Source organism: Euleptes europaea, chromosome 15 (assembly GCF_029931775.1).
Source record: "Euleptes europaea isolate rEulEur1 chromosome 15, rEulEur1.hap1, whole genome shotgun sequence".
NCBI lineage: Eukaryota > Metazoa > Chordata > Lepidosauria > Squamata > Sphaerodactylidae > Euleptes > Euleptes europaea.
In genome coordinates, this window is record NC_079326.1 from 22,939,649 (window position 1) to 23,926,603 (window position 986,955).

General features: G+C 42.4%; 2 protein-coding genes, 1 non-coding gene and 1 pseudogene across 5 annotated transcripts; 3 read left to right on the forward strand and 1 right to left on the reverse strand.

Moving 5' to 3' along the window:
- The first annotated feature begins 164,468 nt into the window (after positions 1-164,468).
- LOC130488005 (40S ribosomal protein S28-like) lies at positions 164,469-164,680 on the forward strand (annotated as a pseudogene).
- A 120,298-nt stretch (positions 164,681-284,978) lies between these two features.
- On the forward strand, positions 284,979-407,568 carry KYNU (kynureninase). 3 transcript variants are annotated; one of them, XM_056861456.1, is made up of 14 exons: positions 284,979-285,058; positions 287,878-288,069; positions 303,280-303,400; positions 319,757-319,839; positions 334,353-334,414; positions 338,245-338,316; positions 341,350-341,424; positions 347,776-347,922; positions 364,583-364,681; positions 368,824-368,897; positions 399,449-399,501; positions 400,704-400,789; positions 405,410-405,640; positions 407,330-407,568. In XM_056861456.1, exons 2-14 carry the CDS (start codon positions 287,886-287,888, stop codon positions 407,471-407,473), a joined length of 1,431 nt encoding a protein of 476 aa, XP_056717434.1. In that variant the 5' UTR covers positions 284,979-285,058; positions 287,878-287,885; the 3' UTR covers positions 407,474-407,568. The 3 variants fall into 3 exon arrangements, with proteins under 3 accessions (XP_056717434.1, XP_056717436.1, XP_056717435.1); XM_056861458.1 differs by lacking the exon at positions 341,350-341,424; XM_056861457.1 differs by lacking the exon at positions 338,245-338,316.
- Positions 407,569-457,348: 49,780 nt separating this feature from the next.
- On the forward strand, positions 457,349-966,983 carry ARHGAP15 (Rho GTPase activating protein 15). Its single transcript, XM_056861406.1, has 13 exons — positions 457,349-457,513; positions 499,406-499,480; positions 507,496-507,554; positions 515,517-515,604; positions 527,376-527,465; positions 706,071-706,169; positions 708,393-708,519; positions 739,426-739,548; positions 756,977-757,075; positions 795,384-795,461; positions 871,252-871,386; positions 925,837-925,942; positions 966,402-966,983. Exons 1-13 carry the CDS (start codon positions 457,349-457,351, stop codon positions 966,583-966,585), a joined length of 1,428 nt encoding a protein of 475 aa, XP_056717384.1. The 3' UTR covers positions 966,586-966,983.
- On the reverse strand, positions 865,017-865,088 carry TRNAI-GAU (transfer RNA isoleucine (anticodon GAU)). Its single transcript has one exon. It is a non-coding gene; the product is annotated as a tRNA-Ile (tRNA).
- Positions 966,984-986,955: the final 19,972 nt, after the last annotated feature.

A 986,955-nucleotide genomic window follows, 5' to 3' on the forward strand; every position in this document is an offset into this window, starting at 1 on the left:
AACAGAGAACTCACTATGTTGTCAAGGACAATCAAATTATGACACAGTAGTGATAACTGGCATAGATAATCTAGAATAGAAAAATGGACTTTCAGGAGTGTTGAAAAGCACTCTCAGGACCAATATATAAGTCTTCCACTTACATATCATTACCATTTCTCCATTTGAAATAAGTCTGTAACAAAAACGTGTCATTCTTAAAATTACAGCAGTTTGCACTTCAGAGCATGACAGTCAAAGAAGTGTGAGAGCTGTCAGAATTACTTTAGAACCAATATTCTAAAGTTTGTGAAATCCTGACATTATATATCATCCTTTAGTGGAGAGACCTCTATACGGAATGACTTTATTATACTACATTATTGAGAAACCCTTTGGGCTTTAGTTAGCATGGCTATTTTATTGTTCTACAGAGCAATAAAGTTTGCGTCTCTTTTAAAGGCATTTGTTCGTAAAGAAAATGGGCACACTAGCGGTGGTTTAGATCCAGCATCCCAATAGAAGTAGCAATCCAGATTTTTACTTTATTGCTCTCCACCCAGCAGCCCATTCCGACCCTCAGAAAAGTTGATTTCTGGGGTTGTGGAGTCCATTTGGAGAAACAGTTGTAAGCAGTTGGTCCCCTTCTCCCGCTAAGGGGTGCCACAATGGCGAAGAAGAAGAGTTGATTTTTATATGCCTACTTTCTCTACCAAAATCAAACTGGCTTACAATTACCTTCCTTTCCCCTCCCCACAACAGACACCCTGAGAGGTAGGTGGGGATGAGAGAGTGTGACTAGCCCAAGGTCACCCAGTTGGCTTTGTGTGTAAGAGTGGGGAAACAAATCAAGTTCACCAGATTAGCCTCTGCTGCTCATGTGGAGGAGTGGAGAATCAAACCTCGTTCTCCAGATCAGACTCCACCATTCCAAACCACTGCTCTTAACCACTACACCACACTGTGTTAATTTCAGTGCCCATTAAGGAAAGAACAGGCATGCATTTAATAACTAAGTTATGGGCTTAGTGTTATGTGAAGGTGAAGGGTAGGTGCATAGCTTCTATCCCCATGACTGGAAATACTGGTGTGTGTTTTTTTTAAGTTCCTGTTGTGGGCATAGTACATCTGTCAGGCGTCTGTCCCTAGCATCCCATAAGCAAACTCATCCAGGCAGGTAGCTCTACAGCAGTAATACTTTATTAGGAGCAAAAAGACAGATTTAAGAACTGACTGCCTACATGCAGGTGAGGCCAGTGAATACAGGCAGGTTACATGCTTAAGACACTACAGACTGGAAAAGTAAGCATTGCTAGGCAACCCCGAGATAAGCAGTTCCCAGGAAGGCAGACTAAACATCACAGCTGAAGAAAATAGGATGAGCGAAACTGTACACAGACGTTCAGAGGCATGAGAACGAAGGACTTGACGTGTGGCCAGAACCTGGCCTAACTCATGTCAAGAGCCTTTGCTCCAGCTAAAAGGCAAAGGCCTGACAACATCCAGACATAGATGTCATGCTTACAAACCGATGCCCGAGTGTAGGTAGGGATGAGGCCAGTGCATTTATGCCCACTCCCCTTCCAAATATGCGTAATGTCTTTTGAAGAGGGCCAATGTCAGGCTCATAGAGGGCAATAAGCACTGTAATTACAAGATAACGTCATGCTTGGTTACAAGGAACTAGTAGGAGTATGAAAGGCAGAACACAAACTATGGGAAAATGCAACAATAAACAGGTGAACACCTCCTAGTTGCGTTGGATGGGTTAAGCCATTATGTCACCAAAGACCAAGTGCCTGAGTCCAGAACATTAAAGGGGCAGAGTGAAAGCATATAGAGGTTTCCATGGCAATTTGGATGAAAGAAGGAGCTTTGCTGTTTCCTCTCTGGTGTGAAAGACATGAAATGGGGAGGACTGGATGTTCTGGCAGTGAAAGCATGAGAATAAAGCAAACCCTCACATGCCTGTAAGTAATTCCAGCGTGCCAGTGCACTTCTGCACAGTTTTGAAAATTGTTGCCAAGTAACCCAAATATATACTTTAAGTGAACAGAAATAAACTTTAAGTGAATAGAAATGGCAAGTGATTGAAAAGTTACATTGACTTTGTCTTGGAGGGTGGTAGTGGGAAGAGTGAGATTTTGCAAAGAAAATAAACCTACGGCTCTGATCTAAGACACTTACAGCCCATTCCTGAAAATTGGGCCAAAATTTTTGTGGAGGCGGCGTGACCTCGCTGCCAGCGTAAGTGCGTGTAAACACATGTTTACACGCACTTACGCTGGCGGCGATGCGGGTCCCGCCGGCGGCAGAGCATGGCAGGACCGAGCCTCCCCCCTCCACCAGCACGGCCTCTCCGTGGCACCGGCAACAGCGTGGAGAGGCCACTCCAGCGCAGGGGGGCGTTCCGGGGGCAGGCCGGGGGCAGGCCGGGGGGGAGGAGCAGCTGGTTAGGTGGCTCCCTATCCCCTTTCGGCCACTTCCGCCAGCTCTGGGAATGGCTTTTTAGCAGGCGCAGCCTCGCTATTCCCTATGGGGCGAAAGGCCCCGGTTAAAAAAAAAAAAAAGCCACAAAACGGCTTTTTTTGGTTTAATGGTGTACGGGGATCAGCTTAGGAAGAGGCACCTCTGTGCCTCTTCCCTGCCATCCCCATACGCCTCAGCTCAGGAATGGGCTGTTAGCTGCACAAAATTGTAAATACTAGCATATTTTGCATGATTTGCAAGAGTATAACATAGTTTCTCCCAGGATATACAGAGGCAGGTAGTTGTTTGTTCATCTGCCACATATGTGTACACATACAAACTCTTATTCTATAAGCCAGTGAATTTAGTGACAAAAGTGAAAAAATTACATACAATCTAATAAAGGAAACTTATGAAAAAAACTATGAGTACATGTGAGGCAATACAATACAATACAAAAATATATTTTTTTTGGCTTATCTCATTCAATGACTTATTAGTCTCTTAGAATTTTGTACTGTTCATATGCTTATTGTTCCCTCAGGAACCGGGAGAAAGATGATGGACGATAGGTGGAGAGGAACGCCGTCCGGATGCTTTGCGTTTTCACTACCCAACATATTTTTGCTCCAACATATGTGTACACAAGCTGATGTTAGTAAAAGATGTTGTGTCCTTTTGCACCCAAAATGCTGTTTATGTATATGTGTAAAAAATTCATGTTTTTCATTGTTCTCCCTATGAGATTCCTTTCAAGTGCAAGATAACACATTCTAGCATGGGCAAGATATATTGGGTATGCAGCAGCCCATAAAAGGGTTGAAAGGTATATTTCCACAAGACAGGTAAGTTATGCAGACAAAGCACAGAGACATACATTGTGACAATGTCTCCATGCTGTGGTTCTTGTGAAGTCCATTTGGACACCTGCAACATCCAAAGGACAAAATCGAAAACAAACATTCAAGCCTCCCCTCCCTGCTGTGCGCAGATTCAGTGAAAAGTTCTGAGGCTGTTCAAAATCTAGAAGGTCCCTCAGATATGACAGGAGCCCAGAATGATATCTCTGCTTTTTGGAGGACTATACAAAGCCCCGCAAAAGAACCAAGTTGCCGCCGAGTTAAACAAGAAGAGCTCTTCTCGAGCCCCAGAAAGATGAGTGTTTAAAAGTCTCAGATGCGAACTCTGATTCTGTCAGCTGTAGCTGAAGCCGCCACCTGACCTCCGGTGTAACTTGCTCTCAAACGCAGACGCCATATGATAACTTTAGAATTTTAGATTAGCCTTTTGTCATTATATCTAGAAGAACATTGTAAAATCATTTCAATAATTAACAAGTACTAGATTGCAACTTCAAAGTTTGCCCTCAGTAAGGATTTATTCAAACGGCATGCATCTAAAACCCAAGGTTCAGCCGTGTTCTCTTTGCCAGTCTTTCCTTATTCAGTGGGATAATTATTTCAAGAATAGTCAATCTTGTTTGTGTGGCAGCAAAGCACACACAAATTTCTCTTCTCTAACTGCAGTTCACTTCACGTAGTCAAGTGCTGAGACTCAGTTCTTGCCCCATTCTGTTCACAAGAGTGAGTGGGAAGGTGTGATTTTCTCCTAAACAGACATTTTTGCACAAAGCTAAGTACAGAATGAGTTAATTCTTTTTTAAAAAAATAGTCTGCTTGATGTGTACTGGTAATACCACTTTCAAAATTGGTTAGATTTAGAGTGTTCCTTTTGAATGTTGTTTTTTGTGCTTCTTTTCTTAAAGAACACTTTGCTGCAGTAAATAATTCAGGAAATCAACTTGTAGTCCATTGTTCTTCAGGCGTATGGATTTTTTTTCTCCTCCTTCAAAGTCTGTATTTCTATTGTATGTGGAAAATTTCAAAGCTCTCCCAGGAATTGAATACAGGTTTTGTAATTATAACAGTTTCTAGCCTAGCACCTGTACATCTGCTCTACCCAATGGGGAATAGAGCTAAAACAAAGACGTATCAATTCCCCCCGGGATAAAATGTGACAGGGTTTCCATTTTCTATTTTTCCTGGCCACCTTGGCTTGATTATTTTTAGAACATTATGGATTGTTATTAAGCACTGGTGGGCTGTTGTTGGGAAAACAGACCAAGTGGATAGTATTATTCAACTCTCACCCAATCAGACTTACATCAGCCCCATCTCTATTGTCCCATCTCTTTTCCTGAAGTTGTCACATTGCCGTAGTGCTCGGATGTTATCCATCACGCTGATGCTCACTCTTTGACTGAACAGAGGACTTAGTCAAAGGAACTATCATTAACTGCTTTCCTCCACTGAGCCTGCATTATGTTCAAAGGTAACAATTTAAAGGTGTTTTAGTCTGATAACAAACATTACTCAAGTCTTTCACGGCAACTCTGAAGTTATAATGGAAGCACATAAAGCATACATTTTAATAGAATTACCTCAATGCTCTTTTCATGTGAGTCACATAAAGTATGCAAAAACAAGGCGACACAATATTCGTGCCTGAGTAACCCGTTCTCTGAAAACAGCATGCTACGGTAAGGTGGGGCTATTTTTCCTGGGAAGACAGAGAAAGCAGAACAATCTCAAAAGTAGCTGACCTCATTAATAACATCTCTAATTTATCCCAGATGTATACGAGAGACATTTTTCCTTGTATTGTACAAAAAATGCAAACAACGGATTTTCTCAATAATTCTCAATTATGAACTGTACTGAACAGCTGTTACTTTTAAAGGCCATAATATTTGCTCTCACACACATGCACACATTTCTGATTTAAGAGCCAGAGATCCTCTATCCTAATTTGGTCACTGAAAGTGAACCTGAGAATTTGATTGTTGGAATAAAAACTTGCATCTGGCTCACTAAACGTATTTAACTGCTGGGGGATTGATGCCCCGGGAACCTCACCCCACCAGAACCCTCATTTTTCTAATGTTTCTTCCTCATTCTATACAGTGAACATCTCAGCATGGGCCTAGAAATGATAGATGGCATCTCCATCAAACTAATAGTAAATGGTAATGAGTCATGAGTAAGTAATGTAGGGTAGCCCCTCCATCAATCATGCAAAGCTCATCCTAAGAGGGAGTCAGTCATAGCCCGTTTCCCCAAGGACCTCGGAGCCTCCTCCTCAATTTCCCCCTGGTCAAGCTCTAAATGCTGCTTTGATGTTACTGAGGAATTCACCCTCCCGCCCCCCCGACCAGGCTTGTATGTCTTACTTCCAACTTTCAGGGTTTCCCAGCTAGGCAGTCTATTAGGGAAAGGTTCTTGAATGGTTTCACTAATGCATTTTTCCTTTCTGTAAATCTTTATTTTACAATAATAAAACTTTGCAAACTGCTTAAGCTTAATTTGCAAATTGCTTAAGCTTAACTTGGTTTCTTTTCTGTTAATTAAATAAAACATTTTCTCTGTTTAAGAATGCTTATACCCCTTGATTCTTTCAAGTGTTGCTCTGAATCTGGACCTTGGTATACATGAACACATGAAGCTCCCTTATACTGAATCAGACCTTTGGTCCATCCAAGTCACTATTATTTACTCAGACTGGCAGAAGTCTTTCACATCACCTGCTTGCCTAGGCCCTTCAACTGGAGATGCCAGGGATTGAACCTGGGACCTTCGGCATGCCAAGCAGATGCTCTACCATTTAGCCACATATTTAATACCCCGAAACACACATGTTTGCTCCACGGTAGCAAGAGGGGATGCCTTTACAAAGGACCCCCATGTGTATAGCAATTTGGGTAACAAGATTATGATCTTTTAACATCCACTACACAAACGATCCAAAATCACATTTGCCTGCCCAGCATGTTTTCATACCTTTCTATTTTATCCTTTGTCTAAAAAGATCAGAGTACCATCTTTTAGCCTAACAGCAGCCTTGTAAGGCTTGTATGCTATGCCACGGTACTCTGCGGGTTTGATTTCCAAGATGTGGTGGTACAGACTATCTGATCCCATTCAATTTACTTTCCTTCAAGGTGGAAAAAAATCCTCTTATGCATACTAACTTCAGGAATACAGGAATGGGAATGTGCACCCAAAACCTTGTTGGAAGCAAAGGCTACTATGGATGTGGATCCATACTCTTTTAAAAGAAAAGGATAGCATTTGCCTGTAGATGTGCATCTGAATGTGCATCCTATTGAAATCAATGAATCCAAGCCACATTCAGATGTTTATTCGATTTTCAGCAGCAATGTAAACCCCATTTTGCCTGCCTGATTTCTCTGCTTGATTCACAAATTGTCTCACCCCTAAAACACTTCTATGAAGTACTGTTGTTAATTGTACTGCAAATGTTTGCACGTGCACATTTTTTCACTGCTTGCCTGCATCTGTACCTATTTTTGTTCCCCATGGCACAAGTGGGGATTCAAACTTGGGCCTCCCAGATACTAGTCTGATACTCTTAACCACTACACCATGCTGGCTTAATAAAAATACACCTAGACACAAAGGCATTCACATTCCTGCAAACAAAGACATGCCCACACTAGCACTTTCTTGTAAGAAGTTCTTTGTTCAGACAGATCTAACTTGGACTAGTTGGGATTTCCCACCACAAATTATAGCTGAGTGAGACAACACCCAGAGACCTCCCCTCTAATTTCTTAATTCTTAATTTATATCCCATCCTCATCCCCAGTGGAGGCCCAAAGTGGCTTACATCATTCTTCTGTACTCCATTTTGTCTGCACAACAACCCTGTGAGGTAGGTTAGGCTGATAGTGTGTGACTAGCCCATGACCACCCAGCAAGTTTCCATGACAGAGTGTGGATTCGAACCTGGGTCTCCCGGATCCTAGTCCATAGAATCATAGAGTTGAAGGGACCACCAGGGTCATATAGTCCAACCCCCTGTACAATGCAGGAAATTCTGAACTATCTCCCCCACACACACACCCAGTGATCCATACTTCATGCCCAGAAGATGGCCAAGGTGCCCTCCCTCTCATGATCTGCCTGAGGTCATAGTCCAACATTTAACCACTGCGCCATTTGGAAATCTCTTCTCTTCCCTCACTTTCGCCAATCAAAATGCATACTTGTTATCATTGGTGGCCCCTTCCCTGCATTTAAAGCTGAGAAGAGGTTGGTTGTAGAGATGAAGACAGTAGGGGTTTGCATCGGATACACTGAGCCAAAAATATACCTGAAAAATACCATATCAGTATCTTTTGAGTATATTAAGCGTCCCAAATATATCCAGGATTTTTGGGGGAACCTGAAAGAGAAAAAAAAGATCAGGAGCCAGAGTTTGCAGGCTCCTGGGGACTGTTTCCCCCCCCCCTCTCTGTCTTTTACCCCCCTTTGTTTTTGTGTCTTGGGATGGGGTGGGGGAGTTCTATGGGCTTGTCAGGCTGATTCTGTCAGTTTCAAGTGTCTTTGTCAGTTTCAAGAGTTTCCCCCCCCCCATGCCAGAGTTACTTTGTGTTGCCTTTGTGGTTTTTACAGCATTGATTTGTTCTGCTGTGGATTCACATTAGTTCTGTTGAGATTGCACTGCTAGACTGCCCCTGGGTTCTTCTGGGCATTCTGTACATTGCCATTGGTTCTGTTGGGCTTGCAAAAGCCCCCCCCCCCCGAATTTCATTTGCAGAGATTCTCTGGTTTGATTTTGATTCTGTTTGGTTTGGAACAATGGCTTGTGGTTCTACTGGGATTATTGGTTCTGTGATGGTTCTGTTGGGGTTGTTGTGTTGGTTCTTCCATGGAGGACATTTGACCAGTGACTGCTGCTTATAGATATAGTTTTTGCCCTTTAAGCAGCTTGGAGGTTTTTGCTTTTCTTTCCATAGGAAATAATGGAGGATGGCTGGGAGCACTGTGTTCAAGGGCCCATAGAACTGGCCCCTGGGGCACAATCTATGTAAAATGTGGGGGTTATTTAAAGGCACCAGCAACTCCCCTGAAATTTTGGTGCTGTGCCTTTAAAAACACCCCCCTCCCCAGACACCTGGAAAGTTTCCCCATAGGGAATGATGGACCCAAAAAAATTGGAAACCTGGAAAACAAACCAGAATCCAAATACCATATAAGTAATGGAATTTGGGAATATTGGGGATACTGGTTTTTGGTGTCCAATATACTCAAATCTGAAAAATACTTTTTTTTTTTTTTTTTTTTTGCATACCCAAGAAGTCAGAATTTGTCCCCAAATGGTAACCATGCTATGTTGGGTTGGACATATGTTCTGCCATGCCATGTACCCTGAGCCATGTCTTGCAGGCTAGTGAGTTTTTACCCTCACAAGGAGCCTCTGTTTGTTTTGTTAATGGGAAGCCATTGATTTTGGCACACATTATGTACCTTCCCCCATTCCTTTTTAATGTATTTGTTGGATGACTTGCTTCCTGAATGTCTGGATCGCTTCTCTAGATGTTTGGATCATTGCCTGGAACCGGCACATATGGGTGGCTATAAGCTCTTGCTTCAGCCTCTGGCTCTATCTGTTAAGCTTCTTGCCTTCCATTCTGGTTTGATCCACATAGCACAATTTGTGTGGGTGTCTGGAATATTTAAATCTCAGTGTGGGCATTCAACCATTACTTAATATTATGATAACTGCTTGGGTGTGCTAATTAATTTCCTCAACCAACTACTTTTGAGTTTACCCTTTTCAGCTGCTCAGTACTTCATCCAAATGTGCACTTGGAGCACAGTTTGTCAATGAGCTGCTTGCAGCGGCTTGTGTGGGTCATTGGGTCTTCAAATTGGGTGTATTCTTGTAGCTAAGGGAAAACCCTCAGCCAACGTCTCCTAGGACTGTGAGGTAGTAGAATAAAAGTGTTCTGTCTTATGCTGAGGCTACCTTAGTGTGAGGTTGGGACCAAACTGGGACGTGGACCCCACTCATGGCAAAAGCCCCTCCCTCTCACAGCAGCTCCTTGAGAAGGCAATATCGTGAGTTGGGGGACCAACATGATCAAAAGGCACATCACTTGGGCAACTGCAATAAGGAAGGTGAAGCAGGCAAAATCGCCCCTCCGTCGTCTTCTACTAATGGTGATTTCAAGCTTCACTGGAGTAAGAGACAATGAAGGGTGATTTTGCCTGCTTCTTCTTCCTCACAACAGCAGCCCATTTTGCTTGGCATTTTGACCCTGCAGGTCCCCTGACCTCAAATATTGTGTTTGTGGAGCTGGATGGGCAAAGGGGAAAGTGGTGCACTGATGCTCCGTAACATCCAACTCTACATGTGCTTGCAACTCAAAGCAAGGTGTTAAAATGCACTGGGTCTCAGCCAGCAATATTACATATGAACATTTGCAGTGCATGATTTTGTAACTGCATGTGACATTATACATAAATTATGCACATTATATATAGCTGCATATGAGTATATGCTACAGTCTGAAGTAGGAAAAACCTTATTCAGCTTCTGAGTGAGAAATACTACATTTCCCCCCTTTCTGTAAAGGATAGCCACTGAAGAAAAAGAAGCTTAAATTGTATTCAACCTTTCTTTAAATTGCTGTGTAACCTTAGCTTTTGGGGGAGAAAAAACAAAAAGCTTAGATTATGTAAATACTTTACCTCAACTTATACTTTAGAGAGCCAGTGTGGTATAGTAGTTAACAGCGGCAAACCGGGTTTGATTCCCCACTCTTTTACAAGAGCAGTGGACTCTAATCTGGTGAACAGGGTTTGTTTCCCATTCTTCCACATGAAGCCTGCAGGGTGGCCTTGGGCTAGTCACAGTTCTTTCCGAACTCTCTCAGCCTCACCTACCTCACAAGGTGCCTGTTGTGGGGAGTGGAAGGGAAGGCGATTGTAAGCCACTTTGAGACTCCTTAAAGGTGGAGAAAAATGGGGTATAAAAACCAACTTCTTCTGGCTCTCTGTGTGATAATGCTTGCTTTCTTCATTCCCGTATAATCCATTTATCTCATCTAGCTCACACTAGTGAAATTTCTTTTAATGTTTCCTTTCATAGAAATTAGCGTGGGTCCTTTGTGTTCTTAAATTATGATTTTGTAAGGCTGCGTTTGAAAACACCATCGCCAGCAAACTGCTGTTCAGGTTATTTTGCACAGTGACACATAGCAACAGTCAGCTTCCAGAGTCATAAAAGCTTCAAGTCCCTCTACTCCACATTAGGTGACTTTGGGGGAGCAGCAGAATGTTGGGAGCCGAAACTCAAAATTACATGCTTTTAACCTTTTCACTCGATTTGAAAGATTTGAACAAGAAGTGTGGCCCATGACAATAAGCCCACAGAGGTGATATTGCTGCAAAATGTATCACATAAGGCATGTGACACATTGCAGTGACAAATTAGTGATGGTAGCTTGTCTGCACTTTGAGTGAAATGAAAGATGCTTTGGCTGAATACAGAAAAGGTGTTGTATTATCAGGGCTCTAATTGAAAAGGCTGCACGAGGGAAGCAAATAGAAAACTGTTATCTACATTGTTTTGAAACTGTCAGGAAACACTGAAAAGTTTTTTTTAAAGGGTATGGTATTCCTAGCTTAGAAGTAATACTTGATTTGGATGCGATATTGAGAACTTATAGGCCCTTTTCTTAAAGAGTTGAATCCAACCAACTTTTCCACTGATGAAAAGAGGAAGAGGTGCTTTGACCATAGGGTTGCCAACCTCCAGGTAGTAGCTGGAGTTCTCCTGCTATTACAACTGATCTCCAGCCAATAGATATCAGTTCACCTGGAGAAAATGGCTGCTTTGGCCATTGGAGTCTATGGCATTGAAGTCCCTCCCCTCCCCAAACACTGCCCTCCTCAGTCTCCACCCCAAAAACCTCCTGGAAAAGAAGGACCTGGCAACCCTATTTGACTACCTGAAAAGGCACTTCTGGGTAGGGTTGCCAGGTCCCTCTTCGCCACCGGTGGGAGGTTTTTGGAGTGGAGCCTGAGCAGGGCAGGGTTTGGGAAGGGGAGGGACTTCAATGCCATACAGTTCAATGGCCAAAGCAGCCATTTTCTCCAGGTGAACTGATCTCTATCGGCTGGAGATCAGTTGTAATAGCAGGAGATCTCCAGCTAGTACCTGGAGGTTATAGCAAAAATAGACACTTCTATGTACATACGAGTTAAATCCAAAAACACAGAGAGATTCACTAAATAGAAAGAACCCCAAAATATATTGGGAATCAAATCACAAATTAACTCCAGTAAATATCTATGCTACAAAATGGTGTAATACAACTTTGTACAGTCAAATATTTTACACAGGTAAGTATACAACAGTTCTTATTCTAATACCTGGAGGTTGGCAACCCTACTTCTGGGGGATCATGCATGGACTAAAGCCATGTGGGGCGAGAACTGTTATGAACTGTGATGAGGAGAAATAGGTGAGATCGAGTGGAAAGGTGGCTGATCCAGACCAGAACTGTAGTATTGTGAACAACAGGACACGTCAGCTTTCAATTTACAACTTTTAAATTATTATTTAGCTCTCTGATTCTCTCTCTCTGGCGTGGCCTTCTTTCAGTTGGTTTCTCAATCAGCTCCCCCAGCATCCCACTAGCATACAGGGGCCCAGCAGGGCCAAAACTAAATGTCATGAAAAACAGAAACTCACTTGTATGCAGAGGCTGCTTGTATGCAAGTTAGACGGTTAGATGGTTGTAGGTTAGATGGCCATCTGTCAGCAATGCTGATTCTGTGACCTTAGGCAGATGATGAGAGGGAGGGCATCTTGGCCATCATCTGGTCACTAGGTGTGTGTGGGGGGGGAGGTAGTTGTGAATTTCCTGCATTGTGCAGGGGGTTGGACTTGATGACCCTGGTGGTCCCTTCCAACTCTATGATTCTATGATTCCAACAGCAATGTTTGTTCATTATGTGCAGCAGCCCAGTAATGTCAACAGCCTGACTCCGTCTCATTCTCCAAAGAGGGAATAAATTGCTTGCACCATTTCTATAGAGAAATTGCTTTCCTCTTTGGCTGAAGAAACCTTGTGCTGGCATTGATGGGTTGATGGACATGCCAGAAGCACACCTTTTATGGCTATGTTTTTAGGATATTTAGTGTTTCTTTATGTGATAGCTATTTTATGGTGTTATTTTATGCTGCTGCTTTTGATTATTATTTATTGTTTTGTTTTGTTTTTTTAAAAAACTTGAACACTACTTTAGGAGCTTTTAACTAAGAGCAGGGAGAAGAAGAGTATACTCCCACATGCCAGCTACCTTCTTCAGTCAGCCTTCTCCTTGAGGTACTTTGTCTTAATTCTGTCTGCCAACTATCAGGTCATAGGCTTTTTTCTGTAGGAGGTTCACTCCTCTGGAATGGCCTACCAGTGGGTGTAGAGAGCAGGAAGATGTGTAAAATGGTTTTTTTCCCCGAAAGGACTTGGTGAAGGGTAAATTGCTATTTTTACCTTTCTGGTTTACTTTTTGAAAGCATTTGTATCTTGTTATTTTGTTAGCTGCCTGGAGTCCAAGGGGACATATATACATTTCAAATAAATATATTTTAAAGAAACAAATGAACGAAAGGCTTTGACTATTTTTTTTAATTATTATTATTAGGAGATCTCCAGCTGGTACCTGGAGGTTGGTAATCAAATCGGGGCAACAAGTACACTCTAGGAGAGTAAGGAATCAAAATTATGCACTTGCAAGGCTAGCAAAGAAGGCAATAACACTCTAGCAGCAATGCAAAAACGGTCTATTCAAAGGAACGAGCTATAATACAAGAGGAGAACAACGTACAGTATACAACCGAACAAAGAGCAATAAAGAAAAATAATTCACAATTCCAACATCCCAAAGGTAAGTCCAGGTGTGAACAACAATTACAACATCCCAAAGGTAAGTCTGAGTGTAAACAAATGCATATGCAATTCAATCACAATTTCAACATAGCAAAGATAAATCTTCATATAAATAGATGCATAGGCAATAGTCCAAACGTCCAAAAATGGTAAGTATCAACTGGGCAACGGAGTAGTTATAAACCGCAATGGGCTTCCTGTAAAATCCCCATTTCATAATCTTTTTCAAGCTTCAGATATTTCCGTGTGCCAATGAAACCTAAACAAAAGGAAGAAAATGCAAAACCACCAATAACATATATTTACAATGCAAATAGAATTTTTTTTAAAATTTATAATAATATATTTTATACATACCCTTATGGGAATAAAGCTTTTAAGCTTGCAATAAATACGGACGACTTTATAAGACGACTAAAGTGACTTATGCTGAGTACTTATATACTTCTCTGATTACACAGGTGTCAGTAGTTTCGTGGATCTTAGAAAGGAATTACCGTATGTTGTAGTGCGCAGGCACCCTTACAATTTACAAAAAACTAGAAAGATCCATGTATGAATTTAAACCGTTTGGAAAAATAGTATCAAATAAAAAGATAAAATGGGACTCTTGCTGTGCCAAAATTCTGTCCATGTCTTTATTCTGAAATGACCTCCCATGATATTGCCATATAACAAAAAATTGCATTTCTGAGTCTAAATGTTTAAGATTCTTATAATGCTCAGTAAGGGGTGTCTCCATATTCAAATTTCTAATTCTAGATCTGTGCTCCCTGATGCGCAGCTTGATGGCCCTCTTTGTCTTGCCCACATATAAAAGACCACAGGGGCAACGTTGCCCAGTTGATACTTACCATTTTTGGACGTTTGGACTATTGCCTATGCATCTATTTATATGAAGATTTATCTTTGCTATGTTGAAATTGTGATTGAATTTCATATTCATTTGTTTACACTCAGACTTACCTTTGGGATGTTGTAATTGTTGTTCACACCTGGACTTACCTTTGGGATGTTGGTACCTGGAGGTTGGCAACCCTAGCTGGAGATTTCCTGCTAATACAACTGATCTCCAGCTGATAGAGATCAGTTCAACTGGAGAAAAAGGCTGTTTTGGCAATTGGACTCTATGGCATTGAAGTACCTCCCCTCCCCAAACCCTTACCTCCTCTGGCTTCACCCCAAAAATCTCCAGGTATTTCCCAACCTGGAGCTGGCAACCCTAGTTATGGCAGGTAGGGCCTCTACCCCTGAGTTGTATAGTATGTAAATAAACCAACTGAGCTTCTCCACAAATGGCCGGGATCAGTTTTTTAGAGGATTTTCCTAAATTCCCATTATAGCAATCTTATGTGAATCTAGGATTGCCAGTCCTCCAGAAGGGCAAGGGAGGCCTACCCCAGCTCCCATTTCCCACCATCACTTTGAGGGCAGTGGGATAATTTTTTAATGGTTATTGGGCCGATGGCGTAATATTGTGTGTGTAAAGTGCAGTCAAATCGCACCCGACTTATGGCGGCCCCTTTTGGGGTTTTCATGGCAAGAGACTAACAGAGGTGGTTTGCCAGTGCCTTCCTCTGCACAGCAACCCTGGTATTCCTTGGTGGTCTCCCATCCAAGTATTCCTTGGTGGTCCCCCATCCAAAGCAATGTCACACTTCTCTAGTAATTGACAGAAATTCTGTGGTAGGAATATTCTCCTGGAATAAGTATTTACTGTAGTCTCTTCCACACATCTGTAAATGGTGAAAATGGTAGCTGTGCTTGAAATCTGGTTTTAAAAAGGCTGCAGGTGAAAATGTTTATCTGGTTTATCAGATTCTGGTGAGTATGGAAGAAATTAAATAAATCCATAACAAATACTCAAGTTTTAAAGCTTTCCCTATGCCTTAATCCATTTTAGTATTTTTTCCCCTGTCAGTTTGGTCTGAAAGTTATGAATGAGTTAACCTGAGTTTATTACTGTTATTAAAATTCTCTCCTTTGGTTAGTGAGGATGGGGTTATGCTCAGCATTTCTTATGCCCTACAACTCTTCTAACATTCTCCATCTGCAGAATGGGTGGTTTGCTGAACTCTGCAAATATTTCTTCTTTGGTAATGAATACTTATTTTTCATTGACTTCCTACAGCAAATATTCCCATGTGTTTGCTTCCCCCCCCCCCCACCTCCTGTTCTACCAAACTTTTTCTACACAAACAGCAGATTGCATTGCTGCTGGCCTTTTGATCGAGAGATAAAAATTCCCACACCAATGATTCTTTTGATTTGCCATGGCAATAGTGTGTCAAGATTTAATCCTTCTGTAGTTTCCTTTCCATCCATTTTCTAGAACTTGACACTGGGTACTTGTAGTTTTTCTCTCACTGGCTGCAAAGGGCCTGCCAAACCTCATTCTTTTGGAGAGACTTGTTCGGTTTGATTTTAAAATTGCTTTGAAATTAAATAACTCCACTCTTGTGAAGAGTAATTTACATGCTGTATTTCAACGAGATGTTTAAACTGGTACTTCTAATTCTTTAAAATTTCACACACTTAAATTGTCATAGTTTTTAATCCTTGTTCCTGCCTCCAGGGATTTGCAATTCTTCCTAGTAAAAAAATCCCCCACCCTCATCAGTCTCCCTCAGTCTCCCTTTTCCAATCCTCTGCTCAATGTTTGCATAAGAGCAAAACTGCAGTAATATTGTGGGAAGCACTTTTGTGTTTCTCTTGGCATGCACAGTGACAGGATTGTTAATCTTTGCAAACACTGACATTGGAATGAAGTTTGTTTTTACCTAAAATATCAGAAATACAGAATAACTCTGTGTCTCTCGTAATACATCTCAATCCTTTCAGCCTCAGATTCCATTTGTAAAATGTTTTAATCTGGTCATCTCAGTATTTTTTAAACTACCAGACTGATGTATTTATTATGATATATTGGATTTATTAACCCTTTGATAAGCTGGCTATCCCCAAAGAATTTGTCAATCAGCACCAATCAGTGCCAACAATAAGTAGATTAATAACCTCTTCATAAGAGACTGGGAAGATAAGCACATTCCGGTGACTTTGACATCATACTTGTATGCACTTGTCCACTCACTTCTCCAGGAAATGAATTGTTGTTTTTTGCTGTTTCACCTGACCCAGAGACTGTAGACTTATTATTTGTACAATAACTATTATAGCTCATTTATTATCCTTTCTTTTCTCCCTTAGAAGCTCCTTGATTCATAAATCTTAAACACCATAATTCTAAATCTATTGTTTAAGGATTATAAGGACTGAGATAATTTTTGCCACTTCCTATGTAACCTTAGGATTGCTGTCACTTAATAAATAGGGTATTAGCTCAGACACAGAGTTAGTAGTCTGATCTGTTAGAAGAGGAATAATATATCTTGATATTAGATCCTCATAAAAATGACATTCCCGGAGCACATGTGCTAGAGATTCAACAGAAACAGAAGAACATGGGCAGGTCCTTTCTGAATATGGTAGGTTCATGTATCTACTTTGCATAAAAATAGAGGGGTTAGCATTCAATCTAGCAAGAAAAAAAGCTCTTAAAAACAAGGAGTTGTCAAGAAATAGGTATAAGCAGGCAAGCAACATGGGGGAGGAATTCCAAAAAACTGAGATGAGCAAACGCAATGAGCACGAAATGATGTGCTAACATAATCAATCTCTTTAATGCGTTTTTTAATTTCAGAGAAGGCCTCTGATTTCCCAAGATCTCTCATCATATCCCATGATATGCCCATCAATGACAATTTCTCATCAAATTTTTTTTGCCATGAGGATCTATACGAGTCATGTCTCAAAAAAGTAGATACCCCTCAGGGCTAAAAAAAACAGCCTAAATTGTAGCTTAAAGGCAAACAATCATGCCCTTGCTTCAAGAGACATTAGGCCAAATTCAGAACAATGGACAACACCAGCGAGACACCGAGAGCATTTAACTAGGGTTGCCAACTGCCAGGTAGTAGCAGGAGATCTCCTGCTAATTCAACTTATCTCCAGCCGATAGAGATCAGATCACCTGGAGAAAAATGGCTGCTTTGGCAATTGAACTCCTTGGCATTGAAGTCCCTCCCCTTCCCGAACCCCGCCTTCCTCAGGCTCCGCCCCCAAAATCTCCCGCCGTTTAAGAAGAGGGACCTGGCAACCCTAGCATTTAACAGCATCCAAAAATGTACTCTTGTATGTGTGCAAGGAAGGCAATTGCTAATGTATTATGAGTTCAGAGCAGCTTTGTCATTGTCAGGCACAGGAGAAGATATTCTGCACCCCACCACAATTGTTAGAACCCCTTGCCTCAAGCCAATGCAGTCCACTTAGAGCTGAAATTAAGCATGCATTTCAAACTGAATACATCTAACACAAATCTCCATTTACTCACATCCCAAAAACTAATCTCAACTTGAAAGTATATTTCTCTAATCAGCACAGTACCACATTCTGCACCATGACCTTTTGACCCTAGGGTTGCCAATCTCCAGGTACTAGCTGGAGATCTGCTATTACAACTGATCTCCAGCCAATAGAGATCAGTTCACCTGCAGAAAATGGCTGCTTTGGCATTTTGGCAATTTGACTCTATGGCATTGAAGTCCCTCCCCTCCCCAAACTCTGCCCTCCTCAGGCTCCGCCCCAAAACCTCCCGCTGATGGCAAAGAGGGACCTGGCAACCCTATTTGACGCTGCTGTTTACAACCCTCACCCCCATGCCATGTGTTCTGGTAGATAGCTCTCTGGTTTAACAGGGGGAACTCCAATAAAGACCTATGTGACTTGAACAAAGAACTAGAAATGCAGTTCCATATAGGTCAGAGAGCTAAGAGAGGAGTCTGAATAATGGCCAAAGGTTTCCATAATGTTACAATATAAGTCCAAGTCATTAAAGTTAGGCCTGTGTGTTCTTTGAATAACTCAAGAATTATGAAAACAGTACATTTTTATATGTCTGCCAACAGAGGATCCACCATGTGCCTCTAAAGAAATGGGTTCTCGTTTGTGTAACCGGATGCTAAAATAAAACATGCTAGTCTTCAAGGTGCCACAGATTCCTGTTTATTTTTGTTGCATCAGATCTGCATTGCTACCTCTCTGGAATGTGTTGCCATATCCTCTTTTGTGTTGCCAAGGGTCAAAGTGCAAGCTATAGCACACTCATGCCAGTCACTAGAAACAAGAGACCTTTAGGGACAGAGGAGATGCAGTACACTTCTGCAGGTAGTTTACTTCAAACTATGTGGATTTGCGAAAGGATTCCCTGGAGGAAGACAGATGGTTTAGAGATGGTTTTGATAGGTTTAGTTATAGAAACTACTACTCCTGTGAATCTGTATAAGAGATGCAAAATGACCAGAACACGAGATTTTCAGAAACTCCTGATGTGCTTGTTGATCCCTTTGGGGTGGGGTCGGGGGTACACATCTTAGTCCGATGTCTCAGCTGTGACTCTTCTCCCTTGAGTGATTCTGCTAGGAGTTTAGCCTCTTGACAGAGTCTAGACCCCTTACGGTATTGCTCCAAGCTTTACTGACACACAACACCCCCCTCATCATGATAAGGTGTGCATCCAAAAGGGGGATATACATTTCAGTTGTACAAAACAGTATTCAGTTGGAGGGGGAGGCAATTATACCAAATGTTCCTTAAAAGGATTTCTACATTTGGGACATAAATTATTACTGGTGATACCCACTAAAACTTTGTTGATGAGGTACATCAGAGTCATGGAGTCAACGGTGAAAAGTACTTTGCTACTGTTGCCAGCTTGCTTTGCATCTTACCTCTTAGGGGACTCAAAGCAGGATATGGGCAGGTTAACATGGGAGCAGCAATACCTTGTACTTTTTACCTTCTCAAAATAGATTTTGACTACTTTCCCCTCCCCAAAGATGAACTTTCCTATTGCTTGTCTCCATGTAATCTGAAAAAAAAAACCTTATTCCAAATATTTCCAATATTTCTATATGCCAATTATACCCTTAAAATATACCTTTCTGCAAAATGCTCTTGGTTTTCTATTGGTAACATTTGAACATAACAGAAGCACTTAATCTAGCTTCTATGCCAAAGTAATTTTATTCATGAATCTCAAAGGGGGGAAATGACATTCACGTATTCTGACAATCATTTGCCTTCTCCTTTCAAATATTTTTGAAGAAAAAAAAGTAAAGTTTAATTATAACAGATAACCAGAGGTGTTATTCACCGAATTTAATTATTTGATTAAATGTTTAAAAATACACAACTAAGCTCAGACAAAGATACAAAGTGTGGTAAAACCGTAATTATAGAGGATATGAATTAAGATAAGATACAGAGCATATTTTAAATACAAAATAAAAAAAAAGATTTCAGGAGAATAAAACTTGAATGACTTTTGCATGACTTATTAATTGGCATCATACTGATAACCTTAAGAAGGCAGCTGTTCTGTCCTCAGAAGTGTGTTTGATGAGAGAGGTCCTGACAAAAGCTGTAGCTCTGTAGCCCCAGAGAAGCCACACTGCTGCATTAAAGACACTACGTAAGGATGTAACTAGACAAAACATAGGAGATCCATAATTGGGTTTCCTGATACTAATTCATCTTTATTTGCAAGCATAGGCAGGGATCCCCATTTAGACTGGGGTACATAAGAACATAAGAAAGGCCCTGCTGGATCAGACCAAGGCCCATCAAGTCCAGCGGTCTGTTCACACAGTGGCCAACCAGGTGCCCCTAGGAATCCCACAAACCAGACGACTGCAGCAGCACCATCCTGCCTGTATTCCACAGCACCTAAGGATGCAGGAAATTCACAACTACCTCCCCCCCACACCCCTAGTGACCAGAAGAGGGCCAAGATGCCCTCCCTCTCATCATCTGCCAAAGGTCACAGAATCAGCATTGCTGACAGATGGCCATCTAACCTCTTCTTAAAAACCTCCCTGGAAGGAGCGCTTACCACTCCTGAGGAAGCCTATTCTACTGAGGAACCGCTCTAACTGTTAGAAAATTCTTCCTAATGTCTAGACAGAAACTCTTTTAATTTCAGCTCGTTGGTTCTGGTCTGACCTTCTTGGGCAACAGAAAACAACTCAGTACCATCCTCTATATGACAGCCCCTCAAATACTTGAAGATGGTTATCATATCCCCTCTCAGTCTTCTCCTCTTCAGGCTAAACATACCCAGCTCCTTCAACCTTTCCTCATAGGACTTGGTCTCCAGACCCCTCACCATCTTTGTTGCCCTCCTCTGGACACGTTCCAGCTTGTCTACATCTTTCTTAAATTGTGGTGCCCAAAACTGAACAAAGTACTCTAGGTGAGGTCTAACCAGAGCAGAGTAAAGCGATACCACCACTTCACGTGATTTTCATTGGATACCTCCAGCATCTGAGGTAAATTTGATGGCTGTCAGGAACTGGGCCTTTTCCATGGTGTCACTTTTTACATGGAACTCGCGTGTTACCTGTTCCTAGTTTCACAGGTACTGTCTCTGTGACATTTTACAGCACATTCAGTTCACATGCTTGATGATGTATCGTTTCCCCCTTTTATAAATGAGAGTCAAGGAGAAGCAAGTTAAAGAACATTTCTCTATTTTCCCTAGTGCATGACAGATTATATAATGTAAACAAGCACTAGACCTTTGTTGATTTTCCTTATAATGAAGTGAAAATGAAGTACCTAAAAGAGAATACTCAAAATGTGTCCAGTAGGGCTTGTTTTTCAATGGGGAGTTGGATTAGATGTCTTTACTTTTACTTTATTTTAGAGTTATACCCTGCCTCTCCCCTGGGTCACAGGGCTCAGGGCAGCTCACAACAATTCAGTGAACAATCAATCAACAAAGATAAAACATACAAAAATATTAAAATGCAAGTTAGTAAGGTAACATCCTAACAGACATCAAGATAAAACATAATCATTTGGCACCCAGCAACCTAAATCCCAGATTGCTGTCAAAAACAGGTGGCACTACTAATAGAGTAGAAAACTGGCTTTGATTGTCCTCAACAAAAAGCCTGGTAGGTAGAACAACCTCATCTTACAGGCTTGATGGAATCTAGAAAGATCCTGCAGGGCTTGGACGTTATCTGGCAGAGAGGTCCACCAGGTAGGGGCCACTAACAAAAAAGCTCTTGCTCTCGTTGAGGACAGTTGAGCCATCTGTAGGGCGAGCACCACCAGTAGACCATGTGAAGAAGAACGAATGTCCTTTTGGTTCTTCCTAACTCTAATAAACACTTTTATCTGTAGACAATATTGGCACACCTTATTTTTTATCTGGAGGGGATCTTGATGATTGGCTAGTTCCTGAAGAGCTGCATCATACATATCACTCTTTGCTCTCATATGCTCTGTGGATAGTTAATTTCTCTCCTTTAGCACCAGCAATTTCTATCATAGAAGTGGTGCAGGAATCATTAGTTCCACTACTCAGGGATGTTTATCATTCAGAGGTGTGGCTTAGGTATCCTGGGGATGTCATCAAGTCCCACAAGCTGCTCTGAGCATGCTGGATGTCATCCGTCACAATTCAGGCCTCTTACAACCCCCAGCCCCCTGACTTCGTTTATAAAATCATACAAAATTCTGCAACATTTTAAACACCCTCTCAAGATGTTTTGTAATCACTTGCAGAGCTGGCTTCTTTCAGTCAACAAACAGGAAAGCTGAAAGAAATGGGGAAACGGAGAACTAGGAACAGGGGTGCTATTGAATAGCTGTGTCCTCGAATGACAGGAAGCCAAGGGCAAGCTTGGCTGGAAGCAGAGACGAGATTTTACAATTCTGGATGTAGGACAAAGTCCTGCCCAGCTGTGCACACCGAGAGATGACAAAGCTTCCCCTTAGCAAGCATTAGGATGCCTAGATTCTGTCTTCCACTTTGTCAAATCCGTGCCAGTGAAGCCACATAAAAACTGTGCTGTTACATGCCTTGGCAAATGTGTGATTAGTACACTTTGGTCCCTATGTAAGCACTATAAGAGGATGCTTTAAAAATTCTGATTAAGATTTCTGAGCAACATCATAGATCCTGCCACTTTCTGCTTGGTCTTACAGTATTTGCAGAAAATATTCTTGCATTCCTGTCTGCAGTTCAGAAATCATTTTACATACACAGTGAGGCTCCTCACAGTTAAGGATATAAGAAATATGACCTTTAGCTATGGGAGCTTAGGGCACCATCTTTATTATTTGTATTATGTAGTGGAGTTTAGTCTATTTTAACTGTTTCTGTTTTTAAATATATATTTCGCATGTTCTTACCCACCCGAGCCCCGCTGTAGTAGGGCGGGGGTAGGATATAAATCTAAAATATAAATAAATAAATATAAAGTAAAGCAGTCCCCCTTTTCCTTTTCTGAGTTGGCAAATCTGAACAAAACCTCAGCTTTAATTCCTCTTCCATCTGAAATCTGTCGGAAGTCGCTCTGTTAATTTTACTTCCAACACATGAACATCCATCCTAAAGAAACATCTAGGCTGAAGTCAATTAAAAAAAAAATGTTTGAAATGTCTGTGTGATTAAAACTAGGGTGTGGATAAATACCTCGGATGTGCTATATCCTTTATTAGACTGTCCTTTAATTAAGGATTTAATGCCTTGCAATTATCCAGTTTCTCTGTCTCTTTCTCTCAACTTAAATACTTGTTTTGCTACCCATAAAAAGCTTCCTGAGCTCCTATTCTTCCCTCATAGCACATCACAGAGGATGCTTCCTTGACAACAAAGACAAAAAAAAAGTACCACCAAGGCTCCATTTTTTATTCCAGAAGGATGCACAAGTGGAATAGTTGGTTTGCATCATTTTAATTCAAGTCACAAATGAGCTCTGCTGTTACTCGACATTTCTGCGGAAATGTGTTCCTTTTCTGTTAATGGGAACGTGCAGACTTTGTTGCTTACATTTTCAGCAAGCTCTTTCTAAGCTAAAAATGACCACCAATGTGCACCAATGGCAATTGTTGTGGGGCAAGCCATGAATCTTTTAATAACTGCCAGATTTAGAAGCACAGACCTGTACTTTGTAGGGTTTCCAGATGCAAAGGAAGGAAGTGTTCCTGTCCCTTGGACAGTTTATTTATTTAATACTTTAAAAAAAATCTTGCCTGCCTGCCAAGGAGCCCAGGGTGGCATACGTTGTTCTGTGCTCTTCATTTTATCCTCACAACAGCTCTGTGAGGTAAGAGAAATAATGTCTTCATCAGGGTCACATAATCAACTTCATGGCATAGGAGGGATTTGAACCTGGTCCTCTTTGGTTGGGGGGGAATGACAATTTTATGGGCCCCCAAATGGAGAAAAAATGCAGGCCCATAAAATTGGACTTCCTGTCCCAGTCTTCACTAAACTTGGGGGTTTGTGTAAAGAGTGTCACCAACAGCTATGCTGCAAATTTGGTGCCTTTATCTTTTAAAACAGCCCACAGAGCCCTTCAAAGATCCCCCATTGACATAAGATTGAGCTATGTCAGAACTAGGAATCATGGAGATAAAATTTTCTCATCATAAAAAAAATTGGGAAAACTTTGTGGGGTTCTGGGGGGCAGTTTTTCGAGGTAGAGGCACCACATTTGCAGCATAGTTACTGGTAACACTCCTTACAAGAACCCCCAATTTTGGTGAAGATTGGCTCAGGGGGTCCAAGCTCAGGGGGGGGGGGCATTTTTCCTCCTTTGGAAACAATGGAGAATGGATGGGATAACCTCTTTGGGGGCACATAAAATTGGACCTCCCTGATCCAATCTCTACCAAACTTGGAGGTTCTTCTAAGGAGAGTCACCTGAAGCTACATTAAATATTTGGTGCTTCTACCTCAAAACACAGCTTCCTTAGAGATCTGCAAAGATTCCCCTAGGGTAAAATGGACCTGAAAAAATCTGGAAAAATGGCTTTTTTGGACCTGCCTTTTCAGCTCCACTGAAATGGTGCCTCTTTTTTCAGTTCAGTTTCAAGAAAACCTTGGAAGGAAAAGAAGCAGCCCAACTTGCGGCGCCTATGAACTTCATTATTACAGGCTGAAAAAGCGGAACCCCGCGAAAAACGTTTACAAATTCCGGAAGACGTTTCCATCTCATCTATAACATCAAACATCTTATTAAAAAAAACAGGATTTTTTTTCTTTTTGAGAGCGCCAAGACGCAACTCAGTCTTTTCAGACATTTTTTAAGACCTTCTTATGTGTGACCTTTAAAAGTCTTTGTTTGGACTCACTAAGAAGAGTTACCATGTGTGTATATAGAATTAATGTTTAGTTGTGGTTAAGCTTTTGTTTGCACTTCACTATTGTCTTCGCTTTATTGTAATACACTGTTTTGATACATTTGATACAAAAAATCTACGTGCTGTCTTTTCTTTAGCATTACTTACTATACAGTACAGGTGATTATTGTATTTGACCATCTTTTTTCAGTTCAGCAAATCTGAATGCATACCCTTACTTAGATCCAGATCTGGCCTCTAACCACTATACCACACTTGCTCTTAATTGAATAATAATTAATTATCTTATTTCGGGAGGGGCTGTGGCTCAGTGGTAGAGCATCTGCTTGGCATGCAGAAGGTCCCAGGTTCAATCCACGGCATCTCCAGTTACAAAGGGACTAGGCAAGTAGGTGATGTGAAAGACTTCTACCTGAGACCCCGGAGAGCTGCTGCCAGTCTGAGTAGACAATACTGACTTTGGTGGACCAAGGGTATACTCTTCATGTGTTCATGCGTTCAATAAAGGATATGCAGTAAAAGCTCTGTTTTCTGGCAGTTGATAACCCAGAATGCTCCATAAACTAGCATCGCCAAGAGTGCAATCTCGCCTTGTCCCAGCTGGCGTCTTTGGGTGCCCATGCCTCCACTCTGACCTCTCCAGCTGGGCAACGTGATGCCGCTAACCATTGCTGGGCTTCTGACAGCTGGTGCTGCCACAACTTCTCCAGAAAAGTTAAATGGGAGTCTGGTCAATAATGGGCCTCTTCATCCCTAGCCAGTGAAGGTTTTTTTTAAAGCAGATGTCTAATAACTGCCCTTTTCAGAAGTCTAGGGAGAGCCCTCTCAGCCAGTCAGGCATTAATAATTTTCACTTATGGCTGCAATACCGTTTTCAGCATGATTTTGAAAGCCAGGATGGGCACAGCTCAAGAGCACAAGCGGTGGTCCTCAAACTTCCAATAAATATTAATGGAACACATGTGAATGTATTTAGTTGGACTTATAAGTCACCCTCTCCCCAGATATTTATGTTGAATTATACCACTTTATAACAAAAATACTATGGGCAATATGTAGGCAAAGTGAAACACTTCAGTTTCCACTTATTTCAAATGAACAGATTTAAGACCATGCTTGAAATCAATGGGTCTTGAAAGTACTTAAATTTGCCTGGATTATGCTGTATATACTTACATCGTTTTTATCTATATTAAAGACACTGAAAGAGCCGTTAAAAGAATCGTCTGTTAACCTTCAGCCCCCAAACCCAGATATTTCACCTCTTCTGGAATAAGTCTGACTCGGTCTTTATTATCCCTTTGGAGAAAGAGAGCATAGTTATGAGGGGGCTCTCCCTAGACCTTTGAACAGCGCAGTTATTAGACATCTGCTTTAAAAACCTTTTCCTGTGATTTTTTCAGTGCCAAAGATGTCTAGAAGCTTTCTTTTTTCTTTTATTCCAAATTTGTATTCTGTATAATAATGCAAACATAGTCACCCCAGAATATTCCTGCAGCCAGGTGACTAAGCGCATTTCCATTCACAATTCCCTGTCCCCAATCTCTTACCTCAGAAATATACAGGGAACACGAGTCAAGCAAACAACGATTACTTTTGATTTGTCTTGACAAGAGGCAGTGTTGGGAGGAGGGGTAGAAGGTGGGGAAAGAGGATGCCAAACTCCAGCACTATCCAAAAATACAGAAGGTGGCTTTTATTGCAAAATGCTTGTGGTCTTCTTTAGACTGTTGCTAGGAAACCTGTAAAAGAATTAATCAGGAAGACATAAATGCTGCAAAATCAGGCACCACATTGCAGACTGAATTGCAGGAGGAGAGGAAGAAACGTGGCTCCTGTTTCAAACTAACAAACGTGGGAAAGGCAGAGACAAAAGAACAGAGAGCCCTCTTGTAGAAGACACATGTTGCGAGTTAGATGAATACACGATGTTGTATTCTTTTAAAATGATGATGCTTCCCCCATACTTATGCCACCAAGCAAGTAGACAATTAACAGTGCGATCCTCTGATGTTAGTCCAATCTAAGCACATTGACTGCAATAGGGTTAGAGGGGAGTAATGTTGCAGAGGACTGTATTGTTACAGTGCCATCCTAAGCAGACTTCAATGGACTCAGAGGAGTGGAACTCTATCTGCTTAGGGTTCAGTATTGCTGGTGCAACAAAAGCAAGTTCAGAATGTACTGAAGCACTCAGCACTCATAGTGTTGAGATTCAGAGGTTCCATTGATTAAATTAAATGTATTTATTAAAATATTTGTACAATGGCCATTTATTAAATTTTTAAAGCCTGACCTCTTGACTGAAGGCTACAGAAGTAGACTGGAAAGCCAAGGCTATTTGAAATATGAAAGGGCATCATGGAGGAAACCCATGACTAGGGATGTGTGATGCTCCCCTCTGGCCAACCATAAAGCCTGTCCTTCTGGTGGGTGTTGGTGCATGATCTTCCCCAGGCCTCAGAATGGGGAAAGGAGGGAATTGCATCATCTGGTTCCTCTCCCTCCCCTGGATACCTTCTCTCACAGGTTGGGAACAGGATCCATTGCTTCCTCCTTGGCCTGTTGTGGGAACTGCCTTTTATGGGTTGGATTGGGCTCCACCTCTAGATCCCCAGCCCTCTAGATGGCTTAGCAGGTTTGAGCTGGTTCCTTCCTTCCTGATCTCTCCATGATAGTTTCATCCTGGGGTTGCCTGTCAGTCCATTATCAATTGACTTAGGGGGTCTGCCAGAGAGAAAATTCCCACCAGTTGGACTGGGCAAGCTTCCTGTGGGCCAACTCAGTCCCAGTGACTGTCCATGCTGCTTGTTCTTCCTCCTCCCCACTGGTTGTCTATTTCTTTTGGTGATGTGACACTGCCATGCCCTCTGCTGTCTCCTCTGCTGCCATTCAGGTCCTCTGGGGCGTCTGCTGAGCCTCTGCCAGCTACAGTGGGTCTGGGGCTGCTGCTCTTGCAGCCCCAGTTGGCCGTTTTCCCCTTGAGCATGGATCCTGAGGCTGAGGGAGGGCTGTCAGTGAGTCTGGGGATAGGCCCATCCTGTGACTAATTGTTATTAAGAAGTACTAACCACCTGTGATTCTTCACAATGAGCATATCCGTCAGGCAAGTACTGCTGTTGGCCATTGGTATTGTTTAACTCCCTCATCTTTATTTACATTTACAATGACATCTTTAGCCCAGTTTTCTCTGATAAAGGACTCAAGGCAGGTAACACTGAGTTCAACAATGATCAACTTAATATCATATATCACATGATAAATAGACATAGCAACAGCCACCAGAAAGGTCAATTTCCAGCAGGTGGAATAATTAAAACACAAAAGTAATGACTACAGGGGAATTACACAACTTTAAAGTTCACGATGAAGAAATTGAAATTGTTCAAGAGTTTCTGTTTCTTGGCTCAATTATCAACCAAAACAGGGACTGCAACCAAGAAATCAGAAGGATATTGAGATTGGGAAGGGCAGCCATGAAGAAGCAAGACAAGATTCTTAAGTGTAAGAATGTGTCACTGACAACCAAGATCAAGTTCATTCATGCCATTGTATTCCCTATTATTATGTATGGGCGTGAGGGCTGGACAATGAGGAAAGCTGACAGGAAGAAAGTAGATTCCTTTGAAAAGTGGTGTTGGAGGAGAGTGTTACTGATACCGTGGCCCACCAAGAAATCAAATAAGTGGGTTCTAGATCAAATGAAGCCTGAACTATCCCTAGAAGCTTAAGTGACTAAACTGAGGCTATCGTACGTTGGTCACACTATAAGAGTCACTGGAAAAGACAATACTGCTAGGAAGTCTGGAAGACTGCAGGAAAAGAGAAAGACCCATCATGAGATGGATTGACTCTATAAAGGAAGCCACAGTCCTCAATTGCAAGACATGAGCAAGGCTGTTAACACTAAAACATTTTGGAGGATGTTAATTCATAGAGTCGTCATAGGTTGGAAGTGACTTGATAGTGCTTACACACAGAGCCCCCATCAAAGGCCAAAGAAAGCTACACAGCTCCACCTTACATAATTTTGTGAAAATCATCAATTAGTATGCATTCCTAATATGATCGGCAGAGTGGGGACTACCACTGAAAAATCTATAGACTGAGCAGTGGTCAATTTAACAAACTTACAGGCAGGAAAAACAGAGAGACCCCAACTGGATGATCAGAGTTACAGCAAGAGACCATATTGACATATTGCTGTTACCTCCTCCTCCTCCTCCTCTTGCTCCAGCTGGGAGAATGTAACAATGTTCCTAGCAGTCTGGCACTTGAGAAGGGATCCTAATTCAGGAACCCAGAGGCACAGCATTTAAGCAGCTTTCTCCATTGTATCAAGAGGAGGAAGAGGCAGCAGGGGAGGGAATGGGTGGAGAGAGGCAACAGAGAGCTTGACATGCTGATCTGTCAGCTTAATTGTGAAAATAGACTTAGATCACAAAGCATGCAGCTTTCTTTAAATAATAATAATCCAAAGACTTTTTCTTCTTTTTCTTTGGTTCTGCTGCAAGGCTACTTGTCCATGGGATCTCTTGGAACAGTGCAACAGTGATAATAAGAAATCACATCTTTGAAGACATCCAGGAAATGGATCTGATGTTTCCTTAAGCTTCATGATATTTTGAAACCAAACCACACCATGCTAATTGTGGCCTTAGTTGAGTCCTTCTGTCATATAGCCATTTCTCTGCATGGCTCCACAACTCCACAAGGCTACATGGGCCCAAATTATAAATATTATGGTCTAACATATGGATGTTGTCAACCCACACCTCTCTGATAATGCGTAGCTGGAAAATAAATGACATCAATGAATAAACAAGCAGCCAATGAAGCAAAGCAGGAAATAGGAAAATGATAAGAAAGTAACACCATATATTGAGTGCCCGCCCCCAGTATGCATTACTAGGCAGACATGAGGTGATATGGGTTAGCAGCGCTCATATGCCCCTCTGAAATGTTTTGTTTGGACCACAGTCCCAGTGGTTTCCAGATGTGAGTGACCCTGTAGCAGCTGAGGTAATGATCCCTACGTTCTTCTAAGAGCACACTACATGGGCTTATCAAACCATACATTCTGGATCCCTGTTCCTACTGAAATACCATTGACCTGGAAGATGAGTCAACTGTTCTTAACATTTACAGCCCATTCCTGAGCTGTGCAGGTGACAGTTCTTTGGAGGCCCGCAAGGGCCCATGCAGGTGTCTGTGCCATGTTCACCAGTGCCCGGGCCCCTCGTGATGCCATGAACAGCACTGATGCTGGTGTTGGGCAGCGCATAAGTCACACTGCCTGTGCTGCCATGGTAGCACAGCCCAGGGATACCAGCTCGGCCTCCTGCCGGCATCCTAGAATCCTAGAATCATAGAGTTGAAAGGGACCACCAGGGTCATCAAGTCCAACCCCCTGCACAATGCAGGAAATTCACAACTACCTCCCCTCCACACCTAGTGGCCAAGATGCCTTCCCTCTCAACATCTGCCTAAGGTCACAGAATCAGCATTGCTGACAGATGGCCATCTAACCTCTTCTTAAAAACCTCAGTGGAAGGAGCGCTTACCACTCCTGAGGAAGCCTATTCTACTGAAGAACCGCTCTAACTGTTAGAAAATTCTTCCTAATGTCTAGACAGAAACCCTTTTGATTTAATTTCAACCCGTTGGTTCTGGTCCGACCTTCTTGGGCAACAGAAAACAACTCGGCACCATCCTCAATATGACAGCCCCTCAAGTACTGACAGCACACCTCCATGTGCTGTCATCCCAGGGGGTGTTCCTGGGGCGTTCTGGGACAGAGCCACCTTTAGCCGGCTTCCTAAACCCCCTTTAGTCCAGGAATGCCCCCTTTGCCCTTGCTTGCATTTATGCCACCTTTTTAGGTGGCGTAGCCCTGTGGAATGCTATGGAACCATTCCACGAGGTGAGCAAGTAAGGGCAGCTTTCTGCCTTCGGGGGTGTGTGTGAGTGAATGTTCCTTTGGAGGTGGCACTGCTGCGTTGCCTCCAACCAGCAGCACAGCCCCTCCCCTCAGGAATGGGCTACCCATTTCACAGATGATTTAAACATGAAGCCTCACATGTGGCATAGTGTTCTCACATGAATATGTAGGGTTGCCAACTGCCAGGTAGCAGCAGGAGATCTCCTGCTAATTCAACTGATCTCCAGCCGATAGAGATCGGATCACCTGTAGAAAAATGGCTGCTTTGGCAATTGAACTCTATGGTATTTAAGTCCCTCCCTTCTCCAAACCACGCCCTCCTCAGGCTCCACCCCAAAAATCTCCCGCTGGTGGCAAAGAGGGACCAGTCAACCCTATGAATATGCCACCTGTGCCTTTGGGGCCTTTATGTGAAAAATATCCTAGGCTCAATTCTCATCATCTCCAGACTCTCAGGTAGCAAGTATGGGAAAGAACTTTTTCTTCCTGAGACAATGGAAGCGTCACTGACAATCAAATCTGAGAAAACTAAACTAGTCTAATAGTCCAGCTTGGTATGAATAAGCTTCGTTTGTTTTGTCGTGGTATGGTTGGAAGGGACATGATATGGTAACCTTGCTTAAACTAAACAATGTTGGGTTCTGGTTAGTGGATGCTGGGAGTTCTCTTGGGTACTTAATCTACACTTCCCTGAACTTTATGGTGGGAAAAGGGGGCAGGGTAAAAAATGTAATGAATATGTTCATCTCTGAAAACTTGTTTAATAGAGCTTCTGTGTCAAAATCTGCTTTCCTGTGGAAAGCTTACCTGTCAGGAGGAAGCTAAGCTGCAAACTATTTTATATGGCATGAGCACACGCTATCAATACATTTCTATAAAAACCATGCGGAGTATCTCAAAGAATGAAGGATTAAATATTAAGAACATAATCTTAGAGGTTGTATTAGACAGTGAAAATAGCGAAGGTATGGATCAGTTATGAATCAGAAGCCACCCAACTGCCTATAGATGAAGAATAGGCATGCAGAACTGTGCTGGAGATTAGCATGGGACACAGCTGGAGACACAATAGCAACGGACTGATTTGGCAGTTCCTATGTTCCTCCCTGCCAGAACGTGTGTGCATTTCTGCCACAATAGCTGCCCTAAATCCAAGCTTGTTGTTTCAAATGTTTTACAGCTACACACCATCTTTGAAGTTAATAGTTTGGTGGTGTATGAAAAAACTTTGGCCATGTGAGGTTCATTAAAAAAAGAAAGAAAAGAAAAGAAACATGTTTCTTTTTTTCCAGGAGATTTGGCTGTGATATTCTGTAAATATATTTTTCTTACTCAATCAGTAATTCATTTGTGTTGCTTTTTTTTCCTTCTGCAACTCTTGCAGCCAGATTTCCTACCAATCTTTTATTCAATTACCTTGGATTGTTTCCTGAAAACCGGCAAACAGATTTCTCATCACCTTGAAATATGCTGTAATTATAATTCCATTGCTCCCAATCTTCATTGTAGCCAAAGGGTCATTCTTCACAAACCCTAACATGTACAAACACATTTAAGTCAATGATTAAATGTCTTGATTTAAATGTCCTGGATTAAATGTCTTGGTTTAAGCAGGCTTGAGTTAAACTGAGTTAAAAGTGCTAGGGATTTGGCTCTGAGCAGGATTGTGCCCAGTCCTTGACTCATAAACCAGATATTATGAAAGGAAAGCTACAGAAAGGCACTGAAGTCCCCTGTTATATATAGGCTTGCCACCTCTGGGTTGGGAAATACCTGGATATTTTGGAGGCAGAGCCTGAGGAGGGCAGGGTTTGGAGAGAGGAGGGACTTCAATGCCATAGAGTCCAATGGCCAAAGTGGCCATTTTCTCCAGGGGAACTGATCTCTATCGGCTGGAGATCAGTTGTAATAGTGGGAGATCTCTAGCCACCACCTGGAGGTTGGAAACCCTCGTTATAGCTGAGGGAAGGGAAGGAAGGAATCCTAACTCTGAGTTCTGTTTAAAAAGCACATTTTCCTTTAATACACATCCAGCATTTGTACTGTAAAGGTATATCCAGTCACATATCAACAGCGAACCATGGTCGCTCATGCAAATAAAAAGAATCTGCAAGGGGAAGCGACAGGATCACAGGATAGGCTTTTGCAAACATGGGAGAACCCTTGGGTTTACAGGGGGGAAAATAGTTTTTAAAAAAGGGGGGGAGTAAAATAACCAAATGTCAGTAGATATGTCTATGCATGTGCACGTATAGCAGAGGGAGAAACAACTGCAGCTGAAATTACCAGTGTTTCCACAATCACAATCACAATTGCCCAGCTATGCTGTTCTAATTCATACATTCACCTATGGTCTGAACTAGCTTGATTAAGGAGTAGTGCGATTCTTCCTGCCACACAACTGGCCTCCAGTGTAAATGACCAGTTGTACAGATGTCCTGACTGTCATTATTGTTTCCCTTTTTGTGGGGCAGAAATTGTACACATTCAGTTTTCACAGGACTGAATGATAGGGTTTCCAGGTTGCTCTTCCCCACCAGTAGGAGGTTTTTGGGGTAGAGCCTGAGGAGGGCAGGGTTTTGGGAGGGGAGGGACTTCAATGCTATGGAGTCCAATGGCCAAAGCGGCCATTTTCTCCAGGGGAACTGATCTCTATCGGCTGGAGATCAGCTGTAATAGCAGGAGATCTCCAGCTAGTACCTGGGGGTTGGCAACCCTACTGAATGACCATGAAAGGCCTGATTCACACTGGAAACATGTGACAAACATGGCTATTATTCATTGTGCTATTTCAATGTCATTCCGGCGTAAATATATGAACTTTAGCTATGAGTAGCTTTAGAGATTAATTATATGCCCAAATAGCTAGAGAGTGAGTCATTCATGTCCACAATGCGTGTAACTGTCTTACCTGGTAGTCAGCATGAACTGCCCTATTGACTTTGAAGAGGCAATTTTTAACTGTAGGGAGAACCAGTGTGGTGTAGTGGTGAGAGTGTCAGATTATGATCTGGGAGACCCAGGTTCGAATCCCCACTCTGCCATAGAAGCTTGCTGGGTGACCTTTGGCCAGTCACAGGCTGTCAGCCAAACCTACCCCACAGAGTTGTTGTGAGGATAAAATGGAGGGTAGAGGAGACTTTCTATTCCTTGCCTCCTCCATCAACCAAAAGGGAGACTGTAGCCAAGAAATCGGAAGGAGATTGAGACTGGGAAGGGCAGCCATGAAGGAGCTAGAAAAGATTTTGAAGTGTAAGGATGTGTCACTGGCCACCAAGACTAGATTAATTCATGCCATCGTATTCCCTATTACTATGTATGGGTGTGAAAGCTGGACAGTGAAGAAAGCTGATAGGAAGAAAATGGATTCCTTTGAAATGTGGTGTTGGAGGAGAGTGTTACGGATTCCGTGGACTGCCAAAAAACAAACAAACAAATCAGTGGGTTATAGATTAAATCAAGCCTGAACTGACCCTAGAAGCTAAAATGACTAAACTGAGGCTATCATATTTTGGTCACGTCATGAGACGACAAGAGTCACTGGAAAAGACAGTTATGCTAGGAAAAGTTGAAGGCAGCAGGAAAAAGAGGAAGACCCAACAAGAGATGGATTGACTCAATAAAGGAAGCCACAGCCTTCAGTTTGAAAGATCTGAGCAAGGAGGTCAAAGATAGGACATTTTGGAGGACTTTCATTCATAGGGTCGCCATGAGTCAGAAGCGACTTGACGGCACTTAATGCACAACACACAGAGGAGAATGATATAAGCTGCTTTGCATCCCCATTAGGAAGAAAGGTGGGGTGTAAATGAAGTAAATAAACAAACAATTCATCTCTGCTTGGCTCTGCTATATCCTTTTCCATAGTCAAATCACCTGCAAGTTGAGGTCCTGCTTCACCTTAGCCCTGGAGCTACCAGGATTTAGCCTTTGGGCCATCCCATGGGAAGATAAAATTGTCATACCATTTGAAAAAAGTAACACTTTAAAATTACTTGTTATGTCACAACAGTTCATTATTCATGGCATACAGCATCTGTGATCTTACCAAGTTTTGCATTGAAATGCCACTTCTGGCACACAAACAATTGTAGAAGAGGGGGCAACCTCTTCCAGACCCCATAACTCTGGACCCCTGACCCAATTGTCACCAAACTTGGGGGTTCTTGCAAGGAGAGTCCCTGCAAGCTACCCTGCAAGTTTTGGGGCTCTGCCTCAAAAAATGCTTCCCAGGAGCTTTGCAAAGTCTGGGGAGAACCTGAAAAAGCTGGAAAATTACCCATTTTTTCGGGAACGGCCAATTTGGCATTACATTCTCTCCAGGTTTTGGAATTCGGTAAACCTGAACCCAAAATTTATCAAAATGGCTTTTTTCGGCTTATTTTCAGTTCGGGTTTATCAATATGCCAAGCCCTAGTGCAGGGGTGGGGAACCTTTTTCCTGCCAAGGGCCATTTGCACATTTATAACATCATTCGGAGGGCATTCCAGGTGTAGATCTCCTGGTGGGGGTAGAGAGGCTAGGGTTGCCAGGTCTCTGGCCACCACCTGGAGGTTGGCAACCCCAGGGGAGGCCATGCAGAGAAGGCTTGGAGGGCACCCCCGCTCCCCCGGACCTCCCCCCTCCCAGGCGGGAGGGCAGCCAGCAGTTGGCCCAAGCAAACGAGACGCCAGGGGGGCGCAGCCCGCGGTCGATTGGCAAGGGAGGAAGGAAGGAAAACAGAGAAAGAGGAAAAGGGAGAGAGGGGGAAAGAGGGAGAGAAAGAAAAGGACGGAGGGAGACAGACAAAGAAAGAGACAGAAAGAGAGGGAGAGAGAAAAGCCTTCCCGCCCACACACACACACCCGCCGGCCCCACACGACCTGGCCCCAGGCTCCATGCCCTCCGCCCCCCAGAGTCCACAAAAGCCCCCCCCAAGCCTGATCGGCTCCTGCGTGCATGCTCTGCCACCTGGAGCCGCAAGCCTCTTCCCCCCCTCGCAGCTCAACAGCCGACAGGCAGCAAGAGGGGCTTACAATGTGCCCCGGCGTTCCTGCACACTGCGGCTATAGGGGGCAGCCTTGGGGGAAGCATCCCTCCCCCTCCTCTCGCCGACCGACAGCCGTCAGTCGGCGAGAGGAGGTCCAAAGGGTGCCGCAGCGCCCCTGCAAGCCGTGGCCCCAGGAACACCCTCAGGGAGGGCCACCCTGTGCTGCACCTCTGTGGCGGGGCCCCAGAGCTCCCAAGGGCCACAAAAATGTCCTCGGGGGCCGCATACGGCCCCTGGGCCTGAGGTTCCCCATCCCTGCCCTAGTGTAAGATAAGGTAAGATGACAAAATGTTCCTACTTTCAGGATCTGCACATACAACTAGATGATATATTTCCTGTTAGGATAAATTATTCCCTCTTAAATTATTGAATAATCTTAACCCGTGTAACTATTGTGAATGGGATTCAGATGATAAATTGAAGGAACTGGAAAAGAATGACTCCATTAAGGAACAATTCTCTCTGAAACAAATCAACCTCAGCAGGTTGGGAGTATCTGACAAAAGTGCAAAAAGGACACATTTGATACTTCTTCAGCTGCCCTTCTTGTCATATTTTTCACAGGATGTAAAACACATTAGCATATTGAATACATCAAAACCAAAAATGCACATTACATTTTAAAACTTGGAGCAAAAGCCAATCAAAATTAACAAGATTTCCCAGATCAAAAGCCAACACAATCCAAGTATGAAAGAGGGACAAAGAAGCTTCTCGCTTTTCATTTTTTTTTGGCAACTTTAGAAAAGCTTGTCACAAAGGAGAATCCAGTCTTTAAAAAAATATTCCAGGAAAATAAGTGACAACTATCACCTTTGCATATTTAAAGCAGTTTGAAACTAATTAGCATCTCACCTAGACTTGAATGATGGCCAATTCTAATTCTGGTCTAATGTAATCAAGATTACATGGAAGTCTAAAACGAATTAGCCAGATATGCTTTGTTTCCCAAGCTTTGACAGAGAATAACTACTGGTTGAGAGTCTAGCCCCATATGTGCAAAGAGGGCTCTCTTATTGGCATTCTTGCCAGAGCAATGCACCCCATGAGTGCAGAAATCCATCTGCCAAAGCTGACAATTGGAACCCTTTATATATGGGCATCTGGACTGAAACCCAACAATATCAGTGCAAAAGTACTGTGTGCCATCCAATTGATTTAAACACCCCTTGCAGGATTGTGCCCCTTCTAAACATTACTCAATGAACAGACATCAACTTCTTAATGTATCATGGTTAAATGAATATGGATAGCTGTTCAATATTCCAATGGCATGAATTTTGATATCAAAGATGAGAGAAGACCACCCAGCCAATCCATAGCTTCATAATTGTTCTTTATATAATAGGTAAATGAATAATATTAATTGGAACCTTATAAGGCCATATGTAAATAAGGAGTTTCAATATCATCGTTGTAAATATGACCCATTTCTCATGTATGCAAACTGCACCATACAGCATTTTCCCCCAAGCCATTCCTTAAATGTGAATACATTTTCTTTTTATATCACTGCTACCTTCTGTTCTTACTCATGTACTGGCTGTAATTCATTCTATGCAATCAGCAGCCAATTTCTCATCTAGATCAGCAGGCAGGCAATAACATTGAGGCCATGGAGATATTTATTTCTAAGGATCTGAAACAAATTATCCAGTTCAGCTGCTCGACTTGAAACATGGTGTTTTAGATTATATCTTTTGTACCATGATCTAGAGCAGTGGTTCCCAAACTTTTCGGGTCACCGCCTCCTTGGTTCCACAAACTCAACCCCAGTGCCCCCTACGCAGTCCAACAACACAGTTGAAGGGGCCTACCTCTAGCACCCCCCTGCTGCCCCCTTGCCTCTTAGTGCCCCTCTAGGTAATCCCACTGCCCCCCAGGGGGTGGTACTGCCCACTTTGGGAACCACTGATCTAGAGAAAGAACAACGAAGTTAGTATTTATTTTATTTATTTTGAATATGTCGTTTCTTCAAAGACCTGCTCAACCGTTTAATTGTTTTAATGGACCACTCAGCCATTTTCATTGGCTTTCTGATTCGAACCAATGAGATGAAAGCCTGGAACATAATTAGTTTTAATTGGCTGAAGGGTTTGGTGGGTATGAAAAATATAAAAGACCCAGCCTGGTCAGAGTTAGTCGATGAGAGTCAGGCGGGGTGTGTAAATGGTGGAGCTGCTGATGGAAGCAAGGAACAGAACTGAAGGATAAGACAGTAGAAGAAATACTTTCTGAAGGAAGAAATCGGTGATCTAGGTGACTGAGGGGGAACTGAGGCAACAGTAGAGGCTGGAGGAAGAGAAGCTTGAGGGGGACAGCTGAGAAAGAGGTCAAGTCTTCCAGGTACAGCTCCTTGGGCTTCTTATTCCAGGGTCTTCAGTGAGCAGTACAGACCACCATGAAATCACTAGCTTCACATGTGTGCCAGTATCATCATGATACAGAATGAATCAAGGAAGAGCCCGACTGAAAAGATTTCAGAACAATGCTCCTCAAAGCTCCGCAAGCCTTAAATTGGGTAAAGGCTAGAGAAAGGGAAAGTGGCAACCTGAGAAGGTTGTGAAGATAAATGGAGGAAGGACGAACCTTTTTGCAAGCCACTTTGTGCCCCCATTGGGGAGAAAAGTGGGAACCAGTAGTGGCTAAGAGTGTTAAACTAGTGTCTGGAAGACTGAGTTTGAATCCCCACTTGTGCCATGGAAGCTTGCTGGGTTACCTTGGGCCAGTCACACACTCTCAGTCTACCTTACCTCATAGGGTTGTTGTGGGAATAAAATGGAGGAGAGGCAAACGATGTAAACTGCTTTGGGTCCCCAGTGGGGAGAAAGGTAGGCTACTAAAGAAATGAAACAAACAACCAAACAAACATTTAAATTCTATTAGAAGATAGAACTAGCACAAGGGATCATCACCTCTCATACAGCGTATTCCTGACCTTTAAGGGCAAAAGCCCTTAGGAGGCCAGGAAGGTGCTGCACTGGTGTTGGAGCCCTCCATGCCAGCATCCAGGCTACTTACACCACTCTAAGTGGCCCCAGCACTGGCGGGGAGGGCCTGACACTGGTTACTGGCGTGGCAGTGCCACCCCAGGATGCCAGCAGGGCCTTCCGCTAGCCTCCCACTGGCATAAACGCCTGCGCTGGTATCCCAGGGGGCATCGGGTGTGTGTGTGTTCCTGGGGCGTTCTAGGGGGAGAACCATGCTAGGATATTTAAAAGTGAGACTGTTGGAGTTTACTCCCTTTGAAACTTCTTCAATGCCTGGTGCTGTCATAGAACCTAGGGCTGTCAAAAAAAAAAAATTCGGTACAGTTCGGATTTGGCCGAATTTGACCCTTGTGGGTTCGGTACGTGCCGAAGTCCAAACTCCCCCGCTTCGGATCCCCAGTAATTCGGGGGGATCCGGAGTTCGGGGGAAAATTCGGCCCCAGCGCGCCTTCAGAGGGATTCCCTGAAGGCGCGCGGGGGCCCTTTAAACTGATCTGAGCCTCCCAGCTGGGAGGCACAGATCAGTTTAAAGGGCAGCCCGCCCCCCTTCAGCGGGCTCTGCTGGAGAGGCTCGGGCAGTCAGTTTAAAGGGCAGCCCGCGCCTTTCAGCGGGCTCCCCTGAAGGGGGGCCGAATTTGCCGGATTTATTCGCGAACTCCCGAACTCGCTGAATTCGGCCCCCCCGGTTGCCCACCAGTTTTGAGTTCGGATCCGTCCGAACAGAAAATCACCGAATCAGGGGAAATTCAGTTGATTTTCAGTTCGGACCGAACCGAATTGACAGCCCTAATAGAACCATTTTGCATGTACTTCAGATTTGTACATCTCTGTGGGGTTATGAGGAGGAGGAAGGCAGTATGACGTGATATGTAGAGAGGAGGCAGGTTGGTGGCAAGTTGGTGATGGGAAGCAAGTTGGTAATGGGAAGCTGACTGAAGTAGGCATGTCTGTACTAGATCATATTGAATGTTCACCTTCCATGTAGGAACAGGTATGCTGCAAAGCTTCTAAAACATTTATAAATTCTGAACTCATGCAAGAAAATATTTATAGTTATAATTTTAGATCTGAAAAAAGGCATATATTGCTGGCAGAACATTAATAGAAGAAATTTTATTATTTTTTAATTTAGAGATGAAGTCAAAACTTTCAATTTCTGAAGTCTTCAGGTACATTTTACTGTTATGGATAAGGATACTGAACAGATATAGAAAAGCATATAATAATTTTCAGAAGCAACTCCCCCCCCCCAGCAAAATAAGCAATAGTTCATCAGAAGTTAGTTGGCTCTAAATTTTGAATGGGGGTGTGGTAAGCAATAATATGTCACAATTTCAGTATTCATGGTCTTTGAATAAGTAACAGAAACAGGTTAGCATTATATTTCTTGGAGAACAGGTGAGGTTCCAGAAGATTGGAGGCAGGCAAATGTTGTCCCCATCTTCAAGAAGGGGGGAAAGGAGGATCCGGGTAACTATGTCTATACCTGGAAAAGTCTTAGAACAAATCATCAGTCAGTCCTTGAGCATTAAGAAAGGATGGATCTGATTACTAAGAGCCAGCACAGGTTTCTAAAGAACAAGTCATGTCAGACTAATCTTATCTCTCTTTTTTTGAGGAAGTTACTACTTAGCTGGATCAGGGGGAATGCTGTAGATATAGTTTATCTTGATTTCAGTAAGGCTTTTGATAAGGTTCCACATAATATTCTTGTTGACAAATTGAGAAAATGTGGTTTAGATCCTATTACTGTTAGGTGGATCTGTAATTGGTTGACAGATCTCACCCAAAGAATGCTTGTTAATGGTTCCTCATTCACTTGGAGAGGAGTGACTAGTGGAGTGCCTCAGAGATTTGTCCTGGGCCCTGTGTTGTTCAACATCTTTATAAACGATTTGGATGAAGGAATAAATGATTTGGATGAAGGAATGTAAGGTGACATAAAAGCCGATGCAGGTAATGCTTGGGTATTTGAATTTTGCCTGCAGGGTTGTAGTCCCAGGGAGGGCCTTTTTATGTAGAATGGCAGACATTACCAGAGGTGTTAGGTGTGCTCATCACAGAATTAGGGTCTTGGGCCAAATTAAGACAGATGCCCCTGTCTGGCTGAACTTCCTTCGGGTATTTAAGGGTTTATCCTTTTGGATGAATCATTGGCTGGCTGGGCACGACTTCCAGGTGCAGTCAGATACTGCAGGGAACCATGTTTTTGTAATTTATTTTCAGGGCCCAACATTGGCCTGTAGGATAAGGATGTACTTACCTTCCAGGAGCTTTTTCCCATAGTAGCAGCAGTACATATCTGGGATAGTGCTTTAAGCAATTACCGGTAAGTAGTTTTGTTTTGGTGTAATAATAATGCAGGTTATCAATAAGCAGATGTCCAGGAGTGTTAGGAAACTACAGCTCTTATGAATTTTCATAAGAGTTTAGAATTCAATATTCTGTTCAAAATTAGGCACTCGCTAGGTTTGGATAATGACATTGTCGATGCTTTATCTCAGTTTCAGGAGGAACGTTTTTGTGAACTGGTGCCAGGTTTGGATACTGCCCCAACATCAAATGAGCTATGGGCCCTAGGGAGTTTGAGGCATGGCAGGCAGTTATGGTGGCTTAAGCTCCAGGTTCAAGGGCTATTTATGCTATAGAGTGCCAGGTGTTTTCCACATTCAGGGAGAAGGCAGGCTTGGCTCTCATCTGATCTTAGTCAGTGGAGCATCTCCAGCAATTTCTAGTGCTGTTGAAAGGTAAAGGTTTGGTGGTTAGGACCGTTAAGGGTTACATAGCTGCATTAGCTTTCAAAGCAAAAGCTGAGGGTTATAAAAACACCACAGGTGATTTTAGATTAGGAAGATGCGCAAGGTTTGGGCATGTGAAGCATCAGTGCAAAAGTATTCAGGGTGACCCTTTATACCTGAGCTTATGAGGCTTTAGAGACGGGGGTACAGGGTGCATGGCAATAGTGTTGAAGAGCCTGAACTTTTTTGTACAGCATCATTGATGGCCTTTTATGCAGCTTTGTGCATCTGGGAGCTCCTGGCCACCTCTCAGTGGGATTTGTCCTGAGCAGCACTTAACTTTTCTGATCAGCAGTTGTGGCCGGACAAGGCACAATTAGTGATATGTAAATCTCAAATGGATAAGTTGGGCAAGGGGCATCATGTGGTTTTAGGAAACACCAGTTTTGCCTTGTGAGGGCACTCAGGCCATTAATGAGAATACGGGGCTGTGGCCTGGGTTACCTATTTCAACATGGAGGTGGGTTGCTTTTGACGCAGTACCAGTTTTGGGCTGTCACCTGGCACATATTGGTGGTTGAAGGGCTGCCTGCATGAGAGTTTGGGACCTATTCATTTAGAACAACAGCTGCATCCACTGCTGCTAGGCTAGGAATGCTGGGGCAGGCAATTCAACAAATTGGCAGGTGGTGGTCACAGGCTTTTAAAACTTACATTAGATAGGCTGGTGATTTTAATTTTTTGCAGGTGTGAGCATAACATATCAGGGTGCTCACGGTGGGCCATTCCATCATCTTCTGGGCAACCAAGAGAGCAGCTGCCTGTGAGATGGTATCACACCTGGGCCTCTCTGCCATGGCAAGTGTCCAGCGACAAGCCTTCGAGGTATGTTATGGTGCCAGCTTCTGCTCTCCCTCCATCAGGTCTTGAATAAGGGCAGGTTTCCCAATATTCTCATCCTGCATCTGGATGAAAATAACCTGATGCAGATGAAATGAATGGCACTAATGAGGAAAATACTTAGGGACCTAAAACAAGTAAAAAAAATGTTGCCAAGGGCCATATTCATTTGATTTTCTACAGAGGTAGATTTGGAGGGGAGCCCTGAAGCCCACTTTGATCAAGTGCACAAGGGCCAAGATTAATAGCTTGGTGTGTAGGGTAGTTTTGAACGGTAGAGGTGTGTGCGTATTGCATGACTCCATTAGGTATAATATGCCACACCTGTGGATGACACCTAGCTCTACTGATGGCTGGCTGGCCAGACACTGTCCCAGCTACTTTGGCCAGGTGTCTGGAGGATGTGGGGAAGTAGTTGAAGCAAAGGTGGCTGAAATTAAATCAATCAAAGATGGAGGTTCTGTTCTGGGTTGGGGGGTCAGAAATAGGACACCTGCTCCCAAATCTTGACAGGGTACAAGTAACACTGGCTCCTACCATGAAGAGTTGGGTGTGATGCTGGATATCCTGGTCACAAATGTAGCTGAAATGGTATTCTTCTATCTCCACCAGGCTAAGCAGCTGGTGCCCTGCCTGTCCTGCCCTACCTTAGCTATGGTGATCCATGCAATGGTCACCTCCAGGCTGGACTACTGCAATTCACTCTATCCAGGGCTACCCATAAGGCTGCTCTGGAAGCTTCAACTGGTCCAGAACACAATGGCAAGTGTCCTTATGGGGACCTCACAGAGAGCACATATTCAGCCAAGGCCAGTAAGATGGAGATGTTCCGCCAGGCCTATGGTTGAGGGCCACAGCGGTTCCTTCTTAAGCTGGCCTCCTGGCTTCAGCTTCATTTTGTTTCATCTTTGGTTTATTGTTTATTTACACCTGTCCGTTTTCCCATGACAATGTTCACCACTACTGCCAATATGGAAGCACTGTTGAAGCCATCTGGATTTTAGATTTTCTGGTTTTAATTTGCTTTATTTATATTGTATTATATAATTTTAATTATTTTATATGTTCTATTGTTATGACATAGATCTAATTGGATGCTAGCTTGGTGTGTTGATGTAAGCCACCCTCAGCCCTACTTTGGTAGGGATGTGTGTGTGTGTATAGTGCCGTCAAGTCGCAGCCGACTTATGGAGACCCCTTTTGGGGTTTCCATGGCAAGAGACTAACAGAGATGGTTTGCCAGTGCCTTTCTCTGCACAGCAACCCTAGTATTCCTTGGTGGTCTCCCATCCAAATACTAACCAGGGCTGACCCTGCTTAGCTTCTGAGATCTGACGAGATCAGGCTAGCCTGGGCCATCCTGGTCAGGGCTTGGTAGGGATAGGGAGGGATAAAAATCTAAATAAATTAATAAATAAAAATATAGGGAGGATGAACCCAATGCTATTGTCTCATGTGTTCATTGAGGGTGCCTGAGGCAATCAGTTTTCCCTAATGGTTATGGAGGGTCAGGTGAAGTAATTAAAGTATATAGGGAAGGTACTCAGACTCCCATAAGACTATGTGCAAAACAACCTTGATGATAACATAGGCTTAAATGAACATCAAATACGAATACATTTATTTCCTTTAAAAAGTATTAATTTATAATCATTGGTTGATCAATGAAGTTGCTTGCTGTCTGTTTATAAGACTGGCTGCTGAGCAGTGAATAGCGACAACAAGTATATGAGGAAAAGAGGCGAAACCAGGACTTTTAATCATTCTTGTGAACAGCCAAGCAGTTCATTGCTTGCAACTAGAAAGCAGAATGAAAGCAAAACTGATGAGTGTTAAAGCCATCCCTACATCTCCTTCCCACATGTACCTCTTTAGCCTTCTTCACTCCATTTCTGAGATCAATTACTTCCACCATTTAATCCCCCCCCCTCTTACCACCCTTAAAACCTCAGGACAGTCAAAATTCCCAGAGGCTATTCGCTTACCATCCAAGGCAAAATGGCAAATCAAATTGGCAAACCTTCCATGGTGAACCAGAGTGGGGGTACTGGTGTCCACACTGTGGTGTATCTTAGGGAACAGGTGAAATCAGAAATATATCTTTAACATATCAGTATCCATCTCTTATTTTAAATAAGTTTACACCCAGTGAGGTCCTTACTATTTGCACTCTCAACTTGACATCACTTTAATTTCTTTTTACTTAAATGTTTCCCTCTTTTATAAATTACAGTGTAGAAGGGCTGAGTGGATTATTATCTAAATGTGTTATTGCTCAGAAAACACGGGCAGAATCAGATTCTACTGACTTGGATGCAGTGTATTCAAATTTTGCAAAAAACAACCCAACTTTTGCAATAGCATAAATCTTTTGTGTGTGTATGTGCCCCTCACTTGCTTAAAAATGGCAAAGTAGAAGGGGAGGGGCATAAAGCATTAACTCTAGAGCCTTCATGACAGAAATGGGATGTTAGTTTGACAATTGTTTCTGATTGATTGGTTACTTGGCACCTGGCAATGAGAATCAACATTTCACAGTTTCCAGCAATCTGCCAGTTCAGCCATCCAAAAGGATGTTACTGGAAGTCTACCCCACTCTGTTCTCTTTCCCATCTGCTCTGTATTTTGCTATTTGTGAAATGAAATACAGATTCCCAGAGAATCCAGTAAGAAGTACAACAGTGAAGCAGGTCCACAGCCAAATATGAATGAGCAAACTAGTTCCAACAAACTAGCTTCTCAATGAAATAATGAGAATGAAAATGGTTAGAAATCCATCCCTATGTACAAAAAGAAATACTGGGACTACTCCTCTTCTTAAAACAATGATTCACACAAGATAAGAGAACCTGTGAGAGTAAGGCTCATTGGTTATTTTTTTTCTGACTGAATGGCAGTTAAATAATGTTCAGTGGCTTATATTCCATGATATCTACTTGTGGAGCCGATCTCATGGAGTGAGATTTTCTGCTTTCCCCTTCCATCATGCATCATGGTTACTAGTCATGATGCATACATATTTCCTCCAGGATCAGAGCAGCATGCCTAATATAGTAGGTGCTATGGAAGACAGGCAGAATAATGCAGCTGCAGTCGTCTTGTTTGTGGGCTTCCTAGAGGCACCTGGTTGGCCACTGTGTGAACAGACTGCTGGACTTGATGGGCCTTGGTCTGATCCAGCAGGACCTTTCTTATGTTCTTATGTTCCACTCAGGTCCAATGAGCCCACTCCTTTCTCCTTTTTTTTAAGGGGGGGGTGGTCAGTAGAAAAAATAGAAGGTATAGTTGAGGTCTGTAGGAGGGAAATTTGCAGTGTTTGCCACCTTGTCTTCCAAAGATGGAAGTGCTCTTAAGTTTTCCAGACTCTGTGGTTGGGCACAAACCATTATTTATATTGTTGGGACCATTGTCCTCATAATTCAGTTCTCTGTTCTGCTCTTGCTTCAACATCTCTTCTCCAAAATCTTAATTGGTATTTGCTGTTCTTCTTGCAATCCCTTTTCCATGCTCCATCTTTTAAAAATAATATCGCATGGATTAAATCCAAAAGACTGATATTTTCCTCCTCCACCTCCCTTCTGCAGCTCCCTGCACTTTCCAAACACACCAGATTTCTTCTGCCATTTTGTGAAACTTTAACCCCTACCTGCCCCTCCATTATATTGCTAGAGTTCACATCTATCCATATTGAATTAAATGATAGACAGCACAGCTAGCTCCTGATCCATTAAAATGAAGTAGGCTATGTCTTAAGGTGTAAAGGAATATTGCACTATCCATACAGCTGGACCATATAGGGAAAGATGGGGTTTGGGGGTACAATATTCAGCTGAACAGTGCTGTAAGAGAAAGTTCCTTCTGATTCACTGGCTCAGTTCAATCATCACATTCAAAAAAATCATGCTTACATTTCAAATATGGGTCAATTTACTATGTCAAACCAGGATCTGAAAGCATGGTTTTAAGCTAGTATATTAACAACAGTTATTCTTAACTATGGTTTTATGCAACATAAAAATGTGGACATTATAGCTTCACCCTCACTTGTTCCCCAGCAATATGCAAGCAGTATGTGGTGACTGGGTCTCTACACTAGGGGCAGGGGAAATGGTGATGAAACCAGGATTTGTCTAGGCCAGGGGTCCCCAACCCTTTCCAGTCTGTGGGAACATTTGGAATTCTGACACGGCATGATGGATGCAGCAGCAGCAAAATAGCTGCCACACAATGTCTGCCACTGGAGGCGCAGCCAGCCACAAAATGATTGCCACAGCTTAACTTGACAGTGCAGATCCTTGTGTTGTGGTGGCAGCTGCTGCCAAAGCAACATTAAAAAAAATCTTCACAGCCAATCAGAAGCCTTGTGGGGCAAAAGCCCTACCTGGCCCCACCTATTTTCTAAAAAAAAAAAAACATTTGGCGGGTGCGAGAAAAGGTGTTGGTGGGATCTGAATGATCATCTGGGAGTCAAATCCTAGTTGCACAAACTAATGACAGTTGAAATAAACAATGCTTTGATATTTCTGAACGGAGCCATTTTATTCTGCTTTCCTATAGCTCATTTTGCGAGCTGTGTACAAAGTTTAGAAAACTGTAAGCAAGAGATACACGTTGTAGCTTGAATGAGAAATGAGAAATAGCCAGCAGCTGAATGTCCACACCAATCCAAAGAGAACACCCTCCCTTCCAGAGCTTAAGGTCTTCTGTATTTAACATAAAGGTAAAGGTCCCCTGTGCAAGCACAGGGTCATTCCTGACCCATGGGGTGACGTCACATCCCGACGTTTACTAGGCAGACTTTGTTTGCGGGGTGGTTTGCCAGTGCCTTCCCCAGTCGTCTTTCCTTTACCCCCAGCAAGCTGGGGACTCATTTTACTCACCTCGGAAGGATGGAAGGCTGAGTCGACCTTGAGCCGGCTACCTGAAACCAACTTCCGTCGGGATCGAACTCAGGTCGTGAGCAGAGCTTGGACTGCAGGACTGCAGCTTACCACTCTGCGCCACGGGGCTCATCATGTATTTAACCTGCAAGTGAGGAAATAACTACTACATCTACTAAGTGTATTAAATGATCAGAAATAATTCGGAAACATTGGACACCCTTATGCTGTTTAATTTCAAGAACAGGATTAAAAGAGGACTACACTTTTTTTTTTAAGTGGAGAAATAGGCTTTTGAAATAGGAAAGAGACAACCAAGTGTGGTGGGCCAACTGTCATATTTTACAATAGTAATTGCTAACTAAACAAATTACACACATATGTGGCAATTTTTAAAATAACAGCCACCTCAGAAATAGTGCTTATATGATACTGTGGCATGTGTCTCATTACCACTTCTCAATCTGCATGTATTTTAAGCATCCCCCCCCCCCCACAAGACAACTATGGAACTACAAATTAAGGGCACGATTGCTTCTCTAACATTGCAAAAATCAATTTTCTACATATTCATTTTTTCAGTAATTTTTTGTGTAATTGTCATAGCATGGGGGAAAAACATAATTCTGCAAAATACTTCCCCAGTGTCTTTGGAGGAAGAGCAGGGTGAAAATGTAGCATATAATGCTGATTTGTGGCTGCCCAAATAACATTTGCCCAGGCACATACACACACACACACACTCCCAAATAAGGACATGAGACCACAGTGTAGGTTTAACCTGTTTACTGAAATAGCTGATCTAAGTCACAGCATTCAATACACTAAGATATTTAAAAGGGGGCAGGGTGCGTGGGCAGCCAAACCCTGGCTACCACGAGGCCAGTAATGACCTGTTTGGGACATGTCCTCCATCTCTCCTGCTGACTCAGGGTGCTTGCCAACCATCTCATCCTACCACGAGCAATTCAGATCCTTAGATTATTCCTACATATCATCAAAAGAGAGCCCATGTGGTGTAGTAGTTAAGAGCACTGGACTCTAATCTGGAGAGCCAGGTTCGATTTTCCACTCCTCCACATGAAGCCTGCTGGGTGACCTTAAGCCACTCACAGTTCTCTTAGAACTCTCTCAGTCCATACAGAGGCAGGCAACGGCAAACCACCTCCGAATGTCTCTTGCCTCGAAACTCCTACGGGGTTGCCATCAAGTCAGCTGTGACTTGACAGCACACACACAAACACCTACAATCAAAGACCAGGTGTCAGGTTCGGACTAAAGTCACCTGAAGAAGGGCTCTTGGCAGGACCAGGCCAGACTCTGGCTTCAGGTCAAGATCTGGTTCACATGCTACAAACTTTGGGTATAGTTTCTCTTCCTGTTATCCTGTTATTCACTCAGCCTGCAATCCACAGCTGATGTGTTGTCTACCTTGCCCTGGGAATTATCTCGGATTTGCTTCACTTTGTTTTCCTTTCTCTAGCTGGAGTGCTTTTAACCATGTATTCTACCCATGTCTTGCCATTAGCAGCCGCCTTCGTTCTGTAGACAGTCAGTTCTTTTTATTTACCTTATTGCTCCTAATAAAGTATTATTGCTTCAGAGTTACCTGCCTGGAGGAATTTGCTTTTGAGGGATGCTAGGGGTAAACGCCTGATCCTGACACCAGGCCTATTTAATCTAAACCTCTGGGTGAAAAAAGGCTCACCCCATAGTAGAGTTGCCAACCTAGGTACTAGCTGGAGATCGCCTGCTATTACAACTGATCTCCAGCAAATAGAGATCAGTTCACCTGGAGAAAATGGCTGCTTTGGCAATTGGACTTGATGGCATTGAAGTCCCTCCCCTCCCCAAACCCCACCCTCATCAGGCTCCACCCCCAAACCCTCCTGTTGGTAGTGAAGAGGGACCTGCCAACCCTACCCCATAGCCAATCCTAGGAATCCCAAAAAATTACTGCTTCATCCCATACAGCGACCAGGTAGTCCCGGGATATCTATATAGAGGATGGGTGGGTCAGCAGTCAGGTGGCAAAAGCCTGGCTGGAGGAGGCGTGGCCAGCTTATATACCCTTGGCTGTGTAGCCCAGTTGGTTGTCTCCCATTTAACTGCCAATCATACCTTGTGCCTCATTTGGAGGAAAAGGGGGTTGGGACAAAATGATCACAGCATTAATGCTGTGGATGCCTCTATTGTTAGCTGCCTTGAACTACGAGGAAAAGCAGGGTATCAATGCTTTAATAAATAAATGCATAACTAAACATAAAATAGATTTTTAAAAATCTGGTGTGAGCAAACAGACAATGGCAGAAAAATAAAGAATCATGGGTTTCATTTGAACATAGGAAAAGCAAAATCAGAAGAATATTAAAAATCTAAACAACTTTAAAACTTTAAAACTAATCCTAATATTACTACCACCAGTGATAATTGTCTATTTAACTTCACTGCATATAAATGATAAATTCTGCAAAGCTGACTGGGTTGCCAACTCAGGCTTGGAAAATTCCTGGAGATTTGGGGGGCACTCCCTGGGGAAGGCAAACTTTGGAGATGGAAGGAAGCGCGGTGGGGTTGTGATGCCATAGAATCCACCCTACAAAGCTGCCTTCAGAGGTACTGATCTCTGAAGTCCGAAAATCAGTTGTAATTCTGGGAGACCTCCAGCCCCACCTGAAGGTTGGTAACCCTAAAAAATAATGGGTTGGAATCAGAGCAAGGACCCTACGAAGACCACACAACAATCATCATTCTCCATGGCTTCCCCTCTCCCAAGCAACCATTTCTGAACCCAAAAAAGTTTGTTCGGAGGTCACAGTAAAAGTCCTATTCCCCCGTGGGGATGGTGGCAGAAGCAAAATTAAAGACCCCATGATTCTAGCTGTTGTGTCACATTGCTTCCAGATAAAGAAAGGGAAATGACATAGAGTAGCTCTACAAATTGCCAGAGACTCTTTTGTTTCACAACAGAGTTTCCAGTAATTCCTAGCTCTTTGTGTGTCACTTCTGGTTTTCCCCCCAGAAGTGACGTGACACCACAACCAGCATCATGGTCCCTTCACATTCCCACTCATAGCATTCCAACTGGCAATGAGCATAGACTTATAGCTATGTGAATCAGGAAGTTGCATTTTGGATGGAGAGGGACAAAATTGTCCCCTCTTCCTTCCTGCATGAGCGGACCTCTTCTGACAGAAGAGGGAACAATTTTGTTCAACAGCCTCTCAACTTGCATGGTTATTGCTGCACATGAGTTCTCATGACCCTGGAAATAAACTTTCCTCATGTCAGAAAGTACTGCTGCAGTGGGGGGGGGGCATGAAGATGACAAGGAAGAGTGGCATCTATCAGTGCCTTCTGCTAACAGATTGTGGGATCCAAACCATTGAATTGACAAAGATGGTCATGACTCTTCAGGACTCTTGACATTTCATCGATTCGATCTTGTTCTGAAATTATGTCTGTGTAATTTAGTTTTGGCCTGTGCTTCTTCCTCTTAGTATTATTATCTACCCATATTATTGAGGGTGGTGCGTCAGTCTGATTCAGATGCTCTTGTTGAAATGAGCGAAGTAGCAACCATGCTATCAAATCTATATTTTAAACCTCTGGCAGTTTCTGTGGCTCACTGCTTCACAGGTCATTTTGACCTAAGCTACAATGGGAAAGTATGAACCTATCCACTGGCATTTCAGATTGATTGCTAACTCTCACGGCTGCAAAGAGTTAGTTCAAGGGTTAAGGATTTTTTTTCCGTGATAAGGGGGAAATATGATTAACAGTCTGTTTTCGCAGAAATCTCTCAGCAAACTCATGCCACTTCAGCAGAGCCAATGTACATCTGCGCGGTGTGGGCCTTAAGAACTCCCCCCCCCCCGCTTTTCTAAAGTTATTGCCAATTTTCGCTGAATCTAAAATTAAAATGTTTATTTAGAATAACATAAACAGCAAGCATACACAAAGCATATGTCCTTGATTGGAAAGTGAAAAAGGATTGCACTATCACATATCATTTGCATACCATATGTTATGACAAGTTACCCAAGAAACTTTTATTTCTGCAGATTCTCTGTCGGGAGTCCTGCAGAAAGGGAGAGATTAATCAAAAATCAGGTTCACATCTAATCCTGGATATTTAACCAACATTTGCATTAATGTAATACTCTGGTGATTTGAACATATAATGCTACCTCATACCAAGTCAGACCATTGGTCCGTGTAGCATAGTTAGGGTTGTAAGTCTCCTTACATTGGCTCACTGTTCTCCACTGCTGCTTCACAGACAAATAGGGGGAGAATGGTCTGCAGCATCGCACCAAAACAAAAGATCACTTCCTGCACAAAACTGGGCTCTAGGGTTAGCCCAAAATTTTATGGTTTGGGGCTGAATCCTAGAATGTCACCCTGACGTGATGACATCCCTTCCATTTTTGAGCAGGAAGTGAGTGCATCTGTGTGACACTGGCAAGCCTGTCCCTGCTCCCAGTTTCTCCCAGAGAGGTGCCAACTTATCACTGTACACTGTTTGTGGTCTCAGAAGATCAAGGGCTTCCCCAATTTCTGTTACCTTGTATCTTATAACTGGAAATACAACGAATGAATTTGTAATCCTCCCAGACAAATGCAAACCATTAGGACTGAATAAATCTCCTGGTTTTGTAATCCTATCTGGTCTCCTGAAAAAATAATGGAGGAAAACGAGGGTCTTCAGGGCAACAATATAGAACATGTTTTTCTTCATTTGGCTTGGTAACCCGTAGGCTGTAGTAAGAACTGTCTCAGTGATGCGACTTCAAACTCTATTAATTTGTTGCTCTGAGGTCCTTCTACATATATTCCTGGTTCATGCCCATGTCCATCACTGGGGCTTTTAAGTAGACATCTGTGGAGAGTTCTTGCATAGCCTTTCCCCTGCACTGTTTTACTCACCTTAAATGGCCTTGGGAAGCTACTACTTGCCCCATTTTGGATACTCACATATATCCATGGCAGGTCCATAACTGGCGGGGGGGAGGGCAGCTGGCGCCCCTGTGGCATGCAGGGAGGGTGTCAGAACTGCCTCTCCTGTAGGAGCCTCTGTGCCAGGTAGGAGAGGAAGTTCTGCGGCCCTCTCTGCATGCCACAGGAGAGCTGGCTGCCCTCCTTGCCCTCCCTAGTTATGGCCCTGCTCCCTGGGATCCTTTCAGATCAGGCAAATGGTACTGATGGAAGGCTTAAGTCCCCTCTCCCCAAGTGCCATCATTCTGATCTGAATCCAGTAACCATGCATCTGGGGAATCTAAATGTTCCCTCTTAATTTCCAACTTAAGTAAGCTTGGAAGTCTCCAGGGTGACTTAGGAATGATGTATTATGTGCTTATGCCCAATTACTTTTGAGGGGTGTCAAATCCTCTACCAAATTCATTGTCAGGTGATTTCAAACAATGGGGCTGCTCAGAGGCAGGTGAAGATTAACTAAGCAGAAGAAGAAGTTGAACAGGAAGCTGTAGAAAGTTGGAACAATTAAATAGGAAATGTCTAGGGATAAGATCCTTGTTATCTGATGCTGGTTCTAGCTGGTTTGTGTTATGGAACAGTCATTAAGTGAAGAGGGACAGTGAACTCCTTCCATTGTTGTAGTGGTAAGAGGCATTTTTTTGTGTTGACTCAACATACATTAGACTCTGCAGTTAGCTTACATGTGCAACATAAGCACGTGAATGTGTGAACATGTCCTGAGACATCGCTGCTTCACTATAGTTTCCACTTGACACCTCTCACATATTACTCATCTATAGTTTCAAAAGATGGGCTGAACTAAACAACAGAAAAAACCTCACACAGAATCATATTAAATTGACTTTTTATACAAATGAATATTGAACATAAGAACATAAGAAAGGCCCTGCTGGATCAGACCAAGGGCCATCAAGTCCAGCAGTCTGTTCACACAGCAGCCAACTAGGTGCCTCTAGGAAGCCACAAACAAGACGACTGCAGCAGCACCATCCTGCCTGTGTTCCACAGCACTCAAAATAATAGGCATGCTCCTCTGATACTAGAGAGAATAGGTATGCAGCATGACTAGTATCCATTGTAACTAACAGCCATGAATACCCCTCTCCTCCATGAATATGTCCCCTCTTAAAGCCCTCCAAGCTGGCAGCCATCACCACATCCTGGGGCAGGGAGTTCCACAATTTAACTATGGGTTGTGTGAAAAAAAACGTCCTTTTATCTGTTTTGAATCTCTCACCCTCCAGCTTCAACAGATGACCCCGTGTTCTAGTATTATGGGAGAGAGGGGGAAACTTCTCCCTGTCCACTCTCTCCAAACCATGCATAATTTTATAGACCTCTATCATGTCTCTCCTCAGCCGCCTTCTTTCCAAGCTAAACAGCCCGAAGTGTCCTAACCGCTCCCTATAGGACAGTTGCTCTAGTCCCCTAATCGCACAGGGTCTTTATTAATATCTGAAAATCCTTGGTAAAATGGAGTATATTTACAATTCAACAGCAACGGCCGTCAAGTGGTACTGTGTTGTGCTTAAAAACAATAACAACAACTACAACAAACTGAATCTTGCCTGAAGGCTTCAACAGGAACTTTTGTCCCCACAACTTTATTAAAAGAAAACCCATAACACAAACTTCAAGCTGACTTCCGGCTACCTACATATTCTTTTGGAAGCCCAAACAATGTAGGTGAATAAATATGAAAGTGCTTATCTCTAGACACTCGCTGTGATATTAGACTAACCTTCCAGTCATGGTTGATGAGTCAAATATGTCAATAAACTAGTGCTATTTAAAGAAGACCTTTTGGTGGATATCAAGGAAAATGTCATTGCTTCTAGCAGATAATAAGTTGGCTTCATTATATGTTTTCATTAAATGCTTTAAATTGGTATCATTTATGAATGTGACAGATTGCTTTCCAGCTGTTAAAAGTTCTTGCCACAAAACAGACTTTGAACATTTTTTATATATTGGGAAACATTGTTGAAACCGAATGTCAAGAACTCTTGATATGCATGAAAGGGCCTATCAGTATAATTTGATAAATGGCCCACAGTCCAAGGGCAATGAAAAGGACTTAGTGGTCCTTAAGTGTCCTGGAGCCTCTCTCCAACATGATACCCTTTGGAGTGTGGGGTAGTGACCGAGAGATGGCTAGTGACAGCTGCAGTGTGAATGCAGGCAAAAAACTAGAGTGTTGAGCTACAAGTTTAACTGGACGGGACCTATTGTAGGGGGATGCTATGACAAACCCTGGCTCTGGGAATCTGAGTGCTCTGCTAGTTTGCTCACACTATGCTATGTCTGTAAATAAATGGATAAGAAAGACCCCACAAGTCCCAGATCTCTCTCATTCAAGGTAAACCAAACCCTCCAGCTCTGCCCCTGGACTTTTCACTGCTCAGGGAATAAGCAGCAGCCTCGGACTTACCTGGGGCTGCATTTGAGGCATTGGGGTGGGGGAGCAGGTGAGGAGGACATTTTTGCCACATAAAAAAGCATTTTAACAATGAAGCAATCTGACAGGATTGGGGGGGGGGGGAATCCAAGCCTTGGTTTTAAAAAAACCTTTCTTCTGCTCAGAAAGAGCTCCGAGGAAGCAGAAAGCAGGACATATTTCAATCCCTGCCTCTTTACATGCTGCTTTGTAACTGGCTGTGAGTGAAACCAAGCTTGTGTGCCCTGCACTTTGCCTTATGCATGGGGATTTCACCCAGGCTTTGCTCAGGGAAGATTGAAGAGTCCGGTTAACAGAGGAATGGGAAGACCCAGACATTGCAAGGGCTGGGAACGAGGTCATCTCTAATGGATGGAAAACTCATGCATAACTCCAAGGAGGAGGAGGAAGAAGAAGAAGAAGAAGAGTTGGTTTTTATATGCCGACTTTATCACTTAAGGGAGAATCAAACCGGCTTACAATCACCTTCTCTTCCCCTCCCCACAACAGACACCCTGTGAGGTAGGTGGGGCTGAGAGAGTGTGACTAGCTCAAGGTCACCCAGCTGGCTTCATGTGTCAGAATGGGGAAACAAATCCAGTTCACCAGATTAGCCTCCACTGCTCCTGTGGAGGAGTGGGGAATCAAACCTAGTTCTCCAGATCAGAGTTCACCGCTCCAAACCACTGCTCTTAACCATGACATCATGCTGGCTCGGAACAACCGATTCAGATCCGGGGCGAACGTGAGTGAAAGTACCCATGCATAAATGACCATGGTCTGTTACTTAATTTATCCAACATTCCACTACCTAGACTCAATTGTGTTGGGACCAGTGCTTTTCAACCTGTTCATCAATGACCTGGAGTTGGGGTTAAACAGTGAAGTAGCCAAGTTTGCAAATGACACCAAATTATTTAGGGTGGTTAAAACAAAATCGGACTGTGAAGCGCTCCAGAAGGATCTCTGCATACTGGAAGAATGGGCATTAAAATGGCAAATGAGATTCAATGTAAGTGTAAAGTGATGCATATTGGGGCAAAAAATCCCAACTTCACATATACACTGATGGGATCTGTGCTGGCAGCGACAGACCAAGAAAGGGATCTTGGGGTGGTAGTGGATAGCTCAATGAAGATGTCAACCCAATGTGCGGCTGCTGTAAAAAAGGCAAATTCTATGCTGGCCATAATTAGACGAGGAATAGAAAATAAAACTGCTGATATCGTACTGCCCTAGTACAAATCTATGGTGAGACCACACCTAAAAAAGGATATTACAAAGCTTGAGAAGGTGCAGAAAAGAGCAACCAAAATGATTAGGGGACTAGAGCAACTGTCCTATGGGGAGTGGTTAGGACGCTTAGGGATGTTTAGCTTGGAAAGAAGGTGGCTAAGGGGAGACATAGCATAGTTAAATTGTGGAACTCCCTGCCCCAGGATGTGGTGATGGCTGCCAGCTTGGAGGGCTTTAAGAGGGGAGTGGACATATTCATGGAGGAGAGGGGTATTCATGGCTATTAGTTAGAATGGATACTAGTCATGCTGCTTACCTATTCTCTCTAGTATCAGAGGAGCATGCCTATAATTTTGGGTGCGGTGGAATGGTGGTGCTGCAGTCGTCTTGTTTGTGGCTTCCTAGAGGCACCTGGTTGGCCACTGTGTGAACAGACTGCTGGACTTGATGGCCCTTGGTCTGATCCAGCAGGGCCTTTCTTATGTTCTTATGTTCTAATTACATATGAGAATTTCAGATATATCAACAGTAGACAACCATTAACATTCCAGGCCAATGACAACAATATACGATTTATTTCCTGTAGTAAGGAAAATACAACCTTTTGTTTACCACTCACTATGCTCCTTGCACTTCACACAGCTTTTCTGTGCTACATCTGGTATTTATGTACATTAGAGAAAATGGCAAGATATTTAATTGACTAGAAAATAGAATCAGAATCAAGTTTTATTTTGATACAATATCAGCTTTGAATAATAATCAAAGTTAGGTTAAAATAATAAAAAGTTGATGATTCTGGGAAGGATGATTTGAAGAAAAGGAGGAAAGATCTTCTATGGGGAAAGGTTTTCAATTAGCCAAATTAGCCAATTTCGTTTACCAATCCCACTAGACCGGAGACAGAATTTGGCTACTTGTATGGTTATCTCCCAAGAGGAGTCTGCTAAGAGAAGGGAAACTTTAACTTCTTCCAATCTCCCAGGAAAGGATGAAAATATGGGGAGAATGTACTGCAATCTTATGTCGTTGTAGAAGAGCCACTGCAGCACAACATGTTCTATTGTTTCCACTTTCTCTGTTTTGCACGGGAATAGTCATTGGTAAAAGGGAGTATGGAGATACCTGCCTTCCAGGAGAGCTGAAGGTAAGGCATTGAAACGTGCAAGAGTAAAGGCCCTTCAATATTTGGATACTTCCAGGAATCCAAGGTAGTCTGCCGGGTGGAAAGGTTTGATTTTGTATCGAAATAAAACTTGATTCTGATGACTAGATAATAGATACATTTAGAGGGGCAACAATTCAGAGGACCAATGTGGTTTCAGTGGTACAGCACAGCTTTCTATGCAGAAGGTTCCAGGTTCAATCCCTGACATCTCCAGACTAAGCAGATGTAGGGAAAAGCCTTTCTCACCCTGAGATTCTGGAGACCTGTTGCCATTCTCGGTAGCTAATATTAAGGTCAAGCATAAGCATAGCAGAAATTGGATGGGGAAAGGCATCTACTGATCATATACTGGTGAAGTGGTTAGAGTGTTTGGGACTAGGATTTAGGAGACCTAGGTTCAACACCCTAATCTTGCATGGGAGCTCACTGGGTGACCTTGGGCCAGTCACACACTGTCAGTCTAACCTATTGCACAGGGCTTCGATGAGGGTAAAATGGAGAAGAGAACGATGTAAGCTGCTTTGGGTATAAATGATGCAAAAAAAAATGCTCTGTGCTATGGATCTGTGAGCTGGATCATACTTCTACTCTCAGCCAGATGTGGGGCCTATTCCACTAGATAAAAAACAACAACAGTTCCACCAGACGGCTGCTTGCACCAGAAAAGAATTTGCACTTAGATTCTCAAGGAATCAGCAGAACAATAGCATTCAATCCATACTGTTCGTTCAAGTCTCAGCTGCTCTGATATTAATACCCACTCGAATATTTCAGGACTAAGAACCCTACTAAGGGCAGAGGGGGGGAAAATCAATGAGCATTGTCTTATATATATCCCCTTCGGTATCTACGTTTTTATCCTTGGATACTTCTACCTAGACAAATCTCAGCATAAACATGCTATTTGTGTGAGTAAATGCCTTTTCATTTAAAGCTTGCTGTCTTGAAAAGTGCATGGCTTGCTGTATGAGCTAAGCACAGGGATGGAAAAACCTCTGTTGTTTGAACAAGCCTGTGTTTCGATAGCACTCAGCCCTGCAATATGCATGAGCCACGTCTATCCAGCAGATGCTGACTTTTCAAGGTTTTTACACCAGCACCTAACAGTCTGCAGTATTCTTTCCCTCTAGCCATAGATGGGGCAAGCGGCTTTGAACAAACAAGGAAGGACAGCATCATGGAAGTGACATGGAGGCCACAGGGACTATGCAAATTTGGGAATATGCAAATGGGGAATACTAAATTAACACACCTCCTTTGTGTTATATCCACAGATCCTTTATCTCCATAAATTGCAAAGTGTGAATTTGTGCATATGAAAAGCTGATGAGGAGATGGAAGTTTGGATATGGGGAGGAAAATGGCTTTCGTGCGTGTCGTTGTGGAGAGACAATTGTGATATTCTGGTTGTCATATTCTGGTCGTTTCAGCACAGACTAAGAGACAAATGACACTAACAGTTGTAATCCTGTGCAAACTTACTCCAGGCTAAACCTATTGACTTCAATGGGCCTAGACTAGAGTAACTATTCAGAGGATTGCACTGTAAGGCTGCCAACTCCAACTTGGGAAATTCCTGGAGGTGGAGACAGTGCCTAGGGAAGGTGGAGTTTGGGGAAGGGAGGGAGCTTAGTGGGGGATGTGATGCCATAGAGTCCACCCTCAAAAGCAGCCATTTTATCCAGGGGAACTGATCTCTGTAGTGTGATGTTCAGCTGTGATTCCTGGAGAACTCCAGGCCCCCTGGAGGTTGGCAAATAATGTCCTGCTGTAGGATATATTACCTCTCCTGTGATTCTAGATCCAACAATGGGGAATTGCCAAGCTTCAAGCTTCCAGAAAAGTTGGAGAGTCTTCTGAGCTGGCACTTCTGGCAAACCTCATGTTTCGGTAAATAATTGTAGTAATTTTAGGAACTCTGCATATGCTTAGGTGTACTCTCTTTATTGCTACTCATATGTTCCCAAATACCTGACATAAAGAACAGAATGAAGAACCAAGTCTCAGTGAGCTCTACTTTAAATCAAGCCCTGGCTGTGTAGCTGTATTTATAGCTAACAAACTGCTGTTGGACGTGACTCACTGAATAATAGAGTTGGAAGGGGCCACCAGGGTCATCTAGTCCAACCCCCTGCACAATGCAGGAAATGTACAACTACCCTCCTCCACACCCCCGGTGACCCCCACTACATGCCCAGAAGATGACCAAGATGCATTCCCTCTCATCATCTGCTTAAGGTTATAGAATCAGCATTGCTGACAGATGGCCATCTAACCTCTTCTTAAAAACCTCCAGGGAAGGAGAGCTTACCGCCTCCCGAGGAAGCCTGTTCCACTGAGGAACAGCTCTAACTGTTAGAAAATTCTTCCTAATGTCTAGACAGAAACTCTTTTAATTTCAGCCCGTTGTTTCTGGTTAGACCTTCTGGGGCAATAGAAAACAACTCGGCGCCCTCCTCTATGTGTCAGCCCTTCAAGTACTTGAAGATGGTTATCATATCCCCTCTCAGTCTTCTCCTCTTCAGGCTAAACATACCCAGCTCCTTCAACCTTTCCTCATAGGATTTGGTCTCCAGACCCCTCACCATCTTTGTTGCCCTCCTCTGGACATGTTCCAGCTTATCTACATCTTTCTTAAATTGTGATGCCCAAAACTGAACACAGTACTCTAGGTGAGGTCTAACCAGAGCAGAGTAAAGCGATACCAGCACTCCGTGTGATCTGGACACTATATTTCTGTCGATACAGCCCAAGATCGCATTTGCTTTTTTAGCTACCATATCACACTGCTGACTCATGTTCGTTCTACTAAGACCCCAAGATCCTTTTCACACACACTACTGCTCAGACAAGTCTCCCCCATCCTATAATTATGCATTTGATTTTTCCTACCTAAATGTACAACTTTACATTTATCTGTGTTGAAGCGCATTTTATTAGTTTTAGCCCAGTTCTCCAGCCCATCAAGATTATCTTGTATCCTGGCTCTGTCTTCTACTGTATTTGCTACCCCTCCCAATTTAGTATCATCTGCAAATTTAATAAGCATCCCCTCTATTCCTTCATCCAAATCATTTATAAAGATGTTGAACAACACAGGGCCCAGCACAGATCCCTGAGGAACTCCACTAGTCACTTCTCTCCAAGTGGACGAGGAGCCATTAACAAGCATTCTTTGGGTACGATCTGTCAACCAGTTACAGATTCACCTAACAGTAGGATCTAAACCAGATTTTCCCAATTTGTCAACTAGAATACTATGTCGAACCTTATCAAAAGCCTTACTGAAATCTAGATAAACTATGTCTACAGCATTCCCCTGACATGACTTGTTCTTGAGAAACCTGTGATGGCTCTTAGTGATTAGATCCATCCTTTCTAAATGTTCAAGGACTGATTGTTTGATGATTTGTTTGAAAACTTTTCCCAGTATAGACGTCAAGCTGATGGATTGGTAGTTTCCTGGATCCTCCTTTTTCCTCTTCTTGAAGATGGGGACAACATTTGCCCGCCTCCAATCTTCTGGCACTTCACCTGTTCTCCAAGACTTTCCAAAAATAATGGACAGAGGCTCAGAAATTACATCTGCAAGTTCTTTGAGTACCCTTGGATGCAATTCATCTGGCCCAGAGGACTTCATTTCATTTAAAGAAACTAGGTATTTGTACACTACCCCAGTGCCAATCCTAGGATGGAAATCCCTTCCCTCATCATGTGTTCTATTTATGCCATGTTGAGCACCTCTTCCCTCACAAGAAAAGACTGAGGAAAAGTAGGAATTGAGGAGTTCTGCCCTCCCTTCAGCTCCTGTTACAATTTCACTTTCCAGTCCCCACAATGGGCTTATCTTTTCCTTGTTCTTATTCTTACTCTGTGCATAGGAAAAGAACCCTTTTTTGTTGTGTTTGGCATCCCTCGCTAGCTTAAGCTCATACTGAGCTTTAGCTTTCCTAGCACTCTCCCTACAAGCACTAGTTGTTTATATTCCTCTTTGGTTATAAGGCCCTCCTTCAACCTCCTAAATGAGTCTTTTTTACTTCTCAAATCTTTAAAAAGCTTATAGTACTATTTCTTTCTCAGCAAGTGAATGTGCTACTACCATTAATAAGTTTCTTCCCCCAGACTTCCTAGGATTTTGGTGAGTGAGATCAAATGCTATACTGGACAAGGGCAAATTAAGCATGTCTCTCTTTTTCCTTTTAGATACCAGTAAGGGCATTATGGCATTGGTTTTTCTCTTGTTGCCCAGAGAAGACAAGGCAGGCTATGGTTTCTTTAAAGGAATTGCACTTTTGGCTATTTTTCCAATACTGGTTATGAAAACCAGTAAAAACTTTTTTTTAAAAAAGTTTGTAGTATGAACCAAAAGATGTATTATCTGGGCACAGTGTGAAAATACTTTTTTTTTTCCACTGGTAATTTTTCTTGCAGTATCACACAGCCTTAAGGCTGTGTCCACTGGCAATATTTACAAAACCTGAACTTCCATTCTCCAAGGTGTTTTTTATGATGCTACGGGCTGTTTGCTTTTCTGGATGCATTTTTTTTAAAAAAAATAATAACACTTGGAGCAATGATAATGTACACATGGGTGGGGAGGCTAGAGGATGCTGCTCATTATTTTCTGTTATTACACCCTTTAGATGATGTCTAGAAAACCTAGATTTGTGTTGATATTGTTAGAGCCCTTTTCTGAATTTCAGATGTTGCCCACTGATGCTGCCTGCTGTCAGACTAAGATAAATATGGAATCTGCCCATTTGCTGTTGTAGTTTATTCAGTTAGACACAACGTTGCCCAACACTGTGCCACTTTCTATAATGACGATAATCTGATATAACTGCTGTGTTTAATATACTTGGTAAATGCTTTTCGATTTGAATTTGATTTGTCCTTTGTTACATGGGGTTATAATTTCTCTTTGCTTACCTTGTGATGACCTATGGTTGTAAACAATAAACTTGAACTAGAAAGACATAAATTCCTGAGTAATTCTTGGAAATTCTGTCATCACTGATGACAGCACTCTGCTGTTCTTAGGCCAAAGTATAACAAAAAACATTTCTCCTGGCACAGGTGAGAATGAAAAGAGGGCAGTCTTCTATATGTCAGAAGGCTACCCTATCCCCAGTATGTGTAATCCTTATTTCTTAAAATAGCTGGTGAGACAGAGAAGCTGGGGTCGGTGAAAATGTCTCCAGTCGGTCTGATTGTAGAGAACAAGGAGATCATAAAATTTGAAAAGAAAAAAAATGTTTTCATGTTCTCAGTTGCACAGAGAAAATATCTCAGTAATGTCAACCAGCAGCAGAAGCGGGATGTATGAATAGATACATGTAGAATTCCCAACATTAATGCCAGGGAGCAGTTTGCCCCGGCCCAATAGAATTAAAGGAACGCAGGAAGCCCCACTGGGTACTTAAAAAACTGGCAGCCTATAGGGAGGCATGGCCGTTCAGGTTATATTCTAGCTGAGCTTCACCCCAGCAGGCTTTTGCTGCTGGCTGCTGAGGAGAGTGCTTGCTTTCTGGACCTTGCTAGTGGAGCCTATTGGGTCTCAAGGACAGTGAATGCTGGCTCAGAAGCACGGCTGGTGAGTGTTTGAGGGGAGTGGTGGTGTTTGTGCTGTAGGAGAGAATTTTTTAAAGGCAAAGTTTTGTGTTGCTGTTGGTTTGTTTGACTGAAAGAACACTTTTGGAGTAAAGCACTAATCCCACCCCATCCCCAATATCAGCCCTCCCCCAATTTTTCTCAGTTCTTCAGTGTAGAGGTAGCCACAATAGCGTCCACTATCCGCCTTCTCTACCAAACTTCATTGACCATCTAAGACAGTGACGGCGAACCTTTTAGAGACCGAGTGCCCAAACTGCAACCCAAAACCCACTTATTTATCACAAAGTGCCAACACGGCAATTTAACCTGAATACATCTGCAGTCTGGAGATGAGCTGTAATTCCAGGGGGGTGGGTCACCAGGTCCCACCTGGGGGCTGGCATCCCTACTCTCGGGTGCTCAGACCCCAAAAGCATTGCAGGTCTGGAAGGGGACCCCGGGCTTGGATCTGCCTATCCAACTGCAACTTCAGCGCGGCTCCCGGGAGGCTGGCAACCCTTGGCACCACCCCATGCAGCCGCCCGCCCGCTGTCCCTGTTCCCTCACCTGAGCTGAGAGGGGGGCATGGGGGGGCTCCCCTCGCCCCTCCATCTAATCATCATTAAAGCGCCATTACACACCGGAGCCGTCCGTCCGCGGTGGGGCTAATCCCATTAAGCAGCCTGAGAACGCCGACGGCTCCCGGCGCGGCTCCACTCCAGCTGCGGCGGGCCCATTATCCGCCCCTTGGCCCCCGCTGCCTGGGGGGGCCTAATCCCTCATGTGACGGCCGGGGGGAGTGGCACGCGAGGGAGTACAAAGGCACCATTCAGGGCCGGCTATTGGGGCGCCTCCGGGGGGCTCTAAGCCGCCCGGCCCAGCCCAACCAGAATAACCTGGTGCAGATTAAAGGAATGGCTTCTATTGGAGGATCTTTAGGGACTTAAAAGATCCAATTCCAGGGACAGTTGTAGTGAGATCAGTGTTTTTTGGGGGGAAGTTTGGTGGGGAGCCTGGAAATCAGCCTGCACATAGTGGGCTGGGGCCAATGTGAGTAAAGCAATTTGAATGGCAGTTTAGGTGGAGGAAGAGTACGTATACCATAGGATTCTATCAAAACATGATATGCTGCACCTGTATAGGGATGATGGTGCATCTCTCTCCTAGGGGATGCGATGTCTGTTTAGCTGATCTGTGTCAGGGCCTCCAAGACGTTAAAGTCAGCAGTTGGGGTAAGGGGTGTCAAATGAGACTAATTCCCTTGTGTGGCAGGGATTGGGCACGATGGATAAGGATTATTACCAAGGATAAGGATTATTACCAAGTGCTCTGAGACATCCAGAATGGGAAAGGGCATGTTTGGAGCAGTTGATCACTGACTGTGTCGAGGTGTGCGGCTGGGAAGGAGCTGCCCTTGGTGTTGAGCAACATCTTCCCGAACCTGGTTGTGGCTGTGTGATGCATCAGGCGAAGGCATAGGATTGGGCACCTCTTGGCACATTGTGTGCAAGTGATGATCAACAAAGCCAGTGGAAGATGCTGGCTGTGTTTGGAGTCAGGGTGGGTCTGCCAGAAAAGGCCGTCTCGGGCAGGCTGCCTAGCACAGCCTGCCCATTTAAATATGTTAGCATATTTAAATGTGATACAAGTAAATTAAATGAATCAATTAAACTAGTTAAACGCAAGCTGTTTAAAATAATGTTCATCCTATTTTGTTTGGCAAATTTTCCATTTCATGTTTTTAATAACAGCGTTGTGCAATTTTTATATTCTAGGCCAGTTTACACCATTTTATGGCAATTTGCTGTGATTTTCAGATGTGATGACTAAAAAGGCCAAGTAAGTCTCTTTTATGATAATGTCAACCTGGGTTTGCCAGCATGCCCTTGTGTTGCTTCTATTTCCTGCTGATTCACTCTTCCCTGTTCCTTTTCCCCTGATTCTGTCCCAGTGCCTTACCTGATTTGCCATGAAACTAAAGCAGTTTCTGTAAGGTGTAAAAATGCAATGGATTTATATCTTCCCCTCATTATTTTCTAGGGTAGTTAGTTTTCCAGTTCAGATAAGTTATGCATGGGGTGTCTTCAGTTTGGATTTCTGTATGAATGGATACTCCTAGTATATAGCCATGAAGAATAAGGAAGATATAATTTTAGTGACTAAATTATTCCTACTACTTTAACTACAGGTTGAGTATCCCTTATCCAAAAATCCGATATCCAAAATGATCAAAAATCTAAAACGTTTTGAATGCCCAAGGGTAATAAAATGGCACAAGTGCAGTTTGGTTGCACCAACAGCAGGTTCCCCACAATGCCCCACATGAACAAAATTATTTAAAATATTGTATAAAATTACCTTCAGACTATATGTATAAGGTGTATATAAAACATAAATGAATTTCGTGTTTAGACCCCAAGATATCTCATTATGTATATCAAATATTCCAAAATCGCAAAAAACCCAAACCACTTCTGGTCCCTAGCAATTCAGATAAGGGATACTCAACCTCTATTAGAATCAAGCAGTAAGAACTGAATGCTGGTGGGACTAGACCTTTATGGGTTAATCTTGAGAAGTAGAATGGTGTAACAAGGGCAGACAAAAAATAATATTATTAAAATAGTAGTTCTTTAATTTAAAAAAAGTATCTGGTTTCAGATTACTGGGTGCTAAGAAAAAGAAAACTAGGAAAACGTGGAATGTGCTTGGACACAGAGAGGGCAGGGCAACTCAGCTTGTTTGTAGCAGAATTTGATTGCAGAAGACAGAGGGAATGTTCATCCTATTTTGTCATTTTTGAGCAATACTTGATGCATTTTTTTTAAATAACACCTTCTGTGACATTTTGCGAGAAGGGCCGAGAAGGAGGTCAAAAACTCACAGTGGAGATTAACTAGAAGAAAACAAAGAGAAGCTAGAAGCTTGACCTCTCACTGCAGTGGCAAAGAACGAACTGAGGGAAGGGGAGGAAACCCCCCCCCCCTTGGAGCATGTGACCATTTGACCAGGAAAATGGTCACTAGTGTGCACTGAAGGAGAGGGGCTCCCTGTAGTGTTTCTAATGCTTAGGAAAAGGCTGGAAGATCCTCCGGTGACCATCCTGTGCAAATGCAGTTCCAATGACTGCACAGAAGACTGAAGATGAACTGAGCATGTCTTATGATTTGTTATCGTATGATGTTTCAGTTGAGGCTGAGGTGAGGTGATGCCTGGAGGGAATCTTTGTCTCAGGCCTGTACTGGCTCCTGGCAGCCATGTCATTATTTTGCAGATCTGCCAAATTCTCAACACATTGTATCTTATAGGGTTTTGTGACGATTAAATGGTGAAAGGAAGAATCCCATGCACAGCCTTCAGTTCCTTTGAGGAAGTGTGAGATTAAAATGTGACCGGTAGTTAGATATATAAATAAAAATCTGGGTTGCTTATGGCCTTCGTACAGAAACTGTTCCAGTCTCAAATTATTTAAGAGATTTATTCGTTAATTTGAAATATTCGTATCTCATGTCCCCCCTGAAACAAGCGGGAGCACACAAACATATAAAAACCTAACAACCAGCTAACAACTCCACATACTACCAACTAGGTCTCACCCAAGCAAACAAAATAGCTTTCTAAAACAATAATGACTTGTGTCTTCTGACAGTCAGCAGGGAGGGTTGGTTCCCAAGTCAGCTCCTCCAGTAGTCCATTCCAGAAGACTGCAGCAATGACCAACAAAACTCATAAGCAGTCCAAAGATTAATCTGCCCTTTTATGAGAAGGAACTGTAACTAAAAACTTGTTTGTATTTCTCTGCTCTGTTGCCTTTTCTCTTTCACTACTCAAGTTCCCCAGAAAGATTAAGGAGTAAGCACCGACGATCACTTTCTCTTACTAAATAGACCATCTTGGCGCTAATGGTAACTAATGGTTTTGAAAAGGAACATTGATCCCTTCTCTTGTTCCTCTATATTGTCTTGACAGCCTTTAAAAAATGAAGCCACTGCATATGCCTCCTTGCCCATCCCTCTCCCTTGTGTCAATCCATTTGTAAACTCCAGAGATGTTCATCATATTTCAGAGATTGCACAGTAGGATGACTAAGACCGATCGACTATCCTTTCCTGCAATGTTAAATGGAGTTGCTACAGACACAGAGAATTATTATAGAGATGTTCACAGTAATAAACTAAAAAAGCGAGAACCTTCATCTGCCCCTTGGTACATACCTTTCATCTGGGAAATAATGCATTATAAGCAGGACCAGAGTAAATGAATGTATGTGGGACTGGGCATAAGGCTGTTGAAAAGAACCACATAGGTCAAGCATAAAACTGGTGATTTTAATGCAAGCATTAATTTCTGCTTTTGGGGCTGGACAGAGTTTTGTTTTGATAAGAAAACTGTTAACCGAGAATAACTCTTCTTCTCTTTAGGATTTGTGGATTGTGTTACTCCTGTTGAAGGGAAGGTAAAGGTAGTCCCCTGTGCAAGCACAAGGTCATTCCTGAGCCGTGGAGTGATGTCATATCCTGACGTTTACTAGGCAGACTTTGTTTACGGGGTGGTTTGCCAGTGCCTTCCCCAGTCATCTACACTTTACCCCCAGCAAGCTGGGTACTCATTTTATTGACCTTGAAAGGATGGAAGGCTGAGTCAACCTTGAGCTGGCTACCTGAACCCAACTTCCGTCGGGATCGAACTCAGGTCGTGAGCAGAGTTTTTGACTGCACTACTGCAGCTTACCACTCTGCGCCAGGGGGCTCATTGAAGGGAAAGGTGGGATATAAACAGCAGGAGAGATATGCAAGAAGTTGCAGCATGGGTAAATGGGGATAGGAAGTGTTATTTGCAAAGGCGTCACTTTCCAAACATCTAAACTGCATAAATTTTCCTGACTGCTTGCATTATGAGGGTACTCTCCAAAATCTGTTTGCAAGAGATTCATCTAATTGCTCCTTGTTTTCTTCCCTTAGAAAACAAGTATACCGGCATGAGACTCAAAGCACAGTGTAAGCAGAAATCTGATGCAGAGCTGCATGCAAGCATAAGCATTTAAATACAATGCATCAAATGATGCAGAAATTACATAGTAGGAGCATACTGACAGCAACAAAGAGTAATCAGTAGCTCAGTCTCAGCTTTCAGATTAAAAAAAGTCCTTAGTCCCTCCCATTGCAGAGTTATATAAGGAAAAATTAAGGTAGCATACAACTCTACAACAGAAGAGGACAAAGACTTACTGTAAAAAAAAAAACATTGAAAGCTGAGACTTCAGCAATTATGGCAATGCATCATTAATTCACAACAGCAATTACAATTTTTTAAGGGGAAAAAACTTTTAAAATCCTTCCAATAGCACAGCAGGCGAAAAATGTCCTTAAAATGTGGCTTATTATGTGCATGCAACCAAAGATAGTTAAAGGAGTCTCAAATTATATAAATCAGTCATAAATAAATACTATGTTTTTTAAAAAATCCTATTCTTCACTGTTTGTCTAAGAAGTCCTTAGCTATTGGCTGCCACTCTACTTTTATTGGTAGCACTTTGTACATGTGCAGTTTTTGAATAACCCTCATGCAAACCTGTTCATCCTGTGTTCAAATCATTTGCTACCCGTTGATCAGACCAAGGGATCAGCTTACATCTGATCATCACGTTTGAACATGGTAAGTTCTACTTTTGAGCATGTTTGACATGAAATTCATGGTATCCCTAATAATGGATAAACAGCTAGGGTTTTTTATGTTCTTATGGTTTTACTGCTCACCATCACATTCCATCTATCTTGGGGGTTTTTTTAAGACTAACAGACCATTTCTGGGGGGAAGGGCTGAGCCGGTGGTTGGAGGTGGCCCTGCTGCACCACCTCCAAAGGAAGATTCAGCCCCCCACCACCAAAGCCAAAATGCTGCCCTCACCCTCGAGGCCTGTGGAACTGCTCCACAGGGTTCCATAGGGACACACCACCTAAAAAAGGTGGAGTACATTGAGGTGATGGCAAAGGGGGTGCTCCTGGCTTGAAAAGGCCATGGGACCGCCCCGGGAACACCCCCCGGAAGACGGCGCCATCAGGACGCCATCAGGATGCCACCAGGACACCAGTGGGAGGCTAAGCTGGCATCCCAGAGCTGGAGGGTGTCATGAGAGGCCCAACACTGGCATCCATGTCAGTCTTGCCAGCGCAAGGGGCATGGATGCCGGCGCAGGCCCCTGTGCTCCTCCTAAGGATTTTCAGCCCTCAAAGTCAGGAATGGGCTGTCAGCCTACCACATGATGTATTTAATGGATTTTGCTGCAGTTTGTTTTTTGAATGTTGATTGTGCTCCTTTTAAAAAAAGTGTTAACTGTTGCTGTTGTGATACTGTTGTGGTTTGATTTTTTTCCCATTTTTTGTATTATCCTCGCAATGTATTGAGTATTATTTCAAAAACAGAGATGTGGAACATGTTTTTTTTCTTCCTGAAATAAATGCAAGACCTAGGGACAGGTAGTTGCCTATGGCTGCTTTAGCATACCTTTCATACACAAGGTCAGTGTTCCATTTATTCACATTCCCCTGAGAATCACTGCCGTTTGTTTCCAGAACATTCATTTTGCATGTAGGAAGCTCAGCCCCCAAACCTTCACTAAACATTTTCTGGGTGGCCTCACAGAAATCACCGTATCTCCATTCACCCTGCCTTACAGGAGAGTTTTAAGGATAAAATGATATTTTTTACAAGGGTGGGATACAGATATAAGAAACCCAAAGACCACCCCCGATGTGACCAGACTTTATTCTACAGAATGTGCTGTGCTTCAGCAGCTCAATTTTCTGCAATCTTCAGTTCAGCGAGGTTGAAATTCAACTGTGTACTATGCCATTCTTCACTTAATTATAATGGCATCTCATAAAATGTCAGGTCAAATGCAAAATTCAATGATAGTGTTCAAGTCCCATCTTATAAATGGTCCGCTGCCTTTCAGCATCCTTCTGCGAGTGGCAACAAACTCTCGCTGTAGCTTTCTTCCCCTGCAGGGTAATATAAGAGACATGACTTTTTAAGGAACAGGGACAAGGCTTAGGGACTCATTATAAGAGCAGATAAAAATATGACACTCAGATGTCCTTGCCTGAAGAGTGTGACAGCTTGTTCCTTCAGCTGAACTCTCCTCTATTGTAGCTGAAATTAGAGGGTAAAAGCAGATAAGCAAAAAGGGGGAAAAACTACACAAATAGAAAGCAGTAGAGAAGGCTATAGAAATACATCCATGAACTTGCAAAAGAATATAAGCAGAATCCGCTGCAATTCTGCTTATATGTGTTAGTAAGAATGATAAAAACGTACGTACAAAAGAGGTGGTTAACAGGATTGCTCAGATTTCTGATGTCCAAAGTAGCCTGTATGGCACCTTCAACAGTTTAAGGGTATCTTTCACGTAAACCTCTTCAGCATGAGCATTTTGTTGTCCAAACTGAATATAATATACTTAGTAACCACTTTCTATTATTATTTTTTCACAACCTCAGTATTTTACATGACACAGTTTCCAATGCATTCCTGTCAGTGGTGGTTTCTTTAGATCAAGCTGTTGACTACTGCTTATCACTCACAGATATTTATAGAGTTAAAGTGATGTCACTGAATACTCTCAAGTGTTCTGGCTGCTTATATGAAGACGATCAGAAATAGAATGTTAACTAAAAAGGGAGCAAATCCTTGATCAGCTTGCCGTGCACTGCAAATTATATATTGAATAATGCTAGAACGGTCTCCAATAGATAAAAAGGTAATGGATTGCAAATTGCATTCCTGTTTCCCAGAACACATGGTTATTTAAAAAAGGGATTTGGTGGTACCGTATTCATTAGGCATAGCATGTGGGAAGATCATGATGCATCTATGACAGAATATGGTGGCCCTTTTCAATCATTACAATTTTGGTTTTCAAGCCACAAGTAATGGATACTCCTATGTTCCTATAGATATATGTGTGACATGTCTTTTGAGCTCACAAACTGTAATGACTGACAAAGGCTGTTATGAAGTCCTAATATCATCCATAAATATATCTAGAGGTTTCCAAATATGATGATCAAAAGAGGCATTTTACCCAGCTGCCCTACTACTATATTTGGTAAATATATTCATGGCTATTGTGCAGATGCCCTGACATGGGTAATCCAGGCTAGCCTGAACTTGTCAGATCTCAGAAGCTAAGCAATGTTGACCCTGGCAAGTATTTGGATGGGAGACCTCCAAGGAATACCAGGGTTGTGACGTAGAGGCAGGCAACAACAAACCACCTCCAAATATCTCTTGCCTTGAAAAGTCCACCAGGAGTCGCCGAAATATATATATAAACAGTCTCCAAGAATATTATGTATGTATGTGTGCATACAAATAGGGCTGTCAAAAAAATAAAATTCGGTACAGTTCGGATTCGGCCGAATTCGGCCCTTGTGGGTTTGGTACGTGCCGAAGTCCGAACTCCCCCACTTTGGATCCGTTCAATTCGGCGGGAATTCAAAGTTCGGAAACAAATTCGGCCGAATAAAGCCATTAAAAACACAACCGCGCCTTTCCGTGGCTCTGGGGGGGGGGCATTTTTGGGCTTACAGGTCCCAAACTTTTGGCAGAGCTTCAAAGGATGTATATTGAAAGACTCCCCAAGTTTTGTAAAGATTGGGTCAGGGGGGGCTGAGATATGGGCCCTGAAAGGGGTCCCGCCCACCCTTAATGTTGTGCATCTCTCAGCAGAGCTTGCCGCCCACGCACAAAGCTCCCAGCCCGACAACAGCGGAGAAATTAGCAAAACAACTGCAAACACAACCTTGTTAAACAACACCTTTGCAACACACAACTGAAACCTCCCCCCTCAAACCAGGGAGCGAGAGACTCGAGGGGGAACACACACCCCAGGCAGAACCGACGAAAGCCCCCTTTGGCTTCCCCCCCCACCCACAGAAACTGCTCCCTCCCCACACACACACACATACACAGGAGAAAAATTATAGATTAAAGCCCCCAAAGGGGTCTTACTGTGGCTGTCTTCTGTTCCATCAGGACGGGCTGTAATCCAAGATGATTCCAATTAGGCACGGAACGTTTTGCTCTGGAGAGGAGATGCACACAGGATCGGATCGGCTGCCCCATTCATCCCAATAGGGGAAAGGGGAAAGGGGAAAGCCCATATCTCGGGACCCCCTGACCCAATGTTCACAAAACTTGGGGGGTTCCTTAAGAAGCTTAATCTAAAGTTCCAGTGAAAGTTTTGTGTCTGCACCCCCAAAAATGCGCCCCCTGCAGCCATGGAAGGAGAAAAGGGGGGAGGCGATATTTCTGCCCCCACTGAACCCATCTTTACAAAACTTGGGTAGTATCTTAAGAATAATTCACTGAAGCTATGCTAAAAGATTGGGGGCTATATCCCCAAAAAAGCACCCCCTGCAGCCACATAAATGGAAAAGGGGGGAGGGAAAAGGGGGAGAGCCCATATCTCGAGACCCCCTGACCCAATGTTTACAAAACTTGGGGGGTATCTTAAGAACACTGGCCTGAAACTCCACTCAAAGTTTGGGATTTGTACCCCCAAAAATGCACCCCCTGCAGCCATGGAAAGAAAAAGGGGGAGGAGCCCATATCTCGGGACCCCCGACCCAATGTTTACAAAACTTGGGGGGTACCTTAAGAAGCTTCATTTGAAGTTCCAGTGAAAGTTTTGTGTGTGTACCCCAAAAAATGCACCCCCTGCAGCCACAGAAAGGAGCGAATGTGCACAAGCACCTCCCACACCCACACGAGGATTTCGCTCTCTCTCTCTCTCTCCCTGGCCGGGCCGCACATCAGCTGATTCCTCCAGTACTCAATCCTGACTGATTGGCCAGAAGAAGACCCAGCTTGCCCACCGATTGGCCGGGGGAGGAGAATGCTGCTTACTGACGGTTATGCTGCTTACTGACGGCCGAATTGGCCGAATTTATTCGCGAACTCCCGAACTCGCTGAATTCGCCCCCCCCGGTTGCCCGCCAGTTTTGAGTTCGGATCCGTCCGAACAGAAAAGCACCGAATCAGGGGAAATTCGGTTGATTTTCAGTTCGGACCGAACCGAATTGACAGCCCTACATACAAACACATATTATATTTAAATGCCTAATCTTTAAGAAATATCTTGACCGATACAGCTGCAGATATTGTATATATTCGGGGTCATAATAAAATCCAACAGATACAGCTGCAGATGTTGCATATATTCGGGGTCATAATAAAACCCAACAAATATAGCTGCAGATATTGCATATATAATAAATTCCATGTAATAAATTCCAACAGATAGCATTATATCCATATGCTAATATTTACATACATTGCACGTCAGCCTTTACTGTGTGTGTGTATGTGCCGTCAAGTCACAGCTGACTAATGGCAACCCCGTAGGGGTTTGCCATTGCCTGCCTCCACATGGGCCGAGAGAGTTCTGAGAGGACTGTGACTGGCCCAAGGTTACCCAGCAGGCTTTATGTGGAGGAGTGGGGAATCAAACCTGGTTCTCCAAATCAGAGTCTGCCGCTCTTACCCACCAGACCATGCAGTTCTGAACTATTAGGCATTCATACAAATACGACTTTCTTTATAGATTCATAGGGAGAAAACAAAATGGCCAAATTCATCATTAGATAATACTCCCATTTTAAGAGGGGTAACTGATCATACTGAGGTTCTGTACATTCATTTGCTGTATTCTTGTAATTTAACAAGAGAGATAGTATTTCCTTTGTTATGACATGATTAGTTTTTTTCCAGTTGTAACACAGTACTTAATGAGAATTGTTCTCAGTGACAAGCTTCACTACAGTAATAAAATCCATTCATTTATATGATTCTGGTTAGCCATCAGGTAAAGCCAGACAGTAGCAGCTTGAAAAGGGAAGTTAATGTTTCTCGAGTGTGTGTATACCAAGACGTTTGTGTTGTCATCTCTGTGTAATTTAATTTGAAGGAAATTCTGAAAGAAAGAATAGCACTCAGACGCACCTGAAGTGCTCTTTATCTGCTAGTCTGTCCTTGGTGAGTCCAAGCATCTAATCTATATATAAAACAGAACACTCACTAAACTGGTCATGCTGCCTTACAACTCCAGATTACTTTTAATCAGTTGTCCTTTATTCTTTGAAATTGTTCGGAGCCAGGGGACTGTTTTCTGAAGCTAGCCATTTCATTCACACCATGCCCTTCCTATGATCACTTCAAAGGTTGCCAGCGTGTTTTATCAACCCAAGTCTGTTAGGGTTTAAGGAAGCTTTTCCAGACCCCCACGGTTCTGCCCCTCCACCTTCCCTAGAATCTTTGGAGGCCATTCCAGGGCCATTTTCCAGTGCAGCTGCTAATGCTGCAGCAGTTGCCAGAGCAAAGCCCACTTCAGCCTATTCCGCTGCTGGGCTAGCCAGCCTGATCTCCTCATGGCACAACACCAGCCATAACAGATGTGCAGCCAGTGGTCTGCAGTCATCATCTGGGTGAATGAGGAACCTAGCTGCAGTGTGGAGCAACTATATTCTGCTGGTAATTGCTGCCAATCATTTTCTAAATGTTTTCACCAAGACAGAGTTTCAGTGACAGGGAATTGTGGGAAATCAATGCCCTTTACCATAGATAATGACCAAGGTTTCTAGACCTGTGCCCTCAAATGAAACTACTATCTATGCCCTTCTTCAAGATCATATTAATTATTTTTATTTCCTAGTGGTTAGGATTGCCATCTCTGGGTTAAGAAATTCCTGGAGATTTTGGGCTGGAGCCTGAGAAAGGGAGGTTTGGAGCGGAGCGAGGGATTCTCAGCAGGGAATAATCCATAGAGAGTACTCTCCAAAGTTGCCATTTTCTCCATACTCTCCATTTTCTCTGTAGCCTGGAGATCAACTGTAATTCCAGGAGATCTCTGGGCCTCACAGCAGTGCTGTTAATTCAGGGCCAAACTAAATGTTACTGTGATGGACAGCTGCACTCCAAAGAGTTGTACCAATCATAGAACGCCTTGATTGACAGGAAGTTCCAGTAGAATTCTGAGATTGGCAGCTGGAGAGTTCTGATAGTTAAGAGCTGACTGTTGACTAGGAGAAGAGTTAACAGAGATCTTGGAACCGTTGTGAGAGCTGTAAGCTGTCTGGTGGAGGATTCTCCTCAGGAATGAAAAGGGATCAGGACAGGATCCATAACCAATTATCAAGGGAAAATACCTCTAATGTTTACAGAGTGACTCCTAAGAGATGAATGGGAAATATCTCTGTGGAAAAGAGTGATCCCAGGCTAGTTTGAGAGAGAAACTGGGGAAGTCTGTTAATGTTTCTAACTTTTAAAACTAAAGAACCACTGTGAAAAAGCAAGAAGCTGAAGTGTAAAAGAAGCGTAAGTTTAAGAAACAAACCAGTGACTGACAAAAGCAACCACTCCCAATAGAAAATAAATGTTTAAACGCTTGTATGGTAACCACCTTGATTCATCTGGAATTACAATATAGCTTTTGAACATAACCATCTCAAGTTCCTCACTTCAGTTATTCTGTTACAATCTACATTCCTGTTATGAAGACTTGCTAACTTGATTTTTAAATCCCACAAAAAGAGACAAATAAAACTATTTTATTTCATATTTCAAAAAGCCTCTCGAGTGTCAAATATTGCCAGATTGGGCTTCCACATGGAGAGGGATGAGGGAGCATTCCTAGCCCCACTGTCTGTGTGCTTCATGGAGTTGGAGCGTGGAGGCAGCAGAGCTAGTAGGAATTCTCCCACCTCCCTCTCCAAGCTGCATGCCGGATTGTGCTTCCACGTGGAGTAAGGTTGCCAGGTCCCTCTTCGCCACTGGCGGGAGGTTTTTGTGGCGGAGCCTGAGGAGGATGGGGTTTGGGGAGGCTTCAATGCCATAGGGTCCAATTGCCAAAACTGCCATTTTCTCCAGGTGAACTGATCTCTATCAGCTGGAGATCAGTTGTAATAGCAGGAGATCTCCTGCTATCACCCGGAGGTTGGAAACCCTAACGTGGAGGCCTGATCCAGCAAGCAGTTTAGAGAGGGAGGCAGGGTGGAGTCTAAGCGAGCAGGCGGCAGGGCTATAGGAACTCTCCTGCCTCGCTCTCCAAACTGCATGCAGAATTTGGGCCTCCACATGGAGGTCTGATCCAGCAAGCAGCTTAGAGAGGGAGGCAGAGTGTTCCTACCCACACCGCTGGCCTTCTCTGGGGTACGGATCTGAGTATGCAAACAGGTAAGTAAGGGGAAAAATATATTCAGCATTATTCAGGTCTGCTTGGTTTGACCCCCCCATTTTTCGCTACCGTTTTTGCAGGTAACCCCCCCCCAATACCAAAGAGGTGTTGTTTTAGTAAAATGATATGCACAGCCTAAATGTGCAGTTTGACCCTCAGCAGCATTTTTTTTTAAAGCAGCCAAGCAGGGGGGAAAGGATTGTCCAAAATAGATCACAGATTGATAGCATTACCTCAAAGAGTTGTGATTGCCCTGAACAATGTAGTCTCTCTTTGAAAGTTCTCTGTGAATTGTTTTGAACCATCAAATACTTCTGCAGTTTGATTGCTGTGGCACTTTTTTCTGCTGTAACAACATGTTCTTGGTCATGGGGTGATTTTGAAAGGGAAAAAAAGGTTTCAGTGACACCTAATCTTTGTTCATTCTTGTGTTAAAGCGAGCACTTGCACACACGTTGCATTAAAAATAGAGGCTCGTCAGATTAGAATGCATTGTTCCACAAGATTGTTCTGTATCAAATTGAACCAATAATGTACATGTGCCACACTACCCATAGTAAGTACCACTGGCTTTCGGCTATTGGATTTGATGAGACCAACTGCTTCAGCAGCACATTGCCTTCACTTCTGGTCATTTGGTAAGTGTTTAGTCCTTCACTTTTCTCACCTCATAAGGATCAAATTTTGTTGCAGTGTCGAGCCTTCTTGATACCTTGTAAAAACATGCTCACAAACTGCCATAGACACCTTACCTTTCATTCCTACATAGTCTTACAATAAGTTGCAACCTGGAAGCAAATCTTAAGAAGGCTACGTCTCTAATCTGAGTGACCTGATTTGTCATTATTACCTTTGACTTTACATTTTTCTAGGAAGGGAAGAAGGAGGAGTTGGTTTTTATATGCTGACTTTCTCTACCACGTAAGGGAGAATCAAACCGGCTTACAATCACCTTCCCTTCCCCTCCTCACAACAGACACTCTGTGAGGTAGTGAGGCGGAGAGAGTGTGACTAGCCCAAGGTCACCCAGCTGGCATCTTTTGTAGGAGTGGGGAAACAAATCCAGTTCACCAGATTAGCCTCCGCCACTCGTGTGGAGGAGTGGGGCATCAAACCTGGTTCTCCAGATCAGAGTCCACCACTCCAAACCACCGCTCTTACCCACTACACCACACTGGCTCTCTGCCTAGCTAAGATCTGAGTGCTTCCTATTTTCACCCCATGTTTTGAGAGTCATTGTGACTATTAACCATGATAACTAAGTGCTGATTCACATGTTATTAAGTCCACATACCCCATGTGGACATTATACAGACACATTCTGGAAGTTCCCAGATGAGCTGGGTACCCAAGGCATTTCCTGAGGTTGATGTCTCTAACCACATGCCAGATGCATTTCGGCCTATTTGGCCTTCATCAGTGGTTAATTAAAACCCATGTAACACCTGCACACATTTACAGAAATATATACATATACAAACAGTTTAAATCAAACCAGGCATACATATAGGTTGTATACTATGTTACCAATTACTCAAACATCTGGTAAGATTGACTCTAGTTGTAATACTGGTTTACATATGTCTCCCTTATACGATGTGTGCAGTTAACAACCTAGTTCTATATGTCAAGCATATAGAAGGGCAAAGTCTGCTTGGCAAAACCCAACATGACTTATGTAAGGGTAGGTCCTGTCTCACTAACCTATTAGAGTTTTTTGAAAGCGTCAATAAGCATGTGGACAGGAATGCGCCTGTGGATATTGTGTATTTGGATTTCCAAAAAGCTTTTGACAAAGTCCCCCACCAAAGACTGCTAAGCAAACTTCATTGTCATGGGATAAGAGGACAAGTCCTCTTATAGATTGAGAGCTGGCTGAAAAATAGGAAGTAGAGAGTTGGAATCAATGGTCAGTTCTCCCAATGGTGGGATGTGAGCAGTGGGGTGCCTCAGGGATCTGTGTTGGGACCAGTGCTTTTCAACCTGTTCATCAATGACCCGGAGTTGGGGTTAAACAGTGAAGTAGCCAAGTTTGTAGATGACACCCAATTATTTAGGGTGGTTAAAACAAAATCGGACTGTGAAGAGCTTCAGAAGGATTTCTGCATACTGGAAGAATGGGCATTAAAATGGCAAATGAGATTCAATGTGAGTAAGTGTAAAGTGATGCATATTGGGGCAAAAAATCCCAACTTCACATATACACTGATGGGATCTGTGCTGGCAGTGACAGACCAAGAAAGGGATCTTGGGGTGGTAGTGGATAGCTCAATGAAGATGTCAACCCAGTGTGAGGCTGCTGTAAAAAAAGGCAAATTCCATGCTGGCCATAATTAGACGAGGAATAGAGAATAAAACTGCTGATATCACTGCCCTTGTACAAATCTATGGTGAGACCACACTTGGAATACTGTGTACAGTTCTGGTCACCGCACCTAAAAAAGGATATTACAAAGCTTGAGAAGGTGCAGAAAAGAGCAACCAAAATGATTAGGGGACTAGAGCAATTGTCCTATGGGAAGCGGTTAAGACGTTTAGGGCTGTTTAGCTTGGAAAGAAGGCAACTGAGGGGAGACATGATAGAGGTCTATAAAATTATGCATGGTTTGGAGAGAGTGGACAGGAAGAGGTTTTTCTCCCTCTCCCACAATACTAGAACACGGGGTCGTCTGCTAAAGCTGGAGGGCGAGAGATTCAAAACAGATAAAAGGAAGTATTTTTTCACACAACGCATAGTTAAATTGTGGAACTCCCTGCCCCAGGATGTGGTGATGGCTGACAGCTTGGAGGGCTTTAAGAGGGGAGTGGACATATTCATGGAGGAGAGGGGTATTCATGGCTATTAGTTAGAATGGATACTGCTCATGCTGCATACCTATTCTCTCTAGTATCAGAGGAGCATGCCTATTATCTTGGGTGCGGTGGAACACAGGCAGGATGGTGCTGCTGCAGCCGTCTTGTTTGTGGCTTCCTAGAGGCACCTGGTTGGCCCCTGTGTGAACAGACTGCTGAACTTGATGGGCCTTGGTCTGATCCAGCAGGACCTTTCTTATGTTCTTAGTAAACCACTGATTTAAACTGTTCGTATACGTATATATTTCTGTAAATATGTGCAGGTGTTACATGGGTTTTAATTGACCACTGATGAAGGCCAAATAGGCCGAAATGCGTCTGCCATGTGGTTAGAGACATCAACCTCAGGAAATGCCATTGTGCTATTTTAACATTGGGTACCCAGCTTCTGTTTTCTAGGTTGGGTTTTATTCCCCTCTTTTTTCTTCTACCACAGTTCCCAGATGAGAACTTAATTTCCAGGTGTCCACAAGCCCAGTTCAAATGTTTGCTGTGTCGCTTAACAAGCCACCTGACAGCAAGAGGATGTGCTAGAGGATAGGAAGGAGCATGCTGCAACAGTTCTCGATTCACAAGACACAAAAAGTTTTCAGGGATACCTCAAAGTAGGCTTTGAGTGACAAAAGGAACAAATAGAGAAGCACAAGGAGCAATATTCGAAAAGACTGCAACGTATTATCTGGCAATTCAAAACAAATGCTGGGAGGCTGGATTGAGTGGAAGAAAATGAGGATGTGTCAGTGTTTGATGCTGATTCAGTAAATGAACCATGCATGCCAAGCAATAAATATAAACATTTTATTCCAGTGAGTTATGCTCACTAGATCTGAACACCCCTCCCACTGGTACCAGCATAAACATGATAAAAATGCAAAACACAAGTGCCATTGCTGGTATCATTAAAGAGCTGGAAGCATACTTATTGCCATCTTCCAGGTAATACCCTATGTAACCTTTTTAGCTATGATTGTATTGTATTGTGTGTTTTATTCTGGCCTATGGCTGTAAGAATAAAGAACTTGGATTCTTGTAGGTTATCCGGGCTGTGTAACCGTGGTCTTGGAATTTTCTTTCCTGACGTTTCGCCAGCAACTGTGGCAGGCATCTTCAGAGTAGTAACACTGAAGGACAGTGTCTCAGTGTCAAGGGTGTAGGAAGAGTAATATATAGTCAGAAAGGGGTTGGGTTTGAGCTGAGTATTGTCCTGCAAAAGTATTGTCCTGTAAGTATCAAGATAATGTGCTAATGAGGGTATGGTATGTTAATATGGAACCATTGTATCCTGAAGTGATCTGTTAATGTGTGTAATCCAAAGCTAATCTGTATGGCTATTGTTGAATGTTGTCTTTGTCTGGAGGTTTTTCAGGGCAGGAAGCCAAGCCTTATTCATTCTTAAACTCTCCTCTTTTCTGTTAAAGTTGTGCTGATGTTTATGAATTTCAATGGCTTCTCTGTGCAATCTGACAAAATAGTTGGTAGAATTGTCCAGTCTTTCAGTGTCTTGGAATAAGACCCTGTGTCCTGTTTGTGTCAGTCCATGTTCAGCCACTGCTGATTTCTCAGGTTGGCCAAGTCTGCAGTATCTTTCATGTTCTTTTATCCTTGTTTGTATGCTGCGTTTTGTGGTCCCGATGTAAACTTCTCCACAGCTGCAAGGTATACGATATACTCCTGCAGAGGTGAGGGGGTCTCTTTTGTCTTTTGCTGATCGTAGCATTTGTTGTATTTTCTTGGTGGGTTTAAACACTGTTTGTAGGTTATGTTTTTTCAAAAGTTTCTCCATCCTATCAGTGACTCCTTTAATAAATGGCAAGAATACCTTTCCTATGGGAGACTGTTTTTCTTGAGTTTTCTGATTTTTGTTTGGTTTAATGGCCCTTCTGATTTCATTCTTGGAGTAGCCGTTTGCTAGCAGTGCGTGATTTAGATGATTAGTTTCTTCCTTGAGAAACTGTGGTTCACAGATCCGTCTTGCACGGTCCATTAATGTTTTGATTATTCCTCTTTTTTGTCGGGGGTGGTGGTTGGAGTTTTTGTGTAAGTAGCGATCTGTGTGAGTTGGTTTCCGGTAGACCTTGTGACCTAACTGAAGGTTTGTTTTACGGATGACAAGGGTATCAAGAAATGGGAGTTTACCCTCAATTTCCTTTTCCATGGTAAACTGAATGTTTGGATGGATATTATTAAGATGGTTTAGAAAGTCCATTAATTTTTCTTCACCATGGCTCCAAATGGTAAATGTATCATCTACGAACCTGAACCAGACTGTAGGTTTGTAAGGTGCTGATTCTAATGCTGTCTTTTCAAAATATTCCATGTAAAAGTTTGCTATTACTGGACTGAGTGGACTTCCCATAGCTACTCCATCAATCTGTTCATAAAATTCTTGATCCCATAGGAAATAACTTGTTGTCAAACAATGGTGAAATAAGGCTGTTATATCTTCTGGAAAAATCTGGTTAATCAATGAGATTGTGTCTTTTACTGGAACCTTGGTAAAGAGGGATACAACATCAAAACTGATTAAAATATCCTTTGGATTGAGTCTTAACGGACTGATTTTGTTGATGAAGTGAGTTGAATCTTTGATGTAAGAAGTGGTTTTTCCAATGTGGTCCTGTAGGAGGGTGGTCAAATATTTAGCTAATTCATATGTTGGGGAACTTGGAACTTGCCATCTTCCAGGTAGAGCCTGAAGATCTCCCGGAATTACAGCAGATCTCCAGACGACTGACATTAGTTCCCCTGGATATAGCTGCTCCTGTAGAGAGTAGACTCTATGGCATTCTACCTTACTGATGTCACTCCTGTCTCTAAACCCAGCCCTGTTCTGGCTCTACCCCCAAATCCCCAGGAATTTCCCAGCCCAGAGCTGGCCTCTCTATATCCATCGAAGGTACCAAGAGCCATCAAGTAACTCCAGAATGGCCTGTGAGGATTGAATATGCTCCAAGAGGCATGGATTGCTGAAAGCAACAAAGAGTCCCTTAAAGCGAAAGCAAAGAGAGATAGGGGGGAAACTGACCTATTCAAATCATGAAGTGTTTGGTATTCTGGAGTATAAGATAGGGGAGAAGATGTTTGTGTGTGTGTAAGACAAATTTGCCCTGACCTGGATGGCCCAGGCTAACCTGATCTCGTCAGATCTCAGAAGCTAAGCAGGGTCAGCCCTGGTTAGTATTTGGATGGGAGACCACCACGGAATACCAGGGTTGCTGTGCAGTGGAAGGCACTGGCAAACCACCTCTGTTAGTCTCTTGCCATGAAAACCCCAAAAAGGGGTCGCCATAAATCGGCTGCGAGTTGACGGCACTTTACACATTACAAGACAAATTTACACAGAGATTATCCTTTCCAACACAGATCTTGAGGACACCCTGTTAATTTTATTGTAAGTATCCTTGGTCTGTCCTGGGAATTTGGGGATATAGTGTGTTTACTCAGAAGAAAGTACAAACATATTCAATGAGGTTTATCCAAGCAGGATTGCAACCTTACAGTTTTAAATGACTCATAAAAACAGGATTGTAGAATTAAATTCTTTCCTTCCTCTTTCTTCTCTGTTGCGTTAGAATTTGCCTAGCAGTGTCATTCAGACTTAACAGCAACATATGAATTGAATGGAAGGTGATGGCAATTTTAGAAATCATTCTTGTATACTTGACTTCAGTAGTTACTAACAATACAAAGCATGCTTTTCTTTCGACATATTGTCATTCGTTGTCTTTAGAGCCATCCTTATTCTATAACAAATGATTAGCAATTGCCCCACACCTTTAGACATCTCTGGGTTCTCATACAGGGACTCTATAGATGGCAAGGAGGATAACACATCTTCTGGTGCTGGCAAAGTTTTCATAGATATAAAGCAATACAACAGTGCAGGAAAAATTGTATTTGAAGGAGAACAAAACTTGTAACTGTTGCAGTAGAAACCACTATTTGTGTGTAAAGTGCTGTCAAGTCCCAACTGCCTTATATCAATCCTGTAGGGTTTTCAAGGCAAGAAACATTCAGAGGTGTACAACAACCCTGGTATTCCTTGGCGGTATCCCATCCAAATACTAACCAGGGCTGACCCTGCTTAGGTCCTGAGATCTGACAAGATCAGGCTAGCATGGGCCATCCAGGTCAGGGCAACCACTATATAGCTACCTATTAAAAGTGTTTAAAAAAAATTCAGTTTCTTTACATGCAGACATATATTCCTATAGTTGAAGTACAAGCAAACCTGGTATATTGTCAATGCAATCCTGAGCAGAGTTACATCCTTCTAAACCCAATTGGTTCCAATTCACTTAGAAAGGGGTAAGCCTTCTCAGGATTGCACTGTCTGCAAACTGCACATCTAAAACATTAGTGTAAAGCAAAAAAATAAAAAATGCAACCACCACACTAGATCAGTCAAAGAGTACTCTTTCTTACCAACTACAGTATACTGTCAAGGCATAACCTCCACACACTCTCCAACTGGGGACATTTTTCAATGTAGGTAAAAAGCTGATTAAGAGTGCTGGTGAATAAAAGCAAACTTATGTCAATTAACCCCCAGGTGGGACAATCAATTAGTGTCACTCAGGAAGCCCGTATACCATATAAATTAGCTTAATGAAAAATGGTTCTCAGTCAGCCGAAGGGTGAGAAGCATTTACCACGATGAGCTGTTCTTCTGCAGCAATATACAACTCCCTCTCTTAGACAGCCCATCAGTATGCAACCAGTACAGTTTCTGATCATCTCATTTCAGCAAACTATTGTTTTCAATAATGCATTAAATATATCTTGACAAAGTTTGTTCATGTGCTTAACCGGTTTGGGGTTTGTCTTAGTTCTCCAACATATTAATCTCTGGAAACGTACATGGCATGAGATTCTAGAAGCTACCAGCTTGTAGGGAAAATGGGATTCGAAATCTATGGAAGCAGCACCTGTAGCTATCACTCTTGGACTTGAAAAGGCTTATAAAACTTCAGTCCCATGCATCTGGAAATAAGTCCCATTAAACTCAATAGGACACATGAGTAAAAATACATATGGCATGTACAGTGCATATATCTAGTAGGTTTGGGAAAGATTACTTCATGTCCACACCACCTGCAAACGATAGCAACGTTGGTTTGCAAAGTACTTTTTCCTCCTTTTGACTACTGGTCATATTTTATGTAGCCCCATTGTGCAGAGTGGTAAGCTGCAGTACTGCAGTCCAAGCTCTGCTCACGACCTGAGTTCGATCCCGGCGGAAGTTGGTTTCAGGTAGCCGGCTCAAGGATGACTCAGCCTTCCAACTTTCCGAAGTCGGTAAAATGAGTACCCAGCTTGCTGGGGGTAAAGGGAAGATGACTGGGGAAGGCACTGGCAAACCACCCTGTAAACAAAGGGTTAAAACGCATGGTCGCTTTGTCCTCCTTTAATCTCTGTTTCAGCCAGGATTGAGCCTGGATCGAACGCATGCGTTTCGCCTAATGTGCGTTCGATCCTGGCTAAAACAGGGATTAAAGGAGGATAAAGCGACCGTGCGTTTTCGCCCATAGTCTGCCTAGTAAACGCTGGGATGTGACATCACCCCATGGGTCAGGAATGACCCGGTGCTTGCACAGGGGACCTTTACATATTTTCAACAGGCATTTTAGATTTCCCCTTGAAGATTTGACTGCAACATCACATAGTACTCTAACATAATCTAAGATATTGCAAGTTCTTTATCAAGGGAAAATCTGAACTCAAGAGAACAAACAAGGGGCACCTATTTCAGATACATGATATGTACTTGATTTTCTGCTTCACATAGCTTGAATGCAACTCTCTCATTGTGCTCCAAGTGTTGATACAGTTTACAGCACAGTATTCAATATATCCTGCTGCAGTCACTCAATTGCCAATGCACCAAAACTTAGAGTAGGATCACTAGGTAGTAATTCAGGAACCATTATTCCAGATCAATGCCAATGAAGCCCAGTGCAACTATCCCAAATGAAGTTGGATCACAAACACAGGAAGCTGCAGGAAGAAAATTGATCTGTAAATATCATTCACAGGACATGAATTCCTGGCTTTTTTGTTCAGTAAGAAGTCTCTTTCATTTAGTAGTCCTTGTTTAACCTTGGTCTGTTATGCATGGCTGGTTTGTCTTGCGATTCTTCCACGAATGTCCCAATTCTCTGTGGGGATTATGAATCCGGATACATTGTATCTCTGTGGAGGCACCAGGTGAACCTTCTCACTGTTTAAAGCCCGGCTTCTCCATTGAGATACATTACGAAGATCACACTAAAGCATCTGAACTCAGCCACTTTGCCAATGCTTTTCAATGGAGGAGGATGGGGTGACCCTTTCCAGACCCCATAACACTGGACCCCCTTACCCAATCTTTAACAAACCTGGCAGTTCTTGCAAGGAGAGTCCCTTCTAGCTTGTGAGGGGCCCTGCCTGGCCTTGTGCCCCTCCCTGAATGGGGGTTGTCGTTGGGGTGAAGGGCTGTGGGACTTCTTCGCCTCAGCTACCCTGAAAATTTGGGACCTCTACCAGCAAAAATTCCCCCCAGGAGCCACGAAAAGCTGCAAAAAGCCCCCATAGGGTTTAAATGGCCAATTTTTTGGGGGGGGAAACCCGCATTTAAAGCCAAATTCCTACCTTCTTTTATTTTGTTTCCACATATTACTACTGTGAATTGTTTTAGTCCGCCCCCCTTTTTGAAGTACTGACATTTTGTTTGTTTTGAGGCCATTTATGGTAATATTTTGTGTGTAACGCGTTGAATGTATAGCGAGACTTTACTGATGCACAAACAACAAATGAAAACGTGTACATTTGGGCAAAAAAACAGAAAATCTGAAAACAGTGTGACAATACAGACCCATGGATTTCATCTATACATAAGGGAGATGGAAAATCCAAATGGGGATATTTAGACTGAGCCTGAAAGTGGCCGATATTGGATAGCATCCTTCCCGGCTTTGCATTTCAAAGCTGCTAGCCCAGCAGCAAACAGCACTGACAAGGCCGGTCTCCCTCCGTGGCATGGAAAGCTTCCCCAGCTGGTTTCCACAGATCAGGCCACTCTTAACTGCCGAGAGAAGGGCTGGCTATTCTTTCTTTCTGGTTAACTATGAACCACGTGTGGCCATTTCATAGGAGGAAACCCCCAGAACTTGCATTCATCACATATAAAGTGTATACAATAATGGAATTTTTTTTTAAAGCAAAAAGTAGTCAGATACTGGCTGATCATTTAAAAAATGTAAATCAGCCCCGTCTCACCGGATAGGCACCGGGAAACTGGCTGGCTGGCAGCATTGTCTGAAATTGATCCCACAGCGACAGCAGCTGATGAGAGCATTTTAAAGTTCTTAAAAACCAATATCATTTCTCCCCCAAAAATGCTGATTACTGAATAACACATACATTTATTTCCAGGAGACGTTGTGATAACAGCAAGTTCCTAGTCCCATTTGGAAGCTTGTGGCTGTCTCATTACGAATATCTACAGGTGCCAGTTTGGCCCCAAGAACTGCCTTCTGAAAGCTTGTCCTGTTCCTGAGAGGGAATCCAATAAAACCCATTACCAATTATCTTTTATAAGGGCTAGCCTCCCACTGTGGACATTTCAACATTTAGAAAAAAAGAATGCTTACTGTTTTGCTCGCTTACAAAGAAATACTGTGTAAGCCCTACTAAACATACCACTGGGACAAAAGGAATATCATTTATACAGATGTTAAGCTGCATCACAAGTTCAAACCTTGGCCTTTTATGCAGGGATGTTTCCCTGTGGTCACCCCCACCAACTGCTTCTGGGCTTCCTTTTGATTATGCATGCCTTATCCACACGTCAGAGGTTGCCTTGCCCTCCTTGCTCATTTCTGGCTAAAACAGAAGAGGTCACCACTTCTTGCCTGACACCTTTCCTGACCTGCGGTATACAATCTAGTTGAGCCTCTAGTATTATGGACTTGAGTAACCCCCAAGCCTTTCCCAGAGATTTAACCTTCCTAACTGTTCTTTTCAACTTCATTTTACCAGGTTTCTCATTTTAGAGAAGTTCCCTCTTTTAAAGTCAAAGGTGAGATTTCCCAGGCACTTTCCCACATACATATAAATTAAATTTGATACCATCATGGTCACTATTGCCGGTTGGCTCAACTACATCCACATCTTGCACTAAGTTGCTGGCAGCACCACAGGATCGCCTCCCCTCTGGTTGGGTCCCTGATTTCATTCTCCATTTCTAGATCACCCTGAGCCTTTTGGTCAGGGGGCCAATAGAATGTCCCCAGGATTAAATTACCTTTGGGGCTGAGAATCTTAACCCACAAGGATTCTGTCGATGAGTCTGCCCTTTTTATGGTTTCTAATTTATTAGACACTATGCCTTCCTTGAAATACATAGCAACACTCCCTCCAATACGCCCTTCCCTGTCATTTCTATAGAGTTTGTAATCAGGGATGACCATATCCCACAGGTTCTCCACCAGGTTTCTGTAATGCTCACTATTTCTATGTTTTCCCTTAAAACCATGGATTCTAACTCCCCCATTTTCACTTGGAGGCTTCTAGCATTAGCATAGAAATACCTCCACACAGTCTCTCTCTTTCGACTTGCCTGGCATGTGCTCTTGGGCATCCTTAAGTGGCTATCCTGCTTTACTTTACTATCCCCTTTCATGTCTACCCCATTCCTATGTGGGCAATCAGAAGCAATTTTCCCTTTGTCCGTTTGCATTGAGTCTGCCTGAACTGGATGCTTCTCAGCTCCTGTCAGCTCCCCCAACCAGGTTCAGTTTAAAAGCTGCTCTGCCATTTTTTTATGTTACACACCAGCAGTTTGATTCCATCCTGGTTCAAATGGAGCCCATCTCTTTTGTATAGGCCTGGCATGTCCCAAAATATTGCCCAGTTCCTAACAAATCTAAAGCCCTCCTCCCTACACCACCGTCTCATCCACACATTGAGACTCCCCAACTGTGCCTGCCTAGCTGGTCCTGCACGTGGAACAGGTAGCATTTCAGATAAAGTTACCTTGGAGATCCTGGCTTTTAGTCTCCTGCCTAGCAACCTACATTTGGATTCCAAGACCTCTGGACTACATTTCCCCACATCATTGGTGCCAACGATCACCACGACCACTGGCTCCTCCCCAGCACTATCTACCAGACTACCTAAATGATGGGTAATATGTACAACCTTTGCACCAGGCAGGCATGTCACCATGCGTCCACTAGAAACCCAGCTGTCTACATTCCTAAGGATTTAATCTCCCACTACAAGAAGCCCCCCTCCCCTCAAAAATTGTTACGGCACTTATATGACTGAGAGCAGAAGTTTGTGTGCACGTTATCTGTGCCACCTTGGTTACTAAAAAAAGAGTCTGAAAATGGAATAAGTTTATGTCTTCTCTTAAAACACAAACAATACTGGCTGATAGTCCAATACAAAGCACAAACTATTATAATGGGATAGAGGAATGTGGGAGATCCTTTGGTACACTTAATAATTGTCATATTGGAAGATAGATCTCTACTTGCAGACCTTGTTTATTAAAACCGCTCATTACTAAAAAAAATGTTTTGGAAGATATTTAGACCAGTTGGATAAATAACTTTGTTGTCACAGTCCACTTCTTATCACACATATCTTTGGAGGTTTGTGACTAGCATGACCTTTCATACCGGAGCATTCTGCTGCTTCGATTAATGTATTTGCGTCTGACTCCTGCTGAGAAGTTCTGAAAAGTGCACAAATTTTCCTCAGTTTAATGAACTCTAGAGCTTTTCACACAAAACCACTTTCATTTTCATTTTTATATAGGTCATGAATTTCTGAAGAAACTTCTTTGGGAGGGTTAACAGAACAAAGGGTGCCTAGAAGGCCAGTCTAGAGACAATAGATCTACTTCCTGTTCCTGTGTGACATATCATATAGGATAAGCTTCTTTATCTGAAAAAGGGCTTACTTCATAGATCTGTAAAACTGGGCAATAGTGCATGTCTGATATAAAGGCATGTTGAGAGGGAAAACAATATTTTGATCAGGTTCTTCTTGCAATTCCTGTGAGAGGTAGGAAGGATCAACAGGATAGTCTGGCTTTTGGGAAACCAGGGCTATAGTGTATAAACATTCAGCTGAAAAACAGGTGTTTGCTGATCAGCCAGCAATAGGAAAAGAAGTAGACAATACATGGAGGGCAGAAGGCCAAATCTGTCCAAAAGGCAAATGAAAAGGAGAAAACAGAAATGTTTTGGATAATAATTTAGAGAGAAATTAGCTACTTGCAGAATTTACTTTTACATTAGAGCAGGCAAGAACCTGGATTACAGACACAGTACCAAAAGAATCCTGGATGATCCTGAAGTAGTATGTTACAATCAGTAGGTGCTAGGGCTACCTACCAGAAAGTCTTTAACTGTGTTCACATAGAAGATCCTACCCATATGGTTCATTCACCCTCTTTTTTGGTAGAGAGATTGCTTGCAGAACTGAGACTTAGCTATGTATAGCTGTACCACATAGGCTTCTATTCATACTAAATACACCATGAATACATGAACTTGCCTAATATTGAGTTAGATCATTAGTCTACCAAGGCCAGCATTGTCTTCTCTTATATGTAATGGCTCTCCAGGGTCTCATGCAGAGGTCTTTTCACATCACCAACTACCTGATCCTTTTAATTGGAGATGCTAGGGACTAAACATGTGACCTTCTGCATGCAAAGCAGATGCTCTACCATTGAATCATAGCCACTTCCTCATAGCCGATCCATCTACTATGATGAGGGGCATGCAAGCCCAATGGTAAGTATTGCCAACCTTAAGGTAGTGGCTGGAGATCTCCCACTATTACAACTAATCTCCAGGCGACAGAGATCAGTTCCTCTAGAGAAAATGGCCACTTTGACAATTGGACTGTGTGGCATTGAAGTCCCTCCCCTCTCCATACCCCTCCCCCCTCAGGCTCCACCCACAAAATCTCCAGGTATTTTCCAACCCAAAGCTGGCAACCTTAGCTCTACTATAAATTATGTTCACTGGGATATAATATGAACTGTCTTTTTAATGTTTTAATATGCTGTGGTAACACCAGAGCATATAAGTATATTAAGAAGGATAGCTGTATCTTTTCCATATTTCTTAGTTCTCAAATATTAAAACCACTTTTTTTCTTTCCTTTTTGTTCTATTTAACAACAGATGCAGTCATGTTTATAAAAATGATTATCACATTCTGTATCTCATGTACAGCTGCTCCATCACAAAGGTTATTAAATATGAAACCAAGACTATCAGACTGTTTTTTAATTAGCTCTTCTCAAGCATCTCTGAAGTCCAATTTACATAAACTTACCCCAAGGGAGGTTTTTGTCTCTTGTATCTCCATTCACAAGGACAGAAGAGAGAATGTATAACAAAATTCAGAAACCCTTAGATATGGTTAAGTACTCAAAACCAGTGATGGAGAAGGGATTCAAAGTTAGAGGGGGGAATGACCTGGCTGAAACTGAATTGTATTTCCCTATTTTGGTAAGGGATTTTGTCACCAGCATCACACTAGGAAATGTGTTCTCATAGGGATGTATTTTACCATTTTGTATCAGTCAAAGGGAGAGATGCATTTTTTGTCTCTTGCTCCAATGTGGCATGAATGAGACACCATCAGTCCTAATTTGTGGCTGAGTATTAGAGGAAGTAACAAGCATATATCATTAACTGTTGAGGATCTCCACCTTATTAGTTTCACCAGAGAGTAAATTATCATCACAACCCAACCATTGCTTGTCTACCATCCTCCTAGCCAGTCAGCCACCCAAGATTTTGAAGTTAACCCAATCTTTGTTGTACTGTGAGGTTTTTAAAGAGCTGCTTATCGCACATAAGTTTGCATGACATTTCAAGGATGGTAAAGTTTTTTTTTTCACCCACTTAAAGGTCATCCACATATTCTAAAACTCCAAAAAATCGTATGGTATGGTATGGTATGGTATGGTATGGTATGGTATGGTATGGTATGGTATGGTATGGTATGGTATGGTATGGTATGGTGTGGTGTGGTGTGGTGTGGTGTGGTGTGGCGTGGTGTGATGTGGAATAAATATGCATTTGTACCATTCTGTAGTCAGAATTATTTAAATTATTTAAATACAGATGGACCATTCCTAAAATGGTATGAATGATCTTTTTTTTTTTTTTTAAAGGTAAAGGTCCCCTGTGCAAGCACCGGGTCATTCCTGACCCATGGGCAGAGGTGGATCTACTGTGAAACAAATGAAGCTTAAGCTTCAGGGCCCCTCATCCTGGAGGGGCCCCCTGAAGCAACTTTTTTTTAATGAGTGAATTTCTCAACAAAATCGATTGAGTTTTTTAGTGATAGAATCATAAGCCAATGGGTTGAAGTACTTAATGTTGACTTTAGAATATGCTCTAATGCCCATTTCATATGGCTTGAAAATGTCCCTGTAATTGGTCAAATTTCAAAATTTTCTCGGGGGCTTGCAGCGCTTGAACCCCAGCTGTAAGGGCTCACTGAGCTGGCCAGAATCTATTCCCAGCCTACATTTTGGTAGCTGGATCCTCAAATCCTTCGTTGGTGCACAGCTTAATAGTTTTGTAGTTTTGTTTCGTCACTGTATGGCCCATTTTCAAGGACTCCACCCCACCACCCTATTCTCCAGCATTTCGGCCTCAAGGTCCTTGCAAGGGCAGCAAGGCCCTTTGGACTTTGTTGGATGTTGCCCTATTGTTGCTGGATGCAAAGGGGCCCCATTACAGTTCAAGCTTCAGGGCCCCAAAAATGTAGGTTCACCACTGCCCATGGGGTGACGTCACATCCCAACGTTTCCTAGGCAGACTATGTGTACTGGGTGGTTTGCCAGTGCCTTCCCCAGTCATCTTCCCTTTACCCCCAGCAAGCTGGGTACTCATTTTACCGACCTCGGAAGGATAGAAGGCTAAGTCAACCTTGAGTCGGCTACCTGAAACCGACTTCCGTCGGGATCGAACTCAGGCCGTGAGCAGAGCTTTTGACTGCAGTACTGCAGCTTACCACTCTGCGCCATGGGGCTCATTATGAATGATCTTGGCCCAGCTTATTTGCAAGATCTTCATTGCCCAAAGATAGTTTACTATACTGTAAAGTGTGGTTGTGTTTGGGAGTGGTGTCCTTCCTCCATATACCCTGCTTGCAGGGAATACCCATTATAGCATCCCCTCAGTTATGGAATACTTCCCCTGAGAAGCCTGCCGAGTCACATACTTGCTCAGTTCCCTCCAGTTGTCGCTCTACTTATTTTGATTTTGTGTTTTAACTGCTTTTCAGTGGTGTTTCTATTTTCACTAGTCATTAATTTCCTATACTCATTGTGCTTTTTAAAAAGGTGGCAAACATTTGAAAATAAACGACTACTGAGGATAGCTCTAGTAGACTTTCTAATGGAGAATTGTGGCATGAACTTCCAGTCCTAGCAGCCCGAGGGATTCGTATCACTCACTTCAGCAGCATCTGAATGAGATCTCTTTCCTCCTAGGAATCATGGTAAGAACCATTCTCTCTAATCCTGACAACTTGTTCCACCACTCTGTTGCAGGGCTTAATGGAGGTCAATTAGTACATTATAGCACTCCAACTTCTCTCATTTACAACAGCCAGCAGCCATTAGAAAAAGTTCCAAACCCTGCTCACAAAATGGAATGACTCTCCCAACCAGTGCTTCGTGGAGCTTACTGTGAAGAATAGCTAGAGGCAAACAACTCTATGTCACACTGCAAATCAATGTGCAAATCACAGCATGTGTGGGAGAGCTCATATGTGAGGAAGAATTTCAATATCTTCACAGATTTTCTTTTTTCTAGTCTTGTTTCATGGGGAGATGAGTTTTGTGGAGGAACAGCAAAAAGAGGGGATCTAACCCGCCATCGACGGCACTTTATATGTAAGTTATAATTACGAAGCCTATTAAATGGATGTGCATAATATGGATGGATAATAAACAAATTGCAAATAAGATAAGATAATTAAAATGATTTTGAGTTCCTTTCACTTACCACAAAAGGTTTTCCAGATGCTTTAATCTTGTACTAATTCTTTGTTTTCAGTGTTGTCCTGAATTGCATTCAAAGGAAGCACAAAATCTTTAGAAGCAGGAAATTATTCTAACATCTGTTAGGTCTCTTGGGAACCTGTGACTTTTTCATGGTGTGGCCATATTTTAGTCAAGGAATGTTAGTAAACACTAAGTCTGCGATCCTGCATGCTATTAGGATGCTTGGATTCGATGGGCTTCAAGGGACGTTAAGCAGCAGAACTATGCATTGAACCACAGACTAATTCTTTTACGATGCCTATTTTCACATGCCTGCCTTATGGAAGAGGCTGCTGGAGGTTTCCTGGGAACTCATTGCAAGATAGCTCTGTGCTCCAGAATTAGTAAGCACCAGCCCCTGGTTCATGCTGTGCCAGTAATCCAAGATATGTGAGGCTGGATGAAGTGTTCATGCATACAACAAATACCAAAGTTATTTTTAGGGACCCCAAGGGTAATTTTCTCTGTGATGTTGAACATGGGGGCTTAAAATTAAGAACAGTGCCAAACTTTTCTGCCCCATGCTTCAACTTGAAAATCTTCATTTCATTTTCACTGCTCCGTTCTACACGTTGAAACTTTACAACTTTATTGCGTACCATTTTCTATTTCATTGCACCACATTGTTCCAGTTAAATTTGTGCAATTTAAATGTTGCTTTTGCATCTCTCCATGGATCTTCAATTGAGACTTTTAGAGAACAAGACTATTCATTGCAATTCAGAGAAAATAGCATTACAATTATATTATCAGCTTTGCATATACATGCAAAACAGGCAGGGTTGCCAAAATGGGTTGAGAAATACCTAGAGATTTGGGGGGTGGAGCCTGGGGAGGGCAGGGTTTGGGGAGGGGAGGGACCTCAGCAAGGTATAATGCCATACAGTCCACCTCCAAAGCACTCTTTTTTCTCCAGGGAAACTGATCTTGGTCATCCAGAGATTAATTGTAATAGTGTGAGATCTCCAGGTGCCACACAGAAGTTGACAATCCTCAAAACACCCATTGCTTAAAACTATCCAGCCCGATTTTGGCAGCAAATACCATAATATTAAGAAGCAGGATCCTTGTGAAATAGTGAGCTCATGATGTGGAACTATTATTTCTTAGAGAAAGCAAGAAAACAGATACTGGCTCCTCAGCTCCCTCCTTTAAGTAGGGAGCAGAGCTTTGAGCAACCCTGCTAAGCAGCATCTTCGTAGCAATGAGGCACCTACACAATTAGGAAAGCCAACACAGTTTAAATAGATATTCTAATCATGAATGGCCATGTTGAGGGTTTCCATGGCAGCTGTGGCGCATGATGGTTCTGCTTCATTTACCATGGGTTCAGTTAGCTTTTGAAATGTGGTGACACATGCCACAATTTCTCCACCACAGCTAAAATGGAATTCCATCACCATAGGTCCTGTGTCTCTTGCAAACTGTGCCAATGAATGTTAACAACCAATGCTTGGGTTGCTCCCCCGCCTTTCTTTTGTCCTCCTTGTTCTGGTAAAAATTCAACTTCACAGCTTGACATGGTGGACTAATAGCCTGTTCTGAAGTTCAGCCCCAAAGGATCTCTGAAATAATTGGAAAGGTAAAACTTACCACACAAAATTGAATATTGGCTCCAGTCACCCCGGCAGTCCCTGCTCTGTTCTCTTTGCAGGATATACAAGTTTTCCGGTTCATCAACCAAAGCTCAGTTACAGAAGAAGCTATTTCTGTTTCAGTTGCTGCCACTTTGTCCAGGATTTCATTTAGGGGGATTTTTATTCTTTGCAGAGCAATAACATGAATTATCTCTTCAGTTTCACAAACCCCTTCCTGTCTTCTCTCCTTTCCCTTTTCACCTCCCACTCCCTCTCCTCCCAGAAATATATTCTCATTGCTCTAATGCTATTACTTTTAAAATGTATATCATTAAGTTACTGTGCACAACAGATGTACTTTGTAATGGTATATCTCTCTTCCAAAACCTTATGGGACAAAGTTTTGTCCTTGTATGATTAGGGAAAAGATGGAAGAACACATCCATTAGAAGGTAAATGGCTCAGGCCTTTACTCACTTGTCTTTTTGTAATTACCTTTACATGTTTGGGTAGTTATTCAGGCTTTTTTTTTTAAGTTTCCAGTCCCACACATTCCATTTCTGGACATATTAAGTAACAACACTTTCACCATATCGTGTTTTATTGGTTAAACTTTCATGCTTTCTTTACTTATTCAAAAGAAGCAGTCTCCTGATTTACTCTGAATGCTTTTGAAGCAGCAGTAAGCATCAAAAATTAGAAGAAGAAGAGTTGGTTTTTATATGCCGACTTTCTCTACCACTTAAGAAAGACTCAAACCGGCTTACAATCACCTTCCCTTCCCTCTCCCTCCCCACAACAGACACCCTGTGAGGTGGGTGAGGCTGAGAGAACATAACTTGCCCAAAGTCACCCAGCTGGCTTCAAGTGTAGGAGTGGGGAAACAAATCCAGTTCACCAGATTAGCCTCCACTGCTCATGTGGAGGAGTGGGGAATCAAACCAGGTTCTCCAGATCAGACTCCACCACTCCAAACCACCGCTCTTAACCACTACACCACGCTGGCTCTCTACACTACCATTGTAGTGACTAGAGGAGCAGACTTGTGTTTAAAAATATTGATCATGCTTGTGTGTATTTCCTGTGCCATCCAGTTGTAAGAATTTGGACTAGTAGCACCTTTCCCTTACAGGTTACTTAAGAAAGTGTTTAGGATTTTTAAAGAAAAAAATTATTAAGCAGGAACAGGTTCAGGGCACATCTTTGTGTCTCCCTTGAGAGGAGAGCAAACAAAGTGCCGTTGGGGTGTGACTACAGGGCACCTTGGGCATCCTGGCCCATGGTTAGGATAGTTGCCCACCTTCCATGCCGATTTTCGGTCATGACATCAGCCTGCCTACCTACCCACCAAAGTAGGGTTGCTGACCTCCAGGTATTAGCAGGAGATCTCCTGCTATTACAATTGATCTCCAGCCGTTAGTGATCAGTTCAACTGGAGAAAATGGCCACTTTGGTAATTGGACTCTATGGCACCAAAGTCCCTCCCCTCCCCAAACCCCACCCTCCTCAGGCTCCGGTACAAAAATGTCCCGCCGTTGGCAAAGAGGGACCTGGCAACCCTACACCAAAGGCAACTTGGGGTTAGCTGGTCAATTTGGTGATGAAGAGAAAGTTTGGGCCTTCTGCCTGACAGGCATGTATGAGACCTCTTTTTTCTTTTTCTTTTTTGCCTGCTTCACTCTGCTTTGACACATGATGTTTTAAACATACAGGCCCAATTTACTAAGGGTGGGAAGGCCTCTACTTGGATTGACATGAAGAGTGTAGGTTGCAATGAACAGGATAAGCGTGTAAGCAGTGCCAGATGTACATTTTTTTGAAGGGGGGCAAAGGTGCAAAATGAAGCCCCCCATATATTATAGACATTTTTTTCTTTATATATGCATATATAATCAATGTATATGATGAACATATATAATCAACAACTCTTTCAAATGATGTACGGGTTAATAATATATAATTTTAGTAGCAAATATTTTAAAAGTAGCAGCAGCTAGCTTGCTGTAAACTGCTTATCGACGCATTGCATTTATTTCTCACAAATGTACTAATTGCTGCTCCACCATATGTTATTACATTTGCTTCTGTAAAGAAATTTTTCCATTTTTTCTCCTTAAAAATCATCTAATTCTTATAGCTGTAGAGTAGGAACTACTTACCAGCTGATTCCACATGTAGTAAAACCAGCTAAAAAGGTAAAGGTCCCCTGTGCAAGCACCGGGTCATTCCTGGCCCATGGGGTGAGGTCACATCCCGATGTTTCCTAGGCAGATTTTGTTTATGGGGTGGTTTGCCAGTGCCTTCTCCAGTCATCTTCTCTTTACCCCCAGCACGCTGGGTACTCATTTGACCGACCTCAGAAGGATGGAAGGCTGAGTCAACCTTGAGCCGGCTACCTGAAACCGACTTCTGTCGGGATCGAACTCAGGTTGTGAGCAGAGCTTGGACTGCAGTACTGCAGCTTACCACTCTGCACCACAGATAAATGCATTTTAGTGTAAGCAAGGCTAGTGCAATATAGTTTAAAATTATAAGCAAACTTTATACCCAACAGATGAGGTAGATCATGGATCACTGGCAATGGCTAAGTAGCCGGAAGATCAAAATCTCATTAAAATACCTGTTAGAAATAGCATAAGAGGAAATTAACAACCCATTTCAGTGCATCCCATTTCAGTGTCAAAATGTGTTCATTGGGGCTTCCACCTAGCCTGGTTGCCATTTGAAACACAACTTTTGGTAAGTCCTTCCCTATTCATAAGTCACAGTTAGCACATTTTCAAACTGTGAACAGTGTATTCTTCATTGTTCTTTGTATGTTCATTGAGTCATTCTCATGTTACAGTCAACACACAGCTGAATGTGAAATACAAACTCCACATTTATCTGGGTAATGGTCCCTGATTTCATTCATACAGTGAACACCCATTGACTCTTTCTTACCAATAGGTTATGAAGGATGTAGGGTGTTCAGTATAATGTGTCAACATGGCTTTCCTGTGAACCCAGTTACAGATGTGTAACTATGCATAGGTTAGGATTCCTTAAGACTGAATACAGGAAAATATGTTTGCCTCCAATGTTCACTTGCTTAGACAAAACATTTGTAGATGTTTCAAGAGAAGCTAAAAGAATGTTGATAATATTTGCAGAATTTCTCAGGAGAGATGTGCACATCTCCAAATATTACTCCTGAATTTTGTCTAAACCTAATATTGGAAGATCCTTTTTAGGCAAGCTATTTCAGGAATTTTGAGGTAAGTTCTAAAAACTTAGTTAAGAGCCCCGTGGCGCAGAGTGGTAAGCTGCAGTACTGCAGTCCAAGCTCTGCTCACGATCTGAGTTCGATCCCAACGGAAGTTGGTTTCAGGTAGCCAGCTCAAGGTTGACTCAGCCTTCCATCCTTCCGAGGTCGGTCAAATGAGTACCCAGCGTGCTAGGGGTAAAGGGAATATGACTGGGGAAGGCACTGGCAAAGCTCCCTGTAAACAAAGTCTGCCTAGTAAATGTTGGGATGTGACGTCACCCCATGGGTCAGGAGTGACCTGGTGTTTGCACAGGGGACCTTTACCTTTTACCTTTAAAAAAAACTTAAGGTCTGTGCAATTTCCTTTAACACTGGTAAAAAGTGGGGTCATTGGCAGATAAAGCAGTGTTGTTTTTATGTTATATCATTACAGTTGCTAGCTTATATAGAAACCTCTGGCTAAATGCCACAACAACTTTGTCATGAATGAAATGTGACAATGCTATCACACAGGTATGAGAAGCTGTGGGGGATTTTTTCTTCTTCCCCAAAACAGTCAGGTACATGAATACTGGCTATCTCCAACTTTGGTGTGCTAGTCAGGAATACATCATTACTAAACTCAAGCTCGGCTGTGCCATCCTCTCATTATGACATAAAAGACAAAAGGATTGGAGTCTGCAAAGAACAACACCAACCATATTGAAAAGCACCCAGCAACTGCTTCAGGCATTCCAAAAGAGGCTAAACGCTCATTATCTGATTTATAGGAATGTCTTCTGACGAATTGTGTTGGTGATATGCCTCTTTTTCTCTCTCTTTCTGCTAAAAACAACTTGCTAAACAATAAATATCAAAACAACCTGGGAAACAGCTAAGATGATTGGGTCCTTAAGCAAACTCTAGTGGTCTTTTTCACAGAAATCTGGGAAATGCAGTCGGTAAACATATACAAAAGGAGCTGAGAAGGAAACAGAAAGATCTGAGCTAGGAACTGGATATTAGGCTAACCAGACACAGGCTTTCAGATACCGCAGCTTGGAAAAAGCATAAAAGTAAATATCAGGGCTGTTAGAAATAAGAGCCGTGGTGCAGTTAATGCTGAATGTGTGATTTGTCGGATGTGTTAATGTTAGGTGAAGCTATACTTCTCTACTTAAGAAACTTTCTTGGTTTGCCTCTGATGTCAGACTTTTGCAGCTTTTGTGGCAGGTGCCCCAAATATCTTAGACTTCAAGGAGAAGACTCTCCAAAGTTTGACACCTCACCAACTCCCACAACCTGTGAATCTAATGAACATGTAAAAAGCTCACGTATAAAAATAATGGCATTTTAATCATTTAAAAAGTATCTGCTCCATATCAAGCCTATATTTGAGGCTGTAGACAAGGTACATGAATAGTGGTTATTTCTACCATCAGTGTGCTAGCCCAGAGGAAATTGCAGTCGTAAACAGAGCTACGCTATTCTAAGCCTATTGACCTCAGTGGACTTAGAAGGTTATAACTGTGGTTCAGTTTGCACTGTCAAGCTCAGAATATGAGACTGCAAACAAGGATACCCCCCCCCCACATGCACACACACCTGCATTGAGCATGGTTATAAGAAAGAGCAGGACTCAATCTTTTATTTATTTTAGTACCAAATAATAAGATCCTAGGTGGTGAGTGCAACTTTTCCTCCCTGGACACCAGGATCTTCTAGAACAGCTTTTAATTTAGCAGATCAATTAGCAACCCATTAAGAACTTCAATATCCTGTTACAGAGGTCCCGTTCCAAATCCAATACACTCATATATTCCGGAGGTTTGCTCTCATTCGGTACTATTCCAGATTACAAAGTATCCCACTGGGGAATGATGCAAAATGTATTTGATTATTTAAAGATCACTGGCAGCAAACCTGGGTCATAATTGGATCGATAGTTTTGAGCAAGTTTCAAAACAGAGGGATTTTTTTTTAAAAAAACTTTAGTTATGAATCCATGCCAAAAAAGAATGCAGAGTCCCTATTACACAGATGATCTATTTACTGAAATACAGGGATATATTCCAAAAGCCATCCTTTGTTTTCACAATATCTGGAACTAGGGATGCCAGCTTCCAGGTGGGGATCCCCCGGAATTACAGCTCATCTCTAGACAAGAGAGATCAATTCCTTTGGAGGAAATGGATGCTTTGGAGAGTGGACTCGATGGCACTGTACCCCACTGAGGTCCCTGTTATCCCCAGGCTTCATTCCCAAATCTCCAGGGATTTCCCAACCTGGATCTGGCAAACCTACCCCCCCTCATCCCCACCAGTGGCCTAGAGGGACCTGGCAACCCTATCTGGAGCTGTTAACTAAATAAAAACAAATTCAGTAGACATTTTCTATTTGGGATTAAAAAACTGATTACTGCAGTGGATCCAACCAGCTTTTCTGCTGGTGAAAAAGGGAGGAAGGGGACCACTGAAACCACCAAAAAGGCTCTGCTGGGAATCCTGGGACCTGAATTGACCAAATACATGTGGAAAAGGGAATTGAATTAGGTGAAATTGAGTGAAAGACGCTAGTTGGATCCAACTCACTGTTTGGAAAGTAAATATTATTTTCTGTTTTCATACCTAGGCCATTTTGGAATTCTATTAGTGACTTATAGCAGGCCATGTCTGACACAGATTTCAAAAAAACCTAACCAAATTAGAGGTTTATCTCCTCCACAGTGTAACTACCATTTATAGGTCAGAAAACTGCCCATTCTATTGGATCAGCAAGCGTGACAGACTGAAATACTTAGCCTAGCTGAGGCCGTTTTTCTTCTCCGTATATGCTGAGCACTGAGGGGACAAACGGTTTTTCATTCTGGTGCTTCTCGTATAAAGTGACAAGCACGTGTAAGGCTGCTTCGTTTACAGTGCTCACTTATAATGTTTCTGTGCAATATTAAGGCCATTTTTCTCTGTGGCGTTGATTGGAAAGGGAGTGTAAAGACACATAGTGGATGGAATATTAGGTGAAACTCAGAATCTTTGTGTGGTATTTAAACTGAACTAGTTTCCAATCTCATTACAAAGCATGAAATATGGATAAGGTGAAATAAAAAAATAAAAAACCCTCTTTTATAACTTATTTACCTCTTTTATAACTTATTTACTCCTCCTGACTGCTTCTGCTATTATGAACTTCCCAGTCCTTCTTGTGTCCTTCCCCTAACCCCTCTGTTTCTTGAGCATTCTCTTAAATGCCTTCCCTGACACTTCCCTCCAAGAGTATACAGACAAAGCCATTTCACCAACTGCAGCTGCAGTGCCATTAAATTCTAACTTTCACATTTTTATTGGCAACCTAAATTGAGCGCTGCCTAATGATCCCCAGAGAAGGATCTCAGCATAGCAGAATCTCAAGGAAATTTAGAAAAAGTAATCCGGTGGGGGCTGCAAATGAAGCAGCGCTGAACAACCAGCACCAACCCCAGATGCTCAGATGTAAAGTGTTTCTCTGTCCCTTGCACTGTGATTAGTAAAGCTATGGACAGAATCTCTGAGACGCTGTCTTTCTCTCCCTTGTGAAATCCCTTGTACTGGTTCTCAGAGGCTTATTTCATTGGTCTTGATCATCATTTGTAAATAGGGTTGCCAGGTCCCCACTCGCCTTTGGCGGGAGGTTTATGGGCATATCTTGTGTGTGTGCGTGTGCATGCACTCACATGCCGACGCAGCACAAGGAGCCTTAGACCACTCAAACTAAGAGTTTGAGTGGTCTAAAGCTCCTCGCAAGGTGGCACTTCCAGTTGTAAACCAGAAGTGCTGTGTAGGCACGTGTGTGCACGATTGCCCGTCGGCCCTCAGCTGGTCGGTGGGCAGAGGGGCACCTTACCGGGGGTTTGCCCACCACCAGCGGGCACTTGGACACCCTATTTGTAAATTTACCAAACTTTGGAAGAAAAAAAAATCCTGTCTATCTGATTGTAGCCCTTCTCTCATGGAATAAACAAGGAAACAGGTTTTTTTTTCCATTCCTCACAAAGCTTTTTCAAAAAAGTTATTACTGTGCCATAGGGGGAAAAAATCAACCTATTGAGCAGGTTTTCATATCAGCCCCTGGCAACAAATAAGTTGGCACCCCTGCTTTAGAGTCTTGTCCTCTATCAAAGCTCCATGATAAACTTGTAAAAACTTTTAAAGGCTTGGGCTATTTTCCTGCATAACGGCATTAACAGTGAATGCTCTTACTTTCAAGGATGCTAAAATTATGAGTTTTAGGCCCATTGAAATCCAACAGGGTGATTGGTTTGTTAGCAGACCTTTTTATCCAGTGAACAAATTAGTTAGTCTAGCCAATGAAAGATCAATAGCTAACCACTGGGAGCATGTACTAGGAGGTAACTGGAACTTAACAGCTCTGAATGAGAGAGGCATTCCTTTGATAAACTAAAATGTTAAGGTTAGGGGGAAAGGCAATCATTAGAGAAACTTTTAATTATGAAGGACTTTAATATTGTGCCTGCAATTGTCAGACCTTGAAAGGAAGTTAAGAACATAAGAAAAGCCCTGCTGGACCAGACCAAGGCCCATCAAGTCCAGCAGTCTGCTCACACAGTGGCCAACCAGGTGCCTCTAGGAAGCCCCCAAACAAGACGACTGCAGCAGCACCATCCTGCCTGTGTTCCACAGCACCCAAGATAATAGGCATGCTCCTCTGATCCTGGAGAGAATAGGGATGCAGCATGACTAGTACCCATTTCAGAGAACCAGTTTCCTCATTTCGGAGAACAGGTTTCTGATGAACAAAAGAGTGAGGCTTTTTGAGCCCACTAGATACATAGATGGATCTCTCTCACTCTCATTTTGTCCTCACAACAGCTTGGTGAGGTAGGTCAGCCTGACAGAGAGTGACTAGCCCAAGGTCACCCATTCCCATTGATCTTCATTGCTGAGTGGTGCTGACCCTAGAAGCTAAAATGACTAAACTGAGGCTACCGTATTTTGGTCACATCATGAGAAGACAAGAGTCACTGGAAAAGACAGTCATGCTAGGAAAAGTTGAGGGCAGCAGGAAAAGAGGAAGACCCAACAAGAGATGGATTGACTCAATATAGGAAGTCACAGCCTTCAGTTTGCAAGGCTGTCAAAGATAGGACATTTCGGAAGCGACTTGACGACACTTAACACACACACACACACACAGACACTGATATATGTGTGTGTGTGTGTGTGTGTGTGTGCGCGCGCGCGCACGCCTTCTATTATCTTGACAGTTCCAAATATATTTACTTAGTCCACGCTGGCTAAGCATGCTGTGCCTAAACAGTAGCTCCTTGTTCTACAAGGCCAGTTTTTTGAAGCTTAGGTTCTGGTTGTCAGCCTCCACACTGCTTGCCATGACTGCCATTTTAAAAAATTGAAATTGGCACCCTTTCACCATTTCTGCCACTAGGCAATATTCCAGGCATTATGGAGTAATAGCACTAATGGACTCAAGCAAAACAAAATAAATTTCAGAGGTATCCAGAAGGCCAGAGTGGTTGTAAAGATCAAAGTGCCAGACTTGAATCTGGGAGACCCGGCTTCATATCAGCACTCTGCCGTGGAAGCTTGCTGGGTCGCGTTGTGCCAGTCACACACTCTTAACCTAACCTACGTCACAGGATTGCAGCAAGGATAAAATGGAGGCAAGGAGAATGATGTAAGCCACTCTGGAACCCCATTGAGGGGAAAGGCGGGGTACTAATGAAATAAGTAAATAAATGAAATGAGTCACTGTTGTCATAAACAAAGAGAGAAGCGGATTCATGATCATTACAAGCAGATACTGAAGGCACACAGAGAACCTAAACAGATTTTCCCCTTGAATTTTGCGTCTTTTAAAACTGAAGGTGGAGCCAAATGGACGGCTGCACCCCCCCCCAAAAAAGTGGTCCATCTATTCCAACATCCTTTCTCACACTGTGGCCATCCAGTTGCTATGGATGGCCAACAGAAGGGCATAAAAGCTAAAGCCTTCTGCGATTGTTGCTGCCTAGCCCTGGTACTCAGAGGCCTGTTGCCTCTGAATGTGGAAGTCCCCTTTAGTCAGCATGGCTAGTGGCCACTGATGGACCTGTCTTCCATGAATCTATCTAATCATGTAAAACAAACACATCTAAATTCATCCAGACACATCCAAATAGCTCAGACAGCTCAACAAATAACTGGTTTCCCTCTTGCTGCTAGTGACTAGGACATGCGACAACTAGGGTTGCCATCCTCCAGGTACTAGCTGGAGATCTCCTGCTATTACAACTGATAGCCAGCCGATAGAGATCAGTTCACCTGGAGAAAATGGGCACTTTGGCAATTGGACTCTATGGCAATGAAGTCCCTCCTATCCCCAAACCCTGCCCTCCTCAGGCTCCACCCAAAACCTCCCACCGGTGACAAAGAGGGACCTGGCAACCCTAGCAACAACCCACAGATGCTTGACAATGCATTATGCTGACAGTAGTCAGGAAGAGATAGACGAGGGGTTAGCTTCAACTTACTACTTTATTTGTTGCCTTTATTACATTTACATCCTGTGTTTCATTCAAGGTAGTATATAGTTTCCAGGGGGTCATGTGTGACATTTCAAACCTGATCTAGATCTATATAGGCTTGAGTAAGGTTGTTGTATCATATGTCTTTGGGATCAAGTTTTTTGTCACCCCCCCCCCAAAAAAAAATCCTTTGAAAACATCTATCCCCCTTCAGCATTTGTACAGTTTCATACTTCAGCCTGCCCGGAAAATCTGGATTTTCTGGATGTCAGGTATGGAGTGACTTTGCACCGAACATGAATAGCATTGATTATAATTTCTTGGAAGCAGGAGGCCGCTGGTAAGTTAGGAAAGGGACTTTCATAATAAGTCTATCAATGGCTATTAGCCATCGTAGCTAAGAATATTCAGAGGCAATATGACTCTGATTGCCTGACACTAGGAACAATCAATGGGGGAAGCTATCACTACCATGCCCTACCGGGCTGGCCATTATGGGAGGAAAAGAGGAAACTAGACTAGAAAGATCTTGATCAAATCCATTATGGAAACTACTGTTCTTAAGGTTATTACAACTGTGATGAATTGGGAGGGGTGCCACTCACATGCAGTGCGGGAAAGCTGATAACAGGATGGTTACGTGTTGTTCATATTACAGTTGGTGTGATTTACAGCATAGAAACGTCCTAAGCCTGTCTGATACTCTACTGGGATATGTGCACAGCATGCCCATGCTTCTTGGCATCCGCTTTTCACACATAACCGTTACATCAATAATAGAGAGGTGTCTATGTAATAGAAAAATACACCATTGCATTCTAATGCAGAATGAGATCTGAACTGTAGGGCTGTTGAATTAAAAAAAAATCGGTATAGTTCGGATTTGGCTGAATTCAGCCCGTTTAGATTTGGGATATGCCGAAGTCCGAACTCCCCCACTTTGGGTCCCTGCAATTCGGCGGGAATTCAAAGTTCGGGAAAAAAATTCGGCAGAATAAAGCCATTAAAAACACAACCGCACCTTTCTGTGGCTCTGGGGGGGCATTTTTGGGGGTAGAGGTCCCAAACTTTCAGCGGAGCTTCAAATGACTCTTCTTGCCAGACCCCCCCAAGTTTTGTAAAGATTGGGTCGGGGGGGCTATGGGCCCCAAAAGGGGTCCCCCCACCCTTAATGTGCATCTCTGAGCAGAGCTTGCTGCCCACCCACAAAGCTCCCAGCCCCAACAAACAGCTGATGAGAGCAAGGGCGGGGCAGGTGCGAAGAATTTTGCAAAGCAACACAACTGCAAAGCAACACAACCCTGCAAAGCAACACCTTTGCAACCGTGCAAAGCATGGAAAAGGACAGAGGCAGCTAGCTATGCATAAGGAGCAGGAGGGGGTGGAATTTCCCCTTTTGCATCGGACCCGGGACCAGGAAAATGCATTCTTTAAGTCACCATTTGAAAACCAGTTTTGAGCAAGTATCAAAATAGACCTAACTGATCTTATGAATGAGGGAAAACCTGAGGACACACTGAAGCCCCCCCTCAAACCAGGGAGAGAGAGACTCGAGGGGGCACACACCCCCCCAGGCAGAATGGGTGAAAGCCCCCTTTGGCTTCCCCCCCACCCACAGAAACTGCTCCCTCCCCACACACACACAGACTCTGTTTTCCCCACAAACACCCACACACACAGGAGAAAAAGTATAGATTAAAGCCCCCAAAGGGGTGTTACTGTGGCTGTCTTCTGTTCCAGCAGGAGGGGCTGGGAGGAGGACTGGGTAATCCAAGACGATTCCATTTAAGCATGGGACGTTTTGCTCTGGAGATGCATGCAGGATCGGGTGATCCATTCATCCCAATAGGGAAAAGGGAAAAGGGGAAAGCCCATATCTCGGGGGGCCCTGACCCAATCTTTCAAAACTTGGGGGGTCTCTTAAGAAGGCTTGTCTGAAGCTCCGCTGAAGGTTTGGGGTCTGTACCTGCAGCCACAGAAAGAGAAAAGGGGGGGAGCCGATATTTCTGCCCCCACTGAACCCATCTTTACAAAACTTGGGGGGGGGTCTCTTAAGAAGGCTCGTCTGAAGATATCCTGAAGGTTTGGGTGCTGCACCCCCAAAAAAGCATCCCCTGCAGCCACAAAAAATGGAAAAGGGGGGAGGGAAAAGGGGTGGAGCCCATATCTCAGGACCCCCTGACCCAAAGTCTACAAAACTTGGGGGGTTTCTTAAGAAGGCTCATCTAAAGCTATGCCGAAAGTTTGGGGTCTGTACCCCCAAAAATGCGCCCCCTGCAGCCACGGAAAGAGAAAAGGGGGGAGCCCATATCTTGGGACCCCCTGACCCAATGTTTACAAAACTTGGGGGGTCTCTTAAGAAGGCTTGTCTGAAGCTCCACTGAAAGTTTGGGGTCTGTACCCCCAAAAATGCACCCCCTGCAGCCACGGAAAGAGCGAATGTGCACAAGCACCCCACACACACACACACACACACACAAGGATTTCTCTCACTCTCTCTCCCCGGCCTGGCTGCGCATCAGCTGATTCCTCCAGTACTCAATCCTGACTGATTGGCCAGAAGAAGACCCAGCTTGGCCACCGATTGGCCGGGGGAGGAGAATGCTGCTTACTGACGGTTATGCTGCTTACTGACGGCCCCGAATTTGCCAAATTTATTCGTGAACTCCTGAACTCACTGAATTCGGCTCCCCGGTTTCCTGCCATTTTTTAGTTCGGTTCATCCCGAACTAAAAACCGCCGAATCAGGGGAAATTCGGCTGTTTTTCAGTTCAGGCCGAACCAAATCTGCAGCCCTACTGAACTGTCTGTTGTTGCCGTATGATTCTTCTGACCATAGTGGTCAGGAGGCGCAGATCTATTTAAAGCCCCCCCCCCAGCCCTGCCGGGACTCCTGGCAGGGCTGGCGGGGGGCTGGCAAGACCCTCTGCACTGTCTGTGCAGGCAGCTCAGAGGGTTTCCAGCTGGGAGGCGCAGACCTGTTTAAAGGCCCCCCTCCCCGCGCCTTCATGGAAGCCCTGTGAAGGCACGGGGGGGGGGCAAATCTGCCGAATTTATTCACCGATCCCCCGAATTCAGCAATTCGGCTCCCCCATTTCCCGCCTTTTTTGAGTTTGGTTCGTCCAAACCGAAAAACAGCCGAATCGGGGGACATTCGGCTGTTTTTCAGTTCGGCCCAAACCGAATCAACAGCCCTATGTAAACCTATGGAATTTTTTAAAATCCCAGCGTTTGTGGTCTTTGTTTACTGCTACATTGTTCTAGAGAAACGCTACCATTCACAGGGACTAATCCAGTCCTGTTAACCCCTGAAAAATCTCTGTGAGGTCTTGCAGAACACTATATTTGGCCTATGACAGGTTCAGCTAAAGAAGAATCTTAGAAATAACGGGACAGAGTTGTTGCAAATGCTCTGCAGAGCAGTGCCATTCAGGAAGAGGAAAGCAAAAGTGATTAAAATGATGTGGCTCTTCTGTGAGCCAATAATAAAATAAGCAAAAGATCATTTGACAGAAACAGGAGAAGTGCTGAATGGGCATTTTCAGAAATGAAATGACTTTACAGTCCAATTTTTAAAACAACAAAAATATGGATAATTATGGGTGGGTTGTGGGGGGGAAGGCACTGGCTGAGTTGTCCCCAAGGAAAATGATTGTGTAACATTCACTAACCGTCAAGATGAAATCATGTTGTTGATATCTTTGCTGGATCTGTGAGCCACCCCTTTTTTCCAGGAAAAATGGAGCAGGGCACAGTGGTTCTGGGTCTTCTTTCCTTCTTCCTGAGCTATCCTGGAATACATCCTTGGATGCATGGCTGTGAACTTGCTTCAAAATGCACAATACAATGTTTTGTCGCAGTTGCTCCATTCCCATTGATTGCAATGGGTTTAGACGGCAATAATTCTGCTTAGGTTTGCATTGGTGAAGACTTAGATTTTAATTAGGTCATCAGTAGCTAATTCAGAGGGCGAAATGTTGTAGTTATAAAGCATTTTACATCTCTGTGTGTGTAAAGTGCCTTCAAGTCACAGCCAACTTATGGCGACCCCTTTTGGGGGTTTTCATGAGACAAAAGAGGTGGTTTGTCAATGCCTTCCTCTGCACAGCAATCCTGGTATTCCTTGGTGGTCTCCCATCCAAATACTAACCAGGGCTGACCCTGCTTAGCTTCTGAGATCTGACGAGATCAGGCTAGCCTGGGCCATCCAGGTCAGGGCATTTTACATCTAGGTAATGGCTATTTCTCTTCATGATTTTTTCACTGTTTAGGTTTGTTACATTTGTCTTTATTCATGCATTATATTTATATATGTTTATTTTATTTTATTTGTAATCAGTTTTCTTTGTTGCACTTTCATCAACCATCGGTTTGTTTCAGTTAAACCTTTGGACCCATGTTTTCTGATTAAGCATTACCCACTAGAGTAATAAATAGGCTTACCAGGTGCCTGTTAATGGCAGACAAACTCCTGGTAATTGTTTCTGATGCCTGCCAATGCTCAATGGTCAGTGGGTAGAAGCAGACCAGCAAAACAGGGGGGGTAGCAATCTTTGTCACCACATGATGATGTCACTTCTGGTGCAACTCAGAAGCTCTGGCATTGCACCAGGACAACACTCTAGCACTCACTCACCCAGAAACTCTATGGAAACCATAGAGTTTTGGGGCAAGTGCTAGAGAGTCACCTGGGCACGAGGCCGGCACTTATGGGTCATGCATAGTGATGAAGATCACTGCCATTCCCCGCAGTAAGTACCCACATCCCCCACATCTCCTGCTGGTTGCCAGCCACATCTGGAAACCCTGGGTTAAGGACGCAGATTTTCATCTAGTGGCCATGTGAGAATAGACATGTGTTATTCTGGAAATGAATTATGTGCACTAATTTAGAACTCCGGGAGAAGAGGGTCATGTTTTCTCAGCAATTTGTATTACCATAATTTATGACTCATATCTGGTTTCTGCGGAGGGAGGCAGGGTAAGGTGGAATGTTCACACTTTGCTTGTGTTTACAATTCAAGCATCATTGTACACCACAGCTAGCATAACCTTGTCCAATTGTTAATAATTGTATCATACAAATTACTTAATGCTGAATAAAAATCATCTCCCCATGATTAATTCTCCCAGATTCTTTAATAATTACTGAAGCATCCACTGAGGTGATTACCATTCAAGACTCCTTTGGATTCAATGGGCAAAAACGCATGGTTGCTTTAGCCTCCTTTATTCCCTGTTTCAGCCAGGATTCAGCCAGGATCGAATGCATGCGTTTCACCGAACGTGTGTTCAATCCTTGCTAAATCCTGGCAGAAACAGGGAATAAAGGAGGCTAAAGCGACCATGTGTTTTTGCCCAAAGTGAGTCTATTCAATCTTATAACCAATTTTGGAAATTTAATGTGTGCTTTTTCATATATTTATGAAAATATATATTCTGAATAAATACATTGTTTACGATAGGTTATGAGTATTTCATAAAATTGTTTCCATTTATTTTTAATAATGGAGGATGGCCCCTGCATTCCTCCATTTGATCTTCAGAGCTTTCTGCATCCTATATTTGGAATTCTCAATTGTCTTTCTGGCTGCTTATCTCTAATCTACTTTCATAGGCTTTTAAATTATTAATTTTATAAACTTTAAATATCAAGTTTACATAATGGATATCTTCCCATTCATTCTTTTTCTTGCTTATTATAAATATAGAAGGTCACAACTGAAAGTTACAACTTAATACAACCCAAATTAATTCCTTCAACTTTATTTAACCCTCCTGATATTGTCACATACCACTAATGAGATTTCAGGCTAAGACAGAGAGACTGCTAAGCCTTGAATCTTTGAAGTGCAAATGAAACATCTAAATTGAAGCATCCTTTCTTTGAATATATCCTGAAATATGGAATCAATTGCTGCCAAAAAAGATTCACAGAAACCTTTGCAAAATTTGACCTTGAAATTTTAGGTCATTAAGTGAAAATTATTTATACTGCACTGTTCTTGCGCTTTGGTCCTCTTCTGTCAAGCTGTGGCAGATATACTGCTATGATCAGCAATTGATTTAAAATGGGAATCTTGCAGCAATTTGCCATATATGATTTTTAAGAGTATTTTCCGTGCAACTTCATTGTCACAATAATATATTAATATACATGAGACTGAGCTAGCCTTTCTTACCAAAATGTACTGCTAAGAATTAATTAGTGAACAGAATGAAACATGAAGAGTAGAACATTATGCTATCCTTGTGCCTGCCATGGGGATGCAGCTCCATTTTCAAGTTTGAACGCTGCAGTGGCCATTTTGGCTCTTGATAACGGCATGGAGGGGGAGATCACATCTCCTCCCTTTGTTGCAGTCCCCAGCAGGATCAGACCCATACAGCATTTTGAAAAGTGAAAACATGAACTCTAAAATGGCATCACATCTGCCTGGTGGTCTCAGGGATGATGTATCATCTAGTTCGGCCCTGAATTTGCCCTGAAACTGGAAAGGGTTGCGGAAACAATGTTGGTGCTATTGGCAGTGAATGTCACAAATAACATATTCATAAAATGATAAAAGAATAATTATGTCAGGCACTGTCACCCTGCTAATAAAATTAATCAATCATGCGTTAACGTTCCACTGTTGCACTTCTATTATACTAAGCAGTGAACATTGGTAGCCATTGTTAGTGGCTTACATAACCCAATACTTGGTCTTCATGAGAAACAGTCCTTTCTTTCTAATAGGTATTATTTACTTCATATATGACACAGTGACACAACTTATCCATCCCCACGGTACAATTCTCAAACAATGTTAGGAGAATTGCACTCATTATGAACAAATTTTAGAGCTCTCCCAAATGCCATCTTATCGCTATTATTTGTGAATGAATTAGTGGCCTAGAGAACATTTAAAAAAAGAAGGTGGGGGTTACCATCCCTTATTCTTGGACATGAATCTCACTGGAGGCAAACAAATTTGTAAGCAGAGTCAGCCTGGTTAGTATTTGGATGGGAGACCACAAAGGAATACCAGGGTTGCTGTGCAGAGGAAGGCACTGGCAAAACACCTCTGTTAGTCTCTTGCCATGAAAACCCCAAAAGGGGTCACCATAAGTCGGCTGTGACTTGACAGCACTTTACACACACACAAAGACAGACATCTATAACACATGGATGAACATAGAAAGACAGATAAAGTTCATGTACAGCAGAAGCTATTGATGTAGTGCAGGGTTTCTTATAATTTGCACCCAAACTGAGGCCCATTCTCATGTTCCTTCTGTGCAAAAAATGAGGTCAGAATGAGCCATCCATGTTAGATGGTGGCAAATTTAACAGACCTAGAAAAGCAAAGTGCTTTCCAGCTACAGAGAACTGGATTAAGCCTGTGTTCACCCTCTTTTAAAATGTAAGAATAGGGATGTGCAGAAGAAGAAGAAAACACCCAAATCAGTATTTTCCGGATATATTGAAGTAAAAAATAATAATAATCAGTATTCCAGTTTCCTGGATTCCAAATACCAGTATGGTATCCGTGTCCAGGTTTTCGTCAGGTCTCCAATATTTTTTTGCTCGATTATTCCTGATTGGGATTTTTCTGGGGAGGGGGGCTTGGGGGTGTTTATAAGGGTACTGGCACAAAATTTCAGAGGAGCTGCTCATGCCTGTGCTTTAAATAACCCCCAAATGTCAAGTGAATTGGACCAAGGGGTCCAATTCTATGGGCTCCTGGACAAGGTGACCTCAGCCATCTTCCATTATTTCCTATAGAGGAAAAATGTGAAAAAAGTAAAACCTGAGAATCTCTTACAATAGGAATGCTGCAGAGGCTATTGCTAAGCCCAACCAATGTTAACACCCAAGAATCTGAAACTATAACACCTGGGAATCTGAAACTATGTAACACCTGAGAATTTTTGAAAATGAACATCTTAAACTATGTAAAAATGCAAGAATGCACAAAAAACCTGTGATCTTGACACAAACCAACTCCAGCAAAGAACAAACTTCTGGAAAACAGCAAAACAAAAGTGATAGACTCCTACCTGATTCAGCTTCTGAAGAAGACTCCTCACCCGAGTGGATGGGAAATCTTCAGGAAACCCACCTTGGTTGTGACTGCTGCTGGCTCCGATATCCCCCCCCCCCATGAAAACCTCAAATTGATTATTGCCCCGAGTAGTAGCTTTGTTATCCTGCAGCATGATCATCTCTTGAAATCAGATTTTTGATCAGACATCTGATTTTTGATGTCATTTGCCACCAAAGGAAATGTTTTCTGTGCCTTATTTTTCTTGCATTTAAGCTGTTTTCCTCAGTTTGGAAGCTAATTTGCATGGAATTCTGTACCTGAAAACCAATTGACAGCTTGGCTCTAGCCTCTCACAAATGCCTGGAAGATGGGGATGATCCCTTTGTGGACCCATAAAAGTGGACCCCCTGTCCGAAACCACACCAAACTTCGGTGTCCATGTAAGGAGAGTCCCTTGCAGCCACACTGCAAATTTGGTGACTCTACCTTGAAAAACGCGGGGGGGGCCGGAGCCTTGAAAATAAATTCCATAGAGTATAATGGACCCATTTGGGGGGGGGGGAGAATCCAGCAATAAAGCCAAAATACCCATTTACTGGTATGGGTATTCGTCTTATTCCCAGTTTCCAGAAAAAAATCTGGCCCAATAAACCTGAAATTTACCAATTGTTTTTTGCACGTCCCTAGTTACAGTTCTCTCAGAACTCTCTCAGCCCCACCTACCTCACAAGGTGTTTGTTGTGGGGAGAGGAAGGGATTGTGATTGTAAACTATGTTGAGACTCCTTAAGATAGAGAAAGGTGGGGTATTAAAACCAACTCTTCTTCTTCCTGGGACCCTGGAAATGCTAGCTCCTGAAATTCCTGGTTAATCCTGAATATTTCCAGGATTTTTCAGGACCCAATTTTTGGTATCCCGAAAAATCCTGGTATATTTCTAATATATTTTGGCTTGGTTTTATTTTATTTTTTAAAGTGTGGTATAAAACCCAAATAATCTTCTTCTTCATCCCTATTTAAGATAGTATCTGACACCATTATTCTTTGATTGCCTGTTATGTCATTTAGATCCTTCCTTTCTTTTCCTTTTTCTCCATTCTATACACATTTTTTCAACTACAAAAACAATGAGTGCAACTGACTTTATTCAGCATCACCATGCATGAAAATATAACACTAGATCTCTATTGTAGTATCTATTTCAGGAATTTTTAAATGTATACAAACCCTAAACATATATATATGTCTTATTTTTGCTGTGCTGCTATTTGCATGCAACTTTCCTGGCACCCACAAAGTGTTTTTTAGAAAGCTGGCAAAGCCAAGTGAAGGTTTTGCCTAGCAGGGCTTCTTATTGGCCACTGAAGGTCTGATTGTTGGTTTAGATTAAAAATATATATATTGATTTGGCAGTAGCTGCTACCACAGCACAGTGATCTTCACTGCATGATTGAACATAAGCTATGTGTAAGCATCCCTATCTGTTCAATCTATATGCAGAACATATCATAAGGAAAGCTGGAGAAGATTTAGATGACAGTAGAGTGAAAATTGGTAGAAGAAACACTAGCAATTTGAGATACACAGGTGACACCAGATTATTGGCAGAAAATACCGAAGACTTGAAATGGCTAGGGATGAAGGTTCAAGCAGAAAGTGCTACAGCTGAACATCAAGAAGACAAAAGTAATGACTAATGGCGGAATAACACAACTTTAAGGTTGAACATGAAGAAACTGAAATTGTTCAAGATTTTCTATACCTTGGCTCCATCATCAATCAAAATGGAGACTGCAAACAAGAAATCAGAAGGAGACTGAGATTGGTAAAGGCTGTTATGAAGAAGCTGGAAAAGATTAAGTGTAAAGATTTTTCACTGGCGCCCAAGATCAAGATAATTCATACTACAGTATTCACCATTATTATGTAGGATGCAAAAGTTGGACAGTGGAGTCAGCAGGCAGGAAGAAAATTGACACATTTGAAATGTGGTGTTGAAGGAGAGTTTTACAGATAACGTGGACTGCCAAAAAGACAAATCAGTGGGTTGTAGATCAAATCAAGCTTGCACTCTTCCTAGAAGCTGAAATGACTAAACTGAGGTTATCATACTTTGATCACAATAATGCTAGGAAAAGTCAGCAGGGAAAAAAAAAAGATCCAACATGAGCTGGATTGATTCCATCAAGGAAGCCATGGCCCTCAATTTGCAAGACCTGAGCAAGGCTGTCAATGATAGAATATTTTGGAGGTCATTTATTCATGGAAGTGCCATACGTCGGAAGCAACTTGCTGGCACTTAACACACACACACAAGCAAAAAAAGTATGTATAAACAATATGTTCATTTAAAAAGGCAAGCTGATCAGCAGAGCTTCTGTATGAAATGTCGAAGAATTACTACTAGAGTTCCTATTAGTTATATATAACCTCACTACCTGAAAGTCTGTGGTTGGCTCTGGCTCCTGTGGCAGCCGTTTTGTGGTTGCCCTCTTCACCCTGTTTCAGAATTCCAAAGGTGCTCATGGGTTTAAAAAGGTTGGGGATTCCTGCCCTCGGAGAAAAACTACAAAAAACCTCTAGTATAGGTTTCTCAACAAGTGTGACATCCAAGTTAAAGAAAATTTGCTAGTCTGGGGAACAAAGTTTCATGCTTCTGAAGGATATTATTCTCATGAAAACACAGCTTCAGTATTCTCATTTAAGCCTCATTTCCAAATCAACATGCCTAGAAATGGGCTTCACAAGTATCTCAGTATTACCACTTTCCTCTTCACTTTCATACTATGACAGTGAATGTTGATGAGGCAATGCTTGATTCATCTCAAGTCCATTATTTTCAGGTGATTAATTTAGTTCTGAACACTCAACTTGCATTTTTGCTGAGAATATGCACACAGGCTCCCTCCTCTTCTTAATCACTTGTTAAGTAATAGTGGTTAATTCCACCTTGACCCAGTGTTTTAGTTTTTATAAACTTTTTTTCTTCTCTTATAAAGGTTTGATCATTTGTCTTTTTGTTAGCCAATTATGAATTATTATATGGGGGAATTAGTATTCAATAACCAGTACTGGACATAACTTAAGCAGGATGCAACCTTTGTCTACCAGAGTCCATACCATGACCAGAAAATGAGGCAGAAGCAATGGAATTAATTTTTAAAAGAATTTTACTCAAATTATATGTTCACGCACGCATACAAAAATAACATACATGCACACAACATACAGAGTCTAGGAATCAAAGCTGTTAGAGTAGAGACATTTGCCAATGTGGCAGGCCCTCTGAAGACGGGTAATACTGCACCTAGTCCAGAAGCAGATTTCCGAGGTTCCATGTGGCTAAAGGAGGGGGAAGGGGTAGGGATTCCCATGGCTTAACCAGCGAGGCTGGGGAGTTGTGTGGTCTGGCATTGCTACCCAGACCAACAGAATAACAGCGAGTGTGTGAGGGATAGAGAGAGAGCTGGCATATGGATGAGAGTAAGCCCAGATATACTCTCTCTCTGGGGTGGGGGAAGTTGGGTTTTCCCCCTCGTTGTTCCCAGTGTGAACAAAAGTTGATAATGACTCTAATGGTCAGCTACTGGGGTGGGGGCAGGGGGGTGATTGAGATGGGCTAACTAGAACTATGAGCTTTGCACAATTCTGGGAGGTCCGGGAGACAATCATTGATGGGTTTATTGAGTTTGACACAATGGCGCCAACAGCTGTGTCCGGGGTGAATCACTTCCTGGTTGCCTGAGGTGCGATCTCTGGTGCTGATGCCTCGGGGGCTTCCGATGTGTCATTAGTGATGCAGATGGAGGGGGGCCTGGCTACGTGTCTAGTTGTTCCTTGTGGGATGGCATCTGCTGGATACTGGGATGGGATTGCAGGAAAATTGATTCCCTCTAGTTCACTCGGAGGGGTCTTCCTGCCCGTGGATCCTTGGTGCCTGTCTCATGGGGTGATGCATGAGTCTTTCCCTTTGCGTTTTAGGGCTTGCTGCATGTCTGGAACGGTGGCAACATGTGTTGTTGTGGTGGCCAGGTAACTTAGTTCAGGAGAGGGCCACTGTCAGGCTTCATTTTAATTACAATGCATAAAGTACAATGAAAGAGAAAATTTATTGCCTTGTTTGTATTAATTTGAATTTAAATATTTGTACCCCTGCCTTTTCTACGCAGGCGCCCACACACTTCCAAGACTGAAACCATGAGTGAGGAAATCAACTACAGGAGTTCTATAATTTCACGGTTGACATCTTCTATCCATCAGGTAACATGCACCGCAGGACCTCACTGGATCAGTTCCTTGTCTGAGAAGCTTTATATTTAGTAGTTTAACCATAGAGTTTTGACTGAATGCTAGAGCATCACTGGCAATGCTTTAATGATACATCTGGTCATGCTGGAAGTAACGTCAGCTGACCATCACTTCCCTATTTCCCCTTCAATTTCCCCTGCTGCCCAGCTAGGAGGAGACAGGAAAGGCTGCTGGGGGTGGGAGATCCCCTGTCCCCAGGGGGAAATTGGCAACCCTATTCACATTTAAAAAGATGGGCCTTCTGCAATATGAACCTTCCCAAATACTAGGCCATTTTACACATGTTTGCCATGGGGATTTGCAATTATACTGTAGTTGTCAGTTCCTGGTGGCAGTTACATTTAATGGTGTCACAGGGGCCCAAATTATATCTGGACAGGGTTGTCAGGTCCCTCTTTGCCCCTGGCGGGAGGGTTTTGGAGTGGAGCTTGAGGAGGGCAGGGTTTGGGGAGGGGAAAGACTTCAATGTCATAGAGTCCAATTGCCAAAACAGCCATTTTGTCCCGGTGAACTGATCTCCATCGGCTGGAGATCAGTTGTAATAGCAGGCAATCTCCAGCTAATACCTGGAGGTTGGCAACCCTATATCTGGACCATGGCATGGGGAGAAGAAGGGCTTCTTCTTTCCCCCTGCACTTTTCCCCCAAGCCAAAACAGACCGGGGGTTGCAGCATGCAATGGGGCAAATAATGCCCCTGGGGCTGTTTCATACCTCATTCCATCATGCTGTGGTTCCACTTCAAACTGGGCCCTTGTAGTGCTTCTCCATTGAGAGAAGGAACTCATACCAGGAACTCATACCTGCAGTATGTCTGTGAGTCCCTGTGGCAAACATCTATAAAATGTAACATTTAGTTTGGCCCATTATGATCATCTGGGGAGTCCCTGCTGTTTATGCTATCTGTTTGGTGGGTGGCAAAGCACATGGCAAAGACTTTTCATAGATGCTCTTCTAGAGTAAGTGTACAAAATCCTACAAATTAATTAATTCCAGATTTTGCAGTGCTGAAATAAATAAATAAATGTAATATGAAATTGCCCTTGAACATGGCAAGTTCTGCCCTTAACCGACCTGCCATTTGAAATCAAAATGTCCAATAACTTGCAAAAATCATATTCAGTACAATTTTTATTTTATTTATAGATATATAGATATATATTTACTTTGTGAGATTTGTAATAAATTTGGGTGGAGTGAGATTGTTGGACCCTAATACTTAATGCACAGTGTTCAATAGTGGTTAGGGATTACTTTTCCATTTAATTTCATGTTATTGTTACAGATGCTCATGATAAGTAGCACAGAAGCATGTTTAAATAGCACATCAAGGATGGATAAAGGAACATTAGTAATTAACACTCACACATTATTTACTCATAATTATATCAATTTCTAGGGATTGTCTTTTCACTGTGTGTTTTAGCACTTGACTCTCTTTCTAAAGAGTAAGGGAAAAGGCATTCTTTTATGAGTAAAAGTGCTTTTCTAAAGTGGATATTTAGTGGCGCTTCTGACAGGGATTTATTCATTCAAAGGAAGCCAATAGGACAATCACAAGAGAAACAGCAGTATCCTTTCACTCAGCAATAATGGTCATGATGACCCATTTGACAAACCAAAAACCCAATGGAGAAAGTAAAAAAATTAAGAGTCCTTGCTTTATATCTGAAAACAACAACAGGATAAAAATAACCAGGGGCACAAACATATAGTAGGTAATAGGGTTGCACTGCACAAAATGGTTTTACAAACCTGCTTGGATAAATGATTAAGAACTGTAGTCTATACTGCTGTGTTTAGCTTATGGTAAGTAAGGTCCTAGTTATGTAATTTCTGTACCACGGGTCAATGTGTCATGTGAATATTTATGCTATGCTTCAGTTCGTTCTGGTGGTTCCAGAATCCTAATACATTGGTTACTGTACGTTCCATTTTTGTATTTGCTCACTGTGTGTAATCTGCCTTGAGTCCCTGTGAGAAAGGCAGATTATAGATGCAACCAGCCAACCAACCAAACAAACAAATACATACATAACGTTCTGGAATTGAAAGCTAGGAACCTGAAGGACTACATTGTGTAAATGCCAGGATGAAAATTATTATGAGAGCGGTCCATAGTTGCATCAAGCTCATTTCTGTCTTCTGCAAAACAATGAAGCATGTAACAGTGCAATTCTAAGCAGGTCTACTCAGAATACGACTCAAGTCCGTTCAATGGGACTGAGTCCCAGGAAAGTGTTCTTAGAGCAGCACTCATACAGAACTCAGAGTGTGCATCCACTTTCTATTTTGCAGGGTTTTATTTAGTGCAATAACCCTTTACCTTACACCTTTCCCCTCCCCTCCCCCAGCTGTATTAATGATTATAGCTATCTTACTGTGAGATATAAAACCCAGGAATGCATATCTATGGAAAATGCTGCTTTGGTAAATAATTAATTTCATACTGAGGTGCTGATCACCCTCCTCCTCACATACGTGCAGTGTTCAAAGCTTGGGAGTACAGCCCATAAGGCAGTTCTTCTTGCGGTCTGTTTGTCAGCTGCATAATTTAAACCATTAGTCAACTCTGAGGAGACAAAAAGGCTGAAAAATCAATTTTGATGTCAAACAGCTATCGGGAATTTCTTTCTGAAGGACTCAGGCAACAACAATATGGTTTACCATAGGGAGATGATGCAGTTTCTAAATGAAGTATTGGATGATTCAAGAATAATTTACAACTACCAGGAGACACTCAAGGACTTGCAGGGGGCATCTCATTCTCCTTCCCCACTATTTCTTCATTTCCTTTCCCAAAAGTCCCCATGGCCTTTCCCCTTTTCCTGATTCCTTTTGTCCTTTCCATCCACTAGCCAATCTACTTTTATCTGCCCCCCCCCTTCAGCTTTCCCTCCTTCCCTCCCTGTGGCAAACCCTACCTGGGAAAACTATGGCCCAGTTACACACTGCTGGCCACTGGGCCAAGCACACCCACTAGGCTAAGCCCAGTTACATGATGGGGAATCTACATCAACAATCAGACCTCCAATGGCCAATAAGAAGCCCATTAAAGGCCAAACAGCCCTGGAAATGGCCTGCCCCCCTCCTGCCTTTTACTGACAGAAGCCAAGGCTTGAATTCTGGCAGTACTGTTGTGGCTGCCTAGCAATGACCACTGAGGGGATTTGTTTCTTAAAGCTACAGGGGCTGCATCTATTAATGGGGGGGGTTAATCCCAAAAGCAGCCCGCATAGCTCAGCTTAGCCCAGACGGCTTGGGAACTGAGCAGGTTTGGGCATGGAGACCACCAAGGAAGACTACTGTTGTTTCACGGAAGAAGGCATTGCCAATCCACCTCTCTCATCTCTTGCCTGGAACACGCTGTGGATGGGCTCATAATGAGTTGGTTGTGAATCAACAGCATGTTCATCTTCTTATAATCCCCATTTTTAAAAAAAAGATTTCAGACGTTTCTGCAAACTAGGGGCATTTTTCAGGTTTGTAGAAAGATCTGTTGTCTATTCATGGCTCTAATCTCCAGTTTTAAGTATCTACAAATTTAGCCATGTTGAGAATTAGATATATTGATTACCTCAGTGCTCCCAACATAAAAATGCCCTCTTTCCCTCGCTTTCCCACCCCATCATTGTTCTTTGAATTTTGTACAATTTTATTGTAAATTAAAAAAAATGAATTTAAGTGAAGATCAAGATTTTGTCACCATTTATTGATAACAGTTAAAATCAGGATTCTAGAATCCTTATAGTAAATATGTTCAGCAGGAAAACATATCAAAAGGGCAAGGACCAGTCCTTGAAGAGATACTTATTGATATAACATTCATGTTCCAAGTTCTCAGCGTATGACAAATGGGGCAAAAACTTAAAAGATCTCCTTTTAGCACACCCCAAAAGGAAACAGTTCTATAAACAGATATATAAAAACTGGCTGGCTTCCTTGGGATTCTGGATTTTACAAATATTGGGGGTGGGGGTAGGGACGTGGTTGGTGGCTACTTTCATTAGTCTGGCTGTCAGACTCAGGCGTCCATCCCTAGCATCCCATAAACAGACACGCTCAGGCAGGTGATCCTAAGCAACGCTAATTTATTAGGAGCAAAAAGACAGATTTAGAGACGCTGACTGCCTCTCACGCAGGAGAGGTTTCTAATGGGGTCTATGCAGGTAGGTTACAGTATAAAAGCATTCTAGGCAAGAAAGTAAAACAAAGTGAAACCACAGTGTAGTAACTACGAGCTAACGGTTCCCAGAGAATCGCAGACATAACGTCTGTGATAAACAGTACACAGGATTTGCAGCATGAGAACAAAACCTTGACAAGCAGCCAGCACCTGGCCTTGACAGCCTCTGGCCTGCAATTGCCAAACTCCTACTCCAAAGGTAGCAAAGACCTGACACCGGCCTTACTAGGAAGCATCAGTGTAGCACCGTCAGTGTTCAGAGCAGTTCAAATAGAGTTTTTAAAAATCATCCTTGTAGTAGCCCTGTAAGGTCGGCTGGCACTCTTCCCTCTGTATTGCAGATGGGAGGCTGAGGGGGAGCAGGCTGGCCTGAGACCTGAGACCCTGGAGAGGTGCTGCCGGTCCGAGTAGACAATACTGACTTTGATGGACCAAGAGTCAGATTTGATGTAAGGCAGCTTCAGGTGTTCATGCGTGTCCTTTTTTGGAACGCGCCCCCGTTTTGGGAAAGATTGGTCTAATCGGCAAGACAGTGAGCAAACCTGGGGGGAAGAACAATGGCTCTGTGAGCCCAGGTGTTTTGAGGTAGGGCAGGGAATAGAGGCGAAGAGGGCAGAGCTTAACTCAAGGGCCAGGTGTGAGGCCAGGGCTGTAAAAAGGGAGGAAATGGAAATGGGAGGAGGCTGGCAGGAGAAGAAGGCAGAAGTAGGAGGCAGGTTGCAGGGTTATGGCTCTTCTCCTCCGTACACAGTGTAACCCTGAGGTCAGTAAAGTGAGCCACATCTTCAGGAGTCTGGATTTAAAAAAAAAATGAAACCTGCATAAGGAAACAGTGGCTGGGCTCGTGATCTCAAGACCCTATAGAATCCAGAGGGGTTGCAGATGTCGGGAATATAAATAGCTATTTTGAAGGGAAATGTTTTAATAGGTTCTGTCAGGCCCAGTCTCCACATCTTGGCCTGACTTTGCTCCAGGTCCTGTCTGGTGACAAGGCCCCGGTCACATGCCTCTGGTTCTCATGCTTTGAATAATGCATCTTTCTGCCTAGTGGTGTGGTATGTGTGCCCATCCTGTTTACCACAGCTGCACACCCTTGTTATGCCTTGTTATGACTTTCAACCCTGAGAAAGCTTATCGTAGATTCTACTGGCCTGTGTAACTTTGTGTAACTCTCTGCAATGTATTTTAACCCTGTACTCTAGCCCAATTCCCCCATTAGTAGCCTCCTTTTGCTGGAGTAGCAGTCGGCTTCTGCTTTGTCCACTTTTGCTCCCAAATAAAGTCTCACCTGTTTCAGAGTCTTGCCTGAGCACATTTTGCTTGAGGGACAAAACCCTGAGTCTGACAGGTTCTTATTTAATTTGGGGAACCTGATCATGTTCTGAGATATATACCTTCAAAATAATTTAAAACATCTGATCTCTGCTATCTTTACATTAGCTGAAACTTCCTTTTAAACACACTGGGGGTACTGCAGTAATAATACCATTATGCACTTTTTTTTAAGACTATGAAGAACGTTTCCAGATCGACAGTGACAAGAAAAGCAGCAGTCTGAAAATATGGGCATTCCGATTGTGTTGCAGCTAAGAAAGTAAACAGTAAGTGGGGAGTTAATGTCTCACTGTATTTAATGCAATGGCTCACAGTTGTTTCTGAATTAGGGATGTTGCAGATTCATTTAACAATCCAGGTTTTTTATTGGATTCTTCATGTGGGAAAGGTTGAAGGAGCTGGGTATGTTTAGCCTGAAGAGGAGAAGACTTGAGAGGGGATATGATAGCCATGTTCAAGTACTTAAGGGGCTGTCATATAGAGGATGGTGCCGAGTTGTTTTCTGTTGCCCCAGAAGGTCGGACTAGAACCAAGGGGTTGAAATGAAATCAAAAGAGTTTCTGTCTAGACATTAGGAAGAATTTTCTAACAGTTACAGTGGTTCCTCAGTGGAACAGGCTTCCTCAGGAGGTGGTAAGTTCTCCTTCCATGGAGGTTTTTAAGAAGAGGTTAGATGGCCATCTGTCAGCAATGCTGATTCTGTGACCTTAGGCAGATGATAAGAGGGAGGGCATCTTGGCCATCTTCTGGTCACTGGGGGTGTGGTGGGGGAGGTAGTTGTGAATTTCCTGCATTGTGCAGGGGGTTGGACTAGATGACCCTGGAGGTCTCTTCCAACTCTATGATTCCCTTAAGTGGTAGAGAAAGTCAACATATAAAAACTTCCTCCTCCTTCTGGAATTAGCTGGTTTCTTCATAGATAAACAGGGAAGGGACTGCTTCACTATTGGCCATTTGAAACCTCAGGGGAATAGTGCTGATGAGTATCATCTGCCAACACAGGTTTGTATGCATGGAAGGGAAAATGGAGAGCAACAGCATTACCATTCCAAGCTTGGAGCCAGGGCAGGATGTTGGTATCCCCAAAGGGCACATTTTTAAGAAGACTTCACAAAATTGTGAGGAAGAGTTAAGAAGTCATATCGTTCAGCTGTTAGTTTATCAAACCTTAGTTTAATTTGTTATGCGGATTTTACTTTCAGGCTGTTGAGGCAAACCAAAAACGGGAAATTTGACAGGCGAAAGAAAAGGTAGAGCAAAGTGCATCGTACAGGAAAATTAAAGGGAAAGCTTTACTTTCCTATTTTTCACAAAAGCAAAGTGGAGGTTGTGGCAGCAGGAAAAGAAGGAAGAGAGAAAATGGAAGGAGAGTGAGACAAATGTATTGAATGCCCACATAACAAAGAGTTGGTTTCCTTAGCAACTCTGGTACTTCAGATGGTGCTAGACAAATGTACAAGTGGGTACAAAGGATCTGATTTAAAAATTATTTCAGGGGATAGCTGCAAATGCTGACGAAACTGATCTTTAATATACTCAGAAAAGCTGTCTGCCAGAGATAAACAGTAATTTAAATGATTTTTGTATTGTTTGCAACTTCTTAATAATCTATTACAAAGAGGTGGTAGAGAAGGAAGGGTCAAAGGGGCAAGGACCAGTCCTTGAAGAGATACTTATTGATATAACATTCATGTTCCAAGTTCTCAGCGTATGACAAATGGGACAAAAACTTAAAAGATATCCTGTTTTGGAATGCTACCCCTGTGTGAGGAAAGATTGCTCTAATTGGCAAGACATAATTTTATATCTGAAAGATAGTGATCATGACAGGGATGTGCGTATGTGTGCATCATATTGCCTAATGCTCCAAATGCACATGGAGAGAAAGGAATTCATGTTAATTGTGAGCTACTTTGCCCACCACCTCTATAAAAATATGCACCGCTTGTGCATGTTGGCAATATGAAATCTCTTTGTAGTAAGTCAGACCATCGGTCTGTCTAGCTCTGTATTGTCTATATGACCAACAGCAAAACCCCTTAAAAAACAGCTCTTTCCCAACAAGTGTAACATTGAACTGGGGATCCTTTAACTTGAGATGTCCAGGATTGAGTCTGGGACATTTTGCATATGTGTGAATCACAACCATCCATAAACCAGGAGAGCCAGTGTGATGTAGGGGTTAAGAGCAGTGGACTCTAATCTGGAGAAATGGGTTTGATTCCCCACTCCTACACATGAGCAGCGGACTCTAATCTGGTGAACCGGGTTGGTTTCCCCACTCCTACACATAAAGCCATCTGGGTGACCTTAGGCTAGTCAGTTCTCTTAGAGCTCTCTCAGCTCTACCTACCTCACAAGGTATCAATTATGGGGAGAGGAAGGGAAGAGATTGTAAGACGATTTGATTCTCCTTAAAAGGTAGAGAAAATCGGCATATAAAAACCAACTCTTCTTTTTCTTTTTCTTCTTATTCTTCTTCAATATTACCCTACATGCAGGGAAAAAGTGATAATTGGCAATAGGACACTAGGGAGGTATGTCTGTGCTCTTCTTCCTTTTTGTTTTTCTATATTGTCTTTGTGAGCCTTTTGTTCCACCTGTTTTCATTGCCAGGATTTCATTTGCTTTTTGAATGGCATGTTTACAGCATTTTTAACATGTCGCATATACATTATATTTATTTATTAGGCACCAACGTAGCACAAATATAATAATAACGGATCGTGTGAAAAAAAAAGAAATGACACAGGGAAACAGAAAACAGAACAAAGAAAATAAAGACTTTCAAGTTCCATTTGTCCAAGGGAAAAACAAAATCAAAATGGGAATTTGTGAGTCTAAATAGTAGGGCTGTGTAATAGAGTAACATCCCTAAAGCACATGCACCCACAGGCAATTTTCACATACAGGATGTATGTCATGTTGGCAGCTAATGCAGGACACTTTCACACAGCCCAAATAATGCACTTTCAATCCACTGTCAATGCACCTTAACGATCATTTGCAAGTGGATTTTGCCAGTTCACACAGTAAATCCACCTTCAAAGAGCATTGAAAGTACACCTGAATATAACCATTGATTTCAAAGGACAGTTAGCATATGGACACTCATGCAAATTGCATGCACGCAAGCATTGCCTGTGACGGCACTGACCCTATTCTTTCTGGGTTTCCACTTGCACAAAATCTATCTGTGTACGAGCAGGTACATGCTTAGGGTCTTTCATTAATTATGCTGAATATGTGTCCAGTGAAATAAGTATGTTTTAATTATGTATGTTTTAATTTGTTAGCTGCCATGGAGGCCCTTATGAGGGCAGGAACACAAGGTATAAATTTTGTTAAATAAAGGAGGGAGTTAGTGAGCAGAAGTGGATACAGACCTGCATGTGTTGATTGTAATCTACCATAATTTGCATATAGACTTTCTGATGTGATCCACACCCATTCTTCAGTGACCGCATATGAAAGTTTTCTGTAGTAGATACTCACTATTACTGTAGAATCCACCCAAACTCCACATATCTCTGTCTATTGGCAACTTGAAGTAAACTGATGTTTTAAAAAGTACATATTATTTAAAAACAATTATTGAAGTGGCCGTTTCTCCCTAATAGTTTGCGAAGAGGTACATTTTGTCTCTATTATCCAAAGTGATTCCCACTTGTTTCACTTGTTCAGTTTCTGTGTCATATGTGGTGGGACTGTCCAGTTATACAAAAATTTTGGAAGGAAACTTTTAAGGAAATTGAGGTGATTACCAAAGAAAAAATAGAACCCTCAGTGCAGATCGTTCTCCTGAATCTGTTTTTGAACAAAAATGGGAATTGTACACAGAAAACATTAGTTAGTTTTTTTTATTATAGCAGCGAGGTTGGTAATCTCCACGAATTGGAAAATGGCAGAAAATATTACGTTGGACAGCTAGTGACAGAAAATAAAAATGTTCATGATTTTGGAAAAAATTACTTTTAATACCAGAGTAATTCAAGGATATAAGGTGGGGGAAGAATTTAATAAGGTGTGGGGTCATTTGTTACTTTATTTTGGAAAAACCTCTGATTGTAATATAAATAATTTAATTAGGTAAACCAATATTTTATATCTTAATGAGCAGAGAATTAGTGGAATGTACTGATGCTCCCATTGGGGTTTGCAAATGAAGTTCAAGAACGTTTTTTTTCTTTGGTCTATGTCATTTTTTGTGATAGTTTTTTTTTTCCGGTCTTTGTATCTATGCAGTTTTTTTCTTAATTTCTGATGTTCCTGTTTTTTTTCTGCACTTTCTAACAATAAAACTTTTAAAAAAAAATTTTTTTAAAGGAGTTGGTATATGCTGGACAGTAAGAGATCTTTAGATTTGGTTATTACAGATTTGAAATCTGTTAACTTTCTAGGATTTCCTCCTGCAAGACAAGTTGGATTTCCTGACCCAATCATTACCAATCTTGGGGGGTTCTTGTAATGAGAGTCACCAGCAGCTACGCTGAAAATTTGGTGCCACTACCTTAAAAACACACACACCAACCCTCTGAAAATTTCCCCATAGACTATACTGAAGCAGAAGGGAGGGGTCTCCCCATAGACAACCATTGCAAAGTTTTGCAATGGTTGTCTATGAAGGAGGGGGGCAGCCCCTTCCTGACTCCATAAAATTGGACCCCCTGACCCAATCTTTACTAAACATCGGGAGATTGTGCAAGTAGAGTCCCTTGAAGCTGCGCTGTGAATTTGGGGGCTCTACCTCCAAAAATGCCCCCCGGGAGAATTTTGAATATACTGACCTTTTTAGAGTTGATGTCAGAAATGGCTGCCGTCTGCTTCCTTCCTCCTTCATGGTCGATTGCAAGGTTGCTATGAATTATGGAAAATTGAGTTTTCCCACACTTGTAATGGCAGCTTCCTTCCTTCCTTCCGAACTCTTTGCAATGGAGGAAAATTTTGCAATGGTTGTCTATGGAGGAGGGGGGCAGCCCCTTCCAAATCCCATAAAATCAGACCCCCTGACCCATCTTCACCAAGGTTTGTGCAAGAACAATCCCTTCAAGCTACTCTGTAAATTTGGGGGCTATACCTTGAAAAATGACCCCTCCAGGAGCCGAAAAAAGCCAAATAACTATTCAGCTTTCCACGGAATTGCCTATCCGGCTTCAGCTTTCTCCCCAGGTTTGTGCATACAGTAAAGCTGAACTGGAAATTTACCAAAATGGCTAATTTCGGGTTTATTTTTGGTTCGGGTTTATCAATATGTACACACCTACAAGGGACAAGCAAGGGGCATTGGATCTGAACCATATGTCTCCAGCCTAGTTCACTTGACGGGCCCACTCATACTCTGTAGCACTCTGTGACTGGCCCAAGCATATTTTCTTCGATATGAAATAGGGAAAGGAAGAGTACTGTTTCCCACAGTGCAACGGTGCAGCTAACCCACTGAGGCAAATTTGAGCCTTGCACAAAAGCAAGATGATGTTCATAATGTGTTTGCAGTGCATTGACACTCTTCCCTTGATACGCACATGCTACAATTAAGGAAGCTTGACGTTACATCTCTCGTCAATTTAAAGCCTGCATTTTGTTAATTAATTAAGGGAGTTTATGGGAAAAGCTTTTATCTATGGGAATTGATTATGGACGCCATGGCCTCTTCAAGATGATGCACTTGGATAACTAGACTAAGATAAGGGTATGTTGTGAGGGCCAACTATTACCCGCATTTCAAAGAGAAGAAGAGAGAATCAGGCAGGGTTTCCTTCCTGAACCTTATGCTATTTATCTTCCTGTTAATGGTTGCCTAAGATATTAGAGTGCAGGCAGAATGACAGACCAGTGAATAAAACAGAACAATCAATGTTAGCAGTCTTCTGTTCCAGCCTTGGCTCAGTCACTGGCCTTTGACTCATGATATCACCCCAATAAGCCTCCATTCCCTTCATCTGTACATTTGTGATCATCCCATTCATTTGCTTTGAAACTCAAACCCCCATTAAAGAACACTGTGCCATTGTCATAATATTGTGACAGGAAACTTTCCTGCTGATTTGCAAAGTGAATAACGGGCCAAATAATATAGTTTAACAATCGTGGCCAAGAGAAGTTTAAATTTGCTCTCCTTGAGGCAGGCACCTCCAAATGAAGACAAACGGCCCCACAATGTTAAGTGCAAATAATAGAAAACGATGTTATTACAAAGGCTCAAAAAGCCACTGTTGATTTGCTCTGGAATATAGCATATTTTACCAGTGAAACAATTTATTCCATAGATGTCGAGGATATCACAAATGACTATGGAGTAAATAACTTTTCTTTTCATAATGCATTATAAGTAGAAGCACAATAAACAATCTCATCCTAGTAACATCTATCTTGCCCCAAAAAATCAAAAAAATGTTCCACTGCTCAGTGTACTATTTCCCACAATTTAGGTGAAAATGATAAAATTTTGTAAATGATAGTGATTTCAAGAGCTCTCGTGTTGCCATAAGGTAATTTCCTGATGCTGTAGTTCCAAACAGATGATAATTCATTTTTACGAATGTGCAAATTCCACACACACGCATACACACACTGCCTTGTGCAGCATATGTTCTCGTGGTGCTCCTGTCAGAACCTTATTGAGACTATGGGCACTTTTGGATTTCGAGAACAGGCTGTGAGGACCAGCACAACATGGCTGCCATGGGAGCTGGGTGCAGTCACAAAATGCTGGAAGGTTCCAAACCAAGCACCCTCTTATGACTGAGGTGGCTGATTCCAAGGGGTTAGTCCCTGAAACACAAAGTTGATGCCTCATGGACTCTTCCGAAGCAGCTCCTACTCCATGGAGGTAGAGGAAAGGCAGCACCGGCTTTTTGTTTTGGAGAAGAGAGGCTTTTGGAAAGAAGGAAGTAGGAACCAGGAAACACAGCAGTAGACACCATGGTCAAATAGGATCAAATGGGTTGTATGGTATACAATGGCTGACTATTTTTGTCTAAGCAGGAACTATATCTATATGTAGGGCTTCATAATTTGTTCCATTACTTAGCTATTCTGGCGGAAAATTTGTTTTAGCTAAAATGGTTTCCTTTTTACAGTTTAATTCTAATTGGCCTTCGTTGCACGTGCATACTAAAGATACATCAACATTTCCTACAGGCATTTTCACATGTATGATTTAAAGACATTCTTGAGTCGAAGGGTTCTTAATGTGAATCTAAAACTTACACTGAACCCCAATTACAAATTCTTCTCCTTTCTGTGTTCTGCATTAATCATAATGATCAAACATTCATATAAAAATAGCACAAGAAGCTCAGAGGCTATTTCAGCCTCATAGATGAAAATGCTCTGTCTTTTATGATACTTTCTATGAGCAGCTGAGAGAACGCTCACGTCTGTACCAAATCAACACTGAGAGGTCACCTTGACAGCACCTTCTGTTGATAACAGCTGCATAGTTACAGAATTCACTTCCCCTGTCAAAGCCCAAACCTGAGCATTTTTGAAGGGGTTGGAAGTTAAGTTGCTACATATCATTTTGCACATAGCTTTCATTTGCAAAGCAAAGAACTTCACTGCTTTCTCATAACCTATTCTTACAAGGATCATTTGAAACACTGCATCAGCTTCCAAATGTACCAGTACATCTCTTCCTTCAAGTTCTTTTAAAGACAGCTTTCAGATACAACAATAAACCATGACACTTCCCCACCCAGAATACAAGAGCTAATGGACCTTCATTCTATTTGTATCTGACAAGGTGAACTTTTACTCACAAAAACTTATATCCTGCAAAGTATCGTTGGTTCCTGAGATACTACTGGACTCAAATTTTGTTCTACCATTACAGACTAACATGGCTACCCACCTGAAACAAAAAAATCATGGTTTATTTAAACGGTGGTTTATGCAATCCTAAGCAATTTTCTCCCATTTAAGTCAAAGTAATTAAGCTTAGAAGGACATAATTCTCTTTAGGATTACACTTTTACAGTGCCACATTAAGAACACTTTTATGGGAGTAGATGAGTAGATGTCAGTAGCATCATGAATAGATCAATTTAGGATTGTATGGTTGGTCTACCAGATGGAAATAACAAATTCCATTTTGTGCACATGCACACACATCGTTTACCTCTTTGCTACCATTTAGCAGGAAACAATCTTCCCTCTACTGCCTTCTTTGTGAGCAAGTGGTTATTGCCGTGCATTTCCAAATTGAAGGCATGTGATTCAGTGTTACGTTAAATTCTGTCAACTTCATGATCAGCTGATCAGCAGAAACAAAACCTAGACAGGAAATCTCTCTCAGTGGGAGTAGCCTTACAGCTGTCTAATTGAGATTAGTTTTTCTGTGGTTTCAATTAGGGTCATGCATATCGATAAACCTGAAATTAGCCGTTTTGGTAATTTTCAGGCTTTAGGTTTACCAAATGCCAAAACTGGAGCTCCCCGAAGCCAAATAGGCGATTCTCTATAATTATTCGGCTTTTTTGGGTTTGGCTATTTGCCTTTCCTCAGAAGCACAGCTCTGTGCTTTCTGCCATTTTTCTATCTTTTTTTGACTGGTTTTGAGGTCGGGGTCATGTAACTGGAGCCAACTTGGTCTGACCAACCAGGCAGTGGGCTGATCTGCACTTTAAAAGACAGGGCTCACCCAGGCCCATCTGGAGGGATATACCCTCCCAACTAACAAATGATCGCTTCTACAGCTACTCATTGGCCTTTTGAAGAAGACTCCTCAACCATGTGGATGAGCAATCTCCTTTACAAGAGCTGCCTGGGTCATGACTTCGGCTGGCTTCAATTTCACTACCATCCCTGAAAACCTGCACTCAAACTGAAGGTCACCCTGAGTAGAGGCGTCATTTCCCCACACTGTGACCATCTCTTGAAATCAGATTTTTGATGACCACAATAAAGGACTGTTCACAGGATGTCATTTACCACCAAAAGAAATGTTTTCCATGCCTTATTTTTCTTGCATTTAAGCTGTTTTCCTCCGTTTGGAAGCTAATTTGCATGGACATCATGCTATGCAGCCCAGATAAAAGGAAGCCCCCAGACTTTGAGGTGCCAGCCCGGCAATCAGCTCTTTTCATCAGTCCTCGGCAATGCTGAACTTTTGAACCTGAAAACCAATGGACAGCTTGGCTCTAAAATGCCTGGAAGATAGGGGCAACCCCTTTGGGGCCCATAAAATTGGACCCCCTGTTCCAAAGTTCACCAAACTTTGCTGTCCGTCTAAGGAGAGCCCCTTGCAGCCACACTGCAAATTTGGGTACTCTACCACCAAAAATCCCCCCCAGGAGCTTAAAAAAAATCCCCATAGAGTATAATGGGTTCAAATTTCTCGGTAAACCCAGAAATAAGCCGAATACTAAAATTTACGGTATTGGTATTCAGCTTATTCTGGGTTTACCAAAACAAATTGGGCCCAATAAACCCAAACCTGACGTTTACCAAATTTCTTTTTGCACAACCCTGGAATATTCAGTGCCTCCCCCAAGACTTGAAACTCAACACGAGCCATGTCTTTGCCTTACATTTCACTGCTTGCCCTTTAAGAGATAAAGAGGGATACCATGTATGTCATCCCCCCTGCCAGGTCATTTGGCCTTGGAATTCAATGATTTGCCCTCTCCTGAAAGAGTCCACTGGGCAAATCATCTCAGGACTGACAGCCATGAGGAGAAAACCTTTCCAGACCTTCCTTTCTAGCATGTGTATCTATAAAATGACTATCCCTGGAGACAAGCATTTAATTAGCTCCAGATCTTTGTGGATCTGAAAGCTTAATGAGTTGTCTGTGGTATATACAAGGTCATTCTTACCCATATCAAGAAGTAAGACTTGTGGGTTTAGACCAATGTCCGGGCACAGGTACAGGAAATATAGCAGCTGGCTCAACAGCAGGCCTCCCTACCCAAACCACTTGATCTTTTCAAAATTGCTGATGCTCAGCTGTCTTTCATCATATAATGATGAAGAGGCCACAAATCTATATCCTTTTAGGTTTACCTCATTTGTTTACACTCGCAAAATAAAAATATGTGAACGTTACTTCAGCCGTTGGTTCTTGTTAGTTATCCAGGCTGTGTGACCGTGGTCTTGGTATTTTCTTTCCTGACGTTTCGCCAGCAGCTGTGGCAGGCATCTTCAGAGGAGTAACACTGAAGGTAGGGCTGTCAATTCGGTTCGGTCCGAACTGAAAATCAACCGAATTTCCCCTGATTCAGTGATTTTCTGTTCGGACGGATCCGAACTCAAAACTGGCGGGCAACCGGGGGGGCCGAATTCAGCGAGTTCGGGAGTTCGCGAATAAATTCGGCAAATTCGGCCCCCCTTCAGGGGAGCCCGCTGAAAGGCGCGGGCTGGCCTTTAAACTGATCTGAGCCTCCCAGCTGGGAGGCGCAGGTCAGTTTAAAGGGCAGCCCGCCCCCCTTCAGTGGGCTCCGCTGGAGAGGCGCGGGCTGGCCTTTAAACTGACCTGCGCCTCCCAGCTGGGAGGCTCAGATCAGTTTAAAGGGCAGCCCGCCCCCCTTCAGCGGGCTCCGCTGGAGAGGCGCGGGCTGCCCTTTAAAGTTATCTGTGCCTCCCGGCCGGGAGGCGCAGATGAGTTTAAAGGGCAGCCCGCCCCCCTTCAGGGGAGCCCGCTGAAAGGCGCGGGCTGCCCTTTAAACTGATCTGATCCTCCCAGCTGGGAGGCTCAGATCAGTTTAAAGGGCAGCCCGAGCCTCTCCAGCGGAGCCCGCTGAAGGGGGGCGGGCTGCCCTTTAAACTGATCTGCGCCTCCCAGCTGGGAGGGTCAGATCAGTTTAAAGGGCCCCCGCGCGCCTTCAGGGAATCCCTCTGAAGGCGCGCTGGGGCCGAATTTTCCCCCGAACTCCGGATCCCCCCGAATTACCGGGGATCCGAAGCGGGGGAGTTCGGACTTCGGCACGTACCGAACCCACAAGGGTCAAATTCGGCCGAATCCGAACTGTACCGAATTTTTTTTGACAGCCCTAACTGAAGGACAGTGTCTCTCAGAGTCAAGTGTGTAGGAAGAGTAATATATAGTCAGAAAGGGGTTGGATTTGAGCTGAATCATTGTCCTGCAAAAAGTATCAAAGGTAATGTGCTAATCATTGTCCTGTAAGTATCAAGATAATGTGCTAATGAGGGTGTGGTATGTTAATATGGAACTATTGTATCCTAAAGTGATCTGCTAATCCGCATGGCTATTGTGGACTGTAGTCTTTGTTAGTCTGGAGGTTTTCAGGACAGGAAGCCAAGCCGTATTGATTCTTAAACTCTCTTCTTTTCTGTTAAAGTTGTGCTGATGTTTATGAATTTCAATGGCTTCTCTGTGCAATCTGACAAAATAGTTGGTAGAATTGTCCAGTATTTCAGTGTCTTGGAATAAGACCTTGTGTCCTGTTTGTGTCAGTCCATGTTCAGCCACTGCTGATTTCTCAGGTTGGCCAAGTCTGCAGTATCGTTCATGTTCTTTTATCCTTGTTTGTATTCTGCATTTTGTGGTCCCGATGTAAACTTGTCCACAGCTGCAAGGTATACGATATATCCTGCAGAGGTGAGTGGGTCTCTTTTGTCTTTTGCTGATCGTAGCATCTGTTGTATTTTCTTGGTGGGTTTAAACACTGTAAGTTATGTTTTTTCAAAAGTTTCTCCATCCTATCAGTGACTCCTTTAATAAATGGTAAGAATACCTTTCCTATGGGAGACTGTTTTTCCTGAGTTTTCTGAGTTTTGTTTGGTTTAATGGCCCTCCTGATTTCATTTCTGGAATAGCCGTTTGCTAGCAGTGCGTGATTTAGATGATTAATTTCTTCCTTGAGAAACTGTGGTTCAGCCGTTTCCCTTCCAGCCATAATCCAGTCTTGAACACTACTCTGCCAAACACTAAAGAGACTGATTCATAATAATGGAACAAACCAATAGGCTTAACCTGTTCTTATGTCCCACTGCTTGTATGGCCTAGCGGGGCTATTAAATGTCCTGAGTGTCCACTGCCCAGTTTCCATTCCCCTTTAGCAGTGAAGCCCAAGCTTGTGGTTGTGAACACCTTCCTGAATCTGAAATCTCAAAGAGTGAGGGCATATCAGCCTTCACCAATCCTATCCATATTTTTTTTAATAAGATTTTATTTATATAATTGAAAGGGTACAGGAAAAAAAAGGGAGGGATGAAGCATTGTAAGTATAAAAACAATACAATAATAAAAAATAAACTCAATTGTATATTGTGAGACATTCTCTATACTAAAAAAAATTATTACAAAGTGTCATTCTAATATTCTACTTGTGTTAGTATTCTATTGTGTGAAGGTCTAAAGTTACTTAACAATTATTTATAACAAGTTAAATAATACATAACCATCGTATTTCATTCAGGTAGCTAGAATTCATATAGGTATAGAATGACACCCACATCATCAAATTGCTCTGTAGAGTCACTGGATTTTAAGTTTATCTCAAAAGTCATCTTAGCCATGCTGGCATATTCCAATAGTTTTTCTTTCCAGTCTTCTATTTCGGGTATATGAGTTTGTTTCCAAGTTCTTGCGAGAACCGTTCTAGCTGTGGTAGTAGCATATTTAAAAACATCTTGAAATTTCGAAGGCAAGTTTGGTGGCACTATACTGAGTAGATAGGATTTAGGATCAAATGTTAACTTGATATTTAACATTAACTGAAGTTCTTGATGAATTCTTTTCCAATATGTTTGTAACTTTGGACATGTCCACCAGACATGAAAATAGGAACCATCAGTGCTGTTCAGAGTCTTGAATTGACTTCTGTAAAGAAGTTTTCATATCCAGTATCATTTCTTGAGTACGCAGAAAAAAGTCCTGACTTTCTTTGGCCATCACCAAACTTTTCGCCTGTGGCTTCTCTGCTGTAGATTTAAACTTCGCCACATCAATCTCTTGTTCTTCTTCTTCTGACTCCTCGAATTCTTCTAGAATTTTGTTGTTGTTGTTTGCCATTCAGTTTTTGGGATTGTCGATGCGCAAAGCTGGTAAATTTTTTCCTCATATTAATTAAAAACCTGAAAACGTATCAACTTCAATTTTGTACATATAGAATTGTTATCATCTTCCTTCTCCCGGCTACACAATATTAAAGAGTAGGTATTTAATCTAAATGTGACAAATAATTCCCAAAATGGTCAACTCATTTACTGATGGAGTTCATTAAATTCATTAAGTTCATTTAGTAAACCAATCAACACAGTCTATGATAGTACTTCAAAAAAGTAGGTCACCTAAGTTAATTGTCAGTAGTCAATAATTGTAAAAAAGCCAAAATTTCCAAAAAATATAATATAATGTGATTAGCTCCTTTGGCAATTTATTCCAGGATTCAGTAATTACAAATATTAAAAATTGTATTCCGTAAATGAGAGTCACGTAAAAAAGAGAAAGAGAAAGAAAAAACAAAACAAAATTTATTAGTCTTCAGTTGATGTCTATAATCCTTTTACCCACAAGATTGCCAGTTAAAAAACAGTAGAGAGGGAAATGCAACTGTAATTCGTTCGAAAACCACTGGAGGGCAGCAGAGCGTCTATGTAAGTTTTTCAGTATGAAGAAACGAAAGTAGCTCTCTGCAACACCGACTCCATTTTGTGGGCTCCGTTTAAAATTATAAAATTTGTTTAACAACTAAAATAGAAAAAGTCACGTTGAGGGGCGCGGAGCTAATCCAATACCAGACGGGGGGGGGAGGTTGAAGGAGGAAGATAAAAAGCCGAGATCCACACTGCTGGCAACCGTCAGGGTCTGCCGCCACCGCGTCGCCACCACCGCCACCGCAGCCACCGATATCCTGGCTCCTACGGCCCGCTCCGAGTCTGTCGGCCCCCCTGCTCCCGGGCGAGCCGGCAGCCCAGGGCAGCCGCACAGAGACCGCGCCTCACCGCGCCGCACGGATGGTCCGCCAGCTCTTTTCAGCAGCACCCGGCTCCAAGGCTCAACCACAGGACGGTAATTCCCCCCCCCCTTTCTTTCCACTCGGATCTGTCAGTCGTCTTCGCTCTTACGCAGCCCCTTTCCACTTATTTAAAGACTGGGATATTGAGTCCTAGGCTTATGGTGACTTTCAGTTTGTTTTTATATAAAATATAAGAAGTTTCTTAAAAAACGGAAGTGGGGGGGAGGAAAAATGTGGACGTAGAGCCGCCATGGTCTCGGTGAACTCACCCCCAGTTGCTTCCTTCGTCACCATACGCTTGATTGGCATTTTGCTGGCTGTTGGACCCCCGCAGTAGGAACGGGGGGCTTTATGGAGAAAATCTCCTATTTGCCCACTCCCCCCAGGCCTGGGGGGGGTCTCCACGGAGGCAATTGGGAACCCGCGAAGGAGATCGCGTCTGGCAAGCTTGATCTCCGCCCGGAAGTTCCACCAATCCTATCCATATTGCAGCCTGAAATTGCTACCTAGTTAGCGTACAGCCACCCTGATATTGGGTGTGCTTGAACATCTGTCAGAACTGCTCACGTCCTGCTCGCTGGTCATGTACAGGGAGCCAATTGTTCAGCAAGCTTTTTGGTTGTGTCCCAATGAATCTGAATGTGTTCATTTGCATGATTATACAGCTTTTCCACACAGCTAGGGTGTTTTCCCCCCACAACCACCCATTGTCGACTGCTGCTGCCTCAAATTTTAAAAGGAGCATAGATAAAAGGAAAAAAAAAACAGTTCTTTACTTTTAAGTAAGTGCTATTTTAAAACACAAACATATAAACATTTAAACATAAACAATAAAGACAATAAACAATCAAGTTATTATATTATATATGGAAATTACTTTTTGAAATTACCTTTCAATTATTAACTTCTTTGAATTACATTCCTGTAAGTTCTCAATGCCCTGACCTGGATGGCCCAGGCTAGCCTGATCTCATCAGATCTCAGAAGCTAAGCAGGGTCAGGCCTGGTTAGTATTTGGATGGGAGAGCACCAAGAAATACCAGGGTTACTGTGCAGAGGAAGGCACTGGCAAACCACCTCTGTTAGTCTCTTGCCATGAAAACCCAAAAAAGGGGTCGCCATAAGTCGGCTGTGACTTGACGGCACTTTACACACACACACAAGTTCTCAATATATTTTCATATCTAATAATATAGTTATTCTTAAACATGTATTACCAAAATCTTTCTTATTCTTTTTTTAATTTTAAGTCTGTTTTTAATTTTTAGCTATATCGTTTTTAAAAAATTCAATTTTCCTGAAATTGATCTATTATGTATAAGAGAAGTTAGCTTTGCCATTGTTGCATATTCTGTTAGTTTATTCATCCGTTCAAATCTGGGTATTTCTCTGCTTTCCACTTTGCTGTTTATAAAGGCCTTGCTGCCATCACCATATACTTAAATAATTTGTTATGTATTTTTTGGAATATTGCTTGGCAAGATATTTAATAGCATATTTTTCAGGCCCAATGCAAACTGCTAATATCTTTTGCCTGTTATCATGTATCATTACCCAATATTTTCTTGCTTTCTCACACGTCCGCCACATATGACTGGCTGTTACCCTTTTCAGTCAGTCTCAGATCCATGCTCCTAACCTGTAACAGCCCATTCCTGAGCCTTTGGTGGCCAGGGACGGCATGGCCGAGGTGCCACTGCAGCTCCTCCAAAACAGTTCCCCAGCTGTCGAAAGGCTTTAAAAACCCTTCTGAGTTTTGTTTTGTTTTTTATGGGGAATTTTGTTCCATTGAAAACAGTGAGACTGTGCCAGCAAAAAGCAATGCTGTTCTCGCCATTGGCGTACCAGGGAGAAAGCGGACAGGAAGCTGCCTACTAGCAGCTCTGCCCCCCGGCATGCCCTGGGAACACCCCCTGGGATGCCGGCATGGGGCTTTGCGCTGGTAGGATGCCGGTAGAGTGTCCCTGAGCAGTGTTGCTTTGGCAGCGCCAGGAGAATGGCATCCGGGGCCCCCTGCCAGCGTCCGTGCCACCCTGGACAGAATAAGCAGCATGGGCACTGGCGCAGGGGTCATGAACGACAGTGCAGTCCCTTCCTGGCCTCCTAAGGACTTTCATCCTGGAGGCTCAGGAATGGGCTCTAACCCACCCAACTCTAAGGTTGCTCATGGTTAATCCCAACAAGACTGCACAAGGAGCTCACTAATCCTAAAGGTCCCCAAAAGGCCACTGAGATTGCTGCCATTAAAAAAGTGAACGTGGGCTGGGCTGGCCAAATGCTTGGCCCCAACTAAGCTTTCTTCCGTCTTCCTCTCAAGCAAGGAGACACAACATGTCTTGAAGGCTGATCCATGTCCTCTTTGGTTGTGGAGGACAACACACACTTCTCCTCCTCTAGAATGTACAACGTTGTTGCTTACTGGGGTTGGTGATTCCCATAATGGCCCAGGAAATATGTATCCCTATTTTTAATCCAGATTAATCAAACATTGTGATTATGGATGTTTGAACACCCACCAGTTTGGCTCACATACTGTTCAGCCATCATGATCAGACCACTGGTTATTTGATTGACTGTTCATTTTAAGTAGACAGTCACGAGGCATATAAATCAGTCATAAAGGACAGTTAAATCAGAATTTTTTAAATAAAAAAAGAATCCTACCATTATCTAAGTAGACCTTAATGGCATTAACGGCTGTCATTAATGTTTGGATTGGCAATATTTTCATGCACAAGTTTAAGTTCACAGTATGATACTGAAGACTTTTTTTGCCATCGATTCACAACAAATTTACGGTGACCCTGTGTGGTTTCCAAGGCAAGAGACTTCAGAGGTGGTTTGCCATTGCCCACCTCTAAGTCATAGCCCTGGACTTCCTTGTTGGGTCTCCAATCCAAATACTGAGATCGAACTAGCCTGTGACATCCAGGTCAGGGCCGATTATTGCTAAATATTATATCAAATGCTTTTTAATAGTTCCATTTTGAAAGAAAAAAGAGGACATTTATCTAATACAGGACAGGTGGCTACTGTACACACTTTATGGAGTACTGATTACATTTGGTTCGAATATAAAAAGTGCTGGTGTTTCATCCAGTTGTAAAATATAGATTATTCAACTTTGAAATGATCCAAAATCACAAAAGTAATTCTTTCCACAGTGCAATCCAATCAAAATGTTAATCATCTGTTTGAAATGGACGACATCTGCCTTCTTATTAAGGTTTTACTGTTCTGTTGGATTATGGTAATTTCCCATGCCAACGGCATATTATCTAGATCGTGATGCTCCCCCATTTCAACTTCACACAATCAGGGAAAACATTATTTTGTCACTTTCCTATCAGAGCAGCATTTCCTAACTCAATTAAATGCCAGCAATTTTGCAATTCTCCTTCAAAATTAAATCTCCAAAATTTGGAAGGCTGATAGAAATGTTTTTGTAAAAAAGAAGAAAATATCAAAATATAATGTAATTTACATCTACATGTACTCCCTCCCCAAAAAAAATTAATTTAAAAAAACATAGAAAAACCGAAATAGTCAAAACATCCTGTTTTATACTTCTACAGATTAATGATTTTTAGGCAAAAGTGCCCCTAGTTTGGGAAAATCAAAACTAGCTTTCAGATTCTTATTTAAAGCCTCCATTATAGCTTTGTCTGAAAGTGCACACATTAAACATGTAACCCTGATTAAAAAAAAAATCTCTCAGATATTTCCACCGCAATTGAAATTACCACCATTGTGAAATAATGCTAAATATTCTTCATGTCCAGAATGTAAAATTCTAAGCTTTTAGAATTCCACTGTACTCTGTATAGGCTACTTCCCAGTTATCACTACAATGGACCTCATTTCAGTAAATGTAGCATTGCCAAATTGCATCAATGTGATTTCTGAGAGAGAAGGGCCTACGGATTGTTTGGCTGTCTGAGCTGTGGAATGAGAAAGGATGTATGAAGCTGCCTTATGCCAAGCCAAGCCATCAAGGTCGGTACTTTATATCAGGTCGCAACAGCTCTCCAAGGACTCAGGCAGTGTAAGACCTTTTGCAACTCCTGCTATCTGAGATTCTTTAACTAGAGAAACTTTGGCCCTTTGCTTTTAAAACACATGATCTACCCCTGAGCCACAGCCTCTTTCCACCAGTAATTATAGCACAATGGGTGCAATCCCCACTCTTTGCTCTTCCTGTAATGCCATCTTGGCAGTATTTTATTTTATTTACGCTGCCCTTCTCTATCAATGCCATAGAGTCCAATTGCCAAAGCAGCCATTTTCTCCAGGTGAACTGATCTCTATCGGCTGGAGATCAGTTGTAATAGCAGGAAATCTCCAGCTACTACCTGGAGGTTGGCAACTCTACTGTATAGACATTTTAAAATGTTGCTTTGCGAGCAGTGCCACCGCAGCATAAGGACCGTCACTGTGTGAGTGAAAAAGTCAGGCAGCTGGCTATGGCAGGAGACATGGTCAGTAGATGCAGTCCAAGGTCAAGCACAGATAATTCCAAGTATGAAGCGTCAAAGCAGGAGAGGGCAAATCCAAAAGGCATGGTCAGGTCTGGTCTCGAAGCATCAGGTTTACAGAGTCCAATGTATAGCAGGGCTACAAAGGCAGGTACATAAGCGACGAGTTGCTCCCACACAAGGCTCTCTTCGCTGATTGTTTAATTAAGGAATTATCTTGCTGGGACAGATAAGGCAGCTGCAGTTTATTAGGTTCTTTCAGCATTCTCAGCTTGGTGACCCCAAAGGTGAGGCTGCCAGTTGGTGGGTCTCAGAAATGACTTGAGTTCCTGAGCTGAAGTGCTGAAGGCATGGTGCCACAGCTTCTTCCTGCGACCCCTCCTGTTACAACTACTGCGAGTTCTCCTCTGTCATCAGCCATGGGCTGGGTCTGACCTCCTCCTCCTCTGAGGAGGTGACCGCAGGCTGACCAATGACAGTAATCTGGGTGTGTGCAAGAAATTATTTTAAAAGGCATCCTGTTAAACTAAGCTTCTGCCTGAAATACTGAAGAATTACTATTAAGAGTTATGTATAATTTCTCTCCCTGACATTTTGTGGTTGGCTTTGCCTCCTGTGGTGGCCATCTTTTGGTTGCACCCACCACCTTGTGTTAGAATTCCAATGGTTTCCTCAGGCTCAAAACGTGGGGACCGGGCACTAGAAGCTTCTAGTGTGCATGTTTGCCCTCTATAGGAGAGAGAGACATATTGCACCACAATATAATCAAGACAAAACAAATTCCCACAGATGGTAATGTTTATCAGTAGGGAAGGTATAACCTTAGCAAAGTTTTCAGTACAATTTTTATGCCACATCCTTAGTAGGTAACACATCCCTAAGCAGGAAATATCTATATGAGAGACTCTTTGCTGAGGACATCTAAAAATAGTGCCTGCATTCACGGTTCTGTACTAACCAGTTGGATATAACATTTTCCCAAGAAATACAAACCTTAATAGAGAGTGGGAAGAGTGAAGAAAATTGTGGCTTGAAGTATAGACAAGACTATATGACATATGCCCTGACCTAGATGGCCCAGGCTAGCCTGATCTCGTCAGATCTCAGAAGCTAAGCAGGGTCAGCCCTGGTTAGTATTTGGATGGGAGACCACCAAGGAATGCCAGGGTTGCTGTGCAGAGGAAGGCACTGGCAAACCACCTCTGATCATCTCTTGCCATGAAAACCCCAAAAGGGGTCGCCATAAGTTGGCTGCGACTTGAGGGCACTTTATGGCACTATATGGCATATAGGGATATTTGCAGTGGAGTATGCCAACAAGCAAAACATGTGAGGTGTCTGAAGGAAACAAGGAAGCTGATTCCACGAAGAGACAGGTGACCTGAGAAGAGGTCATAATCTCAAAGCAGATGAAGGTGAGGACAACAAAAACAAATTATTGAATTTATGGGTGATTGCTTTGTCCAAAACACACACATACCCCCCTCACTTTGTGACTGCTGGATATTGTTTCCTGATTTCTGAACAGAGGTATAAATGTTCTTGCTGAATGCTTAGAATGATATCTGCTTACAGCACACATTGTAGGTAACTTTCCTCTAAGCGTATCTGTGGCTGGAATATCTAGGTTTCAGCTACTCTGAATAAAATGCAGAATATAAAATGATATCAGGAAAAGCCATTTCAAGATCTAGAGGGTTCGACTCTGTGGAATATAAATGTGGAGTATTTCTGTTCCTCAGGCGTCAGCAGCCAGTGAGGAATAGTCCTCAATCTTGAGTAGTTCATTGATAATTATAACAGAAAACCTCCTTGTAAAGAAGCACTATACTGTACTTAACAATTCCTAAGGGAAAGAAATCAAAGAGACCCTTCATGGAACTATCAAGCCATTGAGATGACAAATACTTCATAAATGAAAAAAAATGTACCATTTGAAAGATGAATTGTGCAAGGTTGTAACAACCCTGCTGCGCTTAGCCTTCTCTCCACTGACTGAATGTTTCAAGTGAACAAGGGTATTTGTACAATTACCAAGACTCTGCTGATCCTTCCACTTTAAGTTTCATTTTGAAAATGTCCATTATAGAATATCTAGGGAAACATTTATGTTTAAACTGCACTAGAGACATTTTTGGGGAGAAAAAAACAGGGGGAAGGGTAATTTGATAGACCATCTTACGGGCGTACAATACACAGCAGCCAAATGTCTGCTACTATCTGTGTACATGACAAGCAAAGGGACTGTTTTGTCTTTGTAATTTATCACCATATGCGTGATGGATTGCTGGTTTTTTTCCAAGAGAAATATCAGGAAAACTAGATAAATCCCATCTATTGAGATTGGAAATATTACATGGGACAGCCTTGCTAAGATTGTTTCAGAATGAAGGTGGGGTCTTATATTTTTAAACGTTTTACCCCAACCATAAAAACTCAGTTGCATGTAGAAAATTAGCATATCAGCAAGTTTCTATCCTAGGCGTCTTACTGTATTTTCACTATCTGGACAATTTGAACATGGAAAAATATACAGGGAGGCAATGTCAATAATGCCTTATTGAAATGTTTCTTGTAAACTATTCAGATTTTCCAGATTTGTGACATGGCTGTGTTGCATTACGATGTATAAATTAAACCAAACCAACAGTGACTGGGGAAATAAACCTACAGGCAGGTGCCAGAACATTTTTACAACATTCCCACCAATGTGGAATAGTACAGTCTTAGGAGGGCTGTACCATGGGATGTTTCTGCATAATGTTTGCTCTAAGAGGAACTCCAAAATTGCGGGGCCAAAGAGACCGCTTCTGTTACTTTAAATCTTGCTTTTTGAATGATCTCTGATAACCAATAAGACATCCAAATGGAGCCACTCTGGAATATATTTCACAATTACCTTACTTATTGTTAGGTGAAAGATATTTCTCAATAGAAAATCAGCTTGGACACTTCATAGCTTATCTCAAATTACAGGAGCCCCTGTATTTTACATAGACTCTTTTCAACACCAAACAAAATGAATGTGAACTCCTATTATTGTGTAGCAAAAAGAGCCCCAAACTTTTGAACAAAAGTCATTTCTCTCTTGCTTACTGTTTGATTTGCTATAAATCATCTTGGCTGCAGGGGAAAACACCACATGCTTCAGTATAAAAACCATACACCTGAAATACACTAAGCTCTTACTATAATAGTAATAAGCACCATAAAAGAAATAGTCCATCTATGCCAATTTGAAATTCCATCAGCTCTATAGACCAAAAACATTGATGTCTTGAGGTGCCACTGGGGTATTATATCGATATAAGATGTGTACATCAAAAAGAAATGATGTACTACTGCACCAATAAAACATCAGATATATAAACAAACAATAATTGACAGTAACTGGTATTGCGTCATCTGTAAAATACCCTTTTTTTCTCCTAGCACTGACAATGTAGATTTAAAAGGCAATGGAAGATTGCCTCAAAATGTTTTAGCACTGAACAGAACAGACGTGCTAATTAAGGTTGTCAATCAGTGATCAATCAGTTCCATAAAATGCTAAGATGATGTAGCAAGATGTGTTATCTTGCAAGTACCAAAAAAAAAAAAATGCACCATTAGTTTCTAGCTGTCAGCAAGATTTCACTGAGGGAAGATCTGTTCTCTAGATGCAGTCTGTTCAACAGCCCTTCTGAGAACGTCTGAGGCATTGTATGCCTCAGAAAGACTGCTGTGGCAAAAGAATGTTGTCGTATACAAAAACCGAGTTACAATTTACATTGTTAAAGTCAATTAGATTGTTTCTCATACTTTGCTCTTCACGGTGTCCCTTGCTTCTTTGCTTTCTGAAGAATGCATGTCATGGTTAGTGCTAAAATGTCTGATCAATATGCACTCATGAAGTTTTTACCATCCTCAAAGAATATCAAGACCTTGTTGTCACTAGTCAATCAAGTTTCCATATACTACAATTGCCAATTATGCTGTGTGGGTGGGTACCTGCAAAATTCATGGATGCTTTCCCCCTACGATCTTTTCCTACAGATTCTCCCTGCCTCGTTCCTCTCTTCTAATCTTCAGAAGAAGCAGCAGGACCTTATCTTTCGAAGAGGCTGCACCATGCTTACACCAGTAGCTGCTGTTCTCTCCATACTAATAAGCAAAGTTGCTGTTGATGCTACTACATATCAGAGTACTGTGTGACAGTTACAGCTACCTCCTCCTCTCCATGAACAGACAGAAGGCCAAGGAAGAAGCTAGTCTTGGATACACACATGAAGCTGCATTATTCTGAGTCTATCTACAGTGGTGTATCTGTAGGCAGCAGCTCTCTGGGGTCTCAAGCAGAGGTCTTTGATATTATCTGTTGCATGATCTTATTCACTGGAGATGCTGGGGACTGAACTTGGGATCAGTAGATGCTCTGCAACTGAGCCACAGTCCCTCCCTAAGTCCTGCATTACAGACCTCCACTCTTCTGGTGACATGAAAGAAAAACTGCTCTTTCATGCATGGTTTAAAAATAGCCAGAGAGGAAACAAATCCATACTCATCCTCTTGGTTCTGGATGAAGCACTTCTGAGCGGTAGGGATGTTGATTCGGTTCGGCCTTTAAATAGATAGGCTTTAAATAGATTTGTGCCTCCCGGCCGGGAGGCACATATCTGTTTGAAGTCCCCCCGCGCACCTCCAGGGAGCCTCCCTGGAGGCGCGCGGCGGGCCCTTTAAATACATCTGTGCCTCCCGGTCAGGAGGCACAGATCTATTTAAAGCCCCCCCCCCCCCAGCCCTGCTGGGACTCCCGGCAGGGCTGGCGGGAAGCTGGCAAGACCCTCTGCGCTGTCTGCCGGGAGTCCCGGCAGGGCTGGGGGGGGATCTGGAAACCCTCTGCGTTGCCTGCGCAGACAGCGCAGAGGGGCTTGTTTAAAGGGCCCCCCGCGCGCCTTCAGGGGGCTTCCCTGAAGGCGCATGGGGGGCCCTTTAAAAAGATCTGTTTAAAGCCCCCCCCATGCGCCTTCAGGGAATCTCCCTGAAGGCGTGCGGGGGGGGCGAATTTTCCCCCGAACTCCAGATCCCCCCGAATTTCCGGGGATCCGAAGCGGGGGAGTTCGGACTTCGGCACGGCCCAAATAAAAACGGGCCGAATTTTGCCAAAGCCGAACTATACCGAATTTGTTTTTTCAACAGCTCTACTGAGCGGCATAATTACACACAGTGTGCTCAAACACCCACATTCTATCACATGTGCCCCTCTGCTTATCTTACTTAATGGTAGGCAGGAATGGCTTTCTTATGAACATTATTTATTTGCTAGTAGAAAAGAGCAAGAGTCCAGTAGCACCTTATAGACTAACAAAATTACTGGCAGGGTATGAGCTTTCATGAGTCACCGCTCACATCTTCAGATACCTGAAGTATCTGAAGAAATGCGCTGTGACTCATGAAAGCTCATACCCTGCCAGAAATTTTGTTAGTCTTTAAGATGCTACTAGACTCTTGCTTTTTTCTACTGCTACAGACAGACTTACACAGCTACCCATTGTGATCTATTTATTTGATAATAATTTCAGAGAGGCAGCTGTGTTAGTCTGTTGCAGCAAAATTAAACAGAGGTCTAGCAACACTTCAAGGGATAATAATATTGATTCCAGCATAAACTTTTGTGAGTCATCGCTCACCTGATGGTGTGAGCTCTGGCTCACAACAGCTTATGCTGGAATCAGTTTTGTTTGCCCTTAAGGTGCTAGTGGACTTTTGTAGATTTATGTCACACTTTTCTGACCTTTGGCTCTAAAGCTGCTTCCATCAGTAAAAAAACATGTGCTGCCTAGCTTACTAACTAAAAAGACAAGACACACAAAGGAAGGGAGAAAAGGAAAACAGTGGTGTCATCGGTGGTGACTTTAGGGTGGAAGTCCAGGACCCTCAGCTCATGGACTCAGCAGGATGGCCCCAAAGCAGGCGGTAGCTTCTTTTTTGGAGTGTATGGTACAGTCTAAAGAGGATTCTAGTGAGGCCATTGTCAGAGTCTAAAATTACCTAATTCCACTACTGGAGGCAAAATGGTAGAGGGTCATATTGACAGAATTCATATGCAATTGGGCTAACGGATCTTCCCTGGCTGATCTTCTACACATCTGGCATCAGGGCTGTAATCGCATACAACATGCAACCCAGTAAAAGTGCAGAGTTCTGACAGTATTTCAGTACATATAACAGAGTGTTTTTAAGTTGCCACAATCACATGCATCACTTCACAGTAACTATGGTAGTATCACCAAGGGCTCAGATGATATATACACATCATATCATTTCTGATCCAGCCTCGTATGAATCAGGCTCTCCTTATTCTCTGATGGTTCCAGCAAGGTAACAGGAACAGCAGGGATGTTAGAGCAAGCACATTTCAGACTGTTTAGGTCCATGTGGAGGCTTCTACTCTTTGGCACAAGTGAAAGTATTAACAGGACGAAGAACCTAATAGAACTGGGTACCATGGATATAGACTCCAGCAAGTAGCTCTAACAGGTTCCACCAATTTTCAAAGAATAATCTACTTCCAAATCTAATGGAGTGAATTATTCAATGGAATACTCTTGACTAAATTTGCCCAGCTAGGCTCTAGAACTACAATAATTTTACTGTGGCTGTGTTATGATTAACAATGAAAAATCACAAGTTCTAGATCCCTCGGAGAGTTCAGTTTTGTAAGCAAAAGCCTTATGAGGAATAATTATGCTGAAATAATGAACATAACTATAATGTGGTGCAGCAAACAATTGGAAATTCAACCTTTTGGAGATTGTCAGTTATCTCCTCTAGAAAATGTGGTGTTAGGTATCTTCCCTTATCCTGATCTTCATGTATTGTTTATTAAAAAAATCAACACTATTTATTTTGATAGAATTAGCATCCTTAAACTGGAAGTGCAACAACAAAAAAATTCCTGTTAGAGTAGAAGGCTTACTTGATTCATGCCTAATGCACAATTTTTGCCCTGTCTGGTTACTTAAGCAGGAAAGTGTATCAAGTATCCTACCAGTTGGCTTTTCAGAATAATAATGGACACAGGATATACAACCAGAAGCATAATTTGTTTAATGAACTTTTTTGTACAGGTGATGAAATAGCCAGAATGATATGTCTTAGTTATTTGAAAACCCCTTATATACCTTGTAGCAGTCAAGACACATTGGCAAAGAGGAATTAACCTCTGTTAAACCATGGCATTATTTACTGTTTATAGGATCACATAAATTATGTTTCCACTGTACAAAAAAAAAAGAGGCCCTGTTCATAAACACTTGTTTCTTTTCTAGATTTTGAATCAATTTATCATTGGGATTTTGACTATGGGTCATACTTGCTCCACTCAGGGGCTGTTCAACTTGTAAGCTGCCTTGAGTTCCATAAGGTAGAAAGGTGGCTAATAAATATTTAAAAAAAACAAAATTGGGACCTACTGAGATGAATGCAACCCATCTACCATTTATGGTGGTCTAGTCTACTAGAGTCTTGATAAGGTTCCTGCTCTGCTGTAGTAAAAGGGTCGTTTTTGTTTTCACCTCCCTGCAGAAGTGAGGTACAAAGCTGCTAGAAGCAGAAGTTGAAGTTGTCTCATGAAGCATGTCCAATAGAAGGGATCCAAGAGATTGTAATTTTCCCTACTCCCTTGTCACCATACTTTTGCCGTACACATTGCCTGCCCTTCCCACCAATCAATGAGCAAAACAAGATTAGTTGTTCAGTTAGGGGCCAAGCAAGGTTTATTTTTAGGTCTTTCTCAAACTGGCCAGAGGAGGGCTTTTTTGTTGTTGTTTTTGGCTTCATATTGTTGGAGGGAGGCATTTAAATAGGCCTGATGCCAATAGGATTAGTTAGACCCAACTAGGAGACTCAGCATGATTAATGTGGGTTATGTGCTAGAACTGTAAATTAATCTAAAGGATCTAAGTGAGAAAGTACTCAAATCATGGATCAGCAGACCCATTGGGCTAGGGCGGAAACTGCCTTGGTTCTGGGCATCATTCTTTGATTGGCGTGGGGATGGCTGGGGTTGTTGATCAGCACCTCTCAGTACAGGCAGGTGTTCAGGCTAGGAAAAACAAGGCATAGTTACCAGAGTGGGGTTGCCCAAATGCTAACAATCCCTTGGGGGAAGACTTTTAGGAAAGCCACACTAAAGGTAGATTAACTGGTTCTGCAGTTATAGCTGATATCAAATAAACCCTAATATAACCCAGTTTTGAGTCCTGTGTATTAACATTGGGGTTTAAGGGGAAACCCTCTTGCTTTTGTTGCATGCTTGCAACCAAAAAATGTGATCTTGTCAAGCTTTGGCAGAACACTGTACATAGCCGATGCGCTTCATTAGGCCTGATTTCATAAACATAAGCGTGAAGTAGTCATTGCCAGTGGTCTGAAAGTAAGTAAAATGGTATTATGGATGTTACAAAGTCATGTGCTCTGTTTTCTTGTGACTGAAAAAGATTGTCCAAAACCATTACGGGCAATCTCTGCTTCAGTTCACTTTTTTCTTTCATTTCTACACCCCACTTAAGCTGACACAGTGTTTTTGTTTGTACGTATCTCAAAGGACAAGTACAAACATAGAATCTGGGAAGCAAGCCACTTCTGTTTACACAATTACCCTTAAGAATGGGGGGGGGGGAGAGCATCACTGAATCAGGCCAATGTACAATCCAATCCTATGTTCTACCTCTAATGGTGGCCAGCTACCAGATGCTACAAAAGACGTGTGAAACAATATGGATATGGAAGAAGTTATTAACACATGTTCATGCTCAGCTGTCAACAGGTCCAACTATTTATAATTCTGTCAAATGATTTGTTTTGTCATTTCACTGGGATTTAGAGAGTTCCCACTGAGATCAGATTTTGGTGCTTGCAGCAAGTTGCTGGAGACAAAATGCCTTTACCTATCTGGAAAAGTGCAGAAAAGGGGAGGCTGGGGTGGGGAATCCTCCAGAAATTCTCTTAACTTCAATATATTTCTGAAAATTTAATTTATGGTGAGGGTATTAATTTGGGAGGATTTAGGGCATTAGCATTTCCAGTGGGATGATGTCAGGTGTACTGATTTTATACAATTGATAATATGCAATTTCATACCTAATTCATTATTTTACTGCAATGGGGATAAACTGGGAAAGCGAGAAGAGGAAGAAGCCTAAACTGAAACAGTGATGAGGTGATGTGTGGACAGGGATAGCTTAATGATACCTATGCAGCCCACTTGACGAGACAGCAATACCCGCTTGCTGGAAACATGGAGAGCAAGAACTGTGTAAGGTGGCAATTGGCATGGGCTCCTGGGCTTTTGCCATCACCAGCTAATATCCAGAGCAGCCCCTTAACAGGATTGTTCCATCTGCCATAGGTCCTGAATACCTAAAGGTAGTTCTCATGGGGACATTATAAGTTTTTGTTGTTGTTGGGTTTGTTTGTTTTTCAAATTGTCTCTAGGTTCAAACTGTGATAAAAGATCCAGTAATGTCACTTTAAAAGCCATAGAAGCTGATTTTGCTGATAAAGGATGGCATGGGTGAAGTACAAGGATCTTGGTTCCCCCCGAGCTCCTTTTTCCTAATCCCAAAGATCCTCCAGTGGAAAGTTATTCACATAAATTTGGAGCTGACAAGCATTCACAGCTTGACAGAGACTCCTCCACATAAATTCCTTCTCTGGGTTTGTCTCCAAAGGTGATTGGCTGGGAGCACTCACCTCCTGACCCATTGCAATGATCTGATTGGAAAGGAGAAATGCCATTGCCTGGGAAATCAGAAGAATCAAAGAAAAACAAGGCACCTGCTGCTGCTGTCAGTAAGCACCTGAACACCAAAATCAACATGGATATTTTTTTGGGGGAGGTGCTTTTCATAATGCCTACAAATCCATAATTAGTGTTACTGTTCCAGAAGGTCACAGTTAACTCCCTAACAGCAAGTTTCATCTATATATTTAGCTCAAGGATTTCGGAATGCACACCCCGATCCCCAAGCACTACCTCTAAAACCAATCTTAAAGTGTGAGGAAATTCTTACAAGAACTGAAAGCCTCAAGATTCCTATTGTGCAGTATTTTATTTATGCACATGAGCATTTTTGATAAAACACTGGGGGAAAGCAGTTTTAATGCCATCACTTAATCAAGATTGTTTTTGCAGCTCTTTAGTAGTAATGTAGAGGGAGGGGGGAGATAAAAACAATTACCTGAAACAGTTGAATGCTAAAGCAAACTGCACACACTCATATTCCAGAATTAATTTTAGAAATGCTCTTAGTTTAAGCCAGGACAAATGGAATCCAGGGCAGTAATAATCAACAGAACAATGACCACATGGAACTGGGGGGGAAAAACCACTCCTCCCTAGTTTTAATCAATGTGCCTGTGCATTTGTGCACATTGCAGATCTGTAAGAAAGCAGGGCACAGTCTGCAAGCTGCACATGCAACTATTCAGAAAGTTGCAAGAGAAAGTTCTCCGACTTGAACAGGAAGAATATGAGACAGAATCAAGCCATGGAATGAGGTGGATTAGGGACATCCATTCATCCCTAATTATAATGTAAAAAAATCTTTCTACCTTCCAAAGATAGCTACATATAATCACATATAGAATATAAACTGCATAAGCTGATCTGAAGTGAAAACCAGCACCATATTTCTAGTATAGATAATTTGCACGAGGTTTCAGGTAGCAAGCCATTCCCAACCCACTTCCTTGAAACAAATGTTGCATTCTTGACAACATTTTATCTTCCTTTCCACCTAGGAATTAAGGTCATTTTATTAGAAGTATAAGGAATTGTTTACACCATCCAAAATTACAGGGTAATAAATATGTATAATGTCAAAGTTTAACTATGCAAACCAGTGTTAATTACCCATCCTCGAGTGATTATTTGCAGCAAAAAAGAAGTAAAAATGTCTGATTCACAGCATAACATATTTATAGCATCAATTGTCAGCTTGTACAGGATAACAGTGCCTCCAAGTGGCACAATGTAAATTCCTTTTGTAGGAGAAAATTTAAAATTTGAGATATTTACAGAATGACTATAAATGCTTGTGTTCAGCCCATTTCATCAAGACACTGTTTTAATATTTATATGTGCAGGTTAACAGAATCTACTGCATGTCATTAACCACCACCACCCCCCAATAAAATTGTATTAGCCCTAAATCAGATTCTTAAATGAGAACCAGTTAGTGTTACAACTGAGAATTGTCTTTTTAAAAAGATTTCATGTAATGGTGATATGCCTTAGCTACGCTGACCTATATTCTACCACTCTGCTCAACATAGCTGAAGACGTCCTCCAACCTAAGGAGTCTTTCTCCCATTTAAGAAGTGCCACTTAGTTAGAGGAAACCTCCTTAGGCTGGAGGAAGGCTTCAAACTTGGCTAAGTAGACTGGTTGGCTACAGGCTGCAGTCTTTTTCAGAAGTGCCAAGGGAGTGTTTGTTGCCTTGCAGTAAATTATCAGTCTGTTCCCATCTGAGTTTATATGTTGTTGACCAAAGTGGCTATTCAAGGAAAGCAACATACGTGCTTCTGCAAATTTCGGAAGTAATGATACATTTATTTTTGCAAAGGACACACTTGAAAATCAAACTTACTGTGCTTGCAATTACTGTCCCACCTTAAAATCAAACACCCAATAGAATTGCATTGCTCATTTGTTGGCAACTTAAAAAAAAACTGGTATTTTGAGCGCTTTTGCTTCTGCACAGCTGGTGGCACTCATAACTGTAGCTGGCTGTGGGTGCCTGTTCATGATGTATACTTGCTGGTTTGAATTACATATACTTCAGGATTGTCATGGACAAGCTGTGGATCATTTAAAATCAGGTGCTTTAGTATCTTCACAGTCAATATCCATTATCGGCCAGCAGCATTCATCACATGAGTGTGCCCTAAGAACTATTGCAGTGAGAGTAGTACAAGAACATGTCTAGTATAGGCTTGTGCATATTGATATACCCAAACTGAAAATAAACCTGAAATTAGACGTTTCAGCAATATTCAGGTTTTGGGTAGACCAAATACCAAAACTGGGAAATCTTCCTGAAGTCAAATACACGATTCTTTTTTCAGCTTTCCTCAGGCTTTTCCCTATGGGAATTTTTTTAATGAGCTCTGGGGAAGGCATTTTGGAGGTAGAGTTCCCATATTTTCAGGGTAGCTTCAAGGGACTCTCTTTGCTAGAACCCTGACTTTTAGTGAAAATTGGGTCAGGGAGTCTAATTTTATAGGGTCCCAAAGCGGTCACCCCTATGGAGGAGGGGGTCAACCCATTCGGGACCCCATACAATTGGACCCCCTGACCCAAACTTTACCAAACTTTTGGGTTTATGAAAGGAGAGTCCCTTGCAGCTATGTTACGAATTTGGTGACTCTACCTTGAAAAATGCTCCCCCCCCCCCACCGGGAGAATTTTAAAAGTACTTTCTTTTCATAGTCTGAAATGGCCGCTTCTTCTCAGTTTCCCATGAATGCCTGCAATGGACCTGTGCAATTGTGCAGTATTCGGTTTATTTCATTTTTACCAACAAAAATCGGGCCCAATAAACCCAAACCCAAAATTACCTGTTTTTTTGTGGTTTTTGCACAACCTAGTCTAGTGTTTACAGTGCAGTTTAGAAATTAACACTAGGATTCTTGGCTCTTGGTAACCATTGATGTAAAATGGGCATATCTGAAGCACTAAAGAGACATGCAGTTCCCCCTACCCTCACCCCAGCTGAACTGGGACAACCAAGGGAGGCAATTCTACTTCATTCTTTCATGAAGACGGCAGCTGAGGGAGGGGAATGGAGAAGGTGAATGTGCAAAAGTGCATTTGCAATACAGCTTAGTACAATTTTGAATGCCTGATTCCCCCCCCCACACACACACACACAAGTGTTCAAGGATGCTGCTCACAATATGTGGCTAAATTGTGATTGGAACAGAGGAGTGCTCTCACATCACTGCACAAAAGATCTGCAAAATCACACCAACATTCTTTCATCCAAAAGGAGCAAACAAGATAATCTGAAAGTTTACAGTGACCTTTCAGCTATGAGAATCAGTACTACTGCAATTACTACATCTTAAGCAGAGCATCACACAGATAGGTCTGTTCTTCTTTGTCTTCATATTCTTCTATTCCTCCTCCTGTGAACGTTACTTATTCTAGTACCACCACCATTTATTTATCACCTCCAGAGAGAGGGTCTGTGGCTCAGTGGTGGAGTATCTGCTTAACATGCAGAAGGTCCCAGGTTCAATCCCTGGGACCTCCACTTAAAAGGACAAGAGAGTAGGTGATGAAGAAGAGCACTGCCTGAGACACTGGAGAACCAGTGCCAGTCTGAGTAGACAATGCTGACCTCAATGGACCAAGGGTCTGATTCAGTATAAGGCAGATTCATGTGTTCATATGCTACTGCTAATATTGCAGTTCACCACTTTAAGAATGGGAATGTTTGTTTGTTTGTTTGTTTGTTTGTTTGTTTAAAAAAGTGACTGGAATGTGTAGACTGCCTTGTCAGCCTGGCTAATTGGGATGGGAGCAGAAAGGAAAAGCTATTTAAAGCCCACACAAATGTAGGGGTGCTCAAACACCTGCCACTTTGGCTCACTTCCCATTCACCAGTAGTGATCAGGCAGCCAATTAATTGAGGGTCTATTTGGCTGTTTGCATCTTGTTTGTGAATATTTGCAGAAACAGGCTGCTTGCAGATGTTAGAAGCTAACTCCCAGCTGATGCTCAGTCAGCTGAGAGTCAGCTCCATCAGTCCTGCAGGAGCAATTTTGCTCCAGCAGAGTTGTGTGTTGTTTTTTAAATGAGGGTGTAATGAGGAGCCAACTGGAAGTTTGGTACTTATTTCCCATCCTGGAAACTTTGCTGCATCCCAGACTTGTTGCGATGCAGCAAAAATAGTGGGAGGAGGTCAGAAACTGAACTAATGTCCCTTCTCTTCTTCCTGTCCCCAGTGGTCAGTTTGGGCTGTAGAGAAAAGGAACATACCACTCCTGTTCTCCACAACCCAAGCTTGGGCTGGAAAGAAATGACCCATGGGGTGACCTCACATTCCGATGGTCACTAGGCAGACTTTGTTTTCCAGTGCCTTCCCCAGTCATCTTCCCTTTATGCCCAGCAAGCTGGGTACTCATTTTACCGACCTCGGAAGGATGGAAGGCTGAGTCAACCTTGAGCCGGCTACCTGAAACCGACTTCCATTGGGATCGAAGTTAGGTCGTGAGCAGAGCTTGGACTGCAGTACTGCAGCTTAACACTCTGTGCCCAGATCCCACAACAACACAAACCACTACTTATGCACCAGTCATGACCTGTAGAGTTCTGATTCTATTAATACAATGTAAATGCTATTCCAGATTATTATAAACATTTCCGTCAAGTGTAGCCCATGTAGGAGTTGATTGCTGTTTGCCTTTGAATAACTACAAGAAAGCATTTTTTTGTTTAAAGAAAGCATAGTAGAATAGACTCCTCAGTCTCCTGTCTGAGTGTAAATGCCTCTTTTATTATTGTAGAGTTCAATGTTTATCAGACTCTTTGCAGGAGTCTCTTGTTAAGATATTGGCAGCACATCAATGCCACAAGTGAACAAAAGAGAACAGCAATAGTATTTGAACTATGGGAAAGGAGGGGGGTGTTACCCTAAAAAAAGCAGTCTCCACTTTTGTTGGGGGAATTATCTGAGGAGACAAGCAGCGAGAGGGGGTAACTGGGATCGATAACCTGTATATACCAGGATAGTCCTGGGGAAAACTCCAATGAACAGGAAGTTGTATAATTAAATGGGTTTTATTGAAGAATAAAATAATCAGGAATATACTTTCAAGCAATGGGCATATGCACACAAATCATACAAGAGCTAAGAGAAAAAGGGTGGAAGTTGGATAGGGTTTCAGGGATGGGTGATATTTACCAGTCTTGAAGGGATGTCCAGGAAAAGCAGCGCTGAAGAGGGAAACAACCAGCATTTCTGGGAGCAAATAAAAGATCCCACACGTAAGCGGGGGTGTATGCACGGAGCCAAGACTCACACACTATGAATGGCCAAAGGCCCAAGATTTATATCCCAAAATGGGTCCTTAGGTGGTATGAGGTAAGCTGGCAGGAAAGCCAGAGACAAAGGAGTGATTTCTTTTCTGGCAGAAAAAGTTAGGAGAGGTTTGATGAGCCAACAGGATCCACAAAAATGCCCGGGCCAATCTCTTCAGTACTGATTGATTGCTGGAATGAGTGCAGATAGGGTAATTAATGGTCTGTTCATATTGCTGATTAAATCATCTTAGGGTGACACAATGGAAATGAATTAGCTCCATTGTCCAGCCATGCACACCTTAGGGCCAGAAGAAAAGTTCAGATGCCAACCTTCTACCTGCCCAAGTTTGACACACATGATAGATCTCAAAACTCTGAGAGGCATCCATTTTGTGGGGAGAAGTCTTGTTCTTATGCCAGTCTTTGACTCCCGTGCCTTTGTGGCACCCCTTAGTGGGATGTGGGGTCCAACTGCTCATGGGTGGAGGGAAAGAAATGCCGCAAATACATGGATGAAACACATTTTCTTTATTATTCAGCCTGTTCCCAACTCATGAGACCCACAATTTTGCTTATGATTATTCAGTATTGTTTTCACTCTGAAAGTCCATGTCATTTCATTTATTTATTTATTATTCAATTTGCACCCTACCCTCCTCAACATTGCCAGGCTCAGGGCAGCTTCCAACAATGAATGCAATAACACAAAAACATTTAGATAACACTATTTAAAATGTTCAATAAAGGCTTAAAACTGACCCCCGGCTCCTATGGAATATCCTTGCCAAGGAGGTTTGTCAGATGTTGATCAAAGGGGCCATTCACCTGCAAGGCCCACCAGCTCAAGTTGGGAAGACACCGACACAGGGTGGAACAGGAGTGGGAAAAAAGGAAGGAAAAATTAGGGAAAGCGGAAAAGGGCAGAGGAAGAGAGGATGAGAAAGCAGGAAAGCAGAAAAGGGCAGAGGAAGAGAGGAAGGGAAAAGGGCAGAGAGGTATGACAAAGGGGCAGGGAGGCCAGCCAATCCATATAACCATCGCTGTCCTCAACCTGGTGGAACATCTCGGTCTTACATGTTCGGCAGAACTGAGTTAGGTCCTGCAGGGCACGATTCTCATTAGACAGACAACTCCACCAGGCTGGGGCCAGAGACAAAAAGGCCCTGGCCCTGGTCAAGGACAGCCAGATGGTTCTAGGGCCAGGGACCACCAGCACATTGTTCTCAGCCAAGCGCAGTGCTCTCTGGGGGTATAACAGGAGAGATGGTCTCATAGATATGCTGGTCCCAGACCATTCAGAGCTTTAAAGGTGATTACCAAAAACCATGAACTTGATCCAGTACTGGAGCCAGGGCAGCTGGCAGAGCACAGGTTGAATATGTACTCTTAGAGGGGTCCCCGCAAGGACCTGTGCCACCACATTCTGGACCAGCTGAAGCTTCTGGAGCAGCCTCAAGGGTAGCCCAGCATAAAGCGAGTTCAGTAGTCCAGTCTAGAGGTGACGGTTGCATGGACAACTGTGGCCTAGTCAGTTCAGAAAAGATAAGGGATTAGCTGCCGAGCTCGGCAGAGATGGAAAAATGCTGACTGAGCTGTATTTGTGACCTGGGCCTCCAATGACAGGGAGGGAGGGAGCTGGTATCAGCTGAACCCAATCAAGAGAGGGGAGCTTAATTCCCCTACCAGAACCTTCCCAATCCAGCCACAGGACCTCCATCTTTGATGACTTCGTTATAAGATGGCTCTGTTTCAACCATCCAGCCACAACCTCCAGACACCTGGTCAGCTGTTCCGGGACAGTGTCTGGCCGGCCATCCCCCAACAGATACAGCTGGGGAGAGGATTGCATCCTATGGGACTCCACACTCCAAAAGTGCCATGTTGAGAGAGCTTGGAGAGAGTGGACAGGGAGAAGTTTTTCTCCCTCTCCCATAATACTAGAACACGGGGTCATCTGCTAAAGCTGGAGGGTGTGAGGTTCAAAACAGATAAAAGGAAGCATTTTTTCACACAACACATAGTTAAATTGTGGAACTCCCTGCCCCAGGGTGGGGTGATGGCTGCCAGCTTGGAGGGCTTTAAGAGGGGAGTGGACATATTCATGGAGGAGAGGGGTATTCATGGCTGTTAGTTAGAATGGATGCTAGTCATGCTGCATACCTATTCTCTCTAGTATCAGAGGAGCATGCCTATTATTCTGGGTGTGGTGGAACACAGGCAAGATGGTGCTGCTGCACTCGTCTTGTTAGTGGCTTCCTAGAGGCACCTGGTTGGCCACTGTGTGAACAGACTGCTGGACTTGATGGGCCTTGTTCTGATCCAGCAGGGCCTTTCTTATGTTCTTATGAGATCCTCCCCACAAATGTTACCCTCTGTCCCTAAACATGGAGGAATGAAATCAGCCGTTGAAGAGCAGTCCCATGTACTCCTATATTATGTTGTAGCACATATAAAGGAACAATGTAAACACTTCTGCTTTGAGTAACAAGCCAATGGAATTGCTGTTTCTCCTTTTTAAATTGTTGCCAACAGTGTTATATATGAAGGACAAGACTTCTGCTCTGGAAATACACATGACACTACAATGACATTCTGCTTAAAGGGCAGTAAAGGTCCTGCTTGCTGTCAATCTTTAGCAAATGTCATTCATTTATTAAATATGCCATTATGGCTACACTAGCATTTTTTGTTTTGAGAAACATGCAGTGCCTGGGGCACACACACACAATGACCTTACATATCAAATGGAACACGCTTGTTGGTTCTTGTATTTGCAAAACATCCAAGCACAAGTCTCAAGAGTGGCAATCATTAATCTGGCACTTTCCTGCTCTTTAACAATGCTGACTTTGAGTAAAAGAAGAGTGATTAAAGTTAATTTTAAGTAATCTACATGAACAAGTCTGCGGTGGGACATGCTGAACAGTATTTGTGAAGTCAACCCAAAGAAACTCCATCTCAAAAGCTGGAAGGCCAGGCCTCATGCTTTGGATAATGGTGGAATACAGATGTTGTATTATTTTCCTTGGTTCAATCATCAACCAAAAGGGAGACTGCAATCAAGAAATCGGAAGGAGACTGAGACTTGGAAGGGCAGCCTTGAAGGAACTAGAAAGGATCCTAAAGCGTAAGGAACTGTCACTGGAGACCAAGATCAAGATAATTCATACTATGGTATTCCCCATTACTATGTATGAATGTGAAAGTTGGACACTGAAGAAAGCTGACCAAAGGAACAAAGCTTCACAGTTCTGGTGTGGTGTCTCATCTCTGACAACATGGAGAAAAGATGGCCTCTCCCCAGGGGCGTGTGGTCCCTGGCCCTGGGGGGCTTCACACTATCCTACTGGAACTTTTCTAAGGAATTAATTACTTAACTGTGCCAAGATCTCATCAGGGTTTATCCTTAAACTTTGTTTTCAGCAAACTGGTTTTGTTTTCAGCATTAGGTTTGATTCCTGGGGAAGAAAATACTCATATTAGTCTTGTACAGGAAAATCTAAAAACAGCTTTAGTTAAATATCTTTATGAGGTCCAACTAAAATATCACAACATGAGAAAGCTTCTGAGGCTTCTTGAACTTGAAAGCTTGTTCATTGTTTTGTCATAATTTGTTAGTCCAGGATTTCTCCAGTTTCTTTTGATTAAAGCTGTTACCAGTACTTGTATGGGAGACCACCATGGAAGCCCAGGATTGATACAAAGAGGCAGGGAATGGCAAACCACCTCTGAACATCTCTTGCCTTGAAAACCCTACAGGATTGCCATCAATCGCTGCAACTTGACGGCACTTTCCACCCCCACCACAGGCATTATAGAAGTGAAAAAGTCAACAGTGAAGTTGACTATAGGTGGTTTTTAAGAAAGCAAGTAGAACTGCAGGCAATGGTTATATCACATTGCTAAATAATATAGTAAACCAGACATAATTCAGCTAACCATATAATTCTTCTTAGAAAGCCCCTGATTAGCATACAGAATGAAAAGTACGTAATGTCAGTCATCTAAAACACGCAATGATTTCCCCTTTCTCTTTTATACCTAGGTAGTACTTAACAGTAGCAATGGGAGGAAATAAAACTAAGTTTCCTTGAAATCAGTAGGATTTACTTCTAAATTAATATGCTTAACATTGGAGTGTAAATGGGGTAAAATACTGTGATTCTGGTTTAATTGATCTATGAACCACCAGGTTGCCTGAGATCTTGACTGGGCAACTCATGTCATTGATAGTGCATTATTGTCATTTGAGATGTTTAGCTTCTTGTGTAAATCTTCAACCACTTAACAAAACAAGGAGCACCAAATTTCAGGCACACTCAGTCACCTTTTGGTTTAGATGGCAAATTGTGAGCAGGACCCTCGAATCTTGAATTTCCAGATGTTAAAAACTGGATTCAAACTATTTCATGCATGCACATTCTCTCACTGCTTTCCCCACCTTTATCCTTCATCATTATAATGTGTTAAAAATATTGTAGGTTACCGTATATACTCGGGTATAAGCCAACCCAAGTATAAGCCGAGGTGCCTAATTTCACCCCCAAAATGGGGAAAAATTAGGCACCCACGTATAAGCCGAGGGGAAAATGCACCCCCTCCCCCCCCGCAAGCTTACCTGACTGGGCTCCAGGTGCGCAGGCAGGTGGTGGCGGCGGTGGCCCCCTCCCTGCGCGCAGGAGGCCCCGCAGGGTCAGCTGGCAAGCAGGAGGACCGGCCCGGGGGAGGTGGGGGGGTGGGGTGGGGGAGGTGGGGGAGAAGAAACCGACGCCACCCAGCAGAAGGCGCGATCAAGGTGTGACGATCGCACAAAAGGCACTATCGGGTGTCATGGGCTCTGCCTTGGGAGCTGAGGACTCGGAGGACTCTGAAGCTGAAGTGGAGGAACAGGTTGCCTCTGGGCCTTCAGTACCTCCATTGCAGTCAGTAGCACAGGAGCCTGAAACAACTCAGCAGGAACCACAGCTAGGCAGAAAGATGGAACAAGGGCAGACAGACGCTACTCTTCCCCCAACCCCTGCAGTGGAAGCTGAGAATGGCAGCCCTCCAAGCTCACCTGAACCTGATAGGCATATCAGGACTCGGCAGCGTGTGATTTTGCAGGGTAAAAGGAGAAGTGCTCGCTTGGAGAGGCTAAGCAGACAGAGAACTGGTGCTGAGTCGTTTCAGGATGAAGCCTAGCTTGGAAGTGCACTGACTGATAAAGGCAGTGCAGGCATGCTTTCACTTTGCGGAAGCAACTGTGCAGTTTCTCTGTGTTCCTGCTACCGCTCATGATTGATCTTTCCGGCCATGGACTCCTGCCTGCTTTGACGACGCCTCTGACTTCTGACCTTGGTAGATAGCATAATCTTTGTTGCCTGCTCCGAAAGGGGCTAGATACCACCCGCATGTCTGAGGACTGCGGGGACCGCCCTGCCCTTGGCCTATGCCGGCACATTGGGTGGGGTGGGGAAGAAACCGCCGCCACGCAGAAGGTGCGATCGGGTGGGGTGGGGGGGGGAAGAAGCTGCCACCGCCGCCACGCAGAAGGCACGATCGGGTGGGGTGGGGGTGGAGAAGTGGTTTCTTTCACTCACATGTTATGGTCCTATATGGCCCTAGTGGCTAAGTCACTGACTTTTAACATGAACACTGCTTCTTCACTAGAATTCACAAACTTTGATTTGTTTATAACAAATTCTTTGTTTATTGGAATTTAAATCTCACTTTTCTCCAAAATGGACCTTACAAAGTGGCTTACAATAAGAAAAACACATAAATTAACCAGATCACAACAAAAAAATTAAAAAGCAGAACAAATGCATTTCAGGTTGGTCCTGGAATCATTGGCTGGTTTGACTGAAGAGAGGCTGCGAGCTATAGGCTAAGAGTCAAAGGGTCAAGTAGGGTTGTGCAAGCATTCAAGAGAAACTGAGTTTTCGGTTCAGGTTTATCGATATGCACAATCCTAGGGCCAAGAGCTCTTTGGCTCCCACCCAAGCGCTCATGCGTCTGTCCATGTCCAAGCTGAATACAATATCTGAGACACGAATGGGAGAAGTAACCCTCAGCATAGATGTGACAGCTTGAAAAGTTCCTCCTCTTACTCCTTCCCTGTCTTCTTCCTAGAGCGGCCATGCCTGATGCTTCCCCCCTCCAATTTATTCAACATTCAGCATAAACAAATATCACAACTGGGAATCATAAGGGGGGGAGAGAAGGAAGGGATATCTTAATTGTTTGAATTGGATCCAAAGGTGTCATTCTACCAGCATAATGGAACTTCCATTGGCAGGGAACAGGAGGGCCATTTTTGCTGATTTCCCCCTCCCACTGAATACTTCCACTATGAAATACAAAGTTTTGGTTTCTAGGAAGTCTTCACTGTGAAGGTCCTGTGATCCCCAGGAGCAGAATTTCTGGGGGCTCAGGATACTGATTAGGAATGGGAAGTCGGAAAAGTCCCATTCCAGCATATGTGACTATAAGCTGCCCACATCTATCCTTGTCTTCTGTACTTGGTAAGCTTATATATGGCGAAGGCAGTGAGCATTTCCATCCTTTGACAGATAGATTGCATGTTTCTACTTTTCCAGTGATGAAACCTTGAATATGATTTGGCCACTCATGTGGCATATATAATCCATTTCTGCTGATTGAAGGATGTTGTCTGCATTGTTGCACTATCTGTCTATCTGTCTGTCTGTCTGTCGAGACAGAGAGAAAAAACAAAAAACAAATAAAAAAACAAATTAGTGGGTTATAGATCAAATCAAGCCAGAACTGACCCAAGAAGCTAAAATGACTACACTGAGGCTATCATATTTTGGTCACATTATGAGAAGACAAGAGTAACTAGGAAAAGTTGAGGGCAGCAGGAAAAGAGGAAGATCCAACTAGAGATGGATGGACTCAATTGAGGCCACAGCCCTCAATTTGCAAGATCTGAGCAAGGCTGTCAAAGATAGGACATTTTGGAGGACTTCCATTCATAGGGTCGCCATGAGTCGGAAGCAACTTGACGGCACTTAACACACTCTTTCTTTCTTTCTTTCTTTCTTTCTTTCTTTCTTTCTTTCTTTCTTTCTTTCTTTCTTTCTTTCTTTCTTTCTTTCTTTCCTTCCATCAAATCACAGTTGACTTATGGTGACTCCGTAGGGGTTTCAAGGTAAGAGATGTTCAGAGGTGGTTTGCCATTGCCTGCCTCCACATCATGAAGACAAATTTCTAGACCTAAATGAATCCTGATGTTCATCTCCATCCAAAACAGGAAAATTACTGTGCAATCTCACATCATGTGGGTCAAGGAGGCAGGGTCACAATTGCATCCCTAGCAATTGGCTTTAGGCACTTAATGTTTTCAAAATAGTCTTTGTGGTTGTCAACAGGGACAAAATGATAGAAACTATATATAGAAACTATTTGATATTTTGGATAGTAGCAAAAATGATGACAGAGTCAAATCTGCATATTTCAACAGGGAAAATCCAATGTTTTCTATTCTCTTCTTCTGCATGTCCCAATCAGACAAAATGGACGCCCCTTTTCTAAACAATTTCAGAGGCCGAAGAATATCACAACATTAAATTATCAGCTGCTAACAACCTTTTCCTGGTGTATGGATTTGTTCAAATATGAAGCATATCTAAAAAATAGAGTTGCCAATACTGGTGGAAAATTCCTGGAGATTCAGGGTTGGAGTCTGGGGAATTTGGGGTTTGGGAGCGGAGGGATCTCAATGGGGTATAATGCCTCAGTGTCCACCCTCCAAAGCAGCCATTTTCTCCAAGGGAGCTGATCTCTGTTGTCTGGGAATAAATTGTAAATCTGGGAGATCTCCAGGCTCCACTTAGAGGTTGGCAACCCTATGGAAATTGTGGAACAGTGTTTCCAGCATGATTTACTGTCATCAGCCAGATCAGCATGTCCAAAAAATATAGGGTGCTGACAAGAGAGTGTCAAGTAAGTGTAGAGATGGGAGAACATTTGTCTAAGCACAAGTGGTACCAAGCACGATAAATAGAAAGGGCATTGACGCAAGCAGATAAGTTTTTAGTGTGAAAAACTGGAGGAATTGTGAGTGGTTGAAAAGATGTACAGCCCATTTCCTTAACTAGTATAAATAAGAACTATAGTGTATCTAAGCTGGGCTGAAATTCATTCCAGTAACCAGGTTACCAAATCATTTTTATGGCCTTCAGCTCACTTTCAGCTTGAAGTCACTTTGGAGAGCAGTAAAATCGAACACCAGCATCCACCTGCTGCCAGTGTTTCTCTGGGCTGAGTAATGGTATCCTGTTTCTTTCTGCATTCCAGATTATTTTGAATTTTCAATAAAAACAGAATGGAACTCAGAGCTATTGCAGAGGTGTGAATGTGTGTCTAAGCTAGACTAGAGCTGTGTGTTTATCTTGCTACAAACTCCATCATCCTTCAACCACTGGTTCACCTAATACATCAACCATTTCAAACGAGAACAAGATGGAGTTCTACTAAAACCAAAGTGGCTTCTGGTTGGTTGGACTGTGAAAGTATATTTGAAATGGATCCAGAACCCACTTCTCATGGCTGTTCCAGAGAGCTTTGGGGAGCAATCTGAGCCTGGGCAGAGGGGGAATACCTGTGGATGGTGATTTTAGACCCTTTTAATGTTTTTATCTGTTGTTTATAATGCTTGTTTTATAAAATTGTTTTCACATTGTTGTTACCTGCCTTATTAGTTTAATAGCTCTGCAAAGTTCCAAATGGTGAGGCTCGGCATCTTCCTAGGATGAACAATGCAATTTCAACCATATTTACCAAGAAATAAAGCCAAAGCTGCTTGTTGGGGCCTACTCTAAGTAGGTAAATAGAGCAATATCCTGCTAAGATGGGTTTTCATAATGTAATGAAAAAAAGATGACAAGAAAAGATTCAGTGGCAAACAATGTTTCCCTTTTATTTATCATCAGCAAATGCCTTGGAAGTCTTCTGTCACTAAATTATGCATCAATAATACTATTTTAAAAGAAAGAAGAAGCACCAGCAAGTATCAGAGGTGTTTGATGTTTTAAGAAAAATTGAAATATTGATGAAATATGAGAAGCAAACACAGTATCTAGATTGCAAACTCAGCTCTCAAAAGTCAGAAATAATTACTGTAAGATCAGGAATCTTCCCAGTATTTCCAGTTGGGATGTGGTTTGAGTCGGATCCTCACTGGAATATTTGTAACTGTCCTCAGTCTAAGAAAGGTTCTTATTTAGAAAATATACTTTCTCCCTATTTGGAGATCTGCGTGGTATGATAAGATTCATTTGATGAAATAGAGGATTTACATGAATATACCAGACTCTTTAGTCGCCGCTGCCATGGACACAAGCCACGTGCAGCCCATCAAGCTGGCAAGAGTGACCAAAGTGCTGGGCCGGACTGGCTCCCAAGGCCACTGCACGCAGGTCCAGGTGGGATTCATGGATGACACCAGTCGCTCCATCATCCGCTACGTGAAAGGCCTGTCTGGGAAGGAGACGTTCTGACGCTCCTGGAGTCGGAGAGGGAGGCCCGCCGCTTGCGCTGATCCTGCCCTGCCCGCTGTGTTCCCCCACCCCGTGGCTTCTGAATCCTTGAGCATGGCCTGTTGCGCCTTCCGGCTGAGGACTGCTGAGACGGGATGAATATACCAGTGTGTATACCTGTTCACATCTAAAGCAAATAATGAAAGGTACATGTAGGGTTGCTAACCTCCAGGTACTAGCTGGAGATCTCCTGCTATTACAACTGATCTCCAGCTGATAGAGATCAGTTCCCCTGGAGAAAATGGCTGCTTTGGCAACTGAACTCTATGTCATAGAGTCTATGGCATTGAAGTCCCTCCCCTCACCAAACCCCGCCCTCCTCAGGCTCTGCCCCAAAAACCTCCGCCGTTGGCAAAGAGGGACCTGGCAACCCTAGGTACATGTGTTGCCAGAACTAGAATGCACACAAATTGTGACAAAATAGCCCAGCTCATCTATGTGGGTGGGTGTTTTTTTTTTTTTTTTTTTAGAGAATGTAGGTGGGAAGCATTTGGACTTTGTGAACATAGTAAACTTTTCAATAACCAAAATGTACAGGTTCATGCAACTCAAATCTGAGCCCTTTTATTCAAAAGTGAAAAGCATTTAATTGCTGGAACAGACTCCTGTTTTGGATATCATGAATTACAGAAGCCCAAATGCTGGCACTTTTTGGACATGCTGTAAGAGCCAATGCATGCACAGAATTTCCACACTTCAAAAGTCTTCCCTATTCAGTTTGGTAGAAGGGGAAACTGCCACCTTCCCTGAATTAAATGGGAAGCCTGCACCGTTGAAATGAATGGCTTCCTGCAAGAGTAGAACTCCATCATCAGAACACCTGTAGAAAACTGGACTGCAGGAATGAAGAAAAATAGTATTTTATTTTGGTACTTCGTGTAATTTTTAACAAAGTTCCATGTTTGTCCAATTTCTTTTCTGCCACAATAGCTTCCAAATTCCCATGCCTATATTTTAGGTTTACGTTATGATGTGGATGACATCTCCCCCATCTGTGTTCCATATGGTGTTATCTCCAATAACCCAGTTCTTTACAAGCCACCCTGGCTTCTATCTCACATTCAGTTTAGTTAATGTACTCACCATCCTGTTAGCTCAATGAAAGCTGTTGTGAAAAACAGCCTTGAGATTGCTGCTAATCTTGGCTCTGGCAGTGTACTTGCAGGGACTTTGTGTAAATTTCCGTGTTTGGTGCTACATTAAAAACCCCTACTGAGTTCTACTTCAGTGGTTTAGTGTACAGCATTGCCAGGACTATGACTGAGCCCAGCCCTGGAATCTCCTCCTCAGAGCATGAAAGGAACACCTTTACCAATGGCAAGAAAAATCCTCTGAAGTTCAGCAGCAACAAACCTATAATAACTCTTTAGTGTTTCTCAGCCCCATGATGATCTCGCACTATGATCCACAATTTAAGTGTATCAAAGGAATACAGCAGCATAGTACTTCATTTCTCAGTACCCTGAACTCATATACACCATGGGAAATACCATCACTAAGCAATAAAAACTATCGGCCACAGAAAGCAAGAACTGTGGGATTTTCTTTGTTATAAACAACAAATAGTAACCAGACCATCTTGTACTTGGGCAGCAGGACCAACACATCATTTTTATAAGTCTGAAAAGTGGGTTTCCCACCACCACACCTATTTCTAACACAGACATACAATCTCATGAGACATAAAGAAAACAATCTATTTTATTTCTGAAATGTTATAAATCAACCACATCATGGTAATGGGTTCTCAGCCTAGAAGAAGAAGAGTTGGTTTTTCTATGCTGACTTTCTCTACCACTTAAGGGAGACTCAAACCAGCTTACAATCACCTTTCCTTCCCCTCCCCACAACAGACACCCTGTGAGGTGAGTGAGGCTGAGAGAGAGTGAGTAGCCCAAGGTCACCCAGCTGGCTTCGTGTGGAGGAGTGGGGAATCAAACCCGGTTCTCCAGATCAGACTCCACCGCTCCAAACCACCACTCTTAACCACTGCACCATGCTGGCCCAAGCCTCCTGGAACTAGGGCTGCCAGTAAGGTTGCTAGGCCCACCCTGGCAACCAGCATGATACCAGGGAGTGAGGTCATGGGGGCAGCCATGTTACTTCTGGGAAAACAAGGTAAAACTCACAATTTTACTATAGAGTTTCTGGTGATTCGTAATGAGGTGTGACATCACTTCTGTTTTTCCCCACAAGTGACATTGTGCCATCACTGATAGCATTTTAAACACACACACCCCTTGTCATCTGCTGGGGATCTCCTGCCCCCATTAAGCATATGGCAACCCTAGTGGCCAATTTGCCTGCTATGGTAGATAACCTCCCATCTCTGCACTCCAGGCTTCTACCACTGCTCAATGGAGAAGCAGGAGCAAAAATGGGGGATTAGCATCACAGCATCATACAACACTCTAGGAATCTCTCAAATCTCCGTGGTTTCCCAAATCTCTTTGGTAAAAAAAATCTCTGTGGTGGAGTTTGGAGAAATTCCCGGAGTGTCACAGTTACGGTGACATCACTTTCAGGTACACAACTGGAAGTGACATCACAGCACTGCATCCCACTGGTTTTCTCAGTTTTCACCTCCCTTTAAGGTTTTGGGGGTTGTAAACAGAAGGACGACAACCCTACCTGAACACCCCATACCTAGATAAAGTGTATGCATTCTCTCTTAAAACTGGGCTTTGTTGGGCAGGGAAAGGGTGGAATCAGATGATTATTTATGGCCCAACTATCTTTAAAAAAAGGTTTCTAGTCCTTGATTCCATAATTTGTTCCATGCATTTGCTACAGCAGAAGATCCCATGTTTGACTTTTAAGCCTCCAATTTGTTTGACATTGATGTTCCAGACCAGAAGAACAGGTTCCTGGGGCTTACCTAGAGCCCTGTTTGTCGACATGGGCAGGGGAGGAAGGATGCAGGAAGCAGCTGGCCAGCATCTCCTCAGGGTGGCGTCTGAGGACGAGCAGTGTTTTTGCCCCTTCATTCGTGTGTTTCTTTTCAAATACTTTGTTTACATTTACATCATTTGCTGCATTTCAGCTTTTGTAAATGCCTTTTGTCCCTGAGCCTCAAAGCAGATTACACAATTTAAAACAACCCAATAAGAACTGTGTATTGCATATAATAATCAATGTGATAAAATTGAAAGCTTCCACTACTACTGCCTCCCCTTGGAGCTGTGGTCTCTCTCTGTTCTTTCCTCCTCTTGCCTCCATCCACTTTTCTCTTTCCTCCTCTTGCCTCCATCCACTTTTCTCTTGCTGGCTCAGTCTCACTCTCAGTCCTTTCCTCCACTCCTCCTTTTCCCTCTTGCAGGCACAGTCTCGTTCCCTCTTTCTCTATCATCTCTGGCCCTGTTGCAGCTTCCCCTTTGTCTACTGCAGCACACTGTGACAATGCTTCCCAGGGTTGCTAGAGAACCCTTGTGATGGCCATGTTGAGAATAAGATATAATGATATGCACATTTTGCCTATCTCCGGATAGTAATCAAGCCTGGACATTCTGTTATCAGCTGGAGTTTTCTAATTGTCTTCAAGGGCAGGCCTATGTAGAATGCATTGCAGTAGTCTAGCCTCACAGTTACCATGATACAGATGCATGTGGCCAGGCAGTCCAAGCCAGGGGACAGAGCTGCCCTCTAATCTAAAGAAAGATGGAAGTCTTCCTGAACAGCATCACCTCTATCTTGACAGGATTCAATTTCAGTTTGTTCACCCCTAACCATTTAACCACCATCAGGACAGCAGTGCCCACAACAGCAGTCCAGACAAAGAAGTGTAGTGCTGCCCCCCCAGCACTAGACTTCTTTGTCTGGACTGCTGTTGTGGGTGTCTTAATGACATCCAACTCCAAAACCCTCAGTGATCTCCCCCAAGGGCTTTAGATAAAGATTAAACAGTATGGGGAATAAACCTGAGCCTTGTGGGACTCCGCAGGACAAATTACAGAGACACACCAATGACAGCAAATTTCCAACAGCAACCCTTTAATTCCAAGCATAAGGAACGATTCAAACCAGTCCAATGCACACCCCTTGATACCTATGTCTACCTCTAAATGTCCCAGCAACATATAGACTTGACTGACATGGGTATCTTCTTTCATCCTACTGTCTATCTCATTCCAACGTTGCCTCATTGCCATTCTGCATATTCTTTGCAAATACATTTTGGCTTTTTTTTTAATGGATATTGAAACCTCCTAAAAACTACTCTTGAACTAATATGTAATTCTCATTCTATTAGGGATGGCTGGACTTGACTTTATAACCTCTCAAGTGCAGTAAAATCACTGGAGTAAAACGTAACGGCACTCAGGGCTGGAAATATATGTAAAGTTTTTCAAGGCTGTTACTTTTTCAATTTTGAAACGCATCAAATAATTAAACTAATTAACATGCTACCTTTTGCTTCATTTAAAAATCCGCTTCCACCTGTTTAAAGCTTTGGGTAAAAGCTGTTAAAGTACAAACCACTACATGGCAAAGAACTATTTGGCTATGTTGCAGGAGTCTACAGATTTTGTCTGCCCTTGGTTGCCAGCCATTACTTGTGGTTATCCACAGTCGTGGGTAACCCCCAAGCCTTCTGGAAAATGCAGACAATTTGGAGGCCCAGAAGTACCAACTTCTCTTTGCATGCATTGCTTTGCAGACTCTTGTTTCTTCTGAATGCCTTGAAAATGACACACACACACACACACACACACCCTCTATGATCAGAACGGGTCCACTGCACAAGTTTAATAACTGACTATATTCCAAGAGTGTAGGCACTGACTGTCACCCAGAGTATGGCACTTTTTGCCAAATGTCTGGTACTACCAGCTTAGAAAGCTGAAAATCCGCACAATTAGAGTTGCCAGCTCCGGATTGGGAAATACCTGGAGATTTGGGGGGGGGGAGCCTGAGGAGGGTGGGGTTTGGGGAGGGAGAGGGACTTCAATGCCATAGAGTCCAATTGCCAAAGTGGCCATTTTCTCCAGGGGAACTGATCTCTATCGGCTGGAGATCAGTTGTAATAGCAGGAGGTCTCCAGCTGGTTCCTGGAGGTTGGCAACCCTACCCACAATCCAAAATTGTGTGGTAGAAACAGTTGATCTGTCTTCTAAGGAAGGAATTGCTTACAAAGAGGTTTTTTCAAACATTTGGAAGAATCTGGAAAGCCTCAATAAGTTTTCTGCTGATACATGCATCCAGCCAGCAGGCCTTGCCCTGCTCATTCTTCTTGCTTCCCTTTTTCCATGTGTGTGTTTGTATCTTTCCCTTTCTTGTATGTCTGCATCTAATATTAAAAGCACGTTGCAGTGATGCTACTGTTGCATGAAGAAGAGGAGATTGTTGTTGATTGATGACCTGGACATATAAATGCTACTTATATTTGCTGGAAATTGTTATTATTCTTGCTTTCTTGAATGTACTTTTCGTGTTTCTTTTTTAATCTAAACACTCAATAAAATGCTTAATAGCGAAAATGATGACATAGAGTCAAATCTATACAGGCATACCTCGGAGATATTGCGGGTTTGGTTCCAGACAACCGTAGTAAAGCGAATGTCGCAGTAAAGCGAGTCACACAACATTTCTGGTTTCCCAGTGATATAAAATGGATTTTTTACACTATTCTGTAGTCTATTAAGTGTGTAACAACATTATGTCTAAAAAAAACAATGTACACATATTAATTAAAATACTTTATTGCTAAAAATGTGGCACAGAGACACGAAGTGAGCACATGCTGTTGGGAAAATCATGCCAATAGACTCGCTTGATGCAGGGTTGCCACAAACCTTCAATGTGTAAAAAACACAGCATCTGCAGAGCGCAATAAAGCAAAGCACAATAAAACAAGGTGTACCTGTGTATTTCAGCAGAGTATATTATTTTCTCCATGGTGGTCTATTCTCTCTCCCTTCATGCGAACTTTGTTTCCTGACATCTGCCAAGCATGGTACAAAGTGAGACACTGACAGTTATTCTTCCTTATGTCCTTTGATCTGTACCATGCATGAAGGGAGAGGGCCCTTCTTTCATTCCATTTCTCTCTAAGCGTGGAGACCTCAACAGAAGGGGGATAGGGTTGCCAGGTCCTTCTTCACCACTGGCGGGAGGTTTTTGGGGCGGAGCCTGAGGAGGGGAGGGACTTTAATTCCATAGAGTCCAATTGCCAAAGTGGCCATTTTCTCCAGGTGAACTGATCTCTATCTGCTGGAGATCAGCTGTAATAGCAGGAGATCTCTAGCTAGTACCGGGAGGTTGGCAACTCTGGGGGGAGGGGAGTAAGTAGTCTCACACAGTCACCAGGAACAGTTTTTTTTTGCTGTTGGCAGTGATCTGGTGACTGCATTTGTAGATCCATGCTTTGTTGAGTTTTGCGGGTGTACCGTTATTCTAGAAGACTCCTGACAACAGGATATTTGAAAAATTCTGGACTGTGATTGCATTCTTTGGTCCAGCGTAATCATACTCATTAATATGGAGCATATTTCCAGTTCCAGCTTTGTTCTCACATTCCCTAATGAGAACTGCCCTTCACCTATCAACATTAATGGAAGAGTTTGGGGGTGATCTAGCCTTGGCCCATCCTGATTGTAAGTCCAACAATGTCAGTGGTTTAAATAGGGTGGTTAATCAGCATTAAGTGATCTTGACAACGTGCCCTCCCTTGCTGAGGGAAGGAGATTCTCAATCAAGTTGTCTGCTCTAAAGCTGCTCCTGTCACCTTTAATTCTTCAACTTGGAAAAGTTCATCTCAATGCCATCATGCCCCAAACTTGGTTCAACTTTGCTTTGCTTTTCTCTGAAGAGCTCTGTGCCTTGAGATAGTGGACAGCCAGAACTCCCTCAGCTAAATTGCCTGGAGGAAGGTTGTTTCTAAAGCATTCCAAACTCGCAGTTGATGAGAAAGATGAGGAGGCTACAGCAAAAACACAGGAAGTCGAATCACAAATTATAGTCCTGCTTTCCTCGTTTTTTATTTAAGTATGAACCGCCTTTGAATCTCAGGGAAGCCAGAATAGTGAGTGTGGAACAGCAAGAAAAGACCTCCCAGACATAAAACAAAATGTGAGTTTTCTTCTAATAATCCTTTTTTGTCCTTCAGAGGAATCCTGTGAGATGCAAGTCAGCCATTGTGTGAGCTTCATGGGTGAGCAAGGATTTGAACCTGAGTGCTAATCATGAGACAGAAAAGTATCCATGCATAGGACCATGTATGTAATGCTTGGTTTGTAATAAATTTCTTTATCTCATCTAATTTGTACAGCTGGTTAGGTGTTTCAGAGACTGGCCTTTTTATTGTGTGTCAATAATGTGACTAATAGAGCAGTTACTAAGTGAATATAGGATAAAGCCTTTTTATGCTCATAACTAGGGCTGTCAAAAAAAAATTAGGTACAGTTCAGATTCGGCCGAATTTGGCCCTTGTGGGTTCGGGACGTGCCGAAGTCCAAACTCACCCGATTCGGATCCGTTAAATTCAGCGAAAAATTAAAGTTCGGGAAAATATTCGGCCGAATATTGCCAGTTAAAGTCAAAACAATGAGTCTCGGGCAGCGGCTGCAGGGAGAGGGGCATATTTTGAGCGGGACGTCCAAAACTTTCATCATTGCTTATTTTGACCCTCACTGAAAGGACCGCCAATTGTGGTAACGATGGGTTCCTAGGGAGGCGAGATATGGATCCGGGAAACCCCCCCCCATTGCCCATCGCAAAGCATAGAATAGACCGTCCGTGACTCGGCTGCATTTTCAAGTTAGAACAAATGATGCAATGCAACACATTGGACTCAGAGAGCCCACGCAATTCAGAGACTGCATCCCGGGGTGAGGCGCGAAAGATAAGCATTGCACGACTAAAAGTGGTTGAAGGAAGGGAAATACATTGGCCCCCCTTCCTTTTTTCTGTGTGTTTTCTCCTGTCTATATCTTCCACTTTGAGTTGTGGCCGCTGCCCAGCGGCTTTTGACAAGCCCCGGTTGCAAAGATTGGAGGGGGTCGGGGGCGAAAGTAACGCGGGATTCACGACCAGTAAACGCGACTTCCCCTGCCTTTCCGAATGAGGTCCGTGGTTGCCTAAGCCGTTTGATGAAGAACATGGATCACAGGCTGCAAGCGCTGCGCTCCAGCTCGCTGTCCACGTTACGGACAGCCTACTAACTGAGTGAAGAAGCTGCCCGCCCCAAGTGGTGGTGGGGGCTTCGGAAACATCACTGTAAGGTGATGGTCCCCCCCCCCCGCAAAAGACGGACATCCGACTCAAAGGCCAACCTTCTTTTTAATTCAGAAAACCAGGTACCATCCGCTTAAGTGAAAGCAACCTTGTTTGACAGCTGTCAAATCGCCGGCCGCGGTCAGAGACCGATCATGCTCCCGGCCGTGAAATTGACATGTGCCAAACCCTCTGGTCCAGACCAGTGTTCGTGACAGTTCTGTCTGTGGCGACTGGCGAGGCAGAAGTACCCTACACCTCCCCAAGGAGTTGCAGTAGCAGAATAATGTTAGACCGTGATAACAATTGTCCTTGTGGCGGGGTGAAACGGAAGCTCAGCCAGGCCAGCTGTCAGTCACTAACCCCAGCGCCCCAATCTCTGAGAAACGGTTTTGGGAAAGGAAGAAGGGGAGAACGGAAAGCTTTGCTCCCCACCTCCCTCTCCCTCTCCCCCTCCCCCTCTGAGGAAGTGTTTTCTCAGTGTGCTTTAGACTTTCAAATCTCCCTCCCGGCAACTCCCGTCATTCCCCATCCCCACCCCTACACGCCGCACGTAGCTCCGCCCCAGCACTGGTCCTCGTGCAAGAAAATGGCGGCGAGAGCAAGACGCGCCATTCAGTGGAGGGGCGTTGAGGTGGAGGAGATGTTAAAAATTATTGTCCAACGTGGACTGGCCTTTAAGGTAACCTTCACCGACCTCCCTCAACGCCCCCTGTTTACGAGGGTGGCGCGACTTCTCACCCGCGCGGGATACGCGCAGAGGAGCGCGGCAGCCTGCCACCGAAAGTTCAACCTGCTCTACAACTCCCTCATGAGATACGAGATGGAGGGGGGGAAAGACCACCCCACTACGAACGGCTGCTGGAGGTTTGCGATGCGTCCCACACGGAGATTGATGTTCGTGTGGGTGAGTCAATCGCTTTACCTAGATCTTTTGTTTTGAAGAAATGGGCTTGTTTTGTTGGACTAATGACACATTAGGGACCAATAACGCACATTTACACAGTTAAATGGGAACATCTGGTCCTGCCTCAGGCTTTTATTCCACCTTCAGGTTACCTTGTAGTTCCAGGTTGAGTCACTTCTCCCCTCTCAGTTTTGGATTTGCATTTGAAAGCCCTTTGACATATCCCGGGGTGTAAGCTTTCAAGAGTCCAAGCTCCCAGCCTCAGACCAAGGGGATCTTAAGACATGACACTCTGCAAATCTGGTTGGTCTTCAAGTTCAAGGTGCTTATGGAATGCAATTGAATGACCTCGCCCTCCTTCATTCTCCCTTTCAGGGCATTTTCTTTTGTGGAATTCCCAACTCTAACTTCCCCTTCTCTGCATTCTGGTGAACCTCAGTCACCTTTGCAAAACCACGGTTAGGGTTGCCATGTGCAGGTTAGGGTTTCCCTGGAGAATTAGGGGTGGAGCATGAGGAGGGTGGGGTTTGGGGTGGATGGGCATTCCTTGGGTTAAGGTGCCATTGAGAAGACCTTTCACAGTTGCTGTTTTCTCAGTGTGCTGGAGATCAAATGTGATATCTCCAGCTACCGCCTTGAAGATGGATAACCCAAGCACTCTTCAAACCAGACCCTGCACCCTCACACCTCCTGCCCACTTGCCACCGCTGTGTCACCTTCTCATCCCAACCTCAACTCTGCACAGGAGATTCTATCATGTTCCTACCTTCTTCTATTCCTAAGCATCAGATTCACAGGCACTCAAGCAGCGCCGTGAAGGGAGGACAATTTCATATTCTTCCCATCGTGGTAGCTGGCCAATGATGCAAGGAATTAATTGGTTTTATTTTTGCCCCCGCATCATGGACAGAGAAGGTCCAAGCTTCTCCTCCCAGCTCCATCCAAGCCTTGTGGAATAATTTTCTGGAAGTTACCACTTCCTGGTTTTTGTGCAGCATGCATGTTGATTATTGTGTCAGATGAGCTCTGGTCTTCCTGATAACCTAGAAAGATTTGGTTTCTCCCTTCTGAAATGTTTGCACTCTCCAAGTGAGTGCATGGTATGAACCAAAGAAGGTGAATGTGTTAAAACAGTGCTTTGTATCATGGGCCAGGTATGAGGACACCACAGGGAAGCATATACAAGAGTTATTTACTTTTTTTTAGGCGGCATCATATTCATGGCCAATTTTAATGCACAAGGCAGGGTACAATGTTTCCCTCAACTTGGGATCTCTCGCATTTAATGCCCCTTCTCATATCATGAGCATTTGGCCATCATCGCAGAGTGTTGATCTCCTGACCCGGGATGCAGACATCATACCCTCAATGGAAAATTTGGCATTTTGAGGGGTGGGTGGGATCTCAATTGGGACGGCCACTTAAATCCTCCCCTTACCACTGCTCCCCCAGTGTTGTGAAGTGTTGATTGTCTCTGCCCAAAATGTTCCCGGCTTGGAGCGACGATTTAATGAACCGGCATGCTTCCAGAGCGCATCATAATGAGTGAATCAACATCAAAGGATTCAGCAGGGAAAGACTAACCTACCTGCTGAACTTTCCAATGAGAATGCCACATTACTAAACAGTTTGAGCCAATGTCTGGAATTGGATAAATTAACAGGGGTTGCAAGCCACCATTACAACTCGTCAAAGTGGGCAGCAACACAACGCTAACTCGCACATCTTGAGAGGAAGTCAAAGAGTGGCACTGAGTGCAATTTCTGGGTGGCCTTGCATTATAGTAACCATGCTCCTTCTCTCTCTCCATCTCCCCACAGAGGAGGAACACCGAAAAGCCATGGCGGGGTGCCAGGGCATTTATCAGTGGCTCCACGAGCGGTGAGTATGGAGGTTACGCTGGGTAGAACCGTTATATGAAATGTTACCATCCCCCCGTTTGGCATCATTTCACATACCTTAAAGGCCCACTTTCTGTGCCCCTTTCCATCTGCCTCCGACCCTCCCACGGCTTTAAATACACAGTGTGTGTCTCGGACTGTGTCCTGCCCTGCAGTTAGCGGAGACACAGCGAGCCTATGAGCATCTGCCCACACAGCATGCTTCCCCCATGAATAGCCGCTTCTTCATGTCACAATGTCATAGTCTGGTCTTTATGTCAATTGAAAGTATTGATCCATTAACAAGGCCAAGAGTCCAGTAGCCAACTGGATTTTGGTGGCAGCTCAGGTCAGCCAACGCGTTGCCCACGGAAGGATTGTGACTGGCATTGCGTGCCCCCCCTTCCAACATAGTAAATTAGCGACCTGACATGTCAACACTACTGTCTTTCCCCCCCCCCTCTGCAGTGGAAAACCTAGAGCAATGCGTGGTGCACCTGGAGGAGGAGCGGCGCCAACCAGAACCACGGGGAAACTGAGGAGAACACAAAGTGAAAAATTATTTTTATGTTTCTAAATGTCTGGGTTAAAATGTTGTGATCATGAGGTTTTTTAAATTGTTGAGTTCTAATAAAGAAAAATTTAATCATTTGCATTAAACACATTTACTGATTAAGACAGATTAGGTTACAGACATTTCCCCAATGTGTCCTTTAAAAAAAAAAAAAAGGTGAGAAGCCTCAAAGTTTAGCCTCCTTGCTTGGGCAGCTCTATAAAGCGTTTTATTTATAACAGTAATCCAATGTGGGGTTTTCAAGATTGAGAGCTAAACTTGACTAGTCCACCATGAGATGGTGATCAGACCAGGGGGGGCAACAAACACCCACGTTGAAACCATTAAGGGAAGGCCTCAGAGCAATGGGGGGAGGGGTTTTATTGCGCCTGTGTCCAGGGCAGCCCTCTCCGCAACACATCAACAAGCAGCGTGCAGACGGCGGAGCTTTTCAGTGTGGGTGCCCACGGTGTCATCACTGGCCTTCCTGTTCAGGGACCCACCCCCCACCCCCCAGAAGCATGGTGAACGTTGATGGGTACGGCCCACACCATGCTGTGGGGCCTTTGGAGCTGGGGGGAAAACAGGGAATGTGTGCCTTTGGAACTAATGGGTCATGAGAGGCGTGGAAGCTCACGCAAAAGATCAGGCCCACACTTCAATTAGATGACGCTCAGTGATGGTGGAGGCTTCCAGGATGGCTCACGCCAGAAAGGAAAATCTGACTTGTGAAGGAAACAAAAAAAAGGGCACATGAAGAAGGGAAACTGATTGCCAAACAGCCCCAAGTCTGCAGAAGTTAGTCCTTTAGTAATGAGACGTTTTTCTCCTCCTGCAAAATCAGATCGGGGATGATGCGTGATGCAAGCTTCTGGACTTGAATCAGGAACAGTGGTGGGGAGCAGACCAGAAGTGGCTGCAGGCCTAATTCTTGCACAGACGTTCATCCCCCCTCAGCCCACTCCCAAAAAGTAAAATGGCAAGTCAGGAGCAGTGCACGTGAAGGGGTCCCCCTTATGCTCTGTGTTGTTAGAAAGTGTGGAGAGAATTCCTGACCTGACACATGACTGTTGGGGGAGAAAACAGGCGGGGGAGGGCAGGACTCTGATAAAGTCTCACCTTTCTGTGCCTGAAGCTTGGGTGGAGTAGAAGCCTCCAGGTTGGCACCCAGCAGAAAGAAAAACCAGAGCTCATCAGGGATGCAAAAAATCATACAGAGAAGGTGATTAGACAGGTGAGAGAGCTTTATGAGTTTGAGTCATTACTGTAGATTTAGACCTCATTTTGGGGTGTCAGGGGTCAAATAAGTCTGGAGAGGGGAACTGATGCTCTATCCTGTCCATGTTTTAATCGGGAAAGAGCGCTTCACCCAAACCCCACCGACACTGTCCACGAGGACATGCAGTCACAACACGCTTGTGCTCACCTCATGCTTCCTCAGTGTCCAGGTCGGGGAAGCCAAACAAGGGCAGGTTGACCTTTAGGAATGCCAACTGCTCAGTGTGCCAGGGTGCCAGGCTTGCGCGTTGTGGGCGAAGAACTTCACCCAAATGTGAAAAAAGGCGCTCACTCTGGACGCTTGTTGGAGGGCAGGAGAGGAGCCTCTGGGCCACGAGAGCGAGGTCCGGCCAGACTGACTGTTTCGCGGCCCAGTAGCTCAGTGGACACATCATCTGCGACTCATAGGGCTCTGAAAGGTACTCCCTCACCATCGCTTCTCCCGTGTCCTGTCTCCTGCGCCTAGACAACACCTCGGAGGGGCCAACTGCCCACCCGATGACATCCATCTCGATCGCCATCGAGGTGGTGGCCTGCAGGGGGACGGCACGAGATGATGAAGGCGGGGGATGGGCAACAAGGGAGTCGTCCCCCTTCTCCACCTCCTCAGTGGCAATCCCCCTTTGGGCCCGCAATCGCTCCACACGCTCGGAGAGCTCGTCTCTCCAGCGCAGAAGCTCGCTGGCCCGCTCGGCAATGCTGCCCTTGATGCGCGGGTCGCACATGCTTGCCAACATGTAGACCGGCTCCTGGGTGACAGGCAGCAGACGGTTGGACACACCGTCCCGAAGCCTGTTCACTAGGCCAGACACGGCTGTAATATCTCCACGTTCCTCATACTGCTGCAGAAAAGCACTCATCCTCGCATGGAGCCTGTGGGCCATGGGGGTGAACAGAGCCAGCGTCGCCGTGTCAGACGAGAGCATCTCTGTGCAATGCTTGAAGGGCTCAAGCACTTCCACAGTCTGAGCGATAGTCTGCCACTCACGTTGGTTGAGCTGCCGATCAGACACCACGGAATCTGATTCGAGAAACAGTGCCCTGAGGGCCCTCTTCTGCTCCACCAAACGCTCGAGCATGGCGTGAGTGGAGTTCCAGCGCGTGTCGACGTCACCCTTCACACGGTGCTCGGGCACACCTTCTCGGACCTGCATCTCACGCAGTGCGTAGTTGTCCTTCGGACTGTGCGAGAAGTGACTCGCAAGCTGCCGGCATTTCACCATGAGCTTCCGGAAGTCGCGAGTCGGCTCATCCTGCTTGGATTCCGGTTGGGATCCGAGGCCCAGGGCATCTTTCACCACGAGGTGGAGAAGGTGGGCCGCACAGTAGATCCGTGCCTCAACGCCCAATTGCCCTGCCGCCGCCCTGATGTTGGCGCCGCCATCCGTCACCATGAATCCCATGATGAGTTCCCTGCCTAACCAATTCTGTATGTGTGGCTTCAGGACGGCGACTATGTTGGCCGCCGTGTGCACCTCCGGGAACTCCTCCGCGTGTAGCATGGCCTTGCAATAGCCGGCCCGGTGCCAGTCTCCCTGCCTAACGCCGCCCACCCTACCCCCACCCACGAGGTCCTGTGGTTGCCACCAATGCGCGGTGAGGAAGATGAAAGATTCCGCATTCAGACTTGTCCAAATGTCGGATGTGAAGTGCACAGTCCCACCGGCAGCGCGCGACAGCTGCTCCCTCACATGCGCCCTTGCGCCCTCGTACAATGATGGCACAATGGATGTTGCCATAGTATTGCGAGAAGGTAACTTGTACCAGGGCGCAAAGAATTGGATCAGTCTCCGGAAGCCAACCTTCTCTACAACACGATAGGGCAGATCGTCCACGGCAATCATTTCGCCGAGCAGACGAGTGCCCTTTTTCGTGGCTGCTCTGACCCCACCTCTCAGCATCCTACAGACGCCATCCCCCACACCAAACATCTCTGAAAGACTGGTTTGGCGGCTCTTTTCTACGGGCGTCGCAGCACGGGGCGTGACGGGGAGAGCACCAGACGATGGCGGTGTACTGGCCGCGGGCCCCTTTGCCAGCGAAGTACCAGCCTGTCTCTCCTCCTGGAGCAGCACCGTGTTGTGGTGCTTCCGGAGATGGTTCCGGAGTGCGGTGGTCGAGAGATGCTTGAGATCTTTCCCTCGACTCACCCGCGCCCTGCAGAGCTGGCACTCGGCAATGCGGGGATCATCCTCTGCCACCTGGAAATGCTTCCAGGCCGAGGATGTGAAGTGGCTCCCATGCGGCTTGTCCGCGGAGGTTGCCGCAGGAGCAACCTGCCTGGAGGTGCTCGGGGCAGATTCGTGGTGTCTAGGGACCTTGGGGGGAGGGGACGGCGGGGGAAGGGTTTGAGATGGCTCCAGCACCAACACAAACTCTTCCTCTTGCGACTCCTCCACCCTCTCCTCACATTCCCTTGTTTCCAAACTGCTGCTGGGAGTTGGAGAAGCAGGCAAAGTCGGCGGGCTGTCCATCGACCGTGCAAACTCCTCCACCACCTTTCTTGAAGTGGGGGTGAGATACCTCAATGCATCGGCATCAAAGCATTCAATCCCCAATTCCTCCCCAGACAGCACCCCCTCCTCCTCCTCCCGCTGCTGCGGGACAGGCTCCTCCATGTCAGCAATAGGAGGAACAGGAGGAGGTACGGTCTGGACAGCAGCAGCAGTCCCTCGTCCAGTGCCAGCATCACCTGTCTTCACCTGTGCAGGTGTGGCAGCTGCGGAGTCACCCTCTGAAAAGTCGATCCGCCGCTGTACCCTGGAGGGTGCCACCGAAGCTGATCTCCGCACAGGGCGGGGGTGAGCCGAAGCCCTCCCCTCCCCTCCACCCCTCTGGTCTTCTGCAGCGCTTTCCCCCCGGGCCCCTGTTTCCTGGACGCCTGGCACTCATCTTTCCCCTTGGCAAAACTGGTACGCTAACTGTGGGAAAGGTTCACTGTCTAGCTCCCTGTACCTCACCTGATCACTACTTTTATTAACCCTCCCCAAGAGCCAAATGTGCTGGATGAACTCAGGTGGCACCCAAGCACGGGGGAGGGGGTGGGATGGGGGCGCACAAGCCTCTGCGGCGAGAGGGTCCTCGCACCTCCGCACGGAGACCCCTCCTCACCCTTCTCAAGCCAACCTGGGGGGGGGGCTCGGCTGAACCGTGGGACCCCAAGCAAAGCGACCACCCGCACAACTCAAAGACCCCAAGACAACCCAGAGCCAAATGCGCTGGATGAACTCAGGTGGCACCCAAGCACGGGGGAGGGGGTGGGATGGGGGCGCACAAGCCTCAGTGGCGAGAGGGTCCTCGCACCTCCGCACGGAGACCCCTCCTTGCCCTTCTCAAGCCAACCTGGGGGGGGCTCGGCTGAACCGTGGGACCCCAAGCAAAGCGACCACCCGCACAACTCAAAGACCCCAAGACAACCCAGAGCCAAATGCGCTGGATGAACTCAGGTGGCACCCAAGCACGGGGGAGGGGTGGGATGGGGGCGCACAAGCCTCTACAGCGAGAGGGTCCTCACACCTCCGCACAGAGACCCCTCCTCGCCCTTCTCAAGCCAACCTGGGGGGGGGGGCTCGGCTGAACCGTGGGACCCCAAGCAAAGCGACCACCCGCACAACTCAAAGACCCCAAGACAACCCAGAGCCAAATGCGCTGGATGAACTCAGGTGGCACCCAAGCATGGGGGAGGGGTGGGATGGGGGCGCACAAGCCTTGGCGGCGAGAGGGTCCTCGCACCTCCGCATGGAGACCCCTCCTCGCCCTTCTCAAGCCAACCTGGGGTGGGCTCGGCTGAACCGTGGGACCCCAAGCAAAGCGACCACCCGCACAACTCAAAGACCCCAAGACAACCCAGAGCCAAATGCGCTGAATGAACTCAGGTGGCACCCAAGCACGGGGGAGGGGTGGGATGGGGGTGCACAACGCTCAGCGGTGAGATGTTCCTCGCACCTCCGCAAGGAGACCCCTCGCGCAAGACCGTGGAACCCCAAACAAACCAACCACCCGCACAACAAAAACACCACCAAACACCCTCAAACCAGTTCCGATTGATGAACTCGGGTGGATCTCTCAACTGCAACAATTCTGCTGGCTGGATCTCGCCACCAAAATGGCAAACACTGGGGAAGGGAGGGATGGACAGCAGGCGTTTTAAACTTTCTCTTGGCCAGTTCAAAACTTCAAATCAATGCTCTGATTGGCCAGGAGAAGAATCTGCTGGGCTACCATTGGCCGTGGGAGAAAGCGGGCGGATCAGCTCCTGCGCATGCGTCTCCGCCAAACCACCGAATTTGCCGAATTTACTCCCCGAACACACCGAACATGAAGAGTTCGGGCTCCCGGATTACTCTCATTTTGGAGTTCGGATCCGTCAGAACTGAAAAGCGCTGAATCAAGGAGAATTCGGTTGATTTTCAGTTCGGACCGAACTGAATTGACAGCCCTACTCATAACAATAATTCACAGATAACAATGTGAGTACAAGTTTTATCATGTGAGATCAAACAAACAAACAAACAAACACTTTATTACAGCCTTGCCAGAAAAATACATACAGTTAGTTCAACGGGCAAGTATACTCATATACATACTATATGCTGTTACAACACAATCCTTCTCTCTGGGAACTCAGTCCCAAATAGTCTGAATACATAACTGCATAGCCAATCAGGCGAGATCAACTAGCAGACATTGATATATGTTGATACCTTGAACACAAGCAAGTCTTATTTGAATCTGGCCATAAACATTTGTAAATAAATCAAAATTCTGTATTAGGATCAGACAAATTCTGTGAAAGGAAAAGGCCCCAAATGATGTAGAATCTCATAAACCATTGTCAAAGGGGTTATGCTGTTCTAAATTCTAAAAGAAATATACATCCTGGGTCAATTTGTTTGTGATTTCTTTGTAATATTGCAGTCTTCTTGTGGGAGAAACTCTCTAATTTTAAGAGACATTTATGAAGAACTTCTCCGATGTCAGTTACAGTGAATCTCATGCCCTCTTTTTCTCAAGGCCCATTAGAACTAGCAAATATGTTAAGCAAAATAAATGCAACCACTTTAAAATGCGGGCTAGGTTTTCCCGCTTCCTTTCTTCACAAAGCCTACTTATTTAACCTAACATGCTAAGGAAGTTTATTATAATAATCTGTACTGTCAGAAATACAATGAATTTTAAAATCCAATTGTATTATCAATCAAGAACAGAACAGAATCCTTTTAAGGGTGAAGCCTTTGTTTTGCAATGTCATTATTATAGCTATAATAATTTCTACTGCAAAATTATAGCTATAATAATTTCTACTTGTTTCTAATTGTAGCAGTATAAAATACACCAAGACTTAAACTACAGCGCTGTCTTCTATCATTGCTACTGAGCAGGATATGTTTGCTCCTAAGTCCCCCTTTATAGGTAGGGCAGAGCACAGTACTACAATGGTAGGAAAATCTATATTATTGTAGGAACATCCTTGCCTATTAGGAAGGTTCCCTAATGCTGGCCGAACAACACCAACATAAGAAGCAGAAAGTGGGCTCAGCACAAACATAGGGCAGAGTAGAACTTAGAAGGAACTCTACACTGTCAGGACATGTCACTGTTTCTGAATAAGATATGATGTAGCACCTGCAAAAGAGGTAACTTAAGACAGAGCACTCCCACTGAAGTGAATCAACAGCTCCAAATGACTGCCTCCTCACCTTGGCGTCCTTAAACCCATCAACTGTATGTAGGGTTGCCAACCTCCAGGTACTGCTGAAATAAACAAACAGCACGACGGCTCAATAATTATATATAGTCAACACTCTGTTTTCACTGGTTAATGTTCAATATTAACTTAAGAACAAATATAAACACATTCCCAACAGGAAAAAAATAATCATTAACAATACAGGCATTAAGTTCATGCCCTTTACTGTAGAGCGTATGCCTACCTATACTATGCTATCTAAACCTCAAAAATAAATAAATAAATATTGTCGAAGGCTTTCACGGTCAGAGTTCATTGGTTCTTGTAGGTTATCCGGGCTGTGTAACCGTGGTCTTGGAATTTTCTTTCCTGACGTTTCGCCAGCAACTGTGGCAGGCATCTTCAGAGTAGTAACATGAAGGACAGTGTCTCTCAGTGTCAAGTGTGTAGGAAGATATAGTCAGAAAGGGGTTGGGTTTGAGCTGAGTCATTGTCCTGCAAAAGTAATGTGCTAATCATTGTCCTATAAGTATCAAGATAATGTGCTAATGAAGGTGTGGTATGTTAATATGGAACCATTGTATCCAGAAGAGATCTGTTAATGTGTGAAGTCCAAAGCTAATCTGCATGGCTATTGTTGACTATAGTCTTTGTTAGTCTGGAGGTTTTCAGGACAGGAAGCCAAGCCTTATTCATTCTTAAACTCTCTTCTTTTCTGTTAAATGTTTATGAATTTCAATGGCTTCTCTGTGCAATCTGACAAAATAGTTGGTAGAATTGTCCAGTCTTTCAGTGTCTTGGAATAAGACCCTGTGTCCTGTTTGTGTCAGTCCATGTTCAGCCACTGCTGATTTCTCAGGTTGGCCAAGTCTGCAGTATCTTTCATGTTCTTTTATCCTTGTTTGTATGCTGCGTTTTGTGGTCCCGATGTAAACTTGTCCACAGCTGCAAGGTATACGATATACTCCTGCAGAGGTGAGGGGGTCTCTTTTGTCTTTTGCTGATCGTAGCATTTGTTGTATTTTCTTGGTGGGTTTAAACACTGTTTGTAGGTTATGTTTTTTTCCAAAAGTTTCTCCATCCTATCAGTGACTCCTTTAATAAATGGCTAGAATACCTTTCCTATGGGAGACTGTTTTTCCTGAGTTTTCTGATTTTTGTTTGGTTTAATGGCCCTTCTGATTTCATTCTTGGAGTAGCCGTTTGCTAGCAGTGCGTGATTTAGATGATTAGTTTCTTCCTTCAGAAACTGTGGTTCACAGATCCGTCTTGCATGGTCCATTAATGTTTTGATTATTCCTCTTTTCTGTCGGGGGTGGTGGTTGGAGTTTTTGTGTAAGTAGCGATCTGTGTGAGTTGGTTTCCGGTAGACCTTGTGACCTAACTGAACTCTGACCGTGAAAGCCTTCGACAATATTTTGAACGCCTCTACGGGGAGGAAATATTTCAACAGACCCGGAGATTGGAAACACTTCGGTACAAGAAAGCACATCTACTTTGTTCTTTAACTTTTCTACTGCGATGCAGAGACACAGGAACCATTCCATCTTTTCTCATGAGTAAAAGAATCTTTAAAACTTCACAAGCTAACCGCATTTATGACCATCTAGAACGGGCTCTCTTACGAGAGAGAATTCACACTACCCGCAGAGAACTTGCTGCCACAGACAAGGAGTTGTTTTCCTTACATATCAATACTAGCCAAAAAATGAGAAGCCATGATTGGGACAAAATTGATAATCTCACCTACAGAAAAATGTAACAGGGGTTAACCAGCCGTACTTCCAGACAGAAGCAAAAGTTTAACAAATTACAGGAAAGAAGACAGACCAGTCCAAAACTTGACAACAAACGGATTATCTTCAATCTGACAGACCGACAACTCTCACCTGAAGAAACTTCCATCTTAGCCAAGGGAGGAAACTTTGCAGTCACTCCCACTCAAATTCCGGTGGAAGACATCATTGCAAATGTAGAATCTGCCATTCGTAACCTACCTGAAGAAGATGCTGAGGAAATAAGAGGAGAGACAGTAAGAATTCTACAAAAAGCAAAGCCCCCTGCTAGCAATATAACACACAAGGAGAGAAACGCCATCAAGACCCTCAATGCAGATCCAGAAATCATTATTCTACCAGAATAAGAAGTTTATTTATTTATGTTTGAGGTTTAGATAGTATAATATAGGTAGGCATACGCGCTACAGTAAAGGGCATGAACTTAATGCCTGTATTGTTAATGGTTATTTTTTCCTGTTGGGAATGTGTTTATATTTGTTCTTAAGTTAATATTGAACAGTAACCAATAAAAATAGAATATTGACTATATATAATTATTGAGCCGTCATGCTGTTTGTTTATTTCAGCTGTGACTAGTTTTTCAGCATAGGTACATTAACAGGAACCTCCAGGTACTAGCTGGAGATCTCCTGCTATTACAACTGATCTCCAGCTGATAGAGATCAGTTCACCCGGAGAAAATGGTTGATTTGGCAATTGGACTCCATGGCATTGAAGTCCCTCCCCTCTCTAGACCCTGCCTTTCTCAGGCTCCACCCCAAAAATCTCCAGGTATTTCTCAACCTGGAGCTGGCAACCATAGCTGTATGGGAGAACACAATCCTAAAAATCTCTTTAGACTCTACCAGGAATCTATGTAACCCTGTGTGTTTTACATTTGACTTTGAAGGCCATCTTGAGCTATGGAAAAGGCGGGATATAAATATTTTAATAAATTAAATGAATGAATAAATCTTGGAGCACAGATCCCTTACCACGAGATTTGGCTTAGGTCTACATCAATGAGCTATGACTGGAGCTTGACCCTTCCAGCTTTCTTCCATCTAATGGAAAGGTATGTACTTGGTACACTCTCTGCTTCTCATTCACTGTCATCTAACAAGGTTCTGCATAGACTGTGGGCATATATATTTGTGCTGCTATATTGGCTTTTGTTTCCTCACTTGTATTGCTGCAGCTTTGAGCCTAGAATGAACCCCCACCTTTGCCTTCTGCAAAAAATAGAAAATGTCAGAATGGAAGTCATAAAACTACTGAAACTGGAACAATTATGAATATATCAAGACAGTCATTCAGATAGGAAGAAGGGGGAACAAACAAGGAGTGGTTATGCAAAAATGCAGCTATATGTGTTGAGGGGTTGAGCTGAAAGCTTCATATACAGCCTCCATCTATCAGCTTCATTGTTAACAGTTGGCTGGTGACTAGAGTCATGGAGATTTTTGGATACAAGTAGAATAATGAGGCACCTGGCAATGAATGGGAAAGCATACAATGTTGATCTTAACTCTTTAAACCAAGTACTGCAGTACTTAAGCATGTAAGGCTTTCAGAACATTTACTAACACTTAAAGGGTTACCAGGAGCCCCGTGGTGCAGAGTGGTAAAGCTGCAGTACTGCAGTCGAAGCTCTGCTCACGACCTGAGTTCGATCCCAACAGAAGTTGGTTTCAGGTAGCCGGCTCAAGGTTGACTCAGCCTTCCATCCTTCCGAGGTCGGTAAAATGAGTACCCAGCTCGCTGGGGGTAAAGGGAAGATGACTGGGGAAGGCACTGGCAAACCACCCCGCAAACAAAGTCTGCCTAGAAAACGTCGGGATGTGACGTCGCCCCATGGGTCAGGAATGACCCGGTGCTTGCACAGGGGACCTTTACCTTTACCTTTTTAAAGGGTTACCGCACTTTGTATTCCCAGCAATGTATTAAGAGTTTGAAAACGTTATAAAAAACATCGCTTTAAAGGGTTTTTGGATACCACGGCTTATAAATGGTTGGAAGACGTTTTCACAGCTAAAGGGGCCAAACAAAGTGCGAACAGTATTTTTTATAACGTTTTCAAACTCTTAATACATCGCTGGGAATAGAAAGTGCGGTAACCCCCTAAGTGTTGTATTTGGTGAAAGCTGTAAATAAATAAAAAGTAAACACGAACACAATGCATGTAAACCACTTGCTATATTGGAACCAGGCATTCTGCCAGCCACATTCAGGAGTAATAGTGGAAGTATTCTTAGGCAAAACTCCAGGAAGTAGGAAACTGCAGAGTCTTGCCATGAGGTTATAAAATCAAGAAAGCTGTGTGGCAGTGAGGGGAAAGCTATTGGGGAAATTTGCAATGTTATGTTTTGCTTAATTATACTATTTCAAGGATGAAGTTCTCAAAATATTGATTGAAAAAGATGATAGTTAAAAGTTTCAATTGATTGGGTTCAAGTGTTATGAACCAAGCAAACTGTTGGTAGTTTGAGCTTTGTGCCTTGAATGTGAACATTGGTTATTCAGACTCATCTCTGGGATGCATCCCAGTATAATATTTTTATTTATTTATTAGTTTGTTTGCTTGCTTGCTTCATTCTTACCCTGCCATTCTCCCCATGGAGATCTAAAAAGGCTCACATCATTTTCCTCTCCTCCATTTGTGTGGTGAGGGTACTGTTTAAGTTTTGGCAGTTTCTCTTGTTAGCACTGGAATGTCTTCAAAATGTCCTTGTGCCACATTGAGAGTTAAAGAAGAGGAATCAGGCCAGGTGCCTTTTTGATGCTCCTTCTCTGCCCTCTTTCTCTAATTATATAATCACACAATTGGGCAGGAATTGTATTTCTTTGCCTCAGAAACAGATCTCTGTCTTTATGTACATGATATGACAGTACTGTCCCAAGAGTTAAAGAACATCGGTATGATCATATACAGAATTACATATTGTGAATACACCACATTATAGCACTACCTCAAGGATGCAAAAAAACCCCACAAAAACCCAGTGTTAATTTACAATATCCTCAAAAGATTTAAACTTGATCCCTCATTGGTTTGTGCAACAATAAAAACCTTCAGGATATCAAACAGAATATTCCAAAACCTCATAAAAATACATTGTACTGTGTCAGCCTGTGTGATCAACTTTTTAGAAATAAAAGTATTGCAAAAATACTCAAACAATGATGGCTTCCATGAATATAAATATTAAGGATAACTTCAGCCTCCTTATAATTCTTCAGTGATGTTTAAACCCTTTTACCATACTGCTCTTTTCTTCAAATTCTTTGACAAACAACACTTTTAGGGAAAGATTCTGGCAACTTGACAAATGATTATGAATTTACACGTTATGAATATGCAGCAAAACTGGCTTGTCTCAAAAGTATTCATAATGTGTACGTCTGTAAATATTTATTAAGGATTATCTCTGTCACTAACAAGTCTCATAAAGTCGAAAACCTCTAAAAGCTTTCCCTTCACTTTCTGAATTTGTATTTCTTTTCTAAACAGCCTTTCCTTTGTGAATAAAGCAGCTGATAAAACGTGAGGGGGGTCTATACACCCATCGGGTTTTGCTTTCACAGGACAAAATCAGGCAGCAGAGATTGGATTTAATACTACTGGACAAAGGAAGAGGTACTTTAGACACACCCAGGTAAGCTTTTCACAGACGATTTTGCTGCTCTGTTGCAATGGAGCAAAACCCCCCACAATTTTAAGTTGTTTTTCATGGCCATGAATCATCCCCGTCAATCCCAAAGTAGTTTTGGTTTTTCATGGGAGCAAAGTCCGCAGTATTCAACAACAGTTTGGTCTGTCCCGTCCCCTTTGCTGGAGCCCTCCCCTTCCGACAAGCACATGATGCCCTCCCCCAACTCTGCCCCAACTCCCCCCAGCAGATTACCTTATGCAGTTGACCTCTGTGGGTACGGCCCCAGCGCAAAAAACAAGCACCAGTCCCTCTGATCTCCTACATTTTTCTTCCACCCTCGCTCTGTTCTGCTTTTGGAACAGTCAGATTCCAATGGTTTTGTATTAGAGTTGGGTATATACTCTTAATTCTATTGCGGCTCTCAGGTAAAAAAAAATTAAAACAGTTTTATTTGGAAATATTGTAGATCATAATAAATGCTGTATATTTGTTGAAAAATGACTCCTATTATTACAACTGTTGAAAAATTATTCTTGCAATTATTTCAGACATTCCAGTTTAATATGCTAAGGATTAATTCAGTTGCTGTTAGTTTTAAAAATAACACTAATGATGGCATATCACCTGTAAGAAAGTGTTAGTATTTTGGCGACGAGCAAACTTTCCTTGGGTTGGTTCAGAATCTGTGAGTGCTCAAAAACTATTTATTTCCAAAATTCTTTCATATTTTCTGAAGTTGAGCAAGCTTGCTGATGATGCCATTCCCCTTGGGAGTGGTTTGGCTTCACCTGCTTCCCCCCACCCCATTCCACAGCACGCACTGCAGGGGAGAGCAACTGGGAAATCATAAGAACATAAGACGTGCTCTTCTGGAGTGACTATCTTGTCCAGCAGCCTGTTTCACACAGTAGCCAACCAGTTGCCCTGGAGAGCCAACCTAGTTACCGTATATACTCGTGTATAAGCCGAGTTTTTCAGCCCCCCAAAAAGGCTGAAAAATCCCAACTCGGCTTATACACGGGTCAATACGCTAATTGGGCGGTTTCTCCTTCGGAGCCGCCTGAATCGTGCTCCCGCCTGCCAGCTGATTCCCCCCCACCCCACCCCCAGCGCGCTCCCCCCGGACAGCTGATTCAATCCACATTCAAATATATAGCTGCTTTTAGCCAAATGAGAGATATCGGCAGGAACGGGATTCCACCGTTGTGATTGGATCAGTCTACATCACCTGACCGCGGAAGTAGTGCGGGTTACAGTGATCCCCACAATACTGCTTACTCATGAGCAAGGACAGTGCTGCCGGCATTTGGTTTTTCCCGAGGGATACTCATCAGTGTTAAAGATTCTGATAAGTGTTTGTATAGTGAAGTTTAACTGTATTCAGAACTTATAATTTTGTTGTTGTACAAGTTGTCAAGACAAGTTAAAAGGTTAAAATTAAAATAAGATACACTTGGAGAAAGAAACTTTGCAAGAAAGAAATATATTTATAAGGAAAAGTTGTGGTAGTGTATTGAGATAATTCCCTTAGGGTTGCACAACCTCCAGATGGAGGCTGGAGATCTCCTGCTATTACAACTGATCTCCAGCCGATAGATATCAGTTCCCCTGGGGAAAATGGCTGCTTTAGCAATTGGACTCTATGACATTGAAGACCCTCCCCTCCCCTAATCCTGCCCTCCTCAGTAGTCACCCCAGAAATCTCCAGGTATTTCCCAGCCCAAAGCTGACAACCCTAGCTTGCTCAAATAATTGATAACAATGAAAACCAGTTTAAGAAAACATTAAAGAATTTCAGTGTAGGTGCCCACAAAGTAGATGGCTCTGGATCCCTGAGCCACTGATCATTAAGTATGCATGCACAGAACATCATTTAACATCTGGAAAAGAACATCTGGAGAAATTACACCTGAGTCATAATACATCCAGGCATTATGAGCTGGACAAATTGTATTTCAATCCAGTTGATTATAAAGTGCAACAACATCATGAGTATTAATACAATGTTCAGATATTTGTGAGCCAAGCAATTATTATAGCAGCTTGAAAGACAAGCCAGAAAGGAAAGGGTACACCATAAAAGTACTAATAATCCACATAATTTCCCCATATTTATTAATGTTCCTTGTAAGAGACCTGTAAGAAGACAATTTGTACCTTCTTTCATGCAAATAGTTTTATTAATGGAGCAAAGAATAATGAAAATGTAAAAAGATGCAATAAAGCACACTGATGAATACAGGTATGTGGGCAGAAGAGATTCTTCCTGCGGAGAATATTCAAAGCAAATAAAAGACTAATATTCTTGCAGATATTACCATTTCTATTAGACAGCTCAACAATCCATATGAGTACTTAAGGGATTCAAAATACATTTGAATTTAGTCATATATTTCATACAGTGATTTGTGGCCAAATTCAGCATATCACTTTAAGCAAATTACTTCAGTTGAATGCAAGATGAGTTCAGGTACCTTACTTAATGCCAAGGATGCAGGGTTTAAGGCTGGCGCCAAAGCTTGTACTATAGTACATGAAAATAGCTTTGCTTGGTGAACCTTTCCCTTCTCTCAACAAATAGGTTATTGACCAAGGATGTCTGTGCCAAGCCATCCACATGTACCAAACCCATAGTCCTCAGTTTTAGCACTAGTTGGGTCAATGCCAAGATTATGCATCCGGTTAAGCTCCGTATCGGAGAATACAGATCTAGAATACGGGCTCGTGTACTTGATGCACCCTTAACTTCACACTTCATAGAAAATAAACACAATGTGAATGATCTCCATTTTTTTGTAGTATGGACATATAAAGGGAACCAATCTGATATTGACAATATTCAGAAAATCCTTTTAAGGCAAGAAATGAGATTCATATATCTTTTCAAATCCTACATTCCTTTTGGCCTAAATAATGAACTGAATCTATCATGTTTTTTATAAGTTCACATGAATACATAAACATTTTTTTGCAATAGATTACTCTCACTTTAAGGAACTTTCCAGCTGTTCCTGATCTCAATTACATACTGACTCATGACACCATGATAGCAGGAAGGAAAGAAAAATCCTACACCTGGCATTTAACAATCATATACAGCAACAAACAGATTAGCAGCCAGCTAGGTACACTGAGAACCTGAACCACTGAATAATTCTATACCTTAATTGATTGCAAATAAGGTATGCTTGCTCTTCTTTCATTTCATTATATTTGACTTTTAACAATGACTCTAAAATAAGAATGAGACATAGACAAACTGTGTGTGTGTGTGTGTGTGTGTGTGTGTGTGTGTGTGTATAGGATCCTATATATATATAGGATCAACAATATATATGAAGCTATTGGCTGAAGAAGCTGCCTTTGGTACTGAAAGCGCGATTGTTCATCCGGACAGCGTTTCCAGTTTTTCAATATGCTTCCTTCCATGTTCCCTTGAAAAAGTTGATGATTGAAACAAAATTTATAAAAGACAACAAAAAGTTATTAACTGAACTGAAATATAATTTATTTTGGTACTATTGTAGCAAAGAGATATAGCTACTTTGTTTCTCTGTCTTTATGTTTTGTATTGTCTTAGTTGTTACACTGTATAGAATTGTATAATTTTGGACACTCTATGTATTCACCACATGTTTGTAACAAGTATAATATAGCATTTTGATAAGCATTGACAGCCTCATACTATTACTTTATACAGCCTAGCCCTATAGTATTGGTGTTTACCTTCTCTAGCTAAGAACCTGCAGGTTGGCAACCCTAAGCACATAGTAGATGGACAAAGAACATCTTGCCTTTGAAATAATCATTCCTCTTTTAAGAGTATAGAACAGGATCCAAATAACTGTGCAAACCTTTAACATTCCCAAGGAGGTGGGGTGGCCTGAGTTTCTGTAAAGTCAACTCTCCATGATACATATGACAAGCTGCTTTGGAAACTAGAAGTAACTAGAAGAAACTGGAATTAGTGTGTGATTGGATGTGCTGTCCTGACAGTGCATTCAAAAATGAATATACACAAACTATTTGATTTTGTAATATACCAGTTCTGGAATACTCCTGTCTATATTGATAACTATCAGCTTCTGGCAATTATTGTGCCCTGAAAAGAACAATATGAATAATAAACTTAACATTTGTGACCTCTCTGTCTCTCTCTCTCTCTCTCACACACACACACCAGATGAACACATTATAAAATAAGCCCAATAAACTAGAGACCACTGGCAAAGGGAACATCAGCTGGAGAAAGGGGGTGCCTCAACCATTCTTCCCATCACTGATCATTGCTGCTAGGCCATTTTCTCTCCCCTTGGTTAGAATCAGCAAGTAAAGGAGGGCTGCTTCCACACAGGAACATGAAAGGGTGCCCTCACCACACCAAGTGCCCCCACCAGTAATAAGTGGGATGCGGACATATGGGAACTTCATCCACACACACTATCCCGTCTGCTGCTGTTGTCCCCCATTCCCCCACTCATCTCCTTTTCTCAATCATGTAAAAGCATGAGTGATAATGATTTCAGCCCCACCCACAGCCTGAAACCCCCTTCTCTGCCAAGAGGTGCTGTAAAGTTATAGTGTGGTTTAACTGCAAAAGGAAAACTAGACCTTCAAGGGACTTGGGGTGGTGGTGCAGGGGCTGAAGAGTTTCGCTATCCCATTTTGAAGGTGGAACTTAGCACAGTAGCTGCAGTGGGGTGTTCATAGGCAGACTCCACTCAGAGCCACCCCACAGTTTTCCCTCTGAGCCAAATTAGTGTGTGTGTTTTGAAGTTTTTTACTTTCCCAAATGAATATAAATATACACATCAAATTCTTACATTATAATGGAACTTACTTTATAACTTCTATTGTATTTTACCTTATTTGAATGTTATAATAGCATATTCAGTGATGTGTTCCTTACTTAAATTTTAACATTCTATTATTTTTATCATTTAACAACTATATACTTAAGAAATACTTTTAGTTTTTCATAAAAATCAGAGGTTGGTCTATGGTTCACTAGAGACGTTAACTTAGCTGTGGTTACATGTTCTGCTACTTTATTTGTCCATTCAATTACATCTGAATAATCTTCTGCTTTCCACTGTCTTGCATACTCCACTCTTGTCGCTGTCACTATATATTTAAATCATTCATTATATATATGTTGGTGTATTGTCTGGCAAAATATTTAACATACTTTTTGTATCTAGAAATTTGACATTTCTAACCCTTTCCATCAAATCCCGACTCAAAAGGGGAAAATACAAGGGTCACGGGAGCTATGCCCAGATTTTACCTGGTACATTCTGGGTTTGGTCAACAAGCATGCAGCAAGGTCCTGCTCCAAGTTGGGTCCCTCCATGAGCAGGATGTTCTGAGCACAGAACTCCAAGCCCTCACCTATTGACCAGACCAGGGGACTTCCCTTAGAAAACATGTCCCATCTCATGCAGCAAAAGAGGGCAAAGAGGTCAGGTACATGGAGGAAGCAAATTGAAGATTGCTCAGCCTTCTCCTTATTACCTCCTCATAGTAGCCATTATATTTTCACATGGTATTTTGGTTTGGTACAGTATGCCAGTAATAACCCACTATTCTATAAACACTTTTTTCCTTCTTTTTGCTATGATGTCTGCATAAGCCCTGGTCCCCGTTTTCAAAACAGATGGGATTTTTCTGTAAACCAAGGGGTCCCCCATATATCTTATCCTTTCATATTAGTATACATATATTAACATAATTATCATACTCTTGCAATGGCAATCTAAGTTTGATATTTTTGAAAATTGTGACACCACAGGTAACCAAAATATCAATCTCTTAATTTAACTTATAAATTGCAATGTTTATAATCATGATAAAACTGTTCAATAATTCTTTTTAATAAGAATCCTTATCCTGCTGACAACATTTGACACACACACACACACACACACACACACACACACAGAGAGAGAGAGAGAGAGAGAGAGAGAGACTTATTTATATCTTTTTATAGTGTCTATGCTACACTTTTGCCATTAGGGAAGCCATTGTACAAGTTAAGTATGTTGCCATTGATTGGACTGGCTTTGCTCATAGGAATCATTATTCCTTCCCACAAAAGCAGTCATTTTGAATTGGCGTCGCATTTCCGCTGAGATCAATGAAGTTATTCATGGGCAAAGATCGGCCTGTCTTGCAAAACCAGCCCAATGGCACCAACACCATTCACCACAGAATCCATATTTCCTAGTTATTTATGGACTTAACGTTTGCTCTATATCAGTAGGATTTTTTTAAAAGCGATGTGTTGATCCTTCTACAGAATTGGAGCAAAATGTTTCCATATGTTTCCTCCGTCTGCAAATTCCTTTATGCTTGGCTGTCAAAAGAGTTGAGTTCTTACTATCTGAATGAAGTTGACTACACAAGACTCCTGAACAGTAAGAATGGCTATTGGCTCCGTTCTTCCTGCCTTACACATGAACACTCTTTTAGCCTTTCGAAGTTTCTTTTTGTGGACTTTAAATGTTCTGCTGAGTATTCGTTAAATAAACCCCTTAACACTTTCCCCCCCAAATATGCTGCTTGCATGGCAGCAACTTCTGAGGGTACACACTACATTTAAAGGCTGTTAATTACTTACTTTTTCACGCTGTAAGCTATATGCTTCAAAGCTTCACGTTCCCCGTGTATGTGGGCTAATTAGGTACTTTTAAGGTGTGTCCTTTCCGTTTCGACAAGTTGTTTCACTGTTTTTAGATGCTGCCTACTTTACTATGTGTTAATTACAACTGGGATTCAGCACTCAACTTGCTAGGTTGTCACTCAGCTTATCAAACAGGCTCTTTTAATTTAACTTCCACTTCCCTCCCCCTCTCCTCTTACACCTACTCTTGTTTCGGCTGAAAGAGGAACAGCAAGCAAACTAATGTTTTGTGAGCAAGGGGTGACGTCTTTAAAGAGTTAAGAAATGAATGCGCTCTTGATGCTATCCCACTACAAAAGAAAAAAAATTATTTTCAGATATATTGATTAAAAACAAAGGTAGATGAGCATTTCACAAACAATCAGGAAAGTACCCCTGGCCCAAGAGTCCCTCTTCGTCACCCGCAGGAGTTTTGGGGGCAGAGCTTGAGGGGGGCAGGTTTTGGGGAGGGACTTCTATGCCAAAGAGTCTAATTGCCAAAGTGGCCATTTTCTCCAGGTGAACTCATCTCTATCAGCTGGAGATCAGCTGTAATAGCAGGAGATCTCCAGCCACCACCTGGAGGTTATTGCTGTATTCTGTATGGAAAAATACTGAAATAATGAACAAAATTTACAACTAAACCTTGTTTGCTTTTACTGGATGTTGTATATACTTCATACAAATTTACAGTCATATGGCTTCTCTCATACACATACATACAGATTTACATATCTGAATACACAGACATAAAATGCCCTTGCAATTTTTCTAAATCTGATGTAATTGCCAATTTTTCTATGAGCATTAATTGAAAATTGTGACCAGCAGGGGAAGGCTGTTGCCTCCAGTTCAGTTGATGCCTTGTTAAAGATTATTGAAACTTTACCCAAACTTTACCCACAACGGCTCTCAGCCAAAAGTATTGCCGCGCTCAGCCATCACAACAAAACACCTGGATGGGGCACTACAGCACTGTTGCTGAGGCCACTGAGTTGTGGCCTCAGAAACCCAGCTACATGCTCTTTTTCCTGCCAGCCAGACACTAACCAAACTCTTCCAGAAGCAAACTAGTGTTGACACAGTTACAGCAGTGGCTGGCCAAAGTGGCACAGAAAGCCCTTAGGATTGCGCTGCCCATCTACTGAACTTGTTTCCTTCTGTTCCCATCTAGGCAGGTGGGGTGTATCCACATTCCAGTTGTTCAGATTGTCCACCGGCAATTCAAAGACCATTCAGCAAGGCCTCCCGTACCAGCTACATAAATGATGGCTGGATACTACGTCTCACAATATCATTATTAAACTTATATGTCATTGGCCACTGAGAAATAGTTGTCCCTGCATCTTTCTGCTAGAAAAGTAAGTGCTAGGAAGGCAGTTTTGAACTTATTTTCTTTTCTAAGGAAATGATGAGGTGAAGGACAGCCTAAGTGAAAAAGGAGCATTAACAAAGTGACCTCATTTGTCCTAGAAAGAAAGTATTTACCCTTTGATGCATGTAATTCCCTTCTTCCTCCATAAGTGGACATATTTTATCTTCTATTTCCTGGTTATGAAGGCATCATCAGGATGTGCAATGGGCACAGCATTGACAAATGATATATCTTAGATGAATTAAACAAGCCAAAGTAAGGATGGGCTGCCAGAAGAGACACAGCCCTGACAGAGACATTACGTCCTGTAAAGGGTGATTTAAAAATAATGATTTTTTTTCAGGAGCTTTTGAGTCCTTTATGCTTATAATAAGGCCTGCCTGAAATAAGACTGCTTATAGTGTGAAGAATGACTTAACTGAGAATCTCACGGATAATGATTATATTGTTGAATTAAACTTGTAGGGAGGGGGTCACGTTAAAGGATACGTAACGGCCAACCTGATATTACGGTCAAAGAAAGGCCCCCTCCCTCACCCGGAAAAGTTCAACAACTATCGTTTCGAAGAACAACCCCTCTGTGTTTTCAAAAGTGAAGTACTGTAAAGCACCTTCTTTTTTTATTTTGAGCAGAATCTGCCTCCTTGGTTTGTCCTCAAGGGCTCGATTGGAAGCCCAGGAAGCCATTAGCATACAGTAGGACTCCTATAAATAACCCATCCTGCTGAATTCACTCCTTTTAAGTGGGGTAAATGTGATGAATAAATGGTGGCGTGGAGAAGGAACTTTTTGAATGGAAGGCAAAAACATAATGCACTGCTAATGATGAATTGCCTCCAGTTTCATCAGTGCCAATGAGCTACATGTTATATATCAAAGCTGCTTATGTACTTATGTGGGAAACAGCTGTTGTAAGAATTGTCTCACATGTATAGGACATTTCCCACCCCCCTCCAGAATTTACAGTGTTTTAAAACAATTGTGCTGGTTTGTTGTTTAAGGAAAGGACCAAAATGAGTTAGTTGAATAAGAAAATGACCAAAAACCGGGGTGGGTGGTGGGTGGGTGGAGGAAGGGACCAGGTACTCTGCTGCTATCATAATTTTCATTTGTATTTTCTCCCTGGACAGCAGCTTTATTACCTTTGCGGTGGCTTTTCAGCTATCCAGCCCTTCTATCTTTTATTAATTGCAAATCCTAGTGCTAGTTATTCTGATTATTGTGCAATATTTTCCAAAATGCATTTGCTTAAGTATTCCCAGGGATAGATTGTCTACCTGACATGCTTTTATCTCACCCTTAAGCTCTGGAGGAATGGCCAGAGGATTTATTATGGTTAAAATGGTTGTTTGCATTTTGGCAGCTAATCAGCATCCTGTTTATGATGAGCAGTGCATCTCTGCCCCCTTTATCTTACCGACCCCTAAAAACAGAATAATGCAGAAATTCACCAGCCTATGTCTTCTGAGGCTGGTAAGCAGCTCAAATGATGTCTCATCCGAAGTGGCCATTGATAGTGGTTGCATACAACATAGATTTGAGGAAATATATTGTTCCAGTGGGCCTTACATCTGATCCTAGAATCTTTGCCTATGAGTCAGTAGCCTTGTGCAGACAACCCATTGATTCACTGATTCCCTATGTGGAGAGGAACAGCGGGAATAAGTGTGCTGGCCCTGCCCCCCTGCCTCTGTGAGCCATCTTCATGGTATGAACTTGTAGGGCAAGTCTCTGTCTGCATGCTCCCTCCCTGTTTAGAAATCAGCATAGTTGATTATGGGGAGGGGGCATACATGCAGCCACATCCTCTGTGCATTCGTACCGTGCAGACAATTTGGTGACCAATAGGGTTGCCAATTCTTGCGTTCCAATAAACATATGAATATCTCCAGTTAAAAGGACTAGGCAAGTAGGTGATAGGAAAGATCTCTGCCTGGGACCCTGGAGAGCCACTGCTGGTCAGAATAGACAATACTGACTTATAAGGCAGCTTCATGTGTTCATGATGTTCTTCTTTAAAAAAAAGTCTGGACAGCTTCAGAGAGAAAAAGAAGTGCATCTGCTTATTCCTACATTTGGTTGTTAATGCTTTTTTGTAATGCATAGAAGGAAAGACAAATGTTGAAGCCGACCATGAGCCATTTTCTTTTTGATGATATATCAGCCATGATTACCCAAGCTGTATCTGAGATTAAGCATGAGAACAAAAAAGATGTTATTGGAGTGCATCAAACAATCAGAAGATTTTGCAGTTTGGGACTTTTGCACTTCCCCTTCTGCTGCAGTCTACTTAGCCCATCAAAAACTTTGTTCTTGGGTCTACAGACCCTCAAAGAGCATCAGGGGGCAAAGTGCAGGTCACTAGAGGCAAGGGGGAAATAGAGAGAAATTGCTGCCCCTGTTTCAAAGACAAGTGCCATTAAGTGAGGTTGGATACATGCCAATATCATTAGAACATAAGAACATAAGGAAAGGCCCTATTGGATCAGACCAAGGCCAATCAAGTCCAGCAGTCTGTTCACACAGTGGCCAACCAGGTGCCTACTACATTAGTAGTAGCAGCAAGAAATTAAATGGATTGCTACTGGATGAAGATCTCGCCATCTATTTATCTTTTAATTCATCAGTTCTGCACTCGGTTACATATGTGTAATGTAGATAAGTGCAGTGAAAGGGCCACAATAACACATCCAGTTGTACATACTTTAGAGTTTTGTAGCTTTCTGTGGGTCTCAATCAATCAATAATTTATTTGCAGTCATAGACCATCAAATAAAGCAAATTTGCATAGTTAAATAATATAGGATAAAAACAAATACAAAATGGATTTGCTATTAAAATGAATAAAATTGCAGGATTATCAAGATGCATAACTAATTAATATTCGAACAAATACTAAATGTGGGTAAAATTGGAATGCTTGATAATATCGTAAAATTACAGAGGTTAAAACTAGAAAGAAAAAATAAATAAACATGCATTCAATCTGTAGGGTCAAACAGTAGCTTCCTGTGGGTCTCAAGTATGCATAAATATGCACTGGCTTATAGACTTTGTGGCATGCAATTAACATGACTTGGATTCTTATTCAATGTAAAAGGAATTTAACTTATCCTCTGCATATTAAAATAGGATATCAAAAGGGCATAATTTCAGCAACAAAAGATTACATATGTTGAAAGTGTCTTGGATTATAATTAATTTCAAGAATATTGAAAAATGCTGTCCAGTGTTATTGGGAATGTTGTTAATTACAAGGTAACTTATGTGTGAAACAGCTATTGGTGTAAAAGCTCAGTTTCATTGTTATTCAGCACATTGATCATGCATTAGAGAGAAAAAATTGCTAAGCAAACCATATTGAACATCTGTCTCAGAAATGTTTAAATCAATAGAAAAAGCAAAGTTTATTTGACTTGTAGTTACAATCTAATTCCATTCACACATTTTCCACAGGCTAAGTAATTACAATTAACCACTGATTAATGTTTTAACTGATAACAAATTAAGACATTCTTCAATTTTCTGTGAGATAGTATAATTTAACACACACACACCCTCGGCTGTGTCTGACACAGGCACACAAACTCATCATTCCAGGAGATGTTGGAGGACATGTTTAAAGACAATTAAGGGATGGTAGCCATCACCTCTTTCTGTGTTTCTATGAGCCTTGCTTGAAGTATTTATCTGTTCCACTATTCAAAGCTTGTTGGTTTTATCAAACAAATTGGAGGCACTTGGAACAAATTCCTGTTTGCACTCAACACAAAGGCAAATGGACAAAGAGGATTGTTTCATTGTTTGTTGTCTAGGATGAGACAGGGCAGAGGACAACTGAAGGGGACCCTTCTATAAAATACCCGAAGGTCTCCTTTGTGTATGATAAAATTAAGGCATAAAGCTACCACTATCTCTATGGGGACAGTGAAACCAGCAGAACCTCTGTATGCTTCCTGAACAGGAAGTGTTTAGATACTGGAGATACATGCTGGAAGAGAAACTCCAGATGATTGTTTGAAGAACCTCAAAATGTGTGTTTTCCCTCCTGTCAGAGCAGCTTGTCTTTACCTGTGTATCTAGTAGAAGACCAAGTTCAAACATTGCTCTTATTTAAGACAATCCTAGCAACATAATACCTGTCATGCTAGAACCAAGTTTTGACTACTACGAGTTACAAACACTGTGAAACAATACAGGGTTAGATCCAAAGTAAATTTTCCAATGGCAGAATTGAACTATCTTGCCTCCTCGCTCCGTAGCAACCCACTCATCTCCACAAAATTCTGCCACTGGGAACAGGGGACTCTGTAGAATGACATAAGGGGAGATCTGTAGAGGGAAGGGGGAATCAGTGGAAATTGCTGATTTAATCTGGATCCAACCCACACTTTCCTATGAATTAAGACACTCTAAGATAACAATTAACACCCTTTTAATTATGCCTGTTACCACTCCATATTATCTCATTTTTTTTACTACATATTATTTGAACTTCCAAAATAAATGGATACAGGTCACTACTATTTTTTTGAGAAAATGAATACGTAGCCATACTTTATTATTTACACAGACTTATCTCAATTAGCATGATGGTGTTTGGGGTCAACATCTCTGCCTCTGCAGTTACCCCAGGGGACTGCAAGCCCCATTGAAGGAACACCTTTCAGGAAGTTGCCTGTCAGGTTGCAGCAGGGCATGGCCTTTGTGGGGTCTACTCAGGAGTCAGCCAGCTTGAAGGAACCCAGCTGGCTCTCAGCGGCATGCTTAGTAGCAGAAACCAATCCACCCAAATTCCTACCAGAGATGACCCTGGCACTGAGACCCAGGGGAGCTCCAGCATAGGGCAAGGAGAACAGGCAGCATTGACCTTCTTAGAGGAGGTCAAGTGGGGCAGCCAGCTATTTAAAGAAGTCCAGGGGGAGGATCAGTGAGCTCACAACTCCAAGGCAGGTATCCATTGACCCAGGAGCCTGTCACTCCCCAGGACTGGATTGAGAAGGGAGAATTGATTGAGCCTAGAGTTGGCCCTCTCTTGGAGAAGCATTTACAAGGTGTGCCAAGGAGCAGCTAGATGTGAAGAGTCAGACCCATTCCAAGGCATGTGGGAACAGCTAATTGGAGGAGTGGGAAAATTAGGTGAAGCGAAACCCACTCCTTTTGCTCTTTGCTAAGGCTTTATCCTGGAGCACTTGCTCAACTAAGAAACCCTGGAGTTTCAGAGAGAGACAGCCCTAGACTCAGACCTGCATGGAGTCAGACATATCGACAGGTCTCTCCTGTAGAAACGATACATCATAATTGCGCTCATAATTGCACTCACATGACACTGGATCAGCTGGCCACTTGCTTAAGGAAATGCATACTAGGATTGCCAGGTTCCTCTTTGCCACTCGTGGGAGGTTTTTGAAGCGGAGCCTGAAGAGGGTGGGGTTTGGGGAGGGGAGGGACTTCAGTGCCATAGAGTCCAATTGCCAAAGCAGCCATTTTGTCCAGGTGAACTGATCTCTGCCGGCTGGAGATCAGTTGTAATAGTGGGAGATCTCCAGCTAGTACAGGGAGGCTGGCAACCCTATGTATTCTTTAGATTAGGCTTTCTATCTTTCTTTTAACTGCAACAAGAATGTGAACAGAATCTACTTGAATACATGTCAGTTTTACTTTTTTGCAGTTCTTGGGAGGATTGTTTTTACACTCAATATTACACTTCCATGACGGGGCAAACTCTGCTATATTAACCACATACACCCAATATAAATATGCATATCTTTGATGATGTAGTCGGCATCAATATAACTATGTTAGGCAAATGGAACCAGCAACACTGTGTGTCACTTGCAATTATATCTGGTTACTAAGCTATATCTTTCTGCTAGACAGAAGCTATCCACATGTCTAAATGGCTTTAATGTACTAAGAGGCAGCTCATTCACGAATATGTCAAACAGGATTGCATCAGCTAAGACAAATGCCAGAGGAAGTCAGAGTAGTGCTTTTAAGCGTGTTTCTTCTTTCAGAGCAGCAGAATAATAACCATAACAGCAAGCCCCAAAGAGGGTCAGCATGCTTCAAAATAAACATTTTCCCTATCTTTAAAATGGCCCATTCATACATGGTACAAGTACCTCTTGATTTCCCGACACTTGGTTACTGTATAGCTGAAATGTGAACTGTCTTCATTAACCATGATTGTATTGGATGTGAGACGACATGAAGGTACTATCTGCAGTTTAGTAGCTACGATGACTGATTCCTATTGGATCCTTATTGAGAGAAAGGTGGGCTAAACCTTTTTAAGTAAGCAAGTTCTCTCATGCAAATCCCCACTTGGAGCTGCAGTTATCAAGTGCTCACGTAACTCATGCCTTGTTGACTGGCAGTTGGATGTGTGCACTGAAATATTGGCCAATCTGGACTTCATTGCTGACAAATTCATAGCTGGGATATGCAACATTGCAATATAGAAATTGCCATTCACAAGAAAGTGACAACACACATTGTGTATTCATTGCCTTTACGGACATGCAGGGCTTGCAACCCATGAAAATATTGCTCTTTTTTTTTTTTTTTAGCTGTTGAGGCTGTTGTGCAAATAGAAGCAACAGTATGACAATCCCACCATGGAGGCAGAGGTTCATACAATTGTCACCAACACAATGATAGCTCAGGTATGAGTTCACCGTGCTTATGGATGTGATCACATTGGGCTACTCAGTGTGTAAACTGGTCTATCTCTTCAGTAGTGCTTACTTTAGAGAAAGCAAATTTACAGTATTTACTCCCATGCAAGACCAGGTTTTTTCCAGGTATGATCTCAAAGAAGAAGAAGAAGAGGGGGTCATCTTATATTTGCATACAATTATTGTTACAGTTATATCCAGTAAAAAAAAAAAAAAGGAGATGTATAACTTTTTAAAGGGGAAAGCCATCTTACATCCAGGGTCATCTTCCTTTTGAGTAAATATGGTCGCTACAACTTTTGATTCAGATTCCAAAACCAGAAGTGTAGGGAGCTCCTAGAATGTAATTCTTTTGCCTAAAAAATCCAAGTTTAATTTTTGCTTTTTCCGTGTGCAAACTGAACTTAAGAATCTTTATTTTAGAGCCATTTTTAGTTTCTGCAATCCAAGTTGTTTCTGTTTTCATTTTCACAAGTTTTATTGTTAGTTTTATGCTGGTTGCATAGACACGCAGGCAGACAGTATAAAATTGGTGTAAGATTACCATGAGAGAAACAAACCATGAACCCCCAACCATGAAAACTGGTTAAACAAAAAGGCTCAAAATTGCAACATATGAAAGCAGAACAAGATGGAAAAGGGCATCTTTGTACATCCTTACAGATCAGTAATGGTTTGAGAACTGAAACACAAGAAGATTGTTTGTGAAGACAGTGCACTTGATAACCCCCAAAAATGACATCAGGTTTTCTCAAAGGGTAAAGAAACTTTCCATTTTCTCTCCATATTGCTTTCACCCTTATTAGTTCTTGAAACAAATGCATTTTCAGCTTTAAGATGGCTAATTGCTTTATAAGTGTGTACATTTAGAAATAGGTTCCATAAGTTTAATTAATGTTCCTCCAAAAAAGTTTCCAGGTTAACGCCCCCCCCCCCACATCTGCCGAGAAAAGTCTAATGCAGAACATTTTAAAAAACTTCCATAATTGCCATTACACTTAAAGAAGTTGATGGATCATCCAGCATTTCACTTTGAAATTATGCTCCTCTTATGAACTGCTTATTAGGCAATTATATGTGCTGTTTAAGCGAGAACTGGCTGGGAATTGAAGTACAAAAATGTAAAAGCGACTCAGTGGTACTATACACTGAAAGGCAATTTTAGCGGTGAGTCTGTCAGATGAGCTTTAGAATAATGGGACACACAAGTAATCAGCTTGAGCCGCCAAGAATGCTTTCTCCCCCCCCCCCCACACAAACGTTTTATTCCAAAGGGACCTGATTAGGTAAAATATTGTGCTTATTACTTTTGAATGACTGTTCCAGCTTGATCTGGCTAGGAAGAGAATTACTTCTGCCACTGCAATTTCAATCATCCGTAAAGTGTAACAATCACCTAAGATGTAGAAAATCACTGTATCGCCAGGCTTGCTGTTCTTAGCAGACTGGCTGGTCAAATGTTTTAAAGGGTCCTTTCAATGGCAAACACTGAACTTTGCCAGAGAGGTGTGGAGAATAAATCATTTAGCTATAGCCAGATCCAGTGACTGTGTGCAAACAGTTATACAGCTGACTTATTATATAAGGAGCTGATTGCTCCACTTTCTCTATTGCCAGCGACTAAGACCCTGGATTCTGCCAAGACTCAGAGTCCCATGCTCTTCTTCTGCATAGGATTGGCTCGCAAGAGGTCTGAGCTTCCAGGCATGTAGTCGTCTGCCTGATCTTGCATTTTCCTTGGACATGCCATCTTTCTTTGTTCCTAGGGATGCATGGGAGATTGTGTGGGTTCTGCAAGTAGATGGATCCACTCAGGGTACTGTGGGGGTTCTGCCAGTAGATGGACCTACGCAGGGTATTCCTGGTTTCCCATCTCCATCACATATCAAACTGCATCCTGTTGTTGTAGACTGGTTGCAGGGCCTCCTTTGGATATCCTGATGTGCTTGGAGCTTCAAGTGTGGTGGGGACATTGAGGACACCTGTCTCTTCAAAGAGTCTTTCAAAGGCTGGGCCAGGTCAGATCTTAACATACCTTGCCAATGTTCTTATATCAGCAGCAGGACATGCCTTGCACCATCCAAATATGCCTTGGCCAATTAAACTTACTACCATTCGTTGAGTGAGACGGTAGGATACAACCCATTGTATCTGATACATGCAGACGTCAGGAGCACGATTCAGATGTGTGTGAGAGAGGGTATAATGTAAACCCTTTATTCCTAGCATTGGCCACTGTACAAAACAACTATATTCAATATGATACATGTACAATACATGGGGACTAGCTATCCCTCCATTGTTATTGCCTTATTTATGTTTTATGCTTCCTTTCTACCATTCATCACAGGCATCTTGTTCCCTTCTTTCTTTCAGCAGAAGCTGAACCTGCTAGTTGACATTTCCCTCTCATGAAGGGAAAAATATACCACCAATGCTCTTCTCTTACAACTGCTTCTTTTATAACTACTGACATTATGTTGTATGTGTGACGGCCCACCTTATGTTAGCGTCTCCACAGGGATTCTCTCTTTCCCTCTCTCAGGGGCAAAGAGGTCATTGACATTGATAGAAGCACAGCCAGCATATCACAAAACCAGACTTCCTTCTGCTCCATGGGCTCAGGTTTGCATTCAGCAATGATAGCTATAGAATCAAAAAACAAATATGCAGACGATGCCCTTCAGTGACAACACAAAAAAGTTTAGCCCCAGCCCTTACCTACAACCACATGGCTCTTCTCACTTTAGGCCACACCGAATTGCCAATAGCCACTATTACTTATTTATTGGTCATAAATTTGTGAAGTGACTACGTTAATAAACTAAATCCAGCCAAATGAACACACTCAAAAGAGCACCAAGCAGAATGCCGGTTGCCGATGGCATCATATGCTTGATGGGTTGTGGAATGATAGTCAACGGAAAACACCTTGGCTTCTGTTTTACATGTTGTCTAAATGCATTAGTAATCTTGCTGCTAGGAATAAACAGGTGTGTCTAGCCTATTTTGGGCACTGTTTGGAGTACTTTGGGCCAGGTTGTCAGAAGGTGCAAATCAACATGGTGTGATAAAACTGTGCACATAAAAAAACAAACAAACAGCTGACAGTCTGGCTTTTTATCTTTAATGAGACAGTTCGTTGGAAACAGGTGCTAGGCAAATACCGGTGAGTATGCTGCTCCCATGGGCCAAATTGAAAGGAAAGCACAGAAGGCAAAGGCTTCTATTAGCCAGACGAGGGAGAAGCTTGAGCTGATTTATAAGCACCTCCGAAGGTAGGCGTCTTCATTCCCAATCAAAAGCATCTGGGATGGATTAAAATATTTAAGGTTGACTCAGCCTTCCATCCTTCCTAGGTCGGTAAAACGAGTAACCAGCTTGCTGGGGGGAAGATGACTGGGGAAGGCACTAGGGCTGTTGGGATGTGACATCACCCCATGGGTCAGGAATGATCCAGTGCTTGCACAGGGGACCTTTACCTTTTAACTATGATAAACGATAATGCCTTTCCAGAGTGTTAGGTAGGCTGCCTAACGTAGGCAGATCCCTGCTCTTAACCACTATACCATGCTGGTAACAGTACATACATATAAGGCTGTATCACTGTGAGAAAGAAGGAGCAGAAAGGATATGTTTATTTCAGCAGTGCAGGGATCTCTTGGGTCTTGCAACTTCATACTGGTTGCTACAATAGTTTGGTTAAAGCACAACAGATGTAGCCAGGCACTCATAAAACGTAAATCCAGTTGCTCGCTTGCAGACTTAAGTCAGTCACAATGTGCTTCACCTTACAGGGATTGCCAGAAAATGGATACACAAGTGACTCATCCATCACTTTTTGTACTTCTGGGTAATATGGAAATAGGGAACATGTGCATTGTATGTGTTTATATTTCCCTTTTGCCCTTTCACACATTGACAGTTCAGCGCAACCCCTCAGATATTGTACATTAGACCTCTGATTGTCAATATGTGCTCTATTAAGGAAACATGTTTTTCCACAATAGTTTCATTGGCAAATATATTTTGTTTCCTTAGGTAACTTTGTTTCTTTCATTCTGTCTGTTTACAGGTTGTGCACGCTGTCTGATTATGTTACAACTGTCATTCAGGACTGTCATTATAATCTGAATGGTTTTTGTTAGTTCCATTGCTGTTGGACTCATTATTTTCAGTCTATTAAATATCCAGACCTATATTGGATTGCCTACCTGGTGATTCGTTATTTAAATTAAGCAGTAGATCGACATCAGGCATAGCAGTTTCTTTCTTCGAATTAGATGGCCCTCTGATTCATCCATTTCAGACGGCTGATGTCTTTAATGCCATTAAGAAAGAAAAGAAAGACCTTGAATCTCTATTATCTCGAATTTCATATCCAATTTCGTCCAAGATTTTCATTGTTATACCAATATTTTGATTCTTCTGGTCTCAGTGGCTTCCTATGTAATGGTTTTAATGGTTTATTGATTTACCTTGCCTCCATTTTGATATTAATGGTCCCATTTAACCATAACAGTAGAGCTGAAGATTTCCCTTATCTTTTAAGTACCTATAGAGACCCTTAAAATGAAGAACTGATATAGAGAAGAGGGATGAGCTATGAGGTAAGAAATTTCTTAGTGGCTTTAGTCAAACCAGTATTTCCCCTCATCTGCCATATGGGAGACAATAATGCCCCACAACACTCTGAGGGTTACAAGTATAATGTATGGAACATTCTTTGAATGTACTATGTGTATAAAGCTAAATATTATTATCATTTATACCGTGAAGGATGTTGTTTTTCCTCCATTGTTGTAAAATCTTGCAGACATCATATCTACTTCTACTGAACATAGCAACAAGATATCCTGTGTATTTAATAGACCATTATCCAGTTCTCGTGGTGTTTTTGTAATCTTGAGGTAATATTATCATGGTTTGCTACTAAAACATATTTGCCACATACAGGATTCCTAGATGATAAGATGGTATGTAGTTTCCATTGCCTCAGAATCACAGATAAGAGATAAATTAGGGCAAATCTCTGGAGTCCAGTTTGCCATGATTACTTGGGAGGAATAGAAATGTATAAGGACATGTGGATAAAGTTCAAAAAGTACTAAGGGAAAAGACCATCAAACTGAAAAAATTATAACCAAGCGGTGGCAGTACTTGAAATATATTTATTTACCCCATTAGGACTTTTAATGCTGGGGGGAAACAAAAAAGATGACACTTAAATAACAGGTGGTGTGCTCATCTAATTGAAGAACACCTATCACATAGATTAGCCAGCTCTGGGTTGGGAAATACCTGGACATTTGGGGGTTGGAGCCTGGGGAAGGGAGAGTTTTGGAAAGGGAGGGACTTCAGCAGCATTTATTGTTACAGGCCGCCTTCCAAAGCTGCCATTTTCTCCAGGGGAACTGATTCCTATAGTCTGGAGATCAGTTGTAATTTTGACAGATCTCCAGCCCCCACATGGAGGTTGGCAACCCTACTGTCTCAACACCCAACATCTTGTCTTGACAGGGGTTAGAGTTGTGATGAGTGTTCAGCGGTAAGACTAACAAGTTTGCAACCAAACCCTCAGTAGAAAACCACCAGGGTTTGTGCAAGAAATACAGCCAAAGCCTTCACAGATGCTGCTTCAGAACTGTCCTCCTTGTTTTCTTGGCCAAGACAAAATGCTCTACACACCTGGCATTTAAGAAATATATATTTTAAAGAAAATCAATAATCATTATGCTGTTCTTGTATTTCTCTGAGATCGCAGGCATTAATGTTGCATCCCCCTGACAGTCATTCTGCCTTCCCAAGGTCAGTTGTTAAAATGTTGCAGTCATGCCAGTCTCCAGGCTGTTTGTCTTTTCCTTGGCAAAAGTGCCTTCTTTGGAATTTCATGCTTTATGGTAATAATTATTGGGGGGGGGGTGTTTTGTGTGTGTGTGATTGCCTTGAAGGTTGCTTGACTTCTTTCCCCCAAAAAGTATTTACTCTCCTGTCAGGTTTGAGCGAGGTTGCAAGAGTGAGGTTTTACTGTGGCATAAAAACATTTAATTTTTTAATGTATTCAGAGGCTTAAACTATAAAAGGATAGCTGCCTTCGCTCACTAGCTCCCTTTCCCTCCCCTCCCCAATAAAGTTCTTTCCTTCTTTAAATGTTAACAGGGTGCTGAAAAGAAAAAGAATAATTCTTCTGTTTCTGGGACTGTGTATTCAGAATGGACCAATACCTGATTATTCCTGGGAGCCATACAGCCCTCCAGTGGGAAATCTATAAATCTTGGTGGGGCATACAGAACTTTTTTTTGGAGGGCAGCCCCTTCTCCCTACTTGCAATGGTTTCTGACAGTCAGTGGAGGGCAGCTGATTTATACTGATCACCCTCTGAGGATTTATTTATTTACTCATTTATACCCCACCTTTCTCCTCAATGAGGACTGGGGACCCAAAGCAGTTTACATCATTCACCCTCTCCTCCATTTTATCTTCACAACACCCCTGCGAGGGATGTTAGGCTGAGGGTATGTGATTGGCCCAAGGTCACCCAGTGAGTTTCCATGGCAGCTTGGAGATTTAAACCTAGGTCTCCCAGACCTAGGGTGGCCCGGTAGCACATAACAAATAGGAATCAAACCTAGCATTAAGGAATTGGCTGATGACCAGAATGGTCAAAGGTCTGGAATCCATGCCCTATGATGAGAGACTTAGGGAGTTGAGTTTGTTTAGTTTGGAGAAGGTTGAGGGGAGACATGATAGCCATGTTTAAATATTTGAAGGGATGTCATGTTGATGAGGGAACTAGCTTGTTCTCTGTTGCTCCAGAGTCTAGGACACGGAGTAATGGATTTAAACAAATAGAAAAGCAATTCCACCTAAACATTAGAAGGAACTTTCTGATGGTGAGGGCTGTTCGACGGTGGAACGCGCTGCCTCGGAGGGTGGTGGAGTCCCCATCTTTGGAGGTCCTTAAGCAGAGGCTAGATGGCCATCTGTCGGGAGTGCTTTGATTGTGGGATCCTGCATGGTAGGGGGAGGGTTGGGGTCACTGGGGATGTGGGGGGAGGTAGTTGTTAATGTCCTGCATTGTGCAGGGGGTTGGACTAGATGACGACTAGGTGGACCCTTCCAACTCTATGATTCTATGACCATCAGAAACAAGGCTCTATCAAATATATGCTTGAGATCCGTGTATCATGTGCATATATCACCAAAATACCTATACAAATAAAGTTGCTTTGTCCAGAATGTTATTTTTATGTCCTAATTCCATGAGGCTTGTGGCATGTTCAGTTATAATATTTTATGTCTGGGAGGAGGTTGTGGTCTGCTCCATGAAGAGAGGACAGGCTTGGACTTAACAAGAGCTTGAACCTTTCACATATCCAGGTCCAGTTCAGATATTTGCAATCTTTAAAACGTGCAGTGATGCCACTTGTTCAGACAGAGGTGGTGAACCATGGTGATACATATGGCCTCACAGTACATTCCTATTATATTAGGTGCCGTGGAACACAGGCAGGATGCTGCTGCAGTCGTCTTGTTTGGGGGCTTCCTAGAGGCACCTGGTTGGCCCCTGTGTGAACAGACTGCTGGACTTGATGGGCCTTGGTCTGATCCAGCAGGGCCTTTCTTATGTTCTTATATTTTATCCAAGAACTCACTGTAATCAAGCAGCCAGGGAAAGCATATCTCTTTTACCAAACTGAAATGCAAGACATAGGATATAGGGAATAAAAATCAAGAGAGGGGAAGAGTTAAAGGAATAGTACTTTGCACCCATATTGTACAACTTTGTCAGAAGTTAGAATTGTAGACCATACAAGCTCCCTTTTCCTGAAACCAGTTCCTCCCATTTCTGTATCACCTAGCTTGTATATGTTTTGAGCACACCTTTCTCTGTTGTATGAACCTATAAGCAGGACCATGAATAAGTACCCTATTCCTGACCTGTTACAAAAAGGGAACATCCCACTGCTGACTTCAATGAAATTAGAAGGGTGTAACTCTGCTTAGGATTGCCAAGAAAGTATCCTGGGCTCCCTGGCCACTGCAAGGAAAATAATGGAAAATGTTCAAAAAAGAAAATGCCACAATAGAAAAAAGCAGGGCTACGCCACTAAAAAAGGTGGTGTAGCAACGCCGTTCCTCAAGGGGGTGTTCCTGAGGCGAAAGGTGTTAGGAAGCTCACTCATGGCAGCTCCGCCCCCCCCATGCCAACATGGGCTCCCACCTCTGGGATTTTGCTGCCAGCATCGCAGTGCCGGTGGTGGAGTCCCATGCAGCGGTGTGGCTTACCAGCCCCGGCATGAATGCCCTCAAGCCAGCGTAAGTGCCCCTTACCTCGGGATAAGTGGGCACTTACGTCAACACGGGGTCATGCTGGCTTCTAAGCCAGTTGCCCCCCACCCCTTTCCAGGATTTCAACCTTAGTTTACTGTGCTTTTCATAATGGCATAACAGTAGGGGAGCCAGGCAGTTTATTTCTTAAAACATGGTTGTAACCTCTCTTCAAAGAGAAGAAATTTTTATTATCCTTCTTCCCTCATTACCCTTCTGGCTTTATTCATAGCTTCTTCACAAATAAGTCCTACCTTTCATGTCAATCTCTGGATATACAGAAAACACACACTTCATATTTCTGTAACTGTAACAATATACTTAGTAGCTCAATTTTTTCTTATAACTTTAAAGTTTTCTATAGACATGTTTCCTTATCTGCAGCCACTGACTTATTGAAACGTTGTATTTCTTTCCTTTTTCCTAGGTTCCTTTTTTCCTTTTTCCTAGGTTCTTCCTTCTTTATTGGTACTATTAAACTTGTTCACACAAACTGCTACCCAGCAGAGACCACAGTTTTGCTCGATGTTGAATAGTATTCTCACTTTGGGACCTGTTTTTCTTGCTCCGTCAAACATTCAAAGTTCACCCCAGTTATCCGCATACACCAGTGAACATAATGTGTTGGCCATTTCACAGAAGATGAATTTCTTCCCTGAATATCGCTCCCATCATGGGTTGGATCCAGACAACATTCTCCACTGACAGAAGGAAAGATATCATTTATGCCAATTCCCCCTTCTGCAGATCCCTGATTCACCCCCTTCGTGCCGTTCCTCAGTGTCCCCTTCCACCCAGGAACAGCATTTCAAGGAAATCAAGGGAAATGAGTGCCTGCCTGGGGAGATAAAGTTTTTATGAAGGGCAGAGCTGTTGCCGCCTGCTCCGTTCCACCCCTCCAGTCCTGGAGCTATAAAGGAAGTGGTCTTCTAGAATGAGGGAAGGACGTGAGTGCCTGCCTCAGGAGACACTATCCTCAAGGGCACAGTTGTTGTGAGATTGTAATCTTGTGAAAGATTTTTATACATACAACTTACATTTTCAGGCTGATGAAGCCCATTTTGGTGAAACGCAAAAGGATACCTGGGATTTGCGTACCTTCTATGCGGTCCTGAACACCATTCCATTTGTGGGTCCCACCAGATGCTTGGTATTACCCTTTTAAGGGACTCATTTCGGCCTCAGTATTACGGGTGAAATTGTGCTACCTACCATGTTTTCGAGGCTTGTTAAGCCCATATACAGCTTTCTTCACTCCATACTTACAGGATCCATAAGAGACGTTATTGAATGTATATAAGTGTACTGTGGGACATAAGTGTTCATTGTATATATTTGGAAATAACGTTCTGTTCAGTACCACTGTGTGTTTGTACACGGATTGCATGTTATTAGTTAGCTAGGTATTCCTCATATTCTTGTCACTTCTGTATAAATGCACTTTGTGTTTGCTATAAAATATTGTGTGTGCTGTTATTTTGATTGACTGCCTTATGGTTTGGCAAGTTGTAATTTTTGGGATTTGATTATCCTTTGTTTATGGTTTTTTGTATATTGTAAGGTGTTTTGGGTCTGAATTTTGTGGCGATAAATGGGTTTGAAGTGCCAAAACAAATAAACAAACAGAATAATAAGTGGTCTACAGAGTGATGGGGAGAGGCAGAAACGTTCTGCTCCGCTGATTCAAGTGACTTCCATTAGTGGAAAACCTAGTCTGAATCTAGCCACAGGAGAGGTGAATTCACAGATAAATTCATACATGAATTTCACCAAGCATGGTCAAAGCCTCAACTGCCAATTAACATATAAGACAGTGTAAACTGGGGGCATATGACTTCCCATAAACTTAGCTCATCTGCTGTTGTCTAATATTTTTTTTAGGGAATATGAGGATATCTAGGGTGGGGAGGGAGTAATAGTGTTGTTGTTCCTCCCTAGTGCTGCCTCGTTGTTAGGGCTGCCAGCCTCCCGTTGGGGTCTGGAAATCTCCCGGAATTACAGCTGATCTGCAGACTACAGTGATCGATTCCCCTGGAAAACATGGCTGCTTTGGAGGGTGGTCTCTATGGCATTATACCCCACTGAGGTCCCTCCTCTACCCCAACCCCACCCTCCACAGGCTCTACCCCCAAATCTCCAGGAACTTCCCAACCCAGAGGTGGCAAACACATTCATTGTAAACTGAGAGTTTACTATAGAGAAGTAGACATCTTTCAGCATCCCCCCAACATGTTTTAGGGAGCTTGAAAGCAATCGGTCTGGTCTCTAGAATGCTCTGGCTGTAGAGGTAACAACTAGGGTTACCAAGCCCCTCTTCACCACCGGTGGGAAGTTTTTGGGGTGGAGCCTGAGGAGGGCGGGGTTTGGAGAGGGGAGGGACTTCAATGCCATAGAGTCCAATTGCCAAAGCAGTCATTTTCTCCGGCTGGAGATCAGTTGTAATAGCAGGCGCTCTCCAGCTATTACCTGGCAATTGGCAACCCTAGTAACAACAGATACTGTTTGATGTAAATCCTGACTGATCAACTGCCCAGGGTCAGCAGAGATTATTTCCCCATTAACTCCTTCCTTTCTGCGGATTGTGCAGAAGTTTTTTTTAATTTAAATTAAGATACAGCTCTTGATTTTAGTATAGCAACCTCAGTCTCAAACTGTGAAAATGAACCCATGCTGTTCTCAAAAGTTATCATATTGCAAACAGAGAGAGGGATACCACGGAGCCAAGTGAAGAGCTTTGCTTTGCCTAGTCAACTAGGCAGCATGGCTAAGGTTTTTGTTTTTTAATCCTGCAGAATTAAACATTAATTTTAAGCTTCTTATGCTGAACACTGTGGCTCCAGACTGTGTGTACATTAAGAGTGCTGACAGAAGACTAAATTCACAAGAACATGTTTTAAAAATTAGGCATAGCCATCAATAAATCACCCAAGGCTCCAAGGAAAGAAAATAAATAAATAAAAGGGTTGGCACATTTAAACAAAATATGGATATATGAAGAAAGGCTGTACAAACCTATCATCTAAAGTTATCTTTTTTTTTCTTACCCCTGTTGATGATTCCTTCATGGAATAGATTGTGATTAATGAAACAGAACCCACTGTGTAGTTTGTGGATGTGAATAAAACTGCACACTGGACTACTACATGCACGGAATACAATTCTTATGTATAATTTAGGGCTTTATAAATCTTCAGAATGCTTTGCTGACTAATGAGCCCTCGTGCATCCGTTTGAGAGCATTATTATGAGGGTGATGGAAAAGATGTGACGGAGAACAGTAAGAAGAGCCTAAATGAGGATTAAAATGAGAATGACACAGAATTAGAATTTGCAAAATCGGAAAGAAAGGGCTTCTAGCTCCTGCTTCTAGCCTCTACCCATCAGACAAAGCTTTTCTTTCCCAGAGTAAGTATCATATTTTCATCACACTGAAACCTTGAAAGCCCTGTATTTTGTGTGACAATAATATGCAGCTGACTAAATCTTGCCTTTCCTTTGCATATCCTGAAGAAAAAAACAGCTGGGGGTTCATAGTCATTAAAACCAACGGGAACTTCCGATTTGGTTTCAGTGGGATTGGATTGCCCCCTACCTTTGTAGTTCAATCCTATCTTTTGATGAGGACCTTGACCCTGATTTGAGCTTTGCACTTTTGTAAAAGGATGTTAATTCATGTGCTCAAGCACTCCTTTGAATGTTCTGACAGAAAGATTCCAAGAGTACTAAGCATCCGGCTAGTTGAATGAAACACTTCACTTTTATTCTAAGGCATTGTTCTCACAAATAGCCGTTGAGGTGAAAAGGCTCTTCAGACTGCAGGTAGAAACTCAAACGCTTGAATGTCTTTTTATTTTTATTTTTTTAAAAGATCTCCACAGTAAAGATTTGCCAGAGAAGATGGTTCTAGTCTTGTGGGTGTTAAATGCCGTCAAGTTGTTTCCGACTCATGGTGACCCTATGAATCAATGTCCTCCAAAACGTCGTATCATTAACAGCTTGGCTCAGGTCTTGCAAACGGAGGGCTGTGGCTTCCTTTATAGAGTCAATCCATCTCATGTTGTGTCTTCCTCTTTTCCTGCTGCCTTCAACTTTTCCCAGCGTTATTGTCTTTTCCAGTGATCTAGTTCAGGGCTTCTTAAACATTTTCCACTCGTGACCCCTTTTTGCCCGAGAATTTTTTACATGGTCCCAGGTGTATAGGTATATAAAATAGGTATGCAAATCAAACATTTACTGGTAATAAATCATAAAGAATTTTTGTAAAAAAAAAAAATTCACCACCTCCACATTGTTATGTGACCCCATGTGGGGTCGCAACCCACAGTTTAAGAAGCTTTGATCTAGTCTAGACTTGCCCCTAATTTTCCACATGTTTTATGTGACATTATTTTCTGGCTTCAAAACTGTTTCTGTTTCTTCGGTCAAATCCGACAACTTCACAGTCTTTTCTAGACCAGCTTGGATGGTCCATTAATGGCTATCAGATAAACCATTTGTCCACCATTAGCTATGAGGCTGTAAAAGCCACCTTGAACCACAAGGAAAGGTAGGGCATCAATGTTTTAATAAATAAATAATTTTAAAAGAATGTAGAAAAAGGAGACTGTATTTTGGCCTGGCATAACTGAACTGTGTGGCCCATAATGTCACCTTTTCAAGCACAATATCTATCAAAATATATCTAGCATTTACGGAAGTCTGCATCCATCACAGCATTTTACCAAGTTTTCATTGGAAATGTGAGGGTTTGCACGCAATGTGCTTAAAATCCATGCAGTCCTTTCTATTCCCTTTTTTGTAAAGATAACATAATAGGAGGAAAGGGAGCAATTATATTTCAGATAGCATCATAATTTCCTTTAATCTAATTTATAAAGCTTGACTCAAGGTCAGACTTTTGTTCTGCTAATGCAAACCACATCAACAGAAGAGGCATTACCGTATCCCCCCACCGCACCCCATTCCTCATGCATCACAATTAAAACATTTATAATAACATCATGAGAGTCTGGTAATCTACAAATCCAACAACTTGATTTAATAACGTAACGGATGATTTTATCCAGCTATTTTCATTTCATCAGCCTCTCATGATCTTTGTCATATCTAATGTCCAGATACAATTATTTTTTGGTGCACATCATCATTGAATCGAGTGTGTGTATATACACATACACACACAGACGTCAGAAAAGATTTTCAGGGCAACATCAGCCATATGTATGAGCAATTGCTCTCCTTTGTGAAGCCATCCACCAGGGGACAAAGAGTGCTACTGCCAGCTAGGATGCGACCTGAGCAATTGCCAGGATCCAGGCTTCCTCCTCCCTCTCAGGTTTTCTTTCAAAGCAGAGAAAAGATGTGGCGCTTTTTAGGAGGTGTCATTACCTTGGCTGACCTGGTTGGTCCAAGCAAGCCTGATCTCATGTGATCTCAGAAGCTAAGCAGGGTTGTCCCGGGTTAATACTTTGATTGGAAACCATCAAGGAAGTCCAAATTTGCTATGCAGAGGCAGGCGATGGCAAACCTCCTTTGTTTGTCTCTTGCCTTGAAAACTCCATGAGGGGTCACCATAAATTGAATGTGACTTCACGGCACTTTAAACACACTCAAGGTTCAAAGGGTGGGGCAGAAGCTTCCTACTACTCCAGTGTAAGTCTATTGAAATCAAGCGGCTTAGACTGGAGTAAATCTGTATAGGATTGTGCTGTGTGGGAATTAGACATTTATGGGGTTACAAATAGAGATTATGGAAGTCTTTCATACCCTGTCTAAACTCTGCCTTCCCTTTCTAATCTTACTCTACCAGTCATCTATTTGTCAGGTATTGGGATGCAGTGTAAATAATTTCTCTGTATTTTAATCTGGGTATGAAAAGGACAATTTAGATGCAAAAAATGAATTTCCAAATCTTATCATTTTCACTTGGTGTCATCAGCCCTCACTGGCCAATGTTTCAGTCACTTTTTATAAAGCCTTCTACTTCCTAGAAATGATAAAGTCACCAGGTTTCACACCATGGTGTTGTCAATGAGGACCAACAAGGGTATCCAGAGTGAGTGCATTGGATGAATACAGATCCCCGGGACCAGATTGTGTGCACCAAAAAGTACTCAAAGAACTTTCTAGAGAGCTTGCAGAGCCGTTGTCCATCATCTTCGAGACCTCTTGGAGGATGGGAGATGTGCCACAAGACTGAAGGAGGGTGAGTGTTATGCCAATCTTCAAAAAGGGAGAAGAGATGACCCAGGAAACAATAGGCCAGTTAGTCTGACCTCTGTCCTAGGGAAGATGCTTGAGCAGATTTTAAAGGTGTCAGTCTCCAAGCATCTGAAGGACAACTTGGTGATCCTTGGAAGTCTGCACGGATTTGTTCCCAACACGTCCTGCCAAACCAATCTTGTTTCCTTCTTTGATCAAGTGACGAGCTTATTGGATAGTGGGAACATAGTTGGCCTTGGTTTCCTGGATTTCAGTAAAGCTTTTGACATGGTTCCCCATTATGTTCTGATGGGTAAACTGAAGCATTGCAGACTGGAATCTAGGATAGTTAAGTGGATAGGAAACTGGTTGAACCCAAAGAGTAGTTTTCAATGGCATTTCATCTGTTTGGAGGGAGGTGTCTAGTTGCTCAGTTCTGGCCTTGGTACTTTTCAATATACATGATCTGGATGATGGGGTAGAGGGACTACTCACTAAATTTGCAGATGACACCAAATTGGGATGCGTAGAGAACACACTGAAAAATAAAGATAGAATTCAATGAGATCTGAACTGGGAAAGTGGACGGATGTGAGCAAGATGCAATTCTACATCTGGGTAACAAAAAGGAGAAGTACAAATACTGGATGGGGGACACATTTCTGGGTAGCAGTTTGTGTGAACAAGATCTTGCGGTGCAGGTGGACTGAGCAATCAGTGTGATGCAGTGGCAAAAGGTCTTGGGGTGTATCAGCAGAGGCATAACATCCAAATCGCAAGATGTTATAGTCCCACTGTACACCACATTGGTCAGGCCATACCTGGAATACTGTGTGCAGTTCTGAAGGCCTCACTTCAAAAAGGTTGTGGACAGAATGAGGTGGGTATAGAGGAGAGCAATGAGGAAGTTCAGGGGCCTGGAGACCAAGCCTTAGAAGGAAATGCTGAGGGACTTGGGAGTGTTCAGTCTGGAGAAGAAAAGGTTGAGGGAGGACATGATTGCTCTTTTAATATTTGAAAGGCTGTTGCAGGAGGAGGGCAGAGAGCTGTTCTTGTGGGCAGCAGAGGTTAACGCAATAATGGGTTTCAATTATGGGTGGAAAGGTACCGGTTGGATATTAGGGGTGGGGGGATTAGACTAAGAGTAGTTCAGCAGTGGAATCAGCTGCTTAGGGTGGTGGTGAGCTCCTTCTCACTGGCAGTCTTCAAGCAGGGGCTGGACAAGCACTTGTCAGGGATGCTTTAGGCTGATCCTGCATTAAGCGGGGGGTTGGACTAGATGGCCTGTATGGCCCCTTCCAGCTCTATGATTCTATGATAGGGGCTGTGGCTTCTTGGCATGCAGAATGTCCCAAGTTCAATCCCTGGTATCTCCAGTTAAAGGGACTAGGCAAGTAGGTGATGGGAAAGACCTGAGACCCTGGAGAGCTGCTGCCTGTCTGAGTAGACAATACTGACTTTGATGGACCAAGGGTCTGATTCAGTAGAAGGCAGTTTCATGTGTTGCCATGTAATCATATTTTAAAAAATAAACTGGGGCAGAAGTGATAGGTAATTGAGGCGTTTTATGCATGGTCGCTTTAACCTCCTTTATTCCCTGTTTCAGCCAGGATCAAATTTTTCAGTATGCACGATATCTCATTCCTTGGAAGCTCAATGCTGTTTCGACACAAAACGAACCCGGCTTTTCCCATTCTTCCTCTGGCCTGAATTAAACTGTTCATCCTGGCTCATTCCGGAGTCACAGAGCATACATACTCCATTCTCGGGTTGAGTTTCCCCACGCCATCATGCCCCACCCTTTCCCACCCCCTCTTCAAAGCAGCATGCAGAGGAAAACTGAAGATTGCCTTCTCTTACAGCCAATCACAAAGCAGTGTGTAAAGAGGTGGGGATTCAAGTGCTTCCTGCTTCCTGCTATCTCAGAGCTCTTTCTGAGCAAAAGACAGGCTTTTTTAAAACGAGCCTTGGATTTCTGCCCCCCTTCTTTCAGAATTGCTCTGTTGTTGTAGTTTTGTTCTTAAAATGCTTTTTGATGGGGCAGTTGGGTTTGGAGGGAAGGAAATCTTCTCTCACAGGGAGCACTGTGAGGTAAGCCAATTACAGAGCAGCATTTAAAGGGGTGGGACTTGATTTGAGCTTGGGAGACTGTTTTTCTGTATTCGAGGCTTGATTAGCACACAGTTTCATCCCTGAACATTCAAGCCAATGCATACAGTTTTCCCCAACCTGGGTTACTTTAATGTGCAATGAACCCAGGTCCAAGCAGGGAGATCCATCCCATGCATAAAAGACCTGAGACTGCCATTTTTTTTTAAGTACTGTGGAAGACAGAAGTAAAAAGATTTCATGGTCAGTGAGGGCATGCTGAAGATAGAGATGGTATTTAGCCACAGGGAGGAGGAATATTTTGCTCTCTTCTCCTCCTGATACGTTATTGAAATGCGGGGGAGGGATAATGGGCAGAAGATAATTTTCATGAAGTACATCTTTCTGTTTCAACACAGTGCTTCCAATCACTGCTTGTCTTCTGTCACCAGTGGATCACTCACAGCCCCGTAGTTCTTTTCAGGGTCCAAACGCTCTGTCTGAGAACCTAGAATTTATAGCAGAATATGTTCAGACTCCTCCATTCTGTATAAGTGTTTGAAGCACAGAAGAATTCTAGATGCTTGCAAAGGCTGGTCCATTTGCTTTGCTTGTGAGGATATGACCCTTTCATTTTCACTGAAGCTAATGCTCATGCACAGCTTTGCAAGCATTTCAAAGAACGCACAAGGTTGCACAACTGGTCAAGGGGAATTGTCTTGGACAGTGGCTGTTTGCAACTATAAAACACTGAAAACACAAGTCAATTTTTTCAGGCAATGTCCTCCTTCTGTCTCATCCTGTAGGTTTAAAGATAGGCTATTAGATCTGAACATTTGAGCCAGCTTGTCTACTGCTGCCAAAGGAGAATTATCTCCAGCGTGATGATGTTAGTCTTTCTGGGTCAGCTTTTCAGGTTTGCTCATTACAAGTGGGATGAAATTTTGTATTAAATTGGAGCTGAACTTTTCAGGAATGTTGACATTTTGAATTTGAAATTTATATGTTCAGTCAAGCTGTACAACTCAGTTGAAATACAGCTAATGGCAATTATTCTGCCATAGCTCATTGTAACTTTCACAGGGAGTTTCTGAAGGCAGGAAAATCATAACAAATGGACTCTCCAGATGAATTCTTTGTACCTACCCATTATGAGATTCACTTTTTAAAATTCAATTTAAAGAGCAATCCAAAGGCCAGAAGGGTACTTTGCTGTAAAAATATATATATTTTGCTTTATTTTCCACTCATGAGTGGTTTGGCTCCATAATAAAGTTAGTGTCTAATGGTAAAGTCTTCACTTTTATGGAATAGATGTGCTCAGACCTCACTGGGGCATTGCATACAAAATCCCCGAGACAGATGTAGTACTGAAGTGTAAAATATATCCACAATTTGAAAACATCTCTATTTTCCTTTCAAATTAAACTACAAGAGCTTAGCAGGGATACGGTATTGCCTGGGTCCAGATAAAAGTATGAGTCCTCATTAGGAGTGCGCAAATGTTTATAGTTTTCATTTAATTTAATTGTTCGTTTTCATTTCCTTAATTCAGAATCTTGCATTTGTAGTCTTGTAGGAGCACAGTCTGAGGAGCCCCGTGGCACAGACTGGTAAGCTGCAGTACTGCAGTCCAAGCTCTGTTCACGACCTGAGTTCAATCCCGATGGAAGTTGGTTTCAGGTAGCTGGCTCAAGGTTGACTCAGCCTTCCATCCTTCCGAGGTCGGTAAAATGAGTACCCAGTTTGCTGGGGATAAAGGGAAGATGACTGGGGAAGGCACTGGAGAACCATACCGTAAACAAAGTCTGCCTAGGAAACGTCGGGATGTGATGTCACCCCATGGGTCAGGAATGACCCGGTGCTTGCACAGGGGACCTTTACCTTTAGGAGAACAGTCTAGGAAAAGTTTTACCAACCTCTTACACAGAATCCTTTGAACTTTAGTTTACCTAGTGAATATGGAGCCTAAACACAATCTTCCTCATTTCTTTGAAACTTGATCACCAGCTCTTCTTTCTTCACTAGACCCTACTTAAAGAGTGTGGTGGAACAGCCCCACTGACCTGCAGACTCTGTTCCATCTTGCTCTCTGAGGTGCCTGGGCGCCAGCAGCTGGCCAAGGTCTCCGTCTGGCAGGTGCCACTGACCTGGCTTTCCCAACCCTCAGTTTTTCTCTCCCTTTTTTGGTTCAGCCCCTGACACCACCTGGCCTTTGTAGGAACTACCCACTCAAAGGTCCAGGGCTTCCAGCTTCCCTTCCCTGCGTTGCCATTCTAAAGCCTTGCTTCATATCTGCATCTCCCACTACCCATCATGTGGTTACCCCAGGGACAGCTTTCTGCACTTGCACACCACTGGGGAAGTAACAACTTGCCAATTGACTGTCCCACCTTGTGCTCATTTGAACATAGACCACCGCCGTTTCAGTCACATTATGTGGTACAGAAAACAACTACCATCATTAAAAGTTATAAAACTAGTATTAAAAAGAAAATGGCCACATACATACTTTCAGCACAGCAAGAGATGGCACAAGGGATCACAAACAAAACTGTAAACACACAATTCCTCTGTCCCTCCCTATGTACATGCCCTAGCTGATGTTAACCTAAGGCAAGTACCTTAAATTAAAAGTTACATTGATTCTAAAGAATTCCTATTACCCTGGAGCCTCTGCTCAGACTGAGCCTCTGCTCAGTCCTCCACGTGGCAATGGCTGTTTTCAGTAGGCCCCAGGTGAGAGCTCTGTCTGCCTCAATGGAATCAGCACCAATGAGACCCTCTACCTTGTACCAAGGTGTTTCATTATCTCTCTTTGTCCACCCCTTCTTTTGGAGGTGGGGTCAAAGAAGCCCTTTGTGGAATCTCCTGGAAGAGATGTTTCTAGCATTTCAAACCTCCAAATCCTCTCTTCCCTGCTAGGTCTCATCTAGCAGGAGGTATGATTTGATCATTTCATTGTCTTCAGCTAGCAAGACATTAGTATTTCTAAACCATTCGGGTGGTTGAGGTGTGACTTTCCCCCTCCTGCCTGTTCTCAACTAAGAGAGAGAAAAAGTTTTAGAATGAAAGTTGAGAAATGCATCTCTCCCCAAACAGCATGAGCTTTACCTGAGATGGTACAGGTGAACTAATCTCCATCGCAACACTCATTCCAGTCAACCAGTTATAACCCTTTTTATTCTAGTTCTTTCAGAGGAGTAACCATAGGGTTGCCAACCTCCAGGTACTAGCTGGAGATCTCCTGCTATTACAACTGATCTCCTGCCCATAGAGATCAGTTCACCTGGAGAAAATGGCCGCTTTGGCAATTAGACTCTAAGGCACTGAAGTCCCCCCTCCCCAAACCCTCTCCTCCTCAGGCTCCACCCCAAAAACCTCCTGCCGGTGGTTAAGAGAGACCTGGCAACCCTAAGTAGCTATGTTATTCTGTAACCATAAAATGAAGTCATCTGGCATCATACAGATTTATTATGGCATAACCATTCAAGCACTAGAGCCCACTTATCCAGATATATCTAGTCGTATGATTTTCCCCCCATGACTAGTATATCCCAGAAGTTTACATACCAGTCCTGAATGGTGAAACCTCATGACCTCATGGTCTCTTCCATTGTGGAGCAACTGGCACTAACATGAACGCAGTTAGATCTAGATGTAGAAGATCTTATATGGTAGATATCCTAATGATTTTCTAGACATACCTATTTGTCGCGCACAGCTTGTCTGGACTTCAGGAGTTTACCTGGTAGCAACTTCACACCACGCAGTTCTGCTATGTACAGTTTATTTACAATATCTACACAGAGTCCTTTGGCTGTTAACATTCACAGCTCTGAGCAACAGCATGCTCCGCCAGCATATATATTTCAGCAAGAGGTAACTTACATTCACTATACAGACTTATATACACATTCATGACCAATCACAGTTCACCTGAGATGAGTCATTCTGGAAATCCCAATTCCTGGCTGTGCAAACTGGATCAGACCAGCCTCATCACATGACTTAGCTGTCACTCTGATCAGTATGATCTGTTTAGCAAACTGCAGACTAGGCATAACTTTGACATATGTTGACACGCCTCCCTAGTCAAACGTTTGTTAAACACAGCCATTTCTTCAAGTATTGAAACCTTTCAGTATTCAAACATTTCAGTCTCCTGGCTTAGTGCACACCAACCATTCTCATTTCTGGAGACTTGCACCCCTAGGTAATTCTTAATTGGGCCTAGATGTTTCATTTTAAACATTTCTTGTATGGTCAGCATAACCCATTTCAACTGTTCCTTGTTGTGGTACATTAAACATACATCATCCACAAAAAGTAATAAATAACAGGTTTGTTTACATATTTCCACTTGATACAGACATGGATCAGACACACTCTGCTTAAACCCTTTTTTGGTTAAAGCATTTTTTATACACATATTCCATGCATGTCCTGATTGCTTTAAGCCATATAATGCCTTGTACAATTTTAACACTGTTTTGGCATTTTGACATTTTAACCCTGGTATTTGATCAAGATATAACTCTTCCTCAATAGGTGCGCTCAGATATGCAGTATCAAAATCAAAATGATCAACTAGCATTCCTTCTGCTCCAGCCTTGGTTAATGCAACTCTTATTGTCTCCATGCGAATCGTGGGGGCAAATGATTCATAATAATCCTGTCCAACCACCTGCGTAAATCCCCTCGCAACTAATCTTGCCTTATATTTAACATTCCCATTTGGCAAGGTTTTGAGTCTGTACAACCAACGGCAACTCAGAGTTTTCTTATCTGCCGGCAATTCAGATAAGGAAAATACTTCATTTGACACCAATGAGTTATATTCCGCCTCCATGGCTTGCAGCCAAGCATTTTTCTCTTCTGAGGCTAGACTTAACACATCATTGTAATCAGTTGGAACTTTAACAAACACATGGTTAGCAGTTACACCATACCTTTGAGGTGGAACACCTTTTGTAGATCTAGAGGACACTCTTGGCACTACTCTCTGATCTGCACTTTGCACACTCTCAGAGTCTGCATGTATTGGTGACTGCACCTCCTGTTTTACCTCTGGCATATTTTCAGAATTATCATTCATAGGTAACAGTACTGTGGATGGTAATTGGTTTGCATGTATCTTAAGCCAATTTGCATCCTCACAGAATGTAGCTGAACGACTGAAACGTAATGCATTTTGGTTATTTACAAAACGGTAAGATTTCATTCCTGTCTGATACCCCAGGAATGTCAACTTTTTTGCTCTTTCACCACCTTTCCTACGTTGTTTCAGTGGTATATTGACCCATGCTTTACTGCCAAATATCCTGATATGATCCAAACTGGGATCTTTCCCATACAAAGCCTTGTATGGAATATTATTTGTGGCACTTGTCCAAATTCTATTTGATATATAACAAGCAGTTTTGCCGCTTCAGCCCAGAACATTTTTGGCAATCCAGCATCAAGTAGCATTGATTTTATCATTGTTTGCAGTACTCCTCCCTTTCTCTCTGCAACACCATTTTCTTGACTCATAGATACATTAGCAATTCTATGTTCAATACCTTGAGTCTTAAACCAATGAGCCATTTCACCAGACATGTACTCGCCCCCAAAATCACTTTGGAACTTACAAATTTTATGCCCCAATTGCCTTTGCACATTGTTAGCCCACATCTTTATAGTATCACACACCTCTGACTTCTTTGCTATGGGATACACCCATGTGAACCTTGTGGCATCATCTATCAAAAGAAGAAGATATTTTCTTTTAGATATACTGTCTGGGAAAGGGCCTACCACATCACTATGAATAAGATATAGAGGGGGTTTTGTTACTCTGTCACTCCTTGGTGCAACTGGGTGTGCTTTAGACTTACTTTGCTTGCACACATCACAATCCAGATATGTTTTGCACCCTTCAACCTTCTCTTTGCCCAGCAGGGCAAGAGTTTTATTCAAGGTACCCCAGCCCACATGGCCAAGTTTTCTATGTAGCAAATGTATACACTTATGGTGAGGGTTTTTATTTAACACTGTTTGTGCTTTACCTGCCATGTTCTCTAGCACATACACATTATCTTTCAATTTCACCACTGCCATAATTGTATCACCTTTGAGAATATTACAGCACTTATTTCTGAAAGTCACACTGAATCAAGCAGAATCTAGTGCACTTATACTTAATAAGTTTTTCTCAAGAGAGGGTATACAAAGCACATAATTGAATGTATGGTTTAAACTTCCAAACATTACACTTCCTTCACAGGAAACAGTTGCAGAACGTCCATCTGCCAAACTTACATGACCTAACGCCGATTGATGTGAGTTCATTAGTAGCCTTTCCTCCCTCACAAATATTTGTGAAGCTCCTGAGTCAATTATCCAAGAGTCATTCAGGGAGTCTGGACTCACTCTCACCAGCGTAGCTTGCTGTTTGGTCACAACTTGAGTCTTTTTTCCTTCTCTGTATTTTCTTGCAGCAGGGCAAAATCTTTGAATGTGCCCCTCTTTTCCACATCTGTAACATCTCTTGACATGTAAAGCCACAGGTATAGGCTTGCTTGTTTCACAGCTGAGGCTTGTATCCTTCCTTATCTCATGCTTGGCACAGCTCCCGGTCTGGCTGACTGCCAACTCCCGTTGCGTATATCGCGCCTCTTCCTCTAACAATCTCCCAGAGATGTATTGCAGAGATAATTTTGCTGCATCCACAGATTCAAGGGCTGAGATAAGTGGGTCGAAACGCTCCATCAGGGAACTTAAAACAATAAACACCTGGTCCTGGTCAGAAATCTGCTTTCCCCTCTGAGCCAGCAGTTGAAAATACGTGGCTAAGGTATTCAAATGAGCTCTAACACTCTCATTTGGCTCCATAGTCTTTCTATAAATCCTTCTCATCAGAGAAATAAGAGATCCAGCCGTGTCTTGCACATATACAGCCTTGAGGCTATTCCAGGCATCTTTAGCTGACCCCTGTCTCGCCACATGCACCAACTGGTCATCAGCAACACTTAATATCAACGTGGCCAGTGCCTTCTGGTCTTTTAAACTTTCCTCAGGCGTGGGAGCTTGTGGGGGAGAATCCACATACGTCCACAATGACTCACGCTTAAGATAATGCTCCATTCGCAGGGACCACACGGCATAGTTATCTGTAGTCAGTTTATCAATCAGCAGGGCAGAAGCAGCTTGCGCCATGATATCTTCTCTCACCGGCAGTAGCTGATTATCCTCCCCTGGTTCCTCCTCCGACTCTTTGTCAGAAACAACTGAATGTTTGTCAGAAACAACAAATGTTGACACTATTATGCTAATGAAGGCACCTTAAATAATTTTTTACAAAGAGAGAATTTCATTAAAAATAGGACTAAAAAGAAACGTGTTAGCAACCCATTGTTTCAACTTTTCTGTTGTCGATTATTTAGAACTACCTGGATAGCTCCTAGAGGATTGCAGCAGAGTCACTGCAGAATGCCATTTCACTGGCCTTTCCTTTTTCAACCGCTTGGAAAGATGATAGAATCATCAACTAAGATCAATAAAGAAGTGGAACTGTGAAAGGTTTGGGAACTGGGGAAGTGAACGCAGTCTGCTTCTGTTGCCTGTACTTTACTAGCAGGCATTTGCAATCTCGAGTTCCTGATGCTTCTTGTACTCAGCTGAGTCAATCTGCTCCTATCCACAGGCGGGCTGTAGCTGGGAGCCAGATAATTTATCTTTCATGCTCTTCCCCTTGACTGTGTCCCTACACATTAAGGACGTTTCTCAGGCTGCACAAATATGTGTGAAATCCCTTGATTGCATTTGCCCCATGTGAAAAAGCATTGCACACACTCTCCTTGACCAGCTATTGTTATGCTTCTCAGCTAAGCTGGGGAGGAGGGGAATGCTCCGAGTGAAACTTCATGGTTGTTTACAAAGGCACTCTGCAAAGGATGTGGTTAGACCCAGGTGTATTGTTTGCAAGCAAATCTGTCAGCACACAAACAGTATTGGAGCTGCAAGCTTGGGAGATGGGGTCCTGTTTTAGACCTTATCTCAAATGCAAATCAAGACCTGTGCATTCTTCATGCTTTCAAGAGGATTTTGCATAGAAAGAAGGAGAAATCTGTGTAGAACCGCTTCATAATGCTAGATACCCATCCCTGTAGAATAAGCTCTGCCATTGTCATGGCTACACGAAGTATGACAACTCCACGTAGTAACTTCCTCTTCCTTGGCTCAAGAATAAAACTCTGCAGGATGCTTCAATTAAAAGCACAGGTTTGCTGCAGGCTCTTTGTTTCTCACGATAACCATGGGATTTCTCTAGGAAGAAGAAGGTGAAAGGGACCCTTGTATTTTCACTTGCTCTTGCTCCTGCTGTTTAATAAAAAGGGTAGGTTTTAATTTTAAAGAAAGTGTATGGTAACAGAATATGTAGAGCTATTTGCTCACGCAAGTACCAAGTTGCTGGGTTTTCTTAAAGGAGCCCTGAAACAAATTAGCACTGGGGAGAAATTCAAAAGAATGTACAACGCTTAGAGGAAATTAAGATCACATAGGGTTGCCAGGTACTAGCTGGAGATCTCCTTCTATTACAACTGATCTCCAGCCGATAGAGATCAGTTCATGTGGAGAAAATGGTTGATTTGGCAATTGGACTCCATGGCATTGAAGTCCTCCCTTCCCCAAACTCCACTGTCCTCAGGCTCCACCCCAAAAATCTCCAGGTATTTCCCAACCTGGAGCTGGCAATCTTAAAATCATACCTACTGGTTATGTTCACAACATTCAGTGAACATTTGTTTTATTATTTATTCATTAAAACATTTATATCCTGCCTTTCCCCAAGGCTCTCAACGGCTTAAATACATAATTTAAAACTTCATAACAATAAGATCCCAGTTCCCACCCAACCTAATAAAACACTAGCACATGTGTACAAGTATATAAATATCAGCTTTCCATAAGTGATCTTGACCTTGCAATGTTCTTGAGTGCATGAAATCATCTTTGGGCATGTAGTAGCATATGCAGAATTGTACAGATGTTCTGTTGAGGGCAGCAGGAAAAGTTGAGGGCAGAAGGAAAAGAGGAAGACCCAACAAGAGATGGATTGACTCAATAAAGGAAGCCACAGCCTTCGATTTGCAAGATCTGAGCAAGGCTGTCAAAGATAGGACATTTTGGAGGACTTTCATTCATAGGGTCGCCATGAGTTGGAAGCGACTTGACAGCACTTAACACACACACACACACAGAGAGATGTTCTGCAGAACTCATGAATATCAGAAAGGAATCAATGTGTGCAATCCAACTTCCCTCTTTGCACATACACTGCATACTCTTTTGAATTTTTGCACAACCATAATATCAGAGTTTTTGTAACAATGCTTGTAGAAACGTCTTCCAAAATGACTTTTAGCTAGGGGTGCTAGATACTTCAAGAAGTGATGTCACTGACAACATGGAAGATGCTCTAGTATTTGGGCAAATATTCTATGATAAAAGCTGTTTTTACCATAGAATTTTGCCCAAATACAAGAGCATCTCCCACTTTGTTGGTGAGATGATAAGAACATAAGAAAGGCCAAGCTGGATCAGACCAACGCCCATCAAGTCCAGTAGTCTGTTCACATAGCGGTCAACCAGGTGCCTCTAGGAAGTCCACAAACAAGATGATGGCAGCAGCACCATCCTGCCTGTATTCCAAAGCACCTAATATACTAGGCATGCGCTTTGATCCTGGAGATAATAGGTATGCATCAGAACGAGTATCCATTTTTACTAGTAGCCATGAATACCCCTCTCCTCCATGAAAAAGTCCACTCCCCTGTTAAAGCCTTCCAAGTTGGCAGCCATTACCACATCCTGGGGGAGGGAGTTCCATAATTTAACTATACGTTGTATGAAGAAATACTTCCTTTTATCTCTTTTGAATCTCTCACTCTCCAGCTTCAGCAGATGAACCTGCATTCTGGTATTATGAGAAAAACCTCTCCCTGTCCACTCTCTCCATACCATGCATAATTTCATAGAACTCTATCATGTCTCCCCTTAACCGCCCTCTTTCCAAGCTAAACAACCCTAAGCATTTTCACCGTTCTTCACAGGGCAGTTGTCTAATCCTATGATCATTTTCGTTGTTCTTTTCTGCACCTTCTCAAGCTCTGCAATATCCTTTTTGAGGTGTGGTGACCAGAACTGTACACAGTATTCCAAGTGTGGTCTCACCATAGATTTGTACTAGGGCAGTATGATAGCAGCAGTTTTATTCTATATTCCTCATCTAATTATGGCCAGCATGGAATTTGCCTTTTTCACAGCAGCTGCACACTGAGTTGACATCTTCATCGAGCGATCCACTACCAGCCCAAAATCCCTTTCTTGGTCTGTTGATGCCAGCACAGATCCCACCAGTGTATATGTGAAGTTTGGGATTCCCCCCCCCCCCCGATATGTATCACTTTACACTTGCTCACATTGAATCTCATTTGCCATTTTAATGCACATTCTTCCAATTTGTAGAGATCCTTTTGGAGCTCTTCACAGTCCGATTTTGTTTTAACCACCCTAAATAATTTAGTGTCATCTGCGAACTTTGTCACCTCACTGTTCACCCCCAACTCCAGGTCATTGATGAACAGGATGAAAAGCACCGGCCCCAACACAGATCCCTGAGGGACCTCACTGCTCACATCACTTTCGGAAGTGATGTCAGCATGCTGATGGTGTCGAGGCCTAGGCCTCATTTTGTACCTGAGGATAATGAGACCTGCATGGACAAAAGCTATGTGAGGCAAGTACTGTAGTAAGAAGGGGAGTTGGATGAGATTGACAGGAAAAGTTGGTTGGATTCCCCCACCAATGTTGCTCCAAACGGGCCTTTGAAATTAGTTTGCCTATTGTGGCATAAATCCTTGTCACTAGGGTTGCCAGGTCCCTCTTCACCAACGGCGGGTGTTTTTTTGGGCACAGCCAGAGGAGGGTGGGGTTTGGGGAGGGGAGGGACTTCAATGCCATAAAGTCCAGTTGCCAAAGCGGCTATTTTCTCCAGGCAATCTGATCTCTATCGGCTGGAGATCAGTTGTAATAGCAGGAGATCTCAGCTAGTACCTGGAGGTTGTAACAAACAAAAACAGCACGTGGCTCATATTGGATACCGTCAAATTTACTAATTAAACTAGAAACAAACTAAATAGCTGATAGTATACAGTTATAGAACAGTAACAATCAAGGGTATCAATCACCAACAAAAATTACATTCAAATATCCCCTAACCGGGGTAATGTCATCCAGGTCTGGAGAAAAAAAACCTGTACGTAGCAGGGTAATGTCACCCTGATTGTAAAGGTCCAAAATTCCAAAATAAAGTTGTGTCGCTTCTCAGCAACTTAGAGACTTAGAGGACAGACCGAACAAGTTACACATTTATTTAATTATCTTTTTGATATCTTCAGTGAAATGATTGAATTCTAAGGAAGAAGTTATCCTGGGACCAATTGTAGATTTTTCAGAAGTCTGTTTCAATAGATCTCCCCTATTTTTGTCCATTGCCCGTTTCTTGGCTTTGGAAATGACTTGACTACTAAAGCCTCTATTGCTTAACTTGATCTCAATATCACGGGCAGATTGTAGGAAGTCATTCTCCCAGGTGGAGTTTCTTTTAGTTCTAAGGAACTGGCTGAAAGGTAAATTCCGTTTCAGATGTTAATTAAACAACACTGATAATTAAACGACACTGGCACATCGTGCAAGAAATACCAGGCTGCCAACAATTACCACTTTTTGGTCTCAGAAGGACAAGGACACTTGGCAATTATTTAGTTAAAATTGATTGCTCCTTAAAGAAATCAGGCAGCAAGATCCTAGGACATCATAAATGCGGAACTTGTTTGGTCTGTCCTCTAAGTCTCCCAGTTAAAGAAATCAGCTCTACAGCTTTTAATTTCAAATATCAATTAAATTTCTTTAGCAATTGTTCATCTTCCAATGTCGTGTATGCAATTTCCTGCCCGTGTTCTTTGATTTATATTGGATCCACATCTAGACAATTAAAATTAAGGATATGGGAACATAGGGCGCGCGTGCGCACAAAAGTTTTGTACGCCCCGTTAACTGGGCATTTCATAGAAAAAGGTCATTCTGCTGATGACATCAGGTTTTTGTATCATGGAAATATAAAGTACAACCTCACAGAGTCCAAGACATTAATAAATTACTCCATAGGCAAGAAATGAAAATGATTTTTTTATTTAAAACTTTGGCACCAGCCAGTTTAACTAACGAATTTGATCTGACGTGTTTTCTGTAGCTTTAAGACCATGAATGATCGAACACACCTGGTTACAGATTGTGCTAGCATTAATTGGCAAATGTTCCTGTATGCAGTAAACCTCTCAGAGGCATAGAGAACCTAGAGGGTCACACCTACTCTGACAGTGGTAAGATACGATGGTTTGGGTTATTTTATATTTTTTTAAAAAATTAAAAAAAGAGATGATGTAAATGTCAATGCATGTTATTACAGAGGATTGTATGCCCATGAAAAATCTTTTGAGAACCGACTGAAGAAGCTCCTCTTTGTGAAATGACCACAGATCTAGAGGGGTCGTCTCTTCTTTCTGCTGCATTTTTCCATTCTCCGTTTTGCTTTCATTTGAATTACCACTGCTTTCTAAGGGGCATTGCTCCCTGTATTTGAACTTACCGCTGAGAAGTGACGCAACTTTATTACCGCTGGGAAGCGACACAACTTTATTTTGGAATTTTGGACCTTTACAATCAGGGTGACGTTACCCTGCTACATACAGGTTTTTTTTCTCCAGACTTGGATGACATTACCCCGGTTAGGGGATATTTGAATGTAATTTTTGTTGGTGATTGATACCCTTGATTGTTACTGTTCTATAACTGTATACTATCAGCTATTTAGTTTGTTTCTAGTTTAATTAATAAATTTGATGGTATCCAATACAAGCCATGTGCTGTTTTTGTTTGCTACAATTAACTTGCATCCAGCATAGGTTTCCAGTTTAAGTACCTGGAGGTTGGCAACTCTACTAGTCACCAAGGAAGGTAGAATGATCACATACTATTAAAGAAAATTTTTGCTGGCTGCAGGAAGTGAAGTGATGCAAAAGAGGCATACCTTTGGAAGAATTTCTGTACCCTCAGCGATATCGGTCTTATTTTTCATTGGTCTTAAGGCCATTCTCACCTCTAGTGCGAGCAGCTGCATCCACAAAACAGCTTACTTTTCACAAAGAGTGTTTTTTCTCCTTTCTGATTAGAAATATATTCTAGAGAAAATCACATAGCGGCAGAGGCATTTGTATGCAGTATGGAATCTTTAGTTAAGGTTTATCAAAAGTATAAGTCTGGGTGTTACGCATTTAATCCTCACACAGTCTTGGAGAAGAACTGTGAGCCAATTTGTATTTTAGAGCTGTAATCAACACAGGCCTCCCCCAAGATATGCTAAAACTTTAGGGGAATGAAGAAATACATTGGCAGGTTTTCAGAATCGAAAGAAGCAAATTCCAAGGGTGAACATATCAACCTCATATTGAACTTGTTTGCTGCAAAAGCGAAGTAATGAAGTAGGAGCAAACACAAAACGACAATTTTATTTCATACTTGGCCATTCCTGAACAGCAAGGCTGATCAAATAGTTTGCTCTGTTCCATAGTGAAGAAATGTACAGTGCCATCCTAAGCAGATATATGCCCTTCTGATTCCATGGAAGTCAATGTGCTTAAGAAGGGCATATTCTTCTTAGAATGACATCTTTCATTTTCCAGATGTTAGGGCACTTTTTTCCTCCCAAAGTCACATCCACTCATGTTTCTTGTACTTTCATCCTAAATACATTTACTGGCAGCTAAATTCCATTGCTTTTGGTCTTATACGGGGGAGTGGGGCAGTGGCTTGGTGGCAGAGCATCTGCTTTGCATGGAGAAGTTCCCAGGTTCACTCCCCAGCATGCCTAGTTAAAAGCTCCGGTAGTAGGTGATGTGAGAGGAGTGGAGAGCTCCTCAGTCAGAGAAGACAATACTGACCTTGATACTGACCTTCAAGCCCCCAAAACAAAATCAGTTTGGGAATGGGTTAAGGGACCGTTTGCTTTAGTGTCTTCTAATAACCTCATTTCCTGTTGGTCTGAAGATTGTTGAAGGGGTTGGATGGATGGACCTGAGGGCAAGGCCCTAAAGAAAGTGTCCCACCTTCTAGCATCTGAGGGGGGACTGGACATGAAGCATTAGTTTTAATCTCAGCACCCCTATCTTTAGTGCTACTCTCCTTTGTTTTAATGTAGATTGCCCTAACTGTCTTATGTCTGACAGCGGAAATTGGTCTAGGAAATAAATAATATCTGGACATGAGTGTTCAGAACTGTTCAAGACTGTCTAGAACAGGGGTGTCAAACATATGGCCCGTGGGCTGGATCTGGCCCCTTGAGAGCTCTTATCTGCCCTGTGAGCCAGCCAAGGCAGCCACACACACGTACCCGTCCCAATCTGGGCTGGGGAGGCATGTCCCAGCCCAATCAAGTGGCATTTATGTTATATCAGGCACTCGTAATAAATTACTTCGACATCCCTGGTCCAGAGCCTTATGCAGGCATCCTGACAAGAGGTTCTCAATGAACCCCTTCCTGAGTAAAGGACAGGGGGAGTTGGACATAACCAAGACTACTCTGCCAGATGACAAACAAACATAGGTTTGGGAACTGATAGAACATTTTCACTGGCAGAAGAGATTTTCATCAGCAGAGTGGACCTGCCTCACCTCCGGCTCCTGCTCAAAATCCCCCCTGTCTCTGTGGGGATAGGGAACTCCCAGGAACAACACCAATTAGGAATCAGAGGTCTATATTGGGGGGATTAAAAAAGGCACCTTCAAATTATCATCAGTACCTCTCAGGGACAGCATCACCATTCTCCATAGCAGAGGGATCCTTTAGTTACACAGGCAGGCGCAAAGAAAGACCACAGGACGCTTTCATTGGATGGTTTTCATCAGCTTCCATAGATCTCCTCAAGAGCTCTTTTGCTGTTTTAGGGCCTCAGCGCCCCCCCCCCTTTTTGCTGACCTTCAGAACCAGTGCATTTAGTTATTTCCCTCTTTCTATACATTTGTAACCTTCACTGGTTAACTACAGTACATACTGAAGTATACATAATGTTCACACTATGTACATATGAGCACCTGTTGCAAAAGATCTGCTATACCATCTTGTAAGACACAAAACTCAAGGACTAGGTGTAATGCTTCTGTAGTAGAAAGTTTGAGTCAGAATCACTTGTAGTCAACTGCTGCTCATTTCAAAAAGTGCCACAGATACTTTAATATCCAACAGAGTGTTGATTTTTCAGTGTGTCTGTGCCTACAAGCTCCCACATCCAATAAACCTGAATGACCCATTGTTTGATCATTGCTTCCATACAAGGATGAAGAGCTGAGCTGACCCAGTTAAGATATGAATCTTTGGTTCCAGGGAGTCTAATTGTTTCAGGCATGTTGCCTAGACCACAAAGCCAGCCCATGAGGTAAGGGGACGGCGTAAAACATGAAAGTCTGGTCTTCTTCCTTCACAGAAGGAGCTGAACAATTATTTTTTCCCTCTCTCCTTGTCTTACTAAGAGTCCTTTTGTGTGTCCGTAAAACTTCTGCCCTTTTCATCCCTTGATGGAAAAGCTTTCTGCTATGAGCGATGCCTAATGGAACAACCTCAGCCATAAAAATGTACAGGTTCCAAGACTCTGGCAGTTTCTTCAGATAGAAGTCACACCCTCTACCTCACATTTTTATTTTTTTTAAAAACTGTCTACTGATTACCTAGACACTTGTGGACAAGAATGACAGCATAAGTATCTTGTGTCCCCGGGTATCTATTTAGCAGCAGACACTATAATTTCAAAGGTGCGGGCTGGACAGATGAATAAAGGATACCTGTTCTGCCTTCACAAGACACTCACCATTTATTAAATATTTCCACAGCGTGGCCTGTCAGTTTTTGAACAGGTTTGAATGCTCTGATTTAAAAATAAATGGCAGGCTGAAAACCCACATCTATGGCTATTCTTGCTGTGCTTTTGTTTGCATTTTGCTCTGTTTGTTCATCAAAGCAGAAGCCATTTTTTTTTACATTTCCACATGCCATGTTCTTGAGACATAGTTTTTTTTGTGTGCTTTGCTAATTTGATAGACTATTCTTCCCCCCACCCCCTGCAACAGAAAATGTTGCCCAACCGTTATTTATTAATGGGAGGACTCAGACATGCTGCAGCCAGGATAAGTTCTATGAGGCATTACATTGACAGAGCAGTGCAGGCCTAGTAGTGACCTGAGGGGACAAGTTGTCCCGTAATGCTAGTTATGAGCCCCATCTCACAGAGTGTTAAGCTGCAGTACTGCACTCCAAGCTCTGCTCACGACCTGAGTTCGATCCCAACGGAGGTTGGTTTCAGGTAGCCGGCTCAATGTTGACTCAGCCTCCCATCCCTCTGAGGTCGGTAAAATGAGGACCCAGCTTGCTGGGGGTAAAGGGAAGATGACTGGGGAAGGCACTGGCAAACTACCCCGTAAAGGCATAAACAAAGTCTGCCTAGTAAACGTCGGGATGTGACATCACCCCATGGGTCAGGAATGACCCAGTGCTTGCACAGGGGATCTTTATCTTTTTTTAGTGCTGGTGCAGAAGCACCAATGGTGCTGTTGGAATAACAGCCTGCTTCACAAGATGTTTGTACACGGCCCAGAGCAGAGAAGTATTGAAGAGGGTCTGTGTTTTGTGACTGCCCCTTATATAGCATGTATGCCCTGTTCATTGGACCAAAGCAAGGGTCAGCAGTACAACCTTGTGCCACTTTTCCCTTATATGAAGGACTTTCATCATACAGAAGAGCAAGGCATCTGAGTTTGTTAATATTTTTATTTATTATTTTATTTACAGAATTTATACCCCACCTTTCTGCCATCATCAGGGTCACCAAAGGGGCTAACAGATTCAAAACATACATAAGAAAAACACATCTTAAAAAGCGTTAAACCAAACAAAAGCACATCATTCAAACAATTCAAGCCAAGTACACATGCAATGCAATAAAATGCACATAGATAAAAACAGCAATTAAAAACAGGACAGGAAGGAAGGATCACTGAGGAAACACCAGATGAAACAAAAAAAATATATTCACTCGCATGTGGAAGACAACACCCTTAGAGTACTTATTTTGTTGCTTGTTTTTTGGAGGCTGCAGAGAACAGACAAAGGGAGGTGTTTTTTAGAGATGGGTCTTTTTTAAGTTTTATTGCTCAAGACCTCAGGCTAAGAACAGGGGGAAAGAAAGAAAGAAAGAAAGAAAGAAAGAAAGAAAGAAAGAAAGAAAGAAAGAAAGAAAGAAAGAAAGAAAGAAAGAAAGAAAGAAAGAAAGAAAGAAAGAAAGAAAGAAAGAAAGAAAAAGAAAGAAAGAAAGAAAGAAAGAAAGAAAGAAAGAAAGAAAGAAAGAAAGAAAAGGAAGCAAGGAAGGTGGAAGACAGCGACACAAGGGGACAGATGACTCTCTCTGGGGACAGATCTCCAGAGCTTTGGTGCCATCACTGAAAATGCTGTGTCCTGGGTTGCCACCTGCCTAATCTCAGAAGATGGAGGCACCCAAAGCAGAGTCTCAGATGAGGCAGAGAAGATGGTTCATCAGGTATGCTGATCCTAAACCATGTAGGGTTTTAAAGCTTCTACCTTGATTCTTGAAGGTTATCCGGGCTGTGTAACCGTGGTCTTGGTATTTTCTTTCTTGACGTTTCGCCAGCAGCTGTGGCAGGCATCTTCAGAGGAGTAACACTGAAGGACAGTGAACTCTGACCGTGAAAGCCTTCGACAATACTTCTACCTTGAATTGTGCCCAGAAACAGACTGGAAGCCAGTATAGATGGGCCAAGACTGGAGTGTTATAGTCCTTACCACCCATGCCAGTTTGCACGGCGCAAGTGGCACAGATGCCAGCATAAGGGTCATGGCGCCTCCTAAACCCATTCAGCCCCCAAGCTCAGGAATAGGCTGTTGATCTTTTAAATTGTAATTCTGCAGTTAATAAGTTAGGTATTCTATATGACTCCTTTTTCTCAGACTCCCTTCTCTTTGGTTCTTGTAGGTTATCCGGGCTGTGTAACCGTGGTCTTGGTATTTTCTTTCCTGACGTTTCGCCAGCAGCTATGGCAGGCATCTTCAGAGGAGTAACACTGAAGGACAGTGTCTCTCAGTGTCAAGTGTGTAGGAAGAGTAATATATAGTCAGAAAGGGGTTGGGTTTGAGCTGAATCATTGTCCTGCAAAAAGTAACAAAGGTAATGAGCTAACCATTGTCCTGTAAGTATCAAGATAATGTGCTAATGAGGGTGTGGTATGTTAATATGGAACCATTGTATCCTGAAGTGATCCTGAAGTGATCTGTTAATGTGTGAAATCCAAAGCTAATCTGCATGGCTATTGTTGACTGTAGTCTTTGTTAGTCTGGTGGTTTTCAAGACAGGAAGTCTTCTCTTTATATGGAAACCTGGATCTCCAACTGATGCAACTATATCTGCTACTCTTACAATTCGTTAACCTTTTCCCACTAGCTCCATATTACAGGGCATGATGATGGGGTGGATTTTCTCCTCATCATATCACTTCCAAGTTCTTTCTTTTCTGTATCCTTGTTATTTCTCTAAATTTGAAATTCATGCTTCTGAGTTCTTTGTTTCTTTTAATCCAAGGAAAATATTATCCTTGTTCACGTTTCCTTTTTGCCTTCCTTTTTCTTTTTCTTCACTCTTTCTGTTCTTATTCTTGGTGATTTTAATATCCATTTGAATGTTTCTGAATTCTAAATCTTCTACTCAGTATTTTCTTTTTTAGGTTATATTGCTTTAACCCTTTAGTATGACACTCCTACCAATTCTGGTAGTCAAATCTGAGATGTGGTTATCTCTTTATGATGCATTGTCTCTAATGTTATCTCTGTTCAATCACTGGATCATGAGAATATCCTACCACCCCCCCACCACACACACACACACTCAGCACTGTTGAAGGGAGCGGAGAGGCGGTACCTTAACTGGCAGATGTTGGAAGGTAGCAATAGCGTTGCTGGAGCCACTGTTGCCGCAATGTGCAGATGCAGTTACTGAGTGTGTAGTGGAACTTGGCACAAGCACAGGGTGATGTGGCCACTTGATATGGAGACTTCTCCACGAACAGGAAAATTTCAACATGTGATTTGTTTTCTCTTTGTGGAAGTAGAGTCATAATTCTATGCAAGCCCCTTCTCTGAGCTGTCCCTTATCTGCACAGACCACCAATGGTCTTAGATTGACTAAGCCAATCATTTGAAGTATCTCTGAAAAATGTGTATACACTATAGGAAAAATTCATTATGCGGAAATAGAAAATAGCATCAAAACCAAGACAATTCTATCCATACAAGGGACAAGTAAAACCACAATGTGGATTTTCAAGTCAACTTCATCACCCAGGGACAGTGAGTAGACAGAGAATACCAGCAGGCCAAGATCATATTCCTCAAGCATTCCAAAGCAGAAGAAGAAAGCAGATGGAAATGGTTGAATGAAGAAATGTGTATGTATTACAATTTTAAAATAGTGGGAATATTATGAGCAAACCTCTAGGGAAATATTTGCACTACAATTCCAATTTTGTATGGTTTGTAGGAGACAGATAAAATAGATTGGGGAACAAATCCTGCCTGCTGACTGCAAATTTTCTGTATCTCTACTAGATGTTAATTATGCACAGCGGCATGTTATGCACTCTTGCACAAAAATCTAGCCAAAGAGGTCTGCTCACTGTGGTTAGAAAGGCCATCCTCTGGTGAATTTTCTAGCAGATCACACTTCACATATTCCAAAGTGTTTGTTAAATAGGGCATTACACTGGTACAGCTTCTGTTCTTCTGGTAATACCCATTTGAACAAGAGTCTGGTTGGCTTGTTCATTTGCATTTCAAACACCTTGAAAGTAAACATGCTGTACATTTCAAGTATTCATTACTTAATGGGGGAGGGGGACAGAAAACTTCAGCAGTTGTTCACTGCTGTGCTGACTCATGAATTGATGGCATGCGTTTATAACCCGCTTCAGGGGTTTAATTTAAAATGTTCTAAAATAGCGTGCAGCAACACACGGATAACAGTGGAGAAAATTGGTCTGACAGGAGATTAGCAAAGGGACAGAAGTGGATCATGAATGAATACTATCCTCTTTGTATCCTTGGAAAGTCTGACAACTGATCAAAGCTCTGGGTGGTTATAAGTACTTGTTGCCACCATTTGTAAGTACACACATTGCGTTAGCAATCTGGCAGGTCTGACTTCTATCTCTGACTTATTGAACTAAATTTCAGAGGAGGAGGAAAGAGAGAGAGAGAAGCCATGACTGCAGGCTTGCTCATTGACATATAGTTTTCTAAATCTTCAAGTTACTAAAATGCTACCAGTATTTTATTCACAAAGTAACTACTACAAAAATTGTTTTAAAGTTTGCAGTCAGCCCTGCATCTCAAGGGCAGTTGATAACACTAGTAAGGGTAATGAAGAATCTTTCTATTTGCCTATAAGGCATTTGGCAAAAAGCAAGGAACACCCATATAGCAGTGCAATCCTAAACAGACTTACACCCTTGTAAACATATTGCATTTAGGAACATATTATTAGTATAAATTAGGTGTAAATCCTATCTAGGTGAATGAATGGCCATTTTACCTCCCCCTCCCTTTCCTCTGATGGGCGGGAAGGCAGCATGGTATAGCCCAATCTAACCCAAGCTAAGCATGGTTAGTACTTGGATGAACCGTGGTTAATACAGGTTTGCCTACCTTAGGGATACCAACCTCCAGGTACTAGCTGGAGACCTCCTGCTATTACAACTAATCTCCAGCCGAAAGAGATCAGTTCACCTGGACAAAATGGCCGCTTTGGCAATTGGACTCTATGACACTGAAGTCCCCCCTCCCCATACCCCCCCTTTTCAGGCTACACCCCAAAAACTTCCTGCCGGTGGCAAAGAGGAATCTGGCAACCCTAGCCTACCTCCAGGTGGGGCCTGGAGATCTCCCAGAATTACAGCTGACTAAAACAAGCCCAACTGCACAATCAGTTCCCATTAAGGAAATGGCTGCTTTGGAGAGTGGACTCTAGCATTATACCCTGCCGAGGTCCCTCCCATCCCCAAACCCTGCCATCCCCAGACTCTACCCCTGAAATCTCCAGGAATTTCCCAACCTGGAGTCAGCAACCTATTAATAAACCAACTTCAATCTACAGCTTCAGACAGTTTCAGGCAAACTACAGTTTGACAACCTTAACTATCCATAATTAATGAGCAGGTACAAATGTTGGTTCTGTGTGAAGTCTGAACCAAGCAAGAAAGGGAAAGGTCCTTTTTTAAAGACTTGCAATCTAGCCCTTGTACGTTCTTTGCAAATAATTGCTATTTTCTCTGTCTCCCCTCCTCTCTACACACATTTACTTCCTGTAACCATGCCAAAGTGTATTAGCACACATAAGTCAGAACAGCAGTAAAAATTATACTCCCTTGGGCCATAGTCAATGAAATTAAAGGATGAAATTAGACGAGGTTGGTACTGAGGGATGAAATTGCATGCAGTACTATGTTAATGTAGCATAGAATCAACGTGTAGCATTTGCCAATGCAGAAAGTTAGACTTTATATTGCTGGCTGCATTTCATAAAGTGCAGGATAATTTAATGTTCACACAATAATATTTGTAGCCGTGAAAATTAAGACAACTAAAATTATGACAAGGATGATCAACTATTATGGTTCAGCTATAAAAGACTGATGGGGGCATATATACTCAAATACCACCCACCAAAAAATTAAATACTTCTATATTTTCCCATGGTTGGGTCCTTATTGCCATTTTAGTAACATATAACCCTAACCATGGAGCGACTGGAAAAGGAAACAGATTCTGACCACAAGAGGTTTCCTCATTCAGCTCTTTATTTTGTTTTGGACAGTGAAATGGTTGGCTGATCTCCTGTAGATTCTGAGCTTCACAGAGAATGCCAAAGCTCTATTTACTGGAAACTAATGATACTAAAAATGTCCAATTAGCTTAAAAGGTTGCCATTTAGTGAACAAAAAGAATGGTCTTCTGTGATCATTCCACTTAAATACTCTAATTTTACTTTAATTATTGTGCATCATTAGATCTTTGACTCTTCTAAAACCTCTGGGTTTTTCCCCCAATCCTTTTTTCTGCCGCTAGTCCTAATACTGCAGCTAATTTTCTCTTCTTCTCTGTTCATTTCCTTCTGTTTCACTAACATTCAGAGCCCTGTGTTCTTACTCGTTTCAATCTGCACAGCTTGTCTGCTGCCTGTTTGCCACCCATTGTGAAGAGTAGCATTTGAGTGGAGCTGGATCATCCTTCCAGCTGTCCTTGGAGCTCTCATGGGAAGAAAGCAGAAAAGGTCCTTGCAACATTTCCTTCCAAATCTTACAGAAATACTGTGAATTACAGAAATATGAGAATCCTTTCTCTTCACAGGAGCTAACCTAGCTGTTTCCATGCATTCCTGTGCATTGAGTTTCTTTTGGATAAAGAAACCGGGTCTCAGGTTCAATCCCTGGCATCTCCAGTTAAAAGGATCAGATGACAGGTGATGTGAAAGACCTCCATCTGCCTGAGATCCTGGAGAGCCGCTGCCCCATCTGAGTAGACAATACTGATGCTGATGGACCAAGGGGGTCTGAATCTGTATAAGGCAGCTTCGGGTGTTCGTGCGTTCAAATTTAGGACTGCCTTTTTTAAAGGAATGTTCACTAATGCAACTGGTTCAACAATCAAGTGTGACAAGTTCTATATGCTAGCAGCTAGATATTTTAAGGTCTCATTTATTCATTTTCCTACTGACTCCCAATAAAAGCCATGGATCAATTACTGGCAATTGTCATGAATTTTAGAAGAACAGATCAGCAGAGTTATTGTTTTGCAGGCAAGATCTTACTTTATCAGGTAAACAAGGCAGATGTAAGAGTCTCCTATCCTGGATATCTCTGGTGGGGATATATTGTCTTAAATGCCTAGTTCTAGATGATTATTGTTCCTATGCAACCCTAGGCATGCTGTTATAGCAGTAATTTTCACTTTATTTAACTGCTCTTACTCCCAGAAGTTAGACTTAGAAAGATGCAGCTGTTTGGAATTCCACTGTTAGGCTGCTGTCCTAATCGCACTAAGTGCCATCGAGTGAGTGGACATGTTTAGAATTGCACTGTTAGTCTCTTGCAGCAAAGAAAACCAAGTCTTGTGGTACTTTAAAGATTAACTTATTGTAGCACGAGCTTCTGTAGGCAAAAGCCTATTTCACAAGATGCATAAACAGGGAAGAATGTATATAATTGTCTTAAAGTAAAAAGTAGAAATTACTAAAATATTTAGCTGGTATACTAGTATTGTTACTGAATTTTGCTGACGAGCTGTTTCAGTCAGAAAACCCTGGGTTCAGACATAGGAGTACCTGCTCAAGATGAAATTGCAGTTGTCTTTTCTTTCTGCCCATGTTAGTCAAGTTCAGTAGAGTCATTACTTTAAAACTGACATTTGTATTTTGTATCAGTTGCATAGAAATGGTGTAAAAATGACATGAAAACATGAAAATGGTCCCAAAACAGTATTAAAAAAGCAACTAATTGGAAACACATAGGGTTGCCAGGTACCCCCAGCAGCTGGTGAGTGGTGGGAGGTGAAAAACACCTAGGCCTGCATCACCAGCAATGACAGGATGCTCTGGTACTTGGGCAAAAACTCTGTGCTAGACAGGGTTGCCTGACCCCCGCCAGGAGGTGGGATCTCCATTTTGGGGTCCCTCCCTTCAGTGCCATCCAGCTGGCCAGTGGGGATCTTACCAGGCTTAAAATGAGGTCTAGGCATCGAAATCGCCAGAACGATGATGTAACTTCTGGAAGTGATGTCACCACATAGGTGCCGTTGAGGGAGACATTCTGGTATTTGGGCAAAACTCTATGGTAAAAACAGCTTGCACAGTAGAGTTTTTGCCCAAATACCAGAGCTTCTCCCTTGACATCACCTCCACTGCTGGTAAGTCCCTCCTTACCAACCCATCCCCTGCCAGTTGCCAGGGAGCTAGCAACCCTAATGGTAGAAGTCATTTTTACCATAGAGTTTTTGCCCAAATACCAGACCATCCTTGCATGGCCAGTGACACAATGGCATCACTTCTGATGCATGCCAGAAGTGACATCACCGCATTGCTGCTGATGCAAGCCAAGGCCCGGTTTTACACTAATCAGGAAGCTTTGATTAACTGAGTCAAATTGGTTTGGTTTGATCAAACTGTATGGCCATGAGTCAAAACTGATTATTCGCTGAAGTCAATAAACATATGGAACCAGAGTCCACCCCCCACAAAGTCCATAAGCTTCCTATGAAGATATCAACAAATGTTTTCACCTTTCAAGTACCTATTGTTTAGACTGTGAGATCTAAACCTTATAACCCTGTATTATCTTAAACAATAAAAGTTACTACCAAGAAAAAAGCAGGGCTGTTAAAAATCCACAATATAACTATGTCTCTTTTTAAATTAAAAAAGTCCCCCCCCACACACAAACACAACCAAAACTCCAAAGCAAAAAACAAACAAACAAAAAACTGCATTTTCAAATCCTCGTTTAGGGAGTGATGCAAGCAAATACACCAAAACAGCTGCAGTAATTGGCTAAAAATTACCACATTTAATGATACAAATTATACCAGTGATGTTTAATGAGAGCTGCAGTTTGCAGCATCTAAGAGCAAAATTCAACACACTCATTTAAACTGTGTCATTGACCTCCCTAGTTTAATACCCTGTTAATCTTTGAAAATTGGAAACAAATGCTTCAATTAAGACACAATTAATTGGCAATTAATTTAACAATAAACAGATGGCCAGACAGCAAATCCTCCTATAATTGAATCACTGTCAATGTGGAAGAATCTATGGCTTTTATTTCCACCAAAAAAAAGGGGGGGGATGAAATGTATGCTTTTAGCATGGACAATTTTTTTTTTTGTTAAAAAAATAGTGATTTGATTTGGATAATTTAATTTTCTTTAATGTTTTGTGTTCATTTAGGAACATATTCTAGGGAGGATTTTGGGGTGAATCCCCCATCAAGAAGCCATGGGGAAGATCTACAAGTAAGGTTTTGGAGAGAAAGTGGGCTAGATAAACTAATAGCTTTAATAAGGCTACTTTGTATGTTTGCTTTGAGCAAGTTTTGGCAGCAGGTCCTTAGGGCACTTACTGAGATGGGTAGTTCAACCGACAGCAGGTCCTTAGGGCACTTACTGAGATGGGTAGTTCAACCGATGATTTTGGGGGTCCAGCAGCAGCTAAGCCCTCTCCAATGTAAGAATTTAAACAGATGCTAAAAGACGTCATACTAATTGATGACTATAACCACTCAGATAAAAGTAATGTAAAGATAAATGCCTTTGTGCATTTTATCTTAAGCTGATGTAGATGAGACAGAGCAATGGACTTTTTATCTTATTCCAGTGGGAATGTTCATCTTGCATGCTTATGGAAAAAGGGCTAGATGACAGAAAACATATGAATTTCACCATAGCCCATATGCAATCGAGGGCTCGCTTTAGTCTTTCAGTAAACCACACAGTAGGCTTTTCTGCATTTTCTTTTGTCAGTTCTGGCCCCGTACTGGTTTGGTTTATCCCTTGATTTCTGCACACATTTTGTGCTTTTAATTTTCACTTCTCTCCCCTCCCCCTCCCCCGCCATTCCTGGGGTTTTTTTTCTGGTTCTTTTGGGATCACTTTTGCCCAACCTTTTTCTGGAAGCTGATTTTGAGTCACCTTTTTCCTCATGTACTATGTTTCTGTCAGTTTTCTTTGTCCTGCCCACTCCCACCCATCTCCAACCCACATTTTTCGATGATTTGACTGTGGTGGTCAAACCTCCCCCCACCCTGAAGAGCAGGGATTTTCTTTTCTTTTTAAATAAAATATTGATGTATTGCTTGAGTGTTGTAACAATAGGATCCACAGGTTCTCTGAGATCCCAACTTTCATTTGAAAAAGCACTAAGTCTCCAGCCTCTTCCCTTGCAGAGGTATGCCTTTTCCCTTCTATCTCTGCAAGAGAAGAAGCTAGGGACTCACTTCTTTAGAAAAGGGGAAGTATTGCGGTACCACCGATGATGACAGCACACTCCCTTGAAAATCCTCATTATTGAAGACATGTGAGGAGGAAAATAAACTGTCTCATAACTGTGAAAATGCAGAGGGAGGGCAGACTTGTGGAAGAGCCATGTCCAAATCGATTCCACTGCTTGTGGATCAACACCCAAGAAAATCAAGAGTAAGTCTAGTATGTGGGAAAGCCCAAAGTAATGTCTAGAACATACCTGTCTTTAAACAATTGCCAAATTAGAGGAAAGTGATCTAACTGTGCTAATAATCTTCATAGAGAATCATGTTCAGATTGAGAATGCTGCCCTGAGGGCCATCTTTTTCATGCTCAAAACGCTTAGAATAATTAGAGCAAATTGTGAACATAGAATCTGAAGTTCATCAGAAAGTTTAGTGTAAAGACAGGTAAACTATCCATTATTGTGAAAGGTTCCCAAGGAGGTTGTATTTCCATCTTACATCGTAAACATTCTCACTGTGATGCGGGGGGGACGGGGACCATCAATACCAACAGTACAATCCTAAACAGAGTTTGTAGAGTATAATTGCTATAGATTCGACTACAAGTTTTGTTTTGTTTTTAAAGAAATTTTTGCTTATTGCCTACTTATTGCCTATCTGTCCTGTCATGAACAGGTCTATGTGGAATCCTTCTCAAGTCTATTTGATAGGGTTTACTCTAAGGAAAGTGTTCTTAGGATGGCACTGCAAGTGACCAGTTGTATTAAAAGTTATACTGGATGTCAGCAATCTATTATAGGAATCTAAATAAAGAGAGCACTGACAACGTGGTTGCAGAAACAAAATTACAAAGCATTTATACTCAATGCCTACAATTCAGTCCAGACTAGAATGGCTATGACAATATTAGTTCAGCACAGTCCAGCACCGTGAGAGAGCCTGAGCGCAGCATTAACTAGAATGATAGACTAGGGAGACCTGAGATCTTTGTTTAGGTATGAAGTTCACTGAGTTTAATCCAAACATCCTACAAGTAGCCTTCTTCTAGCCTAAAGTGCCTTCCTCTGACTTAAGTTTTTTTCAATGGAAAAAACTACTTAAATTGGAAAACGCTTCCTTAAATTGGAGGAAGACTTCAAACTTGAGCCAAAAGGGAAGGTGGGGTATAAATATTTAAATAAGGAAACTTTGCCCAGTGAAGTTGTCAGAGAGGGATAGGATCAACCCCACTGTGTGGTCATGGGCAAGTTACTGTCTCTCGCCTAATCTCCCTCCCAGGTTTGTTGCGATGATGCAGTGAGATAAGCCTATGTACTCTTTTCTGGAAAGGCTACAAATATAGCAGATAAAATAATAACAATAAACACAGAGATTGAGCAGCTGCAGTATCAGGACAGTTGCTGCAATGTTTTGAAATGGATGCCAGTCATCACATGGTGTTCAGCCACAAACTGTTAAGATTCAAGGTATCTGGGGCATTTAGCTCCCAGTTAGATACCAAGGCAAGTAGTCAGTAGTCTACTTGCCTTGTAGTCAGGCAATTAGGGATTTAAAAGTGCATTGGCATTAGAGCAAACACCTAATCAGACAAGTTGTTCAGCCTGAAAAACTGAGTCTTTATAGGGTCTGGTGGACAGGAATTGATCTTTGAATGTTGAGTCAGGTGGCAAGGCTGGCTTGGTTCAAAGATATTGAATATTGAAATTAAGTTTGTGTTAGATCCAAGAAACATGTTGCTAAATATTCTGCCAGATAACAGACCAAAAACATAGAAGGAACTATTTAAGTATATGATGACAGCGTCAAGAGTGGAGAACACAAGAAAGTAGTATACAGAAGATTCTCCAGATGCAGCTGGATTGGCAAATAAAGTAGCAAAATATGTAACTGACATCTTTAGTGCACAATAGATCAATCTCTGAGTTTTATGATAAGTGGAAATTATTATTTTATTATATAGCTGTTAATTAATAAAAAATAACAGAATGTAAGAATTTAAGTTACAAATCTATTGTAAAATATAAAAACATAATTATCCAAAGAATGTATAATCAAACTGAAACTATAGTTCGTTCCAGTATAATGTAAGAAGCTGAGGTTTATGTCTCTGTATGTCTTGTTAATCCATTTGAATTTTTTATAGAGAGAGAGATAGAGACATGGCATGCAAACTAAGCCATGCATCAGTTTTAAAAGAACCAGAGACAAGCCATTCATCAAAGCAAAAAATTAAAATAAAAAAATAAAGAAGTAACTAATGTTATTTGGCTAAAGAAAGACAGGCTAGATAAAGAATGGGCATTGATTTTATAATTTGTACAAACTCATTGTGCACAGGGATTTTAAAAAAATCTTCATTTATCATCCTGTGACAACATTGCTTAAACCTAATATTCTCTCAATTGTGCAGAATATTTTGTTTCTTGTTTTCTTTCATCTGTTCTTGAAAGTAACAATTCTAGAGAATATTTTTTTTTAAATTTAGGTTTAAATATTTCTCTTTGATACTCAAAATATCAGAGAATGTCTCTTAAAAGTTGTACAATCTACATAACAAAGGCATCCAGGAAAATATATCCGGAGACGAACGATAGCGGGGCATGCAAGCGATCACAAGCAACGTTGCCTGGTTCTTAATGTTCCGACCATCTGTTTCTGGGCACAGTTCAAAGCGCTGGTCAGCATCCTTGAAGGACCACCTCCTCCTGTACTGTCCAGCCCACCAGTTTGGACCCTCTTCCCAAATCCTGCTGCCTGTGCCCCTGTACGCAGACGTGAGGAGGGGAGCAACTAAAGAAAAGGCTTTTTCAGTGGAGGCGCTTACTGTTTACTGAAGTCACCTGTGGTGCTCCTGATTCAGCTGCTGTTACCAAATATTAGACTTGAGTACCTGCTCGGGATAGGATGTTTTCCGTGAAGGTGCTATGGCTGTTCATGGGGGGCTTGCTGGGCACTATCTTTGTTGTCCTTTTGATACCAGGTGAAGACCTTTTTATTTCAATTAGCATCCTGTTAATGGTGTTCTGTTCCCTTTTAGAACCCCCCTCACGTTTTAGCTGTCTTATAGCTTATCTGTTGCACCATACTTTTATGTTTTATCTGTTGATCTGGGAAACTGCATTGCTCTGATGACATGGGGATTTTACTTTTATGCTATTTTAATGCTAATGTACTTTATTCTGGTGCTGCTATTTATACTATTATTGGCTGCTATTTATGCTGTTTTAATACACCCTATGTTCTGGTGTATTTAATTATTTTATAATGCGGTATTTTATTTTATTGCTATTTGTTGTCTTAAGCAATTTTAATGGTGGGATATACATATTTTAGATGAATAAATGAAAGGCTCATATAAGAAAATCAACCTTCTGGTCTCTTTAAAACCATATGTACATTTCAGGTAGAGACCAGAAAAACAAACATCTCTTTCAAAGAATCACGTGAGCACACACACACACATAACAATGATTACAAAATATGCTTTAAATTGGGGAGGGGCTGTGGCTCAGTGGTGGAGCCTCTGCTTGGCATGCAGAAGGTCCCAGGTTCAATCCCTGGCATCTCCAGTTAAAGAGGCTGGGCAAGTAGGTGATGTGAAAGTCCCCTGCCCGAGACCCTGGAGAGCTGCTGCCAGTCTGAGTAGGCAATACTGACTTGGATGGACCAAGGGTCTGGTTCAGTATAAGGCAGCTTCATGTGTGTTCATGTGTGTGAGCACATTTGCTATCCACTCATGTCCTGCCTCTATCACAATCACACCAGAGAACCCAGAAAAGATCTCACAGCAAAATCGAGCAGTTAATCCTCGTGGATCCAGCTCTTTTCTAATGAACTAAGCACTTCAGAAATTTAGGTATGTTATTTGCGATTTATATCTTTGCAGTCTAGTGACTTCTGCCAGATGTACGGTATATATATGAAGCAATCTTCAAGCTCTTTAGAAAAAAAGATATTTCAAGAGCATTTTTCCTTTATTCATAAACCAGTCCCTGACTTGCACATCAACACACACAAATCCCTTTAGGGCTGTTTCCACTGTAACAATTTAAGCTCACAGACAGACTTTTTAAAGCGATTGCATGAGTGCCTCCATGTGGGAAAGTTATATGAAGGCCACAACATTCCCCAAATCTATCTGTGAGCAGAAGCTGAAATTTCGAGGCATGAATGTGTGCTCAGAACTTTGTTAATTATGATATGTTAGTCCAGATATGGGGGGAAAATACATTTCTGAAATTTAGAAGAAGGCTTTCAGTCTCCTGGTTATTCTGGTACCTAGCTGTATACATGCACATACATGCAGATTGTAAGTGTGTTCACGGTAACAATATTCACAGTACTGGGACATGAAAAAGAAAACCAGACAGTGAGAAATGTGCACAGATTGTATAATTAATGACAAAACTAATGAATGAATCCAGTGGGGGATAAATTACTGTATTTTGTTGCATCTATAGAACTGCAAGCTTTCCATTTTGCACCAGATAACTGCTTTTGAATAGCTGAAGAAGAAAGATGCCTACAAAGTGCATCACATGGTATGCATTCTTCACAGTTTATTTAATCTTCCTTTGTTTTCTGTTTCGCCCACACTTTTGTGATAGGAAAATTGTACAACTAAGTTTCCCTGCTGTATAGACTCAAGAGAAATAATTAGAATACTGCAGCAATCTAAGTCGTATGCTAAGAAGTGAAGCACTAATACTTCTTGGAAAGAAAGAAACCCTCAACCAAGAGGACAGAACATCTGTGGCCGTAATAGAATTTGAATATCCAGGAGTTTCCCAACCCTAGCAAAGATCGGAAATCCTAGCAAGGACTCTCCTGCAATGAGAGAGAGCACTTGGTATGGTTTCCAGTAAAGTGGAGGTTCTAGCAGGGGGGCACAGCTATTGTATACCCTTGACCAAAGAACAGTACACTCCTTCTATCTGGGATGGTCGTCCTCTTCCACCAAGTGCGCAGCTTTGGGAGGGATGCACATGGAGCGGTGAGTGAGGTAGGGGACACCCGCCTAGCCAGCCAGATCAGCCAAATCAACCCTGGCGATCAATGGGGTGTCAGATGTTGCAGCCAGATCGCCCTCACATCCGTTTCCCGTAAAGTGAAAGGTTTAAGTGCAAAAAAATCTACATTCCCAGAGAGCACTTTCCTGCTTTGCTCCCTTGAACATTGGATGAATTCTTTTTCTCTTTTCCCAATGTCTGGGCAATATTTCTTTTGCCTTAGTGAAGGAAAAGGACAGCTCACGGAATTCACTGGGGCTTATTTCATTTCTCTCCCTGATTACACACCCAGACCCCTTTTCTCTCAGTTTTCTGTTTCTTTATTTTTACATTTCACTGTTCTTTAGATGCCTGTGGGGCTTGGTGAGAATCTTTGTCAGGGTGTTTGGGGTGGCTCTCAGCAGGGGGAAGGGTGATCTGGAGAAAGAGCCATGAGTATTTTGCACTTGTGGACGGTAGTATCCAACTCATATGATGCTGCCCCACCTCTAATATATATCTTTGTGGTTTCACTGGCTTAAAATAGGAGGGAAAGCCGTAGGGGAGGCTACACAACTGACAGCTTTTGTGGGAGGTAAGATATCAACATCCTGTTGACTCTGAAAGACCTATATTGTTTATAGGGATGCCAGCCGCCAGGTGGGACCTGGGACTCCCCTGGAATTACAGTTCCTCTCCAGACTACAGAGATCAGTCCCCCTGGAGACAATGGATGCTTTGTGGGTAGAGTCTATGGCATTGTAGCCACTGAGGTCCCTGTTCTCCTCAGGCTCCATCCTCCAATCTCCAGGAGTTCTTCAACCTGAAGCTGTGAAAAAAAAACAAAAAACTATCCTTGCAATTGCTGGGGGGACCTGGCAACCCCAATAATATTTTTACAGTTAGTTTGTTCTGGGTTTTGCCACCACATGTTCCATACAACTCAATAAATAGGGTTGCTGAACTTTTGATGGTGATAGAATTTGGCTCTTTGAAAGACAACCCACCACAAGGACCTTATTTCTAGGTGATGGAAAGAATAAAAAGAAGAGTTGGTTTTTATGAGCCAACTTTCTCTACCATTTAAGGAAGAATCAAACTGGCTTACAATCACCCTCCCTTCTCCTCCCCACAACAGACACCTTGTGAGGTAGGTGGGGCTGAGAGAATTCGGAGCAAACTGTGACTAGCCCAAGACTAGCTGGCTTCATGTGTAGGAGTGGGGAAACCAACTCAGTTCTTCAGATTAGAGTCCAATGCTCATGTGGAGGAGTGGGGAATCATACCCAGTTCTCCAGATTAGAGTCCACCATTCCTAAACACAGCTCTTAAACACTATGCCACGCTGGCTTGAAAAGGGCCTTGAAAAAATAGTGGATTCACAGAGTTCCTTGAATGCAAATTTATTCTATAGATGTGCATTTTATACTTCTACAGCCAGCATGGCAAGGTGACCTTGGGGCAGTCAAACCCTCTCAGCTTAACCTACTTCAGAGGGTTATGTGAGGATAAAATGGGGAAAAGGAGAACCAGGTATGCAACTTTGAGCTCTTTGGAGGAAGGGTGGGATAAAAATGGGCTAGATAGATAATCATTAGGAGTAAAAATATAAGGACAGAATTTTATTCCTTTTAATCATAGAATCATAGAGTTGGAAGGGATCACCAGTGTCATCTAGTCCAAACCCCTGCACAATGCAGGAAATTCACAACTATTTTCTCACCACAACCCCAGTGACCCATACTCCATGCCCAGATGATGGCCAAGGTGCCCTCCCTCTCATGGTCTGCCTAAGGTCATAGAATCAGCATTGCTGAAAGATGGCCATCTAGCCTCTGCTTAAAAACCTCCAGGGAAGGAGAGCTTACCACCTCCTGAGGAAGCCTGTTCCACTGAGGAACCACTTTAACTGTTAGAAAATTCTTCCTAATGTCTAGATGGAAACTCTTTTGATTTAATTTCAACCCATTGGTTCTGGTCCGACCTTCTGGGGCAACAGAAAACAACTCTATATGACAGCCCTTCAAGTACTTGAAGATGGTTATCATGGGCAAGGTCTGCTGGGCAAAACCCAACATGGCTTCTGTAAGGATAGGTCTTGTCTCACTAACCTATTAGAGTTTTTTGAAAGTATCAATAAGCATGTGGACAGGAATGAGCCTGTGAATATTGTGTATTTGGTAGGGCTGTCAAAAAAAAAAATTCGGTACAGTTCGGATTCGGCCGAATTTGGCCCTTGTGGGTTTGGTACGTGCCGAAGTCCGAACTCCCCCACTTCGGATCCGTTCAATTCGGCGGGAATTCAAAATTCGGAAAAAAAATTCGGCCGAATAAAGCCATTAAAAACACAATCGCGCCTTTCCGCGGCTCGGGGGGGGGCATTTTTGAGCTTAGAGGTCCCAAACTTTCAGCAGAGCTTCAAAGGACGTATATTGAAAAACTCCCCAAGTTTTGTAAAGATTGGGTCAGGGGGGCTGAGATATGGGCCCTGAAAGGGATCCCCCCCACCCTGAATGTCCATCTCTCAGCAGAGCTTGCCCCCCACCACAAAGCTCCCAGCCCCGACAAACAGCTGATGAGAGCAAGGGCGGGGCAGGTGGTAAGAACTTTGCAAAGCAACACAACTGAAAAGCAACACCTTTGCAAACATGCAAAGGGCGGGGCAGGTGTGAAGAATTTTGCAAAACAATACAACTGCAAAGCAACACAAACACGCAACGCAACACCTTTGCAACAGTGCAAAGCAACACCTGACACCTGGGAGTTTGCATACCATGGAAAGGGACAGAGGCAGCTAGCTATGCATAATGAGCAGGAGGGGGTGGAATTTCTCCTTTTGCATTGGACTTGGGACCAGGCAGATGCATTCTTTAAGTCACCATTTGAAAACCAGTTTTGAGCAAGCATCAAAATAACCTAACTGATCTTATGAATGAGGAAAAACCTGAAGAATAAAAATGAAGCCCCCCCTCAAACCAGGGAGAGAGAGACTGGAGGGGGAACACACACCCCAGGCAGAACGGCAAAAGCCCCCTTTGGCTTCCCCCCCCCCACCCACAGAAACTTCTCCCTCCCCCCACACACACACAGACTCTGCTTTCCCCCCCACACACACACAGAAAAGAAAAAAATTATAGATTAAAGCCCCCAAAGGGGTCTTACTGTGGCTGTCTTCTGTTCCAGCAGGAGGGGCTGGGAGGCTGGGTAATCCAATATGATTCCATTTGTATCCAATATAAGATCCATATGTATGCATCTCTCGAGGGTGATCCATTCATCCCAATAGGGAAAAGGGGAAAGCCCATATCTCGGGGGGCCCTGACCCAATGTTTACAAAACTTGGGTGGTCTCTTAAAAAGCCTTGTCTGAAGCTCCGCTGAAAGTTTGGGGTCGGCACACCCAAAAATGCGCCCCCTGCAGCCACGGAAAGAGAAAAGGGGGGGAGCCGATATTTCAGCCCCCACTGAACCCATCTTTACAAAACTTGGGTGGTCTCTTAAGAGGGATTGTCTGAAGCTATGATAAAAGTTTGGGGGCTGCACCCCCAAAAAAGCGCCCCCTGCAGCCACGAAAATGGAAAAGGGGGGAGAGGAAAAAGGGGTGGAGCCCATATCTCGGGACCCCCTGACCCAATGTTTACAAAACTTGGGGGGTATCTTAAGAAGCCTTGTCTGAAGCTCCGCTGAATGTTTGGGGTCGGCACACCCAAAAATGTGCCCTCTGCAGCCATGGAAAGAAAAAGGGGGTGGAGCCCATATCTCGGGACCCCCTGACCCAATTTTTACAAAACTTGGGTGGTCTCTTAAGAAAACTTGTCTGAATATCCCCTGAAAGTTTGGGGTCTGTACCCCAAAAAATGCACCCCCTGCAGCCACAAAAGGAGCGAATGTGCACAAGCACCCCCTCACACACACATGAGGATTTCCCTCTCTCTATCTCTTTCCCCGGCTGGCCGCACATTAGCTGATTCCTCCAGTACTCAATCCTGACTGATTGGCCAAAAGAAGACCCAGCTTGGCCACCGATTGGCCGGGGGAGGAGACTGCTGCTTACTGAAGGTTATGCTGCTTATTGACTGCCCCAAATTGGCCAAATTTATTCGCGAACTCCCGAACTCGCTGAATTCGGCCCCCCCGGTTGCCCGCCAGTTTTGAGTTCGGTTCCTCCCGAACTAAAAACCGCCGAATCAAGGGAAATTCGGCTGATTTTCAGTTCGGGCCGAACCGAATTGACAGCCCTAGTATTTGGATTTCCAAAAAGCTTTTGACAAAGTCCCCCACCAAAGACTGCTAAGCAAACTTCATAGTCAAGGGATAAGAGGACCAGTCCTCTTATGGATTGAGAGCTGGCTGAAAAATAGGAAGCAGAGAGTAGGAATCAATGGTCAGTTCTCACAATGGAGGGATGTGAGCAGTGGGGTGCCTCAGGGATCTGTGTTGGGACCGGTGCTTTTCAACCTGTTCATCAATGACCTGGAGTTGGGGTTAAACAGTGAAGTAGCCAAGTTTGCAGATGACACCAAATTATTTAGGGTGGTTAAAACAAAATCGGACTGTGAAGAGCTCCAGAAGGATCTCTGCATACTGGAAGAATGGGCATTAAAATGGCAAGTGAGATTCAATGTAAGTGTAAAGTGATGCATATTGGGACAAAAAATCCCAACTTCACATATACACTGATGGGATCTGTGCTGGCAGCGACAGACCAAGAAAGGTATCTTGGGGTGGTAGTGGATAGCTCAATGAAGATGTCAACCCAGTGTGTGGCTGCTGTAAAAAAGGCAAATTCCATGCTGGCTATAATTAGATGAGGAATAGAGAATAAAAGTGCTGATATCATACTACCCTTGTACAACTCTATGGTGAGACCACACTTCTGGTCACCAGTTCTGGTCACCACACCTAAAAAAGGATATTACAGAGCTTGAGAAGGTGCAGAAAAGAGCAACCAAAATGATTAGGGGACTAGAGCAACTGTCCTATGGGGAGCGGTTAAGACGCTTAGGGCTGTTTAGCTTGGAAAGAAGGTGGCTGAGGGGGAGACATGATAGAGGTCTATAAAATTATGCATGGTTTGGAGAGAGTGGACAGCGAGCAGTTTTTCTCCCTCTCCCATAATACTAGAACACGGGGTCGTCTGCTAAAGCTGGAGGGTGAGAGATTCAAAACAGATAAAAGGAAGTATTTTTTCACGCAACACATAGTTAAATTGTGGAACTCCCTGCCCCAGGAAGTGGTGATGGTTGCCAGCTTGGAGGGCTTTAAGAGGGGAGTGGACATATTCATGGAGGAGAGGGGTATTCATGGCTGTTAGTTAGAATGGATATTAGTCATGCTGCATACCTATTCTCTCTAGTATCAGTGGAGCCTGCCTATTATTTTGAGTGCGGTGGAACACAGGCAGGATGGTGCTGCTGCACTCGTCTTTTTGGGGGGCTTCCTAGAGGCACCTGGTTGGCCACTGTGTGAACAGACTGCTGGACTTGATGGGCCTTGGTCTGATCCAGCAGGGCCTTTCTTATGTTCTTATCCCCTCTCAGTCTTCTCCTCTTCAGGGTGAACATACCCAGCTCCTTCAACCTTTCTTCATAGGACTTGGTCTCCAGACCCCTCACCATCTTTGTTACCCTCGACACATTCCAGCTTGTCTACATCCTTCTTTAATTCTGGTTCCCAAAACTGAACACAATACTCTGTAATAAAACTGCATGCAAAATACCAGTCTGTTTATTTTGTCCTTCCGCTTTCACCAAGTTGCAATAGAATAGTGTGGCCATGGAGAGTGGAACCCATATGTTAAATATATTACCCCTGTTCCTACAGGGTAGGTGACGGTAATCATTTCTAGTAATTCTTTTTAAAAAATGAACTGCACCAATATATGCCATGTTTTATAACAAGCACACTGTCTACATTAATCATTTATATGGTTGCTATCCAGAAGAACTATATATGTTGTAGAATTAAGACAACCCTGTGAGATATTAAACCAATAGTAGAATTGAAAACAGTTTTTATTATTTTAATAGTTTTTTTTTTACAAAAATATATTTTAAGCCTGAATTTATGAAAAAAAAATAGTTTTGTTAAAATGTTACTGGAAGATGATGCAGGTTTAACTCTTAAATTTCCTTGGCATATCATTTAATGCTTAGGAGTTGTTATTGGCATTATTACAGCTTCATATATTTACTGCTTAATTGGTCTGCCTGTAGAAAGTGTGGGCTTAGACATTCCAAGATCATGGCATATAAAGGTTAAGTACCATTTCCAGTAATTTCCTTGCAAGGAGTTTTAAAGTTTCTGAAAAAAAAAGAAAGAAAACTTTTTAATGCTGTTGCTGACTGGTGTCTTCTAACTTTAAACTTGGGGATATATGCAGTGACTAATTTTTTAAATGTGTGAGTGTGTGTGTGTGTATAACGAAAGAAAGAGGGAGAGTCACCATACAGTATAACTACATCTAGTGGCTTGCCTATAGTTATCTATATGGCTCCTTTACTTCAATGATCTTTGCCATGAAAGTGTTGCTATGGATAAATATTATCTAAATATTATTATAGTTTACTGGTGCAGGGTGTATGTCATCGCACACTTGTCAGACTTGAACAACGTCACCACACTGGATGAACAGATCTCAAGGAAAATATTCCTATATATGTCACCAGCCTTCATGACAGTGGTATTATTCAGATGTTACTGGAGTGGGCTATGTAGCATCCCATAACAGCAATATCTCCAGTATCTGACAGACCTAATTCACATATCTGAACAAGCTGGAAAGAGGCTGAAAATTAATCTGATCCACTCCATTGCACTGAGCAAAGTATTCCCAGTTCTCAAATCTAATTGCTACCTGTTTACTGTCAGTTCTGGCTCTAGTGGTTGTGATGCATGTCAGTTCTCTCTCTCCCCCCCCCAAATTGGCTTGTTATTTGTGTATCATCTTCCATCAAGGCACTTCCACCACACCTAAAGGAAGAATGTTGGGTGGCATGGGTGCTGGCCTCGACACCGTTTCCCTGGAATATTCAGCACATGGGTTCTGCTTACTTTTAGGGCCTGACAGGTCATACTTTGAGGGAGTTAGAATGAAATGGTCACCCACATCTGTTTTTTAGGGTTGCCAGGTCCCCCCCTTCCCAATCAGCGGGAGGTTTTAGGGGGCAGGGCTAGGGTAGCTGCGAATGCACGCGAGCACGCACACACAATGACCGCACTTCCAGTTTTACTTCCAGAAGCACCGCATCTCCGCTGCTGATTTATCACTCAAACCCTCAGATTTGAATATTAAAGCAACCACAGTGATGCGGCACTTCTGAAAGTAAAAGCAGAAGTGCCGTCATCGTGTAAGTGCACCCATGCGCGCACACGGCCACTGCTCCATAGTGGCTGGGTGGATTGATGGGCAATTGCCTGCCATTATCACCCACCTGGCAACCCTACAGCTTATAGAGATCACCACTTCTGCACAATCAATATTCTACCAACACCCCTTTCCTCCCAAACATCAAGAGTCAACCAAGCCACTGACTTAGGCCATATTATGATGGCACCCAGACAGGGAGGGATGGGCAAGCAGGAGCTGTGCCTTACCTTATTTATAGTTCCATAAAATATCTGATCTGGATAACATGTCATGACAGAAGGCTGGGAAGAAACTCCTTCATGATAAAGTGGAAATGTCAGGGCAAACGAAAACACAGGGCAGCACAGAGGAATAGGACAAACTCTTTGAAGACCAGATATTGCCAGGAGAGCCAGAGAGAACTTGCCCGGACTGTGAGTACTTTTGTAATCAGATTGGTTAGCAACAACCTTGGTTTTCCTTCCTAGCTTTTATAAAGTCAGATGCACCTTTGCAGCAGGATTGGAAATATTCCAGGCATCAAATTATTTCGGTCCAACCCTTAGGACTTTTTAGCTTTCCAAAACTGCCACATTTGATTAGGGTTGCCAGCTCTGGGTTGGGAAATATCAGGAGATTTTGGGGGGGCGGAGGCTGAGAAGGGTGGGGTTTGGGGAGGGGAGGGACTTCAATGCCATAGAGGCCAATTGACAAAGCGGCCATTTTCTCCAGGTGAATTGACCTCTATTTTTTTCCAGATAGTACCTGGAGGTTAGCAACCCTACATTTGATCCTGACAAGAGAGTGGAACACTGAAAAATGTAATATGTGATTAGATTAAAGTTGTCATATTCCAGGTGGGGGCTGGAGTTCTCCTGGAATTACAACCAACGTCCAGGCTACATCAAATAGTTCCCTTGCAGAAAATGGCAACTTTGAGAGGCAGGCCATAGAGTCTAGGAGAAACACAAGTCCTAGAGTAACATCACATCCCTTCTGAGCTTCCTTCCCACCCTAAACTGCCCTTCCCAGGCACCCCCCCCAAACATCCAGGAATTTCCCAAGTTGTAGTTGGCAACCTAAGAGTAGATATTACGACACAAATATATTTTGCTATTTCCACAACCACTGTGCCACAATTTGGGAAAACTGTAAGTTTACCAACAGTTCACACTTCTCCTAATGATCCTTTATGCTGCGGGGCTTGTGTAATTGCAAGAAGGGGAAACAATAAGTAATGTGTGAGCATCCGTACAAGCTTGGCACTTTATAAATTACTGAAGCAATATCAGAGATCAAAGTTCTCACCAACAGACTAATAACTTGTCAGGCTGAGTGAAATTTGTGCAACAAGCAGCATGCACCACTGGCATAATACAAAAAGCATATGTCTTCCGACTTATATTATATCTTAATGGTGATATAGTGCGCTGTAAATCACATTGATGGGGTTCAATAATAAATACCCTGTATAGGGTATTAACTCTCAGTTGGAGGTAAGATTGATCTTTGATACAGTAGCTTAATTTTAACAGAAGTCTAATCTGACTTTTTCAGTCCATACAAGTGCCATAGGGGAGGCACTGAATTTTGTAGCGCTGCATGAGCCACCCAGAGGGGCTATATTTAAAGCTGTATCACAGCTCCATTAAACCCCCTAGGTTGCCAAGCATTTAAGAGGAAACCATAAAATTTTCAGCAGACAGCAAAGAATAATCAATGGTTTCATTTTGACAGTATAGGATTTTCCAAACAAATACTGTTTGTTAGATAAGTTGAATGCTGTTACTAGGGTTGGCCTGGCAACTAGCAAGGACATTGAAGGGGTGCCATCAGGTGACAGAATGACATCACTTCCAGGGAAAACATGGAAGTGATTTCACATCTCTCTAGGAATTGCTGGAAACTCTTCAGTAAAACCATAGCGTTTCTGGTGATTCCTAGAGCAGATTGATGTCAGTTCCTGGTTTACCATGTAAGTGACATCAAAACACTGCCTGACAGTGATTTTTTTAAAAAAATTAAAAATTCTCCCACTAGCAGTGGGAAATCATAGGGGCATATGGTTGCCAGGTCCCTCTTCGCCACCAGCGGGATGTTTTGGGGGCAGAGCCTGAGAAGGGTGAGGTTTGGAGAGGGGAGGGACTTCAATGCCATAGAGTCCAATTGCCAAGGTGGCCATTTTCTCCAGGTGAACTGATCTCTAACGGCTGGAGATCAGTAGTAATAGCAGGAGATCTCCAGCTAGTAACTGGAGGTTGGCAATGCCCCTCGTGGGAAAATGGCATCCCTAGCGGTTACCACTTTTCACCCCTCACTTAAAAATAAACTGGCCATGAGCTACTGAAAGGTTGTGCATATTTTATGCAGTCTATGTTTGTGAAACAGTGCCTGCATATGTGGAAATTATCACACAGAATATTGCTTCCAAGACTGGCTTACTTTCAGTGCCATTGTAAGCTGAGTTACACCCTTCTGAGCCCATTGACTTGAATGGATTTAGAAGTGGATAATCTTGATTGGAATAGCACTATTTGTCTCCTTTAAAAATAATAATAATCAAAATGTTGTGATCGTATGAACCAAACTGTGCATGCGGAAAATCAGAATTCTGCAATGGGTATCTTATTTACAGATAATTACTTATTTTTGCCTATTTCCCTTTCTTCTGGTAGCCACCGGGAAAGGAAATGGACCTGTGCATGATATCCAACCTCCTCCCCTAGATGTCAGCTCTCTCTCTGTGTGTGTGTAAGTGCCGTCAAGTCGCTTCCGACTCATGGCGACCCTATGAATGAAAGTCCTCCAAAATGTCCTATCTTTGACAGCCCTACTATATTGCTTTTCAGATTATTAATAATCTTCCTGATGAAGGCAAAGTTAATCTAAGAAATCTTGCAGACAGTTGAATCTAGGGACTGTATTTCCCAAGAGCCCCTACAGTTTAACTGACAGTGCATTCCAAAGGAGAGTTACTCCAGTCTAAGCCCATTCATTTCAATGAGAGACACTGTCCTACAGTGTTACTCCTCTGAAGATGCCTGCCACAGCTGCTGGCGAAAGGTCAGGAAAGAAAATACCAAGACCACAGTCACACAGCCCGGATAACCTACAAGAACCGATGAACTCTGACCGTGAAAGCCTTCGACAATATTCTGGTCATCGTTTAGTTTGTCATATTTCGGCTTTAAACTTAAACAACTGATGCTCATAACAGACAGGCACCTCTTCTGTGATTTACTGCACTTTCCAGCAAACTATCCGGTAGGCATTTCAACTCTGTGATTCAGCAAGAGCCGCTGCTTTTCAGCCAGCAGCCGGTTACAGTTTTCATCCAAAGGACACCCGAGGAGCTAGGTCCCAAAAGGACAAGCTAGAAATACGTGTGTTTTGAAACACTCTTAAGGGTTGCAGCTTTCAAATCGTATTTGTAAATAGTTTCTGGCTAAGTGTGGAGTTTTATTTTTGTTGCAGGGTTTTTAACACGATAGGCTTTATCATAAATAATGACAGGTATGTTTTCCTCAAAAAATACAATTAATAAATAACTCCCCCCAACATCCTGCAAGTAAAGATTAGTTATAAGTGCACTTTTTGGCTGGATTCCTTGTGAGAATGAGGGGACAGAGACAGGGTTGCCAGCCTCAAGGAAAGAGGGGTGGGGACACGCCTCTCTAGACATCACTTCCAGGGTTTCCCCAGCAGTGCCATTGTGCCATCACCAATGGAGATTTGTTTTTTTTAAAAAAACACCTTTCTCCTACTGGCCACTGGATTCCTAGTGGACATGTGGCAGAGTTGCTGTTCTCCTGGAATAACAGCTGCTTTTCACACTACAGAGACCAGTTTACAGAGGAAATGGCTGCTCCGGAGGGCAGACTCTGTGGTCGAGCCTGCCCTTCAGAGCCATTTATCTTAGAGTCCAGGACAAATGGAAGTCACAGCCCTGCTGATCTCCCTGCTCCAGTCTCCACCATCCCCAGACACCATCCCCAAATCTCCAGGAATTTTACAAGCTAGAGTTGGCAACCCTAACTGGAGGAATAGAGGTTATTTGTGCAAGGGCTCAACCCTGGCATCTGTTTGCAATGCCAGGACTGCAATCTCCGGAGAATATAAAACACAAATAGATTAAAAGGTCTCCTGGAAGAAGGCATTTCTTTTGCATAAATATAGCAAACGGAGCAGATATTTCCAATGAGTAAATATAGAGAGTGCCCAAATACCAGGATACGGCAGAAAGGCAGTGTTTCCAGACCCAGGCACTTTGCTAAAATTAAGCATTGATTTGTGTGATGAGTTAATTGCCTCCTTGCTGCTAGCAAGGTGCTAATCACATCCCTGCTCATCAACAAAGATCACTTAGGCTCTTTGTGGGCAATTTGCTGTGCCTCAGGCGAGACTACTTCACATGGCTGTTGAGATGGAAAACAAGATAGTTTTGAGCTCCTAAGGTACCTATGGGATAGAAATAAAATTTAAAAAACTCTTGCTCACGTTTACCATTTTTCAGCCATTCTGAAGAAAAATCATGGTCTCGGAAAGCAGCAGATCTGTCGGGAAAGGCAGCTCCTGCCCTGCCGCAGGGGAGAATGTGTGCATGATTGATAAAAAAAAAATCTCCTCTATCACCTAAGGTGGCCAACCTCCAAGTAGTAGCTGGAGATCTCCTGCTATTACAACAGATCTCCAGACAACAGAGATCAGTTCACCTGGAGAAAATGGCCCCTTTGGCAATTGGACTCTATGGCATTGAAGTCCCTCCCCAACCCACACCTTCCTCAGGCTGCACCCCAAAAATCTCCCACTGGAGGCGAAGAGAGACCTGGCAACCCTATCTATCACTTGACTCTGTCTATACTAGGAAAAATCTATGCCATTATGCTATCCAGTCATGTCTCCCAAACTGGGACCAAATGAAAAAATTCAGTGCCTTGTTTACCCTAATTATGAGTTGAGTTTCTTTTGGTTTTTCTACTTTCTATTTGATTTGGTGGGTAAGACTGGGAGGTAGGGTTGCCAGGTCCCTCTTCACCACTGGCAGGACGTTTTTGGGGCAAAGCCTGAGGAGGGCGGGGTTTGGGGAGGGAAGAGACTTCAATGCTATAGAGTCCAATTGCCAAAGCGGCCATTTTCCCCAGGTGAACTGATCTGTATCAGCTGGAGATTAGTTGTAATAGCAGGAGATCCCCTGCTACTACTTGGAGGTTGGCAATATATATATATATATATATATATATATATATATATATATACACACAGCTCTCATGGCTAAATTGTAGTCAAACACAACTTCTTAGATATTTTTTTCTTTTCTTTGATTATGTTACTTTCTTTGATTATATACACAAAACATATGTATGGACAAAAACTTATACAGGATAGGAAATTGGAATGTTCTAGATTGTTCACATTTCATTTGCAGGAAATTGTTTTACATGGGGGGCATTCAAAAATGTGTGACAGTTTATGTTCTGGAATGGAACAATACAATCTATTCTAGCAGCAGTCCAATTTCTCATGCTACTCAGGGCCAGTTCCGGATTTTTGTAGGTGCTGGGTGAGAGTGTATAACTTAGCCTTTTTACTGGAGTGGTAAAAAGGCCCCTTGCAATGCGTTTACACCCAGAAGTGCCACATCGCAAGCGGCCCCTCGCGAGGCGGCACTTCCGGGTGTAAACCGGAAGTGACGTGCCACGGTGTTGATGCGTGCATGCACTTTTGCCTGCCGACCCTCAGCTGGTCGATGGGCAGAGGGGTGAATTGCCGGGGGGTTGCCCGCCACCACCGGGCACATGGCAACCCTAGGGACCTGGCAACCCTAGACCTGTTATTCCAGTTACAAAACACTTCTGCTACTCCCATGGGTTGTGATTCCAATCTGAGGGCTGTCATTCCAGACCTAGAATACTTTTCGTACTCCTAGGGGCCGTCATTCCAGTCCCAGAGCACTGATTCTATTCCCAGGGATCATCATTCCACTCAAGGAGTCATCAATCCAGTCCCAGTGCACTGATTCTATTGCTAAGGACTGTCTGGGGGCTGTCGTTTCAGGCCCAGAGCAGTCTATCTGGGGCTGAAGACCTTCATTCAAAATCCATTCCACATTTTCATTGCAACTTTTTTTTTTTTTTGCTGTAATGTATTTCAGTGAAACCTATGCACATCAGTTGGCTTTCCTTATATCCAATGGGTTTTCAATTTTGGTTGTTCGGCTCCCGCCAGGGGTGGGGGAATCCCGCGCTTTTGGGACCGCTCCCCCAATGATGTCCAGTGGCCAGCGGGGTTTTTACCAGGCTTAAAATGAAGCCTAGGCCTCGACATCGACAGTGTGATGACACCACTTTGGGAAGTGACATCATTGCTTGGCCTCGACAAGGGAGATTCTCTGGTATTTGAGCACAACTCTATGATAAAGTTAGCTTCTACCGTAGAGCTTTTGCCCAAATACCAGCGCATCTCCCTTGTTGTCGGCACCATGATGACATCACTTCCAAAACTGATGTCATCACGACTGCGACAATGAGCCCTAGGCCTAATTTAAAGGCTAGTAAGACTCCACCCCTCCCCCGCCAGTTGCCAGGGGGTACCTGGCAACCTTATTCCTGATGGGCAATTCAGTCCTTCATTTTAGTACATCCCACTGAAGTGGAAGCTCCCAAAGCAGCAGCAAAAGCACATCACATGCTTCCTCCAAAGCATGCAGCAGCAAAATGCTGTGTACAGACAGCAGACTGAGAGGGGAAAGCTGGGGAGAGGGGAGGGGGAGGGAGGCACTCTCATTGGTGGGCTTGTGCCCACCTCAGCCCATCCCTGGCACAGGGCATGATTATACTCCTTGTGTAAAGTGGCCTTAATTCTGGCCCTATCAGAGGAAAGACAGGCAAGACCATAAGTTGGCCACAGCTCTCCAACAGACAAGAAAAGACTTAGGAGGTGTTGCCATGTCTTTCTTCTCTTATTTCTTAATGCTGAACTAATCATGCTGGAGAGCCAGAGTGGTGTAGTGGTTAAGCGCAGTGGTTTGGAGTGGTGGACTCTGATCTGGAGAACTGGGTTTGAGTCCCCACTCTTCCAGATGAGCGACGGAGGCTAATCTGGTGCACTGGATTTGTTTCCTCACTCCTACACATGAAGTCAGCTGGGTGACCTTGGGCTAGCCACACTCTCTCAGCCCCACCTTCCTCACAGGGTGACTGTTGTGGTGAGAGGAAGGGAACGGGATTGTAAGCCGGTTTCATTCTTCCTTAAGCGGTAGAGAAAGTCGGCATATAAAAACCAACTCTTCTTCTTCTACAAGCACATCATTAATACTATCCGGGTCTTGTTCTCTTTTGTGTGCTGACTGGAGAATTCTCCAGAACCTGCCCAGGCACAGCATTTTTTTTAAAAGGTATATTTAGCACTTCAAATGACAGACATAGATTCTTCCAATATTGGACCTTGCAGCCCTCCTTGTGTCTATGGGCATTTTAAAACTTGACACCCCAGCAAAATAGCCCTGAAATTACTCTTCAGTACCTACAGTAACATCACATTGTCGTTCTTCTGAAAATAAAATCAATGTCTCATACAGTTGACATGTTCAAAACACTCTAAAGTTCACATCGCTAAGTGTTGGGTGACAATCAATGAAAGCTTTTCATCAGTCCACCCTGGGACTGGTGCCAAGAGAAATTATGAAATTCCTTGGAGTCGGGATATGCTTGTTGCATCACCAAAGCAAGTCAACAGCTTAACAGTTTTATTTCTCATGTTTTCCATTGCATTAGCAGCATTGCCTCCAACATCAGCTTTGAAGCAACCTGCCTACATTTGCGTCATTCTTTTTTTTTGTCATATTGTTACTATTGCCTCTCTATAAAAAATAAATACTGTAAGAAAGTCAACTTTTTGAAAAGTATTTTATTAAGGGTTTTTTGGGATACGAAAATAAAAAGGGGAAGGGGGAAGGGGGAAGCATTTAGTCTTCTGTGTCCAAACTTTTCCAAAACACTATTGACATGACCCATAAGTTAGTTTTGTTTACAATATACTCTTTGATTTCTCCTTTTCATTAAGAAATACTGTGTTTCTCTTTTTATAAGCCTATCATAAACACATGCTATAACATTTTATGCCAGTTCCCCCCCCCCGATAACTATCTCTATTAAAAACAAAACCTAACTATGTCAGCATCAGATTATACATAGAAAATTAGCATATTAAATACAGTTGGCAAAGAAAGTCATCTTTTTAAAAGTCTAAAATGTAATACCCTTCCAAGTCACAGGAGTAGGGTTGCCAACCTCCAGGTATCAGCTGGAGGTCTCCTGCTATTACAACTGATCTCCAGCCAATAGAGACCAGTTCACCTGGAGAAAAGGTGGCTGTCTGGTTTTAAGAAAGCTCTAAAAGGAGTTGTCATCTTTCTGCATTCCCCAGTTATCTTCTCATGCATTGATCCTTTTCCACGAGATCCAAGCTGGTGATCATAGAAGAACGGCCCGTTCTAAGCTATACTATCAAGCCCTGGGTACAGGTTGAAGTCCTAAGAACATTTTGTAAAAGGGGTCTTATATCTGACTAGAGATGCTTGGGATTGCTCCCACAGACACATAATGGGAGTTAAACTGGGAATGGGCTGTCAATTTAGAAAAATACTGGTGTTACATAAAAGTTCCATCCCTCTGCCTGTTTTGTTTCTGCCCTGTGAAAAGCTCCTTAAAGTGGCTTCTCTCAAGAGAAAACAGATGTAGAATGTATACATAGATTATTACTAGTTATCAGAGTAGTTTGATGAGATGGCCTATCAAAAATCAAGTAAATAGAGTTGCCAGCATCCTGGAGGAAAAAAAAATTCCTGCCCTTTTAATAGAGGGTTCTTGTGTGGATGTGGGCAGTTGAAGCTTTTTATGGCATGAAGGTTAAAAACATCACCAGATAAATAAAATCCATTAAGGCCCTGTTAAAGGGGCAGTACAATTTTTCTCCAAGCTGTTGGCAACACTACAAGTACACCATTAAGAACATAAGAACATAAGAAAAGCCATGCTGGATCAGACCAAGGCCCATCAAATCCAGCAGTCTGTTCACACAGCGGCCAACCAGGCACCTCTAGGAAGCATAATAGGCATGCTCCTCTGATCCTGGAGAGAATAGGTATGCATCATGACTAATATCCATTTTTACTAGTAGCCATGAATAGCCCTCTCCTCCATGAACACATCCACTCCCCTCTTAAAGCCTTCCAAGTTGGCAATCATCACCACATCCTGAGGTAGGGAGTTCCACAACTCAACTATGCGTTGTGTGAAGAAATACTTCCTTTTATCTGTTTTGAATCTATCACCCTCCAGCTTCAGCAGATGACCCCGCATTCATTTGATGAATATATGCATAATTTGTGCTACATACCTCTAACGTTTTTTTCTGTGATATTGAATAAGCTGCAGCCGTATGGAATAAAAAAACTGGTTTCAAAGGCAAATGTTAATCATGTCATGCTGATAAACAATTAATGGGCATATCTCCCTTATGCATTTCTAGCTGCAGCAATGGGATAGGACTACCTTGGAGTTATGAATTTGATTTAATGGGGAGGGGCAACAATATATATGTAATATTTTAGTTATCATATACTCAGTGGTGATGCTTCCCAATTACTTATTCCACTGCAGCTTGACTGAATGTGGTAAATGGAAAATGGTTGAAATTCATTTACTGTAGCCCGAATGCATTGATCTACTACCAAATAGAATTAGTTCAAAAGGAACCCAACTCTTTTTATTTCAGATACTTGTTTAATTTTTAATGTGCATTATATATGGAAGGACTTACTAAAAAAAATAGCTGGTTTGAAAATACATATTAATTTTTTGGAGTCGTACATCTAATACTCTCTATGTAATGATGACACAAATGCTAAGTGTTATTGTAAATTTGGAGTTTGCCCAGTTTGTCTATATATATATTATTATCATTGTTTTCAGGGATCAATAAGCAATTTCCACGTCAACCAAGAGATATAGTCAGCAATGCTTTTTGGCAGTTTACCGATAATGATCCTGTGATGCCTGCATTGCCAGTGTGGATATTTAGAGTATAAAGTTCTTCCCAGCTGCTACTGAAAAAATGTTTTGTTAAGATTCTCATAATGAGCTAAACACATGCCCATCACCTTGCTACCCCTCCCCTCCCCCAGCAAAGGAAATGGTACATTACAATGTTCACCGACTAACTGTTTTCTACTGTGAACTGAAGGGGAACAGAATCAGGTCCACTCATATATTCGCCCAAAGTCTTATTGTTAGTGAATGTCTTTGTAAAAATATTGTCGAAGGCTTTCACGGTCAGAGTTCATTGGTTCTTGTAGGTTATCCGGGCTGTGTAACCGTGGTCTTGGAATTTTCTTTCCTGACGTTTCGCCAGCAGCTGTGGCAGGCATCTTCAGAGGAGTAACACTGAAGGACACCTTCAGTGTTACTCCTCTGAAGATGCCTGCCACAGCTGCTGGCGAAACGTCAGGAAAGAAAATTCCAAGACCACGGTTACACAGCCCGGATAACCTACAAGAGTCTTTGTAAAACTTTACTGCTTCTCCAGAGTTACACCATAGAGTTGGCCTATGACCCTTTATCATCTTTCACAATATATATTATATTGTTGCCAGCAGCCTGGAGGAAAAGATGTTCTGCCCCTTTAATAGTTGCTCAATGGGATGTTATTTACCAGGTGACACTATTGGCCTCCATGCCATGAAAAGCTTAAGCTGGTCGTTTCTACACATTAAGCCTCTTAAAGTGGCAGCACATCTTTCCCCCCAGGCTGTTCATAACCTTAATCATTAGTTCTACATTTCTATTGTTTCTATACTGGGTCCTGGAAGAAACTATGGCCAATATGTTACATCACTGGATCAAAGTTTCGCTTTCATTACAGTGATTTTAGCAAGGCTTCTTGTGCTGTCAGACGCCTCCCCATGTTATAATCTGATGAAGAGCCAGAATTTGAGAGCAACCTTTCCATATGATGTTATCAACGGAAACATTTAAATAATTCTAAGCAGTAGCTCAATCACTCCCACAGGGAATGAATTGAAAGGTTTAAGCAAACTATGGAAAATATAAAAAGGGCTTTTCCCCTCAAGCGTAATGGGGAAAAATGGGCTGAGATGATTCAGGAATTGACCTTAACTACAATAAACTGCTCACAGCTTGACTAGCTATCCATCATTGTGCTCCATGCCTGCAGAATGCCACATCAGAAAGCTGTAATGATGTTCAGAAATGCCATAAAGAGGAAAGAAATAGTTACAGGGCTAGTGAGGTTACAAAAGAAGCAGATAGCCACTTTGCAAGGAAGAGCAGCTTCAAAAAAACTTCCTACATATAGGTCTTTCTGCTATGCATTTGCCCTTTCCACAAAAGCAGCCTTGCTGTCTCTTTAAATTTTCCCTTCACATCTGTGTTGCAGGGGCAGAGGCTTCTTCTGAACTAAGTGCTCATGGTCATGTATAGCTTAATCTGCAGGCCACATACAAAAACACGCAGGTACTTTTGGAACTTTTGGAAGTGAACAAGAGCATGTCTCACACTTTTTTATCCTGTGATCCAAAAATTGAACACATGGTAAACTCCATCCTGCATCAATCCCACAAAAGTTCAGGGAGGAATGTTCCCAAGCAAAGCTCTGCAGGATAATAGGGGAGTAGGGTTGCCAGGTCCCTCCTCTCCTCCAGCGGGAGGCTGTTGTTGGAAAGTGCGTGTTTGGATAAACGTTATCAGTTATTGGTTAAAAAACCATTTAAATCCAACCGGGCTAATAACGCAGCTCCATATCCATCATGGTCCGATAGGATCATTATATAATTATCAACAATTGGTTTTGATCCACAATATTTGATAGAGCTGGGACTAAAGAAAGCCAAATCTGTGGTCCGTCAATGTCTCATCAACACTGAGCTACAAAATGATAATGCTATTCTTCCTAATTCTTTTAAAAACCTTACGTCATGGATAGGCAGTAATTCAGCCCCCTTTCTAACTTCAATTACTTTCCCTACATTAAGATGGGCTTTTTCTAGGGCCCAATTTGATGCCTTTCCTTCAGCTATACTTTCAGGAAGGTTTCTTCATTGCCCAAGAGAGACACGCAAATGTTCTTGCTCTATGGACGTGGTGGAGATGCTAGTAAGTATATTGCTCCATTGTGAATATCATGAAGATGCCAGAAATCATTTAATTACTCCCCTGCTATCTTGGTTTGTACACTCTTACATCTCTGAGGCTTCTTGGGGGAAATATTTACTGGAAGACAGGGTGACTCTTATTTTGTACTCTGTAGCAAAATTTTGCTCCTATGTCTGTTGGAAACAGAAGGCACTAAGAATGAATAAAGGTTTAACGGGTAGATCTTCAGATTAATCAGCATGGATAAGATGATGTAAGCAGGAACTGTATAATTTTATCATAGGATGTAGATTTTATATTTTATGCTGGCCTTTGGCTGTAATAAAGATTGGGGGGAAACATGAAGGACCCCCTGTCCCAGTTTTATCAAAAACCGAAACAGCAGCCATCAACCAATCCAATACATTGGTATACCAATATACTGGCCAAAAAACAAATTTTAAAAATAAGAACAAGGGAGCACTTCAGAGATGTAAGGTCATTATGGGTGATGGCAAACATTTTCTAGAGTTCCACTGAGAGGGATGTGTGAGGAGGAATGGGAGGGGAATGTGGAATGTGGAATGGGGGAGTGTCGAAAGGAAGAGGAATCAACCCGAGCACTTAAACGCAGTGGCAGGCACTCACAATTGCTGTGCTTCTTTATTTTTTGGGTGTTTTGTGTGAGCTTCTACTTCTATCTTTTTCTACTTCAGCGTCCCATGCAAACACATGGTCGCTTTAACCTCCTTTAATCCCTGTTTTAGCCAGGATCGAACACACATTAGGCGAAACACATGCGTTCAATCCTGGCTGAATCCTGGCTGAAACAGGGATTAAAGGAGGATAAAGCGACCATGCGTTTTCGCCCAATAAAGCAAATGTCTAACTAAGCTCAACACATATCACCTAGGCAGTAGTAGGCTCCTCAAAGCATGTGCAGAATTCCTTCCTTGCAGCAACAACTCAAAAGAGTCCTTAACCCCAAGTAAGCCTCCTGTGGATTCAGTTTCTGCTGAAAACTGAAGACAAAGGAAAATCCCAGATGTCCATATTATTTATGGTAAATGAAACTGGACCTAAGCCAACCTCCTTTCTGACAGAGACAAACCGATTTCTCCAATCCCATGTAAATCCCCATCTCTGATGTCAGGGGGTACTGTTACCAATCAGAGCTGTGTAAAATATAGTCCCACCTCCATCAACCATCTGATGATGGCTCGGAACTTCCATGACATATAGGTGGTCTGGTCCAAAATGGACTGTCCTTTGTCCAAAGGGGATTACGTCTGTCAGAATGGTCCAATGTGGATTAGACCCTCTAGACAGCACTCTTGCACTAATAAGGTGTTATGGTTTCTGCCACAGTGAAGTCACCCAGATCTCTGGTGCCTCCTCTAGATGCTTCTGAGTATGTAGTATCTGAAGAAATAATAGTGTCTATCACAAATCACCAGAGATAATGATAGAGCCCTCTAGTTGGACATTAGACAGGAGTTCATAAGGCCGCTTGAACAAAGGAGCTAAGCTTTACAATATTTAAGGACCAGAAATGACTTCAGTGTGGAAACCATAGTCTTTTTTGACTTAATTTAAGATTGCCATTTTTCAGACAGAAAAATAGATTGCTATTTTTCAGACTAGAGGAAGGCACTGGCAAACCACCTCTGTTAGTCTCTTGCCTTGAAAACCTCATAAGGGGTCTCCGTAAGCCGGCTGCGACTTGGCAGCACTTTACACACATTTTTCAGACAAATTGTTAAATAGAAGTTTTATCTGTTAGGCTTCAAATTGGCAAAGAATCGAAACAGCATTGAGCATGAGGAATGTGGCTGCTGGTCATAATATCTAAACAAAGCTTTTGTTTGCTTGTGTCAGATAACTGATGTTAGATGTGGACTCTATTCCATATCTCACACTGGCCCTTTGGATATAGGACTGGACCAAGGTTTACCTGGTTATTTTTTATTTTTTTTTAAAGTTTAAATTGCATTTTTTCCCCACTGTATTGTCTGTTGTATGCTGCTTTGGGTCCCTTCGGAGAGTAAGGAAGTAAATAAATATTCTAAGTAAGAAAGTAAAAAACAGCATGTAGAAGAACGCTGTGATTACCATCCCACTCAATACATACCCTAACCCCCACCCTCCAAAAGGGGAGGGGAGGGACTTCAATTCCATAGAGTCCAACTGTCAAAGCAGCCATTTCCTCCAGGTGAACTGATCTCTACTGGCTGTGGATTGGTTGTAACAGCAGATCTCCAGCTAGTACCTGGAGGTTGGCCACCCTAACACAAGAGCAGCAGCTCATGTGCATGACAGACTGCCCCAGATACTAGAACTAGTTCCCTCTCTGAGACCCTTCTGCATAGTCATTTCTCCTTATCCAAAGTTTTGTTCGTAACAGCATGATCCTAAGCAGACATACACCCTTCTAAGTCCATTGGTGTTGTTCAGGGTCTGCACTGTTCATTACTTTCTAATAAGGTAATAACTCTGTGGCTTTTACAGCTTATGTTTAAAGGATAGGAGTGCTTGTTTTTTTTAAAAAAGTCAGTTGCCTCTCACAAGTATTTTTCTCTTAATATTGCATATGAATCAACTTGTATGTAATAATAATTGGTTTATAAATTGTGCATGCCTGGATAACCATGTTTTCCAGGGAAAGAGGTAAATTGTAGGAGTTAAAAACATATCATATAACCTTAACAAAGCAGATTCTATGTGATGGAAAATGTAAAAGACTATTTAGGAAATAATTCATAAACAGGAGAAATCTGGACCTCCAATAAAGGATTGGAAAGATCAAAATAATGTATTCCACATAGAGTATATTTTAAAAAAGATGTTTTCTCTAGGCTTTGTGAAATTGCACGCAACTCCACATAACCAACTAAATCTATTTTTTGCATTTAGGGGAGATTTTAATATATTTAAAGGATATTGTACCATAATGTAAGTAAAATGAGAAGTGAAACATCTGAGTGTTCAGTAATAGGTTTTGAGTGACATTTAGCAATTCTCCTGAGTGTTTATGATTTGCTGGAGGGAAATGCACTTTTTAAAGATCACAGGCAGTCCCTATGGAGACCTGTAACCTTCCCTAAAGCAACTCACAAGAAACAAATAGGTTTGCATTCTCCATAGCTTTTAGACAATTGCAACTGGTTTAACAGTTTTTTGCAGTGCATTAGGCAAAACCCCTAAAAAGGGCCCCTAAAAAGTTTAGTCATCTGTAGTTTAAATGGAGCAGAATTTAGTAGTATTAGCTAGCTGTATAAAGTCAAATGCTAGAGAAAGCTTGCCTTCTTTAGCCCCATTTAACCCGCTTTAACCCCTCCTCCTGCTGTACAACAGTCCTGATCTTAACTGGGCTCTTAGTGCTTGGGGAAATGAGCAGATGAACATGCCTTATACTGAACCATTGATCCATCAAGGTCATTATTGTCTACTCAGACTGGCAGCAGCTCTCCAGGGTCTCAGGCAGTGGTCTTTCACATTACCTATGAGCTGACCCTTTTAACTGGATAATGCCAAGGATTGAACCTGGGACCTTCTGCATGCTGTACCTCTGAGCCACAGTCCCTCTCCAACTTCTCCACGGCTTCTGTCCAGCTGCAGGATAGGTGACTCAGAGACCCCTGACTCAACTCATGGACAAATATCTTTGTGCCTCAGGCAATGACCTTTAAAATCCCATATGAATCTCAAGTTTGAATCAAGCCACTTTTAAGGAAACAGGTTGCCTATCTCCTGGACTGGTCATGGCAAACCAAACAGATGAGTGCCACCACTGTTCCAGATGCGCGCCAAGCCCCAAAAACAATGGGGAAGGCTCCCGCACCTGCCAGTGAAAACTGACAAGGAGGAAGCACGGACGGAGAAGCCTCTAGGAGAGAACCAGATGGACTCCATCTCCCTGTTTGCAGCAGAGGAAATATTAACAGTGACACTTGTTCCTACCGCCTGAAATTTGGAAGAGTTCCCTTGGTGAGGGGTACCATTCCTGAGAATTTTATAACCGTTTGGGGGACAGAGTGGTTTGGATCTCTCCTCTGGTACAAAGAGCCTTGCTGCTCTAGTGAAGAGGCCAGTTCCACCACAGCAAGGTTCCTTGCATCAGTGCAAGGCACCACCATTAGCTGACTATATTCAGAGGACCCAATGCTATACCTGGAACTGTGTGTCCCATTAAACCAGCGTAAAGACCAGTGGCTTGATTTCCTAATATTGTTATTAAAGAAATGAATCAACAAAAGAATCCATGCTGTTCCTCAGTAGAGGCATTGCTACCCAGCTAGGGCAGCCAGCATCAAGGTTAGTGCAGGCTCAGATTGCAGTTACCAAGCAAGCAAGTTTATCCATGTCTCACATTTATGCCATCTTGTCTCCTAGTACCTGATAAATCTAGATACTTAGTCTCACTTGGGGCTTATTTTTATCATATTGAGTCTATTAATTATAGGAAGGCCTTTACCCTTGCCAGATGCCAGGCCCTACTATTGGCTGTTTTAGAAGGGAAATATAAGAAGATCCCTAGATCAGAGAGGTTATGTCCATGTGGAAAAAGGGACATTGAAACCTTCTAACATGCACTGTTATGTTGCTCATTCTATCACGAAGTTAGATCAAAGCTTATTTCCCCCCTGCTTGGCAAATTCTCTGAAGAGTCAGTTGAGCTTTTGGCAAAGAAGTTCCTATTAGGAGAAGACCCTCAGCTTACGCTCCAAACTGCCAAGTTCTACGCCGTTGCTATTAAAATACGCAGAACTTTATTAGAAAATGATTGTTAGAATATTTTACAATTTTATCAATTTTAAGATGATAATTTTAAACAGGCGTTGCTTTTATTGATCTTATACCTTTATATGTCTGTGATTCTGCGGTGCAAAACTATTGAGTCTGGAATTTTTGATGTGTTGGTACATGATTGGTCAGTTGACCGTACTAATTAAAAAAATTACAAAAAAATACAAAATGCCATCTTGTCTGGTGCAGTGCACCAAGTTTATTTAGGAATAAACCCTACTGAATTCAATGGGATTTACTTCCGAGTAAGTGAGTACCAAGCTTGCTGGGGGTAAGGGGAAGATTACTGGGGAAGGCACTGGCAAACCACCCCATAAACAAAGTCTGCCTTGGAAACTTCGGGATGTGATGTCACCCCGTGGGTCAGGAATGACCCAGTGCTTGCAAAGGGGACCTTTACCTTTACAAGTGTGTATAAACCACCCCGTAAACAAAGTCTACCTAGGAAACGTCGGGATGTGACGTCACCCCATGGGTCAGGAATGACCCGGTTCTTGCACCTTTTTTTAAAAAGTGTGTATAGCCAGTGTGGCACAGTGGTTAAGAGTGTTGGACTAGTATCTGGAAGACCCAGGTTTGAATCCCCACTCGTGCCATGGAAACTCACTGGGCCACCTTGGGCCAGTCACACCCTCTCAGCCTAACCTACCTCTCAGGGTTGTTGTGAGGATAAAATGGCAGAGAGGAGAATGATGTAAGCCCTTTTGGGTCCCCATTGGAAAGAAAGTTAGGGTATACATTAATTTAATAAATAAATAAATAGGATTACAGCCTACATCTATTCTCACTAGAGTTAGATTCTAACATGGTCATTCCATGATACATTATGTTAGCTTTGGCATTGTGGAAAACAGCTTTTTATGGTATGCTAAAATCATGGTAAATCCACAGTTTAAAATAGTAGGGTCCCTAAGTGTGGAAATGCCATAGCAGGATCAGGTTACTTCTTTCTACCTTTAGAAGCTATTGTACCTAGGGACTGTGGCTTAACAGTTCTTTAAATGGCTCTAAATGGCTCAAAAGGGACTTAACTAGCTGGTACAGCCTCATAACAACAGAAAGAAGAGGTCAGTAACAGGTCAGGCAGTGGAGAAAAGCCCCATAAAGCAAAGGAGGCATACCCCAAAGGTGAGATAAAATAAAATGGGGAAGGAAAAGGCATGTCAAACAAAGCAAGAAAATTCCAGGAGCTCAGCATGGGTGTGAAAGACGCAGTTTTCAAATTCTTGTGATTTCAGAGAAACCAGAGTGTGCTTTTCTATTCATTTAGAAGGAAGGAGCCTAATTAAGAAGAGTGGAGATAGATATATCTGGAGAAAAGAAGGGGAGAAAACTAACTAGCTGTCAGAAAATCTGAGATCAGGTTCCAATGGTGCCAAAGTGATAACCTGGCAATCTCAGGAAAGTCAGTTCATACTGAAAGAGTAATGAAATATGAAGTAAAGCCAGCAAGAGACAATAAAGTACCCATATTCCCTGAACAGAACCTGGAAAATATATCTTGCATTCAGCAAATCTCAGGTTTCTTATAGCAGTCAAGGAGAAAGCAGCAATCTGCTGATACACCTGCTCAAATTGCAATTGGTTGCAAATTGCATGCATGTTACACATTTCTAAAACCAGTTATTTAGATTTCATAGAAGACTGTGTGATGGAGTTTCCCTTTTTCTCCTATCATTCACAGCCTTCTTACATACCTACAATACAGTCCTAAACAGAGTCGCACCATTCTATGCCCATTGACTTCAATGGACTTAGAAGGGTGTAACTCTGTTTTAGGATTGCCTAGTCAGTAGCTCTGTTAGGACATCATTTGAAACCATGGATGAATTAAAACTAACTATGGATTGTGTCATCATAAGATTTCTGGATAGCTGGTATATGTGTATGTTAAGAGCTGTCATGTAACTTTCAACTCAGCATGGTATAGTGGTTAAGAGCAGTGGACTCTAATCTGGAGAACCGGGTTTGATTCCCCACTCCTCCACATGAGCAGCGGACGCTAATTTGGTGAACCAGGTTGGTTTCCCCACTCCTACACATGAAGCCAGCTGGGTGACCTTGAGCTAGTCACAGCTCTCTTCAAGCTCTCTCATCCCCACCTACCTCACAGGGTGTCTGTTGTGGGGAGGGGAAGGGAAGGTGATTGTAAGCAGGTTTGATTGGTAGAGAAAGTCAGCATATGAAATCCAACTATTCTTCTTCTTCATGGCGACCGTATGAATCACTGTCTTCCAAAATGTCCTATCATTAACAGCCTTGCTCAGGTCTTGCAATCTGAGGGCCATGGCTTCCTATTATAGAGTCAATCCATCTCATATTGGGTCTTCCTCTTTTCCTGTTGCCTTCAACTTTTCCTACCATTATTGTCTTTTTCAGTGATTCTTTTCTTCTCAAAATGTGATAGAAGTATAATAGCCTAAGTTGAGTCATTCTAGGAACAATTCAGGCTTGATTTGATCTAAAACCCACTTATCTGCTCTTTTGTCAGTCCACAGTATCTGTAAAACTCTCCTCCAACACCACATTTCAAAGGAATCTACTTTCTTCCTGATAGCTTTCTTCATTGTCCAACTTTCGCACCCATACATAGTAACAGGGAATACTATGGCATGATACATCCTTACACTTAAGAATCTTTTCTAGCTCCTTCATGGCTGCTCTTCCCAATTTCAATCTCCTTCTGATTTCTTGGTTGCAGTCTTCCTTTTGGTTGATGATGGAGCGAAGGAACAGAAAGTATTGAACAATTTCAATGTCCTCATTGTCCACCTTAAAGTTGAGCAATTCCCCAGTAGTCATTACTTTTGTTTTATTGATGTTCAGCTGCCTGTTAAGGCATTTTCTACTTTAACTTTCAGCAGCAGTCATTTCAAGTCTTCGATATTTTTTGCCAGTAATATGGTATCATCAACATATGTCATATTGTTAATTCCCCCCCCATTTTCCCCTTCATATAAATCTAATCCAGCTTTCCTTGTGATACTTTTGGAAAATAGATTGAAGAGACACAGAGATCATTGACACCTTTGCCAATTGGAAACCATTCTGTTTCTCCAAATTTTTGTCCCGAGTACAGGTTGTGCATCAAAACAATCAGATGCTGTGACACACCCATTTCTTTTTAAACCAGCCATAGCTTTTCATGATCCACACAGTCAAGCGTGTTGCTGTAATCTATGAAACATAAGCTGATTTTCTCATGAAATTCTTTTATATAGCTAGTATATATAACACCAGGTTCTGGAACCAGGATTTAAAGTTGGCTTATCATAGTTTTAACTATGGTTTCACATGATGTATGAACATAGATGTTCTGGCTCGATCCCTGCCCCCATTAATGCAGTCTGAAATACTAGCCAGGCCTTTGAGAGGAAACAATGAAGGCAATGAAGCCAGCATTTGTTGAGCAAACCAGGATTTGAATGATTGTCTGCAAGCCATATCCTGGCTGAACCAACTAACCATGATATTGTTGAAGGCTTTCATGGTCAGAGTTCATTGGTTCTTGTAGGTTATCCGGGCTGTGTGACCGTGGTTTTGGTATTTTAAAATACTAAACTTTGTTTAGACATAGTGAAAAACCATGATTAGTTGATTGGTTCTTGTAAGTTATCCGGGCTGTATGACTGTGGTCTTGGTATTTTAAAATACCAAGACCACGGTCATACAGCCCGGATAACTTACAAGAACCAATCAACTAATCATGGTTTTTCATTATGTCTAAACAAAGCCATTTTCTCCGAGAAGCACTTGTTGAACTCTTCCATCTCACCCAAAACAAAATTTAGGTATATGTAAATGGATGTTCAGTTGTTGTCAAACTTCCCTTTACCAAAGTTTTCTCTATGGGGTATGTAATCCGGCTTGGGGGGGGTGCTTTGCAACCCACCAGAGGGCCATAGCCCAGGCATTGAAGACCACTTACTTAATGTGTGTTATTTAAGTATTAATTAGGAAAGCCACTCAACCTTACAACTTGATCCTAAGCATGTTGCTTTTTTTCTGGGAACAAAGCCTTATTGGGTATTTAAAGCTTTTTGCAGTATCTATTGATATTATACATTGGCAACGATGATGTTAAAAATGAGAAATATTCTTATACACACAGGGACCGTCCTACTTTTTTGTATGAGACCTATTTTGCATTCATCCCCACTGTGTGGGTAGAACTGTCCCTGATATTTCAGTGGATGGGAATCCTGTATCTGCAGAAGCTTTGGATTAGTGCTTAAAAACCAGAAGAAGATGAGTACTTCTGGTATATGCTGTCTTTAGGAACAATCTTCAGTTCATTTTGAAAATAGTTTATTTATCCAAGCCCATTTGAAAATGGACAGCAGGATGTGTATGTTCATCACCAAAGTTTCTTTACATGTATTTTTATAAGGGCTTCTTTATCATGCACATTTCCTTTCACCTACCTAAACCTGATGCAGTCAGGCAATCTGACTTCAGGATCGGAAAAGCATGACTTCTTTGGGTATGGAATATCAACTTTTAATATGACAGCAGTTTTTGATAAGGTCAATACGTGCACACACTGTTCTTAGTATCTCAGCCTCTTTTCATTCCAGCATGTTACAGTCTGTGATTCCAGCTGCAAAAACCAGATTGCATAATTTACCTATTTAATAAAAGAACATTTGTCTTTACAATGCCGCAGCCATGACCTCAATGTTCTAGTTATGTATACTGTTTTATTATATACTGCTTGCTTTTGTTTTGCATTCATGAATCTCAAGATCAGAGATCACTTATTTGGAAGAAAAGCTCATTGAGATCAATGAAAATTACAGTACTGCTGCATTTTCCCCAGCATTTTGATTATCTGAATTCTCAGAATATTTTGCGTACACGCATAGTGAGAAAGCTAGGCTGGGGAAGAGAGGATGAAACACATTTAATTTTTTTGTTAATTTACAGAATTTATACCTTGCCTTTCTGTCCTCTTCAAGGCCACCAAGGGGGCTAAATTTAAAACATACTTAATAAAAACATGTCTTTAAAAACCATTAAAAACAATCAAGAACACATCTTTAAAACAATTAAACACATACAAAAACAGAAAAACAAATATTGTCCCAAGTAGGTTACACTGAGCATGCAACTTTGTTGCCACAGAACACACCTTTGTGTCTAGCTTCCATTAGACTCAGGTTTCCTTTGACTTCGTTTTCAAGAACCTACGATTACTTGCACCTGGGGTTGGCTAGCTCAAACTTGAAATCTCTTTCTGCATGAGCATGTTCAGAGAGCAGCTAACATGGAGACAGAAAGGAATCCCGTCTAGTTGGTAAGCCAAGCCCCGTTGTTACGTTTCGTAATTAGCAATTGTGGTTAGAAATACACTGAGCTCCTTTTGTGTTTTGTGTAAACATTTGTCATAGCTGCTATCCCACTTGTTGTAAAAATGGCTGGAAAAAAGACGGAGTTATTCCCGTTTTGGTTGGGGCATACCACATAAAATTGTTTGCCTCGACTTATCGATGGAATAGGCAGCTGAGAAATATGGTTGAAACAGGGAGAAATTACCAGGGACCTGTATCGCCCACATTTCACCCATAACCTCCTTTGCCATATTGCAACTACAATAATATCAACAATAAGGACTTTATTGAGGTCTTTATAGCATTATAAGGATTAATGGTGAGAGTTGGACTCTCTAATTTGACTGTGGGATTGTTACATTTTGATGTTTAGTTTGTTGTATAGGATGTGAATACACCACCATATATAATATAATAGATGCACAACTTGGAGCTTGCCGATGTTATGTTCATTATTGTAGTTACATTGAACAATAGGATTGTAAAAGACAGTGATGGCAAACCTTTTAGAGACCGAGTTCCCAAACTGCAACCCAAAACCCACTTATTTATCGCCAAGTGCCAATACGGCAATTTAACCTGAATACTGAGGTTTTAGTTTAGAAAAAAACAACTCATACATTCACATATTTTGCAGTAAAAGAAAAACACAATAACAGAGCTTTCAATTATACAAACAACTTTTTATTGAAAGGTAAAAGTTTGCATTTGGCATGCATCTCTCCAGGACTCGTCCTCTGCTCAGCCACCGGACATTATTATACATAAGTAAACAATTGTACTGTGCCTGAAACTCCTCAAGAAGTGCTTGAAACTGTCGACAATTCAGAGCACGAGCCATGATGTAATTCACCATTTTTGTGACATCTTTGAGGACATCGTCAAATTTTTTGATCAATTAATGTGATTTTTGCTGTTGTGTGCATGCTGATAATTTGTCTACCCTTGACTCATACTTTGTAAGTTTGAGAGCAACACATGCAGCACTCAGGTCATCTGTTAGCCTGTTTCTGGTGTCAGATTTGATATAATTCAAAGCTGAAAACAGCTGCTCACAAGCATAAGATGATCCAAACAAAGTAAGGAAAGCAATCCCAAGTTCTTTCATTGACTTAAAATTATTTGGCAGACAATTCCACACTTTAAGGATTTCATTTTCAGAACTAACTGTGCTGTCCTTTGTCATCCCTTCTATCTTCTCAAGTGTTTCATTCAGGTCATAGAATTTATTTTTCCAGATAGAGCTTTTTTGAAATTCTATTAGCTCCATTTCCAGATTTTCTAAATCTAACCAGTGTAGGCAGGAAAGATCAAGTTCTTCAAAATGGCTTTATCTGGAGAAGTAAGAAAACACAGGGTTGCCTCCATCTTAGGGAACTGTAAAAATCTGTTGCTGAAATTCACCTTTGCAGCTGCTACAATGCTAGAAAATTCCTTGTAGATTTCCTGATGGCTTGTAGGATTGTCTGCAAATGTTGTAGAATTTTCTAAATGCTTTTTTAGACGGGTGGGGCCCCAGACAAACTGAAGACGGGAGGGGCCCCCGCAGCTCAGCTGAGAGGGGGGCGTGGCAAGGTGCTCGGCCACAGCCTGCCGGTCCAAACTGAAGACTCGCGGGGGCCCCGACAAACAGCTGAGCTGTGGCTGCATCTTAGCTGAGAGAGAGGGAGGGCGCCAGCGCAGGCTTGGGGAGCATGGGCTTGGGGAGAAGGAGCACCGCCCTCAGCGCCCTCACCACGGCAACACGGCACAGCCCTAGGCAGAGGCGATGGGTCCGCGCGTACCCACAGAGAGGGCTCGGTGTGCCAGCTGCGGCACGCGTGCCATAGGTTCGCCAACACAGGTATAAGACATTTTGGCCATAGTGGCTGCAAATTGTGTATAACTTTAATTGGGCAGCACAAGTTTCGATTTTATTTGTGATTTAACCTCCAGGTACTAGCTAGAGATCTGCTATTACAACTGATCTCCAGCCAAAAGAGTTCAGTTCCCCTGGAGAAAATGGCCGCTTTGGCAATTGAACTCTATGGCATTGTAGTCCCTCCCCTCCCCAAACCATGCCCTCTTCAGGCTCCACCCCAAAAACTTCCTGCTGGTGGCGAAGAGGGACCTGGCAACCCTAATGTTACTTGACCCTGCTTTCCCCCACTGGATTTACTAGCTGTCCAGCCAACTGGATCTCCTTCACTGTGTCTTACTTTCAGAGGCTGGGCCAGTTGTGATCGCAGGTTTGGGGGATACCCAAAGAGAGATAAATAATTTGTCACACTTATTAGATGATTAAGAAGTTAAAGCAAGGTGATAAAGAACAAAAGCAAAGCAAAGAAGACCTCGCAACACTCTTTCAATGCATGTAGGGCCCCATTTCTGTGGTGGGAGCCTTTGTTTATCTGAAACACGTCAATGTAGTCCCCCCCCCCCAGAGAAGTCCAGTGAAAGAGGGGCTGGCACAAAATCATATAGCTCCCTACTATGAAAGCAGCCTGCCCTCACCCTCAGCAATTCTCACAGGATATCTACAGCAGGCTTACCTCAGCTATGTCCTAACAATCAAGCACAGCTCTTTCCAAGAACTCACTCTGCTTCCAGATCCCAAGCCATCCCCTGTATGCAGTCGGAAGCCCCAACAAGGATATAACACAAACAGTTATAGGTCATTTATGCATGGTCACTTTAACCTCCTTTATTCCCCGTTTCAGCCAGGATCAAAGTAACCCGGGTTGGGGGAAACTGTATGCATTGGCTGGAATGATCAGGGATGAAACTGTGTGCTAATGGAGGCATGAATACAGAAAAGCAGTCTCCCAAGTTCAAATCAAGTCCCACCCCTTTAAATGCTGCTCTGTAATTGGCTTACCTTGCGGGAGAAGATTTCCTTCCCCCCAAATCCAACTGCCGCATAAAAAAGCATTTTAAGAACAAAAAATGGAGCACTCTGAAAGAACGGGGGGGGGGGGAGAAATCCAAGCCTCATTTTTTAAAAAACCTTTATTTTGCTCAGAAAGAGCTCCAAGGTAGCAGGAAGCAGGAAGCACTTGAATCCTTGCCTCTGTACACATTGCTTCGTGATTGGCTGTGAGTGAAGCCAATCTTCTGTGCTTCCCCTGTTTGGCTATCAGCATGCTGCCTTGAAGAGGGGTTTGGAAAAGGGTGGGGCGAAGCTCAACCCGAGAAAGTTGTATGCTCGCGCAGTGATTCCAGAATGAGCCAGGATGAACGGTTTAATTCGGGCCAGAAGAGGAATGGGAAAAGCTGGGTTCGTTTTGCGTTGAAGCAGCATTGAGCTTCCATGGAATGAGGTAACGTGCATACCAAAAAAATTGATCCTGGCTGAAACAGGGAATAAAGGAGGGTTAAGTGACCATGCATAAAACACCATAGATAGCATGAAGATTCACTGTCTCCTTGGCATGACAATGGGCATCGGCATGTCTCCTAAAATGCAGTGGTTTGGGGTTCCCCCAGGTGTGTAAAAACATCTGCTCTTTCTGTACCTGATGCCGTGCAGATTTTTTGGTTTGTATTCTGGGGCCAAGTTCAGAATGAGATAGATACAATAACGTAATTATGTCATTATTTTACTGAATAAATAAACACCAGAGGCAAATGTATTGTGAAATAATACACCCAATAGGGAAGTTTGTTGGTAATTTTCTGTCTGCAAATAAGGCAAGAGGAGCAAAGGAACAACAATAGCCATGTTGCCACTATAGTGCATTTCATGTGTTTTTAAAGTAGCAATTACATGTAATGTGCCATATATTTATGATCACAGAATATATAATAGAGCTTTCCTGGTTTGTTTAATTTAGACTGCATCTGTTGTGTTAAAAATGGAGATGGTAAGAGCTAATGGCACGTTTCCCCTCCCTTTTATTACCTACATGTGTAGGAGATTAAAAAGAAAATAAGATGGTGAAACATTGAACTAAATAAAAAAGCAGAAGAAAATGCAGAGCGTTAAGGAACTAGGGCAAGGGTGGGTGAAAAATATTAAGTCAAGGAGAGCATTAAAACGAGGAATGAGAAACAGAATGTAAAATTGCCAAGTGCTCAGCTTTGTGATAGTGTGTGAGTTACTGAGCGGACTATTCCATGCTTGTGCAAGAATGCTGGACTCCTGAAAGAAGGAGGGTGGGAGGAGAAGATCAGAGTTCAGAAGGCAGGGTTAAAAGGCAAATAGAGGAGGCCTTTAGGGGGAGAAATTGGACTTTGGTGGAAAGGGGAAAGGAATCCTGCCAGAGGACTGAATCCTGACAGAAAGCACACTACTTGTTAGCCTAAGGTAAGGGACTCTGCTTTTAGAATTAGAAAGGAAATTGGACAGCCAGGAAACTGTAGGAGCAAAAGAGACGCCAAAATAAACAGAATTAAATCAAAGCAGAAAATGGGGTATGCTTTTTTGATTTCCAGAGATAAAGACTTTCTCCCATGTCGACAAATGAAACATGTAAGTGTCTTTGGGGTGTTAGTGCTTTGGATCGCATTTCAGAGGGGCGAAATACTAGGGCTGCCAGGCCCCTCTTCGCCACCGGCGGGAGGTTTTTGGGGCAGAGTCAGAGGAGGGCGTGGTTGGGAGAGGGGAGGGACTTCAATGCCATAGAGTCCAATTGCCAAAGCAACCATTTTCTCCAGGTGAACTGACCTCTATCAGCTGGAGATCAGTTGTAATAGCAGGAGATCTCCAGCTACTACCTGGAGGTTTGGAAACTGGCACGGGAAGAATACAGTACAATAATACAAAAAGTGTATTGTGTTTCAAACAATTTAACAAGTATAATGGACTACAAAAAGTGACATAAATATATACAATATATACAAAACATGTTTTAAGCTGTCAAAATTTAGTACAGCCTTCTTGATGTGTACATATGTACACATCAAGAAGGCTGTACTAAATTTTGACAGCTTAAAACATGTTTTGTACCTCACGGTATTAGCACGGAGGTGCTCTTTTTTCTTCTTATTATTACTACCTGGAGGTTGGCAACCCTATGAAATACATTCATTTTTAACTCTATATTATTGGAGGAAACAGTGTTTAGGGAACTGATTTTATGCTTGCTGTCTGTTGGCAATAACTGAAGGAGTTCAGAGCATAGTCCTAGGCAGAGTTAAACCCTTCTAAAGCCTGTTGATTTCAATGGACTTAGAGGGGTGTACCTCTCCTTTGGATTTATTTATTTAAAACATTTTAATGCCACCTTTCCACCCAGTTCAGGGTCCCCAACTCAGTGAACGTTAAAACGCTTGAGTCATTAAAACATTTCAAATATATAAAAGCATTTAAAATACAAATGTATATACAATTAAAAAAAATTAAATAAAACATAATAGAAATGTATAAAAATATAAACACATAAAACACACAAAGAGGGAGGCGAGCTAATAAGATTTATGGTGCAATCCTAAGAGCCACATCCTGAGAGCAAGCCCCAGTTAGTATACGGGAGTAGGATTCTGAGTTTTCCCTGGGAGATTGGAAGAAGCTAAAGTTTCCCTTCTCTTAGCAGACTCCTCTCAAAAGACAACCACTCAAGTAGCCAAAGTTTGCCTCCGGTCTAGTGGGATTCGTAAATGGCTGATTGAAAACCTTTCCCCGTAGAAGATCTTTCCTCCTCTTCTTCAATCATCCCTCTCAGAATCATCAACTTTTATTATTTTATTATTTTAACAAAGTAGACAGTATTGACCGGGACAGACCAATGGTATGACTCAGGTTGTTTATGCATGGGAGTTTTACCTGAGGTTTGTTGCTTGCTGGGCCTACACTTTCCTGTTGGGAGTCTATGCACCAGCAGTCTCCAAGCTCAAATCAAGTCCCTGCCCCTGTAAATGCTGCTTTGTAATTGGCTTACTTTGTAGAGCTTACTGTGAGAGAACCCCCCCCCCAAAAAAAACAATTGCTGCATAAAAAAGCATTTTAAGAACAAAAAACAGAGCAATCTGAAAGGGGGGGGGATTCAAGCCATGATGTTAAAAGGCCTTTCTTCTTCTCAGAAAGAGCTCAGAGGAAGCAGGAAACATTTGAATCCTCGCCTCTTTACACTCTGCATTGTAATTGGCTGTGAGAGAAACCAAGCTTGTGTGTCCCATGCTTTGCCTTATGCATGGGGATTTCACCGGGGCTGAGCTCAGGAGAGAGGGAAGAATCAGGTTAACAGAGGAATGGGAAGTCCCGGGATTTGTGAGGGCTGGCAGCGAGGTCATCTCTAACTGACAGAAAACTCATACATAACCAAGGAACAACCGAGACAGACTGGAGGCCAAAGTGAGTGAAAGTACCCATGCATAAACCACCTTAGACAAAGGCAGCTTTGTGTGCTGCCTTGAGAATTTCTCTTGAGCACAGGCATATACATTTTCTAAATGAAAATATATAAATAATGTGTGCTGATCTGAAGACATAATTTGAAGAAAGAGAAATGATGGCCATTCTGAATGCCCAGAATGTTGGATGGGTACTCCTCACACTTGTGCTCAATGTTCGACTTCTCAGTTGGGCAAGTCAATACAAGGAACATAGTTGTAAGAATGGAGAGAGGTAAACAAGGCCTGGGAAGGTGCACCCTTGCGCTTAAAAAAACAACACCCTGGGATGCCCATTTTAAGTCTTGCCTTTCAAATTTGAAAACTTCTACACCCCTCCTTTAGCTCTCCTGAGTCAAGAAAGGAGAGGCGCATGGGAGATTGCTCAGGCTTGAAAACAAGTTTAAATGTGGCGATGCACCTGCTATTTTCAGATGCACAGATTGTCGAAACAATAATGCTGCCTGCGGCTTTCTGATTCTGCAAGTGTGAATGACACTGTAGAATTTGTTACTGCTGTTGGAGCAGTGTTAGAGCACAGAAGTTGCTGATATTGCTTTACAGGGAAAGCATTGTGTTCAAAACTAATGGCTTTAGGGCTACAGCCGTGTGTTGCCTTGAAAAATGCTGGATCTGAGAACTCACTTTCCCCTTCCATTCCCAAGCATTCACTTTTAAAAACTCTTAAGTCTGTAACTCAGCAGACGTAGCAATAATCTTCACAATCAGACACTAGCCAGTATGTATGGCATCGAATCTAAATGGAGATTTCCTCCCTTCCCTTTTCATTTTTAGAGTGGGAAATGAATAACTTGGAAATGGATCTGTCTTCTAATGGCTCGCCAGTAATCATCATAGAAAACATTGCCTCGCAGCTAGCGTGTAGCCCAGTGGATACGAAAGTTGCTTTGCGGATGGATGAAGAAGATGAGCTCAGACACTTCCGTGAACATTTCCACATTCCCAAAGCGAAGGATCTGCCTCCAAGTAAGAACTGCAATTATACTGAGGTGGCTTTGCATACGTTGATCATAAATCTGTGGGAATCATTGCCACTTAAAGGATCAGCAGAGGAAAGGCAGCCACATCTCTGAACACAGCAGGTCCCACTGCGTTGCTAAATCAGTCTTTCAAGTTGAATGCTTTATACTTTCATCCCCAACCTGAATAAAATGCAAGAATACAAGACAGCACTTATGCGGTGCTTATGCTGTCATTCAGTCCCTTTGAACAATATGGTGAATGATTGAAAATTATAGGCAGGAGCAGTTCTTCCTAATGGATTCAAGCTGCCTTGCCTCCAGGTACTTACCTCCAAAGCTGCTCCAATATAAGAAAGTTTTGTATTATCTGTTTTGTCACTGTTGAGTGAATTTCACTAGGTCTACCATCAAGATCTCATTTGAAATTAATGGATACGGCATATGAACAAGTAGATTGTAGCCACTGTTTTTAGCCTTTTCGATTGCAGCCGTTGTTTTTAGCCTTTTCGTTGATTTAAAATGCTTCTATCCCACCTTTGTCAGCATTTGCTTTCAAGGCAGCTACCAACAAACAATATTATATAAAACCAGTAATAAAAATTAAATAAAAATCAACCAGGAGGCATGCAACCAGGATAAAAACAGTACATTTGGAGAAATGTTTCTATATATATATATCAGTAATATTGTACTTAAAATAATTAGGCTGTTGGCTCAGTCCCTGGCATGTCCTGTTAAAGAAGCTCAGATAGTAGATGGTGAGAAAGACCCTTCTATCTGACCCTCACAACCAGTCAGAGTAGCAAGATTGAGCTAGATGGATCATTAGTCCTATTATAGTAGAAAAGGGCAAGAGTCCAGTAGCACCTTAAAGACTAACAAAAATATTTTCTGGTAGGGTATGAGCTTTCGTGGGTGCTTAGTGGGTGACTAACTGAATAAGATAACATACGTTTGTGAAGGTGATGTTTTTTTAGTACAGGAATACAAGTGGAATTCCTGCATGACACTTCAAGGATTGAATGCTAACAGTATTCTAGGTCCTTCAAGGATAAAGGACAAGCATTGAACTTGGTGACATTTAAGTCTTTCAAGGATAAGGTGCAAGCATTGTTCTGGCTTGTCACATTTGTCCTTGGCCAAGAATGCTCAGGCTTGTATCTTTTTAAATGGGCTTTTATGAGCTGTTAGGGTTTTACATTGAACAATTCTGCACATGTACAACATTAATACAGTAGTTTATATACCCTAATATGTCAAAGCCTGAACAGCATTAGCACTACATTTCCTACCATTTGAGTCTTCCAAACAGCCAAAGCTAGCCCAACATAAACCTCACTGCAGTAATCTTACATGCATGGGAATCCTGGCAGATTGCAGGCACGATCCACAATTAGAAGAAAAAGCAAGATATAATTTTTCTAATAATGAAAGTAGCCATTGCATTCTTCCATGATTGCCCAGACCTAGGGTTGCCAGGTCCCTCTTCACCACTGGCGGGAGGTTTTTGGGGCGGAGCCTGAGGAGGACGGGGTTTGGGGTGGGGAGGGACTTCAATGCCATAGAGTCCAATTGCTGAGGCAGCCATTTCCTCTAGGTGAACTGATCTCTATTGGCTGGAGAGCAGCTGTAATAGCAGGTAATGAGGAATCTATTGGCCAGTTCCATGGTGTGGCTATTCCTCACAATGAGGCAGTCATGTGAAACAACATATGGTTATGCTGGTGTGTGTCACAGTTGCCTCCATGTTACCTCAAAATTACAACAGGAATCTTTTGAAGTGGCTTGGCAAATGACCTGCATGTCTGCAATCTATGTTTGATTGATTCACCACATGGAGCAGTTTTAATCTGAATGCCTTTTCAAAGCAACCTGACTATTTTATGTGAAAGTTAGTGGGATCAGAATGCTAATTTTGGAAGAAGTTTTAAGACTCCTCCACTGACTCTATAAAGCAGTCTGTTAAAAGACTTTGACAATGTGAATGTTTTCTCCTAATCATAGCCTGAATGTGCTGTTTTGCCTGCTAACAGCCTTGCTGTACTCAAGTGTTGGATAATGCAATACATGGGCAGTGACCATCTCCCTATCTCTCTTTCAATCAACCAATTATCTGTTCCACATTTAATACCGTCCTACCATCAAATATTGCACCAATCCCAAAAAGCCCTAGCTCGTGTTTACTGGAGCCCTGAGCCTGATTCCTTGGTGCGTGGTAAAATGCAGCTTTTGGAGGTGACTTCGTTGAAAGCTGCCCTCCTTGAGCAAGAGTCTGCAGCTACTGTCTTAAATGTTTTTTTCAGACTAATTGATTTATTTAAACCTTTATTTACTAAAGAAATCACCTCAAGCTTGCACACTTTATACAAACGAAATTCTTGGTTTAACCGCGAGTGTAGACTACTCAAACGAGCAATAACCAGGAAACATAGAGAATTCAGAAGGAACAATACTATTTCAGTATTGAAGGAATTGTTAACTATTAAAAAGAACTACAAGGACTTGGTAAACTGGAGGAAAAAAGAGGCCCTATTTAAAAATTGGAGGAGCTTGATTACAGCTATAAACAACAATGATAATTCAACTTTCTGGCGGACTGTAAATTCTTTAAGTAATGGCTATGCCAGAGTCCCCACATGTATCCCGTCTTCGGTCTGGGTAGCTTACTTCAAGAGCCTCTTCTCCTACTCTGTGGAAAACCAGGGTCTTATACCTGTAGCACCTTCTATTTTGTTGAATTCCTGGCCAGATGTGTCTCCTAAGGAAATTAAACCGCTCATTGATCGCCTACACTCAGGTAAAGCCCCAGGTCCTGATCTAATTCCCTACGAACTTTTTAAAGTCAACAGCAAATGGTGGGCCAACATTCTTGCTCCTGTATTCACACAAATTAATGCCTCAGGAGCTATTCCAAAATCTTGGAGACATACTATTATCGTCCCAATCTTTAAAAAGGGTCAGCGCTCTGACCCAAGCTGTTATCGTCCAATCAGCCTTTTGTCTTGCTTAGGCAAATTGTATTCCTCCTACTTATTAAAGAGGCTGTTGGACTGGGTTGAGAGTAATGACATCCTTGGCTGGGAACAGATTGGCTTTAGAAGGGGTTGGTCTGACACGGACCACTGTTTAGTGCTCTCCCATCTAGCCGAGAAATATTCCTCCCCCAGATATGGCACCCTTTATGCGGGTTTTATGGATCTTAAGGGAGCTTTTGATACCATCCCGAGGGAGAGGCTATGGTTGAAACTATCACATTCTACTATGGATAGGAGGTTACTATGGCTTATTCAGCAATTTCATACTGACCTCACAGCTCAGGTTCGCTGTGGCAACCAAGGAGAACTAACCGAGCCCTTTGAGCTGGTCAAGGGAGTTAGACAAGGTTGCCTCCTTGCTCCTCTCTTGTTTAATCTATACCTGAATGATATGGCAACCAATTTCTCAGAGTTTTGCCACCCCCCAAAGCTTGCAAGTCATCCCACCCCGATTCTACTCTATGCTGACGATGCAGTTCTCCTGTCCCGCACAAGAATTGGTTTGAAAAGATCTTTGCAAACTTTTTCTGAGTACTGCTCTAGGGAAGGTCTTAAAATAAACCATCATAAATCTAAGATCATGATCTTCACTAAGAGGAGAAAAATGCCTCTTTTTCGCTGGGTATTAGATGGCTTTGAGGTTGACCAAGTCAAGGAGTTTGTTTACCTTGGCATTCTGTTTTCCCATAACCTAAATTGGAATGCCCATCAAAAAGCAGTGTCCAACAAAATTAAACCTGGGGTTGGTGCTATTGTCAATTTTTTTCACACCAAAGGTGGCAAATATATTCCAGGGGCCATTCAGGTTTTTAACCTGAAAATTACCCCAATTCTCCTCTTTGGTGTTGCCATCTGGATTACAGTCATCAATGAATCTATAGATCGTCCACTGCTTCAGTTCTTACGAAAACTCCTAAATGCCTCTCGATGTGTTGCTGGTGTTACTCTTCGTTCCGAGTTTGGCCAAATGTCACTTGAAGCTAGGGTGTGGTTGGCCGCCTTTAAACTACACCTTAAACTGTGCTTTAGCACTGAGGGGTTCCTAGCTTCTCTGAAGCATGACCCTTTTAAATCCTCATGGCAAAAAATCCTAGATGAGAAACTGGCGTTGTTGGGCTTCTCGCAGGATATGTTATCAGATCTTGGGAAAACTGAAGCTTTTGCCAAAATTAAAAAGCGCATTAAAGAGCTCGATTATAACATTACTACTTTTCGTGCTCGTCGTGTCTGTTCATCCCAGTTCTTCGGAATACCCCCTCCACGTGGTCTGCCTGCCTATACATATTATCTAACAACTCCTCGCCTCTGTAGAGCTTTTAGTTTGGCTAGATTGAATGCTAACCCTTCTATGATAATGCAGGGCAGAATTCTGAATATACCATACTCAGACAGGATCTGCCCTTGCTCTTCTGGTTCTATTGACTCATTAGCCCATGCCCTTTTGGAATGCCGCTTTTACGAGGAACTTCGATCGCACTATATTTCCCCCCTTTTAATATACAAATCCAATGCCTCTGTGACTGACATAATGCCTTTTTTACTAAGTGATAGGGACCCCAAGGCTACATTGTCAGTGGCAAGATTGGTTTAGTCCTTATATCCCTCCAACACTAGATATATGCTGCTCAAGATCAATTGATCAAGGAGCTTCTAAGGGATAAAAGGAAGGAAAGGAAAGGATAATGCAATGCTAGCAACTAGGGTTGCCAACCTCCAGGTACTAGCTGGAGATCGCCTGCTATTACAACTGATCTCCAGCTGATAGAGATCAGTTCACCTGGAGAAAATGGCTGCTTTGTCAATTGGATTCTATGGCATTGAAGTCCCTCCCCTCCCTAAACCCCACCCTCCTCAGGCTCCACCCCAAAACCTCCTGCCAGTGGCAAAGAGGGACCTGGCAACCCTGCTAGCAACAGATAGTTCTACCAAGGTCAGCGCTTCCAAATACAAAGATTTATTTACTTATTTCAATTATACTTCACCTTTCTCCCTGATGGTGACCCAAAGCATCTTGCACTGTTCCTGTCTCCTCCATTTTATCCTCACCACAATCCTGTGAGGCAGGCTAGGCTGAGAGTGTGTGACTGGCCTAAGGTCACCTGGCAAGCTTCCATGGCAGAGTGGGGATTTGAATCTGGGTCTCCCAGATCCTAGTCTGCCATTTTACACCAGACCGGTTCAGTATAGATACGGTGTGCTTTACAGGTCATGTCACAGTCTGACTTTTATTTTGAAACATGTGTTATTAAATTTTCATATATCATCCTGATATCTTTAATGTGGTTAAAACAGAACCATCATTCACAGAAATTAATTCTTCCTTCATGTCTTCTTAAAAGTTGGTCTACCACAAATTATCTAATTAGGCAGTTTGATTGATTGGCTGCCTCCAGTGGCTTCATGTTAGCTTACTGGTGGCGCTTAACAAAACACCAAGCTAAATCTTTCCCTGATTAATTTATTATAGTTAAGCTCCAGATTAAAAAAAAAAAAAGACAACAGAATGAATATATATGTGTGTGTGTACATACACATACACATATCTAATAGCCAGAATGGTATAGATAGTGGCTGAAGTGCTCAACTACAACCAGGGAAGGGTCAAGATTCAAATCCCCATCTGTAGTGAAGCTCACTTGGTGAGTCATTATAGGAAAGACAGGATGAAAACATAATAAAAATAACTTGCCGCCATCATGCACAAGATCAGGCCAGTGGGTGGGAGATGCCACCTTAAATAGGCGAAGGGGGGAGGAATGCAGGGAGCAGCTGCGTCATCATCCCTCAATGCCCGCCGGTCACTGCACCCACCCCATGAGCAGCGATAGGCTGCGAGGTCAAAGAGGAGGCAGGCAGGAATGCCTGAGCAGGTGGTGGAGGTAAGAGGAACTACTTGCACCAACACAGAGCTCCTTTCTGCGTGGAGCAGTGTCCCAGCTGGCCACAACAGGCAACCCCGGTGAGTCAGAGTCGCCGGCATTCTCTTAGACTAAGCTACCTCACAGGATTGTTGTGATGATTAAAGAGGAAGGACCATGTGTACCACCCTGAGCTCACTGGAGGAAAGGCAGGATTTAAAAATAATAAAACAAATAATATAATGGAAAACTCATAAAACCTCGCAACAGCTATATAATCCTTGTTATTAATGGTTCTAATGAATAATTGAGAACAGGGAGTAGTAAAACACATGTTGGGGGGATGATAATATTTTCAGGAAAGGAAGTAGTGGTAGAACAGAAGCTACACTTTGCTATGATAGCTGGACTCTTATTACAGTTTTGGGCACTTAGCAAATTATTAACTATTAACTACTCATTCATGTGCATGATTTTACACCATTAAAAGATCCTATAGTTTGCATCAGTGGCTTTCAATATGGCTGATTCATCAAAGTCAGTTCTCACCTCAGTGACAGAACACAGTTTGTTCACACTGCTTCCCATTTGTGTTTGGCAGCTATGTGAGTATGAGCTGTCCCAAGACATAATGTACCCTTTAAAGAGAGACAGTATGATATGGGACAAGCTAGTACCAATACTGGCAATGAATGGTTCAGTGGAGGTGTAGACCAGAAATCAGTCCAATGATAGCACTCCTGCTACAGCCTGCATTCAGTAAAAGGAGAGATTTGTCTCCTCCTACATGAGATTTTTAGGGTTCTGACCTGCACCCAGATTTTCCAGGGTTACAGTCCTGCTCTGTCATAAGAGCTAAAAGCATGTGCCTGTAATGATCCATACATGCAAGCAGACCATTTTAGTGAATACCTGAGATTTTGATGCCAAAACAGGTAAAACATGAGGCATATATCATAATCAAAAGCCCATGGCCAATCTAGGTTGCATGTTAAACTCTAATTTAAAACAGCTTAAAAATTCAGATAGACACCGTCCCTTTTCAAGGATTTTCTATTTGAGTATTTAAACTAAAAATAAACCAGAAGTCAAAACTTTGAACATGAACCACAGACATCACTGATAAACCTGGATTTGTTGATGTAGAGAATGAACCAGGAATGTGATTGCCTTCTCACTTCAGCAGTGCAGTATTTGAAGACATCCTGGTCTAGAATTAATGAGTTCATTGTAATGTCTGAAAGTGGTGAATTAATAAACTAGTTTATGCTGTTGCTTGCAAAGCAGGATTACTAACCCAGGATTAAATTGTGGTTTAGTGTCTTGGTTTGTAGTTAAGCGATTAAACCACAGTTTGACATTTTGCTGATTCAGACAGAAAAAAATGGCAATTGTTTCTGAACCAGGAAGTCTTCAATGTTCATGTTACATGCAACATGAACTTCTGTGTAAGGGAGTGGGGGACAAGCGCAAGCTTTTTCTGGCTCACTCTTATCATGAACTACACAAGGTTTGTTCTTGATGTTTGGATACAGCCAGTGAGTTTATGTCCAAAAAAAGGCCACATGCCTTTTGGGATACCATTAACAGGAATCGACATTTCTACTATTATCATGAATATACATTTCCAACACTCGGGAAATAATTGTAGTGTTCCACTCGCTTCTGTTGTAATATTCTGCTCAGTTCTGAATGTCACAGATCAAAAAGATTATTGACATATTTGAAGAAAAGATTGAGAACTCCCAAGTATTATAAAGTACCCCATTCTGATTACAGTTGTTTATCTTAAGCTGTCACCATTGCTAGTTATAGGTATAAAGAACAGCAGGGGTAAATATAATTTGCATGGTGTGTATACAAGCTTGAGTGATCTTCCTTGACATTTATCTGTGCACTAATTCGATCCTAGATGTCCCAGTACTGAATCTAAAAGCGAGAATCCAAGTTCTTTATATATTTACATAAAACACTGCATAATATTGTCTTGATAGCATCCCATAAAGCAGGTATATCACTTAAAAGAGAGAAAAATAAGCTTATAATAATAGCTTAACCTTGACATCAAAATGTACCGTATTTTTCGCTCCATAAGATGCACTTTTTTCCTCCTCAAAAGTGAGGGGAAATGTTTGTGCGTCTTATGGAGAAAATGCTGGCTGGGCGCGTGCGCTTCGGGACGGCGCGAGCCAGCGTTTCCTGCCCCGACGGCCAGCTGGGAGGCGGGCGTTGCCGCACAGAGCGAGCCGGTGCACGTGCCCAGCTGGCTCTATGCGGCCCCGCCCGCCCCTCAGCTGGCCGTCGGGGTGGGGAACGCCAGCTCTGTGCCCAGCTGGCTCTGTGCACAACCCTACCCCCAACAGAGGGGGGGGGGGAAAGAGCTGTTTGGAAGACAGGAGGTGCTGTGGTATCCTCCTTGTTTAGCCAACCCCACTCCACCATCATTCACCCTGGCTGGGCCAGGAGGCAGTTTAGAAGTATGAACATGAGTCAGATTTACTGATCCCAAAATACTGTATTGGGATTTATTAAATTGCATAAGATGGAAGCAATAGTACCAGTCTACTCACCTGCAGTTATCAGATAAATGCATAAACAATGTCAAATAATGAGAGCCAGCATGGTATAATGATTAGAGTGCTTACTAAGGCTGGAATGACCCTTCCAGATCCCCTCTCTGCCACAAAGCAAAATGGTTGACCTTGAGCCAGTCACTATCCACCATATCACAGGCTTGTGGTGAAGTACAATGAGGAGAAAGACCATGTACACCATGTTGAGCTGCCTTGGCAGCTTGAGTTGTTTTGCCTGAAGTGGAATAAAACATCATTATATACCTTCCCCACTTCATATAGTGTGTGTGTGTGTGTGTGTAAAGTGCCATCAAGTCGCAGCCAAGCTGGGCTTGACTATGTGGGAGGCTGAGACAGAGGCGGCCTTGGTGTCATCTCCACCACCATCCAAACAATAACGTGTGTGTGTGTGTAAAGTGTCTTCAAGTCACAGCTGACTTATGGTGACCCCTTTTGGGGTTTCATGGCAAGAAACTAACTGAGGTGGTTTGCCAGTGCCTTCCTCTGCACAGCAAACCTGGTATTCCCTGGTATCCCATCCAAATACTAACCAGGGCTGACCCTGCTTAGCTTCTGAGATCTGATGAGATCAGGCTAGCCTGGGACATCCAGGTCAGGGCACTTCATATATTACGGGGGCCAAATTAGATGTGACAGAGATCCAACCAATGGATGACAATGCAGTTTTCAAGGGATTTAAAAATGCCATGTGGGAGGATCAGGCCCTTGTGGCATTTTTAAATCCCTTTAAAATGGTGGTGGTATCCGTGGGTTGGATCTGGTTTGGCCCTGATAATTGCTCTTTTCACTCTTAGAATCAGCCTATCGATCCAATTTCCATTCAGTCTCCAGGAATGATTAAATCCTATTTGCTACTCAGTAGTCCTTTCTTTATAAGAAAAGGCCAATATCATGAACAAGTAAAAGTTCAAGCAATAGGGTAAAGTTTGGGGAAGACACTATGAAGCAGTGGATTAGCATAAATGAAATGTGTGTGACTGATGAACTGTGGTGGCTCCACCAGAGAGGAGAGAAGAGGAAAGAGAGGAGTTGATTCAGTGGAATTGAACAAGCCACACAGATTGCAATGGGTCTGCACTAAAAACTGTTATTAATGTTGTTAAGAAAAAAGCAATAAATAGCATTTTGTAAAGGAAAAAAGCTCTGTCCCAATACAGGCCTGTCAACAGTATAATTCAAAGAGTAGCAAAGGAACAATGCATGGTAGAAAGAAGGTAGAGTTTGTTTGTGCTTCAGTACTCACTTGGCGTTTTTATGCCTACAGAAGATCAGGTCAGAAGACTCCATTAGCTTTTAACTCATTACCTGTTCTAATGTTCCATGGGAATTTAAGGAGTCCTACTGAAATTTACCACTCTGGGTCCTAAATAAAAGACATGAGACTACATTATTGTTCTTCACATAACAAAGGCCTGTGAACAGATCTAATTTGGAAGTGTGAATAATATTTACACCTCTGTTACTGCTCATTTTTAAAAGGATGAAAAACAGCCATACCGTCAGTAATGTAGATTAGATTGAAACCGCAGTAGTGATTTAGCCTTTCAAAAAAGCCTTTAAAGCTTTAATTAAGTAGTTATCTTAGCCGTCTCTTACTTCTGGCAAGTGCATTAGTGGTTTGTTCAAAGTGGTATCACAAAAACCTCATCTGAATAGTGTTGTGGTTGTTTAATCTGCTTTCCTACAGCTCTAAAATAAAATTGCACCAGACAAATGTACACTCATTATTATGTCTTATTTATATAATGTTCTAAGTGTTTTATGCAAATTTTAATACATTTGCTGAAGCTGTCCACTTGTACACATTTGCGAGGAGGTATCGGTAGCTGATGCTTGCAAAACTGTGTTCTACCCATAAATGGAATGACATTCGTTATGACCTATGGTGTAAAGTAGCAATGTGGAGAGATTTAAAGGCAATTTTTAAAAGTCTAATAATTTCCATTGACATTGCTTTTTGTCCCCTAAAGAGAGAGACCTTGTCAAGAGATATTTTCCTCTTTGTACATCATCTGCTTTCCACAAGTCATTATGCTAACATGTCCATGTTCAGTGAATGTTACTTGGGGTTTTGAGTGTTAAATCAGATGTGGCACTTCCAGAAGTAAAACAGGAAGTGCTGTCATGTGTGCGCAACCAAGCGCGCACACGTCCACCGCAGCCCCCACCCCTAAAACCTCCTGCCGATTGGGAGGGGGGACATGGCAACCCTAATGACTAAGCTAGTTCTACTTATAGGTTGAAAGGGGATTGAAACATCTAACTTTTGATTGGCTCCTTTTCAAGGTTGCTAAAGGGTCCAATAGGATTGCTACATTCTCCCTGCTGCCTGATTGGTTCTTTCCTTACCAGGCTAAAGGACCAATACAATGGCTCTATTTTCCCTCCTTCTCTAATTGGTTAGTTTTACGAACCCTGATTTGCATGATCAGCTTTCTAAAATACATAAAGACTTTAACTTCATTCTAATACATATACTTTTCTGTTTACAATTATAAATACAAAAATATATACTTTTTTTCTAATTTCTTCACACGCACCTTTGCTGTTTTTCTGTTATTGATGTTAAATTTGGCAGTTTCCCACCGATAAATGAAAACAGATTAGTTGATTGATTAGAAACTGCCTTGACAATAATAATATGCAACATAGTCTTTTACTGCCTCTGTTGTTGCAAAGCCAATGAACAGAAGTCTGTGTTTTTCTTAAGGTAACCTAGAGATACTTACCGTATTTTTTGCTCCATAAGACGCACTTTTTTCCTCCTCAAAAGTGAGGGGAAATGTCGGTGCGTCTTATGGAGCGAATGTGCGGACTCCCGCCCCTCCTGCCAGCCGGCTGGGTGCGCCCGAACGCAAGCCGGCGTTCCCGCCTGGAAGGCCAGCTGGGAGGCGGGGTATTTAAACTGCTCTGCACTGCCTGCCTAGGCAGCGCGGAGCAGTTTAACCTCCCCTCCCCGCGCGCTTCCCGTTCCTGAGCCTCAGAACAGTACTGAGTAGACAGTACTGACTTGGATGGACCGAAAGGGGGGGTCTGGTTCAGTATAAGGCAGCTTCCCGAGGAGGGGCCCGTGGCTCAGTGGCAGAGCCTCTGCTTGGGCATAGCAGGAGGCCCCCGGTTCAGTCCCCGCGGGGCGCCTCCGCTCCCACCCGCCCCTGGCCCAGGCGAGCCCGGCGCTGCCAGGCCTCCGCCTCCCCCCCCACTCGCTGCACAGAGGCCGGGCGGGGCGCGCGGAGAGCGAGGCCGGATCCCGCTGCCGGGACGATCCGCCCGGCCCTCCCCTCCCTCCTTCCTTCCCCCTTTCTTCCCTTCTGCTCGCCTGGCCTCCGTGCAGCAGGGATCGCCGAGGGGGAAGTGGGAGAGGGAAAAAAGGAAGGCCGGGGGTGGGGGGTGGGGTAGGCCTGAGGGGGAGACGCCGCCTTCGCCCGCAGGGGAGGGAAGCCGGGGCAGGGGGAGGGGTCTGCTTACCTCCAGCGCCGTCCGCCCAGGAACCCAGCAGCAGCAGGAGCCGCCCCACCCCGCCCCAGGCCTCCTTACTGTGAGGACTCCCGGGAAGGGGGGCGGTGGGGGTTTAAGCCTCCCTGCCACGCATCCCGGCCCTGAAGCGCCCCTGCCCAAGCTGAGCGAAGGCGGCGTCTCCCCCTCAGGCCTACCTCACCCCCCACCCCCGGCCTTCCTTTTTTCCCTCTCCCACTTCCCCCTCGGCGATCCCTGCTGCACGGAGTCCAGGCGAGCAGAAGGGAAGGAAGGGGGAAGGAAGGAGGGAGGGGAGGGCCGGGCGGATCGTCCCGGCAGCGGGATCCGGCCTCGCTCTCCGCGCGCCCTGCCCGGCCTCCGTGCAGCGAGGGGGGGGGAGGCGGAGGCCTGGCAGCGCCGGGCTCGCCTGGGCCAGGGGCAAGTGGGAGCGGAGGCGCCCCGCGGGGACTGAACCGGGGGCCTCCTGCTATGCCCAAGCAGAGGCTCTGCCACTGAGCCACGGGCCCCTCCTCGGGAAGCTGCCTTCTGCTTAACCAGACCCCCCCCCCTCGGTCCATCCAAGTCAGTACTGTCTACTCAGACTGGCAGCGCTCTCCAGGGTCTCAGGCAGGGGTCTTTCACATCATCTACTTGCCTGGTCCCTTTAACTGGAGATGCCGCTGGGGATTGAACCTGGGACCTCCTGCATGCCCAGCAGAGGCTCCACCACTGAGCTCACAGCCCCCTCCCCATGGCTCTCCAGGGTCTCAGGCAGGGGTCTTTCCCATCACCTACTTGCCTAGTCCCTTTAACTGGAGATGCCACTGGGGATTGAACCTGGGACCCCCTGCATGCCCAGCAGAGGCTCCACCACTGAGCTCACAGCCCCCTCCCTATGGCTCTCCAGGGTCTCAGGCAGGGGTCTTTCCCATCACCTACTTGCCTAGTCCCTTTAACTGGAGATGCCAGTGGGGATTGAACCTGGGACCCCCTGCATGCCCAGCAGAGGCTCCACCACTGAGCTCACAGCCCCCTCCCCATGGCTCTCCAGGTCTCAGGCAGGGGTCTTTCCCATCACCTACTTGCCTAGTCCCTTTAACTGGAGATGCCGCTGGGGATTGAACCTGGGACCTCCTGCATGTCCAGCAGAGGCTCCAGCACTGAGCTCACAGCCCCCTCCCCATGGCTCTCCAGGGTCTCAGGCAGAAAGGGTCTTTCCCATCACCTACCTGCCCGGTCCCTTTAACTGGAGATGCTGCTGGGGATTGAACCTGAGACCTCCTGCATGCTGAGCAGAGGCTCCGCCACTGAGCTCACAGCCCCCTCCAAAATACACATGAACACATGAAGCTGCTTTCTGATGAATCAGACCCCCCCCCTTGGTCCATCCAATTCAGTATTGTCTACTCAGACCGGCAGCAGCTCTCCAGGGTCTCAGGCAGGGGGTCTTTCACATCACCTACCTGCCCGGGCTCTTTAACTGGAGATTGAACTTGGGGAATTTCAAGACCACCCGCCCCCGCCTGGCTTCCAGGGAGTCCCTAGAAGCCGGGCGGGTCCCCGCCCAATAGCTGAGCCTCGGACCAGGAAGTGGGGGGGGAGGTAAAACTGTTCTGCGCTGCCTAGGCAGGCAGCGCAGAGCAGTTTAAAGACCCCCGCCCGGCTTCTAGGGACTCCCTGGAAACCAGACGGGAGTCTTTATTCAGCAGAATATTTTTTCTTGTTTTCCTTCCTCTAAAAACTTGGTGCGTCTTATGGTCAGGTGCGTCTTATGGAGTGAAAAATACGGTAATTTTCTCAGGAAAAGAGCCTGAAGGCTAAACTGATTATTTGAACAGCTTACTGCCTTTAATTTGTCTTCTTTCTTTATTGCTTATTTTATCGGTGTACTTTTAAGTTAGAATGGCCATGACCTGGATTGGCCTAGGCTAGCCTGATCTACTCAGATCTCAGAAGCTAAGCAGGGTTGGCCTTGGTTAGTACCTAGATGTGAGACCACCGGTTGCTGCACAGAAGCAGGAAATGGCAAACCACCTCTGAAGGCCTCTTAATTTGAAAAACCTACTGGATCACCATAAGTCAGCTCCAACTTAATGGCACTGTCCACAGGGTTGCCAGGTCCCTCTTCTCAACCAGCAGGAGGTTTTTGGGGTGGAGATTAAGGAGGACGGGGTTTGGGGAGGGGAAGGTCTTCAATTCCATAGAGTCCAATTGCCAAAGTGGCCATTTTCTCCAGGTGAACTGATCTCTATCGGCTGGAGTTCACTTGTAACAGCAGGAGATCTCCAGCTAGTACCTGGTAGTTGGCAACCCTAACTGTCCACCAGCACCACCAAGTTACTATGTAAGAGCCCTGCTGGATCAAACCAATGGTTTATCTAGTTCAGCAAACTGTTTCACACCGCAGCCAACCAGTTGTCCTGGAGGGCAAACAAACAGCACTCCAGCACTACATTCAGAGATTTGCTGCCTCTGAATATGGCAGTCCTTTTAGTCACTGTGGCTAGTACAGCCCATTCCTGCCCTCCAAGGATGAAAGTCCTTTGGAGGACAGGAAGGGGCTGTGCCAGCATTCAAGCTCTCTGCGCCAGCATCGGCATTACTTATACCATCCAGGATGGGTCAGACCCTGGCGGGGAGGCCTGGACGCTGTCCTCCTGGTGCTGCCGACTCGCTGGCAGGGAGAACAGCGTTGCTGCAGCTGCTTTTTTGCAGGCGCAGCCTCATTGTTCTCAATGGGGCAAAGTTTAAAAAGCTGGCGGAAGGCTTTTTAAAGCCTTTTGGCAGCTGAGAAAGGGTTTGGAGGCGCCGCAGCTGCATCTCGGCCATGCTGTCCCAGGCCGCCAAAAGGTGAGGAATGGGCTGGTAGTCATTGATGGATCTATCTCCCATGCATCTGTTATTTAGTTTGGAAAAGCAGGGTGTATATAATATTAATAAATTATTGCCATATGCTAGAATACATATGCTAGGATACATATGCTAGAAGCCATGTATTAAGAGCCTAATGACGTGTGACATATGACAATGTTGATTGCATTGCCAGGTTCATTCTGTTTCTCCTATGAAGAGAAAGGTATATGGCACATAAGATTGTTGTCTTCTGATTTGTGTATTGAAGGGTTATTTCAGGAACGCTCATGAAACTATGCATTTAGTTCATCAACTACAAACTTCAGTTACAAGTGAACTTTCATTTTCCATGTGCTATATTTTGTGTGTGCAAGGGCAGTAAAAGTTGCAGTGTTTAAATTTTTTCCTCTCCCTTCAGCTGATTCAACTTTTGTAAACGAAGATGAAAACTGCATCTACTTTGCTGGTAATTCTCTTGGTCTTCAGCCAAAGAAAGTTAAAACCTACTTGGATGAAGAACTTGACAAGTGGGCTAAAATGTGAGTAAATCCTAGTGGCGCTGTCGGGCGACTTCTTTTTCCTGAGAACGGCAAAAAAAAATTTTTTTTCGTGAAGATGATCCTGAGTAGAACAATATTGTGTTAAAATCCCTTTCCCAGGCAAGTGTAGCTTATATTCACTCTTTCCCTAGCAAAGACTTTTTTTAAAAGGATATGGATTACAAGACAGGAGAAAGAGAAATGGCTTCAGTAATCTTTGTCAATCTCCCATTTGCTCAGATAGGAAGAGAATCTGGCTCAATGCGAGTCTTTTAATTACTATTTTGACTGTCCTAGTTCAAGTCTTAATTCCATGTTGTTGCTGGACTTGTATATAGAAGTTGCCGCATGTGTACGTGACTCGATTTTGGTTCGTTTCATTTCTTTTAAGCCTAGTTCAGTTTCTCCAGCTTCCTCTGTTCCCTAGCTCATCCACTTTCCTTTCTAAAGAACCCTGTCTGGTGGAATACCTCAAAGAGTTCTGCAGGGCCTGTAAAACAGAGACTGGCCTCCCTAACCTTCCCATAGTGGTTAACACCTTTTATTCCATCTGGTGCCTTCCATCTGCTCACCTAGCTGGGTTGTTGTATTGTGACTCGTATGTTAGAGGCATCTAGGTAAATTAGTATAATGGTTATGATTTTATAGGGCTATTTTAAAACGTTTTAATGCTTTTATTGATTAATATGACTTTTATATTCTGTAAGCCACTCTGAGCCTGGCTTTGGCCAGGAAGAGTGGGGTAACAAATGGAAATAATAAATAAATAAATAGATAAATATTGTTCTGCTGTTTCAGCACAATTCTGCTGTCCTTTCACTAGGCTAAAGCTGAAGCAATAGGAGATACCATAATGCCACTTTATATGATCAAGCCTTGAGTCTACATTTCCATATTTTGCAATTAGTTACTCTCATGTCAAAGGTATTTTCTTTTTCATGTTATAACCCCATTTTCTTCAACTTCAAAGCAGCCTAGGCTGTTTATGGAGTCTCTTATCCATTCACCTTTCAGTCTCAGAAGAACCTTCTTAACTCCAGTTATAGGACTGAACCTGATATCTCCAGGCTACTTTCCAAGTATGTTCCCACTAGTTAGAAATCTCACTGGTTCAATTTTCAGCCTCTGCATAAACGCTCAAAGTTAAGCTCCAATCTTTAAAAAATGCTTTTCCAAATGTAGATGTAAATTTTGAAATTTCACAGTTTTGGATTGTGAAGTCCTACCCTACTGTGTGTTTATCTCAGTTAGATTTGAAATAAAGTTGTAATCTGGTATGCCTTAAAAAATTCAAATTATGAAACTTCATACCTGCAAAATTTCTGTGCTTAGGATAAAAGGGTGTCTGTTTCTCTATGCTGTGTTGTTTTCTCCTGGTTCATTAGCACCCCCATAATCATCCACTAAATCTCATTCACTTGTACAAACATAATATGTCCTCGCTAAAATGTTTGTGGTCTTCTCCAGTTGCCCACATTGACATTTATCTAAATGTCATAATTTTTGTTATAAGATAGGTAGAAAGCTGATGTCAACCTATCTGTCAGGTAGATCAAGACAATCAAATGTTTCTGTCTTGAATTATTATTACTGTTTTAGACTTTAATTTGCTCACCCTAATTATTGCTATATCAGAAAAAGAGGCCATTTTTAAAGGAAGATGAGCTAATACTACTATTAAAATAACGGGGGGCTGGGGGTTGGGCCAAAGAACCATGGGACAGATCTTTTCCCCTCCTCCTGTATTTTGCAGTTTCCTGTTCTATCTGAAAAAAAAAAACTGACTAAAGTTAAGAATCACAAATGTGTTGCTCCTCTGGACTCTAAATCAAGGATATGGACAGATTAATTTGCGGGGGGGGGGGATCAAATTTACAGTTGAGTCTTAAACAACAATACTCCAGTCTAAGCCTACTGAAATCAATAGGCCTATCCCTGGTGTAACATGGCATAAGATTGTACTGTCTGTTGATGAGAAACAAGCTTTGGAGCAAATCATATCCGTTTAACACGGTTGTTAATGGCACATTTCACGTTGACTTGGTAAATGAAAGGGTAGAAGAAGACAAATAAAGGCACATTTTGACCCGACTTTCTAGACATCCTTTATATCCCTATGCCAGATAAGAGACAGCACTGCCTTGCAAAGTAAATGACATCGAATGTGAAAAAGCTGTCCTTCCCTGTTCTTTGTTTAAATTAGGACAGACACAGTTAATAAAAGTAGCAGGATGTTTTTACTTCTCTGTGAAGGAAGGAAAGAGAAATCTGAACTTTGGGTAGCCCTCTTCTCTCTGTTGTTCATTTAGCACAGCTCTGCAGTTTCCCTAGTCATTTAAAAATTGCAATCCTGTCCATTTTTTGTATGATTATTGTACTAGATCAAGGAAATGGCTGGCTTCATTCAAGAGGTTAAAGTTAAATAGCTCTCTTCTCAATTCAAACAAGGCTACGAGAGGTAATATCTCAGCTCCTATCTTGCTTTTTTAGCAGTTCATTTTTCCAAGCACGTATTTGTATTGCTGACAATGAATGAGCTTTAAGGGCAGACCAACAGCCATTCTAAAGTGTAGTGGAGGTAGTTTTGACACATTTCATTCACTCAGGGCAAAGAATGCACATTCAAATCACACTCAGAATGTATATCATCAGCCTTATTTTCATGCATGAAATGTATACACTTTTTAAAAAAATTTATGGGTATTGTGCTTTGTGAAGGCTAGTGTGGTGTAGTCATTAAGCTGTCAGACTAGGACCTGGGAAACCCAGGTTCAGATCTCCACTTGCACCATGGAAGTTTGCTGGGTAACCTTGGGCCAGTCAAACATTCTCAGCCCTGACCCTGGCTAGTATTTGGATGTGAGCCTCCAAGGAATACCAGGGTGACGTGGAAGCAGGAAATGGCCAACCACCTCCGAACATCTCTTGTCTTGAAAACCGTATGGGGTTGTCATAAGTCAGCTGTGACAGTACACAAAATTAATATCTAGACAGCACTAATCTATCTATAGGGGTTTGGAAGAGTTCCAGAAAAGGCCACTTATCAAAAAATATAAACTTAGGCCAAAACAAGTTGTCAGAAGCACACAGCATATGCCACTCTGCTATTTCAGAGACATCTAAAGAAAGAAAATGTCACAATAAGGCCAGACTAAAAAAGAACAGTTAGAGAGGAGCAATTTTATATTTAGAAAAGTCAGCCCACAAAATCCAGGACAAATGCAAGAAGTAGAAAGCTGAAGAAATATCAGAAATACTTTGGGGACCTTAGCAGAATCAAATTGTAGTCAGCAGTGACTGAAGACGGTCACCACTTTCCAATTACTTGGTAACTCACATCTGGGATTGGTGAGTTGGACTTTTGCAGCATGGAAGCAGAGGACTAGTGTTACATAAGTAAGTAGTGGAAGACCATGAAAGTTATTTACATTTCTTTAAGAAAGGTAGTGACCGTAGTGCTTTGATATGGTGCAAACCTAAGTGGAGCAAAACCACTCAAACCTGAACTCCACTGAAGTCAATGGGCTTAGAAGGGAGTAACTCTGCTTCGGATGGCACTGCTAATTACGTTTCATTCGCTCAGCAGTGATGGGCTTGCTATATAGATTTCAGAAACATGTGTTTTAAAAAGATCATGTATACCCAATTTAATTTTATAATCACTCTTCCCACTATTATTGACTCAAGCCCCTTTTCAGCGCATTCCTGACTTCTGAGGAGAAAAGTCTTCAGGAAACCAGGAAGGGGCTGCGCTGGCGTTGGGGGCCCCCATGCCGGCATCCGGGCTACTTATGCAGCCGTAAGTGGCCCCAATGCTGGCAGGGAGGCCCAGACACCTGTCTCCCAGCACTACTGTGACAGTGCCACCCTAGGATGCCGACAGGGCCTTCCACTGGCATCCCACCGGCATAAAATCCCACGCCGACATTCTGGGGGGCATTCCGGCATCCCCGGGGGTGTCCCTGGGGTCTGACAGGGGGAAGGAGCTGCCTAAAGAGGGAAGGAGCTGCCTATCTTCTTTCAGTCTGGCATGCTGGTGGCGAGAATGGCGGTGCTGCACCTGCTTTTTAGCAGGCGCAGCCTTGCTGTTCTCTATGGGGCAAAAAGCCCCGTTTAAATATTTAAAAGCTTTTAAAAGGCTTTTTCTGAGCTGTCGGCGCCTGGGAAACGGGTTAGGAGGTGCGGCAGCAGCACCTCCTCCCCACCGTTCCTGGCCGCCAACAGCTCAGGAATGGGCTGTTAATCTTGTACACAGGTCTACACAATGGGCCAAATAGCGAGCTAGTGAGCTTTGCTCCTAGCATTTTTAAATCCTAAGGGCACACCCTGAAAAACAGTTCCAAATCTGCAGTAGAGCTAGTGTGGTGCAGACAGATCTGGGAGACCCAGGATCTGGGAGACCCAGGTTCAAACCCTTATGCCATCATAGAAGATCACAGGGTGATTTTGAGTCAATATACTCTTTCAGCCTAACTTAACTCACAAGGTTGTTGTTGTGAGAATAAAATGGAAGAGGAGAGAATGATGTTGGAAGCTGCTTTGGTTTATGATAAATGACCTTTGGAAACTGTCTCCCAACAAGAGAGGAGAGCAACGCTGTAGGATGGAATTGCCAGGCTGTAACCCGGAGAATTCTTTTTTTGCCTGTATTTCTTCTGCCACACAAGGAGACATTACTCTTGCTGTACCTCTGTCCCAGTTTCTCCCTAGATCCTGCCATCCCTTCTCTTGCCTGCTGAAGCAAATGGGGTTTCTATCAACCTGGCAATGAACCAGGTTCGCTGGTATGAGAGCAGCAGCATCTTCCACCGCAGCGGGGCAATTAAAGATAAAAAGAATTATTCAAATTGCTGCCTGACAAGACTGCCACCGAATGATAGTGCCTTGGTCAACTGCAAACAGAATGGCAGTGCATAATAAAATATTAATTTGCCCCTTGACCCAAAATGCCTAGCTAGTCTACGAAATGGTGCTATATGTATCAAACGTTTAATAAACTGTGGTGTACCCTGCCAAGTGTGAATTCATTAGCTTCGCCCTCTCATTAAAACAAAGGCTAACTTTGACAATCACATCTGCCAACGGAATATTGTTTTCTGAAATACAGGAGGAAGGATGCCAGGAGCGTTCCAGTAGCTACAGCATCCTTAGAAATTATGACCCCCAGAGCATCATATACAGAGAGATAAATTCTCCAGTGTAGAACCCACAATTTTACAACCTAAGTGTAATAGGATGTATTGTGCTATCAGCAAAGGCTACATAGTGGCTCATGATTAGAATAAAAGGCTCCCAGAAAGTGCCTTTAACGACCATGTTAGCCATAAGGGGGAATTTTTCTGTCTCAGAATTTATATTGGCTGTCCTGAAGGAAGGGAAGCTGCAGGCAGACCATGATAATAATATGGTTAAAGATAATTAATGCTGGCTCTCCATTCTTGTGTTACACTTTGAATTTTCGTACGCTTGTTCTTCCAAAAAGTAAAATATTCCACTGTCCATGGTTTATATCAGTTTTTCATGATAACTTTTAAAATTAATTTGGAAATTGTAGAGTAAAACTGCAGATGAGTAAAGATGAGTAAAAATGGTTCTTGCCAGTTAAATTCAGATGAGGAAGGCATTTGGGTCCATGGAAAAAAGAAAGGCTTTTTGATATGATACGTTGCCATATAACTATAACCCACGGTTCTTTCAAAACTGCAAAGTTGTCAGGATTCAGGACAGAGAAAAGCCTTTTTAATTGCTTTTCAGTTTCCTGTATAATTCTCAAAAACCATGTTCATGGTTTTTGACAAGAAATTGGGACTGAAATTTTATTCTCTTACCACCATTTAAAATTGTCCTCAGTATAAGACACAGGGCATCTCAATTAATATACTATATGTAATTCATAGTGTAATATAAGCCTGAGGAGGGACCTTGTACTGTAATTTATTGTACAGCGTCTAGGTTTTTTTTTTTACACTCATGTCAAACAAGGATAACGCTCAAGGGAAGGAGACACTGGGGAATTAAGTGGGGATGAAAAATTCATATGTAATGAGCAAGCTTTTAAGTTTCCTAGAAATCTTCATGTTCAAAAGGGAGGAGGGAAGAGAAAAAGATATTCCACTGCATGAAGTAAAAGTCCATTCCGAAGTTTGTAGAAGCCTTAAAATGGAACACAGATTATATTAGGCAAGTAAAAATAAATTAGATAATGGAAAACAGATTTCTGCATATTCATACAGCCCAGTCGTGAGGGGGAGCAGTTAGGCAGCGGCCGGGACTGACATAGCCATGCTGCCTCTGCAGAGGCTTCCCGGCCACAAAACGAATTTTTAGAAAGAAAAAGAAAAAATAGCCGAAAATCCCCCAATAGGTTTTTGCGAGGCTACGCAACCTATTTTGGTGGTGTCGCAGTGCCACAGCATGAGAGGGCGTTCCCAAGGTGAAAGTGGTCTGGAAGCTGGCTGACATCAGCTCTGCCCCGGGAAGACCCCCAAGCCGGCGCGGGCTTTCCCTTCTGGGATTTCCCTGTCAGTGCGGCAGCGGCACTGGCGGTGGCAGCGACCAGCGCTGCTCAGTGGTTCCTCGGCACCAGCGTGTTTGCCCCATGCTGATGTCTGTGCTACTTTGCACCATGGTAAAATGGCACAGACACTGGCATGGGGTTACGCCTGCTCCTGTGGAGCTTCCCCCTCCCTCAGGAATGCAGGGTTAGTGTTACTGGGACACAGAAGTTCAATATGGCTATTCTGTTTTTGAAAACATAAATTCTGGTAGCAAGTGGGATCTATCTCTTATGTGTGTGTGTGTGTGTGTGTGTGTAAAGTGCCGTCAAGTCGCAGCCAACTTATGGTGACCCTTTTTTGGGGGGTTTTCAAGGTAAGAGACTAACAGAGGTGGTTTGCCAGTGCCTTCCTCTGCACAGCAACCCGGGTATTCCTTTGTGGTCTCCCATCCAAATACTAACCAGGGCTGACCCTGCTTAGCTTCTGAGATCTGACGAGATCAGGCTAGCCTGGGCCATCTAGGTCAGGACTTTTTATCTCTTATGTATAGGAGTGCATAAAAACTGCCAAAACCAAATTTCTAGTACTGTTGTTGGCATAGGGCATATATGATTGCCAGGCTAAATGCACTACCCTCCACCTTGTTATATAGAAGATTTAATAAAATCCCATTTGCAGACAGAGTTTTCCCTTTCGGGAATGGTGAAATTGAATCCCTTGTGCATGTCCTTTTCATTGTTGTTTTTATGCTTGTAGCTGATCCCAATTCATTGACCCACTGTTTGTAAACAGGGAATGGCTCTCTGATGAAATCTGGACATCCTATCTTATGACCACACAAACCCAAAAAATAATTGAATCAGTGGCAGGGTTCTTACAGTTAGCTATCAGGTATCGTGAATGGTGTGGAGCTTTCCTTAATGGCTGATTTGGGATGGTTTTATCCAATTTTATTTATTTGTACTCAGTTTTATCCAAATGTATGTTCTTCCTTTTTATATGCCAATAAAGGCTTGTGTTGTGTTGTGTTGTGTTGTGTAGTAGTACTATTGTTATGTGGTACAAGTTCCATTCGGCAGGTACACAATTTGATTGTTTCCTGATCAACCTCCAAAATTAGTTTTAATAGTAATATTTGTAAATATGACTATGCTTTTTTCTTTACTTCTGCTATCTATTTTAGAATGGACTTGTGCAATCCAATTATCCCAAAAGTCACATACAAATTACTGCTGGCTTGTATATTTTCAGATGGAGAAAAGCTAATACTTCTTTGTCCCAGCATGGTTTGGTAAAACATGAGATCTTTCTGGTGAAAATGTGGTATAGCCTAGTTGGGTTGGTAAAACCATTTGTTTTAAGGTGCTTTCAAACTACATACTTGGGTTTTGTCATTATGTCCAGGAACAGCTCCTCTCCCCTTTTTTGTTTCATTCTCTGTGTGTTTTCTGCTTAACAACAGCCTGATGCAGAAATATTGGTATATCTGAAAGCTTGCACATTACATTGAAGGGTTGCCAAGCAGTGCCTGGCAACTGAAGGGAGGGCGGAGAAGGCAGACTACCAGGAGAAAAATAAAAACAAGGTCTCAATGACTTCCAGCAAGTTCTTACCATAGATTTCCTGGCTATTCCTTGAGCTACCCAAAACTCTTTGGTGAAAACTTCCTGTAATTAGACGAAAGCTTATTTTCATTTTTCTCCCTTTGCTGCTTCCAACAGTGGCAGGCAATAACCATTTATGCACGGAAGGCTTTGCCTTGGATTTGCCTCTCTCTAAATGCACATTTTCCCCCACCTGAATTCTCAAAACTCAACAATAAGCCCCCCTGCTGAGTTTTGACAATTCGGATGGGGAAAAATGTGCACCTAGAGAGCAGCAAACCCAAGGCAAAACCTCCCGTGCATAAATGGCCAATGGTTACCTGGGGACTTGACAGCCCTACTACATTGTGATGTTGGCCATAATAAAGATATTGTGATAGTATTGCTTTTTGGTTTATTTCTTGGCAGCTATAAGATTACTGCCAATGCCATGCAGTGCCTTGAGCTAATTCCCTTGAGAAGTAAGTAAAAAGCATGAAAGGTATAGTATTTCTGTGATGTTAAATGGTGGTGCAGAGACGGGAGAGTCCAAGCCAATGTCAATGAGCATTCAACAGCAGCAAAACAACCCCATGCTGTATAGTATACCTGTCCTTTGGACTGGACTGGCTGCAGTAATTCAGAAATGAAGATGAAAAACTTTCTTGTTTAACAGCCTATCACCTTTTGTGTGAAACTCAAGCACTCTGCTCTCTACTCAAACTCCACTCTGCTCTCCCCATCTTCCACACATAAAAACATACAGCTGGGGAGCAGATGGCTAGATGGGCTTAGGCTATACTTTATATGGGCCTTGCTATTTGGTAGAAATGCAGACCCCTCATTGTCAAGGTGGGGTTACTATTGTCAGAGGCCTGTTACAGTTGTTAAGAGCTGGAACTTTGCCCCTGAAAACTATTCCTTACCTCCCTCCTCTGCTTTCAGCTATGGACTTTAACCATGCAGATAAGTGAAGGAAGATAGTTAGATCAAGAGGCGGATCGACTGGTAGAAGCAGCACCCTGCCAACTTTCTTGGAGTCTCCAGGTTATTCTGAGCCACACGAACCACACACACATCCCGCGCGCCATTTTATTCTCTCAGCAACTCTGGCCTGCTGCCCAATTGGGAACATTCTGTTGGCTTGGGTCATGAAAGGCCTTACTTTGGTTCCAGGGATTAGGCTGAAGACCAGGGTTTCCAGGTGCCCCCCTGGCAACTGGCGGAAGGTGGGGAGGAATTACCAAGAGCAATGAGTGGCCTAGGCCAGTGTTGCTGGTGACAAGGAAACATCATTTCCAGCCCACACAGGAAGTGACATCTTCATGTCACCAGCGATGTGGAAACACTCTGGTATTTGAGCAAAACCTCGGTAGTAAAAATGATTTCTACCAGAGTGTCCCTGCATCATTGACAATGTGATGATGTCACTTCCAGTGTACGCCAGAAATCACATCGCAGTGTTGCGGCAACGCAGGCCTAGGCCTTCTTTTGCTGCAGGCAAGTCTCCCGCCGACCATCTGATTGGCACCAGGGCAGAGGGGCTACCAGTGGGGGTCTGGCAAGCCTACTATAGATCCTTCAACCAAAACTGCAGAGTAGATCCTGCAAATTTCATAAAAACTGAAAAAAGAAAAAAGCAATCAGGGATTCCTTGTAACAAAATTCCTTGTAATGGAATTTCCGAGAGACTGCATCTCCTTGACTTCTCACCCCTGACTGAGATCTAGAAACAGTTTCCTTTTCCTGAAGGGAGAACAGAGGGGAGGAGGAAGAGAAGGATCTAGGGAACAACAGTCTGAGAGACCTGCAGCCAGGAACAGGCTTGTGAGAACGGAAAGGACACCAGTGAGTATTGTGTCGTAACCTGGAACAAAGAGCTTCTTGGAGTCCTGCTTTAAGAGTGAAGTTTTGGGTATAGACTGTTCTGAGAGGAAGGGCCTGGAATGGGAGCCCCATTCTTCCTCCCCCCACCTCTCTAGCTAGGGTTGCCAGGTAGCTTGGAATGACAGGCAATTTCCCGCCAATCCATCTGCTGGCTGACAGCAAGAATCATGTGTGTGCATGGCCACAAGCAACATGATCACATCACTTCTGGAAAGCTGCAGCATGATAGAACAATTTACCACTCAAATGGGGGTTTGAGCGGTAAATTGCCCCATTGTGCTGTGGTGCTTCCGGAACTAAACCAGAAGTGATGGGATTGTGTTGCTCATGGCTGTACCTGTGTGATTCCTGCCACCAAAATCTCCCACAGGAGGACAGGGGGGACCTGGCAACTTTATCTCTAGGTGAGTTCTGGGGTTGGATCTGGTATGAGAGCTACCCTCATTCTTCTGTGTTACTCTGGTGTTCCTTTGCCCTTCTCTTTGCCTTGAAATTTCATTTGTTTCCTGGCTCTTGTCAGAGTTACAAGTTGGCCATAATAGATTTGACAGAGACAGCTGACAGGTAGCTGTCAGATGTGGGACATCTAGCTGATGCAAGAGGCTGCAAGTGCCTTGAGGTCCCAGAGTGAACTGCAGCAAACCAGATTAAGGCAGTAAAGATGATGCAATACTGTGGGCAGGTCTACAGGTGGCCTAATTGGTTTCTGGTGCTGGAATGTATATAAGTTTGTATGATTATAACTCTGTGTTGGGAAGTTTGATGGAGAGAAGTGTACGTGACAGTTTGTCTTTTTGTATCTGTGCGCTGTAAATTAAACAACACTGTTTTTCTATAAAGCCAAGGAGTTCTGGTGGTGTGTCCTGGATAACTGCTAATCCACTTACTCCCACGTCAGCTCTTCCTAGTATGAGCTGACTGTTCTCTCAGCCCAGCAAAAAAAAAAAAAAAGAAGAAGAAAAAAGTTAGGTTGATTCCTTCCAGACTTTATCTGCTGGCTTCATCTCCCAAGGCTATGGTTACTACAGTGGGGCCTCATTTATCTAGTAAACACCTCGTGACTTATCTGTGGCAAACTGCTGTATCAGGAGCAGCTGTAAATAAGACAGCATTTGTTGAGACAAAAATAACTCCATGAAAACACTTTTGATCGAGTTGTTAGAGGACTCATCTCTGAAGCTGGACAGTGGGGGGAAATGGAGGGGGATCACCATAGCCAGCAACACTATGATGTCCCTTCCAGCACAATCCAGAAATGACATCATCACATTGGGTGTTGCTTTAGAATGCTAGTGTTACCACCAACATGGTGACATCACTTCCACGTCGCACCAGAAGTTACATCACTGTGTTGCTGGTGATACCACTGTGTTCTCGGAGAGAGACTCCCCCACCCCGTGAGTCTCCTTTAAATAATCCTAAACTTGAAAGCATATAATAGATATTTTTTTATGTGAAAACACTACTGCTTCACTGCAGGTTGACAGTGTCATCCTAAGCAGTAACTGTTACTGGCCTTCCTCCTTGTTTTATTTGTGTGTTATATGTTTTGATCAAATTGTTTATTCTATATATACTTTATTTTAAATGCTGTTTTAATGTTTTCACATTTTCAAGTTTGATGCATTGGGAACTCTAGGTGGAAAGGCAGCACAGAAATGTTTGAAATCACCATCTTCATTCTAAATCCACTGAAGTCATGAGGCTAGAAAGGTGAAAGTCTGCATATGATGATACTGTAGGAACATCCTTACGATTGAACACTTCGAGCCATTTCAGAATCCCATCAGTGGAATTTCATGGAGACTTGGGAGTGCTATGAGTGTTGAAGACTAGCTTTGAGTGAGCTTTTGGCTACTGATTTTCTGGGAATTATTAAAGGAGACAGTGTTTCTGACTATTTCCTAGGTATCTGTCCCATATAATCTGTCTGCTGACATTTTTACATTTTGTTACAAGAATTCGTCACACCTGTCTGTGGGGTGAGATCTCATCTTCCAACCATGGAAGGTTGTTTAGAATCCTATTGTCTTCCTTTCCTGTGTTTTGTTTCTATCACAGTGTCTAGCTTTTCAGCTCTGTTGATTGGTCTCCATGTTTTTTTTTCTGAAGCAGCTATCATAGGTATCCATCTCGAGTACATACCCACATCAGGCATTTCAAATTTAATATATATCTCACAGTGTTAGTAATTCAGTCAACAGCAGAAGCATCCAACATAGATCTCCTATATTAACGCTAGTGCATATTTAGGCCTAAGTCCGTTGATTGCAGTAGTTTACCTAATAACATATAGGAACAGACTACACACATTTCTTGAATACAAGTTTTCTTGTAGTGAGTGCAGGAGCTGGCAAAATAACCCCTCCTGCCTCTTCTACCAGCAGTGCTTTCACTGGCTCAAGAGACTACAGTGGCATAAAAGATATAGAGCGATGATTATAGCTGCCTCTCCTTCCTCACTGCATCTACTTGCATGGCTTTTGTACACATGGGTTTTCCAGCATCTCTTTTTCAAACCTCCTAGGAGGCTGTTCAGGAAAGGAGCATCTGCAACAGCAGCTTCTGCTGTCAGTGTGTTGGATTAAAACCAATGACTTTATTTCAGACTTTTTATATATCAGTTTATGGCTTTAGAAACATGACTGGTTTCTGAAAACATAAATCCTCTGTTCGTGGGTCCAGGGGTAATGTGGGGAGCGAGTTTAGGGGAAAGGACCACACATACACCCGATCGGGGGAAATAGGCCACAGCTTTACTGAATATAGCTGCAGGAGCATTGGCGCAGCATGAAGATGGATCCAACATCAGGCCACCCGATACAGCCCTGTCCCCCCCAGCCTGCCTGCTGGGGGAGGGAAGCCGTGGAGTGGCAAGACCCGGGATCCCACATGGGCACTGTGTGGTTCCCTTGCCATCTGGTGGCAAGCACCAGTTGGCAGCCCCCTAGCTGGGCATGCCACTGAATGGTTCTACTCCTAAGATCTTTTAAGTCCATTACCAACTAGAAATCTAAAAAAAAAATTAACTGAAGCAAAGCATGTATTAACATAACACATTAAAGGATGCAAAAATTACATAGCAGGATCTTACTTACAGCAAGCTGTATTTATAGTAGTCTAGACCAAAGCTTCTTAAACTGTGGGTCGTGACCCGTGTGGGGTTGCGTAACTGAAAGTGGGGTTCACAAAAAAATTAATTTTAAAATAAATTTCTTTATTATTTATTATCAGTAAATGTTTGGTTTGTGTACCTGTTATATATACCTATATACCTAGGGTCGCGTAAAAATTTCTTGAGTGAAAAGGGGTTGCGTGTAGAAAAAGTTTAAGAAGCCCTGCTCTAGACCACAGTCCTGAATCATTTATCCAAGTAACTTCATAAACCATTTTGTACAGTACATCCCTAAATCACGAAATCTCAGGCAAACAAGAAATTTCAAGTGAGATCACTTTGGCATTCAAAGATCTATTCAGCTGCAGAATTAAAAAGTACACAACTGCATTCTCAATTTATTTGATCACCATTTTTTAACAATATATCTTCATTATGTAGGTCCAGATTTAATCTTCCTGCAGTCCGATGCCCTGAGGTGTAAAGAATCATGGGCTACATTATGAATCCATTTGCTATATCTGATTCTGTATATTAATCCACTTGAAGAGTGCAATCCAGATGTCCTGAGGGTAGCATTACCTTTAAAATTATGATGGGTAGCCATGTTAGTCTGTCTGTAGCAGTAGAAAAGCGCAGGGGTCCAGTAGCACCTTAAAGACGAACAAAATTTCTGGCAGGGTTTGAGCTTTCATGCATCACAGCTCAAAGTGTGACTCACAAAAGCAAACAAAAAGCTCACAAAAGCTCATACCCTGCCAGAAATGCTGTTCATCTTTAAGGTGCTACAGGACTCTTGTTCTTTTCTACTGCTTTAAAATTATAATTAAGAAAAATGTGAACACTCCCATATCATTCAGTGCAAAATATATATCCAAGAATTTCAGGATTAGTAGCAGGAAAAGATTCAGGAGCAGAAGATGCTATGAAATTGGGGGGAGGGGCTTGGTAAATCCTTTTTATACATGTGGATTTGCTTGGCTGCAAATAGGGGGAGCAGTGCTGTTGGCTGAATTTGGTACAGAATTAGGGTCTGTGATGGGATTGGGCCAAAACTTCAGGATCGGGCTGCCTGTTGGTATGATTGACAAAACGTTACGATTCAGGAATCTGTTGGTGAAAGGGCCAAAATCTGAACTGTCACTGGCTAATTCAAACTTTCTACTGTTAGGAGGTACCTAGAAAAGGGGTACCTAGAAAAGGTAATAGAGCCAGAGTTATTGTCCTGCAGACTTGGATCAATATTCATGGTTAGGGTGTGAGGAGTTTTGGAGAGCCACACAAAAGATCCTTGATTAGTTTGCTCCAAGAGTTATCAGGCAACCAGTGAAAAAAGAGTGCCTGTATGCAACTAAGCATTTAGGCATAACTTGCTTATAACTTCCGGTGTTTCTTCAAAGTGGCTGTTAAATAATTAACTATGGATAGAGTAACAGCCTTATCTTTACCAGACAGCAGATAGATTAAATGATAGTCGTGAGAACAAACAGGAAATGTTGAAACGGTGAAATCAATGGAGTAATAAGAGAAGGTCTTATAGAAGAATATAAATCACAACTGAAAAAAAAAAGAGTGTTTCTGTCTTTGCCTTTCCACACAGGCAGACTCTCTGTTCGACTGGGCTATCTAGGAATCTGCCAAATAATTCCTTGAGGGGCAAGGCATTGTGTCTGGCCAAGAAGAAAAGTATTTGAAAGGTTGGAATGGTTTAGAATTCTAGATAATCTGGTAGCACTGGAAAAGATGGGGTAGTCTGTCCCCTGAAAGAGGGTGCACATTTCCTTTCTTGATATTCTGAAAGGATGAAATAAAATGCATTTTAGATCTAGACACAGTAGAGATCCATGAGAAACTTTTTTGTGTGTGTGTGTGTGGTGGGGGGGGGGGAGAAATGATTAGGAAATTCCCACATATAGTATAAACCTTGTGAGCACCGGGACTAATTGTGTGATTTCTTGGTAATCCCTGAACCCGAGCGCTACAAAACAATTGCTCTCATTGTTGAAGTTTGGGGAGCAGGATCTCCTTTTCTGTTTTGTGTAAGAGAGATGGAAGTAGGCCTGGTTTTTGAAAGTAACGTGCACTCCCAAACCGAATGTCACATCCCATTCCAAGATAATAAATGCTTTTAAAGAGCATCTTTTCACTGTTTAAAGAGATTTGGTTTTTATTAGGATCAGTGGATTGCTTTTCTTCTTATCCTGACTAATCCCCCTGGTAGGATTCTTGTACCTTCAGAATAGTTAGACTTTGGGGGTGGCAACCTCCAGGTGGGGCATGGAAATCTCCCAGAATTACAACTGATACCTACTCTACAGAGATCCATTCCTATGGAGAAAATTCCTATGGTTGCTTTGGAGGGTGGACTCTTACGGCACTAAACCTGGCTAGGGTCCCTCCCCTCTGCAAACCCCATCGTTCCCAGAATCTACCCCCAAATCTCCAGAAATTTCCCAACCCAGAGTTGGCAACCTTATTAGAGCCCTAGAGGCTTATATCATCTTTGTATAACATGTAGCATCCATCCTCAGGGAGGACAGAGGAAGTAGGTTTGAGGACTATGCCCCTCGCAGCCTTTATGTTATTAGGCAGCTTGAGCAGGGCCCTTCTGTTTCCTCCTCTCTGTCTCCCTGATGCGTAACTGCACTCAACATTCCATTGCTCCAGGTGGTCAAGGGATATGAACAGTGTTTTTCAAGTAATTTACCATGTCTTTCCTGATAAGTGTATAACCTAATCTTTTTCTGTTACCTGAGGAGTTTCCTGGACTTTGCAAAACCTTCTTCTTTGTCTCGGAGGTTGCCCTATTTCACTACCTTACTGACCGGTGGTCACTGGTGGAAAGAGTGATACTTCTTAATGCAGGCAGCCAAGGCATTTGTAGTTAGAACTGTATCTGTCTTCTGTTTACATCCTGGCCAGCATAGCTCGAAAAGTAAAGAAGAGGAAAGCTACAGGTTTGTGTTTGGTGACACACTGGTGTCACTCAACATTCTTTTCCAGCTTGGTTTTTCCAATTAAACTTCCATTCCTTGTCTGTTTCTTGAGTGCTGTAGCCATCTTGGTATCTGTTCTTTAAAAAGAACAAAAATAACTCAGTATGGTCTATTCTAGACTTCTTTAATTTATACCTCTGAAGTAGAAACTGTACTACATAAGGTTGTTATGAGCACATGTAATATAATAAAATTATTCATGCTCTCCCACCTCCAAAATGAGGATTGTGCCCTCACCAAAAGAAAGTTGTATGAATTTTCACCATTCTCTTTTTCAGAGGTGTTCACGGTCATCTGAATGGTACACGTCCTTGGATTTTTGGAGATGAGTGCATTGTCGAACTTATGGCTGATATTGTAGGTAAGAACTATGTTTCTAAGCACTTGTAACTTTTAAATTTCATATCATAGCACTTATAATCCAAAGACAGTGGCTGCGACCGCACTGATTACATACCTCACATTTTCCTCGTTGTCAATCCCCGAAACTTGAAAATGAATGCTTATTTTCTGACTGTACTTGTCCTTTTTGAAAATGTCCTGGAAGGGGCGGAGTGAGCTCGTCTGGGGTGCCCAAGTCATCGTTGCCTTCTCTCCCACAAGTTTCTTTGCATTCAAATGATCAGCTAAAGGGTAAAAATCCCTGCTCTAATTCCGCTCCTTTTTTTCATCCGGGTGGGGGGGGGGGTTTGTCTGGGGCACCAAAGTCACGGGTGTTTTTTTTTTTTTTTTTAAATGAGCATTGGGTCTAATAAAGCGTGGTAGGAGTGTTGTGTTTAAAAAACAAAAACAAGCGAGCAGGCGGTGGGGGAAATCTCCAGGTAGTGTGTGTTTGTGAAGGGGGGGAATCTCTCTGTGTGTGTTTTCCCCGCTCTCAGCTGCAGTTGTTTGCCAGCAATTGGAAATGGGTGGTGGGGAGGAGAGGGGAATGGGCGGTGAAACGAATAACGTATCTAAATGATCACACCAAGGGGGAAGTCGGCTTTAAAACGGAGAAAGGATAAACTTCGTCATGTAAGCATTTGTTGAAAGCACGGACAATCAATGCTCCAAAATAATTTTCAAACCCAAAGGGAAGGCTTTTGGTGCAATCATACAAAGATAAAACGTTTCATTAAAGGTTGAAAATGAGTAGTGTGGTCATCGCCAGTGTCATAAGAATGTAAGAACAGCCCTGCTGGATCAGACCAGGTGGTCCATCTAGTCCAGCATCTTGTCTCAAAAAGTGGACAACCAGTTTCTCTGGAAGGCCAGCAACAGGGCATAGAGGCCTTATCCTGATGTTGCCTCATGGCACTGGTATTCAGAGGCATACGTCCATGAGAATCTTCTGATGAAGATAGCTTGTTGAAACAGGATAATGTCTACCGGAAGCCTGTAAAGAATAATGAAGATAATATTATATATGGACATGTACATATAATATGGAACCAAACTGGGTTACTTACATGTTATGATATGGAATAAGAATATTTCCATGTTGGGAAAGTTCTAGTCTGATGCGTATGGGAAAGTTTGTGTGGTTTTGTCACATGCGACTTTTGTAAGATGTCTGTTCTGTTATTGGATTATGTATTTGTAGCGATAATTATAGATGTTCAATTGGAATGTTTGAAATACAAGATTCACTATGTTATATAGAATAGCCTGAGTTGCTCTATTACTGCCTCCCTAACAAGATTGCTGAGGATAAAATGGAGGGTAAGCAAGCTCTTTATGTCACCCTGAGCTTCTTGGAGGAAGGACAAGATGAAAACAGGATAGATATATTCCTAAACACATTCTTAAGAGATAGATAAAATCTAACAGTGTTTGGTTTCCTGTCTTCTTCTATTTTATTAGAAGTGTATTAGAAGTTCCTACATTTTAGTGTTTAGGTAAGATATTCACTGTGGGATGATAGGTACGTGTGCTGCAGTGCAATTTGTGTACAAGTGCAGTCATTCAGACTTCTCCCTACGGAGCAGAGAGCTTCTTTATATACACCTCCCCTCAGACGGCACTTAACACACACACAGAGATACCTCTGAACGTTTGCTGGTTCCTGGGCTGAACCTTAGTGTTAGTGGAAAGTCTAATAGAACGATGAATGCGAAGGGAAAGAGGAAGCAGTACTTCACAGTGGCAGACTTAATTGTATATGCCTTGGAAGCTGTGCCTTCCTTGTTTCTTTATAGTAGTGATCAGTATTCCTCCTTCATGGCCAAACTGATGATCATCCTTTTATAGCTGTAACATAAAGCTGCTGTTGTGGTTTCTCTGGCCGCAAATCCTGGCTTCTTGTTCACTGGCCTATATGGAAGTCAGATGTATACAATTTGGAATGCAGTGGCTGGTTTGAAGTCCTGGGATTGTTCCATTTTTGCCATAAATGGATGGGTATACTGCAGGTTTACCCAGATGGGTTGGGAGTGGAACCAAGGTATTTGAATGATTGTCTGCTCCCACATTAACCTGACTATCTTTTAAGATCTGTCTCGGAAACCTTGCAACATGTGTCCTAACTTTCAGAAGTAAGGTTGCTTAGCACCAGCGACAGGGCCTTTTCTGCTGTAGTTCGTCAGTTATGGAATTACTTACACAAAGCCATTTGTCACATGATGATCCTGTTGAATTTTAGGCAGCAGGTGAAAACATATTTGTGTTTTCTGTGCTGGTCTTTGACCGTAACAATAATTATTATTATTATCTCTGTGTTCTGAGACGTTTAGAGAATGGTTTTGTGGATTAGTGTTTTTCCTCCCATTCTCCTCTTAGTTTTATGGTGCCCCCCTTTGTTTAAAGTCTCTGACAGTGCCATCCTAAGCAAAGGTGCACCTTGCTAAGATCTTTGAAGTCAATGGGCATAGAAGGGCGTAATTCAGCTTAAGATAGCACAGTAACTGTTGTTCTATTCTGGCCCACGGTTTTATTTTGTGATTTGGATTGCTTGCTTGTGTTTTTAAATGTTGTCTGGAAGCCGCTTTGGAGCTGAGTATGGTTATGCACATTCGTTAAATAAAATAATGTTTTCGGTGGAAAGTCTGAGCAGCTGTGTTTCTGTGGCAATGCGAGCCACATGCTATAGGACAGCCAACTTAGTCTTCAGCGAAATATTCACTAGCATCATTGGTCCCCCTGGCCACTTCAGAATCCCCCAAACAGCAGTGCTAACCAAAACGAAGGCAGGCAGTGAGAACAGCATAGCAACAAAGCAAAGCAATTACTGGCTGTGAATGTAACATGAAAAAATTTAATGTAAAATCTGCGAGACAGCCAATAAATCTGTTTTACACTTTGCTTGTTTCCTTCAGTCACAGAAAGAATCCTGTTATTTTTAGATCTGGGGTCCACATGCGCAGCCAAATATAACAGCATTTCTCAAACAGATGGAAAAGTTTTGAGCTTTTTCTCGTGCTCCTGGTAATCAACATCAAGCAATTTGAGACTGTTTTTTTGCTGTCCTTCGGTTGTAATGAAAGGGGAGTTTCAAAACTGAGGTGGAATTATTTATCCCCTTGCACATCCAAATGCGGTCAGCTCAAAGGAGCCCTTTCTCTTCTTGCTGGCCAAACCCACCCAGGCTTTGCGTATCTAGCCCAGTAACTCTCTTTAGGGGAGGGGCTGTGGCTCAATGGAAGAGTGTCCGCTTGGCATGCAGAAGGTCCCAGGTTCAATCCCCGATGTCTCCAGTTAAAGGTTTAAAGATAGTTTCATGGAACTTGGGAGGGTGGCATAACAAATTATACGACTCTGAGTTCTTAAATTTTCTGTGTACACAGGATCTTTTTTTTTTTTTTGTACAGTTAAAAGGACTAGGCAAGTAGGTGATGTGAAAGACCTCAGCCTGAGACCCTGGAGAGCTGCTGCCGGTCTGAGTAGACAATACTGACTTTGATGGACCGAGGGTCTGATGCAGTATAAGAAAGAATCCTGTTATTTTTAGATCTGGGGTCCACATGCACAGCCAAATATAACAGCATTTCTCAAACAGATGGAAAAGTTTTAAGCTTTTTCTCGTGCTCCTGGTAATTGACATCAAGCAATTCGAGACTGTTTTATTGCTGTCCTTCTGTTGTAATGAAAGGGGAGTTTCAAAACTGTGTACACAGGATCTTTTTCTCTCTTTTTTTGGTACAGTTAAAGGGAGTAGGCAAGTAGGTGATGTGAAAGACCTCAGCCTGAGACCCTGGAGAGCCACTGCCGGTCTGAGTAGACAATACTGACTTTGATGGACCGAGGGTCTGATGCAGTATAAGAAAGAATCCTGTGTGTTCATGTGTGGGTGCAGAAGCCTGTGGTTTGTATTGTGTTGATTGGGACACCATATTTTAAAAGAAAGAACACATTAAAAATGTGACATTGTTAACCTGTTCCCCTGTGCTCAGGGCAGTATTTCATAGGCAGAGGCTATCAACGTTACTACCACCTCAGTGTTTCCATGACCTTTTTTCTCTCCTTCACGGGTAAAACGTTCCCCCTTCATAGTAACTGTACACCTGAGTGGAGTGGTGTGACTTGGCTTTTGGCTTCTCCGACTTAGCAAGATTTTATTGTGGCAAATTTCATTTTATTGATTTTACAGCATGTTAATGAGTATTTTTTTTCCCCTAATGGGAACAAATTACCTTCTCAAGAATTCCAAACGGTAGTCCCATTACAGTAACAATCTCAACCGGTTAATGACTAGTTTTTCTCCTTTAGGTAAAAAGAGAAAAGGCAAAGAGGACAAATGCCAGATAAAGCATGATTAAAACACTCCTCATTCAGCACAGTATTTAAGATGAGCATGAATTCTCCCAGTAACGTGTGGCTTAGTTGCATGGAAAGAAAGAAAAGAGTTCTGTTCTTTTGATGAACTTTGACATGACAAAATAAACCCACACTTTATGTTGTTTTGTTGGTAATGCTTAACATTTTATGGAGATGAAGGACGGAATGCCGGTGCTGGTTCTGCAGAACAAAAAGGCAGTGTTGTCTTGGGGGATTTATTCAGGAATGGAATAAAGGCTGTAAATGGTTTTCTTTTGGCCATTTAAAGGTTTATAGCTCTGTAACACCTTGCTTATTAAACGAGCACACGTTTTCTTGTTAAATGAATACTCCAGTAGTAAATACACTGTGAAATACAGAGCCAAGGTCACTCGAGACCCAGACTCTCTTCTTTTTTTCCCTGTTCCTAAGTTACGCAGCATAAGAAGAAAATAGAAATCTGTTTTTTTTTCCCTTACTGCAATTTATTAAAAGCATTATAATCTTGGCAGGATCACCTTCTGATGGAATAAGATGAACTGTATGGCTCCTGTTGAACAATTGTGTTCAGCCAGGACTCTGCTGAGGGCAGAATGAACACTGAGAGGATTTGCAGTGGCTTTGAAGGATCAGAGTTATTTGAAATACCCAAAGTGATTTTTGTTAAAGAAAGGAGATGTTCAGCTCCTCCGGTCATTTCTCCCCTGCCTTCTGTTGCACATGAACATTGCTGGCAAGGGCCTGGCTCCTGCAGAGGAAACAAAAGAAGAATGGCTGTCTAACGTAATCACAATACTCGTCTGAGTTGCGTGGGGTGGAGTGGGGGGGCAACATCTCAAGCCCTGTTTTTTCCCATCAGAAGGAAGATTTATCAGGCAGGACATATGAGAGTTTATGCTGTCCAGGCCTCATGGTGCTGAGTAATGAGTCGGACTGAAAAACTTCATTTTGTCTACTGCATACTTCCCTTTGAATATTGTAATAGATTAATTGGATCACAGAAGCATCATTTCCGAAACCCAGGGCAGGCTATGAAGGATAACGATTTTCCCAGGGCATAGATAAGGTTTGTCTTGTGGACGCAGGAATCCAATAAAGAAAAGCTTTTAATAAATATATCATTTACAAGGGACCAAGACTTAAATGAAAAATGTGGTGTCATATTCAATACAGGATATTGGCATGCCTCTAAAGGTGAACTTCACATTAGCCATTTAATTTTGTTCCGTGCTTTGAACAAAGGGAAAGAAAAGTAAGTTCGTTCATGCCCTGTATGTACTTTGGCAACGCATTAGTCAGGTTAGAATGAGGCCAGGAGCTTTGGACATGTGTTCCGCTACTTAGTATAAAAGGTTCATAAATGTCTAGTGTATCTCAAGGGTCACTCAATAACACTCTCACAGGTGAATTGTAAAGACTTGCATGATCTCTGGCAGAATGGGAAAATGGAGCAAAGAGGGCATGTGGGATTGCCCCTTTCTGAAATGTCCAGCCCTCCAGCTAAGAGCTTCATCCCTAGCTCTGATTTCTGTGCCTTCAGATGGATGGTGACTACAGACAAGGGCAACTTGCCTTTGGAATGTCCTTCCCCTTGAATGGGATGTCCTTCACCTGACATTTACCCTACTATCATTCTGGCGGCAGGCAGCATCCCACTGGAATGCTCTTCCTCCTTTTTAAAAAGGAATGATTACTGCAGTTTTACCAATTCTGGAGCAACTTGTTGCTGTTTTATGCTACTTATGCCCCTTCATGAGATTTGTACCAACATTTTTCTTGATGACTCTTATGGATAGTTTTTGTGATTTTATGTTTCATGCTTTTTGCTTTTGCTTTGTTAGCCACTTCAAGCAAATCTCTGAAGAGGCAGCCTGTACATAAACAAATAAATAAGCTTGCCACGAAGTAGGCAAAGCAAGAATGTGATGTTGTTGAGAGACCAAATTAAATTTTTAGCAAAAAAAGGTTAAAGAACAGTAAATGAATAGGACCTTGAAAGGAACAGTAGGCAATAAAGATATATAACTGGAGACAAATTCTGATAGTGACTGGAAATGCAGTTTTAGACTGCATATAAATGACATCAGGGAGGTAGGCCGCAAGGAGGAAATGCCAGTAGTCCAGATGGAAGGGGATTAGAGTTTTTTTAACAGCGGGTGAAAAGAGAAGAAGGCAGATTGAGAGGGTGATGTTGAAGAGAAAGAATCAGCAGGACTGTTCAGCCTAGTTGACACAAACAGCAGATGAGGTAGTCAAACTGTCCCTGCACTCTGCCACTTCAACCTGCAGGTGGGGGAATTACATGATTGAACTCTACTCCAAAAATCTTTCTTTTCCCCATTCTCCGAATAGAGAAAACTAGATGCCTGGGAGATAGCGAAGTTTGATATCTACATTTTTAAAAAAAAAAATGGGAAAGCATTCAGCTATGCAAAGGAGGTGTTTTATTTATCTATTTATTTCAAAAAAGCAGAAACAAAAGAACAAGGGAGAAAAAACGTAAAATACAGCAAATGGGGGGAAACTATACATAAGTAAAGACAAAAATATAACAGTGGTGGCGAATCTACATATAAGTTTCTATAAATGGTTTCCAAATATCTAAAAAATAAGTCCATACGCAAATGCCATTGATATGCCATGCATTCAAATATTGATAGAGGTCTAAGGTCCTCAATCCGTTTATTTACGCAAGGCTGGCTTTTATCTTCCCAATGTTGTAAGGCGAGTCTTTTAGCTGTAGTAAGGGTATGGAGGGTCCATTCTCGGTGACCATCAGTTAGCTTCCAAGAGACAAACAGCTGAAAAGTACATAAGCATCATCAAAAATGAATGAACATTCTCCTACAAAACTGATATGAGTAGTAACTTCTTCCCAGAAAAACCAAATGACTGGACATGCCCAAGCATATGTTGAAGGGACGTGTGCTGTGAGTTACAATGCCAGCACTCAATCCTTTGTCTAAGAGTCGCTGTGGTGTCCAGTGTATCCTAAACATAATTTTTGCTGATTATCGGTGCAATCCTAAAGGGGGGAGCAAATGTCCATAGGAGCCGGTGTGATCCCTTTGCTGGCATCCGGGCTACTTGCTCCGTGCAAACGGACCTGTATGCCAGTTAGGTGACTTACGCCAGCCCCCCTTGACCGTGGCAACAGTGCAGATCTTAAACACCTTTCCTTTTATCCCTTAGAAGCTCCTTGATCAATTGATCTTGAGCAGCATATATCTAGTGTTGGAGGGATATAAGGACTGAAACAAATCTTGCCACTGACGATGTAGCCTTGGGGTCCCTGTCGCTTAGTAAAAAAGGCATTATGTCAGTCACAGAGGATCTTGGACACCAGCGCAGCCCCCCACAGGAGTTTCCCTGGCATATCTTCTTGTGCTGGTGTCCTAGGTGGTATTCCCGGGGCTTTCCTGGGGGTGGAGCTGCCTTTTGGCCCGGGAACACCCCCTCATGCTGCAGCATTGCTATTTCGCTAAAGTGAATGGGGCTTTTTTCTGGATTTTTCTGCCTTGTGTATGGGGCTTTTTTCTAGATCTCAACTTTACATCCATGGAGAGGGCAGGTATAAACTTTAAGGCCATATCACATTGCTTTGGCAAAATGGGGCAATCTAGTTCCTTATTCTGTTCATTCCAGATATTCGGCATATCATATTTATTAATCAACATCAAATTATTTATAAACACAGGTTTAGAAACAAATATTGTAAGTTTTGTTTTTTTGCCTTGATTCAGTTCGAGTTTCCAGGAGAAGAGAGGACTTTGAGACACATCATGCAAATGAGGTCTTAGCGATAGCCTGGATATTGGAGAAGCAAGAACGCAAAGAGTCAAAAATAACCTCAAGGCTATAATGGGGGGTGGAGGGGGGAGGGAATCTATGGTTAAAATTTTTGTCTGAAGTAATATAGTGGCCACATTTTAACTGGGATGACCAACTTCTCAGCGGCCACTGTGTTCTCCAGAAAATGAGATTGGGGCTGCAGGAATGCTTGATTGTTCACTGCTTTGGTTCACATCCTACTCACTGGCCATGATCAGGGGCAATCATTCACTGAGTAGTTTGGATGTATCCGCATTGATTTGGTTGTATCTGTGTGGTTAGATTCCTTATTTATAGTTGCAGTCATCCATACCCATTTGCTGCTACTATTCCAATTGTTAAAAGGCGCAAAAAAGGTGGCAGGGGGGATCTGTTTTAGATTTTTGAGCTGAGACCTACCACTTTGATGCTCTGTGTGCCCTTGGTGTGTGTTTGTCCATGAATCTAACTAATCTTGCAGTCAATTAATTTGAGCAAATAGATGCCACTGACAATACAAACACAAAAAGTTGGCAATACAATATATGCAATGTCAGTAATTTAAAGGATGCATTCGATTGCCCAGGTGCAAACAGGGGACAAACTGCACGTGATTCTGTGCTTCACAAGTAGATCACTTTAGTGTAGTGACCTTGACCTTGGTGAGAGAAGATTTAGTCAAAGTTGTTATTTCTTATTGCAAAAGCACAATTTGTCCCATGTAGCACAAGCATCTACTAAGCAGGCACAAAACTGCTTGGCACAAAGCTTGGCACAAATGTTTGACAAAAACCATCAAGGCAAAAAAGATGGTACCATTTAGCAGAAAGGGCTTCAAGTCATAGAGCACATCTATTTAGGCTTTATAAATAAAATCTGTAGGGCATCACAGCCAAACAAACAGGAACAATGAAAGGTATGGGCTGTGTATTTTTAGGCATGTGCATCTCTCCGCCCTCCAGTTTTCTTTAGTTTTTGTTTCCAATGTTTCATTCATTTCTGCATCATTTTGTGTTTGTATTAATTCGCTTCATTATACTGCTCAACCCTGCCAAATTTCCGGTTGAGAAGAGATTTTATAAGCAATTAACACTCTTGCTTGCAGAGCAGGTAGAGGCAGACATTTGGCACCTCGAGGAATGCAAGAATTGTTGCACCGCAGGCACAAAGGATGCAGGTAGAGTTTCAGAAAAAGAGACATTTGGCATGTGAGGTCATAGAGCCACTACCCTGCTTTGGTTTAAGGCACAGCTCTATCTCATTGTGTGAGTACTTGCTCAAAAATATACACCGGGATAAGAGAGGTTGGTAGAAATTATTTAAGGATATGTGCATAGCAACAAGTGATACAGACAAACATACTATTAATAGGCATCAGGGATGCAAAAGAAATTCTCCCATTCATCAGCTCAACTCAAGCCGCAGTGTGTCAAATGTGGGGTTTTGTGTGTGTGTGTGTGTGTTAAGTGCCATGAAGTCGTTTCCGACTCATGCTGATGCTATGAATCAATGTCCTCCAAAATGTCCTATCTGTGACAGCCTTGCTCAGATCCTGTAAATTCAGGGCTGTGACTTCCTTTATTGAGTCAATCCATCTCTTGTTGGGTCTTCCTCTTTTCTTGCTGCCCTCAGCTTTTCCTATCATGGTTGTCTTCTCCAGTGACTCTTTGGGCGAAAACGCATAGTCGCTTTAGCCTCCTTTATTCCCTGTTTCAGCCAGGATTCAGCCAGGATCAAACGCATGTGTTTTGCCGAAGGTGCGTTAGATCCTGGCTGATTCCTGGCTGAAACATGGAATAAAAGAGGCTAAAGTGATCATGCATTTTCACCCTTTGTCTTCTCACAATGTGACCAAAATACGATAGCCTCAGTTTAGTCATTTTAGCTTCTAGGGTCAGTTCAGGCTGATTTGATCTCTAACCCACTGATTTGTTTTTTTGGCCATCCACAGTATCCGTAACACTCTCCTCCAACACCACATTTCTAAAGAATCTACTTTCTTCCTATCAGCTTTCTTCAATGTCCAGCTTTCACACCCATACATAGTAATAGGGAATAAGAAGGCATAAATTAACTTGATCTTTGTGGCCAATGACACATCCTTACACTTAAGAATCAGTTCTAGCTCTTTCATGGCTGCCCTTCCCAATCTCAATATCCTTCTGATTTCTTGGCTGCAGTCTCCCTTTTGGTTGATGATGAAGCCAAGGAATAGAATGTCTTCAACAATTTCAATTTCCTCATTGCCAATCTTAAAGTTGTGTAAGCCTCATGTTGTTTTTTTACTACAGATATATCACAACCAAACTTGTTCTATCATGGGCCATAGTTTGAGTGGAAATATATTTCTGTCATTTGGTTTTTCTGTCATCTGTTTTCTCCCTTTTTAACATTCCTTCACTATCTCCCCCTCTCTTTTTGTAATATGGGATGTCTAGCTGTGTGTGTTACCTCAGGGGCTCATATCAAGTGTTCCATTGTGATCTCTAATTATTCAGTTGTTGCCTAACCATGGTTTAGTTAGATGAATTGCTCACAGTGGCTGGCTGTTGTTTTCTCAATGGGCACTAATTGTTTAGAGGCAGACCCCTGATGGTTCTGCTAAGGGACTTGGAAGGGGTGGTCTCTCCCTGCAGAAAGGAGGGAGAAGACTGAAGGTGCCTGTCTCTGTGTGCAAAGCAAGATAACAGCGTAACTTCTGATTAAAACTAAGTTTATTATCTTGATCAATTTAGAACTTTGTTGCCTAAAAACAAATGGATTGAGTTCTTTAGAAAGAAGAATGTAATCAAAACAGTATCTACTGTCAGCTACAGTAGAGGGGGAAAGGGTCATTTTAAGCTGCATTTATTTACAAAAGAGAGATTAACATTATCTTTTCAAGCTTGGGAGAAGCATAAGGAGAAACAGGATTTGTTTACCACTTACAACACACTTTAATAAATTAAAAAACAGATATCTTGAACCAGACAGGCCAAAAACAAAAAGATGATAAATGCGAGCATAAAACAAACATCATACTAACATAAAAGCACAATCTGAATTTAGATTTTTTTTGAAAAAGCATTCAGGAATGGATAAAGCAGGGCTCTTTAAATGTTAATTACTCCCCCAAACAATTAAAAATCTACAGGTTTGTGCCCTATGTATTAGGGCTGTTGAAAAAAAAATTCGGTAAAGTTCGGCTTCGGCAAAGTTTTGCCCTTTTAAATTTGGGACGTGCTGAAGTCCGAACTCCCCCACTTCGGATCCGTGAAATTCGGCGCGAGATCCAGAGTTTGGGGAAAAATTCGGCCAGGTCTTTGAAGTGCCCCCCCACTTCAAAGAGTCGGGAAGGGGGCGGGGGTCTTTAAAGAGCCCCCCCGTGGGCCTTCACGGGGCTTCCATGAAGGCGTACGGGTGGCTCTTTAAACAGATGTTTAAAGAGCCCGAATTTGCTGAATTTATTCTCAAACACCCCAAACTCGCCGAATTCGGCTCCCTGTTTTCCCGTCTTTTTTGAGTTCGGTTAAATCCGAACCGAAAAACTGCCGAATCTGGGGAAATTCGGCTTTTTTTTGGTTCAGGACGAACCGAATCGACAGCCCTGCTATGTATAACACAAAAGAACAGAGTATTTGTGTGCACTGTAAATGGTATAGCAGAGGCAAAGCAGGGGCTATTGTACTTATATATAATAAAAGAAAGCCCTTCCTGAACTAATAGCAAGTAAGCTCTCCTTTCCTGGAGGTTTTTAAGCAGAGGCCATCTGTCAGCAATGCTGATTCTATGACCTTAGGCAGATCTTGAGATGGGGGGCATCATGGCCATCTTCTGGGCACTGGGTGTGTGTGGGGGAGGTAGTTGTGAATTTCCTGCATTGTGCAGGGGATTGAACAAGATGACCCTGGTGGTCCCTTCCAACTCTATGATTCTATGAAACAAAGCTCTGTTTTCCCACTGATTCATTAGTGTGCAAATTCTCTTCACCAAAGCATTTCCACCATCATTTTTGTTTGGCATGAATGCATTTTGTACCAGAAATACATTGTTGTTACCCTTTTGTTTCTTGTGTTTCAGATATTTTCCTTCAAGGGAATATCATTTTTTCTAAACATAAACTACAATACTTTGTCACTGATAAAATAAGATTCTTCCCTTGGCTCTCGTGCAATTGTAGGTGAAGTGTGGAATGTGACATCAGTATCTGCTAGCCTCTGCAAACACATTTTGAACCCTTATTTTTAGGTTTTTGATTTTATTTTTATTGCTTCTGAGGATGCTGAGTGGTCTCTCTGCCCTCCAAAACTATGGTAGGGAATATGGCCCAAGTATTGTTTCTTTGTGCTCAGGTCAAAGTAGTCATGTTACTGAATGTCATGAACATACAAAAAAGATCCAATTTCTTTTGGTTTCCCTGTACTCAGGATGAAATGGCTGTCATATTTTTCCTGACCACGCTAATGAAATGTGATAGAAATATTGCCACTAAAATTGGCACCTGTTTTTTTGTTTTTGTTTTTTGTCTCAGTTGAGTATAAATGGCAGGAACATGGTATATGACATAGAAGTGGTCTGAAATGAAGTAAAAGGCTTAAAATAACATTAGAAGTTTGCCAAAGAAAATAGGCAACTAAAATAGTTTAAAAGAAATGAAAATATGTACACTCGTACATACCGGTAATATGGGACCCCTCACATACCATTTATCTCACTCTAAACATATTTTTTCATGAGTCATGGTATAAAAATGTTTATTTTACTTCTGAAATGACATATTATTGGTAATGGGCTTGCAGCCCCAGGCTGATCCCTCTGTTGATCTCTGGGCCGCAATAGCATGCCCTTTAATTTCTGCCATTTCCACTCATCTTGTTGAGGTGAAGTCTGTCTGGGTCTGATCAGGGTAAATGTCCTGAGATCCTTCAGTTCCAAGATATAAACATAACAGACAAATATTATCCAATTTAGGAGCAATCCTTCTATCCCTTAAAAAGACAGTGGTATAAACCCATAAAAGCTACCCATCTCTTGGAAACAGTAGCCTACCCATTTAACCTTTTGCAGGGTTTTTTTTTTTTTTTATTGACTCGGTGTACTCAGTTCTTTGAAAGGTATATGCTCTTTCTCAGGTGATTGAGCTCCTCTGTTCTGATTGAAAACGGGGGGGGGGAGGAGCAAACAGCAGATTGGCAATCCCACCAAAAACAAGGCAACCCTCCTTCATCTGTTACATGTGGCTAGGATTTTGTGATGTTAGGCTTGCGGAATTCTCCAGTTTGGACACATAGCCAGGATTAAAATGATGAGATGAACCATGGAGACAGCATCATCTGAAGAACCAGATATTTGTAGTGCAATGGGCATTAAAATAGCAAATGCAGTTCACTGTGAGCAAGTGTAAAGTGATGCATATTGGGGCAAAAAATCCCAGCTTCACACATACACTGATGGGATCTGTGCTTTTCTTTCATTGACTAATATGGCTACCCTCTGGAATGTGTTCCTTAAGAAATGCCTTGAGAGCATAGCAAATCTCTTCCTTTAAAAAAGGACATTTTTGCAAATTCTTTTTTTCGGTTTGTGTAAACAGTGTTTTGTTGGATTAAACTGTATTCAGGTATTTTGTTTGACACTTTGGATTCCCATTAGGGAGAAAAGTGAGGTAAAATGTCTAAGTCAAGCAAAATATATAAAGTATTTAACATGGAGAGTACTGGATCATTGCAAGTGTATTGGAAAAATCCATTGGTTGGGACAGTGATTTCCATTACATTTCATTTATGTTATTTTTACCCCAGTACAGTATCCTTACCTGAATTTGATGGTTCAGCTGCTTCTGACCATTTTCTCTTGCAAACCAATATTATGTCTGCCATTATGATGGTTTGAATAATTGCCCAGCAGTCGCTTGGTTATTATTAAGGATGCGTTTTAGCTTGACACTGCCAAGACCATTTAAAACTAAATGATTGGCCCTAATATGATTTGGTCTTTATAAGGGAGGTACATGTAATGGCAAAAGCTCACCATTGCTGATTTTGTCTCAAGTGTTAATGATAACCACAAATCAACAGGTAGAGCTCAAGGAAGGAATTGCTTCTACTTCATTATCTGCTTTATGTGACACAACAGACCTGTAAAAATAAATATTTTCCTGTCGAAGTGCTACGCACTGAGCCAGACAGGAGAACTTTTTTTTATTTCTCTGTGGTGACACATCAAACATGTATTTACCTTCCACTCATTAGGGAAACATTGACTGAGAGCCACAGCTTTGGGTTTGCACAGCATTGGAACAAACCTTGCACGGGACAAACCAACCAAAAAGACATCTGTGTTATTGCTTTTCAGGGGCTCATAAAGATGAAGTAGCTTTAATGAATGGCTTGACGGTTAATTTACATCTCCTACTGGTAAGTAATAAGAGGATAAGAATCGCCTGACTGGATCAGGCCAAAGTCTGTCTCATCCAGAATTCTGTTTTCATCGGTCACCCAGACTCCTTTACAGTACAATCCTACGCAGAGGCGTTTAAGTCTCATGGCCAAACTAGACATTACAGCGGCCATGAGATTGACGTGAGGTCGCTACCACCAATTTAGAAAAGAATTTTACCATTTGAAAAATGCAACAACAACTCAATTCTGGTCGAGCCTGTGGTATAGGGGGACCAGGTAATCTTGTTCAACACACCTTTTCAAGTACCAAAAACAGCCATAAGTGATCAGGATCAGGCCCTTGTGGCATTTTTTAAATGGTCAATAACTTCCCTAAAAGGGTGACACTGTGGGTCAATTCTGTGGCCTCTGTAACATCTAGTTTGGCCCTAAGTCCATGGATTTAGCCCTAAGTGCTACTATACTGGTTTGTGTTGTGAGGTCACCATGCTTTTTGTTCTCTCTGGGACTGATCTTGTCCTTATTGATGATGAGACCCTCTTTAGATTAATCAAGCTGTATGTGGGAGGGAGTCATCATTGTGGGATTGTATTATTTAGGCGCCTTTTAAACTGGTTGGTTTTTCAGATGTAGATTTATATTAATATTTATGTATTTTGTCATATTCTTTTCATATTGATAAATTGTACATATCAGATTGTTGTTAGCCACCCTGAGCCCGGTTAGTGCCAGGAAAGTGTGGGATAGAAGTCAAATAAAATAAATATAAATAAATAAAATTTCAGTAGGATTGTAACGCCAAGTGTTCACAAGTAGGACAAAGAAGTCATGGCCTTTTTTGTCATTTTGCCATTCTGGTATTCAGAAATATACTGCCTCTGAAATTGGAGGTTCATTTAGCTATCATGGCAAATGTTTGTTGATAGAATCACCCTCCATACATTTGTTTAATCTTTTTATGAAGCCATTTTTGCTTTTGCCTATCTCAACATTCTGTGGCAGTGAATTCCATGACATCCATTGTGTGAATTGCTATTTGCTTTTGGTAGCCCTGAGCCTATGAGAATATAGAGATCAATCCCAAGCAGGTCTACTCAGAATCCTACTCAGCCCTGTTTGGGGGCCTTACTCCTGGGAAAGTGTTCTTAGGAGTGAACTTAATAAAGCAGGGATCTCAAATTCAAATGGGCTGAAGGAATACCCAGGGATCACACCCCAAATTTTTCAACACCCAAATTCTGTCAGTTTAGGTAAACAGATTTAGCAGGAGAATCAGTGGTCAGCTTCAAAAGAAACCACTTCCTATCAAAAACGTATGTCTCATCATTTCAGCTCTTGCCTTCCCAAATTTCTTCACTAGTATCATTGTCTTCTCCTAAAGAGTAGTTGTTCCCCCACCCACCCACCGCCAGCCTACTGAAGTGTCCAGTAGTAGGCACTGGCAGAGATCTTTGGTGTCACACCCTTATAAGAAAGGATCAGAATATTGCCTTTGGGACACACAATGGTTTTTCAACCTTGTATCCATAAATCTTTAAGCCAGAGCCCTTATTTTTCTTTCAAAAACATGAAAGCTTATATGCAGTATGGAGCTCAGCGATTCCAACTTGTGACTTCAGAACTGGAATTCGTTCCTGTTTTATATCTGTAAAGTATGTATGTGTGTGTGTGTGTGTGTGTGTGTGTGTGTGTGTGTGTATGTACAGATCATATTAACTGTTTCTGTTAATGCTTTAAAGACAAGGCACATCTTTCATTCCACTGCTCTTATGACAGTCACTTAAAGATAACATTTAAAATAATTTTAGAAGACTCACTTATATACTTATCATATGAATTGTTTAAAACTATTTTCATCAGTTCCTTTAGATGGAATATGACCTATTCAGGGGGGAAATGATTTCATATATATTACATTTACTTACAGTGAAACTGCTCCTTGCTGTAATTCCTTGTCCATTCATTTAATACTTTATTTGTGTTCCATAAACTGTTGGATTTGAATCCCTTGCTTCACCCTTTAAAGTGGTTTATTTTTAGAACCACGAGTTAACAGGAGAGTGAGCATGTTGTGAGAAATAGTTACTTTTGGGTGATATGTTCTCTTGCTCTAATCAAGACATGATGTTGAATTAGGGTTGCCAACCTCCAGGTACTAGCTGGAGATCTCCTGCTATTACAAGTGATCTTCAGCCGATAGAGATCAGTTCACCTGGAGAAAATGGCCGCTTTGGCAATTGGACTCTATGACATTGAAGTCCCTCCCCTCCCCAAACCCCACCCTCCTTAGGCTCCACACCCAAAACTTCCCACAGGTGGCAAAGAGGGGCCTGGCAACCGTATGTCGATGGCAAAGATGGACCTGGCAACTCTATGTTGGATCTTGCCAATAATTTGCACAGTAACCAGGGGATGGGCAATTAATAGGGTTGCCAGCTCCAGGTTGGGAAATACCTAGAGATTTTGGGGGTGGAGACTGAGGAGGGCTGGGTTTGGAGAGGGGAGGGACTTCAATGCCATAGAGTCCAATTGCCAAAGCTGCCCTTTTCTCCAGGGGAACTGATCTCTATCCACTGGAGATCAGTTGTGATAGCAGGAGATCTCCAGCCACCACCTGGAGGTTGGCAACCCTACCAATTAACTCCCTCCTTGGGCTGTTCCCAGGGGGGAGGGCTGGTACCCAGGAGCAGCATTTGTGGAAAATTTGGGCTGCAGCAGGAAGGGGAAGTAGAGAAGTCATGCTCTGGTGATAGAAGTCATTTTATCAGTGGAGATTTTCAGTGGGATTCAAGACTTTGCTTTGTCTCATACAGTTGTCCCTGGACAGTCTGAAGAATGATGTTACGTATGCCACCTGCTTTGACTGATCTCCAGAGAATTCTGCATTATCGGGGCTGTTGATAGCCATACCGCACAGTGCTTTATTTATTAACATTATTTATATCATGCTTGTCCAAGACACTTTTGCAAAGCAGCCAGCAAACTTTGTTTTGAGAATATCAACAATTAATTAACATTAGCAACAGACAGCAACAGAATTCAGCAGTGACAACAATAAAAATAAAAGCAGCTGATTAAAATTTCTTCCCAGCCACAGTTGCAACGGAACAGAATAACAGGCCAGCACAAAAGTTAAAGGAGCAAATCAACCATAATAAAACTAAATCGTCCAAAATAAAAAGGCAGTGCCTGGATGACCACAAAAAGGGTACCCGGAAATCTCTTCTGGATGTGGAGATATATCAGAAAAGAACTTGTGCCCAGTCATCCTAGGGTTGCCAGCTCTGGGTTGGGAAATACCTGGAGATTTGGGGGGTGGAGTCTGAGGAGGGTGGGGTTTGGGGAGGGGATGGACTTCAATGCCATAGAGTCCAATTGCCGAAGTGGCCATTTTCTCCAGGGGTACTGATTTCTATCACTTGGAGATAGGGTTGTCAGGTCCTTCTTCACTACCGGCAGGAGGTTTTTGGGGCAGAGACTGAGGAGGGTGGGGTTTGGGGAGGAGAGGGACTTCAATACCATAAAGTCCAATTGCCAAAGTGGCCATTTGCTCCAGGTGAATTGATCTCTATTGGCTGGAGATCAGTTGTAATAGCGGGAGATCTCCAGCTAGTACCTGGAGGTTGGCAACCCTACTTGGAGATCAGTTGTAATAGTGGGAGATCTCCAGCCACTACCTGGAGGTTGGCAACCCTAAGTCAACCCCTTCCTCGCCACAGATTTGGAAGGCCCCAGAAGAGGGAACAATGCAATAAGTGTGGATTGTTATGTTTTGAATGAGCTGATGAAAATTCCATTTAGATACAAATTTATAACCCACTATTTTTTTTATATTTTTTTTACAGCTATCTTTCTTTAAGCCAACCACAAATCGCTATAAAATCCTGATGGAAGCAAAAGCTTTTCCCTCAGACCATGTAAGAAATTAATATTACACCATATTTGTGTTAAGTAATTGTATGTTTCAAAAGCATTCCAGCAATCTCATTTGACTATTTGTAAGGTAATCCTGTCCACATAACAGTAAACGGTCATGCACTTTTGAGCTGGGCATATTTTACTGAACGTGCCTTTATTCTTCTTGTTCAAATAAAAAAAACATTGCACAAGGAAGAGCCTTAATGGCCCCATTGATTTATTAGTCCTTTTAAAGACATTGAGCAAGCGGTTGGCCTAAATCAACAACAGGTTGTAAATGTTTTATTAATTCTTGTTGCTGTTTTACTTTATGTAGCCAAATCAATACAAAGCTCACAACATTAACAGTTTTATATCCCCAGACAGATAGGGAAAGGCTTGTCCACGGTGCTCAGGATTACTAATTCAAACATCATTTGTGCATTGTAAAATGAGACAATAGTCCATGCATCACAGATTGCAGCAAATTAATCTTCAGATTTGTGACTCACCGCTACTTTATCAAACTCAGTAAACACTCCGAAATTGATGAGGAATTTGATCACCCAGGCAGGGTAAAAATCACTCGGAATGCCACTCGCGTAGGAAGCAGATTGGAGCTTTTCCAGAGGGCATTGTTGACATTGCAACAAATACGCGGATCTTTCTTTATACGTTGCATGGGATATAGATAACTTCCTCCATGGAAGTGCCGCTGCGTCGAGAGCATTTTGATGTACTCTCACCACTCAGGCAGCAATGGGTGTTGCGCGCTGCTCAGAATAGGTTACTGCCTAATTAGTGGGCCATTCTGCTGTGAAGTTCTGGGTAATTGTACCGGCAGCAGCGACAGGAACATTGTGATGCAATCGCCCCTCCGACCCCATACAATACTGTGCTCAGTTTGCAAGGAGAAACTCACCCAGGAACTGAAACTAATTAAGGGCTTTTCATACACAGTCCTCTTGGGGCTTCTTTTCTCTGATGCCATCCCATGGTGCAGGAGGCTATGCGTGCGTGATACCGCCATGGTAGCAGGGCTAATCGCATGGGTCTTTCACATCTGTTGCAACTCGCTGCGTGGGATATGACTACTGCATGGGAAAGAGTCGCATGATCTACCTGTCCACATAAGGATGCTCTCAACCAAAGGCTTTTTTCAATTTTTTGTATTTGTTATTATTTGTTTAAAACGTTTCTTGGCCACCTTTCCACCCAAAGAGGGTTCCCAAGGTGGCAAACATCAAACATTAAAACATTTTGACATTAAACATGTTTACAATAAATTAGAGCCAGCTTGGTGTAGTGGTTAAAGTGTCAGACCAGGATTTGGGAAATCCAGGATCGATCCCCGCTCCGCCATGGAAGCTTCTGGGTGACCTTGGGCCAGTCACATACTCTTAACCTAACACCTAGGGTCACCAGGTCCCTCTTCACCACCAGTGGGAGGTTTTGGGGGCAGAGCCTGAGGAGGGCAGGGTTTGGGGATGGGAGGGACTTCAATGCCATAGAGTCCAATTGCCAAAGTGGCCATTTTCTCCAGGTGAGCTGATCTCTATTGGCTGGAGATCAGTTGTAATAGCAGATTTCCAGCTCGTACCTGGAGGTTGGCAACCCTACTGACACCTCACAGGGTTGTTGTGACTAAAATGGAGGAGAGGAGAATAATGTAAGCAGCTCCCCATTGGGTAGAGAGGCAGGAGATCAATAAAGTAAATAATATATACAATAATTCAATAAAACATATAAACACAGACATAACAGCAAAAACCAGGGAGGAGGCCAAAAACAACAATTGGATGTATGACAAACAGAACAAAAAAGTCTCCACTTGCTGGTGGAAGACAACAATACAGGGAGACAGATAAATTGCCCCAAAGTTCTGGTGCCACAACTGGGAAAGCCCCTTCTCAGGTTTGCACCTGTCTAGCCCCAGATGGCAAGGGTACCCAAAGCAGGACCTCTGAAGATGACTGGAGTGGATGGGTAGGTTCATATGGGAGATGGTGGTCCTTAAGACTTTCAGACTTGTTTTTGTGCTTTGCATTAGGTTTAGCTGCTGAGGTAGATAATGCCAAATAAATTCAGCATTATTCGGGATCGGCTTTTTTGGCTCCCTTTTATTGCCACCATTTTTCAACTGGTAAAAATCCCCCCGAAAAACACCGAAAAGGTATCGGGGGAAGGGTCTGGTTCAGCTTTAGCTGAATGCACACCCATACTACTGCATATATGGCACAATGAGTACATAATGCTAAACGCATATAATTTGGTATGCATGTTCACCAGTTCACCCATATCAGGGACACAAGAACACATGTATACCTAATGCACCATTTCTGTTTATGGAGCTGGTCTGTGTTTCAACTAGGTTTGCCATGTCCCTCTTTGCCATCAGCGGGAGGTTTTTGGGGCAGACCCTGAGGAGGGTGGGGTTTAGAGAGGGGAGGGACTTCAATGCCATAGAGTCCAATTGCCAAAACAGCCATTTTCTCCAGGTGAATTGATCTCTATCGGCTGGAGATCAGCTGTAGTAGCAGATCTCCAGCTAATACCTGGAGGTTGGCAACCATAGTTTCAACACACATTTTCACTGATCTCAATAAAATCAATTTATTTCACACAGAGCCTACATTTGGGAGTAAACCCCTGGTGTTAGGCTGTATGGTCCACATGAACCAGCTGACTTCAAGCAAGGGGTGGTTCCTAAGCAATAAATAAATAAATCTTATTTCCCCATATGGCTTAAAGAACCATACCACAATAGTATCAGGGAGCAGGATAAAAAGTAGCTCAAAAAAACCTTCTAAAAGCACTGAAAGGAAAGGGCTGACCTCTGTGAATATAGCAGCTTTTGCCTTGGCAAAACAACAGAGCAGCCGGAACAATTTTGCGACGACGTCTCCTCTTGACACCCCCATCCTTCCTCCCCCCACATATGCAACTCTTGGTGATAGTAGCTATTGATGAAGAAGGAAAGGTTTCTTTTGGGTTTTTTTTTTGTTTGTTTTTCCCCCATCTGCTCACTTGAAACAATATTCTTTGTTTTACAGTATGCTGTTGAGTCTCAGCTCCAACTTCATGGGCTGAATGTGGAGAGGAGCATGCTTATGATAGAACCCCGAAAGGTGTGTAAAGGGTAGTCTATATCAATCTTTCTCAAAAAGGGGTAATGACACCATTATATTTCTCTGCAACTTACTGTAAGGAACCCAACTTTTTAAATATTAATGCATCTGGGTAAATACATAAAAGCATTGTATTGTTGTTATTCGAATATTTCTCTTCTCCCAAAACTGCGTTTTCTTTCTTTGTTACTTGAAAGAACACCACTTGAGGTACATCCTCATGGCCTGTCCCACTCAAATCAAGAAACAGCTCAAGGGAAAAGAAGCTATGGTTGCACAGTTGAGATTTCTTCAAAATACTATGGGTATCTGAACTTCCTGTACTTTGTTAGTCTTCAGTGTGATGACAGAGACACCCCCCCCCCAACAGTCTTCAGTGTGGTAGATCCATTACATATATTGCTTGCTGAAGTCAGCAGTGTGTAGTATTAGTAGGGTTGCCAGGTCCCTCTTTGCCATCGGCGGGATATTTTGGGGGCGGAGCCTGAGGAGGGAGGGGTTTGGGAAGGGGAGGGACTTCAATGCCATAGAGTCCAATTGCCAAAGCAGCCATTTTCTCCAGGTGAACTGATCTCTATTGGCTGGAGATCAGTTGTCATAGTAGAACTTCTGCTATTACCTGGAGGTTGTCAACCCTAAGTATTAGCTTTAATAATTCCTATCTAGTACAGTATCTAATTTGATGTGGGTTCTCTGCCAAAGTGTCACAATCATATTTTTAGTACAGAAAGTGAACCTACCCTTCTAATTCTCTGTGAGGATAATAAGTACTGTGAGGTTTGGTGGTAATATCAGAGAAGTTGTGAAGAAGGAAATGCCAAAAATAACTTCAATGTGACAGGCATTCTCACCTCTGGATAGCATCCAATATTTAATTTATTTGCCATGCTATTTATATTACCATTTCAGTCTGCTTTTCTCTCCAGTGGAGACCCAAAGTAGCTTACAAAAATGCCAAATAATACACTTCGAATAAACAGAAAAAGCAAAGAGGATTCAGGCTTGCTTCTTTAATGAAAAGATGTGTTATGCTCTCAAAACATTCCTGGGAAACAAATTCCGGAAGGCCGGCCATATTAGATGGTAGAAGTTTCTTTGGGCAAGAGGTACACATGAACACATGAAGCTGCCTTATACTGAATCAGACCCTTGGTCCATCAAAGTCAGTATTGTCTACTCAGACTGGCAGTGGCTCTCCAGGGTCTCAGCCAGAGGTCTTTCACATCACCTACTTGCCTAGTTCCTTTAACTGGAGATGAACCTGGGACCTTCTGCATGCCAAGCAGAGGCTCTACCACTGAGCCACAGCCTCTCCCCTAACTGCAAAATGAAGCAGATGCTCAGCCCCAGGTTTCCATCAGCTTACTAGATGTTTCATCCCCCCATGTCTTTTTAAAGAAACAGCACTTTGTTACTAACTTACTGTTTCTTTATTCTTATTTTAAAACACTGACTTGTGTTATACACTTTTTTAAAAATCAAGTTTTATAAATATTGTTGCATGTCCTAGGTTTCCTAGGCAATATATAAAAACTAAATCATTTAAAGAATATTATGCAAACAGACAGACAGACAGACAGACCGACAGACAGACATACTAGGGTTGTCAGGTCTCTCCGCCACCGACAGGAGGTTTTGGGGGCGGTGTCTGAGGAGGGATATCAATGCCATAGAGTCCAATTGCCAAAGCTGACATTTTCTCCAGGTGAACTGATCTCTGTTGGCTGGAGGTCAGTTGAAATAGCAGGAAATCTCAAGCTACTACCTGGAGGTTGGCAACCCTCATACACACACACACACACACACACACACACACACACACAATGGAGCTTGATTTTTTTTACAGCTGTCTACATATTCCTTAAAGTACACTTCTGCTAAGTATATATTTTTAAGCATCAGTATGTATTTGTCCTATAGAAAACTCAAGAAATTCTATAAAGGCATGTTACTTCTTTTATTACCACAGCAACAGTTAAGTGTCATCCTGGAGGAGTATTCAATTTACATCATTATAAATCTGCATTACCTTCCTTCCTTGCTCAGCATGAAGAAGTTCTTCTCAGTAGAACTGTTGATGACCTTTTGATTCTTAAAAAATGAAGAAGTAAGAACCTACTCTGAAGTCCTTGATAGATCATTAAGAGATCATTAAGATAATAGAAGTTACTTTCAAATCAGCAAATCTTATCCCATCATTTTGCAGCAGCATGACTAATTGGGTTTTGAGTTTTCACAGCTTAATTGATCCCTTGGTGGTAGAATGTTTTACATGATCCTTTGCTAAGACGAGGTAAGGAAGAGTGGAGGCAATAATGTCTTTAAAGGATCAGAAGTGGGCTTTTTTCCTTGTTAAAATTTCTCCATAGTTAATGATTACAGGATTTTTGTGTTTTTAGATTTTATGAATCCTACTGTTTTCATAGTACAAATACAGTAAATTTTAATAGCTTTCTGGGGGAAATGGAGTTTGCCTGAAGGGTATGAACAGGTAGCTTTTAAGTCTTATTTATTTCACATATTCAAAATGTCTTCTAAAAAAATTTCTAACCGGGTTCACTGTGGCATTTTTTATGTGTATGTGATGGAGGACAAACTCGCTGTATTTATGAGCAACATACTAAAATCTCCATGGGGTTGAATGCCAGAAGTTACATTGTTATTGACATCCTTTAAGACAATCTGCAACATCTTTCCCAACAGACTGAAACTGGACATTCCTCCCTTTGACCTGAGAAATCAGAATGAGCTTCCTCAATAATAATAACTGTATTTGGTATTTACAAAGCAACTTTTAACTGTTCAAAGTACTGCACAGAAATTCTCAGTACTGATTTAATTCAAATGATTTATATTGCTTTTCTCCTGCAAATCAAGACTTAAAGCAGCTTACAAACATAATAAAAAAAATTACAATTGCAGCACAACAATAAACACAGAAGAGTCCCCCTACTACCTACCACTTACATACATATCTTCTAGCCAGATATTTCAGATCAGTGAAATTCTATTATGTATAGACTATCAAAGTGCTCCTATGCAGTTTGGGCTTACCCAGCTTCCTAACCCTATTGAGGATAGCCAAGGTACACAGCACCGAACTGCAGCTTGAGCTGGCACATGGATGGGACTTCCCTGACAAACAGCCCCAGGACAAACAGTACAGCAGCCCCAGGAAGGAGTAAATCATTGTAGGAGCCTTATAAGGTAGATCTTTCCCCTGTGAATGACTAGTTATGGGGATACTGAAGAAGAAGAGGAAGAGGAAGAAGAGTTGGTTTTTACATGCTAACTTTCTCTGCCACATAAGGGAGAACCGGCTTACAATCACCTTCCCTTCCCCTCCTCATAACAGACACCCTGTGAGGTAGGTGAGGCTGAGAGAGTGTGACTAGCCCGAGGTCACCCAGCTAGCCTCATGTGTAGGAGTGGGGAAACAAATCCAGTTCACCAGATTAGCCCCCGCCACTCATGTGGAGGAGTGGGGAATCAAACCCGGTTCTCCAGATCAGAGTCCACCACTCCAAACCACCATTCTTATCCACTACACCATGCTGGCTCTTGAGACAGATTTAGTGACTTTCTTAAGATTCTGCATGATTTCACAGGTGAGGTGACATTTAAACCATCAATTTCTCATAGACTCTTAGCTACTAAATTTACAGTGCTATTCTATGCCAATTTATTCCACTCCATGCCCACTGGTTTCCGGTAGTTGGAGGAACCCTTAATTAGGATTGTACTATTAGAGAGTCAATTTTGTCTCATTGTTACGAGTAGGATTGGGACTGTGGACAGCCAGATTCAACTCTCGGTTGGTGACCTTATGCCAGTCACTACCTCACGTTGTTACGTAGTTGTGAGTTGGGGAAGCTGAGCTCCATGATAAGGAGGAGATAAAAATGCCATAAATACTATGTCAGGTCTTATCTCATGGAATACAGCTGAACCTTTAAGCTGTGCATGCAGGTTGCAACACCAATAATAGATCAATAAATAGAAGTGTATGATGGACAGAGCCAAGTCCACCGCCTTTTTCATATCTGCCAATCCCCTTTGTACCCTGGTGATCTGGAGAGAAAGCCAGCAACAGTCTATCAGGACCCTTTGAACACTTGGTGGAAGAGGGGGGGAAGGCCTTTAACTGATTTTTGAGTCAGAGAGGGTTTAGAGACCCCTTAGCAGGTTACTTTGCTTCCAGTCACTTCAGGTGGAAGTGGACTGTAGTGTGGTGGCCCGGTTTGGCATGCTCTGGTTTGTGGTTCTCATACAGTCTTTCAAGGTTATTTGGAAGCTACAGGGTAGGCAGAGGTTGACAGTTCAAAAGAGCTCTTGTATAATCTTAAAAAGCAGGGAACCCTGTGGGGAAATTAACAGCTTTTAAGGTCCAAAGTAGAATGGCAGTTATTGGCATTCTCTCCACTTTGACACAATATATATGCATAATCTATCAACTGTATCTCTCTGTCTCTCTCTCTGGCCAAAAATGCATGGTCCCTTAACCCACTATATTACCCGTTTCAGCCAGGATCAAATTTACCCTGGCTGGGGGAAAACTGTATGCATTACCTTGAAAAGCACGGTCGAAACTGTGTGCAAATCCATCCATGTAAACAGAAAATGCGGGAGACGTTCACAGTTCCTGTTTAGCTTGCAACACCCCCACCCCCAGTGATTGGTCGTTTCCCAGGGCAGGGAAGGCCCTCATTGGTCAATTTGAAAAAAAATAATCACCGGGGGAGTGGCATGTGTGCCAAACTAAACAGGAACGTCATGTCTCCCACATTTTCTGTTTACAGTAAATTTGATCCTGGCTGAAATGGGGAATAAAGTGGGTTAAGGGACCATGCGTTTTTGGCCTCTCCCTCCTTCCCCCCCTCCCCCCCCTCTAGTTAAATTTGGTCTTGAGCATGCCCAGTTTATTTTCCCCTTACTGTAAAATAAACCCTTTTCTTGTGTTAAATCTCTGATATTAAGGTCAGACAAAGTTATCCAGGATTGTTTTAAGGTAATGGAAAAAGTACCCCAGATGCTCCATCTTGAATCACCTCAGGGTTGGCTAGTGGTAAATAGTGCCAAGCACGGGCAGGTCAGTAAATAAACATTTATTTGGCCACTTTCACAGCTGTGCCTGGTGGTGTAAGGGGGAAGTGCAGTGTGGACAGTAATTCTCCATTAATCCCAAAATCAGTGCAATACTACTATCATGAGGACACTGGAGTGAGTGGGAGTTTTCTCACTAAAATGGTTTTAGCGTCCGCTCCTTCTACCCCAACCTGTCACGGAGTGGGAAGCAGAAAGATGGCATGTTGGGTGCATATTTATTTAAAGAACGCATATCTCCACTCTTTGTTTAAATACATTTGGAGTAGTTTACAATATCAAAACATTAAAACAATATAATAAAATTAAATTTCAATAAAACAATTACATATTTCCATTGTTGGTTTCTCTAATAATGCATATCCTGCTTCCTCCATACATTCAAAATGGCTTACGTATGATCCACAATAAATAACAATACTACAATTCAAATAATGAAAACAGTCAACATCACATGCACATACACACATATATACATACTTATAAGTGCCCACTGATAACATTAGTCAAAACCAACTGTACTTCATTGTGATAATGTCTTACAGAAAAGAGGTGTCTTATATATCCAGCAGCCCTCTTGACCTTTTGTGGTAGCTGTTCCATAATGCACACAACCAGCCATGGTCAAAAAGGAATGTAGTCTAACCAAGGGGGTCTGCAGGTGACCAATAGACAGTAATCAACTGCAGAACTTGAGCTGCCATGTAGATTCAGAGAGAGCAAGAACAAGCGAGAGAGAGTCCTTCAGCTATGGATGAGTCCAGACAACCTTAATGTATTCATAAAGTAGCGATACCTTAATATTTCACTTCCAAATGCACAATTTTTGGCTGACAGATTGGATTTCCAATTGGTGCCATCAGCAGTACTAATCTGTGACAAAATTCTCTTGGGAGGCTCACAGCAGACCAAGGACTGTCCGCCTCTGTGTATGCTCTTTGCATTGGAATTGATTATTTTTAATACAGCTCATTAAGGAGGTTTTTAAGTGTTAAAGCAAAGCATGTAAAAAATAAAAGAGAACAGCCTTTTAAAAAGGATCTACCACCTTGAAGCTATGCTACTAATGATTTTTCGCCATTCAAAGGTTACTCTTACTTTTGTAGGTGACTGCCATGTTAAGGATTCATTTTTGATCACTCGCTGTAGTCAGCACGGCACATCATAAAAAAATAGATTATGAAACAAGAAATGACAGTTCCGTTATTGCCAGGGTTGATATAAAATATGTGCTTTACTTTATTTCAGGGGGAGGAGACCTTGAGAATTGAAGACATCCTTGCTGTAATTGAGAAGGAAGGAGACTCTGTTGCCGTAATTCTGTTCAGTGGTGTGCAGTACTACACCGGACAGCAGTTTGACATCCCCAGAATAACCAAGGCTGGCCAAGAGAAGGTATAACGGCTTCGACATTTCTTGAAACATTTTTTAAATAATTGTGTCCCCCTCCCTTTTCACAAAAGCACATGTGTTTTAACTGTCAGGTCTGTGAGAATGAACTGAGGGGAAAATGTCACTGGCGTGATTCTGCTACAAATCAAAAGAGAGTTTGATTTCCATATATATCTTCCTTGAAAGCACTTTATAAAGCTTGATTGTCTCTTTTTAGGAGGGTCTGTCAATGCATGACATATTGTGCGGGTAGCGAGTGGGAAGTAGTGAGCTTGTCAAAACAGAATAGGGGAAATTGCACTCTTCTTCTTCTCCCATTGCTCCTGGCAGCCAAACTGGATCAACCATTATAAAAACTGGATCAACCTTTTATAGCTAAATATGCTATAAAAGAAGGGGCCTAGCCAAATTGAGGCATCTGGTGTGCTGTAATAGTTAGAAACCTGCTGGAGAATGAGGCTGTGATTCACCTGGCAATACATCCTTTCTTTAACATAGTGGCTATTCTGTTGTCCCAAGGCATAGCAACAGCAAACATGAGAAATTTGAAATGTCCTTATCCAGCATAAGGGCTGAAATAGAATTCATGGCATTAGCTTGACAGAAGAAGGGGAGCCTTATTTTCCCTGCCTTCCGTGTCTGTTACATATCTCTGTACATTTTGTGTGAATGCTAGAAAAAAAGGCAGACGTGACAAGAGTTTTCAGCCAAAAGATTTTAGTCCATAGGGTACAGCCTGCACCCTTTAATCCAGCCGTGCCACCGGAGGGTAAAGATCGTGAGGCTTCACTAGCACTTTACACATGAGCTCGTCCAGTACCATGTGACGTTATTCTCTCCTTTAAATTCCAACAAGAGCATATAAAATGATATCTAAATTGACTGCATTCTCACTTCTTAAGTGCTCTTGAATGTATCCTGCCCGACCTAGCTCGTACTTTGTCTTGACCCTTTCAAGAAATTCCCAAGTGATCACATAGTCTAAGGATCCGTGCTTGCCGATACTGCTAAAATCACTCTTGTAGCTCTCTGGAGAGGATTTATAGAGCAAGGCTACACATCTCAGGCAGAAGAAGCATTTCATCTACGAGAAAGGCAAACAGACTTCAAAAACTGTGCAGTCTGGACTCCCCCCACTGTTTAGAACTGAGGATACACTGCTCATCTGTGATCATACATCATAGTCTATATTCTAGCAAATAGCAGATTTTTTAAATAGTCTGATCCTATGCATATTTACTAAGAAGTAAATTCCATTAATTTCAGTGGGCCTCACTCTAAAGTAATTTTTTTGGCTTGCTTGTTTGCTTGAATACTTTTCTCGTTGATTGAGATAGACTTCGAAACATCTGGGCGGTTCCCATAGAGATCAGGTGGGAAATTGAACTGGAAATAAAGGGAGTAAGAAGATGTCCCGAGACGCGAGCCTCGCCCGGCGACTCAGGCCTCTCCCAGGCCGCCCACATGGCTGACTTCCCCCAGGCGGCCGACCCCACCCCTACCAATCCCCGGGAGGGAGCCCTTACCTGGCAGTGGGAGGGAAAGAGCCCGGGAGACGACCCGCCGCCCTGCCGCCCAGAGAAAGGGCCAGGGGGACACAGGAGGAGCAAGGAGGCTGCAGACGTGCCTGGCCCTGCAGCTTCCCTGCTGGCAGGGTGCCGGGAGGGCCCAGGCCACAGCAGGAACTGGCAGGGAGGAGAGGGATGCGGCGAGAGAGAGAGACGGCCATGAAGTGATTGGCCCCGGCTTTGTAACCTCGGGCGGACGGGGCCCGAGGATGGGAGGGGGAGGGACTTCCCCTATATAAGGAAGGGGTGAGCCCAGGCCAGGGAGGAATGCAGCGCTGGTCCCTGAGTTGCGGTGAGAGAGAGACCGAAGGTGACAGCAAACTGCTGAGAGGAGGGGGGAGTGGTGTTAACTCCCCCTGTCCCTCTCATTCTGAGGCCGGCTCGATAACACCAGGGAGCAGTAGGCCGACAGAGGAACCCAGGAAGAGGTTGCTCAAGGGAGTTGCCTCAGGAAAGAGGGGTGAGGAGGCAGGATGGTCCCGCCGCTAGACTCGTCACTTCCAACCGCCACCGCTAGGGGGCAGCTCGGAGCGTCACAGAAGTGTTGGCTTTTATACCCCGTTTTTCTCTACCACGAGGAGTCTCAAAGCGGCTTACAATCACCTTCCCTTCCCCTCCCCTCCCCACAACAGGCATCTTGTGAGGTAGTTGGGGTTTAGAGAGTTCAGAGAGAACTGTGACTAGCCCAAGGTCACCCAGCAGGCTTCAGGTGGAGGAGTGGGGAAACCAACCTGTATCTCTATGGAGGCACGGGGCAAACTTTCCCACCATTTAAAGCCCTGCTTCTCCATTGAGATAAATTGCAAAGATCACACTAAAGCATCTGAACACAACCACTTTGCCAATGCTTTTCAATGGAGGAGGATGAGTGTGACCACTTCTAGACCCCATAACTCCAGACCCCCTGATCCAATCTTTACCAACCTTGTGTGTTCTTGCAAGGAGTGTCCCTTCTAGCTACCCTGATAATTTGGGACCTCTACCTGCAAAAATGCCTACCCCCAGGAGCTGTAGAAAGCCACAAAAAGCCCCCATAGGGTTTAAATGGCCAATTGTTGGGGGAAACCTTGAATTGTTAGAAGTTCATCATTCTCCTCTCTTCTATTCTTAGGGTTCCCAGGTGCCCACTAATGGTGGGAGGGTAATCTCCCGGGGATTCCTGCCTCTGCCCACTGACACTCAGCTGTTTAGTGGGCAGAAGCAGGTCGGCTGAAAGGGAAGAGCAATCAGCATCCATGGCCAATGACATCATTTCCGGTGCGATGTGGAAACGCCAGCATTGCACTGGGGGGGGGGACACTATCACTTTCCCCAATACTGTATCAAAACCATAGAGTTTGGGGGGGGGGATCAAGCGCTATAGCATCCCCCAGTGTGATGCCGGCACTTCTGCATCAGGCCAGAAGCGGCATCATTGCACACGGATGCTGATCACCTCCCCCTATACCCGCCTCCCAAATCTCCCACCGGTTGCCAGGAGTCGACCCTATCCTTTCTAACCTCACAACAACCTTGTGAGGTAGGCTAGGCTGAGAGTGTGTACCCAAGGTCACCCAGCAAGCTTCCAAGCAGAGTGGGGAATTTGAATCTGGGTCTCCCAAATTCTAGTATGACATTGCGGACCACAATTTCCATCACAGCTTGGTGTTGTGAGTGCACATTGGTATGTTAAACTGGCTTTGTGAAAGCACTGACATATCTAGATCGTTCTGTTCCAGCCCACCTTATCCGAACAGTTAATGGGGTTCTTCACGACTAGTTCAACCCAGCTGAATCCATGGGAACTGCATTTATTTGGATTTCAACACATTAAAAAGGATCAAATGAGTCAGTGCTTGGTTTAGGTGGAGATAAGAGGCCTTTCTCCGTTTCATCAGGCATTAGCTCAGCGGCTGCCTGTCTCCCTGCTCAACAGCATGTGCTATTGCAGTATTTTGCCTTCTGTCAGGAGGACAGGTAAGCGCTTGGTGGTGCCGACAGTATTCTTATTCAGCTCAGCAATTTAACAGGAGACAGACTGAGTACATCACCTCCGTGAGGTAATTCATTTTCTGTGACTCAGCCGCGGGGAATACACTAAAAAGACAGGCTCTATGGACATATCTCTGGGATTCTTTTTAACCTTGGGAATGGGGCAGAACAATTGTCAATTACGTTTCCTTATCAAGAGACTAGCAGAATTTAGAAAATAATATATGGGAAATATTTTATCCAGTTAGTGAAACTAAAAAAAAAAAAAAAGTGCAGGAAGAAGAGTCACACCAGACAATCTACCATTGTTTAATTACTGAATGGCCCCATAAATGTTTTGCTTTCTACTTTTTTAAAAAAATTCATTTTGTAAACCATGATAGCTTTATGATGATGATGATGAGGAGGAGGAGGAGAAAAGGAGGAGGAGGAGTTGGAGTTTGTTTTTACATGCCGACTTTCTCTATCTCTTAAGGAAGAATCAAACTGGCTTACAATCACCTTCCCCTCCCCTCCCCACAACAGACACCCTGTGAGGTAGGCGAGGCTGAGAGAGTGTGTGACTAGCCCAAGGTCACCCATTTGGCTTCATGTGTAGGAGTGGGGAAACCAGCCCGGTTCACCAGGCTAGCCTCCGCCTCTCATGTGGGGGAGTGGGGGATCAAACCCAGTTCTTCAGATCAGAGTCCGCCACTCCAAACCACCACTCTTAACCACTACACCATGCTGGCTCTCAAAACTAGTGGGGACCCGCAAGAAACTTGCGGGGAGAGTGCATGCCTTCCCCCCTTCTCTAATAAACTCTTCCCCTTCCCCTTCTCTGTCAACCTACCCCCTCCCTGTTTCTCTCTCCCTTCTTAAAGTACCCCCCCTTTCTTCCCCCGTTGCTAAGTACCATTGGTAAAATTATGAATACGTATGACCTGGATGGCCCAGGCTAGCCTGATCTCGTCAGATCTCAGCTAAGCAGGGTCAGCCCTGGTTAATATTTGGATGGGAGGACCACCAAGGAATACCAGGGTTGCTGTGCAGAGGAAGGCACTGGCAAACCACCTCTGTTAATCTCTTGCCATGAAAACCCCAAAAGGGGTCACCATAAGTTGGCTGCGACTTGACGGCACTTCACACACACACACATCTGTGGTAAGGATGGCAGGGTGTGGCATATACAGCATGGGCATGGCTCCATCCAGGGTTAATGAACACTCCACACTCTGAGACATGTAGGTCGTTTATGCATGGGAGTTTTGCCTGAGGTTCGTTGCTCGCTGGACCCACACTTTCCTGTTGGGAGTCTATGCACCAGTGGTCTCCAAGCTCAAACCAGGAAGTATTTGAATCCCCGCCCTTGAAGTGCTGCCTCTTAACTGGCTGTAGTGAGAGAAAAGCTCCCTCCCTCCACCCAAATATTTTAAGAACGTAAAACAATAAACGGAGCAATCTGAAGGGGAGGGGAGAAATCCTCAGTTTTTAAAAAACCTTTCTGCTGCTCAGAAAGAGCTCTGAGGAAGCAGGATGTATTTGAATCCCCACCTCTGGACATGCTGCTTTGTAACTGGCTGTGAGCGAAACCAAGCTTGCGTGTCCCGCACTTTGCCTTATGCCTGGAGATTATACCCTGGCTGAGCTCAGGGGAGAGGGAAGAATCAGGTTAACAGAGGAATGGGAAGGTCCAGGATTTGCGAGGGCTGGCAGCGAAGTCATCTCTAATGGACGGGAAACTCATGCATAATTCCAAGGAACAACTGACAAAGATGGGGGGGTGTGATCGTGAGTGCATAAATGACCATAGCTTTCTTGTTAACAACTTGCTCAGAAACCTGCTAGTTTTAGTTGATGTGATTAAAACGTTGCGGATTTTTAAAATATTGGGTAACACCCACAACTCTCAATGGCTATCTTTGGGGGGGGGGGGAATCACCTAGATGAGTCATTTTAGAATTTAATGTTTAAAATAGTCCTGATGTCATCAGAAGAAAGTACATGGCAATATTGCATTATACAAGAGTATTTTAGGCATGAAAGCTACATTTGGAAAGAAGTCTAGACCATGGTGTCTCCATTAGAGCTTATCAGTTGATTTGTGCCTTGATATCTAAATCACACTTTTATCATTGGCACATGATAGAAATACTGAAAAGGACAGTAGGTTTTTTACTGCACCCTTCCTTTATTAGTATTCATGAACAGAAGCAAGGTAATGGTGTTATAATGTATGAAATCTCTTTGTCAACTGAGCTTTTCATAAGTGCTTGATAGAATTGCAGTGCTATCCTGAGAAGAATTATACCCTTCTAAGTCCATTGAAGTAAATGGGCTTAGAAAACACAGCCAAAGCCAATTAATTATTTTTTTTTTTACCTTTTTTTGCTTAAAATACAAACATGTTTAAAACAATAACACTCTTACAGTATTTTCTTTTATTTAACAGTCTTTGATCACTGACATCTCGGGAGCGGGGGGTGGCAGCTGCCCCAGCTGGCGAGCCTGCAGCGAGTTCACTAGCCCAGATCAGGAGTGGGAGGGTGGTTTAGGGTTGCCAACTGCCAGGTAGTAGCAGGAGATCTCCTGCTAATTCAACTGATCTCCAGCCGTTAGAGATCAGATGGCCGCTTTGGCAATTGGACTCTATGGCATTGAAGTCCCTCCCCTCCCCAAACCCTGCCCTCCTCAGGCTCCGCCCCCAAAATCTCCCGCCGGTGGCAAAGAGGGACCTGGCAACCCTAGGGTGGTTGCCTTGGCTGACTCACGAGCCGGATAAGAGCTCTCAAGGGGCCAATTGACACCTCTGAGCTAGTGTCTGTGTCTGTCATGGGGGGGGGGGGCAAAGTGACCAGTGTGGTTTTATTGTATGCTTTAGCTGCTACAAAAACTCAACCTAAGGCTGTGCTTGAGGCCAAACTTGCTGTAGCTTGATTTGTGTTTTTATTGTGGTGGTTGTTTCTGTTCTTGGGGAGCTAGGAAATTTTATGGGTTTTTTTTCTGAATCAATTCTTATCTAACTTTTAAAAATTCCCTATCAACCTCTGGATTTTATGTATGCTCAGTTTCACCTACGATTGATTGGCTTTTGATCATTTGCAATAAATTACTGCTGCTGCGACAAATACATATTGAATAGTTCAGCAATAACCAAAGGACTCGTCTGTCTTGTAGGCATAAAAGTGACGGTTGGTAGAAATATTAAGTTGTGTAGTTTATTATGCACTCTGGATTGTAGATTGTAATGAGAAAGTATATGCAGTTTTTGATCTATACTTTCCAGTGATTTCCCAGCTTACAGTTGCACTGTCCTTACTAGTGAAGTTCAGAAGGCAGATTTTTGATGTTCCCAACCTCCACCAATTTTCTCTATGATTAGCTTCATTCTGTTGTAGGGAGTAAGGTAGAAGTTCTGTTGATTTTTACTGGAAGTGCAAAATGTCTAGTCCTGGAACGGCTAATATTTGCTTCAGATCACTCCTACTTTTTTCATGGTTTAATGCAATGTGTTGAGCATCCTAGAAAGATACAGGCCTACCCTAAACTATAATATATGTAAATGAATAGATATGGCATGCTACTTCTTTAGTTAAATGCCTTGCCTTCTACCATTTTCCAGTAAGAATTGGAAACCAGGTTAGGAGTCACTTCACACTTGGTGAGGAGAAAGAAAACGGCAGAAGTAGAGAAATATTTGTAAGGGAAATTAACAGAGTTGACTAAACAGGATAAAAGGAAGATAGCAGAACTAAAAAAAGAAATAGATATATTTAAATAATATGACAGGGGAACCTGCCTTTTTGAAACTGTCTAGAGCTGCCTTGATGTATTGCCAGTGCACTATTCGTTCTAAGATACAGCAAATGGATGGCCCAGGAATATATACCTTATACATGTGACAGATCAAAGGCGTTACCCTGACCACATGCCCCCCCCAAAGTATAGAACTTTAGATGAGTTTTAGGCATAACACTTGTAGATCCTGATCACATCCTTAAAAATAAAGGGGGTAGGGTGAAAATATAATGTGAGCAGGACTTTGCCACATTAATACTTGTGTGTGTCTCCCCTTAGAGTTGCCAGCCTGAGACTTACCAGTCTGGGCAGGGGAGCCTCTCCAGTGACATTGTGATGTCGCCAGCAAAGCAGTGACTTCACTTCTGGTATGACCCAGAAGGGACCTCACCGCACGGGGCAATGCTCTAGCATCTGTCCCAAATTCGAGGGATGACTACTAAAAGCGTCTTCTCTACATGGTGGCATCACTTCTGGGTTGGGCCGGAACAGACATCATCATGTCACTGGCAATGGCAATTCCTCTCCCCCATTTCCCTCCATCCTACTAACTGGTGACGGGGAAAGAGGGCTGCCAGTGGGAGATCTCCTGCCAGTCCAGACCTGGCATCCCTGTCTCCCCTGATCTCCTCATAGGCCCCAGAAGCCTGAGACTTCAATATAACCTACATGCTTGGCCTTTAGAATGAGAAATTTATGAGGCAGGCCCAAAAAGTTCTCAAATGTATTTTAAAAAGCACAATCGTAACTGTTTACTTATTACCTTCTTTTCTTTCTGATCTTCAGGTCAATTCCCTTAGTTCCCTTCTTATGTTGAAATTCTCTGTCACAGTAAAGAGCTTTGCATGCAGACAATATTTAAATATTTCAAAAAGTAAATGAAGCTTGAAAAACCACCTCAAGCTATTTTCCTTTATGGGCTTTCAATGTCTGTATCAGAATGGTGACAAATTTTGGCTAGATCTTATCAGCTGGATGTGTCTCATGAGTTGACTACAGGCCTAGATTTTAAGACCTCGGCGATCCTTTTGTCTTTACTAATTGCTTGGAAAAACAGGAGAGTTGCCAATTATCAGGGAAGTTGGTGGGCTACTTGACAGGAGACATATTGATACTGTTGACCATGACATGCTTCCGAACTGCTTTTCTAGACTGGAAGACACTTCTTCTCAGTGGTTCCAGTACTACCTGGAGGGAAGGTTATAAAAGGTGGTGCTGATGGACTACTACTCAGCCCCTTGGACTTTGGCCTGTGGGGGTCCTATGTCTGTATCTTGTCTTCTATGTTCTTTAACGTATACATGAAACCACTGGTTGGTATAATGGGCTTTTTGTTTGCGAAGCTCCTGGGGGGCATGTTTGCAGGTAGGGGTCCCAAATTTTTAGGGTAGCTTGAAGGGACTCTCCTTGCAAGAACCCCCAAGTGTGGTTAAGATTGGGTCAGGGGGTCCAAAGTTATGGGGTCTGGAAGGGGTCGCTCCCTTTCTTCATAGGAATGCATTAAAACAGTTTGTATTGATTTTAATGGTGGAAGGGGGCAACCCCTTCCAGATCCCATAACTTCGGACCCCCTGACCCAATCTTAACCAAACATGGGGGTTCTTGCAAGGAGAGTCCCTTCAAGCTACTCTAAACATGTGGGACCTGTATCTGCAAAAATGCCCCCCCCCCCGAGTATTAAACCCACAAAATGGGGAATTCAGCATTCGGTTTTTCCCGGGGCGGGGGGGGGGAGGCCAATTAAACCCGAATTTTTCCATTTTTTTCCCAACAGCCCTATGCTTGGGCTCTGTTACCTGTTATAAGAAAAGGCCTCCCCACCTTGCACAGTTTTTGTACATGTACAAGAGCCATGAGTGTACTCCATCAACAACCTTATCTACCAGGGATGAACTGGCCATTCAATTTACACGGACAGCTCCTGGTGGGCCACTGGCTAGCGAGGAGCAAGCAAAGCCTAGGCCAGTAGCTCTGCTACCACTGCTGGGGCCCTGCAGATTTGGCCTGAGGTGCCAACAGTGGTTGTTGGCTCACCCATTGCTTCAACCTGCATCATTGTTAACCATCACTTGCTGTGCCGAGGAGGCCACTTGGCCTGTCTTGCTCCTGGGCCACTTCAACATCGCAGCCTGCCCTTGATCAGTCTCCTCATTTCCCAGATTTAAGTCCTATGTTCATGTAAAAAATATAGACATTAAAAAAAAATCTGCAAGGGACTCAGAGTAGCTTAATGCAAGCACCAATCATATTATAGGAGTATTGCCCTATAACTGAGCAAGGAGTAAAGGAAACAATATGTATTAATATTAATATAATGGTTTTTGTAAGTACCCATTGTGCTCAATAAACATTGCAACAGTCTTGTAGAATAAGCCATACCAAATTAATTATCCACATATTGCAGTTGGAGAGCAAAAAATGAGACAGAGAGAAAGAGAGAGAGAGAAGCCTTTTAAACAGGGACATTTCCCCGCGGTCACCCCACCGACTGCTTTGGGGCTTTCTTTTGGTCATGCATGCCTTTTCTGCCCATCACACCTCGCTCTCCCCATGCATTTTGCCTGTGTTTTCCAGATTCTGGCTAAGACAGGATCTGTAAAATACAGGCAAAATGTACAGGGAGAGCGAGGCAACCTCTGATGGGCAGAAAAGGCATGCATAATCAAAAGGAAGCCCCGAAGCAGTTGGTGGGGTGACTGCGGGGAAAGGTCCCTGCATAAAAGGCCATAGAGGCCTTCCTAAGTCTACTCAGTGACTGCTGAACTCAGATCCTCCTACGTTTCTATTCATGCTCTAAATTAGTAGTAATCAGCATTGGTTTATAAGCAAAGTATACTCCACTACATTGTGGCTGTAAGCACAAAACTATCTAGTGCCATGGTTTAATCCCTTTAATCCCATACCGCCCTTAACTACATAGCATTATCATCAAATATCCCTTTATTTTATTTATTAAAAGGTTTATAGGCCATCATTCCAACCAGTGCCAGATTTACGTATAAGATAAACAAGCTATAGCTTAGGGCCCCACTCTTGGGGCCCCCCAAAAAAATTAAAGGAAAAAAACCTGGATGTACATTTCCAAAATATAAGATAAAAAACAAATAAAATAAAACCTACATACAGCATGTTATGTGCAAATGCCTTTAGATACCTATTAGGTCCATAAATTACCACATAGCATATATTCAACACAAAAAACAGCGACAATTTGTTGTTGACAAAGGAAAGCTGGACATATAAAGGGCCCCATTACCTTCAATAGCTTAGGGCCTCATCAAACCTAAATCTGGCCCTGATTCCAACCAACCACTGTGGCTCAAAGCAGATTACCAAAAATCAAACCCACAATTAAAATAAAAAACAGACAAGAAAAACACATATGCTGAGAGGTTGGTCCGAGTTCTATGAATGGACTCTGATTGCTGATGGGATTAAGGTGTTTTGCTATCAGTTCCAGATGTCTGCTTGGAGTGCTTCATTAATTATGTGAGGGAGGCTCATTTACTCCCCATTGTTCTAACTTTTCCACCTCAAGGTCAGAGAAATGAAACAACCCATCTCTGCCTGACAGTTCCCAAAGCTTGCACAGGTTGCCAAGATGGAGTCCATAGCTCTGGACTCTTTGGTTCACCTTGGCATAGCAGTGGCCCGCTTCTCCTATTAGCTTTGGTCCCATATGACTTCATGGCATGCTAAGTTGCTGGGACAGACAGGGGGGCATCACCAGCAGGTGAAAGCCTGAAGACTAAAGCTGGTACACAGGAATATATGGGAGGAGACAATCCTTCGGATACACGGGCTCCAGAATGTAAGCACCCTTTTCTCCTATAATTTAGGGTATGGTTGGAGTGCATATGGTAACAACAATCTTGCTGAAGCTAATAAGGTCTGGGTCTGGTCTGTGTTTGGCTGAGAGACTTTCTGGGAACCTTACGGTACCTTGAGTTCCATAACAGAACAAAGGAAGAATGGAAATGCAACAAATAAGTAAATATAGTTTAGGGGTGGGCTGAGGTTATACAAACTATAATGGTTGTATAACCTTCCCTACCAGTAGGTGGTGCTGTTGTAAATCTGAGGGTTTGGGTTCTAGTTGTTCCGTGTTCTGGGGGACTTGACTCTTTAACTGTTGTATCTGTTTTTAAGATCTGTGCTGGAGGCTGAGCGGAAGACATCTTGGAAACCTTTTATTAAAGTTGGTTCCTTAAACCAGTGTGTGACAATACCCATTTTTAGAAAAGAATCCTGTGTTCTTCCACCTTGCTTTGAATGTACAAAGCAAGTCTAGATAGTCTGGACTGAAAAACAGTTCAGGCATAATTAACTTGTGATATGTCCTTGGGTCCCACTTATCTGGAAGAAAGGAAGATTTATATTTTAAACACCATATTTACTCGAAAGGAAGATTACTCTGAATGTAAGACAATTCCCTTAAAAATTTTATACTTTTAAAAATGGACATAACTGTACCTTGCATGCAAATATAGGACACAGATCCTTTTGATACCATCTGAGTAAATACTGTCAGTTAATTAAGTGACTGAACCAAATATGCTGCCTTTCTTTGTAATATAAGAAGTGCTTTCCTGGACCAGACCAAGATCCACCATATTCAGCATTCTTTACAAGAATTGCAGATGCTTGTTAATCCACCAAAAATTAGCCAGTGGTTTGCCAGCCATCTATGGCAAGGGTGTCAAACTCAGTTGTTACGAGGGCCGGATATGACATAAATGTCACTTGGTCGGACCAAGCCATGCCTCTCCAGCCCAGATCGAGAGTGACAGGGGTGGCTGCCTTGGCTAGCTCATGGGCCGGATAAGAGCTCTCAAGGGGCCGGATCTGGCCCTCGGGCCTTATGTTTGACACTCCTGGCCCGTGAACGCACCAGCAACTTACCTCGCAATTTATATGCGTCCAGTACGAAAGCATCCAAGACGAGTTTAAATTTCTGTTCCCACCGCGCCGCCTTTCTCCACTGCCTTTGATAAGCCCAGACTGGCACTCTCTCCATGCATGCCCAGTCGGCGCTCCAAGCAAGGACGGCGATTGGTCTTGCGTTAGTAAGGGAGGCAGGGGGAGTGCTGGGGTTGGCTGGCAGCAGGAAGTGGATGGAACATGCATTGCATGTTCCCACTTAAAGGCACTGGGTGTGGAGGATGCTTTATTTTTTTAATTCGCCGTATAAGCGGATGCGCTTAACGCGGCAAAATTGCGCTCTGGAGACGTCCTCGGAATCCTTTGGGTGAGTTGAAGTGGGAACATGCAGGGAAAGCCCGCAGAATTCGGGGCTGCAAACGTGCAGTGCGGACATGGCCCTGGTCTACGGCGTTCCTTCTGTCCACACCATGCGCTGTTCTTCTCCCATCATTTTTAGTTATATTTGGCAAGTGATGAGGCCTGTGAGTTCATCCCTTCATTTCGAAAGAACTTTATAGGTTGACAGCTTCATTCGTGGCTTCGTTAGGATTCGAATGTTGCACTTATAAATGCAATTACTTTCTGAGAGCAAGATAGTTTAGAGAAGATTTAATGTCCTGAAGTGTTTTTAAAAGTAATTTAAATGGAACAGAAGACAGAAACGGATAGTTCCAAAGTCTTTGTGTTATTATTGGGATTAAAAAAAATGTGGAATTTTATATTCTCACTTTTCTTCCTCCCACCTTGCTTTCTTTAAAAAATATGCAAAATATTCTTTAATTTGTATTCTGTGCACAAAATATGCTATCATTTTTCTTCAATTTCATAAATACTGTGGCTTTATAATACGAATTTTTGTATTGCTCTTTACTTTAAAAATGCTGCCATCAAGTGGTATTTCTATGTATAAAACAGTCTGTGTATTATTTTATCCAGTTTAACAGGTATAATTCATAAAAGGTTCTATAGAGAAAATAAAAGTCTAAAATTCTTGGTAATATTTTGGAAAACTGCTTTTTAACTTGCTTCCTGCTGTGTAAAGGATTTATTTCCTCAGTAACTCCAACCTCCAGAATCAATAAGAAATAGAGTACCTTTAAAAAAAATCAGACTTACATACACAGCCAGAGCTTGCATAACATTACAAAGAAAATGAGTCCCCCCTTCCTTGGCTATAGAGAAGAGAATCCTAACTTGGTAAAATATAAATGAAGTGGAACTATAAACTGGTGATATATCTGGAAATACCTATGAAGTATAATCAACCTGAAAGCGTTCCCCTAAACAGTCCCTAACAACATCCATTTTTGTTATTATGAATTGAATTTACTACATGTAAATCATATTTCTCAGCAAACCATTGATGGGATCCAGCCAATCTAACCCATTTGCTCTCCTTACTACAGTTAGGGTTGTCAACCTCCAGGTAATGGCTGGAGATCTCCGGGGATTATAACTGATCAGTTATACAGAGATACAGAGATCAGTTCACCTGGAGAAAATGGTCACTTTGGAAGGTCGACTCTACAACATTATAACCCATTGAAGACCCTCCCCAAACCTCATCTTCTGGTATGCATATTAGATAGTCTCCATTTTGGTCAGGGGAATTAGTGCGGAAGACTAAGCCTTGTGAGAAGTTGGGTGATGAGAATCTTTGCAGACTGTGTATACAGGGATAAGTTCCCTTGGAAAACTCTCAATAAAGAAGAATTTTTCTCAAATACAGGGTTTTTTAATTACAAATAATAATAATAAATTCCAAACACACAATGTAAGCACACACATACAATTCATACAGAACTAAGGAAAGTACAGGGTGGAGGGATAGGATTTACCTATCTGGAAGAGTGACATCCGGTTGAAAGCAGTGTGGTAGGAGAAACAAACCAGCATTTCTGGGAGCAAAGAGAGTAACCCTATACACAAGGTGGAGGTGAGTGTTGGATACACACACTATGAATGCCACAAGGGCTAATGTTTATACCCCTAAATGAATTCTGGGGCAATATGAGGTAAACTGGCAGAAGAAGCTTTACTAGGGACAAAGAATCTAATTGCTCCTCCAGGGTCCAGACAAAAGAAGGGAGAGGTTAAATGTTTCTCAGGAAAGAAGAGAGTGTTTGTGTGATTGCTTCATTAATGGGTGGCGATTGTGTGGTATAGATGTTGTAATGTGAGGGGATGTCTGAGTAAGTTCTTAGGATGGGTGTGAGTCACTCAGGAGATGCTTGCTCAATCTCCTCTGAATGCCTGATGACTCTTGATGGGTATCAGGTATGCAACAGGATAGCTAGACCTTTCTCTGACATACCTTGGTTACCTAGTTGATGAGATTTAGTTTTCAATGTTTGCCAGGTGGCTGCCAGGAGCGCCCAATTTTATATGCGAGGGGAAGCTTAGTCATTCCCATTGACTGTCAGCCTTTCACACCCCGGGCTGGGAGAAAATGTAAAGTGACAAACTCCTTCTTCCAACTCCGAGGTATCACACAGACACAAAGATGGCTTCCAGGTCTCTGAAATATTGGTTCATCTCAGTGGAGCAGTGCCCTGCTCTCATGCCAGCCTTGGTCCCTCATACACTTATGGCACCCCAAGTAGCTGGAGCAGTCCAGCCACTAACACCTCCTCAGGCTTCACCCCCAAAATCTCCAGGTATTTCTCACCACGGAGCTGGCAACCCTAACTACGGTCCCCAATCCACATGGATTTTGACAATGCAGGTTCCATGATCCCCAGCATAGCCTTTTTTTGGGTGGCCAAAATGGATCTCTCCTTTCTTTTTTTATCTGCTGACTTGCTCTGAGGACTTTCTTTTCATATTATTGTTCAACAAATGTGCAGGTGTTAACTGTTTTTGTTGTAGGGGATTGAGATGTCTTTCTGACATTCCTGTTGTGAACAAATGGCATATTCTAGGACTACACAACATTTGACCCACCAAGCTCCATGGTGCTCTAGAGCCAAACGTGATGACTCTCTTGGGACTCACTGTTTTTGTGTAAAGTACCATCAAGTTGCAGCTGACTTATGGTGACCCAGAAGGGTTTTCAAGGCAAGAGACTAACAGGGGTGGTTTGCCATTGCCTTCCTCTGCATAGCGACCCTGGTATTCCTTGGTGGTGTCCCATCCAAGTACTAAATAGGGCTAACCCTGGTTAGCTTAGCTTCTGAGATCTGACGAGATCAGGCTAGCCTGGGCCATCCAGATCAGGGCCTTGGGACTCAATAACCTTTGGTCATTAATGGCTCAGGGCTTCAAAGTATGAAAGAGTTTGTCATGCTCTTCTCAGGCCACATTACATGGCCAGTGAACTCTTTTTGATCAGTAAGTCACAAGGATTTGGATTTGTTTGCTTTTTTGGATGTGATTTGTTTGTTGGTGGGTCCATCACAAGCTGTACATGACTCAACTTCTTTGAAAGCAAAATAATACATCTCTAGAGAAAAAGCTATTTTTCCTCAATTAATATTCCTGTTGGAAATAGTGCTGGGTGGAGTGAAACATGTTTACATAAGGTTGGTGGGCAGCAGGTAGGCAGTGCCCATGTCTTCAGTGTAGAGGAGTGACAAAATGCATCACGTGTTCTGCAACTTTTCAAGTACACCTTCTGTGGTTCAGCAGTTGGTTGTATTTACTTTCTACTTTTTGGGGTATAAGCAACTCCACAGGGGCTCTCTTGATGCCCGCTAAATACAAAGGAAAGTTATTGCAGTATCCTACCAGACCAATTTCTTGGGGATTGTGACCCTTGTGCCTGGGTTCGAACTGGGTTCGATTCTCCACTCATCCACATGAAGCCTGCTGGGTGACCTTGGGCCAATCACAATTCTCTCAGAACTCTCTCAGTCCATGCGGAGGCAGGCAATGGCATACCACCTCTGAACGACTCTTGCCTTGAAAACCCCTTGACGTAGCCATAAGTCAGCTTTGACTTGATGGCACTTTCCACCACCTAGTGGTATGTTCAGTCAATTGGACAAGGAAGCTGGGCAGATGAATGGAACCTGAAGGAAAAGCAAGTGTTTTAAAACACATGAATAACATCCATTTCTTGTTGTTGTATATAATACTTTGGTTTGTGTTTATCAAGTTTTGAATAGATTTGTCTGAAAGTAATTCCATCTTTAAATAAAGTAAGTAAAGGTCCCTTGTGCAAGCATCAGGTCATTCCTGACCCTTGGGGTGATTCACATCCTGACGTTTACTAGGCAGACTTTGTTTATGGTTTGGTTTGCCAGTGCCTTCCCCAGTCATCTTCTCTTTACCCCCGGCAAGCTGGGTACTCATTTTACCAGCCTCGGAAGGCTGAGTCAACCTTGAGTCAATCCCATCTTTACTCTTACACAAAAACTAGTATGAAAATGTTTACAATTTTTGCATTTATGAAGCATGTGTAAAATGATTCCTTTCTCCACTAGGGTTGCATTGTTGGATTTGACATGGCTCATGCTGCTGGAAATGTTGAACTGCATCTGCATGACTGGGGAGTAGATTTTGCCTGCTGGTGTTCATACAAGGTGAGAATATTTGTAATGTTCCAAAATGTGTATAATTACTACATTTCAGTGGATTCTGTGGAAACACACTTATAGTCCAAAGGTTTTTTGAGGTTGTTAAAGGTAGAAGAGATCTCTTCAGTAATTATTTTATAGAAACACCTTTTGTATTTTAAATACATTTCAAACAAATTTTTATCCATCCATCCGTCTATCCATCTATCCATCCATCCATCCATCCATCCATCCATCCATCCATCCATCCATCCATCCATCCATCTGTGATGGTTCACCTGTTTCTCCGCCGGCTGGTCCGTGTCGGTTTTCCTTTTTCCCAAAGTTTTAGAGTTCGTCCTCTCCTTGCCTTTCTTGTCCCTCTCACCAACCTGCCAAATAGCTTCTATTTGCTTTGCCTCAGACTTCCGAGTTGCACAGACCGCTCGTCTCGTCAGTCACTAGTGGCGTCTTTGGAAATAGACTGTTAAAGCCCACAGTCATCTCCTTCGCCCATCTCCTCCTCGGCAAGCATTCCCTCACATCTGCTTCAGTAATTTCTTCAGGTCGCTTCCCTACTATCCTCTTATTAACCCTCTGCGTTCCGCCTTTCGAACCTGGCTGTACTATCGCTTCCTTAGTGGGTCTCCTTTCCCTGTCTAGTTGTGCCTCTTCTCTCTCTCCCTCTGGATTCTCCTGCAGTCCTCCCGCTCCATCCCCCTCCCCTGCTTTGCCCTTCTTGGTAACTCCAACAAGCGCGGGCAATTGGCCCCCTTCTGTCGGAGTGCCAGGCTCGGCACACTATCTATCTATCTATCTATCTATCTATCTATCTATCTATCTATCTATCTATCTATCTATCTATCTATCTATCTATCTATCTATCTATCTATCTATCCACCCTATCGATGCACCCTATCTATCCATCTATCTAAATCAAAGAGTTGGATCCTGCAAACTGTGGTTGCAGATGCTGCTCTTTCTTGCTTTCCTTCTCCCCTTTCCTTTAACCTCTGGAAAGCTGATCTGGGGTTAGGCAAGCTTCCTGGTAGGATGTGGAATGGTATAGTATAGCTTGATCTCATCAGATCTTGGAAGCTAAGCTGGGTCAGTACTTGGATGGGAAAGCACTAAGGAAGACTTTGTAAAGACAGACAATGGCAAACACCTCTGATTAATCACTGGCCTTGAAAACATTATGGGGTTGCCATAAGTCAGCTGCAATTTGATGACACTTCACACACACTTCACACACACATACAGGCTTGCAAGCAACCTGGACCAAGGGCTTTTCCACATGGTTTTTTTAATTGGTTCTGGCCCCATACAGCTTCGGTTTATCTCCTGATTTTAACATGCATTTTTGAGCCTTTAGTGTTCACTTCTCTTCCCCCACCCCCCCGCCCCGGGTTTTTTCCATTTCTTTTGAGACCACACAATCTTTTTCTGGAAGCTGAGTTTCAGTCACCTTTTTTCTCCTGCATAATGTTTCTGCTGGTTTTCTTTGTCCCCCACATTCCCACACACCTCCTGCTCACTTTTTGATGATTGGACTGTCATCATTGTTCCTCTCCCCACCCCCTAAAGACAAGTGGTTTCATTTTTTGATTTTTTTCAAAAAAGGCACTAAAATAGCAATATATGAATATACTGCTGTAATGTCAGTAATGTCAGGTCAAGCAGGTTCCCAGCTTTCATTTTTTAAAAAGGCTTTAGCCCCTTCCTTTACCGAGATATAAGGAAAAGGGCATATCTCTGCAAGGAAAGGTGCTAGAGACTTACTTTCTAAAAAAGAAAGAAGGAAGGAAAGCTGAGAATTCAGCGAACCTTCTTGACCTGTCATTACAGCAAGACATTGATATTGTAGTGCCTTTTTTTTTAAAGTGCAGCCATAATATCAAGGTATTTCTATAAGCATGGGCAAAATAAAATAAAAGTGGGCCACCAATCATGCCACCAGTGACAACAGCACCCTCCTTTGAAAACCCCGATTATTTAAGGCATGTGCAGCAGAAAATAAACTGACTCGACAACTGTGAAAATGCCGAGGGAGGGCAGACATGCAGAAGAACTAATTCCAGTGCTTGTGGGTTGAATCCCAAGAAAGTCAGGAGAAAGTTGAGCATGCTGAAAAACCCCACATGTCTTGGGGCACCAGGGCTGCATTGAGAAGGGTTAACCTCACAAAATCACCCCAATGCTCTTTTCTGCCAGTGGAAGAAGGGTCAGTGGCAGAAGAGGGAAGATGAAAGCTATTTCAACTGATTCCTCCTATCCACTGTAGCTCCCCCACCCCCTCAATGTTACCTTATGCCATTTGTACATGAGGTTCATGCAACTCCCAGCATCTGCCTTGGGAAAGTCAAAGGGCTGTCATACAGAGGATGGTGCCGAGTTGTTTTGTGTTGCTCCATAAGGTCAGACCAGAACCAAAGGGTTGAAATTAAATCAAAAGAGTTTCCATCTAGACATTAGGAAGAATTTTCTAACAGTTAGAACAGTTCCTCAGTGGAACAGACTTCCTCGGGAGGTGGTAAGCACTCCTTCCCTGGAGGTTTTTAAGCAGAGGCTAGATGGCCATCTGTCAGCAATGCTGATTCTATAACCTTAGGCAGTTCATGAAAGGGAGGGCATCTTGGCCATCTTCTGGGCATGGAGTAGGGGTCAATGGGTGTGTGTGGGGGAGGTAGTTGTGAAATTCCTGCATTGTGCAGGAGGTTGGACTAGATGACCCTGGTGGTCCCTTCCAACTCTATTATTCTATGAGGCTGCTGTGGGAGGAGTGTATGGAAAGATCCACAGTGCTTACTGCTTGCGGGTCATAGGATCCAAATCTGTTACTGAGTTCAGTAGCTCCCAGTATGGGTGCACTTCCATAAGGTTCTTTTGGCCTATTCAAAACCAAAGGCATGGGAAAGCATCCTTCAGCCTTAAATAGGTTCCTATGAACTCTGGCCTTCGATGTCAGTTGCAAGGGATGAGGTATCTGTGCTCCAGCCATAAAACTGGTACACTGATCAAAGCCTCTTAGAGGAAGAAATTTCAAGCAGCACAGCCACAAGCCACTCGGAAAACATCAGGTCCAAATATCTATTAATGCAGTGTTTACATTACTTTGGCTAAAATACGTGACTCAGGTTTGACTCAAATAATAAACAAAGGCACTGGGACCTTTGTTTGCACAAACAATTTCAAACAATACAATCTTCCACCCAGGAGAGATCATTTGCCCATCTCTGTGTCAAGGATGATACCTTGTCAAATCAGTCTCTCTTCCTGCACCACCAAAAGTATTCAGATACCCCTTCTTTACAGCAGAGCCAGATCTACATTTTTTTTGAAAGGGAGGCAAGAGGCAAAATGAAAGGGGGGGCATGTGGACAAAATTACGCTACTCCATTATATATATACACACATACACCACACACACAAACACATATAAATGTGTGTGTGTGTTTGTGTGTATGTATATGTATGTATGTATGTATGTATGTATGTATGTATGCATGTATGCATGTATGCACATACAAATCATCCTTCCCAGAATCATCAACTTTTATTATTTTATTTTATTATTTAAAAACCTAACTTTGATTTTTATTCAGAGCTGATGTTGTATCGGAATAAAATTTGATTGATTGATGTATATAAGGGCTCTCCTTCCCTGGAGGTTTTGAAGCTGAGGCTAGACGGCCATCTGTTAGCAATGCTGATTCTGTGCTCTTAGGCAGATCATGAGAGGGAGGGCAGGAAGGTTTGCATCAGTGTTTGACTCTCATGGCCCTTTATTGAATGCCACTTTGGGGTCAGGAAGTAATTTTTCCCCCAGGCCAGATTGGCCAGGGATCCTGGAGGGGTTTTGTTTGTTTGTTTGTTTTTTGGGTTTTTTGGGCATTTTCTGGTTGTGGAGAAGGGGTAACTGGGGGTGTAGCGGGGAGGCAGTTGTGAATTTCCTGCATTGTGCAGGGCGTTAGATAAGATTACCTTGGTGGTCCCTTCCAACTCGATGATTCCAGTTTGCCAATGTAAAAAAAAGGAAGCTGGTTTTAAGGTTAGGTCACAGTAATTGACATCAGAGTCTGTCTATACTTTCTTCATAGAATGAGGACACTTAACTCTTGTGTGCATAATTAAATAGAAATCTTTAAAGGCTGATTTCTATTTTACAGTATCTAAATTCTGGAGCAGGTGGTCTAGCTGGTGCTTATATTCATGAGAAACATTCCCAGACTGTAAAACCAGTGTAAGTATATATTATTTTTTCTGAAAGATCCATTCTAATACTGAAAAGTTTTTTGTTGGTTTGTTATTATAACATGATGTTATAAAGAAACATGGAGTTGAAAAATAGAGACACCAAAACCAGAAAAGTTCATAGCAAGGAGATCTTAATCACTGTTAACTTTGTCAGAATAGCAGTATCTATAAAAATAACTGAAATGTTTTAGGCAGTTAGTTCAGAGCTATTAGTTCCTTAAATTCAGAATCAACATGCAGAAAAGTATAATCATAATAATGTTTAACTTTTGTAGTATGCATATAGAATTTATTAGATACCAATAACACTGAAAAGTGTATTGAAATGCGTTTTGTGTGTGTGTGTGCATTTATTGATAAACTAAATTCATGGATTTTAAGGATGGTATGGATTATAAGAACTATTTAGCAAAACCCTACCATAGCATGGAAATGTTCATTAAACCAGAAAATGTTAAATCATTGCGCAGAAAATGTTAAAACATTGTGCACTGAGATAGAAAATAGTTTTATATAGTGCTATTGACAAGAAATTTTACAAGTCTGCTATAACATGATGTTGTGTTGCTATCTTGCATTATCTTGCATTATCATAACTGGTGTTATTGAAAGAGCTCTGGAGTAAGTGTAGAAAGAATAAAAAGATTTACCCTACATACTGGATTCTATAAATCATGAATGGAAGGAGTTCACAGAACTCTCCCTTCTTCCATCCCCTTGCAAGGCTCCCTTATAACCCCAAAAGGATTTCCTAAGTCAGGGCTTGACAAATCCCATTTACCAGATCATCATGGTGCCAAGTACAAAGCTTAGTTAGCATTTCCAGAATAGGCTTTGTTTTATGGCATAAAAATAAATGTGCATGAAGTTCTTGTCATTAGTTGTTTATATGTTAATTTTACACCATTCAGTGGTGGTGGATCAATTCATATCAACCACATGCTTTCTCTACTGGCTCCAATATTCAATTAAATGGAGCTATTAAAGCAATAATGTAATTAATAGAAATAGGGGAGAAGTTAGGTTAGAGTTAAAATCATTTTACCACCACTACCACCAGCTGAACAACCTCTTCCAATAATGCAGCAAGATGTTGTGAGATTTCTGCCAGTCCTTTCTAGCTTTAGTTGCTTGTGCCACATCCTATGCTTGGTTCCATTGGGTATCTCACTAATCCCCAGGAGTGGGTTTTGGGGCAGCACAGGACTCTGCAGGAGGAGTGTCCAAGATTTGTTTCATCTCTGTCTATTCATAGGCTCCAACTCATTGTGTTTTCATTGCAGCTGCAGAATAGTACTAAGAGTTTGGTTTATTTTGACACACACACATGCAGTTTATTGCTTCTTCATTCTGTATTCTTACTCACAGGTTACTGCTTTTACATTGACGACATCTTCAGTTTGCCAGGTATCACAGGCTCAGATTGGGAGACCAAACAGACATGCACTAGCTCCTCACTGTTTGTGCAACCTGAACAACTGGTCAAAAAGAGGCAACTGCAGGATTCAAACCAGAGAAAGTTTATAATCAGGGAGTTAGATGACCAAGAGAAACCCATCAACTTCCCCTTCCTGGTGAATAAACCCCAGGGCCTGTTGGTTTTCAGTCTAACAGCTGCTAGACTGTTTTTCTGTGCCTTTCTACTAGCTGATTGCCACCTATTTATATCCTTTGAGTACTTTATTTGGGCTTGCCTTACTAAGATGATAAGTAAGCATGGGTGCCTGTCACAGTAAAAGTGCATTTTAGCCTTTGTGTGATACTCCTGCAAGTCTAGTAAAGCAAGCTGCCTTGGTGGTCCTTGCAAGGGCAGAAAGGCGGAACATAAATTTTGTAAATAAATAAATGGCAATCCAGTATCTTGCCTGCATGTACTTGATAAAGAAATATCTTTATGGGTGAGGGCAGACAAGGGTAAAAGTACCGCCATCCCTTTTTAGACAAATCTAGCTAAAGCCTACACATATGTACCCAAACAGAAGAAATAAAAAAAAGAAAGCAAAGGGTTTGTAAAATGATGAGATTTAATAATGGATTAACCTTGTTACTGTTCATCACATGAAAACATTATCACTCCATTGCAGGCATAATGCAGAGTAGCACAGTTAAAACATATCAAGAATGCTTGTTTGCTGTATATGATCAGTATACATATGGAATGCATCATTAGATCAACAACCTTACCTAGAGATGTTGTCCAAGTTCGTCAGTACCTGTTCAGATTATGTTTGGGTGACATAAAATGCTTGCCTTCAATATAAAATGAGCACAATGGTCTTGAGATGACTTCGGGTGCTGGGTATTTAAGGTTGGGCAGTTCCTCCAGGCCCACTTCTGGATCGATGAGTGGAACTGTGCCGCAATTACATCAAGACTGCTCTTTTTTCAGTTTTTATCAATAAGCAATAATGTGTTAATTATATTAAAGGGGGAGGCATGAACTAGAGTAAGCGAAAGTCGTTGGAAGCTGCACGTGCACTGTCAAATTTTGGAAGTAATAAATGCAGTGTTGGAGGCTTCCTAATTAATCAGTTCCACTTTGGAAATAAGACCAAAGTAGCTCAGAATTTCAGGGAGAAATTTACATTAGAATTTGTGAAGCATCCTAAATTAGCCAGGAATGCACTGTCTGGGAGGCCATTGTACTGCCTTATATGAAAAAAAAAATACTGTTTCAGTGGCAGGAAAATATGATACCTACTCAAAAAGGCAACACTGTGGGAAGGCATGCAGAGAAAGTGTCACAATTAACAAGCTGATCTGCATTTCTTACCCCACAATAATCATTATATGGAAAGGATGCTCCAATATATTTCAGTACCCAGTCTACAATGTTGATTTGTGAATTTGCTATGTGCTATAGATGCATCTGCTAATGAAAAATAATGTTTATAACCTTAAAAAGGTAAAGGTCCCCTGTGCAAGCACCGGGTCATTCTTGACCCATGGGGTGATATCACATCCCGACATTTTCTAGGCAGACTTTGTTCATGGGGTGGTTTGCCAGTGCCTTCCCCAGTCATCTTCCCTTTACCCCCAGCAAACTGGGTACTCGTTTTACCGACCTCAGAAGGATGGGAGGCTGAGTCAACCTTGAGCCGGCTACCTGAAACCAACTTCCGTTGGGACCGAACTCAGGTCGTGTTTATAACCTTTATAACCTTAGAAATGTTTATAACCTTAGAAATAAGTCAATCAAGCCATGCCATATAGTTTCCTGCAAATAGAATTGTTTAAAATTCTTTTTGTAAATGAGACGTTTACATGGCGGCTTTCAACGTCGCTGTCTAGTGAACAAAAATCAAAGAAAAATTCAGTTCTCTACCTAATAGCTCCTTAATAGTGCCATGTTTTCATTAGAACTATACCCACATGTATAGCCAAGAAGTATTCGGCAAAGAGCTGTTTTCTCAAAGCCTTGTAATCTATTAAAATAAAGTGCTGTTGGATGGGCTGCATAAAAACAAGATATACTTTTAAAAAACATAGTCCCGGTATACTTTAAGAATAATAGAATTGTTACAGTTTTTAAAAAATATCTTAACGCATGTAAACATTTTTTCCCACTTGTAATGCTTTAAGAAATTGTAGGCTGTTACTTTGATACTAGATAGAATAAGGAAAACGAAATCAAGTTTCAGACAAAATAGACATTACGGTACAAGCACTATTGCATTCGATGCAAGCCTAGGCTGTCTAGACAGCTAATAATATTATTCACAACAGTCTAGACACAATAATTCTGATTAATTTTGGAGTCTTCTTGGGCAGTTTCAATTGAGGACTCATTATAGTACTTAACAGCAATTTACAAGCTGATTTTTGCAGGTTCTGTTTTGCAAGAGATGAATGCCTAGAAGTTGGATGGTTCTTTAAACACTAGGAACTGCCTTATCTTGTCTCTCGGCTCTTATATAGAGTTATATACTACAAGAAGCAAGGGAACATCACTGAAATATATTTTTTCCTGTGATATCTATTATACACATTGTAGAAATGAGCACAGTCTGCAGTTGCAAAGGCTAGTAGTTCCTGGAGAATACGAACAATGCCAATTCAGGCTTATTGGCTATAGAAATGCTTTCCACCATTACCTTTACCATTAAGGTAAAGGTAAAGGTCCCCTGTGCAAGCACCGGGTCATTCCTGACCCATGGGGTGACGTCACATTCCAACGTTTACTAGGCAGACTTTGTTTACGGCGTGGTTTGCCAGTGCCTTCCCCAGTCATCTTCCCTTTACTCCCAGCAAGCTGGGTACTCATTTTACCAACCTTGGAAGGATGGAAGGCTGAGTCAACCTTGAGCCGGCTACCTGAAACCGACTTCCATCAGGATCGAACTCAGGTCGTGAACAGAGCTTGGACTGCCGTACTGCAGCTTACCACTCTGCGCTACGGGGCTCTCCATTACCATGACCTCCAGTAATATTTATTGGTATAAAGTACAGATTTGTTTTTGGAAGGGTAGCATTTCAGTATTCATTTGGAGGGTAAAGGCAAAATTTAGAAAGATCCAAGCATCACAGTGAAGGTGACTAAAGTATAAATTGTGAAACAGAAAATCATTCCCTGTTGTATGCTTCCATACTATTAATGTTAGGATTGACTGCTTGATATTCATACCCTAAAACAAAGAAATGTGCACTGTTCTGCATATACAACTCCTAATCTTTTCAAAAGCGAGTAATCCTGCCTACCAGAAAGAATTTCACCTGCTAATAATGTCTCTGAAGTGTTATAATTCCCAGTGTGCTAGTGATGTATCATAATTCTGTGATGCCAAGAGAACTCCATAAAGTATGTTTTATGGCTGCTGGCAGGTAGTGATGATAGTGAATTTCAGACTGGGATGGTTTGAAAACATCCTCTTCCATTCTAGAAATCCCCAAGCCATTACAAGCTGAACCAAATGCTCCTCAAAATTTCAATCAAAGCATAAATGGCTCAGTAGCAGCCCTCTTCCATCACCAGATGACTCATTTGACTGTTTCCTTCTTCCTACCTGTCTCACAGTTTAACAAGGTTTCAGAGAACTGGAGAATGAAGGAGGTGAAACAGTCCGTGAGAAGGCAGGCAGAAGCCAAGGGCAGTTCCTCATTTGTTTCTAGGATATAGCAAAATGCCCTTCACTGTTGTTGTCAGGGCCGGTGCCAGACTTTTTTGCGCTAACTACTTGTGCCCTCCGTTGCTAACCAATTCTCAAAAACAGATGTTTTGTAGAAAAAATAAAAGCCAGATGCATTCCTACAAAACTTTTTATAAGACTTTATAATTAAGTATATTCCATAGCACTGTTGTGGTACTTATCTTAAAATAAAAAAGATATAAATTTTCAGTTGCATTTTTTTCAAGAAACTAATCTGTTTAAAACTGTGCCCCTCAGGCCAGTTCTGTGCCCCTCTGACGTCTGCGCCCTAGGCGACCACCTAGTTTGCCTAATGGTAGCACCGGCCCTGGTTGTTGTATAGCTGGTTTTGTAATTTTGCTGCTTTAAGTATTCCATTTTACATTCTTCTCAACATTTCTGTCATCCCCTGTTAATTTTGCTGCATTCAGTATCCTTTGTCTCACTGATGATCCCCTGTCATTTTGTGTAAATACACACACACTGTACATTTAGATCCATGTTTGACATGCGATCCATACCCTCCCTTCCTTAAAACAATCTATAATACACCAACAGCAAATGAGTAAAAAGCATGTTCATGAGTTTGATTCCAAGTGATGAACAACTTGGAACAGTAAATTCTGAGGAGTGCACCTCCTATTGGGGAGGAATTTGGAAACATCATTACTTGTTTTCCATGGTTCTTCTTTACTGTCTGGAGTGAAGCCTTCTGAGCATGCCTGGAATCTGCCTTGCCAGTGTGGAACTCTGGAAATTGTATTCAGACTTGACACTTGATCAGTTTCAGAAAGTGTGAGAAAAGTGGAGGAGGGGGCATCACAATAACCACTTCGTCTGTTGCTCTTCCACTATGAGAATACATTTGGATATATAGCTCATCCATAATTATAATACATATCCAAATGTGTATTGAATGTATATCCAATTTTTAAAAATCCAGGAAACACAAACAAAAAATGGATGAATGCATGCATACAGATGTGTTCTATGACATGGACAATGCTGATCAGAACAACACATTCTAGGATAATTCTGTCAGGCAGGAATGTTGCCCATGCCCTTCCTAAATGATGTCATTGCATTGCAAAGAGTTGTTGCAATTTGGAATCATATAAGTGAAAACTATTGCATGAGCATTATACAAATGAAATATGTTAAAACATCCTAAATTAGTTCTTTTGCTTCAAGGATACATTATTTTATTTTCATAGAAACTTTACCATGCCTTTTGCATGACGTAGCCTTCCAATGAGTCACTAGAAAAGACAGTCATGCTAGGAAAAGTTGAGGGCAGCAGGAAAAGAGGAAGACCCAACAAGAGATGGATTGACTCAATAAAGGAAGCCACAGCCCTCAGTTTGCAAGATCTGAGCAAGGCTGTCAAAGATAGGACATTTTGGAGGACATTGATTCATAGGGTTGCCATGAGTCTGAAGCAACCTGACGACACTTAACACACACACACAGCCTTCCAATAGCCTTAAACAAAGAAACATTCTATCATTCTTACTCGTCTGATCTGAGCAGAAGAGGTTGTTTGCATGGAAAAGCTTGTGTCCCTAACATGATCATCTTGTTCTTTTGCAACATTCATAATGACCGATGAAGGGTAGTCTGCTGAGTGGCATAAACCTGCAAATTGTAGAAAGAGCAGTATAAAAAAAAGAAAAGGGAGTTATTGTATGCTTTGGGAAACTGAAAAGAGAAAAGTAGAGAAAAGAGGGATCTTTTCCATGGCTATTCAGAACAAAGTCATAGTAACGCTATGGCTTTGTACCTATAACAGAGCTGAGTAGACAAGTCATTCAACACAATAGAACTGGGAATATAATGTACCACGTTGGCTGAGGTCAGATGGTTGTTGTTATTGTATTATCATTCAGAACTATCAGTAGGGTTGCCAGGTCCCTCTTTGCTACTGGTGGGGTGTTTTGGGGGCAGAACCTGAGGAGGGTGGGGTTTGGGGAGGGGAGGGACTTCAATGCCATAGAGTCCAATTGCCAGAGTGGCCATTTTCTCCAGGTGAACTGATCTCTATTGGCTGGAGATCAGTTGTAATAGCAGGAGATCTCCAGCTAGTACCTGGAGGTTGGCAACCTTAACTATCTGTGGTCATTCCATTTTGCATAGACATAGAAAACTAGACTGCCAACAAGAAACTTACAGTAACAAATCAACAATGGGAAAGACAGCAGAGGAAAAAGGAAGGGGTGGACTTGGGGAGCAAGGGATGAGTGTAAGCAAGTGCAATTTAAAACTATTTACAACTGGAAATGTGTGATCTTTAACATGGATATTTTTACTTGGGACCATTTACTTGGGACCATTACTTGGGACTATTTACTTGGGACCATAAGTTCAGTCCACAAACCATTTGCAACTAATATCACAATCCCGTTCTGTCTCTCTGTCTCTCTCTTTCTCTCTCTTTCTCTCTCTGGTTTCCTGCATTACCAGGCTGTTCCAGGTCTCCAAATAAGGCAGTAAGACAAAAGCGAGTTTGTCCATGTCAAAGCATTCCATTTCATAGCTGATTTAAATGCAGAACAATTTGCTGTATGCCATACAATCAAATAGAGTAGAATTTAACTGCTCCTGAAGCTGCAGACGTTATGCTGTGTCTGGAAAGTCTTTAATCGTCATTTGAATCAAGGATGACACCCAGTGGCCAGACAGGTTCACTCCAATGTATTATCCCGGACTATAATTTCATTTCTTTCCCTTTTAGCCTGCTCTTAAAGGAGTAATTAAATTCTTATTCATGATCTCCCTGTTGTCATTTAAACAATTAGATCAATTGTTTTCACCCTTTGGCCAATATTATGGCAACCTTGCCCAGCATAGTTTTTTTTTTTTCAAAATTTCTCAGATTTCACATTTTCTTCACATTATTGATGTTTATATGAAAAATAATGTCTTTAGAATTTATTAAATTACAATATATGCTAAAAATTCTAGCTTTCTTTCAAAAACCCAACAAAGTATGCTGTCAAAGAGCTCTTCTTGACACTAGTAAAAAGAAGTGAATGCTTAATCAGGCTGATTGAGAAGTATTAAGATGCTTTCTTGGTCTCTAATACCATTTTTCATGCTTTTATTCAGATAGGCATAGGTTTAAAAATGCAAGCCACAAAACAATCTTTTGGTTTTGTAACAGTATGCATGTTGGCATGCTTAGTTTTGTTCAAAGCTCCATTGTTTTTCTGATAACCCTCCCACTAAATCTTACTTACATGTACATACATGGTCTTTTTTACTCTTCTTTTTTAAGATTAAAAACCTTGCATTACCTCACCCTTTTGTTGAGCTTATAGTTCTTTGGGACAAGGCTGGTCATTGTTAGTGTACATTGGGCAGAGAAGGCCAACAGCCAGTTCTGAAAAAGGTGGAGGAGCTGCTGAAAGCCTGTTGAAGGAACCTGATAGGAAAATAAAGAAAAGATTGCTTGCTGTGCTACAAGACTTCTTTGCAACCCTGGGGTACTTACAGTTTTTTATTTCTTGTCCATGATTTCTTCCCCCATCAGGAACAACCACAATAATACATAAGACAGGTCACTATTAACAAATTACAGTGTTTTTTTATGGAAAGGTGCTGAAGTAAAATAGCTTGTCTGTATAGAAACTTCATACGGCCACATTTGCACGAACCCCCAAGTTTGGTGAAGATTGGGTCAGGCGTTATGGGCTCTGGAGAGGTCGCCCCCTACCTCCTCCATAGACAAGCATTAGCCGATTAGCGAATAGACAATCTCTTACCTTCCAATGCTTGTGTATGGAGGTGGGAGGGGGGCAACCTCTTCCAGGCCCCATAACTTTGGACCCCCTGACCCAATCTTCACCAAACTTGGGGGTTCTTGCAAGGAGAGTCCCTGCAAGCTACCCTGCAAGTTTGGGGACTCTACCTCAAAAAATGCCCCCCCCCCCCCGGAACTTCGCATTTTAGCCCTGTAGTGCTCAACTAGAGGGGAACTTACCCACATTAGAGCAGCACAACTGTGACTCTGTTCACATGGTCCTATCATGTTCACCAGACACAAGATAGCAGAGCAGGAATGCACCAGCTGGCTCTCATCCCTTGACTTCTGCCTATTCACTGGAAGGTGGGAGCACAGTCCTGTGTGCCCACAACTGTACACTATGTAACCTCTTTCATATTTGCTGAATGTACAGAACTTGAGGCAGAGCCAACAGTTCAAGCTTCCTCCCTCCCCCTTCCACATGTTCATAGAATCATAGAATCATAGAGTTGGAAGGGACCACCAGGGTCATCTAGTCCAACCCCCTGCACAATGCAGGAATTTCACAACTACCTCCCCCACACACACCCAGTGATCCCTACTCCATGCCCAGAAGATGGCCAAGATGTGTTCCCTCTCATGAACTGCCTAAGATCATAGACTCAGCATTGCTGACAGATGGCCATCTAGCCTCTGCTTAAAAACCTCCACGGAAGGAGAACTTACCACCTTCCAAGGAAGCCTGTTCCACTGAGGAACTGCTCTAACTGCAAGAAAATTCTTCCTAATGTCTAAATGGAAGCTCTTTTGATTTAATTTTAACCGTTGGCTCTGGTCCGCCCTTCTGGAGCAACAGAAAACAACTCAGCACCATCCTCTATATTACAGCCCTTCAAGTACTTGAAGATGGTTGTCATATCCTCTCTCAGTCTTCGCCTCTTCAGGCTAAACATACCCAGCTTCTTCAATGTGATTCAATGATGTGAACAGGATTACTGTTACAGCACAAGCCATTGGGTCTTGGCAGAGACACTAAAATTGATCCTATAGGCTGGCATTCAAGGCTTCAAAGGATGGGTCTCCATAAGTAAGGGCTTTTGATCCACCCCCACCTCAATAAAATTAAACATACATTAAGAGCAGAAGCCCTGCCAGGACTAAATGAATATTTAGCATCTATCTTCATAGGAGATATTGGATATTGGTGAGATACTCCTACCTAAAATATCACTTTCAGATGACAAACTGGAAGAATCCCCACTCACTGAAAGATTTGTGGAAGGCATTTCAGAGTAACTAGATTGAGCAGCAGAAAGCATCTACATATAGATTGCTTCTGAAAGGTCTCAATTTTAAAATTGCTAAACCTCGCAGTTTAAAAGGTAAACTGCCTCTAATATTGGTCCTCCATTAGAGGACTAGATTATGTGTGTGTGTGTAAAGTGCCTTCAAGTCGCAGCCGACTTATGGTGACCCCTTTTTGGGGTTTTCATGGCAGGAGACTAACAGAGGTGGTTTGCCAGTGCCTTCCTCTGCTCAGCAACCCTGGCATTCCTTGGTGGTCTCCCATCCAAATACTAACCAGGGCTGACCCTGCTTAGCTTCTGAGATCTGACGAGATCAGGCTAGCCTGGGCCATCCAGGTCAGGGCCGGACTAGATGATACCTCATGTAAAACTGGGTGGTTTTTTTAAGGCTCCAGGTCTGAGCCTGGAAACCACAGACTGCCAAACATGATTTCAGTACTGTTCAAATTAATAGGAAGAGAATATATATAAAATAAAATCATGTATCGGCTGGGGGGGAAGCGAATAGGGATCTATTCACATAATGCTGGAGCTAGAAAGGCACAAAATGAGCACACATCAATGAGCTCTAAGAAAGTTATATGGAATAAAAGTGAAGAGAAATAGTGAGGGGATAGGAAGGATAATTCAGGGGAGCATTAACTAGTAGCAGGAAGCATTGTGAAGCAGAATAAATGGCTCTGAAGGAGGATGAAGGGGCACAAGGAGGCAGTGTGTTGCGATGGATGACAGAGAGAGGCTTTGCTAGGCACAGAGAGCAGAATAGCAGAGTGAAGAGAGGCAGGTCTGAGAAGAGGCACAGCAAAGGATGGCAAATTGGTGGAGAGCCGCCACAGAGATGCTAAGAAAGCAGAGCAAGGGCACACGGCGGCCAGCTTTTTCGGGAAGACTTCCAGCAAGTCTGGGCTGAGGTCGGCTCACAGTGAAGTGCTTGTGGCCATGCCTCGCCACAAGCAGAACTCAGAACTTAATTCAGGATTGTTTCAACGCTGTCAGAAGCGAGCTGTATGAAGTCTTTGTCACAGAACCATGACTTTGGACAGTGAGGAATGGGCAGCAAGACCCAAACACCAGGAAATTCAACAGGCGCATTTAGAGCCATTCTAAGCAGAGTTCTGCTTCTAAGTCCACTGAAATTAGTGGGCTTAGACAGGTCTGACTATGCTTAGGGTTGCACTGTTGAGCTTGTAGGAATGAGTCATTTGCAATGATGTAAGCAGGATGTTTGGGAGGTCCTTAATTCATAGGGTCACCATACACTGGAACTGACATGACCGCACATAACACACATGCACAAACTCACACACATATACATATACACTTTAAGATATCATTGGTTTTGCCGTAGAATGACTATTTGTCTGTCCTAGTAAGCCTTATCTTGATGTGTAAAGGTGGAATTGCATATTTAATATTATAGATGAACAATGTAGGCAGCATTGTGGATTTTTTTTATTTTTATTTTTTTTGAAAAAGCTGATTATGGGATAGGGGAACTTTTCCTAAGCAGAATTCTTGCAAAAAGCACAATTTTAAAAGATGAAAGGGTTATAAATATATGTAAAGCAGTCAAGAGAATAATAGATAAGCTTTAGCAGAGGATTAAAGAACAACAGTGCACAGCCCTGTATTTAAAATGAAAAGATTTACAAAGCCTGAAGTTAGCGCATGCTTGCCAGCAGGTAGGGTTTTAAAATAAAACAAAGTTTGTATGGTTGTTGGTGGGATGCAAAGGATGCCTATAGAAAAAAAACACTTTAAAGAGGGAAGAAACAACAAAAAAGACATGCCTATTCACACAGCTGCAGCTTTGAAAAGGCTTAGAATAACTTCAAATGCCCTCTTGGCTGCCAAAGAGGAGAATTGTTTTCTTTCTCATTTGCACAGTGACTACCACAGCATATTTTTTATCCTCTTAGTATGCCTTTGGCCTATATGTGACACTGGAAGAATTGCCAGCACTCGGCTGCCAACCCCTGAGAGCTTCGCATGCATGCGTGCATTTGCATGTATTTATTTATATCCTGCTTTTCTCCCTGTTGGGACTCAAATCAGCTTTTAGAACACTGTTCTCCCTTCCTCCTTTTTCTCATAACGACAAGCCTGTGAGGTAGGCCAGGCTGAGAGTTTGTGACCGGCCCAAGGTCACCCAGCGAGCTTCCATGGTAGAAGTGGGGATTCGGACACAGGTCGCCCAGGTTCCTAGTCCACTACATCACACTGGAAGGCAAGGCATCATGTGATTCTGCAACACCACTTCCAACTGCATAGCTCTAAGTGACATCATGCATTGCTGCAATGCTCTAGCAATCTTCCAAATCTCTGTGCCAGATAGCAGCAGGGAGCGAGTAGCTGGGGGTGGGAGGTCTCCTGCTATACCTGGTCTGTCTAGCCATGGGTGAAGAGTTTGGCACTCTTCCACTCTTATATAAAGACTCATGGGCCTAACTATGATGTAGAATCAGATTTCCTTTCCTGCCTGCCAGCCTTAAGTTCTGTTGCTGCTGTCTGCCTGGGTCAGATAGAGGACCATACTCTGTACCTGCTTTGTCTTGGAGAGACTCATAATGTGGGTGCTTGTGCCATTTGTAAGGAACTCACCCCTAAGACATGTGATGAGAGGGCCTGCCATTTGACGACAAAACTCTGGGGAAGGCTCTGTTGGTACCAGAGACATCCTCCTGGAAAAAAAGGCTCATACACCCTCTGAAGTGTTAGGGCTGTTGGAAAAAAAATTGGTATAGTTCGGATTCAGCCGAATTCGGCCCGTCTGGATTTGGGATATGCCGAAGTCCAAACTCCCCCACTTCGGGTCCGTGCAATTTGGTGCAATGCAAAGCAACACAGCTGCAAAGCAACACAAACATGCAAAGCAACACCTTTGCAACCATGCAAAGCAACACCTGACACCTGGGAGTTTGCAAACCATGGAAAGGGACAGAGGCAGCTAGCTATGCATAATGAGCAGGAGGGGGTGGAATTTCCCTAGTCGGGACCAGGCAAATGCATTCTTTAAGTCACCATTTGAAAACCAGTTTTGAGCAAGCATCAAAATAGACCTAACCGATCTTATGAATGAGGGAAAACCTGAGGACACACAACTGAAGCCCCCCTCAAACCAGGGGGAGAGAGACTCGAGGGGGCACACACATCCCAGGCAGAACGGGTGAAAGCCCCCTTTGGCTTCCCCCCCCACAGAAACTGCTCCCTCCCCACACACACACAGACTCTGCTCCCCCCCCCACACACACACAGAGGAAAAAAATTATAGATTAAAGCTCCCAAAGGGGTCTTACTGTGGCTGTCTTCTGTTCCATCAGGAGGGGCTGGGAGGACTGGGTAATCCAAAATGATTCTATTTAAGCACAGGAGGTTTTGCCTTGGATTTGCCTCTCTGGAGATGCATACAGGATCGGGTGATCCATTCATCTCAATAGGGAAAAGGGGAAAGCCCATATCTCGGGACCCCCTGGCCCAATGTTTACAAAACTTGGGGGGTCTCTTAAGAAGGCTCGTCTGAAGCTATGCTGAATGTTTGGGGGCTGCACCCTTAAAAAAGCACCCCCTGCAGCCACAGAAAGAGAAAAGGGGGGAGCCCATATTTCTGCCCCCACTGAACCCATCTTTACAAAACTTGGGGGGTCTCTTAAGAAGGCTTGTCTGAAGCTATGCTGAAGGTTTGGGGGCTGCACCCCCCAAAAAGCACCCCCTGCAGCCACAGAAATGGAAAAGGGGGAGGGAAAAGGGGTGGAGCCCATATCTCGGGACCCCCTGACCCAATGTTTACAAAACTTGGGGGGTCTCTTAAGAAGGCTCGTCTGAAGCTCCGCTGAAAGTTTGGGGTCTCTATCCACCAAAATGCACCCCCTGCAGCCATGGAAAGGAGCGATTGTGCACACGCACCCCCCCCCCCACGAGGATTTCTCTCTCTTTCTCTCCCCGGCCGGGCCGCACATCAGCTGATTCCTCCAGTACTCAATCCTGACTGATTGGCCAGAAGAAGACCCAGCTTGGCCCCCGATTGGCCGGGGGAGAATGCTGTTTACTGACGGTTATGCTGCTGCACCCCGAATTTGCTGAATTTATTCGTGAACTCCCGAACTCGCTGAATTCGGCTCCCCCATTTTCCCGCCATTTTTGAGTTCGGTTCATCCCGAACTAAAAATCGCCGAATCAAGAGAAATTCGGCTGTTTTTCGGTTCGGGCCAAACTGAATCGACAGCTCTAGTGTTAGTGCCTTCGGCTCCATCATCAGATCCATTCACTCATTTCATGCACAGGGCGGCCTCAGTTCTGAGGAGTTTTCTGGTACCACTCCCAAAGAAAGCCAAGACGAAGTCTAGGTACAAGTCTAGGGATTCTTATTTACCACCAACTTCATCCTCAATGTCGACTTGGGTACTTGCTGCCAGAACCACTACCTGTGAACAGGAGTACAGGTTGTCCTCTCCACAGACTTTATTACCCTCTCCAAGGGCTATTGACAGCCCATATCTGCCTGAAGGGAAACTTGATGTCAGGAAAGCCAAATTACATCCTACCCAATTATTCAGTTTATAGATGCAATTGTAGACTCCTTGGTGGCTCACACTTTTCTTCCTGTAGACAGGGCACACAATATACTCCACTTGGTCATAAATAAATAAATTCAGACATAGCTTCCAACTTTGAACATTAAAAGGTTTTTAGGTTTTATGACCTCAACCATGGCGGTCAATCCCTATGATCGTTTGCCCGTGAGACCACTGCAAAACTGGTTTTTGCAATGTTTCCATCTTTCCCACCATTCCCAGTGGGAATAGTTTTCTGTGGCCAGAAGTATTCTCAGGTCTTGGGCTTGGTGGTCTCAAACTCTGATTTGTTGAGAGTTTGCTTGTTTGGCATGCATCCTCATGAGATAGCAGTCATGATGGGCACTTCTCTAAAGGGTTGAGGTGCACATTGTGGTTCACTGACTAATGATGTTTAGTCCCCTACTGAGAGCAGGTAACACATATATCTCCTGGAGATTAGGACCACTAGCTTCTTTTGCAGGTATCCTATGGGGCAAAGTTGTCCAGCTGGCTACTGACAAACTGAAAGTGAAATTCTACATCAAAAAGCAAGGAGGCATAGGATCTTGAGGAATGTGCACAGAAGCCATCCAGATCTGGGACTGGGCCATTGTGACACAAATGTCCTCACAAGCCATCCACATTGCAGTCCACTCAAACACTAGAGGAGACACCCTCACACAGGACGGTGTCAACAAATCACAGGTGGACTCTCAAAGACGTTACACCCATTTTGGAACTCTGTGGATTTTTCTCTGTGGACCTATTTGCTTCCTACTGCGATTCTAAATGCCCCCTTTTCTGCTCCCTGGCTGCTTCAAACCCAACTTCTCTCAGACAATTTGTTCCAGTTTATCTGGCAGGGGACTTTTTTATGTTTTTCCTCCAGTCCCTCTCATGGCAGGGTGTGGCCAGATTACAGAATCATCACTCCAAGTGCATTCTGATAACTTTCCTCTGGCCACAGTAGGTCTGGCTTACTCTCCTGTGGACCTTGACAGCGGGGCATTCTTATCCTATTTTCATTAAAGGAGGGTCTGATTCACATTGGCCCCCTTCCTTATCATGACCTATGGCTGCTTCATGTCATGGCCTGGCTGCTGGGTTGAAAGGGTCTTTTTCTTCTAGGGTTGCCAAATTTTATCTTGCTCTTGCAAGCTTTCCACTCACAGTTCATACACTACTAAACGGAGTAAATTTGCAAGTTGGGCTGCCACATGTGGATTACTTCCAGAGTCCTGTTCATTATCTTGTATTTTTTGATGGGAGAGTTGGCATAACCTCTACTAATGGCCGTTAGGCCACTATTCCAGCATTTCATGACCTTATTGAGGGCTCATCTTTTTTTTTCTGCACAGCTATCTAATAGGTTTCTTAAGGGCTTGTTTAACCTCTGCTCTCCTCTCTCCCCCAAGTGCTACAGTGCTAAATTGATGCATAAACCATATGAACCAACGGCTACCTATGAGCGATCCTTCCTTTAAGACAGTCTTTTTAATTGTCATTACATCAGCTTGTAGGATAGGTGAACTGAGTGCCTTATAGCGTGACTCCCCTTTCACTAAATTTCATGTGGACAAGGTGACCCTTCATCCCAGTTTGCAATTTCTACCCAAGGTTGTGTCTAGTTTTCACCTATCTCAAGATATTCTTCCCGTCTTCTTTCCTGTACCATCCTCACCAGCAGAGCACTCACAACACATTTTAGAGGTTAGAAGAGCATTGCTGTTTTATTCAGAGAATACAAAAGAATGCAAAGATACACATCTCTTTGTCTGCTACAAGGGACCTAGGAAGGACCATTTTGTTTCTCCTTAATCCCTTCCTCAATGTGTGGTGTCCTCTATAAGATGGTTATTAGGGAAGAGTGAATGCACACATCCTGGGGAAAACAGGTAAAATCTCAGCATAGTGTGTAGAAGGAGAGAATATGAATTTTTACCATGTGTTGTTCTATCTAGTACAGTAATAGTTAACTGGGATGTTTGCACTTTTCATTTTCATCCACACAATTTCAGGGCTCTGTCAGACTGCTACAAACCTGGGAGAGAAAAACACAGATACTGCTCAGTCACAGAGCAGTGATGAAACCTAAACAGCCAGGCCATTCTTGGTTAATTTTGTAAAATTATGGAGAAACATACTCTGTGAAAGGCCACATACACCATCAAAACCATGACAACAATGCTGATTCTATGACCTTAAGCAGATGATAGGGAGGGCATCTTCTGGGCATTGAGTAGGGGGTCACTGGGGGTGTGGGGGGAGGTAGTTGTGAATTTCCTGCATTGTGCAGGGGGTTGGACTAGATGACCCTGGTGGTACCTTCCAACTCTATGATTCTATGAATCCAGTATAGTGTGTTAAGGAAAGTGTAACCTTTTGAAGTAGGACTTTGACATGAAAGAGCAAATGCATAACTTTACAGTGATAGGATAATACACTCACACAACTACATAAGTATGTAACTATACACACAGAGAGAGAAGTTACCAACCTCAGGGAGGGGCCTGGAATTATCCCAGAATTATCACAATACACAGAGCAGTTCCGCTGGAAGAAATGTAGCTTCGGAGGGTGGAGTCTATGGTATCCTTTCCTTCTTTAGCTCCCTCCCTGAACTCCGTCTTTTCTAAGCACCATCCCCATGTCTCCAAGAATTTTCCAAGTCAAATTTGGCAATCCTAACTCAGACATGCACCAGAAATAAAACACTTGAATTGAGACTAGGAGCATCCTATTTCAAGAAAATAACAAAGGGGGCTTTGGATGTAACATCAATGAATGTTGTGGTCAGGGGAACAAGGTGAAAGGTTTAGTGGTAGTATTGAAGAATTGATCAGTGATAGTTTTTTACAAAGATTTGGTCCTGTTCTAACAAACAGCGATTGCTTCTTTGAAGGACTACATGAAGAGAAAGCAAATAGACAGCTGGGTTCTAACAGCAGCCATTTAACCAGCTAATAAAGGGCAGGGTCTAACTATTTGGATGCTATTGATTCAGATAGCAGCTGTATCAAGATTCTACACAAAGGACAGTGAACTTGTCGGTTGAGAAAGTATTCATTCCTCACATGATGTTGTGAGATAACATTAAAATGCTTATGAACTGTATCAAAATTTTACACCAACTTCTTAAAGTACCCTTGGCTGTACTCAAAAATAAGCTGTTTTCCCTGCCAAATGAAGAGGGGGAAGCAGTTTAAGTGCCTTTAGCTCATTTGAAAACCAAAAGTTAAAACTTCCCCTGAGAAGAGGCAGTTTACAAATAAAGGCTTTGGCTAATTAGGTTTAATGGGGCGTTGTCTTGGGGGTTGTGATTTATTAGGCCAATCTAGCCCCACCACAGACCTTCAGGCTTCTGTTTCTGGATTCTCCATTTGAATGGCAAATATTCAAGGGCATCTTTTTAATATTGGAAGAAACATTACAAAATGTGTTAAATGAAGGGGGGCATTTTTTAAACATAAAAAGCAGTTTCGGGAGGCTACAATTCTGAGTGGAAGGGGAGTGACTGCTTAACCCTTTCCCCACTGGCTGTTTTTCAACTCAAAATTACTTTTCTCCGTGTAGGGTTCCTCATATGTAGTTATCCAACTGCACTTTGTTTCATGCTTTTGCGTGTAAAGTGTGTGTATATATATGGAGGGGGGAGGGAAGGCAGCATGGTATAGCCCAGTCTCGTCAGATCTCATAAGGTAAGCAGGGTCAGCCCTGGTTAGTATTTAGATGGGAGCCCACCAAGGAGTACCAGGGTTGCTATGCAGAGGAAGGCAATGGCAAACCACCTCTGTTAGTCTCTTGCCTTGAAAACCACATAAGGGGTTGCCATAAGTCAGTTGCGACTTGTCAGCACTTTACACACACAATCATTTTCTTCTATTTTTTTTTTTTTTAAGCAGCAGGTCATCCTGGCTGTATTCACCCCACTCCACCTCAATCTGGTGTTTGGTTTAAAGAATCGTTGATTATCAGCTGCTTGAATAGTTTTAATTCAACTTCATTAGCCTTAGAGGGATCTGGTTTGAGTAAGATCTTTCCTTGGAATTTAATTTAGACTCCAATTCTTTTCGCAGCTTGCTCATACTTTTTCTCTGCCTAGTCTTGGTGAATGAAATTACCTTTCCTCATCATAAAAGCCTTAGAGGCTTCCAAAGGAGTTGTGTGTGAATTCACCAAGCCCTGATTGGATTCCCTGCGTAATGGCCATTTCTCTTTCAGAAAACTTGTGTCTTGTTATAAAAGTGAACTCAGTCTCCTTAAGTTTTGACCTGGAGGGGTAATATGGAGGGACGTGTTCAGAGACTGGTGTATTCCCAGCTGAACTGAATCTAAAAGACTAACAAGAAAAAAAAAATCAGTCTTCAGAGAGGACACATGCACCTTCTGTCTTCACATCCCTATCAGTAGTAAATCACCTGGCACTTGATTGGTCAAACAGCCCTTGCTTTACAGGATTGAATCTGTCAGACCCTATTCAGCACAACTTTTAAATTAAACCTTCCACCTAAGAGAACAGGTAAAACCTGATATGTGAAATGACATTCCAGTTATCTTGGAGATATGCTGATTACTCCAAACTGTAATATTTTGGCATGCCACCAACCAAAGCAGCAGAATTATATGAGACAAGTGCTTTCAGAGATTTTTCCACACACACACACCCCAATCTGGCTCCTTCGAATAAAGGCAGCTTGGCCATTTGTAGAGATGAAAAGAACCAACTGAAGAGGGGGAAAGAGACTAATTTCACCTGACGTTAAAATGCCATTAATAAATAAATAAAAATAGTAGAAGAAAAATGTCATGCTATCTGCCTGTATCATTGTAATCCCATTGCCTTGGTCTTTTGAATAATTTACATTCTGGAGATATGCAAACTCACAACTTTTCATTGGAATGTAGGATTTTGCCCTGCACTCTATGGGAACCATCAACTAATAACGTACAGCAATGTTGTGCATGAATCATGCACAACTGATAAGTAGAAAACAGTTATACCAAGATGAAAAGGGCAAGAAAAATTCATCACAGTATGTGAAAGATCTGAACTGCAGCAGGATGAGACTAATCATTACCTAGTTTAAATGGTTCCAGATTGTATAGATCTTTCTTATAACTAAGCATTCGATGACATATGACAGAATGTCATAAGAGCAACTATTATATGGGGCTTTTCAGGTTAAAACCACATTTTACAATTCTGATATTTTATTTTCAGAATAGTTCAATGCCAGCTTGCCTAAATAACCAGAGACCTCTGTGCAGAGAAAAGTTTGAAAATGGGTTTCCTGTGTCCATGCCCAATTTTAAGAATTGTCAGATGAAATGTAGTATTATTTTGTAGGACCAAGGGAGCAATCCCAAGCAGGTTTACTCAGAAGTACGCCTTATTTTATTCATTGGGGCTTACTCCCAAGGAAGTGTTCATAGGATTGCAACCCAAATGTCCTTTTGTTTTGAAAAATGAAGGGAAGTGACAGAGAAATCCCCCATTCATAATTTTGATGATGCAGTTCTTTGCCTTTGCTATGATACAGTTGGTGAGGAGGGAAAAAAAACAAGACCTGGCCATCTATCCCAGTTTCTGTTCTACAAAATAAGTTTGCTTGCAGCTTCTATAAAATATAATATGGTGCCACAATGTATGAGTATCTCCTTCGAATGTGAGCTCAAAAAGATGAGTGTAGGGAACAGTGCAAATCTTTTAAATATCAAGGGACACATTTTAATGGACAATGTACCTGGAGAACTCACTTGGAGGCCATTAAACTTACAGTTTCATGAACTGCTTAGTAGATCTTGAGGTTTTTCTGTTCAAAAGAAGGCCAGCTAGTAGAGCCCTCCCTTAAAATTTATGTGGGAAAAACAGTTTATTCAAGTGTGTTGTGAGATTTGAGACATAGGCAATATTAGAATCCCTGCAAAATACCTTCTTTAAAAGGCTTTAATCAGTATTTCTGGGAACTCCTGCAGCTGTTTTGAGAGCAAAGACAAGTCTCTTTATTGACCCCAAGTAAACATTGATACTGGTGCAGTTTAAATGATATAGAAGATACTAAGTTACTGTTGCCCTGACCTGGATGGCCCAGGCTAGCCTGATCTCGTCAGATCTCAGAAGCTATGCAGGGTCAGCCCTGGTTAGTATTTGGATGGGAGACCACCAAGGAATACCAGGGTTGCTGTGCAGAGGAAGGCACTGGCAAACCACCTCTGTTAGTCTCTTGCCATGAAACCCCAAAAGGGGTCACCATAAGTCAGCTGCGACTTGAAGACACTTTACACACACACACACGTTATTGTTGGGATGGTGGTGGAGATGACACCAAGGCCCCCTCTGTCTCAGCCTCCCACATAGTCAAGCCCAGCATCCACCAGACCCAATAAAGTTACAGATGCACCTCATAAAGATCTTCACATCAGCCCGCTGATGAAGACCAGCTGGCCCTTTAAGAATAAGGTAGCCACTGACAGCTGGCCCTTTGACTGCCAGCTGTGACAGACTAAGGGTTAATGTCTATCAATGACTGTATGTGAGAGGGATATACAGGGGGTGGGTGGAGCTTAAAAGAAAAGACTCTGAGCTGCTGAGGGAAATTGTTGTTTTTTACTCTGGGTTCTGGTGTGATAGGTTGTGCCTAGTGTGACTGGGGAACCAGAAAAGTGACGAAAGAGGGTTTGGAAGGGGGAAAAGGTCCCTACTCTAGTCATGGGGGGAGGAATAGTCTCTGAGAAAAGAGCTATTCCTGGCCCAAGCACTGTGAGAGAATTACTTTAATTCCACAGAGAGAGAAAAGGAAGAAGGGAGAATCTCCATATTTTTTAGTTTTAGGCACCAGCGTATACACATGAACCTCTGTGTGCTGGTTCTGGGACTAAGCTACCTTCAAGAGTTGGAAATCTGGGTTAAGTAAAATGACACCTGTGCTGTACTTGCTGAGTAACTCAGAATGACTTCGGTAGACTGGAGAGCTGGGCCATGAGCAATAAAATGGATTTCAATAGGGAGAAGTGTAAAGTACTTCACCTAGGCAGAAACAACATAAGGCACAGATACAGGATGGGAGTTAGTTGGCTTGACAACAGTACATGTGAAAGAGATCTGGGAGTCTTATTGGACCACAAGCTGAACATGAGTCAACAGTGTGATAAGGCTGCTAAGAAGGACAATGCAATTCTGGGCTGCATCAATAGGAATATTGTGTCTAGATCAAGGGAAGTAATACTACCACTGTATTCTGCATTGGTCAGACCTCAGCTGGAATACTGTGTCCAGTTTTGGGCTCCACAATTTAAGAAGGATGTTGACAAGTTGGAACGTGTCCAGAGGAGGGCAACCAGAATGGTCAAAGGTCTGGAATCCATGCCCTATGAGGAGAGACTTAGGGAGTTGGGTTTGTTTAGTTTGGAGAAGAGAAGGTTGAGGGGAGACATGATAGCCATGTTTAAATATTTGAAGGAATGTCATGTTGATGAGGGAACTAGCTTGTTCTCTGTTGCTCCAGAGACTAGGACACAGAGTAATTGATTTAAACTAATAGAAAAGTGATTCCACCTAAACTTTAGGAAGAACTTTCTGACAGTGAGGGCAGTTCGATGGTGGAATGTGCTGCCTCGGAGGGTGGTGGAGTCCCCGTCTTTGGAGGTCTTTAAGGGGAGGCTAGATGCCCATGTGTCTGGAGTGCTTTGATTGTGGGATCCTGCATGGAGGGGGGAGGGTTGGGGTCACTGGGGATGTGAAGGGGAGGTAGTTGTTAATTTCCTGCATTGTGCAGGGGGTTGGACTAGATGACCCTGGTGGTCCCTTCCAACTCTATGATTCTATGATTTATACAGAAAATTTGTACCTTTCCTTAATACTAGATTTTCCTCCTATACCTTTCCCTGTGAAATATAATAAAATTCTGCTATTTTATTGTTGAACTGAATAAAGCCTCTGGCATCTCAGTTCTCTGAGGTAAAACCAAGTAGGAGACGAGGGAGATATTTCCCCCCTCGTCACAACAGCTGTCTCACAATCAACTGTTGGGACGCTCCACCCTGGCAGCAGGGAAGGGGTGTAACGGGGATGAAATTGCTCTGAAGACACTATTGGTCCTTGGCAATGTCCTCATAGGGCTTCTGGGTAGTGGGAGACCACTGGGCCTGGCTAAGGTAGAGTAGCCAGGTCCCTCTTCACCACCAGTGGTGGCTGCTCTTCTGTTTAGGCTGCAATTACATTTCACCATTTTATCGCTAAGATAACACTCACAAGCAAACAAAAATCAGGTGGGGCGGCTGAAGAATGGTGATCATCCTGCTGTTGTAGAAATAAGAGGCCTCATGGCTGCTTATTTCTCCAGTCTCCATTGAAAGGGAGGAGGAGAGCTTCTGCCCTTCACTTTCCATTCTTGTTGCATTGGGAATGGGCTTTGAACAGTTCACCTTCCAAGGATTTGCCAGGGGACCTGAATAAAAGGGGAGAGGTGGGGAAATAAGTGCTGGAAGAGGCATCTTTCCAGCAAAAGGCATAAGTTCTCCTCCTCCACCATCTTTTCAATGGTGATTGGAGAAATAAGCAGCCGCAAAGGTTGCTTGTGAATATTTAAGTGTTCTCTCAATAATCCAGCATTCCCAAACAAAAAAAATCAGCCTAGCTCTGTTCCATCTCTGAGGTCTGAAACTTTCTAAACACTCACTGTGAAACTGACCAAATAAGTACCATTCCAACATTCGCTCCTTCCAACACTGGCCAAAACAAAATGGCTTCTAGGAGAGGGGTTGGATGAGGGAGGGAGAAGCTAGCATGGCCATGGGGAGACAAACTCGAAGCAAAACCCAAAGCAATGATGCACAAGACTAGCCATCGATTGGGCTTGACGCAAACATTAACCTCACAGTAAAACAGCATCTTGAAAACGTGGGCAAAGCATGCGGCCGAAGCGAAGTGACTTCTGAAAGGTGGGGGAAATAATTCATAATTCCAATGAAGCCCCGAAGCAGTCTGGCGGTGATCACGATGCTAACTGCCCATGCATAAAAGGCCTATCTGCGTGTGCCCGCCGAAAGATCAGCTCCCTTTTCACAATGGGCAAGTGGGACATGAGCCAGAGGATGCTCGAGCATCTTTAGTATTAAGCATATTCTTTGGCTATTTTACAAGTGCTTGTTTTGCATGCAGAGTAGTTGCTCTTCAATAAACTTCATTACAGCATCGTACCACACAGTTTTACTGCCTCTTATTTTTATAACATGCATTTATAAACCGTTATAGGTAGGTGTTAACACCTCAGCTATTTTGAATCATAACATGCTCGATATTTGGCACAAAAGTATACACTCTGCTTTTATGCTTCTCTCCCCTTTCAAAAATCAATACTTTTTCAAAGATGCAACTGTGCAGCCCCTTCTCAGGTCATATATATTAATATGGGCCATTAGGCTAGTGGTAGAATGAATCCATCTAAGAACAACTGAAAATTAAGTGACTGCAGCATTCATAGAATCATAAAGTTGGAAGGGACCACCAGGGTCATCAAGTCCAACCCCCTGCACAATGCAGGAAATTCAACACTACCTCCCCCCTCACACACCCCTAGTGACCAGAAGATGGTCAAGATGCCCTCCCTCTCATCATCTGCCTAAGGTCACAGAATCAGCATTGCTGACAGATGGCCATCTAACCTTAAAAACCTCCATGGAAGGAGAGCTTACCACCTCCCGAGGAAGCCTGTTCCACTGAGGAACTGCTCTAACTGTTAGAAAATTCTTCCTAATGTCAAGACAGAAACTCTTTTGATTTAATTTCAACCCGTTGGTTCTGATCCGGCCTTCTTAGGCAACAGAAAACAACTCAGCACTTGAAGATGGTTATCATATCCCCTATCAGTCTTCTCCTCTTTAGGCTAAACATACCCAGCTCCTTCAACCTTTCCTCATAGGACTTGGTCTTCAGACCCCTCACCATCTTTGTTGCCCTGCTCTGGACACGTTCCAGCTTGTCTACATCTTTCTTAAATTGTGGTGCCCCAAACTGAGCACAGTACTCTAGGTGAGGTCTAACCAGAGCAAAGCTATACCATCATTCTTTCCTATGTCTAATAAGGGCTGCAATAGCCTCGCAGCATGGTAAAATGGAGGCAAGGAATAGAGTGAAGGATAATAAGGTCATTGTTGAAATTGAAAGACCCAGGTATATGTGTTTACTTCATTTATAGTCCACATTTTCAATGAGATTGAAGGCAGATAACATAATTAAAGTCAACACAGTCAGAGCTGTATACATGCAATCAACAATGTAATAAAAGTGGATTACAAATTTGCAGTAGTGCACTAAAAAGTTGACTACTTCCATTAAAATTGCATAATACACACATACAACAGCAATGAAACACTGGATTGCACAATTAGAGAAACAGAGCAGTAGCATGGCATTTACAACAAAGCAATGAACATGGAAGAAAGTTAATATATCTTTGGAATTTTTGTTTCCCATATTGTATGGCCTGCATTCCCAAAGATGGAAAATGGTGGGAGAGTCGTATGTATGTTAAATTCTCAGTGAGTGTCTGAAGTAGGGTTGCCAATCTCCAAGTACTAACTGGAGGTCCCCTGCTGTTACAACTGATCTCCAGCCGATGGAAATCAGTTCACATGGAGAAAAGGCCACTTTGGCAACTGGACTCTATGGCACTGAAGTCCCTCCCCTCCCCAAACCCCGCCATCCTCTGGCTCCGCCCGAAAAACCTCCTGCTGGTGGCAAAGAGGGACCTGGCAACCCTAATCTGAGGACCTAACTATGGGGATTAATGCATGGGCAGAATGTTCTTGGTTTGCTCCTCCCTTATCTCACAATATTTTATTCCGAGACAGGATAGTCAAACGCATGACGCTAATCCATCCCACTATAAGTCCGAAGCAAGTAGCTGCTGGAGGCTCCCCGTGCGTTTGAGCCACCCATATAATGTGGGATAGTAGTGGAGGGACCGCCGTGTCATTGCCCAAGGATTGGCTGAGGGGTTATCCGATCAAAGGCCGATTCTCCCCCTTTTTTTTCTTGGGACACCAGCATTCCGGTATACCATCATGACGGTGTGAAGCACCCCCCTACAGGGCTGGTCGAGGGGGGGGGTCTGTCTGGCCTGGAAAGGGTCGGGGCTTGAGGCGCCTCTTCAGCCTCAGACCAGTCCGAGGGAGAGTCTGAGCTTTCCTCTCCCTCGGAGGCTACCCGGGTGGCTCTATGCTCAGCCAGCCTGGGTCACAGCCTGCTTCCTTCCTGGCTACAGCTCTCCTCTGGCCTTTTATACTCTTCAGGCCAGAGAAGCTCCACCCCTTCCACCCTCTACCCTCCCCCCGGAAGTCCATAAAAGGAGCTCTCCTTCCCCGTCACTTCCCTTCCTAGCCAGCAGTGCGGCTCGTACCTGCCCCGCCCTAGCTCACCAGCAGCTCAGCTGTTTGTCGGGGCTGGGAGCTTGAACAAAAAGAGATTATTAGCGGGCTAGTCGTGTGATTACACACACACCAGCATTCCGGTAATGTAGCGAAATTAAAAAAAAGTAGTGGTTTAGCACCGAAAAGATTGCTAGAAACCAGGGATTGCTTAACCCAGTTTTTTTTTTTTTTTGCTTAAATCGCGCCTAAGGTGGGTCCGATGCGCTGCCCTTGGACGGTCATGCGTTTAGACCACGGGAATCCGCTACTTTTAAGGCACAAAGGCGAGACAAATTGGCCATGCGTTAAACCCCTAAGTGTTAAATTTTCTCCAGGTATGATGAAGACAGATATTCTGAAGTTCCACGCTTCCCAGGTGTGTACAAGCCTGATTCAAAATGAGACCATCCCACCTGGAAACTAGAGGTTTGCACCTTCCCCTTTGAGCCATTTTAGTGACCCGGAATGGTTCAGGGGAAGCTGGTTTGTAGTTCATCAATATACATACAGCCCCAACAGGAGGAATAGCACTCCTTGAGGTTGTTTCAGGAAAAGAACATTCCGTGGGGAAAGGTCTACGCTCCCTTACTCTACTCTGTATACTGCAAAAGTGTGAAGTGCAAGTTTCACTTTGATTCAGAGCACCAACTTTGTCCCAAACCAAATCAAGCTAGTGCATACCTGGGAAGTGCAGATCTTTAGAACTTGCTTCTCCACCCAATCAGAGGATGTCCTTGGGGAAAACATAATATGTGGTTAGTCCCTGAGGAATCAACTGCCTCTGCAGCTGACAGTTCCTTGTTTGGATCATGGAAGAAGATAGGAGGTAATAGGAATCAGTCTTAGCAGTCACTTTTTGCCATGGAAAAAGATGAATGCTTGGTTCTAGTGTTGTTATGGGAATTTCTTTTTCTTAAATTCACTGCTTTAGGTACAGCCATTGATTCCTCTTATTCTCTTTTTTTTTCTCTTTTAAAAGAAGGATTTCCCGTTGACTTCTCTATGCAGAGAAATCAGTGCACCTCTTTGTCACTTTAGCTGTTTTATGTTACATACCAGACGGGATTTAAAGAGGCCTGCTTCTGCCTCTGCGCAGACTGCCTTCAGGTTTGCCCGTCCCTCCCTCCCTAGGTTTAAGGTTTTGCTTTAAAGTTGTTAATCATCACAGCTTAGGCAGTTTTTAGCAGTGGGCTGGAATCAGTTTTGGAAAAGGCGGCCTGTGTGCCCCCTTTTTCCCATTGGGGGGTCTCATTATTTTCCCATTGGGGGTCTCATTAAGGGATTTTGGGGGAGGCTCAGGGAAGGATATGCCCTATTGGAGGGCTGTCCAAGCAGCCTGCTCCCAAGCGGCAGAGGAATCACCGAGTGGCTCACGTCAAGGTGTAACCCGTGCTCTGCCATCTCCATGCTACTCCAGTGGGTGTCCTGGGAGTAGGTTGACATCAGGCGCACTGGGGTCAAATGATGCCATGGCTTCAGCCCACATGCTGCACCAATGCATTTCAGCTGTTGCCAATTAAGCTGTTCCCAAAATTTCTCCAAAATAAAATCTTTCATTCAAACAAATTGTTCTGTCTAATGTTTTAATGTCACATTGTTTAAATGCATAAGTTGCTATTCCGAGTGTTGTCGACCTCGTCCCCCTCCCCACACTAAGCCCTGGAGTGGCAGGCTTGACATTGCGAAGATATTGCCTGTCTGTAAGCATCTGCAGCAGGGGTCCCCGACCTTTTTGAGCCTACGGGCACCTTTGGAATTCTGACATGGCATGGTGGGTGCAGCAACAAAATATCTTTATATCTAGGGTTGCCAACTAGCAGGAGATCTCCTGCTAATTCATCTGATATCCAGCCGATAGACATCAGATCACCTGGAGAAAAATGGCCACTTTGGCAATTGAACTCTATGGCATTGAAGTCCCTCCCCTCCCCAAAACCCCACCCTCCTCTGGCTCCACCCCAAAAATATCCCGCCAGTGGCAAAGAGGGACCTGGCAACCCTATTTATATCCAACAGCTGACTGTGAAATTGTACAGTGGATGCTGATGTTTCACTTTTGATTAGAAGCACCAGTATTTAAAACCTCCTGGGTGTTTTATTCAATTACATTGCCAATGCAATGTTAAGGCAAAACTGAATGCTATTGTTATGTTCCTAGTCTTGTTAGAGTTTGGATGGCATTAAAACACTAATCGATGGTGTTTCTCAACTCTGCTGTATATCATGGAGCAATATTAGAAAGAACTAAGAAGAGTCTGTCTACCCCCCCCAATTTCACAAGATTTTTTTTTAAAATGAATACTTTATTTGCTGCAAGTCAATGGGTTTAGAAGGGTGTGACTCTGTTTAGGATTGCACTGTGAATTACATGCAACATGACTGACAGACACATCCTGTGGGTTGCCTCATATATATGCTTAGACAAAGCAGGCTTTAAACATTGGAGGCGCACCACATCTCCAGAGTTCAGGGGGTTCCAGCCTGGACTGCAATTCCATTTGTGTGATAGTGTCTCTATATATTATTTCAGAAATAAAATAAAAGTTTTTTTATTTCACACCTCGTGCATGAGGTGAGACACACTTGGAAGTGGGGTTGAAAATTTGTACTGGGCCCAGAAAAGTGAGGTTTGAGTTCTGGGACACAGAGTAATACAACACAACTACCTTTGCAGCACAACATCATAACTGGTTCTTGTGTTATACTGACATAGGGTTGCCAACCTCTAGGAACTAGCTGGAGATCTCCTGCTATTACAACTGATCCCCAGTCAATGGAGATCAGTTCACCTGGAGAAAATGGCCACTTTGGCAATTAGACTCTATGGCACTGAAGCCCCTCCCCTCCCCAAACCCCACCCTCCTCAGACACCATCCCAAAAACTTCCCACCGGTGGCGAAGAGGGATCTGGCAACCCTATACTGACATCATGAATGGACCTATATCATTGTACTGACCCATGTGGGGGAAAGGCGAGGGATCAGTCCAGCTGGATGGTCTGCAGCCGTGACTTAGAGATGCCACACAGTACATTAAATAAAACACAGAAATGGGAAGCACAGAAATGGGTAGAGAGCATGGCAAGGACGTGATAGAATGTGCTGCTTTTGGAGGACCTTTGGGTATAGCTATGTCAGCTCAGTCTTGTTTTCTGATATTAGGGTAAGAAACTTGCTACAATTTCAAAAAAGCAATACTGGATAGACCTGGGATAGACCTGGAATTGTCCTGGGAAACCTGGATTTAAGGTCTTTTTTTTTCTCTTTTTTGCTGTCAATTCACAGCCGACTTTTGACAACCCCTTAGCGTTTTCAAGGCAAGAGACATTCAAAGGTGGTTTGCCATTGCCTGCCTCCGTGTCACGACCCTGGTATTTCCAGAAGGTCTCCCATCCAAATAGTTGCCAGGGTTGAGGCTGAGAGTGTGTGACTGGCCCAAGGTCAGCCAGCATGTTTTCATGGCAGAGTGGGGATTCTACCTCTGAATAAATCACTGCCATGAGCCCAGTAGAAAGATAAGCAGCTGCTGCTGTGCATACAGAACTTGTACACCTCTGCTTAAGAAATAGGGTTGACAAGTCCCTCTGGGTGAAAGACTGGCTCTGCTTATTTGCCACCCCCAGTCCGGGATTCTTGCCACCCCCAGTCTGGGATTTCTTGCCTTTGCCATCTCCAGTCCGGCATTTCTTGTTACCTTTAAGGGAGTTGACGCCTTTTGAACTTTGTACTCAGGCACACCCCGACTTTCTGTATGAACTTATTGTGTTGACAATTGTTTGATTTCTTTAGAATTTGTTATATAAGCATGTTATAAGCATCCAAGGATTGAGTAGTTATCAACCTATTGAGGTGTCTAAAGAAAATCATAATAAAAGTATGTCAATAGTTAGATATAGTTGTATATATATTAGAATTTTTTGAGCCTCATTCTGGTTGTTGTTTGCAGTACCTGGAGGCTGGTATCCCTATTATGATTTGTAACAAAGGTGCATATGATTGCAAATCTGCTTATCCTTTGCCCAGTGTTAAAGGCGGTGAATATTGCTGCCAGAGTCGGCAGCGGTCATGCATAGGCAATGCAAGCACAATATTCATGCAACCTACATGTGGGGTAGGGTTGTGAACAGGCCTGGAGAGAAATTAATATAGGCTTAATTGAATATTATTTACCAGGTGATGTTATTTACCTTCATGCTATGAAAAGCATCCACTGCTGTCACCCAACAAACTTCCATGGCAGAGTGAAGATTCCAACCTGGGCCTCCCAGATCCTAGTTTGGAACTCTAACCACTATCATTGACATCGGTCGTTGTGATTTATGCATGGAGATGTTCCCATAGCACCTTGCTGACAGAATTTAAACATTTCAATTGTGTGGTTCATTTACTTGCTTTTTTTAGGCTAACAGGATGGTGGGGTCATGAGTTCAAAACCAGATTTCTCATGGAAAATAGTAGGTATATTTTCCATTTATGTTACATAAAGAGGTATTTTATGTTTTATTTGCAAACACCAGGATGAACAAAAGGGTTATAAAATTCCATCAACACAGTCAATTTATATCTCAGGACTATATATATATATATGATGCAGTCCAAACTCCTGCCCATTCATAATACAAGATCACTCACACATTAAGCAGGACTCCAGGAAGTAATCCCAGAATTCTGTGTTGGTTTGTTTTTTAATGAGTTGCAGGGAAGCATAGAAGTGAAGGCTGCAGTCCTAAAAACAGGATTAATCCTCCTCCTTGGTATAGAGTTGATTGAGTAAAATGGGACTTCTGAGTATATAATATATGGGAACGTAGTGTGGTAGGAAAAGATGTTTAACTATTTCTACCTCCACACAAGTTTACCAATCAAAAATGAAAAAGACAGGAAAAAATAGGACCCTGAGGTTTTTCTCTCTCTCCTCTTCAAGTACTAACAGCCTGGAGTTTCAATCTGTGAAAGATAAAACTCATTCTTCCCTCTTCCCTTACAATGGCACCAATCTAAACCAGGGCCTGCCGGGTACTCTTGGCCTTTAAAAATGTTGGGAGGAGTTGATCATTAGGGTTGCCATGTCCCCCCTCGCTACCGGCAGGAGGTTTTTGAGGTGGAGCCTGAGGAGGGTGGGGTTTGGGAAGGGAAGAGACTTCAATGTCATAGAGTCCAATTGCCAAAGCAGCCATTTTCTCCAGGTGAAGTGATCTCTATCAGCTGGAGATCCATTGTAATAGCAGGAGATCTCCAGCTAGTACCTGGAGGTTGGCAACCCTAGGTGGGGGTGATCAGCGCAATAACATTGGGGATGCTCTAGCACATTCCTCTAAAAACTCTATGATTAATTGCCCCCTTTCAGCTGGCCTGGTTCCACTCTCTAGCCAGCTGAGGGACAGCCGGCAGCCCCCTTAATTGGCAGGCAATTGCCCACCATTACCTGGCATCTGGCATTGATCCTACTGATCATTGGATCTTCCAGAATCTCATCTAGTGTAATCCTGATCTGCTGTAAATAAAGACAAAATTAATCTTTTATACGTCAAATGACTAATCATTGTCATCGAGCTTCCTCCAATTTTTTCAAAAGATGTAGTCTACTGTTATCACAGAGCCAATTGGGGGGGTAAATCTTACAAACAAAAGCTAAGAAACAATCTTTGCTTTATAGAATTGCAACTGAGTCCTGGGATCAATGGATTTCGATTATCAAATCCTCCCATATTATTGGTGTGTGCTCTTCAAGCTAGTTTAGAGGTAAGTAATTATTTTCAAATGACTAATGAAGTGCAAACAAATGAAGCAACCGTGGAATTATTAGCTGTGTTGTCAAATTTCTCAGGCTTGTTGGTCAGTTTGAACACATGGAGGTTTACATAACTTCTGAAAGAATTGATTCCCTATGTACCATTTGTTTCCTTGCCTTTGTTTCAACTTGAATATCCCCATTTCACTTTTACTTCTCTTTTTAAATTATTATTTTTATTATCTTTGATTTATATATCCCACCCTCCCCAGCCAAAGCCAGGCTCAGGGCGAGTTAATTAGCAGATCAATTCCATGAGCCTTTTATTTTCTTTCCATTTTCTGTTGGTTCTTGCCAGATTTTCTTATCAAATGTATATGTTCCTGTGTGTGTGTGTGTGTGACACCTAGCAGTGACATCAGTCAGTCCTAGAGCATTTAGAAAGGATGGCTGTGATTATTGAGAACCAGCACAAGTTTCTCAAGGTAGCAAATAAGGTAGAAAACAGAGTCAGGATACAGGATGATCTTGACAAGCTGGAAAACTGGGCTAAAACTAATAAAATGAATTTCAGCAGAGATAAATGTAAAGTTCTACATTTAGGTAGGAAAAATCAAATGCATAATTATAGGATGGGGACTTGTATTGGCAGTAGTATGTGTGAAAAGGATCTAGTGCAGTGGTTTTCAACTTTTTTTGCTCCATTCCCCTCTTTCACCATTGTTCAGAATATAATTCCCTCCTTCCCAAGATAGTCTAACTCAAAAAAACAAACTACATTTTTACAAATTGTACATAATCCACAGGACATCACACTTTACTGAATAGTGGACTCAATCCCCCCCTGGAACCCTACCCGGGGAATACCCCCCCTTTTGAGAACCCAAGGTCTAGGGGTCTTAGTACACTGAACATGAGTCAGAGGTGAGTTCATACACTGAACATGAGTCAGAGGTGTGATGTGGTAGCTTAAAAGGCAAATACAATTTTAGGTTGTATCAACAGAACTATAGTATCCTGATCTCACAAAGTGATGGCATCGCTTTGCTCTGGTTAGACCTCTTCTAGAGTATTGTGTTCAGTTTTGGGCACCACAATTTAAGAAGGATGTAGACAAGCTGGAACATGTCCATAGGAGGGCAATGAAGATGGTGAGGGGTCTGGAGGCCAAGTAGTATGAGGAAAAGTTGAAGGAGCTGGGTATGTTTAGCCTGGAGAGGAGATAACTGAGAGGTGATATGATAATGATCTTCAAGTATTTGAAGGGCTGTCATATAGAGGATGGTGCAACGTTGTTTTCTTGTGCCCCAGAAGGTCAGGCCAGAACCAACAGGCTGAAATTAAATCAAAAGAGTTTTCGCCTAAACAGTAGGAAGATATTCCTGACAGAGCAGTTACTCAATGAAATAGATATCATTGGGAGGTGGTGGGCTCTCCTCCTTTGGAGGTTTTTAAGCAGAGGCTAGATGGCCATTTCTCAGCAGTGTTAATTCTGTGAATTTAGGGAGATCATGAGAGGGAAGGCAGGAAAGGTTGTGTCAGTGCTTGGCTCTCATGGCCATTTCTTGTACGCCTAGGGTAATGCCAATTGCCACTTTGGGGCCAGGAAGCAATTTTCCTGCAGGCAGATTGGCCAGGGATCTTGGAGGGTTTTTTTTGGCATCTTCTGGGCATGGAGCAGGGTTTACTGGGGTGAGGGGAGGAGGTAGTTGTGAATTTCCTGCATTGTACAGGAAATTCATTGTGCAGGGAGTCGGACTACATGGAGTCCTGGAGGTCCCTTCCAATTCTATGATTCTAAGCCAGAGATTCAGAATTAGATACAGAGATGATGACTAACTTTGCTGCCTAAATGCCCAGACAAGCCTGATTTCTGTCATGAGCGTAATTAACAGTTCTTCCAACACACCTTTGCATCTTTGAAAGAGAAGTGTGATTTTATAACTTTTCATATCCTGTGTTGTACACAGTTTTCATATCATACTTCAGTTAATCTCAGTCTTCCAATGCATTGGTAAATGACATTCTGAAACCAGTCTGGAAACAGGAAATCATTTTCAAATGTCACCATGAGTCTACAAAATAAAATCAGTGCATCACCGAAACTCCAACGTTTTCTCTTTTGCCTGGTGTTAAATTCTACCCCAAGAATTGGCAAGGGAGCCCAATAATACTCTTTTGACAATTAATTTTGTTTGTTCTTAAACATCTTATCTGTTTCCCCCCCTAAACTTTATGTGACCTTAGAGATGAACTAAATGCTGCTCTGCTTGGACCCAGATGGTGCTCGTCGAAAGGGGGAGGGGGTTGCCATTTAGCCCACTGCAGGGGGTCAAAGGCAATGAGATCTCATCAGTTTCTATCGCCTTGACTTTTTGTATCTGCAGTACTCTTTTGGCACAGTCAGGATTCCCTTGTGCTAAGTGCTGCGGTACAGTGAAATAGAATTTGTATCTGGCAAAGAGATGACTTTGAAAACTGAATGCCATCTAATATTGGAACACATTAAACAGAGTTAAATTTCTAAAGGAAACGTTAAACACTGTCTGTGTTAGGTCACAATTACCTTCTCGTGTCTTTTATGGAAAAGTATTTTTAATAATCTAAGCATCATCCATAGCATTATATAGGAGCCGCATTTACATGGAGAAAATTGGTGATAAGTATGGATAGGGTTGTCAACCTCCAGGTAGTAGTTGGAGATCTCCTGCTATCACAACTGATCTCCAGCCAAGAGATCAATTCACCTGGAGACAATGGCTGCTTTGGCAATTGGACTCTATGGCATTGAAGTCCCTCCCCTCCCCAAAACCCGCCCTCCACAGGCTCCTACCCCAAAACCTTCTGCCGGTGGCAAAGAGGGACCTAGCAACCCTAAGTATGGATGATAGCACTGTAAGATTTGAAGAAAGAGGTTTAGCGGTCTTGAACCAGATCCACCACACTGTGAAATTCTCTGATAGAAGAGTTAGTAGCTTCTAGTGCCAGAGTTGTTTCAAGGTTTGGTAGAAAGTTTTGTCTGCTGAGACGTAGGCCTTGTATGCATGTCTGTTTCCTCACGGTCACACACACACACGCTTCAGGGCTTTGCTTTGATTAAGCATGCCTTTTCCAACCGTCAGAGGTCGCCTCGCTGTGTTAGTTCACACGTTCTCGTGCATTTTGCCCGTGTTTTCTTAACGCTGGCTGAAACAGCATCTAGAAAACACAGGCAAAATGCACAGAAAGGCACAAGGAGAGCAAGGCGATTTCTTTTCTTCTTTTAAAATTATTTTTATTTATTCAGAATAAGGGATACAGAAGGGGGGAAGGGATAAGGGATCCGTCTGCAGATAGAATATATAAAAAAGAAAAATTACAACATAGTTTCAACATCTGATTTTCTAATTAATTAAGCAGACTATTTCATGACATTTTCTTTTTGACTTTTCTACTAGAAGTTAACTTTACTGTAAATTAATCTATGTTTACAACATTTAATCTACTGCTATCATTATATAATTTAAACCTTCAATTTCTATATATCTATAAAACAGTTTCCATTTTTCACTAAACTGATCTCTTTTCCTCCAAGGCAATTTCTGTTGGTCAGAAAACGCATGCATAACCAAAGCAAAGCCCTGAAGCAGTGTGTGTGTGGGGGGTGACCACAAGGGAAACAGCCTTGCATAAAAGGTCTTAATGACCCAACAGCTGTTGGGAATCTGTATCCCATGGAGGATAAGGGAATGAATTGTGAACGGTGATGTCCCTGATTAAAATCTTTCCTCTGCTATAATCTATCTAGATGGCTTGATGGCCCAAAAACCATTCAATCAACCTCATCCCCCCCCCTCCAAGAATCCTTTTCTCTCTGTTGTGAAGCTTAAGCCGTCACTGAGAGTCATAAAAGCCAGTGATGTGGCCAGCAGGGTGGAGAGATAGCCAGAGCCTTGGAACAGATTGTCATCAACACTTTTTATTCCTCCAAGGGAAAAGTTTTGAACAGCCATGCACACACCCCTTAAAGCTGAAGTACTTGTGGCTGAAGTACTTCCTACTGGAAATTTACCCAGTAGGAGCCTACACGTTCAGGAATACAAGCCAGTGACATAACCTGCATTATGAACACTATGAAAATCAAACAAGCATTCTTTGTCTTGTCTTTCTTTGTTTTGGAGTTAAAGTTCACTCATTACCTATACCCCTGATCCAAGGGACCCGTGGGAAGAGACTCCAGTAAGAATAAATATTTAGCCAGGAAGTACAAGCTAGGCTGCTTCCACATAGGAGTGTGAAAATGTATCCCTACTATGGCAGCAGCAACAAGTCTGGACCACCCACCCCGGGTTGCCAGGTCCCTCTTCGCTATCTGCGGGAGATTTTTGGGGTGGAGCCTGAGGAGGGCAGGGTTTGGGGAGGGACTTAAATGCCATAGAGTCCAATTGCCAAAGCTGCCATTTTCTCCAGGTGAACTGATCTCTGTCGGCTGGAGATCAGTTGTAAAAGCAGGAGATCTTCTGCTATTACCTGGAGGTTGGCAACCCTACCCTCCCTTCCCCTCACAGTTTCCCTACCTTGCTGTGCTGGACCACACACACATATACATCAGCATTGGACAGCAATGATTCAGTCGTTTATTTTATACATAGGTTTTTGGTCAAACTACAATGAAACTTCTGAGAAATAAATCCATCCTTCTTACTGGCTACTTGGAATACTTGATAAAACATTACTACAGTGAAGATAAAGATAATCCTGAGAAGCCCCATGTGAAAATCATCACACCTTCTAGCATTGGAGAAAGAGGATGCCAGCTCACACTGCTCTTCTCCATCCCAGTTAAATCAGTGTTTAAAGAACTGGAAAAAAGAGGAATTGCTGTAAGTAAGCAAGCAAGCCTTCCTGTTGGTAATTTCTCAGTTGTTTACATGACTTGTGTGCTGTGTATTAGAAGAGTATCTGTATTGTTTTAGCTGAGGCATAGAGTACTGAAGAGATGTGTCCCTCCTCATAAATGGTTTGAGAAATGGTTCTGTTGTCATGTTGATTCCAGTAAAGAAGATGAATATTGTAAGTAAGGGAATACCTTTTATTGTCAGCTTTCCAGGCACGAAAAATGCGTGGATCCACAAAAAATGTGTTTCCAAAACAAGTATCACTTGAAATGACTGAAGTTGCAGGCCCAGCACCAAAGGAGGGGAAGGAGTGAGGCAAACAGAACACAGATACACTGTTGGAGTTGACATGGCCACAACTTTATTGACTACAGCTGTCAGAGCCTTGGTGCAATATAGGGGAGTGGTTTCAGGCATCAGCTGACTCACCTGCTGGCTGTTGGACACCCAACACCCTAGCCTGCCTGCTGGGGGATACCGTGGGATGGCAGGTCATGGGATTCCACATGTACACAACTATCACGTGGTATCCCCTGCCACTTGAGAGAGAGGGTGTCCCAACAGACCGTGAGATGGGTGTATCCCTTGAAAGCCAAATCCATTAAGGAGATCCCTGTAGGTGGGGGAACGAGCATGCAGGCTATGCCCCCCCCCAAAAAAAATATATGGATCCGGCCCAATGCTGATACTGCCAGAATGCAGTTGTGATCATGCAAGCAACAAGGAAAATCAATGCAACACTGCAAAGAAAGAAACTATGATCTGTCACCTAAAGCAAAGCTTCTTAAACTGTGGGTCATGACCCCCTATGGGGTCGCATAACTGAATGTGTTTGAAAGCACAACAAGGAATGAGAGGGGGGCATCCTAAAGCTAGCCTTGCCTGCTTGATTTCTAATGGGTTGCCTCTAGAAAATATTCAGGTTTCTGAACTTTCACCTTTGGTACTTTGCACTATACCTTGAATTCCCAGAACTGCCCCTTTCTGTAGTGTCAACCTATCTCCCCCCTTTCTCAAGTAACGATAGGCTGGAAAATAGTTGGACTAGAAAATAGTCGGACATTTTAAGTCGATTCTTCCCAAAGGATAATTTAGTAATTGCTGGGAACTTTAATACATGTGTTGGTACTCAGGATCCGAAAATCAATTTGATCATGTTCTCTGTAAAGCAGAAGTAGAATAAGCAGTATGTGCTGATCTCCCAAAGCATTGGGATGTCTCATATAGGGTTGCCAGAATGAGGCTGCCAACCAGCGGGCGACTCACCTCCTAAAATGGGGCCTCGCTGGTGACATAATGATATCGCTGGAAATGTGCTGCTGGCACTGTGGTTTAATGTCATAATGCTTCTTCCTTTTTTTTTCTTTTTGAAAAGTGATGTTTCCATGTTGGAATATAACAAAAATTGGAACGTCGCATGAATACCCTTCCTTTTCAGCCTGCCCACCCCCAGACCTCTACAAGTAAACTTATCCCAGAGAAAAAGGATCCCAGAGAAAAAGGTTTCTCTGTGCATCTTTTCCCTCTTCTTCTCCCAGCCAAAAGTTGGGGGAACATTGCATTTGGCTGGCATTATTACAGGATCTCAGTCTTTAAAGTAATCTTTGCTGTGTTTTCTGACAAATAAACGTGAAGCTCTATTAATTTATCGAATGTTTATTTGCTGCTTTGCAGTGTGACATGCGAGAACCCAATGCTCTTCGTGTTGCCCCAGTTCCTCTCTACAATTCTTTCCATGATGTGCACAGATTCATTGAAATCCTGGGATCGGCAATTACATCTGCGGAGCAAACAGCAGACACTACAGCACATTCCTGATCTTATTGACAGCGCAGCTGTATCTTTTAATCTATTGCTGACTAAGATGCATCAATGCTTTTGAGCAATTTTTTTGTTTCAACTCTGTTCTACCAATTTACCCCCAAAGACTGATTGCTTGCATAGTTATTCACAACCGACATACTTTTTTTTATTATTAAAACTCGCATTTCCACTCATGTAGGCTCCAAGAATTAATACGCTTTATGTATTTAATTGGGATGGTCTTTACTACAGTATTCTAGATTTGCTCTTTATTTGATTGTATTTCTACCCCACTCTCCTCAACCCGAAGGTCAGGCTCAGAGTGGCCAAGCTACACAGAAAATTGTTTCAAACTGCAAAGCATATCATGGTGTGGGACATCTACATTCACATCTAAATGTTCTTCACGACTTCTTAAAATTATATCTAAAGGAGCAAACATTTTTTTTTGGTTTAAAGGCCAAATATTTCTTGCAAATTTTGTCCTGAATTTTTTTTTTTTTGCTTATTTATGGCCATGGATGGGTGGGGTTTACAGTGAGGGAAGGTGATATTTACCCATATGTTATGAAAGAAGAGTGGGTGACGCTGGGTGATGCCTGATCTCCTTTCCATACATCAGTTTTCAAGATAATTATGTCCAATATATATTAGTGAGGCTTTACCTTTATCATTGTATAAGTCTACATCTTACTTTTTATACTTTCAGTTTTGTATATTGCTATTTCAGTCACAGCATGCCTCAAAGTATCCCCGTAAAGAGCATGTGGCCAACAGCAGAAAAACCAATGTTTTGTGTTAATGGGGATTTAGAGTTCCTTTGAGTATCCTGCTGTCATGGGGCAACCTGCTGAGGCTTCCTCAGATGAAGAGGACCTTGAAGTAGCAGGCAGTGGAAGAGAGGAACAGCAACAAGCTGAGCAGGCACAGACAGATGAATGTCACCCATGCCTACAACCACCCAAGGCAGTGGACTCACCTGTGTCCAACAGCAGCCCTCCACAGCCACTGGAGCAGCAGCACCAAAGGTGCAGAATATTCCTACTTGAGTGTAGAAGGAGTGGTGGGTTACAAGCACTACAAAGAACACTGCTGGCTGACAGCGATGAGAATAATGAGCTCCCTTCAGCAGAGAGTGCTGAATCAGAGGAACCAGCAATAGCTGGTCAATTCCGGGCTGTTCTAGGTGATAGCATACGGGCCTGCCTAAATCTCCAGGACTGGACCTGGCAACCCGGTATGCAAGCGCACAGACTGCTTTCTAGCCGCACGCCTGCCTCAAACGCTACTGGGCAGGCGCGGCGCGACTCATTTGAAACTGACACAGCTGCTCTTGCCAGCCCGGGCAACCAGCTACTAGGAACCAGATGCAAAGGGCTGTCTCTTGTGAACCTGAGAGGAGCCATGTTCCTGTACATCTGTTTTAGAAGCAGCCATTTCGCAGAGAGCTGACAGCCACGTACCCAATGCGAGCTGCTCCCCCTCCCAACTTCCTCCGTTGCTCAATGAGTCGTTAGCAGTAATCCTGATATCCAGATGAGTCATCCCTCCTGTCCAGCTGCAGAGACCCCAGGACATTTGCACAGATCGCACCTATTGTTCCGGAATGTAAATCCCATCAGCAGAAAGATTCTTGACCATCTCGGGTTGTGAAAGCCATTGGAATTATAATAGATTTCCAAATTCTCACTACCCTGCCCCGGTAGACACAGCTTAATCCTTTTGTCCACCTTTTTGCCACCTGGGAACCTGGGAGGGGTCAAACCCCCTCTTCCCGCCCCCAGAAAACAGTATAATTAGGATACCCCTGGCCCATTCATAACACCTTAGGTCTTTCCTGGCACCTTTGCCGTTACTCTGTTGGTTTGGTTTCGCGAGCCTTACCACGCTCCCTCCCGCCTTGCTGGTCAAGTCCACGGGAACCCCTACCCCCATCTCGGTCTTCCTTTTCAATCTGTTCATAGTCTGCGTGAGTTGGACAACACCTTATCTAGATAAGGTAAATATATTGGGTCTACGATATCCTGCCAAATTGGCAACTGTCCCTGTACTACTGCCTTTAATTTACTAGCTTCTTGTATGCTTGTGATGCACCATTTGAATGCCTGAATACATAAACACTGTTTAATTTGGAACTCCTAGTCTCTGTCTTTATTCACACGTCTCATTAAACGGATTCTGGTATAGTTGAGTGCGAGATCGCTATAAAAATACATAGTTGCCGATTGCTCAGCTAATTTCCCCATATAAAGGAGCAATTCGGCTAACAGATTACTGGTGGAGAATGCGGGCACTCCTGCACGTCTGAATACATGCGAGTCGGCACGTGTGTATTTAGCGTGTTGACGTAGGAAAAAGTTTTTGAGACGCTTTGAATTTTGACCAGTTTTTCACAAAAAAATCAATTGTCACGTAAAACGACAGTGTGTGTGTGCCTGAGTGTGTGGCTCTAGTGAGCGCTATCTTGTGGGTTGGCTTCTCCCCCCTTCATTCTTTCAGCCCTAAGTCTAGCCGCCAGCTGAGCTATCTTCTCAGCAAAGCAAGGAGACTGAAAAGCTTTGCCCTGGGAACCACCTCTCTTCGGAGACTCCCCATTTGAACGGCTGTCTGGGTTGGGTGTTGCAGAGTAGGGTTGCACGTAGACATCTGCACCTACACGTAGGCCAATATAATATTTCCCCCCCCTCCTGGAGAAATCCCCCGAGAGGAAACGATCTCTCCTCTCCCCTCTCAAGTCACCCTTACCAGGCGTTGCCTGCTGAATATTATTTCACTCACCCCGGACGCGGAGTGAGGTTATTGGGCGAGTAGAAGCGCCCCAGCATAGGGTTGAAATCACCCAGAAAGACCTAGGACGGAGGAGTGGCCACTCCCGCTAGGCTGGGATACGCAGTTTTCCCTTAGGAGTTCTGCCAGGAGTATCCCCAAGTGGAACGCGCACCAGTCCCTTAGGAGCGTGCCAGGAGCGTTGCCACTAATACAGGGTCCCCAAGTGGAACGTGCACCCGTCCTTTAGGAGTGTGCCAAGAGCGTTCCCACGACAGAAGGGTTCCCGAGTGGAGCGTGCACTCGTCCCTTAGGAGAGTGCCAGGAGCGCTGCCGCGACTGAAGGACATTCCTCTGATAAAGGTTGTCCCCATGTGCTGAGACGAGCCCGTTTCCCTTAGGAGAGAGCCTGAACCGTCTCCCGCAAGCACCAATCAAATGTGCTGAGAGGAGCCCGTTTCCCTTGGGAAGCGAGCCGGAACCTTCTCCCGTAAGCACAGAAACGCGCTCTCCTTCCTTAGAGGGACAGCCAGGAGCGTTTCCCAGTTTTGAAACCAGCAGTTTCCCTTAGGATATCTGCCAGAAAGTTAGTGCAAGGTCTACCATGACCACATTGGAAAAAGGAAAAAAGCAGGTTCTCCTTAGAGGATCTGCAAGGTAACATCTCCCCTATTAAGGCAGGCTCACCCTCCTTAAAAGGGAATATTAGAGCCAAGTCCCAGCAAAATCACCCCCAGCGTAAGGAGAAAAGGCGGTGGCAGCGCCTGCTCTCTCTCTAAGTTAAAGTGTAGCTCAGTTTGAATCCTTGAACCCTCCTTCCGTGCTGAGCTGCTAACCCACAGCCAGCGATTTAGAAAATCCAAGGAGCCCTGATTGACTCAAACCCACTTCCTTTGCGGTGAAAATAAAAAGGGCAACTTGTTGCCAAATCCCCCGCCATCCTGCAAAACCCACAGGGGGCATTTTAATCCAAAGAGATCAATTCAGGCTCAAACCCCCCCTCCTTTTCTCCACTGAGAAGCATTGTTTTTGCCTTACACGGATCAGCCAGAGTGATCCTGCCCTTCCCTGAGCTATAGTTTACCATGGCAGAGAAATTGAACAGTGACCCCAGCCACAACAAATTAAAGAAATGGCTGCCAAAATTGGGTGGGTCCCGTGGTGGTCTTTCGGGGTGCAGTATCGGCAACAGCAACCCAGTTAGATCCCGGGCAACTGGTGCTTTTAGTAAGCGCTGTGAAACCTCTCAACCTAAGTACCAGGAAATGTGTGAGAAATCAGGAACCAGCACACAAGAAAATGAAAAACTAAAATCAGTAGAAAATGAACTAGAAAAAGAGGAATGAGTTATCTCATGCTCTCCTCGAAACACAAAAAGAATTAAATCAGGTAAAAGGAGTGCTGATTGCTGCTCTAAGCAGGATCACCTCGCTGCAACAGGAACTAGACCATTCAGGAGCCAAAATTCAGTCTCTCCAGCAGAAGCTTCTGACCCAAGACAAAATTATTAAAAACCTTACTGTCTGCCCCCCCCCCCAAAAAAAGACCGGACAACAGAGGATCACCATTCCCTCAGTTGACAAAGGGAACCAGCAGCCTCTTCCCCAACTGAGAAGAGCTCGCTGCAAAGTTACTAACTGACCTACAGCCCCAGGAACACCAGAATGCGAGGCTGAGCTCAAGTAGCTTTGAAAGTACGATCAGACACCATTGAATTTCATGCTAAAGGAAAATGCTGTTCCAAGCAGCCGCTGGAACTAACTTGGGATATTCCAAGCTTCTTGAGTATCCCTCCTTTTCTCCCCCTTGTGTGAGTGAATGCATGTGTGAATGTTTCCCCCCCTATATTTTGAGTAAGAATTAAGAAGTCCAGACCATGTTCAAAGAAAATGCTGCCTCCCCATCCTAAGGGAATGGTAAAGTAAATCATTTTTGCTCCCTCTGTAGGGAATAGAAGGGCACCAGCACCAGCCCAAGTTTAACCCTTTCTCCGCAGGTTAATAAAGGAAAGCAAGCCTCCTCAGGGAGGACTCTTTATCTCCTGGTCTTTCTAATGTAATGCTGAATATGTGTAAAAAGTAGCCATGATGTGCAGTTGTAATAAAGCCTCCCTGGGTCAGAGAAGTCTATCTGGCACAGGAAAAGGAAAATTATATAACATGTTTTTCTCCTACAGGAAATAGAGTTGTGTGTGTGGTAAATATGATAAATCGATATTTAGGGTACATGCTTTTGTGAAGATCTGGCCAATCTCACAGAAACATCTGCCTTGGTTCCCCAAAAGTACAATGCGGTTTGCGCAAAATTGGCATGGGGCACCAAATGGAAATATGCAAGGGAGCACGCTCCCCAAGTGCCTGTATGTTTGCAAGTGAAACTAGCATGTGTGTCTGTATGAATGCTTTCCCAAGGTACCTGGGAAAGTAAGAGGAAATTATTTCCATGTGCTCGTAGAGTAAATATAAAGTTAATTTTACTGCGCAGTAAAAGTCTCCTCTTTAGTAAATGGTAGTATATTTGTAAACCTAGATTCTGCCTTTTGTAAATATGTGAAAAGTGAATAATGAAGGGGAGAGCCCCGTGTGCTCTGCCCCTCCCCCCCACAACCTCCCCCCACAGCTCCCAGCCCCTCTTCATTCGGTTTTATAGCTATTATTGCTGTGTTGGAGAAACTTGAAGGTGAAAGTATGTTGACATGGTGTGAGGAAAAAAGGTGTTTAGAATATAAAAGATAAAAGAATGGTATGGCTAATGCTTTGGGACTGCAGCCCATAAGCAGCGGCCAAAAAGGATTGTATTGTTATAAGAAGGTCAGTGAAGAGTTTTGAAGTGTACATGAATAAGATGGTCTCGAGAGTGGTAACTAAAAATAAGGTGGGGCTGCAATCCTAAGTGATGCAGCAGCTGAATGAGTTCATCCAACATGGTAATAATCTGTAATCCAAGCAATAGGATCCCCCCCCCCATTTTTATCTTTTTGTTCCTCCAAAATGTTAGGGTTGTTTCAGGAAAACAGCAACCTGGGCTCTCTAGCCCCCTGAAGCAACCCCCAAGCTCTCATTCTAGTTGCACATTTTGGTTCTTGCCTGTCATGGCAGATCCCATTAATGCAGCTCAATGTACATCGTGCACTCTGCACGTGCACAGAGATACAGTCCCTTTTGGTAACCCTTTAGTTCTCACCCTTGATCCTTCCTCAGGAGGAAGCTCTCATGCTTGCTTGCAACTTAAGCTCTGTAAGAACCTTGTGATTTGCTCAGTTTTAGCAAACTCACACCAGGACCTCACTAAACGTAAAACCCAGGTGCTCTATTTTTAAAAGATGGATTTTTGCTTTAATTTGGTAAACAGTTTGGAATTTGATTTTTGTGTGGATAACCCCTGAGTATCAAGACTCACCAAAATCTCATTAGGAACAGGGAAAGCCCCATTGCTCTCCCTCCCCTCGCTCTTTAGACAAACTGGAACCCACCCCGGCTTCCAAAGTGCACTCTGCATATGCCCAGTGGTGCCACACAGCCTTCTGGCGCGGGTACACCTCACGGAAACAATCCTTTCCTCCTCATGTATTCAGAGGAAAGGAGGGGGGGAGAAGATATCCAATCTACTTTTATCTTTGAACCACTGCTATTTTTGAATTTGGAACTCTTTAAAGGAAAGAAATATAATCAATTTTTTTAATGTTGAAGTCGAGTTGAAGTTTTTACTCGATTTGAAGTTGATTTGAAGTTTTGAATTTGGACCTTTTTTTTGAAGAGAGAAATATCAGATTTTGAGCTGGGTTCATTTTCTTTTGAATTTATTTTTGAAAATCTTGAAAAAGTCCTGATTTTTGTTTGTTTCAACCTAGCTTCTTCATTCCCTGGCATGCTAACAAGGCTATCAGGGATATGAAGGGGGGGGGGGTTGGAGAAGCAAACCGCCACTGGAAGGGTCTCTTCCTTCCCCTCTTGTGATCTTGTAATACAATTACCTGGCATTCATTAACAGTCTTGTTTCCTGATCCATGCCAACCAACCAGGAGAACAGGGAAGAAGAGTAACCCCCCACCAATTCTGTTCTGTTTACAGTGTTCAACTTTCTCTCCTTTAAGAAACCTCAATGCTTTATGCATACTACAATGTGTACTGTCTTTGATTATTAATGGCAGCCTGCATAAGGCTGCTCCCTGATCTAACTTGCTCAAACGCCACTTGTCTCTATCATATGAATACCTGCCTGCTTTGTAAGAACTTAATAAACAACCAGGTACTCCCTCCCCTTGGGAAACAAGGGGAAGAGGAACAAAAAGTCTTAATGCTCTATTTTAGCCTTGCAACTCTGCTCTCAGCAATCAATGCTAGTTATATACATGCCTGCTAGCCTTTTTTTGCTAGATTTCTCCCTGCAAGGACCCTTCTACCAGAAGAGCTGACTGCATTCAGCTCTCTCCGCCTCAGTGTTTTTGTTTGATTGTTTGCCTTGCCTTAAGGTGCAATGCAAATGCAAAGCACCCCCCCAAGCCATCAATGTGTCTAAGTAATATTGTTAAGTATGCAAGCCTCTACTCCCGGGCACCTGCAACTACTGCTGGAACTCCCTGCTGTATGCTCCTTTGTTCCTCTATGCCACCTCCAGGCAGGAGACTCCTGGTCAGCAACAATCCTGCTGCAAGCCAGCCTGCTGGCAAGGTGCCCCAAAGGTCGCCAAAGGAGGGAGGGTAGTCAACAATGGGCTTGCGAGAATGCACAGGGAAGGGAACAACTAAGAAATCTTTCCTTGCTGACAGGGCATAATTAGAAACTGGATTTCTGCTTTAAAAATAAGTGCATCACCCTCCAGTATAGCCAGGGTTGCATTCAAGTCTGTGCAACCCTAGTATCTATGCACTAAGGTAACTGGTTCAAGTGGGACCCCGCACTGATATTTATATCCAGGGCTCCCCTTTGCCAACCTCCTGGTCAGACCCGAACATCCCCAAAGAAGATATCTGACAACTGATCCAGCCGCTGCTGCTTCAGGGGCTCTCGCCAAAGAGGGAGAGGGGTGATTTTCATATGTGTATTCTTCAATATGTACAATACAGGCTGCAAGGGCCAGCCCCTTGGAGCCATGATGTCCTGTATGTTTAAGTCTATGAACTCCCCCATATGTTTTATACTATTGTGATCTAACCATCAGAACAAAGTAGTTCCTCCAGCCTAAACCACTGAAAGGTGCAGCCAATTAAGCATCAGATCCTGGTAGCACAAGCCTGTTTAACTGTGCTGATTATTTTTCTGGGGTGCTGGGTGAAACGGCAGCTCAGCAAGCTGGAGGTCGTAAATCGCACCACCCCACTATCATATAAGCCGCTCTAAAAGGAAGGAAGGAGGGGAGGAGATGGAACTCTCCACTTCTCCACTCCCCCCCTCCTGTGTGTCTGTGTCTGTGTCTGTGTCTGTCTCTCTCTCTCTCTCTCTCTCTGTCGTCTAGCAATTTTATCATTATTATTGTGGCAAGTAAAAGTGTGTAACACAGATATGCCACTCAAATGGAAAAGGTGATGAATTAAGTTTTAAAGGTTTTAATTGTGCAAAGGCATAAATATGAATGATTGTAATGCCTAGTGCTAAGTGCAGAGGCCTCCCCACCTCCGGAGGTCTGCCAAGATCAAAGCATGCTGTGCGCGCACACCTAGATGAATGTCATATTGTTGTTTGCATCATGTGAATGTTATGAATTTTAGTCCTCACCAGGGAAGGTGAGACAGCCCCCCCCCCAAAGAAAGAACCCCCCAGCATTCCAAAGCCCCCTCTAGTTGGGAAGGAGGGAACACTCCCCCTTCCATCAATTCAAGATCTATTCTTTAACATTTAGAGTGGGGTTGTTATTGGCCAAACCCCGGGCACAAAAATTGAAAAGGTTTTTCTCTGGAGTTGGCTCCGCTGGTGGCGTGTCATCACACCCACCGTGAAGGCGGGAACCTCCGTGCAACTACCGGTTTCGGGCTGTTGAAGGAGAGACACGCCAATTGCTGGAGCAGAGGAGGAACCCTGGGGAAAACCAATGGAGCCTTGCGGCGGTGGGGTGTGCAAGCACTCGGGCCATCCTGGTTTTGGACGGCCCACCCACCAATGCAGGAAGGCCTCCACTGCCACCGCATGGTCTCCTAAAGACACCCGCCTTGAAATCACAGGGGCCCCCTCCCACCGAAAAACAAACATTCCCCTGGAAAGCCAGCACCCTTCTCTGTGTCAAAAATCTGCAGCTGTCTCTTTAACGGACAGCACCTAGGCTGAATACCTGTCTGAACACCAGGAGCAGTCAGTTACCCATCAAGCCCCTGGTCTCAAAAATTTGCATAAGCCGGACCCTTTGGTGCAGACCGAGTCTGCGCAGTTTTAGCATGAAGTCCCCTCGCCCCCTCCCCTTGGAGCGTACCAAGTCAAGTATAGGAAATGTTGTTGTATATGCTGCTTTGTTTAGTTAGAATTCTATCTTTTACCAGTATAGGAGAGGTCTCCCCCCGAGAAGGCGATTCCGGCTCCTGTAGAATCGCCCTGTTAGGAAGAGACCTCAAGGTCCTGGTTACATAGTTAGCCCGCTCAGTGGGCTGACTATCCAAAACCAGAATGATCCGCGTGCAATCCAGAAGGCCCACCTGGGCCTAGTGGTAAAGGACCGCATTTACTGGTGGGTGTGGGGACATGCCACCAGGGAAAATTAGCTTAGAGCTAATGGATTGCGCCTCGGTCTAACTTGGTCCCCTAGCCCCGGTTACCTTCTGCAGACTGTGTCCAACTAAACCTCTCATCTAGTATTTTTCTCATATGTATAAGAATAGGAAACCAGGAAAGGCCTTATAGACACCTGGATATAGAAATGTTATTGCAAAGGTTTTATTAGGAAATGTGTAAATGTATTGTGTACCATAATACCCTGCGCTTTATGCAAAATGCCTCTCCTCCCCCAAAATCGCCTCCAACGTGATATCAGTAAAGCGAAGGTCCGCAGCTCGAAAGGCCGCGAGACTAGGAATGATTGACACCTTTCCCTTACGGAGAAATCCGAGAAAGGCCGACCTTTGCCGATAGGACCGCATCCGGGCTCTTTCCCCCATCTGTTAAGTCTGTTCTTTGACCTTCATAGGCGGGGCTACCCCTTTTCGGCTTGCCCCTTTGGAAAAATTGACTGGGAACAGTCAGGAATTTGATGGCAGTTTCACTATGGTACTCGCGGGAATGGAACTGTCTGATCTGGCCTATGCCTTGGAAGCCAATGCCAGTTATTGTCGGGCCGGTTTTGGACCGCCAGCCCACGGCCAGCACTAGGCCGGCTCGATAAAGAGTAGGGGCTAGAAAGTCCTCCGGGTCCACGACAGCTGTAGACGCACCTAGCATGGCGACCGACTCAAAATTGCAAAAAGCCCATACTAGGAAGGTCAAAGACAGACCTAATCCCCCGCACATGCCCCTACAGGTCTCCAAACGGAGCACCCGGTGTGTAGCCGCGCTAGGGGCCCCCACAGGTGCCCCTACCCAACATGCCAGTATGCCCGCCATTTGCATACGACCGCCCCTCCAACCCTAAGGCTCTAGTTATGCATATATGTTTTACTGCGTGTGTTGTGTATATATTTTGTTTGATCTATCTTTTACCAAGAGTATTGAGGCCCTTCCCGAGGAAGCGATTCCAGCCTGACCAAATGGAATCGCTTCATTAGTCAGAGCCTCGACGGTTCGCCCGGCGGGATCATCCGGCCCGAAACCAGAATGGCGCGAGTGTAAGCCAACGAGGTCACCTTTGGTGACCCGCCAGATAGGCGCCACCCCCGAGAGGTACCATAGTGAAGACCGCGCAAGCGCGAGTCTTCATGATTGATGGATGGCTATGGAAGGCGAGGGCATCCACTACAATAGATCAACCCTAAAAGGATATAGTGGGCACAAAACCAGTGCGCAGAAAGGGTCCCAGACCACTTGACCCCTTGATGACAGGCAGAGGTGCCAGAGTGAAATGGTATAGTAATCTTATTGTGCCCCTAGCATGGCCCTAGATCTAACCAGAATGCCTTGCAAGGCTGTATGTAAATCACCCCACGCCCCCTTAGTCAGGCCATCCCATACCAACCCCCGAGACAGGCGAGGCCCCGAAGAGTGCTACCGAAGAAGCACGAAGATAGCCGAGCCCAGCCGATTGCCAACGGAAGAGGCAAAGAAGTTCTTTTTTTTTTAATTAGCTCCCCCCCCCCTCTCTTTACCATGGGGAGGAGCGAACTGGAAACCATTGTGTTTATGTGTACCTTCACCCTTCTACTAGGAGGGGAACGAGATTTTCCAGATCCTAAAACGAATGCTTGTAAACCAGCGGTATGTCTTTCTATCTTTGTCTATCTGTAACTTTAAAAAGGGTACAAAGTTTTTCCTTTTTACATCCGGCAGTTTTGCCTAAGGTTTTTTCTTTGTATCCTATGTATACTGTTATGACTCAATGTATATGTTTTCAGTTTGTTAGTTTAGCAATGTAAGCTTGAGTTTAGAAAACAATGTTTTATTTTGTACTGTAAGATGAACCAGATGCTTTGATATATGAAATGCACCCGCCCTGAAATATGCTTGCAAATTTAACAATGCACCCTTCTTGAGAGGTTGTCCAACTTCACTAGGCGGCCCCGTTTTTAATCTAAGGTTTTAGTATAGGACAAATGGTTCCCAAACCTCCATTGGCCAATGCAACCCGACCCCGGTGTCTCCAATCAAGACTTCAATCAACACGTGTTAGGTGTGCCGCCATTTCAGACGTTGTCTTCAGGCGGCAAGGAGGGGAATTGATAGCATACGGGCCTGCCTAAATCTCCAGGACTGGACCTGGCAACCCGGTATGCAAGCGCACAGACTGCTTTCTAGCCGCACGCCTGCCTCAAACGCTACTGGGCAGGCGCGGCGCGACTCATTTGAAACTGACACAGCTGCTCTTGCCAGCCCGGGCAACCAGCTACTAGGAACCAGATGCAAAGGGCTGTCTCTTGTGAACCTGAGAGGAGCCATGTTCCTGTACATCTGTTTTAGAAGCAGCCATTTCGCAGAGAGCTGACAGCCACGTACCCAATGCGAGCTGCTCCCCCTCCCAACTTCCTCCGTTGCTCAATGAGTCGTTAGCAGTAATCCTGATATCCAGATGAGTCATCCCTCCTGTCCAGCTGCAGAGACCCCAGGACATTTGCACAGATCGCACCTATTGTTCCGGAATGTAAATCCCATCAGCAGAAAGATTCTTGACCATCTCGGGTTGTGAAAGCCATTGGAATTATAATAGATTTCCAAATTCTCACTACCCTGCCCCGGTAGACACAGCTTAATCCTTTTGTCCACCTTTTTGCCACCTGGGAACCTGGGAGGGGTCAAACCCCCTCTTCCCGCCCCCAGAAAACAGTATAATTAGGATACCCCTGGCCCATTCATAACACCTTAGGTCTTTCCTGGCACCTTTGCCGTTACTCTGTTGGTTTGGTTTCGCGAGCCTTACCACGCTCCCTCCCGCCTTGCTGGTCAAGTCCACGGGAACCCCTACCCCCATCTCGGTCTTCCTTTTCAATCTGTTCATAGTCTGCGTGAGTTGGACAACACCTTATCTAGATAAGGTAAATATATTGGGTCTACGATATCCTGCCAAATTGGCAACTGTCCCTGTACTACTGCCTTTAATTTACTAGCTTCTTGTATGCTTGTGATGCACCATTTGAATGCCTGAATACATAAACACTGTTTAATTTGGAACTCCTAGTCTCTGTCTTTATTCACACGTCTCATTAAACGGATTCTGGTATAGTTGAGTGCGAGATCGCTATAAAAATACATAGTTGCCGATTGCTCAGCTAATTTCCCCATATAAAGGAGCAATTCGGCTAACATAGGTCTGGATTCAAAGTGTCAGTATCAAAAGCAAAGTTAAATGCCACGTCAAAGTCCGTTCCAAGGTCAAGGCCACAAGAGTCTCAGGAATGATCAGAGGACCAAGAGAGCACAGGGTGGTAGTACTAATAAGTTGTTCACACATCAGCCTGGATGCAAGTGTCTGCTTAAACAAGCAACAGCTGGTTCCTCTTATGTTGGTTGTGGGATGCTGTGACTAGCACTTAGTTGAACAGAGTGGTAGGATCCAACTCAAGGATCTGTTAAACAATTCTGATGGAAGTGTGGGCTGCTTTCTGGTTCAATGTAAAGTCACAAGTTTAGATGGAAGAGTTCTAACAGTATCGTGACTGGGGCAAACTTGTTGTGGGATAAACTGTTATTACAGTAAAAAAGGTAAAGGTCCCCTGTGCAAGCACTGGGTCATTCCTGACCCATGGGGTGACATCACATCCCGATGTTTACTAGGCAGACTTTGTTTACGGGGTGGTTTGCCAGTGCCTTCCCCAGTCATCTTCCCTTTACCCCCAGCAAGCTGGGTACTCATTTTATTGACCTTGGAAGGATGGAAGGCTTAGTCAACCTTGAGCCAGCTACCTGAAACCGACTTCTGTCGGGATTGAACTCAGGTCGTGAGCAGAGCTTTTGACTGCAGTACTGCAGCTTACCACTCTTCGCCACGGGGCTCTTGTTATTACATTACATGACCTTAATAATCTAATCATTAAGCCCAAAAAGATTTAGATGCTAAGAAGAAGAGTTGGTTTTTATATGTCAACTTTCTCTACCACTTAAGGAAGAATCAAACTAGCTTACAATCACCTTCCCTTCCCCTCCCCACAACAGACACCCTGTGAGGTAGGTGGGGCTGAAAGAGTGTGACTAGCTCAAGGTCACCCAGCTGATTTCATGTGTAGAAGTGGGGAAACCAACCCGGTTCACCAGATTAGCATCCGTCGCTCATGTGGAGGAGTGGGGAATCAAACCCAGTTCTCTAGATTAGAGTCCACAGAATGATAACTTCTGATGCCTTCATTTTTAATGACAGCACTGAATTAACGCTATACTGGATATGTTCTAAAAAAGGCACTTGTCATATCCACAGGAAGTGTGAGACAAGGACCAGACTCCTGTGCAGTTGAGGGTGAGGCAAAGTAAGGCAGTTTGCCTAGAACAAGAAGAGGTCCCTTAATTGCTCAGACCAACAAGCTAACTGTAGATATCAAGGAATAGCCTGATCTGGCATACTGGTGCAGGGCAAATTCTGGCTGGTTTCCTGCAGCTCCAGCCTTTGTTTGGTATGCAGACTGAATCCATGCCTGACTTCAGTTCAAGAGCTGTTGTTGGCTGGCAACTGTAGGGATTTCTGGTTGTTTTTATTTTACCTGGGTCTGGCACTGCTATTCTGGGCTCTGACTCCTGTATCAGAAGTCTATCTCTCCAATTTGATTGATTTGAGGGGTATAGGACCATTTTGCTATGTGATGCACTTCTACCCCACCACCACCCCTTGGCCCATCTTTGGTACAGTGTATTCTGAGGGACAGCAGCTCTTTAGGGTCAAAGGCAAACAATCTCCCCCCAGCCCCATTATCTGAAATGCTTTGTGTAGCATCATCAGTAATTGTACCTGGGACTTTAGGCATGCAACACATCTCACCACTCAGCTCGGACCCTATTAATAACTAGAACACAATTGAATGACTGTTAAAGTTTCATGTTCACCTGGAGCATTTAGCTATAACCACCTGATGCCACTGGATTGAAGTGAAGCCCTTAATTCTATGTCCGTGGTTTCCCCTCCTTACTTATTCCTGCCACTACAGTACAACAATTTAAATCCTCATTTTTAAAAAAGATACACTTCATGGATAATACTCAAAGTTAACATTAGGTGTCAGCATTTTACATATTATTTAGAGTAAATCTACCAGAACAGCTACAGCACAGAGGAAAAAAAATGTTTTCAACTTCGATTTCAGAAGCTGTGGATTAGGAGCATTGGGTTAAAAAGAGTATGGCTTGTGCCAACGAATGCACCAAAATGGTTAGATCTGTCCGCAGGAAATTCATTGTCATATTTGTGCATGGAATTTAAATGGGCAGTGTTGTGAAGAATGAGTACTTTCTCCATTGACATGGAAGGCAATATCTTGAGAGCTGAAAGAATAAAAACACAAATATATAAACACAATGCAAAACTGTATTATATCCAAATCATTAACATATTTGGAGAAGCACCATAGTCATAGAGCACCTGCTTTGCATGCAGAATGCCCCAGATTCCCCCTCCCCAAACATCTCCGGTTAAAAGGGTCGGGTAGTACATGAGGTTGAAATAAGTCATCCTGATAATCTGGAAAGTGGAAACTAACATGACATTGATAAGGCCCACGGTCTGACTCAGTTGACGATAGCTTCATGTGTTCATTTGAGCTGAGCTAAATTCCACTGAAATAAATGGAACAGGACTTAAGACTCGTGTTTTCTTGTTGTGCTGAATCATTTAATCACTATGTACAGTGTGATCCTTTTGGGTAATCCAGCGGTTCCCAAACTGTGCTCCACGGAGCACTTGGTGCTCCGCAAAACATCTCCTAGTGCTCCGTGAAGAGACTGGAAAGAAAAATACTAATGTCATTTGGTTTAGTATATAAGTGCTAGGTGAAAATTAGTGCTCCATGACAAATTTCTCTCCTGAAAAGTGCTCCATGACTCAAAAAGTTTGGGAACCGCCGGTGTAATCCTAGGGCACAGTCCAATTTGTTTAACTCTTTTTGCAAGGTTGCTCTTTCAACTCTTGTTTCAAAATTCAAGCAACACCTCCCTCATTATTTGGTAAGGCTCACTTGAAACTCAGTCACTTATAAGACATAATCTCCTTGGACAGATTTTCTTCAATGTGTGGAGCATGATGCTAGAAGATTTTTGCACTTGGAATACACCAATCAGCAGCCATTATGAAAAACACTTATGCTGCATTTCATGTATTGCAATTAACAAGCATTTTCCACACATCGACTCCCTACATATAGGAAAAGTATAGACATGCTATAACTAAGTTTGGTGGGAAAGTATAGTGTATGAAATGACCCTGATGGTAATGGGCTTTCTAATCACATCTTGATATGTTAAGGTAAAGGCACTTATAGAAAGTGCCAAAAATGGGTGTCCTTGAGAGGTGGAGGCCTTACCTTCTCTCTGGAGTAGTTAGGGTTGCCAACCTCCAGGTAGTAGCTTGCAATCTCCTGCTATTGCAGCTGATCTCCAGCTGATAGAGATCAGCTCACCCGGAGAAAATGGCCGCTTTGGCAATTGGACTCTATGGCATTGAAGTCCCTCCCTGCCCTAAACCCCGCCCTTCTCAGTCTCCACCCAAAAAACCTTCCACCGGTAGCAGAGATGGACCTGGCAACCCTAGGAGTAGTATACTGTCACAAGGCTAAACCTTTGTCATTATTTGTAAAAATAAATAGGCCTCCTGGAGTTCTCAAATAAATATGATATAGGTCAGCAATCCCAACTTTTTATGGTTCCAGTTTTTCTTACTTAAATATACTCTCCTAAGCATCATTTTATGTTTCCTGTTAAATATAAGTGAAAATTGATTGGGGCATTTCTCCATGGAATTCTATCTTTATTTCATTGTAATTGCTTCATATTTGAATAATGACAAATGAACTGCTTCATTCAATTGCAGCTTTTTATAAAAGCTTTGAAGTCACAATAACAGTGAAGGATTTAAATCCTGGAGCCATTATTATGGCAGGGAAGACATCAGGAGAAAATGAAAACTTATGGCACTGTAATTTTCCTGAAAGGAAAATACTTCTGTAGCTACACATCATCACTTCTGGACAATATTCTAACCCTGATAGCATCCACTGAATGCCAACAAAATGCCCCGTTTCTGAAATGTCTAGCTTGCCACAATTAATTGTACAGGCCTTAAAATGGGGCGTTTTAAATACCAGATATAAACCACATAGTAAGTAAACTTATCAATGGTTATTTTTAATCTAAAATCCAATGCTTTGAAAAAAAAATGTTTTAAATTCAACGCAGCTGCAGCGCTGTATTTTGCCAATAAAGAGTTCATTAGATCTTTTTTCTCTCTGACATTTACATCTAATCCAAAGTACATTTTAATACTCCAAGGTATGAATTTCAAAGTCCCCTTTATCTTTGTATTCAGTTTTGAGCCATTAATCAAATAATATGAAACAGCTTTAAAAAAAAAAAAAAACTAAGCAATGGATCATGCATTCAAAAATGTGCATTCCAGAAGCTTTTCCAGTATAATATTCAGGGGTACAACACATAGGCACATTTTCAAAAGGAGAACTTTTGTATTTTACTTGGCTTTTGCTTGAATATAGTGATGGCAAAATCTATGTCCAAATCCTGCGAATCCCAACAAATATTCTTCTTAAAACACTCTTCCTATGAATGAGGGACAGGAGATTTTACCAATACTTCACTGAAAAAGGAAAGACGGATCATTCTTACCATCGCATTTTCATTTTCCAAGATATGGGCAAATCATTCCACTGTCAGTTTCTTAACATAGCATTTCTTTACATAGGGCTCATTCCAGAGCTTCAGGGCCAATTGGGCTTAGGAGGTGCCGCGACCCTGCCGCCAGTGTAAGTGCCTCTTATTCTGTTATAAGAGGCACACAAGCTGGTGGCGGGGGCAGTTTCATCATTGCTTGAGCGCCACGGAGCTGCACACTGCTCCCCCAGTGGCGCAGTCTCCTGGAAGAGACATGCAGCGCCGGCGTGGGGGGGGGGGCGTCCCCAGAGGCAGAGCTGACATTAGTTAGCTTCCACAGCCCCTCCAGGAACAATGTTGCTGCACCAGGTTTTTCCTGGCGCAGCCTTGCTGTTCACAATGGGGGGAAATGCCTCATTTTAATTTTTTTTTAAGTAACGGAGGCTTTTTGAAGCCTTTTGGAGGCCGGGGAACCTCTTTGGAGGTGCCACAGCGGCAGCTCAGCCACACTGTCCCTGGCCGCCAAAGACTCATGAATGGGCTGCTAGTAATGTTAAGATCTCATTGACCACTTTGTTAATTTCACTGACCACAGCTTAACTAGTAATCCCTGTGAATGTAAAGTGCCGTCAAGTTGCAGCCAACTTATGGCAACCCCATATCGCTTTTCAGGCAAGAGACTAAGAAAAGTGGGTTGCCATTGCCTTCCTCTGTGTAGTAACCCTGTATTTTCATGGCAGTCTCCCATCCAAGTTCTTGCCAGGGTTGATCCTGCTTAGCTTCTGATATCTTACAAGATCAGGCCAGTCTGCGCCATCCAGCTCAGGGCTGGGCCATCCAGCAATCATTGGAAGGAATAAAAATACTAAGGACCAAATTACAAGGGACAGCAGGCATGGGTCCATCCTGTGGCTGCCTGCATCATTTAAAAAGCATTTGTAGATCTTTAAAAAGGGCCTCAAGACTCCAATCCAGAATGGGCACATGGCAGCCCCTGAAATCTCCCCTCCCCTGTGTCCTTTCAAGTGCCCAAACAGCCACGAGGGGCTGTTTGGGCATCTTAAAGTGTGCAGAGTGGGGAACAAGAGCTCCTGGGACCCCCATCCCACATGCTTGCTCTGGTCCTCGCAGCAATTATTAAAGAATTACAAATACCTTTAAAATGGCATTGGTGGCCATGGGATAGACCCATGCCCACTATCTTTTGTAGTTTGGCCCTGAGTGCTCAGCCAGGCTGAAGCAGACTCACAATGACCATCGCTGGTGGAGATAAGCATCTTCTGGGGCTGAATTGTGAAGTGGTCTTGTCATAGTTACATAGACAACCCCCTCCCTTGTAATGAGTGACTCAGGAGGCTTACACCATTGGAGTCCTGTATCTCTGATGTACCGGACAAAAGGTACTGGACAATGTACCGAACAATGTACCAGACAAAAATGTACTGGATAAATGACCAATAAGGTCCTTCCATCTATTCTGGATTAAAAGTACAGGAATAGCCAAGCATATGGGAGAAATAAAATGGTAACCAGTCCCTGGAGATCCTTGAGGCATTATCGTCCAGTTCCTGCCTTGGATGCCTAGTAAGCACTCCCCCCACCCCCAGCTGCTGCCTGTGAATGCTGCTTTCCTTTCCTAGAGAGTTAAACTAATCATTGACACCCAAAATGAAAGCAGGTATCCTGAGTCACCCTGGGCAACAGGACATTAATAATGTCAATAATGCCCTTTAACGCAGTCAAGTTCCCCCACCCCCAGCCAGTCTCTCAACAGCCCTGGTAGCTGTTCTTCCAACCTAAATCCAAAGCCTCCGCAATCCACGGGACCTTTGGGAACACAGAGCAAATGCTCCATCTTCCCCTGTGATTTTCAAGGAACCTCAGACCAGATAACCTCCCCCCCCCCTTTTCTTCACATCAGACAAGCTAAGCATATCTTATTCTTCTTGTATTCCCTTGAACTAGCAACAGATCCTATCCCCTTCAGGGTACGTTAACATAGGACTAGACTGCACTAGCCTCCTCTGAGTATATACAATAGTCTGCTGGACCAACTGATTAGTTTTGAATTTGCTCTCTCTTCTCCAATGCTTTTACTCTGTTCCTTTGATTCTAAATAAATTATTTAGATGTCCTTTGCCTCTTTCCATTTCTGGGAAATAAGGTATCAAGCTTGACACATGTATACACAGGCTTAAAGGTCCCAAAAGGCATGGACCGGTGGTAAGTGCACATAGGAAGGCGGTATAAAATGCTGTGGCAGCCCCTGCTTAATTTTTTTTTCTTCAACAGATATGGAAATACAATTTCCTCCTATAATTCCATCAAAAATATCCCATTAGCCCTTGCAGCTGCTCACAGTTCTAATGAAGGTTATGACGGGAGGCAGGGGAGCTACCAGCTGTCTAGCCAGTGAGCGAGGGCACACAGTCATTCTCTTTCTGTAGATAATGGAGAAGGAAGGGAGGAGGAATCCAGGTACCCAGCAATTGTTGGTTCACCGATGGAGTCTAGAAACTCACAATGTGATGGTAAGTATCAAGTAGTTTTGTATGTTAGAAGGAGAAGAGTTGGTTTTTATATGCCGACTTTCTCTACCTTTAAAGGAGAATCAAACCGGCTTACAATCAACTTCCATTCATCTCACCACCCCACAACAGACCCTGTGAAAGAGCTTTATGAGAGCTGTGACTAGCCCAAGGTCATGCAGCTGGCTTCATGTGTAGGAGTGGGGAAATCAACCCGATTCATCAGATTAGAGTCCGCCACTTATGTGGAGGAGTGGGGGATCAAACCCGGTTCTCCAGATTAGAGTCCACCGCTCTTAACCACTGCTCTTAATCACTACACCACGCTGGCTCAAGTGGGGTATCACAGAAGCCATTTTCTTGTAGTGGCTATGACTGTAATATGAGCTTTGACCCCTACATAAATGTAGGGGGTACTGGCCATGGTGACTGAAGGTAGCTTCCAAATACCGAAACAGCAAACCTCTTATTGCCATTGTTGGGAGGCAGCATTAGTAAAGTTGCCAACTTCCAGGTACTAAAGCAAAATAACAATCACCCCGGTGCTGTATTGAGAGATACTCAACCAATAATACACAGCACACTAATTTTTCAGTCAAAGATATAACACACTCAATATCAAGGCAAACACAAAGTGTATTTATATAGAGGTAACAAGCTTAAAGAATGATCTAACTAACTATCTAAAACATGCAATAGTGTACAAACACACAGTGGTACTGAACAAATTATGCACAATATAAATACAGAGAACTTTCTTCTTTGAAGACTTTTGGACCTTTATTCAAGGCAGCTGTGAATGAATTAGATACATGCAAGGCTGATGAAGCCTCATTTGGTGAAACACAAATGAATACCCGGGATTTGCATCCTTTTATGAAGTCTTGAACGTCATCTGTTCTGTGGGTCCCACTAGCCGTCCAGCATTACCCTTTTAAGGGATTTATATCAGCTCCAGTACTACAAGTGCAACTAAAATTATTTACCGTGCTTTTGAGGCTTGTTAAGTCCATACACGGCTTATTATCTTTTGTACTGAAAAGTGATATTGATGTACTGTGGGACAACTTTGTTCACTTTGTTCACTGTATATATTGTGCATAATTTGTTCAGTACCACTGTGTGTTTGTACACTATTGAATGTTTTAGATAGTTAATTAGATCGTTCTTTAAGCTTGTTACCTCTATATAAATACACTTTGTGTTTGTCTTGATATTGAGTGTGTTATATCTTTGACTGAAAATTTAGTGCGCTGTGTATTATTGGTTGAACTTCCAGGTACTAGCTGGAGATCTCCTGCTATTACAACTGATCTCCAGCCGATAGAGAACAGTTCACCTGGAGAAAACGGCTGCCTTGGCAATTGAACTCTTTGGCATTGAAGTCCCTCCCTTCCCCAAACCCCACCCTCCTCAGGCTCCATCCCCAAAAACTTCCCGCCGGTGGCAAAGAGGGACTTGGTAACCCTAAACATCAGAGGAGGGCCTCTGTCTGTGGGCTGTTTGTTTGGCCTTGCAGGGCAATTGGTTAGGTGCTGTGTGGAATAGTAGGTTGGACTAGGAGGACCACTAGTCTGATCCAGCAGGCTCTGCTTATGTTATTAAATATATAAATTTGCAAGCAAATACATAACCATGTATTAAACAGGCATTTAATTGATGGTGAAGGATACAAACAAGGCAACTGAGTCCATTTCAGTGTGTCATGCTGGTGAGTGAACTGGTGTTCACAAACATCCCTAATTCTTTTTTACTATTTCTACCTTCACAGCTGATAAACTGTAATATTTACCCCACTATAAAGCTCACAGAGTGACTTGGGCCAATTACTCTTACCCTCAATAGGAATTTTGTGAGGGTAAAAGGGGGAGCAGCTGACACTGTGTTGAGCTCACTGGATCAAATACTAAATAGCTGTCCTGTTCTCTGCAGTCAGAGTTTTGCTGAAATGGCAGAGCATCCCCTGGCAATGCGCTGATGTCATTTCTGGCTGAGCATGGAGAGACATCAGCGTGTTGTTGGTAATGCCATTACATTGCCGGTGAGGGCCCCTGCTACCAGTAAGTCTCCCCTAGGCTGCACTGTGTTCTGCACAGGATCTTGTGAGGAAGTATTACTCCAGACCCTCTAGTAGCTTATACCTATTTGTAGAAGCAAAGTCGATGTTGAGCAATTCGTCAATCTTCAGCTGTTTGGGAGCTTTAGAGGGGGGAAGATTTTGGTGCGTCACAATTTCCTTTTGCAATAGTACTTCTTTGTCTTTTCCTAGATGTTTTCATGTTCTTCTCCCTCCCAGCCAACATATACTGTTGGAATATCTCCCAGGCTAGCTTGTGTCTAAATGGTCTTATCAATTGTCCTTGCTGAGAACGGCTGCCTTCTTGGCTCTACTCCCTGTAAAGCTAAAACTTTATCTCAGCCCTTATCACCTTCTGAAGCACATCAAATGAACTTACTTTTTTGCTGTATAGTCTCTTTGAATCATGACTCAGAGAAAATCTCACAAATCGGCTAACACCTCTGAAGACGGAGCAGCCTACACCCTCCGTCCACCATTTTCCAGATGGAAGTATTACTCTATGATCTCCAGTGGGATTCCACGCAGCCACTACAGCACATTGCCTCCTTTGCGCTACCTGGGCCTTCTTCCACCACCATTTCTGCAGAGTAGGAGTGGGAGTGAGTCCTGGGCCGTGTCCGCACTTACCATTTGTGGCGCCGGCTTCCGCGGGCTTTCCTTGCATGTTCCCACTGCAACTCACCCGAAGGATTCCCAGGACGTCTCCAGAGCACAGTTTCTCCGCGGTAAGAGGATCCAATGATAAGGCGAGTTAAAAAAATAAAGCGTCCTCCACACTCGGTGCCTTGAAGTGGGAACATGTAATGCGTCCTCAATCCTGCTGCCAGCCAACCCCTGCACTCGCCCCGCCTCCCTTACTAAAGCTGAACCAATTGCAACCCTTGCTTGGAGCACCGACTGGGCATGCCTGGAAGCTTGCTGGTCTGGGGATTTTCAAGTGCAGCGGGGAAAGGAGGCGCGGTGGGAACAGGAATTTAAAAGCGGTCTGGATTTTTGTGTACTGGATGCGAGTAATTTGCGAGGTAAGTTGCTAGTGCGTCAACGGGCCTGGGGGGCTAAAAGCCTGGGTTTGCGTCCTAGCCCAGCAGAGGCCTGGTGGATCTTTCGGGGACAAATAGCAAGGTCTCCTTTGCAGGCTCTGGCATGGTGGCCTCTGGCACTGCTGTCACATGGTCAGCAGGTATCTCTGCAGCTCTCCCCCCCGCCCGGTCCCTCTAGCTCTCCTTGGCTGTTGGCCAAGGCTCCTTGGGCTCTTCTCCTGAGGACTTTGAGTTAGGATCACTGGGTTGGTCGGGGGGGGGTCATGATAATAGTAACAATAATTAGGGTTGCCAACCTTCAGGTTCTAGCTAGTGATCTCCTGCTATTACAGCTGACCTCCAGCCAATAGAGATCAGTTCACCTGGAGAAAATGGCCTCTTTGGCAATTGGACTCTATGGCTTTGAAGTCCCTCCCCTTCCCAAATCCCACCCTCCTCAGGCTCCACCCCAAAGACCTCCCGCCAGTTGCAAAGAGGAACCTGGCAACCCTAACAATAATAATTGACCCAAATCTCCGCAGTGAATAAATGGTGGGACTATGGACATCATAGAACTCATTGTCAGCTGCCACACATTGCACAGGTAAATGGTGAGAAGAAACTGTAGTTGGGAATCCAAAATGAAGGACAAATCATGCCTCAGTGTACACATTTTACTACTTTCTGTATGTATCACATGAACAGGATTTTCCAAGTACAACGAGAAAGGCTGACTGCAATTGTATTTTTAGATGAGGCTCAGTTGAAAAGGAATATAACTATATCCTTGACCAAATTTAAATCCCTTTGAAGTTCACTCATCTCTAAATCAGAATTAATTACAATGACCCTCATTAACATGAATAATTTCTAAAACTTTAATTTTGAGTCATAAAAAATCTATATCTACAGAAAAAAAAATTTCCACAACAAATAGAAAGGAGGTTTTACCTTCCATGGAACATCTTTAAATGTGTTTTATTGGGTATATGTTTTTCAGACACTTTTGAGACTTGATTATTATTATTTTTAATTCTAGTTTTTTAAAAACTAATTTCATCAACTCAAACATGCAATGAAATAAGACATTGTTTTTGCAGGGCTGTATATGCATCCTTTGAACTTAGATGACATCGTCTCAGAGGACAAGATGTTTGATGAGTTTTTATACTTTAAAGCTTCTACTAGGAAAAATTAGTTCAGAAACTGTTTCTTGTAGAATGGTGTGTGTGCGTGTGTGCATATGTCCGTATGTGCAAAATTATTCAGCCTTCAAAAGACCAGAAGGACGAATGGTGTCTTTTTATATTTCCCTTCAGTATCTTTCTTTCAAATTCTCACATTGGGAGAAGTTGAAGAATCACAACTATAGTTGCTTATCCTCCTATCACTCAAAAAAAGCTCTCTATACACATCCAACTAATCTCTCAGATAGATAGTATTTTTTTTAGATGGAAGAAGGAAGGGACATGTGCTGATCCTTATCTCATGAAATCAGCATGTGTGATTAAATGTATTTAAAAACTAATAGTTAACAACTGTAAAATTGTGCTGAAATTTATAGGAGGAACCTGGCAACCCAATTGCCCCACTCAACCAGGATAGAAAAATCTCTTCTTAAAAATAGATTATTTAACTTACAACAAAGAAGATGGATGATGCATGAGGGATGGAGATAACGATAACTCTATGCACAGAGACTTTTTGATCCAATTTCAAAACACTGAGGAAAAAACAACTTTTTTGAGGTGCAAAAAAGTTTGCACACAATCTGCAAACTGTGGGTAACTGAGAATCTCTGCTAGATATGTCATAGACGTGGGATGATATGACACAAAATTGGAATATAATTTTAGGCAAAGAGATCTTTTCAGAAACCCTTTCAAAGTGTAATGGTGAGAAGATATGCTAGATCAAAATATCATAGACAGTCCCTGAACTCATTGATCCTGATTAATGTATAATCATACTCAGCTAGGAGTTGCACGCAATTAATTACGCATGGATAAGAACTGAGTAAAAAAGGGGGGGCATTAAATATTCATTCCATTACTAACTATATCACAAGGTAAATGGGAAGGTGTACTGCATCCACACTTCACTGTCAATGAAGACATTATAGATACATTCTTGTCTGGACATGACTCTGCATCACACCTGTGCTTGCCCTATGTATAGGGTTTCCAGCCTCCAGGTGGTGGCTGGAGATCTCCCGCTAGTACAACCGATCTCTAGGCGACAGAGATCAGTTCACCTGGAGAAAAACGCCGCTTTGGCAATTGGACTCTATGGCATTGAAGTCCCTCCCCTCTCCAAACCCCACCCTCCTCAGGCTCCACCCCAAAATTTCCAGGTATTTCCCAACCCAGAGCTGGCAAGCCTACCTGTGTAGGCATTGTGTATATGGTTCAAATTTTGGCATCTATGCACACAGTTCTGATCACCTAATAATTAGCCCTGACCTGGATGGCCCAGGCTAGTCTGATCTCGTCAGATCTCAGAAGCTAAGCTCAGCCTTGGTTAGTATTTGGATGGGAGACCACCAAGGAATACCAGAGTTGTTGTGCAGAGGAAGGCACTGGCAAACCACCTCTGTTAGTCTCTTGCCATGAAAACCCCCCAAAAGGGGTCGCCATAAGTCAGCTGCGACTTGACAGCACTTTACACACACACACACACACACACACACACACACACACACACACAATAATTAGCCATCAGACCAACAACCTGTATAGTGGTGGATCGATGCACAGAGCTTTTGGTAAGCTTTTGCAAAAGGATTTTTGTTTGTTTGTTTCTAGAACAGAGTACGGTATCACAACAGAACCAGCTCTTGAAACATAATCTGGTATTAGGGTGGAGGAATGGCTCCTTGTTTGCACCCATCGCTAAAGAAATGATGTGGAAGAGGCAGCCCTTAGGGGTATTTTAAGAACTCATGTTGTCTATTCTTCATACTTGTAAATTTTAGGTTTGACTTTTCTTAACTTGCAGCTATTTATACTTTAATTTTAATAAAGAGACTGGATAGTCACGGATCATAATGAAGACATTATACAATGAAATAGATGTATTTTTTTAAAGGACTGGTATGGTTCAATTCCACTGCATATTGTGTGACATGGGATATTACTAGATTATTGAAAAAGAAATTTGTTTTAAATTTCTGGGTATTTCTAGGCCTATTTACATCAGTTTCTCTTTCCAGTTGATGAATTCAATTAATTAGACACACTAAACAGAGACATTAACCAATTTGCACAAATTAAGACAAATTTTACAAATTTATACTAAAAGGCAAATCAAATTACGGTAAATTAAACTATTATGAACCAAAAGGCAAAATTATCAGAATGCAAATTCAACTTGAAGTACTTGTCAATGTATCAAAAGTCAGATGTTATTAGTGAAGAAGGAAAAACTGTTGGCTTCATTCTTAGTACCTTGCTTGGTTTATATTTAGCATTTATCACACATTGTGATTCACTTGGTCTCAATGTTGTCCAGGTACAAAAAAGCTCAATGGATCAATGTCTATTTGGCTATTATGTATAATTGAAGAGAAAAAGATGCCTTGGGAGATACAAAGGACCTTCCACATTCTGCTCCGCTGTGTCTGGCCTACTTCCTTTCTCCCCTGGGCCATACAAATGGCTTTCCAGTAAAACCATAAAAAATACATCAGTCATTATGATCATACCCCTTCTCTAGGGTTGCCAACCTCCAGGTAGTAGCTGGAGATCTCCTGGTATTACCACTAGTCTCCAGCTGATAGAGATCAGTTCACCTGGAGAAAATGGCCGCTTTGCCAATTGGACTCTATGGCATTGAAGTCCCTCCCCTCTCCAAACCCCACCTTCCTCAGGCTCCACCCCAAAAACCTCCTGCCACTGGTGAAGAGGGATCTGGCAACCCTACCCTTCTCCCCTAGAATTCAACAGATCACCAGAGCCATCACAGTCAAGCTACATCTGCTTGTCCATCTTCCAGTTCCCAGCAACAATAACAGTTATTTGTGGATTAGATGAGTACAGTTGTTCATCTGGCAAGGTTCTTACTAATTAGGAAGACAGGTTCTGACATGGGTTCTTCCTAGCTAAGACAAAACCGCAGGTATCTCTTATTCTGACCACACTAACAAAATTTGATAACAACATTAAATCTGACACCTGCTTTTACTTAACTTCTGTATAAATTATGTAAAAATGGTGCATAATGCATAAAAGGCTTCTGCATACTATAAAACGAACACACAAACTTGGAACACTAGTATCAACCATGGGGAAATAAAAGGCTCACAACATATAAAAATGTTTTTAAAAATGGTTCATTTATATATTTGATGATGTCATTCCCTAGGATTCCTATCAGCCCTTTGCCACATTCTTGTACTTAATATAAGCCTGTAAAAATTGTGACTTGCTAGCCCAAACAACCACATCAACCATGTATTATAGCTTACTAGGAACTCAATAAGCTTTTTTGCTGCCTGCTTGAGACTGCGAAATAAGAAGATATTTGGTAGGGATGTAAAATAAATTCTCAAGTTTGATGGCTTAGCTTAAACCACAGTGTTTTAAATAGTTTCTCTTTTACAAGCAAAGCACAGCTAAGCTGTGTTGATTGTTTGGTGAAGTTCAAGTAAAAGCATATTTCTATTGAAATACTATTGTCTAGTTTTTCTGGTTTCCTTTTTAAAAAAATGTCTCCATTGTGTTTGTTTCTTGCATGGTGACTTGGGATGTCATTAAGTTTCTCTGCAGGGTGTCTTCTCTCAACCCCTTATGTCAAGTATCCCTTTCTGATCTGTAATAGTATTGATGTGAATTTTAGCTGGCCATTCCTTTGTTAGTTGTTCAGAATGGTTGGTGAAGTTTTCTCATGGTCTAATTGGTCAGAGACAGAACTCTGATGATTCTGTTGTGTATCCATGGGAGTTTGAAATAAGTGAATGCTTCCATCTGAAGTAAGGGGAAAGATATACATATATGTGTGTGAAGAATGAGCAAAGTCTGCATCTGTTGATTAAAATTAAGTTGTCATGTTGATCAATTAATACCTCTTGGTGCCTAAAAAGAGCAGTTTTTCTGAAACAAGAAAAGTAAGAATGGTATGCAAACATCCATTTGGTGTAGGCAGGGGAGACTCTGTTTGCATTATTTTCCCCTGGCACTTAGTAGACAGGGATTCCTTGATTTCTTGTTTACCAAAGGGAGGGAAACAAAGTAATGCCAACCCACTCACAACTCTGGGAAGCAAAACTAGTTATACTTCATATAAAGGAATACATTTCACTAGACAGACACATCCAAAACAAATAGCTAAAACACAGATATTACAAATTAAACCTATCACTAAAACTAAAAGAATTGCCCGAATTCATTTTTAAAAAATAAATAAACTATGGAAGAATGAAGTTGAGTTCTTTAAACAATCAATAATCCCACAAATAAACAAAAGTTATAGGTTGACACATCCCACTCAGGGATCTGGTAGACCACAATGCATGGTTGGCAGACAAGGTTTTTAAAAATATTTTAGATTTTAGTAAATAAATAGAGCTTTAAAAGCGGGAAAACATATACGTAAAGTGGAGATGAAAATAAAACAATAGTAGTGGCAGATCTACACATACATTTATATAAAAGATTTCTAAATATCTAAAAATATGTCCATACACAATTGTAGTCTATATGTCATGCATTCTATATGCCATGCATTCTAATATTGATACAGTTCTAAGGTTCTCAATCCATTGATTTACTGGAGGTGGACATATATCTTTCCTATGTTGTAATATGAGTTTTTTTAGCTGTAGTAAGGGCAGGGAGAGTCCATTTTCATTGATCATTGGTTAGCCTTCAAGAGACGGGTAGATAGTTTTAAAGTACATAAACGTCCTCAAAAATCAATGAACATTTTAATACAAAAAATTGTTATGACTAATAACTTCTTCCCAGAAAACAAAATGACTGGACACACCAAAAGCATATATTTTAGGGATGTATCCTGCTGGGGTCGCCATAAGTTGGCTGTGACTTGACAGCACTTTACACACACAATGCATTCTACCTAGTGGGGCAACAGACAAGAAGCCCCCAAAAGACCTCAAGGTGGATAGTCCAACTGCAAGAAGCAATCCCAATAATTAGGACAAATTAACAAGTATACCTAATGATGTAAAGTAAGATCAGGGAAACCAAATCCTCCTTCATTGAATGGAAGTTCCATCCTCTTTAAAGAAATCTGAGGCAGTAAAGAACCCCACATAAATTTCTAAAACAAAGTATTAATTTATAAATATATTTGCCAGGTATATAGGAAGGAACTGTGCATAAAATATAAATAAAGGTATAATATGAATGTTGGGTATGTTTACTTTGCCTTATAAAGACAAGTTTACAGTTGTCCATCTGTCCAAATACAAAGATATATCAGCAATTAGCTTGTTAAAATTTAGCATAAACTGTGTCTAATATCTCTATTCCAAGATAACTAATTACATCCAGGAACCTCCAAAAATGTCCATAGGCAAATACAGTGGCATCAACTCAGATTTTGGCCAACTCATTGAATATCCAGACAAGTCCCCAAAGGTATTAATAATATTCATTACTGCAGGAATGGAAGACTGAAATTACTAAATAAATAATAAAAGGTAATCTGCATAAAGAATAATTTTAAATGCCAAAGAGTTATGTAGAAATCCATGAATACTATTATTTTGTCTAATGGCACAAGCCAGAGGTTCCAGACATAGATCAAAAATAGCAGCCGAAAGAGAGCAACTCTGTCTAGTGCCCCTGTCAAGAGGAAACAATGTGGAAAATATGCCATCAGTCAGCACTCTGCATCTGGGACATAAATAAGAATTCTGATCCATTTCAAAAATTCATGAGGAAAACCAAATTTAGTCAATGTAGCAAAGATAAATTGCCAGTATATTTTGTCAAAAGCTTTTTCAGCATCAGGTGAGAGAATGGCAGCTTGATCCGATCTTACTATTTAAAGGAACCAGATCAGTGACCAGCCTAAGAATATCAGACCCTTGCCTACTTCGAATGAATCCTACCTGGTCTATGTGTACCAAAGCTTTAACAACCTTTCGAAGTATATTAGCAAGAATAGCAGTTAATATCTTAGCATTTACATTTGTCAAAGAAATAGGTCCAAAATTCGCACACTGAGTATGGTCTTTGTCAGGTTTTGGGATCACAGGTATATAGGCATCATATATAATGACAATGGCAATCAACCAGACTAAAAAAAAATCTCATTATACAATTAGTAAAGATTTGGAATTAAGTAATCTGAAAAGGTTTTTTACCATTCAATAGGCAATCTGTCTGGCCCTGGAGATTTACCATATTCATATTCATTATCACTGTCTTTATTTCATCCATGTGCAAAGGTTCAGCAAGAAGCTGTTGCTGAACAATATCTAAACATGGAATATTAAGGTGAATGAAAAATGTTTCCAGATCTTTTCCTGAAACGTATTTGCCTTTATTGTACAATTTAGAATAAAATGTATAAAACTGTGAATTTATTTCAGTAGAGGCAGTATGTATTGCATTCTTATTATCTTTGATCAAAGGAATATAGTTCTTATTCTTTTGCTGTCTTAAATGATATATTATACTATACTATAAGTTGTCTGTGGCAGTCATATTGGGAAAGTAATAAGAGACCAGGTAAAGTGTGTTCTGCTTTCGCTGATAGTATATTATTAAGTTCATATTTAACCTTTTGCAGTTCCCAATAAAGATCTGGCGTGGAAGATATAGCAAATTGATTTAACAGATATTTCAATCTATCATTCAAAGCTACTTCTTTCATTTTTCTAAATTTCTTCTTATGAGAAGTATATGCAATGATTCTCCCCCTAATAAAATCTTTACAAGCATCCTATTCAATAGTACAAGTACTAACTGTTCTTTAATTGATATTAAAATACTCTGATAACTCAGCCAGCATTTTAAAAGTTTCTTCAAAGAGAAACATCAATGCACCATAAAGCAGGTTAGACCATAAAGGTCTAACCCAGTCTGGAAACCAGAGGACTAATAATATTGGGTCAGAAATAATATGGGGTCAGAAATAACAATAACATTTATAGCACAGATAATAATCTGGGGCATCAGAGAAGCTGAAACCAGAGAACAGTTTAACTACCGTAGCAACAATAATGATGCACAGAAGAAACAGGAGTATAATCTCTGTCCATTGGGTGCAATATATGCCAGGGATCAGTCAAACCTAGTTCAGCCGTATAGGCTTTTAAGTATAGACCTCACCAAGAAATATTCTTTGTGTGGGGGAGTGTTTCGATCCAAAGCTATATCTGTGTGTGTTAAGTGCCATCAAGTCACTTCCGACTCATGGCGACCCTATGAATCAAAGTCCTCTAAAATGTCCTATCTTTGACAGCCTTGCTCATTTCTTGCAAATTGAGGGCTATGGCTTCCTTTATTGAGTCAATCCATCTCTTGTTGGGTCTTCCTCTTTTCCTGCTGCCCTCAACTTTTCCTAGCATGATTGTCTTCTCCAGTGACTCTTGTCTTCTCATAATGTGACCAAAATACGATAGCCTCAGTCTAGTCATTTTAGCTTCTAGTGTCAGTTCAGGCTTGATTTGATCTATAATCAACTGATTTGTTTTTTTGGCCATCCACAGAATCCGTAACACTCTCCTCCAACACCACATTTCAAAAGAATCTACTTTCTTCCTATCGGCTTTCTTCATACTATATCTAGGATGTCATTAAAATATTCCCCCACAAACAGATAGTTTGTGGTTTTGATAGGTGATGTATAAGACCAGAAGGCCAGTCTTTAGTGGATGTGTTAGAAGTACTGTCATTGAAATAAAATATGTTCTTGATACATCTTTTTAATATATGTGTGTGACGTTTTTAAGCATTTGGAAATTTCTCTTTGTAAACTTTACTCTTTCATAATGATGAAATGCTTATATACTAGCAAAAAGAGGGGGGAAAGTGCACACTGGTATTATGTAAGCCTATTATTTTTTCTCATTAAACAATATAAACAATAACATGCTTTTGTAATGCACATACACATCCAATGGTGAATACAATTAAAGTTCCATCTTTCTATGTACCTACGTCACTGTCATAGTGATGGGCCAGCATTTCCAGAATGCAGACACTAGTAAAAAACCCAAAAGATTTTTAAAGAGAAGCTTATTGTTTAAACGGAATTGAATATAGTGATTTTCTAACATCGCAGTGTTTCTGTCATAGTGCTCTTAGCACCCAAAGGTCTGAAGTTCTCACAACTGAAGAGGCTCTGCTTTTGCAGTTAACATGTTCCTAAACCCTGTCAAAAGCACTCTTTAAATAATGCATAAGCATGTGTTTGTGATGCTGACTTCTACAAATAGTTTCACTATTATAAGCAAAGCCTTTGTTAACGGCAGCAGACTCTGCTTCCAGCTTGTCAAATTATGTGACACTGTCCTTTAATGACAGAAACCCTGAAATAACGATATGTATGCTTGTGCCTAGCTTATTTATTGAGGTATAGGGGTTTTCATGTATTATTTGGTCATCCTTAAAAAATGATAGGGGGTAGAGAAGCCCACCTCTGTGGCTGTATTTTGCAGCTCCTGGTATGAGCTTTGCTACCAAAATTAGCATCCACATAAAGATTAAATCTGAACAGCGCTAAATTGGATGTTATACTAAATTATTTTGTACAGCTAGAACCTTCATCAAAGCTTCATTATATTTGTCAAATGACCTTTCAGCAAACTTTTACTTTCATCAAACCAAACTTACTTAAACCTGTTTCAGTTCAGATACCTTTATTGGCATATCCAACATTCATCCAAGTACAGTAAGGACATAACATAATTTATTAAAAGGAAGAGCGAATTGCCATCACACCACCACCAACAACAACAAATAGCCACAATTTCTTTGATTTTAGGGTCCTGGTTATTAAGAAGGGTGAGAACCAATCCCTCCAACTGAATCAGACTAGTATTTAAGAGTTTTAATCGTAATCTGTGATACAGAGGGCACCGAAGAAGAACATGTTGAATAGTTTCCGTCTCTTCCATAGAGCAAGGACACAGTCTATCGGCAAGGGGGACACCAATATAACGGCCAGATAGTAAGGCTGATGGTAATACATTAAGTCTGGCTAGAGAAAAAGCCCTGCGCATTTCTGGAGTATACAGTTGATATAAATACGTGGCAGTTTCACCAGATTTAGGGAATATTCCATTGTGGAGAGGTGATGTTTTAGTAGCAGACTCAAACCAGTGCCTACAGCAAAGGTGGTACCATATAGAGCAGGAGTGTCAAACATAAGACCCGTTGGCCGGATCCGGCCCTTTGAGAGCTCTTGCATGGCCTGCGAGCCAGCCAAGGCAGCCGTCTCCCCCTAGTCCCAATCTGGGTTGGTAAGGCATGGCCTGGCCCAACCAAGTGGCATTTATGTCATGTCCGGCCCTTGTAACAAATGAGTTGAACACCGCTGATATAAAGGATGCAGTCTTCTCCCACGCATTTTGGGTTTTAGACTACATGGGATGATTTGACAGGTGCATCGATATGTTGGGTTAGGATTAGCCTGACAGAAGGAAGGACTTTTTCATACAATACATGATACATTTCTGGGATTTCCTGTAACACTTGAACACATTACAAATTAAGGTTATATCCCAGACAAGTTCTTCTTTCCCACAGAACAAATTCTGCTACACATGCACAGTCAGTCTCCAAGGTGACCAGGCTTTTTTTCAGGGGAATGTACAAAATTCTGAGCAATGAAGGACAACCTTTAATCGGATAGCTAAGCAAAACCAAAGAAAAACATGAGTGTTCTCTATTTTTTGTTGGGAGTCTACATTTTGGCCATGTCATTAGTGAGAGTAACACATGAAGTTGTACAAAGGTCCCAAAGGCTGACTTCAAAGATTCTAGGGACTTGCTTCCAAGGTTTGGGATTTTCTCTGACCTGGGTTCTAAAAGCCAATAGCTCACAGCCTGCAGAAAGAAAGAAAGAAAGAAAGAAAGAAAGAAAGAAAGAAAGAAAGAAAGAAAGAAAGAGAGAAAGAGAGAAAGAGAGAAAGAGAGAGAGAGAGAGAGAGAGAGAGAGAGAGAGAGAGAGAGAGAGAGAGATGCAATTTAAAATAGAAATTTAGAACAATAACAATGCAGTCCTAAGAAGAGTGATACTTTTCTAATTCCATTGAAGTCAACTGGCTTAGAAGGGAGTATCTCTGTTAAGACTGCAGTATAAGGCACTCTGATAAGGTGCACCAGTTCACACGCATCATTATTATGAGCTGGTAAGAATTCTGAGAGAAAAGCTTACTTTTTCCTGAGAATTTTCCAAGAAAGCTCATTAATACTAATTCTGAATCACTCTCAGGGGAGTTGCTTCATCACTGGTTCAAAGCATAACAGCATATCAGGCTGTCAGAAGCCTTTCTGCCTGTCACTAGCCTCTCATCTTAGCTGATCTGTACCATAAACTCCTGTAGTACTTTGCAATGCCTTTTTATTTTATTCAAAATATTTTTACTTCACTTATTAACCCCAACTAGAATAAACCAAAGCCTTAATCAGCTACATCACCAGCCAACAGTACTTTGGTTTTGTGTGAATTAAACTTCAGTTTATTGGTACCTGTCCAGCCTCTTGCCAAGTCTGGACTCCTGTTAAAATTTATTCAGAAAGTCTCTATGCTGCCTCTCCATAGCCTTTCTTGAATGGGATGGAAACAAGAAGAGCTGGGTGACATCTCACTGGGGACCCCCCTTTCTAGATCCCTGAATACGGTTCCTCCACAAAAAAACAAAACAAAACAAACCCAGGGCCTCTGAAGATAACCAGAGTGGTCAGATAGGTTCATGTAAGTGTGTGTGTGTGTGTGTGTGTGTGTGTGTGTGTGTGTGTGTGTGTGTGTAAAGTGCCGTCAAGTCACAGCCGACTTATGGCGACCCATTTTTTGGGGTTTTCATGGCAAGAGACTAACAGAGGTGGTTTGCCAGTGCCTTCCTCTGCACAGCAACCCTGGTATTCCTTGGTGGTCTCCCATCCAAATACTAACCAGGGCTGACCCTGCTTAGCTTCTGAGATCTGACGAGATCTGGCTAGCCTGGGTCCTTATCAACACTTTGCATAGCGCCCAAAAGCAAGCTGGGAGCCATTGTGGATGAAACAAGACTGGAGTGATATGGTTCCTATGACCCACTCCAGTCAACGTTCTGGCAGAAGTACTCTGTAGCTTCCAGTCTTCAGATATAAGCAGCAGGCATCTTGTATGGGGTAAGGGAGTTATCTCAAGTTTTTAAAAGTCAGCATTGCTAGTGTAACAACTTCACTTCTGGGGAAAATCCATACGTGACAGCAGGAAAAGAAGAAGAGTTGATTTTTATATGCCATATTTCTCAGCCACTTAAGGGAGAATCAAACCGGCTTACAATCACCTTCCCTTCCCATCCCCTCCCCACAACAGACACCCTGTGAGTAGGTGGGACTGAGAGAGCTCGAAGGTCACCCAGCTGGCTTCGTGTGTAGGAGTGGGGAAACAAATCCAGTTCACCAGATTAGCCTCCGCCGCTCATGTGGAGGAGTGGGGAATCAAACCTGGTTCTCCAGATCAGACTCCACCCCTCCAAACCACCGTTCTTAACCACTACACCATGCTGGCTCTCACCGTACTATGGTGATTCCTAGAGCTACCCGCCATCACTTCTGAGTTTTCCCCAAAAGAGATTTCATACTATTCTGCCCACCCCACCCACGTCCCTGCCTCCAGCCCTCTTGTGGTTACCAGGCTCAGCTTTGGCAGCCCTATCCCTATTACCACCCCCCCTGGGCAGTTTTATGTAACATCAGCAGATGTTAAATAGCATGGGAAATAAAGCAGAATCCTGTGAGATTCCCATAGTAATAAACCTACAGGACCAAGTGGAAGTACACATGAACACACACGAACACATGAAGCTGCCTTAAACGGAATCAGACCCTTGGGCCATCAAAGTCAGTGTCTACTCAGACAGGCAGCGGCTCTCCAGGGTCTCCGGCAGAGGTCTTTCATATCACCTACTTGCCTAGCCTCTTTAACTGGAGATGCCGGGGATTGAACCTGCGACCTTCTGCATGCCAAGCAGACGCTCTACAAACTGAGCCACAGCCCCTCCCTCTACGTACTACCTCCTGGAACCAAGCATACTGTCCTAAAAAAGGATATGAGTGGCCCCAACAAATAGCATTTAACATTGTTAGGGCTCAGACAAGATGATTTAATTGTTGCCTCCTGCTCTCCCTTTTCTGAAGTAATAATTAGGTATAATATGCTAAGAGGAAGAATACAGGAGGGCAACTGCACCTTTCCAAGCATTTTTTTTACTTCTTAAAGCTGAAACAGCTTCCATCCAACTTCTGGCAACTGACCTTTTGTAATATTTTGTAATTGCATGGCAGAAAACACCAGTGAAAACATTAAAAAAATGTATCTCATGCAACACCAGTGTGTGGACATGCTGTGCAGAGGACTAAGTATGCACTGTGGAGTGGGGGGTATGCTTGGATTTCCCCCCTCAAACACCAAAAATGCTTTGGTAGTAAATTATATGAAAAGGATAAACAGCTTCATGTAGTCCAATGTATGTGTGTGTGCTTGTGTGTGTAAAGTGCCGTCAAGTCGCACCCAACTCATGGCGACCCCTTATGGGGTTTTCAAGGCAAGAGACTAACAGAGGTGGTTTGCCAGTGCCTTCCTCTGTATAGCAACTCTGGACTTCCTTGGTGGTCTCCCATCCAAATATTAACCAGGGCCAACCCTGCTTAGCTTCTGAAATCTGACGAGATCAGGCTAGCCTGGGCCATCTAGGTCAGGGCAGTCCAATATATACAGGCTGCAAATAATGTTTCAGACATGGCATCAGTGGTTTCTACTGGTCACATCTACCCACTCAGCAGCTGTATACCTATATGGTGCTGAAGAAACAACCCCTGTGCTTCTGCATTAATATCAAGTAAGGGGCATCGTATTCTCCTCCCCTTTGTAGCAGAGCTCAGTAGAAGAAGCTGGTAACCTACTAATGAATCACCAAAGAAGCTACACCTGCGAACAGTGCAATCCTGAAGGACGGGGCTGAAAGGGTGGTGTGACCCCTGGAGGTGGTGTGACCCCTGTGGCGGCCTAATGCCACTTGCGCTGCCCAAATGGGCACTTATGCCACCACATGCCGGTTCTGGGGAGCTGCATGGCAGCATGTGCCATGGGCGCTGGTGCAGCCTCAGAGGCAGTGTTTTTCCAGCGCATTGGCCCTTTCACCTTAGGAACGCCCATTTTTTGCCAACGTTGATTCACACCACCAAAAATGGTGGTGGAGCCCCATGAAACTGAATGGAACAGTTTCATGGCATTTTGGGGAAATTACCTTTTTTGGCTTGCGGCACCGGTTGACAATAAGGAAATTGAAATTGTTGAAGACTTTCTATTTCTTGGTTCCATCATCAACCGAAAGGGAGACTGCAGCCAAGAAATCAAAAGGAGATTGAGACTGGGAAGGGCAGCCATGAAGGAGCTACTAGCTAGTAAAGATTCTTAAGTGTAAGGATGTGTCACTGGCAACCAAGATCAGGTTAATTCATGCCATCGTATTCCCTATTACTATGTATGGGTGTGAAAACTGGACAATGAAGAAAGCTGATAGGAAGAAAGTAGATTCTTTTGAAATGTGGTGTTGGAGGAGAGTGTTACGGATACCCTGGACCTCCAAAAAAAACAAATCAGTGGATTTTAGATTAAATCAAGCCTGAACTGACCCCAGAAGCTAAGATGACTAAACTGAGGCTGTCGTACTTTGGACATAGAGTCACTGGAAAAGACAATCATGCTAGGAAAAGTTGAAGGCAGCAGGAAAAGAGGAAGACCTAACAAGAGATGGATTGGCTCTAAAAAGGAAGCCATAGCCCTCAACATGCAAGATCTGAGCAAGGCTGTTAAGGATAGGACACTTTGGAGGACATTGATTCATAGGGTCGCCATGAGTCGGAAATGACTTGACGGCACTTAACACACACACACACACACACCGGGCCAGCAAGCCGCTCAGGAAGCGGTGTGCCGCGTCGTCCCTGGGCCCACCACAACTACCCCCCTTAGGACTGCACAGCACAAGTATATTCCACTTAAAATGCTACTACACAACCCCATTGAAACAATTAGGGATTGTATCAAATCCAAATCTTCAGAGTATCTTATGCTCTAAGTACTGGAAGTCAGCCAAGGAAGCAGAATTCTAAGCTTGGTTTAGTAGCAATTAGATCCAAAACATATTTACTAAAACATTAGTTCTACTGATTTCAACACAACTGACTTCAAAACAAGAATGCTTAGGAAGACATCAGTTTAAAGTCGTCTACATGAAGGTCCTTTCCAACAGGAAATTGACACTACAGAATTGTCATTCATTGCACAATTGTCAATCATTGCCTGAAATGTAAAACAAAAACATTAATTTTATTTGTCAACCTAAAATACTTTTGCTAGTTAGAACTGCAATTTTCTGGGCAAGAAATAATTAGATAGCAAAAGCCAGTGTAATCAAACATCTGTCTCCCAGTAGATTTCTTCATGACATTAGAGTTGCTGCAGAAAGCAGAGGAAAAAGGAAGTTGCTTCAAACTTCAGTTATATTAATTCCGTCTTGTGTTTCCTTTTGAACTGCACAGCTCATCTTGTGAACATCTCCTCTGGAAGCATGTAGTGAGTTGACATGCAAATAGCTTTCGTGCCACCATGTTTGTTATGTCATTTGCTTTCTTCTGATATGAATAATTGCGTTTATGACTTGATGTGGAGGTAGCTTCACTCTGAGCAGGAAGTGGTTTTTACTGAGCTTTCCTCTTTGCTTGCTTTCTGTTGCTTCAGGCTACCAGAGATGCAAGGTCTTCAGACACACAACTCTTTGTGTTTTCTGTTTTCTTTTTTAAAAGTTGCAACCTAAGGTAAATTCAGTGAAGAAGACAAGCAGATGCGGCAATCTGTAGGTAAGGAAACTGAATTGAATTGTAACACTCTCCATGCAACCGGTGGTTAGATGCACGATGAAAGGGGGGTATAGAGAGAGAGAGACAAAACACTGAAATGTTAAATATAGTGGAAGATTCTTAAGCAACCTGTTCAAAGGGTTCCCAGAAAAGGCATTGATGCATGATGTGAGAAAATGCTTCAATATTGGCATCTGTGTGTATATCTGGTGCATAAAACTGCGGATTCCTTTAACACGGTTTTTAACCCTAAGACTCAGCTGGTCTCTGCTATAAACCTTAAGGCAACCTCTGGCATATGCCTGCCATAACCTCATTGGCAAACAGTTTTATAAGAGGAAGGGGACGGAGGGGAGAGGGTCAGGGAAATTAGTAAATAATAATTGAGGTGAGGGCTGGGAAAGAAAAAAGCGAATGCCTCATAATGAGCGCACAATAGCAGATTTTTGTGGGATAGCCGACTGTCAATTGCAGCAGCACCATGGATAATAAACAGTGGGACTGCTAGTAAAGATAGTATCCTGTGGACTTGTCATTAAGGATGAAAAATATGCCTAGTCGGAGTAGTGCGTTTGCCCTAGTAATGCACTAGAAATCAGTTTTGGAGCCGTTTCACCGATATTAGGAGAGTGGAAGAGATTTCCCCAGATGCTAACGCAGCAAACATCCAACCGAGGGAACGTTGCTCTGAAATGCTGATGAAGAAACACGGGTGGGGAGACTGTTCCTGCCTTGGGTATCATCAACTGGAACTGCAGAGTTCCAAGCTCAATGGACAGTTGTTTCTTTCCCTCCTCCAATGTTCATTTCTCTGGTCATGTTCCTTTCCAGATGTCTTTCTGCCATTCTCCTAGCTTAGACATTCTTCACCACCTCCATCAGAGATCAGGCAGCCATGCTTACTCTCTGATTCACGGCTTTCTACAGATCCCCTAAACTTCCGCGACTACCTTATCGAAGGAGGAGCTCACATAACCTCATTTGCTCACAGGTGATCTGGCAGCATCAGCAGCCCCAGGAAAGAAAATTTCGGTGGGTTTCCGATCTGATCAAACTTTGCACAGCTAAAGACTGTTTCTTAAGTTACAATTTAAAGGCACCAGCAGAATCTGAGAAGTCATACTGGGTTCACCGGAAGCCCATATGCAAGTGGCAGTTGTTCCACCGAGAATGGTACATGTTGCTGCCTGCTTCTTCCCCCCCCCCCAAAAAAAAAAAGTAATGGGAGAGATTGTGTCAGTGAAACTGATTCACATTACAGAGTAGCATAGTGATAAGAGTGTTGGATTCAGCTCAGGGAGACCCATGCTCAAGTCCCTACTCTAAAACTCTCTTTCCACCTGATTAATTTCACATAGTTGTTGTGAGGATAAAATTAGTTGAGGAAGAAAAACTGTGTACATTGCCTTGAGCTCTGTAGAGAACGAGTGGTATAAGACATCTAAAAAAAAAACAAATATATGAGACTCGGGGTGCTTTCACACATGCCAGATAATGCACTTTCAATCCACTTTCAATGCACTTTGCAAGTGGATTTTACTGGCCATTTATGCTTGGTAATTAGCAGCGCATTCCAGGCTGAATTGCACCTTATATTTTTTCATGCTGAACCATCATTCAGGAAGTGACTGTGAAGCCGGCGTATACCTGCTTCACATTTCTTAAGAGCCCCTTCAACCCAACCTTTTGTGTTTGCTCCGCCCCCATCGGGAAGAATGCAAGGAGGAACCATGCAAAATTACAGCTGCACGTTAGCTATGGTTGCTAATGGCTATGCAGACAGGAGCAAAGGAGCAGGTCAGTGGGGGGTGGAATTTCTCCTTTTTGCATCGGGGCCGTGAATAGGCATTTTAAAGGTCGCATTTACAAAAAGAGCTTTGAGCAAGCATCAGAATTGACCCTGCATAAATGGCCTATGTGGGAAATGGCAAAATCCACTTGCAAATGATCATTAAACTGCACTGAAAGTGGATTGAAAGTGCATTATTCAGCATGTATAAAAGTGCCCTAAATGTGGAGTGATCAGGTCTTGGGTTACAATGTATTTATTAATTTATTACTTATATAATAAAACATTTATACCCTGTCTTTCCACTTGGCTCAAACCAGCTTACAGGCAGTAATTAAATCATTATAATAAATCCAAATACAATTTTAAACTACAGATACCTCCCTTACCCCAGAACAGATGTCTGCTGCTTATATCTGAAGACTGGAAGCCAGAAGGCTGCTTCCAGAACATAGACTGGAGTGGGTCATAGGGACCATATCACTCCAGTCTTGTTCCACCCGCAATGGCTCTCAGCTTGCCTTTGGGCCCTATTCAAGATGGCAGTATTGACTTTTAAAGCCTGAGGGTCAGCATACATTAAGGACCACCTACTCCCACATGAACCTATCTGACCACTCTGGTTATCTTCAGAGGCCCTGCTTTGGATGCTCCCACCATCTAAGGTTAGACAAGTGGTGACCCAAGAAAGGGCCTTCTCAGTCATGGTGCCGAAACTTTGAAACTCCCTCCTCAAGGAGATTTGTCTGTCTCCCTCTATCATTGCCTCTTCTCTGTTTCGGTATTTATATGTGTTGCTTATGTGTGTTATTTGTTAAGTATTTTTATATATTTGTAATTTAGAAGTTGTTTCAATGTTTGAAATGTTTTAACGCTGCTGCCTTGGGGACCCCCAAGGGTGGGAAAGCAGTACAGAAATGTTGGGGGAAAGGGTGGGAAAGCAGTATAGAAAGCAATTGGGTGGGAAAGCAGTATAGAAATGTTTTAAATAAGTAAATAATATCCCATCAAGAGCCCGGGCAAACAAGCAAGCCTTGCAGCACCTTCTGAAGACCTCCAACAAAGGGGCTCCTCCCCACATCTTCAAGGAGACCATTGATGGTTCCCAGCTCCCCCCCCCCTCCATCAATGGGAGGTTTTGGGGGGTGGGGCTGGGGCAATTGCACGCATAGCCACGTGCAACGTGAGCATGTCACATTGGCGTTTACCCCCAAGAGTGCTGCATTGCCGCAGCCGCTTTAGCACTCAAACCCCCAAACACTGGCATTTGGGAGGGTTGAGAGCTAAAGCAGCCGCGGCAATGTGGTGCTTCTGGGAGTAAACTCCAAAGTGACATGATCACATCATGTGCGGTCCCGCGCACGTACCATCTCTCCTCTGGAGAAGCCCGGTGGATTGGCAGGCAATTGCCCACCAAAACCACCCACCTGGCAACCCTAAGCCCATTCCACAGAGTAGGAGCTGTAATGGCTTTGGTCAATGCCAGTGAGCCACCGTGAGCCAACAGGTAGTAGCCTGAAGACCATCGCTGGCTCATGGGAACTGGTGGGAAGAGGCCATGAAGGACTTTAAAGGTTATAACCAGTACCTTGAATTTATCTCAGAAACAAACTAGCAGCCAGTGTTGCTGTTTGAAATGGGCAACACATGTTCCCTTCGGCTCTCCCCTGAAAATATTTGGGCTGCAGCATTCTGGACCAGCAACAGTTTCCGGGTTGTCTTCAAGTGCAGCCCAACATAGGCATTAAAGTAATTTAACCATGAGGTTAGAAAAGTGTGGATCAGCATGGCCAGATCAGCTGATTCTAAGGAAAGAGAGTTGGTGAACCAGATGCAGCAGATAGAAGGCACTCCTTGCCACTGTGTCAACCTACTTTTCAAATAGCAAGGCTGTATCTAGAAACACCCCAAGCTCTTAACCTGCGGTGCAAAAGCCAACTCAAGAGAATTCAGCTCCTTTAAAACATCAGCCTTCTTGACTACCATTACCTCTGTCTTGCCTGGATTCCGCTTCAGCTAGTTATGCCTTTAGCCACCTGACTGTGGCATGAAAACACTGATTCACAACCAAGACGAAAGCATCTGGAAGCTTGGATAATGAAATATAGAGCCAGCCCCAAAGCTCCGAATGATCTCATGTGTGTAAGGAAGGAAGCATGTCCATCTCTTAAAAACCTGCAGCGGATTGTCAGTGAACCAGGCATCTGAATGAACCAGGCATCTGAATGCGAAGTACGAACTAGGCCTCTGAAAATTTGTGCAAATAAAATAACTGCCTGTAAGAGGACCATAGCCAGTGAGATCCCAATTCTGCTCCGGCACTATTTTTTGCCTGTTTCTTCCTCTCTCCTCCCAAAGTGGAGACTGATTCTGTGGTTGGGCTATGAATATGCCCCGTGATGCTCTGAAAGCATCACAATACAACACAGAAAAAAACAAAACAAAGGAGGATCCTGAACTATTCTTAGGTCACCCTAGCTACCAAAATACTGATTTGCACTGTATATTACAAGAGTATGCCTTTAAATAAGGGCTTGTTATAGTAAGTAAGTGAGGGTACTCACCCATGGAGATGTTGGGTGTGGACTGCCAAGTCCCTATTACTGCAGCTGATGCACCCTTTCCATACCCTGTTGCTTCTCGTTAGCAACTGAGGGTCCAAAGAATACCTCTAAGGGGTAGTGTGGGATTGGTTGTTGCCCTCAGACTGCCAGCACCTGGGACCTATATTTATTTCTTTATTTATTAGTAATTTATATTCTACCTTCACATGTGTAAAATGCACTTAAGAGAGTTGCAAAGTTAAAACACAATAGTACCTAAAATCACGTACAACCATCAAGCACTCAGACAAAAAGCAAGTAAAATCCAGGGATGACTGTTGTATTCCCCCTGTAACACCTCAGAGGCTGTAATTTCACCTTATTTCATGTGCCTATACCCGTGTTGGCGAACCTATGGCACGCGTGCCACAAGCGGCACGCCGAGCCCTTTCTATGGGCACGCGTGGAGCCGCCGGGCCCCCCCGCCCGTCCCCCGCCCGTCCCCCGCCCCCTCCTTGCGGCCTCGACTCCATCTGCCTCCGTTGCCCCGCTCCGCCTTAGCAGCAGCAGCAGCGCCGCCGCCCCACCCAGGCGTCGCTCCAGATCCGCCGCCGCCCGCTCATGCTCGGCCCCGAGGGCTGCCCTGCCGGCCCCACCGCAACGCCCACCGAGTCGCCCCCGCCACGTCCTCCGTTCCCTTGGCTGCCTGTCCCCCTCCTCCGCCCCTCCTGGCGGCCTCGGCGCACGTTTCCGCCACGCCGCAGCCAACTTTGTCGAGGGGCGGGGCGACTCAGCGGGCGGAGCGGGGCGGCCGGCAGGGCAGCCCTCGGGGCCGAGCAGGAGCAGCCGGTGGTGGCGGCGGGTCCAGAGCGGCGCCTGGGCGGGGCGGCGGCGCTGCTGCTGAGGCGGAGCAGGGCGGCGGGAGGCTTGCGGGAGGCAGGCGGCGGGCGGCTCTTTCATTTGGACGTGCCACTGAGATGCACATTTACCCCATCCAGATCCTCAAAACTGCATGGGGGGGTGGGGGGTTGTCTATTTGTGAAAGAGAGGTTCTGCCTTGGACTTGCCACTGAGATGCACATTTACCCCATCCAGAGTCTCAAAACTGCATGGGGGGGGGGGGTTGTTGTCTATTTGTGAAAGAGAGGTTCTGCCTTGGACTTGCCACTGAGATGCACATTTACCCCATCCAGAGTCTCAAAACTGCATGGGGGGGGGTTGTTGTCTATTTGTGAAAGAGAGGTTCTGCCTTGGACTTGCCACTGAGATGCACATTTACCCCATCCAGATCCTCAAAACTGCATGGGGGGGTGGGGGGTTGTCTATTTGTGAAAGAGAGGTTCTGCCTTGGACTTGCCACTGAGATGCACATTTACCCCATCCAGAGTCTCAAAACTGCATGGGGGGGGGGGTTGTTGTCTATTTGTGAAAGAGAGGTTCTGCCTTGGACTTGCCACTGAGATGCACATTTACCCCATCCAGAGTCTCAAAACTGCATGGGGGGGGGTTGTTGTCTATTTGTGAAAGAGAGGTTCTGCCTTGGACTTGCCACTGAGATGCACATTTACCCCATCCAGATCCTCAAAACTGCATGGGGGGGTGGGGGGTTGTCTATTTGTGAAAGAGAGGTTCTGCCTTGGACTTGCCACTGAGATGCACATTTACCCCATCCAGAGTCTCAAAACTGCATGGGGGGGGGGGTTGTTGTCTATTTGTGAAAGAGAGGTTCTGCCTTGGACTTGCCACTGAGATGCACATTTACCCCATCCAGATCCTCAAAACTGCATGGGGGGGGGTTGTCTATTTGTGAAAGAGAGGTTCTGCCTTGGACTTGCCACTGAGATGCACATTTACCCCATCCAGAGTCTCAAAACTGCATGGGGGGGGGGTTCTTGTCTATTTGTGAAAGAGAGGTTCTGCCTTGGACTTGCCACTGAGATGCACATTTACCCCATCCAGATCCTCAAAACTGCATGGGGGGGGGGTTGTCTATTTGTGAAAGAGAGGTTCTGCCTTGGACTTGCCACTGAGATGCACATTTACCCCATCCAGAGTCTCAAAACTGCATGGGGGGGGGGGGTTGTTGTCTATTTGTGAAAGAGAGGTTCTGCCTTGGACTTGCCACTGAGATGCACATTTACTCCATCCAGAGTCTCAAAACTGCATGGGGGGGGGGGGTTGTTGTCTATTTGTGAAAGAGAGGTTCTGCCTTGGACTTGCCACTGAGATGCACATTTACCCCATCCAGATCCTGAAAACTGCATGGGGGGGGGGGGGTTGTCTATTTGTGAAAGAGAGGTTCTGCCTTGGACTTGCCACTGAGATGCACATTTACCCCATCCAGAGTCTCAAAACTGCATGGGGGGGGGGGGTTGTTGTCTATTTGTGAAAGAGAGGTTCTGCCTTGGACTTGCCACTGAGATGCACATTTACCCCATCCAGAGTCTCAAAACTGCATGGGGGGGTGTCTATTTGTGAAAGAGAGGTTTTGCCTTGGACTTGCCACTGAGATGCACATTTACCCCATCCAGATTCTCAAAACTGCATGGGGGGGGGTTGTCTATTTGTGAAGGAGAGGTTCTGCCTTGGACTTGCCACTGAGATGCACATTTACCCCATCCAGAGTCTCAAAACTGCATGGGGGGGTTGTTGTCCATTTGTGAATGGGAGGTTTTGCCTTGGACTTGCCACTCAGATGCACAACTCAACAATAAGCCCCCCTGCAGAGTTTTGAGAATGCAGATGGGGAAAATGGTGTTTGTCAGTCATTGCCATGATTTAATTTTATGGATGACAAAGGATAGTACAGTTAGTTCTGAAAATGAAATCCTTAAAGTGTGGAATTCTCTGCCAAATAATTTTAAATCAATGAAAGCACTTGGGATTGCTTTCCTTACTTTGTTTGGATCATTTTATGCTTGTGAGCATAAGATGTTAACGTATAAATTGTTTTTTCTAAACTAAAACCTCAGTATTCAGGTTAAATTGCCGTGCTGGCACTTTACGATGAATAAGTGGGTTTTGGGTTGCAGTTTGGGCACTCGGTCTCTAAAAGGTTCGCCATCACTGGCCTATACTATGTAATTTAGGGGCTTCCTGAATAGGTTGCCAGATACTAGCTGGAGATCTCCTGCTATTATAACTGATCTCTAGCTAGGGTTGCCAGGTCCCTCTTTGCCACCGGCGAGAGGTTTTTGGGGCAGAACCTGAGGAGGCTGAGGTTTGGGGAGTGTCTTCAATCCATAGAGTCCAATTGCCAAAGTGGCCATTTTCTCCAGGTGAACTGATCTCTATCAGCTGGAGATCAGTTGTAATAGCAGGAGATCTCCAGCTAGTACCTGGAGGTTGGCAACCCTATCTCCAGTCGATAGAGATCAGTTCACCTGGAGAAAATGGCCACTTTGGCAGTTGGACTCTATGGCATTGAAGTCCCTCCCCTTCCCAAACCTCGCCCTACTCAAGCTCCGCCCCAAAAATCTCCAGGTATTTCCCAACATGGAGCTGGAAACCCTACTCTTGAACCTGAGGGCAAGGGTCCCAATGGAACCCTGCTGGTAGGGTTGCCAACTGCCAGGTAGTAGCAGGAGATCTCCTGCTAATTAAACTGATCTCCAGCCGATAGAGATCAGATCACCTGGAGAAATTGGCCGCTTTGGCAATTGAACTCTAGGGCACTGAAGCCCCTCCCCTCCCAAATCCCTCCCTCCTCAGGCTCCGCCCCCAAAATCTCCCGCCGGTGGAGAAGAGGGACCTGGCAACCGTACCTGCTGGGCTTGTTTTTGACTTTGACATTCACCATGCTGTGGCAGTAGACAAACTAAACTGCCAGTATGGGCTTTAGCAAAGCTTTCCCACCTGCAGCCAGGAGCTCTGCTCAGCCACCTTGCCGAGCCCTTGCCGACCCTTGTGGACTCTGGGGAAGTCCTTATGTACTTGCCTCCCTCCAGCGCCCTGAGGTCTGGTCTTTCCTTGAGTCCTGATGACACTTCTCGTTCGAGGCTGATCGGTTTCCAGTTGGCCTGTTGGCTGCTCCACAGGCTTCCAGGGCTCTGCCTGCTGCGGCACACCACAATGACATACAATCCTATTTGAAAGCTTGCCAGAACAGATATGTCTTTAAAAGCTACTGAAAGGCCTTTAAAGCTTCTGGGGAAGGGAGTTCTAGCGTTTAGGAGTGGCTGCCAAGAAAGCTTTTGTATTGGTCCCAGCCAGATGCTCCCATAATAATGTAGGTTCCTCTAGAGCAGGGGTCCCCAACCTTTTTGACACTGTGCATTCTGATACAGGGTGGTGGGCACAATCACAAAATGGCTGCAATAGGAGGTGAAACACAACAACAAAATGCCCAGAAGTAAGGTTACACATAAATATTTTAGTGGGAACAGAACTTGCTTCCTCCCCCATATACTAGGTGATTTCCCCCCTCACTGCCAATAATCTCACCTTGCTTGCAATGTGATTTTGCATGCAGAACACACAGTGTTAAACTGCAAGCCACTTTGGCAATTGGACTCTATGGCATTGAAGTCCCTCCCCTCCTGAAACCCTGCCCTCCTCAGACTCCGCCCTAAAAACCTCCCGCAGGTGGTGAAGAGAGACCTGGCAACTCTACATTTAGACGTCAATTGTGTTGCTAAAGTCTGTATCCAGTAATTTTTAGCACTTCAGAAGCCATGGTCATATTCAGATTCTTTCTCTACCCATAATCTAGCTGTCATAATATTGGGACTTTTAAAAGAAAGGGGGGACATATTTAGTTATTGGAATGGCAACAATAGAAAACCTGCAATAATAAGAGAGCCATTTCAGGATGGAAACACAGACATTGTACAAGGCAGCTCAGGATGAGTAGCGTTCACCAGATATTGCACTATATGCTTCAATCTTATGTCCAGAATCATATTTTAAATAGTTGGTGCAAACACAACTACTGGAAAATATTTGGGAAATATTGCTTTGCATTTCGTCCGGAAGATGGCATCCTTCCCAGCATAGTGTTCCTACTTCCTGCAGCTCTTAGACTTTCCTTCTAGATTTCCCACCTAAGTACAAATAGAGCCTGACAACCCTATGGTTATGCAATCTGACAGATTTAATAATAGCCCAGGGTCCCAAGTAAGAAAAATATGCCTGCAAAATAAGTAAAACGGCTGATTCAATGAAATGTTTATGAGTCTGAGATTAGATGAGCGGCCTTAGCATTTTAAAAGTACCAAACAGGTTCAGGGAACATGGTTTATATAGCTGTAATGTGTTACTTCCTTACCGGAAAACATAATCAGGTTTCACTTCTAGAGGTATGATTCATACATTTCTTTCTGAAGTATTAAAGTTCACATAGACTGCCTTTACCATCTCGTTTTCAAGTATTTGTCTGAAATGGCCTCCACATGAAAATTTGCAAGCTGATCACATCACAATTCTTTTTTTTTAACCTAGCATTTTGACTTCTGTGATACCTTCAGCCATTTTCATGTGAAAGCTATTTCTTGCATTTCCTCATGTGTGTATGAAGTACTAAAAATTACTGGAGACAGTAAAGTGTTATCATACACAATACACATAGCAACACAATTGATGTCTAAATGTAGGGTTGTCAGGTCTCTTCACCACCTGTGGGAGGTTTTTAGGGCGGAGTCTGAGGAGGGCAGGGTTTGGGGAGGGGAGGGACTTCAATGCCATAGAGTCCAATTGCCAAAGTGGCCATTTTTTTTCCAGGGAAACTAATCTCTGTCAGCTGGAGATCAGTTGTAACAGCAGAAGATCTCCAGTTAGTACCTGGAGGTTGGCAACCCTATCCCAATGCCCCCAAGCTAGAGATAAGGAGAAAATGTGGACAGGAGCAAGACAGACACCTGGGTGGCTTTGAGAAGACTTCTTGAGCTTCCTTGGGGAAAGATATGCCACTGCACAAACTATATCCTGCAGAGAACCACGACCAGACTTCCAACACACATAAGTGTATGATAACACTTTACTTCTAACATTTATTGGTTCACTCATTTGTAGCGTTTGTTATCCCACTCTTTCTTCAGGGAGCTGAGAGTATTATGTACTGCCCCCTCCCCAATCTTTCAACAGCCCTGTAACCTCAGCCCTGTAAGGTAGACAGTTTTCTAGCAGTGTTCTGTAAGGCGGACAGGCAATCAATAGCCCAAGATCACCCACATGAACGTCATGGCTGAAGCTGATTCCATTCAACCAAAACAAACCCTCTAGCTATAGTACAGTACTAGTTATCATTTGTTCATGTTGACCTGATGTTTTTAGTAGGTGTACACAAGATGTACACAACAGTATACCTTAGGCCAGCAGTGTGAAAAGCGGACTGGCGTCTCATTTCCTCTGCTGATCTTTCTGGCACAACCAGCTGAGGCCAAACACTTCGCTTGTAGCCCATGAGCAAACTTGAGATATCTGTCTCCAATGGACAGACTAAAGGCAAACTGTGATGCCTGCCAGCTGGATGTACCAGAAAGGTTACTGAAAGATTACACAACAGAAGAATGGCTTTTGAGATAAGAATAATCTTTTACGTAAACGGCACTCATCCAAGACAGCTTGGATGGGATAGTGAGGATGTCTGATGCCCTAGATATTGATTCTGATGATAGATATCCCAGATATTAAAGGATATTCAGCTGGTTTCTCTAGGGTTGTTGGTTTTTTAAAATTGACTAACTGGAATAAAACCTGGATTCATGCACAGTGTGTTTAATATTACCAACTATTTTTCAGATCGATATATTAATCATGCAGCAATTACAGTCTTCTGATACCAGTGCTGAAAAACCGCATTGTCCCCGTGAAAGCACAGGTGCTGTTCAGATGAGGATCAAAAGTGCTAACAGGCCCAATGACAGACACAGCCAAAGCAAATCTATGATATTCTCTGATAATGTGAAAGTCTCTGCACCTGTAAGTACTCTTCTACAAGGATTGTCTGTCTCTCTGTTAGTATTATATGCAAAAAGTTTTGAAATGAAGAAGAGCCGCACACTAGCCTAGTCTGGAGTGATTGCCCTGGCATTTCTTCTTAATACAGAGATTCTATTTTTATTCAGAATTTTATGTTAAGTATTTGCTTATTTATTTATAGTCAACCTTTCATCCTGAGAGCATTGATCGTCTTAACCTCTGTAGAGTTGTCGTATCTTTTCTTATTGGCTTCTAGGCTAGTGACCATTGTTCAGGTTTATGGAGGACGGGGTATTCATGGCAACTAGTTAAAATGGATACTAGTCACGATGCATACCTATTCTCTCCAGGATCAGAGGAGCATGCCTATTATCTTAGGTGCTGTGGAACACAGGCAGGATGGTGTTGCTGCAGTCGTCTTGTTTGGGGGCTTCCTAGAGGCACTTGGTTGGCCACTGTGTGAACAGACTGCTGGACTTGATGGGCCTTGGTCTGATCCAGCAGGGCCTTTCTTATGTTCTTATGCTGATTACTAGTGCTCAGTGGTCTAACCTACACTGATTTCTCTGCCAAGCGCCTTCTTGATCAATTTCCAGAGTAAGGTGGTTTTTTTAAAAAGTGTGTGCTGTACTTGACCCAATTTGGAAATGTGCGGAAGTACTGAACAGTCTGGTTATTATGTTTCTGAAATAATTTTGGATGGAGGGACTTTGGTTCAGTGGTAGAGGGCCTGTTTCACATGCAGAAGGTTCTAGGTTCAATCTCTGACCTCTCCAGTTGAAAGAATTAGGTAGTAACTATGAAAGACCCTGCAGAGACGCTGCTAGTCAGAATAGACAGTGTGTGTGTGTTAAGTGCCATCAAGCTGCTTCCGACTCATGGCTACCCTATGAATGAAAGTCCTCCAAAATGTCCTCTCTTTGACAGCCTTGCTCAGGTCTTGCAAACTGAGGGCTGTGGCTTCCTTTATAGAGCCAATCCATCTCTTGTTGGGTCTTCCTCTTTTCCTGCTGCCCTCAACTTTTCCAAGCATGACTGTCTTTTCTAGTGACCCTTGCCTTCTCATAATGTGACGAAAATACGATAGCCTCAGTCTAGTCATTTTAGCTTCTAGGGTCAGTTCAGGCTTGATTTGATCTATAACCCACTTTGGTTTTTTTTGGCAATACTCATCTTGAAAAATTACTAGCATACGGCAGCTTCATGTTTTCAACTTTTTATCACCATTAAAAATGGTAGTGTGAATTAACCCTAGTTTGTTGAATTTGTGTCTTCATCTTTTTTAGTACATACTGTAGGAAAATATCTAGGCTAAGGTTCCCTGGTGTGGCATCTATGGGTACAGCATTGGCTTCACACTGGTATGGCTGTGCCTTTGGTATCAGGATCTTAGGATGGGGCTGCTCAACATTCTATGCATTCTAAAAGAGACAGCCTTTGTACAAAGCAGGACAAAATAGAAATAAAACCTCTTCCTCTAACTGAGGAAATTAGCAATAGTTAAAAATGGGAGTCAGAAATGACCCTAATATTTAAACAGCAGGGAGAGGCAAGTGATGAACAATTTTGTTTTGGAAAGATTCAAACACCGATACTTTAGGAGGTGAACTCTGTTGCCAGTCATGTCCCTTCTCCTGTACTCATCCTGTGCTACTAAACAAACTGATTGGTATGAGCCTCCCTTGGTTAATTTCTCTCCGTAACGGCTGCAACTTGCAGCTGAGGCCATACGATGCTGCAAAATTATTTATGCGATGCTAGGCTCTCGTTTTGGAACTCCTGCTCAGTTTTGCGACTCGCAGCAAACAAGTGAAAGACCAGCAACGGTACTTGAACCCCCCCCCCCGCCTCCCCTCTCACTCTCTTCTCTTCAAAGCCATGAGATCTATTAATTGGCTGTTCTGCCAATACGATGGAACCATATGAAATATTCAGTTCCTTAACTGAGATTGTAAATGGAATCAGCTTGCTATAGTTGTGGTTTTTTTCCCCCCTGCTATTTTTACCCTGCGCACAAATGCAAAATTAACCACAGCCGCTTCATCAGCGTAGTTCTGCAAATACATGCTTTTAATTATTCTCCTCTCAGTTGGCTGAAGTGGATGTTTAAGTTCAGAGAAACCGGCATTACATTTCAAGACTTGCAGGGGGGGGACACCCTCTCCTCAGATATCATCTCAGTAACTGATGAAACATTCATTTCCTTATGTTTACTTTCCAATTTAAAACTATCACTTTCCTCTGACACATTTGCACGTAGTGCCTTTAAAAAAAAAAACACGCGCAAGTGAGATGTTCTTCAGTTAGGAAGTTAAAACAGTGTTTACAGTCATTTATTTTGAAATAGTATAATGTATTATCGGTAAGAACTGTACCTTTGAAAAAGTTTAAAAGTTAAGTATATTTAATGATGCCTAACATATTTTATTGGCTGTGTTTAACAAAAGGCACTAGGCTGCAGTTGTTTTTGACAAGCATGAAAACATCACAGCATGATACTGCAAAAGGAATTATGTAGAGAAATTACAAGTGATCCATCTCTCAATGAATTATCCACCTCAATAGCCTGCAGAACTCAGCTACCAATTAACACCTACTTTATTACATGTTGGGATGTACTTAATAACTTTCATGTGTTTATGCACTATTACCTTGACTGATGCCTCTTGTACAATTAGGCATAATTGGCATATCAATATGCAAAAGTTAAAAGGATTAACCCTCTTAAAACTAATGAGCATTTCTGTATCCAGCTGCTAAATGAGACAAAATTAGCATTTTTCACTTTTGGGCAGGATTTTATCATGCAGTTTCTCATTGTTGGTATTACCTTGTTACATAACTTTCGTTTTGGGGGAGATGGGGGGGACAAGAGAGTATGTGGGGATGACAGACCGAAAAGGAGTCCCCCCCCCAAAAAAAAAAGTTGCACCAGACATAAATATTTGTTCCTTGCTTTCCGTAAGCTTACCAGTTGCAATTTATGTTCTTTTGTAGGGAGCTGAAAAGTTGTATTTTCTTAGCAGCTAATTATAGAGACGCAGGGTATGTCATTTCACCAGGCAAACTTGGCTCCGATATAATAGATTGAAAGCTTGCCATGCTCCTAATTTCCTCGTTCGTTCTAGTATTTTCATCTCTCCCCCCCCTTCTCTCTTTGCCATGCCGAGTTTTTGACTAGATATTGACAGAATGAAAAGTATGTTGGCATATTTGCTCCAGCACTCCTCCTAAGTGGCTGGTGAAAGGCAAACAGGAAAGGCCGATGTCTTAAGAAAAAATACAAACATTTCAAAATACACGCTGAACAAACGGTGGGAATTTGAATGGGAAGGATTTACATAAAAGTCAGTATTGCTAGAATGTCGACATAGCGGAGTGGAAAAGTAGGATTTGTAATGCATCTTTAGGGAAGACCTTTCCCTGCCTGGTAGTTTTGAAAATGTGGATTGCATTTCCAACTAAGCAACAAAATTCGTATTTCAATTTGTGAGATTTGTTGACCATTTTCTTTTTTTAACATATGGCAAAATAAAAAAAAAATTACATGACTATGGTAAATCAAAGTTTAGCAAAGCAGGGAATGAAGCAAAGACACCTGGCATTTGTTGGAAACTCAGCTTTTTGGTGAAATACCTGGACCTTTATCAAAGTGATTTTAGCAGAACTTGCTTATCAGTGTTCTAAAGTGCAGATTCTACATCTCTTCATGTAAAAAAGATGAAATATTATCAGTTGCCTAAATGTAATGAGCATTCTCTCATTTAGCAAAGATATCTTAATACTATTAATCATTTAGACATAAAACCTGAATATTAATATAATGCTGCTAGGAATGAGCAGAACTTCCCTTGTTCCATTTCTTTCTTGTTGCAGAATTTATTTCTGTTCTGCGTTCCAGTCCTGTTGATTCTACTTCAGCTAGCAGAATTTCTTAAAATGATTCTGGAATTGGAGCATGCATAGGGTGCAACAGCTTTCACTTTCTCTCTTTTTGGCACTTTCTCTTCTTCTGTGTCACTGATGAGCAAAGCGCACATTGATAAGATGCTATAGAAAAGCAATCTTGATGTGATCATACATTTCATTGAATCAAGTGTTGTTCTGTGAGATGGTTTGTGCGCATGTGCTCCTGAACATTGCTAGACACAAAATGAACCTTGATAACTGATTGCCTTTTTAATGTGCATGTGAAGATCAGTAATGCAGAAGGTGAAGAAATGCAAATGACTAAGTAATGTAAAGGGGACTAAACACTGCAGCAAACTGAGCACTTTTCATAATGTGTTTTAATCAAATGTGGAGCAATGGAGGATTCTTACCTTTCCTTTATCCCTTAGAAGCTCCTTGATCCATTGATCTTGAGCAGTGTAAATCTAATGTTTGAGGGATATAAAGACTGAAATAAATCTTGCCACTGACAATGTAGCCTTGGGATCCCTGTCACTTAATTTTTTAAAAAAGGCATTATGTCAGAGACAGAGGCATTAGATTTATATGTTAAAAGAGGAGGGAGAATTCTTAATGAATTGGTTCCACTTTGGGAAAATGACCAGGTCAAACAGAACAACCAAATCAAGGAGAGAAATGTGGACAAGAAGAATCTGGGAAGCATCCCTAAACTGGCGAACTGGAAGAAAAGACTGGCCAAAAGCCACTGCTATGGCTATAGTTGAGGTGGGATTTAATCCCAGCACTATGCAACAAATCCTTCTGTTCCGTGCATAATTCTGAATGATTTTTAGGGCTGCAAATTGTATCCTTCGCTGATTAATCCGTTATATGAATTGATCAAAAATATTTTGAGGGATGAAAAAGCTGTCACTGATGAATTAGAGGTGATTTTTTTATTATTATTACAGATGCTTACATGAACTGTGGGTGGCAGATGCGAACTTAGAAAAGGCTTTCCCCCTCTATCTCCCTGATAGCACTGGATGTGCCACCAGCTAAAGTTTATAAATAATGCTTTCTTCTTCTGAATTATTATTTTATTCCTCTGCTGACTTAATTGATAATTGATCTGCCATTTCAAAGTCAAGAGATTCATCAGCCACTGTTTCTTTAATCCCCCCCTTAAGTATTTTTAGAATTGTCTGCATTGCATTGCACTAAGCCTACTGCACTGGAACTCTTGACTCTTGACTGTGGGCCAAATCTCCTTTGCTAACTCTTTGACTTGGAAACAAAAACAAACTTGTATGACAAACTTTGAAAAGGGGCTGCCATTCATACAAGTTTTTCTTTTTCTTTTTTTACAAATCCTGTTGGAACAAGTAAAATGTACATACAGGCCTTTTCAAATAACCAGGGTCCTTTGATACAGTGAAACATACTTGGGCTGTTGTTCTAATGGAGATCAGCTTGTTTTCTGCATTATATAGTAAATGTAATATATATAGGTAGGGTTGCCAGTCCCTCTTTGCTACCGGTTGGAGGTTTTGGGGGTGGAGCCTGAGAAGGGTGGAGAGCGGAGAGCGGAGGGACTTCAATGCCATAGAGTCCAATTGTTAAAGCGGCCATTCTCTCCAGGGGAACTGATCTCTATCGGCTGGAGATCAGTTGTAATAGCAGGAGATCTCCAGCTACTACCTGGAGGTTGGCAACCCTATATATAGTGTATGAGACACAAGACATGTAAGGTTAGCGTTATATAAGTCTGGTGGTAATGAGACAGCAACTTGGAAAGAGACGATACATAGGCCTGCTATCTCTTTGCTGTGTTCATAGTGGAAACACACCACGATGCTGCTAAGACCGTAATATAAGATGTGATATTATTACTTCTTAATAGCTAGGGTTGCTAGGATCCTCTTTGTCACCGGCAGGAGGCTTTTGGGGTGGAACCTGAGGAGGGCGGGGTTTGGGGAGGGGAGGGGCTTCAATGCCATAGAGTCCAATGGCCAAAGCAGCCATTTTCTGCAGGTGAACTGATCTCTATCAGCTGGAGATCAGTTGTAATAGCGGGAGATCTCCTGCTAGTACCTGGAGGTTGGAGCAACCCAAAACAGCACTATAACACTATAAAGCAAATAAGTGAATTTTATAAAGTGCAAAGTGAATAAATATATACAGCATATACAAAGGGAGTACAAACAGATACAAAATTTACAATAACAATCCAATAAACATGACTTATCAAGAGGATGCCAAAGATCCTGATTCAACAGGTAAGTTCAAGTAATCAACCAATTAAGGTATCCTTTGATATTGGAATTTTTTTTGAATCTTTCAAATTCTTTTTAGGTTGCAGTTATTGGAACAAAGCCACAGGAAAGAAGATGTCAGACGTGTTGTCTAGATCGAGAACACGTTTCGCATATGGCTTCTTCGGTGACCTGTATCAATAATAAATAATGTATAAGTGCCTTAGTAGGTGTTGTCTCATAGGGACCGCAAAGATTTGTATCCAGGTCTCCAAAAGGACATTCTGTGCGGTCCCTATGAGACAACACCTACTAAGGCACTTATACATTATTTATTATTGATACAGGTCACCGAAGAAGCCATATGCGAAACGTGGTCTCGATCTAGACAACACGTCTGACATCTTCTTTCCTGTGGCTTTGTTCCAATAACTGCAACCTAAAAAGAATTTGAAAGATTCAAAAAAAATTCCAATATCAAAGGATACCTTAATTGGTTGATTACTTGAACTTACCTGTTGAATCAGGATCTTTGGCATCCTCTTGATAAGTCATGTTTATTGGATTGTTATTGTAAATTTTGTATCTGTTTGTACTCCCTTTGTATATGCTGTATATATTTATTCACTTTGCACTTTATAAAATTCACTTATTTGCTTTATAGTGTTATAGTGCTGTTTTGGGTTGCTCCAATTATCCTTACAGCACTGAGCCTTCTTTTCTTGTGTAGTACCTGGAGGTTGGCAACCCTATTAATAGCACAACTCTTACAAGTGGATATAGACTCTATAAAATGCACATATTCGCCAGTTCCAACTCTTAAACCTCAGAGAAATGTATTTTGTTTCATTCAAGGAAAATCCAAACTATGAAATATCTTCGTTCACTCATACATACTTTAAAAATTAGATTTATCCCTTCCAAAAGGTTCTTCTGCATTAGATGAAACAGGTGTCTTATTCACCTCTCTAATACACTAATAGAGGTAGGAAACAATTGTTTGGCGCCTGCTTCTGCCCCTTCCTTCCCCACACGTGACTACTTGCCCAAAGTTTTGCCTAGCCAAAGTGAGAAACGACATCCCTAAAATCATAGGCTTTTCTGTTGAGCAGAGGTTTTTGAGACCTGTCAGGAATGGCGAGTCTAGAGTACGTGTTGACTTCACGTCAAGCTTAAAGTCAAGTTTGAGGCTTTCTATGTGGAGATTGTCCTGAAGTATATCCTGATATTTAATTAAAATGACACTAAATCACATTGAATTGATAAGAGTTGGCATCTCAAACAAAGGTAATTGCCCGTATTGGTTTTGTACAAAAATAGAGCTGCTTGGAAAATGTGCAGCCAACACAGGCTGTCAACTCCGTTTATAGATCAATATGTGAAAACCATTGATCAGGCAGGCATGTGGAACAGTAACACTTTGCGTTTATTTCTTGTTTTTCTGCCGTGTTAAGGCTTACAGGATTATCAGCTTCCCAAATATTTTGACTTCTGCATAAATATGTTATCTGTTTAGTGTTAATGAAATGAGGCTGCAGCCCTTCCAAAAAATGTTTCCAGTTTCATGATTCCCCCCCAACCCACCCTTCCTCATAGCTGCAGGTAGTTTTGGTTGAAAATGGATTATTTCCTTCATGGAAAGATCATTAGAACACAGTTTTAAAAGAGCATATTTAGTAGAAGCGAGGGTGGATTTTTATTTTTTTTGAAGATTTGTTTTGCTTTCTACTTTGTTCTTCCCTGACAGAAAAACACAGACTTTTTTTCAAGCAAGGATGGGCAAAATGCCCATAAGATTCAGTTTTCTAATCAAAACTGTGCTGCTTCACATCACCTCCAAACTTAAATATTGTGCCACCATCTTGACTTTTATTGCAGTGCATAATTTGACAAAATGGTAGTGTTCACTGGAGGTAGATCTTGGCTGACAGATTCAAAAAAGCAATTGAAGGCTCTGGTGATAAACTGAAAGACTAGGAATGAAAATTGTATGTTCTTAGCCATCCCTTAGCTTAACAAATTAAATTGTTTGCTAGAATGCAAACAAGTCATTGATCGCTTAGCAATTTGGTGGTGGTGGAAAGTGCAGTCAGCTGACTTGTGGTGACCCCATAGGGTTTTCAAGGTAAGAGATGTTCAGAGGTGGTTTGTCATTGCCTGCTTCTGCATAGTGACCCTGGACTTCCTTGGTGGTCTCCCGTCCACATACTTGTCAGGGCCAACACTGCTCAGATTCTGATATCTGATGAGATCGGGATAGTCTGGGATATCAAGGTCAGGGCTAAAGTAGCAATTTACTGAACTATTTATGCAACCATTTATATGCAAGTCCTTGTTAACATCCCACTAGACAGTGAAGATATTTTACCACATATTCTCAATCAGTCAAAAATCCAGAAATGAGAATAGGAGGGGTAAAAGTCTCCTCTGGGCAGAATGTTACAGGTGGTTGTACAAAATATAATAAACACCTTGGTAAGTTATAAGCAGGTTTCACCCGTTCTCCTGAGTTTTGCAAAGGAAAAAAAAATAGCTGTCAGACCAGAGTGGGCCCTTGATCTCAGCTCATCTTAAGGCGGGGGAATTTGGCTGCTCACCAGTTGGGAGTAGGGTTGCCTGCTCTGGGTTGGAAAATACCTGGGGATTTTGGGGGTGGAGCCTGAGGAGGGCGGGGTTTGGAGAGGGGAGGGACTTCAATGCCATAGAGTCCAATTGTCAAAACGGCCATTTTCTCCAAGGGAACTGATCCCTATTGGCTGGAGATCAGTTGTAATAGCAGGAGATCTCCAGCAATCCTAGTTGGGAGGTGCCTAGGGCTATGCCCTGTGGTAAGCTGATCCCTCCACTGCCTGTTATCGCTTTTGTCCCCAGCAAGCCGCTGTGTGGCAGCCATTCTTGAGCCCTCCCTCCCTAGTTCCCAGGCAGATAGGTGGTTGGGCTGCAGGCCCTTTGATGCTCACCAGTAGCATACTTCAAACATCACCACACTCACCCAGAAAGTTAAACTCAATGTGTCATTTTTAAAAAGATGGATTATTCATACTGTACTCTTGTGTCCCTGACCTGGATGGCCCAGGCTAGCCTGATCTCGTCAGATCTCAGAAGCTAAGCAGGGTCAGCCCTAGTTAGTATTTGGATGGGAGACCACCAAGGAATGCCTGGGTAAGGTTGCTATGCAGAGGAAGGCACTGGCAAACCACCTCTGTTAGTCTCTTGCCATGAAAACCCCCCAAATGGGGTCGCCATAAGTCGGCTGCGACTTGACAGCATTTTATACACACACACACACACACACACACACACACACACACTTGTGTAACAAAAACCAGCAAATTGGATGCAGAGATGTCTTGTTTGGGGGGTTCCTAGAGGAACCTGGTTGGCCACTGTGTGAACAGACTGCTGGACTTGATGGACCCTGGTCTGATCCAGCAAGGTTTTTCTTATGTTCTTATGAGATATAAATTAGTCAGCCAAAGAGACTATCCTTCTGGGCACTTCTGGCAAGGGAAAGTCTTTGAAGCTTTGAGAGAATCTTTAATTTTCTGTGCCATATCAGTTGAGAGAACAGTTTTGTTGTGCATTACTAACAAGTTGCAACATCTATTGATACATTCTGGAAATCATGTACAAGATTGTATGGCAAGCAAGAATTATCAGCCTGAGCCTGGAACAAAACCATAATTGCTGCATTTGTTGTTCATTTATTTAAATTGCTCACATAGTTTGTATACTACATGGTGTGGTTCAGATTTCAATGATGAGTTAGGTCTCCTCTCTGCTGTGCAGTAAAGTCTGCATGATAACTGCTGTATTCAGAGCATTCTGATGACCGTTCACTTATTACATGCCAGCCTTGGAGCCATTTAGACTCCATTCCACATAATTATTTTAAGGTAGTCCCACCGAAGTCAGTCGGATGCTTTTGAGGAGATGTGACTGCAGATGTAGTTCTAAAATTCTTGAGACCCATATGGCATGCTTTTCTACACATTTAAGTATGGGGACATGTGTTTTTCTGAGAGGAACACAGGTTTTTGGAAGCTTCCCAATGGTTTTACTCATGGCACTATTTCACATGTACTTATGGTACAAGGTCTTTTCAAATATGCAGAAAACCAGTTATGTGTAAATCTGTCCTAATATATAGATACCCTGTGTTTCTATTGCATTTGCTCTTTATCCCACCATTATTCTAAGCTCTGAGCAGCATGCATCTTCCCTACATCCATTTTATCCTCATGGTAACGCTGAGTAAGAATGACTGGCCTGAGTCCACCTAGTGAGTATTTTGGCCAAGCAGAGATTTTAACTTGGGTCAAGGAATGCCACAAACTTTGCAGGAAACACACTCTGTTTGATTGCTGTGATCACTTGTGAGCTGAAGTTTGGATATTCTTGTCTTGCCATCGTCTGACTTGAACAGCTGCCGAACAGTTGCTGTGGGGATGTTATGTTCTGTTGAGGGCCAGTGTGGTGTAGTGGTTAGGAGTGGTGGACTCCTATCTGGAGAACCAGGTTTGATTCCCCACTCCTTCACATGAAGGATTCCCCACTCCTTCACATGTTAAAAAAAGGGAGGGTAGATTTCAGGGAAGTTAGATTTCAGTAAAGTGTTTTTTTTTTTTTTTTTTACATATTACATCCCTCCTGTAGAAACTGCTTTTCCATGGATTCATCCCAGAGGATGGCTTAACGTTGATGCCTTCATTGCAGACCTGGCTAAAGACGTTTTTATTCCAAAGGACCTTTGGGTAAATGGATTGGGGCATTTAGATTTTTGTGCTTCACATGTGTCTTGTTGATTTTGTTTTATCTTGCTTCAAATTCCTATTTATTTTGACATTTTTCTGGTTTTTTTGTGATATTCAATTGTTAGTTGCCTGAAGGGGCTATTATGAGACAGAAAAGCTGCATATAAATAAAATAGGTCAAAGGCCAGAACTACGGGTTGCCAACCTCCAGGTGGCGGCTGAAGATCTCCCGCTATTACAACTGATCTCCAGGTGACGGAGATCAGTTCCCCTGGAGAAAATGGCCGCTTTGGCAGTTGGACTCTATGGCATTGAAGTCCCTATCCTCTCCAAACCCCACCCTCCTCAGGCTCCACCCACAAAATCTTCAGGTACTTCCCAAATTAGAGCTGGCAAACCTACCAGGACTACATGTGTGTGTGTAAAGTGCCGTCAAGTCGCAACCGACTTATGGCTACCCCTTTTGGGGTTTTCATGGCAAGAGACTAACAGAGGTGGTTTGCCAGGGCCTTCCTCTGCACAGCAACCCTGGTATTCCTCGGTGGTCTCCCATCCAAATACTAACCAGGGCTGACCCTGCTTAGCTTCTGAGATCTGACGAGATCAGGCTAGCCTGGGCCATCCAGGTCAGGGCAGCAATAAGATTAGACTGCAGTAATTCTGCGTAGCACAGTCAGTCATGATGACTAAGTTTAGGTAGATCTGAGGTGATCTATCTTTAGCTGTTCACGCACCTGCAAGGAACCTGCTTATGTGTTAATTTTTGCAGAACACTGTTCAGCTAACTCAACCATTTAGATGAAGTCCAATGATTTTGGTCTTTTTAGTACAATCTAGCTGCACCACACCTGAAAATGAAAGTGTTCATTCTCTGAGAAGCCAAATTACCAAATAATAAGGGAGGTCGCTCAGTTTGGTTGTCCCTATGGGTTCAGAGTCCCTATGGGTTCAGAGTCGCATTTTAAAAGATGTGTATGAATTCTGATCTTTGAACTTTGAGAAGATAAACCCTTCAGTGTGAAGTTATCAACTGGATAAGTATTCATTTTGTCCAGAAGTGGGGAAAAAATTACCTGTTATTGCTGTTCTATTGTTTCTTAAAATTATAACTTTACATCAGTAATGATCTCAATATTAAGGAAACACAGTATGATCCTATAAAAAGTTAGACACATCTAATTCCATTGATTTCAATGGCCTTAAGTATGCTTAATTGTGCATAGGATCAGGCTTGATTGAAAGTGAGGTTTGCACAGGCGTTTAAAATGTATTTTGATAGTTTATTTTATTTTGTTACAATAAAACCTCAGATACTGACTGTTATCTTGGTCGTTGGTATGCCTTATGCTTCTGGTAACAACACCCCCTCATTCTTTATATCCTCCTCTTTCCCAGCAGTTGCTTCTTAGGCAAGATTCATGCCTTCTCAGGTGTCTAAACTGGAGAAAGATGGGCACTTTGGAATTCTACATCATGTAACCTTCCCCCAGATTAGCTACCTAATTTGTGGGCAACACCCCAATGGCATCAGACAGTAAATGAATCTCCGGTACAATTGTTAAAACCCAGGTTTAATTCATTCCAGATACTTTGACAGAGGTAGGCAGAACAGCTTTCTCATGAAACCTAGATTTTATGTGAGCTTGGGCTGATTAATTTTTTTTTTTAAATCCAATATGATACATGGATGGGGGAGAAAGCATTTTGAAAACTTCTAAGTTCCCTTCCCCCCTATTATAACATCTCATGCTGTGAAAATCTTTTACTCTATTTACCAAGTACAAGTGAGTCTTGCCAGCGGTTCTAAAAGTTTCCTGATTGTGCTTAGATCCTAGCACTTCAAAGGCAGATGCAACTCTATAAATTAGCGCGTGTGTGACGCTGAGACAATTTCAGACTGGAACTTAGCAAAATTCGTTTATAATTCACTATTGATTGAATACTAACACTAACGTACGGGGGGGATAAAAAATTTTTTTTTTTGTAAAGTTAGTCCTCTGATTACTAATTTGAATCCAAAGCTCTAACCTTGTTAGCATCTGGACTTATTTCCATAATAACAACCCCTTCAGAACCTACAAAGTAATGAATAATTGACAACAAATGAAATGTTTTGATAGTTGTCGGCACAAAGCATGTTTAATGTTTTGTGTTGCTTCCTAGCTAATTATGTAGATGACACATTTGTCAGACCTTGACTGCCATTAGAAACGTGTTTCCAGAGGGGAGAAAAACAGGCTATTCATAGAGTAATTAACTAGAATGCTCAATGACCTGTGAGAGATTCAAATGGCTGCCAGTTCAGACATTGTTTTGTTACAGAAGCAGAGGGGTAATTAAAATTCCAAATTACAGTGCTATGATGAAGCATTTGTTTGTTGACAGTATACTCTTACTCTAGTTTGTTAATTCTTTTTTAAAAAAAAAATGCTTTCCAATCCATTTTATAGCTTTAGGAATCCTGTCTTTGAATTTACTGACAACTAATATTATGGTAAATTGCTCTCCCGAGGAGCGCTGTGGGCTTTGGCAGTTCCGGGGGAGCACAAGGTATGTGGGATGGAAAAGCAGCTCTTTCCCCCCAACTGACACCCTACGTGCTGTCGCCGAAACGCCGCTAAACGCAGCCCATCTCGTGAAATGATACATTCATAATTCTGCACGGAGGAAGATGTCTCGTCGCGGGAGGAAACCGTTTCAGAGGAAGCGATCCTAATCAAACAAATTGAGAAAGGTGTCTTAAAACATTACGGCGAAGCCTGCATAGAATCAGCATGGCGGTGAGCACCGTTTAGGCAAACGTTCTTGGAAACAGTTGGAGGCAAAAAAAAAAGGGCAAAAAGAAGAAAAGGACGGTGAAGGCAGATTCTGAGAGAAGATGCCTAACCTGCAAATGAAGTAGCCCCCCCACCCCATCAATTATATCCATTACTAAATTTTCCAAGGCTAAAATCTGAGCAATGAGCAAACAAACAAACGAAAATCTAGCAAATAGAGACAAGAGTTGGTTGAAAGAGGGAAAAGTGGTAAAGTTCTCTAACAATGAATTTAATGCAAACCCCAGTGAAATATTTATTTACTTTGCCAAAAGTGAGAATATGGCTCTGTTAAAAAGATCTGACAGAAGTAACATGGTGTTTGATGCAGGGAAGCTGACAGCGGCATGGAGTGAGCGCTGATTATCCTGAAGACACTGTCAGCTAGGATTGATTTCTACTTTCTCCCTTTATGTAACGGTTCCTGTAATACAGCTGACCCCGAATCACGTTACCTTGTCATCTCTCTGAACAGATCAAGAAGAGATGAGCTGAAAATAGCTAGGCACTGACCTTGAACTTGCCAGAACAGTGAGAAGTGACAGTGGCTTTTGCGTGTGTGTGCGTGTGCGAGAAGAGAAAGTGGGTCTCCTGTACAAAAGGCAGCCGAGCTGCTTTTCAGATAAGTTCACTGCAGCAGCACAAGGGGGCAGAGCAGTATTAGAGATTACAGGTAAGGCTGATATTCACGGCTGCTTTTTTCCGCGCTGCCAAAGTCAGGAGCGCTTCCCTGGGCCAGTCGGCTTTCCAGATCAGCAAAGTCATGTATATAAACACCTTAGTAAAATTTGAACTTAGCCTGCTGAATAACTGGAGTCCAAGATGCTCATGACCTCCCGTACCTTGAACGCCACTAACAGCTGCATTGAGGAATGAAAATCTCTTTCTGAAAATAAGTGGCAACTCGAATGGCAGGCTACACATGTAAGCTCTAACATAGGCAGTGGTATCGAAATAAACTTGATTGATTGACATAGACAGTGTACCTGGACTATCTAACATTCAAAGCCAAGTGACAGAATAATGGTACAGGTATGATATGGACAGGTGGTAGGTTTTTCCAAATGAAATGACCATTTCTTGTTATTCATTTATTGCCTTGTGTCATCTAGTGCGCAAACTATGCTATTCGATTTGCATCACAAAGCACCTATCAATTTGCTTATTATATATAACATAGCTATTTATCTTTTGTATTGTTCACATTTGCAAATGTTTAGCTTAACTGTCAAAGGAATTTTAGCCCTGATATCCAAAACCTATTGCACGAAGGACGCAATGTTGCTCTCCACAGTATAACACTCTAAGGAGCTGACACTGAGAATTTTTCTTCTTCTTTTTGCTTGGCCACTAGCAACTTCAGGCGGGAGGAAGGAGGAACAATTTCCCAAGTAACATGTCTGGCCACAGTCCTCTCCATTACTTGGCAAGCAGGCTGTTGATAATACGAGGGAATCCATGCCTCCTCAATAGGTCCTGACCTCTTGGGCATCATCTAAATCCCCAAGTGCTTTTAGATCAGGCTTTGGCTGCAACACAGATGCTGTTTGCTAGGCATACTTTCTTTGCAACTACACTTCCTAGGGTAATCATGGCTCTTCTCAAACATTTTGTCCTTCAGCATAGAAGTCTGGAGGTAGAGCTGCTTCTTTGGAACATCACCAGCCATTCTGTAAAGAGCTTGCTAGACCTTGCTATTTAGGTGGAACCTGATTCAAAGGTGTGGGGCCTGGGACAAATGTACCTCTGGAGGTTTTTTCCTACTTTCATTGTTCTGGGCTTTTAATAAGGGACCCTATTCCCTGATGCGCTGGAAGTGAGTTTATTGCTACCATCTGTTTAATTGCCCTCTCAGCTTTCTTTGGGGAATCATGAAAGTATTTTACCCTTCCTTTGAATCTCTCAGTTATTTTAAAAGACTGGGTAAAGTACACATCAATTTCCAAAGAGTATATTAAAAACTGATAAACAGCAGCATCTCTGAACAGTAAAACTCAAGGAAAACAATTTTTTAGATGAATGTTTGTTGTTTGTTATCAGCAAATGCAGTGCTTGCTGTACAAGTAAATAAACAGGGCTCTTTTAAAAGTTTTTTCCTCTTTTGAAATTGTTGATTTTTCACTCCTATCTCGTAATTTCTTATTAAGCATAATTTATAGAAGTAAAAAAGCCTTTTAACAAAGCGAAGTATGTACATCACTGAAGTTATTCTAGCAAACTGAAGGACATGGTTGTAGCTTCAAAAACTATATATATTTAGAAAAGGTGGGATTCTTGGAGAATATAACACTCTAAAACCTTACACTTTCTGAATATATGGGGTCCACTATAAATTTAAATCTGACACCAGGCTTATCAAGAGAGTGAGACGTCACAGGTGAGGTAAATATCTCAAGCAAATATCAACTTGGACTACTTTGCTAGTAAAAAATTTCAGATTATACGACTTCCTTGGGAAATCAGTTGTGTTAATGATGAACAGTGTAGGGTTGCCAACCTCCAGGTGGTGGCTGGAGATTCAGGTCAGTTCACCTGAAGAAAATGCCTCTTTGGAAGATGGACTCTATGGCATTGTGTCCCATTAATGTCCCTCCCCAAACCCTGCCCTCCTCAGGCTCCACCCCCAAAATCTCCAGGTGTTTCTCAACCTGGAGCTGGCAACCCTTCTTTAATGTGGATTGTAAATATCCCCTCTGGAAGGGTCTTATAATATCCAAACACAAAATGGTGTATAGGCAATGGTCCCTTGATATCACCAGTAGTCAGTAGAAACCTAATAGTAATGACTAGACATAAGTGTTCATGTACACAATATGAGGGAAAGTTTGACATTATTGGCAATGCTGTATGCTTCCATATCTAATCTGTGATGGATACTCAAAACAAAGTTGGAGAGGGATGCTCATGAAATTCTCTGTCACAATTTCTTTCCCACGGTTTATCCATCCATTCATTCACAGCTTATCTGAAATAGACCTGACGATCCCTTTTTTTTTTGCTCTTATTTTGCCACCTCCAAGATTTAACACATTTGTTTACCTATTTATTTATCTTGTGATGCAGTGCCAACATTAAACAGAAAGCATAGGTTGTATAGCCAGGGGAGCATCCACTGATCTCAGAGACCCTGAACAGTCCCCTCCCCCCACAGACATGAGGAGCAATGCATGCATGCAACTGATATTCAGCAAAACACATACAAAATGTCACATGTATTCAAATACACATGTGAGGGCGGGCAAAAGAATCTAAAAAATTTAAAGATGGGAGCAAAAGTCTCGATTGAATAGAATTCCCATGTAGAAATAATAAGAAAAAGGTAATGCAATGGAGCTGGGAAAATTTACTTCCTTATAAACTGAACACACACTCTTTTATTAAAGAGATCCTGATTATCAAGATCCCTAAAACTGCCCATGTAGAGTTGTGGTTAAGGTACTAGATCTGGAATTTGAGAACTGTGTTCAAGTCTCAGCTTAGCCCTCAACTTCATTTACAGTCTCTCAGACTATTTTACTTCACTTGGTAGTTGTGAGGAGAATAAGCAACAGCCAGCATGAAATAGTTGAAAATGTGCTAAATACATAGTTCTCTCATTGAGTCCCCCAAGATCTGCCTGTTTTTAAAGAATTATTTGTTAAAACGGCACCAGTTTGATGTGTAGGAATCGCTATACTAAATGGAGGCCAGCGGGCTGATAGAAAAGTGAGATGAGGGGGAATAATCCTTCTGTAATGTTGGTTTCCTTTGACTCTTTCAGTAACATTAGGACAATAAACTCCCTGCCATGTACATGTCATACTCCAAATGCTATTAGAGTGGAAATATGTAGGTACTGAAACTGAGAAGATTTGATCAAAATTTCCCACAGCCAGTTTTGGGCACCTGACCTGCTTAGTTTCCCACAGGGGGAAAGAAAGCACTGTTTCTTTAAATCCCCAATGAGAAGGGACATGTGTCTCCTTGCATTGAGTTACTTGACATCACATCATGCAGCACAAAGTGACCCAACGCAACATGACAGGAGGAATAAAGGAAACAGATTCTTTTAAACCTTTATTTATATATTTCTTAGACTATGTAAACAACACAAATGAAATGCAGACATAGAAGGGAGTTGTGTACTTACTCCAAGGAGTCAAAGACTATAGGAACCTGTTAGTGTTACCTTATACAACAACATTAAAACAGATGTTGAGAGCTCTGTAGCCAATACCTAGGCTTTTTTTGTATGCTGTTGAGTCAAGAATAATCCAATGGAACAGATTTGATCCATCTCCCTAAAGCAGGTAACACTGTTCCTGAAATCTAATGGATTGCTATGCTGACATAAAAAGATGCAGCATCCATGCTCATATTTATATAAAATGCCTGTTCAACTGAGCATGCAGGCAGCAGTGGACTGCTGCATGTGTCACCCCAGTCAGATAACTGATACCCCAGAAGGTAGGAGGAGCAGCAGAAAGGACGGAACCACACTCTGCCTCTGTCTTCTTCAAGCTGATGATCCATATTATTGGCTAACAGTCCTGTTTGGACCAGACAGGAATAAAGTAGTCCACTGCTGGATGGGTTCAGGAATGGCCTGTTCCGATACCTTTTGAAGTGCAGAGGTACTAGTCCAGCTCAGAGCTGGGTCAGGGCATAAAGGATTTGATGCATTTTTAAATTGTTGAATACATGCAATCTTGGTATACTGGCTTAAAATTAATCTGGAAGTATATCTGGAAGTTCAAAACCAACATGTGAGAATTTTTGAAATGACATTTGATATCCCTTTGGATCCAGACCACAGTAGGAACACTATCCCATTTTGTAATAAACCTCTGTGTTACTTGGGTATCCTTGAGCAAATGAGCTGGGTTCATATTTACTGCAGCCTCCATGCAAGCTTCTCAGGAATGGGTGCTGAAGAAAATTTGCAGTGCATTCCTAACTAGAGTAATAACAGTGCCATCCTAACACATTGCTGGGAGAAAGCTCCACTGAACAGACTTGAGTAGGATCCTGAGCAGATTTGCTTAGGATTGCTCTCTAACAGCCCATTCCTGAAGGGCCCCCCAAAACTGCTGTGGAGCTGGCGGGACCCGGAAGGGGGTGGTGTTCCTGGGGGTGAAGCTGTGCCCAGATATAATAGGACTTAAATCTGTACATATGCACACTTGATTTTTCATCACTCGAAGTCTCATCTTGCAGCTAAAACTACAAACTGATTACATTGAAAAAAAATACAACCCGGTACAGATCTTTCCAACCTACTGTGGATTTTTGAACGTATTCATGCACCATCTGAAAAGGTGTTCCTGAGGATTTGGGGACTTGAGGACCAGAGCGAGATTGAGGGACGGGGCTACAGTAGGAAATCTACATTGTTGTACTAGCATCTGGGAGATCCAGGTTTGAATCCCTACTCTGCCTTGGAAACTCGGTGGGTGATTTTAGGCTAATCATACACTCTCAGGAGGATGTAAACTGCTTTGGGTCTACAATGGGGAGAAAGAACGGTGGGGTATAAATGAAGTAAATACCATATAGTAGCTTGAGTTTCAGTAGGAAATCCACTTTTGTTCATGCAAGATGTGACTCTCCCTTGCATTAACCTCAGTACCTTTCATTTGTTCAACAACATCTTGGATCTATCCTAGTGTGGCTCCTATGAAAATTGTCTTAGCGGTTTGATCTGATGGCTCACCCTGGCAAGTTGTTCCTGGATGATGAACCAGATCTGGATTTCATTTAGATATAATTAAGAAAGCTACAGATTCCACAGTGAACATGTTCAGAAGTTGAACTTCAATGCCATAGAGTCCAATTGCCAAAGCAGCCATTTTCTCCAGGTGAACTGATCTCTATCGGCCGGAGATCAGTTGTAATAGCAGGAGATTTCCAGCTAGTACCTGGAGGTTGGCAACCCTAGATAGGCTGCTGGGGGAAGGGGAATGTGGAGAAACATCCATTCTGCCAACTCTTTCTGCATGTTTTTTCTGTAGCAACCAACCTGTAATTTCCTGTAATTTTAGTTTTCTCACTGTAGTTTTTTGCATTTGGTGGGGGCTAATGAACCTTTATAATGCTGTTTCGTTCATCAGAAACTTCCCATACCTAGAAAATCCCTTAGCAACTATTGTGAATGTTTGATGAGATTTGTACCTGGTATATTCTAAATTGCATTAATCTATAAAGCTGGAGTCCCTATTGTTGCACTTATTAAAGTTGTAACTGAAAGTATATCTTCCTTATTGATCTTCAACTAGAAGCTCTTATCCAGAAGCTTTGTTTCACATTAAAGACACTGATGATTGTCTCCACAAAGTGAGCAGATTAATAGTCAGAAAATGTTAAACGAATGAAAAAAAGTTGATAATCACCTTTGATAGGTTTTCATTCCGACATCATATATAGCAATGAAGTGCAAGCCAAGCTTTAATAGACCTTTTTAATAAAGTGACTCAAAGAGGATCAAAGCCTATTTTAATGGGATTTGCTTCACTTTCCTTGAGCTCATGTCCTTCTAGTCAGTTTATATCTGAAAAGGAGGTGATGAATGCTGCTTTCACTCCTTCTCTTAAAGTAACTATGTGTTTTGGTGAGGGGGGGAAGTATTTCCTTCTTCCACTTTTGTGTATCTTACTTCTGTTTTTTCAAGGCTATCGAAAGCATCAAAATAACATTCTTTCTTCCCTGTGGGCAGGAGAGGAACTGCATAGTTTCTCCTCCCCATTATGTCTCCGCTGGAGATGGCTGGGATGCTGGGACAACACTGCCACCATTCATTAAGTACTTTACTTTTCCATAGCAATGAGTGACAGTCATTGTTCTGATATGGGAGGAAGTAAAAATGTACACTACAGGTGCCATCCTAAGCAGAGTTATACCCACCTAAGTCCACTGAAGTCATTGGGCTTGAAAGGGTGCATCTTTATTTTGGATGACTGTAAACAATTCAGATTGAAGGTTGTTTACTTCGTACCACAGATCTCAGGGGTATGTGCTGAGAACTGAGCCTGCTGTAGAGTTCAAAATCTCATTCTTGCAGGTCACGTGCTGCTTCAGTACTCCCTGCTCTACTAGCTGAAGGGAACTGCAGGTAGTTTGAACCAGGAAAGTAATAATGCAGGCCATAATCCCATTGGCCCTTTGAATAAGATGATCTAGATGATCTCAGGAGCCTTTTCTTTTTACAGTTCAGGATAGTTCATTGCCGAAGGAATCAACCAGGTTAGCCCTTTGTGCCCACCCACCCAATCATTTCTTAGTAGAATACCCGTCTTCTGGAGGTATCTACCAACCTTGAGTGCCTGCATAACTCAATTTCTTTTGTATCCCCTTTCACAGAGTCAAAATCGTTCATGATGCTGGGAGCTCTGTGACGGGACATTCTAGCACTTCTTAAACAGAAGCCACAAGGGGCACTGATTCAGATCCCTATGCATCTAATACAGTTTTGTCAATCTAAACCATCACCACTGTTCAGATTCATGAAAAGGGAGAAAAGACAATTGAGAGGGAGCTTATTTTTTTTCCTCTTCAAGGGTTAATAAAGTCCAGGATAGAGGTCGTTCAACCATCGAGATCACACTATTATCCTTTAAAATGCAGGGAAGAGCTGTTTATGGGACTACCTAGACCATATCAAGTTTTACTCTTAAACTTGCTAGAACATTGGGGGGAAAGAGAGGATACTTGCAAGGGGCTACACTTACATACTCATACTGGTCAAAAACTGATACCAATGTTCAGAAAGTTAAAATTCACTCCTTGAGAACAAAATTATAAGCAGCCACAAAAATCAACTATTCAGTTCTTCCAGACATGGAATGGCAAGGCTAGAGCTTAAGTGCATGAGGTAATCCTAGCTTTCTATTGTTTATTAATAAAAATAAGTTACTCGTGCAAAACATCCAGCTAGTTAACACTTTTAGGAAGAGAGCATGTCTGGCCAGTAGGGTTGCCAGCTCCAGATTGGGAAAAACCTGGAGATTGTGGGGGTGGAGCCTGAGGAGGGTGGGTTTTGGAGAGGGGAGGGACTTCAATGCCATAGAGTCCAATTGCCAAAGCGGCCATTTTCTTCCGGTGAACTGATCTCTGTCTGCTGGAGATCAGTTGTAACAGTGGGAGATCTCCAGCCACCACCTGGAGGCTGGAAACCTTACTGGCCAGAGGAAGGAAAAGGAAACTTCTAAAAGGAGATCCAAAGAAGAGTTGTTATTATAAGTACCAAAGGCAAGGGAGAAATCCATGGTTAAGCCTTTGATCCCATCCTTCCAAATCAATAGAACTCATGTTGACTGCATTCAGTTGAGCATGTTCCTGTGGTAAGGGGAACACTATGGAGTGCCCTAAATCAACGTATTCTCACCATTCATCATTTATTACAGTTTTAGTTTCAGGTTTCGAAAACAATTAAGGAGAGCATTTAGTATGAAAATTACCGTAATTGCCTGTTAATTGAGGTTATCTGCTTCACATTATTCAAAAAGCAAATTGTGTTGACACTTGTACCCAGAAATGATTACTTAATAAACAAAGTCAGAATGCATCACAAATAAAACACGGCTGTCTGCTGATGGCTACATTCATCTGGTATGAACTGTTCCCAGGAAAGATGTCAGAAAAGATGTCTTTCCATTGTTTAAACTCACAATTACAAGTGAAAAACTACCATCCTGGACTTCTCCATGGTTATTTTCACTGAATACTCAGGGGAATACATATTCAGAGGTGCTTTGTTTGCCAAAAATGGAAAGACAAACGTGACCACATTAAAATATTTGTGTGCCTGATAGACAGTAAGACCCATTTTTCTGATAGCTAGAGAGGGGAGGGATTATCCCCAAGTTCAGTATGAAATGGGCCTACATTAACAGAGCCATTTGCCTGAAAAACAGGAGGGGAAATATTTTATTTTGAGCCCAGTTTTATTTAGAAAGCACTTCTGATGTTATGATGATATCACAATGTGTCTAGGAAGGAACCCAAAAAACTGTCCTTGCTACCACCTTTACTTACCTGGCCTTAGAGTTGCCAACCTCCTGGTACTAGCTGGAGATCTCCCGCTATTACAACTGATCTCCAGTCGATAGAGATCAGTTCACCTGGAGAAAATGGCTCCTTTGGCAATTGGACTCTATGGCATTGAAGGGCACTGTCCTTCAGTGTTACTCCTCTGAAGATGCCTGCCACAGCTGCTGGCAAAACGTCAGGAAAGAAAATACCAAGACCACGGTTACACAGCCCGGATAACCTACAAGAACCAACTAATGGCAAAGTTTCTAATTGAGAGCATCTTGAGAACAATTTTAAACAAGATTTGGCTGCATATATCTGAGAGAAAGTCCTGTTGATTTCAGCGGAATTTCTGAGTAAATTCACATAGGATTAAGATGCAGGCTTATTTTCATACATGGCAACAGCACAGGGTAACTGCTACATTGACCTGTAGTTATCTGCCAAAGTGTTCAAAATTTGTAGTTTCACGTAATTGGATAATGTTTCTGGTAACCGAAGGCAAAAGAGAACAGAGCTCATGTACCTTTAAGAGTTGTGTGGAAGGGAGAATTTCAGCAACTTCAGCTTCTCTTGTTTGCATATGCACCTGTCAAAATTCCCTGTTAGCCATAAGAATTTACTGCATCATTGGTTCAATAGAGGAACAGGCAGCAACTGCTTGGGGTACATTAATATGTTCTGGGGGTAAATTCTTCCAGGCAGTATGAATCCGAGAGATTTCACAGAGGAGGAAAGCAATGCAAAACAAACGGACTTTATTTAATTTCCTTGTTTTGAAATTCATGGCATATGGCTATACATCAACAAACCAACAGATAGAGCAATTCCTCAACATTCCAGGTATATTCTAGCACCCAGCTGCATATTTAAACTCCCTGGAAAGGAACCCACATAGGAGGGCCTATACACTGGCCAGATGTGCAGCCCTACCATCTGCCATATTAGAAGGGAGATTTAAGAAGATCCCCAGGGTGGAGAGACTCTGCCCGTGTAACACAGGGGAGCTGGAAACCACTGAGCATGTATTTTTTAGATGTCCCCTTTACAAGTCATCCCACTTCAATATTATTGACCTTTTGATTAGGGAAATGGGCTCATGTTGATGAGGGTGAATGGACCAGAAGGTTTCTGCTGGGAGACAGCTCACCAATCGCCACCCAGATTGCAAAATATTGTGCCGTAGCAATAAAGCTACGTCACCTCAATGTTCCCTAATCCGTGGAAGTGTAAAATTGGGTGGTTCCTAATTTTGTTGGCCTTGGTTGTAAACATCTACTCTGCATGGTCAGTTTATGTTTTGTCTGGCATATTAGCAAATAAAATTTATTTATTTATTTTGAGAACAGATAGAGCAATCTTAATTTACTTGCTGCATATCTTCACCTTCCTTGCTTTATAGCACTTACTGGGGTATTTCTTCCACCCTTTAGAAGGCACATTCAGACATTTCAGGTGATACATTTGCTTAGCTGCCATTTAAAGTTTTTGCTTTCCCACCCAATGCTCTACCTATATAGTAGCATCAACATGAACCTATTGCTTCCCCTCTAATTTTTGTTAACTTCAGGAACTGGAAGAGCTTGCAAAATCCAAACTCAGTAATGTTTACAGCAGTGCTTTTGTGACCATTAATTCCTCTCCCCCTCCTTGGATGGGTTTTCTTCCTGTGCCTCACTCCCAGTGACCCTGAGACTCAGCTTTGTTCTGGACTTGTAGCCCTTGGCAGTAGAAGAGGGGGGGGAGGAGGCATCAGCTGAGATGTAGCGCACGCATAAAAGGGAACACGTATACAAACTGAAATGACATGGCAGCTGAAGCATCTTTTTGCTCATCTGGTTTGCATGTTTGAGAAGAGAATGGGAGGTAAATAGTGATATGCAAGCGAATAACACTCGACAGGGTAGATGGTTCTATGGCATATGGTCACGTAGCAAGGCTGAGGGGCAAAGGACAAATGCCTTTGGTGTCCTTATAGTCAGATTGGATCCGGAGAGCCTAAAAAGCAGAGGGTGTTGACTGATAAAAAATACAAACCACAGAGCTCCTCTAAACTACTGAAGGATATGGAAGACCAAATTGAAAAGTGAGCATCTGGTTTTAGAGTTGGCCACTGTTCTGAAAGACATACAGTTATGCATTAATGCTCATCACATCAGCCCTGTTCACATTACAGTGAATGCATGTGCATCCTTTGTGGATGCACGTGTACATCTGTTTGTAAGAAAGAAGCAGCGTGACAAATGAAGGTGGAGACTGGTACTCAGGTAACTGTGGGGTTTAAATCACATGTTCAGCTCCACGTATCTTGAATGTAACATGGGAATTCCTCAAGGAATCCATTTGAGAACAAAGCATAGCATATTTCATTACATATGTAACCAATGCTAAGGGCAATAGCTGCCTTGTGACATAGCAAGGGTGTACCTACAATTAGAAGAATGGCTTCTTTACTGAACAATCTCTACTGTATTTCCAGCATACAGCCATAAATAGCATGAAAAAGAAGAGTTGGTTTTTATATGCCGACTTTCTCTACCACTTAAGGGAGACTCAAACTGGCTTACGATCACCTCCCCTTCCCCTCCCCGCAACAGACATCCTGTGAGGTAGGTGGAGCTGAGAGCTCTTAAAAGTACTGTGACTTGCCCAAGGTCACCCGGCTGGCTTCGTGTGTAGGAGTGGGGAAACAATTTCAGTTCACCAGATTAGCCTCCGCCGCTCATGTGAAGGAGTGGGGAATCAAACTCGGATCTCGAGATCAGATTCCATCGCTCCAAACCACCGCTCTTAACCACTACACCATGCTGGCTCTCAGAATCAGAATGGCCAGTCTGGTCATTGACTCCTGAGTAGGACTGTAGCCTCCCACCTTAGTTGCAGGCAGAAAGCTTCCTTTATGAACATGTTTCCACAGGTGGTAGTCTTCTAATGTACTCAATTTCATTCTTCTTCTTTTTTAAAAAAACAAAGCCTTCCTCATACCTACCAGGCCAGAGTTAAACCGACTAGGTCAAATTTTGCAAGTGTAGAAAATCTGCTTGAGAGGAAGGACTTTAAAAGAGCAAACTGGAATTTCTCTCTCTATCCCCCTCATTTGGAGGGTTCCAGATGGTTTGCCTACTTTCTGAGGGCTATGTTTGCAGCTCAATCTCTGTCCTGATACCACAGGAGGCATTATAGAGGAAGTATGTCACTTTTCAATGATATGTTCATTTGTTAGCAGAGAAATCCAGGACAGCCCAAAGACAAAATTTGCTTACGATGTGGTAAGGTACCAGCTGTTTTGGGGACTCATCCTGGAGAAAGCATTTGGAGCAAACATATCATAGCTCATAACTTGTTCAGGCTGCTCCTGTTTTGAGAACTGTACGCAAGGGATGGTGATGGAGGAAAGTGCCATCAAGTTGCAGATGACTTAGGGCAACGCTGTAGGGTTTTCAAGGCAAGAGATTAATAGAGGTGGTTTGCCATTACCTGCCTCTGTGTAGTGACCCTGGACTTCCTTGGTGGTCTCCCATCCAAGTACTAAACAGGGCCAGCCCTACTTATCTTCTGAGATCTGATGAGATAGGGGTAGCCTGGGCCATCCAGGTCAGGGTGCAATCAAAGGGTACTTGTTAAGAAATTCTGACACCTTCTTTTGTTAGAAGGTAAAAGGAACTTACATGTCCATCTTCAAATATATATATAACTGAAACAAAAATGGAACAAATTTGAGTCCTGACTCATCATTCCCTCTCAACAGAAAATCAAGTTCTAGGAAATATTTGCTCAATAATCTAACTTCCCATAGTCTCTACTTTAGGAACCATGTTTGCTTTCCAGTTCTACCCCTCTGCAAGGAAACAGGGTGAGAAACACAGAAATTGTGATTTTCCCAGTTGTCTGTTCACTCATGACATTTTTTTTTTAAAAAAATTGCTATATTGTCTCAAGGGAAGGTGGCATGGTATAGCCCGATCTCGGCAGATCTCAGAAGCTAAGCAGGGTCGGTACTTGGAAGGGAGACCTCCAAGGAGGACTCTGCAGAGGAAGGCAATGGCAAACCACCTATGCTTCTTACTTGCCTTGAAAGCCCATTGCTGGGGTTGGCATAAATCTGCTGCAACTCGACGGCATTTTACACACACACACACACACACACACACACACACACACATTGTCTCAAAAGTACATTTAAAAGCCTTTAAGATTAAAAATTCCTTAACACTAAAACAAAGAGATGTGGGAGAAAGCAAGCATAGCCCTCGATCACCCTCTGAGCAACCATAAAACAAATGTATACCTCCTATCACAAAACAGGTGCATGCTGAATGCTGATACTGAGTCACATGGTCTTAAGAGTTGTTCTTTGATATCAAACGGGGGAACAAAAGTTCACATTTGTGCTTTAAATTGTTCATTCACATTCACAGCCCTAGGGACTACTGTAAGTTTATCCAAAACTTGGATGATTATACTGAGGTGCATAGAGAGCCTTGATTTCAAATGCATGGAGCTTTTGAACAGACCCCTTTTGCTGATCATTTCATTTATTGGTGCCATAATTTTGATTTGTGCAAGATAGAGGCTAGCCAGGGCTGTACATCTATGATAACAATTTATAGCCTTGATTTTCTTGCCAGCACTTTTAGCTTCCCCACTTTTAATTGCATTGTGATCCTGAAATATTTAACTTTCAGTAGCCCTATTCCAATTTTTTTGAGGGGTGGCACGTAAGTGTGCACAGCTTTAATTAATTGCACCATAGCAGAAAGGGACCGTGCGACAGCCCTAGCACAGAGCGAGGACTTCCTGCAGGAGGAAAAGTGATCACTTACAATATTTTGCAGGCTGCCCATCTCAACCCATCATTGCCTGGCACCTACACACTAAGGGCAAGGTTCCAGCGAACTTGTGAGCGGGCAGCATGCCATCTGAACAGATGGGCATGAAGTAGGCAGCCAGTAGACCATGTATGTGCATCAACTGTGGGTGTTGAGGGCAAGATTCCCAGTGGAGAGTGTCCAAACAGCTGTCTGGCCTGAGCCAACATGCCTACGACCAAGGAAAAGTGCCATCCCTAAATCCTGCTGAGTTGGATTAACCTTCAAAAAATAAAAATTGCTTCTGCAGTAGCATAAGGTGAGCTTTTGGCTTGTTTAAATCTGGGAAAATGAATTAGGCAAGCAAGATAAAGAGAAGCACTAATGAAGCATCCGCTAGAGGGGAATAAATATAGGGCAAGGAGTATTAAAAATACCACTTGCACAAGGGCATCTCTGAGTAGATATTAGCTGGCAGTTTGCAGCATCCTTGTTAACTCTTCATCTCCCAGACTGGCAAAACTTTCAGCGACAGCAGAATTCTAGCAGAACCGAAATGCCCTTCTGATTAAGGTATGTCTCATTTTCCTACGAGTGAGCTTTCTTTTTAAATTTTGCACAATACCGTTTTATATAGGCTCCAGTCTAGGTCTAACTGCATGCAAACAAGATATTTAGATGTGTGTCTAATTGTGTAAGAAAGTGGGTGTAAATGCCCATTTGAATAAACATTATTTCTGCTTGCGGCACCCTCTCCAACAAATAATATTATGCCATAAGAGAATCCATCCCATAAGTATAATGTGTGTCTGTGTAAAGTGCCGTCAAGTTGCAACCGACTTATGGCGACCCCTTTTGAGGTTTTCATGGCAAGCGACTAACAGAGGTGGTTTGCCAGTGCCTTCCTCTGCACAGCAACCCTGGTGTTCCTTGGTGGTCTCCCATCCAAATACTAACCAGGGCTGACCCTGCTTAGCTTCTGAGATCTGACGAGATCAGGCTAGCCTGGGCCATCCAGGTCAGGGCCATATGTATAATAGGGATCTACAAAACAAAAAAGTCAGAGTCATAGTTGGTTCTCTGTCATTTTAAAAAGCTGAGTTGGATTCTTTAATACCAGGATTAAAGTTACTCATACTGGGAAACCAATCCCAGTCATTTCTATTGGTTACTACACATTTCCACCACAGTTTCCTCTCTTTGCCCTGCAATTAGGATGCAGTTCGCAGGGAGACTCCCAACCAACATTTCCAGCCGATGAAGGAAGTATCTTGTATAGGCAAGTATAATTCTCACTTGCTGAGTGAGCGATTATCTAGTCATTAGTGTGTGAGATTTCCTGCTTTTTCTGGAATCCTCAAGGATCCAGAGATGTATGTGTATGGGGATCTATTTTTTAAAGAAAAACAGAAAGGTGAGAGGAGAGGAACACCCCCCCCCCATGCTTTCCACATTTTACACATGGTTTAGTGGTTAGAATGTAGCACTGGGTTTTGGGAGACCCAGTTTTGAATCCCCATGTTGCGATGGCAGTTCTCTGGGTGTCCTTGGGCTTGTTAATCTCTCTCCGCCTAACCTACCTCCCGAATTTGTTGTTGTGAGAATAATGTGGAGATGGGGAGCAATGTTGAAAGTAGGGTTGCCAGGTCCCTCTTCGCCACCGGAGGGATATTTTTGGGGTGGAGCCTGAGGAGGGTGGGACTTGGGGAGGGGAGGGACTTCAATGCCAAAGAGTCCAATGGCCAATGCGGCCATTTTCTACAGGTAAACTGATCTCTATCGACTAGAGATCAGTTGTAATAGCAGGGTATCTCCAGCTAGTACCTTGAGGTTGGCAACCCTAGTTGTAAGCCACTTTAGGCCCCCTTACTAGGTTGAAGACACAAATCTGGAAGGCACCTGATTAAGACAGTACAAGGGTTTGGCTTCCTTGACTCACCTACTCTGTTTTTATTGAAAAATAGACCCTCACTTTCTTTACAAATGAATGGAAGGGACAGCTTTCTTTCCCCCTTTTTAGGGCTAATGGCAGCTCTCTCTGTGTCTCTCTTTCTCTCTCAGTATGTGATTGGTATTGGGGAAAGGTGCATCTGGTTAGTACTTTCACATAATGAGAGAGATCAGATCATAAACCAGCCGTTCTCTTTCACATGGAGTGCTAATCTGAACGTTCCTCATCGCTGATCTCTCACAGCTCATCTGTTCAGTATGTGTGTGCTCACTGTCGGGCCACAGAAGCATTAGTCTATGCTTGTATCCCACACAGTCTGCCCTTCATGGGGGTAGGCCTGTGCCCCCCTATACCCCCGAGCTCTATGTCACTCTGCCTCTCTGCCATCTAATACAAACAAAACATTTCTCTTTTTACCCTTCCCTCTGTGAGGATAACCTATGAAGCTTTTAAACATCTTGACCATCAAGAAAGTTAGAAAGATTTTTTTTACTAATAAAGCTACAGTAATAAACCTTACTTCACCAGGTGACAGTACAGTACAGTATTGCACTGTGGGAAAACTGTGATCACTTAATAGCCAGCTTGAATCTCTTGAAATGCACAAAGAAGAGAAAGGATCCTAGTGTAGATGACAAAAGAAACCCGACAGTCAACGTACATATTCTATAAGGCCCTGTATATCAAATCCAATCAATATATTTCTGACTGAAAGCATGGAGACTGATCTACATGCCATGTAGAAGTCATGTATAATATCTTCCATGCAGAGTTTGACTGATGGCTGGCTTTATCATGTAAAATAGTATAGAAATTGACTGTTTTGCATGGACTGCCACCATAGCCGCCAGACATTCATAGCGGTGGCACAAAAACTCTGCATACAACTGAGGGAGCCACACTGTGAGCTAATCTACACTTTACAGCTACCACAGGGGGAAGCTGCCATTTTGGAAGCTGGTTCAGGAAGCTTTCAAAAGGTGAGTGTAATGTATAATCCCTTCCTAAGGCAAGTGATATAACTCCATATCAGAAACTGATTAGGTCTGTGCCTGCCTCCACTTGTGTGGGAGAGCAACTGGAACCCCAAGCCTGTTGCTTTTTTTGCTGTGTGGAAGAAGGTGGGACCTCATTAGAGGAGCTTGTATAGTTAGGCTACCAGGTTTAGGAGAATATAATTGTTTCAGACATCCCATGCTTTCAGATTGCAAGTAAGATCCCACTTCTCATTCATTTAACATAGTTGCTGTCTGCTCAGAGCAGTTTGGATAGGGCTTTTAGGGTCTCCAACCTAGGCGCACACTTACAGCCCATTCCTGAGCTGATGGTGTGTGGAGTCGGTGGGGAAGAGGCGCAGCTGCGCCTCTTCCAAAGCCGATTCGTGCAAGCCGCAGGAAAGAAAAAAACCTTTTCAAGGCTTTTTCCCCCCAACGGGGCTAAAAGCCCCATTGAAAACAGCGAGGCTGTGCCTGCTCAAAAGCAGGTTCAGCAAAGCCATTCCCGCCGCCACTAGCCAGGGCCGAAACGGGATAGGAAGCCACCTAACCCCTGGCCCGCTTCCGGAATGCCCCCCTGTGCCGGCACAGCCTCTCTACGCTGTGGCCTGTGCCACGGAGTGGCTGCGCCGGTGGAGGGGGGAGGTGCGTTCCTGAGGTGCTCTGCCACCAGTAGGACTGGCCTCGCCACCGGCGTAAGTGCATGTAATCACGCGATTACACGCACTTATGCTGGCAGTGAGGTTACACCACCTCCTATCCACTTTCGGCCCATTTCTCAGGAATGGGCTGTTAATTAGTTTTTGCAATGCTATGGTATTATATGTCCTAGACTACTCACTATGCCTATCATCACTTTATCCTCTTTACAGGTTGATTCGATCTCAAAATGCAATCTGAATCTTGTTATTAATTAATGGGGAGGGGCTGTGGCTATGCATGCAGAAGGTACCCAGGTTCAATCCCTGGCATCTCCAGTTAAAGTGACTAGACAAGTAGGTGATGTGAAAGATCTCTACCTGAGACCCTGGACAGCCACTGCTGGTCTGAGTAGACAGTACTAACTTTGATGGACCAAGGCTTGATGGATTCAGTACAAGGCAGCTTCGTGTGTTCATGTATATTCTATTTTATGGCCCTAGTTACAGCAGCAGCAGAAATATGTAGTGAGCTGCTGTCCTCATCCATTAATTGTGTCAACAAGTACAAGGAACATCCATTAATTGTGTCAACAAGTACATGTAAACATTAAAAATGATCCAACTGTATTCAAGGGAGAAAAATAAGGATCCTGATTTCTAGGCACACAGGGTGTCATTTGCTGCTGTGTTTTAGAATGGCAGTGAACAACATAGTTGTGGATCCACAGTAGGGTTGCCAACCTCCAGGTGGCACCTAGAGATCTCTTGCTATTACAATTGCTCTCCAGGCAACCAAGATCGGTTCTTCTGGAAAAAATAGCTGCTTTAGAGGATGGATTCTATGGCATTATATCCTGCTGGGGTCCCTCCCCTCCCCAAACCTTCCCAGGTTCCACCCCCATAATCTCCAGGTATGTCCCAACTCAACTAGTCAATCCAAGAGGACACAATATAGTGTGAGAGAAGGTGCACAGAAGATACAAATAGGAATATGCATCTTGGTGTGGTATCTTGGGCCACTATACAAGGTTTTCAATCGCACATGTGCTAGTCAAATGCACTGCTTTGTTGGGCAGACTTCTCTCTAGATCAGGAACCTGGAAAATGAGTTATGCAGTATCAGATATTGATTCTGCTTAAGACTTGACATTGTCTTGCTCATTATCCTGATTAAACTGTGAATTGATTGGGTTCCTCCCGTTATAACAAATTGCCCAGATATATATATTTTTAAATACCTTCCTAGGCTTGAGGATGAAGGAGGACTCTCTTACTAAAAGGTCTATAAGATTTTGATTTATAACTGAACAAAGGGTCAAGGCAAGCAAAGCTATTATCATTATTCTTACACACTCTGGGGAACTGAACTGTGTATAGAGGGCAGTGTACTTAAAAGGAGACATAAGGAGAAGAATGGACCACAAATTTGTTTTTCTCCTCTGATGTTTGGCTGCGGCTTCTAACAAAAGGGCATGATATATGCTCCTCTGAAGAGTAAGAGCAGGGCATGCTTCTTTGTTAAATGATCAGTGGTTAGAGCAACTGGTTTGAAGCAGAAGTACAGTCAATCTTCTCGTTTCAGTAAAGAGACTCGGGGCCTTCCATTGTTAACGATGGGTACCGATTCATTATCTTTGAAGCCTTAAATGTTGTGGGAGCAGGGTATCTTTGAAACATCCTGCTGCCATATGACCTTGCTTGACTGCTAAGATCCCTTTCACAGGCCTTCCTCTGCATGCTCTTACCTTTCGAGGTAAAGTAGCACAGACCAGCCTTTTTCAGTTGTCTGCTCCCTGAGCATTTCGGTTTTCCCTAATAGACTCTTGATGGAGGATTTTATTATAGACCTGATTTTTATTGTTCTTCTGCCTTGTAATTTTAAAGCATGGTTGTTGTTTTTTTAATGATGTGGATTAGAAAATGTTGTTTTTGTCAGTTTTATACTTAGGGTTGCCAGGTCCCTCTTCGCCATCGGCGGGAGTTTTTTGGGGTGGAGCCTGAGGAGGGCGGGATTGGGCGAGGGAAGGGACATCAATGCCATAGAGTCCAATTGCCAAAGCGGCCATTTTCTCCAGGCGAACTGATCTCTATCGGCTGGGGGTCAGTTGTAATAGCAGGAGATCTGCTGTTACCTGGAGGTTGGCAACCCTATTTATACTACTGTTTTATCGATAGACTTATACCGAAGATCTTGTTAGGTTACTAGCAGGCTGGCTTCATTGTCACAAACCAGTTCATGTGGTTTTAAGCCAAGACCATGAGATAAAAATATTGCAAACAAATTGAAATGTATCCATTTTTCAATTGCAGCTGAAACCTCGCATGCTGTGAAACTTCAGCTTCCCTTTCCCCCACTCTTGGACTCTGAATGCTTCTTATTTTGGTGCTCTGAATTTTGGCGATCCCATGTCCTTGTTTTTATTTTGCCTATCACAAATCTGATCCACATAAAGTGACACTGACAATCCTTCCTTTACTGTAGGACATTTTTTGCAGAGCCTCTGTCTTTGCAGAAGCTGACAATAGCTTCATTCCTGGATGCTGGAAGAGCTTGAACAGTCCCTTTAGCTAACTTCAGGGAGAGAAGAGGAAAAAGTTGCTGAGGCTGAATTTAACAAAACTGGATTTGCCCACAGACTTGCGAGTGCTTTAGTGAGTGGACTTTTCAATGCTCCAGGTGACATTGCTGCTGACTGAAGAATGTTCATGAAATCAGAAAAGTGCTGATGAGCTGGTTTTTCTGAAAAGAAATTGCCCAATGGTTTCTTGCCCTTCTCTACCAGTTTTAATATCTGAAGGAGACAAAGTAGAAATGATTAGGAATTGTGGGAGAAACTCCAATTAAAGGAGAGGTTTGTGCATGTAGGATATACGCTGATGCCCTAATCATTAATTATTTTTCCGGATATTTTTGCCTGTAATGCACAGCATGCATTATTGACCCTGCACGTAGCTGTTGGTAGGCCATTCACTTCACCTCATCATAGGATATTTGAGATAAGAGTTTGTCAGAAGTGGAGGAGAGTTTTATGGATACTGTGGACTGCCAAAAAGACAAATCAGTGGGTTCTAGATCAGCAGTTCCAAAACTGTGCTCCACGGAGCACTTGATGCTCCGCGGAACATCTCCTGGTGCTCTGTGAAGAGATTGGAAAGAAAAATACTACTGTCATTTGGTTTAGTATATAGGTGCTAGGTGAAAATTAGTGTTCTGTGATGAATTTCTCTCCTGAAAAGTGGTCCATGACCCAAAAAGTTTTGGAACTTCTGTTCTAGATCAAATCAAGCCTAAACTCTCACTAAAAGCTAAAATTACTGAACTGAGGCTATCGTTCTTTGGTCTCATTATGAGAAGACAAGAGTCACTGGAAAATGCAATGATGCTAGGAAAAGTTGAAGGCAGAAGGAAAAGAGGAAGACCCAACATGGGTTGGATGGACTCCATAAAGGAAGCCATGGTCCTTAGTCTGCAAGAGCTGAGCATGGCTGTTAACAACAGGACGTTTTGGAGGACATTAATTCATAGGGTCACCATGAGTTGGAAGTGACTTGATACCACTTAACACACACAGAGAGAGGCCATAACCTAAGCACTCACCTGCTACAGCCAAGTCTTCAAATCAGGTTGGGAGGCAGCAGCATCACTAGCCATAAGAAATAGTTTCTTGTTTCTGTCCATGGTCAGTGCCTGTACACTATGTAGGATTGCCAACTGTCCTGGAGAAAAACATCCTCTCTCTTTTTAAAATAGGCCTAATGTGTGGAAATAAGCACTTAACGCTTTTCATGGAATGAAGACAAATAATGAGACTCAAAGCAGCAGCTAGGTCTGATGGACTTGTCTAGGCATCAAAGTGTTACAATCCACTCAGGATCCTCACTTCCACATGTCGCAACCAAGAACGATGTCTGACTATGGGATGGACATAGCTGCCAAGATTTGCTGTTCCATGTTATTTATGAGCCCTGTGCACCTGATCCACATGTTGACTGAATGCACCAGGAGGGAGAGCAGGCACAACAACTGCTCAACAAGGCATTCAGAGTGGATAGAGGGTTGTCCAGGAGCATATATATCCTCAGAATGTACCACACCCCTCTCATTTTGTAGACAGATGCAACTTACTCAACCATTCTTCTCTTGATCAGGCAGTGTTTTATATCTATGGCTCCCGATTGGCCAGCAGGATTTTTTTTAAACCCTCCACACTATGGGTTGAAATTAAATTAAAAGAGTTTTCGCCTGAACATTAGGAAGAACTTCCTGACAGTTAAAGGGGTTCCTCAGTGGAACAGGTTTCCTCGGGAGGTGGTGGGCTCTCCTTCTTTGGAGGCTTTTAAGCAGACGCTAGATGGCCATCTGACAGCAATGCTGAGTCTATGAACTTAGGCAGATCATGAGAGGGAGGTCAGGAAGGGTTGTGTCAGTGTTTGGCTCTTGTGGCCCTTTCTTAGATGCCCAGAGTAATGCTGATTGCCACTTTGGGGTCAGGAAGCAATTCTCTTCCAGGCCAGTTTGGCCAGGGATCCTGGAGGTTTTTTGGCCATCTTCTGGGAATAGAGCAGGGGTCACTGAGGCTGTGTGCGGGGGAGGTAATTGTGAATTTCCTGCATTTGTGCATGGGGTTAGACTAGATCATAGAATCATAGAGTTGGAAAGGACCACCAGGGTCGTCTTTTTTTCTTCTTATTTTTCCCCACCAATTTTCTTGTTCAGAGCAGAGTAAAGTGATACCCATCTCTTCATGTGATCTGGACAATATGCTTCTGTTGATACAGCCCAAAATCACATTTGCTTTTTAGCTACTGCATTACACTGCTGACTCATGTTCAGTGTATAGTCTACTAAGACCCCTAGATCCTTTTTGCCCACACTACTGTCAAAATGACCATGGAGGTGCCTTCCAAGTTTTTGTTTCTAAGATTCTGTGACCACTGGTCTGATCCAGCAAGCTGTTCTTATGTTCTGCAGGCTTGTGTGCTGCTTTGGCTGCCGATACAGAACAATGGCCTCAGGGCTTCCATGTGGCAGTTTCCCCCATAGGTTCCCCATCCCAGTTCCCCAGCAAATGGCAACCCTCCCCTCCATGCTGCCAGGGCATTTCCAGTTTTTTTTTAAAAAAATTGACAGTTGAATATCAATATATAGTTACAACTATTTGTGTACCAGGTTCTGTGAATTCCCAGATTTCCTTTAAAAAAAAACAACCTAGCCCCTTTTATTGCGAAGATATGCCTTTTCCTCTATATTTATACAATGAAAGGGGCTAGATAGAAGCTTAGGCCTGACCTGGATAGCCCAGGCTTGCTTGGTGATATCTGATATCAGAAGATAAGCAGGGTCAGCCCTGGTTAGTGCTTGGATGGGAGATGGCCATGGAAGTCCACGGCAGGCAATGGCAAACTACCTCTGTTAGTCTCATGCCTTGAAACCCATATGGGGCTGTGACCTGATGGCATTTTCCACCAGCAACAGATAAAAGCTTGCCTTAAAAAAAATGAAAGCTGATAATTCAGAGAACCTGATATACAGTTATATCATTATAATGATATAACATTATTCAAATGTCAATTACAATATAAACAAAATGCTCCCTTTCGATGGCAGGGGGAGGAAATGACTACTGCAGGGACAAGAGCAGGTGAAATGGCTGCCATGTGGACAGGAATGGGAAAATCTGAACTTTCCCAGATGCTTCCCAACCAAAGGGCAGCCAGCCAGGCTTTGCTGTGATCTTTTGCAAAACTTTTCGGCAAAGTAAGTTTGGGAAGCATCTGACAAAACCTGTTCAAGCCCTGGGAGGTGCAGGAATTCACCACAATACTTTGGGGGGAGTGCGAGGGGGGAGCATGTTTCCCAACTGCATTGATCCCAGGGAAAATAGCCCATGTAGCGACGACCCTAAAGGTGAATCTGAGGGAGCTACAGTTCTGAAAATGGCAATGGCTAGGAAGCTATATTCTAGCAGTTTTAGGACAGCTCGTCTCTACAGCCTGAAGGAGGCATCCTCTAGCTTCTTTTCTGTAAAGTTCCAAGAATTATGAATAGGGTTGCCAACCTCCAGGTGGTGGCTGGAGATCTCCTGCTATTATAACTGATCTCCAGCCAATAGAGATCAGTTCACCTGGAGAAAATGGCCACTTTGGCAACTGGACTCTATGGCATTGAAGTCCCTCCCCTCCCCAAACACTGCCCTCCTCAGGCTCCACCCCAAAAAACTCCCGCCAGTGACGAAGAGGGACCTGGTAACCCTAGTTATTAAACTATACTCAAGTCAATTCAGTAAAGTTGTGCCCTTGTTAAACCCAAGCTCGTGTATTGTGGGATTCTTCTGGGGTCCAGGGACAATGGTGTAAGATTTAACTTAATTCTGTGTGTCAGTGGGGAATAACTCACTGGGATCAATGGGATTTTACTCCCTAGCCACTGTGCTTAGGATCACCTCACTTTGGCACATTCATTTCCTTTAGCCATTGGGTGAAGGATCATTTATCTACCGCAGAGGTCATTTCCTTAATTCTGCAGAGAGCAGAATATCTTATATGCTATATGTGAAAGTATAATTAAGAGTGGGGATTTTTAAGTGAGAATATAAATGGCAAAGACTTGAATGGTTTCGATGTGGATGTTGCATGTGTATGAGTCCTAGATCTGTTGAACATTAAAAGATAAAGGCAAAAAAAGATAAATGGAACTAATTTATTTTGAATTTACACACATGCCTCTGCTTGCATTAATATTCCAGTTCTATCCAAAATCTAAATGGAAAGTCTGAAATCTTAGAAGTTCTCTCCATAACATCAGCAAATCTTTCTTGTTTATCCAGCATGCTAATAAAATAGAAGCATGACACTCCTGAAAACAAGATAGCAAAATACAGAAAATGTGGTCTGACATTTTTTTTCTCCCCAAAGGAGGGACTGCCACTAACGAAAGCATTTCTTATGAAGGCTCGATTGCTTAAGATGCAGAATATTAAGAGAGAAAAACACTTTAGGACACAGCCGTGTCACCAGCTGTTACTCATTTCTAATGAAATTGTTAAGTGATATTCCTCATAAATAGGTCAGTGAAACTTTTGAATCGCAGAGAGTGTTTTATCTGTTTTCTCTATGAAACGCTGGTATTAAATTTAGAACGGGTAATTCATTAAGCTCATTAGTTATCACTAGGAGAGTAGGACACTTTCTAAGATGTAGATTTCAGGGTTTAAATGTTAGTGCTTACAAATAAACATGAAAGCCGTGTGTACCGTAAAATATGGGATCATAATATTTTAAAGTATATTTTGAGGGGGGCCCTCTGGATTAATTAGGAACAGTTTGTAGAGTTTGACATTTACATATAAACAGCATATAGTAGCTTCTCGTTAGCTCTGCTTTACCAGGGAAAAAGATGGGGAGTGCTGTTAAAACCAATCAAAATTTACTGATTGTTTCTAGTTCAGATTAAGATAAGCAATGTTTTTATTTTGTGTCAGTCCCAGATAGTAAATTGTGGTCCACTTTAACAATAAAATACAATTAAAACAGATGAACAGATAATTATTTTTGTAGCCCAAGTTGAATTTCTAAGCAATAGTATCACCCCGCTCACATCCAAAAATCCAAATAGCTTCCTCTTTGTCGCATTTAAGTTATATTTTTAGCAGCTATAGTAATTTTCCTGTGCTTTTCCTTCCGTGTAGAAGGATCTAATCCATCTAGCAACGAACTAAGGTCTCTTTAATGGAATGAACTTCTAAACCCTAACATTGAAATAACCTACAGCCATTAAGATACAACACCTGTTAGTCCCCATAGGTTCGATTCAAATAAGTTTTTTCACCAATTGCATTTACATTAGTAAAATGGCACTTCTTTCAGCTGGGGGGCAATTTTCACCAATTCCCACTCTTAACACAGCTCCCCACTTTGCCTCTATGGTGTATGGTTCCCCTTACTCAGCATTCAGTGGATTATAGTGGGTGGGAAGAGGTGGTAAACTTCCATTCCTTGAGTTCTGGTCTGTTCATGGTCCCTTAGATCCCACTGTCTGGCTTTAACCCATTGAAGATTGCTTTGTACATTAGCTTTAGATGACGCATATGTGGCTAGAATTAAGGACTAAAGAAGATGAAATACATTGCTGAATCTCCCATTTTTTTAAATGTTTATAAACAGAAATTTTAGGAGGAAAGGTGATTTGAATCAGGACCACAGGGCTGGGCAAAGGGATGCAGGTTCATGTGAATTGGCCTCCGCGTGGAGGAATTTGCCCTTGTAAATACATATTTAGAGAGACATTTCTGACTAGTGATGAACCATCAACACTTATCAATGACTCAGTCATTAAAAAGGTATGCAGCATACCTCCACAAAATATAAGATATACCAATAGGGGACCAGGACTCATGGCTCCTGTCCCCTGCCTTTGGTCCCCTGCTGCTGCCTGTTGTAATAGCAGGAGAAATTGGGGGAGGGGAAGTGACCCTGGGAGCTTTTGCGGGCAGGGACAGACATTGTGCAATGTCCGTTCTGGGCCTAGAAGTGATGCCACACATTGGCACAATGCTCTAGAAGTACCCCAAAACTCTATGGTAAAACTACTGAGTATGGAGGGGATTGATAGAGCATCATGGTGACAGATGATGTCACTTCCAGTTATGTAACTGCAAGTGATGTCATATGATGCGTGTCCCCAACCTGAAGCTGACAACCCTAAGGGGGATTGATCTCTGTAGTTAGGAGATCTACCACCATGGCTGCTGTGTGTGCGGGGGAAGCAGGTGGGTGGCTGGGAGGATGATGGGGGCAGAAAGAGTGATGGGGTGGGGGCAAAAAAGAGAGAAAATGACAGGCATGGAGGAGAGAGAAAGAAAAGAGGTGGCAGGAGGGAGAAAGAGTGAGAGACTGAGAGAAGTAGGGGAGAGGGGAGGAAGCAAAGATGGCAGGGAATGGGACAGCTACTCCTGCAAGTTTCTTGCAGGTCCCTACTTGTCCCCTCTAGTCCTGTTTGGTGTGTGAGCAGAGCAGCTAGCATGAGAGAGAGAAAATTGTGGCACTCAGGCAGATAAGGTCTGTACCTTCAAAGAAAGAGGCTGGCGGGATCCTGTCTCAGAGTCTGCCTTGTGTGTAAACAGGCTAAACTAGTGGATGTGCGGAGGTGGGGTTTTCATCTCCAGAGCATCAGCTGGGAGAAAACCTGTCTCAGAAGACTTTGGAAGTCTCAGAACCTGTCTTTTGTGATACATCAGGCTAGCTTGAGGAAGAGACTGTAGCTCTCTCAAAGCCCCAATTTCTGATGGAAAACTAGAAGATTTCTGTTTTCTGAGAGGAGCTCGCATTTACACGGTGAGAATCCTGAGGTTGAAGAAAGGCCAATATTCACCTCAAGGATATAAACTTGGCCACTAACTGTTCTCTCCTCTCCTCAATTACCAACTGTAACCTTACAAATGTACGGGCCCAGCAAGACTGTGTTACACCTGTAAATAGTTTCTGTCCTATTTTCTGAGCCATCTTATTCCCCTATCCCTGGGAGTAAATAAATTTTACTCTTTTTTTCTGTTTCCTTCATGGTGCTGAACTTGTTTTATTCAGACGTCACTTGGGTTAAGTCTGTAAATTGGACGGTGGGGTAGAGCTTGCATAGGTTGAGGTTTACATCACACTACCTTTGTTTAAATGTCATATTTAAGACCCTGTTATTCACACCTTCCCAGTAACTAATACTGTTTATGCCAGATGAAAAAGATTCTTTGTGTAAGGTCTTCATGAATCACTATTTTATAGAATGTTTCAGATGATGAAAGTACCATGTAATAGTTGTAGGAATGGCAGTCTGTATGCATAGATATGGTATGAGACTTTGATAGGGGGTATGGTAGCACGGCCACCTTAAAATAACATCTTCTCTAAATGTGGAGAGGTTTGGAGCCATCAGAGCAGGATTGGAATTTATGCTGTTTTAGATAGTTTAAATCAGGCTTGACCAAACTGCAGCCCCCAGGCCACATGTGGCCCAGGACGGCTATGAACGCGGCCCAACACAAAATCGTAAACTTACTTAAAACATTATGAATCAGCTATTGTTAGTGTTAGTGTATTTTATGTGTGGCCCAAGTTAGTGTTCATGTATTATATGTGCAGCCCAAGACAATTCTTCTTCTTCCAATGTGGCCCAGGGAAGCCAAAAGATTGAACACCCCTGGTTTAAATGGTATGATTTTTATAATCATGTATTATATTTGCATTTTATATGATGTTAGCTGCCCTGAGCCCGGTTTGCCAGTGGATGGCAGGATGATATTATTATTATTATTATTATTATTATTATTATTATTATTATTATTATTATTATTTATCAGAATGTCGTTAAATTTAGCTTATCATGTAAAGCTGAATTGCCAACATTAGGACAGAGTGAAGTATGTTTTGAAAACGTTGCTGGTTTTGAAAAAGAAAGTTTCAGATTTCCAGGGTTGTCTTTAACATTAAAACTTTTGCCAGAAAGAATACAGTTCTAACACTACTGATCAGCCATACAGGGCTGTTGTAAGGACTACCTATGAGCTAATACATGCAAATAGCACTGAATGTTCCAAAATATTGTATAAATATTAAGAGCTAATTAATTACTGCTTTTCAATGTCATTAGCATGCCCATTTTTAGCACTTAGTGCAGCACAAACTGTGTGCGCTGCGTAAAGTTATTTTCAATCTGCCCTTCCATGTTCGACATTGTTTGATTTGAATACAAGCAGATTCTGATTTTGAAATGAATGTATTTTCAGATATCCCGTCATAGAAGGAATCATTCCCAACATAATTTAACAGTCACTGAGATCGTTAGCCCACTGGAGCAAACGGTAAGCAATTGTATTACAGAATTTATGATTTATTGATTTAGCTCTTTATTTTATATTTCGTTAATCAAAATGTAATGCATGATTTTTGAAGGATAAGTGCTTATGGCTGCAGATGCCTCAATATATTAATAGGGTAAAATAAAAAAAAAAAACTAAAGCTTTGGGAGAAGGTTGGTTAAACAATGAAAATGATAATTGTGGAAGCTACAAGCCATTGTAGCGAATGATATACAATTTCAATTACCCATTAAGTCAAGAGAATTAAGGATGACATTTCTGCAATACTAATAGATATTTATTACAGGATGACATTGCTTTGACCAAAATGAGTAGCTGCAGTTAGCAAAATAAATACAGTTAGGAAAAATGCCAGGTGTGAACTTGCTTTTTGAAGTGTTTGCTACTCAGTGAGGAGGAAAAATGATAGTGTTTAGAATAAAGAAATAAATTGGACTTTATGTTGCTTTGTTGTTTGCATTCTGGCTTCTTATATCTATAGAAAACCTGCAGATTGAGATGAAAGGTACTGAATAGGGTTACCCCCTCTTTTTGAGGAAATTACAGGAGATCTGTGGGAGAAGTCTGGGGATTCCATAGAGAGCCACCATTTGCTCTCAGGAAACTGATCACTGAAGTCTGGAAATTATTTGTAATTCTGCAAGGACTCTAAGCCCCACCTGCAGAATGGCAACCCTAGTACAGAAATATTTAAGAAGCTAATAGGGAAGAGTACTATAGGGAAGAGTATTAATGTTTAGGTAATGAAAGTCACATATAGGGTTGCCAGGTCCCTCTTCGCCACCAGTGGGAAGTTTTTGGGGCGGAGCCTGAGGAGGGCAGGGTTTGGGGAGGGGGGGAGTCCAGTTGCCAAAGCAGTCATTTTCTCCAAGTGAACTGACCTCTGTCTGCTGGAGACCAGTTGCATTAGCAGGAGATCTCCAGCTATTACCTGGAGGATGACAACCCTAGTCACATAGGGAACAATGCTAAGCATTGGGGCGAAGCCTGAGGAGGGCAGGGTTTGGGGAGGGGGGGAGTCCAGTTGCCAAGCAGCCATTTTCTCCAGGTGAACTGACCTCTGTCTGCTGGAGACCAGTTGCATTGGCAGGAGATCTCCAGCTATTACCTGGAGGATACCACAGAAATAAAGCACACCTGTGCTAGTACCATAAGGTTAGGAAATCAGCACAGAGATATCAGTACAAAGGGGACACAGTGTAATAGTGTTTAAACATATAATAAAACTAAGTGCAGTGATGCATACAAGAAACACATACAACTATATATACAGATATACAATTCTTTTTCTAATGCAGTCTTTATGGAAAAAGGTTTTCTTGCGTGATGGTAATTGTAGGAGAATTCTTAAAACAGTCCATAAGGCACTTCAATAAATATCTTCATAGGGAAACAGTAGATGGGGGACGGCCATTTCAAGAAAATTTCTTCAGCCCCAATTAAATTCCTTTATTTAAATACAATATGCTGATATAAAATCTAGCATTATAATAAATATCATAAAATTGTATAAATAAATAAATATTTCTCCATACTTACAATCTTACAAAGTATATCATATATCTTATACTCAGTTAGCTGGTTCCCGTAGGATACTCCCGAGTGTAGTAGCTAAGCTCGTATAGACTCCACCTGACATTCACAGCTGCAGATAAGGATCCCACTATAGGCGTCTCCGGTAAACCTTATCGTAATCTATCTAATAGACACACGAGTATTGTAATGATTACATGGAATTCAAATAAAACAAGAAAAATCATTGTCTAAATTTAAACCATTGGGTTTTATCGTGTTGAACAGATGGATGAAGTAGTCTTAAACTGATAAGGGTTTTTAAGCAGGATGATTCTATGAATGTGCTTGGACTGAACTGAGGCGTTGCAAAAAAAGTTTATACGACGGCAGTTAGTGGTCTCTTAAACAGTATTCTCTGTGGATTCATTATGAATCTGTCACGTTTGTTGCCACCTAGTGGCTAGAAGGCAGCCTGGTCATTTAGTCCAATGAGACTGAGCATGCTCTTGGAGTTGTGTTGCCGGCTGACTGACCCTGCATTTCTGGTGTGACCTTTATAATTTAAATTGTCTGTGAGGAAAAACTGGAAGGAACTGCCATACATTTCTTCTAAGAGAGTAAGTAGAACTTAAGTTGTTTATTGAGAAATTGTTTACATATGGAAGCCGGAAAAATTGTGGTGCAAGTTAGCAAAATGGATTCCACGTGCAAATATTATTTAACTGTTTATTTAAGTATGTCATTGCAAGTAATATTAGTTATTATAGAAACAAGTGTGCATGTGACTTTCCAGTCCAGCTACTATGCAAGTGCATGGGCTTTGCTTTTAGGATGCTATCTAGGTGTCTCTCAGCAAAAAACCAAAAACGATATAAATATTATGCTTGCCTGGCACAGTTATTTGGGATCTCTTACATCCTTGGAAGGACAATCAAACATAGGTTTAAATTCGACCCATAGCTTTGAGGCATTTGCGAGCTTTTTTGCAGATAAAGACTTGTCGCTCTGCCGTGACCTCCCTGCCAATTTTGATACAGTAAAAGAACTAGAGGCCCCTTGCCCATCATCTGATGCCTTTTCGGACCACTTCAGTTGGCTTTTGGAAGCTGATGTTGGCAGGATCCTGTTAGCTGTGAGGCCTACCACTTGCCTCTTGGACCTGTGCCCATCGTTGCTGGTCAAGGCTAGTCTGGCTGCGGTGTGAGCACCCCTGGGAGAAAGTGTCAACCTGTCCCTTAGCAGTGGTACAACTGCTCTTAAAGAAGCCATCTTTAGATTCAAGAGATCTTTCCAAATACTGCCCGGTATCAAATCTTTCGTACCTGGGCAAGGTAGTAGAGAGAGCAGTCACTGAGCAACTGCAGGGTTTTCTGGATGACACATTGGCTTTGGACCCATTTCAGTCAGGTTCCCGCCCTGGCCATGGGATGGAGATGGCTCTGGTCGCTCTCACAGATGGTCTCCGTCAACAGCTGGATTGAAGTGTGTAGGGGCTGCTGCTATTATTAGATCTATTGGCAACAATTATCACCTGCACCTGCCGTATCTCTATGGAGGAGCCAGGCAAACTTTCCCACAGTTTAAAGCCCGGCTCCTCCATAAAGACACATAGCGAAGTTCCCACTAAAGAATCTGAATACAGCCACTTCACTCTTTCTTTTCTATAGAGGAGGATGGGGAGACCCCTTCCAGATCCCCTAACTCCGGCCCCCTGACCCAATCTTCACCAAACTTGGGAGTTCTTGCAAGGAGAGGCCCTTGGAGCCATGCTGAAAATTTTGGGGCTCTACCTGCAAAAATGCCTCCCCAAGGAGCCATAGAAAGCTGTTTCCAAAAAAGCTGGATATTTATCCAGCTTTTTCGGGGTTTGCAAATTTGACTTTGCCATCATCCCCAGTTTTAGGGACTCAGTAAACCCAAACCCAAATTTTACCGAAATGGCTTTTTTCAGTAATTTTTTGGTTCGGGTTTATCGATATGCACAGCCCTAGTCACATTTTAGATTGTAAGCTGCTCAGGGCAAGGACATGTTGTCATATGCCCTATAAAGTGCTATGTACATTAAAGATTTTAAGAGTGTTAGGCAGCTTCACCGTGTTTGAACTGACCACTAGATTTTTCAGGGGTCATGTTCACATGCATCAAGGCTGTATATATGTGGTAAATGTACATGTTGCTTCTGCTTACACAACATAGTGACCACATTTATCAGGAGGATTACAGGCAGCCTACAACCCCATTATGTGCAGCTAGGGTTGCCAAGCCACTGGCGGGGGATGGGGGACTTGGATGCCAGATCCATGTTGAGACACTCCTGGAGATTTGGAGATGGAGCCAAGGGAGTAGGGCTGTTGAAAATAAAAAAATTCGGTATAGTTCAGATTCGGCCGAATTTGGCCCGTCTGGATTCGGTACACGCCGAAGTCCGAACTCCCCCGATTCGGATCCGTTAAATTCGGCAAGAAATTAAAGTTCGGCAAAATATTCGGCTGAATATTGCCATTTAAATTTTAAACAATCACTCTTGGTCTCCCGCGGCTGCGAGGGGGGGGGGTTAGAGCTGGACGTTCAAAACTTTCATCATTGCTTCTTGTGACCCTTATTGAAAGGACCGCCAATTTTGGTGACGATGGGGTCCTAGGGAGGCGAGATATGGATCCCGGAAGCCCTCCCCCAATTGCCCATCGCAAAGCATAGACCGTCCGTGACTCGGCTCGGCTGCATTTGCACATTCAAGCAAATGATGCAATGCAATGCAATACATTGGACTGAGAGAGCGGGATGGGAACGCGGGAGCCCTGGCAGCGAGAGGGTCCTCCTCGCACCTCCGCACGGAGACCGCTCGCCCTTCTCAAGCCAACCTGGGGGGGGGAGGCTAGGCCGGACCGTGGAACCCCAAGCAAAGCAACCACCCGCACAACTCAAAGACCACAAGACAACCAAAAGCCAAAAGCGCTGGATGAACTCAAGTGGCACCCAAGCACCGGGGGTGGGTGGGATGGGAACGCAGGAGCCCCGGCGGTGAGAGGGTCCTCCTCGCACCTCCGCACGGAGACCGCTCGCCCTTCTCAAGCCAACCTGGGGGGGGGAGGCTAGGCCGGACCATGGAACCCCAAGCAAAGCAACCACCTGCACCACACAAACACCACAAGACAACCAAAAGCCAAAAGCGCTGGATGAACTCAAGTGGCACCCAAGCACCGGGGGGTGGGGGGTGGGATGGGAACGCGGGAGCCCCGGCGGCGAGAGGGTCCTCCTCGCACCTCCGCTCGCCCTTCTCAAGCCAACCTGGGGGGGGAGGCTAGGCCGGACCATGGAACCCCAAGCAAAGCAACCACCCGCACAACACAAACACCACAAAACACCCTCAAACCAGTTCCAACTGATGAACTCGGATGGATCTCTCAACCGCACCAATTCTGCTGGCTGGAATTGCTGGATCTCTCGCCACCAAAATGGAAGACAGTGGGGAAGGGAGGGATGGGCGGGCATTTTAAACTTTCTCTTGGCCAGTTCAAAACTTCAAATCAATGCTCTGATTGGCCATGAAAAAAATCTGCTGGGCTACCATTGGCCGCGGGAGAAAGCAGATTGCCAACAGGCGGATCAGCTCCTGCGCATGCGTCTCCGCCGAACCACCGAATTCACCGAATTTACTCGCCGAACTCGCCGAACATGAAGAGTTCGGCCTCCCGGATTTCTCCCATTTTGGAGTTCGGATCCGTCCAAACAGAAAAGCACCGAATCGAGGAAAATTCGGTTGATTTTCAGTTCGGGCCGAACCGAATCGACAGCCCTACAAGGGAGGACAGGGACTTCAGTGGAGTACAATGACGTACAGTCTACCCTCCAAAGCATCCATTTTCTCCAGGGAAACTGATCTGTGTAGTATGGAGATGAGCTTAATTCTGTGGGGGGGGGGGCGGTCTCACCTGGAGGCTGGCATCCCTAACAGAAGCACATTGCACAGATCTTTAGATGCATAAACAATATGAATGATGAGCAAATATAAAGTACTAAAAAGATACTATCTTCTTTTTTGAGAGAGGCATTGAATTTGTTTGCCTTGTTTTCATGCTCAGTCTTGTTCAAGTTATGTTGTTCAGCATTTCTTCAGCTGGAAAGGTTTTGGAAAAGCAGCAACTATTTGTGTAAGAAATCAAAACAAATAACTTGGATTTTTCTGGAAGGGGGCTTTAATTTGTGCAATACATAACACTATCTGTGGTCTGATCCATGTGTTATATTTTCTATCTCCTAGTTGTGTTGGAAGGGAGAGATGGCATAGGGGGCACATGGGATCATTCTTAAGATCCGCTCCTCTCTTAACAGAGCTGAAGAGACTGCAACCATTACTACAGCACAAAACTCCAGGGTTCCAATCTGGTTGTTGCCTGTTCTGGTTGGAATAAACTATTTAGGCTAGAAAAAGTGATCAAATTGGGATCTGGTTCAGAGACACAATCTGAAGCTTGGATGGTAAACAGAAGCCTCTTCCAACTCTGATTTTAGCCAGAGGGAAATAACTTCCTTGTACATAATTCTGGCAAGAACAGTGTGCATATGTAAGGTACAGAGTGAGAAGAGGAAAAGGCCAGATGTTTGCTATAACCTTGGTGCCATGGGATGGAGAAAGCTGAGTGATTTATGTGAGCATATCTTTGCAATTGCTAGACGGAGCAACAGCCTGATTCTGAGAAATAGTCATTTTGGCCATACGAGTTTTACCTTCTGTAATCAGCAGTGAAACATGGCCCCAGGGATTTCAACAGAATAAGTGAATCCATGCGTCCATTTTATGCAATGTTATGAGGGCTGCAGGTTTTTGAGCCATACTTGATGAATGATTATCAATGTAGTATATGTGGTTGCTTATCATATTCCAAAATCTTATCTATGAAAATATGGCTGTAAGACACATCGACATGTGTTTTTATGCTTCTATTTATGCTTCTATTTTGGTAAGCATGCAATATTGTACAATTTTTTATTGACTGATAATTGGATATTTTAATTTAAAGTCTATCTTTTGAATTTCATAACACCTTATTGCTATAAATGGTATAAAGTTGTATAGCAGTATTTAGTAAAGCCTCTGATTTTCTATGCCAGGCTACATGACTTGTAGACTCACTTGTGAAGCTGAACTTCACTTACCAGCCAAGCATTTTGCCTGCTGAATTGGTTGATAACCATTGTTTTTCCAACTGTGGACCGTCTGCCGAAAATCAAGTCTATTGAGTTTCTGGTGAATGACAGCCAGCACTATAAGTAGGGTTGCCAGCTCTGGGGTGGGAAATACCTGAAGATTTTTGGAGTGGAGCCTCAGGTGGGCAGGATTTGGGGAGGGACTACAATGCCGTAGAGTCCAATTGCCAAAGCAGCCATTTTCCCAAGGTGAACTGATCTCTATTGTTTGGAGATCTGTTGTAATAGCAGGAGATCTCCAGCTAGTACCTGGAGGTTGGCAGCCCTAACTATAAGTGACACATTGTGTAGGCCTCGATCCTAAGCTGAGCTGATCTAGTCCTTCGTACAACCAATGATCTAGTCCTTCGTACAACCATTATCTTTGCTTAGGCAATAGTCATTATTAGATGATATCATACACATGATCATACCAGGTAATCATGGAGCATTAAACAGCAGCATTCTTAGTGGCTATAAATAACAGAGTTGGAAGCACTTCTTGCTGGGAGATGTAAGCTGGAAAGAAATGAAACAACAAATAGAAGATTTGGCTCAGCCTAGTCTGTCTTACTGAGTGATGCAGCAGCTATTGTTCCTGTTTAAGATACACCAGGTATCCCCAATATGGTGCAGTGGAGATATTGGGTGGAGCCAGAGCTGACAACCCGGAGCTGACAACCCCATCCCACCCCCCACAGATATGCCATAAAAAACCAGTGGGTCATCTTACATTTGCATACAAGTTACAACAATATCCAGTAATGAATTTTGTGTGTGGATTCACATTTTAAGGGGGTTGTCTTACATTCAGGGTCATTTTCCTTTTGAGCAAGTATGGCATTTGTTGCTGGTTTATTACACAACTGCTTGCAATCAACTTTAAGTTAGTGAAGCTAGGCCTCTGTTTTCTTTGAATGAGCTCTTTGAATGCTCCCTTTTCTCAGCATTACATGACGCTTCAAGCACCTGTATAGGCTAACACAACCCTGCCCCAGCTGTATGTAATAGTAAGAGCATGTGAAAGGGTTTCCCTGTCCTCCTTGCCAGTCAGTCACTGCAAAACCCTTCATTATCATCTTTTTATGCAACATTTCTGATAATTAAATTATCAGACTTTGGACCAAGTCTGATAGTACTGCAAAACAACTGGCAGATATGACCTGTCTGAAGTTGTTTGCTGCTTTTAAATATATTTAAAAAATGGTATGGGTCTTTGGGTTGGCCAGTACCTGTGCTGATTTAAAAGAAAACCTGGGAGTATAAACCAAATAAATGTTTGTTCTTTATTGCAGATAATCAAAGAAGGATATCTTCAGAAAGCTAAAATTGCAGATGGAGGCAAGAAACTAAGGTAGCTGACTCTTTGACTTTATGGGAAATGGAAGGAGAAATGCCAAGTAGTTAATCTTCTGTTTAAGGATTAGGAGTATATGGCAAACCTAATCATATTTCTTTTGTCATATAAGGACGTTAGGACTTCATCATGGTAAGGATTTCTCAAAAGAATATTACTGATAACCCTGCTACTTTTTTTTTAAAGGAACTTCAGTAGAAACATTACCTGATTGGAAAATAATTTCTTATTTCTAATCCTAGATTTTATCCATCTTAAATAAGGAAATCAGTGAGTTTGAATGCTGTGAATCCTGGGTGTATGCAGTATATTTAAAGCAAAGGCCAAATAAAATCCTTTTTTAAAAAAGGTGAATTTGGAAATGTTTCAGGGGTGAGTGCCCCATATTGTGTTTTCTTAAGTGTTGTATGAGTGAGCTGCAGTTTTTAAGTCACTTCTTCCCTCAGCTTTATGCATGGTAAGCACATGGATCATTCTGCCCAGATCCTAATTTAAGAGGAAGGGAAATCATTGTTTTTTTCAAACTGAAGCTGGAAATGTCATTGTAATTAGTGATTTCTGAGTGTGGCAAGTGCATCTGGGGATTCAGGCAGATGGATGAACAGAATCTTGAGACGTCTCAAGATCCATCATTCTATTGGTTGATTCATATATCTGTGTTTCCTCTTAAGTAGTGCTAATTTGGAAATTCACAGTTGGGGTCTTCTCACAGGAGTGTCCCACCTCACTTTTCACTTCGGAGAGAACATCCAGCCTTCTCTCTCAAATTCTTTGAAGTGGGGCACATCTTAACAGTTTATTTCCCCCGTCATTGGTCTTTGATTGGCTTTTGACCTAAATTAGATCACAGGATTGATACCAGCACTACTTTTTGTTTAGGATTTCTTTGGGTGGTTGTTTTAAAAGACATAAAAAGATGGAGGGAGACCAGATCCAAAAATGAATGGAATCCTTACAGTACAGAGATGAAGATTATTTTTTTTAGTGAGCAGTTTCTTTTTTTGTAATATCTGAAATGCTTGGTGGCATCAGAAATCTCTGTGTGACAAACGGCGTCAAGTAACGGAGATGCACAAAGATCGTACTCCAATGTTTCATTCTATTTGATGAAGAAATAAGACAAGTATGATGAAATCATGCATTGTATAAAATATTATGGGTTTATTTAGTGAACTGTAACCCCCCAAATGTTTGCCAGTGGATAGACTGGAACACCTGAACTTTCCAGGGTTCAGGCTCAAGAAAAAGTTGGAGTTTGACAGTTGAAGGTTGGCCATTGAAGGGCATGTGAAGGACCATAAACTAAGAAGAAGTCAAAGATTATGGCTGACTAGATGTTGCTTCAGAAGCATATTGAATGAAGGCTTTAAACAGAGACATAACACCAATCTAGTTATAGCATAGATTATAATTGCATTTATAATTTATTTTCAGTGTATGTCCTTTGTGAGCCACTCTTGCCCATAAAGTAGGTTTTAATTAATTAATCCCTTACAGACTTGGGGATCTGTCACTATTCCTGTCAACTGCAGCTACCAGGCACAGAATAAAGATTGCAAGCTAGGAAACCCAGAGCATCCAGCTGGAGCTAGGAAGGCTGACCTGGCTGGGTGGCAGCGTAACAGCAGAACCCACATGTTTAGCTCAAAAAAGAATCTGTCAATGCAGGAACGACCACTGCAGGAAAAGAAGTCCCTCAACTGCCATTTCTTGTTCTTATTATTACAATGGAAAGAGTGAGGTGTTTTTATTGTTTGGACAAAGTTGGGATTGTCCCTTCAGACTTCCAATACCTGCTGCTTCGAGGGACATACAAGCAATGCAAACAAGAGTTGGTCTTATAGTGTGCTGCCACCAGGTGTCCATTTGCCAGAATGCAAATACAATGGTCACAGTATGATTGCCGCATAAATTCCTAGACTTCGGTTTACAAAATAGCCATGCATCTGATGCTACATTTTATGCAGCTAAGTAGTTCTGCTTTTTACAATTTATACTGAAAGTGTTGCTTACTGAAATTATAACTCTGATTAGTACAGTTCATGCTTCTCTTTGCATCACTTTGATGTAGCTTTCTTGGTTTTTATTTTCTCTTACTGAAAAACCCAGAATGGTTCGATTTCTTGAAATGTATTTAATCTGATTTTGATTCTTTCTCTCCATATTGATGATTCAATGTCCTTCACAAATTAGCCCATGTGGCCAGTGAAGAATTATCTGTTACTGAACTGATTTATCCTCAAGGTACAGAAATCCTGATAGTATTAGTATTTTAAAATAGGCTTGTATTTATATTTTAAAATACTCTATGACCTTCTGCATGGAATAATATATTGAAAACTTTCCTTCTTGCAATTAATGTTTTCTTCAAACATTTATAAACACACACAAAAAAAAAAAACCCCAAAAGACTGCACATCTGCTTTTTCAGACAACCAGAAGAAATAAAGATAGTCTGCTGTTAAAATCTTGTATACAGATTGAAATGTGAATGTAGGGGACGGAATGCATCCATTTGGCAGTCACTGAAAGCTGTGTGGTTTACGTAACTATATCAAATCATTAAATGTCAGGCGTTTTGTTTGGTTAGTCAGTAAGCTCAGAAGCACTTTTGCCAGTATCGACTAGTAAATGCTTCAGTTACCCTTTGCTGTAGCAGCCAAGGGTAAAATAAAATAAGGGTGCTCTTCCTTGGTTCTTTTGGAAGATCACATTACATCATTTAGGGAAACAGGCAGGATGCTGGCACTTTTGGAAATCTGGCCAGTGGTTGACTTCGAAATCTGAACATTTGAAGGTAGCTTGCATAATCCTGTCTACTTTGGGGCATTTTTAGAAGACTGTTCATAAGTGAAGGCAAAATCGCATCATTCAATATTGCTCTGTCACCTCTAGTAACATTTAGTCTTCCTCTTGGCATCTGCTCATTTTTCCCTTCACACTTAGGAACACACATATGAAGCAGCCTTATACTGATTCAGACCATTGGCCCATCAATAGGTTGCCAACCTCCAGGTGGTATCAGGAGATCTCCTGCTATTACCGCTGATCTCCAGCTGATAAAGATCAGGTCGCCTGGAGAAAATGGCCACTTTGGCAATTGGACTCTATGGCATTGAAGTCCATCCCCTCTCCAAACTCCGCCCTCTTCAGGCTCTGCCCCCAAAACCTCCTGTCGGTGGCAAATAGGGACCTGGCAACCCTACCCATCAACGTCAGAATTGTCTTCTCTGTCTTGCAGTGGGTTTCCAGGATCTCAGGTAGAGGTCTTTCACAACACCTACTGCCAGTTCCTTTTAACTGGGGATGCAATGGATTGAAGCTGCATGCAAAGCAGAGGCTCTATCACTGAGCCACAGCCCGCCCTTGAGCCTTTGAGGTTGATTCAGTTCTCCCCCTATTTATTTTTTGTACCTATGATCCTGCTCTGCATTGCCTCAGGTGGTAGCATATTAAAATAGAGCTTGCTTGTGGTACCTTGATTTTGCTACCCATCCTGGGTTCAGTGGCTAGATCACAGGGTGGTCTGAGCTTTCATAAGTTTCTAAATTGGAGCACAGGAGATCGTATTATCAAGGGCTGTGATTCTACAGTAGTAATAAATCGGGCCTTATGCGTGCCTAACTTTTTCCCCTGGATTTTATTTCTGTCTTCTGATATAATTGGCTTAAATGGTGGATAGGAAATAAAATGTCTGGATTTATAGTATGTGTCTTTTACTCCCAACGTTATTATATAATAGTTTTGTATTTCTGATTATCCTATGGGACCAGTGCTTTTCAACTTGTGCATAAATGATTGTATTTAGGGGTGAGTAGTGGAGTGGCCAGGTTTGCAGATGACACCAATTTATTTAGGGTGGTTGAGACAAAAATGAATAGCTTAGAGTTCCAAAAGGATCTCTTTAAATTGGGAGAGTGGGCATTAGAATGGCAAATGAGATTCAATAGGAACAAGTGTAAAGTGATACATATTCGGGCAAATAATCCCACCTTCACATATACACTGATGGGATCTGAGCTGGCAGCATCAGACCAAGAAGAGGGACTTTGGGGTGATATTGGATGGTTGACCCAGTGTGGAGCTACTGTGAAAAAAACAAATTCTATTCTGGCCATAATTAGAACAGCAAGAGAGAATAAACTTGCTGCTATCATGCTGCACTTATACTGCCCTTATGCCCATACTGCTATCACACTGCCCAAATCTATGGTGTGACCAAACTTGGAATATTGTGTACAGTTCTGGTCACTGCATCTGAAAAAGGATATGGTAGAGCTTGAAATGGTGCCTAAAAGAACAATCAAAATGATCGGGGGCTAGAGCAGCTGCACTGTGAGGATACGTTAAAACGCGTAGGCCAGTGTGTGTGAACAGAATGCTGGACTAGATGGGCCTTTGGTCTGATCCAGTATGGTTCTTCTAATGTTCTTACATTAATATTTGCAAGATTACCTTTATATTCCCCAGTGATGGTTGTTCTCTGCCAAGGAAGGCCTACTTTTTTCCTTTTATCCCTTAGAAGCTCCTTGATCAATTGATCTTGAGCAGCATATATCTAATGTTGGAGGGATATAAGGACTGAAACAAATCTTGCCACTGAGAATGTAGCCTTGGGGTCCCTATCACTTAGTAAAAAAGGCATTATGTCAGTCACAGAGGCATTGGATTTGTATATTAAAAGGGGGGAAATATAGTGCGATCGAAGTTCCTCGTAAAAGCGGCATTCCAAAAGGGCATGGGCTAATGTGTCAATAGAGCCAGAAGAGCAAGGGCAGATCCTGTCTGAGTATGGTATATTCAGAATTCTGCCCTGCATTACCATAGAAGGGTTAGCATTCAATCTAGCCAAGCAAAAAGCTCTACAGAGACGAGGAGTTGTTAGATAATATGTATAGGCAGGCAGACCACGAGGGGGTATTCCGAAGAACTGGGATGAACAGACACGACGAGCACGAAAAGTAGTGCTGTTATAATCAAGCTAAGGAAGGCCTACTATTGGTTTTGATCCGCAGGCAAGTTTGAACTACAGCGGTTTGGCCTAGGGCTTTTTCTGTGATAATGCCAGTATAGTGGAATGGCCTTCCGGTGACAAGCCCTTCCTTTGATGGCTTTCTGATGCTACTGCCAGGCTGAATTATTTAAAAGGGCTTTAAAATATAATTGTGTCAATTAGTTTGGTCTCATCATCCGTATTTTTTTTTTTTTTTAGTTCGTTCTTAATTCTGGTTAATCTATTTTTAAATTTGTTTTCTTTGGCATGGATCCAGGTGTACACTTCCATGGGCAGAAGGATTTTGGCCCACAGAGCAGGACTTTCTTGCCTCCCCCTTCCCAGTGCAGCCTCAGATGTTCCCCAAAATGCAGTCCCCCTTTTGGGACTTATCTGTGTGTAGTCTGGCCTACCACACATGAGCCATCCAGTTTATTATTAGATAAAGTAGTACTATTTGAGAACAGAAAGCCAACCAATAAAGCATCCAATCTGAATTCCACGTATTTGTAATTTGATGGATAAAGGTCTATGCAAGTTTTGTCACATGTTGCATGGATTTGTTTGGGGAGACAGTGTTATACAAACAGCCCACCCACCATTTAAACATGAAGCAATGGGGCTGCACAAGAATAGCCTTGATGTGTATGGCTTATGGGCTGTTAAACCTGAATAAAGACCCTAGAGTGTATCTTTTTTTATTGTAAGATCTATAGTCATATTAGGGGAACTTTGATTACCCCCATAATTTCCCACCATCCCAGTAAAAATAGACTTTCCTCTCACTAATGCTAGCAGATAAGAATCAAGAGATCACTTTTAAGGTCACCAAATTTGGATGGATAGCCTATAAGATTAGGAAAACTTGGGTAAGCCATATATAGGTTTTTTAGCAATAACTTTTAACCTACAAGATTAGAAAACGTGGGTATGCCATATATAGCCTTTTTAGCTATAAATTTTATAAGATATTGTATAATTATGTGATTCTACCATTTTAAATGTTTTTTCCCATGAGTTAATTGATATTCTGGAAGTGTGAATTATGTATTGATTCTGTTTTTTATTGGTCTTGGACTGTATTAAGTAAATTTGATTTGACATTGGTCATTTATGCATGGGTACTTTCACTCACATTCTCCCCTGGTCTGACTCGGTTGTTCCTGGGAGTTATGCATGAGTTTTCCATCCATTAGAGATGACCTTGTGCCCAGCCCTGGCAAATCCCAGGTCTTCCTGTTCCTGTAATAACCCAATTCTTTGATCTCTCCTGAGATCAGCCCTGGTGAAATCTCCATGCATAAGCTAAAGCGCACGACAGGGGAGTTGGGGGTGAAATTTCTGTCACAGAAAGCACTACAGCCAATTACAAAGCAGCGTTTCAAGGGGCGGGGACTCAAATGCTTCCTGATTTCTTGTTCTTTCTGAGCAGACTCATCCAAGAAAGGATTTTAAAAAGGCGCTTAGGTTTTTCCCCCACCCCTGTTCCTTTTAGAGAGCTCCATTTTTTTTTTTTTTTGAAAAGGTTTGTAAACCAGCACTTGGGATTCCACTGGGGGAAGCCGGAAAAAGGACGTTTCTCTCACAGAAAGCACTACAGTCAATTACAAAGCAGAGTTTCAAGGGGTGGGGACTCAAATGCTTCCTGATTTGAGCTTGGTGACTGCTGGTGCATAGATTCACAACAGAAAAGTATGGGTTGAGCGGCCCTTGAGCCCCAGGAAAAGCTCCCATGCATAAAACGACCAGAGACAAGAGTATTGTTCCACATAAGTTACTGAATATTTGAATCAGACCATACCTTCAGAAAAAAGGGTTTAGGAATAAAATGAAACTCAGGGTTACTTCATGCATTATGCAGAGGTGAATTTTAGTTTGCTATTGAGTGAAGTCTTAAGACGGAGATGCAGCTAGTCAAGGCTTCCTTTTCTGCTGTACAGCTCTGGTACATAGATTTGCCATGTTCACATGTATTTGGGTGTACATTTAAAACATCTTATACCTATCTCTATAAAAATGTAGTCTAATGTGTTTTAGCTTCTGCAGTTCTGATAGCTATTCTCCCTCTTCTTTTCTTTATTTTAAGTAGATATAAAATGTTTCTATTTCTTCCTTCCTTTTCATTCTTCTACATCTCAATCTGCGATGATTCCTGGGAAATCTAGTCATTGTGATCAGATTATAGACATTTCCTAGGAACAGAGTTGCAGAAACCTACATTTCCTTGCTTCAACAAGCTGACGCACTTTGGGCCCCTTATGATGGAAAAATGGGGATATAAATGTGTAAATAATAAAACTAATAAATCAAATCAGTTAGACTAAAACATGCAGTTTCTCTTGTATTACCATTAGCTGAGATGAACTTAAAGTTGTTCTGAATGTGGATAATTTTGTTACCTGAATTTCTAACACTTCCGGTTTTGAAAGTCACTTATCCTCCTTTGAAAAAATCAGTGGTCTGTAGATCATGATAGTATCTCATTCACCAGCTTGGATTTCCACCATTCTCCTTTGTTTAGAAGTCCATGTTCTTACTGGCTTCTCCTCCTTCTACTACTCATGTTTATGTACATCTTTTCTAGAATGTTGGAGAAATATGTGCATGTGGAGGTGTGCATGCATGCAGTCAAGTCAAAGCTGATTTATGGTGACCCTGTAGGGTTTTCAAGGCAAGAGATGTTCAGAGGTGGTTTTCCATGGCCTGCCTCCTCAACAGCTGAGAGAGTTCTGAGAGAACTGTGACTGGCCCAAGGTCACCCAGCAGGCTTCATGTGGAGGAGTGGGGAATCGGAGATTAGAATCCACCACTCTTAACCACTGCACCACGCTGGCTCATGCACGTGTACTTGTACAAATTGTAAATAATTTAGAACCATGGCCTACCACAAAATCTTTCACAAAAGGGAAAAAAAAGAGTGTTTGTTTAATTGATCAATTCATTTTTATGTTGTTCTTTCTTCAAAGGAAAAACTGGACAGTTTCTTGGATTGTTCTCACTGGTCGAAAGATAGAATTTTACAAAGATTCCAAACAGCCAGCTGTGGCCAATCTGGTAAGCAGTTATCTTTCTTACGTCTCATCTTTTTAGAAACATTATTGAATAAAAAGTTTGGCATCATCAAAAAAAAAATCACAGAGCTGCTAAGCTTGAGACATCTGAGAGCAGATGTAAGAAAATGACTCAATAAACTTTTAATCAGATGAGAGAGGAGGGAAAATAGAACTCAGCATATCTTTTATTAAGAGGTGCTTTTTGAGAATAATTACAAAGTGAGACGGATGGTGAGTGGCTCTCCCATAATGTGGAGGTAACACTTTAAATTAAGGGGCCAGCTATAAATGCTTGATTCTTATTTATGAAATGATCTCTAAATGCAACTACTTCCTCAAATAATGTATTAAAAAGTATGTTATAAAATGCATTAGTAATAAATGCTTAACGGATGATGCGATGAGAATCTGTTACAAAGGATATTATAAGACGTAAATTGTATTAAACCCTGTGGTTGCATCTTTAATACATGAATTTAAGTTGCCATCCCGTTTGCTATAAAGTGGCTTGCATATCATAAATAATAATAAAGTAGTTATAAATGGCACCTTAATATAGGGTGTTGCCAAAGAGCAAAACACTGGAAGTTAGCAAAGTGATTTTTATCTCTGTCTAAATGTGACACTTTCTATAATGTTCCTGAATGTTCCTGATGACTCGCTCTAATGTGGTTAATGCCGTTTCTGTATTTCAAAGCCGAATTCACCGTACCTTTTTCAAAAACAAAAAAATGTGCCCCAAGGAGAGATCATTGATTGTGGTCTTCAGAGATGTGACAGTTACGTTGCACAAGTCACCGTGGCATGTTTCCCGTCAGTGCTAGCTGCGACAGAGTTTGAGCCTCTTCTCTGGACTCCAAAAAACCCTAGAGAAATCCATAAAATTATGACACTGTGGGCTGAACAGGGACAGGTTTGACAGAGCCCTATTGTGATGGCTTCCCAAGGCTTGATCAAACCTGCCATACCTTATCGGTTTGATGGGGGACCAAAAAGGTGCTCTGTTTGACAGGAGTCACAAACAATAAATACATTCAGAGATGTCAGGTGATGAGCATCCTTTTCATTTTGTTCTGTTACCGGCATTTGTACCATTGGTATCGTGAGCCAGAGGGCACTTTGCCTTTTTTCCTTTAATGGTATGTTGGATGAAAAAAATAAAAGAAAAAGGAAACCACAAGACACATCTTTTGCTGATTATATGAATCAGGTTAGGTGCTGCAATAGTGAAATGGAGCATTGTTTGAATTTTCAAAAAGGAAACCATTACAAATATGTATTTATTAGAAATGGTGTGGAACCTGTTGCAGTACCATCTCCTTAGCTCAAACCCTATGTGAGATCCATAGTATATTCCTCATTGAAAATTGCCACTGATCATGATGTACCACCTCTTCCGATACTGTTCATCCCTCCAGTAAAGATCCTCCTTCCAACCTCTTCTCCCTGTGCTCCTATTTGCAGTGGTGAGATATGGTGAGGTGACCCAGAGACAGGGCTTTTCATTGGTGGCACCTGGCCTGCGGGATACCCCCTCCCCCTCGAGGCTCACCTGGTACCTATTCTGCTTTCTTTTAGGTGCCAGGCCAAAACATTACTTTCTGCCCAGGTATTGATCTTTTGAGGTTGATCTTTTCAAATTGCTTGTATGGTCTGCTCTAACCTAAGAACGGTCTTTTTTTGTTTAATGGCTTGTGCTTATGCTCTGGCGTGTTTTCAAAGGCTATGCAATTTTATTCTTTAACGTTTTACTGTTTTCTTTAGCTGTGTGCCACTTTGAGCATATCCCTGGAGAGAAGGCAAATATTTTTCCTAAATAAATAAATCAATGCAAGCCAGTGTGGTGTGTTAAGAGCGGTGGACTCTAATCTGGAGAACTGGGTTTGATTCCCCCCTCTACATGAAGCCTGCTGGGTGACCTTGGGTCAGTCACAGTTCTTTCAGAACTCTCTCAGCCTCCCCTGTGGGGAGGGGAAAGGAAGGTGACTTACAAACTTGGGGGTTCTTGCAAGGAGGGTCCCTCCAAGCTACCCTGAAAATTTGGGACCTCCAGCTCAAAAGATTCCCCCCCCCCGAGCCGCGGAAAGCCACGAATGTGTTTAAATGGCTTTAAATGGCTGAATTTTTCAGGAATCCTGAATTTAAACCCGAATTCCTACCTATACCAATATAGGGGAATTTAGAATTCGGGGTTTCCCAGAAAACAAAAAAAGGCCATTTAACCCCGAATCCGAATTAAAACAAAAAAAAATTTCAGCAGCCCTAATTGTAAGCCACTTTGAGACTCTTTTCGGTAGAGAAAAGCTGGGTATAAAAACCAACTGTTCTTCTTCTATTTCAAAATGTTCATGATTCCTGATTGCCAATCTTGGTCTCCAAGATTTCTAGACTCTTTTGCTTGTGCAGCAGGCCTACACAGCTTGTGACCACAACAATGAACACTGCCTACCTGATAGTGTGGTTTTTACTGTCTTGACATCCTGTTTTTGCAGCAAAAGTCTGAGTTGCATTGGCAACTCTTCTGTTCCAATTTTGTCTGCAAATGTGGTTTTTTAAAGGGACCACAGTGTTCCCAAAACTTTCTTTTCCTTATTTACTCCCTGTTGCTACCTACTTGTTCCTTAGTCAATAGCTACTTTGGTGCCATTCCCCATCCCCCCCCCATACACACACTGGGTCATCTTTTAGGGAAGAGTGATGTCAGCCGTTGGGACTTATGTGTTGAGTATAATGACATCCCAACACTGTACAGTTCAGGGATTCTCAGTGTGCTGCCTATGGGCAGCATGGTGCCTGCTGACACATTTTCTGGTGCCTACCAAGTGTTTTTAGAAAGTGGGCAGGGCTTCTCATTGGCCGTTGATGATCTGATTGGTTGTGCAGATTTTTTAAAAAGTTGCTTTGGTAGGAGGTCTCACCACAATGCAAGGATCTTCACTGCCTGACTGAAAGTAAGCTAGGTATAGTTAAGACAATTTAAGACAATATGTTCATTTGAAAAGGTGTCCTGTTAAACAGAGCTTTTGCCTGAAATGTTGAAGCGTCACTCTCAGAGTTATGCATGACCTCACTTCCTGACATCTTGTGGTTGGCGCTGCTTCCCAAAGCAGCCATTTTGTAGTTGGCTCCGCCTCCTGAGGCAGCCATTTTGAGGTTGCATCCACCACCCTGTGTCAGAATTTCAAAGTTGCCTGCAGGCTCAAAAAAGTTGAGGACTCATGGTATAGTAATATTTGGCTATATCCTATTTGGCTCTGTCCTATATCCCATGGTTTGGAGAGAGTGGACAGGGAGACACTTTTCTCCCATAATACTAGAACGCAGGGTCATCTGCTGAAGCTGGAGGGTGAGAGATTCAAAACAGATAAAAGGAAGTATTTTTTCACACAGCACATAGTTAAATTGTGGAACTCCCTGCCCCAAAATGTGGTGATGGCTGCCAACTTGGAAGGCTTTAAGAGGGGAGTGGACATGTTCATGGACGAAAGGAGTATTCATGGCTACTAGTTAAAATGGATACAAGTCATGATGCATACCTGTTCTCTCCAGGAAAAGAGGAGCATGTCTATTATCTTAGGTGCTGTGGAACGCAGGCAGGACAATGCTGCTGCAGTCTTCTTGTTTGGGGGCTTCCTAGAGGCACCTGGTTGGCCACTGTGTGAACAGACTGCTGGACTTGATGGGCCTTGGTCTGATCCAGCAGGGCTTTTCTTACGTTCTTATGTTCTCATCAAAAAGCCAAGTTGGAGTGACTGCAGTCCTTTCTGAGTCAGCATTGTGCTATATAACTTTCAGTATAAATAAATAAAATGAAAAATTATACAGAGTTTAAAGTACCAGAGAGGAAGCTTCTGCATAGGCAGAGGGGTTTCAGAGACATTTCCCTCCAAACAGCAGTCTCCTGTGGTGCAGTATAAAAGGCTTGTGGAAACTGGGGGCTTCAGAGAGTTGCTTCTGATACAATGCAGGAACTCAGGGAAGTTCCAGTAAATGCCCAAAAGTGGTTAGGTATGGATGCAGGTCTTTTTGTTCCAGGCCATTTTAAGAGACAGAAGCATAGTATATAGATGGTTTCTGCAGACTGTGAATTTTCATTCGCCATCCAGACTTTGCCACAAAGCATTGGAGCCATCACATTATATTTGATGGTTGAATTCTCCCACTACCAAAGTATTCTGCCAATAATAACACAGAAGTGTTTCTCTGTGAGCCGCAGGATCAGAAAAAAAAAGTTCTTTAGCAAAAGCATTCTGTGGAGGCAGTCTGATTTGTTTCTGATGCAGCTAATGCAATGTTTTCAACAAACCATTCACCCTGCTATTTTCCGAGAGCAGCAAAGGAAGAAAATGTACACATGTGATTTCATTAAAAATGTTTGTTTACTGAATTTTCTTTCGAGTATTGTTTACTTTGCAGAATGGAAGAATTCAACCATTAATTGAATAATGTAATGAAGTCAGTGTTCGTTGATTGTGGTATGAATTTAATAACATAGCAATCTTATTTTTAGTAAGGAAATGATGTGATTTACTAAAATGATGGATATACTTTTAAACCAAAAAGTTATTAATGCACTAATTCTTGATGATTAAGTATTATGCATAAAGCAATCTTTTTTTTAATGGAGGCAAAAATATGAAACAAAAAAACCTAACACAGTTCAGTACACAGTTAAATTCCAACAATACACAGGAAAGAAATAAAAGGTTATTCTAATAATCCTTCTTTTACTGCTATGGGAGGAATAGATATTTAGCATAACTATAATAATATTCTTATTTACAAAGTGCAAATGGCTGTAGCAACTCCTTGTCCTTGTGTTTCTTATTTCCAGATTAAAAATTTTTAGTGTTGCAAACACAGACTTGTTTACAGAATCAAGATTCATGCCTCTATGCACTTTAGTGTGGAATTAAGTCTTATTGCATTTCCTGGGACTTACTTCTAAGTAAACAGTCATAGAATTGGGCTGTGTGAGATGTATATCTAGTTTTTACCCTGAGAAAACAACTGTTATTCCTGATTGACATCTAAGACCATGCTAGACATGACTCTGTTTAGATTTGTAACCTCTCCTGTAACCTTTCCAGACCTTAGCACCGGTGAAGACAGAAAAGCCATTTTGTGTTAGCTTTAGCTTAGCATCACTTATTCTTAGGGTTGCCAACATTCTAGAAAAGAGTTGTGGAGGGCTAAAAGAGTCCATGGATAACAAGATGCACCTGCAGCCTGTTACCAGGCAGATAAGACCCGTTCAAGGACGAGCCAACATACCAGCCTAACTGGGAGCTCGTTTCATCTGTGGGAAGTTGGGAGGGGAGAATGATCTCACTCTTCACTCCTAGGGACCTGGTCCGGCCTGAACCATCTAGAAACTTCTCTGTAGCACCATCCCTGATTGGAAGTCATGGGTCATCTGACTAGGGTCCATATTGACATAGGTTTAGCCATACTCATTCTATGTTAAGCTTCTTTATCACCTGAACTGCTTTGCACCTCTGCTTGAACTACTTTCTGTACCTTATCCTTATCTCATCTAATTTTTCACTCCTTCCTTCATATTTGCCTTGCTGTACCCCCTCCCTTCTTTATCTCTATTCCTATCAATCCTTGGAGGGAAATAAAATGGCAGCTCAGGAAGGAGCTGAAGCAGACGGCTTTAGCTCAGCTGAAGATCATGTTTCAGGACTCCTTGTTGGCAAGCAAGGACAGCCTTAAGAGCCTTCTGGTGGCCGCAGATGTGAACACACAGAGAAGGCAAGCAAAGGGGAGCAGGTTGCAGCAAGAGGAAGAAAACCTCTCCCTCAGTGAAAAAGGTGCAAAAAATGCTGATCAGGGGGAGGAATCTAAAGCCAAATGTAGACCTAAGTGCACAAAGGAATTTCCCCCTAGGATTCACTCATCCATTAAAACTGTTCCTTTCTCTGAATATTTTGAGAGCCTGATAAAAGCAGAATGAGAGAAGCCATTAGCAAACTGGCGATTCCCTGTTACCACAAAGACACTATGTACCCTGGCACCCAACACCATGGACATCCTACAACTACAATTAGTGGATGCTCCAATTGCTGCTCTACAGTTTTCAGACCTCATGTCTGAAGATGGCATGGGCTTCATTAGATAGAAGAGTGGAATTTCTACTAAAGAAGGTGCACGAAGTATCTGCCTTAAACATTCAAGCCTCTGCCACAGCAGCCCTTATATCTAGGGCTTCCACAGTATGGGTGAGAAAATGAATCCAGCTCATTCCCAAAGAGAACAAAAGAGCCATGGAGGAAGCAAATTGTGTGCTTAAGGCAATAACCTTAGCTGATGCCACGGTGGACTCTATGACATCACTAGAAGGGCCCTTTGGCTAAGGGCATGGCAGGCAGATTACCACTCAAAATCGATTCTAATGGCATAATCCTTTCAGGGTGGTAGATTGGGGACAAACTTGAAAGAATCTTGGTGGAAACTAAAGAAAAGAAAAAGGCTATGCCCAAACATGTTAAAAGGGATTCCAGGGGTTCATCCTCTTATCCTTCCTTTTGTTCATTTCATATGCTCCCCAGATCCAGACAAGACCAGCATAGAGGCTCATGTTTGCAAGGGAGAGGTAGTTTTAGACCTGGCAGGCCAAGTCCTTCAAATCTGAAAGATCCAATGAACAGTCTAAGCAGTGACAACATGTCACCGGTGGGGGCAGACTTCAGCAGTTTCAACATCAGTGGCTGCAGTCTCAACCAGACTTGCGGGTTCAAGAAATTATACTATCAGGGTCTGCCCCCAGACCTTGCAGGGTAGAGAAGCATGCCAGACCCTGTCAGCAATTCATCTTCTTCAAATCCCAGCCATAGAACCAGTGCCACCAGAAGAACAGTACTCTGGGGTCTACTCCATGTTCTTCACGGTGCCCAAAAGAAATGGATATTGGCGAGCCATACAGGATTTGAAGTTTGTTAACAGGCAAAAATATTTTTGGATGGAGACCCTACACTCCATTCTCGAGGCACTATGTCCTAACACCTTTATGACATCATTGGACCTCATGGAGGCATACATTCCCATTGGACCTCATGGAGGCATACTTTCCCATCTTCAGTGACCATCGCAGGTTCCCGCACTTCGCCTACCATCATCACCACTACCAATTAAGGGCCCTTCCATTTGGCCTGGCATCAGCCCCCAGGGTCTTCACAAAAGTGCTTGCCACACTGGTGGCCCTGGCCTAGAGGAGAGGCATCCAAATGTTTCCATGTGTCAACAACATCTTCATCTGTGCCCCATTGAGGGAAAAGACCATAGCCCACACTTTGGAGGTCATCCAGATTCTACAGTCACATGGCTACCTGATAAACAAGGAGAAGAGTAACCTCTTCTCCGTTCAGAGGTTTCAACACTTGGGCATAATTATGGACTCCAGAAAGAACATGGTCTTTCTTCCCAAGGGCAAGATTCAAAGAATTTCTACCCTAAAAAGGCAAGTTATCAAGGGCAGGTCAACATCCCTCACAATGCTCACTCATCTCCAGAGTCTGATGATCTCATGTCTCAGGATGGTCCCTTGGGCTCGGCTTCATGCTTGCCCTCTCCAGTGGGATCTGAGACCTTACCAACAGGACATTTTACAGAAGTCAACATTGTACTCAGATTAAGAACAAGACACAGCCTAAGATAATGGTTAAAGCCATCCAATTTCTCCAAAGGTCAGCCCTACATCCAGGAGGAACTTCTTCAGATGTTTACAGGTGTAAGCCTAAAGGGCTGGGCGCAACACTGAACGATGTCCCTACGCAGGGTGCATGGACCAAATTTGAGATGTCCTGAGCATTAACATCCTCGCATTAAGGGCCATAAAGAATGCCTTGTTGCATTTTGACTCAGTAGTAATTAACCATCATGTCCTGATTAAAATGGACAGTATCTCTGCCAAGGCCCACATCAACAAGCAGCATGGGTCCAGGTCATCCCGGTTACACAGGGAAGCCATCGGAATCCTCCTGTGGGCCAAAAGACATATTTTGTCCATCTGAGTGGAGCACATCCGAGGTCTTCTGTCTGTACAGGCAGACTGGCTGAGCTGACAGACCATCGACAAGAGGGAGTGGTCTTTAAATCAAAAGACCTTCCAACTGATAACCACAAGATTCAGTACCCAGTCAGTGGATCAGTTTGACTCAGCAACGAACCATCTTATCCTAAGATTCTTTTGAAGATTCCATCAGCTGGGGTGGAAGAGGTGGCCATCCTCATGAAGGATGAAGACTCTTTTCCTTACGGCAGTCACATCAGCACATCGTGTATCAGAGCTGGGGTCATTGTTCATTTGGAAAGGCTTATGTGAGTTCCATAAGGACAAAGTGGTGCTGAGACCTAACTCCACCTTTGTGCCAAAGGTAAATTCAAAGTTCCACTGACAACAGGAAATTTATTTACCTTCTTTCTGCCCTTTGCCTTCTCATGGCAGGGGGAAAGAATGGCACACCCTCAACCTACACAGGGCGCTGTGGGTTTATATTAAGCATACCAGGGATATTAGAAAGGCAGACTCTTTGTTTATTTCTATTTCGGCCCCTAACAAGGGTAAGAGTATGTCCAGAATGGCTGTAAGTCAAACCATCAAGTAGTGCATTCGTCTAGCCTACATTCACAGCGAGTTACCTGTTCCTGGTGGTGTCATGGCTCATTCGGTCTGCAGTGCAGCCACCACTGTGGCTTTTGATCACCACATGACAATAGAAGAAATCTGTAGAGCAGCAACCTGCTCATCAATATCTACCTTTGTGAGGCACAAGGTAAGTATCTCACTTTTACCAAAAATTGGAAGCCTCACCCAATTCTGTAAGAATCAGTCCCCAGCATAAAACTACCAGTCCAACATTTGTATATGCATAAACAAGCCCATAGTAGCCAGTTCTTTTTTGTTTATTCTCTCTAAAGTAGGTGAAAAGTTGGATATGTGTTTTGTTGCTTTCTCTGGAACAAACCCTCTGAAATGAGTGAAATATTCTGGACGAAGATTATGGAAATAATCTCATAATTTTTATTGCTTATTTTAAACATGCTTTCCCTACATTAGCTCAAAGCATCTTAAAATACATATTCTTCAAAGTATCATTAAACTATTTTTTGAAAATCCCTAATCACTCAGACCTCTCTTATCATCCTGATTGGAGATTGTAATTCAAATACAATCAGGCTAGCTACTATATATAAGGAGTACAGTAAGGTACAATATGAATGGGGTAGGCTCAGTTGTAGAAAATTTGTATTGCATGCAGAAGGTCCAGTCCCTGGTATCTCCATTTACAAGGATCAAGTAGTAGGGAATATGAAATACCTACCAGAAGCCCTGGTCATTTCTGTCATTCAGAATAGACAGTACTGAACTGGGTAGACCAATAGCCTGACTCAATAAAAGTTTTATGTGTTCATAGGGTATTATACCAATGTATCTGGCTCAGTGGTAACCAAAAGGCCGAGGGACACAGGGATATGCATATGTAGTCATAGTTCTTGTATAGCCATATCATTTCTGCTCTGTATTCTCTCCACTAACTTTTTTTTTATAGTTTGGAAGGGCTTTGCACTCCATCACAATGTTGTATGTGGGAACATTTGCTAGCAGAGTAACATCAATTCACTAGCATTATCCTGGGCTGTTTTCCAAGACCAATACCACAAATTCAGCACTTCACTGGTGTACCCTTATTTGCATGTACAACCACCAGTACATTCAGGAGGTATATGTTTTTAAAAAAGAAATTAAATAAAATAGTGCACATTTGTGTGCTAGTCTTTAAAATATTTAGTGTGTAAAAGACACACTCAGTTTTGCTTTAGTTTCAGCTATATTTTCTGCACTTTGCTTCTCTTTTAAGTGAAGTTGTCAGTAACAATCTGTAAGTAAATGTCTTTTTACAAGAATCTCCATTTCGACATAAAATGCAAGTTCACCAAATGTTGTTTTTTCCCACCCTCTGGAGAGTTTATTCAGAAGATGATATTTTACCCCTGGTTGTTAGCCTTCTCCAACTAATTTACGTCGTGAAAATGCCTTTGAAATCCATATTCATAGAGAGCAAGATTTCAGCATAACAGGCAGTTGTAGCAATTTATAAGCACAGCCCCTTCCAATGGCACTGATATAACATAATTGGTCTGACTGAAGAACACAAAGCAAGGACATTAAGTGTTGGAGGGAGCACTCGTATTAGCCTTGACTTATTTTAATGTAAAGCGGGAGGGATTTATGGACTTTAAGAACGATATCAAGGGCAAATGGCATACTCGGGAAGTGTTTTGTTCTTAATGGTGGATAGCAACTAGAGAAGAACCTCTGAATCCTAGGTGTTCTGGAGGGTTTGTGGAGGAGCAAGCGTTTGACAGTGCAATCCTAAGCAGAGTCAATGGATTTCAATGGATTTAGAAGGGTATTAATTCTGTTAAGGATTGCACTGATGATCTTTTGAATGGAGAAGAGTGGGGACATGGAATTTAAATGTGAAAGAGTGTACAAATCATATTTGAAGGAGTACAGAACTGCCAAGTTTTTTTAAAAAAAACTAATTTATAAGCATTTGCAGACTTGAGGATCTTCTGTATCTAGAACAGTGTTTCAGCCTGTTGCATATTCAGTGTTTTTATTTTTCCATGATTACAACTGTGATCCAAATATATTGATGCAGTAGCAAAGGCATTGTGGGTTACTTTAAAATATTAGTATTTTCGTGGTGTTGAAGTCAAGAAAGCTTTCAGATAACCCAAGATAGTCAAACTGGATTGTCAGTTGCCCAGCTGAACAGGAAATTACCAAATTGGATTGGACTTGACAATAGCCAAATAGAGTTGATAATTTTGTTTAATATTAAGCCGAAGAAATGTCTGGAAAAATACTTTGAATTCTTAGGATAACATACAGCATTTGCTGGAATCCCAAAGTTATAGCTTTTCAGTTAATAAGGTGGGAGTTCAAAGAGCAGTGGTCAGCTAGGCGTTGAAGTGAATTTGGTCCTCCCCTAACCTTAGGAATCTCACAGTATATGTCTGAACTCCTTCTAGACTTTTCAATAATTTAGCCTTCTACCTCTGAAAATCAGACTCTGAGACAGCACGGTCTCCTCTTTGACGTGTCCACTGAAATTGGCCTGCTTTATCCTAAAAGCCAGGCTCTGAGAGACATGCAAAGTCTCCCGAGAAAGATTTTCTTCCTGCCTACTCCTCTGGAAGCACAAACCCTATCTGAAATCGTACACTGCTTTAGCCTGCTTTACTCTCCAATCAGGCTCTGAAACAGATCCATCCAGTCTCTCTAAGAAGGTTCAGTCCCTATCTGACAAGAACGGAGAGAATAACAAATGTTTCTCTGTTTCTCTTCTTCCCATCTGGCTCATTCAGCCATCCATGGACCCTGACTGGCGGTTACACCAAGCAGAAATAGAGGGGATTGATGACTGACAGAAAGAGGCAGTTCCTTTGCCCATCTGTTACACTGGCTTGAGGTTACCCAGCAAGCTTCCGCGGCAGTGTGGGGATTTGAACCCGGGTCTCCCAAATCCCAGTACGACACTCTAACCAAATTGGATCGAGCCTATACAGAACTGAAAAAGCAATTAAATTGTATGGTGCCAGCCACCAGCATCTAATTTGTAGGAGTGTATCAGTCAGATACCTGCAAATGTGTTTGATCCCAGCTTTAAGAAAAGGTTGATAGTATATTTGACAATTTGGGACATTCAGCATATTATCTGATTTTCTCTTCATGTTTGTGTGTGTGTGTGTTATTTACAGAAAAGTGGATATAAGCCTGAATGGGTGGACTTGCACGGAGCTCACGTTGAATGGACTACAGAGAAGTCCAGCAGAAAGAATGTTTTTCAGGTAGGAGATGATTTATAACCTCCTATTTTTTTGGTTTTGGTTATCTCTGCTTTAGGACGGGAAAAAAGCCTAACCCGGCTTCCTTTCCATGCGCAACTATAGAGCGAGCCAAGACAGTGTTTGTACTTTGTTCAAGCAATTCAAAAGCAAAACAGTTTCTTCACTCTTTCCTGCTTTCTTTTTTTCTGGGCTAAAGTGTTTTGATGATTGAATCTGCTAAAAAAAAAAAAAAAAAAACCCTTTGAGAACCTGTTGATTTACTGATTTATGTGCCACATTCAATTTGTTTTTAAAACTTGATTGTTAATTTGTTTTGGGGTTTAAGACTGGGCTCCTTGACCCAGTGAACCCGTGCAAACAGAACTTTTGCAGGCTGCTTACACAAGCTGAAGGTGTGGAATTTGCCTGTTTATTTATATGATTTCTCAGGCTTTAATGCCCGGTTCATTCCTGATTAAAGGGGGGGGGGGGAGGCTGAGCCTTCTACACCTCTCACAGCCAGTTTGAAAGGTTATGTATTTTCTCAAATGCAGATTATTTTAATGAATGTAAAACAATTTAATAAGATTGCTAATAGCCTGATCCTAGATATAATGATTTCAATGGGAGTGACTTCCAAGTATGTGGTGGGTTGCAGCCTCGGTGATTTAGATCACTGGAGAATTACAGGGATAAGCAACTATTCCTTATTTTGTTTATTTTATCTTCCTTCATATTGTTATCAGATGTTTTAATTCTACGCTTTTCGTTGTTGGTATTGTAGATTAATTGGAGTTGCGTATGGCATGTTGTACAGTTTTTATATGCAAATTTATACAAAACAGTGTATGTTATAGGTATGGTATACATATAATTTGTAATGCTGGCTTATTGACAGCTGAACTCTGTTGACCAATTTTGGAGGGGGGAAAAGATAGGAGGCAATAAAGTAGTGTACAATAAAGAATTACATGTTCAGACTGCACAAGGGAGAAGCAAAATTGAAATAGGGAAAATTCAGGTCAAAACAGCAGGGATGAGAAATTCAAAATCATCTCCACTAAATTACACCATCTAGGATCTAGAGAGTTTCACCTACCACCAATATGCAGATGACACTCAGCTCTATCTATCTTGTGCTACCAGCAGATCCCAGGGAGGCTGTGGAAATCACAAACGGTTTCCGGGAGGCAGTTTTGAAATGGATGATGGCTAACAAACTGAAACTTAATCCTGACAAAATGGAGGAACTACTCGTGGAGGAAAGATTTGACCCAGGAAATGAGAGCCAGCATAAGTGTAGAGGTTAAGAGCGGTGGTTTGGAACGGTGGAGTCTGATCTGGAGAACCGGGTTTGATTCCCCACTCCTCTACATGAGCGGTGGAGGCTAATCTGGTGAACTGGATTTGTTTCCCCACTTTTTCCCCAAGGTCACCCAGCTGGTTTCCCCACAGAGAAGTCTAGCAGAAAGAATGTTTTTCAGGTAGGAGATGATTTATAACCTCCTAATTTTTTTGTTTTGGTTTTGGTTATCTCAGCTTTAGGAGGGGGGAAAAGCCTAACCAGGCTTCCTTTCCATGCGTAACTATAGAGCGAGCCAAGACAGTGTTTGTACTTTGTTAAAGCAATTCAAAAGCAAAAGTTTCTTCACTCTTTCCTGCTTTCTTTTTTCTGGGCTAAAGTGTTTTGATGATTGAATCTGGGTGATCTTGGGCTAGTCATGCTCTCTCAGCCCCACCTACTTCACAGGGTGTCTGTTGTGGGGAGGGGAAGGGAAGGTGACTGTAAGCCGGTTTGATTCTGCCTTAAGTGGTAGAGAAAGTCGGCATATAAAAACGAACTCTCCTTCTTCTCCTCCTGTTCTGGATGGAGTTGCATCCCCTCTAAAAGAACGTGTCCACAGCTTGCGGGTTCTCCTGGACCCAGATCTCTTGTTGGATAAACTGGTGTCAGTGGTGGCCAGAGGTGCCTTTCACCAGCTTTGGCTGGTGTCTCAGATATGGACCTTCCTGGGTGGAAAAGATCTTGCCACTGTGTTGCATGCCCTGGTAAATTCTAGATTAGATTACTGTAATGCACTCTGAATGGGGCTACCCCAGAGATGCTGCGGCTGGAAAGTTGACCGGAGTGGGTTGTAGGGACCTTATCACTTCAGCCTTGTTCCATCTACGCTGGCTTCCAATTTTCTCCAGGCTCAGTTCTGACAAGAAAGAGGTTCTCTGAGTTAGTAAAAAGGCAGACATCTTCCCTGTCTTGGATGAGGTTATACTCCCCTTAAAAAGCCAGGTTTGCAGCTTGAGAGTGCTGCTTGACACAGCCGTCACCTTAGAAAATCAGGTGGCTTGGAGTGCATTTCTCAGCTTCGGCTAGCGCGTCGCTGCGTCCTTTCCTGGGTCAGTCAGATCTATGCTTTAGTTACATCTAGAATGAACTATTGCAATGCACTCTATTTGGGACTGCCCTTGAAGAGTGTTCGGAAGCTGCAGCTAGTGTAGAATGCTGCGGCTAGACTACTAATCAGGGCCAATTATTGGGAGCATATGTCCCTGATATAGCAACTATATTGGCTACCGATCTGCTCCTGAGCCCAAGTCAAGGTGTTGGTTTTGTCCTTTAAAGCCCTATGTGGCTTGGGACTGGGGTAACTGAAGGGCCGTTTTCCTCCATATGATGCTACCGGGGAATTAAGACCGCGGGCAGATGCCCTCCTGACTGTCCCACCAATTAAAGATGCTTGTTGTTGGGTTCACAAGAAAGGGCCTTTTCTGTGGCAGCCCCATATTTATGCATGGAGTTGTGACTGGCCCCTCATTGTCATTCTTCGGGAGGCAGTTAAGGACAGTTTTATTTAGCTCTGCATTTTGATTGATTTAGCTTTTATTATTGGCAGTCCTGATTGGACTTTTTAAACTGTGACTTATATGGGTTTTATAATAGCGGTTTTTAATTGTGTTTCTACAATTTTTTATATATACTGTAAGCTGCCTTGAGTTCTGCAAGGGAGAAAGGCAGCTAATAAATGTTTTAAAGAAATCAAAATTAATAAATAATTCTTAGTGGTGGCATTGACTTTTAAAGCCCTGTATGGCTGGGGACCAACATACCTTAAGGACTGCCTTCCCCCATATGAACCTACATATTCACTCCAGTCATCCTCAGAGGCCCTGCTTTGGTTTCCCTCCATCATCTGCGGCTAGAGCTTTGTCCCCAGGGAGATTCTTCTGTCTCCCTCTATTGGTGTTTTCTCTTAGCTGGTGATGACTTTCATTCAGCATTCCCCCGATAACCGTTATTGGCCCTCCTCCCTGATTCTGGTATTGTTTGTTTTTGTTTTTATTGAATTATTTTTATAACATTTTAATGTTTTTATGTGCGTTGCCTTGGGGACACTGGTTGGCTGGAAAAGTGGCATAAAATGTTTAAATAAAAAATAAAAAGCGTAAATGAGACAGGCCTATGCTTAAAGCCTTCCCTGAGTTCCATCCCTGCATCCACAGGTACTTCTGCGTCCATACCAGTTGTACATAAGTACACTTGTGTACATGCTTGTGAGATCAAATTTATGTATAGTTCAAGTATTGGATTCCCCTATGGTCCACGACTACACATCCTGAAGCGTCTGTGACCATTTGCCTTGAGAATATTTATTTTTGTTGACTGAAGAGAACCAGAAAGCAGAGTTATTTGAAGAGGCTTCCCGGGATCCTATCAGCTCATGGAGCAATTTGCGGCTGGATATTGCTTCCATCTCCCTGGCAAACTGACACCTTACGCTAGGTCTTCATCAGAAGAGTAGTGAATAAAAGAAGATTTATGTTCAAATCACATGCTTTAAACATATCCGCTAAGTGCTAGTTTGCTCTTTGGTGTTGAGCCTGAAATTTAAAGCACTGGGGATTAAAAGGATTACAACATAATCTTAAATAATCCTAAATGTCATTTACAGAGAGATGGTTGTAATAACTAAATAAAACCATGTTAAGGGATGGCAGCGTTGTCAGTCAGCAACCGAAATAGGCTCTCTGTTGTGCTATCATTCTCTCTTGTCTTCTTTTTATCGACACCCCTTTTACATTGGCTAGGTGTGTATTGATGTGGGTTGTGGCTGAAGAAAGCAGTGGCATAAAAACGCTTTGCAGTCAGCGCTAATATAGTTACTGAAGCATCAGTAACTAGATTAGGTTTTAGAAATCATCTCAAGGTTAATTGTTGCACGCCTGTGGCACAACTTCCAGAAAGGGCTTATCCCTCTTGCTGTTTGTTTCTTCGGCGATGAAAGTCATTCAGCCTCCTCTGAATTTAACATTCTGATCGGCGGAGCAAACTGCTGAGTTTAACTTCAGTTCACATAAAGATGAGCCTGGCATGGGAGAGACATCACTACCATTTACCTGAAAGGAAGGCAAGGTTTTTTCCACATGTGCAGTCAAGAAAAAGAGAGGCCCGTCTTTACTTTGCATACAAGATACAGTTGAATACAGTAATTAAAAAAAAACTTTTGGGTATAAACATTTCTAGAGGGATCATGTTACATTCAGTGCCAGCTCCCTTTTGGGTAAATATGGCACTACAACTATTCCTTCTATGACTGCAATGCAGAGCATTTCTTTAGCACCATCCATGTGCTAGGCATGGTGCACACAGATGGGAAGAAACTGCCAGTCTCCGTTCAGCTAGGGTTCACTCTTTCTGAGCCTTTTTAAAGAATTACTGAGGGAAAGCATGGCTTTTACAGAGAGTTTTCTGATAGGTCATAAAGTCTTCTGCCATTTAGAATCTAGCCATTCAAAAGTAGGATTTGACCGCTCCCTTTCCCTGAGGGGACATGGAGGTGTCTCCATCACCAGTCTCCCCCCCCCCCCAGCAGCCCAATTGTGGGATGACAATCAGTGGGCTAGGTCCAGTTGCATGATGGGGAACCTGCAAGGACTTGTGAGGGACACCTCATTTCCCCCTTGTATTCCTTTCCCCACACTATGTTCTCTTTCCTGCCTCCTGGCAACCCCCTCAACTTTCCATGTTTCCATCTCTCCAGAAGTTATTTGAACCAATCAGTCAACATAGCTTACACTTTCGTCGCATGAGATGTTTTAGGGCTGTGTGAGTACCACATCTGTACATAGCACAGAGTCCTGGCATTTGCCAAGCAACTGATACTGACAACCTTAATAGCAAAGGTCTTCTCCAAAATTTGGCATCGTTTGCAATCACCTTCCTTTGATTAGTGGGACAGTGACAAGGAAAGTCCACTGCTTCTTCCCAGCTGGTGTTCAGTGCTGAATGTGTGTTAAGTGCCATCAAGTTGCTTCCGACTCATGGTGACCCTATGAATCAATGCCCTCCAAAATGTCCTATCTTGGACAGCCTTGCTCAAATCTTGCAAATTGAGGACTGTGGCTTCCTTTATTGAGCCAATCCATCCCTTGTTGGGTCTTCCTCTTTTCCTGCTGCCCTCAACTTTTCCTAGCATGACTGTCTTTTCTAGTGACTCTTGTCTTCTCATAATGTGACCAAAATACGATAGCCTCAGTTTAGTCATTTTAGCCTCTAAGGTCAGTTCAGGCCTGATTTGATCTATAACCCACTGATTTGTTTTTTTGGTTTTTTTGGCGGTCCACGGTATCCGTAACACTCTTCCTCCAACACCACATTTCAAAGGAATCTACTTTCTTCCTATTGGCTTTCTTCAATGTCCAGCTTTCACACCCATACATAGGAATAGGGAACACGATGGCACGAATTAACTTAATCGTGGTGGCCAGTGACACATCCTTACACTTCAATGCTAGAATGGGTTTTTCTCCAATCAGAAAATGTAGTTATAGCAGTCGTGGACCATGGAGTAACTAGGGAAAGGGTGGGATGTAAAAAATGGATAATGGCCACTTCCTGCATGATTAGAAAGACTGGGCCAGCTCAAGTATTACTCAGCCCAGATGGAAGCTGTTCAAAAAATGCTTCTGAATGGCAGTGATGTGTGCTTCCCAGCATTATATTCTGAGCCCATCCAATCACATGGAACATCACCCCGACAGTGCCAGCTGCCTCCAAGGTGATGTAGTTGAGGCAGAGGCTTTTCATGCCCGTTAAAAACTGCTTGAATGGACCATACCCATATCCATCATACTCATATTTATGTAGGCATTTAAGTGCTGGAATAAGTTGGCTTGTGCTGATTTGTTTTCTTTCCTATGTGTGCTTTGATGGAGAAGCATCTTTCTGATTCCAAGTCAGGAACAGTGCAGTCTTACGCAGAAGTACACCCTTCAGAGTCCATTGCAGTCAGTGGCTTAGAAGGACACAGCTGGTATAACTCTGTTCAAGATGGCAACGGAAGTTACCTTTATACTCACTTCCCACTTAAGATCACTTCCCACTTAAGATGGCAAATGGGCCAGTAGCATATCACTGGTCTTATCACAACCAAATTAAAAAATGGTGGAAGCTGTCAGAATAATAAGAGCCTAAGAAGAGCCTGGCTGGATCAGATCAGTGGCCCGTCTAGTCCAGCACACTGTTTCATACAGCAGCCAGCCAGTTGCCCTGGAGGGTGAACAAACGGCATAGAGCCAAGTCTTGATGTTGCCTCCTAGAGATGGGGTTCAGCGGCTTCCTGCCTCTATATAAAGAAGTTCCCTTTACTCCTCATGGCTAGTAGCCATTGATGGACTCGTCCTCCATAAATCTGTCTAATCCCCTTTGAAAGATTCTATGTTCGTGGCCACCATGAGGATAGGTCCACAATTTAATTCCTCACGCAGTAAAGAAGTACTTCACTTCGTTCTCAGTTGGTTCCCATCACCTTCATTGGATGCCCACTAGATCTAGTATCCTGAGGGAGAAAGGTATCCCTATGTAGTTTCTATACCCGATGTGTAATTTTATTAACCATTTTCATCTCCCCCCCCCCCCCGTTGTGCCTAGTCATCAGAGGCCTTTACCAGGCGCTGGAATCCAAGCAGAGAAGGAAAGCAAACTTCTCTTTGAAAGAACTACTAGGGTCTAGGTTGAAAAGGCCTTCTGTTGTTCAGCCACTGTAACTCCTCTGTGTGCGTGTGTGTATGATAGGAGTAACCCACTCAGAAGCACTTGTGAGACAGATAGCAGCATGCAAGTAGGCTCACGTGCAAAGAGATGGGTTTTTAACAAGATATCCTGGGTCTTGTTAACTGCAAAAGTTGGGTGGAATAAAAGAGCATTGGGTTTTCTTTGTAAAAGTCAGCAGTGAATGAACCCTGGTGACTTTTTGAGAGAGACCATTCCAAAGAGAGGGTTCTTAGACATTCTTCCTCCTGGTGTATAAGTTGAGTGTCTTTCTGAATCCAGCCAGCCAGCCATCATCCATCTTGCTGCAACCCACTAGTATTAGGTATAATCTTTTAAAAGTCAATATGTATAGGAAGTTAAAGGCCTCCAAGTGTGTCTGAGAGTGTTTGTCTTTAATGTCGTCGGAGGAAATTGTATGCGTCCCTTCTCTCCCTTTTGATAGCTCTGTTATATCAAAAACGAAAATACCTAGTTAAAGCCCAAGTCACATCTTTGTTGCAAAAGTTAAGCTTAACAATATTTAATGCTTTTAATATATACATGAAGTGATAATTTTGTCAGGAGCAGAAGCACTGAAACCCAGTGAGGCTCAAGTAACTGGATAGTTACAGAGTAATAGCGTCCCTGGATTTCAGTCCATTATGTAAAAGAGAATACGCCAGGCAGCCAGCAATGTCAGTTTAAGAATGCAGTTCCCCTGCTCTATTCTGTTGCCTTTTACTACATTTACCATGTTTGAAAAGTAATTATTAATTAGTAATTTTAAATGTATAACAGGAGCGGACGGCACTGTCTTATTGCATTATTCATAAAACACATTGCTGCCACCTGGTGGTCAATGGCCATGACAGCACTGTTTTTCTCTCCGTTTGTTCGGTTTGCAGCTTTCGAGGCTGTGAATCTTAAGCAAGGCAGTCCTGGAAATTTCAGCTGCTTAGCCATTAGTAAACATGTTGAAAACAAGCATTTCAAACAAAATCATCATTTCCCCAAGAGTTCCTCCCCCCCCCCCAGTAAATATAAAATACTACCTATGTTGGACTTGTTCAACATGAGACCCAATAACGTTTGTTAAATCTTGTTATAACTTTTGTGATACTGGTCGAAGACCGCAATAAATTTTATGATATGCGACCCGATAAATGCAGAATGTCCAGCCTGCTGATGGACACCCTCTTCTCACCGCGCACTCAAGCAGGGAGACAAAAACAAGAGGGATGTTGAAACTGTTGCTAGAGTTGGGTTGGTGGGTCACTAGTTACAGCTGCCACACATATGCTTTTACAAACAGCACATCAATAAAGCAATCATTACATAAATGCAGCGTGCTTTTTAAAATATAAATTAGAACCTAACTTGTGCAATTGGAGTCTCCCAAAAAAATAGCTCTTTTATTGTACCCACCCCTTAGTGTTGATTGCCTTTTGTCATCCAGGAGGGATGAATTCCTTTCTTGATGTTTTAATGATGTGGGACTACTTTTTTTTATTAGCCAGAGGAATTTTTACAGGTGCAACAAACATTAGTCATTTGCAGCTGGGGCTCAGAGCTGTTTTAAAACGAATAAGGGAACAAACAGGTGCCAAGTTGCCCTGTTTGAAATAGTAACATTAACACCTTTTTCAGGCTGGTTGTTTAATGAGGTAACGTCTGATTTAATAGAGAGGGGTGACTATTATTGAGGTTTTTGTAAATTTCATGGTTGTTTTTATACTTAAAATAACTTGGGGCAATGGGGAACCAACGGGGCTTTTCCCCCCTCCCCAAAAGCAAATATATATCAAATGGATTAGTTAAATTGGTCTTACTGGTACTTGTTCATGTGTTACAATGTGTGTGTGTGTGTGTGTGTGTATGTGTGTGTGTATACTGTACTAGATATTATTGTGACTCTGAAACCTCAGCCTGTGTTTCATTGCTGACATAGGAGTCCACACACAGAGAGAGTTCTCAAAACGCACAGAGTTCCTGCATTTATTTTAATAGCTAGGATAGTTCGGAGTGCCCAAAGGGATGCATCTCTTTCAATGAACCGAGAAACATCCATTCCCACAGAAACTACAACGAATTTCACAGAGTTTGTGGCCTGAACTATTATTCAAAAATGACATTCTGTTGTACCTCTGATATGGGGCAGTTTCCTATTTTCTGCTTGGGAGAGGTGCCTGTAGGTAGCAGGGTGAGGGTCTGGCACAAGATATGTGTGCTCTGTTGTCTCTAGGGTCCCTTTTGGCAACCGGCGGGAGGTTTTAGGGGCAGAACCGGAGGAGGGAAAAGGTTTGGGGAGGGACTTCAATGCCATCGAGTCCAATTGCCAATGCAGCCATTATCTTCAGGTGAACTGATCTCTATCGGCAGGAGATTAGCTGCAATAGCAGGAGATCTCTAGCTAGTATCTGGAGGTTAAGTAAAACAAATATACACTTGAGCTGCAATATGAAAGTTAATCAAACCTGTGCAGCCACTATGGCAAGAATAAATTAAACATAAACCAATGGTACAATTTCTATATATTTTTTTGGTTCTGTTATTCCACAGAACCCATATGAGAGTTGTTGGGAATATATATATATATATATAAATATATATGTAAACAGATATACAATCTTGTTGTTCCACAAGAGTTCAAAATAATCTTATTGTACAGGCTTAAAATGAAAAAAATATATAAGTATACAATCTTGTTGCTTCACAAGAATAACTTAAGGTGAAGGCATGTATATAAAGACAGGATTCCGGTATATGTCCTGTTTCAAAATAAATTTCCTCAGTTGGTAAGTATAAAATGTCCAGTTGTTCGTTGTTTGTTTTCTTGTCCTTTCAGGAGCAGTTTATTCAGCGTTGCATTGCGCTGATTGCCGTATATGAAGTTTTAGCAAGACTGGAAGTCTTTTTCAGTTATGTTTCCATAGATTTTCATATTATTCTTATTGATCACAACAGGTAACTAGATCTCTAGCTAGTACCTGGAGGTTGGCAAACCCTAGTTGTCTCCTCCTTGTGATTTTTCCAGTTAGGAAATAGGAGCTCTTCATATAGTGGCCTGAGCGGTGACGTCTCATCTGTTGCTAGGAGTGGCACCTGGAGGAAGAAAAGGAGCATAATGTTTCTGACTCTTTGGAGCACCATCGATGATTATAAGGCGAAAAGGAACATACATTAAATAGTTTTACTCTACTCTTGTCTCCAGGAAGACAAGTGGCTGCTTTGGCAATTGGATTCTATGGCATTGAAGTCCCTCCCTTCCCCAAATCCCACCCTCTTCAGGCCCCGCCCCCAAAACCTCCCACCGATGACGAGGAGGCACCTGGTAACCCTAATGATATGGTAAGCCCTGGTACATGGCAATGGACAGATTTAAGGCATTGCAGCAGAAACGGCTGTAAGAAGTGCTGTTTCATTCTTGTAAGCGAGCGCCGCAGAGCTGAAGGAATCATATATACATATTTGTACTTCCACATACCAACGCATGGCACCCTTCCTTAATTTATCAGTTGTGAAAATGAAAGAGAGAAACAAAATGAATCCTACAGGAACTCAATCAAATCTGACTTGTTTACCTGTTTGGAACTGGCATTTAGCTGTCCAACCACTACATTTCCTGGGAGGGGGGGGGGGAAATTGGCTCAGCCAGCTTTGCTCCATTTTTCTGTTTCTCTTTAGCAAGGGAGGCAGATATTTTGGTGTTGGCTGCTTGAAGAGAATGTTGGCTGTCCCCTTTTAGAAAGGCAGCATCTCGTGCTTGCGCAGAGAAGCATGCCAGATTATGAAAAGCATTCATGTTTTTCACTGCAAGTGGGTTTCCCCCCTTGTGTGTGTGTGGGGGGGACAGTCCTTCTGAGGAAAGACAGTTCTGTTAAAGGCATATGGCTTAAAACTGCAGAGAAGTCTCTGGCTGTAAGGAGCTATGTACAAGTGACACCCTACAGATGCTTTATAAAGTGCATGCATTTGAAGCTCTCAGGTTCCTGCATACCTGGGGGTTTTATGCTGTGATCTCCAGTTAGGCTTGCCAGGCTCCTCTTCGCCACCGGGGTGGAGCCTGAGGAGGGTAGGGTTTGGGGAGGGGAGGGGCTTCAGTGCCATAGAGTCCAATTGCCAAAACGACCATTTTCTCCAGGTGAACTGATCTCTATCAGCTGGAGATTGGCCTTCATCTGTGATTTTTGAATACTACCAATTTACAGTTGAATTTACATTTTTTTTGAATACTACTTGTATGTAAAATGGCTAAACAGCATAGTGGAAAATTTGCTTACACCAATGAGGATAGAGAAAGAATTATAGGCAACAGGGACTCTATAAGAAAAAAAACCAGACAAGAAAAAGGATACCAGGCCTACATCTGTGATTTTTGAATACTACCAATTTACAGTTGAATTTACATTTTTTTGAATACCACCTGGAGGTTGGCAACCCTATCTCCAGTGGCGGTGCTGCTGCTGATGTGATAATGATACCACGAGGAGCTTGAACTGAGTCCTGCCTGCTGCCCAAGGGAAGAACTTGCACAGGAAACGATTCAAGGGTGGCGCCTTGCATTTGACCCTAACGTTGCTCCTAGGACCCCATTACATCGTATGCTTTCCCTGCGGCCCGGACAAATAGCTGCTAAGTTCAGGACCTCTACCATCGTAATACGTACTACGTTGATGTGGTATTTAAACCAAAGTGACCCCTCTACCCTCACTTTATAGTGATCTATCATCCTCCCCTGGTCCACTCACCGGTGGATAAATAACTCTATCCCCTAAACAGATTTTAACTAGCTATTGAGGTAGTTTAGCTAGATACCACAAATAGTTGGAAGCTAGCCTACTCTCAATTAGGATTTGTAATAGAAGCCTAGTGCTGTAATAGCAGCTGACATTTATGAAGCATTTTAAGATGTTCAGAGCTCATTATATAATCTATCTCAGTAGTCCTTAAACTAGCCCTGCAGTGTAGGCCATATTGTAGATGGGAGAGGCAGAGACTCAAAATATGTGCTGCATTCATGACAGTGGCAAGTAAAAAAAAATCCCCCCCACACACACACAAAGAAAAAGAGATAGACACTTTTTAATTTTTTTCCCTTGTTTAGGAAGACAGCAAAGCAGATTAGGGGGCTGTTTTGAACGGGGAAAAAATGTCAGCAAAGAAAGGATTAAACTGTCCCTCCTCCCTTATGCCTCTGTTTAAACTGTCAGCCTCTCAGGTTGGCATGTGGTTTAAAAAAAAGTGGGGAAGTTATTCAACTAGCCGTGCAGTTTTTGCCAGTTTTTCAGCTGCTTCAGATCCAGTTAGCTTTTCTACTGGAAAAAATGCACCCGGGGGGGGGGGGGTCCTCTTTGACCACCCAAAAAAGTCTAGGTGGGGATCATGGGACCTGTATTTACAAAGAAGACTATAGGTTTTGTTCCCAATGGGGTTAGGGTTGCCAACCTCCAGGTACTTGCTGGAGATCTCTTGCTATTACAACTGATCTCCAGCAGATAGAGATCCGTTCACCTGGAGAAAACGGCCACTTTGGCAATTGGACTCTGTGGCATTGAAGTCCCTCCCCTCCCCAAACCCCGCCCTCCTCAGGCTCCGCCCCCAAACCTCCCGCCGGTGGCAAAGAGGTATCTGGAAACCCTAGTTGGGGCATGGCTTTGGGGCAGCATGCTCAATCTTGCTCCTTCTTGTCACAGGTTGCCCTGAATGCTGTGAGTACCGGGCTAGCTGTATCTCAGCCCAGGAATTAAAGAAAGGGCCCACTCACCCTGAATGTAATGAGTTTGAAAAGTATGACAGTACATATACAATACCTGTTTGCACAGAAACCCATGATCGGATGGAGCATCCCTTTTATAATTTTATATTTTTAAAAATAATTTTCACTTTTAAGTGAAAGCATTTTTAATGATGTGCTCTTAAAATACAAATATAGTTTTGTTTACTCAAGTTTTTATAAAGAAGATTATTTTAGCTATATGTTATTTGTGTTCAGTCTCATGTCCCTTCTTCTCTCTGAACTGAGAAGACAGAATAGTAGCTTCTTTGAGTTTTGACAAAATTTGCCTTGCTAATTGATGTGGAAAGACTGCCGGCACTAGGACATGTGACTCTTCACATATATTAATCATTATCATTTTAAAAATACATATAAATCCATAAAGTTTTATTCTCAGTTGGTTTTTCAAGAAACTCCTGGAAAAGCCAGAGATCTGGTGATGTGTGGAAATGGAACATGGACACTGGCATTTTATGAAGCACGTACTGTTTTGATGCTTATCTGAGGAGACATCTCAGGATGACTGAAATTTTACTTCATCAGCTATGCTGACGGCACCCCTCAAAATGCATCCCTGGTACAACCCACTGATTTGTTAGCCTCTTAAACTGTAATTACATTATCTAACTAATCCGATGAAAAACAATGATACACAAAATGATACACACACAAAAAAGATGCACAAAATGAAAAACAATGATACACAAAATGATACACACACACAAAAAAAAAACGATGCACAAAATGAAAAACAATGATACACAAAATGCAAAGCTCTTAAAATGGGCCAGGATAGACTGAGTGCAAGCTCTTCTCCTGTGGACATGTGAGGGTTTTCCCTGTTGTTTAAAGTGGGGATACCACCATGTGTATAGGTAAAGGTAAAGGTTCCCTGTGCAAGTACCGGGTCATTCCTGACCCATGGCGTGACATCACATCCCAACGTTTCCTAGGCAGACATTATTTACGGGGTGGTTTGCCAGTGCCTTCCCCAGTCATCTTCCCTTTACCCCCAGCAAGCTGGGTACTCATTTGACCGACCTCGGAAGGATGGAAGGCTGAGTCAACCTTTAGCTGGCTACCTGAAACTGACTTCCGTCGGGATCAAACTCAGGTCGTGAGCAGAGCTTGGACTGCAGTACTGCAGCTTACCACACTGCACCACGGGGCTCTTAGGATGTGTGCAGGAGGAAGGGATTATTTCATGCTTTCCTCTCATGCTGTTTTCCTGCTGAAAATGTCACCCCAAGCTGCTTTTACCACTACTGGAGAAACACACAGAATCTGCTCCCAACTTTTCACAAGTTGTCCAAACAATGTCCCAAGTTTCATAATTGCCTTGTGGGGAGGGGGGGTTGGAATGGAAGTGGTCAGAAGTCCCACTGTGGGCATGGAGCTCCCTGCATGGCAATCTGGATTCTCACCATCGCTGTTCTGTAGATCTGACATGCTTCTGGTTCTTCTGAAGTGACCTTTGCCAACTCTTCCGTCTGCCCGTGAAAATTGGCCTTTTCAGCTTGAAACATTTGCAGGTGGTTGTTTTTTTTCTTTTTTCTTTTTTTCAAAGGCTTTATGTGCAGATTGTCAGACCCCTTGCAGGATGGATCTCGACTGAGAGTTTACTTTATATCCCAATTCATTGACCCACTGTTTGTAAATAGGGAATGGCTCTCTGGTGAAATCAGGACATCCTATCTTATGACCACACAACCCAAAAATAATTGAATCAGTGGCAGGGTTCTTACAGTTTTAGCTAACAGGTATCGTGAATGGTGTGGAGCTTTCCTTAATGGCTGATTTGGGATGGTTTTATCCAATTTTATTTATTTGTACTCGGTTTTATCCAAATGTATGTCCTTTTCTTTTAATATGCCAATAAAGGCTTGTGTTGTGTGTGAACATAAGAACCTAAGAAAGGCCCTGCTAGATCGGACCAAGGCCCATCAAGTCCAGCAGTCTGTTCCCACAGTGGCCAACCAGGTGCCTCTAGGAAGCCACAAACACGATGGCTGCAGCAGCACCATCCTGCCTGTGCTCCACTGCACCCAATAAAATAGGCATGCTCCTCTGATACTAGAGAGAATAGGTATGCAACATGACTAGTATCCATTTTAACTAATAGCCGTCAATACCCCTTTCCTCCATGTGTGTTGAGTTTCACAACAAATTATTTTCCTATACATCTGGAAGCCACATTGTTGCTCAATTTGACCTCCATATCCATAAGGTCTAGGCCCTTACTGTACATATCTTAACATGGGAAAGCTGTGACTCTCTCTCTCTCTCTCTCTCTCTCTCTCTCTCTCTCTCTCTCTCTCTCTCTCTCTCTCTCCCCACCCCTCTCTCTGTGCAAATGTTTTCCCTCCATGTTATGTTTCCTGTGTCAACACTTTCATTGACATCAGTGAGGTTAACCGAGGTTTCAGCATCTAAATCAGGGGTGTTGGAATCATTTTTTACGAGGGCTGGATATGACATAAATGTCACTTGGTCGGGCTGGACCATGGGTGCCATAAAATTAAATGCCACAGGTACCAGAGATACAAACATTATAAAAGACACACGCAAAGCCAAGTAATGATATTATTTCTTTGCTTTATTTTTTTTACTTAAAATACAAACATGCTTAAAACAATAGCACTCTTACAGTATTTTCTTTTGTTTAACTGTCTTTGATAATTGACATGTCAGGAGCAGGGGGGGGGGGTGGCTGCCCCAACTGGCTTGCAGTGAGCTCACCAGATCAGGAGTGGGGCAGTGGTGGCAGCCCCGGCTGGCGATCCTGCAGTGAGCTCGCCAGCCCGTATTGGGATGGGTGTGTGTGGCTGCCTCGGCTGGCTCGCAGGATGGATGAGAGCTTTCACAGGGCTGGATCTGGCCCCCGGGCCTTATGTTTGACACTCTTGATCTAGATAGTGCTTCAAAGCCACCAGAAAACAAAACAGCCAATTTCTCTGCATTTTTTTGGCCATTCTATGTAAAGGCTTTAATACAGTAATTGCTAATAATATCCCCACTTTATAAATAATATTGCAATTAATTAAGGGGTGTAACCTGAGTTTATAGTTTACTTCTGCGGTTAGGGGTGGGATGGAGAAAGCTCACGGTTCATCTCCTCCCGTAGCAAAAAATAAAATAAAAAACTTAACTTTTCACTTCACGTATCAAAAATAGATTCCTTGTTGTTGCATTCAGGACTCCCATTTCAAATAAACAAACATAACACTCGTACATCTGCCGTGCCTATCGTAGCAAAGGCTATGAATAACTTTCACAAATAAATCTGATATTTTCTGGTGGACCATATTGCATCTTCTACTTTCCCTCCCCTTTCTGTTTGTATGTGTGTGTGTTAACAAATACAGGCATCCTTTCAACTAGTGGGCAATGTATCTTTAGGTATCTCTAAATTTGTTCAAGTTTCTGGAATTGGCCCCTGAAAGCTCTGCATTTGAATGTGATAGGCATTGTTTTACATGAAACTACATTCTTATACATCATTTTTTCTCCAATCATTGCCAACTTTTCTGGGTATTCTTCCAAGAGTGTTTTGGTGTGGATAGGGCAATAAGGATACTTTGCCCTGTAATGAGGCCAGACACATATCTAAGTTCTAGGGTTGCCAGGCCCCTCTTCGCCATTGGCAGGAGGTTTTGGGGGCAGAGCCTGAGGAGGGTGGGGTTTGGGGAGGGGAGGAACTTCAATGCCATAGAGTCCAGCTGCCAAAGCGGCTATTTTCTCCAGCTGAACTGATCTCTACTGGCTGGAAATCAGTTGTAATAGCAAGAGATCTCCAGCTACTACCTGGAGGTTGGAAACCATACTAAGTTCCACTGTGCAGAAAAGAGATGGAAGTGGGATAAACCACGATGATGGCATTTGGGTTTGGTGTGCAGGTGCTACACAATTATCGTTACGTCTAGAGATGCAGCAGACCATTGGGAAACACTCGTACAGATTTAACTTCATGCTGCAAAAAGAAATTATTTTATCACTCGTTAAATACGAAAATATATACTGGCATAATTTTTGTCAGCTATTTGGGAATAGCATTCCAACAATTTCCTTGTCAATGTTTTGTTTAAATAAAACCTCCTAGGAAATGCCTAGGTAACAGAGGTGTGGTTTTAAAATCATATCCAAGGTTAGACTCATACAAAAGTTCCATATAGATAAATAAATTTTTATTTTGAATGTCAAGATGTCAGTTCTCATTGCTGATTATTCCTGTTCCAATTTAGCCAGCTCTTGGGAAAATAAAGCTTTCAAACAAATGAACCAAACTACGATTAGCTACTACTCATGGGAAACTCCATAGTGGCATGTTGCGGGCATTTGAAAAATCTACATCTTCTAAGAATGAAAAAGGCAGGAAAATTCTATTAAACAATTAATCTGATGGGTATTCTCAAAATGAAAAAAAAAAACCTGTCATCTGTCGGAAAAATACTGACTCCAACTTGTTAGGGAGAATACAAATAAGAATTATTCTGACATTGTGTAATGTTATTCTCTCCTCTGTCCTGCCATTAAGCAGTTTTTTTCCCCCATCTGAAAGCAAATTAGACGTTGATGGTATAATCTTAAGAACACTTCCTTGGAGTAAGCCCCATTGCAGAGACCTGAGTAAGATTCTAAGTAGACTGTCTTGGGGATGCTCTGTGAAAGTGCAATCCTAAGCACAGTGACATCCTTCTATGTCACTCGAAATTGGTGGGTTTAGAAGGGTTTTACTCTACTGACAGCCGGCGTTGGGTCTCCCCGCGCCTGCTCCCGGGCTACTTATGCCATCATGAGTGGCCCCAACGCCGGCAGGGAGGCCCAGACGCTGGTCTCCCGGTGCTGCCCCGGATACCGTCTGGGCCTTCTGCAAGCGTCCCATCGGTGTAAAGGCCCTTGCCGGCATTCTGGAGGATGTGCTGGTATTTGGGGGGGCGGGGCTGCCTGTAGGCAACCTTCTGCCCCCTTTTGCCAAAGTATGCCACCGGGATGAACAGCATTGCTGTGCGCGTTTTTTTATTAGGTGCAGCCTTGCTGTTTTCAATGGGGTGAAAATCCCCATTTAAAAAACAAAAAGCCTTTAATAGGCTTTTTTCTAGCTTTCGGCGGCTGGGAAACGGGTTAGGAGGTGCAGCAGCGATGCCTCCTCTCTGCCGTCTTCAGTTGCTGACAGCTCAGGATTGGGCTGTGAGGGGTGCATTCTCAGTTGATGTGAAATTGGAAACACAGAACTGAAATTTTACAACTGACATTTAACACAGAATAAGGCTGCTGTTTGGTTTTAGTGACTTTGGGGAAGGGGCGATGAGTGGACGGAAGGCAAAGGCAATTAAAGCTAACAATACATTAAAACATAGTGATGTAAAAAAGTAGTTGATCAAATGGACACAAATAGTTTTTTTGCCCAGACTTCATAACAGATGTGGCTTGGTAGTCTATCAGAGTAGTTCAGATCTGTCTCTGAAGGGTGTTAATAAATACAGAATAAAAAAAGGAAAGCAAGGGATTTTAAGTTAAAACATTTGCAAGGTTCAGGAAATGCATTGGGATTTTTTTTTCTAGTGTTATTATTCTCTGCCTGTATCTTTATTTCTGACCCAGGATTTAAGGTGTTAACCTGTTCTGGATGGGGTTGTAATCCCTTTGAGGGAACAGGTTCATTTTATGTGGGTGCTCTTGGATCCGGGCCTCCTGCTGTGGTAGCTGTGTCCAGGAGTACCTTTTGCCAGCCCCGGCTGGTTAGCCAGCTGTAGCCTTTCCTAGGCAGAAAAGATCTGGCCACTGTGGTGCATGCACTAGTTACATATAGATTAAATTACTGCAATGCACTCTACATGAAGCTGCCTTGAGGAGTGTTTGGACACTTCATTTGGTACAGAATGTTGCAGCCATGAGGTTGATTGGAGTGGATTGTAGGGACTGCATCACTCAGCCCGTCTACACTTGCTCCCAATTTGTTTCCGGGCAGAATTCAAGGGGATGATTTTGATCTTTAAAGTTCTATATGGTTTGGGACCAACATAAGGACTGCCTTATGAATCTACCTGACCACTGCGGTCATCTTCGGAGGCCCTGCTTTGGGTGCCCCTGCCTTCTGAGATTAGGCAGGTGGCAGCCTGGGAGAGGGCCTTCTCAGTCATGGCATCAAAGCCCAGGGAGATTAGTCTGTCTTCTTCTGTTGCCAGAAGTGGGTGAAGACTTGTTTGTTTAGTTCGGTGTTCCCTCAGTAATCTCTCCTTCCTGCCTAATGTTTTTAATTGTTGCTTTGTTTTGCATGTATTTTAGCTCTGGTTTTAATTGATTTTATGATGGGTTTTTTGGGGTGGTTTTAATGGTTTTATAATATGATTTTATTGGTCATTGTTCAATTTGTTAGCTTCCCTGGTGGCTAGGATTGCCAACCTCCATGTACTAGCTGGAGCTAGTACATGGTGCCAATAATGTAAGTTTCAAGTAAGTCTCTTACTTGCTTCTAATTCTAGGGAGCTTTCCCCCTCTGTTTTTCCAGAACATTTTAGGTGTTTGCTCTTACAAAGGAGGAGACAGACCCAAAACAGCAAGCAGAATGCTAAGTAGTTAGAAAGTTAGCTGTAATGACACATGATGCATTTTGGAGGTCTGGCTTGTCTGAAGAGTTAATGACACTTTTGATTAAATGTGCAAACATGCACATCAACGCTCACCCAGATTTCTGGAAAAACAAAGCATTTGATAAGGAGGAGTGAGTGAGTATTAGGAACTACAGAGAGATTCCTATTCTGCAATTTGGGGGTGGGGGGGACTCTGGGTGGAAGTAATCTAAAACTTGGCTTGCTAGGTGCCCTCAAAGGCACCCTCAGAAATAGTATTAGGAAAGGACATGGTCCCTCAGTTGTCCTCTTGCTAACTTGTTGAAAGACATAAAATATACTGACCCCGTCTTTACAAACCTGGTGGGCCTGTCTGATCAAGCTAAAGAACAATATATACTGAAAGATACTTCTCCAGGCATAACTGAGGAGGTTGCCAAATTCCTTAATAACGCTCTAATGGTTCGCAAAAAAGGGAACTGGGAGTAAATCGTTGTACCTAATTTGTGTATATATATGATGTTTGACATTTTAATTGGTATTTTGTACTGGCCTGATATTATATGCCATTAAAAGATTTGATTGATTGATTGATTGACATAAAAATCGGTAAATTTAGGATCTGTGGGGCAAAATACCACCTTGTCCTCCCATACACCCATGAATTCATTCCCTTGTGAACAGCTAGGTTTTTTTCTTTCTCCCACTACCACTGGAGTAGCACCTTAGAGATGAACAAGATTTTTGTGGTATACACTTTCAAGAGCCAAAGCTCCCTTTGTCAGATACCACCTTTGACAGTTTATACCTTGGAAGACTTGTTGGTATTTAAGGTACTACTGGACTTGAATCTAGCTGTTCTACTGCAGACCAACACAGCTATCCCCTGAAACTTTCCCTTGTGAATATGTTTCAAAGGTTTATCTGAGCTTTTATGGGGTTCTAGCCACCTCCTATTCTCATGCTCCTCTCTCGCTCCTCTCTTAGTGTGATCTGCACCTCCAGTCGGGTCCCTACATGGAGACCTTAGGGTTGTTTGAATAACACTTTCTATTTAGGTTGCATTTCTAATGTTTTATATCAACAATCTTTTCAACAACTTGTAAGCTGAGAAAGTATTTTAGTCCTTGTATTACATGTTGGAACCTGAGGGTCTGAGACAATTAAAGCTACCTAGTGAGCTAGTGACTGAGGGAAGATTTGAACTGGGGGCACCCTGCTTCATAATCTCTTAGCCACTGTGACACACATGAGAGTTAGGCCTTTTATGCATGGGTTGTTCCCGTCTCGGTCACCCCCCCCACGACTACTTTGGGGCTTCGTTTTAATTTTGCATGTATTTTCTGACCTTCAGAAGTCATCTCGCTCTCCACTCACATTTTCCCTGCATTTTCAGGATGCTGTTTTACCCCGAGTTTAAAGTCTGCCTCGATCCCAAATCAAAAGCCAGTCCTGTGCATTCTTGTCACTTCAGGTTTTTCTCCCCATGCCCATTCTCACTTCTTCCTTCCATGTGTATGTCTCCCTCATCCAACCTCTCCCTTCAAAGCCATTTGCGAGCGTATTAGTGAGATAATATTGCTGGAATACCATGAGGCTGCTTATGTGGTCAGTTTCACAGTGAGTGTGGGTCAGTTTCAGTTCTCAGCAAGATGGGACAGAGTCAGACTGATTTGCCACCTTCATCTTATAGGGATGAAAGACCTTTTTTCATGTGTGCAAGTGCAAGACTACTGATGAAACAATTAAATATTACAAATTACCATGCAAGTGTTTTTATGTTCTTATGATCCCTGCATTGAGATAGCCATAAACAAATTGATTGGTGGGGGAGGGGGAAGTTGTCCAGATCCTTATCTGCTTTGGCTGTAAAATGGCCATTCAGTTGACATCAAATGAAAGAATCCCACTTCAGGGCGGGCGGGGGCTGGTGATGTATTTCAAGTAATACACTACAGCCAATTGCAAAGCAGAGTTTTCAGAGGGGAGGGACTCACATATGGTTCAGAAACAATGTATTTTTGCTGGGGATGCATAATTGATCCCAAGATACTCCTGGAATTTCTTTGGGTGGAAAAGCCCCTGTGCGTGTTTTGAGAATCCAGTTGCTAATACTGTGCAGTTAGAGAGCAGCAGATCCTGCAGAAACAGACAATGCATAAAAGGCCTTAGAGACAAGTGAGCTTATGAGCAATCAACTGTCAGTGGAACATGACTGGAACCCTATATTGTAGCCTTCTAAAGACTTTCCCATGCAAATCACATGCTTATCTCTGTGTCATAGAGTAACGAGTCAACATTAAAAGGAATCCCAGTCTCTCCTCCCCTTAATTCTTACACGGTATTTTTTTTTAATCACACTCTTAAAACAGACTTTTTTTCTGGGAATATGTTGAAGACGTTTTGGTGCTGCTAAAAGTTTTCCCAACAATGAAAATCAAAATGGGGGCCTATTTGTAAAACGAATGGCCACAAGAGCTTTCAAAGAATCTTAACATTCCAGGCAGGAGAGTACCATAGAGGAAGTTCTGCAAAGATTGCTCCATTTGCCCACCCAACTGAACATTTCCCTCCGTTTTAACTTCTTCTCAGTTAGCTGTGACTAAATAAGTTATCTCAGCCCTCCAAGACTGAAGTGTTAAAGTGCAAAGCTGTCTTCAATAAACGGTTGGTTTCCCCAGCCAAGCAAGTGGTACATTAATTTTCATTGTTGCAGCAGGACTGGCTGCTCCATGGCACTTCTCATCTGTATTTCATTAAGTCACATTCTAGGGCGGAACACTGCAAGTTTGGAAATGCAGAAACAGTTCAAGGAATTGATTCTATTTGTTGTTTCAGTTCAATAGACCTTTGATCTGAAATGTTCAGATGTGCCAGGCTGTTCCACTTGAGCCACTTTTAACCATTGTTAGCATAATAATAACCTTGTTATCAACTTGTTTGCATTAATTTGATCACATTAGTAATAGGAAGTTACAATTTCACAATACCAGGAAACACAGTTTTCGCTGCCTCGGGTAACATGCCAGAAGATTCACTAATAATGCTATATCCAAAGTGCATAATTCTGTTATTGTGCAGTGTTGAGTATGCTTCAAAATAACGAAATGATGTGTTTTTGATAGGACCCAAGCATAAGGGTTTCTTGGCGTTGCACAAAATATAACGAAAACTGTCGCTATTTATAGGGCAGCTTTGCCCACAAAAATTCCTCAATTAACAAGCTGAAATAGAAAAAAAGAACTGCAAGATAACCCTAGCAACCCAAAAAGGAAACAAAAACGAAACTTTTAGGCTGTTACATTATTAGGGGAGAGATTATGAAACCTTACATGTTAACATATATATAGAACTATTATACTTATTTGAATGGGTTTAGGAGGGCATTCAGACATCCGTTTGGAGGAACATACAGTGTGAACCTATGATTTGTTATGGAAACAGGGCTTCTCAGGATGAACTTTTCACGATAGGGCGCTGATTGCAGATTTTGGTTTGGTTTGATATCCTAGCTGATTTTACAAAAGAGTAAAATCAGAAAATATGGAACAAGAGGACTGTGCAAGAATTATTGTGGCTGAACTTAATTATTCTTGGGGGGGAGAGAGAAATCCTTCCTTCTTTCCATGTCATTGTACCATTCCTGTTTACTTAAATTCACATCATCCAATTTTTGTTGACTAAGGAGGCAAGCTATATCTGCATTATATATGACCATATTCTTCTCAGAGTCACAACTGCATGGTTTAAAAAGAAGTACACAGGAAATAAGTACTACTTATAGTGCACTCTTAGTCCAGGTGAAATTTCAGGGCAAATTATATGTGATGGTGGTTCTGTAATTGTTCTTACCTTTTAATTTTTTTTAATGGTCAGTTCTGAACTCAGGATAAGAGGACCAGAATACAGGCATGCTGTGGTTCTTTTTCTTCCTGCAATTTATTTTCCCAGAATCCTCTGGGATCCCTTGCTCCCCTGGAGATATATGGGGTCTCCATGGTTTGGATCCAGTAGCATCATCATCAGAAAGACTAAGTTCTCCTCTCCCCAGCAGTCCCTTCTGACTCTGGGAAAGCTGATTCCTAGAATTATGAGATCCACGGGCATTAATAGCCACACAGGTAGAACATAAGAAAGGCCCTGCTAGATCAAGACCAAGGCCCATCAAGTCCAGCAGTCTGTTCACACAGTGGCCAACCAGGTGCCTCTAGGAAGCCAAAACAAGACGAGTGCAGCACCATCCTGCCTGTGTTCCACCGCATCCAAAATAATAGGCATGCTCCTCTGATACTAGAGAGAATAGGTATGCAGCATGACTAATATCCATTCTAACTAACAGCCATGAATACCCCTCTCCTCCATGAATATGTCCACTCCCCTCTTAAAGCCCTCCAAGCTGGCAGCCATCACCACATCCTGGGGCGGGGAGTTCCACAATTTAACTATGCGTTGGGTGAAAAAATACTTCCTTTTATCTGTTTTGAATCTCTCACCCTCCAGCTTTAGCAGATGGCCCCGTGTTCTAGTATTATGGGAGAGGGAGAAAAACTTCTCCCTGTCCACTCTCTCCAAACCATGCATAATTTTATAGACCTCTATCATGTCTCCCCTTAGCCGCCTTCTTTACAAGCTAAACAGCCCTAAGCTCCCCATAGGACAGTTGCTGTAGTCCCCTAATAATTTTGGTTGCTCTTTTCTGCACCTTCTCAAGCTCTGTAATATCCTTTTTTAGGTGTGGTGACCAGAACTGTACACAGTATTCCAAGTGTGGTCTCACCATAGATTTGTACAAGGGCAGTATGATATCAGCAGTTTTATTTTCTATTCCTCGTCTAATTATGGCCAGCATAGAATTTGCCTTTTTTTACAGCAGCCGCACACTGGGTTGACATCTTCATTGAGCTATCCACTACCATCCCAAGATCCCTTTTTGGTCTTTCGCTGCCAGCACAGATCCCATCAGTGTATATGTGAAGTTGGGATTTTTTGCCCCAATATGCATCACTTTACACTTACTCACATTGAATCTCATTTGCTATTTTAATGCCCATTCTTCCAGTATGCAGAGATCCTTCTGGAGCTCTTCACAGTCCGATTTTGTGTTAACCACCCTAAATAATTTGGTGTCATCTACAAACTTGGCTATTTCACTGTTTAACCCCAACTCCAGGTCATTGATGAACAGGTTGAAAAGCACCGGTCCCAACACAGATCCCCGAGGCACCCCACTTCTCACATCCCGCCATTGTGAGAACTGACCATTGATTCCTACTCTCTGCTTCCTATTTTTCAGCCAGGTCTCAATCCATAAGAGGACTTGTCCTCTTATCCCATGACTATGAAGTTGGTTTTTATATGCTGACTTTCTCTACCACTTAAAGGAGAATCAAACCGGCTTACAATCACCTTCCCTTCCCTTCCCCACAACAGACACCCTGTGAGGTAGGTGGGGCTGAGAGAGCTCTAACAGAGCTGTGATTTGCCCAAGGCCACCGAGCTGGCTTTGTGTGTAGAAGTGGGGAAACAAATCCAGTTCACCAGATTAGCCTCCACCGCTCATGTGGAGGAGTGGGGAATCGAACCCAGTCTCCAGATCAGACTCCACCACTCCAAACCACCGCTCTTAGCCACTACACCACGCTGGCTCTTGGGGACTGCATTGAGAAGGGGGCAGGAAACATTCCCTTGTCTCACTTCTGCAAGTGCACCTCTGCTGACAGAAGAGGGAGGAGGGGAAGTTCAGCTCTCTTCTCCCTCCTCACTTCAGCATCCTGACCTGTGTGACAGTTAGTACATCAGGGTTCTCGCAGCCCCAGGAATCAACTCCCCCCCTCCCCGGGGTCAAAAAGGACTGCTTGAGTGGGAGGGATGGAAACATTCAGCAGCATCCTTGATTGACAGATCACTGGATCCAATCCCTTTCCCCTGCAAATTAAAAAAAAAGTTCAGGGACTTTTTAAGTGGACAGTTGTCAAGGAGGGAGAAGGCTAAGTGGCTCACAAGTAGGAGCGCAATAGGAATGGGGTGAATCTTGTCAGCCTTTTCACTGGCCTTTTTTATACTCACTTCAGTATCCTGATGCTGCTCTTGGCTTAAAAAAAAAAAGTGGAAATACCAATGGAACTACCTATCATGTATAGTTTGGCCCTTACTTGCTGCTTTTGTGATAAATGCCATCAATAACTCCTTTTATACTTCTTTAAGAGTTAATTGATGTAAACAAAGGTTACATTACATTGAATCCCTCTGAAGCTTATTAAAATTAGAGATGTGCCAGCTTATTCCATCGCAGGTTGAAAAATAAGTGAACCATTAGATCCAGTAGTTAAAAAAAGAAAGAATAGGCAATATATTTGCTATTTGTTTGTTTTCAGGGTCCAGTGGCAGCAGGACATTGGAGTAGTTTTTTATTATTATTATTTTGGCATTTAAAAATATCTTAATGACTACAGTTAAATATATTTTATAAGTTATATGGTTTAATGTGTTTATAGAAGTGATTAAAATATGAAAATAATTTTACTGTGGCAGTTGTGTTTGAGATTTAACAATGCCTAAATATTTGGATGAAATTGTATTTATATTTTTATTGTGCTGGTTGAAGTTACATGGTTTGGAATTTTATTTCGTTGTACTGTTACTGCTGCTACCATTAGAAGCATATTACACCAGAGTTCTGGTTTTCTGTTTTCTTCTGATAGAACTTTTGACCTGGCAAGCTTTAAATGGTTTGAACACAACATAATACCAATGCCAGTATCTCCATTTGAAATCCGAGAAATCCACCAGTAGTGCAGCGCTGCAAACCTGACAGCTCATTCCCCAGCTTAGGGACCGAATGGGCTTAGGAGGTGCTGTGACCCTTACGCCAGCGTCCGTTCCACTTGCGCGGTGCAAACTAGCACAAAAGTCGGTGTGGTGCCACTTGCGCCGGCACCCCTGGACTGCTGTGGCACCTTCGGACACTGGCTCAGCCTCCCGCCGGCATCCTGCCGGCGCAAATCCTCACGCTGGTGTCCTGGGAGGCATTCCCAATGGTGTTCTCAGGGTGATCTGGGGTCGGAGCTGCTGGGAGGCATCTTCCTAACCCATTTCAGCCCGGGAACGCCCTCTTTAGCAACAGCTACAGCACTGTTTTCCATGGGGCTTTCCCTCCTTTATTAATTTTTTTTCTTTTTTAAAGCTCCCTTTTCCCCCACTGCTGCAGTGGCCAAACCTCTTTGGAGGATCTGCGGCACCGCCACGCCATCCCTGGCCGCTGCATCTCTCAGGAATGAGCTGTTAGAAGACTTTCCTGAGAGTAAGCTCCATTGAGTGGGCTTTGGTAGGATTCTAAGAAGATCTGTTTAGGATTATACTGTAAGACACTGGGTTGAATCAGGAAGCCCCTATATCAAATCTTTTCTCTACCATGAATTCACTAGCTTGCCTTAGGCAGGCTGGCCTCTCTTAGCTTCAGCCTGTGCCCCATCTGCAATAAGGGGATAATAATGCTGACCTAGCTATCTTCACATTTGTTGTAAGGCTTACAACAAGATAATACATGTGAGGTGATTTGAACACTCTCAAGTGCTTTATAAATACTTAATCATTCCCTTAATGCCCTCCACAGAGGATCTTTGGACAGCAAAAGGGAATAGAGAATATTTATTATTACTGTATTTACATTTATTTATGTATCTATTTTGGTTATTTCTACCCCACCTCTACGGTAACTGCTCCTTCAGTCACCTGGAGTCTTACCAAACCCTAAGCTACAACATCTTTCAGAGATGCTGTTAATTTTTTTTTTATAATTTGAGGAAGATTTTTGTTACCGGAAAGTGTAAGAGATGGAATGGAATGGAATGGGCCGGAACAGTAATTTATAATTGAAATTGTTGCAAAAAACAGAGGGATGTGTTAAAAAACATCTGAGCACAATATGTTAGCAAGAAACCTTTATTATTAACTCATTCCATACTTGTGTCTGTTTAAAAAACAAAAGATAAGAACCAGCCAGTTCTGATATATACCAAAAATGGCTGTCGTTGGAATAGGTAGTACAAGCTGAGGGCCCATGAAGAATCACCAGGGGATTGTTTTTAAATCCCACCCCTCAGAATCTCTCCCTTTGAGAGTTTTAAGCTTTCAAGGGGTTAAGCAGGCTGGTTCTCATCCCCTTTATTTTCCTTTCCTGAGCTCATTCCTTCTGGAGAATCCTTATCAGGTTGATTTTTGTTGCACCCCCCCCAACTTTGGTTAATTTACAAAGTCATATTTTACTGCATACCCAGGAGGGCATGGCTCAGCAGCAGAGCATCTGCTTGGCATGCAGAAGGTCTTAGGTTCAATCCCCGGCATCTCCAGTTAAAGGGACTTGGCAAGTAGGTGATGAAAGATCTCTGCCTGAGATCCTGGAGAGCCGCTGCCAGTCTGAGTAGACAGTACTGACTTTGACGGACCAAGGGTCTGATTCAGTATAAGGCAGCTGCATGTGAGGCTCTGTCTAGAGATCCCTCCTTGTCTGTACGTAACCCCATTGTGCAGCTTTTCTTATCCACATAGGAGCCAGCCATTGGTGGCTGCACCAATCCCCAAAGAATCTACTTCCAAGTGCTTGCTCTAGCCAGAAAATGTTTTATCCAATAAAGGCCCAAAACATGTCTGAAATTTTCTACCACCCCAGTAATATTTTTCATTGCAATTCAGACCTAAATTCTGATAGGACAGATTATTCTACAGAATTCTTATTGGTAGTTCTTATTCCTGTAATAAAGGGGACTAGAGCAACTGTCCTATGGGGAGCGGTTAAGACGCTTAGGGCTGTTTAGCTTGGAAAGAAGGCGGATGAGGGGAGACATGATAGAGGTCTATAAAATTATGCATGGTTTGGAGAGAGTGGACAGGGAGAAGTTTTTCTCCCTCTTCCATAATACTAGAACACGGGGTCATCTGCTAAAGCTGGAGGGTGAGAGATTCAAAACAGATAAAAGGAAGTATTTTTTCACCCAACGCATAGTCAAATTGTGGAACTCCCTGCCCCAGGATGTGGTGATGGCTGCCAGCTTGGAGGGCTTTAAGAGGGGAGTGGACATATTCATGGAGGAGAGGGGTATTCATGGCTGTTAGTTAGAATGGATACTAGTCATGCTGCATACCTATTCTCTCTAGTATCAGAGGAGCATGCCTATTATTTCGGGTGCTGTGGAACACAGGCAGGATGGTGCTGCTGCAGCCGTCTTGTTTTTGGCTTCCTAGAGGCACCTGGTTGGCCACTGTGTGAACAGACTGCTAGACTTGATGGGCCTTGGTCTGATCCAGCAGGGCCTTTCTTATGTTCTTATGTTCTGTAGTCATACTTTGATCGACCAAACCATATGTTGAATTTTAAAAAGGTAATTTTGTAGCTGGAATTAAAAGCACACACACTCAGTACGTAGAAAGTTAGTGAATGGTGTTTTTACCTTATGCGTTCAATAGTTTCTTCTCACTATAAAAATTGAACCCTTATTCTAATGTATATAATTTGTGAGAAATTGTGAACATCCAAAATAAGAAAAGCTTAATATGTCCTAGAATAACTCTGCTTGTCTGTATGCCACACCAGTACTGAATTTGCAGGTGTTCTTGAGGGGGAAAAAAACCCACCTTATCTGTTTTAGGCAGTGTTTGATGAACCTACAGATCTCCATTTTGCCCAGAGGCAGTGTTTTGATGGAGAATAGGTGCCTTGGGGTACCACATCAAGTAAGAAATGACTAAAAATGAATCAACAAATGGTGCATTGGTTTATTTATGATCATTTTTATACTTTGGATATGTTGTGATTTCTTCTATGCAGCACTTTATATTTGTCTCACTAATGAGATCTGATACCCCAACCTCCATTGCAAATCAGGATTTAGGCAAAGTGTTCCAGATGTGCACTCTAAGATCACTGTCCTGAAGCACAATGTTCCCCTGTACCCATCTGTAACGATATTTCTTATTAACATGTTGATACATTCTACTGTGAACTTGTTTCTCATCCTTATTGTCAGGAAAAAACTATCAATACTTTTTTTGTGGCTAACAAAATTGATGTCATGCAAAAATGACTTAAGATAGATGTGAATGCACATTTAAAAAGCTGGAAACATTTGGGGGGAATATGTATTTTTCCTGATAACTCCCCCCCCCCCAATTTCAAATTGGAAAAATATTCTGTCAGGCAGTCCACTTCCCTCCCACATATCCCTTGTGAGTGAATCCTGTGGTAGATTTACAGCACATTCCTGAGCTCTAAGGAGGGTAAAAAAAGGGGGTAAATTTTGGGTTTATTGGGCCCCTTTTTTTCTGGTAAACCCGGAATAAGCCAAATACCCAAACTAGTAAATATCAGTATTTGGTTTATTACCCCGTTTACTGAAAAATTCGGGTTCATTATAGTCTGTGGGGGCATTTTTGGAGGTAGAGTCCCCAAACTTGCAGTGTGGCTGCAAGGGACTCTCCTTAGACAGTCACTGAAGTTTCGTGAACTTTGGGACAGGGGGTCCAATGTTATGAGCCTGCAAAGGGGTCACCCCCATCCTCCAGGCATTTGTGAACCAAGCTGCCCATCGGTTTTCAGGTTCAGAAGTTCAGCATTGTTGAGGACTGGCAGAAAGAGCCGATTGGTGGGCTGGCACCTCAAAGTCTGGGGGCTCCATTCATATCTGGGGCACATAGAATGATGTCTATGCAAATTAGCTTCCAAAATGAGGAAAATGGCTTAAATGCAAGAAAAATAAGGCACTGAGAACATTTCTTTTGGTGGCAAATGACATTCCTGTGAACAGTCCTTCATTGTGGTAATCAAAAATCTGATTTCAAGAGATGACCACGGTGTGGTGAAACGAAGCCTCTAGTTGGGGAGACCTTCAGTCTCAGAGCAGGTTTTCAGGGGAGGTGATACTGGAGCCAGCTGAAGTCTCGACCATGGGGGCTGTCTGAAGGAGATTGCTCATCCGCATGGGTGAGGGAGTCTTCTTCGGAAGCCTGTGAGCAACTGTTGAAGCCGGTTCTTTTTAGTTGGAGGGTATATCCTTCACTTGGTGAGCCCCATCTTTTTAAAAACCCTTATGGTTTATCTATATCAACCCACTGAATGGTTGGTCAAACCAAGTTGGCTCCGATTATATGACCCCGGCCTCTACAAAACTAGTAAAAAAAAAGATAGAAAAATGGGAGAAAGCAGAGAGATGTGCCTCTGAGCAAAAGCAAATAGCCAAACCCGAAATGTCAAATATTTATTCGGCTTTTTCAGGTATCGCCTATTCAGCTTTGGGGTGATCCCCAGGTTTTGGCGTTCGGTAAACCAGAAACCCGAATATTGCTGAAATGGCAAATTTTGCATTTATTTTCAGTTCAGGTTTACCAAAATGCACAACCCTAGTTGGATTTGATTTATAGATTTGCCACGATTGCCACATACTTTTTATTTCTTCTACCAGTTACAAACCACCCCTGTGATTTCAACACTGCTTTCTGCCTTATTGCGAGAAAGGGACTGGTCGGTGTTAGACCCAGGATGTGTTTGAGTTAAGGTAGAATAACAGTGGACAGTATGACTACTCCTTCCACCTCTAGGCTGTCTTCCCAATCAGTTAGTTAAGAGGTTTATGGAAGATGAGACTGCTGTTTGTGGAGAAAAGCCCTGGTGAGTTTGCAGGAAGCCATTGCAAGGCATCTAGTCTCTGATGTTTACTTATTTTGACAAACTCTTTTGGGATGTTTGTTCCTGTTAGAGTAAACATATCCATATAATAGCTATATCAATACCCTTTTCAAATGGAACACAGTTGCTTGCATAAGTCTTAGAAGGCGTTGATTAAAAAGAGAAAAGAAATTTTGACCAAAAAGATTATGACCAAAATGGAGGGATTTTTCAGGGAAACAAGATGTATAGCACTGAAACCGTACATCCATGAAGGCTACTTTTCTGCTATCAGCATCAATAGCATTTCAAAAAGCTAAACAGCCTAATAATTCCTAACATGGGTCAGTGCAAACTGAGCTACTATGCACTTAGCAGTGTGACGGCAATTTAAAGCAACCAGATTTACCTTGACTTTTCCCTTTAAATGGGAATGACATGAAGGAATGATGAAAGGGGGAAATGTACACTACAATACTATAGGCATCACAACTTGCTAGGTTTTATTTGCTGCATGTGTTTAAAGCTACTAACAAAGGCACCTTCCAAACCCTCTGTAACCAGTGCAAACAAACTTGTTTTTTTAATCTCATAAACATGCTAGTATCCCAGAGTTATAATATATTTTTGATTTTGAGCTTGATAAAATGGGATATTTCTCTTTAAGAATAAAAAGTCTTGCTCTCAAGAATTATGTTTTCCTGTATTACACAGTAATGCTAGATTTCTTGAAACAGACATTAAAAATTGATTTTGGTAAATAACTCTGGAAAAAGCAAGATTTCCCCCCAGGATTCTTTATCAGCTAGTTGGCTTCATATGTACTTTGGTGTCAGAGATTAGTCTTAGAATGTGTGGTGAAATATTTTGTCTGGATATCTTATGCTTAAAGACCAAGAGTCTCCAATCTTCCCTTGATTGTTACTCATTCTCAAGATTGTTACTCCTGTATTTTAAAAAGAATGTACAGACTCACAGGGGGGGAAAATCTATGTATGCATCCCAAAAAATTGATAGTTAAGTAGCATTATATATTTTATACTACGTATAATATAACATTACACAATATAGCCTTTTTGTCCACTTAAAAGTTTATGTGTCGAGTTCACTATTCCAACTAGAAATATTGTATGAGAAAATCAGCTACAGGTCAAATCAGCTCAAATTAATTAGCGTTGGGCCTCATCAGTATGAAGTCCAAGATAGGTTATTGAGCCCCAGGATTAGACATCATGCATTAGCTGTGGCAATATTTCTTTTCATATGAGCTGGCAAATGCCTTTGAGAGTTTCCAAGTCACCATTCTTTCAACATCAGTGAATGCATCTTTTACTAGGCATGATTTCTAGGGCTTATATTTTCAACCTTGCTTAATCTCTCCTAATTAAGTTTGTATCATATCTCCCCTGTTCTATTTTAAGACTGTTTGCAGAGGTGGGTTTTCCATAATGTCCAAAAATGTCACTTTCTTCCCCAGGCCTTTACCACTTCCTTTTTTTAGCAGTTTAACATCAATCTGGAAGGAGCATTTTGGTGAACTTGCTCATTACTGTGTGTTGATTTAGTTGCTCCCAACAGTATTACCTTATAGCTGCATTGAGATTCCCACATACCTGCAGTTTTTGCTTTCATGCAACAGTATTGAAAAATAGATGGCCAATTGGTGTAACTATTTTATGTTGATGCCAATGTGGTAAAGCAATCAATGATTTGTCAGTTTTTGATTACCCAATAAGAGATCCAGTACCTCATCCTTGTTTACTCCTTATTTTGGAAACATCATACCAAATGTGAGTACTAAAGGAGGCTTAAGATACCTAGATTTCACCTAGTGACTGATTTCCACTGCTCGAGTTGGTTTGCCAGGTTCCAAGAGTAGCATTAACTAGTTTTATCACTGGATCAGTTTTGGTAAATTTACCTGTACAAACATATTTTTAAAAAAGGTAAAGTCCCCTGTGCAAGCACCGGGTCATTCCTGACCCATGGGGTGATGTCACATCCCGATGTTTCCCAGACAGACTTTTTGTTTACAGGGTAGTTTGCCAGTGCCTTCCCCAGTCATCTTCCCTTTACCCCCAGCAAGCTGGGTACTCATTTTACCAACCTCAGAAGGCTGGAAGGCTGAGTCAACCTTGAGCTGGCTACCTGAAACCGACTTCCGTCGGGATCGAACTCAGGTCGTGAGTAGAGCTTGGACTGCAGTACTGCAGCTTACCACTCTGCGCCATGGGGCTCCTAAAAACATATTACTAGACTGAAATATCAGTACATTTTATATGAAAGACAGTCATGCCAAATTGTGAGCATTTTGCTTCATAGTAAGTTTTTTTTTTGGGGGGGGGGGAGCAACATGTGCCATTAATTTCCATGACTCCAACCAAATCAGTAAAATTGATCATGATTATGTCATTGCCAAAGCATCTAACAATATAATGCATATCAAAGATAAAGTGAACTTCCAACTGGGCAGAATTCAAACATTGTCCCGAAATGAAACCAGTTTTTCTCAATATTAAGTAGATTGCATGCCCTTCCTGATTGTTTCTTTGCACATTATAAAAGAGTGAAAGAGCAGGAAGAGCAAGTAAGTTAAATTTCCTTTTGTGGGAGATTACCAGGTTTCATCATCACACATTTTAGGATGGCTTGTCCCGGGAGGTTGATGGAGCTGGATGGTTTCTTGACATCACTTGACAATTTTCTGATAAGCAATATTGGTCCTCTTGTCCCAGCCCTGGTCAATCTGTGGCATACAGAGATGATCTGGGCTGTGAACATGATTGCTCCCAAGCACCCTCTACCCTTCTGCAGAGCTCAGAGTGCACCTTTGTTTATTGAGGAGCTTGGAGAAATGAAGTGGTTGGTCAGATGGTTGGATCACAATGAGAACACATTATTGTGCCTACTCTGGCGGTGATGACAGCAAAGCAAGCTCACTTCTCTGCCACCTTTGCATCTGCACAGTGCAATCCAGTGGAGCTTTTCTGGGATGTGAAAGGGCTCTTATCCCAGGCCCCTAAAAATGTAGAACTGGAAAGCATACTGGCCCACTGTGGTGCTTTTGTGATGCATTCAATGGTTAAAATTGCATGACTCTGCCGTGACTGGTGCAGTTCAATCTCAGGATGCCATTGGAGTGCAATGTGATCCTAGATGTATGGATAACTTTCAGTTGGTGAGGCCTGATGAAATGGATAAGTTGCTCACAAGTGTGCGGCCCACCATGGCGGGACTTGACTCTTGTCCTCGTGGCTGTTGGGATCAAGCTGGGCTATGTTGCTTGAATGGTCCAGGAGGTAATAAATGCCTCTCTGTGGAGGCTGTAGTTCCAACTACCTTGAAAGAGGCGGTCATGTGATCCTTCCTGTGATCTTTGAACCCATTGACCTGAACAGCTACTACCCAGTGGCCAGTATTCCGTTTTTGGGCAAAGTACTTAAGAGGTTGGTGGCCAGGCAGCTTCAGGTGGTGTTGGAGGAGATTAATGATCTAGACCTATTTCCATCTGGATTCAGTCCGGGTTTGGGATGGAAATGACTTTAGTTGCCCTGACTGATGATCTTCACCAGGAGACTGACAGGGAATGCTTCCATGTGGGTTCTCCTGGCACTTTCTGCAGCATTTGATACCACTGACCTTAGTATCCGTCTGGAGAGGCTGGCTGAGTTGGAATGGGGGGTACCATGCTCCAGTGTTTCTGCTTCTACTTGCCAGGCCAATTTCAGATGGTGGTGCTTGGAGATTACTGCTTGGTCCCATGGCATTTATGCTGTTGGCTCCTGCAGGGTTTCATCGTGTCCCTTACGCTGTTTAACATCTACATGAAACTGCTGGGAGAGAACATCAGGGGATTTGGAGTAAGGTGCCACCAATATGAGGGTGACACTCAGCTCTTCTTCTGAACAGCTGAGTCAGGTAGGTTTGTGGAAGTCCTGAATAGGCGCCTGGAGACAGGAATGGGATAGATGAGAGTTAATAAACTGACAAGACTGAGTGGTGGTGAGCTCCCCCTCACTGTCAGTCTTCAAGCAACAGCTGGATGAACACTTGTCAGGGATGCTTTAGGCTGATCTTGCAATAAGGAGGGGGTTGGACTAGATGGCCTGTTTGACCCCCTCCATCTCTATGATTCTATGTTTCTATGCTAATGAAAAAGCTGCCCAAGGACTACCTGTCCAGGAAGGGCTGCACTCTCCCTGAAGGAACAAGTTTGTAGCTTGGGGGTACTACTGGATCCTGACTTGCAGCTGAAGGGGTGAAAAAATGAAAAACAATGGTGAAGTGGGGAAAATAATAGTTTTCTCTAAGCTTCTTCAGGGGGTTCTCTAAGAATGCAAATACACGAGTGCTGTGTACAAATTTTATTTTGAGAATTTTTTTTCCAACTGTGTATTGCACCTGCTATAATATCTGTTTGGTTCTGTATACATTCACGCACTTTGTATATGTATATGCACTATCTTTTACCATGTTTTCAATCTTTTTTAAAAAGATACATATTTATCTATGTTTTTAATTATATTTTTATAGATCCCCCTAAAGAATCATATGAGAAATGTTTTGGGGTAGTATAACGGAATAAAACTAATCTTTTTTCCTATTGCACCATTTGATTTTTTTATTTATTTTTATTTTTTGCTCTGTTGTTGATGTGGCCCTCTTCTCCCGCTTACTGCTGGTGGTCCAGATCTCCTTTGTGGCACAAAATAGCTTTTATCAGCTTTGGCTGATATGCCAGGTACGGCTGATCCTCGAAAAACATGATCTGGCTACAGTGTTCCATGCTCTGATTCCATCCAGCTTAGATTACTTTAATGCACTTTGAATGGAGCCATTTTCCGTCCCTCGGGTCCCATGGCTGCTATTTCCTCTCATGCCACTGGAGGGCTTTAAAAAAAAACACTAGAAATTGCTAGAGCACTATAGCACAATATTGCTACAACAGTACAGCTCTGTAGCCAGAAATTTTCTGTTGGGGGTATGGCAAATGAGAATAGTGGAAGGCAGGCCATCACATCACAGGTCTGGTTCAGGACAGTTGCAACTGGGTACCCAAAGTTGGGTAGAAATATATATCTATATATCTAGATATACAGATATACATAGAGAGATATATAGATATAAATACTGAAAATATAATTTATTCGAGGAGCTATGTAAAGGTTAAAATATTTAAAAACATTAAAATAGCACAATGGCATTTCCTAGGGTTGATATGTGTAACCGCATACCAATTGGCCGAAACACATTTGGTATGTCGTTATAGGTATCAACCCTAGGAAATGGCTTTGTGCTATTTTAAAGTTTTTAAATATTTTAACCTTTACATAGCACTTCGAATAAATTATATTTTCAGTATTATATATATATATATATATATATATATATATATATATATATATATATATATATATATATATATATATATATATATATCTCCCCCTCCCCCAACCTTGGGTACCCAGCTTCTGTTTTTAGGTTGGGTTTTATTCCCCTCTTTTTTTTCCACTTCAGGACAGTTGCAAGCCAGTTTGCTGTGCAAGGGCTTTGTAGTATTAAAGTAATGTAGCAAAGAGTACTTCTGAGCATATGCTGTCCGGGATGGGCCAGACGAGCCTGATCTCGTCAAATCTCTGAAGCTAAGCAGTGAGGTTCAGTGAGGAAAACAGAATGCTGAGAGAGAGAAAATTATTACCAATGGTGTCTTGATAAATATTTATGCAATTTCTTTCTTTTTTTAATGTTCAATGAAAGAAAGTCAGATCTTTGTTTTTCCTGAGGACACCACAGAGGAAACTGCATTTCCTGAAATAATTACATGGCTTTCCATTCCTTAAGAAAGAGACCGGGACTCTGCCTATAAAGATTTATCTCGGTATATGCGGGGCATTCAGATGCCTTAAGCCGGAGTTTAAATCCTCTTCGGCTACCTAGCAAAGTGTCACCCTTGCATGTCAGTTCTAAATCTTTATTGCTTTCTACAGATACGCTGTCATTCCCTTTGGAATCATGCTTACTCGCCACATTCCTTCCGACATTCTTTCACACTTCATAAGGCTCTGTACCGTCATTAATTAGGAGATATCTCCTTCTGAAAGTCCCCTGGATCTCACTGATGGTGCATGAAGAGATGTATCTGCTCCACACCAAATTACTGTATGCCTCCCATTGGTCATTATCATTTTAGGACAAGCAAATTGGTTTTAATGTCTGTGGCCGTGGAAAAGAGTATCATAACTCCCCTTAGAGAAAATATGTATAACTAACAGCAGGAAGTGCTAAAGGCTCCTCTGCTTCTATCTGAATTTGGTTCAGTGGCAGTGTTTTGAACTCTTCTCAGGCCCACCTTGGTTGTACATCCAGTTTTATCAAAGCATTTTTGACAGGGATGTGTAGCATATATGTTTTGTATTTTTTTTTAAGATTCATCATTTTGTTATAAGGAAAGGGAATTAAACATCACAGACATCTTTCTTTCTTTCTTTCTTTCTTTCTTTCTTTCTTTCTTTCTTTCTTTCTTTCTTTCTTTCTTTCTTTCTTTCTTTCTTTCTTTCTTTCTTTCTTTCTTTCTTTCTTTCTTTCTTTCTTTCTTTCTTTGCTGGGGCTGTATGCATAGGCGAAGAGCCATGTAAAAATCTCAGCCTTCGTTTCTGGAACCTTGGCGACATTTGTCTGTGTTATGTATTTTCAGACGCTTGCAGAGCTTCTTTTCCATTTGCTTCTCTCCCTGCGGACAGAGTGTGACATCTTTCTATATATATTTGAGTGGTGTTGCGCAGGACTGTATCCATTCCATATCCATTCCTTCATCTTCACCTGAAGGGCAAAAATCCCAAAGATCTTGACACAATTCTGATAAATAAATGGAATTATTAAAGTTGCCATCTCAGCAGAAGAGGATTGCTACTGCCTTTGTTCTCAGGGGAATACATATTTCAGCTGGTAGCAAGGCACCCACCTGCAATAATAATAATAATAATAATAATAATAATAATAATAATAATAATCCTCTCTGAAAGATCATTATGTTCAAAACTCTAATAATCTTTCAACATAAACCTTTGTTGCAGTTTTAGGGACTTTCTAGATGGTAGTCGGAGAAGCTTTTTTCTTTCCCACCTTGCATAGAATAGCGCTAAGCCTGTCACCGACTCACCACTGACAGCAAGGTTCAGTGATCTGTCAACATTCACCCCTGATAAAGACAGCGAGAGAAATCCATGGCTCTAGAGAGTTCAGTGGAGACAAAACAGTATGTTTGCAAAAGAGCATTTTTATATGTTTTCTTGTGACAGCAGTAGTTTAACAGAAAATAGTTGGAGTGTGCCGGAAAAAGAGAGAGAGAGACGGTAGTAGTAAGTTAGGCTAGCATGACATGATGGATCTGGGCTATGACAAACAGAATTGGAAAAAAGCATCCCTGGAGACCAACTACACCAGGTTTGCTGAATTGTATTTCGTGATTTCTTACTGTGCAACAGTGCTTTTTAGTGTTAGACTGACTGGGCTTCAGAATATTTTTAAAATTGTACAAATCAAAATCCATGTAGCTTAACAATGAAAGATGTAAAAGGTTTAGGAGCTTGATGTATTGAAAGGCATTCTGTATTCCCTCATGTGGGTATTAAATGTACACTTTGTCTGTCTGATGAATTTTAAATCTTGCCGGAATGCAACATGCAGCGCAGTAGTTTAGGGGGCATAAAAGCTTTGCTCGAATGCAAGTGCATAGGCCACGGAGTGCTCTGATGTAAAGCGAAAGCGTTGCTCTCCACCTGGCCCAGTTGGGCCTAGGCTTTGTGGCACCTGCAAGGATGGATTAGCTTCTATGTTATGGCAACGACAGAGCAAGGCCCCATCCCAGTTATATTCCTGGGATAGTGTAATTATCAATAAAAATCCCATGATGAGGATTGTGCCTGTCCTGCTCCTTATTCTGAATTTGCTGTACATACATGTCATTTCTGAATGTGAGCACAGAAAGCAGGACTTGCGAGGAGAATCGTAACTGGACAGCAGGGAGGAGGAGGAGGTCCTTCCAAGTACTGTAGCCCCAAGCAACGTACAGCCTTATGGGTAAGAACCAGCATTTCAAATTATGAAAACCTCATTCCTGAGGTTGGGAGGGGGGGCGATTCAGCTTAGGAGGAGGCGTGACCCCGCCGCCAGCATAAGTGCCTCTTATTCCATGAGGAAAAGAGAAGTTTATGATTTTTTCATATCCCCAGCATAATGGTAAAACATTTCAGGGTTTTAAGTAATGTGTGCTGCTTGTGGTTGCAATTGACTGCAAACAGGCAAGCTGGGCTGATCCTAGTGTACACCTAGTAGTAATTATCAGGCTTTAAATGACCTTTTGAGATCATGAGATCTGATTTCTTGAGCCCATGGCAGAAACGGATTTGAAACAAATGCTGGTAAAAGCCTCCACACCAATTTTAGCTAACACTAGTCAGGATTGGTGGGCAGGAACAATAAACCACAGAAGTATCAAAGTGCCCCCAAGACACACCAGCAGTTGTGATCTCTGCCTTTCTTCCATAGCTCAAGAAGAAGAGTTGGTTTTTATATGCTGACTTTCTCTACCACTTTTGGAAAAATCAAACCGGCTTACAATCACCTTCCCTTCCCCACCACAGACACCCTGTGAGGTAGGTGAGGCTAAGAGAGCTGTGACTAGCCCAACGTCACCCAGCTGGCTTCATGTGTAGGAGTGTGGAAACCAACATGGTTCACTGGATTTGCATCCACCACTCGTGTCCACCACCATTGCTCCAAACCACCACTCTTAACCACTACACCACACTGGTTCTCCATGAACATGGAAGAGGCTGTGGTTCACTGGTACAGGACTGGCTCTGTATGTATAAGGATCAGAAACTGGGTGATATGAAGGACCTCAACCTGAGACTCCAGAAAGCCACTGCCAGTCGGAGTAGACAATACTGACCTTGATAGATCCTTTGTTCCAATTCAATATAAAGCAGCGTAATGTGTACCAGTTAATTTTTTGCATTAACAGAAGAATTAGTTTTTTACAGCATCAAGAATTCTGTTTTGTTTAACAAAAAAATCAAGGCAGAATGCTTTACTTGCGGCCCTCCATTGTCTGCATAGGACATCAGTTTCTGCTCTGACATCATTCATGCATGGTGGAATCCCTGGTACATAGTTGCATGCAGAACACAGTCAGAGACTTCTTAGAAGCACCAGGTTCCTTTCCCTTCCTTGACCCTCACAGTGTAAATCTAAAAAGGTCACACAAGAGATTGCAAATCATTCTGCTTTCTGAGAGGGGATATCCTAGTGCCACTGCCAATTGATTTGACTCACGCTATCAGTCACGGTCCTGCCAATCACCATGCTGATGCTTGTCAGGTTTGCCTCACTGCCAGGTCCCATGTGTGAAATTGACAAAGGGTGTCTAAAGATGCAGAGACTCTAAGCTATACCTGCTTTGTAAGGTATAGCAAATACCTTTGCTTGGAAAGAAGGGAAAGGCTCTCATGTACATATTGCACTCCTTAGAGTCTGTCAGTCTGTTTTTCAGCTCTGTTCTTTTATCAAGCCACATACTTGAATGTTAGAGGATTGCCTCCCTTTTAAAATATTGTTGCCAAAGAGATAAAAAGGCTTTTGCCACTTGTTGAAGATCTAAGTCGAGGTGGGAGGGAATAGCTGCCTCAAAACACAGTGTTGGAGCAACCTCCGGAATCAATAGCTTCTGTCTCAAAACACTATAATGACAAGTACTTTAGCTAAATTAATAATTTTGTGTAGTTCCCATTGATCTAAATTAAATGAAGGAAGACCTGTTAATTGTGAACCTCCACAAACAGCATGTTTGTTTATCCAAAAGGTATACTGCTGATCACAAAGGTTTCGCTGGATTAATTTATTTAAAATATTTCTATACCCCTCTTCTGTCATACACTCCATATATACCAGAGATACTCAATAACCAGGGAGCCATGTGTGGCAAATCTACATACCGGCTGTGACTCTTTTGACCACTGTCCCCTGGTGTGGCACCTGCCTCATTATTTAGGAAAGTGGGCAAGGTTGTTTCCTGATGGGGCTTGTGCTTGACAAGTGGTTCCCATCTTGATACAGCAGCCATTGGAGTGACTGGAAGATGAGTAAATTGCGATCCTCATCTCCAACAACTAGGGTTGCCAACCATGAGAGCCAGCATGGTGTAGTGGTTAAGAATGGTGGTTTGGAGCAGTGGAGTCTGATCTGAAGAACCGGGTTTGATTCCCCACTCCTCCACGTGAATGGCGGAGGATAATTTGGTGAACTGGATTTGTTTTCCCACTCCTCCACGCGAAGCCAGCTGGGTGACCTTGGGCAAGTCATTCTCTCTCAGCCTCACAGGGTGTCGGTTGTGGGGAGGGGAAGGTGATTGTAAGCCGGTTTGACACTGCCTTAAGTGGTAGAGAAAGTCGGTATATAAAAACCAACTCTTCTTCTTCTTCTTCAGGTTCTAGCTGGAGATCTCCTGCTATTATAACTGATCTCCAGCCGATAGAGATCAGTTCACCTAGAGAAAATGGCCACTTTGGCAATTGGATTCTATGGCATTGAAGTCCCTCCCCAAGCCCTGCCCTCCTCAGGCTCCGCCCCAAAAACCTCCTACTGATGGCAAAGAGGGACCTAGCAACCCTCCAAACCCCCCCCCCAACAAACCTTCTCTGCAGCTTCTGCACTTTCATCCCAGCAAATGCATGGCTTTTATAACATAGAGAAACATTTATTTTTAACAACCAGCCTAATAAAGACTTCTAGAGTGCTGAGAGTGTGTGCTCTGTTTTGTGCCATAACTCTGAGTTGCAAGCCGTTCTCTGCACTCCAGATACACAAGGGCTGGTAGTGGTTCAACATGCTGAGAGGTACTATGGTAATTAAAAAGACATAAGAGCCCAGCTAGATCAGAACCAGTGGCCCATCTATTCCAGCATACTGTTTCATACAGTGGCCAACCGATTGCCCTGGAGGGCCAGACAAACAGGACATAGAGGCTGAGGACCTCTCCTGCTGCCTCCCAGCACTGGTATTCAAAGGTTTGCTGCCTAACAAAACCAGTCAAAGATAGAAAAATGGGAGAAAGCACAGAGCCATGCATCTGAGCAAACAAGGGCAGCCAAAACCTGAAAAAGTTGAAAATGTATTTAGCTTTTCAGGAATCACCTATTCAGCTTTGGGTAGATTCCCATGTTTTGGTATTCGGCCGAAACGAAACCCAATTATTGCTGAATTGGCTTATTTCAGGTTTATTTTTGGTTCGGGTTTATCGATATGCACAGCCCTACGGATTATCAGTCTGCACAACAGATCCACTTCCTAAGGCCCATTTTAATAGTTCAGCCCTATATGTTTTTTCTAAAAATATTTAGAGATAATGCTTTCCTCATGTTTCTGAGGAGTTCCTCAGGGATCTGTGCTGGGCCCTGTGTTGTTCAACATCTTTATAAATGATTTGGATGAAGGAATAGAGGGGATGCTTATTAAATTTGCAGATGATACTAAATTGGGAGGGGTAGCAAATATGGTAGAAGACAGAGCCAAGATGCAGGATGATCTTGACAGGCTGGAGAAATGGGCTAGAACTAATAAAATGCACTTCAACAAAGACAAATGTAAAGTTCTGCATTTAGGTAGGAAAAATCAAATGCATAATTATAGGATGGGGGAGATTTGTTTGAGCAGTAGTGTGTGCGTGAAAAGGATCTTGGGGTCTTAGTAGACCAAACACAACACGAGTCAGCAGTGTGATGCTGTAACTAAAAAGGCAAATGCAGTCTTGGGCTGCATCAACAGAAGTATAGTGTCCAGATCACGTGAAGTGATGGTATCGCTTTACTCTGCTCTGGTTAGACCTCAACTAGAGTACTGTGTTCAATTTTGGGCACCACAATTTAAGAAAGATGTAGAAAGCTGGAATGTGTCCAGAGAAGGGCAACAAAGATGGTGAGGGGTCTGGAGACCATGTCCTCTGAGGAAAGGTTGAAGGAGCTGGGTATGTTTAGCCTGGAGAAGACTGAGAGGGGATATGAAAACCATGTTCAAGTACTGTCATATAGAGGAGGGTGCCGAGTTGTTTTCTGTTGCTCAAGAAGGTCGGACCAGAACCAACAGGTTGAAATTAAATCAAAAGAGTTTCCGTCTAGACATTAGGAAGAATTTTCTAACAGAGTGGTTCCTCAGTGGAACAGGCTTCCTCGGGAGGTGGTAAGCTCTGGAGGTTTTTAAGAAGAGGTTAGATGGCCATCTGTCAGCAATGCTGATTCTGTGACCTTAGGCAGATGATGAGAGGGAGGGCATCTTGGCCATCTTCTGGTCACTAGGGGTGTGGAGGGGGGAGTTAGTTGTGAATTTCATGCATTATGCAGGGGGTTAGACTTGATGGCCCTGGTGGTCCCTTCCAACTCTATGATTCTAGACAGCCCATTCCAAAGGACAGGAGTTGCCACCTAAAAATCCCAAATATGATCTGAAACCTCCCTCAGTGTGGGATTGTAAGCATCCCCTGTTGTAACGCACACCGGAGTTTACTCTCAGGTAAACAAGTTGAGAATTACTATGTAAGCATGTGCATCTGCTATCCTAATCACTTCAGCTGGACATGTTACATCAACATGTATGTGGCCCATTTCATTGTGGGAGTAGGACAATGCTCTGGACACCCCCTTTGGAATGACAGGAGGCAGGCTCCAAGCTGATGCATGGATTTTGTGCATTCAGTCACCTCCTGGATTTTCTAACAAATAGTTTAGAGATTGGGAAGTCACTTGGGAGGTTACTTCATACCGAATTTATTTCCTTTTGGTGTTGCAATGGAATTGGGCTGTTAGTAGAAACATACTGTACTGCAATATCCCTAGGGCCTTGGGAAATAAGTTTGTAAATATATTTAGTGGTGTTGTTTTTTTTTTAAACCACACAAAACCCCTTATACAACAAATACTGCAAAATGCCAAGATTATGCCAATCAAAGAAAACCAGTTGGTGCCATAACGTATGATACGATATATGTTCAAAATAGGTACACAGTACATCGCTTGTGTAAATACACTTTGATGAAAAGCCAGTTTGTTGGAGATACCTAGATTGAATTTCTCCCCAGGCAGCTATCGTGGCGGCTACAAACTATTTTATTCCGACACCTGTTTCCTTTCATTGTCGGAGAACTTAAGCTTCTTGGGCCAGCCCATGTGAAAAGATAAGGCTGGACTGCTCCATTTGGGTTTAGAAGGGCATACTAAGTCAGGCACTTGAATATTGGTCGAAGGAATTTAGCAGCGTTACCCATGTGGATGGGGTGATGCAGCTGCTTTTATCGTGGACTTAGATCGCTGTCAGTTTTCGTTTCTGGCACACAGTTACGGTTTCACATTGCTTTGCTGTAAGAATGATTCTCTCTCTCTCTCTCTCTGAAAGCAGCTGCACATCAGGGACAGTTGGCAGCACAGAAAATGGACATCCAGCTGGGGATTCTTAATTATACCTAAGGAAGTCTAATTCCCCTTATTCCCCATTTCCAAGAATATTGTGCATATTCAATCATTGTATTATGTTTTTCTTTTTTCACATATTGTCATTGTATACTAACTATTATACTATGCACTGATAGCATAAGCACCCAAGTGTCATTTGCCTGATGATTTTACCTTTAGCTGCAGAAGCAGAAATTTCTGTTTCATAAAGTTATACCCAAATGTCTATCTTCATAGCAGATCAAAATTTTTGATTACTTCCTGAAACTTCCTTTTGTTGTAACATATACCCTGTGTCTCTAGTTTAAATTTTCTGTAAAACATACAGATCTTTCTTTTGATTGTCATGTTTCCAGTGAAATAAGTTGGGTAGGATCCTCGTGTTGTTGGATATTGTGGTATTGTAATCAGTTGCCTCTTGGATTTTTATGTTCAGACTGAGCATGTCTCTGGAGAGGCAGCATATAATTTTTTTTTAATTAATTGCAAAATTAATAACATCCAATGATGTGCCTTTCGTTGGGGTGCAAGTAGCTATTTAGATTCATCCAAGGGGTTAGATCCCAGCTAACTTTTCTGCAAGCGGTTGGGGGTAAGTTTATGCCAGCTTTGTCCACCCACTGCAGACTCCCCACTTTCCCCTCATGCTGTTTCTGGGAATCTCCCAACCCCTAGGAGCAGCATTGTAAGGCACATTTGGGGGCTGTAGCAGGAGGGACAAGGCAGGAAAGCTGATTTTGACAGGATCAAAGTTACAGTCTTTTCATTTTTGATTATCCCTGTTCTGTATTGATTATGCAACAAATTTTGAGAAACACCATGCTTCTTTGGATCCTGGCCCTAGTATGGGAAATATCCAGATTTCTTTCCAGTTCTTTGCTCTCTATAAGAAGCTTATGACTTCCAGTTAGCCTCAACTAGGGTTGCCAGCCTCCAGATTGAGCCTAGCAATCTTTCAGAATTACAGTAGATTTTCAGACTACAGAGATCAGTTTCCCTGGAGAAAATGGTTGCTTTAGAGGGCATTATTATCTGTGGCATTATATTTCGCTGAGCTTACTTCTCTCCCATACCTTGCCCTCCCCAGGCTCCAGAACGTCTAGGAGTTTCCCAACCATGAATTGGCAACCCTGGGCTCAATGGATTTCCATTTGGAGGTGACCAGGTCCATATTTTGCCAAGCATTTCAAGTTTTTACAGTGATATGTCAAAAGCTGATTTGGGTTGATTTCAGCAGGTGACTGGTAGCTAGGGTTGCCAGGTCCCTCTTCACCACCGGTGGGAGGTTTTTGGGGCGGAGCCTGAGGAGGGCAGGGTTTGGGGAGGGGAGGGACTTCAACTCCATAGAGTCCAAAAGCCAAAGCGGCCATTTTCTCCAGGCGAACCAATCTCTATCGGCTGGAGATCAGTTGTAATAGCAGGATATAGCCAGCTAGTAACTGGAGGATGGGGGGGGGGGGGGGAAGGCACCACTGTACCAATATCAAAAGATAAGGAACTTAGTACAGGAGCGAAATATACAACAAGGTGCAAAAATACAAACTTTATGTGCTACCAAGATTCCTATTAAATACAAGGTGTCTAAACATACATGGCACCATAAAGACAAATGTAGTGGCTATATACAACAATAAATATGTACAAATACGTGGTCTAAAGTAGTTCTCTCATAAGAATGTTTTTCTTTTACTATATAGCCTCCAAACGTGAGGAATCCTGAAAGTCTCTTCTCCTTTCAGGATTCCTCATGTTTGGAGGCTATATAGTAAAAGAAAGACATTCTTATGAGAGAACTACTTTAGACCACGTATTTGTACATATTTATTGTTGTATATAGCCACTACGTTTGTCTTTATGGTGCCATGTATGTTTAGACACCTTGTATTTAATAGGAATCTTGGTAGCACATAAAGTTTGTATTTTTGCACCTTGTATGCTTCGCTCCTGTACTAAGTAACTGGAGGATAGCAACCCTACTGGTAGCGCCCACACAGCAGTTTCACTATAGGCTGAGTAAGTTGGAAGTCAGCATAGACTAATTATAAATTGAAGTTACTGCAGGACATAGAAAACAGATCTTACATTTTCCAGCCCTGAGATTAGGTTTCTTCACAGTCTCTTGTACTTTTCTTTACAGCACTTGCATTTATTTATTACTTGAAGCTTCTTTTAGCACCCCAAAAATCCCAGATGAATGGCCCTTGCTTCATTACTTATAACAGTAGATAAAATTATGCAAATACTACCATGTTTAGTTTTGTTTTCTTTGGTTCATTGCGTTGCTGTACTGTTAGGTTTGCTATTAAAACTGGCACATTTATGATTACAACAACAAAAAACAGCACTACTACTACCCTGGTTTATTCCTAGGTTTGTTTCATCAATAAAAGCTGACATTTTTGCACGAAAGATGTTATGTTATAGGAATTAACTCTTAGTCAATTGTAAATAATTGTGTTATGCCAGAATGTTATCACCAAGATTAGAAATCATTTCCTATAGAATCATGTTCTTGCTTCCTCAGCACAGTTCCAATCGAAGGGAATTTGAATGAGGTGGATCTCATTATGAACATAAAGGAGATGAAGCTTGAATAATTTTTATATTTATTTCCCATAGATGGCCATTCCATTTCTTATCCTGTCTATCCAAATCTTATGAAATAAATTGTTCTAATCCATTCTTTGGAGAGAAGCAATGAATTTGTTTGTGCCAAAGCAAAGTAGCTGTATATATGCATAAAAAAATTGTTAACACAGTTATTTATACAAAGAAGGAGGGCTCCCTTACCTTTGATTTCATTTACATACTTTATTTGCCGTCTGACAAGTTCTTCTATTTCCTCTTTTATTTATGTGCCAAAAATATGTCTTTTCAGATAAGTCAACCAAACCTTTAATGTATTGTATATTTTAAAACTACATAAAATGCAGCTACTGGTGTCCCCCCCTTTCCCTACAGGCATTTGTTAAAGGTGATGCTTTATCAAGATTAGACATATTTTACCACTGGTAACAGCATAATGGCATTGTATTTCTTAAATATTATGAACAAATATGTGTGTTCTATTTTAAAGTCTAATCTGACATTTACACTGAATTATCCAGCATTTTAAAAGAAAGTTTATCACCAGAAAGTTAAAAATGTTGGCAGCCTGTCTTTTATAAATATAGACTTGGGGGCCCACTTCCTGAGAAAGAATGTGACCAGTTTATTTTAAGCATGCAAAGATGCCAACAGCATATAGCTGCCATATTTCTGTTCAAATGGGAGAACTGTACCACTTGCCCATAGGTTCTAAGGTTGGAACTCCTATCACTCCCCAGTGAAGGAAAAGGAGGCCAGTTGTTGATATAATAGGGTCAGGATGTACAAAATGACCATTTTTAAATATATATATATATATGGACTCAATTTGCAGAGCACAATAATAAGCTAATAGTATAAATAAAGAAGAAAATGTGATTCTTTCCCCAAAATTGTTAGTTATTCTAGTTTATTAATGTACCGTATATACTCGCGTATAAGCCGAGTTTTTCAGCCAAAAAAAAGGGCTGAAGAAACCAAACTCGGCTTATACGCGGGTCAATACGGTAGGTGGGAGGGAGGGGGAGGGGGGAGGGAGGGAAGAGGAACTTACCGCCGCCCCCGCTGCCGGCCCGCGCGCGCTCTGGGCGGCCTGGAAGCGGCCGGCGGGGCCTGCCTGCTCGCAGGCAAGTCCCCGCCGCCGCCCCCGCTGCGGCCCATGCGCGCTCTGGGCGGCCTGGAAGCGGCCGGCGGGGCCTGCCTGCTCGCAGGCAAGGGCCCGCCGCCGCCCCCGCTGCCGGCCCGCGCGCGCTCTGGGCAGCCTGGAAGCGGCCGGCGGGGCCTGCCTGCGCACAGGCAGGGCCCCACTGCCAGCGGCTAGAGCGCTGGGAGGGCTCCCCTGCCGCCTCCAGCTGATCAGCGGGCCTCCTCCTCCCACCTCTCCTGGTAAGTAGGGGGTTCAAGGGCTCTTCCCCCTCCCCCCCTAGGGTGGCGCTGGGGTCGGGGTGGCACTGGTGGGTCTGGAGGGCCCGGGAGGGGGTGGCACTGGGGTCGGTCTGGAGGGCCCGGGAGGCCGGGCGGGAGGGCGACCCGGGGCAGGGGCGTTGTATAAGCCGACCCTTGGCTTATACGCGGGTGCCTAATTTTTCCCCATTTTTGGGGTGAAATTAGGCACCTCGGCTTATATGCGGGTCGGCTTATACACGAGTATATACGGTAATACTTTTCTGTAGGACGTACAGGAGCTAGGAAGGCAAAATTACTTAACCATGATCTTAGTTTGGATCCCACCTAAATGTTCCATGTACCCAAGGGGGCTGATTTTTGCCACTTGTCTCTTCCTATAGCAGATCTCTTATTCCCCCAAGTCAGTCCTGGGGCAGCGGCGGATCTACATTTTTGGGGCCCTGAAGCTTGAACTGTTATGGGGGCCCCTTTGCAACCAGCAACAATAGGGCAACATCCAACAAGGCCCTGGCCCCAGCCTGATGGAACGTTCTTCCAAGTAACATCAGGGCCCTATGGGACCTTCAGAAGTTCTGCAGGGCCTGTAAAACAGAGCTTTTCCATCAGGCCTACGATTGAGGGAAACCACAGGTTGTCATCATTACTGGCCTCCCTCTCCTCTCCCTTGGGGCTTCTGATATGAGGATTTGGCTGCTTGGCCGGGCCTCCAATGGCCCTGTAATTATATGAGTACCATCTTGTTAACTGTATTGAATGGTTTTATGAATTTTATTGATTACTTATGGATTTTAGATATATATGACTTTATTATGATTGTTGTTACCTGCTTTCAGTTAAGAGAGAGGAATGGGGATCTTCAGTAGCTGCCACCACTCTGGTGTGAGCCTAACTCAAGAAGGCCCAGAGCACCCTGCCTGCCCCTTGCTGCCTCTTCTCCCAACAGGGTATATTTTCAAGGTGACCAAATGAGACATGAGGACCCAGGGCAGAGTAACAAACAGTTTATTAAAAAGGTCTAATAATAATGATAACTCAAGCCACAATAGGATGACAAAACCAGTAAAGGCAGGCAGTCAAACAAATAAAAACCCTAACACATCTATCTTTGCTGTTCCAAGCCCTCTCCTAGCACTGGTCCTCAGGCTCACTCACCCCTTCCTGGATGAGGGATCCCGCCATCTGCAGGGATCCCATCTGCAGCAGCCTCTCCCCAGCCCTGCCCCCTAGGAGTGAACGCCCTCCCTTTTCAGGCAAGGCATTTTATTCCTTCTCCCCAGGCACCACTCCCTTACCCCTGATTTGCTTTAGTCTTCCCTCCAAATCATCTTCCACCAATCACAAGGCCCAGAGGGTACCTGGGAGATGTAGGCCTGGTAACTACTTTAATATAGGCCTCCCTAGGGCATGTAGGCTGCATTTGAGGCCTAGGATCATGACACCCACCCTGAGCCCAGCTTTGACCAGGAATGAGGGTGGGCTACACATTTAACTAATAAATAATAATAATGGGGAGGGGGTCATCAGAGGGATAAAGAGGTGAAAATCTGATCTTTTGGTGTTAAAATGCCAAGCGAGATGAATGCAGCCTGAATCGAGAATTCAGATGTCTTTTTATGGTTCTGATTGGCTCAAGCCTAAGGGCTGAGCTATAGAATTATTAAGTTGTGCACCAACAAAGGATTTGAGGATCCAGCTGCCAAAATGTAGGCTATGAATAGATTCTGGTGAGCTCAGTGAGCCCTTACAGCTGGGGGTTCAAGCACTGCAAGCCCCCAAGAAAATTTTGAAATTTGACCAATTACAGGGACATTTTGAGGCCATGTGAAATGGGTATTATTAGAGCATGTTCTAAAGTCAATATTAAGTACTTCAACCGTTGGCTTATGATTCTATCAATTAAAAACTCCATCAGTTTTGTAAAGAAATTCACTCATTTAAAAAAAGTTGCTTCGGGGGCCCTTCCAGGATTGGGGGCCCTGAAGCTTAAGCTTCATTAGTTTCACAGTAGATCCGCCTCTGTCCTGGGGTCCACGCCCACAACAGAGCAACTTTTCAAAAGTGAATTTTGAGCTGCAGCGGGAAGAGGGAGGTGGGAACTCATGCTCTGAAGATGACTATCTTTCTGACTGCAACAATTTTAGGTGGGGTCCAAGCCCTAATAATGTAAGAACAACGTGTTCGTATGAATCCCCTTCTGGACTGAGAACTGGAGGTCAACAGTATGCTTGCATGCATGATTTTTGGCAGTGGATTTCAATATCCAGGTTGAATTCATACGATTACTGATTGTCACGTCAGAAAATGCATGTGCATACAGTCTTCATAAAGAGGTTGCTGCTAGAAGTTTAAGTTAGAGGGATCTAAATTCAGTGTTTCTTCAGCCCCTCCAGGTCATCTATGCTGTCAGAGGTCATATATTGCCAACCTTTTGATATAGAAATAGGTACAGGCAGATGCAAGCATGTGGCAGCATGCAGGGTGCACATTGTAAGATTCTCTTCAGTGGGGTGCAAATCAGTGATTTATGAGAACTAGATCAAATTTTGCAATGTCAAATTCATCCAGTATTATGAATTTACAGAGTATGAATATAAATGTAGATATTTGTCAAAGGCAGGAAATCCAGCTAATTGAATCCAGTTACTTTGAAAAGCACAGGGTGTTAGATATGGAACATGATCTGTGTTTTTAGGTTTTATTCAAATAACTCAAAAGCCCAATTCTCTAAATTAGTGGTTCATTTCCAGAGTTGATAGCATTAGGAGTAGAAACTAATGAGAAAGCTCAGCTTCCCTCATGGGGGGTTGCTAGGATCTACTCCTGGGGCAACAAAAGTCTTCAGTATTCTCTTCAAGCTCTGAATGGCACAGTTCCCTGGACCTTTTTTGCTCATTGGAGCCCAAACTCATCCCATGAAAACAGTAAAGGAGAATATAGGATATTTCTGGGAAATCTGCCAGCATCAGCAATCTGGGTCTTGCTTTCCAAGTATTAGATTACACTTCTGATGATTTATGTCTTTGCTTGTACCACTGCTGTTGAAGATGATCCTTCATTTGGGCCTTGATTGGCATACTTATATGTACATGCTCCAGCTAAACTAAAACCTTACAGTTGAATCAAACATGTAGAAACATGCATTTGGTCATTCTTGGAGAGTATCACTTCATAGTGCAAGTGGAAGAAAATGCAAATTCTGAATAAAAACTTAGTTGTCTGTCTAAAATGTCAGGGAGAAAGGTTTAATATGGTGTTTCAATTGACATCTAGCTTTTTTCTTACAAACAGTTTTGTTTTAGCATGGCAGAACTTTCAAACAAATAATTTCCCCTACTGGCAATCTAGCAAAGACTGTACCATGTGTGTGTTTGGACTCTGAGAGATCTGATCTTCCCAGCCTTTCAAAAAAATCAAATTGTACCCATGCAGGATCCCAGTTTGGGTGGGGTCACAAAGTGTGGTGATAAGAGATTTAACCCTTCTATCCCCACAGGAGGATGCCAATCAATGCCCTATCCCCCATTCTAGACAGAATGCCTGTATTGTTTCTTCTCCAGCGCCAAGCATGTGAATACCTGGGAGTGTTGACTGGTGAAATTGAGTGTGTGGATTGGTGAAAGGGATAAACCCACTCTGCAATCCCCGCTGTGGCCTCAGTCTGAATCAAGTATCTGCCTGCCATCTATTTGACTTTTTAAATAGCTGGGAAGATCCAGTCATAGATCTCTCAGTTCTTTAGCTGGGCCCTAAATTTGTCTGCAATTTATTTCAGTGTACCAAAGTTGTTCTTTAGAAACTGTGGACTTAACTAGAAAGAGAGGAGGTAGAACAGAGGGATGCATAGTTCATTGTAATGTTTCTTCCTTTATTTCTTTGCTAGATTGGCTATCCACATTATGTATTATGTCTGCCTTCTTTGTGGCTCCTTCACATTAGCAGTTCATCGTCATATTTTCATCAGCCAAGATCTCCCCAGAATGCATTTTCCACATTCATTTCCTGCTGAGGAGTTATTTGGCAGACATCATTTGGCTATACCTGATAAGCTATCATTTGGCAATACCTAAAAGACAACTGTTATATATACTTCCTGGGGAAGTACAGAAACTTAGTGCTGAGTGTTGTCCTCATTTCTATTCAGCACCCCTTTCAATGGCAACACTAAACATTAGGAGTGCCTGACAATTTCTCTCTGAGGGAAATAATGTATAGGTAACAGTTCCTTTTCAGGAAGTGCCAAATTGGTTATCTCTTGTTAGTTTGATTCTCAAAATCCCAGCAGTAAAGAAGTGTTGAAAGAAACGGTGTCTGTATTGTAAGGACTCATGTATTGTAAGGACTCATGTATATGAAACCAGATGAAGGGCGGGGGGGAGCACTTTTGTAAGATGCAGGTAGCTTGGGAATATAAGCAATGTCTACATTGTAGGTTGCTTACTGTACAATCCTAAGTAGAGTTACATCCTTCTACGTCCATTGAAGTTACAATGCTAGTTCTATCGTGTCTCACAGACATGATAGTCATATGTTTAGTTCAAACAAAATTGAATTCTTGAGTTATTTTAACTATAGTTAAAAATATTGTCGAAGGCTTTCACGGTCAGAGTTCATTGGTTCTTGTAGGTTATCCGGGCTGTGTAACCGTGGTCTTGGAATTTTCTTTCCTGACGTTTCACCAGCAACTGTGGCAGGCATCTTCAGAGTAGTAACACTGAAGGACAGAGACACTGTTACTACTCTGAAGATGCCTGCCACAGTTGCTGGCGAAACGTCAGGAAAGAAAATTCCAAGACCACGGTTACACAGCCCGGATAACCGGATAACCTACAAGAACCAATTAACTATAGTTACTTTATGAAACCCGGATTTGGCTCACAGATAATCATTCATATTTTGGTTTGCTTTGACAAATTCTAGTTTAATTATTTTTGCTCTTTCCTCCATTTTCCTGCAGAGACCCAGCTGGTACCCCAGCCTGGATTGTGGAGAGAGTAGTATCAAAAACAATCCAGGATTAAGCCTGGGTGTCTGCTTTTGTATATCACACAAAACTATAGTTAAGATAAACCAACTTCAACCATGGTTTTAAGTCATGAGTTGACATGTGTTAACTAAGCATAGATAATAGGGTGACTTGCATTAAGACGATCATACTAACCACAATTAATTTATTTCAGCAATGGTTTCACATGATAACTCTGTACCAATTCAGATTTGATTCCAGACTTTTAAGGTAGTTACTCATTGGTATCTTACTCCATGTAGGCTCTCTACGTTTAATCAGCAGTATAGTCCTCTCTGTTGGAAAAAATGTGGACAGCCTGGTACGTATTTACATTGCTGGTGGTCATGTGGTGTAATTAGGAATTTTTGGTAGGAGGTATTTGGACATGTAGAAAAAATGATGAATTGTAAGATCCCAAATAAACCTGAGATTGCTCTACTCGGTTATTGGCCTAATTGTAAATTGTCTAAGTCGAAATTAGCAATGGTTTTAACACTTCTGTCAGCAGCTTAAACAGTTATTGCAGCTAAATGGAAGGATGTTAAACCACCTTTGATACAGAATTGGTTTGATAAAATATGGCATTTATTTGTAATGGGAAAAATCCAAGGTGTTTTGGACTCCTTAAATAAGGATAGCCCTTCCAGTTTTGTAGAGAATTGGTTTCCGATAGTTCAGTATTTGACTGACCTTAATAAACTTCCTTCAAATTTAATATATCATAACTGGTTGTATTTTTGAACGGGAAATGTAAGGTTGAGTATAGTTGACCAGTTGTTGTAAGGGCAGTATGTATTGAATTGTATTGTATGATATGTTATATCAATAAAGTTATTAAAAAATAACTCTAAACCAAGACATTAAGTGAATATAGATAAGGTGGACTTTCAAGCAGTGTTTTATGTATCATGTTTATGTTAATTCAAATGGTGTCATACAGGAGATAAGGCATTCATATCATTGTTGTGTAGCTCTTAGAGATCCATGCTATTGAGTATTCGAGCAACCCTTAACTATGTAGCAATGGTGAGGTGGACCCTACAAGTCACATGTACAGTTGCTAGACCTATTATGGTCTTTGTCTTTTTTCAAAATGTATGTCTTTATCTTGCTGGAAGACAAAGTACAATGTAACAATGTAAGATACAACAACTGTGTTCTTGGATCTCAAAATCCATCTAGCTCTGATCAACTGGCTCCAAAGACAGAGGTTCCATTTCCTTGTCATAGCTAATATATTAAGATACAAACTTTTTGAGACTCTGTCAGTGCATTCCTAAGGAGAGTTACTCCAGTCTAAGCCCATTCATTTCAATGGGCTTAGACTGGAGTAACTCTCTTTAGGATTGCTCTGATCAACAAGCATACTCTTCCTTTTAGTGTTTAATTAAAATACAACCAGTTCTTTCCATGGTTGAACTTACATGTCAAGCCAGTTGCAGCTCCATGAAGCTTTAGCTCCATTTAAAAAAATGTATGGTGATCTGTACTATGAAGTTTCAAAAAACACAAAAGAAAAAAAATAAATCTCTGCTCAAAATGTAGAAGTTATTTTTGCAGTAACGTATGTCATGATTTTTAAACATTCAGGCCTTTAAACTTTTTTTTTATAGTGTATGTTCTTGCCAATCCCAGTACACAGTTCTACAAACTAAAATATTTGGCAGTGAATTCATATTAACAGATGGAACAAGAAATTAACACGTTTTTGCCTCGCTAATTCACAGTTCTTTTAATACGCTAATTCTAAATCACCTGTTCTGACTTTGACAGGCTACAGACACCTGTTTGGGGTAATATTCCACCGCTAATTATTACATGAGAAATTCAGTTTCCAACAAAGGCTTTCTGTGTGAAATTGCCATCGCTAACAAATCGGTAATACTAACGTTATATAAAAATAGCTCTCCGTGTACTCTTAAATGTGCTTAACCTTTCTTAGAGTGCTTAAAGGAGCAGATTTACATGGTGTGGGCAATGCTCTGGCTGGAGAGCTTTTGAAGAGAAGGGCCATGCCTGCAGAATTTTTAAATATTGAAGACATTTGTAGCTTAAATCTTGGATTAGCCAGCTGAGTCAGTATTCTTTATGTGTTTGTATGTGTGTGTGTGTGATATTAAACACAGCAGTGGTGCCACGCTGAACTTCAAAATTCGGGGCGAAAGATTAACCCCGATTTCTGTTGGCAACTCCAGCGGTATAGGCTTTCTCTCTTTTTTTTAGGCAGTTAGTACAGCTTTAGGCTCAAAGTAAACAAGGCTGCAAAAGGGACAACATATTTCCTAAATAATGACCACTCTGCAATAAAAAAGAGCTACATTCATGTTAAACTTTTTTGTCACCTTGATCTTACATACACTGTGAACTGTCACTTTCAAGGGAGCTGAACTGCAAATTGTGGTGTTAAAGTACTGTCATGGAAACTGACAGGAAAATAATTCCATCGTATATCATTGGGAAAGTGTTGACTGTGCTTTCTCTCCTTATTTCCCCCCCAGGAAAATACACAAGTTTTCCCCTCCTCTTTCTAAAAAAAAATTATTGTTTTATTTCAGTTATTTAAAGGAGGAGGGCAATGTCAAAGTTCAGAATCAGTTTTTCCTTTTTTTTTTTTAGCCCTTCTGCACTGTTGAGGTGGCATGAAGTGTTTAGGATCTGATAGAGTGCACTGTATGGGCGAAAACGCATGGTCACTTTAGCCTCCTTTATTCTCTGATTCAGCCAGGATTGAGCCAGGATTGAATGCATGCGTTTCGCTGAACGTGCATTTGATCCTAGCTGAATCCTGGCTGAAACAGGGAATAAAGGAGGCTAAAGCGACCGTGCGTTTTCGCCCTAAGGAAACAGGTGGGGAAAGTCTTATTTTTGAATGTTGTTGTATATATTAAAATTTCCTGCAAGTAGAAAACTAGCTGGCTGAGCTAGAACAATTCTCTCTGAGGTGCTGATTTTCACTCTGGATGGTTCTAACACAGTGGGCCTTTCTCCGCAAATAAATTGTTTCTGTCGTGGCATCAGTTGCATACAGAATTGCATTGGTGGTGGATGTTGGCCTTTGAAATCATCCCCCCCCCCCCCGGATTTTCCCATCCAGAGATACTCTTTCCTTTCCTTTTATCCCTTAGAAGCTCCTTGATCAATTGATCTTGAGCAGCATATATCTAGTGTTGGAGGGATATAAGGATTGAAACAAATCTTGCCACTGACAATGTAGACTTGGGGTCCCTATCGCTTAGTAAAAAAGACATTATGTCAGTCACAGAGGCATTGGATTTGTATATTAAAGGGAAGATGACTGGGGATGGCACTGGCAAACCACCCCATAAACAAAGTCTGCCTAGGAAACGTCGAGATGTGATGTCACAACGTGGGTCAGTAATGACCCAGTGCTTGCACAGGGGACATTTACCTTTATGCCATTAATGGGTACTAACCCCAAGGTACATGCTAGAAATTTCAAATCAACAGGTTGTCATTTGATAGTAGCAGTTACTACATGTTAATCCGTTATAAATTACTGCATGTTAATTCAGGTTATGTTGAGGTTGTGCTTGGTTCAAAATAAAAACTGGGACTGAAAGAGGCCTTAGCATGGAGCCGAGAGTTTCTGTACATCTGCTAGTGCTTTCAAAAGTTACCGTACTTTTTACCTGCATGACCTTAGCTTTTCTGTTCTGGAACATTATCAACCTAATTCAGTTATGTTTATGGGTAGCTCAGGGGGCAGCATTAGGGCCTCAACAGCCACAGTGCACCTCAAAGCACTAGATTGATGCAACAGCACAAAATGTGATTACTGACAAAAGCTAATGAAAAGTTTTCATTTAGTTATATATTCTGCCAGGTTATATCTAGGATCTACGTAATCATGCTGCTCTGTACTCTGACTCTTTTCTTAGTTATTCCTTCCTAGATCTGGGATTCTCCTACATGCAAGTATGATGAAAAGTTCATTGGATCCATGTGTTGAACAGTTTAAAAGAATGAGAGACCAGTATGAAAAAACTTCAACACAATAAGGGAGAAAATGGTTGTGTGTATCTATCCAGCCAGCATGGTTAGTGGTTAAGAGAGGTGGATTCTAATCTGGAGAGCTGGGTTTGATCCCCCACCCCTCCACATGAGCAGCAGACTCTAATCTGGTGAACCAGGTTGGTTTCCCCACGCCTACACATGAAGCCAGCTGGGTGACCTTGCGTTAGTCACAGTTCTCTTAGAGCTCTCTCAGCCTCACCTACCTCATAAGGTGTCTGTTGTGGGGAGAGGAAGGGAAGGAGATTGTAAGCCGGTTTAGTTCTCCTTAAACAGTAGAGAAAACGGCATATAAAAACCAACTCTTCTTTTTCTTCTTCTTCCTCACAACTGCACAGTGGGAGGTGAAATGTGAATAAAAAGTAAAGAAAAGTCAATGATAAGGTTTTTTGTTGTTGTTTCATCTCCAATTCTGACTTTTCTTTGTTCCTCTGTTTTGGTGCTGCTCTAGTGTTCTTTTTCACATTACTTCTCCTTGGCTGTTACAGTATTCTGTAATTCTGGATGCTTCAAAAAGTTTCATGTGCTTCGAACTTTTAATTGAATGGTGTGTTAAGTGCTGTCAAGTTGCTTCCAACTCATGGCGACCCTATGAATCAGTGTCCTCCAAAACATCCTATCTTTAACAGCCTTACTCAGATCTTGCAAACTGAGGCTGTGGCTTCCTTTATAGAGTCAATCCATCTCTTGTTGGGTCTTCCTCTTTTCCTGCTGCCCTCAACTTTTCCTAGCATGATTGTCTTTTCCAGTGACTCTTCTCATAATGTGACCAAAGTACAATAGTCATTGTTATAGATCAAATCAGGCTTGATTTGATCTATAACCCACTGATTAGTTGTTGTTGTTTTTGGCAGTCCATGGTATTTGTAACACTTTTCTCCAACACCACATTTCAAAGGAATCTACTTTTTACAAAATTGAACTAATATTCCAAATTAGTTGAATCATTCATACATTAACTATGAGTCAGATAATGCTGTGTGATCACAAACAAGAGTGGAATTATAACTCCCCCATGTGAACATGATCATTAGTTCATTTTCCAGACGTCTGTAGTCCTTCAATAATTTACCATGAAGTAATAACTTTATTTACTTGATTGTTTGTATGATTTATGTTGTATTTCATGTTTAGAAAGCTCAGAGTAGCTTACATGTGGGTGGTGGGTCTAAGGGCCCATTGCTGAAAATTGGGCCCAAAGCCCTTAGGAGGCCGAGTATGGCCTCTGCCGGCGCAGGGACCCACACCGCCGGCGCCCAGAAGGCGCACGCCGGTGTTAGTGGCCCCAGCACCGGTGTGCAGGGCTGGGCACCACTCCCTGACCACTGCTGCCGACCGCCAGCCTCCAGCCACCGGCACAGGCTGCGGCGGCGAGCCGGGAGGCGTTCCGGCGCCCCGAGAGGCATTCCCGGGGCATAATGGCGCCAGCTGTGGGGCGGGGCCGACATTAGTCGGCCTTCCGAGCACTTTCGGCTCGGGAACACCCCTTTTTATTTTTTGTAAAGATACGCCAGGTTTTAGCTGGTGTATCTCCTGTGCAACCCTCATTTTTGGCGCTGGGCAGAGGTTTCAGCTGTGCCGAAATCTCTTTAGGAGGCAACACCACCAGTTTGCCTCCTAAGCCCGGCACGGGCATTCCTTTCAGGAATGCGCTGTAAGTCTCCCTTGAAATTGTGTCAAATAGGAATGCCACAATAACCTGGCAGGTTCAGTTTCTGACACAGTTCTTGTCTTTCAGTGGTGTGTATAATTATTCTGAGTCTGTCATCTGTCTGATTGTGTCTGATTTACTTTTCAACAGGAAAAAACCCACTATGATTTGCTGTTGAGTACACAAGCTTGTTCTCAAGCTAACACAGATGTTAACAGTTGGGATGCATGGCCCAAGAGAAGCATCTGTCTGAATGTGAATGTTGTCTGGATGCACGTCCTTTGAAAGTAATGGAGAGCATCTAAAGGTGCATTTGATTTATTAGGGCAGTCCATGAAAGCAAGAGTACCCAAGACACTTCATAGAGTTTCCATGGTTATCAGACGTCATGGGTCAGAAAAGCAGACAGCTCCATGGAAATAAAGCGACAGGACTTGCATTCTTTTAAATAGCACATTATGTAATTGTTGCCAATAATTATTCTCCTCTCATCGTTTATCTTATTTTGGCATGACAGGGAATTTATATTATGAGCAATGAGACACTTCCTCTCTTCTCATGCTTACTCAACTCCCAATTTTTGTGGGTGGTTGTGGTGATCTAGAGATCATTCCACCAAGCTCCCCATAAAAATCCTTTTCTCTCTTGGTATTAAATATAACCTGGGTCTCTCAGGGCCATAAAATCCAGCAGCATGGTCAGTGATACACACACCAGGAGTATGGAGATTACCCAAAGACTTAGATCAGATAACTGATAGCCACTGACTGCCGGGTACAGCAGTCTCCATCCTGGAAAATGAAGGTATCAGAGCAGAAAACCTAGCCAATAGGAACTGAAAGCACCAGGAAAAATCAGCTAATAATAAAACACTCTGACACCACTCAGCAAAGTGCTAATTTGGTCTCCTTAAGCAGCAGGCCTCTGTTCCTATGGGTTCTTATCACCTTGGTGGGTATGTGACTGTCAATAGGAAGATGCGGACTCCAAAGTGTTTCTGATATGAATTAAGTGGTTTGCTGGAAAGCACTACTGCAAAATACACCACAAAAGCAAATTACAAACTGCAGACTGGATCAGATGGATGAAGCAGGAATACATACGGAAAAATATGGAAAAGCCCAAGGCCACCCAGCGAGCTTCATGTGGAGGAGGGGGGAACCAAACATGGTCCTCCAGATTAGAGTCCACTGCTTGTAACCACTACACCATGCTGGCTCTCTTCCCACTCTACCACCCTTCTGTCCTTCTAGTTTTAGTTCAGTTTCCTAGCTACCTAGATCTAGGATCTAGTGAGTTTGAAAAGACAGTGGTCCTCTCAACCTTCTGACACTTGAGGAGTAGGGGGAGGGGAGAGCAGGGTGAGGACAGACCTCCTCAAAGCAGGCAGACCCTATATAGAAAAGGCTACTACTGTCCTAAAAAGAAAAGCTGCTACCGAACTCGCCTTCCTCTTGGAGTTTTCTACATTTCCTTTGAGCAGTAGTGGTACCAGGGTGGCACCCCACTCCTCACAGGTAGAATCAGAGGCAAGGACAGAGGCAGAGCCTACAGACTGATGGGTCTTGGCTAGTGGGGTTCATTTTTGACAGGTGTATTTAAGACTCATCCAGCAAATTCAAAATGAGGCTCAGATGTTTGTGATTGCTCTGTTACTTGGGTCACTGAATGCCAACAATCTTATTGTCGAAGGCTTTCATGGTCAGAGTGTCACTGTCCTTCAGTGTTACTCCTCTGAAGATGCCGGCCACAGCTGCTGGCGAAACGTCAGGAAAGAAAATACCAAGACCACGGTTACACAGCCCGGATAACCTACGAGAACCAAACAGCCAACAATCTTGTTTTCTAGCATTCCCTTTTCAGATAATATTTTAGAGTGACATATACCCTGCCATAGTTCTTTCTAGAGGAGAAAAAAACATTTCACTTAGCCATTTTGTTTTTCATTTTTCCACATGCGAGAGTATTGTTGATAATAAATTCTTTAGCAATCATACTGGGAAAGATTACATAACACTCTATACCAGGGGTCCTCGACCTGTTTGAGCGTGTGGGCACCTTTGAAATTCTGACACGGCCTGGTCGGTGCAGCAGACACAAAACGGCTGCCACAAATGGCTGCTGCAGGAGGTAAAGCTAGCCACACAATGGTTGCCATAGCTTTAATTCAGTCAAACAGTGAAGATTCTTGTGCTGTGGTGGCAGCTGCTGCCAAACCAACATTTTTTTAAAAATCTTCACAGCCAATCAAATCTCAAATTGCCATTCAAACCCTTGCTGGGCAAAAGCCCAACCTGGCTCCACTCACTTCCTAAAAACATGTGGTGGGCACGAGAAAAGGTGTTGGTGGGCGCCACGGTGGGGACTCGTGTTCTAAACAATCTCTTTTGACAACGCTCTCTTGTGTTAACAGTTTACTTCAAGGCTCAGATAAAAGTCTTCCACATCACCTACTATCTGATTCTTTAAACTGGAGATGCTGGGGACTGAAAGCACATGCTCTACCACTAAGCCATGGTACCACCTAAGTTGGGTTGAGGAAGAACAGCAAACATTTCATTGATGGTTTTACTTGCTGAGTTCATAACACAAAATGTCAAGACAGTCATGAGATACACCCCTCAAAATCTCACTATTTGAATAAATGTAATTGTTCTTGAGAGCCAGTGTGGTGTAGTAGTTAAGGTGTCGGACTAGGACCTGAGAAACCCAGGTTCAGATACCCACTTGTGCCTTGGAAGTTTGCTGGGTGACCTTGGGCCAGTCACATACTCTCAGCCCTGACCCTGGCTAGTATTTGGATGGGAGACCTCCAGTGAATACCAGGGTCGTGATCCAGAGGCAGGTAATGGCCAACCACCTCCAAACTTCTCCTGCCTTGAAACACTATAGGGTCGCCATAAGTCAGCTGGGACTTCACAGCAAAATATATACATATTGCTCTTGAAAGTAAAAATATGACTGCCTGAATGAGTACACTTGGAAAGGTCAGCAATATTGTTGTGGTTGCCTAGCCACCTCCAAATTGGTCACTGACAGCTCAGGGGGCATTCTTTTCTTAAAGTTACAGGCATTATTTCTGTTATTTGGGGGAACTTTAATCCCCCAGGGTATTTTTTTTTTAAAAGATTGCATATTTTTCTGTAAACCTGGAACTTACTCTAGGTTAGCAGAGAAACCCTATCTGCCCCTGGCTTCATTTTGTGGCTCTAGATACTATGGGATGTTTTGGAATTACATATATGACTTCCTTACATAGATTCCATCTTTTTGATTACCTTGTTAGATTCAAAGATGCTGCATTATTTGTAAGCTGGTGAAGTCTTCTAGTCAATGAATGGATTGGGGGGAAAGGCAAAGTTCTTAGAAAATTTGTTCGTATAAAGCAGACATTGGTGCTTTGCTTCACAATGCTGTGAAAGTAATTTTATCTTGTTAATTCGTATTATTGTCATATTTTTTAGAGCATCAACAGGTCCATCTCACGATTAGGATACTTTCTGATTGTTATCTTAGAAGGTGCTTTTAATATAGGTATTCCTTTAATACATGTGCCAAAATGCAAACCACCCGACTTTGTAGATTCTGTTCTATTCCAGACATATTGTTACCATAAAGTATTGTAACACCATTCAGTATTATGAGAAAAAAATTATTCTTCTGATTTAATATTGGATATCTGTGGACTTTGCTATCAAGTGATGTGAGAAGTTTTCATTTGCCTTTTCCAGAACTGAATACCAAAAGCGTGGTGAAGCTGTTCAAACTCTGTTTCCTAAATGCATTATTATTCTGATTGACTTGTCCATTGTGTGTTCATGATATAGAGCTTTAAGTGCTGGGTGGCCAGGTCTCCCACTGTGGTTAGGAGACCTTCCATGGGCAACCTGTGTTGCTGCTGCCACTTGAAGTAGTGGTGGGAAGGGGAAAATGCCACGAATGTGCTGTGATGTTACTTGCAGGCTCTCCCCAGAAGTGACATCAATTTGCTCTAGGAATTGCTGGGAAATCTGTGGTTTTACATCACTTCCAGTTTTCCATGGAAGTGACGTCACGGCACATGCAACACTGGTACCCCCCCCCCCCCATGCCTCCACCTCCCAAGCTGCTGGCGGTTGGCAGACATTGCCTGGCAACCCTAGTTTGGTGTGTGTGTGTGTTAAGTGCCGTCAAGTCGCTTCCGACTCATGGCGACCCTATGAATCAAAGTCATCCAAAATGTCCTATCTTTGACAGCCTTGCTCCGATCTTGCAAATTGAGGGCTGTGGCTTCCTTTATTGAGTCAGTCCATCTCTTGTTTGGTCTTCCTCTTTTTGATATACAGTATCAGAAAGCACTGCAGGGTACATTTCCATTATATCATGCAACTGGATATTGCTGTGTGTGATATACTAATCTGTGTGGTGACTTATATTTGGTTGGATACTATTTAGCAGTTGGCTGTCAGAATTAACTTCATTGATGTTACTAGTGTGGCTATGACCCTTACATGTATGTGGTTATTGGAAGACAGTGTGATCATTCAAAGATGGGGTGCATACTGCTTAGGACTGGATATTTACAATGGCTGAGAAACAAAGTACTGTTATTCTGCATTGCAGGCTTAGAGCATTTACAGATTATCATTCCCTGAATGACTAATTAATACTGTAGCTTGTTTTGTTTTTTCTAAAGCCAAGTCATATAGTGGAGTATACTATTCAACAGATACCCACAAAATTATTTAAATTAAAGAAGAATTTGAGCTTTTTGTGGAAAGGCAAGTTATAAATGGTTTAAAATAATAATGAAACAAATAATAAAACTTGCAGTATTCACTGATTAAACTGTAAAATGTGACTTTCTTATGAATAAGCAAACACCTGGGAGAGTCCAGAGAACTGTCTACAAACTTTAGCAGGGCAGATTGAATCTTGTATCACAGGATCCACATTGACTCCAACTTCCAGATGGTAGATTCTACTTATTGGCTAAGTCTACTCTAGCTGTCTGGTCATCAGTTGGCAGAAACAACCGCATGCCAATTATATCACCTCAGAAACATATAGTAATCTATTAATTATGTATACTTTAAAATGTACATTGACTCATAATTTCTGTAACAGGGCAGTATCGTTGTCAATAATTTTATACATCCACAAATTTCTTCCAAATCACAATTAGACGGAAAGTATTTTAATGGCCTGCTTATTATGGGGATGGAAACAGTGCGAGACAGTTGGTGTAGAAAATTAATGAACTAGAGTTTCATGGCTGGGTTTCACCAACCTACCTTATGCTACCATTTAAATGAGTTTGGGCACCTCATCATCCATCCTCAGGAGCTTTTTATGCATTTTACCAAATGCGCAACTGATCACAATTTTGTTAAATAGTTTCAGAGGGTAGCTGTGTTGGTCTGCAGTAGAACAGCTAGATTTCAGGAGCACCCTGAAAATCTTACTGGTCTCTAAGGTGCTATGGAACTCAAATCTAGCTATTTTAAATAAATTATTTTCCCATTTATAACATTGATTCTTATTATATGTAATTACTTTGAAAGGGATTGATCACTGATTTTACCTTTTCTGTCATTCAAAACATGCATATGTAAATAACGTTGTCTATATGTGAATATATGGGACAAAGAGTGGTGGAAATAATGGAAGTTGCTTATCCAAAGGGTTGCTTATTCAAAACTCTCTTTCGGTATCCAAATTTGCTAGGTGTTTCTCTGTGATTTTGTATGAGCATAATGCTTTGTAAATATATGATCAGCAGTGCAATCATTGCATTTTGTAATGATCGTCCAAAATTCACATCATGTGATAGGGTTAAATTTGTTGAATGCTGCTAGAATGATATACGCATGATACTGGAGAGCCCGGTATATTCCGGCTAAAAGTGATTGGTTAAGTAAGTGTGGGATGTGATAAAAATGGTGAAACTAGAAGCAGCATTCTAGAAAGAAGCTGAGAAATATGTTAGCACCCCATGTTATGTTACATCGAAAATGAACTGGCTGGCTGAATTACTACAAGTACTGAACAGTGCAATCCTAAACAGAGTCACAGCTTATAAACAGCTTATATGGACTAAAGCTAATAGGCTTAGGAGGACAACTTTGCTTATGACTGCATTGTAAGTTTTTATACCTACAAATGTGTTGAAATACTGTATTTCTTTGTATTTTAATTTAGCATCCTGAAATTTAAAAACAAAATGCATGGTGGGGGGGACAGTGCACTCTTAGGCCTTCGAGTGCAATCATATGCTCTCACTAGCAGCTCAATTGACTCAACTGAGGCTATTGTACTTTGGAAATAATATGAGAAGACAAGACTCACTACAAAAAACTATAATGCTAGGAAAAGTTGAAGCCAGCAGGAAAAGAGGAAGATCCAACATGAGATGGGTTGACTTAATAAATGAAGCCACGGACCTTGGTTTGCCAGACCTGAGCATGGCTGTGAACGATAGGACATTTTGGAGGACACTAACAGCCCATTCCTGAGCTGAGGCATACGGGGACGGCAGGGAAGTGGAGCTGCGGCACCTCTTCCTAAGCCGCTCCCCGTACGCCAAGCTGTTTCGCTGCTTTTTTTTGTTTAATCAGGGCCTTTTTTTTTTTTTTTTTTTTTAACCATGGCATCACGGAGAAGCCATGCCGGAGAAGCCATGCCTTGCCACCGGCATGAATGCGTGTAAATGTGTGATTACATGCATTTACACCGGCAGTGAGGTCACGCCACCTCCTAAAAATGTTTGGCCCCATTCTCAGGAATGGGCTATAATTCATAGAGTCTCCGTAAGTTGGAAGTGATCTGATGGCAGATAACACAGGCACTATCATATGCAGAGTTACTCCAGTTTCAGGCTATTGAAATCAATGGAGCTAGACTAGGATAACTTGGCATAGGATGTGTTAAGTTCTAAATATATTAGAATTTGGCCATTGATAGAAATGTATGTTATCAGATCCTATGCATCAATGTATAGCTTCTAGCTGAAGTGTGACTTTGAGTAGTAGATCATCACGCAATTTTATAATGGAAGTAATATTTTACTGTGGTTTCCCTATATTTTTAAACCTGTGAATTGGTTTGTTAGCCAAGCGAGTAGCTCAAATCACATTTAGGAATGATGAACAACAACAAAAAAGAGAATGAATTCTATGTGCACTAAATGACCAATTTTTGATACATTGCTGTCCTGCTTGCTGACCATAGAAGCACTCAAAGCATGGCAATGATCTGAAATTTCTGTGATTTCCCAACCACAGTTAGTCTTAACCATGCTTCACACTATGCACAAATGCAGTGTCCTGGAGTATTTCTGGCATGTTCCCCAATCATTCTCTGTGCCCTCCCCAGCTACAAGGATGCCTAGCAAAAGCAGCTCAGAAAGAAACTCATTGTCCTCAGTGAGCTTTCACTAGAGTGCTGCCTCTCATTGCCCTGCGCTCCATGACAGCCCGGCAACAGACCCTTCCCTATACCCCCATCTCTGCACATCCAGGATGGGTTGACTAACCAGTACTCCGGCAAGGTGATGTTTGATTGGTTCTCCAAAGAGATGATCAAGATGGGCTAAGGCTGCACCCCCTACCAGTGCCACAAGAGGATCAGTCTCCATAAAAGGAACTTCAAGGAGATCACCGTGTACAACAAGATGTATGTCTTGGAACTCAGGACCATGTCACAGAGCAATAACATGGCAGCTGTCATGCTGCAGAGGAGATATCACTCCTAGCTACACTGTAGGAAGTGAGATTGCATCCTGGGGTGTCAGCTCTACTCATAACATTGCCTTTCAGCTTCATTCTACCAAAAAACATCCTTGCAGGCTGTAAATCTACCAGCTGTCTTGACTCTTTCCTCACCGCATAGTCTTCTGTCCACTGAAAGCTTCTTAATACCACAAGCTTTCCACAAAAGGAATCCTTATTGATATTGCCTGACATGTGGCTCTATGATTAAAGCCAATAGTATGATCTATTAAAAAAAAAGTTGTAGTGCAACAAAATGACAGACAGCCACTCTGCACAGACTGAACAACAACAACAACAAAACCTTTGCCAGGCTCTAAAAGCCACTTCATTCCCTGCACAAATGATCTATGATGTTCCTTGCTTAGGGGGGAAGATCTTCATGACCAATGAAAGGTGCATGACTGGGGTGCCATACAGACTGTGAGAGCAAGGGTGATAAAGTTGAAAGGGAAGAGCTCAGAAGGCAGGAGGGACAACGATGAAGTGCAAGGTCACTCACTGTGAAGTCACTCACTGTTTCCTGAAGCAGGACTGTAACTGGAAATGTCAGTGAGGTTGAAACATGGATGAAAGACTCTGCGAAGGGAGACCATGGAGGCCACTAAGAAATAGTCGGAGATTGCCACATTTAGTTAAGGAACACCAAAAAGCAAGAAAGAGGAAATCTGTTGGCAGAAGTGAGTAAGAAGCCCCAACGATAATGTCAAGCCATTAATAGAAGTAGCTCCCAAGTAGCCTGGAGTGGAATGTGCTTACTAGGCATTAGTAAAAGTACTCACACATACATTCATGCATCTGAAGAAGTGAGCTGTGGCTCACGAAAGCTCATACCCTACCAGAAAATATTTTTGTTAGTCTTTAAGGTGCTACTGGACTCTTGCCCTTTTCTACTACTGCAGACAGACTAACACGGCTACCCACTGTGAAATACATTCATGTGGTGAGGGAATTCCTAAATTCTGCTATTATCCTGACAATAAGTAGCTGTTCTTTCGGCATCCTTGGAAAGGTGGAAAGGCCATGGCAAATAGCGATGACAGAGAGTGGAAGGTTGCCCTTCTGAAATGAGTATTGGTGTCTCGGGGGATGTTGGAAAAGTAGGTGAAACTTTAACCCAAGAGAGCACCGCTGGCCTGAATGATGCACTGCAACGTTGTCGAAGTAGCACCACAAGGATCGACTGCAGCAGGGGTCCTCAAACTTTTTGAGCCTCTGGGCCCCTTTGGAATTCTGAGACAGGGTGGTGGGCACAGCTACAAAATAAGTGGTGCAGGAGGTGGAGCCAGCCATACAACGTCAGGAAATGAGGTCGTGCATAACTCTAATATTAACTCTTCAGCATTCCAGGCAGAAGATTGGTTTAACGAGATTCCTTTCAAAATGAACATATTATTTAAAAATATTTACTTGTATACACACAGCTTACTATCAATCATACAGCGAAGATCCTTGGGCTGTGGTTGCAGCTGCTGCTGAAGCAACTTTTAAAAATTGTTCTCAGGCAATCAGATCTCCAGTGGCCATTCAGAAACCCTGCTGGGCACAAGCCCCACCTAGCCCCACCCTCTTTCTAAAAACACTTGATGGGCACCGGGAAAGGTGCTGGCAGGCGCCATGGCGCCCATGGTCAAAGTGTTGTCGACACCTGATGTACAAGCGAAGATGGTGATTGGCATGGTACACCATGGCTACCCTACTGTTCTGAAATCAGGGGCCTCGTGAACCTATCAGTACATGGCATATGGAAGATTCTGCCACCCCCTGTGAGTGGTTCCTTGTGAGGAAATGCAGCCAAAATTTCAGGGCATCTTTCTTCATTCATTTTTTCATTCACAAATTGCCGAGGAGATGAGCCACATCCTGCATTGAAGAGACAGTCATGAGATATGCTGTCCCCGTCCAGGAAAGGCTTGTCATAAGGTTGACCCATCTAGGGTGCAGTGTCTCATACCTGGGGCTCAGCAACCAGTTCTGGATTGGGTTCTCCACCAGACGTTTTTGTGCACAATGCTTGTGACTCAACAGAGGACTGCATCTGAAGAAACACCAAGAATTTCCTTTGCCACATGAGTCAGAAGTTGGTGAGCAGCCTCTGCAACTGCAAGCTCCCCATCATATGCGGGCTGTGATCCCTCTTTTCTAATGCAGCCACCACACAAGAGGTATAGTCCATCCACAAAAGCATTAGCTGGCACATCTGGGACCATTACTCCCATGTCTGTAGATGTCTCCTAAAGTTCACAGCTGCCTTAACTATCCTAGAATCTTCTGAAACCAATTTTTTCTCACCCAACACCTTTTATATCCAGCCTCGTTCTTAGCTGTTTGTGCTTGTAATTTCCTTGCACTGTTTAGTGAAGTTGTTGTAACCTAGTTCATTTGGGTGTTTATTGTATGAGTGGAAACAGGCGGGGTTGTGAGGACACCAAACAAATTTTGGCGACTCAGCAGGTTATATCCAGACTAAATTTCCCAGTGGCAGAATGAAACTTCCTTGCCTCACCCCTCCTACTGAAGCCTCTTCTTCTGGAACTTTGCATTGGACCAATATGCTCTAATTGTCCTCAGGAGGCTGTTTTTTTTTTAAAAAAAGATAATTTATTAACATTTTCAGAAAGAAAACACACAAATTATATATACACACATTCACACAGTTTGTACTCCTCCGGGGAGTCTCTCTCTTAATTTCAAATATACTATACATTATTCTTATAGTCTACGTTTGTTTTTTTTTAATAAGTTCCTTCTATCCTATATAGTAAGTTTTATAAACTAATCTTTCTCTCTAACAATCTATCTTTTTTGTTTAACATATTCGAAATAGCATTCCCATTTTTTTTGGAACTCTTCAGTAGTCTTCTCTTTTATCAAACTGGTCAGTCTGGCCATCACTGCAAATTCATCCATTTTTGATGCCATTTTTCCAAGTCCGGGATGTCATCCTGTTTCCAGGATTCTGCCAGTAGGGCCGTTGATTCGGTTCGGCCCGAACTGAAAAACAGCCGAATTTCCCCTGATTCGGTGGTTTTTAGTTTGGGACGAACCAAACTCAAAAATGGCAGGCAACCGGGGGGGCCGAATTCAGCGAGTTCGGGAGTTCACGAATAAATCCGGCAAATTCGGGCCGTCAGTAAGCAGCATAACCGTCAGTAAGCAGCATTCTCCTCCCCCTGGCCAATCGGTGGCCAAGCTGGGTCTTCTTCTGGCCAATCAGTCAGGAGTACTGGAGGAATCAGCTGATGTGCGGCCTGGCCGGGGAGAGAGAGAGGGAAATCCTCGTGTGTGTGTGTGTGTGGGGGGTGCTTGTGCACATTCACTCCTTTCTGTGGCTGCAGGGGGCGTATTTTTTTGGAGTACAGACCCCAAACTTTCAGCAGAGATTCAGACAAGCCTTCTTAAGAGACCACCCAAGTTTTGTAAACATTGGGTCAGGGGGTCCCGCGATATGGGCTTTCCCCTTTCCCCTTTTCCCTATTGGGATGAATGGGATCCTGTATGCATCTCCTCCAGAGCAAAACGTCCCGTGCCTAAATGGAAATGTCTTGGTTTACCCAGTCCTCCCCAGCCCCTCCTGATGGAACAGAAGACAGCCACAGTAAGACCCCTTTGGGGGCTTTAATCTATAATTTTTTCTCCTGTGTGTGTGTGTGGGGGGGGAAGAAGAGTCTGTGTGTGTGGGGGAGGGAGCAGTTTCTGTGGGTGGGGGAAGCCAAAGGGGGCTTTTGTCGGTTCTGCCTGGGGGTGTGTTCCCCCTCGAGTCTCTCTCTCCCTGGTTTGAGGGGGGGTTTCAGTTGTGTGTCTTCAGGTTTTCTCTCATTCATAAAAAACTTCTCAGCTGTTTGTCGGGGCTGGGAGTTTTGTGCGTGGGCGGCAAGCTCTTCTCAGAGATGCACATTAAGGGTGGGGAGACCCCTTTTGGGGCCCATATCTCAGCCCCCCCGACCCAATCTTTACAAAACTTGGGGGGTCTTTCAAGAAACGTCCTTTGAAGCTCTGCTGAAAGTTTGGGACCTCTACCCCAAAAATGCCCCCCCAGAGCCGCGGAAAGGTGTGGTTCTGTTTTTAATGGCTTTAATCGGCCGAATTTTTTTTCCGAACTTTGAATTCCCGCCAAATTGCACGGACCCGAAGTGGGGGAGTTCGGACTTCGGCATATGCCGAATCTAAACGGGCTGAATTCAGCCGAATCCGAACTATACCGAATTTTTTTTAATTCAACAGCCCTAGCTGCCAGTATTAATCTGGCCGCCGTTGTCAAATAGCCGAATAATTGTTCATGATTTCTATCCAAGTTATCAGGTACAATTCCTAATAGCATAGTTTCTGGGTTCAGAGGGAATTTGATTCCTAAAACTTCCTGCATTTCTTGATGAATTTGTATCCATAATTTCTTAACTTTTATATCCCTCAGGAGGCTGTTTTGAAGAGGAAAAAGGGTTAATGTAGTGCAGGGCTTAGCAGCCGCTTGTCATACCAAGAGGGGCCAAAGACTGCCACATGCAGTTTCCCCGTTGTCATGTTTCTGCCAGCCTATGATAAGGGAATTGGTGACACAACAAGGCTTTATCCTGCTTGAGTGATGTGAAGCAGGCTGGCGGGGTGTAAAGGGCAATACTGGTGAAACTGGGAATGGATGAGACAAGTCAGGATTTAAGGAATTGCCTGCTCTGCAAGCTGATTCTTGGTTTCAGAAACCACCGTTAAAATAAAGTACGGTTATAAGAGGCATATGAACTGCCACTTTGTGATTTAAGTAGTTAGAAATTTAGGATAACCTGCAGTGTTGCGTTACAAATTTCTGGATTTGTGAAACATAATATCACCATGAAATAAAGAGAAAGATACTAGGAAAATATTCATTAGTAAGTGAAAGAATAGGTGGGGAAACCACATTCAAATCAATTTAGATTGCATTTAGAGTTATTTGTGTATCTGTGCGTGTGTAAACAAGCACATATAAATCTGTCTGCCTAATCTCTAAGATGTTCCTTGATTTTTTTCCATTTAGTTCATCTCCCAGTGTATTGTATATACATGAGTTGTTAAACCATTTAAAGGCGCCACCAAAGTAGCAGGGCATTAGGTTTTCATCCATCCATCTGAAAACAATTAGGAGAAAATGCCACTTATCTTAAATAGTATTTGTCAGATTTTCTTCGTCCAACTAGGTAAATACAGATTTGCTGACATTTTGATGTACTATCATCAGTCCATGGCAAACTTAAGTGACTGGGCTTTGGCCCGTGAATAGCTTTTGTTTCTGTGTGACATTAAAATGTTTTTTAAACATATGATAATAATGAATATTCAAAATTAATCTTTCTTCAGCGTGTGCACAGTAGGTCATATGTCATAAGATCATGAGAATATTTATGGTGCCAAGAGGTTTGTAACTGCCTAGGAACAGAATTTTGCACATAGTATGTTTTGTGTAAGCATTTGAGAGGAAATTTCCCGTTTTATCCAAGCCATATTTTTTTGTCGAAATAGACGGATAGTTCCAAAGTGGCATATTTCTACTTTTCAGCAATATCTTCAAGGCCTGTCTTTAAAGGATGGTTCCTCGAAACAACTCCAGTTAATCAAAAGCAGTCAACAAATCCATATATGTCTATACGCGAGAACAAGAAAAGACTATTGTTTAGTTTAAAACATTTTCCCAAATCTTCCTTTGGTTTGGTTTGTTGGCATCTATATAGGTATGTCCTTTATTCTCCAGTTTGTAGGTAGGCTAGTTTTACTTCATGAAGAGGGCATTAAACTTGTATAACAAAATTGCAAACAAAAAGGACCTTAAGCAATCAATATGACAGATCCAAATGTATTCTAACCATCTTCCACTATACAAAAATCCTTGTATACAATGCAAAAGTAAATATACAAAACCAGAATGATTGATAATAAATATATATAAATATTAAATATATGTCGGCATAATATTACAACTTCCCTGGGCTCAATACTCATTTCAAATCCTGAGAATCCTTCTTCTGACTTAAGAGTTGGTTGTCAAATGACCATCTCATTAATTCATGGAAGAAGCAGCCAATTATTTGCATAACAATTCTAACACGGATATAAGAAATATGCTGCATACTCTTGATTATCCAAGATATGAAGTGTAATATTATTAATAATATTAAATTTCATAATCAAGGGGTCAGCTCTGTCCACATGGTTGTAGACTGGCCAATTGTTCCCTGCACAGTCTGTCCCATATAGGTCTTGGCTAGCTAGGTATCAGCCATCCCCCTGCTCAGTTCTAATGGAGCGTCCACTGCCTTTACTTCCACCGCACACTGGGGTCTTCAAGTGCTTTTCATTGGTGGGGATTGAATACTGCCCTTGACTCATTGACTGTGTTTAATAGACTCTGCATTGGATGGATCTTTTGCCCAAAGCATAATAGCTTTTCAACTGCATTCTGTGTTCACCAAGACAACTACACTTTGTTTTCCTGGCTAGCTGCTATCCCCAAAAGGCAAACTGGCTTCCTGGGAAATGCCAAGAGTGCAACTTCGTGTGAGGCCCCTTGTTTGTTTTCTGGTCTGATATTTTACCACTTCAGTCAGCTCTCTCAGGCCGATGTTGACAGAATCCTGAAAGCTGAGAGGCCTACCACATGCCTCCTGGACTCATGCCCATCCTGGCTGGTTAAAGCCAGTGGGAATGCAGTGCAGGTTCCCCTGGGTGAGATCATTAATCTGTCATGTAGCACAGGGGTCTTCCCAGGGAGTTTGAAGGAGGCGACGGTGTATCCACTCTTAAAGAAACCATCTTTAGATCCTAGGGATCTGGCCAACTACTGCAAAGTTTCAAATCTATCTTTCCTGGGTAAAGTAGTTGACAGAGTAGTGGCCGAGCAACTTCAGACAATTCTGGATGACACATCAGTCCTGGACCCATTTCAGTCCAGCTTCTGGCCTGGTCACGGGGTGGAGACTATGCTGGTCACCCTCACAGATGATTTCCATCGACAGAGGGATCGAGGCAGGTTGGGGCTGCTGATTTTGTTAGATTTTTCAGCAGCCTTTGATACAATCAATTATAATCTTTTAGACCACCACCTTGTCAACACTGGGATCAGGTTGAAGGTGCTGGTTTTAACATTTAAAGCCTTATATGGTCTGACCATTGTATCTTTGGGCCGTCTCTTCTGGTATGCCCTCCCAAGAGCATTGCACTCAGCAAATAATAATCTGCTGGTAATCCCTGGCCTGAAGCATATCCGCCTGTCCTCAAACAGGGCCAGGGCTTTTTTGGCCCTGGCCCCGGCCTGGTTGAAATCTCTCTCAAGTGAGACCAGGGCCCTGCGGGACCTTGCTCAGATCCACAGGGCCTGTAAGACTGAGTTGTTCTGCCAGACCTATGGTTGAGGACAGCAACGGGATCCATCATAGCTGGCATCCCTTCCCCTCTTCTGCTAAATTTCCATCTTATACTAAGAACTCTGATTGTTTCCCCCCGGGTTCCCTATGGATACCTGCAATGATTTTAGTACCAATTGATTATTAATAATAATTTTATTGTATTGATTGACTTTTAACCTATATGTGTATTGTAGTGTATTTTATGATTGTTAGCTGCTTTGAGCTGGGATATAGAGTGGGCTACTAGGCTAATAATAAATAAATATAAAATAAATCACAGTACTAAACAGTGCATTTATTTTTCTGAGGTCTTCCTGTCTCCTGCTGCATGCTGTTGACCTATTTACCAAGCCTCTTTAGGAATCTCATTCTGCCTTTGATCTTAGGGCTTTCCTGAAAAGAAGAATTCAGAACATCTCTACAAATGATAAGCCTTTTAGAACCATTCTGAGATTTCCAGGAATGCTCTTGCTGTATCATCAATTCTAGCTGCCTTTAATAGTTTGGACAAAAACAAACAAGCAGTAGAGTCATCAAATAGTTTATTCAGTTCAAAGCCAAAAATTAGAAAGGTCTCATATTTAACCACCATTTATGCCAGACTTTAGAAACTGAGAACAAATAGCTAAGTCAAAGGCAAATAAAAATGTTATCTTTATGCTTCTAGGGCAGGGGTGGGTGACCCCCAGATGGTGACACTCTATTTCCCTAAGCCCAGAACCTCTCTTCTCTACTCCAGAAACAGGAGTGTAGTTGAGCTGGGAAGAGCAGAGCACAGCTCTGGGACTTTTTCTTGCCCTGGATTGGTGATGTCATCAACCAGAGCCAGTGGTTGTTGCTGAATTACTTAGACACACAGTGTTGCTGGTCAGTGTGCTCAGATTATGTGGTAGGCATGAGAGGTTGCTGGCTATGTTATATATGTGGACTCCCGGCAAGGCTGGAAGGGGGGTCTGGGGGGGTCTGGGGGGGTCTGGGGGGTCTGGTCTTGCCAGCCCCCCACCAGCCATGCCCGGCCAGGAGGCGCAGATCTATTTAAAGCTCCGCCCCCCCAGCCCTGCCGGGACTCCCGGCAAGCCTGGAAGGGGGGGTCTGGAAGGGTCTGGGGGGTCTGGGGGGTCTGGTCTTGCCAGCCCCCCGCCAGCCCTGCCGGGAGTCCCGGCAGGGCTGGGGGGGAGGCTTTAAATAGATTTGTGCCTCCCGGCCGGGAGGCACAAATCTATTTAAAGCCCCGCCCCCCAGCCCTGCCGGGACTCCTGGCAAGGCTGGAAGGGGGGGTCTGGAAGGGTCTGGGGGGTCTAGGGGGGTCTGGTCTTGCCAGCCCCCCACCAGCCCTGCCGGGAGTCCCGGCAGGGCTGGGGGGGGGCTTTAAATAGATCTGCGCCTCCCACCCGGTTTGAAGACCAGCCGGAGCTTCCCTGGAGGTGCGCGGCGGGCCCTTTAAATAGATCTGCGCCTCACAGCTGGGAGGCGCAGATCCATTTAAAGCCCCCCCCCCCGCGGGCCTTCAGGGAATCCCCCTGAAGGCGCGCGGGAGGCTGAATTTTCCCCCGAACACCGGATCCCCCCGAATTTCCGGGGATCCGAAGCGGGGGAGTTCGGACTTCGGCACGGCCTGAATAAAAACGGGCCGAATTCAGCCGAATCCGAACTATACCAAAAAAAAATTTCAACAGCCCTATCTTTGGTCATCTGACTCAATTTGATTAGGCTGCTGAAGAAAAGATTGCTTCCCCCTGAAGGAAGGAATATGTGTGCACAGGGACCAATGGGGCATAGTACAGACGTTCATTATGTTTCCTAATATTATCTCCTACATGAACTTCATGTGCCTTTAAGGGAGGCTAGTGGGAGACCAGGTTGAGATGGCATCTGAAAGATGGAAGACAGGCTGGAAGCCAGCAGTAATGGTTTGAAGTTAGAATTTGGACTGTGGTCGTTCTGAATGTGAAAATGTGAGGGTAAACACTCTCACTGATATCTCTGTGCCCCAGTAGGAACCTCATCAAAAAGTATCTTTTAGGATCAGACATTACACAGATATTATTTTCATCCATTGCAATCATATTCCTAAATGTGTATGTTGAAAGCAAATACACTGTTGTTTCCTACTGATATTTCTTAACAACTCTTAGTTCTGTGCAACAAGAAAATTAGCTCTCTCTCTCTATAAAATATGCAGTGTGTCTGACCAAGAACAATCCTCATGTCTCGCCCCTGTTTGTGTGCTGGTACATCAGCATCTTAACAGGTAGATATTGCAGTTTTTTGGCACAGGCAAAAGTTGTCTTCCAGGACTTTTTTAACCTTAGGTTGACTGGCAAAATATAACTGCTTTCTGTAAGACTGTACAGATTACAGGTTAAACAGAAATAGTATATTGATTTTCCTCTAATTATTCCCTTTTTGTTTGTTGTGAAGCATCATTAGTTTTTGGAGCTGATTTTGACTGCCTAGGGCAAGGTTTCCTGAAGTCCTACTTTGGAGCAAGTGGCTTCGTATTTATTGTTCAGTGTCCTAATTGTATAAAATCGAACAAACAACAACAAACAAACAGAAGGACATATACCCTTTCTCAAGTTTTACCTTCTTTTTCAAGTGAGCAAAGAAATAATGTTACTGCCTGGTTACCCTACTCCCTGGAAGCTGTAAGGGGCATCTCCTGTATGTTGCTATGGTTTGGTGATAGACAACCAGAAATGCAGGAAATGGTTTCTTGGGAAAATGCTCTGGAGTTGGCAGGACTGCCTCCAGATCATTTCATTGACTTGTCGCCAAACAGGAGCACTTCAAAGTGGTGGTTAGTCATATCAATGATCCAGTGCTTACATAAATGGTATAGATGCCTTCCTATGAGACCAGTGGTGTTCTGGCTTAATTTATTTTTTCCCCTGGTTTTGAAAAAGAATAACTATGTGAGGTCAGTCTTGGATTGGAGTTTGAATATGTTAAATCCTCCAGAAAAATGCTATTCAGGCTGGGAATGTTGAAATTCCTACCTGTAGCTATTACCAAACAAACAAAAAAAAAAAACACCAAAACACAAACAAACAGGATTTTCTGTCATTCCACAGTCTTTCTGACAGTTCATGTCTTGGTCTGGACTCTTGCTCTTTTCTGCTGCTACAGACACACACGGCTACCCATCGTGATCTATCTCCACAGGTACTTGGTCTCAGTGGCAACTTCAAGGTATTTGTCTAAATTTAGATTACATTCTCATTCATCCTCCTTCCCATTACCTTGGTCAGAAAGTGTTACAGGCCACATCTTTCTTTCCTCAAAGACCATGAGTTTGTTGGTAACAAAAAGTGCGCCGACGCTAACACAATGCCTAGAGCATTTGGGAGGGATACTGGAGATGATGTAGCACAAGAATACCCTCTCTGATGAACAGTAAAGAAAGATCTGGCTTGATCTGTACAGAGGAGGGCTGAGTGGATCTTGTGATGCTGGCAAATGGTCTCTTGCCAGGGCTCGGCCGAATGGTTATGATTTCACTCTGGATCTCTTCAGAGGATGCTTCTCCTGTTCCAGTTTGAAACTGCCAGTCAGATCCTTCTTTCTCTGGAAGTATCCCAAAAATTCTTCATACTCTGGCATGGTAGTTGACTCTATGGCGCCTATCCCAGGAAATGAGTCTTTTAGCCCAAGCAGTATCTTAATCACAATGGATGACAGCTTCTTTGGCTGGGGAGCACACCAGGGGATCAGGGGAGGTGGTCTTTATCAGAGTCTTGGAAGAGAATCAACTGGCTGGAGCTTTACACCATAAAGCAGTATCGTTTGACTTTTAGGATCAGTTTCAAGGCTGTCATGTTTATATTTGGATGGACAATATATCTGCAAAGCATAGATCAGGTTGAAACTGGGGCACTGATTACTGACACTTCACCAGGAAGCCGGCACCATGCTGACCCAGGTGGGACACCATCTGTCTTCCATCAACATGAAATACCTTGTGAGGTGTACTGACGGAGTGCTGGATTGGTTCAGCAAGACTTTGGTTTCTGGAATCAAGATGGACTCCATACCTCAGGCCTTTGAACAACTAGTTGTTTTTAAAAGCCAGTGTTGTGTAAAAGCCAGTGTCAGACTACAATCTGGGAGACCCAGGTTCAAATCCCTAACTTGTCATGAAAACCAGTGGAGTAACCTTATTCACACATTATCAGGCTAACCTGCCTCACAGGGTTGTTGTGAAGATAGAATGGAGAAAGGTGAGAATGTTGTCAGCCACTCTGGGTCTCCATTGGGGAGAAAAATGGTGCATGAACACATGAAGCTGCCTTATACTGAATCAGACCCTTGGTCCATCAAAGTCAGTACTGTCTACTCAGACCGGCAGCGGCTCTCCAGGGTCTCAGACAGAGGTCTTTCACATCACCTACTTGCCTAGTCCCTGGGACCTTCTGCATGCCAAGCAGATTATCTACCACTGAGCCACGGCCCCTCTATTCTACAATTCATACACTCTGCATGGTCACAAGGAACTTGGGTATGGAAACCCTATAGCAGTTATTAACTGGAGGGACCACTGTTAGCTAGCTACCAAGTTCAAATTCTGAACTTCAGCTTGCAAAGCGGAGGTGCTACTTACACACTGTGCAGCCTACCCAGTATGCTAGCTTGTAGCAGCAGCATCTAATACAACATGTTTTCTCAAGAGAATGTATAGGGCTCTGCAACAAGTGCTCCCTGGGTAATGTCCTGAATACCTGAAGTGGCCATGCTTTGAGTGTAAACTGTGAACCAACATGCATAAATATAGTTGCAGTGAAGCCGTATTCCATATTATAATGTAGCATAATAAAAACTACAAATTATAAGCGAATTTAAATTTAGAATAGTTGATGGCACACTAGCTCCAGATAACGCCTAGGTGGATGATGCATGGCATCCTTTTCAGTTTACTTTTTTGTTTCTGTTTTTTGTTTATGCTTGCCTGGATGCTGAGTGATCTCATGTCTGCTCTTTGTCACTTGCACTCATCATGTTGGCTTGTTGGGGAATCTGGGTGTAGTGATAATTCTAATATCCCTGCATTAGTCCAAACTCTTGTGGTACACTGAAGTTGTTGTGATGTCCATGTAGCATTATCGGAAGCTTTCCAGACAACTGCATGAGGGTCCAGCATTACTTCCTCAGCCAGAATTGTTCTAGAAGTCAGGATGAAGGTTAAGTAGCATTAAAAAGGTAAAGGTCCTCTGTGCAAGCATCGGGCCATTCCTGACCCACAGGGTGACGCCACATCCCGACGTTTACTAGGCAGACTTTGTTTACGGGGTGGTTTGCTAGTGCCTTCTCCAGTCGTCTTCCCTTTACCCCCAGCAAGCTGGGTCCTCATTTTACCGACCTCAGAAGGATGGAAGGCTGAGTCGACCTTGAGCCGACTACCTGAAACCAACTTCCATCAGGATCGAACTCATGTCGTGAGCAGAGTTTGGACTGCAGTACTGCAGCTTACCACTCTGCGCCACGGGGCTGTGCTGCGCTGATGGAAGGTTAGCTCCTCTGTAGTTCTCTAGAGCAGGTTTTATCAACAAACTATATGGTAGTTCCTGGTAGGCTTGTGTGGTACACGGGTGGAAGTAGGCCTTCAAAATATTTATTATTCATATTTATTTTAAACACTTGGAAGATGCCTTTCCAACCAACTTAGGATCCCCCAAGGTGGTGAACAATCAAAACAATGTTTAAAATACATATACAATAAACAATTAAACAAAACATATGAGCACAAACACAGAGACACACAAACAGGGAGGAAAGCCAATGGAGTATTAGTTATGGAAAGCCAGACAAAACAAAAAAGTCTCCACCTGGTGGTGGAAGTCAGGTGCAGATAGACAAAGATAGATGAATCTCCCTGAGGAAGGAGTGACAAAGTTTTGGTGCCACAACTGAGAAGGCCTTCCTCAAGCTGCAATCTGTCTAGTCCCAGACAGCAGGTGCATCCAAAGAAGGGCCTCAGAAGGTGGCCATAGTGGTTGGGTAGGTTCATATGGGAGTAGGCAGTCCTACTCCCAGAGCCAGTGTGGTGTAGTGGTTAAAAGCAGTGGACTCTTAATCTGGAGAACCATGTTTGGCTCCCTGCTCCTCTATATGAGTAGTGGACTCTAATCTGGTGAACCAGGTGGGTTTCCCACTCCTACACATGAAGCCAACTGGGTGGCCTTGGGCTAGTCACAGTTCTCTCAGAACTCTCTCAGCCCCACCTACCTCACAAGGTGTTTGTTGTGGGGAAAGGAAGGCGATTGCAAGTCGGTTTGATTCTCCTAAAACGGTAGAGAAAATCAGCATATAAAAACCAACTCTTCTTCTTCTTCTTCGACTATCTAAAACTTTTTTAAAAATTTCTTGCTGGAAGGTTTCAGCAATCAGCTATGAGTATGCTAAGGCAGCAAGCAGCTTGCGGCCCAGGGGCCAGAAGTGGAGGACAGCTATTGAGGAGGAAGAACCATACACAACTTGTGTTGGGAAAAATTAGGCCCAGCTTTTTATTGGCTACAACTGCAGGAACACTGGCACAGCATCGGAATGGATCCACCCCCAGGATCCACCTTCTGCCACCATAGCACAATGATCTGCATCGTGTTACTGAAGTTAAGCTATGGTAATAATTTTGTGGCTTTGCCTACTGTGACAACCATTTTGTGGCAGTAGTTTTGTTGCTGCACCCACCATGCCATGTCCAAATTCCAGATGTGCCCGCAGGCTCAAAAAGGTTGGGGACTCCTGTGGTATATTGTGAACAGAATTTAATCAGTATCTTTCTCAAGGAGTTTCTGGGCAATTTACCTGACATACCAAAGAGAGCATTGTGGACATCCACAGCAAATGGATGTCTCCAGTGCCTCCAATCCAAGTCAGTCATTGACATCTGATTGACTTTCCATTGTAAGACTTACAGTGCAATCTTATGCAGAGTTACTCCACTCTAAGTCCATTGAAATCAATAAGGTTAGAGTGAAGTAACCCTGCATAGGATTGCACTTTCAGCTATTATCCTCAATATACATATTTGAAAGCAAAGCATCACAAGTTATTTAAGCATCTGGGGCAGTAAATTCAAGTGGTATTCTTTGGGGTATTAAAAGATAACAATAAACAATTGAGACTTTGCTTCCTCAAAATGGTACTCTAAAACCTGCCACCCAAGATGGGCCTCCTCATAGTCCTTGTCAGAACCAGACCTTCCTGGAAGCTTATTTCACTGAAAATCATTGTATGGAATAATAATGTCTTCTTCTTACTTTAGAAGATCTTAGCCTGTTAGCAAGCTATCTTCTGTATGATCTTTTACAAAGATCTGCTTTAAAGTTCTGTTTTTGTAGTTTCTGCAAACTTCCCGCACTTTGTATTATAAGTGATAAAGCACAAATGTCAAACTTCATTAGTTCTGTTAACATAAGTCATCATTCTTGTCTTGGCTATGTTGTATGTATGGTAAGATCTGGAATTCTTCCAGTCGTTCTCACTATCATTTCGTCCTTAAAACCCAGAACAGACATTTAAACTGGGGAGTGGGGGGGGGGGAACACCACACACACGTAGAGACCATATTTTGCCTGCAGATGCAGTGGCAACCAAATCAGGAGATAAATACATGTCATCTTCAACTAGGTGTCTCCATGTGATAGGCTCAGTTTAATAAATAAGCAAAAAAAAAAAAGACATCTTGGGCGTTCCTTTGTGAGTACAAGATTGAGCTACAGAGAAAAAGATAAGTTCACAAGTGATTAGCATTTGACTTTTATGAGGATTTTTCTACGCCTCTAATTTGAGTCCCCCCAATTTCCCCATATCTGTAATTAGTATAGTGGGGTTGGTTGTTTTAGCTTCATCCCAGCGCTATTTTTTATGTTATTACCATATGTATGCTTGGCTGTTTTGCTGAACTTAAAACACCAACGAGCTTGTAAAGAAATGTGGCTCTTATTGCATCACAGATAGCAGCTTTTTGTATTAGGTTTCTGTGCACTTTAATGTTACCCTTTCTATATCTCAAGGCTGTTTCATGCAAATGTCGAAAGTAGGTATCCCTGCAAACGAGCTGCCATCACATTTCCCCAGTAACTTCGTGTCTCTTTAAACGAAAGACTTTTTTTTTTTGAACATGCAGGAAATATTAGTACATCAAACAAAGTGAAAAGACAAGGTAGTTTAACTTGTTGGCTTGTTTGCGAAAACTCAAAAGTAAATATACTGTAGCTAAAAGTGTTCCATTTTTATCTGCCTGCTGCAGTAATGGCTGTGTTACTTCAGGGCTTACACTTCAATAATTGATCAGGGTTTGTATAGCACTGGCTAAGAGCAAAAATAAGAGTGTTGCTTTGAACAAACTGCTGCAGTGTTGTAGCGTTAGGCACAGAAACAAGATTCTGGATATATATATATATATATAAAAACCAGGGGGAAAGATGGATAAGTTGGAGTGGTAAATACTGCTTGAGGCTAGAAAGTAATGAGAATTCTTCCATAGAGAGTTTTGACCTGCTATTCAAAATTGTTTCTTGTCTTAATAAATCCTAAAAGTGTAATTTACTTGCAAAAGGGAAAGAACAAAGGCACCAAAAATTCTTTTGATAACAACACTTGTTAAGGTTGATAACTTGGGTTTCAAATGTGTGAAGAAAAATGTGTGACAGTTTGTTTTAAGGTGACAACCTAAGTGTTCAGATACTTTCATCTTAGGCTGTTCTCTGAAGCACCGCAATAGCAAGTGCTATACATAATAGACATGGGAAAGCAAGACAATAGAGAGCGTAGCCTCTAATCAAATTTTGCCAGTATATTTTAGATCCATTTACACAGGGACAAAATTGAGTTATGATAATTTGTCCCATGAAAGATTGCAGATAAGATATAGATTTTTTTTCTTGAAGTCCCCCTAAAGACATGTATGGGTTAGCTTTTTTAAACCACACAATTGATTATATCCCCCCATATGAGTTTATTAATATTTTTTCTCATGTGTGTGGGGAAGTGGCTCTCTCCATTCTGCAACCGTGAAACAGATTTTACGAGCAATTTGTTATTTTTATGGGCATGTCACCATTTTGTCAAATAAAGTAAGAAAAGAAACCTTCTTTAACGTTAAAATTAGTATCAAACGAGAAAAAATATGAGAGATTTTCAGTAGAAGCTGAAATGCCATGATTATCATTCCTTGTTATACTTCGTGTAGGTGTTGCAAGTGCCTCAAAACAGTGGGAGATTTTACATAACATATGTGCTGCCATACCTAGTCAAAAAGAGAAATGAATGTAGAGATTTTCATATTTGTGTCTAATTACTTAGAAAGTATATGCAGTTTTGAAAAAAAACCATACTTCAGCAGTGGTAAAATATGGTCAGGAAGGAACTTATTTTATACAAGATGTTACTATTTACCCCCCCTTTTTTTTTTTTTTTGAAACATCCAGACAAACCACATATGGGATTCAGGACATCAGGTGGACTTTGATCCCAAATTTTAATAAAATGTTATGAAGTTCTGGATCGGTGCCTGTTACGTCAGGATTATGACAGCATTGTCTCCCGTGTGAGTATGATAATGGAACTTATTCTAGTGAAAGAAAGAGTGCTGCCACCATCTTCACTCTGTTCTTGAGGGCCTCTGGCACCCCAAGAGCAGGATGGGGGGGGGCTTAAAGGGCTGCAGTAGAAGGGGTGACGGAGGAAAGGCCCATTGTCTAAGTTTGCTTTACTGGCGGTACTTTGGATCCAGTTCTGTCGTCTTTTGTTATGTCAACAAACACTGCTGGTTTCTCTTAACCACTTGGGTTTCTTATTAATCCATTGCTAAACAGCTATTCTTGCTTTGGTGTGGCTGTGGTTCATGCACTCTGTTGCTGGCCCAGAGAGCTGATAGGTTGTTAATGCCATTAAAGAACTTGCCAGTCATTCACTGCTCACCCTGGTTCACTTATTCCTGGTGGGAAGCTTTCAGTAAATAGTACATAAATAAGTAGTCATCATATCTTAGTCATTTCTCATGGGTTATCTTTTATTATTAATCCCATACTAACATATATGTAGGGGAATACTATGATTTCATAACTCTAGTACTTATCAAAAATGCAGTGTACCTCTATCCTTAGTTTTGAAACCATGAGGTATTGGGGGGGAGGGTTAAAGTAATGTGTACCCAGATGCAGATAGAAGATAAATTAATTGAAGTTGGTGAGGTAAAACTGGTCAAAGCCAATTGAAGGAGAGGTTAAGATGATTTCACAATCTATTGACAGGGAGAGAACTGCCATTCATGTTTCCATTTTCTATCACTTAATTGTTCTATTCTTAAAGATGCTACTGTTCTTAGTGTATTCATTGGCTGGCAAATCTTGAGGAGCACCATAGACAAGAGCTCCATAGTGAGAATTAGACCGTCAGCAGTTGCATGAGGTTGCCAAACTGACATTGGCTCTACAAAATGTGTGATGTGGCTTTCTTACATACATCCCAGCCCGACTACTGGTATGACTTTATTACACTTGTACCCCAGTGTTCATCTGTGGTACACATAGTGATAGAGCCAATGTGTGGTAGTGGTTAGGGTGTGGGATTAGTATTTGGGAGTCCTGAATACAATTGTCTATTCAGCCACAAAGGTTAGTGAGTGACCTTGACCCAGTCATTTTCTCTCAACATAACCTTAAAGGGCTCTTGTGAAGATAAAACAGAGCAGGGGAAAACGTCTATGCTGTCTTGTGCTCCTTGGAAGAAGTGTGAGATACAAGTGTAATGTTTGGTTTTTCCTGTTTTATCCTCAAATTGACCCTGTAAGCTATCAGCTATCACGTGATAGGCCATGTGGTAGCAGGGAAACTCCTATGTTTTCTGAATTAAAAACCTAAACCTCTGCCCTTTGACCCATTTCAGTCTGGTTTAGTTTAGTTGCACTGCTGGAAAATGTTCATATAAAGTTGAATAGGGACATTTATCTATGCTGATACTGTTTAGACCTATCAGCAAACGTTGACAGAGCTGACCAGTCTTTTCTTACCCACACTGGCAGGAATATGGACTTGGTATTAGAGGAACAGCCATTTGTGATTTCAGCCTTTTTTTTTCTGAGCAGATACAGAGAGCTTCCTCCAGAGGGACAAAACCAAAGGGGTGGGATCTGCTATGCATACTATTCCACAAAAGCTGATGACATCTTAGTCATGGCTCTCTTGATTCCAAGCCAGTGCTTTGATGTCATGGTCAAGTGGCCAAAGCAGAACAAGCTGAATCTAAACAACATGTAGGTGGTGATGGTTGGGGAGGCTGATATTCTGGAGGGAATAGACCCACTCATTCTGGATGAAGTGGAGTGTAATTAAAACTGGGTTAAAAACTTGGGGAATTTATGGATCTAGTTTTGATTTTTGAAAAGCAGGTGTAGCGTCCGATAGCACCTTCAATTGGCTCCACGTTATTTACCTACATTGTCTGTTTTTATACTGTTCTGACTGAGCCATGGCGATCCATGCTTTTTTTGTTGCGACATGCCTTGCTTGGGGCAGCTATTAAAGACCACCTAGATGCTTCAGGTGCTTCAAAATGTATCAGTCTGGTTATTCTTGGGAGCTAGCAGACAGGAGCATATCTGTATTATAAAACAGGGGTTCCTGCCCATTCAAAGAATTCTGACACAGCGTGGTAGGCTCAGCCATAGTATGGCTTCCACAAGAGGCCATACAATAATTTCCGCAGCTTACCTTCCATCAAAGTGAAAAACCTTGTGGTGTGGTGGCAGTTGCTTCCAAAACAACATTTTTTTAAAAAAAATCTGCTCAACCAATAGGGTTGTGCATATCAATAAATCCAAACTGAAAATAAACCTGAAATTAGCCATTTCTGTAATTTTCAGGATTCGGGTTTACTGAACACCAAAACCTGGGGGACTGCCCGAAGCCGAATAGGCAATTCCTGAAAAAGCCGAATAATAATTATTCAGCTTTTCTGAGTTCAGCTATTCGCCTTTGCTCAGAGGCACAGCTCTGTGCTTTCTCCCCCTTTCTGTCTTTTTTTTTGACTGGTTTTGTAGGGCCCCATAGTTGGAGCCCTTTTGAGGTAGGTGTCGTGTAATCGAAACTAACTTGGTCTGACCAACTTTCCAGGTATATCACCAAACAGAAAACTTGGTCTGACCAACATCCAACCTCACAGCCATCCGTCCATCACCATTCAGTGGATTAATCTGGATCAAGCATAAGGGTTTTTTTAAAAGACGGGGCTCACTCAGTCCCGTCCAGAGGGATATACCCTCCAACTAAAAAGTGCCAGCTTCCACTGCTCTGTTTCAGACAGCCCTTGTGATCGAGACTTTGGCTGGCTCTGATATCACCCCCTCCCCGAAAACCTGCTGTGAAACTGAAGGTCACCCTGAGTACAGGCTTTGTTTCCCCACACAGTGACCATCTCTTGAAATCAGATTTTTGATGACCATAATAAAGGACTGTTCACAGGATGTCATTTGCCACCAAAAGAAATGTTTTCTGTGCCTTGTTTTTCTTGCATTTAAGCCTTTTTTCTAAGTTTAGAAGCTGATTTGCATGGACATCATGCTATGCACCCCAGATACGAATGGAGCCCCCAGACTTTGAGGTGCCAAAACTGATGGACAGCTCAGCTCGCAAATGCCTGGAGGATGGGGGTGACCCTGCTGCGGGCCCATAAAATTGGACCCCCTGTCCCAAAGTTCACCAAACTTTGGTGACTGTCCAAGGAGAGTCCTTTGCAGCCACACTGCAAATTTGGGGACTCTACCTGCTCATGAGCTTTGAAAAAATCCCCATAGATTATAATGGGCCCAAATTTTTTGGTAAACCCAGAAATAAGCCGAATACTGAAATTTACCAGAATACTGAAATTTACCCCAAAAATGGGCCCAATAAACCCAAACCCGAAATTTAACTTTTCTTTCTTTCTTTTTTTTTGCACAGCCAATCAAACTTCCAATGGCAAATCAGGAGCTTTGCTGGGCAAAAGCCTCACCTCATCCTGCCCACTTTCCAATAACATTTGGCAGGCAAAAAAAAATTTTTTTCAGAAGGCACCAAGGGACCCACAGGTACCATGTTGGGGGGGCCCGTTTTAAAATGTTAACATTAGTTGCTGGTTTGTTTCTGAGTTTAGTTCAAGCTTTAAAGCATTTCAAAGCCTGGGACCCACATACCTGAAGTTCTCCCTCTCACTCAGTATGTCCTGGTGCAACAGTTATGTCATTCTGACCACCACCTTTTGGCCATCTCTCCACCCAAGGCTCTTCAGACTTTGTGTCCATCAGAGCTTGTTCATGTTCACTAGTGGCTCCCACTTTATGGGATGGGCTCCCTAAGGAAGTAAAACAAGACTGTCCTTAGATGTGTTAAGAATGCATTCTAAGGCATTTTTATTTACAAAGGCATTTGAAAATTGAGCTGAGACATTTTCTGAGGTTTGTTTTAATAGTTTATTTGGATTGTGGTATGTTAATTAAATTAATTGTAAGCTGTGCTACAAGGAAAGGTGGGTTTTATTTCTGGTTGATGGTGTCTATCAGTATAGAGTGCAGAAAGCACCTTATCATAAAGGGTTCAAGGTCTCTACATTTTGTGTAACAGTTAATTCAAATTTACCTGTATAGCAAAATATTGTTTTTGGATTGGACATTTTCACAGCGAATTCATATATGTCAGTGTAATTGATGCGAATGGATTAAATCATTTCCTGATTTTGGAAATTGGGTTAGTAAAGTTCTTGGGGACTGAAGAAACTATGAAAACAAATGAAAATGAGCATGCTAAGAGAGTGACCAAATGAAAATGAAATATGCTGAAATATAAATTGTTATTGGATCAGTCATGATGACATGCTTTACTTCACCAGAACATAAATCAACTCAAACGAAGCAAAGTTAATTACAGCCAAATTCCAAAAGGGTAACTGTGCTAGTCTCTCTTGCAGCAAAAACTAATTAAGGCCAAATCTCTTGAAGAAGCACGATAAAAATCCTAATGTTTGTAAAAAAAAAAAACTAAACTGTTAGTATTGTTTGTGACCCAAATGTGTTCTTTGGTTGTTCTTTAAAATATTCAAAAACATGATGGAACAAAAGGAGTGTGATTAAAATTCCTCTTCCTTCTAGGATTCAAATCTTCCTTAATTCACAAATTATTAACTAGCTTCCAAACAGCATGTACAAAGTTGAATGGCATATGGGAATTTGTTGTTTTCTGGTACCTCTCAAAAGTGCATGATTATCTTGAAATAAAGCGCTAGAATGCACTGCTATGTAAAGAGCTCGTCCTGGCCTAAGCAATAGGCATTCATGGGTTCAACAGCCAAACAGTGAACTTTTCAGATAGAAAGTATGTCTTATGCTGGAGTCAGAACACTGACATTTAAAATTACAAAAAAAAAAACCCTCCAAAACAAAACAAAACCTTCTCGAGTGTTGTTTTGAAGTGAAGCCACTTCAGTGGCATTTAGCAAAAAAACCTGCTCAGATGGCAGGGAAGTTGCTCCAGCGGAATGTGGAGAAATGCCAACTGTACGGTATTAAACCACATTCCTATTGAGAATTTGTATTGACAATATATGGTTTGTATTAATATCTCTTCTGTGCAAAGAACAAGAGAGATACTTTTTGCAAATGTTAACTTTTTTTTTTTTTTAACTGAACCCCAGATTGCTGTTTTGGCTATTATTCTCCAAGTGCTTGTGAATTCCTCCTTCATCTCATGATATAGTTGGTCAAGACTCAAGTGATTTTAAGCAAACAACAAAAAAGAAACACAGAAGCAGGACCGTTTTAACATGCTCTGCAAAAAAAATCCCCATGGCTTCCATTATCCTCAATTATACATTTCTGTTTTTTCACTGAACCCTTAGTATCTTTAACACTCAAAATCTTAAGAAATAACATGGTTAAAAAATAAATTGGGCCTGAGAATTTTATTTAAAAATGGCCAAGTGGGAGCCCTATCTTGCTCATCAGAGTGAGACTATTGAAGGAAAAAAAGAACATATACCAAAAATATATGATTTGGAAAAGTACTTCATTGCCTCTGTATCCAGAGCTTTCCTTTTAATGCTATCATTGTTTATCAAATAGTGTTTCCCCCCTACTTTGTTTTAGAAAAATAGTCAAATTGATATAAATGGATGAAATGGATCAATAGTCTAGAATGATTGTCATTCTAATACAAAGTATTAATTGACTTGCCTATCATTATGAAACTTTATCTGGTGGGCATATTTGTTTTTCTGTGCAACCCTCCAAAGCCTTTATAAATATTTACTTAAAGATGGAGGGTTTTTTGCTTTCCCAGTGATGGGGCACTGCTATTTATTCATTTAACTTACATGTTAAAACCTTTCTGTCCCATCTTTTCACCATTATGGGCAACCAAGGCAGTGTTAAATTAGTAGTTCAAGACCCTTATCTGTAATCTATTTCACAAGTAGAATCGAAATGGACAGAATTCCCAGTCTGTTTAAAGATGTCAGTAGAAACACACTATGCAACTAGCAATGTCTTCCATGTTCCATAGCTGTGTGAAGGGCCTCTAATTTCATGCTGTGGATAGTCGTGTCCAAGTAGTCACAGCACTTCTACTTGATTTTTCTGCTTTTGTCTGATGGCGAGCTTCAGAAATAGACACTAACAGGCTGTGTTGCAGCAAAAGGTGTTAATTTGTCTGGTTAATAGCACATAAGGACATAAAAGCACTGTGCTGGATCAGACCAGTTCATGTAGTGCAACATCCTGTCTCACACAGTGGTCAACCAGTTACTCTAGAGGGCCAACAACAAGGCATAATGACCAAGGACCTAATGTAGCCTCCTGGCATTGGTGTTCGGTGGTTTACTGCACACAATCCTATCTATCAGAATTGCTTCATAAGCAAACTACATGTTACATTTTAATGTGTGTAATGATGTCTCAGTACTTTGTAGTTTCTTTTTTAAAACAAAGCTGCTTCCAGAGGAGGGAAATTTGAGCATAGAAGTGATTGGGGGTTGCCATTTCTCAACTCCAAATTGCCTGACACTGAGTGGCTACCCCTATCCCAGCTTTCCAATCTCAAACAATGAGGACAGAAAAGCCACGTGAGCAGGCATTTTCAAGCTGAGAAATGTTGGTCACGGAAATGCATCCTCTCTCTCCTCTGTTACTTCTCTAAATTCTTCCTTCCCAAAACATCTTTGCTGTTAAGAGAAATGGGTGAGGATGGGTTTAGCAAACAGAGGTTCATACAACATGCAAAGCATTACAAGTGGGGCAGAGCAAGGAAATCTGTTAGCCGTGGGGAAATCTCTGCAGCCTTACACTTGGACATGTTGGACACAGCACTAAGCCGATGCAAAACTTCTTAAGGTAGCTTGAAGCCCTGTGAATCTGACAGAAATTGATATCAGATTATTCTTTCCCACTCCAAACATGTGCCATTCAGGTCCTAGTTATAGCTTTACACCAAAGCTGCAAGCCTACTACTCATACCTATGGGCCTCTTTCTATGCATCATTTTAAAGTAGTAGACAGTAATTCATTTTTTAAAATTGAAAACCATTAAAACACATAGACACATAAATGGGAAGGAGGGTCAGTGAGTGTCAGTGAAGGTACTCCAAACAAAACAAAGAAGTGTTTACTTGCTGGTGGAAGACAATGATAGAGGAGAACAATCGAATCTCCCTGGGAAAGGAGTTCCATAATTTTGGTTCCATGAGCAAGAAAATTCTTTCTTGGGTTGCCCCCATCTAGCCTCAGATGGGGGGGATCTGAAGCAGGAACCTGAAAATGACCATGTGATCAACTAGGTTCATATGGAAGTAGCCGGCACTTAAGGCGTTCTGGCCCTCATACATATATGGCGTTAAAGGTCAATACCAACACGTTGAATTAGGCCCAGAAGGAAATTGGAAGCATGTGTAGGTGGAACAAGACTGGAGTGCTATGGTCCCTTTGACTTACTCCAGTGAGCTTTCTGACTGCAGCATTCTTTACCAATGGTAGCTTCCAGACACTTTTCAAAGTGCAGTAGTTTAATCTAGATTTTACCAGGGCATGCACCACAGTGGCAAGATCTTTTTTTACCCAAGAAAGGCCACAGCTTGTTTGTCAGCTGAACTTGGTGAAAGGTGCTCCTGGGCACAACCTCCCCTACCCCCACCTGCTTATCCAACAGGAGACTGTCCAGCAGCACCCCCAATCTGCAACCTGCTCCTTTAGAGGAGTGTAATCTCATCTAGAATAGGAGACACCTCAATAGCTCCTCTGTTTTGCTGGGATTATTTTTCAGCTTGTCAGCTCTCATCCAACCCAAAACTGCCCCCAGGCACCCATTCACGATTTCCACAGCCTCCCTAGGAGCATGAGATATTGTAAAGGATACAGGGACACAAAATGATTGAAGCAAAATACATTTTGTTACAGGATGCTGAAACCACTCCACTGATGGAAGATAATTCCCAATTCCTTTGGATTTTGTCTAAGAAACCCTGATGTATTCCAAACTGTCATTCAATGCTTTACTTTTAGGACAAAAGATTAAAATATTATCACAAAGCCTTTCGTCATTTCAGTCCTCTGTGTTTTAATTCAATCTGGTACTCCTGCAGACACCTTTTTCTGCCCAAGAGCCAAAGCTCGAGGAGCAGGTGGTAAATGTTGCAGATGGCAAGTAATGTTTTTAAATGGACCCTCTTAGAACAACACACTGTAAGCTATCAATTAAAAAGGTAAATTGAACAAATGATAGGACTCTCCTATCATCTCAATAGCCATCATCGCTAAATTAACTGGGGAAGGGAAGAAGGGCTTTGTTGTAACAGCATGGCCAGTCATTCTGCATACTATACCCAGAGTAAAAGCAAACAATGTGACTAGTACAGTTATTTTATTTAGCCATAACAACACACAAAGCACAATTGTAATTCAAAAGAGAGGAGGCTAAAAAACAAAATGCTCTGTCTTGCCAGTTGACGATTGTCTGAAAGGACATCCAAATACTATTCCTTGCAGCTCTCAGTCGCTCTATTGGAAGGAAAAATCTTTTGTCTAATCTACTAGTTCAAGTGGACACAGAGGGTGAAAATGCATGGTCACTTTATCCTCTTTTAATCCCTGTTTCAGCCAGGATTCAACCAGGATCGAATGCATGCATTTCGCCTAATGTGCGTTCGATCCTGGCTAAAACAGGGATTAAAGGAGGATAAAGTGACCATGCGTTTTTGCCCAGAGAGATCTGAGGTTAACAAGTGAAACATATCAGGAGCTGTTGATGGCTCAAAGAGGGAGTATCGAAATTTAATGACAGATTGATATATATAATAGATGATAGGTTTGGCAGCCCCAGTTTTACCCGTAGAGTGGAGGAGGAAATACATTGCGCAGTACCCAGCAAGTTTCTAAAAAAATTAACTTGAAGACTATTAAGATGTTCTATATGGCCAGTGTACCAAACTGGAGCAACATATCTAACAACTGAATGTATGATTGCTCTATATAGGATCATAAGGGCCTGTACAAATTGTCTTCCTTTGCAAAAATATTTTTTTTAAAAAAAGATAAAGGAAGAATTGAACTTTTGCATTAACATATGGATATGCAAGTCCCAAGAAAGATTGTGAATAAACATGACCCTGAGGTACTTAAATTTTTTATAGAATTTCCCCGAGGAATAAGAAACACACTCTTTTAAGTTTAGATTTAGTGAAGATTAAAACCTTAGTTTTATCAAAATTTATTTCTAAATATTCTATAGTGAAACAATTGTAAAACTCGTTTAAATTTTTTGTTATACCTAGGAGTATATGGGCCAACAATACTAGATCATCTGCATATGCTAAGTATAGTATTGGCTAACCACTTAGCTGAGGAAAACAGGATCTACAGTCCTGGCTAGGTAGAAAGTCATGTATGTATAAATTGAATAGATGTGGGCCAGGATGTAGCCTGCCTTACACCTCTTCTTACCTTGTTTGGGTTTGAGAGGTTAGAGCATATCGATATACCCAAACCAAAAATAACCTCAAATTAGCCGTTTCAGCAATATTCGGGTTTCAGTTTTACTGAATACCAATACCTGGGGATCTCCCCAAAGCCAAATAGGTGATTCGCCTTTGCTCAGATGCACGGCTCTGTGTTTTCTCCCATTTTTATGTTATTTTTTTAATGGTTTTGTTAGTGCCCCATAGTTGGGGCCCTTTTGAGGTAGAGGTAATGTAATCAGAGCCAACTTGGTCTGACCAACCATTCAGTGGGTTAATCTGGATAAAGCATAAGGTGTTTTTTTTTTTTTTTTTAAGATGGGCCTCACCCAGTCCCGTCTGGAGGAATATACCCTCCAACTAAAAAACGTCAGCTTCTTCAGCTGCTCATTGGGTTTCTGAAGAAGACTCATCACCTACACGGATGGGCAATCTCCTTCACAAGAGCTGCGTTGGTCATGACTTTGGCTGGCTCCGATATGACCCCCTCCCCAAAAACCTGCTCTGAAGCTCGCCCCAAGTAGAGGCTTTGTTTCCCCACACCATGACCATCTTTTCAAATCAGATTTTTTGATGACTATAATAAAGGACTGTTCACAGGATGTCATTTGCCACCAAAATAATTGTTTTCTGTGCCTTGGAAGCTAATTTAATGGACATCATGCTATGTGCCCCAGATACAAAGGGAGCCGCCAGACTTTGAGGCACCAGCCTGTCAATCTGCTCTTTCCGCCAGTCCTCAGCAATGCTTAATGTCTGAACCTGAAAGCCGATGGACAGCTCACAAATACCTGGAAGATGGGGTGACCCCTTTGCTAGCCCATAAAATTGGACCCCCTGCCCCAACATTCATCAAACTTTGCTGTCCGTCTAAGGAGAGTCCATTGCAGCTACACTGCAAATTTGGTGACTCTACCACCAAAAATGCCCCCACAGGAGCTTTGAAAAAATCCCCATAGACTACAATGTACCCATTTTTTCCTGGTAAACTGGGAAATAAAACCGAAATATCCCTTGGAGGTAGAGTCACTAAATGTGCAGCATAGCTGCAATGGACTGTCCTTATACAGACAGCTAAGTTTGGTGAACGTTGGGACAGGGGGTCCAATTTTATGGGCTCGCAAATGGGTCGCCCCATCCTCCAGGTATTTACGAGCTGTCCATCAGTTTTCAGGTTCAGAAGTTAAGCATGACGCGGGAGCCAGCGGATTACGCAGGTTGTCCAGGAAAACTCCACCAGAACTCCTTGCTACTAGAAAAACAGTGCTTGTTTATTTTACAGTGCACAGGTATAATACAAACTCCTCTTACACTCTTCCACTCATAGCATCCCGACACATAAGCATCTATTCTATACAGCTTTATACAATATGCCATCTCAGGCAACCAATCACAGTAGATGCTAAGTCATTCACCTGTTGCTAGTACATTGCATCAGCCTTCTGGCCCAAACCGGTTCTGGCCAGATTCCTCAGGCTATCCAGGGACTTTCCAGATTTATGACATCACTACAGATCTACTTGATCTCAGTGCAATCTGTCAAACTAATCTGACAGCCTTGCATCTCTGACAAAGCATTGCTGAGGACTGGCAGAAAGAGCCAATCGAGGATCTTTGGCTCAGTGGTAGAGCATCTTCTTGGCATGCAGAAGGTCCCAGGTTCAATCCCCAGCATCTCCAGGTAAGGGACTAGGCAAGTAGATGATGTTAAAGACCTCAGCCTGAGACCCTGGAGAGCCACTGCCAGTCTGAGTAGACAATACCAACTTTGATGGACCAAGGGTCTGATTCGATATAAGGCAGCTTCATGTGTTCATGTGTTCAACACACCAGGCCCTGCCCCCCATTTCCACCTGGGAATTGCTGGCTGTGGCACGGCAACCATGCCTTAGGATGATGCCCTCTTCATTCATTACATGCTATTTCATTAGTTCATGTACAAACTTTGAACATTAGCCAGTTGAAGTCAGTTCTGTTTTTTTCCATTGCAGTCACAGACCCTGGCCAAGCAGACCTCATGCACAATCAATCTCTGCTAGACAATGAAATGAAATAGAAGACAAGGATGATCCATGATCACACGTCTGTGAATAGCCACCCGTTGCAAAGCTGCTTCGGTATTTGTAGTATTCAACTGCTGGATTGTGGCCATCATTATTCAATGCTTCATTATTCAACAGAAAGGGCATGTTTGGTTTTTTAAAAAAAAATGCAAAAACAAAACAAAAAAGAAACAGAAAAAGAAATAAAGATAATGAGGGTTATAGGCTTTTAAAAATAATTGACATATTGTCACATCTGAGTGAGCAGGCGACAATTTTGTGGACAAGGCAGCATCAGAGACTCCCAAATAAAGGATGACAGATGGACTTTAAACAAAGAAAAAGTTCCACTGTGGCATCTTCGTAACAAAGATTTTAGCAAATTGTCTTGAAACTTAAATAATTTTGTACCACTGTAGCTGTCTCAGAGGCCGTTGCCCAAACTGTTCAAGAAATATTCTAGAGTGCTAAAAACTTTTTCTAAAGTTACTCAGCAGTGTTTGTACAGCACCTTCCTAAGTGCACAATACACTTCACCAGTTATTGCATTACCAGTCCTGTAGTTGTACATCAGTATTCTCGTGCCCATATTACAGGGTAGGTGTGGGCTGAATGGTAGTCACTTACTGACCCTGTACGAGACTAGAACCAGTATCTTCCAGTTCAGACCTCACATCCCTAACCTTGATGACTCTGTAAATCAAGATACAATTTTTATTTACTCACAGCATGTTCTATGCAAATTACTGCTCTAAGCTTAAAAAGTCTCCTATATGAATTAGCAGGGGTGGTTGTTAATCAGTAGTTCATAGTTTATTAATTGGCCTGCTTTGGCTACAGTCAATCTTTAAGGGAAACCAAAGGGAGAATTCTTGTTGATTTGAATGGAGTTGGATTCTTCTCTTCGTTACTTATTTAAGCTGTTTAAGGTGTCATTCCTGAGGTGGAGGAATCGGCTTAGGAGCAGACATGACCCTGTGCTGGTGTAAGTGCTCATTTATCCCGTGATTATGGGCACTTCCACCAGCACAGAGAGCACTTCCGCCAGCGCCTGGGTGCCACACAGCTGCATTGGCCTCGCCCACCAATGCAGCCTCCCGCCGGCATTCATCTGGCGCAAGTTCCCACACCGGCATCCCGGGAGGAGTTCCTGGGGCTTTCCTGGGGAGAAGCTTTTTTGCCTTTCTATTTTTTAATGTAAAAATTGTTTTTTTGTCTCTGCGGCAGCCAGAAATCCTCTTTGGTGGCGGGGCGGCGCCGCCACTCTCAGCCTCCACGCAACTCCCCCCCTCCCCAGGAATGGGCTGCCTGTTTCTTTTTGGTTGTTTTAAGATGTGTTTTATGACTGAAAACAATTATACAAGCAATGCTAATTTTAGGTGGGAGTTATAAATAAATTACCTGTCAAACATAATTTGTGTGCAGAGTTGTGATAAGAAAAGGAATACTGTATTGTGGGCCAACATTTCTTATATCTGAAAATCCATCCAAGATGCCTCTCTTACCTGCATCTGGAGGAGGAGGTGGTGGTGGTTGTTGTTGTTTCTGGTTTGCATGTGAAGAACTACCTATAAATATCTTACTGCACTTTTCAGTTCGAAAATTGGTTCTACTCCCCCCCCCATCTTTTATTGGCAGACATTCTACCAAATTAAGGCAATATGAATCCTCAAGGCCAAACAGTGCCAGAAATGGGCAGACACTTTCATCCTTTTCTGGAACAGGTCTAAGGTAATAGTACTTGGAACTGGAGTTGCCAACACGAAGTGAAATTTTGAGGCAGATTTGGTGGCTCTTGATCAGGTAGAATAATTGGTTTTTTAAAAAAGAATAATTGATAATTGTGAGGGAAGCAAGATCAGTTTTGCTAGGACTAGTGAAATTTTGAGGGGAGGTCCCATACATTCCTGCTTGGAATAGACTGAGTCAAACTAGATCAAACAAAGGCCCAGTCTAGAGAACTTCGTTAGTAGATCCATACCAAGTAGTCCCTTACACTTGTGTTTATCACACAACAGACCGCCTCCCTCCCCGGCGGTCAAACCAGTGCATACACTCAGGCATGTTTTATGATCCTGTACAGCAGTTTGTGTTAAACTGTGTTAAACTAAGACTGTTAAGCACACAGGCCTATATTAAGCAAAGATGCTCATGTTCACAGTCTAAATGTCATGGTTAGTACTTGTAGCTTCTTATTGTCTTCTCCAGTACATTGCTGCTTTCTGTAGGACAATGTCCAATGTATGTTATCAGAAGTGTCATTGATGGTACCAAAAAGGATGCTAGTAGGTTGGTGGAAATGTGTACAAACTGCTGACCAAAGTCTTGTCATTACTGGGGTAGTTCTCGAACCAGTGAATTAGTATGCCTAGTCTACAAGCAATTAGAGGACCTTCTGCTGTTGGTTCAGTCCCATAGATCTGAACAGAAGTTTCCACAAGTTGGAACCTTACAACTAATATGCAATATTACCGAGAACAGTTTCAATAAGCCTGTAGGACAGGTTGTTTTAACTCTCTGTTCCATCTCTCTTTCAATATTTGAAAGGTTTGAAAGGACTGAACAACTGCTTATATAGAAAAAAGTGCAGCTTTTGTAATTAAGAATTAATCACCTAGATATTTTATAAAGAGAAAACCTCTGAAGTACTGCAGGCAGCTGGTCCAAATAGAATGTTAATAAGTGTCTCAAACTGAACATAACACAATTGTATATTGTTATGTATACATTTCCTTTTATCGCAGTGAAAGTTAGTAAAATCATTATTTTGGACAGTGAGCTGATCTAGTGTTTATATGGCTTTTTATAAAAAAAAGTCAAAATCTGCTGCAAAATGTGTCGCTTGCAGTTTTCACAGAACATTAGCACAGGAGTCACATTTGAAGTGTTACCTTAAAGATTGCCAGCCCTGCCTGGCTAATCTTATTGTCAAGTGTTTGAGTATGCTTCTGTCTGTATTTAATTGTGACATTATTGTTTGGTCTAATGCTTTTTGCATATTTCAGACATACCTGAAGTCACCCCTGGAAGGGTGACTTGCAGGAGGGTGCAAAATATAGAAGGAGGTGGCGACCTATCAAATGGAAGCTCCTGACCTTCTCAGCAGGTGTGTCTGTGTCAGCTCTAATCAAAAATATGTTGTGCAGGTCCGTAGCTCCTGAAAGGTCAGGTGTACCCAGTGGAGTTGCTGATCCATGCAAGAACCAGATGTAACTGGCCAGTGACCACCATACATCTCATAACCCCTTCTGGAAAGAGCATACCCCTTCCCTCCTCCTTGGCTGAGGTTCAGCAGCAGCCGTCTCTTTTCATATGTTGCATCCCCTGATGTTGCTGCAGCACAGCGGAGGAACTGACCATGTGAACTTCAAGCAAGCTTTAGCTTTCATGAATCAAAGAGATAATTTAATTTTTGTATTTATTTCTGAATAGGCAAAGTGCTATCAAAGATGCATGTCTGCGTTGAAATTAAATACTAAAGATAAATAGGACACTGTCAGAGCTGTCTTCATATTTTTGCTTTATTTTAATTTTAGCAGACTCAGAAATCCTTACTTTAGCATTTGAGTAGCCACTAATAATGCATGTTTACTACCAAATAAATGCAAATATTCTATTTTTTTGCAGGTTTTTTTCTCAGGCCAATATATTTATATTGGATTTAATAGAAATATATCCAAATCAACAGTGGGTGATTAGGCCACTAATAACGGCATTCTCTCTTGTAACAGTGTCATCCCATTTCTCCTTCCGAATGCCACAATGCTACCCTAGTCCAGAATTGTGATTAATGTAAAAGAGATCAAAAGACTACAGTCATTTTGAAGTCAGGGCTGTCTCGTTTGTAACAATAGACGATTCTTTGCTGTTTCTGCATCTTTGCTAAGGTGCATTATTTTGTCAGGTTTTTTTGATTGAAAAATTGATATTTATTCTTTGGTATCACCCTTAAATTGTACAATTTAAGAAAACCGATTGAAAAAGAAAAAAATTAAGTGAGCAGAAGTGTTTTCAAATCCAAGAGCAACTGACATATATAAAAATGATGTATGTTTCTTACATAGTCCACAGGGGAAATTCAGCCGGCTCACTGTGATCTCGACAATTTGCCTGCGGGCAAGCAAGGCTTTGGGACATCCTATTATCTCTTTGCTCTGTTTATTGTGGAAACTGATGAAGAAATCGAAGGATCTTTTGGACCCTTCCTCTCCATTTCTTAGAATAGCTAATATCTCACGTAGCTCCTGCGCTCACCTCCCAGTGAAGTGCTTTGGCAAAGGTTCAGTGACCAATAATCAATTATTATTGAGAAGCAATCAATCGGTAATTTCCATAATTATGCACATCTAAACACGATGAACAAGAAAGAGAAACAAAGCTGCACTCCAAGCATTGCCTTGTTAGCAGTATTTTGTTAACACAGGCTCTAAAAAAAGCTGCTGCAGCTGGTACCACAAATGTGTTTCCAGTATTCAGGCCATCAACGTGATCCGTTGCTAAATGTATAGAATCAGCTTCTTGCTAAAAACTACAATTACAGGTGATATACAGATTGAAATCACAGGGCTGGTTTGTCGAAGAAAATTGTCCTAATGATGGGTTTTCGGATCGGGAATGCAGCTCTTTTCTTCCTCTGTGATGGGTACTGAAGGCAGCTGCACCTGCCTCTGTGCTGTATTCTGCCGCACTTAATGATATCTGATGATATCATTAGGCAAAGTGTTCATAAACAGATGTTGAGCCTGTGCCTAAATGCTGTCAGATGAGCGGTTGCTGGCCTGAAACAGTATTATTTATATAGAACATTTACGTTTGTTATGTTAATAACCCCACTATTAGCTCTCTGGATGTTGCGATAGGAATGTAAATGTAGTTAATATGAATAACAACCTCTTTACTCTTGGTGCTGCAGTTGGGTATAACTTTTAGGCTTTTAGCGAGAAACAAAGATCCCCCCACCAAGTCCTTTTGACTTCGTAGTGGTGGTGGGGGGTTTTTTTGGGTTTTTTTTTTTTTTTTTTGGCACCATGTGAAATTTTGATCAGCAGATAAATGGTAAGAATCCGTAGGACAGATGTTAAAAGACCAGAATTGGTTTCTTTTACACTTAACGTTTTCAAGACATTGTATCATTTTGATACCATGCTCGTATCTTGTACTGCTGGATGCTTTGCAGTACCTAACCACAGAGTTTATTTGTAGACACCATTTATGCATGTGTGTACACCCACACACATAAATAATAATATAAAAAACAAATATTGAAAATATTTCAAAATATAATTTAAAACTAGGTGGTCTGAGTGTATACTTTTTCAAAATCAAAGTGTTGTTGACTTCGTAGATACTTTATGTATATTTCTTGCTTATCTTCGGTTGCTTCATTTATTTCTACATAATAACTCTAAATGTTGACTAGGTGGCCCCCACACAATATTCATTTTGTTGTTGCTGTTGTTGGCTTTGCTGGTGTCATATTATTTTAGTACTGCCTGAAATCCTGCATTACAATTGCTTTGGTTTTATTCAGCCAAAGTTGCATTTTATACCTCATAGTTAATTCATGTAGAGTAAGTTATGTAAATTTTGACAGTCATCAAAATGTGCAATGTTTTTGCTGAAATACAGCTGAATAGCAGGAGCTCTGTTATAAAAATATCATTAGTGCTTTCATAATTTTATTTGCGGTTTTAACTGTTTCTGGATTTTGTTTGTGAGGGGGAGGTAGGATTTGAATATGGGTGTTTTTTGGTTATTGCTTGGTTTAAACAACTGATGATGAGCATTTTTTTTTAACTTAAAAAATAAACAATCCACACATAATTTTACAAGCAGAGGTAGATTATTGCTTTGTTTTAAAAAGTTTATTTCAGGCATTTATGAGTGTTTGGTCTTCAGACTGAATATTCAAATTTATCATGGTATGACTGTAGCATGGACTTACAGTTTTTTTCTAACCCTAAAGTTAAGGTTTTGTCATAATTTGTGTGAAATGTAAGGTATAACACTGTAGAGGGAGAGATGCACAGAAACTGAGAGTGGTCAAGGCCAAATTATTTTTTACAAATAGAAATGAAAAAGTAAATGCACATAATGATGGGAGCTGACCACCACTCATGTCCTGGAATTCATTACTTCATTGTGGTCACTGCGCAGTCCCACATGGGCATTACGCCTGTGTAATTGCACAGATGACCACTTGATGAATATGAGTTACAAGTAAATGCAACCACATTTTTGCCCCTAAGGATGGGTAGTGTTCAACAACGTAGTACAAGGGAAACCTTCCTTACAAGTATTGTCCCACCAACTAACCAGAGAATGTGTGGACTTTTACACTGAATTAGTTGGTACTTCAATTCTCAGTTCTCTCAACAAAAGAAAGAGTAAAATATAGATGAGTTTTGACAACACAACTTATGCACAGGGTAAGTTTTGTTGATCGATAACAGAAAGGGGTGTCAGGCATAGCCTACCATCATTGTTGGGTATATAAATGCTCTGAAAGCCTAGAAGAACATAGCTGGGCCAGGATGATGTATTAGATAGAATAACCCTAGAATAATATCAGTTTTCATGACTGATCTCACTATTCCTTGAAAACAGATTCCATATAGATCCTGAACTAATGCATGTGTTATATGGCAAAACGCCGAACTATCGGTAGTGGATGTAAAGCATCAAGATATACTAGCCGATTAAATGCATCCCCTCCTTGTTTTACACTAATACGAGATTTCAATTGAGGCTGATAGTGCAAAAGCTTGTACAAGCATTTGTGCAAGAAAAACAAGGAACAAAAGTACAGAGTGAACCAATAACACAGTGAAGCACAGCAGTAAGGGAAAACAATCCAGTAAAACTCCTAATTTGTACTTGATTCTTTTGATTTTAGTTGCTGACTTGAATGAGGTTGGGCTTGCATATCTCCAGTGAATGGGTATTAGAGCTTTATTATATCAGACGGATACATAGGAATGAGTCGGACCATTAACAGTGATGAAAAGTCTTAAGCAACTTCAACAACAATAACATTTAGAGTTGTGTAGCACACAAAACTGTTGTGGGGTGCACCGTTTTGTTTTCAGCCAAGTATTGATTCTATATTAGGAACATACATTATATATCTTCAGGCTTGAATCTCACTGTCTAACATTCATAAACAAGAGGAAAAGATTGCACTGCTGAGTAGATATTCTCTGTAGACCTGGCAGGAATTTTCATTTGGTACATCATTCAGTTCTGGAATAGAACATTACAGTAGTCTGAATCCTCCAAAATAATATCTGAGGGTCTCACCACCTTTTCTTTGACTGTACGGAATTAAGCTGTTTCTTATTCTGAATATTTCCATTTCTGCATTGAAGACCCTTAGTGCAAACGATAGCTGTGCTGCTGTGACATAAGTTTTTCCTTTTTTTTAATTTTCATTTTTATCCTCCTCAAAATGCTCAGGTGATAGAACATGGCTCCTCCCTTCCATTTTGTCCTCACTACAACTTGTGAGGTAGGTTACATTAAGAGACACTTGGTAGTCCAAGGTTATCCTGTGACTGTTATGTCTGAGGAGAGATTTGAACCTGGGCTGCCTAGTTTTAGTCCAATATACTGCCCACTATACAACACTAGTATCTTTGGATACTGTGTGATGATTGGCTAGGCCTTTGAGTTATTTAGGTAACATGTTTGTTATACTTCTCTGTATCTGAAGGGCATCTTGTGTTCTACAGCCACTGCTTAGGGCGACTGGTTTAAAATGCAGCTCAGTTTTACACAAAGTATAGAAGGTTAAATTACAAATGAAAATTAAAAGCTTCTTTAAGGCTTGAATCCACAGACAACAACCATTAGAGCTCATTTAAAGAACCACAATGTTGTTGATAATGGTAAATACTTCTACTGCTGCTTCTATGCCAACAGGGAATGGCCCAGCAAAGAACGTTTTATGAAGACAGCATTGAGTTTCAGAAGGAGAATAGCAGTGATGTAACTGATTAACACTAAGAGCCTAATTTTCATTTTTCCCCTTTCCATGGAACAAAACCCAAAATGGCCAAGCTTTGTTTACAATGATAAATAATGATAATAATAACTTACAGCAAATGTTATGCATAGAAATCCAAGCTGTGTCTTGGTGTAAAAAGGTGCAGCTCCCGCCGCAATCAAGGGAGATACAAGCATTCATCCCTGAGCTGAATTTTTGTGCATAAACACAAGTCTTTGGGCCAGTTGATGGACCAGCTCGAGCTTTCGGCTCTGCTAATAATTTAATATCATCACATGCTTGCTTTTGGGCCAACAGCTATATTTATTTTTGAGATGGTAAAAGAATCACAGGCTGGCTTTACTTCTACATCTCCATGTGGGTAGCTGTTAACAAGGAAACACACCTTGCAGACAGAGACAAAGTTGAAGGGTTTGCCATGTCAGAGAGACAGCTAATTGTCATCAATTTCCTCTGACTTGAAAACATTTCATTTTTTTTTTCATATTTGGCTGATTTTGCACAAATAGCTCCTCATGCATAATGTCTCACTCTCTTTAAAAATAAATGTGTGAATTGCTCCTTAGTTAAATTCACTTAGCGATTAAGAATTGTTCAGTATATTCCTATGCAGAGTTACTCCAGTCTAGCTCATTGATTTCAGTGGGCTTTGACTGGAGTAACTCTGCAGAAAATCACAGTATTTATTTTAGAAACCCAGATAAAATAGTATTGCTATAGTCTTGTCACATACTTCCCTCTATAACCAACATTAACTTGCCATCCCAATGTTTCCTATATTCGTCCATCCTTTTTCTGATTTGGCACAGCAATAATATCCACTTGGCAATTCAGTGAACTGATACACATTTCAATAGTCATTCCTTAGGGTTAAGGTTGCTAAATTATATAGAGTTTACAAATGGGAAGCCCCCTTGATGTGCTACATGGAAACAATCCCAACCAAAATTCACTTCATGGTTGCTGATCCAATGGTAACAATAGGACAACCTTTCAAATAAAAGGATGCATTCCACAGCACTTCATAACCTGGTACCCAAAGATCACAAATCATACCCATACCCTTCTAAAATATAATTCGGCTACGTACTCTACATAGGAAGACTGGTAGTTTATCAGTATCAGTTTGGTCAACTACGTCTGAACCCGAATGATCTATAGAACCTCTTTGGAGAGTATAGACTTGGAAAGTTGTTTTATGTCATTCAAATTGAACTGCAGAATTTGTAGAACATTATGTACAAATCGTCTCCCTCTTAGACACTACTGTATTGCTATGTTTCAGATGTAAAATCCTGCATGTGCCAAAGCAGAGTAAAACAAATAGTACCTTTTTAGCTATTAAATTATATTTACATTTGTTAAAATTATTTGTTATAAATCTGTGTCAATGTGTTTTTGGAGTTCTTGGGTTTCATTTTAGTTGCGTTGAAGTTTCTATAAAAGTTCATAAAACTGTTTCGTAGTCTGTCCAGATGAATTATAAAGAGAGTCTGACTCCAGGGTGGAACAGACTGGATAGATTAGAACCCCACATATAAATGGGTCTAATCTGTTTCAAATCCAATTTTCCAAAAAAAAAAAAGGGGGGGGCACTGGCTGTAAACTAGTTATCAAGGTTGAAGGAGTCTGAGAGAAATTAATTGTCTCAAGGATAAGCCCCTAAATCAGGGACCTACAATGTGATGCCCATGGGTTCCATGGTACTGCCGACACCTTTTTTGGTACCTGCTAAGTGTTTTTAGAAAGTGGGTGGGACCAGGTAGGGCTTTTGCTCAGCAAGACATTTGATTGACTGTTGTAGATTTGATAGACTGTGTGGATTGTTTTAAAAAAATGTTGGTTTGGCAGCAACTGCCACCACAGCACAAGAATCTTCACTGTGTTACTGAAGTCAAACTATGGCAATGATTTTGTGGCTGGCTCCGCCTTTTGCAGCAGCTATTTTGTGGCAGCCATTTTGTTGCTGCATCCACTGAGGCTGTTGTACTTTCGTCACATTATGAGAAGACAAGAGTCACTGGAAAAGGCAATCATGCTAGGAAAAGTTGAAGGCAGCAGGAAAAGAGGAAGGCCCAACAAGCAATGGATTGGCTCTATAAAGGAAGCCACGACCCTCAATTTGCAAGATCTGAGCAAGACTGTTAAGGATAGGACGTTTTGGAGGACATTGATTCATAGGGTCGCCATGAGTCGGGAGCGACTTAACGACACTTAACATACAACACAGCCTGTTTGCTGTGCCTGTGACTATTTAAGCATTTGAACCTTTCTGAGAAGAAAAACTAAACACCACTGTTGTTCTCTCAAGAGTCTCAGTAACCTGAAAGAACAATTAAACTTATCTCACAATAGGGAACCCACTATTCTACAGCCATCGAGCCTTAAATATGCTACCATAGAAGGCTATCCTGGAAGGGGAGGAAACAGGTTTAGAACAGCATGCTTCAGCTGCTGTGAAATTGTAGGAGGCCATCACAACAGCAGAAAAAGGTGCTGAAATACTAAAGTGGTACAGCAGACTGTACTACTTGGTCTTGGAGGCCATTTTGAATGCTGCCCTACATAAAATCTCCCTTGAAGAAGAAGGGGGGGACCTCTTAACACAACAAGAAGATTCAATGGCCTCACCCACCGCCAAATAGCTGACTGGTGGGAGAAAGGGAAAGGCAGGGAAGAAAGCCGGCTAGAAGCCTGAGGCCACAGGGTTGTTTGCCTGTGACCCCCCACAACAGCAGCCTGGTGGCTGAACCCCACCCTCAGGAACCACCTTCCCCACAGGTCTAGCCCTACTTTGAGTGTTCCCAAAAATGATGTTATTGTGCCACAGACACACGCCTGTACACACAGTTCAGAGCCCACTTCCTGCTTCCACCCGCCGACCAAAGATCTGTAAAAATACTATTTGTCTGAGCCAGGAAGAAGACATACGTGCCAGGAAGAAGACACATGATAGTGGTACTGAGCCATACTACATTCCTTGTACCGTGGCTCTTGATTCTCTTGCTGATGCACTTCATTATGGTAATTATAATGCCATAGCCATTAGCAATTAGGTTAATGGTCCCAAGCTCACAATGGCTATTTTAGCAGAGGCAAAGGGGGATTGCGGCACCCATTGCAGGTGAAACAATAGCCAACAGACAGGCAAGACTCTCTGGCCTTGCAAAAATTTTCACAGTTCCAGTAACTGTAACAGGATTTACTTCCCCGAAATCTGCCGCTGAATATTTAGGTGGGCTGTACAGCAATTTCTGAGAAAGGAAGCTCCTTTACTAAGAAAAACACTTTTCAGTTTCAAATTCAGGGATTGTACTTCAGGAACAATTGTGCATGTATTGTGCACTTACCCTTCTCCCCAAATGTTGCTAGTATGAGTCAGTGAAATGCCTGCTCCGATCTGTACTCTCTCCCACGCAATCTTAATGCAAGTGTGGCAAGTGCAGAATGAGAGCTGATCTCATTGAGAAGCTGGGCACGTGGATGAGTGTGTAGGTGGAAAGTCAAGGGGAGAACTTTCAGAACTATGATCTTTTTTGAGTTACAGTATCATCTACAGTTTTTAGGCTATTAAGGCTGCGCGAGAAAACATCTATGATTTTAGAGTCTCCAAATTAGTAGTCTCTAAACTCGGTTTTTCTTTTCTCTACAAGACAATTTAAGAAAGATGTAGACAAGCTGGAACGTGTCCAGAGGAGGGCAACAAAGATGGTGAGGGGTCTGGAGACCAAGTCATATGAGGAAAGGTTGAAGGAGCTGGGTATGTTTAGCCTGAAGAGGAGAAGACTGAGAGGGGATATGATAACCATCTTCAAGTACTTGAAGGGCTGACATGTAGAGGAGGATGTCGAGTTGTTTTCTGTTGCCCCAGAAGGTTGGATCAGAACTAACGGGTTAAAATTAAATCAAACGAGTTTCCGTCTAGACATTAGGAAGAATTTTCTTACCGTTAGAGCAGTTCCTCAGTGGAAGGTGGTAAGCTCTCCTTCCCAGAGGTTTTTAAAAAGAGGTCAAATGGCCATCTGTCAGCAATGCTGATTCTATGACCTTAAGCAGATCATGAGAGGGAGGACATCTTGGCCATCTTCTGGGCATGGAGTAGGGGTCACTGGGGGTGTGGGGGGTAGGTAGTTGTGAAATTCCTGCATTGTGACCCTGGTGGTCCCTTTCAATTCTATGATGTCAAAATATGACCCAAAAATGCCATATACTTGAGCTTCTTTTACTAAAAATGACAGGGATTGAAACAACAGCCTTCTGTATGCAAAGCGTATGTACTACTCATGAACCACAGCCCCTACCTTGAAAGCCTTTCCTTCGTATTTTTGGAAATCTTGCATCTCTTTTCAAATCTTATGTGGAGTCAAGGACCCGGGTAGAAATGTCCAACTTCCCCATAGCCTAAGACAACTCTCCCATCCCTTTTCTTTTTTTCTGCCCTGATTCAGGTGTGGCTCTGACTCCAGGTTTGTGTAAGCCCCTGAAGAAGAGAGATCAGTCGTGCCCCACCGCCAGCTTAGAGACTTGCCTGTTCTCCAGAAAAAAAGCAAACTCCTCACTCATCCCTCACCCAAGTTCTGACAAAACAGTAGCTGAATACAAATTGTCTTGGGCATGGGACAGGTTGCTGGGTCTTTCCAATGCCCAAGCGTCCCAGTCAGTGGGCCAGCTGTTACATGTGTCTCAAGCCAGGGTGAACAGTGTCAACCTATTGGAGGGTGACAAATTTATCGTTTCCTGATGCTGCTGTGCCACCATCTGGTGTTTCTTAGAAAGGACATGTGTGTACTCTCTTAAGTGCACCATCATCACCATAAGGCAACACGCCAGTGTCCACTGCAATATAGAAAAAACACCCTCAAGCCTTTAGAAAATGAAAAGTATTGACAATAGGAAGATGTTATAACTCTGATGAGTTCACAAGAAGACTCTTCTCTCCCCTTTTCTATGGAGTACCCTTCCCTGCAATTAGATTTTTTAAACTTCATGGAAGAGTGTCTGTGAATTGGACCCTGATGAGCTTTGCAAAGTTGTTTGGGATCTCTGTCAAGTCGAGTTTATTAATACGGTCGACTGACCAATCATGTGCCAACACATCAAAATTTCCAGACACAATAGTTTGGCACCCCAGAATCACAGACTGCCCATACATACAAAGGTGTAAGGTCAATAAAAGCAACCCCTGGTTAAAATTATCACATTAAAATGGGAAAAAATTGTAAAATATTCTAAAAATCATTCTCTAATAAAGCTCTGCGTATTTTAATAGCAACAGCACAGAAGGGATCTCTGTGTAGAGTCTCTAAATCATGATTATTATCAACTGTGCAAAGTCACTCAAACAGAAAAATATACCTTGTTTTTACATTCATTATTAGCATCAGCATCCTATGGGTGAATACCCAGTATTCATATCAGAAGTTTTTTTTAAAAAAAAATCTTAAAACAATGGGGGTGGCTTAATGATTAGATAGGTAATAACTTTCATTTGTGAGTTCCCACTTCCAGAGTTCACCACCCAAGAGGAAAGCTTCTTGCAAAGTTGCAACTAATCCCTGGGACAGAAGTGAAATTAAAGCCAAGCTATTCTTAACTGTGACAATGCAGCGTTATCATGGGCCATTTAAAATTTCTACTATTGTTTCTGGATTGATTATGTGAGCAATGACATTTAGTAGCAGCAAATAAGTACAGTGTATTAAAACTGCTAGGTAGCTAGACCAAGAAGTGTCTCTGTTTTTATCTCCCAATGAGGCAGAACATACGTTTTTCTACCTGAAACAATCCTGAGGTAGCAGTTTTTGGCCTTTAATAGTTTTCTGTACTGTTGGTAACTGCTTGCCTTGCTTATTGAGACCTTGCAGTTGCCAGCTGAACCCAACCCTAGATGGTCTATTTGGCCATTTTTGCATGGTGATTAGCAGCGCGTTCCAGGCTGAATTGCCCCACACGTTCTTTTTTGAATTTTTCACACTGAACCATCATTCTGGAAGTGACTGCGAGGCCGGTGCATACCTGCTTTGCATTACTAAAGAGCCCATTTAACGCAACCTTTGGTCTTTGCCGCGAAGAATCCCCCTGAAGGAACCGTGCAAAATAACAGTGACGGGTTACCTATGCACATGCTAATGGCTATGCAAACAGGAACAAAGGAGCAGGCGAGTGTGTGTGTGTGTGGGGGGGGTGGAATTTCTCCTTTTGCATCGGGACCGTGAATAAGCATTTTAAAATGTGCATTTTTAAAAAGAGCTTTGAGCGAGCATCAAAATTGACCATGCATAAATGGCCTTTGTCTTGATGGTGGAACCTATTCTGTAGAAGGGGCTGCTAGGTAGGGTTGCAAACTTGCTTCCTTGCTAACATTTCTCAAGGCTTTTAAAAGCATTTCTGTTTCCAGCAATACTTTGAATAAGTATTGGTATTTGGGTGTACTAGGTTTTTCGGCTGTGATTTTTACTCTGTTCTTTCTCTGATTGTTTCAGGTTATGATGAATGTGTTTTGAATTTTTTTTCTAAGCTAGACATCTTACTATTTTAACTGATGATGTGCAACGATGAACTATGGGGAAGGTGGGCTGCAATTTTTCAAATGATAAATGACGTAAGGTGTCTGTTTTCCTGCCATTGTAAAGCTATAAATAGATAACTTTTGCAGTAGCTTTTACCCTAGACCTGCCAGAAACTGCTGTTTCTAGAGCCATCTGAAACCGTGGGGTTCTTCCCCCAAATGTACCAAAAAAACCCTCTGGGCTTTGCCTCCTGGCTCCATCATTACTCCTGTTTTGGATTCCCCCCCTGACCGATAGTGTTTCATATCCCCCCCCCCCAAGCTGGCAAGACTCTTTTCTCCTTCGAATAATCATTAGCACTTTGTTTTCTGCTGAGAAGGGAGGGGGGAGAGAAAGAAAAAGCCAAACACTAAGCAGGGGAAAGTTTTGTTACAGCAAGATGAACAAAAGGTCTTGGTCATAGTTCTCGGTCATCTGGTAGCATATGTAGGGAATGATAAGAATTGCCTTGTTGACTGGTCAGCTTTGATTCTCAGCTTTTTAAAGTTTCATTTTTAAAAGGAAAAAAAAAAGCTTCTAACTCTTCCAGATAAAAGGCTAAAATCATGTGGGCAGAGGCCTCAGTAGTATTTATGGTGGACGTGGGGTTAAAACGTCTCTTTGAAGGAGACACAATCTTGGGAGTGTTGGAAAGGAGAACGTTTCAGCTTTACAGATTCTTATGATTTCAGCCCCAGCCAAGGAACAGAAATAGAGCTGTGTCCTGAACCCCATTACAGGATACAGAAATAGAGAGCTTCAGAAAAAAATCAAAACATGAGAACCATGTATTGTACACATTTATTTCTCTATAATTTTAAGTAATGGAAGAACTAAACAATCCCAAAGAGAGGAATCGAGACCAAATTTAACTTTCATTTTAGGCTGGTACTTATGGAGCCTTGCCCTTTTTCTGACAAAAACAAAACATACAAACACCCAAAAACTACTGTCCTGAATGCCAGCAGACCTGAGGACCAGAGGTGGGTAGTGTAGTCAGATAACAGTCCGAGGTCCAATACTGGGCTGTTTTAGGTATGGATCAAAAGCATCAGTATCAGAAGCAAAGTCTACATGTTGAGTCAAAGTCTATTCCAAGGTCAAGGCCATGAAAGTCTCAGAAGTAGCCAGAGACCACAGTGAACACAAAATAGTTGCAACAAGTTCCTACACTGGCCTGAATGCGAGTGCCTGCTTAAATAGGCCTGGGGTGAACCAGCTGTTGCTTGTTACTCTGCCTCAGCATTCCCTGCCTGGTGAAGCTCATTAGCCTCATCACTGTCATCACGGAGTGTTGTAGTAGTGCTCTGAGCCTTTTGCGCCTCTGCTCCAGTGGCTTTGGGGGGTTCTCTGGTGACACTGCCTGTGGCTGGCCCTCTGATACACGTGAGTCCCCTGCTCTGGGTGGTTGTAGGCACGGGGGGAAACTCATCTGTCTGAGGCTGCTCAGCCTGCTGCTGTTCTTCTCTTTCACTCCCTGCTGCTTCAAGGTTTTTCTCATCTGAGGAAGCCTCAGCAGGCTGCCCCATGACAAGGATGTCAATAAAGTAAATAGAAACTTTGCTAGTAAAATGAATGCAATTAATAAAATAAAAGCATTTTACCACGTCACAAATTTTGAAATCCATTGCTGCTGTGGAGGTAAAGCTGCCAAGCCACTGGTGAGGATGGGGGATCCCCTGCCCCCAGGATCCCCGTTGCCCACTGCGGTTTGGAGCGGTGGCTGTGGGCAACTTATTTTTTAAGTACCCTCGTGTACTTTCTGGTGATTCTTAGCCCTAAGCTGGGTACCCAAGGTTGGGTGAAAGAAAAATATATATATAAGTCTACGTATAAATACTGAAAGTGCTATATAAAAGTTAAAATTATTTAAAAGCATTAAAATAGCACAATGGCATTTCCTGAGGATGATATCTATAACCACATACCAAACGCGTTTCAACTAGGTTGATACCTGCAAACATAGTATTTGAGAGACTTATACTAACCAGTATTACAACAAGAACCTATTATACCAGGTGTTTGAGTAATTGTGAATAGAATTTACAACATATACACATGCCTGGTTGGGTTTGAATTGTTTGTATTTGTATTTGTATTTGTTACTGTATTTCTGTAAATGTGTGCAGATTTACAAAGGGTTTTAATTAACCACTGATGAAGGCCCCATAGGCCGAAACGCATTTGGTATGTAGTTATAGTTATCAACCTCAGGAAATGCCATTGTGCTATTTTAATGCTTTTAAATAATTTTAACTTTTATATAGCGCTTCTAATAAATTATACTTTCAGTATTTATACGTAGACTTATATATATAGTTTTCTTTCACCCAACCTTGGGTACCCAGCTTTTGTTTTTAGGTTGGGTTTTATTCCCCTCCTTTTTTCTTCCGATTCTTAGCCCTACCCTTTGTCACTTCCAATAAAAATTTCTGATAAGCATATGAGGGTACCTTTAAAAATAAATTTCCCCATGACCCTTCACCTCCCCCACTCTCCTGCCAAGTTGCCAGGCATTGCCTCAAAACCCTATGTGGACGACGGGTAGGTAAAGAACAAAGGAGGCATGGTGGTCAGTTTAGTATTTTGCTGCAGGTACCATTTAGGAGCAGCATTAATGAAACCCTGGAATAAATATATCAGAAGAAATAGTCAAAAAGGAAATCAAATCTGTTGTGAAGACTATTTTAAACTCCAGTACGTAAAGTTTTTTGTAGGTCATCGCCCTGGTGAAATCTTTAAAATATTGGTTCCACTAAATTTAACAGACCTGTGCTCATTTTCACCGTTTAGCACTGGTTCTCAAACTTTAGGTTACCACACTTTCCTGAGGTTGGTTGTGGAAGATACCTGCAAGGACAGCATGATAATCTGTATACTAAAACATGTGCTAGATGCATGTTCCATATGTTAAGGGACTGGTTTGGTCCTGGTACAGTGATTTCATCAACCAGAGCTCCTTCTGAGCTAATCCCAAGTAAGTCCCCGCAGCCCAGCTACAGGGGTTAGTGCTGTACTGCATTGCTTGCAGCATTGCTGCTCAGCATGCTCAGATTTTATATTAGAAAAGATGGAGTGGGGGGGGGATGTGGTATTCAAATGTGGCCCAGCTCTCCCACACTCCTTTTTTGGTATTATTTCCTGATGTTCCTGATACTTGCTCTGAAGCTAAGTCTACATGTCCACTAAGCAAGCCCACTGGTAGCAAGAACACTCTCCCATTGTCCTGAGACATGCTCTGAAATGGGCCCATGGCTTCTGCAGCAGCACCTATCCGCCAGGGAAGCATACTTTTGAAAACTGCTCTTCTAATTTCATTTCACTTCTCTGAAATTAAATCAAAAGAGTTTCCGTCTAGACATTAGGAAGAATTTTCTAACAGTTAGAGTGGTTCCTCAGTGGAACAGGCTTCCTCAGGAGGTGGTAAGCTCTCCTTCCCTGGAGGTTTTTCAGAAGAGGCTAGATGACTATCTGTCAGCAAGGCTGATTCTATGACCTTAGGCAGATCATGAGATGGAGGGCATCTTGGCCATTTTCTGGGCATGGAGTAGGGGTCACTGGGTGTGTGTGTGGGGGGGGAGGTAGTTCAGAATTTTCTGCATTGTGCAGGGAGTTGGACTAGATGACCCTGGTGGTCCCTCCCAACTCTATGGCTCTACCTGCCACCAGCATGTTCTGAAATTTACTGTTAAGATTGTGAATTCTATGAAGTTCCCTTCTGTGTTGGATATCTTCTGTGAAGTGCACTATGATACTATCTTACACTGCATAATGCTTAAGAAAATGATAGGTCCCAGTGCGTAAGAGTTCCACTCTTTCTAAGGGGAAGTTTTTCTTTACAACATTCCCAAATCTGTGTAAGCTAATTCTGTGTATACAGCAATAAAGAAAAAAAAAGGTGTTTGCACATTACGTGTTCACGGATGAAGCCTTGGCGCTGATTTAATTACACCGTTGTTCTTTTTTATGAATTACGAATTATGGTGACCTACATTTGTAGTACTTTCTTTAGACCCAGCAAATACATACATACATAATAAAGCATCAGTTATGATTCTGCATTAAACTTATATTTTTAAATGGTGCACACTTAAATGGTGCACAGTATATTTAGGAAGAAGATTAGTCCAGCAAGTCTGAGAAACACAGAAAGGTAGGGTTGAGCTAGAAGGAAGGATGCTTTTTGCAAATATTTTTAGCAGCATTGGAACCCCACCCCACCCCCATTTTGGCCAGTTGTTGAGATTTTATCGTAAGGAGGTGAAAGAGTCATTCAGGGTGAGGTAAATGGTGATCTTATTGGTAGGGATCACCCACGTGGCTGAATTAGAAAGTTATTAATAACTGAGTTGGCTACGTGGCACTGAGACATCATCCAATTAGTTGTGTTCTCGGTGATTGGCTGGGATCACCCATGTGAGAAAACAAGAAAAGGCTGAAGCAATGTGAAGGAAAAACTATACTGAAGCAGCATTGCGAAGAGGAATAGTAGCAGCAAACATTAGTGGAATACCTAAAAAACAGGGGGAGTGAATATTCAGGATTATTTTACAGAAAGATTTCAGCACTCTTGCAAGCTCATTTTTGGTCCCAAAGTTGAAACAGGCTGACATTTGGTGCAGCCCAGAAAAAAGCCTTACAGGTATTTGGCCAATTGCTCTTTACATGCTTACGGATGCATTTACTGTAGCCATTTACTCCTTATCAGTACATTTACTTTAATTGAACTACTGTCTAAAGAACTGAAGGCTAGCTTTTTAGCAGTCACCCAGGAATCACAATAGTAAACCATGGTTGTGATTCTCTTCTTTTACTCTCAATGGGCCTTGCTGGGGGGGGGGGGGGCTTAAAAAAACAAACAGGATTGCACCCAGGATCATTATGAGAATAACCTGAAAAGAGTAGTGAGGATCAGGAGATGAGTTACCAGATTGCAGAAGATTACCCACACGACTTCCTAATTCAAGAATTTGAAGTCACCAGTTCAATGAAATCACCCAGGAATCACAATAGTAAACCACGGTTGTGATTCACTTCCTTTACTATCAATAAGAGTCTTGCTGGGGGCTAAAAAACAAACAGGATTGCACCCATGATCATTATGAGAATAACCTGCAAAGAGTAGTGAGGATCGGGAGATGAGTTACCAGATTGCAGAAGATTACCCACATGACTTCCTAATTCAAGAATTTGAAGCCGCCCGTTTAATGAAATCTCTACGTTTTGAAAAAAATAAAAGTACAAAGAGGATTAAAACACGTACGCACCGACACACAAACCAACCAAGAGTATTCAATAACAAATATTAAATGATAAACACAGATTGCTTAAAATCAGACGGGCCATTTTAAGCAGAGCGTTTTAGCTCATCATGATATGTAGCACCTTATTTAAATTAGGAGGTGTTAATTCTTAGCTTGAATAATATATTAATATAATATGTAAAGTGAATGGCATTGTTAATCACAGTCGCGCCTGGAACGACTTTGCTTCTGTGCACGGAATGTTAATTTTGCAAAACATTAATTTCAAAGATTTTGCAGCCGTGCTTTTGTAATTAAATATTAATGTCACATGTTATTGCAGTAGCATGTTTATGAAAGCCGGCAACACTTCAAGTCAACTCATTTGTTTTTATATTTATTCTTGTACATCTGCAATCCCTTCCATTTCACAATTTCAAAGTGAAGGCCATTTTGAATCGTCAATATGTAAAACATTTTTCATTGTAAGCGTTTTTTAACATCCAACAGGGTAAATATTTAATGTGGTGTTTTTAGCTGGCATAATTTTTCCAGAAAATTGGCTATAACTTTTAACAACTTGTAGGTGCACTAAACTCTTCATGTGTTTTTTTTGTTTCGTTTTTGTTTTGGCTTAAGTCATCTGAAAATAAAAGAGCCATAAATGTGATGAAACTGTGCAAAATTATGCAAGAATTATGAGATCTGTAATGAAATTCAGAAATTCCCAAAATCCCTTGATTTTATTACTTGTCATGGTGTGTGTCTCTACTAATTTTGTATTTTTTTTAAAAGGCAGGTACTTATTTATCTTTTTGATTAACTTTTCTTGGTGATACAGTTGCATTTGTGCCGGGGAATTCTGCCCCACGCTTGTCATGAAACACTTTGAAGGATACATTTCCCATTAAGCGTTTTAAGAGTAACTTTAATGACAACCTCTGTTAATTGAAGTCCCTGCTCTGCCTTTGTGCCACTGTATTTGTTTGCCCATGACTGTTTTGACCAAATTACAATATCTGATGATTTTGCCTGTGGTACTTCAAACCTGTGAATTACATTAGTCTACAAAGAAAGTCATTTCCATTTTAGCATGTTAGCAACAAGAAATCCAGCCGAGGTATCATACGAGTCTTTTCCCCTCCCCCGTTCTCTCCAAGACTTTCATTATGTAGCGAAAAAGAGAGGGGGGAAAAAAAACACCCCTTGTAGCACAGCAAAGTAAATTGCGAATTATAAAAAATACCTTATTTATTTCACCCCCAAATGCGGGAACAATCAAGATGCATTGTTATTTGGTTATGGCCATGTTCAATAGTTAAAAATTATATCAGCACCTGATGTTGCATGTTAACAGCTAATACCGTTTGACAGTGATGAATTTAAAGGATGAAGAAGAGATACAAACTACATTTTACAAGCATGATGGGTCTCCAACAATGCCATTTAAATATTATTTGTCACTATTTAAAATGAACCTTTCCCCTTTAAGCTATGCCATTATGCTCATTTGTCCTGTCACCGCTGACAGGCTCTATGACTCACACACAAAAATGGTCATTAGGTACAGCATCTTCATCTTATTTAAAAAACAAGGAGGGGGGGGAGGGAGAGGAAAAGCATTCTGATGCCTCTAAAAGCCTGTAATTATTTTCATCCGAAGAGATAGTGTTGCTTGGAAGGTAATTTAATAACCTTTTGCATGTACCTGGGGAATGCCTCTCTAGGGAACCAAGGTGCCGACATGCCATTCAGTCGTCAAAACATGACCTTTAATGGTTGCTTGGAGAGAAGTTAGCATGGAATGTTGTACACAGTACAATGCTAATTCCTCCGTCTAATATATGCAAAAATTTTGTTCTAGAGCAATGATCTTTATATGATGAATTAATATAGGTAACGGTTCCAGGAAACAAAAAAGGAGCACAGTTCCTAATGCAGGGATCTTGCTCTGTCCTTTGGAAGGAGCAATAGGAGTTCGGGGAGGGGACCGTGAGAGGCAGCGAAACGCCACCCTTTGCCTTCCGTCATTTCACTTCTTAGCTGCTTGGAGAATGTGCTGTTTTGTCCTGAAAATGTGACTGCGATAATCAAGCAGCTTTTATGTTGTCGTTAGTGCAGATTGACCGGCAACTGCGCTGCAAAAGGCACGAAACAAAAGTCCCGGTCAATATGAGATTCTTCCATGTTACAGTCTTCAGACCTGGGCATTATTCAGTGCAGTTATAGGGTTAAAACTGTGTAGTGTGTCTGTTAAAATTAAACATGCTAAGCATCTAGAGGGTATACTGAACAAGGAACAGGCTGTGTCCTGTGACATCAGGGTCAAGAAACTCTTTATTTTGATACAGTGGTAATAGATCCCGCCCTGGTTAGAAATGCTGGAATTTCAGCTCCTACCCCCCTGACACACCATCCGTCAATTTATTAGCACGCTGGTGCAGTAAACCAGTGAACAGGCTATATCAATTCGTTTAGGTTTTTTCCCCCTCCCTCCCTCCTTTAAAATGTCTGTAATCCTCATCTCTGCTCTCTCAACCGGCCAGCATTAAAGATTTATGCTGCACCTTTTTTTCCCCCCATTGCCACACCTGAATATGGATTACTTAAATGGACTGTAAATAATTCATATCTGGGAATAAGTTTCCATTACTGACCAATGTTGTAATTTAATATACTGTATTATGGGTTCTGCAGTTTTGGGGTTGTTTTTGATGTGCATTCTACAATTGAGCAGAAAAGGACATGCTATTTGTTCAGTTTATTTTCATGTTCACAACTGGGCTGTAGGAAGCAATAAAGTAAACAAGGCTAATTTTAGCAGCTTTCTGCGTTCAGGAAGAAAACAAAATGTTGACCCAAACTGACATAGGGCAAATTGAATAAATCAGGGAAATAGTATTAATCTAATTTGCTAACCAAAGGATTCAAGGTATAATACATCATTTTAGCAGAGCATTTTTTTTAAGCTTGATTTAAAAAATCCACTTCTGATGACTTTCACATATGGTGCCTGATTATTTTCTCATAAGTATCTCCGATATAAAAGGACATATTTGTGAGAGAGTTTTTCAACAAGGTCACTAGCTACAAAAAAACAACAACACCCTCCCCTTTGTTAAAGTGCAGAGGAGTTCTTAAAAAAAAAAACCATCTTGTATAAACGTTTACACTTAAAAGGCATTTAAACAATTTAAGATTTAGGTTGCATATAGCAGGAAAAATATATTAATAATACATTAATGCATGAAAATCTATGAAGACACATAAGATAATGATTTAAAAAGGAATAATTTAAAAAGATGAATAAAAAAATAGAATAAAAAAAGAAAGAAGGCCAACATAAACTAGGGAAAAACATGCTGTGAATAAAGTCTGTTAGATCTTGAAATAGAAGAACTGCTAAATAATGCATAGTTTTATTTTTCGATCATTTGCATAAACCTTAAGAGGGTATTTATTTGTGTAAAACTTGATGTATCGAGCGAGGAAAGTGGAGAGGAAAATGGCATTCATTTTGTTTTCATTTTGGTATTTAGGAAAAATATTCTGTTACATATGGACTACTTAGACCTAATCATCTGACTGAATGTGATGTGTTTCTTGAGCCAGGTTGGAAAGGGCTGGATGGAGAACAGTGCCCTGGTCTTGCTGCGGGCTACGCAGGTTGGCCCAGGCTCTGCTGGGGAGCAGATGGCGAGCCAATGCTTGCAGTCACACTTACCTTCCTTGCTAAATCCATAATCCCTCGCTGGACACGCAGCCAAGGCAGGCTTTGGAGACAGAAAGGAGGTTACAATCTGGACTTGGGTATTGACTGCCAGAACTGAGAAAACAGCTCAGAAATTTCAAATGCTTAACAAGTTATCTGTCTTGTCCCTAAGCCAGTGCAGCATTTTTTAAAAGTAATTAAGACATGATTGAAAATGTGTGTGTGCCATCTAAATACAAAAAAAAAAAAAAAGGAGGGGGGACTTCAAAAACAATCAAACCCAATAATTAAAGCCACGTTAAATATTCTAGATTTAAAGGAGTGAGGGGAGGGCTTCTATAAAAGGTGCTTTCATTTCCATTAAGGGAATAATATTGTGTTTCAAAAATAAAGAAAAATAGTGTGTGTGTGTGTGTATACACATATGTATACACACAAACACACTCACAAAATGATTCTAGAGGTTGTTTCATTCATGTAGGGTTTTAGTTCATGGTGTGATTGAATTAATTAATCATTTAATTAATTTCACACTGGGTGAAATTAGTTTTTGTGCTATATGTACTGCAAAAGTATGTGATATAGGCTAAAAATTCTAATGTTCATATGCTGAAAAAAGTATATAATAATCACAGCGTGACCTCTCCTTCTCTGTGTCTCTTTGCTTTCCTAGATATCTACTCAGTTACCAACCCACATATTATACCTCTAAAGTATATATAATCTAAAAAAAATAATGTAGGGGAAGCCAAATCCTAATCAGCTACAAAGAAGGGGGGAAACGATAAGACCATCTGTTTAAAGCAAGTGGATTTGCTATAAAAGGATGGCATACACAAAAAGTTACAGCAATATTGTGATTGTGTATTAACTTAACGTGACGTGTATGTTTGTTTGTATGCATATGCATATATTTATGTGTGTGTATTTATACATTGATAGTGTTCACATATGTATGTTTGTGTTTATCTTATGTGTGTAGATTATGTGCATCTGTATCAAATGCCTATGAGATATATATGCTTACTTACTGGAGGTGCGTTTACATGTGAGTGTATGCACATTGCTTTACATACGTTTGATCCATATTTGAAAAATCTGTATCAGATGATGGAATGTGAACTTGAGGGCAAAGTTGGGTGTTCTTATTTCTAGGACCTATTTCACCTCTGTTACAAATTCAGAGTGTGTTTGTCTTCCAGGTTTGCTACAGGATATTTGTGCTACGCAAAACCATCTGCCATTTTGGTCAGGGAGGAACAGTGTTGGTCTCCCATTAAGTTCTTGTTTGTTGACCATCAAGGATCACAGAGTTTGGGAGGATAGCGCAAGACAGTGTTTGTATTGTTAAGTGCCTGGGCAATGGGGCTGGGAGCTACTCTTACTCTTGTCAGTAATTAGATTACGGCTGGGGAGCCAGCATGGTGTAGGGAATGGAACACTGGACTTCAACCAAGGAGACTTGGGTTGAAATTTCTGTGGTTCCACGGGATGGGGTGGCCATATGCTAGTAGTCACCGTTTCTTATCTTCTCCTCTTTCACAGGGTGGTTTTGAGAATGAAATGGGGAAGGTGAACCTCATTTCTTTGAACTTCTTGGGAGAAGAGTTCATTAACAACGTAATTATCAGTAAGGAAAATTTTAGCAGTTCCGTCTAGTGCAGTTTAATTTGGTCTGTAGTATCAAACTGCCAGCCTAAGCAGGCTTCCTTGGAAGTAAGGTCCCTTGAAATCAGTAGGAATTTTTGCAAGTAAACGTGTTCAGGATTGGTTTGCTAAATACGTACGAAGTAGTTTGTCATCTCCTGGTCTTCTTTTTTCATTACAAACTAAAATCTGTAATCCAAAATCTCATACAAGTGTTGATCATCTCATTATTTATAGAATCCAAGAGCAAACATAGCAGTCAAGGGAATTAACATTCAAGGACATCACTGTCTTTTCATTCTAGCAATATACGCTATTTCTCATTAGCAAGAATAATGATTGCTGTGGTTGATTACCGTATTCCTTTTTATTAACGTTAAGTTTTATTCCACAATTGGACATCTCAACTCAGAACCCAGTTAAACTGGACAAGTTATCAATTTCAAGATAGTCCACAAATGTATTTATCACATGGAGGGCACTGGAAACATTCTCTACAGTGATGCAGAGAGTTTTGACAACAGAGCCATCACCAGGAAGGGAGGTTTGAGCGAGGCGATTCTCTATGTGGTTATGGTGGGGAGGAGAACCAACTTGGAGGCTGTATCCAACACCCTTCATGTGGCAAGTGTACCTGTTTGTTTATATGTCTTTTTGTGTGTGTTTTATATCCCTGAACGCTAATAATAAAACTTAACATTACAATTTCAAACATCATAGAATTACGATAAAATAAAATAAAACCAATTGCTACCTATCTCAAGTATAGATTAGTATAAAAATAATAGTATAAGACCAAAATACCCAGCCAGCATAAGTAACCAACCTCTCCCAAAGCCTTTCTAAAAAGGAAGATGTTTAGAATTTTTAAAGGAAAGGGAGTGACATGAATTTCTCCTGGGAAAAGATTCCATGAGCCAGGGGGAGAGGGTTCTGCCACTGAATAATCCATGTCCCTAATAACCATATGCCTGGCTTCAGAAGCTGTAGAAGCTGATTTAGGACCCCCCCCCCAACATGATCTCATCATCTGGGCAGATTTCCCAACCTGCAACAGCCCCAGCGAGCCATTGGTTGCTCCACTGGAAACTTACATGTAGCCATCAATCGCCATACGTTTCCTAGCAGAGAACAATAATGATTCCCTGGGGCCATTTCATGTCAGGAAAATGTCATGGATGGGAAGGCTGAAGCCTCATTTCTGCATGCATCACATTCCTGATCTGAACTCGACTTGCGCATGCCTGGGAAGTATGACACCTCCAGCCCACATGTGCTGCAAAGTCCTTGTGGCAGCCACAAGGACACTGCATCGTGCAGATCTAGGAAAATGGCAATACCTTTGTCATGTCAATTTAAAATTGTAAACCTTTTTTTTTTCAGTTTGTTAGTATTGCTTTTTATGGTACATTCTGAGTATAGATGTCCATGGAGAAAAACAAACATGTTTTTCATGTTACTTATGATTGGCATGAATCAAGGCTGTGCACACCTTGCGCACCTCAATCTGAACTGTAGCCTGGCAAGAATGGGAAAAGCTTATTATGGTCAATATATACACATGTAGTTTGGTATTTAATACCAACAATGGATCACAGCCCCAATCGGAGAAATGCTTATTTTAATCTGAGATGTAGAAAAGAGGGTCTTTTTGTGGTTATTCAGAAAAGGAGGGAAAGCTTTTGTCTTCATTATTACTTCAGACGTGACACGGTTGAGCCTAAAAAATAACAGAACAAACTCAAGATTGTTCAGCTCTGCACAGTATTAACGCTTATATTCACTGCACTCCAGCACACACAATTAAATTAGGTTGAAATGAAGAGAACAAACAGTGGCCTAGAAAGGACTGGGTGGGAGGTTTGTGGGGTGGAGCCTGAAGAGAGTGGGTTTGGGGAGGGGAGGGACTTCAATGCCATAGAATCCAATTGCCAAAGCAGCCATTTTCTCCAGGTGATCTCTATCGGCTGGAGATCAGTTGTAATAGCAGGAGATCTCTAGCTACTACCTGGAGTTTGACAGCCCTACTGGTAGGAGGCGGTAAGACTGGAGCATGTAGGGTTGCCATCACTGGCCTGGAAAACTCAAGGAGAATGGAGGTAGAGACTGGGAAGGGCAGTGTTTGGGGTGAGGAGGGAGCTCAACAGGGGCGTGGTGCCATAGAGTCCTCCATCAAAAGCTCCCATTTCCTCCAGGAGAACAGATCACTGTAGTCTGGAGGTTTTAATTCTGGGGAAATTCCAGCCCCTCCTGAAGGTGAGCAGCCCTCAACGTGCCTCCATTCCCTCACCAGAGGCAGCCGTGTTACAAAGTACTTGGGTTCAACAGAAAGATCCCTTTATTTATGTATCTGTTATTTTTATAAATTTAAACATGCTCTGTGTTTTAATGCTGTGATGTTTGCTTAATGCTCATTTAAATTTCTAGCCTTTAGTCCCCCATGATAGAGGAGGTTTTACTTTTGTTCTTGGAAGTAGGAATTTTGGCTGATGGGAATGAAGCGGGGAGGGACGGGGGGTCTGAAACGGAGAGGGTGTAGGCATAGATTTTCAGGTTTGAGTGACACAGTGAATGCCTAAAAGTGATATAGAAGTCTCAACAAACCAGGACATGTGCAACTAAGAAAGGAGAAGTGGTTTTATATATTATTCACCAATCTCCAGAGTTTCGATGCCACTCTGAGTTGGCGTTCGTCCCATATATATTATTTAATCTTTTTACAGTTCAAGATGCATACAAAGGGAGCGAATGGATAAATGCAGCTCGTTCTATGCATATGCTAGGACATAATCGTTTAGAGAGAGATTCCATACACATATGTCACCTGACACCCAATACTAGCTTCAGCATGTAGTGGCTGTGTCCTAGAAACTGCTTCTATGAATTTTTTTTTTTTTATGATTACCATGATGATAACAACAATAATAATAAACAGGTTGCAGGATTGATCATGATCAGTTTTTGACTGTGTTAGAACGGGGTGGGTGGGGGAGAAACAAGGGGTTGCACCAGTAACAAAACAATACAGGGGGGAAAACCAGTGGTGCAAGAAAGAGAATATTTATTTGATAATTAAATATTTTTATATTCAATCCCAATAAGAGGAAGGATTTTTGAATATTACATATTTATATCCATGTGTGTTTCGTGTTCACTTCATCACTATTATTTTCTCTTGTACCTTCCTCGTTCAAGAGGATTCTTGGAAAAGTTATGATAAAAATTATTAGATCCCCTGATGAAGCTAACATGAAATGAGTAGGAGTTGGAATTTTAAAATCTTCCCTCTTACTAGGATTGGAATATTAAAAACGTTTTAAAACCTATAATTATCAAATAAATAATCTCTTTCTTGCATCATTGGCCTGTATTGTTTTGTGATGGAATAGAGTGTAAATATAAAATAGACAGTTCTAATAAGTGCAACAATCAAAAAAATGAATTTGTTTAGCAATTTTTCTTTTGCTTCTGATATTGCATCTGAGATGAAGTATACGCCTGGCTGACTACTCAAACCTAGCACCAAACTACTAATCTTATTCTTAGGCAAAATTGCTAGAACAGCTTGGATTATCTACACTACTCTCATTTTGGGAGTCCTATCAGTCTTTTTTTTTTTTTTCTAGTTTGGAAAGAAAGTATTTTTAAAAAGAAATCCAGTGTGCTGCTATTCAGAAGGGAATAGTAAAGCACTTCTTGCCCTGAAAACTCCATAGCGGGTCACCATAAGTCAGCTATGACTTGAGGGTACTTTATTCACATACACATAATGTCCAGGACAGGACTGTAGCAGTGGCAGCTGGAAATCGTAAGGTCTGACCGGGTAGATAGTATGAGGAACATATTGTCGAGGTTCTTAGGGGGATCTCCCTCCCTCCCTCTGACAAGTGGTTCAGACTTGAGAGCCAGCGTGGTGTGGTGGATAAGAGCGGTGGTTTGGAATGGTGGAGTCTGATCTGGAGAAACGGGTTTGATTCCCCACATTAGCGGCGGAGGCTAATCTGGTGAACTGTATTTGTTTCCCCACTCCTACATACGAAGCCAGCTAGGTGACCTTGGGCTAGTCACAGCTCTCTTAGTGCTCTCTCAGCCCCACCTTCCTCACAGGGCATTGGTTGTGGGGAGGGGAAGGGAAGGTGATTGTAAGCCGGTTTGATTCTCCCTTAAGTGGCAGAGAAAGTCAGCATATAAAAACCAACTCTTCTTCTATCCATTTGTGAAATGTATTCCCTTCCCCATGCCTTCAGTCTCAATGCCCCATTGTTGAGTTATACAGCAAGAAAAAATTCATTAGGTGTGGATCTTTCTGACCAGTAGAGTTGTAGTGGTGGGGGGGAAATCCGCACTTCGTAGGGTTTTTTCTTCTATGCAACTGTTGCATGTACCACACAACCTTTTTCAGAGGGCAGCTGTAGAGAACTAATTTTTCAATAACTGTAGGGGCCCAATTTGGCTTGTGGTCGTGGTGCAGAGGCAAGGGGTTCCAGCCTCCCTCCACCCTGGTTTCCTGACCAGAAATGGCATCTGAGAGCATTATTTTCACCACCGAGAGCTGCACGTGCACTGAACACTGTACGTATATTACACTGTGTCCTTTTCAGACTGCCAAGTCTCTGAGAACTCTCACACTAACCGCCCATTCCTGAGAGCTATGGCGGCTGGGGACAGCATGGCTGTGTCCCCACCGCAGCACCTCCAATGAGGTTTTTGCGGCAACTGCAAGGTAAAAAGAGACGGATTTATTTACAAAAAGCTAAAAATGGGGGAGGGAAAGCCCCATAGAAAACAGTGATGCTGTGCCACCGAAAAGGTGGTACGGCACTACTTTTGCTTAAGGGGGTGCTCCCAGGCTGAAAGGGGTTAGAAAGCTGCCTAACCCCCCAGAATGCCCCAGGAACTCCTCCCAGGATGCAGGCACGAGGACTTGCACTGGGAAGCCGCTGGGAGGCTGCGCCTTTTCTTTTCCCTCTTCCTTTCCTTCTTCATTATGTGTTTCTTTAAATTTAAGGGAATCTTTGTCTAGGAGCCCATGTTGTGTACAATTTCATTTACCTGTAAGGTGGAAGGGTGCAAATTGTGGCCTAGTTACATCTGGGCCACAGAAACATTTCATCCATCCCTCGAGCAGCTTTACCATTTGTTTTGTTGAGACCATTCATCTTTTTTTTTTCAAGCTCATCCAACCAAATATCTTGAGCGCAACATACAGAGACGATTCATATATTGAAACGTGGCATGGGTTGGTGGGCCAAGGGGTCCTATGATATTGTTAAAGAACTTGAGAGCCAGTGTGATGTGGTGGTTAAAATGCCAGGCTATGACCAGGGAGACCCAGGTTCGAATCCCTATTCTGCTGTGGGACTTGTTGGGTGACCTCGGACCAGTCGCATACTCTCAACCTAACCTACCTCCAAGAGTTGTTTTGAAGATAAAATTGAAGAGAGGAGAATGATGTAAGCTGCTTTGGGTCCTCATTGGGAGAAAGATGGGGGGGGGGGTTTACAAATGAAGTGAATAAAAAGGAAAGGCAAAGTAAGAGAGAGGGCCACATCTGTATCTCTTCCGGAGGCAGCATCAAACTCTTCTTTGCAGCAGCAAGAGTTGAATGTCTAACTGAAAAGTGGGTGGTGAATGAAATGTTGATCTCAGAGTAAAAAAGCCCCCCCAAGGCCTGTGTGACGTTTGAGTCCCCATTCTAACTGATCCCTTGGTTCCTCTCAGAGGAAGAACCACTTGTGAACATTATATTATACGGTTTTATTCTCTTCTACAGTTAAAATTTCTGCAGACATTCAGCGACATCACGGTTGCTCAGCCAATGTCTCCCAAAAGCCTTCACCATATAGCCCTTTAATGTATTAATATTTAGATATCACCTTGCAAACTTTGATGAAAAGTAACAAACGAGTGTTGGTACTTTCCCGCAGATGTGGTGCCGCTTCTGCTACGTGCTCTCCTACAACAGGGCCACCAGCCTGCAGTAGGCCACCATCTTAGGAACATGTATAAAATTCTGTTCTTTGTGGAGCTTTGCACCTGCACACAGGAGGGGTTTGGAAATGTCCAGAAATAGGATTTAGGCATAACCCCCCCCCCAAAAAAAAAGTGCAGCTTTGAACAGGAGGGAGAAGTCACACCTTTGTCATTTCTCTACATCTGCTACAGTGGCAACAGTGGTTTGGAAAGTTGCCAAGGGCTTTTTCCTTCAGAGAGCTAGCTTCTCCATTTTTATTTGTCTATTTTTGTTGTTGTAAGCATTACATAGCTGTTAGTACTTAAAAGTAGTTAATTAATAGATTTCCCCACTATTTGTCATTGAGCCTTCATTTTAGGCTATTGCTTCCTGTCCGCAATACTTTCCCAACATGACCTTCAAGGATGAAAATAAATATAATCAGGGAAGAGCTATCACTATCTGCATACTCTCATTGATTTCTGTGGAGCTGCAGCAATTTAACTGGGTTGTGAATCATCTCCTGTTCTATGAAAACACTGGCTATATTTTCCAAGCATTTGCAAAACTCCCAATACACCGTGCAAAACAGTGAAAATATTATAACATGTGACTTAAACTTCAAAATTCTTTTGAAGTAAAAACAAGCAAAAAGCAAAAAAGCAAAAAACATTTGATAGAGAAACCGTTACTTTTGCATGATTTCCTCCCTACAGTAATCCCACAAAACAGACTCCAACATATGAACCTTTCATTATTTGGCAGTGGCAGTCTGCAGTAATGGCTGCATAATTAAGTGTTCAGCAAATCTGGTGCAAACCTATCAGCCTGCTCTTTCCCAGGCAGTGCTACTCTTTAGATGCAACAGCCTGGAATGGAAAAGAAAATTCGGAAAGAAGAGGGATTAAGGAGGACCAGAGCTTCCTGATCCCATACTGTACTGTGTTGTTCAATGGAGACTTGAATAAAATAGTGTACTGCAATGGCATTCTGTGGGAACTGAATTTTTTTTTAATCGTTACTCGTCAGACGCTATTCAGGAACGTGTGAGGAGTTAAGGCAAATGCAGCGGGGTTCCTGCATACCAGGTAGAGAACTGTGCTAGGGATGAGTGGATTTCTCCAGTTCCATGACGTTGCTTCAGAATTTCCTCTCCTGCATTCCAGCTTAATTGAAAACATCTAAAATTAATACTGACTAAACTAAGGCTATCATATTTTGGTCACATTATGAGAAGGCAAGAGTCACTAGAAAAGACAGTCATGCTAGGAAAAGTTGAGGGCAGCAGGAAAAGAGGAAGACCCAACAAGAGATGGATGGACTCTATAAAGGAAGCCACAGCCCTCAGTTTGCAAGACCTGAGCAAGGCTGTCAAAGATACGACATTTTGGAGGACATTGATTCATGGGGTCGCCATGAGTCGGAAGCGACTTGATGGCACTTAACACACACACACACACACAATTAATACATCACTTTGGCTTTTCCGTTTGATCATCACTTTCTGTTCCTTCAGTTAATTTTCTCCTTTACCCCATCTGATTGCTAAAACTTGGGTGAGATTGTACACATGACTGATCATATTTTTGTGTGCAGTGTTTTATTGCTCGGTACATGCACTCCAGGATGGCAGGCAGCAAGGTACAGCCCGATCTCATCAGATCTTGGAAGCTAAGCAGGGTCAGCCCTGGTTAGTATTTGGATGGGAGACCACCAAGGAATACCAGGGTTGCTGTGCAGAGGAAGGCACTGGCAAACCACCTCTGTTAGTCTCTTGCCATGAAAACCCCATAAGGGGTCACCATAAGTCGGCTGCGACTTGACGGCACTTTACACACACACACACACACACACGTGCATGCACTCCTGTGCATAGGGAAAACATCACACAAAAGGAAACTGGGTGCAACTGAACGTTTAATCACATCAGGAGTAATTTTTGCAGTGTTTATCAATGCATGTTAGGTAGTATAGACAAGGAAAAGAGAGGTATAAAAATAAGGAACTGAAGATGGCAAACTGCACATACACCGTACTCTCTACGGAACTCAAAAATGAAAAAGGGAACATTGCAGAGGTCCTAATGTATCAGTTCCACTTCATCCTTAACTTTTAATAGATAATACAGACCATCAGCATCACCCTCAATGCACAGGGACAAAGTTCTGCTAATCATAAGGAACCTCTCAGATCACTGTAACCAGCATTGTTATTTCAGGTAACTGTAAATGTTCTGACATTCTACAGCCACTTAGCAAATAAAGATCATCTATGCAAAACCAAAGAAGAAAATAAATAAAACACTGTGTGCCTAAACACTTGGAAATGATAGATGATTCACACAATGTATTACTTTTCTATGAGGGCAATCCTAGCATAATCCTTCCCAGTTACACGTTTATGAAGGCACAGGTAATTTCTGAACTGGATGTTCTCTGATGTGATCAGTAGTAATTGACATGTCTGTGGTAAGACCACAATTGTGGCCAACTAGAAAAAATCACCGCTGTGTTCACAACACTTGTTGATAACTATACTGATTATTGCTCTGTTCTGTTATTATATTCATATAGAGGAGCATGAGTCTAGGGATATTCAGGGCTACTTGTATGGATAAAATGTATTTTGCAAACTGAACCACCTGTACACTATTTATGCAGTTCTGTACTAGTTTAATTGTCAGGATGGATGCATTCTTTCCCGCCTCCTGGCGGATTAAAAACAAACCCTGAGAATTACACTTTCTTGAATGAACTGATCAGAACATTATGGTATAATTCTGAAATAGCTGGAGAAGATATATAATGAATATTGCTGATGGATATGTCCATGATCATCTGGTTTACACATATTTATCCATGCAAAATGGCCAAGGAAAGTGTCCAAGGGAAGTTAGAACCATTCATGTGAATGAAAAATATTATGGTAAATCAGTTCTGAAGGACTTATTACCAGTTCCCATACTTAGGACTAAGATGTTGACGTTCTACAAGAAAAGCATCACTCTAAAGATTTAGAATATGATGTGAAATATTAATTTATTGTACTTATATTCTTCCCTTATTTTTCAACTCAAAGCAGCTAATGAAAGAAATAGAAAATACAAATAGGTCAAAGCTGTTGAAATAGCTAAAGGTACTATATCATGAAAAGGGAGAGGAACAGCCGTGCTATCAAACATATTTTATTTGACGACTTGGCTCATCTTGGAAAAAAGATGTTGAAACATAACTTGTGATGCGTAAAGAAAGTGGCATGACCTAGAAATGAACATCACAGAGCTATGACACTTAGGTGTTGCTTAAGCAGTAAGACAATACAGCTGGGATATCCATATGTAGGGTACATTGTGAAGCACAAAACAGAGCCAACAGCCTTTGTCAACTTTGAATGAATAAGAATAGAATAAGACTGTGGATCTTACATTTCTTAAAAGCAGTTTTAAGTAAGTGAACTTTAAACTGTAAACTTGTAGGAATCTTTCATCTAGAGAAAAAAAAATAACTACAGTGTCTAGTGGCGTACAATGGGTTTTATTACTTTTTTTCCCTGCAAGACTTTGTCTGAAGATGAAGTTTAAATTTATCACCATGTAAGGACCAGTTTATATAATAAGCAAAAATTATATAATAAGCAATAATGGCTATGGTTGTCTTTGAATCCCTCTCTCTGATGTTAGTTCTGTATAAGAAGGTATCTTTATGTCAAAGCATTTTAACATTTTTATTAAATTCTTTAAAATATTTTATGCCCCTCCTTTCAGTTCAGGGAATATTCAAGGTGTCAAAAATTGCTGTTAATAACATAATCTTTTCTTTACTTTAATGATAATGCTCATATAGCCAGTTCAGTCTTGAACAGGGTCACACTGAGATTGAAACTAAAGAAAAAGAAACTACATATGTTTATATTTGTACATAAATAGATATCTAGATAGCCAATTGCCCTGACCTGGATGGCCCAGGCTAACCTGATCTCGTCAGATCTCAGAAGCTAAGCAGGGTCAGCCCTGGTTAGTATTTGGATGGGAGCCCACCAAGGACTACCAGGGTTGCTGTGCAGAGGAAGGCACTGGCAAACTACCTCTGTTAGTCTCTTGCCATGAAAACCCCCAAAAGGGGTCGGCATAAGTTGGCTGTGACTTGACGTCACTTTACACACATACACAGATAACCAATTATATGTATAATTATGGTATTTTCTTTCCTGACGTTTCGCCAGCAGCTGTGGCCGGCATCTTCAGAGGAGTAACACTGAAGGACAGTGTCTCTCAGTGTCAAGTGTGTAGGAAGAGTAATATATAGTCAGAAAGGGGTTGGGTTTGAGCTGAATCATTGTCCTGCAAAAAGTAACAAAGGTAATATGCTAACCATTGTCCTGTAAGTATCAAGATAATGTGCTAATGAGGGTGTGGTATGTTAATATGGAACCATTGTATCCTGAAGTGATCTGTTAATGTGTGAAATCCAAAGCTCTCTCTCTCTCTCTCTCTCTCTCTCTCTCTCTCTCTCTCTCTCTCTCTCTCTCTCTCTCTCTCTCTCTCTCTCTCTCTCTCTCTCTCTCTCTCTCTCTCTCTCTCTATATATATATATATATAGCCAATGTAGTATTAAAATCCACCCCTGCTGAAAGAACCCTCAGATTATCCAATTCTAGGGTCCCAGATAAAAGGTTTTATCCATCTGATTCTAGCCAATAATATAATCTGCAATCTACGGGGGAAAGCCAACAGGAGCTGGGGAGCCTCCTGTTCAGGATAAGTTTGTCTAAAGGGATGATTGCATAAACAGGGTAATACTGATAGGAGCATAATAGAACTTTGTAATGAGGGTAGGAGGCCAAGGAAGACCATGTGTGGCAATTAAGGGGCCGAGGAAGGCAAGGGTTACTGGAGATTGAAACACTTAATAGGTGTCTATATGACAATGCTAGAAGTCTCCAAGGCAAGACGGAGGAGCTGAAGTACTTGGTGCTCAATGACAATTTAGATATAGTTGGTATTTCAGAATCATGGCAGAATGGGGAAAATCTATGTGATACAGTCACCCCTGGGTATAAGCACTATATGCAGGTCAGGGAGAGATGGGTTGGTGGAGGGGTTGAATTGTACATAAAAGAAAGCATAGAACCAAATAAGTTACAAAACATTAAGGGAGTAAACTCCCCAACAGAACTGATATGGGTAGAGATACTGGGCCCTAACGGTTACCTAAAAGTGGGTGTTTACTGTTGCCCACCTGATCAAACCCTTGAGGCTGATGTGATGGCAAAGGAAATATGGAAGATGACTAAAGGAGAGAATATTATGATATTGGGAGTATTATGACATTGGGATATCCTCACATTGACTGGGTAAACATGTGCTCAGATCATGCAGCTGAAATGAGATTCCTACATATCATAAATGACTGTGCACTAAAACAACTGGTCACAGAGCCAACCACTGGGGTAGTGATCTTGGGCTTGGTTCTGAGCAGGGCTCATGACCTGGTGAGAGATGTAGAGGTTGTTGCACCATATGGGAACAGTGACCACAATGCTATTAAGTTCAGCATTCATGTCAATGGAAAGTTATCCCTAAAATCCCAAACACTAACATTTGATTTCCAAAGATAGAAATGTATAAAAATGAGGGGAATAGTAACCACAAATTAGTAATTAATATAATATTTAAATAATGTAAGTTTACAGCTGATGATTGATCTATATATCTAATAATACACTGAAGTCTGGACAGGGACACTATTTTTATTTGAAGTTTCCCCCTTCTTTTTCCATTTCTTTTTTAATGTATCCCAATATATAAAAAGAAAAGTATTATTTTTTTTTAAATGAGGGGAACAGTTAGAAGGAAACTGAAAGGAAAACACAAGAGAGTCAAATCCCTAGAGGATGCTTGGTAGCTATTTAAAACCACATGAATTGAAGCCCAGATAGAATGAATTCCACAGGTCAACAAAAACACAACCAAGTCTTTAAAAAATGCCTATATAATTAACAGCACAATCAAGGAATCTATAAAAGGTAAAAATGCTTCTTTTAAAAAGTGGAAGTTGTACCCCAATGAATTGAACAGAAGGGAACACTAGCTCTGACAGAAGAAAAGTAACTCAATAATTAGGCATGCAAAAAGAGAATCTGAGGAGCTGGTTGCTAAAAGCATCAAGACAAACAAACATTTCTTTAAGTATATCTGGGGCAGGAAACCAGCCAGAGAAGCAGTTGGACCTTTAGAAGACCAAGGAATTAAAGGATTGCTAAAGGAAGATGGCAGAAAAGCACAATGCATTTTTTGCTTCCGTATTCACTGTGGAAAGTGTGGTGCCTATACCTAAGCCACAGCCACTATTTTCAGGAAGGAAGTCTGAAGAACTGAATCAAATTGAGGTGATGAGAGATGAAGTTCGAGACCTGTTGTGGAAATTAAAAACCAATAAGTCTCCAGGTCCTGATGGCACACACCCAAGATTACCTAGGGAACTCAGATGTGAGATTGTTGATCTACTAACTCATATATGTAACCTATCACTACATTCAACCTCTGTAACCAGAAGACTGGAAAGCAGCAAATGTTACACAGATTTTCCTGGAACTAGGAAATTACAGGGGAGTCAGCCTAATGTCTGTCCAAGGCAAATAGTAGAAAAAGTGGTAAAAGATAGAATTATTGGGCGCATAGATGAACAAAGCTTGCTGAGGGAAAATGGTTTCTGCAAAGGGAAGTCCCCCTTCACCAACCTTTTGGTGTTCTTTGAGAAACTGACCAAGCGTGTAGATAATAGTGATGCAGTAGACATTATATACTTGGACTTTCAAAAGGCTTTTACAAGTTACCGCATTAAAGAATCTTGAGTAAACTTAGCAGTCATGTGATAAAAGGACAGGTTTTCCTTTGGATTAAATGTTAGCTAAACGACAAGAAGCAAAGAGTAGAGCCTTTTATGCAGGAATGTTTCCCGTGGTCACCCCCCCCCCCCGCCAGCTGCTTCAAGGCTTCCTTTTGATTATGCATGCCTTTTCTGCCCATCAGAGGTTGCCTCGCTCTCCCCGCGCACATTGCCCATGTTTTCCAGATGCTGTTTTATCCAGAATGTGGAAAATGCAGGCAAAATGTGTGGGAAGAGTGAGGCGATCTCTGACGGGCGGAAAAGGCATGAGTAATCAATTAATAATTTATTTGCAGTCACAGACCATAAAATAAAGCAAATTTGCACTCGCGTAATCAAAAGGAAGCCCCAAAGCAGTCGGTGGGGGTGACCACGGGGAAACATCCCTGCATAAAAGGCCTAGGAATAAATGGACAGTTCTCACAATGGAGGAAAGTAAGCAGTGGAGTCTCAGAAGGATCGGTATTGGGATCGGTACTGTTTAATTTGTTCATAAATGATCAGGAACTCAAGGTGAGTAGTGTAGTGGCCAAGTTTGCCGATGACACAAAATTGTTAAGGATGGTGAAAACCAAGAACGACTGTGAAGAGCTCCAGGATGATCTTCACAAATTGGGTAAGTGGGCAGCAGTGTGGCAAATGAAGTTCAATGTTGGTAAGTGTAAGGTGATGCACATTGGGACAAAAAATATCCCAGCATCAAGTATAGGTTAATAGGGTCTCAACTTCCTGAGACTGAGGGGGGGGGGTTATCTTGTGGTCGTAGTAGAGAGCTCAATGAAATTGTCAATTCAGTGTGCTGCAGTGGTGAAAAAGGCAAACACTATGTTGGGGATAGCTAGGAAAGGGGTTGAAAATAAAACAGCCGATATTATAATGCCCCTGTATAGCTCTATGGTGTGGCCTTATTTGGAATACAGTGCACCATTCTGGTCACTGTATCTCAAGAAGACATTTTATCTTATCAACAATATTTAAGAGGATGGTCTCTTCAAATCTTTCTTACTGTACCTACCAAGTTTCCCTATTCTCACGTTTTGGCCATTTTTAATAACCCTGTTTCTCTTTTTAGAGTCGTCAGGGAAGGGGGTCGCTGACCATTCTATGAATCTCAGTCGATACTTGTGTGGCAAACTTTTTTTTTTTAAGTCTCAGCAGTTGTTGACTGCAAGGGAAAAAATTAATCTTATTTACTGCCAGTGTGGATTTGCTTTGCATTCTTAATGGCCCTAACAGCTGTTTGAGGAATCCTAAGCTTCCTGGATGTTTCCATTTTTACATCTGGTACTACTTGAATAGTTTTTGGCTTTTGCAGAGCTGTTGCTAAATTACAGGCTTCCTATTGATTTATGGGCACCTCTCCCTTTCGGCTGTGAGTGTGCCCCTCCTCTAAAGTATCCTCTCAAGGATGATCCACTACAGCACTCTACTAGGTGTGAGAGGACCTCACGGATTCCCTTAGCACCAGTATTTACAGCCCTGAACTGGGTGGCCAAGGCTAGCCGGTCCCATAAGATCTTGGAAGCTAAGCAGGGTCAGCCCTGGTTAGTACTTGGATGGGAGACCACCATGTAAGTCCAGGGGTGCTATGCAGAGGCAGGCTGTGGCAAACCATCTCTGTTCATCTCTTGCCTAGAAAACCCTACGGGTTGGCGATGAGTCGGCTGTGACTTGATGGCACTTTCCACCCCCAGTATTTACAGCCTGGCACCCTGGAGGATCACATAAAGCCTGGATTAGGCAAAAGGTTTTGGAATGCCAGATTCCCAAGGACATTTCCCCCCCCCCTTTTTATCGAGCTTTTTCAAAGTGGAGGATCAGATTTTCAGTGTTTCCCAATGTTAAAGAGCCTCTGCATGATATAGTGGTTAGAGTGTCTCATGAGGATCTAGGAGACCCAGGTTTGAATTCCCACTCTGCCATGGAAGATGTCCAGTTTAACTTCCAGCTCATAGATCATTATCTAGAGACTAAAGCCCTTTTCAGATGTTTGACTTTGGCATTCCGACCAAGTGTAATGTGCATGTGTGCTATGCACAGTCATCCACAAATCCTCCCAATATGTGAAGTCAACATTTTCTGTGAAAAAGGGGCAACCGCATTGAACTTTGATACATGGAAACTGCTTTTTGAAGAACCATGTTTGCAAGTACGAAAGCTGTACATACATTGAAAATATCTGTATGGCCTCTTTTCATACAAAATGGAAAGCACAAGTATCAGGAGGATTGTAAGTAGCATAGATGGTTAGAGTGCCTAAATCAAACGTACAAACACGGCTTAAATTGGCCCCTGAGAATAGAAAAGTTGTCCGTCCCTGGGTTAAGGAACAAGAGCGCTTCTTTATGTTTCCCAGGCCCCTGTAAAATGTACAGTACTTCTTTGAGAACGATTCAACATCCTAGTCTTCCAGTGAGAGTTTCAACATGCTTTCCCTTTCAATCATGTTTGGAAACATTGGACTAGGGCTGTCAAAAAAAAAAATTCGGTACAGTTCGGATTCGGCCGAATTTGACCCTTGTGGGTTCGGTACGTGCCGAAGTCCGAACTCCCCCGCTTCGGATCCCCGGTAATTCGGGGGGATCCGGAGTTCGGGGAAAAATTTGGCCCCCGCGCGCCTTCAGAGGGATTCCCTGAAGGCGCGCGGGGGCCCTTTAAACTGATCTGAGCCTCCCAGCTCGGAGGCGCAGGTCAGTTTAAAGGGCAGCCTGCACCTTTCAGCGGGCTCCCCTGGAGAGGCGCAGGCTGCCCTTTAAACTGACCTGCACCTCCCGGCTGGGAGGCGCAGATCAGTTTAAAGGACAGCCCGCCCCCCTTCAGCGGGCTCCCCTGAAGGCGCGCGGGGGCCCTTTAAACTGATCTGAGCCTCCCAGCTGGGAGGCGCAGGTCAGTTTAAAGGGCAGCCCACACCTTTCAGCGCTGGAGAGGCACGCGGGGGCCCTTTAAACTCATCTGCGCCTCCCAGCCGGGAGGCGCAGATCAGTTTAAAGGACAGCCCGCCCCCCTTCAGAGGGATTCCCTGAAGGTGTGCGGGGGCCCTTTAAACTGATCTGAGCCTTCCAGCTGGGAGGCGCAGGTCAGTTTAAAGGGCAGCCCGCACCTTTCAGCGGGCTCCGCTGGAGAGGCGCGGGCTGCCCTTTAAACTGATCTGCGCCTCCCAGCTGGGAGGCTCAGATCAGTTTAAAGGGCCCCCGCGCACCTTCAGGGAATCCCTCTGAAGGGGGGCGGGCTGTCCTTTAAACTGATCTGCGCCTCCCAGCTGGGAGGCGCAGGTCAGTTTAAAGGGAAGCCCGCACCTTTCAGAGGGCTCCACTGGAGAGGCGCTGGCTGCTTCGCATTACTAAATAGCCCACTTAACGCGATCTTTGGCGTTTGCCACAAAGCATCCTCCTCAAGGAACCATGGAAAAACAACAGGGGCAAAAACGTTAGCTATGCACATAGTAATGACTGTGCTAACTGGAACAAAGGAGCAGGCGAATGGTGGGGGTGGAATTTCTCCTTTTGCATCGGGACCGTGAATAGGCATTTTTGAAGTCACATAGAGCTTTTTAAAAGTCTCATTAGAGCATCAAAATTGACCATGAATAAATGGCCTTAGTCTTTATCTGACTCCTTTTTTTTCTAAAAGTGTGGAACAAAAGGGAAGGGGAGGAAGATGGAGATATTTAGTGGTGCTTAGGAGACATGAATCAAGTAAGACAGTTACTCAAAAATATTCTTCCCTTTCCTTTTAAGTTATAGTGCTGAAGGCACCCTTCAAGGGCCTCTAAAGGATGGTCTAAACTTGTTCTCCCTCACACTCCTCAACAGTCTCTTTGCAGTGATCAATCATTGAAAAAGGTTTTTTAAAAAAAGATCCAATGTAACGCTTAGAGGAAGATTTGGAGATAAAAATGACCAGTGGCACTGAACATGAAACTGAGTACCCAAGTGTAAATGCTCAGAAAATACCACACACTTCCACAGCTATTATTGTTCCCTCCCTTACCTTCTGCCTGTCTTTCATGGAAGCGCTTAAATATACACACATACACAGTTAAACAAACAATACTTACTCCAGTTCTCATTTTCAAACATTTTCAAAATCTTTCACCTCACTTGATTTGTACATTTCTTTCCAATGGTATGGTGGTTTTACCAGTGTTCAGCATCGCCATGTTGCAGCTGCTTTTTTCCCTCTTGGGGGCCAAAGGGCATTCTTTATCATTCAAGATAATGCTCCTGCTCAGGTAAGGAGGCAGGGCCCAAACATTGTGGAATGTGGAGGTAGAGGAAGCCCTAACCTACCTAGCCTAACCCTGAGACTGGAGATCAGGAACAAAGGTTTCTTCAGAGCATCCATAATGGTGAGATGTGTTCCATTTCTTTCCTTTTTATATTTTTTTCCAGTTTGTATGGCTCTTTTCCTGTCTGTTCTTGTCTCAATTAGGTCTGGGCCCCTGTGTAATTAACAAAGGTGAAGGTCCCCTGTGCAAGGACCGGGTCATTCCTGACCCATGACGTCACATCCCGACGTTTACTAGGCAAACTTTGTTTACGGGGTGGTTTGCCAGTGCCTTCCCCAGTCATCTTCCCTTTACCCCCAGCAAGCTGGGTACTCATTTTACCGACCTCGGAAGGATGGAAGGCTGAGTCAACCTTGAGCTGGCTACCTGAAACCGACTTCCGTTGGGATCGAACTGAGGTCATGAGCAGAGCTTGGACTGCAGTACTGCAGCTTACCACTCTGCGCCACGGGGCTCCTTCCTGTGTAATTAGGATGAGGTATTATCTTTCCTCCCCATTCAAGTGTCTTTCTCTGGGTTGAGCCAGTTTGGAGAGTAACTGATCTACCAGCTCTCATTGAGCATACAGTGACTGCTGCTTCAGCTACCCACCTTAGCAGCAGATATTCTATGCTTCATTTTTTCCCCCTCTGGCCTGGCAAAGGGAGCCGAGGGACTGGATCAGAGTAGCATGAATGGTACTGATGGGTGTTGTTGGAGCACATGATTCTAGCTGCCTTCTGGAGCCTGATGCCACTTTCCTGTGTCCCACCCATGACTGTTGGTCCAGCCTGGTCCATTCATGGGCAGAAGAAGAAGAACAGAGCCTTGACTACTTACTGTGAGGGCTCCTCCTAATCTGAGGTGAAGGGATTCTTGGAAGCTGTGGGTGATTTCCATTGTTCTCCGGGGAGGCAAGACTAAACCTCATTTCCTGTCTCCTCTGGCGGGAATCAGCCTGTTGGAATTCAGTTTCCGGCTTGCCAAGCTACTTTGACAGGAAGATAAACATGAACTACAACTTACAACTTGAATAACAAGAGAAGAACTGTAATAAACCTTAAGGTCAGAACAGGAAAGGATATAAATATAATCAATCAGAAAGTCAAGTGTAGTTGAAATCAATTATGATTGCATTGTTTTTTGGACTTCAGATGCACACTAGGTTTGCAGATCATCTGCCTTGATCTTCAGCCCGGGTGGGCAAGATGCCCTTTGCCTCAGATTAGAAGGAGCTCTCACAGTAAGTGGTCTAGAATTCATTCTCCTCTGAGGCAAGGGCATCTTGGAAGCTGTGGGATCGTCATGAGCTTTAACCTTGGGTGGGTTATCAATACTCCTCCAGAATATGCTGCAGCATCCTACATCCAACAGCTGCTCGCAATGATGCCCAGGAATTCATTTTGTAGTGTCTGATAAACGTGGACCATGTAGTGGCTCGGCATATTTTGTCCACGGGTGCCTGTTTGGAGAAGGCCGCTGTGGTTGCCGCACTGCGAAGGGAATGGGCTGTGATGCCATCTGGGATTAGGGCCCTGGTAGCTTTTTAGGCTTGTATGATACACTGAGGGTATAACTGATGACTGCTTTAGACATTTTCTGCCCTTTGTTAGGATTGGAGATGGGAATAAACATAGAATCCGATCTCCGAAGGTCTTCCGTTCTGCTGATATAAATTCTTAGCACCTTCTGTAGGTCAAGGGTATGCCATAGTTGCTCCTTCCCCCCACTCTCCCAGTGACCCCTGCTCTGTGCTCAGAAGAAGGCAAAAAACCTCCAGGTTCCCTGGCCAATCTGGCCTGGAGGAAAATTCCTTCCTGATCTAGCCTCTGCTTAAAAACCTCCAAACCTTATTAATTATACTTCTGTGGTGCTATTTGGGTTTTGGGGCTTAAGAACATAAGAAAGGCCCTGCTGGATCAGACCAAGGCCCATCAAGTCCAGCAGTCTGTTCACACAGTGGCCAACCAGGTGCCTCTAGGAAGTCACAAACAAGATGACTGCAGCAGCACCATCCTGCCTGTGTTCCACCGCACACAATCTAAACTATTTTGGCTACAGCTATCAAGTAATTGTTTGTGGAACTCAACTTGCAAGTGTTCTACCTTGCAGGATTGACTTCTCCATTAACACTCAGTAGGGCTGGAGACTCTGTCCCATAGTCTCTCAGCTGATGGTGAGCTTAGAGCGGCTGGTGGTGGCTCATTACCCTGGGCAGTGAGGATTCACTCCCCAGTTTTGTGCATTTTGACTTTCATTCCAAAGCCTTCTTGTGAAACAAGGGGCATTGACAATATGTTATGAAAGTCCTTCCTGCCTATCAGTACTTGGAGAGAATAGTTTACAGCTTTGCCAGAGAATAGTTTACAGTTTTCTGTGGTCTGCATGTCACAGTAGGGAGGGTGCAAAAAACAATGTCACTAGCAGTAGAGAAGTTTAAAACCTTTTTCCCCCCCATGTTATGTGATCTGCTTTTTGATTCAGCACAGAGATAACAATAGTCTGGTTCTGACTGTGAGGGGACCACGGTACTGTTTAAAATTGTTGTGCTTTCCACCTCCCAGTCACAGGCTGATATCTAGCCACAGTAAAATTTAAACTTATGGACCTAAGAGCACACCCACTTCCATTCACTCATACTTGGTAGAGGTGGTTGGGTTCATGGCCTAGAACATGGAGAATCTGCATTTCAGTTCATGTTTTATAGATTTCAAAAGGAGTTTATGAGTGGCATGAGATGCTCTACTGAACTTTTGCAAATTCCTGAGCTGGTCATACAGGACCCAAGAGTGGACAATATGGAATGTGCTGATCTCTGTAAAAAAGAAATATTCAGGAGGAACTCAACCATTCAGTGACATCTGGGGTATAGCCAGACATTGCTGGGCAGAATTCTGGTTGCAGTCAACCTGAAGCAAAATCTCTATGCTGGAGTCACAAAATAAAATTGGAAGCCATTAAGACAAGGCAACTGAATCAGGTGAATCATGCTCAGAACCTCAGTTCTGCAAACGTACGCCCCCCCCCCCAATTTCACGCAAACACAATAAATTATGCAAATTATGTTAGGCAGATGCTCTTTGATCCTTTTCTCCACACCTTCAGTCGGCAGTCAAATAATAAAAATTTAATTAAGATTGTTCCGCCCAATGAATACAAACTTTATAGGCAGGGAAGATTTTGACTGGCAGTACAAATCGACGGGAGATGAATCTGGGTGAAGCCACTGAAAGTGGAGAGGCTCCATGACATTGTCTGGGCCTTCCAGGATCAACCTGACAGGATCTGGCAAACTGTATTTAGCTTGCAGGCTTACTAACTTTACCTTTCTAAAGTACTGGACAAATTTGGCAGGAAAACATAACATTGCACATTCTGGCAGATCATGGCCGAACCTGGCAAAATTGTTTACTGGCTTTTCAGAACCCAGTGATCGTAATTATACTGGTCAGGGAAATAGCTGGTTAACATCTGTGCTTGAAAAACATACCATCTACAATCTTTCTCTCTTTAACAGGAACACTTCAGTTATTTGAAATTTAATGGATGCACTGCATGTATTTGTGATGAGAGTACAATCATGCAATGTCTTAGTGTCTCACCAGTGGTTCGTGTATCAAGGGAGTAGGTTATTTCAGAATGAAGCCTTTCTAGATTGATAGCAATTTCCACTGACTGGCATTTTCCAAGTATAGGGAGTTACTAACTTTGAGTGATGGGGGAATAATACTATCTTGCTTCCTTAGCAGATCTGCAGTTCTCCGTTCTACAGTTTGAAGGCTTGGGTTTTGTTTACCCTTCTGCTGCAACTTGACCTTTGCTGCTAGAATGAGCTCTGAGAACTTTACAAAGTGGGAGGTGAGGGAGAACACATGCAGATGGTCTACGTTGGAAATGTACACCCCATCTGCTTCTTTCAATGGTGTCCAGCTTTCCTGTTCACTCAGTAACTTCAGTAATGTCAGTTGACCGAAGTGTCTATATAAAAGCTGAAAAGAGAACGTATTCCCTCTGAATTACAAGAGGAAGAGTTACAATTTTTTTTTTTTTGCTAGCTACTGAATGAGTGAAGCAATTTTGCGTTGGTATGGCACAACACTGAGGCATACAAGACAGCAAAATATAGAGCATAGATTGGATCATAGCAAAAGCCAACTAGCATGGTAGAATTTTCCTGTGTGTCACATGGGGCATGTCTAGGGTTGCCAGGTCCCCCCTCTCCATTGGCAGGAGGTTTTGGGGGGTGGGGCTGGGTTTACCCCTGGAAGCACTGCATCACCGTGGCTGCTTTAGCAGTGAAACCCTGCCAAAACCACCCACCAGGTAACCCTAGGCATGTCTTAAATAGTGTGTATGCCAGATGTACTGCCTTATGAACATCATTTGTGTTGTTATTCATGAGATTTCTTAACTGTGTGTGGAACAAGACTCATTGTGTTATCTGCTTTCAATCCCAATTCTCAGTTTTTGTATGTATGAAGTAGCATTAGCCCTGGGAAGCTGCCCTTGGGTAGTATATGTAAGTCATCCCTCTCCCTATTTAATTACTGCCTTCTGCCCCAACCTAACCTAATGTGGGGGGGGTTAGATCAGAAGGTGTAACTTTATTTAGCTTATACCTCCCTTAAAAGACATTAACCACTGCCCTGCATAAAAATGTGGTAGCTTGACTGAGTTCTTGTACTGTTCACTTCCTGTTGTCTGGTTTTCCATAATACTTTTTGTTTCACAAAAGTACTTTTCTTGGGCTGGTTTACTGTTTGGCATCAAATATATGGTTTCCTTAAAGTATCTGTGTTTTAATTTTACAATATTGAATCAAAGATGAGAATTGCATTATTGATACAAAGATGATACTTTGATACTTCTAGTAGCAGCGGGCAATGAGGCCTGGGGTGGAGGATCCCCCACCCCCACCAGGGCTTGGCAATCCTAGTGCGGGACTTGGCTCCAAAGCTAGCATCTTGCCCCAAGCCCAATTTTTTCCATTATACCCCAGTCACTTTGACGGGGAAGAGCCAGTCCAGCCACTCTTTGTGCCCATGCTGACTGCTGCAGGGAGGGATTCCTAGCTCTTTTAAAACATAATTTCTCTCCTTTCCTGACGTCCCTACACAGGGCAAGCATCTCCGTGTTGTCCCTTGCTATTGTAGATATTCCCCAGCAGCAGAAAGAAGTATGCATGTGTCATGTGCAACTGTGTTACATTACATTTTTAACAGCTTGTTTTGAAGTTGTTACATTGCTTTAATTGTAGGTACTAGCTGGAGATCTGTTATTACAACTGATCACCAGCTTAGAGATCAGTTCGCTTAGAGAAAATGGCCACTGTGGCAATTGGACTCTATGGCATTGAAATCCTTCCCCTCCCCAAACCCTGCTCCCCTTAGGCTCCGCCCCCAAAACCTCCCACCGGTTGCGAAGAGGTACCTGCCAACCCTATTTAATTGTAAGCTGCCTTGAGCAGGACTCTGAAATATCCTAAATAAATAACTGGTTCATGTCAGCTTCAGTGTGAGGTAGTTGCATTTGATGATTTTTGTTGTGATTATAGTATAGCATTTCTCAGCTACGGTATTTGCTTATTTTTGACAAATTTTAATTTATGCACAGTTAGTTCCCCCTTCCAAAACAAAATTTTTAAGACAGTTTCCAAACAATATAACTCTTCTATACATAAATCTGGCTACACTAAAACCCAGCTTAAAACCAATAGCACCATCACAAGCATTTTTACATGCAATTAATACTTCTGAATGTTTTGATATCAATCTATTGTTCCCTGTTCATTCTTTCCCCAAATCGGTATTTTTATTAACTGCTGCTCTTTTTTTAAATCACTTCTTACCCAAGAATATTACTTGCAAGCTACAGGTCTGTACCAGATGGGCAGGTGAAGTGTGATTATGATGTGTGTGACGGTAGTTTTGTAGCCGCGATACATTCATCACTTGTACATCTGTTATCTGTGAGGTCTCCCCACCCTTTTTTTTCAACAAGTACCCCTAGAAATATTTAAACAGGTATTTCTGCAGGGCAATGTCTATAAATGAGTAAAACTGAGTATGGGTAGTACCACAAAGACCATGTGATTTTCTAGCTGGTGCCAACGAATTTCAAAAGTACTAATTATCCGGAACAGGTTTGTGCCTCAGTTCATTTACACATCAATGCTTATATTTAACTGACTCTATCAATAATATGAAAGAGGGGGACACATATAGGCCTCTTTTTACTCTTTTAGGTAAGGGTTGTTGAACTAAAACTAGACTTAAAAAAAAAAATCCCCTGTATCTACAAGCACGGAAACTTTTAGAGGCTGTGAGGGTAAAACAAATGATTTGATTGTCCATGCAAACTCAGGTTATTAAACAGCAGCTTCTCGGTTTAAATGCTTCATTGTCAATTAAATCCTTTGCAATTGTCCGCCTGCATTTCTTTTCAGTGTTTATTTTTGGGGCACCATTCATTCCTACAAAAGCAACTCTGCAAAGGGCCTGGAGTGCTTTGCTCCTTTCCACTGGCAGCCGAGCTGCTTGAAGGGGCTTTCTGCAATTGAAATCATTTTCATTTAAAAACAGGAAGATTATACATGCAAATTCCTTTTTGAAAATAAGGGGAAATGCACGAAAGGTATCCTTGGTTAACTTTTTAGTTATTTAAAAGTAGCTTGTTGAAGATTGAATATTTCTGTGTTTCACTAGAGCCTTTAAATATAAAAGAGATATGAGACTATATCTGACACCATCGGGCATATTATATTAAAATTTATGAACAACTTCATCAAAAACCACTTTCCGTCTCCTGCATAGAGACAGATTTGTTCTGACATAAACGTTACATGGCTGGTTGCAGCCTCAGATTAATGCGAAGACCCTGGCGATTCCTTTTAGACTTTTTTTTTTAAAATGAAATAATACCTGTCAGCTGCTGCCTGATCCCAGAAAAAGGGGCAGGTTTTCCAGGTCATCCTGCCATCTGTCAGCTAAAGCTCATCTGTCCCTCCACATTACCACCTGATCTGTGCTAACAGGCCTCACAGGGAGGCCAGTTTCATTGGCCCGGTGGGAGCCAAGCAAAGAGACTATGTGAGGACATCACCTGTGATTCCGAGATTTAATTATCATTCAAGTGATGAAGATGTGCACGCAGATTAAAAATGCTTTGAAATCAACTCATAGCCTGGAACGGGGCTTTGCAGTGTTCCCTTCCCAGTTTCTGTCACAGCCCCGTCTTATTATAGGGGAGTGCTATTAAAAAAAAAAAAAACGGGCTTGTGCAGGTAATAATCGTGCCGAATATAAATGGTACTCGATCGGTGGTACATACACTTTCAGGGGGGAAAATACCTCTGTGTGGTACTTTGCTGACATGATTGTTTTCTCCAAGGCTTCTAGTTATCAAATTCAAAAGCCGTATTGATTGTTGGTACTAGCTGGGGGGGGAAAGATCAGGTTGAATTGTAATTCCAGCCTTTCCACCTCTGGTTTTATGTGTAGCCTATGGTCACAGCTGTGCAGGTTTACCTAGGGGTCTCCTGTGGTGAGTTAATATGAAGGTTCACATTAGTGTTATAAGTGCTTACAGAATATAGGGGTAAAGAAGGACATGGAAATCCACGAGAAAGCCCTCTAGCTCTAGACCCCCCCCTCCCTCCCTCTCTGCTTCTGAATCGATACAGTATATAAAAGTTATTACAGGTCCAGGCCTTTTTACTTCAAAGCTGCTTAGGCAGTATGTGGCATTAATTCCCTCCTGTACAAAAATGTAGTTGATAATCGCCAGGCTGAGGAAAGGATTTAGGACAAGACCAGCAGATTTCCTCACAGATTACAGACTAAGACCTCGTTTCTTGGGTTAAATCAGGATAATTAACTGTAGCGAAATATGTTACCATTGTTGATTGAGACTCGGGTTTATACTTTTGTTTAGGTGCAATTGCAAAGAAATGTTCATTTCATTAGACGAGGAAAGATCTCATTTTCTCCTTATGGCGGGCAATCATATTTACAAAGCAAGTTTCTTTCTCTGAGTTCTCAAGTGTGGAACGTCAGTCCCCCAGAAATGTCTATGGTAATGTTCTCCATCTAACTGTAATGGTAAAAGTATTAGATAAGAGAGACCACTCCTGTTACTCAAGTATGTGTGTGATGGTTAATAGCTGAATAAAATAGGCCGGGCTCGCCTGTGATTCTGTTGTTTCATAGGAACAATAAAAAAAAAATACCCAAGAAACATTACATTTAAATCTTTCTGTAATTGTAATCCCATTTAGCTCTTGGTCCAGGCCTTTTGTTTTTAACAAGACATCTCTGACCCTATAATCTCCTATGAAAGACTATTTATTCCAATCTCCCCCCCTTGGGGGAACAAATAAAAGGGACTAAATTTCATGCAGATTTTGTTCTAAAGTTACCTAGCCAATATATATTTGTCAAGATGTTTTTAAGCTTCAGTGCTAGCATGATTGTTATGACTATACAACTTCCTAGAAGATCTCTTAAGTAAGCATATGTAGCTGACGAAATTTTTGGTGTAGAAGGTGGCATGCTGGGGTATACTCAGACTACGGAGACAGATGTTGGAAATTCTATTCACAGTTTCCACATCAAGTCCCATCGGGTTCTAACCTGTAACTTCTTTGAAATCAACTAAGTATATAGTGCTGAGCAGAGGATGGCAACACCAGTATATTATCATGGTGTAAGGTGTTGTGGAGATGGGTAATAATCAGGTGATGTTCATAAGCCAGCAGATGTTTTACCCCATCATCAAGCTTTTCTAGATCCCACATTTCTCAGAAACAGGTTATCATCAATTCTAGACCCCAAATTTCTCAGTAACAGGTTATCAATGTGCTATTCCAGTCTGGCAAGAAACTAGGGTTGCCAACCCCCAGGTACTAGCTGGAGATCTCCTGCTATTGCAACTGTTCTCCAGCCGATAGAGATCAGTTCACCTGGAGAAAATGGCCGCTTTGGCAATTGGACTCTATGGCATTGAAGCCCCTCCCCAAACCCCGCCCTCCCCAGGCTCTGCCCCCAAAACCTCCGGCCAATGGCGAAGAGGGACCTGGCAAGCCTACAAGAAACCCTAACAGCATTAAATGAAAAAATATGTGATTGTTTCTTTTTTGTACTGGAAATTGCCTTTACCATGCCTTTGCTGTGTTCTTCAGCCTTAAGGCTGAACCATCCACAACCAAAATGTTCAGGGAGATGTAATGATTTCATGGCTGGCCCTAAACCAATCCATCCTCCTATCCCAGGATGAATGGAAAGATCCCACCTAAATGTGATCTGTCCTTGCTGGCAGCGTACTTTTGAATGGAAGGCGCCAGCTGATTGGCCAGCCCACTTGAGGGACATTGGAAAGCCTGGTTGCTGGGGGCTGGCCTGCCCAGTTGCTGGCCAATCAGAAGGGAAAGGAAGGGAAAGGCTTCATTTACCTTCCTCTGGATTATATTCTATCCACAGTGTACCTGCCTTCTAATTCTGCCCAGCAAACACAAGTTCTCCAACTTGGCTTTGAAAAGGAGATAGGAAAATAAGTGGGATTAAACAGTACTAAGGATTTTTTTTTTTAAAAAAAAGAGTGAAAATTCAGGATATTTATGGAGACCAGGGAATTTCAGATTTCTAGTTTAGAGATGCAGTCCTGTACTGCCTAACTTGGAAATAAATTCCTTTTTTAATTAGAAATTCCTTTTTTATTAGAAGAACTTGCTATTGAGTAAACATGGATAGGACTGGATTTACCATCTCCAACCCCCCCCCCCCGCCCCTAGCTATAAATGAACCTAATAATTTCCTAACATGTGCAGAAGCCATATTGGTTACAATCTTTTAAAAGAATCCCGTGAAGCAAAATAAGGTAACATGTAACAGTCTGAAAGTTGAAAAGTGTTGCATTATGACATTTTTGGAAACTTTTTTTGCTCTGGAGGCTGCCTCCTGCTCAGTGGGTGATGGACGGTTTAGATATTCATGAAGCTGCCATTTTGCTCTAATCCTAAAGTAAAGTTCACATACCAACACAGAGAATGCACTGCCCGTAACTCCAGATGTCCCTCTCTCAAACAAGCCTGTTTTCCCCACAGATCTCAAACTGTATTTATGTTTTGTAACGTACAATGGTAAAACTTCTGAATTCTGCTACTTTATACAGTAGGCAATTGCTTTCCATTTTAAATGTCTATAGTGTACAAAAAAATATAGACAAAATTAATGTTATTGTTTCTAAAAGGCTGAAATCCGCTAGATGTTCAAAAGACAATTAGTGTATTTCAGTGGCAAGAGTGCTATGTCCCCAAGCCAGTAGAAATTTACATTCTAGATATTCATGAGTCTAAGTTCATGTCCCAGTATTAAACCTCCGTTTTAATAGTTTGGTACGAATGCTACATCCATCAGCCAGTGTTTAATTTTGTAAAGCTTTGTGTTGAAACAGCAAAGTTGCTTTGAGAGCAGTAAAACGATTGTCTGTTTTTGTCTGTCTAGGTTTTCCTTTTTGATGTTGTTCTACTTAATGTTTGCCATGACTAGCGGATGGCCATGACATCACAGGAACCAATAAAATATCATTTTGCAGCCCTTTCTCCAAAGCGACTCCTTTTTAGATTATTGCACCTTAGAAAAGCTCTCTAGCTTGTGTGTGTGTGTGTGTAGAGAGACAGAGAGACACTAATGTACAGCCATTCAATGTTGTTTTTATGTGCCAGAGACCTTTCCCACTCAGTGTTCTGTTTCCTGAACAGACAGCCATGGTAGCTTCCATTTATAGGAACGGAAGAAATGCATAATTTTGAGGTATGGTTGCCAGCTCTGCATTGGGAAATTCCTGGAGATTGGGAGGGGGGAGCCTGGTGATGAAATGGACCTCAGCAGGGTACAGTGCCATAAAGTCCACTTTCCAAAGCTGCCCTTTTCTCCCGAGGAGCTGATCTTGACAGTCTGGAGATCAGTTGTAATTTTGGGAGATCTCCAGGCCCCACCTGGAGGTTGGCAACCCACGCCTGACACCTACTCCTGTTTTATCTGGAATGATTAAAGCCAATCTGGCATCACCTTATATTGTCTTGGGAAAGAGATAGGAAGCCATTTTGAGAAAATTTGGGAATGTTTTCACCTCTAGTACTCAAGCATTGTTTTCCTGGTATTATGAAAAAAAAATTAAATGCATTTGAAGAAGTGGAAATAATATAGCATTTCCCTTGTTCCTCCTCTAATCTAGAATACAATTATTTTTTCCCCAAGTGAAGGCTGGAATTTTTTCCTGTATATTGATTGATCTGTGTTAAGTGAAGTAGATGCCATTTCTCTAGTTATAAAGCCATTATACAAGACTGAAGTGCTATATTGTGCTGAATATTGCCTGTTCAGATATGAATGGATATGGATTGATTGATTTCTGTTGAAATGAATCCTTGTCTTGTTTTGTATCTGTTAATTGCAATTATTAGCTTATTGAATATCTCCCAAGTTACATAATCCATGTATCTGATAATCAATATAATTTTGTCATATGAAGTTCAGTTTCCTACATAATTTTTAGTAGTTTGCTGTAGAGTATGCCAATGGAATGGTGAATTAATGAACAATCAGCTGTTTTCAAGGAGTGTCCCTACAAATCTTGCCACTAGGTGTTGCTGTAGAGCTGTTAGCTGTGCATTCAAAACTGTAGCAACACCTGGTGATGGAAATATGTATTATAACACAGTGTAATACACAAATTTTAAAAAGAATAGAAAAATGCCCTTATGCTCCAACCAGAAAGGACAGATGCATAACCAGCTCTTGCATCCTAACTCAGGTAACCAATCACAAACATGCATAGTCCATGTCAATGTTGTTGGTATGACATCTAAACTTTAAATTAGTCAAAAAGGGCAAGAGTCCAGTAGCACCTTAAAGACTAACAAAAATATTTTCTGGTAGGGTATGAGCTAACACGGCTAGGGTAGGGTATAGACTAACACGGTTACCCACTGTGAATTAAACTTTAAATTGTTGTTGTTGTTGTTATTTATACACCACTTTTCACCCCAGTGAGGACTCAGAGTGGGTTACAATGGACTCCTCTATGTTATCTTCACAACGGACCTGTGAGGTAGGTTAGGCTGTGTGTAAAAGTCACCCAGCAAGCTTCCATGGCAGGGTTGGGTTTCAAACCCTTACCCAGGTCTCCCACATCCTACTCAAACATTCTAACCACTACACCATACTGATTCTTAAACAGGTGCTGATAACTTAAATCACATTTAAATCAGTGCCAGTCTCCCAGAAAATACATGACGTCCCTTGACAATGGGGCAAGCATCTTGTTAATTCTTGGGTTCTGAGGCTGTTTAACCCACCAGTACATCTTTCTTCTCACTTCTTCCTGAATTGTAGTCTGAGGATGAGGGTTGGAAGGGGAAGTTCTTAGTAGTTACTATCTGTGAGATTTTGGCCATTTGGGTATGAAAGAAGTGCTTTGCCTTGGAAAAACTGACAGGAAAATACAGATACTATTAATTTCCATACATCTGCTACAGGACATACAATTTGTATTTAAAGTATGGGACTTCTGTTGTTGGTGGTGTTGTTGTTTACAAGATTTATGTTCCATCTTTAGAAATTTTGAAAAATCTCATTGATATATTGTATTGAATACAGTTTAAATATAGGGGGAATAATTATTAGAAATATAAAACAACAACTAACCTTTTGTTGAAATATAATAAACATTATGTCCTCTTAGCTATATTATGTTATAATTCATTTTAATACAGTGGTGAATATAAATATTGTGGTTAATTTAAGTATTTTAAAGATTTAAGATAAATATTAAGATAATTGTTAAATAACCCTCTGTAACAGCTAGCCTGATCTGTGATCTCGACAGATCTCAGAAGCTAAGCAGGGTCAGCCCTGGTTAGTATTTGGATGGGAGACCACCAAGGAATGCCAGGGTTGCTGTGAAGAGGAAGGCACTGGCAAACCGCCCTTGTTAGTCTCTTGCCATGAAAACCCCCAAAAGGGGTCGCCATAGGTAGGCTGCGACTTGACGACACTTTACACACACAATATCTTATTATATATTGTTTGTATTTATATTTAGCAATATATCTGTCTTTTCCTTTGGTATAATTGTGGTAACTGCTTTATCTGTAAAGGAGATCATGGATTGATTCCTTCTTCTGTAGTAATCTCAGCTTTTAAGATGTTGTGTTTATTTTCTGTTTTTATTCTATAATATAATAATAATAATAACAACAACAACAATAAAAAGATTTATGTTCCATCTTTCAGCCCAATCAGGGCCAAAAAGACGACTGACAAGTAAAAACAGAGCAGTATAAAAACACATCACAAAATGAATTAAAACTAAAGTATGTATGTATAAAAGCATAGAAACATCAATTAAACATTGGTTGGGAATGAGACATGAGGGAACACCAAAGGAAGCAAAAAGTCCTCACCCTCTGGCAGAAGACAGTGACAGAAAATATAGACTTTTGTAGCCAAGAAGACAGTGATAGAAGGTATACACTTTTGTAGTATTTTAGTAGTAGACTGAAATTATCTCCCATAGACCTAGGAGCTCTGTTAATCTGCTCACTAACAGAACCTAGTCCTACAACTTATCTTCTGTACAACCTGCAATGCCAATTTATGCACTGTCTTCCTAAGAGGGAACCTCAGGCTGCCTGTAATGGCCCTGACCTGGATGGCCCAGGTGAGACTGAAGTCATCAGATCTTGGTAGTTAAGCATGGTCAGCCCTGGTTAGTACTTGGACTGGGAAAACACCAGGAAAGACCAGGGCCGCTCTGCAGAGACAGGCAATGGCAAACTGCCTTTGAATGTCTCTTGCCTTGAAAATCTTACAGGGTAGCCAAAAGTCAGCTGCGACTTGACAGCCCTTTCCACCACCTGTGTGTAATCAAGCCTTGCTCTCCTTCCTACTTCTTTTCTCTGGATGCCAATGCAGCCAAAACCAGCTAGAGATCTTGTCCCAGGAACACTATTTTCCTGACCTTCCCTGGTGCGTCTTTTTTATGTGCTTGGTGTGGTGTTGAGCCTTCTGCCATCATTCACTTTCTCTTAGCAGAAGGCTAGTTCTATTTGGCAGCAGTAACTCTCTGCCTTGTTGATATTTCTTATATCTGGCTGTTAAGGTTGCCAGGTCCCTCTTCGCCATTGGCGGGAGGTTTTTGGGGTGGAGCCTGAGGAGGGCGGGGTTTGGGTAGGGGAGGGACTCTATTGCCATAGAGTCCAATTGCCAAAGCAGCCATTTTCTCCAGGTGAACTGATCTCTATCGGCTGGAGATCACTTGTAATAGCAGGAGATCTCTAGCCACCACCTGGAGGTTGGCAACCCTACTGGTGGTGTTTGATCTGTGAGCAGTCAGTAGGAAAGTCCACTCATTTTTCTACTCAGGGAAAAATCAGCAGCCATCAGAGAAGACAAATCTCAGCCAAGGTAGCAAAATATAAGATATAAATTGCTGGTCAATGAAGAAAGGTATTTTCTGAATGGGTGAAAGATGCTGGCAACAAAAGGGAGAAATTAAGGCGAATACTTGGAAGGACTGTCCTTATATTTTTCACTAGGAGATGGGAGGGGACAGGCAGCATGGGTAGATGCAGGCATTCACTCATTGAAGGAATGTAGGAACTGATTCTAATAATGTTCATTAAAACATTCATGCATATAAAATATACACTTCAATGCAAAAATAAATATTTTTTTCTCAAAGCCAGTTTGGAGACTAGCAGCATCTCATAAAAGCATCTTGGTACTGTGGGAGGCATCTGACTGACAGTGTGGAGATTTGGGATGTGCACAACCTACTAAGTTTGTATTCTGTGGTGTGGATACAAAATCTGGGTTACTGCATTTCCTGGTTCATAAAAATGCAAACTAGCATGCCTAATAACTTGAGAGTTTTTTTTAAAACATGTCATTTGGCTATGAAACAAACTTTTTTTTTTGAAATATGTAATAAAAAGTGACATCAGACTCCTCGTTATCTCGTTTTGCATTTAAGCCACCCCGCTTTTCATAATCAATTATATATCCAAAAAAACTTTGCTTTTTATTATTTTTATTATTTTTTAAAAAAGAAAACCTCCTTAGAATTTTGAAGTGCTTTTTGGCATTTAATTATATACAATTTTTGACCTGGCTAGGCAGACAACGTGAACACAGCTTTATTGCTAAACAAGACTGAACATGTGTGTGCTTGACTTTTTTTTTTTATTAAACTCCTACTGAAGAAACAGATTAATTGGAGGCTGATTCACTGGAGAACAGGCGTTATAGACAGAAGGACCTCCTCACATTTTGTTCTGTTACCCAGGCTTATGCCATCCCAGGTTGGCAAGGAGAGCCCAACTGTACTGTTTTGAAATGTAGCTGAAAGGAAGAGTAGAATAACAGGTGCAAAGGAGAGAAGAAAAAAAAGATCCCAGCCATTAACAAAAAATGATGTTCTGTTTCCCTTTTATTCTCTCTTGTCTAATGACCAACTGACACTTCAGTTAACACAGGTACTGCCTATATGGGGTTTTGCATCAGATTGTTAATGTGTAAATGGGATCACTAAAGTCAGCATCTGTCGTAATGATTTCCTGCCTGATTATTACTCCCCACCACACACCCTTATAGCAATTTAAAAAAAAGGGGGGGGAGATGTGTACAAGCTGTGATTAAACCCCTTCAGATTAAGCTCAAAGTAAATTGGGGGGAAAAGTCCTTCTTAAAGCTTTCATTTTACAATCTGCCAGTAAAACTAGAGCTTTGCTTCCAGAAATTCTTAGAATAGCCTACTTCCTGAAAGGTATCAGCAGTTAAAAATAAAATAGTGTGCAAAATCCAGGGCAGAAACGCACATGAGATTAAATTGCTTTTCTTCTGTCCAAGTTGTGTCCTCTGTTAGTGTTGTTTCAATGTACTGGAATGAAATAATGTCAACACTTTTTCTATTTTTATACATCTTTTCATGACAGAAACCATTTTTTTTAAGTTGCCTTCCTTTTTATGTGCCCTTTCTAAAAGAACTGGTTCAGATAGCCTCTGGTATAATACTACTTTTAAAATGGGGCTGTGTGGGTGTGTCCTACCTAGCAAATTATTTGAGCATGCATTAAGATATTCACAGGTGAACTCAGGCTGACTTCATTTGGGTGGTACTAATAAAAGGCGTTATATGATTGTGTTCTGACTTCTGGATTTGCTTTTTGTCTAGGTAAATATATATATTAGTATTGAACCAGGAAGGGGGAAAGCATAGCTTTATTTACATCCTAAAATCTTGCAAGAAATAGAAGAGATGAAGGGAATGGTGCTTCAGTTCACCAGCCTGAAATGTTCTGCCTTTAACCTCATTCATTCATGGTCATTTGTTTTAAATGCAAGTGGGAAAAGAGAACCCTACCTTGGGATAATTGTGGCTCATTTTGTTACTGAGACCATTATGCTTACAACTGCACAGCATTTAAGCATTTGAAAACATTTACTGTTATTGAATTGATGCTAAAGCTGAGAGATACTTGAATTTTTTTCCTTTAGAGTTCATTGTGGCTTTAACTCAATAGCTTCTAAAAATCAATGATACAATAATCTGTTGTTACAGCTTTTGCTGTCGATTAGAGGTAAAGGTCCATTTCCCAAATCAGATATTAGCTTAGCACATTTGGCCATATTCAAGATATCCACAGATGTGGTCAACCTTCTTAAAAAGGCAGAACAACAACAGGATCCCAGTTCAAATAAACATCTTCCCTGCTTGCGGCGCACGTTTCTGCCTTGCTAAATTTCAGTTTGTGAGCTGAGATTTTACAGCAGAGCTGGATAAGAAAAAAATATAACCAAACTACTTGAATTATTTATTCAGTTCTTAATTAAGCATAGTGTTATCTGAGAGACATATTCTGGATGGACTTTGGCAAAAAAAAAACAAAGCAAAACTCTGATTTGCTATCAGTGATACAGTTCATAACCATATGAATTGTAAGGTGGACGTAGCCTGATGTTACATGTGTCAAGATTTTGATTTTTTCTAACTTTATCAATATCTGTTCATTCCATTTTTCATGCCAGCTAATGTTGTGTTAAGTGACTGAACTGTATTAATCTTGTATTAAGTATCATGGAGCAAATACACAATAATGCAACTTGGAAGAAAATCCCACAGAGTTGGGTGGGAATTACTCCCGAGTAAGTAAACACAGGATCGGTAACTTAATCTCCTGGAGAACCCTGCTTTACTGTCGTCTCGTGGGTTATCTTCTCCGTGCATGGTTTGGATCGGGTCCCTTCTCTTTCTACCTATGCTTCAGAGGTGAAACAAGGAAACAAATTTACTCAATCAAGGAATACCTCGGGATGTATATGAAAGATCCAAGGGAGCTGTTCTACTGACGAGAAACACTGTAAATATAAACATATGCTACTGAGTGTACTATATATGGATTTGCAGGTTTCTAAGTCTTAATGATTTGCTGCTGCATCAAAAAGAATAATTCGGACCCTTCTAGTCCCAGCAAAATGTTGCTTTGAAGCCCTGTCTTTGGGTATTTCGGCTGACACCCTTTCAGTTTGGGAATAGGACATACGGCTACTAATCCAGGCTTCATAGAGAACTTATGTGTGGTACCAAACATTGTTTATGTATTGACAAATATTTCTAGGAAATGGTTTCATATTTTTGCTGTTAATTGTTTCATTACTGACCTCTACCTCTGTAGACATATGCAGTTTTCATGTTTTTGGGTGAGACTTTCAAAATATTTTTTTTTAAAGTGTCCAATGCTCGACGTGAGCAATGACATTTTTTGCAGGCTTCTATTTCAGTCATTTGTGCCTTATTTTCTTTCTATTTATTTCAAACAAGCCACTATGAAAAATGCTGCAAATTTAAGTGACAGTCATGTACAAAATATGCATAATATGAGCTGGTCCCTACCCATCATGTGTATTGCTAAAGACTCCATTGCAATATTTACAGTTAAACTAAACTTTTTTTTCCCCGAGATGTAGCAAAATTGCATTTGTTTTGCAGATTTGCTCATCATTAAATGTGAAACATTTCACATTTGTCTTTTTGAGTAATTGGCTTTTAAAAATGATAAGGTGCTCTGAACACTTGTTATGTGGATAGGTCTGACGTTGTATCCCAGAAATCCATATGCCATACAGACAGAACAGAAGAAAGATATTCACAAGCATGTCACAGATTGGACTGAAGCAAGCCAAAAACCAAAGTGCCATGGCATTAACAATAGCACCAGATTTACTGTCACGATTGCAATCTGTGCTGTATCACAGACAGAAGGAGAACTTTTGATAGGTAACACCTCAGTGTTTTTTAAATCTTTTTGGCAAATTATCATTTTCATTATATTTTTGCCTGCCATGTAATATTATTATAATGATATTAAAAAAATACAGGCACAGACACACACTCTAAGTTTATTAGTCCTGCAATCAAAGGGAGAGTTTATAAGCCTTATTAAGTACTTGACAATTGTGTGTACATGTATGAGACACACATATATACACACACATATACAGAGAGAGACAATCTTGGCAATCAGTCTATATAGAAAGTTCTTATTCATTTATTGTATTTACCCTGTCTTAAAAATGAACGTAGCTGAAATTAAATGCAGGCAACATATACACATTAACTGTGCAATCCTGAGGGGAATGCCTGCACCAGGCTTAATAGGCAACGCAGTGGCGCTGTCTCCTAAGGAGGTTTTGGGCCCCGCCGAAACCTCCACCCGGTGCCAAAAATCGGTGCAACCCTATACACCACCTAAAAGGTGGCGCATCTCAGCCTAAAAAGGGGGGTGCATTCCCAAGCCGTAACAGCTTAGGAGGCCTAACAGTGGCCCCGCCCCCAGGCCGGTGCCGTGACGCCCCAGGAATGCCTCCTGGGATGCCACCGCGGCCTTTGCCGGCGTCCGGATGCTGGCGCAAGGCTCTGTCGGCCCAGCCCGGTGCAGCCGCGACGGCAGCCGGCAACCGGCGTATGCTGCCCAGATACCGGCGCTGTGGGCTCTTGCGCCGGCACAGGCTTTAGCTGGCCTCCAGAAGACTTTCGTCCTGGCCGCTGGCGTGGCTCAGGAATGCACGGTAAATGTCCTAAGGCAAAGGTAGGAAGGGTATACCCTGTTGTGTTACCTTTCTTTTGTAATCCCCTCCCAGCAGCTTGCTACTATATATCAGATGCATAGGTTTGTATCTGGGTCAGTTTTGCCTGGAAAGGCTTTTGGATATCCACAGCTCTATGATACTGATGGTAGCTGTTTCTAGCATAGTAATACAAAACCACCAAGGTGGTGGGGCATCCTTAGATACCTGCATGTTGGTAAACAACATAGAATGTGATGCCTTTGTTTATGTATTTACTACCTGACTTTTTTCGCCTATGTCTTTCAAGTTAGCTTACACAGGATTCCCAGGAAGTTACTTTTTCAGGCACCACCCAGCCCTACAGTCACAGCTAGCATAAGCAAGGCACATCACATACCCTCCATCCATACCTTTCCATAATCACAGTGCAGTAGTCTTTGAATCCCATAATGATAATTTAGCTTATTTATAATTTAGCTTATTTAGATAATTTATACATTAATTCACAGGTATCTATCTACATTCGATTGTATGACATTGGGTATCTGCTTGGGTAGTATAAGTCAAAAACACATGGCTGCTTTGTCCTGCGCATCTCCCGTGAATGTAGCGAATCTCCGCAGGTGGAAAACATGTTTTGCCCCCTCCTGTGAGATCAACCAACCTCCCTTCGAAACTTCCCTGAGTTTTCCAAGTCCTGGATTGTCCAGAATCTAACGCAAGACTCACATCAGTTGCGAGTTCTTGCCGGAGCGTTTGTGTCCACACACACACCCCGTCCGGCTTAGAAGTGCTCCTCCAATGGGCAGAGAGCCTGCCGAGAGGGCGAAGAGAAAACGTAAGCTTGTAAGAGTGCAGGAGCCACCACCGCCATGCTTCTCCACCCCGCTGCCCTCCCTCTAGAAAGGGCTCCTCCTACAGGTGGAGAGCCTGCGAGGGGCACAAAGAGAAAAGTGCACCAGGAGAGTTCCCGCTGCCGCCTTCACCTATCAGAGGAACCTTTCCAAGCAGGAGGGGGGGGAGTGCAGCAGTGGCACTGCTGTGGAACTGAAAGACACGCGATGGGCCAGCAACAAACCCCCCAGGTACTTCCATGTGTTAACAGCCATAGTATAGTTATTTGTGTGTGCGCGCACGTGTGGGTTAACCTTCTCAAACATTTTGTCATACAATATGACCAAGAAATAGAATTGAGAATACAGCTACGAGATGAAGGGTAGGGTCATGCAGAGGGGAACAAGCTTGATTTCTAGTGGGTACAGGCAACTAAGAGCTAGATTTGTTCCAGTCCCAATAGTATGTATCTGAGCTCCTTGAGAAGAAACAGCAGTCTTTTATCGATGCTGGTCTTTGCCAGTTTCCCCCATAGTCTTTCTCTGTCAATGGGATCAAAGGCTTTTGCTAAGTCAACAAAGGCCACAAAGCCCCCATTGGTCCGTTCATGCCTGAGTGTGCTATCTGGTGGAGTATTAGGCAGTTATCTAAAGTGCCTTGACCTCTCCTAAAGCCCATTTGGTGAGGGTATACGATCGGGTTCTCGATAACTGGTTCTCTTGTGCTTGCAGGAAAGGCCACAATCTGTGTTGATTCACTGCCTTTGCCGGAGCTCCTTGAAATATACAATATCTCCTCTCAGATGATGGACATTTTGCTAGTGTCCATTTAATTGTGTACATATCTTTATGGTTTTATAAAACATGACGTATCTGTTCCACACAAAGTAGCTTAATGAAAGAAGCAACATCTTACAGTGTTTACTACAAGTGCCTTACAAGTCAGCATAAATTTAAACTGATAGAATACAGATTGACTAAACCTTTAAATAAAGGGAATAAATCCCTAACTGTCTAGGGATCATTCATAATTGTAATTTGGTAGGAAGGAGAATCTTTTTGACCATAAAATTGTACATTTTTTCTCCTTGCGTTGAACAACAGCAATGACAAAAAGAAACCCTGCATCAAATAGATTTGGCAATCCTATAATTCATGTTGAGCTTAGATAAGTGCTGAGAAAGATTTATAAACTCACAGCTTGACACCGAGCCCACATGTTGGGCAGAGTAAGGGGAAAAGCTCTAGAAATGCTACATAGAGCTTCCTGCCAGTAAGGAGTGGAACATCAGTCAATCGTTTTTTGCTTAATTGAAAGCTTTCTTGGGACCTCATTGTGTCTGCCTAACATTATTTCCTCCTTTTTCAAGTAGTTTGGTTAGAAGGCTGTTCTCCGTAGCCTGCTGAAACCTAAAGTTCTAATATTTTCCTCCAAAAATTTAAAAAAATGCCCCCAGTAGTAAACAACCAAGCTGAACCATGCTTAATGCCCAACTAAACAGGATGCTGAAGTCATTGAGTAATGGGAAAAAATTCACTTTTGTGCCTGTAACAGGAAATGGGTGGACAAGAGGGAGGAAGAAAGCAACAAGAATCGATGCCATGCTACATTAAAAATGAACCCAAGGCTGACATGTTGGGACCCGGCCCTGTTCTCCCCCCCCCCCCAATTATTGTGTTCCTTACCTGTTGCCCAAACGTTAAGCAAATGACAATGGTTTAACCAACAAATCAACATATATAGTTTAACAGCCCTACCTTGTTAAGAGTTAGGCAAATAGTGGATCCCCTCTGCCAATCCAGAACTAGTAAAATTCTTCCTGGTCCCCTCAAACAGTGGTTAGCTGAAGTACCGAGCAAGGAAATAAATACTGTAGCAAGGAAATCTTTAGCAGATAATCCAATAGAATCAGAACTCTGCCTTCCTACACCAGGCAAAAATAGGGACACTGTTTCAAGGCAGAGTACTGACTGATCAGTTCTTCAGGCTTTCTTGCCACATGGACACCTCTGAATTGTCCTCCAGCATGATAGATTTCCAGATGTTATTTGGTGTTTGTAACATCATGTATTCTAGCACTTATCAATGAAAACAGATATTTGGTTTTTAATTGAGACAACAGTTCATCATAATGTGCTTTTGTGGGGGGAGTGTCTGGAAAGACTTTCAGAGTCTCGACTTTTAATATTACCATGTTACTTGCAATTTGAGTTTAAATCACTATAATAGTTATAATTTCAAAAGTATGTATATGTTACAATAAGTATTAAATCCAGTATGAGAAACTTTTTTGGGGAGCAGCCAAACCGATTAATGCTTCATTGATAGGTACAAATTTGGGACACAACAGAATCTGTTATTCTTAAAATATAGACAGCTGCTCTTGTTACATTTTACATGCTTCTTTGCTACCACCTCAAGATCTTCACACTGCAGCAGGCCCTAACTTCAGTAATACTGGAGAAAGTCACTGTCCCTGTGCCAGATATGCATACACTAACCTGCCTTGTCAGTTTGTAGAACTGGATTAATGCCACTGAACTGATATTTGATTTCACTGGACTATTATATGGCCAGTTGTGATGAAAGAGATGGTTGACATGCACACCTTGCACCTATAATTCCACATGGGTAAAGGCTTTGTTCCATATTATGTTTGAGAGTTGCCGTGTGTCAGTCCTGTTTTGGCTCTGTTTCCAGTCTGAGTGAAGAGATATGGTTGATAATTTCAATGTGGGCTCATGTCACGGTCATGCTGTTTTATTGTGAATCTCATGTAAATGTTAATTTCACCAGGTTATGTTTGCAGTAGAAAATCATTTACACATCTCTAGTCAAAAGCATGATTGATAAGGAGAGAATTGACTTTTTCAGCTTCCCCCCACCCACTGAGCAAGTATCTTGTATCAACAGGATTTTTTTTTCAGTTTCATCTTTGTCTTTTTAAAATATCCAAATGTAATTATTTTAGTGGTACAGAATGTCTGGACTCATGTGCCGGTGAGATTGCAACATGGTATAATGCAAAACCTTTAAGCAAAAGAGCTAACATAGCTATCATAAGTTTTTATATTGTTTTGTATTTTGTTGGTTCGTTATGGCTTTTGGGTTGCCTGAGCTTTGCTTGTTTATCGAGGAAGCTGTCCTTATCCAATCTATAGCATTAACAAGGGAATGGGAATTTTAGGCTAGGTGTGACTTCAGGTCTCTTCAGACAGCCAGAAGCTGCACAACCTATGCATAGATGGGTGAGTGGAATTGGCTTCCTGTCTCTGCCTATGACATCATAGAATTGGAAATGAATAAAAGGCCATGTAGTTACTGCTTTCATAGTTATCAACTCTGTCCCATTCATTACATACAGTCTTGGTCACATGATGCCACTGCTAGAAAGCATCAAAGCTAAATGCCTGAAAAGGAAATATTACTTTAGCAAGCAGGCCATGTACAGTGATGGTCAAGGCACACCAGCACGAAAGTTGCTAGGCTAATTGACCTGGGTGGGGGTGGGGGAAGCCTTCCCAAACCTACATAAGGCTATCAGTATAACAGAGCTTGCTTATAATAGGCTAGCTTGGCACAACCTCTGACCTATTAAACCAATAGGGTTGCCAACCTCCAGGTAATAGTTGCTATCTCCTGCTATTACAACTGATCTCCAGCCGACAGAGACCAGTTCACCTGGAGAAAATGGCCGCCTTGGCAATTAGACTCTATGGCATTGAAGTCCCTCCCCTCCCCAAAACTCATCCTTCTCAGGCTCTGCCCCAAAAACCCCTCCGGAGGCAAAGAGGGACCTGGCAACCCTATAAACCAACATCAGTCATATAGTGTGGCCTACCAGGTATCCCGTTGTTTTTGTTTGCAGGTAGTTTATAAAGTCTGCAGATGCCAGGAAACCAGGGAACAATTTGCTTTGTTTTATCTTCTTGAAGCTTTTTTTAAAGCTTAGCTGAATTAACAGATTTTGAGTAGGGTGCTGAAACACCTGCCTGAAAACAACGGGCTCCATTTCTTAGTTGTGCTCTGCTGTGGGCTTTACTCTTAATCCAGAAAGCTTCGGGCTCAACTCCTATCCAATACCAGAATTATTATTATTATTATTGTTGTTGTTGTTGTATCTGAACAATGGCAACCTTATTTGCATCCTTTATTGAATTAGTGCATTAAGTCTTAACAGATTTCTGAATCCCGTTCTTATCTGGGTTAACTGGAGGGTGTTCAAACGGCTGCTCTTCTTTTAGCTATATTTCTGTACAAACATCTCCTTGTGAGAGGAGAATGATGTATGGTATGCAAAACAACAACACCCTCACCTGCATCCGTTGCAGATAATTCTGTACCGTTCTGAAGTTAACAGGTGTTCTTCTCATTAGTGCAAGTCAAAACAAAGCAATTCCTACATGTTTTATAAACACTTGTGATCCTGACCAAATACAGACAGCTATAGCAACATATTTAGCATTTTTAGACATTGGTGACTAACAGTGCCACCCAAAGCACATACAGCCTTCTAAGTCGTTTGAAGTCAATGGTCGTAGAATGTTGTAACTCTGCTTATTAACTCTGCTCATTAAATACCAAGAGCAGTTTCTTCCTTCCCCCATCATGGTAAGTTTGCCTGTAGATTACCTTTACAAATACATTTTCATGAGATGATTGGGTCTCTCAGCTCACCCAGATCTTGCCTTCGTGCCCCTCTTTTTCATCCTCCCCACCTTCCTACCGTGATTGTTATGTACAAACGTGACTTCTTTTGTATATAACAACTTGTTTATATAGCTGTGAGCCTGGGTGTTAATAAAATGAGATTCATTCTCCTTTTCTGTTGGGGCAAAGTCCCTGTTAGTTGAAAATTATACTAACCTACTACCAATAGCAATAAAACTTCCCAAGAACCTCAACCTAATGTTAAACAAATGCATTCAATGCAACATAATATTCTTGAAGAGTGGGTGGGAAATTATTTTTCATCTTTGTGGCTTCTGTGTAGGCACGCATGGGACCTCACTTGCACAAGCCAGCCATGGCGAATGATTGTAAAAGCTTACTAGCTCTTTCTAGAAGATTTGGAGGACTCCCCCCACACCTTGGACATGAGCTGGAGTTTTCCTGCCCAAACTGGCACATGATGGAGGCAGGGGATCACTCCTTCCCTCAGTCTTTTTTCCTTCTAGCTCTTTGCCTTACCTCAGATTGAGTGCCTCTTTTTCAGGTGACTTTGTTCTTTTGAAGCAAAATGGTTTTATTCAAGAAATGTACCGAGTGTGGGGGGAAATGGCGCAGTTCGATAACCATGACTGCTGCCTTAAATGTCTTGGCGAATCACACAGTGTTGGCGCTTGCTCCAAATGCAAGCAATTTACCCTAAAAGCATGGCAAGAGAGGGCCTCCCATCTAAAGGCCTTTCTTTGGGACAAGGCTTTGGGGGTTCCAGACAAGGACCAACCTAAATATATTCCTCGGGAGCGCTCACTCTGAGAATGGCAAACTTCAGTGCCATGATGGGGCGTTACCAAATGTTCCTGTGGGAACACATTGCCCCATACATTGATACCCTGCCTGATGACAAAAAGGCCTTGGCCAACGTTATTCAAGTGGAAGGCCTTAAGCTTGGAAAGCAACAGCTGAATGCTGCCAAGCATATTGCAGATTCGGCTAGCAGAACCATGGCATTAGCAGTGGTCCTTAGGTGGCATTCCTGGCTTAGGTGCACAGCACTACCCAATCAAACCAAGGCAGAAGTGGAAGATCTGCTCTTTGAAGGCAAAGACTTATTTAGTACACAGACTGATGAGGTGCTGGATCATATGTGTAGAATTAAGCTGACTGCAAGATCCCTTGGCATAAGTGGTCCTTCAGCCAAGACCTACAAACAACAGTACTTCCCATGACATGAGATTCACCCACAGATGCAACACCCATATAGGTACCAGTCTACCTATTCTGAACCTCATGCAGATCCTCCATATGCCCAGCATCAGTTGAGCAAGAAACATCAAGGAAGTTTGGTAAAGATGCCCCCTCTGTCCCGAGGGAAGACCCTGGCAGGGGCAAAATCAACAATGACTAGACCTGACCCTGCCATTTAGGACACCCTTCATTTTCCCTGTGTTCTTTCATTCCAGGCAGAGCATTACTAATGATGCTTGTGTGCTCACCATAGTTCAGCATGATTACTTTTTAAGTTTGTGTGTTCCACCTGTCTCTTGTTCGCTGGTTGATCCATCACCTATTCTTCTTCCTGAGTCACAACTGGAGGCACTCCAGCTCCCAAATAAAGGGGCCATTCATCCTGTTCCAGCTGTTGATGTTAGGCATGGTTTTTACTCTCATTGTTTTCTGAGTCTTGCTCTCTGAATAATCTATTTGACTACCTGTTATACTTAACAGATAGTGGATTGGCTGTGACCTCTATAAAGTTACACCTGTCGGCCTTCTCAGCTTTTCACGACTCAAATAATTTAGCACTCTCCTTGGCTCTATCCCTGTTTGGGCGGGAAAACTCCAGCTTGCATCCTTGGGTGGGGGAGCGGTCCGAATCTTCTAGAAAGAGCTAGGAAGCTTATACCATCATTATCTACAGCTGGCCTGCGCAAGCATGTGTGCCTACAGAGAAGACCACTTAATGAACAACAGTTACAAGTAAGTTCAACCCTGTTATATTTGTGATTAAGGGCATTGGTTATTAAAATGCTGCTGTTTGTAATGGATAATAATGGTGTAAGAGTGATAGAAGGTTTGAGAATGACCCAACTTTCTTAATGGAGATTTTCAAGGATGAACAGCCAATAAGGTTTTTATAAGCTGGATTTGATTTTTTTTAAAAAAATCTTAAGGACTTGAATACTATATACTTGGGAATGAGTCCCATTGATCTTACTCAAACATCTAAGGACACATGGAGAGGCTTGGATTATTTGTTTGTTTGTGGAGCAGCTGTAGCTCAGTGATAGAGCATCTGCTGGGCATGCCAAAAGTCCCAGGTTCAGTCCCCAACATCTGCAGATAAAGGATCTGTCAGTAGGTGAAGCAAAAGATCCCGGAAAGCAGCTGCCAGTCTGAGTTCACAATACTTACCTTGATAGACCAAGTATAAGACAGCTTCATATGTCAGTATATGTATGCGATTTCCCCTTCTTATGTTCCTCATCAAGGTCTGTCCTTTACCTTCAAGGCTTGTTAGAAAGATCTGACAAGATTAGTGGAAGGAATTTACCTGAAATGTTTCATGAGGTTACAGGAGATTATGAGAGAAGATGGCATACATTAAAAGTAGGTTTATGACACTGATAATGCTTTGAGCTCTCTTTTTTATAATGCATATTCTTCCTGTAGCATATCAACAAATCAAACACTGGCATATGCTGCAGTCATTATCTGGCTGCTTCATTGCTGCTGCCACTTCCTCATCGTCTTGGAGAATAAAGTACTCTGCTGCCATTGTATAATATGGGCTACTTTTGTCTTAGGCACTTGGCAATGGAGTATCAGAAGGCGGAGCCCCTGGGAATAAAAACAGAGCTAGCTCAAAGCAAATTCACATCTCTGTAAGCTTTTTTTTTTTTTTGTAATATACCTTCTCCTACAAGGGTCAAGCAATGGCTACAGGTGGCTAAATGTAGACAGATCCAATATACAGAAACGTTGACGGTCCTGGATTAATTGCCCTGCCTGTATTTAACCACAGTTAAATACATCACAGCTTGTTCATGCCTAGTCATATGCAGAAGCAGCTTGAAACATCAGGATTGATGATGCCATTGTTCCAGGAATACACCTAGGCAATGTGTGGTCACCATCAGCATTTTTTGCCAAAAGAAGAGAAATTACAATTGGCCTGAGCATAACGGCACTTACAGGCCATATCCTGGATTTATTTTTGATATAGCTAGGGTTGCCAGGTCCCTCTTCACCACTGGCAACAGGTTTTTGGGGCGCAGCCTGAGGAGGGCGGTGTTTGGGGAGGGGAGGGACTTCAATGCCATAGAGTCCAATGGCCAAAGCAGCCATTTTCTCTAGGTGAACTGCTCTCTATCGGTTGGAGATCAGTTGTAATAGCAGGAGATCTCTAGCTAGTACCTGGAGGTTGGCAACCCTAGATATAGCACAGATTCTCATAAATCATCCCAGGAATCTGTCCCCCTTCCCCAATCCCCCAGAGATCCATGGCCAGTCTGTCTGATCTCTGGGATGTCCCAGAGATTGCATTCATATAGAAGAAGTTCACTTGCATCCCCATTTTGTATCCCCTGCCACTCTGGGCCTTGGATAAGGATGAGTTAAAGAGTGGTAGCTAATCTAAAGAGACAATACACTTCTGAAGTGTGTAGGGGCGGATTGGCCATTAAGGCCACTGGGAAGTCCTGATGAGCTGACGTCCTGGGGATACCCCAAATGGAGGACAGTTCTCACCCTGAGCCATGCAGGAATGACATGCTCAGCCTTGCCTTGCGCTACTCAGCACATGGAATGATGCGATCACACTGCCCTGCACAACACACGGAAGGATGCCTCTGCCCCTGTATTGCCCTATGCAAAACTTGGAAGGATGAGCCTCACCCATGCAGGTTGGGCTGTGCAGGCTTTTTCTCCCTCCTTCCCTCCTTTGGAAAGGGGCCTTTCTCCCGGGCCATTGTTTTCTTCCCACAGCACCCCTGCCAGAGTGACGAAAATGAGTCGCTGCCTTTTTGAAAATCAATTCCTCTGTAGTTGTTCACCATATTGAAGTAATTTTGGAAGCATAAACCCCCACTGGGAAGCAGAATGTCTGCCTGCTTCCGAAGTCCTTGTTCCTTACGATGGTAGTCACTCTTTTATTTGGTGTTTTTATACCATTTGCATCCAGTTTATCCAATTTCCCCCAGTGACTTGTGTGCACCACAGGGAGCCTCTTCACTCCCACTGCAGTCTTCTGTGCTCCCTAAAATTGTGCTCCTCGGGAGACCCCCAGGAGCAGCGTGGTGGAGGTAACATGGGGGTCTACAGTGGGAGGGAGGAATCAGCTAGAATTGCCCTCCCTCCCTCCCTCCCTCCCTCCCTCCCTCTGCAAATGGAAATGCTGTGCCATCACAAAACTCCTCTTATTTTAATGCAGTGGAAACTTAAGAAGCAAGCCGGTCTGCCTCAACCTCTTTCCCCTTCCCCTATGCATTCTATCTAATGGGGAAATGAGACATGATGCCTGTAGTCACATGTTCCTGTTTACATAAAGTGAGCAGTGAGGGTTGGGAATTACCTTGAGATTTTTGGGGCGGAACCCGGGAAAGGCAGCGTTTGGGGAGGGGAGGGACTTAAATTGCATAGAATCCAATTACCAAAGCGGCCATTTTCTCCAGGTGAACTGATCTATAGTGGCTGGAGATCAGTTGTAATAGCAGGAGATCTCCAGGTAGTACCTGGAGGTTGGCAACCCTATAAAAAGGGAAGCTGGGCAGGGAGTGCTGAACCTTTCCTCCTTCTCTGACCTGAATCCATTATTCTGGGTGACTTTTCTGCTGCTGAACCCTGATGCTGGAGGTAAGCAAGGATGGAACTCAAGTACCTGAATCAATAGATGGAAGAGAGGGCTCAGCATCTCTCGTCCACACATTCCTTTTATTGTTAATCTAAGTCCACTACTCTCCACTTTATATATGAATTTATATAAAGGTCACATGCCTTTTTTATATGTTTTGTCTAGGTCTGACTAGGTCTGTCCTAAATGCATTTTTAAAATGATGTTTTCATCTGAATCTGTAGTCCGTACCACTTCCCTTATCACTAGGATGCATGGTGTACCTATTAGTGGGGGTAAGAGATCACCCCTTGCTCCAGCCTTTAAGTCTGCTTAAGTGTAAAGCTTAAAGTGTAAAGGAGCCCTATGGCGCAGAGTGTTAAGCTGCAGTACTGCAGTCAAAAGCTCTGCTCACGACCTGAGTTCGATCCCGACAGAAGTCGGTTTCAGGTAGCCGGCTCAAGGTTGACTCAGCCTTCCATCCTTCCGAGGTCGGTCAAATGAGTACCCAGCTTGCTGGAGTTAAAGGGAAGATGACTGGGGAAGGCACTGGCAAACCACCCCACAAACAAAGTCTGCCTTGGAAACATTGGGATGTGACGTCACCCCATGGGTCAGGAATGACCCGGTGCTTGCACAGGGGACTTTTACCTTTTTTAAGTGTAAAGCAAAACCAACATCAGTACTTCCTCTTGGTGCAATTCAAGAGTTACAGCACAGCACACAGTATTCTTAAACATGTGAGCAGGGAGTACATGGAGCCCTGAAACATTCTTATTTCCTCAGGAATCCCCAGTTCCACTTCAAAGGATATTATGTTGTATGAGTCAGTGCTATATAAGCACACATAAGAAAATTATTCAAGTATCAAAGGTACAACTCAATTTCAATTAAGGAAATGCTCTTCTGTGTGAGTTTGACCCCCAACCCTTGGAACACAAAACCCACTTGAGATCTCCTGGTGCATATAGCGCGAGCATTTGTTTCCTTTCCATTAAATAACAAATTGCTTTCATAGGCAGGTTGTTTTGATATGATGGCACCACTGAGATTTCCTGCAAATGTACATGCAGATCAATCATGGCAAAATGCACTGGAAACATATCCTGTAAACATCTGGATGTGAATGCCCTCCGTTTTTTTAGCAGGAGGGAAAGTCGCGAAAATGCAGGCAATATTTGTCGGCTGTTTTTATTTAGCAGCGTGTGAATTTTTAACAAATTTTACGCAGAGTCGGAAGAAGTAGGTTAATTATAACATAAGGTTCAACATCTTTAGATGTGTAGAACATTTTCTGTTCCCTAAAACAAATATTCCCCATGAAAATGTAAAACATTTTTTCTGACTTGCAAAGTTTTTGCAGTTTATCATTTCAATTACTTAAATAAAGGGAGCCTTCGTACTCCCAAAAGCTGAGAATATAACACCCTCCATGCATATTAGCTTGATCTTCTCGACAGACCAGAAAAGTGTTTGTGTGTGCCAATTAAAACAAAAATGGATCCCTAGTGACTTGTTCCTCACACAACTTCTGAAGACTGCTATCATTGTTTGCTGGAGTAACCCTGGATAAGGCTGCTTTCCAAAGTAAACAAACTTTTCAAAACTTTCTTGACAGATGGGGGGTTACAAATGCATTTTAATAAGAAAGTTGCCAAAGCAATATATATATATATTGGACAATGAGCATATATTTACTTAACATCTAGTAACATGGGGGGATAAAAGGCAGATACATACTCACTTAACTAGCTGCATTTCTTTAAAGTCTAGTTGAGGATGTTTTTCTTCAGAAGGATCCTTCTGCCTCACTTTTAAAAATGCCATTTAGGCTGGACATGTCAGAATGAATTATTGGGGCTTGCCAGCATCCAGCTGTAATCTGAGACAGATATTCTGCCAGATAATGTCATTTCTTTGGTGGCCATAAACACCTTAGAATATTCTAAGTAATCTAACACTCCTCATTCCCTACACTAGATCACATTATGAAACAGAAAAAAACCCATGCAGAATATACTTAGTACACATACAGAATATTAAACTTAACAGTATTATATACACATATATTTATTAATACTTCATGGTTCCCCCCTCCCATTCATTCGTTCAACATAAACATAGCCAAGAGACGGAGCTTTTGGTGAAATGATATACATTCTTTTGTCATATTTTTGAAAACGGCCAAATCCCTGTCTATATTTTAATTCAATTCAGATGTAATTCAAACTAAATTAATTAAATGACTATGGAGTCTCAAATCCAAATTAATTAAACAACTATGTGTCTCAAAAATTATATTAATTAGACTCCATTTCTGTTCACAAAGGGCGCGGACAAGCCTTGCCACAATCCCTGTTACATATGTTTATTTTTAACTGGCAGTTTATCCAACTATAATATGTGAAGTAACATTGTTATTTTTTAACTTTTTTTAAAATAGAAAATGTAAGTTTTCTTGTCAAGAACAAGTCAATGTGAAAGAGTGCTGAGTTATTTATTTATCCTTGCGGGGTGGGGGGTAGGGTTCCACATAGCAAAGAAAGCCAAAGTCAGAAGATAGTTCTCCTAGACTGGCAAACTTTCTAAGAAAAATGAACCATGTGGAATTTTATTGAGTTGGACCTAAAGAACTGCCGACAAAGTGGAGTTCACAGAGTGGATCTTTCCTACTTCCAGCTGCAGCCTCTTGAAAAGACATTTCTGAAGGTTGGGGGACCCTCAGGAAACCATGCAAAGTGTCCTGGGGGGTCTGCAGGTGGAAGGAGTAAGTTTGCCAGATCCCTCTTTGCCATCGGTGGGAGATTTTTGGGGTGAAGCCTGAGGAGGGCAAGGTCTGGGGAAGGGAGGGACTTCAATGCCAATTGCCAAAGCGGCCATTTTCTCCAGGTGAACTGATCTCTATTGGCTGGAGATCAGTTGTAATAGCAGATCTCCAGCTACTACTTGGAGAGTGGCGACCCTAGGAAGGAGAATCAACAGAAATTGTACACGCAGAAGTGCTCTTTCACCTCATGGAAGGGGGAGCTTGGATATATAACCCAGTATCTTTTCTTTGTATCTTCTTTTTTATAGAGGAGTTGACTGGTCTCTGTGTCCTTTACAATTCCAGACATGTACTGTGAAGTACAAAAAAAAAAATGGTACCGGTGAAGAATTTAGCATCCTGTGAAACCTGACGATTGCATTTTAAATCAAGTCCCTAGCTCTAGTTTGCAATATAAAAGCTCGGGGCTGAAGTGGGGCCTAAGCAGTGGCAAGGGAACAGGGCTTAGGAGCCCATTCTACCATTTTCCTCCTCCACGCAATAAAGTAAATTCCACCAAATCAGCAGGGATAGAGAAGAATTTCAAAAATTGTGGGGTGGGGGTAGAAACGAATGGTGTAATCCAGTGCAGAGTTACTTCACAAATGAAGGGTATAGATTGGAGCTACTCTGCAGGGGTTTACCGTGTAACTTTTCCAGTTTGGAAATCCCTGAACCATTCCAATCCAAGCTCAACCCCCTACTGAATTTCACCTCTGCTCAAAACGGCTCTGTGCCAGCAGCCTCAGCTGCCAGTTTCCCTCCTCTCCCCCTTTCCCACACTTCCACAAATTTACCAAATTATAAGGGAGAGAGGAGGGAAAACAGCAGCTGAGACGAAAGCTGCTTCTAAACCGTTCACGTTTTCTAAGCTGTTCCTGCCAACGTGGACTCTAGGAGTGTAGCTTTTTGTTCTTCTCCATTCCTCAACCAAAATATTTTTTTAAAACCTGCCATATTTTCAGAGTTAAGCCACTGGCCATTTCTTTGCTCTGCCATGAGGACTTCTGAGCATGTTTGGAGCCTGACGATGACTCTGGGAAATAATAGTTTGTTTTAAAAAAATGAATCACCAGAAAGAAGAAGAGGGAAAAAAAACATAATTATCAGAATTCCAGGTGACAGAGGTGATTGGAGATCACTGCTTTCTGTGATTGTGGTCCTGGTTCTTTTTTTCCGGTTTAAAATAGGAAAGAGAAAGGGAGGAAGTAGAGACGGAACGCAGACAAGAAGTGCGTCACTGAAACTCAATGAGGGAAGCAGCGTCAGGCGACTTGTTTGGTTTAGTTACCTTTCTCCTAGCCTGCTCTACTGTTCTTTCCCTCCTTTGAAAAAAAGGGGGGATGGAGTAGGAGACAGCAGGGAAAGGCACCTCGCATATAGTCGTATCATTGCTCAGCTTCTGTGTTGCGTTCCATTGTGTGTAACCCAATGCACTCCAGTGTCTCCTTCCCACCCTATGTCTCCAGCATGGTGTAGTGCTTAGGAGCGGTGGACTCTAATCCATGAAGCATAAAAAGATAATGGGGCATGTTGACCGTAATATCTCTGATTAGGGTTGCCAACTGCCAGGTAGTAGGAGGAGATCTCCTACTAATACAACTGATCTCTAGCCGATAGAGAATAGATTAGGGCTGTCGATTCGGTTCCATACAAACTGGAAAACAGCTGAAGTTCCCCCGGAGAAAAATGGCTGCTTTGGCAATTGAACTCTATGGCATTGAAGTCCCTCCCCAAACCCCGCCCTCCTCAGGCTCCCGCCAGTGCTAAAGAGGGACCTGGCAACCCTATCTCTGACCCATAATTGCTCTACGCTGGGTCATTTGTCATCTTTTATTTGTCTCTGGATTGTATGATCTTTCCTTCCCATTATATTTTAATGATGAATTTGTATTTGTGTTTTAATATTTTATGGGAAATGTTTAATTTTTTAACCTATGTTATTTATGTTACTATTTTTTTTAAATTGATTTTGTTTTGGCGGAATTTCCACCTTGTTCTGTATTGTTGCTATGGCTTTCTTTGCTAATGCAATAAAGATTTAATGATGATGATGATGACTAATATGGAGAACCGGGTTTGATTCCCCACTCCTCCACATGAGTGGTGGACTCTAATACTGGTGAACCAGGTTTGTTCCCCTACTCCTATACATGCAGCCTGCTGGGTGACATCGGGCTAGTCACAGTTCTCTCTGAACTCTCTCAGCCCCACCTAACTCACAAGGTGTCTGTTGTGGGGAGAGGAAGGCAATGGTAAGCCGGTTTGAATCTCCTTTAAAAAGATAGAGAAAATTGGGGTATAAAAACCAGCTCTTCCTCTTCAGATGTGTGTGTGGAGGTGAGGTTCCAGGGCGAAAAGCAAAGTTAATAAAAGGTGAAATTGGCAAGGATCACAAATCCAAATTTGGATAATCTCAAATACTTGAATCCAGTTTAGAGATGTGTGTGTGTGTGTGTGTGTGTGTGTGTGTGTGTGTGTGTGTGTAAAGTGCCGTCAAGTCGCAGCCGACTTATGGCGACCCCTTTTTGGGGTTTTCATGGCAAGAGACTAACAGAGGTGGTTTGCCAGTGCCTTCCTCTGCACAGCAACCCTGGTATTCCTTGGTGGTCTCCCATCTAAATACTAACCAGGGCTGACCCTGCTTAGCTTCTGAGATCTGACGAGATCAGGCTAGCCTGGGCCATCCAGGTCAGGGCTTAGAGATATGTAGCTGTTATTTAATGTCAGCTTGTGAATGCCCTTAAATGACTGGCTTGCATAAGATAGATAGCAGTAGCCTATTCTCAACATGTCTGGATTCTTTCAGATGATAGAATTCAGGATCCAGCCCACTGATGTAACCCCCTCCCCCGGATACTTTGAGTCACTGACAGAGGTGGAAGGAAGAGACAGGAACCTTGACTAATAACCACCTGCCTAAATGAAAGCTCAATCACCTGTACAAGTCATTCATTGGTTTTTAGCTGTCTGACTGTTGAACGCACTATCACTCTAAAATGGGATGTATCTTCTGGGCATGGAGTAGGGGTCACTGGGGTGTGTGGGGAAGGTAGTTGTGAATTTCCTGCGTTGTGCAGGGCGTTGGACTAGATGACCTAGGTGGTCCCTTCCGAGTCTATGATTCCAGCCACCACCTGGAAGTTGCCAACACGAGATGAATCTTGGAGAATGTGTACCTTGAAGTGCTGTTAAAGGCAGGGTAGTTTTGTGGATATTAAATAAGAATGGAATTAAAAGCCACATGGAGGGCAGCTTCTTTTGCCAAGAGAGTTTTGCGAGTTCCCTTTGATATTTCCGGAGTCCTTGTGCTTACTCCAGCCCAGCGTGAGTGCAAAATTACTTAATATGGAGCCATTGATGCTTGTTTCTAGTTATACATTATTTAGGCCTGCAATTGTAGATTCTTCAAATCTTTGAGCCAAATCTGGCATTTCTTTCCTTGCAATCTTCCAAATGGTCGTAAAAACGTTATTGTTCGAAGTGCAAATATGGTTTTAAGAATCCCTTCCAAAAACCCTTAATCAGACATTCTAAGGAGGAAATATGTAAAAATGGGCTAGAAAACCTACCATTTAATGTAATTCACCAAGCCAGAGCCTCGGAACTGCTTTCCTCTGAATGCCTGGGATGGAGCAGAACAAAGTCAATTACTTACTGTAATTAAGAAGTGGATGCATTTAAACTGTAGAGAGCAGTAGCAGTCTTCTTGAAACTGTCTAGTAACTCTGAAGATTACAGAGAAAGGGCCTTGAACTGTGTCTCAAACAGAGAGGATTTTGAATGAATTCACTTCTCCCTAATTCTATGATCTACTTTCCCTGATATATCCATACGTCACCTATTATATATGATTATTACAAACAGCACATTAAGACAAAGACTCTTTCAAAATGATCGTTGCTTTGGTCTTGTTAGCGCTGAAGTATCTTCTTTACATATCATAAGCATACAAATGTTTATGCAATGCTGAAATACTTGTATGTTAATAAAGCTCAAATTTACTCAACGGAAGAGTGAACTATGTCGCTTCCTTCTTAAGCCTTCAAAATCAAGTCGCTCTAATTATGTGTGTTGCTTTTACTTTGAAAATGTTATTTCTTGTACTAATGTAAGAAGTAGTTTATTTGTATTGGAAGAGATGTGCTAGATTGGATTGACCATTATGCTTAGCCTAATCCATGTGCGCATTAATGCATTTGCAGTGTTGTATAAAACATTTGGCACACACACTCCAAATGTGCAACACTGAAATGTGCTAGAAAAAAGGTTCCACCAGTTACAGTGCTGTCCTAAGCAAAGTTTCAGGAAGGTAGCCATGTTGGCTTGTAGTAGAGCTAGATGGACTTGACTCTACCTATCCTACTGGACGCAAATCTAGCTATCCTGAGCAAAGTTACACCCTTCCAAGGCAATGGCTTAGAAAGGTGTAACTGTGCTTAGAATGGCACCATCAGTTACCTTTATACTGAAATCCTGCCATGATTGAGACTGGAACACACACAACAATTGCCACATCCCGTGTTCTGGAGCATCACATTCCCAAAAAGCATACTTGATGTTCTCCATTTGCATACATCACTGTTCCATATAATATAATGGACACGTCTTATTAGGACACCACCACCCACCCACAATTTACATTTATAACTCCTGCCATAGTCAACAGCTGTTTTAGGACTTATACACAGGCAGTTATTTTGAACGTTAACATAATTGAGCAGGGTGGAGCAGCTATTTCCTGCCTGGAAACACCATGTGTGGAATTCCGAATTGTGCTTTACAAGGATCATTAATTGTTTTGAAGATCCTATGCATGTGTGTTTATTTGAAAATAAATCCCACTGTGTTCAAGGCGGCTTTCTCCCAGCATTGTATACTGGCTAGGGTGTAGATCACGATGGCTAGCCATGTTAGTCTGTCTTTAGCAGTAGAAAAGAGCAAGAGTCCAGGAGCACCTTAAAGACTAAAAAAAATTCTGGCCATAGCTCACTTCTTCAGATACAACTACAATGTGAGTCCATCTATCCCTAAGACTAGGGCCCTTTTTGCATGGTCAATTTTGATGTTCGCTCAAAGCTCTTTTTTAAAATGCTACTTTAAAAATGCCTATTCGCGGTCCCGACGCAAAAGGAGAAATTCCACCCCCCACTCGCCTGTTCCTTTGTTCCTGTTTGCATAGCCATTAGCATGTGCATAGCTAATGCACCTCTGTTGTTTTGCATGGTTCCTTGAGGGGGATTCTTCGCTGCAAACACCAAAGGTCATATTAAATGGGCTCTTTAATAATGCAAAGCAGGTATGCGCTGGCTTTGCAGTCACTTCCAAAATAACGGTTCAGCGTGCAAAATTAAAAAAAAATATGTGGAGCACCTCAGCCTGGAATATGCTGATAATTACCATGCAAAAGTGGCCTAGGGTATAGGAAGGATTTGGGTATAGCATAATTCTTTGCACCTGATTCAGGTTGGATCTGGGTATAGGAAGGATCTAGGAGACCCATGTTCCAAACCCAACTGTCTGCCATGGAAGATTACCAGGTGACCTTGGGCCACTCACTCTCACTCAGCCTAGCCTACTTTGCAGGGTTGATGTTGTGGGAATAAAATGGAGGAGGGGAGAGTGATGTAAACTGCATTGGGTGCCCATTGGGGAGAAAGGCAGGCAGTAAAATAAATAAGTATGCGCAGGATTGAACAGTATACTGTTATTTACTGTTAAATAACAGGTTGTGGAAATTTCAGAATAATAGCAAAGGGAAAGAACTACAACAAACTTTCCCTGTGGAACAGTCTCTAGGCCTGGGCCATGACCATTGTAAAAGATCTAATCCCCATTTAAGCTGTAACTATTTGTCAGTGTTCCTTTTCTGGAAGCTCTTCTGAAGATGGGGCAGGTTGTGAACAATCAATAAAACTGGCCTCATGTTTGACAAGAGAGATGACAGGCTGAAGGGAAATGGATTGATAATTGATTTTAAAATGAGCCTGTTGACAGACAAATCTTAGATTTTTTAAAAAAGTACCAAAATATGTAAATGAAAAAAAAAAAAAACACACCAGAAGAGGATCAAATCACCTGAAGTAAAGCAGTCATAGAGTTTGGTAAGAATTGTAAATTTATAAGTGTTTGCACCAGAGCACATTATCTGTGCATCAGTAGGCTTGCCAACCTCCAGGTACTAGCTGGAGATCTTCTGCTATTACAATTGATCCACCTGGACTAAATGGCTGCGTTGGCAATTGGACTCTATGGCATTAAAGTCCCTCCCCTCCCCAAACCCCGCCCTCCTTAGGCTCTGCCCCCCAAATCTCCCCCCGGTGGCGAAGAGGAACCGGCCAACCCTAGTGCATCAGGGATACCCCCTCCCCCCCCCTTTCCTGATAGCAAATTATCCCTTATCTGGCTAGAAGTGCATTTCACATCAATTAGTACTATCCTGTTTGGAAATGTATTGTATTATAATCCACATGGGGAATAATTCTAGACATTGGAGGGAGCCAGTGGTTCTGTAAATTGAGTTCACTTAAGTGTGTGTGTGTGTTTTAATTAGCTTCCCCTTTTCCTTCAGCTAGGGTTGCCAGCTCTGGGTTGCAGAATTTCTGGAGATTTGGGGGTGAAGCCTGGGGATGGCAGGGCTTGGGAAGGGGAAGGACCTCAGCACAGTATAATAACACAGAGTCTACCCTTCAAAGCATCCATTTTCTCCAGGGGAACTGATCTCTGTAGTCTGGATAGCTGCTGTAATCCCAGGAGATCTCCAGGCACAGCCTGGGGGTTATATCAAAAGGATATTTGTGCTGAAAGGATGAGTATAGCAAAAAAGAACAGCACGGTGGCCAAAGAATAGAATATCAATTACAATGCAACAAATCATACATATATACAGCAACATGTATTGAATAAGCACAACCCTGCACCGGCTGTGCCAATGTGTAAGTCTTAAACTGAGAAATGAAACACGCTAGCAAGCATGTCAAAGGACAAACAGTAGAAGTTAATATACATATCTTCAACCAATGATGGATAAGCAAACTTTGATAGTGCAAAGAAACAAAGGAACAATGTCCAAGGAGGGACACAAAGGAACGAATTTCCAGCAATAGATGCAAAAGAGTAAGGCCGGCTTCTCAATCCCTTTCGAGCCGCAAGCTTTCTTCATCAGTTGCTTTAAGAGGTGAAATGGACACGCATAGGGTCTACGTGTTCTGTTGGCAAGGTAAATTGTCATATAGAATATTTAGCACTTAATGCCACAAACCATTTTAACAGTTGTACTTCTATTAACCCTTCTGCCAATCACCAACTAGAGTGTATACAACACTCATACAAGAATGAAGGGAAGAAATTTCTACAGCGTCATCCTCCTTGGTATAGCCCCCTGTAGCACATGGCATGCTTTTCTGGAGGGTCCCCTGACTCTCAGCAGTGTCTTCTGTGGAGCTGAGAAAGGGTGAAAGGAAGGCCAGCATCCTGATGTGTAACTGACTGCTTCCTTTAGTGTCTGTTATGCATGATTTTTTTTTAATGGGTTCATGCGTTTCAAGGATTCAAGACCATGTCTCCTAACCCCAGATCCACTTTATCAGCAGTGTAGCGGTTCTGTCCTATTATTTATTGCATAAAATTTTTCTGTGGGTCCTAGGCAGAGAAGTGAGATGTGATTAGTGTGGGCTTGGCCTGGCCAATGATTACCACTGAAGGATACTGTGAGGCAAATACATCTGGTAGGATCAAAATCCTTTTTGGTTCCCTCAAAGGGTATTGGATTTTCTGCTTGAGCAGGAACCTCCAAATGTACCTTGAAATGTTGCTTTTTTACAAGAGGGTAACCAGTGGCCCCTTTATTCCCAGGCACAGTTCCCCCCCACAAAAAAACACACACCTCGGTTAGGAATGATTTTATCACTGAACAGGAGAACAGATACAACTAACTCAATTCATTCAGCTACAGCTAGGGGTTGTTATGGGCTGAATGAAAACTGTGCTGATGAGAACTGAAACAGTCATGCGAGAAGGCCTGAGCCAAGAAGCTAAAAGATCATTTGCCATTTACTGCTTGGGTGTTTACTTGTATGTCTGCTGAATTTGGTAGGATTTATGTTGAAGAAGGCTTCAGTTACTCAACTGTAACTTGTATAGGGTTGCCAAATGCCTGAAGAAAAATGTCCTATTCCTTTAATAGAGGCTTAAAAGGTAAAGGTAGTCCCCTTGTGCAAGCACCGTGACATTACTGACCCATGGGCGTGACGTCACATCACAACATATACTATGTTTACGGGGTGGTTTGCCATTGCCTTCCTCAGTCATCTACACTTTACCCTCAGCAAACTGGGTACTCATTTTACCGACCTCGGAAGGATGGAAGGCTGAGTCAACCTTGAGATAACTACCTGAAAGTGACTTCCATCGGGATCGAACTCAGGTCTTGAGCAGAGTTTTGACTGCAGTACTGCAGCTTACCACTCTGTGTCACGGGGCTCCTTCGGGATGTTATTTACCAGGTGACATTATTTACCTCAATCACTGAAATGTTTCAGCTGCTCCTTTCCATACATGGAACCCCTATTAAAAAGATGGGACATTTTTTCTCCAGGCCTGTTGGCAACTCTGCACATGCAGCTTCCCATGAAAGAATTAATGGCATTCAGAGGGGGGAAAGGTAGGCTATAGAAGATAATGTGCTGCAAATGACATCAAAAACAAATGTGTACATCTTATAGTGTGATTTTACTTGTGATTTTCCATTGCTCTTCAGATCACAACAGCATCAGGAAATGAGTTCCTCCTTCAGTTAGATACAGACTTCATCATACTGGACTGGTTCAGTGCTATCAAAAATGCCATTGAAAAATTGGTATGTAGTTTTGGGAGGCTGCTACCTTTATTAATACTCATTCAGACTGTGTATTTTTAAGCATTTGGGGAGGTTTTAGAGTAGAAAGCAAACTAACTAAATAGCCATCCCTCTTTTTCAATCAATATATTATAATATGTAAATGCATCTAATTTTTAAAGTGTCAGATAAACAGGCTTGCTGGACTAAAATGCTATTTGATTATATCCTAAAACAGAATATTGCATTTATTGCTGTGAAATTTCAAACAGACTAGTTTCCTGCGGGTTGTAAAAGCACACAAGCGCTTAATAACTAATGAATTTTTACATTTTCTGTTTATGCAGCCTACAGTATATAATCTTGGACGGAACTATTAATACATATGACTCTTTTATGAATTTTCATATTGCTTATTTGCCAGACTTAGCAAATATTATTTTTAACCAATTATTGTTATTTCGCTCTCTAAAGCAGGGCTATATTTTATGACACCCATTTTACTTGCCCCTCTCAAAATGGTTTAGGTTCCCCCCTCCCCCTGTGATTTTCACCACACATAGTACAAATTTCACATTTCTTCTCTCCTAATTATGCTGGAGCAATTTGTGCAAGATAAGAGGTTATAAGAAAAGTCACCCTTTGCTGCATTTTTCATTAGATCGTGCTGAGACTAGTCGGTTGACATTTTAATGTGCGATCTATACACCTCTTTTAAAGAACTAATAGTGAGACCACTGGATAAAATAAGCATTGGAATACATTTGAATGTGAAACTGTGGGAGCAGCACTAAATGATAATAAGAGACTCAAGATGCAAAAGATAAGACATTTATCTTATCCATTCCTGAGAATTGGGCCGAAAGTCACATACTTACACTGGTGGCAAGGTGAGTTCCACCGGCGGGCGAGCGCCGCGGGACTGCGCCTCCCCCCTCCGCCGGCGCGGCCTCTCCGTGGTGCCGGCAACGACATGGAAAGGCTGCGCCGGCGCAGGGGGGCATTCCGGGGTTGGGCTGGGGGTTTCAGCCACTTGCACCAGCGGCCAGAACAACGTTGTTGTGCCTGCTATTTAGCAAGCGCAGCCTCGCTGTTTTCAATGGGGCGAGAAGCCCCAGTTAAACAAAAAAGAAGCCGCGAAACAGCTTTTTTTTTGTTTAACGGCATCGGGGAAACGGCTTAGAACGAGGCCCCGCTGCGCCTGTTCCCTGCCATCCCCGTACGCCTCAGTTCAGGAATGGGCTGCTAGTAATGTAATAGGACTAGGATTGCAGAAAACTGAAACGTGTGGAATATTATTTATGATTCAGAATGGAGATACAATGCAGGAAAATGGTATTATGTCAGTAGAAAATAATGCACTGAAAGCCTACCTTTCTCCCTAATGAGGAGCCAAAGCAACTTACACTGTTCTCCCCTCCTACATTTTATCCTCATAGCAACCCTGTGAGGTAGTTTATGCTGAATGTGCATGGCAGGCCCGAAGTCACCAATCAAGCTACCGTGGCAGAGTGGAGACTCAAACCCAGGTCTCCCAGATCTTAGTCCAACACTCTGACCACCAAACCACCCATGCTGCCATGTAAACAACCTTAATCTAAATCTCCATCACTCTTCTCATACTAATAATCATCCCAAAATGTAAGCAGTGAAATAAATCTTACAGTCTACTCTAATGCATGTTTAGACAGAATTTCCCAGTATATTAATTGGGATAACCTTATTCCTCGGATAAGCCTTATCCCTAGGATTAGTTCAACATCCTATAAACATGGATGCAAGAAAATGATTTCACTCCACTAAGTTAAAAATATAAGACACCAAATTACAAGTGAGCGAAATTTTAAGCAATTTTAATGTCAGCTCATTTCAACAGAAGAAGGTGGAGCGCATGCACCTATTTCTCATTGAAAGAGTAGTTTTACATTCTTTTATTTTTAGCATTTATAATTTTAATCTTAAAATTATGTACTTAGGGAAAAATCCTTATTGATTAGGGCTTTCTAAAATGTTTGTTTAATATCTCAGCTTCACTACAGAATTAAACTTTTACTTTTAGAATCATAATTATAGCAGCGTTTTACTAAAAGGATTTTGAAGCATACTTTCCTGAATTTACATATTTACTTTGTCATGGGGGATAAAAAAAATATTTTTATTTTCCCAGGCCTATTTTGGCTTTTAGGGTAGTCTTTTGAATAAATCATATTGTTTTCTGTATTTCTTTTTAAATTCTTCACCTAGTCCAAAGAACAGAGTGGGACGTCAAGGACCAAGGAGTTCAGAATTCAAAGATCTGCTAGTTCTGAATTGCTGAGCAGTTTGGAGACCGAATCTAAAGAGTCAAAGCCAGAAAATAGAAGATCTTTAAGTAAGTGCCTGTTATGTAGATCTAAAGAAATATTAAGTCATGACGTAATACAGTTCAACTTTAGCTATCTGAGAAGTTTGGAAGTCACCTAGAACACATCCATGAGAATATGGATAAATAAGAGTACCTTTGAATAGAGCTGGATTAACACAGAGAGGTTTAGAGCTGGTTCAGGTGTGACATCAGCCAGCCATTGTACACCAATAACTGGTTCCATCTGCTGATCTTTTTCATAATAAAGATGATGTTTGATCATTCTATCTACATCTTCTTTCCCATATTTTGTTGTTACTATCAAAGAAAATAAAGTGTTTCCACAACTTCCTTCCTTCCTTCCTTCCTTCCTTCCTTCCTTCCTTCCTTCCTTCCTTCCTTCCTTCCTTCCTTCCTTCCTTCCTTCCTTCCTTCCTTCCTTCCTTCCTTTCTTCCTTTCTTTCTTTCTGTAATGGTTAGAGCGTCAGAATAAGACCTGGGAGACCCAGTTTTGAATCCCCAATCTGCCACTGAATCTTGCCGGGTGACCTTGGGCCAGACACATACTTTCAGCCTAACCTACCTCACAGGGTTGTTGTTAAGATAAAATGAAGGATAGGAGAATGATGTAAGCCATTTTGGGTCCTTGTTGGAAAAAAAAGCAAAGTGCAGATTGATTAAATCTTTCTCTCTCTGTGGGCGAAAACACATGGTCGCTTTAGCCTCCTTTATTCCTTGTTTAGGCCAGGATTCAGCCAGGATCGAAGGCACGTTCGGCGAAACGCATGCGTTTGATCCTGGCTGAATCCTGGCTGAAACAGGGAATAAAGTAGGCTAAAGCGACCATGCGTTTTCACCCTGTGTCTCTCTCAAGGGCCATCACATTTCTCTTCAACATTTTCAGTTTTTCTTTTGAGCTACAATAAGACTAGACTCATTGTGGTACAATAATGGTGGGATGGTACTGTCTTGCTGCCAGGACCAGGGTGGGTCCTGTTTTCTATCATGATAAACATGTGGAGAAAAGTGGAAATGGAGTGTAAAGAAGATCTGAACAGATGAAGAAGGATAAATATCTGCTGTAGAGAGAAGGTAGCTTTCTGATTGTTCACTATCACTTTTGAGAGGACTCAAGACAGGGCTTCATTTTTTAGTTAGACTACAGTCAAAATGATTAGAGCCCCGTGGCACAGAGTGGTAAGCTGCAATACTGCAGTCAAAAGCTCTGCTCACGACCTGAGTTCGATCCCTACGGAAGTCAGTTTCGGGTAGCTGACTCAAGGTTAACTCTGCCTTCCATCCTTCCGAGGTTGATAAAACGAGTACCCAGCTTGCTGAGGGTAAAGTGTAGATGACTGGGGAAGGCAATGGCAAACCACCCCGTAAACATAGTCTGCCTAGTAAACGTCGGGATGTGACATCACCCCTCGGGTCAGGAATGACCCGGTGCTTGCACAGGGGGGACTACCTTTACCAAAATGATTGGAAAGGGACACCATTACTATTAAATCCCACCAAAATATTTATAGCACTGGTTAGAAAGAAGCATGTACAGAACACTTATGATGGAAGAAAGTTGGTGTATTACCTGATTTTAAATATGAATTTGGTCTCTGTATTCACCTGCATATGAGGACATCTTCATTGTTTCCCTGCAGTAAAAATGTTCAGGTTGAGTGGGAACTCTATTTGGGATTGTGGTCTGTAGAAACACCACAGTACAAGATTAATACCTTAAACTATCATATAAGCATATAAAAGACTTCACTGGTTGGGGCCAAAAAGCCATCTAACCTCCATTGTGTTTCCACAAAGCCAACCAGATGCTACTTGGAATCATATAAGATGACTGTGAAGTCAACCAGCCTTCCTAGTTGTTTAGCCTTAGAATTCATAGGTATATTTCCTCTTGACATGACGGTTCTGTTTAGATATCATAGCTAAGATGATAGGCTAAGATGAGAGGTAGCTTAAATATAAGATGAGAGGTAGCTAAGATGAGAGATAGCTAAGGTTAGAGGTAGCTTATATCTAAGATGGACAAACATCTTAGCCTCCAAAGTATATTGGTAAATATCAGTAAATGCTGTGTCTGTTCATGCTATATATCTCTATGGAAATAAGGTCAAACATGTTTGTTATTGTTCTGGTTACATGTTTCTCTAGTTTATTTCAGTCAGGATGTGAGGTTGACTCCTTTTCAGCTTTGCTAAATCTTCCTATGCATGGCTTTGTTCAACCGAAGCTTCCTATGCATGGCTTTGTTCAACCCTAGTTAAAAATGGCTTGTGGTGAAAAGATACAACCCAAGGGCCCCTACCTCTTTGCCGTTGTGTTGGCAAAGTGCCACTAAGCTGTCTCACCATTTGTTGTTGCCTTTTATGCTTCTTGGCATCATAATTCTAACATCTCACCAGTAATGATTTAGAAGACAGACAGAATTCCCACCAATGACAAAAAAGTCATCGTAGATTCCAATGCTTGAACTACAGTGAGTTCTGAGGAGCCCCTTTCCTGCTTTAACTTTTGTTTAAAAAGTAAAAGCAATCTGACATGAAGTCTTGCTGATTCAAGTGTTGTGTATGTTTAAATAGCTTAGGTTACGTTTCCTTAAAAATATGTATTTGGAATTTTCTTTTGGCCCCTCGAGACTCAGCCATTATGTGGAATTAGAAAAATGTTAGCATTCACTTACTTATTAGTAGTCAAAGCACAAACTGTATTGTCAGTTTTCTGCCTTTGGCTTTCTATGCCCTTAATGTTCACACTAGTATCGTCGCCAGAATTATCAGCAGCCAGCGCCAAAATTGCTTTAAAAAGGCATGAGAACTGGTAATGACATGTTGTTAGCAGTTAACAGGTGGTCGTTCCATTGTCCAGTTTGACTGTGGAGCACAAAGACGATATGTGCAGTATCTGCAACGGGGGCATTTCAAAAGGTGCTTTTAAACAAAAATCAAAATCTCTTTCTGGACTGTCCATGTTTTGTTTTGTTTTTTTGGAAACTGCCCACAAGCTAAAGAAATGCATATATGTTTTAGAAATATTAATTATATCACATTTAAAGTGGAACAAACCAGGAATTTTAAATGCTAAGGCAGAGAGTCTATTTGTAGGCAAGAAGAACAATTTGCATAATCAATATACACACACACACTTTCCCCCCTTGGTTCTTGCTCTGGGATAGAAAAGGACTAGAAGATGGGGTTTTCAATGAAAGCTCTTGAAGAATGCTTCTCATCCAACCATAGATGATGGGTACAAAACTTCCTAAACATGAACTTTGCGTCATGAGAATTGCTTTATAAGCCTAGCTAATGTTTGAAGTATCTGCATTGGAACTGCAAAGAACCCATATATGACTCTAAATGTTAGCCATGGTCCCGAAAGCTATGAGAGCATGAGATTTGTCTTTAGGCTACAGAGCAACAAAGATCTGTCAATGCATAAATGCCCATTATATTTTCATGGCAAACAGTAACTGTACATGCAGTTTGCTTGGTTATATTTATTTTATTTATTTATTTAAAACATTTCTATGGCACCTTTCCAGCCAAATAGGGTCCCCAAGGCAGGGCCAGGGATCCTTAGGAATGAGGATCAAGATGCAGCAGTGTCTAATGTCTAGGTTCCTTCTTTACATACAGAAATGACAACCGAACTCCTTCTTTCAGGAATTTCCCATAGTCCTTCTAGGGTTGCCAGGCCCCTCTTCACCACCCGCAGGAGGTTTTTGGGGAGGAGTCTGAGGAGGGCAGGGTTTGGGAAGGGGAGAGACTTCAATGTCATAGAATCCAATTGCCAAAGCGGCCATTTTCTCCAGGTGAACTGAACTCTATCAGCTGGAGATAAGTTGTAATAGCAGAAGATCTCCAGCTAGTACCTGGAGGTTGGCAACGCTAAGTCCTTCCCACCCCACTATAATTCCTGAATTGGATTCATGTGGTTAACTCAGGACATTCTGAAATATCAATTTCTGTCAAGGAATGATCACAGTCTCCATTGTAAGAACACAGCCCATTCCTGACCTCCATGGACGATAGGTCAATACTTTTGACAGTGGGTTCCAGGAATGCTAAGCCTCTAGTTCTTCAGTAACCTTGCAATGGCTGAATTGGGAATCTAAGGCTATACGCCACTTCAAAGTGGTCAATGTCTAGTATAGTGCACCCCTGTTAACTTGTGGGATTACAGGTGGTTATTCCATTTCACTTCACACGAGTTTCCCTGTCCATGTAGGATATGCCCCAAGCTATATCAGAACATCTTTGTTTAAGCATACTTTTTACCAAGCTTGCACAACTCTCTTTTGGGTTTATTGTGCAGTCATTAGCATTTGTGATGGGCATCAGTTACGTCAAGTCAAGTCAAGTAGCCTTTATTGGCATAAAAATCAGTTACATTAAAACCAATGTTTGCTTTCTTTGTTATCTGTTTGAACACTTTGCTACCGCCTTCTTCATCTCATTGTGAACCCAAGGCGGTTTACATAAAAAGGCCTTATACCACTAATCAAAAGCAGCTTGTAAAATTTCAATAATGCTGAACTTTAAAACTCTCAGCGTATAAATGTGAAAAACCAGCAGGCCACCAAACGTGAACACCACCCAGCCAACTAATTGATTTAATTTAAAAGCCCTCGTAAACAAAACCATTTTACATAGCTTGCAAAAATCCCCAAAACAAAACTCAGGGAATAAGGGTGGAGCCGAGACCTCCAGTGGTAACCTGTTCCTTTTACTGAGGCCTACTTAAAGCAATGATTCACCCTTCCAACGTTTATTAATCTTGATGAGCTGTGAATGTTATGCCTTTCCAACCTCATTTGCCTCGGAAAGATATGAACTTCATGGACAAATGGATACTTTTTGTTAAAAATATTGTGTGAGAATGTTACATTGCTACATGTACACTGTCTGTGATGGTGAATGCGCTGACATATATTTTTTATTATTATGGATCGACAATAAATAATATTGATCTTGTCTAAAGTGTGAGCAATAATAACACAATTGACTAACAACAAATGCATGAGTTTGTGATTATTTTGCAGTAGTATCTTACTATGCAATACATGTCCTATTACATGTTCAATGTATTTTTAATGAATAAAACAGACTACTGCTATAAACAAAGAAATGGAGAAAGAAATTATGCATGTGGTTTCTACAGGCATGGTGGTTGGAATGTAATTTTCATTTGTTTGTTATACCATGATTTTATTTAACTTTATAATTTAAGTTTGGATCTGGACTAGCGTCTCTGTGGCCACAAAGATTTCTGCCCATGGAGTGTAGCTTTATTTCCCCTCTTCTGCAGCATCCTGAACTGCTCCCCTCCTGTTCTTGGGGGTACCTTGTCCCCCAGGAACAGGATTTGGGGCAGCATTGTGGGCTGTCATGGAAGGGGGGAAACGAGAAAGTCATGCTCCACATTTAGAAATACTTGCACCTGCAGAAATGCTAGTCAGGCATTTTGACATTATGTACTTGAAGTTTATTATTGGTTAGTGTTAAAAGTGAGATTCATTTAGATATTGATTAAATTGATAGCTTTTAAAATTAAGGAGTCTCCTAACTTCCAGCGGTTTAGATAATATTATGAGATTTATCATTGCACTTTTATCCTGCATTCCTTTTTCCCAGGAGCTTAGGGCAATGTACATCAGTCTCCTCTCCTCCATTTTATCATTATAGCTACTCTGTGAGGAAGGTTAGGTTGAGAGAAAACAACTACCCATGACTGAGCTTTATGATGGAATACAGACTAGACCCATTCATCTCCCTGCCCTCAGAGGAACACCCTAACCATTATACCATGTGTGTGTGCGCGCGGTCAAGTCACAGCTGATTTATGGCAACCCCAAAAGTTTTCAAAGCAAGATAGACCTTTGGAGGTGGTTTGCCATTGCCTGCCTCCACATCACGACTGGGGTAGTCCTTAGAGGTTGCCCATCCAAATTCTAACCGAGGTGACCCTGCTTCATCATTATGTCTTCAGTGCAGGCAGGCACGGGAATTGCGCTTGCGCAGGCCAACTGCAGAGAACTGTCTAGAAAGCTTTCAGAAGCTTCAGAGCGCCTGGAACGCTCCCCCTCTCCTCCACCCCAGGCCGAGAGGTTGCCCATCCAAATTCTAACTGAGGGCTTCCTGCCCAGTGGTCATGAGACAGAAGGGGGGAGCGCTCCTCTCTCAGTTCTCTCTTTGCAACTGGGGAGAGAGGACGAGCTTTGTTTCAGAGCGTATTTTCTTTTACCTCAGAAAGTTTTTCTCTTCAGGATTTAATTTCTTTTTTTGCCAGTATGGCTTCATTTAACAAATGTGCCAAATGCAGAATGAGTATAGCCCAAAATAATGGTTTGTTCTGTTACAGATATGCGTTTCATGTTGTCACCCTCTCATTCTTAACAAGTCACTCAGGCTGTGTTGTGAGAGCTATCGCTCACAGTGGTCAGGGCTTTTTCAGAAGGAGTAGGTGTTCACTTCGGAGACCCCCCCGTCAAAAAGACGAACAGCTTTGTGGCTTACTCCGATGTCACCTCAGGGCCGCAGCTTGTGGTCTCCAGTTCAAATGTCTGTGAGGAAATCCGGCTTTATTAATGCACTAGGGCAGGGGTCGGCAAACCCATTAGTCAAAAGAGCCAAATATCAACAGTACAACGATTGAGATTTCTTTTGAGAGCCAAATTTCTTAAACTTAAACTATATAGGTAGGTACACTGTTTATTAACTTAATCAACTTCAATTAAAGTTTTAAGTCTTAATTAAACTATAGGTACACTGAATAAAACTTGATAACATACTTAATAGTGATCTTATTAATTGATAAAAATTAAATTGTAAGTCCCTGCCATTTCCCCCTCCCCGTCAGGAGTCCTCGTCTGGAGGCCTGGTCTACCGCCATAAAAGCCTATTGGTAGACCTGGCCTCCGGCAGAGTCCCATTGGGAGGCCAGGTCTACCCATTGGCTTTCTTGGCAGTAGACCTAGCCTCCGGAGGCCCATAGAAGCCAATGGGTAGACCTGGCCTCTGAAGGGGGACTTTTCCCCCTCCTCAGAGTCCAGGTCTACCACCAAGAAAGCCAGTGGGTAGACATGGCCTCCCAATGGGACTCAGCCGGAGGCCAGGTCTACCAAAGGAAGCCCACCCCGCCCAACAGCTGATAGGCGGGGGGGGCAGGAACCTCCGAGCCGCCCGCCAAGCAATCACGCGGCTAGAGGGGAGGGGAGGCTTTAGCCTCCCAACCATTGAAGGCAAGGGAAAGGGGGACCCGGCCATTCTCCATGGCAGGGGGGGAGAGACAGTGCGCCTGCTCGCCTGCTCTCTCTCTCAGGCACGCCGGCTCCGCAGCCTGGCTGCCGGCGCAAGCGGGTGCAAGAGCAGGGACTCCGAACCAAGTTCGGAGAGCCGCACTCAACGGCTCAAAGAGCCGCATGCAGCTCGGGAGCCGCAGGGCTCAGTTTCCCCCATGATGAAAAAGCAGTGACCGCTGTGAACGATTGCTCTCTTAACTAGTCATATGTCCTGTGAGATCTCAAGGAAGTCCTTCACCTGTTGAAGGCACGAGAATGTTCTTTCACATGCTTGCTTGACATAGGACTAATTACGTCAATCCAACATCATAAGATGTTCATCTAATTTGCTTCATTATAAGGGAAAAAAATGGCCTCCTTGTTTAGCTAGGTGTTTGACAGCAGTTAATGTATGTGTTACAGAAGATTTAAAAAAAAATCTGAGACTTTTTAACATTGCTACTCATGGCTTCCTTATGTGTAATGGATGTTGTGAAAAATTTTACAATGTTTAAAGCTTTGTTAGAAATATGTGGTCCAAAGAAATAAATGAAAACTCTGCACTCCTGCTGAGGGTAGAAGAGAGAAAAAGGGTACTCTTGACCCCTCTGCATATTTCTGTGGAGGTGATCACTGTATCCACACTGTATCCATAAATTTTTGCAGTGGAAAATGTGTTATTGGTTCAAATTAATTTGTGTCAATTTTGGGGCATAGCTCTTTAACCAAGAAGCTATTATTTATCTCTCTGTTATGTACGTTTTCACTACTACATGGTTCATTTTTATGGTGCATTACAGCAAAACTCATTTTATGCTGACTGCTATGTTTCAATATGAGAGACAATGATAGCTAATACAGGATAGAGTAAATTAAAGAATATCAATCGGAAATCTCTGCAATAGATTGCTATCTGGTTTCTTCTTCCCTCTTCATTACCCACCTCTCATCTTTGACTTTGAAACCCAACCCAATTTAAACTGGGTTCTTGTTTCAGAAGCTTAATCCCCTTTTATAAATCATGTTCAAGTGCTAGAATAATTTGCACATCATTTAAGAATATTTACTTTGAAACATTCACCTCAAGCCTTTTTGTATATCCTTTCTCTCCAAAGATTTGTAGTATTTGTTTTGTTCTCTGAGGTATAAAAGACCTGGGTAAACTTTATTCCTGTTGTTTCAAGATTAGTGAAATAAAATGCATATTTATTCAACTGGGAGCGAAAGAAGCTTTAGTAAAGACGATCATACATATAACCCTAGGGAATGATATAATACAAAATGTCTGCCTTAAAATCTCTTTAGACTTGTTCAAAACTAAATTGAATGACTTAAGTTAAAAAAAAAAGACCCAGAAATGCATTTTCGGTAAACATTTTTTGTCTTTGTTGTGTGAAGGAGAGAGCTGTATATTTTTTGTTAATAAAATATATTCAGTAGTGGTAAAATGTGTAGAGTAAACCATATAAATTATAAAGGAAAGCAATGAAACTAAGCCAACACTCTTGCAAGTAACCAATGCTGCTTTTGATACAATATTGTATTCTTAAATATCTATTGAAATTAATTAGTGCAATTATATTCTTGGATATGAAATTTCAAAATGGTTTTAAATTTACAAACCATCTTTATGTTCCCTAAACTAAGATATGAGCTGTTCCATTGTTCAGGTTGTTCCTTTCTCATGCCTGCAAAGGCAGCACCGAATTCAAAGTCTGGATGGGGGTGCAGATCCCAGTTCCAGTCCTCATTCCACCTTGAAAAACAAAGGTCTTTTATGTTGGAGTGAGAACGACTCAGCATGCCTGGACATTGGGGTGTGTGTGTGCTAATTTACTCTAAGTGTGTAGGTGTTATCTCTTGTATGGGATGCTCATCTTTGTCTGAACCTGGGGATTGCCCTCTGACCCCTCCTCCTTCTCTCTCAGTAGCCATTGTCTCTCTCTCTTTCCACATGGATCTGCATGGAGGCAGACGTTTCTACAGGTCTCTCCTGTAGAAACAATATATCATGCACGTGATGCTGGCTTAGCTAGCCACTTGTATAGGGAAAAAGTATTCTTTAGATTAGGCTTTCTATTTGTTTTATCAACTGCAACAAGAATGTGAACAGAATCTACTTGAATAACTTACTTTTTGCAATTTACTTCTTGGGAAGATTGATTTTTACTGTATTCAGTATCACACTTCCATGTCTGGGCAAACTCTGCTATATTAACCAAATATATAAACCCAATAGTTTATGCATGGGTACTTTCACTCACGATCTGTCTCGGTTGTTCCTTGGACTGATTGAGTCAAGTTTGCTGAGCCCTATTCATAATACAACCTTCCCCACCCAATCAATCACTAGCCCTCACTAGCCCAGGGAAGGGCATCAACCCACTACTCTATCTTTGCCAAATAGGTCTGAGCCAGCCTGCCGCTCAGGTAGCTTAATCATCCTACCCAGCTGTCTGTCTTTCACCTCACCTAACGTGCCCTTCTGTGGACTTCCACACACACCCCTCCTGAGTTCAGTGCCCAGACATTCCTCCCTTGAGTTCAGCACCCAAAATTCAAACATGCCAATGGGAAACCAGACCCTTCACTCGGGTTGCCAGGTCCCTCTTCACCACCAGCGGGAGGTTTTTGGGTGGAGCCTGAGGAGGGCGGGTTTGGGGAGGAGAAGGACTTCAATGCCATAGAGTGCAATTGCCAAATCAGCCATTTTTTTCCAGGTGAACTGATCTCAGTCAGCTGGAGATCAGTTCTAATAGCAGATCTTCAGCTAGTACCTGGAGGTTGAACCAAAAGCAGAAAACACCTGTGCTGTATTCGGATAGGTTATAGAACAAAAAAATGCACGAAGGCTCACAAGAAGAGAATTCAAAGCACTATAATGAGAAATAATTCAATATATCTACAAGGTAACAAATAACATCATTTGTAACATCATTTCAGTACCATCTATAACATAACATATGTAAATAAAGAATTGAAACTTCAATGAGTCAAAAGTCCATACTAAATAATCAATGATCAGCATTTCTGTGTACTTGCTGTAAAGGCAGACAAGACCAAAAGTGGAAAGTTCAAAGAAAGTAAGGCGCTCAGGGCAGTGCGGCACACGGAGCACCACTGGTGTAATACGGAGAACCGTGGGGCAAGAAGGGAGCCGTCAGCCCAGGAGGATGGAAACAAGGAGCAGAGCTCTCCAAGCAGCCGGGCAGAGCCTACGAGCCCAGCGAAGGGAACGCCACTTCCGGAATGCATTTTCGCTAATAAATTAGCTTCTTCAGCCTTTTAGTGGCTTGGGGTATGAGTGGAAATGTCATAGTTTGGGCTTGTAGTCATCCTTCCTCCTCCAAAGAGGCTGCCCCATTTCCAAGCGGGGCTTAAACGAGCGGAAGATCAGGTATTTCCAGAAATTTTCCACGTGGTCGATCTATGAGGCTTGGAATTGCATTCCACCAAGTAGCTCCCCACGCCTCCTTTTGAACGTTGTTTTCTGTTTTCCTGTTCACTTCCTGTCTGCACTGGTTTTCCAAAAAGTAATGTTTTACAATGGCTGCTACATAGCCTGCTCCTATGTTGGAGGGGAAACCGAGTCGTCAGTGCCACTTTTTGTTCTACAACCATTACCTGGAAATTGGCAACCCTACCCTGCACCCTCAATCCAAATGTGCCCTGAATCCTAAACTCTGCACAGAATTGAGTTAATAACAGCGTTCTCACTGAAGTACGGCTACTTCAAATAATATAAAAAGGTGTCTCAAGCCACTTCAACTTTGTAGTTAGCTCTGGTTCCAAACATTTTGTCACTGCTGAAATCATGGAATCCCCCTCCACCATCTAACTTTCTTCCACTGATGGATCCAGAACACCTTGTAGCTACTTTTATACTCAAGCTTTCTTCCTCATAGTTGGCTTGCTTCCTGGACCTTCGGTCTTTTGCTGAATCACTGAATGACTAAATTTGCAAACCCCCCCCTTCTTAGTTGCTTTCAGTTTGGATTTTTCCTTAGTCCTGGACCAGCTCTCCTTCTCTTCTGCTCCAGATCACAACCTTGTGGGCTCTTACCTTCGGGATAAAGCATGTATGCTTTCTGGTCACCATTTATTTCCCCTTACAGATCCCAATCAGGCAACAACCAAGGTTAGCATTGCTAGGTTTGGGTTATTGTATTGCAATGCTGCATCATATTTTTGCTTTCCCTGGCGTTCCATCTTTCTAGCCTTGTACTTTGGTACAGGAATAAAGATCACTTCTTCTTAAGATTCTCTTTCTCATTTTTCCTTCGTAAATCACAATTTTGTCTTAAATTGGGACTCAGGTATATTGCTCGACGCCCAAATAGTTGTTGGTGATGTGGTCCACCACCTACCTGTGCAAAGAATGTTTTGCACATTAGAGGCCCAACACGTGCATATTAGGAAAACGCCCGTAGTGGTTTGCTCCCTTTTCCCTCACTTCTATCTGTTGCCAAAATATAGGCTATAAACTCCTTCTAGCATTGATCTAACCTTTTAATAGAATCATAGAGTTGGAAGGGCCCACCAGGGTCATCTAGTCCAACCCCCTGCACAATGCAGGAAATTCACAACTACCTCCCCCACACACACCCAGTGACCCCTACACGCCCAGAAGATGGCCAAGATACCCTCCCTCTCATGAACTGCCTAAGGTCATGGAATCAGCATTGCTGACCATCTAACCTCTTCTTAAAAACCTCTAGGAAAGGAGCACTTACTACCTCCCGCGGAAGCCTGTTCCACTGAGGAACCGCTCTAACTGTTATAAAATTCTTCCTAATGTCTGGATGGAAATTCTTTTCATTTAATTTCAACCCGTTGGTTCTGGTCCAACCTTCTGGGGCAACAGAAAACCAACCTCTGTATGACAGCTTTTCAAGTACTTGAAGATGGTTACCATATCCCCTCTCAGTCTTCTCCGCTTCAGGCTAAACATACCCAGCTCCTTCAACCTTTCCTTATAGGACTTGGTCTCGAGACCCCTCACCATCTTTGTTGCCCTCCTCTGGACACGTTCCAGCTTGTTTTAATTGTTGCTGTGTTCCTATAAGTCCTTTTGTTAACAGAACTCCAGGACACCTTGTGTAGTTGTAATTTTTTTCAATCACCAGCAGTGGCATTCTTTTGTATCACCATCATTTGTATCACTTCCAGTATTCCCTAATGATATTAAAATGAATACTATATTAGTGCAGTTCTGTAGCCAGCATGACTGAATCTCAATTGCAATGTATGTTGAGGATTTACCTCGCCCCATTCCTTTGGCTATTTATAACCAATCCAGATGTTTGTTTCCTAGTAATTCAGAAGTGTGATCAAAATAAGCAGGAAAGGAGGAGGGGTGGCATTTTTGTGTTGTAAAACTCTTTGTTGCTTTAAAACAGGAAGCTTCTAATTTCGGCTTTTTGATTCAGTTAAAGAACATGTATTGGCTAGGCCAGTGATGGCGAACCTTTTAGAGACCGAGTGCCCAAACTGCAACCAAAAACCCACTTATTTATCGCCGAGTGCCAATGCGGCAATTTAACCTGAATACCACCCCCAGAGGGGGCCCAGAGGGAGAGGCTAGGGTTGCCAAGTTCCTCTTCACCATGAGTGGGAGGTTTTTTGGGGGGGCGCCTGAGGAGGGTGGGGTTTGGGGAAGGACTTCAGTGCCATAGAGTCCAATTGCCAAAGTGGCAATTTTTTCCAGGGGAACTGATCTCTATTGGTTGGAGATCACCTGTAATAGCAGATCTCCAGCTAGTACCTGGAGATTGGCAACTAGTTCCTTAGTGTTTTCTCTTTACATATTAAGACAAATGGAAAGGTGTTTGGAGGACAGCTTGTGGGCACTTCAAAGGTGGAATAGGACTGCACGCCGCTCCGCCCGCACAGACCCAGAGGGTGCCGGAGAAGCTGCTGGAGGGAAAGAAGGAAGGAAGGAAGGAAAGAAGGGAAGGGAGGGGGAAAGGGAAGGGAGGGAGGGAGAGAAAGAAAGAAAAAGAGAGAGAAAGGGAGAAAGAAATGGAGCAAGGGAGAGAAAGAAAAGGACAGAGGGAGACAGAAAAAGAAAGAGGCCATTTATGCATGGGAGGTTTTGCCTTGGATTTGCCACTCGGTGGGGCACGGCGGCAGGCTTGTGAGAGGCGAGCAGGGTGGGGCAGAGGGCGCCTCCTTCGCACCCACCGACCAGCCATGCCCCTCCGCCCGCACAGGCCCAGAGGGCGCCGGAGAAGCCGCCGGCCATGCCGAGTGTGAGCGCTCGGCTTCTGTTCCCCGCTCTCCCACCCACCTGGCCGGCCACGCACGCTCCAGCGGCGGCAATGGCGGCAGCTTCTGTGGGAGAGTCCGGGGGCCACCGCCAATGATGTTGGAGGTTCCCCACCCCTGGGCTACAGCCTCCCCCATCCGGGGTGGGGCAGAGCCGGAAAGGCCAGCGGCTTGGAGGAACCGTGCGTGCCGGCAGAAAGGGCTACGCGTGCCGGAAGTGGCACCCGTGCCATAGGTTCGCCAACACGGGGCTAGGCTCACCTTTTTCATGATGGGGAAATCATTTAAATGTTTATACCTTCCAGGTTGGCGGATGCATTTCATTTAAATTATGGCCCTCCAATCCAAAACATTTAAAGAGGGGTTTAACGGATGGAAGCACATTACTGTCTTTTGGATTGGGTGTATTAACACTTTAAAATGAATGTGCTTCCTAGGATCTTCTATTTGTTCCACCAGCTGCCTGCTGACGTGCCAGATAAACAGTTTAAGGACAAGCATGTTAAAGAAGCCTATACAGTAAAGAGCACTTAAAAAAAATATTCCAATGAAATATTCTGGTTTCTTAGATATTTCCTGTCTTCATATGGGGAGCTGCAGCTGAAGCATTCAAATGTAGGAAGTTATATAGATGCTTATTGTCAAACTATAGTTTTTGGAAATGATTTGCAATTGTTATACTGGAGATTTGCAATTGTTATACTGGACTCTTAACCATCAAAGCAAGTGTACAGTTATGAAGTGGAAACAGAAAACTGAAATATCTGAGTAGCACTCTGGAAAATTATCTGTGTGGGCTGAAGTAGACTGCAGAATGTACATTAGCTAAGATCAAAAATGCTGCATTGTGGTTCAGTAATGCTCATGGCGACCCTATGAATGAAAGTCCTCCAAAATGTCTTATCTTTGACAGCCTTTCTCAGATCTTGCAAACTGAAGGCTGTGGCTTCCTTTATTGAGTCAATCCATCTTTTGTTGGGTCTTCCTCATTTCCTGCTGCCCTCAACTTTTCCTAGCATGACTGTATTTTCCAGTGACTCTTGTCTTCTCATGACGTGACCAGTAATGCTAGAAGACAGTATTTGAGAAACAGGAAGTAATAGTGTTGTTGGAGCAAACATTACTGAGGGTGTAGTTCAAACTACTCAGTTCAGTTTTGATGGTTGTTGCTAAGTAATACACAAAACCCTTAATGAGCCATCAGAGAACACCTTATCTAACTATGATAGCAGTGCTGAACTTCTAACCAATACAACTTATCTGACAATGTACCCCTGGTTGCCAAGAGCCATCAAAGGTTCCCAAACAATTATTTCCCTTAAGGACCAGTTTACACTACCCAGACCCAACCCAAACATCATATGAAAAATAAATATTTTGACTTGCTTGTTTCCATGACCCTCCCAGGCTCCCAGAATTTTTATTCCCTATGTCCTCCCCCCGCCCTCAGCAGCCCTGAATGTGATCTTGTCTATCAGTCTTTCTCAAGTAGACAGATTCTCTTGTAATAACAGATAAAACCCTTTTCACACTGTTTTCCACAATTTGTTTAGAATATTTGAATGGTAAGTGAGGAGAATATCAGGAGAAGCCACAAAGCAAAGACCACAAAGTAAAGACCTACTAATCCCATGTTTGAAGAAACATATATATCTTAGGTGACCTTATGCAAATCTCTAATAGAGCCCCCCTACCACCTGCACCCCCAAATATAAGAACATAAGAACATGTTATGCATGTTAACAGGGGAGAGAGCCCTTCTGCTGTGTCATTGCAATTTGTCATAAGTTGCCTAAAACTAGGCAGTTCTCTTTCTTTTGGACAGAAGAAAGTGCCGTTGGAAAGTGCCAACATATAGTGCTAAGCCAACTTGACAAGATCAGTTCAAGCTAATGGACTTTCCATAGTCACTCTTATTTTTGGCTAAACCCCCATATTTGGCTAAACCATCATGCATATGTTGCAGGAGTGACTCAGTCTGAATCCAAACACAACGTTAATTCAAGTCATCTTAATCAAATACCAGTGCCAAAACTGGTCATTGCATTCACCGGTCAGCAGAAAATATTCCATGTGCTTGGGATAAACCATAGTACTAAGAGGGGAAAGAGAAGCCGTTTTCATCTCTAAGCCATGCTTAGGATCCTGGAAGAGGCCACAGAGCCTTCAGATATGGTATGGAGAACTGGCACTGGTTTCCAATGGGACGATGTCTCTTATTATTGCAGGCAGGTCATCTGCTAACAAAAACACTTTTGTGTGGCAGGACTTCCCCCAGTATGTTATGCATGTAAGTGGAGAACAGTGCTGTGCCTGAAAACTTCTAATGCTGTATGGAAATTTCCCACATAATGGGACTGATCCATACGTTAAACTACTTACGTCCATAAACATTCCTGACATGCCACAAAAGCAGTTTTTGTTGATGGCAATGCCGCTGTCTATGTAACATGCTAAGTGGGCTAGGAAAATAAGCTGTCTTGGGATATTATCGATGATATATTTAATAGCATATGCCCTGCAAAATGCAATGCCCTACAGAACTACAAAATATTCCAATAATCACACCATCTCATTTCTAGACCTTTTCCCTCTCCACAAGTTCCTCACTGTTCCAAAAAACATTTGGCATGAAAAAAGCTGTAACTGTTGGAAAATTCAGTTGCATTTTAATCAACACAATTCATTTAACTGGGCATCCAAAAACTGAAGTGGATTTTATGGCAGGAAATGCCTATCCTCAGTCTAGGAGTGGTCTGTGATAATAAAAATGGCAGACTTTTACAAAGGAGTTTATATAAAGAAGTTAATAGAATGAATTGTACAGTCGGTGAAAATTATTCATATAAAAACAAGTCACAATGAGGAAGTCCATCTCAGGTGGCAGATTTGGGGGGGTCCTATTAAAATCCAGCAAATTGTCAATGGCTATGTTCATATTTTATAAATATTACTATTGTTTTACAGCCATAAGGTTCTGTCTCAAGTCTCCTGTCCCCAAGGACCAGCAGCGCAGGCAATATTTGGGAGATGAGAAAGTCATCCCAACAGGCAGAAATCCTTCCATCCACAGAAGGGCTCCAGTGGATCTAAGTTCATATGTATCAGTTTGACTCTTGAGACTTCAGCAAATATATCCACATTTTTCTAAGTGACCTTTTGACAAATTAGGAGAGAGACTTTTTTAAAAAGAAAAGTTGAAGTGCAGGTTGGCAGTGGCATAAAACTGTGGATGTTTACTTCTAGTAAGATCCCCTGCTAATCTGCCTAATGCATTGTATCAGCTGCCCTGATCCCAGCCTTTGACCGGGGATTGAGGGCGGTTTAGAAATCGAAAATAAATAAATATTTCATAATTCTAGTGGGGTAGCTGTGTTAGTCTCTCGCAGGGAAAAAAAACAAGCAAACAAAAAAAAAACAGACCATCTTACAGACAGAGATATTGAAGGTTTAAACTGTTAGCCACTACAAATGCTTAAATTAGCTGGTTTGGTGGGATTATTTTTTAAAAATAAAATAACCGGTAATAAATAAAATATCTCAGCAGGCAGGAATTGGTTCATTTATGCAAATAGGACCACTCTGTACCCTAAATGAACACAAGTTCTTTGGCTTTCTATAAATTAGAGTAGGTTTTCTACCAAATGTTTTATGTATCATGTTATGTTAGCATAAATCAGTCACCAAATCTACATACTATATTCACTGGGTTTTCTGGCAGTTCACTTTGCATCATAAAGGTGGTATAATAGATAGTGACATATCCCTAGTACTCAGTAAAGGGTAAATCTGTGCCTGTACCACTTCCGGTGAGGATTTACATGAGCAAAAGTTCTTCCATACAAAGCAGATACACCCTCAGTCCCCACACAGAAAATTAGATGTCACGGAGAAAGTTCAGAACCCTTCTTCCTAGTATGTAACTGTGACATACAGCTATCTGCAAGTCCATTATATCCATCTGAAAACACTGATTGACAGGGGTTTCAGGAAGACTTCTGCTGTTTACCTGGGAGAGGACAGTTGAGAGTCTCTGTTAGGAAGGAGGGAGGGAGGAGTAGAGAGGAGAGTGAAGGATCTGAAAGGATCCTGAAATAGGGAAGTGGAATCAGAAGTCCTTCCCTAAGGGTAGTAACTCCTAGGAACGGGGTGTGTGATCCCTATCAAGTGTTAAAGACAGAAAATTGGAACCTATGTGTATATTCCTGCCTCCACAGACTTTAGCAATTTTGTGTCAACTAAGTTTGTGCATGTTTATCTATAGTGACAGCAAAGTGACTTGTTTTTGAAAATCACAGCACTCCTTTCTAAATACTCAAGAACTGACTGATGATTTGTTCTAAAACTGTTCCAGGTATAGACTTTAAGCTGATGGTTAGGTAGTTACCCGGATCCTCCTTTTTCCTCTTCTTGAAGATGGGGACAACATATGTCCACCTCCAATCTTCTGGCATCTCACCTGTTCTCCAAGAATTCTCAAAAATAATGGACAGAGGCTTAGTGATTACATCTGTGAGTTCTTTCAATACCCTTGGATGCAATTCATCTGGCTCTGAGGACTTCATTTCATTTAAAGAAACTAGCTTCCATTATTCATGGAAGGTTTTGCATTGGATTTGTCACTCTATAGATGCACATTTTCCCCATCTGAATTCTCAAAACTCTGCATGGTGGCTTATTGTTGAGTTTTGAGAATATGGATGGGGGGAAAGTGCATCTAAAGAGTGGCAAATCCAATGCAAAACCTTCCATGAATAAATGCTCTAGGTGTTTATGTAGTACCACTATGCCTGTCCTAGGCTGCAATTCCCTTCCCTCATCATGTGCTCTGTTTTTGCCATGTTGGGCACCAGTTCTCTCACAAGAGAAGACTGAGGAAACATAAGAATTGAGCAGTTCAGCTCTCTCTTCATTACCTGTTACAATTTGACTTTCCTGTCCCTGCAATGGGCCTATCATGTCCTTGTTCTTTTTCTTACTCTGAACAAAATAAAAGAACCTTTTTTATTATGTTCAGCATCTCTCCCTAGCATAAGCTCATGCTGAGCTTTAGTTTTTCTAGCACTCTCCCTACAAGCACTGGTTATTTGTTTATACTCAACCTTAGTTATAAGGCCCTCCTTCCATTTCCAAAATGATTTTTTTTTAAATTTTTCAAATCTTCAGAAAGCTGTTTATGGGGCCACGCTGGCTCCTCCCATTTTTCTTTCTCGTAGGAATCATTTGTGATTCTGCCTCTGCGCATTAGTGTAGAGACATCAGATTCCATGGTTTACATACTCTGAGGATCTCGTTTCTCTACTTAAGTGTGAGTTACTGTTTCCTCACATATTTGTTTAATTGTTTTTAATGTTTGCTACATTGTGAACCCAGATTGGGTAGAACCCAGATTGGGCATAAAAATGTTTTAAATACATAAATAATGAATAAATAGTTAGAAAAATCACAAATCTCATTTTCTTGAAATAGAAAAGGAACCACAATCTTCTGTGAATTCTCTCCCTTCCACATTTCATTGGCCATTCCATAGACCGATTGTCTGAACAGTTCTTTGCAAGGATAAGCTGGTAATGTTTGTATCTGTTCCGAGGCAGAGGCTTTCCTCGCTCTTGATACTTGAGGCCTACTGAAGAGCAACCAAAATGATTAGGGGACTAGAGCAACTGTCCTATGGGGAGTGGTTAAGATGCTTAGGGCTGTTTAGCTTGGAAAGAAGGCAGCTGAGGAGAGACATGATAGAGGTCTACAAAATTATGCATGGTTTGGAGAGAGTGGACAGGGAGACGTTTTTCTCCCTCTCCCATAATACTGGAACACAGGGTCATCTACTTAAGCTGGAGGGTGAGAGATTCAAAACAGATAAAAGGAAGTATTTTTTTCACACAACGCATAGTTAAATTGTGGAACTCCGTGCCCCAGGATGTGGTGATGGCTGCCAGCTTGGAGGGCTTTAAGAGTGGAGTGGACATTCATGGAGGAGAGGGGTATTCATGGCTATTAGTTAGAATGGATACTAGTCATGCTGCATACCTATTATCTCTAGTATCAGAGGAGCATGGCTATTATTTTGGGTTTGGTGGAACACAGGCAGGACAATGTTGCTGCAGTCGTCTTGTTTGTGGCTTCCTAGAGGCACCTGGTTGGCCACTGTGTGAACAGACTGCTGGACTTGATGGGCCTTGACTGATCCAGCAGGGCCTTTCTTATGTTCTTATGTTTCTTATGTTCTTATGAAGTGAAAGACGTTAAAAATCAAATCCATGTTGCTACTTATCTACAGCCCTTGTTTATGTAAAGTATTTTTCTTGTGATTATGACAATCCCTAAAATGTAATCCATCAAAACTCACAAATGAACACATCTCTGAGGAAAACTCATATTTGGTACAATGATATTCAATATACTGAAAACACGTTTTAATTTCTTTTAGAAACAAGAACAAATAATAATTAAAAAACCTAAGTGTTTTGTAAAAAAAAATACACCATAATTTTATTTTGTCTTTACTGCAAGTGCTCAAAATGTATAATGACAATATTGGGCATTTACGTTGTTAAGCTGTCATATTATTGCAAAATTATTCAGATTCAGAACTTATCATTTTTTGCTTTACTTTCACAATTCCACTTCGCTGCACTTCTTGTAAAGAAAGACTGTCCAGATATATTCATGATGCTTTAAGTTTACCTGTGTTACTTTTGACTTCTTAGCAGTGTAGAACTGTGATAACCAGGCCTGAACTTTAGTCTTTCTCACCCAACCCCAATCATGTTTTTCTCCTGTCTCACATGCATACTGTTTCCTGTTTTACTTGTTGCCGATATATTTGTGCAGTGATAAGTGTCACTCTGTCACTCTTCTCACATATTTCAAGGCTAATTAAGATAAATGCTGATTATGTGTCAGAACTGATTTGTGGAAACAACTAAGATTTGGCATCTTTTCCAGTTTGTAGAAGGCTCTTGCTTTGTTGGAAAATGGCATCTATGTGCTCCCACTTTATTAGCTTGCAGATCCAATGGGTACATGTACAAATTACAGTCAATGGATTGATAGGGGCAAGAAGGAGGCAGGGTACAGCCAATAAGATGCTTTTGAGGTAGGTTTTTGTTTCTTCCAAGCCACATATAGCAGTGTCTGCTTGGTATTCCCACATCCTCATCATCTTCATTATCAGCTGAAGGGTTGTTGGAGCTGGATTTTAAAAAGATTAATGTGGTCCATGGATCTTACACTCTTATGGTACAGTCCTAAGCACAGTTATACCCATCAAATTCAATGGGTTTAGAAGGATGTAACTGTTTAGGATTGCACCATTAATCCCTTCCAATGGGGTTCCCAACTCTGGGAATTTTGTGTGTGCTGGTCACGTTGGACAGTAAAATTGCCTGATTCTAGAAGGGAGTAATTCTTACTAGAGCCAGTTAACTTTAAATGCATTATTTTCTTAATTGTACTTCAGGTATAGAGATCTATGTGTATGTAAATTTAATTTTTGTTAATATTCAGCATTAATATATTTGTATGTAAGTAGGTACGTATGAACAGACATATGTTTATGTCTGTAATGGTAGAGTAGCGCTCAGTAGCCATGTATTTAGATTAGGGATTTATCATTTTAGATTAGGGATTTGCCATTTTTATTGTAGTAATAGTATCTGATAGTTTTAACACGACTGGCATTATATCAGATGTTGCTGGTCTTTGACTGCAAATCAATTGATTTTGATTTGAGCCAGTTAACTTGGGCTTCAGTGTCAAATGTCTGATGGTGTCATCAGCATGTACTCAGAAATATCTCAAGGTGGACATCACAGCACAATTAGTCCAATCATTAAGGGATATTTGAGGGGTGACATATGTAGATTAGAGAGAGAGGCTGAGGGAACAGGTCAGGCCAAAGTAAGTAGTGATAAGTGGATATCTGTTGGCTCCTTGGGTCAACTGATTGCTGTTTCACTGAAAGCTGCCATACAGCATCCAGCCCACAGCAATGGGGTGCTGTGATACCATGTGGTTTAGGACAGCAGTTCTCATTCTTTGCATGTTATCTAGTAACACAGGGAATAAGAAGCTTGTGTCTTGTTGCCAATGTTCCCAGTTTGAGACCTTGAATGAATCATAGAATCATAGAGTTGGAAAGGACCATACAGGCCATCTAGGCCAACCCCCTGCTCAATGCAGGAACAACCTAAAGCATTCCTGACAAGTGTTTGTCCAATTGCTGCTTGAAGACTGCCAGTGAGGGGGAGTTCAGGAGGGTGAACAACTCTCAGTGTAAAAAAAAAATTACTAATATCCAGCCGTACATGTCTGCCTGTAATTTAAACACATTATTGTGAGTCCTATCCTCTGCTTCTAACAGGAACAGTTCCCTACCCTTCTCTAAGTGACAGCCCTTCAGATACTTAAAGAGAGCCCTCATGTTCCCCTCAACCCCTTCTTCTCCAGATTGAACAATCCCCTGGTCCCTCAGCCTTTCCTTTTAAGGCTTGGTCTCCAGGCCTCTGATCATCCTTGTCACTCTCCTCTGCATCTGCTCCATTATGTCACCAGAACTGCACAAAGTACTCCTGGTGCAGCCTGACCAATGTGGTGTACAGTGAGACCATGACGTCTTGCGATTTGTATGCTATTCTTCTGTAGATACACCCCAAGATTGCACTAGCCTTTTTTGCCACTGCATCATACTGGCTGCTCATATTTAGCTTACAGCCCTACCATATCCCAAGATCTTGTTCACACACACTTCTGCCCAAAAGTGTATCCCCCATCCAGTATGTGTGTTTCTCATTTTTCTTGTCCAGATGTAGAACTCTACATTTACCCTTGTTGAACTGTATCTTGTTCATCGCCACCTATTTTTCCAGTGTTCAGATCTCATTGAATTCTACCTCTATCTTCTGGTGTGTTCGCTGCTCCTCCCAATTTGGTGTCATCTGCAAATTTAATGAGTAGTCCCTCCACCCCCTCATCCAGAAAAGTACAGGGTCCAGAACTGAGCCCCGTGGCATCCCACGGGACACCTCCCGCCAGTCAGATGAAATGCCATTGGCAACTACTCTTTGGGAGTGGTTCTCCAACCAGTACCCTTAAATGGATAGGGAAGTGGTTGGAGAACTGCACCCTTTGAAGGCTTTTGATACACCTCCTCTAAATGAATGCTACTTTGAATGGCCAAATATCTTACAAAAAAGAAAACAGTGAGAGTCGGGGTATAAAAGCATTTTGTATTTGCTGGTTCCTTAAAAGCTCAGGAATGAAATTATGGCTGCCATTTAAGATAACGGATGAAATTACAATTGCCAAGTTTGTTGGATGTACAGACAAATGTAAACAATTCAGTATTGATACCTGTTATTCAGGGTTTACAAATACCCCCCACCGCCAACATGTGGGTGCTGGCAGATAAACTATAATAGATTTATTATATTTATGGCTCAAAATTGTTTCCTGATGTTTTTCAAGAGTATTAATTGTTAAAAGAGACAAAAGCCTGACATCTGATGAAAGGGCTTGCAGTCATTTTAGAAAGCACTCAAGGTTTCGTCAAGGGAAGAGATTCAACAATTTGGAAATATATGGTTTAAGTGAAAGGGCTTTGCACTCAGCTTGAGATTGTCTATATACTAAATAATTTGTTGTCATCTTTAAACTTTGCTGTATTGCTGTGTTACTTGACTCTTATTCCACAACTGCTGTACTTTCTTAGGTGCCTTTAGATGATGGAAATGTTGATTTCACTGTTCTTTTAGAATTATTTGAACCATCTGTAAGACTTTAAATACACAGTAACTGTTTTTTCCAACCTGACCTGGGTTAGTCGATCATTCTTTTGTTATGTTGTCGATGATGATGATAATGGTCTACTCAGTGGCTGTAAATTAGGAAATAAGCAGTGCCATCCTAACCATTGGCAGTAATGGGCTTAGAAGACAGCAACTCTGTTTAGAGTGGCGCTGAAGAGCTCCAAACTACATGAATCAACAGTCTGGAAACGGTTGGTTTAAAGCAAAGTACTTTGCAGTCAATCTGGGATTTTTCTATCCTCTGAATAATTTGTTGACAACCACAAAATTTGCGTATACAATTTATACTTTTGAGTTCCTTTAGTTGGAGACATACAATCAGTTTGAAAGTTGCTGAATTCTAAAAATAAAAGGTCTAAAGCAGACGTATTTTGATTGACTAGTAGAACTATCCTAAGCCGAGTTACCACAACCGAGTTCAGCGAGAAACAGGCTTAGATTGAAGTTAACTTGGCAGAGAATTGCAATGTAAAACGGGGAAACAGCAAAATTCTTTCCCCCCCCCAAAAAAAAACAAATTAGGCAGTAAGAATGTGTACTTTTGGAACATAGGCACACTGTAAAAGAACTGAAAATGTACATGTTTCTGCATCCCTGGGAAGAACTTGAGCAACAATTCTTCTTTAAAATGATTACCTATGATGAAACATCAGTGCCTTGAGATTTGCAGGAATCTTTTTATTGTTATAGCACCTTAATGTCATCCCACCAGCAATGCTCATATTTTGTTAATCCTTTCTTTTAGGATGCATTGCATGCTGTAATTTTGGGCATCATAATGAACTGAGAGACGGCGCTCTAATGTATTTCAGTTAGGAAAGCGGCACTTGAAAGAAATTGGTTTTGCTATACACATGATGTGAAACAATCAATAGTGCTTTAGTCTGACAAGCACTGTCAATATCCATTGTCACAGTTCAGAAAGTCATTAATGGATAGTTCTTCAAAAACCAATGCTCTCAACACATGTCCAAGGTACTGAGATAACATTGTACAGGGCAGGAATTAATCACAGGTGGTAAACCCAGGGGGTTTGAGATAAATGTTTTGTAAATTGTGAAATAAAGTTCCTCAGGAAGAACTTATATTTGTGCTTTACTGAAGGTAGTAGCACAAAAGAAAATGCCGGGAACAGTGTTCCAGCAGGATGGACTTGAACCTGTATTCTAAACTTAGTGAAGATACACATTCACTTGGAAAGCTTGGTCAATTACTGTCTTTTACACTCCTTTAGGAAAAAGTTACCTTTTTCTCACTTCAGGGTTGTGATTGTGAAGCAATGCTATTAGGGATTGGTGGATGGCACATTTTAATTAATAAATGGCATTTCCATACTTTGGTTGTAACAATATAATTCCAAAGTAAAGCTAGGTGCAAGATGTAGGGAAAAGTTATGTTTTAATTAAAATTTTCTATTGCCCTAATAACACGACCTCAAGAAATGGAACCATCATCATATATTCTCATAGCAAAGTTGGCCATATCTGAGGATCCTTAAATCCAGTGATCTGGGTTGTGAATGAGCAAGGCAGATAATTTTACAAACCTGAAAAATGCCCCAGGTTTGCAGAAATATGTACAATCTTTTTTAAAAAAAACAACTGGGGATTTAACAAAAGGATTCCCCCTGTTTCTATGAGTAAAAGACACAGAGAGGGGGGGCAGGTCCTTTTCCAGGACTGGGATTATAGGGTTGCCAGCTCCAGGTTGTGAAATTCCTGGAGATTTTGGGATAGAGTCTGGGGAAGGTGGTGTTTGGGGAGGGAAGGGACCTCCGCTGGATATAATGCCATATAGTCCACTCTCCAAAGCAGCCATTTTCTCCAGGGGGGCAGATCTGTGTTGTCTAGAGATCAGTTGTAATTCTGGAAGATCTCCAGGTCCCACCTGGAGGTTGGCAACCCCAAGGATGACAGCAACCACCGTGTGACTTGACACAACCCAATTTGCATGACTCAACTAGGCCTAGCTGCTTTCTACTGTTCACCTTATGAAAGCCTGTGTGGTGAAGCAGTTAGAGCAGGGGTCCCCAACATGGTGTCCATGGGCACTATGGCGCCCGCTGACACCTTTCCTGATGTCCACCAAGTGTCTTTAGAAAGGAGGCTGGGCCAAGTGGGGCTCTTGCCCAGCAAGGCTTGTGATTGAGTATTGGAGATTTGATTTATTTACTTCATTTATACCTCCACCTTTTTCCCACTGTGGAAAAAGGTGGAGATATAAATGAAATAAATAATAAATATAGCAGAAGATGGGAGGGAGATTAAAGGTAAGTTGGCAAATGGCTACGAACAAGAGAATTAGACAAGGAAAGAGGAGAGGATGTGGGGTTGCCAGGAGGGAGAGGAGAAATAATGTGCGGAGGGTGATACAGGGGAAAGTCTTGTGCCCCATCCACTAGTCCTTGAGGGTACCACACAACTGGGCCATAGTTTTCCTAGGTGGAGTTTGCTAAGGGGAGAGACAAAGCTGAAAATGGGGGCGCAGATAAAGGTAGGTTGGCTGTTGGTGAAAAGGAGAGAAGAAAGCAGGAAAAGGGGAGAGGCTATCTGGGCTTTCAAGGAAGGGAAAAGGAAATAGTGGGGGAGGGGGAAATGAGATGCCTTCACAAGTCCTTGTAGGTTCCCACTTGTCATGTTCTTAATTCTGATAGCAAGTGTCTTCTGGTTCACCTTTACTGTGATCCTAAATGGAGTTACAACCTTCTAAACGGATTCAAGAAAGAGATGGGCATAGCTCGTTTTAGGATTGCAGTGTTAATTCCAGTAGTTTCAAGGAAGAGTTGGCAATGTCCCTGTTGGTCTAAGTGCTACATTTTTGGCCAACACAAGTTTAATTGTTGTGTTCTAGAATCATGCAGTATTGTCCTATCACATATTCAATGTGATTCTGTCACAGATTTCTAAAATCTGGGATAGGCCAGATTTATCACTACACTCTAGTTAAACCTTACAAATATTTGCTTTTCTAATCTCTGTGATTGGTATACAAATGTATACCTTACCTTTCTAAATCCATTGAAGTCAATGGGTTTAGGAGGTTATAACTCAGTTTAAGATTGCTCCATTCGCAGATGTCTGTTGCCGAGAGGTCGGGATGCTAGCCAAAATAGTTACCTTCTCAGTCACCAAGGACTTTGAAGGAACCCTTTTCTAAAGTTGGAATTGTTAAATGGATGTGTGATATTGTACTTTGAACATGCCGTATTTGGGACAAATATGCAACTTTTATATTGATCTCAGCGTGAGGATGCCTGTAAATTAAGCTGTTATTAAGTAAATGACATCTGGTGGATATGAAGTGGTGAAAATGCTCAAGCAGAAGCTTTGAGCAAAGACCTATAGGCATGTCTCAGACAAAGTAAAGCACAACCAAGTCACATTGATTTTAATGGGAGATATACGTGTACTTTATTTTGATCCAGATTTGTCTGTATTTAAATATCTGTGGATATGTGAGCATATAGAAAGTGAAGCAAAGCACTGAAGACCTGCAGAACACAATACCTTTTTGTGTATTGTTTCTCTTTTTCAATGTGCCACCAAACTTATAGTCTCCAAAATGGTTATTTCTCTTTTTACAGTAGGGCTGAGTGCCTTTGAATTTTTGGAGACAACTGCCAAGGGTTGTTCCCATTTGAACCCAAGTGGTCAAAAATAGAACATGAACAAAAGAGCCAGCCATTAATTGAACACTAATCTCTGTATTCTATGATATATCATCCTAAGAATGCTATCCCTAAAATGTGAATTTTATTTTTTTCTCATAAGTGATGAATTATTGTCCCATGCTGTGAATGTTCCAGTAAAAGTGTCCTTTTATACATCCTTTGTGATTACTAGCTCACAGAAGTATGTGTGGGGTCAGTTCAGTGCTGTGGGAAAATGGAACAGTCCTCTTTTCAAATCAGTAGTGAAATCAGAAGCAAAGTATGCTCTGATTATCATAGGCATGTGTTTTAATGTTGCTTTCCTTAATTGGGTATCTTGTATTTATTTAAAATGAATAATCTGGCACATTGTTGTCCCTTGACAGCAGCAAAAATCAAAACTAGCTCCCAGCCCCAACTCTTTCTAGTTTGATCCTTAGTGTCAGAATTGTAATGTGAGCCACAATATTCCTGGATTTTCCTCTTGTTACACTAGATTGTTGAGCATGCCTTTGAGTGTACATCTTTTAATCATTTCATTTTTCTCTTATAAGATTCTCAAGATTCACCCCTTTAAAAGAATTATACTTCCCACAAGTCTCCAAGGAGCAGGAATAGTTATTAAACCAATTTTAAAAATGTGGTGTCAAAATGTTTGTATCTTCAAGCAGATCACATTCAGGAAGAATGTTTTGTATATCAATTCCTCCTCTAAAGGGCTTTCCATCCCAAGAGTATCCTGGAGGTATAGCATGGGAGTTTAACAAGTATAGAATTTAGCAATGCTTATTTTGTTTTTAAAAGTGCTGGTACTTGCCTGCCTGTAAATCCAGTCACACATCCCAGCTGTCAGTGGGCTCCTCCCTACCACTGGTCCATCAGCTGCCCAAGACACCTCCCCTTGCCACCTTCTCTCCTGAGGCCGGGCTCTGCCAGGGACCAGGCCAGTCACTCTTACATGGCTTGGCCCATCCTTTCCCAGGTCCTTCATACTTGCATGGTGCCTATTAACGACATCAGCAGGTGTGATGGGATACCAGATTGCCTAGCATGGGCAGTAGGGATGCCAGCCTCCAGGTGGAACCTGAGGATCCCTCGGAATTGCAGCTCATCTCCAGACTACAGAGAACGGTTTCCCTGGAGAAAATGGCTGCTTTGGAGAGTGGACTCTATGTAGGGCTGTTGAATTAAAAAAAATTCAGTATAGTTCGGATTCGGCCGAATTCAGCCCGTTTAGATTCGGGATATGCCGAAGTCCGAACTCCACCACTTCGGATCCGTTCAATTCGGCGGGATTTCAAAGTTCGGAAACAAATTCGGCCGAATAAAGCCATTAAAAACACAATCACGCCTTTCCGCGGCTCTGGGGGGGGGCATTTTTGGGGTTAGAGGTCCCAAACTTTCAGCAGAGCTTCAAAGGACGTTTATTGAAAGACTCCCAAAGTTTTGTAAAGATTGGGTCAGGGGGGGCTGAGATATGGGCCCTGAAAGGGGTCCCCCCACCCTTAATGTGCATCTCTCAGCAGAGCTTGCCGCCCACGCACAAAGCTCCCAGCCCCGACAACAGCTGAGACGTTTGCAAAGCAACTGCAAAACAACTGCAAAACAACACAACCTTGTTAAACAACACCTTTGCAACACACAACTGAAACCTCCCCCCTCAAACCAGGGAGCGAGAGACTCGAGGGGGAACACACACCCCAGGCAGAACCGACGAAAGCCCCCTTTGGCTTCCCCCCCACCCACAGAAACTGCTCCCTCCCCACACACACACAGACTCTGCTTCCCCCCCCCACACACACACATACACAGGAGAAAAATTATAGATTAAAGCCCCCAAAGGGGTCTTACTGTGGCTGTCTTCTGTTCCATCAAGAGGGGCTGGGGAGGACTTGTAATCCAAGATGATTCCAATTAGGCACGGGACGTTTTGCTCTGGAGAAGATGCACAGGATCGGCTGATCCATTCATCCCAATAGGGAAAAGGGGAAAGGGGAAAGCCCGTATCTCGGGACCCCCTGACCCAATGTTCACAAAACTTGGGGGGTATCTTAAGAACACTGTTCTGAAACTCCGCTCAAAGTTTGGGATCTGCACCCCCAAAAATGTGCCCCCTGCAGCCATGGAAAGAGAAAAGGGGGGGAGGCGATATTTCTGCCTCCACTGAACCCATCTTTACAAAACTTGGGTAGTATCTTAAGAATAAGTGTCTGAAGCTATGCTAAAAGTTTGGGGGCTATATCCCCAAAAAAGAGCCCCCTGCAGCCACATAAATGGAAAAAGGGGGAGGGAAAAGGGGGAGAGCCCATATCTCGAGACCCCCTGACCCAATGTTTACAAAACTTGGGGGGTATCTTAAGAACACTGGTCTGAAACTCCACTCAAAGTTTGGGGTCTGTACCCCCAAAAATGCGCCCCCTGCAGCCATGGAAAGAAAAAGGGGGGAGCCCATATCTCGAGACGCCCTGACCCAATGTTTACAAAACTTGGGGGGTATCTTAAGAAGCTTCATCTGAAGCTCCAGTGAAAGTTTTGTGTCTGTACCCCAAAAAATACGCCCCCTGCAGCCACAGAAAGGAGCAAATGTGCACAAGCACCCCCCCACACACACACGAGGATTTCTCTCTCTCTCTCTCCCTGGCCGGGCCGCACATCAGCTGATTCCTCCAGTACTCAATCCTGACTGATTGGCCAGAAGAAGACCCAGCTTGGCCACTGATTGGCCGGGGGAGGAGAATGCTGCTTACTGACGGTTATGCTGCTTACTGATGGCCGAATTTGCCGAATTTATTCGTGAACTCCCGAACTCGCTGAATTCGGCCCCCCCGGTTGCCCGCCAGTTTTGAGTTCGGTTCCTCCCGAACTAAAAACCACCGAATCGGGAAATTTGGCTGATTTTCAGTTCGGGCCGAACCGAATCAACAGCCCTAACTCTATGACTAGGGTTGCTAGGTCCCGCTTCACAAACGGTGGGAGGTTTTTGGGGTGGAGCCTGAGGAGGGGTTTGGGGAGGAGAAGGATTTCAATGCCATAGAGTCCAATGGCCAAAGCAGCCATTTTCTCCAGGCGAACTGATCTCTATCAGCTGGAGATCAGTTGTAATAGCAGGAGATCTCCAGCTAGTACCTGGAGGTTGACAACCCTGTCTATGACATTGTACAGCAATGAGGTCCCTGTCCTCCCTGAGGCTCCATCCCCAAATCTCCAGGAGTTTCCCATCCTGGAATTAGCAACCCTCCCCCCCCCCATCATCCACAGGCAGCCAGGAGGGACCTGGCAACCCTAGTGGGCGGGCACAGGCTTCAGGCCCACCTGCTGCCTGCCTAGGGTTGCCAGGTCCTTCTTCTCCACTGGTGGGAGATTTTTGGGGTGGAGCCTGATGAGGGCAGGATTTGGGGAGGGGAAGGACTTCAATGCCATAGAGTCCAATTGCCAAAGTGGCCATTTTTCTTTAGGTCAAACCCATTCGCATTGATCAGACCACCATCATTCATCACCATGTTTCTGTTGTGTTGCCATGCTTTTTATCATGGATATATGATACATTGCCTCACTTGGCAAAGAGTTTCTGACTTCTCCCATTATTGTAAGATTGTTCATTCCACAAATAAGTCTAAGAAGTAATAAATAACACGTTTTAATTTGCAAGTTTACTCGGTATGTGAACCTTTGAGATTCATTTAATATATACACACAAATATATTGATAGTTGTCCAATAACTTATGAGCTATGCTAATATAACTCCTACAACTCACAATGTTTATTCATAATAATATTAATCAGATTCTTTTTTGGATCATCCCACACATCAGACAGCTGGATACAAGACACAGTCACCATTTCCCACGGATTTTCCAGCAAAGCTTTCCATGTTAAAATGCAGCATTATTTACGGTTTTCCTTGGTTTCCTTTCAGTTTTCAGACTGAACTACAGCATTTCTGACATAACTGATAGAAACCGAGTTAAAAGCAGATTAAAGAAGTTTATCACTCGAAGACCTTCACTGAAATCTTTGCAAGAAAAGGGCCTCATTAAAGGTGTGTTGTCTCTTCCTTTTTTTAAAATCAATGTGTGAGTGTGCTTGTTTCCTTAAAACTGGCTGTATGTCTTACTGTTTTATATATACTTATGTCAGGCATCAGAATGTTGTTGTGGTGGTTTTTAAAAAGCTTAGGACATGCTCAGACCCCAAGTGGGTAAACCCACAGTCATCGGAAAGGACTGGCACAGTGCTCAATGAAGCACTCCCCCCACCCTACTGGCTTCAAGGAACGTGACAGCTATGCGAATGTTAAAATGGTAAGACATAGGACTACTTGTCTGTGGAACGGACAACAAGCCAGAAGGGAAGAAGGGTCTTAGTGTACCTACATTCAGTCCCTTCAACTGTGAGCGATTCTGCCCACGCATGGCTTGGTTATGCTTGTTGTTTAGTATAACGGCTGATTTGGAAGAATTCTTGTGACCAGGTTTTATATTTCAGCTTCATATTTGAAATGGTGAAAGATTACAGCCATGCAGTGAATGTCTGGCCTTTCGTTTTTTTTAAATAGTCAAGATAGTTTATTCACAGAATTGGAAAGGACAAGGACGAAATAGGGATGCCATTAATGTCCGTAGCAGACAACCGTATGTAAGCTAAGGTTAGTTTCAGACTACTTGGAAAGCTCTCTCTGAACCTCAAATGCCTACTGGACCAGTTTTTCACACCTACGTAAAACACTGGACACAATCTTGAAGAAGTCTCTGTGTCTAAACATCTTCTGTTTCCCCAAAGAGCAGTGCCCTCTCAGCCTAAACGGGCTTTGTCTTTTTGTTCCCTCACTTAAGTGAGCCAGCCCGCTATTGCTGAGGAAATCCTCAGAAAGCAGGATGACAGCCATTATGTGGAAGTGGGGTGATTCAAATGAACAGGGCATGCCCTAGGGTTGCCAACCTCCAGGTAATAGCTGGAGATCTCCTGCTATTACAACTGATCTCCAGCCGATAGCGATCAGATCACCTGGAGAAAATGGCCACTTTGGCAATTGGACTCTATGGCACTGAAGTCCCTCCCCTCACCAAACCCTGCCCTCCTCAGGCTCTGCTTCAAAAACCTCCCGCCGGTAGTGAAGAGGGACCTGGCAACCCTAACATGCCCACACATTTGGCAGGCTTAATATACGTTCAGGACATTGTACAAACAGAGGCTGTTCTTTTCTTAAGCCCTGGAATTTTCTGTACAATGGAAGATCCCTACTGGGTGGCACAAAGTGTTTCTAGCTCCTAGGGTGAGGGTGCAACCCCTGCTTGTATGGAGCTTCCTAGGAACTTTTGAACCCATGCATGATAAAACTGCTGAACTAGGACAACTGTGCTCAAAAAAAAAAAAATCCCTTACTATTATACTTCTATGGAAATGCCTGGATAACATCCGAAAGACTTGCAGTATTTAAGCAAGGTCAACTTTTATTTCATCTTCTAGATTTCTGCCTGCAAAATTCACCCAGCCATCAGTGAGTGAGCTAAAACCACAACTGCTCATGCAAATTAGGTAGTTAAAGGCTCTTTTGCACCAGCTGTGCACAGCCTTAGCATACTAGATGTTCTGGTTGTTTTCCAGCAATTTTGGACTAATGGAAAGGCCTCAACCGGTGCAAATTAGGGCAGCTCCATAGAGGAGGAAAATATGGCAGATTAAAGGAACAGAGTAAAGGTGGGGATTCATTTGCTTCCTGAATTTAACCAGTCCAATGAGACTGCGAATAGTGGTGCTGCATTGACCACTTACATTGGGATAATTGTGTACAATCCATTGGGATTTTATTAATATAATTATTTAATTAATGACAAGACATTTTGGTTCTCCTGAGGTACAGGAGCACACTGGCACACTGTGGCACACTGACTGCACTGGAGACAAATTTACACCAAGAGTACAAAACTGTTCTTGGCCAGCTTTCAAAAGTTGTGACATATGAATTTAAGGTCACAGAAATAGTGCAGAGTGATGACAGGGGTCTGCATCACTAAATCAAGGCTTTGCAGCTGCCTTATGATACTGCCTTATCCTGAATTAGGCAGTTGGTCTGTTACAGTCAATATAGACTATTCTGATGGGCAGTGGATCGCCAGGATCTCAGGCAGAGGTTTTTTCACATCACCCTTCTAAGTAGATACGTCAAGGACAGAATCTGGAACCTTCTGAGTGCAAAACAGATGTTCTACCATTAAGCCGTGGCTCCTCCACAAAAAAGAAAAAATGCACTGGATCATGAATCTGTAGTGTGTCTTGTATGGGTTGATCCAAAACCAGTTGAGGCTCAGCTGTAATTTATTCACTTTGTTTCTCAACTTTTTTTAGTTTAAAAAAGTGTAGCTGATGGATCTCCTTTGGTTTTACATAGGGATCAGATGTGATATTAACTAATAAATCCAGGTTCTTTAACATAACTTGAATCCATCCTTTAATGTGTCTCCGAAGGAAAGACAGATGCATCTGTTTTCAGAAAGACCTGCCTTAAAACCTGATTTACCAGCGTAATCTGGTTCTTGGGGTGGGGGGGATCTTGCATGTTCCATGCTCTGCCTTGCTCTGCCATGGCATTTCTGCTATTTTTAGCATTGGTTTTTTTGTAGCAATGGAATGTGTTGCAGAGAAAAAAGCATGTTAGTTTCCTACCATGAAGTTTCATTAGGATTATGTTTTGACCATGCAAATGAGTTAAGATTCGTTAGCAGAGCTTAATTCCAATCTCCAGTAAGTCTATGTGAAATGCTCATTTGATAAGGTTCCTTCATTGTCTTCAGTAGAGTTTATCCCTTAATCTGGCAAATTTTTATGAAAATGCAGTTGCACTGCGTACAGTGACAGGGAGCACTTTTAAATGTTAATTTTGTTAAGGATTGCATTAAAACATTTTTTAAAGTAGCAAAAATGGAACGAGACAGATTAAATATAAAAGAGTTGGCCAAATTTCTTGTCCTAGAAAGCAATCTATTTAATTTTTTATACGTGGGTTTAAGTGTTTCAGAAATTGTTTATTTCCTCTTTCTCTCTGGTGGTAAAACAGAAAAGAGCAGGCTGAAAGAAGGAATGTTTATACCTCTGTGTGAATGCATTGCTCATATCCTGTAGTATTTTTGCCTTTTTTGTTTGTTTTCAGAGGGTATTGTCTCTGTCGATTAGGACTGTTTTGACTGCCTTGGCAATTTTATAGAACTGAAAGGGGCAAAAAGATCTCAAAAGCGAGAGTTAATTTTTTTAAAATTTACTTACTTACAGTATAAATTCCTTGCTGAGATTCGAGGTAGATTGCAAAAATTAGCAGTACAATAGGAACAGTGTAAGACATAAGATTGGGTTACAAAGCGAGAAAACACTGCAATTAAAACAGCATAAGGACCTGACATAAGAAATGCAAAAACTAGATTAGGGAATTTCCAAGCAATGCACTAAAAGAATAAATTCATACAATAAACAGTGCCTTTACCCAAAGTCCTTGTCTCTCTGTAAAAGCATCCTTCTGAACAATTCCATCTATATATCTAATAGTAATGTGTGTCGTCCCCCACTGATCCTAAAACCCCAGACAACAGGGCCACCCAGACATAGGGTTCTACAAACTTCGGAGAAACAGAAAGTTTGCAGGATAATGTATTTTATGTTTGTTTGTTTTTAATTATGGGAGGGGTTAAAAAACTTCCCCAAATGGTAACAACATCTATATGTGTTCTTACATTACAGAAATAGTTGGGGTGTTCTAGTGAGTTTTCATATCCACTCAAAAGCCCCCACAAAAATATGGTGGCAGTGGCAACCAGGAGCATACATGAAGGGGAAGCTTGATCTTGGGCTTGCTTCTTTGGCTTGTTTACTTCTCCCCACTCTTCTATGGCAGACAGACAAAGGGAAAGGAAGACAGTATAGGTAGGCAAGCGGTATAAGTAGGCAAACTTAAAGAGTTCCGCAGGGCCTGCAAGAAGAGCTGTTCCACCAGGTTGAGGCCAGGTGTGTGTGTGTGTGTGTGTTAAGTGCCGTCAAGTCGCTTCCGACTCATGGCGACCCTATGAATGAAAATCCTCCAGAATGTCCTATCTTTGACAGCCTCGCTCAGATCTTGCAAATTGAGGGCTGTGGCTTCCTTTATTGAGCAAATCCACCTCTTGTTGGTCTTCCTCTTTTCCTGCTGCCCTCAACTTTTCCTAGCATGACTGTCTTTTCCAGTGACTCTTGTCGTCTCATGACGTCCATGAGATACACACAGTTTTATGTCATACATACAGTATACACGTCATACAGATCAGGCTTATGCACTTTGGACATGGGTCCACTGGAAGATTTTCAACTTGTGCTAGGGTTTTCATGAAAGTGTGAAAAAACCGCTCCATAAGACGTACTTTTTTCCTCCTCAAAAGTGAAGGGAAATGTCTGTGCGTCTTATGGAGCGAATGTGTGTGAATCCACCCCTGGGGAGAAGGGCAAAGCTGCCGAGAGGCCCTGGGAGCCACGGCTGACCCCCGGCCGCGACAGCCCAGCGCAGAGCCTGCGCCCCTGGGAGCTGGCTAGGAAGCCGCTAGCCAGCTGGGGGGCGGGAGGCCCCTCCAAGCAGCCACCCAGTGCAGCGGGAGCCCAGGGAGAAGCCCACGTGCCCCGGGAGCCGGCTTTAAAGCTGCCAGCCAGCTGGGGGGCGGGAGGCCCCTCCCAGCCGCCCAGCGCAGCAGCAGTGGGCAGTGGAGCCAGGCCACCCCGGGAGCTGGCTGGGACGCTGATAGCCAGCTGGGGGGCCAGAGGCCCCTCCCAGCCGCCCAGCGCAGCCTCGGGACTGGGAAGTGCTGGGGGAGGTTAAAGTCCTCCGCGTTGCCATCCCAAGCAGCGCAGAGCACTTTCAAGACCGCCCCGCCCGGCTTCTAGGGACTCCCTGGAAGCCCGGTGGGGGGGGTCTTTAAACTCCTCCGCACTGCCATCCTAGGCAGCGCAGAGCACTTTCAAGACCCCCCCCGCCTTTTCCCGCCTTTAAGACCGCCCTGCCCAGTTTCCTTGGAGTCCCAGGAAACTCGGCGGGGCGGTCTTTAAACTGCTCCGTGCTGCCTGGGGAGTCCCTGGAAGCCGGGCGGGGAGGTCTTGAAAGTGCTCTGTGCTGCCTGGGATGGCAGCGCGGAGGAGTTTAAAGACCCCCCCCCACTGAGCTTCCAGGGAGTGCCTAGAAGCCGGGCGGGGGGGGTCTTGAAAGTGCTCTGCACTGCCTGGGATGGCAGCACGGAGGAGTTTAAAGACCCCTCCCCCCCGCCGGGCTTCCAGGGGCAGTACACCATTTGATTCAGAATATATTTTTTCTTGTTTTCGTCCTCTAAAAACTAGGTGCATCTTATGGTCAGGTGCATCTTATGGAGCGAAAAATACGGTAGTTGTCAGGTAGCAAACCATAGACAAGATTGCTCCTGAATAAGTTCCATTGATTTCAGATAAAAGGGTTTGTTTGTTTATTGCTTCATTAATAGCCTGCCTTTAGTCTCCTCAAGCTGCCTAATAACATAAAATCATAAAATATTAACATTTCCACAAAATCCTAAAAACCAGACAGCAAAATGACTCAGACGCCACAGCAGTTGTTGGTTGGGTCATAATTATTTTCAAGTTTTTTTTATTTTATTTTTTAATGACAGTAACAATTTAACAGATAGAGTGTCAGCTGGAAAATAGTAGCTTCACAGATTTATTACTATTATTTAAAAAGTAGCTGTGTGAAATGACTTAGACAATGTAATTTGATTCAGGTAGGTGGAGGACATTCATTTTCTTTTTCTTAAAATATTTATATACCGCTTTCCTGCCATGCACTCAGAATGGTTTGACATACCGCAAGGGTCCTAATGTTTTGAGGGTGAAAATGATGGTACATGATAATCTGTATACTAATAGCAAAGTTGGCCAAATCTGAGGATACTTAAATCAGGTGACTGGAGCTGTGAATGGGCAAGACCGATCTTTCTACAAACCTAAAAAGGGCCCCCAGGTTTTCAGAAAAATGTTAAATCTAAAAATAACAACATTGGGGGGTTTAAAAACCCTGAAAATGGAAAGAGTGCCTGTAGCTTTTATGTATGTATGTGCCCTGACCTGGATGGCCCAGACTAGCCTGATCTTGTCAGATCTCAGAAGCTAAGCAGGGTCAGCCCTGGTTAGTATTTGGATGGGAGACCACCAAGGAAGTCCGGGGCTGCTGTGCAGAGGAAGGCACTGGCAAACCACCTCTGTTAGTCTCCTGCCTTGAAAACCCCATAAGGGGTCGCCTTAAGTTGGCTGTGACTTGATGGCACTTTACACACACATACATGTATGTATGTATGTATGTATGTATGTATGTATGTATGTATTTATTTATTTATTTATTTATTGGCTTTATATCCCAGCCAAAGCCGGGCTCAGGGCAGGTCACATCAGCAATATATCATAAAATACAATAAAACATCAATTTCATACAATATTAATATAAAACCAGCAGTTCTCAGTTAAAATCAATTACAAACAAAATCAGAAACAAATCAGAAACAGATGGCGCTCAGATCTGCACGCAAATCTGCACCTTTTATCCTAGTGCTACCCTTTGTGCCCAGCCATGGAGGAAGGAGTGCAGCCATTGAAGGGCTGTGCCCCAAATCCCCACATCAGCAAGACGGCGGTCCAAAAGATCCTAGTCGACCATGTCAAAGACTGCCAAAAGATCAAATAAGATGAGCAGCCCCGGCCCACCTCGATCCAGCTGTTGGCGAAGATCGTCTGTGAGGGCGACCTGCACAGTCTCTGTCCCATGACCAGGGCGGAAGCCAGACTGGAATTGGTCCAAGACCGATGTGTCCTTCAAGAATGCCTGGAGCTGTTCAGCTGCCACTCTCTCAACTACCTTATTCAGGGAAGATAGATTAGACACTGGGTGGTGGTTGGCCAGATCACTAGGATCTAAAAGATCACTTGGTTTTTTTTTAAAGAGCGGATGCACCACTGCCTCTTTCAACCCCCCTGGGAAGACACCCATACCAAAGGACAGGTTTATGATCTCTGCCAGGGGGGCTTCAACCACATCCTCACTGGCCTTAACCAGCCAAGATGGGCACGGATCCAAGAGACAACTGGTGGAGAATAATGTAAGCTGTTTTGGTCCCCACTGTGGAGAAAAATGGGGCATAAATGGAGTAAATAAATAATAAATATAGCTGAAGATGGGAGGCAGATAAAAGGTAGGCTGGTGAATGGCTGAGAAGGAGAGAATGAGGCAGGGAAAGGGAAGAGGGCATTGTAAGGCTGTTGAAATTTTTTTGGTAAAGTTTGGCTTGGGCAAAATTCGGCCCTTTTAAATTCGGGACGTGCCGAAGTCCGAACTCCCCCGCTTCAGATCCACGAAATTTGGCACGAGATCCGAAGTTCGGGGGAAAATTCATCCGGGTCTTAGAAGTGCTGGGCGCCTCCTGCCCAGGTGGCACCCACCACTTCAAACTGAGAGTCGGGAAGGGGGTGGGAGTCTTTAAAGAGCCCCCCACGGGCCTTCATGGGGCTTCCATGAAGGCGTGCGGGGGGGCTTTTTAAACAGCTGGAAGGCGCAGATCTGTTTGAAGCGCCCCCCGCGCACCTTCAGGGAAGCCCCATGAAGGCGCGTGGGGGGGGGGAGACAGATCTGCGCCTCCCAGCTAGAAGGCGCAAATCTGTTTAAAGTGCTCCCCGCGCGCATTCAGGGAAGCCCCGTGAAGGCGCGGGGAGGAACAGATCTGCGCCTCCCAGCTGGAAGGCGCAGATCTGTTTAAAGCGCCCCCTGCCTGGCTTCAGGGAAGCCCCGTGAAGGCGCGCGGGGGGGGGGGAACAGATCTGTGCCTCCCAGCTGGAAGGTGCAGATCTGTTTAAAGTGCCTTGCTGGAAGGCAAGAGTCCCTGAAGCCTAAGTGGGGAGTTTAAAGACCCCCCGCCCGGTTTCCCGGGAGTCCTGGGAAAGTGGGCGGTGGGTCTTTAAAGGCGAGAAAAGGCAGGTTCGGGAACGCTGAACCTGTCGTTTTCCCACCTTTTTTCAGTTTGGTTCCATCCGAACTGAAAACCCCCGAATTGCAGAAAATTCTGCTGTTTTTTCGGTTCGGACGAACTGAATCGACAGCTCTAGGACATTGGGGTTGCCAGGATGAGGGAAAGAGAAAATAGTGTGGGGAGGGAGATACAGGGGAAAGAGATGTGACCCCCACAAGTCCTTGAGGGTTTCTTACCATGCAAGTAGACCTGGCCCAGGTGTTACGCCAAGCACAGAGAGTCTCCTTTATTTGGGGAAATTAGCTGGAAACTAAATAGCGCTTTGCAAGAGGCTGGCGTGGGGATCTTTCTAAACCAATTCTGCCCCTAGGTGAGCAAGCCAAAATGGAGAGCAACCCAATAATGAGGAGGCCTTTATGAATTTTAAGGGTTTTATTAAAAGTAATCAAATAGGGTTACAACACACACACACACACAATTAATTCCCAACACACAGAGAGCTAAGAAAGTAGAGATTCTGAGATTCCCAAGCAGTTCATAGTCACCTTTCCTGCAGAGCGAGGTTCCAGAGTAGCAGCTGCATGAGGGAAGGGGGAAAAGGATTACACGCCAGGTGTAGGACTCACATCTTGTGTTCTGGATCCAAAATGAGAAGGCACTGACATGTGTCAGGTCTCTCTGTTTTATAGTCAAATTCTGCCCTTGGGGCAGACTGACTCACAGGGCATGTGAGCAGTGGGGCACAAAGGTAAGATTGCTTCCTAATTGGAGAAAGATTGAGTGGTGAAAAGGTGGGAGCCAGGGTGATCGGAATATGAGGGGATTATTGATGACTGTCAATCACTTAGTGATTGTGTTATTGACAGCCGGCAGGAACTGGGAGCAGGGAGGGGAAGGAGAAGATGGGATTAGCTTGCCCTGAGAAGGAATTTAAGGTGTGGAATTGGAAAACGCTATTGTTCTGAGTCTGAAATCGTCAGGCAGATCTTGATATGCTGGCCGTTTCTTTGGTTATTCAAAAGGTGTCCAGGAACGCAGCTGTTCCAGGGGCAAGTCTCTGGCAGAGAGCTCAGGAGCAGATTTTGGAGTTCTCTGTTCTGCTCTGCATTCAGATCCAAGATGGAGTTCAGGTCCCCTTCCCTTCTCCGGGTCCAGGTGCTGTGTGCCATTCGCAGGTCCCTGCTGGCTCCGTACAGCGATGTCCGGTGGGGTGTCTGGGGTGCTCCTGTGTCTTGGAGTGTGGTGCTGTCTCCATGCCTCCCCTGCCATTCAGCAATAGTCACAATGTACAGACATGAGAGTCCAAGGGTGTCCATATTACAGGGGGTATAGAAGGGTATCGTTACACAGGTTCAGCTCCACACAACTGGGCCATAGTTTTCCTAGGTAGAGGCGGTTGAGTTGGGAGAGGGAAAGCTTAAGGCAGGGGGCAGATAAAGATTCAGTTGACTGTTGGATGGCAAGGAGATAAGATTGGCAACTCCGGGTTAGGAAATATCTCAGCCTAACCTACTTCTCACAGTTATTGCAAGGATAAAATGGGATCACCTGTGTGCACTGCCCATAAGTCCTTGAAGATTTATTTATTAAAGTATTTATATCCTACCTTCCTGTTGGATCAAAGCTGCTTACATAGCTACTACATATTACAGATAAAACCCAAATAAATGAATTTATACATATTAGTTTTTGTGCCGTTTTCAGCCAGATAAAACCAGTAGCTTACATAAACTGCAGTATCGCTGGGATCCATTTAATGTGGTTTATAACAGTAAACTTTGCTTTGAAGTTGATGGGCTTCTTGAAGTTGGATGGGCCATTCACTGCCACAATAATCGTACTATTATACGCCTCAGAACTTCAGAACGACTATCTCATGCTCCCCTCATGTCTCCTTTTATATCCGCATACAAAGATGTCATGTCCGCTCCTACCTCAAACGGTTGGTTTTTTATGAGCATATATCAGCAGTGCGTAACATGAACTGTGTTGCTGAACGCATTTTGAATATATCGCTCGTCTTAAAAATGGTTGTTGGTGCGTGTGTTTTTTTTCATACAACTGTATTGACTAACTGTCGGTGTTTGATGTATGGTTTACCAGCCTGATGTAGACTTATGGTTAGAGCTTAACTTGTTAGTTCTGCTTTTGCAGCCAATTCAGAACAACTACAGATGCCTCAAGATATTAAAATTGACTGCTCAAATGGACTCCGTGTGGGAGTTTCATTGGTTTTAAATTGATAACAGCTGAAGGAGTGAATGATTAAAGCTGTATAAGGGCATAGAATGCAGCTCTATTTTTTCCCCTTTTCCTCTTCTTTTTTTTTTTATTAACAACTTCTCGTGAACAGCTTTTTGTATGGGAATTTTCTTTACTATAATAAATACATTTCATTACTTGAATTTTTTTCAAATGATGAACAAGTACATTTCTGAAGCCTATTGTGGGAGCGATTCCTGAGAAACTGGAATAAACTTTGAGGGGATGAGGCGGGTTTGTATTCAGGAGGGAGCATTTAAAGTTAAGTAGCATTCCATAAGGTGGTAATTGTGTCTATTTCCCAGACATTTGAGCTAAATAAGCTGGATAGAAAACATAAACTGTCATAGCAAGAGGTTTGCAGTGTTGTGTACATCTTCTCCCACCACCACTACCCCTTCCTCTGTTACAAAAAAAAGTGGCATTCTAAAGAGCCTTTTTGCTCATAAATCAAACAAGGCCCCTTTGCTTTCTATATTCTCTTGGGAGCGTTATTGTTTTCATTATCTGAAAAGATGTTCTTGTTGCTTCCTTGTCATAGTAAGCTTCCAACATTTATACATAGAACAGAGAAATGTTTTTAAAGAGCTAATCTTGATGTTTCTAAAGCTGGGAAGAAAAACGTGACGGGTGCAGGCTTCTAACACATCACTCACATTTGTAAAGATGAGCAACTGGTAACCTGCAAGCTGCATCTAGTCCCTTCTTGAAGGCAGCTTCTCTGGACCACACTGACCCAAACAACTACCACCCAGTGGGCGAGGTGGCTATGCCATTTCAGGTAGTTTTGGAGGAGGCAGATTATCTAGACCCATTTCACCCTGGGGTTTGGGATGGAAACAGCATTGGTCACCCTGACTGATGATCTTCATTTGAGAGAGTGTCAGGCCACTTGTGTCCCTGTTGACTCTCCTGAACCTCTCGGCAGCATGCGATAAAGTCAACCATGGTATCCATCTGGAGAGGCTGGCTGAGTTTGGTGTAGGGGTACTGTGCTTCAGTGGTTACAATCCTACTTGACAGGCTACTCCAGAAGGTGGTGCTGGGGATCTGCTCCTCAGCCCTGTGACATTTATGCTGTGGGTTCCCACAGGGTTCTATCTGGGAGAGATCAAAAGGGGATTTGGAGTAAAGGTGTCACCAAAACATGGATGATACCCAGCTTTATTTCTTCATAATAGTTGTGTCAAGTGGGTCTGTAGAAGTCCTCATCAGGTGCCTGGAGATGTTAATGGCACCTGAGATTCCATCCAGACAAGACTGAGATGTTGCTGGTCAGTGATACAACTGCTTAGGGACTGTGGAGTCAGGCTGACCTGAAAGGAATTGCACTCTCACTGAAGGAGAGGTTCATACATTGGGGATGCTGCTGGATCCTGTCTCCTCCATGGCTTGTGTGATGGACAAGGGATTTATCTGCAGCAAACCAAAAGTAACCAAGAGTGGGCAGAGCCAGAAAGCTGACACTCTGAAAGACAGAAACTATTCTGAGTTTGGTAGCAAGTCGGGGAAGAAGCTGTGAAAGGTTCTAAGCTGGTGAACCTGCGTGACAGGCAGCAGTGAACAACTCCATGAACCTATGGGTTCTGTATAGTCTAAACTAGTAGTACACACAACCTGTGGAGTGACAGGATTGAGAACGGGATGAAAAAGGGCCCTTTCTTAGGTCACAAAGGGGAATTAGTCTCTGGGGCAGAGCTATTCCAGTTGCTGGGTGGTGTGGAGGATTACTGCCACTGGTGTGGGGTAGTCAGTGAGAACTGGAAGAGGGAATTTGGAAATTCCCCGTATTTCTGGAAGTTCTCTGGGGAATAAGAGATTCAAAGTCTCTTCATTCCTGTTAGCTAGGATGGGAACAGAGTCTGTGAAACTGAATCTGTGAGAGTGCTGAGGAACAGAACTAAGCTTGAAAACCAAGAACTGAAGGAACTTAACTTGTGAAAACATCTAAGCTAAAGACAACTTGAGTAACATTTGAACTAAGCTATCTCTCTGAAGGAATCTAGTGTACATATATGTGATTTAGAGTTTTTCCCTCCAATTCAGCCTTTCCCCCAAAAATCCATCTTGTGAATACTGTTCAAAAAGTTTCCCTGTTTGTTAATGTTAAGAAGCCTCTTGTGTCAAATTTCTCTCTGAGGTAAAATAAGGTGTGGGACTGGAGAAGGAGAAAAATAATCTCACAAATACACTCAGGCTAATGTTTTCCCTCAGCATATATAGGCTGAGAGAGTGGGTACTAAAGAGCGTAAAAGGGGGGGGTGTCAGAGCATGTATTGCTTTTTACCAGTTTTGGCTGATACTCTAGCTACAGTCATTCCTCAAAATGCATGATCTGGCAGCAGTAATTCATGTTCTGATCATATTCAGATTGGATTATTATTGTGTCCTTAATGTGAAGCTGCCATTGAAAATGGTCCAAAAACTTCAGTTGGTCCAAAATGCAGTCGCCAGGCTACTGTCATGGGTGGGATATGGGGATCGTATCACTCTGGTGTTGAAAGATCTGTGCTGGCTGCCCAGTTATTTTTGGGCACAATTTAAAGTGCTAGTTCTTACTTTTAAAGCCTTAAATGGCTTCAGTTTAGGGATCACTTCCTCCCTTATGATCCAGCATTAAATGTTTAATGTTTCTATTAGTTAAAATCTGCCTCACAAGCCCTGCTATCTATGACTTCACCTTCAGAGGTGTGGTGGGCAGCAACCACAAAATGGCTGCTGCAGCTTACCTTCACACCGTAAAGGTTCTTGTGTTGTGGTGGCAGCTGCCGCCAAAGCAATGGTTTTAAAATCTACACAGCCAATCAAATCTCAAAGGCTGATCAGAAGCCTTCCTGGGCAAAAGCCCCACTTGGCCCCACCCACTTTCTAAAAACACTTGTCAGGAACCAGGAAAGGTGATGGTGGGTGCCATGGCACCCATGGGCCCATGTTGGGGAACTCTGCTCTAACGAGTAGCCCATTAAGGCTACTTGCATATGTGCAACCCCATCCTGGCTCAAAATCTGAGGCAGCTATTGCCCCATGGTAAGCTGCAGTACTGCAGTCAAAGCTCTGCTCACGACCTAAGTTCAATCCCGACAGAAGTCAGTTTCAGGTAGCCGCCTCAAGGTTGACAAAGCCTTCCATCCTTCCGAGATCAGTAAAATGAGTACAAAGCTTGCTGGGGGTAAATGTAGGTGACTGGGGAAGGCACTGGCAAACCACCCCATAAACACACTCTGCCTAGTAAATGTTGGGATGTGACATCACCCCATGGGTCAGGAATGATCCGGTGCTTGCACAGGGGACTACCTTTACCTTTATTGCAGCTATGCCTCACCTTTCTTCACCTTAAAAAACCCCGTGGCAATCTGTGCTAAGCCTCACCCACTTTGCCTTGTGCTTTTTAGTAGCTGGGTTCAGCTTATCCTGTTCAGTACTCCAAATCCCTCTGGCAATAGTGGCTAATAAGCAACAGGCTTGGTTGAATGCCGTTCTTTCATCATTAAATGCCTCAGAGTACTTACCACATTTTCGTATCCACATTAAAGAATCTGCACAGTTCTTGTCAGCCTAATTAGGGCTTTACCAGTCTTATGACTAGACCTTTTCAACTAAACCACCCCAGGTGTGAAGCAGTATAAAGCAGGCAAAAAAAGGAGTCCTGCCCCAGCTAGTTTAATGGAACCCAAACTAACTGCTGCTCAGCCCCTGCAAGTAACTAGCTAATCCCCATATTGCCTGTCCCTGGAATAGGAGGATGGGGAAACACCTAGCAAAAAACTGACTGTAAGAGGTGGAGATTCTTTAAGTAATGGCTTTTTCCTTTCCTGTCCATTGGCTGTGGCACACAAGGTATCCAAGGAGACAAGTATTCCCATACAATATGCCTGTCCTCCATTTTTCAGTGGGAGGCTTGGCTGAAAGAACCTCCACTCGCATTCTGGAAAGGAAGTGAAATTCTCATTGGAGTATTTGTGCAAGAACTTTGTGCCCATTAAACAAAGAGGAATGCTGTCATGTTTATGGAGCACCACTATCTTAATTACATGTTCATCTTTCATCCCTGACCCTCTACCAGTTCCTTTGCTCTAACCAACTTACCAAACCACTTTCATTCTAATGATCAAATGGATTGGGTTTTTTCCCCTGTCCAAGAGTTACCTGCTTTTTTTGACCCCAATTCTGTGCAGCTGGGTTTAGACATTACAGGGGAGGGGCCATGGCTCAGTGGTTGAGCATCTGCTTGGAATGCAGAAGGTCCCAGGTTCAATCCCCAGCATCTCTAGTTAAAGGGACTAGGCAAGTAGGTGATGTGAAAAACCTCTGCCTGAGACCCTGGAGATCCGCTGCCAGTTTGAGTAGAGAGTAGTGACTTTGATGGACCAAGGGTCTGATTCGGTATAAGGCAGCTTCATGTGTTCATGTGGCTATGGTTGAGTATGCTGAGAACCCAAATCTGACAACCTCGGTTTTTTGTCAAACCAGACGATGCTATTTCCTGGAAAAAATAAAATTATTTGAGAAAGGATTTTCAAAGCATTCATAATGTGTTGGAAGATGAAACATAGATCCTTTTGGAAGGAGCATTTAACACAGCTTCCCACTTGACAGCCCTTTGGGAAAACCACTCTAAGGGTAAATATGCCAGTTCTCAGTGTTGTGCAGGCTACTATATAGTTAGTTATCCATGTTCTCCCAGGATTATTTCAGTCTTTGCCAAGAAACATTGATTACAGAAGCACTATCAAAGGACTCTACCCCAATTTTCAAAGTGTCACGCTCTGCTAGAAAGATATGTGGAGACTATCTCTTAGTTTAAATGATGATCTTATAGCCACATTGTTTAAACATTTTAAACTGCCTCTATTGAATGGTTTCCCTCATAGGTTTGATTCATTTTGATTCTGCTGACAAAGTTCCCATTACAGAGTGCTCTTTTCATAATTTGTCAAAAATATATAGCAGAGATGAAGGAGGATAAACCTAATTTGTAATCTGAGAGCACTAACCTGGTTATGCTGACAAGCTTTATGATAAATGTGCTCGGCTGGCCAGAGGTTTTAAGTTATGAAGCACAAAAAAGCTGTATTGTGTAGTTAAACGCAAATTCATTTTGTAAACAACACAATTTACAAGTGTTGTCAAGGGTCAGGGCTAATTTTTTTCTTATCAAAATACAGTCTTTCCCTTACAATGAAGTAAAAATATCAGCTTACATGTGAGCTGCCTGCTTCATACAAAATCTTGGAAGAAATACTATGGGAAACGAAACGGTGGGGGATGGGGGAGCTATAGAACTTGGTAAGCCGGTATCTGCAAGAGGGAGAGGGAGTCACAGTAGTGGCGGCACCTCTCTCAGCTTCCTGGCCAGTGTGTCATTCACTGATGGTGTGGTTTGCCAACTTGGCTTACCTACAACGGGGTGGCTGTGGCACTGCATTTCTTGGCTTCCCCACCAGCGCCCCACTTGCTGGCTTAGCCTGCTCCCATGCCTCAGTAGCTTGCCCAGTGGTGGTGGTGGTGGTGCCTTTCTCAGCTTCCGCTGCTCAGTTTCTCATTTTCCCTGCCGATCTGCAACATTCCCTTAAGTTTGTAGGAAGAAAGATCTCCTTTCTGTATACATGGCCCTGATCTGAGGATTTATCAATTTACTTCTAGTGGCATGTGGCGAATTAGATATAAGGATGCCCTGGGACTCCCTCAAGCATTTTCTTTCTGTGCCATGGTTCTCCAGCTGTTCATCTTTTCCCCACTAAAGGGTGCTGCACTGCATATTGATGTTAACCTGCCATAAAACTGTGGTGTACTCTTGGGGCCAAACAACATGGAATATTAGAAATCTGTGATTGGATCTCTGATAAATTTATTTATTTTACTTTGTTTATAATTTACCTTTCTCCCCAATAGGGACTCAAAGTGGCTTACATCATTTTCCTCTCCTCCATTTAATACATAAAAAAGTATATATGGGGGAGTCCTGATATAGATAGGAGCTGGGGCATTTAACTATCCACCCCCGTGTCATTTTCTTCATTGAAAATGACCTCTGAATTGTTTTAAGCCTCAGTCGAGAAAAAGAAGGGCACAGTATGGATACTTGCCGATTCCCCCCATAGGCCTAAAAGCATGGGGGGTGGATTTTTGACTAGGGAAATGATACAGGGGCAGAGTTAATCTCCCTTTCCTCACTCCCAGAGCCCCAGTCCATACCAGATATTTATGGCAGCTTTTGGAAGCTAAACTAAATTGCCGCTTAGTCAAACTTCGCAATCACAAACTGAAAATAGTAAGACTGGGCTCCTTCTTTTTCATATTGTGCATTGCTTTTTGAAACAATTAGTTTTATAAAACAACTGAAGCTTGAACATCCTTCAGCAAGAGTTAGGATGGGAAAAAACCTTGTTCTTCTGTGTTTCTCCCCTCCCTTCCCTCTCCATATTTTCCAGCTCAATTAGTTTACCGGCCACTGGCAAAAGATCTCTTCCTCTTTTGGATGTGCACTTTAAAGTGGTGAGGGAGTCTGAGCGTGTCAGTGAAGCTGAGCCCTTACGCCATGAAAAATGCTGCCGGCGAGGCTTGGACAGTTCCTGAGGCTTGCACTGCTTTGCAACTCCCTAGAGCCAGCATAAGTAGACCTGCACCAGCGTTGGTGCCCCTTTAGCTAGCGCAAGTACCACTAGTGCCGGCTCCTATTGCCTTCCCCCTCCCCCAGTTAGGATTGCGCGGTTAGTGTTGTAATGAACCTGATGTGTATGCAGTGTATCAAGAAAAATGCAAAAATCATGAAACATTAAAGGTAAAGATAAAGGTCCCCTGTGCAAGCACCGGGTCATTCTTGACCCATGGGGTGATGTCACATCTTGACATTTTCTAGGCAGACTTTGTTTACGGGGTGGTTTGCCAGTGCCTTCCCCAGTCATCTTCCCTTTACCCCCAGCGAGCTGGGTCCTCATTTTACCGACCTCGGAAGGATGGAAGGCTGAGTCAACCTTGAGCCGGCTACCTGAAACTGACTTCCATTGGGATCGAACTCAGGTCGTGAGCAGAGATTAACCATTTTTTAAAACTGTTCCCCTGTATGTAATTTGTGGCAAGCTCAAAATACTTGAGTCAACTGAGCCACTTTCATGGGGACAAAAACTGCTTCCTTGTATATGTATAAGGTATTCCAATTTAATGAAACTGTCTGCGCTGTTCTTTCAGTCTGGTGTTCTCTTTTGTCCTCACCAGATCAAGTTTTTGGTTCCTGTTTGCAAAATGTGTGTGAACGCGATGGCGCCACGGTCCCACAGTTTGTGAAGGTGTGCATAAAAGCTGTAGAACAACGAGGTGAGTAACCTAACTGTCAACATTTTTTCCTAATCTTTCTTCCCTCCATTTTCCAGCTGTATTTACAACTGAGGCTGTTAAATTAACATTTCCAATTTACTCCCTAGGGATCCTCTGGAGCTAAAAATATACTTTTGTATAAAATCCATTTTTTACTTCCTACCTACCTCTTCCCCCTCCTTATTTTTCTCACATACAACTTATGCTAGTAGTTTGGGTTTTTTTGGTTTTTTGGTAAATCACCATCATTTCTAACCCTCACCACAGTATCTTTTAAGTAGCCATATTGGGTCTCTTGCTATTTTGTAATTGTTAAATGGATGCTTGTGTGTGTGTGTGTGTGTGTGTGTGTGTATGTGTGAGTGTTTTTCTTGTTTACTGGTCCAGTTCAAACCCATGTTACTTAACTGGTATATTGAGACCAGATGTGGAATGGTATAGTATAGCCCAGTCTCATCAGATCTCGGGAGCTAAGCTGGGTCACTTCTTGGAAGGGAGACCTCCAAGGAAGACTCTGCAGAGGAAGGCAATGACAAACCACCTCTGCCTAATCACTTGGCTTGAAAACACCACCAGGGGTCGCTGTAAGTCTGCTGCAACTTGACTGCACTTTACATACACACATATTGAGACCATTGTAAAATATATAAATTTAGTTTCCTTCCTTATTTTCTCCCTACGTTCCTTTCCCTCCTTCTGCAGACATACTTTCTTCCATCCTTTCTTCCAGGTAATTTTCAATAGAAGATGAAATTAGTTACCAAACAAAAGTTATATATATATATCCCTACATTCTCCTACAAATGGACCTTGTTCTTGTTTGGAGGTTCTAGCAGGGGAGCGCAGCTATCATATACCCTTGACCGAAGAACAGTACACTCCTTCTAACTGGGATGGTCGTCCTCTTCCACTGAGCGCGTAGCTTTGGGAGGGATGCACATGGAGCGGTGTGGGAGGTAGGGGACACCCACCTAGCCGGCCAGATCAGTCAAATCAACCCTGGCAATCAATGGGGTGACAGATGTCACAGAAAATATATATATATATACACACACAGATACAGAGAGGGAGAAAGAGAGTAGAAAATTATAAAGTTTTATCCCTCTGCTGCTGCACATTTACAACCTCTTAAGGGAATCATATGCGAGATACAGATGTTTTTAGAAAAAGTACAGGCAGTCCCATTGCCTGGCATCTTGTGAGTGAGAGTCTAAAATCAATAGAACCACACCAACAAAACAACCATGAAGTTAATCACAAAGCAAAACACTGCTTTTATCTAATCATTATCTGGCTTTACTGTGAAAGATGCAATAACATTCGTGCAGAATTATCTAATCTGGGAATTCATGTTTTACTTGTATAGCAGAGAGAGTATTGGGGAAAGTATAATTCCCAGAACATTAGGTAGGTATGAAATAAAACAATATCAAAACAGAAATAAGCAGCATAATTTTTGAAAGAAAGGAGCATGTTTATTAAACAAGAGCCCCTTTATAGTGTAAATAGTTTTAGTTATGAAGAGAAGGAGAATATGGAATGAAAATATGGAGGTCAATTGCTCAGAAAATTGGTTTTATTTTCACAACTTAGCTTTATGGTTTATGATATGTATTGTGGCAAACATTTAAAAATTACTATCTCAGAATGTTTAGCTCTTATTTTATTGTATGCATATTTCTTTAGTCTGAGGTTTGCTTTTCACATTCACTGTTCCTAAAGCCAGATAACATTGATATGCCATCAGGCCCCAGGCTTACCTGGGAGCCATTTTGCAGTCCTGCAGGGAGCGAGGAGGGAGGTGATGCTGGCTGGCCTCACCGGGTCTGGAAGCATGGCTGGATATTGGCCGGGGAGGCCTCTGCGCACATGTGGGTTTCCCAGCCTCCCTGGCCTTCCTTGACCTCCTTCCTGTGCCCTGCCAATCATGCTCTGCTGGCCTGGCAGGGGGCGGGATCTTGGCCGGTGGACCTCACTGGAAGAGGTTTCCCCTCCAGTTCGCCCGGCCAGGATGCTAACTCTTGCCACACTGTGGGCCTCAGTTGGCCTCTGATACAGTACAATATATTGATGCAGTAAAGCAATAACATCACTTAAACAAACATTAGCCAAAAGATGAAACCCATCTGTAGTCATCAAACTATAATCAACGGGCAACAAATACCTAGAAGGCTGTCTGAATCGGTGAATCTTTAATCCCCTCTTAAAAACACAGAGGTCCTGGATCCCAGGAATCAACAGGTATCTGGTTCCAGTGTCTGTTTTCGGGAGCCACCGAAAACACAAGTCTGCTTTATAAAAGATGGATCCACCAATCAATTATCAGTAATTGTTCTTAGTAAGTGGAGTGGGGGGAAATAAAACACTTTCTCAAATATCTCTAGCAAATGCCACTGAAGGCCTTAATGGTAAGTAATGTGCCTTGGGTTTAAACAAGAAGCATATAGGTAACCAGTTGTGTTCATACAGGACCACTGTTATATAGTTGCTAATATTATAAATTAATGTGGCTGTCTCATAAAATCATAGAGTTGGAAGGGACCACCAGGGTCATCTAGTCCAACCCCCTGCACAATGGAGGAATTTCACAACTACCTCTCCCACACACACCCAGTGACCCCTACTCCATGCCCAGAAGATGGCCAAGATGCCCTCCCTCCCATGATCTGCCTAAGGTCATAGAATCAGCGTTGCTGACAGATGGCCATCTAGCCTCTGCTTAAAAACCTCCAGGGAAGGAGAGATTACCACCTCCCTAGGAAGCCTGTTCCACTGAGGAACCGCTCTGTTAGAAAATTCTTCCTAATGTCTAGATGGAAACTCTTTTGATTTAATTTCAACCCATTGGTTCTGGTCCAACCTTCTGGGGCAACTTGGCACCATCCTCTATATGACAGCCCTTAAAGTACTTGAAGATGGTTATCATATCCCCTCTCAGTCTTCTCCTCTTCAGGCTAAACATACGCTCCTTCAACCTTTCCTCATAGGATTTGGTCTCCAGACCCCTCACCATCTTTGTTGCCCTCCTCTGTACACATCCCAGCTTTTCTACATCTTTCATGTTCAACCAGCTATAGCTTGCAAAGGAAGCCCCACAGATAATATATTGTAGTAGTGGGGGTTAGGCCACCCCTAGCATGCATGGTCATAGCAGCACATCAGACTATTTTGCTTGGTATCCAGGGCCAGATCTCTGCTCAAGCAAACACTGCACTGGCGGTACTGCTGGAGCCAGTGGTACAGGAGAAGGCAACAGACATGGCTTATGCCCATCATCATCTCCCAGACCTGCACAGCCACCTGCAGAGATAAGGCAAATCTGTTCTATGCTGACAGTGCTGTTTGGTCTTGGCTTGCTCCAAGCATGCCTCCAAGTGCAACTCTTGTTTCTGCCCCACCCCTTCCTGTTTACTGGCACACCAGTGTGTTCCCTTTTAGACGTTGCATTTTGTTTTTACCAATTGGGCCAACAAAGTTTTATTACCCCTGCAGTAGCAACAAGCCATGCACTTAGGCATTTACCACAGTAGCCAGATCTCTCTGTCCCTGTTTGGGGTGTACTTGTTGAATCAGCCACAGATCTAAACAAATACTACTACAACTTTACTGCAACATGATTTGTGGTTACTTTAAGTGCTGCAATCCTGCCTTGAATATACTGGGAATAGAGTGTGATGTTAGATTAAGTCCAGACCGATTAGTTGTGGATCATGAAGATATTATAGCAATGCATTGAAAAGGGCACACCAATCTGCATGAGAAGAGGCGCTAAGTGGAAATAAAGTCCTTCAGCAACATAATGTTAATAATGGAAATTATAATGCCCATAACATACTGCAGTGCTTTTCCTCTTCAAAACATTTTACATACATAATTTTAGTGATCCCCGCAACAACCTTGCAAGATAGGGCAGTATGATTATCACCATGTTATAAAGGGGGTAGAGTGGGGCTGAGAGACAGTGGTCATGGAAGGTTGGCAATATCATAGCTCACACTGCTAAAATATTAAAAAGACATTCAAGGAAGGAGGTAGCTATTGGTATGATGATGAAATTAGTATATAAAGAGGCATGTGAAAGCTTATTGTCACTGTTCCATTTTGATTTGTGTGCTTTGTCCTGACTGCTTGCTGGAACCTTAAACCAGCATATGGTTTTAGCCAGCAGAGATGTATATAATACTAATCTCTGCGCATGTGATAAAAATCCCATTTTATCACTGTATTTATAACTCAGTACTTGGTACGCAGTTTTCTATTACTGTGGACTTGGATCACAATTCTTTTGCATTTTCTTCGGCTTTGTTTACTTGACGAATTGTTTTCTCTCAAATCTGGCATAGGCTATCGTCGGACAGCAGTAATTTATGTGAAGCTAAATCCAATGTTTATGAAAGCTTCTGATGACATTTTAAACTGGGGTTGGTATTAGGAAGCGGCATGTGGAGGTGCCAAGTCTCCCGGCATGGCTGGGACTCAACAGATTTGAAGCCCTTCTCCTAATGGCCAGATCTGCCTCCAGCCAAGTTATTCAACTGCAGAGTCATGGGAAATACTTATGTACCAATTATGGGAAAGGCACATTTAATGAAAACTGTATGTTTACTTCCATAGTCTTAGTAAGACGGCCTAAATACTCTGCGCAGCTGGCATATTGGCTGCTCAGGGGAAGCTGTGCTTCTCCGTGCCCTCCTGTCTGTACACTGTAACTGTACACAGAAACGTTTCATATATTCTGTTTAAGGCAAAGCACAATTCTAAGAAGAGCATATCTTACTAGCCTAACCTTACAGCTAGAATAGCCAAATGATTTTGCATAATAGAGGCAAGAGGCAGTTTGTTTGCTCATATCGGTTGAATAGGAGATTTCTGCATATTGTAACTCTATTATACCACTGAATGTGTTTGTAACACCTAGTGACCAACTTGAGCAAGTGTTAACATGGGAACAGGCAGTAGATAACCTAAGGCAGAACATTCAATTACACTGAATTGAATCAGTCAGATAGGCTGAACTCAACTTTTACCAGGATAAACCAATAACTATTCAAATCTGTTTTGACATTGGATAAACACGAGGCAAGAGCTCAGAGCGGTGAAGCATTGCCTGCCTATCTTTGCTATTATTCATGTTAGCACACATTCTTTGACTGTTTTATAAACCAGTGAAGATGGTAAGTAACAAGAATGTATTTTTTTAAGGATTCTAAGGCTGCAGTTTTAAGGGCACTTTCTTGGGAGTAAGCCCTTTTGAATAACATACTTAAGTAGATCTACTTAGGGTTGCCTTCTGCAGCATTTTACTAACTTAAGACCATAAGGCCCTGCTGGATCGGACCAAGGCCCATCAAGTCCAGCAGTCTGCTCACACAGTGGCTGACCAGGTGCCTCTAGGAAGCCACAAACAAGACCAGGAGGGGCAGGGAGCAGATTGTTAGTTTCACTGCAACCAGGGTACTGTCAGCATCCGCCAGGGAGGGGAGATGAAAGTGGTTCGAATCAGGACCAGATAAGGCCCATGGAGCCTCCAGCACACTATTCTCAACAAAGTTGGTGTTGAGGTCCTGGCGAAGTTTTGAGATTTTATCCACAAAAAAGGCCACGAATAAGTCACAGCTAAGAGTAAAAGCAGGAGCCCCGTGGCGCAGAGTGGTAAGCTGCAGTACTGCCGTCCAAGTTTTGCTCACAACCTGAGTTCGATCCCAACAGAAGTTGGTTTCAGGTAGCCGGCTCAAGGTTGACTCAGCCTTCCATCCTTCCGAGGTCGGTCAAATGAGTACCCAGCTTGCTGGGGATAAAGGGAAGATGACTGGGGAAGGCACTGGCAAACCACCCCATAAAAAAAGTCTGCCTCGTAAACATTGGGATGTTACGTCACCCCATGGGTCAGGAATGACCCGGTGCTTGCACAGGGACCTTTACCTTTACCTTTCAGAGTAAAAGCAGTATCGAATTGAAACTCCATTTTTTGGGAAATCAGCTGCCTAATCACTCTAAAAAATTGGGCTGGACACAAGCTAGTGGACACACACACACACACACACACACACACACACAAACAAAGCTGCCTTATACTGAATCAGACCCTTGGTCCATCAAAGTCATTATTGTCTACTCAGACCGGCAGCGGCTCTCCAGTGTCTCAGGCGGAGGTCTTTCACATCACCTACCTGCCTTGTCCCTTTAACTGGAGATGCCGGGGATTGAACCTGGGACCTTCTGCATGCCAAGCAGATGCTCTACCACTGAGCCACGGCCCCTCTCCTTCCGTGATGGAAGCAAAGAAATACAATTTCTCACTGTCTCCAACACCACCTCTTAGGCTTTCCATTGGGATGTATAGCATGTTCTCACCATGGATTTGCTGCCAACTCACTCTAGCTGTCTCACCAACCTCTTAGATTTTCTAAGTTCCTTGGAAAACGAAGGGGTAGAGGACACCTGAGGGCACAGAGGGCATCAGGGGGAATTCATTCGATGGCATCCTGAAGGTTAGTATTCTAACCCTCAGTAAACTCATCAAGAAAAGTGTTGACAGGTCCAGAGAAATCCCACAGAGCATTCTGGAAACCAGTAGGGTCTATAAGTCTCCACAGGCAAGCATAAATACGTTTGCCACCCTTACAGAGGGAGGAAACAAATCCTAAGCTGGCCTTTAGGAGGAAATGATCTGATCAAGGTACTGGCTCAGACTTGACCACACTTTCTAGATCTACACCTGTGCAAAAAATCAAATCCAGCATTTATGGGCACAGTCAGTCTATGTAAGACCTCTGCCGAGAAATTTCCTGAGTTGCCATATTCTAGGATTAATCATAAGATTTAGTTTCCACTCATAGCAAGCTGTTGCAATAAGAAAATGAATAAATATTTAATATTTTTGACAGATGCCATTCCATATATATTTATTAGAGGGCTTATTGTGTAAAAGGCGAGATACTAGCTCTGCATTCATTCATTTATGTTATTTATACTCCAGCTGTCTGGGGCTGGCTGCAGGCGGAGCAGAAGCACTGGGTGTCAGCCCGGCCCCACACTTCGGCCACACAGCCAAAGAGACAAAACGGGCCCCCGAAGAAAGGAACAACAGGGAAGCGGCAGCCCACACCTTTCTAGTGGGCCCTGACAGAGTATAGGGTTGCCAGCTCCAGGTTGAGAAATACCAGGACATTTTTGGGGTGGAGCCTGAGGAGGGTGGGGTTTGGGGAGGGGAGAGTCCAATTGCCAAAGCAGCCATTTTCTCCAGGTGAACTGATCTCTATCGGTTGGAGATCAGTTGTAATAGCAGGAGATCTCCAGCTACTACCAGGAAGTTGGCAACCCTAACAAAGTGGCATCCTGCATTTTCCTGCCACACAGCTGACCTGCTGATCAGCTGATTGGCGGGGCAGTGCTCAGGTGGGACAGGGAGACAGGGAGGCAGAGCAACCCCACTACCCAGGCCTTCCTGAACCCCTACCCCAACCATCTCCCAGGGAAAAACCCAGAGGGCATCCTGCCTGGCCCCTGCATTTACCCGACAATGAGAGGAATGCTGGATGGCACCAGCTCACCCTAGCCTAAAGAAGCTCAGGTGGCTCCATAAACAGCTCTCTAAAGATTTGAGAAATAAGACTCGTTTAGGAAATGGAAGGAGGGTAGGGTTGCCAGCCCCTGGCTGAGAAATACTTGGAGATTTTGGGGGCGGAGACTGAGGAGGGAGGGGTTTGGAGCGGGGAGGGACTTCAATGTCATTGAGTACAATTGCCAAAGTGGCTATTTCTCCAGGGGAACTGATCTCTATAGGCTGGAGATCAGTTGTGATAGCAGGAGATCTCCAGCCACCACCTGGAGGAAACCTGTACCACCCATTTGTTTGGACTGCTATATTATTATATATTATTATTGTGAATGAACAACAATATTGAGGCCACTTTTTGCATCGCTTGAAAGAATAAGGATGCACTTGTAATTTTGTCATACTTGTATATAAATACTTCTTTGTGAATATAGTTTGATTTTGTGAAGCTGTGCTTTGATTTATTATGTTATAAGGGTTAAATTTATGCCATAGTGGATGCACAATTTTTTTCAACCACCTGGAGGTTGGCAACCGTAAAGGAGGACCTTAAAACCAAGGATGAATAAAAACAAATAAGCAGTGCTTGTAGGGAGAGTGTTAGAAAAGCTAAAACTCAGTATGAGATTAGGCTAGCGAAAGATGCTGAACACTGGAGTTTGAGTGGAAAAGACCTCTTGCGATGCAGCACTTCTGGTTGTAAACCGGAAGTGACGTACCGCGGTGGGCAGGTGCGCATGCACACATTGCCTTCCGACCCTCAGCTGGTCGGCTGGCAGCCAGGTGGATTGGCGGGGGTTTGCTCGCCACCACCTGGCACTTGGCAACCCTATATAATGGAGAAAGAAAGGAGGAAGAGGAGACATGTGGCAGTTGTTTTATGTGGCAGCCACTCATTTACTTTATGTCTGGTTCCGCCTTTACCTATCTTTAAGATTAAGGGCATGGTTTAGCGAACCAGAAAGCCCGACTTCCATGGAAATTTGCTCCAGGACACATCTCATTTTAAAAAATGATGTTCTACTTAATGGGGGTAGTTTATTATATGGAATGTTCTGTTCCTTAAGGCTGCAGCTTTTTGAGTTGAATTGGACTGCTTGCTTCTGGAAGGACTTGCTTCTGGAGAAGACTTCTTAGCATGGTGCTGGCCATGTTCTTTGTGGTCCAATGATTTTCAGGCTGATGTGAGGGAATGAGGCTACTGCATTTATCTCGGAATCCCAGTGATGAAATCAGATGACGCTGTTCGTCTTCTGTTCCCAAACCCTGGCTGCCAATCTTTGCAGGCATAAAAGATAGATTATTAATTGGACACTGCATCTCTGTTGATTTTCTTTCTCAAGCCCAAGACCCTGTGGCAGGAATTATATACAAAATTATATATTTGACTCCCTGCCAAAAAGTCTTCCTGAGATCCATAACCTTGTGTAGAGATTTAAGAAAGACCTTTAGTCCACTTTTGAAAAGGTCTCTTGCTTTAAAAAAAAAAAAAACTTTATCTCTCAACTTTACTTCTTAGCAGCTGTTATATTTTTTTTGCTATCGTTTGTTTGACAGCATCCAGTTATAGGTTCCAATGTCTGTTTAAAGAAACAGGGAGGCTGTTGGCTTTAAAATCCCCTTACTGCTTGTGTGTTCAACATTTTCCCAGGCTTTTCTGCATAGTTTGCCAAGCAAAGGGACTGACCTTTTGTAGAAAACACTTTTTCATTTCAAAATGCTCACTTTGATTTTTGTCCCATTTTATTCTCATTCCAAACTGTTTACAGCCCACTAAAAATGACTGTGAATTATATGTTTGTGTAATGGATTCCTTTTGTGGTTGGAGAGGAATGTTTACTTTGTGCAATTAGTTATCTTTGGGTAGATTACAGTGACCTGGAAAAAAAAAGGCTAAGATGATTATGGTACCTTAAGTATTTCCTTTTGTTGTCTCCTGCAGCGGTAGTTGAATATGTTATTTACTGAGTTCTAAACTAGTTATGCCATACAGGAGCAGGCAAGACCGTCTACACATAATTTTGTTCAAATTGTTTTGCATCCACCTTAAATTGTGGGGAATGATTTCAAGGATTGGATCCAAATCTTGAAGTTGTGTGTGAAGAGGTCATAGAAGCAATCTTTCTGCTAACAGAAGGGCTCCTTTGAATCCAATTCCACTGTTTCAATCCAGCCCCATAACTCCCCCCACTCCAAAAGACTGATTTGGAGTGCCTAAACTTTGGTGTTTTGTAGGCTGAAGTCAGACCCCATTGTTTCAGATATTTGAAGGCAAGTTGGAAGAGGTATTGCTGCTTGTGATGCATACACTTCTCCTACTTCAGCTCTGGTAAACACATTTGTGGGATTTTGTTTTGTTTCAAAACTTTCAAAACCTATGTAAGCAGATGTGCAAAGAATTATGGGTCTGGGAACTGAAGCCTCTCTCAAACCACTTTCAGCTTCTTAAAAACTAGAGCCTAACCAGCTTACTTGAGTTCGGATCACAAAAAATGCATAGCAAAAATGATCACCAATCATTTCTGAAAAACCAGTGTTTCATGACCTCTGGTACATTATCAACTGTTGCTCTACTGGTTTATAAAGCAAATCTGTCTTGTAATCAGTGATGATGCCGACAGAATGTGTCACTCAAACGATGTTATAATAGTGTGTGTCACACACTACCAAAAAACCCCTCATGACTCCTCCTCAAGTTTGCATTGGGGCTGTGAGTTTAACAAGAAATAACATAAACCTTGCCAATATTCTTAGTCTTTTCAGAGGTTTCATTCACACTGTCCATGAAAGCTCAAGACAATTACCAGTGTTTTAAAACAATGCAATGATGCATTATAAAAAACGTATCATTTAAAAATCTATGCATGAAGTAAATACTCAAATTATGAAGTATTCAACATTGTCAAGAAGGAATTTAAAGACAGACAGCGAGAAGAATACTATTTATTTATTTGTTATATATTTATTTTATGTGTCTTTTCCAAAAATACTCCAAGCATTGCTGTTTGTAAAATTGGATAAATAATAGCTAAAATTAGTCAATAAATAGCTAAAATCAGTCAATAAACCCTCATAAAGCCAGTAAAGGACAAAATCTAAACCATCTTCAACCCAAAGGCCTTCTCAAGAGCAATGTCTTGCACTATCTCTCAGCTGGAGCAATGACGAATCGGCTGTCATATTGCTTAGTAGCCAATTCCACAAGGATAGAAGATGCCACAGAGAATTTCCTTGCCCAAGCAGTCAGTGTTCTCAACTTTTGGGACAAAATGCAGGCCTAGATTGTACTGGGAAAGGTAGCCCTTCCAGTTATACTGAATCCTTAATATGGCTAAATTTAAGAAAAGTGGAATCTCTCAAGTGACATCAGCATAATCTGTCCAAAGGTCTACCCTACAGCATAGTTTACAGTTCAGCCAGGTACGATCATTAGGGTTTCCAGCTCTGGGTTGGGAAATGCCTGGAGATTTTTGGGGTGGAGCTTGAGGGGGGTGGGGTTTGTGGAGGGGAGGGACTTCAATGCCATAGAGTCCAATTGCCAAAGCGGCCATTTTCTCCAGATGAACTGATCTCTGTCAGCTGGAGATCAGTTGTAATAGCGGGAGAACTCCAGCTACTACCGGTGGCGAAGAGGGACCTGGCAACCCTAAGCAAAATACATATATAAAAATGCAGACCCGGGATTTAAAACATAAGGCAGGAAGGAAGGGTCACTGAGAGAATGCCCATCAGAACAAAAAAGTCTTTACCTGCTGGCGAAAGACCGTGATATAAGGCGGCAGACAAACATCCTTGGGAAGGGAGTTCCACAGTTTTCATGCTATGACTGGCATGAAACAAGGCCCTCTCTTGGGTTGCCTCATGCCTAACCTCAGAAGGCAAAGCCACCCAAAGCAGGTCTCAAAAGATGACCATAGCAACCAGGCAGGTTCATATAGGAGTAGGCAGTTTTTAAGGTATGCTGGTCCCAAACCATACAGGGCTTTAAAAGTCAACACCAGCACCTTGACTTGGGCCCAGCAACAAACTGGGAGCCAGTGTAGATGGATCAAAACTGGAGTGATATGGCCCCTACAATCCACTGGCGTCATCATGCTGGCTGCAATATTCTATATCAATTGATGTTTCCAAACACTTCTTAAGGGCAGACCCACATAGAGCAGATTGCGGCAGTTTAATCTAGACATTACCAGGCACACCCCACAGAGGCAACATCTTTTCTACTCATCCGTACTATGTTTTTTTAACATGATGCACGAGGCATGTTTTTAAATAGCTGAACTCAGCCGTATCTGCGATTCCCAAAATGTGTGAAGAATGTTCTCGTAGGAAGAGATTCCAGAGACCTCCAGCGCTCGGGATTTGCCAGCTGCAGTCTAACACCTATTTACTTATGTCCCATTAAAATCAGCAGGGGTTGAGTTTGAATTACTGTGTGCTAGATGGCAGCTTTTGTTTTCAAAGCTGTTTCCAAAATGGGTTGATTTGCTGGTGACTTGTATGCTAAAGCAGAGTTCCAGACAATTGCTGTCCAAATGGGAGTCTGGGCCCATGTGCTGATCATAGGAACTCCAAATCTGCCACAATAATCAGCTCAGTTGTTCAAGCTGACATCACAGCAAAATAGCAACAGTGGCTGAGAACCCCCTGTGCCATAGGTACCATACCTCTCGCTTCCAGTTTGGCAATACTTCTCACCACTGTACCATCCAAAAGACTGCTTAAATTTAACACCACATAGTAGGCGCAGAGTGGTAAGCTGCAGTACTGCAGTCCAATCTCTGCTCACGACCTGAGTTCGATCCCAACGGAAGTTGGTTTCAGGTAGCCGGCTCAAGGTTGACTCAGCCTTCCATCCTTCCGAGGTTGGTAAAATGAGGACCCAGCTTGCTGGGGGTAAAGAGAAGATGACTGGAGAAGGCACTGGCAAACCACCCCGTAAACAAAGTCTGCCTAGTAAATGTCGGGATGTGACGTCACCCCATGGGTCAGGAATGACCCGGTGCTTGCACAGAGGGCCTTTACCTTTAGTAGTAGTCAAATTTATTGTATAAGACCATAGGCCATTACAATATAAAAGCAATATAACAATTTTAAAACCAATATCATTAAAAAATAAGAAAGATAAAAAAATGTCCCCATACAATTCTGTCCAGCTTTATATTTATTTTTATATTTGTATTTGCTTCTCTCTAATTTTCTTGGCCACCAGGCCATAAAGTGCCATTTTTTGGGAAATATAGGGATTAGGGTTGCCAGCCTCCAGGTACTAGCTGGAGATCTCCCGCGATTACAACTGGTCTCCAGCCGATAGAGATCTGTTCCCCTGGAGAAAATGGCCGCTTTGGCAATTGGACTCTGTGGCATTGAAGTCCTTCCCCAAACCCCGCCCTCCTCAGGCTCTGCCCCAAAAACCTCCCGCCGGTGGCAAAGAGGGACCTGGCAACCTTAATAGGGATCCATATCTGATAACAAATAAATTAACTAATCAGCATCAGATAATGATTGTAATGCAAACAGAATGTTTGCCAAAAACGTATTTCAGGGTTCTTGTATAAAAGGCAGGCCAAAGCAATGGGGGAGATCTTCTACAGCTTAAATTTAACAAAGAAACTTTCACGTCGGAATTGTTACCATATCATTCACAAAAACAAAGAGGAGTCTAGTGGCATCTTAAAGACTGACAGGATATTATTCCAGGAGAAGCTTTTGTGGACTAGATCTCACTTCTTAATTTTTGCTGCAGTAGACTAACACAGCTATTCCTCTGGATTTGTGTCATTAAAAGGTTGTTCTGGAAGACGGCACCACCCACTCCAGGGTGATTTTGGAACATCTGTCTCAGCAACTTTTATTGATAAGTGGTCTAGAAATATAAATAAATGATATCTCTTTGGTGCCAGCTTGCTTGATAATGAGCATATTCCGCTATCCACAAATCTAATTTTCTAACATTGCAGTCCTAAGCAGAGTTATACCCTTCCAAGTCCACTTAAGTCAACTGGTTTGAAGAGCATAACTTGTTTAGGATTGCGCTGTAATTGCCTTTATTTTAAGGTTGCTTTAAATCAACACTCTTCCTAACATTTGTTTCTTTTCCCAGGCCTCTAGCTTTATATAGTGTTTCCAGTTACCTTCAAGAGCAATAGCCTGAAAGTGCAGAGATCATATTGCTTTGCTAAACGATCTGAGCTCTTAGTTCTGCTAATTTTGAGGCATACATTCCTTCCCACTTTAGGATAATCTATTATACTTGGATCCAGGCATGCACTAAAAGCTAATACTTCCATGAAAAATGTGCAATTTGTACAGTTTAACTTTTGACGAGATCCTTGAAGTCTTTTACGATTCTGCCTGGTTCCAAGATTTCTGCTCCTTGTTTTTATATGCAGCTAAAAGGACGAGGAACAAAACGATGAAAATATATGCAATTAAAAGATTCAGCTATTCAGCATTTAACCAGCTTTTTCAAGGAACAGTTGTGGATTGTAGAAAAAATATAATTGAGGCTTCTACAATATATTTTTCATCAGCCGCCCTGACTGTCTTGCTCAAATGAACACAACTGAGTTTAACACGGAGGCTAACAAAGTACATTCCAGCAATTTTGCCGTGCAAGTTTGTGAAATAAATAGATGTTTGCAATTTTTAAATAGAAATTAGGAACAAATGGATGCAGTGCAAATGTCTTGGCAGTGATTGCTGTAGGAGCTCTTTCTTCTGACTCATTTAATCCCACTACAGCCACCTTCTCAAAGCAAGAGCCAGTTAATAGTTTTGTGCAAGATCCAAGTTACAGTTGGCTCAGAGGGGTATTTTTTTTTTCTGGGGCCTGTATGTCTGTGAAAAAGCCACAGTGGGTGTCAGTTATTTTGTTTGATGTGTGTGTGTTGTTCTTTTTAAATCAAGGAGCTACAAAAGGCAACATCAACAAAGACCATAATGGACAAATAATAGGGAGAAAGAAAAGGAAAACACCATATTACAGCCATATAACTGGGAATATATGAGGGCTAGAGTCGAAGCTTCATTCAAAGAAAATTAACAGGAGTGCGATAATGGAAAAAGACAAGTTCCTGAGCCTCTTGCCATCTTTGTCATCGTTACCTGATACCTGCTTCATTGAGTAATTCGTTCCAGAGAAATGTATCCAGTGCTAGTAGAAAGAAAGCATTAGTATGCCAAGCTGAGCCAGTAAAAACAAGTGGTTACTGATTCTTCACCACAGTAACATTTGCTGTGTCAAGGCCAAATTCATACCTGGGAGCACTCCAGTGCTTTCACTGGCATGGCAGAAAGGAGGCATTTAATTCCCTGCCTTTTTCTTCCAAAGTAAAATGAGTCTGTTTGTAACCAGGTAGAGTAAGTAGATTCCCAGAGAAAGAGAGGGGGGGTTAAGCACACGTTGACCAAATGGTTGTAAACATTTGCAACAAAATGGAGCCCCATACGAAGGTTTCAAGGGCTCTTTCTCTAAATATGTGGAGAATTTTGCAAGCTATGTTTATGATGATACAAAATTCCTGTTTTAAGAACTAAGCCATTGAAAATATTGGCGAAGGATTTCACGGTCAGAGTTCATTGGTTCTTGTAGGTTATCCAGGCTGTGTGACCGTGGTCTTGGTATTTTCTTTACTGACGTTTTGCCAGCAGCTGTGGCAGGCATCTTCAGAAGAGTAACACTGAAGGACAGTGTCTCTCAGTGTCAAGTGTCTAGGAAGAGTAATATATAGTCAGAAAGGGGGTAGGGTTGAGCTGAATCATTGTCCTGCAAAAAGTATCAAAGATAATGTGCTAATCATTGTCCTGTAAGTATCCAGATAATGTGCTAATGAGGGTGTGGTATGTTAATATGGAACCATTGTATCCTGAAGTGATCTGTTAATGTGTGAAATCCAAAGCTAATCTGCATGGCTATTGTTGACTGTAGTCTTTGTTAGTCTGGAGGTTTTCAGGACAGGAAGCCAACCCCCCTTTTCTGACTATATATTACTCTTCCTACACACTTGACACTGAGAGACACTGTCCTTCAGTGTTACTCCTCTGAAGATGCCTGCCACAGCTGCTGGTGAAACATCAGGAAAGAAAATACCAAGACCATGGTCACACAGCCCAGATAACCTACAAGAACCAATAAGCCATTGAAGTTCTGACAACCCTAAAAAACAGAGCTCTCAACTGGGGTTCAGCAGCTAGAAGCCCCTGCACAGAATCTGGCCCAAGAAAGGCCACCTAATGATCCCCAAAAGTAGTTAAGGGGATTGATACTAGCTGTGTTCTTGTCACTGCCACCATTTGAAATCAAACCACAGATGTTGCATATACGATCTTTTAAAACCTCTTCAAATTTCCATAAAGGGTCTCCAGTTTTTACTCATGATTGATTGCAACAAGTTATCCTTCCTACAAAGTACACATCATCTTGAAAAATACCAATTTTAGTTATTGTTCTTTATTTCCAATGTTTAACTAGACTATTTTAGCTGCTATTTATACACCACAAGGCAGGGGGCCTGTGAGAAATCTTAGAGGGGAGGCAGTTTGGAAATCCCACCTGACCACCTGAAATATTGCCCTTCTAGGGTACGCAAAATTCTCAAGGAATTGAGGCAGCTAATTTAACTTACTCCTCCCCTTTTTTCTTTATATGATGAAAGAGGGGGAAAGTTTATATTTTGGTCAATTTACAAATTCATATTTTTTTACACACCAGGGGAATCGGTTTATATAGAAATCCATTCTCTCTGGCTCACCCTGCTGTGATTCTTTCATCATTCACACACCAGCCAGGCAGTTTACTATTAGTTTTATCAAATGCCTGCAAGTACTCACAGGGAAGAAGAAATCCCTCCTCCCTCGGCTGGCACCTCATCTTCCCCTCTTGCTCTGTCACCATCCCCAACCCTCCTAGTTGTCTATTTTAAACCCCCAACCCCCTATCATGTACCTCTCTTCACCCTTCCCTCGCCTTCCCAACATGCTCTTTTATCCCACCTTCTCTTTTTTTAAATATTTTTTTAATTTTCTTAATTTGACACGTTAACATATAAAACAATATCCAATACTAATAATACTTAAAAAAAAAACTTAAAATTTCTAATTTAACCATAAATTGACTTCCTCCTCTCCCTCTTCCGTCCAAAAATAAATTGTATAAACTTTTGCTAACGGGGCTAATGCCTTTACTATTTTAATTGACACACTCTTATCCTATCTAACATCTTTAAATCAATGCTTAATCTAAAATTAATAAAAGGTATAAGTAAGGGATTAAATCAAAAACCATTCTCAAAATGGTCCTATTTATAACAATTAAAGTATTCAATAAAACTAAGAACAAATAGGAACCAATAAAAAATATTTGTATATCATCAAAAAAATTAAAGAAAGTATTAACTTCCCCTACACCTCCCTCCTCATTAAAAATTACTTTGTTAAATTTTCCATTTCACCCTAGCTTTTCATTTCAATAAATCATAATCATATATAATGCAGATTCCATTAAAGTCAATCATTTTAACCAGTTCATTTTGATCATGTCCACAAAAGGAATCAAACTCTTATGAATTCAAACATCTTATACTTCTGATAAATCTATATCAAATGTTGTTATGTTTGCATTTAAACCAGTCCTTTTAATCAGTTCCTTTTAATCATATCAGCAAGAAAGACCAAACTCTTTTAAATTAGTCCTTTTGCCAGGAATTTCCAGCGTCTCCTTCTTTTCTCCATTAGCAGTAAGCATCGGAAATCATCCTTGGAGGTTGTTAATAAAGTTCCTTCTGCAAATAGATGGACCACTTTGCAGTTTGTTCCATCCCAACTTCAAAAAAGAGAATCCTGTCAACTCCAGTTTTCTTCTTTAAATCCTCCAAGCAAACATTGAAAAGTTCATCATGCAGGTTAAAGAAACAGAGATCAAAGCCACCCATATTCAAATCTCGTGTTGGCAGCTGGATTGTTGCACATTGCTTGTTGAAATCCAATTCCTCTAGAGAGATCTTCTGTTCTTCATGTATCTTGTCATCTAGAGGCACCAGGTCTTTAGGGTCTTCATTGTTTGAGTAATTGACTGGGTAAAGGTGTTCATCATATTCATCATCCGTTCCATCTGTTTTATCATCTGCTCCTGTTGTTTTAACAGCTGTTTATGCTGTTTTGCAGATGTCTCATTTTGCTGAGCAAACAAATCTTGAATTATTTTTTTCCATAATTACTTGCGAGGGTTCAACAGGTTGAAGATGTTTTTGATGTTTTATTTCGGCTAGTTTGGCAAGTCTTCAAAGGTATTTTTCTAAAGTGTGGGTAGATTAGTAGTTCATATTGAACTTAATCACTTAAATATCCCCCTAAAAATCGTCAAAAAACAGCCGAAAAACAAGTTTTTAAATTTGAGGTACCATTGAGTTGTTTTAGACACTCTAGGTCAACAAGAACAGGAAGCAGGAAGCCGGCCGGAAACTGTGTAGCTGTGGACCTTCCATCGTCCCCTTTTTGTAGTTTTAAATAGAGATCCTTTTGGTTGGTGCACCAAGGGAATTCACTTCCGGTCCTGCGTGCTTCTGTGCTTCCCTTCTCCCCGTTGCCGGCAGACGTCCTGTGATACGATGTACTATTTCCTAGAGGTCTTCCAGTACTTCAAAATGGATCTTAAGTGCATGGCTGGAGGACCTTGCCGGCCCAAGAAAGGTAGCGTGACCAAGGGGAGGGAGGGTTTTATTTCTCCCTTCCCCTCAAATGTCGCAGAGTCTAATTGGTACTTGCCACGTCTGTCAAAGAGTTTACTTGTTTAGTCTACCCCCAGATCAACTTGATAGAGTCCTTGCCGCCTTATCTGATGTCTTATCTTAACAGAAAAGTTTTTATAGAATGGGGGGAGAGGTGTGGATTTCCCAGTTGATTCTGCCAATCAGTTCAACCTTCTATTCCCGGTAAGATCAAAAGAGTTCTTGTTACTCACTTAGATTTCAGAGGGTGAGGTTTGTCTTCATTAAAATAGTTGATAAGATGGTTATAGGTAACGGAGGTCCAAGCCTAATGCCAAAGAAAACGCTTGCGGCGATGCAATCTCCTCTCGATGCCAGCGGGGACAAGCATCCAAACCTCCGGGGGGTTAAAAAGTTCCCTTGGAGAGTATGGGAGTCACACCACTTTCTTCGGGCTGCAGAGGAATTCCTGCATCCCGGTCCACTATTTAGGACCGGGTTGGTGTGCTAAAAGCACACCAATTCAAAGCGTATCTTGGATTCCCTTGGGAGCTCTCCCTAGGGATGACTGCTTGGGATCAGCTCGTTACCGGAAGTCCTTATCCCATCTTCTCAACCCTCCCTTTGTGCACTTCCCCCATCCTCTTAGCTTATCCCAACCATATTTCCCCTTTGCAGACTTTTTCTTTGCAACATCTGTACATGTATTATCTATCCCTGGGTGCACCCCCCTTGTGGATTTATGATCCGCATGGATGGTCAACCATGGGAATCAAATACATGATGATGATGATGATGATGACAATGATGATGAAGATGATGATGACGTCTCTTGCCCTGAGACTGTAACCACACTTAATTTTAAAATACATTTTGTTTAAGTACCAGTAGGCTTCTAATTTTCCTGATCTGGCTGGTTCAGGCTAGCCTTATGGTGGCAAACCTATGGCACGTGTGCCAGAGGGGGCACTCAGAGCCCTCTCTGTGGGCACACCGCCATCACCCCAACTCAGAGTTTGCCTGAGTTTGTTACGTCACATGAGTGGAGTGCACTGGCTTGGCTGCCACAGTCCGGCCTTGGGCTGGCCTCTGGCTTGCAGAGGGGGCACGCCGGGGAGGGAGGGAGGCTCTGACTCCAACAGAGGCCTTTGTGCGGGCCCCGATGGGTTGGGCCGGGCCAGGCAGCTTAGTGGCCCCCGGAGGCGCCCTAATGGCCAGCCCTGAATGGCGCCTTTGTGCTCCCTTGAGTGCAGCCCCCTGGCTGTCATATGAGGGATTAGGGGCCCCCCAGGTGGCGGGGGCTGAGGGGCAGACATGGGCCCACCACAGCTGGAGCGGAGCTGCGCCGGGAGCTGTCGGCATTCTCAGGCCGCTTAATGGGATTAGCCCCGCCGCAGCCGCCTGGCGCTTTAATGAGGATTAGATGGAGGGGCAGGGGGGAGCACCCCGATACCCCCCTCTCACTTTGGACGAAGGAACAGGGACAGTGGGCGGCCCCGCAGGGTGGTGCCGAGGGTTTTTAGCCTCCCGGGAGCAGTGCTGACCTGCAGTTGGATAGGCAGATCCAAGCCCAGGATCCCCTTCCAGACCTGCAACACTTTTGGGGTCTGATCACCCGAGAGTAGGGATGCCAGCCTCCAGGTGGGACCTGGTGACCCACCCACTCCCGGAATTACAGCTCATCTCCAGACTGCAGATGTATTCAGGTTAAATTGCCATGTTGTCACTTTGCGATAAATAAATGGGTTTTGGGTTGCAGCTTGGGCACTCGGTCTCTAAAAGGCTAGCCTGATCTCATCAGATCTTGGAAGTTTTAAGCAGCGTTGTTTCTGGTTAGTACTTGGATGGGAGACCACCAAGAAGTCCAGGGGTGCTACACAGAGTTACGTAATGGCAAGCCATCTCTGTTTGTCTCTTTTCCTTGGAAACTCTATGGGGGTTGCCATAAGTCAGTTGCGACTTGACAGCATTTTATCCATACACACACACAGCTTCTAATTAGTATGTCTAATTAGTCCTGCAGACCTCAATTTGACTTAAACAAGAGTAGCTTTTCAAAAAGTAAACAAGGAAATGAAAAATACAAGCTGTAGAAACATGTAAATTATAACATGTGTGATATATGTAAAACATAATACACACAACTTTATTGGCATATAAGGAAACATAATAATTGGATCTAAAGATCCACAAGAAAAACTCTGCTTGTGGAACAGTTATTTGTCAACTCCCCCTTTAACATGGAGTCCCCTATGCTGCCTCACCTAAAAAGCCTTCAGGGTGTGGCATATAACATGTGGGTAGGGTCGCGAGAAAACAAATCAGTAAATGTCAGGTTCAGGTTTATTGGGCCTGATTTTTTCCAGTAAACCCAGAATAACCCAAATACCCTTACTGGTAAAGGGGTATTTTGGTTTTATTTCCAAGTTTACCAAAAAATTCAGGTCTATTAAAGTGTATGGGGATATTTTTCGAAGCTCCTGTGGGGGCATTTTTGGAGGCAGAGTCACCACATTTGCAGTGTAGCTGCAGGGGACTCACCTTAGACAGACACCGAAGTTTGGTGAACGTTGGGACGGGGGGTCCAATTTTATGTTCCCACAAAGGGTCACCACATCCACCTGGCATTTGTGAGCTGAGCTGTCCATCGGTTTTCAGGTTCAAAAGGTCAGCATTGCTGAGGACTGGCAGAAAGAGCCAATTGGCAGGCTGGTGCCTCAAAGTCTGGGGGCTCCCTTCGTATCCGGGGTTCATAGCATGGTATCCATGTAAATTAGCTTCCAAACTGAGGGAAATGGGAAAAATAAGGTGGCAAATGACATTTTGTGAACAAAAATCTGATTTCAAGAGATGGTCGTGGTGCAGGGAAATGAAGCCTCTACTTGGGGCGACCTTCAGTTTGACAGGAGGTTTTCAGGGAAGGGTGATATTGGAACCAGCCAAAGTCATGACCAAGGCAGCTCTTGTGAAGAAGATTGCTCATTTGCGTGGGTAAGGAGTATTCTTCAAAAACCCAATAAGTAGCTGCAGAAGCAGCCGTTTTTTAGTTGGAGGGTATATCCCTCCAAGCAGGATTGGGTGAGCCTTGCCTTTTAAAATGATCTTTCCAAACAAGTTTGGTCTGACCAACTATGGGGCCCTAACAAAACCAGTCAAAGATAGAAAAATGGGAGAAAACAGAGCTATGCATCTGAGCAAAGGCAAATAGCCGAAACCCAAAAAGTCAAATATCTATTCGGCATTTTGGGGAATTGCCTATTCGGCTTTGGGCAGATTCCCAGGTTTTGGTATTCGGTCAACTCAAAACCTGAATATTGCCAAAACAGCTAATTTTGGGTTTATTTTCAATTTGGGTATATCGATATGCACAACCCTACATGTGGGACTGCAGTGGAAAGGACACTCCACAAAATTCCACACTCTTTTCTTGTGTCAGTAGAAGTGCTGTTCTGCTAAAAAAAATGCAAATTTACATCAAACCAAATATGCGTTCTATATAAGCCAAGAACAAGTGCATTAAAAGTGTAGAGAAAATACTGAGAAGAGCCAAGAAAGAATATCAAAGAAAGCATCAAAATAAAGTAAGCCCTCCAAAATTTACTGTACTTAAGGAGTGTTAATAATATTCCTTGTTTACTCCAGCTTTATATAGGGTGAGCAGTTGTAAAGGAAGAGAGAGTTGGTGTGGTTTTAACAACTGTGTAAGAATTTTTGGCAGGTGCAGCTTGTTGTGCTTGAAAATCAAAAGTCACACCTGCTAAAATCCCGTATTCTACACAGCTGTTAAAATATACAGAAGCCTAGCCTTCCTTTACATTTGTTCACCTGACTTTATCCCTGCAACTATATCAGGAAATCACTGCAAGTTAATCTTAGGCCTCTTTGTGTAGCATACACGAGTTCCCTAAATGCTTTAAGATCTGTTGTTGGCAGGAGCTGAGGCCTATAATCTCAAGAAACACTCATTCCTCTACACATATCCTTGAAGAGCTACTATATCAGAAATCCTGAAATATCCTCAAGAAAAGTGTAAGACTACAGTCATATCTTTGTGTCAAACTTTACCGATCATGACAAGATTCCCCTGCATGATTTATTTTACTCTGTTCAGGGATTAACATATTCCAGGTGGTTTCACCTGCTCATTGTTAAATGGATGCTCTCTTGCCGGTCCTTTCATTGGTGGAACCCCCCCCCCCAATCTGGAAAAGACAGGAACAACTTGTCTCTCATTACTTTGGGCTAAATGGTTTGCTATAGGACCCCCCTCCCAACCATTACGGTCATCTTCAGTATTGGGGAAGCATAGGGCACAGATCCAGGCATTGGGCAACCACTCTGTCAGCCAATGTACCGAGTGTTGGGGGAGCAAACCGGAGTGGCAAACTAGTGGTTCCACTAGGACATAAATCTCTAAGTGGTCCCTTTGCCACCTGGGAGTGGAGCCACACGATAGCCCCCGAGCTGGGCATCTGCGGTAGGGCATTTTGATTTAGCTGAACTGAGCTGGGGACTACAGGCAGGGGTGAGTTTAAACTTTGCCTTTTTTAAAACTCTGGGAAGCCTAACTAAACTGAGAATTTAATGGAGGTTTGCTGGGAGAGGGTTGTGATTGTTGTGCCAGGGGGGGTGATTAAGGTTGATTGCTGCCTGAAAGCTTGATTGTTCCCTTGTTAAGTTTGTTAAGATTGTAGCTTGTGTCTGAGAGGTGGGAGCTGTGTGCATTTAAATTCCAAGGCTTCTGCTCGCCAGAGGCGCGAGCCAAAGGGCGAGAGCACAAGGGCTCTTGCCCTGTGGCTCTTAGCCTGTGGATCGTGACTGAGGATCTGTAGGCGAGTATAAAATCTTTTTATCTTAGCAGAGTAACTCTCTCCATTCGGTTGGAGTACCGAGCAACTTGAATATCTATGTGAATTAGCAGCAGATAGCTGCAGGGCAAGGAACTTCGGCACTCAGTTCTTATTTGGTATAGGAAGAGTGCAAGAGAGTAAAGGGCAGCGTTACAACACCATAGAATAATATAATAATAAATTAATTAATAAAATACCAGCTATGAAGGTAGAAAGCCAGCAGCGGTCGGGGGCTATCCAGTGTGCTGCATGGAGTGTCACATGTATGATTATCTGCCTGCTGGACAGAAGTCGTGGGTATGCGCTCGGTGCAGGGAGCTCCTGGCTCTCAGGAAGTGAGTTCACTTCCTCGAGGCCAAGGTAGCTCAACTGGAGCAGCTGAGGCAGGCAGAGAGAGAGGTGACTAAGGACTCTGGGGATGAAATAGTCACATCCCAGTCCCAAGGTGACGGCAGCCTGCCAGTCACAGATGATGGAGCCCTTGGGGAAGGAGGCCATCTCACTGAGGTAGGGGAATGTGGTACTTTAGAAGGGACCTCTTCCTTGGTGGATGAACAGATATCCTCTCATACCGAAGATATGCCTCAGAGGGGAGGGGGGCTTCTTGTAGTGGGGGATTCAATCCTTAGGAATGTAGATAGCTGGGTTTCTGGTGGGTACATGCATCACATGGTGACTTGCCTGCCTGGTGCGAAGGTTGCGGATATTACCCGTCATATAGGAAGTCTGGTAGGTAGTGCTGGGGAGGAGCCAGTGGTTGTGGTGCATGTTGGCACCAACGACGTGGGGAAATGTAGTCCGAGATCTTGGAATCCAAATTTAGGTTGCTAGGCAGGAGACTAAAAGCCAGGACCTCCAAGGTCGCTTTCTCAGAAATGCTACTTGTTCCACGTGCAGGACCAGCTAGGCAGGCACAGTTGGTGAGTCTCAATGCGTGGATGAGATGGTGGTGCAGGGAAGAGGGCTTTAGATTTGTAAGGAACTGGGTAACATTTTGGGACAAGCCAGGCCTATACAAAAGAGATGGGCTCCACTTGAACCAGGATAGAACCAGACTGCTGGCGCGTAATATAAAAAAGGTGGCAGAGCAGTTTTTAAACTGAACCTGGGGGGAAAGCCGACAGGAGCTGAGAAGCATCCAGTTCGGGCAGACTCAGTGCACATGGACAAAGGGAAAATTGCTTCAGATTGCCCACATGGGAATTACTTGGACATGAAAAGGAATGGGGAAAAATGATGGATAGCCACTTAAAGATGCCCAAAGGCACATGCCAGGCAAGTCGAAAGAGAGAAACAGTGTTGAGGTGTTTCTATGCTAATGCTAGAAGCCTCCAAGCAAAAATGGGGGAATTAGAGTGCATGGTTTTAAGGGAAAACATAGATATAGTGAGCATTACAGAAACCTGGTGGAGGGGAGAGAACCAATGGGATACAGTCATCCCTGGTTACAAACTGTATAGAAATGACAGGGAAGGGCATATTGGAGGGGTGTTGTTATGTATAGGGCTGTCGATTCGGTTCGTCCTGAACTGAAAAACAGCCAAATTTCCCCTGATTCGGCAGTTTTTAGTTCGGATGGAACCGAACTCAAAAAAGGCGGGAAAATGGGGAGCCGAATTCAGCAAGTTCGGGGTGTTCGGTGAATAAATTCGGCAAATTCGGAGTTCGGTGCAGCAGCATAACCGTCAGTTAGTAAGCAGCATTCTTCCCCGGCCAATCGGTGGCCAAGCTGGGTCTTCTTCTGGCCAATCAGTTGTGATTGAGTGCATGAGCCCAGCTGCTGCGTGGCCCATCCGGGGAGAGGAAAAGAGAGTATCTGTTTGTGTGAGAGAGAAATCCCCGTGGGGGGGGTGCTTGTGCACATTCGCTCCTTTCCGCAACTGCAGGGGGCGCATTTTTTGGGGTACAGCCCCCAAACTTTCAGCGTAGCTTCAGAGGAGCCTTCTTGCAAGAATCCCCAAGATTTTTAAAGATTGGATCGGGGGGGGCTGAGATATGGGCCCCGAAAGGGGTCCCCCCTTAATGTGCATTTTTATTCCATATACAGCACACATTCGCTCCTTTCCGTGGCTGCAGGGGGCGCATTTTTGGGGGTACAGCCCCCAAACTGTTAGCGTAGCTTCAGAGGAGCCTTCTTGAAAGAATCCCTAAGTTTTGTAAAAATTGGATCAGCGGGGGCTGAGATATGCCCCCCTTTTCCCTATTGGGATGAATGGGATCAGCCGATCCTATGTGCATCTCGACAGCGGCAAATCCAAGGCAAAACCTCCCGTGCTTAAATGGAACCGTATTGGATTACCCAGTCCTCCAAGTTCCTCCTGATGGAACAGAAGACATCCACAGTAAGACCCCTGCTGCATAACTATTCTCTCTAGTATCAGAGGAGCATGCCTATTATTTTGGGTGCGGTGGAACACAGGCAGGATGGTGCTGCTGCACTTGTCCTGTTAGTGGCTTCCTAGAGGCACCTGGTTGGCCACTGTGTGAACAGACTGCTGGACTTGATGGGCCTTGGTCTGATCCAGCAGGGCCTTTCTTATGTTCTTATGACTCTACCCCAAGATCCCTTATGGGGGTTCCCAAAAGGGGGAAAGCAAGCACACAGGCACATCTTTCCCATAAGTGGGTCCGGCCCAATGCCCAAACTGCCAAAGAGCAGGGCTCCACCATCCAACTCCCACCAAAGCTCCTGCTGCTGCAACCAGCAAAGAAGAGAGTCCTGAATATCAATAAGCCACAGGTCCTAACCCCAGCAGGACAAATGAACAACGTCCAACCTGTACAGTGCTTCTTGCCAGAAAGATTTGTGGGTCAGCCTCCAGATCAGGGTCGGTTCGACTCTGACAGGCCTGCCAAGAGCAATTTTAGGGGGAAGGCAAGTTTTGGGGTTTCACACTGTTTTCTTGGTAATGAATATGGGCTATACTTTATTTTGATAACATATTCATTACACTACAAATACGATGTCCTGAAACCTCCTCAAGACTAGCTTGGAAAAATGGGAGGTAGAAGATGCTAGGCAGAAAACATAATGCTAGTGTGGTGTAGTGGTTAAGAACGGTGGACTCTAATCTGGTGAACTGGGTTGGTTTCCCCACTCCTACACATGAAGCCAGCTGCGTGACCTTGAGCTAGTCACAATTCTCTCAGAACTCTCTCAGCCCCACCTACCTCACAAGGTGTCTGCTGTGGGAAAGGAAGAGAAAGAGATTGTAAGCTGGTTTGATTCTCCTTAAAAGGTAGAGAAAGTCAGCATAAAAAAAACAACTCGTCTTCTTCCTTATTTTGGAAATGGTAAGAAGCATGTCCCAAGCTGCCTCTCTCTATCAAGGCTATCTCAGCTGAACCCCTTATTAAAACTAATTGTAATAGGTGCATGTTGGGCACAGCTACCAGGGTAGTTCTGGAGTTCAGAAACCAGCTGGTTTCTTAATGGTTCAGGTTTCGCACAAGACAAGATGGATGACTAGTTGTTCCCCCAGATATATTTTGGCATACCTTAATGTGGTCATACTAGATTACCCAAAGGTTCACTTCATGTCCCACTTACCAATCATGAACAGGAGGCTGATTGTTCACCAAGGTGTTTGAATGCATCAGTGTGACTTTGGATGTATCTGTTTGCATGATTACACTGCTTCCCCACAGCTGCTACCCTGTGCCACCAATCTGCCACCACAGTCTCCAATTTTTAAAAGGAACATATTTTAAACATCATTTAAAGATTTTTAAGATGAGGCCTACTGCTGCTGCTGAAGAAGAAGAGTTGGTTTTTATATGCCGACTTTCTCTACCACTTAAGGAAGACTCAAACCGGCTTACAATCACCTTCCCTTTCCCTCCCCACAACAGACACCCTGTGTGAGGTAGGTAGGGCAAAGAGAGTGTGACTAGCCCAAGGTCACCCAGCAGAATTCGTGTGGAGGAGTGGGGGGGGGGAATCCAGCTCACCAGATTAGCCTCTGCCGCTCATGTGGACAAGTGGGGAATCAAACCCAGTTCTCCAGGTCAAAGTCCACCGCTCCAAACCACTGCTCTTAACCACTACACCACACTGGCTCTCCAGCGTGATCATATGCTTTCAGCGTCTGCTTATGAACCTAGTTAATCTGTGAGAAATGTGTGCAATAATTTGGCTGCACAGATGCAAAGGCAGGGTATGAAGTATAAGTAATTTGCGAACTGGGCAGAAGCAGCAGCCAGCTGCAACTTTTGCTTATTACTGATCAAGGCATGACCTGGCCCTGCAACACAAGAAATTATTGTGCAAGCTGCTAAGCACAGTGTTATGTTCAAGATGAACTCCAACAGGAACATCACTTTGATCTAATCAGGAGTGTTACTCCTAGGTAAAGGGACAAGTTTGTTTAAGGTAGATCCATTCATGTTCATGCTGAATTTCTCACCATGCCTACCTCGATGTTCTTGACCCAGTCCACAGTCCTCCAATTTACCAATCAGAACATCATGGGGAACCCTGCCAAAGGCCTTACTGAAATCCAGGTAAACAACATTGATGGTGTTCCTTTGATCCAGTAAGCTTGTCAGTTGATCAAAGAAGGAAATTATTTTGGTCTGGCAGAACCTGATGGGGACAAATCCATGCTGACTTCCCTGGATCACCAAGTTATCCTTCAGATGTTTACAGACTGATCCCTTTAAAATCTGCTCCAGTATCTTCCCTGGAGCAGAGGTCAGACTGACTGGCCTGTAGTTTCCTGGGTCATCCCTCCTCCCTTTTTTGAAATTTGGAATAACTTTTGCCCTCCTCCAGTCTTATGGCACATCTCCTGCCCTCCAAAACAGTGAACCCATCGCCTCTTTTACCTTGTGTTTGCTTTTCACATATCTGAAGAAGCTTTTGTCTCCCTGGACAGCCTCAGCTCAATGTGAGCTTTGGCCTTTCTGATGGCAGACCTACAGTACTTAACAACCCTCATATACTCTTCTTTAGAGGTATGCCCTTGCTCATATTTCTTGAACATTTCCTTTTTCTGCTTTAGCTCATCATGGAGTTCTCTGTTCATTCACAGTGGCTTCTTGGATCCCCTACCATGTTTCCATCTTGTTGGAATAGGGATGGCTTGAGCTTGCAAGAGCTCATGTTTTAGGAGAGCCAACCCTTCACCAGTTCCTTTCCCTTCCAGCAGTCTTGCTCTCATCATGCCTCTGAGTTTGTTAAAGTCTGCGCTACTAAAATCTAACAGATACATGTGGCTACAAACTTCCTTGGTCTTCCCCAGCAAAAGGAATTCTAGGAGGACATGGTCACTTCCCACCACCTTCACCCCATCTCCCAACTCTTGTTTGTTGGCTAATATTAAGTTGAGTATGGCTGAGGCCCTCGTAGCTTCCTCCACCATTTGAAAAAGGAAGTTGTCAGCCAGACAGTGGGTGAGTAGAGGAAGAGGAGACTTGAGAATCTAGAGACAAGTTAGCTGAGTAACTTTCTCATTCCGATGGTGCTGAAATGGGCACTTGCAATGTTCGTCCCACCACAAATTGCACCAAGCTAATGTTTCATGTATGTGACCCAGAGCGGCACCTGTGAGCAGAAATGTGTTGGGATGCCATCCTTATTTAATTTTACAAAGGTGTTTGAAACTAAATCTCTCCAGTATCAGAGGAGCATGCCAGTTATATTAGGTGCTTTGGAACACAGCAGGATAATGCTGCTGCAGTTGTTTGTGGACTTCATAGAGGCTCCTGGTTGGCCACTGTGTGAACAGACTGCTGGACTTGATGGACCTTGGTCTGATCCAGCATGGCCTTTCTTATGTTCTTATCAGTGGGAATTACTTCCATGTGTCGGTGTTTAAGATCAGGATGAAAGTAGCTGTAGGTGACCCTTGTTTGTGTTCCTCTGAAAATTCAGACCAGTTTAAGATATATCTGCAAAAGGGGCAAAGTTCAATGATACTACCAAGGTTTCGAGTAATGGTTGCCTTCTTCATATCTACTGTGTGGAAAAGGCAGATCTTAGTCAGATGAAGAAGAATATGTTACAGCTGGCTTTTACTGGTAAGTTTATGTTCTTCAGTTGTGTAGCCAGTAGGGAGTTGTCAAGCTACATGTGTTTTCAAGCTTCTTTCAGCTAAATCAGAGAACCAAGTACAAAATGCACTACTCAAGGGTATCATGTGGACCTAGGGAACTGTCTAGAGCATTTGAGGATCCATAATGTGGTAAATGGATTACAGCAAAGCATACATGTATAGTAGTCATCCATGACAGTTGTAATCTTGTTGCTTAACTCTTTCAGGACATTAATCTGTGACAGAAGAAACAGGAGAAGAGATTATTTCTGTTTCTTCTAGCAGTAAATATCAGTCAGCTGTACTTTACTGCTGAGCTGTGTGTGGTTTCAGAGGGAAACAGGCACAACTAGAATAGTTAGCTTTAATACATTCCTTTTTCTCTCAGTTATACTCTGCTTCTTCCAGTTGCCTTGAAGTTATCTCCAGCTGGTGGTTATATCTCACTAGTGTGAGTCACTTTCTGACTGTGTGTGGTTAGAAGGTTAGAATATTTTGCTGTGGTTTTTTTTTATCCCCATGTTGTCATAGGTTTAGCAGATTATCACAAGTAGGGGACCCACAAGGATATCTCATGTCCCCTCCCCCACCATTTCCTCTTTCTATTCCCTGGCAGTCCCCATAGCCTCTCCCCCTTTCCTGCTTCCTTCTTTCCTTCCCACCCACCAGCCAACATACCCTTATCTGACCTCTGTCTTCAGTTTTTCCTCCTTCCCTCCCCCTTGCAGGCTCTTCCTGGGAGACCTATGGACCAACTGCATGGTGTTGGCTGTCATGCTGGGCCCAGTTGAACAGGTCTGGCTGTTGGGCTGGTGCCAGATGCACAGTGGGGAACCCAATAAATACTTGTGGGGAGCACCTCATTTGTCTCTGAATCCCTTTCCCTACACTATTTCCTCTTTTGTTCGTCCTGGCAGACCCCATATCCTCAACTTTCCCTTTCTCTTTCTCTCCTTCCCACTCACCAGTCTACCTTTTATCTGACCCCCATCTTCTGCTGTATTTATTATTTACTTCATTTATACCCCATTTTTCTCCAAAATGGGGGCCGAGACCTGTTTACATCCTCCTCCTACGCTACCCTCCACCTTGTGAGGTAAGGTAGGCTGAGAATATGTAAGTGGGCCAAGGCTGCCCAGTGAGCTTCCATGGCAGAGTAGTGATTCAAACCTGGGTCTCCCAGATCCTAGACTGGAACTCGTAACCACTGTACCACACTGCCTTTTCCATGAAGTAGCTGTTGTTGAATAGTAGCAAGCAGTCAATCCTGGGTGAGTCATGCAAATCACATGATGACAAGTCACTCGGCAGTTGCTGCTAGGCCTTGCCACATCTCCAAAGTCAAACTGACTATAACTGGAAAAGCTAATTTTAAGTATTATTTATAAATTATAAAAATGAATTTTAAATTAAAGGTTAGGTTGGAATGAATTAAATGCCCCAGGGGAAAAAAATTAAAAACTGGTACATAAAAAAGGCAGCATTCCTTTTTCATCCAGTGTGCTGTAGTGGTTAGAGTGTTGGACTAGGACCTGGGATACCCAGGTTTAGATTACCACTCTGCCAAGGAAGCGTGCTAGGTGACCTTCGGTTAGGGTTGTCAACCTCCAGCTAATAGCTGGAGATCTGCTATTACAACTGATCTCCAGCTAATAGCGATCAGTTCCCCTGGAGAAAATGGCCGCTTTGGCAATTGGACTCTATGGCATTGAAGTCCCTCCCCTCCCCAAACCCCACTCTCCTCAGGCTCCACCTCAAAAACCTCCCACCAGTGGAGAAGAGGGACTTGGCAACCCTTCCCTCGGTTGGTCACATACTCTGAGCCTAACCTACTTCCCGTGGTTGTTGTGAAGACAAAATGGAGGAGAGAATGATGTAAGCTGCTTGGGGTCCCCATTGGGAAGAAAGCTGGAGCATAAATGAAGTCAATAAATAAATAACAAAGAAACTTAGCTTGGATGAATGGGATGTGGTGCTCTTTGCTAAACAATTCTGTGAATTATTCTTATTTGAAGAGATTTGACCACATCCAGTTTGTAAGGTTGAGGGGTCTGCTTTGCATCATTCTAAATCCTAATCAGCAATTCTGAAAATATATTTGGGATTTTGGCAGATATGTCCAGGTCCGCCAAAAAGAATGCTAGTATTTGTCCAGAAACATACATTTTCCAAATAATTCCAATTATGTTCTGGCATCCTAGGATAGAATTTTCACTTTAAAACACCTTTTCGAAAAGTTTTGGATCTGGACCCTTGTTATTTCAAATATTAAAATATATATTTTAAAAGTGCTTAAAAATGTTAAACTGCCATTCTTGTTGAATGAAAGAGCTATCATTCATAACTTAGGTCTTGTATAACTTTCCATGTCTCCTTCAGCAAAAGTTTCATCATTTGATAAGTAAACTGAGATGAGCTATGTGATAAAATACATTTGTGAAATCACATTCAATAACAATAATAATAGATTTTTAAGTGTCTAATTTCACTCGAACACAATAGAATTCCTCCCCACCCATGACTTCAGCAGTACATTAATTGGAATCACCTGCCTTGCCTTGCATAGACCCAAAATGCATTTCAAACAAAACTGTTTAAAATATCTGTAGCTTCTAACACACACATGACAAGATTTGCAAACAGGGTATCAAACTGTCAATATTTCCTCTTTAAAACACATACATACCAATGCATTTTAAAGGCCATTGAAAGGTTTTTATTTCTCCCTTTGTCAAAAAGGGAAGACATTTTGAGAGTTTTGTTGAAAGAGTAGAATAGCTTTGTTTCTGATCCCATGATGAGTGAAAGAAATGTTTAAGAAAGATCACTTTACAGTGAGATTCGTACTGAAATGCGATGACTGTGATTCAAGCCAAGCCAAAAATTACAGCTCAGAATTAGAAGGGATAGACATGGCTTGGGAATCCATTTCCCCACATTCCTGAATCTCAATCGTCCCAGCTAGTGTTTAAAAGAAAATAGAGCGGGAAACAATGAGGTCATTTTTGTTTAGCTGGGAAAAAAATAACCCTAATGATAAAAAGTTAGCAAATACATTTAGGAGAGGCAACTACACATTTACAGTGAAAACACCTCCTTGCCTGATGGTTCTTTGAAGGTACATTCTGTTTTAAAAAGCTTCAAATGGTATCTTTTTTTGTGTGTTACTATAAATCTTCCATGAAAGTCTTTTTGACACCACTGTTGCTAACTGTTTGTTTTTTTTCTGATTCAACTAAAACTCTTCAGATGGCAAAAGAAGTGCTACACAGTAGAAGTAAGATTAAGGTCCAGGCAAAGTTGATTTGTATATTTAACTACCAGTGTGCATGCTGATGAGCAATGTACTGCTTAAATTCTGCTTTTTCTCTGGTTACTTTTATCCCGTCTACATGGAAGGCTAAGTAAACATTCTATCACCAAGCAATAGTAACTTATAGGACATAAATGGGGGACCGCGAGACTCATGGGGGGTTCCCATCTCCCTCCCCCCATCGCCGAGCCTGTCACAACTCTGGGCCCCAGCACACACTATAGGGCCCAGTAGTGTCTGTGTCTGGGAACCGATCTAAGCCTGGAGCTGTTGCCGGACTCCTCTGATGCTATGACCAGGCCCAGAGAAGCTCCCTGAGTCCTCCACTGTGGCAGCTGGGCCTGGAGCAGCTCCCATCATCTGCTGTGGCTGAGTGCGGAACGAGTGAATTTAAACCTACAATTATTATTATTATTTTTACATTTTAGATTTTTCTGCAAACCTGGTGAGTCCCCAAAGTTTGCAGAAAAATCTGGTTAGCATTAGTGTGGCCCCTATCCATGGATTTAGGTATCCCCAGATGGGGGCCACATGTCACTATTAGATATATAGATGTGTTGACTATGAATCAAAATACAACTCTGCAAGCTACAAGATTATAGACAGTATTATTGATTAGGAATATGCACATTTAGAGACTATCAACAAATATGTATTCTTAGTTAGCCAGTCCTTTTGCTAGACTTGTTTATCCTTGCCTGCACATGCAGTGTGCCAGTTAGTGCCAACCTTCTCCCCCTCCCCCAATGTGCTGCACAAGCAACTAAGGATTTGGTTGATGCCTATCAGCATGAAGGGTGTTCTCTTTCAACCCATTTGGCCCTACAACAAATGAAGGACTGTTATAAAAACAGCCTTTCCTTGTATGATGCCTCAGGGTGGTCTAGGGTTGCCAGATCCCTCTTTGCCATCAGCGCAAGGTTTTTTGGGCGGAGCCTGAGGACGTTGGGGTTTGGGGAGGGAAGGGACTTCAATGGCATAAAGTCCAATTGCCAAAGCAGCCATTTTCTCCAGATGAACTGATCTCTATTGGCTGGAGATCAGTTGTAATAGCAGGAGATCTCCAGCTAGTACCTGGAGGCTGGCAACCCTAGCGTGATCACCAGTTCACCCTTCCTGTATTGAGAAACCCCATTTCTTCATTCCCTGATTATGGACTAACCAGTTCAAAGATCAGGCCTAGTTATACTGCCTCCTAAAAGCAACATGAACTAGGCAAACAATTATCCCCTAAAAGATGAATCAGAGGAAACTCCAAAATTCATCATGGACCCTGAGGTGACAGACTGATCCCATGTTGAATGGGTGAGTCAGCACCATACTACAGTTGCCTTTTCTGGGAGAGGCAGAAAATCTTCATAAAGGCTTCCAATTGCCCTTTCCTCTGGCTAGGCAATTACCCTTTTTTGGTATTGGTTTTATAATAAAAATCTTTTTTTTCCTTCTTTTTTCTAATAATAAAAATTTTATAATAAAAATCTTCTTGAAGAAAAAAATGCTTCACAGACACAATCTTTGTTGGGAGGGGGATATCTGGGATTTATTCTATTGGCTTTAAATTGTAAGGTTTTATTATGACTTGCAAGCCGCCTTGAATCATGAGGAAAGGTGTGATATAAATATTTTAATTTGTTAATTAATAAAACAGCCTGGCAAGGTGGATAGATATTATTTCCTTTTTGAGGAGGGACTAGGGTTGCCATCCTCCAGGGGATCTTCTGGAATTACAACTGATCTCTAGATAACAGAGATCTGTTCCCTGGCAAAAGGTCTGCTTTGGAAGGTGCATCCTGTAGCATTATACCCTGCTGAGCTCCCTCTTCTCCCCAGGCTCCACCTCCAAAATCTCCAGGAATTTCCCAACCTGGAGTTGGCAACCCTAGGAGGGATTAAGGCTAATGAGATGCTTAGGCCACCTGGCAATTTCAATGCAAAGGTTATTTTTAACCAGAAATTGTATTTACACTCACTCTTCTGGACACTCTGGTATATTAGCTCTCTTGTCAATCTCAGGATGCCTGTAAAACACGAGTTCATTAAGAAAAACTAATGGCTAATAGCCAATTTTTCGGTAAGTTAAGTTAAATTCCCAGACTGCCCTTGGTGTACCGATCATTCCCACAGAGCTAGGGTGGGGCCAACACCCTACCAGAACCTCATGTGAACTGAGTGTTTGTCCTGGAATATATCTCAGAATCCTGGAGTTCTTTGTCAGATGTGCAGGAATTCCTCCGCAAAGAAGTTGGAATGAAAATGTTTCCCTGAAGGTAGATAATATGAAAATGACTATTCTAACCCAACAGTATTTAATAGGGACATTGCTATATATGGATAATACTCTGGGAGACAGAATATTTAATTCTTACCCCAGATATAAGCCGGAACGCTTTCCAGATTTATGGTGGGAATGAGTTGCAACAGCTGCATTTTTCTTCCCTGAGTTTTTGAACACCATTTGGATTATGATTCCTGATTTTGTTTCCACCCTGTTCTAAACTCCTTTAAAGTAAAAAGAGAGGGGAAAATATTGATATGCTCTAGTGGAAAGCCGCATGATCTGCCTCCGTGATAAACACCATTTTGAAACATCAGGAGATCAGCATATACTAAAGTAGGAGTCAGATTTTACTGCAGCGAATGTGTGTTATTGCAGAATGTTCTTTTACCACTAAACTTTAATGCCATCCCAAAACAGGAAACTTTGAAAAGACTTTTGTCTTATCTTGTTTTCCCCCAAGTACTGAAGACTACCATAAAGAAACACTGACAGCCGAAAAGGGGATGTTTTCCTTCTTGATAAAGGTGCTCTTAGAAGCTGAAGTTGTTTTCTTTGAAAGCTGTTCAGAAGCTCAGAGCAGAATAATGTTAAAGGCAGAACATCTTTTAGTAAAATATTCACATAGTCTCTCTCTCTCTCTCTCTCTCTCTCTCTCTCTCTCTCTCTCTCTCTCTCTCTCTCTCTCTCTCTCTCTCTCTCTCTCTCTCTCTCTTTTACACAAATGGCCTAAATATATTTCCAAAATAAGTAGTTGTGAATCCAGCTGGGATAGTATGACAATAAAAAGGATGTCCAAATCCACGACTTTATATTGGTTTTGTTTGGCTTTTGTGGTACTTAAAGCAGAAAGTCTAAGGCACGTGTACATTGTGATTGGTGTAGTACCCTCATTTTTCTTCTTCAGACTGTCGTATTGCATGTTAGGGCCCAAGTGAAATGTTAATCGGAGCTACTTTCACTCGTGTACAAGATGATTCTCTACCGTATCCCTCAGATTACTACTTTTGCCATATTCATTAATAGTACAAAGGTTTATGAAGAATACTAATTTTAATAATAATACAACAATAATTAAAATACATTAAAAGGAACAGTTGTCGCTTTGGGAAGATTTTCATGACAGCATGTAATTAATAGTTTAGAATATTTAGTAAACTAGTAAACTATTAAATATAGTGGTGCAGAGTGGTAAGCTGCAGTACTGCAGTCCAAGCGCGACCTGAGTTCGATCGCGACGGAAGTCGCTTTCAGGTAGCCGGCTCAAGGTTGACTCAGCCTTCCATCCTTCCGAGGTTGGTAAAATGAGTACCCAGCTTGTTGGGGGTAAAGGGAAAATGACTGGGCAAGGCACTGGCAAACCACCCTGTAAACAAAGTCTGCCTAGGAAATGTCGGGATGTGACGTCACCCCATGGGTCAGGAATGACCTGGTGCTTGCACAGGGGACCTTTACCTTTTTTATTTAGTAATGTAACTGACCAAATAAATAGTCATCTGTCCTGCATGGTAGGTAACTAGTATGGAATTGTTAATGTTTTCATGAGGGCAATCAAATGATATTTCGCATAGTTAAGATGGTTTTGTTCTGATTAGTATGGCCATTGTGTGTATTCACTTTTTTTTTTTTAGTTGTATAGTTGTGTGGGAGGAAAGGCAGTATGGTATAGCCTGATCTTGTCAGATCTTGGAAGCTAAGCAGGGTCAGTAGTTGGAAGAGAGACCATCAAGGAAGATAATGGCAAACCATCTCTGCTTCTCACTTGCCTTGAAAGCCCTTGCTGGAGTTGCCATAAATCAGTTATGACTGGAGGGCACTTTACGCACACACGAAGTGTTACATATTTCATTTTTTTTTCTGGGATGTACCCGAGGGGAATGGGTATCCCAGTCTTTTGGGGGGCTAGGCGGTATTGCAGTGGGAGGAGCATTTTTCAAAGAAGATTGCAAAGATACAGAAATGCTCAGAACCTTTCTAATCTCCAGCCCGTCCTTAGGAATGATGGTGTACAGTTGCCTGTGTTTCCCTGCATTTTGACCTTGATGCTGTGCAATGCCAAATATGTTAATAATAAGACCATGGTCCTTCATGATGTTATACAGTAGGGTGACTGATCTGCCTTGCTTGACCAAGGCCTAGATGTGGGCTGATGAGGTTTTGTCTCTGACACTGCTAACTTCTCTGGATTACTAGGTCCTTTATCAACCTTGAATAGGAGGTGGGGGGGTGCAATCCTCATCCAAGCTGGTTTTTCCTTTTGGAGGATCCCTGTGCCAGAAATCACCAGTTTTGAATGTGTTTGTCTGATGTGGGGTATTGGGAAGGGGTTGGCTATCTTAATGGTCTACTGTCTGCCTAGCTCACCAGTAGATACCCTGCTGAGGCTGACAGATGCCATCTCTGAGTGGGCATTGAGTTTTCCACCACTTTTGGTCCTGAGGAAGAGAGCAGGATATGCTCTTGTGGATTAACAACTCAAAGTTGCTCCCTCTTTCCTGACCTAGTGCCTGGATGCTGTGGTTGTGTGGTTGAGGCCCAACTGGCTAAAGTTAAATGAAGCTTAAGACTGAAGTCCTGTGGCTGGGAAAGGGTGGGTCATTGGGTGGGGTGTTGCAGCTCCTTGCTCTGGATAGGGTCCATCTTATATCAGTGAATTCCATAAAGAGCTTGGAGGTCTGGATGAACACTTCACTTACCTCAGACAAACAAGTGTCCTCGGTGGCAAAATTGGCATTTTTACATGTCCACCAGGCTCATCAGCTGTCCCCCCTATTTGTCCCAATTGGACCTGTCCCCAGTGATTTATGCAATAGTCACCTCCAAGATTGGACTGTTCCAATTTACTCTATGCAGGGTTGCCCCTGAAGATGCTTTAGAAACTTCAGGTTGTCCAGAATGTGGTTGCCAGGCTATTGACTGATACATCATGGTCTGCACATAATCAGCCTATTTTGAAGCAGCCAGTATCAGGCTGGGTCCTGAGAGACCTGGTTTCAAATCCCTATTCGGCCTTGAAGATCATTGAATGACCTTGTCCCCATCACTTTCTCTCTGCCTAGCCTACCTCACAGACTTGATATGAGGATAAAATGAGAAAGAGACAATTGTATGCTTACCTGAGGTCCTTGAAAGAAGTGGGATAAAAATATACTAAATAGATTGATAGACCCCAATAAAGAGCGCTAAGTGGGCGATGGTATGCAGGTGAATCTCCTGCCCCACCCCATGGCCTTCCCCTAAGGATAGTAAAACTCCACACATGTACCATGTGCATAACTGCCCTTCCATTTCAACTGATTGCAGAGTTTACAGTCAAGGAAACTACTGTTTATCATCCCCCCCCACCACCACCTCTGTAACCAAAAGTAATTACTGATTCAGATGTAATTTTTTTCTTCCAAAAACCAGAAAGGGTATATCATGTGGCTGCCCTCCATGAAGTGAATTATTATCAAGAAGTTCACTGAAGTATATATTTTTCCATATTTGTTAGGACATTTATATTTTCTTGACAGACATCTTAAATATAATTCTCACACAAGCCAATATGAAATATGTTTTCCTTTTTCAGGTCTGGATGTTGATGGAATATACAGAGTCAGCGGCAATCTGGCAACAATACAGAAATTACGATTTGTTATCAATCAGGGTAAGTAATTCCTTCACCTAGGTAATGTTTTGTTTAGTACTTATCTGTCTGAAATGACAATACAATGGAGTTCAGAAACGGTGGTACATTAGGGGCATGGAATGATGAGTGGCATTTTGCGGAAGAGTGGTAGAGAAGCGCAAAGAGATGCAGCAATTGAAGAAAGGGTGGAGGAAGAGCAATAGTAATGCCATAAAGAAAACAGGGTAGTAAAAGGAGAACACGAAAGCCCCCCTCCCCCAAAAAAGGATAGGAAATTAGAATCTGGGCGGTACATTAGTAGGAAAAATAAGGATTTTATAAAAAAAGAAATGAAAACTCAGTATTGGTAATAAGAAAGAAAGAAATTAAAAACACAAGGAACTTCTTAAGAAACACAGGGAAGAATAGAAGAAAATAAAAAAAACTTAAAAAGGGAAACTCAAGACATGGGTTAATTTTAGAATAATGGAAATATGTACCATCTATTTATTTTATTATTGTATTGATTTTTTGCAATAGTATAAAATAAACCTAATATTTTTCAATAGACCTTAACAAAAAACATTTTAATTCCACTCTTCTTTCAATGAACTCAGGTTAGGGTGAACGATTCTCCCGCCATTTTTTCCTCACAATGACGCTGTGAGATAAGAAAGGCTGAGAACTGGCCCCAAGTTTTACAGTGAGCTTCATGGCAGAGTGGGGGTTTCAGCCCAGGTCTCCCCAGTCCAACATGCTAACCAGTGCAGCATAGTTGCTTCCGTTATGCAGAAGATGCAGACAGCTTCGTTCTATAGCAATCCAAGCCATCCCCAGGTCTTTGGTGCTGATGATGTCCATCCTGGCTTACCATTTTATAAACCACACTTTAGTGAAGCTCTGAAAGGCATACATAATTATTTCCACCTACAAGTAAGTATTTCCAGTGGAATAAAAATGCATACAATAAAGTCTACAAAAGAAGAGATGCTGTGTTGAATTATTCAGGTCAAAGCAGCTGCCACACTTCTAAGTATAGTTGTTATAGTGAGGAAATTACCGATTTTCTCGTAGAATACAAGCATTGCCAGTCACTAGTAAGATTAGATGCTAAGCAAGTAAATTTGATTCATACCTTTCAGTTAAAGTGAACTGAACTTGAATAACTTTAGTTTTAGCTCCTGTACAGCAACAATATCTTAGTTTAGACTCCAGGGGCTTTATGAATGTCTGGAGTTCATTTCCTAGAAGAACTCTCCCACTGAGGTAGTATCTGTGAGAAACAGCGTCTCACTGTGTGTGGACTGCTTACACACTGGGATTTGCAGAACGGCAGCAGCTCAAAAACGATTCGTTGTCATTGCACAAATCGTAGTGATCACCACCCGCATCGTGCCTCTGTGTGAATGCTGTGGGAACATGTGGCAGCCCATAACTCCTGGGGTACTCATATGGTGGCCTCTCCTTGCAATATGGCAGTACTGCAGTAATATGTTGGCTACAATTCATGAAGCCCACATACTCAACAGGCCACATTCCCTCAGACTGGCTATCTCTTGGCATGCACCAGAGTTACCACATTAGCATCCATTATGACTTGGGATTCACCATACTTAAATATTTTTGTATTTTAATTCCCTCAATAAAGGTATGGTGGTGGCTGTACTTGGACATTAGTTCTATTAGGCAACTGCAGTTATAAATTAGCACTTAACATCCTTAAACCTGTTTTATCTTTATATTGTAATTTGTATGGTAAGTACTGTGAAATTGCATTACTGCTGCTCTCGACTCTTCTTGTCCTTATGTTTTAGTTATGTGTTCCATGTTGTCCTTATTTTCAGGTTCATATACATATGACATATTTATTTCCAAAGAATATTTTCAAATTATGAAGACAGCTGTTAGGCATTTAAAAGGCAAGGGGAACCCCCCCCCCCCTATCAAATTCTTCCTCAATGTAACTCTACTGAAGTCTATTTAAAATATTTCTGTGAACTTGTCATCAAATGTATGCAAAGGATTTCATCACTTTGAGCTTGATGGAATTACACCAGGGAAGAACTAAGTCCTACATCTCTGTATGAAACTGAATTGCCAAATCCATCCCAAGCCACCAAGTCAGTAAAGTCACTCAAGTTAAAAAAAGGCAGTCAAATTTCTTATTTCTGCATGCAAGCTCTAGTTAGATATCACTTTTTCCTGTTCCCAGAAGTACAGTTTCAGATGTTTATTCTCTGTTCTTTCTACCTCTTTAAAGTGCTGTGGGAAAATCCAAGTGACTTGATCAGCCATCTTTTAAAGCACACTTGTAAGCGCCATCTTTTCCGCTGCATATCTAACCGTTCAGTGTACAGTTTTAATTTGCAGGGCAGGTAGAAGTGGATTTTCACTGGCTAATCCCGGTGAATCTAGGTGATGTGGCAGCTGTCTTGGAAACAGGAAAACCCATGTTCAGATCCCTGCTCTGCTGAGAAACTCACTGCATGGGCTTAGGAGACATCTATTATCATTTTGAGAAAATGCTGTTCAGTACTTCTTGGCAAGAGAGTCAAAATCAAATGCAGCAACTCCTTTATATAACTAAAATAGTTCTTTATATCTGTATAAATACAGTCACCTTCAAAATATTACATGAAGTCAACCAAGTTATAATGCTCCAGTCACTGACTTCTGCCTTAGTTCCATTGGTTTCAAGGGGACGGGGCAGACCAGACCACCATGAAGTTAGAGTATTTAGGCCTTCAGGATGAAATTCTGAGTGTATTTGCGTGGAGTAAGATCCATTTACCCATTACTCTTGAATAGTTTTTAACATTACCTTTTCTGTTTTTCATTTTGTTTGCTTGAAATTCAACCATGTTTCTTATTTAAATCTGTTCCTAATAAATGATACAAAGAATAGCCAAGCAACATGCAAAGCGATTGCCACACATCCTTATGTTTCATGCAACAAGGCCTTTTGGGCTTATTCTGTACAAATTGCTGACAGTGAGCCTAGCCTTCTGAAAACATAGAAAGAGCCTGCTTAGGTAATAGCAGTGCATGAAATAGGTGTGCTTGATCATTGTTTCTGTGACTTCGTATGGGAGTGCAGCTTCTTCTTATCCTCCAGTATGAAACTGAATGCTCCTGCGCATGTGGGGTTTATTGTTCCCCCTAGAAAGTATACAATTTAAGGAAGTATTTCTCCTTCAGTTTGAAAATGCTTTTATGTGATGTGACAATATTCCCTCCTCCCCGTTGTTCTACATGAAGAGGGGGGACTATATTTTTATGTTGATTTTGCCCCCCTCGTTTTTCTTTTGTGCAGAGTTTTAATGCTCTTGTTAATATTGCTCAGTAATAAGCATTGGCCAACACTGCATGAAAAATCCATTTAAAGTGCCACAAATGGAACAGATCGTCAATCCTTCCATGAGGAAACTACTTGAATGTTCATTTCCCACACTGTCATTTGGCCATGATTCTTCCATTCAAACCCCTGCTCTGTGGAGTGCATAACAAACATCAATTTAGACTATTCTTATTTCCTTTTGACTGGAAACTTGAACCAGAGTTGCACATTTGAAATATCATCGAGAGAGCTTGGGAATGTCAAGTGTACCGTAAGTATCTTTTAAAGAGAATGAGCCTCTGCTCTGGCCATTATCACAAGCCCCTATCTTTTTGTTGAGGATATTATCGATAGGATCCGAAAATGTATAAAAGACAACAAGGCAGGAGGAGAGAGAACAAATATCTAGCGATTGCTGGTTTTCATTGTAAAGCATTTTAGAAAGTGTCTTCAAATGTAACAGACCCCACTTTTTAATAAAATAAAATAAAAATCTCATTGAATCGCTGTTTGCTGCTGACTGGAACTTTTATTACCAAACTCAAAAGGCTGATTTTGTCTGTGCTGACAAAAGCCACAACAGAACAATGTACCTTATTTAATTTATAACGTTCCACGAGATTTTTGTTGTTGTTTGTATAGAAGGCCATTGATAGGGCACATTCTTGGGCTTCTAGATGACAAGATTATCTTTTATCAATGATTTATTTTTCTTATTAAAAGCTAAAAAGATCTTGATTACAAGAAGCCCAGTCTATAACATCTTTAAGTATGGTAGGAAATTCCTTACTTATTGGTTTGTCTGCTACATTAATTCAATAACAAAAAGACCGGGAGATTCTATGAGATAATAATATTATTTTTTTCTATATTTTTAAAAGTGTTAGAAGACAAAATGTATCAATTATAGGGAACCTGGATATTACAATCAGTTTGTTGTCCCACTATCCCCAAGAGTTGGGCTTAGAGCAGAGGTTCCCAAACTGTGCTCCAAGGAGCACTTGGTGCTCCGCGAAATGTCTCCTAGTGCTCCATGAAGAGATTGGAAAGAAAAAATACTACTGTCATTTGATTTGGTATATAGCTGCTAGGTGAAAATTAGAGCTCTCTCTCCTGAAAAGTGCTCCATGACTCAAAAGGTTTGGGAAACTCTGGTTTAGAGCGTTCAGATTACATGATTGATCTAGCCTGAGCTGGTCAACCTGTTAGCTATCCAGTGTTGTGAAAGAAGTAGCAGGTGTGTGTGTATGGAGGGGAGGGATGTGAGAATTGAAGTTTGATGCCCTGAAATGAATAGGAATATTATTATTGAAAGTAATCAAATAGAATAAAAACACACACACAAACAAACAATTCCCAACACAGACAGAGCTAAGAATGTAAAGGTTTGAGATTCCCGAGCGGGCTGTAGTTACCTTCCTGCAGAACAAGGTTCCAGAATGGCAGCTGCAAGAGGGGAAGGGGAAAAGGACTGAACTCCAGGTGCAGGGCTCACATCTTGTGTAAATGGCAGCCAGCTACTGTGGCAAATGGAGATATTTTTATACCAAAGGAAGGGAGGAAGAGGAGGAGGTATGGTCTCCCTGCAGTTGACAATGCCTGGTTATGGCAGAGAATGGCTGGGTGCTTGGGATAAAGAGTCAGAGCATAGAGTGATAGACTTGGATATTAAGATGGGGTCCGGAAGGTGAGTCACTGAGGGGCTAGGCTGGAGACAGGATGGGATTTAGGGAACTTCTGAATGGACGGAGGGGATTTGGCTGGGTGTGAGCAGCATTGCTGCAGGAAGGGTATAGCGATGCAAATGGCTTATCTTGGTCTTCTTTGTCTTTGCTGAGATGCTGCAAACATTTTTTTCCGGGGAGGGTATGGCTCACCTTTTGCTGTACAAACCCTGTCATTTCACCCCAGCCTTGCACAACCAAGATGGATGCCTGGTGACCCATGTCATCTCTGGCTACTCAGCACTGTGCCATCCTACGCGACACTGTGCCATCCGCACCAGCTGTGACCCTGTACACCATGGGGGGGGTGTCCCAGGATTGCCAGGGTATGGTCAGAGCCTATAACAGCACAACACTGTTTTTTTTAACCAGCACAGACAGGCAGGTAAACAGGAGGTTTATGAAGCCCCAGTGGACTGCCACAAAGAGCTGGTGGGCTGCATTTCAATTTGGGGGCTCATGCAGGCTGGTTTATTTCATTGGTCAGCAAGTGCTGGTTCAGGCAAAAAAAATAAGGTAATTCATAATTTTCTGCATATCAGATTCTTTATTTACAAAATGTTTGACATTTGCCGGGTAGGGTGACCTTTGAATGTGCTTATTTGCATGTTAACTGTACAACACAACACAGCACCCATAGGTCAATTACTGTATTTTTTTAGTATTTATATGCATCTTCTGGGGAGTGGGGGTGGGGAGAAGAGGCTTTGGTTTTTCACATTTTTTATATTTCCTACCTATGAAGCACACCATGCCAGTTGTACCTGTGAAAAGAGCAGAAATTTATTAGAAAAGGGAGAGTGTGATAACATTTTAAAGGATGGCAGATTTTTATAACCTGAAAAAGTCGCCTGGTGTTGATTTTGCTTGATTCGATTTGCCACAATAATAAGTGATAAAATAAAATTCATCTCGAATGGTCCTATATCTAATTCAACATTCAAGTCGAAATCCCGACACTGGGGGGAGGCCCCCCAACTCTGTGAAGTGCAAATATGTTGGCCAATTGAGAATATTTATTAACTAAATAATTTAATAATAACGAAATGACTAGTTGATTAATTGTTACAAAGTAAAAATTACAATAAAACTGTCTTGATCCATGCATTGCAGAAGTACCATTACTGTCTGTGCAGTTGTTTAACAAGGATTTAATTGGAAAGATAAGTGAATGCACATTTAAAAGTATTGTTAATTTGCTTTATAATCACCCCATCCTTCACGGTATTGACAGCACCAGGCACAAACCTCTCTCTCTTTTACAAGTATTATTTTCCATATGTGCACAATAAATTCTGACTCCGTAATTGGAAATTTTATGGATTCTAACATACCTACCACATTGGATTTATAAGTGCTGTATCCCCTTTGTAAAGGTAACTCACTAGTGGCATTATTAGTCACTATTAATATCCACATAAAGCTGCAATCCTGTGCCCAATTATGCACACATAAGCAAAACGGATTTCACTGGGATTTCCGTGTGTATGTAAATGCATGCAGGGTTGCAGCCATATTGTAAGGTTGGAAGCAAACCTTATGCTCATTGAGGCACGTTATGTCATCCCCTTCTCCGGGTAATCCTATGGCAAGTAGAACTCCCATTTATCCAAACGTCTGACGAGCTAGCGGTTTTTGCTTCCCCCCTTCCCCCAGGCCATTGAGATAAACTGTGCTTTACATCGTTCACATTCCTTGTATCAACAAGGAAAAAGACAAGAACAAGGAAAGCCCTTCTCCCGATGTTTTCCTTGTGCCATTTTTGATGGCTTCAAAAGCAACCCTGCAAAAAAACTGTAACATGAAATCTGTATGTATTTTTCGACAAACCTGACAGATCTGAACATGATCAGCGGTTACAGTTATCAGTCAAGAAGAGCTTGAGTCGAGTTGGCACTGTCCGTCACGTCAGCGGAGCCTTTTTAACTCTGCTGAAAGATTGAAGTTGCCTTTGAAACTGACTCAACAGGTCAATAAAAATGGGTTGGGTGTTTTTAAAGCAAGTGAGGGTTTTTTTTTGGGGGGGGGGGTGTTTCAAAAAAGGGGGAAGGGAATCAGCAGCTACTTTTCAAGAGTTGTCTTTTTTAAAAGAAAAGAAGAAATAAGGATTCGTTGAAAACCACCCGGCAGTTTTCACTGACCCAACATATCAATTTCAAAGGCTGCCGTTTTCTTGTTGGCTAACAAAGGCTCTGTGGGCAGAGGAACTTCAGCGCAAGCTGCTGACTTCCAGATAGCAGCCCGCTATGCCCTTAATGGGTCAATAGGACCCTTAAGTCTGGAATATTTTTAGCACATGGCAAGATTGACGGAAAATAATATTTTTAAACAGGCTAGGGAAATCCCCTCTGATAGTTTACATTTCTTTTTTTCTCATTTTTTTCCTTTATCCTTCGGGAACCTGTATGGAGATTAGTGTAGCCAATAAGTTGTACATATCCTAAGATGTTGTGCAGATTTCCCCTGTTAAAGGCCCAGACTGCTTCATGCATATTTAAAAAGGAATTTTATGAAATCATTGATTATAGTGGGCTCCCCCCCCTTTTTTTTTAACAAAACCTTAAAAACCTTACTAGATTAGATTGTTCTGTATAAAACATTGTTAGGGTGAGTAGCTAATTCTTAATGATTTAAGGATTTAGTCACAGCATGTAATTTCCCATGCCAGATCACTAACACTGTACTGGTGGAAGGCAATAAACTACTGCCATTGGTCGCTATCTGCTGGGAGACCCAATAAAGGAGTCACACGTGGCACACACAGGTTGCTTATGCATGGGAGTTTTACCTGAGGTTCGTTGCTCACTGGACCCACACTTTCCTGTTGGGAATCTATGCACCAGCAGACTCCAAGCTCAAATCAAGTCCCCGCCTCTGTAAATGCTGCTTTGAAATTGGCTTACTTTGTAAAGCTTACTGTAAGAAAAAAAATCCCCCCCAAAACCCAATTGCTGCATAAAAAAGCATTTTAAGAACAAAAAACGGGGCATTCTGAAGGAGAGGAAATCCAAGCCTCTGTGTTGTTGTTGTTGTTTTTTTTAAAAAAAAAAAAACCTTTCTCCTGCTCAGAAAGAGCCCCAAGGAAGCAGGAAGCATTTGAATCCCCACCTGTTTACCCACTGCTTTGTAATTGGCTGTGAGAGAAACTAAGCTTGCATGTCCCAAGCTTTGCCTTATGCACGGGGATTTCACCCAGGCTGAGCTCAGGGGAGAGGGAAGAATCGGTTTAACAGAGGAATGGGAAGTCCTGGGATTTGTGATGGCTGGCAGCAAGATCATCTCTAATGGTCAGAAAACTCATGCACAACTCCAAGGAACAACCAAGACATACCAGGGGCAAACGTGAGTGAAAGTACCCATGCATAAATGACCATAGTCAAATTTTGTGGTTTTCTTGGGCAGGAGGAGCAGGCTTCATGAACTCACATTTTCTTGTGTGTGTGTGTGTGGGGGGGGGGGGGAGTCAGCTTCGCACAGCTCTCTCAAGCATTTTAACCAGATTTTGAATTATAGTATCAGTTGCTCCCTGGAAGTTCCAGCTGTCATTCTTATCCCACCCTTCCTCCAAGGAACTGAGGATGGCATGTATGGTTCTTCTCTTCCCCATTTTATCCTCACCACATCCCTGTGAGGTAGACTAAAATGAGAGATTGTGACTGGCCCAGGGTCGTCAAGTGAGCTTCATGTATGTACGGGGATTTGAACACAGGTCTCCCCAGTCCTAATCTATCACACTTGCCATTACGTTACACTGACTTTCTAAGATCTGCAAGACAGGTGCTTCTATCTTGGATCATGTGGGCAGGTATATCTGATCAGCTACACAGACAGTGTGGCCATTCTGGAGGGCAAAATGAATTCTGTCTTGGGGCGTCCTTACTTTGTGGAATTGCCGCTGATCAAGACAACACTTGCAGGAAATATTTCTGTCTTTAAAAACTTCTTACATCAGTGGCAGTAGTACGGTGTCAGGTTGCTCACTAGAAGGTCCTCAGGTCAGTTGCCACCATCTTGCTTTTGTAGTGGGGCTCACCATCCCTTCTCAAAAGGCTCAAAACAGTTGAGGGCCCCTGATCTAGATGATCCTCTTGACATACCTCTTATTTGCCCACATCTGCACCATCTTATATACTTGGGTATATAAGGCAGAGGCCGTTAACGCATAGCCATTTTGCCGTTGTTTTCTCCCTTGAATGCAGCGATTCTCCCTACTCCACACGCATGGTCGTCTCTCACCTGCGTGTTCACCCACCCACTTCTGGGACTTCCACAGGTTTTCCAATACATGCTTTGTCTTGATTTTAAAGGAAGCCTCGCAGCATTTGCGAGTGCTTCCCTGCAGGAAGAAGCCCCTGGCTGGCCCCGGCAGCAGCAGCAGTGGCAGCACATTATTGCCCCCCCAGACCCTGCACCCCTCTCTCTGCAGCGGCAGCTCCTTCCAGTTGTCACCACCTCCTCCCGCCACTGGCTTCCCCTCGCCTGCCCCCAGCACTAGCCGGAATTACAGGCCCATTCAGCCCACCGTCAATCAGCCTGCAGCAAGGAGCCCCACCATCCGAGGTAGAACCCCAAAGGCTCCTTCCTGCTGCCAAGCTACACGCTTCCAGCTGCTATCCGAGGTGGAGCCGCGGCAGCGGCTCGGCTGCCAGAAGCGTGCGGCGTGGGCACAGGAAGCCACCCCTGCCGCTCCATTTCGGACAGCAGTTCGAAGCGGGCAGCGTGGGCTTAGGAAGGAGCCGGTGGAGCTCCGGGCAGCAGGCTGACTGTAAGGGCCTATAACTCCAGCTGGTGCTGGGGGGAAGTGGAGGACGCAGGGAGGAGAGGGGTGTGTGAGAGAGGTGTGGGGTAGGGGGGAGGAAAAGGTGCTGCTGTTGCAGCGGCCCCCGCCAGGGCCAGGCAGTGACTTCTACCCAGCGGGGAAGGAGCCCCTTCTGGTGGCATTTGTTTGCCCCTGGACTGTCACCCCTTGCGTTCAGTTTTTTGAACACGGGATCACAAAGGGTGAGACAGAACAGGGGCAAACAAATGAGAACCTGGCCATGTGTTAATGGCCAGAGTGCAGGTACTCTAGGGATCAACAAGGGGTGAAAATACACGGTCGCTTTAGCCTCCTTTTCCCCCTGTTTCAGCCAGGATTCAGCCAGGATCGAACACATGTGTTTCGCCAAACGTGTGTTCGATCCTGGCTGAATCCTGGCTGAAACAGGGAATAAAGGAGGCTAAAGCGACCATGCATTTTCGCCCTACGATGCCTGAGAAGTATTCAACCATGCTCTTGTGGACATGGCTGTTGATTCTGAAAGCAAACTTCTTATTGATATGAAGCTGGTTACCTCAGCAACAGGAGTGTTCATGACACATGAAACCCAAGGGAAGCATTCAGGTTGCTCCCTAGAGAGTGACCCGGTGCTTGCACAGGGGACCTTTACCTTTTGACACATACAGACACACATGCAATTTCCACTCAAGGAAACTGGGGGGGCAGGAGGTCAGAGGTCTTTCTCCCACTCCAGCACCATTCGGAGCCCATTCGGACTCTCTTTTTTTAAATTAAAGAAACTGCTGTGTGCCTGCGGGGAACCCTTGAAAAAACGTAATGTCTGGTTTGGCCCCCAGTCAGTATTAGCCTGCTTCATGTGCTCAGCATGGAATAAACTGAGGCAGAAAGTGAGCAAGCATGCTGACTGGAGCCTCTTTTGCAAATCAGAAAGGGAACTTTGTTCTAGTCCTGCAGGCCAGGAATCTGGGCTGTTGCATGAACGGAGGTAGAACTAGAAGCCTGCCCTCTCCAGGCTTGGTGTCCTCCCAGTGGCTGGACCATGCTTCCAATCCAAAGTGGCTTCTCCGATGGATCAGATAATACTGATGACAGATCAGTGATCTGACTCTGCATAAAAGCATATTTGTATGTTCATTGTGGTTGCCATGTGATCCTTTTGCAAACTGAGGAGAGAGATTTTATGCTCGGTTCCATCTCCCGCAGCAAACATTTTGTAGTGGGGCGTTCACCACCCCTTCTCAAAATTCCAAAGGCTCAAAACAGTTGAGGGCCCCTGGTCTAGATGATCCTCTTGACATACCTCTTATTTGTCCACATCTGCCCCATCCAAAGGTTTGCATGGAGCTGCTGAACAACATGGCCACTTTGGAAGGTTGACTCTACTCATTATACCCCATTGAAATCCCTCCCCTCTCCTCCCCAAACCCCGCCCTCCCCATGCTCCTCCCCCAAAATCTCCACGTATTTCCCAACTTTGAGCTAGCAAGCCTAGCTTTGGCTGGTACGTCAGCTACAGCCTTCCTTGAAAAGCCTGGTCTGGCCACGGTGATCCATGCTCTGATTACATCCATCTTAGATTACTGCAATGTGCATCATGTGAAGTTACCTTTGAAAATGGGCCAGAAACTTCCATTTGCCCAAAATGCAGCAGCCAGGCTACTTGTCAGGGATGGGGTACAGGGATTGTATCACCCCGAATACTTAGGGTTGCCAGCTCTGGATTCTGTAATACCTGGAGATTGGGGGGGGGGGCATTGTGGAAGGATTTCAATGGAGTATAATACCAGTTGTACCTCCAAGTCACTGCGTTAGTGTTGCATACTTGAGGGTGTGTGTGTGTGTTTTGTTGTTGTTGTTGTTTTACTGTGTAAGCATAACCAGGACATTGCACTGGATCTGTGGCACTATGGCAGGCAAGAGAATCAGGCTGCTATTCACTTTTGCAAGAGCTGATTTGTGAGATCAAATTAGAGTTGCTTGCTTTCTAAATCAGATCGCCACAGGCTTATTGAGATAAGTAAAATAACATTGCAAAAGGTCAGCAACACAGGACTTCTAATTGGAACAAACAAGTGAAGCAGACTAAAACACCACTGAGACTTAAAATGCAGTAAATGCTATAATAACCCATTTAAGAAAGTGGCTCCTCCGATGGATCAGTTAATCACTAATAGAGTTTTGAGACAGTCTTGGATTCAAGTCTTCTGTGCGTGAAGGAATTTACAAATAAACTTCCGGGAATGCTGGATTTAAAAATAATTTCCCCCCACAAAGTAAGTAAACTATTCAGAGAGCAAAAGTCAAGTCTTTTTTATCTCTGACTCTCCCTTACTCCTCTCTCTCGCACCCATCCCTACACTTCTCATTACAGTTAAAAACCAGACATGCTGTCCAATTTCAAGCATTGACCTGATACTGCGCAAATGTGGCTCAAATCTGTGTTCATCTTTTTTGGCACTTAGGGCCACATTGGAAGCTGACCAACTACAAAAGATTGGCAGCTAATTTGCATATCTGCTAATGCCAATAAAATTTGCATTAATTTGCAATATGTTTAGTTTTTGAATATTTTCATAACTTTGCCGAGTGCCCGTTTCAAAGCTGCAAACATACAGCGTGAACAAATGCTCAGTCTCTTTGTTGCTAAAGCTAAATGGCACCTATTCACATTACATTTTTTTTGGTTTCCATAACCCCCTTCCCTTCCAATGAAGAGTACAATCCCCCAGGGAACTTTCCTGGGCAAGCCCTATTAATGAATTAAAGAGAGTTGCACAAACATACTCCTTGTGCATGAGAACGTCTTCATATAAGCATATGAAGCTGCCTTGTATCAAACTAATACATCTTGTCTCAGACAGATACCTTTCCAAGACTTCCTACTTGTACTTTTTAACTGGTGATGCACAGATTTGCATGGAAACTGGACAATATGAGCTATTTGTGTGTTAAGTGCCGTCAAGTCGCTTCTGACTCATGGCGACCCTATGAATCAGTGTCCTCCAAAACGTCCTATCTTTAACTACCTTGCTCAGGTCTTGCAAACTGAGGTCTGGGGCTTCCTTTATAGAGTCAGTCCATCTCTTGTTGGGTGTTCCTCTTTTCTTGCTGCCTTCAACTTTTGCTAGCATGATTATGTTTTTTCATTGACTCTTGTGAGCTATGTCTCCTCTTAACACATTGCAGGGAGTGCTGCAGAACTCCATCCGCACTTAATAAACAAAAGTACAGTCTGATTGATGTAGGTCGTAAGTGACTCTCAGCAGTCCTAGTGAATAGGAATCAGGTGGCAGGCTCGAATGAGGCCTTATGTGAAACCAGGGTTTAGTATGATCATGTATATGTCGGCTGCTGTACTAACTATGATTAGTTAGGGTGCATCATACTGGGATCTGAAGGCATAGTTTGAAATCCGTTCATAGAATCACAGAATTACCAGTTAACCACTGTGGTCATGTTTAACTAGGGTTGTCCACTCCAGGTTGGGAAATTACTGGATATTTGGGGGTGGAGTCTGGGGAGGGCAGGTTTAGGGAGGGGAGGGACCTCAGCAGGATATAATGTCACAGAGTTCATCCTCCAGAGCAACCATTTTCTTCAGATGGGAACTGATCTCTGTAGTCTGGATGGTGGCAACCCAGTGAGTATCATACAAGCCCATACATCCTGGCTGAATCTGGGCTTACTCGTTCCTGCTGCTTCCATAGTACATTCCCTAAGATATAGAGATTCCTGGCCAGAGTGGCTCAAAATCAAAACCAAACTCACTGTTCACCCCCCTCACTCTAACACTCTCCCTCACTGATAAAGCCAGCATTTATTGAGGCAAATCAGGGTTGGCATGGTTGTCTGCAAGCCAAATCTTGATTTCATAAGTTAAACATAGTTACCATAAAACATGCTTTTGTGCTATATTAACTTATGTGGCTTTTGTAGCCCTTCCCTCATTCTCTGTTATTTTTTGTATCCCACTTCTTTATATAACTTCAACTCTGCAATCCCTTTCCCACTTTGGACTTCTCAGACCTCTGAAACCTAAGGTGAAGTCTGTTTTCCCTCCTCCACTAAAAACAACATACTATGCTGCCACTGGGAACACTGTGGCTCTTCACTCATTTAAACCCCTCTTTTTGTAACCAAGACTGACTAGCATGAGGGTTCCCAAGACTGACTAGCATGAGGGTTCCCAAGACTGACTAGCATGAGGGAAACCATTAATCTTAGGTGGGGAGCTGTTGAGAGCACAAGATTTATAAAAAATAAAACTAACAGAAAAAAAACACTTTATTTTAAGAATCACATAGAGTTCAGAATAGTCAATCACTTCTCTCAATCTCAAGCCAATACTGGAAACGTAAATCAGTCAAACAAAATTTTACAAAAGACACAACAGTAAACCTAACCCTTCACAGTGCTATCAGTAATATCTTCCTTTCCTAACTACCTCACTTTTAGGGTTTCCAAGTGCCAGGTGGTGGTGGGCAAACCCCCACCAATCCACATGGCTGCCTGCCGACCAGCTGAGGGTTAGCGGGCAACGCGTGCACGTGCACCTGCCCACTGCGCCACGTCACTTCCGATTTACAACCGGAAGTGCCACATTGCAAGGGGCCGTTTACCACTCAAACTCCCAGTTTGAGTGATAAAAGGCCCCTTGCGATGTGGAACTTGCGGGTGTAAACGCACTGCAAGAAGCCTTTTATCACCCCCTTGTGATGTGTTTACACCCGGACGTTCTGCATCGCAACGGGCCCTTTACCCCTCAAACTCTCAGTTTGAGGGGTAAAGGCCCCTTTGCGATGCAGCACTTCCGGTTGTAAAAGGGAAGTGATGCGATCGTGTCAGCATGGCTGCGCGCCCATGCGAACTTTCCCTACCTCTTCCCCAAAAACCTCCTGCCGGAGGAGAGGAAGGACCTAGCAACCCTACTCACTTTACATATTCCTACCTATCTAACCTAGCTCTTCCCATGATGATTTCCTTTTCGGAGACCTCTATCCTGTTCTCTACTTTCTCTCCTCTGTCTCTCTAATATACATCCTCTTACCCACTCAGAACACTACTCTCTCTCTCTGTCTTTCTCTCAATCTGTCACTCGAAGTCACTGCACTCCTCTCACACATGCTTCCCCCATTCCAGCCAAACTCTTTGCCTTCTAAACTGCATGTTAAGAATGAGCTAGACAATTCACAACATTTTAGGGCATTATTTACAGATCTTACATGCATTACATCACACTGAGCCACATAGTACTTGAATGATATAAAGCTGGAGGTACTTGGAGACAAAATGAATTCAACTAGCCAGGATTTTTAATTAAGTGAGATTCATAAAATGGGGTGAATATCAAACAGGGCTCCACTCCTAAAGGATGATTCAGAGACACATGCCATGTTTATTTTTAAAGGACAATTTTGAACGTTGTCAGCAAGTAGGATAATTCCATACATGTCATCCTGAGCAACTTGGAAGGTGGGTAGAATATCGATGTAAATATAAAGAACTAGTTTATTGCTAATTCCCATAGGGGTGCAAGACATTTCTTTTTAGATCCGCTTTTACTTGAATGCTTTTATGCACTCAGCAGAGATGTTACCTCCTTTAGGTTGAGGTGGTTCTAACAGTGATGCATTATATTGTTTTACTGATTGTTTTAATATTTGTAAGCCACCTAGGATTTAAGAGAGGCTGCACAGAAGAGCTTAAATAAGTAAAAGACAAACACTTGTATAAAGAATATGTTAAATAATTCATATGGCTTTAAGGGGCAGGAAGATGTTGGTCACAGCATTTAATGGTCTCATGGCACCTTCTGCCTCTGCTGAACCTCTTGCTGCCATGTGGCTAGTTGAGTTACAGGGACTTTATCCAGTCCCTGTCGGCAATATTATGCTTGTGGTACTACAGAAGTTTCTGAAGTACAGCTAGGGTTGGATGACGTCCTTCTGTTAACGTAGCTCGTGATATTTTCATTCAAGAAATGACATGCTCCAAGAGTCATACAGGGCTCCGACAATTTGAGCACATACTGTTTTAATCTCGTCGTGCTTCTTCATATAATTATTTATGGAAGATTAAGAAGACTTTGCTGTTTGGGTGTTTGATGTGTTTTGGGTGGGCTGACGCATTTGATTCTAAATCAGCCCGGCCATCTCTCATTCTGTCTCTGCTTCATCCCCATTATTAAGCATTCCTGGTGGCTTTGGTCCTATCTAAGTTTGGCCTGAGCTCAATAGAAATCTGGCTGCCAAAAATGCTCTCAAACTCCCCAGGACAGGAGAAGACATTTTCCCCTGGGCTGCAGTGGTTGTTGGCAGACAGAGCCTGAAACATGGGGGAGCTTCCAGACCTGTTGTCTTTGATTAGCACCGTGTTGAAAAGCAAATGTGCTTCAGATGATTCCAAATTAAAGACCCATGCAGGCTCACCGAGGTTCCCCGAATGTGTGGGAATATAATAAAGTGGAGCCATGTGTGGGGTGGTGGGGAGTGAGAGGATGAGGGAATTAATAATAGATGTTTATCAGGGGGGAAACTGTGTAAGAAGAGTAAATAAGGGATCTGATTATGGCAGCATGGAAGTCAGTGGGAGGCAGCTTACCACAATTAGGTTCTTTGCATTATATGCAAGCAGGTAGTTTTAACAGTATCCATGAGGTGCTCTACAGCACTCCTAATGACAGGTTATTTCAAGAATTTCAATGTGAAAATTAGGTTGGGCCTGTCATACCAAGAATACGAGTTCTTGCACTGAAAAGAGAACCAGAGCAATACATGAAGGGAAACATGTAGCCATTTTGATCAATCACGTTTGTATCCAGAATTTTATAGCAGGCATCATAAAATACAATTTTTACTTTACTCATGATCTACGAAAATATTTTCATTGTAACAGGAGTTGTATTTACTATATATTCTGAACTTTCACAGTGGAAAAGACTGTAGGTTGAATCATAAGTTCATTCCACTGGCTGTGAAACCCTCCTCTGGTACAAGGAGCTTTCCTATGTTGGAAGAGGTGCATGCCATTGGAGCAAAACTATCAAGCCATTATCCATTCTATTTTGTTGGATATTCATTGTGTGGGTGTAAAGTGCCTTCAAGTTGCAGCCGACTTATGGCGACCCCTTTTTGGGGTTTTCATGGCAAGAGACTAACGGAGGTGGTTTGCCAGTGCCTTCCTCTGCACAGCAACCCTGGTATTCCTTGGTGGGCTCCCATCCAAATACTAACCAGGGCTGACTCTACTTAGCTTCTGAGATCTGATGAGATCAGGCTAGCCTGGGCCATCAGGGTCAGGGCTGGATATTCATTAGAGAGGTCTAATATTATAAGGAAGTAACTAATCGTAACATCTTTATGTTTGTGAATAATGAAGGAGAACAAGAGATTGGTATCAAATTTTCTAATGATAGATGACAATACAAATGGGGTTATAAATAGAGTAGAATGTAGAAAAGGTTATATTTAAGACACATTCTTCTAGTTACCTATTTTGAGTAATGTAATTGAATGTAGTAGAATATTCACCAGGGCATTCCTTTGAGTTCACCTTTTCAGGACTTCAACCGTTAGACAGTTGTATATTTTCTAAAGGGAAATTGGGGTTGGTCTATTACAGGGGTGGGGAACTTTTTTCCTGCCAAGGGCCATTTGCACATTTATAACATCATTCGGGGGCCATAACTAGGTGTAAATCTCCCGGTGGGGGGGGGGAGGCTAGGGTTGCCAGGTCTCCAGCCACCACCTGGAGGTTGGCAACCCCAGGGGAGGCCATGCAGAGAAGGCCTGGAGGGCACCCCCGCTCCCATCTCCCAGGCAGGAGGGCAGCCAGTGGTGGGCCCAAGCAAACGAGGCGCCAGGGGGGTGCAGCCCACAGCCGATCCACAGGGAAGGAAGGGAGGAAGGAAAGAAAACAGAGAAAGAGGAAGAGGGAGGGGAAAAGAGAGAAAGGGAGAAAGAAATGGAGGGAGGGGAAGGGAAAAAAGGACGGAGGGAGACAAAGAGACAGAAAAAGAGGGAGAGAGGGAGAGAAAGGAGAGTGACGGAAAAAGAGGAAGAAAAGCCTTCCCCCCCACACACACACACCCACGCACGCCGGCCCCTCGCGACCAGGCCCCGGCCTCCACGCCTCCCCCACACACACACCCCTGGCCCCGGAGCTACCGAGGGCCATGGAAAATGTCCTCGGGAGCCGTATACGGCCCCCGGGCCTGAGGTTCCCCATCCCTGGTCTATTATCACAAAGCCTTATAAGCAAAGGAACTATTGGAAACTCCTCTGTGGAGTCAGTAATACAATCTAAAAGTCTGACCAAGATCCTGATCCACAAACTAGTTGCGTTACTGTGCTATCCTATGTGATGTTCACTGTGAGATCATTGAAATTCAATTGTCTTAGAGTACATTAACTCGACATAGGATTGCATTGTTAGAATATGTCCTGTTGCACTTAAATAATGGTAGGAAAATTGTTTAAATTTCACACTTAAGCTGAAACTGAATTATGAATCATAGCCAAACAGATTAATGGTGGAAAAGCACAGGGCTTCTGATGTGTGATATGGTAACCCGTACTACTTCCTTCATGTTTATTTTATGTGATTGTTTGATTTATTTATCATTTATTTTATTTATACCCTGACTTCCTTTTTTTTAAATAAATTTTATTGGTTTTTAAAACTATAAATTCTTCATAATTTTAACAACAATTTAAAACTAATGTCAAAATCACGATTACATCAATTGTTGTCTTGATTACGAGTAAACATAAAAGAAACAAATTGACTTCCCCACCACCTCCGTCTACCTCTTAATAAAGTATTACAATCCGTCGTTAATATATTCTGATCCTAATATTAATCTCATTATAAAGTTTCATGTCATATAAAATTTTACATTCTGGATCAGAGTAAAGAGTAACCTTCCATTTTCCCCAGATCTTATACATTTTCACAATAATTCATCCAAGCCTCCCATTTTCCCATAGATTATTCATTATCTCTTTGATTTAATGTATCGTATTAATTTCTCCATCTCCACCAGCTCTAACATTTTAATAATCCAATCCCTTTTTTCTGAAACATTCGTCCCTTTCCATTTGGCTGCATAAAATGATCTTGCAGCCATTGTAACGTAAATTTTAAAATGTCCTTTGAATTTAAATGTCATTCAAAATCATACCAAGTAACATCATCTCCAATATTTTAGGAATATTTTTCTGTATAATTAATCTTATTTCATTGTAAATCATATCCCAAGTCTTTCACCTTATCACAAGTCCACCCCTTATGAGAAAGGAAAAAAGAAAAACCAATATCCTTATTACATTTCCAACATATTCCTTAAAGTGGTATTCACATTAGTATTGATAATTCAAAAATATATTTATATCTCATCCATAATCTATATAAGGAGGACTTGATTACATAATCCCGAGATGATGTCTAAATCTTAACTCCACTACACTGTAAAAAGCCATGCCACCCATCCACACTGTTGAAGCCTTTCAAATCCAACAGCCATATTTAAACCAGTCCTTTAGCCATGGTCTAATATTTCCTTCTGCATTTGAAGTAGGTCAGACAGATGTAAGAACAGGGTCTCTTTATTCTCTCTCATCTCTTCAGGCAGCTTGCGTAAACAAAGGTAATTTTCTCTGACCTTCATCTCCATCATGGCTTCAATCTGTTTTTCTTGACCTTCTATCTTCTTCTTTGTTTCCTTACGTCCTTCCCTAACTTTTTAAACTGAAAAGTCCATTGCTTGCATGTCTGCTTTCATAGTCACAGGCAGGTTACGTTCTTGATTTTCTTTCTTCTTCTTTGTATCCTTGTGTTCTTCCATAACTTTTTTGACAGAAGAATCCATTACTTGCATGTCTGTATTGGTAGTCATCATTTGGGCCTTAACATCTTTTATGTCTTCTGTAACCAGATCCAACTTCTGATTAAATATTTGTGATGATTGGTCAAGAGTAGTCATCATTGAAATCAGTTGAGCCATCTGTGTTGATATCTGTTTTAATTGTTTAACTGTCGCCTCAGATTGTTTGGCTAACATATCCTGCACTTTTTTTTCCATGGTAAAGTTCTGTAAAATTTCCTTTGATTTCGTAAAGGCAGGGCTATGTAGTAAGCCGGAACAGGGACGAGTTCCAGACATTTACATAAGTAACTAAGCTGAAAAATTGATGGTCATCTGGCAGGAGTCCATTACATGTAATTAGTAAAGAGTGTTTCATTGACCAGCTTAAATATTTTTTCGGGTTGAAGAGATTAATATTTAGCCTTAAAATAACTTTAAAATTAACAGTACCAACGAGTTTTACCAGACGCTCTAGGTCGGCAAAACCAGGAAGTATTCCGGAAGTTACCTCGTCGCGGACCTTCTATCATCTCTTCTCTATGGTTGTTACCTTCAGGGATGATTTTAATGTAGCACGAGTAAGACGAATTTCCGGTTCTACGACCTGCTTCCTGTTGATTTGCTTGCCGAACAATAGAGAGGGACAGTGGATAAAGCGCAGAGTCTTCCGGTCTAAGATATCCCCATTGTTATGAAACATGGCTGGAGGACTCTTTTTACACCGGACAAGTTCTCAAAGGTTTCTCCCTCCCCTTCCTTTAAGAACGCGTCAGATTGGCAGATCTTAAGTCAATCATTCAAGCTCGTTGTTTTAGTTTAAGCTGATCAGTTTGATAAGGTTCCTGCTGCTTTATCTGATGGATCTCATACAGCAAAGTCATCCGGTTCAATTAAGGGAGGAACGAGGTTACCAGGAATGTTTTCTTCTACCCCCCTGTTATTCGATAATGCCAGTGAACAACGAAAGATTCTTATCTACTCACTTGGGTGTCTGGAGGTGAGGTTCTAATCTTAATGTAGTCCTTATGATGTTTATAAGGTGGTGGAGGGTAGAGTCTAATGCCGAAGTTGCGCTCTGGCGATTTCAATCCCTTCGTGCCCGCGGAACCAGCATCTAAATCTCCGGGGGACTTGGTAAAGCTCCCTCGGAGTATTTAGGAGATCAAACCGCATGAATGGCTGCAGGGAATTCCTGCTTCCCAGCCCACTTGCAAGGGCTGGGTTGGGGTGCAGTAAATCACCCCAAATTAAACACAAATTTGGATTCCCCCCAGGAGCCCCTGGGAGAACATGGCACTCAGCCCAGCGTCACCACCGGAAGTCTCTGTATACCCTGACTTCCTTCCCAGTGGGGACCCAAACCACTGTTCCCCCTTCTTCCTCTTCTCCATTGTATACAAGAACCCTGTGAGTGTGTGACTGACCCAAAATCACCGAGCAAGATTCCTTGGCAGAGTAGAGATTTGAACCTGGGTCTCTCTGATCCTAGTCTGATACTTTAACAACTACACCACATTGGCTTAGATGCATGGTAGCTAATAAATAGAAGTACTGTCTAGAAAATACCAATATTTTCTGGAGTGTTATGTTCTACAATAGTATTCTGTGTTATGAACAAATAGCAAGGGGTGTTAAAAATCAGTAAAATTCAGATTCAGGTATATTGGACTCAAATATTTTTGAGATTCTTGAATATTCCTGAATTCCTGTAAAGTGCCATCAAGTCGCAGCCGACTTATGGTGACCCCTTTTGGGGTTTTCATGGCAAGGGACTAACAGAGGTGGTTTGCCAGTGCCTTCCTCTGCACAGCAACCCTGGTATTCCTTGGTGGGCTCCCATCCAAATACTAACCAGGGCTGATAGCCTGTGGTAAATCTTTCCAGGGCTCTGGGGAAGGGGTTGCTTTATGGGAATCCAAAAAAAATTGGCTTCATTATAGCCTATGGTAAATCTTTCCGGTGCTCTGGGTCTGTTTTTTTAAAGGCAGAGGCACCAAAATTTCAGCATAGCTTCTGGTGACTCTCCTTAGAAGAACCTCCAAATCTGGTAAATATTGGGTTGGGGGACAATTTTATTGGTCCCCAAAAGGTTGTCCCTATCCATCCTCCATTATTTCCAATTGAGGGGAAATGGGGGCCCATAAAAATTGATCAACTTCAAATAACTACCCCCTTCAACACTGTGGATTTTCCATTGAATTTTCTGCTACATTTGTGGCATTTTTTACACTTCAGAAAGGAAAGAGGTGGTAACAACAGTGGGTAGGAGGAAAGATCCAGCCCCCTTTAAAAAGACTTCTGTAACAGAGGCATTTGTCTCAATGACAGTACTTTTGCATACAAGCTATTAAGATACTATTGAGTGATCTAATTAATGTGTACAAGGTTAGCTTGAATAATAGGAAAAAACCAAGGCCAACTGGAAGTTGTGAGTTTTTCTTTTAAATGTTAAGGTTGTCTTACTTGGGGTCTGCGAGGAATTTCCTCCCCATTGATACTGGCTGGTGTCATGGGCTTTCCAGTTTTCATATTGCTGGGCTCTTGTTATACATATTCCTTATCTACATGCACACCAGGGGCATGGTATAGCTTGTTTTCCTGTGTGCCTCTGGGTTGCATGGATTAGAAGAGATTTATTAAGAGCTTTGCGTCGACACAGGGATTTGAACATCTAGACCTTTACCCCTCTACTGTAGAATCCTGGGATACGGGTATATGTGTACACACCATTGTTTTGTAGTCATGTGTTCATGGGGGAACAGCTAATACATAAAAGGTGGGCACTTTATTTAAATCTTCCAAGTAGTCCCCTGAGTACAGAATCTCATGGAGGAATGAAAATATAGTGCTGGCTGTGAACATGAGCAACCATCAGAAGCTGGCAACGTTTCTGCAGACCACAGTTTTTTTCTACTGTTACGTCTATTTAAGGATTTCTATGTTGCCTTCCAACTCAATTCAGGGTTCCCAAGGCAGTAAAAATTAACACATGTCAAATATTAAAACATTACAAACAGCATTAAAAACACAAATATATAAAAAATATTTTAAAACAATTAAACAAAACACACAAATGCATAACTGGGGGGGAGTGACGTGCTGTCAAGTCACAGCTGACTCATGGCAACCCAGCAAGAGACTTCCAAGGCAAGTGAGAAGCCTTCCTCTGCAGAGTCTTCCTTGGTGGTCTCCCTTCCAAGTACTGACCCTGCTTAGCTTCCAAGATTGGACAAGATTGAACTATACCATGTCACTTTCCCTCATGCCATAATCAAGGAGGAAGGCTAATAAGAGTTAATGATGGAACACCGTCTAAAGGAGGGAGTTCCAAAGTTTCGGCACCAAAACTAAGAAGGCTGTTTCTTGGGTGGCTTCCTGTCTAGCCTCAGATGGTAGGGGCACCGGAAGCAGGGCCTTCAAAGATGACCAGAGAGGTCAGGTAGGCATATGTGGGAAGAGGTGATCCTTAAAGTATGCTGGCCCCAGGCCATATAGGGCTTTAAAATTCAATACCAGCACTGTGAATCGGGCCTGGGAGTAAATTGGGAGCCAACGTTAGATGGAACAAGACTGGAGTGATAAGTTCCCTATGACCAACTCCAGTCAACACTGTAGCCGCAGCATTCTGTACCAACTGAAGTTTCTGCACAGCCTTCAAATACTGAGATTGCAGGCCATTATGGTACGTCAGAAAGGCTGTATGGAAAAGTAGATTGAGTGCCTGTACTGTCTTTAGAGTGAGAATCTCCAAAGACCCAACTAAAATGATGGTGCCAGTCTATAGGCATTTGCTGACTATCTTAACAATGGGGATGTTTTAACTGTACTTTGGGATTCCAAATTCCAAAACTTTGGCTCATTTCTTTCATGTACTGCAAGTCCTAATTTTTCCGTAGAGATCTGGCATAAACAATGTTCTTCTGTTTTAGCAAATCTTTAGAGGCAGATCTCATTGATGATAACCTATCCAAAGACTGTTCCTCCTTATTTAATCATGCCTGCTGTGAGTATCTAATTAATCTAGTCCTAGATTGCCTACACTCCTGGCCAAATCAGCCCTTAGATGTGGTAACATTTGGGGCTAATAGCTTGTTCTGGGTCAGATGTGGTATAAGATGTTTTACGAATTCTTCATATTATTTGACTGGATCAGAGTAATTCAGAAATATTAATTGACAAATGGTCCACAAAGCACGCTTCTCCAAAAACTGAGCTATATTACTTTGCAGTTGTGAGGACCATCTAATTCTTCTTTCTCTCTGAGTCATACCATTGATGGTGTGCACTGGCATTGCGGGGTAAGTTTGCTGAAAGACTTAGAATTAGGGTGAGCGGGCAATGATCACTCTCTTTCCTATCATGTATCTCAAAACAATGTGTATTTGATAGAAAGGAAGATGTAACCAGGATATAATCTATTGTACTAGCACCCCATGGAGATAGATACTTAAATGTCCCATGGGAGTGATCAAAATTGGTACCATGTAAGCTATGTAGTTGGTGAACAGAAAACAATTCCGACAAACTATTTCCTGCCTTGTTAATCATCAGATCATGGGACCATCTATCAAGATGGCTTGTTGCCATCTACTGACCAACATTCTAGTGACCCATGTAAACCTAGGCCTGTTCTTTCATTGAAGTCTCCACATAGTAAAACATGGGAGTTTGGGTATTGGAGAACAAGTGCCTCCAAAGTATCCAAAAGTTTATTCCAGACAATGTCTGGATCCCGTGAGCTAGAAACGGTGGTGGTGGGGGGTATACATTGACACAAAAGAAAGAGGCTACCTGAGCACCACATATCCTCAAGACCTGAATGTAATTCACTAGTCAACGTCTGAATAAAAAGGTAAAGGTCCCCTGTGCAAGCACTGGGTCATTCCTGACCCATGGGATGACATCACATCCTGACGTTTACTAGGCAGACTTTGTTTACGGGGTGGTTTGCCAGTGCCTTCCTCAGTCATCTTCCCTTTACCCCCAGCAAGCTGGGTACTCATTTCACCAACCTCGGAAGGATGGAAGGCTGAGTCAACCTTGAGCCGGCGACCTGAAACCGACTTCCATCGGGATCGAACTCAGGTCATGAGCAGAGCTTGGACTGCAAAACTACAGCTTACCACTCTGTGCCATGGGGCACTTGCCAATGTTTGAATATCAGCTGGTAAATCCACCGATACCAGTATTGCTAGCCCAACCCTTGCTGCTAACAGTGGCAAGGTCTTTCTGTTACCCCTATTAGGCAATCTCCATTTTTAGATGGGGGAGTTAGCATTCCGGAGACTAAGCTTAGTGAGAGGGAGGGGTACAGCTTTACCAGCTTTTATGGGGATGAACCTCCTTGGAAAACTCTTAAATAAAGAAACATTGTTTCTAAGTTTTACGGTTTTATTAAAAATAGGGTGGACACAAGGGTATGAGGAGTTGGGGGTGACACTTTACCTATCCAGAAGAATACAACATCCAAATGACAGCAGCACTAAGTGACAGAGAACTGGACTTTACGCGTAAGTACGGGGAGGGTGTTGGATCCAAGAACAACATACACACATATTTGAATGGCGAAAAGGCCAATACTTATGGTAAAAATGTGCCCTAAGGTGCATAATGTGACTGGAAAAAACAATGGACTTTGCCAGGGACAAAAGATTTAATCACTTCTCTTTTGGCTGAGATATTAAAATATGATGAATACTTGAGTTTGCCTGATTAAGTACTGGCAATGACTTTTGTATAGATTTTCAGATATGTGAAGATGTTTGGGAGGTATTCCCAGGAAGGAAGGGCGTGGACAGGAGATGTTTTGGCTTAATGTACTCTGCATGCTAGATGAGGCTGGAGGATGATTCAGATATGCTAAGAGGGTTGGTCAGAGTTCTATGAATGGACTCTGATTGCTGATGGAATTAAGGTGCTGGCTATCAGTTCCAGGTGTTTGCTCAGAGTGCTTAATTAAAGATGTGAGAGAGACTCAATTACTCCCTATTGTTTCCAGCTTTTCCACCTCGAGTTCAGAGGAATGCAAACAACCCATCTCTGCCTGACAGCTCCCAAAATTTGCAAAGGTCACCAAGATGGAGTCCAGAGCTTTGACTTCTTTGGTTCACCTTGGTATAGCAGTGCCCTGCTTTTCCTGACAGCTGTGGTCCTAAGTTGTTGGGACAGATAGGGGCCAACATTTTCTGCCCAGGAAGGGCCACAGCTGGTTCACCAGCTGAATCTGATAAAAGGAACCCTGGCCACTGCTGCCACCTGCTTATCTAACAGGAGATCTGGGTCCAACAGCACCCTTAAACCATGAACCTGCTTCTTTAGGTGGGGTGTAACTTCATCCAGAGCAGGAGACACCCAAATTCCTTGGTTGGACCCCCCTCCCCCCAAGTAACACTACTGTTTTGTCAGGATTGATTTTCAGCTTGTTATCACTTATCCATCCCAAAACTGCCTCCAGGCACCTGTTCATGGTTTCCACAGCCACCCTGGGAGCTCCTTGAAGCATGAGATACAGCAGTGAGTCATCCATATATTGGTGCCACTCATATGTCCAGATGACTTCTCCCAGTGGTTTCACACAGAGGTAGAACCCAATAGCAGGGCAAATAGGACCCCACCACAAGCATTACTTATTCCTTACATAGTCTGGTTCACATTGATGTCTCACCAAGTGATCCCATGTCCGGAGATACTGAGAGGCTAATGATGGCATGGATTTAAATCATAGCCAGTTCTTTGTAAGGATGAACTGGCTCATACACAGCATAATCAGAGACATCTATAGTTGGCTTCAGGTAAGGGTCAAACTAGATGTTCTCTCTGACATGTATTGTTTTTACAGACAGGCATGATGTCTGGGAACTAGTGTTCCCAAGCATACTGGGGCTCAGTTTGGCAGAGGAGCATCTCCTGGGAGAGAGGGGCTTTAGCCTTTCCTGCCATCTTCCTGCACCTAAATGGCCACACTGGGGTCCTATTTGCCCCATTATGGAACTCCACATGCTGCAGATCCACTGACAGGTTTATGTTGGGTCTCTCACTTCTTCCTCATCCCCTCTCCTTCCCGCTGCCACCTTTCTCCTCCCCATATTCCCAATGTCATGTCCCCCACTATCCCTACTGCCATTTCTCCTCTCCCTCTCATCCTTCTGCCACCACCTTTCCCCTCCCTTTCTTTCACCAGCTTCCCCTTCTCTGGTAGCAGTGGTAGTCACAGCCATCTCCCCTTCTGCTAACCCCTGCTTCCTTCCCCTTCTCTGCCATGATTTTCTCCCTCCCTAAGTTTCTCTCCCACAGCTGCCTCCTCTTCTTTCTCTTTCCCCTTTCTCACAGCTACCTCCTTCTTCCTTTTGTCACTTTCAGTGTTCTCACTGTTTACTGGGATTGCTAAACAACCCCCCCCCCCACTACACAGCTGAAATCTCTCAATGTAGCATTATGAGATCTCATTTTGTAACAGTTTGAGAGGATGTTTAAACTCTCCTCTACATTTTTTATTTTACTATTTAGGATTTTTCTCAGCAAACTAGTGGCTTTCCCCAGATTTGTAGAACCTCTCCTCATCAGTACCTTTTTGATCCACAGTCTGAGGCCATATTCAGCATTCAGTAGAACATAGTATCTCTGTCTAAGACAGATGAGTCCATTGATTTAGGAAATGGTCTCTGGGTTTTTCTAAGTTTCAAGCAAATTTAATCTTCAAGCATTGTATAAAATTAAATGTGCTTTTTACAAAGATGTATGTTTTTATTTTCCGGAATCTGTGACACATGAGAAAGCACTCAAACATAATGCATCTAATTGCAAGCTGATGTATCCAGAACTTAAAAACAGAATAAATAATTTAGTTTTCACACATGGGCAATCCTAACTAAAAATTGCAACTCCAAACTTCTCTGGATATATTTTACGTTAATAGATGCATTGATATGAAAGGCAACTAATTGTATAATGTATTATTAGCCATTTTCTTTGGCATCCTATTAACTTTAAATAATGGTCACATTTTATAGCATCCACAGCAAAAGTTCCTCTTTTGCTAGCTGAAGAGCAAACCACATGTTTGTGTGTGCGTGTGTGTTTGCTGCAAACTAACTAGCATTAGTGATGTTGAATATTAAGTTGGGGGGGAATCTAAATATATATTAATATTTTGTGAAGCTTGTATTGTTGAGTGTATATGCGTATTTGTGATATATGTGAAGCCAAGCATGCTTAAAGTATATAAAATAATGGATCCAGCCAAAGTGAAATCTTTTTAAAGCTCAATACGTTCATTTTTAACTGGATACTTAACTCTCCCACACTGAGTCTATGGAACTTTAGGTGGGCCCTACTCAGTTTTGGGTGTGTTATTCATGTTAATGTGGCAAACATCTGAAAACCTATTATTATCCAGCATAGCGAGCCAGTTGGTAGTGGTTCTGGCACAAGACTCTCATGTATAAAGATATCATTCTTCCTAAAAAGTTCAATTCTGCTTTCATGCTGGAAAGGGCTGAGGGAACTACATAGTACTGTTCTCAGTGCTCAAGCCACAGAGCCCCTTTATTACCCTTATTATCAGTCTCCTCATTATATCCAGAGAAAATGGAGAGAAGGGTACAGTAAAATGCCCTTCTATCTGTCTTGTCGTTTGAACTCAAGCATTGGTGAAACGAAGTTCTGTTGAAGAACATCGGAATCGGAGCCCTGGAGGAACAGCTGTTATAAAAAGGGCAAGGGTACACCTTAGTGTGAAAAGGAAGGGGTGTGTGTGCATATATGAAGAGGCTCTTCTTAGGGGCCACCTGGTTCAATCCTCATTTGATTGTGTTCCCAGCTGTACCTTTTTGATTCCTTTTACTTTCTCCTCTATAAGTGAAGGAATGCTGTTGACTACTCCTGTGGGGGAAAGCCGAGTTCTGTTCCTGGGGACATTGTGGACTGAGCACCCTTCACAGCTTGTGCTTGCAACCTGCCCTGATTAAAAGGAAACCAGTGCATTGTTGGAAGGGATGCAGAGTACAAAGAGATGCATGGCACCTCCCCTGGTGTCTCTGTAGTGTACAAGCTTTCCCCTCTGCAAACACGCCACTCTTAACCTGATGGCCACTTTGCTAGTTGAGGTTATGTGGCTCTCTAAATATCTCTAGATCACTTTCGATCGACAAGTCTCCAAGTCTGCAGTCGAAGGGTAAAAGCCCAATAACTCTGTCTGCAGGTAGGGGATGCAGAGCAGGTGTAATGCTGCCTGAACCATTGATGTCACAGCAGATGTGCATAGTCAGGGAGTATTCTCATTACCTAGCAACATTGCCTATCTAATGAAGCAAGCATGGCCTTTTGAAATTCCTACAGAGCTGTAGCATGCAAGACTCTTCACCGAGACTCTGTAGAAGGAGAGGTTCACTGCACAATGCATTATCTTCCTGTTTCCATTCCTATGGACATGGGAGAGTGCCGTCATGGAGTCTGTACCACATTTAATTAATCATGGAAGACGCTCTTGCATATATTTGATTTTCTGTAGGGTTCCCTTTGAACATATTCCCAATTCCCAATGACAGTCATAAGCACAGTGTTACAAAAATGTTCCTAATGTTGTCACTGTGGATTATTATTATTATTATGTATTACTTGTTTCTAAAGAATTCGGTCATCATAAATAAATGCGTTTAAAATCACATTCTCAGTGTCTTGCTAAGTTTTACATGTGTGCCATGGCTAGAAGCAAAAGTTAGACATTCTAACTCCTCAGTCTTTTCTTCAACTGTGCATCTGTTTCCCATTTTCAAATGTTTGTAAACTCAAATAGTTAAGCTGTATTCCTCAGATCTATTTGTCTAAATCAGTGGAACATCTCTAGAATTAGAATATTAAGGTGTGGAACATCAGAATCACTTGTATTTCTTTCCATAAATTCTGCCATTTAGTGAAAAGCGTGATATTTTGACCTGACTCGAGAATAATCTCCTTAAGAACGTAAGAAAAGCCTGCTGGGTTACACCAAGGGCCATCAAGTCCAGCAGTCTGCTCACACAGTGGCCAACAAGGTGCCTCTAGGAAGCCCTCAAACAAGATGACTGCAGCAGCATCCTGCCTGTGTTCCACAGCACCTGATATAATTGGCATGCTCCTCTGATCCTGGAGAGGTATGCATCATGACTAGTATTCATTTTGACTAGTAGCTATGGATAGCCCTCTCCTCCATGAACATGTCCACTTCCCTCTTAAAGCCTTCCAAGTTGACAGCCACCACCGCAGCCACCCGAGACAGGGAGTTCCACACTTTAAATACATTGTATGAAGAAATACTTCCTTTTATCTGTTTTGAATCTCTCACCCTCCAGCTTCAACAGATGACCCTGCGTTCTGGTATTATGAGAGGGAGAAAAGCTGCTCCCTGTCTTGTCTCTCCATACCATTCATAATCTTATTGACCTCTGTCATATTTCCCCTTAACTGCCTTCTTTCTAAGTTAAACAGCCCTAAGCATTTCAACCGCTCCTCATAGGGCAGTTGCTGTAGTCCCCTGATCATTTTGCTTGCTCTTCTCTGCATCTTCTCAAGCTCTGCGGTATCCTTTTTTTAGGTGTGGTGACCAGAACTGTATGCAGTATTCCAAGTGTGGTCTCCCCATAGATTTGTACAAGGGCAGTATGATATCAGCAGTTTTATTCTCTATTCCTCGTCTAATTATAGCCAGCATGGAATTTGCCTTTTTTACAGCATTCTTCATTGAGCTATCCACTACCACCCCAAGATCCCTTTCTTGGTCTGTCGCTGCCAGCACAGATCCCATCAGCGTATATGTGAAGTTGGGATTTTGTTACACCAACGTGCATCACTTGACGCTTGATCACATTGAATCCTTGATCAAGTGGATATGCTGAGTTGGATCCAGTGAGCTTTTTTGCTCAGTCTGAGTATTTTCTCCTCTTTATTTCAGTCTCTGCCCCATATGGCTTTTGTCCATGTGTCCCATGATCCTCAACATAGCCCTTTTTGGGTGACCCGTCCTTTGTTGCCAGTGTTTGTTCAAACGTAAGAAGAGGCTCCATATCTCAGTTTCGCCATGGTTCTTTCCACCAATCAATTATTCTGAGAGTTGAACTAGTGAGTACCAAGTTGTTCATGGGCAGTAAATGCCTGTTTGTATGGCACACCACGTACTCTTTACAGACTTTCTAGAAGCTTCTACATTGAATGGACTTTGGTCTGATTCTAGCTGACTTCTCTGCGCTCTTGGTTGTTGTTGTTTTCTCAGAGCTAAGACATGTGAATGTAACAAGAGACTTGGGAGATGATAAGGCAAGAGAGTTGCATCCCGTGCAATTTCACATGACTCACGTGTAATCTGCAGGGAAAATCCACATACTATAGGAAAGGGGTTGGTTATGATTGTCCTCTTCCTTGCTACAAATTGGTACCCTTAATAACTGTCACAGAAGAAGCAACAAAGGCTAATTAGTCTTTGAATATTCGTGACATAAGGACGAATCTATTGCCAAATTGCTTACTTTTGTAAAATATATAAACCTTTGGTAGCTGCCATGAGTACCTAAAAAGAAAGAGAGCCGAGGAGAATAGCGTGATGTAAAACTTTAGTTTATGCTCATTGTCTGTTTAAAAACCTCACTTGAAAATAAATTAAAAATTTGGACACTGGGCCTTTTTTCTTCATACATTTTTGGGGTGTGCTTGTTACTGCGGTAGAAAGTGGAAATCCTCCATTTCTCCATGCTTCAGTTTCTCTCCATTAACCCAGGCTTCATTTCTAATATCTGTCTTCAGCACCAGATTTTAACCGTACAAACAGCTATGGATTTTGGGTGAAGTGGCGTTCCCTTTCGGAGGCAGCTTTTTAAAAAAGAAAAACAATTATCCACAGAATGCATGTCATTATTCTTCTTGTAAATTTCAAAGTCCCCATGAATACTCAATTTGCCTGTGACTGTCCATGCTGCATCTTCTGTTAGCCAGTAAGAGGCATGATTGCATTAAATTGGAAGCAGCAGGCCTTGAGGTTTTGTTGTGTGCGTGTGTGTATTTGTCTGAGGCTGGGGGGAGGTGGGGTAGCTATCCATTCAGACTGTTTTAAACTCTTTGCTCAACATCATTTGGGACTTTAGCTCCAGTGATAATAAAAATAACCGACTGAGCAGATTCCCCTTGACTTCTGAATTTATCATGGTCTTCCTATAAACTTTTATAACTTTCTTCTAACGGAGGAGCAACCAAAAATTTGGATTATCTGTATTATTAGAATTATGGAATTTCCCCTTGGGACATGTGGGGGGGAATAGGACAGAAATCATTAACCATGCAAGTATACTTGCTATTATTTCTTGTTTTCTTTTTTTTCCCATTTCTGGGACTATATGAAGATACACTGTAACTGTATCTTTTTTGAACCAGGTTTTTGAACCAGGTGTTCAAAGTGTAAGTCAAATAAAGTATTGCCAGATTCCTGCAACTCAGACATGTCAATATCATTGCTGCTTACAGCAAAGCATCTACACCCGGCAGCAACAGAAGAGCTTGAGAAGTGAACCCATCTTTATCACATTGAAACCTACGTAGTTTTTTTGTGTGTGTGTCAGAGGAACTAGAAGATGCGGCAATAAATGCATCCAGTCTTCCTTTGTGTTTGTATGTATGTGTGTGTGTGTGTGGGGGGAGTATATGCTCCATAGGGACTGCACAAGTTACCAGAAGAGTGTTTTGTTGTTTTTTGTGACTATCTTACAGTAAAAGACGATCCAAAAGCAAGCCATGCCACTAGCAACAAAGCAGGTCGTAAATGTAAATGAAATATTGTATGATTATTGCCCCTTCTACTAAAACTATCTCCCTCCTGCAAAAAAAACCCCATTGTTTTCAGTCCATTTTTTTGAAGAGCTACAGATCTTCCATGCTCTTCATTAAAATAAATAGAAAGCAAAATGCTGTTATAGCAATGGAACAGTTTTTAATATGCTAGAAATATGCCTGCATATGTTGGTTCACAGGAAAATCACTTGCAGCGTTTCCTTTCCTTGCTCCCTTCCCAAAAACATAAGAGTTCCCATACTAAGAAATGTGCACTTTATGTTACGTTATCAGGGAAGACATGATTTATAAAATGGATTTAAAAAGTTGTGCAGGCTGCTGCTCCATATAAAAAAATGCCAATGACTATTTAAGTGGCTAGTAATATAAACATTATGTTACTAACACAGAACAGTTTATCACATAAATATAATTGTCTTCTTCCGGAAGAATAATGAAAACTGAGCTCATATGTTATACATTTATTTAAAATTGTTTTCTGAAAAATGTATTAATTCCAGCAAAGAAGCCATTTTTTTCCGTCATAGGAATACACCAGCATGTTCATTTTATTATATTGTCATTGTTTAATTTGCTTGTTCCCAGTAGTAGTTTTCACAGATTTTTATGAACTGTTACTTTTGTAGAAACTTGAGATACTTTTGATAGAGGCTTTTAGGGGGAGAGAAAATCATACAGATAGGTAGTAACATTGCTTATTGCTAGGCTCCTATGACGACTCAGCTGTTGAAATTTTCACCAGTTTTCAGCTCAATAGGAACTAAATTATGTTGCAGTTTTTCAGAAGGCTCTGCAGTCTGGGGATTGCCACTGTTTCCTCTCTAAAACATCTTGTCTTATTCTCCTTGACTATTTGTGGATTTTACATGATAGTTGTTTCTCAATATAACTGATAGATAGATAGATAGATAGAGAGAGAGAGAGAGAGAGAGAGAGAGAGAGAGAGAGAGAGAGAGAGAGAGAGAGAGAGAGAGAGAGATCATGGTCATTGGTAAGATGTATTTTGTGACTGTAGATACGTTGTTAGATTAATGGAAACTGCACTTTTTTGTGCATAGATCTTTTTCACTTGCTTATCATAGATTCTATCTGGTGAGCCTTCTTGCTCTGCAGTTTATTCCAAAGTAATAGTCGAATTTAAAATTGGGATACAGGAAATGTTGATGCTAAATAACATGTCCTAGAAATGATATGGCCACTTTACCCAGTGTTCCCTTTCTAACTTTCTCTGTGTTTGGTCTGAACAAGCGCTCTAACAAGCCAAGGCACAACCCAGCCAAAGTTACAGGTCTCACTAATTTCAGTGGAAGAGCATCAAATGTAAACTTTCCCATTGAAAGCAATAAGGTGCTGAAGTGCTTAACCTGAACTGACTAATGTCTGAAAAAAACTTATTATTACGACCCTTTTAAATTCCACTTCTCTTTCCCACTGATCTAGGAAGCCTCATTTTCCCAGGATTGTTTCAAGATTTTAATTAAATGTGCATCTCTTCTAAAACTTCATTATGGAATTTAACTCTGTGAATGCCTAAAATTCTGGACTATTTTAAACTCCTGTAACATTAGATTTTAAATAAAATGCATGTGATGAACCATAATTCTAGGGAGGGGAATGCTGACCATTTAGAATCTGCACAAGCACAAATGCTTAATGTGCAGCAATATTCTGGTTATTTAAAAATCTATAAACTACTTGTAAATATCTGACCTATTTTAAATGTGCACACATTTAAAAATAATTACATTTCTGTTAATAATTGTAAACATCTTCCAAGTCTGAAAATCGCACCTGACAAAGTAATTAATCATGGAAACACTTTATCTGGTGTGTGAAAATTAACAAAAGTATAATGTGCCATTTTTCTTTACATATTCCGAATGACTGGCAGTGCAAACCTATGCAGAGTTACTCCTGTCTAAGCCCACTGAAATCACTGAAATTAAACTGCAGTTATCTCTATATAGGATTCCAGTGTAAGGGTGCAATCCTATGTCTTTAAAATTAATAAGAGTTAAATCTAGCCAAAGGGAAGCACATCAAAACCCCACTGGTTTCAATGGGATAATTAACTAAGTGTTCCATTCCCCCCTCATGAAATAAATGAAACTTTCCCATGCTTTACTTTGTTGGATGTTTGTGATCAAGCTATCACATTATGAAAATTATTATTCATGTGTCATTGATCAGGTGAAGGCTTGTTTTTCTCCAATAAAACAGTGGTCATTTAAAACTAGATATATTTCCAAAGTTGCGTAAGCGTATCTGTTCTTCTGTTTATGACCTTTAACCCTTTAGAGACCTGTGGTGTGTGTGTACTATGTTAATACGGACCCAGTTCTATATTTGTACTGATGATGAACTCAGTTTGACCACTCCTGCATCTAAAGCGACTTACTTGCATAATGTTTGGCCAGACATTGCATTGCATTGCTAATAAAATGTTTATCCCGACATGCTTTCAGAAATCTAAATATGAGACATGTTTTAAAATAAAAATGAACTTATAATTGTGGTTGTTGCCGACCTAGGTTTTGTTTGCAACTCTCTCAGTGGCTTATCACCCTTACCTTGGCACCCATGTATGCATCTAGAACAGTCTCCCAATATCCTAGCTATTTGGATTCTTGGCATTGGGTTATGGTTGTAGGAATTAGTGATAACTATTGATATTATAATTTCCCAATTTTCTATTCCCAGAAGGCCAATGCATATCCGCAGCTGTGAATATTACACATTGAACACTTCACAATTTTTTTGTTGTTGTTTTTGATAAAAGGGTGCCATTTTCAACACCAGTTTTCTGAAAATATCTTTGTTGCCATCAATCACACAGATTAAAATTATATAGTTCTTTCTTATTCATGGGAAACTTGGAATAGAGTTTTTGGGAAAAGAAAAAGCTCTATCTAGCTGTTTTGACTTAAAATGATTGTTTGATCTTTTTTAAATGTTTTATATAACTTCAGAAACAATAACTTAGAACAAAGCATATTTCAATATCTAACCAGGTAGAGAAGAGGAAAAATTATGTTGCACGGGTTACTCTTAGTCAATAAACACATGTTTGTAACTGGGAAGTTTACATAACTGGTGGGAGGGGTTTTTGGTTTTTTTTTTCTTTTTGGTTTGTTTGTTTTTTTAAATAAAACTAGCTAGTTGTCTTAGCCACAAACCCCAGAATTCTACTTATAAGTTATTTTCTTTTTGGATTGATTTACAGATCAGCAGTATCAAAGTTAAAAACATGCTGAAGAAATATGGCTCAAGCATTCTACTGAAATTCATTTTGAGTAAATTTGGGGACCCTTCTCTTACCACTTTCACATTATGGAAATTGCTGCAGCATGGTTTCTTCCTGTGAGACTAGAGTAATGTTAGAAGCCCTGAGACCTTTTCCCCATGTCAACGTTACCTCAGTTTCCACGAGGTATTTGTTTTGTCTGTGTGGAATATGTTCTGTTAATCTTGTCAAACAAGCCCATAAGCATGTCATGAAACTTCCTTTGCCTCAGTCAGTTCCTTGATACCAGTAGGAGTTATGGGTAAACAGCGGGTCAGCAGCCGGCTGAAAAAAGAAACAGTACTCCTTCTTCTGTGAAGTGATATTCCACACAGTACGTTTTGCCTCAACATCTTTTCAGCCTCATGAGAAATGTTGCTGCAAGTAACTTAGCAAAAGAAAAAGGAGGGAAGGAACCAAAATGTATTTCTGTCATAACAAAGTATAAGAAGACTATCCCTCGCTGTTTCGGTCCTTCACCTCCTTCCAGGCATTATTCACCTCTCCTAGTAGCCGAGGTTTCTATGCTGCTGCAGAAAGGGGCCATTAGTCAACTTAGCCCCCGCTTTGGTGAAAGAGGGTTCTACTTTAGATACTTTCTCGTGGATAAGAAAGGTGGTGGTTAGAGGCCAACACTGGGCCTCAGACTTTTTAACAAGTATCTAAGGGTTCCAAAATTTAGGATGCCCTCCCTTTCACACATCCTTCTGGAGACCTTTGGTTTGCGGTCCTGGATCTAAAGGATGTGTGTTTTCAAGATTCTATCCAGAAATTGTACAGACAGTTTTTAAAGGTTTGAATGTGGAGGTAACTACTATGAGTATAATGCGTTACCCTTTGGATTATCTACTGCGTCCCATATTTTCACCAAATGTCTGTCAGTTGTAGTTGCATTCTTGATGTCAAGGGATTGTGCTGTATGTCAGTATTTGGATGGTTGGCTGTTTATGGGTTCATCCTACCAATCTTTGGAGAATGGCTTGGCTTTAGTTTCCAGAACCCTAAGCAATTTGGGGTTGGTAATGTCAAGAAATCCCAATTATAGCCTGCTGAAAAGATAGAGTTCATAGGGGCAGTCTTGGATGCTGTTTCTTTCAAGGCATATTTACTGGTTCAAAGATCCAAGACCATTCAGACCTTGGTAGCCAGTTTTACCAATCACAGGTTCCAAAAGGCCATCCACATCCCAAAACTCCTGGGTTTGGTGGCTTCTACCGCCTCAGTAGTCCCCCATGTGAGACTGCACATGAGATGTTTGCAGAATTGGTTCCTTAGAAAGTTCAGGTTTAGCATAGCTCCCCAAGGTCATAAACTTTCAATACCCAGAGCTGTTGTGAGATGTCTCCAGTGGTGGAGCTCTCAAGACAATTTACTTAAAGGGGCCAACCTGGGTACCTCTTCTCATGATCCGACCATCTTTACTGATGCCTTGCTGATAGGCTGGGGGGGGGCATCTTGCAATTCTTTGCAACTTAGTTTAAAATTGCACAGTTTTTCTCTCTAGCCTTGCTCATTTTGCTCTCTTTCTAGCTTCCAAAACCATGCATGTTCTTGTTCCTTGGTATTAATTGGATATATACATCTATACATTTTCTCACTTCTGCCTGATAGTAATTCAGTTCAGTCCATTCTGAGCATGCACCTGTATGATGACTGCCTCCACATATGTAGTCACAAAAGCAGCAGATGCAGTCTTCATTGGTTTTGAATGATATGTGATTTGCCCAAGCATGACAGTAAATTGTGAGGGAAATAATATATTAATTCAGGCTAGGTATGTATGCTTACTTTAATGATACTGCTCATACAGCCAATTTGGCTCTGAACAGTGTCACACTAAGACTAAAACTTTAAAAAAGGAAAAATATATTTGCCACCCCAGGGCTAATTTGTGGAGGAAATTAATGGCATACAATTGAAACATTTTTTGTACCAAAGACTTTATTTAAACAACAAACCTTGTTAACTTTAACTTTATTCAGAAATAACTGTTGGAATTTTAAGAATTAACTTTTTTGTTGGAAAATATGTGGCCACAACTTTTTTTGGTGCAGCATGGGTGCTGTAGGAAACATCTGCTGACCCCATGCAGCGGATGTGACACCAGCCACCGCGGTCCTGTGGTGGTGACCCTGGGATGACAGATTGGGATTGTCACCTGGACGCGAGCCCCTTGATGAATTCCCCCGTCACTTGGAGAAAGGCTGCCTGCCCCCCTCTTGGGCAAGTTTACCTAAGCCCATCTCCAAAACCCCTTATTGGGATTCCCAAACCAGAGGAAAGAGGCGTGCAAGCCGCTTTCCTCCATAAACTATCTACAGTCCCATGCGCCACCGCCAAAGTTGTGATGAATTTATTAAACATTGTAACCAGGGTGGGAGGGTCGGGACAGAGCCAGAGATGGACTGAATTCTCCGAGCACAGTTTGCCTGTTTTTATCCTCCCTTGGAGGACCAGAGTGAAAACTTCTCACTCTGCTCCTCCAGAACCTCCCCCCTCCTACCTGAACACGCCTCCCCTTCGATTGGCCCATTTTGAATGGGCCGGGAGAGCCCATTGGCAGGGCAAGAAGCCTCAAGCTGGCACGAGGCAGAGGCACGAGAAAGCCGGCCGGCGCCACGGGACCCGTGGCCCCAGCCTCACCCTCCGCTCCAGATCTTCCGGCTTGTTTCCTCCCCAGCCCGGGTTGGTAAAGGAGGCTCCTGCCGACCCGGTAACCTCACCTTATATAGATAAACAATAGAGAATTAGTAATTTTTAATCTTAATCAACTGGGGGGGGGGAGTTGGCAACTGCCAACGTAATATCAAAATCCACCCCTGCTAAAAGAAACGTCAAATTATCCAGTTCACATCTAGGGTCCTGGGTAAAAGGTTTTATCCATCTATCTCTTGCCACATTGAGCAGGTCACATCTGAACAGAGAATGTTGAAGGGTGTCTATATGACCAGAGCCACACTGACACACTTGTTCAGAATACCACATCTTATTTAAACGGGGGTGAAGCTGCCTTTAGCCAGCTTCCATGGCCTTTTTGCCCTGGGAGCGCCCCCTTGAGTGGTGGTGTGGCTGCACCACCTTTTCTGGTGGCACAGCCTTGCTGTTTTTAATGAGGCATTTTCCCCATTGTTTCCTTTTTTAATTTAAAAATGCTGCTGCTGAGGAGGCGGCATGGCTTCACCACTCCCACCCACTGTGAATCTACCCACCCTTCAGGATTGCACTGATAGAGTGTGAGGTTGGGCAGCTGAAGTTAAAAAGGGTGAATTAACAGCATTCACCCCGTTCCCCTTTGCTCCACAGCACTGCGAAGCAAGCACTTGGATGATTTCCCTCTCCTACTGGAGCTCCTTGTGCGGCATTCCATGCTAATTACCAACTATATCCTGTCTTGTCGAAGGCTTTCACGGTCAGAGTTCATTGGTTCTTGTAGGTTATTCGGGCTGTGTAACCGTGGTCTTGGAATTTTCTTTCCTGACGTTTCGCCAGCAACTGTGGCAGGCATCTTCAGAGTAGTAACACTGAAGGACAGTGTCTCTCAGAGACACTGTCCTTCAGTGTTACTACTCTGAAGATGCCTGCCACAGTTGCTGGCGAAACGTCAGGAAAGAAAATTCCAAGACCACGGTTACACAGCCCGAATAACCTACAAGAACCTATATCCTGTCTTTTTCACCAGAGCTTAAAGTAGCCTAGGGAACTATTTTAAACCAAGAAAATAGTGTGGGGGAGAAAATTGACTCTCTTTTCCCAGCACCATGGCCCAAGTCCTTTATTGCCCCCTTCAAACTGCCTTTTAAAGCCAAATAAATCTTGAGTTCCAGTCATAGAACTCCACAGTCATGTGCCGTTTGGTGCTCAGCCATACACTACCCCAGTCTCCAATAATTCAGGGAGAATCATTATTGTTAAAAATTGGTGGAAAAGGTAAATTATCTTCTTTTTAAATTGCCAATGTATCCTTAAGCGTAAAGCGGTTATCACTAACAACTGTGAGTTTAGAACCAGGGATAGTTATCTCAGGTTGCTCAGGGCACACCAACCACATTGTGGGTCAAATTACTCTAAAACTAAACATCCAATCCACACCCAGATCACAAGCTTTGGGGGATTCCTGTTTATGATGTGAATCTAAGCCAGGGGAAAAGGCTGAGTTCCAGTTGGGCACAATACAATTTCCCTGTGGGCATTGTTTAAATTTTCATAATTAGGAGCAAGTACGGGTGAGTTTTGCAATATTGTTTTGGAAAAAAAATATCCAGTGGTGCTATCTTGGATAATGTAGCATTCTAGAACAACTGATCTGGGAAGAAATTGCATGGAATCAACCTTGACTACATAGCCCTTCTTAGTTCATAGGGAACTGTGGAATCTTTCTGGAATTCAAGGCAATCTTTGTTTTCCTGTCATGAGTGATCATACCAGGCTATGTTTACAGATGTCTGAGAGACTCCTCCTAGGTATTCATTTGGCTGGCTCCCTGGAAGACAGCAAACCCAGCAAACGCAGAGTGTCAGTTTTATAATGGCGAGTGTGTGCCAGAAGTATTGAGCTGCGACCACTAAATATTTGCTTTAAAATAATTTTAACCATCTGGGCTCTTTGTTTTCTCTTTTCTTCGGGGAAAAAGGAGGGGGAGACATGAGCATGTCTACGAGAGCCTGATTTTTACATACACAATGAATTTAGCGAATCGGTAACAAAACAACAACTTAATAAATGATTCGGAAGAGCTGGAAGGAACCATACAAAAGAACCTGGAATGTGATTCTAAAGAAGTAGGAATTTGGTGGTCTAATATTCTTGCCGCCGTATGGCAATTAGACAAAATGTTTAAGCTTTAGAGCTGGGATTATTGTCCTTACAATGCAATCCTAAACAGAGTTACATTGTTGTGTTTCTATGGGTTTAGAAGCATGTAACTATTTAGGAGTGCCCTGTTATATTTACAGCTGGGATAACGTGTCTTAGTCTGTATCAATATGATAGAAAATAAAGTTGTCGGAAAGTATATGAAATAATAGGGATGTGCTGTCAGAAATGTGCTGATCAAGATCCAACTTGAACAGCTCATTCTGTGAATGTGAACATAATTATTTTCTGACATTTGGGCGGCAGTCTGAAACTTTCCAATCTAGCACCTCACAGTCTGGTTTTGGTTTCCTGGGCAGCAGGAAGCTATGACCGTGGGTGAGAAGAGTGATTTAGGATCAGCAGATATGTCTCTCAGAGGAATACTATCCTATCAGAAGAGTTTGTGCTGAACACAATAATCACAATTGGCATCTTTGTGCTTGGTGTGTCTACCAATCACTAACCCATCTCAGTGGCTTAGGGAGGGCTTTATGGTTTTATATTAGTATACTGTATTTGTCTGTTCTTTTGGATAATTTCACATTTTGTCATCCCTGTTCTTATTTTTGATTGAAGTACTCTGTGGCCATTTTGCCACATTTGCATTTCTGGTTCATCACTGTTTCAAATAGCCAAGAGAAGAAGAAGAAGAGGAAGAGGAAGAGGAAGAAGAAGAAGAGTTGTTGTTTTTTACATGCTGACTTTCTCTACCACTTAAGGGAGACTCTAACTGGCTTACAATCACCTTCCCTTCCCCTCCCTACAACAGACACCCTGGGAGGTAGGTGGGGCTGAGAGAGTGTGACTAGCCCAGGGTCACCCAGCTGGCTTCGTGTGTAGGAGTGGGGAAACAAATCCAGTTGACCAGATTTACCTCCGCCACTCATGTGGAGATTTGGGCACTTCCTGAAATATTGTGAGACATCAATTTCCTCAGTCTCTGCCCCTTCCAACGGAGGTGACAGCCCTGCCGTCAGCAGCAAATAGCTCAGGTTGCAACAATCAAACATGTATGGACTGCAGTGGTTATAACTGAAGAAGTGCTTTTTATTCATACAGTTATAGCAGTGTAGATGAGCTTTTAGTGAGCCGAAGCACTTGTATTTGAAAATAAGGTCTTGAATGCATGCCATGGATTTGAATCCACAGCAGCATTGTCTGTTACAGACCTGCAGCTTCATTCCAGTTATCACAAATGCTGCTGTCTTGCGTGTCTGATTTAACCCTCCCAAAGTTTTTGACGACAGCAATTAGGGATGACTGCCCGTTAGCAATACACCTGTAGGATGATCCCAAATCAAACCTCTCCAAGGCTTTTCAATTATAGTGATCTGAAGTTAAATAAAAAGGACAGAACCTTCAGTGTTCGTAGGGCCATTGTCCAAGCACAGGCAGAAGGGCCACAACTGTTATGGCTTCACCAGAGCACATGTTTCGGATCCTAAAATCTCCCGGAGCATTCTGGAATCCAGTAGGACTCATGAGCCTCAAGGGTGGACCGTTTTAACTGGGGCCCCTCTCAGACAGGGTGTCAGAGCCACATTCACCTTGGCTTTAAATAGATAGTGGTCAGACCATGGTTCAGGGCAAATCTCCAGCCAAACCAAACCTTCGCTCAAAGGCTCAGTGCAAAAGATGTCCAGAGTGTGACCTCTTTCATGTGTTGGGGGTAGTCACAACTTGGGACGGACCCAAGGCAGTCAGAGAAACTGTATGTTCTTATGTTCTTATGTAAAGTCCGGGCCCAACAAGGTATCCTTGGCATGAATGTTGAAGTCCCAGAACAGTCAAGCTAGGAGATTCCAGCACCACCTCTGACAACTTAGAGAGGGTGCCCACTGGGAAACTAGTTGGCCAGTGGACAAGAATAATGCCTAATCTATCTTTAGTCCCTAATGTAAGGAACATATAGTCAATGCCAGTGATAGTTTGCATTGGGAGTCTGCAGAAGTTGAAGAACTCACAGAGGACAATACCCACTCCTCCTCCCCAGCCAATTATGTGGGGTCTCTACATCACAACACAGGAGGTGTAAAAGCAGTTTCCTGTGTTAATGCATTGAAGCTGCAAAAAAAAAAAAAAAATCCATCTCTCCGATATCAAATAGGCCATTCATACAGCCTTACTGCTCTTCTGTATTTTCCCCCCACACTTTTCTTGCTCAGGGCAAGATAAATGGGCAACCTCACTTCTGTTTTATCCTGACAACCAACCTGAGTGGTTGGTCAATTTGAAAGTGAGTGACTGGCCCCAGGGTCACCCACAAAGCTACTTGGTTTGAACCCAGGTCTCTCCAGTCTCAATTTGACGTGCTTCACCATACTGCCCCCAATTATCCAAAGTGGAAGTCTGCACCAAACCAATTTTTTAATTTTGCCCAGTAAAACAGAAATTTAGGGAATTGTTCTCCTGCAGTATCCTTTTGTTGATTTGCAATATTCCTTGCATACCCTACAATTGCTTTCTTTGTAGATTATTAAAATATTCCCGAATCCCCGCCCCCCCCCCCCCGTCTTTCCAGAAGAGAGGTCTGGACTTGGGTATGAAGGTGAAAAAAAGGTGACACTTGTCAGTAATTTACACTGGTCCAAGTTTTAAAGCTTGTCATTTCATTGCATGCATTTTTAATGAAAGACTTCATGTTGATTTTAAATAGAGAATGGTGTTTTTTATGGTGAATTCAGCTAATTTCCAGTATTATCAGGGAGTAAACTATTCATCGATAGATTCCATCTAACTTGCCTAAGCATACAGACAAACATATTATAGTTTTCCTTCTAAATACATTTTGTGAAAGGTTTTGGATGCTGTGTGTGTTTTACAATACTCAAGGATGCCAAACTTTTAGCACTGTTGCATACAAATTTGATGCTTTGCGCAGAAAGGAGAAGTCATCTGTTTGAAAAACAGATAACACTGTGTGGAACATCTTTGTTTTAGTAGCTCTTGGAGAGAGTTTCCCTCAGTTTGGTTATATACTGCAGCACGGGCTACATCCAATTTATTGTACATTAGAAACAATTTAGATTCCTTTAATTTAAAATATGCAGGGTTTACACAAAGAGGAAAATGCATAGCCGTGAAGTGTGTGTGTGTGTGTATGTGTGTAGTATGATGGTCTGTATGTACTAGTCCCATCATTTTTTTTAAAAAAAGGCCCCTAAAGTTTCCATTATCCATTCTGTCAGGTAGCAAATATCTTCTCAATGTAACTCCAGACATTAAATCTGTCAAGAGGCATGCAGTAAAATAAATGTGTGGGATACCTTCATAAACAAAAATCTTATTTCCATAATTCATACAGCTGGCTGGCATTTATTGGCACGTCAGGTGCAATGGGGACATTTCAGGAACATTAACATGTACAGCATCATTTGTCAACAAAGCAACAATGTAAGCAAATCGTTCAGAACTCATACAGATTTACAGCTTTCTCTGCCAGCTGCTAATTACGGTGTGCTCTGCCTATTTGGTAGGGGCTTTTTTATTGGAAAATGACAAAGGGGTTATGGTATCCCAGTTTGGAATATAGATGTGGCTTTTTAGTAATAATGTAAGTGGGTAATATGACCCATACAGCTTTGGAGTTTTTGATCTAGTTTCACTAGTCTTTAATTGATCCGTTTTGATTGATGAAGGAGCACTAGAAATTCACACTAGCATTTAGTTACTGATGTATGTAACCTCTGCAAACAAAGACATAATAACATATCGGAAAGAATGGTGGGTGGGTGTATAATGCAAAAATTGTTCCATGGCATGTAATAGTCTCTTCTGAGAGTAAATATGATGTGTTGATTGAACAATGTTTACGATAGCTTATAAATTACCGATTGAAAATAGATTGGAACCCTAGTGTAGTCACATTAATAAATTATGAATATAAAATCTGCTGTTTTTTGTTTTTAAAAAGCCAATATTAAGGATAAGGCACAAAGAGAAAAAAAAAACATGAGGTATCAGATTAAAGACATTTGGGTGATTTTTCATTTTCATTTGTATTTTAATACTGTTACCTAAAGAGAATATGCACAATGATATATCAAATGAGCTTTGCAGAAATTGATGGGTTTTTTTATATTACCACTTGGAGAAGTAACATACACATTTCTTTTCTTTTCTTTTTGCAATTAAACAAAAGTATCAAGGAATTCTCTTATATAATATATGTTTGGGCAATTCTGTGCTTTCTTTCCAGTGAATAAAGAATAACCAGATTCAAACTTAACATTATGAGATCCAGTGTGGGAAAGTGGTTAAACTTTTGAACTAGAATCTGGGAGATCCAGGTTAGGGGTATGCATTGAGATACACCCAAGCCAAAAATATACCTCCAAAATCTCCCTTGCTTGGATTTGTTCTGCTGTCTGTGATTCTTATTAGCCCTGTTGATCTTGCACTGCTTCAGTGGCACTGGGTTTTGCTGGGCATTGTGTACACTTCCATTTGTTCTGTTGGGCTTGCAACACCCCCATCCCTTGCTTGTATTTGTTCTGCCATGATCCTCTGGTTTGACATTAGTCCTGTTGAGCTCACACTGCCAGAGTGACCCTGGGTTCTGCTGGGCTTGTGCACATTGTCATTCATTCTGCTGGGCTTGCAAAAGTGCACCCCACCTTCAGTTACTACTGCAGAGATTCTCTGGTTTGGCATTTCTTTTGTTGGGCTTGCACCATCATGGTGTCCCTGGGTTCTGCTGGGTTATCAGTACATTGCAATTGGTTCTGCTGGGCTTGCAAAAGTGTCCCACCTTCAGTTTCTACCATAGAGAGTCTCTGCTTTGACATTGTTTCTTTTGGGCTTGCACTGCCACAGTGGTTCTGGGTTCTGCTGGGCTTCTGCACATTGCCATTGCTTCTGTTGGGCTTGCAAACATGTTCCTTGGAGTTTCCACTGCAGAGATTCTCTGGATTGATTTTGGTTCTGTTTGGCTTGGCACATTGGCTTGTGGTTCTACTGGGATTACTGGGTTCTGCAGTGGTTCTGTTGGGCTTGTTGTGTTGGTTCTTCCATGGAAGGTGTGATTTGACCAGTGATTGATACTTGCAGGCATGGTTTTGCCCTGGAAGTAGCTTGGAGGTTCCCACCTCCATAGAAAATAATGGAGGGTGGCTGGGGGGGGCACCCTTTTCAGGGGTCCATAGAATTGGACCCCTTCATCCAATCTCCTTGAAATGCAGTGGTTATTTAAAGGACAAGCACCAGCAGCTCCGCTGCAATTTTGGTGACTGTAGCTTCAAAAATAACCCACCCCAGTCACCCAGAAAATTTCCCCATAGGGCTTAATATACCCAAATAAATTGGACCCCCCCCCCCGCAAAAAAAAAAAAAAAAAAAAACATATCAGTTTTGGAATTCAGAAATATTGAGAATACCAATATTTTTGGGTCCAATATACCCAAATCCAAAAAACATCAATTTGTTTCTTTTTTTCACACCTCTAGCCCAGGCTCAAATCCTCACTTTGCCATGTAAGGGTGCTGGGTGACTTTGGGCCAGTCACACACTCTCAGCCTAACCTACCTCACAGCCTTGTTGTGAGGATAAATGGAGAGGAGAAGGATGTCAGCTGCTTTGGGTCCCCCTTGAGGAGATAGGGGAGTATAAATGAGGAGCCCCGTGGCGCAGAGTGGTAAACTGCAGTACTGCAGTCAAAAGCTCTGCTCACAACCTGAGTTCGATCCCAACGGAAGTCGGTTTCAGGAAGCCGGCTCAGGGTCAACTCAGCCTTCCATCCTTCCGAGGTTGGTAAAATGAGTACCCAGCTTGCTGGGGGTAAAGGGAAGATGACTGGGGAAGGCACTGGCAAACCACGCCGTAAACAAAGTCTGCCTAGTAAACGTTGGGATGTGACGTCACCCCAAGGGTCAGGAATGACCCGGTGCTTGCACTGAGGACCTTTACCTTTTACCTTATAAATGAAGTAAATAAATAATAAGCATTTTAAGGTGATTCTGTTTTTTCCAATTAAACAACATGTCGCAGAAGTCTCTTTTCTAAAATAAAACCTTTATGCAATCTATATTTGCTTTCCAGTGAACAAACAATTACTAGTTTCAAAGCTAACAACCTGGCCATCTAATTTCCAAAGAGAAGTCACCTCTAGGATGGGTTATTTGCTTGCCAAGTTTTTAAATTTTTAGATAGCGTAATTTCAGACTTATAAATGTATAATTCTGTGCATGGGAAATATAGTTTGTTGTTGATTTATTAAGGTGTTGAAAAGTCATATTTTATATGGATTTCTGAAATGGTACCTCAAAATAGGGATATGTATCACCAACTAGGTAAGCCAAACAGTACTCAGAACAGAATGTCAGTGGGGTATATCCAAGTGGTTCACAGACCTTGCAGAATGGGGATTTCCTGATTCTCCCTGCAGTTGCAGCCTACAGATTCCTCCTGCAGGTCAGGAGACCACAGGAACAGTATAGTGGGCCGAATGGAAATCTGCATTGGGAAAAGGTTATCTGTAGAAATTACCAACCCCTCTTCCAAAGATTCAAGTGCCCTTGGGTTTTTGAAATTATGTGGTTGGATAGTTAACAGTACACTTAGAATGGGAGCCATAAAAGTCATATTTAGATATTTTCAATTCAATAGAAATCTATTTCATGTTACCCCGTGGATTTTAGCATACTTGTGCATCTTTACCTTACTAGAAAAAGTGCCAAAGTCCTGTGCACATATAGGATCTATTAAAAGAAGCCCTTCTGAGACCCCACAGAATTATTTTGAAGCATTGTGGTCTGTGATGCAGTGGTCTTCTGTATTGCCTGAAATTTTAAGAAGTCAAAATTCCCAGTCATGCAGGCCCACACGGTTGTATCCTACCACTGTGCTCAGCTAACAGTGGTGTTTTATCTGGTGCAAAGAGCCTTGTTTGTTTTACCCTTGCCAGATGCCAGGCCCTACCATCGGCTGTTTTAGAAGGGAAATACAAGAAGATCCCTAGATCAGAGAGGTTATGTCCATGTGGAACAGGGGACATTGAAACTTTCGAACATGCATTGTTATGTTACCCATTCTACCACGAAGTTAAATCAAAGCTTATTTCCCCCCTACTTGGTAAATTTCCTGATGAGTTAGTTGAGCTTTTGGCAAAGAAGCTCCAATTAGGAGAAGACGCTCAGCTTACGCTCCAAACTGCCAAGTTCTGCACTGTTGCTATTAAAATACGCAGAGCTTTATTAGAGAATGATTGTTAGAATATTTTACAATTTTATCAATTTTAAGATGATAATTTTAACCAGGGGTTGCTTGTATTGACCTTACACCTTTATATGTATGGGCACTCTGTGATTCAGCGGTGAAAACTATTGTGTCTGGAAATTTTGATGTGTTGGCACGTGATTGGTCAGTCGACCGTATTAATAAACTTGACTTGAGCCTTGTTTGTTGGGGGAAGGCTCCTTGCGATGGAGGGAAGTGCTGTGGTTGTCTGAGCAGAATGGCAGAACACATGTGGCACCTACTAGCTCTTTCAGGAGAGACTCCAGAATACAGAAATTGTGTAACAATGAACTGCATCCTGTTACAATCATTAAAATTAAAATTAAAAATAAGGTCTTCCTCAGTCAATGCAGTTTTTAGCAATATGCCTAATATTGAAGCTAAATCAGATATAGGACAAAATCAGCAGCAATATATTTGGATTTTATGCATGCTTTACAAAATGTTAAACTTTGTTTAATTTCTATAGGCTTATTTTCTTTCTTTATTCATTGTTCTTTAGCTTTATCTGATCTACACGATTGCCTTCCAAACCCCATTTATATTCCCTTGCCTAATAATAACGGTCATTATCTGATATCCATATTTAATTTTATTATGTCACCACGACTGCTATAAAAGGATGTTCTTTTCAAACATTGTAATGCATTTATTATTTCACTGATCATCAGTTAAAACCAATTTTCCTCTTTATTGGATCTGAATTATAAATCAACTAGTCATTGTATGGGATACTGTATATGAACATACAGTATATCATTATGATGTATCCTATAATAATGTATCTTAGGCTTGAAAACTGAAGATAGTGGTTTAAATTGCTGAGACTGAGAAAAATGGGGAACATCTGTTAATCACAGATAGAGAAGAGTTTCAATGAAGTTTGTCATGTGTCTGACAGAATGAACACACTGGACCATTTCAGGTTCTCTTTTATTCATATCCAACACAGTGTGCCATTAACTTCTTATTGGCCCTTTTCACTCTGTCATAATTGTGTCTCCAGGGCTGTACCTGCAATAAGATTAAGAATAGGGTCCACCATCATTTCTGTCCCCTCCCCTCAATGCAGGAAAAGTTAACGGCTAAAGAGGGAGATACCGCAGAAAGTCTGCAATTAATGCTCTTTCACAATGAAAATTGCCGAGAGGGGTGGGAGGAGCGAAAGGTGGACTACGCAAGCTAGGGAAGAGGGGAGGCACCATGTGAATTCAGGATCTCTTCCAGATACGGAACCTGGTGCCATGAAACAAGTGCCAGATTGTCGGTGGAAACAAGCAAGACTCTGATGTGTTTCATACATGAGCCAGTGTGGTGTAATGGGCGAGAGAGTTAGGATCTGCGACACCTAGGTGCAAATCCCTGCCATGACCTAAAATTTACCAGATTACTTTGGGTCAGTCATCCTCAGCCTAACCAATCTCACATGGTTGTTGTGGAGGATAAAACAGGGAATGAAGAACCCTGTACGCTGCCCAGAGTCCCTTGAAAGAAAGATGGGATTAAAATTTACTAGAGAGACTGATTCCACTAATCTGTCAAAAGTACAGAGACCTGGCACAGGGGTATCACTTGTGAAGGTAACATAAAGGTAAAGGTAAAGGTCCCCTGTGCAAGCACCGGTTCATTCCTGACCCTTGGGGTGACGTCACATCCTGATGTTTCCTAGGCAGACTTTGTTTGCGGGGTGGTTTGCCAGTGCCTTCCCCAGTCATCTTCCCTTTACCCCCAGCAAGCTGGGTACTCATTTTACCGACCTCGGAAGGATGTAAGGCTGAGTCAACCTTGAGCCAGCTACCAGTTAAAATCTTCTTTTCAAGCTTTGCAGATAGGGAGCCACCAGAGACAGGCCTTTTTCAGTGCTGTAACCTTATCCTTTTGAACGCCCTGCCCCTTGAGACTCACCTAGTATTTGCCCTAATAATCTTTTACACACCAGGACAAAATATTTGTTTTTACCCAGGCTTTCAACTAAGGTATTTCATCTTTTAAAGCTGTTTTTATGATCTGCTTATAGCCGGGGCCCTTTTTATTAAAATATTTTTTAGGCTGTTTTATGCCTTTCCATGCCCTGGCTTGTTTTAATGGATTGTTTTTCTAGTTTTTTTTTTTTTTTGTTGTAAAGGCTGTTTATTGTTGATGATTCCATTGAATTGTTTCACCTTTTGAGGCATCTTGAGCAGGTCCCAAGAAAAGTGGTATATAACTGTTATAAATCAATAAAGCAAATCAGTGGCTTTAACCCACCGTGCGCTGTAACTTGTGTCTTTTGAAAGGATAACAAAAACTGAGTTCACCATTGATGGAGGCTTCAGTGTCATCACGCATAACCTTTCTTTCTGGGGTCAAGACTTAAATGTTAATTGCCACTGCTAAATATGCTTTCTGTTGCAATTAATTCCGCAGATTCTAATGGACGCTATGGAGCCAGATAACCATTCTCATGCACTTTACCTTTAAGAATCAATGGGAAGAAACAGAATATCGTTTATTGATTTGGTCTCGTCTGTTGCTGCAGCCAATTGACTACAAGCTGATAAAAACCAGAGTGAATCAGCTTCGGGCTGGCAGTTAGGCCCCAGTGAGTCATGTGAAGTAGGTTTCTGATAGCCTTTATCTTCATGAACAGCCAGTGAAACAAGAGGGCTACTGTCTTGTGCTGGCGCGGGGAGCTACCTCAGGCGATGCTGGAAAATGCCTCTTTCCCCCCTTATTTTTAGACCTGAATCATTCTGTGCCACTAAATGAAATGTATTCTTGAGAATACAGACACCACTTTGTTGTAGTCCTCATGAGAAGCCAACGCTGTAACCTGTTTGGATACAGCTGCAGACCACCTGTAGAGAAAGTCAAATTAGGGAGAGACCCCACTGTTCTCTGCATTAATGCTTTTTGCATTGTTGTTTGACTTTTCCTCCCCTTCTATGTTTCTTTCTCAACAAGGGACATAAGGGAGCATATTTTAAGGCTTTCTGTCCCTTTAAGGCATCTTCTGATTGATAGAATTCTAGCATTTGAAGGACTGTTAAAATTCCCCAGATGCAAAGGGTGGGGAGACTTGTTAAAATGAATTTTCAGTGTTGTTTTCTTTTGGCCTTTTCTTCTTTTATATTCAGCTCTTAAAGGGCATATTTATATCTATCTATATAAAGGAAATTGCCAGTGTTTATGTGGCAAAAAATGTGTTTCAAGAATAACAGCAGATCTCATTATACCTATTCTGTCAGTCTCAAATTGAAAACCTCCAGGGGGAAAAAATCACACCAGAGAACTGTGCACAACAATCAAACACATAAACAGGAATGTAAGAAATATTCCTGTATTCATATAATAGAAAGATAGGCATACTTTGATTTGGGAGCATTTGCAAGCTCTTATCTTTTACGTAGTGCTTCATAAACTTAATCTTATTCATTTTTGCATTCATAAACATAATCTTATTATTATCCCCATTTTACAGATATGGTTCCGAAGCTGAGGAAGTCACTTGCCGAAGCTCATCCAATAAGGGCATAATCAAATTTAAACTCAGTCCCATGGGTTCTAGTAATCAAACTAGTGTTCTTAGACTGTCAGAATATTATGACAAACAAGACTGTATCCTTAAGTGTAGTGCAGTAAATGCAAGGGTACTATTCATGCTTTCTCAAAACTAAGTCCCAAAGATTTCATTAGAAATATTATCTACTTCTAAGCAAAATTACTTAGGGGCAGGACTAGTGGGGATTGGGTGTACCAATTCCAGGGGCATAGGTCAGCCTGTGGACCAAGTTTGTTGAACAAGTTGCCATTGGAGCATTGGAGCAGCATACCTTTTCTAGTTAAGCATATCAAGTGCGTTCTTCTGAACTTGAAGAAGGCAAAGAGGATTTCTGTGGGGACCCATAGTGCCTCTCCATAGTCCTGCTTTAGGAAGTAAGAATGCTAGGCATTTTGAAAGATACTAGCCCTCTGCTGACGACATCAGGGACATTTGAAAATGCAGTGCTTCCCATTATGGAGACAGAGCTTACTCGTCTCACACGCCTTTTCTATACATATAGACTTGGTGCTCACATGCTGGTACTTGCATGTAGGAGGTAGCTGAGGCTAGCATGCTCATGAATGGTCTGATTTCAACATGCACAGTCTTGTGTGTAGACTGCTACTATGAAAATTCTTCACAAATCTTTTTCCTTTCACTTTTTATTCATGGAATAGACCCATGTTTCGCAGGGATGGGGGAAACTAGCAGATACTATTGAGGGGAAGAATTCTATTCGTATTTAGAAATGATAGAAGGAAGTTTCCATAGATAATTCTGCTGCATATTCTACAGAAAAATCTCAACTCCACCTCAAGACTCTGCTTTGGACAGGATATAGATGGTGCCACGGATGGAGCTCCAAACTAGCGCTCCTGCCCCTCTGCCAATATTTCTCCCCATTTTTAGTTTATAAAATTTCTTCTGGCAATACCTGAGTCTGTGGAGTTCTGGAGGCCCCTTGTGGTCCTTGGAGGTTCTTGGAGGCTGCTATAATCAGTGGGTCCCTCAAGTTGTGTGCCGAGCTGGTTGTTGAAGCCGGGTCTGTTGGAGCGGCTAAGGCTTGCCTGGTTGTCTGCAGAGAACTTTACATGGTTTATCGGGAGGGGCCTGCACCCACCCTTTGGCTGGTTCTCCTCTGCTGCTGCCGCCAAGAGCCACTGGCGCTGCGAGGGTCATCAGAGCGTTCCACAGCGTACTTGTAGATTCGGGTGGCTTTGGGCACCTTCGGATCTCGGATGATTTTGGCCAGTGTGGAGGCCTCATACAACCTCAGAGGCCTCTGGAGTGTTTTGGATGGCTTTGGAGAGCCTCGGTGGCTGTTGGAGGGCCTTGGAGCCTAGTGAACATTTGGCGGTCCCGGGTGGCTCTGGTAGTTTGAATTTCTTGGAGTCTTCTGAAGAGCTTAACACTTCTGAAGCTTTCTTAACACTGAAGAGGCATTTAACATCAGGGAGCCATTCCGCTGAGGAGATACTTCAGCCTGCTGCTGTTAACAGGCAACTAAAGTCTGCCCTCCCATTTGTTGCACCTGTAGCCCTGAAAAGCCAAGAAGATCTGGAAAGCTATCGAAAGTCACTTAAGGCTGCTGTGTGAATGGGCTATTAAAGCCCGGGAAGACCTGTTATACCACTGTGCCTTCCTGCTATTGTGAGTCAGCTTCTTTTGGCCCCTGCAAGTTGGGCCTGTACAACCTATAATGTGACCAGGGAATTTAACATCTGCTGTGGCTGTGATAACTCTGTGCCTGCTAGCCCTGTGCCTGTCACCTGGGACTTTATTGATGCTTTTTTGTTGTTCCCCAAATTGGTGCTATTCAGGCATTAGCCTGAGTTTGGGAATGTTATATTTATCCCTGGAAACTACCGCCTAGAGGTATTATAATTTGATTATTGCATTGTGTTTTTGGGGAGGAGGGGGTGATTATTGTCATTATATCTTAGAATTATATATTAGATTGTGGCTTACATGCAACCAGGTGTTGCTTGATCATGGGAGGCCAGTAGTGGGTTGGGGATACTAGTGATTGGAGGGTGTGGGAGGTATGGTGGTGGGAGTACGTGGTATAAGGGAAAGAGTCAGAGATATGGACAGGCTCGGTCTTTTTCCAACCTGCTTCCCATCCTGAGACACGATGGAAGATGGATGAGGAATAACCCATCTCCGACACTGATGCTGTGTAACACCAGTCCATCGCCAGTAAGTACTCAACCCTGCAGGGCTACTTGGTTGCGCAGGGAGTGAACCTGGCTGGCGTGACTGAGACCTGGGTGAGAGGGGGCAAAACTGTCACCCTGAAAGAGCTCACTCCCCTGGGCTTCTCGGGCTTCCATCAGTCCCAGACAATGGGCCCAGGGTGGGGTGGGGGGAGGCAGCAGTACTCATCTGGGAGGCTTTCTCCTGGTGAGCAGTTTTATGCTCACCCATGGAGACTCATGGATCCAGATGGATTCCAGAGTGACTGTGGGATCCGGTTCCCCCTGGCAGTTTCTTAGATGAGCTTGTGGAAGACTGGCATCGCCATCAAGCTGCAGCCATCGATGAAATTGCTCCCTGATGCCCTCTTTGCCCCTTTCTCAACCAAGCTCCGTGGTACACAGCAGAGCTTCAGGCTAAGAAACGGGAGCTTAGACGGTGTCAGGCCTGCTTTCCACTGCTTTCAGCAGCCTGTGAATGTTTAGTTTCGTTTCCACCAGGTGCCTCTCAAGGTCGAACTTGCTAACTACTGAATTCCTGTTCCAGCGCTATCTCCCGTGGGAACGGCCCCTAGTTATGGGGGGGCGCCTTGACCCATTGTGACTAATGTTTTCCCTTATGGGCCTGCACTGTGCTCCCAATTGCCATTCGTGCCAATGTACCTGTAAGCTCTGCATACCTGTATGTTTTCCAATAAATCAGCTCTCTTTTGGACTCCTTGTCTGTGGATGCTGTTTGTGGGATTACCACGGGGACAAGTGCTCACAGACGGCTAGAGCGAGTTTGGTGGCGAGTTAGCAATAAAGCCACAAGAACACCTTATAGGACGCTTATGAAAGCCTATGAAGTGGCAATGAAGGCTGGAAAGAGAAATTACTGTGTGACCTCCATTATGTCTGCTAGCTCTCACCCAGCACAGTTGTTCAGAATAATTAGGACATTGGGGTCTCTATCTGAGAGGCAGCTAAATTCTAATTCAGTCATTAGCTGTGAGGCTTTTGCAAGCTACTTTATGGATAAAATTCTGTCGCTCTGCCATGACCTCCCTGTCAACATTGATACAGTTAATGAAGTGGAGGCCCCTTGGCCATCTTCAGGTCCAATACTGGACCACTTCAGCCGGCTCTCCCAGGATGATGTAGACAGGCTCCAGAGGACTGTAAGGCTCACCACTTGCCTTTTGAATCCATGCCCATCTCACCCCATGCCAGTGGGGGTGTGGTGTGGGCCCTCCTAGTTGAGATAATCAAACTGTCTTTTAGTACAAGGGTATTCCCAGGGGCTTTAAAGGAGGCAGTGGTGTGTCCTCTCTTGAAAAGACCATCTTTCAGTCCTAGTGATGTGGGCAACTACTGCCCAGTGTCAATCTAACCTTCCTGGTAAGATAGTTGAGAAAGCGGTGGCTGAACAGCTTCAGGCTTTCTTGGAGGACACATCAGCCCCTGGACCCATTTCAGTCTGGCTTCCACCCTGGTCACAGGACAGAGATGATTCTGGTCGCCCTCACAGACAATCTTTGTCGATAGCTGGATTGAGGCAGGTCAGGACTGCTGTGAGTGGCCTTCGGCATGGTTGATTATGATCTTTTGGACCATCACCTCACTGACAATGGAATTTGGGCTAAGCCCTTCAGTGGCTGCACTCCTTTCTCCATGGTTGGGGACAGAGAGTTACACTGGATGAGAAAGTTTCATTGTGGCACACTTTGGCGTGTGGGGTTCCACAGGGTGCAATCCTTTCCCCAATGTTATTTAGCATCTATATGCGCTTTCTTTCCCAGCTAGTATGGAGTTTCGGGCTGGGTTGTCACCAGTACGCTGATGACACCCAGCTATACCAGTTGATGGACAGCCAGCCTGACACCACTTTGGACACACTGGCCAGATGCTGGGAGGCTGTGACGAAATCATTGAAGCAGAGCAGACTGAAGCATAATTCATCAAAGATGAAGATCCTGTGGCTGGCCAGGGTGGTTCAGAGGTGGTGCACCAGCTCCCAGCTTTTGATGGCATGCAACTAACACCTGCCCCCACCATCAAGAGTCTGGGGGGTGCTTCTGGATACCTCCTTATCAATGGAGGCCGAGGTCACAGCCGCAGCCAAGGCAACTTTCTACCATCTCCACCTTACTTCTGGTGCCTTACCTTTCCTGCCCTGACCTAGCCATGGTGATCCATGCAACAGTCACCTCCAGACTAGATTACTGTAACTCGCTGTATGTAGGGCTGCCCCTGAGACTGACCCGGAAATTCCAGTTGGTTCAAAATGCAGCAGTGAGGGTCCTGACTGGGACCCAACTGAGAGAGCATATTCAGTCAGTGCTACGACAACTGCACTGGCTCCAGGCAGAGTACCAGATAGGTTCAAGGTGCTGCTTTCAACCTTTAAAGCCCTATACGGTCTGGGACCATCATATCTATGGGACTGTCTTTCCTAGTATGCCCCCCAGAGAGTGTTACACTCTGCCAGTGCCAACTTACTGGTTGTTCCTGGCCCCAGAAGTGTCTGGCTGTCCTCAACCAGGGAACTCTCTCTCTCTAGTGAGACCAGGGCCCTGCAGGATCTAACACAGTTCCGCTGGGCCTGTAAGAACGAGATGTTCCTATGGTTGAGGGCAGTGACAGTGTCCATCATATCTGGCTTCCCTTCCTACTCTCTTTTCTGTTTTTCCATCATATTTCAATGGGGATCCTGGTGCAATCCCCGGGCCAGCAGCAGCCCTGTTTGCTGACATTAGAGTGCCTACCTGTTTGATTCTTACAAATGCTGGTTTATAATTGGATTGGATTTTTGTATTATATTATTGTTTCATGTATTTTTTATGATGTTTGTCACCCTCAGCCAGGCTTTGGCTGGGATTGAGGGCGGGATACAAATCTATAAACAAACAAATAAATAAATAAATCAGCATATGTATGATTGAATAGCCTAAGATCTGTTGCTTTGAGTGACAGAGACAGAACTGTATTGTTTTCATGTGGAAGGTTGTGTGGGTAGTCTCTTTCAAAATTTTGGGTAACATTCTACTATTTGAAATTGATAGGGTTGCCCGGTGCCTCTTCACCACTGGTGGGAGGTTTTTGAGGCGGAACCTGAGGAGGGCAGAATTTGGAGAGGGGAGGGACTTCAATGGCATAGAGTCCAATTGCCAAAGCGGCCATTTTCTCCAGGTGAACTGATCTCTATCAGCTGGAGGTCAGTTGTAATAGCAGGAGATCTCCAGTTAGTACCTGGAGGTTGGCAACCCTAGAAATTGAACTGAAGTTGGCTTTGTACACTATGAACTAGCAGAGACAATGTCAAGTTAATTTCAAAGCTTAAATGCATGGCATACATCTCCCCCCCCAAAAATTTTTTTTGCAAAATTATTACACACATACACATATAGGGTACAAGAGACATAAGATATGGGAAAGAAGTGGTCTTTCTTAAGGGGATGTAATGGCAACTCAGCCTGGCAGCCATCCTTTCACTACAGCTTTATTCTTTTTACAACTGTTCTGCCTCTGTTGTTGCTGCATGATATGCTGTTAATAAATTCTATAGGAAGGTGAAAGGGCAAAAGATTAATGGAGTGATTTCACTGGTGTTCTGGTCAATGTAAGATTTGATATGTTCCTTATTGATGAAAGGCCATCTCGTATCTTAGCTATCTACATGTATGACCAGAGTGTTGGATGAGCTACCTTTGTGAGCCAAGTAGAGAGAAAAAACAGCGAGAAGACATTTAGAGGGGTCAAAGCTGCCATTGTTCTGTAGAAAGAGCCTTCATTGAATCAATAGAGCATTTTTGTTGCGATGGAATGCAGGACCCCGGAAATGCATACTTTCCACTAAAATCTCTTTCAGCCAGAGCTGGTGACTTCTTAACTTGTAGAGGGAGGGAGGGAATGGAGGAGAGAAAGGGTGGAACGGGTATATTGTGCTTCTCACATTTCTCAAACCAGTATATGATTGGATTGACCAATAGCTCGATTGTAAGTGTGTCTATGTGGAAGTAAGCCCCACAGAGTTCAGTGTAACTTACTTCCAAGTTAGTGTTCAGTCAGTGATCAGGGACACTGATGTATGTGGTTAAATTCAACTGAAAGGGGTTAGATTTTCTTGTGTGCAACTTTGCCTGCGTTGCCAGCCTTAATATTCAATAAATAACCTTATGAGCAACCCTAATAACAGAAGTTAGATTTCTCTTTGTATAGATTATTTTCTAGCCCCTCAAACAATGGTATAATGTTATGCTTTAAAATGCAACAGTAATTGCAAATTACATAAATCAGTTCTCAATTTAGACACAATCATAAGTAGTACAGTATACAATAGCCTCTGCGGGGGGGGGGGGGGCTGCATCACACCCCAACCCACAAAATTCTGCAGCATACTATTTTAACTATTAAAATGTACATGATTCCGAAGAGATCTCATGTTTCACATAATAAAAAGCCACTGTGACATAAAAAATATATTGCCTTGAAATGTACTTGTAGTATCAAAAGGACTGTGAAGTATTAACCAAAGTTATCTTTTTCATGCAGATGATTATGGTTCCATTTTGTGTGTGTTAAGTGCCGTCAAGTCGTTTCCGACTCATGGCGACCCTATGAATGAAAGTCCTCCAAAATGTCCTATCTCTGACAGCCTTGCTCAGATCTTGCAAATTGAAGGCTGTGGCTTCCTTTATTGAGTCAATCCATCTCTTGTTGGGTCTTCCTCTTTTCCTGCTGCCCTCAACTTTTCCTATCATGACGGTCTTTTCCAGTGACTCTTGTCGTCTCATGACGTGACCAAAATACGACAGCCTCAGTTTAGTCATTTTAGCTTCTAGGGTCAGTTCAGGCTTGATTTGATCTATAACCCACTGATTTGTTTTTTTGGCAGTCCACCGAATCCGCAACACTCTCCTCCAACACCACATTTCAAAGGAATCTATTTTCTTCCTATCAGCTTTCTTCATTGTCCAGCTTTCACACCCATACATAGTAACAGGGAATATGATGGCATGAATTAATCTAGTCTTGGTGGCCAGAGTCACATCCTTACACTTCAAAATCTTTTCTAGCTCCTTCATGGCTGCCCTTCCCAGTCTCAATCTCCTTCTAATTTCTTAGGTTCCATTTTACTACCTTGCATTTCCCAATCTGATCTTAATGCTTGGTTGAAGGCAAGACATGGGTGGAGGAGTAGGGGGAAGCAGTTTTAATTGTTGGTTAATGGCCTTTAGAATTCCTAATTTAGCCAGTGTATTCTGCTGTAGCCCTGACCTGGGTGGCCCAGGCAAGCCTGATCTCGTCAGATCTCAGAAGCTAAGCAGGGTCACCCCTGGTTAGTATTTGGATGGGAGACCACCAAGGAATACCAGGGTTGCTGTGCAGAGGAAGGCACTGGCAAACCACCTCTGTTAGTCTCTTGCCATGAAAACCCCAAAAGGGGTAGCCATAAGTCGGCTGCGACTTGTAGGCACTTTACACACACACGCATTCTGCTGTAAAGTCCTGGAATGCTGTCTCGCAGTCTCAAAAGCTATCTGCGATAGCTTCCCAGAACCCATTATGCCCAGAGGATGCCAGGAGAACAAGGGCTGCCTTGTTAACAAGCAGAAAACTCTCAAAAAAACAAGATAGGATCCTGATATAAATCATCATTTAGATGCATAGAGCTGTGTTCGCAACCACACTAATGTAATTCATTTGCATCCAGTCATTACTTATCTCCACCAGAACTACGAAGTTCAGGAATGCAGCTGCCTTGCGCCTTGTGACTCCTGAGGTTATGGAAGAATGACATCACCGAATTTAAGCGCATTACCATGCTGACATAGTGGCACCTTGTTTTCTTGTCGCCAGATAGTGCTTGGATTGTTTTCTGGCCCCTGTCTTCCCAAGAATACCTTTTTCCCCCCTCTCCTTTCATGCAGCTGCTGTGTGAAGGGTTGCAAATGTCACTTCAACTAATGATGAATGATGCTTGACCCTAGACCTGTTACCCTGAATTTTGTGCAACGCTAGATTAATATGAAAGATCTCGCCTAGAGAGACTTCAGCTATTATGAACGCCACAAAAAAAAGAAAAAAAAAGAACGATAACATGTTAAGCAGTGGGTGTTATTCCACCCACTTTCTTTTGTGTTAACATTGTGATGGCAATTCCTTCTTGAGAGGAAATACATTTTAGCTCTACAATATATATATATATTTGTAAGCCAGTTGTCGGCCAGTGCAAATGTATTGTCAGAAGGGCAGTATGCCCACAAGCCTTTGCTGTTTGTGTTCTAATATAATTAATAACATAAAGCATTCGTTAGTGGGAGATTAACAATTAGAATGATCTCTCAAGTAGTCCTACAGAAATTACCAACCAATTGAACTCCTGGTCTTTTATTGTTTTGGGAAGCACTGTTCAGTGTCATTCTTTTTAATCCCATCCCTTTGATGTTATCACAGATCATACTTTTAAAAAATAAATGAATACTTCATAGCCGGCTAATATATAAATAACCCTGCTGGTAATTTCACAGTGTTCAGAAGTGTTTGAAATAAAAAACACCTGTTTTGATTAGTATTCAAATTTGTTCTTTTTTTTAAAAAAATGGTAATCCTGTTGCAGTTATATGACATTTTTAAAGCTTTGAATTTCCATCTGTATCCTATATTATGATGTTCCAGGATTGTTGTGAGTTAATTATGTTAACTTCGGAAACATTGCTTGCATTTAGAATGAAAACCCTCAGCTTGAATAGACAGAAAAGCAGATGCTATCTTTCTTGTCAATTGCTTTGTTGTCTGCTGCCTCCAAACTTTGCTTAGCATTTTGTATCCAAAAGGAAGCAGAAATCTCTGTTTGGTTTGAATGCTACCAAAAAGCGACTGCAATATTCATTCTCTTCAAGTGTTGATCAATCAGTATCAAAATCTGTGGGTGTTCAATAGGTGGTACAACTCCACAAAGTTGTCTTCTAACCTGCAGCTCCAGCTTGTGCGATGCATCTCGCTTGCTATCAATCTACTTTTTCAAGGAATCCACGAATGTTCGTATTTGAAACAGTGAGCAGTAACAAAATAAATAAGGAGTCAGCTCTGACACCACTAATTCATGGATGTTCCCAGAAATGTGATTCCTAATGTACTCACGGCTTCAGCATTTCAAATGAATGATTCTCATGTAAGCTCCATGGCAGCTGATTTGTATAGACAACAATTACAGTTGCAGCAGCATCAAAAATCTATCCTGTTCCCTTTTCAGAATGCAGTGATGATATTGTTTAAGAGAAAAGGGTGACAGACCAGCATTTGCTTCCTACAGTGTAATCCTAAACAGAGTTATACCCTTCTAAATCCTGTGAAATCAGTGGGCTCAGAAGGGCGTAATTCCAGTAAGGACTGCACTGTGAAGTTGCTAAGATCTTTGACTTAGAGGTGACAGTGAGACGGTTGTGAACAGCATGGACAATTAGTTGTAAACATACCAACTTAAAATCTCTTTAATAAAGCAACAACACTGGCCACTGTGATGGCCTTGCTTGTTCAGGTGAATATCTGCAGTGACCTCTATGCATACATGCTCTATGTATGTATGTATGTATGTGTGTGGCTCAGTGGTAGAGCATCTGCTTGGCATGCAGAAGGTCCCAGGTTCAATCCCCAGCATCTCCAGTTAAAGGGACTAGGTGGGTAGGTGATGTGCAAGACCCCTGCCTGAGACCCTGGAGAGCCGCTGACAGTCTGAGCAGACAATACTGACTTTGATGGACCAAGGGTCTGATTCAGTATAAGGCAGCTTCATGTGTTCACCCCATGCAATCATGTTTTTTGCATCATTCCCAATCATGTGGAGGAGTCTACATGCATATGTGTTTGTATGCAGAGAGGGGCTCCCTGTAGACATTCTGCTGGCCAACTGGGTGATAGGTCCAGGAGGCACAACCACGCTCCCCTGTATGTGCATTTCGGGAATGTGCCAATGAACATCTGAAATAGGTTACTCTGCCACTTAGAAAATCCCTTGGCAAACCTCAGTGCCCTGCCTAGTCTCTCCTACCTCCTTGCCTGCCAAAACTAGCACTGCACAGAAGCAAGCAATCTCAACAACAGCGTCAAATCTGAAAGGAAGTGACAGTTGGGCCTCCTTCCCTTCCAGAAGATAAAGAGAGACATAGCTGCTACATAAAGTAACTTCAAGTAATGAAGAGAGTTGCTCTATCAGTATGAATGAACTTGAATAATGTATTTCAGCGACCTCTTCCAAACCAAAGGAGAGCATAGGAACAAAATTAAGTCTTCGTGGCAAGCTGGAGTGCAAATCCCTTGGTTGATGAGAGATATGGTCTGTTTGAAATAGTTACAGTTTGAGACTTTTGTACAATCAGCGGGTGGAGACTAACATAATCCAATTAATTCCAATTCCCCTTTGTGGCAGTAGTAAAGTGGTGACTCATATTATAAATCCATTGAAGTCTTATCTTTAGTCAGATAATCCAAAATGGATTCGCATTATGAAACTAGCCATTATGAAATGGGTGAGAACAACCAACTGTGTTTGGCTTTCGCAATCATAAAGCTATATCCCAAACAAACACATTTGATGTTTTGAAATGAAGTTTCCCAGTTTTCTACCATCCTCTTGTGGACTAGATGGATTGCTTCAACACACCACCGTAGCTAGGTCCAAATCTAAAGATAAAATTGGACTAAAATCCAGAAACTGGCTGTGAATTCTGAACCAGGACTTTAGGGGATTCACAAACAGAATGCAGGGCATGCCCAGCAAGGAAGGCTCCCCCATTGATACGCTTGCCATTTGCCTGCCTGTGGCAGGTAAACCCCCACCCTCAACCCCAATCCTCCACCATTGAAAAACTGAGGAGCAGGAGAGAGAAAAATGGCCAGAAAATGGCCACCATGGTGACACCCAAGGAATTTCCCCATGTCTCTATGGTAAAGAGATTAGGGGGATAGTCCTAGAATCTCACCCAGAAGGGACATCACATCCTCTCCAAACTCCCCCCTCCCCAGGCCCCACAGTCAAAATCTCCAAACGTTTGCTAAGTCAATGCTGGTAAGCCTACTTGTTGCACACAGGGAAAAGATCAGGAAGAAAGCATTTTCCAGTCTGAATCCAGGTTTCTCTGTGATACAGTTTGAAAATCACTGTACTGTAGCCCAACAAAATAACAGCTGCTGTGCAGAAGAAGAAATTGCAATTTCATTCCCAGTTTTAACTTTGGATCCTTTGCTGAAATCACTAGATCTGCTCTTTAATTTTATTGGTCATTGGATGAAGTCCAGTGGAGGCGAGGGGAGGATTTCTTAGCCTTTTCTGTTGCCACCAGGTGCCAGACAGACTCTACAAGGATCATTGCAAAGTTTCCCTCTGGTTCTCTGTGCCGTAATCCCCTATTGTATTTTTTTTAAGGCAGCAAGGCCATTTTAGTCTTCAAAGTGGATAAATCACAGTGCTGCATTTTTGTGGGAAATCACATGAAAACGTGAATGCTCTGTTTAAAATCTTACAAATGTGAACAGAGGATTTACTTTTTTTGTCGTTATCCTTTCTTGTTGAATCTTAATTGCAATAATTTGTTTTACCCTTTGGGGAACTTTATGTCTGGAGTAATTCCTGACCCAGGGATCACAAGCAGACAGTGAATCAGGTTTTGGATAAGTCTGCCAAATATTATGAAACATTGTGTCCTATGAAAAGACCATTGACAACATGGAAACAGAAGCTGTGTTAAAAAACGTTGAAAGGGATAGCAATGAAAGAACTGTATGTCAGGATCCAAGAGCCACCCTGCTTTAATTGGAAAGCCCATTTTAAAATGACAAGGAGCGTGGAGATATTTTTGAACCGTGGGCATGAGCATGGACAAAGAGACACTGTTTTACCCTAACTTTTCACTTCCTCTCTTGAAAAAGCTTGAACAAGAAGAGGACTCCTCCCCCCGATCCGAAAGAAAGGTCACCCGAGATTTTCAGTTTACATGGTTGTCTGTATTAACTGAATTGGTTTTTTAAAGATCAAACTGTAAAAGTTAGTGAGCATAAAGAATATGTGTTTGTTTGTTTAATACATAAATACATAAGCAAATGTGTATAAACTTAAAAAATACCTAAAATGCATAAATACATAAAATACATATAATAAAATTATACAAGTTCAACAATACCTCTTGGAGCAAAATACCTGTATCATTTAGCAGGACAGTTTTAAAGTTACTTAAGTATTTTGCCACCTGATAAATTTTCTCAGTATCCACCTCTAGATCTGATAAGAGAAAAGGGACAATCCAGAGTTCTAAAGGAAGATTATACTTTGCTAGAATGGGTATGATCCACCTGGTTCTCTCCTTATTCCTTCTTTTTGCAAAGAATACGTGTAGACTATCAGATCTCCAACTATTTCCCATTTAACAAATGTTTCCCACCTCACAGATCATGTATGGATTTTATTTTATTTATTTATTCTGGAGTATGTCTTTGTTTCTCCTGAACTTCTCAGCTTGCAACAGCTTACAAAACAAGCAAAGACCATACAATCAGAAATAACCATTCAGATAAATAACAGCAATGCTAAGTTAGAAACCCCTCTAACTAGCAATGATGAAAAAATGGCCAGCATAGTATAAAGGAAAGTAATACCTGAATGTCAGCAAAATAAAACATAACCAAGGGCAGCGGAAAGACTACAACACTCTAGCTCAGCCTAATGAAATCTAAGAACAAACTCATCATCCAAACATACAAGAACATATGAAGAAGGCAGTCAGACAACAATATAGACTGGCCATATTAAACCAATCAATAATTTATTTGCAGTCATAGACCATCATATAAAGCAAATTTACAGACTGGCCATATTATAGAGGTTAAAATGACCAACTAATAAGCAAAGTAGTGGTCAAGGTGAAAAGCCCTATTAAGAGTCTGGGCAAACTACAACACCTGGTGCCTAAAGACCCAAAGAGTAAGCATCAAGTGGACTTCCATGGTGAGAGTATTCCATAGATCGGGTGCCACCATTGAAGAAGCCCTGTTTCCAACTACAATGTATCTCACCTCTGGGGACAGGAACACACAGAGCAGGATTTGGGATGAAGATTTCAACAGGTGTGCTGGAAGAGGTGGTCCTTCAAATGCCCTTGTGCAAAGCTATTTAGGGCTTTAACGGTAGGAACCAGCACTGTGAATTGTGCTCAGAAACAGATGGGCAGCCAGTGTCCATCTGTCAGTGCAGGGGTGAAATGTTCTTGGTATTCTACACCTGACAGCAACCTGGAGATTTTACACTAATGAAAGTTTCCAAGCAGTCTCCAAGGACAGGAGTCAAAGCTGGTAACAGGAGTTATGTGCCAGGGAGGAAACCTTAGTTTTCAACTGTGTGTGTGTGTGTGTGTAAAGTGCCGTCAAGTCACAGCTAACTTACAGCAACCCCATCGGGTTTTCAAGGCAAGAGATGTTCAGAAGTGGTTTGCCATTGCCTGCCTCTGCATAGCAACCCTGGTATTCCTTGGTGGTCTCCCATCCTAATACTGACCAGGGCTGACTCTGCTTAGCAGCTGAAATCTGACAAGACTGGGCCAGCCTGGGCCATCCAGGTCAGGGCTGAGCTATCCAGGTTATGGTTTTTAACTGTAGGCTAAAATTCAACCACACTCCTGTGCCCCAAACTTGCTGTTTTAGGATGAAGCCCCATTCAAAACAGGCTATGAACTTCACCATTGACATATTTGCCAGGCAAACTTACCTTCCCCAATCATCCTTTCCTACCCATGAAGCGAGTCTTGTAGCTCTTTTTCTCACTGCTCCCTGCCCAAGTCATTCACTAAGCCAAGCAGCTTTGAATAGCCATAGTTACCAACTTTAGTTTCTTTATGATCGCTATCACCTTTGGCACCTGTAGAGTGGCAGACATTAGTTTATCCCATTGTGACGACTAAGTCATGTCACTAAGGTGCACGGAACGCTCACTTTGTCCCCTCTTCTGCATGCACTGTAGGAAGCTTCATTTGAATGATTTGCACAGATCATTTGAATCATTCGAATTATTCATTTGAATGGTCTACAGAATGATTTGTAGATGCACTGATGGCCATTTGCACTCCATGAGTCTTTGGTGTGGTTGCCTCCAGGTGGGTGTGGAAATCAAACTATAAGTCTACTGCCCTAAAGTAGGAGTTACAACAAGGAATAGGCACTTATGGCAAAGCAAGCACAACTGCTAAGGCTTAAACAAAAAGCTCATATAATGTAAGCACAAAAACAAATACAATGGTGATCAGTAAGTACATTTACAACTACAAGACTGAATAAAGTCAATATCAAAGAAACCATTCGGTTCAATAATGTCCAGGGTGCCAAAAAAGATAGGTTTCCAGTATAGAGTCCTATTTTGCATGAGCTTTTTCAATTTAGGCAATCCCACGAGGTTCAGTCATAGTTCACAGAACATGTGTTCTATAAAATATATTCTTAGTTAGCCGTGTGAAGGTTATGATAGGTGAGATACATAACAAACAACATACATGTGGGGGCTGGTGATCTCCCAGAATTACAACTGACCTCCAGACTAGGGCTGTTGGGAAAAAAAATTCGGTATAGTTCGGCTTCGGCAAAATTCGGCCCGAAGTCTGAACTCCCCCGCTTCGGATCCCCGGAAATTCGGGGGTTTGATGCTCCCGGCCGAGAGGCGCAGATCTGTTTAAAGGGCACCCCGCGCCTCTCCAGGGAAGCTCCCTGAAGACACGTGGGGTGGGGGAAAGGGCCCGAATCAGCCGAATTTATTCAGGAACACCCCGAACTCGGCCAATTCGGCTCCCCGGTTCCCCCCCTTTTTGAGTTCGGTTTGTCCGAACTGAAAAACCGCCGAATTGAGAGAAATTCGGCTGTTTTTCGGTTCGGGTCGGACCTAATCAACAGCCCTACTCCAGACTTCATAGATAGCTTATTTATTATTTATTTGATTTAAAATATGTGTTCCACTTCTGCTGGAGAAAATGGCTGCTTTGGAAGGTGGACTGTATGCCATTATACCCTACTGAGGTCCCTCCTTTCCCTAAAGCCCTCCCTCCCAGGCTCCACCCTCAAATCTCCAGGTATTTCTGAATCTGGAATTGGTGACCTTTGTTTTTGAGGAATCACCAAACCATTAATGTTTCTTTAAGACAAATTCAAATGTACTTTAAAGAGTAAACCACAATGTTTTTCCTGGAACCTTTTAATTTCTCTGTGATTATATTGACTGTATTTTTACTTTAAACAATTGATGATGCATAATTGGGGGACGGGGGCTCACACTGTTCATGAATGATCCAGGCTTTCCAGTGAATGAAGAGTTTGAGCCAAATCAGGGGTTACTCAAACATGCCTAAAGGCACCAAGAAAGAGGGTGATTTCCTGTCCAGATCAGATTTCCAAGAACTATGCAAGAACTAATCCAGTGGTGGGATAGTCCTTGTTTTAAAATACAGCCAGGTATTATAAGCTCGACATACATAGAATTACTTATAGGGTTTTGGTGAAATTATTACTTTGGATGTGAATTCCATTTACACCTAAAGATGATGATGCTCAAAGATGCTTGGATTTTGCATGGGGAACCAAATCGATGAAGCAAAAAAGGCAGACAATTCCAGGGAAATACAGCCCCCCCCCCACCAGTTGGGAGTGGGGATAATACTAGAACACGGGGTCATCCGCTGAAGCTGGAGGGTGAGAGATTCAATACAGATAAAAGGAAGTATTTTTTCACACAACGCATAGTTAAATTGTGGAACTCCCTTCCCCAAAATGTGGTGATGGCTGCCAACTTGGACGGCTTTAAGAGGGGAGTGGACATGTTCATGGAGGAAATGATTAGGGGACTAGAGCAACTGTCCTATGGGGAGCGGTTAAGATGCTTAGAGCTGTTTAGCTTGGAAAGAAGGCGGCTGAGGGGAGACATGATAGAGGTCTATAAAATTATGCATGGTTTGGAGAGAGTAGACAGGGAGAGGTTTTTCTCTCTCTCCCATAATACTAGAACACGGGGTCATCTGCTAAAGTTGGAGGGTGAGAGATTCAAAACAGATAAAAGGAAGTATTTTTCCACACAACGCATAGTTAAATTGTGGAACTCCCTGCCCCAGGATGTGGTGATGGCTGCCAGCTTGGAGGGCTTTAAGAGGGGAGTGAACATATTCATGGAGGAGAGGTGTATTCATGGCTGTTAGTTAGAATGGATACTAGTCATGCTGCATACCTATTCTCTCTAGTATCAGAGGAGCAAGCCTATTATTTTGGGTGCGGTGGAACACAGGCAGGATGGTGCTGCTGCACTCGTGTTGTTAGTGGCTTCCTAGAGGCACCTGGTTGGCCACTGTGTGAACAGACTGCTGGACTTGATGGGCCTTGGTCTGATCCAGCAGGGCCTTTCTTATGTTCTCATGAAAGGGATATTCATGACTACTAGTTAAAATGAATACTGGTCATGATGCATACCTATTCTCTCCAGGATCAGAGGAGCATGCCTATTATCTTGGGTGCTGTGGAACACAGGCAGGATGGTGCTGCTGCAGTTGTCTTGTTTGGGGGCTTCCTAGAGGCACCTGGTTGGCCACTGTGAACAGACTGCTGGACTTGATGGGCCTTGGTCTGATCCAGCAGGGCTTTTCTTATGTTCTTATGTTCTTAAAGAAGCCTCAAGGGGCTCAACTGTTTAAACTCCCCTTTGTAGCCGAAAGCTAGATCCATTGCTACACGCTGCCACAATCCAACTCTTAAAACGCATGGCAGCAATCTGTTCTGAAGGGATTGCAACCAATTGACAACATAGCAGGAGAAACATGCCCCAGCTGCCTTGCGCACAATGCTGCAGGAGCTATGTCAGTGCGAGCCACTCTGAGTGCCAGCGCAGCTGTTTATATCTACAAGATCAAGGTGCCAGAATCACTGCACGACAGCTATTTCTGGCCGTGCCACATTCTTAAAATGGCGTGCAGAGAAGGTGCAGAGTGGATAAGACTCTGATAGCATGGTAACAAGTGCCCGGGCCCTTCATTCATGCTCCCGGATCTCCATCTCTGTGCCGACAGGAAGGCGGTGGCAATATCTCACAGTATGTCTGGAGTTGCCGGCTAAAGATGTACCCAGAACCCTTTCGAGCTAAGATTGATGTTTTCATCATGCACTGCTTCGGAGCCATTTGCGGTTTCGTCGAATATAGTAGGCTACTTCATGCAGAAACAATGGCAGAGTTCATCTCTGATCGGTATGACTCAATGGGTATCAATGGAGCCACTCCAAGAATGAGCACGCCACAGTGTAATCTTATTTCCCTCTAACTCCAATTAAGATTTAAATTAGCAGCACCGGGTTTTTCCAGCTTGCCCTCAGGTCAGTGAACTGAAGTTTCAGAGAAATGCAATAAACAAAACCCTTTCAGCAGGCACTGAACATGTGCTTTTTGAGTTACAGTTATTTGCTAATTTAGTGCTCAGCACCATGGAGATATGTGGCATTTCAGCAATGCTGAGATGTATACATAGACAATATTCTTGCATTATCATCTATTTATGTCAAAATGCTATTAAGCAGCTGTGTCCATTTTCTTTTCGGCAGCCACACCTTTGAGCCATTAGATATGAACCATCAGGGGGAAATAATAATTAGGTTTTTTGTAATATTGGGGTGAGTGAACACATGAAGCTGCCTCATACTGAATCAGACCCTTGGTTCATCAAAGTCAGTATTCTCTACTCAGACCGGCAGCGGCTCTCCAGGGTCTCAGGCAGAGATCTTTCACATCACCTACTCACCTCTTCCATCCTTCTGAGGTTGGTAAAATGAGTACCCAGCTTGCTGGGGGTAAAGGGAAGATGACTGGGGAAGGCACTGTCAAATCACCCCGTAAACAAGGTCTGCCTAGAAAACGTTGGAATGTAACGTTGCCCCATGGGACAGGAATGACCCGGTGCCTGCACAGGGAACCTTTGCCTTTTTTAGTCACCTAGTCCCTTTTACTGGAGTTGCCAGGGATTGAACCTGGGACCTTCTGCATATCAAGCAGATGCTCTACCGCTGAGCCACGGCCCCTCACCAACACATCACATCAACAGATCACATTCCCCAACAATAATGTGGCTTGGCTCATTTGCTTGGGCCATCTCCTCTGAAAGTGCCTTTAGTGCAGTTGCATCTTCTTTATCCCTGCACTCTCTGACTATGTCCTCTTTGTTAAGCAGGCTAATATTTTAGATGCTGATATTTGTAAAATGTCATGGCGGGAGATTGGAGGACAGGCCAATACAATGTAGTGATTAAGAGTATATACTAGGACTGGCGAGACCTAGATCCAAATCCATACTCGCTCGGTGCCACGCCGCCTTTGTTATAAGGGTTGCCAACCTCCAGGTACTCAGCACAGCAATAACTGTACAGAGCTAACACACAAGTAACGTGTTTAAACATATATTCAACCAAAGTGCAGTGATACATATAAAACACACATACAACTATGTACACAGATATACAATGTTTTTTCTAATGCAGTCTTTGTGCAAAAAATATTTCTATAGTAGCAGTAGTTGTAGAAAATATCTTTAAAAGGTCCACAAGGTACTTTTTAATATTCCAATCTTTGGAGGAAGACAATGGCTGGGGGACGGCCGTTTCAAGAAAATTTCTTCAGCCCCAATTCATTCCTATATCAATGCAATATGCTGATGTAAAATCTAGCGTTATAATATATAATATAATAAATACAATAAATATACAAAATCTTCATACTTACAATTGCTGCTCCATTGACATCATGTTATTAATCATTGACCAGGCTAGGAAAGAATCTAGTAATGTTAAGGCAGAAATTGTTACTTTAAAGCAAACCTTGGGTAATCAGTCATCTTCTGAGGTATTCAGTGAGCAGATGGAAAAATTGGAACGAGATATCAAAGGGTATACCAACAAACCTAAAGACTTTAAGTCAAAAAAAATTAAACGTGGGGGAAATGCAGGGAGAGAGCGAAGTGACTTCTAGAGGGCGGAAAAGACGTGCATAGTGAAAATGAAGCCCCAAAGTAGTTGGGGTGGGGGTGATTGCCACGGAAACAACCCTTACACAAAAGGCCGTACGCTACTCTGAGCTCCTTAAAGAAAAGGTTAAAATGTGACATAGAACAATTAACAACTGTGAGCTGATAGCTAAATAAAGCCTCCGGGTTCAGAGTCAATATGCCTCTAAGCACTGTAAGGTGGAAGCAAATACCAAGGAATAAATATTTTCCTCTTTGCCTGCTTTCAAGCTTCCAGTGGTATTTAGCTAGCTACAGTTGAAAATAGATTTCCAGCAGATGGACTTTGGTATGAGGCAACATGGTCATTCTTAGTCTTTTGCTTATTTTCAGCCATAAGATTCTTTGACAAAGCCAACAGTTCAGGAATGATTCCTTTATTGAATTTTAGTGGGAGCTTTTTCCCGTAGAAAGCCAACGGTCACACAGAATAATCCATTCTGACCTGGGCTTAGTTCCTCTGTTACCGCTGACAGTTTAAGATATTTTGCTGCCTGGGACAGAGTACAACGTGGTACCACCCATCTCCTGCCCTTATCCCTGTCCTCTACATACAATCCATGTGACCATTGGAGACCATTATTACATTATTGTGAATTTAATGTTTCCAACAATCCTGCAAAGTAGTCTACTGATGGCTATTTGAAGCGTCTCCAAAACAGCAGCTCCTAGGGACTTTTTAGGATAGGAAAATATTGCAAGCTCGAAAGGCCCCTCCCCCATGTGCCATAGTCTTGATGAAAATTGGGCCTCCACATGCCTGGGAACGGAGCTCTAATCAAAAGTCCTAGAAAAGATGCAAGGAAAATATAAAGTATAGTTGGCCCCTGTATTTTGCTATGGTTAACAAGGGTCTAAATATTCATGACCAAAACAATGACAGCTGCTAGAGTGGGCCCCGGACTTACCTGCTGGCCCGTTTTGCGGACCCAGGTGGGGAGTCCAGCAGTTCAGGGACAAGGTGAGAGTGGGCTGGAGTGGCCTCCTGAGCCGCCAGGTGGGAGACGGAGCTCTCGCCACACTGCTCCGCGGCTCGGCCCAGCGGCTTCTGATCAGTTGGGGAACGGGGCCAATAATGGCAGCTCTGTACCATGCGGCTCTGTTGCTTTCTGGCTCCCCCTTCCTCTAATTCAAATGGGCCAATCAGGGCCCAGTAGGGGAGGGACCTTTCCAGGCAGCTCTCAATGAACCTGAGGTTTTCACTCAGGTCCGCTGGCAGGGAATATATTGCCGGCCCATCTCACCTCAGTTCTCAAGTCGCTTTTGTTGGCGGAGGACTAAGAGCTGAGGCACTTGGCTGTGCTGAGCCGTTTTCTGGCTGAATCACTTGAGCGGAATCATTGGCAGTTGGGCAGCAGGACACCAGGAGCTAGGCTTGGGCAGTGGCACAGCAGATAGCTCCCAGGCACAGCAGTCCTCCCAGACTTTGTGGGGCTAGTGCTTACTTGGTGTTGGTTGCCCACAGAGCCCAAGCAACTTCTTTGGTGGTCTTCTGGTGGCCAGGCTGACATACACCTGAGCATCATGCCACCCAAGGAAGGGAGCCAGGTGCCCCAGAGATCACGGGGGCAGGGTACTTCCCCTCCCAGGACCAGAGGCCAGGATGTAGGACTTCAGTTGACAGGTGTGTCAGTTGATGCCTGGATCCTGCCCTTATGCTACTCCAATGCCTAGTACTGTAACCAATAAAGTTGTGGCCATCTACATCCAGCAAAGACTCTGTATCATTCAACAAGCTCAAAGGGACTTCAGTTGGGTCCGGTTTTGTATGCATGCTAGGAGTGTGGCTGCTGGCTCTGGGCTCCCTACATTAGCGCTGTGTCCGCAATTCCTTACCAATTCCTTACCTTTTTGCCCTCTTCCCCCAAAAAAACACCAGAAGAAACAGGATGAGGAGCAAGAAGACACCATGTTGCTCCTTAAACACTTCTGTGTGGACCTCCAAATTTTTCCTCTAAATTTTTGGCTCTAAAGAAACCAAAGAGATAAGCAACACATGGTAAAGCTAACCCAGAAAAGGGACTGATAGGCCTAGCACCTGGCAAGAAGCAACACAAGCGATCACAACCTACTGTTGTTTACCTAGAAAACTTACAGTGCAGATTTATGCTTCTCTGAGCCCATTGACTTCAAAGGAGTGAGATGGGTGTACCTCTGTTTAGGAGTGTACCGTGACCAACTTGAGATACAATATGGGCTCAAAGCGTGACAAATTTGGGGACTGGTTGGCTAGGATACAGTGCATGCGGTAGGGTTATCAGGTCCCTCTTCACCACCGGCAGGAGGTTTTTGGAGCAGAGCCTACAAGGGTGGGGTTTGGGGAGGGGAGGGACTTCAATGCCATAGAGTCCAATTGCCAAAGCAGCCATTTTTTCCAGGTGAACTGATCTCTATCGGCTGGAGATCAGTTGTAATAGCAAGAGATCTCCAGCTATTACCTGGAGGTTGGCAACCCTAGCATGCAGGTATACATGCCATGCCCTAGCTAGCTTGTTACACACTCCACAGCAAGGGTGGTGTTGTAGTTTCCCACAGAGTTTAATACTTGAAGAAGCCCTTACTTTCTTTATTAGGTCACAAACCACGTAACCAAGTCTCCTATGTCTGATAACAAAATTTAGAATGTTACTTTGAATTGATGAAAAGAGCAAGAGTCCAGTAGCACCTTAAAGACTAACAAAAATATTTTCTGGCAGGGTATGAGCTCTTTTCTACTACTGCAGACAGACTAACACGGCTACCCACTGTGAATTATCTACTTTGAATTGACTGATTTTTAAAAAATTGTGATGCCCCCCCCCTTAATTTGGCATGCTTCCTTTATAACAAACATTTTTTTTATTTAAAAAAATTCACATTATTGCTTGAGGGTAAAATGACACCCTTTACTTTTAAGATGATACGTTCCTAACACATTTCCTTGAAGAGTTGGAAACAGTGCAAAAATCTGGGGAGATAATTCTTCATAAAGTCTTAGAATCAGTGTATTTGACTCTTGAAGTTTAAACCAAATGCCTGGGGTGGGGGGGGGGGAGTCTTACCAATCCAGAGAGGTGTTTTTTTTAAAAAAGGTTTCTACTTAAAGGTTTGTGCCAGAGCTACAGTACTTGTACATTTTCGAAATGTGTTTTAAGCAATAAGTTGTATAACATTTTTAGAGCATGTGTTAAGCTATTTCTCTAAGAATGAAGCTCTTAACAAAACATAAGCACTCTGCATGAGATCTTAGCAGCAAAGTGCTTAAAAGATAAAGTAAGAATTGGTACCATGGGAAGAACACCAGCTGTAGTGCACACAGGTCCATTATGAGAAGTATGGTAGTGGGTAGGGAGAAAATGATTTAATCAGGAGTAAAACCAATTTTATTATAAGGGCACGCAGGGGGTGTGGCACCATAGTGAGAGGGACATTTCAAAATATCTGACAGATTTCAACAATGTGAAACCTACCCTGTTCTTTAAAGTGACAGTAAACCCCACCAGGTCTCCCTTTTTGATGCTATTGTGAGCAGATATCTGTGTAAAAACTGCCCTTCTTAGACCCTGTCTGCCTGTTTCAATGGTGTGTCGGAAAAAAATAAAAGACTAATTGTTGAAATACAATCAATCAAATTTGATCTTGGCATTTTATAAAGGCCCTTCTAATTCAATTTCAAGAATGAATTGTTTTGATGATGGTGAAAAGGCTTTTTTCGTAGGGGGGAGCAAAAAAGGAAACTGATGCAAGTATGCTTTTGACTCACAACTGCAACCTTTTATTATAAATTAAGAGAAAGGCAGTAATTCTATAAGAATATAAGAAATTATAGTTTGTCACCGTATCCTATAACGCTTGGATACTTTGGACCTAAATCTATATTCCTCCTTAATAGCTCTTCAAAAAGAAATGCATATTAGAATAATTTTAATCGTGGTGTGTGGCTTTTTTTTTTTTTCATTACATTTAATCAGGTAAACAGTTTGCAGGGATCAGCATTAACAGCAACTAGGCAAAATAAACATGAGTCTCAGAGAAAATTGGAATGGGGATGTTATTGCCACCGGTTTTGTGTTAGTTACAATTTTATCAGCATACAGAATTAAGACATCTCTGAAGTAAAAGTGATACCGTCCATTTAGGAATTAAATCTGTTTTTGGAACAGGTGATTCTGCAGAGGGCGAGACTTCTTTGCCATTCTGAAGTGACAGTCATTTTCACTTTCCCAGAGTTTTGTCAGGTCTGTGATTCTGTAGTTTATCACAGCCTACTAATAATAATGCCAGATGTTTCTAATAAGTATTCAAAGGAAAGCAAAGTAATAATCACCCAATCTTTTTATTAGAATTTTTTTTTTGCATTCCTCCTCCTTTTATATTTAAATTCCCCAGCTCCGTTAAGCTTCAAAAGAAAATATTTCTCTTGTTCAGGGGAGGAAAATCAGTTTCGCAAGCACTTGTGGTTTGTCCTTAGTGTGTTATCATTTTTGACAGCTTTGCATAGCCTAGGTAGGCCAACAGGGGTCTGTCTAATATTGTTGCTGGGCAAATCTTCTTCCCAGAGTTGAAAAACAAATAAAATATTTTTGAAGCGGCAAGGAGGAATTAATGTCTTCCCCCCCATACCCCCACAGTACTGAATTCCTCACTGACATTACATTCAGGCCAAAAAAAAACAAAACCCAGAAAAGTGTTGCCCATTATTTTCTTGTACATAGGAAGGCGGACACGTGTAAAGCAATAACTCATTTTGTATCGCCATGTTTAGCATATGTCTCACGTTGGCTCGGCAAGGCCTTTAGGCCCATCCCTTGAGCCGGTCATCATTGGTAACTCTTAGCCCCTCGGCCTCGAAACCAAATAGCTTTGAATCATGTCGAGCTGCGATGCTAATTTTTCTCTCTACTGATGCATTATGGGAATAAATGTATCTGACATACTGTGTCAATGCTACTGTCTCTTTGTGCCTCTCGTGTTTTTGTTAGCTGCATTCCTACAGATGGTATTCCATTGAAAATGTTCTCTTCCTACAGGAAAGAAAAAAAAGAAAAAGAAAGGGGGGAAAAAACCCCGTGCACAGCACCAAACCTCTAGGTGCAGAAGGCTGTTAACGGTTGCTGATGATAGTAGGCAAACATTAACATAATAATTAGTGTCTTGTAATTGTTTCATTAAAACCAGTTGTTCCATTTCTCCTCGTGTTTTCCCAGAAGAGAAGCTGAATTTGGACGACAGCCAGTGGGAGGACATCCACGTTGTCACCGGAGCACTCAAGATGTTTTTCAGAGAGCTGCCTGAACCACTGTTCCCATACTGCTTCTTTGCACAGTTTGTGAAGGCGATAAGTAAGTACATCACAGACAGTACCAGTTAATTAAATAGCCTATGTGCTTTTTATGTTTCAAAATCCCCCAAATTGTAGAGGATACATCCCAAATGTGGCTGTACCTGCTCCTGCCTTTTCGACTTCCCTTCCTTTTTTCTGTTTCTTCCGCTTTTGTCTATTTGTTTTAAGGAAATTGTCTATTGTAGCAGAGCTCAGTACACTGCGAAAAAAATAATACTGTATTTGCATTGTATCCTAATTAGACGTGTTATGCTCATAATTCATGTACCCCAAACATAATACTATTAGAAAGGATTAATATTTATAATTTAGAGGACTGTGTTCATGTCTTAAAGGGGAAAAAAGAATTGAAATTCTGTGTGTGATATTAATACAGTGCAGGAAAGATAGATTTACCGTAATCCCGAGTTTAGATATGTACTTTTTCATGACCTATAATGCCATGTTTATATGTTCACAATGTCTTCCTTCTATATTATCTTCTTTTTTTATTTTTTTGCCAACTTGGGGCTGCCAACTTTTCAGCCAGACACTGCAGCTGTGCATTCAACATTGGTTTGATCTACACACAATAGCAGGTGTTAACATTCATGCTTTGAAAAGCTTCATCTGCTGTGCTGATTTTTTGCGAATCGAACTGTTTGTAAAAGGAACAAGAGCAGGCCAGGTTGTTTTCTTCTGATCAGTTGTCACACACCCTTCGGGAAGACAAGCACTTCAAAACAGCAGTATGACTTTCAGGATAGATGTCTTACTTCTAAGAGATCTTTTGCTCAGTTGTGACCATTGGGGGGTGGGGAGACTCTTACCAGCAAAGAGGCTGATTTCACTTTTACTTTTTTAAAAAATAAAAAAAAACCTTTTAAAAATGAAAACTTGCAAGCCTAGCAGGAGCTTAATTAAAGTCCAATAGAGAAAAATCTCCAGGAAAAACAATAAAGCACTTAGGGATCTGTTCTCCGATTGATGCGCGTGCATTATTGCCATTACCGTTAATGAGAGTTGTTTGCGCGTGCACATCAGTCAGAGAAGATAGAACCCTTAATGTGCTGTTTAATTTGATTTTATGTTCATAAAAGTCTTTAGGTTTAACGAAAGCTCTTCACGGCCAGCATCTCATATAACAAAGTTGAATAAATCTTGCAAAATTCTTCCCTTTCCTTCTTGGCTGCTTAGAGATACCCCATGATGGTTTAAGCATGCAACACAATGCAGACATGCTGAGGAATTGCTCTCCTTTGGAGGCACAAACCATAGTCCCCACTCCCACCTTCTCCCTTTTTTGTCATAAAGACAAATAGGACAAAGAAATAACAGTGCCTTTTGGGATTCATCTCACACTTCAGAATTCATGTAATTATCTAGCAGGAAAACAATATGGCACAAACAATTCCTTAGTGTTCTGGCTGCAGCTTTTGTGCTGCACCAAAAACGAGGAGATCTTCATTTGAAGCTCTCTTGTTCTAACATACACTTCAGGTGGTTCCCCATGTACCTGTTACGTTTGCTTGAAGTGCTGACTCTTTAGTACTTCAAGGGGATACAGTTGGTTCATGGGGCACTACGAGATGCTCATTTCGCTTTGCATCCTTTGTAGGTAACTCAGCACTCAAATGCTTAGTGCGCTCTCTGCCTTTAGTCTCGTTCTGATGTTTAGACAATCTCTGTATAACATTGCTCTTTGGGGGTTCAATCCATTGCTCTCCGTTATTACACAGTCTCTCACTGTCTCTCTCTTTCAATCAGACCTTGGATTGTACTTTCAGAACAAAACAAAATTTAAACTGCAGAACACTATCATTATTCTACTGTCTCTTCCTTCGTGGGGAAATCCTATCCTGGGACATGAACAATTTTCAGATGACTGAGTAGATTATTTTTAACACACTCTTCATTGGTAAGGTAGAGGTAACCAGCGATAAACAAGTGGTTTTGATTTTGGAACAATAGGGGGTAGAGGGTAGCTCATTCAAGCGCTCATATTTAAGTATGACAAATTAATGTCCATTTCTGCTCAGTGAACTATTTTTAATTCTTGCCACAGTTCTGAAAGCCATTATAAACATTGACAGGCTAATGAGCAGTCATTTATGGGGTTTAGAAGATTGTTACTTAGAAGGGAAATTAGTTGTCCAATTTAAAAAATGTGTCACTCTGGTGGGGGGGGGGAATGTAGCAGGCCGGTTATTTTATACAACGTCAAGGTGATGTCTAGTTGTTTTACTTGCTTTCATTTATCAGGGATCCATGACTGGGATACACAAATGATAATATGTTGGAAATTGGTTTAAACTTGAGGTATAGATATGCAAAGTGTCCCTTGTGGTGATACTGGGAAAAGTTAGTAAGATGGTGACCCAACTCTGACCCTATCGATATCTCTCACAGTGATCTTATTGATTTCAGTTCATTCATAACAGTTACAAAACTCATTATCTTCTAGTCATCACTGTTTATAAATAATTAAACAAATGTGACACAACCCACTTTCTTTCATACTTAACAGTATGAGGTGTAGCCCAAGAACTCACACTTACTGGAATGATGGCTGCAGTGAATGGTGGAGACTTTTCATTAACATTTTTGGCAGGGTTGAAAAATGGCACACAATTTTCTGAGGACTTGGTTGCATTGCATGAAAAAGAACGTTGCCCATGGAGAGAAAGGGCAGAACTTCCTGAAGTCTGCAATGTTTCGCCATCATGAGCATTAGCCCGATATTATTTGGGTACATGTCATTGTAGCATTTGCATTGTGATCCCCCATTGTCTGGGATCCTCCCAAGACATACTTTATGACAAAAAATATTCACGTTTTTCAAGCTTCTACTGTACCATTGTTTTCCTGATCTGCATTTTTTTTGTTCTTAATTTATTTTCTTTTTAAATTCACAAATACTGGGTATGGAACTGACCAGCGTGGTGTAGTGGTTAGAGTGTCAGACGAGGATCTGCCAGACCAAGGTTTAAGTCTCCACTCTGTCAGGGGTGACCTTGGACCAATCACACACCTACCTGCGTCACAAGATTGTCGTGAAGATAAAAATGGAGAGAGGAGAGCGATTTAAGCTACTTTGGGTCCCTATTTGGAACAAAGGAGGAGTATAAATGAAGTAAAAAGGGGTATAAAAGGAGTGATACAGTCTGATCTGGAGAACCGAGTTTGATTCCCCACTCCTCCACATGACCGGTGGAGGCTAATCTGGTGAATATGGATTTGTTTCCCCACTCCTACACACGAAGCCAGCTGGGTGACCTTGGGCATGTTACAGCTCTCTTAGAGCTCTCTCAGCCCCACCTACCTCACAGGGTGTTTGTTGTGGAAAGGAGGGAGGGAAGGTGATTGCAAGCTGGTTTGAGTCTCCCTTAACTGGTAGAGAAAGTCGGCATATAAAAAAAAACAACTCCTCCTCCTCCTCTTCTTCTTCTTCTTCTTCATAAATCCATTCCTTAGTCCCAATAATTAACAAATTGGCAGCAGATCTGTGAACCAATGGCAGGGAAAAGTTGAACCTCGCCATCAATAGGGTATTTTATTGGGAATATTTTGTTATTTTCGCCTTCTCCAAAGCTGCATTTTTAGCACCACCATTCAAAATGGGTGGCCATTTGATGCAACCCTGGCTGTAGTATGGCTGCCTTGGATGACACCCCAATAACATTTGAAGGGAATGGATTGAGCGGGCAAGTTGATAAACGTACTGATTTCACATACCTGGCCCCACAGGGTGAAGGAAAGCTGGCAGGGAAAGTACTACTGTCAGCCTGTTCATGGGATCATTTTCCTTCAATTGTTACAGAAATAGCACAGAAAACAGCCAAGTGGAGGCAGCGACCATATCAGTCATGTAATTTATGAATCATGAAACAAAGGAAGAATACATGATTGTATGAGGAGGTTACCCTTGATTATATTATTCAACACGTGTGCTGAATAGAATCTTTATTAATGTTTCCTACAAATGTCAGGGGTTCTTTACACTGCAGTTGTTTAAGTACAAGTCTGTTACTTTCCCCCACCTAGTCTCTAATCCCTGTGTTAAGGGGAAAGCATATATTTTGTAGGAACGCCGTTATAATCACTATTTGAATGGGATGTTCACAAGTCAGCTCTATTGAATCATGCATTCTACCCACTTTTTCTCAATCACTTATCCTGGTATATAAGAGAGAAATGAAGGTACCATTATCTTGCTGTGATTTATTCTATTTTATTCTCCGTTGGTGGGGTGGGTAGGGCTGCCTGTGCTTCTACTCTGTACTTCCCACATACTTTTCTCCTTAGTCTTCTCCATGTCCACCTTCCAAAGCAGCCTTTTTCTCCAGGGAAACTCATCTCTATAGTCTGGAGATCAGCTGTACTTCTGGAGGTCGACAACCCTACCCTACCTCCAGGACTCCAACGTCTTTCCGGCGTGGTTTAGTGGTTGAACTGTTGGACTAAGATCTGGGAAACCCAGGTTCAAATCCCCACTCTGCTTTGGAAGCTTGCTGGGTGACCCTGGGCTGGTCATCTGCTCTCGGCCTGGCCTGCCTTGGAGGGTTGTTGTGAGGATGAAATAGAGGAGAATGATGCACGCTGCTTTGGGTCACCAAATGCAGGCCTGAGTTATTGACATTAGTGAGAATTTTTCAATTGGATTCAGTAGAATCAAGAACTGCACTCTTATTTCATCAATTCCTCTATGTTCCTTTTTTGTTTACAATAGGGATAAGGTGGGTTAATATGTTTGAAAAGTTTCAGAATGGGGCACTAAATCCCAAACTTGCCATGACTATAGTAAGCCCTACATGATCTTACTTATCTATACAGCCTCCAACACTGAAAAGTCTTTATTGACATTGTTGTAATTAATGTCATTGTTGTAATTAAAGATCGGCAATTCATGAAACAGTGTTGGGGGGGTATAATTTGGCACGTTTTGAAGTGATTCATTTTTGCTCACTATTGAAAATTAAGATGGACTTATATATATGTAGCACACCGGCTGTGTATTTTGCCTTGAGGTTTTTTTTTTTTAAAAAAAGCACAACAACAACAGAGTGAACTATAAAAAAAGTTTTTAATGATTTTCCCCCAGAAACAATAAGAAATATTCTCATTGGTCAAGAATAACTGATTTTGAGCACAATTTGTTGTCATAGTTTTAGTTATCACTGTGGTAGTAAATTTAGGTCTGGGTTATACCACTTTACCCTGTATTCCCCCATAAAGAAAAGATCCTACACACAGAACACTAGTTTGGCGGAAGGAGGAATAGGTTGAAATTAGGGATGTGTGTAGTTTCCTCATTCTGTTCCATTATTGTTCTGTGAATTTGGTCTTTTTTTTTTTATTCAGCTCTGCCTCTCCTGCCCCCTGCAGCTCAGTTGAGCAGTAGTGGGTGGGGAGATGCTGGGAGAAGTAGACGGGTGTGATCAGTGTTGCACCAATGCCATGATGTCACTTCCATTGCAACCCAGAAGTGACATCATCTCATCAGGCAACACTCCACTATTCACCAAACACTCTGTGGTTAAGCTATATCTCAGATTAATATAACGGATATATATTTTTATCATTTTTTTTTACTGGTTACAGATACAGTTCAGTACATATGCTCATTGAGTCAATCACTGTGCAAACAGAAATCTTTCCAGGATCACTTGATTGAATCAGGATTCCTTTATGCATGGTGATTTAATCAATACACCTGCACACAACTTTGCACTATTGCACTAATTATGATGTTGATGTGATTGTGCATCAGATCAAGATTACTATTTTTTGCTCGGTGATACCCATTGGTGTTTTTAGAACAAACCCATTTGATGTAAGAAGAAAACCTTATCTGAGCAAGTGCAGTGGTCTGAAAACAATCTAGAAATCCTAAACAGAAGAATGGCAGATTGCCAATGTATTGGTACTGCTCTGGAAACAAAATCAAGTAATTCAGAACCCTAAAATCTATGTAACCTGGCTTGAACTTCTCTCCCTGACATCTTGTTCTCTAAGTGGAGGGATATTTTTTTTGTGCTGTGGAACATTCAGTCCCATAGTCTTAAGCCGTCACAAATTTATCATGTCAATCAGAAATAGGCCTTATTTGTACAACAATTAGCACATTTCAGTCACACTTCCTGTTTTATATGTATTCCTTTTCACTACATAAAACTCATTTTTAAAAACTGTGTTCTTCTTTTCAGTTCTTTTACCATTCTCCTGGATTCTTTTTGTTGTTGCTTTTGCATTTCACTCTTCATCTGCTCTTATTTTTCAAGACAGCCTTAATTTCATTATGGTGAATAGTTGTGGTCTTGATCCACAACCATCTTGTTTCAGATTTAAATTTGAAATATGCATAATAAAAAGACAGCACCATGACTAATGCCATCTGAGCCTGACTGCAGTTTTCGGAAGGTCAGCAGCTTGTGAAACTGGCCAATGCAATAAGCAGCAACGCTGGCCAGGTTATCAGGCACTAGAGCTCTGCTCCCTTTATGTGGATCCAATGCTGTGATAAGTTCTTTCCGTGGGGAGCTGGGGCAGAGTACATCAAAATCACCTGCAAAAGTTAACTGGCATTTCACAATTGCCAAAACAGCTATTTAGGACATGGAATTGATCTAGGATCAAGGAGCCTCCTATTTCCCTTATGTGGTAAGGAAAGACAATGGAAATGTTTTCACATCTTTCTTTTCCAAAGGCATTTCTAAATTAAATTATAATGACCTATTTCTGTGGGCTTCCCATTATAACTCCAGTCAGGGACGATTTGGCTTTGCTTTCTTCTACGACCTGCTACCAGTCTCTTCGGCTGATTTTTCTCTTTCTCTCTCTTGCCTCCTGTCCCCACTTTCTTTGAATTATTCTATATATCCCAGTGCAATAAATCTTGGCCCTGACCTGGATGGCCCAGGCTAGCCTGATTTCGTCAGATCTCAGAAGCTAAGCAGGGTCAGCCCTGGTTAGTATTTGGATGGGAGACCACCAAGGAAGTCCAGGGTTGCTGTGCAGAGGAAGGCACTGGCAAACCACTCTGTTAGTCTCTTGCCATGAAAACCCCCAAAAGGGGTCGCCACAAGTCAGCTGCGACTTGAAGGCACTTTACACACACACACAATAAATCTTGAAGGGATTTTTGTTGTGGTGGTTGCTGGTAAATTGTACTTCACCCACAGAATTCGGAATGTAATTCGTCTATCAGAGTATAAACAGGAAACTTGTGAAATGCTGGACTTGTTCAGTACTAATACAAATTCGCTTAAACCATTCATAAACTTTGAATATTTCTGATTCCTTTTCTTTTTAAAGCAATTGAGGTTCATGATTTCAGAAAGTGAGAAGTCAGAACTAGGACTGTCGATTCGGGTCCATCCGAACTGAAAAACAGCCGAATTTCCCCCGATTCGGCGGTTTCTAGTTCAGATAGAACTGAAGTCAAAAAAGGCAGGAAAACAACTAGCCGAACTCGGCGAATTCGGGCGGACACCAGATAAATTCGTACAAATTCAGCGACCCCAAATCTGCATTCTCCCATGGCCAATAGGTAGCCAAGTTGGGTCTTCTTCTGGCCAATCAGTTGCGGATGAGTGCTTGAGCCCTGCCCGCTGCGTGGCCCGGGGAGAGAAAGAGAGACTGTCTGTGTGTGTGAGAGGGAGATCCCCGTGTGTGGGGGGGGTGCATGTGCATGGTCCCGGGTTGCTGTGTGGCCCGGGGCGGGGGAGAGAGAGTGTGTGTCTGTGTGTGTGAGAGAGAGATCCCTGTGTGTGAAGGGGTGCATGTGCATGGTCCCGGTTTGCTGTGCGACCCAGGAGGGGGGGGGAGAGAGAGGCCATTTATGCATGGGAGGTATTGCTTTGGAATTGCCACTCTCTAGATGCACATTTCCCCCATCCAAATTCTCAAAACTCAACAATAAGCCCCATGCTATTTTCTTTTCTTCCCCCTCACTGTTTGTTACTTCAGTTGCCCCCAGTTTGATGTTATCCTACTGGCTGTGGCAACCAATTTCATTTGGCATACAGAAGTCACAATTCAGTTACACAATCATCAAAAAAATTATATGAGTTACTACATCTGAAAGGATAAAACAGTAATGTGAAGAACAAGGACTTTGAGAGCAAGAGTGAAGGAGGGCAATGGTGTATTTGTTGCAAATAGGTTTTCAGTTGCTTCAGTGATGCCAAGAACAAAAGTGTTGAAATAACACAAACATGTTTGCAACAAATGGCGACAACCACTGGCAACTAGAAGTGCTCTTCAACATAATGAAAAAACACACAAAACGAGGAAAATATTTCTGGTTCAGCCCTATGTCAAAAATGAATCCTACATAATTCTGATTCATTGTGACTCATGGTTTTTGACCCTGGAAAACATCACATTTAACATAATCATGAAAACTTACCCTTAAAAAGGTCTTATGTTGTCTTTGGGCAGAGAGGTAGGAGCTGCGATGTAGTGGCCATTACAGATTAAGAAACCTTCCATAAAATGCTCGTGCATGTGTTCCGTTTCCTGTGCTTTATACACTACTCTGCACTTTATACACTGGGGGACATACACTTTTGTGGGGGAAACCATGGAAGCACAATATGTATATCTTGAAAAACTCACGGAGAGGGCTACTGTATATTCTTTCATTATGTTCTCAGGACAGTTTCATTTCCAGCATCAGGCTGGTGGAGCTCCTCTTCCATCAGAATGTCTGTTAAATGTCAGAACTGAAGGAGAAGGATCATTCTGGGTCGAGCGATTCGGCAGATAGATCACGCTGGGAAAACACATGAGCTCAAATCTTGATTACCCCGGTATGTAGGATCTGTTGGAAGCTCTAATAAGAAAAGCTGTTGCTCTTCCTTGGCAGCAGAGGGTGCCGCTTCTATCTCTCCGGAGCAGCAGCAGGAAGCAGAGCTGTAAGTGAAAAAATGAATAGTTATCTTAATTGAACTGAAACTGCCCTTCTTCTTGAAGTTTGTGGATGTGTCAAAGTTAGACCCACATGTTAACAGGGATTGGAAGGGAATGGTATTTTAGGAATGAACCAGTGTGTGGTATAAATGCATTCATAAGTCAAGAGCAGTAATGCTATATCAGTGGTCCTTAGCTTTCTCTAGGGAACTGCTGTGTCTGGTAGTGGTAAAACGAAGGTCAGCAGGCCTTAAGTATAACTAGTTTATTGTCTCAGAACATGACCAACAGCAAGAACAGGGGTTAAAGAGGTCCAAACAACACCAGCTAAAAAGTTCAATGCCTTCCTGACATACATAACAGAAACTCTTTCTGCATAAATGCGTTGTCTACAGGGATGCCAGGTCCCTCTTCGCAACTGGTGGGAGGTTTTTGGGGCAGAGCCTGAAAAGGGCGGAGTTTGGGGAGGGGAGGGACTTCAATGCCATAGAATCTGATTGCCGAAGACGCCATTTTCTCCAAGGGAACTGATCTCTATCGGCTGGAGATCAGTTGTAATAGCAGGAGATCCCCAGCTATTACCTGGAGGTTGGCAACCATAGTTATCTATAGAACCCAAGCGCTTCTGGAGAAAGATGCCTATACATTGCAGAGGATTCTGAGGGGTTTTCTAGGCTCATACTCAATTTGTAGAGGTGGTGGCTTGGCCCATTGGGCCTATAACTGTACATGAACTGTAAATGCTCCAGAACATATCTAAAAGATAATAGAAGGGTGATCTGTTATCAAAAACGTTTTTACTGACCTGCTCATATAGCAATTCCTGATAAGTTTCCAAGGATTTCCCAGAATACAGTTTACAAATAACTAAACTAACTTGCAGCCACTGGTGAAATAATGGTCAGAGGAATCACAAAGCACCCAGATGGTATAGCATGTCACAAGCAATCCAGTGCCAGGTGGATGGCAATATAGCCCCTGAACTAAGGCTCCAGATGTTCAGATCCACCAACCAATGATTATCTGAACTTTGAAAAGGCAGCTGTGTTAAGTTGGCAAATTGACAGATATAACAGGGCTATGCCGGACGCAGCAACTAGCATTGGGGAGTCAGCTTTGGAGTTATTCTTCCCTCTTAAAATGGCCTGTTTAGCATCTATTGGAGCCTGTTCCTTCTTTATAGTGGCTGCACCCTTGTGGAATGGGCTTCCTGATGAGGTTAGGGGAGCACTATTATAAGAAGTTTTTGTGAGGTGCTGCAAGGCCATTTTATTTTCAAGAGCCTTTAAAAGTGGCAGCATTCCAGTGGCTTCCACATAGAGACAAAGAGAACTATTACAGTAACCAATGTAAAGAAATAGAACAGGAGAGGGCCCATGGCTCAGTGGTAGAGCATCTGTTCGGCATGCAGAAAATCCCAGGTTCAGTCCCCGGCATCTCCAGTTAAAGGGACTAGGCAAGTAGGTGGTGTGAAAGACCTCTACCTGAGACCCTGGAGAACTGCTGCCGGTCTAGCAGACAATACTGACTTTGATGGACGAAGGGTCTGATTCAGTATAAGGCAGCTTCATGTGTTCATCAAAAAAAAAGGAAGAACAAGAAATCTGTTCCACAAGATCCAAGAAATCAAAGTGAAATTTAAAGCACAACTAGTCATACTGAAAGATCAACATGAAAATACATTAACTGAACAGGACAAAATAAATAAAAGATTGGAACAATACACAGGAGAACTATACAGAACAGATGAAAGGGTGACAGATTCCTTCCAAGAAGAATCTTCTGAAGAAGAACCTACAGTTTTAGAAAGTGAAGTGAAAGCTGCACTAAGAGCAATTGGGAGAAACAATTCACCAGGAGTAGATGGGGCATTAATAAAGCTATTCCAAGTGACAGAAATTGAGTCCATCAAAATCTTCACAAGAATATGCCAACAAATACGGAAAACAAAATAATGGCCTTCAAATTGGAAATACTCAATCTACATTCCAATTCCAATTCCCCAAAAAAGGGAGACATCAAAGACCACAGCAACTATTGGACTATTGCATTAATTTCGCACAGAACTTAAGTGATGCTCAGAATCTTACAACAAAGACTGTTAGCAAAGACATGCCAGATGTTCAAGTTGCATTTAGAAAAGGAAGAGGCACTAGAGATCATATTACCAATTTATGTTGGTTGGAGCAGACTAGAGAATTTCAGAAGAAAATCAGGCTGTGTTTCATAGATCACAGTAAAGCTTTTGACTGTGTAAATCATGAAAAGTTATGATTGGCTTTAATTTCAATTTCAATACCTTTATTAGCATACCATCAAGCAGTCGATCAAATAAAACAAGGCTTTAAAAGAAATGGATGTGCCACAACATCTGATTGTTTTGATGTGCAACCTGTACTCTGGATAATTGTCTACTGTTGAGACAGAATATGAAGCTACAGAATGGTTTCCAATTGAAAAAGGTGTCAGAAAAGGATGTATTTTATCTCCCTATCTCTTCAATCTGTATGCAGAATGTATCATAAATAAAGCTGGGTTAGATTTAGATGAAGGTGGAGTGAAAATTGGTGGAAGGAACATTAACAGTTTGAGATATGCAGATGATACCACATTACTGTCAAAAAATAGTAAAGACTTGAAATGAATACTGATGAAGGTTAAAGCAGAAAGTGCCTAAGCAAGACTACAGCTGAACATCAAGAAGACAAAAGTAATGACTACTGGGGAATTACACAACTTTAAGGTGGACAATGAAGAAATTGAAATTGTTCAAGATTTTCTACTCCTTGGTCCCATCAATCATAAGGAGGCTGAGACTAGAAAGAGCAGCCATAAAGGAGCTAGAAAAGAATCTTAAGTGTAAGTGTCACTGGTAACCAAGATCAAGTTAATTCATGCCATAGTATTCCTATTCCCCCATTACTATGCATGGATATGAAAGTTGGACAAGGAAGAAAGCTGACAGGAAGATTCCTTTGAAGTGTGGTGTTGGTGGAGAGATTTACGGACACCGTGGACTGGCAAGAAGACAAATCAGTGGGTTCTAGATCAACTCTCCATAGAGGCTAAAATGACTAAACTGTGGTTTTCTCATAATGATCACATTATGAGAAGACAAGAGTCACTGGAAAAGGCAATAATGCCTGGAAAAGTTGAAGACAACAGGAAAAGAGGACGACTCAACATGAGATGGATTGATTCAATAAAAGAAGCCATTTCCCTCAGTTTTCAAGACATGAGCAAGGCTATTAAGATTAAGACATTTTGGAGGTCATTAATTCATAGGGTCACCATGAGTTAGAATCGACTTGATTGCACTTAACACACACATGAGCTGCAGGCATTTTCTTGGGGAGAGGGGTAAGTGGGACTTTATTGTATTTTGCATATTTTTAATCTTGGAATTTTAAGCTACCTTGAGCCACAAGGTATAAATATTTAATACATACATACATTGTTCAGGCTGAGAGAAAGATATATGGAGTTATTTGGTTTACATTTTAGCCTGCTATTACCAGTCAGGAATGAAGTAGCGCAGCCACAAGCTGGAATATGCATGAGCCAGGCAGTACAGGCTTCTGATTCTAACACTATAGTCCGTTGCTCCTGTTTAAGCCCATTGAAATCAGTGGGTTTAAACTGGAGTAACTCCACATAAATTGCACTGTTGATCACCTGAGATGCCTTCTTTAGAGATCCAGGTTTCGATCATCCTGCCATCTGGATGATGTTATCTCTTGTATTTATACCAGGCTTTCCTTACCGCTTCAGATTTGAAAAATTGTTTTTTAGATTGTGCGCAAAACAGGATGCAATGAAAATGTTGTTTCTTCCGTTGTAATCTGGACTTTATTTTTAAAGATGTAATTCTGCTTTAGCTACTGAGGATTGTACTTGCTAGAATCACTATTGTCGTGAAGCCCAAAGCTATTCTTCCATTCTCTGTCCCTTGAAATAACCAAGTTTGACTATTCAAACATGGATACTGATATGGTATGCCAAAGAAGTATTTGAGTGTACTGAGTAATCCACAAACTGCAATGTGTTTGGACCAAACACTTCTAAGTAATCTGCACTACTGAGCTGAGCACAAGAGAGTGTAGGCTGAAACAAAGAACAGGATGGTCTTTTGTGGAACCCAAGTGCCGGGAAACCTGGTGATCCTGGCCATGGAAAAGCAGCTGTATTGCACCTGCTGTACTGAGTGACAGCTGAAAAGAGGAGAAATAATGGTGAGGAAAAGTGAGGAAATGGAAGAAATAAGTAATACCGATCCTTGCTGATGCTGCCACTCTCTTCCTAAAGCACCTGCTTTGCATCACTTGGAACAAACATCTTCACAGCTCAAGTTCATTCTCTGGTTAACAGTTATCTTGGAAAGAAGGACATAGGAGCACTCAGGATTTTGTTTTAAAGTTACAGTGATTACCCTAGGTGTGATATGTGCAGAAGAAATACATAGCAGATTAAGTGTAATATTTGTCCAAGTATTTTAAGTGTTTGCAGAGTCAGCAGTGCAGCTGCAATGTACGTACCCATCCACAGAGACTGAATGAAGTCCCCAGAGTTGAATCCACGCATCATAAGAACATAAGAAAAGCCCTGCTGGATCAGAACAAGGCCCATCAAGTCCAGCAGTCTGTTCTCACAGTGGCCAACCAGGTGCCTCTAGGAAGCCCCCAAACAAGACAACTGCAGTAGCACCATCCTGCCTGTGTTCCACAGCACCCAAGATAATAGGCATGCTCCTCTGATCCTAGAGAGAATAGGTATGCATCATGACTATTATCCATTTTGACTAGTAACCATGGGTAGCCCTTTCCTCCATGAACATGTCCACTCCCCTATAAAGCCTTCCAAGTTGGCAGCTGTCATCACATCCTGGGGCAGGGAGTTCCACAATTTAACTATGCATTGTGTGAAAAAATACTTCCTTTTATCTGTTTTGAATCTCTCATCCTCCAGCTTCAGCAGATGACCCGTGTTCTAGTATTATGGTAGAGGGAGAAAAACTTAGGTAGCTGCCATTTGAAATCTAGACAATAGAGCAAACAGCCATGGAGATCCACAGGCACAAGTGTAAAAGGCTATGGGTTCTCAAATAGTGATGTGAGAACCTGCAGTTAATCTGAGTTCCATTGGAATAAAGTCCCTGAAAAATTCCTGTTGATGTCATCAGGAATGCAATGGTTCTGGAGCCCTACCACTACCTACAACCTCTTGTTACCTGTAACCCCTCCACAAACATATGAGGAAAGGTTGAAGGAGCTGGGTATGTTTAGCCTGAAGAGGAGAAGACTGAGAGGGGATATGGGCTGTCATATAGAGGATGGTGCCGAGTTGTTTTCTGTTGCCCAAGAAGGTTGGACCATAACCAACGGGTTGAAATTAAATCAAAAGAGTTTCCATCTAGACATTAGGAAGAATTTTCTAACAGACAGAGCGGTTCCTCTGTGGAACAGGCTTCCTCGGGAGGTGGTAAGCTCTCCTTCCATGGAGGTTTTTAAGAAGAGGTTAGATGGCCATCTATCAGCAATGCTGATTCTGTGACCTTAGGCAGATGATGAGAGGGAGGGCATCTTGGCCATCTTCTGGTCACTGGGGGTGTGTTGGGGGGAGGTAGTTGTGAATTTCTTGCATTGTGCAGGGGGTTGGACTAGATGACCCTGGTGGTCCCTTCCAACTCTATGATTCTATATACACTATTCCCTTTCCTTTCCTCGGAATTTACTTTGTGCGCAACACTAACAGGAAGATCTCATGATGGGTCCTTCCTGAGGTTGCCATAGCAGTATCCAGGCCATCAGGGAACGTGGGATCTGTGGGGCAGTATTTGGGGAAATCCACATGTTCCTTGCAATCCCCAGCAGGCAAAATAACCTCCCCCCCCCCAACTGTTTCACGTTGAGGAAAAATGGTTCAGGAAGAAAGGCTGAAGCTCTTTCTTCATGCCTGCCATGGTTCTGAACTGACCATTGGGCACAGCATGGTTGGGATTTCAGAACCACAACACAGTCCTAGTCATGTTACATCTGACACAAGGTTGGGACTCCAAATCAGATCTGCATGCTCCGCAAGATAGGAATTGTCAGTAGTATAATCAGTCATCTAAACTGATTGGAGTAGTGGACTCTGATCTGGAGAACCATGTTTGATTCCCCACTCCTTCACATGAGCGGTGGAGGCTAATCTGGTGAACTGGATTTGTTTTCCCGCTCCTCCACATGAAGCCAGCTTGGTGACCTTGGGCTAGTCACACACACTCTCATCCCCACCTACCTCACAGGGTGTCTGTTGTGGGAAAGGGAAGGGAAAGTGATTGTAAGGGTTTGATTCCCCCTTAAGTGGGAGAGAAAGTCTGCATATAAAAACCAACTCTTCTTCTTCTAAAACTGGGGATCGTATTCCTGCCTGCCGATCTGCCTTTCCACCAGCCCCGAGAGAAGTGATATTTTGCTGCAACAGTATAGACTGGCATAAAATCGATTTGAATACTCTATGGAGTATTCAATACTCTATGACTCTGGGTTGTTTAACAAGCATGTTGAAGGAGGACCTTTCAACTTCTAGATATTCATGAAGTCAAGTGTCAGACCTGTAGAAAAGGACGGTTATTATTATTGCTCCAGAGGCCAGATACTATGTGAACCTCTGTAGCTGTGGATTCTGCATGTGCTGGGCCGGCCGTACTGAAGCCTCTGCCCTGTGTCCACTGCTGGAATGAAAACACTGCAGACGAATCACAAATAAAACATTAGAGGAAGAAGGTTCAGTGTCTAAATAGAGCATTTACAAGTAAGAAGACTCATAGAATCATAGAGTTGGAAGGGACCACCAGGGTCATCTAGTCTAACCCCCTGCACAATGCAGGAAATTCACAACTACCTCCCCCACACACACCCAGTGGCCTGCACTACATGCCCACAAGATGGCCAAGATGCGTTCCCTATCATCATCTGCTTAAGGTCATAGAATCAGCATTGCTGACAGACGGCCATCTAACCTCTTCTTAAAAACCTCCAGGGAAGGAGGGCTTACCACCTCCCGAGGAAGTCTGTTCCACTGAGGAACCGCTCTACCTGTTAGAAAATTCTTCCTACTGTCTCGATGGAAACTTTTTTGATTTAATTCCAACCTGTTGTTTCTGGTCCGACTTTCTGGGGCACTGAGAGTAAATGAGAGAAGCACCGCAAGCTCAAGGAGGTTTTCTTGCGTTTTTTTTTAATACACTCAGAAAGAGGGTACAGTGAAGCCTGCAGATCCATCCATTGGATACCATTTGCAGAATGGTATTTTCCTTCTGCTCATCTTCAATTTGCATCTTTCTCTCCCTTTTTAAATCACATTTGCCCAGATCCATTTCAACCCCACATGGCATGCAGCCGAGCCCTTTGTTCACAGTGTCTTTTTCTTGGTACATTTTTTGGCCAGAACACAACAATAGCAATGAAAACTTCATCTGCTTCATGGACGCATTTTTGTAGAGTGAATGATTATCCCTGTGGAAATAGAAACTATTGGGCTAATAGAAACGGAACCAAGATGTGTGTGCTCCTGTCTTCTCTTCTATGCAACACGTTGGCAATAGTGCCCATGCGGTAGGGGTTTTTAGGCAGGCAGGAGGCAAAATGAGAGAGATTCTGACCTAGAAATATCTAGGAATAATCCTGTACTTGACGTGAAAGAACATGTCACCACGTGAAATAGGCATGTAAAACAAAGCACAGTTTGACAGATTTAAAGGTGAAAATAATCCTATTTTCAGATGACATATCCATGAGTGGGGATAACAGAATAAGTGATCCAGGATATAGGCAGCAAGGCTTTTTTAAGACTGATAGTTCTTCATCCCTGCCATCTCTATAAGTTAAGTCACTCTGGCAATATGCTGCTGTTTTATCAGACAGACATGGAACATATCTCTGGCATTAAAGACTGTTATATATGCACACATGCACATTTTGTAAGACTGGTCTTTAGAAATAAAGATCTCTTCTGTGGTTTTTAACCCTTCCTCACCGGTGATCCAAACCTTCTGCTGCAAAATCTTGATATGCAGTGCATAATTGTTTAAACTTTGGGGAATCCCAGCCTCTGGCACTGAGAAGTTCACAAATGTCATAATTAAAACACTTGACTCAAAGTGAGCATCCTTTAACAGTGCAAGGAGGAACCACCTTTAGGAGGTTTTGCAGCTGGATTTGTTCCAGTGTGATGAAAGCTGGATTTTCAAAACCAAGAAGACATACACACAGAACCGTGCAAGACTTTCTCAACAGACGTTGAATGTGAACGTGTCTGTCTGCCTATCTAGCTGTGTATCTGTCAAGCTATAAATAAGGGCCTTCAACTAGAGAAACATGAGCCCAGGAAAAAGACTGTGCACGTGTTCATGGAGATCTCTTCCAATCTGGCTTGCTTACCAAGTGATCAGTTATGTCTTTGACAAAGACTGATCGCCTACGAGGCGGCCAGAGTAAAGGCAAAGGAGGTGCACAGGCTCTGCCCTTGAGCCTGCCTTCCTGCAGTCCACCTAACAGGAGATAAGTCCTGTCTGAGATCAGCAGCAGAATCACCCATTAGGCAGTGAAAACACAAGTCCTCTGTAGCAGTGCTGACAAAAAACGCGACTTGATTAAGCAAGTTGTATATTGTGGACTTACCCAGGCAGCTCCGAAGGGGAAAGGGGTGTGCCCTCAAGGTGGAGGGGGGGCTGCGCTCGCCGCTCATCCCGCGAGGCCCCGCCAGCCCCGCGGTTTCCTGGTGATCGGGGTGGTGCAGGGGAGTGACGTCAGGCCGCCCTCCTGACCCCCACGCGTCTCCCCGCGCCTTTAAAACGGTGCACAGCCCGGCCGCTGTCCTCTTTGCATGCGGGATGGCGGCAAGACCTTCTTTTATGGTATTGTAGTTCTTTTTCGTCACAGCTTTTGGGCGGTTTTTGCATGGGGTCTGATCCAAGATGGGAAGAGGTGCCTTTCCTTCCCGTTTGTGGGGACCCCCATAAGGGGTCTTGGGATGGAGTACAACACCATTGCCCAGCTGCGGGGCTCGTGTTCGGTACTCCAATCCCAGGTGGCGCTGGCCTCACACAGAGATTCCCATCCTGATGGGGCCATCTAAGCGCTACTCCGGTGCTGTCCCAACAGGCGGTTGGGCCATTTATCGATGCTTTCGATACGTCGGATGACAGGGTGGTGATCCGATACTTGGAAGGAATTAATAAATGGCCCAACCGCCTGTTATTTTACTGTTCCTCCCTCCCCCCTTTCTCCGGGGAGCCGTTCGCCAGTGGGGCCACAAAACAAGATCCGAGTGTAGGAGCACTGAGAACACATGTCGCAAGACACTTCCTCAGCCCACCTACCCACCCCCTGAAAATCTTTTTCTTAGTAGGTTATTTATGCATGGGGTTTTTAACTGAGGTTCATTGCTGGCTGGACTCACACTTTTCTGTTGGGAATCTATGCACCATCTATCTCCCAAGGTCAAATCAAGTCCTGCCTCTTTAAATGCTGCTCTGTAATTGGCTTACTTTGCAGTGCTCACCATGAGAGAAGATTTTCCCCCACCCAAAAAAAACCAAACTGCTACAAAAAAAGCATTTTAAGAACAAAAAACAAAAACCAGCAATCTGAAAGAAGGGGGGGGGGGGAGAAAATCCAAGCCTTGTTTTTAAAAAGCCTTTCATTTGCTCAGAAAGAGCTCCAAGGTAGCAGGAATCAGAAAGCACTTGAATCCCCGCTTCTTTACACACTGCTTTGTGATTGGCTGTGAGAGAAGCCAATGTTTTGTGTTTCCCCTGTTAGCCATCTGCACAGAAAATTGAGCTGGGCTGAGCTCAGGGGAGAGGGAAAAGTTGGATTAACAGAAGAATGGGGAAACCCAGGTTGATTTTGCGTTGGAACAGCATCGAGCTACCAAGGAATGGGATATCGTGCATACTGAAAAGTTAGATCCTGGCTGAACCAGGGAATAAAGGAGGTTACAGCGGCCATGCATAAATGACTATAGAAACCAACAGAAAGTAAGGTTTCCTGTACTTGGTGTTGAGAGAGAGCTACTTTCACACACACGTGCTTGTACATACCTGCAGGAGAGTGAATCCCAAGGATGTTTTTGAGATTAATTAAATGGCAGATGTCAGATCCTCCAAGAAGTGTCCACCAAATTTTATTCTGCACATGTTGCTAAAAAAATTAAAATGAGTACTTTGTGTGATAATTTACAAGCAAATCAGTATCAATAAATCAGAATCATGTAAGCAGTCATGTTTATCATATTCTTGTTGCTTAATATTCATGATAGTAATTTACTTTTATAGTACAGTTTCACTGTTATCTCCTTCAGTGCCATAACTTTGCATCAAGGAAGCTGCAAAAGTCCGGTAACCCTTTCAAGACTGCAAAAGTTTGTTCGCTTGTTCGAAGTAGTTTATGCCCAAGTACAGACAAAAAGGGCCCAGTCCATAAACCCTGTGGTGTTTGTGTGTGTCTGTTAAGTGCCGTCAAGTCTCTTCCGACTCATGGCGACCCTATGAATCAATGCCCTCCAAAATGTCCTGTCTTTGACAGCCTTGCTCAGGTCTTGCAAATTGAGGGCTGTGGCTTCTTTTATTGAGTCCATCCATCTTTTGTTGGGTCTTCTTCTTTTCCTGCTGCCCTCAACTTTTCCTAGCATGACTGTCTTTTCTAGTGACTCTTGCCTTCTCATAATGTGACCAAAATACAATAGCCTCAGTTTAGTCATTTTAGCTTCTAGGGTCAGTTGAGGCTTGATTTGATCTATAACCCACTGATTTGTTTTTGGTTTTTTTGTAGTATTTACCCTACTGATATCCAGTCCCCTTCTAGCAAAAGGTCCCTGTCTTATGTTCTAAGGCCTTGCATCCCATCTCACAGTTTGTGCCTAGTTGTGATAAACACTGGTAGTGGCTTCTTTGGCTAGTGGATTTCAGATATGTATTTAGCTAGTGGATTTCAGATAAGTTTAGAGAGAGGAAGGCTGAGAGAGGAAGGCTGTTGTGACATGTCACCAGGATGTATGGATTTCCCTCAAACTTCAAGGCAGTTACCCCTTATTCCTCATTTGTGGTAATCAACCTATTTATGTATTAAAATATTTATATGTCATTTTCCTGCTGACCACATCAAGATAGCGTATGGAAAACCTGATCTGCAAGCAAGCAGATAAAATAAAACCACAACAATTAGAACAACTACCAACAACCCTCAGCATACTTATACCGCTTCATTTGTGTGTGAAGTTGCTGCTACATGTCATGTGAGTCAATTTCAAGCAGCCCCCAAGAATCACAGTGAGAAATAGTTATAATTATATTGAAAGTTTCTATGTGAGGAACACACACTATCCGATTTTAATAAGATATGATGGTTACAAATTAGGAAATACAAAATTAAAATGAATGAATTAGCTGTGCTAATCTACTTAAAGCCCATAAACCTGGAGTTCCTTATCCATTACAGGTATTAACTAGCTTAACAAAACGAGGAAGATTCCCAGTTACTGCTGTTGAGAATGGTCTCTGTATTTATCTTGATTACATTTGAATTTTATATTATTACATCTCCACATCAGCAAGGAGGGCAGTGTACCGCATTATCCTTTTAGCTATGGCAATCTGCACAGATTCAAGTATGCATTTTATTTCAACCTTAAAACACCTTTAAACAACCAAACCAGTTATGCAGGTGGAAAGCCAGCAGGGGAGTGGGAGCTATCCAGCGTTTTGTATGCTTACCTGTCCATTGGGCAGAACTTGTGGGTGTGTGCTAGATGCATGGAGCTCTTGGCTCTCATGGAATAGGTTCATCCCTTGAGGCTAGGGGTAGCTGAGGGAGAGGGAGAAGTATGTGGACAAGAACTTCAGGGACTTACCTGAATGGTCCCACTCCGGTGATGACAGCTTGTCTGGTGTCATGGTGATTAGGGTCTTGAGGTTGGAGGCTGTCAGGCTGAGGAGGAAGGGCATCATCTCTTATATGTGACCCTTTCCTCAGATGTAGTTCTTTATAATAGGTTTAGGATGTAGTTCTTTATAATAGGGTATAAAATGTGATACTCTTCAACATTTTAAATTTTTACACTCTCTTTTCCTCCTTTATTGTTATGGAAGCTATTTAGAACCACACTCATTGAAGCCCAGATAGAATGTATTCCCCAGGTTAAGAAAGTTACTGCAATGTCTAAAAAAATGCCTACATGGTTAACGACCCAAGTCAATGAAGCCATAAAAGGCAAAAAGGGTTTCTTTTAGAAAGCAGAAAGTCTGCCCCATTGAAGTGAGCAGAAGCAAGCACAGGGTCTGTTGAAAGAAGTGTACATTAATAATTAGGCATGTGAAAAGATAATTTAAGAACGAGATTTGCTAAAGCATCAAGACAGACAATAAGCAGGAAACCAGCTAGAGAAGCAGTTGAGCCTTTGAATGACTAGGGAATAAAAAGATTACTGAAGGAAGATGGAGAGATGGCAGAGAAGCATAAATTAACTCTTGGCATCTATGTTCACTGTGGGAAGTGTGAGATATGTACCTAGGCCACAGTCATTATTTTCAGGAAGGAAAGGGTCTGAAGAATTAAGTCAGATTAGAGTGATGAGAGATGAAGTTCTAGACCTACTGGAGAAATTAAAAATGAGTAAGGCTCCAGGTCTTGGTGGCATTCACCTAATGGTTCTTAGGAAATTCAGATGTGAGATTGTTGATCTATCAACCATTATGTGTACCTTGACACTTAAATCAGCCAGTGTACCAGAAGACTGGAGAGTAACAGATGTTACACTGATTTTTAAAAGGGGTCCAAAGGGGAAGCAGGAAATTACAGGCCAGTTAGCCTAATGTGATTACCCGGAAGTGACGTTATCACATCCCCAATGTGCGCGCTCACACACGCGTACAGATTGCTCCCCCTCTTCCTGCTTCTGCCCACCAACCAACTGAGGGGTGGTGGGCAGCCCAGTAGATTGGCGGGCAATTGTCCGCCATCACCGGGCATTTGGCAACTCTAATATAAAACAACTAGGAATTATGATCATTAGATCTCTTCCCACTGACCAATGGGGAATGTAGCAAAGTAGTCAAGCTTCTTCTAGAAGAAAAAAAATGTTTTTATGAAGTCATGTAGACATACGGGGCTCAATTTTTTTCAAATTATCCAACCAGTATTGATCAGAATACTGAGACAACTAATCAAAGGCACAGTCCAGTCAAACTTAATTACTTTTTTGTCCCATTGATTTTAGTGGGAGCGATTCAAGCATGTGCTTAACTCTCCCATTGAAATCAATGAGATTTAAAAGTGCTTAGCTTTGGCTGGATGGTGCCCCAGTATTGCCGACATAGTAGGTAAAATAGGAAATCATGGTCATCAGCATGAACAGTTGAGAGAGAACTGTGCGCACGATCCTAGATACAGAGAATAGATAAGTGGCTGAAAATGAAAAAAAAATGCAAAATATCATTAAATCTATTTCTGTTTATAACCTATAATTATTAAGATTGTAGCAATTAATCAATCACTTGATTAGCATGCACGGTCAGCAGGATCTCTTGATCTTATCTTGAAGCTTGAATTAATTCATTAGCCACTAAGTAACCTTATTATTTCCTACTGTATCCAGTTTGCATGAAGGGTGCCTATTGACAAAACATATCCTGCTCTCTGTATTTATTGCAGCAGGCATATGAAGTTACTGACATACACTTACTAATTTACAGTCAGAATTATGAATGAGTTAAAAGACTTTAAGCTTTGCATAATTTCAAACTACTTGTTATATTCTAATTAGCTGGGTTCGATTGATTTGTTTTCAGCATAGCTCTCAGCTGTTCAAGTGGAGTCAAATTCAACTGGTGTGTATTGTTGCAATGACATAATTGTGTTAATTGTGCTACAAGTCAACGTGGCCCTTTTACCTAAGGTTTGTTGTTTGTACTGTAAAAGGTTTGTGTGGTATGTCAGTGGACATGATATTTTTTTTCTTCTAATTGATCTTAGTGTCATGTATTTTTTCCTGATGCTCAGCCGAATTCCCCCCCCCATTCCTGATCTTATAGGATTAGTCCTAGCTGATAGCAATTTGATTGTGCACCTTACAATAGTTGAGCATTCTATAATTCTAGTAATCCCTTTGGCCATAAACAACCTATATTTATTCAATGCCTTTTCAGTCTCCTCATAATCATTCTCTTTATCTATGTAGTTTTGTTGCTTTTATCACAATCTCTCCTTGTTACTACAACCCCGACGAGAACACAATAATCTAGTTGTTGAAGAAACCATAAACATCTAGAAAATGTTCCTATATGTTCTTGGCTCAGAGAATACTAATTTGAACTTTTATATTAATGAACATGTGCCATTTATAGCTATTAATTATTCATAAAACACAGTACAATGATATTGTTGTGATGGATAGGTGTAGAGAACATCTGAAAGTATTACCTACGTCTTGGGTGGCTATAGATGTGTTATATTCTGAAGCCCCTACCTACTTTGGGGGCAGATCATGGAAAAGCAAGGTGAACATGCAAGAGCGAAGAGCATGCAAAGAGAGAGCATGGCCCATTTACCTCAAGGGTAAGGTTTTCCTTGGTTTATGGAGGGTGTCAGAAATGTCCTGGAAGTCTTGCTGCTTTTTTCCCCAACCAGGCCAACTCAGGACTAAAGCAATGTGACAAAGGTTGGTTATGCATGGTCACTTTAACCTCCTTTATTACCTGTTTCAGCCAGGATCATTTTTTTCAGTATGCACACTACCTCATTCCTTGGAAGTTCAACGCTGTTTCAGCGCAAAACCAACCTGGCTTTTCCCATTCCTCTTCTGGCCCTAATTAAATAGTTGATCCTGGCTCATTCTGGAGTCACAGAGCGTGCATACTCCATTAGGAGGAAACACAGAAGATTGGCTTCTCACACAGCCAATCATGAAGCAGTGTTTGTAAAGAGGTGGGGATTCAAGTGCTTCCTGCTACCTCAGAGCTCTTTCTGAGCAAAAGAAAGGTTTTTAAAAAAGTCTTTGATTTCTCCCCCCCCCCGCTTCTTTCAGATTGCTCTGTTGTTGTTTTTTGTTTGTTTTGTTTTTGTTCTTAAAATGCTTTTTTTATGCGGCAGTTGGGTCTGGGGGGAAGGAAATTTCTCTCAGGGTGAGTGCTGCAAAGTCAGCCAATTACAGAGCAGCATTTAAAGGGGTGGGACTTGATTTGAGCTTGGGAGACTGCTTTTCTGTACTCATGGCTCGATTAGTACAGAGTTTCATCCCTGATCATTCAAGCCAATGCATACAGTTTCCCCCAACCCGGGTTACTTTAATGTGCGATGAACCCAGGTCCAACCAGGGAGATCCAACCAGCTCATGCATAAAAGGCCAGAGACTTTCTGGCTGCAACACAAAAAGAGTCTGCACCAGAGGCACTGGAGATGTGCAGATGCTTTGGTGGTCACTTTTGGGGGGAGAAGTTCTGTTAAGGCAGTGTTGCACTGCTTTTGAATAGTGCTTTCCCACACAATCACTTATGTGGGGAGCAGTACACCTCAACCAAAGGCATTATGTGAGGGATTTGTGCTACTCCTAACCTAGCTGGCCATTTGTCCTGCCAAACAAGCAGGCCTAGGGGAGCCAGGCAAAATGATCTTACAGTTGGATGTACCCTGTGGATCTCAGGTGAGTCATCCCAGGCTGACCCAATGGTGTGCCCGTTGTAGGTTATTGAAACCTTCAGGCAACTTTAAAGTTGATTTTATATGAAATGATCCTAAAATCAGGGTTGGGTCAAACCAATCTGTATCCCGAGAGCTTGCCTTCCTGGTGAGGTCCAGGACAGGCTCCAGAGGCAGCACCTTTGCATAGGGTTGCCAGGTCCCTCTTTGCCACTGGCGGGAGGTTTTTGAGGTGGAGCCTAAGGAGGGCTGGGTTTGGGGAGGGGAAGGACTTCAATGCCATGGAGTCCAATTGCCAAAGCTGCCATTTTCTCCAGGTGAACTGATCTCTGTTGGCTGGAGATCAGTTGTAATAGCAGGACATCTCCTGCCACCACCTGGAAGCTGGCAACTCTACCTTTGCGGCCCATCCTGGACCTTTGAGACATGGCGCACTTGGGGGACACCTCCTGTGCTGCTCCTGAGGGGATATACAACCTGAAAATGCTGAATTAAAACTCATCAAGAAATTAAACGCCTTCCATCATGCTGAATTAAACAGAGACGTCTTCCTCCTTTTGGGGACTTTCTTTAAAGATTTAAGACCAAATCTTTCTCCAACCCCATCTCCTCCCTTTCTCCCTCCCTGTCGGATTACTTGTTGTTTATCTTTCATAATGTTCATGTACACTCCATGAGAGAAAGGCTGGATGCTTTGACCTCTCTCATCATCCATTGTGTGTAACAACCTGATCCATTCCAGTTAGGGTTGCTAGGTCCCCCTGGCCACTAGCGGGGAGTGGGGGATAGGTTTGCCAGATCCAGGTTGGGAAACTCTTGGAGATTTGAGGGTGGTGCCTAGGGAGAACAGAGACGTCAGTGGGGAACAATGCCATAGAGTCCCCCCCCAAAGCATCCATTTTCTCAAGGGGAACTGATCTCTGTAGTTTGGGGATGAACTGTAATTCCATGGTATCCCCAGGTCCTATCTGGATGCTGGCATCCCTAATTCCAGTCTCTTATACAGAGAATCATACTTGAAAGGTTTACAACGGGATTCACTCCAAAACTTTCTCCGCCCCCGTCTCTTCCTTTTTTTCCTCCCTGTGTGTAATTTTCCTTATAAAAATATGGGAAATGATTTCCTCTTTATAGCATTTGAAGAAGTGACTCACAGAAGCTCATCCTGGAATAAAAGTTTCTAGCAGTTAAGGTGCCTCTGTACTTTATTTTGCTACAGAAGACTAACATGGTTATCCCCTGGAAATACCTCTTCAGGTCTTCCCGAGAAAACGGAAAACATTTCTGTGCCAGAAGGCCTTTTGACTGATTGATGACTGTTGATGGGCACTATGTTCCATTTTTATTTTGTTTTTATTAGGTCCTCCGGTCATTCTGAATGTATTGAATTGTTCTTATAGTTGTTTGGACCTTGGGGGGGAGCTTGGGGGGGGGCTAGAAAGTCCCAAAAGAAGGCATGCAAATTAACTAACTAAATAACATCCCCTGAAAATATCAGATTTCTTCTGGTTTTTCATTTCTCATCCATGACGTGCTGCTCAGGGCTAATTTTTCTTCTTCTTCGCTTTTTCTATCTCTCCTGCCTTACAGTTCCTGCACCTGTTGTAGGTTTATGATTTCCTTCAAAAACTGTTTACCTGTATTTAAGATCCATATACGCCTTGTCTCATAAAACAAGCCTAAAAGGAGTTCAAAGCATGTAGCTCTAGTGGTGAGGCATCCTGTTGATTAATTGTAGCCATGCCACCTAAATAACTACCTGTCTTGGAGAGTGACATTAAAAAAGCCCTAATGAAGATTTGTTCTACAAAACTTGTTCTGCACAAACCTAAAGTTTGTATGGAAAAGTAAGCCTCACTGAATTCACTTGGATTTATTCCCTAGTCAGTGAGTTTAGGATTTCTGTCTTAAATCCTTTTTTCTGGGTCTGTCTTCTGCTCTCAACGTTTTTATTTGGACATCTGCCCTGTTCCATACCATCCTTCTGTCTGGTAAATCAGGGTCTCTGTTACATGTCTCTCTCTCTCTCTTCCTTATTTCCCCCCTTTTCTGTGGAATCTCGCCTTTACACAGTTTCTCTTCTGCTTCTCCGAGTTTTATTTTACTTAATACCTCTGTTCTCAAATTTACTTGAAAGGTTTTTTTCCGTGGCTAAAAAAAGCTTCTTCTGCTTTATCAGCTGCGTATCCAGATGCCTGGGAGATGGTTTTGCTGCTCTGTACTTTAAGTGAAGATGTAGTGTGAAGCAGAATGGCGGATGGGTGTGGGGTGATCGTTCTGCCAAATTTTGCAACTCCTAGGTGGAATTTGCCGCCGCAGCAGTTAGCATGCTCTTATTTTTATCTCGTAAACATTGCAAAATTAGGTATGGAAGCCACTGATGGGCTCTACATATGGAACTACAAAATGGCACTTTTCCCCATTTGCTTTTCTGACCGTAACCATGTTTCCTCACTGTCAGCACTTCCACTATAAACTCTTTTTGTCAGAGGTTTATAACATGAATGTAAAGATTTGCTATGGGCTAAATCTCAATCCGAGAGCAAATGTTTATACCAATTCTGAAAACAATCAGCTTGCCCATTTGTAGTTATGCATGTGTTCATCATCTGTTATTGCTTGTCCAATGCTCTGTAACTTCTGGAAAGAAAAAGAGACATCTGGAGGAAGAGAGGAAAATGTTTTTGCTATCCTGCAGATACAGAGTATGTTCTCCTGAGTTGTTGAATGAGGTACTGCATAAATGCCTACTTTTTCCCCCTTCAGTTTATAGCTAAAACTTTCGGATGGAACTGGTCAGATTATCCACCAAGGACAATTTATCACTTTTACTGCTTGTGAATTATCTGGGCTGGCTGAATCTGGAGATAGGGAAATTATTCAATGTGAATAATTCATCTGATCAGTTTAGCTTTTTATGTATCATGATTTATCTGCAAGCAGGTGATGATTCTTACGAGGGTATTTGTAACTTGCAGTTAGCCTACAAATAGTTGTGTGTGTGTGTGTGTGTGTGAGCTTTAGGCTACAGTTTGTTTCTGAGTGGCTTTCTGTGCATGGCATAATTAATCACATTAGTCACATGGTATTTACCCTCTTGCATGACTGGCTGACCAAAGCAAAGAAACTTTTATTTTATTTCATGTATTATTTGGTTGTGTAAATTATTGATCTATTTTGTCTCAGCCACATGGAGAGGGGCATCCCAAAATGTAGATGATCACAAGAACAGGAGGAATACTGTTTCTCAGCCAAATTATTGTGCAAAGGATCCATTTAAAACAGCCATGAAAACATTTTTGATATTCTGGTGGCTCAATAGAAAATGCCTACTTCTGATAAAGTGGTGCTTTGTTTGCTTGTATGGGGGTTATTTTGTGATCCATTAAATTAAAATGTTGCTCATTTGCTTGAATTGTAATTGAAAGAAATATTGAAAGTACCTATTATCTTTTAGACAATTATAGAAATATGTTGAGCTACATTGTTTGGGTAGTAAGTGAGGGCTCGTGAAAATGTATAGATCTCACTCATGTATGCACAATATACTCCATACCATAACTGGTGCCCTCTCCCGTCATCTGAAGATGACGTCATCACTCCCTCTTTCCTCCTCAATTTATCTTAGTTCAGCCTCTCTCTCTTTCTCACCACTTGCCAAATGCTGCTTCTGATCCTAACTTCTGTCCTAACTCCCATTTTCTTTCTTCCAGAAGAACCCCCCCCCCCCCCGCCAAATCTGTGCTACCTGGATTTATTTGTTCAAGTGGACTGTCATCCCTACCCTTCTCTCTCATTCTTTCTCTCTTTTCTACTCTCTCAATGGCTTCCCTTTGCCCTTCTCTAGTTTAACATTATTTTAAAGGAGTGACTCGCCTTGTTTGTTCTTCCTTATTTGTTTTTGCTGGTTTTATGTCTTTCTGCTTCTTATTTCTCACTTTGTTGCTCTGGTGCTGTTTTTGTTCTTAAGCCAGAAATCTTCTCTCTGGTGTTTTTTTGTTTGTTTGTTAGTTTTGCTCTTGCTTTTGCCTTTCTCCACTAGAAACCCACTGGGGTTTGGAAAGGCTGACTTGGTGCTGTCCTTTGATCTAACTCAGGCAATGGCAGTGGATGAGAATGTGGAAGAGAAGAAGAAGAGTTGGTTTTTATATGCCGACCTTCTCTACCACTTACGGAAAAATCAAACCGGTTTACCTTCCCCTCCCCAAAACAGACACCTTATGAGGTAGGTGGGGCTGAGAGAGTTCTAAGAGAGCTGTGACTAGCCCAAGGTCACCCAGCTGGCTTCATGTGTGGGAGTGGGGAAACCAACCCAGTTCAGCAGATTAGCATTTGCCGCTCTTGTGGAGGAGTGGGAAATCAAACCTCGTTCTCCAGAATAGAGTCCACTGCTCCAAGCCACTGCTCTTAACCACTATACCACACTGGCTCTCCTTTATTGGGGGAAATTGTGTTGGAGAAAGAACTGGAAATCTCCACATCTCGCTTTCTTATCAGGCTTGAAGAGCCTTTTACTACACACGCGCACACACACACACACACACACACACACACACACACACATGATAGGCAGTTTCCCCAACTTCAGTTTATTGGTCATGCTGCTGTTTTGATGCAGTGGCACTCATGATTTGGTCAGTATGATGACATGATGGTGAATCTTCTACCACATCAGGGTGAGTGGTGAGGAGCAGGGTTGCCAGGTCCCTCTTTGCCACTGGCAGGGAGTTTTGGGGCGGAGCCTGAGGAGGGCCGGGTTTGGGGAGGGGAGGGACTTCAAGGCCATAGAGTCCAATTGCCAAAGCGGCCACTTTCTCCAGGTTAACTGATCTCTATCGACTGGAGATCAGTTGTAAAAGCAGGAGACCTCCAGCTAGTACCTGGAGGCTGGCAACCCTAGTGAGGAGTGTATACCATCAGAGCTGCTGAGCAGTCTTGGTAGGGAGTGTGGAATGAGTTCCCCCATTCAAGCCTCTCGGCAAGCATGACTTGGCACAAAGGGAGAATGAGAAGGGCCCTGCTATAGGTGACTGAGAAGGCCTTCCCTTGTTGACTAGCCAGCGCTGCCACTGTAACAGAGTCCATAGAAGAACCCTGCAGTTATAACATTACATGTGTGGTCACCCCTCATCCCCTCACCCCCTCCAGTTAACTAGCAGTGAATAATACCCAATATCATAATGTGTGCCATGCTGACTCCACTGAAACGAGTAGATTAATTCTCATTGAAATCCTGATTGGGCACATCCTGAGCCCAAATGTGTAAAAGAAGGAAACTGGGGAGGAAAAGAAAAGAAACCCTGCTCTGGAAGTTGTGCATTTTTTTATCCGTATCTTATCACTAACTGTAATATACTTTTGTTCATTATCACTGTCTGCTGCGATGATGCTTATACCCTGCTGCTTTCCCGGATAATAAAGCACTGGTATAAATATTAAGTAAATTTAAAGTGACTCTTTTTAGTGTAAACATTGAGTGACTGTAAAGTGAACCTTTTTATTTCACATGGCTTTTGCATCGGTTTCAGCCAGTAGGTATGCCTTTGCTGTGAAGAGATTCAGAGTAATTAAGATGATCAGTTCTGTTGCTCCATCTTCCGCTGATAAGAGTTAGCGAGCTCGGGAGGCTCACAAAGCTCTCCTTCAGGCAGAAAGGAAAGCAGATTGAGAATAAAAGCCTTGCAAGGCTTTACTCTTTGCGATTGAAGTTCGTCCAATAAAAGCATTTGCCGTACCTTCTTTCACTTTACCTCTCTCGTTCTCTGGCACTAGCACAAATAATAACATCTGTATCCTATTATGTAGTAGAAGAACAGAGTGGTGCCACACATCAGAACGAGTGGAGGTAGCCCAGAATGACAGTGTGTATCATATATAGGGTTGCCAGCTCTGGGTTCGGAAATACCTGGAGATTTTTGGGGCGGAGCCTGAGGAGGATGGGGTTTGGGGAGGGGACGGAATTCAATGCCATAGAGTCCAAATGCCACAGAGTCCAAAAATGTCTTAAATTCTTGAGATCCTAAAGGTATGGTGGCTAGCTTCAGTGGTGTGTTCAGCGGATCTGTGTCATTGTGGTACTACCACCAGCAGTTTATGACTTGAACTATGGGAAGGTAACAGCCCTCTGCCACTGAGTGGTGATTTAGGGGAAGGAGGAACAAGGCCCTTGGTTACAGGCCTTGCAAGTATGGTTGCCAGCTCCGGGTTGGGAAATACCTGGAGATTTTTAGGGCGGAGCCTGAGGAGGGTGGGGTTTGGGGAGGGGAGGGACTTCAATGCCAAAGAGTCCAATTGCCCAAGCGGCCATTTTCTGCAGGTGAACTGGTCTCTGCCAACTGGAGATCAGTTGTAATAGCAGGAGATCTCCAGCTAGTACCTGGAGTTTGGCAGTCCTAATCACATAGGTATAGTTGCAGTTTACAAGTGATGACATACAATGTGCTTGAGGGCCAGTGTGGTGTAATAGTTAGTGTTGGATTAGGATTGGGGAGGTTTAAGTCCCCACTCTTTCATGGTATCCCCTGTTTCAAATCCTTATTCAGCTATGAGGAGGAGAGAAAAAGGAAATGGTGTGGGGAGGAAGAGGGTAAACAAATTGATCTCTGCAGGTCCTTGAGGGTTTCCCATTTGTTTATTATTCTTTCTTTTTTTTAATGGTTCCAGTGGAGCAAATTAAAATTAGGAGTAGTAACAAAAAAGGGATTTCTATGATATTAGAGTATCTACTTTCCTTTGCTTTCCTTTCTCCCTTGATTCATAAATCTTGAGACGCATAGTTCTAAATGTATTATTTAAGGGAAATAAGGACTGAGATAAATTTTGCCACTGCCAATGTAACCTTAGGATCACTGTCACTTAAGAAACAAGGTATTATCTCAGATACAGAGATACTAGTCCAATCTATTAAAAGAGGAATAATATAACTTGATCTTATTTATTGTCGAAGGCTTTCACGGTCAGAGTTCATTGGTTCTTGTAGGTTATCCAGGCTGTGTGACCGTGGTCTTGGTATTTTCTTTCCTGACGTTTTGCCAGCAGCTGTGGCAGGCATCTTCACAGGATTTTGTTACTCCTCTGAAGATGCCTGCCACAGCTGCTGGCGAAACATCAGGAAAGAAAATACCAAGACCACGGTCACACAGCCCGGATAACCTACAAGAACCATTGATCTTATTTATTACATATTTTTTTATTTTTTTTCATTAATAAGTAGATATACAGAGGGGAAAAATAGGGAAAGGGAAAATCATATTATTTACATATCATTTTGTTGGTATCTAACAATCTCTACCCCTCTTTATAATACCGTCTTCCATATTTTCTTAACATAATAGTAATATAACTTGATCTTAGATCCTCATATAAATGACATTCCAGAAGCACATGTACTAGAGAATCAATACAACCAGAAGAACATGGTCAGGTCCTTCTGAATAAGGTAAGTTCATATATCTACCCTGCACAACCATAGAAGTCAGCATTTAATCTAGCAAGAAAGGAAGCGCCTAAAAATGAGGAATTGTCAAGAAATAGGTATAAGAAGGCAAGCAATGTGGGGGAGGAGTTCCAAAGAACTGAGACAAGCTAATGGGACAAGCATGAATCAACATAAATATTTTAATTTGACAGACACTTACATTTTTGTTGTTGTTCTGCAGATGACTAGCATGCATCTGAAACTTGCCTGTGCCACCGTCTTATCGTGTGCAGTCACTTTCTGAAAGCTTTTCATGGATTTTGTTTTTGCATATTAGGAAAAGAGTATGTCCCATATCCTAGCCAAGTCATTATAAAGAACATTCTCCCCAGATAGCAAGTATTAGAACAAACATGCATGAGCATTAGCTAACACAAATCTCCGTTCATTTGTAGGGCTAAGTTATTTTCAGAGGGAAAAATATAGATCGCAGACTTGGTGCCTAGAAGCCAAAATGAAGCACGCTGCCTTAGTCCTGAGCTATATGGGTCAACACATACATTTAATGTTGGCAACGTCTATCAAATGAAGAACAGATTTTCATTAGCTACAATTAGAATTATGAAGATACAATCATCTAACAAGCCCTGAATTTAACCAGCATCTTCTCAAACATAGTGTGTTTTTTCTGTTGTAGATGTATACTACATGGCAAGAATTTCACAAGATTAAACGTAAGAGCACTTTCAAGCCTGCTGTAGCTTAATACATACTTTCCACTTGGGCCATTACAATCATGGCTACTTTTGGTATTTTAGCCAATAGCTATTTCTGTTGGGTGTGATGGTCCTACTTTCATTTTACGATAGCTAGACATGAGCTTTGTTAACAATGATTCCACAGTAAAGCATGCAAATATATCCTCAGGTCCATATCCAGAAAAATTGGAACTGCGGACCCAGGTGGTGATTGGCTTCTTCTATTACTTGTGCTTCTCCCTCACCAGAATTTGTCTTCAGACTTTTCTGTGTCAATGCCAAAATGAATAAAGGCACTCCCATGTCCACTCGCATCATTTGAACTTCCAAAATTATCCATAGGTATTCATAGACATTCCTTGGCTCCATCATCAACCAAAAGGGAGACAGCAGCCAAGAAATCAGAAGGAGACTGAGATTGGGAAGGGCAGCCATGAAAGAGCTAGAAATGATTCTTAAGTGTAAGGATGTGTCACTGGCCACCAAGATTAAGTTAATTCATGCCATCGTATTCCCTATTACTATGTATGGGTGTGAAAGCTGGACATTGAAGAAAGCTGATAGGAAGAAAGTAGATTCTTTTGAAATGTGGTATTGGAAGAGTGTTACAGATACTGTGGACAGCCAAAAAAATAAATCAGTGGGTTAGAGATCAAATTAAGCCTGAACTGACCCTAGAAGCTAAAATGACTAAACTGAGGCTATCGTATTTTGGTCACATCATGAGAAGACAAGAGTCACTGGAGAAGACAATCATGATAGGAAAGGCTGAGGGCAGCAGGAAAAAAGGAATACCCAATGTGAGATGGATTGACTCAATAAAGGAAGCCACAGCCCTCAATTTGCAAGATCTGAGCAAGGCTGTCCAAGATAGGACATTTTGGAGAACATTGATTCATAGGGTCGCCATGTGTCGGAAGCGACTTGACGGCACTTAACACACACACACACACGTTCACAGACATTAGTTTAAGAGGCTGTCATGGATCGTACACTCCATTTCAAGATGGATGGCCAGCCTGTGACATGGGCAGCAGAGGTCAGTGGTAATCCTGAAAAGAAGGAGGGACTGTGAGCCTGTACTACTGCCTGCCTCTCCTACAGTGCAGCGCTGCCTAATTGAAGTAAACCAGAGGCAAAGTCATTCATAAACACCAGAGGCTACATGCACATTTGGGTTGTGGTGTCAGAAGTTTACTAATCACTGTTTGATCTGAGTCATACCCCCGTCATCAATATTGGAAATTATCCAAACCCAGTCAGAATTTTTTACACTTGTCCTAGTGCCGAGAAACTAGTATTTTTGTTAAAAGATACCAATGGGTTTGTTTCTCACAGGACTGCCCTGTATGCTCTGGCAGCAAAGAAAATAAGGGCCAATAAGGGAGCTGATCCTTCAAGTTGATTTTAATGGTCGCTGGGTCCCATTGGCCTATTGGGACACCACCACAATTTTTAGTTATTATTTTTTAATTGTCATTGTTTTTGTATGCATCGATTTAGCATAGTTTTATTATGTATATTATTCATCCAGAATTTTATTATCTGTGGTATCCTTGACATGTTTGTAATGGCCTATGGCTAAATCCAAATAAAACCATTCATATCATATCAGTCAGAATTTGTTACATTCAGGAAGGGGCTGGAGTCTTTTGATCTGATGGTTATTCTGGGGCCTTGCTGTCTGGTTTTAATTTTTTAGGCAGTGGGAGACAGAAGGATCTGAGGCAAGAAAGGCAGAGAAAGTGCATGTCAGCGATGTCAGGAACAAGATCGTGCTGATTGTAATTTTGTGCTTTCTCTTCTCCCCACCCCTCAAACCAGAGTACCATCTCACTGGCTTTGGGAGAGCTTTCTCATTGTCTGAGGTATTCTGCTACCTGGGTGGTGTGTGCATGCTCAGAAGGCAGAATATGTTTCACTTGTATCTGCTGGCAGACAGAGCAGACAGGTGAAAGAGAGGTACAGAGGCTATGCCTTGCTCCTTGTTCCCTCACAATAGGCAGTGCCAGCCATTTAACCCATAGGGGACATTAGGAATTAGCCTGGCAGCCAGGCTGGACAGATGGGGACATAGCACAGTGGCTATGACTTCCCCTCCCCAAAGTATGTAGGTAGTGCCAACTTATATGGCCTCTACAGGACAAAGGGAAACACTTTACATACACTACTGCACTTTGCTGCTTTCAGGCAGAACTACAAAGACAGATTGGAGGAATAGAGGCAGAGTTAAAAGTTTTGCTTCACATTTCTTTGCTTTCCCCAAGAGTAATACATATACATCTTTAAACAAATGTGAGAGATCAGTGATAAGGAAGAAACACAGATGTGTGTGAGAACTGCTGATTCATGACATGAATCTGTCATGATCTGTAATTACATGAAAACACTTTCCCCCAATACATGAGCACATGAAGCTGCCTTATACTGGATTAGATCATTGGTCCATCAAGGTCAGTATTATCTACTCAGACTGGTCATGGTTCTTCAGAGACTCAGGCAGAGGTCTTTCACTTCACCTACTATCTAGTCCTTTTAAAAACTGGAGATGCCAGAGACAGAACCTGGGATATCTTGCATGCCAAGCAGTTGCTTTACTATTGGGTCATGCCCACCCCCTTGGTACAAATAATGCATCTCCTTCATAGCTGTTATTAGTCCAAGCAGCAGGATCAGGAAGGCAACTGTTCCTTTTCACGTGCAAATGAAGCAGGATTAATGGGGTATATTTAGGGAGGGGCTGTGGCTCAGTGGTAGAGCATCTGCTTGGCATGCAAAAGGTCCCAGGTTCAATCCCCGGCATCTCCAGTTAAAGGGGACTAGGCAAGTAGGTGATGTGAAAGACCTTTCTCTGCCTGAGACCCTGGAGAGCCACTGCCAGTCTGAGTAGACAATACTGACTTTGATGGACCAAGGGTCTGATTCAATAGAAGGCAGCTTCATGTGTTCATGTGTTTAATGTGCGCTGGTCAGGGGGGTTAAACCTTGTCCCTTCCTGTGTCTTACTCTGGAGTTTGAAGCATTTCTTTTACCATCTCAGCTATTTTGTAGTGTTGAAGCTGAGAGAAACACTTCAAGAATCTGAACACAGCAAGGTGAGAAAGGGAGTATTTTGCTTCTCTTGCTTCTGTGCAGTCAGTCATTTTTGTTTTGTTTTTTAATCCACCATTGGAGAATCTCAAGGAAGGAGGGAAAAGCTCACTTACCTGCCAGTTCATATCTGCCTGTGCCCATTCTGCAAGTAATTTTTTTTAAAAATTCCCTATAGAGCGGGGATACTTTCTCCAGTCTGCCTGAAATTTGGAATGGAGGATCCCTTGAGAAAGGGGTTCAATAACTGAGAATATCCTGGCTATTGACTCTGGAAGAGTTACAATGTCTGTCGTTAAAACCAATTAAAATGACTCTCCCATTCAGAAAATGACTAGCTTTAGTTCTGGTGGCAAGGAATCCAGTTCATGTTTTTAAAATGTCATACCACCTCATTCCACCTGATTCCCTATCCTAATTAGGGATGCTTGGTGGGGCCATGGCTCAGTGGGAGAGCCTCTCCTTGGCATGCAGAAGGTCCCAGGTTCAGTCCCCGGCATCTCCAGTTAAAGGGACTAGGCAGGTAGGTGATGTGAAAGACCTCTGCCTGAGACCCTAGAGAGCCGCTGCCGGTCTGAGTAGACAATACTGACTTTGATGGACCAAGGGCCTGATTCAGTATAAGGCAGCTTCATGTGTGTTCATGTGTGTTCATTAGTTTGGCTTACATTCACAAGCAGGAAGCCAGCTCAAGCCTTCTCAGTACGTTCCTTTCCACGTGTTCAAACAGTGCAGTACCGTGCAACCTACAGCATTTCATGAATGCATGTCCTCACACAGTCTGTTCGAAGTCCCCCCGCACGCACACCTATCGTTACTGCACACCATTTTGCCGCCTGTTGTTTAAATAAAGAGTGAACAAATCAGACAGGCAGTCATTTATCAACGCTCTGGGTTGGATCCATCAAAAAGATCCTCACATGCGGGGAGGGGCATTTTCCCTCCTGCAACAATCTTCCAGCTCCCCACTCATGCTGCTTCTAGGGGGCCCTCTTCTTCCAGGGGAGAAATTTGGGGAGTATTTTTGGCTGCAGCTGGTAGGAGGAGGCAGGGAAATCATACTTCCATGCACGAAGGTTTTAGACGACATCTAGCACTGTGTTTTTAAAAAGTCATACCATTTGGTGCTCATCTAAGTCAGCATTATCAGCGTTATCTCATGCATGCACATTTTTGCACAACTTTATTGGAGTCATAATCCCCCTCCCCATCACATCATTTAATTACCCCACCCAACCATCCATGACCCTGCGGGAGAATCCATTTCACTTACTGCATAGATGCAAAGGTGGCTGCATGGCAAAGGAAATAAAACTCCACATCAACTGCGCAGCCACAAAGCTTTTCAGCAGCTGCTTGAGTTGGACAGTGGTGAGACATGGGATCTGAGGCTTGATTCACAGGTGATGGCGGCTGTCAAAACCAGTATTTCACCGCAACGTGTGCAGTATCCCAAATCCCAATTCGCTCCATTAGTGCACTAGAATGGCACATTTGTTTATTCTGCATATTATTTGTGGTATTCTTCATAGAAGTGTTTCTACCACATATATCCTCTTCCTGAGAGAAAAACCTTATCTGTCCCATAAAACTTTTTTAAAAAATTCCTCCCTCCCACCCCGCAAAAAGACCCCTAATAATATACAAGAGGTTTACAGCAGGTTTAGGCAAACTGTTATGGAGGAACTAGGTCTCTATTAAAAGGAATGAACTGTAAGTTTAACATTTTTACAGATGGAAGGTGAGCTGCATTTTTAACAAAGCGTGTTACTATGGGTCCCAATCCTCTTGCTAGCAAAGCAGTGAGTCTTTTCTTCGCCAGAATAGGTGCAGCAAATGTTTTCCTAAAGATCAAAACACTTTTGAAATCTATTTGTTCTGCTCTTCTCCCTTCCTGTTTCTCCCTTCTTCTTCTTTCCTCCATTCTTCGCAGCCCATTCATAGCTGGGGTTAGCAAATGAGGGCTGGGGGGGGGGGGCAACTGACTACATTCGTTTTATAAGGCTTCTTTTCTTTGTGAGAATGAGAATCAGTCTCTTTCTCTCTGTGTGCACAAGCTCAGTCCTCAGGTGGAACTGTGGCTCCTATGCTTTTCGTTCTCGAAGCTGTTATTCTGGAAGGGAATGGAGGCAGCTGTGTTTACAGCTCAAGTCTTGGCATACATTTACCAGAATCTATTATTCATATCATTCAGTATCAGGGAGAGATCTCAGGCCACCTGTCTATCTGACAAATTCACCCTTTTGTGAGCTTTCTGTTCATAGCAAATTATGTTCACATTGATGAATTGAGTTTTTATGAGCATTGCTAACTAACATTCTCACAGAAGGCCAGGGGCAATAGACTGCAAGTGTTTCTGGTCCGCAAGTAAATGTTAAAACAGAAAAAAAAATATCCTGCCAGTATTTAAAGACAATTTGCCATGAAGGAATAGTTAAAATATTTGGCAGTGGCTTCATATTTATAAATTCAAAGCTGTCCATAAATTATTGCAAATACTCCGCTTATAACAAACAAAAACAGGGTAAAATGTTGTCTGCGATATCCTCCGTGATATTAAAATGTGTTTTAAAGGGTAACTGTTGTCCAGGACAAAGCTTTCTTGTTGTTACAGACACATCTGATGCAGACTGTTAGAGATTACTTCTTGAATTAGCTGTATCTCTGTTTCTGTGTGAATAAAAACATACACTAAAATAAATCAAAAAGTACTGTTTCAAGTGAAAAGACAAGAATAGAAAAGGAGTTGTCCTCTTCAGGATAAAATGAAAAATCTTACCACAGTAGCAATGGGTTCATCCAAGCAAAGTTAATTATCTTTCGGTCCCATTTCAGTGAGAGAGTGGTAACCATCCATGGGACGATTTCCAGATTCCTTATATGCAAACCTATTGATATTTTGCGTTAAGGAAATTCAACTTCTGCATCCACCACTCCAGCCCCCCAATCCTATATTCCAGTAAGCCATTAATAGATCAGGGCTATGGAGGTCTGCCATCTGGACACTTCTTTCAAAAAACAACAAACATGAGGACTATGAACTTTATTTTCCTGTTGCAATACTAAGGGAACTAAAGGTCAGACTAGATTAAATGCAAATATATTTAACAATGGCAGATGACCTATTTATATCTGGAAAAACTGTACCTACTGAGAGCAATCAGAAGTAAGGAAGTGACAGGGGAGGAGCCTGTAATAATTTCCTCATGTACCATTTTCCCCATACTGAATCATCTTTCCACTACTGGCTTTCCCCTTGAAAATAATTTTCCCCTACTTTTAAAGTATTGCAAGGAGACTATTCTTGGGGGGGCTGTAGCTCAGTGGTAGAACATCTGCTTGTCATGCAGAAAGCCCCAGGTTCAATCCCCAGCATCTCCAGTTCAAGGGACCAGGCAAGTAGGTGACATGAAAGACCCCTGCCTGAGACCCTGGAGAGCCACTGCTGACCTTGACGGACTGAGGGTCTGATTCAGTATAAGGCAGCTTCATGTGTTCATGAAATAGGAGATGGAGAAACAGTTCAAGACTCCCTTCCTCTGCCACTTCTCCACTTGTGAACAATCCCTGCAGAGTGGCTTTTGTTATCTACACTTTAGCTGAAGTACTGTCATGTGCCTTTGTGTCACACGTCACTTGGGCCTAAACATTCTGCCTAATGCTATATGAAACCCTGTGTGCATGAGATCTCAGAGGGAGATGGTTTTCTTCTGGAAGACCTCATATTTCATCCTGATCAGATAGCCAGATACCTGAACAAAACGTATTCCTTTGTCATGCCCTGGAAATGTGGGAAATATGCCCTGAAACATATGTTATCTCCTGTCTTACAGAGAAATCCTAAGGGGGGGGGTAGTTGGGGCTGGGCCAGGGATGGCGCAGCTGCTCTGCCTCCGGAGCAGCTTGCTGCCTTGGCGCAGCAAGCCGGAAATGTATATTGCCCCAAACCCCATGAAACTGCTCCATTGAGTTTCATGGGGCTATACCTCCTGGAGCAAGTTCGCACCGGCAAAAGAGTTGCCAACCTCCAGGTACTAGCAGGAGATCTCCCGCTATTACAACTGATCTCCAGCTGATAGAGATCAGTTAACCTGGAGAAAATGGCTGCTTTGGCAATTGGACTCTATGGCATTGATGTCCCTTCCCTTCCCCCACCCTCCTCAGGCTCCGCCCCAAAACTTCACCGGTGGCAAAGAGGGACCTGGCAACCCTAAAAAAGGGGGTGTTCCCAGGGCAAAAGGCCTCAGGGAGCTGACTATAATCCCCCCCCCCCGAGTAAGCCCCCTTTGGCACCGCGCAACCCCTTGTGCCAGGGAAATGTAGGTTTTCTGAGGTCTCATTTTCAGCTGTTGAGCCCAGTGGAACATGGGTTTGAATCTTTTGTTTCATTCCATTTGTGCAACAATACTTCCACTCATGTGAGATCTCTGTTGATTTTTTCTCGGTTTTGCTGATGTAGGACTCACTTTTGCAACTATATACCCCGTGTATGGTTAACACGTGAAGCAGTACAGTGAGGTTCTCACTTTGATAAGATTTGTGTTTTCAGTTTGTGGCACATCACTCTGATTGATAGTGCAACTGAACTCAGTGTTCTACAGGAAGCTATGAACTTGAGTCACCACAAAGCAGCATATGAAAAAGGCAATTTGAATTAGAGAAAAGCAGTGGGTGCTTTGCCATCCTCCTTCTCAATCTTCTTTTTTTGAAGCCTCCTCTCCCAGCTACATTTCGCTCCCCTAGGTTTTGACATATCACAGTGTAAATGGCCAGAGTGATGAGGTTGTATGATGAAAGCAATGAAGAAACCCTTTCCACCTGCCACTTTGCTGCTGCAAATCATGCCCCTCCACCATCACTTTTCAGCATTTTGGATGGCACCTTAGCTTCCCAAATCAATATATATCATCATCTAGAAAAAGTAGTATGCATCAATAGACCTAAGTAGGGTTGCAATTATGTCACTTCCAGAAATGATGTCATCACATTGCTGATGACATAGGAGACACTTTGGTATTTGGGCAAAAACTGTATGGTAGAAGCAGATTTGCCCAAATACCAGAATGTCTCTCACTTCATCAGCAATGTGATGATATCACTTCCGGAAATGACATAATTGCCAACAATGATGACCAGGCCAAGTCTTCAATTAAGGACTGGTAAGACTGTCGCTGGCTGACTGAATAGCTCTGGAGGGAGGGGGCCCAAAGTGGGGGATCCCCTGTCCCCAGTGGGGGCCTGGCAACCCTAGACCTTAGTCATTAGCATTATGATTAGACAAAGGGCATGTTATAGATGCAGGTACATTTCCTGGGTGACAGATTCACAAAATAGATAAACATTCATATCCAGTTATGGGCAACTGATTCCTATCTGTCTATAGGATGGGTCAGACTCAACTCTTAGCCCTGCCCCTTCCTTTCTACAGCTCCCTGCATCACACAAAAACTGAATGTGAAGGCATCAGGGGCAGGGCACCGTTTTACTAAATTAAGGGAAAGGAGACACAGGGCTACACCTTTGGGCAACAGTTGTGCATTGACAGAAATGTCTGCCTCCTGCTCAAGACTGAATATTATGAGAAAAACTAAAAAGAAGTTTAGCTATATGATTGTATGGAACCAGGTTCTTTCAGTCTCTCGCATCTGTGTTTGCCTTGTATGCACCAAGCCTTGGCAGCTGCTGTTTTCTATGTTTTCCAGTACCCAGGGACACAACAGTTATCATAGACTTTCCCAAGCCTCATCTCTTGCCCAAGAAGATAGCAACAAGCACAAACCAGAGAGTTTTTAATCACCACCATCATCCTCATAAGCAAATCAAAGCCAGTTGTTTTTATTGTAAATCCGGTTTGCTTTTTAAGTAGCAAATGGTGGGTATTTGAATGGTAACCTTATACACTGTTCACATATGCAGGTATCAGACTGCCAAAAAGCACTTGTGCTGTGGAGTCTGTACTGAAGCAAGCAGAGAGTGAGAAGAGTATTCCGCAGACTGGACGCCCTGGTAACGCGCACACCTCCGCATTTTAAATGCAGCATTGGAAAGTTGGCTGCTAATGCCAGAGCGCTGTTCCTTTTTTCCCTGTCACCCATGTGCTAGGTATCTTCAACAGTGTCAAACAAATTTGTAGAACTGGTGATTAGCTGCCCAAAGAGCATAATGTATGCATTATTAATTAAAGAAGGTAAGTTTGGCTAATTGTCATTTCTATACAGTAGCACTGCACTAAGATACATTTTAACAATCTATAAATAATTGATAATTTTTTTTCTTTCATCTTCCTTCCTAGTTTGCATAAAACTAATGACTTGGTAAATGTTACCCACTTCAAAATATTCCACTTCTCCCATGAAAATTAAACTAGCAATGTAACCTTAGCAAATAAGGAGATCTTTCCTCCCCCCACCCTTCCTTTTTATTGTAAAGGAAGAAAGGGATGCAGCAAAATTCTGATTCTCTGATATCCAAGTGGGAATCATTTGGGAGTCATAAATATGGTGAATTAATAGGTTTCAAATACCAAATTTTAAAGTTCAGAACAGCAGACATTTTTATTCCGCTTATCAAACTCTTAAAAATGGTCAGTGGTGTTATTTGTTCCGCATTAAACAGGGTAAATGTATGATATAAACAACCCTATGTGCTCTCACGCAAATAGATCAAGAAAGCTTTTACTAGAGTGTAGAAGAATTTTCAATAGTTATCAAATGAGTGCATGCCTAATCCCATAAACCAAGTTAGCTGCAGATGAATTTTTTTTCATAAAAAGAGTGGTTTGGGTATAGTTTCTAGCTCCTTGCTTAATATGATTATGATACCTTGCTGGTTCCTTGAAATGAAGGATTTACCCCAGGAAAAGTAGAGTCATCTGCTGCATTCACTGTTATTTTTACAAATCCATAACCCGTCAGTCTCCAGCATTATTGCAGCCGAGCTTACTTTTCGGTGCAACTAAATACATTCCCAGAGTTATTGATGGTACTATAATTTCCCTGTTCATTTGGTTTGAAATATGATGTTAGTAAAATCTACAAAGTATGCTTTGTCTATCATTTCAATATGGTGGTGGTGTGGCTTAAGTCTATACAGATGCTTGCATAGGCTTCATTATTTAAAAAAAAAGTTGTAAGGACTGCTTCTGTGACCTTTTTTCTCATTTTAACCCTACTGATATGTCACCCATGGCAACCTTAAACCGATTTTAATAGAGTCTATCCTATTATTCATTTAAATTGAGGTGCAAGAGCACTTAGACCAGAGAAATTTGCATTCTGCAAATGGGGATTTGATGAGCAAAAATGATAAAATATATGTTGTATAACATACCCTATTTTGCTAGCAAATAAACAGCTCTTGAAATTGATAAATTTCAGAATATTTTATTCTCAAATGTTTATACATAAATGATTAAAATGCATTAGCAATTCTGCTTTTGAAAAAAAACATAGGGAAAACAACACAGTTGTGTTGCTTAAATTTGTAATTAACAAATTTATTACTAATTCTGCTCAGTTCTTTAATATGCTGCATTCCTGAAGAAGAACATTAATACACAATGGCAGAAAGAAGCTAATTTTAAGACTTTGGAGAAATGAATGTCTTTTAATGCTGTGTGTTTCTCTTATCTACATGCCACATTATTGTAATAAGTACATTCAGGAATAATTTCTTTTCAAATATTTTTACAAATCTTGCTCTTATTTGCATGCAAGTAAGTTGTCAGCTTAAATCTTTGAAATGCAAAATATATCTCATTTCTATATTTCATCAAGGAGCCTTTCATGTTTAATAAATTACAACTTAGATCCTCCAAGACTTTGTTTTTCATTAACTAAAAGCAAAAGGATACATTTAAAATCTTAATCACAACCTGCAAGGGTATTTGCATGTTGCTGATATTTGTCTTGATGGAACTTTTAATATTTGCAAACTAATCAGGACAGCAAGGTTATATCAATAATTTCTGTAGATAATCGAGTGTTTCCACATTTTTTTCATTGTGCCAGGTTGTATGGCCCGAGTAAACCTTAACCTTTTTGGAGTGAAATAATCCGCATGGGTTCTTTTCTTAAAGAGAACATCCAGGACAACTGTTAAGAAGTCAGAGAGTACAGAAGGTATTTTTAAGGGAGAAAATATGGATTCCGCCTGTAGGAATGACGACTGTTTGATCACATATTGGATAGAGTCATTAAGGAGACCAAGCAAATAAGGCAAAATTCATCGCTGCCCTACCCTTGATTCTCCAATAACAGTACGAATGGATGAGCATCTGTCTCATGTATGGTTTGACCCTCAGTTTAGCGAAACATTCTAGCTCATCTTGCAGAGGTTCCAGTGCTGGTTTCTCTGTAATAAGGTGGGTCATCTCGTCTTATCAGAGACAGAAAGCCTGAAAGCTGGCACCACTTCCTGATCCTGGTGGCCTCTGGGGGTAACAGCAGTACGACGTTACAAAAAAGGCAAACTTTTGCTGAACTCATGCCTCACAGACCCTCACTTAGACTCTTCCCCATCCCAAGTCTCCAGAGTCCATTCCCCCCCCCCCATGAAACGGATTCAAAAATAGTTAACCAATATGACGGGTAGTTAAACCGATGTACCATGCTTGTTGTTTTGTGAGCTAACAGGTTAAATATGGCTTTGCTTTAAGATTCCCATCAAATCTGTTTTTATAGAGAAATCGCTGAAAGCAGAAGGGGTTGAGGGAGGGTGAGGTAAAAAGAAATAAATCATTGTAGTCTCAGGAACAGTAATCCTTGCTGAGGATTTTGGCTGATTGATATAAATAACATCGTCCCCGCCATCTGTCCGAAGAGGGACCTTTCCAGTTAGTGTTAAGCTGCAACGGCAGAATAATTAATGAATGGTGTCCTTTGTGCTGGTAATAAAGACAAGACAAATTATGTTATAATCCAACTGCTGCTCATTTGTCACAGCCAAATAAAATGTCAAATAAAAGTGAGGGGGGCCCAATGTTTGTTTAATGGACTGCAAGCTACCTGTTCGTATCATTGACAGGCAACTATAGTATAAGTTCTGGATGCTCAGAGCAGTGAAATGCTGCATGTGAGAGAGATGCAGGGAAAGAGAGAAATATATGGGCTCGTTTGGCTTTTGTGGGGTATAGTAACACATGAAGAAATTGTTCACAACCTTACATTAATCCAAGTTTTAATTATATAGCTATAATACCTCCTTTCTCCTCTGAGGAAGGTGGTTTGTATTATGTAGGAAATTGAACAGGCAAAATATAATAATAGCTTCACAACAGCCCTGATGCTGCAAATCTGCAAGAATTTGATTGTGTTCTCATCTTCCCTTTTCCAGGACAGACATATCCATCCAGTTGCTAGGAAAACCAAATAATGAAAACATAGCTGGGATTTAGCAACGTCCCATCGGGAATTACCTATGATAGAGGGCAGGGCTGCCCTTCCTCGGAACATGCTCCTGCTGTAAAAAATTCACAAACCTGGCATTCATACAGGCATCTGTCGCTTGCTCTAATGCCAGTTCATAGTATACATACAAACATCTGCTTCCAGGCACAAAGGGATACAGAATGCTTGACAGGTCTGTGTTAGCAGGGTTCGCAATGCCAGTTCTTTATGCAAAAACCCTAATGCTTCCCGTCAAGCCATTAGAAGTGATACAATCAGCCCAGGCCCCATTAAGCCATCAGTGTCCACCTGTGATAAAGATGGCCATTTGTTTTCTTAAAGCCCACTTAATGTCTGCTTAACTCAATTTGTCAGGAAATGTAGAACAATTTCCTCACAGCCTGAAATTTGGTAGTGGTTCAAAGTCAAAAGGCCAGGTCTAGTCTTATTCAAATGATATAATAAACAGTCTTCAAGTCTAGATCTCCCCTGGGGAAATGCTGTTTACTTTGTTTGTTTGCTTTAAAAAAAAAATCTAAAAGGATAAAATTGGTGTGCTTTTTACTATTAAAAATTCTGACTGATTCCGAGTCCCTGAAATGGCCTTTATTTTATTTTATTTTTTAAAAAAACACTTTTTAGAGCAACATTTTTTTCTATTATAATTTCTGTCTCCGAGAAATAAACAAAAAGGTTTATTACTTATTTCAGCCCTAGATGCTACCATTGGGAATTCATACAACAATTTCTAGACATTTAATTTCTAAAGGACTTATTTGACTGCTTTCCATTTTTTTAAAAAAAATTAAACTGTATTTTATTTTATTTTATTGGCAACAGCGCAGGGGCCAAAATCTTGGACACCAACCCTTCTATTTATAAAGAGATTTCTGTGCTTGGACAGTTGTATAACTTTTGAATACGCTGGAGTTAATTGAAATGTAAGTAAAGAAATAGGTCTCTTCTTCCATAGAATTCTCTAAAATCTTTGTGCTAACCTATTGGAAGAAACTGCCGTGATGACGCCCTCCAGATTGAACTGGGTGGTATTTTTGTTCTCCCTTAGCCCTTTTCTGTCATCTTTTGCATCCAGCAGAGCTCAGCAAAAACGGGAAAGGAATCCTGTGAAAGTCAGTCAAGGCTGTTTCTCCATTCAGAAGTTAAAATGGCTTTTGGGGGCGGGGGGAGATCTCGGATACCCTTCACGCAATCACAGTGTAGTTGGTAAATGGTCTCGCCTCTCTTCCTCCTATTCCCCGCCCCTTTGTCTCCTGGAAATTATGGGGGTTTATTCTAGTGTACTCTCAGACCACAACTAGTAGGACATGAGACTTGTTTGGAGATTGAGATCCCCTATATTAACCCTGATGGATTTATAAAATAAATGCTGTTTTACCCCTACATTCTGAGAGGTTTTTATTTGTTGCTACAGAGACCATGTGGGGAGGAAACGTACAAGATGTGAGATATTGTTTGTCATATGATCTGTACTATTTCTGTCTTTGGAAATAATGTGAGAAAAGACTATCCGGCTATTTATGTCTCTGGAAAGAAATGCAGGCTAAAGCCTTCTAGCTCACATCTCTGTTGGCTTTAACTGCTTGTTAGGGAGGTGTGTGATAGCCTCAAGTTGTGCATTTGCGGGGAAAATATCACACTCTCCAGATGTTCAAGTCTGCTTTCTGTGCACATGGAGAACGATGCACAGAACTGAAACTATGCGCAGAACTGAACAAAAACGTCTATCAGAAGAGAAACAGATTGTTTTCCTAGTTAAACCGATGAAATCCAGTCAAGGGAGACTTGACTAGATAGGCTTTTTAGTTCTCAAAAGTTTGTTGATTTATTACCCAGGAAGAAGCACTGGCCAAAAGGCGGCGGGGGCTTCTCTGAAAAAAGGCAGAGTTGGCTATCTGTATTCTAAGCACAGGGATGCTTATTGCCCAGGACACTGTTTCTGTAACAATTAGGAGCCAGATAAATCTGTGTTTTCTGTTTGCCGTTACTTGCTGCTATATTATTGCCTGTAATGTATGGCACTGTTAAGGGGGAAAAATTGGAGTCCAAGTGACTGGAAAGTTAGGTCTGCTCTGTAGCACTGTGAGATTGTTGACATCTGCCGAGGTTGGAGAGCTCAGTAAGCAGGAAATGGGGTGTCACTCTGAGTGGTAGTTTACCATTATCCTGGCATCCTAATGAAGTGTCTGCAGTGCACAGAGCTTCTGGATGGCATCTTAACGCACGGCTAAGCAAAAGCACTTCTCTCCTTGTCACTGTCATCCATCTGCCTGCACCCTACTGCAGCCAATGGGATGGAACCATGGTACAATGTGCTATAAGCCATTTAGAGTTGCACATTGCATAATCAGTCCCATCAAATATGTAAAAAAAAAAAATGACGATTATTGGTTATTTTTCTCAAACGATGGCACCTGGTGGTTCAGACATTAAAGTTTAACTTTTCTAAGTACTGTGAGGGCTTTTTATTATTATTATTCCATTAATCCCACATTCATATTTGTTAAATGGGACAGAGTTAGAAACTCATTGTCTTAAGTCTTGCTAATGGACTGAAAAATATGTATGAATATTCATCGGGAAACTCCTCTTTCTTTATAGAACACATTTGATGAACTGATCAATTGCTATGTAAAAATGTGGCGAGCTAACATTCATTTTATTTTACAGTATATTTCTCTCCTCTTTCCTCTCCTTCTTTTGGAGAAATGAATAAAAATTATATAAATTGTTATTTTTTTCCTTCCCCTTAGAATGAATATAAGTTAATTTGGACTCATAAATCACCATGCAGTTACGCTTAGAAATATAATCTAAACTGGATGATTCAGATTTGGACAACTAATGTTAAACAAAAAAAAATACATTCGATTTTTAAAAAATATAAATGTACTTTTGCATTATCTGGTTTAGATCTGCTTATGCATCTATATGCATCTATATGTTTTGTTCCTATTTATTTCTTGATCTGCATGCACACAATTTCCTCTCACTTAGCTAAAAAAAAAATGAGTTAAGGCAGAAGAGCCAAACATGCATTCTGTTGTAGCAATATTTGTACAGGATTTCGGGAGGGGAAAGTTATATTTAAACGGGAGGGCTGGCATGGAACTGCCGAAACTGGGTAAGGGCACTACAAATTGTCTCAATCGGATGTTTTATTTACATCCAAGAGGGCACAGCATAATTTAGTTGCCTCAAAAAAATTTTTTTCACAGACATTAAAACTATAGCAAACATACCAGCAGGGAAGCTTGCACAGCAGCACAGTGGGGGAGCTTGCAAAGCGTCTGCCCAACACTATGGCTGGTTATAGGCAGCACCAGAAGCCTCACATTTTCTTTCGCACTCCAAATCACAAGCTAATTCACTCTATTTTTATGTTTCAACGGAGGCAGACGATGCAGACAGATAGACAAAACCAGGAGTCGAAATATTCTTGCAACAAATATTTCTCCCCTCAGGAAAAAGCAGGTGAACCCGATCGAAAACAAACCTAAACAGTGAAGAATATCGAGAAGCCAAAAGAGAAGAGTTTGGGTTTTTTTTTTTAATCTGAAGGAACAAGAGAACATTTTCAATAGTTTACAAAGCCTTGAAGCATTTTTTTTTTTTTTAGACAATGCTGACGTAAAATAGCACAAAGGCCCAAGGTCCTAAATCTGAACTGTGTGTGAGGGTGAGCCATAAATACCAGGGTAACATTAAGCATGCGCGCGCACAGTTTCACAACATTTTAGCAAAAGGAGGGGGTAGTAGAGTAACGTGACACCAGGTCGGCTGGCCATGAATAATGCAGCAAGGCTGAAGGTGGGGGCAGAGGTCACACTCCGCTACCTTGCAACGTAATGCATTTGTGCCAGGATGAAATGGTACAACTTTTCCTATCAAACGGGAGTTATTGGAGATGAACTCTGGACTTCCTGATATGTAACAAAGGGGTTTGCTGTAAAGATCCGTGCCGATTTAACATTACTATAATCATGATTTGTGTAATGAACTAGAAGCAGGAGAGTTTTCTTCCCATCAGTGACTTGTTTCCTGCAGTGTTTTGCCTACAGAACTGGGCTTTCCACCTCCTCCTTCCCACTGCGTGCCCACTTTATGTACCCCAAAAGCCATTTCTGATGGTCAGGGGACCCTAAAGAATGGTGTTTAATACAACGGTAGGGGGATTTAACTGGGAGGAAGGAAGCTCCCTTGTGCTCTCACATTCTGGCTCCGGAATCTAAACTGTTTGCAGCCATTGTGGTCCAAAAGCTAAAATCCAAAAACCAAGCACACTATCCACATCATACCTTTTATTACGGTAAAGGTAGTCCCCTGTGCAAGCACCGGGTCATTCCTGACCCATAGGGTGACATGCAAGTGGTGTGTATGAGCGCGTGCACGTTTGCCCGCCGACCCTCAGGTGGTTGGCGGGCAGAGGGGCGAATTGCCAGGGGTTTGCCCGCCACCACTGGGCACCTAGCACGCCTAGTTTGAGCAGATGGGTGAGATGTCTCTGGTAAACTGTGGATAATCTCTCAAGCCTTGTGCATTTCTGGTGATGTTGACCCATAATGCCATTCCTAGTAATGCACAAAATGGGCCTAGTGTGTAATAGTATGAAAGACTATACCTTGTGTTAGAAACAAATCTTGTTTTCCTCTATATCAATATGATTTACTTCAAAAATGGGGCAGCAACAGCCTGATGCAACGTGAAGTGCTTTCCTGAATATTTCCTTTTCAACTCAAACCTGAGGGAACCCTTGGGGTTGTGCTCTGTTGTCATGAAACAGTCACCCGATTGTAAAAAAAAAAAAAAAAAAAGGAGCCATTAAAACACAGATTGCCAAATTGTGGTTTAAAAGTCACCTGTGGCTTTTGAGCAATTCAAATGCAGCTCTTTGGCACTTGAAGGAAGCAAACGGAGGTTAAGTGAGCTTGTGCTCTATGGGAACAACAAGGATGTGTCTTTGCTCCCTGCCCTTTTCTTGTACCACATGCCTGAGAATTGAAAACACTGTCTGTAGATTCCCAAAATACAGGGTGTCCAAGGGGAGGAGGTAAATCGGTTTCATTTTGTTGACTAAAACATGCTTTAATGGTGTCATTTTAAAAAAAATATCAAGGTTTGTAATATAGTATTTTTAAAATCGTGTGTTCTCTCTCACACACACACATGCATACACCACAGACCCACAGAGATAAGTATCAACCTTTCTAATGAAAGAATATCCAATATTTTTGTGAAACTATAAAAGAGAGAGTGAGCGTCGTGGCAAAAAGCCTGTCCTCAGCAGCTTTGTGTGGGAAATGGTGAAATGTGACTGTGATTTATAATGAGAAAAGGTATCTACAACATACAATTTTCTACCTAGCTGCAAATAATAATTCATAGTGATGTCCCTTCCAGATAAAATACCTTTGCTATGGAAGACCCATGTGGTAAGATGATCATGATAAATGTCAGACCAGTGCAGGTAACGGCTTTACAAACCATTAAGATTAGCTCCCTCTTTTTTTTCCCTGATGATAACAGTAACCATGCTGTGAGCCTATGTGGTAATAATATCTCAGTACTGATAAATGCCAGAGCCAGGCAGAGGTGTTTATCATTCCTGGTTCAGAAATGCTGACTAAAGTTACCACATGTTGCCTCTTTTACTTCTTTTGCAATTGGATAACAATTAGCATTGATTCATAAAAAAGTTATATGCAACATTACTTTGGCGGGTTATGCACTTTTTCTGATAAGTAAGCTAAATATTTTTCACCCCTTCCACCAAAGATTGCATGTGAAACCTGAAGGCTACAAAGACTATTTTGCATTATTAAGTTATCATATGCATTTAAGAGAGTGGATGTTGTTGTGGTTTACAGGCTTTGCTCACTGGAATATTTCTTTAATCATTTCGTTTGCTATGCCTGAATTAACATTAATGGATTGAGGTGACAAAGCAGGCAGTAACATATGTGAACCAGAATTTTTTATTTATTTATTTCAACATTTATCAGCTTACGCTTTTTGATTTTTGTCTTAGATATCCCTCTATACTGACCAGTTTAAGAGCTGGCATATTTGGTACACCAAGAGCCCGTGGCGCAGAGTGGTAAGCTGCACTACTGCAGTCCAAGCTCTGCTCACGACCTGAGTTCGATCCCAACAGAAGTTGGTTTCAGGTAGCAGCCGGCTCAAGGTTGACTCAGCCATCCATCCTTCCGAGGTCGGTAAAATGAGTACCCAGCTTGCTGGGGGTAAAGGGAAGATGACTGGGGAAGGCACCGGCAAACCATCCCATAAATAAAGTCTGCCTAGGAAACGTTGGGATGTGATGTCACCCCATGGGTCAGGAATGACCCGGTGCTTGCACAGGGGACCTTTACCTTTACCTTATATTTGGTACAAGCACCATGGAGAAAGGACCAGTGTGTCAAATTTCTCCATCCCCATTGGCAAATGCCATATAACCAAGGGTCCTAGCCTAGAGTTGCCAACTTCCAGGTACTAACTGGAGCTCTCCTGCTACTACAACTGACCTCCAGCTGATATAGATCAGTTCACCTGGAGAAAATGGCCGCTTTGACAATTGGACTCGGTGGCATTGAAGTCCCTCCCCTCCCCAAACCCTCCCCTCCTCAAGCTCCGCCCCCAAAACCTCCCGCCAGTGGCAAAGAGGGACCGGGCAACCTTATCCTAGCCACAGGGATGTTGATTACTATGGGGGCATAGCATATAGGCCCTCTCTAAGATTGTGGACTATTATAAACTCCTTATTTCTTAAAAGACAGGAACTTTAAAAAGGCTTCTGGAGAGAGTAGCTTAAACTTCCCAGTACCTCTTCATCTTCTGGCTGACAACTATGGCCAGGTGTCCTTTTTTACCTCTCTAACCACGGAATTACTTGAACCTGAAACCAAAATGAGATAAAAATGGAGTAGAGAAGGGAGTCCTTATACACTCATGGGTTGTTTGTGTCTATGTATTTGTGTAGTGATAAAGCTGTGGTAAGGTCTTAAGCTCCCTGACCTGGACGGCCTGGCTAGCCTGATCTCGTCAGATCTCAGAAGCTAAGCAGGGTCAGCCCTGGTTAGTATTTGGATGGGAGACCACCAAGGAATACCAGGGTTGCTGTGCAGAGGAAGGCACTGGCAAACCACCTCTGTAAGTCTCTTGCCATGAAAACCCCAAATTTTGTGAAATACGTTTATTGTACATAGTTGTATATATTGTTGTTCAGTACCACACTTTGTTCTTATACACTTATTGCATGTCATTAGATAGTTAGCTGATTTGTTGCTTTGTCTTTGTCATATATATAAAATTGTGTATGCTTAAGTATTGTGTGTGCTGTAGCTTGTTTTGAGTTACTCTCATTACAGCATCCTTGCTCTGTAACCTCTAGGTAATAGCTGGAGATCTCCTGCTATTACAACTGATCTCCAGTCGATAGAGATCAGGTCACCTGGAGAAAATGGCTGCTTTGGCCATTGGACTCTATGGCATTGAAGTCCCTCTCCTCCCCAAACTTTTTTCCTTCTCAGGCTCCGCCCCACAAGCCTCTTGTCGGTAGCAAAGAGGGACCTGGCAACCCTATTAGTAAAATTTTATCCCATCTTTCCTTCAAGAAATTCTGAGCAGTGTACATTTTGCCCTCATCAACCATGTGAAGTAGGGCAGGTTGAGAAAGAGTGACTGGCATACAGTTGCTCAAACAGCTTCATGGCAGAACTTGGGCTATTTGAATTTATGGGTGTTAATAGGGAAAAGAGTTTTAGGTTAACTTTCTTCCTGGCAAGCCAGTTTTATATAGGCAGAGATTCTTTTTCAAATGAAAGACAGCTAGGCATAGGCATTGCTGCCACATTGAGAAACAGGCCTCTGCTCTGTCATAGAAAATCTATGGATTTCCTGTGACAGAATTAACAGAAATATGTATCTTGGTTGTGTGTGTGTATTAAGTGCCATCAAGTCGTTTCCAACTCATGGCGACTCTATGAATTAATGTCCTCCAAAGTGTCCTATTCTTAACAGTCTTGCTCAGATCTTGCAAATTGAGGGCCGTGGCTTCCTTTATAGAGTCAATCCATCTCTTGTTGGGTCTTCCTCTTTTCCTGCTGCCTTCAACTTTTCCTAGCATGATTGTCTTTTCCAGTGACTCTTGTCTTTTCATAATATGTCCAAAGTACGACAGCCTCAGTTTAGTCATTTTAGCTTCTAGGGTCAGTTCGGGCTTGATTTGATCTAAAACCCACTGATTTGTTTTTTTTGGTGGTCCAGGGTATCCGTAACACTCTCCTCCAACACCACATTTCAACGGAATCTACTTTCTTCCTCTCAGCTTTCTTCATTGTCCAGCTCTCACACCCATACATAGTAATAGGGAATACGATGGCATGAATTAACCTGATGTTGGTTGCCAGTGTCACATCCTTACACTTAAGAATCTTTTCTAGCTTTTTCATGGCTGCCCTTCCCAGTCTCAATATCCTTCTGATTTCTTGGCTTCAGTCTCCCTTTTGGTTGATGATGGAACCAAGGAATAGAAAGTCTTCAACAATTTCAATTTCCTCATTGTCAACCTTAAAGTTGTATAATTCTCCTGTAGTCATTACTTTTGTCTTTTTGATGTTCAGCTGCAGTCCTGCTTTGGCACTTTCTCTTTTAACTTTCAGCAGTAGTTGTTTCCACCATTGCTATTTTTTGCCAGTAATGTAGTCTCTTGGTTAGTGCCAGACAAATCTTACTTGCTTGCTAAGGTTATCAATTACCACCAGATTACAAAGATTCTTTCCTTAGGTAAGATTGAATGAAGATACCAGAATTAGGGTTGCCAACCTCCAGGTACTAGCTGGAGATCTCCTGCTATTACAACTGGTTTCCAGCTGATAGAGATCAGTTCACCTGGAGAAAATGGCCACTTTGGCAATTGGACTCTATGGCATTGAAGTCCCTCCCCTCCCCAACCCCTGCCTTCCCCAGGCTCCACCCCAAAAACCTCCCGCCGGTGGCGAAGAGGGACCTGGCAACCCTAACCAGAATATTTGAAAAGGTTTGCTTTCCCTGTTGGTTGTAAATGGAAGAGCTCTTGCTTTTCACATAACTGACAGCTTTCTTGTCCAGGGTTGGCTGTCCATTAATATTTCCAAGGTAAAGTAATATGTGATAATTGCTGCAGTTGCACATTGCCGTTGGTTATAACATCTGCAATCTTTTTTCTTTCAGAAATTCAAGACAGTGACAATAGAGTGAAAACTATAAAGAGCCTTGTACAGAAGCTCCCCAGACCAAACTATGACACCATGAAAATACTATTTGGACACCTGAATCAGTAAGCCAAGCCAATATTATTAAGAAGTTCTAGAATTGACTTTTTGTATTGGAAATAAGGGCTGTTGAAAACAAAAAAAATCGGTTTAATTTGGTTTTGGTTTTATATGGCCTTTTTTTATTTGGGAAGACCCGAATGCCGAATTCTCCTATACCGATATAGGTGGGAATTCAGCTTTAAATTCGGGATTCCTGAATAATTCGGCCGTTTAAACACATTAAATGCATTTCATGGCTTTTCGCGGCTCCTGCGGGGGCATTTTTGCAGGTAGAGGTCCCAACTTTTCAGGGTAGCTAGAAGGGACTTTCTTTGCAAGAACCCCCAAGTTTGGTAAATATTGGGTTAGGGGCTACAGAGTAATGGGGTCTGGAAGGGGTTGCCCCCATCCTCCTCCATTCAAATGCATTGGCAAAGTGGCTGTGTTCAGACTCTTTAATATGATCTTACCAATGTATCTGAATGGAGAAGCTGGGCTTTAAACGGTAGGTAAGTTCACCCCACACCTCCATAGAGACAAAGTGTATCATACTGTATCTCTATGAGGGCATCGGGCAAACTTTCCCACCTACCGTTTAAAGCCCAGCTTCTCCATTCAGATACATTGGTAAGATCATATTAAAGAGTCTTCCAATGCATTTGAATGGAGGATGGGGCAACCCCTTCCAGACACCATAACTCCGGACTCCCTGACCCAATCTTAACCAAACTTGGTGGTTCTTGCAAGGAGGGTCCCTTCTAGCTACCCTGAAAATTTGGGACCTCTACCTGTAAAAATGCCCCTGCAGGAGCCACAGAAAGCCGGATATTCGGGAATGGCAAATTCGGCTTTGCCAACCTCCTGGATTTTGTGGACTCGGTAAACCCAAACCAGAAATTTACCGAATTTGCATTTATTCAGTATTTTTCCAGTTCGGTTTTTACTGAATGAACAGCCCTATTGGAAATTCAAACTAGAGTATATACTGGTCTCTTCAGGGTCAATTATGTTATGAGAGATGCCAATAAATCCCTTCAATAAATCCATTCCCATATGTATAAGAAATTCAGGCCAAACAAGATATGAGGTGGCCATTTTTGTTCATTCCAGTGTTTGCCACATATATATGGGACAAAGACTCCATTTTATATACAGTATTAAAAAGTGCGAGCGGAGGTGATCTATTCCCAGTTTCTGTCATCTTGAGCATTTCCCCCCAGCAGGCTTACTTCCAGTATATTGTCATATTTAGCAAAGAACATAAGTATTCTCAATGTTATTCACCTTGTTTGTATTTCACAGACCAAACTGAACTTGGAATGAGAGTGTGATATTATGGAATAAGTATGTGGTGCTATTGTACACTGATCTGAAAAAATAGGAGACGACTTGGTGTTTCATAGGGAACTTAAGATGAGCCTTGTGTAGATGGTGGAAAATGTCTTTGTTGTCAACAAAATGACCTCACATTGGAGACCTAAACCAGATTTCAGTGAATACTGCTTTTATAATGTTTTGGGTTGTAATCTTGAGCTCTTTTGTATGTATAATGCATAGATCCTGTATGTGGTTATCGGAATCACAAATGCAGAAGTGAAAAAGGAAATGCATACCATTACATGATGTCACTGCTTAATGAGACATTTACAAAGACTGAAAAAGTGATTCTGACATTATGGAAAGGCCATGGTCTCTCTCTCTTTTTTTTTTTTTTTTTGCAATACTTTTCAGTGGTTGGCAGTCAGGCTGATTCTGGTTTAACATTTGGCACTTGCATGATTGTTTTTTAAGTGATATCATCAGCACAAAATTTACAATTTGGCAGTAACTGATATTTTTTCCAAGGGTGATTCTGGAGCGGTATCTTAGATTCCTTTTGGATCCTGCTCACAGAATGCCAAACATTGCAATAAAATCAGCCCAAATAGAGACACATTATAATTGCTGTAAGTTAAGGCATAGTGCTTAGTCTGTATGACTGTCTTGAGACTCCTGCTTGACTTCAGCTATAGTGATGGTGTGCATTACGTTTCTATACTCAGGACTGATTCATATTAATTTTCACTGGATAGAAACTGCAGGAAAAGCTTAGTCCAATCTGACTACCTGTTACGTTAGCCCATGCCAAGCTACTTGTGTGGACAATGTGAGATCTCCACAGTTCTTGCTCATTCTCCCGCAAAGAACTGCAGGCAAGGAGAAGCTGATTGGCTAGCAACACATGCCCTTAGCTGGCCCTAGCGAAGTGAAAGCAGCCAGAGCAGTTACCTTCACTGGCTTCATTTTCTACCCTGCATCTGTGCCAGTGGAGCATCCCTCTTACGTTAATGGGGGCTATTTGGAATCCTCTTTTTAAATGATTACCGTCTCTTTATTGTATGGCCAACATTTTTCTAGGACTTGCGGCAATGGTACAAAAGCTTAGTGTAACAACTTCATTCAAAAAGTAGATGCCAAAAGTATTTTACATCAAACAAGATATATTTTATTTAGGGCAAAAAAAAAGCATTCCTCATGCTTGTGAGATGGATCCAAGAACGAGCAGAACAAAAATAGCTGCTAATGCTGTTTCACAAATGCTTGCACAGGCAACTATGGAAGAACTCACTGAGTGCTAAAATAGGGAGATCTGTAGCCATTGACACCCTTGTGCCAGTGGAAGAATATCTTTTAATTTACTTTCATTTTAGTGCAGCGTTGTAGCATGAGTATAGCATAGGATGTTTCCACATAGCTTTTTCATTTCACCTTGCCTCCTAGACCGGAGCAGTCTTTCCCCCACTATCCACATGGCATCATCATGCATCTGTGCACCTTCTGACTTCTTTACCACTTTGCTGCAATCTTTTCCTAAATCTGTTTGGTAATGATCTTTTTTGAAACATCACAGCCAAAGCTTGTAGGCAGTGATGTGGTGTGTGTGTTTTTGAGGTTCTGCCCACACGTGTGGAATTTTCCTTGTCTTAGACCCCCCCAACTCTGTTTCCCCCACCCATCCACACACTTCACCACCAGAGGGCTTTGGGGGCGGGGGTAAAAAAAGTAACTGATGTATCACTATAGCATTACAACTACAAGTGGTTGAGACAATCACTCCCAGGAACCCTCTCTCAAATGTTAGAGCCCAGGCAGCCCCTTGGTTTGCTGAGGGGTTGCGGGCAATGAAAAGACAAGGGAGGTGGCTAGAGCGACAGTGGAGGAAGACTCAGGACAATCCAATAAGACAAGGGCAAAATCTCATTTTTATGAATACTCCATGGCAGTGATGGCGGAAAAGAAACACTTTCCCTCCATCATTGTGTTGGCACAGTGTAGGCCAGGAGAGCTGTTCTGGGTGCTCAGGGGCCTGTTGGGTTCTGGCCTGCAGGAGGAGGTAAACTGCTTGGTGGCTCACTGAGACCATTTTGCTCAACAATAAAATAAAACAAAATATGCATTGATTAGAATACAGGTATCTTTCAATTATACATATATCAGATATCTTATCTTCCAGACCCATGTAAAAGTTTATTAAAAGGTCTGTACCGAATCCAGGAAATTTTAATCAATGAACTGATTAAATCTGCATTAATTTGCATATGAGAAAAATGATGTTTCTGAAGAAAAATATTTTTGATATTAGATACATGTACTAATACAGTACATATAATTTTGGAAGAGATGTGGCCCCTGAGTTAAAGAGAAAGAGGAATGCCTCTTCTGAGGTGACTGTTTTACCACCCATGGTGTTTGTAAATTGCTGTACTAAAAATCTTTATTTTTTAAATTAGCTGCCTGATTAATTGGGGACCTCTTTTAAATCCACCCAGTGTTTTAATTGATTAATCTAACCAATTAATCAACCAGAGATCGCAGCCCTGGTTATTAGAGTGATATATTCTGACATAAAGGCATAAAAAGTTGTTTGACGAGTTTGATGTACAGTGTGCCATAAACACTATGTCGCTGTTCACCCTTCAGTGTTGAGCACTTAGACTTCAATAAAAAGATTTGTTTTTTGGTCAAAAATAAATGAAGGCAAAATAAGTATGAATTCTAATTAGGCCAACAGGTTGATTTAGTTATTGACCATTCAGGTTCGTATTTTTATATTAGTGTTATTAATTATGATTTCTGTACGTTCCTGAACTGTGAAATGTTCTGGTGGTAGTTCTGCAAGATTTACAGTGGGATTCTAAGCAGAGGTATGTCCTTGACTTCAAGGGGCACAGAAGGTATAACTATTTAAAATGGAATTTTATAGAGATATTAGTATCTTTGTAACATCTGTTTCATTACAGATATACAAGCAGAGTATACAGGAAGCAAGCAGGCTTCTTAAAAAGTCAGTAGAATCACTAACCCTCCTTCGCATTTCCAAAGAACAAGAGCCCCCCCCCCAAATAATCTAGGTTAGCTAAAACTTTCCAGATGTCTTTTAGATATCTTCTTGCTCCCCTCTGCCAAGTTAGGGTGACATTCTATGGGCTAGAGAAAAATGCCTGGCCAGTGTGGACTATCAACAGCTATTTATTAAACTCTTCATCCTACCAGGTAAAACTATAGTGGTGGGTCTGTTCATAATAATCAATATATCCAATCTTTAAAAGACTGGTGACTATTTCAGTAGGGCAGTTAGTATCAAATGTAGATCTTTAAATCAAGAAGAACACAGGTAAATGTGTGTGTGTAAAGTGCTGTCAAGTTGCAGCCGACTTATGGCGACCCCTTTTGGGGTTTTCATGGCAAGAGACTAACAGAGGTGGTTTGCCAGTGCCTTCCTCTGCACAGCAACCCTGGTGTTCCTTGGTGGTCTCCCATCCAAATACTAACCAGGGCTGACCCTGCTTAGCTTCTGAGATCTGACGAGATCAGGCTAGCCTGGGCCATCCAGGTCAAGGCACACAGGTAAATACTAACCTTCAATTCAAACAATAGTATCTTTTCAGCCTGATTCAGGCCTTAAGTGAGTTGTGAGATTGTCAGTGCCACAATTGTGCTACCGACTAGGGTTGTGCATTTGACTTTTGTCAAGCCGAAAAACGCCTTTTTGGCTTTTTTTATGGCGGAAAAAGGTGCCCTTTAACAGATCCCAGTTTGCTGCTGGGGGTAAAGTGTAGATGACTGGGGAAGGCAATGGCACCCCATAAACATAGCCTGCCTAGGAAACATCAGGATGTGACGTCACCTCATGGGTCAGTAATGACCCAGTGCTTGTATCTCCAGCTGATAGAGATCAGTTCACCTGGAGAAAATGGCCGCTTTGGCAATTGGACTCTATGGCATTGAAGTCCCTCCCCTTTCCAAACCCCACCCTCCTCAGGCTCCACCCCCAAAACCGCCCACCGTTGGCAAAGAGGGACCTGGCAACCCGACTGACAATTCATCTCTGACTTCTACTAGCTAATCAGGAGATTAGTCTTTACTGATTTACAGTGCAATCCTATGTCTATCCAGTCTAAGCCTGTTGATTTCAGATTGTAGTAAAGCTGCATAGGATCTCACTGTTAAACCAAAATTGTGCATTTCTCAGAATAATACTTGGCTTTTGCCCTTACAGTGTTTCTGCCTTCATCCCTATTTTACTCCTGCTTTGGAGTTCTGCTCCAATTAGCTCTTTTTTCTGGTTCTTCTCTCTGGGACTAACCAATAGTCTAACTCCACTAGTGATTCCAACACTACAGTGGTTTATTTTTTTTTAATTCCCTAGTTGTGCTGCTTTACCCCTTATTTCACTTCTGTTTGATTCCTGCGGTCAGAGAAAGGTGCAGAAGAAAACTGTGGAGTACAGACAGAGGAGGACATTGACTACATGCCATTAGCTTATCTAGCAAAAGGTTTTTTGGTTTGATGTGGGGGGCACATGAGGCTTACATGAGCTCTTGTGAACTCTGATAGGCAGTAAACAGTAAGCATATAATATAAAGCACATATCCTTTTGCAAATACAATTTGATTAATTGAAATACACAAAACAAACAAATTATAGCTCACTTGCCATCCTAAGCATCTGGGGACAGAAGAACGGAAAGTTGAAATTGTTGCTAAACATTGCATGAAATTTGCTCAGCTGTTCACATCAGATTGTAGGAGTACTCAAAGATCTTTGGCTGGCTAGCTGTACAAACGTTGTATCACTGGTCATCTTGAGCAGAAGTGTGTGTTATCTTGGCAAACACATGTTCTCAGACGCAAGATGTCATGGGGGGGGGTGCTTGGAGAGGAGGTTCCGTAGCCTGGAGGGAGGAATGCTTTGCTACTTCTATGACCACTGCTTCTCTTCTGCCTTCCCCTAAGGCCATTTCCCCCCAAGGTGGGCTTATTTCTGACTTTGGAAATTAGATGTGAGGAAAATATTAAAATATTAAAAACAGCCCAAGAGAGTATTTGCAGTGAAGAATCAGTAAGTAGAAGAATTAAGTATCCCACTTGTGCCAGCTGATTTTCTCCAACAAGTACCCTCACCCACTTCCTCTGCAATAGTGTTTTGAGGGAAATATGGTGTTGGTACATGTGCCCTGACCTGGATGGCCCAGGCTAGCCTGATCTCGTCAGATCTCAGAAGCTAAGCAGGGTTGGCCCTGGTTAGTATTTCGATGGGAGACCACCAAGGAAGTCCAGAGTTGCTATACAGAGGAAGGCACTGGCAAACCACCTCTGTTAGTCTCTTGCCATGAAAACCCCAAAAGGGGTCGCCATAAGTTGGCTGCGACTTGACGGCACTTTACGCGCACACACACCCATCCCTCTGCAGTCACAGGCCAATCATGATGGTTTTGTGTAACACTTTAAAGAGTTAAATATACTTCTCATACATTACTTTGTTATAATCCTAGACCCTGGTCAGATGCTAGATTACTTTGAGGGATATTTGGGGAATGAAGTCAGGGATTCGACCCATGAAGGGGCAAATCCCATCAATTCTCTATAAACCCCAAGTTTGGGGGAAATTAAAGAACAGGAAGTGTGGGTGGGATGCTGAACCTTCTCCTTACTCAAAACTGACTTCTGAGCCTTTCTTTTTTTTCTTCCCGGTTTTGAGATTACTTCCAGTCTTTGACCTCTCCAGAAGAAAAATGGTACAAAAATATGGGTAGTTGAGGGACATGCTAACTCACGCTGTGCTTTATGTAGACCACTTGATAGGGATACAGACTTCCAGCCCTTTCCTAAGGGGAGGGGGTAGATTCGCAGCAGCTGGCAGTGGCGCTGCTTCCACAGAGACATCCCGGCCACTAAAAGTACAATAAAAGCAGTTTAATAAATACTCCCAGGATTGAAATGTCTAATAAATAATTCCCATTCAGATGCTGCTTTGGCACCATTTTGTTGCTTATTTGTCCTCTAAGAGGGATCTAAAACAGTCAGAAATTAGATAGTAAACCTGGTTGCGCCACCTTAAGAACCACTTTGGTTGAATGTCACAACATACAGATGTTTGAAGTAAAATATTATCTCACAGTCAAGCCTGCCAAGCCCCAGTCAGTGTCCCCTGGAATTGACATCATCACGATCACAATCATGGTGTTCTCCCACCATGTCCCTGCCCCAACCCTCCCACTTGGCTTAGCAGCCTTCCCCCCCATCAAGTCACAGCTGATTTTTGGAGACCCCTAGTGTTTTCAAGGCAAGAGACATTCAGATGTGGTTTGCCATTGCCTGCCTCCACGTCATGACCCTGTATTCCTTGGAGGTCTCCCATCCAAATACTTGCCAGGGTCAACCCTTCTTAGCTTCTGAGATCTAACGAGATCAGGCTAGCCTGGGCTTTAACACTATCATAGAATCACAGAGTTGGAAGGGGCCATATAGGCCATCTAGTCCAACCCCCTGCTCAATGCAGGATCAGTCTAGAGCATCCCTGACAAGTGTTTGTCCAGCCTCTGCTTAAAGACTGCCAGTGAGGGGAAGCTCACCACTTCCCTAGGTAGCTGATTCCACTGTCGAACAACTCTTACTGTAAAAAAATTTTTCCTAATATCTAGCCGAACTATGACATCTTGTGATCTGGATGTTATGCCTCTGTTGATGCACCCCAATATCGCATTAGCCATTTTTGTCACTACATCACACTGGCTGCTCATATTTAACTTACGGTCCACCTGTACCTCCAAGATCTTGTTCACACACACTGCTATCCAGAAGTGTATCCCCCATCCAGTATGTGTGTCCCTCATTTTTGTTACCCAGATGTAGAACTTGGCACTTACCCTTGTTGAATTGCATCTTGTTCACATGCACTAATGCAACCAGTCAAGTTTAACTGTGTGATGACATCACTGAGGGGAAACAAATTTACTTTAGTGAAGGCGGTACTTTTGGACTGGTGCCTTGGATGATTTTAGCCAGGATTCATGTAATAAACCCTTCAACATCATAGGTGAATAATTTCAGAGCAGTACCTCAGGATCAGGGGTGGTGGTGGTTCCAAAACAGTAGAAAATGTTCATACCCCTTTGTCTCAGTCCTAAAAGAAAGATCAAGTGGTGAAGAGAAAAATTTTCATTTCAATAGTATTTTGCACAATATTTCAAAATATTCTTTATTTGTAATGTCTGTACTCCTTGAAAAGCTTTCAAGGCAGCTTATGGCAGCTTAATTAAAAGAAACATATTGTTTTGTATCCAAAAGGTCCACTCATGGAGCAAACTTCATGGAGGAAGACTTTCCTGCTTCTCTTTACACACTGGTTTAAAGTAATTCATGTTCATTCTTGGCTCCCATATTTCATGTGTTTTACACATATTTATGGCTTAGGCCTATTTGCCTTGATGAGACACGGCTCACTCTTGCACACTTCGATACTATGTGATTTGTCTTGTTCATTTGTAAGGCTTTCATCCTTTGGCTGCTTTGAAAATCCATGGTTGATGTAGACTTGGAGACACATGCCACAAAAACCATGAAATTATGAGATTTGCAATTTTACAGAACCTCACACTTGTCAGCTATTGTAGCTACGCTCCAGATGAGGAAGACTGTGGCCCCAGGAGATTTAACAATTTATTCAAACTCTGTAAAGTTGTGGTAGCTCAGACAAAGGTCCCTCTATAATGCATGTCACACATCACCCGGGAGAATAGAGCATAAGGCTGTGACAAAAGAATGCATAGAGCATTGGTTAAAATGGAGCAAAATGTATCAGGCGGGGGAAGAAAGGTTAGAAATGTAAGAAAAGGTTGTAAACAGCTGTATTGGCCCACATAAATCCAAAGAAAGAAATGAAATCATGTAGGGGTCGCCATAAGTCAGCTGCGACTTGATGGTACTTTACACACAATACCTTTTATTGAAGCCAACTCAAATGATGCAAAATAAAATTGTGCAAGCTTTTGAGTTCCATATGACCCTTCATTGGGAAAATGTTACAAACATTTTAAAAACAGAGGAGAAAAAAACAGCAAAATTTCCCAGGTCCAGATCTTAAGACCCTATAATGCAAGCCTTTAATGCAGAATGCTGGTAGATTCACAGTTTAATGGCTATAGGTGTTAGATTACTACTACAGCCCTACTACAGGTAAGTACAACAAAAAATTTAAAACAGTGTGTTTATTTTAAAAGGTATTAAAAGGATAAGAGGTCAGGTTCTCTAATGGGTTAAAAATTGGTTAAATGACAGGAAGCAAAGAGTAGGAATAAATGGACAGTTCTTATAACGGAGGGAAGTAAGCAGTTGGGACCCACAAGGATTAGTATTGGGGCCAGTACTGTTAAATTTGTTCATAAATGATCGGGAACTAGTGAGTACTGTAGTGGCCAAGTTTGCAAATGACACAAAATTATTCAGAGCTCTAGGAGGATCTCCACAAATTGGACGAGTGGGCAACAATGTAGCAAATGAAGTTCAGTGTTGGTAAGTGTAAAGTGATGCACATTGGAACAAAAAAATCCCAACTTCAGGCATAGGCTAATGGGGTCTGAACTTGCTGAAACTGATCTTGGGGTTGTAGTAGATAGCTCAATGAAAGTTAGGGTTGGCAGGTCCCTCTTCACCACTGGCAGAATTTTTTGGGGCGGAGCCCGAAGAAGGCGGGGCTTGGGGAGGAAAGGGACCAACGCCATAGAGTCCAATTGCCAAAGCGGCTGTTTTCTCCAGGTGAACTGATCTCTATCGGATGGAGATCAGTTGTAAATGACGATCCCACTCCTTCCTATTATCTCCCAGCTCCCAGTAATCAGTATTTGGCGCTGAGGGGGAGAGAGAGGGATCGCCTTACTTTTTGTTATTTTGCCAGAGGTTGTTAAATAGAGATTATTTTTCTCCTTCTCTAGTCCCCACCAGATTTTTTCTTCAGAAAGAAATAGGACACAAGAGGCTTCTTAAAGTGAATAAAGTAAACTAGGAAATTTATTAAACAGTATTCACAAGATGGATTTTAAGCCAAGGCTGAAATGGAAAGCACAAATATATATATATATATACACACACAAGATTCACTTCAGAGAAAGAGCATAGTTTAGATTTAGTTTAGATGTTACACAAGATGCCTTTAGCTTAGATGTTTCTCAAGTTAAGTTCCTTCAGTTCTTAGGTTACAAGCTTAGTTCTATTCCTCAGAACTCACACAGATTCAGTTTCACAGACTCTGTCCCCAGCCTAGCTATCAGGAAGGAAGAGACTTTCAATCTCTATTCCCAGAGACCAGCAGAAGTATGGGGATTTACCAAAATCCCTCTTCCAGTTCTTACTGAACTACCCCACACCAGTGGCAGTAATCCTCCACACCATCCTGCAACTGGAATAGCTCTGTCCCAGAGATGAATTCCCCTTTTGACCTGAGAAAGGGCCCTTTCCCACCCAATCTCAATCCTGTCACTCCACAAGTTGGGTGTTCCACTAGCTTTGGCTACACCAAACCCTTAGGTTCACGGAGTTGTTCACAGCTTCCTCTCACGCCAGTTACCTAGCTCTGAAAGCTTTCTCTCATGCCATTCACCAAGCTCTCCATCCTCTCTGTCTCTCAGAGCTCAGAATGTCTGCTTTTTGGCTCTGCCCACTCTTGGTCTCTCAGCTTCTGCTCATCACAGACCTCCAAAGGAACTGGTGTGAGACAGGATGGTAGACTAGATAGACCACTTGGTCTGATCCAGACAGGCTCTTCTTATGTTCTTGTGTTCTATTAAGCAGAGCTTCTGCATGAGATGTTGTAAAGTTACTATTAGATTTATGCATAACCTCCTTCCCTGGTATTTTGTTGTTGGCTTCTCCTCCTGTGGCTGCCATTTTGTGGTTGCACCCACCATCCTGCATCAGAATTCCAGAGATGCCTGTAAACTCAAAAAGGTTGGAGAATTTTGGATTACAGTATTTGCATTTCTGGGGAAAAGAAACAAATAAAGGAGAGGGGGAAGCAGTCTGGCAAGGTCCAAAGATCACCCATCAAAGGTTAGCCTGTCAAGGAATTAAGATCTGTACCTGGCAATTTGTGTCCCTCCCCCCCCCCCCGCTACTGTAATTTTTGTAACATCTGCCTGACCCAAAACATTGTGCAAGGGTTCTACAGAACTCAAAAGCATGCACAAGGTTTTGTGTCAGTTGGGCTTCCCTCAGTAAAAAGGTATTACGTGATTTTCTTTTCCTAAAAAATATGACCTGTTTTATAGATTGTCTCCAAGCCTGGACATCTCCAAACAGCGTATTAGCCTCTACCCTGTGTAATTTCTCTTCCTTCAAAATGTGAAAAGATGGAATTGGCTTCAGTAAGTGCTATTTTAGTCACCACCGCTGCTCAAAAGCAGAAAATAACATTCAGATGTTAAAATCTATATTGGGGAATAATAATAATTAAAAGTAGAAAAGGCCGACTGTAGATTGCCTTCTCCTCCTCGCTCTTCCCTCTTCTTTAAGTGGAAAGCACTGAACCCAGATGCCCAACCATGGCAGAGAGTCTTCCAGCAACAGCATCTGGCTTCTTGGCAGTCACTTTCAGGCAAGTTGTCTGGGGAGCATTGCAGTTGCCTCTTGGTTTTATCACGTGGAGCCGTTACTGTAGCCTATCTGGCTGTTTTACCCGGGCAGAAGCCAATTCCTTTTGATTCACCTTTGATTTTCAGAGACTTGTTCATTCTGGATTGGGTTGTGTTTTTTTAACGTTTCGAAGTCACTTGTGTTTTGCTGTAGGGCAGAACTCGCTTGCATACCCAAGCTCTTTTTTTCCCCTCCTCTTTCTGCCAGATACAAAATCATCAGCCTTTCTTTCTCCCCATCAACACTGTTAGTTCTTTTAATAACGTCTTCAATCAATTTCACTGCCCCTTTTAACAGCAGAGAAAATGTATCACAAAAAAGAATCATTCCCTCCCCACCCACAAATATCCAGGTTGTTTAGCACCCTTTCTTTCTCGTGCACCCAAAATGAAAACGCTGCAGATTTGAAGTGGAATTTTCTTCAGTTCAAAAATTTGGCTTTGGCTTCGCATTTTCAAAGTGCTGTGAAGAATGACTGAAAACAGATTCTCAAAATGCTATATTTTATGCTGGCTTTATTGCATAGCAAAAAAAGATCTCTCGCTTCTGGAAACTATATTTAACAAAAGGAGATTTATTTTTACCTATTATAAAAAAATTATCCCAGCCAGCAACCCACATCTAAGAAGAATGCAACAGTAGCTCACGCAAAAGGAAGCACTGACAACGTGATGACAAGTTCAACAGCGATACGCAGAATGCTGCGGATAAATCAAAAATTAAAGCTATTGTATGACAGCTAGGAACACTTAGCAAGCGAAGTCTGCAAAATTTCCATTATTGAATTTTGAAATGAAGGGAGATGCAGATTCTACATGTGATTTCCATTTAACTCCAGTCTGTTTCTGCAGGTTCAGGCCAGAGTGAAGATTGAACTCGCACTCTGTGAATTGTGGGGCTGGAGAGGCCAAATGTAAGGTTAACAAGTCGAAAGAAAGCAAAACAGACTTGCTGCGCAGAGAGCTTTCACACATGACATGGGGGGGGGAACCCTTTAGAGTCTCGCTCACGCCACTTGTGCTGCAGGTGTGAATGTTGTTAGTACCGAACAGGAAAGAAGCAGTTTTAAAACTGAAAAGACACTCCAGTGATGTAGGTGTTACATTAAAAACATCAGTAATTTTAAAAAAATCACTTTTACTATAATGTGAAAATGCCCTTAGAGCTTCATGGAGAACACAGAGGTCAGCAAGAACATAACATAAGAACATAAGAAAGGCCATGCTGGATCAGACCAAGGCCCATCAAGTCCAGCAGTCTGTTCACACAGTGGCCAACCAGGTACATCTAAGAAGCCCACAAACAAGACAACTGCAGCAGCCTTATCCAGCCTGTGTTCCAAAGTACTTAATATAATAGGCATGCTCCTCTGAGCCTGGAGAGAATAGGTATGCATCATGACTAGTATCCATTTTTCCTAGTAGCCATGAATACCTCTCTCCTCCCTGAACATGTCCACTCCCCTCTTAAAGCCTTCCAAGTTGGCAGCCATCTCCACTTCCTGGGGCAGGGAGCTCCACAATTTAACAATTTAGCGAGGTTCCAGCACATTGCAACGTGAGGCCATGGAAGAAGGGGTAATCAAATTTTTGTATGAATTACCTTAGTTTTCACAACATTTACTAAAAGCCAATGTCGTTTTTGTTTGTGCAGTAGCCCCTTGTTCTCGAAACCCCAATCCTAATCATGTTTCTGAATAGTTATTAATACCGTGTGCTGGCCAACTAGAAAACCACCCACAATATTCTTGAGTTCCAAAAGTTCTTCAGGAGATCCACTTGGACCTTGTACTTTGCTGTTAGAACATAAGTACATAATAAATCCCCTGCTGGATCAGACCAGTGGTCCATCTAATCCAGCATCCTGTTTTACACAGCAGCCAACCAGTTGCCCTGGAGGACCAACAAATGGCAATAAAGGCCAAGTCTTTTCCTTGACGTTGTCTCCTACCACTCATATTCAGAAGTTTACTGCCCCTGGATATGGAGGCACCTTAAGGCACCATGGAATACAGCATCAAAAATTTCAGCATAAAAATTTCAGCATAAGAAAATTGCTTCTGAAATGATAAGACTGAGGCCAAGACATAGACCCCATCCAAAGAGATCTATACTTTTTAGCTACCTGGTACTCCTAAAAGTTTTGTTACGGCAATACGGAGGTCCATGGAGGAGAGAGACCCGAGACCGTTGTCAAGAAAACAGTTTTATTTGCAGCTGCTGCTCAGCTGCCTTAACAAGCATAAAACACTGAGCCCTGATTGTACTGGGGAATGAACTTTTATCACAGTTCCAGGCTAAGACATAACACGTCACTATTCTGTGCTTATCGGATAGTCAGGCGCACAAATGCACAGCGGTTCTATCCAGTCTCCGTTATCATTTACCATGACTTTTCCCCCACTGACTCAATACACACAGAGCTGTCTTGTACTGCAGCAGACTTCTTCTCTTGCTGTCTCAATACATTCACACAGAAAGGAGAAAAGGTTATCAAGAACTATTAAATCAAAACACTTAAGTGGATCCTCCACATTCAGAGAAAGTCTACCTTGCTGTCTCAGTTTGGTTTCATATTCAGTGAGATACATTTTTCTGATTTGATTGTCAACCTGATCCTATGATTACTGCTTTGAGGCAGCTTATGAAGATCTAAAATTCCACTATAACAAGCATTCATTCCCCTCTTCCCCATTCCCCTCTTCCCCCATTCCCTCCCCAATTCCCCTCTTCCCCCAAACCCCCATACAGCGCAACTCTAATTTTGTACCACCAGTGCTTTATTCATATTAAACATTTAGCGAGACTTTTCAACCAAGAAGGTTTTTACTCTCTCTGTCCATAAATAACACAAATATATCTCATTCTCAAACTAGTCCCATCTAGGTAAAAGGTAAAGGTCCCCTGTGCAAGCACCGGGTCATTCCTGACCCATGGGGTGACGTCACATCCTGACGTTTTCTAGGCAGACTTTGTTTATGGGGTGGTTTGCCAGTGCCTTCCCCAGTCATCTTCCCTTTACCCCCAGCAAGCTGCGTCCTCATTTGACCGACCTCGGAAGGATGGAAGGCTGAGTCAACCTTGAGCCTTGAGCTACCTGAAACCAACTTCTGCGGGATCGAACTCAGGTCGTGAGCAGAGTTTAGACTGCAGTACTGCAGCTTTACTACTCTGCCCCATGGGGCTCTTAGTCCCATCTGCATACACATAAATATGCAGATTTGGGGGCAGGTGGAGGAAGGTTTTCCTGCCAATTTGGGAAACCCCTAGTTTTGCTGAAAAAAATCTAAAAATTTACCCAAATTAGAGAAGGTCGATCACCCCAAAAATGAACCTCTCTGGCTTGCATAGAACCCCACCATCTCTGCCTCTCTCAGCAGCCTCTGAGGCTGTGAGGCAATGACTCTGCAGTCAGGCGGGCAAGCCGTGGCAACACTGCAGGCAGTAGGGTTGCCACCCACCAGGTAGTAGCTGGAGATCTCCTGCTATTACAACTGATCTCCAGCCGATGGAGATCCGTTCACCTGGAGAAAATGGCCACTTTGGCAATTGGACTCGAGGGCATTGAAGTCCCTCCCCTCCTCAACCCCTGCCCTCCTCAGGCTGTGCCCCAAAAATATCCAGTTATTTCCCAACCCGGAGCTGGTAACTCTAGCAGGCAGGCAACGAAGAACTAGTGATGGTGTGAGCCCTGCCATTGCTGCCTCTCCTCACCAGCCTCTGAGCTGGTGATGGGGTGGCACCAAGTTAGGGTTGCCAGGTCCCTCTTTGCCACTGGCAGGAGTTTTTTTGGGTGGAGCCTGAGGAGGGCAGGGTTTGAGGAGGGGAGGGACTTCAATGCCATAGAGTCCAGTTGGCAAAGCAGCTATTTTCTCCAAATGAACTAATCTCTATTGGCTGGAGATCAGTTGTAATAGCAGGAGATCTCCAGCTATTACCGGGAGGTTGTCAACCCTAGGAGAAAGGGAAGGAGGAGAGTGGCAGTAGGCATGGAGGAGAAAGAGAATGAGGGGCAGTAGACATGGGAGGAGAGAGAGAGAGAAGGAATGACAGGAGGCATAGGGGATAGAGAAAGAGGAAGTGAGAGAAGCAGTGACCATAGGCGGGGGGGGGGGCGGGAAAAGAGAGTGAAAGTAAGAGAATGGGTAGGGAAGGGGGAGAAAGAGGGAGACTGAGAGAAGGAGTCAGGATAGGGGAGGAACCAAAGGCAGGGGGAATGGGATGGCTGCTCCTGCAAGTTCTGCGAGGGTCCCCGCTTGTAGTATATATTGTGATGAGTCCTTTGCTGACCTGATGACATACAAAGTACCCATGATTCCCACCTCACTGCATTATTGTGCTTCAGCAATTGCTCCATGCCAACAAAAGCAACTAGTAAGAAGACTAGCAAAGTGGAATTTCCTCTGCTTCCAATGCATATATTTTCCAGTCACCTAAAGCTCTACGTAACAGCATGTTACATTTGAGCATATAGGGTTACCAGATCCCTCTTTGCCACTGGCAGGATGTTTTGGGAGGTGGAGCCTTAGGAGGGTGAGGCTTGGAGAAGGGAGTCCAATTGCCAAAGGGGCCATTTTCTCCAGGGGAACTGATCTCTATCGGCTGGAGATCAGTTGTAACAGCAGGAGATCTCCAGCTAGAACCTGGAGGTTGGCAACCCTAGCATATTTCATTTTATCAGCCAACATAGCTGTTCTATTTCTGATCAGTATAAGATCGGTACTTTTTTTTCAGACAGAAATATGCCATTTTCCTATGAAGAGCTACAAATGGTCATATGCAACTGACTCGTTTGAAAGTTAAGAGCAAATCTGCACGCTGGAATGCTCCCTTCTTGCAATGGGAACAAAATGCTGGCAATGAAATACAAAGAAGGGTAGAGAAACCTAAATCATAGTACAATGACCTCCCTTAAGGCAGCTGCCAAAGAGATGGTGTTTTTAGGCAGCTTCTCTGAAGCAGCGTCTTTATGTCTATGCCATGTACAGATTTATGATTATGTCTGGGGGGGGGGGGGGTTGGTGGAATGTCAATAGTATGCCTAAGCAACCCTGAGCTTTGGTCATAGGAAAGTCTCCCGTATTATGGGCGCCACACCCACACCTACTGATGTGGTCCCAGTTTTTTTTCCTTTGGAGGCACCTAATTAAGAAAACCTTGACTCATTTACATGGATATGTTTGATCTAAATTACACTCCAAACCACACCAAATTAGGAGCATCTGTGAATGTGAAATGTTTGTTCCCTTAGACTGGTAGAATGGGGCCAGTTCTGGACTGCACATGTTCAAGTGACGAAAAATATTTCAGATGTAGCATACTTCTGAGACCTACTTTTCCACTAATAATTGGCAGTGAGTTAAACTAGTATCTCTCTCTCTCTCTTCCCACAATCATTACAGGCTGTCTAAAAAGTTTCACTTTCTTCTTTTCTTTCTTTCTTTCTTTCTTTCTTTCTTTCTTTCTTTCTTTCTTTCTTTCTTTCTTTCTTTCTTTCTTTCTTTCTTTCTTTCAAAAAAAAGCAAAAACGGGGGGGGGGGGAGATAAGTGGCCACCTACTTTGTTGATACTGCTGTAGCCACTGCCAGAAGAGGAAAATCCAGCAATTGTCAAGAGTTGTCGCTTACGAAGAGGGCTAACTTTTCACCCAGAACTCAAAATGTGTCCTCCGGTTTAGTGAACCCTCTTGAAAAATGCATGCGGTATCTGTTGTACTGATTATCCTGCAGATAGATCATGATGGCTAGCCGTGTTCGTCTGCAGCAGTAGAAGAGAGCAAGAGTCCTGTTGCATCTTAAAAAGTTAAAGGTCCCCTGTGCAAACATTCCTGACCCATGGGGTGACGTCACATCCCAATGTTTACTAGGCAGACTTTGTTTATGGGGTGGTTTGCCAGTGCCTTCCTCGGTCATCTTCCCTTTACCCCCAGCAAGCTGGGTCCTCATTTTACCGACCTCGGAAGAATGGAAGGCTAAGTCAACCTTGAGCCTGCTACCTGAAACCAACTTCCATCGGGATTGAACTCAGGTCATGAGCAGAGCTTGGACTGCAGTCCTGCACCTTACCACTCTGTGCCACGGGGCTCTAGTAGCATCTTAAAGGCTAACAAAATTTCTGGCAGGGCATGAGCTTTCATGAGTCATAGCTCACTTCTTCAGATACCTGGGTATTTCCTTCTTTGCGGAAAAGGAAAAATGTTATGTTGGAATTGGCCACTGTCTCTTCAGAAATTATTCTGAATCAGAAAGCACTCTGGGCTTTTGTACAAATTTAATTTCACTCTTTGGGGTCTATATGACAAAGTAATAGCAGGAACAACCAGTTAAGGCAATTCACTAGGTGGCTAAGCAAGAAAGTGTCTGAGTCATCCCTAGAGTTTGCCCTTAATGTAACAAATAGCATCTATCCCACCTAAATGTAATCTATGCATAGTCCTTCATCTGCAGCAAAAGCTATTTCAGTTTCTCCTGGTAAGTTGTCAGTCTTGTTTTCAGTGGAAAAGATGGCAACACACACACAAAAACAACAACAACCTTAAATTGTCTAGATCAGGCTCAAGTGCTCAACTGGTGACTTAAGGTTGCCAACCTCCAGGTACTAGCTGGAGATCTCCTGTTATTACAACTGATCTCTAGCTGATAGAGATCAGTTCCCTTGGAGAAAATGGCCACTTTGGCAATTGGACTCTATGACATTGAAGTCCCACCCCTCCCCAAACCCCTCCCTCCTCAGGCTCTGCCCCCAAAAACCTCCCGCCGGTGGTGAAGGGGGACCTGGCAACCCTATGGTGACTGCTTATCCAAATGCAGCCAAGTAGCCTTGAATTTTAGTTGAGCTCACAAGGAGCGAAGAAGAAGAAGAAGAAGAAGAAGAAGAAGAAGAAGAAGAAGAAGAAGAAGAAGAAGAAGAAGAAGAAGAGGAGGAGGAGGAGGAGGAGGAGGAGGAGGAGGAGGAGCTCTAGGAGTTCTGTCTACTCAGGGCTACAGCAAAAGGCAGAGAACATTTTGAGTACCTGGCAGGCCAAAATAAATAGCAATTGACTCCATTCAGTTTGGTTGGGTCCATCACTGTAGACGACATATCAAAATGAGTTTACAAGCACAAGTCTGTACGTTTCACAATGCTGTGTTCGAAATGCAGTTTGTTGGGTTGTATGGAATTATGATGCAACGTGAGAACTTGATGTGCCAGTTTGGATCTCTTGAGAGTCTATTGTTTGGCTTTTTATGGAATAATCTTTTATGGGTTTGTTTTGTCGTTTAGTTATGTGGAGGCTTATGTGAATCATTACAGAAGAACATTCGTGTAACATGACAGTCGTCGTATTGAAAAAATAATCGTTTTGGTTTTGATTATTTTTCACTTAAATTCCCTGCTGCCTTTTCATCTCCTCCTGCACTAGTTGGGCATTTGCAACTGAAGTTGGTAGGCTGGATTTTGACTTTGGAGCTGCCAGTTTGCGCTTTGACGTCCATATCAGGCTTTTATCTTTTTACCTTTTATTTTGTCCAGAGGAGGGCAACAAAGATGGGGTCTGGAGACAAAGTCCTATGAGGAAAGGTTGAAGGAGGTGGGTATGTTTAGCCTGAAGAGGAGAAGACTGAGAGGGGATATGATAACCATCTTCAAGTAATTGAAAGGCTGTTATATGGAGGATGGAGCTGAGTTGTTTTCTGTTGCCCCAGAAGGTCGGACCAGAACCAGTGGGTTGAAATTAAATGAAAAGAGTTTCTGTCTTGATATTAGGAAGAATTTTATAACAGTTAGAGCGGTTCCTCAGTGGAACAGACTTCCTCGGGAGGTAGTAAGTGTTTATTCCCTGGAGGTTTTTAAGCAGAGGCTAGATGGCCATCTGTCAGCAGTGCTGATTTTATGACCTTAGGCAGTTCAAGAGAGGGAGGGCATCTTGGCCATCTTCTGAGCATGGAGTAGGGGTCACTGGGGTGGCGGGGGAGGTAGTTGTGAGTTTCCTGCATTGTGCAGGGGGTTGGACTAGATGACCCTGGTGGTCCCTTCCAACTCTATGATTCGGTCAGTCAGTCAGTCATTTATTAATATGGCACATGGCCAGTCACATACAAAAGCAACTCTATGATTCTATTATTCTATCTCTGAATTTTCAAGAAGTGTGGGCTGAGATGATGCTTTTTAAGGGCATTAGTATAATTGTACCAATGTCGCTAGTCTTGAGTCTCAGCGAGAAAGGCGGACTAGAAGATAGATAGATAGATAGATAGATAGATAGATAGATAGATAGATAGATAGATAGATAGACAGACAGACAGACAGACAGACAGACAGACAGACAGATAAAACCGCAGTACTTTAAATCCTAATTGTATATTCTTTACATTTTTGCATCCCACACAGGCATTATGAGTATGCTCCTTATGGCTCTCCAGAGTAAAGAGTTATTTATCCTCATTAAGCCTGATTGTGAGCAATAGTAAAACTAGTGTACTGAGGGGGGAAAGGAAGTCAATATGAGGTTAAACCATCTTTGCAGCCCCTTTTGATTTTGCGCTGTTCACAGCCAAACCTTTGGATTTGGCCCAATGTATTCTGAACTGGGACAAAGTTCAAAGAAGACAGCCTTGAATTTCAGCCAGCTTCATCTTTTCCCCTCCTTCCGTTTTGCTCTGCGAACAGTTTGGATTACATAATTTCAGCACCAGCATGTTTGTGAATTGAACTGTCAGTATTTTTCTTACCTTTGAATTCAAGCTGTGACCGATACTCCCGTCTTGTAAGAACTTCTTGCTGTTGTATATTATTAAAATTTTGTTCATGACTTTAAGCAACGGGCGGAGGACTCATTTGTTAAAAAAACCTACTCCTTTTGTTTGAAGACATCTTAGTACATTTGTCTGATCTACTTTTTTTTTTGCAGTAGCTGGAAGATAATTTGAATATATTAATAACTTCAGCAACAGTGCTCAGGGAACCTAGTTAATAACTTATGCATGGATACATAGATATACTTCAGACAGAGGTAATGTTGGCAATACTTGGAAACATGGAATGAAAGAGTCTGTTCTTTTCCTCTCCTTTGTTGTGGCCGTGCATTGTGATGGTATGGAGCCAGTGTTCTTTCGGTTGCCTACAGTGCCTGGATTCAATAAGCAGTTCTGTATGTATATTATGACAATGTGGTCAAGGAAACCAGATTTTTTTCGCTATACCTTTGAGTGTCTGTATAACATAAAAAAAAATCTGGTGCTTATTTTTTCTTGTACTCATTCAATATGTTAACATATTCATAATTTGATACAGGTTACGTTCACCATATAATTAAAATAAGAGTGTTAGATGAAAAACCAGCAAGATGTTACTTGAATGGAAAATATTTGTCCTGTCATCCAGTACTCATTACAGCACTGTATAAAACTGCAAATCTGATGAATAATCACCGACCCATGCTTGGGCATACGTTGGATCATTCCTGCTTCCCTCCCGAGGGTGAAAGTCCATCCGGCTCTCTGCCCACGCACTTAAAACTTGCATCATTCCCAGATGATGGGCAATTATGGTGATTCTCCTGTCCCCCTCAATAGAAGGCATCACAGCTCTTCTGCCACTAGGTTTCTTTTTTTTCCCCTACTCACTTTTCATTCCTTTTCCCACTATTTCCTACTCTGGGACTACCTCTCTGTAGTGGTAGGGAAGACCTTAACGCCAGCGTAGCCAAATGAGTACCAGAAACAGACTTTCCCAGTGGTAATTCCAGAGGGGTAGTTGATTCACTCCTGTTGCTGCACACCATTCTTCGTCTGTTCCTATTTCTTCCTCAGTTCTTCTCCTTGCTTTCCAGCATGGTGTAATGACTAAGAGCGGTGGTTTGGAGCGGTGGAGTCTGATCTGGAGAACCGGGTTTGATGATCCCCCACTTCTCCACATGAGCGGCGGAGGCTAACCTGGTGTACTGGATTTTTTTCCCCACCCCTACACATGAAGCCAGCTGGGTGACCTTGGGCTAATCCACACTCAGCCCCACCTACCTCATAGGGTGTCTGTTGTGGGGAGAAGAAGGGGAGGTGATTGTAAGCCGGTTTGATTCTTCCTTAAGTGGTGGAGAAAGTTGGCATATAAAAAACCAGTTCTTCTTCTCTTCTTCTCTGCTGCTATGTGTCAAAATAACAGCAAGGACCACATTTTTAAAAAATGCACAGACAGCTCAAAGCGGATGGCTACTTTGCCCCGCCCCCTTCCCGAGCTGCTGGTGCAGAGCTCCAGACTTGTGCGCCAAGTCCAGCCCTTATGGCTCCTCTGTAATTGACATACTGAACACAGCAAGTCTCTCAGCAGTCAATGACTCTGTTGAGAGACATTATTCACATAAGTGACATAAACAAACATAGGAACAACTCATGTAAGTAGGGTTGTCAGGTCTCTCTTTACCACAGGTGGGAGGTTTTTGGGACGGAGCCTGATGAGGGTGGGGTTTGGGGAGGGACTTCAATGCCATGGAGTCCAATTGCTAAAGCGCCATTTTCTCCAGGTGAACTGATCTCTATCGGCTGGAGATCAGTTGTAACAGCAGGAGATCTCCAGCTATTACCTGGAGGTTGTAGAAAGCAATAGCACAAGACTCAAAAACCGATTGCAACAACTATATTAACACTATAACAAATAAAGCTAACAAGTGACAAATGTGAATAATCACCAAGTGTAACGGTGCACAAATAAAGACGACTACAATACAAAAATACAAACAGTTGTCTCACAATGTACAATGACAAAAATTCGTGCCTTGTATGCACTTAACAGTACAGTTCAGCGAATGAAGAGTACTAGTAAACAGTTTCTGTCGTTTTGGCTCTGCCTCTCAGAGTTGAGACAAGCCCTACGCGGCCCTTAGGAGCCCTTCGTGCTAATAAGATGCTGATGAAGCCCCTAGTGGCGAAAACGCACATAACAATCCGGAAAGCATTCCTATTTTCCTTTCTGGCTGTGAAGACTTCTCTTGAAGCCACTCCTACTCTGCCTATAGCCTCATCAGCAAATAGAAAGAAACTGAACATTCGCTGAACTGTACTGTTAAGTGCATACAAGGCACGAATTTTTGTCATTGTACATTGTGAGACAACTGTTTGTATTTTTGCATTGTAGTCGTCTTTATTTGTGCACAGTTACACTTGGTGATTATTCACATTTGTCACTTGTTAGTTTTATTTGTTATAGTGTTAATATAGTTGTTGCAATCAGTTTTTGAGTCTTGTGCTATTGCTTTCTACTACCATTTTGTTATAGCATAGGTGTTTTTTTTTCCTTCCATTACCTGGAGGTTGGCAACCCTACATGTAAGTCAAGTCAAAAATCAGAAGCTGTCATTAGTGACACAGTGAAAGGCAGCAGAGGCTGCTCCCCCATACACAAGTTGTTTGACAGCTGCTTCCCCTAGGTGCTGTTCTACACAGCAGCAGTGTGTTAGGGGAGGACTATATGCTTGGGTCTTACCTTCAGTACTGTACTTCCTAGCTGGGTACTACTGAGCAGTAAGTCACGTATGATTGACCCCAGCACGTGACTGTAGAATTAACCCATACAACAGCCATATGGATTGAGTTGGGCCCTCACGTGTAGATAGAGTTGTCAGCCGTGGGCTGTGAAATACCTGGAGATTGTGGGGGTGGAGCCTGAGGAGGGTGGGGTTTGGGGAGGGGAGGGACTTCAATGCCATGAAGTCCAATTGCCAAATCGGCCATTTTCTCCAGGTGAACCGAGCTCTGTCGGCTGGAGATCAGTTGTAATTGCAGGAGATCTCTAGCTCCCCCCTGGAGGGTAGCTAGATTCAACTCTACATGTAGGGGTGGCATGCATGGCCCACACACAGCTTATTTTCTGTATGTTAAAAGGGAGAAGAGAGAAAGAAGAATGAATGGTGGCATCATACAGGGAAGCGTAGACTACTAAATAGCACTGTTGGGAGGATTTGCATATGGTGCACAGGAAAGAAGGCAGCTTCGGGGAGATTTTATTTTAGCAGGAAAGGGTGAGAGTTTTCATTAGCTTTTGTTTTAGTGCAGATGAGGGTGGTACTTCAGGTTGCCAACCTCCAGGTGATGGCTGGAGATCTCCCGCTATTAGAACTGATCTCCGGACGACAGAGATCAGTTCACCAGGAGAAAATGGCTGCTTTGGCCATTGGACTCGATGGCAATGAAATCCCTCCCCTCTCCAAACACTGCCCTCCTCAGGCTCCACCCCCAAAATCTCCAGGTAATTTTCAACTCGGGGCTGGCAACCCTAGTGGTACTGGGTTGTAGTATTTTATGTGTTGAGTTGTTGTGTTTTAAGCTGTGGGCCTTACTGCAGATTTCTGCCCGATTCTGAATTTTATACATAATCTGATAAATTTTATGATTTACAGATGTAGGTGTTATATTTTGAAATGTAGGGTTTATTTTTTATATTTTATGCTGTAACTAAGCTATTGAGGTTTTAAAATATGTATTCTTAAACATATAATGCATCATATATGGCATCCGAAAATCTGACTTCTGTTTTGAATTTGGATAGTCTCCAATTGTGGACTTGGTTGACTCTTCAAGTTCTTGCCATTCCATGTAAAGTTTTACGCTGTAGTGCAGATCTAAGAATAAGAAGTTCTATATAAATGGTAATAAATGGAGGCAATTTTCAAGAGAAAATGAAGACGGTGGATTCAGTTCTTCCTGCTGACCTAATTTCAGTCCTTTACTTTAAAAATTCTTCCCCAAAGCTAGCCAACTTTTGGATGAATTTGCTTGCGTGCCAGGATTCTGCACTCTTCTGAGCTGCTTCTCAAGGCTGGCAATTTCTGGAATAACTATTTCTGCGTGACTCACAATGTGACGCGACTGCATGCTTTACCTTACTCGAATCATGTGGGTGCGCAGATCTTCACCGGTCATAGTATTTTCCTTGTCAATGATCGCCAGAGGCGGTAGCAAGGGTGGAGGATATCTATCATGCAAAGTCCGGTTTCAGTGTATTTCTGCAATTTCCTTGCTGACCTTCAATGCGGCAGCCACACTCCTGACCCTCATGAGATGGAGCCTAAGGGGAAATGGCACCGAGCACCAATTCCATATCCTGTTGTTCTGTAGTCTAAATTAAGTGCTAATTAATTACCCCTGGCATCTTTGCCATTGCCTGTCATGTTGGATTTAGGATAGTCGTTCAGTGCTTACACAAACAGCCCTCCTCCATCTCCAGCTAAAATCCCAGGCATTGTTACTTTTTTTTCTTACTAAATCAGTTTTTTGTTTTTTTTAAAGGAAACAAATGTGTCTATGTCCGTTGCAGGTAGCATTGAAATCCCAGGAACAAGGATCAGTATTGTCAATTTTGATTAATAGTCCTTCATTAATAAACATCCTGTTATTCATTTTCCACCTGCAGTTGCTGATGTTCCCTGGAATCAATTAACTCATATAATTTGATTTATTTTACAAAGACATTTTTGGATGTGCTGCACTGATGATAAAGCTTTCTGTATTTGTAGTTCCTGATTCAAAGTGAGATTGTTACCTAAGTGCTTTTTATTTTTTAATGCTGCAAGAAAATGTGGCTTCAGGCTGTCTGGAATTAAAAGAATGAAAGTACATGTGAAAAAACAACAACGCTGAATTCGTGGAGAGGTATCTGCCGCCTGCTGGGATATATAGATTCCAGCTCCACATAAGCTGTGCTGTTTGCTGGGCTGACTCTGACTAAAGAGTCAAAACTATTTAACAGCATCATGTCCAAAGGTTATAACAGTGGCTATGATGCACTGCTGAGTTATCTTTGTTTCCATAAGCAAGTGGGGGCGTGTTTATTCCTAGGTAACAAATTAAGCCGAGTAAACTTAACAGATAGGTGGTAGGTACACCATTCAAGGAAAGCCTTGCCTGTGCCTCACCATGACCTTGTTTGGTCAAGAGTGTACTCTAGAACATCCCCATTAAGCATTGCATGGGAATATGGGCACCACTGTCTTTCAGGGAAACAGTCTTCAGTTATTGATCTTCACATTGAGGAACTTGTGATAAGCTACCAGAAGTGGTGGGGTTCATCAGAACACAGTTTGAAAACCTACCCTTTACAACATAAACCTCAGTTTGGGCCTGTATGGGGCAGTCAATATGTGTGATATGAGTGCACTCAAGATATGGATATTGGTTTTCCCTGCTGTTTCCAAGAGGCCTTTGAACTCTGCAGTAGACTTCTTTGCTTAGAAGCCTGGGCACAGTGGTCCATTACTGGGTTGGCAGTAGTATTAAGGAACACAGTGCTTCTATCTTTTAATTAATACATTCAATTAAAAAAAAACACTTAATGGAAACATACTGCCAGACTGATAAAATGAAATCTCCCACCTAGTTATCCTTGTGTCTTGGTTTATCAAGCAACTAGGCTCATGTTCTGATTTATCAAGGGAGACCTCTCTGAGAATTTCCATTCCACTTGGTAATATTCTCAAGTTCCATAGCTTATCCTCAATCTTGCAATCCAGCAAGACCAATGGGCACTGAAACAGGCTTCATTGCATTAACTCCGCCCTGTGTTTGGAAAAAAAAGAAAAGAAAAAAAGTGAAGTGTTCCTGGAACCTTGCATCCAGATCCTAGATGTGTATTGAATGGTTCTGCACCACTGATTGTTCTTTGGAAGAGGGAGAGGAGAACTAAACCATTCCCTGATTCCTTACCACTGACAACTCCTGTTCATTACAGGAGATCCAGCATATAGGACAGTTTCTGCATCAGGACTGCAGACTCTTAGTGCTCAATCATAAATACATATATTTCAGTTATTTAGGGAGCCAATTAAAGTATTCATGTAATGGCCAAGTGGCTGCCAGCTCTGCCTTGGGAAATTCCTGTAGGTTTGGGGATGACGCCTGGGGAGGGAAGAGTTTAGGGAGAGCTCAGTGGGGATGTGATGCCATAGAGTCTACCTCCAACTCTGCCATTTTCTGAATGGCAACTAATCTCTGTAGTCTGGAGATAAGTTGTAATTCCAGGAGAGCTCCAGGCCCCACCTGGAGGTTGGTAACTCTAGGATTCTCTCGCTCCCCTCCAGTATCCATCATATATGACATGGCCACTTCTTGGATATGCCTGATAGTGGGAGCACCAAGATGGGGCACATGCCGAGATCAATTTGTTTTTTGTTTTTTCTTATGAGGGAGAGAAATTGTGGAAATGTGCAGTCTGTGGAGCACCTGCACAGTATATTTATTTATCTGCAAAACAAAAGGGAGTAAGAGCACCCGCTTCTCTGCTCCATGAAGATTCTGATCTGTGCCTGAGTTCAAATGCAAGCACAGAATAGGGTGATGATGGTACAGGTCTGAGAAGCGTAGTGAGTAGACCCACAGTAAGCATGGATAGTAAGCATCCAGCTTAGCTGAGACACTTCTTCTGCCAGATACAGTTCTTGTGACATCTTCAAGATTAGCAGATTTATTTTGACATTAGATTTCATGGACTTCATCAGATTCATGAAGTAAGTCCTCAGTTCATCAGATGGAAACACTACTCAAAGTTCATTCATTAGCTACTGAAGAGTCATGGATATAGTTATCTATGCCAATGTATAGATCTATGGTATCGTCTCATTTGGAATACTATGTGCAGTTCTGGTCACTGTATGTCAAAAAGGACATTGCAGGACTGGAAAAAAGCCCAAGAAGAGGGCAACCAAGATAATTGTGTGGGGGGAGGGAGAGGGCTTGGAGCACTTTCCCTATGAAGAAAGGCTGAAGAGTCTGGGACTTTTCAGTTTAGAAAAGAAACAGCTAAAGGGGGGCATGACAGAGGTTTATAAAATTATCCACGGGGTGGAGAGAGTTGACAAAAATAACCTTTTCTCCCTTTCCCAAAATACTAGTACTCGAGGACATCCAATGAAGCTGATGGGCAGTAGATTCAGGACAGACAAAATGAAATAAAATGTTGAATTCGCTGTCAGAAGATGTAGTGATGGCAGGGTTGCCAGGCCACTTAGATTGGCGAGCAATTTACCAGTTTGAGTGGTAAAAGGCCCGTTGTGATGCAGTGCTTCCAGGTGTAAACCAGAAGTGACTCAATTATAGCAGCGCAGCCACACGCACGCAATCCCTGCCTCAGCTCCGCCCCAAAAACTTCCTGTCAAGGCGGGGGGACTTGGCAACCCTAAGTGATGAACCAAGGCACAGACAGCTTTACTAGCCATGGTGACTAAAGGGAATCGCCATGTTCAGAGGCAGTAAAACTTCTGAATACCAGTGTCAGGAGCCAACATGAAGGGAAGGACTCTATGCCCTGTTATTGGCCCTCCAGAAGAACTGGTTGGCCACTGTTGTGAGACAGGATGCTGCACTAGATGGACCACTGGTCTGACCCAGCAAAGCTCCTGTTATGTTATTATGTCCCCAGTGTGGCATCCTTGCTGTCAAATTTGTTACTTTGGCCATTGTTTGAAGCAGGACACAAAGACCTCACCACTTTCTCCATGAATCTTATGTTGCTCTTGTGACTCCTTAAAGACAAAGAGCTTTATTGTAGGATAAGGTTTGGTCCATTGGAGCTCGCTTAATCATTTGCATGAAGCATGTCCTACGTTGGCAGATGTGCATACATTGGCACAGAGGATAAAAACTGAACAGTGGGATCAAAAGAGAATGAAATTCAAGAAGTACAGAAATGAAAGAAGCATGTTGGTAACTTTGGTAAAATTATAGGTCTTCATTAATTCAGTTTAGAATTGCATATTCTACTATACCCTTCAAATTAGAATGTTTCTACCTGGTAAATGCATTAAAATGACTTGGGCCATGGCATCTTTTGCCTGGGCAGCCAATAAAAGTAGGGACTGGGCATCTTGCAGTTTTCAAATGCTATTTTCAGTCAACTATGATTAATACAAAATGGAATACTTAAAGAATGTTCAGAGTAGTACATTTATTTATAGGATATTGAGCAGACTTTGATTTCCAACTACATTTTAAACTATATTTTTATAGTTATAGTTTTTACCATTACTTCTGACATATATATTTCTGATATTGTATGTTACTCGTATCTCTGTGTTAGGTTTGCAGTGGCCTATGGCTCTAGCAAAGAATTAACATAATATTATCATTTTGTAGGGCAGTACATCTTATTACTAGGTTATTTTCCAGTACTTTTAGTGCAGTTAAGGTAAGAATGTCGAGCTTACTTCCAAATACAGAAAATAAAATGTTTTTCCTACAGAAATCCTGAGCCATCAAAAGCAACCTGAGGATTGGCAATAGCAAAGTCCAATAGCAAAGCTCGCCAGGTGACCACAGTTTTCCCTTAGGAGATACATTTTGAGCCTACACTGCATTTAACTAGAATGGTTATATATTTACATTCAATAAAGATTTTATTTCAAATGTTATATTTCATTTTCATTTTTCATTTTTCTCCCCACCGGGCACTCAAAGCAGCTTACAAAAAAACAAAGTAAACAAAGTAAAACTCCAGCTTCCAGACAGGGCCGGATTTAGGTTTGATGAGGCCCTAAGCTATTGAAGGTAATGGGGCCCTTTATATGTCCAGCTGTCAACAACAAATTGTCGCTGTTTTTTGTGTTGAATATATGCTGTATGGTAATTTATGGACCTAATAGGTATCTAAAGCCATTTGCACATAACAAAATATGTATTTTATCAAAGTAATTGTTGAACTGAAATGTACATCCAGTTTTTTTTTTCATTTAAATTTTTTTGGGGGGGCCAAGAGAGTGGGGTCCTAAGCTATAGCTTGTTTAGCTTATACGTAAATCCGGCACTGCAATTCCAGATGTGAAAGACGATTGCAAAGTTCTGCCCTCCAGGAGCCTCGGCCAATCACTTTCAAACAGTGCACTGGAATATTTTAAAGAAAAAGGAGGAGTTTGGGAGTTTAACCGCTGGTCAGCTGACAGAGGTTGTTGGTTTTGGGTGGGAGAAGGGTTAGGAGATCTGCCGGCTAGGCAGGGAGTCCATTAGGGAATTTAAGTATTTTGAAGACTGGTAGGGTTTGGGTTCTGTTCCTGTCAAAAATAGTTAGAAGTTAAAAGCTTTCTGTCCTATGTTACTGCATAAATCAGAATCAGCCCACCAAGAAACCTGCTTTGTAACTGTTATGCTTTCTCAAGCCATTTCTCCAATAATTTCATTACTGTAATACTGAGAGGGTTGGAGAAAAGGAAAACAAAGAAACAACGAAGTCACCCATACCACTGTGAGATTTTTTTTTAAAAAACTGTTTCTTAATTGTTTCATCAAGCCTACTCGGTGGTTCCTTCAAGCCTATAATCCCTTCATAATAGGCCAAGTGAATCACAGGTGGCACCCTGAACCCAGACATTGCCCTTGTTGAGCATTAGAAGACCAAGCAGTTCCAAAAGTCTCCATTATTTAAAAAAAAAAAAAATTAAAAAAAAAAAGAAGTTTATAGGGTGTGACATTTAAGCCCCTAGTTTCTAGGTCTGGAGACAGGGTGTTGTCTCATCAATTTATACTTTGGTGGCAGTAGTGGGATTTGATTTGAAATTCGTGCATATTTGGAGGGATTGATTAAAAACCTAACCAGAACTACCATTAGTGCTGAAGTGAAATTTTATTTTTGCATTTACAATGAAGTAAATACCTTGCTGAGTCACATAAAAACCATTGTTAGAAAAAGTAGAAGGAGATGGAGCGATGGCTGAGGAAAATGTTACTCCAGCTCAGGCAAAAATCTGGAAAATTAGGTTGGAATTGGCCAGAATGGAGGAGGCTTCCTTTAGAGAAAAAGAATTGGAGAGGGAAGCTGTTCTCAAAGCCACCGTGGTGTAGTGGTTAAGAGCGGTGGTTTGGAATGGTGAACTCTGATCTGGAGAACCGAGTTTGATTAGCATGTGAGCGGTGGATGCTAATCAGGTGAACTGGATCTGTTTCCCCACTCCTACACACGAAGCCAGCTGGGTAACCTTGGGCTAGTTACAGCTCTCTTAGAGCTCTCTCAGCCCCACCTACCTCACAGGGTGTCTGTTGTGGGGAGGGGAAGGGAAGGTGATTGTAAGCCGGTTTGATTCTCCCTTAAGTGGTAGAGAAAGTCAGCATATAAAAACCAACTCCTCTTCTTCTTCAAAGAAAAAGAATTGGAGAGAAAAACTGCCCTCTGAAGGAAATGGAACTTAAAACTGTCCATTACATCAGACTAGTCCTAGATCCATTGGACAGAATTGCTTTGGGCCACAGGCCACAAGCACCGAGCCATGGGCCAGGACCCAAGGGCCAAGAGCCCTTTGTCTCTTGCTCTTCAGTTTCACCAAAGACTCATGCTTCTGGCCATACCCAGGCTAAACAGCTGCAACAGAGGAGAAATGAAAGCTCAGCCCAGATCGCATACATTCTTTCTTTCTTTCTTTCTTTCTTTCTTTCTTTCTTTCTTTCTTTCTTTCTTTCTTTCATTCATTCATTCATTCATTCATTCATTTATTTATTTATTTATTTATTTATTTATTAAATTTGTACCCCCACCCTTTCCAGGCAAGGCTCAGGGCAGTTTCCAACAATAATGAAATTACAATATAAATATGAACAAATCCCAATTTAACCTTAGCGAGATGACATCCTAAACTACATAACCACCTTAGAGGTGGGGAAAAGGTCCTCTATGGTGAAGTTTGTTCAGGGTGGTAATCAGGAGACTAATGACAACCCAGGAACTCATAAGACCTCCAAGGAATTGAGACAGGAAGGGGAGGAAATAAGGGGGGGGGAGGAAGAAAGGACAGGAAGAAGAAGGGGGGAGAAGGAACAGAACGGGAGGGAAAGGCAGGGGAAAGGAGTCAGTCCAAAGATATAGTTAGTCCAAAGATGTTTCCCACCTTCCTCCCCTGCCAAGGGCAATTGTAATATCCATAGTAACAAATTTAAGAAATATGATAACATATTCATTGTGTGAGGTATAACAAAAAAATTACTATCTTCTAGTTGTTGTTGTTGTTTCCCCAAAATTTACAGTTTAACATTTGAGAACCTCGGCAGCCATTACTTGCAATAGGCAGTCAGTGTATAGACACCGCCTATAAACACATTCTTCTTCTGCAAGGCTCCCACCTATAAGTTATTTCTGTCCAGCCTGGTATATGACCTGAAGAAAGGTAGGAAGGAGAGTTTCATTGAGTCCTGTGTCAATCCCCTTCCATGGGTGCTGCCACTAAGGTATAAACATTTGCCAATTAGCCATGATCTGTGTAGGCTGATGAATTATTTGTATCCGTGGCTGGCATCAGCCTTCATAAAACTATAATGGAAAATTACCATCAGCATAATATAGAGGATGATTCTCTTAAAACAGATGCAGTTAATTAAGGCATATTCTGAAAAGGGCAGTGTATATGTGTTATAAACAGCATACTTCTGATATGTTACACTATCAACATTTCTTTTGTCTTGTTATTCCTTCCTTTATTCCTCTGTCAGTTACGGTCTACTAGTCCAGGGTGGAAAACCTACCACATTTGTTCTTCATTCTCAAGCTAGCTACTGCACATATATTAAACTTTAGGCACGTGCCAGAAAATAATTACCAAAGGAAAATGTCACAATTTTGGACAGTGATTCTTATCTGTGGTCATATAGGATCTTCAGGGGGCTATCTACAAACCTCAGGGGGCATTCAGAACTTCTGTGTGAAAACAGGGGAATTTGGGGGTTTAGTGTTTTAGGAAGCCCCTCTGCCCTTTTGGGAAGATTTTGAACAACCCATGTAAGAGAGATGGTTTATACAACTCTTGCCCCACTGATTACATCCTAGCTTTCTTCCCCATGTCTTAAAAAAAAAGTGGCACACAGCAAATAGGAATGAAACAGAAATGACCACTCCTCATTTGAGGCAAAAAGAAAAAAAAAATACTCCTCCATTAGTTAAAATAAGTATATGTAATGAGTTTCCAGAAGGGAAGCAGGTGGGGGACTGTAATAGCAACAAAATCAAGGGAGACAAAGTTCCTTCAAGAAGTACCAATTGGCTTCATGAGTTTTTTTAATGGCCTTTTTGAGAACCTTTCCCCCCCTTGCCTACATCTATCATAAATATACCTATCTAAATAATGTTGCCTTATTGAGTGTGCAGTTGATCTCGCCCTCACTATTCACTGCCAGACTCAAACACCAAGCTTTGTGGCTGTTTAGTAGTCATGGATGACACGTTTTGTGTCTTTATGTTTAGCAAACATTTTTGCACCTACACGTAGATGAAAACCATCTCCTCCCCCGACCCCCCCAGGGCCATGATCAGGTCAGGATATCAAAGTATACTGTTAATTCAAGTTTGCCCCTTGTATTATTTTTTTTCAGTATAAACATAATTTATTTAAATAAGGTAGCAAGGGGGAAAATAAACTATGACTCTCATGACCATGTGCAATAACGTATATGTGTAAACTCCCTACAGCTCAACCCATGCAACATGCAGTTGCTGCCTGCACCTGGCATGGTCATGTTGCAGTTCAGCAGCTGTGAACATGCTTGCTCACAGCTCTCCTGGCATGTGTCCACTGCAGCCTTGCAAGTAGGGTTGCCAACCTCCAGGTAATAGCTAGCTGGAGATCTCTATTACAACTGATCTCCAGCCGATAGAGATCAATTCTCCTGGAGAAAATGGCTACTTTGGCAATTGGATTATGTGGCATTGAAGTCCCTCCCCTCCCCAAACCCTCCCCTCCTTAGGCTCTACTCCCAAAATCTCCAGGTATTTCCCAACCCGGAGCTGGCAACCCTACTTGCAAGGCTTGTAACTAAGGGCCTTGTTCCTCCTTCCCCTAAATCACCACTCAGTGGCAGAGGCCTGCTACCTTCCCGTAGTCCAACTCATAAACTGCTGGTGGTAGTACCACAATGACACAGATCCGCTGAACACACCACTGAAGCTAGCCACCATACCTTTAGGATCCCAAGAATTTAAGACATTTTTTGTTGTAAATAGTGCAATTCATTCTTTGTTTTGGAAGGATGTTGTAGTGTTAAAATCCTTGTAAGCAAACCATCTGCTTGGCATTCAGAAGGTCCCAGGTCCAATCCCCGGCAACTCCAGTTAAAGGGACTAGGCAAGTAGGTGATGTGAAAGACCTATGCCTGAGACCCTGGAGAGCCGCTGCTGGTCTGAGTAGACAATACTGGCTGTGATGGGCCAAGGGTCTGATTCGGTATAAGGCACCCTCATGTGTTCATGTGTTCCATAATGCTCTGCACTTATTTTTATAACATTCCAACATTTGTAGCCCTGGATTATAGATAGATTCTAAAATAATTTTCTATGTATGGATCATTGCAGTTTCCATTTAGGCTTGAAAATGAATAGCGCTAGCATTTCCTTTCTGGGTTTTTTTTTTGGGGGGGGGCGTTAGTCATACATTCTAGCCCATTTTTTTCTCCCTAGCAAAAGAACCTTAAAAAATCTTGCAGATGTTAAAACATTTTTTTCAAAAGGCATATTTATTTCATTTGTTCATGTAAAACATTCTATGCTGCCTTTCTGCCCAATTCAGGGTCCCCAAGGTGGCAAACATTAGAACATTTCAAACATTAAAAAGCATTTAAAATACAAATATACATATATAAAATATTTAAAACAATTAAATTAAAAAACACATATAAACACACAAACAGGGCCAAATATGTTAGTGAGGGAATGCCAAATAAAACAAAACAAGTCTTCACTCACTGGCAGAAGACAACAATAGAGGGAAACAGATTAATCTCCCTGGAGAGGTAATTCCAGAGTTTGGGCAGCACAGTCGAGAAGGCCCTTTCTCGGGTTGCCACCTGTCTGACCTAGGGTTGCCAACCTCCAGGTGGTGGCTGGAGATCTCCCGCTATTATAACTGATCTCCAGTCAATAGAGATAAGTTCACCTGGAGAAAAATGGCCGCTTTGGCAATTGGACTCTATGGCACTGAAGTCCCTCCCCTCTCCAAACCCTGCCCTCCTCAGGCTCCACCCCCAAAATCTCCAGTTACTTCCCAACCCAGAGCTGGCAACCCTAGTCTGTCCTCAGGTAGTATGGCACTGGAAGCCCGGCCTCTGAAGATGGCCAGAGTGTTCAGTTAGGTTCATATGGGAGTAGGCAGTCCACAACATAGCAGCCAACACAATAACTTCCAATGAGAGTAACTTGTTTTTAGACAGCTGAAAATATCCTGACATTGCTAAACACTTTCCTATTTAAAACGGTGGAAAATCCCTCAGATAGCTGTGAAATTCATTTGAAAAATTGTTATTCGGATTTCCAACTTAAAACCTGCAAAACAAAAGGAACAAGAGAAATACATATCCCACAGGAAATTATGATTCTACAAAGCAACATTTCATATATTTTTTCTTAGTGTGGGCCAGGCTAGCCCAATCTTGTCATTTCTTGGAAGCCAAGCAGGGTGAGCCCTGGTTAGTACTTGGATGGGAGACCACCAAGAAAGTCCAGGGTTGCTATATAGAGGCAGGCAATGGCAAAGCATCCCTTGCCCTGAAAACTCTATGGGGTCGCCATAAGTCATCTGCGAATTGATGGCACTTTCCACCACAATGCAACATTCCACTCTCTTTCTCAGTGCATTCCCTGGGTAAGGGCTAAACATGAATGGGGGGTTCTGTGTCGAGTCCATTACGCTCTAAAAAGCCATGAGGGGTGGTGATTTTAGTTGGGGCTGGAATACTAGGGCAGGAGGGTTAAGTCATCTTCCCTGCATCATGAAAAATCAGTTCCCCCAGTTGTTATTAAACTGAGCTGAGCATTTTCTCCCTCCTTCAGTCTAATAGCAAAGGCCCAGATCTTTTCTATCAACTGAGGGGACCCACACGGCCGCTCACAATTTTGGGGGACCAGGTTTGCTTTAAACTGTAAACCTTCCCCTCAGTTACCAGATGTTCTTTGGGTAGCAAGTAAAAAGGTTTTGGGTTTGCTGCCATGAGGTAAATTTTGTGGAGATCACCGAGGGAGGAATCATAGGTAAATAACAAAGAAGATGTATTTATTTACCGGTTGGATTCAAAGAACAGATCAGCAGCACAGGAGAAACCTGGCGGAGGCACATAAATTTAAACTAGTTGTGGCTTCAGAGTGTGGTTTGAATGTTCTTTAATGCTTTCAGGTACAAACTGGAGTTTACAGACTAGCCACTGGGTTAGATTGTCTCACACACATAGGGTTCCACCAACACCAGCCTGCCCTTTCCCAAGAGTCAGACTAAATGGTACAAGGTCTGCTCATTACCAGAGACAAGCCTAAAAATGGGGTACTTTATTCTCTCCTAGAGGTAGAATTCAACCTCTCCACCATGCTACCAGGCAGAGTTACCCTCTCTTTTACCTGCTCTTTTACTGAGGAAGACCCCAAAACAACCACTGCACTCTCCAAGATGCAGATCTGGTCTCCTGTTGTGCTTCACTCCAACATTCAATCCCCCCTCTGAAAGGGGATTGGATGCTGGAGCAGCACTCTCATAGGCTTATCTGAGTGGCTGTTTTTCCCTTCAGGGTAGGGTTGTCAGGTCCCTCTTCACCACTGGTGGGAATTTTTTGGGGCAGAGCCTGAGGAGGGCGGGGTTTGGGGAGGGGAGGGACTTCAATGCCATAGAGTCCAATTGGCAAAGCAGCCATCTTCTCCGAGTGAACTGATCTCTATCGGCTGGAGATCAGTTGTAATAGCAGGAGATCTCCAGCTAGTACCTGGAGGTTGGCAACCCTACTTCAGGGGAAGAGCAGCCTCCTGTTCATCACATCTTCCCTCACTAGTTCCTCTTTTCCCTTCCCTAGCAGCCCCCAAAGCCTCCTTTCCACCCACCCACTAGCCAACCTTCCTTTATCTGCCCAGTGCTCCCTCCTTCCTTACCCCTGGCAGCCTCTCTCTAGGGAGTGTCTGGCCCAGTTGCATGGTGGCCTCAATCACTGGGTGAGGCTAGGCCCAGTTGTGTGGTGGTCATTGCTGGGCCAGGTTGACCTGAGCTGAATTGCTCAGCACCTACTGGCACTGAGTTGTGTGAATAGTTCATCTCCAGTCATTGCCACCATACCAGTTCCGGGCATGTCTTCCTCAATTAGTGGACATGACAATGAATTGAGGGTGGAACCTTTTACATGGCTGTTTTGGACTTCCACTCCACTCCTGTCCACCCCCCCACCCATGATTTTGCTTTACAGATAATAGGGCTTGGCTTGCCTAGCAACCCCCAGCAGCCACCAACAGTTCAGTGGTCATTATTTTCTTCAAATTACATGCATTACATTGTTGTTGTTTTCAGATTTTTCTGCAAACCTGGAGCCTTTCTCAGGTTGGTAGAAAGATCTGTCTTGTCTGTCCATGACCCCAATATCTGGATTTAAGTATCCACAGATTTGGCCAAGTTAAGAATTAGATATATTGATGGTGATGATTGATGATGATAGGGGAAGGCAGAAATGTAGAGTCCTTATTCCTGATGTGCTCAAGGTAAAGACATTTTAGGAAGAATGTGGTTAGATAATGCCTAAAACCAAAAAGTAAATAACATAAAACATGTTGAATGAAGATATATAAGAGTGAATGAATTGAAATTATGATATAAAGCTGGAATAAATGTGTACATTGCTGTAGTAATAAGGTATTGGTTATTTTTCAAGGGCTTGTCCCTAAAATGGATAATTAATTAAAATCCAATCTGAACATACCCTGTGAACTAACTACAGAAAGACAACATATCCAAATTTCCTCTTTCAGATCTGAAGACAGACCTTCAGACTAATCTAAGTGCATGCTATAATGGTATTAAAATGTAAAAAAAGATGACAAAATCAAGTCCTGATACACATGATACAAGGCACGCCCTTTTTCCCCAAAAGAGAGATTAATTGGAAGTCTCATTTGAAAACTACACTAAAACAAGTACCATATCTTCCCAATTGATTAAATGCCCAACCTTTACCCTGACTAGCTGAGCAATATTAATGTTAACATACTGTGCAAAATAATTTATTAAGCCTTTTTCATTTCATTTAGAATAAAGATGTTATATGTAAGAAACTAATAATTAAGCCTGTCTGATTCGTGCCATATGGAGTGTGTTTTGTGTAATGGACACCGAGGCTACAAGCATGAGACAGAACTCTAATAAAGCTTCCTATTTATACATGACAAGAAGGGGGGGTGGGAAACCTTTCAATTGAATGTTTGTGTTCAGGGAACGTGGTAAACCAGAAGACTGGCAGGATTCCATCGCAAGACAGTGTTCATTGCATGACCCCACCCACTAACATGATAGAGATCTTGTCAGAGGAATGGAACAGATGCCTCTTATCTTTTGACATTTTTTGTAGCCAAGGCAAAATGTATTTGAAATAGAAAAGAGTTGGGAAAGAGAAAATTCTGACCTGTAAAAAATAAAAAAATACCAAGATTTTTCATGGGAAATCAGTTAAGACACTTACCTGCAGGCTGCCCTCTTTCAAGCAACTCACTACATTTAGCCTCCCCACCCCCCGTAAAACAAAAGTGAGTTAAAATGAATCCTTGTAAAGTGCCCTTAAAAGAAAGAGTATTGGTAAAGGGTTAAATGCAAAACTTTTATTTAGCCCTCATTCTTTGTTAAGGATTACTCTTTTCCCCACACAGCAAACTCTTTCTAGTCCAGTAACGGTACATATTTTAAATAAAACAGCTCCGGAGCTGTTCAGTGGAGCGTGACAGACATATCAGACTGTTACTGTCATACTTTGGAGTACAGTTCATAAGCAGTTCATGAATCCACTGCACTCTCCCGTGTTAGACAAGATTGCAGAAGATTATAGCCCCAGCCTCGCATAGGTACTCTTTGGCATTGTGCTGATTTCTTAGGCCTTTTTATTTCCTGTTTGAGAAGTGCCCATTTACACCGTAGCATTCATCCCTGTATTTATTAAAATGAGTTCTTACCAATAAGGTGCCTGCAGAGAAACTGGAAAAAAATGTTCCTAGTGTGGCATATGGAATGAATGGGTAACCAAACGAGAAGATCAGCTCTTAGCTGTACTCCAGAGTAAATGAAAAGATGGCCAGAATCTCTTACACTGTATTACCGAAGGTTGTTTTTAAACACTTAGAATTTTAACTGAATTGTCTTGCTTTCTCTTGAGGACCCTTGTAGTGTTGCTGCATGCAATGTGCTAACAATCGTTTATCAGCAATCATTCACATCTTACTTTTTTTTGCTATTAGGGGCCAATTCAAATGTTAATGCTTTCCATGTGGAATATGGGGGGAAAGATCTTTAAAAATGCTGCGGCACTCCATGTGGGCAGCCGTAACATTCTCATGTTGCTTACCAAATGGTTCTGTCCCCATATCACTGCCAAAAGGGTTGCAGATGGGGAAGGAGGGAATAAGAGGGACAGTAATGTAGCAAGCAATGCAAGACCCGGTGGGTGGTCTGAACACTAATAGTCTGCTGGGCAGCCCAAGTCACCGGGGATGTTTGAAGTCTCTACATGCACTGTGTTGACTGATAAGCAGCTCACAGAAAAGACAGGCACCTACATGGATTGTTCCCACACAGCAGAATTTCTTCATGGGTCTGCATGTGGGAGGTATAAGGTTTGAACTGGCCCTAGTATAGCAGAAGCATCAAGGTCCGGGATGCTGATTCATTTCATCAGCATAGCTGTTCCTCCTTAGCAGTTAGAAAGGCCTTCAGTTTTCCTTGTGTGTAAAGTGCCTTCAAGTCGAAGCCGACTTGTGGCGACCCCTTTTGGGGTTTTCATGGCAAGAAACTAATAGGGTGGTTTGCCAGTGCCTTCCTCTGCACAGCAACCCTGGTATTCCTTGGTGGTCTCCCATCCAAATACTAACCAGGGCTGACCCTGCTTAGCTTCTGAGATCTGTCAAGATCAGGCTAGCCTGGGCCATCGGTGTCTAATGTGTACCTTGTATTTGCGAGGAGAAAGCTACGTAGTGCATATAAAGTCTTTGAGGTTGGTGTAGAGGGCAGTTTCTATATAGAGCCAAGGGGGATTTTGATCACGAGGAGTAGGTTCCTAGTGGATATGGTCATAACGTAGTTCCTGAAGTATGCAGCTTCTTTTAGTCAAAGTCTGAGTAGGAAAACAAGAAACTGCTCTTTTATATTCATTTATAAATAAATAAAGGCGTAAATACATTACGTGGATACAACCAGGTGCGATTTCTAAAGCTGGTGTCATAGTTATACTCATCAAGGCAAGTGTCCTCTAACCCTCCTTTGATCTGATTCAATGTAATTTGTCATGAACAAAAAATTATCAGCAGCTGAATGCACAAATTTGTTGCACATTCTGGTCAGAGGGGGGAAAAAACCAGATGTGAAGAATGCTCGATGCCTTCTGAGATCCAAAAATAACAACTTCATTGAACTTACCTTTTTATGATTAGTCATTGTGTGCCGAAGTTTCCATTTTTGTCTCGCTTCCGTGTCATTCCCTGTAATAAATAAACCAAGAATAACCTAATAGTTGAATCACCTCTAATAAATGGGAATACTTCATGTTTGGTAAGACTCTTCAATTGCATTCATTAGTCTTTAACCAATTTCTGTCTTTTGTAAACAGGGTCGCGGCCAACGAAAGCATGAATCTTATGTCCCCTCAAAGTTTAGGAATAATTTTTGGACCGACGCTCCTTCAACCTGAAAAGGAGACCGGGCCCATGGGAGTCCACATGGTGTACCAAAACCAGATTGTGGAGCTAATGATACGTGAATACACCAAGATCTTCAGCTCTGAAGAAGACTGACAGACAGGGAACATTACTGAATATGTTCACATCTGTCTTGATATCTAATATTTTTACATTTCTGTAAACATCTTTTTGAAATATTTCTTTTTTCCTTCTAGTGACAGATGCCTCATTTTGTGAAAACTTAATGATGATTTTGTCTTTAATTTCCAAACATTGGAGTAAAAATATATTGTCAACATTTGCTTATATGTGCTCAGTAGTATATTAACCCTTTGCTTCAGTCAGTCTGCCAACACTCTCCAGGGCTATGCCATTTTTCATGGCTTTATTTTCCAGCTGGGATTTGAGAATATGGCCAAATCCAGATGAAATATTGCTTAGAGGCATATGCAGTGGCACTCCCAGACAAGCAAGGCTGGAGGTTAATGGATTTAAATTGGGATTTGGAATGATTAAATCGGTATTGATATATTCTATCGGTTACAATGATTTTTGTGTGTGTTCACCCCCAGTTCTCATACTGAAAAGCATGAAAGCATGTTGAATGGTGATTTCTCCTTGAGGAAAAGTCAGAGGATCGAATGTTACCGTGAATGTTTTTCATGCCTAAAAATAATCCATTGTTAATCATCACTTCTTAAAGTAATGCAAAGATTCTTAGTATTAAAACGAAAGGACTAAATGAGTCCCTGAGTTTCCTTAAATATTGTAGCCGTCCATTTTGTATCTCCATCACTTTATATGACTTCGCTCTTTCCCCAGCTATGTCATGATTTGTCGAATTTTTTATTATGCTCCGGAAGATGCTTTATTGGTGAACTGCATTAAATTCTTCTAGAAAGAACTTTTTTAAAAAGCCTTTTCATATGCCCTTAGGATTACTTGGCTAGACTTGAATCAGTTCATACATTTGATGGTTAGTTTCAGTTGTCATGGATAAACAAAAGGGTAACTGTCTAGAATATATCAAATATTGTTTTATACTGAAATGTATGTTTCCAGCTATACACATTCCCTACTCTGTTTTGTAAAAGTATTCCGCTGATAAAATGTAGACTTATGTTTGACAGCTTTTTAATCAAGTTCAAAGAGAATAAATAAAACTAATCCAGTGTGGTAAAAGAGTCTGCCTGGTTATCGATTTGTTCATAAAATGAAAAATAAACCATGTAAATAAAATGTGTGGAAATACAGATCTAGAAGCAAATATTTAGAGCAATTAAAAACCCCAAATATACGATTAATGCATAAATCTGCTGTGTGAGAGAGATATGACTCAAGTATCAAATGTAATAGTGAGGAATTACAATGTCATTGTTCAACACCATTTTACAACCTCCTAAATTGTTAAGCAGCTGAGGTTGTGCTTGAAAATGATCATTGAGGAAAATAAATGTACAAAGACCCTGCTGCTTCATTAACCAAGTACAAGCTGTAGGATTAATGGGTAAGATATTCAGAAAAATATTTGGGGTATGGCTGAACCAACCAGCACATTACTAAACTGCAAGGATGAAAAAAAGAGAGAGAGAGACAGCAACAGTAGCCAACCATGACAATTAAACAACAACAAAAAGGAGGACGAGATCCTCGCACTCCGTAATGAGGTGTCCCCATGCTGATACTAAATAAAGATCTTCCTGTTGAAAAGGTGATTGGCACTGTCCTCTTTGGCAACACTGGTGGAGGTAAATGGGGGGTAGAGTGGCTGGAATCAGTCCAAACAGGTGATTAATGGGTACATATGTAGCCCTGCTCAGTGTGGAGTTCATGCTTATTTTACCATTGGTAGAGCGTGTTTAGGAGCCTTGTGGCGCAGAGTGGTAAGCTGCAATGCTGCAGTCCAAGCTCTGCTCACGACCTGAATTCGATCCCGACAGGAGTTGGTTTCAGGTAGCCAGCTCTAGGTTGATTCAGCCTTCTATCCTTCTGAGGTCGGTCAAACGAATACCCAGCTTGCTGGGGGTAAAGAGAAGATGACTGGGGAAGGCACTAGCAAACCACCCCGTAAACAAAGTCTGCCTAGTAAACGTCGGGATGTGATGTCACCCCATGGGTCAGGAATAACCCGGTGCTTGCACCGGGGACCTTTACCTTTAGAACGTGCTTGCCCTCAGTGAAGTAGATGCACCTTGTAGGTCTGAACAGCCATACAAAAATGCATGGAAGCCATACTGTTTTGTTTTGTTTTTTAAAAAAAATAGGTAGACATACAACACATTTTTCATAGAATCACAGAATCATAAAGTTGAAAGAGATCACCAGGGTTATCTAGTCCAACCCCCTGCACAATGCAGGAAATTAACAACTACCTCCCCCCCACATCCCCAGTGACCCCAACCCTCCCCCCACCATGCAGGGTCCCACAATCAAAGCACCCCCGACAGATGGCCATCTAACCTCTGCTTAAACACCTCCAAAGACGGGGACTCCACCACCGTCCGAGGCAGCACATTCCACCGTCGAACAGCCCTCATCATCAGGAAGTTCTTCCTAATGTTTAGGTGGAATCGCTTTTCTATTAGTTTAAATCCATTACTCTGTGTCCTAGTCTCTGGAGCAACAGAGAACAAGCTAGTTCCCTCATCAACATGACATCCCTTCAAATATTTAAACATGGCTATCATGTCTCCCCTCAACCTTCTCTTCTCCAAACTAAACAAACCTAACTCCCCAAGTCTCTCCTCATAAGGCATGGATTCCAGACCTCTGACCATTCTGGTCGCCCTCCTCTGGACACGCTCCAACTTGTCAACATCCTTCTAAAATTGTGGAGCCCAAAACTGGACACAGTATTCCAAGTGAGGTCTGACCAATACAGAATACAGTGGTAGTATTGCTTCCCTTGATCTAGACACAATACTCCTATTGATGCAGCCCAGAATTGCACTGGCCTTCTTAGCCGCCATATCACACTGTTGACTCATGTTCAAGTTTGTGGTCCATTGCCTTTGTATCAGTGCAACCAGAGAAGGGATATTTGGCTTTGTGGATTTTGCTTAAGAGTTTCCATTACAATATGTAATTTTCTTCATTTCTTTCTGGGGTTCAAATGTGGTTTTGCTGAATTCAGTGATATTACTGATACATGTCTCTTAACTTACTATTAAGTCAGCATATATGAAAATCGCATATCTAGGGAGCTCATGAATACATCACACTTGAGCATCTCAAAAGATTCAATGACATGATTAATCTTCTTCATCCCAGAGTACACTAAATGTTAAGCAGTTAGCTTGAGATCTATATTGTCATTGTTTACAACAGAACTGAAAAGCAGTGAATTACGTTCATAAAATTCACCAGAAATTGCGTGAATTGTATACATGTGGGTTTTACTTGGTTAATTCTCAAAATATATTGACGGGCCTAGGGGATATACATGTACAAGCTTTCTTCTTGAAAAAGAAACTGGTGACATAAGAAATGTGTCCATTATCATCTATGCAGATCATAATATGAAGGTGTGTATTATGCATAATGCATTAAAGGGAGCTGTTTAGAACATGGCATAGCATGGGTCAACATTTTAACTGGCTTTGGACTCAGTCTGGGGTGTGGGTAAAAGGCTTGACTTCCCACCCTAGCTTAATGGCTAAGAAGCATATAACAGAATTTGTCCTTTTATTTTCACAGAGGTTTCGGCTTTTCTAACCATTGTATTGGGTATCCATGAGAACTCAGAGTGTTTCAGATATCCGAGGAATTTCCAAACCAGTTCTACAAGTTTTTGGATTCTTTCACACACAGCTTTGGGGGAAAGCCCCCCCCCCCCCCGCCCTTGCTTGTGCATTAGATTTGCAACCAACTATCCTGGACAGTTCAGGGTCAATTGTATATTATCTGATCCCGGAACAAAAACTGCAAAAGAATAATGAGGAACGTAACATGCTTTCTGCAGCAAATCCAGAGGCAAGCCTTCTCTGCAAAGGTGAAATCGAAAAGAGATTTGCTTTGTCCATTTCCACTCTGCAGTGAAGGGGCTTCTCAAATTGGTCAGTTTCAATGTGGCATTTTGCTGCCTTTGGGCTGTGGACTAGATAAGGTACAATGTCAGGTGCAACAAGTGAAACTGACAAACTTTCCTCCCACCTCTGTGGCAAATTGGGAGAAAGAGCCGTCTAATTTCATCTTTTCTAATTAAGAAGGTTTGGGAAGGGATTACTGCAGAGGTGAGGGGATGACAGTTTCTTTATTGCTTTTTTGCAGCCTTGGTCCCCAAATGTTGGAGTTTGTGGAAAATGTTATGTTGTGCATGCAGTGTCATCTGAGGGTTTTCCCCTCTTTGGGTGGGAGATGAGAACAATTTATGTATCTAGCTGCTACTCCCCCCCCCCGACAAATGTTGAATATGATGTAATCCTGCCATAAGGAGGGTCCTGAACAGCTGTTGGCACCAATGGGAATAAAATACCTCCATAGGAAACTGCACCTGATGGATTACTGGAGACGTCCTATTTAACAGTATTACTTGCTATTCTTAGATGAAGCCATTGTCATTTAGGAAAACCAAGAATTAGAAGTGGATGCAGAAGATTGTCCAGAGTACAGGCATGAAGGGGGCATGTGGTTCCCACTATAGGTAAAGACAATGGGGTAAAAACAGTCAAGTGGGCATAATCAGGATAATTTAAAACAGACTTTAGCCATTCTTTTGTACAAAGAATCATGGGATGACCCTGAGGCATATGCAGTGCAAACAAGCCATGTAAATTGTGAGCATGTGCCTATAAGAGGCTAGCTGGGCAGCCGCCATTCCACATCCCACTCTGCAGGTGCAAAACCACTCAAAACATCAATGATTTTATCTGATGAACAAATCCTCAGTGCCATTGTATGAGGATGCTCAGATGAATGGCAAAGTAAAATGAAATTTCAAACACCTTATTCGTGAAATGCAACTCTTTACTGAGCACGTTCTCGAGCTGATATACGTTCTTTGTAGCCTAATTCGGGCAAAAACTAAACTGAGCTTGATCTGTTTCTAAATGATTAAAAACAATTCCACATCGAGCGATGGGCATCCAAGTAAAATACGAGGAATACAAATTTGAAAGGGGAAAGGATACATTTAGAAATGGCTTACAGTGTTCTAAAGTATTGACTGCAGTTCATGTTCTGCAGGAATCACTTGGGTTCCCCCCTCCTCACTGTCATAAAATCCTGTCCTTGAACTCAGTCCTTTTCTCCAGTCCTCATTAGTCATTGGGATTTGTTTAGATAACTGCAGGCAGGATTGAGCCTACAGTTCTGCTAATGAGACAAAAGTAGCAATTTACATTCCTGTATCAATTAAATATGTGATATTATAGTTAGGATTGCTATTTGGTCTAGTAGTGTTATGATAGTATATATGATTAGTATTGTACTGTGTAGTGAAGCATGTTATCTTCACAGCCATCAAGAGCACAAGTGTCTCCTTGAGAAAGCCACATGACTTAATGCTCCTGTCTGCAGGTTTCCCCCCTCCCCATGTGAAAACATTGCCGTGGTGCTAAGGTGTGATTCTTCATCAAGTGCCCAATGGGGGTGTTTCATCCAAATTCCAGCCACATGATAATCTTGTCTGAACATGTAGTAGCCTTAAGCATGAAGGAAGGTTTATATCTCATACATTTTTAATCCTGTTTTAGCAAGTGTAACTTATTACCTTTATATGTTAAATCCCTCTATGTTCTAAAGCTTATTGATGTCAGAAAGGAAGCTTTCACCGGTTGTTATAACCCCAAGCTTCCTTAAGATCACTCACTTATCATCCAGATACCATACAAATTCTGTCCTCAGGTTCTAGTCTCACAACCACTAACATGGATTACAGTCATCACTCTATGGTTACAAGGCACAGTCCCAGGGTCATTTACTGTGAATTACTTAACACCTTTAATCATCCTTTTGTTTCCTCAGTAACTGGTAAAGGTAATTGGTTTCCTTTCATGATGGGCGGCTTCCCCACAGCTCAAATTGTAAGTGGGTTATCAGTTATGAGCCACATCTGGGAACATTTTGGAAATGAATCACCTTTCTGTGAAAAGTTTTGCTCAGCTCCCTTTTGGGGGGGCAGCATGATCATACTCACACTGCCACTTGGGGACTGTAGTGCGGGTGGGTGAGAGACAAGGCAAAACACTTTGGATGCCACAAAGGCTGTATTGCCTTTGGCCAAACGTTACAAAAACTGATAAAAATCCTTATAACAGTAATTGGTAATAGTTACATTTTGGTAACAGATTAAAACTCCAGACTTATTATGAAATAAAATAAACCCTAATAACTAGGTCTCAAGACCAAACTGTGAACGGCTGCCCAAACAGTGTTCACAGTTATAGTTGGTAAATCCCACTTCCCATCAGAAGGCGAGTTTACATCTCAGTTCTGTTCAGTATTACTACATTGTATCAGCCTGGCCCAGATTTTCTTTGCTGCCAAAGCAAAAATGGCAAATTTATGGAAGACTCCTGGCTCTTTATCTGCAAGGAGAAATAAGATCTTCTCCATCACAGTACATTGAACCAAACTGACCAGGATTTACTCTAGAAATTTTTGCCTTGGTGTAAGATATAATGGGGCCCTGACCTGGGTGGCCCAGGCTAGCCTGATCTCGTCAGATCTCAGAAGCTAAGCTGGGTCAGCCCTGGTTAGTATTTGGATGGGAGACCACCAAGGAATACCAGGGTCGCTGTGCAGAGGAAGGCACTGGCAAACCACCTCTGTTAGTCTCTTGCCATGAAAACCCCAAAAAGGGGTCGCCATAAATCGGCTGCGACTTGACGGCACTTTACACACACACAAGATATAATGGGCAATCCAACAAATAGTGGCACAGATCTTCTGGTTCAGAACCTCCACAAATACATAGATGCTGAGCTACTGGTCTTTTGGTATTAGGGTTGCCAGGTCCCTCTTGGCCACTGGCGGGAGGTATTTGGGGTGGAGCCTTAATAGGGCGGGGTTTGGAGAGGGGAGGGACTTCAATGCTATAGAGTCCTATTCCAAAGCAGCCATTTTCTCCAGGTGAACGGATCTCTATCGGCTGGAGATCAGTTGTAATAGCAGGAGATCTCCAGCTGGTACCTGGAGGTTGGCAACCCTATTTGGAACAGCATCCTTCAAGCATTGTCGTTTGCATAGACTGAAAACGAATGGAAGTAAAAGGTAAAAAAAGTAAAGGTCCCCTGTGCAAGCACTGGGTCATTCCTGATCCATGGGGGTGATGTCACATTCCAACATTTTCTAGGCAGACTTTGTTTGCGGGGTGGTTTGCCAGTGCCTTCCCCAGTCATCTTCCCTTTACCCCCAGCAAGCTGGGTACTCATTTGACCGACCTCGGAAGGATGGAAGGCTGAGTCAACCTTGAGCCGGCTACCTGAAACTGACTTCCGTCGGGATCGAACTCAGGTCGTGAGCAGAGCTTTTGACTGCAGTACTGCAGCTTTCGACTGCAGTACTGCAGCTTAACACTTTGTGAGCCCTAGAATGATCTTCTTTACTTAGAACCGGTTATAACTTGACTGTTAAGATTCTGCATTGAACCTATATACCTGGGCCCTGCAAACAACATCGGGTAAACTATATTTTTGAAGGATTTTGTTATAGTTAGTTAACCATAAAGGATCTGTTAGGCTTATAGAAAAATAGGGGAAAAAAACTTGCTGGGGCTCTCTTCAGTTTGTGCCAATAATCGAACAGAGCTTTGTGAGCACGTGCCCGATAGGATGGAAGACCTGTTTCCGCTCTCAGCAAGGCAGCTGAGGTTTTAGGGAGTAGAGCTAGAATCTTTTTCAGGAAGAGATTTTGGATTCTCTCCAAATTAGCTACAATAGCATCATTCCGTCCCCATGCCTCAACACCATCTAAAATATGGGCAGTTACTTTCAATAGACTCAAAGTATATGTTAGCCTCCTAAAATTGCTTTTCTCTCTGACTACAGTTCCCAATGAGTTTTACTTCTGAAACCCATACAGATTGTATTGCTGTTCGGGTTTTTTCTAGCACTAGTTAAAAAAAAAGTCTTATTAAAAATGTAAAAGGACTTTAGAGGTCTAGTGCATATTTGTGAGCGCCTGTGTTTGGGTGAGTGAGAGAGACATCAACAATAAATGAGTTGGCTAAACAGTAAAGAAGGATCTCTTATCCTGTGGCATAATGAATGTTTTATTCATGAATGGATTTCTTTCTTACTTCTTATATAGATTGGAGTCAATTATTCAGGTCCAGCAAATATGTATATACAGACAAGGGCCACCTCTGTGTTATGTTGTGCACCTTTGCCTTCCTTTGTGCATGCATGTATATGTTGCCTCCATGGAAGTAGGGCAACCATTTCACCAAAACCATTTCAGGATCAAATGAATGAGATCTCTCGACATCTTTAATTTATTTAACTGCAGCTGTGGGGGGCGGGCTGATTTTAATCCAGGCTGGGTGAGCAAGTGAGATAAGCAGACAAATGTTTGTAGCTCTCCGTCAAACAAGGTGATCCTAATTTATCCATGCATCCAGCTGTTTGTCTATAAAGAAAGCCAGGAGTTGTCTGTTTTTAAATAAAGTAAGAGGGCATGAAGGGAATTGAACCAATGCACCTTAACTGGTTGAATTCAGAGACTGATCTCAGCATCTCTTTCCGAGTCCTGTGCCAATACCAGATGGGTGGGGGGAGAAAGAATAATGAACTCAGTGCAATGAGGTATGATAGGTGGCATGGTTTAGCTTCCTTCGCTTGTGTTTTGTTTGCAAATTGCCTCCCTCCCAACTTGAGAGGGATCCTGGAAATGCAGGAACAAACCACTCTTATGCCAGTGTTGTGTCTATCTTTAAAAAAAAAAAAAATCCAGGCTCTAATCTAGGGCTTCATTTTGTGCCAAGGCAATGTCAGGGCTTAATCCTAGAATATATATGAAGTAGGGACAGGTGAGGGTGCCCTTAAGCAGGTGAGTCCTCCATCGTTGTGCCTGCTGTGCTAACAAGAATTTTAAAGAACCCCTGTTTTGTAGGAAACTGTGGTTGAAATTTTGGAGGAAAGGGTACATTTCCTGACAGTTTTATCCCAATTGCATGCAGTGGGGGGCATTATATATAAAATATAATAAAATATAGAAATATAGAAAACAGACATAGTATCTTTAGACCAAATGGAAAGTGTTTTTCCCCCTCAATCAAAACTAAAATGAATCCAAACCAAATATAATTTCTTTTTTTACACCTCCCTGTAATTCACTGGTAGTTTTTACAGGGTAGTGATGTAGGAGGTGATTTGACTATGATCCCTTTTTTTCCCTTTGGAGTTGGAGTTTACAAAGTCAAATTTACCTTTGGTTTTAGGCATCTCATTACAGCTTCCCTCTGAGGCTAGACCTGGGTCACTCTTGGCAGTTAAAATCGGCTTCAGGTTTTAGTTATCCTTTGAGCAAGAGGCTATCAGCAGGCATCACTAATCCCAATTGGCCCATAGATATAAGAATGAAGATGATGAAACCCCTGAGCAGGGCTGTAACGGGGGGGGGGGGGGCATGAAGAGGGCAGCCGCCGCTCCATGGCATGCAGAGAGGGCAGCACAACTGCCTCTCCTACCTGGCCCGCTCCTCCTGTGGGAGAGGCAGTTCTGCTGCTCTCTCTGTATGTCGCAGGGGCGGCAGTTGCCCTCCTCACCCCCGCCACCAGCTTTGGCCCTGCCCCTGAGAATGTACAGCAGTGATTGCCAGTACGGTTTCTGTGATCACCATGTCCCCTATTGATGGGTTTCCTGTTGCCCATTTGCTTCTTTCCCAAAGCAAATAGGCCAGGCTTTCCTCCACCATATAGGCATAGGAGGTGCTTTAGACAAACCTAGGAAACATCATTTTTTTGTCTGCAGGTAACACCCACTCAGAAACATCTGTCTCTATCATAGGAGCAGGAGTGCCTTGCAGTTTTCCAACGTCTTGTGTTTAGCTCCATGGTAGCCATTTTTGTTGTGGTGCCCACCCCCCATTCTCAAAATTCCAGAAGTGCCCACAGGGTCAGTGAGACTGGGGGGACCCCTGATGTGCAAAGTTACTACTTGGTGACCAAAACTAGTTTAAACACGCCTGAGATTTTTCACCTATTTGAAACACGTAAAAAAAAAATTGTTCTACCTCGATAGGCCTCCCCTAGAGCAAAAGATAATGGGAAGAACCTGCTACAAATTCCTAGAGAAGCGAACATTAATGATGGAATTATGTCCATCCATAATTAGATATCCATTCTCTGGGGGAATACGGCTGTTTTTAATTTTAAAAGATAAGAGATAGTTACAAACTTTGAAGGTGAAGGCAGTTGAAGGAGGGCCTCTAATGAAGAGCTTAAAAAACAGGTGAGTTCATGTGAATGGGAGCAGTGACTCTCAGGAATCACTTCTCATTCATATATTTATTAGGAGCCAGCGTGGTGTCGTGGTTAAGAGCGGTGGTTTGCAGCGGTGGAGTCTGATCTGGAGAACCGGGGTTGATTCCCCACTCCTCCACATGAGCGGCGGAGGCTAATCTCGTGAACTGGATTTGTTTCCCCACTCCTACACACGAAGCCAGCTGGGTGACCTTGGGCAAGTTACAGCTCTGTTAGAGCTGTCCCAGCCCCACCTACTTCACAGGATGTCTGTTGTGGGGAGGGGAAGGGAAGGTGGTTGTAAGCCGGTTTGAGTCTCCCTTAAGTGGTAGAGAAAGTTGGCATATAAAAACCAACTCTTCTTCTTCTTCATATAGCACTTCTTCATATAGCACTAAGGGGGTAGCTGATGCTAGTGTGAATGAGAGGTCATGGCTGACAGACAGATAGACAGTAGCAGACAAGATGGCAGCAGTAAACAGAAGAGGTGATTCAACTGTCTTTAGTCCCTAGCAAATGCCTATTCCTGGCTGATAGCAGTCTTATTGGCAGTACTTAATTACCCATTGATAATCATGACACCCAATTGTATTCATGTTTATTTAAAAGTAAGTCCCGTGGCACAGAGTGGTAAGCTGCAGTACTGCAGTCCAAGCTTTGCTCACAACCTGAGTTCGATCCCAACGGAAGTTGGTTTCAGGTAGCCGACTCGAGGTTGGCTCAGCCTTCTATCCTTCCAAGGTCGGTGAAATGAGTACCCAGCTTGCTGGGGGTAAAGGGAAGATGACTGGGGAAGGCACTGGCAAACCACCCGTAAGCAAAGTCTGCCTAGTAAGCGTCAGGATGTGATATCACTCCATGGGTCAGGAATGACCCGGTGCTTGCACAGGGGACCTTTACCTTTTACCTTTAAGCTCCACTGAACTGAGGGGGGTTTACTCAACCTAAGTGTGCAAAAGATCACAGCCTTAGGCACACTGATCTCGAGGTAAGCCCCTGTGATCTTAGTGGCGCTTGCTTCTATTATATAATCATGCTGTATATATATAGACAGAACCCTATAACTTCCTCTTATCCCTGGCTCTTACTTAAAAATGTGGCATCCACATGTATGTTTCCCCCTCCGCCCCCCCCCCAACTGTGGAACTATTCTGTTCCAGTGCATGGATATGTGAATAGCACATACAGGACATAAAATAGCTATCACAGGGTTGAAGTATAAAGTCACAGAGTCTCTATTTGTGGTGCTAATTCTGTGTTCATAAAAAGCGCATTAGTAAAGTGCTTGTCCTACGCTATAATGTATTATCATCTCTCCATGGATCATATCTTTCAGCGTCCTGTTAACATCTACTTTTAACGTACCATCTCATATTATATTGAAATGAGATCTGGCACTTTTGGGGTCCTGAGCAAGATGAAAAAAAATGGGTCTCCAGCAGTCTTCCTCTTAGATATAATTGAAAAAGAGGCAGGCACGGGGGCATGCTGTGATTCACGCTGCCAGACAGTGATCTTGAATCATTCAAATTATGAGAATACCGAGACAGCTGTGCGCAAAAAAAGCTGACAATTTGCCATATCGTTGTTGTGAAAATGAAAATTTCTAGTGGTTCCGTATGAAAGTGGAGAAAAGCAACCTCACTCAGTTTAACTGGAATCTTCCACTGAACTCTAAAATAAATGTTCAAGAAGGACAATTATAAGTGTTCTTTTTTTCCCCCTTCCCTATTAGTGATTCAATGGACACCTGCAATGGGGCTAAGGGGGGCGGGGGCAATGTGAGATTCTGTGCTTCTTTAATGATACACGAGAACAGTACCCAGCTGATTTTATTTGGGAGGGGTGAGGGAGCAGACCCATGATGGCTGTAGTGCCCATAGATCTTCCCAGCAGCCCATTTAGGAACATGTCAGGGCAGGGTTTTATTTGGATGGGGGGGGGCTGTAATGTTGCTGATTCAATGCATCTGGATCCCATCGGCCACATGGCACCAATGCACAGCTTGCACTGATCTCTCAGTAGCCCTTATGGCAGCCTGGAAGAATCGTCATGGGAGAATTACGAAGCCGGTACGAATGGTGTAGATAGCAAAGCGGTTGAACTAATAGAATACATAAGTTGAATCACAGCCAATGTAATATAAGATAATTGATGAGTTGATAAATATTAAAGATAGATAGAATTTGTGCATGCTGTTAGGTTTTGTTATCAGTAATGGATGTTTGGATAGTATCTCCATCTTACAAGGTCCTGTTGGTATGAATGGGGGCATTCATACAAGGAAAGGCAGTGCAAAACCAAATCCAATTTGGTGCATTTTTTCAGATAAAGTGCCAAAGTTGGATGAATATGCAAAACTCCCATGTGAATGTACCTTGAACTGGTCCCAGTCCAAGCACCCCTGTTTTCTTGGTGTGTGTATAACAGCCTGAGTGCACAGTCCGAAACATACATCATGGCTGAATGAAATGCATGTCAAAGTACTCTCCAGACAAATCTATATTACAGTTCATTTGCTTTTACCAGGGAACTCTGGGAATGGTAGCTTTTTGAGAAGGTGCTCTGTCAAAGTACTCCCGGAACAAAATATTTCCCTAAGTTCCTTAGGAAAAGCCATGAGACTTAAACTGGTATAAAAACTGATAAAAGGCTGGTAGTGATGATATAATCTTGGCCATTATGTGTAATATGGTAAGTCACAAATAGGGTTGCCAACCTCCAGGTACTAGACTAAACAATTGTTACATGTGCTGATCAAACACAAGTTGTATGTAAAAAGCAGCACCCAAGCTCAATTTAAATATTTTTTTCAATGCAAGGGATATTGAGACCTTGGAATTGATTTTGTGCACCTGGAATGGATTTTGGACATCTTTGAATTTGGACTTGTTATCTGAATTCCTTTGGACTTTTTTCATTTGGACTTACCTTGAATTTGGACCCTTGAGTTGAAGGTACTTGGTGTATTAACCAGAGGTCCTGCATTATTATTTGTATTGGAAAAGCAAGTGTATACCTATTTCTTTGATTGAATTTGAATTAATGTGGGTGAAGTGAACCCATTAATGTTATATCTTTGTTAATACAGCATTTATTTCATCACATTGTGTCTAATTGGTTGTTCAGGTCTCAATATCCCTTGCATTGAAAAAATATTTAAATTGAGCTTGGGTGCTGCTTTTTACAAACAACCTCCAGGTACTGGCTGGAGACCTGCTGCTACAACTGATCTCCAGCTGATAGAGATCAGTTCACCTGGAGAAAATGGCTGCTTTGGCAATTGGACTCTATGGCACTGAAGTCCCTCCCCTCCCCCCCTCTATGGCACTGAAGCCTCCCTCCTCAGGCTCTGCCCCAAAAACCTCCCTCCAGTGGTAAAGAGGGGCCTGACAACCCTAGTCACAAATCATACCCATGTATGAAACTGTCATTGGCTTCTCCTCCATAGCTGGAGTTTAGGTCTGGTGCTGGTAGGACAGAAGCGCTTACCTGAATGACATTACCTATGCCCTGAATCTCATTTAAACTTTGTTTCCCATATGATCAATGTCATCATGCGAGAAGTCAAGGGCTAGTCCTGCAAGTGGCCTAGCAGAATATTTAGAGTACCTCCCATATACATCTGACCGGTCCAACAAAGACTCATGTTAAAGAATATCAGTCTTTCATTTGGAAGTCATGAATGAGTAGCTAGACTGGTTCTGTGGGCCTGGAGCAGAATGGCATCTCCTCTTGCTCAGCCTACTCAGCCTTCCTTGGAGGGAGAATGCAATAATGAGACAGCAACTTCTCAAGAACTTGATGGTGACACAATTGTACCAGTATGAAGAGGACCTGCCTGTGACATAGTTAATCTGCGCCTGGAAGGGAGGAACTAGAAATCTATATTACTGAGACTACATGGTGTATTCTGATTGTCAAGCATGGAAACTTATTCTCCATTAAAAAAAAATTAGACAGGTTTCTAGGCCTCAGAGCTTTTAAGAAAGGTATAAAAACTTGTGGGAAAAATTGCTAAATGCTCTGGAATAATGAAGGCCCATTGTCAGGGTTTCCAGTACATATGGTCTGATACGGCTTCCTTATTAGCACGATGCGGCGCTTCCGGGGGTAAATCCAGAAGTGATGCAATCACATTGTGCATGGCCCTGTGTGCGTGCAATCGCCACTCTGAGGAGCCCAGTGGATTGGCAATTGCCCCCCAACCCGGTAACCCTAACCAGCTGGTTAAGACTGTTTTGCTTCATGTGGAGTTCCCTCAGTAATCCCTGTCCTCTGTTTTTTTATTGGTCTCTAAGGGCAAAAATGCACGGTTGCTTTAGCCTCCTTTATTCCCTGTTTCAGCCAGGATTCAGCCAGGATCGAAAGCACGTTCAGCGAAAACGCATGCGTTCGATCCTGGCTGAAAGCTGGCTGAAACAGGGAATAAAGGAGGCTAAAGTGACCATGCGTTTTCGCCCCCAATAACATACATTTTTATAGTATTCTGTTTTCAGTTCTTAGCTTTCTTGGTGTCCCTGATTGGGCTGAAAGATGGGATGTGAATCTTCTAAATAAAGAAAATCTGTGGGTGGGGTATGGGGAGGCTGGGTTTGGGGGTGGGGAGGAAGCTCAGCAGGGATGTGACACCATAAACTCTGTCATCTGATGCTACCATTTCTTCCTGGGGAACTGATCTCTGTAGACTGGAAATCAGTAATTTCAGGAGAGCTGCCACCTGGAGGTTGGTAACCCTAGGCTTGGTTGGAGAACCAGCCTTACATTCTCTCTCTCTCTCTCTCTCTCTCTCTCTCTCTCTCTCTCTCTCTCTCTCGCTCTCTCGCTCTCTCTCTCTCTCTCTCTCTCTCTCTCTCCCCCCCCCTCTTGCATCTTCTACAATTTATTGCTTGGCTTAGGTTTTCCTCAAACATCCCTTCCTTGCTGTCCTTAATGTATCTGTTTTTGTCACTGTTGATTAAAATTTTATGTGTTTCTGCTGTATTTGACTGTCAATTTCCAGTCGCACAACCAGAAAGAAAAGTGTGTGTGTGTGTGGGGGGGTGCTTCTTATGAGAGAGAGCGCACAAACATATGTGCTTTGCTGGGAAGACGGTGACCTAGAAATGGAAGCTCCCTGTGCAAAATGCTATGAAGTGCAAAGATGGGATCCTCTAAATTTGCCTCAACAAAATCCAGGTAAATGGAAAGGCCTTTTCACTTGTCTTCCCTATTGAAACTGAAAGTGGGAGCAATTCTCCCTTTTTAGTTCCCCGGACTAGAAACTCAAAAATGACTTTTTTAAAAAAGGGGGGAAGATTCCTAACAAAATTGCATGCTCAGTTTCATTTTAATGGGCATTACCAAAAGAATACAGGTATCAAAGAAAGTGCTTCCTGTATACAATAAGATTAATTAGAAAGGAGGAATGGAAATTGGACGGGGGGAGGGGAAGAGACATAACTCTTTTCGACAGGTATCAAAAAATAATCCTCTGATCCTCATGGACACCAGCTGCATGGAATGAGAGAGGGATAGAAAAGATCCTTGGGAAGCATTATTTTCTGACATTCTCCGGATGTCCTCCGCACATGTCAATAGGCAGGGATTGTCCTCCTTTTTCTGCTCTATGGTTCCCACATGCCCCTGTGCCCAAATGAGCAGATGAGTTTCCATGGAACACAGGAGTGCAGCATAAAAAGAGAGCCTAGAGCCGGATTGCACACTACGAACAGGAGAACAAACCAAAGAATCCATTCTGGACTGAATGGGACTTCCCTAAGCTCCTTATCAATAAGGTTAATAAGGGTCTCGGCAATTAACTGATCGTCGTGATGCAACAACTGAACTCCAGCTATGGTCTGTATTGCTTTTCATGGTCCACCACACTAAAGTCTCTTTATCCTTCTCTTCCCCCAAGAGACAAACTGCTTGTTCATGCAACTGCCTTCAATAAAACCTTCTGTTTGCTATTACGCCTCTACCTGCCCTAGTTAAGGGGATTAATAGTTATTTCCTTAGATATGATCCATCGGTCCCTTTGTGACGGTCACGGTAGCAGTAACGTTCAGATACTTCTAACATACAATTCTCTTTTCACTTGGGTTTAATTTTGTTATCCTCAATCATATGCATGATTCAGGAAAAGGGGGAGGGAGAATATTCCAAACTTCTCTCTTCTGCAAAACCCATGTCATATCAAAAATTTGACAGGAGGGGGGGAAGTAATTAGTGAGTTCACAGAGTTCAGTAGAAAAGTTAAAATAGAGTAACACATTACTTTTTATGTGAAGATTTCACAAGACAAATCTTGCCTGTGTTTTAATTGCATGTGACCCTGGCAGGCCCACTCTGAAATGAAGTGCCGTAAAATTAAAGATGACAGACGCTCAAAACAAGTCTTGTGATCTTGATTAAACTACAAAGACCACACTTTCTCTCTGCTGCAACTCAGATACGATGGGCTGTTTTATTTGGGGAATTGCTTCATTAATGCTTTCTTTGACTAGACATGTTTATTACAAAAAAATACTGAGTATGGTGATATCTTGCTTAGCTAAATAAAGTCCAAAAGGAACATTAAAAATTAGGAGTCTTTAAATAACACGAAGACCTGAACCCTTCTGTTCACAAAGACTCGTGATCTTTAATAGATGACACAAGCAGGTCTGATACATATATTACCTATTTTAAGCATTCAAGGATTTACTTTCAAATATATTTCCATCTTTTCATTTACAGTTAGAAAGAAATGATCATGGGGCAATAGAAATTATTTTGCATATACAAGGTTGCCAATGGACCCTAAAACACACACAAATACACAATCCATGAAATTCATTTTATTAGGACCAGCTACGATGACACAAAACAGCGCTCAAGAACCAATGTGTACCTACTTGCCTGCCAACATTCAGCACAGAGTTGGCAGTGAGATGAGGCCTTTAAAATCATGGCCTGGAACATCTTTTCTTCACCACCACCACCACCCCCGGCACCTCTTTTTCTTTTTTATTCTGTAACACCCAGCCTGAGGAAGAGTTCTGGTGAACTCGAAAGCTTGTGCACTTTTTCATGGTTTTATATTAAGGTTGCCAGGTCCCCCTTCGCCACCGGCAGGAGGTTTTGGGGGCAGAGCCTGAGAAGGGTGGGGTTGAAAGAGGGGAGGGACTTCAATGCTATAGAGACCAATTGTCAAAGCAGCTTTTTTCTCCAGGTGGACTGATCTCTATCGGCTGGAGATAAGTTGTAATAGCAGGAGATCTCCTGCTACTTCCTGGAGGTTGGCAACCTTAGTCATAGAGTCCAATTGCCAAGGCGGCCATTTTCTCCAGGTGATCTGATCTCTATTGGCTGGAGATCAGTTGTAATAGCAGGAGATCTCCTACTACTACCTAGAGGTTGGCAACCCTAGTTTACATGGATTGTCTTTGGTTTTTTGGGTTTTAATTTTGGAGCAGTACAGTTACAAACAACTTCTGGGGGGGGGGAACAGCCTGTCTTGTTGTGTAACAGGGACATCATGATGGGTAGAAACAAACATGTGAAGCTTTTAATAGCATAAAGATAAGCATTATCATCTGTGAATGTCCCCAAATCAAACTGCTGTTAGGGGCAGAGGACCAGGTAAAACGGTTGGCATACTATTGATGGTTTATTTATTCATTTAAGCATCGATACGCCACTTTTCTCCCCAGCTGGGACACTCTCTCCCTCTGCCAGCAAACCTTCCTGCCAGCTCCAGGCTATGACCCTCAGGCTAAGCGCTGAAGACCAAGAGCTCTTCGATTCATGCCTCGAGGCCAGCTCAAGCTTTAAAAAGGTACTCACAAGAAGAGGGTGGGGCAGAAGCTCAGCTAGAAGGTCTTACAGCAGCTGGCTGGTGTTCCAATGGTGTCCATATTACAAAAAGTATTATTATACAGTGGTCATTTGAAGCTGGGAAAGGTAAACATCACATTAAAAATAGTTTGATAGCTTAATCATACCCCCCTGTTGAATTTAGTGAGGTTAAACTACCTCATATGCAAGTCCTTTGGTTTAACTAGATGAAGGATCAGGGTATGAATTAGGGTTGCCAGGTGCCTCTTCACCACTGGTGGGAGGTTTTTGGGGTGGAGCCTGAGGAGGGTGGGGTTTGGAGAGGGGAGGGCCTTCAATGACATAGAGTCCAATTGCCAAAGTGGCCATTTTCTCCAGGTGAACTGATCTCTATTGGCTGGAGATCAGTTGTAATAGCGGGAGATCCCCTGCCACCATCTGGAGGTTAGTAGCAAAATAATCACCAATACTGTACAGCAAAGTTCAGCGAAAATAACCAGTATGGGCTTAATGAAATAATTATGTTGAAAAAACAATCTAACACCCAAATACAAAATACACAGTGTTGCTAACGCCAATAGGCAAAGAAGATACAGATAAAGACTTATCTATTCACCAAGGACTTACCTCATACTCACCTTTGAAGACTCTTTGGATATTCTACTAGAAAGTTTTTTGAAGAGTATTTTTTGCTCGCGTTGTATTTTGCTGTATGTTTTGTATATATTTTATGTTTATTATTTTGAGTTGTAGTCACGTTGGTGTTCGCAACATTGTGTATTTTGTATTTGGGTGTTAGATTGTGAATAGATTATGTTTTCAACATAATTATTTCATTGAGCCCATACTGATTGTTTTTGCTGAACTACCTGGAGGTTGGCAACCCTAGTATGAACGATAACGACTAGGTCTTTATTCTTAGTTCGGCTACTTCAGTGCAGATGATGCTTCAGCAGACACTGCTTATTGTCATCCCCTGTTGCTTACAAGTTCAAATCCAAACATGCAAACCTTTATAAGAGACCCAAACAAGCAATATTTGGTTAATGAAGCTGAAAAATAAAATGACAGGGCACTTGTTACTTACCTTATACTATTGATGTTAGTGGAAATATTGTCTATATGTAACCAAGCCCATGAAAGTGTCCCCCACACTTATCCATTTGTTTAAATCTATTAATAAAGATACAGAAGTGCAATTCGATGCACACTGCAATGGGAAATCAATGGGACTTAAGCATGCATAGCTAGGTGCACAGCTGCAGCGTATAATTAACATGAGCTTAATCTGTTCCCAATGATATGAACATGTAGCCATTCAATGGAGGTATCCCCCTAATAATCTGGGGAGGGCCCTCTAGCAAGCCTCACAGAGGTGTAAGTGTGGCAGTCACTTTTTACAATTGTCTGACTAGTAGGGTTGCCGGCCTTCAGATGATGGTTGGAGATCTTCCGTTATTACAACAGATCTCCAGGTGACAGAGATCAGTTCACCTGGAGAAAATGGCCACTTTGGCAATTGGACTCTATGGCATTATAGCCATTGAAGTCCCTCTCCTCCCCAAACCCCACCCTCCTCAGGCTCCATCCTCCAAATATCCAGGTATTTCCCAACCTGGAGCTGGCAACCCTATGGACTAGCAAACAACCATACTAGATGGCTGCTATGTGGTGTTCAGGTCAACCTTGCATACAAAGCCTTCAAACATAACAAGGCATGAGTTAGACCTGCGCCCTACTGATGGGTTGTCATGTTAGGCCGATGTCATTCTCCCACAGCACTGCTATTTTGAGATGCCTTTAATGGAGGCGCTGGGGAATGAACCAAAAGTACATCTATGCTTTCCTCATAGCACATTGCCTTCCATCTGAAATGTGTGTCGTGCTTCAAACAAAATATATGATTGTCTATGTTGAAATACCAAAAATCTACTTCCAAATAACTACTGATGATTGGGAGTGGGGGAGGAGTGTTAGAGATGGAAACAGAGGCCTATAGCAACCAGATACACAATATAGTTTTTGAGCAAAGTCACACTGTTCCAAGCCCATTAAAACCCCAGGGTTAGAAGGGCATAACTGCTTCGGACTGTATTGATAGAGGCCTTTAGTCCTAAACATTGACATGGCTGTGTGCATTTTCATAGTAATAATTGCAGCCTGACCATCGTGCCGGCATTATTTCAAGATTTAGTGCACATCAGCTACTATAAGAACTGGCCCAAAGTTTTACAGAGCCACAATTAAAGAGTAGGTTCTCCCTTGGACAGTCTAATAGAGGA

Excerpts from the sequence above, each read along its gene's own strand:
- KYNU (XM_056861456.1), top strand. The coding sequence starts at position 287,886 with ATGAATAACTTGGAAATGGATCTGTCTTCTAATGGCTCGCCAGTAATC. Across the intron at positions 399,502-400,703 it reads CAGATTTCTCATGGAAAATA|AATTGCAACTGAGTCCTGGG; the intron begins GTAGGTATATTT and ends TTTGCTTTATAG. Across the intron at positions 405,641-407,329 it reads TGGAAAAAAGAGGAATTGCT|TGTGACATGCGAGAACCCAA; the intron begins GTAAGTAAGCAA and ends GCTGCTTTGCAG.
- ARHGAP15 (XM_056861406.1), top strand. The coding sequence starts at position 457,349 with ATGCAGCAATTACAGTCTTCTGATACCAGTGCTGAAAAACCGCATTGT. Across the intron at positions 795,462-871,251 it reads ACGATTTGTTATCAATCAGG|AAGAGAAGCTGAATTTGGAC; the intron begins GTAAGTAATTCC and ends GTGTTTTCCCAG. Across the intron at positions 925,943-966,401 it reads CTATTTGGACACCTGAATCA|GGTCGCGGCCAACGAAAGCA; the intron begins GTAAGCCAAGCC and ends TTTTGTAAACAG.